The 845,244-nt window shown below is 36.1% G+C and overlaps 2 protein-coding genes and 1 long non-coding RNA gene across 9 annotated transcripts; 2 read left to right on the top strand and 1 right to left on the bottom strand.

The window, feature by feature from the left end:
• The first annotated feature begins 3,860 nt into the window (after nt 1-3,860).
• On the top strand, nt 3,861-751,242 carry NBEA (neurobeachin). Of its 7 annotated transcripts, none has more exons than XM_054528904.2 (58): nt 3,861-4,231; nt 109,689-109,920; nt 113,671-113,771; nt 114,030-114,125; nt 117,348-117,469; nt 119,065-119,191; nt 124,792-124,911; nt 127,480-127,626; nt 141,056-141,253; nt 141,875-142,008; nt 169,673-169,781; nt 180,239-180,391; nt 182,310-182,478; nt 188,905-188,984; nt 189,704-189,766; nt 189,853-189,950; nt 194,987-195,079; nt 213,365-213,473; nt 226,881-226,962; nt 227,190-227,313; nt 228,184-228,376; nt 230,120-231,136; nt 232,860-233,077; nt 235,486-235,639; nt 242,410-242,590; nt 244,596-244,726; nt 248,136-248,243; nt 253,480-253,648; nt 255,093-255,188; nt 266,910-267,348; nt 279,731-279,885; nt 282,074-282,200; nt 303,689-303,816; nt 362,995-363,056; nt 382,190-382,254; nt 420,529-420,637; nt 423,571-423,737; nt 511,756-511,880; nt 531,604-531,747; nt 551,879-552,015; nt 630,052-630,169; nt 630,484-630,586; nt 634,522-634,637; nt 646,437-646,549; nt 662,618-662,758; nt 672,013-672,132; nt 685,416-685,568; nt 707,113-707,280; nt 724,933-724,995; nt 725,323-725,412; nt 728,734-728,911; nt 730,795-730,866; nt 733,353-733,508; nt 734,078-734,248; nt 743,588-743,689; nt 745,890-746,086; nt 746,871-747,022; nt 749,407-751,242. In XM_054528904.2, exons 1-58 carry the CDS (start codon nt 3,938-3,940, stop codon nt 749,495-749,497), a joined length of 8,880 nt encoding a protein of 2,959 aa, XP_054384879.2. In that variant the 5' UTR covers nt 3,861-3,937; the 3' UTR covers nt 749,498-751,242. The 7 variants fall into 7 exon arrangements, with proteins under 7 accessions (XP_054384879.2, XP_054384880.2, XP_054384883.2 ...); XM_054528905.2 differs by having other exon boundaries at nt 279,731-279,867; nt 728,719-728,911; XM_054528903.2 differs by having other exon boundaries at nt 3,938-4,231; nt 728,719-728,911.
• MAB21L1 (mab-21 like 1) lies at nt 553,696-555,848 on the bottom strand. The gene has a single exon (XM_002824160.6). It carries the CDS (start codon nt 555,603-555,605, stop codon nt 554,526-554,528), a length of 1,080 nt encoding a protein of 359 aa, XP_002824206.1. The 5' UTR covers nt 555,606-555,848; the 3' UTR covers nt 553,696-554,525.
• A 23,568-nt stretch (nt 751,243-774,810) lies between the features above and the next one.
• LOC134759849 (uncharacterized) lies at nt 774,811-777,016 on the top strand. The gene is made up of 2 exons (XR_010136695.1): nt 774,811-775,420; nt 776,515-777,016. It is a non-coding gene; the product is annotated as an uncharacterized LOC134759849 (long non-coding RNA).
• Nucleotides 777,017-845,244: the final 68,228 nt, after the last annotated feature.

Below are 845,244 nucleotides of genomic sequence, written 5' to 3' on the forward strand. Positions count from 1 at the left end.
ACAGGGTGGCTGCAGTGAGGATGAAAAAAATGGGATGAATGCTAGACCTATTACCAGGAAGAATGGGCAGATCTATAACTAATTTAATGGTGATAATAATTTCAATATGAGGAGAATGGAACCAAAATTATTTGAGAACCTACTACCTGCCAAATTACACGAATCGTTAGTGTCATGTTAAGAAAAAAATCTAAAACCAAAACAAACCAAACAGATCTAATTTGATTTGGGGCAACACTAACAGGAGCTATATTGCTAAAGGTTGAGGGTGAGGTAAGAATTTCTCTCTGTTTCATACAGGTCTAAACCCACATCGAATTTGGAGTATTCTGTTCAGATAAAGTTTAGAGGAAAGCAAGAAATGTGTTCTTAAAGAACAGGTGAAGGAAGTGGGAATATTTAGTGTGGAGAACTGCTGTTTCCATCCATTCATTTTTGAACATATTTATTCAATGTAAATTATGTCAGGCAAGGTAGATGCAAAAAAAAAAAAAAAAACCCAAAAATAATGACGCAAAATAACTGTGGGTATTTTCCGGCAGCCAATGAAGGGAAACATTATTGATTGTTACTTGCTACTACATTAAGTACCTTAAATGTATTAGCTCCTTTAATCCTATAAAGTAGTATTATCATCCTTACTTTGGGTTGAGTAAACTGAAGCTTTGAAGCTAAAGTCATTTTCCCAACATCACACATATAAGTGGGTGGTGGAACTAGAATCTAAATCCAGCTTCCATTGAATCTGGGGCATGACTTCTCAACCTCTCTGCAATATTGCTTCCTGAAACTCAGATTCACAGGTTTCTTATCTTTGAATGGTTGTCCTTAGGAAGTATGGGTATGCAAAAATGCATAAAAAATTAATATTCACCACATAAAATATATTTTCTAATCTGGAGATTTAAAAATATACATATTAGGTATCTTCTATTATTATGTAGCTTTTATTTCAAAATATTGTTAATGTAAATGTAAAGTTATTTGTACATTTTCAGGGAAAAGGTTTTGTAGGCCAAAAAGAAATAGACCTGCTGACTTTTCTAAACTTTATGCTTTTGGGATGGTATGGAAGACATATAACTGTGCAATTATGCAGACTTGCATGTGGTTATAATTGGTATTACATGTGTTTATAGGTCATGCAACACACATGCCTGTACACTAAGGACACAAAGACACATTGACTATATGCTAGCTGCTCAGCTGAAATTATTTTATGGAATTCTTACTTCCCTATGGAACACATATTATCATCCTTACTTAAGGAACGAGGAGACTGAAACTCAAATAGCTTGAGTAGACTGCAAAGGTAGTAAGTTGTAAGTATGACTCAAAGAATCATGCACTTTCCACAGTATCATAGCGCCTGTGAGGAGCTGATCGTCTACTGGAGAAAGCTTTTTAATTGGTAAGCTCTTTTAAATATCTCTGAAATTGCATTAAGTAGGCAAAAGAAGTAGAGTTTTCCTACTTAGAAATGGTGATATTATCTTTACCCACTCACTATCTTCACTAAAGAAAAATGAGCAGAAAAATACAACCAAGTGCATATACAGACTGCTTAAGAAAAAACACAAGAAAAATTAAAATGGAAATGTTAAAAATGATGTTAAGCTATTCATTCAGAAAGGAAATAGAAAGTTCAGGTTGTCACTGTCTCTCAAAGTACTCATGCAAGAAGTCTAAAAATAGCAAAAGGTAGAACCTGCTGCCATATAGATATATGCACAGTGGGTAAAAAAACTTAGTGTGACAACCTTTCAGTCTAGATTTATGTATTTTAAAAAGATATCATTTTAAACTTGCAAATGAAACAGTACTCTTAAAAGCAGATGATACTCACTTGGGACAGACAAAAATGTAGTAGAAGGATATAAATGTTACAGGATTTTTCAATTATATAGTATATCTCAAGTCATACTATTATGACTTGTATGTTTTGTAAATTTCCCGTACAGTTTCAAGCATTCTAGCATTTTATAATTCAATTGCCATTTAATTTAAATGGACATGCTAGTTACCACTGCTTTCAGAAGTGTTTGCTTAACTACTTTAACAATTCAATCACTTTGGTGCAAGTTTAAACAAACAGACATGCAACCAAGAATTCATGCTAAGTACTGGTTTTGAGGAACTATTTTATAACCTATGGTACTTAGAATTTTACCGTGTTCCCATATCCTGGGAGTTAACTTGACTGGCAGGTCCAATTAAATATGAATAATAACAAAACTGATTATGGTGGATTTGTATATTGACCTTTTTCATTTGAGATGACAAAACGATTTGAATATACCTCAAGATACCTAATATTTCTGGTGACTTGCAATAATCTTTATTGAAAAGGGAAGACCTCATGAAATATTAAAGAAAATTATATCCTTCCTTTCAAGGAACAGTCATGCCTATTTAGTTTTAATTCAATACTAGCAGCAAGACTACTGTGTACATTTTAATTTTTAAAAATTAAAGGTTTATTTTTTGTCTCTTGTATCTGTGCAGACATAGATATGTACTTTTCTCACACATCAAGGCTGGCAGTGAGAATCACCCATGTTTTTAGATAATTTCTAAAGTCCTCTGAATTGTACGTGCCTATGAAAAAAGGAAGCATCAATAATTGGCATCATACCTGAGGATCGTCAGGATTTTGTCGTTCCCACCAAACTACCCCAAGTGTCACACACTGCAGTCTTTTTAGGCTGGGAGGTGAGTTCAAGAGCTGTTTGTTGTTCCGAGCTTGATCCAGAGTGGATCACTGTTTGACAAGTTCTATTTTAAGTCGTGCCTGAGTGTGCAGGTGTCAGCCTCTTTCATGGCTGTAGAAAAAGCACCATTACACTCCATCTGTATTCTTCCCCCGACAATGCATGATCGCCCCCCCCGCCCCCACCCCGTGCATTTGTTTCTGCTTTGCCAGCCACTTTTTCTTTGGGAAATTCTAGGGAGGGCAGGCGGACAGGACTGCGAGGAAGGGCGAAGAGGGGCAGAAAGAGGTCGTCTGCCACTCCCCTACCTTACAAGGCACGTGGCACTGGCAGTAGCAGCAGCTGGATGCAACAACGGAGATGAGGAACCTCCTCCCAGCAAGAGGATATTGAGAGAAGGAGGAGGTGGCAGCGAAGGCAAGACATGCACACTGTGTCCTTCCCCACAGGGAGAATCCGCCCTCAAGGGAAAAACCACAAGGAAGCCACTACCCGCCCCGCCTCTGCCAGCTTGCCCCAGTGTCTGGCAGCAGTCCCCATGCACCTGCTCACCTGTCTATCCGTTCGGGGTGGTTGGGGGAGGGACGAGGGGTGTCGGGGTGGGTGGGTGGGAAGAGAAGGAGGGCAGGGCAAAAGAGGGGGTGCACCGAGGGCTCCGCCCCCCCGAGGCTGTGCGCAGGCGCAGTGGCTGCTACCGCAGGCAGGGGGCGGCAACATGGCGGAGTGAGCGGCGGCGTCGGGGCTTCACAACAACAGTGGCGACCGTAGCAGCGGCGGCAGCGGCGTCAATAGCATCGGCCATAGCCGGAGCTTCAGCACCGGCCAGCGTCGTGGCCAGCTGCTCGCGTCCTAGGGCTTCTCGGAGCGGCTGCAGCATCTCCGCGGGGGGCGGGCCGGGCCGGACGGACCGGGAGAGGGAGAGAGCAGAGGCAGCGGCGGCGGCAGCGGCAGCGGCACACCTGCTGGGCGGGCACGGCCGCTTGCCTGGCAGCGGTTAGCGGTACCGCCACCGCCGAGAATAAGCCTGCGGATCCCCCGCCGCCTCCGCGGGGGAGAGCGCCGGAGCGGGCCGGGCTGAGGCGCAGGCGGGGAGCGGGCCCGGCGCCGCGGCGCTGGTGGATGCTGGGGCTCCGAGGCGACGGCCGGGGGGCGGGGGCCGAGGCAGGTATAACGGTACCGGCGGCGGCAGCGCCGCTGCTCTTCCCTTCTCCTCAGGAGGGGGGCCAATGGCGAGCGAGAAGCCGGGCCCGGGCCCGGGGCTCGAGCCTCAGCCCGTGGGGCTCATTGCCGTCGGGGCCGCTGGCGGAGGCGGCGGGGGCAGCGGTGGTGGCGGCACCGGGGGCAGCGGGATGGGGGAGCTAAGGGGGGCGTCCGGCTCCGGCTCCGTGATGCTCCCCGCGGGGATGATTAACCCTTCGGTGCCGATCCGCAACATCCGGATGAAATTCGCAGTGTTGATTGGACTCATACAGGTCGGAGAGGTCAGCAACAGGGACATCGTGGAGACGGTGCTCAACCTGGTAAGGAAAAGGCGTGCTCTCAGTCTGCTTCCCCAGTCCCCACATACACGGTCCCCAGCGCCTTTCGCTCCCACCCTCCACCCCCAGGGTCACACGCGCCGCGCGTCCCGGGGAGCACAGAGCGTTCAGCCGGTATTGCCCAGCGGGTGACCTGCCTGCGCGTTGCTAGAGCCACGCCACCTCCCTACTCTCCTCTTTCTGGTCCTCTCCTGCCACCTGAGCGCAGTGCCCAACTTAACGCCGCTTCTTACCACTTTTTAGGACCACGAGTAAACCAGTACCCGCGGTGAAGGTTTTGGGTCGACTTTAGAGTTTAGTTAGGAGGTGAGGAGGCCTCGTGTTCTCTGGGGTTCTTTTTCTCACACTCTTAATTGTCCGTGGTGTCGCTCTCCGAGGATGACAGCCTTGCCCCTGGAGCCTAGATTCCCCCGTGTTGCTGAAATGTGAGAAGCGCATTAGCTTCCAACTTGAGCAGCTGGGGTGTGATGTTTTCGAAGGAGACAGAAAATGATGCAGTTTTGCATCTGTCTTTAAATATTCCAAGGCCATGATGGAGAGTGTTGTGTCTGTATCCATCCCCCTCCGTCTCTGAAGCAGCCGTCCCTTCTTTGTAATATTGCCCTGAATATACTGATCTCTTAGTCATTTTTTGTGCACACAAGGTGTGTGAGGACACCAAATCATACAGGTTGATTTCTGTGGTTACTTTCAGTAGTGTGGCATGTGGGTAAAGACTAAAGGAAAGGTTTTAAACGCAGCGGTAGGTTTTGGTTCCTTTCATGGTAAGAAAGAGTTACTGCAGAAGTGTGTATGACTTAATGTTTTGCGCTATCTACAGAGAGGCTCAGAAGCGTTTAAGATGTCAAGGAAAGAAATGGAAAGAAATAAGGAGAGGAGAATCATACATTGAGGATAATTAACAGTAGTTCATATTTAGTGCTTTGTAAATGGAGGTTTTTTTTTTTTTTTTAATGCAGCCAAGCTTTTTAAACAGTTTTCTCTGCAATAGATCTAGTCTTTGACATACTGTAAGGTTGGGCTTTGGGAGGCAAGACATAAATCGAGAGCGATCAGTTGAGTATTGTATTTGGTGTGGAGTCACAGGAATGTAACAATATGCTCACAGGGGTACTTCGTTAACACCCATGCAGTCATTTTTCAGCTAAGCAATTATTTTTACTTACTCTGTTGGAAAACTGAGAGAAAGCTGCAGCTACATCAGTGGTGTCCTGAGACATGCATTAGATAATGTCTACGGTTTATGAACCTCATAAATGCACAGAAAAGTTGAAGCTGTTTTTTTCCTTTTGCTAGTGTGTCAGGTCAAAGGTGATTATCTGTCTTTGTTATATTCATTGCTGTTTAAAACAAAACACCTCTTTTTACTTTCGTGTACCTTTCAAATAAATCATCATGAAAAGTCAGTGTAAGTTTGAGGGAATGTCACTAAGTTGATATAACCAAGTTCTTTTCAGAACACTACTAGAAATAAGGTTTTCTTGAATTTTAATTTTAACTAGCTGCAAATAAGAGATCAGTACTTGCCATTTCTTTTTAAAAGAAGATAAATGAAATCTCAAACTGTTAGTATGTTAGCAGGTAACTGTATTTCTGTAATTTAAAGGAACACATTTTTAGTTGCAGTTTTGATCTAACCAATATCATTTATACGTTAGATTATATTAGGCTATTTTAGTAAGTATTCCTATGCTTACTTAATACATTTTAACCTGGTAAGAGGCAGTAGAGCTTTCACAACCTGGAAACTGATTTGAATGTATAACCAGTTTGGACTCTGCAGCAGTAGCAATGTATGCTGAATCAGTTCTTAACAGATGGGGTTTTTTAGATATATGGTAGACTAAGAAAGGAAGTGAAATGTTTCTCTTGAGATAAAAAAGAAATTTAACTCTTCAGAGCAATGAAAATCTGACATGAAGTTTCAGTATGCAGACGTTATTTTAGAGAATTTTACCATTAAGCTTAGAGTCACTAGAAATAAAGTAATACTGAGATAGTATATCCTGAAATCCACTTAAGACTTTGTAACTGCAATGATATTTGGAATTTAAAGAGTTAGGTTTAAAATTTCTTTGTATATATTCAAAGAATGCAATAGATTTTTAAATAGAAACTTTTGGAGAAAAGAATAAATGACAAAAGGAGCTGTTTATTAGTACTAAGTTGTTAATTATATTAATTGTGGAATATAAATTAGTCATTTGAAGTGTAATTTTCTTGAACTGTAGATTTAGAGCTTTATTGTCCAATACACTCATGAAAATGTCATATGAAAATTTAAGTGGATTCTCAAAAATATGTGGAAGTCATGGGCATTTAAAAAACTAATTATCAAACTTAATTCTATTTATTTAATAAGTAAACCAATAAAATTCATATAGGACACTCAGTGACTCGTTAGAGTTTGGAAACCTTTAATATTAAATCTAAAACGATTTTTTTAAATTTTCAGTTTTAATTTAACACATTAAATAAAAATGTAAAGTGAAATAATGAAATACCTATTACTGTGCCCTGAATGACAGAAAAGAATGGAGAACTAATGAAACTTCAAAAAAAAAGAGGAGTTTCTACCTTAAACAATACCCTTGTCTCAGTCACCTTTGTCAGTATATTTTTCTTTCTTTTTCCTGTTTATTTTTTCTTCCTATGTAAGGATACTCATAAATACTTGGTTTTTAAGTGCTATTTCTCACATGCCTTGGCCAAAGAATTAAAAGCTGGGCAGAGTGAAGTTTAAGCATGCACTAAAGTGTAGGACTTCTTCAACAGAGCAGTGGCTGTAATTTTTCTGCTTTGTTTCCCAAAGGTCTAGAGACCTATTTTTACTACTAGGTGGATTGTGGGAGTTTGGTGAAGAATCACCAATGTGATATGATATAAAATGAGTGATTTTTATTAGAGATGTATGTATTTTGTATAATGATGTTATAGTTGACTTAAAACATTGAAATATGGAATGGATAATGTTAGGAAGATAGGTAAATTAGTTTGTGAATAAAGTTACAGTCAGAGTGCATTGTCAAGGATTTTGCATTGTAGGTCTACTAATGAAAGAAACTGATCCTTAACAAAGTTTGGCTTCTGGAGGAATTATTTAAAGTGGCAATATAAGAGAATTTAACTACAGAGAAGAGATTTTGTTGATTGTTTTCAGTTGTAAAGCTGGCATACTACCTAATCTATTACTTCTTTTGTAAACACACTTAACATATGTTTATATAAGCTTTATCCATATTTGAAGTAAAAGCTATGTAAATATCATGTGTTATCGTTGCTTATAACATGGAAGTTTCTTTTATAAACATAAATTTCTAGAAAAATATGTTTATAATAGAGGATTAATATTTACTTAGTGAAAGAATTCATAATTTTTTTGCAATGGCTTTCTTATGTGTATAGTATAATTCTATGATTATAATTATGGAATTTAATTATAGACTTGAAGATTTTTTATGAATAACTGAATTCATGAAATTTTTTTCATGAAATTTTTTCATGGATTTGTAGTTTTTTTTCATGTGTTACTGTGAGTTATATCAGTGTGTCCAGTTGTAGAAAATGATATTTCCTCTGATTTTTTTTTTTACATTCTAAGTGGCATGCTGTTGGCTGAACTGGAAGCCTAACAAGATGCTTTGAGGGGATTTGTGGTTTACTAAATTTCTTTCATCTTGGCTTATGGATCATGGTATTTTGGTTAAAAGGGTAACTTTAAGGTTTTTTTTTTTTTATACTTGAATATGGCAGTAACTCTTCTTCCTTAGAGTTTTTTTAAATTTGCAGCTTGATAGTCATAATTTTCATTTTAAAGATATTTAGAATTTTACAAACAAGGTGTCTTCTGCATTTGAATTATATTTATTTAAAAAATATACAGTTGCATCTTAGAATCATGGAGGTCCTTAATACTAATAAAACCACATTTATATTAAAATAATTTCCTGCATTTTAATTTATGTTGATATGTAAGGCTTTTCGTATTAATTTGAGTTGTATTTTATTTTCATGATTGGGTATGGAAAATAAAATTCAGGATTCATATGTAAATGCTCGAGGTTTCAATATCTTGAGGAATTTTGAGATTTTCCATAGAAATATTAATTTAGTCACATAATGACACTAAGGTAGCAAATATTCTATGGTCAGTCTAAGATCAAGTTATATTAATTTTAAATAAATGTTTTGTGTATTGCTAGCTGCTTTTTGGCAAATACTATGCTGTTAATTAAAAAATATCTCAAGATTCTTTATTCTTTTGCTATACTTTTCCCAAACTGTGTGAAATAATTTATTGGGTCTAACAGACCCAGCCCCCGTTTTGTGTCACTGGTATAGCTGTATTATAAAATTCAGTCATCTGCGTTTTTTTTTGTTTGTTTTTTTGTTTTTTGTTTTTTTTACTGTATACTGAACGTATTGTTATGCATTAGTTCCAGGTTTTCCATTTCTTGTCTTTATACAATGTCAGCATATCTCTTTGGCATCACATATCACCCTGTAGCATTGCAGTTATTTGTGTGTGTTTCCCTTCCTAGGCTGTGAACTCCATGAGGGCAGGAGTTGATTTTATGTATATTTATTTTTTGTATTTCTAGGCCTTGGATAAGTTAAGTGCATTTGTAGTGTGCAGGACACTATCATTAGGCAGTAATGATTATGGTCAGTTTCTGAAGTTATATTCAACATTACGGTCCAGACTTAGGATCCTGAAATAAACTCATATATAAACTCAACTCATATAAACTTCATGTATTTCTTATTCCTCAAACTAGAAATATGTGTTCAATGTGTATGATATTACCTGACTATGTAGGCATTACTGCATATGTAGATGTTATTTTGAACTGGCATCTGTTAGTAAGTTCAAATCTGGTAAAAACTTTTCAGTAAACTTTTATGTATACTCAAATATAATCACATAACAAAAGTCATGTTGTTAACAAAGAAAATACGTAATGCATTGAAGAGAAATTATAGAAAATATTGTTAGCATTTGTCATATTGCCAAGAATAGTGGACATCTCTTGTTTTTGTGTGTCTGGCATACATTTCACCTCTTTGTAGTGGTACCTCAGTTTTCCTTTGATGACTCATTCATTCCCCATTTGTAGTTCAGCTGGTTTAGGTGGGTCTACCCCACTGCCTGCCTTAAGGGTCAGACATCTAACCTAGGTGTGGCAAGAATTGTGGTGATTGGTTCAGGGACAAACATTTAACCCAAGGGTAGCGAGCCAGAGTAGGTTCCAGGAATTGTGCTGGAAGGCTTTCTGATGGGGATGCTGAATGTGTAAATTCTTAAGAGTTGTAGGTCCCTGTCTTAGAATTTGACCAGGTGTGAAGCAAATAACCTCATGATTCTGTTGGAGAACCTAGAGTTCTTTATGTCTGTGGTGATTATCTTCTAACCATTAAATTATCTCCTTTAAAATTTACCATTGTTATTTATTTCAAATCAGTGTAAGTTGGGTTTTTTGTCACTTGTAAACAGAAGGAATCCCCAGTAACATAGACATTAGTATCTGGAAATGACACATTGTAGGAAACACACCTTAGATTTTGAAATGGAGTGGAAGGCAGTGAGAACTTTGTGGTCCTCTAGCAGTTCCTTTTTACAGAGCAGCTGTTTAAATTGTCACCTGTGTTATCTTTGTCAATGGAACTACTGAGGTTGGAATATTAGGGATGTTGGAATGTTTTGGTCACTTTTTGGGGTCTTTGATACAATGTCTTTTAAGAGAGCAGTTAACTTTGGTCCAAGTTAGCATGCTTGAAAGCAAAGCAGAAAGAAAATGTAGCCTTTCCAAGGCAGAGAGGATCTTTCTGCCTGTAGCTGCCATCCAAGATAGCAGAGAATTAGAATATTAAAGCTTTGTAGGTCATAAAGGCCTAAGTTTTTACCCCGTGCTAAAATTGCCGAGTAAAGCCAAGAGTTTAAATTAGAACCAAATAAAGTTCTGTCTGATAAGCTTCTCCCAAGCCTCTCATGCAGTATACGCCAGCCTTCTGACCGAAGTAACAGTAATACAGTTGTGAAGAGCTTTAAGATAGGATGCAACCAGGGAGCAAGTGATAGAATAGCTGTGCCTCCTCACCCAGTTTATTGTTTCACATTGCTTCAAGGAAGATCATTAAGCTGAGGGTTAAGGGGATAAGAGTACTGGGAAGGCCTATTGCTATGAGACTGAAACTTAAAAGCTGACAAGATCCTGACAGGATCTCTTGTTTTAGTTGCGAATTCAACTCCTTTGACTTAAGTAAATTGACAAAAAACTTACCAAAGTTTTAGGGAAGCCATACTTTGAGAGAAACCTCAAGCCTGGTAAACAAAGGCCTGCATTCTTTTACTTCTAAGGCAATTCTAAGCTCCAGCAGTATAGCTGCTAGAAGGAAAATCTGCATTATGGAGGATAATAAGTGAGATCTTCTGAGATAGTGGTAGTGAATGCGTTCATATTGGCCGACCCAAGGAATTCCATTAGCAAGGACAGGGAATTCTTGTTACTCTGACCAATGACATATGGTTTATGCTTTGAAATTAGTTATCATTGTGTTTCTTTAACCTTCTCCAGTCTTCTAAATGCAGTTATTGTTTCTTAATGTTCTTTTACCATTGTATATTAATTAGAAGGTATAGTTAAATTTATTACATAGCTATGTAATTGGTCAGGTTTGAGGTACCACCAAGAAGAATATTGTCATAACACAAAAATTTCAGACTTGAGGTTAGATGCAGTAATTTGACTTTGTCTTTTTTCACTCTCTGGTAAGGTGGTAAGTACACTTCCTATTGTGTCTAAGATAGCCATGTTAAACATGGGTATTTAAGTAGTTATATGTATGAAAAGAAATGAGTGTCTGAGATGGGTGGGTAGCCAAGGACTCTAATGTTATAGATTTCTGCCGGTTTTGGCTGCCTAGCATCCATTCTTTCTGCTGTTAACATTCTCGATTTTTTGATACTCTTTTAGGGAGTCATTCTTGATTTTTATGGTCTGGGGCTTCACTGGACTTTATCCTGCTTTCCTGGACCAGACAGAGAAACTGACGTCTGGCCCAACAGTAACTGGTGTTGGTTATAAAATTTAGCTGCATTTCTGAGACAGCTTGATAACTTCTTTCTGAAGAAAGAAAAAGGTGCTTTCGCTGGGGTTGCTGAAAATGTTAGAATGTAAGTCTAGAATTGATTGCAGTCTGCACCATGAAGGCAGATTCTACTTGAGAACAGAGCTGTTAGAAAGGCATCTAAAACCAAGCCATACATTGCTGATGGCAGCTTTGGATCCCCTCAAGACAGTTCCATCTCCAGATATTTCAGTGCATCATTTTGCTTTAAGCCAGTTTGAGTTGGGTTTCTATCCATTTGTGCCGCGATATTCTAAAGTAAAAAATATTTAAATACTAATGTTTAAATTAAATATTCTAATATTCTAAATTAAAAAATTTAGAATATTCTAATTTTCTAAATTAAAAATTTAGAAATATTTAATTTCTAATATTCTAAATTAAAAAATTTTAAAATACTTTAGGTATTAAATATTACAGGACGAAGCATAAGAAAAATGTTTACTTGTCAAAGGACTTGATATATTTCAAGAAAGAAGAAATATACATGGTTAATTAATATAAAAATACTCACTTTGGCTAAATAAGAACATAAGGTAACAGATAACATGAAAAGGAAGTGATTAAAAAGAAATGACCAGCTGGTCATGGTGGCTCATACCTGTAATTCCAGCACTTTGGGAGTCTGAGGTGGGAGGATTGCTTGAGCCAGGGAGTTCAAGACCAACCTAGGCAACAACCCTGGAGGTTGAGTCTGCAGTGAGCTGTGATCACGCCACTGCATTCCAGCCTGGGTGATGGAGTAAGACCCTGTCTCACAAAAAAAGAAATGATGATTGTTTGCTAGGGCAAGTTAAAATAATCTTAAATGCTCTTTCTGGGCTCGTAAACTGTTACAGCTATTCCGAGTGATGTTTTACCAATATGTATCAAGGATTTTAAAGAGGTTCCTATAATTTATTCTTAGTTCTTTAGGCCAAAGAAAAAAATACCTGCGGACAGGTATGAAAATTAAGTGTATTTTTATGATATAACATGTGGCAACAACTTAAATGTTCAGCAATAGGAAAACATTAAATATATTATTTTTACATCCATGTTATGAAATAACATACAGCTATTAAAACATTCTGTGCCTCAGTTTCTTCGTGTGTAAAATGGGATTTCAACCTTATAAAATAGATATACAGGTTGTACAGATTAAATGGGTTAATATATGTAAAGTGCTTGGTATATAGTAAACTTTAGTTAGTACTTACTATTGTTGTTTTAGTTCTTACCTTGGTCCTGAGAATCACCTGACCATAGAAAGAAGTAATGATCTAACTAAAAGTGATCTGTCCTATTTTAGCTTGGAGTACCTGAGCCTAGTGACCTGTCAGGGAGGGGACTCTTAGGTACACACAGATCATGATCTCCTGCTGAAGCACAGGACATCTGTTGTCTTGAATCCTGCATAGTCTTTATCAGTGCCTGAGGTAGTTTTTCTGATTTCTTACTTTGCATGAGGAGGGTGAGAAACTGGGGAAGGAAGAGGCAAGAGGTAACACCAGTTCCTTTGTGTGGAGTCTCTTCCATCTCTTCTCTCACAGGGCTGACTTTCACATGTTGATGTGGTAAGACATGAATGGTGATCCAAGGCAAATAGTAACTCCCTCTGGGAGTATTTGCTTAAATATTTAGAAGACTACTTGAGTAACAAGTCTAAGGGGCAAGTTAAAGGATTAAAAACTAATTTATGACTATTTTAGAAACTAACATTAGCCTATAGTTTAATAGCTCTTAACTATTTACAGTACACTTGCGGAACTGAACACAGCAGTGTTCTCTAACCCTCAGAATAATTTCCTTTTATAGATACCATTCCTGCTTTACATATGTAGAAACTAAGGCTGTAGAAAATGTGAAGTAATTAGACACGGTTATCTAGGTACCAAGTAGCACAGCTGGGACTCAGACCTTCAGGTTCCAAAGCTAGAGTTCTTTCCCATTACTAAGCAAATGTAGCTAGTACTTAGAAATTATCCCAAAGACAGCATGTATGAAGGGATGATGTTGGAAGGGGAGGGACCAGCCAGCCTCAATGAGTTGATTCTCTGGTAGGGAATGTGCCCCATAGACAACTTAGGACAGGCTATTCAGAGGAAATTAAAAATGAATGCAGGTCAATTGAATGGATTTGTACACTAAAGTGACTTAGCAAGAACTATACCATGAGTTATTAATATTTGAGTTTTGGGAAATAATTGGTTATGTGGTAAATGGCTTTGAATTTTATACATTTTCACTGGGCATAATGTGGATACTTGAGAAATTACTCTGAACCAGAATAATAGTATGCATTAATATATTATACAGAAAAAGTAAATTCGTGATTTTCTTGTTACATATTGGAGGTAATTATTTGAACCACTGTATAGACCATATTTGCTTGAATAAAACAAATGAGTTATAGAAGGAATTATACTAGCATCTGTGTAATATAATTTCTAATAATTGTGATTTTTCTTTCAGTTTATGAAGGTAGAGCAAACATTGATTAATAGCAAATTTTATGGGAGTAAAAATATCTAGATATATTTCTCTTTAGCAAATACTTTCATTTTCTGAGAGAAATAACTTGCAGCAGATTAAAAGGTGGTATATACATATTTTTATGTTATTTAATTTTTTTACATTTGGGAAGGGAATTGGCATTTATAGATTGGGTTTGGGTTCATATCTTATGTTTTTAATGTCCTCTTCCAACTCCTTTGAAATAATAACTAAACTATAACTGAGGTTAAGGGGCTTGTCCAAGATTGCAAAATTGCTTAGTAGCAGAATGAGATCCAAAGCTGGATCTTCCATATCCAAGTTTTGCTATTTAAATACACCATTACCTTTGATAATGATGATGATGACGGTGATAGAATCTTTACATGTCAGACACTGTGTTAAGCATATGACCTGTGTTATCTTATTTAATCATCTTGACCTATATTGTGAAATATTCAGTGAAATAAAGTCATTGTCTTTCTAAGCTAAGCAAGTCTGCTATCTTAAAAAGAGAAGTGTTTTCAACTCTGAATGTATAAACGATACTTGATTATAAAATGTCATAGAATTATTTCGCTTAATTTATACTAATTCTTTATAACTTGATCACCCTTTCAAAGTCCTTGAATTTAAATTAAGTATTTAATTTTTTTTAACCTTAGGAGATATGAGTTATCAGTACAAGAATGTTCCTTTTATTATAATATATTGACTGTTACTTGATAGTGGTTACATTTCTCAAGTCATCATATTCTTCCGTCTTTTGTTCTTTAGAACAGCTCATCTTTCAAGATTTAGCTCTTACCCCTACTTAAGTGACGTCTTCCCTGATATTCCCCTAAAAGCTATTCCTCCCAACCTGTGCTTTCCCATAGAATTTTATACATATTTCAGATTTAGTACCCACACGTTCTATTTTAAATTACAGTTGGCCCTCTGTATCCATGGGTTCCATATCCGTGAATTCAGTTAACTTTGGATAGAAAATACGTGAGGAAAAAATGGATGGTTGCATCCGTATTGAACATGTATAGACTTTTTAATCTTGTCATTATTCCCTAAACCAGGGGTTCCCAACCCCTGGGCCATGGACCTGTTAGGAACTGGGCCACACAGCAGAAAGTGGGCCATGGGTGAGCGAGCATTACCACCTGAGCTCTGCCTCCTGTCAGATCAGCGGTGCCATTAGATTCTCATAGGAGAGCAAACCCTATCATGAACTGCGCAAGCAAGGGATCTAGGTTGTGCGCTCCTTATGAGAATCTAATGCCTGATGATCTGAGGTGGAACAGTTTCATCCCAAAACCATCCCCCCTGAACCCCCCATTCATGGAAAAATTGTCTTCCATGAAACCGGCTCCTGGTGCCAAAAAGGTTGGGGATCACTGCCCTAAACAATATAGTATGACAACTATTTACATAGCATTTACTTTGTATTAGGTATTATCTATAGAGGAGTTAAAGTACACAGGAGGGTGTGCGTAGGTTATGTGCAAATACTATACCATTGTATACCAGGAACTTGGGAATCTATGGATTTTGGTAACCACAGGGGGCCCTGGAACCAATCCCCCAGAGATATCAAGGGACAACTGTGTTTGTTTACTTATCAGACTGCACTAGAGGCTCTGAATCTTTTGAGGATCAGCACATTATCTTACCTTGCTATTATGAGTATTTAACATAGTATCTGGCATTTTGTGGTGTTTAGTGAACTTTACCCTGAACATTTTCTCTCATCTTTGATATAGTTAGTTTGCTTGTTTCAGTCATGTCCAGCTTGGGTACAAATCTTATCTTTGCAGGCTATTCTGATTCTTTTGATTTCTACATTTGCCTCTTGCTTTAACATTTCAGTTTTTATTTTTATTTTTGAGTGGAGGATGATTGGTATACCTACATGTATACAGTTGTCCCTTGGTATCCATGGAAGATTGGTTCCAGGACCCCTCAGGATACCAAAATCCATGGATGCTCAAGTCCTTTGTATAAAACGGCATAGTATTTGCATATAACCAACGCATATCTTCCCATGTACTTCAGATCATCTCCAGATTACTTATAATACCTAATGCAGTGTAAATGCTAGGTAAATAGTTGTTCTGTTGCATTGTTGAGGGAAGTGACAAGAAAAAATGTACATGTTCAATACAGATGCAACCATCTATTTTTTAAAAGAAATATTTTCGATCCCCTATTGGTTGAATCTATGGATATAGAACTCATGGATACAGAGGGCCCACTGTAAATACACGGTGTATATTTTTAAAAAAGTTTTCTGGATATTTGAGACTGGTAAGGAGTCAGAGTGTTTTCGGATCTGGTCAGTGGACTGACTGTTTCACTTGCATAGTTGAGGAAACTGAGAACCAGGTAGGTTAAGATCCTACGGTCCTTCACAGACTAGGAATTAACACCCAGATTCCCTGACCCTTAGTCCAGTTCTTTTTTCATTTTATCTTGATGACTGTAGTTCCACTTTGCTTAAGCTCATTTTCTGCTTTATAACTTTCATATGGAAACTTCCGTTTTTACTCCAGCAGGCTCAGAATACTTAAAATGATAGTTAAATAAATTACTGAATAATCCTAATCCAGTGTGCTATTGCTAGAGTCAAGATACTTCTTGGGTACATAAAAGAGTAACATAATTCATACCTTCAAATAACTTGAAATTCAGAACAAAGAATGGAAGAATAAACAAATAAATTATAATGGATAAAAGTAATATTGTAGAGATATAAACAAAGTGCTGTGGAAACATTAATGGAACTACTAACTTTGCTTGGAGGAGTTGGGAAGGCTTCATGGGTAGATGTCTTGTGAAAGGGATCTTGAAGGACAAGTAACTGTTCCAGGATTAAAAGAGCAGGAAAAGAACAGCTTTCCACAAAGGGATAGCTTGCACAATGACAAGAGCCACGAAGGAGTGTTTTCATGGTTTTTTGCCTTAATGCTAACTATAGACTACAGTAAATTCAATCAACTTTATTTCTTTTTGTAGAAATCATTTTTTTTTTAAATTCTAGTGGTACAGTTGACCATTCATATCTTTCAGTTAGGAGGAGTTAATTACCCCTACTTGTAGGAGGGTCAGCCTTTTGTTCTGTTCAGGCCTTCAACTGATTGGTTGAATGAGGCCCATCCACATTAGGGAGGGCAATCTGTTTATACAGTATACTAATGCAAATGCTAATCTCATTCAAAAACACCCTCACAGACATTCAGAATAATATTTAATGAAATACAAGGGCATCCTCTGGCCCAGTTAAGTTGACACCTAAAATTAACCATCATAAGAGGTATGTATTTTTTCTATCAACTCTCCCTTTTATTTGACTGTTGAAAGATATATTGTTATACCCATTGCAGAAAAATTATAAATGTGTGCACATGGTAGGCATTTAATAAATATCAAATGAATGAAGTACAAAAATGAATGACTCACTGGCAAAGAAAAAAGACGACTTTAATTTTGAGTATATTATAGTTCTGAAGAGAAGGTAAAGATGAATAGATGAAAATTAACATTAACATTTGGCATTTACGTTCATTTTCAGTAGTCTTTGAGGTGAATGATGATTAACTTTTTAAGGATATTAGTGTTTTGCATTTATAAAAAAGGAAATTTATATACAAATAATTTTTTATGAGAGCAAAAAAACTATGGTTTTGAAAGTCAGTAAACTTTTTTTGTTTTTTTTTTTTGGTCATTAGGTTTATTCCCAGGCTGGCCTGATATGTTCAGATTCTTGATATCTTTATTTTTTTATAGAGGTAAAATATACATAACATATAATTTATTTCAACCCTTTTTAAAATTTTGTTTTCAATTGACACATAATTGTATGTATTTCTGGGGTCTAATATGATGTTTTGATACATGTATACATTGTGTAAAAATCAAATTGGGGTACTTAGCATGTCCATCACCTCAACTATTTATCATTTCTTCGTGATAAGAACACTCAAAATCTTCTAGTTATTTTGAAATACACAGTACAATATTGTTAATCATAGTCACCGTATATTTTAACCATTTTAAAGTGTACAGTTTGGTGGCATTAAGTGATTTCACATTGTTGTTCAACCATCATCACCATCCATGTCCAGAAATTTTTCATCTTCCCAAAATGAAATCCTGTGCCCATTAAATAGTAACTTCCATTTCTCGTCTCCCATCCTCGGGTGATCCGCCCACCTTGGCCTCCCAAAGTGTTGGGCTTACAGGCGTGAGCCACTGCACCCGGCCAAAAGTAATTTCTATAGGACTCAGATTCTTTAGTTCTGTTTCTTTAAAATCATGTGGAATATATATATATGTGTGTGTGTGTGTATATACACACACATACATGTATACACATACACGTATACACATACATGTATACACATACACGTATACACATACATGTATACACATACACGTATACACATACATGTATACACATACACGTATACACACATGTATATACATGTATATGTATATATACATACACATATACATATACATATATACATACATATACACACACATATATACATACATATATGTAAACACACACACATACACACACACACACACAGACACACATATATATACCCACCATAGTGATATTTATTTAAAAATTCATTTTTTCCCTTGCATTTGTTTTGTTCTCATAGTAGAGCTACTCTTGATTCTCTTATCTTGAAACTTCTCTGTAATGCTCCACACCTAGCCCTAACCCTGTATTTTCATAGTATTCCATTTCTTTCATCTTTATTACAAAGCTTAAAATAATTAAACTGGAAAGACAATCTTAAAAGGTGAGGGAGGTGAAGAGACTCAGCAGGCCAAACCAGAATTCTGGCACAGGAAAGGAAAGACCACAAACTCTCACACATGTATAATTTTTGTTTTGTCACCTAAAAATCGATTTGTGGACAACAAAACTAATTTGTTATGTATGATTAAGCCTGATGATTTCACTTCCTTACTGAATATTCAGCGATGATTTTATCCCAAGTCATCCTTTATCTAAAGCAAAATACTTGTAATTCATTTGTTCCTTAAGAGATTGTAAACTTGTTACATTAAACAATCTGAATTTTAAAATTAAAAAAAGATAAAGCAAAAACTTTTATTTATCTTTCATACTACCTGTCTATTTATAGGCTTCTAGAGAGCTTGACCAATATCTATTTGAACTTATTTTATATAACATACAACTTCTGAAGATAACGTGTTTTCGCTACAACTCCTTTGTTTTTGTATTTTTAAGAAACAACGTACAATTTGTTACCTTTATTATAGTCCTAGCTTATCTTAAATAACTTAATGAAGACTTATTGGTCATGGATATATTTATGCCTCTTTTGAGTCTATTTATAGCTTTATTTGTCTCTTTGTTTGCTTCTTGTTCTAAAATACTGCTTCTTTTTGTTTGTGTACAGCTATACTATCCAGTGTGGAAGCCCATTTCTTGTGGCTGGTGAGCGCTTATAATGTGGCTTTTGAGAATTGAGTGTGCTTTAAGTGTAAAATACACACGAATTTCAAAGACTTAGTTAAAAAATATATCTTATTAATAATGTTTTATATTAGTTACATGTTGTAGATATGTTGCCTTTAGGTTATTTTATTATAAATAAAACATACTTATTAAAATTCATTTTACCTGTTTATATTTCTTTTAGTGTGACTACTAAAATTTTAAAAATTATATATGTACCTCACATTATATTTCTTTTAGATAGCATTGTTCTAACTGAGGTAAGTCAGTTATTAGGTCTTATATTGGAGACTTTGGGAGACAAATTCATATTTTACATGATTTTATGAACTATAATAGTCACTTGTCCTTTATCTTTGGAGCAAAAACGATTCATTTTTATTTATAATGAAATTAGAGGATATTCATCAGTAAGAAGGGGAGGACAGATTCAGATTAAGTTGTGACTGGGGGAAGTGACAATGGGAGGAGACCCCCTAATGCCTGGTAAAGTCAGGTATTGTGGCCTAATACATAGTAAACATTTGATACATATTAATTTTTTAAAAATTGGGTCAGGATTTGAAGAAATAGTAATAGGATATTTCACACCATGAATAGAGTTATAGTTTAAATGCATAGGTATTAAGTTTAGGCCCTGGGGAGACTGGAGGTGCTTTTGGTTTTTACTGCCTGCCCTTGAGAGTAGGAGCTAGAACTCCAGACATTTGTGAAAAATGAATAAGAGAAAAGGTGGAGGAAGGGATGAGAGTAAGTAAACTCAGAGTGTTTGGAACTTATTTCTAATTTTTGCAGTCTCATAAAATTTGATTTCCAAAAATTGCAATAGTTTATCAAAGTAGAGTTAAATAAATGGCTTGCTAAAACTTAGAAGAAAATTCAAGTTGGTCTGATTCAGTTCAGTACTCTTAAGATCAGGATCACCATGAATATGGATTTTTCCTTAACTGTTTTGGTAGCAGCACTATTATGTCAAACCTTTCTTTTTCTGTAAGGATATCCTGTCCCCTCACCACCTCCTAAAGGAACTGTTTTTTCCTTTCTGCAAATCGAGTTATAGTTTTCCATTAATCTGCAATAAAAATTGAAAGTATGTTACAGAAAAAATACCTTAGAAGCCAGGTCAAATAGTATTATATGTAATAATACAGTAACTAATTATGAAGTGCTATGTTTATTTGTCATGTTTTTTAAGAGTTGAGGTTTAATGATTCATTTTTTACCAAAATGTGACTTTTCATATTGTAAGTTTCTTTAGAGTATCTATTTCTATGAATAAAATATTCTAAGGTGTGAATTTTATGTTTTTTTCGTAGGCGTTAATCTGTTCACATGCTTGTTTCATTGCTGTTGTTGAAGTCATCCACCTGGCAGACAGGAAGCTCTGCTTGGGTGGGATTGGAGGTGCAGTCTTTCAATACTGGACTATACTAAGTATAGATTCTAATGGCACCTCATTAATACTACATAGCAGTTCAAGATTCCTGGAATGGTCATAAAATTGTTTTGAACTATTAACAGTTTCTCATCCAGGCCTTAGGATAAAAAAAAGCGTTCATTTTTATGGCGACTGACATACTTATTTTAGGAGTCTGTTGAGTAGCTGTGAAGAAGCATTTTTCTCTTTGAAAGTACTCAGTTACATAAGTGTCATAGGGAGTATGTTGAGCAAATAGGTTTTAGTCAGATTTGCTGATGCTGCATAATGACATTTTGGTCTACAATGGACCACATATACAATGGTGGTCCCATAAGATTATGATGGAGCTGAAAAATTCTTATCTCCTAGCGAAGTCAGAGCTATCATAATGTCATAGCACAATGCATCATTCACTGTGGTGATGGTGGTGTAAGCAAACCTATTGCACTGCTAGTTGTATAAAGGTATAGCACATACACAGTTATGTACAGTACATAATACTTGATAATAAGCAGCTGTGTTACTGGTTTGTGTATTTGCTATACTGTACTTTTTATCATTATTTTAGCATGAACTCATGCTTAAAAAAAAAGTTAACTGTAAAACAGCCTCAGGCAGGTCTTGCAGGAGGTATTGCAGAAGAAGGCATTGTTATGATAAGAGATGACAGCTCCATAGGTGTTGTTGCCCCTGAAGACTTTTCAGTGGGACATGATGTGGCGGTGGAAGACAGTGTTCTTGAAGATCCTGACACTTCTTAGGTTTAGGCTAATGTGTGTGTTTGTGTCTTAGTTTTTAACACAAAAGTTTAAAAAGTTAAAAAAGGTAAACATAGAAAAAGGTTATAAAATAAGATACAAAGAAAATATTTTTGTATAGTCATACAATGTGTTTGTGTTTTAAGCTAATTATTATAGAAGTCAAAAAGTTAAAAAAATGAAAGTGTTTATAAAGTAAAAACGTTTATAGTAAGCTAAGGTTACTTTAATATTAAAGAAATAAACTTTTTTTTTGGTAAATTAAGTGTAGCCCAAGTATATACATTTTATAAAGTCTGTGGTAGTTATTGTAATGTCCTAGGCCTTCACATTCACTCACCACGCAACCACTGACTCACCCAGAGCAACTTCCAGTCTTGGAAGCTCCATTCATGTAAAGTGTTCTCTACAGGTGTACCGTGTTTTATCTTTTATACTATATTTTTACTGTACCTTTTCTATGTCTAGATATGTTTGGATATATTAATACTATTGAATTATAATTGTTTATGCAATACAGTAACATGCTGTGCAGGTTTGTAGCCTAGGAACAATAGACCATGCCATAGAGCCTATGTGTGTGGGCTGTACCATCTAAGTTTATGTAAGTACACTCTGATATTTGTACAACAACAAAATCAACTAATGACACATTTCTCAAAATGGAACTCTGTTGTTAAGCGATGGATGACTGTATTTTATCCTAGAAATAATGTTTAACCTTATTAGTGATGTGCACTCTGAAAGATAAACTAATATATTTTAGTTACTGTATGACAGACTGTCACTCAGTGTGACAGCTGAACCCAATTACATTGAAAAATTATGCTGCCAAACTCTGAAATAAATTGAAGATGACCTGGCTGGAAAATATAGGATATAGACATTTACAACAGAGATTTGAATTCCAATGAAAGAATGGTTGTAGTTTTGGATCGATATGCATTTTATATTTTAGAACCTTAATTTATTATCTGTGTATGTAAAAAGATTAGAGCTGTATTAGTGGGAAGATTGTTTATGGGAATAAAATGTAATAATTAGATGTGTCACACTTGTGGCATGTTATTAGTTGTTAAAGAGGGACTCTATTATAGCTTACTCCTGAGAAAAAGCCACAAGGGTAATAAAAGTTTTGCTTTATATTATTATCAGGACATGATCAGATATTAATGTTTAACATACACTCATAAGTTATTAAATTATATCATTGTCCAGTTTTGATTCAGTTATTCAGTGTGGGCTACTATATTTAGCTCACAGATGATCTATTCTTTTGCTCCTAGCTATTTCTCTGTGGCTTCCCCTCCTCCTGCACCCACCCCCATATAAATACCAGTCTATTGGATCTAAATACGTATATTCATTTTCAGTCTAACTTCATATCTGGTCACATATCCATTTTATCCCACAGACTTTTATTGATTACTTACCATATGTAAAGCTAGGCACTTAGGATACAATGATCAAGATAAGGTCTCTGCCTTGGAGTTTATAGAGTTGTAGAGGGTGACAAATATGGGCAATGAGATGTGTAAATTCTATCATAGAAATCAATTAGGATTTCTATGATATTAGGGTATTGTGGGCTACACTGAAAAAAGAAATCTGCCAAGTAAGTCAAGGTAAGTCTTTATAAAGGTGATGAAGCTTGAGTTGAGTTTTGAAAGATGGCTGGAGGCTAGATCTGGCTACAGCTGTGTGGTCCAGCATGATGGCCACTAGCCACACATGTGGCTAGTGAGCATTTAAAATGTCCTTAGAATATAAAATGCACACTTAATTTTGAGGGCTAGGTGTAAAAAAAATGTAAAATAGCTCAATAATTTCATAATATTTACTACATTTTGAAATGACATTTTGGATATTTGGGTATATGTACTGAGTTAATAAAATATAAGTTAATTTCACCTGTTTTATTTTACATTTTTCATGTGGCTAATAGAAAATTTGAAGTTATATATATGGCTTGTATCTGTGACTTGCACTATATTTTTATTGGCTGTCAGTGGTCTGGAGATTTCTGAAATTTTTAAGATTTTTAAATTAGATGAACCATTAGAAGTATAGAAAGAAACTGAAAGGTAGTCTACCATGCCCTCTTTCTCTCTCTGTGTGCATATGTGTGTACATGTGTGTATATACACACACAACCTTTATATTGTTCCAGTCATTCATACTTTAGGTTTTCTGATTATATGTCAGTAAACCTCATCCGAACAGATGCATTGAATTAATAGCAACAATTTAAAAACCACAAACCACTGGGGAAAAACTTGTTCTCCCTACTCTGGTAAAAATTGCTTACATAATTCATGGAAATCAATATGGCAACAAATTAAAATACATCTTATTGTCAGCAAATACTTTGAAAGGAAAATTGAAAACATTATTATAGAGTTGAGGAAACAATTATTAGAATAAAATGTTGGAGTTTAAGTACAATGAGAGTACTCTTATTCCCAACATGTTTTTATATATTATTTGCTATATTGTTTCTTAATGAAATAAACAACTGCTTTTTGTGAGCTCTATAAAAATATATATAAGTGAATGTACACTTTTGACAGAAATTCCTGTATTCCCTGCTTATTGAAACCAGAAATCAAGAAGGAATTCTACCTTTACCTGGAAAGCAGAAGATGTGTTTTGTGAAGATTTACTTGACTTATCAGAACAAGTCTCTCTTCCGGTATTTAGATTGCTACTTTGTATATTAACTGTCAGGGGCACCATATTTTAAACAGGACTCTGAATTGAATACTAGAACTCCAGAATGCTGGTGCTTGATAAAATTTTAAAGATTATTTAGTTTTTCAGATGTGGAAAGCTAGGCACAGAGAAATTACTGATTTAATGTGGGATACTCAGATTTTAAGTTGCCATACTGTAGAACTGGATTTCAGGTCTCTGATTTTCTAGTCTAGCAGTGATCTCTTCAGTTATATTAACGTGAGTCTCTGGGGTTTGGCTGGTGTATTAGTTTGCTGGAGGTGTCATGACACATACTGCAGACTGGGTGGCTTAAACAATTGTAATTTATTTTCTCACAGTTGTAGTTGCCACAGGACTGGTTTCTTCTGAATCTTTCTCCTTGACTTGCAGATGGCCGTCTTTTCCGTGTGTCTTCATATGTGCTTTCTTTTGTGTTTCTATGTCCTAATCTCCTGTTCTTATGTGGACATCAGTTATATTAGATTAGGGCCTATCCATATGATCTCATTTTATCTGACTTATCTCTTTAAAGGTTCTATGTCCAAATGCAGTGCCGTTAGGCTGTACTGTGTTCCCCCCAAAATTCATAATGTTGAAGTCCTCACCTTTAGCATATGAATTTTTGGGGGGATACAGTGCAGCCCATAACAGCTGGTCTTAGCGAAAATAAGGGTAAAATGAGTGATAGTGATAAAAATGTAAGATCTTTTATTAGTAATGCTTTACATAAATTCCTGTAAAAATGACACTGTTTTCTATTTTGTAAACCCATTGCTTTTTTACTTTGAATTATTTCATCCTTTTCCATGCTTCTACTCTTTTCTTTTTCCCCCCTTTATGTATTTTTATTCTCATGTGCCTTCATCTGTGCATCCAAAGGCACTGTTGGTTCAGTAGTATCACCGGAAAAGCCCAAATATTTTTGACTTCAGCTAATTAAAAGGAAACACCTTTAAAAAATATATGCTGCAATGTTTGTAGAAAATCTAGGTCTTTTCTTTATTAATATCAATAATAATAAAAGTAATAAACCTCTGTTAAGTGCATATTAGGTACCAGGGATTTTGCTAAATTCTTTACCCTACAACTTTGGTAGTTTTATAGATGAGGGAACTAAAGATTAAAGAAAGTGAAATAATTTTTCCAAGATTTCATAGCAAATAACTGTTAAATTAAGCTTCAGACACAGACAGTACTTGCTATGCTTACTGCCTGTTTGTTAGAATTCTTAGGAATTTAACTTGCAACTGTCTCGAATCCAAGCTATACTCTGATTGAAATTAAGATATGGAAATAGCATCACATGTTGATAGCTTTTGTGGTAACTATCGTGTTTACTATGGCAAGCATTCAGCACACTGAGCTTTGGATGTTTAAATATATTGAAGCTTTGATTCTTGAAGCCCTCAAGAATCTGTTTGCTTACCCAGGCACAAAATCACTCAGCATCTTCACTTGGCACATAAATGCTAATTGAGTATCATGATATACATGGCATGTCATAATTTGCCCCTGCCTGTCTTTCTAGTGACATTTTATTTTTTCTCATAGCTCTACACTCTTTAGTCATAATAAACTACTATACTTATTTTCTGGAATTTAATTATTCTTATGGCTCCTTGGGGTTGCACATGTTCCTTAGTTCCATTTAGGAAATATTTTATTGATTACTTACTAACGCACAATTCAAGGTTTGTTTGTTTGTTTCTGTCTCTGCACTATTGAGAGTGATGTTGGGGCCTAAAAGACCAAAAAGGAGTTGTTTACAGGTGGACTTGGACTGTCCTGAAGAGAATCTGCAGATACCTATTTGTGTTTTGCTAACTAGAGTTTAAATGACAATGGGCCAGAAGGAGCAGGGCTACAAAGGGAAGGGCAGGGGGAGAACGTTATCTGTGTCTTTGGGTCCATTAGTAGGTACGTGCTTGATCCCAGCTGGATCAGGTTAATACTGGAGCAGAATTAGGAACAGAGGGCAACAGAAAGAGTGAGTGGGGAAAGGATTATTGTGGTGACTATCATTTTGGTGCTCCATAGCAGTGCCTAGAGTAGAGGACCCATCACAGAAGTGTTCTAGGAACGACTTATCTAGGAAACTAGCTACTGTAAATTTGGTTGTCTATTTTTTCAGACGTGGTGATACATATTATGGTCTTCCATTAACATACAGTATATGTCAGCAGCATTCTTGTATGGTTTTAAACCCTGACAGAACTATAGAGACCTTTTGGTGAGGAGAAGCAGATTAGTTTAAACATACTTCTATTTCTAGGTACTTGATGGGAGCATAGCATAGGGATGGTATGCCAAACTCTGAGGACAGAACAGGATTGGGAAGATGATTCTTATCTTTAAGGATTTCAAGTTCTAATAAGAGAGACTAATGTATAAATTAAAAATACTAAATAATGTGTTCGGGCCTTTATGGTAGGACTAGTCAGAATTCAAATCCTGGCTCTGCCCTTTCTTTGCTTGTGACTTTGAGTGAAAGTGTGTATTAGATACCACAGTATCACAGAGAAGAAAGCGATGAACTATTTGAAGCAGTTGGGAAAGACATTAAGGTGGAGGATTCCCCTGAGATTTGCTCGAAAGGGTCAGCTGCAGTTTGCACAGTAGATTGGTGGAGTGAGGGCATTCCAGATAAGGAAATTTGAATTGGCACAGTGTATTCTAAATAGTGTTTTCTTCCTAGAAATGTTTTTCTTTCCCAGAAAATTCATACCTATTCTTTAGATTTAGCTTCTATATTTTTTTATGGATCCTTGTTTAACTCACATCTCTCAACCTCAGGAGTCACATGGTTGGCAAATGCACTTGGTTAGCAAAACTGCAGTTGCCATGATCAAGGTCTCCTGGATGACAAGAGGTGGGAGGAGGAGAAATAAAGATAATGCATTAAATGTGTATATTTATATATAAACACATAACTAAAAGTTCTGGAAAACAGTTGTTTCCAAAACCAGAATTATCTGTTGTTGCTTGTTTGTACTGAATGTAATAAAATGATAATGTAGTTACAAGTTTTTGTAAGGTATGTTGCTAGGCTGTTGACTGTTTTGATTTAATATTAGTAGGAGCTCTTCATGAGAAGAAACACTATTACATTAAAGGTATACATCAATTATGAGTTACATGTTTATTTCAGAAATGTTAAAATATGAAAAAATGTTTCTTGGAAAAAGGAAATATGGTATTCTGAATTAATAACTTTATGACATAGGCATTTGTGTTCCCATTTGTATATAAGAAAAATGAAGTTTGGTGAAATTTGAAGATAAGAACTTTGGGCAATATGGAACAAGAGGCTTTTATAAGAGAGTGGCATGAGTGAAGTAGTGTGCCCATTGCATGTAGATTCATCTGATTGGCTAGAGTAGTATCCTCTTATCCTTTCAGTGTTTCTTATATTTCTTCTCCTGAAACGGGACTGGTCAGAGAGCACAGCCTCTTCTGTAGCGAAGTATATGCAAGTTGGGAGGTGCTTCTTTCTAGCTCCGAGTTGTGCTTGCTTTTCTTAGGTCTTTTATAACTGTAAGCGGATGTACTTGACTCTCTACATTTATATTTGTAGGATTAATGAATAAATACTATTTGAAATCAATCAGTTTTTGTGTCCTAGTTTTCTGTAAATAACTTGGCCTTTGTGGTATGACTAATCTGAATTCAAATCCTTGTCTGTCTTTTCGTGGCTTTGTGACCTTGAACTATGTTACGTATCTCTGAGCCTGTGTTTCTCTCTCTCTCTGTGTCTCTCTCTGTGTGTGTATGTGTGTGTACCTATATATTCTCACATATATGAAAATGAGGTAAATGATGTTATTTTTCCTTTTATTTCCCTCATAAGTGGAAACTGTATATATGAGAGAATTCTATATATAACAGATCATTATATTATTGTTTCTGCTACTATACTGCATGTTCATTTAGCACATTTATTAGTCAAAATGTGGTCCACAGATGAGGTTTGCATATTCGCGAAATATTTGCTGTTCTAAGAGGAGATAAGGAACTTGTGCCAGAATGCAAATCATCTGTGCTAAGTACACTATTTCTTTCAACTAACCTTTCTTTTTTTTTTTTTTTCTCATAACAAGACTTTCTTGATGAAGGAAGCAGAATGTCAATTCATATTTTACTTCCATCTCCTCATTGGCTAGCACTCTGAGTAGCCTGAATGTAGAGTGCTTTTGGAAGATATGTTGAACAAAGCTTAATTTTATTTATATTACTTTTCATTTTTGGTGTTAGAAAGGTTTGTTATTGTTAGTGAAAAGATTATTAATTTTGAACTTGGATTCTAATTGTGTCTTTGCTACTCATTAGTCGGGCAACTGAATTAAATCTTCTAGGCCTTATTTTCCTGACTGAAAATGAAGGTTGGGTTAGATATCTGTGGTTTTTGTAGGCTTTAACATGTTAATAATTATGTTTTTTAAGTACTATTTTTTTCAAAAAGCAAAACTGAGGCCTAGTCAAAGTAGTAGATAAGAAGCACTGCAATAGAAACATACTTTAAGAAGCCCCTTTTTGGAATAGATGTTTTATTAAGCTGTTGTCAACGATATGCCAAGGATTTGATGCTAAGGCTGTAATGATTAATAAGACTGTTTTTGTCTTCAAGTAGTAATATCCTGGGAAAAATAGACAAGTAAATACATATACATGTAAATACATAAATTGGTAGTGTGTTAGAGATATGGACCAAAAATATGTGAAACAGGAGGCTGTGAAAGACTCTAGAACAAAGGTAAGCAAACATTTTCTATAAAGATCCAAGTATTTTAGGCTTTGTGGGCCATGTGGTGTCTATTACAACTACTCACCCTGCAGTTGTAGTGGAAAGGCAGCCATGTAAATGAAAATACATCATTTTTCAACACCAATTCTCTGGCACTAATTAAGTGTCCTAAAATTCAATCCTGATACTACATAGAGTTAGTGCAAACCTCTTAAATTAGAGGCAAAATCCTTCAATTCTGACACTAATTGAAAGTTAGTACAGATTCTACAAGTTAAGGAGCTGGTCCCACAAGACTGCTTCCATTTCATATGCCAGCCTGAAATAGGCTACCTGCACTTCTGCTCAACTGACCACAAATTCAGAGGTTCCCACAACTTCCCTCAGGTTCTGTAATCACTAGAATGACTCAGAGTTCAGGAAAGTGCTACACTTGCAATTACAGTTTTATTATAAAGGAAACAGCTTAGGAACAGCCAAATGGAAGAAATGTATAAGCAAGACACTGAGAGGGAGTGGGCTACAGAGCTTCCATGCCCTTGCTGGGCACACCACCCTCCCAGCAGATTGATATGTTCACCAACCTGGAAGCTTCCTGGACCTCGTTGTTTGAGTTCTTATCAAGGCTTCAATTATGTGGCCTGATTTATGGAGTACCAGCCTTCTATTCACTTGCTTAGTTTTTTTGACTTGGCCAGCCCTTGCCTTGAAACTGTCTAAGGGCCCCAACATGAGTTACCTTGTTAGCATGAGCTCAGCTATGGTCAAAAGGGTCTTGTTATGAATAGCAAAGGACACTCTTATCACCCAGGACATTCTAAAGATTTTTGAAGTTCTGTGCCAGGAACTGGGGGCAAAGACCAAATATATATTTTAAATTATACGATAGGCAGCCATTACTGATATGTAAATGAATGGCTAATGGCCGTATAATAAACCTTTATTTACAATAAGACATTGAGCTAGAACTGACCTTTAGGTAGTAGTTTGCAGACCCTTGCTTTAGAAAAATATGAAAAACTGCTGAAAGAATGTGACATTTGAACTGTTTCTTCTATTTATTTTAAACTTTTTGCTGATAGGATACTATTTTATAGAATTTTTAAAATTTATTTTCAGTAGCACTAATAGATTTTTTTAAGGTGCTATGAGAGTGAGTAAGGAACTTTTTTTTAACACATATGCTGTGATTATTAATGTGTTTTAATATCAATTATTAATATCAATTGATTATTAATATCAATTGATTATTAATGTGTTTTAATATAAACTGGGAAGGACTTCAGTTAAGTCCTCTTTGTGCCTCTTACTCCAGTAGGTAGGCTTGAAAACTACCTACTGGATCACAACTGGTAGGCTTTATTCTCCTGAGTGATCATGACTTTTATCACATTCCTTGATTAGTGATGTTTTTGTTGAGAATGCTGTTTACCTTCTGTCATTTATATTTTGCATCCCACTCTTGTTTTCAAAATAGTGAAAGGAATTAGAGCCTTGGGTTGGAGTTTTATTCCCCTGACTTAATGGGCCTGTGACTAGGCAGGTTCCACATTCTGAGAGCTGTCCAGTGAGGGATTAGAAATTTGACACTTACTGCTGTGTAATAGGTTAAAGGATGAACATTTAAAATTTTTTGATTTAAAAAAAAAAAACTAAAATTTTTTGGTCTGTTTTTTCTTTTTTTCTGACTTGATTGTTTTATTTTTTATTTTTTAACTTTTAAGTTCAGGGGTACATGTACAGGTAGAGTGCTTTTGGGAGATATTTTTTACATAGGTAAATATGTGTCATGGGGGTTTGTTGTGCAGTTTATTTCATCACCTAGGTATTAGCCTAGTAGCCATTAGTTATTCTTTTTGATCCTGCCACCCTTGACCCTCCGATAGGCCCAGTGTTTGTTGTTCCCCTCTATGTGTCAGTGTATTCTTACCATTTAGCTCCCACTTACAAGTGAGAACATACAGTATTTTGTTTTCTGTGTTAGTTTGCTCAGGATAATGGCCTCCAGCTCCATCTATGTGTCTGCAAAGGACATTATCTCATTCTTTTTTATGGCTGCATAGTATTCCATGCTGTATATGTACCACTTTTTTTTTTTATGCAGTCTATCATTGATATGTATTGAGGTTAATTCCATGTCTTTGCTATTGTGAATAGTGCTGCAGTGAACGTACGCATGCATGTGCCTCTTAATAGAATGATGTATATTCCTTTGGGTATATACCCAGTAATGGGATTGCTGGGTCAAATGGTATTTCTGTCTTTAGGTCTTTGAGAAATCATTGCACTATTTTCTACAATGGTTGAACTAATCTGCACTACCACCATAGTGTATAAGCATTTCTTTTTCTCCACAACCTTGCCAGCATCTGTTGGTTTTTGACTTTTTAGTCATAGCCATTCTGCCTGGTGTGAGATTGTATCTCATTGTGGTTTAGTTTGCATTTCTCTCATGATCAGTGATGCTGAGCTTTTTTTCATATGATTGTATGTCTTCTTTTGTGAAGTGTCTGTTCATGTCCTTTGCCCATTTTTTAATGGCGTTGTTTGCTTTTTTCCTTGTAAATTTGTTTAAGTGGCTTATAGATTTGTAAGATGCATGGTTTGTAAAATTTTCTCCCATTCCGTAGGTTGTCTGTTTACCCTGTTGATAGTTTCTTTTGCTCTGCAGAAGCTCTTTAGTTTAATTAGATCCTATTTGTCAATTTTTGCTTTCGTTGCAGTTGCTTTTGGTGTCTTCGTCATGAAATCTTTGCCCGTGCCTATGTCCTGAATGGTATTGCCTAGGTTGTCTTTCACAGTTTTTATAATTTTGTGTTTTATATTTAAGTTTTTAATATATCTTGAGTTTATTTTTGTATATGGTAAAAGGAAGGAGTCCAGTTTCAATCTTCTGCATATGGCTAGCTAGTTATCTCAGCACCATTTATTGAATAGGGAATCCTTTCCCCATTGCTTGTTTTTGTCAGGTTTGTTGAAGATCAGATAGTGGTAGGTGTGCATCATATTTCTGGGTTCTTTGTTCTGTTGGTCTGTGGGTCTGTTCTTGTGCCAACACCATGCTGTTTTGGTTAATGTAGCTCTGTATTATAGTTAAGTTGGGTAGTGTGATGCCTCTAGCTTTGTTCTTTTTGCTTAGGATTGCTCTGGCTATTCAGGCTCTTTTTTGGTTCCATATGAATTTAAAAGTAGTTTTTTTCTGGTTCTGTGAAGAATGTCAGTGGTAGTTTAATGCGAATAGCATTGAATCTGTAAATTACTTTGGGCGGTATGGTCATTTTAATGATATTGATTTTTCCTATCTATGAGCATGGAATGTTTTTCTATTTGTTTGTGTCATCTCTGATTTCTTTGAGCAGTGGTTTATAGTTCTCCCTGTAGAGATCTTTCACCTCCCTAGTTAGCTGTATTCCCAGGTAATTTATTCTTTTTGTGGCAATTGTGAGTGGGAGTTTGTTTGTGGTTTGGCTCTCAGTGGGACTGCTGTTGGTGTATAGGAACGCTAGCAATTTTTGTACATTTATTTTGTATCCTAAGACTTCCCTGTAGTTGTTTATCAGCATAAGAAGCTTTTGGGCTAAGATGATGGGGTTTTCTAGATACAGGATCATGTCATCTGCAAACAGGGTTAGTTTGACTTCCTCTCTTCCTATCTGAATGCCCTTTATTTATCTGTCTTGCCTGATTGCCCTGCTGAATAGGAGGGGTGAAAGAGGGCATCCTTGTCTTGTGCCAGTTTTCAAAGGGAATACTTCCAGCTTTTGCCCATTCAGTATGATGTTGGCTGTGGGTTTATCATAGATGGCTCTTATTGTTTTGAGGTATATTTCTTCAATACCTAGGTCATTGAGAATTTTTAACCTGAAGGGATGTTGAATTTTATTGAAAGCGTTTTCTGCATCTATTGAGATAATCATGTGGTTTTTGTCTTTAGTTCTGTTTATGTGATGAGTCACATTTATTGATTTTTTAATGTTGAGCCAACCTTGTATCCTGGGGATGAAGCCTGCTTGATTGTGGTGAATAAGTTTGTTGATGTGCTGCTGGATTCAGTTTGGCAGTATTTTGTTGAGGATTTTTGCATTGATATTCATCAAGGATATTAGCTTCAATTTTTCTTTTCTTTTTTTTGTGTGTCAGGATGATGCTGGCCTCATAGAATGACTTAGGGAGGAGTCCCTCCCTTTCAATTTTTTGGAATAGTTTCAATAGGAATGGTACTAGCTCCTCTTTGCACATCTGGTAGAATTAAGCTGTGAATCTTTCTGGCCCTGGGCTTTTTTTGGTTGGTAGGCTATTACTGCCTCAATTTCAGAACTCATTATTGGTCAGTTCAGGGATTCAGTTTCTTCTTGGTTCAGTCTTGGCAGGGTATATGTATTCAGGAATTTATTCATTTTTTTTCTACATTTTTAAGTTTATATGCATAGAGGTGTCTATAATATTCTCTGATGGTTGTTTGTATTTCTGTGGAGTATTCCCCTTACCATTTCTGATTTTATTTGAATCTTCTCTCATTTCTTCTTTACTAGTCTAGCTAACAGTTTATGTATTTTATTAGTTTTTTCAAAAAATCAGCTCCAGGATTTGTTGATCCTATGAATCGTTTTTCATGTCTCTACCTCCTTCAGTTCAGCTCTGATTTTGGTTATTTCCTGTCTTCTGATAGCTTTGGGATTTGTTTGCTCTTGATTCTCTAGTTCCTTTAGTTGTGATGTTAGGTTGTTAACTTGAGATCTCTCTAATATTTTAATATAGGCATTTAGTGTTATAAATTTCCCTCTTAACACTGCCTTAGCTATGTCCCAGAGATTCTGGTACCTTGTATCTTTGTTCTCATTGTTTCAAAGAATGTCTTGATTTCAGCTTTAATTTTATTATTTACCCAAAAGTCATTTAGGACCAGGGTATTCAATTTCCATGTAATTGTATGGTTTTGAGTGAATTTCTTAGTCATGAGTTCTAATTTGATTGCGCTGTGGTCTGAGAGACTGTTATGATTTGAATTCTTTTCCATTTCCTAAAGAGTGCTTTACTTCTGATTATGTGATCGATTGTAGAGTAAGTGCTGGGATTACAGGCGTGAGCCACCACACTGGCCTGGTTTTTGTTCATATTCTGAATTCTACTTCTGCCATTTCAGCCATCTCAGCCTTAGTCCGTTTCTGAACCCTTGCTGCAGAAGTGACGCGATCATTTGGAGGAAAGAGAGCACTGTGGTTTTTTGAGTTTTCAGTGTTCTTGTGCTGATTCTTTCTCATCTTTGTGGACTTTGCTACCTTAAATCTTTGAGGTTGCTCACCTTTGGATTTTTTTTTCTTTTAATAGTCTGGCTGCTTTTCCACAGGACTGTTGCGGTTTGCCGAGGGTCCACTGCAGTCCTTAGTCATTTCGGGTTTTCCAGTACCTACCTTAAGGTATCACCGGTGAAGGCTGTGAAACAGCAAAGATGGCAGCCTGCCCCTTCCTCTGGGTGCTCCATCCCAGGGAGGTACGGACTTGTTCCTGGCCCAAACATACCTGTAGGAGGTGGCCGGAGATCCTGACTGGCAGGTCTCGCCCAATCAGGAGGAACAGGATTGGAGACCTGCTAAGGAAGCAGCCTGGCCACACTTTCATAGAGCAGCTGTGCTGTGCTGGGGTACCACTTCTGCCTCTAGTTGGTTTGGGCTCTCTAAAACCTAGAGGCTAGAATGGCTAAGTTGCCCAAATAGCAAAGATGGCAGCCTGCCCCTCCCTCTGAGAGCTCTGTCCCAGGAAGTTTTCAAATCTTTGTTGGCCAGAGAACATTCGCGAGGGTGTCTGGAGGCCCCCCTTGTGAGGTCATGCCCAGTGATGAAGAATGGATCAGTCTGGTCACGTTTTGGTAGAGGAGCTGTGCTGTGCTGGGGGATTCCTTCTGGCCTAGGTTGGTTTGGACTCTCCAGGGCCTGCAGGCTGGAACAGCTGAGTCATCCAAACAGCAAAGATGGTGGCCCCTACTCCCCACAGGAACTCTGTCCCAGGTAGGGGTGACACTGTTGCCCCTGGTTAGCTGGAATTCCAATCCAGTGGGTCTTATCCTGTGTGGTGCCATGGAAGTGGGGTCCGCAGACCATTACTGCCTGGTTCCCTGGATTCAGCCCCCTTCCCAGGAGTATGTATGGAAGTCCAACCTCCTGCCTTGCTGGAGTTGCAGTCACTTTTGCCAGGATACCCAGAGGCAGAGTCTGTAAAACTCCTGGACCCCTCTGCATGTCTGAGTGGCTGCTCTGCTGAGACTCCACACAGCTCTTTGTGTCAGACTGAAGGCCCTGCTGGAGTGGGTTCATGAAGGGATCTCCTGACCTGAGGGTTGCAAAGATCCGTGGAAGAAGCATGGTTTCCTGGGGTTGCACATTCACTCACCACTTCACTTGGTGGGGGAGGTTCCTCTGGCTTTGTGTCACTCTCAGGTGGGCCATCATCCTGTCTGCTTTTCATTGTTCTTTATGGGTTGAGTTGCTTTCTTGATTAGTCCCACTCCAAGTACCTGGATGTTTCAGTTGAAGGTACTGTATTTACTCGCCCCTTTCATTCCTCTCTGTGAGAGCCATGCACCATTGCTGCTTCTCATCGGCCATCTTGGCCCGAATCCTCTGTTTTCTTTTTGCCAGAGTAGAAGTGGTTTCCTCTTCTTACCTGGACGTTTCACAATGGAGTGAATAAGCAAGCTGATATCAATTTATCAGCTTATCTTGTTAGTTTCATTTCTTAGTATACATGAGGTTTCAAATGGTCACAAAGATGAACATTTAAAAGGCCTCCAAACAAGGAAAACTGGCAGTAGGCCAGAACTGACTATTTTGATAGGGATAGAGAGTTTGAGTTTGTTACTGTAAACAGAGGATAGAGAATAAAGAGAATTGCCTGTATGAGTACATACAAAAATGATGATGAAATGAGGGTAATGGGAAAATAATATTTTAGTGATAGAATAAATGCAAAATTCAGAAAAACCAAGGTGGAGTTTATTCTTTTTGTCAGTAGCCACAGATGAGTTGCTAGTATCATCTTTAAACACAAATGGCAAGGACTTAAATGTGTTTATATGTGTGGACTACAGCAATATTCTACCAGTTAGCAGCGCATGAAATAGCTTGTTCACTTACTGGTTCAATTGAAGTGTTTTTACTTAAATACCTAATAAACATTGTTGATACTGAATTAGGCTTGTTAGGAGAAAAAATAGAACAATAGTTTTCACAATTTTTACCCGGTAGTAGCTCATGCATGAGGCTAAGCATGTAGTCCTCATACTGTCACCTTGAGGTAAAGTCCTGTTATTCACAATTTACATATGGGGAAAGGAGATTAAGTAACTTCCCTAGGTCAAGCAGGTAGAAATGGCTGCACAAGACTCAAGCCTTTTACTGGTTTTCTTCCTAACAGACATAATTTCTTAAGTTCTGTGAGAAAATTACAAAGAAATCTGGAAGCATCACATTATCCAGCTTCAAACTATATTATAAGGCCTTAGTCACCAAAATAGCATGGTACTGGTATAAAAATAGGCACATAGACCAATGGAACAGAATAGAGAACCCAGAAATAAAGCCACATACAGCCAGCTGATCTTCGACAAAGCAAACAAAAGCATAAAGTGGCAAAAGGACACCCTATTCAACAGATGGTGCTGGGATAATTGACAAGCCACATGTAGAAGAATGAAACTGGATCCTTATCTTTCACCTTATACTTGAAACTGAGACCTGAAACCATAAAGAATCTAGAAGATAACATTGGAAAAACCCTTCTAGACATTGGCTTAGGCAAAGACTTCATGACCAGGAACCCAGAAGCAAATGTAACAAAAACAAAGACAAATAGATGGGACTTAATTAAACTAAAAAGCTTCAGTACAGCAAAAGAAATAATCACCAGTTAACAGAAAACCCACAGAGTGGGAGAAAATCTTCACAATCTATACATCCAACAAAGGACTAATATCCAGAATCTACAAAGAGCTCAAATCAGCAAGAAAAAAACAATCCCATCAAAAAGTGAGCTAAGGACATGAATAGGTAATTCTCAAAAGAAGATATACAGATGGTCAGCAAGCATATGGAAAAATGCTCAACATCACTTATTATCAGGGAAATGCAAATCAAAACCGCAATGCGATACCACCTCACTCCTGCAAGAATGGCCGTATCAAAAAATCAAAAACTAATAGATGTTGGTGTGGATGTGGTGAAAAAGGAACACTTTTACACTGCTGGTGGGAATGTAAACTAGTACAACCATTGTGGAAAACAATGTCGAGATTCCTTAGAGAACTTAAAAGTAGATCTACTCTTTGATCCAGCAATCCCACTACTAGGTATCTACCCAGAGGAAAATAAGTCATTATATGAAAAAGATACTTGCACATGCATGTTTACAGCAGTGCAATTTGCAATTGCAAAAATATGGAATCCTCCCAAGTGCCCATCAACCAATGAGTGGATGAAGAAAATATTGTGCATAAATGCCATGGAATACTACTCAGCCATAAAAAGGAATGAAATAATGGCATTCTCAGCAACCTGGATGGACTTGCAGACTATTATTCTAAGTGAAGTAACTCAGGAATGGAACCCAAACATCATATGTTCTCACTCATATGTGAGAGCTAAGCTATGAGGACACAAAGGCCTAAGAATGATACATTGGAGTTTGGGGACTTGGGGCAAAGAATGGGGGGTGGCAAAGGATAAAAGACTACACATGGGGTACAGTGTACACTGGTCTGGTGATGGGTGCACCAAAAACTCAGAAATCACCAGTAAAGAACTTATTTATGTAACTGAACATCACCTGGTCTCCAAAAACCTATTGAAATAAAAAATTTAAAAAAAATTACAAAGAATTATGACTTTCTAAGGATTGGATAGATATCTTTTTCTTTTTTCTTTGTTTCTTTTTTTTTTTTTTCATGGAGCAGAGACTCAGACAAAACTTCATAAAGGAGAGATGTATAAGATGAAGTGGAAATCTAAGGTGAGGCCTAAGCATGGAGGGCATTGAATGTTAGGTGACAACATGAGGAGTTACTTGAGTCATAGAGCTGTTTTATTTCTTTTGTTCATTTTACCTCTCGTAAACCATTCTGTGCTACTTTTTTCTCTAGGAAGATTGTTCAGATTTTTGAGGCTTTGCAGTTAAATGCTGTTTTGCTTCTAGAGAACTTTTCTTTTTTTCTCTCTCTCTTTTCTTTTTTTTTTGAGACAGAGTTTTGCTCTTGTTGCCCAGGCTAGTGTGCAATGGTGCAATCTTGGCTCACCATAACCTCTGCCTCCCAGGTTCAAGTGATTCTCCTGCCTCAGCCTCCCAAGTAGCTGGGATTACAGGCATGCACCATCACAGCCAGCTAATTTTGTATTTTTAGTAGAGATGGTATTTCTTCTTGTTGGTCAGGCTGGTCTTGAACTCCTGACCTCAGGTGATCCGCCTGCCTTGGCCTCCCAACTTGCTGGGATTACAGGTGTGAGCCACCGTGCCCAGCTAGACCTATTACCTTTGCTTATATATACTTATGTGTAAATACTTAATATAAATGGATATGAATTGTACATAATTATCTTTTTTTTTTTTTTGAGACGGAATCTCTCTCTGTCGCCCAGGCTGGAGTGCAAGGGTGTGATCTTGGCTCACTGCAACCCCTGCCTCCCGGGTTCAAGCGATTCTCCTGCCTCAGCGTCTTGAGTAGCTGGGGCTACAGTCATGTGCCACTGCACCAAGCTAATTTTGTATTTTTAGTAGATACTGGGTTTCACCATGTTGGCCAGGCTGATCTCGAACTCCTGACCACAGGTGATCCTCCCACCTTGGCCTCCCAAAGTGCTGGGATTGCAGGTGTGAGCCACCACGCCTGGCTGAATTGTACATAACTATCTTAAACAGAATAGATGCTAACATTAATCTGTATTGAGAAGTAATCTAATTCATTTTGATAGTTGGAGTCATTTTCCCCTCCAGATGAAGGCTAATGAGGTTCAGGATTTTGTTTCACATTTCTTGTACCTGCCATACACTAGGCATTCAATCACTATTTGTAGAAGGACAATTTTAATTTTAATTTAAAGTTTTTAATTTAAAGTTGTTCTTTTTTTTTGGGGGGGGGGGACAGATTTTTGCTTTGTGGTTCAGGATGGAGTACAGTGGTATGATCACAGTTTACTGTAGCTTCAAACTCCTGGACTCAAGAAGTCCACCTGCCTCAGCCTCCTGAATAGCTGCCATTATGCCTAATTGATTAAAAAAATTTTTTTTAGAGAATGGATCTCACTATGTGGCCCACGCTGGCCTCAAACTCTTAGTCTCAAGTGATCCTCCTGCCTTGGCCTCCCAAAGTGCTAGGATTACAGGCATGGGCAACCACATCCTGCCTAAAGTTATTCTTTAATCAATCTTCAAACCTTGGGATGGGTATTTTCTAAGCAGTGCTGATCAAAAAGTAAGTAACAATGATTTCAGGGAAATTCTGGAAGACTCTTAAGTCAGCTGTAATTATTAATGGCAAGATTTGGTTCTGGCGCACAGACTTCAGATAACTAATATTTACTGATAGGAAGAATTGAAAAAATTTTATAGTGAACACCCATATATGTACCACCTAGAGTCTACAATTTACATTTTACTAAAATAACTTTATCACATATCTGTATTTTTATGCATCCATCAACCTGTCTTTTTTTTCTGGATCCATTTAAACTAGGTTGATGCCATGCATATCTTTTAACTGAAATTCAGTATTTGGCTACCTCCCCACCATAAAATTACATACAGTGAAAACATCTAATATTCTGTGAGTTGTGACAAATGCATGTACCTGAGTAACCCAAACCTAGAACATTATAGTCATCCCAGAGAATTCCTCATACCCCTTTCCAGTTAATGCCTACTTCTATACTCCCAGAGACGGTCAAAGGTTTTTTTTCCACCACAGATTAGTATTGGCTGTTGTAGAATCTTGTATAAATGGAGTCTTAACAATGTCAATGAACCCTTTTGAGTAAAACTTATTTTATTTAACAGTGCTTTTGCAATTTGTTCATGTTATGCTTATCAGCATTTGTTACTTTTACTGATGAGTTGCAGATCATTGTATAAATATACCAGAGTAAGCTAATCCATTCTCCTACTCATGGAACTCTAGGTTGCTTCCAGTTTTTGGCCATTATGAATAAAACTTCCTTGAATATTCACCCATAAGTCATTTTAAGATATATGTTTTTATTCCTTTTGGGTAAATACCTAAGAATGTAATTATTGGGTAGAGAGATGGCATATGCTTGGTTTTAAAAACTTGGCAGACCATTTTGTTAAGTGATTAAAACATTTTGTATTTTCAACAATGTATGAAAGATCTCTTTTCCCCAGCATTTCATATGGTCAGCTCTTTTAGACATTCTGATGGCTGTATATTGATACCCCATTGTGGTTTTAATTTGAATTTCTGGGATGGCCAGTGATGTCGAGCCCTTTTTCATGCCTTTATTCACCATTTAAAAATTTTCCCCTGGTGGCTGGGCGCAGTGGTTCACACCTGACTTCGGGAGGCCAAGGCAGGCAGATCACCGGAGGCCAGGAGTTCGAGACCAGTCTGGCCAACATGGTGAAACCCCTTTCTACTAAAAAGACAAAAATTAGCTGGGCATGGTGGCGTGCACCTGTAATCCCAGTTGCTCGGGAGGCTGAGGCAGGAGAACCACTCAAACGTAGGAGGCAGAGGTTGCAGTGAGCCAAGATTGAGCCACTGCACTCCATCCTGGGTGACAGAGCAAGACTCTGTCTCAAAGAAAAAAAAAAGAAAAAAGAAAAAATTTTTCCCTGGGAAGTATCTATTCAAATCTTTTGCCAATTTGTACATTTTTTAAAATGTAAGAGTTCATTATCCTAGAGACAGATTTTTAAGTCAGATGTATGTTTTTTGGAAAATTTTTTAAAAGTCTGTATATTTTCTTTTTACTTAAAGCTATATTTTCAGGAGCACTTTTAAATATTGATAGAATTTAATTCATCAACTTTTTCTTTTATGGTTATTACTTTGTATCCTTAAGAAAACATTGCTTTCCCTGTAGATCATACAGATACTCTTCTGTGTTTTCTTCTAGAGGCTTTATAGTTTTAATTCTCATGTCTGTTATCTATATGAAATTAATTTTTGTGTCTGGTGAGATAGGGGTTCAGATTTCTTTTTTCATATTAATATCCATTTGTTTCATCACCACTTGTGGAAGAGACTTTGCTTTTTCTATTGGATTGCTGTAGTACCTTTGAAGAAAGTTGAATGATGTGTAAGTATGAGTCTTTCTTGTTCCATTGATCCATTTGTTGGCCTTTATGTCAGTACTGTGGTGTACTGTGGTGTCTTGATTACTGTAGTTTGATGTAAATTTTGAAATCAGGTAGTTTAAGTTTTCCAGTTTGTTGTTGTTGTTTTGCCCTAGGATTGCCTTAGAGTCTAGCTGTTTTTTTTGTTGTTGTTGTTGTTTATATAAATATTTTATAATCAATTGTCAGTTTCTAGCAAGAATCCTGGGTATGTTGAATACATAGTTTAATGAGGGGGTAGAGGAGATTGACTTGTTACATGCTACTGTCTTCAAATCATTAGTATCATGTATCTCTCTAATTTACTAGATCTTTTAAAAATTTCTTCCAGCAATGTTTTCTGGTTTCTGGTTTCTGGTTTAGAGGTATAACTTTTTTTATTACATTTTATTACATTTTTATTACATTTATTTATTTATTTAAATGCTATTTGCTATGGTTGGAATGATGGTGTCCCATGTTGAAACTTAATCCTAATGCAACATTCTGAAGAGGTGTGGCCTTTGGGAGGTGATTAAGTAATGAGGGCTCTGCCCTGTTGAATGGGTACCCTTATATTTAATACAGTGTTGAATGTCGGTGATGAAAATGAGCATCCTTGAGTTGTTAAGGATATTAGGAGGAAATTGGTTACTATTTGATCATTTAGTAGATTACAATTAAGATGTTAGCTATAGGAGTTTGTAGATACTATTTATCTAGTTGAAAAAGTTTTTCCTCTTCCTGGTTTGCTAAGAGTTTATACCATCTGAATTTTGTCAAATGATTTTTCTACATTGATTGAAGTGCCCCTGTGTATTTCTCCTTTTATTAGTATGATAATAGTTATATGTATTTTCTTAAAATAGCTTCATTGAGGTATAATTTATATATCATACAATTCACGTGTTTTTAGCATACAATTCAATGAATTTTAGTAAATTTACATAGTCATTTAACTATAATCAAAATGTACTTTTATAACATTTCCATTACTCTCCAAAGAAATAATATGCTAATTTGAAGTTATTTCCAATTCCCACCCCCAGCCTCAGGCAACTACCAATTTACCCTCTTCATGTTTGCCTTTTCTTGACATTTTGTATCCATGGAGTCACACAATGTGTGGTCTTTTGTGCCTGGCTTCTGTGACTTAGTATAACGTTTTTGAGGCTCATCTATTTTCCTTTTTATTGCCAAGTAATATTATGTGGATATACCACAGTTTGATTATCCATTTACCAGTTTACGACCATTTGAATTGTTGCTGATTTTTGGCTTTTATGAATAATGCTGATATGAACATTTGCATCTAAGTCTTCATATGGATATATATTTTCATAGATACCTAGAAGTGAAATTCTGGGTCATATGGTAAATCCTTGCTTTAAGAAACTGCCAGACTATTTCCAAAGTGATTATACCACTTTACATTGCCACTGACAATTGATTTTTGAGTATTATAAACAATCTTGCATTCTTAGGATAACCCCATGATGTATTTTCCATCTTGCATATTGCTGGATTTGGTTTGTTAACAATTTAAGGATTTGTGTGTCTGTGTTCATGAGAGATTTTGGTCTGCAATTTTATTTTCTTATAATGTCCTTGTCAGGTTTTGTTTATAAATGATTTTTATAGAATTCACCAATAAAACATTGGCCTGCACTTTTCTCTGTGGGAAGGTTTTTTTTTTTGATAATGGGCTTTACTTTTTAATCTAGATTATTTGCATTTTCATTCATCTTGTGTCAGTAAATTGTGTTTTGCAAAGGATTTATCTGTTTCATCTAAGTAATTGAATTTGTTAGCATACTGTTCATAAACATTTCTCTGATATTCTTTTAATGTCTGTAGGATCTGTAGTGATAATCCTTTCCAGATATGGATAATTTATGTTCTCTCTTTTCTCTCTCTCTCTGTCTCTTAAGCTTATGGTTTATCAACATTATTAATATTATTAATTTCAAAGAAATAAATTTGGCTATGTTAATTCTATTATTTGTTTTTTATTTTATTTATGTTCTTATTATTACTTTGTTCTAGTTGCTGCTGTGAGTTTTCTTTGTTCTTTGATTAGCTTCATGAGGTGAAACTGTGGGTCAATAAGAGCTTTTTCTTTTCTAACACTGTATAACTTCCTCTAGGCACTGCTTTAGCTCGTTTTACAGAATTTAATAGTTTTGATCAGATTAGTTAGGAGTGTTGTTTTTAAAGGCATTTCTAAAGATTTTGTTGTTATTGATTTTTTTTTTTGAGATGAAGTCTCTCTCTGTTGCCCAGGCTGGGGTGCAGTGGTGTGACCTACCTCAGCTCACTGCAACGCCTGCCTCCTGGGTTCAATCGAATCTCCTGCCTCAGCCTCCCTAGTAGCCGGAATTACAGGCATCTGCCACCATGCCCAGCTAATTTTTTATATTTTTAGTAAAGACGGAATTTCACCATGTTGGCCAGGCTGGTCTTGAACTCCTGGCCTCAGGTAATCCTCCTGCCTCGGCCTCCCAAAGTGCTGGGATTACAGCTGTGACCCACCATGCCTCACCTGATTTCGAATTTAAATCCATTGTGGTACAAAGACAGGATCTGTGGACTTTAGTACTTTTAAATTTATTGAGACTTGTCTTATGGCTCATCATATATTTCCTGTTTTGGTGAAAACACCATGAATACTTGTAAAGAATGGTGTTTTATGGTTATTGGTTGTAATGTTTCTAAGCTCTCAATTAAGTCAAGTTAATGATAGTGTTGTTCATATATTTTATGGTTTCACCTATGGGTTTTTTTGCTTAATTTTATCAGTTATTGAGAAAGAGTCTTAAGAATCTCAACTATGATTGTGGAATTTTCTTTCTTCTTTTAATTATTTAATATTTCAGTTTTGCTTTATGTATTTTGAAATTCTTAGCAATTGTGTGCACATTTGATTGTTATCTGTTCCTCAGGAATTGACCTTTGTATTATTATTATTATTATTTTTTATACTTTAAGTTCTAGGGTACGTGTGCACAATGTGCAGGTTTGTTACATAGGTATACATGTGCCATGTTGGTTTGCTGCACCCATTAACTCATCATTTACATTAGGTATTTCTCCTAATGCTATCCCTCCCCCTGACCCCCACCCTACACCAGGCCCTGGGTGTGATGTTCCCTGCCCTGTGTCTAAGTGTTCTCACTGTTCAATTCCCACCTATGAGAACATGGGGTGTTTGGTTTTCTGTCCTTGTGATAGTTTGCTCAGAATGATGGTTTCCAGCTGCATCCATGTCCCTGCAAAGGACATGAACTCATCCGTTTTTATGGCTGCATAGTATTCCATGGTGTATATGTGCCACATTTTCTTAATCCAGTCTATCATTGATGGACATTTGGGTTGGTTCTAAGTCTTTGCTATTGTGAATAGTGCCGCAATAAACGTGTGTGCATGTGTCTTTATAGTAGTATGATTTATAATCTTTTGGGTATATACCCAGTAGTGGGATCACTGGGTCAAATGATATTTCTAATTCTAGATCCTTGAGGAATTGCCACACTGTCTTCCACAATGGTTGAACTAGTTTACACTCCCACCAACAGTGTAAAATTATTCCTATTTCTCCACATCCTCTTCAGCATCTGTTGTTTCCTGACTTTCTAATGATCGCCATTCTAACTGGTGTGAGATGGTATCTCATTGTGGTTTTGGTTTGCATTTCTCTGGTGACCAGTGATGATGAGCACTTTTTCATGTGTCTGTTGGCTGCATAGATGTCTTCTTTTGAAAAGTGTCTGTTCTTATCCTTTGCCCACTTTTTGATGGGTTTGTTTGTTTTTTTCTTGTAAATTTGTTTAAGTCCTTTGTAGATTTCTGGATATAAGGCCTTTGTCAGATGGGTAGATTGCAAAAATTTTCTCCCATTCTGTAGGTATCCTATTCACTCTGATGGTAGTTTCTTTTGCTGTGCAGAAGTGCTTTAGTTTAATTAGATCCCATTTGTCAATTTTGGCTTTTGTTGCCATTGCTTTTGGTGTTTTAGTCATGAAGTCCTTGCCCATGCCTATGTCCTGAATGGTATTGCCTAGGTTTTCTTCTAGGGTTTTTATGGTTTTAGGTCTAACATTTAAGTCTTTAATCCATCTTGAATTAATTTTAGTATAAGGTGTAAGGAAGGGATCCAGTTCCAGCTTTCTACATATGGCTAGCCAGTTATTAAATAGGGAATCCTTTTATTTATTAAATAGGGAATTATTTCCCCATTGCTTGTTTTTGACAAGTTTCTCGAAGATCAGATGGTTGTAGATGTGTGGTGTTATTTCTGAGGCCTCTAATCTGTTCCATTGGTCTATATATCTGTTTTGGTACCAGTACCATGCTGTTTTGGTTACTGTGCCTTGTAGTATAGTTTGAAGTCATGTAGTGTGATGCCTCCAGCTTTGTTCTTTTTGCTTAGCATTGTATTGGCAATGCGGGACCTTTTTTGGTTCCATATGAACTTTAAAGTAGTTTTTTCCAATTCTGTGAAGAAAGTCACTGGTAGCTTGATGGAGATGACATTGAATCTGTAAATTATCTTGGGCAGTATGGCCATTTTCACGATATTGATTCTTCATGAGCATGGAATGTTCTTTCATTTGTTTGTGTCCCCTTTTATTTCGTTGAGCAGTGGTTTGTAGTTCTCTTTGAAGAGGTCCTTCACATCCCTTGTAAGTTGGATTCCTAGGTATTTTATTCTCATTGTAGCAATTCTGAATGGGAGCTCACTCATGATTTGGCTCTCTGTTTGTCTGTTATTGGTGTATAAGAATGCTCGTGATTTTTGCACATTGATTTTGTATCCTGACACTTTGCTGAAGTTGCTTATCAGCTTAACGAGATTTTGGGCTGAGACGATGGGGTTTTCTAAATATACAATCATGTCATCTGCAAACAGGGACAATTTGACTTCTTCTTTTCCTGATTGAATACGCTTTATTTCTTTCTCTTGCCTGATTGCCCTGGCCAGAACTTCCAACACTGTGTTGAATAGGAGTGGTGAGAGAGGGCATCCTTGTCTTGTGCCAGTTTTCAAAGGGAATGCTTCCAGTTTTGGCCCATTTAGTATGATATTGGCTGTGGATTTGTCATAAACAGCTCTTATTATTTTGAGATACGTTCCATTAATACCTATTTTATTGAGAGTTTTTAGCATGAAGGGCTGTTGAATTTTGTTGAAGGCCTTTTCTACGTCTATTGAGATAATCTTGTGGTTTTTGTCATTGGTTCTGTTTATGTGATGGATTATGTTTATTGATTTGCGTATGTTGAACCAGCCTTGCATCCCAGGGATGAAGCCGACTTGATCGTGCTGGATAAGCTTTTTCATGTGTTGCTGGATTTGGTTTGCCAGTAGTTTATTGAGGATTTTTGCGTCGATGTTCATCAGGGATATTGGTCTAAAATTCTCTTTTTTGTTGTGTCTCTTCCAGGCTTTGATATCAGGATGATACTGGCCTCATAAAATGAGTTAGGGAGGATTCTCTCTTTTTCTGTTGATTGGAATAGTTTCAGAAGGAATGGTACCAGCTCCTTTTTGTACCTCTGGTAGAATTCGGCTGTGAATCCGTCTGGTACTGGACTTTTTTTGGTTGGTAGGCTATTAATTATTGCCTCAATTTCAGAGCCTGTTATTGGTCCATTCAGAGATTCACCTTCCTGGTTTAGTCTTGGGAGGGTGTATATGTTGAGGAATTTATCCATTTCTTCTAGATTTTCTAGTTGATTTGCATTGAGGTGTTTATAGTATTCTCTGATGGTAGTTTGTATTTCTGTGGGATCGGTGGTGATATCCCCTTTACTATTTTTTATTGCATTTATTTGATTCTTCTCTCTTTTCTTCTTTATTAGTCTTGCTAGCGGTCTATCAATTTTGTTGATCTTTTCAAAAAACCAGCTCCTGGATTCATTAATTTTTTGAAGGGATTTTTGTGTCTCTATTTCCTTCAGTTCTGCTCTGATCTTAGTTATTTCTTCCTTCTGCTAGCTTTTGAATTTGTTTGCTCTTGCTTCTCTAGTTCTTTTAATTGTGATGTTAGGGTGTCGATTTTAGATCTTTCCTGCTTTCTCTTGTGGGCATTTAGTGCTATAAATTTCCCTCTACACACTGCTTTAAATGTGCCACTGAGATTCTGGTACATTGTGTCTTTGTTCTCATTGGTTTCAAAGAACATCTTTATGTCTGCCTTCATTTCGTTATGTATCCAGTAGTCATTCAGGAGGAGGTTTTTCAGTTTCCATGTAGTTGTGCGGTTTTGAGTGAGTTTCTTAATCCTGAGTTCTAATTTGATTGCACTGTGGTGTGAGAGACGGTTTGTTGAGATTTCTGTTCTTTTACATTTGCTGAGGAGTGCTTTACTTCCAGCTATGTGGTCAATTTTGGAATAAGTGCGTCGTGTTGCGGAGAAGAATGTACATTCTGTTGATTTGGGGTGGAGAGTTCTGTAGATGTCTAGTAGGTCTGCTTGGTGCAGAGCTGAGTTCAAGTTCTGGATATCCTTGTTAACCTTTGGTCTCATTGATCTGTCTAATATTGACAGTGGGGTGTTAAAGTCTCCCATTATTATTGTGTGGGAGTCTAAGTCTCTTTGTAGGTCTCTAAGGACTTGCTTTATGAGTCTGGGTGCTCCTGTATTGGGTGCATATATATTTAGGATAGTTAGCTCTTCTTGCTGAATTGATCCCTTTATCATTATGTAATGGCTGTTGGTTTAATGTCTGTTTTGTCAGAGACTAGGATTGCAACCCCTGCTTTTTTTTGCTTTCCATTTGTTTGGTAGCTCTTCCTCCATCCCTTTATTTTGAGCCTCTGTGTGTCTCTGCACATGGGATGGGTCTCCTGAATACAGCACACTGATGGGTCTTGACTCTTTATATTTGCCAGTCTGTGTCTTTTAACTGGGGCATTTAGTCCATTTACATTTAAGGTTAATATTGTTATGTGAATTTGATCATGTCATTATGCTGTTAGCTGGTTATTTTGCCTATTAGTTGATGCAGTTTCTTCTAGCATTGATGGTCTTTACAAGTTGGCATGTTTCAATTTGGCATGTTTTTGCAGTGGCTGGTACTGGTTGCTGCTTTCCATGTTTAGTGGAGCTCTTGTAAGGCAGGCCTGGTGGTGACAAAATCTGTCAGCCTTTGCTTGTCTGTAAAGGATTTTATTTCTCCTTCACTTATGAAGCCTAGTTTGGCTGGATATGAAATTCTGGGTTCAAAATTCTTTTAAGAATATTGAATATTGGTCCCTACTCTCTTCTGGCTTGTAGAGTTTCTGCCGAGAAATCCGCTATTAGTCTGATGGGCTTCCCTTTGTGGGTAACCCGACCTTTCTCTCTGGCTGCCCTAATATTTTTTCCGTCTTTTCAACCTTGCTAAATCTGACAATTATGTGTCTTCGGGTTGCTCTTCTGGAGGAGTATCTTTGTGGTGTTCTCTGTGTTTCCTGAATTTGAATGTTGGCCTGTCTTTCTGGGTTGGGGAAGTTCTCCTGGATAATATCTGAAGAGTATTTTCCAACTTGGTTCCATTCTCCTCATCACTTTTAGGTACACCAGTCAAATGTAGATTTGGTCTGTTCACATAGTCCTATATTTCTTGGAGGCTTTGTTCATTTATTTTTACTCTTTTTTCTCTAACTTCTCTTCTCGCTTTATTTCATTAATTTGATCTTCAATCACTGATACCCTTTCTTCCACTTGATCAAATAGGCTATTGAAGCTTGTGCATGCATCACATAGTTCTCATGCCATGGTTTTCAGCTCCATCAGGTCATTTAAGTTTTTCTATACACTGTTTATTCTAGTTAGCCATTTGTCTAATCTTTTTTCAAGGTTTTTAGCTTCCTTGCGATGGGTTTGAAGATCCTCCTTTAGCTCGGAGATGTTTGTTATTACCGACCGTCTGAAGCCTACTTCTGTCAGCTCGTCAAGGTCATTCTCCGTGCAGCTTTGTTCTTTGCTGGTGAGGAGATGCTATCCTTTGGAGGAGAAGAGGCACTCTGGTTTTTAGAATTTTCAGTGTTTCTGCTCTGGTTTCTGCAAATATTGCAGAACAGCAAATATTGCTGCCTAATCCTTCCTCTGGAAGCTTCGTCTTAGAGGGGTACCAGCCTGTTTGAGGTATCAGTCGGCCCCTACTGGGAGGTGTCTCCCAGTTAGCCAGTTAGGCTACACGGGGGTCAGGGAGGAGGTAGTCTGTCTGTTCTCTGAGCTCAAACACCATGCTGGGAGAACCACTGCTCTCTTCAGAGCTGTCAGATAGGGACGTTTAAGTCTGCAGATGTTTCTGCTGCCTTTTGTTCAGCTATGCCCGTCCCCCAGAAGTGGAGACTACAGAGGTAGCCGGCCTTGCTGAGCTGTGGTGGGGTCCACCCAGTTCGAGCTTTTCCGGCCGCTTTGTTTACCTACTCAAGCCTCAGCAATGGCAGACCCCTCTCCCCCTGCCAGGCTGCTGCCTCACAGGTTGATATCAGACTGCTGTGCTAGCAGTGAGCAAGGCTCTGTGGGCGTGGGATCTGCCGAGCCAGACATGGGATATAATCTCCTGGTGTGCCATTTGCTGGGGACTGGAGCTGTTCCTATTCGGCCATCTTGGACTGACCTTTATATTGTTATGAAATGTTCTTTGTATTTGGTGATACTTTTTGTCTTGACGTTTACTTTATCTAATAGTTACATTGTTGCACAATCTGTCTTGTTTATTTGCGTGGTATATCTTTTTCTGTTCTTTTACTATTAATTTCTGAGTTTTTTATTTTCTTATTTTTCTGTACACAGCGTGTAGCTGAGTCTTTATAAAAATTAAAAATCCATTGTGACATTCAGTCTTAATAGGAAAATTTGTGTTCCAATAGTATTTAATGTAATTACTGATACTGGATTTAGGCCTTCTATCTTACTACTATTTGTAGTTTCTTTGTCCCATTTGTTTTTTCTTCCTATGTTCCTCCTTTTCTGCCTTCTTTGGATTAGTTGATTAGAATTTCATTCTTTTATATATTTGTTTTTTAGGCCTATTTCCCTGCATCATTATTTTAGTGATTCTTCTACATCTCTAGCTTTTCACAGTCTAGAGTTATTACCATACTGTTTCACTTAAAAAATAGAAATCTTCATCCTTACAATAATAAAAGTCATTTATCTTCCTCTTCTGCTGTAGTTGTCATGTGTATTATATCTACGCATATATACCCAATAAATGTATTAGTCTGTTCTCACATTACTATAAGTAACTACATGAAACTGGGTAATTTATGAAGAAAAGAGATTTAATTGATTCACATTTTCACAGGGTGTACAGGAAGCCTGGCTGGGGAGGTCTCAGGAAACTTACAATCATGGCAGAAGGTGAAGGGGAAACAGGCACATCTTCACATGGTGGAGCAGGATAGAGGGTGAAGGGGGAAGTGCCACATACTCTTAAACAACCAAATCTTATGGGAACTCACTGTCATGAGAACTGCAAAGGGGAAGTCTGCCTCCATGATCCAATCGTCTCCCACTAGGTGCCCCCTCCAACACTGAGGATTACAGTTTGACATGAGATTTGGGTGGGGACACAGAGCCAAACCATATCATTCCACACCTAGCCCCTCCCAAATCTCATGTCCTTGTCACATTTCAAAGCACAGTCATGGCTTCCAAACAGACCCCCAATGTCTTAACTCATTCTAGCATTAACTCAAAAGTCCAAGTCCAAAATCTCATCTGGGACAAGGCACATCTCTTTGCCTATGAGCCTGTAAAACCAAAAACAAGTTAGTTACCTCCAAGATACAATGGGGTTACAGGCATTGGGCAAATGTTCCCATTCCAAAAGGGAGAAATTGGCCAAAACAAAGGGGCTACAGACCCCATGCAAGTCCAAAGCCCAGAAAGGCAGTCATCAAATTTTAAAGCTCCAAAATAATTTTCTTTGACTCCATGTCACACATCCAAGCACACTGATGCAAGGGGTAGGCTCCCAAGACCTTGGGCATCTGTGCTTCTTTGGCTCGGCAGGGTACCGCCCCCTTGGCTGGTTTCATGGGCTAGTGTTGAGTGCCTGTAGCTTTTCTAGGCACATGGTGCAAGCCATCAGTGGGTCTACCATTCTGAGTTCTGGAGGATGGTGGCTTTTTTCTCACAACTCCACTAGGCAGTGCCCCAGTGGGGACTCTTTGTGGGGGCTGCAACCCCACATTTCCCCTTCACACTGCTTAGTAGATGCTCCATGAGGGCTCTGCCCCTGTAGCAGACTTCTGCCAGGATATCCGGACATTTCTATTCTCTGATAGCTATTTGGAGGCTCCCAATTCTTAACTCTTGCCCTCTATGCCCCCACAGGCTTAGCAACACGTAGAAGTCACCAAAGTTTGCAGCTTGCACCATCTGGAGCAGTGGCCTGAGATGTATCTGGGGCCCTTTTAGCCACAGCCACAGCTGGAGCTGGAGAAGCTAGGATGCAGGGAGCAGTGTTCTGAGGTTGTGTAGGGTAGCAGGGCCCTGGGCTTTGCTCTCAAAACCATTCTTCCCTTAGGCCTCTGGGCCTTTGATAGGAGGGGCTGCGGGAAAACCTTCAAGGCATTTTCCCCATTGTCTTGGCTATTAACATTCAGCTCCTCTTTACTTATGCAAATTTCTACAGCCAGCTTGAATTCCTCCCCAGAAAATGGGCTTTTCTTTTCTCCCACATGGTCAGGCTGCAAATTTTCTTAACTTTTATACTGTTTCCCTTTTAAGTATAAGTTCCAGTTTCAGATCATCTCTTTGCTTATGCATGTGACCATATGCTGTTAGAAGCAGCCAGGTCACATCTTGAAGGACACTTTGCTACTTATAAATTTCTTCTGCCAGATATCCTAAATCATCTCTCAAGTTCAAAGTTCCACAGATCTCTAGGGCAGGCACAGAATGCCTTCAGCCTCTTTGTTAATGGGTAACAAAAGTGATCTTTGCCCCAGTTACCAATAAGTTCTTCATCTGAGGCTACTTCAGCCTGGACTTCATTGACCATATCACTGTCAGCATTTTGGTCACAACAGTTTAACAAGTCTTTAGGAAGTTCCAAACTTTCCTTGGTCTTCCTGTCTTATGAGCTCTCCAAACTCTTCCAACCTCTGCCCATTACCCAGTTACAAAGCTGCTTCCATATTTTCAGGGATCTTTACCTAGTTACAAACCTGCTTCCACATTTTCAGGTATCTTTATAGCAATACCCCACTCTCCAGTACCAATTTTCTGTATTGACCCATTCTTGCACTGCTGTAAGGAAGTACCTGAGACTGGGTAATTTGTGAAGAAAAGAGGTTTAATTGATTCAGTTCCACAGACTACAGGAAGCATGGCTGGAGAGGCCTCAGGAAACTGACAATCATGGCAGAAGGTGAAGGGGAAACAGACACATCTTCACATGGCAGAGCAGGAGAGAGGGAGTGAAAGGGGAAGTGCTACACAATTTTAAATAACCACATCTTGTGAGAACTCACCCATTATCACAAGAACAGCCAAGGGGAAGTCCACTCCCATGACCCAGTCACCTCCTACCAGGCCTGTCCTCCAACACCAAGGATTACAATTCAACATGAGATTTAGGTGGGGACACAGAGACAGATCATATCAATGTACACTACACAGTGCTATAATTTTCACTTCAAGCAGTCATATGTATTTTAAAGATATGCTAAGGACATATATTCTTCTATGTTTACCAATATGCATGCCATTTCTTTTACTTTTCCTTCCTTCCAGAATATCTAAGTTTCTGTGTTGTATCATTTCCCTACAGCCTGAAGAACCTATAAAAGCACTTTTAAAAAACATGCTGGCAACCAATTCTTTTAAGTTTCTTTCTTTTAAATTTAAAAATGTGTTTATTTGACTGTTCTTTTAAAGGATATATTTTGGGTGTAGGAATTGGGATTGACAGCATTTAAAAAATGTACCACTGTCTTATGGCTGGTTTTTTTTTTCCTGATGAGAAGAAAGTAGTCATTCAGTCGTTGTTTTTCTATATGTAATATGACTTTTATTCTCTGCCTTTTTTTTAAGCTTTCCTCTACCCTTGATTTACAGGTATTTGGCTGCTGAACCTTGTCTTTTTGACAAGTTTTTTGAATTTTTAAATTTATGTATTTCACCAAGTGTTTGAAAAATGTGTGTGTGTATATATATGTATGTGTGTATATATATGTATATATATATATATATTTTTTTTTTCTTTAGACAGAGTCTAGCTCTGTCGCCCAGGCTGGAGTGCAGTGGCGTGATCTTGGCTCATTGCAACCTCTGCCTTCTGGATTCAAGCTGTTCTCCTGCCTCAGCCTCCTGAGAAACTGGGAATACAGGCACATGCCACCATGCCTGGCTGCTTTTTTGTATTTTTTAGGAGAGATGGCATTTCACCATGTTGGACATGCTGGTCTTGAACTCCTGACCACCATACCTGGCCAAGAAGCAAATAATTTTGGAATCTGTAGTCCCTTAATGGGGAGAAAAGGAGCTAGGATGAAATACATAAATAAGAGTTAAACATTTGACTTGGTAATGAGGTATTTGAGGGGAATAGTGCCCTTCAGTGTTTATTCTTGCTTCTTTTAAGGTAAAGACTGGAGATACTTATTTTATTTATTTATTTTTTTGAGACAGAGTCTTGCTCTGTCACCCAGGCTGGAGTGCAGTGGTGCGATCTCGGCTCACTGTAAGCTCTGACTCCCAGTTTCACGCCATTCTCCTGCCCCAGCCTCCTGAGTGGCTAGGACTACAGGTGCCCGCCACCACACCCGGCTAATTTTTTTTTTTTTTTTTTGTATTTTTTAGTAGAGACAGGGTTTCACTGTATTAGCCAGGATGGTCTCGATCTCTTGACCTTGTGATCTGCCTGCCTCAGCCTCCCAAAGTGCTGGGATTACAGGCATGAGCCACCGTGCCCGGCGAAGGCTGGAAATTCTTAATGTGACTTCTGAGCCCTTGCATGATCTCCAACGAGTCTCATCTCCTCCTACTGTTGGATTCATTACTTGCTCCTCTCCCCACTTTGCTATCTATACTGCAATCACACTAGCCATCTTATATCGTATCTTATTAGAGCTTATTCATTTGGTGACCCTGTTATTTCTGCTTTAATTTCTCCTCTTCATTTCCTGTTTATCTTCCTCTGGATACTTTCTTTTCATCCTAATGATCTCAGCCAAAATATTATTTTTTCAGTTATTTCATGGCCTCTCCTAATAAGATTATATGCACCAATAGCATCCTCATTTTCTTTTTTGTAGAATTTCTCATTGTTGCAAATAGTTGTTTACTTATGAATATCTGTTTAACCTTGCTACAATGTAAGATGTATAATGCAGTATTTTTGTGTTCACTGCTATATTTCCTGCATCTACTACAGACCTTTGCATATAGTAGATGCTCAATAAATGCTGGAATGAATAAATCCAGAGATGAACTGATTATTCAGGATTTCATTTAGCTAATTTTCAGTGAGGAATAAACTGCCAAAGATTAGTGTGAAGACTATCCCCACTAGTTTCTATTTCTGACTCAGAGTGAGGAAGTGAGTCTCCAAAACTAAATAACCAAGATAAATGATGACTGTTTTTCATGGTTTGAGTATGACCCCTGGTTACAACATAGAGTAGTGCCTGCAGGCTATAATGTCTATCACTGAAATGAGCTATAGTGAGGAACATTATGTCCAATATGCACTTAGTCTGTTAACAAAAATTTTCATTTGTAAAAAATACTGTATTTCTACCCTGTACATTTTTTTCCCTATTTTAGCTCAATTTTGATTATGGTTCTTTTGAAAAGATATGTAGAAACAGTAAAAGATTACCTAAAACTATAAAAAAATGGCTTCTATAAGGGGCTGGGCATGGTGGCTCATGACCGTAATCCCAGCACTTTGGGAGGCTGAGGCAGGTGGATCACTTGAGGTCAAGAGTTCAAGACCAGTCTAGCCAACATGGTGAAACCCCGTCTCTACTAAAAATACAAGAATTAGCCAGGTGTGATGGTGGGTGCCTGAAATCCCTTCTACTTGGGAGGCTGAGGCAGGAGAATTGCTTGAACCTGGGTGGCAGAGGTTGCAGTGAGCCGAGGTCATGCCACTGCACTCTAGCCTGGGTGACAGAGCAAGGCTCTGTCTCCAAAAAAAAAAAAAAAGAAAAAAAAGGTTCTATAAGAAAAAAGTAAATAAATGAAGTTTAGTGGTTTATATGAAATAATTCGATTCAAAGGGATGCCTTACATTAATTTTAATTATGTGGAACGAGTTTATACTAATCAGTTATTTGTTTTAATAAATGAATGGGAAAATTAAAATATAGCTTTAAATAGGGGAGATTTATTTCAAATGAAAGGAAAAACATATTGACAGTTAAGAGTGAGACAGACATAGGAATATTCCAGCAATTGAGAGTGTTGATGATGCGTCCTTGGTGACCTTTTAAGAAAATAGGAAAATATCTATTTATTGATATTTCCTCCTGTGTATGTAACTACTTTTAATGGTTATTTTTCCGATACAGTTTACCATATTTTTGTCATTAATTTTTTAAATCCCCTGAATATGGAGAAAATCCTACCTTTACTGTTATGTATGAGCAATAAAACTCATTATAACTAGTCGTGTAAACCGTGACCACCAGGTAACTCATTGATAAGTTGGCATAGGAAGGGACCTCATACAACAGGGAATTCAGCTAAAATATTAAAGTTGCTAATTCTGAATCTTGGCAGATGGCTGGAAGTCCAAGTCATCTTTATTCTGAGACTCTGGTGCATATGGATGGTTTTTGGTTGGGTCTGCTATCTGAGGTATCTGACATGGTAGGTATTATGGGCAAATGATAATGTTCATATTTGAATAGTTGATAATGATTTCAAAGATTTATTATACATTGAAACACAAGGTCAGTCAGTGGCTGGAAATGAATGCACACATTTGAAGTGAGAGGACTGCTGAGAGCTTGTTGAGTGATTGGGACCTCAGTCCTAGGTTCTCTCTGCCCTGACCTTCTGGCAGGAGGAATAGAGTTAGCTCAGGAAACAAAGGTAAAAGCCTATTTTCCACAACTAGGTAAACCAAGTAAGCATTAGGGATATTAAAAAGGAAAAACTGGCTGGGTGTGGTGGCTCATGCCTGTACTCTCAGCACTTTGGGAGGCCAAGGCAGGAGGATCACTTGAGGTCAGGAGTTTGATACCAGCCTGGCCAACATGGTGGAACCCCATCTGTATGAATAATACAAAAGAAAATGAGCCTGGCCTGGTGGCACGCACCTGTAGTCCCAGCTACTCAGGAGGCTGAGGCAGGAGCTGAGATTGTGCCACTGCACTCCAGCCTGGGTGACAGAGAGAGACCCTGTCTCAAAAAAAAAAGAAAAACTTTAAGCATGTTTAACTTTATCAGAGGTTGCCTGAGCAAAAAACAAACAAACCAAAAAACCCAATAACAATGATTTGCGATTAGGCAGCCCTCAGAACTAGAACAGGTTCTAAGAACTGTGTGCTACCTGTTCACCTAGCATTTATGGACAGAAAACAGAGTAGGGCAAAAAGAACAACTTAATTGGTTACAGCTAGGTGCTTTGTCTCACTTTAATCAGCTGACTGTCAACAGTTGACTGAAGCTCAGATACTGTAACTAATAAACTCAGCTTTCTGTTACATGAATACATGCTCAAGTTTCATTCAGCATGAATGACTTCATATTAGTTTGGTCTGTTGGGCCCAGTACAGGAGCCTAGTCCAAATCAATGGCCTCCTGCAAATTTTATTTAACAGGTTAAAAGTTTAGTCCCAGAATATCTGAATTAGAGCATAAGACGGAAAGATGAATTCTCAGTCCTACCTGCTAATGGGACGTGAGCCTTTAGATATTCTGCAGGGCTTGACCAGAATTAGCTCAGAGCCTGAGCATTTGTTAACTTGTAGCTTGTAGCTGTTGAAGCTTGGAAAAGGAGGGATTCCACCTTAGAGAAATTAAATGACTTGCCCAAGATCACAATACTAATTTGAAATTGTGTCAGAATTGGGATCTAGGCCTATTCCTAATCTAGTAGATTTGCTATATAATACCATCTTGAATGTGCAAATATATATATAATATATATAATCTAGTAGATTTGCTATATAATACCATCTTGAATGTGCAAATTACAACCTTGTAGTTACTTCACAAAGTGTGATTATTGCTGTAAAGCTTAAAAAGTTGTTGCTGCTTGGAAAAGCAATCCTGAATAATTAAATAAATCTTGTTATATAAATATAAAATTGCATAAAATTTTTAGAAAACTGTTGATAGAGTCTTTATCATTTATTTTACATTCATATTCATCCCATGGTAGATACTTGCCACCTTATATAGAACTTTTGCCAATATTAGGGTTTAATAAATATTGATTGAATGCTAATATCTGAAATGGTAGTCGGAGGACTTGGGCTTTTCACCTGTGCATTTGTGTGCGTGTGTGTGTGTGTGTGTATAATTGTCAACATGATAGAATTTATACTATAATCAAAATTACCTTGGTTTTTAGCAGTGATTTATAGTAGATTTACTTTTACAACTATCTTTTGAGTGGTCCCAGCAATAATTAGTGAAACATAATGTAAGAACCATCCATTATCTTCTTTTTATAAATGAGGAAACATACTCCAAGATCATGTGACTGGAAAAGGAAACATGGGAAAATCATATTTCTGAACATGAGTTGTACAATTACCAGATTTTGTTTTAGGAAGACTCACTATTAAATGTGTGTGTGCCTGTGTGTGTATGTTTTGATTAATGTATGTATTATGTATTAACTAAATAGTATACATGCTCATTGCAAATCATTTAAAAATATATGTGAAGAAGAAATGAAAAATTGCCAGTAATCTCATTGCTCGATGGTCACTATTGTAAACATCTGACATTTGTTAAATCTATTATTTATGTCCTGTATTCAAAGTAGTGTGGAGGTAGGCAAGATCACTGGACTAGTCAGGAAATTTGAATATTCTACCTGTCTGTTACCTTAGTTTTTGACCTTGGTGTAGGGATTCTATGATTACCAACATTTAATTTTTAAAATTATTTCTTACCTTACCTTCTTCTCCAGTTTATATTGTTATTTCTATTAAATAAATATGACTTTGTTTTCCAGTGAGATAACTAGATTAACAACATTATCTTTATAGTCAGTGAAGAATAAAATATGATGTTTCACCTAGCTCATGTAGTTCTAGTTCTCAAGAATATGATATGTGATACTTTTTGAAATATTTAAAGTAGTTTAAACAGTATCCATTTGACTCTATAAAAGCCTAGCTAGGCTCTCCATGAAGGGAGCAATTCGAACAGATGGTTTGTAACATCTTTTTCAGTTTTAAAATGCAGATACTGTGATTCCATTTCACAATGATATATGAACTCATTCTTCCTTATTATTATTTTCCAAAATGGTAATTATTTTGCTTCTAGACCAGCAAGCTAATATGTCAAAAACTCTTATATGTAAATGTAGTTGTTTAAAAATATTTATGCTGTGTAATATCAGTAATTTATGAGTTACAGACATGATATCCCTCATATTTTTGCTTAATAATTCATTTTTAGGAAAAACTAGGAATAAAATTATTCTTTGTATTTTTACCAGTCTTTTCCCAACCAAGTGTTACTGAAACTGTCATACCAAAATCTTTTTACCTTTTAAGGTTCTCACTTTTGAGGCTGAGAACTATGAAGCTAGTATTCCAATTTGCATTCATTGTTGTAATTTCTGGCAGCATGTCCAGTTTACTTCTACTGTTAGGTGCTTGTTTGTTGTACTTATGAAGAACTAAGAAGGATTTTCTAGTAGCCCAGAGTTATGTTATTTTTTGCTTAGTGGCACTTTTTACAAGAGACCTTATTATAATGAAACCAATGAAATGCATCATAGTACCTTTTTCAGAGTGCCAGTGGCTTATGAGGTATTTTTTTTTATGTAAACTTGTTAAAGTCATGTAACCAACTATTGGGCAAAATTCACCCCTGATATTTCACATAGGTTCTTTTCTATTTTCCATAAGTGTCGGCCGGTCTGAGAAATAAAGGGACAGAGTACAAAAGACAGAAATTTTAAAGCTGGGTCTCTGGGGGAGACATCACATGTCGGCAGTTTCCGTGATGTCCCCCCAAGCCACAAAACCAGGAAGTTTTTAGTGATTTTCAAAAGGGGAGGGAGTGTACAAATAGGGTGTGGGTCACAGAGATCACATGCTTCACAAGGTAATAAGATAACACAAGGTAAATGGAGGCAGGGTGAGATCACAGGACAACAGGACCGGGGCGAAATTAAAATTGCTAATGAAGTTTCAGGCAGGCATTGTCATTGATAACATCTTATCAGGAAACAGAGTTTGAGAGCAGACAACTGGTCTGACCAAAATTTTTTAGGCAGGAATTTCCTCATCCTAATAAGCCTGGGAGCTCTGTGGGAGACGGGGGCTAATTTCATCCCACAGCTATGACCGTAAGAGACAGCCGCCCCCAAAGCGGCCATTTTAGAGGCCACCCCTCAGGGATGCATTCTCTTTCTCGGGGATGTTGCTTGCTGAGAAAAAGAATTCAGTGATATTTCTCCCATTTGCTTTTGAAAGAAGAGAAATATGGCTCTGTTCTGCCCGGCTCACCAGCAGTCAGAGTTTAAGGTTATCTCTCTTTTTCCCTGAACATTGCTGTTATCCTGTTCTTTTTTTCAAGGTGCCCAGATTTCATATTGTTCAAACACATGTGCTCTACAATATGTGCGGTTAACGCAATCATCACATGGTCCTGAGGTGACATACATCCTCTTCAGTTTATGAAGATGACGGGATGAAGAGATTAAAGTAAAGACAGGCATAGGAAATCACAAGGGTATTGATTGGGGAAGTGACAAGTGTCCATGAAATCTTCACAATTTATGTTCAGAGATTGCAGTAAAGACAGGCGTAAGAAATTATAAAAGTATTAATTTGGGGAACTAATAAATGTCCATGAAATCTTCACAATTTATGTTCTGCCATGGCTTCAGCTGGTCCCTCCGTTCAGGGTCCCTGACTTCCCTCAACAACTAACCAAGCTTATATCCTTATGGTAGAAGTAGAGACATATTATAAATATTTATAACAAACAAAATTGGGGTAAGAATCCTTCTTTTGTTCTATTGTTTGGTCAGTCAATAAATATATTTTTAAAAATTTTTGTGGGTATATCATATAGGGAATATATGTGTGGAGTACTTTAGATATTTTGATACAGGTATACAGTGTGTAGTAATCACATCAGGGTAAATAGGGTATTCATCACCTCAAACATTTATCCTTTGGCTCCTTTTCAGTAAAAAAATTTTGTGTTCTCACAGCTCTCCCCCAATACTCTCTTTACCCCCTTACCTAAAATCTAAGTGCTTTTTGTTCTCACGAGTCCTCTGTACCTTACGATGAGTGAAGAGCTTGACATTCTCCAGGTATTTTGCTTCTAGACCACTTTTTTAAAAATCACCTTCTTTCAGCAGAGTGTTCTCACTTTGAAATCTGTGTAATACCTGCTTTTCCATGATTGTTCGTATGCTTACTGCCATTAGTGATTTAAAAAAAAATAAGCTTCATAAAAGTGGAAGCCTGTATGTGAATTTTTCTGTGATTTTTTTTCTTTTTTGACTCAACCTTATGGGTTTGAGTTCATTTATTTGAGTATTTCCCTTTAACAAAAACAACCTTATGAGATAGACACTATTATTATCCACACTTAACAGATGTGGGACTGAACACAGTTATGTGTTTAGGTAATTTGCATAAGGTTATATATCCAGTAAGTACAGTGTCTGGATTTTAACACAGGCATTCTATTTCAAAGCCCAGACTCTTAACCATTATACAGTACTTACATTCACTGGTAATCAGAACAATGGAAACTAAACTGTGATGCCCGTCATCCGTCGGTCTGTCTGTATCTATCTTCCTTCTGTCTACATACCTTTATATGTATTTAGATTATCAACAGATTATCTGCAGCAAAACTGGGTACAGTAATATCTTTAAGGGCCAGGGGAAGATAATTTTGAATTTAGTAATGTCCTATCCAGACATTAACATTTTAGAATAAGATAGACATAAGGACAATTTCAGGCATACAGGGACTCAGAAACTATCTTGTTCATAGATCATTGCTGAAAGAATTATTAATGGATGTACTCTAGCAAGAAGAGCAATGAACCAGGAGAAAATAATGGGATACAGGATGTAATGATGCACAAAGAAAGCAGTAGAACATGCTGTTAAATTCAAATATAATTGAAAAATTTACATGGGGAATTGGGAGAGAAAGTATAGAGGACAGTAAAATAGTAAGCTATGGTTCTGGTCCTGTTTCGGAGAAGATAGATACACTTGCTTGCTAATGTTAAACTTGGCTAGGAAAAAAATAGATCTACATATAAACTGCTATAATAATACCACCTACAATTTACTAAGCATTTATATGTGCCAGATACTTTCTTAACATTTTACATGGATTATAAGAGATACACACACATTCACTCTATATATGTTGGGTTATATAGATTATATATTTATAATATATATAAAACAGACACACACATGTTTTAAAAGCATACACAAATGCAGGGCTACTGATTGAGCAAACATTTAATAATTGTATCCTTTAGGAAATAGAGGGGAAGGGATTGAGATGGGGAGATGTGAAGGTCAAGTGGAAAATTTTGCTTTATCTTTATAGGTAAATGCTTTTACATTAAAAATGCCATCACATATTATTGTTTTTTTAAAAAACCTGAAGAAGTTTAAGCAGATATACCAAAAATATCAATAGCAATTAAATGTTTTTTTATTTTCCTTTTTTGTTTTTGTTTTTTAGTGTAATTTTGAATTTCAAAAAAGAAAAAGCCTTGAGAGACACTTGGCAGCAATGATAACATAGTTGGTTTGTTGTTGTTGTTGTTGTTGCTAAGAGAGGAGGTCTTAGTATGTTTCTGAGGTTGAGCTTGAACTCCTGGACTCAGGTGATCCTCTCACCTCAGCCTCCTGAGTAGTTGGGACTATAGGTGCTTGTCAATGTGTCTGACTTGTGGCGTAGTTCTTAAGTCTCTTCAAACTTCTATTAAAAATAATAACTAGGGTAACTGAAGGAAGAAACAAATACTGGGTAGGATACAGAGAAAAGGGAACTCTTATACGTGGTTGGTAGAAATGTACGTTAATATACAACCATTATGGAGAACAGTATGGAAGTTTCTCAAAAAACTGAAAATAGAACTACCATATGATCCAGCAGTCCCACTGCATAGGATATATCCAAATGAAAGAAAATCAGCATATGAAAGAGATACTTCATATTTTATTTTATTGCAGCGCTATTCACATGTTTATTGCAGCGCTATTCACAGTAGTCAAAAGATGGAGTCAACCTGAGTGTCCATCAACAGATGAATGGATAAAGAAAATGTGGTATATGTGCACAATGGAATACTATTTGGCTATGAAAACAAGTGGAATCCTGTCATTTGTAGCAAAATGGATGGAATGGAGGTATTATGTTAAGTGAAATGAGCTAGGCACAGAAAGATAAATACCACGTGTTCTCACTCATATGTGGAAGATAAAGTTGATCTCATGGTAGTAGAGAGTAGAATAGCAGTTCCTGGAGGCTGGGAAAGGGAGGAAGGATAGGAAGAGATTGGTAAAAGGCTATTGTAATTTTGTAATTACAGAATTACAGTTAGATAGGAGGAGCACTGTAGGGTGACTATTGTTAACAATTTATTGTGTATTTTGAAATAGCTAGAAGAGAGGATTTTGAATATTTCCAACACAAAGATGTGAAAAATGTTGAAAGCGATAGATGTGCTAATTGCCCTGATTTCATCATTATACATTGTATGCATTGAAATATCACTCTTTACCCCATATGCACAATTATTATGTTAATTAAAAATTAAAATAGGTGACAGTATATCCCCTGTATCACTGAATATGAGTAAAACAATGGATAGCAGCAAGAATTATGGGGGAATAGCCAGTGACCAGGAATGGTTAAAGGAAAGATCAACTATGGTGTATTCTAAGATCTGAGGAAACCAGAAACCACAAGCAAGTGTTCACCTCCAAAAAAGGTACCCTCGGAATGAGAGCTCAGGGGTCCCATCTGAGACCAGCAGTTGCAGTTGGTAGGGAGCTTACAGGTTACATACAGTTTGTGGGTGCAAGGAGACCGTGGAAAGGTCTGAGAGAATAGGGGTTCCCTGGGCCTTCAGTGTTCTCTGACATACTCAATAATGTTTGGTCCTACAATGAGGAAAAATTTATAGAAATAGAACACAATTTCATCAGGGCAGGAACTCTGTGAGTAAAGGAGGGAAATCTTCCAAATACTAATAGAAGAATGACCAGGAAAGATGCATCTTAGAAAGTACTGGAGGTGAGGCTATGCTTGAGGCTCTTACTTTTTTATATTTCTTCATAACAACAGTAAAGCTAGGAACTCTATTCTGTCCCCATGTCCTCTCTTCTAATAGTTAAAGAGAAATGATCTCATTTAAACATATGCATTAGAAAATGACTGTATTACAACTCCACAAAAATATATCAGGTCGGTGCAAAAGTAATTGCAGTTTCAGATAGTGAATTTTAAGTCATTAGGCTCAAACACATATTTATTAATCAAAATAGGAACCATTACAATCAACACATCTTTTGCCAATGAGAAATAAGTTTGTTTATTCCTGTAGTATACAAATCTGTTTCGGGATGCCATGAACTCTTGGAGTGCATTTTTTGCCTCCTGCTGGTTGTAGAAGTACTTTCCCCACAAAAAGTTGCCGAGATGCTTTAGTGGTGGTCAGTTGGGGAGAGGTCAGGTGAATATGGCGGATGAGGCAAAACTTCGTAGCCCAGTTCCTTCAACGTTTGAAGTGTTCGTTGTGCAAGGTACATACCATAAGCCAACAAATAAAACCTCAGTAAATTTCATAGAACAGGAATAGTAAGAGAACGTTCTCCAACCACAGTACAGTGAACGAAGAATGCACACACTCAATCCAAAGATGGCAAGAAAGAAGAAAATTATGCATAGAAAAACTTGAATCAACAGAAAACATAAAGATGGTAAAAAGTTGGGTATATTAATAATCAAAACAAATAGTATGAGCCTGGGCAATATGGTGAAACCTCATCTCTACAAAACAAAAACCAAAAATAAAAATTAGCCCTGTGCTGGTGTGTGCCTGTAGGCCCAGCTACTCCAGGGGGGCTGAGGTAAGAGAATTGACTATGCGGTGCAGCAAGCCATGATCATGCCACTGCACTCTAGCCTGGGCAACAGAATGAGACCTCCTCTTAAAAAAAGAAAAAAAGGGTACGCAGTATATGACTGAGGTTATAAGTGGGAAAAAGAAAATGCAGGTATATGCTTTTTACAAGAAATGCCTAAGTAGTAAAAGGATGAAACATGAACTAGACAAATAGCTGCCCAGCCTGTCTCCCCCAAGATACTAGGTGACTTTTAAAGTGCACACATTTGATTTTAGGAAGAATAAAGAGTTCTCTAAATAAAAATTACATTTCAGTTCATAGATATGGAAATAATTTAAATGGTTTTAACTGCATCAAGTTTGTGATTGTTTATATGTTCCCATGTAGTTTGGGAACATTACACTTTGAATTTGTCATCCATATACATTTTATTTCTTAACTTTAATTTTTATCTCATTTAGATTTGGTGGGATGCTTTGTCTTCTTTTTTTAAGAAAATTTAATTTTATTTTAAGTTCCAGGATATATGTGCTGGATGTGCAGGTTTGTTACATAGGTGAATGTGTGCCATGGTGGTTTGCTGCATGTAACAACCCATCTCCTAGGTATTAAGCCCTGCATGCATTAGCCATTTATCCTGACGCTCTCCCTCCTCCCACCCCCACCCGACAGGGTGTGTTGTTCCCCTCCCTGTGTCCATGTGTTCTCATTGTTCAGCTCCCACTTATTAGTGAGAACATGCAGTGTTTGGTTTTCTGTTCCTGTGTTAGTTTGCTGAGGATAATGGCTTCCAGTTTCATCCATGTCCCTGCAAAGGACATGATCTTGTTTCTTTTTATGGTTGCATTAGTATTCCATGGTGTATGTGCACCCCATTTTCTTTATCCAGTATATTATTGATGGGCATTTGGGTTGATTCCATGTCTTTGCTATTGTGAATAGTGCTGCAGTGCACACACGTGTGCATGTATTTTTATAATAGAATGATTTATATTCCTTTGGGTATATACCCAGGAATGGCATTGCTGGGTCAAATGGTATTTCTGGCTCTAGGTCTTTGAGGAATTGCCACGCTGTCATATTGGATGCTTTGTCTTCTAATGTAGATCATTCATATGGTCTTCAAGTCTTTTGTAAATTGCTGAATGTTTGAAATAGTTTGCTGTGATTGAAAAGGAAGTTAAAGGGGAAAAAAGCACTGGACAACTAGACTCTGGTTTGCTGCTACCACCGACAAACTTTGTTACTGCCTCTTGACTAGTTTCTTGTTTCATTTATGCCCTTTGAGGCTCTAATATCCCATTTTGGAAGCAGTTCTTGTGGATTGGGGATATCGCTGTATTTTTCTCTCTGTAGAAAATACCAGTGCATTTATTGGATCTGTGCATTTGCTTATATATTTCAGCAAGTCCACTACTTAATAAAATGATCACAGTAATCCCACTTGGTATATGACATGATGAAAATGAAGGTGCTATCTGGTTAAAGATCCAGAAGAAGAGGATTTATAACAAATAGTGTTTGGACATTTGAAATTAATCATCGAAAAGGATATTAATAGAACAGTGTGAATTTGCAAAGTAGATATAATGCAACTATGCACATGATAGAATAAAAATAGAGCTTTTGTCTTATTTTTTATAAGCTTAGGAGAATTAAGACATGATTTAATGATTTATGATGACACTTAGTATTTTGCCAGTTTTTTATTACCTTACTTATTATATATTATAATGCATTAAGTTGATACTGATTACCAACTATGTGCCAAGCTTTGTACTGTTACATGTGAAATGGTAAACTGTATTTGGGCAGACGATTTCCCATGGCATTTTTGCATGTCTTGTATTAGCATTTGTTCTGGACTATCTTTTCAGGGATTTTGGTGCAGGAAACAGCCTTGAGAGACAGACATACGTTTGGCACAGGGCAGATTTTTTTTTTTTTCCTGACCATGATAATAAAGATGTTTCCCTCTGAGGCAAAGGTTGGACAGGTTTGCTGGCAGCTCCTTTAAAAGACTGGAGTTTTCAAAGCTTGTGGTTCCTTCTCTGTGATGCAAACTCACTGTGTGTGTGCAGCATCCACCTGCCTTGCTTCTGCTTTAACCCTGTGAGACTTTGGAGGAGAGAGGGGACCAATAGAAACATGAAGGTCATGATGTCTGTTGTGCAATGAATAATGAAACCTTTAATCTCTGACCCTATAAACTTAGATATTTTGCTATCTATGGAACTATCAGGCTAATTTGTTAGTTTGCAAGTAGGGTAAAATATCAGACCCTTTCTAGTTCTTGACCCAATGGAGATTGATTCCTTGGTATTATAGCATTTCTTCTCTAGTGGTGAAGACAGAGAGTGAAACAGTTACTTACAGTATCCTTGATAATTGTTATGATGGTATGGAAGCACCTAGCTGGAGCACTTAATTCAGTTAACTAGTTAAGGAAGAGTCAAGGATAGCTTAACAGAGGAAGTGACATATGAGAATAAGTTAGGCAAAAGACAGAGATTAGAAAAGAGTTTATACTTCCAGATATGTGTATGCATAATTATTTTAGGCTTCCCTTTTTTGTTTTGTGTTTATGAATTACCTTACACATTTTAAACTCTTGGAAGAGACAGGAACCATTTCATAGCCTCCATGGGTTACATTCTGTAGTTTTCCTTAGGTATAAGGCTTATTTCTTCATTTCTTATAAGCTGCATGTGGTTGATCTTTTGTTTAAAAAAAGTATATATATATTTAAAAATGTATATATCTATCTGTCCAGTTTGCCAATTCTTGTCTTTAAATTAGAGGGTCTAGTCTCTTTACATGTAATTATTGACGTATTTGAATTTAAACATACCATATTACCAAGTAGCTTTTTATTTGTCATGTCGGTTCAGTACATTTTTCTTTTTTTTCCCACTACTTTTGGATGTACATGTCTTTTATTTTTATTCAGCATCCCCCTTTATTAACCTTAAAAATTATTATTTTACTATTCTTTTAGTGGTAACCCTAGATATTATAACATGCATGTTTGATTTATTAAAGGGTAAAATAAATTTATACTTTTATTATTTTCTGGACAATTTGTGGATCTTTGAACACTAATTTCATTTATCCTTCTCCCAAATTCAGTGCTATTGTTTTTGGTATATTTTAATCTTTTCCATCTTTTAAGCTCTTCTGGACATCATTGTTATTGATAAACATAGTAAATATTTATTTAGATTTATCCATGTGTTTTTCCTTTTTCTAGCCTTTATTTCTTCCTGCATTGCTTTATTTCTTCCATCTGGGCTCATTTACTTTCTGCCTGAAACATAGATTTTAGTATTTTCTTTGTTGGAAATCTACTTTTCACAGTCTCTTTCTTTCTCTGCAATTTTTAAATTTTTCCTTCACGTTTGAAGGATATATTCCTAGATATAGAATAACAGTTGGCAGTTATTTTCTTTCCTAGGTTTTTAAAGTTTTTGACAGAGTCTCACTCTGTCACCCAGGCCAGGCTGGAGTGCAGTGGCACAATCTTGGCTTACTGCAACCTCCACCTCCTGGATTCAAGGGATTCTCCTGCCTCAGCCTCCTGAATAGCTGGGATTACAGGCATGCGCCACCAAGCCCGGCTGATTTTTGTATTTTTAGTAGAGGACTTGTGTTGTCATCTGACTTCTGTTATTTTAGTTTTTGAACAATATGTTGCTGCTTCTTTGAAGGTAATATATCTTTTTTCTCGTTACTTTTTAAAACAATTCTGATTTTTAGCACTTTTCCTCTGATGTGCATAGATGTGATTTTTTTTGTACTAGTGAAATGGATGATAGATCAGAAATGATTCTGGTATCTATAGCTTAATTTATTTAATTGGCCTTGAAAATTTATTTGTAATGCTGTGTTCAAATACTGCTTCTTTATTTCTTTCTCCTGTCCTTCATGAAGTGTAATTATAGGTATGATAGACCTATTCATTGTATTTCACATCCTTTTTCCCCCCTCTGTTTTTATCCTTATGTCCTCACTATATCCATATGACTGAATATTTTTTTGATGTGTATTCTAGTTCACTCATTACTTCTTCAACTGTACGTAATGTGCTGTTAAACCTACCATTGAATTATCAAATTCGCTTATTTTTCAGTTGTGGAAAGTATGTTTTGTACTCTTCTATGGTTTTTTGTTTTTTGCTGAAATCTTCAATCTGTTTTTTTTGTTTCTGTTTTTGAAACCGGGTCTCACTCTGTTACCCATGCTGGAGTGCAGTGACATGATCTCAGCTCACTGTAGTGTTGACCTCCCAGGCTCAAGTGATCCTCCTGCAGTGGCCTCCTGAATAGCTGGGACTACAGGTGCATGCTACTGTGCCACAGCTAATTTTTTTTGTATTGGTGGAGATGGGGCTTTACCCTGTTGCCCAGGCTGGTCTGGAACTGCTGAGTTCAAGCAATTTGCCCACCTTGGCCTCTCAAATTGCTGGAATTACTGGTGTGCACCACCGTGCCCAGCCCTTAATCTTGTTTTTCACATTAGTAATTGTTGTTTTATGTTCTGGTTCTGATAACTTCATTATCTAGTCATCTGTGTATCTGCTTCATTATCTAGGAACCTATATGTCTGTTGCTTTCCTTAGCTTTTATTCACTTCTAATCATTTAGTATGGCTGGCTATTTTTTATTGATGTCTGAATAAAGTATATGAAAATTGTAGAGGCAATTTGAGGCTTTGGATACTGTTATCTTCCTTGAGAGAAGATTACTTTTGATTTACGCTGGTGCTGGTGCATAGGCTTGGGACCCTGGCAGTCACAGATTGTTACAATCCAACTAAGAATAGGGATGATTTGAAGTTGTGCCTGGTCTCTGCAAGGACTTACCTATATCGGTTTTTGTTTTAATTGAAATGAAATTCACAATACCTATAGTTCACTGTTTTAACTATTTAAAAATATACAGTTTAGTGGTTTTAGTATACAGTTGTCCCTTCGTATCCTCGGGAGATTAGTTTCAGGACCTCCCATGGATACCAACATCTATGGATGCTCTAATCCCTTAAGGAAAATGGCTTAATATTTACATATAACCTATGCATATCCTCCCATATCCTTTAAATAATCTCTAGATTACTTATAATGGCCTATACAATGTAAATGCTGTGTAAATAGTTGTTATACTGTGTTGTTTATGAAATAGTGACTAGAAAAATGTTTGTGCATGTTCATTACAGACACAGTCATCCATTTATTCCTCAAATATTTTTGATCCATAGTTGTTTGAATCCATACATAGAGACTATGCATACAGAGGGCATAATGCAGGTCTGTATTTACAATGCTGTATAATCATCACCTACTTAATTCTAGAATACTTCCATTACATTCAAAAGAAACCCCTCATCTCCCAATTTCCTCATCTCATCAACCCCTGGCAGTCCAGTAATCTATGGATTTACATATTTTAAATGGAATCATACAATATGGTCTGTTGCTACTGCCTTCTTTCTACTTAATATATTTGGCCTTTTTTTTTAACCCTTACTTTTGGGGTATACTTATTTGCAACAATTCTTGGAAGTCTGTGAACCCTAGCTTTGTCTCACTGTTTTCATGGGCATATTAAAATCTTTGTTCAGGTTCTCAGCCCTCCAACTGTTGTTTTTACAGTGGGCATTTATCTTGAGAGGGAAAATAGCCTAAAGTCTGGGCTTACATCTCTGGGCTTCCTTTCTCTCTTGATCTGCCTTTGCAGTCCTAGTTTTCTTGGTAGCTCTCTAATGTCTTCAAGTATTGTTTTTATGTTTTATCCATCTTTCTAATTCCCAGTGAGAGCTCATTGGAATTAGACTATGTAAATATTTGCTGAATGACTAAATTCATTTATTGAAACATTATTTATTGAATGGAAAATATGTGCCAAGTGCTGGAGGTATAGTAGTGTACAAAGCAACAAAACTCTCTGCTCTCCCACAGGTTACATTCTAGGAACAGTTGATAGAAAATAAAGCATACACCTGAAATACATAGCATGTCAAAAGGTGGAAATTTCTGTGGAGAGCATAATGCAGGGAAAGATAGAATCAGTTCTAGGGTGTTGAGAGCTGTTTCAAGTAAGGTAAGTTAGGGAAAACCTCCTTGATAAGATGACATTGGAAGAGTTACCTGAAGGGAGAGAGCCATATGGATATCAGGCGGAGGGAACAGAAAGTATAAAGATCCCGAGTAAAAAATGAGCTGTCCCACTGTCCAAGCAAGAGTATGGCTGGAGCAGAAATGAGGTGTTAGATTAGCTCCAAGCTCTGGGGGATGGACAGGTCATGTAGAGTGCTGTACAAGTTTGGATTTTATTAGAACAGAGTTGGGAAGCTGCTGGAGTGTCTTGAGTAGAGGAGAGACATGATCTGCTTAGCACTCACATTGATCCTGTTAAAACTGGTATTTCAGAATAAACCAGATCCTGGGTGGTGAGGGTGGATGCGGAGACACCATCTGGAGATTTTTTCAGTAACACAGACAAGGGAGGAATACTCTTTTAGATCAGGGTGCTAGTAGTGCAAGTAGAAAGAACTGACCAGAATTTAGATACATTTTGAAGGTACAGACAACCCAGTTTGCTAGACATTTGAATGTGGGGGCATGAGAAAGTCAGGAGTTAAGTTCTTGGCCTAACTGATCAGAAGGATGGAAGTGCCATTGAGTGAAACTAGAAAGCTCGCTAGAGGATCTAATTTGCAGGTGGGATAGGCAGAAGATCAAGAGTTTGTTCTTGGCCCTGTTCAGTTTTATATGCCTGTTGTGCAGCTACAAGGAGATGACAAGAAGTAAGTTAAATATATGAGGCTGCAAAATGGTCTGAGGTTAATATATACATTTGTGAGTTATTAGTATCTTGTTGATACTAAAAAAGCTTTGAGATTGAATGAGGTCATTTAGGGGTGAATGTGAATAGAGAAGAGATGCAAGTACTGAAATCAGAGACAATTCAAATTTTATAAGTCCAGGGCTGAGGAGGACTCAAAAAGAAGAGTAGATGGGGCTCATGCTTATAATCCCAGTACTTTGGGAGGCCAAGGCAGGAGGATCACATGAGGCTAGGAGTTTAAGACCAGCCTGGGTAACATAGTGAGACCTCATTTCTACAAAAAGTGAAACAAATATTAGCCAGGTGTGGTGGTGCTCACCTGTAGTCCCAGCTACTTGGGAGGCTGAGGTGGGAGGATCGCTTGAGCCTGGGAGATTGAGGCTGCAGTGAACCAAGATTGTGCCACTGCATTCCAGCCTGGGTGATGGAGACCCTGTCTCCAAAAAAAAAAAAAAAAAATAGATGGGCCAGGCATGGTGGCTCGTGCCTATAATCCCAGCAGCTTGGGGAATCTAAGGCAGAAGGATAAGTTGAGTCCAGGAACGGGAATTCAAGACCAGCCTGGACAACATAGCAAGACTGGGTCTCTACAAAAAAAAAAAAAAAAAAAAAAAAAAATTAGCTGGGTGTGGTGGTGCACACCTGTAGTCCTAGCTACTTGGAAGGCTGAGTTAGGAAGATGACTGGAGCTGAGAACTTTGAGGCTGCAGTAAGCCATGATTGCCTGGGTGACAAAGCAAGACCCCATTTCTTTAGAAAAAGGGCTAGTAGCTCAAGGATGAAGTGGAGCCAATGATTTTTTTTTTTTTTTTAAGTTGGGATAGATTTTACTGTGTTTGCGTGCTGATGTGAATGATCTAGCAGGTCAGATGTCAGGAACGAGTCTTGTAGCAGTTTTCTTGAGGAGGGGAACAGGTATGGAATGTAGAGGGCGAAGGACATAGGTGGAAGGTGGGCTCTATATAGTCCTAAGGTAGTTCATCCACAAGAGAAGGGAAGGCAGATTATTTTGGTAACCCTACAGAGTTAATAGATAGAACATATCAAAGTTGCCTTTCATCAATAAGAGTAAGAATGGTGGAGGAGGTCCTGTAAGTTAAGCAGGGAAGAGAAGCAGCAAAATAAAAGGAAATAGACCTGGGAAATGGATTGTAGAGGAGCACTGAGATAATTTCACCTTCTCATCTATAAATTGAGAAAGTTTAATTAGGTCCATCTCAAGACTTTTAAGTGAATAAGTAATTGACTAACCACACCTTGAATACTATAATATATAAATTCTTGCTATTATTTGCTGTGACTTAGTTGTCAAACAGTAAAAACAAGTGTTTGATATGGATATAATATTGATATAAACAGAATTATTGTTAGTGCATATACATATGACATTGAAATGCAAATCTTATTGCTAGCAAAAATGTTTTGATATTGATTTCTATATATAGTTGAAGCTATAGATTATGGAAAACAGAAGCAATGCCCATAGTTGGTAATTCACATTTGAACTACATACTGATCTCTTACTATTCCTAAGAATTTCTAAAACATATTTATGGAAGCTAAGTTTAGGTATGTATGTTCATTTCAGGGAATATTCATTTTGGGCTACTTGATATTTTACTTAAGCTTAATTACTCACAGGTGTGCTATTGCAGTTGCATGATAAAGGAAATAACTAAATTTTATGACTATCCAAAACATTCTTTGTGATTTTTTACTATCTATAAAATTTTTTTAATTTTAATTTTTAATATAGTATTGCTCTGATATTTAGCAGTATTAATCACTTGTCATTTATATCTGTTTATCAGTACATAGTGCCAGTGAAGCTGAAGTCATAGATATTATTCCCAGTAAGTTTTCCTCCTTATTTAGTTCTTGCTGCCCATGTCATACTGGAAAAATAAGGCAACTTAAATTTATTGAGTACTTTTAAAGTTCATTTTATGCCACTGTAACAGAATAGTACAGACTGGGTAATTGATAATGAACAGAAATTTATTGGCTCACAGTTTTGGAGGCTGGGAAGTCCAATATCAAGGTGCTGGCATCTCATCAGGGTCTTCTTGCTGTGTCATCTCTTGGCAGAAGAGCAAAGAGAGGGTGGGAGAGAGAGCAAGAGGGGGCCTAAGTCATCCTTTTATAGGGAACCCATTCTTCTGATAAGGAGCCCTCTCTCATGATAGTGGCATTAATCAGCTCGCTCCACCCTTGTGGCCTAATCACCTCTCTTTAGGACCCATCTCCCAACAATGTTGCATTGGGGATTAAGTTTCCAATACATGTCTTTTGTGGGAACACATTCAAGCCATACCAAGTAAATAGCCTAGGTGAGTCACTTTTGAGTACTTTACCTGTGGTAGAGTCTTTAGTCTTGCAGCTATCCTGTGAGATAGGCGGTGTTATTCTGAAAAGTTCCATGCCAAATTATGGATTTAGTAAGTGACAGGGTTGGGATTTATTTCCAAGTTATTCTAAATCTAAAGACTGTGCCACTATTAATGATCAATTATAGTTCAGTAAAGTCTATTTTGTATAACATTTAAAAATAAAACAATGGTTATGTAGTCTTGTGCCTGTGAATTGTTCTTTTTTACCTGGCTGTGTATCATCTTTAATTAGTGTCTTCCTGAACTCAGTTACCTTCTTTTAATTAGCCTTTATTTTATGTTCTTATTAGAAACTTGATAATTTCTACATTATTGAAAAACGAAATTTTGTAAGTAAGAGACTGCTTAGGATATTATCGAATAGAACTAGAGGTCGAGAATTGAATGGCATTAAGTTGGCTCCTGATTGTGTACTTTAGGGATAGGTTATTTTTGTGGAAGAGTTAGTAAGAATTCTTTTATCAAATAGATAGTTAATAGACTATAAGGGGTAGATGGTTGAAAACTAAATATTTAAATATTATTTTAAAGCTACTTACAAATATACTGACATCACACAAATGATATGTAATACATGCTTAATAGATATATAATAGTTTCAAATATTTCAGTGCATACTATTTAGGTGCTTCTCGTAGAATGGTCAACAAGACCAATGTGGAACTTATCATTAGAAGTTCATAGTCCAGTGTTTATATATAACCCAACCCTGAGAGATATATCCAGCCCCCACCCCTAGAAACTTACTGTTTTCCCTCTGATTATAAAATATTCTTTTTAGAACATTTATGGAATAGGAAAAAATATAAAGATAAATGGAAAAGATTTATAAGCCCACAGCTCAGAGATACACTTTGGACATATTTCACTTTAGTTTCTTTTTCCTTTATACACATTTATTAGCATGAATTAAACATGTATCTTTTTTTTTTTTTGAGACAGAGTCTCACTCTGTTGCCCAGGCTAGAGTGCAGTGGTACAATCTTGGCTCACTGCAACCTCTGCCTCCCATTTTCAGGCGATTCTCCTGCCTCTGCCTCCCGAGTAGCTGGGTACAGATGTGTGCCACCACGCCCGGCTAAGTTTTCTATTTTTAGTAGAGATGGAGTTTCACCATGTTGGCCAGGCTGGTCTTGAACTCCTGACCTCAAGTAATCCACCTGCCTTGCCCTCCCAAAGTGCTGGGATTACAGGCGTGAGCCACTGTGCCCCGCCTAAACATGTATTTTATAAAGAAAAATCTGTTTGCTACATTTTGCTTTTAGTTTTTAATTTTCAGTTCTTTTTTTTCTTTTTGTCTCAGGGTCATATATGTCATTCTTTTTTCTCCTGTGACTCACTTAATCTTTGTATTTTCTGATGCAATAAATTCTACTTTAACATGTATAATTTCTTTTTATTTACTCGGTTTTGCTTTTTAGAAATTCTCAACTTCATGAGTTAAATGCCTGTCCCGTTTATTGTTATTATTTGCTGCTTCTAATTTTTGTTGAAAGCTTTTTAAAAGAGAAAATTTTGTAAACGCCTTCTCATTAGGATATAAACACAGTTATTTGGGAAGTTACATTCCTTTCCTGTTATTACCAAAAAAACTTTTTTTCATCTCAAGCAGGTTCTGTGAATTGTAGGGACCAGAGAACATTATTTTGTTGTTCTAGTCACATATTTTTTATTTCTCTCAAACAGAAGTTTTGAACAAGTGAATCTTCTCTTTTTCCTTTACCTCATCTGGTAATTTTTGCAGTCTATTTGTGCCATACTTGCAGTCTTAAAACATTTTTTTTGTTTGATTTTTACCACTTTTAGGTCTTCAGATTCTAAATTCATTATGTACTCTGATGCCAAAGTTGTTGCATACTTCACAGTTGTCTTCTTAGTAGATTATTGTACTACTTTGGCATCATAGAACCAGAAGACCTTAGAGGTCATATAATTTTGATGAATATTATTTTTTAAAGATCTGGAAACTGGGGCTTGGAGAAGAAGTAAACTGATGTACCTAGCTCACTAAACTAATGTACTTCTGCTAAAAGGTTTTAGCAGAATCTTTACTTAAAAGCAGGGGTCTACTGGGACCTGGGCAAGCCTCAGTCCCTACTGTGAGATGAAAGCCAGGCCATCTGCCAGCCCCACCCTGCAAGGTGCCTACTCCCCGTAAACACAGAAGCTTCTTGGTGCTAGCAGGCACCAGACAAACAGGCCAATGTGGGGACAGGGGCGGGGCCCTACCTGGTGGTGCCACTGGGCTCATGAGGTTGCCCAGGCCTTGGCTGCAGCAGTCCCACTGCCAGCACTGGGAGAGGTTGAAGAGCATGAGACAGGCCACCAGGGCCACTGTCAGCAGCATGACCTTTGGCTCCAGGCAAGAAGATGGAGCAGGCAATGAAGCCCAGGACGCAGCTGCAGGTGTAGTACTGGGGAGGAGTTGGTGTCACTCAGGACAGGGCCACACCATCACCTCCTCTTGCCTCTGATCCAGCACTGACCCCAGAGCCCCACTCTCCAGTGCCTCAGCATCGCGCTCTTGCCTTGCTGCCTCCCTTCTCAACAAAAAGCAACGAGACCTGAAAAAAAACAAAAAACAAAACAAAAACACACACACAAAGCAGGGGCCTAGATCTCTTTCCATTTAACCCCATTGAATCTGATTTGAATCTGGTTAGTAGTTCTGTGAGAAGCTATTACAGGATTTCAGATAATAAGATAATTGAAATAATGTAGCTATTCAGATCATAAAACTCATTTAATAATGAGTTATTGAGAAACTAAGTATTGTGATCTAAGTGGTGTTTTAGGAAGGTGAATTTGGCAGATATTGAGTGGTGACATAGGAAGATGTGAGGAGGCAAAAGAGGGATTTTGAAACTGCCTGGCATGGTTCTGTATTCCATCCCAGATATCTTTAACAAAAGCTAACAAACAGTATATACAACTACTTTCCATTTTTTTTTAATGTTGTCAGTTTTCTTTTATGTGGACTAAAGCATTGCATTACTCTAACAAGTAAGATAATATTGCATGATACAATAATGAAATATTATTTAATTCGTCATATAGTCATTATTTTTGAAAAACAAAAATGAGAAAATTAGCCTTCAGAAAAACATTATGAAGATTAAGAATAATTACAAAAATATTTTAGTATATATTTAAATTCTGCATTTTAAAACATCTAGAAACATTAATAACTTTATATTATGAGTTATATTCATAATATAAAAATACTCTCTTCAGTGTGCTCTATTTGAGAACTTACGTAATAACCTCATTTAACATTATGTGTAACGGTGATTCAGGTGGGCAGATTTTATTTCACAAAGTGCAGTTATAATTATGGCTGAATTTTGAGATTCATATAAAAAAAGGAATATAGATATTAGTTTTTCTTATATGATCTTTATCTTTTATTCATTCATTTGAAAGTCATTCATTACACAGTTGCATTAGATTGAAGCAAATAACTAGAATAAAGTTATGTTTTATATCAAAGCATGTAATTCTTAAAACCCCAGATATTCAAGTATTGTTTACAATTAGGATTTAAAAGGTTAGAAATGATGTGCATGTTAACTCTCGTGTAACTTTTGTGAGTTACACTTTGATGTGATTGAGTTTATAAATTTCTTTGTAATTATGTTCTATAATTTTTTTGCCATATGTGTATGTGTGTGTATGTAGATATATGTATACATAGTGTGTGTATACATATATACACATACATGTTAAAATGAGGATAACTTATGAAGAGACTTAAGTTTTATGGTAAAAATGGAGTTTATTATTTTGTTAGAATCTGAGTATTATATCTAACTGGGATGTATACATTGTAGTAATTTATTCATCAGCAACTTGGATATCTTGGACATTTGACAACTCATTTGTTGAGTCTCATTTTAGAGGGGACATTTTCTTGCATGACAGTTGTGAACTGTTATGTATCAGGCACTGAGGCAGGTACTAGGGTATATAATGGAGTGCAGAGCTACAATACAAACTCCGCCGTCCTTCAGCTTGTGTGTGTATACACACACACACACACACACACACACACACACATATTTATTTATTTATTTTAATGGGAGACAGATTATATACACACAAATCAAGTATAGGTTATATAGTGCTAGGAATGAAATAATGTATTTTTATACAGAATAATGGAGACATGCGGTATTTTAGGTACTGTAGTCAGTGAATGCCTCTTTGAAGAGGCAGCAGCTCAAACTGAGAAGTATGAGAAAGAGTCAGTCCTGCTAAGAGCCAGTTAAGAGCATGTTAGAAAGAAGGAACAGTGAGCAAAAGGCCTGGGAGTTGGGAGAAACTGTGCCTATTTAGAAACCAACTAAAATCTGAGTGATTGGATCCTTTAATGAGCAAAGGGGAGAGTAACATGATTACATTGGTGAGGTAGACATGAGTAAGATTTATTCAGGTTTTGTGGACTGTGAGAAACAGTTTTGATTCTGTTACAAGAGCAGTGGGAAGCCATTGAAAGGCTTTAGGCTAGGGGAGTGACATAATTTCTTTTATGTTCTAAAAAGATCATCTGCCACAGTGGGAGGGGAACAAAGGCAAAAAAGTGGCAATCTAGTGTAGTGCTTCATTTATAGTGGTTACACAGTGATTTTTTTTTAATTAAATAAAGTGAAGAAACTAGAATTAAGCAGGAATCTGTTGTTTCTAGTTGTTTCCAGTAGGGATGTTTCCATCTGTACACTATTTTTAGTAAAAATGCATAAACCTATGTTTTCATTTCCCTTGGGTACTAAGAGTGCTGAGACCTACCTGTGGGTAAATGTGTGTTTAGTGCCTGTTATAAGAAATTTGCCAAATTGTTTTCCAAAGTGGCTGTGTCACTTTGTGTTCATATAAGAAATGTGTGAAAGGTCCAGTTGTTTTACATCCTCTTCCATACTTGGTGTTGTCAGTCTTTTTGATTTGAATCTAGTAGATAGATAGTGGTAGCTTACTGTGGTTTCAGTTTTTGTTTTCTGAATGCCTAATGATGTTAAGTATTTTTCCATGTGCGTATAGAACATTTTTATATCTTTTTTTGAAATATCTGTTAAGATCATTTGTCAATTTAAAAATGGCTTATTTTTTTAATTAAGATGTGAGAGTTCTTTATATATTCTGGGTACAAGTTTTATCAGATACATAATTTGCAAATATTTTTCTTCAGGCTCCGGTTTGTCTTTCCATTTTCTTAATAGCATATTAATTTTGTAGAAGTCTAATTTATTGATGTTTTTTCTTGTCCTTTTGTGGCTTACTTAAAAAATATTAGCATAATTCAAGACAAGAAAAGATTTTTTTCTTAGAGGTTTTACAGATTTAACCCTTATATTTGCATATGATATAAAGTAAGGATAAAAGTTCATGTGGCTGTGTGGTTGTTTCTGTTGGTTGTAAATACTGCTCTTTCTCCATTATTTATCTTGTCACCTTTGTCTCAAATCAATTGATCATTTATTGATTTGTTTTTTAATTTATGTGGGTTTTTTTGTGTGGGTTTATTTTTGGACTTTCTATTATGTTCTGTTAATATGTATGTCTATTCTTATGGTAATGACATATTGTCTTGATTTTTGTGGCTTCCTTATAAGTCATAAAATCTGGTAGTTTAGGGCCTCTCAAGTTTGTTCTTCAGTTTCAAATTTGTTTTGGCTATTGTAGGCTTTTTGAATTTCCATATACATTTTATAATCAATTTGTGATTTTTCTAACAAAAAGCCAGGCACAATTTTGATTAGGATGGTGAAAGATCAATTTGGAAGACCAAGACATCTTCTCATACTTAAATATGGTAAATGTCTATATCTACTTAGCTTTTTCTTTTCTCTTGTTATTATTTTTTAATCTTAGCAATGTTTTGTAGTTTTGAGTATACACTTTACAAATATTTAGATGTACTTACTACTTTGTATCTCATCTTTTTATATTATAAATGATATTCTTTTTAGTTTTAATTTATTGTTTCAATTGTTCTTTGCCAGTATAAATAAATGTAATATGTTTGTGTATATTGATATTAAATCCTGAGAATTTGGTAAAATTCTTTATTAAATTAGAAGTTTTGGGTAGATTCCTTAGGATTTTCCGAGTAGACGATTATGAGGTTTGTGAATAGAGATAGTTTTACATCTTCCTTTCCAATCTTTGTGCCTTTAATTTATTCATTTTTCTTCCTGTTTTGCATTTGGTTGAGCATCCATGATAACACTGAATAGAAGTAGTCAGAGAGAACATCTTTGCTTTATTCATGACCTTAGTGTGGAAACCATGCAGTCATTCACCATTAAGTATGATGTTAGCTATAGGTTTTTTATAGATGCCTTTTGTGAATATCTGGTTGAGGAAATTCTATTTCTAGTTTGCTGAGAGCTTTTATAATGAATATTTTTGAATTTTGTCAAATGCTTTTTCTGTGTCTTTTGACATCATCATGTGGCTTTTCATTTTTGGTCAGCTGATGTGGGGAATTATGTCATTTGAGTTTTTTTTTTTTATTGATGAGCAAATCCTGCACTCCTGGGATAAAACCAACTTGGTCATGATGTCTTTTTTGTTTTTTAGTATGTTGCTGGATTTAATTTGGTATATATTAAGTGTTTTTGTGTCTATGTTCACGATGGTTATTTGGCTGTAGTTTTCTTTGATATGGTTTTCTGATTTTGTTACCATGATATTGTTGACTCATGGGTTCTGAAATGTCCCTTTCATTAAAATTTTTTTTTTGTTTTTTGTTTTTTTTTTGAGACAGAGTCTCACTGTGTCACCCAGGCTGGAGTGCAGTGGTACAGTCTTGGCTCACTGCAACCTCTGCCTCCTGGGTTCAAGCGATTCTCCTGCCTCAGGCTCCCGAGTAGCTGGGATTATAGGCGGACACCACCACACCTGGCTAATTTTTTGTATTTTTAGTAGAGACAGGGTCTCACTATATTGGCCAGGCTGGTCTCGAACTCCTGACCTCAAGTGATCCACCTGCCTCGATTAAAATTCTGAGAAAGATTGTGTAGAATTGATAGTAATTCTCACATGAGTGATTGATAGAATTCATCTGTGAAGTCATCCAGATCTGGGGTTTTGTTTGCAGGAAGGCTTGTAACTACAAATTTAATTTTTATAGTAGATATAGGACTATTTAGATTGGCTATTTATTCTTAAGCTTTGGTAGTTTACGTCACTCAGTGAATTTGTCTTTTTAATATAAGTTGTCAAATTCATAGGTATAAAGTTGTTCACAAGAATAACATCTCTTCATAGTGTCTGCAGATCTATAGTCATGACTTTTATTTGTATTAGTGGTAATTTATATTTGTTCTCTTTGTCTCCCTCCAGCCTCTCCAGCTGTCCCACACCTCTTTGCTTCATCTGGCTAAATAAATTACAGAACTAACCAACAATTGGTTTCACCAGTATTCTATATTGTTTTATTGGGTTTTATATCTTTGTTTTTTTCCCTCTTGTTCTAGTTATATTTTTTCTTTGACTTATTTTGAGTATAATGTGCTCTTCTTTTATAGTTTCTTAACGTGGAACCTAAGGTCATTGATTTGCAAACTTCTATAGTAGTGTAAGTCTTTAATGTTATAAATTTCTCTAAAGCACTGTTTTAGCTATATCTAATAAATTTTGATATGTTACATTTTTATTTAGCTCAAAATTTTCTAATTTTCTTGGTGACTTCTTTGATCTATAGGTTATTTGGAATAAGTTTCCACATACTTAGGTATTATTATTCTGATGTATAGTTTTATTGATTTTTAATTCTACCGTGATCAGATATCATACTTTGTATAATTTGTCTTTTAAATTTATTGAGATTTCTTTTGCGATCTCAGATACTCTTAGCTTGATGACTGTTTCTTGTACGCTTTTAAAAGGCTATATTTTCTGCTGTTGTTGGATGGTATGTATGCCCCAATAACAATTTAGTAAAGTTGTTTGATAGTGTTGTTGAAATCTTCTATATTCTTTTGTAAGACAGAGTCTTACTCTGTCACCCAAGCTGGAGGGCGGTGGCACGATCTTGGTTCACTGCAACCTCTGCCTACTGGTTTCAAGCAATTCTCATGCCTCAGCCTCCAAGTAGCTTGGACTACAGCTGCGCGCCACCACACCCAGCTAATTTTCTTGTATTTTTAGTAGAGACAGGGTTTTGCCATGTTGGCCAGGCTGGTCTCAAACTCCTGACCTCAGTGATCTGCCTTCTTCAGCCTCCCAAAGTGCTATGATTACAGGTATGAGCCACTGTGCCTGGCAAATCTTCTATATGCTTATTGGTGGATTTTTTTTATATGGGGGGAGATGTCTTTTTAATCTACTATTACTGAGACAGGTGTGTTGAAATTTCAACAAAAATTGTAGGTTTGTCTATTTCTCTTTCATTTGTATAGGCTTTGCTTCTTGCTTTACGAAGCTATTATTAGATGCATTCACATGTAGGATTGCTGTGTCTTCTTGATGAATGGATTTTTTTTCTCCATATGAGAAGCCATGCCTTCTTCCAGTTACTGTTCTTTTTATAAAGTCTAATTTGTCTGATATTAATTTAGCTCTCATTTTTTGGAGTTTTTTTTTTTTTGCATAGGGTTATTCTTTTTGTGTCATGGGCTGGCAAACTATTGCCCATCTGCTGGCTGCCTGACTTTATAAAGTTTTATTGGAGTGGTGGCACACCTTGTCTTTACACATTCCCTGTGTCTGCTTTCAAGTTACAGATGAATAATTGAGTAGTTATCATGGAGACCAAATGGCTTACAAGTCTAAAATTTTCAGTATATGGCCTTTCAAGAAAAAGTTTGCTGACCCTCTGCATTTTTTTTGTAGACAGATTGTAATGGAGTCTTGCTATATTTTGTATATTCTTATAATCTCTGCCTTTTGAGTCATAGTTTTAGATTATTTACATTTAATGTAATTATTAATATTGCCACAATTCTGGCAGTTATCATTGCTGTTTATTCCATATTTATTACATCTGTTTTTCTTTCTCCTTTTCCTATTTTATGTCTGGTTTTGGATTAATTGAATATTTGTTATGACTTCATTTTACATATACTCTTGATTTATTAACTACACTTTTTTTTACATGTTTAGTGGTTTTTCTAGAGTTTATCATATGCATCATTAACTTAGTGCTCTCTAACTTAAAAGTAATATGCTACTTCAAGTTTGGGGTTAAGAACCTTATAAAAGTATACATATATTTCTCCCTCCATGTCCTTTGTGCTGTTGTTGTTACTGTTTTTATTTCTACGTGCATTATCTTAAGCCCATAATACATTGTTGTTATTTTTACTTTAGATAGTTATGTTTTAAAGAGATTTCAAACTGTGGAATTTTTTTTAAACAAGATACTTAACATTCTGGTGCCCTTCAGTTTTTTGTGTGGATTTAAAATTTCCATATGTTTTCTTCTGTCTGATTAAGTTACTTACATTTCTTATAGTAAAAGTCTATGAGCAACAAATTCTCTCTTGTAGTTGCCTGCAGAAGTCTTTATTTTGTTTTCATTTATGAAATAGATTAGGATTTTTACTTGTTAGACTAAGAGAATTTAAAAGCGTATAGTCGTTTGGCCATTAACACTTGTTTTTAACTCATTTTACTTGTCACTTGACTACTGGCAGTCAGGTATCCTTACTGTATCTATTGTTATAGACATATAAAGCCGTTATAAAGGTGGCTATACAGCTTTTGAAAAATTGCATGTTGCTTTAAATATATTTGAAACATGTATTTTCAAGTAGGCACTTTAAGAGTATGATAGTCACTCCCTTTGTTTTCCCTTCCCTAGAGTTTTTATAGACTGTATTTGTAGCAGCATTTGATATACTCTTGGGTACAGTTATTTCTATACCACAGAAAATTGCCAATACGAATTACTTGAGAGAGGACCAGTGTAAAAGAAACAGGAACCAAATAAGTAATTTTCTATTTTGCTTGCCTTTGTTTCTTAGCTGGGGTACAGGGTCATTAATGTTTATTATGTTCATGTGTAAATTATAAGTATTTTTCTGTTATTTACTAAACAATTATCTAAAATTCATTTATTTTACATGCTGATGGGGGCAGATCTTAAAGGTTAAATGCTTGGTGGAGATAAATATATATGTCTTGGGCATGGTTTCTCTGGTATTCATATATTTATTTATTGTATTGAGAAGACATGGATTTAAATTCTGATGCTAACACTAGCTTTGGGATCTTGGGCTGGTTATTTAATGTATGCTAACCTCAGTTTCCTCATTTGAGACACCCATTGCACAGAATTTTGAGAATTAAATGAGGCTATACATACAAATTACTCAGCATGTGATAAATGTTCACAAAATGGTGATTCTTAATTATGTTTCTGCTTACATTTTTGTCTCTTCATATAATTTCATATAGGTATAGCTTTATCTAGAAGAAGATTTATGTTTTAGAAATTAATAACTCAAGAGCTTTATAATATAGATTGTGCCTACTTTGAAAAATAATTTGAATTGGCTTACAGTAAAAGATAGCAGTATACTAAAGGAAGGGAAGCAAAAACTAGGCACGAAGACAGATTAAAGAAAGGAGATAATGAAGACAAATATAGTTATCAAAATTTGATCCTTAATTTTTAATTTCCTGGAAACCAAGGCTAAAAGGATAATATGGTGGCTTACACTATTCTTATTGTATATTAAAAGAAAGCATACTAGTTCATTAAGGTGCTTAACATTTTCCCCCAAATTTTATGATAAGAAAAATGTATTTCTTTATAAAGGGACACTGTCAGTGTAACTGATGGGAGAAGTCACCTACAGGTCAGATGCCTAAGGAGATGAGAAATTATACTACTGATCTCATACTATATTCTTAACTTGCTTATATTTTAAAGGGCTTTCATATTTTTTTCAATTTTTATCTTTGTGTCCTGTATAATAAGTTATATTAAATGTAATGTATAGTAGAGCTATAGTAGATCCCATAAAAGTATTCGATCATAGAGGAGGGTAGTATTAATTTTGAAAAGAAATGTTTCAGATGATCTCATCAAGGAGGTGGAAATTAAGTTGGGCCTTGAAGACATTACTAAGGTTTAGAGAGACAAAAGTATGTAGATCTGTGTGTGTATGTAAATATAGTTACCTATACAAAAGAAAAAGTGTGAGTAAAAACAAGGAAATGTAGAATAATGCAGTGGTCACAAAGTAGAACATGGCAGAAGTGAGATTAGGAAGACTGGGTCAGGTCAGATCTTGTAGGATCATGAATGCTATTAAGAAATTTGGTCTTTCTTTAGAAAATCGCAAGGCTTTTTTTCTTCCACCTTTTATTTTAGGTTTGGGGGTGCAGGTTTGTTACATGGGTAAATTGCGTGTCTTTGGGGGTTGGTGTACAAGTGATTTTATTACCCATGTAGTGAGCATAGCACCCACTAGGTAGTTTTTCAACCCTTGTGCACCTCCCATGCTCCACTCTCAGGTAGGCCCTGGTGTCTGTTGTTCCCCTTTTTTGTCCACATGCACTCCATGTTTAGCTCCCACTTACAGGTTACTTCCATTTTCTGATGGACTTAAAAGTGAGAGCTTATTTGTGTTCATGTGATAATTTGCTTAGGATAATGGCTTCTAGCTGCATCCATGTTGTTGCAAAGGATGTGAGTTTTTTTTTTATTACGGCTGCATAGTATTCCATGGTGTATATGCACCACATTTCTTTATCCAGCCCACTGTTGATGAGCACTGCATTGATTGCATGCCTTTGCTATTGTGAATAGTGCTGCGATGAACATACAAGTGCGTGTTTCTTTTTGGTAAAACAATTTGTATTCCTTTGGATATATACCCAGTAATGGGATTGCTGGGTCAGATGGTAATTTTGGGCCTGGCGTGGTGGCTCATGCCTGTAATCTCAGCACCTTGGAAGGCCGAGGCAGGTGGATCACCCGAAGTCAAGAGTTCAAGACCAGCCTGACCAACATGGCAAAACTCTGTCTCCACTAAAAAAAAAAAAAAAAAATTAGCCAGGTGTGGTGGAACACACCTGTAGTCCCAGTTACTTGGGAGGCTGAGGCTGGAGAATCTCTTGAACCTGATAGGCGGAGTTTGCAGTGAGCCGAGATTGCACCACTGCACTCCAGCCTGAGTGACAGAGCGAGACTCTGTCTCAAAATAAATAAAATAAAATAACATGAAATAAAATAAAAGTAGTTTTGTTTTAAGTCCTTTGGGAAATCTCCAAACTGCTTTCCACAGTAGCTGAACTAATTTACATCCCACCAGCAGTGTATAAACATTTCCTTTTCTCCACAACTTTGCTAACATCTATTATTTGCTGATTTTTGTTTTTAGTAGCCATTCTGACTGGTGTGAGATCTTACCTCATTGTGATTTTGATTTGCATTTCTCTGATGATTAGTTATGCTAAGCAAATATACTTGTTGACCTCATATATATGTCTTCTTTTGAGAGGTGTCTGTTCATGTCCTTCACCCATTTCTTAATGGGGCTATTTGTTTTTTAGTTGTTGATTTGTTCATGTTTCTTACAGATTCTAGATGTTAGACTTTTTGTAGGATGCATAGTTTGCAAATATTTTCTCCCATTCTTTAGGTTGTCTGCTTATTTTGTTGATAGTTTCTTTTGCTGTGCAGAAGCTCTTTAGTTTAATTAAGTCCCACTTGTTTATTTTTGTTTTTGTTGCAATTGTTTTTGGAGACATCATCTTGAAATATTTACCAAGGCCTATGTCTAGAAGGCTATTTCTTAGATTTTTCTTCTAGGGCTTTTATAGTTTTAGCCCTTACATTTAAGTCTTGAGTTGATTTTTGTGTATGGTGAAAAGAAGGGGTCTGGTTTCAATCTTCTGTATATGTTTAGCCAGTTACCCCAGCACCATTTATTGAGTTAGGGAGTCCTTTCCTCATTGTTTGTTAATGTTGACTTTGTTGAAGATCAGATGGTTGTAGATGTGTGGCTTTATTTCTGGGTTGTCTAACCTGTTCCATTGGTCTGTGTGTCTGTTTTTGTATGAGTACCTGGTTACTGTTGCCTTTAGTACGGTTTGAAGTTGAATAGTGTAATGCCTCTGGTTTTCTTCTTTTTTTAATGCCTGTGACGTCTTTGTTTTAGACTGAGAGCTCTAGTGGGAGAGTGATGAATTGAATAAAAGAGATGTTTCATCCTTTTATCTCTTACTAGTCACACTTGTCTCTCACTAGTTTATTTTGGTATCACTTACATTTTCTTCTCCATCCTCATTTTGTTTTTTACAGACTCAGGTTATTAGGTTATTCTAATGATCAGTGAGAGGTTCTTTTCTGTTTTAATCTGTTTTACATACTACTAACATGCTGAGTTGTGTGGAAAAAATTTTAATTAGCTCCTTATTCCTATTCTAAGTGAACAAATTCTTTTGCATTTTGATTTTTTTTTTCTTGAAGTCTGATATAATTTGGCTCTGTGTCCCAACCCAAGTCTCACCTTGAATTGTAATAATCTCCACATGTCAAGGACAGGACCAGGTGGAGATAATTGAATCATGGGGGCAGTTTCCTCCATGCTGTTCTCATGATAGTGAGTGAGTCTTATGAGATCTGATGATTTCATAAGCATCTGGCATTTCCACTGCTTGCACTCATTGTGTCTCCTGCTGCCCTGTGAAGAGACGCCTTCTGCCATAAGTGTAAGTTTCCTGAGGCCTCCCCAGCCAGGTGGAACTGTGAGTCAATTAAACCTCTTTTCTTTATAAATTACCCAGTCTCAGGTATTTCTTCATAGCAGTGTGAGAACAGACTAATATAGAGCCTCCTTGTAATCTCACTGTATTTCTCTGCTTTCTGTTTTCTGACTGTTCCTGCTTTGTTTAGCTAGCGTGTTCACTGCTCTTTATGTTTTATATCTCTTAGTTTTTTCTCTAGTACAGGGCACTTTCTGTTTTCAAATGCATGGCAATATCTTTCATAGTTATCCATACCCATTGCAAATCTCATCTTTTCATGAAGATGTATTTTATTGGGCTGCTGTTGTACTATCCTCTTTTGTTTCTGAACTGTTGGTTAATACATTTTAGCAAACGATTGTTCCATAATTGTTTTATATATTCTTTGAATTGGCCAGCTATATTGTTAGCTTCTAAAACAGCACTACCAATAGAAATATAAAATGAGCCAGACATAGTTTTAAATTTTCTAGTAGCCACATTTAAAAATCAAAAGAAACAGATACAATTAACATTAATAATATATTATATTAAACTCAGTATATCTGCTACTTTGGTGGTTAGCTGTTATTTTGACAGTTACCTACCTAAAATGCCAAGATAGAGAAGTATTCTATTACTACAAATATAGTCACACCCATCCTCTTACCCTCATAACCCTAATTCTTGGTAACTACTACTCTCTTTTCTGTCTTTATTATGTTGTCATTTAGAGAATGTTACGTAAATAGAATCGTATTTTATGTGATCTTTGGAGACTGATTTTCTTCACTCAACATAATGTCTGTGATACTTATCCAGGTTGTTGTGTGTATTGACAGTTGGTTCCTTTTTATTGCTGAGTAGTATTCCATGGTATGGACTTTCCACAGTTCATTTAGCCATGTACTTTTTGGGAGGGCATTTAGTTGTTTCTACTTTATGGCTATTACAAATAAAGCTGCTATTAACAATTATGTACAGATTTTGTTGTAGCTATGTTTCCATTTCCCTGGGATAAATTCCCAGTAGTGAAATTACTTGATAATATGCTAACTGTATGTTTAGTTTTGTAATATACTGCCAAACTATTTTCAGAGTGATTGTACCATTTTATATCCTTACAAGCAATTTATGACAGATCCACTTTTTTTTTTTTGCATCCACACCAGCACTTGCTGTTACTACTGTTTTCTGTTTTAATTGTTCTGATATATATGCAGGGATAACTCTTTGTGCCATCCATAGATCCTCTTTGATCAAATGCCTCTTCATGTTTTCTGCCCATTTTCTGATTCAATGGCCAGCTTCTTTACTGTTGATTTCTGTTACATTCTAGATGAGTCCTTTATCAGATATGTGGTTTACAAATACTTTCTTCCAGTCTGTAGCTTATCTTTTCAACTTTTTAACATGATCTTTCTCAGAGCTAAAGTTTTTATTTTTATGAAGCCCAATTTATTAATGTTATCTTGAATGGATCCTGCTTTTGGGGTCATGTCTAAAAACTTTTAGCCAAGCTCTAGGTCCTGAATATTTTCTGCTATGTTATCCTCTAAAAGTTTTATATTTTACATTTAAACTATGATTAATTATGAGTTAATTTTTATAAAAGATATGAAATATCTTATAGGTAGAGGTTCATGTTTTTTGGCCTGTTGATAACCAGTTGCTTTGACATTGTTTGCTAAAAAGGTTGTTCATCCTCCATTGAATTGCTTTTGTATCTTTCTTGAGAATAACTTGTTGATAATCATTTAGGGCTATTTCTGGGTTCTTGCTTATGCTTCATGAACTATGTGGCTTATCAACTCACCAGTGCTACACGGTTTTGAATTATTATAGCTATATAGCAAGTCTTAAAATTAGAGAGTGATTCCTCCCACTTTATTTTTGTTTGTTCAAGAAAAAATTTAAGGTATTGTAATTCCTTGCCTTTCATATAAAGTTCAGAATTATCTTGTTTACATCTACTAAAAATATTTCTGGGATTTATAGAAAATGCATTAAACTGATATGTTAATTTGAGGAGGGTTGATATCTTTATTATGTTGAATATTCCATGAACATAGTATGTTTCTATATTTATTTAGGTCTTTGATTTCTTTCATCAGTGATTTGTTGTTAAGAATGATAGTCTTGTATATAGTTTGTTAAATTTACATAGACAATTCATTTTTTAGTGACTGTAAATGGTATTTTAAAATTTCTGTTTCCACATGTTCACTGATAGTATATAGAAATAGAATTGACTTTTGTATGTTGATCCTGTTACCTAGCTGAACTCACTGAATGGTTAAAGAGATGTTTTCCTAGATTCCTTGGTGTTTTCTTTAGGCATTCATGTCATATGCAGATGGGACAGTTTTATTTCTTCCTTTTAGATCTGTGTATCTTTTATTTCCTTTGTTTGCCTTATTACTCTGCATAGAAATTCCAGTACTGTGTGGAATAGCAGTGGTTGTACAACTATCAACACTGTCTGCATTGAAAACTTTTTCATCACCCCCAACAGAACCTTTATATTCATTAGGCAATACCCCCACATCTCCCCATTCCTCATCTTTGGTAACTCTAATATACTTTCTTTCTCTATGAACTTGGCCTGTTTTAGATATTTCATGTAATTGGAGTTATATATTTGCCTTTTTGTGTCTGATTTATTTCACTTAGCGTAATGTTTCAAGATTAATCCATGCTGTAGCATGTATCAGAACTTCATTCCTTTTTATGGCTGAATAATATTCCATTGTATGGACTATATTATTAAAAGTTATTATAAATTTTTAATAATTAAGACTGTGTAGTATTGGGATTCTTTCTTTTTGTTTCTGCTTATTCATATTCCTTTGTTCAGTTACAGCAATGGTGAGAGGACAATTTTCTCAGAAACTTTTCTTGTCTATTTGACTATTGAGGGCACAAACATTTAGTCTACAACATTATGTGTTATATATAATATATAACACATATATTTGTGTTTATATAATGATATATAAACATTAGTCTATACCACCACTGCTGTGGTGTGGATGGCTGTAATGGGAGTCCAAGAAAAACCATTTTTATGGGTACTGGGAAGAATTTCTGGATTAAATGGTATCTAAATTGATATCTGTTTTTTGTTTTATTATTATTATTATTATTTTTATTTTATTATTATTATTATTATTATTATTATACTTTAGGTTTTATGGTACATGTGCGCAATATGCAGGTTAGTTACATATGTATACATGTGCCATGCTGGTGCGCTGCACCCACTAACTCATCATCTAGCATTAGGTATATCTCCCAATGCTATCCCTCCCCCCTCCCCCCACCCCACAACAGTCCCCGAAGTGTGATGTTCCCCTTCCTGTGTCCATGTGTTCTCATTGTTCAATTCCCGCCTATGAGTGAGAATATGCGGTGTTTGGTTTTTTGTTCTTGCGATAATTACTGAGAATGATGATTTCCAATTTCATCCATGTCCCTACAAAGGACATGAACTCATCCTTTTTTATGGCTGCATAGTATTCCATGGTGTATATGTGCCACATTTTCTTAATCCAGTCTATCATTGTTGGACATTTGGGTTGGTTCCAAGTCTTTGCTATTGTGAATAATGCGGCAATAAACATACGTGTGCATGTGTCTTTATAGCAGCACGATTTATAGTCCTTTGGGTATATACCCAGTAATGGGATGGCTGGGTCAAATGGAATTTCTAGCTCTAGATCCCTGAGGAATCGCCACACTGACTTCCACAAGGGTTGAACTAGTTTACAGTCCCATCAACAGTGTAAAAGTGTTCCTATTTCTCCATATCCTCTCCCGCACCTGTTGTTTCCTGACTTTTTAATGATTGCCATTCTAACTGGTGTGAGATGGTATCTCATTGTGGTTTTGATTTGCATTTCTCTGATGGCCAGTGATGGTGAGCATTTTTTCATGTGTTTTTTGGCTGCATAAATGTGTTCTTTTGAGAAGTGTCTGTTCATGTCCTTCGCCCACTTTTTGATTGGGTTGTTTGTTTTTTTCTTGTAAATTTGTTTGAGTTCATTGTAGATTCTGGATATTAGCCCTTTGACAGATGAGTAGGTTGCGAAAATTTTCTCCCATTTTGTAGGTTGCCTGTTCACTCTGATGGTAGTTTCTTTTGCTGTGCAGAAGCTCTTTAGTTTAATTAGATCCCATTTGTCAATTTTGGCTTTTGTTGCCATTGCTTTTGGTGTTTTAGACATGAAGTCCTTGCCCATGCCTATGTCCTGAATGGTAATGCCTAGGTTTTCTTCTAGGGTTTTTATGGTTTTAGGTCTAACATTTAAGTCTTTAATCCATCTTGAATTGATTTTTGTATAAGGTGTAAGGAAGGGATCCAGTTTCAGCTTTCTCCATATGGCTAGCCAGTTTTCCCAGCACCATTTATTAAATAGGGAATCCTTTCCCCATTTCTTGTTTTTCTCAGGTTTGTCAAAGATCAGATAGTTGTAGATATGTGGCGTTATTTCTGAGGGCTCTCTTCTGTTCCATTGATCTATATCTCTGTTTTGGTACCAGTACCATGCTGTTTTGGTTACTGTAGCCTTGTAGTATAGTTTGAAGTCAGGTAGTGTGATACCTCCAGCTTTGTTCTTTTGGCTTAGGATTGACTTGGCAATGCGGGCTCTTTTTTGGTTCCATATGAACTTTAAAGTAGTTTTTTCCAATTCTGTGAAGAAAGTCATTGGTAGCTTGATGGGGATGGCATTGAATCTGTAAATTATCTTGGGCAGTATGGGCATTTTCATGATATTGATTCTTCCTACCCATGAGCATGGAATGTACTTCCATTTGTTTGTATCCTCTTTTATTTCCTTGAGCAGTGGTTTGTAGTTCTCCTTGAAGAGGTCCTTCACATCCCTTGTAAGTTGGATTCCTAGGTATTTTATTCTCTTTGAAACAATTGTGAATTGGGAGTTCACTCATGATTTGGCTCTCTGTTTGTCTGTTATTGGTGTATAAGAATGCTTGTGATTTTTGTACATTGATTTTGTATCCTGAGACTTTGCTGAAGTTGCTTATCAGCTTAAGGAGATTTTGGGCTGAGACAATGGGGTTTTCTAAATATACAATCATGTCATCTGCAAACAGGGACAATTTGACTTCCTCTTTTCCTAATTGAATACCCTTGATTTCCTTCTCCTGCCTAATTGCCCTGGCCAGAACTTCCAACACTATGTTGAATAGAAGTGGTGAGAGAGGGCATCCCTGTCTTGTGCCAGTTTTCAAAGGGAATGCTTCCAGTTTTTGCCCATTCAGTATGATATTGGCTGTGGGTTTGTCACAGATAGCTCTTATTATTTTGAGATACGTCCCATCAATACTTAATTTATTGAGAGTTTTTAGCATGAAGGGTTGTTGAATTTTGTCAAAGGCCTTTTCTGCATCTATTGAGATAATCATGTGGTTTTTGTCTTTGGTTCTGTTTATGTGCTGGATTACATTTATTGATTTGCGTATATTGAACCAGCCTTTCATCCCAGGGCTGAAACCCACTTGATCATGGTAGATAAGCTTTTTGATGTGCTGCTGGATTCGGTTTGCCAGGATTTTATTGAGGATTTTTGCATCAGTGTTCATCAAGGTTATTGGTCTAAAATTCTCTTTTTTTGTTGTGTCTCTGCCAGGCTTTGGTATCAGGATGATGCTGGCCTCATAAAATGAGTTAGGGAGGATTCTCTCTTTTTCTATTGATTGGAATAGTTTCAGAAGGAATGATACCAGTTCCTCCTTGTACCTCTGGTAGAATTCGGCTGTGAATCCATCTGGTCCTGGACTTTTTTTGGTTGGTAAGCTATCGATTATTGCCACAATTTCAGCTCCTGTTATTGGTCTATTCAGAGATTCAACTTCTTCCTGGTTTAGTCTTGGGAGGGTGTATGTGTTGAGGAATTTATCCATTTCTTCTAGATTTTCTAGTTGATTTGCGTAGAGGTGTTTGTAGTATTCTCTGATGGTAGTTTGTATTTCTGTGGGATCAGTGGTGATATCCCCTTTATCATTTTTTATTGCATCTATTTGATTCTTCTCTCTTTTTTTCTTTATTAATCTTGCTAGCGGTCTATCAATTTTGTTGATCCTTTCAAAAAACCAGCTCCTGGATTCATTAATTTTTTGAAGGGTTTTTTGTGTCTCTATTTCCTTCAGTTCTGCTCTGATTTTAGTTATTTCTTGCCTTCTGCTAGCTTTTTGAATGTGTTTGCTCTTGCTTTTCTAATTCTTTTAATTGTGATGTCAGGGTGTCAATTTTGGATCTTTCCTGCTTTCTCTTATGGGCATTTAGTGCTATAAATTTCCCTCTACACACTGCGTTGAATGCATCCCAGAGATTCTGGTATGTTGTGTCTTGGTTCTCGTTGGTTTCAAAGAACATCTTTATTTCTGCCTTCATTTCGTTATGTACCCAGTAGTCATTCAGGAGCAGGTTGTTCAGTTTCCATGTAGTTGAGCGGTTTTGAGTGAGATTCTTAATCCTGAGTTCTAGCTTGATTGCACTGTGATCTGAGAGATAGTTTGTTATAATTTCTGTTCTTTTACATTTACTGAGGAGAGCTTTACTTCCAACTATGTGGTCAATTTTGGAATAGGTGTGGTGTGGTGCTGAAAAAAATGTATATTCTGTTGATTTGGGGTGGAGAGTTCTGTAGATGTCTATTAGGTCTGCTTGGTGCAGAGCTGAGTTCAATTCCTGGGTATCCTTGTTGACTTTCTGTCTCGTGGATCTGTCTAATGTTGACAGTGGGGTGTTAAAGTCTCCCATTATTAATGTGTGGGAGTCTAAGTCTCTTTGTAGGTCACTCAGGACTTGCTTTATGAATCTGGGTGCTCCTGTATTGGGTGCATATATATTTAGGATAGTTAGCTCTTCTTGTTGAATTAATCCCTTTACCATTATGTAATGGCCTTCTTTGTCTCTTTTGATCTTTGTTGGTTTAAAGTCTGTTTTATCAGAGAGTAGGATTGCAACCCCTGCCTTTTTTTGTTTTCCATTTGCTTGGTAGATCTTCCTCCATCCTTTTATTTTGAGCCTATGTGTGTCTCTGCACGTGAGATGGGTTTCCTGAATACAGCACACTGATGGGTCTTGAGTCTTTATCCAATTTGCCAGTCTGTGTCTTTTAATTGGAGCATTTAGTCCATTTACATTTAAAGTTAATATTGTTATGTGTGAATTTGATCCTGTCATTATGATGTTAGCTGGTTATTTTGCTCGTTAGTTGATGCAGTCTCTTCCTAGTCTCGATGGTCTTTACATTTTGGCATGATTTTGCAGTGGCTGGTACCGGTTGTGCCTTTCCATGTTTAGCGCTTCCTTCAGGAGCTCTTTTAGGGCAGGCCTGTTAGTGACAAAATCTCTCAGCATTTGCTTGTCTGTAAAGTATTTTATTCCTCCTTCACTTGTGAAGCTTAGTTTGGCTGGATATGAAATTCTGGGTTGAAAATTCTTTTCTTTAAGAATGTTGCATATTGGCCCCACTCTCTTCTGGCTCGTAGGGTTTCTGCCGAGAGATTCGCTGTTAGTCTGGTGGGCTTACCTTTGAGGGTAACCCGACCTTTCTCTCTGGCTGCCCTTAACATTTTTTCCTTCATTTCAACTTTGGTGAATCTGACAATTATGTGTCTTGGAGTTGCTCTTCTCGTGGAGTATCTTTGTGGCATTCTCTGTATTTCCTGAATCTGAATGTTGGCCTGCCTTGCTAGATTGGGGAAGTTCTCCTGGATAATATCCTGCAGAGTGTTTTCCAACTTGGTTCCATTCTCCCTGTCACTTTCAGGTACACCAATCAGACGTAGATTTGGTCTTTTCACATAGTCCCACATTTCTTGGAGGTTTTGCTCGTTTCTTTTTATTCTTTTTTCTTTAAACTTCCCTTCTCGCTTCATTTCATTCATTTCATCTTCCATGGCTGATACCCTTTCTTCCTTTTGATCACATCGGCTCCTGAGGCTTCTGCATTCTTCACGTAGTTCTCGAGCCTTGGTTTTCAGCTCCATCAGCTCCTTTAAGCACTTCTCTGTATTGGTTATTCTAGTTGTACATTCTTCTAAATTTTTTTCAAAGTTTTCAACTTCTTTGCCTTTGGTTTGAATATCCTCCCGTAGCTCGGAGTAATTTGATCGTCTGAAGCCTTCTTCTCTCAGCTCGTCAAAGTCATTCTCCGTCCAGCTTTGTTCCATTGCTGGTGAGGAACTGCATTCCTTTGGAGGAGGAGAGGCACTCTGCTTTTTAGAGTTTCCAGTTTTTCTGCTCTGTTTTTTCCCCATCTTTGTGGTTTTATCTACCTTTGGTCTTGGATGATGGTGATGTACAGATGGGTTTTTGGTGTGGATGTCCTTTCTGTTAGTTTTCCTTCTAACAGACAGGACCCTCAGCTGCAGGTCTGTTGGAGTACCCGGCCGGCCGTGTGAGGTGTCAGTCTGCCCCTGCTGGGGGGTGCTTCCCAGTTAGGCTGCTCGAGGGTCAGGGATCAGGGACCCACTTGAGGAGGCAGTCTGCCCGTTCTCAGATCTCCAGCTGCGTGCTGGGAGAACCACTGCTCTCCTCAAAGCTGTCAGACAGGGACATTTAAGTCTGCAGAGGTTACTGCTGTCTTTTTGTTTGTCTGTGCCCAGCCTCCAGAGGTGGAGCCTACAGAGGCAGGCAGGCCTCCTTGAGCTGTGGTGGGCTCCATCCAGTTCAAGGTTCCAGGCTGCTTTGTTTACCTAAGCGAGCCTGGGCAATGGCGGGCGCCCCTCCCCCAGCCTCGCTGCCGACTTGCTGTTTGATCTCAGACTGCTGTGCTAGCAATCAGCGAATCTCCGTGGGCGTAGGACCTTCTGAGCCAGGTGCGGGCTATAATCTCCTGGTGCAACGTTTCCTAAGCCCGTCGGAAAAGCACAGTATTCGGGTGGGAGTGACCCGATTTTCCAGGTGCCGTCTGTCACCCCTGGAGAGGGAACTCCCTGACCCCTTGCGCTTCCCGAGTGAGGCAGTGCCTCGCCCCTGCCTCGGCTGGCGCACGGTGTGCTCACCCACTGACCTGCGCCCACTGTCTGGCACTCCCTAGTGATCTGAACCGGGTACCTCAGATGGAAATGCAGAAACCACCCGTCTTCTGCGTCGCTCACGCTGGGAGCTGTAGACCGGAGCTGTTCCTATTCGGCCATCTTGGCTCCTCCCACCTCTAAATTGATATTTGTAGATTTAATGGAAGTTAACAGATCCAAGGTTTGAGAGGGAACCCTGTATCGTGCGTAGGGAGTAACACATATAAAGGATTTTCTATGAAGTGAGGGATGGTATTGTAGAAACTTTCCTTATGGCAGTAGCTGGGAATTAGAAAAAACTGAGGCTGGGAGTTAATTTGGGCTTTCTGAAAAGTGTTACCATTTTAGAGTTTATCCAAAATAACAAATTGCAAAGAAATCCAGCAGTTTAACAATTGTTCACTTTGATTTAAGTAATGAACATTGAATTATTGCATATGATCCTAATAATCTAAGATTTCAAATCAAGATATTTAAAGACTCACTCTATACCTAAAACATACACAAAAGGTACTTAAATTGCTAGTATTTATAAACCTCAGTGCTCTTAGAAGACAACATGTTTCCAAGTCAGCATTTTGTATTTCAAAATTTTTATTCAGTAAAGTTTATTTGCTTTATGTAAATAAAAGTTACTGCAGTTTAAAAAGCTCAGCTATGATATTTATTTACACAAATTCACTTAAGACTGATTCTTGAGTAGCAAGCATCATTGTGGACCACTTCTCTAACAGCAGTAGTACCTTTTAGAATTTTTAGAAGGCCTGGAGGAAAAGAACACCGTTAACTGTGCAAATAGAGTATCACAAAGATGCATTCAGATTTGTAGGATGTCTCAACTGGTTTATCCTTCTCTTTTATATATGGTCACGTGATTCAACACATCTTTTCAAAGAACAGATTTTTAGTATTTAGCTTTGTTTTTTATTTAGCTTTTTCAGCTTTGCTACATCATTTCCTTTGCTTTTTATGATGTTTTCTTACGTGTTTTTAAAGTATTTTTATTTGATTTTCTTATATTTGAACCTTCAAAATCTTCTTTGTTGCTTTTAACTTTAACAAATTCTTTTAAATTATGGTATACTACATGTAGATGTTTCATTTCTTATCCACAAAAATAATTGTTTCCTCATTTTACTCTTCATAGAGCTTTTATAAATATCCCCTCTCTCTTTCTTTCTTAAATCTACACCTCTGACTTCATAGCAAGTGATTAAGTGCATTTTGTAGTCTATATTAGGATCCTGGATCTGCCGCTTACTTATGTGTGACCTTAGTCTTGTTGCTTAACCTCACTTATCTTCAGTTTCTTTCTATGAGGATAATGAAGCCTCACTGTAGTTCTTCATAGGATCATTAGAGAATTGTTTAAATAATGAAGGTCAACTCTTTTTACTTATTATATGCTTTAGTTGCTAATAAGCAACTCATTACAAGCAAATAAATATTTACCTAATCTTGGGATGATATTTTCATTCAGCAGTTAGCCTCTTTAACACGAATGTATTAAAAGTTAACAATAAAGGTTATAAAACCATCTCACTGTAGAAAGCATAGGCCCATTACAACATCTGTAGTAAATATTTTTACTGCTTCCGGCAATGAAATCAGAGAGCTAAATGATACATAGAAAGGGGCATTGTGTTTTTGGCTGTGAAAGATGTACACTCAGGCTTCACATAACAGAGCCTGATTGTTAGAATTACATATATTAATTGTTAATTCCTTTCACAGCAGACTCCCCCAGCACCCCTGCAATGAGTCCATCTCTGCTATTTACATATGTAATTATTTGGCTATACCAGACTCCGCTAAAGCAGTTACAACTGGTTTAGGAGATTCCTCTAAAAAAAATTCTCCAATACTCTACAATTCAAGTGTATACCCTTCATTCTACAAATTTATACAGAGGCCCATAGGCATAAACCTCATTATCGGCTTCTATTGGTTCAATCAATAAGTGTCCGTATTGTTGATTTTCCAACCTTTTGTTTTTATATGGTTTATTTCTTGAGAACCTTTTTTGAGTTACCAATCACTAGTGTACAAGATTCACGGTAGTGACAGACTGAAGTCAGTTGGGCTCATAATAATAAACAAAAAGGAGTTTTATAGTAAGACAATGTTATGGTAAAAAAGTGATGTTTGAGTTGGTTTCAGTAAATGTCCAAGTAGTATCTAATAGAGTGCATGATCCACAATAAATTTGATTTTGCTGGAAACGTAAGACTTAAGCTTGCTGAATTTCATGGAACTTCAGAGGTATTCGATTGGAGACTACTTTTTTTCTTTTTTTTTTTCAATAGCTGGAAGCTGGGGTGGTTAGAGAACTGATAATTGCTAACCTTTAACTGAATGTTAACTGTATGTCTCCCATTGTGCCTAAGTACTTAACTCAATTATCTCATTTAATGCTCCCAACAATTCTATTAGACAGGAACTTTTTTTTTAGGTTTGTAGGTACATGTGAAGGTTTGTTACATAGGTAAACTCATGTCATGGGGGTATGCTGTACAGATTATTTAATCACTCAGGTATGTATTAAGCCCAGTACCCAATAGTTATCTTTTTTGTTTCTCTCCCTCCTTCCACCCTCCACCTTCAAATAGAACCCAGTGTCTGTTGTTTCCTTCTTTATGTTAGTAAGTTTTCATTATTTAGCTCCCACTTATAACTGAGAACGTGTGGTATTTGGTTTTCTATTCCTGCATTAGTTTGCTAAGGATAATTAGCCTCCAGCTCCATCCATATCCCCATAAGAGACATGGTATCGTTCCTTTTTATGGCTGCATAGTATTCTGTCTTATATATGTACCACATTTTCTTTATCCATTCTGTCATTGATGGGCATTTAGCTTGATTCCATGCCATTACTATTGTTAGTAGTACTACAGTGAACATTTATATGCATGTGTTTTCGTGGTAGAATAATTTGTATTCCTCTGGATATATACCCAGTAATGGGATTGCTGGGTGGAAAAGTAGTTTTGCTTTTAGCTGTTTGAGGAATTGCCATACTGCTTTCCACAATGGTAGAACTAATTTACATTCCCACCAACAGCACATAAGTGTTCCCCTTTCTTTGCAACTTCACCAGCACCTGTTATTTTTGACTTTTTAATAATAGCCATTCTGACTGGTATGATATGGTATCTCATTGTTGTTTTGATTTGCATTTCTCTAATGATCAGTTTTATTGAGCTTTTTATTCATAAGCTCATTGGCCACACTTATGTCTTCTTTTGAAAAGTGTCTGTTCATGTCCTTTGCCCATTTTTTAGTGGGGTTGTTTTTCTCTTGTAAATTTAAGTTCCTTATAGATTCTGGATATTAGACCTTTGTCAGATGCATAGTTTGAAAATATTTTCTTGTATTCTGTAGGTTGTCTCTTTACTCCATTGATAGTGTACTCATAGTGTACAAGTGTTCCCTTTTCTTCACGTTTTTGCCAGTGTTTATTATGCTTGTCTTTTGAATATAAGACATTTTTAACTGAGGTGAGATGATATCTCATTGTAGTTTTGATTTGAATTTCCCTGATGATCAGTGATGTTGAGAATCTTTCATATGCCCATTTGCCATTTGTATATCTTCTTTTGAGCAATTGCTATTTAAATCTTTTGCTCATCTTGGTTCGGATTATTAGATATTTTCCTGTAGAGTTGCTTGAGCTCCATATGTATTCTGGTTATGAATCCATTGTCAGATGGATAGTTTGCAAATATTTTCTCCCATTCTCTGGGTTGTCTCTTCACTTTGTTGATTGTTTCCTTGCTGCACAGAAGCTTTTTAACTTGATGTGATTCCATTTGTTCATGTTTGCTTTGGTTGCCTGTGCTTGTGGGGTATTGCTGGAGAAATTTTTGCTCAGACCAGTGTCCTGGAAATTTTCCTCAATGTGTTTTCATAGTAGTTTCATGGTTTAAGGTCTGAGATTTAAGTCTTTAATCCACTTTGATTTGATTTTTATATATCATGAGAGATAGGGGTTTAGTTTCATTCTTCTGCATACAGATATCCAGTTTTCTCAGCATCATTTATTGAAGAGATTTTCTTTTCCCCAGTGTATGTTCTAGGCACCTTTGTGAAAAATGAGTTCACTGTAGGCTTGTGGATTTGTTTCTGGGTTCTCTATTCTGTTACATTGGTCTCTGTGTCTGTTTTTATGCCAGTAACATGCTGTTTTGGTTACTATAGCTCTGTAATATAATTTGAAGTCAGGTAATGTGATTTCTCCAGTTTTGTTCTTTTTGCTTAGGATAGCTTTGGCTATTCTAGGTCTTTTGTGATTCCATATAAATTTGAGCATTGTTGTTTTTTTTAAAATTTTATTATTATTATACTTTAAGTTTTAGGGCATATGTGCACAATGTGCAGGTTTGTTACATATGTATACATGTGCCATGTTGGTGTGCTGTACCCATTAACTCGTCATTTAGCATTAGGTATATCTCCTAATGCTATCCCTCCCCCCTCCCCCCACCCCACAACAGTCCCCGGAGTGTGATCTTCCCCTTCCTGGGTCCATGTGTTCTCATTGTTCAATTCCCACCTATGAGTGGGAACAAGCGGTGTTTGGTTTTTGTCCTTGCAATAGTTTGCTGAGAATGATGGTTTCCAGTTTCATCCATGTCCCTAGAAAGGACATGAACTCTTCATTTTTTATGGTTGCATAGTATTCCATGGTGTATATGTGCCACATTTTCTTAATCCAGTCTATTGTTGTTGGACATTTGGGTTGGTTCCAAGTCTTTGCTATTGTGAATAGTGCCACAATAAACATACGTGTGCGTGTGTCTTTATAGCATCATGATTTATAATCCTTCAATAGACTGCTAGCAAGACTAATAAAGAAGAAAAGAGAGAAGAATCAAATAGACACAATAAAAAATGATAAAGAGGATATCACCACTGATCCCACAGAAATACAAACTATCATCAGAGAATACTACAAACACCTCTATGCAAATAACCTAGAAAATCTAGAAGAAATGGATGAATTCCTCGAGAAATACACCCTCCCAAGACTAAACCAGGAAGAAGTTGAATGTCTGAATAGACCAATAACAGGCTCTGAAATTGTGGCAATAATCAATAGCTTACCAACCAAAAAAAGTCCAGGGCCAGATGGATTCACAGCCGAATTCTACCAGAGGTACAAGGAGGAGCTGGTACCATTCCTTCTGAAACTATTCCAATCAATAGAAAAAGAGGGAATCCTCCCTAACTCATTTTATGAGGCCAGCATCATCCTGATACCAAAGCCTGGCAGAGACACAGCCAACAAAGAGAATTTTAGACCAATATCCTTGATGAACATTGATGCAAAAGTCCTCAATAAAATACTGGCAAACCAAATCCGGCAGCACATCAAAAAGCTTATCCACCATGATCAAGTGGGCTTCATCCCTGGGATGCAAGGCTGGTTCAACATACGCAAATCAATAAATGTAATCCAGCATATAAACAGAACCAAAGACAAAAACCACATGATTATCTTGATAGATGCAGAAAAGGCCTTTGACAAAATTCAACAGTGCTTCATGCTAAAAACTCTTAATAAATTAGGTATGGATGGGACGTATCTCAAAATAATAAGAGCTATCTGTGACAAGCCCACAGCCAATATCATACTGAATGGGCAAAAACTGGAAGCATTCCCTTTGAAAACTGGCACAAGACAGGGATGCCCTCTCTCACCACTCCTATTCAACATAGTGTTGGAGCATTGTTTTATTTATTTCTCTGAAGGATGTCATTGGTATTTTGATAGGGATTGCATTGAATCTATAGATTGCTTTGGATAGTGTGGATATTTTAACAATATTGATTCTTTCAATCCATGAACATGGAACATTTTTCTATTTTGGGTGTCCTCTTCAATTTATTTCATCAGTGTTTTATAGTTTTCATTATAGACATTCTTCACTTCTTGGAGTACATTAACTCCTAGGTATTTAATTTTTTGTGTGGCTGTTGTAAATGGGATTACTTTTTAAATTTCTTTTTCACATTGTTCACTCTTGGCATATAGGAATGCTGCTGATTTTTGTATGTTGATTTTGTATCCTGTAACTTTACTGAATTTATTATTCTAATAGTTTTCTTGTGAAATCTTTAGGTTTTTTCAGGTATAAGATTATATCATCTGCAAACAAGGATAATTTGACTTCTTCCTTTCCCATTTGGATACCTTTTCTAGCTTTCTCTTGTATAATTATGCTAACTGAGACTTCCAGGACTATGTTGAATAACAGTGTTAACAGTGGGTATCCATATCATGTTCCAGCTCTTAGAGAAATGGCTTTCAGTTTTTCCCCATTCAGTATGATACTAGCTGTAGGTCTGTAGTATATGCTTTTTGTTATGTTGAGGTATGTTCCCTCTGTCCTTAGTTTTTTGAGAGTTTTTTTTATCATGAAAGGATGTTGAATTTTATCAAATGCTTCTTTAGCATCAATTGAAATGATCTTGTGGTTTTTCTTCATTCTGCTGATATGATGTATCAGATTGATTGATTTGTATATGTTGAACCATCCTTGCATCCCAGGGAGAAATCCCGCCTGATCATGATGAATGATCTTTCTATTGTATTGTTGAATTTGGTTTCTGTGTTTTTTGTTGAGGATTTTTGCGTCAATATTCATCAGAGGTATTGGCCTGTAGTTTTCTTTCTTTTTTTTTATTTTATTTTTTATGTGTCTGTGACTGGTTTTGGTATCAGGGTAATACTGGCCTCATGGAATGAGTTTGGAAGTATTCCTTCCTCCTCTATTTGGAAGTATGCCCTTCTCCTCTATTTTTCAGAATAGTTTGAGTAGGATTAATATTAGTTCTTTAAATGTTTGGTTAGAATTTAGCAGTGAAGCTATCATTTCCTGGGCTTTTCTTTACTGGGAGACTTTTATTACAACTTCAGTCTTGTAGCTCATTATTAGTCTGTTCAGGTTTTGGATTTCTTCCTGGTTCAATCTTCGTACTTGTATGTGTGGAGCAATTCATCCATTTCTTCTAGATTTTCCAAATAATTTGTGTGTGGTTGCTCACAGTAGCTGCTAATGATCCTTTGAATTTTTGTAGTATCAGTTGTAATGTCTCCTTTTTTATTTCTGATTTTATTTATTTGGATCCTCTCTCTTAGTCTGGTTAAAGATTTTTCAATTTTGTTTAGCTTTCTAAAAAATGAACTTTTTGTTTCATTGATCTTTTGTATTGTTTTCTTCATTTCAGTTTTATTTATTTCTGCTCTGATCTTTATTATTTCTTTCCTTCTACTAATTTTGGATTTGGTGTGCTCTTGATCATTTAGTTCTTTAAGATGCAGCATTTGATTGTCTGTTTGATATTTTTCCTCTTTTTTGATATTGGCACTTATAAACATCCCTCTTAGTACTGCTTTTGTTGTATCCCATAGGTTTTGGTATGTTGTGTTTCTGTTATTATTTGTTTGAAGAAAATTTTCAATTTCCTTCTTAATTTCTTCATTGACCCACTTGTCATTCAGGAGCGTATTGTTTAATTTCCATGTATTTGTATAGTTTCCGAAATTTCTCTTGGTGTTTCTAGTTTTATTCCATTGTTGTCAGAGAAGATGCTTTATATTATTTCATTTTTTTTGGAATGTCTCAAGATTTGTTTTGTGACCTAACATATGGTCTGTCTTTTCAGTTGATCCATGTGCTGAGGAAAAGAATGTGTATTCTGCAGCTCCTGGATGAAATGTTCTGTAAATACCTATTAGCTCAATTTGGTCTGTAGTGCAGATGAATTCTGATGTTTCTTTGTTTATTTTCTTTCTGGAAGATGTGTCCAGTGCTGAAAGTGAAGTTTTGAAGTCTCCAGATATTATGGTATTGGAACCTATATTTGTCTTTAGCTGTAATAATATTTCCTTCATATGTCTGGGTGCTCCAGTGTTGGGTGCATATATATTGAAATTGTTATATCCTCTTGCTTAATTGACACCCTTATCTTTATATAGTGACTTTCTTTGTCTCTTTTTATAGTTTTTTTCTTGAAATCTCTTTTGTCTGATATAAGTATAGTGACTTCTGCTCTTTTTTTGGTTTTCTTTGGCACGGGATATCTTTTTCCATCTGTTTATTTTCAGTCTTTGTGTGTCTTTATAGGTGAAGTGTGTTTCTTTTAGGCAACAGACCAATAGGTCTTGCTTTTTCATCCATTTAGTTAGTCTGTGTCTTTTGATTGGCGAGTTCAGTGTATTTACATTCAATGTTATTATTAAGTAAGGATGTACTCTTGCCATTTTATTTTTGGTTTTCTGGTTGTTTTGTGGTCTTCTTTCTTGCATTTCTCTTCTCTAGTGAAGATGATTTTCTCTGGTGATTTAGTTTCATGATTTTTATTTTTTGTGTGTCCATTGTATATTTTTTGGTTTGAGGTTACCATGAGCCTTGCAAATACTATCTTATCATTCATTATTTTAACCTGATAACATAACCCTATTTGCATAAGCAAACAAACAAGCAAAAAGAAAACTAGTAAAAACTTGCCTTAACTTCATTTCCTCGCTTTTTAACTTTTTGTCTGTTTATATCTCATCATACTGCCTATGTCTTGAAAAGTTGTTGTAGTTATTATTTTTGTTTGGTTCATCATTTAGTCTTTCTACTTAGGATAAGAGTAGTTTGCAAACCACAGTAACAGTGTTATAATATTCTGTGTTTTTCTGTGTACTTATATTACCAGTAAGTTTTGTATTTTCAGGTGATCATTTATTGCTTATTAATGCCCTTTTCTTTCTGATTGAAGTACCTCCTTTAGCATTTCTTGTAGGACAGGTCTGGTGTTGATGGAATCCCTTAGCTTTTATTTGTTTGGTAAAGTCTTTATTTCCTCTTCATGTTTGAAGGATATTTTCACTGGATATACTATTCTAGGGTAAAAGGATTTTTCCCTCAGCAATTTAAATATGTCATGCCACTGTCTCCTGGCATATACGGTTTTCACTGAGAAGTCTGCTGCCAGACGTATTGGAGCTCCTTTGTATGTTCTTGTTTCTTTTCTCTTGCAGCTTTTAGGATTCTTACTTTATTCTTGACCTTTGGGCGTTTGATTACTAAATATCTTGAGTTAGTCTTCTTTGGGTTAAATCTTCTTGGTGTTCTAAAACCTTCTTGTACTTGGATGTTTTCTCTAGGTTTGGGTAGTTCTCTGTTATTTGAAGGTTTACTCAAAATAAACTTTCTACACCTATCTGTTTCTCTACCTCCTTTTTAAGGCCAATACCTCTTAGATTTGCCCTTTTGAGGCTATTCTCTAGATCATGTAGGCATGTGTCATTGGTTTTTATTCTTTTTTCTCCTCTGTGTGTTTTCTAATAGCCTTTCTTCAAGCTCATTAATTCTTTTCTCTGCTTGTTCCAGTCTGCTCTTAAAGGACTTGATGCATTCTTAAGTATGCCAATTGCATTTTTGAGCTGCAGAATTTCTGCTTGATTTTTAAAAATTATTTAAATATCTTTGTTCAATTTATCTGATAGAATTCTGAATGCCTTCTCTGTGTTATGTTGAATTTCTTGAGTTTCCTCAACACAGCTATTTTGAATTCTCTGTGAAAAGTCACACACATATCTTTGTTTCTCCAGGATTGATTCTTGGTGTCTTATTTAGTTCATTTGGTGAGGTCATGTTTTTCTGGATGGTGTTAATGCTAGTAGATGTTCCTCGGTGCTTGGGCATTGAAGAGTTAGGTATTTATTGTACTCTTCATTGCCTGAGCTTATTTATAGCCACCCTTCTTGGGAAGGCTTTCCAGTGACACTGTGATTCTTACAGACTTGTAGAGGTACTGCCTTGATGGTCTTGGGCAAGATCTGGGATAATTCTCTAGATTACCAGGCAGAGTCTCTTGTTCTCTTCTCTTACTTTCTCCCAAGCACACAGTCTCTCTCTCTCTTTCTGTTCTGAGACACCTAAAGCTGGGGCAGGTATGACGTATGACACAAGCACCGCTATGATCACCACCACCATGACTGTTCTGGGTCACACCTGAAGCAAGCACAGTGCTGGGTCTTGCCCAAGGCCTGCCTTAATCGCTCCTTGGCTATAGCCTATGTTCACTCAAGGCCCTAGGGCTCTACAATTAGCAAGTAGCAAAGCCAACTGGGCCTGTGTCCTTCTCTTCAGGGTGGCAAAGTCCCCCTGGCCACTAACAGGTCCAGAGATGCCATATAGGAGTCTGGGACTAGAGTCTTAGAAATCTTAGAAACCTTAGAAATCTACCTGTTATTTTGTTGTATTACACCTGAGCTGGCACTCCAACCACAAGACACAGTCCTTCCCCTTTTCTACTTTTCCCCTTTCCAAAGGCTGAGGAGCCTCACCCCTTAGCCACTGCCACTCCTGGCCATGAGGAGTACTGCCAAAGTACCACCGACGTTCCCTTAAGGACCAAGGGCTCTCATATCAGCTTGTGGTGAATGCTGCCTGGCCTGGATTCACCCATCAGGGCAGTGGGCTCCCCTTTGGCTCAGGGCAGGTCTAGAAATGCTGTCCAAGAGTCAAGTCCTAGAATTGGGGACCCCAAGAGCCCACTTGGTGCTCTACCCTACCGTGGTGTTGTTGGTACCTAAGATGCAAGACAAAGTCCCCTTTACTCTTCTTTCTGTTTTTATCAAGTGGAAGGACTTTTGCCCCATAGCCACCACAACTGGTAATGTGCATAGTCTCACCTGAAGCCAACAAGTCTCAGAAACTCACCAAGGCCCTCAGCGTAGTACCTTGGTATCACTGCTGGTTATTCAGGACCCAAGGGCTCTTCAGTTAGCACATGATGAATGCTGCCTAGACTGGGTCCTTTCTTTCAAGGCAGTGGGTTTCCTTCTGGCCCAGGGTGTATCTAGAAATGTCATCCCAGAGCTAGAGCCTGGAACAAGGGCCTCATGACCTCAGGGTGCCCTATTCTTCTGTGGCAGAACTGGTAAACAAGGTGCAAGGCAAACTCCTCCCCACTCTTCCCTCTCCTCTTCTCAAGTGGAAGGAAGGGGTTTCTTTTGTATCCACAAGCTGTGCAGTCTGGGGTTAGGGGAGGGGTGATGCCAGCATTCCCTTAGCTGCCCCAGCTGGTATCTCAGTGTGTCCATGCCACTTTAGTCCACTGTGTTTGGGCCTAGTTCAGCACTAGGACTCACCTATGAGGTGCAGTCCTTATGGCCTAGACTGCCTTTCAAGTTTACTTAGACACCAAGAGAACTCTGGCCTTTGGTACTGAGGTTTTCAGGCACTCAGGTTTGGACCGCTGGTATCAGTGATTCCCCTCTGGCTAGGGCTGGTTGAGATGCCTTCTTGTGGGTGGACATCAGCTTAGTTTGGTCAGGTTTTCCTTTATGCTATAACAAGATGGCACCAGGTTCAGTGCCTCACAATTGCTCTGTTCTGCCTTCACCAGCACCCAGAGATGCTCTTGGCACCAAGCCATGCTGCTGGGGTCAGGGACGGGTGGCGTCAGAGACTCAGTTTTTCTATCTTTTCAGTGTCTCTTTCAGTGATATGAGGTTAAAACCAGGTTCTGTGAGTGCTCACATGACTTTTAGCTCTTATGAAGATGGTTTTTTCTGTGTAGTTGTTTGTTAACTTAGTGTCCTTGCGGTAGGGTTAGAGGAACGATCTGTGGAGTTTTCTGTTCTGCCATCTTGCCTCACCTCCCTCCTAAAAAATATTCTTAAATGAGATTGTAATGTTTGTATGAACTTGGATGAAGACAGAATTCTTATGTTTGGATCCTGGGTCTCTGACCCATTTTGTAACATTCTGCAACATGCTTTTAACTCTGTGCCTGTGATTCCTTATCTGTAAAATGAAGATAATAATAGTGTCATAATAGATGTAAAACATTTAAAACAGTACTAAATGCCATGTAAGGTTAAGTGGTGGTATTATTACTATTTATCCTATTTACATCATATTCTGTGGTGATCTGTCAGTATTTGTGAACACCTTTCAGTGATAGGAAACTAATTCTGCTTCTTGATCCTAATTCTACTCCCTGTCTGTTCCTAATCTTGTTTTTCCTTTGCTTCTTCTTTTCTCATCTACTCATATTTTATGTCTTCCTTCATGCTTTATATAACTTTTAGCCACCTTCACTGTTTTTTGGAATAAAGTAATGTATGCATACATGCATATACATCTTTGTTCCTAGAATTTAGCACTGTTAGTGCATGGTTTTTATCTTGGACATTCATATATTCTAGTTCCAGAACAGTAACTTCTAGACCTTAATAAATTATTTATTGAATGAACAAAGGAATCAATGACTTCAAATTTGTCAGACGTTGTATATGATTATTATTTTATTCCTAAATCTTATCGTTCTTTAGACCAAAAGGATATCCAGTTTGACAGTGTTCTTTTTTAAGAATGATGCTTTTAACTGAATATAATAGTTCCTATGGGATTCGATCAACAGAGAGTAAAAGAGTATTATTATGTTATTTTATTCTATGTGTATTTGTCTATTACTGTACTTAAAATACCAAATGGGAGGGGCAGTATGACTTTGGACTCATTTGCCATAATGCTGAAGTCAAATGTGTTGCTGTTAAATCAGCTTTCTTTTACCCAATTCACATTTGCGCTTTAAAAAAAAAAAGCATTACAACACCTTGCATACTTCAACTTATTTTTTAACATTCATTTCATTATTTCAATATTTATTATAAGTTGTATCAGTTTCATATTTCTTTATCTTCTGTATATGGAGATTATGCCCCAGTTATATCTCTTTGTCTGTAAGACTAGTAATGTCAAAAAAATGAATTTCATGTCTTAACATTTATCCTTAGTAAATTCTGTATTTTCTGTTGATTATCCCTTGTAAAGGCCAAACCCTCTTTTTAGGAATTTTTCCTGAATCTCACCCAGGAATCGCATGCTGTAGTTTGCTCTATTTTACTAGATTTGAAATCACCCTTTTCCATTTATGTGAAAATTAGATTTATGTTTGCTAGTTTCGATGCTCACAACACCTTTCACTTATCTGTAGCTCTTATACTTTTGATCAAAATTAATTTTATACCAGAATCCTTGAAATTTTTTAGAGTAGTAGCTTTGAATTCTTGTTATTATTTCATTCTACTGTCATCAGCAACCTCCCATGTTAACACTATTGTTTCTTTCTGTTTACTTTCAGCTGGTTGGTGGAGAATTTGACTTGGAGATGAACTTTATTATCCAGGATGCTGAGAGTATAACATGTATGACAGAGCTTTTGGAGCACTGTGATGTAACATGTCAAGCAGAAATATGGAGCATGTTTACAGCCATTCTACGAAAAAGTGTTCGGAATTTACAGACTAGCACAGAAGTTGGGCTAATTGAACAAGTATTGCTGAAAATGAGTGCTGTAGATGACATGATAGCAGGTATGGGGTTGTCTGACAGGAAAGTATAACTTAAATGTTTATAAAGTTTCACATACTTCTCTTTATATTCTGTAGGTAATGTAGATTTGTTGACATTACTTTGATTTAAAATAAATGGAAATGTATGGAAATTTTACTTTTTATATTAATGGAAAACCTGAAGAGTGGAAGAAGAAAAACATACTATAGTAGACAAACATAATTACTAATGTTGTTTTCTAAATTTTAGAAAATCTCAGTACCGTGGAGTGCTATGAAATCTATCAGAAAAATACACAGTATTTTTTATGTAGTATTTCATTAAGCTTTTACATAATTAAAATACCACAATAGGTATTATAGTTCTGTATAATGAGCATTTTACCAAATTCTTCTAGTTCTGTGCCCCTCAATCTGGCACATATACAACTATGACAGGAGGTACTAAGAGCCTTAGATAAGCATGGTGTATCTTTTGGATATGTCCATTTTTGAAGAAACTTTTGTATTAAAATAAACTAATATATTATGGGCTAGAACATAAAATTCACCAAGAATTTCAGGATAAAAATACTAATGTTTTGCTTGTTTTGGTGATTTCAAACAATAACTTTGAAATCTATAATTTTTTCACCACCAACCCTTTACTACCTTGCATGCTTATTCTCCTGTGTGGCTAGATGCATTTCAGAAAAGTGTTGTGAATATTATTCCAGAGCAAATATCATTCCAGAAAGTAAGTTTAAAGTTTGAAATGTTTATTTTTTGTAAGCCACGAATCTTCAGCCTAAGTATCTTCTGACATAAAAGCATTTTCATAATTATAAAAGTGCTGATATTACCCTCCACAGTATTATATCTGATCCTGGAAAGTAGTTCAGATACCAGAGAATACTCTTTTAACATTTTGGTTTATGCATTTCATTATTTTTAAAATTTATGGAACAAAACATTAAACAAGAAAGAATGGAATGAAAAATGCGTTAAAAAAGAATGCAAAATTGCAAAAAGAATGCTTTGAATGTAAATATTTCAAAAAATTTGATTTTCTGAGAAAATATATTAAAAATCATATCTAATTACCTTCAGGGTGGCATATATCTTTTTTTAGAATGATTTAGCAGTCCCTGTATTGGGTACTGATGGCTAACTTGATGAAAAATGAGATTCAGACATCTATTTCTTAAAATACCTTTTTAATAAAAATATATTAATAGCATTTCTATAAATTCTAGAGTTACTTAATAGGAATTTATTAATATACACTGAAGTGTACACGTTTTATAGAACATCATATGGTCTTTTAATTCTTATATCTGAGCTTAAGCTCTTAATTTTTTTTTTGTAAATTGGCTGCTACTCTATGGAGTGCAGTTTAGAGAATGAGCCAAAATTACATGCATAGTAGTTTACTGGTACATAATTCATCAGCACTGAAATGTAAAAGTGACAGTGAAGATGATTGTACCATAGAAGTTCATATCTTGACATTGCTATTACATAAAGCTCCTTAATTCTCTTATCTTTTTCTCAGTAATAATATTAATAACACAAAATTTTCACTTTTTGTAATTTCTAGCATTTCCCTTTAAAAGAGCTTGATGATGGAAGGATATGAGAAAAGAGAATAAATGTCAGAAAAATACCTCTGTCTTGCTTTTTAATAGGGAAATTAAACTTTACATATTATACTAAGGAAGAACCAGTGGCCACCAAAACACTACTAACAGTTCATATCTGAATGTATTGTAGTATATTAAATTCAATGGGGTACTTTTTATTTAATAATGTAGTAAAAATGTCACTAGAACGTGGCTAAATTAAACATTTATAGCAAATTGATATGAAAATTTCATGGTCTTAGTATTTTTTCTTTTAAAAAACTCATTTCTGATTACTTTCAATCTTGTTCTCCAGCAAAGAAGACCTTCTATAATAAAATTAAACTGAGCTGCTTGGTTGTGTTACATATACAATATATAAGTAATTCGTATTTTTTCTCTTTTAAAAATAATTTCTGATTACTTTTAGTCTTGTTCTCCAGAAAAGACCTTCTGTAATAGAATGAAACTGAACTGTTTGGTTGTGTTACATATACAATATGCAAGGAATTTTTAAAAATTTCTAATTAAATACAAATTTAATAGATTACTTTTTGTGACATACATGGGAGATAAGATAAAGATGAAGTCTTGTATAACCTGAAAAAATTTAAACGTTGCAAATATTTTTTAAAGTTTTTTAAAAAGTATTTTATGTAAACCTTTAAGAAATCTTCTGTAAAGGTTGCCATTGCAGCTAATTGCTTAAAAATACTTCATATTATAGCAACATTAAATGGACTAAGAAAAAAATACTTCATATTAGCTTAGGGTTTTTATAGTACTTAAATTTTTTTATAGAAACACACTTTTTGACCTATATGTACCAATATTTTAATACATTTTTGTTGCTTCAGTGATGACATGTTTTATTTCATTAAAATATCACTCTGAAAAGTGGCATATCCACTGTCACAATTTTATCATAGAGATTACTTATTGTGTGTTAAATAAAATTATTTATTAATTGATTATTAATTGATGAAAAGCATACTGTTTCAATTTTGAAATATACAAATGACAAATACTTTTTGAAGTCTCAAATTCCAGTTATTAATCTGTGATATGATATTGAATAATATACATTATATATGAGTACTAAGTATTTCAGCTTACCCTAACCTGACCTTTTTATTAACTGATTATAAGCTTTTAGAATATATATGTGTATTGCTTTGTAATAACCTTTGTAGTATGTTTCATTCTTAAGAATTGCTTTAGAAGTTGAGAAAATGAAGTATAAATGTTTAGATGTTCAATTTCTTGCAAAGAACAATGACAGAAGAAGTATTAATCACAATATGTAGAGAAAGCAATCAGAGACGAGATTAAATGTATAATTTTTCTCATTATTAGGTGTGCTGGTGTGTCTGTTATATGTACATAAACACTCACACTAGCATGATGGATACCACTATTAATGTATTTAAATTACACTTCTACTTATAAACTAGTGTGTAAGAGTGAGGGTTCTGAAGCTATACTGTCTGGGTTTGAATCCTGATTCTACCACTTGCTAGGTCTGTGTTCTTGGGCAATGGAAATAAATTATCTGTGCCACAATTTACTCATTTTAAAAGAGGATAATAATGGTACTTACCTCATAGGCTTGTTAGGAGGATTTGTGAGGTTAGTATCTGTAAACCACTTGGAATAATGTCTCACCTGGAGTAAGTGGTAAAAATTGCTAATGGGCCAAGGAATATACCAAGAATATATTAAGAATAGATAATTCTGAAAGACAATATAGTCAGCTGTTACTTTTTCATTTGACAATAACCAGTTTGCAATTTTAAATCTTTGTATTTGCATATTTTACCTACCTTTCCCTGCACACAGCAAGCTGTGTTGTGGTGTGTGTGTGTGTGTGTTTTCTTGGAATATGTAAAATCTATTTTACATTTCTGCTAAGACAGCTTAATTGCAGTGGTAATTTAATGGGGGAAAATCATGTAATTCAAATAAATTCTTTTGGTTATTTAATGAGTTAAAAATTGTTAATTGGAATGGCTATTCATGAGGACATTTAGCTGTATTAGATACATATATATATAGAGAGAGAGAGAGAGAGAGAGATGACAATGATAACCTTTATCTTTCAAAAAGTATATTACCTTGACAGATGGCAGCTCATGACTAGAGTTCAGAATAACTTTATTTTCCTTTGAAGATCTTCTAGTTGATATGTTGGGGGTTCTTGCCAGCTACAGCATCACTGTCAAGGAGTTGAAGCTTTTGTTCAGCATGCTTCGAGGAGAAAGTGGAATCTGGGTAAGCTGTGGTCAGAGGGAAAGGTATTCAGTATCAGTCCATTAATACTTAATGTTCAAAAGTTTGTCTCTAGAGAGCTATATACTTGAATTTATAATGGAAATTGCTTTCTTCTTAAATGATTTAGTAAATGTTTTGTAAATGATTTAAAATTAATTTTTCTCTCTAGTTAGAAAACAGTCCAATGGCTAACATGGTATATTAAGTATGATTGCTAAATTTGTACAATGACATTTCTTTCTTTTATTGTTTCCCCAGCCAAGACATGCAGTAAAATTATTATCAGTTCTTAATCAGATGCCACAGAGACACGGTCCTGATACTTTTTTCAATTTCCCTGGTTGTAGTGCTGCGGTAAGTTTTAAATACATGTGCTGATTTTTATTTATTTATTTTTAGGTCAACTTCAGTAAGGTTTAATTTACATATAATAAAATCTACAAGTTTAGAAAGCACAACTTGATGAGTTTGGAAGTCATACAACCACTGCTATATAACAATTTGAACAATTTCATCACTCCCCAAAATTCCCTTGTGCCTGTTGGAAGACATTCCCCTCTACCCATCCCCACTCCTTACTACCTCTGATTTACTTTGTGTTCCTATAGTTTTGCCTTTTCTAGATTGTCATATAAATAAAATCATACAGTATACCATGTTTTTGTTTTTGTTGTTTTTTTTTTGACGGAGCCTTGCTGTCACCCAGGCTGGAGTTCAGTGGAGTGATCTCGGCTCACTGCAACCTCTGCCTCGCGGGTTCAAGCAATTCTCCTGCCTCAGCCTCCCAAGTAGCTGGTATTACAGACGCCTGCCACCGTGCCCAGCTAATTTTTGTATTTTTAGTAGAGACAGGTTTCACCATGTTGGCCAGGCTGCTCTCAAACTCCTAACCTCCTGTTTGCCCGCCTAGGTCTCCCAAAGTGCTGAGATTACAGGTTTGAACCGCGGCACCCAGCCTGGTATATAGTCTTTTGTGTCAGGCTTCTTTCACTTACCATGATGCTTTTGAGATTTTTCCATGTTGTAGTTTTAATTACTGTTTTATTCTGTTCTCTCTTTTTTTGATTAGTATGGCATTTTATGGATATACCACAGTTTATCAATCCTATCCATTCACTAGTTGATGGACTTTTGGGTTTCTAGTTTTTGGCTGTTATAAATAAAATTGCTGTGAACATTTGAGCACAGGTCTTTCTATGGACATATGTTTTCTTATCTCTCAATTAAATACCTGAGTGAGATTGCTGGATTTTATGGTAACTGCCTGTTTACTTTCATGAGAAACTGTCTACTTATTTTCTGTATTAGAACATTGTACATTCCTATAAGCAGTGTATGAGAGTCCCACTTGATCTGCATCCTGGACATTTTCAGTCTTTTAAATTTGAGGCATTTAAATGGTTATGTACAGTAGTCCTGCCTTATCCATGGGGGATATATGTTCTAAGACTGGCTCAGTGGATACCTGAAACTGCGGATAGTACTGAACCATCTATATAATACATTCTATGGTTTTTTCCTCTACATACATACCTGTGAAAAAGTTTAAATTACAAACTGTGCACAGTAAGAGATTAACAACAATAATAAAATATAACAATTATAGCAACATATTATAGTAAAACTTCTGTGAGTGTTGTGTCTCCCTCCCTCCCTTCCCTCTTTGTCTCTCTCTCAAAATATCTTACTGTACTGTACTCACCTGTTTTTGGACTGTGGTTGACCATGGGTAACTGAAACCATGAAACCACAGATAAGAGGGGATCTACTGTAGTGGTACCTCATCATAGTTTTAATTTTGCATTTTATTCATGACTGATGATGATGAGCATTTTTTCATGTGTTTATTGGCCATTCTTATGTCTTCATTTGTGATGTTTCTGGTCAAATCTTCTGTTCATTTAAAAAATTTGGTTGTTTTTCTTATTATCCTAAGAGTTCATTATATATTTGGAATGTAAGTTCATCTATTAGATCAAGGTAAAATAATCCCTGTTTTAAAAAGTCAAGAAAAGTTATATATTGTTTGATAATAAAATGTTATTTGTATTGTATGATAATAAAACTGCCTGAACTAATTGCTTAAATACTGAAATCCGAAAGGTTAGTATAGGGTTTAACTCTTCATTTGAAATAGTGTGTGTGTGTCTGTGTGTGTGTGTGTATGTGTGTGTGTGTGTGCACGTGCACACGTATGTGTGTGTATGTGTATTTTTTTTTTAACAGCAAGCACTTAGAAATCTTTGACTACTTTGGGATTATTTATTGGCCACCTACATCTTCAGTCATTATGCTTGGAGTAGATTACATTCCTTACTCTTGAAAAACTCTGATGGCTAGATATGCAAATACAGCTTGTTACAATAAGAGTTATAAATGATACTGTAGATTTAGGTATGGGAACAAAACTATGGGAACACAATTGAAAAGAGCAACCATGCTAGGTTGAAGTCCAGAAAAGCTTCACAGATGAGGAACATATTAGTCTGCTATTAAAGAATAAATGAGATTTTGTTGGAAGGAAGAATGATTTGGATAGAAGCAACATGGTGTATAGGAAGAGGAACTGTAAAAGAACTAGTGGAATAGCTGGTATATTTAGATGTACTTTGGAATGTGGGGTTGGGTAGTAGAGGAGGATAAAATCAGAAGGGTTTATTGGAGCCATAGCATGTGGGAAGTCTTGTATAACCTGAAGAAATTTAAATTTTATTCTGAATGCAGAAGATTTTTGACATGGAAGGTCCGTGTTGTATTTGAGAAAGGCCATTATCAGCAACATGAAGGATCTGTTTGAGGAACAGATTAATTTTAAAATCATAATGGGTAATTATCTTTTATGTAGAATTTGGATAAAGTCTAGGAAAACAAATAAGTCCATTCAGATGTTTCTTGAAGTCAGGTGAAATAATCAGCTACTTTCTTATTTATTCCTCAGAATGGCTACATTTTATTTGATTGCTGTTTTCAAGGGAGTCCTATATTACTCCTTTTCTGCTTACGAATGGATCTGAATCCTTTTTGGGTATAAATATGAGTAGTTAAGTTTCTGAGTAATAAATGTCATACTTTGCCTTTCTTGGTTTCAGTGTTGTTAGCATTATGAACATTATCTCTTAATGCTTGCATTTCTTCAATATTGATTCCATTAACATTTTCTGGCTCAGTCATTTTTGGAGTTAAATATTCAATCTCCTTTAACCAAATGGATTACTACTGAAAACCTAGCATAAACCATAGAAAACTGAAATTGGGAGGCTTATGTGTGAGAGACTGTATACTGATGAAACTAGATGGGGACTTCTTGGAGTATAGTCTGAAACCCGCTATGTAACCTAGAGATAAAATCTAATTCACTGAGTATTTGAAAATTGAATGTTTCTATAACCAACAAATACTATTTAGGTGTACTGAGAGTGTTTTAATAAAATACTAGCTTTTATTTTATGGATTTGTTTGTGATTTTCTGGTATTTATACTTTGATTGTTATTTAATCTGCAAAAGCCATATTTGACCTTAGCCACTATTACATTTCTTTAACTGATACTTTTGTACCTTTTCTCATTGTCTTGTAGGCAATTGCCTTGCCTCCTATTGCAAAGTGGCCTTATCAGAATGGCTTCACCTTAAACACTTGGTTTCGTATGGATCCATTAAATAATATTAATGTTGATAAGGATAAACCTTATCTTTATTGGTAAGTAATATGTGTAATTTTAGGACTTTTTTCTTTAAGTACTTGAATTCTATAAATGTATAGTCTCAAGGCAACTTAGATAGAATATATGTATATATGTATATATGTGTGTATAATATATGCTAGAACTATGAAGACACTGTAAATCAGTTTTATTTATGTATGTATATATGCATTTATTTTGCTATTGATTCTAGGTCATCTGCCTCATGATTATCATTCTTTTTCAATTACAGTGTAAAAGTCAAAGGTACAGACTTTCTGTCCTAGTCTCCTTCAATGTATATCAGTTGTGGGATTTTTAGTGAGGATTGCTGGTCCCTGAAAAAAATCCAAACTGTTACCAGATTTCATTCATTTTTGCTTTTTCACTTACTTTGTTCTATGAGCATAACTGAAATATGCTTTAAAATTGTTGATAATAACTATGTAAGATATTGTAAGATAAGATTATTTGGTGTGGATAACTAGAATGAGTTGATCAACCTAACAATGTGTTGATCTGTAAGGGTTGAAAGCTTGGTAATTTTAGTATGCCAGTAATACACAGTACAGCATACTTAACAATAAGAACATCACACATTCATTGATTGCCATACTGCATGCTAGGCATTGTAAGTGTTTATATATATGAACTCATTTAATACTTGCAATACTCTGAAATAAGACTGCCTGTGTTCAAGTTCTGGCTTTACCACCTACTATTCACCCTGTACTTTTGGTGTCTTCAACTATACCAATGAGGATAGTAATAGTGTCTATCCCATAGGATTTAATGAGAGAATCATATTTAAAGCTCTTTGTATAATGGCTGGGTCAGAAATGTGAGCCCAGAAATATGTGAGCTATTACTATCTTCTAAGCTCTATTATAAAATATATATGGATAAAATGAGACCAAGTTTTAAATAAGCATCTGAACTTCCAAACATAAATGGGGTTGGACTTCAAAGTGGTCATTTTGGGAGATCATACATTAATTTCAGTGGTATCTGCATTTTTCAATGATTAAACATTTTTCTACATCGTGATTAAATTTACAGCTAAGGGAAATGCTCCTGTAGAAGAAAACAACTATATTTCGTGGTTACATCTTTTTAATTTTTTAAACTAAAAATATACTGCTTTGCTTGATCAACTGTATTGTTTATCAAACTTGACTCTGACCAAGTTTTTTTTTTTCTTTTTCTTTTTAATTTGTAAGCTATTTTCAAACGTATACCAGAATTAGAGAGCAGGTTGTTATTTAAAATGTGAACTTTGTGTAAATGTGTTCTGTATTTGCTGATTGCAAATGGTCCTTAAAGTCTACTTGGTGGTCGGCTTTTGTTGGCAATTAATTTGTTTTTAAGTGTTTCTGAGATTTTAGATTGAAATACTAAAAGCTGTCATAGTCTTTTATTTCCTAGTTTAAATTTCTTATATTTACTTATAACTAAACCTTTTATATTTTTGTTTAGTTTTTATTTGACACATATTAAACTGCTTCTACTGTACAGGGAAATAAGTTTTATTTTTATAAGAATGTTTAATAGCCATTAGATGTTTAGTTCTTTTTATCAGAGGATATTATACTATTCTCAGTTGTCTTTGCAGTTTTCGTACTAGCAAAGGAGTTGGTTACTCTGCTCATTTTGTTGGCAACTGTTTAATAGTCACATCATTGAAGTCCAAAGGAAAAGGTTTTCAGCATTGTGTGAAATATGATTTTCAACCACGCAAGGTAGGTAAAAGTAAATATTTTTATAACTCACCTGTTATGACAAAATTCTTAACTCTCCTTTTATGAGCTCTGTAGTATTCTCTTTAACTGGTTTTCCTATGCTTTTAATGGTTTTCTCTTATCCTTGTCTGCATTTCCTTTTTACTTTTATGTCTAATTTTTGTCTTCTGTAAGATCAGTGTTTTGATCTCTTGTGGTGTATTTCTCTTACACTCTCTCATTATCTCAGTCTGATCTGTTCTATGGCATTCTTTCGATAGATACTTATTATTTACTGAGTATTGGATACCATTGTAGGCACTAGGGACTTATAAATATTTGCCTTTTTTTTAAAAAAAAAGTTAAATGTTAAACCCCCAGATTAAGGAATGCACAGATACGTTTTTTTGTGGGAGATTCACCTAATCCTAGTAGTTCTGAATCTTGTTTCCTAAGATTGCAGGTTTTGTTAATTTCTGATGCTTTAATAATGCTGGCTTCAAGGAGAGGAATGTTGCTGTACTGTTAGTTTTGGTTCATGAAATGTGTCTTTACTTAATATCCCAAATAATAGCAGAGACAAGGCCAAAACACATTTTAAAAACTGCTCTAAAGAGAAAATGCAGAGAACTGTGCAACTGTATGATTAGAATTATAAGAGATAATTTATTCATAATCAGGCGGCTTTTTCTAGAGAGATTTTCCTGCCTGAGTAGCAGACTCCATCTTTGTGTCAGAATAACAAACCATCTGAAAATCCACATGAAAGAAAACAAGGACAGAGTGCATAGGAGTTCCCGTCACACATGATTAAGGCTTTGCTCCCCTTCCAGGTTCAGGGTTCTTTCTTGGGTATATGACAGTGAGATTGTCAACGTTTTTTAGGGCACACTGCCTCCTCCTAACAGAAATATTGCCTTACCCTTTGTGATTAATGGTACAATCATAACAGATATGATGAACCCAAATGTGGCGAGGGGGAGGTCTTTATTTCTTTTTCGTATCTTTTTTGTTTGTTTTCTTGTTGCTTATGATTTGATGTGTGTCTTCCCATATACAGAAAAATATATTCTTTTGGGTGGTATTTTCAAAAATTTGTTTAGATTTTATATGATTCTAATGAAAATATTTGCTTTATATTTAATGTCAGTTATTGTCATTTCTATTAAAGAATATCAATTTAACAGTAATTCATTAACATATACTTAGAAAATGGTTTAAAAAGCAATGATTCTGAATAAATATATTAATTCATTATAATGGTGAACTCTTTCTTTTTTAATACAATTATTTTAATACCAATCACATTGCCTTTGCTCTGGAAATTCTGTTTTATTAGAATTAAGGTGAGACCAAGATAGTTTGCTAAAAGTGCCAAATTATTTTGAATTTCAGTGGAATAGATTAGAAGTACAGTTGTTGGTATTATAATTTTTCATGTTAGGATTGTGTGTTTTTAACAAATATTCTAGGTAACTTTTCTCATCAGACAATTTTAGGAAATGATGGTTTAAAGAATATACAGTCAAACAATTAGAGTGAAGTTATAACCAAATGAAATTGTCATTAACCAATAAAAAGCACTTTTACCCATTTGTTCTCACTTTTTCTATTTTGTGTCTTCTTCACTGTTCACCTTGTGGAAAACACATTCTCCTTTGTAAAGCTCTCAATATGCAATGATTCTAAGGGGTCTAGTTAGGAGCAGGGCCAGAGAATGATGGGGATTTTAAAAAGTCTTCTGTGAAGATTCTCACAAACCTTGAAAAGTCATAAATATTTGCTTTTACTGTGTTTCATTATTCAAAATAAATTCATTCTCTTATTTATTCCTTTCTTTAATTTTCCATAGATGCCCTAGCTAAGTTGTTGTTATCCTTCCTAATACGAGATTTACTGGCCTTTCAAAAAGAAATCTTTACATTAAAACTTTTGCTTTCTCAGCTGTACCACTTAACCAGCTGTTAGAACTTGTGAAAATGGATATCAACCATTAGCATGTTACCTAATGGTAATATGTGCTCTAGACATATTAGCTACTATTGATATCATGCTGTACTTTTTAATCTTCAATTTATTTTCATATCTTCAATTTATAATACATATCTTGTGGATTCTTAATATGGATCTTTTTATTCCTTATTACTGGTTGTGTCGTTTCATAAATTTCTTTTTGAGTCTCAAACTAAATGCAGACTTCACTATATATACATAATATCACTATGCACACATAGTTTCCAAGTTTATTTTTATTTTCTTTAGTTAAAGTATATCAGATCAAAAGTTAGGCTTTTGTTTTTAACCATTGAAAAACTCATTTGTGTCTGTTATCTGTAGAGTACAGTTTGGTGTACCAAGGAAAGAGAAAAGTTACTTTTCTTGTAAATAAGTACTATGGTCTTTACTGAGATCAGCTCATTAATCAGTGCATTTGTTTATTCATTCATTTAATTTTATCATATATTATTGTTACAACCAAAAGCAAACCTTGATAAACTCCAAATCTGATTAATTTTTCTGTATTAATTATCTAAGTTAATGGTACCTTTACCCATCTAAGTGAAAATTGGAAGCCATCTTAGACTATCTTAGACTCCCCTTTTATATGTTAACACTTCTTATCAGTTCTGTTAGTTAATTCCCATCCTCATTTTAAAATTATTAGTGCCTTTGTCTTAGTTCCGAAGCTTATGGTGTCTTACCTAAACCTTTGCAGTGGTTTTTCAATTTTATCTTTATCCACACTTGCCTACCTATCTCACCTCCACATTGCTGCCAGTTATTTTCTTTAACTATGGAGCAGATCGTTTTAACTTTCCTGCTCAAAATTATTTAGTTATACCACATTATGCAAAAAACAAAGGCCTAAAGGTCTGTTTACAATCTGGTCTTTGCCTGTTTTTGTTTTTGTGTTTTTCCTGCTAAACCTACACACTGAGGAAAGTTTTGTCAAGCATCTGTGCTGTATCGTATTAAGATTCTGCCTGGAATGTTTTTTTAACCCCTGTCTACTGAACAGTTTCTTTTCATCCTTCAAGCTTAGTCTTACAGTTCATTTTATTCTTTTAGTGAATACTTCTATGATAGTCTCTCTTCTCTATTTGTCTTTCCTTCCCAGTTACTTACAGTATTTACTTTTATTACTCCCAAATCTGTATTTTAGATACTCTCTATTCTCATAACTGTTTCTCTAGTGAAACTTCCTTGAGTGTGTCTATATTGTCTGTCTTTATATACCCATGATCCAAGGTTGGGACGGGGTACTTGGCATAAAGTAGGCTCAGTACATTTTTTGAATGAATGAATGCCTCTGAAAGGTAAATAATAATCAATTTTTAGCATAAACGAACCTCATCATGGGACATAGTAGATAAAAACAAAATAACAGTTTAGTCAATCGTATGTTATTTATGGGTGCCAAATACATTGGGAACTTTTCCTCATAGTTTTCATACATTATCTATTTATAATATGCACAAGGATTCCACAAAGTAGGCATTATTATTCCCCTTTTTCAGAGATGAAAATAGGTTCAGAGATACTAAGTAATTTGCCAAAAGCCATAGAGCTAGTAACCTGGGAATCCAATTCATGTCATTATGAAGTAAAAATCTTCCTGCCCAGTACATTACTTCCTGTCTAGAGTAGTAAGAACTCAGTAAGTATTGTTTGAATGAGTACTTTTTTATAGTAAGTACACCAATAAGTATAATAATACATCTAGTATTTATCTTAGAACTGTCTTTGGGCAGGAAATCTTTTCCTATAGGCATTTATTTGTGTCTCTTCTCTTTAGAAATGCAAAGTTTTTACACATTTTACTCCACAATATAAAGTTTGTGTCATCTGTGTTATTTAAATAGCATTCTGGTTGAATATTTTCAAATTCAGTGAAGGTAATATATGCAAACTTTAATTCTTATACTTGTAAAATTCTATAAGATTTTCCTTAAATTTATTTGACACTCTTTTTTTACAGTTTTTTCTTGATAATTTTGTAATATTTAGAAACAATTGTTAAATGAATACATTAAAGATTTTCTCTTCTGATTTTAATCAGGGCTAACATATATGTTGGTTTCGAATCAAGTGAAAGACTTAGTTTCCAATAAATTAATGATTACCTGGAATGAAAAAACTTAAAAAAGGATGTGCGTTTTAGACAGTTAAATGTCTTGACCTGACCTTGCTTTTATAGAAGCACACTGTTGTTTTGTATTACTGACTTTTTTGAGTTCTTTAATGCAGTTTTTTTTTTCTTTTTTTTTTTGAGACAAAGTCTTGCCCTGTCGCCCAGGCTGGAGTGCAGTGGTGCAATCTTGGCTCACTGCAACCTCTGCCTCCCAGGTTCAAGTGATTCTTGTGCGTCAGCCTCCCTAGTAGCTTGGATTACAGGCACATGCCACCACGCCTGGCTAATTTTTGTACTTTTAGTAGAGACAGGGTTTCACCATGTTGGCCAGGCTGGTCTCGAACTTCTGACGTCAGTTGATCTGTCCACCTTGGCCTCCCAAAGTGCTGGGATTACAGGTATGAGTCACCGTGCCCAGCCTATTTTTGTTTTCTAAGTTGAAATGAACAAAATTGAATTTTGCTCAAAGTATTTTAGATACCTTGAAATAACTAATATTTTAGTGATTAAGGATTATTATAACTTTTTATTTCTGAAAATATATATGAAATAATTGAATAGTGCATTTAAATAATCTGTAGAACAAAGTTTGTATTTTATATTTTGGTGGGAGGGAGAAACCAGTTAATTTTCCCCCCTTAACTTCAGAAAGCATACTTGTTTAAATGTTTACAAATCATTTGTATTTTTCTATACTTTAGAAAAAAATATTTCTATATTCTCGATTTTAGGCTATTAACTCTCAGGAGACTAAAGATTGTTTCAGAAATCAAACCATCCATATTAAAATAGATACTTAAAATGCTTTTTGATACCAGTAACTATAAAATTGGCACTTAATATGAACTCATTCATTTATTCTTAATAAATATTCCCACATTAAGTTATTAAATATATAATTATCACTGGATTTACTAAATATAAATTGTGAAATTGAAGCTACCTAAATCTTATTATAAATGCTAAAATGTTGTTTCTTTGACAGATCTTTCCTGACCATGCAATCCAAAGTAGAATCCTTGTTTATTCTTTTTCAGTTTATACTGTTCTTTTTCTCTTCACTGTAGTCACCATGATTTATAACTCTACATTTGTTTAATTGTGTCATATATATTTCTTTTACTAGCTCATAAATTCCAGGAGAACTGGTCAGCCTTGGGTATTTGCAGTGCCTGGCACGATGTAAATTTTAAATGAATGAACACAAATAAATTATATTTCCACAATTTTGAATCTTGGTATAGTGAAAGGAACGTCACGCTGGAGGTCAAGGGGTTGTAGTTCTTGTCTTCTCCAGGAATATTCTTTATGTGCCACTTCTACCATCTGTGAAATGAGAAATGGGAGGGGGAGCTTGATGAAGTGGTATTAGATGATCCTTAATAGTCCTGTCAGCATATTCTTGTAGGGTTTTATGAATGTTATAATTGCATTTTAGACTGTAACAACCAAACATTAAATATTGATATATTTAATTTTTTTATTTAAGTGGTACATGATCAGCATTGTCCACATTTACAATCGATGGAGGAACAGTGAAATTCGGTGTTATGTTAATGGACAACTGGTATCTTATGGTGATATGGCTTGGCATGTTAACACAAATGATGTAAGTCTTTATTTTTCTGTCTGTGTTTTAATTTGTTTGAGAGTATGATCTATCATTACAATATGAATTGAATAATAAAATTGGTAGAAACTTAAAACTTTGAAAGTTTATTCTTTTTATTAAATGAATCTTTCATTGTTAAATTTAGTATAAGAAAATTTCTAAAAGACATGATTAGTGATTAAAAAACAGAAACGTTTAGCCAAAGTTTTAAGTTTTTTCGATCAAAAACCGTGAATCCTGTATTCTGTTTTTTCCAGCATCAAGCACTAAAAAATGTGGTTTACCCCTTATTTAGATATGGAAAGAAGACCCTAAACAGAAGTATAACAGATAGTCACTATTATTAATTACATAGTGATACATGCTATGGAGAAAATAAATTGGGGATATAGAAAGTAGGTGTAGGGAAGGGAGAAGCCAGATGGTCCAGAGATGATTTCAGTAGGAAGAGTTGAGCAAGCAAGGTATATGGGGAACTTCTTCTATTCAGTGGGAACAGTGAGCGCAAAGGCTTTGAGGCAGAATAGAAAAGTTCAAGGAAAAGGCAATTTGTCTGGAGCAGAGGGAAGAAGAGACAAAATAATATTAAGAGATGAGGTTAGGCAGAAATCATTTTGGCCTTCATAAGCAAACAAGGCCTGGGTTTTCGCATCTTACTCAGCTTAAAAATCCTTGGACGGTTTTCAGCAGACAAGTGATGTGTGCTTCTATTTTAAAACCATCAGTCTGCCTGCAGTATTGAGAATATTTTGAAGGGAAATTACAGAAGCAGGAAGATCGCTTAAATCGCTTATTGCAATAAAACAAAGAGACTTTATTAGTTTCTACCAGTATGTTAGCAGTGGAAGAAGTGACACAGTTGGATTCTAGGTAGAGAATAACTAGAATTAAAACCTCAAGGGTCCTTATGGTTTCTCTCCTTTGGGCTTTCCATTGTCTACATTCCGGCCTGTCAGAGCCAAAGTGAAAGGTTTGTTTTGATGCTGAAAGTACCTGCAAGCTCAATAATATACAACCCTTCAATCATACCTGGTTTTATAAGAACTTACCTCTTAAACACAATTCATTTCTCAGTTTTGTTTGCGTCTCTCTAGGCTTTCATCTCCCGAAGGGCAGGGATTTGCTTATCCTGTCTTGTATTCTTTTAACTAGCACTGTGCATATGGTCCACAGTTTGTCCCCTAGATCGGGGCTGGGCAGACTACACCCTATGAGCCAAATCTTACCCTCCCCCTGTTTCTGGTTTTGTGTAAGCTGGGGGCTAAGAATCTTGGCTTTTAATTTTTAAAGGTTTTTTCTTTCTTTTTTAAGAGACACAAACAAAATCAAAGAAGAATGGGACAGAAACCAGGTGTGGCAGGCAAAGTTTAAAATATCTTCAGTCTGTCCCTTTATAGAAAAAGTTGCTTTTCTCTGCCGTAGAAACTCATGGTTGAGCCACAACCAATAAATATTTAATAGAATGTTGTTTTCAGAATTAGAATACACAGATGAAATTCTGCTTTTTATCTTCTCTCCAGAGGAGATCTCTCCAGAGTCTTTTTATTATAGAGTGGAAGAAACCCCAGTGGTCTTCTTGACTCATTAAATGATAAGACAGTATCTTGGAAAGAAAAGACTTAGTTTTTTGGTTATTTGTAATAGTGTCCTAAGAAGTGGAGAATTCTAGATAATAACATATATACATACTTTATGCAGTTAAAGTTCTTATACTTCTAATTAAAGATTGAGTATTTAATGGCAATTTTTTTGTCTTTGTACCCCATTCACAATTTTTTTTGTTACTTTATTGAAGTACGAAAAGTACTTCTTACATATGTAATTTTTGCTTATTCGTTCTAAGGTGTGAAATAGCCTGTGGGGATAGGAGAAAGGAACTGAGCCATGACTGCCTTCTCTGGTTTGGGTGGGCGAGGTGTAAGAAGTAGAGGCCGGAAAGATCAAGCTTTTGGTTTCTTCAGTGCTGAATTCCTCATGTGGAGAGCACTGTACCATCGGCTTTAAGCAGCAGATCTTAGTCTTATTGTTTATTTGATTCTGTGTAATTCCTACTCATATATGAGAAGGGATTGATTTTCTTTGCGTCTTTTACTTAATATGGAGGAATAGAGGAATAGATTCGTAATTTCAAAAATAAAGTGAAATAAAAAAATTAGACCCTGTGTGTTCATGATTAAATTTTGGAATAGTCATTCCCTTGATTCAGATCAATCTCTCTATATATGGATCATTATACATCATTACAGTTTTAAATTAGTTTAACTTTTGTAAATAAATAATTATAAGCTCTTTTGCCTTTAACTACAATATTTGAAAAGTGGTAAGTCTGAAGATTGAGTAGGTGGCTATTGTTTGTTTGCTTAAAGTAAGTGTGAAACATGTAACTGATCATTTTCCCAAAAAACTTGACTGGCATTTATTATTAAAATAATAAAGTTTTAATTGATGCTTTCTTCTATTATTATTGTTATATTTTAAAATATTCATGATAATGAAGGCCTATTTAAGGATTTAAACCTTTTTGTCATTAAAAATAATGCATTTTTTTATGACTTTTAAAAATAGAGCTATGACAAGTGCTTTCTTGGATCATCAGAAACTGCTGATGCAAATAGGGTATTCTGTGGTCAACTTGGTGCCGTGTATGTGTTCAGTGAAGCACTCAACCCAGCACAGATATTTGCAATTCATCAGTTAGGACCTGGATATAAGGTAGTAATAACTGTAATTTTATAAATTCTATGGAGAGTTTTAGATGTAAAATGTGGTGTAATATAATTTTTAGTGAAAATCTTTCTTTAATACGGTTTAAGAGTCATTTCTATTTTTTGGAATGTAGTCAGTTTTTATTATATGTTTCTTTTTGGTTCAAAGATGCTTTTTTCTCAACCATTTTTATAAACTTCTATTCTTCAGAATATTTTCTAATATTGATGGCATGCCTTTTGTTAACGATTCTGAAATAATCTTATAAAACTGTTTTGCTTAATGTATTTAAAATACAAAAATTTGAAATATACATATTACATAATGAACATAATAAAGAACTTGTTAATATTACTGGTAACTTGGAAAGAAGAGTTAAAGATTTAGAAGGAAACCAAGATAATATATTTCATGGGCCTGAAATTATTCAATTTTAGCTTATATTTTTGCTTTAATTGCACAAAGTGAGGAAGTAGGTACAGTAGTGAGTATACTAATTTAGCAAAACTGATTAATGTAATTTATCATATTCTTTTTGTTTTTTAAACTTTAAAAACAAAGACTCTAGGTAAGATAGAGCATGCACATATATGAGTTAGTTTTAAATGTGTAGTACATCTGGCTAGGGGAGTATATAAGGGTTCTATTTAAATCACATTGGGAATTGTGAAGTCTCAAACTACTTGGAGCTGAAAGAGAATTACACATTATAGTCAAAGTGTTTATAATTCTGAAGGAGTACTTGTCTTGTATGGAAGTGTGGTTTTTTATTGAACTTAATTTAAATAATTAATGTGAAGATTGTGTTATGGAAAGGAGTAGTAAATATTAAACAATATTCCCTCTTTGGCCTTTGTATTTTTGCATTGGTATTTCTCTTTTTATGTCATACATATATATATACAGAGAGAGAGAGAGAGAGAGGAAAGTTTGAATTTACCCATATTAAAAGATCTTTTTGTTCTCAGTGACTTTAATAACCATAATAATATTTAAGAATAATAATTCTATTATTTTTATGTCAAGGTAACAATACTTGCTATCATATATTTTCCATATCATTTTTGGTTTTGTCTTACTAGCTCTAGAAATGAATTTGTGCTTTTACAGTTACTCTTTCTTTCATGGGTCTTTTTGTTGGGTTTGCATCCTGGTTCTGCCATTGTTGATCTTGCACAGGAATATTTTTGTAATGCACATTTTTTATTAATATGCTGCATGCTTTTCTTTCCTAGTTCCTTTGAGTTGTTTCATAAAATACTTGCAGGGTCTTTTTAAGCTCTAATAGAATGATATTAAATAGAGTGACAAGCAAACAAATGAAATATAAAAAGGTAGAATATCAAGAAAATACAAATCCAATATGATTGCTAATGTTAAATTTCAGAATTGATGGGAGCTTCCTGGCAACATCAAGGAAAAGGGCTGAATATAAGCAATTTTGTAATTCTTCTATTCACAAAGAAGCAAACTTTGTCCTGAACAGCTTTGCAAACTCTGTAATTTGTAGTATTCTTTTCACACGTCTTTCTTGTCATTATTTTTAACAGCAGTGATAATGAGCAGTAACCCTGTCATCATGTGTACACAGCTCATGTGACATAGTGTATCCTTAGTATCCTAACACACAGTAGAGTACCTAAAGTCAGAACTTTTAAGAGATATACCTGTAAATTTGGGCATTACATCAGAGAGTATTTTATTAAGTTTTGAAAGTTCTCAGCTCACTGCACCCCTTGTTGTTAGTGGGAGTTGATGATAAATCCACGGGTAAATGCATTTTCTCAATTTGTAAATATTTTAAGTACAATTGCTACCATGACAGGCATCAGCAAAAATTTTTTATATTAAAAAGCTTTTTTTTTCAGAAATTCAGAGAATATAGGGAAGGAGGAATGCATATGATCAGATTGTGTTTTGACAGAAAAGCTGAGTAGTTCACACATTATAGTCACAATTATCTTGGTAAAGTCACTTCCTGTGAGTGAAGGGGTAGAGGGCTACAGTGGAATTTTTAAGGTGGACATTTGGATAAATCACAAATAATAACTAGTGGTCATTTGGATAAATCACAAATGGAGTTTAAATTACTTAGTGTTGTATAATACAATAGTATTTAAATTTTTTGCCTTAAGTTATATGGAACTTTCTTTCATTGTAATGGTCAGACAATATTTATGATTCTGAGCTTAGTGTAGATAGCATGTCAACATATGGGCTTCGAAACTAATAAAATAAGTTAATTCTACCTTCAAATAATGTCATCAAACTATATATTCAATGGAGCCTGTCACAAATGATTTTGACTTGTTGGTCACTGGAGTGCTAGGTAATTTTTGTTCTGTCGAATGTTTGGTTTTGAGCATTGCAGTTTATCAGTAAATATTCCGTACTTGGTTATTTTCTGGAAACAGTAAATAAGTTAGGGTGTCACTTATCAACTAAATAAACCATTCAGTTTGGAAAATAAAATATTTAGAAATTCAGAAATTCAGAAATTCAGAAATATTCAGAAATTCAGAAAATATTTAAAATACAGAAAATCTCACTGTAGATTTGTCTAGTATGGTGAAATTTACTATCAGATAAGTTTACTGTGGATCTCTATTTGGGGTTATTTAATGTCTTCGAGATTATAAAATCTTGTGTATCAGGTGGCCCTTTGACATAAGCTTGCAAATCACATTTTAACAAAGTTTTTATATTTTATAATTATTACTAGATATTTTCTCAGTATTATGTTAACCCTGTGTGGCAAGCAGTTAGTCTTCATTGCCAGATATTTGAAAATTTAGCTTTGAGTTCTCTCCTTCATTTATGAATATGATAACAATGGTTTTATGAATCGCTATATCATAATAAAGTTCTAACTCATAAGAGAAAAAGTATAACACAACCTCCAAAATTAAAATTCACTTCAGAGGATTTCCAATACTTGTATGGAGGAGTGAGCTCCTAACAAACTGATCTTCTCACAAATAACCATTTGTAAACTGCACATAATATAGATAACATCTATAGGGTTATGGAGATTGAATAAAAGCAGGCAGGCTTTGGAGGGTAGTCAAAATATGGAACAGTCGGTCTGCAGGGACTGATATCCCTATTTTTTGCTTTTATAGGAAACTTTCTGGCCAGAAAGTTTCTCTACAATATTGTATGGAGTAGTAGTCACACAATCTAGCATATAATCCCAAAGTATTTTTTCTAAAAATAGGAGAATGTGACTTATTCTTAAGGGAAGAGAAAATCATCATATACCAACACCAAGATAACCCACATGTTGGAAATATCACATGAGGTCTATTATAACTAGTGAGGTAGAGAAAAAATTACTTATAATGAATTAAAAGATAGGAAGTATCAGCCATGAAATAAAACAAAGTCAGATGGAAATTCTAGAACTGAAAAATATATCAGAATTAAAAATAAGCTGTATGGGCTTATTAGCAGAATTAATATGATAGAGAAGTAAATGAACTTGAATATAGATTGATAGAAACTTTGAAGAGAGTTGTGAAAGATTGGGGTAAAAAAATAGAACCCTAGAGATGTATGGGGCAATTTTGAAAGGTCTGATAGACACAGTATAAGAGAAAGAGCCAGAAAAAATATTTGAATAAATGATGATAGAAAACTTCTCAGATTTGGTAAAAGGCTTACATTTATAGATTGAAGAAACTCCGAAAACTCCAACCAAAATAAATGCAAAGAGAACCAAAGTAGGCACATTACAGTCAAAGTGTGGAAAACCAAAAATAAAGAGAAAATCTTGAAATCAGGCAGAGGAAAACTAGACATTGATAAGGGAAAAATAATTTGAATATCTGTACACATCTCATCAGAAAGCAGGAAAGCCATAGAAGTGGAACAAAATCCTTAAAGTTCTGAAAGGAAGAAAAAAATCTGTCAACCTAGAATTTTTTTATCCGGTGAAAATATTCTTGAAGTCTTTTGAAAGAAAATTAAATAAATTTGTTGTTATTTGACTGTCATTACTGACTGAAGAAGAAAACCTGGATGATTAGGAGTATATACATGTAATACATATGACAACTAACAGAAAGATTTGTGGAGAGGCTATAAATGCACCTGTGTAGTTGAAAAGTTACTGTATTTTACAACGTGTCTTGATAGAATGATGTTGACTACAATTCAATGGCTAAAACAAAATTAACAAAGTCAAAATTGCATGTCTTTTCTTGAATGATAGGCCAAATATGTATCCAGTATTTCATTTACCCACAGCATATGTTGTAGACCCCTCTTTCAAATTAAAGGTAACAAAAGCTCAATTGAAAGGAAAAACAAAATAAATCAATGCTAGCTACTAGAGATAAGGTAAACTAAATACAAATAATTAGCCTTCACTAATTCATCCATTCATTCTTTTATTAAACAGTTGGGCACTGTTCTAGATGCTAGGGATGTAAGAATTAAAACCAACAAAAACCCCTGCCTGTATTTTGGAGAAGTAGGGTGTGCAGTATCATGGGAGAAGATAGATGACAAAACAAAAGAAAAATATATAGTGTCTATATGGTGATAAGAGCTATGAGACACACAAAGCAGGTAAAAAAGTTGGAAGTTGATGCTAGCCAAGTGGATATACGGGGAAGAGCTTTAAGGGCAAATGCCAGAGCAAGAATAAAGGCCATTAGCAGAAGCTTACTTCACAGATTAAAGAACATTGTGACTGTTTTCCTGTGACTGTCACAGAAGGAGCAAGGGGAAGAGTCAAAGAAGATTAATTCAGAGAACAATTACATGCTTTCAGAGGATTGTTATGACTTTATTTTTGCTGTTGAGTGAGAGGAACAGCCATTGAAAAGTTTTGAGCCTGATACCAATTTGAAAAGGATCACTCTGGTTACTTTGGTAAATAGGGAGAAAAGGTGGAAATAGGGAGACTAGTTAGGGGGCTGTTGTAGTTATTTAGTGAAAGAGCTCTGGAAAGTATTGCAACTCGATTAGATTTTTGATAAAGCATATCTAAAATATCTGACTCTAAAAGGTGAGCTTTTGGATACACTTTGGAGGTAGTGCCAGTAGGATTTTCTGTCACTGTGAACATGGGGTAAGGGAGCAAGAGAGGATTGAGAGGAGCAAGTAACCCCATGAATTTTAGGCTGAAAAACTGAGCTGATGGAGTTGTCATTTACTGAGATGGGGAGGACTATGAAGAAATAAGTTTTGGCAGAGAAGATCAAATATTTGGTTATGGACATAGGTTATAGACATAGTTGTTTGAGATGCCTGATATTTAAATGTAAAAATGAAGAACGTCTGGAGTTCAGAGGCAACATATAGGTTGGAGATAGAAATTTGGCATTGGCAGGGTATGGACAGGATTTAAAGGTAAAGGACTGGATTTAGGTACAATGAAGTGAGTTCAGAGAAAAAGATAATTGAGAAATGAGTCCTTGGGAAAGCCAGTGTTTGTAAGTTGAGGAGATGCAGAGGAACCAGCAAAGGAGAATGAGGAGAGCAAGGGAATAAGGAGAAAAAGCAGGAGAGTGTGGTGTTTTCACTTGACCTACTTGAAGTTAAATCTCCTTTCTTCTTCATTGAGGATACTGACTGTCAAATACACACAGGATAATAGATTAGAAAATCCTGTAATTATACATAAAGAACAGCCTCAGAATAACAATGCCAATGATGCCCAATTGTTATAATTACTGAAAATACAGTTAATTTGTTTTTGCATATGTTATCTTCATTCTCCGTCTTGCCATTTTAAAAATAGTTGAGGTATGTTACAAGGTGAATTATGTTCCACTAAAATTCTAACCCTCAGTAGCCTGTAATCTGACTGTTTTTGGAGACAGGGTCTTTAAAGAGGTAATTAAGATTAAGTGAGGTCATTTGGTTATTGGGCCCTAATCCGGTATGACTAGTATCCTTATAAAGAGGAGGAAATTAGGACACAGCCACACACAAAGGGAAGACCATGTGAAGACACAGGAAAGAAAAGGTGGTTAGGCTGTCTTCAAACCAAGGAGAGAGTCTTCAGAAGAAAACCCTGCTGACACCCATATGTCAGATTTACAGCCTCCAGAACTACGAGAAATTAAACTTCTTTTATTTAAGCCATCCAGACTCTGGTACTTTTTCATAGCAGACCCAGCAAGCTAATGCAAGGTCTTATCTGCATTGTGAGCGCACACAGTTACTACATACCACTGACTCTTAACTCTTACTTAATCATAGTTCTATAAGTACCTGTGTGTTTAAGACTTATATTATTTCCTTATATTGATGTGTTTTGGCTGTGTTTTAACTCTTTCTGTAGTAGATTCCTCAGGAAGAGTTCATGGAAATAGTATTTCTTGAGAAATGCATTTTGATACTAGTTTGTAAGGGGCTTTATACTTTATACTTGAAAGTCATTTTGCCTGGCTATAAAATCCCTGACTTTTCTTTCTTTGGATGTCTTAAATATGCTACTAATTTTTCTCTGGCATGAGGTATTGGTATTGAAAGTCTGTTGACAATGTAGTATCTTCTCCATTACAAGGCACTTAGTCTTGTTAGATGTTCAAAGGATTTTTTTTCTTTTTCCTTAAATCTAGTAATTTTGGTAGATATGTCTTGGTGCTGGTCACTATGAGTTAATTTCTCAGGTATGTGGTGTCCACTTTCATGTGTAGTTTGCATCTTTTCATATTTTGAGAAATTGTTCTTGTACTATACTTTTAGAATTTCTTCTATTTCCTTGCTTTGGTTTTCTTCTCCAGAGACTTGACTATGCATGTTTATTTACTTTGCTTATCTTTAATATTTCTCTTAAATCACTTCTCATATTTCACTTTCTCTTAAATCTTTATCTCCTTCATTTCTCTCTCATTTTAAAATTTAAAAGTAAAATAAAAATTACAGAAAAGCTACAAGCACTATCCCAGTCAGTTTTTTTCCTGAACCATGAGAGTAACTACTGACATGATGCTCCATCATTCCTGAATGTTATGTTCCTACAAACAAGAACATTCTTTCACATAATTATTGTGTAACATAAAATCAAGAGGTTAGCATCAATGTGTTACTACCATTTAATTCTCAGGCCCCACTAAATTTTTGCTAATTGTTGTATAATGTCTTTTTTAGTAAAAAGATCCAGTTTACTGCATTTACATTATAATGCATCAAACAGCTTCTCAGTCTTTCCTTCATTTTCCATATGGATGCCCTCTTCACCTGAGGCAGGTGTTGGCTTCTTTTCTGGCTGCCTTCCATCATGGATGTCCTCTTAACCCTTCTTCAGTTCTAGCACAAAACACTGAGCTAGGCTGTTGAGCTGTTTCCTTCCCCATCCTTCTGGAGCCCCAGCCGCCGCTGGGCAACCCTCTTATTCAGATGCTACCCTCTCTCTAGAACTCTTGACACCCCTTCCTAGCTTACTAGGAAGCACATTTTAGGCAATGTGCTCCCTGCCCTGCTGGTGTTGTGCCGTCCCTTGCCTGGTTGCTCCCCTTTGTGCATATTCTCTCATCTTTCTCAGGCTACAACAACCTGAGCCAGGCACCCGCCCTGTGAGGATGCCCTCCTCTGCCTGCCCAGGCTCCGACATGCCAAGCCACACACAAGTGAATGATTTTCAACCTCCGCTTTAGATGCAGCTGCCTCCCAAGGTTTGCCCTCTCCTCTCAGGCAGATGCCTTCTCATCCTTTTCAGGCTCTGACAGAGAAGCCCTTAGTGTACCTAACCTTCCTTACCTTGCACATACTCAGAAACTTTATGTCAAGGCACAACCCACTTGCCTCTTCCTTGTTGTTTCAGGTAGATGCCCTATCACATTTTTAGAATTCTGACATCATGAAATGGGCAGCTCTCCTACCTGCCCTTCCTACCCTTCTTATGCTCTGACATCCTGCAACAAATTGCACTATGTTGTTGGCTGTAGATTTTTTATAGATGCTTTTTTTAGTAGATAGAAGTTCCATTCTACTCCTAGTTTGTTCAATGCTTTCTATAATAAAAAGTGTTAGATTCTATCAAATATGTTTTGTGTATCTGTTGAGATAATAATATTAATATGTTATTCAGTCTAGGTACAGGCTTGTTAATAGTGTTGATCTTTTCAAAGAACTGGCTTTTGGTTTCATTGTGTTTTCACAGTTTTCTTATTCTCTATTTCATTAAGTTCTTCTATAATTCTTTTTATTTTTTTCTTTCTGCTTGTTTTATGTTTAGTTTGCTTGTTTGCTTCCAGGGACATAAGATGGGAGGTTTAGTTGTTGATTTGAAGTCCTCTTTTTAAATACAAACATTTACAGGTATAAATTTCTAAGTGCCTTAACTGCTTATATTTTGGTATTTGTGCCTTTATTCATCTAAAAATATTTTGTAATTTCCCTTTTGATTATTTCTTCTTTGACACATTGGTTATTTAGAAATGTGTTTATTTCCACATATTTGTGAATTCATCAAATTCCTTTATATTATTGATTTCTAACATTCCAGTTTGGACAGATAATATACTTTGTATTATATCTGTCTTCATAAATTTATTCAGGTTTGTTTTATGACCTGAGTTTGGTCTATTCAGGAGACTGTTTCGTGTGTACATTTTCGTTTTTGGAAACAGGGTCTCTCCTTCTGTCACCTAAGCTGGAGTGCAATGGTACAGTCCTAGCACACTGGAGCCTTAGATTCCTGGGCTCAAGCTATCCTCCTGCCTCAGTTCCTGGGTAGCTGGGACTATAGGCACAAGCCACTGTGCCTGACTAATTTTTCAGTTTTTTATGGAGACAGGGTCTTGCTATGTTGCTCAAGCTAGTTTTGAACTCCTGGCCTCAGGTGATCCTCCTACCTCAGCCTTCCAAAGTGTTGTGATTACAGGCATGAGCCACTGAGTCCAGCTATGTGTACTTTAGAAGAATGTGTATTAAGCTGTTTTAGGATGGTGTGTTCTAGAGATGTCTGTTAGTTCTGTTTGGTTTTTGTTCAAATCTTCAGTTTCCTTCTTGATCTTATGAATGGAAAGTTGAGTATTGAAGTGCCCAACCATTATTTTTAACTTGTCTGTTTCTCCCTTCATTTCTGCAGACATTTCTTCATGTATTTTGACTCTCTGTTGTTGGGTGCACATATGTTTACAATTGCTATATCCTCCTGATAATTGGCCCTTTTATCATTATCCAATGTCTTTTTAATATCTAGTAATATATCTTGTTTTAAAGTCTATTTTGTCTGATATTAGCACAGCCATTCCAGCTTTCTTGTGGTTTCTTGATTTTTCCCATTTTATTTACTTTAAATATGTTTTTATCTTTGAATATTCTATAAACAGTATGTTATTGAATCTTATTTTATTATCCAGTCTGACAATCTCTGCCTTTTGATTTGATTGGTTATTTCGTTCATCTTTAATGTGATTATTGATAGTTAGGTTTCTATCTGTCATTTTATTTTTTGTTAGCTATGTGTCTCATGTTCTTTTTATTTATTTATTTATTCTTTCCTGCTTTCTTTGGATTATGTGCCTATTTTCTTATATAGCATTTTCAATTTTTAAATAATTTTTTTCACTTAAAAACATTTCTTTATAGTTAAGCTTGCCATTTATAGTTGTCTGATCTGTTTTATTCCACAGTTCCTCTCTTCCTGCGTTTTGTAGTGTTAATTTTTTTTGTTGTTGTTTTTTTTTAGATGGAGTCTTGCTCTGTCACCCAGGCTGGAGTGCAGTGGCACGATCTCTGCTCACTGCAATTTCCATCTCCTGGGTTCAAGTGATTTTCCTACTCAGCCTCCCAAGTAGCTGGGATTACAGGCACGTGTCACCACATCCAGCTAATTTTTGTATTTTTGGTAGAGAGGGGGGTTTCACCGTGTTGGCCAGGCTGGTCTCGAACTCTTGACCTCAGGTGATCCTCCTGCCTTGGCTTCCCAAAGTGCTGTGACTACAGGCATGAGCCACTGCACCCGGCTCCTGTAGTGTTAATTTTTTTAGTGTTACATTGTAATTCATCTCTTGGCTTTTTTGCTATATTTCTTTGTTCTATTTTTAGTGGTTGCTGTAGTGATTACAATATACAACTTAACTTTAACCTATAATAGTCTAGAGTTAATATCGAACTACTTCAAGTAAAATACTAGAACCTTTTAACAATATATCTCTACTTTTCCTATTCTTAATATTGTCATATGTTTTATATCCGTGTCCATTACAAACCCAACAATACAATGTAATTTTTGTTTTGATGAGTCCTATATCATGTGTCCTTAAGATATTAAGGATTATATATTCCTATGTGTTTGTGTAGTACCTATCCATATATTCATCTATCCATCAGTATTTAGTATTTTATATTTACTCACATATGTATGATTTCTGATGCTTTCATTTTTTCCTGTAGATCCATGTTGTCATCAGGGTCATTTCCCTTCAATGTGAAGAACCTCATTTAGCATTTCTTATAGTGTAAATATAATGGCATAAATTCTGTCTTTTAAATTAAAAAAAAAAATTTCTTTAGTGATTGCAGTAGAGCTTACCATATACATCTTAACTCACTGGAATCAGCCTCAGATTTATATTAATTTTATCCTAGTGAGTTATATAAATGTTACTTCTATAGAGCTCTATTTGTTTTCTCTGTTTTTTATGATATTATTGTTATACATATAATATCTGTATATGTTACGAACCCAACATGACATAATTATTACTTCATATAATTGTGTCTTTTAAAGAAGCTGAGAGAAGAAAGGAGATACAGTATATGTTTGTAGATTTTGTTATATTGATCTTCTGATTTATCATTTATGAATCTCTTCATTTGTTTCTGTGGATTCAGTTACCACTTGGAGTTGTTTCCTTAGCTCAGTACAACTTTGCTTCCATCCACCTTCTTTGTTATGCTGAAGTGGTCCATATTGAAAAGCATGCATCATACTCTACTCATTTGAGTGTAATTAGTACAAAATATATTCATACCTTCTTTTCTTCTTTTAAAATAATTATAACAGTTTTACTGAAGTGTAATTTACATGCCATACAAATCATTAATGTTAAGTGTACACGTCAATTTTTTTTATAAACTTACAAAGTTGTGCAGACATCACAACAATTTAATTTTATAACATTTCTATCACCCCAGAAGGATCCTACCTGCCTATTTGCAATCACTCCTCATTCTCATCCATGTCCTAGTCATACAGTTTTATATAACAATTCTTCCTCTGAAAATCCTTCTGAAAGAAATAATACAGTAAATATTGATATTTATATAAAGGCTTATACTTTTATGTAAAATTTTTTCTTTAAAAAATTTTTTTTAAGAGTCAGGGTCTCACTGTGTCACCCAGGGTGGAGTGCAGTGGCATGATCATGGCTCATTGTGGTCTCAAAATCCTGGACTTGGTGATCCTTCCACCTCAGCTTCCTGAAGAGCTGGGACTACAGGTGTGTGACAGACACCACACTCGGCTAATTTTTAATTTTTTGGTAGAGATGGGGTCTCTCTCTGTGTTGTCCAGGCTGATCTCAACTCCTGGCCTCAAGTGATCCTCCCACCTTGGCCTCTCAAAGTGCTAAGATTACAGGTGTAAGCATTGTGCATGTCCGCCTTTATATATAAATTTAAAGACATAGAAATAACCTAATACTACAAATAAGGAAAGATAAGAAAATTACCTTCATTTAATGGATTCTATGTTTATATTTAAATTACATTATACACTTTTTTAAACCTAAAAGTTTTAGATTTATTACATAAACTTGTTTTCCTCCTACAAACCAAAATAGGGTATGGTATGTATCATGGACTCAGAAAAACTAAGACCAGTGTTTTTCCAAATAAAAATAGGTTTTATTAGATATCTTACATTTCCACAAAATGATTTTAAATCTTTCAAGAGAATATATTAAAACTTGTTAATTCCAGTATAAGCAGTATGAACAAAATGAAAGCAAGAGTTTCGTTCTAGACAATGGGATGTACAAATGTTTCAGCAGTGGTAAAATGCAGACACGGAAAGCTGATTTCAGTGTTTAACAACTTATCTGTGTGTTTTAATTCAGTCACTGTTTTTTTGAATGCAGGTATGCTGAGTTCTTAAGCATTCTAGTGATAACACTACCCTCCTCATTCAAAAAAAAGTATTATCAATGAAATACTTCAGACTACAGCATACACAAATTTTTAATCATTCATGTTGCTCTTGTCTTGGCACATGCCTAATAACTAATGGTTTGCATCCAGTTTTGTTTTAGATAGTCTCTACACACTAGTCCAGAAGTAAAAACTGACATGTTTGGTCTGGACAGTGTTAAAATGTTTGAATTAAATTTTAAAATATAGTGATTTTAGATAAAAATTCAGATTTCATGTTTCTCTTGAAAAATATGGAAGAACTAGCAACATTGAACAGTTGGCTTGAGCTGAGGAGTAGGGGCCACTTTTAGAAAGGACAAACCTTCTCTAGTTTGAGGAAGTCCCCATCTGGCCCAATTCACTTATATGCATATCTGTGTGCCTCCCGTAAGAACTTGAGTTTGGGACATTTGATTTAACCTTATAACATTAGAGTAAGAAAATTGGAGCCACATCAGCCTAATGATTTCCTCAGCATGAAAAAGATAATTAGTGGCAGAGTCAGGATTTTAAGATTATTTCACTATCGATACATTGAATATGGACTATAAATCAGAAGACTTAGAATTACGTGTTGACCCCTTCTACATCTTAATTTCTGTAACATTCAGTTTTCATAGTTGTAAGTTGAAATTAATAGTAATACTGATATGTGATTATTGCAAAGGTTAAATATTATTTATCATTATTAGATTCATATCTGCAGAGCAATTTTAACCACATCTAACAGTACCTTTCTTGTTATAGATGGCATATGTTTAGTTCTTGTGTTTCATAAAAAGTAATAACATGTTTTAATGAACTTCTCTTCTGAGTTTTGTATGTATATTGTGATATTATTATTGAGTAGCATTGGTATTTCTTAGGTTGATTTGCTTTTTAATAAAGATGTGAATATTTTTACATGTTAACTTTTTATAGCCTCAAATGATAGTCATTTTTCTCTATAAGTAATTCATGTGCCAGGCACTGTTTATTTACACAAATACTTTTTAAAGTGTTAACAAGAAAAATTCAACTTAAGCTATGATGTAGTCAAGTAAAATCCTATTTATATGTAATATCAGGTTTGATATTTTTTCTAATGAAATGATTTTGCCAGTAATCAAAAACTTTAAATTAGAAAATGAAGATCTGAGCATCTTTGTTGGCATAATAAAACTTAACTCTCATTGAATTGAAGTGACAATAACAAAGTAAGTAATACCACTGAATAGTCCCTGACACATGAAAGGTACACAAGTAGTTTATTATTGTAAATGTTTCTCTGCTTTAAAACTTTTGAGTTTAATTGTTGCTTTTAAAAAGAATGTTTACCTTAGTTTTATGTTTTCAGAGTACCTTCAAGTTTAAATCTGAGAGTGATATTCATTTGGCAGAACATCATAAACAGGTTTTATATGATGGGAAACTTGCAAGTAGCATTGCCTTTACATATAATGCTAAGGCCACTGATGCTCAGCTCTGCCTGGAATCATCACCAAAAGAGAATGCATCAATTTTTGTGCATTCCCCACATGCTCTAATGCTTCAGGTGGGTGAATCGTGGCTTTGTTTTCATGTTCTTGTCAGAATTTGACAGTATCTTTATTTTATATATCAAACATTGCTCATCTATAAATCTATGATTTTTTGTTTCTTTTTTGGCTTTTGCAGATTCTTTTAAGTGAAACTTTAAAGAATATCTCTCTTTTCTGTAGCAGTATACTCTACCCTGGCCTTGTCTCCTTAGTAGGAAATCTGTCATATCTATTATCTTATATATTATATAGCCTTTGAAATTAAATCAATTAACTTAATAAGTTAGTTGTTAGATATAAAAACATACTTTGCTTTAAGAATGTATTACTAATATTCTCTAACATTAAAATTACTTGTCTTTAAATCCATCAATAGTATTTCTGATTTTAAAATAACGTTTGATTTTAACTTCATATTTTTAGTGTGAAAATGTCTCAACCTAAGATTTGAAATTTAAAAGTGATTAGCAAAGGTATTCACTTTTTTGTCTTATATGTGTATAAAAATTATAATCAAAGGCTTAAAAATGTCCAAGTATGTTATTTAATTCTATTATAAAGGTATTTGGAACAAGGAAATAGTGATGAAAATCATTCTATAGAAGTTTAATAAACATTTTTGTTTTTGGACATAGGATGTGAAAGCGATAGTAACACATTCAATTCATAGTGCAATTCATTCAATTGGAGGGATTCAAGTGCTTTTTCCACTTTTTGCCCAATTGGATAATCGGCAGCTCAATGACAGTCAAGTGGAAACAACTGTCTGGTAAGTTTTCTTTGCATGTACAATTGCTGGTATTTTATACACACTTAAGGACTATGCATGGTGTACTCAGTGCTGTGTAAATGTATTACAGTATTTGGGTTCTGCCCTTAAAGTGCTAATAAAAATTTTTTTAGAACTAATGGAGATAGATATTTATACAATAAATAAAACCCTGACATTTAGGTTGTTATATCATAAAGGAATGCCTTTCTTGATAATAAATAGAAAATTCTTACCAAAGATAGTATAATGATTATAATATGTAGTTGAGGGAAAAATATTAATCCTGACCTTATCATTTGCATATACTCATGGTGTGAATTGACCATGAAACCCTGTCAGGTTGAAGAAAATTACTAGGGTAAAGTTATTCAGAAGAATAATATTTATTAGCAGTTACATAATTTATATCTTAAAGAATGGTATTATTTTATAATGCTTTTGTCATGGCATAAGTCTAGCATAATATTAATTGACATCAGCCCTTATTTATATATAGTTTATGTTTGAGGACTCAATCTAACCAGGCAAATCCATGTTTATGTAAAAATTAAATCTCTTCTAATGAGTGTGATTTCATGTGCATTTTTATAGTTTCTCTTTTATTAAAAAAAACCTTATGTGCCAGACTCTTAATTTAATGTTATATCTTAGAATTATACATACAAGAATTTAAAAATGAATTGTAGCAGCTATTTTGACTATACACATTGCCATGCTTGGGGATTTTAATGGGCAAGTTATATAGATAAGCATTAATTTTTATTCCAAAAGTAACAGTAGTGCTTCATTAGTGTATATATATACATATACATGAGCTCCTTAATGGGTTATCTAATTTTGAATTGATGGCGAATCTAGTGAATGAAGATATGGGAAAAATTTAAGGTACAATGAAATGCTTTTTCTCATAATTATTATCTAAATTAGCTATTAATGAAATTCCATTTTAGTATTTCTAATTATATTATTTCTGTGTTGGGAACATCTTTATGTAAAGTATAAATCTAAATATAGATATGAGATTTGTACATTTATAACATTCACCTCCTGTCTGTGGGTCTTGCCTTCTTTTATATCAATATAGTGTAAAGGTTGGAGTTTTGAAAGTAAAAAGCTTTGAAGTGAAAAGGAATCCTGAGGTTATGTCTTGCTGTGATACTATTTTGCTTGTGATATCTTAAATAATCTAATTGGAAGGCAGCTCAGCTTAGTGGCAAAATCAAACTTTAAATTTCAGTCCTTTATTTAAATTCAAAACGTTTTGCTATTTATCATCTCAGTGAACTAGGACACATTATGATCAGTATTTAAAATCTAGTCAGTACTGTGAAAAGAAGTGGGAGATGAAGTAGCCACTAGAAAAATCCGTGTATAATTTAAATATTTCTTATGAAATAATATGAAATACATATATTATCAAATCTTACTGCTAAAACCATATGTAATAGGTTATTTGGTTTATTCATCCAAGACACATGGTTACTTTTTACTGTTTTTCTTCAAAACTCATTTAATATTTATATTATATCTTGGTATTTAAAATTGTATTTATTTCATTGTGGAGATAAAAGATAGTGTGAGGAGTCAGCATACCTATTTTCATTTTGGTTTTAGTTCTTTAAATCATTCATCCTAATATTTCCCTATATTAACTAATTCCAACCTTTTCAGTGATGTCTATTATGTCCTTTGTTTGTTTGTTTGTTTATTTATTTATTTATTTGAGATGGAGTCTTACTCTGTTGCCCAGGCTGGAGTGCAGTGGTGTGATCTCTTGGCTCACTGCAACCTCTGCTTCCCAGATTCAAGCAATTCCCTTGCCTCAGCCTCCCAAGCAGCTGGGATTACAGGCAGCTGCCACCATGCCCAGCTAATTTTTTTATTTTTAGTAGACACAGGGTTCCACCATGTTGGCCAGGCTGGTCTTGAACCCCTGACCTCAAGTGATTCACCTGCCTTGGCCTCTCAAAGTGCTGGGATTACAGGCGAGAGCCACTATGCCTGGCCCTGTTTATAGTTTAGCCAATAGAAAACATTACAAGAAAGATACCACTCTGCTCTTTAAATGTAATACGTACTCAATTCCAGGCTACCCTGTGATTTAGTTATGTACTATTTTGAATTCTTATCTATTACTTTTTCATTAATTATTTCAGTATCCTAAATATCTGAGATTTGCTCTTTGGTACAGACAATTGTGTGGACCAGTAATACAGTCTTTTGTTATTTAATGTTTTATAGGGAACCATTATAGAAAAGTATGTGCATCAGTGAAATAGTCTGTGATTTTGCAAGCTGTTAAGTGGGATTTCTCCCTCTATTTGAAAAATACAGATTCATGGCTATGCAGGAGTTATAGAATTTTATGTTTTATGGCTATATCATCCGTTCATATCGATGATTGGGACCTTGAAATAGGATTTATCATCTTATTTAGTCAATAATAAATTGTTCTAGATTAAGGATAATCAATTTGAAGTTTTTAAATCTTACAGAGAAAATTTAGTATACTCCTTTTTTGGAAGTCTGATTGCATAGTAAATAGATGAGTGAAAGTTGCAATACTGTCTAATTTTTAATTACTTTTTTGAGAAATGGAGCTAGGCTCAAATATAAGTTACTTCTCTGCCCTCTGTGTTTCAAGCTGAAGCATTTTCTCTTCCACATACTTTTCTCTACTAAGTAGTACCTTTTAATGAAACTTTTCATTGTTTCTTAAGCCTTACCTCTGTTGGCACTACTACTTTGTTTTATCAACTTTGATGAGTTTTTACTTTATATAGGGGATTTAGAATAAAAAAAAAATTATTGGCTGGGGGTGGTGGGTCACGCCTGTAATCCCAGCACTTTGGGAGGCTGAGACTGGTAGATTGCTTGAGTCCGGAATTTCAAGACCAGCCTGGACAACATGACAAAACCTCATTTCTACAAAAAAATAGAAAAAGTTAGATGGGCATGGTGGCATGTGCCTGTAGCCCCTGCTACTGGGGAGGCTGAGGTAGGAGAATCACTTGAGCCCAGGAGGTGGAGGTTGCCATCAGCTGTGATCACACCACTGCTCTTCAGCCTGGGTAACAGAGCAAGACTCTGTATCAAAAAACCACCCCCAAATTATTGAAGGAATAATTTCATTTTCTAGAGTTGTCAAAGATGGATTTATTTTTGCTGGATAATTTTTGTGACTTTTTAAATTATGAAGGCCACTTATTATAGTTATTATATGTATGGACTTTCAAGTCAGACAAACTTGTGTTCAAATCTTGAATTTAGTATTTATTACTAGTGCTACTTTGTGTATGTGATTAATTTTTTGAGCATAACTCAAACTCTGAAGTAATATAGCTTTTGTATTTTGTGTCTAGAATGACTCAAGAAATTAAATAGAAACTTTATTTTCCTTTGAATTGGATGATTGTGTAGACTGAGTACATATTCTTATTGAGTACATGTTATTGAGTACATACATCTTATTGAGTACATATTATTCTTACATTGAGCTATGTTTTTAAGAACATGGGTAATTATGTAGGTGATACAAAATAAAACCTTCCTCATTGTATGACCTAAGACAGTTTTGCTTTGAAAAAAATTTATGTTTTCTGGAACAAGGTATAAATTGAGTTTTGTATATCAAACAATTAAAAATACACCAAGAGAATAGTTTCATTAGAGACCAATGTAATATATTGCATAAGTGTTCTTTTGGTGGAAGACAAATTTGGGCTCAAATCCCTGTCCTGTTTTATACTGTCTGATGTTAGGTGATGGGATATTCATGGGTGTGTAGTAGTGGTACATGGCATTTATTGAATACGTACTATGTGCTAGTCACTTATTTTTAAAAAATAAATTTTATTGCGTATGTTTAAGGTAACAACATGATGTTATGGGATACATATAGATAGTAAAAAGGTTACTATGCTGAAGCAAATCAACGTGTCTGTCATCTCACATAGTTACCTATTTTTTGGGGAGAGGGAAGCGGCTAAAACATACTAATTATGAATCACATACAAAATATAATTCTGTTACCTACAGTCCTCATGTTGTACATTAGATGTACTTGTTCAACCTACATATCTGGTACTTTATTTCCTCTAACCTACATCTCCCCACTCCCAAGCCCTGCGTCCCTTTTCCCTGATAGCGACTGTTTTGTTTTTTATCTCTGTATATTTGAATTTTGTCAGTCGTGTATTTTAATGTAATTATTTGCTGATGAAGCAGAGAAAAATTGAATAACTTGTTCAAGATCACAGAGACATAAGTGGCAGAACCAGGGTTCTAATCCTGAAAGCCTGACTCTAGAGCCCTGAAACCACTGCGGACTACTCTGAGAATCACTTTTGCCAGCTGTGGAATGATTTTAATAAGTGCCAACTTTATCTGATTGTAATATGAATTAAAATAAGACATGTAAAGTATCTGTCATAGCGTCTGTACGTAGCGTCTGGCATTTTATGAGTTTTCTTTTTACTTTCCATGAGTACTAGTCTATTGGTTAGATGCAACTTTTTAATTATTAAAACTTAGTTTTAATGTTATTATAAACTATGATCATTTTTATAAAGTAGAAATTTCAAGTGATAATTTAAATAAATAATCTTAAGTATATGAATATTTTTCTAGGAAAAGCATTTTTTAAAATTACAATAAATACAGTTTGTTTGCTAGAAGGATGGAATGTAAGATATAAAAGTGTTTAGAGAATCCCATAAAGCATTTATGTCAACAGTCCTATCATATGAACAGTCCTCTTGTAATGTGAATATTTATGACTCATTAGTTTGTTCAGTGAACTTAAATCACAATTTATTTTTTAATATTATCTTGCTAATTAATCAAAGTTATTCCAGTAATTAACTTGAATTTTACAGCCACTTTAATAATTAAGCAGCCCCTTAATAATTAAATATTTCATTCTAATATTCTGATTAGCACTATTGTAATACGTAAAGCAACAGAATTACCTGGAAAATTTAAATATTTCAGCGTCTAACTGCCTTAGCCAGATTTCCTCATACACTTAGAAGTGACATGAAAATCCTTTATCTGACCATGTTTCCTGATTTTTAATTCAGAAAAAATGTCTATTATATACAGTGTTAAAATTTTATTACATACTCTTAATCCAACTTAATCTGACTTCAAAATAATATGTGATTGTTTTTAATAGGGAAAAGAATTAAAATTAGTACCTGTTTATAATAATTGCTTCTCTTATGGAGGTGGTGGTTCTTATATATAGAATATAATTATTAATTTAGTTTCCAAAAGCATTTAAAATATTTGTATTAGGCTATAGTTTATACAGTTATATTTGCTTAGGTTTTTCAGAAAGAATATACCACTGATATGTCTTAAGATTCATATCTCTTTGTTTGCCTTTAAAAAATTGCTAAATTGGTACTGAAAACATTTTGAAGTGATAAATAGACACAAAAAAATACATTTGATGTACTTGCACTACTACTTTCAGAGGAGAAAAATGAAGTAATTTGGTTAGTGAGATTTAAGCAGAGTAAAATGAAATATATATTGAATTCACTATGCAAATTAACTTGTAAGTAGTAAAAAGTAAAATACATTATTCTGTCTGAGACATCAGGAAACATTACATATAATTTTCAAATAGCTTTTTCTTCTTTTTAAATTTAGCAACAGCCACTTTTAATGCTATACTGCTTTGTGTTGTTTAGTTTTCAACACTTAATTTTTCTCTGTAAATTTTTCTTTGTCTTGTTAAAAGGTTTCTGCTTTTATCATTGACCCTTCACTCCCTCTCTCTTGCTGTGGAAAAAAGGCACCTTTTTGGCAATAAAATTAACTACAAATTATTCCTTGCAGAAATTCTGGCGACCATGGACACATCTTCACTGAATGTGTTGCCTTAATTTTCTTCTAGTTTGCATTTCCACATTCTGTTGTCTTTAATTTTTCAATCTTACTATCTTCTAACAGGAGTATTGTTATTTTACTCATGCCATAGATTTCATTTCTTTTAACTGTCTTACATTACCTTCCTTCATTTATTTTGATTTTATGACAGCCGTGCAGGTATAATGGCATCAGTCCAAAACTAAAGTAAATATTATTTGCCTTTATAAAGAATATTGCCACATGCCATAATTCATCCTCAGAAACCCAGAATACTTTTAACAGAATGTAGCTATAATACTGATTGTCACAAGTGTTTAAACCCTCTTCTTTTTCCATCCAGGGGTGAGATGTGATGACCATAACATGTAATGAATGAAATTTTCAAGAAAAGATTTAGTAAAGCATACTAAAGAGATTCTAGTTAACTTAGTATTATAATTTTATTGGTTTTTATTTCTAATTCTACTCAAATTTTTAGGTCCACAATCTTGTTACCTAGGCTGGTAACTTCCAGTGCTTTATCTCTAGCTTACCTTCAATTTAGGCTTATACACATAAACCATTGATGGAATATTTCCATGTGGAAAGTATCTCAAACTTAACATGACTCAAATAAAAATTCATAAACTTCTCATCTACCCAATTTCTATTACTTTTGATTTTCTAATGTTACTGAGGAACATTGTCTCCAGGCAGTCTCTTAAATTAGAACCCCAAGAGAACTCATCAGTTACTTTCCTCCCTTTGAATAATTAAAATATTAGCTGTTCCTATATTTCCCACATACAATCTATCATGATAAACTATTGCTATTATTCCTTAAATACCTCACAAAGCTACCCTTTCCCCTCCATCCATATTGCTACTGCCTTAGTCTTGGTTCCCATTATTAATTACTTCAGCTAGTATATATCCAGTAATTGCTGTTGCCCTTTTCCAGTAATTTTTTTTCTTTTATTATTATTATTATTATACTTTAGGTTTTATGGTACATGTGCGCAATGTGCAGGTAAGTTACATATGTATACATGTGCCATGCTGGTGCGCTGCACCCACCAACTCGTCATCTAGCATTAGGTATATCTCCCAATGATATCCCTCCTCCCTCCCCCCACCCCACAACAGTCCCCGAAGTGTGATGTTCCCCTTCCTGTGTCCGTGTGTTCTCATTGTTCAATTCCCACCTATGAGTGAGAATATGCGGTGTTTGGTTTTTTGTTCTTGCGATAGTTTACTGAGAATGATGATTTCCAATTTCATCCATGTCCCTACAAAGGACATGAACTCATCATTTTTTATGGCTGCATAGTATTCCATGGTGTATATGTGCCACATTTTCTTAATCCAGTCTATCATTGTTGGACATTTGGGTTGGTTCCAAGTCTTTGCTATTGTGAATAATGCCGCAATAAACATACGTGTGCATATGTCTTTATAGCAGCATGATTTATAGTCCTTTGGGTATATACCCAGTAATGGGATGGCTGGGTCGAATGGAATTTCTAGTTCTAGATCCCTGAGGAATCGCCACACTGACTTCCACAAGGGTTGAACTAGTTTACAGTCCCACCAACAGTGTAAAAGCGTTCCTATTTCTCCACATCCTCTCCAGCACCTGTTGTTTCCTGACTTTTTAATGATTGCCATTCTAACTGGTGTGAGATGGTATCTCATTGTGGTTTTGATTTGCATTTCTCTGATGGCCAGTGATGGTGAGCATTTTTTCATGTGTTTTTTGGCTGCATAAATGTCTTCTTTTGAGAAGTGTCTGTTCATGTCCTTTGCCCACTTTTTGATGGGGTTGTTTGTTTTTTTCTTGTAAATTTGTTTGAGTTCATTGTAGATTCTGGATATTAGCCCTTTGTCAGACGAGTAGGTTGCGAAAATTTTCTCCCATTTTGTAGGTTGCCTGTTCACTCTGATGGTAGTTTCCTTTGCTGTGCAGAAGCTCTTTAGTTTAATTAGATCCCATTTGTCAATTTTGGCTTTTGTTGCCATTGCTTTTGGTGTTTTAGACATGAAGTCCTTGCCCATGCCTATGTCCTGAATGGTAATGCCTAAAGCTGGAGGCGTCACACTACCTGACTTCAAACTATACTACAAGGCTACAGTAACCAAAACAGCATGGTACTGGTACCAAAACAGAGATATAGATCAATGGAACAGAACAGAGCCGTCAGAAATAATGCCACATATCTACAAGTATCTGATCTTTGACAAACCTGACAGAAACAGGAAATGGGGAAAGGATTCCCTATTTAATAAATGGTGCTGGGAAAACTGGCTAGCCATATGTAGAAAGCTGAAACTGGATCCCTTCCTTACACCTTATACAAAAATCAATTCAAGATGGATTAAAGACTTAAATGTTAGACCTAAAACCATAAAAACCCTTTTCCAGTAATTTTCAATGGCTAGAGGAGTTATCTTTCTAAAATACAAATCTGATTATTTCACACCAGTGGTCATTCACTGGTTTCCTGTTGCCTCAGAACAAAGTCATCATCTGATTTGGTCATGCTTACTTATCTTCTCTAGTCACATTTCTTGATAGTCTTTCCAAACCCAAATTCTTATATATAGCAATAAGGACAAAGGGTGGAAAATGCTAGCAGGGGCATTCTAGAACATGTATTTATGAATAAAAGGTGCTACAAATAGGGACAGCTTCAGCAACAGTGTATAGTTGGGAACATGGTTTTTCTGAAGTCCTTGGATTTACAGTGTCAGTGAATTAGGGAGGGGATTTAACAGAATACTTCATTTAAGGTGTCTTGGAGTCTACCTACCTGCTAAATAAAGGGAAGGTTTCTGTGTACTTAAATCTGGCTCTCAGCTTCAGAATAGAGATGGAGTGTCTGCTGTCATGCAAGTGGACAATAAGCAAAGCCATAGGTAATCTGTATACCAAATGACCAAGTATTTGTTGGCCAATACCCTGTTTAACAGATCTTGTTTAATAATGAGCACAGAGAAACCTATCAGCATAGAACTTACATTATCCAGCATTTGCTAGTTATAGCTGTAGTAACAAACAACCTCAAAATCTGGTAGCCTCATAAAACAACAAAAGTTAATTGTTTTTTCATAACTGGTTGTGCTGTGTTCCCTGTGTTTTCTCATTCTGGGTCCTAGATTGAAAGATTAGCTGTGATATGGAATATGTTTTTCTTGTGACAAAGAAGAGCAAGAATCTGAGTTAAACAATACAGTTGCTCCTGTAGCTTTTGGTCAAATGAGATGAATGTCATATTCAATCTGCTAGCCGAAGAATGACCAACCAAGCCCAACTTCAATGAGGGGATTTGGTTGTAAAATATATGTCCTGGAAGTGGGGGTGGAAAGTAAGTCTTTGGCCGTAGGCAAGGAATTATAATCTTTTCATTGAGATGGAAAAGTCAGTAATTGGGAATAATAATGCAATCTCCCATGGGACTTCTGAAAAAGTATTACGGTGCACAGGAAGGAAACTCATATCCTGAACACTTGAGGCAAGCCGACTTATAAAACTTGGGGAGGCCCAGGCGGGCGGATCACGAGGTCAAGAGATCGAGAGCATCCTGGCCAACATGGTGAAATCCTGTCTCTACTAAAAATATAAAAATTAGTGGGGTGTGGTGGCACGTGCCTGTAGTCTCAGCTACTGGGAAGGTTGAGGCAGGAGAATTGTTTAACCCGGGAGGCGGAGGTTGCAGTGGGCCAAGATCATACCACTGCACTCCAGCCTGGCAACAGAGCGAGATTCTGTCTTTAAAAACGGAAAACAAAAAACAAAACCTACTAGGAGGAATTCAGAAGAAAATTTTGGTAAAATGTAGGGTACAAAATGATCCTGTGTGAAATAGTAGAATAGCGTAAGGCTGTCGTTGAGACAATACTATCAGAATTTAGAGATGATGGCCAAAGTCTATATTTTTGCCAGACATTGTAGAATATTCTGATATAAAATCAGGTGTGGGAAACAACAAAGAATGTTTTTCTAATTCCTTTTGGTAACTTCTCATTGAATTAAAAACTGTATATGTGCCTTCTTTTGGATTTACTGGAGAAAGTAAAAATTAAAAATGTAATGGTTACAAAAATATGGAAAACAAGGGAATGGGAATAGAACCATAAAACAACTGTTAATATAAAGTAACAGGTTATATAACCTAGAGATACTGTTAACTGTTAAAAGGCAGAAACTCACATATTCATTAAATAAGTCAAAATCCAAAGATGTAAGCTTTAAAGAGAAACTTTCATTTAAAACTAAATGGTAAAGAATATTGGTCTCAATTTTTGGTCTGCTGTAGTCTGGCAATTTTTTTCTTCGTTTACCACTAATAAAAGTGTGGATAGTATACTAATAAAAATGTGGCTATTTTGTCCCATATAGCCACATGGATGGTATCTTTTTACCTAAGAAAGCACATATTCCTCATTTGCTGGTTAGAATAAAATCATTTGTTAAGCTACATAGAAATAATAGAAAATAGTCCACCATGTTTGTTACATTTTATCTAGAAAGTAGGTTAGGTCACTCACTACTAACCTGTTCCAAAACGTTCCCTAAAATTTTACTTCTCATGGGATGTGGGCCCTTTTGCAACTATTCATTTTCACGTAATTCGTGGTGGTTTTATACTTTTTCTACAGGAAGTGTCAAGACATACTGCATGGCTTGAATGATACATTTTCTATAGTATAGGTACCCATACTAAAGAAATAGTAGTAGTAGTAGATTATTATAATAGTAATATTACCTGTTTCTAAAGTATGGGTACAGATGCTTGTTTCTTTCTGCACTGTGTAGTTTTTAGAACAACACAATTCTCCCTTTTCAATGGTTGCCTGATGCTGAGTTGGCACCTTCAAATTATTTTCTCAAGAGAGTGTAGGGGTCATGTACCATACAAAATTAAAAAAATTGTTTAGTTCCATATCCAGAACATTCAGGTAACTTTTGTCTCTCCTAGTACAGCTGTCGTACATATTATTTTAATTGATATCATTGAAGATCTCTTCCTTGGTGGCCTGTGGGTGCCTATTAATAGATCCAGCATTTAGAAACAGGGAAGTCCTTTGCAGGATCATTTTGACATTACTTTACTGAGGATAGTAGTCAGGGACTTGAGTGGGGTCTTACTTATCTGATGGAAAAAGAAGACTGATATATTCTCTGACAAAGAGGTTATGAGCAAAACCTCTGCCTTTAATTATGTAATTTCTAGATATTCTTTATCAGGAAGTCCAAGCTGAAATTGGAGGGTAGGTCACAATAAGGCTCAGTTGGAAGAAGAAAATATTTTTGCCATGGAGAGGAGGGCATATAACCTTTGGGGCGGTAAAGCTGACTCATAGCAGTTGGTATGTATCCCTTGTAACTCAGCCAAGTACACTAGGTAGCACATCATTAATATAGTTGAAGACCAGACTTAAATAGGTTTAAGAACATAAGGAGTTCTAGTAGATGAGCACTGTTAGGAAGCAAAGGGTAAAAAGTTTAGCACTAATTGATTCCTGTGAAATCAATGTGGAAGTCAGGCATGAGACACATAAATTTATTTACTGCCAAATATTTTTATAGATGGAAATGAGATACAGGACTTGGTACCTTTGGTATCTTATGCATAGTGAATAGGACCAGGTATGATCCCTTCCAGCAAGTCTTGGTGGAGCTTTAATGAGGATCCAATGTCAGACCAAAGATGCTGGCATTCATCATCCCAAGTTCATCAGTAGGGCTTTTTATACCTCTAAAAGGTTTGCCTTAACACAATGACTTTATGATTTAAAACATCGAATGAAATATGTATACATAAATCCTTCGTAGGATGGCTTGCTGCTGGAAGGCCTAGAGGGAAGTTTCATGTGTCTCACCCTCAGCAATTCATGGGGGAATAGCAGGAGTCCTATTTTTCTGGTGGCTATATATCTCATCAGGGTTATGAGCATCTGCCTATTAGAGCCGAATTTTTGTACAAATCCTAGCTATTTATTATTTTTGAATTCTATCTTGGCATTTTCTGTATTTGTGTTGAAAATATTGTTGAAGTTGATCTCCTTTAGACACTTCCTTTGCAATGACTTTATTAATGGGCAACGGTACTCTGAATCTAGGTATTAAATATTATATGACAGCTTTTGTGAATGGATTTACTTAGCTATCTTGATAAAATACATATATTATTTTTTGAACTGTTTTTCGTAGAAACAAACAAATTCAATCTAAATATTTATTAATGACTTTCAAGATGGGCAGGCTTTTTTTTTTAAATGCTTATCTCCATTTTGCAACAGGCAAATATGGCAGGAATGACAATATGTGTGAGGCATTTGAGAAAACAATTTGGAGGATATTAACAATGTTTGTTTGCATAACTTTATTTTTTACCTTTTATGCCAACTCATGTGCAAAGAACAGGAGAAGATTTTTTATATAATCTAACAGCAATTTGTGGAGTATAAAAAAGTGAATCTTGTTTTTAAGAGTATTTTTTTCTTTTCTTAAAAATGTATTTTGTTGATTAAAAATACTTTGCCAAATTTATAGGTGTATGTGAATATTTGTTACATTCATAGAATGTGTAATGACCAAGTAAGGGTATTTGATCATCACCATCACCTTGAGTATTTATCATTTCCGTTTTGGTAACTTTTTTTTTTTATTATACTTTAAGTTTTAGGGTGCATGTGCACAACATGCAGGTTAGTTACATATATATACATGTGCCATGTTGGTGTGCTGCACCCATTAACTCGTCATTTACCATTAGGTATGTCTCCTAATGCTATCCCTCCCCCCTCCCCCCACCCCACAATAGGCCGCAGTGTGTGATGTTCCCCTTCCTGGGTCCATGTGTTCTCATTGTCCATTTCCCACCTATGAGTTAGAACATGCAGTGTTTGGTTTTTTGTCCCTGAGATAGTTAGCTGAGAATGATGGTTTCCAGCTTCATCCATGTCCCTACAAAGGACATGAACTCATCATTTTTTATGGCTGCATAGTATTCCATGGTGTATATGTGCCACATTTTCTTAATCCAGACTATCATTGTTGGACATTTGGTTTGGTTACAAGTCTTTGCTATTGTGCATAGTGCTGGAATAAACATACGTGTGCATGTGTCTTTATAGCAGCATGTTTTATAATCCTTTGGGTATATACCCAGTAATGGGATGGCTGGGTCAAATGGTATTTCTAGTTCTAGATCCCTGAGGAATCGCCACACTGACTTCCACCATGGTTGAACTAGTTTACAGTCCCACCAACAGTGTAAAAGTGTTCCTGTTTCTCCACATCCTCTCCAGCACCTGTTATTTCCTAACTTTTTAATGATCGCCATTCTAACTGGTGTGAGATGGTATCTCATTGTGGTTTTGATTTGCATTTCTCTGATGGCCAGTGATGATGAGCATTTTTTCATGTGTCTTTTGGCTGCAAAAATGTCTTCTTTTGAGAAGTGTCTGTTCATATCCTTCGCCCACTTTTTGATGGGGTTGTTTGTTTTTTTCTTGTAAATTTGTTTGAGTTCATTGTAGATTCTGGACATTAGCCCTTTGTCAGATGAGTAGATTGCAAAAATTTTCTCCCATTCTGTAGGTAATCTGTTCACTCTGATGGTAGTTTCTTTTGCTGTGCAGAAGCTCTTTAGTTTAATTAGATCCCATTTGTCAATTTTGGCTTTTGTTGCCATTGCTTTTGGTGTTTAGTCATGAAGTCCTTGCCCATGCCTATGTCCTGAATGGTATTGCCTAGGTTTTCTTCTAGTGTTTTTATTTTTTTAGGTCTCACATTTAAGTCTTTAATCCATCTTGAATTAATTTTTGTGAAATGTGTAAGGAAGGGATCCAGTTTCAGCTCTGTACATATGGCTAGCCAGTTTTCCCAGCACTATTTATTAAATATGGAATCCTTTCCCCATTTCTTGTTTTTCTCAGGTTTGTCAAAGGTCAGATAGTTGTGGATATGCGGCCTTATTTCTGAGGACTCTGTTCTGTTCCATTGGTCTATATCTCTGTTTTGGTACCAGTACCATGCTGTTTTGGTTACTGTAGCCTTGTAGTATAGTTTGAAGTCAGGTAGCATGATGCCTTCAGGGTCGGGTTACCCACAAAGGGAAGCCCATCAGACTAACAGCTGATCTCTCGGCAGAAACTCTACAAGCCAGAAGAGAGTGGGGGCCAATATTCAGAATTCTTAAAGAAAAGAATTTTCAACCCAGAATTTCATATCCAGCCAAACTAAGCTTTATAAGCGAAGGAGAAATAAAATCCTTTACAGACAAGCAAATGCTGAGAGATATTGTCACCACCAGGCCTGCCCTAAAAGAGCTCCTGAAGGAAGCACTCAACATGGAAAGGAACAACCGGTACCAGCCACTGCAAAAACATGCCAAATTGTGAAGACCACCAAGGCTAGGAAGAAACTGCATCAACTAACGAGCAAAAGAACCAGCTAACATCATAATGACAGGATCAAATTCACACATAACAATATTAACCTTAAGTGTAAATGGGCTAAATGCTCCAATTAAAAGACACAGACTGGCAAATTGGATGAAGAGTCAAGACCCATCAGTGTGCTGTATTCAGGAAACCCATCTCACGTGCAGAGACACACGTAGGCTCAAAATAAAGGGATGGAGGAAGATCTACCAAGCAAATGGAAAACAAAAAAAGGCAGGGGTTGCAATCCTAGTCTCTGATAAAAAAGACTTTAAACCAACAAAGATCAAAAGAGACAAGGCCATTACATAATGGTAAAGGGATCAATTCAACAAGAAGAGCTAACTATCCTAAATATATATGCACCCAATACAGGAGCACCCAGATTCGTAAAGCAAGTCCTTAGAGACCTAGAAAGAGATTTATACTCCCATACAATAATAATGGGAGACTTTAACACCCCACTGTCAACGTTAGACAGATCAATGAGACAGAAAATTAAAAAGGATATCCAGGAACTGAACTCAGCTCTGCACCAAGCGGACCTAATAGACATCTACAGAACTCTCCACCACAAATCAACAGACTATACATTCTTTTCAGCACCACACCACACCTATTCCAAAATTGACCACATAGTTGGAAGTAAAGCACTCCTCAGCAAATGTAAAAGAACAGAAATTATAACAAACTGTCTCTCAGACCACAGTGCAATAAAACTAGAACTCAGGATTAAGAAACTCACTCAAAACTGCTCAACTACATGGAAACTGAACAACCTGCTCCTGAATGACTACTGGGTAAATAATGAAATGAAGGCAGAAATAAAGATGTTCTTTGAAACCAACGAGAACCAAGACACAACATACCAGAATCTCTGGGATGCATTCAAAGCAATGTGTAGAGGGAAATTTATAGCACTAAATGCCCACAAGAGAAAGCAGGAAAGATCTAAAATTGACACCCTAACATCACAATTAAAAGAACTAGAAAAGCAAGAGCAAACACATTCAAAAGCTAGCAGAAGGCAAGAAATAACTAAGATCAGAGCAGAACTGAAGGAAATCAAGACACAAAAAACCCTTCAAAAAAAATCAATGAATCCAGGAGTTGGTTTTTTGAAAAGAGCAACAAAATTGATAGACTGCTAGCAAGACTAATAAAGAAGAAAAGAGAGAAGAATCAAATAGATGCAATAAGAAAATAATAAAGGGGATATCACCACCGATCCCACAGAAATACAATCTACCATCAGAGAATACTATAAACACCTCTACGCAAATAAACCAGAAAACCTAGAAGAAATGGATGAATTCCTCGACACATACACTCACCCAAGACTAAACCAGGAAGAAGTTGAATCTCTGAATAGACCAATAACAGACTCTGAAATTGAGGCAATAATTAATAGCTTACCAACCAAAAAAAGTCCAGGACCAGATGGAATCACAGCCGAATTCTACCAGAGGTACAAGGAGGAGCTGGTACCATTCCTTCTGAAACTATTCCAATCAATAGAAAAAGAGGGAATCCTCCCTAACTCATTGTATGAGGCCAGCATCATCCTGATACCAAAGCCTGGCAGAGACACAACCAAAAAAGAGAATTTTAGACCAATATGCCTGATGAACATTGATGCAAAAATCCTCAATAAAATACTGGCAAACTGAATCCAGCAACACATCAAAAAGCTTATCCACCATGATCAAGTGGGCTTCATCCCTGGGATGCAAGGCTGGTTCAACATACGCAAATCAATAAATGTAATCCAGCATATAAACAGAACCAAAGACAAAAACCACATGATTATCTCAATAGATGCAGAAAAGGCCTTTGACAAAATTCAACAACCTTCATGCTAAAAAACTCTTAATAAATTAGGTATTGATGGGACATATCTCAAAATAAGAAGAGCTATTTATGACAATCCCACAGCCAATATCATACTGAATGGGCAAAAACTGGAAGCATTCCCTTTGAAAACTGGCACAAGACAGAGATGCCCTCTCTCACCACTCCTATTCAACATAGTGTTGGAAGTTCTGGCCAGGGCAATTAGGCAGGAGAAGGAAATCAAGGGTATTCAATTAGGAAAAGAGGAAGTCAAATTGTCCCAGTTTGCGGACGACATGGTTGTATATCTAGAAAACCCCATTGTCTCAGCCCAAAATCTCCTTAAGCTGATAAGCAACTTCAGCAAAGTCTCAGGATACAAAATCAATGTGCAAAAATCACAAGCATTCTTATACACCAATAACAGACAAACAGAGAGCCAAATCATGAGTGAACTCCCATTTACAATTGCTTCAAAGAGAATAAAATACCTAGGAATCCAACTTACAAGGGACGTGAAGGACCTCTTCAAGGAGAACTACAAACCACTGCTCAATGAAATAAAAGAGGATACAAACAAATGGAAGAACATTCCATGCTCATGGGTAGGAAGAATCAATATCGTGAAAATGGCCATAGTGCCCAGGGTAATTTATAGATTCAATGCCATCCCCATCAAGCTGCCAATGACTTCTTTCACAGAATTGGAAAAAACTACTTTAAAGTTCATGTAGAACCAAAAAAGAGCCCGCATTGCCAAGGCAATCCTAAGCCGTTTTGGTAACGTTTTAAGTCTTCTATTCCAGCTACTTTGAAATGTACCCTACATTGTTGCAAACTATAGTCACTCTACACTGATATTAAACATCAGAACTTTTACCAACTATCTAACTATATGTTTGTACCTACTAACCAACCTTTGTTTATTCCCCCTTCTACCCTCGTACCCTTCCCAGACTCTGTATCTATCTTTCTACTCTCTACCTCCATGTGATCAATTTTTTTAGTGCCCACATATGAGTGAGAACGTGTGGTATCTTTCTGTTCCTGACTTATTTCACTTAACATCATGACCTCCTCCTCCATCTGTGTTTCTGAAAATGACATGGGTTCATTTCTTTTTCATGGCTGAATAGTACTCTGTTGTGCATATGTGCCAAATTTTCTTTAGCCATTTGCCTGTTGATGGAAACTTAGGTTGGTTTCATAGCTTTGCTTTTGTGAATAGTGCTGTGTTAAACATGTGAGTGCGTGTATCACTTTGATATACAGATTTCCTTTCCTTTGGATAAATACTCAGTAGCAGGATTGCTGGGTTGAATGGTAGTTCTATTTTAACTCTTTGAAACATCTCCACACTCTTTTCCATAGTGGTTGTATTAATTTACAGTGTGCAGAAGTTCCCTTTTCTTTAGATCCTCACCAGCATCTGTTATTTTTTGTTCTGCTTATAATAGCCGCTCTAACTGGGTTAAGTCGATGCCTCATTGTGGTTTAGATTTGCATTCCTCTTACACTTAGTCATGTTGAATATTTTTTCATATACCTGTTGACAATTTCTGTGTCTTCTTTTGAGAGATGTGTATTCACGTCATTAGCCCACTTTTTAATGGGGTTATTTTTTTTTTTATTGTTGAGTTGTTTGAGTTCCTTGTATGTGCTGGATATTAGTCTCTTGTAGGATGAATAGTTAGCAGATATTTTCTCCAGTTCAAACACAAATTGTCTCTTCACTCTTTTGATTGTTTCCTTTGCTGTGTAGAAGCTTTTTAGTTTTATATAGTCTCATTTGTCTATTTTTGTTATAGTTGTCTGTACTTTTGAGGTCTTAACCATGAAGTATTTGTACTGAAACAATAAAACTACTAGAAAAAAACATGGTGAAAACACTTCAAGATATTGATCTAGGAAGAGATTTCATGTCTATAACTATATTTAAAAATTAAAATATTTATATTAAAATACTTCCCCTAAAGTTGGTACCTAATCTTATATAAGGAAATTTTAGAGTACACTCTGGAGAAGTCGAGTCAGCACAACATTAAAAGTGTGAATTTGGAAGTGGAAGGGACTACAGCTTTGGCGGAAGCATGAGCCACTATTAACATCATCATACAGCTTTTGGTCAGCAATGAATTTTATAATAGTTACGGCAGAAGGAAGTTGTAAATGATGTAAGTCATAAAGTAGCATTAAAATAATATGCCAGGGAGATTTTTTTCAATAGTAGGCAAGGAATTCTTAATTATATGATTGTGTAAAATCATGAACAGCTTCAGAACCATAAAAGAAGTCATGGCATCTATTAACATTACAGCCCAAAAGTAGACATTTATGAAAGGCATGGATATATGCTCCAGAGAGAGCATCAACTTTAGACAATTTCAGACACTTGGACAGAATAATCAGAAGGCAAAATAAGACGTTTTGTTACTTGATGTAGGAACAAATGGTATAACCAGAGAATCTTGTAGACTATATTTGACTTACATTAGAGATAAGATGAAGATTTTGAAGTAGGAAGTTTGTTAAACAATGTTGGTTTTCATCAACTGGTCGAGTTTTCTATAGCTGGAGTTTGGAGTAAAGGGGTTGGTATGGGGCACCAATAGTAATGTAATACAGGAAAGAAGAAGACTTTATATTTTCCAGGCATTAGAAAGGTGCAGTGTTTTGGTATTTTGGATAGGTACTGAGGTATCACCTACCATAGTTAGTGTCAGACAGGAATCTATTACGGAGGTTGAAAAATCCTCCATGATTATTGCAGCCATAGCTACTAAATGCAATCCAAAAGGCAAGCAAGCTGCTATGAGATTAAGGGGAAAATCTGTAGTGAGCAACTGGATATTGTTTGTTCTTTTGAATCTCCCTTAATGTACCCTAAATAATTCCATACTTCAAAAGAAAGGTAACGGTTTAATATAATTAGGAAAACTCAATATAGGGACTTTAGACAGACGTTATTTAGGAAAGTGATAAATCTTTTCAGTTTTCTGGTTCTGTGATGACAGCCTGCCAGTTTTTATGGTCATTGAGCTATTGTAATATAATCCAGTTTCCATGGTTAACCATAGCCATGTGGATTTGTCAAACTATATGGTCTGGGGGCATCCCAGATAGCTTCTATTTAGGAAAATGCAAGGTGATGTTTTTAGTAGAACTTAGTAAAAATTACGCTTTTCCAGTGTATTCTGGGTCAAGTTTATTGGAGTACTTGATATGAAAGATAACTAAGAATTAGATATTAGGCTGGTAGGGACTCTGAAATACATAGTAGTATACAAGCTTTTTTTTAAAAAAAAAATCTGGCTGTATTAGTCAGTGTAGGTTATATGATATCAAATTAGCCATGAGACCTTAGCGGATTTATACAGTAAAGGTTTATATAGTGTTCCTATGATCAAATGTAGTTTCTTCAGCAATCTAAGGTATTGGGTTTCACCATCCTATTTCAGAGTAGCCCACTATTCATTGTAGGAGGCAGGGAGAGGGACTAGAGAATTATGCGTAGGCTTTTCATTGTTGCAACCCACAATAGATTTCTGATAACATTTAGTTGATTTAGTCACATAATTAACTATAATGGGGTTAGGAAATGTTTTCTGTATACTCAAGAAGTAGGAAAATGACATGGGAATTATTAATAACAAACATTGTCTCTAGCATACTTGGTTTCTTAGCTGGTAAAATTAGTGGGTTGCAATGGTTCTTGGTTAGAATTATAGGTTCTGGTGTGAAAGGATTTGACAGCTATTAGGGATGTGGTGGCATAGCAGTATTAAACCTGACTTTAACTGATGTGATGCTATATGCCAATATCTGGGCATATTGAACAAGTTTGTCTAATTAGTATGTTGAGATCAAGATGTGGGGACTCAGAAGGATTTTTTGAGTCATCTTAGTTTGGAGCTTCATTCAAGTCAGTAAGAATACAAAAAAATCAGTTCCAGTTCTGGTTAAGGTGGAGTGAGCACACTCTACCCTGTTTCTCCTACTCAATGCAAAAAAAAAAACAACAAACAAACACCTTACATGGACAGAATTCACACAGCCACTATTTCAGAGCTCTGAAAAGTGAATAATAGCAGGTAGAGTGGGGAACAAGAGCAGAATTCACAGTGCCTTTGAACTGCAAGTGAGTTCACTATACTTTTTGCCCCTTCATTATCCCCTAACATGAATTAAATGGATTGAAAACCTGAAATTGTGCACCAGGGTGCAGTGAGAGACAACTCTGGGAGAAATCCTCTAGTTCTAGTACAGAGTGCCCTGTTAATTTTTCTTTTCTTCACCTTGTTCTGTTATGGCCCAGCCCTCATGTGGTCTTACCACCAATGGAAGGCTATAGAAGCCAAAACTCTGAGGGAGGCTTTTCTTTGATCAGTGAAGCTAGAGTCCTAAGAGGGTGGGACAAACACCCTTTTCTTCTTAATCTCTCTGCCTTTCTGCCAGTGGCCCTGGATGTGAACAGACTTGTAGAATACATTGCAGAGCAGAGAAACTAAAGCCCCAGCGTTTTGACAGGAGAACTGAAAAGAAGAGCCCCAGAACTGAAAATATCAGGGATGTCATGGAAAGGGAAGAACATGAGAAAGTAACCCTGTAAAATTTTTTAATGAAATTCAGCCCTGACTTGTGCATACATGGATCTAATCCAAATTACAAGTTGTAGCTGCTACAATAAGGTAAGAAAATGAAAGTCATACAGATTATAAAGGAAAAATAGAATTATCTGTTTTCACAGATGACATGATTGTGTATGTAAAAATTCTCAAGGAAATGACTTATAAATTCTAGCACTAGTAAGCCGTGTTTAGCATACTAGTGTCACAAGATACAAGGTTCTCATACAAAAATGACTTGTATTTCTTTATATTAACAATGTACAATGTGAAACCACATTTAAAAATAACATTAACCGTGGCCTGAAAAATGTTAAATACTGAGATATAAATTTCACAAAACATGTACAGGATGTGTGTGCTGAAAACTACAAATTTCTGATGATAGCAATCAAAGATCTAAATAAGTTTAGGGCTATATAATATTCATGGACTCAACATATAAAGATGTCATTAAATTGGTAGATACATGTAACACAATAACAATTAAAATCCTAGCTGAATATGTGCATTAATATAGACAAGATGAGTCTAAAATTTATGTTGAATGACAAAGTAACTAGAATAGTTAAAACAGTTTTGGAAAAGAATAAAATTGGAAGAATTATACTTAACTGACTTTAAGACTGACTTGTAAGCTGTAATAATGAAGACAGTGTAGTATTAGTAAACACATATATCAGTGGAACAGTATAGAGTCCAGAAATAGTCCCACACATATATGGGCAATTAATTTTTGGCAAAGGTACGAAAGTAGTCTAATGGAGGAAGGATAATCATATGCCAAACAAATGTACTTTGACCTAAACCTCACAATTTATATGAAACTTAACAAAAAACTAAGTCTAAATATAAAACATGAAACTATAAAACTTTTATGGGAAACATATGAGGAAATTTATGGGACTTAGGGTAGGCAAAGCTTTCTTAGTTGTGACAACAAAAGCATAATTCACTAAAAAAGGGATAAATTTCGTTTTGACTTTGTCTGAGTTAAAAACTTTTGCTATGCTAAAGATACAATGAAAAGACACGGTACAGGCTGGAGGAAGATAACAGCAAATCGCTTATTTGACAAAGGATTTATGTCAAGAATAAATAAAGGACTTTCAGTCCTTAACAGTAAGACTACAATTCAGTTTTTAAAAGTGGACAAAAGAGTAGACACTTCACCAAAGAGAATATAAGGATGTCAAAATAGTTCATGAAAAGATGCTCAACATCATTAACCAACAGATAAATGTAAATTAAAACTATATAAAACCATTATATACCTAGTAGAATAAAAAATAGCTATTGTGCTAAATACTGGCAAGGATGTGCAGAACAACTAGAACCTATTACTGGTGGGATTGCCAGATGGTTCAGCCAGTCTGAAATATAGTTTGGCAGTTTATTATAAAGTTAAATATACACTTATTGTATAGTTTAGCCTTTCTACTCCTGGGCATTTATTTATGAGAAATGAATGAAAATCATGTTCACACAAAAGCCTTTATGTGAATGTTTATAGTAGCCTTATTCGCAATTGCTATTCTGCAACCCAAATGCCTTTACAAATGAGTGGGTATACAAGCTGTGGTACATCCGTTAATACTCATCAACTAAAAAGAATGGACTCGATGTATGTACTTACTTGGATGCCTCTCAGAGGCAATATGCTGAGCTTACAAAGGGAGACTTAGAAGCCTACAGACTGTATGATTCCATCTATGTCACATTCTTAAAAATATATAGTGATAGAGAAAAGGGATAAGTACTAGAGCCTATGGGTGTTGAGAAGTTGTGGCTATAAAGCTGAAAAGTGATAGCACAAGTGAATTTTTTGGTGTGATGGAACTGGGCTATATTTTGATTGTGGTGGTGGTTATACAAATCTATGTATCTATTTAACATTCTCAAACTGGTACACCAAAAAAAAAAAAAAAAGAAAGAAATTTCCCTGCATGATCATTTAAAAAATAAAATTAACTATTAAAAGAATAGAAAATTCCTGACCTGTGTAAAGCCTGAGTATTAAAGAATTGTTTCAACTTCGTGTATTCAGCTGTTTATCTGTTTATTTTCTTGCATTTGCGAATTCCAGCACTTCTAGCGTATGTTAATCCTGTTTCTGTTAAATAAGCTGGGGCTTGGGTGAAAGTGGAGCCAGCACCAAGATAAAGGACTGGGCATTTGGCCTTCCTGCTGTGGCATGTTTTGACCTTGAAGGGCGTTAGAGAATGCATAAATGGTTAAGATCATCCATGTGTAATTATGACCTGTTTCCAATTTTTCTTTCCAATTTAGAACTTAAGCTCTCCTTAGGGGTTAGGAAGTTACATTATTAAATTTCTAAAGCATTCATCTATCCATATTTACTATAGTGGTGGCTGCCATTTGTAAAATGTCAAGGACATTTTCATAAAGGGACTATGACATTTAGTCCACTGTAAGGTGTGGTATGTTAGTTGTGGTTAAACTGCAGTACTATTAGGCTTTGAAAGTTATTTCTTTTACCTTTGAAGGCTTTTAGTAAATATATGAAAGGAGCTTATATTAAAAAGGCGTTTTGCTCTCAAACTATATAAATTTTGTTACATACTATATACTAATATAGTAATATAAGAGATTTAGAATGATTTTTTTACATATGAAAATTTTAACATTTTGTTTTCTTCAGAAGACAAATTGACACATTTCAAGCACTTTTTTATACTTCTTAAAACTATATTTGTCAAAAATAAAATACACTATACAACATAAAATTAAAAATCTCTGACAAGACAAAGGAAGATATAAATGAGTAATAACCTCACTTTTAATAGAGCCTCTAAGGAATGCTCTTAAATATCCATGACAGTGGTAGCAATTCAGTTTATAAGGCTGCCTTGCTTTTTTATCACGATGAAGAAAAAGGTAGAAATTACTGAGAAGAGATTTCATGGCTCGGGGCAGACTTAGTGATTTCATGTGCTATCTTATGTATCCATCTGTCCTTGTATTTTACTGTGTTGCATTTCACAGTTTTCCTTATTTCATTCTGCATTCACCGCCTATGCAGGCATTGGTCTTCTTTGAGATCACATCTTCATGAGGGCGTTGTCTAAAAGTGACTGCTAAATATACCTGGAGTTAGAAACATATGGTTTAGCCCTTTCTAATGTTGAACTGTGAAGGAAATTTAACTCTTACAACTTATTGTGAGTTTTTTGTGTGTCACCGAAAATTATCTTGGATGCGAAATTGTCTTGGGTGTGGACTTGAATTGATTAATGTACAGTGAAATCAATTATTTCTGCTATGATCACTCTCATTTAGGAAGAGTTTTGTAGTGAGACAAATACTGTAGAAATATGATATTAAATATTTTACATAATTTTAATCATCTTTTAAAATATTTCACTGTAATTCAGTCCTAAATTAGGCTTAAGAGATGAAACCTTTTGAAAATGTCAGAAGATTTTTCCCCCTTACTGATACCATAAATCTGATTTGGAACTTAATCTACTTAATCAATTACTTTGCAACATTCTTTTAAAAGGGGAGGAGGTATTGGATTTTAGGGGGAATCTTTACTTTTTATGTAAGGTATTTCCAGTCTTCTTAATAAAAAGATGTTTATTTAAAAAGCCAATTTAGCTGTGGTACTTAGCTTTCTCAATAAAAACCAAATTGAATAGCCAGTTTATGTCTTCAGAGAGCTACCTTTGAACATAACTTAGGTTTATATATTCACTCTTAATCATTTTAATTATGAATTAGTTGTATCTTTATGATATATTGAATTCTAAATAAGTACCTCAAAGATAATAAAACTTTATGGATCACATTACATGAGTTATCTACATTAGTTATTAAAAAAAAATACAAATTGAAATGGATAAAGTTATAGTAAAATAAGTCAAAATCTATATTTAAATTTTAATGGAATATAACTATATATTTTTATTATAAACAAATTAATTATGTTTATACATGGTTAATAAATATTCTGAGGTATTTGTGGGCCAAGACTGTTGTGGTATTCTTTATCAATAAAGGCCAAAAAGCTCTGGAGAAGTAATAAATATGCTAATTTATAAGAGGTATTATTATACTATTTCTTTCATTTTTTCCCATGGTCTAGCCCTTTAAAATCTGATACTTGAAATAAATATTATTTTCTAACTTAAATGAAGCTTATTAAGAATTACAAGATGGTAATTATTTTTAAGAAAAAACACCCACTAGGTTATTAACATCATTTTCTTAAAAAGATACAGGATTACAAACTCTTATCCATTCTTGAAGTAGAATTGCTACTTACAGAACATGTATTATGGTACTGTCTGTTGAAAAGTTTAGCAATTATATATCATGACATAATAATCAGCATACTTTTGGTCTATGAAGTAAAATACTCCTATGAAAATCTGTTCCTAGGTATTGCTGTACTTTTCAAGAGAATTTTCTGTGTTGTATTAGTTTTGGCTGACACAGATACTTGCTTTTTGGTTTATCCTATAGTATATATTTAGATCCTCTGCAGATGAACTGATGTGTTCTAGACAGGAAGTGGTATGTAGGAGATATAGGAATGGGCTGAAGTATCCTTTATATTTGCCTTTGTATCTAGGGGAGTTGGAAATAGGCAAGAATGGAGAGAAATTTTGTATGGCAGTACACAGAATTTTGCAAGTTTATTGTGAGCCCTGCAACAATCCGATGCATTTTAGTTACTGGTAAGTTTGTTAAATTATGTTTGAAAATGTACCCCTTCGAAGATGGCCATCTATTTACTATTACGTCCACCATGTCAATTATACCTTATTGTAAAGATTTTTTTTTTTTTTTTGCAAAGATGTGGTATTGCTATTGCATTGGGTTTCAGGTATAAATTAAAACGACTTTTGTTAGTGAATGCATTTGACCTTTCAATTGGTGTCCTGGTTAATATTGAACTGAAATTAACACTTTATGGATAGCAGAGTCCTGTGTTAAGATTTTGGAATAATAATATTAATATTTCTGTTTTTGTAATGGAACTCCACTGTGTTTAGAGGTCTGAGTTAACTCATTAGATGTTTGAGAATGAGTAGTTATTCTGACATAAAAGAATGAGAAAATCCATGTCATCCATGCAATTTTACATGGTTCTATATAGTAGGGTGATTTACTGTAAGAAATACTTTTTTGCCTTTTTTCATGGATCATAGGGACCATTGTGAGGCATTTCTAGTCGTTCTTTTTGGCAGTGCTCATGTTTAGGAATCCATTTTCCCCCTAAATCACTAACTTTGGTGTATGTAAGAATTCTATGAACAGATTAAGAAATTGTGTAATCTCTATGCATAGTTTTCTTTATTCTTTTTAAATATCTAGGCAGATGTGTTAGGTGTAATATAGTACTTAGCAATTATTCGTGAAGTGGCCTTGACTATTCAATTCATTTAAAATGGACTAGATTGCTTAATAGCTGTGCTTCTTTACAGAAACATTTTTTAAAATCCCAAGAGATTCCTTGGTAGTTGTATTTTTCTTGTAAGTGTCTATCTTTGGCTTAAGGACAAAGTAAAAGAATATCATTGATTTGTGATAGTTTACTTTTTTTTGTGGTTTAAGGATATAGGATCAGTTAATATAATTGAATTTTAATTTCCTGTAATGAAGTACTTTATTTCTAGATACTATATTTTGTCCAGCTGGTATGTAATTCATTAAACTGTGAATTTTTATGATAATGATAATGATAATTTTGCTGTTGGTTCTTGTTATGAGAACATTTCTAATTTGAACAAAAGTAGCCACACTGTGAGAAAAATGTATTATCCCTATTGAAACTGGAAGAACTAGAATAATTCAAAAATTAGAATAACTTCAGATTCCTTTTGGGCTTTAATAATTTTCAAGTTTTCCTTATTACCAGATTGTCTGAATCACTTGTAAGAATGAGTACTTCTGCATTTAAAATATGTTTAGAAATTTGTGGTTTTTACCCTTTCTTATGAATATAAATAGGTAATTTAGGGTATATTATAAAACATTGTAAATTGATACTATTTTAATTCATGATAAAATCTGGTATATAACAATTTATTTTGAGCTACATTAAGCATATACAATGAAGGAATGTGTATTTCCATTATTTAGAATACTATATTCATGTATCAGTGTTGCTGGTTAAAATCATTATATGTAACTGTGAAGTAATGCATTATCAAAGCTTAATTCAATGCAATCATTTCTTTTTATTTTGTTTCTTCATTCATTCCAAAGACAAATCAAGTGCTTAATCTTTGACACCTCTTTGTCTGCTTTTATGTATTTGTTTATATATTGTGTAATTGTCACTTTCCATTTCAATATTACATAAATCATTTCTTTGCTCTCATGAGCTTTTCTTAGGGCATACCTGGACATAAGTGACATGTTACATATTTCTCTGGATTTTTTTTAACGAAGGGTTTTTGAAGAATAGTCCTAAATGAAAAGTTTATTTAAAAATAGGGTTTGTTCTTACAAAGCAATATTGCATCTATATTTAAAATTCTCTACAATAGCTTGTTATTCAGAAGAATAGTATGATACAGTCTTTATTATGGAAAATGATATGTGTATGTTTCTTGGGTTTACCTGAAGCCAGACATATAAATATATGTAGAGATAAACTTTGATGTTTTACTTTGGAATGTAAAAAAACTACACAGTTATGATTCAGTTTATTATATTTAATTTGTAAAGGACAACACTAGTTTTCTCATGCTTATGAGGAAATATATTCTTTCATAATATAAGGCATAATAGTCATTGTCAGTAAAATAGAGATTAGATTAGAATATGGTTATCTTTTGGCATAATAAAATACTGAAATGGAACACTGTTTATAATAAACATGTGATGATTACATAATGATGTCTGTACTTTACATGCAGTGCTACTCTTTTGGCATTCCTGGTTGAACTACTTAAAAGTTCAGTAGCCATGCAAGAACAGATGCTGGGTGGAAAAGGCTTTTTAGTCATTGGCTACTTACTTGAAAAGGTAAGTGATATGTGTTGATGGTTTTATTGTGTAGCTTCACAGTTGGACAGCTGACAATCACTAATTATTTTTTTTTTGTAATTTCACTTTCCATTGACTGTATAGAGATTATAATATTTGCTACTTCACAAACGTCTTAGATTTAAGTGTAGACATGGAATTAACTGGGTATCGGAAGTGTAATTAAGAAATTTTGAATAAAAAAAACTAAAGAAAAAATTTACATCTATATCTATTCAAGCAATAAGTATCATTTCTCTTAAGTTTTTCTATAGTAGTGCCCCCTTATTTCTACTCTCACTTTCTAAGGTGTCACTTACCCATGGTCAACTGCAGTTCAAAAATATCATGGAATAAACAATTTATAACTTTTAAGTTGTATGCTATTCTGAGTAGAGTGATGAAATCTCATGCTGTCCTTCTTCATCAAGCCTTGGACGTGAATCCTCCTTTTGTTCAGCTTTTTCATGCTGTATACACTGTCTCTCCATTAGTTATTTAGTAGCTATCTCAGTTCTCGGACTGAAAAATCGTATATATTATCCACTAGGGGTCTTAGAACTATTGCCTCAGGATAAGGAGGGAGTACTGTAGTTGTTTCTTTGCTATCTTTTCACTTAGACTTTTTTTTTTTTTTGAGACAGTGTCTCACTCTGTCTCCCACACGGGAGTGCAGTGGCACGATCTTGGCTCACTGCAACCCCCACCTCTTGAGTTCGATCAAGCGATTCTCCTGCCTCAGCCTCCCGAGTGTCTGGGATCACAGGCGTGCACCACCATGCCTGGCTAAAGTTTTTTTTTTTTTTTTGAGATGGAGTCTCGCTTTGTCACCCAGGCTGGAGTGCACTGGCTCAATCTCGGCTCACTGCAAGCTCCGCCTCCTGGGTTCATGCCATTCTCCTGCCTCAGCCTCCTGAGTAGCTGGAACTTACAGGCGCCCGCCACCATGCCCGGCTAATTTTTTGTATTTTTAGTAGAGACAGGGTTTCACCGTATTAGCCAGGATGGTCTTGAACTCCTGGCCTCAAGTGATCTGCCCGCCTTGGACTCCCAAAGTGCTGGGATTACAGGCATGAACCACCACGCCTGGCCTTAGACTGTTTCTTGAAAGTCTTTTTTATTAAGATAAAAATCTTAATCTATATTTGGTATACATGAATTTACCTGTTGTTTTGTGTTATTTTTTAATCATGCGGTCAAAATTTTCATTTTGTAGTAATAGAAACATTATTTTGTGCTCTTTTTCCCTGCTCTTATTTTGTATTATTTAAAGTAGTTTTTCTGATCTATACATAATATAAACAATAAAAATTAGATGGGTTTACTTTTTCCCATTTTGTGTCATTTATGTTTTATGACCTCTTTTGCTTTAGTCAAAACTGTGCTTTTACGATGAGTGCTGAATTTCTGATTATGATCTCACAAGAGTTTAGTTGTATCATGTGATTTCCTTTGAAAATTAGAGTGAGATTTCATGAATAAGTGTTTTTTTGTAACAAATACCTATGCCCTTTATTAGCACTCTCTGACCTTTTCTTATCAGTTAGTTAACTCTATAATATTCAGCTGCTCTGAAAATGAAATTGTTTGAGAAGTAATAGAAGTGAGATCTCAACTAAGGGATAAACATATTTCCTTTGGAAAAAAATTGAGAAGATATTTTGAAGTAGTTTTAATTTTACCTCCAATTGTTTTACATTTGAAATGTTATCAATTGATTAATGGATAAACAAAATGTGGTATATACATGCAATTGAATATTACTTAGTCACAAAAATAATCAAGTTCTAAAATATGCTATATTTTACATATTATGTATATAACATGTCTTTTCTTTGAATTAAGTGTTGACCTTTCTTTAAGGATTAATGATTGAAGAGTGGTAGATTGTTAAGTAAATTGATCATTGGTAGCATTTCTTTATTGAGATGATTTTTTCCATAAGATTATTAAGAACTTAAGGCTCTTTGGCTTATTTTTTTAAATGATAGAATACTCTTTTTCTGTATCTAGCGTATAATAATTGTTTAGAAGATGTATGATAAGCTACATTTAACTTGAATTTGATAACATATGAAATGCCTTTGTGAGGTTACTCTGTGTGACAGGATTTCTGTGAGGACTTACCCCGTTAAATAATTTTTCATTTGTTTAATGAGAATGTATCAGAAAATTCTAAAGTAAATATTCTTTTACTTAAAACTTAGCTTATAATTAGAAATATTTGTAAAAGCCTTCAAATAAAAACGTATGTTAATATTTCAAATATTATAATGTCAATTTAGTGGATGCAAAATATTATTTCATTGTAGTTTTAATTTGAACTTTTCCTAGATTTCGAATAAGATTAGACATTTTCATATATAATTGTAGAAAATTAATCTTTTATATTCTTTGTTATTCATTTGCTTTACCAATATTCCCTATGTCTCTTCATGATTCCCACCCCTAGTCAACCCATAATTCACTTTTTGGCTTTATGAATTGCTTATTCTAAATATTTCACATAAGTGGGATCATACAATATTTGTCTTTTTGTATTTGGTCCCTTTTGCTTAGCATAATGTTTTCAGTGTGCATCCATGTTATAGCATATTTTAGAACTTCGTTCTTTTTTATAGCTAAATAATATTCCATTAGATGTATATACATTTTGCTTCTCCATTCATCAGTTGATATACATTTGTGTTGTTTCTATCTTTTGGCTATTATGAGTAAAGCTGCCGTGAATGTTCATGTACTGGGTTATATGTGGACATATGTTTTTATTTCTGTTCAGTAGATACTTAGGAGTTGATTTGCTGGGTCCTATGTTTATTTGAGAAACTACTGATGTTTTTCAAATTGACTCCAGCATTTTACATCCTACCAACCATATTTAAGAGTTCCATTTTTTCCACATCCTTACCAACTCTTGTTCTCGTGTCTTTTTGATTCTGACCCTCCTAGGGGTTGTGAAATGGCTTATCAATTTTAAATTTGCATTTTTGGGATGACGTGATGCTGAATATCTTTTCATATGCTTATTGTCTATTTTCATGTGCTTATTAGCTATTTATTGATCTATGTTCTTTGAAGAAATATCTTTAGATCCTTTGCCCATTTAATAATTGTGATATGTGTCTTTTTATTATTGATTTGTAGGAGTTTTTTTAATATTCTGGATACTAGTCCCTTAATAGATGGATGATTAGCAAATATATTTCTCCATTCTTTGGATCACATTAATTTGTATTTCCCTGATGACAATAAAGTTGAACATATATTTATTTTCCTTTTGGATATCTTCTTTTGTTAAATACCTCTTTAGAGTGCCAATTTTCACTTGGGTTGTCTGTCATTTTGTTACTGATTTGTGGAAATCATATATATATTTTGGATGTGATTACTTCATTGGATATACACTGCAAATTATCTCTTCTTCTTTGGCATGACTTTTCACTCTCTTAATGGTGATTTTTGATAAACAAGTTACTAATTTTAATATAGGTTAAAATTTTCAGTTTCTTTTATGACTAGCCCATTTTAGACCCATATCCTGAAGCCATAAGATTATTCTGTTTTCTTCTTAAAATTTTGTTTTATCTTTCATATTTAGATCTATAATCTATCTGGAATTGAATTTTGTATATGGTATGAGGTACAAAGGTCAAGGTTCTTTTTTTCTATAATCTATCTAGAATTGAATTTTGTATGTGGTATGAGGTATAAGGGTCAAGGTTCTTTTTTCCCCCATGTATGTCATCTAGCTGGCCCAGTACCATTTTTTGAAAAGATGATTTCCCACTGCATTGCAGTCTAATCTTTGCCATAAATCAGATGACCATGTATGACTGGGATGTTTTTGTGTGTTTCAGGCAGTACAACAGTATTTTAATTTGTATAGCTTTTTTAGTACGGCCTGATATTTAAGAGTATGTCATCTAGCTTTACTGTTGTTCTTGAAGATTGCCTTGGCTGTTTTTGGGTCTTTGCATTTCCATATATATATCAGCTTATCAACTTCCACCAAAAAACATGAAGATTTTTATTGCATTATATTGACTTTTTTCCTATATTGAATCTTTCAGGTCATATACTTGGTATATTCTTTTATTAATTGAGATTTTCTTTTGTACTTTTCTGTATGGAACAGTTTCTGTCTTTTTGATGGATTTATTTCCAGGTATTTGATATTATTTGATGCCTTTAAAATTTCAATGTTTTACACTTGATCTTACCCAAAAGGCCAAGAAGCAATTAAAAGTTTTGATTTTTGTTACTGGTACATAGAATTATAATTGATATTTATGTTGAACTTTTATATACCAGTCTTTCTATTCCTCTGTTAAATCTAGTCATTTGTAGATATTTTCAGAAAAATTTTTGTAGACAATAATAACATTGGAGAATGATAGTTTTGTTTTTTTCCTTTCTAATATTTGGTGTTTTTTTTGCCTTGCCTTGTTATGCCTCCTACAAAGTGCCAGTACAGTGTTGGAATAAAAGTTGTGATAGTGGCCATCCCTATCTTATTCCTGATCTCATGGGCAATGCTTTTAATAATTAGCCACTAAGTATGATATTTTTCATAGATTACTTTGTGTGGATTTTTTAGTTAAATTAAGGAATTATCTATTTCTGGTTTCCTAAGAGTTTTCTTTATTATAAACAGGATTTTATCTAACACCTATTCTGCAGTATTTGAGATGATTATGATGTTTCTTCATTTTTCTTAATTTAGTCAATTACATTGATTATTTTTCAGATTTTAAATCTTCCTGATATTCCTGGACTCTCGTTTACTCCTAAATCTGCTCCTATTCCAACCTGGCTTTCATTCTTACATGTCCTTTTAAGATGGCTCATGTCTTTGTCACCAGTGGCCTTCATAATCTGTCCTGTGATTATTTCTCAGTCCTTATCTTATTTGACCTGTGAATATTTCAGTTGAACATTCTTTCGTTCTTGAAATGTTTTCTTGCATTGTGTTTTGTGATGGCTTGCTTTATTTTTTTTTCTTACTTATTCTCTCTCATTAGTTCTGCTTCATCTTTTTAAATTCTGATGACTGTTCTGTCCCAGTGATTAATCCTGGAAAGCGTTTCACTTTTCCATCTACACAGTACCTTACTCTAATTGAGATTATCCACTTCTACAGCTTCCATGATCCTGTAAACACTAATTACTCTCAATTGTTTCTCCTATTTTTAGTTCCACTTGGATTTCTAGTAATCTTCTTGACTAAATTATCCAAACTGATTTTTCTCTTAATTTTTCATCCTTCAGAGTTATTTATCTTATTTAGTGGCATTACCATTCAACAAGTAGTTGAAACCAAAAAGTTAATTCTTTTTGACTCTACTTTTTTTGCACTCTAGATCCAAACTCAGGAAATTATGTTGTCTTACTGTCAAAATGTATCCAGAGTCAATTACTACTTCCTCTTTACTTCTCAACTCCTTACCATGTCCGTTGATATCATCTTAGTTCAAACCATGATCATCCTTCACCATTGATTACCTACCGTCCATTTTTCACTTGAAGTTAGACTAGTTGTCCTAAAATGTGCCAAGTCTTATTCAAGTCTTCATCCTTCTCATAATGAAGTCATAAGCCTTATACCTCACTTCATCTCTTCCCACTCTTCTTGCTTTCTCTGTTTTAGGCAAAGGTCTTTTTGCCTTTTCCTTAAGAACTAAAATGGTAAGCATTTACCCAAGGACTTTTGCATTTACTTCCCCCATTGTTTCCATCACTCTTTCTTCAGATACTCACAGACTTTGATTCTATGCTTCATTCAGGATTTTGCTTATATGATGCCTTATCACAGAAATATTCTCCGATCATTCTAAATAAATTGGTATTCCTTCCATAACCATCAGTATTTACCTACGCTGCTAATTTTGCAGCACCATTCTGGCATGTTTTATATTTTTTACTAATTTTCTGCCTCCTTCTGCTAGAATGTAGGCTTCATGAAAGCAGGGGCAATGTATATATATTTTTGTCTCCCCGTATTGCTATATCTTCAGCACCTAGAACAGTGCTTAGCTCGGTAAATAGTTGTTGAATTGAGTATATGAAAAGTCCTTGCATGCTTGTCTGATTACCTACAAAGAGTAACTTTTTTACCTTTCTTGGAGGAATGCTCACGTTGTGTTATTTTTAAATAATCACTGGCAAGGTTAGTATTAATAGTATAGGTAATAGAAGTTTCATTTTTTAATTTCTTAACTAATAACAGGTTACTGGTTAACTGCCACTTAGCTTTTGTATCTCCTTGTCATGTAAGATATCTTAGGAAGATAGTATATGAGAGGCCTTTTTATTAAAAACAATTCTACTGTTCCACGAAAAAATTTTAAGGTGTTTTTGTTCTGTTTTGCCAAAATATGATCTTGTGGAAAACTTAGAGGTTATCCAGCATATTCAATAGGATATTTTTGACTGTGGTTAGTAGAAAATTTGATTCAAAGTATCTTAAACATTAGGAAAATATACTAACTAATGTAACTGAAAGTCTAGTGTTAGATGGCATATCAGTTATATTTTTGGCAGGAAACAGATGGCATACTCAACCTAGGTTTTTGAGAAGACTTTAATGCAAGGGTATTTAAAAAGTTGTAAGCAGGGAGCTTGGCAAGATTTGAAGAGATGAAGGAAATAAGTGTTTAGCATAACCCAAAGAGAAAGTTATTGTAGCTATTAGGAAAAGGGTACCTGATGGGAGTGTGGTCTTCAAGAAAGGAGTATAGTGTAAGTGTACTGAAGGGGTAAAATCTGGAAAATACATACCCAACTTCATTTTCTTTCTGTCCTTTAATTTCTTGCTAATGTCAATTAGTCAAACCCAACTGGAAACCAGTAGGCAAGAGAGCATCCCAAGAATGAAAATAGGACAGGTAAGGTTGGAAAGGCAGCAAAAGGTTGGAAAAGCAGCAAACAGTTAAGTTGTGTTTCAGCGTTGGGTTATCTGAGTCTCAATAATGTCATCAGAGACCCAGGTTTTATCTATATCTCTGCTGTACCAGCTACAGTGTTGATTTTATGCTAAAGCTGATACTGTTTGAGGCTGCCAGAGAGAACTGGTGCTATAGACCTTCACATCCAGGTGAAGAAAGCGAGCTCCTTTCTGTCAATTACTGAGCAAGATTCTTCTCTCCAATTTGATTGGTTAGCTTAGAGCTTGGCTAGCCTACCTTTGAACCAGTTGTTGCTATGAGAATGCTAAACTTTGATACTGAGTCTCTGAGCTGATCATTGCCTGCCACCGTCCCCTCCACTCCCTACCAAAACAACAACACATGATTAATCTGGTTGGATTAGGCTATTTGGAGCACAACCTTGGAGTCCTGGGAGGAGCAGAATGGATAATATACTATAATGTACCTCTACAATTACAATAGTTTTACACAATTTATTGAATATATACTCATACACATTATATATATGTGTGTGTGTGTATAATGCTTTCTACAATAAAAATGAACATTTCTGATAACCTGTTCTGTTATGGGCTAATCTAAATATTGGAACAATCTCTCTTTATTGAATAGAAGTTTCTCTTTGTAACCGCTAGTGCTCCTGTTTGTTTTAGTTAATTCTATATAATGCAACTATTTTTATAACTTCTCAGATATTATTTTCAAATATGGTTAGCCATGTCACATATAGTACTTCTTAAAAATTATGTATTCTGCCACCACATGAAAGTAATATATAGATCAAATTCCAGAGCTTACATTTTCTATAAGATTTAAATTGTATTTCCATCTGAAGGTTACAGATTTATAACTGTAAATTATCCAAGTATAGATCTCTTTCTAAAATAGCTTTACTTGAGAAAATGAAACCAAATACCAAAATATAAAAATATTTTAAAACCGTTAATCAAAGGAAATACATTTAAAAGCAGAGTCAGAGATCTTCTTTCTTCTTTTCCCGGGCTGTGTTTTTTCCTACCTATTCTTTTCTTACTGTTTTTGAATTTGACGTTGATTCAGTTAAACATTTCCTGAGAAATTAGGGTAGGGATCAGGAGGATAAAAGATGAATAAGATAACATCCTTTCTTATATTAGGAAAGAGATTTTTTTTTACACTAACAATAATACAAGGAAGAAGGATAAGTACTACTAAGAGGTAAAGGTAACATGCTGTTGAAGAGAATATTCATTTATACATTTATATACTATTTACAATCCAGAATAGTAGGATTTTGAGTAGGTCAGTAAAAAGACACAATTTTAGAAAAATATTTTCTAAAGAATAATTTTAGAATGCAAATCTGCTACCCAACAGCATTAATTGGTATGTGAAAACAACGCCCCCCTCCCCCCGCCTTTTTTTTTTAAAAGTAATGTAGAAGGCCTTGTGATGCTTCTAGTATACCTTTAATGTCATGGTCCAAGTTCCAAACTTGTTTCTATATTATGAATTCATCAAGTGGATATGTTTATAATGGTCAGCTTGATTTTATAATACAAGTTAATGTTCTTTATAAGGACAGGATGAATAATTTTTATGAGCTACAGTCTGGTCACATAGCATGTTTATCTAGTAACAGGATCTGACTATTCTATTTTAGAGTTTTAAGTGTAAGAGTAGAATGTATCAGATCATGTTCTTGAAATCATTACTACTGAATAAAAATAGAATGTATAGGATAAGCTATGTGAAATTATAATTAGTGAAGGAGCTGGCTACAGTTTTAAATAACTAGTGATCTCTTATTTTAATTTCATTCCTTTACAAATATTTTTTAATTTAAAGTACTATATTATTTTCGTTGATACTCCTTTAAATATGATTACCCAATCTTTACTTTTTTTTACTTTTAAAACTCAAATACTTGTTTTGGTTCCCCCCCTTTTTGACAGTGCCAGGGAGTGTATTTGACTAATAGTAATCAACATGTATATTTTCTAAATGACTAAAAGTCTTGAGTTCTACCTTTAAGGTAAAGGAAATGTATGCAAGGGTGTTACAAACTGGGGGAGCAAGATGGTAAAGCAGGGGAAGCAAACGTGTCCTGTGGGTGAAATTGGCCTACAGTAATATTCTGTAGGACTCAGCAAAGAGGTTAGTTTTGGTCCTCACCAGTCTTTATTGTCTCCTACTCTAGTTTACACATTGTTGTTAGTTATTTGCAATCATTTTAGTTTGTGACCATTTATGTAGAAGTGTGAAAATTTATGATGTGCTTAAGTCAAATTTATTGAGTTGTCCTTATTATGAGCATGAAAAATGTAGCTAAATCATATGGGAGGTGAAATTGGTAAGACAATTTCATCCCTTTTAAACTTAGATTGTCTTAAACTGATATTCAGACTTCAGTCAGTGAAGAATAGGGAGGAAAGATGTGTTGTGTGATGTGTGCTTCAGGATTGAGTGGTAGGTGATTCTTTACCCTATGACTGAAAGGATAGTGATACTACAAAATACTATCACTAGATGAGGAAGAAAAGATTTGTGTAGGAAGATAAATTTTTTGATATTTGAGTTTGAATTATCAGCTTTTTTGAAGAGCATTTTTTAATATTATAGCATTTTTATCTGAAATTGTATTCTAGGATAGCATTGTCCAATTAAATTACAATTCAAGCCTCAGATGTAATTTAATATTTCTAGTAAAAAATTATAGATGGTATTAATTTTAATAATGTATTTAGCCTAGTATTTTATTTTGATAATATGCAAAATATTATTTCAACATCTATTCAATAAGAAAATATGATTTTTAAAAATAATTCTTAGCTGGAAAAACCCAGTTTTTTCATACTTACAACACATCTCACTTTCAATTGCAATATTCCAGCAGCTCAGTTGCCACATAGGGCTTCTGGCTACTGTATGAGATGGTGCAGCTTTAAGGTTTTTTTGGTTTCAATTTTGGAGAATCTGTTGTTTAAATACCATTGGTAATAGGTACATGGTGATAGCAGTTGAAAATTCTTGAAGCGAGTGTTCAGCATAGACATAGTGTTATATGAAGCTGTGAAAGCGTACTATATCATCCAAGGATAGGGTATTTATGGAGAAGAGAAGGCCAAGGAAATAATATTTTAAGCAGTATTTTACATATTTTTAAGCAGTATTCTTACATATTTTAAACACTATCACTTTTTATTTCTGTGTCTAAGATCTCTTCTTGTATGTCGATTTATACAAAAAAATGAAATGAAGCCATTATTTATAACATTTCATTTCTTTAGCTAATAGTAGCATTATTTAACTTGAATTATTTATCTGTAATTGTCTTAGATCAGGCTTCAAATAACAAGCTATCACTCAAAGAAATAGCTAAAATTTTAGATCTCTTAAAGTTATATTTTAATAGCAAAGAAAACATAAATGTTTATTTCATATTTATTAGGGATAGCATATGAAAAATTCATGTGTCCTTATGCTAAGTCAGAAATTATACAATTTGATATTCTGGATGTTTCAAGCTAGAATTTCTGTTTTCTGTCTTAGTCATCAAGAGTTCATATAACTAGAGCTGTCCTGGAGCAATTTTTATCTTTTGCAAAATACCTTGATGGTTTATCTCATGGAGCACCTTTGCTGAAGCAGCTTTGTGATCACATTTTATTTAACCCAGCCATCTGGATACATACACCTGCAAAGGTATGAATTTTATACTTATTCACTTTGTTTTAGTGTAATGTTATACATTATAGTTGCTGGATCTACAGTATTCAGTGGAAAACATTTGAACATTTTAGCTTATTTTGTAGTTAATCTGTGGCAATTGTGTTAGGCAGTATCAGGAGATCAAAATATTTATAAGTAGTAAAACAAATGAAACCATTCTCCAAGCATTCAGAGGGCTGAGGCAGACAAAATAGGCTAAAATTGCCTATTTGGTAAGTAAGAGATTTTGGTTTAACTTTAATAAGGAAATTCCTGGAAGGAATCTAAATCTCTTACTGCAATTTAACTTAATGTCACAAGGTTAATTAAACACAAACAGGCTACCAAGGAAAGTTATGCAATCTTGACTCTTAGAAAACCACATATCTCAAATGGTTTAGGTTTACTCCTGCCTAGACTTAAGAGACTGGATTAAGTAGGTGCCAGAGTTTGCTTACAGCATATTATATAACTGATGTTATTCCCTTTTTACTTCTTTCATGCATGGGTGAGGCACACATTTGTATGAACTCAAGGGGTGAAGAAAAAGTACAAGAACTCCTATATACCAAGTGAATCTTGAGTCTGATTACTTGACTTAGAAAAGAAAAAGCGTTATTTTTAAATTGGCTCCTTTCCTGAACACTATTAAGGATAAGTCTAGTTTGGAATAATATTTTATTATAGCAATAAAAGATAGCCCCAAATCATTAACATACTGAGTCCATTGAACTATATCAATACCACATTCAAAGTAGTCTGTTTTGCGCAAACAAAGATCTTAAGTAGATCTTAACAATTAACTACAAACAACACCTATTTTTGGCCTTATTAAGAATTTGTCCAAAAAGAAAAAACCCAACCAACCCACATATTTATTGTATTTGGTCAAAACTAAGAACAAAAAAACCAGCCCATTTCTTCACAGTATTAAAGTGGTTTAACGCAAAAAAAAAAAAAAAAAAAAAAAAAAAAAAAGAATCTTTGTGTAACACTTCATTCTAACATCTTTAGATGTGATACATACTTTTCAATGAAGAAAATTTGCTATACCAATTTTTGGAAGACTAGGGAAGAGAACAGATAACTAATTGTATTATGACTGTAATCATTTTGCTGGAAAATTGCTTTCATTTTGAAGGTAGAATTTATATCATTACAAGTAAATAATACTAATTTAAAAATAAATATATACATGAAATAAATATTTTCCAGGTAATAACAGAAAATTCTTATTATTTTATATACAAGGATTTAGTCCTAGTTGAAATCAATAATGAGGGATATTTTGATTTTGGGCTATCTTTTACAGTTTAAAAATATCTCACCGAGTTATTAATTATATTGCCTAAGCCCAAATCTGAATTTTGAGAACTCTTTTAAGCAAGATGTCTGACATGCCATCTCTATGCTCACATGGTCAGATTGTGAAAGCGAGCTATATGTTATGGCCATAGGTGAGGAGAATTTGAAATTGCATGAACTTTTAGGATATATGACAAAAATATATATGTTTTCAAATATGCTTTAGCTGACTGATGTTCTATTGCTATGAAGAAATTTTTACACTGAAAGCTACTGAAATGTACTTTAAGAGCTTTAGTTGACTTTTGAAATATTTTAATCTTTTTATCAGATTAATTTCAATAAATTATTAAATCATTTTAAAATTATTTAATTGCCACAGCTATTAGACTACCTCTATTATGAGTTTATTAGAATATGTTAATTGCAGATTATATATTTTTTAAATATAAATAATATTGAATAAGAAAGTTATTTTTAACCTCGTAATAAATGGTCATTTCTTGGCCTTTACTAATTCACATTTAAATTAAAACTGAATGTATATAATATAAGCACTTGAGGCATTTTAAATTCATTTTAATGATCTGTTAATATTCTGTATTAGGTTCAACTTTCCCTATACACATATTTGTCTGCTGAATTTATTGGAACTGCTACCATCTACACCACCATACGCAGAGTAGGAACAGTATTACAGCTAATGCACACCTTAAAATATTACTACTGGGTTATTAATCCTGCTGACAGTAGTGGCATTACACCTAAAGGATTAGGTATGTATAACACTTCCACTGTATTTACATTTGCCTATGATTATTCTGTATTCTGAGTACTGTTAAAGTGAGCAGTGTACATGACTATGAAATCACTGAAATGTTTTCTTTCTTATGTAGCAAACTGGCATATTGAGAATTGTTTGTGGTAAAGAAGTTTAGGGCTTTTCAATATTAAATTATTTTGGAATAAAATCAGTTAAAAAGCAACAATAGTCTTTATTTTAGCCTGTACGCTTTTTTTTTTCATTCAGGAAGATACATTCATAATATTAAAAACAGATAAATGATATTGGTTATAACTGGTGTGTTCTAGTACATCAGTTGCTTTCAACATTTTCAGATTGTTACTTTTTTGTATTTTTATTCCAAATTTATCCTTTGTTCTGACTATAATGGAAACTAATTTAATTCTTCACTGTGATTTCTTTTTTGTTTTGGAAATATAGCCAGTTTTTCTAATTATACAAAAAATATAGAAAATAAAATAATACAGAAGAAAAATTATATTTATGACCCAAACCCCAAGAATAATTACTGATATGATTTTGGCGTCTTTTCTTCCAGAGTTTCTCATTGCATACATATATAAAAATATTTAAACTTTTTAATTATACATTGATATTTTCTCAATTTTTCTATCTTTTTCTTTTCTCAGCTCAATGTAGTAATGTAAGGGGATGTACCATTTACATCATTTCTAAAGTTTTGATTCTGTAAATGTTAGAGCATTCTCTCATTTATATATGTGTTCACCTCCATCTTTGATTTGTTTAAAATTACTGAGAAAGGGGCTAATGACAAATATTTTAAATTTTTTTCAGGAGTGTCATATTATTTTACAGTTTTACCAGTAGTATGTTAGAGTACTTCCTTTTGCGTGCTCACAGTAGCATTGAATATTATAGTTTTATAATAATCCCGTTGATAAGGAAAAATAGCACTTTCCTTTTTTTTTTTTTTTTTTTGAGACGGAGTCTTGCTCTGTCACCCAGGCTGGAGTGCAGTGGCGCTATCTCAGCTCACTGCAAACTCTGCCTCCTGGGTTCATGCCGTTCTCCTGCCTCAGCCTCCTGAGTAGCTGGGACTACAGGCGACTGCCAGCACGCCCAGCTCATTTTTTTATATTTTTAGTGGAGACAGGGTTTCACTGTGTTAGCCAGGATGGTCTTGATCTCCTGACCTCGTGATCCACCCGACTCGGCCTCCCATTTTACTATTTTAATATTTATATAAGCTTACTTTTATTTCTTTTTATTAATGGGGCTTTAGAAGTTACTTATACTCGGATCTGTTATTTTGTCCTTTTATGGCTTCTTCCATTGCTTTTAAGTTAGTAATGCCTAAAATTTATTGGATTTTTCTGCCAAGCACTCTACGTGTTAATTTGTTTAATAATATATATAATATAATTATAGATAAATAGACATATTCATATACATACATAAGACTGCATCTATATATAACTTTGTTTTTGATATTATCCTCATTTTAAAGATTAGGAAACTGAAAGTTGGTACAAACCGAACAGCACCAAAATTTGAATCATATCCATCTGACTCAGAGACCTAGTTCTTAAATGCTACACTATGATAGAGTTTTCTCTAGTCTAAACAAATCATATATTCACACATAATAATTTCTGCCTTAAAATATTAATTTCTAATTTACAGAAAAGTTACAAAGTTGCAAGCATTGCACAAAGAATTCTCATATGTCCCTCACCAGATTCTCAATATTTTACATCTTATCACTTTAACCTTTACTATTCTCTCTTGCTCTCTTTTTATGTATATATAAACACACCTACAGATATACACACATATTTTTTCTGAATCAATTGATAATAAATTGTAGACATGATACTCTGTCACCTCTAAATACTTTATTGTGTATTTCATAAAAGGTAAAGGCACTTTGTTAAATAACCAGAGGATACCCATTAATATCAGGAAGTTAGCATTAATACAATACTATCATCTAATTCAAAGACCCCATTCAGATTTCACTAATTACACTAATAATGTCCTTTCTAGGAAAAAGAAAATTCTTTTGCCCTAAGTCTGTTGAGGATCATATGTTGTGCTTAGTTGTATTCTTACTTTTTGTGTTCTTCAATGTAGAATAGTTTTTTAGTATTTGCTTGTCTTTCAGGACCTTGACATTTTTGAAGAATACAGACCAGTTATTTTTTTGAATAACCTTAAATTTGAATTTTCTATTTGTTCATGATGATTCAGGTTTTTTCATTTTTACATGAAATAACACAGAAGTCATATTGTATCTGTCTCCTTGTATCATATCAAGGAGGCACATGATGTTGAGTTGTCCTTTTACAAGTGATGTTAACTTTAAACATTTGATTCAGGTATTATCTTCCAGGTTTCTTCATTATAAAATCACTCCTTTCTCTTTGGTAATTAATAAGTATTTGGTGGAGAAATACACTGAAACTATATAAATATCCTGTTCTTCAACAAAGTTTCACCTACTTGTTTTAGCTTGTTGATGATTCTTACTAGATTATCTTTATTGTGATGACTGACAAATGATGTTTTCTAAGACATTAATTAAGTTGGCATATCTACTGTCAGGAAGAACTTGTTTTACTCCTCCATTCATCTATCTCTCTCTCTCTCTATCTGTCTATCTATCATCTTTTATATCAGTATGGACTCATGTATTCAATGTGTTATATCAACAGTTGGCATACTTTCTTTGCAAAGGGCCAGATAGTGTTTTAGGCTTACGGAGCCATAAGGTCTCTGTTGCACATAGTCAGCTCTGACATTGTATTGCAGAAATAACCACAGACAGTATGTAAACAAATAGGTGTGGCTTGTTCTAGTGAAACTTACAAAAAGAAGTGGCCTGATGGATTTAGTCCTAGGGCTGTGGTTTGTCTGTCTCCTGGAATGTATCATTATTTTGATGCTCAAGATTTGGCCAGTAGGACCCTTCACATGGATTATGGGACAAATGCCCATAAGTTTTTAATACTTTTTTACTTTCTGAAACAAGATGTTTCTGACTTGTCCTACACTTTCCTTATCCCAGCCCTGAAATTAGCCATTTTTCCAGGAAGCCCTGGTTTGCTTGGTGGATACGGTTTTCAGAAACCAAGATCTGGATGTGCGGTGTGCTTCTTGGTTTTTGAATGTCATTGCTTCTATGTACTTTTAGTGGACAGATCTAGGAAATGATGTTTATATATATGTATATAGGTACATCTCAACTGATTTATCAATATTAAAACCATGAGTTCACAGCAGTACCTTCCATTCCAGTCCAAAGCCACATGGCTCAACCTAGCCTCAAACTTTTTAAATTTGCAGCTTTCTTGTTCAATAGTGAGAAATCTTGCTCCTATTGTCTTTAATATATTTATATATTTTCTTATTCTACTTTATAAAACCAATGTTTTGATACACACGGCATAACCTTCTCAGCTTTAACATTGCTAGTCATCTGTAACCATACCCTCAGATTTGACTCTGAATGGCCCTTGTTGTCTCCTCAGCCCCAGTTGTTTCTTTGGCACTGCCACCCTCCTGACCTCTACTGTCTCCTTGGCCCTGACCCTGAAAGTCCTTCCAGACTCACTTGCCTCTGGCTCTGTAAGACCCTGGGTATCACCAGGGCCTCTGCTCCCTCCATAGAACCCTTGCCCCTGAGGCCTCACTGGCTCTAGCTACATCAAAGAGAGGGAAAGGAAGAGTACCAGTACATATATTTTAAATGAAAATGACAGGAAAGTGGAATCAGCATTTATTTTTCTTTATCATTTAAATTATTATTTTACTTTAACATTTTAATACTTTGAAATTAATTTTGTTACATAGTAGAATGTAAGGTTCTGACTTGAAGTATATAGTTTTCTAAATGACAGCATTTTTCAATACCATTTTAAACAAATGCTTTCTTTTAAGGACACTCTAAAGATAATTTGCACTACACTAGCTTTCGTAGAAGTATTCATGTGTAAGCACTCGCCTTGAGAAGTAGGATATTTTTGCTTTGACTATAACTTGACACTTTTGTCTCTTAAATTATTGTTATATATAGTTAAGTGTAAAAGCATTGAGATATATTAAAAATATTATAGGACAGGTAATACATATTTATGGTAGCAAGTGAAATAATACAAAGGTTTATAAATAAAATGTTACTACTCTCCCAGGTAGCCAATGTTACCAGTCTTGTATATCTTTCTACTGCTTTTTCTCTGCTCATACAAACATGAGCTTACTCATACATACACATAGGTGTTTCAAAGCTTTATTTTGAATACATCATGAACACAAAGTGGTATAATTACGTATATCAATGTAATATATAAACATGTTATAAATATAAATATAAAATGAACCTCATTTAAACATCACTAAGCCTAAGAAACAGAACATTACCAATGAGCCTGAATATCCTCATGCGTGGGCACATCTCTTTTCTATTCCCTGTCATAGAAATCACTCCATCCCAAATTTTACGTTATTTCTTTTCTTTACTTGCGTGCTTATTATTTTTTACTATGTTTTACTCTTTTGCTATTTATGTATGTATTACTAATTTATTGTTTAGCTTCTATATTTTACATAAATAGTATTTGGGGATTTGTTGCTTCATTCAATTTTATATTTGTTAGATAAACCGGTTTCTATTTTATTTTGCAGAAATGGATTTATATCATACACAAAGCACACAAATATGTATATATTTCTTTGCAACATGCTGTTTGTATTATGCAGTATACAATAAAAGTAATTATTGCTAACATTTGAGTGCTTGTGATTAAAATGGGCCTGGTACTAGTCTAATTCCTTTACATATGTTGATCCATTTAATCCTCACAAGACGTCCTATGACAAGCAGTATTATTATTCTTACCCTAACAATAAAGAAGAAAACAAACCTAAGGCATGGAGATGTTATAAAACTGGTCCAATTTTATTAATTGGTAGAAGAAATAGAAGAATAAGGAAATTATTACTAAGACAGTATCTGTCTGTTCTTAGATGGAGTGTGGGTGTGATCAGGAGAAAGAATGTGGCACAGAGCTAAGGTCTGGAGCATGGTGAGGGCTTTGGCATGCAGGGCAGGATGGGACCACAATCAGTTGTTAGAAATTCAGGAATTTTATGAGCTGCTTGTTAAATCATTGGTAGCTTGAACTTGAAATCAGATTATTATTAATATGATAGAAATCAGAAATACATAAATGCTCAAAATCAGGACCTCATCCCTCCACTCTGCAGATAATTCCTTTAGCAACATACCAATGGTTGACGGGTTTCCCTGTCAGGCTACTGTCAGTGTTCAATTTCTTGACCAAAGAAGTGTTTATACAGGTGTTCATTTTATGATAATTCATTAAGTTGTTCATGAATGTTTTCTGTACATTGGCAATATTTTACAATGAAAAGTTTTTTTTAAAGTAATTCCAAGTGTCAATAGGAGGGGAAGAGTACTTTGTGCATCTTGGTGGCAGTGGGGCAATAAAAGATAGAGAGCAGTCTGGGAAATAGGGACGATATTTCTTTTGTTGTAATAGGCGGGATGGATTTTTTGGATAATAACTTGCTTGCGGATATAATAATCTTCATGTAAATATTAAGTGAATAAGCAGATGCTATACATTATAAATGAAGGGATTATGCTTTTAAAACTTGTAAAGCAGTAGATAAATACTGGTTGTTACAAGTAAGGCTTAATGTTACTGGATTTTTATGAATCCAGCTTTGTTTTTTAAAAGTATTCTTTATTGTATATTATGCATATTACATATATTTTCATTTTTATTAGTAATTAAATATTTTGAAATTACTTTAAAATTTGTGCATTATGATAGAACTGATACGTACATTTTAATATTTTATACTCATTTTCACTTATTGACACAGCATAAATGCCCACTATAATATGTATTTTCTGTATACAAGTGACATAGAAGAAATAGGCTGCAAAACAAATAATTGCAATAAAACAGAGTGTCATTTTTTCTGTGCTTTGTTAAATAATGTGTGGGGTGAAAATGGAGAGAGTCCTTAAATGAAGACAAGTTTAATTGAGAATGGAAGACATACTGGGAAACCTATTAATGTAATAAAAACAGAAAAAAATTAAAGCATTAATATAAATACTTGGGGATTATACATTTATAAATGGATATTAATATATAACAACTTTTTAAAAAGTTCTTTTTTCCACCAAATCAGACATTCAGTAAATCATTTGAAATTGCCAAAAATTTGAAAGTTAATTTTTGGATACTCACATGTTATTAAAATTTTATAGCATTAATATAAATATTGTAATTTTAATAAAGATAACTATTCAAGAATGCCATAGTATCCCAACATAATTGCATTTAGCTTATTTAATATCTTGTATTTTTTATTTTTACTTTTTTTTTCTGTTTTGTTCTAGATGGTCCCCGGCCATCACAAAAAGAAATTATATCACTGAGGGCATTTATGCTACTTTTTCTGAAACAGCTGATACTAAAGGTAAAATAATTTTATATAATTTAAAATTATAGTATATTAGGTAGAAAGGAATTTCTGGCATGTTTTAAAATTATTATTGTTAAATTAGTAACAGCTACCTTTAATTCATAAATTGCTTTCAAAATTCTGCACATCTTAGTATTAACTTTTATTGAACTTAACTAACTTCTGGTTAAATGCTCTCTGAAATCTTCCCTATTAAGGGATGTGACAGAAATGGACAAGGAACATATGAATAAGAATTGAGCCCTTATAGTAATTGACCATTATTGTAGAAAATGATCTGTGTGCCAGTTTAAGAAGGCTTACATAATGTATTTTATTGTAGTAGGATTTTTAAATGTTAAGATGAAACCAGAGTGAAAATAAATATAAATTGTGAGATAGTACACAAAAATTGATACTGTATAGTCTTGCATTTATATTGTTTTAAGGAAAGAGTAAGTGATTAGAAAATAGTCATAAGAATACTTAGATGGTCAAAATATGCTAACTTTTTATAGTGAATGTCAATCAAATACTAATGACTTTTAAAAATTGATATAATTTTCTAAATAACGAAATAATAGTCTATAAATTGTGAAATTTGTGGAGATTTTAATTAAAATATCACTACATTAAACTAACTCATTTTCTTTTAAAATGATTATTTTGATGTCTTTTTAAAATTAAAATTTTAATTTTAGATGTAAAGTAATAAAATATTTTTTAAAAATTAGGATCGAGGGGTCAAGGAAGATGAACTTCAGAGTATATTAAATTACCTACTTACGATGCATGAGGTAGGACATGTTATGGGCCTTTAATTTTAATTATTTAAGCCAATCTTTAGAGTAAAATTTTAAATCAATATTGGTGATTTATGCAGGATGAAAATATTCATGATGTGCTACAGTTACTGGTGGCTTTAATGTCGGAACACCCAGCCTCAATGATACCAGCATTTGATCAAAGAAATGGAATAAGGTAGGATTATAATATTAGTATTACTATTAGACTTTAATGGAGCACAGTTGTTCCTCCTAGAATAACTGCTATTCTATGAATATTTGAATAAATATAGCAAAGTCTTGCACATGAGAGAATAAATGGAGAATGCTGCTATTGATCCTCGAATACTCAGGAAACTGATGAAGTGTATAAACAGTAGTCTCAGGAATCAAGAAGAGTAGTTAAATTGTTTTTGCTATAGTAAGGACATTACAAATTGTGAATAGAGCATTTTTTTTTCAAGAAGACACGAAAAAGCAAGGCACCTTTTACCAAAAGAGGATACAATGAAATTTTATGATATGGGGCCTGAGAGAGATTATAGCCAGATTTGGAAGTTTCATAGAATGGTAATAACTTTAGTGGGTTTTTTTTTTTCAGCTGGTGATGAAAATTAAAGAATTTTGAATAGGGGAAATGTTGTGCTCAGACTGCTATTTTGTTAGATTTACAATCACCAGTGTGAAACATGAGTTGAAGGACAAACTGATGTAGCAATATCAGCAGGGAGATTATTTTGTTCATCAGTATTAAAGATGATGACTTGAGACAGTGGCAGTGCAATGGAAATAATAGAGATGAAAGATGTTTTGGAATAAGAGGCCAAAGCCAAAAGAAACTGAAAACCAACTTTTGTTGTGGCAGTTGAAAAGTAACTTGGTAGATAGGTGAAATATAATTTCTTAATTAGTATTTTTATGAACTTAACCCTATAATTTAGCTTTTTAAGGAATTCTTTGTTTTTATTTTTCTGGAGTTTTAATTAGTGGGATGAGCAGGATATCGAGGTTATGCCATGTATAACTCAGTGAATTTCCACAGTTTTATTGTGAAAAAGAGTTTAAAAGAGAGTTTGGAAATAATGTATCAGTGACTGTCAAGGGCTTTTTTAAGTGCCTTTTTTACTTGGCCAGTTATATCAGTGAATAACAACTTTCTAGACTTGAAGAACTCCTTTTCAAATTAGAGAAGAAATCACTATCTGTATATGCATATCTCACTTGTGATATCACTATTACCTTTGAGTTTATAATTCATAGGGCTGCCAATCTATTTGAAGAAGATTATACATTTAGTGATTAACAACTGTTATAATTTTTTTTTTTTTTCTTTTTGAGACAGGGTCTCACTCTGTCACCCAGGCTGGAGTGCAGTGTGCAGTGGTGCGATCTCAGCTCACTGCAAGCTCCACTTCCCGGGTTCACGCCATTCTCCTCCTGCCTCAGCCTCCTGAGTAGCTGGGACTACAGGCGCCCGCCACCACGCCCGGCTAATTTTTTGTATTTTGTTTTAGGAGAGACGGGGTTTCACCGTGTTAGCCAGGATGGTCTCAATCTCCTGACCTTGTGATCTGCCCACCTTGGCCTCCCAAAGTACTGGGATTACAGGTGTGAGCCACTGTGCCCACCCTATAATTTTTTACTCTCAAATTTGAACCATATGAAACTGTTGATACTTAACTGATTTTACCAAATAATGGCAATTTCATATAGCTTGATCTAATAATGTAGTACAATTACACTCACTCTTCTGAACTTATATTTAGATTGAATAATTAGTGTCCTTGTCCTTAGATTTTGCTTTGTTTATTATATTACCTGGTAAATTTAGTGAATCAGTTGAAGATATCCACATTACTCTTGTAGAAGATACCAAACTTAGATTGTCTAATATGATGAAATGCAGAAATATAATTCTATTATTTTGACACATCGGAAATATAATCCTACAATTGAGAGTGCTATTTGGTAAGATCTTTAGGATTTACATGTATTTTAAATGTATGGTACGAAAGAACTGATTAAGCACAACAGATTAAAAGGCCTTGTGCTCATGGCTGACCATGAGCAGAACATGTCAGATTGTTACCAGTATGTTAAAAACAATCACACAGATTAAAACTTGACATTTCAGCTTTTCTACTTCAAAAATGTGGAGAAAGCTGGTTCAGAATAGTATAAATGATGAAAAGAATAGGCTTATTAGATAGAAAATATTGAAAATGGCTAATGCATTTATATGTCTGTATTCTAGAAAATAGCCATTAAAGGCTAACAGTTGTATATGAAGTATTTTGGGTGGAAAATTCTGGTCTGTTGTAATTCATACAGTTGAATTCAGTATAACAGTTGAACAAAAAGAATGAACTCAGTTTAATTCTGATGGTATTGGGCTTAAGGAAGCCCTTGTAATAACAGAACACTGAACTAAGCAGCTAAAAATTTGATGTTTTTATATCTGGAAAATTTCAGAGAAAGGAATAAAGAACTACCTGTCTTATATAGCTTAGACCATTTGCTTACTGAATATAGTGAGCTTAAGCAGGTGAATTAGGATTATTGTTAATTAGTAATAATGTATATTACAAGTAAACATTCATTAACAAAGTAAATTTCTTATTCATACTGTATCACATCCCTAGGTATGTAGATGTGGGATGGTCCTAGACATTTTCATGTTTCAACATTAATCATAATTTCTCTTGACCCAGGGTGGGGTCTAATGCCTTTTTTCCTGCTACTCAAAGTTATTCCTAGACGGTAGAAACGCTGTGAGAACTTCCAATTCTGTATTTTGAGTGTAGCCACATTTTTAGACTGTGAGGGGTTTTATTTATTTATTTATTTATTTATTTATTTACTTTTAGACAGAGTCTCCCTCTGTTGTCTAGGCTGGAGTGCAGTGGTACCGTCTTAGCTTACGGCAGCCTCCATCTCCTGGGTTCAAGCAATTCTCATGCCTTAGCCTCCCAAGTAACTGGCACTACAGGCATGTGCCACCACACCTGACTAATTTTTTTTGTATTTTGGTAGAGACGGGGTTTCACCATGTTGCCCAGGCTGCTCTTGAACTTCTGCGCTCAGGCAGCCTGCCCACGTTGGCCTCCTAAAGTGTTAGGATTACAGGCGTGAGCCACCATGCCTGGCCCAGACTGTGAGCTTTTACTTTGGTTCTCAAGACTATTTTTGCTGTTTAGTGTTGCTTCTTATGATTTCTTGAATGTATTTTTTTTTGACATGTCTGACTTTGCTATTCTCAAACTTGTCTTTTTTCATTACTGATCTTGGTTCCTAAAAGTTTTGAAAATGGATTTCAGTGTAAACCCATACATATTAATGAATGTGGGATTCAAAAAAAAAATCTTCCAAAGGAAATAATCACTTTTCTCATAGTTTATTCTTTAATAGATGAAATGCAAAGCATAAAAGAAAAAAAGAGAAAAAGAAGCAGTATCAATAACATCTTTTCTTTTGGCAAAACTAAAAATAATGACTCGGCAAAACTAAAAATAATGACTTTAAGCTATTTGTTCCCCTTTGTATCACTGAAATTATGAAAATTATATTGCATCTTTTACTAGATTCTCTTGTTCAGCTGAGTACTTTACCTCAAAATATGCCATGGCATTTTATTTTTTCAGAAACATATTTAATAAAATAAAGCCCACTGTAATGTTACAGCCCCTAAAGAACTTTCTTATATTCTAGAATTAGTTGCCAGTGTATATAGTTGTCATTGTCCCTTCTACTTTATTGAAACAAATTACTTTTTTAATAGAAAAAATATAGAATAAAATTTCTAAACACTTACAAATATTATAATGAATATGGCCCTACTTTTATATAGTACTTGAAGTGATTGTATAGGTTAGGTTGTATATTAGTAGAGGCTATTTTGCTCCAAGTAACAGAAAACCTCTCAAGCTTTTAAAGTAAAAACTGAATAATATACTTGTTAAAAAAAATCTTACCAAAGTATTATAAATCATGCTGCTATAAAGACACATGCACACATATGTTTATTGCGGCACTATTCACAATAGCAAAGACTTGGAACCAAACCAAATGTCCAACAATGACAGACTGGATTAAGAAAATGTGGCACATATACACCATGGGATACTATGCAGCCATAAAAAATGATGAGTTCATGTCCTTTGTAGGGACATGGATGAAGCTGGAAACCATCATTCTCAGCAAACTATTGCAAGGACAAAAAACCAAACACCGCATATTCTCACTCATAGGTGGGAATTGAACAATGAGAACACTTGGACACAGGAAGGGGAACATCACACACCGGGGCCTGTTGTGGGGTGGGGGTAGGGGGGAGGGATAGCATTAGGAGATATACCTAATGTTAAATGATGAGTTAAGGGGTGCAGCACACCAACATGGCACGTGTATACATATGTAACAAACCTGCACGTTGTGCACATGTACTCTAGAACTTAAAGTATATAAAAAAAAAATCTTAGAGTAGGAACCAGGAATTGTAGGGCTATTAGGAAACAAGTTTGCTTTATCTGCTGCTTTCTGTAAGCTGTTTAATCCTTCCTTCTGTATGTTGACTAGCCTTTCTGAACAGAAACAAAACATTGCTGTTCTAGTTTCTGTTTTAAACAGTTTTTGAATTCAAGAGCCCAGCAAAGAGGAGATGCTGTTTCTTAGACCTCATTCCAAATTCTCAAAAAGGAGAAATAACTAGGCAGGTGTCTACCTATCATCTAATTAGTTATACCAAGAAAACAGGATTAGGGTGCAAGTGGCTCACGCCTGTAATTCCAGCACTTTGGGAGGCCAAGGTGGTCGAATCGTTTAAACTCAGGAGTTCCAGACTAGCCTGAGCAATATGGCAAAACCTCACCTCTATATTAAAATTAAGAAAAAAATTTTTAAAAAAGGAAGAAAATAGGGTTATCAAGTTTAAATGTTGGAGCCAATTCTTAGAGAGAAGAGATGTGGCCTAACTAAGCATGTGTTAGTATGTTGGGAGGCAGTACTTATGAACACCAGTCACATTGCCCTTTTGAGTGTATGGCTGAAGGACATGTTTAAAGAAAAATTATTAAAGCATGCTAGTTTTTAATTTTTCCAAAGAATTATAATCCTGAGAAGAAAATCTTCAGAGTTTTATATTTCACATATGTATAATTTATCTGTAAAGCATATAGTGTGTTTTTGTTTTTAATATTAGTTAAGTTTTTAAAAGATAATTTATATATTTTGTAGGGTGATCTACAAATTATTGGCTTCTAAAAGTGAAAGTATTTGGGTTCAAGCTTTGAAGGTTCTGGGATACTTTCTGAAGCATTTAGGTCACAAGTAAGTTGATATTTGTCGTAATGCATTCTAGAAATAACTATCAAGATTATGTTTTATGAGTTTTGTATGTAATGTAACATGAAATTTGACTTGAAAAATCTAACAGTGGAAAATAATAGCTTTCTGTGGTAGAAATTGTAAAAATGTTTTATAAAATATGTTTTATTAATAGTAGATTATGAAACAAAATTACAATTTAAGTAATTAGTTTATTTCTATATTATTCCTGAAAATAAAGCATTATCTATTCTAAAGATGTAATAAAATATTTTGTCAAGATACAATGATACACATATAGGTATGACTTCAAGGAAAGCTTTCTTGACAAGGAAATACTGTGTATATGTTGAGGTCTTTCTGAGAGTTGATCTTATGCTTACATGCTGAGTCAGTATTTGTTATTAGTTTCTAACAGTAGGGCTTATTGATTAATTTTCTGACTTGAAGATGCTAGAATACCTCATTTCTTTCCCCAAATCCGGAATCTGAATACTTTCTAAGAACACTTTTTGTGAAGAAACTACTGCTGGCTTAATGATTGCAATTCATACTACACTATCCAGTGTAGGAATGTTTTAAGAGTATATTTTCCTTACAATTGAAGCCCAGGAAGTAGTGCAACTATAATTTAAATGTTACTAGATGAGGTTCCTATCACAACCTCATTGTTGCCCTTGTTTTTTTTTTTTTTTTTTTTGGTGCTTACTTAAATTTGCAAAGCGCTTATTTGTAATTATCATGAAAACTGCACAAAATTCAGACAAGACCTGTCTAACAAGCTGTATAGCCTAGAAGTTTAAATATTTTTAAAATTTCGGTACCAAACAATAATTAAGTAAGGGAGACTAGATATACTATGGATATGGATATAAGGAATAGTTCAAACAAAGCCAGGATTGTAGAAAAGGATATATATATATATATGTATATATACAGTTCCATATATATATATGGAACTTTAAGTACACTTGGTGACAGATTACTGGGAGTGAGGAAGCATATGCCCTTTTTATATTAAGAGATAAAGCTCACTTATTTAACTTCAGTTAATTAAAATAAATTGACTGGAGAAAGTTAAAGGATTGTAGCCCAAGATGCAGCCTCCTAAAAATGTCAAGAAAGCACATTAAAAAATTTACAAAAAGATGAAAACTCAGTTAATACAAAATTTAAAATAACAAGCAGGCAGTTTCCTGTATAAAGATGCTGTTTAAGATATCCTATTTTCCCTTTTTTTCCTGTAAAATGTATAAATGATATAACAAGAAGTAAAAAATGTACTCTCTATCACAAATGTTATCACAAGTAGAAGACAGATGCAAATGTATGAACTCCAGAATATGGGTATCAGCTTTAAAGTTGCTAAGGTTGGGTAAAAGCTGTTAAGGCTAAAGAGAAGAGAAAATGCAAAGAGTATGGTGAGAGAGTTCACTTATAGCAAATAGGAAGTGTCAGTGAAAGTAAAGTTTCTGAAGATGAGAGGCACACCTTAAATTACAAAAATAGATCATTTGTTTGAAATAATAGATATACATATCATGCCTGATAGCAGAGTTTTTTTGAATCAGATTGGTTTCAGAAAAGGAGAAGATATATCACAAAGAATTACACAGATGAACTGTATTTGTGGCAAGCAGTCTATCTCGTGGCTATAGAGAAAGGAAAGTTTTTGGATTGTGAAAGCAAAAAGGTTACCCTTGTCCCTTCTTTTACACATATGCATGGAAGTGTCCTGTCCATGTAAATTAGACTGCATCAAAAGAATTGGCACATCATCAGTGCACGTGAATCAGATAAAAAACATGGAAAAAATAAGTTAAAGTAACCAGTACGTGAATAGCACTTAGCAGAAAAATATTGCTATGGAATACATAGCATTTTGATTTAAAAATTTACTATCATAAGTTAAAAATAAACAAATGCATATATACATACATACATAGATACATAGCTTCTGAGAAAGAACCACTAAACAGAATTTGGAGAAGTAATCCAGCTACTCAGGAGGCTTATGCAGGAGGATTGCTTGAGCCCAGGAGTTTGAGTCCAGCCTGGGCAATGTAGTAAGATCCCTATCTGGAAAAAAAAAAAGTTGTAAGAAATGTTAACATAGTGATATGGTTTGGTTGTGTCCCCCCACCTAAAATCTCATCTTGAATTGTAATCCCCACCTGTGAAGGGTGGGACCAGGTAGACATAATTGGATCATGGGGGCAGTTCCCCCCTGCTGTTCTTGTAATAGTGAGTCGCATGAGATCTGATGGTTTTGTAAGCATTTGGCATTTCCCCTGCTTTCCCTCACTCCATCTTGCTGCCCTGTGAAGAAGGTGCCTGCTTCTCCTTGCCTTCCACCATGATTGTAAGTTTCCTGAGGCCTCCCCAGCAATGCAGAACTGTGAGTCAATTAAACCTCTTTCCTTTATAAATTAGCCAATCTTGGGTATTTCTTCATAGCAGCGTGAGAATCGACTAACACAGATAGCATGGAAGTATTTAATTATGAGCTAATAAAACATTGGACAAATACTGGAAGAAAAGAACTATACACAAAAAAATAAAATTGGAAATTGCTCAAAGGCAAAACTCTGGCTAGTAGCATAGTGAAATACACAGAAGATAAAACTGAAAAAAAAGCAAATATTATGAATAGATGAAAATATGAGTTTAGGATTAGAAAGAAAATGAGCGACATGGGAGAAAAACAAATTACCATAATGGCATAAATTGGCCAGGTGTGGTGGCTCACGCCCATAATCCCAGCACTTTGGGAGGCCGAGGCGGGCAGATCAACGAGGTCAGCAGTTTGAGACCAGCCTGGCCAACATGGTGAAACACCGTCTCTACTAAAAATACAAAAATTAGCCGGGCGTGGTGGCGGATGCCTGTCATCCCAGCTACTCGGGAGGCTGAGGTAGGAGAATTGCTTGAACCTGGGAGGCGGAGGTTGCAGTGAGCTGAGACCGTACCATTGCATTCCAGAGCCTGGGCAGCAGAGCAAGACTCCATTTCAAAAAAAAAAAAAAAAAGCCAAAATAATAATAATGGCATAAATGGAGTTCCCAAATAAGAAAAGCAGAACAATGGAACAAAACAAATATTTAAATCTATAATTCAGTGAAGTCTTGATGTAAGATTTTGCCATTTTTATTTAGAGGACATATTGTGTGCCAGGGAAAACTGACCTAGAATGGTTAGCATCAAAGTGCATTACTGGACTTAAATATAAGAATACTTTGTATAATAGTGCACAAATAAGGAGAAAAATGAGTCTGGCTTTAGACTCTTAACTTTCAATACAAAAAAACTATAACAATCATAAGATAATTAAATGAAGAAAGTTGGAGCCAAACTATCCTTTAAGTAAAAAGGATGCTGTCAAATATTTTTTAGCCATACAGCAAATTATTTCTGTGACTAAATCTTGAGGAAATTGCCGGGAATAAAGTCCAACCAACTAGGAATGACTGGAGAAACTATTGCTGAGGACAGCTGGTGAGCACTGAATAAATTTAACCATAAAACTAAGACTGAAATAAATGTTCATATTACTGTGACAGACCAGAATTTACTTTTTATATATGCTAATAATGTACAAATGACATAACCGTAATGAATTGGGAAGGGGCTGAGAAAAGAAGGAAAGTAGAGCAAGTGCAAAGAGTCAGAATTTCCATGTAAGTGGACAGATGAAATATTACAAATACAGGCCTATTGACTAAAATTTGATGATGTAGATGAAAGGAAAAAATTAAGAGTAAATATGCTGACATTTATATTTCTCCTAGTAGGGAAATGCCCTTTTTAAACAGATGGAGGATTACTTATTCTTTCACAGTTAAAAAGATAAGCAGTTCTATAAAATTATAAAGCTTTCAAAATATTTAAGATCTGTATGGATAAAACTAAGAACAATATATGTAATGGAACTTTGGAAAATCTGTAAAGATCAGTAAGCATAACATAAAATATGACATATCTAAGACCAGTCATACTGTCATAAAAAAAATGTAAAAGCTTTTATAAATCACCTGTTGAAAGGAAAATATCACAATTGATCACAGTAATGAAACCCAGTTCTATATGCAAGAAACATACCAAAAAACCAAAGTGGTTTTGAAAGGTTGAAAGTAAAAGGATGAGTAAAGGTTTATTATGTAAATACAAAGACAGCAGAAAGTAGGAATCATGATCTTAATATTGGACAAATTAGAATACAAGCCAAAAAGAAATAACCATTAGATAAAGAAGAATTCTTTATAATGATAAAATGGAAACATTCATAAACTAGAAATTACAGGAGAAACAGTCACTTAAAGTTTAAGACTTCAAAACAAACTTTAATTCACCTATTTCAGTCCACAAAAAGCCAAGAAGTATCTGAGATGGTGGGATAAATCTTTTTGACCTTAAACTTGTGGGTCGGTGTGTAGGAAGATTGGAGTGCTATCATGCTGGCTCCAGGGGCTCATGGCGCAGGACTTATAGCTTGCTAAGTTTTATACTACAAGTCAGTAAGTTTAAAGGGTGCTCTGCCTGACACTACCTGCAGGGATCTCATCATTTAAAATTCACAGCCATGAGTTTTGACCTTGATTCTGTGGATAGTGAAAAATAGCAACTCATCTAAAGGCGCCTACTAGCCAGAGGCAGGATGAGAGAATCATCAAACTATGTACCCAGTGAAGTAAAACTATGGTGGAGGCTGTTGTGGAACATCTGAATTTCATTTATACAAAGAGCTTTTGAGATTCAAATAGAGCACCAACGATAATATTCTGCTCTTTTAGCTGATGATTTTTTAACCAGTTCACCCTACTTAGTGGAAGATCTCAAAGCATGGATGAAAAATAGAGAGTGAGAGAAAAGATAAAGCCTTAGAAAATAAGAGACTTCGCATGTGACTATTAAGAGTTCAAAACCAAACACCGCATGTTCTCACTCATAGGTGGGAATTGAACAATGAGAACACATGGACACAGGAAGGGGAACATCACACACCGGGGCCTGTTGTGGGGTGGGGGGAGCGGGGAGGGATAGCATTAGGAGATATACCTAATGTTAAATGACGAGTTAATGGGTGCAGCACACCAACATGGCACATGTATACATATGTAACAAACCTGCATGTTGTGCATATGTACCCTAAAACTTAAAGTATAATTAAAAAAAAAAGAGTTCTTAGAAGAGAAAAGTGATGGGTGTAAAAACTAGATATCCTGAAACACTTTGATCTACTAAAAACTTAGAAATGTTAGATAAAAATATGTCAAAAATCCTATTAAATATATAGGTGTGCACACAAAAGTAAGGGAAATTCTCACATGCCAGAAATGAAACTCAAGCATACTAAAAGAAACAAGACTTTAAAAACAAGGTAATTTAAAAATAAACCATGTAATTAAAAAAACCCTAAGTAACTTGTGAAAATGAAAAGGTAGTAATTACAATGAACACCTATATGGAAACATTAAACAGATTAGACAAAGCTTCAGAAAGAATTGGTGAACTGAGAGATAGAACTGAAGAAATTACCTAGAAATCAACACCAATAAACAAGATTACAACCATGACATTAAGAGAGATGGAGAAAAAAGGAAAGGTTTCAAATATGGCTAAAAAGAGTTATAGAAAAGGGGATGAGAGAATGAGGAAGAGGCAATATTCAAAGTAAATTACTAAAGTTTTACAAAATTGATGAAAGAGCTGATTTCTCAGATTTTGGAAGTAAAATGAATTCTAATCAGGGAAAATTAGCATGAAATCTTACCACAAAGTGAAACTCCAGAACCCAACAAGGACAAGGAGAACAACAAAGGGAAGTTAGCCATATAATATTAAAAGAAATATAATATTTTAGTAAAGAAAACAATGTAGTACATATTTGTGAATAAACAGAGCAAAGTGCAGTTCATAGATTGACCCAAATACTTAGTGATTTTAGTGCTAATAAAGGTGCCATCTCTGATGAATAGAGTGATGATATACTTTTTAAAAATGCTGTCTGTTAAAGGAATGGAACAAATGATATATTTTTATTTGCATTTAAAAAGTTAATAAGAAGTTATAAAAAATATACCACTCTGGTGAGGGATGTTGACAGTGGGGAAAGCTGTGTATATGTAGGGGTAGGGACATATGGGACTCCCTACATTCTGCTCAATTTTACTGAGAACCTAAAACTGCTCTAAAAATAAAGTGCATTTAAAAGATAAGGGTAAAGTGGTAGGGAAATGAGAAATCAGAAAGTGTATGGGGGAGCTGTGAGTGATGTGGGAATGTAAGGGATGAGTTGGGTGTAAAATCTCTATGTATCTTTTTATGTCATATATTTTTAACTAGGTAAATGTATTACTTATTCTAAAAATTAAATGATAAAAGCTGTTATTGCATTATTTAATTATTTAAATATATAAATATATATAAATATATATTATATATAATATTATATATATAAATTATTTAAATATATAAAAATAAACTTTAAGGCAAAAAAATTAATGAGGATGAAGGGGGCCACCATATTGTGAAAAAGGTGTAATTCATTAGGAATGTAAAACAGTTTCAAATGCATATACACTTAGTGTAGGTGAGTCATGGAAATCTATTAAAGACTAAATTCGGAAGAGTATTTTACAAATTTTAACATATTTTTCTCCTTAAAAGATCAATTACAAAAAATCTCGAAAGTATAATTTGAAAAAAAAAATCCATTGGCTTGAGTGTCATACACATTCTTTTCAAGCACACAAAACTATAGAAATTATTTAAATGAGGCCATAAAGTAGGCTCAATAAATTTAAACAAATTGTCATACAGATGACTTTCTCTGCAAACAGTGCAATTAAACAAGAAATCAATAACAAAAATTAAACTCAGAAAATAGAAATATATGTATCTTCTAAATAACTATAACAAGAAGTTATTCATTATGCAAATTATAAAATGCAGTAAAAAATATTTAAAATTACGTATATTTACACTTGTGAGATTTGGTCTAAATGATACTAGAGAAAATTCATAGTTGTAAATATTTATATTAAAAGCAGAAAGGTACTTAGGTTTTCATTTTTTTAGGTTCTCAGTTATGCTTACCTCATTAATTGTCAGTGTAAGAAGGCAAAAGAAATAATAAAGGGCAGAAGTGAATGAAACAGAAAGCAAGACTATTAAAAAAGAGTAAAGGCAAGGACAAAAAGCCTTATTATTCACTTATAAAATACTTTTCCATGACTAGCTAAAGAAGGAATTGGCCACTATTTCACCTAATAAAATTAGTACAACCTTGATACCAAAATTGGATATGGATTATCCAATTATAAGGGAAATTTATGGTCAATCTCCCCTATGAACGTGAGTCTATCAGTTACTTTTTTAAAAGTATACAGCATAACCAAATTGAGGGTAATCATAGAATGTAAAGGTGGTTTAACATCAGGACAACATTTCATCTATTTATTAACGAAGGAGAATAGCTGTATAATTATGATGTGTGCAAAAAATTTTCATAAAATTCAGTATCATTTGTCATAAAAATTTTTAGCAAACCACAAATAGAAAATGATTTATTAAATCTGGTAACGTATGTCTACTGAAAACTTTCCGCAGTCCTATTTAATGAAATGTGAGAAGCATCCCCTTTGAAAAACTAACAATTAACAAAAGCCTGCTTTCACCACCCCTGTTTGACATCCTATTGGGTAATATTTTGGCATTTATAAAGCACTCCACTTAAAGCTAGCAAAATTGTTTTCAAGTGCATATGCAGCATTCTCCAAAATGTATTATGAGTAGGGCTGTAAAATATAAGACAAGTCTCAGTAAATTTAGAAACTAATGAATCAAACAGAGCATATTATCTGACCACACAGAATTAAATTTGAATGAAAGAGGTTTGAGAAATTGCAAGATATTTGGAAGTAAAGAACGTAACTAATCCCTGAGTCAAAAAAGAAATCATAAAGAACATTAGACGTTAGTTAGAACTGAATGAAAACAAAACCACAGCATAGACTACTTACTGAATGCTTATGCATTGCTGATGGAATGTAAAATCCTGCAGCCATGTTGCAAAAGGATTTCCTAATTTCTTAAAAAGTATTACCATACTTAGGAATGTATCCAAAAGAAGTGAGAACATGTTCATAGCCAGACTTTGCATGAATGTTCTTAGGACTATTATTACTATTATTATTATTTTGAGACGGAGTCTCACTCTGTTACCCAGGCTGGAGTATAGTGGCACAATCTCCGCTCACTGAAACCTCTGCTTCCCATGTTCAAGCAATTCTTCTGCCTAAGCCTCCCACGTAGCCAGGACTACAGGTGCGTGCCACCATGCCCAGCTAATTTTTTTGTATATTTAGTGGAGATGGGGTTTCACTATGTTGGTCAGGCTGGTCTCAAACTCCTGACCTCAGATGATCTGCCCACCTCAGCCTCCCAAAGTGCTGGGATTACCGGCGTGAGCCACTGTGCCCAGCCAGTATTATTATTAATAGTAGCTCCAAACTAGAAACAATCCAAAAGTCAATCAGCTGATGAATGGACAAACAAAATGTTTTATGTCCATACAATGGAATACTATTGTGCAATTAAAAGGGAACAAACTACTGTTAAATACTATGACATAATGAGTCCTAAAACTGTTATGCTAAGTGAAAGAAGCCAGATGCAAAAAACTATATACTGTATGTTTCTGTTTATATTAAATGTCCAGAATGCAAATAAGTGGTTAAATGGGGCTAGCAATGGGAGTGGGAATTAACTGCCAGTGGGCACAGGGAACTGTTTAGGATGATAAAAATGACCTATAACTGTATTGTAATGATAGTGGCATGACTCTATATAATTTTTTAAATGAATTGTTCATTTTCAAAGTGTGTGAATTTTGTGGTATGTGTATTATACTTCAGTAAAGCTAGTAAAAATGTGAAAAACAAAATTTAAAACCCTTTGAAAGTGCAGGTTAATAGTATTATCACTTTGGATTAAGGAAGGATTTCTAAAACAATAAATACACATAAATCATACAGCAAGAAGATAAATTTGACCATTAGAATAAAAAGTACTTTAAAAGATACCATAAAAAGCGAAAAGACAAGGCACAAAGTGAAAGAAGATATTTGCAGTTTATCTAGGATACAGTGGATTTGTATCCTAAACATATGAAAAAAATCGTGCAAATAAATTAGAAAAAGAAAATCTGTTAGGATCATGAAGAATATAAACAGACAATTCACTGAAGAGGAACTTCAGTTAGCAGTAAACATAGGGGTAATATACTCAACTTCAGTAGTAATCAAGAAAGTGCAAATAAAACATGCATTTAATGCTCATCAGGATGGTAAATTTTAAAACTGTTGACAGTATCAAGTATTGACAAAGGATGTACATCAGTGGTAACTCTCCAGTCACTGGTGGAATTATATACTGGTACAATCACATTGAAGAACAATTTACAATTTTTGAAAAGGATAAAGATACTTATACTCTATGACTAAGGAACTCTCTCCTTGCCATAGAGAAAGTCTCGTGTGTGAACAGTGTTCAATATAATATTGTTAATATTAAAAGTTGGAAACAACATAGAACAGGAGAACAGATAAATAAACTAAGGTATATTCATACAATTGGATATATTCAGAACTGAAAATGAATGATGTAAAGTTACCTTCCACAAATCAAATATAAAGCAATAAAGCAAGTTGCAGAAGGATACATAATAATGATGAAATTTATTTCAACTTGAAAAATATGTGAAGACGAAATTGTAAATTGCATATGAATAGATATTCATCTAATTAAAAGTATAAAGATGTACATGGGAATAAAAAACAAAATTTATGATTATTGGTTATCCCCAAGTAGAGTGTGAAGAATGGGATAATGGACAGGTATCCAGAAATACTTACCAAGTTGGTTGGTGGCTACATGAATATTTATTATGTTTAAAAAAAAACTTGGGTAAAGAAACATATAGCAAACAAAAGTAAAGCAGAAATTTATTGACACTATAAAAATCAGATGGGATTTGAAAGCCCAAAACACAATGAGTTGAACCTCAGGTTAAAAGTTCAAAAGAGAATGTGGAAGGACATTCTGTATTTTGAAAGGAACAACTTAAGTAGATGGTGTTAAGTTCATAAACCTGAAAACATCAAATAGCGATGTCAAAAATATAAAGCAAAATTCATTTGAGATTCAAAAGAACTTGATAAAATATAATAATGGTAGAGATGACATATCTCTCTCAGAATGGGACCAATTGATAATACATACAGATATAGAGAAATTGAGTAATAGATTCATAAAACTTGGCTCAATGGATATATGTTCAATCTTACATATTTTGAGGATATATTCATGGCTAAAGAAGATGTACAAAAAAAAATTTAAAAAAAAGGCGGGTCATGTCCTGGGCCATCAAATGAACAAAGCAGACAGAGTAGACATTTTATTGGACACTACTTCCTGACCATAATGTGATAAAATTGGAAATAAAAAAAGAAATTATGCAAAAATATCTTACCTACTTAGAAATTAAGAAGCAGTGTGAAGATATCCTTTAGAGAATAGAAGAAAATAAAATAAAAATTGGAAATTATCTAAAATTTTCTGTACTTCATAGCAAAAACTTATCAGAAATAAATACCTCCATTATTGAAAAATAAAGATTAAAAGTTAGAGGAACTTTGTACTTATATTACAACATTAATTAAAGTACAACAAAGTAAAGTAGGAAGTACAAATTAGTAAGGGTGGAGGCTAACATGAAGAAACTAGAAAAATAAAAACTGTTGAATTGTTGAAAGGATCAGTAACTACAAAGCTGATGTTTTTAAGGAACCAACAAAATGAATCAAACTTGCCCATACCTCATTGAGATAAAACAGAGAGAAGCTTTTGAATAAGGAAAGCCTTTTTAAATTATAGGACAGATTATAATAATTATAAGAAAAATATAGTACATTATGATGACATATAAGAGGTCCACTTCTAATTCTTGGTAGTATCATTTTCTATATATTTTATGTGTTCATTTATTCGGTTTTTCACACATATACATAGTACTTTTCCATCAATTAAAAAATGGGAAGGGTAATATCAAGTCATTAATAAATAAGATAAAACTACAGGAGCACAAAACATGCCCTGTTTTGCTTCACTAGTAATCACCAACAAACCTATCCTATGCTCCCTTAATGCAGAACTGTGTTTTGATATAGTTTCCGTGTAAACATTGGTGCATGTAGCATTGAGTTCCTATACCTTATCCTCCATTCTAGCCTCAAAATAAAATGCTGGGGAGATGTAGGTTAAAATCTGAAATAATATTACAACTGTCCTGACAGATTGAAGAAGATCAGAAAGTATAATAATATCTACTAGTTGAGTAACTAATGCTTCTTACTACAGAATAATATATACAATGATAGCCAAAGGAAATTGGAAATGTAAATACAATTATAAATTGCTTCCTGAAAACCATTAAAAAATTAAAAATGCAGTAAATGGAGAGCTATGCTGTGTACATTAATGGGAAGACTCAATTATATAAAGATAGAATTGTAATAAATCAATTTGTAAACATAATGTCCTTCTGGTAAAAAAATTAATTTTTATTTAAAGGTTAAAAAAACTCTTCAAAAGCTAACTCAGATGAACAAATGAGTAAAAATGTCAATAGAAGTTTGAAGAATAAGAATAATGAGGATTATTGTAATAAGTCTAGTAGACTTTACATCAAGGAATAAACTTAAAGAAGGGGTGTAGAATAAAAAGCACAGAAACACATCCTGATAGACATGTATATCTATATCTATATATATGTATGTTTAGATACTAGAAACATAATTAAAATAAGAATTATTCAATAATTGGCAGTAGGAAATTATTTAATTTTTGGATTGAAGGTGGAGAAGAAGCCTTCAAACCATATCACCACACTCAGCCCCCTCCCCCCCAAAAAAAAAGAAAACCGAAAACCACAAACATTTTACAAAGAATAAACATTTGGAATTGTGGACTTCCAGATCAAGTTGATAAAGAGAGATGAAAGAATTTCCCTTGTCCAAACCTAATGAAATAAACATATAGTAAAATAGAGACTCTTCCCCCTCCAAAATAATAAATTCAAATGTAACCAGACAAGGAAAGCAGCATCACATAAAGCAATGCATTCAAAATATTGACAGCTAAAAAAAAGAACCCAGAGATTCTGGAGTGACTTCGTAAGTATCCTTCCCTCATTTCTATCCCTGCAAAGCCAACAGAATTCCTAGATTTCTCCCTTAATAATCCCCACATTAGAGTGATAGGAATTGATTAGGTATGCCTGGTTTTTCTTCTTTAGGACTTTTGGTGAGTGAAAATAGTTCTTTTTTGAAACAAGGAGAATGAACTGAGATTAATGTTCTGTGATGAAAGTGGGATTCCAAGTTTTTGTATAACATATCACACTGAGGGATCAAGTCAAGGCCTGAAATAATTTCCTTTTGGAAATGAGATATAGTCCCTTAAGTAATGTATAGAAAAAGCACACCATCTTCTAGGAAAATTTGACAGAGAATGATAACACTAAGACATATAGTATTTAAATAAAAGTTTAGTGATTAAAAAAAATAATTCCTAAAAAGAAAATGAAAAAACTAGGCAAAAAAGAAGTACTTTCAAATGGTCAAACATTTGGCTGGCCTCAGACTTCTCCCAGTTGAATTCAGTGCCAAAAGAAACAATGCAGTGTCTGCAAGTTCTGAAAGAAGGTGTGACCTGAGAATATTATATCCTGCCAGATTTTTAAGTATGTAGACATCAGGTCAGAATTCAGAAGACAGACTTCTTCATCTCCTCTTGAATGGCATCCCCAGTCAATTGAGAGCTGAGTCAAAAGAAAAACCACAAATGGTAAAGACACGGTCAAGGAAGTGAATTCATTTGAAGTAGACGAAGACCCAACAATTCATACATAACAGCAGTGTTACGATGAAAATAATTTAAGTGTTTTAAACCTTGATGTTCAAATAGCAATATAGCTCACAAAAATTAGATGACATGAAGTGTGAGGATGGTAATTATCTGTCTTTAATATAAAAGAGTAAATTGATACTTTCTAAAATTGAAATGTTTAGTTAATTATGTAACACTTTGTTTTATTCGTAATTATTTTTTAAGCCTCATAGAGATTTTTAATTAAAAAAAAGCCCTTTGGCCGGGCGCGGTGGCTCACGCCTGCAATCCCAGCACTTTGGGAGGCCGAGATGGGCAGATCACAAGGTCAGGAGATCGAGACCATCCTGGCTAACACGGTGAAACCCCGTCTCTACTAAAAATACAAAAATTTAGCTGGGTGTGGTGGCAGGCGCCTGTAGTCTCAGGTACTGGGGAGACTGAGGCAGGAGAATGGCGTGAACCCAGGAGGCGGAGCTTGCAGTGAGCCGAAATCACACCACTGCACTCTAGCCTGGGTGACTGAGCAACACTCAGTCTCCAAAAAAAAAAAAAAGCCTTTCATGTGGTAAAGAAAGTCATCTGAAGTTTTAAATTTTTTTTTTATTGTTTCATGTCCTTTTCTTTCTTTTCTGTTAAATGTGAGTAAAATTATATTTGATGCTTTTTATTTAAAATAAAATTTAGTATGAGTTTCTTCTATCCTTCTTTATTCCCTCTTCCTTCCCTTCTCCTTTCTTGCCTTCTCTTACACTCCATAAAAAGATGTCTAATGTTTATTGTTATTTATTGTGTTACTTTTGGGTAGTAGAATTTTAAGTCTTGTACTTTCTGTTTCCCTACAGTTTATGAATTTCTATGTTGTATATGATTTAACACAACCAATTAAATAATTACGAAAAATGAGTTAAAATAAAAATCATTTTAAAATGCTATAGTAGAAAGAATGAGTATTAAGTATAAATGAAGAAATGACAGGATCAAAACTTGATAGATTTTATTCAAGAAAATTAAAAAAACCTTTGATGCCACAAGATCCCTTGAAATTCAGAAAGTGGAAAATATTTGTCAATGAGTTGACAAAAGAATAATTTTCCTGATATTATTAGGGATCTTATAATTAGTAGAAAAAAGATGAACACACAGAAGAAAAAAATGGATCACAGGACAGTATCAGGAAGTTCTTGGAAGTAGTATAAATGGTTAGAAACTTTCAATTGATCAGCAATTCTTGTCAATGAAAATAAGATCTACTTTTTACATACCAAATTGACTATTTTTCTGATTATTATAATACATAGGGTTGGTAAAATGCATTTATACCTTAATAGTAGAAATATAAATGTGCATATTTTTGAAGGTCAGTTCAGCAAAGTCTCATAAAAATTAAAATATAAAAGCTTTTAACCCAGTCATTTCAGTTTTTATCCTAAGGAAATAACCATGGTTATGCCCAAAGATGTGTCTGAAGGAAAAGTTTATTTATGGTAGAAAAAAATTGGAAATTACATGAATGGCTAACATTAGTTAATGGATAAAACAATTATGCTACTTTTTTTTTCCCCCCCCCGAGACGGAGTTTTGCTCTGTCGCCCCGCTTGGAGTGCAGTGATGCAATCTCCGCCCACTGCAACCTACACTTCCCATGTTCAAGTGATTCTCCTGCCCCGGCCTCCAGAGTAGCAGGGATTACATGCACCTGTCACCATGCCCGGCTAATTTTTGTATTTCTAGTAGAAAGAGGATTTCACCATGTTGGCCAGGCTGGTCTTGAACTCCTGACCTCAAGTGATCCTCTCACCTCAGCCTCTCAAAGTGCTAGAATTACAGGTGTGAGCCACTGCGCTCGGCCAGTTATGCTCCATTTTTCTTATCAGTTATATTTTATGACGCTGAAAAATACACAATATATTGTTGATTTAAAGTAAACAAACTATAAATTACCTTAAATAGAACAATTTCCATTGTATTCTTCTCATCCTCTCATTTATATCTATATGTCATATATGGATTTATATGCAGAGTAATTAATCTGTGTATAAAATGATATTTATAATGATTATGTCTGGGTTACAGAATTATGGGGTTTCTTTTCTTTCTTTATTGTTTTCTTTGCTGTTTTCATATATACTCTGAATTTGTTACAAGAAATATCTTTTTTTTTTCTGAGACAGAGCCTAACTCTGTTACCTAGGCTGGAGTGCAGTGACGCAATCTCAGCTCACTGCAACCTCCGCCTCCCAGGCTCAAGTGACTCTCCTGCCTCAGCCTCCCAAGTAGCTGGGACTATAGGTGCATGCCACCAAGCCCAGCTAATTTTTGTATTTTTAGTATAGATGGGGTTTCACCATGTTGGCCATGCTGGTCTTGAACTCCTGACCTCAAGTGATCCGCCTGCCTCGGCCTCGCAAAGTGTTGGGATTACAGGCATGAGCCATCACACCCAGCAATAAGAAGTATCTTTGGCCACCCCACAAAAAGATTGTTTTGTGAAGAAAGAAATTTAAATACATTTCAGTGGAATGTATAGTAAGCTAATACATCTATAATGTGCACGATTACAAGATTCTGTAAAAAAAAAAAGATTACACTCTTGATCCATGTGGGCAGAAATCCTGTCAAACTCAAGATATAAAGCAAATCAGCACTAAAAACTGAGGTCTCTTTAGATCTTAAAGTTAATTATGATGTTAGTTTTTCCAGTAAATGTCCCACTGAAGCCTTTCCTGAACTAAACCCATAGAGCTAGGTCTTTCATTAGAAGTCCTATAAGGAATAAAATCATGTGATGTACAGGGCCAGTGCACCATTTCCTGCTTAAGATGATGGATGGCATTTTTTTAATCTCTTGACTGCTGTGCAACAAAATTTATTGGTAAGTATTGTTTTAAAGCAAACTACAGAAGGAAGTTGACTCATCTCTACCATGGTGTATGCACAGCATCTTCAAGTTTCCCCCGAAACTAGAATTAAGCATCTATATAAACGTTTGCACTGGAGGAGATAATCAAGAGGGCATGGATTTCTTCGGAAGCTGTAGTAGTATTGGCACAGTTAAGAGAGTATTCTAAATTTCAGATAGCCTACTTAATTAATTAGTTCACTTTTTTGAGACCAGGTCTCACTGTGTTGCTCAGGCTAGAGTGCAGTGGCACAAGCTCACTGCAGCCTTGATCTCCAGGAATCAAGTCATTCTCCCCTTCTTGAGTAACTGGGGACTACAGGAGCCTGCCACTATGCCCAGCTAATTTTTTTTTTTTTTTTTTTTAAGTAGAGATGAAGTCTTGCTATGTTGCCCAGGCTGATCTCGAATTCATGAGTTCAAATGAGCCTCCTGCCTTGGCCTCCCAAACTGCTGGGATTACAGGCATGAGCCACTGAGCTGGCCTTTAGATAGACTAATTTAGACATATGTTTACCAGCTCCTTGTAGCAGAGATCTGTTTCAAGGTCAATGCTTTGTCATTTGTTCTTTCCTGATTGGGAGCAAAGGAACACTTAAGGCCTTCTTTTCTTGGGCGAGGCTTGAGTTGGAAGAGATTTAAACCTTCCCTTCCATAGTCCTATAATACTCATTAGCCCTGTATTTTTTTAAAATAGCCGTTTGACCTTTTTCAGTCATATTTAAGTGTTTTGCAAACACAGCTGCAGAACAGATGCCCTAGCTTCCTTTTGAGTTTAGGTCGTTTTGCTTTTTCCTTGCCTGGAGAGGCAGATGGGGTGAGGGGATCAACAGTCCTGTGTCTTTTGTTATGGAGTGTGGCTCTTGGAGGCTGATGTTAGAAGAGACCTTTTGCAGATGAATGGACCCACATAAATGGTTCATTTGATTTCTGTATTAATTATGGTAACAATAGCTGCCATAACTGATAAATAATGAAATTCTAGTCACTTAGCAGGCTAGTAGTTTATTTCATGTTCACTTAAAATCCAAATAGGTTTTCCCAAGCAGTTGATTATCTTACAGTGATTTAGAGACCCAGGCAGCTTCTCCCACCTTGTAGCTCCATTGTCTTCCTTCTGTGGATTCTGTGTTGCTGGCTTGGGGAAAGAGCATGGAAAATGTGCATGAGTGCTTTTCCTGTGGGTCAGGCCTAAAAATAATCTACAACTTTTCTGTTCACATTTTATTGGCTAGACTCAGTTAAATAGTCACACTTAGCTATAAGAGAGGCTGGAAATGTAATACAGATGTGGACCCAGGAAGAAAGGAACCAGAGTTTAGTGATTACTTTGTCAGGCTGTGTCACAGTTGCCAATCCAGAGAACAACAGAAAATTGAAGAAAGAAATGAAATACTGAGAGTTGGGAGAGAAGATGATCCAGATTTTGAATTCCTTTTTGTTTTTTTTTTTTTTTTGAGACAGAGTCTCACTCTGTCGCCCAGGCTGGAGTGCAGTGGCTTGATCTTGGCTCACTGCAACCTCCGTCTCCCAGGTTTAAGCGATTCTTCTGCGTCAGCCTCCTGAGTAGCTGGGACTACAGGCGTGTGCCACCACACCCAGCTAATTTTTGTATTTTTAGTAGAGATGGGGGTTTCACCACATTGACCAGGCTTGTCTCAAACTCCTGACCTCATGATCCGCCCACTTCAGCCTCTCAGAGTGCTGGGGTTACAGGCGTGAGCCACTGTTCCTGGCCCAGATCTTGAATTCTAAGGAAGTGACACAAATGAGAGGCCTGTAGTAATTCTTGAGCTAGAGCTAAGAGTTCCAGGAGGCCTTTAATGGAACCTTCTATCCTAAGTATGGGTGTGGGAGGGACACAATTAAATCAGGCAACATTAAGTAGAAAGATATTTTTTAAATCCATTGGTAGGCCACAAATACAAGCAATGATGAACTCTCTTTAATTATGCAGAATTATTTTGTTTTATGACACCAAAATTAAGCTAGAGTATTTATTTTTAACCATAGTTTTAGTTCTTGATATTAAGGTTTGTTACAGTCTATGTTATAAACTTTGAATTTGGACAGGCATGATTTAAAAATTATGTGGTCTCTATGTTAGGGGAAACCAATAATTTTAACCCAATAAAATAACTTCTAAATAGTTATTTGAAATTTGAAAATAACAATGACATTTATGTAATATTCCATAATTTGTACATTTCACATTTTAGTTCACACAGATATTTTATTGAAAAGTTTTTAACTAATAGTCTTGAAACTTTAGGACACAATTGTGTTACAAACTGTTGTTTCTATAGATGGAAGTTCATAAAAATAATTACTTGTATTGTTCTGTATCTGGTTATAAATTGTTCTCTCTTACCTAAAAGTCATGTGATCAGAGAATCCAATGTGTTTCATGGTGTTTTATTTTTCCCCCTTCTCTCCAGGAGAAAAGTTGAAATTATGCACACCCATAGTCTTTTCACTCTTCTTGGAGAAAGGCTGATGTTGCATACAAACACTGTGACTGTCACCACATACAACACACTTTATGAGGTAAAAATAAAAAATGTGTGATGAAAGTTTTAAGTGTATACAGTGGAAACCCTCTTAATCTATGCACTTGAGATGAGTAGTTGGTCTGTTAATCTAAAAGCTAATTAAACCACAAAATGGTTTAATGGTAAAAATGAATATATACCTTATATTTTTATTTTATTTTAAAACATATCCATGTACAATTTTTGCCAATCTCTTTATGTCGATCCAAGAGCTTTTCTTCTTGTATGGGTTGGCTGACTGGCTTCACACAAAGTCTTTGTCACATAAACTACATCCATTTTGTAGTATATATTAGTTCTACTTCCCCATCCCCACCCCTCTGTTTTTATCCTCTCGTTCCTACTCTCTCTCTTTCTGCTTCTATTAGCTATCCACTGCCAGTATTAAGCTAGAGTTGCTACTGGGATAAATTTCGGTAAGAATTATTTGTAAAAATGATATCTGGAAGCATCTTTGGATCTCATCATTTCAATTTAGAGGTTCCTTTTTTATCACTTCCAACAAATGGAACAATTTTGGGTTCAGTATTTTCTAGGAAGTATGTATACTACCTCACAGAGTGGCTACTTTCATTTTTAAATGCTAGTGAAATGTTAGTAATGTCCCCTTACATTAACCTTAACTCTGCTTTCCTATAACTGATCTTCAGTGGTCCCAGTTCTTTTTCTCTAGCACAAGAGCTAACTGCCAGCATCCATTTTTGTATGGCTCTAAGTTAAGGATGCTTTTTATATTTCTAAATGGTTGAAAATAATCAAAAAAAGAATAATATATGAGTTGTAAAATGTATAGGATTTTCAAATTTCAGTGAACACAGTCACACTCATTTGTTTAGCTGTTGCCTGTAGCTGCTTTTGTGCCACAACCAGAGAGTTAAAGAGTTGTAACAAGAATATTTGTTATGCTCTCCTCACCTTGCACTGTCACTTGGCAAACTAGGAATTACAGTGATGTATTACCTCAACAGTGTTTCATGTACCACTTGTATTGCCAAACCTAAGTTTTCTGCTTTTAAATACCAGTGCATACCCATCATGTCAAAACAAGAAAAGAAAAGTGGATTTTTAATTTCACACTTTGAAATACAGCAGAGTGTAGATTATTTTATTATAGATTTAGATGGCAAGGCCTTGTGTCTGTTATACAAGGGCATTATAGTCATGCTAAGAGAAAACTTACAGGTACTACTAAATATCCATAATGTTATTCCTAACTCAGAAGAGCAGTGGTCAGAAAACATTAAACAGAATATCTCATCATTGTAGATTTCTTTATGAAAGTGTTTTAAAAATAAAAATGAGAGACATTGAGAAAGGCAGATGCCAAGCTTCTGAATGGAATTGTACTATAATTTTGAATTAACCTGTAATCTCAGCTACTTGTGGGGCTAAGGCAGGAGGATTGCTTGATCCCAGGAGGTCTGCTTGATCCCAGGAGGTCAAGTCTGCACTGAGCTGAGATCGCGCCACTGCACTCCAGCCTGAGTGACAAAGTGAAACCCTGTCCCCTTCAAAAAAAAAAAAAAACAAAAACAAAAACAAATTTACACTTCTCTAATACTTGTTTCTTTTCATGTAAGCCATGGAACAGATCAGGTCAATTGCAGATTTTGCACAGTCGTCAAACAGGATACGTTTTACATTTTTAAATGATGGGGGAAAAAGAGTATTTTGGGATATGTTCAATTATATGAAATTCAAATTTCAGTCTCTGCAAATAAAAGTTGTTGTTTGGGTTCTGTTAAGGAAAAGTACAGAGATTTATTGCAAAGAGAAAAGTACACACTCAGGAAAGGGGAGTGTGGGTATACTTAAGATAGAGTTGCATGCAAGGGTTTTTGGGGCTGCTACCTTTATGAGTTTCTTCTAACCAAGGGATGGATGGAATATTCATAAAGATTACTGTAAAAGGGTAGATATTTCTCAGAACTGCAATGCTATCTAGTTTTACTCCAAATTTGGGTGTTCCTGGAACCATTATGGCGCTGGTGAGTGTGTGATTTAGTATGTCAGTGAGTGTATAATGAGGTCCTAGGTGAAGCTCCATCAAAGCCAGTGCCATACTGGGTACAGTTAGGCTTAGTTATCTTGGCTCTCATCCTGGCTTTTCAGGGTCTTATCAGCCCCTAGTTTCTGAAGCTATTTCAACAGTTTCCTTTTGCTAGTCATGTGAAACTGCTGCCTGGAGTTTTTTATTCTCCTGCAACCACCCTTATTATTCCTGTTTCATTTCCCCTTCCCCTTCAGAGATTTCCATCTCTTATTCTTATGGGTTGATGAGGGAGAAGGTCGGTCTTCTTTATCTACTTCCTGCTGATTAGAGATGTTGGCCCTGCCTGGCAAGGGCATGGAAATCTTTGACTGCCTGGCCTGAGGGTTCTAAGGGTGAGTCATCAGGAGACTCTGAATCCAAGGCAAGGATTGGAATCATTGCATGACCATCATTTTGACATGGAACTGTTGTAATGTAAAAGACACAAAATTTACAAGGAGGTTAAACAAGTAAGGACAAAGATTCATAGTAATAAGAGAGCTATTAAAGGTCGAAGGAAAGAACCATGTCACAGTTGGTAAGTATCCTTTGATGGAGTCCCAGATGGTTTGAGCAGTGGGATTATATTGAAATTATGTAGCCAGGTAGCCTGTTAGTAAATCTTTTGAACTTTCAGTTCAGCTAATCCTGAATTGTTAATATAAGAACAACAGATGTGGTTTATTACTGTGCAAACCCCTCTTTGTTCAGCCAGAACATAAAGCCTCTTGTTGTTTCCTTGACCATTCAAGAAGTTCATGCTTTAGACCTGTTAGAGCTTCATACAGTAGCTTAGCAATGAGCCTAAATCCTGGGATCAAAATTTTGCAAATTCCTGTCATACCCAGGAAAGTTTTGAGTTGCTTCTTCGGTTGTAGAGGCCTGACCTTTAAGATAGCTTCCTTTTGTTCGATGGACATGGTGTAGTTTCCTGGGCTTAGGATGTACCCCAGATATTTTACTTCCAGTTTAGAAGTCTGGGCCTTGGGTGGAGAGACTGGATACCCTTTCTCCCAGGAAGTTTAGAACTTGAATAACATTCTTATCTGAGGCCTCTTTAGTGGGTCTGCATATAAGGATGTCATCCACATATTGGCGTGTGGCTTCCCTTTCTGGCTCTAGTTCCCTTAATTCTCTTGCCAAGGCATTTCTGAACAAGTGATGGCTATCCCTAAAGTCCCGAGGCAGTACAACCCAAGTATACTGCCAGGAAATACTATTTTCAGGATTAGTTCACTCAAAAGCAAACAAATAGTGAGAGTCAGGGCACAAAGGGATACAAAAGAAAGCATCCTTAAGATCTAATATCATTAACCAATTGGTGTCTTCTGATATTTGGGTAAATATGGTAGAAGGATTTGGCACTTTAGGATGTAAGGGAATTACAGCCTGATTAATGGTTCATAAGTCTTGAACTAGACAATATTCTTCATTTTGTTTTTGGACAGGGAGGACAGGACTATTACAAAGAGACTGACGTGGAACTAGGAGGCCATGTTTTAAAAACTTCTTAATTACATGTTAGAGTCTTCACCTGGCTTCTTGTGTGAGGAGATATTGATGCTTATGTGGGAAATTATTTTTGTCTTTTAAAGAGATGATCACTAGCTGACCATGTATTACTTTGCCAGGAGTTTCTTGGTCTCATACTTGTGGTTCCATTTCCAGATCTTACTTTGGAAGGAATCTTCTGTTTGTCTGATACTGGTATCGAAAAAACAAGCATTGCCAATACTTGAAAGAAATGTTTCCCAGGGCCTGATAAACATAAAGTGACTCCAATTGTGGCCAGGAAATCCCATTCCAATAAAGAAATGGGACATAGAGTTTTGTAGGCTGCAGCTCAGGGGTAAGGTAAAGTGTTTTGATATTGGAGTGTCATCAACACCCATGACAATGCAGTTATTGGAAGATAAGGTCCAAGAGTGGCCTTTAGGACAGAGTAACTTGCCCCTGTATCAATTAAGGAATTAATATTCTTTCCTGCCATGTCGAGTCACCCAAAGCTCCTTAGTTGTGATGACCATGCTTTTGTGGGAGCCTCCAGGAACCTTGGGTCCCTTCAGTCCTCAGTTATAACCATTATGGCATAAAGTTTCCTTCTCTCCCTTTGGAGCTGAGGGCATTCCCTTTTCCAATGGCCTTCCTGCTTGTAGTGAGGACAGGGTCTGGTTGTGCTCCCTTGGCTGGGGCAGTTATTGCCCCTGTGTCACAGCTCCCCATACTTGAAGCAGCAGCCATTACCTTTTAAGTTTTCTGGTAGGTCTGCTTGGTCCATGGGTGAAGCGTCCCTCTGGGTGACCCTGAGGTTGCAGGATGCTGCTTATAGTGACTGCTATCATTTGGGCCTGCTGCTGTCTCATTGTTTGCCATGCTAGGTCCTTTCAGCATATTCAGCCCTATTATTGAATACCACGAAAGCCACATCAAGCATTTGATTAATAGGCATTTGGGATCCCAAAGCCAATTTCTGTGGTTTTCTTCTGATGTCAGGTGCTGACTGGCTAATAAAGTGTGTCCCAAGTAAAGTTTGGCAAGCATCAGTATCAGGGTCAATGTTAGTATATTTTCTTAGGGCTTCCACAAGGCATCTCTGGAACAAAGCTGGGTTTTCATCCTTTCTTTATTTCCCTTATTTTATCATAGTCCACAGGCTTGGTGTTACATTTTTTCATTCCCTTCACTAAACAAGTCACCATATGATTTCTTTTTCGTAGATCAACTTGGCCCTGTTGATAGTTCCAGTTGGGGTCATTGTTAGGCACAGATGTGGCCCCCATACCATATTCTTCAGAGTCCCCAGATGACAGATTGTTAGCATAAGCCTGGGCCTCTGCCCAAATATGCTGCTTTTCTTCAGGGGTGCAACACATGGACAAGATGATATGAATATCTCCCCAAGTTAACTCAAATGAGAGTGAGAAAGCCCAGAATTCCTTCATGAATTTAGTTGAAAATCAAAGGTACATGCACCTGATGAATGATCCCAGCATCCCCACTGGCTACCTCCCTAAGTAGACATAGCTTAGAATGGTCCCTTAGGAGGGTAGGAAACACCACTGCAGGTGATCCCAGCAGGGCTCAGTTCCCTTGGTAGGGAAGGTTATATAGGATGTTAAGGAGGCGGACTAGTAGGAGTCTGGGTGCTGGAGACAGTGGAACTAGAAGACTGAGGAGTTAAAGGTGGAGCTGGGTAAGAGGGAGAAGCTGTGGGTGCCAGACTGTGTCTGGGTTAGGAGGTGAGGGAAGGCTCTGGATTAGTTATTTGATATTTCCTAATTCCAACTAATTAGTTTTTTGATATTTTCCAAAAGGGGATCATTTAGGATATCTGGTTCCTCATTTGGTTCCCTTAAAGGAAAGGGTATGAGTATAACAGAGGCGGGAATTCCTACAAAGCTCAGAGTTTTGATAAAGAGCTATGAAGGCCTGTACATAGAATATTTGAGTCCATTTCTTCTGATGTTCACAAAAAACGATCTAATTACAAGATGGTATTAAAATTTAGGGTCCTGTTCTTTGGCTGTTGCATCCCATTTTCTGAAAGAGAGTTAGTTACCCTTGGCTTTGACTTGTTCTTGGGACAACGGACTGCCAGTGATTCTAAAATGAGGCTGATGATGCTCCAGGCTGGCTCATCATAAAGATAATACTGGTGGGCTGGGCGAGGTTTCCAAACACTGGTGGGACCTTGACCCCAGCTGGTGTTCAGGCTCTTGATAATAGGAGTTCAAGGATGAGTCACAAAATAGTGATAGCATGGGGATTTCTTGCAAAGAGAAAAGTACAAACTCAAGAAAGGGGAGTGTGGGTGGACTCAAGAGAAAGAGTTGCATGCAAGGGGGGTTAGGGCTGCTTCCTTTATGCACAAATAAAGTTTTATAGAACATAACTCATTAAGTAAATTCCTTTGGTCACTTGACACTACAGAGTTGAGTAGTTGTAATGGAGATTATATGATCCACAAATCTTAAAATACTATCTGATCTTATCTATAAAAAGTTTGCTGACCACTGCTCTACAGCAGCACAGAGAAATTTAACTCCCCTTTGTTGTTCTTTTTATTACAAGCTGTATTATAGTCTTCTGTCAGAATTAATATTCATCATTGCAAAAATTTGGAAAATGTAGAAAAGCACCAAAATAAAATTTAGCAAATACTGATTAATACTTAAGAATATATACATATTTCTCAACTCATACACATATGCACACAGAACTTTTATAAAATGTTATCGTAAATATGGTTTTCTTATCCAGCTTTTTACACCTATAATTACAAATATATTTATCACAAAATATTTATCTATAGCTGGGAAGGCAAACTCTTCTGGTAAAGGGACAGATAGTAGTATTTCAGGCTTTGTGGGCTATGCAGTATCTGTCACAACTACTCAAATCTGTTGTAGCTCAGAAGCAGCCATAGACAGTATGAACCAGACAGGCCGTGTACCAGTAAAACTGTGTTACAGAAACAGGTGGCAGGCTAGATTTGGCCCACAGGCCATAGTTTTCTGACCCCTGCTCTATAATATTACTTTTAACTACTTGATTTTTTCTCTATTTTATCAGTAAATTTAAGAGTGGCTGCTCTTTAGATTAGTGAAGAAATCTACTGACTACTCTGAATTGTTTGTTTGTTTCTGAGCTTAATATTCCCACTTTGTGTCAATCATTCCACAAATCACAAGATTAGTAGACCATGCCTTTCTGAACAATGCCTTTTTGAATTATAGTAGTGTTTTAATATTGTTTCAATATTTGGCATACAGAACTGAATAAGTACCAACGTAATGGCTTTTCCCTATGCAGAGTATAATGAGGTCATTTTCTTTCTTTATTCTGATATTGTATTTCCCTCGTCATATTTTTTATTGGGCACTTCTTATGACAAACATGGCAAATTCTTTATGTACATTGTTTCAGATCTTATAACTACCCTATGATAATGGTATTTTTATTGCTTGTTAAAACAGACAAACTAAGATTCACAGGTTAAGTAATTTGCTGTATGTCATGCCACTAATAAATAATCATAAAATAGGTAGGTTCCATGATATATATGCATAATGCAAAAATGTCAGAATCTCTCCTCAGTTGACAGCATTAAAGTCCTCCTCTTAATCAAAACCTGTTACAATATCAGATTAGGCTTCTGAAGGCCAGTGCCTAACATTGATGAACGTGTGTTTATGTTTTGATTTTTTGGACCTACTAATTGGTTTGGTCAATGATGCCTGTGTAAGTTTTTAATCATTGTTTTACCTATGTGAATTTTTGAGCATCTGCTTATTTTGACCTCTTATCCATAATAGAGAGTCTGAGTAGTCAGTGAAACTTTATATTGAGTGTAGCATAATAACATAATATGTTGAATTTGAAAAACCATTGTGTTGTAGTACTAACCTTTAAATAAGAAAATTTCATATGCATGTATACACACATATATATATTTCTATTAAGTCTTCCTGAAATGTGACTCAGCACAAGTACAGCAGCATTTTTACCCACCACCTATACTCCTGTATATTCCTAGTATCCAGATTTTGGTCTCTAGTGATATTCTACACAAAACAAAGGCAACTAATTGCTGTTCCTGTGTCTTAGATGAGGAAAACTCAAGATAAGTTTGAATTCTCTGATACTGGATATGGGATGAGGCAGAGCTCCTGAAATGATGAAGGAACCAACTTACAGGCCTCTGACCAATTTTAGTAGTAATACTTGTTTTTAAAATAGAATACTGTTTATGGTTACTTTAAATAATTTTTTCAGGGACTTTGAGTTTATAATGAACCCATATTCTAAAAAGAAAAGTTTATGTAAGTGTATGAAATGCCAAAAGAGAGAGATGATAAATGATTGGTTATCATTGTTAATCCTACAAAATAGCAGAAAGAGTCTTCAACATAAGCTTTAATACTACTGCCAAACCAAATTTTATTATCAGAATGACAGGACAGTGGATTACTGTTTCTGGATCACCAGAGTTTAAACATTACATCTTTTGCTGTGTCACATCTAGTTGCAAAAAGATTAACTTGTGTGATGGGTATCAATTTAATTTTTGTTAACATAGTAAAGGAAATTTAACTGAAAAAGGAAATCGCTTCCAGACTTGCTGCTTAGGTTTAATTCATCTTGTTAGCATCAACCAGGTTTTGTACTCTTAGCAAGAATTAGTTGTTTGATAATCCAGAGTTTGAAATGTTTTTTTAATCTTCATTTTCTTTTTTGAGTTTGGGGAAATCACCTTAATCTCAGCAATGCATCAGAATAAATATTACTACAACTCTATGAATGTGTAAAATTAAGTGCAGAAATAATAAAGAACCAACTTATGGTGTTGATAATGATATTTTAGACTAGAGTTGAGTAGAGTAGAGTTGAGTAGAGGGGAGGGGAGGGGAGGGGAGGGGAGGGTATAGGAGGCCAGGCACAGTGACTCATGCATGTAATCCTAGCACTTTGGGAGGCTGAGGTGGGTGGATCACTTGAGGTCAGGAGTTTAAGACCAGCCTGGCCAACATGATGAAACCCTGTCTCTACTAAAAATACAAAAAGTTTAGCCTAGTGTGTTGCTGTTTACCTGTAATTCCAGTTACTTGGGAAGCTGAAGCAGAATAGCTTGAACCTGGGAGGCAGAGGTTGCAGTGAGCTGAGACTGTTCTACTACACTCCAGCCTGGTCGACAAAGCAAGACTCTTGCTCTGAAAAAAAAAAAAAGAAATTTGTTATTTTAACAAATGTTTTTTGAAGTCTTATTAGGATAAAGACTATGTTATAGTGACCTTTGAAGCTTTTAAGTTTGATAAGATGCTTGTAATATAATAAACAATAAATTTGAAGTCACAGGCCAGGCGCGGTGGCTCACGCCTATAATCCCAACACTTTGGGAGGCCGAGGTGGGCGGATCACCTGAGGTTGGGAGTTCGAGACCAGCCTGACCAACATGGAGAAACCCCATCACTACTAAATATACAAAATTAGCCAGGCATGGTGGCGCATGCCTGTAATTGCAGCTACTCAGGAGGCAGAGGCAGGAGAATCGCTTGAACCTGCAAGGTGGAGGTTGCAGTGAGCCAAGATTATGCCATTGCACTCCAGCCTGAGCAAGAAGAGCGAAACTCTGTCTCAAAAAAAAAAAAAAAAAAAATTAAGGCACAAAATCAGATTTTTAGCAGGACATGTCAGACAACATTGTATAAGTTGTGAAGATGTAAAAATCTATCTTGATTATTTTGAAAACAAAAAAATTAATAAATTATTTATGTGTATAGTTTTCTGAGGTGAATTTATTCTGTAGGATATATACTAAGAAGTGAGTTAACTTTAATGGACCTCTTTTTGAAATTACTCAAAGCTATTTTATATACATATTATTTAGGAATTGTAATATTTATAAAACTTGTGTTTTACATTCTATTTGTATCTTTAGTTTTGCTTTGTTACTCCATCTCTAAATTATGAGTAATTATGTTTTCCTTTTGTTAATGATTTGTAGTACTCTCTAATACACTTAAGAATTGTTTGATTTTAGAATATGTTTTCTGCAGGCAAAACAAGTAGATTTTTATGTTTAATACACTTGTAAATCTCAACAATAATATCTGTTTCATTACTTCATTGTGATACAATTTTTGCTTTATGGGTTCTCTTTGCATACTCTTCCCTTAATTTAGTTAAACATGTAGTGGTGACACAAGGAGCCAAATGTAAGATCTTATAACCTAAATGAGAGCTTTGTTCCTTATAGTAATAACTAACCAATTTAAAGGAAAACATATATTTTTTAAATTAACTGTTTCTATAAGGATATAACAATTTATGAATGCAATCATTTTACAAGTTAGTCAGCTTTAAAACTAAGTACTTAATAATCAAAGTTTTTCTCAAAATTATAGAATCTCAGAGGTGGACAGTATGTTAGATACCATCTTATTCAAACTTTCTCTTCACAGAAAAAAAAAATCACAAAGTTAGGTAGCTTGTCCAAACCTGTAAAAATTCTCTGACCCAAATACAGTGGCAGTTAGATGCAACAGCAGGATTAATAGTTTGCCTTTTTTTTACCACCCCATCTCAAAAAGTTGAGCCTACTAATATTACAAAATTTATGCATGATGAAACTGGGGAGCAGGTGCATCAGAAAGATAGCTTCTGTAGCCCCTGCTTCAGCTTAAAGTTCTGTAACACATGAATTGCAAAATAATTCCATTTATAAAATGAAATTTCAGTGTGTAATGCTGGGCTCAGGTGTATCTCTGTAAATAGCATATAAAGTTACCTCCATGCTTATGATTCATTATTGTTTCCCTCCCTGTCGATTACCTGTATTATAGCCACTGGGGACATGTGGCTGTTGAACACTTAAAATGTGGCTGGTATGAATTGAGATGTGCTCTAAGTGTTAAATACACATTGGTTTTCATGTCCATATCCAGCTCTGAACCTCTGTACAATTTTGTTTTAGTGGGGGTTTGGGGTTACTATGCATATCTCTTACCAATCCAGTCAAACCTTTGGGGCCCATCTTGAGCCCTGCTCTTTCATTAAAATGTTTGGGTCTACATTCATCTCTTTTTATTTATATCTCATTATTCCCTTTCTCCCTTTTTAAACTTATATAGGTTCTTTTTTTTTTCTTTTTTTCTTTTTTTTTTTTTTTTTTTGAGACGGAGTCTCACTCTGTCGCCCAGGCTGGAGTGCAGTGGCGCAATTTCGGCTCACTGCAAGCTCCGCCTCCCGAGTTCACGCCATTCTCCTGCCTCAGCCTCCTGAGTAGCTGGGACTACAGGCGCCCGCCACCAAGCCCGGGTAATTTTTTGTATTTTTTAGTAGAGACGACGGGGTTTCACTGTGTTAGCCAGGATGGTCTCAATCTCCTGACCTTGTGATCCACCCACCTCGGCCTCGCAAAGTGCTGGGATTACAGGTGTGAGCCACCGCGCCCGGCCACACAGGTTCTTAATGATAGTCTATCATGTTTTGTTACTTAATTGGGGCATGCATTTATGCCTGCCTCCAGAACAATAATTAAATAAATTGCTACTAGAAATGAAGTTGCACCTAGCAGTGTATTTTCAGTCTCCAAATATTTAGCAGAGGGAGGGCACATAACTGGTTATTAATAAATACATGTTGAATTGAGTTTCTGAGTATATATTTGTCATTTAAAAAACCCTTATATTTTAATATGTTATAGTTTTCAAAGCACTTTCACATATGGAGCTTTATTTAATCTTCCTAGCAGTTTTATTAGATAGGCAAGGCAGTTATTCTTTTCATTGTTAGATGATAAAGTAGGGACTTAAAAAGACAATATAAAAACTGGTGACACTTTTGTTTCCTGTGCAATGTGATTTCTTCTCTTTTGGTTGAAAACACTTTAACTGTCATGGGAGAGTTAGGTCCTGGTTTCCTTTAAGCTCGTCTGAAGTTATTTTGAATCCTTTATTTATAACCACGATTTTCTTGGATCTCATCCACTGGGCTATAGGTACACACTAGGGTCTTTGGGGCAAGTTGTTGTGAAAACTCCTTATACGTATATACCAAGCAATAAGTGATTGCTCTTTAGTATATGATTTTCAAAGAAATTTTATCTCATGTCAACTCCGTTTGATTAGGAGTGCATGTATGGGGTCCTTTGTTTAGAAAGTTGTGAAACACTGTTTAGTTTTAACAAAGAAGTGTTTAGTTTCATCAGAGGTATGAGAATGAGGGCAACAGGGATAATTAAATGCTATATTATTTAATAAAATAGGTCAGTTTTTATTTCAGGTCAATATCTTTTTTATGAACATTCCTAATATACTTATGTAAGTGTCCTGTCTTAGTCTGAGCAGAAAGGGAAGGAAAATCAAACTTCTGGATGTTGTGGTCCTTTTCTAATCAGAAGAGACCATCCCTCTCTCTCAATTTGCTTTTTCCATCTTCAGCTTCTACAATATAGCTATGTTCAATTGTCCTTTCAACTAACATTGGTGGTTTTGCAGCAGTTTTTGTACTTGACTTAGGTTTAACTGTTTATTCAGAATTTGCCATGTTAAAGCTAAACAGGACATTAAATCACAGATATAAAATGATGTCTTTATTAAATATAACCTCATTGGGTTTATGTAAGAGATAAACACAAGCTCAAGCCTAAAATACAGTGAGCAGTCATACATACATTATTGATATATAATTAGGTTAGTTATTCTTTAACAAATATTTACTGAGTGCTGTTGTGTGTCAGGCATTAGTGCTGATTACTAGGAATATAACAGTGAAGATGATGTTCAAAATCCTGCTCCCACATTTTAGTGGGAAAGTTAGTAAACGTTTTAGAATTTTCTCTTTCCTTTATTTGGTCATTTTTTTGTATTTGAAAGAAATAATTTAAAAAACTCATTAGTAAATGACAACGAGCCACATTATTAGGAAGAACTTTCCCTTGTCACACTTATTGAAGTAGGGGCCAGATGTGGTGGCTCATGCGTTTAATCCCAGCACTTTGAGAAGCTGAAGCAGGAGGATCGCAGGAGCCCAGCAGTTCAAGATGAGCCTGGGTGATAAAGTGAGACCCCATCTTTACCAAAAAATGAGAAAAATAATCAGCTGAGTGTGGTGGCATGAACCTGTAGTCCCAAGGCAGGAGGATCGCTTGAGTCCAGGAGTTGGAGGCTGCAATGAGCCGTGATTGTGCCACTGCAGTCCAGACTGGGGGTACCGTAGTGAGATTCTGTCTCTAAAAAAAAAAAAAAAAGTAGTTCATAAATAATTTTATGAACACTGAAAAGGCATTTCAAACAATAAATTCATTAATTTCCTAATCTTTCCTTCTATAGATACTGGTTCTGGTTTTGTATGTATAAATAATAAATAAAATTTGGTGAATACACAGTTAAAGAGTTTAGACGTATGTGGAATTCATTAAAAAGTCTCTTTAGGGCTGAGCACGGTGGCTAACACCTGTAACCCCAGCACTTTGGGAGGCTGAGGTGGGTGGATCATCTGAGGTCAGGAGTTCGAGAGCAGCCTGATCAATATGGTGAAACCCTGTCTCTACTAAAAATACAAAAAATTAGCCAGGCGTGGTGGCACATGCCTGTAATCCCAGCTATTTGGGAGACTGAGGGAAGAGAATCACTTGAACCCATGAGGTGGAGGTTGAAGTAAGCCAAGATTGCACCATTGCACTCCAACCTGGGCAACAAGAGTGAAACTCCGTCTTGAAAGAAAGAAAGAAAAAAGCCCCTTTAGAAGAGATGTTTCTTTTGGTTTGGACTGCATTGACATTTCTTTTGCAGGTTCATTGTATATCTATATTTTGCAGTTATGATTTAAATTGTTTTCTAAATGAAGTTCAAATTCTTCATCTTTCAGATCTTGACAGAACAAGTATGTACTCAGGTCGTACACAAACCACATCCAGAGCCAGATTCTACAGTGAAAATTCAGAATCCAAGTGAGCAAATGGCAGTTCTTTATTGTATTGTGGTAGGCGCATGGCAACACATGAGACTAAATCAAAACTTTTCCTAACCCCTTAAATCATTATGGTGTTTACCTAGTTCATGACAATTTTAACTCACCTTTTATAGTGTTAAGTATTTATTTGAAAGTCGGTAATACTTTTTGAGTTGAACATAGGATATGGTTACAAATCTTCAAGTTTTTTTTCTTTGTTTACAGTGATTCTTAAAGTGGTGGCAACTTTGTTAAAAAACTCTACACCAAGTGCAGAGCTGATGGAAGTTCGTCGTTTATTTTTATCTGATATGATAAAACTTTTCAGTAACAGCCGTGAAAATAGAAGGTAAGCAGTTTGGATACTATAACAACACTTTATTCCATAATTAATATTTTCTCTCTTTTAGATTTTCAATTCATTTCAAATCTTTTCCATATTGCTAAATACTTTTAATCATCAGAAAAGGCATTTTATGTTTCTTTGACATAATCTGTATTCAGTATTCTTCTATTTATTCTTATATTATTTTTATTTTGTTACATGGATATTATATTTTAATTGTATATATGAATATACAGATAAACTCATATTTAGAATGTAATATCCCTTTTAGTGGTACCTGTCTATCACCAATGGAACTTTCCGTTGTAATTGTGTTGGATTTCCCCATTTTCATCTATGCTTCCACCCCATTTTTCTTATGGCTGATTGTTGTGCATTTTTAAGCTAGTTAGCTAGAACATGGGGTAGAGTCTGAGGCCATGAACTCTGGGGTAGTCATTGCCTGAGTCTATAATTTAACAAATATTGATTGAGTGCCCATTGTGTTCAGTGTAAGACCTTGTGCTACACAAGATAGTCTTAGTACACAGTCTCAGTACATTCCAGTGGGAAACAAAACCATAAAGCAATGATTAATTATAATGTGTTAAGTACATTGTCAGTGCTAAAGGTGGTGAGAAAGTAGAGAAGCAATAAGTAAATCTGACTGTGAAAGTTAGGAAAGTGATTTTGAATGATAATTAGGATTTTTCCTGGTAGAGAAATAAGAGAAAGTCATTCCAAGTATAGAATATATAATGTGCAGCATGACTGTACACCTTGCTTTACTGAGGTCAGATCATATTTTCACTATTTTATTTATCAAAGTTTCAAAATAGTAAATTCTAACTTAATTTGGATATTTTTAATGAGATCAAATTTTTTTCTCCCTAGATGCTTATTGCAGTGTTCAGTGTGGCAGGATTGGATGTTTTCTCTTGGCTATATCAATCCTAAAAATTCTGAGGAACAGAAGATTACCGAAATGGTCTACAATATCTTCCGGATTCTTTTGTATCATGCAATAAAATATGAATGGGGAGGCTGGAGAGTCTGGGTGGATACCCTCTCAATAGCCCATTCCAAGGTAACACGGGATTTAACATTTTAATATCATCAGAGTTATTGCGGTGGATTAAATGGCTACAAATATGCATCTGGTGCCATCTTGTGGGCATCTTAGATTTTGACAGATTCCTGTATCTCAGTTTTGTATTTTTTCCCTCAATGTTCATAGACTGTTAGAACTTGAAAGTGGCTTATAGATGAATTAATTCAAATCCCAAATTTATAAATTAGGAGTTTTATACCCAAAGCTGACCTACATCTGTTTTATAGCAAATCTGAGAACTTTAATCTGAGCCACTTGCTCTTTCAACTGGTTTTTGAAAGAATATTTTATGAAATAGTCTCTGAAATATACTTTTTAAGACTTTTTTTTAAGAAGTCAGATTTTTTTATTTCCAAGTGGATCATAAATACAGTGTTTAAGTTTAGTGGTATTTTAATTGCTTTATCTTTTCTTTATTTTTAATCTTAAAAATCTGTATGTCTATTTTAAGTATTTGATCTTTGGTAAAATGAAATGGTGAATTAAAGTGTACAAGTATAGACACATTAGATTCTGGAAATTCAGAGTTACGGGTTTCTCATCATGAAGTGTTATAGAAGAAGCATGCATGTTAGAAGTATGGCTTTTAATTTAGTGTGTGCCATAATTGAGTTTTGTGATTTTAGGAGACTCATTAAGTCTTCTTGAACATGAGTTAGAAAAAAAGGTTTAAAAGGATAGATAGTAAATATTATAGGCTGTGTGGGCTGTATAGTCTCTGATGCAGCTACTCAACTCTGCTGTTCAGTGTGAAAGACAATACATAATGTAAATGAATGATCATGGCTTTGTTTGAATAAACCTTTATTCACCCAAAGAGATGATAAGCAGTTTTGTCCCATGGGCCTTATGTTACCAACCCCCACTTTTGCGACTTGCTTTCTTCTTCTGTAAAATTAAGGGGATTTTTGTATTATGAGATATTATTTAAAGGATGGTCCCCCCAATCTAAAATTCTGTTAACTTATTTAAGTATACATTAATAGCACCCATGTCTGTAAGAGAAGGACTATGAACTTTAAAAACTATTAGAAAAGCTTTTGTTTCAATTATAAATTTACATTTTGTGAAGTATTGACACCTCAGATTTATCATTGCTTTAACAAATTTGAAAATAGCAAAGAAAAAGACATTGCAGGTCTTTGTGCAAAAAAAAGTATTCTGATTATTAATAAAGAAGCCTAAGTAAAGTAACAAATCCAAAACAGCTTATATAAGGATAAAACTGTGATGTTTTAATAGCTTGTAAATTTATATATTTAGTGATATGTGTGAATTTTTTTAACATCAGTTGTTGGGAAAGGTGCACATATGAGCAATAGATGGTGAAAACCGACATAGTAATAGTACTTTGGATATTGTATATTATTAGCTGCTTATTCTCTGTTTAAGCTTACATAAATATGTGGAAGTTAACTGGCATATTAGGTTTGGGTAACATTGAAATACTTAGCCTAAAAGAAAATAGCTTTTAATATTGCTGAGTTATCTGTGTGATTTTGGCAATCCTTATAATAAATCATATATAGCTGTATTTATTGATTATTTCCAGTTCCTTAATGAAACTAAGCACTTGCTTTAGGACTAAAAAGTGCCAGCTTTGAAGTCTTAAACTTTCTGGCATTATTTTTTCTATTTCCACAATTTAATTTGTATTATTTAGTTTTTTCTTTTTGATATGTACAAAATGCCTTAATGTTTTCTTTACTTATTCCTAAGGTCACTTATGAAGCTCATAAGGAATACCTAGCCAAAATGTATGAGGAATATCAAAGACAAGAGGAGGAAAACATTAAAAAGGGAAAGAAAGGGAATGTGAGCACCATCTCTGGTCTTTCATCACAGACAACAGGAGCAAAAGGTGGAATAGAAATTCGAGAGATTGAAGATCTTTCACAAAGCCAGAGCCCAGAAAGTGAGACCGATTACCCTGTCAGCACAGATACTCAAGACTTACTCATGTCAACAAAAGTGTCAGATGATATTCTTGGAAATTCAGATAGACCAGGAAGTGGTGTACATGTGGAAGTACATGATCTTTTAGTAGATATAAAAGCAGAGAAAGTAGAAGCAACAGAAGTAAAGCTCGATGATATGGATTTATCACCGGAGACTTTAGTAGGTGGAGAGAATGGTGCCCTTGTGGAGGTTGAATCTCTGTTGGATAATGTATATAGTGCTGCTGTTGAGAAACTCCAGAACAATGTACATGGAAGTGTTGGTATCATTAAAAAAAATGAAGAAAAGGATAATGGTCCATTGATAACATTAGCAGATGAGAAAGAAGACCTTCCCAATAGTAGTACATCATTTCTCTTTGATAAAATACCCAAACAGGAGGAAAAACTACTTCCTGAACTTTCTAGCAATCACATTATTCCAAATATTCAGGACACACAAGTACATCTTGGTGTTAGTGATGATCTTGGATTGCTTGCTCACATGACCGGTAGTGTAGACTTAACTTGTACATCCAGTATAATAGAAGAAAAAGAGTTCAAAATCCATACAACTTCAGATGGAATGAGCAGTATTTCTGAAAGGGACTTAGTGTCATCAGCTAAGGGGCTGGAGTATGCTGAAATGACTGCTACAACTCTGGAAACTGAGTCTTCTAGTAGCAAAATTGTACCAAATATTGATGCAGGAAGTATAATTTCAGATACTGAAAGGTCTGACGATGGCAAAGAATCAGGAAAAGAAATCCGAAAAATCCAAACAACTACTACGACACAAGTAAGCTACCTTATATGAGTTCTAGAAATAAATAAAAATGCATTGAATAGATAGAGTTGTTAGCACCAAAACAGAGTAATTTCTTATCAGTTACTTCATGTTTATATTGAATTATAGTATAATAGTAATTTATGGAACTAAATAGTGTATAATTTCATGTATATAAGAAACTAAAAATATCTCAATTATATTTCCAACTCTGCCACATTCTTCTGTCTAACTTTGCTCAACCTCTCTGGGCCTAAGTTTCCTTATCTAGTACAAGAGGTTGTACTAAAGGATGACCTTTAAGGTCTCTGCCAGTTCTAACATTTTATAACTCTGTGACTACATTTACACATTTTGTACTCAAGATCTTCATTCTGAATACTTGATTAATTTTAACCTTTTAAGCTTCAGGCCCAACCCTGTTCTGTGGATTATAGAAAAGAGGACTTGGAGCCCAGATTGAACTGATAAATGAAGGGGAAGGGAAAAGGGAAGTGTTATTTATCCAGTGCCTACTATGTTCCGGGCACTATGCTATATGTTTTCAGATTTAATCCTCACAACAACCCTGTGAGGTAGGTAATATGGCTGAGAAAAATTAAAATTATTAGCAGTGAGAATTTTCTGTTCAACCACATGAATAGAAATTAGTTATAAGACAATTAAAGACTCTTAGATCTGGTTGTTAGGAAATGTTAGTGCTTCAGTTTTGACCTCACTGGAATAAAGCTAAAAACAGATGATGTTTTCTGATATGGATTTTAATTGTTGAGCTCTGAGTTATGACTATTTCTTTATTTTCTAGGATAAATAATACCTTATGGTTAAGAGTTTAAGAAATAAGAATACATTTACCGTTAATGACTTGGGTTTTGTTATCCTCTGGGTGCCCCACTTGCCTTTTAATGTCATTGAAGATACATTGAATGTGTTTCCATTAGGTTTATACTATGAAGAGTAAACCATGCCTGTCTTGTGTCTTTGTACTCCAGTAAGAATCCTTCATAATATATCATGTGTGTGGGGAAAGTATTTTTATTTTTTCTCTAACTGCCAATTTCCATTTTTGTGGCAGTTGCATTGTAGTGATAATTGGCAGGAGATGAGAATATTGAATTAGATACAGATGTAAAATAAAGGAAAACATCGTGCATTGTTTATTGAACAATAGGCTCGCCTGTTGAACACTAGGCTTGCCTGTTTTTCATTTGGAGTTTATAGACATTTTTCTGGTTTGTTTTCTAAGTTATCAAATGCGTTTGTGTTTTTGAATTGAAGTACTGTAAGTGAAACAGACTTTAAAGTTAACTTGAAACTGTTCAAGTAATATTTTTTCTAATCTTGTGCTTTAGTTACAATTAGTTGTTGACATATATCCAGTGTACTTCACTTTGTATATGCACACTTCATTAAAGAAGTAATATGGTCTAATTTAAAGACTTTTAATGGAGTAAAGGGGTCTGGTTTTCAGTGTGAACTTTGGTGTTAAGTTTAGGTATTTGATTATCTTGCCTAGTTTCTGCACTAGTAAAATAAAAGCAATAATGGAGACTTCAGCCCAAAAAGTTTCCTGTGCAAGGAATTACCAGGTGAATAATATATGTGAAATATATTAAACTGCTAAAGTCATATGCTAAAGCATTAAAGCATTATTCACTTTACTATACTCACAGTTTCATTTTAAAATGAGGTATTTCTTTTGTATTCCACAAAAGTTCATCTTTTCCTTCTTTAGGCTGTGCAGGGTCGGTCTATCACCCAACAAGACCGAGATCTCCGAGTTGATTTAGGATTTCGAGGAATGCCAATGACTGAGGAACAGCGGCGCCAGTTTAGCCCAGGTCCCCGGACTACAATGTTTCGTATTCCTGAGTTTAAATGGTCTCCAATGCACCAGCGGCTTCTCACTGATTTGCTATTTGCATTAGAAACTGATGTACATGTTTGGAGGAGGTAGAAGTATTTCTTTTTTATAAATTAAAAGCAAATATTTAAAATCTGTCATTGCCTATTCTATTTGGTTTTGACAAAAGCAAAAATCTGCCTTGATTAAAGGAATTTCCACATTTTTCTTGTATCCTGTTTAAATTAATACCATGTACTAAATTTATTAGTGATAATATTATAATATATACTGTTTAAAGTTTAAAATCACCCTGTGACATGTGTATTCAGAGCCTGTAGTATTTAAGCAGTTAGTGGATATCAGTTCAAAGATGATAACTTAGACAACAAATCTACATAAATTAAACCATTGCCTTTCTAAATTTTCAATTTAATTTTTTAATAGTAAACGTGAAACAAATTAATTATGAGAGCACATTATTTACATAGGCATGAATACAATTAGGAAGTTGATGGTTATAAGTAACAAGGGCAACTTAAATGATCTAGCACAACATTCTTAGGAATGTTGGCTTCCATGCTTCTCCTCATTTTCCTTTTAGGATTCAAGGTGGCTGCTTCAGCTCCCAACATCAATTCATCATAAGAAACCTGCCCAAATTAAAAGGCAGAGATGACTCTTCTTCCTTCCTCTTCTTCCTATTTTTCCTCTGCCTCCTCTTCTTCTCTCTCCTCTTTCACTTTCTCTTTTTCTTCTCCTCTTTTCTTCTTTTTTTTAAAAGAAGCCTGTCAAGAAATTTCCCCCTTATGTCTCATGAGCCAGCAAGATCACATCCTCTTTCAAAATCAATCACCAGAAAAAGCAAATGGGATTATAATGACTGGCTTTTAGAGACTAATACTGGTTAATTACCTAGTAACTAGGGTTAGGCTAGTCTTTCCTATACCCAATCAAGCTCAATAATAAAATAAAATATAAAATGTGAGTTAGCAGGGAAAAAGTTATGACTGTTGTGGAAGAAGTCAATAAAGTCTGCCATAGAAAGATTTTACTTTTGATTTTATTTGATCAATTTGTTCTTAGACTACTCATATACTTTCATTGCTAATTGTTATATGATAAATTACCTAGAGATGGTAACTAAGGAAACCTAAATACCATGAAATACAATGCTATTAACATGAAGACCAATGTATGGAGATAAATTATGTAATTTAATAATTATAATATCAGTAGCCTCCAAGTGAGTGATACTCAGCTTTTTTTCCATCCACCTACTCTGTGTTTTTGTTTTCTTTAATGGGCTCTCATGAGATTACCCAAGTAGAATTTAATGTAATTTAAATTTTTTAAAGGTAACACTTTATTTTTAGGACAGGGAGAAACATCTTGAAATTTAAGATACACAGTAATAGATAATAATTCACAACTCTAAAAGGGTGAGAATTATTGACTCAATTTTGACCATGGAGTAATTTCTTTTATTTAATCTTATTTTTTTCCCATTAAAAAACAGTTCAGGCCAGGTGTGGTGGCTCACGCCTATAATCCCAGCACTTCGGGAGGCCAAGGCGGGAGGATAGCTGGAGCTCAGGAGTTCGAGACCAGGGCAAGACCCTGTTTTTATAAACATTAGCTAGGCGTGGTGGTGTCCACCTGTAGTCCCAGCTACTCGGGAATCTCCTGGGCCCAGGGAGGTTGAGGCTGCACTAAGCCATGATCCCACCACTACACTCTAGCCTGGGTGACAGCAGAGATCCTTTCTCAAAAAGAAAAAAAAAAATTATATTCTTGACTGACACCAAATGAAAGCAGGGTATTTTTTTGACATCTACATTGTATGTTATGTATGAGAACACTGTACTGTCAACTTGCTTTGAGATTTTTTTCCTTTTCTTATTAAATAAGTTCTTGAATTTGTACTGATTTATTTATACTCCCCTATCATGTCACTTCTTTAACAGTATACATTTTCAATGTGACTAGTCAAAGGTGGGGCTGAAGTCATTGGGGATGTGACAAATTGAAATTGCCTACAAAATAGAACTTTCAGTTAAATTTTTAGGTTTTCAGTTTCAAATTTTATTTATGGTTATGAAAATTTTGAATTGGTTCTATTTTGAGTTTCCATATTATTTTTAACATTAGACATACTTTTTATATTTAAAAGGTTTTGCCTTTCAAGAAAAAACAATCAGATTTGGCAAAATAAATATTTTTAGCCAAATTTGTTGAGTCAGTCATATGTCTTAGAATCTAGTACTGTATTTTTCAAGCAAAATAATAATATAATGAGTTAATATACTTGGACACAACAAAATCCTGTGGAGATGAATGCTTAGTTTTTGGTAATGTGATATCTCAATTATAAATTGCTTTATTTTATAATAATTTGATTTTAAATATGGCTAGCTCCTACAGTTCTATAATTTTTCACTTGTTATTCTCAGTAAATTGTCTAAGCTTTTCATTTAAGTAAGCCGAAACATACTCATTTCTGTTTTCTGTATTTTAGCCATTCCACAAAGTCTGTAATGGATTTTGTCAATAGCAATGAAAATATTATTTTTGTACATAACACAATTCACCTCATTTCCCAAATGGTAGACAACATCATCATTGCTTGTGGAGGAATTTTACCTTTGCTCTCTGCGGCTACATCACCAACTGTAAGTACTTTGCCTCCATCTAGTGGTTATGTTTTATAATTACATGTCTTGAGCATTTCAGTGGTGTTCTAGGCTGTAAACAGATTTTAACCAGACCTGTACTTTTTAGGGAAATTTTTAACTATTTAAATTTCTATTTCCACCACTTTTGTTTATCAGTGTTGGGTTCCACTTATGAAAATATTTCTCTGGTAATTCTGATGAATACTTCATCAGAAGAGTATTGCATTCTTCATCAAAGATATTGTATATCTCTTCAAATCTATAGTATAAATAAACTCTTAAAATCCTTGTTATTTAACATTTTATTTATTTACTGATTCAACATTTATTTTACAAAATCTAGCCTTGTCTTGATTTGTTTCTGTATAAAACATTGAAATGTGTTAATATAATACATTTTAAAGGTATTTAATGTTAATTGTGTATGTCATTTAAAATATAATAGGTCAATGTTAACTTTATATTTTAGTTGTCATTAAAAACAAAATCTTTGATTCATACCAAGACAGGCTCCATAGCTACTTGCTCAGATGGGAAAGAATATAGAATTTTGCTTCCCATATTACCCATGTTCTTGTTGCCGTATTAGAAACTCATCCTTAAGCTCAGAAAGCATACCTTTGCCAGAGGGAAATATTTCATTTTACTAAGATGTCTATTAGTTGGTGAGACACTGTTTCCAAGTTGATCTCTAAGTTTATTTCATCATTAACAAGCTTTTTCTATATGACTCTTTTTCTTACTGTTCTTTTGTTAATGCCACCACCATCACCAGAGCAGCCTTGAAACTTCAACATTAGCAGCCACAGGCTATATCCTCACACACTTTCCCCAGGCCTTACTCTTCTGTTTTATTCATGAATTTGCTCAAGAAGTCCACAAAGGGAAGCATTCCAGTTCAGAAGGAGGAATGCAACAGAGCAAGTCACCAGTAGGGCCTTAATCAAATTAGCAGCTGAACCAAGGAAATGGAGCTAAGAAGAACAGTATAAATGGTTGATGGTGTGTGAAGAGTGCAAGTATGCATACACCACTCCTTTTCTTTAATCTCTCTTTTCCTCTGGTGATTTATACCAAATTCTGGTAAATTGAGAGTTGTGTATGATTTTTAAATGCTTTCTAATAGTGAGACATAGAGGGCATTTTTTTCTTCTCTTTTCTTTTTTTTCTTCTTTTTTTTTTTTTGACAGAGTATCATTCTGTGACCCAGGCTGGAGTAGAGTAGGGCGATCTCAGCTCACTGCAACCTCCACCTCCTGGGTTCAAGCAATTCTTCTGCCTCAGCCTCCCAAGTAGCTGGGATTACAGGTGTGTGCCACCACACCCAGCTAATTTTTGTATTTTTAGTAGATATGGGGTTTCACTATGTTGGCCAGGCTGGTTTCAAACTCCTGACCTCAAATGATCTGCCTGTCTCAACCTCCCAAAGTGCAGGGATTACAGGCATGAGCCACCACTCCCGGCCAACGTGTTTTTTGTTTTATATATTGAAGACTGAATAAATCAATATTTTCTTTGTGACTTTTTCTTGATCATATAAATTGCATTTTATGTTTTATAAATTATCATTTGTTGTGAAGAAATTTTTAAAAGGTTGTATTGAAATTCACTTTGAAATGTAATAGTGAATGTTTTTAAATTTTGCATGGAACATAAAATGCTTCTTATGTAAAAAAAAAAAAAACAGTTTAGCAATAAGTTATTTAAATTTGTATAGGTTTAAAATATTCACATTACCAAATAGTTTTCCAAATTTTAAAAGCAAAAGATCTTTAACTATTAAGATAGAATATTAAAATAATGAAGTAAACTATAACATACATACTATTGCACCAGTCAAATTTGCTTATTTATTTTATGATGATTGTGCAGTAAAGATACTGACGCTTTGAGGTTGGCTTCCAAAATTATTACGATTAAATTTTGACCACTATAGTTTGGAATTTAAAATTATTTATTACCTAGACTATCTCAACAGACTTGAGAATTCATTCAATGATAGAAACCTTTGTTTATTTTCTCAATTTCTATATTTCTGTTATTTTGGCCCATTAACTGTTTGGACCTATGCCTGGCTGTACAACATACCTGATTTTATGTTTTTTGAATGAATTGCTTCCTTAAGAGAAATAGCCGAACCTGTCTCTCATTTTGTATCTGGTAGAACTATGATTGGTGCTGACTGCTGAATGTTGTTTTTCTATTATGAATGTTGTTTTTGTATTACTGGGTTGTATAATATTCTTGCTAGAAGTTGTAACGTAGCAGAGGGAAAAAGTTGGGAAAGAGGAGGTTGAATAATGAGGGAAATTAAACCTGAATATTTGGGCTTTTTATATTTAAATTTAAAGTGTAAAAAGCCAAAAGAGAATTTTGGAAGGGATAAGTGAAAAAAGGAAACATTGGTAACGTGAAGATTACTGAAAGGAAACATTGTCTTGTAAGTACTTTTAGAATTTTAATCCTAGATATATGAAGAGAGATGGAAACATTTGAAACTAAGGTTTGAGTGAGCTGGTAATTTTGTTTATATATATAGTTTTTCAGAATATTCTTATTATGTGCATTTTATGAAGAAATAGGAATAATAATGGTTTGTGGCAGTAGTTCGTAAACTTTTGTGTGTGGGGCCAGATGGGAAATATTTTAGGTTTCGTTGGCAGTATTGTTATCTGTCACAGCTAGTCAACTCTGCTGTGATAGTACAAAAGCAGCAATAGACAATACATAAACAAATATTTTTTGTCTGCTATTTCTATGAGATTGACATAGAAGTGGTCTCTTTTCTGCCCTGGAAATTTAGATGAGTACAGTAATTTATACTAGAGATAACATTTTTGTATTGCTGTTATAGTATCATCATCATGGAAGAAAATTTTTGAACTATTTAATCTTAGTTGGAAGGAACATATCTTAATGGAAACTTAAGAAAAAAAGAATATATATATATATTGTTTATAATGATAGTTTGAGCACCTTGAACTTAGTACTCTTGAAGAAGCAGCACTTTATGGGAGTTTCAGTTTTGCCTAGATTACTTAAATTCATATGTAGCATAGAAAATAAATTACAAAAATAGTTTCAGATCTCCGGGTTAGACCAATAGTTTTAACTGTAGTACTCAGGGAAAAAAAATAGACCTCTTAGTATGTAGTTTGGCCAATCTTTGCTTTGGGAAAGCAGCATTATTTTTGTTGTTGTTGATTTTTTTAGTTGATGTTTCTGTGACTAGTTAATTGAATCCTTTCATTTATTCTCTAATATATTGTTTAACTTGGTCATAAATGAAAGTGAAAAATTGAAGAAGAAAAAGAAAAGCAAAGAACATGGATCAACCACAAATTGCACACTTTGTGATTTTAAGTTGACCACTTTAGTCAGCCATCCAGAACACTGAATATTATGGAGCTTAATTCAAGGCTTAATTTTCTCTGTCCCAGAAAAATAGTAGAGACTGACATTTCTAGCTCTCCTAATAGTTTCATAATTATAAGAAAGAAGAGCTGCTTTTTCTATTCTGTCCAAAAATAACAAAGTCTTAATTTTAGTTTATTATCAGAATGTATCATAAATAGATTTGGAAAAATTACGAATAATGTTGTTGGTTTTGCTGTTCTTTTGTTTATCTCATAGGACTGATCATACTTTACTATTCTCAGGATGCTTTTATATGTTTTCCTATACAATGTACCATGAAAATAGCATATTTTAAGATTTATACTCACATGTACTTGTCAAAAATTAAAAAGAATAGTTGATGATTTTTATTGTGAAACCTAATTCTATCTGATATTTGAATATAATGAATATAATTATTAATGGAATAAGAATCTTAAACTTAGTATAATACCTATTTAATTACCTTTATTCATATTCCGGCCTCATTTAGTATATCAAGTTATTTTCTAGCATGGAAAAGTGGTTTATAAGTTATAATCTCTCAAATATTTTATTATTTTATTAACTTATGGGAATTTTCAAGTATAGGAAGGATTCTGTATATTTGAGAATACAAATTACATTATTTCCTTATAGAAAATTCTAGAGGTTGGTATAAATAGTTCATTTCCCTGAGTCATTTCTGCCTAAACCAGAATTGAGGTAGGGATTTTGCAGAGGCATTATATTAGCTTATTTATTAAAATGTTCCATTAATTATAGGAAAAGATACTTGTTTTGTAAAATAGAGTATGCATTATTTCTAATATATGAACTATACTTATATATATATTATTTGGGCAGAGTTACTACAATAAAAAATAAATTGAAGTCTAAATATTTGATATTTAACTTTGATCATGTCTAATTTATAAAATGAAAACCTCTTCTGAGAATTTTGCTTTTAATAAAATAATCAAATATAATTTTTAAATATATTATTTTGTGTTTCAATTTTACATTGTATTTTCATTTAATTTAATAATTTCCTTTTCTTGTACTTTTTTGGTCTGTTGTCTGTTTTGTCTAATGCATGTCCAGGGTTCTAAGGTTAGTATTACTTTTGTAGTAATTTTCAGCTTTTCAGTTTCAAGTTTTATTTTTACTTATTTATGAAATTTTTGACTTGGTTATATTTTGAGTTTTCATATCATCTTTAACATGAGACATATCTTTTGTATATTTAAAAGAGTCATTGAAAGGATTATTTTCCCAATGCATTGATGTATTACTATTTTATTATGCACAATAATCTCTAGATTAAACTATCATAATGAACACAATGGTGTTACAGTCATATGTACAATCAGATTTTAATTGGTTCTAAGGAAAGTAAATTGGATGAAATATATTATTTTAAGATTTAATAATTGTATGAGAGTGATCTTTATTTTTTAGCCCTATCTTTTGATGCTTACATACTTCATTTTTTAAATTACTTTTATATAAAATGGAATACAAATTCTCTTTTAGACTATTGTGTCAAAAGTGCCTTCTACTTTAAAATTTAATTTTTTCAGTCAAAAAAACACTTTGGTGGATTATATGGACACCCTAATAATTCTATTTATAATTCACTCATTTTAAAATGAAAGCATAGTTTGACAGGTCAAAACACTCAAAACCATTAAATAATGAATATAGAGAGATAGCTATCTGCAATTTCAGTGATTCAAAATGATGAAGAATTTCTTTGTGAACACAGATCTAGATATTGTAAATTCTAACATTTGAAAAATTATTTATAGTATTTGATAGACCTAAGAAATGGCCAAGTTCTTCATTCCTTTTTAGAACATTTTAAATTGAAAACAGATTTAAAATGAATTTTTTGCTTTTTCTTATGAGACATGATGTCATGGTCATAGATTTTTAATTGATATTATGAAGTGATGCTGTATATTCATGAAGTGCTAAGAAGTAAAGAATCTGCATTTTAAAATCCAAGTAATGAATTAATCATTTCTTTATGCCATGTGTACTGAATTGGCATAATGTTGTAAAAACTGAAAACACCTTTCTGTCTCTTTCCAGGCTCATTTTAGAGAGAATGGTTTTAACCCTATTTTGTTGTTAAATGGAAGGAGGAATGGTTGTTACATTTTATACATCATTTAAAACTGAGCTTAGTTATATAATGCTTCCAGTAGTCACCTATCATTTTTATTACCCACTTTATGCACAAGAAATGTTTTGAGTATTTTGAGTTCTTTTTTCAGTGTTTTCTGCTCACATTTCCACGTTAATGCTCCTGCTTCTTCCAAGCAGGAAGAAGTTTAGGTGTAATGATGGCTATAAACGATGTCAAAATGGAACATTAAATAGGAGTAGATACCTATTACATATGCTAACCTTGTAGTTGAATTTATCATTTGGTTAAGAGTTAATGTTGATTGGAATAGCTAGTGTGTCCATTTTCAGAAAATTAAATAATATTTTTTTTACTTATGAAGTATTCCCTTCCTTGGTTCCTTGAGGCACTGATAAAATGAGGCCTAGTCCTAAGGAACAAAAATAATTAAAATGCTGTATAGTCCATGGTGCAAAACAAAATAAGAAATGTTGACATTGTTTAAAAAACCATAAAGTTGTGCATTTTAAGAAACACAATACTTTGTAATATTCCCTCTGAAATCAGAAATGTAGTGAAAGTACAGTTTGCCAATCTAGAATGCTATGATTCTTTTTATTACTAGTGTTTTATAAGTCACGAATTAAATATCTGTAGACAAGTTAGCGATCTTGATTATTTTTACCCTAGAGTTTTATTGTACGTGTAAAGTACCTAGTAGTTTCAGTTTATTCTAAAATGGATAAGAAATTGTTATGCATTCTAATTTGACAGCCATCTCATTTTGATACTAAGTTAAATTACCATGTATTTTCCCTATTATTCATCATACATCTATAGGAAAGAAAAATCAAAGCATATATTTTTATTAATGGGAATGAAGATTTTAGAAAAGAAATATCAATTTAAAATCTTTATAAATTACAAAACAAAACTAGTATAAGTACATATATGTGGTTCTCTCTAAATATCTTTGTGAAATGATCTTAAGTTTAGGATGTCATTTTTATAACTAAAGACATTTAAAGCTAATGTTGATTTTAAAATGGGCTTTTCCTTTATTCAAGGATAATTGATAGGTAAAGTAACCAAATTTGGTAACCAGCTCTGGTGATATATGGAATTAGTTGAACATTTATTTTATTTATAAAATATGGTAAATATATTAAATTTATGTTCACTTGTAGTATGTATGTATATGTATTATATTTCCAAATTTCCAAATTTAAACAAGACTTAAATCTTCTACTTTTTAAAGACGGAATTGGAAAATATTGAAGTGACACAAGGCATGTCAGCTGAGACAGCAGTAACTTTCCTCAGCCGGCTGATGGCTATGGTTGATGTACTTGTGTTTGCAAGCTCTCTAAATTTTAGTGAGATTGAAGCTGAGAAAAACATGTCTTCTGGAGGTTTAATGCGACAGTGCCTAAGATTAGGTAAGTCTGTTAAAACAATAGTGCATGTCAAATAATTATCTACAGAGCAGCTTTATAAAGCACTATGGTACATAAAATATTGAGGATATAAGTTGATGATTATATAATATAGAGATTATCTTGAGATACAGAGATTATTTTTATAATTAATCAGAATTACTAAATTTTAAAAATTATGCCTTAACATTGGAGATTTCACAGAACTGATCATCTTTAATGGTTCATAGTTTGAAATCAAGAGTGAAATATACTTGGAATTCTTTCAAAATCAATAAGACTAACATTTGTCATTGAAGTGATTTTTAATGCAAATCCATTTACGAATCCAATTTTGGTAAACTAATACTGAGGGTAGTGTCCTGGCCCCACAAACATGTCAGATATGCATAATGCTAGAAGGTTAAAATAAACTATGCTAATCTTACTGTTTCTTGGGGTGAACAAATGTCCCTAATAAACGTTGTTATACCCATGCTGTTCACCTTTTATCTGTGTGGCAGTGAAACTTTAGCACTGAAACCTCTTAGTAAATCTGAATGAATTCTTTAGATAAGAACCATTTCTACCTCTCTTAAAAGGAACATTGATTTACACTACTTAGACTTTCAAAACAACCAGAAAACTGCTCTTTTTGTACTTGCCTTAGATCATGAGCAGGACATAAGAATTGCAAGGCATGAAATAGGAAGGACGTTCCTGATATGTACTGTTTTCACCCATAACTTTTAAAGATTATGTCAAAAATTCCTTTCTGATTCAAGAAAGGAACAAAGACTTGGTTTAAGAATGGTGGAATGAAACCTATTTTTTTTGTTTGTTTCGTATTATTTATTTAAAGACAGGCAAGCTGAGAGGAATCATTTTGTATTCATTATAAAAGAAAGATTGACCACATTAAGATCTTTCTGGCAACCAAGAAGTGTGGGTTAACTGACTGTGGGCCATTAAAGACATTTCCATTGACATATAACAAGAGCTTCCAAATGAACTGTGTGAGAAAGAGATATATATATTTTTAAAATGGCTCAATATCTTGAAACCTGCATTTATTTGATTATTCTGTACTTTTATTTTTAAATATAGTCCAAGACTTTACTCCCTATTTCATTTTTATCCTACTACTACTAGCATATTTAGTTGTTTAATCAACCACAGGAAACTTTTATAAGTGAATAATAATAAAACACTTTTATATTACCTCCTATGCTATTTACTATTCTAAGCACTTTCTATATATTAATTCAGTTAATCCTCACAACAGCCCTCTAAGGCAGTTACTTTGTTCATCCTCATTTTACGTATGCAAAAACTGAGGCACAGATAGTTTAAGCAGCTAGCCTAAAACCACACAGCTCCAAACTGGAAAATACAGGATTCAAACTCAGGTGACAGTCTCATTTCAAACTCTGTACTATTTGTTACAGTACTCTACTGCTTCTTAAAATAAATGAATAAATAAAAACATACATATTGAATGCTTATTGACAAAGCCCAGAGACTTTCCCACCATGAAGGAAGGTGGATTTGGGGACCTGTGAGACTTGAGTATACTGATGTACTCTGTTATTGCCTGAAATGGAAAGTTGTGCTCAGTAGAGTCGACAAGGTAGTCTAAGGGCAGAAGCTTTATTAAATTTTTAAATCAAATATGAATTTTATGTTTAAAAATATTTTATTGATCCATAAATTCAGAACTGTGAAACTCAGAGGGTAACAGAATAAGGAAGGATACATTGGGGGTTTCAGAGCCTCTGGTAATGTTTTATTTCTTCAGCTGGCTGGTGGTATATGGGTATTTTGTTTTATTTTTAACTATATGTGTATTTTGTAGGTACTTTCACTACTGTATTTCATAATTTTAAAAATTATTGATCTAATTGATTTTAAGATTAATAATTTATGAAGCAAGGGGAAAGAAAGGGAAGAAGAAATAAACTTGCAGCTTTTTCCAGGATATCAAAGCCAACAATTTATATTAACAATATGTTTTTGAATTTTTAAATAGTTTGTTGTGTTGCTGTGAGAAACTGTTTAGAATGTCGGCAAAGACAGAGAGACAGGGGAAATAAATCTTCCCATGGAAGCAGTAAACCTCAGGAAGTTCCTCAAAGTGTGACTGCTACAGCAGCTTCGAAGGTAAGTAAACTTTTTTTTTTGGTCAAATATAAATGACCTGAAAAAAATCTTTTTTAAGTTGATGAGAACAAAGTGCCATGGTATTCCTTAGTGATAGAGAGCAGGGGCATTGTCATTAGGCAGCTCTAGGCTGCTTCACAATTTTGTTACCAAGATTACTTAATTTCTCTGAGATTTGTGTGTTTTGGTTATTAAATCAAGTTACTAACAATTTCTACTTGATAAAGTTCTTACAAATATTATAATTAGCACTAAAAACTTATTTCTATTTTTAATAGTCATATATTTTCACAGAATTTAACGTATGAATAATTCTCCTTTTAAATGGGTAGGCATAATAGTCAACAAAAACTCATTGAATGCCTATTCAATGAATGGAGTATTTTGAAATATACTATTAATTTTCTTTCTAAATTAGCTCTCATTATCATATGCTTAACTGGCCCTTGGCGTCACATCCAGTTTCATTAACATGCTTTTCGAGGTTCTGTGCCTGGTCCTTGCTTACTTCTCCAGCAGCAGCTCTCAGCCCTTTACCCTTGCTTGTGCTGTTTTAGTCATACCGTAGACTTCATTCAGTTCATCAAAAGAAGCTATTCCCCCTAACTTCTCAGACTTTTATATGATTTCCTTTCCATAAAGTATTCATCCTTATTTTTTATCCAGCTAAAATCTATGCAGCTACTAGGTTACTTTAAATGCTACATTTTCTCAGGAAAATGTTTTTTGACACCCTCACTACCACCCCAGTCAGTCTAGGGTTGTTTCTTCTGTTTGTTTTCATAAAATTACATAGGTCTGTTATCACTCATTACACTTGTAATTACATGTTTAATATTGATACAGTAACTTTTTGCTGAATAAGTGAAGGTATGAAATAGAAGTTTAATTCATCTTAAAAGTTCTATTGCTTTAAACTTCTGCAGATGGCAAGCAGACTGACCACATGTTTATCCTATTCGTTGGTTATTTGCAGTGTTGTAACTTTTTTCTTTTTCACTACTGTCAGAGAACATTTGTAATTTGACTATATATTATTTACTGCTCACAGGACTCCATAGTGCTCTTATTTGGCTTGGGAAATTAAATACAAATGGATCATCAGTAATTCCTGATATCATTTGTGTAGGCATAGTAGACAGATAGGTACTTGAGGGCAGTGTCTGTGTGTTATAGATCCTTGTAACTTCAGAGTGAGTAATTATGTTTTTTTGAGACGGAGTCTCGCTCTGTTGCCAGGATGGAGTGGAGTGGCACAATCTCGGCTCACTGCAACCTCCGCCTCCCGGATTCAAGCGATTCTCCTGCCTCAGCCTCCCAAGTAGCTGGGACTACAGATGTGTGCCACCACGCCCAGCTAATTTTTCTATTTTTAGTGGAGATGAGGTTTCACCACATTGGCCAGGATGGTCTAGATCTCTTGACCTCATGATCACTCACCTCGGCCTCCCAAAGTGCTGGGATTACAGGCATGAGCCACCACACCCGGCCACTTCAGAGTATTTATAGCACTATGAGTACTTTGTAAAAAGAGGACAACTCTAGAATCAGACAGTTCTGAGTTTGTATTCCTGCTTTACCACTTAACTGGTTTTGCGACCTGAGAGAAATCTCTTAAATTTCTGTGCCTCCATTTTCTAATCTTTAAAATGGATACAAATCTTAATTTACAGAGTGTTTGTATTAATTAGACAAAAGCCATAATAAACTGACATGCTTAGATTTCTGGCATGCAGTGAACATTCAGTTATTACTGATTTGTTCCCCTGTCTGGCAGTTTGCCACTTAATATATTGTTGTGAAATGAATAAATAGTATTTTGAAGGTGACACCTTTGAGATGTAAGCACTTCAAAATAGTAATGTATTCAGTATTTTGTAGATATACTAAATAAAGTAGATAATAGAAAGTCCTTAAAGATTTTTATAACTAGTATTTCACTGATTGTAGAACATGGACAGAAAAGCCCAGTAGGAAGGAAATTGGTAGTAACTTACTTGAGCTAATCAGTATTTATCTGGCAAGAACTTTGGCAGTGAAAAATGGGTAAGTAGTGATGAATGTAAAAATACTAGGGGAAGATTTGACATTTCAGAACAATGAATGGACCTGAGTGGTGTTTTTTTTTTTTTTTTTTTTTCCTTCCTGTGTTTATGTGTTTCTTATGTGACATTTTAGGAAGTAAATCGGGTATTTTTTGAATGCAATGGGAAAGTTTCTTGCAAGTTTCTTGCATGAATCCCATACCTTCATACGACCTCATTTGTATACTGTGTGAAAAGGAACAATTACACAAGCTTTTCCTATCATGTTGTCTTTATAAGGATCAAATTAGATTGGGGTAGAGAAATACATCATATAGAAAAGAAAATATTTCTAATCTTAAAATCTGCGTTATATTCATTTATGCTGTAAATTATGTATTATTTTCTTTAACCATCCTGTAGTAAATATTATTAGTCTGTTGTTCAAATGATGTAGCTGAAGTTCAGAGAGGTTAGCTTCTCACCGATGGTCATATAGCCAGAAGTTTTGGAATTGTAATGGAAACCAAATACTATCAACCTTTAAATATTATGCTTTTATTAGTATGGTGTGCTGCCAAGGAATCAGACATTTTAATTTTGGGCTAGAATATCATGATTGACATTCATTGAGAAATAGAAGGTACCCTGTTTATTTTTCATTGTTAGAGTAACAACAAGTACATACCTATTATGGGCTGGAATTGTATTTTGCATTATACATATTATCTAATTTAATCCATACAATTTTTAACACACTGTGTAAGTGAGAAAGTACTTGATTGAGTTTCAGGGAACCTAGTTCACTTAATAGTCTACTGTGTGACTACATTACCTGAAATTTGTAGATGTTTTTCCTCCAACTATAAAATGTTTTGTTGGTAATAATCTTTAATGTCTTTCAGCTTTAATGGACTGTGGCTGATTCTTTTTAATCTTACCATTTCTAACCTTGAATAGACCATGAAATGGTTACACATATAAAACTCATACAGTAATGTAGTATAATAATCTCATATATTATAAAAGCATGATGGATAAATGAACCCAGAGACTCAAAGAGATTTGTTAACTAGAGGTAGAGAAAGTGAGGCTCAGGAAATCTTATGAAGTCCAAGATGAATCTTTATTCTACTATAACCTTACCTGCCTTTATGAGTCTATAGTGGTAGCTGTGCCAATAACGAACAAGAATGGTAGTATGGAAACCATGACATGAGTAGAGAGCAGAAAATACGCATTGTAATGGAGGATTATGATCAATAAATGTTGACTCAGACAGGAGGAGATACATGATGTGACCAGTTTAGCCTGAATTAAGAAGTGATACTTCTGTATATTATCTGTAATATATTATCTATTCACAATTCTTTTTATTTTCAAAGACTCCATTGGAAAATGTTCCAGGTAACCTTTCTCCTATTAAGGATCCGGATAGACTTCTTCAGGATGTTGATATCAATCGCCTTCGTGCTGTTGTCTTTCGGGATGTGGTAAGTTATACCTGACTGGTTTCCCTGAAATAAACCTTCTACTGTCATTCATATGAAATACATTTTATAAGAAAGCTGCTTATGAAAACGACGTTCCCTAGTATCTGGGATTGTTGATTTATTGCATACTTCTCATTATAAAATGGTTGAACCTTAGCTTTCTCTGAAAGCTTATTGATAATGTTACTTTTAAAAAATGGTCTGAAATTTTGATGTAAGTTGCTTGCATACTAAGAATAGGACTAGCTCTGAAAAATTATAATTAACTTTATCTTGTATCAACTACTCCTCTCTTAGTATTCCTTGCTCCATTTCCAGGTACTAAAAATTTGTTATTATTAATGATCCTTACATTATGGATGAAAGGGATTAATTCATTAGGTGTTACTGACAATTACTTTTGGAGGAGGGGCAATTAAAGAATAATCTGCATTTTAAAAAATACAGGTATCTATGGGAATTTGAGTTAGAAAGATAGCTTAATAAAGCTAAAGGGAAAAGATAAGTTAAAGAGGTTTCATGGAACCCTCCAATCTTATGATCAATTACTCCAGGCAAATAAAAATAAAATTGGCCTTTTCAGAAATTGCATAGAAACATATATGGTGTTTCACATCAGATTCAATGCTGACAGCATCTCTTAACATAGTTATTATAAACCAGCCACTTTGAATTCTGTTTTTCTTGTTTTAGTTGATGATTCTTATTTAGTTGTTGATTCTATATGAAATGTAGAAGAAAGTTTATATTTTAAATTTATATTTAACAGTAAATTGAATGGCATGCTTTGTACTTTAGAAAATGATTAAAGTATATTTAGGTTATATAAAATAATGCTATATGTTAGGAATGTACAATAGAAAAATCGTCACTCTGTTTAATATATATTAGTTATAAAATGCTAGGAAAATTCCAAACATACCTACAGAAAAATAGGCAATGGACACAAGGCAACAAACATGATAAAAATTCAGTATCCCTAGTAGTCAACAGAATGCAGATTAACACAAGAGTGAGAGATTTTTCACTATTAAATAAACTAAAAATTTTAAAATGATAATACCTAGCATTGTCTGGGTGCAGTGAAACCTGCTCTGTCAAATATCACTGGTGTTTGAGCTTTCAAATAGCTCTTTGCCAATATGGTTAAAACTCTTACAAATCTTGATGTCCCAGTGAACCACTAGAACCCAGTGGTTCTAGTCAGAATTTGTTTAACTTAATGTTTTCATCAGAGATATCTACAGGAAATTTGGCAACATTATAAATATCCAGTAATAGAATTTTGGCCTAAAAAATCTTGGCCTAGTCATTCAGCAGTGACCTATTCAGCCTTTAAGCACATATTTTTGAAGGAAATTTAATGACAAAGGAAAATGATCATGATATATTTTAAGAGAAAGCAACAGCATGTAGAAGTACTAATATTATACAAGTATTACTTATGTATATTGATTGTATGTACATACATATGTGCATCTTTATTTTTAAAAAAAGACTGAAAAAATATACCAGTATTCCACCAATGATTATCTCTAGGTAAACAGATTTTATTTATCCTTTTATGCTTTTTTGTAGTTTTCAATTTTTTATAATAAACCTATATTGTTTTTATAATTAATAAATAATGAAGGTTTTTTTTAAAAAAGTGAGACTACATTAAAGTATAAAAACCACAATGAAAGAACTCACCGTAATCTAAACTCTAACCTAGACTTCGAAAGAAGATACCATTCTTACTGACAGTTTAACCATTTAGAAATGAGAATAGTCTTCATGAAAAAAATGTGTTGTGAAAAGGATTTTTTTTAATGAATGAAGGATTAAAAACATGGAGCACATCTTCATCTCGAAAGGCACAGTCAGATGTAACATATAACATACCGAAGGAGTTTCTATTAAGGGTGACATTGTGTTTAAATTGTTAGTAAATTTTGAATTAGGTTATATGGTAGATGATGATCATTTCCGTCAAATTCATGAATATTTTATAAATATGTTGGATAACCCAGCAGTGGTTGTATCTGTGAAATATGGTGATGAAAAGAGAATGCTTTGGAAAGATTTGGGTTTGAATTCTGACTCTACCTTATACCAGTTGTGTGGTCTCAGTGTTGCTGAGTCTTAACTTTTTCTTAACCCTTAACTGGAAGCTTAGGATAATATGTATTTAGTGCTTGATACATAATATAAAACCAATTAATACAAGTTATATTACCTTGATGTTGTTCGGAAGGTACACCAGGGCAACACTTAAAGCAGACCGGAGAAACATTATACAGCTCATGTTTTCTCAGTAATAAAATACCTGAGCAAGTCAATTAATTTGTATACAAATTTAGTCATTCCCCAGATGTTTAGCCTCTATATATACTGAGCTTCATTTCCAAAGACAGAACTGGGAATAAGAAGCACAATTGACTAGGAGATCTGGGTTAAAAAAAAAAAAAACCTAACTCTTTTCATGCCATATATAAAGGAGATTTTCCTGTAGCTGTGACAGCAGTTTAGTGTCTGTTATTTACCGCTTTGCCACTGTGTAGTTGGCATTCATTCATTCCACACGTATTTGTTGAATGCCTTCTGATTGCCTGGTACTGAGTTTCTAGTGTTAGAAATAGAAGTATTATGGGATATTATGGTCTGTCATAGCTTGAGCAATGTGTGAATCCGTTCTTGGTTGGTATCTTTTTTTAATCTGATTGTGCTTCATTTTCCTTTGTAATAACTGCTTAGGCATTTGATTTCTTCACTTCTCTCTGTGTTTATCGTATCATCATTGTAATGCAAGGAATATGCATTTTAAACCGTTTGTAAGACAAAGTATCTCTAGGAAAGCTATAACCCACAATGTATGAAATAGTAAATTAAGAATTATTCGGAACAGATTTTATGTATTTTGGTCATTTTCCCCATTAGCCAGACTGTTTCACAATATTAAATCGTCAATAAATATGTCTTATTTGCTTTTGGCCTGCAAATGCACATAAATTATGAATCTTGTTTGCATTGTGCTTAGATGAATAAATATAAAGTGCCTGTTAATTGAGTTACTAGAATTTATTGCTTGTTTGTTTTCCTTATTTCTTATTCTGCCTATTATCCGTGGGCCACAGTAACTGCTTTCAGTTTCGGTTTGAAAGTATGTTTTACCTAGCTTATAAAAGAAGCTTAATAAAGATTTACATTTTATTCCTTAGATATACTCTAGTATATTAGAGGTCATATAATTTAGACTTGATACTTATTATTTCCCTGAAAGAAGTTTATCTAGGCTTTTTGAATAGAGCTCTCAAGGTTACATGAAGCTTGTTATATTTTTGGAAAGCATACTTATTTTAAAGTTATCTCTCTACCATACCACAGCCATTGTTTTAACTATCATCGCTTTCTGACTTGGCCAGTTTTTTTCAGACCTTTTACCATTTGCTGTTCTCCTCTGGAAAAACTCCATTTTATCTTCGAGTTTGGAAATGAGGAGCCTGAAATATTGGCAGTGTTTTAGAGTCATTTTTCCTGTGCAGAATAATGGACTATTATTTCTTTTAAAAAATGTTTTATTTCCATAGGTTTTCGGAAAACAGTAGTATTTGAATACATGAGTAAGTTCTTTAGTGGCGATTTGTGAGACTTTGATGCACCCATCACCTGATCAATATACACTGACCCCAATTTGTAGTCTTTTATCCCTCACCCACTTCCCACACTTTTCCCTTCTAGTCCCCAAAGTCCATTGTATCATTTTTATGCCTTTGCACCATAACTTAGCTTCCACTTATGAGTGAGAATATATGATGGTTTTCCATTCCTGAGTTACTTACTTCACTTAGAATAATAGTCTCCAATCCCATCTAGGTTGCTGCAAATGCCATTATTCCATTACTTTTTGTGGCTGAGTAGCGTGACATAGTATATATATATACCACAGTTTCTTTATCCACTCATTGATTGATGGGCATTTGTGCTGGTTCCACATTTTTGCAATTGAAAATTGTGCTGCTATAAATATGCATGTGCAAGTATCTTTTTCATATGCTGACTTCTTTTCCTCTGGGTAAACACCCAGTAGTGGGATTCCGGGATCAAATGATAATTCTTTTAGTTCTTTAAGGAATCTCCACACTGTTTTCCACAGTGGTTGTACTAGTTTATGTTCCCACCAGCAGTGTAGAAGTGTTTCCTTTTCACCGCATCTGTGCTAATAATTTATTTTTTGATTATGGCCATTCTTGTGAGAGTAAGGTAGTATCACATTGTGGTTTTGATTTGCATTTCCCTGATAATTAGTGATGTTGAGCATTTTTCATATATTTGTTGGCCATTTGTATATCTTCTTTTGAGAATTGTCTGTTTATGTCTTTAGCCCACTTTTGGATGAGTTTTTTTTTTTTTTGCTAATTTGTTTGAGTTCCTTGTAGATTGTGGCTATTAGTTCTTTGTCGGATGAATAGATTGTGAAGAATTTCTCCCACTCTGTGAGTTGCCTGTTTATTCTGCTAACTGAACTTTTTGCTGTGCAGAAGCTCTTTAGTTTAATTAAGTCCCGCCTATTTATCTTTGTTTTTGTTGCATTTGCTTTTGGGTTCTTGGTCATGAAATCTTTGCCTAAGCCATTGTCTAGAAGGGTTTGTCAAATGTTACCTGTTGATACGATCAAAGATTGAATTAGCTTTTTCTTATGCTGCCATAATCGTACTTCTGGCTCATATTGAGCTTATGTAAATTCATGTTTTCTGCTCCCCCATTGTTTATTTCTCCTTTATTTTGTATTCATATAGTCTCTTGTTCCAGTTACACTAGGATTTTATATGTATTTCAGTTGTAGTTTTATCCTATTAATTTTATTCAGTTATAGTATATAAACCCTTGATTTTTTAAAAATCCAGGACATTAAATTATTCTGTTCAACTTTATGCCATCTACATATTTTATAAGCACACATACTATGTTGTTATGTAAGTAGTAGATAATAATGGACAAAAATGGACAAAGAATGAAATTTTAATATTCTAGTTTTTGGAAATTACATTCCAACCTATGGATGATATATTTTAGGAGTTTTATATTTATAGTTAAATAATACTTATTAAATAAAAATATATATTTAGCAGGTTTTCATAAAAGTTACATGTCATATTTTGCCTCCATAAAGATAATAAAATAGCAATTTCTAGTGCTTTAAGAACTTATACTTCAAAAAGTTTGAGTGTTAAAACTGTCTTTTCATTTTTCATAGGATGATAGCAAACAAGCACAGTTCTTAGCTCTGGCTGTTGTTTACTTCATTTCGGTTCTGATGGTTTCCAAGTATCGTGATATATTAGAACCCCAGAGAGAGACCACAAGAACTGGAAGCCAACCAGGTAGAAACATCAGGCAAGAAATAAATTCACCAACAAGTACAGGTACCTAACATTGTATAATTATTTGAATATTCACCGTGATGTATCTCCTTTTTTTCACTTTTACATCTAGATTTAAACTGGACCTCTTCATAATCACCTCAAATATTTATGAATTGTTGGTATAGAAATGCTCATTTAGTATTCCTTAATTCAACAAAAATGTATGAATGGTATTTTATATAGTTGCTACATTCTGATTTTATCAGTATAGCTTTGGTTTCAGTGTTTCTCATTTATTAATACAAATCATTAATTTATACCACTATTTAATATGCAAGTAACTTATATATTGTTAAATATATTACTTTTTTAACCTTTATAAACATGAAAGTAGAAAGTCATTATAGAGTTGTTCAATGCCAAGGACAAGCCAAAATACAAATCTTTGTAGCCAAGCTCAAAAGTTGGATTTTTTTCTTTCTCAGCTGTATACAGTTAATTCAGTATCTAAATATTCTATCAGTGATTTATAATCAAACATGTGTTCTAAACTTTATACCAAAGTGGCCTCAACTAAAATCAAAGACTTGTGGAAAGTTAACATGGACAACAGTGAACCACCTTGGGTCATGCTGCCTTTTTCATTTGCAGAAAATGCTCATGTTGCAGCAGTTCTTGCGTTACTAGCTTTGCCCACTCTACTTCAACAGCATAAACACAGTTTCTGGCAACTAACATTTTAATATTGGACACCTTCTATCATTATCTTTTCCTTCCAGGTGTTTATATCAAGGTTGTTTCTCTATTGTTTGCAGTGAAACCTTGATAACCTAATGGTTATTTCATGTACCACTGGATTAATTTGTAGTTGAAATTTTCTTTCCTAAATAAATGCATATGATTTATAAATAAAATGGATATTTTAAAAAGTGAGTAGAAATTAGTGGTCAAATCTCTGCATCTTGTTTTTCATAAGCATATCCTATTTCATGTACCTTTTATTGATGTCATGGAGATATGGATTATGTTTTAGCTACAGTATTTTGCTGTTGCATGATACATGTACTTTTAACACATAAACATGAGAATATTTCATTATAATATACTTTTGCTTTTAATTTTATTATTCAAATTAAACATCATCCTACCATTCCAGTTCATGTTTTTTCACCATTTAAAACACTAAGACTTATCGTCTTCTTTTTCTTCAATTTTAATGCTTTTATATCCATTATATGTACAAAAAGTAATAGTATAGTGAACCTTCTAGTTCTGATTTTCTTGTGTATTTGTATGTCTCTGTGTATGTTGCTAGAATTACTGTACTTAACAAGTGTATTATTTTCTTTCTCTTAATACATACCTCTTTTCTTCAGATATGCATTTGTTATTGCTAGTATTGTTTGCATGTTGCAGTAATATAGAATTGTCATGGATCTTCAGTGGACCATGTGGCAGGTTGTTACATGCTGGCTCAAATTTGATTCCATGATTTTCTCCACAGTTGTGGTCATACCATCTATCCCTCATCCAAGTTTGAACCATGGATTCCTTGCCAAGTTAATTCCTGAGCAGAGCTTTGGCCACTCATTTTACAAAGGTAATATTGACCTCATCTCCTGACCTGTTTGGGTATTCTTATTTCATGAATTGTTTTAAAATAAATATTCATGATATAATTGTTTATAAACAAGTATATACCTCAGGTTTCATGGAGATTTGATATGTTGTGTTTATACCTAGCTATTGAGAGCGAAGTATAGCTTTTATATTTGTATTTTATTACATTTCAAGTATCATCTATAAATTAAGGATACCTAATTATATGTATATTAATATGCATAGTGGTAGCACTCAGGAGAGATCTCAGGAGAGTCACAATTTAGTAATGGGACTAAATGAGCCTAATATAAAGGCTACTCTAGAATAAACCTTAAAAACGTGCCTTGAAAGCATCAAACTGATCTATATGTTATTTAACTTCCAGTTAGAACAAAGCCCCAACACTGTTTAAAGAAATGCGAAAAGTCCTTACGAAAAACCATAAAATTAAATGTTAGGCGTCCAACAAAAATTATTAAACATGCAAAGAAGGAGAAAAATGTGATGCATAAGCAAAAGAAAAAAAATCAGTGAATAGAAACAGATTTTGAGACAACAGAAATGGCAGAACTATCAGATACGGACATTATAGAAGCCATTACATGTATATTCAAGATGTTTTTCAATGTAATGGAAAAAGGTAGCATATTGAGGAGAGAATTGGAAGATATAAAGAAAAGAATGACAATTTTAGAGATGAAAAATACATTAGCCAAAATGGTAATATCTCTGTGTAGGAGTAACATGAGATTACTGACTTCAGAACAAAGGATTATAATAGGTAGAATTCTGTGATAGCGCCAAGATTTTCCTGTGTACGCACTCTGCAAAATTTCTGGGATGGTAAATATGATGGTGTTTACTCCTGTGATTAGGTTATGCTGTATGGCACATTAGTCTTTAAGAAATGGTGATTATCCAGGCGAGCTTGACCTAATCGCGTGAGCTCTGTAAAAGAAGAGAGTTTCCTCCTCTGGTCACAGAACAGGAAGTCCGAGAGACTTGAAATGTGAGAGAGATTTGACATGAAGGAGGATCTTTATTGCTTAGATGGAGGTGACCATCTTATTGCTTAGATGGAGGAGCAAGGACCTGAGAAAACCACATAGCTAATAGCACTCACCAGCTGACAGCCAGCAGGAAAGTGGGGACTTTAGTCCTACAGCAGGAAGGAACTGAATTCTGCCAATAATTGAATGAGTTTTGAAGAGGACCCTGAGCTCCAGGTGATACAATACTTCAGCGTACTCCATAACTGGCTAATCATATGGAACAGCAACTTTTGGAACAAATAAAGCTAGCAAAATATTTTTGTTACAACTTGATGAATGTACAAATATTATTTTTTATAAATGTGCAACCTTTGAACAGCATGATGAAATGAAGGGAAAAATATTGTTTTCAACTTCACTGCTGGCTGACAAACACATCTAGCTCTAAACTGTGCAAACCAAAAAAAAGGATGAGATTGTCAGCAAACATTGCCTGGAGTTTGTCTGGTGGAGTGTGTTCCAAAGGCTCTGCTATGGAAAGTATCCGGATGTATCTGCCCAGATTAAGGAGCCTATATCAGAATATTAATACACATTGTCAAGAAAGTCTTGCTATGAAAATAGTGTCAGTTAAACTGAAAATAGTTTCAGTTACACTGAACAGTGGTGTTAGTAGCATAATAAAATTTTGAATTACTTTAAGGCCAATGTGGTAAACTTGCTATTATTCTTTATATTATGTGATACTGTGGCAGATTATCATAACTGTTATTGCATGCTGTAGTGCAGTGGTTATTGGGGGAAAATGTCAAATATTTTTCATAAACTCAATGCTTCCAAACAGGGAAAGATATTTTTTCATGATAGATATGTTCAAAGAGCACAAACAAAAGTTAAAATCTTAGAGGTACACAATTTCTGTGATATGTTTCACAATTTAATAATAATTATCGGCCCAGCTCGGTGGTGCATGCCTATAATCCCAGCACTTTGGGAGGCCGAGGAGAGAGGATAGCTTGAGACCAGGAGTTTGAGACCAGCCTGGGCAATGTAGTGAGACCCCGTCTATACAAAAAATTAAAAAATTAACCAGGCATGGTGGCATGTACCTGTAGTCCCAGCTACTCAGGAGGCTGAGGTGGGAAGATTGCTTAAGTCCAGGAAGTTTAGGTTGCTGTGAGCCGTGATTGTGCCTACTGCACTCCAGCCTGAGCAACAGAGCAAGACCCTTTTTCAAAGAAAAAAAATTATTAAGTATTCTGATCTTTAGGAATGATCTGATTTGGTTCATCTTTCAAGTTATCACCTGTCATTTTATGGACTGGGCAGACTATTTTATATTTTATTTTCCAGCAATAGAAGATTCACAGATAGCAAATTCATGGATCTAGAATCCATTTCTGTCATTGAAATATAACTTATATCTTACTATGACTATACAAAATGTAGAAGAGTTTTCATTCCATCAACATACCTGTGTGACACTACTTTCTCCTCTTTGAGTGTTATTGACATAAAACAAAAACAATTTAAGTATTTATTATTTCCCGAGTTGCTTTATTGCCAGTTCACCTTAGATTAGATAAATTAACCAGCAAAAAGCTCATAGTCAACATCATAAACTTTATTTATAATCGCAGTGTTTGTTCAAAATATTCATATAGGCATTTGGGAGGTGAGGATCACTCTTTACCTAAAATTTTTTGTTTAGTTATGTTGTATAATGAAGAGAAGTTATAAGTGTAATAGTCGTTGTCTAAATTAATCACCAGTTCACTTTCGGTGAACAACGCAGGCCATTTTTATAATTGTATCCTTTTTCTTTGTGCTATTTTTGTCTGATTATATTTATTGATGTGTAATTTTATGTCTGCCTAATCAAATAACAAAAACATTTGTGCTTTTATTTTGTGTAGTTTTAAAATTTTTTATTTTTTCAGTAATTTGCTACAATTGGTAAATAAAATTTTATATTTTATTTTCTAAACGTATCAGCGAATGATGGATTGAGGACATAAAAGTAAATTTTCACAAATAGTTTGAGAAACTCTTTTCTGGACTACTCTTCAGCTCCTTCACACCCCACTCCCTTCTTTCAGCTCCTTTACACCCCACTCCCTTCTTTCAGCTCCTTTTTGAGACTTTAAGAAAACTCTGAATTAGCTCTCTGGTCTCTCTTTTTAAATTTTGATGTAATCCCTTAGTTCAGACTCAAATCCCTTTTTGAAGTATTGCCATAGTTTCTTCATTGGACTCTTAGTTTCTAGGCTTTCTCTCGGTTTATTACTGACAATTTTGGAAATAACACTTATATATAATACAATATAGTAAGGTAGTAAGTATAATTTATGTACCATTTTAATATAGTAAATATTTTATAATATATAATAACTATAATAAAGTAATTTTTCTTCCTAAAATTCTCAAAAGGCTCCCTGTAATTTTTGGGACAAAGTTAAAATGCCTTAACATGGCAAAACTACTCTAATTCTGACTTGCCTCAATTACAATAATCAACTCCACAGTGGGTTCCTTACTTCTCTTACTGATCGTTATTCTTTTATTTTTACAGTTTTGCTACCAATTTCGTGGTTTCAAAAGATAAAGCAGATTATGTCCTTTCTTGACATAAAATTTTTAGTAGTATTTAGAGTAACATTTCACAAGGGCCCTAGATAAGATGACTGTTGACTACGTTTCCAACTTTATCTCATGCTATTCTTTCTTCTTCTCACTACGAAACCGTCAGACTACCTTCTAGTTTTTTAATCATGCCAAGCATTTTCATGCCTCAGGATGTTTGTATTTTGTTCCTGGATTTTGGCTCTTTTCCCTGTTTTGTGTGTGACTGGTACCTACTCATTCTTCAGGTCACCTTCTCCGAGAGGCCTTCCCTGACTCCTGTAACTGACTAGCTTCCTTTCCATTATTATTCTTTCTCATATCATCTTGTTTTATTTCCTTTCTTCTATTCAATGCTTTGTTTAATCATTTATTAGAATGTATGCTTCAAGAGGGTAATCATAACTAACTTTTTTTTAGTTTATGTATTTATGGTGTACAATGTGATATACTGATATTTGTATGCATTAGGGAATGATTAAGTCAAGCTAATTAATGTCTTCATCACCTCATATATCATTTTTTTTTGTGGTAAGAATGTTTAAAGTTTATTCTCAGCAGTTTTCAAGTACTGATACATTATTAACTATAGTCACCATGGTGGAAAATAGATCACCAGCATTTATTCCGTCTCTGTAACTGAAACATTGGTCCTTTTGATGAACATCTTCCCAGTCCCTAGTAACCACCATTCTACTCTTCACTTCTGTGAGTTCAACTTTTTAAGATTCCCTATATAAGTAAAATTATACCTATATTTGTCTTTTTATGTCTGACTTAATTTAATGCCGTGTCCTCCAGATTCATCCATGTTCTCATAAATGACAGGAGTTTCTTTTTTTATGGCTGAATAGTGTTCCATTGTGTGTATACCTTTTATTTATTCATTCATCTGTTCGTCAGTAGACACTTGATTCCATATCTTGACTATTGTGAATAATGCTGCAATGAACATCAGGGTGCACATACCTCTTTCAAATAGTGATTTCATATCACTTGGATATATACCCTGAAGTAGAATTGTTGAATCGTATGGTAGTTCTATTTTTAATTGTTTGAAGAATCTCAATACCATTTTCCATAATACCTCTCCTAATTTTCAGTCCCATCAACAGTGTACAAGGGTTCCCTTTTCTTCACATCTTCTCCAACACTTATATTTTACTTTTTTTTTTTTTTTTGGTTTTTTTTTTTTGAGATGGAGTCTCACTTTGTCACCCTTGCTTGAGTGCAGTGGTGCGATCCTGGCTCACTGCAACCTCCGCCTCCCGGGTTCAAGTGATTGTACCGCTCAGCCTCCCGAGTAGCTTGGATTACAGGCACGCCCCACCGTGCCGGGCTAATTTTTGTATTTTTAGTAGAGACGAGGTTTCACCATCTTGCCCAGGCTGGGCTTGAGCTCCCCACCCCAAGTGATCCACCTGCCTATGCATCTCAAAGTGCTATGATGACAGATGTGAGCCACTGCGCCTGGCCACATTTTCAATAATAGCCATCCTGTGTGAGGTGATATTTCCTTGCGGTTTTAATTTGCATTCCTCTAATAATTAGTGAAGTTGAGCATTTTTTATATACATGTTAGCTGTTTGTCTTCTTTTGGGAAATGTCTATTCAAGTTATTTGCCTATGCTTTAATTGGGTTATTTGTTTTGTTGCTGTTGAGCTGAGTTCCTCATATATTTTGGGTATTAAACCTTTATCAGATATATAATTATATATGTTGGCATTTTATAATTAGTGTTATTGGTTGCCTCTATTGCATTATAAAAGTGCATGATACATTTTAATAGGATTTATGGTTTTTTTTCCTTTGAGAAGAAAAGGAAAAAGAGTAAAAACCAGCTAGGGCAAGAGAAAAGCAAAATACATATATATGAATATATTGTAAGTTCTAGTCGATAATTTATTTAAAATATAAAAATTATAACTACATTAAAATTTGAGTTCTAAACATTACTTGTAAGTGGGACTTTGGGAAGAGCAAAGTAAGAACCTCCAAAATACTGCTTCTCTAAAAGAGCAATGAGAAGAACACTGGCAAAAACTGTCAAAATCAACTTTTTCAGTTCTTCGGAAAGCAATCAGAGGCTTACAACAACCCAGAGGGTGTTAATCCCAGAAAAACTCTAGACCTTTATAAGAACAGCAAGATTTAGAGTGATTTAACTCACCCTGTTGCCATCTACCTTTCCTCAGCTCTATGGTAGCTTTGAAAACCAGAGGCCAGACACCAGTGATAGTTTTGAAAACCAGTAGCCTAGCAGCCACTGAGGATAGGAGTGGGAGTAGGTTAGGTTTAGAATTCCTTAGAAAGTCTCGACCTTAGAGCATTATAACTATTTGAGCTGTATGGAATCTTCCTGGAAAAACTCCATTCACAGGGCTTATTATTATTTGACCTAATCTAGAGTGTGTTTAGTAAGAAAAGCCTGTCTCCAAGGTGTTTGTTGAAAATAATCAGCATTTTTTTTAATGTTGCAACTGCCCAAAGTGACAGTGCCAGTTGGGGCAAACAAGAACCTTGCCTAAAAGCTTAAACAGATGTGAGAATGAGATATCCAGATTCCTGGGGCTGTCCTCAGGCCCAGGGAAGACCTGAGAAGGCCTCAGTCTCTCACCCTTGGCTGACCTTGAGGCCCAGCACAAGAAGGAAGCGCAGGCTAAGAGAGAGTTTTAAACCATGGGAACATTGCAAGCATACCCAAACACACACACACAGAGCCTGTGGCAAAGGGTGGAAAATTTACTGGTTCAAGACATTTAAGACAATGTCTGTGCAATCATTAGCTGACCACTAGGTTAACTGAGCAGAGACTTAAGTGGCTACAGATGATGGAAAACAGATTTTACAGAATTAGTTCAGGAAAATGAATAAAGAGAACAAGAACAAACTGTAGGCGGGGTCAGATTTCCATGATTGCCACATTATGTTATTTAAAATATCCAGTTTACAACAAAAAGAATTACGAGACAAGCAAAGAAATAGGAAAGCATGGTCAATACACAGGGGGCACAAAGCAGTTGATATAAAATGCCCCTGAGGAAGCCCAGATATAGAACTTACTGGATAGACACTTTAAACCAGCTATTTTACATATGCTCAAGTAATTACAGGAAGCATTTTCTAAAGAACTAAAGGTATAAGAGCGATATCTCACCAAAAGGAGGATACCAATAAAGATATGTGTAATAAAGAACCAAATAGAAATTCTGGAGTTGAAAATTGTAATAACTGAAATGAAAAATTCACTTAGAGGGGTTCAGCAGAAGATCTGAGCTGGCAGGAAAAGAATCAGCAACGTGAAGATAGCTCAATTGTGTTTATCCTGCGCTGGGGAACAGAACAAAGAAAGAATAAAGAAAAGTGAACAGAGCCTCACAGACCTTTGTGACACTATTAAGTTGAACCAACATATGTATACTGGGAGTCCCAGAGGAAAGACGAGAAAAAGAATGGAGCAGAAAGAAAATTTGAAGAAATATTGGCCTGAAAACTCCCTACAGTTGATGAAAATCATTAGTATGTATGTCTAAAAAGTTCAATGCACTCCAAGTAGGATAAACTCAGAGAGACCCACATGTTGACACAGCGTAGTCAAAACATCAATTAGAAGATTTTCTTGGCTCTTAATTTTCATTTGTCTCTTATGGGCATATAATTTAGTAATAATATTTAATTCCTGAAGTTGTATTCTTTTCATACACTTAGTGTAGCAAGCAAACAAAATAAATCATATATAAATAATTTCAAATAATTAATTCATTGCAGTATTTTTGTTTAAAATGAACTTTAATGAGGATTTAAAATCTTTTTGTGTATTTTTTTCCTCTTTGGAGTTAAGATATTTAATTAATTTTGCATTTATGGATTTAATATAAACAAAATGTGTAAGTTAGTTACATACAGCTTTTTTATGTTTTATTTTAAATTACAGTGATTTAGTTTGCTTATATTATTATTTGAAGTGCCAAAGCTTAATATAATTTTTAGTGCTATACTAACAAGGTGCTGTATGTTTCGTTCATGATATTCCTTATTTACAGAGTTTGGAAAATGGCAATTTCAGTAATTTAATATGTAAGACATATTGAAATTCTTCATAAATCATGGTAAGACAGGATTTTTGGAGGAAGGAATGTGATACGTGAAGTCACTGTGTAAATATCATGTCATTTGCTGAAGTTGTCCTCATATTTTTCTCAAAATGTATTAGATGAACTCATTATAGTCAATGAAAAACAGTAAGAAAAAGAGACATCTGGCATCCAAATGCCTGTTTCTGACAAGGTTAAGATCACTCTGGCTAGTAATGTTTCTGCTCTGTGCACTGACATTGCCTGTTGCTACAGAAACTGATAAGAGCTATTGAAAACTTACATGCCTGTGATTAATATAACCTACACAGATGCAATCATTTATGGTTTCCCTGCAGTTCATGCCTAACTTCCTATTTAAATCATGGATTAAATCCTCAAAGTACTTTAGTGTCACAAAGAGGTATTCTGGAAACATAAGTTATCTAAGTTGAAGTTTATGGTATCAACTGAGAGCATGTTCTGTTAAAGATGTAAATGCATACTGAGAAATTTGTAGGTTTTTTGACTACTGATCTGTTTTTTTATTGCTATTATAAAATACCCTATTGGCATTTAGTTTTATTTCTATGTAATATCACAGCGTGTATGCTTTACAAAACATATTTATTTGAATAAAAGTCATTGAAATATCAAAATTACTACTTCTTTTTTGAAATCATTCTTTTATCAGCCTCAATAAAAATAAAATTGAGATGTTTTTAGTACTATGTACATATTTTGATGAGCTATTTGAAAATATTCTAATATTTGATTTCTAGAAACTTTTAATTGTGTTTTATAATCTACAGGTCAACATTTATATTGAAGTTTCAAGTATCTAGTTAGAAAGTTAAAGATTTTAATGTCCATTGTAAGTCAAATAGTTGAGCAGAAAAGCAAAATATTATGTAGTTGGTGGCAAAAGTCTTTTGATGTGGTAGCTTGTGAACACCAAATCAGATTTTATAACTTTAGATATTTTGTTTGCTAGTGAAATGCTTATATTCCAGTCTAATATAACTTGAGAAGTTTAAACTTTTTGTGTAGCTGTTAATGTAACATGTCATATATAACGATACTTAGACATTATATTAATGGAAAGTCAAAACACTAGACCATATCTGTAAATTAGCTAAATTCACACTAAGTGTTAGATATGATTGTATGACTTTTGATAATTAAACTCTATAAAAATTAGACCATGCTAGTAACCATGACACTGTTTTGTTTTTGTTGTTGTTAAAGTTTTTGTTTCTGCATTTACATTTTCTGTCCTCTTGTCACTGTAACTATTTAAACTATTTAATTCTCTCCTGATATTTTGCTGCAATTGTTTTCTCTCAAAAAATGTACAATCCATAGATGCAAATGTATGTTAAACTGTATTCAGTGGTGTCTCTAATAATGAAAATAACTGCCTCAGTCATCTTATCTTCTTATTCTAGATTTGTAGGTTATTTATCAACTTCCAAAATTTTGACTATTGTCTCAGTTTGAATGATCCCAAAATGTACGTCTATTCTTCTTTTGACCTACAGATATAAATATCTTAGAGATTCTGTAGACTAAAAGTGATTCAAAATTTAGTTAATTATTCTCCTGAAGAAATCTCATTTTCTTCCTTTCTCAGTTAGTGACATATTACCACTCTTTTTCTTAACCTAGATATTTCAGAAATATCCTTAGTCTTCTCCTCCTTCTCATTTCTAGGGTTACTATTCTAATTTAAGTCTTAGTCTTCTCTGACAAGATTTTATTAAAAATGCCAGAGTGTTGTCTTTACTTCTTACCTGTTTCCTTCTCTAGTCCTTTGCCTACTATTATTGACATTGTCTTCTCAAATGCAGTTATTTTAATTTTTAATATTGGAAGCAGTAAAGAATCTACCCTGATTTTCACATTGGTCATCCAATATGAATGTTTGAATATTATTATCATATTCCACAGATTAATCTATTCTTTCAGTCTATCATCTTTGACCAAACTAACAAATAAACAAAATTTAAACCTATTCAATAAATATGAGGAAAACTATGATATAACATTGCATTGTGATAAATGCATATTTTAAGTCAGTTTAAATTAGTATTTGATATTAGGAATATTGAATAATATGAAGATGTTATTTATTCCTAATTTAATGTATAGATTTGATATAATTTGACTCAAAAGAAAAGGGGGGGGGAAATGGGAGATTTTATTTCAAAACCTGGCAACATTTTCTGATGCTTATCCTAGAAAAAGTATTATAAATTCACACCCTCAGGAAATTTGAATGGTATGCCATTAGTCTAAATTCAAGCAATTAAAAAAACTGTCTAATAGACAACACCCAAGAATTGAGTCTGTTACTGACAAAATCCCTTCATACTGTTTTTAATTTTTTAGTATGTATGTACAAAACTTTCAGCAAGCTGTGATCACACCCAACAATTCTATCATCAGAACAACACTTCCTTGTGTTCTTACTAGAGATTTCACAAAAGATTTTGTGAGATGTCTTGCTGACATCAAGGTAGCCTATTTTCCTGTTGGGCAGTTTCCTGGTGTCTTGTCCTAACAACCTTTGAATTCAAAGAAACAAGCAAATAATAACAACAAAATCTAAGAGAAGTTATATAGAATTTACTGATTTTCAATTTTTAGGAGATCTTTGAAATAATTTAGTCTGTGCTTCTCATTTTCAAAGATTATGAAACTTTCAAACTTAAATGCAAGTTTAAGCAATACAAATAGCTAACATTTACTGAGTTTCTACTTTAAAGTGAGAACTGCAGTGAATTTACATACAGTAGCTTAATGGTCTCTTACTTTATTCAAAATGATTCAGTTAAGGACTGTTATCTCCATTATACTTAGATGAGATACACTTTTCAAGGTTATCATTTAGAATTTGGTAACATTTTATTATATGGAGAACTTTATTACATTAGCCTTTGTATGATGAAATTTGATAGAAATTTAACATTTTAAAGATTTTTTATTTCATTACTTTTAGTTGTTAATATTATATGTGTATTTCATTATCTGTGTAGTTATATGCACATGTATGTTTCTGATTTAATTTTCACAAATTGAAATTTATATTTATTTACAAAGAATGAGCATGAGTGTTCCAAAATATAGGCCTTGTCCTTGAGGAACATTATTATATTATTAATGTATTTATTCTTTTGAACTAATCGTTTGACTTGCTTTGCATTTTTCAAGTGTGTCAGAATTTTACGTATTGTAATTTTAAAATTATCTTCAATTATCTTGAATATTTCAGATATTATTAGTTATTGAAGTACCAAAGAAAGTATAAAAATGACTTTATATTTTTAAGGAAACTAATAGAGAAATATAAGAATTTCTCTTCTATGATTGGCAGCTAACAATCAAAGGATAAGAGGGGAACATCATATAATTATTATTTATAAGCTGCTTTAGGAAATTGTTATAGGAACTATTTCCTGATGCTTTTGAAGGCATAAGTTTTGAAATGCCAGATGATTTAAGAAGCAAGAGGATTATTTTGATGCTCCCTGAACAAAATAGTAGGTGTATTGGATGATATCTTTTTGGTTTTTTTTTGTTTGAGATGGAGTTTTGCTCTTGTTGCCCAGGCAGGAGTGCAGTGGCATGATTTCAGTTCACTGCAGCCTCCACCTTCCAGGTTCAAGAAATTCTCCTGCCTCAGCCTCCCGAGTAGCTGGGATTAGACGTATCCCACCGTGCCTAGCTTATTTTTGTGTTTTTAGTAGAGACGGTGTTTCGCCATGTTGGCCAGGCTGGTCTCAAACTCCTGACCTCAGGTGATCCACCTGCCTCAGCCTCCCAAAGTGCTGGGGTTACAGGCATGAGCCATTATGTCTGGCTGGATGATACGTTTCAACTGAGTTGTGTTACTACTATGCACATCCATTTAGCAATTTTTTGTTTCTACAGGTTTTATTTTCTTTATTTGAGTATATGAAAACATTTGATTAATAATAAAAGATTTTTACTTTCGAAGCTTTTTTCTAACCTAGTTTCTTTCATTACAGAAACACCTGCTGCATTTCCAGACACTATAAAAGAAAAAGAAACACCAACTCCTGGTGAAGATATTCAGGTAGAAAGTTCAATTCCCCATACAGATTCAGGAATTGGAGAGGAGCAAGTGGCTAGCATCCTGAATGGGGCAGAATTAGAAACAAGTACAGGCCCTGATGCCATGAGTGAACTCTTATCCACTTTGTCATCCGAAGTGAAGAAATCACAAGAGAGCTTAACTGAAAATCCCAGTGAAACGTTGAAGCCTGCACCATCCATATCTAGCATTAGTCAAACCAAAGGCATCAATGTGAAGGAAATACTGAAAAGTCTTGTGGCTGCTCCAGTTGAAATAGCAGAATGTGGCCCTGAACCTATCCCATACCCAGATCCAGCACTGAAGAGAGAAACACAAGCTATTCTTCCTATGCAGTTTCATTCCTTTGACAGGTAGGTACTGAACTTACTATTCACAGGGCTTTATACATAAAAGGAAAATTAGACTTTGTTAATTTTAAAATATAAGGAAGATCTTGAAAACTTCATTAATGTAGATTCTTATTACAAAGACAATCAAAATGATGGCTCAACCTAATCTTATAATAAGATATCTTAATAATACATCTTAAAGAAGAGGTTTCAATGTGATATGATGGATAGCACATTGAATTGGAAGTAGGGAAACATGGATTATGGTTATATTCCATTATCAAAGGACTACAGTACATTGGGGTGTTATTTTTCTCTTTGGACTTAGTTGTTTCATGTATATAATGGGGAAGGGGATGGGTCACATCTGTCCAAGGTTTATCCTTGCTCTGAAATTCCATTATAATATTATAAAGTACTATAATAATTGTTGGAGATTATATAACATGCTTTAAGTGATAACATTTAAATTCGAACCTTAAATGGAAGTATATGGAAAAATTTTAAAATTGTTTGTGATCATCTTCTTTATGAGATTTCCAATACGAATGTAAAAGCGTATTTTGAAGCATGCATTTAAAAGTAAATATTTTTGAAAGGTATTTTGGCATTTCAGGTATCGAAACTATTTATAACTGGCCCATATGTCATATGTCTACATTCAAATGTTAAATCATGCAAGGAATTTTTTTTAAGGAACAATTAATTTTTTATTCCAGTATACATTCAATAAAAATGATACTTCACAGAAGCAGAATAAGATATTTTAGAACCAAATATCCTATGCATCTAATATCTTCCACTATTTAAAAACATGTGCAAGATTAGAAGAATATTTTAGTCACTAATTACTAACAGTAGTACTTAACATTGATCACTGGGATTAATGTCTATTCCAAATAATGTTTGCATGTTAATGTATTAACTAAAAAATGTGATGGCTTACCTTTTAAAGTAAATCATTGTTATTGATGTTTTAAAACATCTTTTCATACAAAAAATTTATATATATGTATGAGGTGATTGACAAGCAAGTGTTTTTTTGTTTTAGAAAGACAAGATCAAATTAGGAAATAAAATGTTTCTAAATGGAAATGTCAAAATATGTAGTCAAAAAATAATATCTATTCCATATTGTTTTCTTTAAAGTAGCCAGACTGCTTTGTTCTAAGTAACATTTTAGTTTAGGGGTAGAGGATGTGGCAGTATAGTCATTTCAGTTTGGATGAATACCCTTTTTTTTTTTTTTTTTTTTTGAGATGGAGTCTCGCTCTGTCACCCAGGCTAGAGTGCAGTGGTGCGATCTCAGCTCACTGCAACCTCCACCTCCTGGGTTCCAGCAGTTCTCTGTCTCAGCCTCCTGAGTAGCACCTGCCACCACGCCTGGCTAATTTTTGTATTTTTAGTAGAGACGGGGTTTCAACATCTTTGCCAGGCTGGTCTTGAACTCTGACCTCATAATCCACCCGCCTTGGCCTCCCAAAGTGCTGGGATTACAGGTGTGCGCCACCGCGCCTGGCCGAATTACCCTTTTAATACACAATATAATTTAAACTTTGCCTGTCAACACTTTTGCCAGTGTTTTACAGATATGTCTTGAAAATCTGTTGTGGAAAATGTAAGTGGCACTGGTTATCATGCAGAATATAAATATGAATAAACTTAGTTTTATCTTCTATGAACTTAGTAGTAAGAAGATGTTTGCAAATAATTGCTATAATAGATAAAATGTGTCAAAATTTTAAAAAGTAAAAAATGGTAGGACTATAAAATGTAAGAAATATTTTTCTTTTTTTGGTATTTTGGTATTAATATTATGTTTGGATGTTCATTCATACAGTGATGTTCCCTGGGTGTTCCTTATGATGTTTCACATTTATTTCACCTTTTCACATATTTGGTTTATGTTTTCACGATATGCCTGTATGTGTGTTTATTAGTTTGTATAAACATATGCATGTAAGTATATGTACTTGTGTATTTCTATAAGCCTATAAGGTAATATATAGTAATTTAAGTTTTGTATTCTAGTTAATTTTAAATTATATCTTTAAATGTTGGTAAAATACAAACCAATAAATACAGATGATTATTGTGATTTACATATGAAAATCCAATGAAATAAACATTAAGTAAAATTTTTTGTTTTAATTTGGATTGTTGTTAGAATGAGTTTTTTAATTAAAACTTTAAAAAGCAGTCACCTGAGTGCCAATATTCTTAGCTACTCAAAATTTATTATACTTTTGAGAATATTGCTTTAAGAAAAATACAGCTTTCTATATGTTCCTATAGCATTTGTACAAAACGCAGTAGGAGTGGACTTATTATTCTAAATTACATAAGTACAAATGAAATGGAAGAGCACAAAGCATATTTCAATTCTTTTTAGGAAAAGAGTCTCTAGTGTAGTTAATATATGCAGTAGCTCAAGTACTATCAAATGTAAATGATGAGGTGATATTGATGAAAGGAGGGGATTGAGGTCTCAGGGGGCGCTGATGACGGATTGAACAGAAGCGGCCTTGCACTGCACGTAACTCAAGTCTGTCGTCTTCACTGCTCAAAGCCATAATGGGAGGTGGCAGTTTGAAATGAGTTGCCACGGCAAAGAGTATTATTTTTGAAATGCTTTCACACAAATCACTAGGCCCTGCATACAACTTAGTTTCATGCTTTAATGTCATCAGGAGGCACAAATTGGTGTGTCTAATTGTTTGCCACCTGCCAGCAAAATGAGCTGCCAGCCAGCCAGACGGGTTTGATTGTCTGTCAGCCATTCAATAGATTGAGAGTGACAACATCAAAAATTTAACTTCAAACTCTGAAGCCTTGAGCAGCTTTTCAGAGACATCATCCCCACAAGTGCTTCTGGACCAGTGCATTTTTCAATTATACTTCCAGGGTATTGCTACCATTTGCCTTATCTGTCTTAAGGTAGCTATAATTACATTATGAGGTATATAAACATATTTCTGAAGCACTAAAGTCTGAAATCCAAGTTATGACATGTCTTTTAACATCAGATCGAATTCGTTGAAAATGAGATCCAGGATGACAGGCTTTAGAATGAAAGTCCTGAATGCTACCGATTCCAAACACAGAATCTATCATGGGTCTTACTTTACCGATAATGTATTTTTCATTTTAATCTTTAGTTGAAAAGTAGATATAAACTCAGTTGGTTGCTTCTTTGTAACTAAATCATACTCCTAATAATATTGTACAGTCTCAGTAGAATTCATGTAGGATTTTACTTTTGTTAACCAGTTTTTTATTGGTTATATTGCAGACATGCTAACAATGAATTCCTTATACTTATCCTGGATTTTAAATTTGGAAATAATTTCCTAGAACAACTGGGATAATTTGAGTTATGTTAACTTGTGTTCTACATCGAGTGTATCTCACCCCTTAGGATGGCGCATTGGTGAATTTCAGTGTTTTGAAGTTTGTAATAAAAAATTGCAACATCAAATTCTTAGAAACATTTAGACTTAATTAAAATAAGCCTTTTTTCTTTACTATTACATATTTCAGCAGATTATGAAATATTACATAAATGTTCTCTACATATATGGAAAGTACTGATTCTTTTTCTATTTCCTTCAGTCATCTGTGCAGATTAAATGTATATCTTTGATTATACTCAGTGATCCGAACAGATGTGTACTCATGAAGTATTAAAATGCTAGAGATCCTCTAGTACTGTTCTATAATGAGCAAACACTGTATGTAAAGAGGAAATACAATCATAAAACTATAACAATATTTTCAAAGTTCTGTTACTGTGAAGCAGAGAGAAATATTTATGATGGTTTTATTTTTAACAGAAAAGCTTAATAATCTCATTTTAGAATTCTTAAATCAGGTTGCCAAGTTCTCCAACAATACTATCTCTTTGGATAGATTACTATATTTATCGATGGTTTATAAAATGTTTTAATTGAGCTATTATTTTTCATGTACTGTGTAACTTTTACTTTGGAGTAATGCTTTTATCTAAAGCCACCAATTAACCGTTTACTTATCTTTTAAACTAAAAATTTAATCTTATATATCTGCATGCTTTTTATCTTTTGAGAGTTTGGTATATATATATCTATGTTTTGGTTCAGTTTTAACTTCCTAGGATTTCCAGAGATCCCACTTAGTTTGAACAAAAGACAAAAAAAAAAAACAGAGGGCAATGTGCTTCTCATACATTTTTAACTGTTAGTATGTTTTTAAAAATTGTTTTAAGTGTGGGATATCACACAAAGCTTATAATTGTGTTGCTTCTTTGGCTAACACACATCAAACTTACACTTCACTTTTTCAGATTTTGCAAACCTCCTGTACTCAAATTACTGGGTTTGATATATTCAGGGAAACTAGTAGGTATTTTTTCCTCAAAATTTTAATATCCTTGCTTCCCAGTGTTTAATTCTCTGAAAAAGAAAAATCTATTTTGTAAATAATATAGGGCCAAAAAAGCAATTTAGATAGACTTCATATTATTAACCATGAAGTATAAGCTTAAGCTAGGTATTTTCTCTTTAGTTTCATTAGTATTCTAATATTGATATTAGTGGTAAGGATGAAATTTCAGGGTAAATATTTTTTAAAATGTTGAGTAGAGTTAATGAGGTCTTCTTACGTTGATTTATTTAAAGTTAGAATTAAGTAACTATAAAAAATTATAATTACTTCTGAGGGCTTCAATTTGTTCTTATTACTTTCTATTTTTTTAAAAAAAGTATTTTGACCATATCACTTAAAAGATGAACAAATAAACATAAGCCAAATTGATTATTCATCTTCCAGCCTTTACAATTGAAATTTTCTACATCTAGCCACTGTAATTTCTGCTTTTATTATGCTGCAAGTGCCCTGAGTATATATTTTAAGGTCAATTGCCAGAAGATTCAGTTTTGACTGAGCATGTTTGTGTCCTCATTTCCCCAATGTTGTTGATTTTGTCTCTCCTGGCATTTATAGATAGCTGAATAAAGTTCAGTGAGCTGAATAAAGTATCTCTCATTAATAGGTGATTTAATGAGATTCTTTATTGTTTCTTAAACATATTTTTTATATTGCAATTCTCAAATATTTTACAAAATAAGGAAGCATGATAGATAACATCATGAGAGCATTCACCTTGTGATTTCTGATGAACTGAAGTAAATTGTCATGTTATCCTAGAATCAGTAACAAATTATTTTTCTCTTTTAAGTTTCAACTTTTTCTTTCAAGATATATATTTAACATCCACATCCTAGTTAGAGAGTGATAATCTGGAAATTAGGGGAACTAGATATTAATAGTTGGTCTCTCTTTAATTTGTTCCAGGACCTTGATCCATTCTTTTTGGCTCTCTGGAACTCAGTTTCCCAACCCATATAATATGGTATAAAGCTACGTGATTTCTAAAAAGTCTCATAAATTTCCAAAATCCTGTTTAAATGAAATGGGCTTATTGTTAGTCCCCCAAAGCAACAGATAGATATTTTTGAGCTTGGCTAAAAGATTTGAATCCCAGAAAAGGTGCATCTCCATTCTCAAATTACATTAGCCCCTCAGCATCTCTAAGGTGGATTCTTTCTGTTACTTCCTAACTGCCCTCACTATTTCCATGTTTCCTCTCTCACCCCAAATTTGTCTTTTACATTTATGCCATAGACATTTTTCTAAAGTGTGAAGCTGATGAAAATTCTGAAATAATTCTTGTTATTTATATAATAATGGAGGATTATTTTAGTTTGGAATAGAAAGTCCACACCTTTCACCAGCCAGAAGTATCTAAAGCAATTCCTTTAACCTACCTTGTTTTTTCATGTCTCTTTGTCTTGCTAGGTTTTTACTATTAAATTTTTGTATGCACTTTTTCCTACTTGGTTAATTTCTATTGATCCATTTCATTTCAGCCCACTCTTCCTTGATTGTGCACAGCCTGTGTTCCTGAAAGGTCCTGGGCATAACTCTGACCAGGTCAATTATTGAAATATATTGCATTGTCAGTTTGTCTGTCATATTCCTTAAGGTATCTAAAGAATATGCCCCAGGGCATGGGGCATGTATTATTTGTCTTGTGTCTCCCAAACTTAGTGTAATCCCCTGTTAGTGCTCAAACAGTAGAAGGGAACAGAAAGAAAGAGATTCTTATAGTGTGCCATGAATAATTATAAAACTCACTTGCCTTAATGAGTCACTGTTTAAAAGCTCTTTCTTATCTTCAGTATCTCTGTTTGTACTTAGGATAAACCATGATGTACACAGATAAGATAGTATCCCTGTTTTTACAAAATTTACTGAACTGTTTAATGGAGACTGCCAATACTCTATCCTTATACCACTTTTCCTGTCCCTTTGCATTCACTTCTTTGACCATCTCATCCACTCTCCTGGCGTTAAATAGCATCTGTATGCTGATGACTCTTATATTTATATCTTAGTTTGAACCTCTTTTCTAAACTAGAGACTCATCTATCCAATTGCTTATTCAACATTGCTATTTGGATGATTAAAAAGAGGTATAAAAAATTAGTATAAGAAAGCTGCTCCAACCACATTCTTCCCTATCTTAGTTAATGGCAACTTGTCCTTTCTGTTACTTAAGGCAAGTTTTTTTGCATAATCCTTGACTTTACTCTCATGTCCACATCCAGTTCTTATTTAAATCTTATTTGCTCTGCCTTCTTAATATTGCCAAAATTTGAATCATTTCTCACCAGATTTTACTTTGCTATTCCACTCCAAACCACCATCATTTCTTGTTTGTATTATTGTAGTCTCCTAGCCATTCTCCACAGTAACCATTGTCCCTCCTAAGACTATCCGTGACATAGCAGCCAGAGTAGTCCTATTATAACCTAAGGTTATATCCTTCTTCTGTGCATAAGCCTTCATGGTTTCTCATCCCTCTCTGAATAAAAGCCAGCATCTATACGATGGACTACAAGGCCCTGTGAGCTCAGCCCTCTTGCTTATCTCATCTCTTACAGCTCTCCATGTCACCCAGTGTTCTCTTGTCACACTAGCCTTTGTACTGTTACTTCTGCCTGTGATGCTCTTCTCTAGATAGCCTCCTGGCTTATTCTTTCACCCCTTTCAGTGTTCTCTCAAATACTACCATTTTTTGTCAATCTTCTCTGAGCCACCCTTTCAACATTATTCCTTCTTCTTATCTATGCTTTATTTTTCTTACAGCACTTAACATCTGATATACTATATTTACTCATTTATGTTATTGTATTTGCTATATCTCTGTATTGAAATGTCAGTGCCATGAGAGCAGGGATTTTATTCTATATATTGCTATATCTCCAGAACTTACATCAGTTCCACACACATTGCAATGCTCAATAAATATTTGTTGAATGAATGAGTGAATATATCACATCTAGCTTTGAGACAGGATAAATTCAATGATGGAAGAATTCACACTTACATGTATTACTTATCAGTCAATTTATTAAAATCATATAATCATTAATGAAATATTTTATCAAGTGAATTAGATTGAAATATGTCCTAGCTTGTCCCATTTTGATGATAACTTTTACAACCTTGTGGTGTGTGTAGATTCTATGTAGTATAAAAGAATTATCCACTTTCTTGTAGTTAAGAGTCTTAAAGATGTGTGATAGAAGTTTGAAATTGTGTGGAAAGCATAGTATCGAGATTTTTTAAAAATTCAATTGGCAAAGAATATGTAGAATAGAGCAGGGGCCCCCACCCCTGGGCCATGGACTGGTACCGGTCTGTGGCCTGTTAGGAACCAGACAGCAGGAGGTAAGCAGTGGGCAAGTAAACAAAGCTTCATCTGCATTTACAGCTGCTCCCCATTGCTCGCATTACTGCCTGAGCTCTGTTTCCTGTCAGATCAGTGGTGGCATTGGATTCTTCTAGGAGTACAAACCCTACTGTGAACTGTGCATGCGAGGGATCAAGATTAAATACTCCTTATGATAATCTAATGCCTGATGATCTGTCACTGTATTAGTTTGTTTTCACACTGCTGATAAAGACATACCAAAGACTGGGAAGGAAAAAAAGGTTTAATTAGACTTACAGTTCCACATGGCTGGGGAGGCCTCAGAATCATGGCAGGAGTGAAAGGCACTTCTTCCATGGTGGTAGCAAGAGAAAATGAAGAAGCAGCAGAAGTGGAAACCCCTGATAAACCCATCAGGTCTCATGAGACTTATTCACTATCACAAGAATAACACAGGAAAGACCGGCCCTCGTGATTCAATTACCTGCCCCTAGGTCCCTCCCACAACATGTGGGAAGTCTGGGAGATACAATTAAAGTTGAGATTTGGGTGGGGACACAGCCAAACCATATCAGTCACTAGTGCCAAAAGCTTTGGGGACCACTGGAGTAGAGGATTCATGGTATCTGTCAGGATGAATAGCATATCTAAAAGAAGAAGAGCATAATACCTGAATAGTTTAGTTCAATGGCTCTTAACCTTTTTGTGGCTATGTATGCTTTTGAAATTCATTAAAAACTATATGTTCACTCCAAAGAAAATGTTTTTACCACCAAAATTTGTATATATTTTAGTGTATTTATGTACCCTAAATAGGTTACCCACAGTAGGTACCTAGACTTCTAGGTAAGACTTTTTTTGGTGTAGATGGAATAGATAGCCAGTGTGAAACGTTGTGTAACAATCTGATAGAATATTTTGTAAGAGTTGAAAATTTTTACTCTCATATATAAATAGTTGCTAATACCAAGTAACATTTTAAAAGATAATTAATTTGTTATCAACACATATTGGTTGGTGTGGACTTTCAAATTAATTGTAAGATTGATTGCTAAGAAAGAGAATGGTTTGAGATAAAAGGGAAGGGGTAATGTTGGTGAAGAAACAATATTAAGGACAAGAACGTGCAGTCCTTTAATCCTAGATAAACAGTTTGGCCATCTGAATCAAAGCGGAAATAGTTCTTACAAACTCATGATGTTGTAGATGCAGAAAAAGATCAGAGAAATCGGTCAAATACAGGTTCCTGCTTCTCTCAACTAAACCCTTGTAACTTGGTCATCTCAGCCATTTGAACACATCAGTGATTAGAAACTGGAATTCATAAAAATTATCAGAGATTTTTTTCTTCTTGTTGGTCCTAATTTGGTATTCTGAAGTACATGGAAGTTTCATTTTGTTTTCTTATCAGACTTTCAGATTTTTAAAATTGCTGTAACTTTTTCTCACCCTTTTACTGTAATTTTCTGTCCTTTCAGCTTTTCCTCACATGACTTGTTTTCCAGATCAACTGTCATCCTAACTGTTCTCTTAGGGACATCATTCTGTTTGTCATTATTCTTGAAATATAGTGCCTAAAACTACACATATGAGATATGACAATGGCAGAGTATATGAGGATTATTGCTTCTTTCAGTCTGGGTATTTTTGCTGATATAGACCCAGACTATATCAGCACTTTTGGGAGCCATAGCAATACTCATAATAGCTAAAATGTATTGGCTGCTGAGAATATTCCATGGACTGTGATAAGTACTTTATATGGGTTACCTCCTTTTATCTTTATAACAATCTTATTGCACCCTTTTATAACAATCTTTATAGCAGTCTTAAGTTTATGATAATATTATCATTATGCATCTCATTTTAATGGGGAGGAGAATGAAGCTTAGAGAGATCTATGTGCTCAATACCATGTAGTAACTGCTGAAGGTAGAATTCTAACCCGGGTCTGTAGGGTTAGAATTCTGTGCCATACTATCAAACTCTGCTGAGTTTGCCAGCAATGAAATGTCTGGAGGCTTTCACATCAATTGCTATTAATTCAGTGCTTTCAGATTTTTTAGTAGGCATTTAACCTTTCTATATTTTACTTATAAGTCATAATTACGGGATTTAGAGATTTTTTTCTCTCGCTCTTATAACTTATTTTTCCTAATATATTTCTCATAGCTTCTGCATTAGACAAGATACCAGTCTGTTACAGAGAGCTTTTGCTCAAAGTTAGTAATGATCAACAGATCAGAAATTTATAGTAATAGTTTTTCTACCTTCTGCAAATTCATCTCATAGCACTGTTAATTAGCTCATGATTCTTTATCCATAAATAAGCATCTTTGTGTCTGCTGTTTGTCCTAAAAAAAATCATGAGAGATGCAGAAAAAAGAGCATTATACTTTCACTAATGACTTCTCTTCAAATCAACAGTTGATGGTTTTGTTTTCTTGCTGGAGAGTCAATGAAATAGTACATCTCACATTATTTTATAAGTTTAGAGGAGAATTTTGATAACAAACCCCAAATGTTGGCATGTTCCTTTTTTCTATTGATTTTTATGTAGATCATTATAAGTAGATGCCTTATATCCCATAGACAAAAAATATATTTCACTTTAGACAGTGGTAATGATTATTAACATTTATAATACACTTCATAATTGACAAAGTCCATTTAAATATGATCTCATTTAATCCCCAATTGTGTGTGAAGGAGGTAGCATTAGTCTTACGATTTTACACTCAAAAAAAATGTAAGATCATACAGTTTGAGAGTGGTCCAGTTTTCAAGCCTTAGTTTTGAAATATAGTCCACATCTTATATTCTTTTCTGCAATGTCACACTACCTCTCAATGAAATAAACGAAGACATTAGATGAGGACTTGCCAATATGGGAATTGAAAGCATAATGTGTGCTTTAGATAATTAGATAGATAGTTGAGAGTTAAAGATTGAATCTAAAGAATTTGACACCAACATGCTTAAAGAGAAAAGAAGAAAGTACCTAGAAGGAGATAGTGAAGAAATTTTTTGGCATGAGTAAAACCATTGAAGATTATAATACCTTTGGTCACACAAAATATTTTAAGTATTTCTAAAATTAAGAATAACAATTATTACAAATTTAGATTATTAACATTAAAGAAGTCACTGAGGATGATAACAAAACCACTTATTTGTGGAAAAAAAGTGTTGACATTAAGGAAGTTTAAGCAACAGACTTATTTGAGAAAGGACCATTGATGTAGTTTTCTTTAGGTAGATTTTTTTCATTGAGTAAGTATAAAATAGAGATGCATTAAAAAGATGTAAATCAAGTTGGATATTTTAGTACTGTCAGTTACCAGTTTCCAAGCATTACATTTGATTAAAATAGATCATACATCTATTTGTAGATGAATAAATTCAATGATGGTTGAGTAAGGTTTGGAAGATATTTGTTAAATGAAGTTTGCAGTGCTATAAACTTTGAGAAGAATGAATCTTTACTGCAAGAAGTTTAGATATTTATTAAGTTAGAGAAGTAGTTTCTTTATACATTTTTAAAAATTGACTAATATCCATATTTATTTGTCATTTAACCTTAACACAATGTCAAATTCAGAAATTTTTAAATGAAATACACTTAAAATACGTTAAAGAAACCTGGGGAAATGTTGAACTCCTCTGTTAAAGAAACCAAGGCTCAAAAGCTAAATAAACTTCTAACCAAATGTCTCTCTATCATCTCCGTTCTCTTTCATTATAATAATATTCCTACTATAAAAGCAACTCAATTTTGTTCAGAAAAATAAAGCATAACCTTATTATGCCCTTAGATGTTATTTATTATTCCTTGGTTTAATTTTCAGCTTTACTATGAAGAAGCTTTAGAATTTGGCATTTAAAGGCTGGGCACGGTGGCTCACGCCTGTAATCCCAGCACTTTGGGAGGCCAAGTGGATGGATCACCTGAGGTCAGGAGTTTGAGACCAGCCTGACCAACAGAGTGAAACCCTGTCTCTACTAAAAATACAAAAATTACCTGGGTGTGGTGGCACGTAGCTGTAATCCCAGCTACTTGGGAGGCTGACACAGGAGAATCACTTGAACCCAGGAGGCAGAGGTTGTAGTGAGCCGAGATGGCACCACCGTGCTCTGCCTGGGTGACAGAGTGAAACTCTGTCTCAAAAAAACCAACAAACTAAAAATCAAAAAACAAAAAAGAATTTGGCATTCAGATGTTTTATGTTTTTACATATTTATGAATATTTTAAACATGGAGAATGTGATATGGGTAAGATGGACATTTTTTATGTATATTTTGCCAAAAATTCTATGTGCCTAGGCAAAATCTCCTAACTTTAGCACAAATTTCTTAATATTCTCAGATTTATGATCACAGGCCACATGCCATCTTAAGAAAGGTTTGCAGACTCCAAAGTCTAGAAAAATGTTGGCCAAATCAATTAGGCAACACACTTTATAATATATCCTTAATGTCCATATCCTTTCCACTGACAAAGCTGGACTAAGGAGTTTAAAATTTTTTTTTAATTAAAAGAAGAAAGAGGGAGAAATTCGATGTTGACTGTGTATATTTGTTGCAGCGGGATTATAATTCATCTTCAACCTCATGTTTGTTATTTTCAATCCTTCATTTCTTTGCAGGAGTGTTGTGGTGCCTGTAAAGAAACCACCTCCAGGTAGTTTAGCTGTAACCACTGTGGGAGCCACTACTGCTGGAAGTGGGCTGCCAACAGGCAGTACCTCTAATATATTTGCTGCTACTGGAGCTACACCAAAAAGTATGATTAATACAACAGGTATTGTCCTTATATATTTTTGTGATACTCATCTTTTTATGTTTTCTATATCATTTTTCTGCTTATTTGATCTTAAAAGTTAAAATACCCTAATCATTTAAGATTATCTTAATTTTTAAGAAGGTTATATTTTATGTTATGACTTTTTAGAATTTGTCTATAGTTGTAGAGTGCATTTTTTAGTGGTCATTTTAGAGGACAGTATTGGTTTTGAGTCTTCTCAAAGCAGTGCTGTTTATTTTCAGAGTGAAATCAGATTACTGAAAGATATTTGGGGAGCAGAAGCAAAAGATAATTTGAACACTGAAGTTGGATATGTAAAAATCAGTAAAATGCATCAAGAATATCAAGATGTACTAAAAATGTTAGTGACAGAAAGCAGATTTGGGGACATGATTGGTTGAGTTCTAACATATATTCTTTGCTAAATCCCCTAAGGGAGGCAGAGCTCCCCTAAGAACCTTGACGATATGCAAGCGCCTCAACTTGATAAAAAGTGCATGTGAATAAGAACCATTGTTTGACGTTGAATTAATTCATATACATAGCTTATAATTTGATCCAATTCATTGCCCAACAAATTCCTAATGAATCTAGGAACAAAAAATTTCAAATCATTACAAATATTAAAAGTCTGCCTAAAATAACCTTTTTTTTTTTTGTAAATTTCCAGAAATGTTCCTGTTGATTATTAGCTAAATAAATCCTTACCCAAATCTTTGTGATTCCATTTTAGGTATTTATACAGCGCAAGATGATCCCTGACTTTTCTTCCCTGACTATAGTAGTCTTCTCTTCTCCAAACTGTATAGCCTTGAACTTTTCCATTTATTATCATTACTTAGATTCTTCCCATTTTTATTAATTTCATAGCTCTTTTTTGTGCTTTCTGTATCTATCTTGTTTATCATACCACCTGAGTCTGACATACCATGAACAACACATTTATGGGGTTGTAGTAAGTAGAATGTACTCTATTAAGAATATTTATATTGGCAAATAAATGTCATTAATGGCATTGTGTCAAAGAATAGACTATCTATTGTTTACCTGTATTATAAATAGATATTTCTATCTGGCTTGTCTGAAGACTTTAAAGTCTTTCCAGTATTAGACTTTCATTCTTTATACTCATTCAGCTTTCTAGAAATAGGAGTAAAACCGTTTTTCTTTTACTAAAGTGTATACTTCAAAAGTGTAAAGGTTTTAAAAATATGAATAAAGTCCTTATTCTTGTTAGGAGTTAGGTAAATGCAAAATGAAATCACCTTTTGTATTTTTATATGAGACAAGTCATGATGTTTTCTTTTTAATTTCTATTTTAAGAATTAATAATGAATATGGAAAGTGATGGTAGCAAGAGATTTGATGATAGTATGAAGTATATAATATTACAGTGAGAAATAAAAATGTAAGTGATAAACTTCTTAAAAATATGTGTGTGTATATGTATAAATTGTGAGCCGACAGCTAAACTGGGCATACTGTTCATTTCAAATATTGGCACATAGGTGCTATAAAATGTTATAGTGGAAATCCCAGTAAGCAATTCAGTTTTATGGGAATTAGTATAAGATGATAATATTTAGGAACACTAGATGTCCCTCAACTCCGCAGCTATTTAGTATACTTACGTGGCGTATGATAGAAAAATCTTTACTAAAATAGCATCTTTATATCATTGAGGGAAGACTCATTATTTTAAGATCAGATACTAATGTAACTCATTATAGCCCTTCTTAAGCAGTGATCTTATCAAAAGAAACATTAGATGTTGCAGTGCCACAAATTGATGCTCAGATAGTTCACTCCAAACTATGTCTTAAATGATGAAAACCAAAAATGTTACAATGTAGCTATAAAAAGATAAGTTTTTCACAAATAAATTTGCATTGGTTTATCAGCATCATTTTATCGAAAAATTTTTTCATTTGTTGATTTTTTTATTTATACCCTATTTGTAGTACATAGTTTTGTTAATGTAAATAAATCAATTAGATTTCAATGCAACATCTGTTATATAAAATTATATTTATTAGCATACTTACTAATGGCCAAATGATTAATTGTCAAATTCGGTTTTGAAATTCTGATGAGTAATTCTTTCAAAATCAGATAGTAATGGTGTAATTAAAATGTTTTTAAATAAATTTATGTTTAAGGCTAAAAATTATTATTTTGGGAACAGGTGCCGTGGATTCAGGGTCCTCCTCCTCTTCCTCCTCTTCTAGTTTTGTGAATGGTGCTACCAGCAAAAACCTTCCAGCTGTACAAACTGTTGCTCCAATGCCAGAAGATTCAGCTGAAAATATGAGGTATGCATGACTACTTGTTTTTATTCATTTTAACTCTTTTTAAATGTAGTGAAACAGTACACAAAAATACAAAAATATAGAAAGAGTTCTTGAGAGTGAAGGTTAATTATTTTGTGATTACATTTCACAATTCTGATATTTTTGGCTAGTTATTATGTAAAAATCTGTGATATATTTTGATCTAAGCAGAGATCTTCAGTGATTTTAAAATGTTTACTGTTGTATAGTGTATGGTAATTCACTGTCATTTAGTGCATGTTACTATTTCCAGTAAAGGTTAAAACATGTACAAATGGTAACGTGATAAAATTGGGCATCTTTGGGGGGTGATAAAAAGTTCAAAATATAAACTTTCAGGCTAGGCGTGGTGGCTCACGCCTGTAATCCCAGCACTTTGGAAGGCCTAGGAGGGCAGATCACTTGAGGCCAGAAGTTGGAGACCAGCCTGGAAAACATGGTGAAACCTTGTCTTTACTAAAAATACAAAGCTTAGCAGGGTGTGGTGGTGCACGCCTGTAATCCCAGACACTCGGGAGGGAGGCTAGGGCAGGAGAATCACTTGAACCTGGGAGGCAGAGGTTGCAGTGAGCCGAGATCGCACCGCTGCACTCCAGCCTGGGTGACAGAGTGGGACTGCGTCTCAAATAAATAAATAAATAAATAAACTAACTTAACTAAGTAACTTTCAAAATAAATCTACAATGTTATATATAACATCATTGGAACTTGAATAAGCAAACATTACCTTATCTGTCATGATTAAAGACCATTCCTAGAAGAGACTGGCCCTCATTCTTGGAGTAAGATTGTGTATACGTATACACACACACACGTGCACACACGTGTATGTATTCACAGTTTTTATAGAAGTATAACACAAATATAGAATATAAAAGCTTATTGAAAGAATGAACACACTCATCATCAACCAAGTCAACAAATAGACTGTACACCAGGAACGCCTACTTTGCACTTTTTTCCCAGTCACTGTTCTTGCTTTTCTTCCAATTCCTTACCCTGACTTTTAATACTAAGCTAGTTTTGTCCTTTTTGAATTTTATGTAAATGTAAGTACATCATATGTATTTCTTTGTCTCTGGCTTCTTTTGTTCAACATTATTTTTATGAGATTCATCTACTATTGTTGCATATAACAAGAGTTTATTCATTTATTCTCCTTTTATTTATTTATGTGTCTATACCATAATTTATTAATTCATTTTACTGATGATGGCCATTTGAAATTTTCCATTTCTTAGTTATTACAAATAATACTGCTATATAGATAAGGCCACTTATAATTACTATGAGTATACTACTATTACGTGTGTGTACTACACATTAATATGCATATTTGTTAGATAATTTGGAGTGTAATTGTTGATTCGTAGTGTTTGTATATGTTCAGTTTTACTAGATAATGCCAAATGGTTTTCAAAAGTGGTTGTACTAGTTTACTAACTCAGCAGCAGATTATGAGAGGTCTTGTTGCTTCATATCTTTGTTAGGACTTAGTATTTAGTCTCTGTCATTTTAGCCATTTTGGTGGAAGTATAGTGGCATTCCATTGTATTTTTAGTTTGCATTCTCCTGATGATAAATGAGGTTGAGCACTTTTTAAATACATTGGTCTTTTGTTTTCTTCTTTTGATTTGCCTGTTGAAGTCTGTAGTCCATTTTTTTAAATTGTGGGCTTTTTTTTGTCTTTTTCTTATTAATTTTTTGAAAGATTATATGCCATACATATGTGGATTATATGCCATACATATATATGTAGATTATACATATGTATGTTATACATACATACATACGTACATATGTGGATTATATGCCATACATATATATGTAGATTATACATATGTATATTATACATACATACATACATATGTAGATTATATGCCATACATATATCTTCTTCCATTTTCTGGCTTTTCTTATCATTATCAATATGGTCTATTTTGATCAACAGAAGTTGTAAATTTTAATTAAATTCACTTTATAATTTTTTGGTTTATAAGTCCTTTTGGTGTTGTAAATGCTTTGTCTACATTTTCCCTGTCTTGCCTTCTGGATGCTTTATCCTTTGCTTTTTGTATTTAGATGTGTAATCTATTTGGAATTTTTTGTGACTATAATGAGGTAGGAATAATAGGTATATGAAGATGACCCAGCACCATTTATTTGAAAGACACTTCTTTTCCCTGTGTTCTGTCACTTTTGTCACAAATTAGTTTTTCATATACACTTGATTATGGTTTAGCAAACAGCTCTGCCTCATCTCTTTGTCTGTCTTTAAGTCATACCATCTTAATTAGCCTTAGGTTTAATAAATATTGAGTTGAGTAAGATCTTCTCACCCTGTTATTTTTCCTCAAGAAAGTCTGAGCTATTCTTGATGCTTTGCATTTATATTTATATTTAGAATTATATTTATATTTTGGATATATAATGGATATTAGTTTGTCAATATCCATTTTAAAAACAACCTGCTGGGGTTTTCATAAGTAATGGAGTATTTGGATCTATTGCAACTGGGGCTATATAGGTCTCTTTCAATCTGTAACTAACAAACTGTGATTATCATATATTCCTACCATTTCCTTAGGTGTTCTTATTTTTTTCAGTAATGATTTTTAGTTTTCTATGTAGAAGTCTTACATTTTTCTAAATTGATTTATTCTTAGGAATTGAATATTTTGTATATGTTTCTGTTTTCCTGAAGTTTTCAGATAAACTTCATTGAAACTATTTGTTTATATTGTTTAAACTCAACAAAAAAACACTCATTTTGAGCGTACATTTTGATGAGTTTTGATTAGTTTATGCATCCACATAACCACCACCAAAATCAAGATGTAGAATATACCCATCACCCTGAAAGTTCTGTGTGCCCTGTTTGTTATTCGCTCCCATCTCTGCCCCAGGGAAACACCGAAATGCTTTTTAACATTGTGAATTAGATTTGCCTTTTCAAGGTTTTCACGTAGATGGAATCGACAGTACATACTATTTTTAGTGTCTGTCTTCTTTCATTTATCCTAATGATCTGTGATTTATCGATGTCTTTTTGTTTATGAGTAGTCTATTCCTTTTTATTGGTAGGTATTATCCCATTATATGGCTATTAATAATCTACTCTTCTTTTCACCTGTTGATAGCCATCTGGGTTTTCCCATTTTGTTGTAGTTATAAATAATGATTCTATGGATATTTGAAAACACGTCTTGGTGTGGACATAAATTTTCATTTCTTATGGCTGAACACTAGGAGAAAAATTCTGGTTGGGTAGTGAGTGTATGCTTAACCATATGAGAAACTGCTGAGCTATTGTGCAAAGTAGTTGTATCATTTTATATTACTGTCAGCAATGTGTAGTCCTATTTTTTCCATATTCTTGTCAGCGCTTGGTATTGTCAGTCTTTTTAAGACTTTATAATGGGTGGGTAACCGTATCTCATTTGGTTTTATGTTTTCTTTCCTATTGATTAATGATGGTGAGTATTCTTTTTTGCATATGCTTATGGACCATTGAAATCCCTTGCTATCTTTTAAAATTTTTCTTGAGATATGAGTTCTTTATATATTCTTCGTATATGTCCTTTGTGAGAAACATGCCGTCTAGAATTTTTTGTTCCACTTTGTTGTACATATTTTTATTTTCTTAAAAGTATTAATAAAAAAGTTTCTAATTTGACAAAGTTCATTGTCTCAAATAGTTTTGTCTTTTATGATTTGTGCCATTTGTAAATCATAAGAAATCTTTACCTACCACAAAGTCATGTAGATATTCTACTATATTTTCTTCTAAAATAAAAGTTTTGTAGTTTTATCTTTATTAGGTTTCTGATCTGTTTTGACTTAGTTTTTGTGTCTGTGGTGAGCTAAAGGTTGGGATTTGGGTCTGTTAATGTTTCAGTACCATTCAGTTACCTTGGAATTGATTTAAAATCAATTGACCACCTATGTGTAGATCTATTTCTAGACTCCATTCTGTCCCATGAACTATATGTCACTACTGCACTATCTTCCTGTATCATAGCTTTATATTAAGTTTTGAAAGAGGTGATGTAATATAAGTCCTCTAACTATTGTTTTTTAAAATTGCTTCTACTTTTCTGGGTTAATTTGCATTTTCATATAAATTTTAGAAGTGACTTGTCAATTCTAAAGCAACAAAAAAAGAAATTCTGCTGAAATTTTAATTACAACTCTGTTGAACCTTTAAATTTGAAGAGACTCTTCATCGTAATACTGAGTATTCAAACTTTTGAAATTGTCATTCATTGGGATCTTTAATTTTTTTCTGCAACTTATTGTAGTTTTCATTGTAAAACTCTTGTACTTATTTTTATGTCTTATTAAATTTTTATGTTTTTCTAAATTTTCATGTGTTTGATGATATTATATTAGATTTTCTGCTCTAAATTTCCAATTGGGAGTTAGAAGCCAGACAAAAAAGAGTACACAGTGTATGATTCCATTTTTATGAAATTATAGGAAATGCAAATTAATTTATCTTAAAAAATAGCAAATCAATGATTGCATATGTCCATTTTACCTCAATAAAACTGAAAAATGGGGACAATTTTGTATTAGTGTATTGATTTTTATATATTGATTTTATATTTTATAATCTTGCCACTTACTTTTAGTAAACTTGGTAAGTTGTTTAGAACTTTCTAAACTCGCATAATCGATCTAACATTTTCTGTAATTTCCTTATTATTTTCTGTGCATGAGATAATCTCACTTGTAGCTTTAGTATTATTTATCCTAAAATGTTTGAGAATTCAGTAGAGCCATTTCTGCCTGGAATTTTCTTTCTGGGAAAATTTAAATTATAGATTCAGTTTTTTTAATTGATAAATGGGTATCCAGATAGTATATTTATTTTTGTATCTGTTTTGTTATTTTTGTCTTCAATGAATTTACCCATCTTATCTAAGTTGTTGGATTTATTGCCATAAATTATTTGTAATTTTTAAATTTTTATTATTAATATTTTAAAATATAAGCATGATCTCTAATGATGTTCCCTCTTTCATTTCAGATTTTGTTAATTTTTGTTTTTTCTCATTTTTTCATTATCAAAATAGCTATTGCTTTTCAATATTATGATTTCCCCCAAAAAATGATACTGTGTTCATTAATATTTTTAGAATTTTTTTGTTTTCTGTTATGTGCATTCTGCTCTTATTACTCCTTTCTATTTACATCACATTTGCTTGCTTTTTTCTTTCCATGTCTTAGAGTGGAAACTGAGATTGTCTATAAACTGTGGACCATGGGCCAAATCATTCTGCCACCAGCTTTGTACATAAAGTTATTGGAATACAGCCACACTCATTTGCTTATGCATTGCCTATCACTGCTTTCACATTACTGTGACTGAGTTAAATAGTTGGAACAGAGACAATATGGCCTAAAGCTTAAAAATGTTTACTATCTTATCCTTTACAGATGTTTCCCAGCCCCTCTCTTGGATCTTTGATTTTAGACCTTTCTTGTTTAATGATATGGTATATGAGCATTTAAAGCCATAACTTTTCCTCCAAGCACAGTTTTACCTGTATAGTACAAATGTAGTATTTTTTATATTCAATTCAATATTTTTTTCTAATTTTCCCTATTTCTTCTTGGATTCATACACTTTACAGAGGTGCATTTTGACATATATCTTTCTTCAGTAAAAATACTGCCATGCAATCCATTCAAGTTGTTGCATGAATTAATAGTATGTTCCTTTTTTATTTCTCAGTCATATTCTATGGTATGGATGACAGTTTAAACATACACCTACTAAAGGACATTTAAGTTTTTTTCCAGTTTGGGGCTATTAAAAATAAAGTTACAGTGGACATTTGTTTTTATGTGAACACACATTTTTATTTCTCTGGGATAAGTACCCAAGAGTGAGATTGCTGGCTCTATGGTAAGTATATGATTAGTTTTATAAGAAACTGCAAAACTGTCTTCTAGAGTGGCTGTACCACTCTGTGTTTCCAATGGCAAAGTGTGAGTGGTCCAGTTTCTCCTCATTGTTACCAGCATTTTTTTTAAAGCATTCTGATAGGTATGTAGTGATATATTACTGTGGTCTGAATTTGCATTTTCCTAATGGTTCAAGATGCAGAACATCTTTTCTTGTGTTTATTTTCCATCAGTATGTCTCCTTTATGAATTGTCTGTTCATGTCTTTTGCCTATTTTTTAATTGGATCACTTTTTAACTTTTGAACTCTGAGAGTTTTTGTTATGTTCAAATACAAGTCCTTTTTTAGAAATTTAGTTTGCAAATATTTTCTCTTAGATGTGCTCCCTGTTTCATCCTTTTAATGGACTTTTTAGCAGAGAAAAATTTAAATTTTTTTTTAATCTGGCTTGTCAGATTTACGTTTTTATAGTTAAGCTTTTGGTGTCATGTCTAAGAGCTCTTCACCTAGCTCTACGTTCCTAAAATTTGTATTGTACTTTCTATAAAGTTTTGTGGTTTAAAAGTTGTTTTCCTTTTAAGTCTGTGATCTATTTTGAGCTGATGTCTGTGTAAGGTGTGAGGTTTAGGTTGAGGTACATGTTTTTGCCTATGAATGTCCATTTGTTCCAGCACCATTTGTTGAAAAGGCTATCCTTGCTCATGAGGCATGTTTTTAAGACCTTTTAAGGCAAATTTAGAGAGGCCTCTATTCTTGGATTGCTTTTGCCATGCTTAGGAAGGGTGGACTTGCTAGAATTTCTCCTGAATGCTCAGTGTATTTAATGAGATCTCTCCTTTCTGGCTGGAGGGAATACAGACTATTCCCAGCACTATGCACTCTCAGTGATGTTTGTGTTGCAGCTCCTTCATAATTATTCTTTTCAAAAAATTGTTCTATTCTAGCCCTTGGAGCTTTCAGGCTTCACATAAGTAGATTGCTATTCAGCCTAAGACTCAGGTTTTGGGAAATTTTTTGCTTTATAGCTTCCTCCTCTCAGGGACTCTGTCCTGCAAATTCTATTCACCTTGGCCGTTTTGAACTACAGTCTCATTCGTGTCAACTCAAAAACACTGCAGGACTCAGTATTTGCCATAATATAGGAAATACCTCCATAAAGGAAACATGGATGATGGGGGAGCTCACCTCTTTGGTTTCCCCGTCCTTAGGGTTCATAGTCCTCTACTCCCTGTATTGTCTGAAAATAGTTGTTCCCTGTATTTGTCTAATTTTTTAACTGTTAGCATGGAAGGTAATTTTAGACCATCTTACTTTTTCAAGGCTATAAATGAATTTTATATTTTTATCATGTTGTCAGTGATTTCTTTTATAAATTTTAATTCTTTTAGTTGTTTCCATTTCAGTATGTTGAGAGAATATCCTGAAATGTTAACTCACTTATTACTCCTAATTATTTTCTGTAGATTGTTTCAAAATGTATATGTATATACATAATTCTGTCATCCATGAATGGGGGAGTTTTTTCCCCCATTAAAATCCTTGCACCTTTTAATTTCTTTTTCTTAACTTACAGTACCACCCAGTACCTCTAATGCAATTTATTATAGTCATGGTTATAGCAGGCATTCTTCTTAAATTCTTCATCTCAGATGAAAAACATTGAACATTTATCATTAACTATGATGCCTCTTACCTATTAATTATATATAATTTTCAATAAATATTATACATCTCTTATATTTGTATTTAACAAAAACTTGCTATCATGATGTATGTTGAATTTTATCTTATGCTTTTTAAATATACACTAAGATGATCACGTGGTTTTTCTCCTTCTTCTGTTAACATGGTATACTGTATTGATTTAATTTTTAAATGCTAAAAGAATTCTCAATTTCTGTAAGAAATCCTATTTCATTATAATGTGAAATAGATTTATCTCTTGAAAGCTTCTATAAGATTATTTTTTGATTTTTTTCCCCTGAAATATTTAGTAAACTTCACAAGCAAAGACACCTAATCCTGGATCTCTTCTTTTAGGAAAGTTTTTAATTAAAATTTCAATTTAATTAGTTACAGATCTCACAAAATTTTCTATTTTTTCCGGTGTCAGCTTTGGTAGGTTTTTGTTGGCATAAAGCTTTTCATAATACTATCGTGTTATTCTTTTAACATTCATATAATCTGTAGTAATGTCTCTTCTTTTTATTCTTGATATTCTTTATTTAAGCTAGCCAGCTTGTCTGCCTTCCTGCCTTCCTACCTTCCTGCCTTGCCTTCCTTGCCTTCCTTCCTTTTCTTGATGAGCTCTGGCAGTGATTAATCAGTTTTATTCACACTGCCAAAAAAATTTCTAGAGAGAAGTAACAAGAAACTGTTAAGTTGAAGGTTGTACATTATTTGTTTCCTTAGTGCAGTAGTTTTCTAACATCAGCATGCATCAGAATAACATAGAGGGCTTGTTAACATACAGATTGCTGGATACCTGATTCAGTAGGACTCCAGTAGGGCATGAGAATTTAGGGCACCTCTAACAAGTTTTTAGGTGTGTTAGTCAAGCTTATTTAGAGAAACAGATTAAATAGGATGTTTACATTCATATGAATATACATGCATATACACATGATTTATTATAAAAATTTGGCTCACATGATTATGGAAACTGAAAATTCCCAATATCTGCAGTTAGTATGCTAAAGACCCAGGAGAACCAATGTGTAGTTCTAATCAAAGTACCAAGGTCGGAGAACCAAGAGAGTCAGTGATACAAGTTCCTATCCAAAAGCTGGCTGGCTCAATACTGAAGAAGAGCCGATGTTTCTGTCTGAGTCCAAAGGCTGGAAGAGACCAGTATTCCTAGCTCAAACATTCGGGCAGAAGGAGTTTGCTCAACTTTTTTGTTCTATTCATATCTTCAGCTGACTAGATGAAGCCTTCTTACATGAAGGAGGGCAGTCTACTTTACTCAGTCTACCTATTCAAATGTTAATCTTATCAATAAATACCCTCACAGTCATACCCAGAGTGCTGTTTAATCAAATATCTGGACACCCAGTAAAATTGACCCATAGAATTAACCATCATGCTAGATCATGCTGATGCTGCTGGTCCAGAGAACACACTTTGAGAAGCAGTGTGTAATTGATAATCCTCCAGATTGCAGAAGTTGTCCTTGATTTATTGAGGTCCTATTCCCACACAATGCATGGTCCTTCCTTACTCTAGTTTAACTTAACTTACCCCAAATTTTGCAGACATACATGTACATATGTATTCATGTATGCATGTTCATCTTAAATTCACACCCTGCAAGAAAGTATACTTATTTTATTGGTCAACATCTGTTTTGATTTAGCTAAATGACTACCATTTTTTGTTGCTCATCATTCTTTCCTGAATGTCTGACCTCCACCTAGTATCATATTTCTTCTTCTGAAAAAACGCTTCTTAGTATTTTATTTAGTGCAGGTTTGCCTGTCATGAATTTTTAGTTCCTATTTCTCTAAACATCTTGGAAATCCACCTCAATGTTTGAAAGGATATTTTGAACCAACAGAATTCTAGGTTGGCAATTATTTTCTTTTAGGGCTTTGAAAATATCATTTTGAAAATATCATTTTATTGTCTTTTGGCTTTTTTCATTCTGTGTTTTATTTCTTTATTTTATAGGTTAATTCCTAGTCATACTGTTTCTGTTCTCCACTCCAACCCACCTGATGTCTGTTTTAAAGGTGTTCTGTATTTTGGGAGTTGATAAGTTTTACTATGATGTTTTCAGGTGCTGTGGATTTTCTTTGTATTTGTCCTGCTTAAGATTTGTAGAGTTTTTCAAATCTGAAGTTTTATCACTTTCATTCAATTTTGAAACTTCCTAGGCATTACCTCTTCAGGTATTGCTTCTGACCCATTTTATCCTTTTGTTAGATCTTATCTTACATAAAAATTAGACTTTTTAAAAATACATTTCTTACCTATCTATATTTCTACCCCTATTTCTCTCTCAGTGATTTTGAGTATTTTCTTTTAACCTATAGTCTACTTTACTAATTATCTCTTTAGCTGTGTCGAGTCTTCTCAGTTCTTAATTTCAATTTTTGTAAGTGCTCAAATTTCCATTTGACTTTTGTAGTTTAATATTATCTTCCAGCTGGGCGTGGTGGCTCATGACTGTAATCCCAGCACTATGGGAGGCCGAGGTGGGCAGATCACAAGGTCAGGAGTTCGAGACCAGCCTGACCTCTTCATAGTGAAACCCCGTCTCTACTAAAAATACAAAAATTAGCTGCGCATGGTGGTGGGTGCCTGTAATCCCAGCTACTCGGGAGGCTGAGGCAGAAGAATTGTCTGAACCCAGGAGGCGGAGGTTGCAGTGAGCCAAGATTGTGCCATTGCACTCCAGCCTGGCGACAGAGTGAGACACTATCTCAAAAAAAAAAAAAAAAAAAAAATCTTCCAATCATCTATCTTATCCAGTTGTTTATCTTGGTCTTTAATTTCCTTGAATGTAAATATAGTTACCCTAAAGTCTTTGATTATTTATCAGAGCTACCTCTGTCATCTTGTGTTACTTTTGGTATTCAGTAATATCTTCCTGTCTACTTATGCTTCTTTTCTTGTTATTATTATGTGAAAAACCTATGTAGTATCTGAAAGATTATAAACATAATATGAAAGTACAAAGTGGTGTTTTCTTCCAGAAAAAAATATATTTTCTTCTGGTAAGCGTTAGCAATCCTAAAGGACCTCAATGAAGTCAAGGTTAGAGGGCCAGTCTTTTTTCTGATTCACCAGTTCTTTAAAGTGTAGTTCTATAGGATCTCAACTTAAATTATAAGGGTTTTTCTAAGCTTTTTTTCCTCTTTAGTAGGCTCCGAGCTCCAAAAATTTTGTTCAATTTCAGTCATTCAGTTGCTTCTACCAAAACATGTCCATGGGAGAAGAGCAGTCCAGAAACCAAAATCATCTTCTTAGAGTTTCTTCTTCAGGATCATGGTCAAATAATTGACTTCTGTCTTAACTCTCCATTTCCCTCAAAGAAGTGTTTCTGGTTTTGTCCAGCTTAAAAAAGCTTGTTCTCAGCAAGAGAATTTGTCTATTACTAAAGGTAGAAATCCACATTATTTTATATAGTTATTGTGTTTATGATCATATATTAGATGGAGTGTAAATGTTAAAATGGCTTGGTTTTTTTTTAATCACTGATTTCAGCTGGATTATGTCAGATCCATTCCTTCTGATCCTTAATTATGTAATAGAAAAATGTGTAACTTTTTGGTAATTTTTAAGTTGTATAAAGCTCATCCAATTAAACATTTTCAACTCCTTACATGACTTTCTTTATTTTAATGAAGGGTTTTGATGGTAATTTTTTCCTTTCTTTAAACTTGTCTATATTTTTATACTTAAAGCAGTTCTGCTTTTTTAAAAAATCAAACTAACAATTTTTATATTTTAATTGGTATTTCTACATCATTTGCATTCAGTGTAATTACTGACATGATTGTATTGATATCTACCAATTTGGTAATTGTTTTAGAATAAATTGTTACTTTCCATCTGTACTTTATTTTCTTTTTCATCTTTTATGCCCTCTGTTGGGTTAATGGAGTATTTTTTCATTATTTCATTTTCTCTCCAATATTGTCTTATTGGAGACAATATTTCAAACATTTTTAAAATGCTTAAAACAAAAGACAACCTTGTAAACATTTTAGGGGCTTCTCTACGACTTACAATATAAATCCTTAAATTATCAGAGTCAGTTTTTAATATTATTACAAAGTTTCATGTGTTAATAAAGATGCTTGTAACAGTTTACTCCTAATTCCTCTTTCACATCCTTTGTGTTAATGTTGTCATACCTTTTACTTTTAAATATCTTACGAAGAAATAGTAGGCCGGGCATGGTGGTTCACGCCTGTAATTCCAGCACTTGGGGAGGCTGAGGTGGGTGAATCACCTGAGGTCAGGAATTTGAGACTACTAGCCTGGCCGACATGCTGAAACCCCATCTCTACTAAAAATACAAAATTATTTGGGTGTGGTGGCATGTGCCTGTAATCCCAGCTACTCCGGAGTCTGAGGCAGGAGAATCGCTTAGAAACTGTGAGGCAGAGGTTACAGTGAGCTGAGATTGTGCCACTGCACTCTAGCCTGGGCGACAGAGTGTGACTCTGTCTCAAAAAAGAAAAAGAAAAAGAAACAGTACACTGCTATTTTGCTCTAGACAGTGAATTTTATTTTAGAGCAATTAAAAATAAATGCATTTTATAGATTTATTTATCTTTTCTAGCACTCTTGTTTGTATAAATCTGTTTTTGTCTGGTATATTCCTTATACTTGAACTACATTTAAAAGTATTTGTAGTTCAAAGTCAGCTGCATGAATTACCTCTGTTTTTGTTGTCTAAAAAGGTCTTTATTTACCATCTTTTTCTAAAGAATTTTTTGGCTACATATAAAATTGTGGACTTATATATTTTTAAAATGGCTTTGAAAGGGATTTCATCTCATTTCTTCTGGCTTGTACAGATTCTAATGACAATGTCATTCTTATCTTTGTTCCTCTTTATGGAATGTGTTTTTATTCTCTGAATGCCTTCTTCAGATTTTCTCTTTATATTTGAATTTCAGCAGTGTGTTATGTTACATATTTTTTAACTTATTTATTAAAATTCTAGTTGGTGTTTTCTGGGCTTCTTGTATCTGTAGTTTTATGACTTTATTGTTTTTGGAAAATTCTCACTCAGTATCTCTTAACATATTTCTTCTGCTCTGGTATGTCTCTGTGTTAGTTTCTATTGCTAGAATAACACGTTGCCACAAATTTAGCAGCTTGAATCAGCACTGATTTATTAATTATAACACAGTTCTGTAGATTAAGAATCCAACACTCAGGTCACACTGGGCTAAAATGCAGATGTTGGCAAGGCTGCATTTCTTATTGGAGACTGTTAGAAAATGAGCTTCCAGGCTCACTCAGGTTATTAGCATAATTCAGTTCTGTATAGCTATAGAACACATGTACCTGTTTATTTGCCTGCTGTCAGAGGCTTCCCTTATCTCCTAGAATTCACCTTGCATGTGGCCTCCTACATTCGGAATTAGTAATAATGCATCCAGTTTTTCTCAAACTTGGGATCTGTCTGTTTTCCCCTTATACGTATCTTTTCTGCCTTCCTCTTTTGCTGTACTTCTCTAGCCAGAGAGTTTTCTGCTTTTTAGAACACATGCGATTAGACTGAACCTATCTACGTAATCTAGGATAATCTCTCTATTTTAATGCCCATAACCTTAATTTCACTTGCAAAATCCTTTTTGCCATGTAATATAATTTATTCAAAGGTTCCAGGGATTATGGTTTAGGTATCTTTGTGGAGCCATTATTTGGCATACCAGCATACTGCACTTCTCTTTCTGTGATTCCAATCACATTTATATAAAATTATTTGATACTGTTTAATAGCTTTTGAATGCACCAGTGTGCACACTCCATCTGAGTGTGTGTATATTCTTTTTTCTTTTTGTTTTAGTATGTCTATATTTTACTGGCCTATCTTCAAATTCACTGAGTCTTTCCTTGGCTTCATTGAGTCTTTTGATAAGTCCATTGAAGGCATATCATTTCTTTTACTGTATTTTTAATTTCTACCATTGTTTCTTCTTTACAGTTTCTTACTTTTGCTGAAAATTTCCATCTGTTTATGTATGTTTTCTGCCTTTTCAGCTGTTAACTCTTGACATGTTAATCATAGTTATTTTAAATTCTTTTATAGTTCCAACATAGGGTTCATCTGTGATTTTGATTCTATCGGTTTTTCTCTGGCTTTTTTGTTTGTTTGTTTCTTCATGTGTAAGGTAATTTTTAGTTGAAAACTGGACATCATGTATAGGATAGTAGTTCCTGACAGTTGTATTTGTGCTCTAAATGGGTCTGCCTCTCCTTATGCTAAGGCTTTTGTGAGAGGGGTTGAGTCATTTTAGTCTGGAATTGAGCAGGGTTTATGTTTTCTTGTTGTTTTTGTTACTCTCTGTGTACCATGGACTTGAAATTTCTCTACCTTTACTTTGTGTTTAGTTAGGTGCTAGTTTTTCAGAGTGTCTTACTCGCTATTTCTGTTCTACCCTGTTCTACCCTGTTCAGATTCAGAGAGATTCTCTACACTATGTAGTCCCTTCTGCAATAGTAGACTACTGTTATCTGTTACTGGGTGCTTGCAAGCCTGGTGTTCAAGGGCACGGGGTTCTCTTTTGTCCTGGTCTAGACTCCATTTTAGTCAAGTGCTGTCCTGGATCTTGAAGGTAGGGCTTTTTCAGTGATTTTATATATTTCTGTATGATTGGGGATCTGTAAATTTCAGGACTCAGAATGTTTCCCTTCCCCTCCCTCAGAGTAGAGCGTTTTTTATGTTCCTTTCCTCCAGCTGCAACAGGCCTCCTACTGTGCCCCAAAAGTGACAGGAGTTGTTGTCTTTCTCTCAAATGCCTAAGACTTCCATTCTGTAGAGAAAATAGGAAGAAGGATCTAGGCAGAACTTTGTGTCTTTTCTGCAGCAATTAATTCTCCCTCCTTTAATCTGGAGCAAGGAAGGAAGTTTTCTGCAGTCTTCCATGCTGCCTCCAGTTTTTCTCCTGAGTACTGTTTAGGTTTGAGTGGAAGAGCCTGGGCATTGTTGCAAACTCCCCTTGTGTCTATAGCTCTGGGGGTTTTATTCTCTTACAGTTCACACATGGACTTCAGAAATTTATAAAAAAAAATTTAGCTGATTTTTTTCTTGCCAGCTTAATGTGGTGCCCAGTGCTGCTTCTTCCTGTTCTCTGCCTCAGGTTAGCAAGTTCATGCATCCTAAGTCTTCTTGGAGTTCCTATCCTCAGATTTCAAGCTGTTTGGTTGCCTAGCAACCTCAGCTCTCTGATGAGGCCTAACAAAGTTATAATTCTTTAGATTATCTGGCTTTTTCTTGTGATTTTTGTGGGAATGACTCTAGTTTTCTACATCTGAAATAGAAATCCTCTATTTCATTTTAAAAGTTCAAATTCTTAGTTGATTTTTCAATTTATATATTCAAAAATATTATATTTTACTAAATACTACACTACAAAACACTCATTAACTGCTATTCCAGAAAACAAATTCTGTAGGTGCTTTACTGGGGAATATTCTTGATAATATCACCTATAAATAAGTGGCAGTGGAAGATTGGTCTGAAGGAAAAGTGATGCAATTGTAAGAGATATTCCAGGCCACTCCATGGGAAAGCTCTGAAATTGGAATGGCTCCAGAGGTGTCCTCAGTTGGGTCAAAGGAGCTGGGTTTTTATTTTTCTTCTAATTGACCATTGTTTGAATTCACACTGTTCCTAATGAGAGGGCTTAACCTTGGGTGAAGCAGCTCCCTTCTAGGGAGGAATTCAGCTGTGAGCCATCACCCCACAGTTCTCCTCAGAACTCTCCAGGGAAAGAATGTCTCTATCCTAAAAGAGGATCTTGGTGAGATACCACAGCTCCTACTACATTAAAATATTTTTTTAAATATACTAAATATTTTATTTGGGAGGATAAATGTTATTATTACAATTTTCATGTCAAATATTTAAGACACAATTAGCCTTACCCTTTTTATCACTAGATTTGTTGTTTGGTTTTAGTTAGACTTATATTCTTGAGTTTGTATTTTTATTTCACTATAGTTAATTTTTATGTCACTTAATTTAAGTGATTGACTGGAAAGAAGGAATTGTTCTACATCAGTTTTTTTTTTTTTTTTTTTACTTTCGTAATTAGTGCACTCCTAAAAACTTTTCTAATTGTCTAAGGGCATCCCCAAAAAAGCATGACATAATGTCTATTCACAGATGTGATCATGGCACACAACAGCTCTGAATTCCTGGGCTCAAGTGATTTTCCTGCCTCAGCTTCCCAAGTTGTTGGGACTAGAGGTTTGCATCATCATGCTCACGTAGGCATTACACATCTTAAAACTTGAAAAATGTTTACTTGGAATTTAGTTTATGATATAAAGCAGTAAACTTTTTACTTATAAAAATATTCTATTTAGCTTCAATTTCTTAGTCTATAGCTTTATCTACTTTTTTAACCTTTTCATCATGCACTTGAAAATAATTTTGTTTAGGAGTAATAAAGAGAAAATGCCAGTTTTAAATTTATAATATCACAGGGAAATAAAATAAGTAAGCATTTTTTTTTCAATATCATGTTTTCCATAGTGGCCACAACCTTAGAAAGCTATAACTTAATAAAATTGTCAGTAGGTAATTATGTCACAGGTTTGCAGATTTAGGATACATTTACTCATCAACTATTTTGGTATGTTAAATTATATTTAATATTAGAAATTTAGTGACAACAGACAAAGTATTTGAATTCTGTGTCAATTCCTAGTCATAATATATAGCTGATAAGAATTTAACTTTACAATGTGTGGTTGTGTTCTATCATTAATACTCTCTTAATCTTGCCTTTTCATCTGTTTACCTAAACCCAATCAGTTCACTTACCAATGCCTACATTTCCTCATTTACATAGGAGCATTCAATTAATAAAAATCTACTATAGAATTCACTAATGTAATAATTTCTTTTATGTCTGAGTAAATCTTTTAGGTACAGTACTTAAGGGTATGTGATTATTTCTTTTTGTTCTATGTTTTCTTATTGTAACTACCTATTTTATATGATTTAAGAAATGAATTAGGAAATTTAAGCACTCTAACCTTTCAAATCAAATTGTTGTTTATTATATTTATGACAATGTGCTAAGTACCTAGGAGAATACAAAAAGTAAATAAAATTAAAAGTAAGTAAAAATGACTTTATGAAGTAGCACAAACATAAGGGAGTTTGTTAAAATAGAATACACAGTGTATGTAGGGCCCTAAATAAGAATAGAATTATTATATTTTTATAGAATTCTAAAACATATAACATTAAGAAAAGATCACTTTGTTATGAACTATGTTTGTAAGGGGATTCATTTAGATGACAGGAGAGAAAAATCTTCATTGTTTTACTGATTTGTGTAATTAAAATTACCATGGCTTTGGATATTTCTTGAGGCCAGTTACATGTGGCAAGATTTGATCATAATTAAGCCATGGGTTTTCATACATTATTTTTCCCATGGATTAATTATATTTTTATTCATATGAATTTCTTAGAATTAACTGTGAATGAGACTTCCTTAATACAGGTAAAAGCCAATACATGATTGCAGTTTTTAAAAACCATAATTGTAAGTTTTTGTGTTTTAAGTCATATTGTTTTAATCCAATCATTGGAGCTATAGAATTTCATCTAAAGCCTTATTATTTCCTTTAAATATTTTGTTTTGAGTTGGTAATTTTGTTAGAGTGGTTTATAATTTCTCAAGTTTCAACAAGAATTTTCTTCATGGAAATAAGTAATTCTCTTTATTTATTTTTTTTTATTTGTGTAAATTTAAGGGATACAAGTGCAATTTTGTTTTGTGGATATATTGCATAGTGGTGAAGTCTGGGCTTTTAGTGTATTCATCACCTGAATAATGTACATGATACCCATTAAGTAATTTCTTACCTCTCGCTCCCGCCTTCCACCCTCCAACCCTTCCAAGTCACCAGCCTCCAGTGTCTATCATGCCATATTCTATGTCCATGTGTATACATCATTTAGCGCCCACTTGTAAGTGAGAACATGTGCTATTCGCCTTTCTGTTTGAGTTACTTCACTTAAGATAATGGCCTCCAGTTCCAGTAATTTAATTCTTTTTCTTAAGAGTTTATACTTACTATTAAGAAAAATAGCCAAATTCAAAATAGTCATCAATCAAGCATCTTAAACACATCATTAGTGTGACTCAAGGGGAAAAAATAGACTGGGGAGAATAGAATGAGTGGCTTGAAATTGTATGCTTTTCAACCCACACTTGATAAAGTCTGTGGTTAGAGCCCAAGAACTTAACCAAATATTAAGTTATTAGAGTATAAGATTATAAAAGTCACTCAGACTGTGCAGGGCAGATTCCCCTACATAGGGAAATACACCTTTGTATTACTTCTGTGCATAAAATGTCTTAGACTAAATGAATAGTTTTTTGTTTTTGTTTTCTGTGGGAAAATAGGGGTCTTGCTCTGTTACCCAGGCTGGAGTATGGTGTCAGGATCATAGCTCACTGCAGCCTTGACCTCCTGGGCTCAAGCGATCCTCTTGCCTCAACCTCTTGAGTAGCTAGGATCACAGGCACCCACCAGCACACCTGGCTAATTTTTTAATTTTTTAGTAGAGACAGGGTCTCACCATATTGCTCAGGCTGGTCTTGAACTCCTCGGCTCAAGCCATTCTCCTTCTTCAGTCTTCCAAAGCACTGGAATTATAGGTGTGAGCCACCATGCCCAGCCTAAATGAATGTTTTTGAATAAAGGAAAATAAACTTTCAGAGAAAACTCAAAAATCACTCTTTAGAATTTTCCCCTAAAGTCAGTACATTATTATGCCAGTTTTTCTTACAAAATAATTTGCTGAAGAATACCTGGTTTTATTCTGGTGGCTATATGTTCTTTGTATTTTTATTTTAAGGAGAAAATTTTATTTATTTTTATAGGACTTAAGGGCATGGTCTTTTCTCACATTAACATAGCTTTTAATTTATTTTTTACATATTAACAGATAGCTGTCTCATGTGTGTCTTGGAATTGGGGAAAAGGAGTTTTACATTGTGTGTTTCTTTGAGATGAGAACAGAAATAACAAAATGGCAATATAGCCACAATATGTCTTTTTTGGTATTTTTTGTAATTAATCCTTATTTTCAGGTGATAAAGGAGGGTCTTAGGCTAAAGTTTATGTTTGTACCATTTTCTTTCACAATTTAAATTGTGTAACAATGAAGCTAATTTATACAGCATTTATAACCTTTGGAATACATTGTGGGGAATCTGTAAAAAACAACAACAACAAAAACTTTCTTCATTGTGAAAAATGAGGATGAAGTTTTTCCATTTAGAATATTTTGCTGTTGTAATTCCAGCAGAATTATTTGATAATGGTTTATATACATAAAACTTCTAATCCCTTGCTGAGTAAAATATTACATTCTTTGCCCCCTATTAGAAAATTCAAATTCTCATTGCAGGATGATATATAAAAGCAACATTTAATATACTAATAAATTTTATAAGAAAATATTTGCAAAAAAATCTTAATAGGGATTCACTTTCTGAGAAATATCTGTTTTTATCTATTACCCTTAAGTCAAGATAATTGGTAATAATGTATATTTATACATACTTACAGAAGTAATCAGTTGCTTGGATTAATTGAAGTTTCTATTTCATATTTAACTTAATCACCAGTAACAGTATTTTTGTAATTCTGACGCCTCTAAATCGCACAGAAATCTGTAAAATAGGGGAGAAAGTTCTCAAACTGGGATAAAAAATGTTCCTAGCTTTAACTCAATAATAGTACATTAAATCCAATAGCTACGATGCAAGCCTCCATTAATCAATAATTTTTCTAAAATAATTTTACTCTCACTTATTAATCTTAAATAAAAATAATCATACTTCATTTAGAATTGAGCATCAGAAACTATTATATCTAGATTTTTCTCCTTTTAATAAACTCACTCTTACTATTCTAACCACTTCTTAGTACAGGGAATTAGTTTAGCTGGGAAGAGCTGTAGGACATGATTCTAGAGATTTGAAGGAATTAATGAAATGATAGATTCAAAAAAGAATCTCTTTGTATTCACTAACAGATAACTTACTGTGATTATGCTTATTCAGTGACTTCAGGTAGCCTATCTTTTGCTCGCTTCTTTGTTAATTCTTTCTAATAGTAAATACTCTCATTAAAACAGTCATTCTCAAAGTGTGTTTCCTGGATCAGCAGCATCAACACCACTGACTGAGAATTTGTACTTCTAACAAATGCTCGCCATACACACAGACCTGCTGAATCAGAAACTAGGGTGGGGCTCAGCAGTCTGGTTAAACGGACTCTCCAGATGATTCTGATCCACACTATAGCTTGAGAATCAGTGTCTTCAGGAGGTCCTTGCTTTAGGAATTACAGAGTAGGGGAGACTATTGAAATCTCTTTATTTCACTAAGCCTGCCAAATCCCCTTCAAATCCCTTTTTCTTATGGAAAATTGTTCCTCCAGAATTTTCTAAATATATGTGGCAGTGATCAAACGAGTTTTCTCCATGCTTTCCCCTTTCTCTAGAGCTGTTGACACGCGTAAGAGGAGACAGTTAAACAGAAGTGCTGATGGTGAGACTTAGAGTGCTCAAAGATATGAAACTTGGCTGTTTCCAATTTAGGAAAGAAGTCATCCGATATTATTCTCTAATAGCTATTTAATTGCTTAAAAAATTTAAAAAGATGCCATAGTTTAGTTTTAAACCTTATTAATATATTGCAAATTATTTTATCGTTAATTGCCTTTTTTTCATTTATAAATTTTTGCCTCATATATAACAAAATGTTACCTGGCATTGTGGCAGAACTTGTATTATTTTGTAACATTGTTTAATTGCTAACTTTACATATCTTCTGTGTAGAAGAATGTGTGCTCATCTAATATATTGACTTTGGTTTGTTTAATGTATCAGAATCACATTTTGTGAGTGTAAATATGGGTGTGTTCAAAGTAGAGTCAAAAAAGTGGGCATTATTGACCTCTCACTGTGTGCTGGGTGCTTTTCTGTGCACTTTACATCCCTTAGCTTGTTTAATCCTCACTGGGTAGATACTGCAATCATCTTCATTTTGCAGACATAGAAAGCCTAATGTGCCTAAGGTCGCCTAGCTAGTATATGATAGAGCCAGGATTCTAGTCTAAGCAGTCTTACTCCAAAGCACTTTTATCTAAGACAGATAAATCTGTTACTATGTTATTCATTTGTCTAAGCAGAAATATTTTCCTTCTCCCCAGTTTTTACTTTTACATGTACCAAAGTATTTTTAAGAATGTCAAATAGTGCTTATGTATGGCTATTAACTTAAAATTCAACAGTGAACTATATAATAATACAGCAGTTTGTAAAGAAAAGTAAATAGGCTTATGAAATGGAAAATGCCTACTTTGGCAAAGCATTCAACTGTATTACAATGAATTTCAGTTATTCCCTTATTTGTCCAGATTTCAAGCAATACCTCCTTGAGAGCAAGAATTAAATTATTTGTAACTGGCACAGGGACCCACATTGTCAGTGTTCCAGATCATTTTCTTTGATGGATAGATACATAGAGAAGGCATACAAAAACTCATTTACATGACACTCATAGAGCGGTGGACAGTCTTTGGCCCTTTTGGGTGGCATAACCTCAATTCTTTTTCATAGTATAGTCATTCCAATTTAGCTGAAACCTTTCAGTAGCCTTATGACTGTATGTGAAACTGTACAGGGTGTCCCTCATACATGAAGCTTGCTATTATTCCATGGGCTAGAAAGGACATGTATGATTTTTAAAGATTTTAATTTAGAAGTAAAGTTTATTTGACATTTTATATTGAATTATATTTATTAGTTTTTATGTCTTAATTTCAACAGCATCACTGCAAAACTTGAAAGAGCTTTAGAAAAAGTTGCTCCTCTTCTTCGTGAAATTTTTGTAGACTTTGCCCCATTCCTATCTCGTACACTTCTTGGCAGTCATGGACAAGAGCTATTGATAGAAGGTATGATTTCTCTCTCTATTATAATTATTTTAGTTTACTATAATGTATGTATTAATCATGGCATAATTTGTGCTTCTGGAGGAATATATATTTCCAAAAGTATGTAAAGGCATTACTTCACAAATTCTAATAAGATATTCAATATGTTTTCTCTTCACTCATTTTTTTTAAATAACATGTTTGCATGGTCAATGCCAATAAGAAAACCTTGAAGATGAAGAACGTTGAAAAGGTGTCAGAATGAGAGGCTTTGGCTCTTTAATCCATCTATCAGGGCTGACGTACATCCTGTCATTAAGATAACCTGTTTATTAAGCAGTGATCTCTGAAATTTCCTTCTGACTCTGAGAGCCATGCATCTTTAAGTGATTTTTCTTGTTCACATAACATTTGTAGTGTGAGAATCCTTAACTAAGAAGACATTAAAAATCCAGAGAAATACTTAACAAAGAATTGATGAAGCCGTTGTCTCCTCAACAGCAGCTTACATAGAGTAAGGAGGCAAAGCAGATAAATTTACTAGGAGAATAGCTTTGAAAAATATGGTTAATCAAAATCGTATTTCTTTTTAGAAAGTTTTGTTTTATGAATATTTCTGAGCTTCAGAAAGAATTAGACAATATCAAGATGATCTGTAGGTGAATAATGGCTTTAGATGCCATTTCAGGTAGTCCTGGGATTTAGCATCCTTGTATATCTTTTTTGCTTTTCACTTCCTGTTTACTGTAGAAGAAAGAGAGTTTTCCTGTGCCTGTTCTGTTATTGTCCCAACTGCTTCTTCTCAGTGTTTCTATTAGGAAGACTGTGATAGTTAATGACTCGGCATCTGGGAGCTGACTTTGAATCCTAGTTCAACTACTTTCTTAGCTTTGTGGCCTTTGTGAATTACTTAGCCACTTTGTATCTTAGTTTCCTTTCTATAAATTGGAGTCAATGATAGCACTTTAGAGTTCTTGTGAAGATTAAATTATGCAAGGCATTTGAAGCTCTTAGAATATTGTCATGTAATGAGCTTCTCAGGTTTCCAAAAGCACTGAGTTCCTTCTGGGCTAGGTACTATGTTACATACTTTTGGTATATTAGTAAACAGACAAAGATCCTTTTCTTCAGATGGAGCATATATTCTAACGAGAACACAAAATCAATAAGCATTAAACAAAATGAATAATTAAATTATATAGCGTGTTAGAAGATAGTGAATGTTATATAAAAGGATAAATACAACACAGAGAATTGGGATTACAGAATGACAAGGTGAGGTTGAAGTTTAAAGAGAGTGGTCAATTTTACATAGGCCTCATGGTAAAAGTTACATTTGAGCAAAAACTTACATAATAAGTAATAAAACTTACTTAATAAGTGCCATACAGCTTATTAGAAGAGGAGTGTTCTATGCAGAGAGAATAATCAGTACATTGGCCCTAAAACGAGGATAGAAAGATGTTCTTGGTATGATCTACCAACAGGAAAAATGCCAGTCTCATGTGAACCAGAAGGACAGTAGTCGAATATTAGGGCCAGAGAGGTAATGGGTTCTTTGGCTTTAACTAGTGTGTTGTAGGGAGGCTGCTGATGTTTTAAGTAGGGCTGTCACCCTGGATGCTACTATTGTCATTATTATACTCCCACCTACAAAGTGAAGTATAAAATGCTCTGAAGAATTGGATTCTGAGAAGAACCATGCTAATTTAAAGCAGCCCCAAAATGAACTTTAAAAGTTCTTGGAAGCTTAAAAACTATTGCTTGGCCACAGATTGTATGTATAATTTAAATAGCTTTGTTCTAGATGTGTATGATTGATTACACAAAATCGTGTATTCATTGATTCATTCAAGACAGAAGAAATATTCCTCATGGAGCTTACAGTCTAATGAGCAAAGAGACATAAAAACCAATAATTAAAATTAAATAGGATATGTGCTATAATGAAAGTATATACAAAGGTACAGTGGGAAATGAGACTAGATGGCCTACTGACCACTTGCAGGGCACATATTCTTCTAACTGGGTCAATGAGGTAGTTGTGTATACCTGGTCTTACTCCTGCTGCTATAAAGCCACTTCTTCATCTTTATGAGGACACACATGTTTGAAAGTGTTATGTTCCCTGCTTCTACCTAACTCCTGTAACAGCTCAACCCAGTCTTCTGAATTCCAGACATAGTTGAAGTTACCTAGCATAGACATCTAAACCCATATACTCCAGGGATACCTCAAACTCTGTTTATCCAAAATTTGTTTTCCTTCAATTTACTTTTCCTTCTAAATGTATTTATTTTGTCATTAGCATTACTATTAATGCAAATATTTGAGGTGAAAATTTGATTTTTCTTTAGCTCCTTTCTCCTTCAACTTTAATATTTACAATTACTTCATGAGAATGAATAATTTCCGAAAACAGTAGTTAGAGGATAGTTCTTCAAATATTATTAACATTACAAACATTATATCAATCCATGTGTAAAAACCTTCCAAAGTAACCTAAATATTATGTTAGCTGAAAGTGGTGGCATCATAGTTAGGGATTCTAAAAGGTACTAGGTTATCAGTTGGTCCTTCTTGAGTCCCTTTTTTTGCTTTTAATTCTTTTGATTTCCTGTAGTTAGATGCTATTGAGAAGCAAGAATGCTGGTTATTGATATTTTTATTTTCATGCTTTTCTGTAACGTGTTACTTTATTAAAATAAAGAAGTTCAATAAACATCATTGAAAAAACAAACTTAAATGTTTCCTCATTCCCTACAAGATAAAAGCCTTTTATTTTTTCTGTTGCTATCTTTTCCTAAAATGATTTGATAGGTTTTACAGAAATGTATAAATACTGACCAAAGACATAATAAAACAAAACAGCGAATAAAGTTTGTCATGTATGTAATAATGTTAGTAGTGAGTCCTGCACTGTTATTAAAACTAAGACAAATTCTGTACAAGTTTTCTAGCCGCCAGAGCAAAGGCACAATTATGTTAAGTTGTAAGACTCACGTTACTGGTTCCTAAGTGATAGTTTGTGGCAATTTTACGTTAACTGCTCTGTATTGGAAAATCATGAACCCCTGTGTGTAGCTACTTTCCAGAATCTTCCATGGCCACACATTCACATTGTTTCTTACTTATTTCTTCTCATCAATGCACAGAGAAAAATGATTGAGTAATTGAGAGCTATTTTTTTTAGCTTCTCTGTTTACCTCACATATTCTGAATTGAGTGGAAAGACCATTAAGAATATGCCTTCATTGTTATCAGTGCATCCAGGTGAACCTGGATTTTTTTTTAATGTAACTATGCTAGAAATGAAATATTGGAACAGGTTAGATATTAAAAAGTTCATTTTGTGTTCCCCTGGCAGTATACAATTGTATCTTATAACTTTCTACATTCAAAGAATTTTAATACATCCTACTTTTTAAACTATATGGGTGTAATATTTATGTCTTTCTTTGCTGATATTTAAAATGACTTTTCTTTATAAAATGATGATAGCAAATGGTAGATTTTTAGGTTTTGAGTTTTGTTTTTTAAATGCCAGTAACTTGGCAGCATAAAAAGCTGACAACCCTAAAATATGATCCTTTAAATTTTTGCTAGTTCATACAACCCAAAACTCTGGAAACTATAGTTGTTTAAGCGAATGACTTTCAGTATCTGTCACAATTTGGTCATAACCGTCCCTTCCAGGCCCAACTAGTCTTTATCTTCTTGCTATAAAAAAAATTTCTTAAACATGTAAAGAAGTCACATACTATCACATTTCTTTGTTTTTGTACAGCTCTTCTTTCTGCATTTAATCCTTTTTTTTTTTTTTTTTTTTTTTGAGATGGAATCTTGCTCTGTCGCCCAGGCTGGAGTGTAGTGGCACGATCTCGGCTCACTGCAAGCTCCACCTTCCGGGTTCACGCCATTCTCCTGCCTCAGCCTCCCAAGTAGCTGGGACTGCAGGCACCTGCCACCACGCCTGGCTAAATTTTTTTTTGTATTTTTAGTAGAGACAGGGTTTCACCGTGTTAGCCAGGATGATCTCGATTTCCTGACCTCATGATCCGCCCACCTCGGCCTCCCAAAGTGCTGGGATTATAGGTGTGAGCCACCCCACCCGGCCTGAATCCTTTTTTTTTTTAATCTCCCCAAATTATACTCATCCTTTGAGTCCATTTTCAGGCTCATTAAGCAAACTAATGTCATGACTTCTGTGCTCCTACAGTATTTTACTTATGTAATATTAATAAAATTATTTTACACTTATTGAAATAGGAAATATCTTATTGTTTATATTGTCATTACCTAACTTAGATTCTGGTACATCATAAATATTCAGTGTTTTTCCCTTGTGCTTGAATAGAATATTATTTTTCTTTCTTGGGAGGCCGAAGCAGATGTATTGCTTGAGGCCAGGAGTTTGAGACCAGCCTGGGAAACATAGTTCGACCCTGTCCCTAGAAAAAATAAAAAATTGCCCAGGCCTGGTGACATGTGCCTGTAGTCCCAGCTACTCTGGAGGCTGAGGTGGGAGGATTGCTTGAGCGGGAGATTGAGGCTGCAGTGAGCCACAATCATGCCACTGCACTCCAGCCTGGGCACCAGAGACCCTGTCGCTAAAAAGAAAATAACGAAGGACTGGTAAGATTTTATGTTCTGTGGTAAGAATTCCTGGCATTGATCAGTTCCTCATACTTAGGAGTTTGCTGCTGCACTCATCCAAGGTCCATACTTGCTCTCCACCCCACCCTGTAGAAATGCATGTCCTTTTATCTTCTCATTCTTGAGCATATACTCTTACTCATTCTTTGTTCTTCCCTCTCCTTCTGTTTCCCTTCTTTCTCTAATTTGATATGCTTTTCCTTTCCCTTGAGAAGAAAATTTATCAAAATATTATGAAGAACTCAGGACATTTACATGATAAAAACATATTTACCCTAGCTTTGAATATTTCTGTTTAAGAAATAGTGCTTATGATGAATAAATCTCACTGCATTTCAGTTTACCATATAAATATGTGTGTGTTTGGTAGGAACAAAACTGAATTTAGGTAACTGAAGATACTTTATGAAAACAAAAAGCAATTACTCTTCTAACTTCAAATAGCCATAAAGTATATTTGAATTGCCTCTTTATGTTTTATATTCCATTTTTCTTAATGCACACATTTATTTGTGTTTAAATTATTTCTTATGGGATAATTAATCCTTGGTAGTTTTTATTGTTGGTGTCCTTTCATTTTCTTAATTATCTATTACTTTGATTAGTTAGCTTGTGACTGTATCATTCTAGAACAATGTAGTTCACCTTTTAAGACCATTAACAGTAGCTATTTTTAGGTAGCTTTTGATGTATGTTTTCTCTTAGCAATAATTAAGGATTTTCGAAGACAGTAATTTGAAGCTTACTGGACTTCAAGAAAATTATGGATTTTCAATTTATAAACTAATGCATAAAAACTACTTAGAATAGGTATGTATGCAAGTATCAAAACCTACCAGCCAAAGATAACAAAACAGCCTAAGAATCCAGTTTATGTTCTGTGAGCATTGTTTATGTTCTATTGAGAGCTCACAGAAATATTCAGAGTAACTTAGTTGTGATGAGGATATAGCAGAAAGTCTCATATGTGTCCAAGGACAGGAAATAAAATATAGTTGATCTTCAGGCAGCCTGGAAATGGGAGAAGAGTCAGTAACAAAGACTACTTCCTTTGATTCGCAAAGCAACTTTATAGCCTCCTGTCTTTTATTCTCTCTGTGTATCTACTCAAAATGTTTTTACTTTTCTCCCAGACCAACTTCCCTTGCTTAGTCATCAGAACATATCTTAGCATAGCACCTTAGCCCTGAATCTTAATGCATTTTTAATGTAAATATCCTGCATCATCTAACTATAGTCACTTAACTTATCAAGAGAGAATCTGAATGGCTCAGCCAGGACTATTATTTTGTTCCTCCTGGGGTAGGTGTCTGACCCTGTCATAATCAGCTAAGCCTGAAGTGGGATAGAGGTGTCTGAGATACATGAGGCTCTCCCTTTTAGGCTCTATATGCACGTTGAAACATTTTAGAAAGAGATGTTAGCAGTGCAGGAAATTTCACTGAAGGGTCCACTCTACTTTTGGTGGCATTAATAAATATTTTATTAAAATCTTATAATACTCAAGAATATTTATGGTTTCCAGGACTAGCATTTTTTTAAAGTATATAAATATAGCATGAAATTTCTACCTCCACCAAAGAGGACATCACTGACATATTATAAAATGAATGAGCCTAGTCAAGAAGCTCCATATCATTCACAGATCATTTGTAGTAGCATTATAGACACATAATCAGAAAAACTTGCAGTATTTTTATTTAAAAATTATAGACTAAAATGTAATTTCAGAATTACTGTTTTTAAATTACAATAATGCAAAAAATGTACACAAGAAAATTGGGGTAAATGGAAAATGCTGGCATAATTTTTAAATATTCCTGATTTCCTCCATAAAAAATGGATGGAAGAATGGATAATGAAACAATAACTACAAGAACAATGAATGGACATTTGCAACAAAACTAGGTGACAGGTATCTCATTGGACCCCAAAATACGCCTAGGTGGGGACCATCTAGCTATAGCTACATGATATACATGATATCAGCTGATTTGTGGCAAGGACTCATGGTGGCCATCAAATATAGATCTATCTGGAGAATTAACTAAATGAGGGTTATATAGGAGAAATTAAAGAATATGACTGCTTATTCTGAAAAATTTGAAAAATGGGGCAATAATCATGTTGGTAGTAATATTATCGATATTACAAAACTGTTACATTATGTTGGATAAAGCTACTTGGTAATTATTAATATTCTAATTATTTTATCTCATGTTGTTGAAAATCAGGATTCTGGCTCAAGAAAGGCGATCCAGATATAAAATAGGAGAGTTTAAGTAAAAGCTTTTAATTTGGAATTTGAATTGGACATTTTCATGTGAACTTATGCATACATATGCATGTACATGGACACATACATGCATACCCATATTCTATAGGTCTATGCATACTATACTAGTAGCCCTGTCTATTGTTTTGCCTGGACACAAAAATCAAGTCAGTAGCAGTGAGTAAACTTAAGGTCCATATTTACTATTAAAATATCACTTGCCAATGAAAGAAACAGGGACTTCATAGAGAAATAAGTGATTTCAAGGCTGGGGCAGGAAATATTAATCATTTACCTGCAACATTTTGTGACACCACAAAGCAAGGAAGGTATCAAAGGTTGTCAGAAGAACTCAGGAGCTAACTTAAAGAAATTCCTGTTGTCCCAAGATGGAGCAGTTTGAGCATCCATAAATATATTAGGTTGGTGCAAAAGTAATTGTGATTTTATTAGCAATTGGCAAAAATCGCAATTACTTTTGCACCAATCAATAATAACTGCAATGCATTAAAACACCTGGATATGTTTAAATCTATGTATTCGTAATGATAATTTAGAAAATGATTTTGTCAAATTTAGAGAATGATAGAGAACTAACTTACTTTGAAAACTGAAAGAAAATTAAAAGAATAAAGTATTTCTTATGTCCTTTCTTTGTGAACTGATCATTGTATTATGAAGTTATGAGGGGGGATGTTTTGTTTTTACAAAAATATATTATCTGATAAATAATGGTGGGATATGTGAGTTAGATTATCATTTAGCACCCTCTAAGAATTTAATAGATCTAAGCTTCAATGGCTGCTAAACTCACAAATAGAGAGACAGCTAGACAATTAGATAGGAAAAATACCATCACCTATCAAGACTGTATGTATGAATGAATGAATAAAATAAAACCATATCTGATTAAATCTGTACATTCAACATATTGAACTATACCATGGGAACTCAATAATCAAAATTAATACTGGAGGAAATTCTGCAATACAAATTGAGTTGGTCTCTTCAAAATAAATAACATGGGGAAAAGAGATCTAGAAAGAACCTGTAGCTTAAAAGAGTTTTTTTTTTAATTTCAAAAATCACCAAAACTAAGTTGTTTGTAGAAATAACTCTATGATTTAGGTATTAAAAACTATAATCAAAAGCAAAGTGATTATCATAAAAATCAGAATAATGGTTTGTTATAAGTAGGGAGAGGGTTAGAACGGGAAACATGGAGTACTCCTGGGATACCTGGCAATAATTTATTTCTTTAGCTATTTAGTGGTTTCAAGGATGTTCACTTCATAATATTTTATTAACTGATGTTTTCTGCAGTTTACTTATTAATATTTTGTAATAAAATAATGTTCTCTATGGAGAAGATATAAAAATTCTTGAATGACATTAAAGACCTAAATAATGGTGAACTATATCATATTCATGGTAGGAAAACTCATCACAAAAAAGTTGTTTCAGTCCATGTTAATATATCAATTTTAATGAAATTTTGATTTAAAATAATTTTTAAATTATTTTCATGGAATTTTATAAGCTTTCTCTTAAATTTCTGAGCAGAATAAAGGGATGAAAATAATCGAGTAATTTTGGAAATTAACAAGCTATTATAATTAAAACTGCATAGCAGTAGTGCAGAGATAGATCACTGTGTCAGAATAAATCTCGAAAAACAGATCCCACATACATATGGTAACATTATGAGACAGAGCTCCATTGTAGACTGGGGAGAAATAGGTGAACAATGGATCTAGATCAATTGGATTCCCTTTTGTTAATTAAGAAGACAAAACAAAGTGGATCTCTTTCTCCTTAAACAAACAAAAGACACTACCACTGTGGTTGAAAAGCAAATATCAAATGTTTCAGGAGAAAAAAACAGGAAAATATCGGTAATACCAAAGGTATTATGTAAACTAGATAGAAAAGCATAAAATGTAGAGGGTAAAAAGTCACCATATTAAAACTATTTTGTTTTATCAAAACAACATTAAAAAGTGGAAAGATTGAGAGTAACACAAGCAATATAGTGACTACGAACCTTGAAGTCCTCATTCTCCCAAAGAAAAAATGCATATACAAAAATATATGGAGCAAATTAGTGTTGTTAGAAAGCTCATAAATCAATTAAGATTTATTAGATCAGATAAGGTGTTGCAGCAATGAAGGAAACACCTAGCTAAGATAGAGCTACTCAAAACGTTAGGAAGTCCGTTGGTATTTTGTTTGCCCTTATCCCACACCCTCCTCAACACAGTGCAGCATATATGATAATGAGGAAATTGCTCAGTTCCCAATTACTCCTTTGGGGTGGAAGGGAAAGAATGGAACTTGCTTGCAACATTCTCACTAAAGACTGAGAAGTGACTATATTTTTTAAAAGCCCAAATTTTAACAAAAATAATACAACACATTCAAAGAAAGAGAGAAACATAGTTCATTCAAAGGAACAAAACAACTTCCAGAAACCACATTTAAAGAAATGTAGGCCTCTGACTTCTTTTAAAAATAATTTAAAACAACTGTCTTTAATATGCATGTGAGCTAAAAGGTAGCAGGGACTGACAACTAAACAAAATTAGGAAAAGGTTTTATGAACACAAGGAGAATATGAACCTAAAGAAATTATTTAAAAGCAAAAACTAATTTGAAGCTGAAAAACACAAAGGAATTAAAAAATTCGTTATTAGAGTTCAAGAGTAGACTCAATTAGACAGAAGAAAGAATCAGCAAACTTGAAGACATGTCATATGAAATTACTGAGCTAGAGGACCAAAACTAACAGAATGAAGAAGAGTGAACAGAGCCTAAAGGACCACATCTTCAGACAGACTAACATAGGTATTATGGTAGTTGCATAAGGAAAACAAAGAGAAAAGGGCAGAGAGCATATTTGAAGGAATAATGGCTAAAAAACTTCTCAAATTTTAGGAATCAGACATATGAACTGAAGCTCAACAAGCTCCCATGGGATAAATTCAGACACACACTGAGACACATTTTAATCCAACTATTGAAAGTCAAAGATAATCTCGAAAGAAGCAAGAGAAAATTGTACATGTACAATGAGCCTCTATAAGTTATCACCAGGTTTCTCAGTAGAATCCATGCATGCTGGAAGGCAGTGGGATGATATATTTAAAATGCATGAAGTAAAAAGCAAAACAAAACAAAAAGAAACCGTCAGCCAATAATACTACCTCCAGCAAAACTGTCCTTTAAAAATGGAGGAGAAATTAAGAATTTTCCAGATAAACAAGAGCTGAGAGCATTTATTACAACTAGATCTAACCTATGAGAAGTGCTAAAGGGAGTCCTTCAGCTTGAAAAGAGGGAGTCTACACAGTAACTCAAAGCCATATGGAAATAAAAAGTTCTACAATAGACATATTACAAATATGAAAACTTTATTATTATAATTTTGGTTCTACTATTCTTTTAAAAGATTAAAATCCAAAAATGTAAAAACAAACCTATGAATCTATGCTAATGGGTAAGCAATATATAAAGATATGACTTGTGACATAAGTAACATAACTTGTGCAGATGACTGAGCTGTAAAGGAATAAAGTTTTTATATGCGATTGAAGTTAAGTTGTTCAGTTTAAAATGAACTGTTATAACTTTAAGATGTTTTATGTAATCCACATGATAACCACAAAGAAAATATCTGTAGAAATTACACAAAAGAACAAGAGAGAAAGCACATCACAACAAAATTCAACTACACACAAAGGAGGGAAGTACGGGAAGAAATAGACAAAAATGCAATGACATACAGAAAACAACAAAATTAAAATAGGTCTTCCTCTTTCAGTAATTATTCAGGATGTAAATGGGTAAAAACTCCTCAGTCAAAAAACATATATTAGCTGAATGGATGAAAAATCAGGAACCAACTATGTGCTGTCTTTAAGAGACACTCACTATAAATCTAAGGACACATAGAGGTTTAAAGTGAAAGAGTAGAAAATGATATTCTGTCCAAATAGTAACCAAAACAGAACAGGGATAGTTAATATAAGACAAAATAAACTTTTGAAACTGTTAAATGAGACAAAGAAGAACAATATATAAGGATAAAAGGGTTATACAAAGAAAATATAACAATTATAAATTTATATGTACCAAACATGAGAGTTCCTAAATATAAGAAGCACATATTGACAGACTTGAAGGGCAAAAAAGTTCTGCAATAATAGTGGGAGACATTCATATCCCAATTTCAATAATGGATAAAACAACCAGGTAAAAGGTGAATAAGGAAATAGATGACTTGAACAACACTATAGACCAATTGGACTTGACAGACCTATAAAGAATACTTCACCCAATAGCATCAGAGTATACATTTTTCTAAAATGCATATGGCGCATCCTCTAGGTTAGACCATATGTTAGGTCATTAAACAAGTCTTAATACATTTAAAACGATTAAAATCTTACAAAATATCTTTTCTAATCACAATGGAATGAAACTAGAAATAAAAACTAGAAGGAAATTTAGAAACTCCATAAACACTTAGAAATACAACAACATATTTTGAATAACTAATGGTCAGGGAGAACTCACAACGGAAATTAGAAAATAAAACAAATGAAAACTGAAACACAACATACCAAAACTATGGGATGAGGGTAAAGTAAAGCTAAGAGGGAAGTTTATAGTTATATATATTTACATTTTTAAAAATCTCAAAACAACAATCTAGAAGAACAAACCAAGCCTAAAGCTAATAGAAGAAAAGAAACAGTAAAAATTAGAGCAGAGCTAAACAAAATAGAGAATAAAAAAGCAATAGAAAAAAATCAACATTAACCAATAGGTGATTTTTTTATTATTTGAATTAAAAAAAAATTGATTTCCATAGGTTTTTGGGAAACAAGTGGTATTTGGTTACATGAGTAAGTTGTTTAGTGGTGATTTGTGAGATGCAGGTGTACCCATCACCTGAGCAGTATACACTGAACCCAATTTGTAGTCTTTTATCCCTCACCCACTCCCACCCTTTCCCCCGAGTCCTCAAAGTCCATTGTATCATTCTTATGCCTTTGCATCTTCATAGCTTAGTTCTCACTTATGAGTGAGAACATACGATGTTTGGTTTTCCATTCCTGAGTTGCTTCACTTGGAATAATAGTCTCTAGTTCCATCCAGGTTGCTGAGAATGCTATATAATTTATTCCTTTTTTCTGGCTGAGTAGTATTCCATCATACATGTATATCACAATTTCTTTATCCACTCGATTGATGGACATTTGGACAGGTTTTATATTTTTGCAATTGCAAATTGTGCTACTGTAAACATGTGTGTACAAGTATTTTTTTCATATAATGACTTATTTTCCTTTGGATAGATACCCAGTAGTGGGATTGCTGGATCAAATGGTAGTTCTACTTTTAGTTCTTTAAGGAATTTCCAGACTTTTCCTTAATGGTTGTACTAGTTTACATTCCCATCAGCAGTGTACAAGTGTTCCGTGTTCACTGCATCCATGCCAACATCCATTATTTTTTGATTTTTTGATTATAGCCATTCTTGTGGGAGTAAGGTGGTGTATCGCATTGTGGTTTTGATTTGCATTTCCCTGGTCATTAGTGATGTTCAGCATTTCTTCATATGTTTGTTGGCCATTTGTATATCTTCTTTTGAGAATTGTCTATTCATATCCTTAGCCCACTTTTTGATGGGATTGTTTTTTTCTTGCCGATTTGAGTTTCTTTTAAATTCTGGATATTAGTCCTTTGTCAGAGGTATAGATTGTGAAGATTTTTCCCCACTCTGTGGGTTGTCTGTTTATTCTGCTGACTGTTCTTTTTGCTGTACAGAAAGCTCTTTAGTTTAATTAAATCCCTCTTATTTATCTTGGTTTTTGTTGTATTTGCTTTTGGATTCTTGGTCATGAAGTCTTTGCCTAAGCCAATGTCTAGAAGGGTTTTTCTAATGTTATCTTTTATAATTTTTATACTTTCAGGTCTTATATTTAAGTCCTTGATCCATCTTGAGTTGATTTTTTTATAAGGTGAGAGATGAAGATCAAGTTTTATTCTCCTACATGTGAATAGCCAATTATCCCAGCACCATTTGTTGAAAGAGTATCCTTTCCCCACTTTATGTTTTTATTTGCTTTGTCGAAGATCAGTTGGCTGTAAGTATTTGGCTTCCTTTCTGGGTTCTCTATTCTGTTCCATTGGTCTATGTGCCTATTTTTATACCAGTACCATGCTGTTTTCGTGACTATGGCCTTATGGTATCATTTGAAGTCAGGTAATGTGATGTCTCCAGATTGGTTCTTTACGGTTAGTCTTGCTTTGGCTATGTGGGCTCTTTTTTGGTTCCATATAAATTTGAGGATTGTTTTTTCTAGTTCCGTGAAGAATGATGGTTGTATTTTGATGGGAATTGCATTGAATTTGTAGATTGCTTTTGGTAGTATGGTCATGGTCATTTTCACAATATTGATTCTACCCATGCATGAGCATAGGATGTGTTTTTGTTGGTTTGTGTTTATGATTTCCTTCAGCAGTGTTTTGTAGTTTTTCTTGTAGAGTACTTTCACCTTTTGGTATTTTATTTTATTTTTTGCAGCTATTATAAAGGGGTTGAGTTCTTAATTAGATTCTCGGCCTGGTCACTGTTGGTGTATAGCGGAGCTACTGATTCGTATACATTAACTTTATATACTGAAACTGCTGAATTCATTTATCAGTTCTAGGAGCTTTTTGGAGGAGTCTTTAGGTTTTTCTTTAGGGTTTTCAGCAAACAGCGACAGTTTGACTTTACCAATTTGGATGCCCTTTATTTCTTTCTCTTGTTTGGTCTGATACAAGAATATCTACTCCTGCTCACTTTTGGTGTCCATTTGCGTGGAATGTCCTTTTCCACCCTTTTACCTTAATTTTATGTGAATCCTTATGTGTCAGGTGAGTCTTTTAAAGGCAGCAGATACTTGTTTGGTGAATTCTTATCTATTCTGTAATTCTGTTTTTTAAGTGGAGTATTTAGGCCATTTACATTCAATGTTAATATTGAGATGTGAGGTAGTATTCCATGTATTATGCTATTTGTTGCTGAATCCTTTTTTTGTAATTTTGTTTTATAGGTTCTGTGAGATTCATGCTTTAAAGAGTTTCTGTTTTGATGTGTTTCCAGGATTTGTCAAGATTTAGAGCTCGTTTTAGCAGTTCTTGTTTTGCTGGCTTGGTAGTAGAGAATCCTCTCAGCATTTGTTTGTCTGAAAAAGAGTGTATCTTTCATTCATTTATGAAGATTAGTTTCTCTGGATACAAAATTCTTCGCTGATAATTGTTTTGTTTAAGGAGGCTGAAGATAGGGTTCCAATCCCTTCTAGCTTATAGGGTTTCTGCTGAGAAATCTGCTGTTAATCTGTTATGTTTTCCTTTATAGTTTACCTGATGCCTTTGCCCAACAGCTCTTAAAATTCTTTCCTTTGCCTTGACTTCAGGTAACCTGATGACAGTGTGCCTAGGTGATGATATTTTTGCAATGAATTTCCCAGGTGTTCTTTGAGTTTCTTGTATTTGGATGTCTAGATCTGTACCAAAGCTGGAGAAGTTTTCCCCAGTTATTCCCCTAAATATGTTTTCCAAACTTTTAGATTTCTCTTCTTCCTCAGGAATGCCAGTCATTCTTAGGTTTGGTCATTTAACATAATCCCAAACTTGTTGGAGGCTTTGTTCATTTTTAAATTCTTTTTTCTTTGTCTTTGCTGGTTTGGGTTATTTCGAAAACCTTATCTTCAAGCTCTGAATTTGTTTCTTCTGCATTTTCAATTCTGTTGCTAAGAGTTTCCAGTACATTTTGCATTTGTCTAAGTGTGTCCTTTGTTTTCTGAAGTTGTGATTGTTTTTTATATATGCTGTTTATTTCACTGAAGATTTCTCTTGTCATATCTTATATCACTTTTTCAATTTCCTTAAGGTAGACTTCACCTTTCTCTGGTGCCTACTTGATTAGCTTAATAATCAACCTGAATTCTTTTTCTGGCAATTCAGGAACTTCTTCTTGGTTTGGATCTATTGGTAGTAAGCTAGTGTGATTTTTTGGGGGGTGTTAAAGACCCTTGTTTTGTCATATTACACAAATTATTTTTATGGTTCCTTCCCATTTGGGTAGGCTTTGTCAGAGGGAAGATCTGGGGCTCAAGGCTGCTGTTCAGATTCTTTTGTTCCACGCAGTGGTCCCTTGATGTCATATTCTCCCCCTTTTCCTAGGGATGTGGCTCCCTGCTAGCCAAACTGTAGTGACTGTTTTTTCACTCTGGATGCAGCCACCCATCAGGGCTACCAGGCTCCAGGCTAGTACTGAGGTTTGTTTGCACAGAGTCCTGTCATGTGAACCATCTTCAGTTCTCTCAGTCATGGATACCAGTACCTGCTCCAATGGAGGTGGCAGGGGAGTGAAATGTACTCTCTGAAGGTCCTCAGTTGTAGTTGTTTAATGTGCTAGTTTTGTACTGGCTGGCAGGAGGTGGTGCTTTCAAGAGAGCGTCAGCTGTGATAGTATAGGGAGGATCAGGTGGTAGTATAGGGAGGATGGGCAGGGCCCCAGATCTCCCAAGAGAATATGATCTTTGTCTTCAGCTACCAGGGTGGGTAAGGAAGGACCATCAGGTGGAGGCAGGGTTAGGCATTTCTGAGCTCAGACTCTCCTGAGCTGGGCTTGCTGTGGCTGCAATGGGGGTGTGTGGTTCCCAGCTCAATGGTGTTATGTTCCCAGGAGGATTATGGCTGCCTCTCCTGTGTCAAGCAGGTTGTCAGGGAAGTGCAGGAAAGCCGGCAGTTACAGGACTCACCTAGTTCCCTCTCAACCCAGATGGCCGGTCTCATTCCCACCATGCCTCTCCCAACAGCATCAAGTTTGTTTCCAGGCAGTGGGTGAGCAGGACTGAGAACTTACCCCAGGATACCGGCCTCCTGTCCCAGAAAGCAAACAGGGCTTTTGCCTCTCCTGCCTGTCAGGTCTTCACACTGAGTTCTTGCCTTCCCCCAAGTTCTGGCCAGGAAACTTCACATTCATTTGGAATTGTTACAAAATTCAGCTGGAGGTTTCCCTCTCCCTGTAGTCTTTTCCCAGTTCCTCTGGCAGCCCTCCCCGAAGACCCCAGTGAGACACATTAGGAATGGCTTCCCTGGGGACCAAGAGAACCCACAGGGCTTTTCCCTGCTGCTTCCTCTACCCTATATTTTGCTTGGCTTTCTAAATTGTCTCAGTTCCAGGTAAGGTCAGAATCTTTTCCAGTGATCTAGACCCTCACGTTCCCCAGTGAGGGTGTGCATTCAGGGGCAGATGATCCCCCTTTCCCACTTTCACAGTTTGGACACTCACAGTGTTTGGGCTGTCTCCCAGGTCCTGCAGGAGCAATCCACTTCCTTCAAAGGGTCTGTGGATTCTCTCAGCTTTCTTGGCATATTCATCTTGAAGCAAAAGTTGATAATGTGAGTCTCCACATTCTGCTCTGTCCATCCAAGTAGAAGCTGCAATTTAGTCTTGCCTCGTATCTGCCATTTTTTCCTCTCCCCTAAAATAGTTTATTTTATTAAAAAGATCAACAAAATTGAAAAACCTTAGCTTGATTTAGGGGAAAAAAAAGAAGATTCAAATAAAGTAAAAAATGAAAGAGTAGGCATTATAACCAATGCCACAGAAATATAAAAAGATTGATTGTAAGAGAATACTATGAATAATTTTATGCCAACAAATTAGATACATAGAGGAAGTGAATAAGTTCCTGGAACCACACAACCTACCCAGATGAAGAAACAAACCATCAACAGACCTACAACAAATAAGGATATTCAATTAATAATAAAAAAATCTCCCAACAAGGAAAAGTCTAGGATCAGATGACTTCACTGTTGCATTTTTCCAACTGTTTAAGAATAATTAACACCAACCCTCCTCAAACTCATTCAAAAAAAATTGAACAGGATAGAATATTTGCAGACTCATAATATGAGGTCAGCATTGCCTTACTACTGAAACCAGATGCAGTACTAAAAGACAACTATAAAACCAATATCCATTGTGAATATTAATGCAAAAATCTTCAACAAAATACTCTAAACTGAATTTGGCAACGTATTAAAAGGATTATATACCATAACCAAGTAAATTTTATTACTGAAATGCAAGGATGGTTCAGCATATAAAAATTGATCAATGTATTACATCCCACAGAATGAAGAAAAGAATTACACAGATCATCTTATTTAATTAGCTTATTGTGTGGGGAAAAAAGCCCTCTTAAAATTCTCATGGAATCTCAAGGGACCCAGAATAACCAATACAATCTTAAGAAAGAACAAAGCTGGGGGACTCACAGGACCTGGTTTAAAAACTACTTACGTAGCCCCACAAGTCAAAACAATGTGGCACTGGCATAAAGACATAGTAGACCAACGGAATAGAATCTCTAGCCAAAAACAAAACAAAACAAGCGAAAAAACCAACAAACAAAAAAAGCCAGCCCTTACTTATATGGTCAAATGATTTTCAACATGGGTGTCAAGACCATTTAATAATGAAAGGACAGTCTTGTCAACAAATCATGTTAAGAAAACTTAATATCCACATGTAAAGGAATGTTGTTGGGTCCTTACCTTTCTCCATATACCAAAATTAACTCAAAATCCTTCAAAAACCTAAATGTAACACCCAAAACTTTAAAACTCTTGGAAGAAAACAGGATAAAAGCTTCATGATGGCCGAGCATGGTAGCTCATGCCTCTAATCCCAGCACTTTGGGAGGCCGAGGCAGGCAGATCACCTGAGGTTGGGAGTTCGAGACCACCCTGTCCAACATGGAGAAGCCCCATCTCTACTAAAAATAAAAAATTAGCCAGGCATGGTGGCATATTCCTATAAACCCAGCTACTCAGGAGGCTGAGGTAGGGGAACTGCTTGAACCTGGGAGGCAGAGGTTGCGGTGAGCAGAGATTGTGCCATTGTACTCTGGGCAACAAGAATGAAACTCCATCTTACAAAAAAAAAAAAAAAAAAAAAAAAAAAGCTTCATGTCATTGGATTTGGATTTGGCAATGATTTCTTTCTAAAATTAGAAATATAGGCAACAAGTAAAAATAGATATATTGGACTACATCAAAATTTTAAACTTCTGTGCATCAAAAGACACAATCAACAGAGTGAAAGGCAAAGGCAACCTATGGAAAGGGAGAAAATATTGCACATTATATATCTGTTAAGAGCGTATTATTCAGAATATATAAGAACTGTTAGAGTTGAACAATGAAACTACAAATAACCCAGTTTAAAAACATATAGTCAAAAGCACAAGAAGAAACCTTACATCCATTAAGCACAAGAAGAAACCTTACACCCATTAGGATGGCTGCTATCAAAAAAACAGAAAATAACAAATGTTGGCAAGGATATGTGGAAGTTGAAAACTGTGTACTCTTTGTGGGAATGTAAAATTGTGCAGCCAGTATGGAAAATAGTATGGCATTTTGTCAGAAAATAAAAAATAGAATTAACATATGATCTAGAAATTCCATTTTTGGGTTTATAGCCAAAATAATTTAAAGCAAGGTTTCAAGGAAATATTATTTGTGACCTACGTTTATAGCAGCAGTATTAACAAATGGTCAAGTCATGGAAGCAACCCAAGTTTCTATGAACATATAGATGCATTTCAAAAAATGTAGTATATACATACAATGGAATGGTATTCACTCTTAATAAGAAGGAAGTTCTGACACATGTTGCCACATGAATTCACCCTTAAGGAAATTACACTAAGTAAAATAAGCAAGTCACAAAAACACAATACTGTATGATTCCACTTACACGAGTTATCTAGAGTAGTCAAATTCATAGAAATAGAAAGTAGAATGTTATTTGCCAGTGACTGGGGGTGATGGGAAATAAGAAGTTGTTTAATGGAGTATAGAGTTTCAGTTTTGCAAGATGAAAAACCTCTGGAGATGTGAATATATTTAACACTACTGAACTGTGTGCTTTAAAATGGTTAAGACTGTAATTTTTATGTTATGTGTATTTTACTACAATTTTAATTAAAGTGAAAAGTTCACCCATAGACTGGAAAGGTGTATGTCTAACAATGATAATCAACAAATGTTGATATCTAGATTACACAAAGAAACTCCTACCAATGAATAAGAAAAACACAATTCTATAGAAAAAATGGGCAATAAGAATAAAAATCTGTTAATTTGTGGATGGGTTAAATACAAGCGGTCAGTAAACATGTAAAAAAAGTCAACCTCATTTTCAATCTCAAAAATGTTTAAAAAAGCCAAAATGAAACAATTTCACTCCCATCCAATAAGTATACAATTTATACTTAAAATCCATTTATTAGGAAAGGTGTAGAGTTTTCTAGTGGAAGTCTAAATTGATGAAACCACTTTGAGGAATAATTTTGCATTATCATGTAAAGTTGAATTTGTAAATGTACATTGATTCAGCAATTTTATTCTTGGGAATATACCATGGAATAATTTTTGCATGTGTACACAAGAAGATACAGATGTAAAATGCTTATTAAAAACAGTGACTTTACCCAAGACATACTGAGAACAACCTAAATGTATATTAAAAGAAAATTGTATAATTAAATGGTATACTATGCAGTAGTGAAATGGGATTTCACAAAAATATTTACCATAAAAGCTTAGCACATGGATAAGGATACTGTATCTTCTTTAGGGACACATTCATAAGTGGTAAAAATATAAACGCCAATCAAGATGATAAATTTACAGTAGTTATTACATCTAGGGGAATGGTATCAGTGCTGTAACTCTAACGTTCATGGGGAATGCATGTGGACATCAGAATGGAAGCAGGTGTAAGGGTTCCACAGAAGAAAACATGGCTGCCAAAGCTCAGCCTGGCCTTAGCCATTGCACGAAGCATGGTGAACTCTGCCTTCTATAATGTGGATGCTGGGCACAGAGCTGTTTTCTTTGATTCTGTGGAGTGCGGGACATTGTGGTAGGGGAGGGGACTCACTTTCTCATCCCATGGGTACAGAAACCAATGGCATTCCACTGCTGCTGTCAACCATGCAGTATGCCAGTCGTCGCTGGTAGCAGATTCATAGTATGCCAGCATCCCTGTGCATCCCCTTCCAGCCTGTCACTGCCAGCTTCCTCACATCCTCACCAGCCTTGGAGAGGACTCCAATGACTGTGTCCTGCTGTTCTACCATCTGTCACTACAGAGATCCTCGTCAGTGGTGGCTCACTTTGATGCTGGAGAACTTACCACTCAGAGAGAGCTGTTCCCCAAGCAGGTGAGTGATGACCTTGTGGAGTGAGCAGCTGCCACCTCTGGGCTCATCCTGGACGTCATGTCCTTGATGCATGTGACCTTCAGGAAGGCGTTCACAGAAGCAGTGGAAGCCAAACAGGTAGCTCAGCAGGAAGCAGAGATGGCCAGATTTGAGGTGGAAAAGGATGAGCAGCAGAAAGAGGCGGCCATCATCTCTGCCTATGATATGGCTCCAGAGCAACTCACTGGTGCCCGGGGATGACTACCCGATGGAGCTGTACATGCTCAAAGCCACCAAGAGCGTTGCTTACCAGCTCTTGTGCTCTTAGAACGTTACCCACCTGCCCACGGGGTAGTCCATGCTCCTCCACCTGCTCTAGTGCTACCTGTACCTCCGCGGGCCAACTGGGCCACAGCCCTGATGATTGTTAACACCAACCTTCCTTCTGCTCCCACCCCAGAAATCACTGTGAAATTTTGTGATTGGCTCCAAGTGAAAGAAATAAAAGTAAAATCACTCCAGATCTCTAAATACTCTATCAAATGAAGCCCTTTCATTTTTCTCACATCCATCTACTTTTTTATCCACTTCTGTATTAGTCCATTTTCATACTGCTATAAAGAACTGCCCAAGACTGGGTAGTCCATAAAGGAAAGAGGTTTAATTGATTCACAGTTCCAAATGACTGGAAAGGCCTCAGGAAACTTACAGTCATGGTGGAAGGGAAAGCAAGGTACCTTCTTCACAAAGCTGCAGGAAGGAGAAGCGCCAAGTGAAGGGGGAAGAGCCCCTTATAAAACCATCAGATCTCATGAGAACTCACTGTCCCGTGAACAGCATGGGAGAAATCACCCCCATGATTCAGTCACCTCTGCCAGATCTCTCTCTTGACACTTGGGGATTATGAGGATTACAATTCAAAATGAGATTTGGGTGGAAACACAAAGCCTAACCATATCAACTCCACTGCTAAAAATTCCAAAGTATATATGCAGACTGGCTTTAAGCCCCAATTTGGGGCCTGCTGGAGCTCCGGCCTAGGCACTGGCAATTGTCATAACAAAGGTAGGCCAGTGTGTGATCGACGGGTGAGCACAGTTGTCAGCCTGAGTAATGTGTAGCGTCTATCCTGTACTTGATGGTTGATTGAAGATTTGAGGATGATTGATATGTAGCTGAACCGAGAAGCCAGGCATCAGTTTTTCTAGCTGTCCCTGCACAGATGCAGCTGAAGAGAGGTGCTAACCAAGGTCAGAGAGGAAGTGGTCTGTCTCTTACCCTAAGATTGATTCCCTCTAACAGTGTGACCAGCCAAAGCAGGTGTGTATAAAGTGGGCATGAACTGAAGAATCTGTTACTGTTGAGCTGGATGGGCCTGAATGTTGCCCCCCAGGTCCCTAAAACTTGGGATGGACTTGAGAGAGGAGGCCTGCACCAAGATGTGAGTCCCATTGAAGACTTCCTCTCTGCTCCCCACCTTGGTCTCTCTCAAATACCCAACAGAATTCCAACTTGAAGGATTGCATCCTGACAGGGCTGAACACGCCTGCTAAGGAAGTACGCATCCTGTGTTCCTGGCTCGCTCATTCACAGACTGCTCTTCTCGAAGGCTCTGTGCCTGTGCTTTGAAGGAAACAACCATGGGAAGAAAACAAATGTGTATAAACTGCTGTCAAAAAATGACCCCCAGACCCTCAAAAAAAACCTGAAAATTGGAAATAAAATATATACCCAGGAATACTTCTTTTTATTGTGCTTCGCTTATTATGCTTTACAGATACTATGTTAACAAATTGATGGTTTATGGCAACCTTGCATGGAGCAAGTCTATTGGCACCACTTTTCCAAAAACGTGCTCACTTTGTGTCTCTTTGTTGGCAGTTTTTAGCAATGGTGTATTTTTAAATTAAGGTATGTACTTGGTGATTGTTAGCCATAGTGATATCACACACTTAGTAGATTATAGTATAGTGTAACATAATTTTTATATACACTGGGAAACCAGAATTGTGTGACTTGCTTTATCGTGATACTTGCTTCATTACAGTGGTCTCGAACTGGACCTTCAGTATCTCTGAGGATGCCTGTGTTTTTAAAACTGTGTGTTGATCATCATTATATTATGGTGTATACCAGGTTTCAGGCAACTATGACCTAGCAGTCAAATCTGCTTTTGTAAATGGAGTTTTATTGAAATGCAGGCAGGCCATTCTTTTATGTATTATCTAGATTGCCTTTGTACTACAGTGGGAGAGTTGATTGGTTTCAGCAGAGACCATGTAGTTCACAAAGCCTAAAATATTTACTATCTGACACTTTAAAAAATTGCTTACCCTTGATCTATACTTCTATACATTTCTGTAGGTAAGAAGTACTAAGAAAAAAAAAAGAACAGAAGAATGGTATATTAGGATTGTCACTGTCATCTGATATCCTTACACTTTTGATGAAGTTATGAAGTTCTTTCGTGGTCCAAGCTGAATAAAGTTGATGATTCCTGGGTATTTAGTCAGGGACATTTAGTTGGAAATTAGTCAGCTACATTTTTTGTTTCTCCTCCAAACTATAGCATTATCATTTATTTCCTATATTTTATAACATATTTTTGTAGCTACATCCTTATCTAATTTTCAGCTGAAAAAATAACATAATCTTATTTCTCCCACCTTTTTGAGGAAATGATTATAATAATATATATAAGAACTTTGCCCCTTGATGAAAGCATTTGATTAATATTTGGTCCAATTTTAGCCAGAATCTTCAGGGGTAATATTCTTACTATAAAATTCTTAAAAAATTAAAATTATATTGTAAAACTTAAAAATTTTAACTAAATTCCTAACATTTTTATTCTTTACTTTTTTTTTTTTTTTTTTTTTGAGACAGACTCTTACTCTGTTAACTGGCTGGAGTGCGGTGGCATGATCACAGATCACTGCAGCCCTGAACTCCTTCCCTAGGTTGATCCTCCAGCCTCAGCCTAGCCTGGGACAACAGGTGTGCACCACCACACTCAGCTAATTTTTTAAACAATTTTTGTGGAGATGGGGTCTCCCTATGTTGCCAAAGCTGGTCTTGAATTCCTGGGCTCGAGCAGTCCTTCCACCTCAGCCTCCCAGACTGCTGAAATTACAAGCATGAGCCACCGTGCCAGGCCTATTTCTTATTTTTGATAGGAGTATTAGTATATACAATACTTTAATTTTGTTCCTATTTTTAAAATATTTTTTTCAGGATAAAGACAGTTTAATTAACTATATAATAACTTCTGGAACACTATTTTTAGTTCAAATTCTGTTATCTAAATTTAAAAGCACTTAAAGTTGATACAGCAAATATATCTCATTGTTATATCCAAAATTTCAAATTGGTAAGAATAAATCTATGAACTGGATTCTTAGAAATAGTCTCCTTTTTATTGTTAGTTACATTAAAATATTATTTTTTTAAATATAAAATTAGTTTGAAGATTATTTCTCCATAGGGAAGTATTACATAAATAACAATTTAATGGGAATAATACAATAAGATTAGTTTCTGTTGCTAAAGTTTTACCTGTTGCTTGTGAAAACTAAAATTAAAAATAAAATGTGATTTTGTTTCACAGTAATATTAGGTTATCAAATTTATTCTTTAATGAATCGACCTCATGTTGCTTGGCTATCAGGGATAAAAGGTATAGAGTACCATTACCAAACTCTAAAACATTACTTATTTTTTTCCCCACTTAATGGTTATACTTAGTCACTAATTTTGGAATAAATATGGACTGTTGTGAAGCATCACTTTCATTCTTTCCGTATTGAATTATAACGTGATATTGTCATGGGATCCTTGGGGTGTCACTTTGCCAACCAGAAACCTCTGTGGCTAGTGGCACTTTTCCCTGAGTTTTGCTCAGGCATGCTGGGCTCATTCCACCCACTTGGCCTGACATGCTGCACTCAGCTCATGCTGCAGGCCTAGATCCCATGCGAGCCAGGCACGGAGCAGCAGTGGGTGCCTGAGCAGGCAAGCACAGGTTCCGGCCACTGTGCACAACGAGGCACGCTGACTGCTGCAGTGGGGTGAAAAGCTCTAGGCACTGGCACAGGCGCTAGCTTCATGCAGGCCTGCAGCTAGATCAGATGCATCATAAGCAGCTTCCACTGCAGGCACCCATGTCTGGATGAGGGCAAGATGATAGCACCTGGAAGCTTGGAGACACCAGAAATTACAGAGCCCCAGAAAGGGTGTCACAGCCCAGGCCTGGGGAGCCCCTAGGTCTAGACTCCCTGAGTCCTGCAGCTGTTCTCTCCTCATCACCCACAGTGTGGTGAGCAGGGGTGGGAGGATTGTTTCAGCCCTGTTTGTGTTACAGCTTTTCAGTCCCACCATTTGGTGAGTCCCAAGTTCTTGACTCATGTTCAGGAAGAATGAGATATGCAGACAACTAGAGGGTGAGCAAGGTGGAGAAGAGCTTCATTGAGCGACAGAACAACTCTTGGGAGACCCAAAGTGGGTAGCTCCTTTCCGCAGGCAGGTCATCCCAGTGAGTGTCCAGCTCTCAGTGGAAAGGATACCTGGAGTGAGTAGCTCCTTTTCACAGGCAAGTAGTCCTGACAAATGCAGCCCTCAGCAGAGAGGAGACCCAGAGTGGATAGCTCCTATCTGCAGGCAGGTTGTCCCGATAAGTGTCCAGCTCTCAGCAGAAAGGAGACCTGCAATGGGTAACTCCTATGCACAGGCAGGTTGTCCCTATGAATGTCCAGCTCTCATCGGAGAGGAGGCCCATAGTAGAAAGCTCCTTTCTGCAGGCAGGTCATCCTGATGAGTCAAGGAGACCCAAAGTGGATAGTTTCTTTCTGCAGCTGGTAGTCATGATGTCTGTGTAAGTCTGGCTGATTCTGGGGTCTTTATGGGCTCAGAAGGGAGGAAGCTCATGCTGATTGGTCTTTGGGAGGCCATAGACAGGCCTGAAAAAATCACTGTAAGTTCTCACTCTGGACTGCAAACTATACCCAGAACTGAGAGCCTGGTTCCCAGGCTTCAGGCCATCCCAGGCTTGAAGGTGGAGCTTCACCAGGGTCCCACCCCTTTCTGCCCAGGAGCCTTTCTTCCTCCTATGCCATCAACATGATATCCATGGCACCCAGGCTGTTCATGCTGAGGGACGCCTGCGGGCTCACGCTAAGCCATCCTCAGCACCCTCTCAGCCTCCCTCCTGTGCTCTTTGGCACCCAGTGTCCAGAGGGGGCCAAGGTGATAAGGCTGGCATGTCAGCACCACCCAAGCGTGTGCACGCCCAGCTAGGTTGTGACAATGCCTGGGTGTGGCCACAACTTTGCTCTACCCAGGAGTGGGTGCCAAGAGTAGGGGGAGCCCAGGCAGCGGGAGCAAACACTTTCAAGCCTATGGGGGCAAGGGCTGTCTGCACCCCCAAGAGTGCAGGAATGTCAGGGTCTGGAGCCATGGCTGGGCAGCTGCAGTTGCACCCGGGACTCCTGCCCTGACAACTCGATAGTAGGGGGAGCTCCTACCTGTTCCAGCCCCCATCTAGTCCATGCAGCCCACAGCCCTGGCCATGCCTCCCCCACTGCAGTTGGTGTCTTTGTAGTGGACACTCCAGATGGGCCACCACTGCCATCAATGTCACTTTTTAAAAGTGTGTGAGAGAAAGGAAGTGGATAGAGTATTACAGAGAAAAATGATAGATAGGCAAAATCTGTTAAAGAGCATGGCAGCTTGATAGAATTATAGTAGTAAAGTGGGTAAGTTTAACTTGTTAGCATTTTTATATGAGGCATGTACAGGTCAAATTGTCATTAAATACTGTTTGTGGAAAAATATGTTTTTGGATGCTAACTGTTCTGAATTTTCCTTTTTAGTTTTGCTAATTCTATTGGTATTTTGAAATCTGTTTAAAATATTTTATATATGATTAATTTCTGTACTACTTCTGGGAGGTAACAAGATAAAATAGTCACCTAACTTTGATCACAAAATTTATTAAAATTTGTATTAATTAAGAGCAGCAATGTAAATGACTACTATGGTTATGTTTACTATTTGAGATATTTAAAAAATACTTCATGTGGTTACAGTTTCCATTTTTACACAAATTTGAGCTTATAATATACAACATGATGGTATGACATGAAGAATATGGAAAGGAAACTTAGCTATGTTCAATAATCTAATGAAAAAATATTTTGGAAAAAGTTGTATATAAGTGGTAAACTATTTGAAAATCATTCTTAAAAAAAATTTATTTCCTGCTTTTTAAAATGTGATAGACTCCAACTTTCTATATCCTGTTGGGCCATTTGTCCTTGTGCAAACAAAAATTGGTAATTTTCATATAGATCTGATTAACAAAAGTAAACTGAATGAAGTCTGACATATGAAAGGAAAATGCTCCAGTTTTTTTCTTACTTGATTGAATAGTTTTTTCACAATCTAAAATGAGTTAACTCCTACAGGAAATTTGAAAGACTCTTCATGTTTTATGTCTCTCCAAAATGGAATTTTGACTCACTTTTACAAAAGATTTTAATATTTATTATTTTTATTTGTAATGAACTTTACATATAATACAAATTTTCATTTTATAGATTTTTACATTTTACTTTGTTTTCCTAACGTTTCATGAATTGGAAGTACTGTAAAATAAGGTTTTGCAAACTTTTTCTTTGAAGATTTGGGATTGTTAGCCACACAGTCTTTGTCTTTTTTTTTTTTTTTTTTTTTTTGAGACAACATCTCGCTCTGTCACCAGGCTGGAGTGCAGTGGCGCGATCTCCACTCTCTGCAACCTCCACCTCCTGCGTTCAAGTGATTCTCCTGCCTCAGCCTCCTGAGTAGCTGGGATTACAGGCGTGCGCCACCACACTTGGCTAATTTTTGTATTTTTAGTAGAGATGGTTTCATCATGTTGGTCAGGCTGGTCTCGATCTCCTGACCTCATGATCCGCCTGCCTCGGCATCCCTAGGTGCTGGGATTAGAGGCATGAGCTACCATGCCCGGCCATATTTTTTGGTTTTTGTGTTCTCATATTTTTATGATCCTTAAAAACCATAAAATCTGTTTTTAATTTACTGGCCATAAAAAAAAAAACAGTGGCAGAATAGGTTTAGCGCATAGACTACAGTTTGTCAACCCCCTTCCTAGAATAAGAATAACATCATCAACAGAAAAATTAAATTTAGATACTGTTGATAATGTTGGTGTTTATCTTTCATTTAATTGGCTGTGACTATTGTACTATATGATGATGTAACTTGTAAATCTCATATGATATCTGTACAGGCAGTCCTTGACTTACAATGATTTGATATGATTTTTTTAATTTTAATGGTGGTGCATAAATGGTATGTATTCAGTGGAAACTACTTCAGTACAGCATTCAATAAATTACATGAGAAATTCAACATGTTACTATAAAGTAGGATTTGTGTTCAATGATTTTGCCCCCAAATAGGTTAATATAAATGTTCTGAGCATGTTTGAGGTAGGCTAGGCTAAGCTATGATATTCAGTAGGTTAGCTATATTAAATGCATTTTTGACTTAAGATACTTTCAGCTTACATTGGACTTATCAGTACATAACCCCATTTTAAGCCAAGCAGCATTTGTGGTTCCTTTCTGTGCTAAGCACTTACAAGCTTTTCCTTAATAAATGGTTATGGGAAGTTAATTTTCTCCATTTTGTTTATTATCTGGTGTCCTGAATACCTGTTCTTGAAACCTTTGTTTTGAAATAAATTTCATTTTATTTTTAGCTGGGCACCAGACTCAACTGGTAAAATTTCCTGGCCATCTAAACTTTATTACTATGTTGTTTAATAATGAACTACATTGACTGCAGAAAGCATTTATCTTCCTATTTTTGATAACTAGTTTTCATCAATTTTGTTAACAGGTATCATTTTCAGTTATTTGTATAATTTCTGCCTAACTAGCAGTGAGCAGCTGTAGTTCCTAGAGTTGTTATTAGTTATCTTGTTTAAAGAAAATGGTCACTAACACTTTAAAAATATTTTACAGACATACACCAGTGATGTTTTGTGTAACATTTCATGTTTTTGTAAATGATAGATTCTATTTTCACATTAGGGGAAAAATAATTCACCTATTTTGCTAAATCTCACAAAAACGTACCAATCTAAAATCAATCATTTTTACTCTAAAAATAAAACATTTTGTTAGCAATTTAAAAAAAAACATTATAATTATTCTTTAGAGATATCTATTGGCATATGAACAGATAATCATTTGAATTTTTACAAATATAGTTAAGTGATATTTCATCAAAAGATCTCATAACTTTCAAAAAGCCACTGAAATTTTTTAGGTATGTAAGTTATTTGGGTTCTCAAATGGTCAAGATTTTGTGTTATAACTTCAATCAAAGAAATGTTATTTCAGGAATGATATTTAAAATATAGAATATTTGGATAGTCATCAAGATGGAAAAAGATGGCCAGTTGATTAGCTGCATCAGCTTACTCAACATTGACAATCAGTGCTTTAACAATTGATGGCTACATTGCCTTCACATAGAAATTATAATCCAATATGAAGATATGGATGTATTTAATATCTGTAACATAGTATTTTGTATACAATTAAGGATTTTACTTTAAACACGTAAGATCATGTCCTCACTTCTTGGTGCTTTCAGAGATGGGGAAATCAAACTAAAACCCATAAAATAACAAAGTCAGTCTTTAGCCAAGGTTAAAGCTTCTTTAGTAGTCTTGATTGAATATAAGGCCCTACACAGGATATTGACAGGAACAGGGAAAAAGAGGCAGTGACATAGTGTTTTGAAAGAAAATTCTAAAAGACATACTTTGATTTCTTCTTTTTCTCATGATGGCATAACAGGAAGTAGACATTAATATTTTCCAATTATAATCACTAGAAAATTGGACAAAATATATGAATAAGCAGTTTTTGTACATTGAACAGTAGGCCTCAGATAACTGTGAACCATGAGAGAACAGAAATAATTGAGTTGGGCTTTTTAATTTCTCTGATTTGCCTGGAGGCACTTTCTGGATTGTAGTGCAAGAAAGGGAATTTCCAGTAAATCACAGCACTCTTGCTGAGTTGAGGAGACTGATCAGAGTTCAGGAAGTTATGGAGCAGAATTTTGTGGAAGAGGAAGCATCACAGTAAAATAGCTTGAGAAATCTGCCTATAAGCCCCTTGAATCTTGAATTTTTTTGAACTGCATATGTAAAGGGCAAAATTCCACAAGACTGGGTAAAATATGATCATGGACCTTTAGAGCAAGAAATTTCTAGAGCTCACAGAAGGGAAAGTGTTTTTCTATCTCTACTCAGCCAGAGTGGCTAATCCTAATTGATTTTCTGGGACGGAGAGTAGACAGTCCAGGAGAGTGGCACATTAGTAGTAGAGTTAAATTATTTCTAGAGTAAAGGGTTTTCTAGAACCATTCAAGTCTAAATCTAATCTAAAAGTATCTTCAAAATAGGCCTCAGATGGTCAAATTGTTTCGCCGATAACTCAATTATGAGAACAAAGCCCAACACATTTTAAAGGAATACAGCAAAATGCAGACCCTTAATGTAATCCTCATAATACCCAGCATCCAAACATAATTACTAGACCTGAGATAAAGCAGTAAAATGAAGCACATTACTGAAAGGAAAGTCAGTTGTAAAACTTTCTGGGAAATAACAGGGATAAGGGGTTTAAAAGACAAGGATTGTCAGCTACTATAAAGATGTTTAAACATTTAAAGTAAAATATGGACCAAGTGCCATGGCTCATGCCTATAATTCCAGCACCTTGGGAGGCTGAGGCAGGTGGATCACCTGAGGTCAGGAATTCGAGACCAACCTGGCCAACATGATGAAACCCTGTCTCTACTAAAAATACAAAAATTAGCTGGACATGGTGGAGCATATCCGTAGTCCCAGCTGCTAGGATGCTGAGGCAGGAGAATCACTGGAACCTGGGAAGTGGAGGTTGCAGTGAGCCAAGATTGCATGACTGCACTCCAGCCTGGGCAACAGAGCGAGACTCCATCTCAAAATAATAATAATAATAACAAACTAAAATGTGAATGTGAAGTGAATTGGACAATGTAAAAAAGAAAGAAATGGAACTCTGGAAAATGAAAAATAAAGGCCTAAAATGAAAATTCATTTGATGACTTGAGCCGAATATTTTATACTGATTAAGAAATAGCAGTGAACTCGGAGATGTAGAATAGTATGTTTCCAAACTGAAGCAGAGAAAAGACGAAAAAAGAAAATGGAGACCGGAGCCATAGAAACCTATTACATAAATCAAGCAGTTTAATATACATGGACTTGGAGTTCAAGAAAAAGGGGTTGAGAGTGGAAAATAATACCCAAATATTTTGAAAACTATAAATCCTAATATCCAAGAAATTCAGCTAACCATGAGCAGGATTAACACAAATAAAAATTACCATGTAACATAAGTAAACTGTTTAAAAGCAGTGTTAAACAGCAAAATTTCAAAAAACTCTTATTAACAGGAGACAAATAGCTAATTCACTTAACAGTGACTTGAAAAGACACTTCACCAGTGATTATATTAAATGCCAAATGAGCACATAGAAAGATGGCCAACATCATTAGCGATCAGGTAAATGCAAATTAAAACCAAAATTAAATACCTCTACAAATATATGAGAATTGCTAAAATAAAATTACTGACAATTCCAAGTGCTGCCGAGAATATGCAGCAGCTGGCATCTCATCCCTGGTTGTCATCCATGGCTTTGAGAATGCAAAATAGTAGCCATAGAGGAAAACAGTTTGGAAGTTTCTTATTTAGTTAGACAAACTCTTAATTATATGACCGAGTAATCCCATTTCTGAGTATTTTCCCTGGAGAAATGAAAACTTATGTTCACACAAAAACCTATAAATCAATGTTCACATCAGTTATAGTTGTGATACTCAAGAGATGGAAAAACACAAATGTCCTTCATGAATAAACAAACCGTGATTTAAACACAGGAATGCTACTGAACAGAAACAAAGGACCAAACTTATAAACCTGACTATGTAGATGAACTCAAAGACATTATTACAATGAGTTTTCTTGTGAGTAAGAAAACTCATTTCAAAAAGTTATATATTGTGTATTTCCTTTTTTGGGGGAAATTCTCAAAGCAACAAAATTATACTGATGAAAATGGATTAGTGGTGGCCAGGAGTTATGGGTGAGGTTAAGACTTCCAAGGATTCCTTCAGGCAGTGGAGCTATTGTGTGTTGATTGTGGTAGCAATACATAAATCAGTACATGTGACAACACTCATAAAACTACACAAATACTGATAAAAGACTTGTACAATGAAAAGTACAAACCACTGCTGAAAGACATTAAAGGCAGAAATAATTAGCAAGCTATTCCACGTTCATGGGTTGGAAGAGTTTACGTCAGTCCTACCCAAAGCAATTTATAGATTAATTGCAATTTCTATAAAAGTCCTAATAATGTGTTCTGCAGAAATAGAAAAATCAATCCTAAAATTCATTTACAAACTTAAGGAACCCTGAATAACCAAAATAATCCTGAAAAAGAAGAGCAAAGCTGAGAGGCACATACATCCTAATTTCAAAACTTGCAACAAAGGTACAGTAATCAAAACAGTGAAGTACTGGAATGAAACAGACGTATAAGCCAATGGAATACAATCTCTAGCCCATAAATAAAGTCTCCTATATACAGTCAAATTATTTTTGACAAGAGTGCCATGATCATTCCCTAGGAAAAGGCAATCTTTTCAACAGATGGGAAAAGTGGATATCCACATGCAAAAGAATGTAGCTGGACCCTTCACTAACAACACAGACAGAAAAGATAGACTGCAATCCAATAATCGTAGCAGACTTTATCAGCTGACTTTTAGCAATGGAGAGATCATCCAGACAGAAAATCAATAAGGAAACATTGGACTTAAACTATACTCTCGACCAAAAGGACCTAACCGACATATAGAAACATTCCATCCAGTAGCTACAGAATACCCATTCTTCCCCAATCCACATGGAGCATTCTCCAGAATAGAACATGTATCACAAAACAAGTCTTAACATATTTAGGAAGACTGAAATTGTATCAGGTATCTTTTCTGACCATAAAGGAATAAAAGTAGAAATTGAAAACAGGAGGAACAACTTCAGAAAAATCACAAATACATGGAAATTAAACAGCATGCTTCTAAACAACTGATGGGTCAAAGAAGATATTAAAAGAAAAACTTAAATATTCCTTGGACAAACAAAAATGGAAACAACATACCAACACCTATGAGATACAGCAAAAGCAGATCTCAGAGGGAATTTTATAGTAATAAATGCCTACATCAAAAAAGAAGAAAGATCTCACACAACCTACAGTGCACCTCAAAGAATTAGAAAAACAAGAGAAAACTGAGCTCAAAGGTAGTAGCAGGAAGGAAATAATAAAGATCAGAGCAGAAATAGATGAAATAGAGACTAGAACAACAATAGGAAAGATTGACAACACAAAGAGTTGTTTTTTTTTTTAAGAAAAACAAAATTTACAAACCATTAGCTAGACTAAGAAAAAAGAGAAGACTCAAAATCAGAAATGAAAAAGGAGATGTTACAGCCGATAACAGAGAAATACGAAGGACAACAAGAGACTATTATGAATAACTGTATGCCAACAAATTGGATACCCTAGAAGAAATGAAAAAAAAATCTAGATACATACAATCTACCAAGATTGAATCATGAAGAAATAGAAAATCTGAACAGATCAATAATGAGTAGGGATCAAATTAGTAATAAAACATCTCCTATCAAAGAAAAGCCCAGGATCTGATGGCTTTTCTGATGAGTTCTATTAAACAATTAAAGTGTTTATACTCATCTCAAACCCTTTTAAAAAATTGAAGAGGAGGTAATATTTCCAAACACCTATTACAAGCCCAGCATTTCCTTGATACCAAAGCCAAGGACATTATGAAAAAAGAAAACTGTAATACAATATCCCTGATGAACATAGATGCAAAAATCTGCAACAAAATACTAGCAAACCCAAGTTAACAGCACGTTTAAAAAATCACTCACCATGATCAAGTGAGATTCATCGTAGGGATGCAGGGATAGTTCAACATACATTAATCAATAAATGTGATACATCACAATAACAGATTGAAAGACAAAAACCATATGATCATTTGAATAGATGAAGAAAAAGCATCTGACCAAATTCAATGTTTTTGCATGATAGAAAGTCTCAACAACTTCAGAAGGAATATACCTCAACACAATAATGGGCATTCTGACAAACACAACTAGCATCATATTCAATGGAGACAATTTGAAACTTTTTCCTCTAAGATCTGAGAGAGAACAAGTAAACTCACTCTCTTCACTTCTATTCAACATAGTAGAAGTCCTGGACAGAACAGCCAGGCAAGAGAAGGAAATAAAATGCATCCAAATGAGGAAAAAAACAATATTGTCTTTTTGCAGATGACATGATCTTATATGTAGAAAACCCTAAAGAATCCTCCAAAAATTATTAGAACTAATAAATACATTTAGTTAAGTTGCAGAACACAAATCAATATACAGAAAATCAATAGTGTTTCTATATATTGACAGCAAATTATTTGTGAAAGAAATCAAGAAATCAATAATATTTGCAATTGCAATGTTTCCTAAGTAAAACGCTTAGGAATGTGTTTAAACAAGGAAGCTCTCTACACTGAAAATTATAAAACATAGATGAAAGAAATGGGAGAAGACACAAATAATGAAAACCCATGTGATCATGGGTTGAAAGGTTAATAGCATTCAAACTACACAAAGTGATCTACAAATTCAATGCAATCCCTATCAAAATACCAATGACATTCTTCACAAAAGTAGAAAAATCAATTCTAAAATATGTATGGAACCACAGAAGACCCCAAATAACCAAAGTAATCTTGAGTAAAAAAAAACATTTGAGGCATCACATTAGCTGACTGCAAAACATATTACAAAGCTATAGTAACCCAAACAACATTGTACTGACATAAAAATAGACATACATACCAATAGGATAGAAAGATAGCCCAGAAATAAATCCACACATTTACAACTAACTGATTTTTAACAATGGTGCCTAAAAACAGTGGAGGTAGGCAGACTCTTCAATAAATAGTGTTGGGCAAATTGGCTATCCATGTTTAGAAAATAAAATGAGACCCTCATTTTACATCACACACAAAAGTCAACTGAAAATGGATTAAAAACTTAAATGTAAGACCTACAACTATGAAACTACTAGAAGAAAACATAGTGAGAAATCTCCATGACATTGGTCCAAGCAAGGATTTTTGGATGTGACTCTAAAAACACAGACAACAAAAGCAAAGACAAATGGGATTGCATCAAACTAAAAAACTTCGGCACAGCAAAGAAAACAAACAACAGTGAAGAAGTAATCTACAGAGTAGGAGAAAATATTTGCAAACTATACATCTAACAAGTGGCTAATATTCAAAATATATAAGTAACTTAACTAAGCCAGAAAACAAATAACTTGATTTAAAAATATGTAGGAGAACTGAATAGATATTTCTCAAAAGAAGAAATGCAAGTGGCCAAGAGGTATATAAAAGTAATGTTCAACATTACAAATCAGAAAAATTCAAATTAAAACCACAATAAGATATCTCCTTCCTTTTTAAATATAAATATTATCAAAAAGATAATAAGTGTTGGCAAGGATGTGGAGAAAAGGGAACACTTGCTCACTGTTGGCGGGAATGTGAATTAGGATAGCCATTGTGGAAAACAGAATGGAGGTTCTTCAAAAACCTAAAAACAGAACTACCATATGATCTAGCAGTTTTTCTACTGGGTATATATCCAAAGGAAATTGAATTGATATGTGAAAGAGATATCTACACTCTCATGTTTATTGCAGCATTTTTCACAGTAGCCGAGATATGTACTCAGTTTAAGTGTCCATTAACAGATTAATGGATAAAGAAAATATGCTATATATACACAGTGGAATACTATTCAGCATAAAGAAGGAAATATTTTCATTTGCAACAGCATGGAAGAACCTGGGAGACATTAGGTTAAATGAAGTAAGCCAGGCAGAGAAAGACAAATATTGCATCATCTCACTCACGTATGGAATATAAAAAGTTAGACTCATAGGAATAGAGAGTGGAATGTTGGTTACCAGGGCCTAGGGTAGTTGGTTATGGGAGTTGGGGAGATACTGATCAATGGATACAAAATGTCAATTAGATAAGAGGAATAATTTCAAGATATCTATAGTACAACATGGTAACTATTGTTAACAATAAACAGTTATCCCATGAACAACTCAGTGTTCGGGGTGCTGACCACGTGTGCAGTTGACAATACCATATAACTTTTCAATTCCCCAAAACTTAACTACTACTAGCCTTCTATTGACAGGAAGCCTTATTGATAACATAAAGTAAATTAACACATTTTATATGTTAATATGTACTGTATTGTTAAGAATAAGCTAGAGAAAAGAAAATGTTATTAAGAAGATTATAAGGAAGAGAAGATATATTTACTATCCATTAAGTGGAAGTGGATCACCATAAAGGTCTTCATCCTCATTGCCTTTACATTGAGTAGGCGTGGGGGAGAAGAAAGAAGAGGGGTTTGTCTTGCTGTCTCTTGGGTGGCAAAGATGGAATAAAATCCATATATAAGTGGACACAGGCAGTTCAAAGCTGTGTCTTTCAAGGGTCAACTGTATTATATTTTTGAAAAATGCTATAAGGGTGAATATAAAGTGTTCTTACCACAAAAATAACTGCGAGGTAATGCATATGTTAATTAGCTAGATTTAGTCTTTCCACAATGTGTATATACTTCCAAAAATGATATTTACAAAATACACAATTTTATCTGTACATTTGTTAATGAATAAAAATATTCCAAGGAGAAAAGCATCAGGGCATTGGATTTGGCAATTATATCTTAGATATGATACCAACGGCACAGAAAACGAAAGCAAAACTAGACAAATTAGATGTCGTAATAATTTTAGACTTTTGTTGATCAAAATACAATATCAACAGAGTAAAAAGGCACTCCACAGAAAGAGAAAAATATTTGCAAATCTTTTATCTAATAAGGGATTTATATCCAGAATATATAAAAATCTCCTAAGACTCAACAACAAAAAAAAACTCAAAGAAGCACAAAAGAGTTGAATAGACATTTTTTCAAAAAAGTACATACAAATGGTGAATAAGCACATGAAAAGATACTCAGCATCACTAGTCATTAGGGAAATGCAAAACAAATCCAGAATGAGATGTCACCTCACACCATTAGGATGGGTACTATTTAAAAAAAAAAGAGAGGAAGAAAAAACAATAATAAATGTTGGCAAGGTTGTGGAATAACTTAAACACTGAACTGTTGGTGGGATTTTAAATGGTACAGCTGATGTGCAAACCAGTGTGGTGGTTCCTAAAAAATTAAAAATATAGTTACCATGTCACCTAGCAATTTGACTTCTGGGTACATACCCTAAGGAACTGAAAGCCTGGTCTCAAAGAGACATTTGTATATACACAGGTTCATTGCAGCATTATTCAAAACAGCTAAAACATTGAAATAACCTGGGTGTCCATTGATGGAATAATGAGTAAGAAAAATGTGGTACACATGCAGGGGAATATTATTCGCTCTTAAAGAGAATTCGGGCATATAATGCAACATGAATGACCCTTGAGGACATGAAGCTAAATGAAATAAACCTGTCACAGAAAGGCAAATGATGTGCGATTTTATTTATGTGAGGGACATAGAGTAGTCAAAAATCACAGAGACAGAAAATAGAATGGTGGTGGCCAGGGGCTGCAGGGAGTGGGGAATGGGGAGTTACTGTTTAATGGGTGTAAAGTTTCAGTTTTACAAAATAAGAGTTATGGAGATGGATGATGGTGATTGTTGTACATTATGACTGAACTTAATACCTCTGCCTTGTACACTTAAACATGACTAATATGGTAAATTTTATGTTTTATGTACTGTACCACAGTAAAATATTGGAAAAAATATACAAACTTAGAATTAAATGAATTCTATTAAAAAAAATAACACAAACACACCAACAACAACAACAAAAAAACATGTAGCCCTGTTGCAAAAAATCTTGAAAACTGACCCAAATTGTATCTGTAATCTTGCCTCTGAACATTATCATTTTGTATATTCATTTCCAGTGTTGTTTAGTAAATATATTTTTATGTAGGAAGACAAGTAAAAAGGTTCATTTTAATGTATGATCATTTAAATTTTAAGTTTTAAAAAATCTGTCAGAAGAAAAATCACATCACTTGCAAAAATAGACAGAAATTATGCAAGCCAGAAGATAATGGAACATCTTTAAAGTGCTAAAAGGATAGACTGCCAACCTGTTATTCTTAATTCAGTGAAAATATTCTTCAAAAATGAAGGCGAGATAAAGACTTTTTCAGACAACAAAAGCTGAGGAAATTTATTGCCAGCAGATCTGTATTGTAACACTGTTAAGAAAACGGTTTTCAAGCAGAGGGTTAAAGATACCAGATGGAAACATGGACACATACAAATGAAAAAAGGAGTGCAAGAAATGGTTTCTGTGTGAATATTCAGGTGCTCCTCAACTTACGGTGGGGTTACATCCCCATAAACTCTTTTTATGTAAAAAATAACATAAGTGGAACCACCACAAGTTGGAGGTCATCTGTATATTAAACATTGTTTTCTCATTTTTAGTCGATGCAGAAAATGCATCTGTTAATATTCAATACCTAGTCATAATAAAATCTCAGAAAAATAGGACCTGAAGTGAAAAAAACTGAACTAATTGGTATCTAGGAAAAAACAACTTATGACATATTTGACAGTAAAAGACCAAGTAAGATTGGGCAAGAGTTTTATCTCTCATTACTTTAACATTTTACTGAATATTCTAACTAGTACAGTAAATATGGGGGATGCACATTCCCTCTTACTACATGGAAGTGGTCAATATTATAGAGAAGTCAATAGAAGGAAGATTAGGAACAGACCACATGATGTCATCGTTAGAATCTTTGATTTGGAGACAGACCTCAGAAGAGTAGTGGAAACGAATATAGAACTGTAGGGTGTAAAATGTTTGAATAACAAACTGAGTAAACATAGACCATTCATTGGAGAAATTTGACAATGAAACAAAAGAGGAAAATTGGTGGAGGTTTGTGTAACTGTTGAAGATTTTATTCATGGAAGGGAAAGCTGTGTTTGTTAGGATATAGAGGAAAAAGAACCATTGGAGATGTAAAAATGAAGATTGATAGAGATAAGAGAAATAATGCAGAAAAGCTGTCATGAGTTAAGAAAGGACTCAGAAGAAATAGAGAAGTTTGCTCTGGAGGGGAGCAAGGACAACTTCTAAACTTAGAAGGATAAATTATAGGCTAGGAATAGACATGGGTTGAGGGAAATGTAAATGGAATTTTCTGTGTCCATTTTATTTATTCAATTTACCATCAAGGATATTCTAATTCAGTTATTACTTAATTTTGTGTCCAAAGAATACCTCTTTTTGACTTGACCTGATGTTCTGAGAACTTCTCCAAATTATTTTTTCTTACAAATAAATAGAAATTAAGTAGCCCCCAAAGTAATCCAAATGTTTACTAAATGTAGAAGTTGACAAAGATTTTTTTCATTACAGTTAAATTCTACCAAGAAAACAACCTCCACATAGAGAAATTATACTCTTTTGTCATAAACAAACATTTAAAACTGCACAGTTTAGTATTTCAATATGGAAATTTCCTTTTATATAATAAAGATGGTTAACCCAAAGAAGACATGATTTGTCAAGAAGAATGGTTACAGACCACTTTCAAGATGGCTGAGTGGGAAAAGCTTTGGTCTACAGGTCCCAGCAAGATTTATGCAGAAGATGGTGATTTCTGCATTTCCAAGTGAGGTACCTGGTTCATCATACTGGGACTGGTTGGACAGTGGGTGCAGCCCATGGAGGTAGAGCTGAACCAGGGCAGGGTGTCGCCTCACCTGGAAAGTACAAGAGGTCTGGGGATTTCCCTTTCCTAGCCAAGGGAAGCCATGAGTGACTGTACCTGGAGAAACGATACACGCCTGCCCAAATACTGTGCTTTTCCAACAGTCTTTGCAACCGGCAGACCAGGAGACTCCCCCTGTGCCTGGCTTGGTGGATCCCACACCCACGGATCCTTGCTAGCTGCTAGCACAGCAGTGTGAGATTGACCTGGGATGCTGGAGCTTGGCAGGGGGAAGGGCATCTGCCGCTGCTGAGGCTTGAGTAGGCAGATATATGCTCACAGTGTAAACAAAGCAGCAGGGAAGCTTGAACTGGGCGGAGCCCACCGCAGCCCAGCAAGGCCTACTGCCTCTCTAGATTCCACCTCTTGGGGCAGAGCATGTCTGAACAAAAGGCAGCAGACAGCTACTGCAGACTTAAATGTCCCTGCCTGACAGCACCAAAGAGAGCAGTGGTTCCCTGCAGCACAGCATTCGAGCTCCGATAACGGACAGACTGCCTCCTCAAGTGGGTCCCTGACCCCCATGTAGCCTGACTGGGAGGCACCTCCCAGTAGGGGCCTACGGACACCTCATACAGGTGGATGCCCCTCTGGGACGAAGCTTCCAGAGGAAGGATCAGGCAGCAGTATTTGCTGTTCTGCAGCTTCCACTGGTGATACCCAGGCAAACAGGGTCTAAAGTGGAGGTCCAGCGAACTCCAGCAGACCTGCAGCTGAGGGACCCGACTGTTAGAAGGAAAACTAACAAACAGAAAGGAATAACATCAACATCAACAAAAAGGACATCCACACCAAAACCCCATCCATAGGTCACCAACATCAAAGACCAAAGGTAGATAAAACCACAAAGATGGGGAGAAACCAGAGCAGAAAGGCTGAAAATTCCAAAAATCAGAATGCCTCTGCTCCTCCAAAGGAACACAACTCCACGCCAGTAAGTGAACAAAACTGGATGGAGAATGACTTTGACGAGTTGACAGAAGTAGGCTTCAGAAGGTCAGTAATAACAAACTTCTACGAGCTAAAAGAGCATGTTCTAACCCATTGCAAGGAAGCTAAAAACCTTGAAAAAAGGTTAGACTAATGGCTAACTAGAATAACCAGTGTAGAGAAGAGCTTAAGTGACCTGATGGACCTGAAAATCACAGTACAAGAACTTGGTGAAGCATACACAAGTATCAATAGCTGAATAGATCAAGTTGAAGAAAGGATAGCAGCGATTGAACATCAAATTAATGAAGTAAAGCATGAAGACAAGATTAGAGAAAAAAGAGTGAAAAGAAATGAACAAAGCTTCCAAGAAATATGAGACTGTGTGAAAAGACCAACTCTACATTTGATTGGTGTATGTGAAAGTGACAGGGAGAATGGAACCAAGTTAGAAAACACTCTTCAGGATATTATCCAGGAGAATTTCCCCAACCTACCAAGACAGGCCAACATTCAAATTCAGGAAATACAGAGAACACCACAAAGATACTCCTCGAGACGAGCCACCCCAAGACACATAATTGACAGAATCACCAAGGTTGAAATGAAGGACAAAATGTTAATGGCAGCCAGAGAGAAAGGTTGGGTTACCCACAAAGGGAAGCCCATCAGACTAACAATGGATATCTCTGGAGAAACCCTACAAGCCAGAAGAGAGTGGGGGCCAATATTCAACATTCTTGAAGAAAAGAATTTTCAACCCAGAATCACATATCCAGCCAAACTAACCTTCATAAGTGAAGGAAAAATAAAATCCTTTACAGACAAACACATGCTGAGAGATTTTGTCACCACCAGGCCCATCCTACAAGAGCTCCTGAAGGAAGCACTAAACTTGGAAAGGAACAATTGGTACCAGCCACTGCGAAAACATACCAAATTGTAAAGACCATCAATGCTATGAAGAAACTGCATCAACTAACGGGCAAAATCACCAGCTAGGATCATAATGACAGGATCAAATTCACACATAACAATATTAACCTAAAATGTAAATGGGCTAAATACCCCAATTAAAAGACACAGACTGGCAAATTGGATAAAGAGTCAAGACCCATCAGTGTGCTGTATTCAGGAGACCCATCCCACGTGCAAAGACACACATAGGCTCAAAATAAAGGGATGGAGGAAGATTTACCAAGCAAATGGAAAGCAAAAAAAAAGCAGGGGTTGCAATCCTAGTCTCTGATAAAACAGACTTTAAACCAACAAAGATCAAAAGAAACAAGGCCATTATATAATGGTAAAAGGATCAATTCAACAAGAGCTAACTATCCTAAATATATATGCACCCAATACAGGAGCACCCAGATTCATAAAACAAGTTCTTAGAGCCCTGCAAAGAGACTTAGACTCCCACACAATAATAATGGAAGACTTTAACACCCCACTGTCAATATTAGACAGATCAATGAGACCAAAGGTTAACAAGGATATCCAGAACGTGAACTCAGCTCTGCACCAAGCAGACCTAATAGACATCTACAGAAATCTCCACCCCAAATCAACAGAATATACATTCTTCTCAGTACCACATTGCACTTATTCTAAAATTGACCACATAATTGGAAGTAAAACACTCCTCAGCAAATGAAAAAGAACAGCAATCACAACAAACTTTCTCTCAGACCACAGTGCAATCAAATTAGAATTCAGAATTAAGAAACTCACTCAAAACCACACGACTACATGGAAACTGAAGACCCTGCACCTGAATGACTACTGGGTAAATAACAAAATGAAGGCAGAAATAAAGATGTTCTTTGAAACCAATGAGAACAAAGACTCAATGTACTAGAATCTCCAGGACACATTTAAAGCAGTGTGTAGAGGGAAATTTATAGCACTAAATGCCCACAAAAGAAAGCAGAAAGCAGAAAAGATCTAAAATCGACACCCTAACATCACAATTAAAAGAACTAGAGAAGCAAGTGCAAACAAGTTCAAAAACTAGCAGAAGACAAGAAGTAACTAAGATAAAGAATAAAACTGAAGGAGATAGAGACACAAAAAACCCTTCAAAAAAATCAATGAATCCAGGAGCTGGTTTTTTGAAAAGATCAACAAAATAGATAGACTACTAACAAGACTAATAAAGAAGAAAAGAGAGAAGAATCAAATAGACGCAATAAAAAATGATAAAGGGGATATCACCACCGTTCCTGCAGAAATACAAACTACCATCAGAGAATACTATAAACACCTCTACTCAAATAAACTAGAAAATCTAGAAGAAATGGATAAATTCCTGAACACATACACCCTCCCAAGACTAAAACAGGAAGAAGTTGAATCTCTGAATAGGACAATAACACGTTCTGAAATTGAGGCAATAATTAATCGCCTACCAACCAAAAAAAAGTCCAGGACCAGACGGATTCACAGCCGAATTCTACCAGACATACAAAGAAGAGCTGATACCTTTCCTTCTGAAACTATTCCAATCAACAGAAAAAGAGGGAATCCTTCTTAACTCATTTTATGAAGCCAGCATCAGCCTGATACCAAAGCCTGGCAGAGACACAACAAAAAAAGAATTTTAGACCAATATCCCTGATGAACATCGATGCAAAAAATCCTCAATAATATACTGACCTACTGAATCCAGCAGCATATCAAAAAGCTTTTCCACCATGGTCAATTCAGCTTCACCCTTGGGTTGCAAGACTGGTTCAACATATGCAAATCAATAAACATAATCCATGACATAAACAGAACCAGTGACAAAAACCACATGGTTATCTCAATAGATGCAGAAAAGGCCATTAACAAAATTCAACAGCCTTTCATGCTGAAAACTCTCAATAAACTAGGTATTGATGGAATGTATCTCAAAATAATAAGAGCTATTTATGACAGACCCACAGCCAATATCATACTGAATGGGCAAAAACTGGAAGCATTCCCTTTGACAACCGGCACAAGACAAGGATGCCCTCTCTCACCACTCCTATTCAACATAGTATTCAAAGTTCTGGCCAGGGCAATCAGGCAAGAGAAAGAAATAAAGCGTATTCAGTTAGGAAAAGAGGAAGTCAAATTGTCTCTGTTTGCAGATGACATAATTGTATACTTAGAAAACCCTGTCATCTCAGCCCCAAATCTCCTTAAGCTGATAAGCAACTTCAGCAAAGTCTCAGGTACAAAATCAATGTGCAAAAATCACAAGCATTCCTATACACCAGTAATAGACAAACAGCCAAATTATGAGTGAACTCCCATTCTCAATTACCACAAAGAGAATAAAATACCTAGAAATACAACTTATAAAGGATGTGAAGGACCTCATCAAAGAGAACTACAAACCACTGCTCAATGAAATAAAAGAGGACACAAACAAATGGAAGAACATTCCATGCTCATGGACATGAAGAATCAATATCATGAAAATGGCCATACTTCCCAAGGTAATTTATAGATTCAATGCTATTACCATCAAACTACCACTGACTTTCTTCATAGAATTGGAAAAAAAGTACTTTAAGTTTCATATGGAACCAAAAAAGAGCCTGCATAGCCCAGACAATCCTAAGCAAAAAGGACAAAGCTGGAGGCATCATGCTACCTGACTTCAAACTATGCTACAAGGCTACAGTAACCAAAACAGCATGGTACTGGTACCAAAACAGACATATAGACCAAAGGAACAGAACAGAGGCTTCAGAAATAACACCACACATGTACAACCATCTGATCTTTGACAAACCTGACAAAAGCAAGCAATGGGGAAAGGTTTCCCTATTTAATAAATGGTGCTGGGAAAACTAGCCATATGTAGAAAGCTGAAACTGAATCCCTTCCTTACACCTTATACCTAAATTAACTCAAGATGAATTGAAGACTTAAAATGTAAGACCTAACACCATAAAAACCCTAGAAGAAAACCTAGGCAATACCATTCAGGACATAGGCATGGGCAAGGACTTCATGACTACAACACCAAAAGCAATGTCAACAAAAGCCAAAATAGACAAATGGGATCTAATTAAACTAAAGAGCTTCTGCACAGCAAAGGAAACTATCATCAGAGTGAACAGGCAACCTACAGAATGGGAGAAAATTTTTGCAATCTACTCATCTGACAAAGGGCTAATATCCAGAATCTACAAAGAACTTAAACAAATTTCCAAGAAAAAAACAACCCCATCAAAAATTGGCCAAAGGATATCAACAGACATTTCTCAAAAGAAGACGTTTATGCAGCTAACGGACACATGAATAAATGCTCATCATCACTGGTCATCAGAGAACTGCAAATCAAAAACACAATGAGATACCATCTCATGCCAGTTAGAATGGCAATCATTAGAAAGTCAGGAAAGAACAGATCCCGGGGGAGGGATAGCCTTAGGAGAAATACCTAATGTAAATGATGGGTTGATGGGTGCAGCAAACCAACATGGCACGTATATACCTATGTAACAAACCTGCACGTTGTGTACCTGTACCCTAGAACTTAAAGTATAATAATTTAAAAAAAGAAGAGATGAGCACCCAAAAGTTGTAGATGGCATATCTGAACATCTGCTATAGGGCTGACTGAATACATGTAATTTTTAGTCAGTATAAGATGACTTTATCCCTTACTATGAAATCAATCTTCTACTTTGATATGGTGATTAGAAGATACTTTTGTTTTACAAAATAAGAGCACATATGGCCTGTGTCGTATATTCCATGATAATTTTTAAAGGGAATTATTTTCCCTTTTGTTCTAATACAATTGGTGTATTTGTATAAATTTTTAAATGCGAACCAGGAAAATACCAAAAAAAAAAAGAGGCTATGTTTAGAATTACCCTCATCATCTGGTGCGAGCTTGGATTATTTGGCAAATCAAGACATTTGGGTGCTTAAAATACAAGGTAATATAATGAAAGGTCTATATATTCCATTAAATTTATGTCATTGAATAACAAGTTTGGTTTGGAGGGCATACATGTAACTTCTTTTGAGACGAGAAATATTTTTACATTATGAAAAATTGCATGCTGACTATAATGTCTACTCATGATAAACTACATGGAATCTTCAAGAAGCTAAGCATGAAATTAATGTTGGCTTTTATTATTATACTCTCTGGGATACTAATGCATGTTAGAGAAATATGTAAACAACTTGGGAAAAAACTAAATTGGGAAATTTTTAAAAAGGAAATACATTGCTTAGCACTTATATTGTAGTGTTTAAATTTTCCAAGTAATTTATACACTTATTACAGACATACTGTAGTTCCTAAATATGAGTAGACTAAAAGATACTAGCCTGAGTTTATTTAGTAGCTGATGGCCCTCTGCCCATCCTCAGGTTGCTCTAAGCAAAGTCCACGTTTTTTTAATTGAATTCTGATTCTTTTTGAATAAAATAGATTATATATTTGTTTAAATTTTGTAATATTATATTACATATTTAAAGAAAACTTTAGAGAACTATTTACTTTTTCCTTCTGTTTTAACAGAGTAATGGAAAGCATGCATGCAGAACAATAACAATGCAACATAAGCGTCTGTGGCCCCAGGTGGCAGGGATGTAGAGAGAACATAGGAGATACCTATATGTAAAAATTCAGCTAGTTATGGACAAGATTCAACAAAGCTGGTAGTTACCTTAACACTGCTTTGTTTCCAACTATATTCTTAAAACAAAATTTGGTAAAGGAAAAATACAGTATACACACAAAAAAACCAAGGTGGATGACATGTAGATCAGGTTTAAACCTGGCAGAGACCAGGTATTAAAGGAAGTAAAGACATCAGAGAGCCAGAAAAACTCATATTTCTTCACGACTTATTAAAAATTACATTAGGCTAGGCGCAGTGTAATCCCACTACTGTACTACTGGGATAGAGTACTGTACTACTGGACAGTAGTACAGTACTCTAATCCTGTAATCCCATCACTTTGGGAGGCCGAGGTGGGTGGATCACTTGAGGTCGGGTGTTCAAGACCAGCCTGACCAACATGGAGAAACCCTGTCTCTACTAAAAATACAAAATTAGCCAGGTGTGGTGTCGCATGCCTGTAATCCCAGCTACTCAGGAGGCTGAGGCAGGGGAATCACTTGAACCTAGTAGGCAGAGGTTGCAGTGAGCTGAGATCGCACCATTGCACTCCAGTCTGGGCAACAAGAAAGAAACTCCGTCTCCAAAAGAATAAATAAATAAAGGGGGAAACAACATATGTATGCAAAGGAGGGTAGAAAGAAAGGAGCAGCGACTTTGCCAAATACACATATTCTAAAGGAAAAAAAGAAACCTAGATTCTAGACTTTCTTGAAAAAAATTTGAATAGAAAGGGACAAAATTAAAATATGATTTAGGGTCGGTTGCAGTGGCTCACACCTGTAATTCCAGCACTTTGGGAGGCTGAGGCAGGCAGATCACTTGAGGCCAGGAGTTTGAAACCAGCCTGGCCAACATGGCAAAACCCCATCTCTACTAAAAAATACAAAACTTAGCCAGTGTGGTGGCACATGCCTGTAGTCCGAGCTACTTGGGAGGCTGAGGCAGGAGAATCGCTTGCACCCAGGAGGCAGAGGTTGCAGTGAGCCAAGATCGCACCACTGCACTCCAGCCTGTGTAACAAGGGCAAAACTCCATCTCAAAAAAAAAAAAAAAAAATATATATATATATATAATATATGTATAGGCACACATTATATATATGTATATATATGATTTAGAAACAGTAGTGTACAACAAGCGTTAAATAGGAGAGTTTGGGTGTAGGAAGAATAGATTGTATTGAACAAACTCAATAAGGATGTTATAAATTTGAACAATGAAAGAAAAAAGGATAGTTGAAAGGCAGTTTTAAAGTATATGAAAGTGGCTTCATCTTCTCTACCTATTATTGTATTGTAAGTTTAACACATGGCAATACAATGCAGTGTAATTCACCATTTTATGTTCAAACCTAACCCCTGCGAAAAATATTAAGAGCCTTTACTGGTCCCATCAATTAACCAAAATGCTCGAGGTCTACAAGATAAAACCCCATGAACTCACAAAAACAGATTCTATAAATGATTTGTCATCTTTATGCTACCGCCAAATACTGCTTGTTGGTTTAGCCACTTTTCATTCTTGTTTTCAAGTGCATAATTAAATAGAAATTTGATGCCTAAATAACTAAGAACCAATATTTTTCCATATCATTTCATTTCTATCATATATCTTATCTTTGGTACCAGTTCAGCCCAGTAAGACCTGAAGGAAGGACTTAGAACCTGGGATACTCAAGACAGAAAGAACTATGTATGCTTTAGCACAAGGATTGGCAAACTATTTCTTAGATGGGCCAAAATATGAATACTTAGGCTTTGCAACCATGTAGTCTCTGTCATAGTGCTCAACTTTCCCATAACATGGAAGTAGCTACATAGAATCTGTAAAAGAACAAGCTCAGCTATGTTCTGATAAAATTTTATGAACACTGAAATTTGAATATTGTATAACTTTTAAGTATCATGAAATATTGCCTTTCTTTCTGTTTTTCCAGTAACTTTAAAATATGAAAACTATTTTTAGCTCACAGGCCATATAAAACAGAAGGTGGGCCAGCTCTGGAGAACTGATTTTCAGACTGCAGGCTGTGGTTCATTAGGTATACAATGGAATCAATAAAGCAAGCCCTGGTCAATACTTTTTAATGGCAGGCCATGCCATAGCATAACGTAGATGAGAATATCGCAGTTAAAGGAAGTACTATTTTGTGAAACATTTGTTTCAGTTACATATACAGGATCATGATATGAAATGTATTGCTGTAGACTGTAATAAAAAAGATTTTAAATCATTAATCTATTTACTAGCAAGGAAATTTAGTGTCAAGAATGTGAAGTGTCTTAGCTCAAGTTTACACAGCTAGTTTGTAGAGACTACATTAAAACCAGATATTCTGATTTTCAGTTCAGAGTTTCTTTGACTTAATTAAAAATTAGATTCAGACTAAAATAATTCTGAAATACTTATAAAATTGCCTAATTTTGAATGATCAGGATAAGCTCTAACATTAAAATATTTAGAGAAATGTAAAAACTAACTGGCTTATTACTATCATTCAGATTATTAGCAATAGTCACCTAATGTGAGTTTAAAACAATACAATGAATTAGAAAGTATAGAGGCAGACTTTTTCCTGGACCTTGATCTGTGCTGTCCAGATATGTTGTTCCTTGCTCTCTAGTTTCAGACTAGGAGGTCAGGCCCAGGGCATGTCAACTTTGACCATCAGTCTTCAGTCTGTCCTTCTCAGGTATCAAAACACAATTTTTCCCATTACACATGCCCCTTAATTAGGTAGCATTACCACAACATAGGTGGACGCTGGATCACAAGAGAAATAAGCCACCAAGAACTAACTTGCTGAAAAGCCTGAGAAAAATAAGCTGAGGGAATGGACATTTCCTAAGACATAAACCTGGAGAAGTTATCCATTTCCCCTGTCTGCCCACCATGGGTGTGTCAGGTTGATTTTTTAAAGGACAATTTTAACATATAAGCTATTTTCTAATTTTTAAATTATTTGAAATTTATTTTAGTAGAGATTTTATTTGTGTGTATCTATCTAAATTAATTTATAGGGATATACATGTTATATTATCCATACCTGAAAGGTTGTTCTCTCTGTACTCAGTAGGATTGTTCTAATTACACAAAGTCCAACCAAATATATTCTTCTGATTAAACATATATTTTAGCTTATAAACTATTTACTTAAAAAGATTATACAGGTAATTTCAACAGCAGTACAACAAAGCATTTCAACTGAAAAATATTCTCACATTAAGTGTGCTTTCTATTTACATATTTGTTTTGTTATAGAGACTATCTGAAGCTCTACATCCTCTCATGAGTAAAAGAAGATGTTTAAATTAATTTCAGCAGATTTTCTTTTATAAATTGAATAATATTATTTATAATTACTGATCCTAGAATAATCCCTAGGTCAGTTTTTCTCTAGAAATTAATAGCTGTTCATTATTTCAAGTTAAATATTTCTACTGGTATTTTTTAATTCCACCGTTTTCTAGTAATCACAATAGGAATTACATTAATAACATTATTTAGCTTGCTTACCAAGTCAGTATCCTAAAAAGATTCTGAGATAATACTTGGTCTTATCACAATAAACTGATCAGTTTAACTACCTGTATACTTCATTAGAATTCAGGCTTCTCCAGCAGATGGAACATAACTGTTTTATATTTGTGTCCTGGCCTATGGTAAGTATACACACTACTTATAAAATCAAATCTTTGGATGCCTTTTATCCTTGGAAATGACTGGGTTCTCTTTTTGACAGATTTTTTTTTTTTTTTTGCCATGTATTTGATGCCCTTTTTTAGATTTCCTAGTTTATCCAATTTCAAAATATAACTCACTTTGTAATAGATCTCCGTCATATTGTAACTGGATTCTAAGTAATAAAAGTACCACTTACTTTTAGTTTATAATAGGTCTAATATTTTACACTAGAAGTGTTTTTTTTAAATTACGAAGTGACTCACATACTGACTTCTTTATTGTATCATTATTGGACTGTATTCTGGTATGTAATATAGAACTTGACTCTGAAGATCTCAGCATGAATTGTGGATAGTTGTGGTTTGGATATAGGATTTTCTAGTTAGGCAAAATAATCTTGTTAATTCAATGACATGTAATTTTTTGTGTATGTAGTCTTTGGCATACTATCCCAATAAATTATTCCTTGGGTTGTATCATGGTTATAATAATTTCTGTGACTTTGGGGAATATCTTCAATGTTGTAAAATTGAAGGAAATTCTAAGAACCTATTTCATTCCTATGAATGAATGAAACTGTACTGATTACTCATCTCTAATTTTTTTCTTAAATGGGGGATTCGGTAAGAAAATTCGGCTTGGATTACATTTGAGAATTTATTGCTTTGAGCACAAATAAGGAACTTTGTGAAGTTTAGTTTGTTTTTTCAGGGTATTTCAACAATTTGGCAATAATTATTGTATAAAGTTAATGTACTTTTGGAAGTAAGTGAGGTTCACTTGACTGACCTCTACTTGAACCTGCCTTAGCCTGAAACCATTTTTTTGGTGATTTATGCCTTAATTACAATAATTATCAAATAGTTTCCTTTTACCAATTACATTTTTTCTCTTTGACTTCGTGAATATCTTTTTATGAAGAGTGATAGATAGCATTTCCATTTTACATGATATATTATTTAAGTATTTCAAAGAAAAAACACCAGTGCTCTTTTGAATACAAAAATAAAGATCTTAAAGGTGTATACAATACAAAAGCTACCTGAAATTTATTTAAATTTGTGAACTTGTAATTAGTAAATATATTTATTTGAGAATTTAAATAAATATCAGAATTTAGGTAGTTTGAAACTGTATACAAATTGTTCGTGTATACACACTACACTTAAAAGGATTTATATTTTATAGAATATAAATTATGTTATGTTATTTATTTATTTATTTATTTTGAGACGGAGTCTTGCTCTGTCGCCCAGGCTGGAGTGCAGTGGCACAACCTGGGCTCACTGCAAGCTCCGCCTCCCAGATTCACTCCATTATCCTGCCTCAGTCTCCCGAGTAGCTGGGACTACAGGTGCCTGCCACCACGCCCGGCTAATTTTTTTTTTTTTTTTTTTTTGTATTTTTAGTAGAGACGGGGTTTCACCGTGTTAGCCAGGATGATCTCCTGACCTTGTGATCCACCCACCTTGGCCTCCCAAAGTGCTGGGATTCCAGGCGTGAGCCACCACACCCGGCCAATTATTTTATTTTTAATATGGAAGCATTACTATAGCCACTTTTATTTAAATGTAACTACTTGTGTAATGTAATCATATGACTAACATGGTATGTGTTCTCTTCTTTTGATTATTAATATTTCTTGAAATGATTGTACATGGTTAAAACACATGTATCATTCTTAATAATTATTTAGGACCAGAGTCTTTCTTGAGCAATGTTAAAATTTGAACCAGACCTAGGTTAGTAACTTTAGAATTTAATTGAGGCTTTTGAAATTTCAAGGAGCTCAGAGAGAAATAAAGAAAGTTGATGCAGAGGAGTGATACAGGAATAACAATTGATTCTATAATTAAATTTAACCCAAAAAGAATTGCAAGATCCAAATGATTTAAGATAGCAAAAATGTCTCTTATTTCCCTTATTTCATCTGTACTCATTACTGTTGTGATTATATTAACAAGAAACTCAGGTCAGTCACCTTCTGTAGTAGAAATCTGAGTTACTACTGTGAGTAAAAGTATCTCATTCAATTTCAAAAATAATTGTTTTATATTATTTAGAGTCATAGTACTTTATTGTAATCCTTATTTCAGTACCATATTCTTTAGACTCTTACATAAATCTGTATTTGTATGTCTTATCTCTGTAACTGGTCTGTTAGCTCCTTGAGACCAAAGACTGTATCATTTCTGGATTTCTTATAGATCCTTATAGATAGTGCAAGGCCTATAGCAGTGATGTAATTATTGTTCCTTAAATAAATTTTTAAAGCATAAATTAAAAAAGAGTAAAGTCGGGGCAGTGTTTCACAGATAATAGGTGTTAATAATATTGCTGATAATGCCATTAGAGTATTCTCTTCAGCTCATATTAAAATCAGGTTACTAGTTTAAATCTGTATAAAAACCATCACTATAGATTCCTTTTTGTATTATAATCTGTCATTTTGTAGAAGACTTATCTGTGAGTGTTATGAACTTCAATTCTGGCATTATGTAAAAAATTCTCAGCAGAAGCAAAACTATAAAAAAAGAAAAAGTATTCACAGTTAAATTTCTAGGCTGTATCAACACAATGACAAAAAATTTAGAAAGTTTATTTCAATAAATCAATCAAAATTATTATTTGGGTATTGTGTAACTACAGTTAAACTTAACTTTGTTTCTGAGCAATCTAAACATTCTGGGATTACAATTTAAAAGCACTTAGTCAACCATTCTCATGTGGAAATTGATTTCAGTTCTTCCAAACATCTGAAATTTCCGTAGTGAAATGTGTAATATCAAATTACTTTGAAATTGCAATTAAAATTAATAATATTAATTTCTTTATCAGTCTTCCAAAATATCTAATGTAACACAGTACCACTGATTTCTGACTTTCGATAAGCCAGATGCATTTTGCAATTCAAATATTTTGGATCAAAGAAAAGTAATAAGTGCATATATTTCATAGCATCTTTAGGAAAGGCTGGGAGAGCTCCCTAATAAAACACATTAACATGTCTACAGTAATACATAGAGATTTTCACAATAAATAGAATAACAAATTGTAAATAGCATCACATTATTCAGGGGAAATTTTGCTGATAATTGAATTTGTGATCTTACATGAAAGCTTTCAGTTTTCAGAGATTTTTGGGTTTCAGAATTGTGAAGTATCATGGATGTACAGCTGAAATAATTGCCCCTGCAATTTTTAATATCTATCGATGTATAAGTGTGTGTATGTATGCATATGTTTTTCTTTTTCCTTTTCTCTTACATGTGTGTACTCATGCACATGTGTACACAGACACACACACACACCACACAGATGCATGTACACACACATCTTGGGATGGGTAAATAGTTTCCTTGGAAGACAGCCAAACTCATTTGTTTATGTATTGTCTATGGCTACCTTTGACCACATGCCAGAGTTCAGTGGTTGTGACAGAAACTTATAGCCACCAAAGTCAAAAATATTTACTATCAGGACCTTTACAGAAAAAGTTTGCTGCCACCTAATATATCTGGTATATCCAGAAACTTACGTTTTGTTCCTATTTTAAAGACAGTAAGACTGCCATAAGTTTGTGATAACTCAGTTTTTAGTGAACTAAAGAGATCAATGAATGCATGAACTCTCAGTGTCTCTACAGTATTTTGCAGGGTTTTTTTTTTTGTTAAAATTTATAATCCAAACATGACTGTAAGCTGTATTGGCTTAATTATATTTAAATAAGCTTTTTTAGTCAAAAAATGAATTTTATTATAGTTTTAAGTTAATATTAGAGTTGATTCCATTTGTAATACAGTTTTAAAATAAAATACTTGAGAGAACACATAGACAAACCTTAAAATGTCCAATTAACATAGTAACTAATCTACCTATATACATCTTAATATTAATTTTAGCAATAATAAAAATTTAAGCCATTATTGTTATTTCAAAGGATGTTTCATGTCGATTTTTGTTTGTTTTCTTGGTTTTGAATTAGGAAGCCACATGAATTCCTTGCTTTGCTGTTTTTTAGGGTTTAGATCTTAGTAAGTTCAGGTGACTTACATGGTAACATTGAAAGTAAATTTTACAGAGAGAAGCATATCACAGTGAGGGAATAGGAAGATAATTTCATGTTTCAGATTAAAAAAGTAAAAGAATAGTAGAAAATATCAGAAATTACTATTGTGCAGATAGAGGTGTGTAAGTATTACAGGAGTCTAAAAGACACTCATTATGGTAATACCTTGTGTCTTAGAATCCTTCACAATACCATGGGAAAAGTGTAGAGTACAGAATTTTGAAGAATACACCACTGAAACTAAGGCAAATGAAGCATATTGGACATGCGAAATTCCTTTCCACGTCTATAGTTATTCAACATTTGTTACTGAAATGAAGGTATTTCAGTGCCATTCAGCTCTACTAATTTGGGGATTTTTAAAAGTTAAGAATAGGCTGGACCTGGTGGCTCACGCCTGTTATCCCAGCACTTTGGGAGGTCCAGGTGGGTGGACTGCTTGAGCTCAGGAGTTCACATCAGCTTGGGAAACTTGGCAAAACCCTGTCTCCACCAAAATTACAAAAATTAGCCACTGTACTCCAGCCCAGGTGACAGATCAAGATTTTGCCTCCAAAACAAACAAAAAGATTAAAAATCATTAGAAGATTAACTAAAAACTAGTTAGTCTTAGGCATATTTGATTTTTAAAATTCAGATTGTCAGTATAGTCATGTTTATTTGATGGAGAATAAATTGGTATCTTTTATTGTGAGGAGAAATATTGTCTACAATGAAACTGATCACTTTTCCTTCTGCAGATTTGCTTCTTTATTTGCTTTCCTTATCTCAGTTAAAGGTATCATCATCACACTGTGATGGTTCCTTTACCCTGTCCCAAATAGTTGTTAAAATGGTTGTCTAAAATAGTCTGTCTCATTACAGAATGCCTTGAGTTTGTCTCTACTTGCATTGCCACCATCTTGAGCTCAAGCTTTCAGTCGTGTGACTAAACTCTTTAGTTACTAGCTTCTTCCTATACTGCTGACAGAAAGTGGTCTTTCCAAAATAGAGCTAATTCTGTCTGTGCGCTGCTTAAAATCCTGTAGTGGCTCCCTGGTGATGATAGGATAGTGTGCCATGTATGGCTCTGCTTCCTGCCTACCTCTCTGTCTTCATTTCCAGTCACTTCCTTTCATCCTTCACACCCTACGACATAACATTCCAACTCCACTTTGCTGACGATTGCATGCTTCTTTATACCTCAGACATTTCTCTGTCACCTGGAATGACCTTCCTTTCTTTCCACTTTTTGCTTATATAGGCTCGGCATTATCCAACCTAAATGTCACATTCCCCATAACTTCTTCTCCTAGACACAGTTGCTTATTACCCTTCCTGTGCTTCTCACACTGCATTCTCTATGAACCCCCTAAGATTCTCTATCATGATTATTTGCTTACATTATCTGCCCCACATCCCACTTAGTACCTGCCATGGTGTCAGGCACATTAGACAATATGCTTGGTAAATGTTTTTTGAATGAATTGGGATCTTATTCTAAAAAATGATGTTCTTATTTTTGCTCAAAATGTAATTTTTTCTCTACAGTTGATAGTGAATGATGATTTATAGATTTATTGATTCAATTAATATTTACTGATAATATATTCAAAGCAATCATAGATGTCTGTCAGAGTCTCCTCTCTTGGATCCTTACTTAAAGAAAACTTTGACATTTAAAAGATGAGTTCCATATAAGAGCATGATTTCTTGTCCCTAGAACATGTAATATTCTTCATCTCCCACCATGAGGAACATTCTGCTAGAGATGGAATTTTTCAACAGTATTTTAAAGCTTTAGGGCTCTTTTAACTTGATATTCAGTTCAACAGATGTAAAAAGTTAGACCTGCAGATTGACTCAAAAGAGTCTGACAGTTCTTTATTAAAATAATATCATTGTACCTTTTAGTAGTGTTTGTATTAAATAAAGATAGCTTTGTCCCAAAGGCCAAGCTTCTGACTTTATACTCATTTTGGAGATTTCTTATCTGGTTTATCATTTGTGACAGTTTTTTGTTTTGTTTTGTTTTATCTTGTTTTTTAGTGGGGAGGGAGTGTCATTCTGAAAATAGAAATTGACTCCTACCCCTAGTCAGTGTGAACCCAAAAGAACTGCCAGTTTTTTTGGATAATGGTTTACTCAGCTATATCTGTTTTATTTACTGCCTGGATCTGGACCACCTCAAGTTTGTCCAGCTAATTAATCTTCTCAAGCACTTGTATCTTAGCCACTCAGTGAGCTGACTTCATCTTTCAACAATATAGTTCATAATATATTCAAAAGCTCTTAATGGACGATTTCCTTACTGTTAGAATATCTGCCAAATATACAAGCCTCCTTCCTCATAGGCCCCCACACATTTATTGTCTACATTCCAGGTGTTCATTTTATACTGCTAAGCTGTATGGCTTGCAGTACTGAATCAGTAATTCTGGTTAGAATATTTATTCCAGCAAACATACATATTTTCTGGTGAAATATTCTATTACTTTGCCCACACTCCTAACTATATTTTTGTTGGGGAGGCACATATGTACAGCTCCTTTGGGAGCTACTTCTTAATTAACAAGGCACAGATTGTTATGATAGAATAGGAATGCTATAAACAGTCCTTAGTATCATTTCCCCATTTTATAACTTGCTTTAAATTATTCCTTTTGTCTTTCAAAACCATATAATTTTCTTTCAATCTTAATCTATCTTTGATTTTTACCCTAGCCCTCCAGTCCACTTTAACACTCTTATAGTCTATTCATCCATCCCCCAAGCTATAAAGGTTTTTTTCAGATTTTCTCTTTGTTCTCTGCTTCCTGTGTACCTTTTGCTTAAGCTATTGCTTTTTGTCCCCTTGTCTGACCACAATAAGCTACTTTCACCAGGAAAACTGTCAAAATCATTCAACTTTGAATTGACCATTACAACCCTTCTCGTAATCATGTATTGCCACCTTATTAATGCCAAACTATTTATGTAGCTCTGCAGCAAACAGAATGGGCTTTGAGTTAGATGACTTGAATTTGGGTCCCAATTCCACCACTGACTGAATGACACACCTTTGGCTAGCCACCAAATCTCTTCAATTTTTGTGTATCAAATGAGGTAGTAATAACTAGTTTAAACAGTTATTAAGAGATTCAAATAAGACAGCATATATATAAGTTATTTGTAAATTCTAAAGCTCTATATAAATTTTATATAATGTTAATTTGAATTAAAATATGGGCACTTGGGAAGATATAAATAATAACTTATTACTGTAAACTCCTTAGTACTAACACTATATTTTGCTCATAAGTGGAGATATCAAATAAGTTAATTTGATTATGAATTTTTTGCCACATACAAAAAGGATACACTCAAACTTTTTGGGACATACATTTGTAAAATATTTGTCTTATGCATATACAGCTTAAGAGTTACTTATAGTATCAGTCAGTGGTTGTATTTTCATTATCTCTAGTAAAATATTGAGTTTACCTCTTTTTTTTAGTAATACTCCCAACCAAAGTGATTATGTAATTTTTGAAGATAGGTCTTTCAAATTTGCCTCTGCTTGTATTGTCATTGTCACATTTAGTTTTTCTTTTGCTCTTGGGAGAATCCATTTATTCCTTCTGTCCAAAACTAATTAGACAAAACACATGAGTAAAAAAGGTGTGAGGTTCTATGGACTTGAAATCACAATGGCCTTTTACAAAATACTGAGAGCACTGTTTGCAATTGCAATTTTGCTATTGTGTCAATTTTTTGTCATTCCTTTTGAACAAAGCATTAATGAAGCATTTGTTTATATTTTTCTTATGATGGAATGATGGTATTTGTAAAAAACTATAAATGGGCTTGTTGCATAGGGTTTTTTATAAGTTCATTTTAAAAATTGGCTTCTGAGAAATCAATGCAATTTCATGTTTTTCCTAATTTTACTTCAATTTGTTACATATTTAAAAACTCGTACGCAAAATGTATGTGAATAATTCTTTATATCAAAGCCTTATTGTCTAAATTTACATAAGTTTAATTGTGATCCTTTGGCCTTTTACTTGTTTTTTCTTTGTCAGAATTCAAATATTTGAGTAGTCAACAGGTGATAAATGTCCCATTAATCTTTCTGACTCCCTAGAACCTGAGCATGAGAATTACTGATCAGTTACACCAATTGTCGCTTAAATGAGTTTCTCACATCTGCCTCTTATTTCATTAGTTAACTGTCTGCCCAAATATCTGATAAGATGGAATACTAGTACCTTTTTACAGCTTGTTCTGTCGGTCTGTACAATAAGGAGATAGGGTCATTAGCAAAATGGGCACAAAAGGATATTTATCCATGACCTGCAATAAATATACATGCTAGTGTCTAGAAGGCATTTGAGACTGTTTATTGAAATCACCTTAAGAAACGAAAATAACTGGTTTCACTTCGGTTTTCCATTTAGCAACAAATAATGTTAAGACCATGGCCTTCCTTACTGTATGATGCTTTTACTAATTACATTTATCATCAAAGGAAGAAAAATCATAGTATTTTTTAAAACTGTGAATGTTCTTGTTACACAGAAGTTATTTTTGAAAGAGGAAAATCTATTAAGTTACTTTAATTTTAAAATTGAAAAAGTTTAGAAAATATTTTCAAATTACCAAACATCATAATTAACGTACTCTCAACAGTGTTTTTAATACTTGATTACCTCATTCTCTATGTTGGCACTTCGAAAAACTACCAATTCAGATCTGCTTTCTTATCATATACATTGTTATACAGCAGTCATACTTTCAATTGGAAAAAATCTTGATAACTCCATCAGTATATATAAGAATTAATGTTTAAACTGTTTATAGGAAATATACGTTCTTAACCTGTAGAATGGGAATAATAATACTATGTCAGAGAGTATAATGATAATTAAATGAGACCGTGCACATAAGGCACTGTGCCAATGTGTTAAATATTGCCCAGCACATACTAAGTGATCAATGAGTACTAGCCATTATTACATAGACATTATTACATTCAATTTTTTTTCTTCTGCTATCTATTTGGGGAGATTGGAAGTGTAACAGTGAAATATTTCATAAGCATTGCTTGATGTGTTAATCATACTTTTTTATTATTTTTAAAATTAATAAATGATAAGCTATTGAAATTACCTATTTGTAAATTAATTTTGTCTTTTGGAACAAAATTTAGGCAGAACTTCAATGATTATTGTTCTTTGCTCCAAGGAAACAGCCATATAATAAATGTCATTGGAGTAATAGCAGCTATACCTAGCTCATCAATTTTAATAACCTTTCCCACCTTGCTTAAATGTAAGAAATGCCTCAACCAAATAAACAACCAAAGCATGAAGTCAGTTTTTGAGTATTTTCACATCATCTTGTGACAAACCCACAGCCAATATCATACTGAATGGGCAAAAACTGGAATTGTATCTGAATAGTTTTCAATTATTGCTAAAAATGTATGCTAGGTGAACATTTTCATTCAGTTTACCTTAGGAATTCTATTTAAAAGAAATTTTTTTCTAAATTAAAATTATATAATGAATTAACTCAGAATGATAATTTCTACCATTGTAATTTCATTTTGTTTTAACTTTTCTTTGTCGTAGGCCTTGTTTGTATGAAGTCCAGCACATCTGTGGTTGAGCTTGTTATGCTGCTTTGTTCTCAGGTACAAAATCTCATTCACTCAGTTACATTAATATATGAGGATTTTTTGTGACTAATAATAAAAAGTATGTGCATATATATGTGTATGTTTATGTATTTTTAAAATTTCCATCTATTATCCCATAGATGGAGAAAATAATTTATGTTGAGTTTTATTAGTATGTAGATTATCTTACCATGTAAATATTGATTTATTCTCCCTCTCCCTTCTTCTACTCTTTTTAGCAATATTATTCTCCTACCCTTTCGATTCTTCCATTGTTTCCTATCATATATATGTATATAAAATATGATATATAAAATATCTTAATTTATAATTTTTAAATGTATTATTAATTATCTTGTTTCTTCTTCTCTTATATTTGAGATAATGAAAAGTTAAGTTTTTAAATTCCATACCCAAAGTGTATGATACAGCTTATTAATGAATGGTCTTTGATATAAGACCTTGCTGCTTTCTCTTTTTTAAATGTAATTTGTATATGTCAGTGTAAATTCTAGAAATCTACTTGAGCTGTTTATCTTTAATAATCAGAATCAAAGATAAATGATAATTATTGGGTATTGTTTCTTCTTAACAATTAACAGGGAAACCAAAAATAAATGTAAACATATTTTCTGATTACTTAAATAGGAACCTATTGGTCTTTCTTCTCACCAGCTCTGTCAAGTCTCCTAGCAGTCCTGATTATCCTGATTATCATATTAGTGTTAAATATTTTTTACTATCAGAATGAAAAAAGAGCTTGTGTGTGTTTGTAATAAGCAGTTATTATCTTTATTCGTAGTTTCCTCAGTAGAAAGAAACATATATCTAAGCTATTCCTAATTACTGGCCTGAGGTTTGCCTAAAGCCACAGCTAACTCGCAAACAAACAACAATATGCCTTCAAGTAATCCTCTAAAACATCAGCAAAACTGAACAAAACAAACGAAAAACTTACCAATTGATTTTCAGTTTTCAGGTTTACTTTCTTCAAGAATATATTCCTAGGAAAATCATTAGGCCCATTTTCCTCTTTATAGCCAGGAACAATATTGGTAAGAAAGAGGTTAAAGAAAACAACATCTCTGCGAGGAGGTCATCTGCAGGGCATTTGAAAATTTTGTCACCTACTGTTGAAGTCCTGAGTTCGAGAGACTATCTGGACTTTTTCGATTCATGATGATGCACAGTTCTGTAAAATGCTTTTATGGAAAAATAGCTTAAAATTCCTTCTTCCATAGCCCTGTGTTTCACTGCAGTTCAGAGAAATAAAGAGGAATGTAGCATTAAGATCTAGTGTCTTTGATGGCCTCATCATCTAATCATAGGTTTAACATTACTCATTTGCTGGCTCCAGGAATTCCTGCCATTAAGGGCCCTAGAGATGAAACTTTGCCTCAGATATTGATTGAAAGGAAGAGTGAGAAATTTAAGCTCTCTATGCAGTGCACTTTCTTTCAATGTTTCAGCAAAGCAATATTGTAAACACGCCTCTTTATTTGATTTTTAAGTTGAATTTTTAAAATAATTCGATGTTTTTAAATATTTTAAGTGTTTAATTGATTAAATGCACCTCACTTAAGTAGCTTAAGAATATATGCTTATTCTTTAAAATAGCTCCCAATTGTTTTTGTTATTTTCTGTTTAACTGAAATAATGCTTTTGACTAAATATTTTTAATGAAACAATCCCCTTTATTCCTAGTCAGGGGGGATAAGTTTACCATTTTACTGTGAAATTAAGCTTCTAGAACTATCTTTGTAGATCATTAATTGCTCCGTGAATGTTTAAAATCATGTCTTTAGTTGTAAGGACACACATACCAAAAAATGGACATGTCTTCAAAGTTTCTTAAAATAATGTGCCATTTTTCTATACTACTTAAATTCGAGATGATTTATATCCTATTCTCATCCATTAACAGGGCAACATAGCAGTAACATACTTCTGAAAAGAGAAATAAATACAGTTAATGATGCTGTGGAGATTGCTTGGCATAGCTCTCTCCAAAGCAGTGTTCTTCTACAGCCTTTAATGCATCTCTTGTAGAATGAAGCACAGTCCCTGTAGAATTAGTACAGTTCTGTAGGCCGTCTTTGTGCCAAGGCAGTAGGTAATCCTGATGACTCTTGAAAGCTGCAGAGTTCTGAGTTCTTTTTGTTTTGCTCTACAGACAGCCCTTTGTAAGTCTTCATAGCTCCGTGTTATTATCATGAGCAGTATTAATACTAATAAAAATAGTTGAAAATTTGAATAAGTAACTTTAAGTTACTATCTTGATATACTATGTGTATATTTTTCCACAGTGAGAAATCCAACTAAGATATTATTCATATTGTCATTTAATGCTGGTTAGAATAAGTTAGAATTCTTCAAATGGAATTTTTAATGTATTTATTTGCTTAAAATATGCTTTTCTTTTTCCGAATTTAGACAAGCCATTGAAAGATAAAAATTTTTTAAGAGACCAGGCAGATAAGTATTAAAAAGGGAAAAGAAAATGCAATATTGTGTTTTTTATAGGATTTTGTTTTTCTTTGCTACAACACATTAGATGGCTTTTATTTTTATGCTTCTCATTTTCATTTTGGAAATTTCCTGTTAGCAACTACATATTATTAAGGATATTAGCTTTTCTTTCTTATCTGAGCTCCTGAATAAACTTACTATTCCTAATAGTTTGTGCCCAAAATATGGTCTAAATTTACGTGAGATCATATTACAAGTGTCTGAAGGTACTTGTCAAGGATAATTCAGTTCATATGGGCAAACTTTTAAACTCCAAAGGATATATCATCCAGTCTACCCCCCAATGTAATTTTTTATCTTTGTGGAAAACATATTTAAGTCTTAAGAAGAAGCTGTTAATATTATCATCATGATATATTTATCATTCCACAAATACCCAAAACATTTTTGACTGTATTCTGGATTTTTTTCTGATATAGATCTTATGATACAAGTATATTTATTCTTCACTTTTATTTTGTATTAAAGTTGTCATTAGTAGCATTTTAAAAATTGGTTTCATATCATTTTGAAGTGATATGAACTAAAGTAAAAAAATTAATATCAAATCAGTGCTTAATTAGGGAATACAAGGTCTTCTACACATTCTTCAGTATATCACAGGTCTGATACTATCTTCTATCATAGCTTTTTTAAAAAAGTTTTATAATTAGGTATGATTGAGGTGCTTATTCTCTATGTGTACTTATTGGTTTATTACATTATTTTTACTGTATTGTGCTCTTTGATGAATAGCAGATTTAGTTTTCAAGTAAACTTCTTTAGGTACTATAATAGTTTCTAATTACTTCCAGATTTTTTAAGGAAGTCTCCATAAGATATACTCCAGGAAAAGTGGACTGATGTTATCCCATAGCATTTCTTTAAGTTTTTATAAGTAAAGCTTAGCAGATGTCACTTGCATTTTTCTGTGCCTTATCTGTCAATAGAAAACATTTTATAAATTGAGAAGCTGTACATTTAAAAAATTCTTAGTATTTAAATGCTTTCTGACTGGAGGCAACGATTAAGCAAATGCATGCTTAGTAAGTCATTTCTACTCTTACTGAAAACCTAAAGATGTATAAGTAATATAAAGTAATAGGCCTGCAAGTCTTAGTTTGGTATCTGTGTATGAAGTCACTAACATGAATTATTTTGTGGTTTGTTTGAATTTACTTTTTTCTAAATACCTCATATACTTAAATAAAAAGAATTTCAGTGACTTCATTGATGTGATCAAAGCATTAACCCAGGACTTCTAAGAAAGACAACACTTGTAAAAGAACCACAACTGAAGAACAATCTTTTTTTTTTTTTAATGATTTGGCCTTTGAACATTTATGTTTTTCATTTTTCCTCCAGTGTGATATAGTTGAGTCAAATAGTACAAAAGAAAAAATATACTTTTCTTCTGCTAAATACAATAAACCTGAGGCTGAGGTACAAAGACATAGATAAGAGAACATAGAGGCCTATTAAAAAACATTCATTGTAAGTACTCAGTAGTGAAAGGATTTTTGGTGTGTATAGTAAGAAGATTTCAAATATAAGAAAACCAGGGATGGAGTAGATGTTTTTTCCCCATGTCTTTGGAAATATCATGAAATTCTAATTATCATGATGAAGTTATGTCACATTTAATTTGGTAGTTAGTTATTTAGTGACTACATTTTTTAAGCATTTTAATGGTTACTAAAGACTTACATATTGTTCCATTTCTCACGTTTAGTGTTATCTATGAAACTTGCCAGTTTTGCAGCTGAATTTGAATTCAATTAAGAACAATAAAAAATTATGACCTGATACTTAAAACTGAATATAAATGAGCAGTTACCTTTGTGTGGTTCAGTAAATGGGTCCTATGTACCAACAATAAGATTGTCATGGAAAGGTTTATTGAGGTGAACTAAAAATGAACTCTGAAGATGCAAGATATCCTATTCAGCATAAGCAGAGGAGAATTGGGCTGAAGAAAAAGCCTGAGCCCTGTTTCTTCAGAAACCTTAGGTCTGGAGAGGAATGAGTCTGTTCAGCAGTGTCTAATCATTTGGCTTCCCTGGGCCACACTGGAAGAAGAATCATCTTGGGCCACACATAACATACACTAACACTAACGACAGCTGATGAACCAAAAAAAAAAAAAAGTCTCAATGTTTTTAAAAAGTTTACGAATTTGTGTTGGGCCGCATTCAAAGCTGTCCTGGGCCATGTGCAGCCCATTGGCTGCAGGTTGGACAACCTTGTGTTACATCCTCAAGCCAGTTACCAGCCTCATTTATAGCACATCAGAAATTAAGTAGCCATATGTGATTAAGGTCAAGAGACAGCAAAAACAATTTTTTTAAGAAATAGAAAATTAAAAAAACAGCAGAAATTAAGTGGCCAGGAAATATATAGTATTTATTTGTTTACTTAGGGTATTATCCATTTCCAGGCAATGTGTAATCCAATACCTTCCTCAAGAGTATTTTTAATATAAAATATTGTAGTGTGTTAATAGTATAGAATTAAGGCTAGTAAGAAATATCTAACTTTTAAACAGTATTGGATGGTTCATGATCATTGACTATAGATTCTGTTTTTAGAAGGGCCACTTTTTCATTTTCTAATATCTAAGAAATCCCTGCCTTTTTCTCTAGATGGTGGGTGACCCCACCTCTTATCTGTGGTATAATGTCATTTCCAAGTTAAAGGGGTCAAATTTGGGCATTTAATTTTTTTGCAGTGGCTATGTTATATAATCTTTATTGCCATAAAAGTTTGTAATATGTCCTAAAGTATAAATAAAAGTTAAATAGGAAGGTGAAAATACAGTGAGGCATAAAGATTATAGTCAACTCAGATAACAATAAAGATTTAAAATTATTAGAGAATATGGAGAAAGTTATATACTGAAAACATAGACATTTTAAAGGAAAAAGAGTACCAGTAGGAAATAATTGGGATATCTGTATTTAATATATCTTGGGGAGAATCAGTACAGAACAGATTGCAACAGGAAGACAGACTCTCTCTCTGTTATATGTTCAATTACTTATAGCATTCCTGGATGAAAATTTAATCAAAGATTTAAAGAGCATAGAATTCAAATTACTTTTGATTAGTTCTATGAGATATTTTATTGTTGGATTCTTTTTTTAAACTCTTAGAGAAGTTAGCAGGTATAAGAAATTTTGAGTCAGTCTCTTTCATGTTATAAAATATTTTTTCTAAGCTACCTGTGATACATACAATACTCACACATCATATAACACTTATATATAACAACTTAGCACATATCCACCTCAAATTATAGAGGTAATAGTTTATGAATAAACAAAAAGTTCTGACCTCATCTGTTAGAAATGATAAACTAAGCCTGAGCGCGGCGGCTCACGCCTGTAATCCCAGCACGTTGGGAGGCCAAGGCAGGTGGATCATGAGTTCGGGACCAGCCTGACCAACATAGTGAAACCCGTCTCTACTAAAAATACAAAAATTAGCCGGGCATGGTGGTGGGCACCTGTAGTCCCAGCTACTCAGGTGACTGAGGCAGGAGAATCTCTTGATCCCGGGAGGTAGAGGTTGCAGTTAGCTGAGATTGCACCACTGCACTCCAGCCTAGGCGACAGAGCGAGACTCAGTCTCAAAAAAAAAAAATGATAAAAAAGAATAACAGTCTTTTTTTTCTCATATCTAACTTCTCAGAATTCTAATAAAATTGAGGGAAAAAAGAAATCAATAAGCCTAGGCCATCTGCAGGATCATTTTTAAGAGTGTTTAATGTCTGTGACAGAAGAGAAGGAATGTAGAATATTCTGAATCCCTGAATCCCTGACACTAAGCCCACCTCCCTGACCTAAAATTTCTTTCCATACTTTGCCTCAAAATTCACATTTCCCTTTCTCCCAGTATTTTGGTTTATTTTTCTTTAATCTTTATTTTCCTGTGTCTACATTGCATAAGTTTTTCAGACAAATTACAACAACTTTGAAAAATAATGAGAACTATATATATATTCCACAGTTTTACCTCTAGTACACATTCTCTTTTTTGGTGGCAAATTTTCTTCATTTTTATTTTATGCGTATTTCAATATGCTTTATTTTTATTAGCTATCATATAATAAGTAGTTTTCCATATCCTCTTTTTTGTTACATTGTACATTTCCTCATGATCATTTTTTCTGTGGTTTCGTTGTTTAAATAATTAGAGACTCACAGGAAGTTGCAAAAATAGTATACAGAGTCCCATGTACCCTTCCCTCAGCTTCCTCCAATAGTAACATCTTACATATAACTGTAGTAGAGTATCAAAACCAGGAAATTGATATTAATGTAGTACTGCCAACTAGATGATAGACATTATTCAGCATTCTCTATTTTTTACATGTGTTCATTTGTATGTGTATGTAACTCAATACAATTTTATTCCAAGTATTAATGAAACCAACATGGTTGTTCCTGTACCTCCTATCTTCCCAATTATTTCAAACTCTTTTATTTCATGAAGCCTTTCTGTATTATTATTATTATAAGGTTCTAATCTCTCCATCATTCCCTTAGCATCTGAGTGCGTAAATCTGGGTGATAAATATAGGTACCTGTTTATATGTTTTAATTGGATGCTCTGATGTGTGATTAAGGTATGATTTTCTTTATCTACCACATTTCAGTTTCCATTAGAATAAGCTGCATTTCTAGTATTTCCTTTCTTTTTGAAGAATTTTATTCAGCCAATAGAGAAAATAAGTATTGGATAGTCTCAATATATTTAATTAACATTTATGAAGAGCATTTAAAAGCATACATTGTTTATTTACAACAATCCAAAAGAAAAGACTACTTAAGGATGACACAGAACTTTGCAGTTTTGTGAAGTCACTTTATGGATGTTATTCATTTCAGTTCTGCTACAAATTTACACCATACTAAAGATCACTTTATTTTTCTATTGCCTTCTGTTGTGCTTACCACTATGTCTTCCACTCCTAGTATAAATATCCAGCATATAGTATAGGTAGTTATTAATGACATTTTGAGTTATTTTATAAATAAAAAGGAATATATATTAGCTAAGGTGATTTGTTATTTATTTTTATTGTGATAAAATACATAAAATGTAAAATGTGCCATTTTTACCCTTTTAAGTATACAATTCAGTGGCATTAATTAAATTCACAATGTTGTGTAACCATCAACACTACAATGTGAAGGTTAGGGAGGCCAGTCCCCCTACACAGTCAAAAATATGCGTATAACTTTTTACTCCCCCAAAACTTAACTACTAATAGCTTAGTACTAGTGACCAGAAGCCTTACCAATAACATAAGCCGTCAGTTAACACGTTTTCTGTTATATGTATTATGCATTGTAATCTTACAGTAAAATAAGCTATAGAAAAGAAAATGTTATTAAAAATATATATAGATACATAGCCTGTGTGTGTGTGTGTGTGTGTATATATATATATATATATATATATATATATATATATATATATGCTTCTTTTTTTAATTTTAATGTAGTCCAAAAGTACAAGAAGCTGTTTGAGAAGTCCAGAATATAGTAGGTCTTCAAACAAAGGTCAGCTAATTATGTGTCAGAGATTCCTGTACTTAGTTAAAAATGGTGATCTCTAAATTTCTCTACAGCACTAATGTTCTTATACTGGCTTCCACACCTGTTGCTGCATGATCATTTATGAATAAATATGAAATATTTAATATAACTTAGTACCTATTTCTAAATCTTAAACTACATATTTGAATGTGAGAAACTTTTTAACAACTCAAACCTAATATATAAACATGTGTGTTGTATATACTCATAGAATATGCTCTCTTTAAAAATATTATCTTGTAAAACAGTCTAGACTTTTTTATTACAAACACAAATGCAAATACATACACTCATTTTATAATAATAAGATGTGTCCAATTTGAAACATAATTTAGTGATCACCTAAAGTCCTGGAAGCCTCCTTATGTTTATATGATACACCAACTTTTCCTTGAGTAACCAACTAAATATATTTCAGTATTTCCTAATAGTTTTTTTATGGTTGACTATTATATCAGTAATCTTCTCTTTGAATTGATCATTGATTATTCATTTCTTACATTCAGTTTTTCCTGTAATACTTTTAGTAAGATCTTCATAAAAATAAGAAATGAAAATAAAATAAACGGTACTTTAAATACTTCACATATATATTTCATTAATTATGTATGTTTTATATACATTGAAAAAAATTCTCATCTCTATTTTCACCCTACAGAGTGTTTTTTTCACTTCACTCCTTATACTTACTGACTTCAACTTATAAGCACAGAATTTCTAAACATGCCAGTTATAATGAACATTCACTTTGAAAATTTTAAGAAACACACCTATGTATTTTAGTGACAGATAATGATAAATAGATATTAAACATATCAGAAGTATAAAGTCAATTCTGGAATTCTTGAAGACTTAAGATATCAATTTACTCTACCATTTTCCCTTGTAATTTTTTCATATATTCAAAACTTTTATGATGGATTGAATCTCTAAGGACATTAAATTGATTTATTTAATTGTATACAAAGAAGAGGGAATGAAAAATGTACATTGAATTGACATAGATGAGGAGAAACTGATGGGGAGGATTATGTTTTGGATCTGAGATTTCTTCGACTAGTCCATCTAACTACCATAAAGCGATTGTGAAGAGAACATAGGGATTTTATCGTCATCCTTCTGGAACTTATTTGTCTTCAAAGTGTTTAGTTTCAAAGGGTCCTTAACATGAGATCCAGTTCCCTGAAAAAGTCCTTAATCTTGAGGAAATTTTATGCATCCATGTTGAAGAGTTAAAAAATAGTGACAAAACTATCTAAAGACTTGGCAGCTCTCTGCAGGCATTCAAACCCAAAGTTAAGTATTTTCCCCATGAAAGTAAAAGGTTGTTCATTTATTTTTTCAGCAGAAAAGTGAGTATATGTCTATGTAGGTGTGTTTTCTCAAATGGAAAAAAATTCTGGAATAATTTGTAAGATAAGACTTTAAAATATACCTTTTTCCTGTCATTGCCAAGAGCTTCTTGTTGATGAAATGACAGTAAATTATTCTTATCGCTTTGCATGTGTTTTCATGTATCTGTGTGCCTTGTTTTAAGCAAATTCTCTAAGTTTATGTATTTGTCAGAGAGAATTGTTAGAGTGCTAGGACAGGGACTAAAGTTGTCTTCCATGTCCACCTCTATCCCATTTTTTAACTTTCAAGGTAGCTTATATCTCAGCATCCACAACAAACAAATACCGTTTCTTCTCTATGCTATGTACTTTTCTTGTCACAAAGTTTTGTTTATCTCTCCTTTCAATATTTTATCCAATTATTTTTTGAAGCTCTTAGAATCAGTTACATAGTAATATGCACTTAAGAAGTATTTTTTGAAATTAGCCAGGCATAGTGGTGCACGCCTGTAGTCCCAGCCACTCAGGAGGGTGAGGCAGGAGAATCGCTTGAACTCGGGATGTGGAGGTTGCAGTGAGCCGAGATCGAGCCACTGCACTCCAGCCTGGGTGACAAAGCGAGACGCTGTCTCAAAAAAAAAAAAACAAGTATTTTTTGAAATTATAAAAAGAAATGTGCATCAGTGTAAAAGAATATAATCATTGTCTACCCAAGTTTGTTACAAAAATTCAGAACCATGTGTATCTCATTTACTTCACACACACGTGTAAAGTACTACAAATATAAATAATTCCATTTCAGAGGCAATGTTTCATGATTAATAAAAGTAACATTAACTGATGAGAAGATGATATAGGATTTATCCCATTTCCTATTTTCAGAGTTTTAAAACTATTTCATTTACATGCTTTAAGATTTGTTACATTGCTAGCATAAATTCTAAGACCTTACTCCTATGGAAAAGAGCGATAGAAATAGAAATTTTTAGACCTGACTCCTATGGAAAGGGACAATAATAAGCATAAATTCTTGTCATAAGTATTGCACTTTTCCATAGGAGTCAGGCCTAAAAATTCATCGGTAGCTTAGGATAACCAATGGAGAAGATGCTCTTTGTTACACTTTTCCTATAGGATACATTTTTCTTCTCATTCCGTTTTTTTCTTTAACTTAAGCATTTTTGTTTGCCACCCAATACTGTGTACTGTTGTCTACCTAGGATGTAAAGGAATTGGACTTCTCAACTAAATATGGTAAAAAAAAAATTATCTTTGCCACTTTTACGACTGTCATTCACAAATTATTAAACATGCTTTAAAAACCACATGCAATCCTAACATTTTCTGAGCAGGAAAATATACCTTATCTTGTGAAGAATATTTTATAGTCCCTTTTCTGTCTCTCATTTAGTAGGTGAAAAAAATAAACTTCTGTTTTCTTCATTGACCACAACAATGAGAGTCCACAATATGGTTGTTGTTTTTTTTTAATTTTACTTTAAGTTCTGGGATACATGTGCAGAACATGCAGGTTTGTTACATAGGTATACATGTGCCATCGTGGTTGGTTTGCTGCACCTGTCAACCCGTCATCTAGGTTTTAAGCTCCGCATGCATTAGGTATTTGTCCTAATGCTCCCCCTTCTCTTTCCCCAACCCCCCAACAGGCCCCAGTGTGTGATGTTCCCCTACCTGTGTCCATGTGTTCTCATTGTTCAACTCCCACTTATGAGTGAGAATATGCAGTGTTTCATTTTCTGTTTCTGCGTTAGTTTGCTGAGGATAATAGTTTCCAGCTTCATTCATGTTGCTGCAAAGGACGTGAACTCATTCTTTTTTATGGCTGCATAGTATTCCATGGTGTATATCTGCCAAATTTTCTTTATCCAGTCTATCATTGATGGGCATTTGGGTTGGTTCCACATCTTTGCTATTGTAAATAGTGCTGCAATAAACATACATGTGCATGTGTTTTTATAGTGGAATGATTTATCATCCTTTGGATATATCCCCAGTAATGGGATTACTGGGTCAAATGGTATTTCTGGTTCTAGATCCTTGAATCGCCATACTGTCTTCCACACTGGTTGAACTAATTTACACTCCCACCAACAGTGTAAAAGTGTTTCTATTGCTCTGCATCCTCGCCAGCATGTGTTGTTTCCAGACTTTTTAATGATCGCCATTCTAACTGGCATGAGATGGTATCTCATGAGAGCCCACAATATGTTTTATGCTAAATCCCAGAAAATAGCTGATACAAACTTATGTTTAAAATTTCTAGTTTTAGTGCTGTCTGTATGTCTAAAGTCGTTAATTCTCCAACTCTTCTACTTGAAGCAGCACCTCATGGGCTGCGGTAAGGAGGAGTTGGAAGGGTGGCCCAAACTGTAACACATGCCACCCACCAGAATCACAAATGTTCTATGCTCTTAGGCTTTCAAATTCTCATTTTACTTTATTTTTCTTACATTCCTTAACATTTTGAATTAGATTACTTTAGATAATTTTTTAATTTTTTGTTTTCCTCTCAGGCTCCAGGGGGGCTGGACATGTAGTATATATCCTGGGCATAGTTACTGCCTGTGTCTTATGTATCTCATACCCCACATTAAATAAACAAAAGCTTTAAACTCTCTTCCTTCAGAAAAGATAATTGGTAACGTTTTTGTGACCTTATACATTGTTAATAGCAGTTCATAATTTTTCATGTAGTTAACAGACATTGACTTGGTAAATTGAAATTATGCAAATAGTTGAAGAATTTTGAAAACCTTCAAAAACTGAATTATATACTTTCTTAATATTAGGTGGAACCACTTTGGCTATTGCTTAGGTCAAGGCCTGCATAAACTGTTCTTGTGCCCCAGCCATATCATGTTAATGGAGCATGTGTGACAGAAAAGAAAACATTCATATCTGGCAAACAAACTAATAATAGAACCTAGGGAAAAAAATGCACCAGGAAATATAAAATTTAAACATTTTTATACATAAGGAATTTTTTTGTGTTTGCCATTCAATGTTGGCTAAACTTCTGGAATTAAAGTCTTGTTTCCTTAATGTTGTAGTATAGTCATTATGACAATTGCACCATCTATTTCTTCTGGCTCTAGTGTCATCACAGATTAATAAAACCTGGCTCTTCCTTTAAAAATACAGTACTTAAAATCTAATTATATAATGTGCACATAAAACACATAAAGAGTAAACTGAACTCATAGAGTCACATGAAGAAGACTATTCAGCCAGCTGGTGTTAAACTCCCATATTGAAAAATTGGTATTTCAATTTAAAGTTGCTTTAAATTCCTATATCAAATAAAAGTATTTGATGTCTACCTACATCAGGACAGGTGAGCAGGACAGATAGCAGGATAGACAGAAGATTTAAATTTCCTGCCAGGCACAGAGGAGAACAAAAAATATCTTCTTTACATTAAAAAAACCTTTCTCATTTTCATAATTAGCAAAACTTTTTCATGTCTTCATGGAAAATGAGAACCCAGTTAGATTCTTTTTCTATAGGATTAAAGAAACACTATGTTCAATTAGTATTGTTCATCTGTAGTAGTATCATTTTAAGAGGTCTCATTACCAGTCAGCTGGTTTCATATCTCTGGCAATAACAAGAGGTGGATTGTATGTTAATCACTATTGACCCAGTAGATCACTAATTAATAATATTTTTTATTATGTTACTCAGACTGTAGCAGGTGTTGATTTAAAATTATATTAGAATTGAAAACCACATATATCTTAAATTCAAAAAGACCAAGACAAATAAGACCAAGGAGTTTACAATTTTCTGGGAAAGAAGTACAGTAAAGTTTACAGTCATGTTACTAAAGTCTGGGTGCTTTCTTGAATAATAACTGGACTATTTTATACATAAACAAGTAAAGGAAAACTTCACACTTTTTACTCTTTTTCTGAAGAATTAACTGTTCTTATCCCTTTTCAGGACACTCCATTCTTTTATGCGTTCATCAGGATTTCTGTCACCTTTCATCTCTTGTTATTTTCTGTCTCTCCTTCACCCTTTCATTATGGTCCACAATTATATTTAAGTCTCTTCATCATAAAATCTTCACAAACACTTTCAAACTTGTCTTTCTCTGAGCATCCTGTCCATTGTTTCTTGGCTTTAATCACAAAACTTTTTGTGATTGTTTACTCCAGTTACCACTTTCTCTTTCTCACTTACCAGCCCAGTACAGTCAGACTTTCCTCCCAGCATTTAGGGCCTCTCTTTTGTCCTCATCATACCTGACTTTTCTGAAATATGAAAATGACAATGTAATGGCATGCAAACAAATGGAATAGTGATAGTTTTCTAATGATTATATTTTAAAAATATGGAAAATCTTGCAAAATTAAATGAGAATGTGACACAGTCCCACCATCAAAATGAGAAAGTGACACAGTCCTACTGTCAGAAAATGTTTAATATTCTCTTCGACAAGAAGACTTCTGCCACCCTCTCTCCCTCTCTAATAGTGACTCTTCTTTTGGTAGAAAACTAAAAAAAGAGCAACTCAGGCCTTCTGAGAAAGGAGTTGAACACAAATACAGGTCAACAGTATTACATTGTCATTGAACAAATTCAGGAATTACATTGCCTTGACAAAAGCAATTCTCTGTGTGTGTATGTGTGTGTGTGTATCTGTGTGTGTGTGACGGAGTCTTGGGCTGTCACCCAGGCTGGAGTGCATTGGCGCGATCTTGGCTCACTACAACCTCCACCTCCTGATTCAAGCAATTCTCTTGCCTCAGCCTCCCGAGTAGCTGGGATTATAGGTGCGCACCACCACACCCGGCTAATTTTTGTATGACAAAAGCAATTCTTGAAGGGAAAACATATAATTGCAGTGATACATTTTTATTCAGAATGTTTTCATAAGTCTTCTGTGTTCAGAATCTCTCTCTGTAGGCTGATAAAGTTACTGTTTCCCTTTTGACAGTCTGTTACCCTGCTTTCAGTACAAGTCTCTCCTGATTCATCACAGAAACTCTTTATGGTTCTGTAAAACTAACACTGTTCCAAAAAAAATTGTTTTTAAAAAATTTTTAAATTTACTGTATGTAGTTTAAAGGCACATAACCAACAAATAACAGACCCCTACTCCACCACTGAGATCCACTGGTCTAAATCAACCATTTCAACTCTTTTATCTGTTTACTTTATTAGTAAATTGTATTTTCGAAATTACACTGTTATACCAATGTTCTTGGTTTTACAATTTTAAATATTTTTTAAATTTATTATGTGTAGTATGTCACCCTTAACAATGCGGCCACTACCACCTACTAAAAAATATGGAGGAAAGTTTCCGCTTTTCTCAGCATTTCCCCATTATAGCCATATCACAGTTTTAAGTGTGTCAGTATTTCTTGTAAGTATCATCTGTAGCTAAACTATCCACGATTTCCTTCCTGAGATAACTATTTTCTCTTAGAGTGAATTGCCTCTTTGCTCTTTATTTGTTGGCTAAGTTTTCTGGATGCCTATTACTAAATTTCCCCCAAACTTTCCAGTAGAACTATTGGAAAGTGCATGTTAAGTATTCTGTCAGCCTCTGCTTAATCCTGTTTTGGTACTTTCATTAACAATTATTTGGAGAATTTTCATTGCCTCTGTCTTGTTTTAGTCTACCGTTTCTTAGATATGGGTCTATCTCTTTTTAAAGTTCTTTTCTTATAGTATGTTTAGGGTTTGTCCCAAGTTCTTTCCATCTTATTGAGCGCTTTTGGTGTGTTTGCATTCCCCTCCTCCAGTGAGATTGGGCTTCATCATAGGACTTTCTCTGGCCAGTGAATGTGGGCAAAGGGACATGTGTTACTTCTGGCTGGAAGCTACAAGAGCCAGGGCATGCTTAGACCCATTCTCTTTCCCTCCATCTTGGCTGCCAACAGTGTTTCAGACAATGGCAACATAGTCAGTATGACTCCCAGGATGATGCCAATGATGATGTAGAGCAGAACACAGACAGTGGACACAGAATTTGAGCAAGAAGTCAACTTTCATGTTTTAAGCCCCTGAGATTCGGAGACTAGCACAACATAAACTTGTTTCTCCTGTTTGATATATTTTCTCATTTTGGCAGAGCACACCATCGGTGGGTTCTTCAACAAGAGTCATTGATAAATTTTTATGCATGTGTGAAAATGTGATTATTCTATCTTCATATGTTACTGATAGTTTAGCTGCATAGTTTGTTCTGAGTATTCTATTCTTCATAATTTTGAAACTGGCTGATGTTAAACTCTCATATTGAAAAATTGGTATTTCAACTTAAAGTTACTTTAAATTCGTATATCAAATGAAAGTATTTGATGTCTACATACGTCAGGACAGGTGAGCAGGGCAGACAGAAAGCAGGATAGACAGAAGATTTACTTTCTTCCATGTTCTAATTTTGCTGTTGAGAAGTCTAGTCTCATTCAGATTCCTGATTCTTTATATAAACTTTTATTTTTTCCTGCAAGCCTCTTCCTTAACCCTGGTGTTCTAAAATTTAATGATGATATACTTACTAGGGTATATTATGTATTATATTATTCATCATATAATTAAATCCTAGAAAATATTTGAAATTCCTTTGATAATTTCTTGATACAATGTTTCTCATTCACTCTTTCTAAAATTCCTACTTACTAGATAGTGACCTTTCAAAGGAAGAGCCTCTAATTTCTTTGTCTCCTTTGTTTTCTATCTCTGTCTTTTTGGCTGTACCTCATTATCTCTTTGTTCTGTTTTCTGGGAGATATTTTCAACTCTTTTTTAATGTATACAATATCTTCATATGTCCCAGTATCATTACTACATTTTTTTGGTGTTGCTTCATTGTCTCTCATTATTTGGGTTTCATTCCCTTCCCCCCAACCCCCACCTCCATTATCCCTTTCTAATATTGGTCTGTGTCTTTAATATAAGGTTGCAAACAGGATCATAGGTAGTGACTTTGAAAGTAATATCTGTCATTAAAGGGTGCTTTCTCTTTCTGTTTTCCTGAGGCAGTGTATATACGTGGAGTGTTTTCTTTCAAATAATGCTATAATATTCTGCTTCTGTTCTTAAATTTTGATAGATCTTTTTCTGTCCCTTTCAATTGCCTCTTTTTTGCAATCTTAAAAATGTGAATCCTTTCCAGCCTAGGAATACCTTCTCAGCCTAGATATTTGATCCTCGTTTTGTTTATACTTCTTAGGAGACTTTGCCTAATGTTATGCCTTACTCAATATTTCTATGTAAATAATTCCAAATTTCGCATTCTTTTTTGATATAACATTGCCACTGTAAATCCAACAAATTCAGACAACAGTGTTTGTGATTTTCCCCAAATGTATTCTTCAGTATTTTCATAATAATATTACCATTATCCTAGTCATCTACATTGAAAACTTAATAATCTTTTTATCTCAACTTCTCTACATCAGCTCTTAAATTCAGATTCTCATCTAGTCTTGGCATCTCTTCTTTGTAACATCTCTTATTTTTTATTCCCTATTTGAAATACTCATTTAGACTCCTAATATTTCTCTTGTGGAAAGGCGTGTAACAACAATCTCCTACAACTTCCTCTGGCTCAAAACTGACAAATTACTCTTCTAAAACACTGATTTATTGAATGAAGTCTTGTGATCATATACTTTCACTAGCTTTCTCAAACTTTAAACTGTAATATCCTTAGCTTAGCTCAGACTTACTTGTACTGTTCCTCCATCAAAGGCTGTAAATTAGTACCTCTCATGGGCTGTATGCAGATTCCATATAATTTTAGATTGATTCAAAGATAATTTCCTCTTGATTTTTTTAGACAAGGCATAATTTGGGATGCACATGTAATACCTAGATATGTACTCTGTGAAATATCTTACCGAAAAATCTTATTCATGTTAGAAGTTTATGGTGACTAAAGAGTCTTAGTGTACAAACACTATCACAGAAAATCATGTGTAAGAAGTTGTAAGAATCTAGTCTTCATAGTGGCATGGGTCTTCTTATGTAAAAATCAGTTTTCTCTTTAAGTTAATATCCCAATGAATATGAAGTATTTCTGAGAAATGTACATATTTTGTAGGATCCTGATTTCCAATAAACACAGAATATAGAATGAGAATAACAAAGAGGCTTTAAATTTTGTAAAAATTTGGGAAAAGAAATTTTCTGTAATTGTTTTATACAGAAGTAGTTTGAAAGTTTCAGTAAGTTCTGTACAATGGAATAGCAATCTTGTCATTTGGATAAATTTTAGTTAAAGGTTATGATAGCTAGAACCCAGTGGCTTTGTACTATCCCCAAGTTACCATATCTCTTTTCACTAGTTGTTGATTTTCTCTCCTTGGGAGATTCAGGATTTGTTATTCTATAATTCAGCACACATTTATTTAGAGCAGAGAATATTTATATACACACAAGTACCTACTTTTGGGGACTGTGTTTATTTTCAGAATGAGTGCAAAGCCTTTAAAGGGAAAGGGATCAGGAGTAGAGTGAAGGGTTGATAGAGAGACTGTGTTTTTTGTGAAGCTAAACCCATGGCCAGGGCAGCTGATCACCTCTGTACAACCAACACCTTATTAGAAAAATCATGGGGGAAAAATCTATAGAGGAGGGCCATGACTGGTCAATAAAGACTTTTCTATTAAAATGCATTAGGGAACTTTGAGGAGTATTTAGTTAGAGAACCATTGGAAGGGATATAATTTTCAATCCAAAACACTGCTGTTTACCAGATATATATATATATATATATATATATATATATATATATATATATATATATGCACACACACACACAGATATATATATATATATTTAAAACCCCTATATATATATTTAACCCCAAATATATATATTTAAATATATATTTAAAACTCCAAAATATGTATATATTTAAAACCCCAAAAATAGAAATCACTAGCATAAACCAAAAACAGTATATAAATTATATTCTAAATGTGCTTTAGGGAGAGCATAAAATAAGCATATGCTTTTCTAATCCAAAATACTTAATTATAATCACTTATGTTCATAATGATGATCCTTACCTTGAGAACTGCCAAATTCACAAATATAATCTAAATTAGCAAAGAGAGATTACATAGTTATCTATTACATATTTAGCCATAGGTTTACTATTTTTTTTAACAATTTTCAAAAAAGTTAATTTGTAACTTTTTTCTAATTAGCATTAAATAATTAGCATTAAGTAATTTGGAATGTACATATAGCTAGAACATTGCACTTCCAAATCAATTTAAATATGTTTATGTTTCTAATAGTTTATATTTCTAGTATTCATTTTATTATCTTAATGTAAAATTTCTATATGAGGAGCTAAAATTTTCTGTCCCAAATGTTTCTAGTCTTTGTATAGTCAAATTAGGCCTCTTTTGGTCATTTTCTGTCTTTTGGAAAGAAGCTTTGTGCTCAGAACCCCCTATACCTGCAGTCTCACTTTCCATCTCAGTTTGCATCCAGCCTGAAAATTTCTGGTGAATCAAAAGCACCTTCTAAACTAAGTGATAAAAGTAAAACTTGATTTTTTACAAAATAATATTTGTTACAAAATCTTGTAAAGACATTTGGAAATAATATAATGTGTAAGTTATTAACAACATCAAAATGATCCTTAAACCAGATGTTACTTTCATTAAATGTTCACTTTTCTCATGTTTGTTTTGGTTTCTTCTTTTAGGAATGGCAAAACTCTATTCAGAAGAATGCAGGACTTGCATTTATTGAGCTCATCAATGAAGGAAGGTAATTAATTTTACAATTTTGGACAACTAGTCAGTGTACATTTTATTCCACTGGGCAATTGCTCTTTCCTACCATCTGTTCCAAAAATGTAGAAGAAAATATCTTTTAGTTAAAAAATTTATCACACAGGTACTTAATTAATCTTTAACAAAGTTTAGAATGCTAAACATTTATTTTTGAAGAAAAAGCCATGCATGAAATAAAGGGACAAACTTTATAAGGTTTGGTGAGATCTGAAGTACATTTTACTGAGTAGTAAAGTTGTTTTACACAGATCGAGTGAACCCAATCTGCAATCCCATCTGCCACTCCATCTGTTTTCAGAGCAGTGCTCAGTGTTTATTCCTTCAGCTTCTCCTCAGTCTATGTGAAACAGTTTTATCTGAACATGTCATGCATTCAATGTCCAACTGAAAATGTGAGAGATATTAAATATAGCGAATATATCTGTCTCGGTTAGAAATTTATATATTCTATTATTAAAACAATAAGTAAAATTACATTTGAACCCATTATTATATTTACCATTTTGTGGTAAATAGTTGTTAATTATTATTTTTTCAGTGCTTTATTGGCAGTGGACACATTAAAACAGACGTAGCTGTCACCACATGACATATATAGCTTCTATCAGCCCAAGACCTGCAAACTTTACAACTTGAATTTCTTGTATGATATAGTGCATTCTTTGGAATATGATGATTATTTGGCATGGCCTATTTATTTCATATTTGAAACCAGCTTTCATTAGATTGATGAGGAAATAATGCTTACTGTATATAAAATTTATCCTTTCAATTAGGGGAGTCATGAAAGTATAGTCCTTGAAAATTAGTTTCTATATGGTATAGATACCCAATTTTTAAAAATTAAATATCACTTAGTATTATTCATTTTTTCCATCAGTGTATTATATTTTGAGAAATATCTTCTGTTTTTATAACAATTTATCTTATTTTATATTTCTCATTTTGATATTTTGTGACCTAATCATGTTAGCCAGTAGTACAGAACTAAAATTGAAAATAAGCTTTGCATTCACTGCAACACCAAAGATGCAGGAAAATATCAGTTTTCTTTTATAACACAAATAGTATTTTACATAACAGCACTCACTATGTCTTACAGAGTTTCATTGTGATAGGAGTTGCTAATAATTATTATCCGTTTTCAGGTGATGAATAAACAGAAAAAAACTATTTGCTAAGGCTAATCATTGTCATTTCAGTTTTAGAAATAACTCTCAGTGACATATCCACAATTATTTTGTTTCAACTGCGAAGTAAAAAAATATATATATATATAATTATTATTATCCATAACTCTCCTAAGAGTTATCAGAATTGATCCTCTAAACACTTAAATTAAGATTATAGTAATAGGCTTAGAAAAGGAAGGGGGTGGAAAATTTGCTAATATCAGAGATTTTAAGCTTCTGATAATGCTTTTATCAGTCAGTGGTAGAATTTGGGATTTGCTTTATATTAGGAAAGGTTAGAAATAAAGAAAGTAGTCACAATTTAAAAAAAATTTTCAATCTAGGCTGGGTGCAGTGGCTCACGCCTGTAATCCCAGTACTTTGGGAGGCCAAGTTGGGTGGATCACCTGAGGTCAGGAGTTTGAGACCAGTCTGGCCAACATGGTGAAACCCCGTCTCTACTAAAAATACAAAAATTAACTGGGTGTGGTGGCAGGTGCCTGTAATCCTAGCCACTCAGGAGGCTGAGGCAGGAGAATCGCTTGAGCCCAGGAGGTGGAGGTTGCAGTGAGCCAAGATCGTGCCATTGCACTTCAGCCTGGGCGATGAGAGCAAGACTTTGTCCCCCCGCACCAAAAAAAAAAAATTCAACCTATAATAATCTCTGAAATTCTGTCCATTATGTTCTCTGTACTCTCCTAAATTTCTGTTTCTACTCTTCATGGGACTCGTTCTTCCAAATAAAAATGATTTTGGAATAAGGCTTCAAATATGAATAGCTGTAAATATATAAGAACAAATCATGTATGCATGAGTGAAGCACCCACTACATGTCTAATACTATTATAAGAGTTAGGAATAGAGTTAGGAATAAGATATAAATGGTTCCAGTTTCTTGGGGAAAGGCAAACATTAGATGAACACATACAATAATACAAGGATACTGTGGTAAAAGTGGTATAGGTAATGATGCAATCGTACCGCAGAATACTTTACCTAGTCTGGAGGGATGCATTCCACTGAGTGGTGGGATTATCAAGGTTTTCAAAAGAGTGCTTACCCAAAGGAATGCCATTTGAGAGATCATTAGGAGACAGCCAAGTGAGAAAAAAAAAGTAGAAATACAATTATTGGCAGAGGGAATTGTATAGTGCAGAAGACTAGGGGCAAGAGAATAGTGAGACATGTTGCCGGAGAGCTATTTTCAGTCAGCCAGCAGCTATTTAAATGCATGTTATATGCCAGCCACATGGAGGCACAGGTCATTGGCAAAGGTCATGCCATGAAGCTGTGCAAAGGATACTGGAGAATAACTGAAAATGTTTAGGTGTAGCCTGCAATGTAGAGGGTTTCACGGGCTCAAGACTTGAAGCAATATCAATCTGAGGTTCAGTAATCTTGTTGAAGAATATGGTGTCATGGACTAATAGTGGCTGTGAGGATGGAAGAAATGAACAAATTTGAAGTATCTTTTGGAAATTAAGTCACTATGATTGCTAATATATTGGATGGAAGAGGGGAAAGAAGGAATCAAGGATATTTTGATGTCAGCTTTAGTAACTAATAGTTTACAGTAAAAGTATAATTCACTTGGCTAGGAGAGTAGAGAAAGTGAGGTTTGAGTTGAGAGTTTTTCACTTTTGGGTTACACTGAACTTGTGGTACCAGTGAAATATCCAGGTGGAGATGTTCAATAGGCATGGGCATTTGAGTATTGAGCTCTCCAAAGAGAGAGCTGGCATGGAGATTTAGACTTATGAGTCTTCAGGTTATTCATGGTCAACTGTAGAAAGGATACAGATATGATGCTCAGAGAGAGTGAATAGAGTGAGTGGAGAACCAGGGGCCCTGCTTTTACTCCTGTTTCTTCTGGGAATCCTCTTCTCCCACATCTTCACACGATTGGTTCTCATCTTTGAGGAATCAGCTTAAATGCCACCCTCTCACAGAGGCTCCCCTGACTATCTTATATAGTTGTTACACTCCCATGACATAATCCTCTTTTAACACATAATAACATCATCTCAAATGATCTGCTCTGTTTGCTTATTTACATCTATTTCTCCTGCTAAAATGTGTTTTCCTTAAGATCTTGTGTCTTATTCATCATCTTATTTGCTGCTATATCTCTATTTTCTGGAATAGTGCCTAGCATGTAGTTAGCATGCTAATGAAATGTTTATTTATTTGCCATGTTAAATGAATATTTATTGAAAGCATAAAGAAAAGAATGTGAGTAGAATGTTTAAGGAAGAATGTATGATCAACAAGAGGATTTTTAAGTTAGTACTAAAGGGACCACTGGGTTCAGCCACAAGGAGGTCATGATGATCTCATCCAAACTTAATGCTGGTGAGCACCTGTGTGCTAAAGAAGCTGGATGTAGATCCAAATCCTACCCTATTAGAGCTTACAGTCTAGTGGGGGCAACAGCCTTAGATTAAGTAATTGCAAGTTTAATAAATATGTGAAGGACAACTAAAGGATGCTATGGGAGCAGGCAACTGAGAGAGGTATTTTTTGAAAAAGTGATGATTTACCTAGAGTAGAGGGACAGAAGCCAGGTTGCTTTGAGTTGAAGAGCTAGCCCAAAATGAAATACAGACAGCAAGTATTTCTCTAAAGAAATTTGGCCAAGAAGGGGAAAGATAGAGTGGTTGCTGTAGGTGAATAAGGTTTAAATTTGGAGAGAGGGGTTACTTTTTAGAAAGAAGAACCTGTTTTTCAATATTGATGGAAAAAAGCAATATGGTGGGAGGGAAAGAAGGCAATATTGACAGCATAAACTCTCTGAGAGGGGTGCATTGAGATAGAAGGATTGGCCTTTAGTGGAAGAGCACTGAGAAAGGATGAAGACAATTAAATTGGTGGCAGAATTCAGAAGAGATTTCATATGATGCCTTCTATCTATGAAATGGCAGGTAGGGTCATTTGCTGAGAATAAAAGAAATTGGGAGAGGGTATATACTATCTTTAGAAAAGTAAAGAATACTGAATATAGCGATTGTAAAAGAATAGAGAAGAGAAAAACCTAAAAAAACCTCAGAGGCTTGCCAGGCAATTTGGGGGAGCCAATTGAGATTGCTCTCTCTTTGATAGTGTAATGTTTTCTTCAGCAGTTCACAGTTCAGAGAAGATAGGCATTTGCTTTAAAGACATTGACTTCTCTTACTTTAGTGAAAATAATCTTTTCACTGAGGACCAACCCCTTCCTACCCCTAATCTGGATTAGGTACCTTTCTCTTGTTCTCCCATTACCTCAATTTTTCCCTGATTTATATTTACCTATCTATAGTGTTTATTTGTAGTGGATTTTTTATGGCTATTCCACAATGCATAGTATAATACATAGTATCCATATGTTAATTCTACTGAGTTCAAATATCAGTTCTCCCATTGATAAGCTGTTAGACTGCAGGCAAGTAATAATCTTCCTCTGACATTGTTTCTCATCTGTAGAATACTGTAGCACCTTTCTTGCTCAGTTTCCCTGAAAGTTCAAAATAATATATATGATATTTATTAAAGCTGCTATAAGTCCTTAAAATGGAAGTTTTTACTTTTGTTATTGCATATAATATGTATTCAGAATTTTGCTTACTCCCACCTTTAGTTTGGATCATATCTTTCAATCTAGACTTTTCTCTTTCACAAGTATGAACTGGGACTTCTGGTTCAAAAAGTCATATTTAGATAGCTGGGATGCAGTTCCAGTAAAAAGCCCAAAATTACTCTGTTTATCTTCCTACTGTATGTTGATGCCCATTATGTGCAAAGCACAAATTAGATATTTTATACATGCTTTTATCCCATTTGCATGCACATATAACATTTTTGCAACTTCTTCATATGGCTTAATATGAAATATTTAAAAATTCACTTTATTTGGGTTGTTAGAATATCAGTCTTTAATTTGTCCTTATGGGAATGAAAATAAAAATCTTTAAGTAGAAATTATTATAAATGTTTATCCTACTTAACAGCTACACTCATGAATACAATTCATCAATCATAGCTGGAGAAAGCGATTGTGCAGTTGTCTACAATTAACAGGACAAAAACAGTTGATGAATGTGCATCTGAATTAAAGTACTCCCTAGGACAGGCTGAAATTATACACTGGATCATTTAAAGGAATCTAACAAAGGATCTTTATAATTAAAACAAAGCAAGGTTAATGGGATGTAAAATTGCCTGTAATATCTTGGCAATAATGATTGGAATTTGAATTATTAAAATATTCATTGAAGAATAAGGCAAATAGGAAGTACTTATTTAAAATACAGAATTTGAGTGATCTTTTTAAATAAATTAATCATTTGCCTAAAATAAACCTTTGTCACTCTTTTAAAAGAATATAGAATTTAATTTTTGAATATTCATCAGAAAAGAACTGATCATATTTATGTTTAGCACTGAATTTAAGCTAGAGCTCTCAAGATTCTGATTTTTTGTTTTGTCCTTTAGAATAGGGGAAAATATATACCATGCATTTCTTAGGTTTTTAAGAGGAGAAGCATATTGCATCCAAGTATAATTTTTTAGTGATTGTATGGCACCAGTTTGAATGTATTCTTTAATTTAACAAATGCTAGTTAATATTTTAACCAACAAGCATTGGTTTGCTTCAGTTTATTTCTCTTATGTCTTTAATTTGGCAAAAACTGTATTTAAAAATAAAACAAACCAAAAAAAACTTCCAAAGCTGTAAAATAAGAAACTATTTCCGAAAATAGATATTCTGGTTTAATTTGGAGCCAATAATCTCTGGAAGCTACTGGAAAACAGAAGTTTCTTTTCCATGTGTTTTCTTATAAAATCTGACGTATGCCAGTTTTTCTTTAACATTCTTTTTTAATTATTATTATTTTCTAATATTATACTTTAAGTTCTAGATACCTGGGCAGAACATGCAGGTTTTTTACATAGGTATACACGTGCCATGGTGGTTTACTGCACCCATCAACCCATCACCTACATTAGGTATTTCTCCTAATGCTATTCCTCCCCTAGTCCTCCACCCACCAACAGGCCGCAGTGTGTGATGTTCCCCTCCCTGAGTCCATGTGTTCTCATTGTCAGCTCCCACTTATGAGTGAGAACATGCAGCGTTTGGTTTTCTGTTCCTGTGTTAGTTTGCTGAGAATGATGGTTCCTAGCTTTATCCATGTCCCTGCAAAGGACATGAACTCATCCTTACTTTATGGCTGCATAGTATTCCATGGTGTATATATGCCACATTTTCTTTATACAGTCTATCATTGATGGGCATTTAGGTTCGTTCCAAGTCTTTGCTATTGTCAACAGTGCTGCAGTAAACATGTGTGTGCTTGTGTGTTTATAGTAGAATGATTTATAATCCTTTGGGTATATATCCAGTAATGGGATTGCTGGGTCAAATGGTATTTCTGGTTCTAGATCCTTGAGGAATTGCCACACTGTCTTCCACAGTGTTTGAACTAATTTACACTCCCACCAACAGTGTAACAGTGTTCGTATTTCTCCACATCCTCTCCAGGATCTGTTGTTTCCTGACTTTTAAATGATCGCCATTCTAAATGGTGTGAGATGGTATCTCATTGTGGTTTTGATTTGCATTTCTCTAATGACAAATGATGATGAGTTTTTTTTCCTATACTTGTTGGCCACATAAATGACATCTTTTGAGAAGTATCTGTTCGTATCCTTTGCCCACTTTTTGATGGGGTTTTTTGTTTTGTTTCTTGTAAATTTGTTTAAGTTCCTTGTAGATTCTGGATATTAGCTCTTTGTCAGATGGATAGATTGCAAAAATTTTCTCCCATTCTGTAGGTTGCCTGTTCCCTGTGATGATAGTTCTTTTGCTGTGCAGAAGCTCATTAGTTTCCTTAGATCCCATTTGTCAATTTTGGCTTTTGTTGCCATTGCTTTTGGTGTTTTAGTCGTGAAGTCTTTGCCCATGCCTATGTCCTGAAAGGCATTGCCTAGGTTTTCTTCTAGGGTTTTTATGGTTTTACGTTTAAGTCTTTAATCCATCTTGAGCTAATTTTTGTATAAGGTATAAGGAAGGGGTCCAGTTATAGTTTTCTGCCTCTGGCTAGCCAGTTTTCCCAGCACCATTTATTAAATAGGGAATCCTTTCCCCATTGCTTGATTTTTGACAGGTTTGTCAAAGATCAGATGGTTGTAGATGTGTGGCATTATTTCTGAGGCCTCTCTTCTATTCTTTTGGTCCATATATCTGTATGCTGTTTTGGTTACTGTAGCCTTGTAGTATAGTTTGAAGTCAGGTAGCATGATGCCTCCAGCATTGTTCTTTTTGCTTAGGATTGTCTTGGCTATACGGGCTCTTTTTTGGTTCCATATTAAATTGAAAGTAGTTTTTTCTAATTGTGTGAAGAAAGTTAATGGTAGCTTGATGGGGATAGCACTGAATCTATAAATTACTTTGGCCAGTATGGCCATTTTCACAATGTTGATTCTTCCTATCCATGAGCATGGAGTGTCTTTCCATTTGTTTGTGTTCTCTTTTATTTCCTTGAGCAGTGGTTTGTAGTTCTCCTTGAAGAGGTTCTTCACATCCCTTGTGAGTTGTATTCCTAGGTATTATCTTAGTAGCAGTGGTGAATGGGAGTTCACTAATGATTTGGCTCTCTGTTTGTCTATTACTGGTGTATAGGAATGCTTGTGATTTTTGCACATTGATTTTGTATCCTGAGACTTTGCTGAAGTTGCTTATCAGCTTAAGGAGATTTGGGGCTGAGACGATGGAGTTTTCTAAATACATAATCATGTCATCTGCAAATAGAAACAATTTGACTTTCTCTCTTCCTATTTGAATACCCTTTATTTCTTTCTCTTGCCTGATTGCCCTGGCCAGAACTTCTGATACTATGTGGAAGAGGAGTGGTGAGAAAGGGCATCCTTGTCTTGTGCTGGTTTTCAAAGGGAATGCTTCCAGTTTTTGCCCATTTGGTATGATATTGGCTGTGGGTTTGTCATGAATAGCTCTTATTATTTTGAGATACGTTCCATCAATACCTAGTTTGTTGAGAGTTTTTTGCTTGAAGGGATGTTGAATTTTATCAAAGGCCTTTTTTTTGACATCTATTGAGATAATCATGTGGTTTTTGTCATTGTTTCTGTTTATGTGATGGATTACATTTATTGATTTGCATGTGTTGAACCAGCCTTGAATCCCAGGGATGAAGCCAACTTGATCATGGTGGATAAGCTTTTTGATGTGCTGCTGGATTCTGTTTGTCAGTATGTTATTGAGGATTTTTGCATTGATGTTCATCAGGAATATTGGCCCAAAATTTTCTTATTTTGTTGTGTCTGTGCCAGGTTTTGGTATCAGGATGATGCTGGCCTCATAAAATGAGTTAGGGAGGAGTCCCTCTTTTTCTACTGTTTGGAATAGTTTCAGAAGGAATGGTATCAGCTCCTCTTTGTACCTCTGGTAGAATTCGGCTGTGAATCCGTCTGGTCCTGGGCTTTTTTTGTTGTTGTTGGTAGGCTATTACAGCTTCAATTTCAGAACTCGTTATTGGTCTATTCAGGGATTTGACTTCTTCCTGGTTTAGTCTTGGGAGGGTGTATGTGTCCAGGAATTTATCCATTTCTTCTAGATTTTCTAGTTTATTTGCGTAGAGGTGTTTATAGTATTCTCTGATGGTAGTTTATATTTCTGTGGGATCAGTGTGACATCCACTTTATCATTTTTTACTGTGTCTATTTGATTCTTCTCTGTTTTCTTTTTTATTATTCTGGCTAGAGGTCTGTCTATTTTGTTAATCTTTTCAAAAACCAACTCCTGGATTCATTGATTTTTTTGAAGGGTTTTTTGTGTCTTTATCTCCTACAGTTCTGCTCTGATCTTAGTTATTTCTTGTCTTCTGCTAGCTTTTGAATTTGTTTGCTTTTGCTTCTTTAGTTCTTTCAATTGTGATGTTAGGGTGTTGATTTTAGATCTTTCCCGCTTTCCATTGTGGGTATTTAGTGCTATGAATTTCCCTTTAGACACTGCTTTAGCTGTGTCCCAGAGATTCTGGTACATTGTATCGTTGTTCTCATTGGTTTCAAATAATTATTTATTTCAGCCTTCATTTCGTTATTTACCTGGTAGTCATTCAGGAGCAGGTTTTTCAGTTTCCATGTAGTCGTGTGGTTTTGAGTAAGTTTCTTAATCCTGAGTTCTAATTTGATTGCACTGTGGTCTGAGAGACTGTTATGATATCCATTCTTTTGCATTGGCTGAGGAGTATTTTACTTCCAATTTTGCAGTCAATTTTAGAATAAGTGCAGTGTGGTGCTGAGAAAAATGTATATTCTATTCATTTGGGATGGAGAGTTCTGTAGATGTCTATTAGGTCCACTTGGTCCAGAGCTGAATTTAAGTCCTGAACATCCTTGTTAATTTCCTCTCGTTCATATGTCTAATATTGACAGTGGGGTGTTAAAGTCTCCCACTATTATTGCATAGGAGTCTAAGTCTCTTTGTAAATCTCTAAGAACTTGCTTTATGAATCTGGGTACTCCTGTATTGGGTGCATATATATTTAGGATAGTTAGCTTTTCTTGTTGCATTGATCCCTTTACCATTACATAATGCCCTTCTTTGTCTTTTTTGATCTTTGTTGGCTTAAAGTCTGTTTTATCAGAGACTACGATTGCAACCCCTGCTTTTTTTTTGCTTTCCATTTGCTTGGTAAATAATCCCCCATCCCTTTATTTTGAGTCTATGTGTGTCTTTGCACGTATGATGGGTCTCCTGAGTACAGCACACTGATGGGTCGTGACTCTTTCTCAACTTTGCCAGTCTGTGTCTTTTAATTGGGGCATTTAGCCCATTTACATTTAAGGTTAATATTGTTATGTGTGAATTTGATCCTGTCATTATGATGCTAGCTGGTTAATTTGCCCATTAATTGATTCAGTTTCTTCATAGTGTCAATGGACTTTACAATTTGGTATATTTTTGCAGCGGCTGGTACCAGTTTTTCTTTTCCATATTTAGTGTTTCCTTCAGGAGCTCTTGCAAGGCAGACCTGGTGGTGACAAAATCTCTCAGTATTTGCTTTTCTGTAAAGGATTTTATTTCTCCTTTGCTTATGAAGCTGAGTTAGACTGGATATGAAATTCTGAGTTGAAAATTCTTTACTTTAAGAATGTTGAATATTTGTCTCCACTCTCTTCTGACTTTTAGGGTTTCTGCTGAGAGATCCACTGTTAGTCTGATGGGCTTCCCTTTGGGGCAACCTGACCTTTCTCCCTGGCTGCCCTTAACATTTTTTCCTTCATTTCAACCTTGGTGAATCTGAAGTTTATGTGTCTTGGTGTGCTCGTCTCAAGGAGTATCTTTGTGGTGTTCTCTGTATTTCCTGAATTTGAATGTTGGCCTGTCTTGTTAGGTTGGGAAAGTTCTCCTGGATAATATCCTGAAGAGTGTTTTCTAACTTGGTTCTGTTTTCCCCATCACTTTCAGGTACACCAGTCAAACGTAGGTTTGGTCTTTTCATATAGTCCCACATTTCTTGGAGGCTTTGTTTACTGCTTTTAATTCTTTTTCTCTAATCTTGTCTTCACACTTTATTTCATTAAGTTGATCTTCAATCTCTCATATCCTTCTGCTTGGTGTATTCAGCTATTGATACTTGTGTATGCTTCATGAAGTTCTCGTGTTGTGTTTTTCAGCTCTGTCAGGTCATTTATGTTCTTCCTTAAACCGGTTATTCTAGTTAGCAATTCCTCCAACCTTTTTTCAAGATTCTTAGCTTCCTTGCATTGGGTTAGAACATGCTCCTTTAGCTTGGAGGAGTTTGTTATTGCCCACCTTCTGAAGCCTGCTTCTGTCAATTTGTCAAAGTCATTCTCCATCCAGTTTTGTTCCCCTGCTGGCGAGGAGTTGTGATCCTTTGGAGAAGAGGCATTCTGGTTTTTGGAATTTTCAGCCTTTTTCAGCTGGTTTTTCCTCATCTTCGTGGATTTATCTACCTTTGGTCTTTGATGTTGTTGACCTTCGGTTGGGGTTTTTGAGTGGGCGTCCTTTTTGTTGATGTGGATGCTATTCCTTTCTGTTTGTTAGTTTTCCTTCTAAGAGTCAGACCTCTCTGCTGTGGGTCTGCTGGAGTTTGCTGGAGGTCCACTCCAGTCCCTGTTTGCCTGGGTATCACCAGCAGAGGCTGCAGAACAGCAAAGATTACTGCCTGTTCCTTCCTTTGGAAGCTTTTTCCCAGAGTGGCACCTGCCATATTCCAGCTGGAGCTCTCCTGTGTGTCTCTTGACCCCTGCTGGGAGGTGTTTCCTTCAGTCAGGAAGCACGGTGGTCAGGGACCCACTTGGGGAGGCAGTCTGTCCCTTAGCAGAGCTCGAGCACTGTGCATGGAAATCTGCTGCTCTTTTCAGAGCCAGTGGGCAGGAACGTTTAAGTCTGCTGAAGCTGACCCACAGCCACCCCTTCCCCCAGGTGCTCTGTCCCAGGAGGATGGGAGTTTTATCTATAAGCCCCTGACTGGGGCTGCTGCCTTTCTTTCAGAGATACTCTGCCCAGAGATGAAGAATCTAGAGAGGCAGTCTGGCCACAGTGGCTTTGCTGAGCTGCAGAGGGCTCCGCCCAGTTGGAACTTCCCGGTGGTGGCTTTGTTTACACTATGCGGGGAAAACCGCCTACTCAAGCCTCAGTAATGGTGGACACCCCTCCCTCCACCAAGCTGCAGGGTCCCAGGTCGACTTCAGACTGCTGTGCTGGCAGCGAGAATTTCAAGCCAGTGGATCTTAGCTTGCTGAGCTCTGTTGGGGTGGGATCTGATGAGCTAGACCACCTGGCTTCCTGGCTTCAGCCCCCTTTGCAGGGGAGTGAACAGTTCTCACTGGCATTCCAGGCGCCACTGGGATGTGAAAAAAAACTCCTGCAGCTAGCTCATTGTCTGCCCAAACGGCTGCCCAGTTTTGTGCTTGAAACCCAGGGCCCTGGTGATATAGACACCCAAAAAAATCTCCTGGTCTGTGGGTTGCAAAGACTGTGGGAAAAGTGTAGTATCTGGGCCAGAGTCCACGGTTCCCCATGGCACAGTACCTCACGGCTTCCCTTGACTAGGGTAGGGAGTTCCCTGACCCCTTATGCTTCCCAGGTGAGGCGATGCCCTACCCTGCTTCAGCTCACCCCCTGTGGACTGCACCCACTCTCTAACCAGTCCAATCACCCACTGCCTAGTCATCCCAATGAGATGAGCTGGGTACCTCAGTTGGAAATGCAGAAATCACCCACCTTCTGGGTTTATCTCGCTAGGAGCTGTAGACTGGAGCTGTTCTTATTCGGCCATCTTGCCAGCCAACCTCCCATGCTCCTTTTTTGCCATTCTTTTATTCACTTTATACATCTAATTAGTTAATAAACACACTGAGTTTCATATATGAAACATGACTTTTACAAAATTACCTGCATAGATCTTAAATAGTATTTCTGATTTACACTTATAACCTTAGACATTGATGATAAATAAAATGTTATTTATCTAAAACTAAAGTCCCATTTAATAATGGTTAGATTTCAAGTAATAAGGAAATATATTTCAAAATTTGTGATCATAAATTGTATTTGAATTATATTTTGTTTTTTGAGACAGGATCTCTGTCATCCAGGTTGGAGTACAGTGGCATGATCTCAGCTCACTGCAACCTCCATTTCCAAGGCTCAAGCGATCCTCCCAACTCAGCCTCCCAAGTAGCTGGGACTATAGGCACGAGCCACCATGCCCAGCTGCATTTTGTATTTTTTGTAGAGATGGGGTTCTGCCATGTTGCCCAGTCTGGTCTCAAACTCCTGAAATTAAGTGATCCATCTGCCTCAGCCTCCTGAAGTGCTGGGAATACACGCATGAGCCACCATGCCCAGCCTAAATCACATTTTTAACCATGTTTAAAATATATCTACATATGTATGCATATTATTTTTTCTCTTCTGAGCACAAATTTAAATATACTTTTCTCCTTATTACATTAAGAAACATAACATTTAAAAAGTGAATCAATGAAAAAGTTACCTGTTTTGGTGTATTCATTTCTATGGCATATTTTTCCATTTCTTATTTCTTAGAGACACATACCATATTTTTTTGTTCTTGGTTTACTCATTGCATGCAAAAGCCAGTCAAAGATTTACATAATCTATGTCTCTATTAGAAAACTTTTATTTAATTTCCATACCATTCGGATAGGTAAGATCAACTTGGCAATAGAAGAGCCTAGAGTTGGCCTTTGCATTTGTGGCTGGTGTATTGCGAAATCACGGATGCAGGTAGAAGTGAACTAACAGGGGCTACACTAACATGAAGGTATAGATGTTGTGCACATGGCCAAAGGATACACCAAAGGTGAGAAGTGAGGAGATAAGATGAGCAGGACAGATAGGACAAGTATACAGGCATGACCTGTGTCATAGATTTTAGCTTATGCAAGAGTCCTAAAATGCCAGGAGAATTAGAATATTGAGTTACGTGGACTGATTAGTTCATATGTTGGTAAAATAAGAACACATAACTGATTTATATTCCTCATGTCCTGTTGTACAGATCAATATTTGAAAAACCAGAATATTTCTTCTATAACATGTCTCTTATAAAGATCCAGTCCCAGCCAAACAAGGATTAAGAAAAACTTATTGTTACTGTTTTTTAATTACAAAGGTAATATAATACATGGACATGCATTCCTGAAGTTCTTAACACTTACTAATTAAAATATATCTTAAAAAACAAAACCTGAATAAATACTTAGAAAACACTCATTATGTAGTTAGTTTTAGCAGGGACATAAATACAATTTGCACATATTCCTCATCTACGAGTAACTCATAATTGAGAGGTTAGGATTTATGTGCAGAAAAAAATTAAACAGTTCCAAAATATTATAGTCAATATATGACTATTTTCAAACTAAATGATATAAAAATGTCAATGACTTTAGAAGGAGCTATTTCAGTGCACAATAATGATTGCAGAAGCCTTCTTTTAGGAGAGAGGACCTAAGCAAGTATAAGCACAATGTGTGGAATCCAAACAAACAAACAAAAAATCATCCCTGGCTTTTTTGGTGAAAATTAAAATTTAGAACAACAGAAAATACCTTATGAGTTTCATTATCTAATGAAGCAAATGTGGTCCTAATTTTAGTTGTAAAAAATAAAATCTGTCTTTGAAGTTTATATTATTTAAATAATCAAAGTTTTCCTGATTTTTTAGTGCTAACCAGTAATTTGCTTAATTCTTAATGCTGATAGGGTTTTATAACATTAATCTCTATATCAGAAAGAGTATGAAAATTTTACATGTTTTTCTTTTTTAAAAGAATTACTCATAAAGCAGACTTCAAAACAATAAATTATACCAAAGTCTAGATTTCCGTATTCAAAAAACAGTGTAAGAAAAACAATGGACTTAACTTACTAAAGAACTGGGTTGATGTTAAACAATAAATATTTCTTTTTAATTTTTTAAAATTTTTAGTTTTTGTGGGTACATAGTAGATGTATGTATACAGGATATATAAGATGTTTTGATACAGGGATACAATGCATAATAATCACATCAGGGTAAATGGGGATGAAACATTATTATTTAAAGAATAAATAATACCAATATGCTGAAAGTCTTCCAGAAATAGAAGAGGAGGTAATGCTTTATAGTTCCTTTTATGAGATATCATAATACTGATACCAACACCAGAAAAAGACATAACAAGAAACGAAATTACAGACTTATATCCATCATAAGCATAGGTGCAATAATTTTTAACAAGGTTTGGCAAATCAAATCTAGCAATATATGAAAAGGATTATATTATGAACAAAAGGTAATGATCCTCCAAAATGCAAAGTGTATATAACATTCAAGACTATTTATCATAAATTTTTTCCCAAAGCTAATGTCTAGAATGGTATTTCCTGTGTTTTCTCCTAGGATTCTTACATTTTGAGATTAAATGTAACTTAAATTTTTAATCTATCTTTAGTTAATTTTTATATATGGTGAAAGGTAGGGGTTCAGTTTCAACTTTCCCTATATGGCTAGGTAGCTATCCTTGCACCATTTATTGAATAAGGAGTCCTTTCTCCATTGCTTATTGTTGTCAACTTTGTTGACAATCAGATGCCTGTAGGTGTGCAGCTTTATCTCTGGGTTTTCTGTCCCCTTCCATTGGTTTGTATGTGTGTTGTAGCAATAACACCACGCTGTTTTGGTTACTGTTGACTTATAGTTTGAACTTATGTAATGATGCCTCCGGCTTTGTTCTTCTTGCTTAGGGTTGCTTTGGCTATTCAGGCTCTCTTTTAGTTCCATATGAATTTCAGAATAAGTTTTTCTAATTCTGTGAAAAAATGACATTGGTAGTTTGATAGGAATAGTGTTGAATCTGTAGTATGGCTATTTTAATGATATTCATTCTCCCAATCCATGAACATTGGATGTGTTTCCATTTGTTTGTGTCATCTATGATTTCTTTCAGCAGTGGTTTATAGTTATCCTTGTAGAGATTTTTCACCAACTTAGATGTATTCCTATATATTTTTGGGAGGGAAAGGGGAACTATTATAAATGGGATTGCATTTTTTATTTGGCTCAAAACTTGAATGTTATTGGTGTATAGAAATGCTACTGATTTTTATATATTGATGTTGTATCCTGAAACTTTACTGACATTGTTTATTAGTTCCAGGAGCCTTTTGGCAGAGTCTTTAGGATTTTCTAGGTATAGATTCGTGTTGTCAGTAAAGATATGATAGTTAGCTTCTTCTTTTTCTATTTGGGTGCCTTTTATTTCATTATCTTGCCTGATTGCTCTGGCTACAACTTCCAGTACTATGTTGGATGGGAGTGGTAAGAGAGAGCATTCATGTCTTGTTCCAGTTCTCAAGTGGAATGCTTCACATTCAGTAAGTCCTCAAAAGCAATTACAACAAAAACAAAAATTGACAAGTGGGACAAGGTTAAACTAAGAGCTCCAGCACAGTGAAACTAACTGTCAACAAAGTAAACAGAAAACCTACAGAATGAGAGAAAATATTCACAAACCATGCATCCAAGGCCTAATATCCAGAATCTAGAAAGAACTTAAATCAACAATTAAAAACAAACAGCCCCATTTAAAAATGGGCAAGATACATGAACAAACATACCAAAAGAAGACATACAAGCAGCAACAAACATGAAAAAATGCTCAACATCACTAATCATCAGAAAAATGCAAATCGAAACCACAGTAATATACCATTTCACACCTATGAATAATGGATATTATAAAATAAAAAAACAGCAGATGCTGGAGAGGCTGTGGAGAAAAGGGAATGCTTATACACTGTGATGGAAATGTAAAGCAGTTCAGCCACTGTGGAAAGCAGTTTGGAGATTTCTTAAAGAGCTTAAAACAGAGCTACCATTTGACTCAGCAATCCCATTACTGGGTATATATCCAAAAGAAAATAAATTGTTCTGCCAAGAAAACACATGTACATGTATGTTCATCGCAGCACTATTCACAATGGCAAAGGCATAGAATCAACCTAGGTGCCCATCAGTGGTGGACTGGATACAGAAAATGTGGTATGTACACACCATGGAATACTATGCAGCCATAAAGAGGAATTAAATCACGTTCTTTGCAGCAATATCGATGCAGCTAGATGGCATTATCCTATGCAAATTAAAGTTGGAACAGAAAACAAAATACCACATGTTCTTACTTATAAGTGTGAGCTAAACATTGGATAAATATGGACATAAAGATGGCAACAGTAGACACTAGGTACTACTTGAGGAGGGAGAGAGAGCAGGAGACAAGGGCTTAAAGACTATCTGTTGGGTACCATTCTCACTACCAGGGTGATGGGATCAATTGTACCCCAAACTTCAACATCATGCAATATACCCAGGTAACAATCCTGCATCCCCTGAATCTAAAATAAAAATTGAAATTATTTGTTAAAAAGAATATATATCAATGTAATATACCACATCAACAGACTGCAAAAGAGAAAAATATACGATCATTGTCATAGATGTAGGAAAAGCATTTGAAAAAGTCAGCATCTATTCCTGATATATAAAAAAAACTCTCAGCAAACTACAAATTAAGTTGAACTCCCTCAATATGAGTGGCATCTGCAAAAAACATATAGCTAACATTTTAATTAATGTGACAGACAAAATGCTTTCCTTGTGGATCTAAAGCAAGGCAAGGATGTTCTCACCACTTGTATCAAACATTTGACTGGAGTTCTTAGCCAGTTCATTTTGGCAAATAGAAGATCTTAAGATGTATGACAAAAGGTACTAGAACTAATAAGTAAATTTAGCAAAGTCACAGGATACAAGACCAGTGTTCAAAATCAGTTATAACAACAAGCATGTTAACATATATAAAACATTGGAAATTGAAATAAAATAAACTATTATAATAGTATCAAAAATAGGAAGCACTTAGGGGTATACTTTAAAAGTATACAAAAGACTCTACAATAAAACCTACAACATATTTCTGCCAAAAAAATAAAAATAAATACAGGGGAAATGGGGATGGTTAATGGGTACAAAAAAATAGAAAGAAGGAATAATGCCTAGTATTCAATGGCACAACAGGGCGACTATAGCCAAAATAATTGTACATTTTGAAATAACTAAAAGAGTATAATTGGATTGTTCATAACAGAAAGGATAAATGCTGGAGGGGATGGATACCCCATTTTGCATGATGTGATTATCATGCATTGCATGCCTGGATCAAAATATCTCATGCACCCGCTAAATATATATACCAACTATGTACCCACAAAAAATAACATATAAATATATTTAAAAATGTGCGGACACTGTGTTCGTGGATCTGAAGACCCAGCATTATTAAGGTGTTAGTTCTTTCTAAAGTGAGAGACACAACAGAAACCTAATTAAAATTTCAGCAGGCTTTTTTTTTGTTTTAGGTAGAAATTTAACCAGCTGATTTAAAAATGTCTGTGAAAATACACAGGGCCTAAGATAACCAAAACAAATTGAAAAGGAACAAAGCTGGAAGATTTATACCATTTGACTTTGAGACTTATTCTAAAACTACAGTAATCAAGACAGGATAGCACTGATGTAAAGACAGACAGATCAACAGAAGGAAATAGAGAATCCAGACCTTACAACTCAATGATAAAAAGATGAACTACACAAGTAGGCAAAAAATCTGAACAGACACTACACCAAAGAAGATATACAAATAGCCAATCACTGTATGAAAAAATTTTCCACCTCATTACTCATTTGGCAAATTCAATTTCAAACCACAATTAGATAACATTACACACTTACTATAATGGGAATAAATAGATTGTCAACACCAAGCATTGGTGAGGATGTGGAGCCACGGGAACACTTGTACCGTGGTGGTGGAAGTGCAAAATAATATACCCACTTGGAAACAGTTTTGTCAGTATTTTACAAGGTTAAACATATTTTTACCATATGTCCTAATAATTCTAAGCCTAGGTATTTGCCCAAGAGAAATGAAAAATAAGTCCACATTAAGACCTGTATGTGAATATTCATAGCAGTTTTATTCGTAATAGCCAAGGACTGAAAGTATCCCAAATGTACATCAACAGGTAAATTGTTACTCATTATCATCCATCATTATAAGTAAATTCAACTCCACAATTTAAAAAATGTGAGCTACTGATACACACAATAACATGTATGGAACTTAAAAAATGCTTGTGTGAAGTGAAAGCAGCCAAACAGCAAAGACATACCACATGATTCCATTTATGTGACATTCTATGAAAGACAAAATTATAGGGACAGAAAACAGTTCAAGTTCACTTGCTACAGATGGCAGGAAAAAGTAACAAAAGAACATTTTGGGGTGAGGGAAGTGTTCTTGATAGTGGTCTTGATTAGATGAAATATGCATTTGTCAAAATTAAACTGCAGTTTTAAAGGGTTAATTTTATTATATGTAAATTGTGTCTCAATAAACCAGACTTTAAAAAAACTACAGTAGCATTTCATTGCTTATAAAGTTCAGGCTCTGTAACACTACCCAGAAGGCCTTCGCTTATCTGGCCTTCTTCTCACACTGAATTAGGAACCTACTTCAGGTTCCATGAAGTGCTCCTATACCATGCTTATATTTTACTGTCATTTACTACCACAAAGAAGGTTCTCAGTAAATTATTGTTCAGTAGATGAATGCCTAACTTTTTACCCCTTGTCTTTACTTACTCTCTGGAAACTATTAGCAGCCACACCAAACTGATAGCTTTTCCCGAACAACATAGTCACCTGTTTCTGTGACTTTGAGCAAGTTACTTAATCTGTTTCAGTTTTTTTTTTCTTTGTGTATAGTGGGGCTAATTGTGCTTAACTAATAAGATATGAAGTGAAGTAAGAATCAAATGAGATGATAACTGTAAAGCACTTAGCCTATTAAGTAATCAGTTCTCAATGTTTCTGGAACATAATAAAGACTCAAGAAATGTCATTTGTTTTTATCAGGATTTAGTTATTTAAGTGGCACTTTAGCTGGATTTTGAAGGCTCTGGACAATCGTGAGGAAAATAGAGGACCTTTCACATCCCACGCAGGAGCACAGATGGGTCTCCTATCTAGGGGCTTTCCCTTAACACTTAATTCCACAGGGAAGGGATGGTTTTCATCCAGTGTTAATTCACTCTCGTCACCCTGCCTTCTCTTTTCAATGCTTCTCTCCTTTCCATATCAAGTCCTTATATTTCAGTGTCAAGCTCCAGGATTATTATTTTGGTTTCTCTTTATTCTCCCTACTTCTCACCCAATCAAAATGAGAGTTCCCATAGTGAATTAATACGTAGTTAGGTCTGATTGTATTTTTATATAATTGTTCATATAATCAACTGACCCCCAAAGGCATGAATAATTGATAGATTTTATCCTTAAGGAAAGATTTCTATTTTAAGAGAATAACTTATCATTTTTTTTCTAATAGCTATATAGAGGGAGAAGTCTCTAGTGTCTTATTTTTCCATCTTGTTCTACACAAATAGAAAGTCTCAAAATAGCCTGCTACATATACCATCATTATGCCTCAGTGTTCAGATCTTTGTAGTTTTACAGCCTATGAAAATGAGTAAATTGGGTCATTCTTCAAAAAAAGAGTTTGATTAGTAGCATAGTTCATAACTAATATGGCAGACTACAAATCTAGATTATGAACATGAAGAATTGATATGAATTCCCCTCACAATCTGGTATGGAGCTTCGTAACTAAATAGCAAGATCTGCCATCTCTTTTTCTCTCTTCTAAGGAGCATAAAGATGACCAATCTATCAATGTGTATCTTTCAGAAAAGGGAACTACCATTTTGAGGTACTTTTTAGTGACACCAGAAACTTCGTGACTTACTTTTGAGATTTTGGAGCCAGAGGAAATTACACCGAGGTATTAAATCCCCAATCAAAGTCTGTCTTCTTCACTAAGTAAATCAGGATCTTAAAATCTAATCTTACAGTTTGGGCATGCACTCTTTCCCCTAGTTTGTAGGAGATCTGAAATAGTACACGCCCATTCTCTGATGACAAAAACTGAAATTAAGACATAGGGAAAATTATTTGTCCTAAATTGTCATGCTGCTGAACAACAGAACATAGATACAAACTAGTTCTGCCTTTTGTTCTGTAATCTACATATGATGAAAAATGAATTTGACCTATCCTATTGCCTTTTCTATTGATGTATTTTTCATCAAGTAATAGAAATTGTTTATATTTAAAATGCAGGATCTCACAGTCTGAGGTCAAAGACATGCATTTAAATTATAACAAACTGCATAAAGTCAGTTACTTCCAAGAGCATCAGAACTTGCTTGTTGACATCTGTTCCATTTGGAATAGGATACTTTGTTCTGTTAACTGACTTCTTTTTTCTGGTATTCATGACAACTCTTATCTGTTATTAAACAGAAAAGAATAGGACTGGATAAACTATTTTCTTCTTCTGTTTCCTATGAAAAATAAACTTGCATTAGAAAATGAAGATCACTTTATTCACTTTCTGTGTTGTATAGATACTCCAAGTAGGAAATGTTCTGTAATAGCTATTCTTAAATTATCTGATGTTTTATTTACCTTGTTTTTTCCGTGTTAAATGTACTGTACAGTTTTATAGCTTTAACAAAAATGACATTATCATTAAATACTATTTTTCTTAGCCTTCTTCTTCCCACATAACATATTCATGCATTCATTCAGTCATTTATCCGTTTAGCTGTATACTATTGGTGAGTTCATACTTCATGACAGGTACCATGCAAATCATACTGGATACTGAGATAAATAGATTTTGTACTTCATTTACTGAATTTTGCAGTTTTAGAAAGAGAAAGACTTTTTAAAAGAAAATAAGAGGAAAAGCAAAGGTAGTGTGATAAATAAATATCCGGAACATTTGAGAGATTGGGAGAGGTCTCTTAGCTCTATAGGGATGTGGGTGTGGCAGGGGTTATAAGAAGAAGAAATGGCATATATAAAGGCCCTGAAATAGCATGACTCATTAAAGGAAATGCAAGGGTTATTCAAGGATATAGAATAAATATGTTAAATTGGCAGCAGAGAAGGTAAGAGAAGTAGACAGACATCTCTATATCGTAATAAATTTAACTGTTATTTTGTAAGTTGGGGGTAGCCACTGGAAAAATTTAACTTTGGATAACACCAATGGAAAAATGAAAAGTGTAGAAGTAGACAGACATCTCTATATCATAATAAGTTTAACTATTATCTTGTAAATTATGGGTAGCCATTAGAGAAATTTAACTTTGGATAACACCAATGGAAAAGTGAAAAATGTATTAGAAGGATGGAAGACTTGAGGGAGGCAGAAAATTATATGGCTGTTGTAATCCAAGTGAGAAAAGATTAAGATTTAAACAAAAGTATTATTACTTGAAAGAATTAATAGATTAAAAGTATATTATGGAGGTAAAATTCACAAACCTTGGTGGTTCAGAATATTCACATTCTACATAGAGTACACTCATTGGAGCATCATGAGTCTTAAAAGTGTTAGGACTCCTTCATGGCCAGCCCTCCCCACTATAAATTAGTGCCCCAAGGGGAAGGAATTCCCTCAGTATACGCCTAAAGTAACATGTCATTGGGATTTTAAACCTGCCACCAAAAGTAAAGCAGAGAATCTAGCCTGGTACTATCAGACTAAGCCAAGATCGTTAAGAGAGGCTGATATGTTTCTAGTGGACTCTTCTTGTTATCACCAGAAACAAAAGCAAACCATCCATAGATAAACACTTAATGACTAAATATATGAGACTGAAAGCCAATGTGCATGAGAATCACCAAGGGGGAAAAAAGAATTTAGATCTCTAAGGGCTGCAAAGGTTAGAATTGTGAAATAAAATAAAGCGCAAAGTAGAATGAATAAAAAGAGACCATTAAAAATGAAGAAGATTTGGAAAAACAGAAACGTGGAATTTTTAAAATACAAGTTGGAAAAAAGATGTTTATTGATGATTTATCAGATTAGACAAAGATAAAGGTAATTAGTTAATTGGATTTTTAAAATTTTTTATTTTTGTGCATACATGGTAGATGTATATATTTGTAGGGTATGAGATGTTTTGATACAAGTGTGCAATACATAATAATCACATCATGGAAAATGGGGTATCCAGCACCTCAGGCATTTATCCTTTATGTTACAAACAATACAATTATACTTTTAGTTATTTTTAAATATACAATTAGATTATTATTGGTTATAGTCACCCTGTTGTGGTATTCAATATTAGGCCTTATTCATTCTTTCTAATTAATTTTTTTTGTACTGTTAACCACCCCTACCTTTTCTCCAACTCCTCAATACCTTTTCCAACCTCTTGTAACCATCTTTCTACTCTCTGTCTCTATGAGTTCAATTGTTTTGATTTTTAGATTTCACAAATGAGTGAGAACATGCTATGTTTGTCTTTTTCTGTGCCTGGCCTATTTCATTTAACATAATGACTTCCAGTTACATCAATGTTGTTGCAAATGACAGGGTCTCATTCTTTTTTATGGCTGAATATTACTCCATTGTGTACAAGTACTGCATTTTCTTTATCACTTCATCTGTTGATGGACATTTAGGATGCTTCCAAATCTTGGCTACTGTTAACAGTACTGCAGCAGACATAGGAGTGTAGATACCTCTTCCGTAGATCAGTTTCCTTTCATTGGAGTATATACCCAGCACTGCGATTACTAGATCAAATGGTAAATATATTTTTAGTTTTTGAGGAACCTCCAAAGCATTCTCCTTACTGGGTTGTACTAATTTACATTCCCACAAACAGTGTATGAGGGTTCCTTTTTCTCCACATCCTCGGCAGCATTTGATATGGCTAAAGTTTAGATAAAAGCCATTTTAAGTGGCATGAGATGGTATCTCATTGTAGTTGCTTGTTTGTTTGTTTGTTTGTTTTGGGACAGAGTCTCACCAAGTCACCCAGGCTGGAGTGCAATGGCATGATCTCAGCTCACTGCACCCTCCAACTCACAGGTTCAAGGAATTCTCCTGCCTCAGCCTCCTAAGTAGCTGGCATTACAGGCGCCCACCACCGCGCCCAGCTAATTTTTGTATTTTTAATAGAGATGGGGTTTTACCCTATTGGCCAGGCTAATCTTGAACTCCTGACCTCAGGTGATCCACCCATCTTGGCCTCCCAAAGTGCTGGGATTACAGGCGTGGGCCACCGTGCCCATCCTCGTTGTAGTTTTTGTTTGCATTTCTCTGATGATCAGTGATGTTGAACACCTGTTCATATTCCTGTTTGCCATTCGTATGTCTTCTTTTGAAAAATGTCTGTTCAAATTATTTGCCCATTTCTAATTGGATTATTAGATCTTTACCAATAGTGTTATTTGAGCTCCTTATATATTCTGGTTATTAATTCCTTGTCAGATAGGTAGTTTGCAAATATTTTCTCCCAATTTATGGATTATCTCTTCACTTTGTTGACTGTTTCCTTCGTTGTGAAGAAGTTTTCTAACTTGATGTGATCCCATGTGTTCATGTTTGCTTTGGTTGCCTGTGCTTTTGGGGTAGTGCTCAAGAAATCATTGGCCTAACCAGTATCCTGGAGATTTTCACCAGTGTTTTCTTCTAGTAGTTTTATGGTTTGAGCTTATGGATTTAAATCTTTAATCCATTTTGATTTGATTTTTATATATGATGAGGGATAGGGGTCTAGTTTCATTCTTCTGCATATGGATATCCAGTTTTCCCCACACCATTTATTAAAGAGATATCTTTCTTTGGCACATTTGTCAAAAATGAGTTCACTGTAGGTGTGTGGATTTGTTTCTGAGTTCTCTATTCTGTTTCATTGGTCTGTGTGCCAGTAACATGCTGTTTTGGTTACTATAGCTCTGTAATATAATTTGAAGACAGGTAATGAGATTTCTCCAGCTTTGTTATTTTTGCATAGGATAGCTTTGGCTATTCTGGGTCTTTGGTGATTCCATATAAATTTGAGCATTGGTTTTTTTCTATTTCTGTGAAGAATGTCGTTGGTATTTTGATGGGGACTGCATTGAATCTGTAGATTGCTCTGGATAGTATGGTCATTTTAACACTGTTGATTCTTTCAATCCATGAACACGGAATATCCCTCCATTTTTTGATGTTCTCTTTGATTTGTTTCATCGATGTATTATAAATTTCCTTACCGAGATCTTTCAGTTCTTAGGTTAGATAAGTTAAGTGTATTGAATATATTTTCAACTTACAGTATTTTTGACTTATGATGGGTTTATTAGGACACAACTTCATAAGTCAGGAAACATCTGTGTAGATTAATTACACATATATTAATGTTAATTAATGTTAATTAATTAACATCCTAGGAGATGTTACTGCCTTAGGTAAAAGATAAGAGTTTAGGCAAATAGTGTGTTAACCAAAAGTTTGGGAGGAACAGCTTGGAAATGGGTACATAAGGGCTTTGAAAAGCTCTAACATATTTATGGAAGTCTAAAAGGCCATTTGCATGCCAGGGGCTATGTGCATCCTCTGGACAGACTTAGGAAGGCCTTAAGCTTCACCTTCTGCTGGCCTTGCGACAATATGGAAAAGGAAGTGAATGCTAAGGTAAAGTTGAAACTTGCCTGGTTGATTATTGAAGGACTGTCCCTACTCAGAGTTCCTTAGGAAAATCTGGGAGGTTTTTTCTATCCAGGAATTTAAGGAAATCTCTATTCAATTATTAGCTGACCACTAAGGTAATGAAACACAGATTTCAGTGGCCACACATGACAAAGAATACAAACCATACAAAATTAGTTAAGAAAAATCACTCATCAGATAACGAAAACAACACCAACAAATCCTAGGGAAGAGAGAGAATGAGATTTCAAGAGTTGCCATATTATAATACTCAAAACATCATTGCAAGGAGACAAATTAAAAAGTATGACCCACACACAGCAAAAAACCAAATCAATAGAAACTCTGCTTGAGGATGCATTGCCTAGAACTTTCTAAACACAGACATTAAGTTTTTAAAATATGTTCCACTAGTCAAAGAGATGTGCTTATACGCTACTGGTGGGGGTGCAAATTATTTCAGCTATTGCGGAAAGTAGTGTGGCACTTCCTTAAAGAGCTTAAAACAGAATTACCATTTAACCCAGCAATCCCATTACTGGGTATATACCCAAAGGAATATAAATTGTTCTACCATTAAGACACATGCATGCAAATATTCACTGCAGCATCATTCACAGTAGCAGAGACATGGAATCAACATAAATATCCATCAATGGTAGACTGGGTTAAGAAAATACAGTACATATACACCGTATTATGAAGCCTTAAAAAAAAATGAAACCATGTCCTTTGCAACAACATGGATAGAGCTGGAGGCCATTATCCTAAGCAAACTAACACAGAACGGGAAACCAAATACTGCATATTATCTTTTATAAGTGGGAGCTAAACAATGAAAACACATGATACTAGGAGGTAAACAGCAGACCCTGGGGACTACATGAGGGTAGAGGGTGGGATAAAGGAGAGGATCAGAAAACATACCTATCGGCTACAGTGCTTATTACCCAGGTGACAAAATTATACACCAAACCCCTGTGACATGCAGTTTTCCCATATAACAAACATGCCCATATACCCTTGAACCCAAAAGTTAAATAACAAGGGAAAGAAAATACTACACTAAAAAATATTTAGTTAGTACCAAAGAAGGCAAGAAATGGAAGAAGAAATAAATAAGACATATAGAAAACAAATAGAAAAATGGCAGAAGTCCTTTCTTATCGATAAATCAGTAATTGCACTAAATGTAAGTGAAATGAACTTTCCAATTAAAACACTGAGAATTGAAGATTGGATTTTATAAAAAGGATCCAACTGTAAGCTGTCTACAGGAAACAGATTAATAGACACAAATAGGTTGACAGAAAAATGATTTTAAAACATATTCCATATAAATAGAACTCAAAAGAAGGGATGACTATGCTAATATCAGACAAACTATATTTTAATACAAAAATCATTACAGTGACAAAGACATTATATAATGTTAATTATGTAAATCCATCAATAAGATATCATAGTTTTAAAAATATATGCACTTAACAAGAGACCCCTAAAATATATTAAGCAAAAACATACAGAACTAAAGGGAGAAATAAATAATTCAAATACATTACTTGGAGATTTTAGTATCCCATTTTGAATAATGGATAGAACACCTAGACTGAAACAACAGTATATACCACCTAGACCTCCCAGCCATCTATAGAATATATCATTTAAGAGTAGCAGGCACATGTTCTTCACAAGTGCACATGAAACATTCTGTAGGACAGACCATATGTGGCCAAAAAACAATTCTCAATAAATTTAAAAAGGTTGAAAGCATGGATTTTATCTTCTCCAACCACAATGGATTGGAATTTGAAATCAGTAAGAGAAGGAAATTTGAAAGATTCACAAATGTGTGGAAGTTAAACAGGAAACTACTAAATAACCAATGGGTTAAAGGATAAATTACAAGAGAAATGACATAATACTTTGAAGAGAATGAAAAAAAATCAAAACTCATGGGATGCATTTAAAGTAGGGCTCAGAAGGAAATTTATAACTATAAGTAACTACTTTTAAAAAGGGGAAATAAGAAAACATTAATATAACCTGCCCCACCCCAAACAGGACAAACTAGAAGAAGAGGAGCAAATTATATCCAAAGCAGACTGAAGGAAGGAAAAAATAGCAATTAAAGTATGAATAAAGCAGAGAATTTGAAAGTAATAAAGCTTAATAAAACCAAAAGTTGATCCTTTAAAAAGACCAACAAAATTGAAAAAAACTTTAGCTAGAAAAAAAAGAAAGAAGACTCAAATTACTAAAATTGGGAATGAAAGTCAGAACATTATTAATGACCTTAACGAAAGAAAAAAGATTATAAGGGACTACTTACTATAAACCATTGTGTGTCAATACTAGAAAACCTATATGAAATGGAAAAATTTCTGGAAACATAACTAACGCTAAACTAAAACTGACTGAATATGAAATAGAAAATCTGAATATTGCTGTAACAGTAAGGAGTTTGAGTTAGTAATTTAGCAAAACTTCCAACAAAGAAAAATTCATTACCAGATGTTTTCCCTGGTAATGCTATCAAACATTTGAGATGAAAGAGAATCAACAGCAGTCCTTCTCAAACTCTCCCCAAACACAGAAGAGGATGAAACACTAACTCATTTTATGATGCGATTATTACCCTGAATGATACCAAACCCAGATAAAGTCGTTTGAAAAGTAACAAACCGGTATCTACCACGCTATTAAATAAAGGTTAATAAAACTACAAATCTTATGACTATGGATGCAAAAATCCTGAACAAAATACTGGAAGATCTACTTCAGCAATATGTAAGAAAGGATTATATACCTTGATTAAATGGGATTTATTCCAGGAATTTATAGTTGGTTTAACACATGAAAATCAATCAGCATAATACACCATATTGCTGAAATGACTGGGAGAAAAACACATGATCAGATCTTAATAGATAAAATCATTTGACAAAATTTAATACTGTTTAATGATAAAAATACTCAACATATTAGGAATGGAGGGAAGCTTTCTCAGCCTGATAAGTGAGATTTACAAAACAAAACAAACCAAAGAACCCCGCAATGAAGTCATGCTTATTTATGAAAGACTGAATGTATTCACCCTAAGGGAAGAAGACAACAATGCCCACTAATACTAGTGCTATTCAACATTATACTGCAGGTTCTAGCTAGGGTAGTTAATTAAGAAAACAAAATAAAAACTGTCTAAATTGAAAACGAAGAAATAAAACTCTCTATTTGTAGAAGGTAGGACTTATATATAGAAACCCTTAAAGAAACTCCCCAAAAAAAAAGGATCTGTTAGAGCTAATAAACAAATTCAGCAAAATGGCAGGATATGAGATCAATATACAAAGATCAATTGCATTTCTATACACTAGCAATGAACCATCTGAAAATAAAATTAAGAAGATGGTTCCATTAACAATAAAGTCAAAAATAATAAAATGTAACAATGATATTAAGTAATGCTCAACATCAGTAGTCATTGTGGAAATGCAAATCAAAAGTACAATGAGATACCACTGTATAACCATTTGGATGGGCACTGTAGTAGTCTATTCTTGCATTGCTATAAAGAAATACCTGAGACTGGGTAATTTATAAAGAAAAGAGGTTTAATTGGCTCTTCTGCAGGCTGTAAAGGAAGCATAATGCTGACATCTGCTTGGCTTCTGGGAGGCCTCAGGAAACAAACAATCATGGCGGAAGGTGAAGTGGGGTCAGGCATGTCTTACATGGCAGAAGCAGGAGCAGGAGAGAGGGGGGAGGTGTTACACACTTTTAACAACCAAAGTTCATGAGATCTCACACTCTATCATGAGAACAGCAGCAAGGGGTATTTCTAAACCATTCATGAGAAACCACCACCATGATCCAGTCACTTCCCACCAAGCCCCACCTCCACCATTGGAAATTACACTTTGACATACAATTTGGGTGGGAACACAGATCCAAACCATATTAGGCACTATCAAAAAATTAGAAAATAATCAGTGTTAGTAAGGACATGGAGAAACTGAAACACTTGTACATTGTTGGTGGGATGGTAAATTGGAGTAGTCACTATGGAAAACAGTATTGCAGATCCTAAGAAATTTAAAAATAGAATTGCCGTATTATCCAGCCATTCCACTGCTGCTTATGTTGCCAAAAGATTTAAAAGTAGGGACTCTAAGTAGTATTTGTGCACCTATGTTCATAGCTGCATTATTTGCAGTACTTAAAAGGTTAAAGCAACCAAAATGCCCATTGACAAGTGAAGCGTAAACAGAGCTCCTTATACATACAATGGGATATTATTCAGCCTTAAAAACGAATGAAATTCTAACACATTCTACAACATGGATGCTAAATAAAATAAGCCAGTAATGAAAGGACAAATACCTCATGATTCCACTTATATGGGGTACCTAGAGTAGTGAAACAGAGACAAAGTGGGATGATGGTGGCCAAGGGCTGAGGATGGAGGAGCAGGTAATGGGGACTTATTAATATTTCTAAATAGGTAAAGAATTTAGATTTTTCCAAATGAAACAAGTTCTGTTAATGGGTATTAGTGACAGTAGCAAAACATTGAAAATGTGTTTAGTACCACTGAACTGTACAATTAAATGCTGTAAATTTTGTATTATATGTATTTTATTACAATTAAACTTTTTTTAAAAAAGGAATAAATTTAGCCAAAGAATGTCAACACTTGTCCATCAGAAACCACAACATTGTTGAATTTCTTTCAAACATTGTTGAAAGAAATTAAAGAGAGTATAAATAAGTGGAAATACCTCCCAGGTTTTAATGGATTGGAAAAGTTAATAATTTTAAGATAACAGTACTTTTCATATTTATATATAAGGTCAATGCATTCTATCAAAATTTTAGCTGTCTGTTTTCAGAAATGGAGAAGCTGATTCTAAAATAATATGGAATTGCAAGAGACATAGGATAACCAAACTTATATTAAAAGAATAAATTTGGAGGACTTATACTTCTTAACTTCAAAACTTAACACAAAGCTACAGTGATCAAAACAGTGTGCTACTAGATAAAGATTGTCTTACAGAGAAATTTAATAGAATTGAGAGTCCACAAAGAAACCCATATACTTATGGTCAATTTATTTTCAACAAGGTTGCCAAGACTTTTCAAAATGACTGTCCTTACCATTGTTGAAAGGACAGTCATTTCAACAATGGTGCTGGAACAACTGGATATCAACAGGCCAAGGAACAAATCTAGTCTCCAACCTTACACCCTATGAAAAAATTAATTCAAAATGCATGAAAGACCCAAATGTGAGAACTATAACTATTAGAAGGAAACATAGTTAAAAATCTTCATGACCCTGAATTACCCAATGGTTTTCATAGATATGACACCAAAAGGACATGCAAAAAAAAAGTAAATTGATAGTCATCAAAATTTAAAACTTGTGTGTGTCAAAAGACATTCATTTACAAGATAGTGAAAATATGACAGCAGAATTGAAATCAATGTTTTCAAATCATGTGTCTAATAAGAGTCTAATCTCCAGAATATAAAAGTAACCCTTCCAACTCAATGATAAAAAGACAAATGGCCCAATTTAAAAATGAGTGGAAGATATAAGTAGACATTTCTCCAAAGAAGATATACAGATGGCCAATGAACACGTGAAAAGATTCTCAGAAATGCGAATGAAAACCACAATAAGATACCACTTCATATTCACTAGAATGGCTATAATGTTTAAAACAGACAATAACAAGTGTTGGCCAGGATTCACAGAAATTGGAACCCTCACACTTTGTTGGTGAGAATGTAAAATAGTACAGCCACTGTGGAAAACAGTTTGGCTGTTACTCGACAAGTTAAACATAGAGTTACCATATGACCCAGCAATTTCATCTGTAGATACATCCTCAAGAGAATTGAAAACATATGTTCACAAAAAACTATTCATAATAGCATAATTCCTAATTGCCTGTAAGTGGAAACAACCCAAATGTTCATCACCTGGTGAGTTGGTAAACAAACTATGATATATGCATAAAATGGGATATTATTCACCAATAAAAAGGAATAAGGCACTCATACTTGACGTGGATGAACCTGAAAAATAGTGTGCTACCTGAAAGAAGCCAGACACATATTGTATGATTCCATTTAAATGAAATGTCTAGAATAGGAAAATCCATAGAAACAGAATGTAGAGTAGTACTTACCAGAAGAAAGGAGAAAGAGGAAATTGAGACTAACTACTAATAAGTATAAGGATTTTTGCAGAATGATAAAAAGGATCTAGACTTATATAGTTCGTGGTTGCACAAGATAGTGAGTATACTAAAAACCACTAAAGTGTACATTTTTAAATGGAGAGGATTTTGTTATGTGAAATATATCTCAATTTTAAAAATACTTTTTAAAAATTAGCATGAAGTGAACATCTAGCGATAGCCATAATTTTAGATAGTTTATCCCTGAGAGAACAGCAACTAAGAAACTTACAATGTATGCATGTCAGGATAAAATAAGAAAATCTCATAATGACAAAACTATACAAGGAGAAAAGTATGCAAACAAATTTGTAAATGTGTGTACATCTACATAGAAATTGTCTTTATAAAGGGCTAATGATATGTAATATGTGAGTTTGAACTGGACAATACTGGGCAATAGCTTATAAGTTAGAAGGTATTATTACATAATATTGTTGTAGAAGAGGCTTATGATATTATTTAACTTCATACTTATTTAAGTTAACTATACCTGGTAAAAGCCCAAGCATAGCAATGAATAGAATAAATACATTTCCAATCAGTAGGGAGGAAAAGGATGGAATCAAAACTAAAGTTTCTATCCCCAACCCCTCCCCACCCCAATAAAAAGCATTAAAAAACTGGGACCAATGGAAGGTTTTTAAAGTATTGGGCTGGAATTAAATACATTATATATCAATAAGCACAATAAATATAAAAGGACTATGATTTCCAGTTAAAAACCAAATTTCTCAGATAATATTAAAACTCCAGGTGAGTTCCATTTACTAAAGGCAGATTCCACTAAATCTGCCATCTTAGTGGAAGATTTCAACACTCCTATCTCAGTTATCAAAATATCCGGGAGACAAAAAAATTCAGTGAATATATACAAGATTTGAATAACATAATTAGCATTTGATACTATTGATACATACAACTTTTCACCCAATCATAGAGAATACATATTATTCTCAAGCAAACATGTAACATGTGTAAAATCTGATCACATGGTTCAGGGGTCCCCAATCCCCGGGCCACAGACTAGTACCAGTCCTTGGCCTGTTAGGAACCAGGCAGCACAGTAGCGGGTAAATGACCAGCAAGAGAGCAAAGCTTCATCTATATTTATAGCCACTTCCCATTGCTGGCATCACCGCCTGAGCTCCGCCTCCTGTCAGATCAGTGGCAGCATTAGATTATCACAGGAGCATGGACCCTACTGTGAACTGTGCATGCAAGGGATCTAGGTTGCATGCTCCTTATGAGAATCTAATGGCTGATAATCTGTCACCATCTCCCATCACTCCCAGATGGGAACATCTAGTCACAGGAAAACAAGCTCAGGGCTCCCACTGATTCTACATTATGGTGAGTTGTATAATTATTTCATTATATATTACAATGTAATAATAATAGGAATAAAGTACACAATAAATGTAATGTGCTTGAATCATCTCGAAACCATCCCCTTCCACCCACACTGGCCCGTGGAAAAATTTTCTTCCATGAAACTAGTCCCTGGTGCCAAAAAGGTTGGGAACTGCTGACATAGTTAGATCATAACACAAGTCTTATCAGATTTTAAGAATTAGTGTTATCAATACCATGATATCTGACCAGTGTAAATTTATATTTGAAGGCAAGAACAAAAAATTTATATTAAAATATTCTCATTACTGCTGAAGAATTTTGAACACTTAAATAACTTATATTTCAAACATAAAAAGCATTTAGACTAAACAATAATAGATATACTAAATACAAAAACTTGTAGAATGTAAGGAAAATGAAACTTGAAGATAAATCTATTTGCGTAAAAGCTTATTACTTGAGAGAAAAGCCTAAAATTAATGAACTAAATCTCTAACTGCAAAAAAAAAAATGTCCAAGTTAGATAAATAACAGAACCCCTTCACAAAGTAGAAGAAAGCTAATAATAAAGAAGTCTAACAGAAATCAGCAAAATAGAAAAGTAGAAGAAAGCTAATAATAAGGAAGTCTAACAGAAATCAGCAAAATAGAAAAATAAGATACAGTGGAGAAGATTAACAAAGATAAATGTTTATTCATTAACTAATAATAATAAATGAGCAAACTCTTCTAAGATTAAGAACAAAATAAAACAACACAAATAGTGAACATACAGAATGAAAAGGAGACATAATTATAGCCAAAACTAATTAGAAAAGAAAATGAGAGTGCTATCAAAACCTTATGCCATTAAAATTACAAATTTAAATGAAATGAGCAATCTCCTAGAAAATATACAGCTTCCTATAACTGAAAAAGAAGAAACAAAACCCTAAATAGTTCTTTAAGTATGAAAGGAAGTTAATCAGTAAAATTTCTTACTGTAGAGAAAACTCTAAGCCCAAATAGTTTACAGAAATAATCTACCAAATGTTCAAGTAAAACTCTGTTCCAAACTTACACAAACTCCTAGAGATCACAGACAGGGAATGATCCAGATCGTTCATTGAGGACTGTGTAATCTTAATTATAAGAGCAAATAAGATGTGTGGGAGAAAGGAAAATCACACGCCAATCTCCCTTATGAATATAGATCTGTAAGTTCTAATTAAAATATTAGCAGAACTCAATTCAACTGTGTATGAAAAGATAACATGTGTATGTGGGGCAAACTGGAAGACGGTGATGAGGGAAATTTATCCCATGGATGCAGGAGTTGTTCATCATTTTAAAAATTTCTAAAAATGTCATTCATTTATCACATTAAAAGTGAAAACTTCTATGATCATCTTAGTAGGTGCAGACATCTAGTAAAGGTCAGTAACGTTCATAATTAGAAAGAATACTCTTAGCAAATTAGGAATAGAAGAGAATATTGAACTATTTTAATTTAAAAAACAATATCTACAGAAAACCTGCAGCTTTATTTGTAAAACTCACAAGCAATCTGAACAACATATTGCTTTGGCATATATACATATGTGAGATAAAATAATTTGTTAAAGAAGCAAGAGACTGATAAACACCAAGTGCAGCAGAGTGGTTTATTTATTTATTTATGTATTTACATATACTATTATCTTTAAGTGAGTGAGCTTAGGATAGTAAAGACATTCATGTCGCCTCTCAAAACCTGAGTTAAAAACGACTGTGAAAAAATATAGATTTTATCCTCAGTGAAAATTCATTTTGTTACTTTCCTTAGCAGTCTAGATGTAAGACTGAGAAAGGAGACCAGTGTGTTAACCCAGGGTCACACATCTTTAACTCCAGTGCAGCAGGTAGATCAGGAATTAAGTGAAGGTGTTGGCAAGAGAGTGGTTAAAACATGGAATTGTGGGATCCCAGATGGATGCAAAAGGAAGTGAATTTTTAAGCAGAAGAGGAAAGAGAGCAGCAAGGATAGGAGATCATGATCTGAGAGTAGACTTAAAGCATAAAGACGTGAAATGAAGCTACTTATGGCCATTGGATTTCTTTGCTGAAGTAAGGGAGACTTGAAGATCTTTTGAGTTAATCAAATAATTGTGAGCTGCTGTGATCAATGTTTGGTAATTGTGGGTAATGGTGTCATTCAGAATGGTGGCAAGAGCCATGGAAAGATACCTTCTCCTCGTGTAAATAAAACAGCATAGATCAGTTGGCAGAAATCATAAGTGCCCAAGATAGGGGAACAGACTTTGAAAAACTGACACAATTTCTTTGGTGTGTCTGAGGACAGGAGTCTTTTGTTACAAAGCCTCCACCCCCCAGCCATGCTGCTTTGCTTTTCTAATCCACTGCTTTGCTCCTGGGAATGATATGTATTAACCAGCCAGACCATGTGCCCTTCCCTTCCTGCTGTCTCCTGTTAATCTATTTAAGTTTTGTAATCTGCACTGATTTGCACATATTAGATTTCTTCCTGGCTTTCTTCAGCCTTCAGCATGCACTAGACAAAGCCATTTAATGGAATATTCTAATATCACATCCCTTCTCTCTTTTGAAGCCTCTCTACAAAATGTAGGCTGATAATATGATCAAAAGTTAATAATCAGTTTACATGATATTCTTTTTTAGCTTCTTTTAATTTTCCATTTCCCTTAGTGATTAAGACTGTATGTTTGTTTGCCCTCCAACGTCATTTACAGAGGAGTTTTTATCTTTTTTCCTAAGTATTGTCACATCTAACAGATTTCCATAACCTTTGTATTCTTTTAATCATTTGTGTTGTGGTTAACTTTTAGACTGAAAACTAGACAACTTTCCCATTAGAATGTGTCTGTGTCCCCCTCAACAGATTGGAGACGTTGCTGCTCCATGCTTCTAGGAAATATCTGCAGCTATCCTGCTGCTATGCAAGATTTTACTGGTGCCGCTGTCATACTGTCAGAACCATTCCCACTGGTCCTAGAGTGACAGAGTAGTTATTTAACCTAAATCTCATCAAGGAGTGATTAAATCTATATCTGAGCAGACATGGATTTTAGACGGATTTCTACTGAGAACTGTCTTGAATTCAGTGTTGCTCAATATTTACATTACCACCCTAAAATAAAGGAACCATTCACCTGTCGATTTTTATGGAAGATGCCACAAAGATATTCAAGTAATTTGGTGGAAAGATATTAAAACTTCATGTTTTGTAATTCAGCCTTGATATTAGAAAGAACAAATAAATCCAATATAGTCACACTCACCTCAAAGACATACGTAGGCTTTTAAAATTATATTTAAATAATAAATTAGAAATATCAGAATACATAATGATATTTTGTTTCTTCTGCTTATATTTATGTATCAGTAAAGAAGAAAGTTTGCCACAGGTAGACATGATATAGTGAAGAATATAGGAGGAATTACTAGGACTTAGTATTTAGTAAGTACAGAAATTAAAACAAGTTAAACCTATTCCCACCTGATTTATATTTATGAAAACTTGAGCAAAAAAAAGTTGATATATTTCATTAATGAGCAGTGAAAATAAGTAATGCTGTTATTGAAACAGTACTCCTGATTAAAATCCCCGGAAAGAAAAACTGGACAATGAAGGAATATGAGGATTAGAATGAAATTTAAAAAGGACATAGATAAAGGAACTGAAACCACTTCTTAAGCTTGCCCTTTAAGGAAAACCCAGAAAGACTTGAAGGTAGCCTTTTAAATATTATTTTTTTAATATGCAGTAATTACTTATTGCAAAAAAGAAATTGAAGAAGGCACAAAAAGGCCAAATCATTGTTTTTAATTGACACAGTGAAAAACAAAATGATATCAGTTATTATAATCAATATTATCTTCCCCTCCTCTTCCTCCTCCTCCTCTTCCTCCTCCATCTCCTCCATCATCATCAACATCATGTGGCTTAAACCAGTAATCAGTTTTTTTCTTTCTCATGATTCTCATTGCCTGGGCTCAGCTAAGCAGTTCTCTCTGGCTCCATGTGGAGTTGCCTGGGTCTGCATTGTCCTGAACGTGACTTACTTTGGGCTGAGACCTCATCTAGGCCTGAGAGCCCGAGCAATTCTTTGCTCTTCAGCATGCTCCATGTGATGTAGGCTTCTCTCAGGGGAGCAATAGACTCTAGAAGAGAGAGTTCAAAAAAAATTAAAAGCTGCCGGACATCTTATGTCCTAGCCTCAGGAGTCACATAGCATCACTTCTGCTGTATTCTGTGGCTCGCAGGAAGTCACAGGGCAAGCTCAGATCGACAAGGAGTAGAAAAAGTCTCCATTTTTTGATGACGAAGTTACACTGCAAAAGAGCATGTGGGATGGGAAATGTTGTTGCAGCCATCTTTGGAAGTAATCTCTGCCACATGTTATAAAAGAAGTTAGAAGAAGCTCCCTGTGTGTACATGTGAAAAGATCTCCAAGATACATTTCTATTTGAGAAAAGCTGGGTAAAGAACAGACTGTATAATGTACTAATAATTATCAGTGTTAGGAAGTGTGGGAAAAGAATATATTTGTGTTTTTATTTATATATTTTAGAAGTCTGTGAAACACACCCAGGCACAACAGTGGATACCTGCTGAGGTTGAAAATTTGGTGACTAGGGGACATAGTGAGAGGCTTTTCACTGTAAAATGTCACTACACATTTTTAAAATAATCCGAATCTTCTAAATAAGTAACTTCTGTAGTTAAAAAAGTCGGCTCTATGGTTGAACTTTAACTGTAGTTCCATATTAGAATTTGGAATCTCAGCATTTAAAAGAATTTTAGATGTCATTTAGTCCCATCATCTGCATTATTTAAAGTAAGAATCTACATGGTTTATCTGAAATTCAAATTTAACTGGGTATCCTATATTTTTAAAAATTTTGAGGTACAATATAAAAAAATAAAAATAAAGTGAGAATCTAGTCTATTGATTTCCTAAAGTATGGTCATTGAACTTATCTGTGAAAAATTACCTCTAAGATAGTGACTTCTGTTGCATAACCATTTGAAAACACTCCAACCAAAATTTTTTATTTTTGAGTAACCTATCTTAATTGAATTAACTGAATTGCTGATTCACAAGACACACTATTTAACAGAGGAATTGGTGCAACAGTTTCATGACATCTTTCTGTATTTCACATTTTATTGAATCATAATTTAAAATATATTAATTTTATATCTAGCTTTATCTAAAACATATATATTTGAAGTACTGAAATCTGATTATTGAAAAAAATTGAACTAACCAAAGCTATTAAGAATAATATTTCTAAAGGTATTTTTCTTTTTAGATTACTGTGCCATGCTATGAAGGACCATATAGTTCGTGTTGCAAATGAAGCTGAGTTTATTTTGAACAGACAAAGAGCCGAGGATGTACATAAACATGCAGAGTTTGAGGTAACGTTTTGGGAGTAGACTAAATTCTGCCTATTATAAGCCAAAAATCACCTATCTGTGACCTTACATAAGAAGGTTTTATTAAAAGGAAAATTTCACCGAAAGCATTTCTGTTCCTGTTTTTTAAAAGCATTAGTAAATGTCAAACACAGAGTACGAATTTATTTTCACCCCATTTACAGCATGAAAACATTCCTTCCGCCCTATATATGCCTAACCATTTGGTAGACTGAAGTTAGTCTAATCTACTCAAGAGTAAATGCAAAAAATAATTTATAATGCAACAATTTTAGTTATTTTAAGCTAGCAGAGATTTACACACCAGTAGGTAGATATGAGTATATGATACAGTTATATGAATAAACTCATATAAGATTCAAAAAAATCTTTCAATTTCTATGTTTTATACATAACACTTATTTATTATTTCAGTTTATTCCATTTACAAGACAAAATACGTCCCAGAAATATTTATGTGCCCTGGTGTTTGGCTTAGTTGGACTTGAAAGTAATAAATGACCCACCAATTTATTCTCCTGATACAACAGGCTAACAAGTATGGTGTAGCTAGAAATCAGAGCCCACAATTCTAGTTTTGATGAGGTTTTTATCTCAGTTAAGCAGCTCTGTGAGTCATACAAGTTGATAGACTAGGTCTAGTGATCTCTGACCTAGCTGGCTGAAAAGCATGAGACAGGAAAATAGCCGCTGTTGCTTTCAAACACATGACCTCTGCTTCATTTGGTCAGAAGAGGCACAAGACAAGCAGCCACTTGTCTTGTGAAATTGCAACAACCGTATTCTGAAAAAGATACCAGATATTTTAAACTTTGATAAAAGCATAGTGATCTTTAAATGTTTATCAAAGTGAAGTTTCGTATTAGTAAATAAGATTTGGAATCTCAACTGAATTCCCTGCAGGATCAGTTTTGAGTCTCTTGTATTTCCACTAAGAAAATCAAGATATTTTGTGAGGATATAAGCAGATCAATATTTGTCATGTGAAAACATTTAAAATAGATTTTCAAGTGGCTAGATATTAGTTATGAGCTTTAACACATTTAACCAAGGTGACATTAAGCCAAGGGCAGTGTTTCTCAACCTTTTTTGTTGTTGTTATTGATTCCCTAAGGAGTCCTTTTAGACATTTTGCCTAATTGGCCTCTCATCCCAGAGAAATTTTATAATACCACCCATAGGCTGTGTATCTGTTTTTGTACTTACATACATTTGTGTTTTATGTACTGAAATAACAATATTTTTATCCCTCACCCGACACACACCAATTTTTCACTCTTAGGAATGAGATTACTCTCGTTGTGGGTCATCTTCCCAAGGTGATAAGAGGTTTCCAAGGAGACATGAAGACTTAGTGTTTTTTAGATTTTATATACATAAAATATAATATTAATGTAAATGTAATTTTGATTATATTGCCAATGTTATTTCATGATTGTACCTTATTTTTTTAACCTGAGATGTTTATATCTCTCCTTTTTGGGTTAGAGCTATTGATATGTGTGTGTTTGTGTGTGTGTGTGTGTGTGTGTAGTTTACACAAAGATATCCCTTTTAAATGTAAAAGATTTTACAAGTCATGACACTTTGCTAGAACTTTTTGAGGAATTTTTCTATCCCCCATATCAGCCTATAATTAGGAAGAAAAGTATATTTGATTTTAGATGGGTACTTCACAGTTAAGTTTTTTTAGTTAACTACTGTAATTGTTAACGAAGAAAAATGAAAATTTAATTTTACTCTCCAATGAGCTAATGAAATATTAACCTCATTACTGAGGCAGATCATTGTACTAATTGGTGATTCCCTGTACAAAAAGATAAATTGGAAAATGAATTAATCCTTCTTAGATTACTGTAGGGTTATTTCTCCAGAAGAGATTACTTGTGGTAGTAGTGTATATCAATAGATAAATGGGAGGAATATGTTCAAGTACCTTCCATGAAATAGATTTTTGCATAGTAACGATGAATGTGAACTAGGTCTATTTATTTTATCAGATGTATGAGACTTTTTTCTTCCTAGTTATATTACTTGTTTTACACGTTTATTAATGTTAAAAGTTATAGTCACACCACTCTGTATATTTATTGTAGTTTTCTGTATAAAAACTGCAATAAAAAGAATCAAATTTATAATTAAAGAAATATTTCTCTTCATGTTTATGTTAAATATTTTTAATACAACAAATGATCCATTGATACCAGTGTTGCTAACAAATATAAGAATGAATACATGTCAGATAGCTGACATGACAACTGATAATTATCGGAAAAGGGAGGTAAGAATAAGGTAGTAGTTTTCATGAAACCGTTTGAACACATTACATTTTAAGAATGTGGAGGGATCATAGAAAAAAATCTTGTCTCAGCTCCTCGTTTACAAATATGAAACTGAGTACATTAAAATATATGGAGTTTGCATATTTTGTGAATTAAAATCCAGGTCTACTGAATTCCTAAATGACTACATTTTCTTCTAAATCACATTACCATTCATGAAATGGAAAACTATAAATTAAATGACAGATTTTTGATTCATATGTAATTATCAGGAACATACCTCTTATTTTAAGTGAGATATACTATATTGGCTTGATAAACAAGTAGGTTTACATTTATAGTAAGTATTTGTGCTTCTAAAATACATGAAAATTAGATTCTCAGAATTGGAAGAAACCATGAGTCTTTAATTACTTCAATATTATTCAAATTATTTTACATATATTTTAGAAAGAGCACATTTTTATATTTGAAAGGTGACTATATGTATTCTTTAGAACAAAATATCAAAAGATTACATTATTTGAGTTTTAAAAAATTGAATTCCTGTTACCCTTTAACTTAAATGTATATCATCCTTACTTATATGCAGTAAAAAGTTTATTATTATGCATTGTTTGTATTTCTTTATAGTCACAGTGTGCCCAATATGCTGCTGATAGAAGAGACGAAGAAAAGATGTGTGACCATCTTATCAGTGCTGCTAAACATCGAGATCATGTAACAGCAAATCAGCTGAAACAGAAGATTCTCAATATTCTCACAAATAAACATGGTGCTTGGGGAGCAGTTTCTCATAGGTGAGTTATAATAAATTCGATTAAATAATAATTCATAGGTTAATTATAATAGTTGGTAATAAAAATATGGCTACAAATTTAAGTCATTTAGAAAATATAATTTAAAATATAAAAAATTACTTGAAAATTTTCCTGAAATTTTTAATAATTCTTCATCAGAAGAGTTTAAGGGAAAATCTAAACTTTTTATAGTAGCTACAGTGGAAGTTATTTCTACTTTATAATAATATGCAACATAATACAAAATATGATTAGGCAAGTATTTTAGTCTACTGTCTCTTATATGTAACATGGATGTTTAGGTATAAGATGTGGCTCTTTTTAAAAAAGTTATCTTTTAGAGTCAACTCTTCCTACTTATTAAATTTATATCCTTCTTTTTTATCCAGAAGCATATATAAGCATATACTACAGAGAAGTAATATGTTCTTTTAAAAAGTTTTCTTTCATAATTTTCTCTTCAGTCTTACCAAGGGAAGATTTTCATCTCAAATATGATTGTTTATGATAATACAGTACAACTAAAACCAAAATTTGGTTGTTTATAAATCACAAATGCTCTCCCTGAAGTTTTGTGGACATACCATTATTTTTGTTGTTGTTGTTGTTATCTGTACAATGAAGTTTTCTGGAAAACTAGAAGTGAAACAGGTCACTATATTTAGATTGCTGATATTCTTCCTTTTTATATTTTTATTTTATTTGACCTCACTAAATGTTTTTATTAAATCTCTGGCAGAGTGTATTAAATCTGTTTGACAGAGTTGGCTGGTGAAATGTAAATGGGATACTACTAAGAAGAGCTTTGGTAAAAATGATTCTGTTGACCTGGTGCAGTGGCTCACCCCTGTAATCCCAGCACTTCGGGAGGCCGAGGCGGGCGGATCACCTGAGGTCAGGAATTTGAGACCAGCCTGGCCAACATGGTGAAACTCCGTCTCTACTAAAATACAAAAGTTAGCCAGGCGTGGTGGCGGGCGCCTGTAATCCTAGCTACTCAGGAGGCTGAGGCACAAGAATTGCTTGAACCCAGGAGGCAGAGGTTGCAGTGAGCCGAGATTGTGCTACAGAACTCCAGCCTGGGTGACAGAGTGAGACTTTGTCTCAAAAAAAAAAAAGATTCTGTTAGAGAAAAACACCTAGAATATGAGTAGGATGGTATTTAACCAACTTCCTGGGATTATGAGTGTAAGATGGATTTTTTAAAACTTTATTATTTTTGGATTTAAGGTAAAATTATAACATATGTCTTTAAAATAGTCAAGACTTAATATTTATCATAATAATAGCAATAATCCATGACCTCTAACATTTATTATTTGTTGTGTGCGAGGGACCATACTAAGAACTTTACATGGATTATTTCCTTTATCCTTGAACATTTTTATTAAGGGTGACATTGAGGTATTCTCCATTTTACCAGGAAGAACCTAAAGCTGAAAGAGGTTAAATAAAACTTACATAGTATCACACTGCTTGTACAAATAGAGGCAGATTTTATCAGTCAGGATGCTCCAGAGATATTTATATTCATTAACTAAATTTATTTTAAGGAATTTATTCATGCAATCATGGGAGCTGGTAAGTCTGAAATCTGTAGGACAGGCTGGCAGGCTAGAAACTCCGGCAAGATTTCTGTGTTACAGTCTTGAGGCAGAATTTCTTCTTCTCCGGGAAACCTCAGCTTTTGCTCAGGCCTTCGGTTGATTGGATGAGCCTTTCCCACATTCTTGAGGGTAATATCCTTTACTTAAAGTTAACTGACTGTAGATGTTAATCATATCTACAAAATACCTCCACAGCAACAGTTAGACTAATGTTTGACCAAACAACTGGGCATTATAGCCTAGCCAAGTTGACATAAAATTTAACCATTAAACACACTAACAATAACCTGAGCATTTTACCCATCTACAGACCTTGTCTCCCTTTTTGTGTTAGCTGAATTGGGTTTATCTAGTAATACTTACTTATATGTAGTCAGGACTCTAACGTTATATTGCTAGTAACGCAGCTGGTATGATTCAGGATATTGCCCTGGCTGTATAAAGCAGTACATGGTTTGGGTTTTAATTATTTCCTTATGTAATTAGAATACAGCTAAAGGACAGTGACCTCCATAGCAGCAGTCATGTGGTAACATGTCAGATGCGTCCTGTGCTAGCTGGTCAACAACCTTTCTGACATCTCATTAGATTGACAGAAAGCGTGGCCTGAACCCACAGAAGAGCAGGTGTCTTCTTTCCTGCATGTTAATTTCTACTTCCAACTATCTGAAAAAAAAAAAACACAATTTTTTATGATCATTTACTAACTGTGTCACTGAACTCTAAACCTTTAAGCATAGATTTTGTTCTGTTTAATCCTCCTTAGTATTTGATTAACTAATAGGGCTCAGTCATTGGACCTCTTCTCTTTTCTATCTTATTCACTCTGTAGACAATTTTATCTAGTCCCATGATTTAAAAATACTACTAATATGTTGATAACTCCAAAATTTATTATTCCAAGTCCAGATCTCCCCCGTCGCCAGGTCTGTATGTATATTCATCTGCCCACTTGGCATCTTCTACTTGATTATCTAACAGTCATCTCACACCTAACATATGAAAACTGAGCTTCTAATATTTCCTTCCAAACCAGTTTCTCTTATATTTTGCTCCATCTCAGCCAAAGGCAACTCCATTCTTACTGTTCCCGAGGTCATAAATGTTGCTCTGTCCTTGACTACTGTTTACACATCCCACATTGAGCCCTTCAGCAAATCTTACTGACACTGCCACAAAATATATCCAGCTTTGACTGCTTCTCACCATTACCCTGTATCACCTTAGTCCAAGCCACATCATTCTCACTTGACTTATTGTACCAGCATGATATATAGTATTATTTTTATATTTCACTTGACTTATTGTACCAGCATCATATATAGTCTTTCTTTTTATATTTTTCCCCTGTCCTCCTAAAGTCCATTCTCAGCATAACAGCCTGAGTGACTCTTATTAAAATGTAGATCCCTCTGCTCCTGTGCTTAGAAACCTCCACAGCTGTACTATGCCAGACTGTAACCACTAGTCATGTGTGGCTATTCAAATTTAATTAATTAAAATTTAATTTAATTAAAAATTTGATGCCTTAGTTGCACTAGCCAAATTTCAAGTACTCGGTAGCCACATGTGGCTGGTGGCTACCATAGTAGTTATCACAGAACCTTTCCGTCATTGCAGAAAGTTCTTTTGAACACTTGCTGCAGAGGTTTAGCATTCACTGAGGGAGAAAATAAGATCTCATAGTGACTTATTAGGCCCTACATGGTTTAGTCTTTGTTAACTCTTCAACCTCCTCTCCCAATACTCTCCCCTTGGTTCTTTTTGTTCTAGTCACCCTGGCTTCTTTCTTGCAGGTCATGTTTGCTCTGTTTAAAATGCTTTCCCAAAAAAATTTATTTGGCAAACTTTTACGTTTTCTTCAGGCCTTAATTCCAAATGATACCATCTCAAAAAAAAACCATTCTCTAGCCACTCTGTCTAAAATTTTACTCTTCCTCCAAATATTTTATATTGCATTTCCCTGCTTTTCAACATCTATTACTTTGATACTTAAATTTCATATATTTTACTTATATATTATTTTTATTGTTTTGTTTTCCAGTAGCATGTAAGCTTCATAATGTAATAGATTTGTTGCTCTTTTATCCATAATTGTATCCCCAGCACCTAAAATAAGCCCTGATGCATAGTAGGTACCAAAAAATTTGTGAATAAATTAATGAATAAACACTTGGTGTATGCCCTTTTTTCAATGACGACACCTATCATGGAATAATAGAAAATAAACTAGTCCATTGGGAATAATTTTATATTTTACTTGACTTTATTAAATGCCAAAAAGTACTTATCCCTGCATGAAACCAAAGTGTTAGAGCCAGCAACACTCTAAAACAGTTGTTTACAAATCCAGTAACATGTTACATAGAAAAGTTTATATATTCTAACTGGAGTCATAAGTTCCTCAAAAAGACAAGAAAATATTTTAACAGCAAAAGTTGCTTTTGAATGCTGTTATTCTGTGAGTGTTACAGATTTGGTTTTTGTATAAATTATCAACTTCTATATATTATTCAGTATATGTTTCTACTACAGAATAATGCTCTCAACTTGTAAATGCAAGAAAAATGTGTGGCCATATTTTCCATTGCTAATCCAATGGGATTAATACAGTTGTGCATGTAAGAATATTTATGTCATACTTAGGAGTAACTGAAAAATATTCTTCCATAGTAGAGTGACCGTTGATTTTTTGTTTGGAGTTCATCCTACTGAACTTCTAAACTGTTTTTGACAGTCTTCTGTGAACTCTATTCTTTTGATCTCTTGTGTCTCACCGTTACGTCTGACCTCACATCCTGTGAGCCATGCATCTTCTCAGCCCATGGCTCACTCCACCACAGCCACCCTGGCCTCTGTCTGTTTTGTGTACAGGCCAAGCACTTCCTCCTTTTGTATGCTGTTCCTTCTGCATGATATACTCAGATAGGTCTTTGCACAAGTGTTTCCTCATTAGAGTGGATTTCTGTGACCATTCTATCAAAAATTGCACACCACATTTTTCCCTTCATCACTCCCTAAATTTTCTAAGCTTTAGTCTTCTTCATAGCACCTATCACTTGGCATATAATTTAGTGTTTAAGTATTTTTTACCTGATAACATGGACTTTCATTTACTAGTGTATCCCCAGTGCATAGAACTCTGCATATAATAATTGTTCAACACATAATTTAAAAATTCATGAATCCATAAAAATTTCCATACACATGTATCATGGCACTTGTGTAGATAGCATGTAAGCTGGTTTTGATAAAATAATCTTTCCACATAGAATTTGAGCTTTATAATCAACATTAAGAGCTCAATTACTTACTAGCTGTATGATTTGTAAGCTGTGTAATCTCGAGCAAAGAGGTTTTTTTGTTTTTCCTCTTTTTTGTTTTAACTTTTAAGTTCAGTGGTACATGTGCAGGTTTGTTACATAGGAACATGTGTGGGGGTTTGTTATATAGATGATTTCATCACCCAGGAATTAAGCCTAGTATCTGTTGGTTATTTTTCCTGATCTTTGCCCTCCTCCTACCCTCCACCCTGTCGTAGGCCCCAGTGTGTGTTGTTCCCCTCTATGTGTCCATGTTTTCTCATCATTTAGCTCCCACTTGTAAGTGAGAACACATGGGATTTGGTTTTCTGTTCCTGTGTTAGTTTGCTAAGGATAATGGGCCCCAACTCCATCCATGTCCCTGCAAAGGAAAGGATATCATTTTTTGTTATGGCTGCGTAGTATTCCATCATGTATATGTACCATATTTTCTTTATACAGTCTATCATTTATGGCCATTTTTGTTGATTTCATGTCTTTTGAGCAAAGATTTTACCTTCCTGATGCTCACCTTTTCTCATTCAGAAAATGGGATGAATAGTTTCTACTAAATTGGGTTACATTAATATGAAAAGTTGAAATACTGTATGCAAAATGCTTAATATAATGTCAGACATAATAGATATCCAATGCTTGTTAGTAGTCTCTTCTTTTTTCTGTTAGTCTGCTCTTTGCAAAGACCCTTTTAAAAATATTTTCTGCCTGCTTAATCACTCTTTAACTTCTAATATATAGTTGTAATATGTTGATTTTATTCATTTTATTAACAGATAATTCTTTTTTTTAATTGAGATGGAGTCTCACACTGTTACCCAGGCTGAAGTTCAATGGCACGATCTTGGCTCACTGCAACCTCCACCTCCTGGGTTCAAGTAATTCTCTTGCCTCAGCCTCCTGAGTAGCTGGGATTACAGGCACGCACCACCACACCCAGCTAATTTTTTTATATTTTTGGTAGAGACGGGGTTTCACCATGTTGGCCAGACTGGTCTTGAACTCCCAACCTCAAGTGATCTGCCTGCCTCGACCTCCCACAGTACTGGGGTTTATAGGAGTGAGCCACCACACCTGGCCTCAACAGATAATTCTTGAGCTCCTATTTGTACAAAACAGATATACTTTCTCCCCAAATGAGTTTATAGTCTAGTAGAAGAGATTGATATTGAATTAATAATTATAGAAATAGGCCAGGCATGGTGGCTCAAACCTGTAATCCCAGCACTTTGGGAGGCTGAGGTGGGCAGATTACTTTGAGGTTAGGAGTTCAAGATCAGCCTGGCCAATGTGGTGAAACCCTGTCTCTACTAAAAATATAAAAATTAGCTGGGCATGGTGGCGTGTGCCTGTAATCCCAGCTACTCAGGAGTCTGAAACAGGAGAATCACTTGAACCTGGGAGGCAGAGGTTGCAGTGAGCCGAGATTGTGCCAGTGCACTCCAGCCTGGGCAACAGAGCAAGACTCCATCTCAAAAAAAACAATTATGGAAATAAAAGATATAAAGCTTTGGCAAATGATAGGATAGAAAAGTGCCAAGTACTTTGAAGGAGCACATAAAACAGAGGAGCTTTATTTTAGATTAGGGAGTGAGGAAAGACTTGTTTGAAGAAGCTCTGTTTAAGTAAAAAGATGAGTAGCACGTGTTTAGCAAAGGGTGGCGTGTAAATCATTCAGAAAAGAAATATTACAAAGACTCTGGGCTAAAAAAACAAAATGAACAAAAAGGAGGATAGTTTGGTGCTTAGTGAATATTGGGGATAGTGGCTTGAGAGGAGGCTGGAGAATAACATGAGCCAGATGATTTAAAGTCCTGTTCGATCACGTTAAGGATTTGTGACTTTATCCTAAGTAGCATGAAAAGCAAAGAAAGATTTGAACAGGAGAATAACATGATCTGATTTATGTTTTAACAACATCAGTCTGGCTGTTATGTGAAGACACATTTGCAGGATAAATAGAAATATATAGTCACCTTATTTATAGCTGAGTTCAAATATCACCTTTCTCTATAGCATCCCTTGGCTTTCTCTTATCTTTTTCAACACTGCTTCCCCATATTTTGTTGTTGTTGTCTGTATTGAAATTAACTGTGATATACCACTTAATGTTTTATAGCCATGTGAATGTGCCTGTCTCTTTCAACATACTTGTAGCTTCCTAAGCATAGGAATTGAATACTAATTGTTGTTATATCCCTGTTATCAAATATATGTTAAATATGAAGGAATTTCATACTTCTAATTTTCTACTTGCTATTCTACCAAAAAAAAGTTTAGTTATAACATAAAAATCTCTTTTACATCTATCTTTGTATTCAGTGGTGGGGTCAGTTCTAACATACTTTAGCATTTGAATTAATAATATTGATCTTTATTTCTGTGTTGAGGAAAAGCTATGAGAGATCCATTAACATGCGTATTTCCAGATTCAGTGTTGTTAAATAATGCTCAATGTATATAGTTTTTCTTTGTTTATTTTAGCTTTTTGGATCATATTTTCTATTACTTAAACTATGTAAGCCATACAGCCTAAATTTCAGTGAACAGGGTTTAATAGCCCCTTGAGTTTAATAGGTGTGTGTGTGTGTGTGTGTGTGTGTGCGCGCGTGTGCGATCTCACTTTTTACTATTCATTTTCAAATAAGCATTACTATTGTCTAGTTTTCTGGTAAGATGTTGGGAGCACAGCTATGTATTGACGGTAACTATATTGATACTTAACTTGGAATGTCTTATTTTCATCCTAACAACTGTAAGGAAGACATAATTTTTTCTATTTTACAGATAAAATATGTGAGATTCATAGAGATCAAATGTCTTGCCCCACATTACACAGCTAAGTAATAGAGACAGGAGGAGGATTTGAGTCTAGATTGATCCGACCCTAAAGCTTGTAGTCATTTCAAGGACTAATTACTGATTGTTGTATTGATTATAAAAACTAGCCATTAGAATAATGAAATACAAATAACTGTGTAATTAAGAAGAAGACTGAAAACTTGGAAATCTGGAGCTTTAAAAAGTATTCTTGAAAATTGAGGGAGGAGCCAAGATGGCCGAATACGAACAGCTCCAGTCTACAGCTCCCAGCCTGAGCGACACAGAAGACGGGTGATTTCTGCATTTCCATCTGAAGTACCGGGTTCATCTCACTAGGGAGTGCCAGACAGTGGGCGCGGGTCAGTGGGTGCTCGCACAGTGCGCAAGCCGAAGAAGGGTGAGGCATTGCCTCACTCGGGAAGCGCAAGGGGTCAGGGAGTTCCCTTTCCTAGTCAAAGAAAGGGGTGACAGATGGCACCTGGAAAATCGGGTCACTCCCACCTGAATACTGCGCTTTTCCGACTGGCTTAAAAAATGGCGCACCAGGAGATTATATCCCGCACCTGGCTCAGAGGGTCCTACGCCCACGGAGTCTCACTGATTGCTAGCACAGCAGCTGAGATCAAACTGCAAGGCTGCAGCCAGGCTGGGGGAGGGGCACCCGCCATTGCCTAGGCTTGCTTAGGTAAACAGAGCAGCCCGAAGCTCGAACTGGGTGGAGCCCACCACAGCTCAAGGAGGCCTGCCTGCCTCTGTAGGCTCCACCTCTGGGGGCAGGGCACAGACAAACAAAAAGACAACAGTAACCTCTGCAGACTTAAATGTCCCTGTCTGACAGCTTTGAAGAGAGCAGTGGTTCTGCCAGCACGCAGCTGGAGATCTGAGAACGAGCAGACTGCCTCCTCAAGTGGGTCCCTGACCCCTGATCCCCGAGCAGCCTGACTGGGAGGCACCCCCCAGCAGGGGCAGACTGACACCTCACATGGCCGGGTACTCCAACAGACCTGCAGCTGAGGGTCCTGTCTGTTAGAAGGAAAACTAACAAACAGAAAGGACATCCACACCAAAAACCCATCTGTACATCACCACCGTCAAAGACCAAAAGTAGATAAAACCACAAAGATGGGGAAAAAACAGAGCAGAAAAACTGGAAACTCTAAAAAGCAGAGCACCTCTCCTCCTCCAAAGGAACGCGGTTCCTCACCAGCAACACAACAAAGCTGGATGGAGAATGACTTTGACAAGCTGAGAGAAGAAGGCTTCAGACGATCAAATTACTCCGAGCTACGGGAGGATATTCAAACCAAAGGCAAAGAAGTTGAAAACTTTGAAAAAAATTTAGAAGAATGTATAACTAGAATAACCAATACAGAGAAGTGCTTAAAGGAGCTGATGGAGCTGAAAACCAAGGCTCGAGAACTACGTGAAGAATGCAGAATCCTCAGGAGCTGATGCGATCAACTGGAAGAAAGGGTATCAGCGATGGAAGATAAAATGAATGAAATGAAGCGAGAAGGGAAGTTTAGAGAAAAAAGAATAAAAAGAAATGAGCAAAGCCTCCAAGAAATATGGGACTATGTGAAAAGACCAAATCTACGTCTGATTGGTGTACCTGAAAGTGACAGGGAGAATGGAACCAAGTTGGAAAACACTCTCCAGGATATTATCCAGGAGAACTTCCCCAATCTAGCAAGGCAGGCCAACATTCAGATTCAGGAAATACAGAGAACGCCACAAAGATACTCCTCGAGAAGAGCAACTCCAAGACACATAATTGTCAGATTCACCAATGTTGAAATGAAGGAAAAAATGTTAAGGGCAGCCAGAGAGAAAGGTCGGGTTACCCTCAAAGGGAAGCCCATCAGACTAACAGCGGATCTCTCGGCAGAAACTCTACAAGCCAGAAGACAGTGGGGGCCAATATTCAACATTCTTAAAGAAAAGAATTTTCAACCCAGAATTTCATATCCAGCCAAACTAAGCTTCATAAGTGAAGGAGAAATAAAATACTTTACAGACAAGCAAATGCTGAGAGATTTTGTCACCACCAGGCCTGCCCTAAAAGAGCTCCTGAAGGAAGCGCTAAACATGGAAAGGAACAACCGGTACCAGCCACTGCAAAATCATGCCAAAATGTAAAGACCATCGAGACTACGAAGATACTGCATCAACTACCGAGCAAAATAACCAGCTAACATCATAATGACAGGATCAAATTCACACATAACAATATTAACTTTAAATGTAAATGGACTAAATGCTCCAGTTAAAAGACACAGACTGGCAAATTGGATAAAGAGTCAAGACCCATCAGTGTGCTGTATTCAGGAAACCCATCTCACGTGCAGAGACACACATTGGCTCAAAATAAAGGGATGGAGGAAGATCTACCAAGCAAATGAAAAGCAAAAAAAGGCAGGGGTTGCAATCCTAGTCTCTGATAAAACAGACTTCAAACCAACAAAGATCAAAAGAGACAAAGAAGGCCATTCCATAATGGTAAAGGGATCAATTCAACAAGAAGAGCTAACTATCCTAAATATATATGCACCCAATACAGGAGCACCCAGATTCATAAAGCGAGTCCAGAGTGACCTACAAAGAGACTTAGACTCCCACACATTAATAATGGGAGACTTTAACACCCCACTGTCAACATTAGACAGATCAACGAGACAGAAAGTCAACAAGGATACCCAGGAATTGAACTCAGCTCTGCACCAAGCAGACCTAATAGACATCTACAGAACTCTCCACCCTAAATCAACAGAATATACATTTTTTTCAGCACCACATCACACCTATTCCAAAATTGACCACATACTTGAAAGTAAAGCTCTCCTCAGCAAATGTAAAAGAACAGAAATTATAACAAACTATCTCTCGGATCACAGTGCAATCAAGCTAGAACTCAGGATTAACAATCTCACTCAAAACCGCTCAACTACATGGAAACTGAACAACCTGCTCCCGAATGACTACTGGGTGCATAAGGAAATGAAGGCAGAAATAAAGATGTTCTTTGAAACCAACGAGAACCAAGACACAACATACCAGAATCTCTGGGATGCATTCAAAGCAGTGTGTAGAGGGAAATTTATAGCACTAAATGCCCACATGAGAATGCAGGAAAGATCCAAAATTGACACCCTAACATCACAATTAAAAGAACGAGAAAAGCAAGAGCAAACACATTCAAAAGCTAGCAGAAGGCAAGGAATAACTAAAATCAGAGCAGAACTAAAGGAAATAGAGACACAAAAAACCCTTCAAAAAATTAATGAATCCAGGAGCTGGTTTTTTGAAAGGGTCAACAAAATTGATAGACCGCTAGCAAGACTAATAAAAAAAGAGAGAAGAATCAAATAGATGCAATAAAAAATGATAAAGAGGATATCACCACCGATCCCACAGAAATACAAACTACCATCAGAGAATACTACAAATACCTCTACGCAAATAAACTAGAAAATCTAGAAGAAATGGATAAATTCCTCGACACATACACTCTCCCAAGACTAAACCAGGAAGAAGTTGAATCTTTAAATAGACCAATAACAGGAGCTGAAATTGTGGCAATAATCAATAGCTTACCAACCAAAAAGAGTCCAGGACCAGATGGATTCACAGCCGAATACTACCAAAGGTACAAGGAGGAACTGGTACCATTCCTTCTGAAACTATTCCAATCAATAGAAAAAGAGAGAATCCTCCCTAACTCATTTTATGAGGCCAGAATCATCCTGATACCAAAGCCGGGCAGAGACACAACCAAAAAAGAGAATTTTAGACCAATATCCTTGATGAACATTGATGCAAAAATCCTCAATAAAATACTGGCAAACCGAATCCAGCAGCACATCAAAAAGCTTATCCACCATGATCAAGTGGGCTTCATCCCTGGGATGCAAGGCTGCTTCAACATACGCAAATCAATAAATGTAATCCAGCATATAAACAGAACCAAAGACAAAAACCACATGATTATCTCAATAGATGCAGAAAAGGTCTTTGACAAAATTCAACAACCCTTCATGCTAAAAACTCTCAGTAAATTAGGTATTGCTGGGACGTATCTCAAAATAATAAGAGCTATCTATGACAAACCCACAGCCAATATCATACTGAATGGGCAAAAACTGGAAGCATTCCCTTTGAAAACTGGCACAAGACAGGGATGCCCTCTCTCACCACTCCTATTCAACATAGTGTTGGAAGTTCTGGCCAGGGCAGTTAGGCAGGAGAAGGAAATAAAGGGTATTCAATTAGGAAAAGAGGAAGTCAAATTGTCCCTGTTTGCAGTTGACATGATTGTGTATCTAGAAAACCCCATCGTCTCAGCCCAAAATCTCCTTAAGCTGATAAGCAGCTTCAGCAAAGTCTCAGGATACAAAATCAATGTACAAAAATCACAAGCATTCTTATACACCAATAACAGACAAACAGAGAGCCAAATCATGAGTGAACTCCCATTCACAATTGCTTCAAAGAGAATAAAATACCTAGGAATCCAACTTACAAGGGATGTGAAGGACCTCTTCAAGGAGAACTACAGACCACTGCTCAATGAAATAAAAGAGGATACAAAAAAATGGAAGAACATTCCATGCTCATGGGTAGGAAGAATCAATATTGTGAAAGTGGCCATATTGCCCAAGGTAATTTACAGATTCAATGCCATCCCCATCCAGCTACCAATGACTTTCTTCACAGAATTGGAAAAAACTACTTTTAAGTTCACATGGAACCAAAAAAGAGCCTGCATCGCCAAGTCAATCGTAAGCCAAAAGAACAAAGCTGGAGGCATCACACTACCCGACTTCAAACTATACTACAAGGCTGCAGTAACCAAAACAGCATGGTACTGGTACCAAAACAGAGATATAGATCAATGGAACAGAAGAGAGCCCTCAGAAATAATGCCACATATCTACAACTATCTGATCTTTGACAAACCTGGGAAAAACAAGCAATGGGGAAAGGATTCCCTATTTAATAAATGGTGCTGGGAAAACTGGCTAGCCATATGTAGAAAGCTGAAACTGGATCCATTCCTTAAACCTTATACAAAAATCAATTCAAGATGGATTAAAGACTTAGACGTTAGACCTAAAACCATAAAAACCCTAGAAGAAAACCTAGGCATTACCATTCAGGACATAGGCATGGGCAAGGACTTCATGTCTAAAACACCAAAAGCAATGGCAACAAAAGCCAAAATTGACAAATGGGATCTAATTAAACTAAAGAGCTTCTGCACAGCAAAAGAAACTACCATCAGAGTGAACAGGCAACCTACAAAATGGGAGAAAATTTTTGCAACCTACTCGTCTGACAAAGGGCTAATATCCAGAATCTACAATGAACTCAAACAAATTTACAAGAAAAAAACAACCCCATCAAAAAGTGGGCAAAGGACATGAACAGACATTTCTCCAAAGAAGACATTTATGCAGCCAAAAAACACATGAAAAATGCTCACCATCACTGGCCATCAGAGAAATGCAAATCAAAACCACAATGAGATACCATCTCACACCAGTTAGAATGGCAATCATTAAAAAGTCAGGAAACAACAGGTGCTGGAGAGGATGTGGAGAAATAGGAACACTTTTACACTGTTGATTGGACTGTAAACTAGTTCAACCATTGTGGAAGTCAGTGTGGCGATTCCTCAGTGATCTAGAACTAGAAATACCATTTGACCCAGTCATCCCATTACTGGGTATATACCCAAAGTACTATAACTCATGCTGTTATAAAGACACATGCACACGTATGTTTATTGCGGCATTATTCACAATAGCAAAGACTTGGAACCAACCCAAATGTCCAACAATGATAGACTGGATTAAGAAAATGTGGCACATATACACCATGGAATACTATGCAGCCATAAAAATTGATGAGTTCATGTCCTTTGTAGGGACATGGATGAAATTGGAAATCATCATTCTCAGTAAACTATCGCAAGAACAAAAAACCAAACGCCGCATATTCTCATTCATAGGTGGGAATTGAACAATGAGAACACATGGACACAGGAAGGGGAACATCACACTCTGGGGACTGTTGTGAGGTGGGGGGAGGGGAGAGGGATCGCATTGGGAGATATACCTAATGCTAGATGACGAGTTAGTGGGTGCAGCACACCAGCATGGCACATGTATATATATGTAACTAACCTGCACATTGCGCACATGTACCCTAAAACCTAAAATATAATAATAATTTTTTTAAAAAAAAGTATTCTTAGGTTTCCCAAATCCAAGGCCCAAACTGAACTGACTTTCGAACTGCCTCCCACTGAAGGCATGGAAGAACTTGTCTGAACCTAAGAGGTTCACTTGACTTCCAAAACAAAAATAAACAAACATTCTACAGAGGAAGTTAACATGATCCAGTGTACTACAAGGTAATATTATAAATGTCCAGGATACAATCCAAAATTACTCAATATACAAAGGAAAATCTCACCATTTCTCAAGGACAGACAGTTAACAGATGCCAATCCCAAGATGACTGAAATGTTCAAACTATCAAAGACTTAAAAGCAACTTTATTATCATCTTCCATGAAGTAAAGATAAATACTTTTTAAATGAATAGACTGATAGATCTCAGCAGGGAAATAAAAAGTATATTAAAAAAAATGAAAAATCCATCACCTGAAATGAAATATTCACTGAATAAGCTCAATAGCAGAATGAAGATGACAGAGGAAAGAGTAAATGATTTTGAAGATAGATTACACAAAATTTTATAATTGAAGAGAAGAGAGAAATCAGATTGAGGGAAAAATTAACAGAGCTTCAGGCACCTCTGGGATAATATCACACAAAACGTCTAAGTTTAAACACTGAATCATCAGAAGAAGAGGAGAAAGAAATTGGTACAGAAACATTATTTACAGAAAAAATGATTGAAAATGTATCAAATTAGGTGGAAGATATCAAGTTAGAGACTCAAGAAGCTCAGAGATGACAAACAGTATAAATACAATTATACAAGTAAAGCTAAATCTAGACACATCATAATTAATCTTCTGAAAACCAAGGTAAAGAAAAAATCTTGAAAGAAAATACAGGAAAACACAATATGTTACATATAATAGACAACAGTTCAAAAATAACTTTTTTATCAGAGATAAATGGAGGCCAGAAAAGTAATTGGCAACCCAGAATTCAGCATTCAGCAAAAATATTCTTTAGAAATGAAGGCAAAATTAAAACATCCTCAAGAAGTATTAAGAGAATTCTTCACTAATCGAAATGTTCTCAAAGAAATTCCAGACGACCTCTTTCAGGTAGAAGGGGAACAAAAACATAGAACGTGGAACTTTAAGAATGAAGAAGTGTTCTTTGTTTTGTTTTGTTTTTCCCACAACGGTGCAAAGGCAATGTGGTAGAGAAATGATAGTCTTTTCAGCAAATAATGCAGGAACAATTGAACATCCATGTGCAAAAATCGGAACTTGACCTGCACTGCGGACCCTATAAAAAACTTAACTCCAAATTGACCATAGACTTAAATACAAAATATAACACCATAAAACTTCTAGAAGAAAACATAGGAGAAAAATCTTTGTGACCTTGCTTGTTTTGGGCAAAGAGTTATTAAATACAGTACCAAAAGTCTGCTCCATAAAGGAAAAAATAATTAAAAACATTTTTTCTGTGAAAGACTGTTGAGAGAATGCCATATTCCTTCAGACTGGGAAAACCATAGACTGGGAAAAAATACTTTTAAAACTTAACAATGAGAAACAAATATTGTAATTAAGAAAAGCAACCTAAATATTTTAACAGATGCTTCGTTACTGTAGGCAAACAGATCAGTGGTTTTCAAGGGTTAACACCTGAGGGAGGATTTAACTAGAAAGTGACCACATGAGAGAGCTTTTCGGGATGATGGAGCTGTCCTATATTTTTATTGGGGTAGTGTTTTTATGTATGTATGCATTTGTCAAGATTTATACAATTGTAAGTCAGAATGTGAATTTTACTATATGTGAATTTTAAAATGTTTTAAAACTTTAAAAAATACATGGCCTGGAAAAGGTTTTTTAGGTGATTCTTCAGTTGTCAACACTAGTATTTGTCACAGTCTGCATTATATATTTATTGTAAAGATTTCCATCAAATATTATTTGTTGCTATAAAGATAAATAAGTTACAGCTCAGATTATCTGTTATTTCTGTGCAAACACTATTATGTTGGTCATAGAGTCTCAAGACCATAAATTGTATTAGCTTTCTCTATAGCTATACCTATAAATAGGTTAATTTTTACTAGATGTATTTATATATGTGTGTGTATGTGTATATGTGTGTTTTATATAATCCCAAAGTAAATTTACCATTCTCTAATAGAGATTATGAATTATTAAGACAAGAAAAAAAAACTTTTCCCAGCAATTTTTATATAATGTAAAATGTCCAGGTTTTACCTAGGAATGTGCTCTACACTGAATGAATATAGTTGTTACAAGTATATTGACAGTTATTGAGTTAGACTAAACAGTCTACCAATTGTGATCTCAGTAACACTGTGAGATCTAAGATGACTCACCCATGCCCACCAAACAAACATGCTTAGGAAATAAATATATTTACATCATAGATTATATTTTTAATGGCTATAAAGCTTCACAAAAGGCTGTGTTATAGTTTTATGAGAGCTGTGTAAATGTACATAACAGGTTCAAATGAGAACATGTGTTCTTTGATTTCAGTTTGATATTCTACACTTCCAAAACAAGAATTCTTAAACTCACTGTTTCAAGAATTGAAAGTCAAAATAATAATTTAAATAAATTAGAATGAGGATTATAAGCACAAAATAATAACTTAAAGTGACATAAGGTAAGCACTAAAACATAAAGTAAGCAATGACCAGGTGTAACTGTAAAGTAAAAATTATATGCTTTTTCAGCAAATTTTGGGTTTAGAATATTCTCATGCAGTCTATTCACTTTCACTTCCTGGTCCCACTACTGTTTCCCTTATCTTCAGACCTTCACCATTGCCATTTATGGTGGATGTGCACTGCAACCACCATACTAAGGCGTTTATTCAAATCCAGTTTAATTTGCTCCTAGCCCCTCCATGGGGCTGGTAGAAAATTTAATCCCAGTTATTTATAGAGCCCCAAACACATACACACTCTAGGATTAGGTAGAAATTTTAATAATTTTACTGGTGTAAAGCCCTGGGATTCTTATTTCACTCTGGACTCTAGGAGCATGTTTGATTTGTTCTTAAAGGTAGGTCTGTTTCTGGCCAAAATGCTACATTAGTTTCTGTACTAAGGCAAGGAGCTGTGGTACCTAGCGCATGGCCATATGGGTTTCTGCCATTTCATTAAAAGTAAATGTACCCTATCACTTTTATGACCCCTTTCTTATATTACCTTCCTAGCCTTGGAATTAACTACCTGAACGCTGATTACTTCAATTTCCTTACCCCAAAGAGCCTTCCTGTCCATCCTCTCTTCCAGGATAGTTCATCTACTAACAGTTCTCATATCTTTTGAGAAGATAAGGGAATTCTCAGGTCTCCTGAATTCAAGATCCTGCTTGTTCTGAAAGGGTTGGCATAGGATGAAGTGGAAATTTTGCTTATTTTTCTGATCCATTTGGATTCCCTGGCTTCCCTTGCTAGAACCATCCTAAAACATCTATCTGATTCAAAGGTACTATATAACCATGGAACAATTTTTTCTTCTCCCTTGGGTATTTGAACCTCTGACATTTAACTCATCATGTTCTAGCTAAATGATTAATTCTAACTGTTCTAATGAACAGAAAACATAAATCTCACTTTAGGTGGAATCATTGTGACTTACTGATTGAATAAATAGGAAAGAATCAGGAATGTTGCTGTCATCCTTCATTGGGTGAATGGTGGTGCCACTCTTGGAACTAAAAAATGCAGAAGGAACTGGTATACAAAGGAATATGATTATGTTGAGTTTGCCTTGCCTGTGGCATGTTCTAGTGGAAATGTCTACCAGGAAGTTGAAAATAGAAATAGCTCCATGTGACATGAGGTCACTACTTATGCATGTGACAACCTTCTCAGACATATCCAAAACATATTTCTCTTATGGCCAACAAATTTCATCTCTCCTATTTTCCCAGTGAAGGGCATCTAGGAAACATCCTTGATTTACTTCTTTCCTTCAGCCCTTTCTCTGCCTATACAACCCACATACACAAATAGTCTATCAGCAAGTCCAACAACACATGTTGAGTATATGCTCTCTTCTTCCAAGCACTGAAAATAGTTTGAAGATGGGTTCTTCCAGGGCTGTGTCTTGCTGGGTGGGTTCACCAAGGCAAACGAACAAGGTAAATATTAAGATACAAGTAAGGAAGTGGTCAAAGTAATAGAGTATACTTAGTCTGAGATAGTTAAAGAAGGTAAGTAGAGAAAGAAGGGGATTGATGAGCAGAAAATTAAGAAGTTAAGGAAACAATCATCAGTGTTTTAAAAGGATGGGACATTGTAAGATGTTTGAATTTAAGATTCAGAAATACAGCAATTAATACAAGATTGACAAATTCAGAATGTTGTCATGAAAGTGATTAAGGGGGATTGAAGATCATGGTAATGAAGAGATTATGAAACTGAAAGGATAGAATCTTCTGTTGATTTACCCAAGATAAATCCAGGAAAGGAAGATTGTCAGCATCTTCTAAAAGTCTTCAGTAAATAAGTGAAATGGCCTGTGAGGCTGACAGATAATCCCAAATGAGGAGAGGTATAAGATGGTATTGCCTGATTTAACAGGAGCCTTAAAAGAATCCCATCTCAAAGTTCATCTTCCTTAAAACAAAATATAATGCAGGTGCAAAGGTAGAGGAGTTGAAAATATATTACGGAATGACAGAGCTTTAAAAGCCAGTCAAAATTCATTGACCTTGATAGAACTCTAATACAGGTCACATTGGTAAGAGTAACTATTTGAAAGCACTTAGTGATGTAGATCAATAATGATTGGATGGGTCAGCACCAAAAATGTCTGCTATTTGGACATGAAGGAAATTAGGCGGAAACCTCTATGAGCCAGTTCATTGCCATCATCATTTCTGATGCATTTTTTCTAAAATATGTAGATTTTTACAAATTAAGATAATTAGTAAGTCAGAATTACGATACTTTGTAAAATGCCTAATACATAGATTAGAATTACATGAAACAACAAATAATGATAATGAAGAAAATCAGCATGTAAATGTAAAATAACTCTCACAAATATGAAACTACTTTTTCAGCAACAGAAAAGTCGTTAGTTTTAAAATAAAAATTAGTTTTTGGATTCCCTACATTAATGAAACTGCTCCTTGGCTTACAAATGGCATGACATTTAAAATTTTTGACCCATTTGCAACAAACATCTGTAGTTAAAGTGAGGCTATCACAGTCCCTTAGTCTATAACTTAGCTGCTTATTAAAATATACATCTACCAAACCAAAAAATGTTTTTCAAAAAGTAACATCTGGAATCTTGTCAGATTCTAAGGCATTTTTGTTGAAATCATTGAAGATGGAACCTTATTAGGCTAGTGAGATAAATCTCTTGACACTTGATGTGATTTTTTTTAGAAGCTTGCTTTTTGGTTTAGATATTTTTATTTATATATCACATTTTCTAAAACAAAATGTTTTACTCAAAAAATGTTTGGAAAATTATGAAAATATATGTTAAAAAGGTTTAGAAATTTGAATTCTGACAGCCTTTTTCTCTATAAATATCCTTTTTTTATAACAACATATATTTTTGCTTTTCGTTAAGTGAAGAGTAAATTGGTTTACAGTGATATTGTTCTATATTATATGCACACTCAATAATGCATTAGATTGTGGAGCATTTTCTGATATTTGTTCTCACAAGTAAGTTAGTGTCATTTGTCAGTAATAAGGCTTGCCTGTGTAGCTGGGAAGTGCCATTGCCCTAGAGTGCTGTATTTTGAAGTCATCTGTCATGGATACATTGTAGAGAGAGAAGACTATTTATGTTTATGGCATTTTAAGTAACTGAGTTAAAACCCTTTGGAATATAGAGAAATGGCTTGTTTACTGTCATCACTGTTCACTTAATCCTACGACCTTGACATGATAGCATTCCTATAAATCTCCCTGTGGGTAGATCAATAAAACAGATGAACATCAAAATGTAATGATTGTTTCAGCTTTAAGAATTAACTATGTAATGGAATAAATATAAGCCAGTAAGCAATATTACAGAAACATTCTATTATACCAACCCCTTTTTCTAATAGATAACACTTACTAGAACATAAGGAGTTATTATATATTCTATTTTATGATAATGTTTGCAGTATCTAACAGATTATTATATATTAAAAAAATAGATACAAATAATATGCATATTATGATTGAATTTTTAAAAAGCAGTTTAAAATTTTTGTATACCTATGATTATAAAAATAATGAAGTTAGGTTTTTTTTGCAATGATTTAATATAGCTTTATTTTACATTGTTTTTATTGCGTTATATCTCCATTGTTAATTTTCTCTAGTTCATTCATTTTAATTTTGTAATTATAGTTCCTCAAACATAAATTTTTAACTACAGTACGTTACTCTTTCCCCCAATGTAAGCAGCTACTAAGGTATTCAGGAAAAAAAATTGAGGAAATTGGAAAACTGAAAAAATAATTAACAAATCACACGAGGAAAAATTAATGGATGAAACTTAAGGGAAGTAACACTCAGTCCTCACTGTACTATATTCCAGAGTCCATGTCCACACACAATAAGAAAATACAACTTAGATTCAACAGCCTCTGAAAAAGTAAATACTATGAGTACTCCCATTGCTTACATAATAGATCTGTAAGATAAAATTATTTTAAAACAAGTTACATTTGCCTCTCACCAATTTTCATGTGTAACCAAAAAAATGGCAATTTAGTTTGGTGTAGTAAGAATCTCTATTCTTTTTGAACGAGATTTTGTACTTTGCATGATAATGATACATTCTAAATACTAAAAGTATGCTATATAATGTGAAATCTGTGAAAAATCATAGAATGTATGCTTTATATAAAGATTATAATAGAATTATTATTATAGAATTATGTCTAATGTAACTGTAAAGACCCTTATAAGCATTTTTAGTAGCTACTTAGGTAGAAACCTAACAAAATGAGGGTTTTGAAGCCTGTCAGTAAAGAAAAGCAATATTACTATGATGTATAAGTCCGCAGAAAAAAAGATGGTAGAGATATCTTTACTAATTTGATCGTAGACCATTAACATCTTCCATGAAGATAAGGTGGATATGTGTCAGTAAATAAATGGTCAACTATTTTACTTTATGTTTAGACAATTGAGCCCCAGGAATATTTTCTTCTATTTTAACAGGCTTTCAAATTGATATAAGTCCTGAAAATTTGATTCATAATTTATCTAGAAGTTACAAATTGTAATATCTCCTTGTGCATACTGTTAGAAGCTGTTGTTTTTTTTTTTTTTTCCAATTGGCATTCTTTTCTATTACCATTATTCAGTAAATAGTTACCAAATTGTGGTCAAACACTCTATTGATAAAGATACCATTCAGAGCTAGGGAATAGAGTATTACACAAATAGAATTTTTATGCCTGTTTTGAGTCTTAACATAAGTCTAAAAAATTAAATACATCTGGCTTTTGGATGAAGAAAGACTTTTGAAGGCTAGGCAGTAAAATATGCCAAATATAAACTATCACATTGGCATTTTTACAGGTTGTAAACTAGACTTATCCAACTGAATAAGCTAAGTGTTCTTATGACACTTTAATACACATTACTAAGCAGTAAGTTAACATGCATACGAAGTAGACAACTAACAAAATACCTTGTTAACTGATTTAGGATCAGTAATTAAGTCCACAATAACTGATGGATTGTTAAAATTTTCACTTTTCATTAAATTTGATGTTTTATGGGCAGAGTTATGTGAATATTGGTTCCAAGTATTAATGCTTCCAGGGGCACTTAAGTGAAGAGGATTTTGTAATTATTTTCTTGAAAAGAATCCTATTTGTTGATACCTACTTTAGTTTAATGTAAAATATATAAATCAATTACTACTATGTAATTCAGTATCTTATATAGGTCCTTTCAATCTATATTAATAATAAAGCTTTCTTCCCAGGTAAATTCCAACTATATCTAATTTACTATCACTCAGATTATTTTACGTTAAACTTCAACTGTGGTCAATCCAAATTTGATCAATAAAATAGTAATCATCTCATAAAGAAACCTAAATATACTCCTGTCTCAGACTTTTTGTGACTGGTCTGTGCTATTCTAATTTTGGTGTATAATACAGGACCTAAAGGAATAAAATACCTGTCAGATTTGTTACTTTTCATTGTTTGAATTTCTTCTCTATCTCTATTCTGTCCCACTTGAGATCATGCCAATAAGATATTTTTTATTTTGAAATTGCAATCTCATCCATCTTCACACAATCAAAAATTATTTGTTTTTATTTCATTTATTATAAATATCTTTACTATTATTGATACTACTATTGTTCGTTTGTTATTTCTTGAAACAATCTATACTCCAGATATTTTAAATGGCTGTCTGAAGAATTTTTAATGTTTAACATGAATATTATTTTTAATACACAGTACCTGCCACTTAGGCTTAAAGATTAAAAACATACAAATGTAAGTAGGTATTAGTTATTATTATGTCATTCCTTGTTACGTATTTACCAAATGAGGCAACTTGTTAATGATATAAAAATATTAAAATATCTAAATTATACCTAAAATCTAATATATATTAATTCAGTTCAATATATTTTTTTCTTTCAGATGCTAAGATTAGAAAGTATGGCTAAGAAGAATCCACTATTTTAGCCTCTGACCAATTAACAAGTACAACCAAACCACCTAAGGCACATCAGTGCTCTGAAGTGTTTCCCCTGCATTTTCTTGTAGTCATTTTATAGCTTTGGGTTTTAACATTTAGGCCTTTAATATATCTTTAGTTCCTTTTTTTATATAGTGAGAGATAGGAGTCCTGTTTCATGCTTCTGCAGATGGATATTCTGTTGTGCCAGCACCATTTTTTTTTTTTTTTTTTGAAGAGAGTGTGTGTTTCTCCAGTGTGTGTTTGTGACACCATTTTTGAAAATCAGTTGGCTGTAAGTACATGGATTTGTTTCTGGGTTTCCTATTCTGTTCCATTGGTCTATGCATCTGTTTTTATACCAATACCATGCTCTTTTGAAGTTAGGTAGTATGATGCCTGCAGCTTTGTCCTTTTTCTATAGGATTTGCTTAATCTATTCAGGCTCTTTCAGGGTTCCATATGAATTTAGGACTTTTTTTCTATTGCTGTGAAAAATGACATTGGTGTTTTGATAGGGATTGCTTTGAATCTGTAGATTGCTTTGGATAATATAATGATATTAACAATGTTAATTTTTTAGATCAATGAGCATTGGATGTCTTTCCCTCTGGTTATATTTTATTCAGTTTTGTTCATCACTGTTTTGTAGTTTTGCTTATAGAGGTTGTTCACCTCTTTGGTTACATTGTGAATAGGATTGCCTTCTTGAGTTTTTACTCAGCTAGTTCATCATTGCTGTATATAAACACTACTGATTTTTTATGTTGATTTTATAACCTGCAACTTTACTGAATTTATCAGATCAAAGAGGTTTTTGGTGGAGTCTTTAGGTTTTTCTAGATATAAGATTATGTCATCAAAGAAGGATGGTTTGATTTCTTCTTTTCAAATTTGGATGCCCATTACTTTTTCTCTTGCCTGATTGCTCTGTTCAGGACTTCCAGTACTTTGTTGAGTAGAAGTGATGAAAATAGTCATCCTTATCTTGTTGAGACTTATTTTGTGTCATAACATATAGTCAATCTTGGAGAATGTTCCATGTGCTGATTAAGAAGAATGCATATTCCATGGCTATTGGATGAAATATTCTATAAATGTCTGTTAGACCCATTTGGTCTAAAATACAGTTTAAATTCAATTTTTTGTTGTTGTTAATTTTCTGTCTAGATGATCTAATACTGATGTAGGGTGTTGAAATTCCTAACTGTTACTCTACTGGAGTCTATCGCTCCCTTTAGATATAATAATTTAATAATAGTTGCTTTATATATCTAGGTGCTCCTGTGCTGAGTGCATATATGTTTAGAATTGTTATTTTCTCTTGCTGAGTTGATCCCTTTATCATAATGACCTTCTTTGTCTTTTCTTTTTATTGCTTTTGACTTAAAGTCTGTTTTATCTGATGTAAGTATGGCTACTCCTGCTTGTTTTTGGTTTTCCTTTGCATGGAATATTGTTTCCCATTCCTTTATTTTTAGTCTGTATTGTGTCTTTGCAGATGAGATGAGATTCCTGTAAGCAGCATATAGTTGAGTCATGTTTTTAAACCATTCAGCCAATCTATATATTTTAAGTGGAATGTGTAATCTGTTTACATTCAAGGTTGTTATTGATACATGAGGACTTATTTCTGTCATTATATTAATGGACTTCTGGTTGTTTTGTATATGCTTTGTTCCTTTCTCTCTTTTATTGTTTATCATTGTGGTTTGGTGGTCTTCTGTAGTGGTAACATTTGAGTTCTTTCTCTTTCTTATTTGTGTGTTTAGTCTACCAGCGGATTTTATACTTTCAGGTATTTTCATGATTGGAGATAGTATTCTTTTGCTTCCAAGTATGGGACTCCCTTAAGTATTTCTTGTGAAGCTGGTCTAGAGGTGATGAATTTCCTCAGCTTTTGCTTGTCTGGGAAAGACTTTATTTCTCCTCCATTTATGAAGGATAACTTTGCTGGGTAAAGTGTCCTCAGCTGGCAGTTTTTTTTTTTCTTTGAATATGACATCTCATTCTCCACTGGCCTATAATGTTCATGCTGAGAAATCCCTTACTAGTCTGATTGGGGTTTCCGTATAAGTAGTTAGATGTTTTTCTTTTGCTGTTTTTTGAATTCTCTCTTGTCTTTAACTTTTGACAGTTGGACTATAATGTGCCTTGGAGAAGACCTTTCGAAATTGTATCTCTTTAGGGATCTCTGAGCTTCCTGTATCAGGATGTCTAAATCACTTACTAGACTTGGGAAATGTCCAGCTATTATTTTCTTAAATAGGTTTTCTGTCTCTTTTGTTTTCTTGTCATCTTCAGGGACACTAAAAATTCAAATATTTAGTAGCTTTGTGATGTGTGTTGTGTTGTGTCATGAGGACTTTGTTTTTTTATTTATATTCTTTTTTCTTTATTATTTTCTTACTGGGTTATTTCAAAATACCTTTCTTCAAGTTCTGAAATTCTTTCTTCTGCTTGAGCTGGTCTATTGTTGAAGCTTTCTAATGTATTTTTTATTTCATTCCATGAATTCTTCAGTTTCAGGATTCCTGTTTGTTTGTTTGTTTGTTATGATACCTCTTTAGTAAATTTCTCATTCACATTCTGAATTGATTTTCTGATTTATTTGTGTTATCTGAATTCTTGCATATCTTACTGTGTTTCTTGAATATCATTTTGAATTCTTTCTCTAGGATTTCATAAATTTCTTTTTCTTTGGAATCTCCTGCTACACCATAATTTTGTTTCTTTGGAGATGTCATATTTGCTTGCTTTCTTCATGGTTCCTATATCCTTATGTTGATATCTGCACATCTGGTATAATTGATGCTGCTTCTAATTTTTTGAATTTGGTTTTGTAGTGGAGGATACTTTTATGAAGATGTGTCTGTGCTGTTTGTTGGGTAGGGCACTTTGGCCTGATTCTGGGTGCATGCAGTAATGTACTCTCTATATAATTTCTTAAGCTTTAAACAGCATCAATTGTATCTATGATTTCCGCAGCAGCTTAGGGTGTGGTTGTTTGTGGAGGCTGTGGTAAAGTTTTGTTGGAGATGGAGATGCCAGGTGGGCCAGTCCTTTGGGCTCTGTGGTAGCAATGGAGGGCCAAGTCTGCCTGTCTTTCGACCCCTATTTGGCATAAGCTGGTACCAGTTTTAGCAAGTCCAGACATGCCAATTTTTGAGTTTCCAGGTGGCTTTCTTGGGTGCCAGCAGTGGCAGCAGAGGGCCAGGTGAGTAGATGGGCAGATTGGCTGATCTTTGGTTCCCTGGGCAATGGGTGTGGTATGAGTGATGGTAATAATAATGACAGGACAACCCTCTGGCTCCCAAGTTGTCTATGCTAGCATTGGCAGTGGCTGTGACAGGCTGGGTAGGCTTGTCCCAGGCCTGCAGATGGTATATGGGAATGGGTGCTAGCTGTGGTGGTAGTGGCAAGTTGGGTGGGCCCATCCTTAGGCCCTCATGGGAAGTACTCAGGTGGCAACAGTGGTGGACAGGGCAGAGTGATCTCCAGGCCTCCAGAGAGTGTGCTTGGGCACTGGGGAGGGCAGATCCAGGCCAGCAGGACCTGTCCTCAGGTACCCTGGTGGTACATGCATATGCTGGCTGAGGTAGACAGGGAGGGGTTTTTCCGCAGCCCCCCATTGAATTGCTTGGGTAGGGATAGCAACAACTGCACTGTGGCCTTTCTGCTGGGGAGGGAGTGGTTGCTTTCAATGTTCAGCAGCCATAAGCAGGCAGCTGGGGAGTGTGCACTTCAGCCCCAGGTAGCAGCTTCGTGTGGTGGTGTCTATCCTCAGCACACATAAAAATGTGCAGTGGCACCATTTCTGGGGACAGTGGGGATGCTACCAATGGCTTGTGCTTCAACTCTGTCGGCAGCCAACAGCAGTGGCAGCTGTGGGTGAGGGATGTCAATGGAAACCCAAGGATGTAGAGACGTAGGGGCTGTTGGGCCACAGGGCAAGATGCAATCCAGTGGAGACTGGGCTCTCAAAATGGTGCCTTGATGTAGCTGCTTAGGCCTCAGGGGTATGTGGGATCAGTTTGAGATCCTTTTCTCTGGCAGTGTAATCACGTTGTTTCTATGCAGCTTCTTGTTTTATTATCAGAGCCTCCAAGGGCCAAGGGACTCGCCTGAATCTAGGATTGCAGGAGTCCATGGTGGGAATGTGAGCCACTGGGGGTCTCTCACTTACCCTTTTCCCATACTGGGAAGCCTTTCTAGGCTCCCAGCTGATCTCAGCTGAGTGGGCTGCCTCACATCCCTCTCCTTCCTTTCCTTAGGTGTTTCCAGTCACCTCTCTATTGAATTCCAGTATTCTCTTTTAGATGATCTATTGGAAGTGTGATTATCTACTTGCTATTTTGGTTCTTCTTTGTGGAGGGGGCAAGTACCAGATGCCTCTAGTCAGCCATGTTAAAGCCCCACATAACACATATTTTAATTTTGTATGTGTTATATACTGTATTCTTACAAGAAAGTAAGTTACAGAAAAGAAAATGTTATTAAGAAAGTCATGGCCAGGCGCGGTGGCTTACACCTGTAATCCCAGCACTTTGGGAGATCAAGGCAGGCAATTGCTTGAGTCCAGGAGTTTGAGACCAGCCTGGGTGACACGACAAAACCCCATCTCTATAAAAAATACAAAAATTAGCCGGGCATGGTGGTGTGTGCCTGTAGTCCCAGCTATTCAGGAGGCTGAGGTGGGAGGATCGCTTGAGCCTGGGAGGAAGAGGTTGCAGTGAGCTGTGATGGCGCCACTGCACTCCAGCCTGGGTAACAGAGGGAGACACTGTCTCAAAAAAAAAATAAATAAATAATAATAATAATAATAATAATAATAACAAAAACCTAAGAAAGAGAAAATATATTTATTACAAATGAAGTGGAAGTGGATCATCATAAAGGTCTTCATCTGTATCATCTTCATGTTGAGTAGGCTGAGGAGGAGGAAGAAGCAAAGGGGTTGGTCTTGCTGTCTCAGGGTCTTTTTTGCGGAGGTGGAAGAAAACCCATGTATAAGTGAATATGAGCAGTTCAAACCTGTGTTATTCCAGAGTTAACTCTACTTGAATATCTTGCTTATTGTAGCCTCCCTCATCAGTGATCTGAGCTAGATCTTCTGAATAACTTGCTGCAGCTTCTACATCAGCACTTGTTTGTTTTACCTTTATGGTATGGAAGCAGCCTTTGACATGCCTTCCTCACTAAACTTGATCATTCTAGCTTTTGACTTTAAATCAAAGACACCATTTTTTTTTCACTGGAACAGTTAGATGCCATTAATTGGGGTTATTAATTGGCCTAATTTCAGTATTTTTTGCCTCAGGTAATGGGGAGGCCCAAGAAGAAGGAGAGACAAGGCAAACAGCTGGTTCTGGAGCAATCAGAACACACATTCATTAGTTGAGTTCACAGTTAGATATGGGCAACATTCATGGCACCCCAAAACAATTACAATAGTAGCATCAAAGATCACTAATCACAGATTACCATAACAGATATTTTAAAAAGTTTTAAATATTGGAAGAATTACCAAAATGTGACCCAGAGACATTAAATGAGCACGTGGCACCAATAGAGTTGCTTGATACAGGGTTGTCACAGACTTTCAATTTGGAAAAAATACACTTATCTGTGAAGTATAATAAAGCTAAGTGCAATAGAACAAGGTATGTTGTACCTCATAGAATTGTGGAGCATATGTTAGAAAATAAAATCCTGCAGTTTTATGAAATTTGTATTAAATAAATGGATATTTCAAATTGGTGATAAATTTAAAAGGAAACCTAAATAATAACATTAACACTTACTGTCTTATTTTTCTAGTTTAAATATATACAGTATTATATTTAATCATCAGAATAGTCACCAGCATATTTCAAACTAAGAAAATTTACACAAGTTTAAAAGTATCTTTACTGTTCTGATTTTTAACCATTTACTCATAGTTTTCCTTTATTTTTCTCACTGTTATAACGTGAGAAATTTATCAGTTTGCATTGTACTTTTACAAATTCACAGGAATGCATGCTAGACTATTTACTAGAAATAACTTTCCTAGATAAAACTGTGTCAAAGTATTGTTCATTTGTAAATGTTTTCCAAGAGAAACAATACCAACTTCAATACCATAAGGCAGAAATTCACCTTTGGCTTTAAAATTCACTGGCAGTATTCTTTTTATTTATTAAAATTAGAATGTGCATAAGATTGCTTTTCATCTCTCAGTATTTAATTATAATTAGTCACTTTCGCACTACTTTCCTTCCTTTCAAAACAGTACACACACAACTTTTGAACGCTTCTACTAGTTTTTGTGTTTATTTGCTCAGTTAAAATCAGATTTAAAATTCATGGTAGACATTCATTTCTTTTGGTATTTTAAGTAAGCCTAAAACGTGTTTTATTCAAGAACTTTTAGTCATGCCATCTCAACGTAAGGTCATCTCATATATCATATTCTTGTGCTCCTTTTTCAGCAGCTTTTTGATAAATTGGTAAAATGAAATGTAAGAGGGTAACAATGTTTTTCTGATTTCAAAAGGGGAAATCTTAGAAAATCTCCTACTTATTCAAAAAATAATATTATATCAATCCTCAATTTTTGACTCTGGTTTTTCCTCTTCCACCTTAACTGAATTATGATCAAACATACATATTTACAGATTTTATTCTTTGCTTCCACTACATAAAAGACTTGCAACTATTTTTTATGTAATACAGAGAAAGGGACATGCATGATTATGTCACAGTTTTGCAAAAATCTAGCAAGGTGACAAGTTAACTTGTGTTTCTAGAAACCGTACATGAAATCATAGCATTTGTGATGCTGAAATTTATTGTAAATGACAGACCTTTGTCTTTGCAGCAGAATAACAAGTGATCTTAAATATAATGAGTCAGAAATATTAGGGAATTTATTAAAACATTAGACGTAATTTCTCAGTTACTTTCTAAAATTCATAGTTACCTGAATTAATATGACTGTTATTTACAGTTAATAGATAAATTGTTTCTACCTAAATATTTGAAATGTAATCCCTTTGTGTTAAATATTTTCTCCTCAGAAGTATTTACGAGGGGAAATTGTCTAGGATACAGTTGTCAGGGACTAATTGGATACCCTATAAAACATAAGACTTTATTTTATATATTTATTATTATTATTCTTTACTTTTGCTTTTGGTCAAGAAGGCAATTGGAAAAGAACAAGGACCTGTTGTTTCCATGATCTAAAGATTTTTACTGCAACAGCTAAGCAGCTCACTTTTATTCAATGCTACATTAACTTTTCCATTAAGGGTGCTGTTGTCAAGTACAGAGCCTTCATACATTATGAAGTTGCTGTCTGGTATTTGTTCATTGATATGATTGCTTTATTTGAATGTTTCAAGTCATTCTGGAGTGAAAGCCTTCATCACTTTTTAAGATTGTTGTCTCTTTCATTTTAAATTTAGTTAAATTTAATTGCACTGCTATAGTTTAAGGTCTGTAAATGTTTTCATAATCCTGAATTCTCTCGTTTTTTTCTTACTTAGAACTACTGTCACTTAAACTAAAATATAATTATAGTGTTACTATTATTCATAAAATCTAGTGTTCAGTGACAACTCTTACTTCAGCAAGAAAGAGAAATACTTTGGTGTCATGATGCCCCTTTATTCATTTTTCTTCTTTTGTTTCTTTCTTTCTATAAATTTTTCCAGTTGTCTACAATTGCTCAAGAGCCGAGTAATATTCTCTAGGAGGCCGGGGTCTTAGGGTGAAACTGATAGGAGGAGGAATAGGATTCCCCCATTCTGGATTAGACTGAGATGTTTAGTCTAGAATGGAGGAGATGGTTAGACTGTTGAAGGAGAAGGAGATTTAGAGTTGTAGAGTGTTTAGGAAAAGGGGTTTTGAAGTTGTGGGCACATGCTGTAATACAGGGAGGCCGCAGAAAAGTTTCTGTAAGCCTGCCTCGGGTTGACCATGTGGTACCCCACTGAGAAGACTGGTGAACTTACCTATTGAGAGGCCCTGTCCCGCGTTCCTAGCAAATTTTCAGACGTCCTTCCATACTGGTAAAAGGATAAATTCTGTGGTGATGAAAAGCCTATTATAGTTACATAACCTTTGTTTTTGTGATTCCTTAAAGAGCTAAGACAGAAAATAGATCATTAAAATGAAGTTTGTGTTCTGCAATGTTTTATTTGATGATAGGTTGGTTAGTTTTAAAATTTTGACCAAAATAAAAAAAGTGAAGAGAAGAAACAGATGTCTCCACCAACTGTGGGTGTAAGCTACAGTGGTGGCAGTGTGACTGACGTTCATCAAAAACAGTATTAATCTAATAAACAGCAAGGAGTAGCAACAGCAATGGTGAAACACAGGGCTGGGAAGGAAGCTAATTTGAACACTGTCCAGGGGTTGCAAAGGGAGATGCGGCAGAATACAGTTCCCTGCCAATGAAGGACTACATAGTCAATTTAGGTTGAACTGTTGAGGGTGGCCATGAGAAGGAACTGTCGTTTGGAGATTAGGGTCTGATAGGATATCCCTTTCTTGTATAGCAATAATCTCGATTCACTGTAGTTTGATAGTTAATGTCTCCCAAATACTTAATGCTTCCAAACTTTTACTTCTGAAACATGTCACTGTCTTAAAGCAGCAAGGTGCTATCTCTTATTCCATAACCTTGTTAAGTTTACCTGTTCCATTGAATAAGCTTCTAGCTCAGATCTCAGTGATTTGTACCTATCTATCCCTGATATTTAGCCTTCCAGTTGCCTCTAATTTTAAATTGCTTTCTCAGCCCACTGCTTTACCATACCTTATCATCTTGGAAGCATTTGACTCTTGCCTTCCAGTAACTTCACAATAAATTATGATACTTTCTACCAGTGTAGTCCTATCTTTGTGACCCCTGTTATCCCTGTCTGTCATTTCTCCAATCAAAACAAATAGACCATAAACATATACACAGGTAAATAAGCTTACTCCCTGCCTGAAACAAAAACACTGATTTGTGTCTTTTCATTGAAGTTTCTTATTTATTACTTTGATCTTTATAAGCTCTGCAATAATTACTTTAAGACAGCAGCTCAAAAGAGAGCCCTATCATAGTATTTTTCTAAATAAATTATAGTTATTCTGATTACCATATAGCTTTAGGAATGGAAGAACAAAATAAAATGTCATCATCAAATATTACTGTCTTGGGGAGAAACAGGAATACTTGCATGTATATATGTGTATGTGTGTATCTAGGAATAGGCCAATACAAATAAAGTCTATTTTTGCTTCATTCTTCCTCACATTTCAAATATCTTTGCTTCTAGAAATCTCTTTGGCCCAGCTGGCTGGCGTGGCCTCTGAAGGCAAACACCCTGTCTATGCCTCACAGAAATAAGTCTATTTTGCTAGTAGATTCTAAGAGACAGAGAAAAATTAATAACTCAGGAATGAACACCTGTGGTCAAATTTCAGAAAATAAAATAGATCATTCAAAACATATTTTGGTTATATCCTGGTATATTTAAGGCATATCATGACATTGGGTGGCCACTTAGCCACTGCTTATAAAGTTAGCCTTATACTTTATTTTTATTTGTTGGTAAAGAATCCAAGTTAGAGCCTTTTAGGTCTTGAGTAAGTATTATTTTACAAGTAAATCAAATTGATGGATTTGAATTTCAAATACACATTGAAATGGACCATAGATCACCACAGAATATTTAAAAAGGCAAAGAGGCATGACTGATTTTTTTCCTTTATATTAAAGTATGACATACATACAGAAAAGTACATATGTCATAATTGTACAGCTCCATGAATTTTCAAAAACTGAAGGCACCTATGCACTTACCACACTAGATGAAGACACAGACAATTACCGACACCCTATATGAACCCTTCTTGTATTCCCCACCCTGCTAAGGTAACTGCTTTCCTAAATTCTAAGAGCATTTATTTATTTTGCTTACCCTTATATTTATAAATGTAGATGGAATCATGTAGTATAAACATTTTTGTCTAGTATCTTTTGCCCAATATTACATTTGTGACATTCATTGATATTATTTCATATAGATTGTTTATTCTCATTGCTATATAGTAGTCCATTGTGTTAATGTAACTGAATATATTTATTATACAGATTTTAACTATTATGAATAATGTTGCTCTGAAATTTCTGGTACATATTTGGTTTTTTTTTATGAATAGAGTTCTGTTGAGCATATACCTAGGTTTGGAATTGCGGAGTCATAGTGTAGACTTGTGTTTAGCTTTACTGCTGAACAGCTTTCCAAAGTATTCAATTGCTCTGTATTCTCTCCTATACTTTACATTTTCTGTGATTTTCATTTTAGCTATTTAGGTGGGAGTATGATGTATTGCCTTATAGTGTTAGTGCATTTTCCTGAGGTTGAGTGCCTTTCATCATGGCCAAAAAAAGTCACTTGCCTATCTTCTTTTGTCAAATGTTTATATAAGCCTTTGGTCCATTGTTCTATTGGATTGTCTTTTTATACTTACTGATTTGTAAGAATTCAGTATATATTTTGGATCTGAGGCATTTGTTTGATATATATTGCAAATATCCTACTCTGGGTTGCCTTTTGCTTTCTTATTTTTAGTTCTTCTAATCTATCGTTTTATCTTTTATGATTAGTGATTTCTGTTTTTTGTTTAAAGCATCTTTGCCTAGTGTGGCATCACAAAGATGTTCTCTTAGGTTTTCTTCCAAAAGCTTTCTTGCTTTGATTTTTACTTTCAGATTTGAAAACCATTTGGAATTGTGTATGGCATGAGGCAGAAGTCAGGATTACTTTTTTTTTTTTTTTTTTGCATGGATATTCAGTCAACGTATTATTTATTGAAAAGACCATACTTTTTCTTTCTGTACTTAAGATGTTTGTTTCTGGACTCTCTCTACAGTTCTTTTGGTCAGTTTGTCTATTTTTAGACCAATCTCACACTGTCTTAATCACCATAGCTCTATAAATAGATCTTTATACCTGGTAGAGTAAGCCCTTTAGCTTTGTGGTTCTCGCAAATTGACTTGGCTATTCTTGGCCTTTACATTTTCATGTTAATCTTTTGAATCAGCATGCCAATTTCTGCAAATAATAAGTGTTAGGATTTTGATTGGGATTGCATTGAAGGTAGAGAACAAGTTGGAGGGAAGTGACATCTTTGCACTTTTGATATGCAAATGGAATAATATATTGATATATGCCTTTCTATATAGGTCATCTGTGATTTCTCTTGGTAATAATTTGTAGTTTTGTCTGGGCATGGTGGCTCACACCTGTAATCCCAGCACTTTGGAAGACTGTGGCAGGTGGATCACCGGAGGTCAGGAGTTCAAGACCAGCCTGGCCAACACGGTGAAACCCTATCTCTACTAAAAATACAAAAATCAGCCTGGTATGGTGGTGGGCGTCTGTAATCCCAGCTACTCGGGAGGCTGAGACAGGAGAATCACTTGAACCTGGGAGGCGGAGGCTGCAGTGAGCCGAGATCACGCCACTGCACTCCAACCTGGGCAAGACAGAGTGAGACTCTTGTCTCAAAAAATATAATAATAATAATAATAATAATTTGTAGTTTTCCGTGTGGAGGTGTTACAGATATTTCATAAGATTTATTTGTAGGTGTTTGATATTGTTTGAAGCTGCTGTAAATGATATCATTTTAAAAATTTGACTATGAGCTTGAGACTGATAAAGAATTTGTTTTCCTGCATGGACTTTTATCCAATAACCTTGCCAAATTTGCTTACTAGTTTTAACAGTTTGTATATTTTATTTGATTTTATATATTTTATGAGATTATGAGCGCAATCATTTGCAAATGCTGTCAGTTTTCTTTTTCAGTTTGCATAGCTTTGATTTGTTTTTCTACTTTCTGTAATGACTACGGTCTCCAGTACACTGGAGTATGATAATGAGAATCCTTGTCTTGCTTCTAATGACAGAGAAAGTTTTAAATATTTGTTGCCACAATTGTGATATTAGTCATAGGTTGTTTGTTTCGTTTTGCTTTTTTATAGATACTTTTTACCAAATTAATGAAATTTCCTTCCTGTCCTATTTGTTAAAAGTTTTTATCCTAAATTGGTATAGAATTTTTTAATATGGTTTTTCTGTATCATAATTGCCGTATGATTTTTCTTTTTTTCTACAAATGGTAGTGATTGAATTGAGTGTGGTTATAATATTAAGCTATCAAAAGGTAATTATTAAACTCTATAATGACTTTTCAGACTGTAAACTTCTTGACAGTTTAAGTACCTACCCTCTGGCAATGTTTTTGGTACCTAAGTAGTAGTTTTTGTTAGCTAACTGGTAGTTCAATTAATATGTCATTTGGGGGAATATATACTTTCTTTTGTCCAAATTAGTGCCATTAAACAACTATTCTGTAATATGTCACAGCAGACTACTATGCTGTACACTTTGTAAAATGGAAAGATATATAAGAATCAGTCCCAGCCTCAATGAGCTGTAGTCTCATTTGTGAGATCATACCAATTCTTAGGTAATTATAATATTAATACAAAGCAATATTTAGTACTATTTGAGTGAGGCATTAACTAACCTGTATGCTCTATAAAGACATACATGAATATTCAGACTTCTATTCCCAAGGAATAGAGTAGCATGGGATGAAATGGCCAGGCTTCTTTGAGAAACATTAAGTTATCTAAAATAAAGTATGAGAGTAATAGTAGTTGAAGATAAGACTGCAACTCTACTGCAAAGTAGAGTTCATCAATCAAGGAGGATCTTGAATGACCAGCTAAAGATTAGACCTGGTTCTACCTGGTTCTGTAAGCAACTCGATTTTACAGATAAGGAAATATATCTTGAGAGGTCCTGACCTGCCTTTGGTGATAATAAATCAGAACTGGAAGTTCATAATAAAAAGAAGGTAATCACCTTAATCCTTAAAGAAATTCTTCACCTTCACCAAACCAGTTTATGTGACTGATTATTATACCGGTGTTGCTTTATACTCATAAAAATAATTTGTTTATTGTCCATTTTTAATTATATTCTTCTATTTCTAATTATATTTCTTAGTTGTAAAACTAAATTGATGAAGAATGGAAAACAACAATTATTCTCTAGCCATGACAGATATAATAGGCATTCATGTCATAAGATACTAAATGTTATAATGAGGTCACAGGGCACTGGAGAAAAGGAAACAAGCAATATAGTACCTCTGAGTGATGAATGTGAGGGGAAACATCTTATATAGGGCACTAGCCAGGATATTTATCATTTAGTACTGAAAGCCTGATGACATGATAACAAGGATTTTCTATGGTAGTTATGATAGCAGAATCCCATAGCATCTCTTCATGATGTCTTTATCCCTTTAGCCCAGCACTTGCTTAAACAAGAGGCAAATGGCCACAGATTTCATTTGAAATGATAAAAATACCTTTATCATTTCCTTTTTGGCTGTTGTTTTAGTTCTCTTAATATTCAGAACAAATAATGTAATTCTATTTTATTTAACATATACTTATGCACAAGAACGCTAGCCTTTGTAGTTGGAAGGAAGGTAAAAGGAGAAACACGAGCCATATAGATGAGAAACTAATTAACAGTTTTGTTGTTTTGGGGAGTATACTGCATTTGGAGTAGTAAATGCTGTCTTTTAGAAAACATTAATTGCACAATAACAATTATCAATAAATAATTGTGAAATGAATTAATGCAAAAAGGGAGTGAATTGTTATCATTTCTACGTAAGCCTATATGCATGGTGTTAATCTCTTCTCATTCACTTGTTTTTTAAATCACAACTTTTTAATAGGTTTACATTTTCCAAAAAGTGTATTTATATGATTCACTTTAATAGTAAAAATGCCTGTATTTTGCAACATGATAAAAAATTTCATAAGCTAATTTGAACTAAAAGTGGTTAATTTGGTAACAAGGGAAACTTTAGTTCATCTTAAGCCCCTAGTTTAGACTTTTATGGGCTGTATTTCAAATTCAGACTTTTGCTACAAACAAAGGAAGAGTAATCATTCTGGTGTGAACAGTGCCACTGAAGGACATAATTCTCTCATACCATCTGTCTTTATATAACCTGTAGACCAGCAGGCACTAATTGATAATACAGTTGCTTTTCCCTCTGTCCTTAAATGCATTAATACTGGCCAGATACACATCTCACTATACACTGATTATACATACCAGTACCTTACAGATTTGAGGAAATTTGAATTGTAAGAGAATTCATGGAAGAGAAATTTAGACATAGGCTTTAGTGGAGGTAAATCATCAAAACTGCCCATCTAGAAAGACTCCGAATTTGATAAATTAGGTGACCTCAAATTGAGGGAGGTTAGATGACTTGGTAGAATTTTTAAGAGCATTCAGAATTGAGAATAGAAGGACGTATATTATCTAAAGTCAGAAAATAAAATAATATCAGCCAGGACCCAGATATGCCTAATCAATATGTTAACTATCAATAGCATTATTTAAGGGGGAGAGTGAAGAGCTGGAATAGGGATTGTTCATGTAACATAGTTCAGTCTAATTCAGAGAGCTATAGGGTTTTGCATACCCGGGGGAATGATTGTCAATGTGTAGCTGGAAATAATGCTTTTAAGTGAACTTTTAGATCAACTCAAGGCAGAGATAATCCAAAATACAGCTTTTAGATTGAGAAGAAAAGCAATGAGAGACCACTGTGGGTGAGAGGGTCAGGCATAGCCAAGCGATGTGACTGGTCCTCGTGCAGGCATCCTCCTAGCCCAGAGACAACAGTCACTACGCAGGATCTATTGGACATAGCTGTACTGCTGGGAAAGACATGGAAGGATGTAGTATATAATACAAAAGTTAGGAAAATGAACAATAACTAAAATTATTCATGAAATTTGACCTCGATGACAGGAATAATGTTGGTAAAATTTTTATCAGTATTTTTAAAGACAAGGAAAATAATTTCAGGAAAAAATACAAATTTGTGTGTATGAGCATGTTGAAACATATTTTTATGTTTAAGGTAAATGTATAGTTTCTTCCATGTTTGGGACAGTGATGAAAAAGCCAAGCAGATAGGTATTGGCATATGACTGGCTGGCCAAAAGAGTCAATCTGGAAAGATGAATCCAGTATAGAGGCCCAAGTGATTTCTAGAACTAATTAAAAGAAAAATTGAGAAGGAAAGAGATTCTAATACCAAGGCCCAGTCACACCCATACTGAGTGAAGTAGCATGCAGAAGTCACTAAGACACCAAGGAACAGGTTAGAAAATTGGGAGAAAAACATGAACAATATGAATATTAACTTTCAGATGCTAATGTTATATCAGTGTTCTGTTACTGAATCAGTTGTAATGTTCTAAAGAGTATTTACTTATCCTAAACTTTTATACCTAAATGGATTCTCTCTACCTTTAGTAAAAATTGCTAACCAAAAAAAAAAAAATTGCTAACCAGTAAATTACATCTCTGAGACATTAAGTAGTACCGTTGAAGTATGTGAGAGTAATATATCTCCAAAAGTACTTTATATGTAATCAGAGGAGTGATTATTTCTTCAGTGGATTACAGCCTTCTCTTGTCAAAGCTGTCTTACTTAGGCTTTTTTACAAAGCAGTTTTTAAAATGCATCCCATCAGCATCTAGAACCTTGAATAATACTTTTTTTTTTTTTTTTTTTTTTTGAGAGGGAGTCTCGCTCTGTCGTCCAGGCTGGAGTGCAGTGGTGGTGATCTTGGCTCACTGCAACCTCCGCCTCCCAGGTTCAAGCGATTCTTGTGCCTCAGCCTCCCGAGTAGCTAGAATTACAGGCACCCGCCATCATGCCGGGCTAATTTTTCTATTTTTTGTAGAGATGGGGTTTCACCATGTTGGCCAAGCTGGTCTTGAACTCCTGACCTCAGGTGATCCATGCCTCCCAAAGTGCTAGGATTACAGGCGTGAGCCACCGCACCCGGCCTGTTTTTTAATTACTTATTTTCAATCATCTTCATTTTGCAAATGGACTACTTTTTCTGGAAAGATTAAGAATATGATATTGCACCATTCCCATTGTTAATTACAAGTTCAGCTGAGGATCACCAAACAGGATTCAGTCTGAAAATATTATCTACTTTTTGATGTTACCTTTGTCTTTTGAAAGTATACTCTTGCTACTGTTGGCTCAGATGTCCTGTGTTTTAAACACTGCATTTATAGTATTACATTTTTTCCTTCTACTGGTGATAGTTTTGTTCTTCAAGTAAATCTTTTTTAATCTCTGCTGCATTAAAATTTTAATAAGTTCTAAAATAGTTCAGCTTTTTTAGGCTTCAGTAAGTTAAGGTTGGCTTGAGTTTCTGTATGTATTACTTATAGAGTACTTTGTTTTGATTATTCTATGAGGTAAAGGTTTTAAAATTTTTGTTTTAAAATTAAAGATTTTTATAATTAGTTTTTTGCCTTGCTTTTTTTCTTTTTAAGCATTTTGCTTCCACTTGGTTAAACAATATAAATCATACATTTCTCAATTTACAACATTAAGAAATTAATATTTTATTTTATTTAACATACTAGTTGGTCCAGGAATGGTGGCACATGCCTGTAATTTCAAAGCTTTGGGAGTGTAGAGTGGAGGATCACTGGAAGCCAGAAGTTCTAAACCAGCCTGGGCAACAGAGCAAAGCCCTTGTCTCTGCAAAAAATAAAATGAAAATTAGTCAGGTGTGGTGGTGTGTTCCTATAGTACCAGCTACTTGGGAGGCTGATGCAGGAGACTTGCTTGGGCCCAGGAGTACGAGGCTGCAGTGAGCCATGATCACATCACTGCACTCCAGCCTAGGTGACAAAGAAAGATCCTGTCTCTAAAAATAATAATAATAAAATAAAAATAAAGCATGTTAACTGGAAGTGTTTTGTCTTTGGTATGTGCCTAATGCAATAAAATCTCTATTGCTGTTCTCTGTTTCATACTAACTGGACAGGGATTGGCTTTATATAAGGCTCACCACAGTGCCATGCACATGTGGAAGGTGTAGCTTAATAAATAACATTTACCATCACTGATTTACATTGTTTCCCCATCCCATCCATTTTCTAGTAATGTTTTATATAATTTTCTAGAGAGATTCACAGTAAATATAATGGTATTTCAGGTAATTACATTAATGTGCCAGGTTTTAATTAAAATACACATTTTCTAAATATGTAATAGAAAACCTACAATGTTTATAAATAGATAAAATAAATGTTAAAAATAAAATTTATAATTTGAAGTTGAATGCTGTCAATTTGGAAGATTTTTTTAAAGGCCATGATTATTCCATAACTGTTTATTTTCTCTAGATTCTTAATGGTACTCACAAATAAATATTAATAGCGTGGCAACAAATACTTATACTTTGTTTGCAAAATATATTGATGTTCTACTTTAAACTCTCCAGTACATTGTGGATGACTTGAGCAAAATTCTTATTAACAGAATTTTCATCTGTACGTTTGTGAATTAAGAAACAATAAGTGTTCTCTGTCCCCAAAATATTTCTACTACATAGTCTGAAATTCTTGCAAAATGCTTTATTAATGCTTAATGTCACTTTTAGCTGTTAGTTAACAAATGGAGGTACTTTGTATGTTAAATAATAATTCACTGACTTTAAAATTTGTCCCTTTTTAATTCTAAATATTTAGAGTAGCTCATTATAAAATAACTATAGGATTATCTAATCCTGTAAGATAATGTTGACCTAGTTAAAAATTGAGAACAGGCAAAATGAAAAAGTAATAGTTACTTCCCAAAATATTTTTTAAAATTCAATGTTTTGGTTAACTAGATTAAACAATTAGTTTGTAACCATGATTGACCATCAAGGCAAACAAACCTGAATTTCATTTGATCATTTTATTTTCTAAACCTCTGTTTAAAAATATATTGAGTTTTTTATGATTGTTGATAAATGTGGCTGCCCTAAGCTTATAGCAGAAGATCAATGTTTTAAAAATTGAAACAGTATAGGTTTGTATTGATTAATGTGGCTAAATCAAAACGAGAGGCTTTGTAACAGCTTTCTTAGACAGGCTGCTCCCCAGTAACGGCAACCTATCAATTTTAGCTTTCCACTGATAAATCAGCTTGAAAATTGGATGTCAAAATTTTTTTCACTGAAGTAGTGATTTTTCATGCCCTTTAACCTTTTCTGATATATTAGATTGGTTTATAAGACTAAGCTCTATCTTACAGAAAGCAGTTGTCAGATTGACATTTGGATAGATTTTTAAATGATTGTAACAACTGTTTTTATCCCTGTATATAAAATACGTGTGTGTATAATCATATATATTACCTCCCTAACTAGAAGGATTGTTTATCATGAGAAAAATTCAATTTCACATTACAAAATTATAGATGTGCTGTTTATGGGTCTTGGATATTCAAAGAAGGTCAGAGCCTCAACTGGAAGGTTAAGACACATGCTTCCAAAAGTATTTTAGTTTTCATTGAGTAGGGACACTGATTTTTTTTTCTTGAGAATTGATTTTTCTTTTTTTTCTTTTTATTTTCTTGAAAATATTAATGGATTAATTAATGGCACCTATTCTATGTTGTTATATGGTCAATAGTAACTTGATATGCTTTATTACCAAAAACAAAAATGAAAACAAAAAACTGACAACACTTTCTTATTTATCAGGAACCAGTATTGAGGATTTGAAATAACACTAGAAAAGATTTGATTAACAGCACAGGAAAACAGGCTTAATTTGGATTTAATGGGGTAGACTTCAGTGACAGCTGACAGTACCATACCTTCATGCCTACATAGCCGACTTTAAGTTAGCCTGAAAAGGTATTGATTGTGAAGTTCCTGTTGTATAATTACTTTTTGCTAGGAAAAGAAAAAAAAATGCATGGCGTATTGATCTAGATGGGAGCATTTGAGTAGCAGTTTCCCTTGGCTAACAGTGAGTGTCATCTTTCAGCCATGATAAATGGTAACGCTCTGGCTCAGCATAATTACTTTGTGGTGAAATGAACCTCCTATCCCCTTTGCCTTTTCCCTGCAAGGAGATATAGTAATCATCATCATCTGAAAGCCATGATTTACTGAACTAATCATCCTCTTAATAGAGGAAAATCTTTCCCCCCAGAGTGTGTCCAGTTTTTGCTAACTGAAACAGAAATGCATTATGAAATGACAGAATTTTTTTAAATTTCCAAATCCACAAATATACATCTTTTTAATCAACTATCAATTATTCCTGACCTATGCTTCTCCCCTCTGTCTATTCCCAACCTACTAGGTAACCTTTGATCTTAACATCAAATATAAATAAAAAGAGAAAAGCAAGATGGCCAAATCTTATGTACTCATTTTGACAATAGGTATAATAATTATGTAAAGAAATTTATTACATTTGGCAAAAATAGGAATTTATTTAGTTTAAACATGTCTTGGAAAGCCTTCTGGGTATAACACTTTTTCATACAATTTTTAGTGTTAAGCAACATTATTATTTTTTAGTTTCTGTGATGGTTCTCTACATTAAGAGACAAATAAGATGCCTTGAATGTGGAAACCAAACATTCCCCCCAATTCTAAAAAACTAAGATAATTTATATTGTATGTTAGCTTTTTTGACAAAGATATTTAATATGTTATCAATTTTTTATTAAGCCTATGTTATATTTTGCTGAAAATAGATCTGTATTTACTTGCCAGTACTTTAATATTTCCCCTGGGTAATGACTTTTAGTTAAGTAATGTTATTTAAAGAATATCTGGCAGTCATTTTAGATCATTTTAAGACTGCTGTGAAGGGTTTGGATAAAGGTCATTTTCAGTGATTGTGCTTAGTTAAATAAATGTGAAAGGTTTCACAAAGGGAATCTTGCTTTTCAGTGTGCTGTCATAAATTTCCTCTTAGCACATCTGGGAATACCAAGTAAAATGTAGTTGTTTCTGCCTTGAAGGCATTATATTTTATATTTTCCTTCTCTTTGTTTATTTTCTCCTCATAATTGTATTTATTCCCACAACAGAGCACAAAGGTTTCATTTTGTCATAAATTAGATCCTCCACTTTTGACAGTTTGTGGAAACCCCTACATATATCTCTCTAAACGTTTACAAAGAGTAGATTTTTTGCTAAGACTTCTGGAAAAGTCTGGCGGGTTTCTTTTTTTTTTTTTCTTTTGGTAAACAATTCCTCCTTGAATGTAACCCTGGTTCACAGTTTGCTCCCACTCTGACCACAGCTGGCCTCTTGCTGTTCACAGCTGAAAAGTGAAATCAATTCTTGGTCTAACAAAATGCCAAAATGCAGATGAAAGCCATTCTGATCATTCATAGTCATTTCCCGTAATTTTATCAGCCTGTGGTACTTATATGATCTCTGGAAAGCATTGTTTATTCAAGTAAATTCAGTCCCAGCTTCTTTGTTGAGTGTTGCTGTCTTCTAGGAAAATAATACTTCCTTAAACCCATAAGCATTGTGAATACTCATCATTATACAGTTTTCTAAAATAACCATTGCTTTTTCCCCCTAAGGAAATATTACATGTCTAATCAAATCCTTTATTATTTAAATTCTAGAATTTCGTGTTCTAGACAAAGATGTCTCTCTATTTCTGTTAACAAAATTTAAAATTCTGAAACCAGAAAAATGCTAAAATACCTCAATCCAAATGATCATTGATCTAGTATTTTCTTAAAATTTTTTTAACGAGATTAGATAGAAAGCTGTATTATTATAGCTGAATGCTTCAGAGGTCACAGAACAACTGAGTTTGATGGAAAACAGCTTTTCTCCTTCCTATTTTAAATGGTTCCTACTTTGATTGCAAGCATTTATTATAATTATCAAGAGATTAGTCTGCTGTGATAGAATCCTTGTAATGGAACCATTTAAAAGGAATATAATGGCAGTTTATTGGATTCTGCAAAAGAAAGGAGCACAGATAAAGAGGTCCTTTTATAAATGGCTCAACTGCTAGCTGAATATACTAATTTTATTATTCTCTCTTAGTTCCCTCACTTTAGTAGTTTTTGTGGTTAAGATTACAGTTTTTTTCTAATATATAACCTGTCCTCTGGTCATTTCTATGGTTTATGTCTTTTGTAGGGTGTGTGTGTGTTTGTGTGTACTCAGTACTCTCTGATATATCGTTTTTGTTTTAGAACATATATTTGTACAATATTTTTTCTAAGATTATTTTGAATATTTACGTTTTGATTTTTGAAACTTATAGGCATATTAGATGAGTCCATTCATCACTTCTCATTCATGTGTACTTATTCTCTAGGTACAATAAAGCAGTCCCTCCCAGTGCAGTAAATACCCAGAAAGTGGGACTTAAGACCTATTCCGTGCTAATACCTTTTCTATAAAAATTAATGCAGTTGACACTCAGGGTAGATATATTTGGATTCTTTCTAATTTCTCAAAGGCAAAAATAAGGGCTTTAACACTTTCTTTTTCTTTGGAGACTTTAATCCATTTGGAGCCAGACACAAGAAAATACAAGGACAAAATTTTTGAAGAACCTAAATTCAGTAAACTAGATATTCCTGTTCTTTCCCAAACTGGAAACTAGTAGAATTGCAATGTTTGCTAAAATACTTGAATAAACAATTAGAGAATCGATGCCTGCAGAGAAAAGGCACTAAATGTTGTCTGTCAGAGGTGTCAGGGCTAGATAGAAGACTCAAGTTCATCCAAACAGATTCTTGTGAAGTGGGGGACTGGAATGGGGAAACTTAAATAATGCTAAAATAAGGCTATTTTAGAGATTATACACTTTCTGAAAACAAAAATCAGCTAGTAAGTACCTTGCACTAATAGGTATCTTGAGCATAAGAGGTCTTCAAGAATATTTTTTGGAAAATTTTATTTTTATTAAAGTAGTAAAGGAAGCATCACTTTTTAAATCTTAGATTTTATATTTCTTTGAAGAATTTCAAATTGTATTATCTCCTTTTTTACATTTTATGTTATCAATGTACATGTTGTTATTTTCTTAATATCGCTGCTATACAAAAATGCCTGATTGAAGAGGAGTAATGGTTTTATTTCTTCATACTTACCTGAAAATTCTTAAATCAGTTGTCCTATGCCATAAGAAGGCCTTGCATTCCAGGTGCAGTGGCTCATGCCTGTAATCCCAACACTGTGGGAGGCCAAGACTGGCAGATCACTTGAGGTCAAAAGTTCGAGACCAGCCTGGCCAACATGCTGAAACCCCGTCTCTACTAAGAATATAAAAATTCGCTGGGCTTGATGGCACACACCTGTGATCCCTGCTCCTGGGGATGCTGAGGCAGGAGAATCACTTGAACCCAGGAGGCAGAGGTTGCAGTGAGTTGAGACGGTGCCACTGTACTCCAGCCTGGATTACATAGCCAGACTTGATCTCAAAAAAAAAAAAAAAAGAAGAAGAAGAGGGCCATATTGCTTAAAGGTTTCTAGACATAATAACTCACTGTAAGAGTCTACCTAGTTTTCTTTTCTTCATTACTTGAGTTTCATGTTGTACACATAGAAGAATTTGAAATTGTAGTTATGCAACTATTATGATAGATATAAAAGAAGTTATTTAAAAGAGAGAGACATAGTTCAGAAAGACTGAATAATGAAGATGGTTAAAGATTTACAAATTTGTTGTACATTCTACAAGTTTACCTTGCTTTGCTATTCAGTTCCATACTTAAGCTTTGCTTAAAAGAATATTATACGTGTGTGTTAATATTTACATGGATGTTTGTAAGTAAATAATCATTGTAGATGCATGAAGTATGTGTATATAAATAAATAAGAATATTGGAAACATGGAACATAAAAGTAATTCAGAAGGGTAATTTCTGTTCACTCGATTCTTATGAGCACTACACAAAATATCTAAACAAGTGAAATAAGGAAGTTTACATATATTAATTGAAAACTATCTCTGGCATTGATTGTCAAACCAAGTCATCAGAAAGTTATTTCTTACTAAATTTTCCTCAGATATAATTATATCTGTTAATTTTGCAAATTAGTTTTCTATACAACTGAATTTAGTTTTGCTTCTATCTCTGTTGTAAGCAATACCACACATATAATGCTACTTTCATTAATATGAGTTTGATCAATAGTGGAACTAAATTTATATATAGGGGAGATGTAAGAATAATAGCAGTCCGCTTGGTAGAAGGTATCACAAGCACACTGTTTCTCTTAGATTTTATATTATAAATGAATAAAAATAAACTTTTCTACAAATATCATATTTGTATTTTGTATGCAACATTTTTATTAATTTTATTTAGAAGAATTCAGGGAGACTGGTAAGATCATACTTTAATCATTTATGAAAATGAAAGCAAAAGAAAAGATTTATGTTTACTTGCTAATACTGTAATAAGGCAACTGAGAAATATTATTGAAAATAAATTAAGAAATTGTGGCATTTATTCAAGCACTTGGACCAAAAAGGGATAAGAGTTTTACTTTTAGGAATTGTTACAGATCTCCAATCCCTTTAAAAGCCCTGAAGTATGTAAATTTTATAATATGCCTATAGGAAACATTTGGTGGTAAAACCTAACTTGAGCCAGTGTGTGTGTGTGTGTGTGTGTTTGCCTTTATCCCACTTAGAGTCAATATTTATACATTTCTTTGCAGAAATATTAATTTATTTGATTACAGAGTAGTAATCTAAATGCTACTAGGAATGACATATAATACAAAGTAGCTGCACCATACTGATCTTCTAACATGAGAAAAATTATGATTTGCAAAACATACTCAATCCCAAGGGTTGTGCATAAAAACCATGCTAACGGTACAAATGGCAGATCAAAGCTGCCGTGAGACCTGGAGCAATCAGAAAGGAAAAATTGAAGTCAGGTCTTTGAATAAATGGGACTTTTTTTGCCCTAGATAATTTCAAATTAAGAATGGTATCGTGCCTAGACCAAAGATGTTTTGAGGTACAAAAGTTAAAAACTCAGTTGAGTTAGCAGTATTCAAAAGGAAGGTCCAAATAGGACACATTGTGGTTATTAATGACCTCCCAGGTCACAGTTGAACATTCCACTGGGAATTATTTCCTGTCATAGTTGTATTTGTTGGCTATCCAGAGCTAGCACTTTCGGAGTCCTATTCAGTAATTATGATCTACATTCTTTCTGAGAAGCTGTTTTTTTACAACCTCTCTAGACTAACCCTACCAATATGACTGACTGGTTTGAAATTGTATTTAATCAATATAATTTGTCCAGTTACCCTAAAGTGAAAGATAGCAATTGTAATGAATTATTTTTCCCTGTACAACACCTTAAAAAGTTAACTTGGAGCAGTAATGGAAGCTGCCTCTCAAAACACATTTTAGCACATTAAAAAAATGATTTTTAAAATTCTCCTGGTAGACAACTAAATGTAAAATTGCAGAGCATCCACTAGAGTTTTGCTTTCATCCCAGCTGAGATTAATTATAAGAAGTACAATACTCCAAAAATTAGGATAATTCTATGGCATAGAATAAATAGAAAATGATAAACTTAGCTTTCATTGCCAAACATTTAAATTAATATCCTTTGGTATGCTTTTTTCTTTAAAGTGTTTTATTTGGTGAAAATTGGAATCCAAAACATCATTTGAAACACTCATTTATTTCGGAAAATTTTCTGATTATTTTATTGAGATTATTTAAATTTAGAGTCCCTTTTTGTTTTTCAGTTTCAAACATTTATGGAAAATTCAGGTACCACTAAAACATCCTTTTTCCTATTTGAAATTTCTATATGTAAATGGTACCAATGATATCCAAATTTGCAACTATGAAGTAGCTAAAACACTAAGACAATTAGAAATACAATTTTAGTGTATGGTTTTCCAAGTTAAAGGAAAGAAGTATGAAATACATTGTCTATCTTTGCTGTCTCCCTTCCATTTAGATTTGTATTTGATTAGACAGAGCAAACCTAGGCTTAAGTTATGTACCTTATTAGAGAAGTTATTCTCTAATTAGAAGTTATTCTCTAATTGGCTTATTTTCCCTGGGGATATGTGTTAAACAGTATAACTACTACTTTTGCTGCCAGGAGCTTTATCCTAGAGATCAACAGCCCATTCTAGGTATTCTTTTATAATATGCAGCATACCAAGATGACTAAGGCTCACCTTCCTGTTTGAACTATTTTATATCATTGTATAGACACAGATGTACGAAGTGTGGGAAAATAGCATATCCTTCCCTTCCAGAAAAGCAGAGACTTTATTTAGCTTATCTACACTTCTTTTTGCTCCCAATCATTGATGGATTGGCCTATCTCCACCACGCACTTCAGCTGAACACTGTACAGATCTGAAAGGCTTACTTCTGGGAACGGACATTTATATATTTCTTTACCTAGAAGGAAAGGATTGTCTTTTCAAAACACAAGGGAAAATGCGTTTTGTAATTCTCTCCTTTCTTCCCTCACTCCCTTACTTTTCCCTCTTGCCTTTTTTCCTCCCTTCTTTTTAGTGTTAGAGTAGAGCTTCAAGTATATATGTGATCATTGAAGAAAACTTAAGTGTTACAGTAAAGCTGTAATGTTTAGAAACATTTTTAAGTTGTTGTAAAGATTTTCCAAATCAAATAAAAAGTGGTTCAATTTCGATTTACCAACAAATTCAAAGAATTAATATAAATGTATTTTTCTTGCTACATGAGCAAACTCGCTGGAAAAAAAATGAGACATTTCATTCATTCTAGATCTTGGTATCTCCTCCACATAACATATGCTTATATACAAACACAGAACATAAACTCACTTCCCTGGGAAATTTCCAAAACTATGCTAGACATGGAACTAGTTAAATTAGCAAATTCTCTACCAGATAATTCCTTGTGGTTTCTTCTCTTATCCTTATTATTTTCTTTTTCTACTTATATTAGGCTTACTTTGTTTTGTTTTCTAATTTTTTGAGGTACAAGCTTAGGTCATTGGTTTTAGATCTTTCTACTTTTTAAAAAATATAAATATTTAAAGCTGTAAGTTTCCTTCTACACACTGCCTTAACTGCATCCCACAATTTTTATCTGTTTTACTTCCATTATTGAGTTTCAAATGCTTCCTACACTTAAATTTCTTTTGTAACCCATGTATTATTTAGAAGTATGTTGTTTAATTTTCCGATATTTGGAGTGTTCATAGAGATCTTGTTATTGATTTATACTTCAACTCCATTGTAGTCAGAGAACATACTCCGTGTAATTTCAATTCTTTTAAATTTGAAGATTGTTTTAGGACGCATTATATATGGCATATCTTGTCAAACATACTGATGTGGTTTGGATCTGTGTCCCTGCCCAAATCTAATGTTGAATTATAATCCCCAGTGTTGGAGATTGGGCTCGGTGGGAGGTAATTGGATCACAGGGGTGGATTTCCCCCTTTGGTGCTATTCCTCTGATAGAGTTCTCATGAGATCTGCTTGTTTGAAAGTGTATAGCACCTCTCCCTTCTCTCTCTTCCTTCTGCTCTGGTTATGTAAGACGTGTCTGCTTCCCCTTCACCTTCTGCCATGATTTTAAGTTTCCTGAGGCTTCCCCAGAAGGAGAAGCTGCTATATTTCCTATGTAGCCTACAGAACTGTGAGCCACTTAAACCTCTTTTCTTCATAAATTACCCAGTCTCAGGTATTTCTTTACAGTAGTGCAAGCATGGACTAATACATATACCATGTTCACTGGAAAATAATGTACATTTTTCACTCATTGAATATAGTGTTCTATAAATTTAAATTAGGTCAACATGGTTGATAGTGTGTTTCAGACTGTTTCTTTACTAATATGTTTGTCTACTCATTCTCCCTATTAAAAGAGAGATGTTAAAATATTCTAATATGATTGTGAGATTATTTATTCCTATGATTCTGTCAATTTTGCTTCATGTATTTTAGGCTCTGTTATTGACTGAGTACACATTTGTGAATGTTATGTTTCTTCAGTAATTGAACTCTTTCTCATTATTAAATACCCCTCCTTATTTCTGGTAATGGTACTTGTTTTAAAGCAAACTTTGTCTGATAATAATATACATAGCTACTCTGGCATCTTATGCTTATTATTTATATGCTTTTTTATTCATTTATTTTCCACTCATCTGTGTCTATGTTTTTTAGTGCATTTTGTGAACACACAACATATAGTTGAGTATTGCTTTTTTTTTTTTGAGACAGGGTCTTGCTATGTTGCCCAGTCTGGCCTCAGACGAACCTTCTGCCTCAGCCTCCCAAGTAGCTGGGGTTGTAGATGCATGCCACTGCACCTAGTGGGTATTGCTTTTTAATCTGTTTTGATCTCTGCCTTCCAATTAGAATGTTTAGTGTATTAGTGTTGATTATAATTATTGATGTGATTTGATTTAGCTCCAAAATTTTAATATTTATTTGTTTCTGTGTGTCTACTCTGTTTATTTCTAGTTTGTGCTCTATTCTCCCTTTCATTCTTTTTTTGAATTATTTGAATATTTTTTAGAATTTCATTTTAATTTATATATTACATTTTTGCTATGTATTTTTGCAGCATATTTTTAGTAGTTGTCCAGGGATTATTTTATACATCCTTAAATTTCAGTTTACATAGAGTTAATAGTGTACCACTTTATGTAAAACATAGAAACATTGAAACCATATAGATTCATTTGTAGCTTATCAGACAGGGTCTTAGTCACCTTGCACCATTGCTAGGGACTACAGTTGAACTCAATCCAAAAGATCAGAAATGGGTAACTCACCAATTCCTCCAAATTTTGCTCACCTCCAAAATAATTCTATTTTTGTTTACTCCCAGAACCCTCACATTGTTGTAACCTCTATTTTGTTCAGATTTTATAATTGCTATCTGTAGGAGATTCAATTTATGAGGCGTTTACTCCTCCAAACTGGAAGTAGAACTCGAACTAGGAGTAATTTTTCATTCATTCCTGTCCTTTACCACTCCTCCAGTAACCTTCCCTGTGCCCCTGTATTATATCAGATAGTCCTGTTGGCTCTATCAATGTAAGATATTCCATTTCTGACCTCATCTCTTCATTTTCAATGCTATGCACTACCAGTGTCTTCATCCTGGACTTCTACACTATCTTGCTAACCTGTCTTTCAGCTTCCACTTTAACACTACCATTTTTTTCCTCACACCGAAGCCAAAGTAAGATAAAGTAAAAATTTAATTTTATTACTACCCCTTCCTTAAAACCTTCAAAGACTCCTTCAAGACCCCAAATGAATTTGCCCATGCCTACCTTTTAGAACACATTTGATCCCCTTATTCACTAGGCTTAAGCCATACTAACATTCTTTCTGTTAAACCCACCAGGCTTATATCCAACTTAATGCCTTCCCTGCAGGCTGTCTCTACTGTCAGTGCTTTTACCTTTAATCTTTGGGTGGCTGGATCCTTTTCATCATTGAGCTGTCAGCTCATATGTCAACTTCTCATAGAGGCTTTCCCCAACCATACTGTATATAATATTTCTAGTCCATCTCTATCTCATGACTAAGCTTTATTTTATTCATAATACTTAACATTATCCACAAATATTTTGTTTACATACTCTGCTTAACTACAGAAGAATGTAAACTCCATGAAGGCAGAGACTTTTTTTACTCTTGATCAGTGCTGTATCCTCAGCTCCTAGAAATAGTGCCTGTTATAGAATAGCCATTAAATAGGTATATTTTTATTGAATACACACATACATCAGAGATACTGTGGGTTCAGTCCCAGATCACTACAATACAGTGAACTTCACAATAAAGCAAGTCACATGAATTTTTTGATTTCCCAGTTTACACTATACAGAAGTCTGTTAAGTGTGCAATAGCATTATGTCAAAGAAATGAACACACCTTAATTTAAAAATACTTTATTGCTAAAATGTTAATGATCATGTGAAACTTCAGCAAGTTATAATCTTTTTGCTGATGAAGGGTCTTACCTTGATGTTGATGGCTGCTGAAGGTTGGAGTGGCTGTAGCAATCTCTTAAAACAAGAAAACAATGAAGTTTTGCCACATCAGTTGACTCGTCCCTTCACAAAAGATTACTCGCAGTATGTGATGCTGTTTGATAGCATTTTCCCATAGAACTTCTTTCAAAATTGGAGTCAGTCCTCTCAAACCCTGCAGCTGCTTTATCAGTTAAGTTTATGGAATATTCTGAATGCTTTGTTGTCATTTCAATAATGTTCACAGCATCTTCACCAGGAGGAAATTCCATCTCAAGAAACCATTTTCTTTGTTCATAAGAAGCAACTCCTCATCCTCAAAAGTTTTATTATGAGATTGTAACAATTGCTATTGCTGTGAACCCATCTGGTCCTGGACTTTTTTTGGTTGGTAAGCTATTGATTATTGCCACAATTTCAGCTCCTGTTATTGGTCTATTCAGAGATTCAACTTCTTCCTGCTTTAGTCTTGGGAGGGTGTATGTGTTGAGGAATTTATCCATTTCTTCTAGATTTTCTAGTTTATTTGCGTAGAGGTGTTTGTAATATTCTCTGATGGTAGTTTGTATTTCTGTGGGATCGGTGGTGATATCCCCTTTATCATTTTTTATTGCATCTATTTGATTCTTCTCTCTTTTTTCTTTATTAATCTTGCTAACGGTCTATCAATTTTGTTGATCCTTTCAAAAAACCAGCTCCTGGATTCATTTATTTTTTGAAGGGTTTTTTGTGTCTCTATTTCCTTCAGTTCTGCTCTGATTTTAGTTATTTCTTGCCTTCTGCTAGCTTTTGAATGTGTTTGCTCTTGCTTTTCTAGTTCTTTTAATTGTGATGTTAGGGTGTCAATTTTGGATCTTTCCTGCTTTCTCTTGTGGGCATTTAGTGCTATAAATTTCCGTCTACCAGAGGTACAAGGAGGAGCTGGTACCATTCCTTCTGAAACTATTCCAATCAGTAGAAAAAGAGGGAATCCTCCCTAACTCATTTTATGAGGCCAGCATCATCCTGATACCAAAGCCTGGCAGAGACACAACAAAAACAGAGAATTTTAGACCAATATCCTTGATGAACACTGATGCAAAAATCCTCAATAAAATACTGGCAAACAGAATCCAGCAGCACATCAAAAAGCTTATCCACCATGATCAAGTGGGCTTCATCCCTGGGATGCAAGGCTGCTTCAATATATGCAAATCAATAAATGTAATCCAGCATATAAACAGAACCAAAGTCAAAAACCACATGATTATCTCAATGGATGCAGAAAAGGCCTTTGACAAAATTCAACAACCCTTCATGCTAAAAACTCTCAATAAATTAGGTATTGATGGGTCATATCTCAAAATAATAAGAGCTATTTATGACAAACCCACAGCTAATATCATACTGAATGGGCAAAAACTGGAAGCATTCCCTTTGAAAACTGGCACAAGACAGGGATGCCCTCTCTCACCACTTCTATTCAACATAGTGTTGGAAGTTCTAGCCAGGGCAATTAGGCAAGAGAAGGAAATCAAGGGTATTCAATTAGGAAAAGAGGAAGTCAAATTGTCCCTGTTTGCAGATGACATGATAGTATATCTAGAAAACCCCATTGTCTCAGCCCAAAATCTCCTTAAGCTGATAAGCAACTTCAGCAAAGTCTCAGGATACAAAATCAATGTACAAAAATCACAAGCATTCTTATACATCAATAACAGACAAACAGAGAGCCAAATCATGAGTGAACTCCCATTCACAATTGCTTCAAAGAGAATAAAATACCTAGGAATCCAACTTACAAGGGATGTGAAGGACCTCTTCAAGGAGAACTACAAACCACTGCTCAGGGAAATAAAAGAGGATACAAACAAATGGAAGAACATTCCATGCTCATGGGTAGGAAGAATCAATATCATGAAAATGGCCATCCTTCCCAAGGTAATTTACAGATTCAATGCCATCCCCATCAAGCTACCAATGACTTTCTTCACAGAATTGGAAAAAACTACTTTAAAGTTCATATGGAACCAAAAAAGAGCCCGCATCGCCAAGTCAATCCTAAGCCAAAAGAACAAAGCTGGAGGCATCACACTACCTGACTTCAAACTATACTACAAGGCTGCAGTAACCAAAACAGCATGGTACTGGTACCAAAACAGAGATATAGATCAATGGAACAGAACAGAGCCGTCAGAAATAATGCCACATATCTACAACTATCTGATCTTTGACAAACCTGACAAAAACAAAAAATGGGGAAAGGATTCCCTATTTAATAAATGGTGCTGGGAAAACTGGCTAGCCATATGTAGAAAGCTGAAACTGGATCCCTTCCTTACACCTTATACAAAAATCAATTCAAGATGGATTAAAGACTTAAATGTTAGACCTAAAACCATAAAAACCCTAGAAGAAAACCTAGGCAATACCATTCAGGACATAGGCATGGGCGAGGACTTCATGTCTAAAACACCAAAAGCAATGGCAACAAAAGCCAAAATTGACAAATGGGATCTAATTAAACTAAAGAGCTTCTGCACAGCAAAGGAAACTACCATCAGAGTGAACAGGCAACCTACAAAATGGGAGAAAATTTTCGCAACCTGCTCATCTGACAAAGGGCTAATATCCAGAATCTACAATGAACTCCAACAAATTTACAAGAAAAAAACAAACAACCCCATCAAAAAGTGGGCGAAGGACATGAACAGACACTTCTCAAAAGAACACATTTATGCAGCCAAAAAACACATGAAAAAATGCTCACCATCACTGGCCATCAGAGAAATGCAAATCAAAACCACAATGAGATACCATCTCACACCAGTTAGAATGGCATTCATTAAAAAGTCAGGAAACAACAGGTGCTGGAGAGGATGTGGAGAAATAGGAACACTTTTACACTGTTGGTGGGACTGTAAACTAGTTCAACCCTTGTGGAAGTCAGTGTGGCGATTCCTCAGGGATCTAGAACTAGAAATTCCATTTGACCCAGCCATCCCATTACTGGGTATATACCCAAAGGACTATAAATCATGCTGCTATAAAGACACATGCACACGTATGTTTATTGCGGCATTATTCACAATAGCAAAGACTTGGAACCAACCCAAATGTCCAACAATGATAGACTGGATTCAGAAAATGTGGCACATATACACCATGGAATATTATGCAGCCATAAAAAATGATGAGTTCACGTCCTTTGTAGGGACATGGATGAAATTGGAAATCATCATTCTCAGTAAACTATCGCAAGAACAAAAAACCAAACACCGCATATTCTCACTCATAGGTGAGAATTGAACAATGAGAACACATGGACACAGGAAGGGGAACATCACACTTCGGGGACTGTTGTGGGGTGGGGGGAGGGGGGAGGGATAGCATTGGGAGATACACCTAATGCTAGATGACGAGTTGGTGGGTACAGCGCACCAGCATGGCACATGTATACATATGTAACTTACCTGCACTTTGCGCACATGTACCATAGAGCCTAAAGTATAATAATAATAATAATAATAATAAAAACAATTGCTATTGCTATTTCCACTATATCTGCAGTGATTTCCTCCACTGAAATCTTTAATTCCTGAAAGTCATCCACGAAGGTTGAAATCAGTTTCTTCCAAATTCCTGTTAATGTTGATATTTTGACATCCTTCCAGGAATCACAAATGTTCTTAATGGCATTGGAAATGTTGAATCCTTTCCAGAAGGTTTTTGATTGATTTTGCCTGGATCCATCAGAAAAATCACTAGCTATAGCATTACAAAATGTGTTTCTTAAATAACAAAATTGAAAGTTGAAATAACTCCTTGATGCATGGGCTACAGAATGGCTATTGTGTTTGCAGGCATGAAAACAATATTCATCTCCTTGTACATCTCCAATCAAAGCCCCTTGGTGACCAAGTGCCCTGTCAATGGGCAGTAATATTTTGAAAATCTTTTTTTCTGAGTAGTAGGTCTCAATAGTGGGCTTAAAATATTCAGCAAACCATGCTGTAAACAAATATGCTGTCACTAGACTTGATCGTTCCGTTTTTAGAGCACAGGCAGACTGGATTTAGCATAATACTTAAGGGCCCTAGAATTTTTTGAATAGTCAATGAGCTTTGGCTTCAACTTCAAGTCATCAGCTGCATTAGCCCCTAATAAGAGAGTCAGCATGCCCTTTGAAGCTTTAAAGCCAAGCATTGACTTTTCTCTAGCAATGAAAGTCCTAGGTGACATTTTCTTCCTATGTAAGGCTGTTTCATCTACATTGAAAATCTGTTGCTTAGTGTAGCCACCTTCATCAGTGATCTTAGCTAAATCATTATATAACTTGCTGCAGCTTCTACATCAGTACTTGCTGCTTTGCTTCATCTTGCACTTTTACAGTATGGAGATGGCTTCTTTCTTTAAACCTCATGAAATAACCTCTTCTAGCTTCAAACTCTTCTTCTAGCCTTCATGGAATTGAAGAAATAGGGCTTTGCTCTGGATTAGGCTTTGGCTTAAGGAAATGTTGTGGCTGTTGTGATCTATCCAGGCCACTCAAACTTTTTCCATATCAGCAATAAGGCTATTTTGCTTTTGTATTAGTGTTTTCACACTGTTATAAAGATACTGCCAGAGACTGGGTAATTTATTAAAGGAAAGAGGTTTAATTGACTCACAGTTTGCATGGCTGGGGAGGCCTGAGGAAACTTACAATCATGGTGGAAGGGGAAGCAAGCACCTTCTTCACAAGGCAGCAGGAGAGAGAGAAATGAAGGAGGATCTTCCAAACACTTATAAAACCATCAGATTTCATGAGAACTCACTCGCTATCAAGAGAACAACATGGGGGAAACTGCCCCCATAATCCAATCATTACAGGTCCCTCCCTCGACACATGGGGATTACAATTGGAGATGAGATTTAAGTGGGAACACAAAGCCAAACCATATAAGCTTTCTTATCATTCATGTGTTCACTGGAGAAGAACTTTTAATTTCCTTCAAGAACTTTTTCTTTGCATTCACAACTTGGCTAACCATTTGGAGGAAGAGACCTCGCTTTTGGCCTGTTTCAGCTTTCAACATGTCTCCCTCACTAAGCATAATCATTTCTACCTTTTGATTTAAAGTCAAAGACGTGAGCCTCTTCCTTTCTCCTGAACAGTTAGAGGCCATTGTAGGGTTATTTATTGGCCTAATATCAGTACTGTTGTGTCTCAGGGAATGGGGAAGCCCAAAGGGAGGGAGAGGGACAGGGGAACCACCAGTTGGTGTAGCAGTCAGAATGTACAACATTTATTGATTAAATTTACCAACTTATATGGGTGCAGTTTATGGCACCCCAAAACAGTTGTAGTAACATCAAAGGTGATGGCTGACAAATAACCGTAACATATAATAAGAATGAAAAAGTTTGAAATATCGCAAGAATTACTAAAATGTGACAGAGACACAATGAGCATATGCTGTTGGGACTATGTCACGGATAGATTGGCTAGATGCAGGGTTGCCACAACTCTTCAATTTGTAAAAAAAAAAAAAAAAAAAAAAAAAAAGTCTCCGTGGGTACATTAAAGTAAAGAGCAATAAAACAAGATATGGCTATGCTGAATTTGCCAGCTGGACTTGGTATATGATTTCCTGAGCCTCCTTTCCTTATCTATGAAATTTGGGTATTAAAACATATATCATAGAACTATTGTAAGAATTATATGTTTAAGGGATATAATGTAGTGCCTGGCTCATATTTTTTACTCAGAAAAAGTATCTTATTGAGAATCACAAAAAAGAAAAGAGACATCTAATATGCCCTACTTTTTCTCAGAGTAAGAAAAATTATATATCTTTTTTGAGGATTATACCACAGCCTTGAGAGAAAAAGTGAGAGGAAAGAACCTTAGAGCTCATATTATCCAAGATGATAGAAAAATACTTTAAGCAGGCCTGGGAGCTCTGTAAAATCTGATTCAATCCTCCCTCCCCTTACTGCCTCAATCCACAATGAATTTTATATTATTCCATTTGTAGTCTGGGATTTATAATCTGGAAAGTTCTCTGGAAATGTTGGAATGGGATTCAGACTATGGGATGATCAAGGCAATCACAATCTCAAGCAAAATTCATTTATCTATTTGCGGAGCACTCCTATGGTAGGAGAAAAGAAGAAAATCACTGAGAAACCTTTTTTTTTATGGGAGTTCATAGTTTTTAGGCTCATTCTTTTTCAGAGTGGCTGTACTCCGAGGTAAGTAGCCCTGCTTTCCTCATCCACATGGCACATCCCTCTTTATCATTAAAGGCTCATTTCTAACATCATCTGTCTGTCTCTTTTTGCCCCAGCAGAATTCATAATTCCTTCACCTGTGCCCTCAAAGCACTTTATTCAAACATTGATTACATTATATTGTAATTATTTATCTATTTGTTCTTCTCTCCACAATACTGTAAGCTTTTACGTAGAAAATACTCCTTACTAATATTTATTGTATTAACTCCTAGCACAGTTGCTAGAGCATGGTAGTCACTGAAAAACAGATGCTGTAGCAAGCACTATTTCTGAGCAATGGGAATAGAGCAATGATAAGACAGAAAAGACCTCTGCCTTCATGAGCAAGTAGGAGGTGGCATGACCGAGCTAACGTGCTTAGCAGCCCCTGCCTCATAGTAGATGATATTTTTAAGTGAAGAATCACTATCTCCCTGACAACACATTCCAAAGTATAATCAAAGGGCTATCAATAAGTGTTACTTAAATAAAATAGTGTGTGGTCAAATGAATTTAGGAAATGTTGAGTACCCAAACAGTAAACAGTTTTGTTTACTTCAGATTTCCACTATTGCGGAAAACTTCACCGGAGTCCCTAAAGTTAGTTAATCAAGTCTTCCTAAGTGTATTCTAAAACATTTGTTATACCCTCTGTTGCTCTATCTTAAGACATCTGTAAGAGAAAATCTTCTAGCTATTTTACAAAGGGTCATCGCCATCTTTAAATAGTTCAGAATCAATAAGATCTGTCTATTGCTTTGAAAAGAATGTTCTTTTAGAGAAGGCAGAGGTCATTTATTATCAGCTAAATGTACATCATTTTATGTTCATTATTTGTATTTAGAATTAGAAAAAAACTTCCATTAAAGGTCAAATCAATGGATTATGGATTAGTGAGTTGTGAAGTGTGTGCTGAGTTTTCTAGTCATGTTATATGCCGTTGTTTTAAATACATAAGCCTCCTTTATGTGAAAGAGGAAATAATGAAATTGATTACAGAGTGCAGCTGTTCATCTGTAATCACAGGTTGTGTAACCTGTGTACGAGATCTTGGGTTTTTATTAACATGTTATCATTATTAATTTTACATGAACTATTTAAATTTTGGATATTGAGTCAAAATAAGCAAAATTCTGATAATTACCTAAATTGGGGAAATAGTTTAAAACCACTTCAAAAGGTGAACAAGAAAATATTTCAGACATTTTAATATAAAATTTAATTTAAATATAATTGCAATAAAAGATATAAATCTCAAAGTAAATACTTAAAAAGTTTAAATTATATAAATACATCTGTTATGCTGATCTTTAGAAAATCATTTTATACCTGAATAGTAAAAATTAGTTCAAAATTAAATGTTATCTTTAAATATCAGTTTTTAAATAAGTACAAAATCATTTCTCTATCGTGAATGCCATTTTTAAAAATATTTATCCACATTAATGAGAATTTGGAAGAAAAAAATATAATGAAAGATTGCCATATGGATACTGAACTAGCAGCTCTTTTTCTTGTTCTTTTATTATTATAATAGTCTTAATGTGGCAAATATAAGTCAGGGAGAGAAAATTACTTTGAAAATGGCTTGTATTTTTAAGGACTGACATGTATAGGAAAAGAACCAAAGCGCAGAGTGTGGAGAGTTTGATTGTTTTCTGAATGGGCACAAAAGTGAAAACTTCAGCCAAGTTAAGAGGTTTTGTAAATAGGAAGTTAATTGTAAAACTAACAAGTACACTTTTTAATTAGTTTAAAACCAGATGTGTTTGATAACTTTTTGGTGGTGTGGAAACATTTTTCTTTGGCATGCCTCATAAATATCAGAAAGAATCAAATACAAATAGGCCAGATTGCATTTAATTACTGAGATGATTGCATAGCCTAAAGCAGACTTCACAAAGGCAGACTAAATTGTCACCATGTTCTTAATTTACTATGTTGTATTTTCCTTTTTGGGCTAAAAGTGTTATTGGCAAATAATTCCCTCCTACAAAAGAATGATAAGCTTCTTAAAAAATGATGCTTTTAGTTCCATTATCAGTAATTTCATAACTTCTTCCACCTCACTTAGTGGAGAAGCAAAATAGGACACACATGATTTTGTTAAAGTCCATAAGCATGTTTAATACTTAGTAGCTTTCCTCTGCCTTTGAAGACTAGTCTGTGTCATAACTTTGTTTTAAAATTTATATCTACTTTTATTACATGAAAAAACTGTGAGACAGCAATCACATTAACAAAAATAAAAAACTAATTATTTAAAATAAATTACTTAAAATTGTATTTAAGTATTTTCTTTGAAATGGCTGTTAATGTTAATATGATTAATAACAAATATTAATAGCTGCCTATTATTTGCAAACACTATTATAAGTACTATGGGGTTGCAAAGCTGCATGAGGTGAATATCCCAATCTCTTGTTGCTTACAATCTAGTAAGAGTGTCAAGGTATAAATGCATGAGGCATTAAATTAACAGTTGAGATCCAAAAAAAGAACAATACAATGATTAATTGCCAAATTTACAAGCAAGATTATTTTAGAGAGAGGAATGGCATGTGATACAAAATAAATATTAGAAACATAGCAAAGAAGAATACACAATTAATTGCCAATTCGATCAGCATTAAAATTTTAATAAGAAGAATAGCATAGAACTTGGAATGAACACAATTGGAGGAAACAGTCAGAAGGGAGTAAAGATTCTAAATAATGCAGTAAGAGAGATGATACTGGAAAGAGGGCACACTCTGTGGACCCTGAGAAGCAGGATAGGAAATTTACTTCAATATTTCTATCATTTCAGTAAATATTGCATTAAAAATTGTTATGTTTGAAAAGAAACAAATCTGGATTTTTTTGAAAACATATTGTTGTAGAAATAGAAATGCAAAAATACATGCACTTTAGTCTGTGTAACAGTTGATGTAATTACTATTTATTGGTGGACTCATGGCAAGCACTAGGAAAAGAGAAAGAGCATTATAAGAACTATCACATCCATATGAATGAGAAACAAATACTCAGGGAAGTTGTCATTTACCTAGTAGGTGGCAGGGCTGGGATTTGAACCCATATCTTAGTAGACTGTCTCATGCTGCTGCTGCTGCTACTGCTGCTTTCTTATATGTGCCAGGCACTGGGCTAAACACTTTACATATATTCCTTCTATCAGTTTTACAAAATCGATTTATCTCTATTTTGTGAATGAAAGAACTGAGGTTTAGATAATTGCAGTAGTAAAAATCATGAACTTAATAATTTTAATACCAGGCTTGTAAATGTGACATAGCTAATAAGACATCTTTAATATAAGATATTTTATGAGATTTAAAAAACATTGATTTTGCTGTGATAGACGTAGTTTCAAAAACAATTGACAATTGTACAATTTAGCATTTAAGGATATACCTCAAAGTAAGTCCTTTCCTGTGGGATTTCTAACAGTAATCAAATGCTGAAGTCTTATGGGGAAGAATTTTTAATTACAATTTCTAAAAATATGTAAGCCTATTCAATATAGCAGTAATTTATTAAGATGAAAGAATGCCTACTTTCTTCCAAGTGTGGTAATTGCTCAATAGAATTAGATATTTCACAAGTAATTTTACAATTTTGTTAATTAAGATTAAAGTAATTATCTTGGCCCTAAGATTGCTTTAAACTGAGAGTCTAGCTCTACTGGCAGAAAAGAAAAAGAGTGTATATGAGCTCTAAAAAGGTTTGTATGCTATTCCTGCCCCCGCCATCTCCAGAAAAAAAAGGCTGAGTCAGAAAAAGAGCTTGTTAAAGAGCTTGTTAAAAATGCAATTCCACATTTGTGGTAATAGAGAGCTTGTTGAATAAAGCTAAAAACAAATCATTTCTCTCTTTTTACTCTCCAGCCCTGCCTTCTTGTTTAATATTTGGAGTCACTTTTTTCCTTCATGTTAATAAAGTGAAAAAATATACTCGTTATACTAAATTTTTCCTCAAATGGCTCCACCTTTAAAACTTTCCATTGACTTCAGCCAAATCTTTTTTTTTTTTTTTTCATTTATTTCAATAGGTTTTGGGGGAAACAGATGGTGTTTGGTTACATGAATAAGTTCTTTAGTGGCAATTTCCGAGATTTTGGTGTACCCATCACCTGAGCAGTGTACACTGTACCCAATTTGTAGTGTTTTATCGCTCATCCCCTCCCACCCTTTCTTTGAGTCCCCAAGTCCATTGTGTCATTCTTATGCCTTTGCATCCTCATAGCTCATCTCCCACTTATGAGTGAGAACATATGAGGTTTGGTTTTCCATTCCTGAGTTACTTCACTTAGAATAATGGTCTCCAATTCCATCCAGGTTTCAGTCAAATCTTTTATGTAGGATCACACCCTGGTGACCTTTAAGAAATTGAACCATCACAAGAAATCAGTTGGCAGTGCTCTAGTGGGGTGGCTTTTCCTCTTTAGTCATAGATTAAGGAAGGCTCAAGAACCACAACTCTACTGCTCTGTCTGAACACTCAATTGTTAATTTTGTTCCTCTTCTTTTAGCTGAAATTCAGATTTTATAAATATTGTGAATAAATATTTTGTGAGAGTTGAGCTCAATTTCCTGGACAACACACTTAAAATACTTGCTCTTATGTCCTACAGTTGCATACAGAACCTGACCAGATGTTTATGGGTTTTTTTTTTCTTTTTTCTTTGCTTTTATTTATTTATTATTATTTTTTTTTAGATCAAGGTCTCACTCTGTTGCCCAGGATGGAGAGCAGTGGTGCAATCTCAGCTCACGGCACCCTCTGCCTCCCAGGTTCAAGCAATTCTCCTGCCTCAGCCTCCCAGGTGGCTGGGAGTACAGGCATCCACCACCACACCTGGCTAATTTTTGTGTTTTTTTTTTTCAGTAGAGACAGGGTTTCACCATGTTAGCCAGGCTGGTCTCGAACTCCTGACCTCCAGGGATCCACCTGCCTCAGCCTCCCAAAGTGCTGGGATTACAGGCATGAACCACTGCACCTGGCCTATTTTTTTCATCTGTGGTTATCGCATTGAAATTATCCCTTAAAGACTGTAAAACCACTTTATTCCTTCAGATACCAGAAAATTAGGCTTATAGGGAATGATAACCAAGAGACAAAAAGCAACAGCTAAATATTTTTTTGTTCTAAAAAAAAAACTGCTTTTCCTGAAGAAAGCAAAATAAACTAAAGCCCAGATTAAAGAATCAAATATAAAGACATCTAATACTCTTATCAGAAGATCTTTCTGCATCATTTCCAAAAAAAAAAGGCCGTAAGCCTCTGATATGATTATTTTAAGGACAGAATGAAGATTTCCTCTTGAATGATTTGCTGTGCCCTTTATCAAAAAGACATGTGTCCATCCACTTTAACATTTCTGGTATAAATATACCTTGTCCTTTAAAAATTACTGCATAAGATTAAAATCACGAGCATTGCTATACATCATCAACAGTCAAGCCAGAGAGCCAAATCAGGAATGAACTCCCATTCACAATTGCCACAAAAAGAGTCAAGTACCTAAGAATACTGCTAACTAGGGAGGTGAAAGACCTCTATGAGGAGACCTACAAACCACTGCTCAAAGAAATCAGAAATGACACAAATAATTGGAAAAACATTCCATGCTCATGGATAGGAAGAATCAATATCATTAAAATGGCCATACTGACCAAAGCAATTTATAGTTTTAATGCTATTCCTATTAACCTACCATTGAGATTCTTCACAGAACTAGAAAAAACTATTTTAAAATTCATATAGGAACAAAAATAGCCCAAATAGCCAATGCAATCATAAGCAAAAATAATAAAGCTGGAGGCATCACACTACCCAACTTCAAAATATACTACAGGGCTACAGTAACCAAAACAGCATGGTGGGTACAAAAACAGACACATAGACCAATGGAACAGAATACAGAACCCAGAAATAAAACCAGATACGTACAACTATTTGATCTTTGATGAACCTGACAAAAGCAAGCAATGGAGAAAGGGTTTCTTATTCAATAAATTTGGTGCTAAGATAAGTGGCTAGCCATATGCAGAAGATTGAAACTGGACCCCTTCCTTATACCATATACAAAAATAAACTCAAGATGGATTAAAGACTTAAATGTAAAACCCAAAACTATAAAAACCCTGGAAGATAGCCTAGGTAATACCATTCAGGACATAGGCATGGGCAAAGATTTCATGACAAAGACACCAAAGCAATTCCAACAAAAGCAAATATTGACAAATGGGATCTGTTTAAAGAGCTTCTGCACAGCAGAAGAAACTATCAATAGACTAAACAGACAATTTACAGAATGGAAGAAAATTTTTGCAAACTATGCATCTGACAAAGGTCTCATCCAGTATCTTTTAGGAACTTAAACAAATTTACAAGCAAAAAACAAACAACCCAATTAAAAAGTGGGAAAGAACATGAACACTCTTCAAAAGAAGACATATATGTAGCCAACAATCATATGAAAAAAAGTTCAACATCACTGATCTTAGGAGAAATGCAAATCAATACCACAATGAGACACCATCTCACACCAGTCAGAATATGGCTATTGTTAAAAAGTCAAAAACAACAGATGCTGGTGAGGTAGTGGAGAAAAAGGAACACTTGTACGCTGTTTGTGAGAGTGTAAGTCAGTTCAACCATTGTGGAAGACAGTGTGGCAATTCCTGAAAAACCTGAAGACAGAAATACCATTAGATCCAGCAATCCCATTACTGGGTATATACCCAAAGGAATATAAATCATTCTGTTATAAAGACACATGCATGTGTATGTTCATTGCAGCACTGTTCACAATAGGAAAGATATGAAATCAACCTAAATACCCATCAATGATAGCCTGGATAAAGAAAATGTGGTACATATACACCATGGAGTACTATGCTTCCATGAAAAAGAATGAGATCCTGTCCTTTGCAGGGACGTTGATAGAGCTGGAGGCCATTATCCTTAGCAAACTAACAGGCACAGAAAATGAAATACCACATGTTCTCACTTGTAAATGGAAGCTAAATGCTGAGAACACATGGACACATAGAGGGAAACGACACACACTGGGGCCTATCTGAGAGTGGAGGGTGGGAGAACAGAGATAATCAGGAAAAGTAACTGGTGGGTACTAGACTTAATACCTGGATGATGAAATAATCTGTACAACAAACCCCCATGACACAAGTTTACCTATGTAACAAACCTGCACAAGTACCCCTGAACTTAAAAGTTAAAAAGAACTACTGTGTAACATTAACATGATATTTCAAAGTTCACTGTAAATGAAGAGTTTACTTGCATAGTGTATTTTATGCCTAGATGTTTTATTTTTCATATTATGTAACTAATAATGTTATCATACTTTAACCAAATGGCTCTACCTTTTTCTCTTTTGGATAAATAAGTAAATTTGGAGTAAAAGTGATGCCAAGAAGTAAAATATATTATTGCTGCAGTGAGCAATACAGGGGAAAAGGAAGGCAGAAGGTAGCAGAAACTACAGAGGGGGAAGTGTAGAGAGGGCTGCAGCTTAACAAAGTAGTAACTCAGTAAAAGAAACACGTACTGGAATTAAAATTTTAGACAAAATGTTACTTTCCTATCCACTTTCTTTTTTCATGTCTTTATTTGATTTGGTTGATAACAAACTTCTCTAACAATTAAGTATAGCTTATACCATCTAACCTATACTTTAATTATATTCATGCTTTTTTGCCTAAAAGTTTCATTATTATTAATTGGGGATCTTTTTGATTTGATACTGGCATTTATTACTGTCTTCCTCTAGTGTGAATCCAAAATGTTTCAGAGAATTTGTCAAGAATCATCATTAATAATAACTATATCCTACTGATATGCATGGAAATAAATGAGGATATAAACAAAAAGTTGAAATGCAGCTCAGTGATGTATTTACAATTCTGATTATAGAATCCTATCTTTCCTTCCATGTTTAGCAGTCACATGGAGAAGGAACAAATTAGTCTGGCTTTAAAACATTGAACTAAAAACTAGGATTTGACTGTCTAAGCCATAGCTTTACAGTGTCAGAATGTGAGAGTATACTTTGTAAAGGCAGGAAGGATGCATTTTTCAAGAACTTCACCAATTAATTTGCAATGTAAATTGATGTAATAACCAGATAATAATACACAACCCTAGGTAAGGGTGAATGGAAGAGTGTCAGAGAAGGAAGACCTTGAAATAATACATAGGCAAGAGTCAGAATAGTAGTAATGGCTTAAGATATATATCAGATGTAAGAGGGGACTTCAAAAGGTTCACAGAAAAATGGAATTAAAAGATAGGAATAAAGACATATAAACTTTATCTCTCAACATAAATGCCATCAAGTTCAGGACACTTTTGTAAGTGATACCAGCCATTTAGTCCATCCCTAAAGAACTGAGGGTCTTGGAATTTAACATGTCAGTACAGTTTTTTTTTTTTACATTATTAACTGAAGAAAAGGGTACCCTTTACAAACTATTAAGATTAGGAAACAAAAAGAAGTTACAAGGAGCCAAATCAAGCCTGCATGATGCATGCCTGCTGATTTCCCATAGAAACTCTTTGAAAATTGCACTTGTTTGATAAGGGGAATGAGCAGGAACATTATCAAGTCAGAGGACTCTCTGATGAAGCTTTCCTGGGCATTTTTCTGCTAAAGCTTTAGCTGACTTTCTCAACACACTGTCATAATAAGCAGATATTATCATTCTTTGGTTCTCCAGAAAGTCAGCAAGCATAATGCCTTGAGCATCCCACAAAACTGTTACCATGACCTTTGCTCTTGACCAGTTCACTTTTGCTTTGACTGGACCACTTCCACCTCTTGGTAGCCATTTCTTTGATTGTGCTTTGTGTTTAGGATAGTAAGTTGTATCTCCTGTTACAGTTGTTCAAAGAAATACTTCAAGGTCTTTATCCTACTTGTTTAAAATTTCTGTTGAAAGCTCTGCTCTCATATGCAGCCGATATAGGTGCATTGATTTTGGCACCCATCCAGTGGAAAGTTTGCTTAACTTTAATTTCTCAGTTAGAATTTGTAAGCTGAACCAGTTGAGATTTCTACAGTATTGGTTATTGTGTGTGCTGTTAATCATTGGTCCTCTTCAATTAGGGTACAAGCAAGTTAATTTTTTTTTCATAAATTGTTGTAGATGATTTGCCTCTGCCTCTGCGGGCTTCATCTTCAACACTGTCTTGTCTCTTCTTTTTTTTTGAGACAGAGTTGTACTCTGTTGCCCAGGCTGGAGTGCAGTGGTGCAAACACAGCTCATTGTAAACCTTCACCTCCTGGGCACAAGCTATCCTCCTGCCTCGCCTCCTGAATAGCTGGGACCACAGGCATGTGCCACCATGCCCTGCTAATTTTTTTTTTCTAGTTTTTGTAGATAAAGGGTCATACCATGTTATCCAGGCTGATCTTGAACTCTTGGGCTCAAGCAGTCCTCCCATCTCAGCCTCCCAAAGTGCTGGGATTACAGGCATGAGCCACCACATTTGGCTTGTCTCTTTAAAAAGTCATCCATCAACACCTGTGAAAAGAAGGGGGACAATACAAGTTTTTTATTTGTAAACTTCTGATTTCTTTAATTGTTCCCATGAACGTTTTTTTAACCATCAATGATTTTATCATTCTTCCACCCAAACTTTACCATAAATTTGGTACTTGTTCTTAGTTCAGTTTTAGCAGCACTTACATTGCTCTGAGAGGGGTTTTGTTCAAACTGATGTCTTATCCTTCTTAGTGCCTTAAACTATATCCTGTTCAGACATGTAGCAGGTTAGTACAAGTTTATTTTGGTGCAAAAAATTTGAAATCCATGCATAATATTTTCATAATACGCATTTTCCATGAACTTTTTGAAGTCCGCTAGTATATGTATAGATATATATTATAGGTAAGAGATTTTGTGTGTGTGCACACATGCATGCACAAACCCACAGCATTGCAGTACTATATATTACTGGGAATACATCCAACAGGACACAAGACATGTTAAGTAAAAGGGCGCTGACCTTTCTTATGGTGGAGAAAGTGCCAGTAAATATAGACCGTGTCTTTTCAACATATTTTGTAATCATGTTTCATTAGTGATTTCTCATATATATACTTATGCATTCACCTGTGCAGCAAGTGGGTTCCCCCATTTTCATTACTTTGTCTCACCGCTTTCCTTCAATTTGGCAAAAATTTTAACTATAAGTTTGTTTTTATTATGAAATAGACTGAAAGCTGCACAAAGGCTAGAATCATGCTGATATTTACCTAGTATGCATACCTCGTATTTAGTCTGTGGCTTGGCTCATAGATTTGTACAATAAGCATTTGTTCTAATGAATGAACATAGACATTACACATACAGTACTCTATGCATATCGTAGTTATCACTGTTTATCCAGAGTATTTAGTACTGGTTGTAGAGAGGCAGGAAACAGCTATGCTGGTGCTGTCAATGTAGTATTCTTAAGATAGTCCATTTTCTTGGTTGCTTTCTTTACAGTTAGAAGCGGTGCAGCATAAGCAAGGAAGTCAGACTGCCTGAGGACACAGTCTGCCACCAACTAGTTGTATGATCTTGGGCACATTACTTAACCAGTCTGTGCTTCCATTTCTTCATCTGTACAATGAATTAATAATAGTACCTGTCTCAAAGGGATTAATGAAAAGTGGTTGAGTAGTGAGTAGATATGTGTACAGTGTTTAGAAAGGTACCCAAACACAATAAGCTCTCAGTAAATATTGGCCTATTTTCTTGATCACTAAAGCGGTAGGAAGGGAATATTGCTAATTATATACTAGCTCTTAAAAGTTTTTGTCTGGAAATGTCTCACTTCTGCTCACATTTTATTAGCTGGAGGAGGTCACATCAACATGATTGAGTTCAAAGTGATTGAAAAGTACAATTTTAAAATGTGTATCGAAGGAGAGGATAACCATTTGTAACTCTCAGTACTTATATTTTTGTTTAATCTTGGTAGGATTAGAATTCATGCACAGAAGTCCTGACCTCAATGATTACCACTTAACTCTTGTAGCAAAAGGGAAATTCAGTTTCTTATGTATTTTATGTGTGTATTTAGTAAAATATTCCTTTGTTTACTTCACTCTTTCCTCTGTTCCATTAGATAGTTTTTGTTACTACGTATTAAATAATCAAATAATTTTCAGTAGTGCTTCACCAGGTAAATTCAGGTTTCTCTGTAGCTTATAAAGGGGAACCATTCCTGAGGGGCCAGGGGGCTTTAAGGAAAATCAAGTACATGCTCATAAGTTGAAAATGCAATTATCAAAAATTTTATTGAGGAAACTATGAGTGCCTAAACCCTATTTATCTGAGAATAACACCAAGTTCCAGCTAATGAACATCATTATATCAATAGTAATATTAATTATCATAATACAACCTAACTGGAAATCTTCCCTTCATTAATTATTGACAGTTCATATGTTCTTTTCTTGCAGTAGTACACTATTCTCATATAGCCACACTCATGAACAAAATATACATATAATGCTCAATGTTTCTGTATAATTTAGTCATTAATGGCACAAAGTTATAAAGAACAAAAAATAAACAAATGAAAAGACAGCGTATGATACCACACTCACCTTCCTAGTTGACATTGGAGGTATCATACATGAGATAATAAAAGTATAAGCTAGCAAATCCAAACAGACTTCAGTGTAGCATGACTACCCATGCAACTGTGGAGACAGTAGCATAGGTGGCTCCTGTCTGTTCAACTGGGTACTCTCCAAATACAGGAACTCTAAATTAGCCCTTCTTCATGAAAAGAAATGCTTTTATATACCAAACTGAGGACATTCATTGAAACACTTAGAGCAATCAGAATATACTGACTAAATAGGCATATCATAGGATAACATGAAGTTTTGATCATGCTTACACATTATTAATAATAGTTGCATCTACAGTTACTCTTTTTTTATTATACTTTAAGTTCTGGGGTACATGTGCACAATGTGCACATTTGTTACATATGTATACATGCGCCATGTTGGTGTGCTGCACCCGTTAACGCGTCATTTACATTAGGCATATCTCCTAATGTTATCCCTCCTCCCTCCCCCCACCTCACGACAGGCCCCAGTGTGTGATGTTCCCCACCCTGTGTCTAAGTGTTGTCATTGTTTAATTCCCACCTATGAGTGAGAACATGTGGTGTTTGGTTTTCTGTCCTTGCGATAGTTTGCTCAGAATGATGGTTTCCAGCTTCATCCATGTCTCTACAAAGGATATGAACTCATCCTTTTTTATGGCTGAATAGTATTCCATGGTGTATATGTGCCACATTTTCTTAATCCAGTCTATCATTGATGGATATTTGGGTTGGTTCCAAGTCTTTGCTATTGTGAATAGTGCCACAATAAACATACGTGTGCATGAGTCTTTATAGCAGCATGATTTATAATCCTTTGGGAATATGCCCAGTAATGGGATGGGTGGGTCAAATGGTATTTCTAGTTCTAGACCCTTGAGGAATTGCCACACTGTCTTCCACAAGGGTTGAACTAGTTTACAGTCCCATCAACAGTGTAAAAGTGTTCCTATTTCTCCACATCCTTTCCAGCACCTGTTGTTTCCTGACTTGATTTAATGATCGCCATTCTAACTGGTGTGAGATGGTATCTCATTGTGGTTTTGATTTGCATTTCTCTGTTGGCCAGTGATGATGAGCATTTTTTCATGTGTCTGTTGGCTGCATAAATGTCTTCTTTGGAGAAGTGTCTGTTCATATCCTTTGCCCACTTTTTGATGGGGTTTGTTTTTTTCTTGTAAATTTGTAGATTCTGGATATTAGCCCTTTGTCAGATGAGTAGATTGCAAAAATTTTCTCCCATTCTGTAGGTTGCCTGTTCACTCTGATGGTAGTTTCTTTTGCTGTGCAGAAGCTCTTTAGTTTAATTAGATCCCATTTGTCAGTTTTGGCTTTTGTTGCCATTGCTTTTGGTGTTTTAGTCATGAAGTCCTTGCCCATGCCTATGTCCTGAATGGTATTGCCTAGGTTTTCTTCTAGGGTTTTTATGGTTTTAGGTCTAACATTTAAGTCTTTAATCCATCTTGAATTAATTTTTGTGTAAGATGTGAGGAAGGGATCCAGTTTCAGCTTTCTGCATATGGCTAGCTGGTTTTCCCAGCACCATTTATTAAATAGGGAATCCTTTCCCCATTGCTTGTTTTTGTCAGATTTGTCAAAGATCAGATAGTTGTAGATGTGTGGTATTATTTCCAGGGGCTCTATTCTGTTCCGTTGGTCTATGTCTCTGTTTTGGTACCAGTACCATGCTGTTTTGGTTACTGTAGCCTTGTAGTATAGTTTGAAGTCAGGTAGCGTGATGCCTCCAGCTTTGTTCTTTTGGCTTAGGATTGACTTGGCAGTGTGGGCTCTTTTTTGGTTCCATATGAACTTTTAACTAGTTTTTTCCAATTCTGTGAAGAAAGTCATTGGTAGCTTGACGGGGATGGCATTGAATCTATAAATTACCTTGGGCAGTATGGCCACTTTCACAGTACTGATTCTTCCTACCCATGAGCATGGAATGTTCTTCCATTTGTTTGTGTCCTCTTTTATTTCATTGAGCAGTGGTTTGTAGTTCTCCTTGAAGAGGTCCTTCACATCCCTTGTAAGTTGGATTCCTAGGTATTTTATTCTCTTTGAAGCAATTGTGAATGGGAGTTCACTCATGATTTGGCTCCTTGTTTGTTTGTTATTGGTGTATAGGAATGCTTGTGATTTTTGCAGATTGATTTTGTATCCTGAGACTTTGCTGAAGTTGCTTATCAGCTTAAGGAGATTTTGGGCTGAGATGATGGGGTTTTCTAGATATACGATTATGTCATCTGCAAAGAGGGACAATTTGACTTCCTCTTTTCCTAATTGAATACCCTTTATTTCTTTCTCTTGCCTGATTGCCCTGGCCAGAACTGCTAATACTACATTGAATAGGAGTAGTGAGAGAGCGCATCCCTGTCTTGTGCCAGTTTTCAAAGGACATGCTTCCAGTTTTTGCCTATTCAGTATGATAGTGAATGCACTTATTATTTTGAGACATGTCATAAATTGCTCTAATTTTGAGACACGTCCCATCAATACCTAGTTTAGTGAGAGTTTTTAGCTGTTGAATTTTGTCGAAGGCCTTTTCAGCATCTATTGAGATAATCATGTGGTTTTTGTCTTTGATTCTGTTTATATTATGGATTATGTTTATTGATTTGGGTATGTTGAACCAGCCTTGCATCCCAGGGATGAAGCCAACTTGATCATGGTGGATAAGCTTTTTGATGTACTGCTGTATTCGGTTTGCCAGTATTTTATTGAGGATTTTTGCATCGATGTTCATCAGGGATATTGGTCTAAAATTCTCTTTTTTCTGTTGTGTGTCTGCCGGGCTTTAGTATCAGGATGATGCTGGCCTCATAAAATGAATTAGGGAGGATTCCCTCTTTTTCTATTGATTGGAATAGTTTCAGAAGGAATATTACCAGCTCCTCTTTGTACCTCTAGTAGAATTTGGCTATGAATCTGTCTGGTCCTGGACTTTTTTTGGTTGGTAGGCTATTAATTATTGCCTCAATTTCAGAACTTGTTATTGGTCTATTCAGGGATTCAACTTCTTCCTGGTTTAGTCTTGGAAGGGTGTATGTGTCCAGGAATTTATCCATTTCTTCTAGATTTTCTAGTTTATTTGTGTACAGGTGTTTACAGTATTCTCTGATGGTAGTTTGTATTTCTGTGGGATCAGTGGTGATATCCCCTTTATCATTTTTTATTATGTCTATTTGATTCTTCTCTCTTTTCTTCTTTATTAGTCTTGCTAGCGGTCTATCAATTTTGTTGATCTTTTCAAAAAACCAGCTCCTGGATTCATTAATTTTTTGAAGGGATTTTTGTGTCTCTATTTCCTTCAGTTCTGCTCTGATCTTAGTTATTTCTTCATTCTGCTAGCTTTTGAATGTGTTTGCTCTTGCTTCTCTAGTTCTTTTAATTGTGAAGTTATTGTGTCAATTTTAGATCTTTCCTGCTTTCTCTTGTGGGCATTTAGTGCTATAAATTTCCCTCTACACACTGCTTTAAATGTGTCCCCAAGATTCTGGTATGTTGTATTGGTTTCAAAGAACATCTTTATTTCTGCCTTCATTTCGTTATGTACCCAGTAGTCATTCAGGAGCAGGTTGTTCAGTTTCCATGTAGTTGAGCGGTTTTGAGTGAGTTTCTTTAATCCTGAGTTCTAGTTTTATTGCACTGTGGTCTGAGAGATAGTTTGTTTTAATTTCTGTACTTTTACATTTGCTGAGGAGTGCTTTACTTCCAACTATGTGGTCAATTTTGGAATAGGTGTGATGTGGTGCTGAGAAGAATGCATGTTCTGTTAATGTGGGGTGGACAGTTCTGTAGATATGTATTAAGTCCGCTTGGTGCAGAGCTGAGTTCAATTCCTGGGTATCCTTGTTAATTTTCTGTCTCGTTGATCTGTCTAATGTTGACAGTGGGGTGTTAACGTCTCCCATTATTATTGTGTGGGAGTTTAAGTCTCTTTGTAGGTCTCTAAGGACTTGCTTTATGAATCTGGGTGCTCCTGTTTTGGGTGCAGTGCATATATATTTAGGATAGTTAGCTCTTCTTGTTGAATTGATCTCTTTACCATTACATAATAGCCTTCTTTGTCTCTTTTGATCTTTGTTGGTTTAAAGTCTGTTTTATCAGAGACTAGGATTGCAACCCCTGCTTTGTTTTGTTTTCCATTTGCTTGGTAGATCTTTCTCCATCCCTTTATTTTGAGCCTATGTGTGTGTCTGCATGTGAGATGGGTCTCCTGAATACAGCACACTGATGGGTCTTGACTCTATCTAGTTTGCCAGTCTGTTTCTTTTAATTGGAACATTTAGCCCATTTACATTTAAGGTTAATATTGTTATGTGTTATTCTTAAAGACATTATTATTAGAGTATTTTCTATTGTTTTTTTCTACAGTGGCTCATATGTTGCAGAAGAAAATGGCAGAAGAATAACTTATTATGTTGAAATACTAAATAGAAGGAGTGATGCAGGAGCAGTTTAACTAAATAAACAGAAGAAACTATGTGCTCGTATAGTGACCAATTTCAGTAGGAAAACAGAGTGAAGAACATATGAGAATGAAAGGAAAGGAAATGCATGATGTTGTTTTACCACAAGAACATGTGCTCAGCACTGAGAATATTGCCTAACACAAAATAGATGCTCAGTAAATATATTTTTGAATGAGAACCATAGAAAGAAGGATGGAAAGAAATAGACGAGAAGGAGTTTGAACAGAAAACAGATGGTGATATCCTAGATTGGTAACCTGGCACAGATGCCAAATATAATGGTGTTGGAACATAAGCCTTTTATGAACATATTATTGTACAGTAGAAAAACCTCTCATGATTCATGAGTTGGTGGTAAACAATATTATCAGAAAAATGAGAATATAAGGAGAGTATGATTTGTATACTCTATGTTTTAGTTCATTGAGACTGCTATAACAAATTACAGGCTGAGTATTCCTTATATGAAGTGCTTGGAACCAGAGTGTTTTAAATTTAGGATTTTTTTCAGATTTTGGAATATTTGCATATACATAATGAGATATCTTGGGGATGGGACCCAAGTTTAAAAACAATTGTCTATGTTTCATATATATACCTTATACACATAGCCTGAAGATTTTATACAATATTTTTAATAATTTTGTACATGAAACACAGTTTGTGTTAAGTACTTATATGTGGAATTTTCCACTTATGGCATCATTTCAGCACTCAAAAAGTTTTGGATTTTGGAACATTTTGGATTTTCAGATTAGAGATGCTTAACCTGTTCCATAAACTAGGTAGCTTATGAACAACAGAAATTTATTTCTCGCAGTTCTAGAAGTGAGAAGTCCAGGATCAAAATACCAGTAGATTTGGTGTTTGGTGAGGGCCCCACCACCTGGTTCATAGAACAGTGCCTTCTCCCTGTGTCCTCACGTGATGGAAGTGACGAACAGGCTCCCTTGAGCCTATTTTATAAGGGCACTAATCCCATTCACAAGGGCTCTTCTCTCATGACCTAATTACTTTCCCAAAAGCCCCAGAACATCATACCATCACCTTGGAGGTAAGGATTTCAACATATGAATTTTGGACAGAAACATTCAAATCATACTAATAACAGTGTTTCTGAACATTTCTTTATTAGAAACTGCTTTTAGAAAAATGTAATAAAACTCTAGACTTCTCCCTCAAAAATACATATATACATATCCCATAAAATTTTGTAGACCATTTCAGGAGTTTTGTGAATCTGTAAAACTCATCCATTGGTTAATGATGAGTGCCACATTTTTAAATAATGTGAATGTTGGGTTAATATCAAACCCCACCCCCCAAAAAACATGAAAAGAAGAGCACAGAAGTGCCAATGAACAACACAAAGCTCTGAGATAGATATCAGAAGGACCAAAACCCAGAATAACCTGAGGTGCAGTCTAAAAAAGTAATAGAACTCCTCCATCAGGTCCCACAGTATAATAGGGTATAACCCATTATCATTCCATTTAGTGATTATAGTTTTTGTGTCCACATATTCACTGCTAGTATATAGAAATACAATTATTATTTGTGTGTCTATCTTGCATCTTGTGACCTTGCTTAACTCAGTCCTTAGTTCTAGGAGTGTTTGACAGATTTTGCATGATTTTCTACATAGACAGTCATGTTAGCTGCATATAGGGACAATTTTATTTCCTCTTTTTCTATTTATATTCCTCTTATATCCTCCCTTTTGCCTTACTGCATTGGCTAGAAATTTCAGTACTCTGTTGAGTAAGAGTGGTAACAGCAGACATCTTTGCCTTATTCCCAGTTTTAGGTGGAGAACTTCAGTCTTTCACTCTTAAGTATAAAGTTAGCTAAAGATTTTTGTAGATACTTTTATCGAGTTGAAGAAATTGCCTTTTATTCCTGTTTTCCTGAACTTTTCTAAAATTGTGAATCATTGCTAAATTTTGTCAAATACCTTTTATAATGACTAATATGATCATGTGATTTTTCTTCTCAGCTGTTAATGTAATGCACTACATTGATTCCTAAGGATTTTTTTGTCTATATAAAGGATGGATATTGGTCTGTAGTTTTCTTCTTTTGTACTGTTTTTGGTTTTTGTATCAGGGTGATATTAGCTATAATAATTATTGAGAAATATTTCTTCCTCTTCTGTTTTCTGGAAGAGATTATGTATAATTGGAGTTAATTCTCCTTGAAATGCTTAATAAAATTCTTCAGTGAAACTATCTCGGCCGGGAGATTTGGGGAAAGGGGAGTAAATGTCTTAAATTTCTTTAATTGGTACAGAGTTGTTCATATTATCTTTTTCACATTGGGTGACTTGTGGTCATTTGTGTTTTTTGGTCCATTTCTTCTAAGCTGTCAAATTTATGTGTGTAGAGTCTTTCACAGTATCCACTCCTTCTTTTGATGTCTTCAGAGTCAGTAGTGATATCCCGTTTTTCATTCCTGATATCGGTAATTTATGTCTACTCTTTTTTACTTTGTCAGTCTTTTTAGAGGTGTGTCAGTGTTATTGATTTTTTTCAAAGAAACAGCTCTTTGTTTTGTTAATTTTTCTGTTGTTTTTCTGTTTTCAGTTTCACTGATTTTTATTGATTTCTGCTTATTTTATTGTTTCCTTTTTTTCTACTTGCCTTTTATGTGTTCTTAAGGTGAGAATTTAGACTACTGATTTTAAATGTTTCTTTTTTTCTAATATATGCATTTAGTACTATAGATTACCCTCCCAGTTCTACTTTAATTGTATCCAACAAGTGTTGATATTTTTTATTGTGATTTTCATTCAGTTCTGTATTCTTTTGGTTTTTCCTTGAGAATTCTTTTTTAAATCAAGGGTTATTTATTTTTTCTGCCTTCCTGTGGGTGACTTGGTCATTTTTTAGAATTCTGTTTTGATTTATCTATGTTTCTTAGTATGTCCCTTTGTGTAGCTTTTTTAGTGTTTGCTCTAAGTATTACATTTTTTATGCATAGCCTTATCAGTCTACTGGTGCTATCATTCTGTCAGTCCATGTGAAATATACACACTTGATATCCTTTCGCATCCCTTTGCCTTCCCCCATTTATAATATAGTTATCTTAAATATTACCAGTAAATATACTTAGAACCACATCGGTGTTACAATTTTTGTTTCAACAGTAAAACATAATTTAGAAAACTCAGGAGGAAAAGGAAAGCCTATTATAGATAGTCATATTTTGCTTACTGTGTTCTTTCTTCCTAATGTTTCAGTGTTTCTTCTACTACTTCTCTCATGTTTACAGGACTGCCTATAGCCTTTCTTTTAGAGTAGCTCTGATGGCAATAAATATTCTGTTTTTTACTTCATCTAAAGATATCTGCACTTGTTATTTCTGGAGGTATCTTCACTGGCTATAGGATTTGGGGTTGACGGTTCTTCTCTTTTAGCACCTAAAAAATATTTTGCCACTTCCTCTGGTCATCATTGTTTCTGATGTAAGATATATTGTCATTCTGTTTTACTTCTATAGATGAGATGCCATTTTTCTCTGGCTGATCTTTAGACTTTCTTTGCCCTCAGTTTTCAGAAATTTAATTATGATGTGTCTTAGCGTGAACTTCCTTGGATTTATCATGTTTGGAGTTCAGTAAGCTACTTAAATCTGTACATTTATGTTTTTGCCAAATTTAGAAAATTTTCCGCCATTATTTTTTCTTTTTGTTTTTTTTTTTTAGATTCTTCATTCTTTCACATGCAGAGCATCTTTTTTTTTTAATTTTATTATTATTATACTTTAAGTTTTAGGGTACATGTGCACAACATGCAGGTTTGTTACATATGTATACATGTGCCATGTTGGTGTGCTGCACCCATTAACTTGTCATTTAGCATCAGGTATATCTCCTAATGCTATCCTTTCTCCTCCCCCCACCCCACAATAGTCCCCGGTGTGTGATGATCCCCTTCCTGTGTCCATGTGTTCTCATTGTTCAATTCTCACCTATGAGTGAGAACATGCGGTGTTTGGTTTTTTGTCCTTGCGATAGTTTGCTGAGAATGATGGTTTCCAGTTTCATCCATGTCCCTACAAAGGACATGAACTCATCATTTTTTATGGCTGCATAATATTCCATGGTGTATATGTGCCACATTTTCTTAAGCCAGTCTATCATTGTTGGACATTTGGGTTGATTCCAAGTCTTTGCTATTGTGAATAGTGCCACAATAAACATACGTGTGCATGTGTCTTTATAACAGCATGATTTATAATCCTTTGGGTATATACCCAGTAATGGGATGGCTGGGTCAAATGGAATTTCTAGTTCTAGATCCCTGAGGAATCGCCACACTGACTTCCACAATGGTTGAACTAGTTTACAGTCCCACCAACATGTAAAAGTGTTCCTATTTCGCCACATCCTCTCCAGCACCTGTTATTTCCTGACTTTTTAATGATGGCCATTCTAACTGGTGTGAGATGTTATCTCATTGTGGTTTTGATTTGCATTTCTCTGTTGGCCGGTGATGATGAGCATTTTTTCATGTGTTTTTTGGCTGCATAAATGTCTTCTTTTGAGAAGTGTCTGTTCATATCCTTCGCCCACTTTTTGATGGGGTTGTTTTTTTCTTGTAAATTTGTTTAAGTTCTTTGTGGATGCTGGATATTAGCCCTTTGTCAGATGAGTAGGTTGCAAAAATTTTCTCCCATTCTGTAGGTTGCCTGTTCACTCTGATGGTAGTTTCTTTTGCTGTGCAGAAGCTCTTTAGTTTAATTAGATCCCAATTGTCAATTTTGGCTTTTGTTGCCATTGCTTTTGATGTTTTAGACATGAAGTCCTTGCCCTGCCTATGTCCTAAATGGTACTGCCTAGGTTTTCTTCTAGGGATTTTATGCTCTTAGGTCTAACATTTAAGTCTTTAACCCATCTTGAATTAATTTTTGTATAAGGTGTAAGGAAGGCATCCAGTTTCAGCTTTCTGCATATGGCTAGCCAGTTTTCCCAGCACCATTTATTAAATAGGGAATCCTATCCCCATTGCTTGTTTTTGTCAGGTTTGTCAAAGATCAGATAGTTGTAGATATGTGGCATTATTTCTGAGGGCTCTGTTCTGTTCCATTGGTCTGTATCTCTGTTTTGGAACCAGTACCATGCTGTTTTGGTTACTGTAGCCTTGTAGTATAGTTTGAGGTCAGGTAGCGTGATGCCTCCAGCTTTGTTCTTTTGGCTTAGGATTGACTTGGCGATGCGGGCTCTTTTTTGGTTCCATATGAATTTTAAAGTAGTTTTTTCCAATTCTGTGAAGAAAGTCATTGGTAGCTTGATAGGGATGGCATTGAATCTATAAATTACCTTGGGCAGTATGGCCATTTTCACAATATTGATTCTTCCTACCCATGAGCATGGAATGTTCTTCCATTTGTTTGTACCCTCTTTTATTTCATTGAGCAGTGGTTTGTAGTTCTCCTTGAAGAGGTCCTTCACATCCCTTGTAAGTTGGATTCCTAGGTATTTTATTCTCTTTGAAGCAATTGTGAATGGGAGTTCACTCATGATTTGGCTCTCCGTTTGTCTGTTATTGGTGTGTGAGAATGCTTGTGATTTTTGCAGATTGATTTTGTATCCTGAGACTTTGCTGAAGCTGCTTATCAGCTTAAGGAGATTTTGGGCTGAGACGATGGGGTTTTCTGGATATACAATTATGTCATCTGCAAAGAGGGACAATTTGACTTCCTCTTTTCCTAATTGAATACCCTTTGTTTCCTTCTCCTGCCTGATTTCCCTGGCCAGAACTTCCAACACTATGTTGAATAGGAGTGGTGAGACAGGGCATGCCTGTCTTCTGCCAGTTTTGAAAGGGAATGCTTGCAGGTTTTGCCCATTCAGTATGATATTGACTGTGGGTATGTCATAGATAGCTCTTATTATTTTGAGATACGTCCCATCAATACATAATTTATTGAAGAGTTTTTAGCATGAAGGTTGTTGAATTTTGTCAAAGACCTTTTCTGCATCTATTGAGATAATCGTGGTTTTTGTCTTTGGTTCTGTTTATATGCTGGATTACATCTATTGATTTGCGTATGTTGAACCAGCCTTGCATCCCAGGGATGAAGCCCACTTGATCATGGTGGATAAGCTTTTTCATGTGCTGCTGGATTCAGATTGCCAGTATTTTATTGAGGATATTTGCATCAATGTTCATCAAGGATATTGATCTAAGATTCTCTTTTTTGGTTGTGTCTCTGCCAGGCTTTGGTATCAGGATGATGCTAGCCTCATAAAATGAGTTAGGGAGGATTCCCTTTTTTTCTATTGATTGGAATAGTTTCAGAAGGAATGGTACCAGCTCCTCCTTGTACCGTTGGTAGAATTTGGCTGTGAATCCATCTGGTCCTGGACTTTTTTTGGTTGGTAAGCTATTGATTATTTCCTCAATTACAGATCCTGTTATTGGTCTATTCAGAGATTCAACTTCTTCCTGGTTTAGTCTTGGGAGGATGTATGTGTCAAGGAATTTATCCATTTCTTCTAGATTTTCTAGTTTATTTGCGTAGAGGTGTTTACAGTATTCTCTGATGGTAGTTTGTATTTCTGTGGGATCGGTGGTGATATCCCCTTTATCATTTTTTATTATGTCTATTTGATTCTTCTCTCTTTTCTTCTTTATTAGTCTTGCTAGCGGTCTATCAATTTTGTTGATCTTTTCAAAAAACCAGCTCCTGGATTCATTAATTTTTTGAAGGGTTTTTTGTGTCTCTATTTCCTTCAGTTCTGCTCTGATTTTAGTTATTTCTTGCCTTCTGCTAACTTTTGAATGTGTTTGCTCTTGCTTCTCTAGTTCTTTTAATTGTGATGTTAGGGTGTCAATTTTAGATCTTTCCTGCTTTCTCTTGTGGGCATTTAGTGCTATAAATTTCCCTCTACACACTGCTTTGAATGTGTCCCAGAGATTCTGGTACGTTGTGTCTTTGTTCTCATTGGTTTCAAAGAACATCTTTATTTCTGCCTTCATTTCGTTATGTACCCAGCAGTCATTCAGGAGCAGGTTGTTCAGTTTCCATGTAGTTGAGCAGTTTTGAGTGAGTTTCTTAATCCTGAGTTCTAGTTTTATTGCACTGTGGTCTGAGAGACAGTTTGTTATAATTTCTGTTCTTTGACATTTGCTGAGGAGTGCTTTACTTCCAACTATGTGGTCAATTTTGGAATACGTGTGGTGTGGTGCTGAAAAAAAATGTATATTCTGTTGATTTGGGGTGGAGAGTTCTGTAGATGTCTATTAGGTCCACTTGGTGCAGAGCTGAGTTCAATTCCTGGGTATCCTTGTTAACTTTCTGTCTCATTGATCTGTCTAATGTTGACAGTGGGATGTTAAAGTGTCCCATTATTATTGTGTGGGAGTCTAAGTCTCTTTGTTGGTCGCTAAGGACTTGCTTTATGAATCTGGGTGCTCCTGTATTGGGTGCATATATATTTAGGATAGTTAGCTCTTCTTGTTGAATTGATCCCTTTACCATTATGGAATGGCCTTCTTTGTCTCTTTTGATCTTTGTTGGTTTAAAGTCTGTTTTATCAGAGACTAGGATTGCAACCTCTGCCTTTTTTTGTTTTCCATTTGCTTGGTAGATCTTCCTCCATCCCTTTCTTTTGAGCCTATGTGTGTCTCTGCACGAGAGTTGGGTTTCCTGAATACAGCACACTGATGGGTCTTGACTCTTTATCCAGTTTGCCAGTCTGTGTCTTTTAATTGGAGCATTTAGCCCATTTACATTCAAAGTTAATATCGTTATGTGTGAATTTGATCCTATCATTATGATGTTAGCTGGTTATTTTGCTCGTTAGTTGATGCAGTTTCTTCCTAGCCTTGATGGTCTTTACAATTTGGCATGTTTTTGCAGTGGCTGGTACCCGTTGTTCCTTTCCATGTTGAGTGCTTCCTTCAGGAGCTCTTTTAGAGCAGGCCTGGTGGTGACAAAATCTCTCAGCATTTGCTTGTCTGTAAAGGATTTTATTTCTCCTTCACTTATGAAGCTTAGTTTGGCTGGATATGAAATTCTGGGTTGAAAATTCTTTTCTTTAAGAATGTTGAATATTGGCCCCTACTCTCTTCTGGCTTGTAGAGTTTCTGCCGAGAGATCAGCTGTTAGTCTGATGGGCTTCCCTTTGTGGGTAACCCGACCTTTCTCTCTGGTTGCCCTTAACATTTTTTCCTTCATTTCAACTTTGGTGAATCTGACAATTATGTGTCAGAGTTCCTCTTCTCGAGGAGTATCTTTGTGGCATTCTCTGTATTTCCTGAATCTGAATGTTGGCCTGCCTTGCTAGAGTGGGGAAGTTCTCCTGGATAATGTCCTGCAGAGTGTTTTCCAACTTGGTTCCATTCTCCCCATCACTTTCAGGTACACCAATCAGACGTAGATCTGGTCTTTTCACATAGTCCCATATTTCTTGGAGACTTTGTTCATTCCTTTTTATTCTTCTTTCTCTAAACTTCTCTTCTCACTTCATTTCATTCATTTCGTCTTCCATCGCTTTCTTCCAGTTCATCGCATCGGCTACTGAGGCTTCTGCATTCGTCATGTAGTTCTTGTGCCATGGTTTTCAGCTCCATCAGGTCCTTTAAGGACTTCTCTGCATTGTTTATTCTAGTTATCCATTCATCTAATTTTTTTTCAAAGTTTTTAACTTCTTTGCCATTGGTTCGAACTTCCTCCTGTAGCTCAGAGTAGTTTGATCATCTGAAGCCTTCTTCTCTCAACTCGTCAAAGTCATTCTCCGTCCAGCTTTGTTGTGTTGCTGGTGAGGAGCTGCGTTCCTTTGGAGGAGGAGAGGCCCTCTGATTTTTAGAGTTTCCAGTTTTTCTGCTCTGTTTTTTCCCCATCTTTGTGGTTTTATCTACCTTTGGTCTTTGATGATGGTGACATACAGATGGGTTTTTGGTGTGGATGTCCTTCCTATTTGTTAGTTTTCCTTCTAACAGACAGGACCCTCAGCTGCAGGTCTGTTGGAGTTTGCTGGAGGTCCACTCCAGACCCTGTTTGCCTGGGTATCAGCAGCGGTGGCTGCAGAACAGCGGATATTGGTGAACCACAAATGCTGCTGCCTGATCATTCCTCTGGAAGTTTTGTCTCAGAGGAGTACCTGGCCATGTGAGGTGTCAGTCTGCCCCTACTGGGGGGTGCCTCCCAGTTAGGCTACTCAGGGGTCAGGGACCCACTTGAGGAGGCAGTCTGCTGGTTCTCAGATCTGAAGCTGCATGCTGGGAGAACCACTACTCTCTTCAAAGCTGTCAGACAGTGACATTTAAGTCTGCAGAGGTTACTGCTGTCTTTTTGTTTGTCTGTGCTCTGCCCCCAGAGGTGGAGCCTACAGAGGCAGGCAGGCCTCCTTGAGCTGTGGTGGGCTCCACCCAGTTCGAGCTTCCCAGCTGCTTTGTTTACTTAATCAAGTTTTGGCAATGGCGGGCGCCCCTCCCCAAGCCTCACTGCTGCCTTGCAGTTTGATCTCAGACTGCTGTGCTAGCAATCAGCGGGACTCCGTGGGCATAGGACCCTCCGAGCCAGGTGCGGGATATAATCTGGTGTGCTGTTTTTTAAGCCCGTTGGGAAAGCGCAGTATTAGGGTGGGAGTGACCCGATTTTCCAGGTGCCGTCTGTCACCCCTTTCTTTGACTAGGAAAGGGAACTCCCTGACCCCTTGTACTTCCCAGGTGAGGCGATGCCTCGCCCTGCTTTGGCTCGCACATGGTGCGCTGCACCCACTGTCCTGCACCCACTGTCTGGCACACCTCAGTGAGATGAAGCTGGTACCTCAGTTGGAAATGCAGAAATCACCCGTCTTCTGCATCATTCCTGCTGGGAGCTGTAGACTGGAGCTGTTCCTATTCAGCCATCTTGGCTCCTCCCCCACCTGCCATTATTTTTTTGGACATTTTTTCGGCTCTGCTGACTTTCTCCTCTCCTTCTAGGATTCCAGTGACACAAATGCTAAATGTTGTGCTCCACAGATCCCTAAGGCTCTGTTCACTTTTTCTTCTATTTCCTTCTGTTATTCAGATTGCATAATTTCTATTATCGTGTCTTCCAATTAAGTGATTCCTTCCTCTGTCCCTTCTGTTCTGCTGTTGAGCACATCTACTGAGCTTTTATTTTGGTTATTATATTTGTCAGTTCAAAAACTTCCATTTGGTTCCTCTTTACATCTTCTGTTTCTTTTCTGAGAGTTTCTATTTCTTTGCTAAGGGTATGTTTTTTCATTCATTTCAAGCATTTTCATAATTGCATATTGAAGTATATTTTCAATCATGGCTGCTTTAAATTCTCTGCCATTTCGATGTTGACATTTTGGGGTGATCTTTTTACATTCCCTTGGAGATTTTCTGGGTTCTTGGTAGGACAAGTGATTTTAGATTGAAACCTAGACCTTTTCTTATTTTTTTCTGAGATAATTTATTTTATTTAAACCTTCTATTTAGACTTTCTGTAACATTGCTTCATCTGGAAGTGGGGACACTGCCTTATATCTGCTAGATGGTAGTAGAAATCTAAGTTCTTCACTTGGCCTCTGTTGAAACCCAGTGAGTCGGAGGCTCTTCTTTACTGCTTGATGGGGGTGGGAGTTCCTGGTCCCCATGTGAAGTCCACTGGTGGGCTGGCCTCATTGCTGTTTGTCAGCAGTGAAAGTCCTGACTCTGCAGTAGGCTTCCTCTGACACTACCCCAGTGGGGAGGGGGAAGGATGACCCATTACTGTCCAATGGGAAGTGGATATTTAACCTCTCCACATGGTCTCCACTGACTCCATGTGAGTGGGGCACCTTGTTACCAGCCAGCAGAGATGAAGTCCTGGCTGCCTACTTGGTGTTCTCTGATACCACCCAGCAAGGGTGTTGGGTATCTCATTACACCTTCATGAGGGTACATGTCTGGGTTTCACACCCATCCTTTGCTGGTGTAGGTCAGGTGGGGACACAGTTTTTATGTGATGTTTGGCTGGAGTATAGCAGTTTTCTGAGTTTTCTATCTTGCTAAACTGCTGGTTTTTTGATCCTTTGACTAGAGGGAGCAGGCTTTTGCTGGGGCTTTTTTTGTTTGTTTGTTTGTTTGCACTCATTGGTCTATCTGGGTTGTTGGCCTCTTTGCCTCCAGGTGTGGGATATATGAAACAAAAAGAACTCATCAATATGTTGTTCCTTAGGTCCTGGGGTCCTTAGCCAGTCTGCCTTCTCTCACCTTTCAGAGTCTTCTCTTTTTTAAAATCTATTTTAATAGGTTTCTGGGGAACAGGCAGTATTTGGTTATGTGAATAAGTTATTTAAGTGGTGACTTCTGAGATTTTGGTGCACCCATCACCTGAGCAGTGTACCCTATACCCAATGTGTAGACTTTTATTTCTCACCCACCTCCCACCCTTTCCCCTGAGTCCCCAAAGTGTGTGTGTGTGTATGTGTATGTGTGTATATATATATATACACACACATTTTCTTTATCCACTCACTGATTGATGGGTATTTGGGCTGGTTTCGTATTTTTGCAATTGCAAATTGTGCTGCTATAAACATGCATGTGAAAGTATCTTTTTTGTATAATGACTTCTTTTCCTCTGAGTAGATACCCAGGAGTGAGATTGCTGGATCAAATGGTAGCTCTACTTTTAGTTCTTGAAGGAATCTCCACACTGTTTTTCATTGTGGGTATACCACTTTACATTCCCACCAACAGTGTAAAATGTTTACATTCTCACCACATCCACACCAACATTTATTTTTTTTTAATTTTTTGATTATGTTCATTCTTGGAGGAGCAAGGTGGTATCGCATTGTGGTTTTAATTTGCATTTCTCTGATAATTAATGATATTGAGCATTCTTTCATAGGTTTGTTGGCCATTTGTCTATCTTATTTTGAAAATTGTCTATTCATGTCCTTAGCCCACTTTTCGATGGGATTGTTTGTTTTGTTCTTGCTGATTTGTTTGGATTCCTTTTGCCCAATGTATAGATTATGAAAATTTTCTCCCACTTTGTGGGTTGTCTGTTTACTCTACTGATTATTTCTTTTGCTGTGCAAAAGGAAGCTTTTTAGTTTAATTAAGTCCCATCCATTTATCCTTGTTTTTGTTGCATTTACTTCTGGGTTCTTGGTCATGAAGTCTTTGCCTAAGCCAATGTCTAGAAGAGTTTTTCCAGTGTTATCTTCTAGAATTTGTATGGGGTTTCAGGTCTTCAGAGTCTTCTTATGTTGTTTTATATACTCTTTTTTTTTTATTTTTTTTCTTGCCAAAATTCTTTATTCTCGCCAAAATTCTTTATTCTCTAGCCAAAGATGATGTCTGTTGTTAGTATCTTTTTTTTTCTTTTTTTTTATTATTATTATACTTTAAGTTTTAGGGTACATGTGCACAATGTGATGCTAAATGACGAGTTAATGGGTGCAGCACACCAGCATGGCACATGTTTTATATACTCTTTCCAGAACTGTTCAGCTGTCCTTACAGAAGAATAGGGAAGAGTATGTCTATGGTTAGAAATTTTAGATAACATTAGCTCTCTGACCACTTTTGGTGAATTCAGTGACTTAATTTTAACATAATCTTAATGAAAATCAATATAGCATGATTTTAGCATGGTCTTCCTTAAAATTACTGGGATTAGTTTGTATTTGTAAGGACAGAAATCATCCTATTTTAAATTAGAGAGATATACTATTTATTACTATTATTCACCAAGTAATCATTATTTAACAGAAGAATTAAGTTATAATTATGATGTACAGGAAAAATAAGTGCATTAAAGCATACTTCAAAGACTTACAATTTTAGTTCTTTTTATATGCCCTTTATACTATTGGGTTTTTATAATGAAGTTATAGATAACAAAATTATATAGCCATAAAATCTAAAATGCTTTTCAAAATGAAATTATTTTTCTCAATGGCCATACATTGAAAAAATCCATAGCTTTTTTTTGAAATTATAAAAATATTTTCATTAATTCAATGAATATTTAGAAAAAAAAAAAATACTGTGTGTGAGACATTGTGCTAGAAATATAATGATGAGCAAAACATACATAGGTCCTGCCTTAATCAGACTTAAAGTGTTCTTCTACAGTAAAATATCAAAATAATTAATGAAATGAAATCTTCTAGGAAAGTATTTTATATGTTTTTATGAATAGTGCTGCTCTGGAAAATTAGAATATTATCTTTTGAGTGTATTACTCCACTACTAGATGCAGAAAAACTGACTTCTTAAGCAGTGGTATTTATTACTAATGTTTATTGAAATTAAATTGAAAACAAAAATTATATCATGAAATGTTTCATTGGCTATATAATGGGCCTATTTCCATCATTTCTGAAATATCTCTTGGATTTTTAGTATTGGCTTAGAGTATAAAATACAGTGATGGCCAATGTTGGCCGTGGCTATTAATGGTTTATATTAGTTGAAAGCTGTAAAATCATCCAAGAACTCTATTAGCATTAGAATAATAATTTACCAAGACAATTACCACATACTGGAAATTTTTGCAGCTCTAATTCAGTGTTATTAATAATGGATAAAATTGCATTTTTCTCAGGTTGCTGTGGGCAGCGGGGAATTATTTCAATGAATATTTCAGCACATTATTTTAATCATTTTTCCACCAAATCCAAGTGGGCAATATTTTATACTTCTTAATTCAGCCTACTAAGAAACCATGGTCATTAAATTGTAAACTATTTGTAGTGAGGTCTATTCTGTGATTTACAACCCTTGTTAAAAACAGTGTAAAAGAAAGCAAACTGTACCATTAATACTTGTAATTTGATATTGCCTTTGTTACTAAACTCCACATGATTAATGCTTTTAGTAGAAAGAAGAAAGTTTTAAAAAATAAAAAGCAGAGCTGAGTGGTATAATACCTAAAATATGAGAATGTTATTATTTTAAGTGTTTTTCACTTGTAGAGGAAATATATATATATGTATATATATACACAAATACAAGTGTAAAATATAAGTATCTCCAAAATTATCTTAATTTTTCAATGAGACCAACAAAATAACTTCAATTTTATAGAAAAATGTACTTCCAGTTATGCACTGTTATTAACAGGGATTACTTTTTTTCCCTCTACTCTTAGCCAATTGCATGATTTCTGGCGTTTGGATTACTGGGAAGATGATCTTCGTCGAAGGAGACGATTTGTTCGCAATGCATTTGGCTCCACTCATGCTGAGGCATTGCTCAAAGCTGCAATAGAATATGGTTAGTACCAATACTTCTTCCACAAAAATACTTCTGGATGTGAGGTGACTCCTTGTGTTTGAGAATTCCTTTTTTTTTTTTTTTTTTCGCTAGTATTTAATGTTCTCCATGTCATGAGTCAGAAATATTTTGTTCTGCTTTATCCTTCAGCATCATTTAGGTTACTGTTAATCAACCCAATATTTCTCAGACTAGATGTATTTTTATAGCCTTCAACTTATTTTTAAGAGATAAATGGACTTCACATAGTTAGTTATTAACTAACATTCCTTTCATATATCCTAACACAAGAATAAAATCAATTTCTTTCTTGGTGTCTTTCAAACTTTGATGACCAAGACCCATAGTAAATACTGTGATCCTGTACTCAGACTTATGTATTTTATGTATAAATTTGTTTCTGTGTACACACTTATATATACTGCATTAATATACATATACACATGCAATATATATACATATGCATACTGTGAGTATATGTTTATGTATGCATATACATACTGTATATATAACTGAAAAAATGTTTTATTAATAACCTCTTTATATGATATTTTGTTTTAATCCCACCTATTCCTTTCAGTTTAATAAAATAGAATTTAAAATCTTGTTATAAGCTGCCAATTTAAATTTCCAATCCTCCAGTGGACTACAAATGAAGTTTGAAAAAGATGGTCTCCTACTTATAGTATCATTAATTATCACACTACAGTAGAACTATATCCTAAATTGTTCTTTATAAACTGTACAATAAATCATAAATATCAAAATATTTTTGTAGTTTAATAAAAATGCTGCTACTTTAGATTGTTTTCTACTAAGAAGTATACTTAGGAACATTTGATCTACCTGCCCATTTTTAAATGCTCTAACAAGTTAAAGTTTGATGGGGTATATCAGAATTTTACAAACCACATTCACTAAGGAAATACCAGTAATGAACACTGTCCATGTATTTGTTATCCACTTTTGTTCTTCAGTTACTTGTATTTTATTATATTAATTTTCTTTTATTTGGGAGTATTAGTGAGCCATCTGTTTTTAAATTTTAAAGACAGTTGATAAATAGTATTATATCAAATCATAGTTTATATCATGTAATACCATTCATGTTCTTAATGAATTGAACAGGGAAATAATAAAAAGACAAAATGTGTAAAGCTTTTAAAATTTCTTTTCCCAGTAAGCTATGAATTGCTACAACTTAATAAGCATCAAAATATTATTAAAAATAGATAAGGATTTCATATGAAACTATTATACCTAAGATAAAAGTTATACAGTAACTTTATACAGTAAAAGTAACTATGGAAAAAATATTCTGGAAAAAAATTATAGTTTGTCTTCTTTGAATAACTAAAAATAGCACCTCAGGATAATAGCCCTCTAAGGATTTGATACCAACTCAAAATGAGTTATCATTATGATCCTGTAGGAGAGAATCTTAGAAATATCTGCCTACCTAGTAGTGGCATGCTTTATAATATAAGCTTAAAATTATTAAACCTTCATTTCATTTAACCAATAATTTAGACTTTTTCACCAATTAATCCTGAATTTATCTCATTTGGAAGTAGAAACATATAAAGATAATTTGTAACAGAGTTTATACTACAGTGATATTAGTAATACTGAGTTGCCAAAGCTTTAATTGTACAGAATTCATATTATATTACATTCCACAATCTACAGATTACTTTTAAGAAAGGCTTTTTTTAGAAAAATGTTTGTATTTCTTCTTAAAAGTGAATACTTTGTGTGTTTAATTTGTAAAATAATTTCTAATAAACCTGTGTCAAAGGCTATAAGAAACAAAATTTAAAATCTTTGAATAAAATCTTTTTCAAACTGATAGTCATATTTTAATAAAATAGTAACTATTGTTAATGAACCTAAAGTAAAAAATAATACCCTAATTTTGAAATAGATAAGAGGTGTGATACTAAATATTCTTTATATGTACTATATTTTAAAATACAGTATTTATGAATTTTCAATCTGGATCATAAGCAACGTTCAGAACCTATTATCTATCCCTCTTGAGTTGTGTTCTTTTATAAAAGAAAAGAGGAGTATGTTTTTATTATACCTGTTAAGAACAAAGATGACACATCTACACAGTAAAATATTCAGGGAATTGACATGGTAGTATTGGAGTTACTCCATGGTCATTCTAAGGTCAGGGAGTGGAAGACTAAAGAGAACTAAAACAATTTTATCTCCAAAAACAATTATCCTCTAACCTTCATCACAGTTCACAAGTCTATGGATTTTAGAACTGAGTGGAGAGTTGGGAGTAAATACAGAGGATGTAGAGAAGGTGAGTGGGAAGCTCTCCCTGGAGTGATCTATACACAGAAGTAGAGGGAAGAATCACAAATTGACGAGAGAAATTTAGTATTGTGCCTTCTTCCTACCTCTTAATGTGCACTCTGACCTATATAGAAAATATCTCTTCAGAAGAAATAGGAAGTACATGTCAATAATTATTACGAAGCACTTAATCCAGTAAATGTTGAAAAACTTAATTGAAAACAGATTTTATACTGCCAAGGACCCAAAAGATAAGGAAAGACTGAGAAAATATTCCAAACTGGAGAAGACCTAAAAAGATAAGATAGATTATTACAGCACGTTTGTTTGTTTGTTCGTTTGTTTGTTTTTTGTGACGGAATTTCACTCTTGTTGCCCAGGCTGGAGTGCAATGGCACGATCTCAGCTCACTTCAACCTTCACCTCCTGGGTTCAAGCGATTCTCTTGCTGGGATTACAGGTGCCTGCCACCATGCCCGGCTAACTCTTTTGTATTTTTAGTAGAGACAGGGTTTCACTATGTTGGCCAGGCTGGTCTCGAACTCCTGACCTCAGGTGATCCACCCACACCTCGGGCTCCCAAAGTGCTGGGATTACAGGCGTGAGCCACTTGCGCCTGGCCTTACAGCACATTTTTCTAGATGATTGCAGTTGGTAATATTTGACTGGAGTCCATGATCTGGATGGCAGTATTGTTATCAATGCTAACTTCCAGAGTTGGAGGGTTGATGGTGCTTAGACAGGAATGTTCTTGTTTTGAGAAATACAACGGAGTAGTTAGGGGTAATAGGGTGCCATACCTGCAACTTCTCAAAAGGTTTTCAAAAGATTAGTGATAATGAATATGTGCAGGAGTGGGGTGGGGGGTGGTGTAGATGTTTGTTAATATTGGGAAAACCCGGATAAGGATCAAAATGGGAGTTTTGTACTATATTTGAAATGTTAGTTTGAAATTATTTCAGATTTTGTTTAAATTTTATCCCTGCAAGTTGAATGAAAAGAAAAAGCAATTTTAAAAAGTACAGAATAAATCATTTATCCATTGTAAATGAGCTCAGAAACCTTTTTCTTGTAATATTCAGTGTTAGTGGTTTTGCAGTAAAAAATAAAAAGAATCTCATGTAAGTTGCTGAAACAATGTAAATGAGGATTGCTGGAAACAAGTCCTTTGCAAAACATTTTGCCAGTGCACATCAAGAGCCTCAAAAATGCTGATAATCTTTGACCCAACAGTTGCCCATCTAGGAACTTGACCCAAGGAAATAACTCAAAAGAGGGGAAAAAAAAGCTATTTTAAAATATTCACCACAGTTTTATTTGGAAAATCTGAAAAGCAATATAATATTGTGGGAAGACTGGAAAGTTTGGTTTCAAAAAAAAAAAGAATGGACTCAAAAAAAAGAAAGAAAACAGACAGATTTCATATATTTTAAAGAAAGATTTTGTATATACAAATTGCCAGGACGTCCATGTAAAAGTTAAAAAAAAATAGCCTGACGTCTGGATATTCCGTCTGCCATTAAACATTTACATGTGTTTAAGTATTTTGAAGTCTGGCAGTGTATAGACTAACATCCAAATGACTTAATGTTTTGGAGTTGTATAGATGTAGATTAAGAGTATATTGATAGCACAAACCTGCAAATTCTGACTAAGCTACTAGAATAAATTGAAATTCAACTGATCTCTTCCTCTATGTTAAATAATGACACTATTTCAATTTCCCTGTTGTTAAATTCTACTGTGAAGGCCGGGCGCGGTGGCTCACGCCTGTAATCCCAGCACTTCGGGAGGCCGAGGCGGGTGGATCAGGACATCAGGAGATCAAGAGCAACCTGGCTAACACAGTGAAACCCTGTCTCTACTAAAAATACAAAAAATTAGCCAGGCGTGGTGGCAGGCACCTGTAGTCCCAGCTACTTGGGAGACTGAGGCAGGAGAATGGCATGAACCCAGGAGACGGAGCTTGCAGTGAGCCTAGATCGCGCCACTGCACTCCAGCCTGGGCAACAGAGCAAGACTCCGTCTAAAAAAAAAAAAAAAAATCTGCTGCGAAAGCTAAGTGCTAACTGTGTAGAATTTCTGCTGAAAACTTTGGTCAAAAAATTTTATATTGATCTACATGGTAGCAACAAAAAAGATTTTAGGAACAAAAGAACGTTTTACAGATGGAACTTTCAGAATGTCTAGAAGTATTTGAATTAGTTATCAAAGTTTTCAGAATTTTCAACATGTTGTGTACACTGGGAGAACAAGATTAAATTACTTAGAAAGAAAATTTTTACATGACCATCAAAGCAATCCCTGGGATTTGAACCATTGATTTCATCTTATCTATTAATGTAGTAAGTATACTGTAGTTCAAGAATATAAGCCTTTATTAGTGTAATAGAAGTAAAACTGATTTTGCAGACTTCATGTTTTAATAAAAATATCTTGAGTCATTTGATTTTTTCTGATATCCTAAATTCAACTAAACATTTTAAATTACAGTTACATTTTCATGTGATGGGAAGGAACATTTAGCCATCATTTGGATTTCATGACATTATTTTCAGGCAATTTATTTGGTGCCTCAAATATATTAATAATATATTAGCAATGCTTTCTTTTAAATGAGCAAACAATCAGAATTGGATATAATTTCAAGAAAATAAAGGATAATAATTTTATTTCATGTTTACTTTGAAAAGCTTTCCCTTCAATATCATTATTAAAACTTGGTTGACCTTTTCCAGTTGGAAAATATCCTTTATACTGATGGAGTTTTTCATGCTTTTTTAGTAATACTAATGAGTTGAATAATTTATGAGGTTGTCATGTGCAAAAGATTTTGTGTGATATGATATACTTTCAGCCTCTGGTGTTGGAATGTGATTAATGAAAACCTAGAGGCAGGTAATTTTTTCCCTGATGGTTAGTGTTCTAATTTTGCGTGTATTTAATGTGTTATTTAGGTGTTTTCTAACAGTAAAATCTCATACAAGTGAAAATTTAATTGATTACCATGAATTTTATGGACCATAGCAATGGAACAGTATAAGGAAAATATTTTAAAACTCATAAACTCATCTTCTGTTCTGCGGAATTCTTTTTCTTTTGAGCAAATTAGCTAATAGGGAAATGATTGAAAAAGGAGGGTTTTGTATATTGTTTATATATTAAAATAAAACCTAGACTAGTCAAATTCTGGTGCATTTCTAGCATGTCAATATTGTAGTTGTCGAAGAATGGTACAAAATCTTAATAAGTTTGATTGTCTTTTTGACTGTCAATTATTATTTAGGCCTCTGTTGCCCTTTCATAAAATTATAGTGGAACAATGTTTCATCAAAACCTAAGATTGCAAGCGCCTCCATGTCTGTGATCAAAGACAGCATCTTAAATAGGTCTGATCAGGCATCGTAGAAGAGAGCAGGCTGCTTCACCCTGAGGAAAAAAAAAACGTGGAGCAAAAATGACAAAGTTAATCAGTCATTTCTTGGGCAATAAATAATAAGATATGCTGAGAACTGCAAATGAGAACATTCTTACATTCCTCAGAGATGTGTCTGCTTAACACCTGATTTATCTAAGCTTGTGAAGCCATCAAGTTATGACCTTGATGAATAAAAAGCAGCTCTGTAATGAATCTGGAATTAAATTAGTTTTGATGGTATATGCATGGCTACTGTAATGTGCTACTTTCAGTCATCAACAATAAGAAAGGCAGTAAGAATAGAAAAATACTAAGACAGCTCTACAATTGTTGAGAAAGAAGCTATCAAGTAATCTGACTTCATTTTTCAAGACTTTATAGTTCTTATAACATGTGAGAGAGATGACTTGATTTTGTAAAACCTAATAACCTATTGGTTGTATTATGTAGAGACTCTAGTAAACATCTTCATTATTGTTCATTGATAACTCCATTTTAGTTGGTGTATTATTAATTGGATCTCCTTATTTGAAATGAAGTAAGTAATCTGGTTATGGTTTAAATAATTTATTGAAAGTTAATGATGTAAATTTTTAAAAAGAGAGAGAGAAAGACATGCAGGAAGTGTCTGTCAGCTCTTTTTGGTGTCAGTGTCATATTTTAGTATCATAGCCTTGTCTTCACCCTATAGTTTTTACAGTCTCTTAAAATAATTTAAATTGATTATATAAAGGCTAAGTTACAAAATATTCTTATAAAATACATTTGACAGATATTATGTAGCATTTTTCATATTAATAAATGTTCTAAGCGGCCACTTAGTTTTCTGTTGAAGGTTCAGATTGTAGATTTTAAACAGATTCAGAGGACTTGTGTAACTTTATTAATTTAAAAGCATTTATTGAATAACTTCTACATACTATGCACGTGCTAGCTGCTGGATTTGGAGATTGAGACAATCAGTTTCTTCCGTCTAACAGCACATAGTTTAGTGTAGTGATTCTCAACAGGGGCGGGGGTAGGAGTGCACTGCTGGCATCTAATTGGTAGAAACCAGGAATGCCGCCTAAAATATCCCACCACATACAGGAGAGCTCCCCACAACAATGACAACAGCAAAATTCCAGCCCAAAATATCAGTAGTACCGAAGTTTGAATAACCCTAGTCCAGTGGAAAGGAATAAAGAAAATAAACAGTTATCATAGAGGGATGTAGTAGTTCCTAAAGGGGCACAGGGAGAGATAGTAACTTACTGAGTCTGGTTGGAGTAGGCTTCGTACAAGTTAAGGCTTATGAATTGTCTCAAGACTTGATTATGAATTTACCAGGTTATCGGGGAGTAAAGGCAGAGGTGATAACAGAAATTACCATGGCATGGAGACATAAAGGACCCTTACTCCTTTGAATGGCCTTAATATTTGGCATTTGATGACAAGTCACTTCGTAAAGGTTTCAGAAAGTATTTTTATTTTAGATGTCTCATATTCCTAGATAAAACAAAAACCATTTGAGGATAAGATATACCTAATGTAAATGACAAGTTAATGGGTGCAGCACACCAACATGGCACATGTATACATATGTAACAAACCTGCACGTTGTGCACATGTACCCTAGAACTTAAAAGTATAATAATAAGTAAATAAATAATTGAATTTGCAGTTTAGAAAATAAAAAGAATCAGATCTTCTATCAGTTCCATTTGGAACATTCACATTAATACAATTCTTTGTGCTTATTACTCAGTTGCTATTTTTTATTTAATTTATAATTGATTGATTTTTTTTTTTTTTTTTTTTTTGAGAAGGAGTTTCACTCTTGTTGCCCAGGCTGGAGTGCAATGGTGCGATCTTGGCTCACTGCAACCTCTGCCTCCCAGGTTCAAGCGATTCTCCCACCTCAGCCTCCTGAGTAGCTGAGATTACAGGCATGCGCCACCACGCCCCGCCGCTAATTTTTGTGTTTTTAGTAGAGACAGGGTTTCACCATGTTGGCCAGGCTGGTCTCAAACTCTTGACCTTAGGTGATCCACCCGTCTTGGCCTCCCAAAGTGCTGGGATTACAGGCATGAGCTACCATGCCCAGCCCGATAACTGATTAATTTTAAGGTATACAAACAGATTTTAACCACACCGTTCATCACTTTGGGTAACAACATTGGAGGATGGATTTTCTATAAACTAGGTCTAGAAGGATGGTATTTCCAAATCATTTCTGACTGTCATGTAACTAATTTAGATCATTGTTCAGAATCTTGCTTCTTTTAGACTAATTTTTGGTAAAGTGTACACACAATCACATTTATAAGTGATTACAATATACAATTGTAATATTTTCATCAAAGTATATTAAAAATATTATGGGAGCTCAGTAAAGAGGGTTACCTAACTGAAGAAATATATTTTAGCTGGAGTCGAAAGGATGAATGGAAGTCTTCCCAAGCCAATGAGTGGGAGAGTGTCATTGTGGAAAAAGGGACCACATAATACAACATAATGTATTCAAGGAATGGAAAATGGTACTAAGTGATGGAACACAGGATAGTGTGGGGAAATGGTATGAAGATGAGGCTGAAACACAGTGGCGGCCCTGCTGTGAAGGGGATTGTCGTTAAACAATTTTTATTTGGAAAATGACAAACCATAGAAATTAGGTGACATGCTAAATAATAAGTGATAGATAGAGCTAAAACTCAACCCAAATACCAGTCTCTTACTCTACAGTGTGTTGTAGTAAATACATTTGGAATTTCCTTAACTGTGAAGGCATTACCGAACATTTCCCTGCTGTAAAGTTTACCTGCTAATATTTGGTTGGCACTTACAGCCTATCGTCTGTAAAGATACATCAGAACAGATTAACTTAGTATCATTCCCAGGATATGTATTCTATGCCATTTAGGAAAACATTTTTAAATGTTTTAGTGTTTTAAAAAGTGCTTTTAGATAATCTGTATCAGCACCATCACTTAGGTATTTCATTTTTTAATAGTTAAAGAGACTTTTAAAATTATCTCTTTGTTCCATGTCTCTGGGCCAATTGTTTACCTGTCTCAAAAATCTCCTACCCCCATTTTCCATCATCTCACACTTTTAAAGTGAATTGTCCACATTGGACTTTGTGATATACTTAAAAGAAGACACCAAGCCTCTCATGGAAAACCAGCCCATATTTATTGTCTCCACTTATTTTCCTTAAATTGTCTATACAAACATGATTTTCTCCCTCACATTTTTAAAATTCTTACTGTAAATTCTCCATTGAAAATTCTATTCTATAGTAATCTGATTTCTGGTTGTTAATGCTGTGTAGAGCAAAACCAGCATTCATTTTTGGCATAATGTAATTAAAATATAAATGCTAACTTGCATGACCTATCAAAGCCTATGTGTTTGGGATATGCCATATCCCAAATGAAGGCCATGTTGTCATTAATGCCACCTGAATTCTTTGACCTCTTGCTGGCTCCTTCTCCCACCTCATGACCCTGGCCACCTTCACAAAAACTGCTGTTCCACCACAATGATCAATTAGGGAATTGTCAGGTTCGTAAATTTACTAAATGTGCCCTGGGGATACCAAAATCACTAAATGAATGATTGGATTGAGATCGAAAACTGAGAATATTGTCTTAGTGCATATGCTGTCTGCAAGATGGAAAAATAAACTTGTTTCCTATTTGAAAATACATGGAATGGAAAAAGTTTAAAACTCTAGTAAACAAGGAATGCTAGATGTGAAAAAAAAAAAAAAAAAAAAAGAAGACACTGAGGTAATGTCACTTACTGTGCAAGAAAGTCTCCCCACCCTCTCAGCCCACTCTCAAGTTGTCCAGTTAATCTTTTTTTTCATTCTAATAGTTGCCAAACTTTCTAATTCACATTCTGCTGCTCACTAGCCATCTACCCGTCTTGGTACATGATGCAGGTTCCTTTCCTTTGTGCCTCCCTCCCTGCCTCCCTCCTTTTCTTGCTTTCTTTCAGAAAAACATACGCTCATTATAGGAAATACCAAAAAAAGTGCCAAAAAAATTTAAAGAAGTCATCCACATAAAGATAGCTGTCTTTATCATCTTCATGTATTTATTTCATGTTAGTCTTTTTCTGTTTGTATTTTATCATAGGGACCAAACGCTATGCAATGTACTCGTACAGTCACAAAGATGAATAGTGCATCATCTCTGCTCTTTATGATATTTAGAGAGTTCCAAAATGACCCAAGTTTTCTATATGTTTTATTACGTTTTTTCACAGTAAAATGTGCCCTGTGATTTTTAATATAGTGAAATCTCATTTTAAATAATTAAAAATCTTAACTTCATGGCTAATCAAAATCCTGTCGAGTAATATCCAGTCTAAAATGTGGAGAGAGTCTGCGTTTACCATCATGTATATTCTTAAAATATGGTTTATCAAATTTTCTTTAGAAAGCATAGAATGCAGTTTTCTACATTGACTCCATTAAGATTATTAAGTTAACATTTCATACTTATATAGTGCTTCACTTAAATTCAATAATATTTTCTTGCACTTTTTTAATTGCATTTCTCTGTTTAAAAACGCTGTTTATGAATTTCCCGTTTGTTGGTCTGCTCTAAAAAATATTGCTTACCTATGAATATTTTGAATTAGGAATAAATGAAATTCCATTTTTGCTGTCAGAACCAAATTGTAAGAATGCATTGCATGTCTTTGAAAATCAGTATACTCTATTAGCAGGCCTGTCAATATAAAAAGTGCATTCCATTTCCACCTCTTGCTCTAATAACCTTTTCTGTGTTACTCTGAGGCAGTTCACATAATCAGAGTATATTGTCAGCTTACTGGAGTTGGGGAAGCATGAAATGAAAACCACGTTAATATTGATCCAATTCTTTTGCTTGCAAGTGTCCTTGATGTCCTTTTCCAGTGAGCAATAACTGTTGGTGTTAGGTAGCCATTTTCTTCTCTTCTTTCTTAAATTCCAATAAATTGTTTACAAGCATAACTAATCTGAATAAAAATTTAACACTTGGAATAATTTCCATGTGTTAATTCCCAGATTGCTAATGCTGCACATTTACTATACCACTGAACTGTTTTCCCCCAGCTTTTCAAAACACAGCCTACCTAAAGACGTAATATTTATATCTAGTTTAGAACAGAAGTCTGTACAAGTTCCTTTTTGGTAAAATTACATAAGATGCTGTACTCTGACTTTTATGTAATATAGTCATGTGCTAAAATGGACCATAAGTGCCATGAATTATTGATCCATGTAAGGAATAGCATTTTTGAACCAAGTTTATTATAAATTTGAAGCTGGTGTCTTGGGTTTTTAATTTTATAATGGTGTAGATAATATCTATTTTGGATTATTCAATATATTCTCTGTCAACAGAATTAAATTGAAGTGGGAATCATGGTTAGATCCAACTCATTCGAACTAAAATATCCACAACTAAGAAAGGAGGAATTGGATGGCTGAACTATCCAGACTTTATATCTGTATTTATTAAATTTGCTTAGTAAATATTCAGATTTTTACTTAAAATGTGTTTGGAACAACAAATAGAAACAGTCTATTTCATGTGTAGAAATACTTGCTTTCATAAAATAATTTTATATTGATAAAGTGAGGCTTCTGACTCAGTATCAGGTATAAAAGATTGAGAAAATGCTTGAGATTTCTGGTCATTCTTTCTAATTTAGTGTTTTTATTCAGTATCACTAACAATTTTTGCCATTGGGATTTTTCTATTGAAAGACCTGTTTTCTTTTCCTTTTTTAAAAAAATGCTATTTTATAAAGAAGATGATTTAATTTTTTTCCTTAATCTTCATTAGAAAAGGGATCTTTCCTATTATCGTAATTTGTTTCTTAAAGAAGGACACACTTATACAGTGAAACATAAAATTAAAATTTGAATTTAGATGATTTACAAAGAAAAATATTTACTTATTAGTAAATGATTGTTACAGTAGACTGTTCTAGTGTGTATCTATTACTTTTATCTCATAGATACACTAAGGTAAGCATAAAATGTTTTCGAATAATAGGTTCCTCAGTATAAGAAAAAGCATTCTTTCAGGTTTTTTTGAAATGTTCAAAATTGTAAACTTCTCAGTAATAGATTGATTCATACATATTATTGCACAAAATTATGTCATCATATCTATTGTAATTTTCTGAGAGATATATTTATCTTAAATCTTTTTCCTTTTAGTGGAAATTAAACAACATCATTTAGAGTTACTAAAAGCACTGATCTGAAAAGGTATTTGTTGCTCAGACTTAAGTTTTAATGAGAAAAAGTAATCTTTAAAATTTCCCAAAGTATTCATGTAATTAATGCACTTTAAAAAGTATTTAGGTTTGGAAATGAATTGCAACATTTTGTTCTACTAAAAGAGTGGTAGACTTTGTCAAAATACATTGAACAAGCTAAAAAAAATTGAGAAATGGTGTATAATGAAAAGAATTTCTTCTTTGAAAAAGAATGCCATCCTGTTCAACAGATTTCTGAATGTTTAGAAACAGAATTACCTGATAATACATTTAGGTAAAAATAAAATAGACCACATTTCTATTCTGCCAGTGTCCTCCCAAAGATCTTTTTCCAAAGGTGAAAAGAAGCCTATATTAAATGCATTATCTCTTCTTGAGAAAGCAGTTCTTTTCCTTCAAATATCCAAGATACTAAACATATTTATGTAATTAAATATCTGTATGCAAAATCAGAAGTACATGTCAAATACATTGGTGCTTTATGTAATTTTATATAATAATATCTTTAAATAAAATAGTTATGGAAAACCTACATTACATTTAAAATGTAAGCTATTTATACTACATTCAATTTCCAAAGTACTTCATAACACCTGTACTTTATGCTATCATTCCTGTCTTCAGGGAGCATCCAATCTAGTGGAGGAGCTGAAGGCTCATTCATGTTTTAGTGAATGCGAACACTGTTATAACAGCATGGTGGAAAAGAATATTAACTCCAACTGAAGGAAAGGAAACTATCACTTGTTGAATACCTGGTGTTGGATAGGCATTGTGCCAAGACCATAGACTCATGCTTTATCTTGAGTTTTTTAATCCTCAGATAAGCCAGCTTTTTTCCCCCTCTTTACATAAATCTTATGCAACACTATTATAAGCAATAAAGCATTAACTATGTTCTTTTTCAGTTTTAATTATGTACTCAGTATACTTTTTATCATCTTGTTTTATCTTACTTATTTTATCAAAATTTTAATAAACATTTTTGAAAGCTTACTATGTAAGTAAGCTCCACGCATTTCCATTGTCTCATTTTAACTTTGCAATAATCCTGTGAAAGAAAATGTGGAAAATACTTAATATTACTCTTCTACAAATTGGGAAACTGAAATTAAGAGATTGGTCTGAATTTTTTTAATGTTTCTAATGGATATTAGTGGGGAACAATAACTTATGAATGGCAAATCAAATAGTCCAACTCTCCCACTTATGAGGAAACTGTAAAGTACATGAAAAGAAAAGTAACTTAACTAATGTGCATATAAAATTACTAATATGTGAATTGCATTTGTGTTTTCATTTACTCAACAAACATTTATTACAATTTTGACATGTGAAATTAAAGTCCAGTAGAGAATCCCTAAAATAAAAACACTCCAAAATTAAACAATGATATGATGACTTATTTCTAAGATATAAATGTTTATATATATATATATATAGTACTTGAAATTCTAGGGTACATGTGCACAACGTGCAGGTTTGTTACATATGTATACATATGCCATGTTGGTGTGCTGCACCCGTTAACTTGTCATTTACATTAGGTATATCTCCTAATGCTATCCCTCCCTCCTCTCCCCACCCTACAACAGGCCCCAGTGTGTGATGTTCCCCGTCCTGTGTCCAAGCGTTCTCATTGTTCAATTCCCATCTATGAGTGAGAACATGCAGTGTTTGGTTTTTTGTCCTTATGATAGTTTGCTGAGAATGATGGTTCCCAGTTTCATCCATGTCCCTACAAAGGACGTTAACTCATCATTTTTTATGGCTGCATAGTATTCCATGGTGTATATGTGCCACATTTTCTGAATCCAGTCTATCATTGATGGACATTTGGGTTGGTTCCAAGTCTTTGCTATTGTGAATAGTGCCGCAATAAACATGTGTGTGCATGTGTCTTCATAGCAGCATGATTTATAATCCTTTGGGTATATACCCAGTAATGGGATGGCTGGGTCAAATGGTATTTCTAGTTCTAGATCCCTGAGGAATCGCCACACTGTCTTCCACAATGGTTGAACTAGTTTACAGTCCCACCAACAGTGTAAAAGTGTTCCTATTTCTCCACATCCTCTCCAGCACCTGTTGTTTCTAAGATATAAATGTTATACAGAGATGGAAATAATCAACCTGACTGAATCCTGAAGGAATAGGCATGTAAGAGATTTTAGGTAAAAGAAATTACATAGGTTGGACTTAAAGATTTGAGACAATGTGGCATGTATGCAGACAAAAACATTCAGCTTTTAGAGAATATGAGGTGCAAAGAGGCCAAATCAGTAAAATAGTGAGGTTAAATAAGCAGAGGCTAGATCATGAGCTTTAAACCATATGTTTAAATGGTACAAAGAAAATAACATTGAAAATGTATTATTCCACTGTTGATATACATTAGATAGATATATATATACCTATATATCTATATAAATATACCTATATATATAACTATATATATAACTTTTCAATAAATGAAAACTTCATAGTTCCACAGTCAATATAAATAATAATAGCATAAGCTGGTGAAAAGCTGAGTCTACACTAAAACTGGCTTATTATGGGGTTATATCTCTTTTCTTTGTGTGTTAGCCACACATATGATTTATAGCTAACCTATTGTTGTGAATTACTTTTTTCTTTATTAGTATAGATGTTTTAGAGTTGATTATAGGAGGATTTCTTAAACAAAAATAAAATACTGTATTTTTCTTTACATTAATTGTTTATATTTATCGATAGAAAAGAACATAAAGGGCACATGAACTAATTTCTTTGCCTTGATCCTGTGGCCATTCCAGGTAGACATATTCTTTGATGTCATTAAGAGGAGTTAATGTCTCCAGTTTGTCATTTCTGTATTTTAACTTAGGCTTATTTAAAATAACAATAAAACTTTAAAATGGTAATTTAAAATATATCAATAAGAGTAACAATAATACTGGAATATAGTAACAATACTAGAAACATTTTAGTTCTGCTGTTACTTCACCTTTAAAATATACCTTTTTTCACATGGATTCTTGGTTATTAATAGAAATTTTATGAAAAAGGAACTTTAGATTTCTGCAATGCAATATTCTGTATTACATAACATTTTCGTATACAGAGCTTTATATATATATATATTTACTAAGAAGTCAGTCTATAGAGTGCTTTCATGTGTTATTTGTCACATGATGTAGAAAATAACATAAGTGCAGTTTTGGATTTAGCTTCCTTGAGCTATAATTCAGTGGCATTTTTTCTCCTGTAACTTTTAAATTTTTTGGTATTTTAATGTTTTCATAGGCAGTAGCATATATGTCTATCCTACCCAGATTTACACATGATATACATTTTCAGATCCAAGGCGTTCTGGTAGTTTGTGGTATTCGCTTGTTAATTTCTTGATGAATGGCTAAAGAGGCCAAAAAGTACACTCAGTCCAACATGTCTTCTGAAGATAGATGATCTCAAATAAATTCTCTTCCCAATCAGATTTTGATTTGTTGGGTGTTAAACCAATTGTTTCTAAGGACAGTGTTTACAAGCCTTGTAATGAGACAGCCCTTTGAGACCTTACCTCTTTTTGCCTGTGATTTTGATGAATGAAACTCTAATTCATAAAGGATATTGTGATTGAAAAGCACCTTTAGATCTCATACACTTTAATTTAGATAAATGTTTGGTGCAGTACCATAAAATCAGGAAGTTTGCTGAGCTGCAGACTGATAACACTTCAACAAGGATGATAAGCTTAGTGTGTTGATATGGATTAGTTTACTATATATCTTTTAAAGTCGTGATTGTTTTACTGCTTTAAAACCAGAGGGGATAAAATTGAAAGCTTGATATACATTTCAGAGCTCACTTTTTTTCTACTACATTTTCTTCTTTGGTGGATTTTTATTTTGGTAATACAAAAGTAACATAAAGCTTTTTTACTGACAAAGATTACCCATGATTTTTATATAAGGAAAAACTTGCTTTATTAGATTACTCACACTTAAAAGGCTTTTTTGACTTTATTGTAAAAAACCAAGTTCCTTTTCATGTAAATACATAGATTCTCCGGCTTGCCCCAAACTAAAAGCAAATCACTGAGACTCTGAGATATCCTGGGAACTTCAGACTTTGAAATATGCAGGGGTAACTGTAATGTCTGAGTTTATACATTTATTCAGGATTTATAAGGGCTTGCTCTGTGCTAGGCAGTGTGCTAAGTACTGAGAATACCAAGACAAAAACATGTTTCCAGTCATGAAGGAACTTGGAGGCTTTTGTGGAGTTAAATAAGCAAGCAGTTACAATATCTATAAATTATCAGTAGCAGGGTTTATGAGGTATGGTGGAAGCATAAGGGAAAGAGTACACAAGTGCTCTTAAGAAATCAGAGAAGGGAATGGGGTGGTGGGGTGAACTTGAACTTCAGTTCAGCACGTTTGTGGCACAACTGCTGGGCGCCAGGCACTGAAGCTACAGAAATGGGACCGAGGACAGACACATAGTAGGTAACACCTATACAGTGCAGTTGAATTACGTGTAAGCTGTGAACTTGCAGTAGGGTTTGTTAGGAGAGGCAACTGAAGGAAGTGAGTTTTTAAGGGCAAGTAGCAATTAGCCAGGCCAAGGAGGAAAGGTAGGAACATACCCTGCAGAGGGAATAACATTAGCACGGGTAAAGAGGTATATGAAAGCATGACATATTTTGGAAGCTATAAGTGGTCCAACATTGCTGAGGAAGGTGTGGTGAAAACACAGAACTGGTAATGAGAGGATAAAAGGCCTTGGTAAGCCATGCTAAGAATTTTATCCTCCAGTCTAAGTCTTGGACTAAGGATTTTATCCTCCAGTCTAAGTCTTGCATTAGGTGTCCTTGATTGGGAGGAGTTAATGAATAATTTTAATAGGAAAATGTCCTCATTTATTTGTGTTTTATAAAAATCACTCTGACAAAAGTATGGAAGGTGGTGTGAGTAAGGCAGCTGTTGACACCCTCTAAACCAAAACAGTGATGGCCTGAACTAGGGCAGTGGCAGTCACCATGCAGGATGAATTCCTAGGTTTCTGCTAAAGTACATAGTTGGCCAAAATAGGAGGAGGAGAAGGAGCAAGAGACAATTAGCTTAGTAAGAGAAATGTTCAGTTAATAATATTCAGGCAAAGTCCAGAAATATAGCTGAGAAGACCTCAGGAGAGATTTCTGAATTATTAATCATTGGATTTCCCTCTTTTGTTCTCAGATGATGCAAGCTCTGTATTTCTGTTTGCCAAGAAGCAAACAAGTTATAAAGATAGCTACCCTCAGAAGATTACTCTTGGGCTGGCTTTATATCACCAAAAATCAAACAGAATTAAGATAAGGTTCTGAAGCATTCAGTGATCTATCCCCAATCTTTTATTCCAGAAATAATAATTATCTATGGGCCATTGGAAGAACAATACACATGGAACCCATTTAATTCCCCTCCCCTCCAATGTAGCATTGATTTGTAATAATACTATTTGTCTCTGAAGTATTTATCAAAATATATGTTTAACAATCTATTACTTTATACACTTAAGGTATGTATTAACCATGTGCTCTAAATGTGGTTATGCAGTAGGAGCTAGGATGACAGACTATACCTCTTAGCCAGTGATACTCTGTAATGGGATTGTGATGTGACTATGTTCCTCAACATGTGTTTTTACTCTGGCGGCCTTTGAGTCCATTTTTTCATATTTTAGCAAACAGAATTAGCCTATATTCACTGAGAAAAAGAAGTATACAAACTACAAAGAGAGAAAGGAAAAAAGCCAACTATTTTACAATGCAAGTTGTATGACAGCCAGATGTACTTGGAAGAAAATGGTTGAGGCTAGGCACAGTGGCTCATGTGTATAATCCCAGCACTTTGGGAGGCCAAGGTGGGAGGATCACTTGAGCTCAGGAGTTCAAGCCCAGCCTGAGAATATAGTAAGAGCCCATCTCTACAAAAAATAAAAAAATTTTAAAAAGTAGCCAGGCATTGTGGTATGCATCTGTGGTCCCACCTACTCAGGAAGCTGAGGTAGAATGATTGCTTGAGCCTGGGAGATCGATGCTGCAGTGAGCTGTGATCATGCCACTGTACTCCAGCCTGGGTGACAGAATGAGACCCTGTCTCAAACAACAACAACAAAATGGTTGAGCAAACATCAGTAGGCAGTAAAGGACAGTTGGAAGTTCTATGGTCTGGGCCTGGGTGAATTGACCAAAAGTATTGTAAACTTTCGACCAAAGGCATGACATCATTTGGAGAGTCATTGTCTATGTTCCAACACCGTAATGTCCCCTAAAAATATAATACAACACCATATAGGACTGATTTATAAGGCTCCCATTTCCAGGAATATATCCACCACCCCAAATGAGATATGAAGACATTTTCCTAGTTAAAGCTGCTCCTTAAAGACTATATCCTAATACAGAACACAGTATATTACAATGCTTTCTTCTAAATTGAATTTCAGCTTCAAGTGATATAAAAGTATTTCATTTGTGTGGTGTTTGTGTGGGTGTGGGTGGTGTATGCATGTATAAAATTTGCTTTCAGTTCAGATAATTTTATATTAATTGTCACCTGCCAAAGCAGGTGTTTGAATGTAAATATGAAAATATTTATTGAACAGTCAAATTCTTGAGGGATTCAGATGCATTCGTTTCTAACTTATACATTAATGCCAGGTCAAATCTTGCAATATTTCCAGTATTTCAGTTTTTCTGCTTATTTTCATGTGTTTTGGTTTTGGCTTTTTGTGTTTTTGTTTGTTTGTTGAGACGGAGTCTCACTCTGTCGCCCAGGCTGGAGTGCAGTGGCGCGATCTCGGCTCACTGCAAGCTCCGCCTCCCGGGTTCACGCCATTCTCCTGCCTGGGCCTCCCGGGTAGCTGGGACTACAGGCGCTTGGCTCCACGCCCGACTAATTTTTTGCATTTTTAGTAGAGTCGGGGTTTCACCGTGTTAGCCAGGATGGTCTCATCTCCTAACCTCGTGATCCGCCCACCTCGGCCTCCCAAAGTGCTGGGATTACAGGCGTGAGCCACTGCGCCCGGCCGGCTTTTTGCGTTATTATATATAGCAAAATAAGGCTATTATTTCAGAAAAACCAGTATTTATTTCACTAATTCCTAAAGAAATAGCTATTGTGAAGAAGCTTTTATGTCTCTATCATTTCTAACTCCGCCTTTCTGTAACTTTCCAATGATCATTTTTCCCCTCACATGTGAATGGTTTCTCGTTTTCTGCATACTTATCCACTTTCAAAAATGATCTGCTAATTAGCTAATTAGCAATTGATTAGCTAATTAAGACAAAGTATAATTATGTAAAATAGTGTGATTTTAAGAAAATAAGTTTGGGGTGAAGTACAGACTTTTTGTGCAACATGCACTGATCTTAGAGCCCTAAGACATGGATCTTCGTGTCCTAAGACATGGTAGAGTTCTTTTCTCTACCACTAGCAACTGCTAGGTTCCTCCAAAATGCATGTAGCTTCCTCTGCCTGTTTCCTCATCTTTAAAATAAGGGTAGATCATTACAGCTCCGCACACCCCATGTTTCTCACAGAAAACCAAACAAGATAAAGAAGGTTAAAATGTTCTGTAATTGTGAAGTAATATGTAAATGCAGCATATAATTTAATAAAGCAATCAATTATTTATAATACCTACTATAAGCAGAAACAATCATAATAACCTAAATTCTTATATTTTTGTTGTGATTAGGCACGGAAGAAGATGTAGTAAAGTCAAAGAAAACATTCAGAAGTCAAGCAATAGTGAACCAGAATGCAGAGACAGAACTTATGCTGGAAGGAGACGATGATGCAGTCAGTCTGCTACAGGAGAAAGAAATTGACAACCTTGCAGGTAAATTTTAAAATACATTTTTCCTATTTGTTGTAAATAAACACAAAGCTACTGAATTCAAAATCTGTCTCCTAGTAAATAAATGTGTGTCAATGGTTGTAACAATGCTCAATCACATGAATGTTAAAACCCTACTTTATCTCATTTCTAATATTGAAGAGAGGACCCCAAAGAAATGTGTATTTTATTGGCAATAAATGAATGTCATCAAATTTCTAGGTAATGAAGAGCAATTTTTTATATAGAAGAAATAATACATAGTATCAGTTATTCACATCTAATGGCCTATATTATAATTGGGAGGTGGGACAGAATGACAGTTTCATTGATTTACATGTATCTCCCACATGCTAAGAGCCAAGGTCCTTCACCCAGGTGCCAATTGAATTTGCCATTTCCTCCCATTTGTCATTCTAAAGAATGTCTCTCCCCACTCCTGTTTTGTTCTGTAGCCTCATATTGCTAAGCCACTAGCAGATATTCTTTCCCCTACCACCTCAGTTTTACCTTGTCGTGATATATGTCTGAGATCAATTCTGGATGTGATTCTACAGTGACCAGATGGGGTATGGATATCTTAGCATATTCACCCATAACCTTTTTTGGGTTTTAAGCCACTTTGAGAATCTGATGAAAGCAAATGGCTTCATGAAGAGGCACATACAATTCTGTACACAATGTCATAGTGATCACTGACCTCCAGAAACCAGTCCATGGAATCATATCCTCAACCTCACCTTAAAAATTCCTGCTTCAGAATCTTAAAAAGTAGCTGAGTCTTAGTTCTATACTTGCAGCCCACACAAGGTTGAGGTGGCAGGTGGCAATAGAGAGGTGGACTTATATTTATAGTTCTTGATACAACATCACACTTGTTGCAAGGAACATACTGAAAATTATCTGGCATGGCTTTATGAAAGTCTCTAGTGATTGCTTTCTACCGGTTAGAGAGTTCTCTTTTCATCTCCAAAGAGAAGATGTTACTGTTAATTATAAACTGGAGATAGCACATTATTCTCCCTTTTCTAGATTAAGAAAGAAAATATTTAATAAGTTTATTCTAATGCTAGTTCCTAGATATTTCTATATTATTCACATTTCTGTATTATAAAAACTATTTTTTCGATTTAAATGTACTCTTAAGTCTGTGACCAAATGTTTGCCTAAAATTCTTAAGTAAATGTTCAAGTTTTGGTTTTGTTGTTTTTGTGATTTGTTTTAGTAGCTCAGAGATTTTATATGAGGCCATTTGGAAATTTAAGCTAATGAAGGTCATTGATTCTGTTTGCCCACAGATGTGTTTTCTTTTCTGCTGGTCTCATTCTTCATCTTAAAGAATATAGAAAATTCACAAATGTTATTTCTGACCCTTTTAGATTATGTGTTGTCTTTCCTATTCATATATGCTAGCAGAGATGTTTAATAATTGTACAGTTCAGATTAGACTCCCTGGTCCTTTGTTCCTACTGAAGATAATTAATTAGCATAGATTTGCATAGTCCCCTAAAGTTTATTATAAGACTGCGCAGTAATGCCAGTGGCACAATTCAACAAAAACTAATAACCTTTTTATATTTCTCTTCTTTAATGGTAGCTAATTATTAATATTAATTTATTTTTATAAGAAAAAATCCCCCAAAAAAGTTAAGTTCAAACACCTAAAGAACAATGAAAATATGCTTGAAATAAACTTTTTAAAATCAAATTATATGGCTCCTGACCAATTCACTGAATCAAGACTCCTCTAATTTCTGTCTTTTAATGGATTTGTCATTGAGCATACCTGTTCCTATCCATAATATACCTGGTCCTAACTCATACTCTTCTAGCAGGATCCTTGTGTGTTACAGCTGTCCTAAAGTATTGATCCTCTGCCTACTCTGTAGAGTTCATTTTAAAAACAGCAGTCTACAAATGTACTCTGAACCTTGAATACAGTGGAAAAGAAGTAAGGGATGGATGTTTTATGAAGGGCCACAGAAATATGCTGCATATTTTATAAGAATAGATTTATTTTGTAAATGCTGAAGCCTATTAATCTAGACTAACATAATAGTTACAATGTTACATAACATTCATTTTTAGAACTTTGTTACAAGCCAGAATTCTTAGGTTTAAGAAATCAGCTATTGGTTAAAGATGCAGATTACATCAATACGTAACTGTTTTTGCCCTAAGCAATTATTGTCCAAATCATGGTTATCTCTGTTGCAGAAATTAAAATTTGTTTAATAATAATGTCTGTCTTACTTATAACATGTCATTCTAAGTAGCCTGACAGAGCTATACTGCCTAAAGAAAATGTCACCCTTACAGGAGACTTAAATTCAAATTAAAACCCAGGCCGGGGGTGGTGGCTCACGCCTGTAATCCCAGCACTTTGGGAGTCCTAGGTAGGCAGATCACGAGGTCAGGAGATCAAGACCATCCTGGCTAACATGGTGAAACCCTGTCTCTACTAAAAATACAAAAAATTAGCCAGGTGTGGTGGCGGGTGCCTGTAGTCCCAGCTACTTGGGAGGCTGAGGCAGGAGAATGGCATGAACCTGGGAGGCGGAGCTTGCAGTGAGCCAAGATCGCACCACTGCACTCCAGCCTGGGCGACAGAGCGAGACTCTGTCTCAACAAAATAAATAAATAAAAATAAAAATAAAAAATAAAAAAAAGGAAATCCTAAAATCGGTGTACAATATTAATATAATCTCATATTTATTTGCTATCTCAGAAATATTATATAAAGTAAAAAGTGCCTATTTCAGTCTCTGAGATAAAAATTATAGGTTTATCTTTTCAAGACAACTTAATGAAATGGCTTGCATATTATTAGTATGAGAAATGTACTTTCAAATATATAAAAGTAATTACAGTTCTTAGATTTTAGAATATATATGAAAGAATGCATCATTTCTATAATTGTAAAGGTAAACCTAAACCTGCTGATTAGCATACTACATTTTCCTGTTATTTACAAAACCCTGTTTTGCTGACATAGGCATACAGATAAGCAGACATGCACTATAATTTGCCAATATATAATAAGTTAAATTCAGATAGAAGAAAGTATGCTAATTAGTACAGAAAACTTAGAGAAAGTACTAATTTAGTTAAGATTAATTCTGTTCTTATTTTAATTCAAAAGGTAGATCAATTTCTCTTTATAAAAAAAAAAGAAGAAGAGAAAGAAGAATATCTGGCATGAAGTACTAGGAGCCAGACATCAAAACCAGCTTTTTTCTATATATAAATGATGCTGCTATTATAGATTTAACATTTTCTGTAAAAGGAAAATCTGTATTTTCTGCCTGTTGAGAACTGTTTAATAGCAGTTACTCTTCAGTACATTTACATTTTCATGTTTTTAAAACTATTTTCCTTATAGCTGAAAATATTGACAAAGGGATATGGTGAGCTTCTCTAAATAAAAAAGAGTTAGGCTTAGGGTTAGGGTTAGTGTTCAGACAGCTTTGTGTGCAGTAACCTGTTTAATCTAAACAACAACCCAATAAGCTAAAAATTATTACCACAAATTTTGGAAATAAAGATAAAGAGGTCAAGAGATTAAGTAACTTGCCTAAGGTTAAGAAGTATGCAAAATAATGTATTTCCTTACAAATACATAGTGTATGGTTTGAACTAAAATATACCAAATAGTACATTTAAATGTATGTGTGTGAGTGTGTTTGTAGGTATATATCATTAAAGACTCTTCTGAAATGATGTAAAAATGACATCTTCTGTTTATAACTCAATTTTTACACTGCTTCCATTACATTCGAAGTATATGAATATGTATAATAATTAATTTTAGTTTTGCTTATAGATAGTCTATGTGTGGTCCAAATCAATCTGGTAAGTTAAAAACAATATGACAAATAGAATGCTTTTAGTACAATTTTGCTTAAATGTTGGCCTTTTCTTATGTTTTCTCCATTTTGTTTGGAGTTTTCTAGTTTTAATAAAGATAAAATGTTCCACAAATTCTATAGCTTTAAATGTCATACAATTTTCTGTTTCACTTTTAGTTCCCTTTCTTCCCAAGCTGTTCGTCTCAAGAGGCAAGTTAAATGTGTGTGACTACTAATTACCCAATTTATTATGTATTGTAGCAAATGGCTAATACGATTATAATATAGAAGTATGCCAATCAATAAAGTAATTATTATATTAATAAAACCTAACTTAATTTACTTTAATTGCATTTTTAGTTTGTAGTGATTCACCAAAGTGAATTAGTACCTAAATCCCATATGTGACTAAGGATTTCAATTTACTAATTATATTTTTTACTGAAAACATTGAGATTGGTATAATTCAATGAATTTTAATATAAAATCTTGATTACCTATTTTAATTTGAAATTTAGCAAGTTGTTTCTTCAAATAACTATTGAGTAACTGAAATTCAAGATTAACTCAAATTTATATAAATTGATAAGTGAAGGGTTTAATTAAATTGAAAAAATGGCATCCCACCAATGAAACGTATTTCATTTCTTTTAGAATGGTAGTTCTGTCACATATGCTGAGTGACAATAGAAATATTTTACGTAATGAAATTGGAATTTATATAGGTTCCTTATTATTTCTTCCAAAAGTTAGTAATTTTACTAATTTAGGGAATTCCGAGTTAATGATAATGATGGTTCTTTATGCTTTGTTATCAGTTCTGTAAATTGTAATAATTTTATTTTTTGTTTGCATATATATTTGCTGTTAGCAATAACAACATGTATATTGTTATTAGTTGATATATATAGATAGATAGATAGATAGATACAGACATATATGTTTTTATTACCAACAGTCCACCCATGTTAATGTCTACTAACTTAAAAATTTCACAGGCCCAAACTAATGTCCACACTTCTTCACCTGAAATATCCTTCCTATTTCTCTGTTCCACTCCCTCTCCCATCTCCTCCTGTTAAAAACCCTACCCATTTTTAAGACCCATTTAAAACACTTATGAAATATTCACTGGCCAATTATATCATCTCCATAATGTTTTGTGTTAGCATATTTTTTGGAAATAGCATTATTGAGATGTAATTCACATATCATATAAGTGACCCGTTTACAGTGTACAATTTAGTGATTTTTTAGTATATTCATTCACAGGGTTATGCAACTGTTACCGAAATCAATTTTAAAATATTTCATTACTCCAGATAGAAACCTTGTCACCATTTGCCTTTCTTCACCAATTTTCCTGTTCCCTCTTTCGCAGTCCTGGACAACCACTAATCTACTTTCTGTCTCTATAGATTTGCTTATTCTGGACATTTTATACAAATGGAATCATAGATAGACTTTAGTGACACCACACTTAGCAGGGTGTCATCAAGCCCTTTCCATATTTTAACATGTAGTCCCCTTTTTTTTTTTTTTTTTTTTTGAGATAGAGTCCCGTTCCATCACCCAGGCTGGACTGCAGTGGCGTGATCTTGGCTCACTGCAAGCTCTGCCTCCCGGGTTCACGCCATTCTCCTGCCTCAGCCTCCCGAGTAGCTGGGACCACAGGCACCTGCCACCACGCCCAGCTAATTTTTTGTATCTCCAGCAGAGATGGAGTTTCACCGTGTTAGCCGGATGGTCTCAATCTCCTGGCCTCGTGATCCGCCTGCCTTGGCTTCCCAACGTGCTGGGATGACAGGCGTGAGCCACCGTGCCTGGCCGCATGTAGTCCTTTTTATGGCAGTTATTCTATTGTGTGGATACACCACATTTTATTTATCAGTTCATTAGTTGATGGACATTCAAGTTGTTTCCACCTTTTCACTACTATGAATAATTCTGCTGTGAACATTTTACAAGATTTCATGTGGACATATGTTTTCATTTATCTTAGTTATATTCTTAAGAGGGGAATTGGTGGGTCAAATAATAACTCCACGTTTAACTTTTAGACTATTTACCAAAGAGGCTGCACCATTTTGAATTCTCATCAGCGGCATGTGAGGGTTTCGATTTCTCCATATCCTCCGCAAGACATGTTTTTATCTGTCTTCCTTTATTATAGCCACCCCACAACATTTTGATTGTGTCATTCTTAAGACACATACCACATAAAGCCTTGCACTGTAGATGTTCTTCCACGTTTTCTCTGTCCTTTTAGACTAGATCCTTAAAGACAGCGTTCATGTACTGTGTAGCTTTGAACCATGAAGAAATCTCCTAACACAATTATTTGCCCTCAAAGATTCCCACTTAAAAATATTATGTGGGTAAACTGGAAAGCTGAGATAATTATTGAATTAGTTTATATCAAAAGACAAAACAAAACTTATAAGCTGTTAAAATAAATGTTTGGGGGCTCAAATTATCGACTGTCTGCTCATACTAACTGAATTATTCAGATAATTTCAATACCTCATAATAAGTTTTGTTTTGTCTTTTGTTTTTTGGTATAAGTTAATTATACCAAAAGCTGAATTTCACTTCAGCTCATCACTTGAATTTTCCAGGATAGGAACACCTAAAGTTAAGCTAATCTTTATTGCATTTCCACTTCTGGTAAACGTGTCATTTTAACTAAATGTCTTTGTAAGTTCCAATTTATAAGGTCAAAATACCACAACTACTGTTACTGTAAAAAAAACTTAGCAAATAGAAAAGTTGTTCTATATCCAATGGATTGTAATGCTACTTTGATTTTTTTTTAAGTAATTAGTACAGGGAGATAGCAACACAAGGAAGAAGTATTCAAATGTAAGTGTTGGATTTTTTTTCATTTGGGTTTTTCATAATGGTAAGTTTATATTTCTTTACCACACCCCACACACACACACATACACACACTTACCAAGTTAAGAATCCAAAATTTAGAAAAGTAATTATGTAAATTAAGAATGAGAAAAATACAGAAGTAAGGAGGAGATCTACTAAAAGGCTCTCTGAATTGCCAGTCATCTCCTTCATGACCCACTTTGTTGCCCATGACAGTTCCCAGTTGTACCTTCCCTGATTTTTAGAGGGCAATATATTTTCAAGCTGTTTTTCTTCTTGTAAACTGGTTAGGTTGTATACATATTCTATAGCTATTGTTCTACTAGTTCAAAACAAAATCAGGTATCCAGTGCTGAAAACAGGGCTGGCAGGTGGAAGAGGGGGCATTATGTAGAATTTTTCTTAAAGCTGACTATTTCTGCCTTCGTAAATATCTTTTTGATTACATTCACTTGCTCATTTACTTAACCATTAACATATTCTGAATATCTGCTAAATATATAGAACATTGGTATTCAGATTGTGATAGAAAAAAAAAAGTCCTCAAGAGAATTAGCTCTGCTACCACTACCTCTGGGTATCTCAAATAACCAGGAAGTTATGGCAGATAATGTATCTTCCCTAAGAAATGAAAGTAGACAGTTGAAATAATCAGCTTGACAGTTAGACCTTCAGTGTCCTAACTTCGAATATCCAGATACCAGAGGCAAAGCTGTTTATATATAAATTGAATGTTTTCTACAAACTGACCTAGATAGGAGAGTAAAACAAAAATATAGAGCATGTGGGAAGAAGAAAGAACTCAAGATTCTGGGAAAACATAATTAAAATAAACTATAGAATTCTAAAAGCTAAGAGTTTGTCTAAGAATATGTTCTTTAAAAAAGAATAATAGTATAAGCCAGTGGCACAGAAAATTTTGTTGTGACTGTTGACTGGAATGCTCACTATCGGAGAGAGCATGTTCAGTGCGGATAGACTCAAATCCATCTGCTTAAGCCTAACTCTGTGCATTGCAATTCTGATACAGTGAATGTAACATTCTGTCTCCAACAAAACTAGGATTTTTTAAAGGTTCCTCCATATTTATTTTTATTTCATTTTAGTTACAGAGTCTAACTAGAAGTTATTCAACCTGATACTTGTATTTAGGGGGAAAATATCTCTTAAACATTCTGGATTCTCTAAAATGCGTTTTGCTCAGGATTTTCCCCTTAATTGTTAAACCCATGTGTATTTCAAGGGAAATTTAATCCATATGTCCCTGACTCACTCACACTTAACTCATCAAAATGTTGTTTAGTGAAAGCTATTTGATGTTGAAAAAGCCTTATGAGTCTTTATGAGTCTTTTTTCTCTCTTTGAATGAGGAAGTTGCTTTGCCAGTCATAAATAGTATACCCAAAGGATTCACATTCAGCTTCAAACAGAGAATTCACAAAGCTCTTAGAGACAACATTAATACATGCCTATTTCTTATAAAAGCTAAAGTATTTAAATTTCTAACTTAATTTTTAAATCAGTTAAGGTGTTATAAAAATAAATAAAAGCTTCATCTTGAATATTGAGCCTCTTTGCCTCTTTTCATTATTTTCAAAAAGTCTACAGGCCCTTTTAGAGTGTGCAAACATTTTACTGTAATCCATATTTATTTCCATAAACATATGTCCCCTTCAACCATGATTCCATCATCTATGAAACACTATAAGGTACTCTTAATTGTAACAACATCCCTGATAACCAAACTGTGTAAATTAAAAATATAATAAAAAGACACAATTCAACCATGCTTATTTAGACATTGTCTTAGTTCATTTTCTGTTGTTTGTAACAGGATACCTGAAACTGGACAACTTATAAGAAAATAAACTTATTTTATACAGTCATGGAGACTGAGAAGTCCAAGGTCAAAGGGCTGCATGTGGTGAGGGCCTTCTTGCTGGTAGGGACTCTCTGCAGAGTCCTGAGGCCACACCCGGCATCACATGTGAGGGGCTGAGGGAACTCACATGCTATCTCAGGTCTCTCTTTTTCTTCTTATAAAGTCACCAGTTCTACTCCCATGATAACCCATTAATTCATTAATCCACAAATGGATTAATTCACTCACGAGGACAGGGCCCTAATAACCCAGTCACCTCTTAAGGGCACCACTTCTCAATACTGCCACACTGAGGGTTAAATTTCAACCTGAGTTTTGGAGGGGACAAACAAACATATTTACACAACAGTAGGCATCAACCATAAATCATATATGATTTGCATTTTTTGTTAATTTTAAGAATAAAAGCTACCCTTTGTTATGGTCCGGTGTTTCACAAACCATACTCATAAGATCTGTTCTTTCTTAATACAATGTAATAGTTGAAACCCATTTTGATTTTCTACTTTTTTCTCTGTATGGAGAATTTATCATAAACTAATTCCTCTACAAATTTATAGTCATATTCTCTACCAATCTGGAGAATGGGGCAATAAATAACTAACTTACCAGGAGACCATATTTTTCTAAAATGAGGTGACTAAGCTTTCATGGTTGTTTTTAAGCATGTGAATGAGGATATTGATCACCTACTGAAAATATATGGGTCGTCTTGTTAGATCACATTTGAGCGAAAATGCAAGATAACAAAACAATTTTCCTAGTACCAAATTATGAATGTTAGCAACTTGGAAAGGAGGAAGAGTGAGCTCTTCATTATCTTGTCACTGCCATACTAAGAGTGTCCTGGTCCTCTCTCTGAAAGACTTTGCTGCTTACTCAAACATAAGGTTAAAAAGAGATTTTGCCACTACAGTTAGAGCAGTGCTATACAGAAGGATCAATAAGTCTTTTTGCATACTGAAAATATTTTATTTAATTAGTTTATTTCCATGGATTGATATTGCAGAGCCAGGATAGCAGCTATAGAAATACTTAAACAATTAGCCCTAAGGACAAGTATTTACATGGCAGTTAATTTACAAATAGCTATTCCAGTAGAATATGTTCTATCAGTTCAAGTCATCAGTCCAATGAAAACAAGTCAATTGTTTTCTCTTAGAATAAAATCTGATTAGAATAGAAAATGTCAAGATTCACACAAAGTAGGGACAAGGCCTGGAAGGACCTGTTGGACCCTTATTCTCTGATGCTAGATCCAAACTTCATTCAGGTGAATGTGGTTGTCCCACCAAAACAAATATAAGTATCGAATATCAACTCTGTGTAAGACATAATGGTGAGTGCTTGGAGTAAAAAGACACATATGATCAAAATTCTGCCCTCCAGGAAGTTATAGAGGAGAAGAGATAATGAAAAAAATAGTTAACCTAGATATAGAAAGGAAACCATTCTAACACAAAACACTATCCTAGAATAACATGGATTCTGGAAAGCCTTTATTAGAATGGGTATTTCCTTTCTTGAGTCTTGAAAAATAAGTTAAACATTTAGAGAATTGTTGCAGATGGCAGGAAATGTATACTAAAACATTAACTTCTGTGTGAAACTACAGTAGTTCTAAACTACTTAGGTAAAAAGCATGAGTCAGGGAGTCTCTGAAGTTGAGACTGACAAGCTTGGGGAGGGAGCTTTATGTGCCTTAAGGAACCTTGATTTTATCCTGAAGACCACAGTGAGACTGTGAAAGATTTTAAGCATGACAGTGATGAATTTTTTTTAAAAAAAATCACTCTGGCCCCTGTGTAGAATATGCTTTTAGGATGCCCAGACTTGAGGTAAGAACTTGACAGGAGGCTGTTTTCCAAAGCAGCAGTGATGAGAGCCTCAAGTAAATTGACAGCAGGCAGGAAAAAGGAGAATGGGACAGCTACCAAAAAAAAAAAAAAAAATTAGAAGGTAATTTGTGGAGGACTGTAATAACTGACTAGTGCAGGAAGTAAGAATGAGGGGAATCAGGCCTGAGAGGAGAGGTGGTTTAGAAGTTATTAACTGTGTGTGGGAATGTGCTGATGCAAGGTCTTCTGTGGGTGGGAGATGAAGATGCTTGATCTGTTGGGCCTCCAAAATTTTCAAAAGAATAGAAGTTTGAAATTTGAGAGCCAAGTTGGGCATGGAGTTCATAATGGAAACCAGTGAGATCACCTAAGGAAAGTAAGAAAACAGAGAAGTAGTAGGTCAAAATCAGATGCCCTGTGGCACAAGGTTTAAAGGGCAGCCAATGAAGGAGAGCCCGTAATAGGATACCAAGCAGGATGTAAAGTAGTAAGAGAAAAGGAAAGAATCCTATGCTTAGGAGTCAGGAACTCTGGCTCAGCATTTTTCAAACTAATGTTCCTTGTAACACAGGTCTTTTGAAAGATGCTAATGAGAAAAAAGAAACTCTATAGTTAAATGTGTTTGGAAAATTATGAGTTTAAAAATAAGTTGCAGGCCAGGTGCAGTGGCTCATGCCTATAATCCCAGCACTTTTGGAGGGTGAGGTGGGAGGATCGCTTAAGCTCAGGAGTTCGAGACCAGCCTGGGCAACATGGTGAAACCCCATCTCTATGAAAAAATTTAAAAAATTAGCCAGGCGTGGTGGTGCGAGTCTGTGGTCCCAGGTACTCAGGAGGCTGATGTGGGAGGATCCCTTGAGACTGGGAGGCAGAGGTTACTGTGAGATGGCGCCACTGCACTCTAGCCTGGGTGACACAGTGAGACTCCGTCGCAAACAAACAAACCAGAAAAAGTTGCAGACTTTTTAAATTGATGGACTTTTTCAAGCCTTTAACTTACTAATTAATGAGTATTTCCCAAACATCTTGGCCTAAGTAGAGGTTGGACTGAAACTAAAGGAGAGAATAGGAATGAGGAACTAAGAGATGGAAATTCATGTCTAGAGCTTAACAAAGAAGGGAAGAAAGGAGATAGAAATAAGAGAGCAAAGCGGGCAGGGGAGGGTAGGACTAGTAGCACAGATAGAGAGGGTAACTACCTCAAACAAGAAGAAAGATATATTTCCAGAAACTGCTGAAAACCAGTTTAGGATAAATGCAGACAGAGACAGTTAAGGATAAATGCAGACAGAGACAGTTAGGGATAAATGCAAATGCAGAAAAATCTTTAGATAGAGGAAGACAAATGAAAAAAATTTAATTTTTTTCCAAAATATGAATTCTTCATTTATTATATAATCAGGATGAACAAATATATAGGTGAACTTTGCTAGAAAAAAAAAATCCGTGTATTTAACCATCTTCTCGGGAGAATGTGTGACCCAGAAAAAGGGTAAACCCCAGTGCTCTGCACTATAATTTCTGAGCTCTAATCTTTGATTCCTTAACCTACAAAGTCTGACATTCAAGGATATGTATGATTTTTCAGTTTCATCTCACACTGCTTTCCCTTACACATCCTAATCTGTGGCCAAACTTATTTACTGCTCATTTACGCCTACAACTGTGTATTTGTCCATACTATTCCCCCTTGCTCACAATGCTCTCGAAGACCCCAACTTGTCCAAATTTCTACCCATCCATCACAGCTCACTACAGATGTCACTGCCATCATTCTGTCCCAACTGCTCACTCCCCCACCAAAAATAGGCTGGAAATCATGATTGTTCTGTGAATGTCTAGAATTTTTTTCTGTCCCTTTCTTGATAGGAGGCAGCGTATATAACAAATACCCTCACTTTCGAATCAGATCACCAGTTTTGAATCCTATCTCTCATTTACTAGTTGTATGACCCCAAATTCCTCCAACCCAGATTCTCATTTTCTTATCTGTAAAATGGAGATGATAGCAGTGCTATCACACAGGGATGTTAAGAGAAATAAATCATGTAAAGTGCTTTACACAATTCTTAGTTTAACCCTTTCTTCCTTATGTCATAATTATTCTTGTGTATTCTTTACCTTATACTATAAGCTCTTTGTGGGTAAAATTTATGTCTTATACACCACTGTATTCTCTCCTTATATGCAAAAACAATACACTACTCATTAATTTTCGTTGACTACGTGAATGAATGAATGAATGCTGAGTTAAATATGTCTCTACACATTTAATTACAAAGAGCAAGCAAGTTATATACACTAGGAAAAATACAATAGTCATAAAATTATGCCATTTAAAACCATAATAGTATGCATGTAATATAACTAGAATGATCAATTACATTATAACTCTCATTGGTTTTCAGTATATTTTTAAATTTATATTTTCTCTAAAATAGTTATCTTTTATATTTATAAAGAAAAACTTGAAATCAATTTCAGAAAAACGTAAAAGATGTAATATATTAATTTAAGTGGGCTTTTACTATGACATATAAATGCAACACTGGTATATATCATTTTCTATATTCAATTCCACAAACATGGATTGCATACTATATGACAGATACTGTAATAGGTGAACAAGGTAATAACCCCTGTCTTCAATTAGCTTGTGCCAAATGGGAGAAACAAACTTTTAAACACATATATTTAATATATTTTAGTGCCATAAAGATATGGCTAGGAAACTATGGAAATATAAAGGCAAGCTACTTAATCCAACCTAGGGGTGCCAAGATTTAAATCATATCCTCTGGTTTATTCACTCCTCTAGTCTAGTAGAAATTTACTCTTCCCGACCATTAAATGATATCCCAGTGCCATAAAAGAGTCAATACTCTTCCAGAAGGTGAAAAATGTATTCCGTATGTTGAACTAAATGTAATATAACTAGAAACAGAAATCTCAGCTGGCTCACTTATTAAATCAAAAGGCAGAGCAAATTTTCACATTGAACATTAAAACTATCACTGTTGTTTAGTACTTTTTGTACTAGAAAATAACTCCGCCCTATTTTACTTATAGTATATATGCTTTTTAAGCTTTTTCTTCTAGGAAATCACACACTGCCTTTGCAGAAAATGCAGCAGTTGTTTTTTTTTTTTTTTTTTTTGGTTCCTTGTAACATAAAGAATTACCTGCTCTACAAACACATTGGTAAACATAAATAGTCGGTTAAAGTTAGAGCATATAAGAGTCTTTCTCAGTACTTTTTAGAATTATGTATTATAAATACATTAAGGTGGGATTTTAGATAATAGTGTAAAAATAGATGATCTACCATGATGAACAAATAATATGCTAAATTTCAGTATTCAGTTGCTCATATAAGAGGGCTCCATTCCTTCCATGTCTGTTTTAGACTGTGTTGAGTTTTTCAGATGTAGGTTTACTCTCATCTCAAAACACCTAATATGTGTTCTTCATCATCTGTCTCATTTTATACAATAATAATGTAAGGAAACTATGATCTGTGGGGATAATTAGTTATTGTTAATCTTAGTGTTAAGGATAGATTATGCTCAAGAAGTCACCTAGCAGCATCAAGAGTCCAATTCCTGAAAACAGTGAGCTTTTGTGTAAAATTTGAGTTTATAGAATATTTATAATGGATAGTTTAGGGGAGGGTACATTGTGTCTTTGTGAATATGTTAGGGAGGAAGTAGTACTGAAGTTTAAATTCATAACCCTTGAGGCATCGTATTCTATGAGTTGTTAAAGTATTTTTATTTTATTCAAGCAAAAACATCCTGTAACTATTTCCGCGCAAAAAAAGTTCAGGGCTGGAGTGCAGTGTCACTGTCACAGCTCCCTGCAGCCTTGACTTCCAGGGCTCAAGGGATCCTCCCACCTCAGCTTCCTAGGTAGCTAGGACGATGCTACCAAACCCAGCTAATTTTTTTAATTTTTCATAGAGATGAGATCTCGCTATATTGCCCAGGCTGGTCTCAATCTCCTGGCCTCAAGGAGTCCTCCCGCCTCAGCCTGCCAAAGTGCTGGGATTACAAGTGTGAGCCACCATGCCCAGCCCTAAAAAAAGAGTTTGAAAATTTCAAAATATCATTACTCTGAAATTTTATCTAGACAACTATCAATATTCTCTGTATATAAATAAAACAGTCACTATCTAGAGACTTTGCTACTATGATTTTTTTAATTTCCTTAAGACACTTCAGGCACCTGAAACCCAGAGAACCATCCTGGATATCTAAAATTTGGGAGTCTAAAATTTTTTACAGTATTTTTTCTAGAACTTCTCCTTCCCTCAGGCACATACACAAATGCCTCCATTTTTATAATGCCCAAAGCTTTCCTAGGATTCCAAAACAAAGTTACAACTTTATTATATACTTCAGTAATTTGTTTTGAGATTAAAACATCTTATTCTTTTATTTCTATGGGGGAGAATGTTTTAGGGAAATTGACTGTACCATACTTAAAAATAATGAGTCTACGGCCGGGTGCGGTGGCTCAGACCTGTAATCCCAGCACTGTGGGAGGCCAAGGCGGGCGGGTCACAAGGTCAGGAGTTCAAGACCAGCCTGGCCAACATGGTGAAACACCGTCTCTACTAAAAATACAAAAATTAGCTGGGCATGGTGGTCTGCATCTGTAATCCCAGCTCCTTGGGAGGCCGAGGCAGGAGAATCGCTTAAACTGGGAGGTGGAGCTTGCAGTGAGCTGAGATCATGCCACTGCACTCCAGCCTGGGTGACAGAGCAAGACTCCGTCAAAAAAAAAAAAAAGAGTCCAAAGCAGTGACAGATATTTTAGATATGTTTAGTCACTCATGCTATGAATTATTTCCCTACAATGTATACCACATTATAAAAATAATTGTAAAAATTTACTCCCTTATTATATTTTTGTCCTGATTTCTTTGGAATAATATTATTTTACATTGAACATAAAGAATTTCAGATTAGTTTTAGTTCTTCTAAATAATGTCAGGATTTTAAGTTTAATAATTCTATTAAGATTAGTCAATATTTATTATCCCAAAATAACAATATTTTACATGTTCTAAAAGCAAATTGAGCATGTAGTTTCCAAGTAATTGAAGCTGAAGAAAATCCATATAGCTAATACAACTTTTAACAATATTAAACTAAGTTTAGGAAATATTCAAGTGATTCTAAAATACATTATAATTTTATGTACCCTAAATATAGTTTACCAATTGAAAGTCATCAAATACTTCTAACAATTCCAATTTTAATTAAACTCCAACTCTTTTTTTCCATACATAGTCTTTGCTGTGCTTTACATTGAAAGTTGTAAAGAAGCTTAGCATTACTTGGAAATTTAATAGCCATCGTTGCCTTTTAATCACTAGAATGCAGTTTACCCCCTCCTGAAAATGATTAATTTACCACCCCCCCACTCGCCTACCCTGAAAATGATTAATCCCTGCAAATGAGAAAAAGAAAAAGCAGCCTCTGACCTCTGGGAACCGGCCTGCCTATATCTAGGCCTCATTCTTTTTGAGAACTGGCCTGGAGCTCACAGCTAGGCCATGGTGTTCTCTTGTTGGACATAACCTCACAGAGCACCAACTTCATACAGGGTTGTATGATGATGGTGTGAGACAAAAAACAACTTTATAATTTTGACTAAGCACAGACAAAAGCAAGATCACTGTGCATACCACAAAAATACCAGACATTCCCCTCTTTTGGCCAATATGAGTGACTGCTACATCTTTTCAATTAGAGCTTTAGCATACATTTAGTCTTCCCTCCCTCTAGGTAAGATTGATTGGAATACTTAATCATTGAATTATTTCTGATGCCTGACAGAGCCCAATCCAGAGCAAAGCCCTGCTTTCCTGAACTCTTCCCAAAATCACTTAAGTAAAATCCAGATCCTACAATGAGTCTTTTAACACCCGTAAGTCACCCCGTGGTTCTTATTGTTGTCAGTTTCTCTCACTGCAATGAATAATAAAACCCACTTGTTCAACTACAGATGTGTTCTTGGTGGTCTTTGGCAAGAAAGCATTGACACATCCAATAACTTAAAATTTGTGAATATTGGACTATTAGTTCTGTAAAAATGTAAAAGAGTTTTGTGGCCGTGCACGGTGGCTCATGCCTGTAATCCCAGCATTTTGGGATGCCAAGCCAGGTGGATCACCTGAGGTTAGGAGTTCAAGACTAGTCTGGCCAACATGGTGAAACCCTGTCTCTACTAAAAATACAAAAATTAGCTGGGCACAGTGGTGCATGCCTGTACTCCCAGCTACTCGGGAGGCTGAGGCAGGAGAATCGCTTGAGCTCGGGAGGCAGAGGTTGCAGCGAGCCAGAGATTGAGCCATTGCACTCCAGCCTGGGCAACAGAGCAAGACTCTATCTCAAAAAAAAAAAAAATTTTGTAAAGTTTTACCAAAATGTCAGTGTATTATTAAGATTTCTGTGCTTGAAATTTTTATTTTCATCAGGATAATCTAAACCCACTAGTATTTAACATTCTACTTTTAAAATATATTTGATAAATGGTTTCTTTTTAAATATAAAACGTGTACTTTCTACTGTAGGTCCATGATGAGGTTTACCATCTCAATTGGTTAAAGATCTTAGGGCTCTAAAGAGAAGTTATTATTTTAAAGATTCATTATGCTTGGGTGGCTTTTGTTCTAGTTCAGATTTTAAATTAGATAAATGGGAAGTAATACCCCTATCCTTTCAAAAATAGTAATGGATCAGTATTTTTTAAGCATTTTGTTGCCAGTTGTAAAAAGTAAATAACATTTATATTTTCCTTTTAATTACCACTTTAGATGGTGGAACTTTAAATTATTATATGCATCAATGCAATAGGAAGAGGTTTTGTCTTATCCATTTGTTTAACATTGAATATCAATACTTCTATGTGTGCCGAGGACATTATAATTTATTCTTTTATTGCTATAGTAGTGATTGGGATGAATATATTTACAGTCATTCCTCAACTCACTACACCAAGCAAAGTTTAGGAGGTTAAATGTGTAGTTACTTAAGTTATCTTCTAGAACAGAATCAGCTAGATCACCATCTCACCGTCATTCAGAGATGCCATTCTTTGTAAACTATTTTTATTTGGAAAGGGATTCGAGGTTTTCAAATAACCAAGTACTGTATGGAAGATCTGCTGGCTTGTGATTGTGCCTTATGTAAACATTTTAATATCGGATCCCTAAAATCCAAAGGCTCCCCCAAAGGGGATTAAAACATAATCCCCTCTCTCTATTCTGTAGTGGATTAACTCCGTATTCTCTCTGCGGCTGGTTTGCTCCCTGAAGACTACAACAAAAAGATTCAGTGCTCCTTAAACATGCTATGGAATTGGAAGTTGTAATTGGAGATTTCCAAAGGACGAGGGTAAAAATGACACACTATTAATGCTGAATATTTCATGATGTGTCTTTCTTAAAGAAAGACCAGTTCGAAGCCCTTTTAACGCCCAGAAAATCTCCTGAACAGAACGATATTGGAGTAAAATCTAAAGGAAGCCGTCTCCTTTCAGAAACACAGAGAAGTAGAGAAGATGTGCTCCCCACGAAAAGTTCACGGATCGTGTACTTAAAATTTTGTAATGTATTTCAATAAATCAATGGGTATGGTTTTGATGTTTCACGATCCTTTTTTTTCATGTTCTCAATTTGGATACGTTAAATTACTTTTTAGGAGAAATAAGTAATTCACCATTTTTAGTGTTTTTGACCATTATTTGTCTCCAAATGCCAGAAACCTCTGTTAAACTGTAAATCTTGGTAGTCCTCTGTCTTTAGAATGGAGACTTTTTTGAGGTTTTTAGCAATGCCCAACAATGTATAACTTTGTTTCCAATGTGAACCAAATCACCTTTCTCACCTTGCCCCAATCAAGAGTAAACCGCATAGATTTCTTCAGAGAGAAGATAGGAAAAGTGGCATCCAAAGGAGCGTCCTGGTTGCTTAAGGGTTAAGGGAGCGGTTCGAACTGGCCCGAGCTTTGGGGGATTCGGAGGAGGGCGCGGGAGGCAGGAGGCGCCGCCAAGCGCGCGCACAGACCCTCCAATAAACACAAAGGAGGGCCTGGGGAATAGAAACCCAAATCCACTTGTAATCGTACAAGAGATTCGGGCGTAATTACTTGAGCAACCTAGATTAAGATTGATGAGCCTTTTAAAGTGGTGCTTCAGATCGACTGCCTCTCCCTTTCCAAAGAAAAACCTTGTGCAACCGAGGTGGACCCCGACTCGGCTGGGCAGAGGCCGAGGCCCAGAGTCCGCGAGCCCGGGGGGCTCATCGGGGGATCCAGAGCAGTGAAATGAAAGACAAGGCTGTGCGTGGGTCTGGCCCGAGCAGTCCCGACAGGGCTGAAAGCTGACACTGTCACAGTTTGATCCTTAGCCACCCCCTTGTAATCGCGACAGAAGCCAGCCCAGCCCTCTGTGTTCCCGCAGCCTCGGGAACGGCCCGGCTTTGTGCAGGACGGTCGCAGATTGGGTGTGTGCTGCGCCAGGAAAAGCCAACTTGGCCGCGTCTCCCGAGCCCGGCCCGGCGGGGGCCGAGAGCGGTGTCGGCGCGAGGAATCTCCGCCCGGAGGCCGAGGCCTAGCGGCCGCGGGGAACCTAACTTTTTATTGCCTTTCTCCGACTGTTAATGTGATGCGTTTGACTGTATGCATTTGAGAGAAGTGGAAGGGATTATGATGCGCCCTTGCTACCTACAAATGAATAGTTATATCCGATCCCAACGTTATGTATAACGTTATATCGTGTTTCAAATCCAGGATTGCGAAGAATGTCTCCCTTTGGGGAGACTTTACAGGAAACATTTAGGTAATAACCCATTTGAATTCATATTCTATACGCGTAATTCGTGATTTTCAACCTTAACAGATTGAGGGAATTCGAAGCAAGCACCCTGGCAGGCACTTCTAGTGAAGCTGTTTCTGTAGTTTCAAAAGTTGAGAAGTAGCACTTTCGCACGGTTTTTTGAGAATCGTTTTGTTCAAGCGTCTTACATTTTCATCACTTTTGATATATTCTCTGTGAGAAAATGACTAAGATTTTCGTTCTTTTCTACATAAGAACTTTATGTAATGTCCGTATGCACGCGTATGTGTGTGTGTGTAGCGCACCTTAGGAGACCGATATTAGATTAATCTTCCTGCAAAAGGCAAACCGCTCAGAAGAGCGGAATTTATCATTTAGATCCTTGCCCCCTTCTCGTCCTCTCGCCTCTCCTTGGGGAGCGCCGCTGCTGAGTGGAACGGCTTCGCGCGATGGCTGGTCTTGGGGGCAGTGCTGACTGCCTAGGGTCTCTGGAAAAGCCAGTGATACTCGATGGAGAATTGGGGCATTTGTCCGTTCTGCACTTTTAAGTAGGTTAATGGCAGCCCCTCACCAACCATGTAGGATTTCTAGGTGGTAATTGAGCGTTATTCGGTATCCTGACCTCCTGGGTTTTCATACCATTTTTTCTCTCTAGTCTCGTTATAAAGTAATGTATAAAAGCTAAGTAGTCCTTATCTTACGTGAAAAAAGAGTTTGCCGCATAATACAGGCACCATTTTTTCTAGTGCATCCTTATCAATAAAAACCTCTGGTATCTTTCTGGGGGGGAGCAGGAAGGGCCACAGGGGCTCAGCCTGACTCCCCTTGTCCTTGCCTTGCAGGCCCAGTGGTTCTCAGCACCCCTGCCCAGCTCATCGCTCCCGTGGTGGTGGCCAAGGGGACTCTCTCCATCACCACGACAGAAATCTACTTCGAGGTAGATGAGGATGATTCTGCCTTCAAGAAGATCGACACGAAAGTGAGTTAAAGCGATTCCATGTACAGTATTGGTGGCTTTGTGGCAGGAAGTGGTTTTCAATTTTGTTTGGTTTTACCTGACAGTGGAGGAGGGGAGCACATTCTCCTCTTTCTCATAGAAAATAAAATGAATGAAATAGCATGTTCTCTTTATGGAATTGAAGAATATATTAATGAATTTAAATCCTGTATTACCAGAGCATGCACATTTTAACAGTCTTTCTATGAGTGCCTTTGTTTGCACTTGGGCAGATTTGGTAGTTAAGCCAATTGCTCCCAAGTCCCTGGGGCCCAGAATCTCAGGCTCTGAGGCTGACTACGAAAGGTCTTGGGAAATTTCTTATTAAGATCACTTTTAATTTTCAAAACTTTGTATTGTAATGTGATTATTGAAAATTATAAGGAAACTGGGGGGAGAGCCATTTAGATATAAATTAATCTCCATTAGTACACCCATTTTGTCCATCTCCTGAAATAAGAATGGGTTTTATATGTGGATTTAAGAGAAAAGCAGCTGATTCTCTGAGCTTTGATTTTAAATATATATGCTAGCACTCAGATGTTTAAATATTGTATTCTTTGGGTATAAAGCCAGAAAATACATATTTGGACCATTTAAATGCATATTTATTAAATGTTATTGTGTGGATTTTAAACACCAGAGTATTAGAGTAGCTCTTTCTCAGCATTTTCTGAGATCTATTCTAATGTTTTAACTTTCATGTTACTGTGCAATTTGCAAACTTCTATTCTGGGGTTAAGAATTCAAGAGCATGAAGTGTCATGCTAGAAATTCTAGCATCATTTTGCAAAGATCTTCCTTTATTTGCAGAAGAATTTATTCTAAAATAGTCAAAGACAAATGCTCCCACAGATCCAGAACTTTATTGTTTTTAATTTAGATATTGAAATAAAATGTTATAAAATAGTATTTGTAGACTAGAGCTGAAATCCAAAAATTTACCGTCACCTGAATTAACTAACTTAAGGCCCATAGGTGATCAGCCTTTTCAGCACTTGTTGACTACTAAACTATTCCAAAGGATAGCCATGGGACTTCTTTTACTTCCAACTGCAAATGTAGTTTTTAAAATGAGCTTGAATGCACTGTATTTTAAAATAACTTAAATTTTGTGTTTATCCTTTTATTAGCTTGCCTTATGAAGTCAAAAAGAAATGTTGAATTTCTAATGAATTTATTCTGCTAATGGAACCCTTATTACATAAAATAAGGTTTGACATAAAATATATTGGTCAGAAAGGATCGTTTTATTAGTTTTCATACATAATTTTCAAAGTTTCATTATGACTTTGTCAGATTTTTAACTGAATTAGTCAGATTTTTAACTCAGTCATCTCTACTGTCATGATAGACTTTTTTTCTTATATTATCAAAAATGCTACAAGAAGAGCAAGCTTTCAAAGGTAGATTTAAATTGTGTCTGTTGTAGAAAGGAATTGTCTTACAGGCAAGTTAGAGACTGAGAGTAGATTATCTTATGGACCTATACAGAAAGAGCTTTTCTCCAATGTTTTATTTTTAAGGATTTCTTAGCATATTTCTCAAAATGTTTAAGATATTCAAGAGGGTTTGATTTTCAAAATGCAGCATTACATCTTGTGATAGGAAACAATTTAAAGTGAGACACAACAACTTTTATTTTACTTCATTTATTAGCATCTAATTAAATAAAAACCAGCAACAAATTAAAATCTAAATCACAAAAGTAATTATCCAGTGTATTTCAAGTGCATTTTTCAAATATATAATTCAGATATTCAAGCGTTATTATATAAGCTGAATTCAAATTTCTTTGAATATATTTAAATAACATTTCAAGTATATTTATGGAATGTTAGAAATAGAACAAGCAATATTTGAAACAAAATGTAAACTTTTTAAAGTTCAGACACTTTCAAAGACAGATAAAAGTACCAGGAGGAAATCTACCTTTAAATGATATCTTTGTTAGTGGAAAATGTCTGGAAGTATCCAGAATGGCAATTTAAGCTCTGTTCACCAAATCACAAAACACCAACATCCACACTTTCAAAGACAATGTGAGATCACAATATTTGTTACAAATCAAAATATACATTACAGTTTCTTTCAGATGGCATATCCAAATCGTGTTTACTCACATACAGATGCACCTAAATCATCAGGATTGCTATAATCCTTTGATAGTTAGGCAGAGTGTTTGTCGCGGTCTGGCGTTACAGCTGGGCTGTTTACGGAGTGTTACGGTGTACTTTTCAAGGGAGATAGGAAATCGTGTGGAAAGAAGTCTTCTAATACTAGTGGCTTTGGGTTTTTCTCCATCAGCTTCCCCTACTTTTTCTCCCCTTGTGGGGTTGGGTGAGATGATGTTTAAATATTGTATTATTATTCCTTTTTAAAGGAAGAGATTGTTTGCACTGCGGAGTGGAATATTAGGAATTGAACAGAAGTTTACACTTAATAAGGACTTTGAGAAGGGTGATAATTTCGGCTCTTGATTAAATCATCCTCTAGAGTTTTTCCAAACTTTTCGGGTTGGTCAGGATCTCTCTTGCCAGTCGCCACGTTTGTTTGGCAGCGTTTTCCAGAGCTGAGTGAGGTTTGCCTTGAAACAGATCTAAGTTCGGTAGAAAGTAGTGGGGACACCGCCGGCACTGCAGGCAGGAGATAAGTTGCAGCAAAATCCCGTTCAGCCGATCACCCAGGCAAGACTCGTCCCAGTCCGACTCTCGGGGATGCTTTTCACACTCGTAGGAAACCAGAGTCTTCATATGGTAATTGTTCAAGGGCTGGCCCGGCAGTTCAAGGTGACGATCCCTTAAGGTTTTGAGGATGGAGAGACACTTCTTTCTGCAGCCCCCCATCTGCAGTCTGTTCTCTGCCTCCGCGAACTGCAGCACCCAGGCGTCGCTCTCCGCCGAGCTCTGCTTGCCGGCCAAGGAGTGGCACTCCTTGGACAAGAGATTGAAACCTTCCGCCTTGACCTCCGCCACCCGGTTGGGTCCCGGCCAGGGGATGTGGGGAAGTGGCCAGTGGGCAGCACTCCTCGGCCAGATCCCGGTGCATTTAAAGGCCGGCGTGATCTGCACCACGTACCTATCTCGGATTCTCAGTTTCACTTCGCTGGTGTCTGCCACCATCTTTACCACATCCCGGTAGCTACATTTGTCTACCGCTTGAGCCACCAGCGTCTGAAACCTGGACCGGATTTTGCGCGCCGAGAGGTAGCCGGAGGCGGTAATGAATTCCACCCAGAGGGACATGCTCCTCTTGCGCCCGTCGCTCAACTTCAGCACCGCGCAGCCGGGCAGTGAGCCATCGTCCACGAAGTTGAACACCCCCATTTGGTTGAGATAAAGCACCACTTCAAATTCTGTGGGGGAGATGACCTCGAGGCCCTCGTAGCGATTGTCCAGCTCGTTGAGGGAGCTGATGAACCGTGGCTCCTGCACTTCCACTTCCTTCAGTACGTCGGAAACTACTTTGCAGACTTCCCGGATAGTTTTGGCAATGGCAGCTTTCCTGGCTTGGCATTTTTCGTTGTAGTATTTATTCAGATGGTAGACCAGCTTGGCCTGGGCCGCAATCATGTTGGGGCAGAGATCCGGATTGTACACCGGAGTCTCGCAGTAAGCTGTGGGATCCAATGCGGCTGCTAGAGCTGGAGCCAACTTCGGTGGAGAAACGGGCCGCAGCACTCAGAAATGGATCAAAAATGCCTTTCGGAAGTGCTGCAGCGTTGGTTTCCCTGCTGCTGCTGCTGCTGCTGCTGCTTTTCCCTTCCTTTTATCTTTGAGCCCAGCCGTTCTTAAAGTGAAAGATTGTCCTCCCCCCCTCCTTGTCTCTCTTCCTTTTTTAAAGAATCCTTGTGTGAGAGAACCGCATGGAGAGATCACCTTCTCAGGAATAAAAAAACAAAAGTTGCGCTGAGACCCAGCAAAGCTCTTCCAGTAGTCAAAATAAGCACCCCTTTCCGTATTTATTTACGCTTTCCCGTAATCATTGTGTGTGCAGCACTGTTAATCAAACGGAGGAAAAGTGTGCTGAGAGTGTGTCCGGGGTGAGTGTGCGTGTGTATATGTCAGAAGAAGCTGCTGTTGGTTTGTCTAAGAGCCCAGATGCACTCGTGTGGAAATTATAAAGGCAGGGCCAGGCAGGCGGGTGGCCAATCGCCACTGGGCTCGTCACGACAGCCTCCTTCAGCTCCAACCCGGCTAATTAATCCCCCCTCATGGATATAGGCACACAAACTAAAGGTAGGAGGCTGCTGCCGGCAGAAAACCACCCAGGCCACCTAGACAGTTTGGAAATCAAGAGGAATCTCTCAGCTTTGGTATTACTTGAAGCATATTGACGTTTTGAAAAGACTTGGCAAAGCGGCTCTCTTCTGTGCCGAAAAACCTGCTTGTCTTTTTACCGCTGAAATGCAAATACAGGTGTCTTAATGGGCATCCATCAATTAGTGATCTAGACAGGGTTTTCTAAAACAAAATCACTAACTTGCATTTAGAGTAAGATGATTAACGTCTGTTAATCCTTGGGGTCTTCTTAAATGCAGGTTGAAAGTTTGTTCTTTCATGCAGACTACTGGCATATGGAAGTTGACTTTAGATGGAGGAGTACCTGCGTAATTTTCTCATTCTGGATGTTCCTATATGTTAAAATGATTTTTTGAAACGTTGAGGTAGTATGCTCTTTTTTTACTTATGTTTTTTTCCTTTTTTGCATTTGTTGAATCTGAAAATTATTGCTGAGTGTGTTAGATGTTCTACCCCCGTTTAAGTTAGGATGTTTAAAAAATATTTGATACATCCCTCTGCCCCACCAGCTGCAGTCTTTGCACTTTAGTGGACTTGCCCAGCATTACAAGCAGGACACAAAGCTATATATGCACTTATAGAAACATTTGAAAAATAAATTGTCTCTGGGATGGACAGAGTATTTTAGCGTTATTTCATAGTGACCTGTATTTTAGTACATAAAATTCAGGTGAGATCATAAGATCACGCTTCCTCACAGATAACTATCCCGAAAAATTGAAGGCTTGGGGTTTCTGGCTTGTTTACAGATGTATAATTAAGGATATATCTCCTGTCTTAAGTGTCCTTAAGTGGTGACCTGGCAGTAGACTTCTAATTTTATACTATTTCGTGTGATTTAATTAAGGGAAAATGGTTAACATTTGCAAAGAAAATTAACTTGCAGTTATCTGGTTTTTTTTTTTTATTTAAACATCATTTTGAAAACAAAAGTGAAATAAAGCATTTCATTTCTGAATTTTGGAACCTGGAAACAGGAGGAGGAATTTTTTTTTCCTAGTTGGTGGTCCAGTTGTGTCCTCAAAGTACAGGAAACTAAAGAAATACTACTTAGTGGTTATGTCGTGGTTTTTAAACCTAGGTGGCTTTTTTTAATTGTCTACCTTTAAATTTAGATGCCACGTCTTTCCAATTAAGAATATTTCCCATCAAATCCTATAACTCCTGGTAACAGGTTTGTAGGCACTTTCAGAGCCACTTTTAACAAGATCTTCTTCAGGGCTTCCACTTGCTACTTAAGCTTTTGATTTTTGTTTGTGTGTTTTGTTTTGCACACGTACAGCATCACAAAACCACCTATTATTTAATTTCTCCTTATCCAACAGTGATAGATTCCAATTTAGCTGAAAATAGTACACATTGGGGTGCGTGGCACCCATCTATTCTATTTCCCAAGAACCTTCCATCACCTTAAGAGCAGGGTCTGGGAACACCCAAAAAGCCCCTCCCCACTTTGCCGTCGTCGCGGGTGAATGCACTACTACCTTTTGGCAGTTGGAGGGGAGACGCATCAGAGCCGGAGAACCTGCAGCCACGACGGCGAGGATGTGCAGTGGTCTCTGGGGAAACGCCGCCTTCTGCCCTCACCCAGCGCGGGTGGCCCTGTGCCGTCCGCTCGCCGCCTCTCTCTCGCTGCTCCGTATTCCCGTGCCCTCTTACTTTCCTCTCTGGGCTCAAGATCGCTACGCTTTATTTCTCCGCGAGCTTATTTGAAAAACTTACTTGGTGTCCCGGCTTACTCTCCACCTCTGCTCCAGACCACGCTCTGCCCACGCACCCCTCAGCCTGGACCGCCCACGTCCGGCCCAGGTGTGGTCGCTGCCAAGCCCCAGCCGCGGGCCCCTGCGCCCTGCGCTCTCTCCCTTGGGTTCAGGCCAGGGATGCTTGCCCCAAGACCTCGCCCCTTGCCTTCTTGGGCCACCTGCAGAACACCCCTGGTTGTCAAGGACGTGAGACAGCCGAGGACGGGGAGGCCCCAGGGCTGTTCGGGGGACCTTAAGTGGGTCCAACGCGAAGGACGCGGGCCTGCGAGGGACGCCGGCCGGGCCTGGCTGGAGCCAGGCGCGCAGGTGGCGCATCTTGGGGGCTCACTGTGCAGCTTAATTGGGTTAAAGCGAAGCTAAACACCGAAGCACTTTGTGCAAACTAATTGGTGCAACCAGCGCCTTTTCACTAACGATTTGCACTTTGAGAAAGAAAAATGAATGGTGAGAAAACGTATACTAGGAAACTCGTTAGATCTAGAGTGTTCAGGAAAGTGAAGTCATTTAGTTTCAAGGACGCCAGGACTGTGTTTTCTAAGCTGCTTCCTTAAGCACCCCTCACACACGGAGCTGAAGGTGATTTACATAACATAGGATTCACCGGTCCGCGATTATCACTGTGGGTGAACTGGGCGCCCTGGAATGAATAATACTCTAGTGCAAGTACTGCTTGTTGCTGCAACACAGTGATTTTCTATTACACTGAACACGTGAAATGAATTGCCTTCTGTAGCTGAATCCTTTCAGTGATCTTAGACGCCCCTCATTGTTGAAGCGGGAATTAAGCTATTCGGAGAAGTGTGTTTTCCATCCCCGAAATTTTTTTATGGAAATGACCTATAGAGAGGGATTACAAATAACAGTATATTTTTGTGCAGTTCAGCTAATTTTAATCTAGGCTTGGGGGATATATTTATTTTATGGGAGTAACATTTAACTATTTTTCAGTAAATTTAAAAAAAATCATTTGACCTATTAAAATAGTTATGTCAAATGATTATGCAGTACATAGAGATGGCGTAATATACATTTATGTATTAATTTGAAAAGTTTTTTTAAAAACTCCAGTTGTACCAGTCTTGCAATATTTTTTGTTGTAAATATACTCAGTGCTACTAGAATAAAATTGTGTGTGTGTCATGCTTTAGGATGTAAATACTTAATTGTTTTCAGTGGTAGGCATGCAGACATCTTTGACATGAGCTAATAATAGAATGATAATTGAGGAAAACTGGCCTAATTGAAGGAAAAAACATCTCAAGAATCTCATGATTTAATGATAGTTTGAAATGCTTATATTGAATGGTATTTAGAATTTTAATGCCTAACTAACTGACTTTTACATTGCATTTACTTAGTTTATGAGGCAGGCTTGATTTAAAATGTACCAGTTAGGGGAAAAAAAAAAAAACAATAAGGACATAGCACACCATTATCATAAACGTTAGTATTAGTGAATATAAAATAATTAAATATTGTGATCCTTAACACTTCGAAGCATTCAAAATAACAGTGGCAGTGGCAAATCAACTTTTCCTCAAGTACTATTTCCTAAATAACTTGTCTCCACTTCTGTAGACCTGCTTACTTATATGGGATATACAAAGTAATTCACAAATAGTGTCATTATTAAGCTTAAAGAAAAATTCTGTTATGTTGAGAAATACAAGAATGCAAGATTTCTTTGTTTTAGAAAAAAAACCTAATTTAAATTTGAATTGCATGTTCATAAATCTCAGCAATTGTAACCATTCATCTGGAAAAAAGGTATCTGTTAAAGGATGTGCACATACATGTTAAGTGCTTATATAGATATTGTTTGGTGTTTTTTCATTATCTGCTAGCTGCTAGTCTATTCACAAGTATTCATGAATTTAAAGTTTTATTTTTTTAATATGTGCTTATTACACTGGGGAGATAAAAAGAATATGAAGTTGAGTTTATTACATTATTTATCCCTACTGCTGGAGTGGCTTTGAAGGCTCATTGTAGGCATCTGATTTCTTTCCCCCTTCTTTTTTTTAAAATGCACCCAGGCTATTTCAAGTGTTTCATTCTGCCAGACACAATATATTTCTTTTTTTACACTAGAGAAATTAAAGACAGATATTTGTGCAGGGTTTTCTTTATGTGTCACATTAAATAAAGTAAAATAGAGAGAGTTTTTCTGGTAATCTAATTTGATGGCATCTATACCTTTCTTCCTGTGTGATTCCTGGTATAAGAACACTTGAGACAAAAAATAGCTTGAAACCTTTCAAGGTTTCAGTGATTTCTTAAAGTAATTATTTCATCTTTTAATATCAGATTTATTTCAAAGTCAAGCAGAGGATTGAGGTCACTGTTTGCACAATTTAGACCCTATTTTATTTCTTCAACTAGAACATTTTGAGAATTGTGGTTAATTTTTTAAAATTGTTTATTCTTCACTTGACTGATGAAGGCCTTTGCCTCAGTTTTCTTCATCACCCTAGTTCACAATCATATAGTCACATTTGTAGTGAAGAGTACTTTTTTTCTCTACAGTGTTGCTTAATCAACTTGATATTGGTATTAATAGGTTTTTGAAAAGAAAATTTTGAGATTAAAAATGGAAGTTGGGAGTATACTTGTAAGAATTGACCACCACTGCTTGATTTGCAGACTTGAAGTAATACTGGATAACTAGCCAAAACTTTTCTTTTGGTAGAAAAAGAAATTTAAAGCCTGGCTTATTTTCATAATTGTCTCTGTTTCCTCACTTCATTTGCATGTGTACACAGAGGTACAGGATGTTTTTAGTTGTATCTGTAAACTGAAAAAAAAATGGGGGAAGGGAGGTTATCAACCTAAAGAATTTTTTATTGTTCGGCATAAATTGTGATCTCTAACCTTTTCCAAAACATTTAAGGACAATGAAGTTAGTCATTCATTTATTGAATATTATGTAGGAAATATGGATTCCAATAGTCTAATTTCTCACAAACCCTTCAGAAAGTTACTATTATCTTTCTAATAAAACTAAAATCTTTTTGTTAGATTTCAGCTTATAATTTTCTTGTGATATTATAGAAATATTCAGACAGGATAAATGGGCTCATGATTCTTTTCTATATAATGTATGAAAATTAGGTATTTCCTACCCTATAACATATATACAAATCTATGTATGATTTTACATACATGAATTTACATACATTTGTGTATATAGCTACATTTTTAGTACTGTTAATATGCTATATTTTTATTGCATTTAGAGAAAACAAGGGAATCAGAATCGATTAGTGTCTGTTAATCCCTACATCTGTACTAGGTCAACCAGGACTGCATTGCTCTCATTACTGTTTCGTACTGCATGTGATTAAGCCACTGAAAATATTCAACATGACCTTGAGACTAGAATATGGTACATAGATAATCAACTTCCAGTGATTACATGTCTAAAATAACCTTTCCTATTTTTAATTTATAGTTTTGAAGCTTATTTTTTAATGAGCAAAGTAATTCTTCTAAAGTAAGATTTATTTTTTTTAATGATCAGTAACTGGAGTAATAGTTTAAAAGGATAATTACATCAAATAGAAAACGATTACCTTTTATCATGTATATTATGTGCAGTAAAATTATAAATGGTTTATAGAAAAAGAAGGAAATTAGTTTATAAATATAAATTTTCTTTATATCTTTACATATAAATATAGAGATAACTATCTGAGAATATAATACCTGTATAATATTTCATTTCCAGTTACATTTCATTATTTTCACTATTGTAATAATATACATTTTAGTACACCAATATGTACTATTTCTTGAAAGCACACTTTTTTATATAATGATTTGTCAAAAATATCAAGCGTAAAGTAATACTAATGAATAGTTAATACTTTTACATTCACATATCCTTATCCATTTTATTATCTAAAATCCCAATCAAATTAGAAGCATGAACAGCATAGTTTGTAAGATGTAGTGTTCCTGATTTAAAAAAAAAAAAAGTGGGAACCTAGTGAAATAAGATGTATAGCTTCGTTTTTCTGTGAAATTTATTTTTTTAAGTTAGATTTGTTGATGTGTAATTTGCATACATTAGTATTCCATGATTTTTCCATATGATTGTGCCATTCTATAAATTCTGACAAATGTATACCATCATAGAAGCTCTACCACACATGTAGATAGAACATTTCTATTACCACAAAAATGTTTCTTCATGCCCTTATTTCATTATTTTTATTTGGAAATTTTATGATTGATGTATAAATGTCTGGGTGTTTTAGTTTTATATCAAAAGATCTTTAGACTGTAACACCGTTATTTATTTCCCCTAGAGTTTACTATTTTGTCATGCTTCCAATTAAAGACAAGTTTTAATCAAAAAACACTGACACAGGCAAAGTATAAAATATTTCAGATATATAAGCAATATGTTTATAATTTTTATTTTATGTAAAGTTCTTTAATTTTCATGTATGTGACAAATTAATACTTGGTAGAAGATTCATTTTTCAAAGAAACTCCTAATAGTAGCTAACATGAATATATGTGTTAGATTTATGAATCTGATTTATAGCTTACACATCAAAATATGCAAGAAAGAACGGGTTTCTCATATAAGTTAGCAACATTTGAGGCATATTTGTAATGTTTCTAGCTTTATGGCACTAGAGAAAGAAATGTCAAGATTTCTCAATATTTTTACTTTACATTTTCAGTAAATTAACCTTCCCTTTGAGTGGTAGGAATTGAGGCTAAAGAGTTTATTAGATCTAATATTACTTAATATATGCACATTCTTGGGACATGTGTATAAATATACATTATCCTAATTTTGTATAAATATACATTATTATGTAAATTTAGATGGTTACAAATACTCTAAACCAAGAATTATTAATTATAGGACTGAAGACATTGATAATGATGCTCTTTCAAATATTTTGCCTTTTTACAACTTGGAGTAGTACACCTAGTTTTTTATTTCTTCCCCCAAGATATACAAATTATTTAAATGCTTTCTGTTTTATATTTTTATTTGGCAGTTACAAAGAAATTTTAATGTTATGCATGCTTACAGGCCTATTAAGAAAGAAGTTATTGCTTTCTTAATAATCTCAAACCATCTTTAGGAAATACACTCTTTTTATGGTTTGCAAAATAGCCCATGCATGCAGGCTGTGTACAGACACACGCACACAAAAACACCAGTGTTTAAGATACTAAAAGATTGAATTGGCCTCTATACATTTTCCGTATTAATCTGTTAAAAGGAAACAACTACTAAATATTGGATTCTTGTTGCCACCAGGAAGTAATATCCACATCCACAAGATTGTCTCATAATAACCCTTAACAGTTTTTGATAATACCTGAAGAGACTGTACCTAAATGGATTTTTAAAATAACACGGGAAATTCCAACAGCATGTATTCAGTCACATATACTACGTCAACTTTGAATGTCATAAGCTTTTAATTATGAAATTGAGAAGTTTATTGCTAGCCATTTTGTCCATAGAAAAAATTTACTTAAATATTTACCTACATTAATATGTATGTGTGTATATATATATATATAGATATATATGTAGACCCTCACTAATTTAAAATTGTTTTTTACTTTTTTGCAACAGATCAAGTTTAAATTTTTTGCAACCTTAACCTGCCTTTGATAAACAAAATGTATAACTCTTCAGGGGGAAAAATGTGGGATGTTTTGTTTTTTGTTTTTTACTAGCAATTTCAGTTCTTCATTTGTTTTGCTCTCCACGCTGCATTAGCACAGTTTTCCCCTGTGTGCATCTGCCAGTGTACAATTTAGCCACGGGCATCTGTAGACCTTGTGGTGATCAGTATTGCAGGCAAAAGCCATATGTGTTTAAATAAAACAAAAATCTCTTTATTTCATTTGCAGTTTTAACTGGATGGATAACTTTTGTGCCTCAAGACAGAAGAAGAAAAAATGCAGAAATAATTAATTGCCTCTATTCTTGAGGCAGTTTCATTTCCCCTCCAATATGGAATGCTTGTCAGCTTTCCTGATAAATGACTGCATGTATTTGCATAGATTTTACATTAACACAAAAATTAGTTTTATTTGTGGAAAACTAGTTTACATAATAATATAAAACCCCGTGTTATTGATTATGTTTCCAAGCATTGATGACTTTAGAGGGGTGGTAGTATTCTAAATTTTCAAAAGTCTGATCAACCTGTATAATTTAAACTTTCTTTTGATAAATAGTTTTACATTAAGATCTAAAAGACATATTTATAACATTTTAAAGTTTTAAAACTTCTTTTCTAGATATACTTACCACAACTGTTTCAGACTCATAGTAGCACCCATTTGGTAGGAAGATTTTGATTTTGAACTTTTGCCAAGGAATATTTTTAAATACATATTACCAATTACATACGCTTCAGCCAATTGGAAGACTGCATCTATATGAATTACTTTAATTTTCATATTCATATTATGAAAAAAAGATGGGTGCTATATCAGGTGTGTACAGTTTAGCTAATTCTTGGGAAGTTATGCATTATTTACAACCAAATTTAAAATATATCTGGAGAACTATCCTCTCCATCTTTAACCTGTTTCCTTCAATATACTTAATTAATCACCCAGCCCTGAAAAAACCACTCTGCTGGAGCTGTTAGGGTACTGAAAACAATTCTGCCTCTCTAAGTGGCAGGCAGTAGATGTTTATTCATACTATAATCTGGCATCTTGTTGTCTAGAGGCAACCTGCTAATTATGTGCTATCATTGTATTATCCATGTTATGGAAAATTCAAATATGTTCACTACTGTTAGTTACATCACAAAGCTTTTCGTAAAATATACTTGATCCTCAAGAAACCTACTATAGTTAATGGCAACCTAAACCAAGAGTGTCTCTGCCACTTCTTGATTCTGGGACACCCGGGGTGCCAGCTGTCACAGCTCAGCTAATGATGACAAATGCCCCTCTCTATGCAGATTGCAGAGCTTGCAGTCTGCTGTGAAAGGCAACCAGATTACCTTTCTTCAGATAGTAACTTAACCTTTTAAACTCGTGTCAGAATGAAATGATCAGCTGTGATAGTTTCAATATCTGTATCTTTAAAAACAAAAATCAGAATAATATCAAATAACACCTTTAAAAATTTCCGGTATTTGTATGATTTACAGTGTTTTACCCTTGAATGCTGTAATATTCTTAAATAAGAAACTCTGGGTGAGACATACTTCACAACCACTTTAGAGTGTGTATTTGAACTCTGCATATAAATCAGGTAATAGGTAATTGAGAAAATTCTCCAGATTGTTTAGTCTAAAAAATAGGCTGATGAAATTTTGAGGAAAAATATGTTCTTCTCTTCACCTGAATGAATGGCAAAGCCTCAATTCTCCCACTGCTTGTGCAAGGCTAGCCTGTCCCAAGCCAATAGTTATATTATGTCATTAAAACTTAGTTATTCCAAAATGATTTAGAGAATAATTGTTGCTAATGATTGTTTTCTCTGGGTATTTTCAAATATGGTCTTTTAAGTTATTAATTTGTTCTATAGAAATTTATCATATTACAGAACCTATACTTACATGGATTATTCAAAACAATAATGAACACCATTAACCATAATGTAATTCAGACGGATAAATTACCTATTAAATGAGATAATGCTTTACAATTGCAACATTCTTTTCAATTTACAAAGGATTTATATCCATTAATTCATTTGATACTTAAAATAATTCTGAGCTGGGAAAGATGGGTGACAAGGAACAGGGACCAATATTTAATGAGTATTTAATCTCATTTAATCTTCACAACAAATATTAGCTCCCATCTACAAATAAAGAGACTGAGGTTTAGAAAGTTTGCCTCTTACCAGGGTCACACAGGTAATTGCAGAGCCAGGTCTGTCTGACTGTGGCTGCCGTCAGCACCACAGTTGCTAGACTACATATGTCCATAGCCAGATACAATTCACAGAAACTGCTACTAGGACATAAATGTTATTCCGAAAAGAAATCTACAGGCTTGCATTTACACAAATAATATAATTTATGAGTTTTAAAGATAGGGTTCTTTATAGGATGCTTTTAGATAGGTAAATACTGAGATACTTTTATGTTATAAATTTTAATTTTATAAGGATAATATATTGATCTATCACATTGGGAGAAACTATTTAGGAAAGATATGTACTATTTACTGAATATCAAATTGGACTAATTCACCTAGATAACCACTTCATTGTAAAACTTAAGATTAATGGGGTATACCTTTATAAATGTGATGAGGAGAAGCAATTATTTCAATAATTACTTGAGTGAAATATTTATATACATTTCTTTTATAAAGGTTTATCCATATCATAGTTTTACTATGTAATATCAGTGAGCTACACAACCCACAATATTGTTTTTCAGCTCAAGATACATTGAAAACTTCCTTTGATCATGAATTTAAGTGCAGTCATTTCCAAGAAAGCTATGCCAATGCCAGTTGTTTTTATTCTGTAGTAAATTATTCTTTGATGTAGATACTAAAATGTGAGGAAATTTTTTCAATGATACATATGATTATATTATTATATAAAGACTGTATTTTATGTACTTATTAGTAGAATTCTATTAGTACTTATATAGAATTAGTACTTATAGTTACTAATCAGTACTTATGCTCAATTTGTATTTCACTCTACATAAAAATTAAAACTTACAGTGAAAATTTTACTAAAATGTGTCATGCAGTTAGTATCAGGGAAAAAAGTAATTCTGCCTCATAAGTCAGACATTTTATATCAGGGCAGGAAAGAACTCTGGAGGATAATGCAATGGAACCCTTTTCATAACTGTCTGAATCTTCTCTACACCATTACCAGCCATGGTAACAACCATAGCCAGAGGTGGTTATCTAACCTCTACTTTTACCTCCATGAATGAGAAACTTACTACCTACTCAGATAGTTAATTGCACTTATAACAGTTGTAATTGTTAGAAAGCTCTTCCTAATATTGAACCAAAATATTTCCCCTTGAAACTTTCACCTTTTGGCCCCTACTTTCCCTTCTGAATAGTCGTATCCCTTTAACAAATATATGCTTTTTAAATTCAGCATTTCAGATACCAAGTTGAACATACTCCAGTCTTTCAGCCATTACACCTTTGGCATATTTTAAGTCACCTCACTGTTTGGGACCCATTCTGGTACATGATTTTCTTCAAGTACGGTGCCCAGAAATTGTTACTCCTAGAATGGATTGGTACATGTAAAGTAGAGAATAATAGTAAAACATGGGTCACATTAGCTTTTTGGGCATATCCATACCCATGCAGATAAATGCTGTATGTCAATGAATATCTTATTTGTTTAAACATATTATTACCGAGGTCCTAAGTACATGACTTTTGTATTCATCCAACTCATATCTTGCTATTTTTAGGTATTTTTTCCATGACTTGACTTATAATAACAAGTTATACATCATTATTTTAAGAATCAGTAGGCATAACAGTTCTTTCTAAAAATGTGTTCATAAGCTACACATAGAATATTCAGAGCAAAACAATCTAACTTTAATGAATTTAATGTTTTTGCTCAGTTTAAGTGTAGAAGGAAGCTAATCCACTTAATAAGACCTCAGGATACATTGAATTTACTAAATACTCCACAGCCTTTGTATAGTTTTTCTTCCACATATTTAAAATTCTAATATTAGTTTTTCATAGCTTTATCGAAATGTGTAACTAAGAAGCCTCATTTGGGATAAAGTGTATACTTTATATATTTTGGCATTTATCAATTTTGCTTTGTCAATAAATTTTATATCTACAAATGAAATCTATAGGTTTCCCACATGCTTGATCAATGACCAGCAAACTAATAAACTTTAAATGCAAATAGATGTGCTCCTAGGACTTGTAGACTATTATAGGAATCACCAACATATTGATCTACATATTTTAACCTTTTGACAATAACAAGGATTTCTAAATAATTTAGCATGAGCAGAGGTAAATACTTTTAAAAAGTGATATTTTTAAATAACTTGAAGCCAATGTGAAAATTTGTAAATTAAACCAAAGTAGTCACAAGACCCATTCTGCTCAGTTGTTTTCTTCAAGTGCAGTGCCTAGAACTGAATATTCAGTATCACAGAGTGAGCTGGTGAATGTAGGGCAAAGAGGCCTCCCTTAAGTATTAAATACATTGTTGGAAAAAACGTATTCTGAGAATTCTCAAAACACATTTGAGAATCAGTAGTAAAATACAAAATATATTTTAATATATATTAATTAAGTAATTTGTAAAATACAAAATACATTTATGTCTGTATGGGTGGCAAAAAAAAAAATCGCATTAACTTTTTTGTGTTAAAGCCTTGAATTTCTTTAAGTGTAGGCACATGTTTTTATTTGCCAAGTTTTTTTTTTAAATGAGGATGTTTCATTACTACTTTATTTATTACTGCTGTGACATCTAGGCAATAAAAGACAAAGACAGCCTGCCTGAAATTTGGCTTTCTTGCAGTTTGTATCTTGAATGGGGAATAAAGAAGTCCAGTGCATTTACAACAGAAACATTCTCAAGTGAAGAGCTGCCCCATCTGTTTCATCTGGTGGCTTATGCAATAAGAGGTGTTATCACATGAATCTAAATGCACAAGCGGTCGTTTTATGAACTCTTTCTGTGCTTTGAGGAGTTTATAAGTTGCCTACTCTATTGTGTGTTAGTCCCAGCTGACCCAAGTGCATTCTGCGGAGCATATTTGGGGGATAATTAGAACTAATGAAGCCTGGAATACAGCTAATTCTCTAAGTGATTTATTCTTATGCTCTTCTCTGATCCCTAAGAATTCTGCAAATCATAATCTATGCCTCTTACTTTTTCCTAGCATTGTGTTGATATAGCTACTTTATGCTTAGCTGATGGACATCAAAAGTAAATTAGGTATTTGAAAGGCCGAGAAACGTGTTTCAAAGTAAAACTTTACATTACTTATTAGTCCCTGGGGACTAATTTAAATGCCAGTTGAAGAATGCCAGTTCTTCAACATTTTATGTTTTTGTTTAAATCTCAAAATGTTTATGGCACTTGCAAGTAGATAATAGGATAGAAAATGTAAAGCAATAAAAGCTTATTAAAAAATGTACCACTGGGAAATAAAACCTACAAGTAAAATAATTGAAAATTATTAATGGAAGATTCCTATTTCTTAATTAGGTTTCCCAAGGAAATCTGAAGTTTAAAAAAAAAAACTTTATGAATAGCTTTCATGTTCCAAAGCTGTTTCATTAACCTGGCTTCACTGTCCTAGCAGTGTTGAAAATGATGTTTCTTTACGTGCCCTCACCAAGTAGTCAATGATTCAGTGGCCTGTAACACTGTAAATCCCATCAACTTGCTTTCCTTTCCTGTTATAACTGTTTCAATGAGTGGCACTTTTGTTGTGCGGGTTCAGATCTGGTAGCTTACTGAGGGCATACTAGAATGAGGACAGACACAAATGCCAACAAAAGAAGGCTATAACTTTATTAAAGCCTTATACTCAGTAAATAAGATAGTGGAGCCACTTCAGCTAAGTAGTTTTATAAGCTATGTCCTATTTGATCTTCTGTTGTCTAGAAACTATAGTAGAATTTATTAAGAATTGTTACTTTTACCTATTGATCCCAGTATTTAATATTTACCATATTCTAGAGCCCAGATAACAAAACCCTTAAGGGCAAGTACCACTTTGTTAGTTAGACATACTGAAATACCTGTACTAATGTAGATCACCAACTAGACTGATTATCGACCAAAGGACCAGTTGGAGATTCCTGAATCTCATTACAAGATACCTAATCCAGCCTCAGATAAATTCTAGTCTTAACTGTATACCCTGACATAAGAAGTTACTGTTTCTCATATTTTACCTTCTGCCTAAAAGTCAGCTAAACACTCGAAAACATGTCTTAGGAACTTGATGAAAAGTTGCAGGTCGTTTTTTTTAAGAACATTTTTACATCTTTAAACAAGACAAAGAACAAATTGGTAAAATTGGCTAAAATTGTTTTTGTTATCTGCAAGTTATTCTGCTAGGTGCTTTATCTATATTACTGTATGTACCTTCATCTTCTCAACACTGTGAAGTAGAAACTTCTGGCCTCATTTCATTGTTAAGAATCTGAAACACAGAGAATTCAAGTAACTCTTCCAAGTTTACAAAGCTAGGAGTTAGCAGAGTTAAGATTTTCATCTATGCCATCTGGCCCCAGGCTCCAGAGTGTGCTTTCTTAGTCATAATATAGAACTTCTCTAAGTTTGTCTTGTCATCTGTAGAACAGGGATAATTCTGTGTCATAGGGTTGTTGCACAGGTTAAATAAATTAATACACATAAAAAAGAATATTTTAAAACTTATATTACCCAAGACCACACAGTAGCTAGCAAAGATAGGATTCAAACCCAGCTTTTTCTGTCTCCAGACTTCTGAGTTTATGTAGCATCATGCTTAGGTATGTTTGTTGAATGAATAATTAAATGAATATCATCTGTTCTGTACTTCCCAGTGGAAGATTTTGTTAATTTTGCCGGTTATTTTGATAGCATATAGCAGGTACTCAGTGCCTGAATGAGTGAAGGATTTTTCAAACAATACTCGCCAATATAATATGTTCTATACATTGATCACTCTTTAAATTTATATCTCCTAGCCAAGACCTCTCCCCTTAATTTCAAGCTGGTATGTTCGGTGGTCTTCTCCACATCATCTCACATATATAAGATGCATTTCAAACTTAGATTCCCAATTGAGCACCTGCTTCTCCATCAGTCATCTGTACCTCAGTAAACTGCAGTGCCTTTTTTCCAGTTGCTTAGGCCAACAACATGGCTGTCATCTTTGACTCCTCACTTGCTTGTGTACCCAATATCCAGAGTATCAGCAAATCCTCCAGAATCTGCCCATCTCTCACCAACTTTATAGCTTCCATCCTTGCAAGCCACCATCATCTCTTAATGTATTTTTGGTGCCCATCATCTTGTATGTGTACTACTGGTTATCTGAGACAATATAGAATGAGAAAAAGTACAAGGAATTATGCTAGGGAACATAGCTTCTCACTGTATTCCTCTGTGAGGAATATGATCCAATAGGAATAAATGAGAAGGAATGTTCAGAAAAGTAAGGAGGAAAACTAACAGATATGACTATCTTAAATGCCAAACACAAGAATATTGTAATAAAAAGTTAGTGGACAACAGTTCAGCTACCACATAGAGTTCAAATAACATAAGAAGTTCTTTGTCTTTCCACATCTCTATCAATGGAATTGTAGAGACAGAAGCAGATCACAATAGGATTGAAGAGTAAATCGCAGGTGGAAAGTGAGGTAGACAATACACTTTCAAGAAAAGTAGGATTGGAGACTATTCTAAGTGAAGTAACTCAGGAATGGAAAACCAAACATTGTATGTTCTCACTCATAAGTGGGAGCTAAGCTATGAGGATGCAAAGGCATAACAATGACACAGTGGAGTTTGGGAACTCAGGGGGAAAGGGTCAGAAGGGAATGAGGGATAAAAGACTACGAATTGGGTTTAATGTATACTGCTCAAGAGATGGGTGCACCAAAATCTCACACTAAAGAACTTACTCATGTAACCAAATACCACCTGTTCCCCAAAAACCTATGGAAATAAAAAATTTTAAAAAAGTAGAAATAAAGGAAATGCAAGAGATAGTATGGTAATTATGAAGTGATGCAAGAAAAAATTGTAAAGGTATTTGAACATATTTAGGGCATAGAGAAAGAAGCCATAGAGGAGAGGTTAAAGTTAAAATGAAGGACTAAATCATGGAGGTCTCTCTGTCTCCAAGATCAATAGAAGGAAATGGTATCATTGTCTTGAGGCTACAATGAGAGATGGCTTTTTTCCTTGAAGATAAACTCTACACAATTATTAATATTGCATTTTATTTTATTCCATATGTATTTGTAACAGTGGAGGGTGAGATGTTGGGTTTAGGATAAACAGGTGGAGATCTGAAAATGTAGCAGGAAGAAACTGTTGCATTGTGGAAGATAAATTTGTAGATGGTGGTTTTTAAAGTTGGTGGATTATACAACTAGGCCTCAGTTTTCTCTTGGCACTTAAAGCACTGGGACTGAGGTAAACTTCAAGAAGGGACTTAGATGTTTAAACTGTCACTAAAAGGAATGGGAGATAACGATGCTGAATCCTGCTTTACCTGGCAACCCTAGATGAAGGTGAAAAGTAGATGTAGTAAAATTTCTAAATAGATAAGTGACTGAGATAGCTTAAACACAGGCAGAATAGTTTTCTAAGCAGAATATGGACATAGGCATAGACTGCTGAAATACAAAGAAATCAAGGAATTTTAAGATTAAGGTACAGAATAGATTGTCTATATGAATACTGAATTCTCTAAAAGTGATTATAAGATTCTGGGTGGAGAGGGAAAGAATTTTGGGGAAAGAAGACCCATGAAGAGTAGAATGAATGCTGATAAGTGAATGGAACAGGAGACAATCTGAGTCACCAGAGCCTGCACAAAACAAACAAATGGGCCTAAGAGGGGTTGCTGGGATTTTGGAAGCCAAAAGATAACTAGATGAAATCCTTTGTAGCCTAATGCTTTGAATACTTTTGACAGATTTGATAAGCAGTTTTATCATCAACAACTAATGATAAGAGAGTTTATTTAAATTTATTCCTGGAGCCAGGGAATTCATAGACTCTTCTTTTAAAAGACCCTAACATTCCATATGAAAGTATTTTTTAGGTGTCTGCCCAAATGATAATCCACTTTAGTATATCTGTTCCCAATACTACCAAAGTGTCCATCAGGATATTTTGGTAGGACCTAGTCATATGTTTTATTTGAAGTATGTAAAACTGCCAAAGATACTTTACCCTTAAGTGTCTTCATATCATATAGCTTTCTTTAGTTTCCCAGTAGAGTGAGGAAGCCCTCGATTAGGAACCAGAAAGCTTGGGTTTTAGAGCTTGCTCCTTTTTTGAATAGAATATATAATCTTTATTAATGAGCTTAGTTTCCTGCCCTGTGTGATGAAGGCATTGGAGTAGATGATTTCCCTTCTAAAATTCATTCAGTTCTCAGTATTATTTAACTTTGAGATGAGTACAAAATAGCAGCAGTTTTACCTTTAAAGGTGTATCTCATCATGTGCAACATATACATTCCTGAAAAGTTAGCATATTTTTATTATTTGAATTATATTTAAATATATCTGTGAATTTATTCTTCAAAGGATCCTTACAATAAATCTTTTAAAAATGAATTCATTTTATAAATTTAGTGATTTCTTTATAATGTATAATTTCAAATTTAAATCTTTAGTTATTAAATATTTTTAAAAACACAACTCTATATATTTGTCTTTATGTAACTTTATAAAGGGTATAATGAATATGAATATAAGGAATACAAAACCAATGATAAGTAAGAAAATAGTAAGAAAGTAATTAATCACTTTAAATGAATTCATGACTTCAGGGTACTAACACAATTTGGAGGTTTGATTGAAGGACCAATCATTGTTGAGGAATTACAGAGACAGTGAGATATGTCAGAAGACTAGATGAGAGCAAAATATTAGAGAATTTTGCTTGGCACCTTCTTGATCAACAATGGTAACAAAAATGTGATTAAGTCTTAAGGGAAAAAGTCAACGCTGCCTCAAATCCTGTGGGTAAGCAAATAAGATCTAAATTTTTGAAAAATAAATCTGTAGTCTGATAAATTAAGATGTATTAGGTTGGTGCAAAAGAATTGTGGTTTTTCCCATTACTTTTCATGGCAAAAACTGCAATTACTTTTGCATCAACCTAATATATTGTAAGCCCTAGAGCCATCACTAATAAAATAACTAAATACATGTAGTTAAAAAATAAGTGAAGGAATGGCAAAAGAAGGCAGTAAAGGAGGAAGAGGTGAACAAAAATGATATGAAAGATACAGAAAACAAAAAGCAAAATATCAGATGTAAATCCAACCATATCAATAATAGCATTAAATGTAAATGGATTAAACAGTCCAATAAAAAATCAGAGACAGACAGGTGCAGTGGCTCATGCCTGTAATTTCAGCTCTTTGGGAGGCTGGGATGGATGGATCACTTGAGCACAGGAGTTTGAGACCAGCCTGAGCAACATAGCAAAACTCCATCTCTACAAAAAATAGAAAAAGTAGCTGGATGTAGTGGCACATTCCTGTAGTCCCAGATACTGAGGAGGTTTAGGTGGAAGGATCACCTGAGCTCATAGAGATTGAAGCTGCAGTGAGCTGTGACCGCACCACTGTGCTCCAGACTGGGCAACAGGGTGAGACTCTGTCAAAAAAAAGAAAAGAAAAAAAAAATCAGAGACTGTCAACTGAATTAAAATAAAAATAAGATCCAACTCTCTGCTCTCTATATACAACCAGATGCTGTTAACTCTGTGTTTTGACCCAGTTTAGGTTCAAAGATACAGATAGGTTGAAAATAAAAAGATAAAAAAAGATATGCACACAAACAGCAACCATAAAAGACCTAGAGATGGCTACAATAATATCAGATAAAATAGACTTTTACACTAAATAAAGCCACTACATACAAAGAGAAACACTTTATAATCAAAAAAGATTAGATTATAGGGGAGTTATAACAATTATAAATATCTTTGCACCTGACAACAAAGCCCAATGTCCATAAAGCGAAAACTGATAGAATTGAAAGAAGAAATATTAAATTACCCAATAATAGTTGGAAACTTCAATACCCTGCTTTCAATAATGAAAACAATAACTAGATGTAAGATTAACAAGGACATATGCTCCTCAGTTTATAAGGGTATTGCATCCTGACAAACCCATCATAAATTGAGGAGTGTATTTTATGTGTATCATTTTTGCACCACTGTAAAGTCAAAAAATCATAAGTCAAACCGTCATAAGTCGGGGCCCATCTGTAAATAGAAGACTCAAGCAACACTATAATCCAACCAGACCTAATACACATCTGCAGAACACTCCCAAGAACAGCAAAATTTCTTAGTGCACGTGGAACATTCTCCAGGATAAACCATATGTCAGGCCATAACACAACCCTCAATAAATTTAAAAGGATTAAAATAATACAAAGATTTTTTGACACAATGGAATTAAAAATCTTTCTACAGTTGACAAACTGAACAGCAAATACTTCGGATGATAGGCAAGATTCATAAACGATATAGAAACCATGCCATGTGACTTGAAAGAACTGAGGCTAGTGTACCCAACTAAGGAGTCTAATTTGGATGGTAGAGATGGGGATGAAGTAGGATATAATAGTTTCCTCTAAGAAGCCTGTCGTTCATAACAAGGAGAATATTAATATGTATACATGATCTTCCAGAGGACACAAGTAAGATCATTGGGTGGAAGTTACAGCACAAAATAAGGAAGAATATTATAACTGTACTTTTCAGTTCAGTAAGATATAGGCAGTATTGTACTTCCTTTTTTAAAAAAACAAGGTCTCATTATGTTGCCCAGGCCTGACACAAACTCCTGGGTTCAAGGGATCCTCCCACCTCAGCCTACCAAGTAGTTGAGAGTGACTAGAGTCACAGGCCACTGTGTCTGGCTCTACTTTCATATATTGTGTTCCTTAAATTGGATTTTTAAAGTCCTATGTAGAAAAGCCAAACAAGGCCAGGTGTGGGGGCTCACTCATATAATCCCAATACTTTGATTGGCTGAGGCAGGAGGTTAGCTTGAGCCCAGGGGTTTGAGACCAGCCTGAGCAACATGGTGAGATCTTGTCTCTAAATAAATGAAAAACTTAGCCAGGCATAGTGGTGCACACCTGTGGTCCCAGCTATTCAGTAGGCTGAGGTGGAAGGATCACTTGAGCCCAGAAGGTTGAGGCTGCAGTGAGCGATATTGTCACCACTGCACTCCAACCTGGGTTACAGTGAGATTCTGTAAAAAAAAAAAAAAAAAAAAAGAAAGAAAGAAAAGAAAAAGAAAAGTCAAACAGTGGTTCTTAATAGCTGTTCTAGCAAGGATGTTTAATTCCTGCAATATGTCTTTTCTCAAAAAGTCAAGGAGAAACCTTAATAACTGGAGCAGCTTGGTGTGCAGGCACCTCTACCCCTCCCAGGACTGGAGCTAGAACTTAGATATCGAATCAGGATATCTCATGTCTTTCTCAACAAAATAATGCTCCCTCCCCCGAAACAAATTTAATAAACTTCTAAATAAATTATTGCACAACTTCCTTATGGTTTGGAAGGAACTTTTTCCTAACTTTATCAAATTTAAAGAACCATAGAGCAACTCTTTCTCCTAAGTCTATGCTTCAGTCATATGCACTGTGAATTACGCAAATAGCTTAGTTAGATATGTAGATGAGTTAAAAATAGAATCTGCGAAACAAAATGCAGATTGTACAAAAATTAAGGATATGATCACCAGTCCAGGATCACCTCCAATAGGTTATCTCATAAGCTGTGAACATTGCCACTTAAAGTGATTCACTCAGGGCCTAAGGAACCTTCTGTAGGAGAAATTGAGGAAGTGCTTATACTCTGTATGATTTCATATACACATACAAAAAAATGGACTGAAAAATATAAATCTGTTTTGCCAGATGTTCTTAACATTTATATTTATCTGCATTAAAACAATGTTTTTGTTACAGGAGAGTGGAATTTTCAAAAAGATTTTAATAAGAAAAATTATTTCATTTGCTATATTCTCTCAGAACATAACTTACACTGTAGCAGTAAGTTAGACTTTCTTTCATACTCTGGAAGTACATTTTAGCGTATTATTCTTCTAGTAAACTAACTGATATCCATAGAGTGCTGAAGAAGTTGGCATCCAGATTATTTGGTTTACCTATAAGAGATTAATTTGCATATCACGAAGGTCTGCATAAATCTGGGTGCAGTATCTTCCAGTCTTTTCTCTGTTTTGTAACACTCGACCCATCAATTTAGCTAGTACCTTGCCTGAAGTACAGAAATGAGGAAGACATAGTATATTATCTCTTGTAATGATAGGCAAATGAGGAATCAACTCTTACAGGTGTCTGGGAGATTTCAGACTATGTATTTATAATCTTATTTAATATTATATAACCAAATATTTTTATGCCTTTCCACTAATTTTCTACCAAATGCTTAAAGAGAGTCTATTTAGAATAAAAACCACTTGAATGGAATATTTATGTTAAGAGCTTACTAAACATTCTCTGTAGTATTGGCTATTATTTTTTACCTTGAATGTGTTGCTTAAATTTGGACTTTTTCTCAAACGCTATTGGTATTTTAGTAGCAAAATTATTTAATGGTAGATGTTTAACATTGGAGATCTTAGCATATATTGATTTGCACAAAAGTTCTATTCTTTAAAGGTCATATATATCAAATTTCATAAAGGAAATGCATTGGAGATGCTTAGTAGACATTTTCTTGGGCACTAAGAATTACTTGCTTATAAGGATATTTTACTGTTTATGTATAGGTTAAATACTTCACTTGTAATGTCCATCTTCTAAAGAAAGTCCTCTCTGGATTGAAAATTTCTCATTGCTAATCTTGTTTTTTATATGTCCAGTAAGAATTACCAACATATCCTTCATGAGCTATGGCAAATCATTGATAATTACTGTTCAATTTATTCCTCCCTAGGCAAATGGGTTCCTTTGTAGTACCTAGGACAAGGGATCCAGAGGCAGGAGTCCTCTGGCATTGATGACTGGTGGAATAAGCCATAGTGACACATAGCTACTACACCACATGAGAACATCATGATTTGTTTATTTTAGAACTGGTTGTAGCAATATTAGAGGATGAAATGATTTTCTTAAAGCACTAGGAGAGTGGGGACTACATCATCAGGATAACTTAAAGAAAAGCTGCTCAAAAACAAAGTGCCCCATTCTCTTTAATAAATTGTACTCTCTCCTTGACTATTTAATTTATGCAAATGCACTATGAAAATATTTTTGCTTCATATCTGAATCTTCATAAGAAAATGTATATTTAAAAATACTAAAATCATATTTTTCAGTTACCTACATTAAATGCTTTATTCATGTTATAGTTTAATTACATGATAACTGTCTTCACCAATGGAAATGTAATGTGCTAAATGCTCCATTAATTTTTTCCCCTTTATACCTTATGCTCAGTTATGCCTGGTACAAACGACATATACTTTTCTGATATTATTGATGAGGTGTTCATGACCTTTCTGTTGAGATTTGTGTGGTGGTGCTGTTTAAAGAAAGAGTACTTAGTGGAATTTGTGTGACCACACCAGGCAATTGAAGAATAGGTATTATTTCTGGCCTTGGATCTATAACCCAAGTTAATTATAATCACTTTAAGAAGAAAACCGTCTTGCTATAGCAAGCTGTTTTGGGTTTTCTTTTTCTAAATGAGAGAAAATTGATGTGATGCTTTTTACATTGCATTTTACAGCAAAGCATAAGATCTGTTTACCTGGTTGAAATTCAAATTGTTTTATTATGGTGTCAATTCTTTGGTTTTGGCAGCACTTCTGAAGTGTCTATTCACAAAAAGACTCCCATAGTGAATGAATGCTAGTGTTGACACCACCTAACAAGCAGGGATTATGTGTTTACAGAAGAAGTAATATGATAGGTCAAGTATAAGAGGCACTTCTCAAGAGCACTTCAGCACATAATGAGTGACTGACTAGAAAGTGCGGAGCTGCCACTCTTTGGCTTCGAGTCCGTGTTGATGCCTGCCTCTCTTCTCCAAAGCTCTCTTGATCATGTTCAGCTGCTCTGTTCTCATGTGGGGAATAATAGTAGAGTAAAGCTGCTTTTCTGTCTCATTTTTCTTGCTAATTTACACATTCAAGCCATTTTTTGTTTGCTACCCTTATTTGCTATTCCCTTTTGTCCAGGCACTGTTCTCTTTTTTGCCTCAGGCCTAAGAACTAATTTGAGCTTCTATAATTACTTCATGTTTTACACCTGTCTGCATATCATGCACCCGCTTGTCTCTGTACTTAAGCTGTATATTTCCTTGCAGAAAAGCTAGTTTTCATATACAAGGACTCCTAAGTTTCTCCCCTCAGACTTCCTACAGAAGAAACACAATTAAACTGTTGCGATATCCTCAGCCATGCAGCTGACCTTTGCAGTTCATGAAGGACAAATGAACGCTGTCTGCTCAGACAGTTTGTGTTAAGACATTGTTGAGCAGAGAGTCTGAGCTTTGTTCCTCATGAATGAAGCAATGGTTGTAGTCATTTTAAAATCATTAAGACTCTGAATGCACAGTCTCATTCTACAGTGTTTGCTCTACAGCTGCTCTTCTGCTTTAATAGCAGCTTATTAAATTTGGGTCAAGGATACTCTGAAGAGTATCACAATGAAGAAACTGTTCTAAAAGTTACCTGTTTAAAAAAAGGCAATTGATTAGATTTTTAACTTAAGTGACAGCTGCAATTCATTGCCTGTTCTTTGTGATGTCCTGCAGCCCAAGCAGCCTTTTGTAATTTGGGCTTCATTTTGCAAGAGCTTTCCTGAACAATCCAGGGTTGCTTTCCACTCGGAGCCTGCTTCAATCCAATTAGGAGTTTAACAAGGGTCAAATTAAGGAGACTTTACACTTCATGTTTGCATCATTAGCCACAAGACTGTTATGTGAGTGCATGACTGTGTGTCAGGGAAGAGGGGAAAGGCTGCAGGATGGGACAGACACAAAGCTGTCATCCACCGTGTGGTGTGCTCCTTTACTGATGGAGGCTCAGCAGGCTAGCAACAACATTTCCAGTTGTCTTTTGGGGTTGCTGCCTTGTCAAATCAGCTGGTATATAGTTGTTTGGAGGTTACAGGTGCTAGCTAGGGCTGATAAAGAAGAGTGTTTTTTGCCTACTCTTTTCTCTTCTGGTAGTCTGTTGTGATTGGACAAACGACTGGGAAGACAAGAAGTTGAAACCTCTTGAGCATTCATTATTTTTGATGAGATGACAACTATCTAGGTTCATGTTCTCACTCCTCGTGCTCTTTCCTGGCTCTTCTTTTTTTTTTTTGAAAACATAATTGTTGGTTCTGTAAAATATTATCATAGGAAATGGAAACTAATTTTTAGGAGAATAGTTTGTTAGAGGCTTTGCAAAGACCAGTTACCTGTTATTCAGGAAAACAGAGTTCACGATAGTATTTTCAGAATTGTGTTATGTAGAATAGCGTTTTGCTCCACTTTGTCCATACCATCAAGATATATTTATATTTAGCCATATTATGTCACTGTTTAAAGAAAATGACCTATTTCTAAAAAGAAGAGACAACAGAATTCTGCTAATCAGCAGTTCCATGCGTGGGATATCGCTAGAGAACTGTTGCTGTGCCCCTTGAGCAAAGCTTTGTGCTGCTACGCACAAAGTAAAGATTTATCTAAAATAACACTTTCATTGTTCCTTTCTTACCTCCTCAACCCATTAATAGGTACTTTAGTATCATGAGAGTTTTCATAGTTTAATCCCCTTTCAAAAGCTTTTCAGAATAAAAGCTCTAAATGGTCCTCAGTATTAATTTGATGTGACTTCTGTACAATATGGTTTAAAACTCTCAGAAGCACATTTTTACCGCTTACCCTTTTTCATCAGAGCAACGTGTGGAAAATACCAGCTAAATGTTTAGTGGAGTCTCTATTGTGAGCCGTTGTTGTTGCTTTCTGATAACGTAGATTTTCAATTAAAAAATTATTGTCATTGTGATATATATGACTGTTAATCCTCAAGAATATTTGGGCTGTCCATTTTTAAAAATGTAAATGTCTTCTTGATATTTTTCAAAGCTGTAGTTTTATAAAGTCTCTGATTTGCTAAGAATTAAGAGCGAGTAATAAAGTCAGCCTGGTAAATAGTAATCAGGCTTGATTATATGCACTCAGTTACATCTTTGTTTATATGTAGACCACAGTAGCTTCAAACACAAGAGCTTCCAGCACTAATAAATAACCCACCTCACCTTTTTTATGTGATGCTTTTGAATACACATTTATCTTTCTTAAAACAGCGAATATATGGTAAATGTAATTCTTGCTGTCTATAAAGCATTTGATGATGGAACTATACATTCCATGCCACCTTCTATTTCCTCGACTTCTCCTACAACTGCAAAGCGTCCAATATGATGGGGGCGGGGAACCCCTGTTAATCCTTTTAAATTCCAGATCCCCTCTCTGAATTTTTTCCACATTGTCGGAGGGGGTGTATGTCTGTGTGTGTGCATGCATGTGTATATACACACGTAAATATCCTTCCACAGAGAAAAAGGTATTTATTTCTAAAAATATTTTTGAAGCACCTGCTAGTGCTAGGGACTGAGCCAGTGAAACAGCAGAGAGAGCTCAAACAATACCACCTTGCCCGCCGGAGATTTAGTGGAGTGGAGAGATAGACAGAAATCACAGGAAACAATGTAAACTTACGACTGTGAATGTGCTCTTATTGGGGAATGTGATGTGGTCAGCAAGTTCAGAGACAGTTTTCCTAAGCAAGTGACCTTAGGCTAACCTTTTGAAAACATCGTGCTATAAAAAATTTTTATTTATTTTCTTTCCAAAGAACTGAAAATATTTCTGCATATGCTTTGAATTCAACATTTACAAACATAATGAAATTTGTGCTGGTAATATATTAGGTAAAAGAACATGTAGAAAAAGGCATCTGGAAGGAGATATAAATAATTATAATTTCTAAGGAAAGTTTTAGGCTTAGTTTTAAGTTACATTTATGGACAGGAATGAGCAAGTGACTTCTAAAACTATTCCTTTTTCTTCATTATGTTTTCCCTGGGTTTTTTTTTTCTTTTCTTTCTTCAACAAAGTTTTTTCCATGATTTATCTGCTTACCAGGTGGAAGCAGATTGGAATCTTCTGCTATTGAATCAACAGTGTGCTGGGACCAGATCCTCTGGGGGTTTGTGGGTCTGTACATTCAGTGACCTCACTATGGTAGCTTGAAATCTGCTTATGACAGTAGAATCTATACAACAGAAATTGGTAAACCCTGCAAATTATCCTCCCCTCCCTGCACTAGCTTGTTTAGCAGCACATCCATGCTTATGTCTGATATAGTATGTGGGATTTGGGCCTGCAAATAGATTTGGGAAAAAGAGTCCATAACACAGCTTCCCTCCATAGCTCCAAAGGAACTATAAATGGAAACTAGAAAGCTTAAAATCAAGTTTTGGATTTTTTTATTAATTAAGTTTTATGAGTTTTAAAATTTAGCTAATTAGATCATTTATCTTTTAAGATAATAGCCACAACTCCTCCCCATCAATTAAGTGATGATTACTTTTTTAAATGATTGTCTTTTGCATGTAAATGTTTACTAGTTTCCAGTGTAATCACAGGCAATATAAATTTGAAGGTATATTTTTAAACAGCACACTAATGATCTTTATCAATCAGTCTTTTTTTTTTCTTATAATGAATTAAATGTTGCTTTGCTTTCAAAACCAATGTACTCTTTGATTTTTTCTAATATAAAAGTAATACTTGCTAAATACTTAAATATTACAATGTAGTCAATATATAATAGTATAAAAAATAAAATTAAAATTACTGATAATCAAACAGCCCAGAGATAAGAATTTAAAATACTATACATTTTCAGTGTATCTGTCTACATATAGGTAGATATATAATTTTTATAGATCATAGTATAAAGATTATTTTGTAACCTACATTATTCATACAACACAACAATATAATATGAACATATTTCTATATCAATAAGTATTGATCTACATTATTCCTTTTAGTAGCTACATAACAGTTCATTGTATAAATACCATATATTAATAATAACTAATCACCTACAGGTAAACATTTTTTGATATTTTCTCTATTTTAAATACTGTATAATTTTGTAAATACCCTTTTGTATACTTGTTCATTTACCAGGATACATTTCTTAAGGTAGCATTGCTGGTATTGAGAATTCATGGTTTGTTTCATTTTGTTTTTGAGGCTTCTATACAAATTGCTTCCAAATTTCCCTTCAGAAATTTTGTACTAATACATAAAATAGCATATTGGACTATTTATGTCATTGTTCCTTTGTCAATATAGGTATTATTATTCTTATTTATTTTTGTTAACCTGATTAACTGATCATCACACTGGTTTTAAAGAATCTAATTTAAAAACTATTTCTTCCTGCACTATAGCTCGTAAGCTTAAAATTGACTTCCATGTAGTAAAATGTTATTGTATTATTTTTCAATTTTGATTATTCCCTAAGAGAAAGGAACAAGTACATGATTTGAAGTGTGCAAAATTTATGTAAAAATATGAGAATACAGTTTTACATTAAAGAGCTGATAAAATATATATTATGCTATCTAGGAAGAAAGAAGCAATTATTAATATTCATTTACAGTTGGATATTTGAGATATTTCACATTCTTCACATCCATTCATGAGTGAATATTTGTTTTAGAGGAAACATTTTGGATTTTAAAATCAGAATGTGGAGCATCCCTTTGTAGAATGTGGCCAGCTAATTGAAGTTACAAACAACAAAACAACCAAAAACACTGCAATCCAAGCAAAGCATATCTGAAGCAAAATTTGGCCTAAAGCCTGCCAGTTTACAAACTCTGTTTTTTGTGGCTTTCTTCCTATGTAATATAATACACATCTAACCAGTTCTTAACTAAAACTGTTTCTCTTCCTTTCCCTGAAACCTTAGTAACACCTACCTGTTTAGATTGAGCATGCCCAACTTGGAGGCTGCCACAGTTAAGACCATTTTGTCTCTTCTCACACCCATCCCACTTCACTCTTGGACTTCACTTGACTTTATCTGCAGTTGCTGTTTTTGAGTATGTAAAGATAAAAGATAAAAATCTTTTCATTTATTTATTTTTCTTTTTTTCTGATATTGTTAATATTTAAGTATTTTATATTGTAGGTAGGAGGGAACTTTTTTTTTTCCTTTTTTGATACACAGTCTCACTCTGTTGCTCAAGCTAGAGTGCACTGGCACAATTATGGCTCACTGTAGCCTTGACCTCCTGGGATCAATCATAGCTGGGATTATAGGCGTGCCCCTGTGCCAGGCTAATTTTCTTATTTTTTTGTAGAGACAGAGGTCTTACTGTGTTGTCCAGGCTAGTCTCGAACTCCTGGGCTCACCAAACAGTCCTCCCCACTTGGCCTCCCAAAGTGCTGGGATTATAGGCGTGAGCCACTGTGCCCAGCCAATATGTTTTTCATGTTTAAATGCAATGTTGCTTATTTTTTGGTATAAAAGAAAAATGCTACGATTATCGGAACCTCATTTGTATCTCAGTAAATTACTGGCTTGTATTAATTTACTGCTTAAAGTAAATATTATAAATATATATATTATTTTAAAGAATGTGGGCAGAAATCAGAATTCAAAATAACATTTTTAAAAGAGGCTATGCCATTAGCATACATAGTGAGATATGCATTTATTTAAAACGTACCTATACTTGTTTGGAATCATGCTTACTATGTTCATATGAATCCAACATTGAGGTAAAAACTGGCTTTTTTAAAAAAATTCGTTGACAATAGACATATAGAGTTTGAGTTTAGACCTATAAATAGCTAACTGTTATTTCAATGATACGTATTTGGCCTCTGACCTTTGTTGCTTAAAGACTAGCTCACTATGCTCCACAGTTAATCTAAAACTTAGTTATACCATAGCGACCTATTCTGGAGTATGAGAATTGGAAGTGAGAAATGGAAGTAAGAATTCTGAACTGGGAGTGTAATCAGTTCTCACTGTTTAAGGAGTCCAGTTTTATTATTTCTCCTTCAGCTCTTCATTTTTTCATGTAGTGAGCATAAATACGGACTTTTTAACTGTTATATTAGGGATACATCTATACCTAAGCTGAAGCCTGAAGCTATATTTTAAATTTGTGATTCCATCTTAGAAGGAATAACCAGAGTACAATTTTGAAGAAATAGGTTAAAAATGCATTCCCTTAATAACTACATTTTTCTCCTCGAAAAGGTTAATGTAATAAAATAAATTCTCTGAGAGGTATTCATGAGTTTTAATATCTGGAAATCTTTTGTATGTGGGACATTTTAAAAGTTCTTTGTGTTTTAATGAATATTCAATTAATTGATTTTAAATTAATTAGGTTTAAAGACAGAAAGCATTCTACTTTAGTCTGTAAGTTCAACTTACAGATTTGATTTTACTCATAAATATTTTGCATATAAAAACATCATTTACTTTCAATTAATCTTTAATTCAAATTTAAATAACTGATAGGTTTGAGAAATCAAATTCCTGTAATCATTTAACACCAGATCCATACTAATTCATCAGATTCTTTTATATATTTCCAACTTCATCTATTAAATTTATTTATTTATTTTATTTTTTGAGACATGTTCTCACTCTGTCACCTGAGCTGGAGTGTGGTGGCGTGATCTTAGCTTACTGCAGCCTTAAACTCCTGGGCACAAGTGATCCTCCAGCCTCAGCCTTCAGAGTAGCTGGGACTACAGGCATGTGCCAGCACACTCAGCTAATATATATATATATTTTATTTTTGTAGAGAATAGGTCTGGCTTTGTTGCCCAGGCTAGTCTTGAACTCGTGGCCTCAAGTGATCCTCCTGCCTTGGCCTCTCATAGAACTGAGATTACAAGCGTGAGCCACCTCAACCAGACCCATCCATTAAATGTATAAATCTGATTTGTCACTATTTACGGCAGTAGTTTAAATACTTAGAAATTTTTTTTTTAGGTTTATAAGTCTGCCTTATGTTTTTTAAGTGTTTGAGAAACCAAATGTATTGATTCAGCAAGAGTAATTTGAAATTCTTACAAAGAACTGTGATAGCAAAATGCTATAGTTAAAACGGCCCAGGGGTCAGCTGGGTTCGTGTTCTGTCCGTCCCTCACTCATTCCCAACAACACAGTCAAAAGATAAATCCTAAGTAAATTACCCCACAAATTTTTGAGTTAGAATTTGTGATAAATTATTTCATTGCAATTTTTCAAAATAAATAAAGCCTCAACATGATTTGTCACAAGTCATAGAGCCAGTTAGAAGAACTCAACCTAGAGCTCGTTTGATTCCTAGGTCTGTGTTCTTAACTCCAAACCATTTCTCAAATTATAGAACCATTGCCATAGAGTTCGAAGGTATTTTCTAAGTCATCTGGTCTAATTCTACATTGTAGGACTCCTTTCTTGAACATCCCTTTTAATATCCATCCATTTTGAATGTTTATAGCAATAACGACCTCCTGTTAATTTTTCCCCTTCTGACTACTGTCCCCCTTGTCCCCCTTAAAGCTATCTCCAATGACTTCTTTCTTTCTTTGTCTTAAAACCACTTAATATAGGCTTTGCTTCCAACGCTTCTCTGAAAATGCTTTTGTTAAGGTCACCAATGACCTCCCTTTTACAAAATCCATAGGCCAATCTCTATTCTATTTATGTAATTTATCATACCCTCATCCTGAATTGAAACTGACCTTCCCTTCCAGGACTCCCTACTCCTGTTCTGCCTCACTTGCTTCTCCTTTTCAGTCTTCTTTGCCAAAATTCTGTCCTTTTCTTCAACCACCTGATGTTGGAGTGTCCCAAAGCTCAGTTCTTGGACCTTTTTTTTTTCTTTTTACATTACTCTCCTGTAATCTTATGGCTTAAATATTCTCTGTATACCGAAAACTCCAAAATTTCTATTTCTAGCCTGACTCTCTTTCTTGAACTTCAGGCTCTTATATTCAAATGCCTGCCTGGCATTTCTGCTTGAGAGTCCAATAGTTAAACCAAACTTACCTTGTCTAGTTTGGAACTCCTATTTTCCTTTTCCACTGCCCTTCCCAATTCCCAAAATATTGCTGTACCTACAGTCTTTCTTATCACAGTTCCTTTCAGCTCTTTCAATCCAGTTGTTCAAGCCAAAACCTTGGAGTTAATTTGACTTCTCTCTTTCTCTCACACCCAACATATACAGTCTCTTAGCAAGTCACATTATCTGTACTTCAAAATATATCCAGAATTTAACTTGTCACCATCTCCATGGCTACCATGTAGATAAGCCTCTTCTGGGTATTCTTTAATTTTGAATGCACTCCTTACAATGAAATACTCAGAAATGGCCTGATTGAACATGTTGCAATGGAATTGCTCTATCCCTTTTCCATCATCATAATTCATTCTAGGATTGTAAGGATCATTTTAGTAGTCATATCACGGTGTTGACTGGAGTCAACCAAAGTTCCAGTATTTCTTTTATATTAATTGCTGCTAGATAGGTATCACCATCTAAAATAATTAAGTGACTATCACTTGTTGAGCACCTACATATACAACTTTGTTTCATTATTACCCTTAAAGATAGGAATTATTATCTCAATTGGTAGATGAAGAAATAGAGACTCAGAACAGCTAAGTAATTTGCTTAAGATCACAGGGCTAGAAATTGGTAGAAATGGTAGTAGAATCCAGACCTGTTTCACTTTAAAGCCAATCTTTGGACCATCACATATGAAGGGCTGCAGGTGAGAAAGAACATGATACACTCAAGGATTTGAAAAACATGCAATATATTGGGAAAGTATAAGGGATAGGATGCTGGCAAGAATCAGACCAGAGAGGGAAGTGCTCAGTTTTGAGGGATATTATAAGCCATATTTGAGGGGTTTACATTTTACTGACAAACATTGGGAAGGTACTATTAAGGTATTTCAAGCAGATTTACTTTTCTAATTAATGATTACTCTAATGTTAGCATGAAGAATGAATTGGATGACAACAATGCTGAGTTTTAATGGCCTAAACTAGAATAGTAGCAGTGAAAAAAACAGAAATTGATAGATCAGGTGGATTTCAGGAGTAAAGTGGATAACATTTGTGAACTGACTGGATGTGGGAGGTGAGAGAGAGGATGACTGCCAGGTTTCTGGCTGAGTGGTTGATAACATTCATTCAGAATGACCATTGGAGGAAAGGAAAGTAGTGCTGGAATGGGTATAGGAGATGTGATAACTTTACTTTTGGAAATAGTAAAAGGAATCTAGGAGACATTTCAGTGGTAATACCCAGATGACATCTGATCTAGGATCTAGGGGAGTGGAGGTCTCAGCTGCAGGTAAATCTGTGAGGTAAATCTGTGAGATATCAGAACACGGGTGGTAACTGAAGTCACAGAACTGGATGAGTTGAATGGAGGATTGTTTGGAGATCCCATAGCTAAACTGGGGCTCCAATATCATACTGTCTAGCAATCATGCCCTAATGGGAAAGGAAGGGGAGCTGGACATGGGTGTCTGCTGTGTGCCTTTCAATGGATATGCCTTTTACCTGCAGATGGCCTGATGCCTCATTGTCCAGCCCTGACCAGGAGTCCTTCCCATGGATAACTGTTTATAATGGCAGATGCCATTGTGTCTCTTGTCTGACCTGTGTCTGGCGTATGCCTGCCTGACTGTGGCTATGGTTCTGCGAACCCAACCTTGTGGTTCCCCCTTGCATCCTAGGAAAAAGCCAGCTGGTAGCTGGCTGGTAGCTGGTTTTTCTAACGGAAGGCACAAATTCGATACACCACCACAACAGGAAATAAGTTCAGAAAGCTGTTACTTATAGATCCTGGGCAGGGAGGGCACCTTGAGTCAGGAGGGAAGTTCTCTGTCCCAGGTCATGTGAGGCAGGCATGTAGCGTCAGAGAGAGAGAGTGAGCGAGTGAGCGCTTGCATGGAAACTAGCAGTATATGTAAGGGAATGGGGGCAGGAGGGTCACTTTAAGTTCGTGGGCAAATGCATGAATGGTCCATTTGAAGGAAATGGCGAAAAAGCTAAGAGCCCAGTCTGCTAGGCCAGAGAGAGGCCTCTAAGTTTTTGTATTTGGCCACCGGCTTAAGCCATTTCTGGTGTTCTCCTTCTAGTACCTAGGCAGCAACCTTTGCTGTGTTGTTTCCATTACAAGGATGCCAGTCTTTTAAAGATAGGAAGGAGTTGTTTGCAAATGGCATTTAAAGAATAGATAGAGAGTTAGTGGGAAAAAATCAGGAGAGTGGTAGTGGAAGTCAAGAAAAGCGTTCCAAGAAGGATGGACTGACCGGCGAACAGTGCCAAATCTGAAGGAGTCAGCTAGATAGGGACTGAAAATAGCCATTGAATTTAATAAGGCAACAGTCACTATGAAAATGGTTGTTTCAGCAGATTGTCAAGGGCTTAAGGATATTAAGTATTTTTTATTTTTCAAGCTAAAAGGGGAGCTCATTTCAGTTTATTAAATTTCATCTTGAAGACTTCAAGCTAACTTCTACTTCACGATTTTGAATGTCAATAGATCTGATCTGAATATGAAATTCTAAGGAAGATTTTTCCTTATAGCCACTAAATGTTTATTAATTATTCTCAACATACTTTTGAAAACATTTGAAATGGGTTTGTATCAGAGGTGACTCCAGAATTTCTATGTAGAGGAGATTAAGACTGTGAGCATTTGAAAGGGGAATTGAAAGAACGATCCATGGAACTTGTGTGTTTCCATGGCCTATATTACAAATCAATAAAAACAGTGAGGTGTTCTAGAGAGGTTTTTATTCACAACTTAAATAAGTTTAAGGAAGGACACATGCAGCCTCGTATAACCGCTCTTTCTTCTGTCATTCTTGACATAGTTTTGCATTTTTGTAGCATCCATGACATGAAAATAATGTTAAATACCTTAGTGTCCATTTATATTTTGACTTAATTTTTCAGCTCTGTTGTTCTGACCTATCTGGGTAAAAGTAATGTGCCTTGTGTTGTAAGTGTTAACACTAAGGGTCTGCCATGCACCAGCCACCTCTCTGGGATATGTGAGGATGATGTTTAGATAGTTCTTGCACCAGATTTTTTACAGTATTACATGTTAGTGTCTGTTTTTTGACTCAGAAAAATAAAATCAACTTGCAAAGGAATAAAAAAGAGGGAAGAAAGGGAAAGCAAGTTAGGAAAGAAGGTAAACGAGGGAAGAAGGAAGCATTTACTGAGCGTCTGACTAGGTACCAAACATTATGCTAGAAACTTTCATGTATAGTATCTCATTTAGTCCTTACAATTTTGTTAGGCACTCATTTTACAGTGGAGAAAACTAGAGTTTGAGAAGGTCCAGTAAGATTTATTAACTTATCTAAAAGCTATGTAGAAAGTAAGAAATAAAGCTGAGATCTTATTAATGTCCAAAATGCTTGCCAGCACACATCATGCCATCTTACCTGGAAAATTCATTTTCCTCATTTTAATATTTTAGTCCTATTATGACTTCTTAATGGATTTTCAGATAACATAGTAATAAGTAAAATATGGTGGATTATAAAATAAAATATGGTGGATTATAAATAAATAAATATGGTGGATTATAAGTACATCATTCAAGTTTGCTATTGAAGGAAATGTATGTTTCTTTTAAAATAATTGTGATCCATTTAAATATCAGCAATCCCAAGTAAAAACTCAAATAAATACTCAACTAAAAGCTTGGGCTATTTCTGAAAATCATTGTTAGTTTTGAGATGTATTTATTCACATAGTCAACCTGCAATTGTCAAGTGATACAGCACAGGAAGCATTGTTCAAGTTGCTGTGGAATACCTATGCTATTCTCTGCTTACAGTGACTGGACTTTAAACAATTTTTAACCACATAAGGACTTTTAAAATAATGTATTTATTAGTGATTATCAATATATAACAATATGTTGCATATATAACATACAACTCAGAACACATAAGTACTTTAAAGTTGACTTAAACCTACAATGAAATATTAAGTACAGAACCTATTACAGATTTTTCGAGCAAGGAACACATTTGACAAAGAAAGAAAAAATAATCACTAGCATAATTATTACTGGATTTGTTATTCACATATCCAGTATCTCTAAACCCTCATCAGGCGTTGATTGCAATGTATATTTTTACTCTAAAGTATTCTATGCAAGTAGATATCTCTCTATATATGCAGTTAGCAAAGATAGTCAAATATAGTCAAATAATGCTGCTATTAGTAAGGCAGCATTACAGTGTATCATATTACCTATGTTAATACACTCTTGAAAGAAGTTATATAATGTTTTAATTTTTTAACTTCTACAAATATTTTTTAAATTATCCCATATCTTGTTATTTGCAATATAAGAAGTTAGGTATTGTGTATTGTTAATATAGCAGTTACCTCCTTTAGTTACCTGAGAGTACTGTTTACAAATAATTAGGAGAATGACAAAAAAGTACAGTTGGAAATTGTATCATCTGTCAGTACCTCTACTGAAAGTTGTTTTTAATGTCCAGTGGAGATGTTTTGATATTTATAATTGCCTCTACTTTGTTTGCTTAAAGTATGTTTTGACTAAGCTACGCAGTGACTGTTTGAAGATAGATATTCTATTCAGGAATTTTTAAAACCTCAATGTCTAAAAGAACTCATCGAACTCACCCCTGTCTTGAACTGTCAGTGAAAGCACATGCTTTTAATTTCTAACGCACATTAGTTGTGTTTGCACTACAGGTACACGACAGGAAGTAAAATCTGGAACCCGTAGCTTCCTAGTATCAATTAAAATCTTTGCTGCATGAAACAGTATTTTTTGAGGATTACCTGATGGTTGAAGGGTTCATTCATTCCTAAATATTCTGTATCCTGGGATTAAACCTGAATAGCAGAAACTGTCAACCTGGACTATCATGTTGGCCTCTGTTCTGGTTAAAATCTTTGGTTACATGGAATAGGCTTCATTCAAGTTACCTCAAGCAATAGACGCTATAGGTATATATGGCCTGGAATTTAAAAATGGAATAGCTGGGTCAGCTTTAGGGACCAACTGTTCTGTTTCTCTTTCATAAACCATTTTGTCTGCTAATCTCTGAGTGTGCTTTTCTTCTTCTCAACAGATAATCTTCCTGTACTTACTCAAACAGCTTTGGTTCCCTTGTACTTTCAGCTTGCCTGAGTCTTATCTTGGCTCCCTGGCCTGTCACTACATTGTGATATTTCAGCTTCAGTTCCTACTGCCACACAGTTCTTTCTGCATTTCCTTTTTCTAGCTCTCTACAGAAAGAATCCGACTCATTCGACTCCTATTTTTGAGTCAGGCCAAACCACGGACTATTGGCAAACCTCTGGATTAGCTGTCGTTGATTCAGCCTAGAGGAGGTACCTTGCGGTCCTTATAGGTCGACCTCCTTCCACAAAAACTGTGGCTGAGCCCATTTCTCTCAGAAGGCAGCTGCAGGCTGTCTTGTACTACCTCATGGTAGGATTGATTTTTCGAAGTTGTGCTTTGGGAAATATTGTAAGCCTTGAAACTCAGTGTAAGGTTATTGTTGAAGACATTATTGATTATACTATACAGGGTTTTTTTTTAACTCTTGGCATAAATTTATTTCTAGCTTTAGTATTAGGAAATAATTGTGCAATTATTCCTGAACTTGTTTGTTTTTATCTTTATTACCTTTGTGGTGAAATTATTACTTTTTTCTTTTTTTTTTTTTTAAGATGGAGTCTTGCTCCGTTGCCCAGGCTGGAATGCAGTGGCGCAACCTCGGCTTGCTGCAACCTCCGCCTCCCAGGTTCAAGCAATTCTCCTGCCTCAGCCTCCCGAATAGCTGGGATTACAGGCGCCTGCCACCACACCTGGCTTTTGTTTTGTTTTGTTTTGTTTTGTTTTTAGTAGAGACGGGGTTTCACCATGTTGGCCAGGCTGGTTTTGAACTCCTGACCTCAAGGGATCCACCTGCCTCAGCCTCTGAAAGTGCTGGGATTACAGGCGTGAGCCACCGTGCCTGGCCTATTACTTCTTTTTCAACATTGCCTGTTGGGAGTTCACAAATTTGTGCCCCAAACACAGGAAGTTTAAATGATTCTGTGGTGTGCTTTTTTATTCTTATTATCCAACTTACACCTGAATTCATTTTCTGCTTTTCACCTTTTTTAAATATATTTCTAATTTGAATTATCATTTATATATTCCTGTAAGTCACTTTACATCTTTTCAGAAGTGAGGTATAGATGTAAAGTATATAAATTATAACACATTCAGGAACATGTTCATGTTTCCAGCTAGTTTTTAGTTAAATGTGAGCTAATTTTAAAGAAATGGACAAGTAATTGGAAAATAATAGTATGTGACATTTTTCTGTATTTAAGTAATTTTAAATCATCCAGCTGCTTTTTTAAAATAACCAAAATTCCCATTGGGTTTAGAACTATCTTTCAATATAATTTGAGATTAGAAAATCTATTTTATTACAGATTAATCATTTTTTGGTCATAACTATTTGTAGCATATTGTTTGTTATGGAGAAGGTAGTAGAAGTGTAATAAAATTAATATACATTTTAAATTATTTTTACATAAACCCGTTTCTAAAACAGCAGCCTCTAGCCCTCCAACAATAACATACTCCTAAAATTATTTTTCCCCAAACTCTACTTCTTGGCTACTCCTTTAGAAAAAAAAAAGAAACTGACATCAATTTTATATAAAAGAAGCCCTTGAAGTGGAAAGTTAGGGAAGACTGCATGAGTTTATAGCAGACAAAATGTCGCTTACGTTTTGCTGCTCAGTAGTTTGATATACTCATTTGCTGATGTGAAATGACGAGGGCTTACAAAACAGGGTTTTGTTTTTTAGCTGCCTGTAGACCTAGTGGGGCCTAACAGAACCCAGTCAGCAGGTCATTAACTCTGGAGAAAACAGCTTGCATTAATATGCTCTAATCCGGTATAATTAGTCAAATTACTGCATGCCGACCAGCTTGTCATGTGTTGTCAGACTTGGCATGTACGCTGGGTTGCCTGGGTCCCTCTGGAATGCCACCCTCAATCAGAGAAAACTGCTCATTTGTAGTGGGTCTTGAACTCTTGATGGAAAAGCCTACTAAAATAGTGGTCATAGAGGAATTTTTATTAATTTTTTGAGAAAAAATTATTTTTGTCAAAAATAATTTGGTACTTTGGTGATTGAAATGGAATCTGTTCATTTTTGCTGTTTTCTGTACCATATCTATGTAATACTCCAAGAAAAATTAACATTAGTGCAAACAAAAAAGAGGTCGAAAATAAATAATTACCAGTTGATAGTTTATCATTCCAGTATATGGCAGTGTGCATTTGTAGGTGTTTGTGTATGTGTGGGTCTTTTTCCAGTAGGGTAAGAGGTTATTAAACTCTAAAAGGGCTACATTAGCATAAATTTACAAGAGCTCTTGTTCTGGCGGCATGATAAAAACCTGTGTTACCTTTGCATTAACACTGAATTGCTTGTTGTGCTTTTGGCAATGACAGATAAGTCAGTGTAATTCCCCATTGCAACAGAAATGATGCTCCAGATTCCAAACGCATCCTGAAGATGTCACTGACAATAATCTTCAAAGAACGGGCAGTGAAAGTGGGCTGTATGTTTGTAGGATGATATACTGCAAATGACAGGAAGAATTATGTGAGTGAAGACGAATCTGTAACATATTATTAAGCAATTTCACGAGAATAACAGGGATAAAAGGATAATGGATGAGGGTGTCATTATTACCTTCATGTAGAGGGAAAGCAAAAGCAAAGGTAGAGAGACAAGATTAATTGAGGAAGGGTGAAGCCTTCATTGCTCATCAGCTCTTTTGTACTCTTTGCTCCTGAAATTCCAGACTGAGGAGGGGAAAAGGTGCTCAGAGCTGCATTTTAATACATCTGGCAAAGAGTAGAATACTGACAAGGCACTTTTTAGTCACCTCCCTTTTTATCAAAATACACATAATGACTGTTACCTTTTGAATGTTCCGAAGTCACAGCAAAAATTCAGCAGAAGGTTTATTCTTTGTGCATGTATGTATGTGTGTTTGGCAGCTTTGATTATTAATTATGCTTTTAAAAACCAAAATTATAAAATACCAAAATGGTTTTTTCCATGCATTGCCAAAAAATTGCTATTTTCAATTAAGAGAATCACGTTCTGTGATGAAACATTTCAAAATCCATTATATTATTATTTTGATTAGTCTAAGGACATTGTGTTAAAAAGGCAATGTATTTTATAAGCAGTTTTTACTCTCTATTTTCTAAGTACATTTCCCTTTCATGTAGTAACTGGTTTTTTTTTTTTTTAATGTAAATATATTTTCCCTTTGTTAAATGCAGGGTGTGAGTAATTAAAAGCTTAAAATACTAAATTCTCCATTTATATCTTTTTTAATTACCTGTTTCTTATAACTTCTCATTGGGCCAATTACTCCAAAGCACATATTATATCACACACAATAAGATGCAATATAACATAGCAACCACTATCCTTCTGGTTGCAGAATGGTATCACAGGTGTTTTGCTGTAATCTGAGAAACCTTTTGGGGCATGAAATCCCTTCTGATTATAATTTACTCATGATACGGAGTTAACCTTAAACATTGTAGAAACTTTAAATTATATATATATATTTCTGTGTGCTGGACTAGTAGGAAAATAAAATGATCATATTACAAGCTTAAATACGTATCCAATGGAGATACTCAAAGATTAATTTGGGAACAAGAAGCCTACATTTCATCCTTGTCTACATAGCAAGTTCATATATTCAGGAAAGGTAACAAAGGGTTGAGATTCAGGAGTCAGTGAGAATTGAGAGCCATGCAAGGCTGATATCCAGATAATAATCAAGAGTGTAACGTGTATATTCATACACAGACATTCATAGCAGTAGTGCTATTAAATGCTACATGTATATACCATCTAGTAATGCTATGTTTTATTGCATACTGTCTCTCTGTATGCCTATAATATTTTATCCTTGTCATTTTCTGATTAGCAGAACTAGAATTTCTATTTTAGTTCTATAAATGGGAAATTTGAGGAGCAGAAAATTAAATGAGTCTACCCAAGTAATTTTATAGTAAATGATGCTTCTAAGAATAAAACCATCTTCAGATACCTCATCCAATCTACTTTCCATTTGCTGTTTGATTTTTTAATTTGTTATTCATGCCACATTCTGTTTTTTTGATATTTTGCTAGTTTTGATGTGTGTCTTTTAAATTATCTTAAATGTTTCTTCACTAAAGGAGCATCCTCTGCCTTATGTTTTCTGTAGAGTAAGGGAAAAGAAACTAACATTTGCCAAGTACTTAATATGTGTCAGACACTGTTCCAGGCACTTTGTATATATTATCTAACTTAACATAGTTATAATAGCTAAGTGAGTTAGATATCATTATCACTGTTTTACAAAGGACAAGCAAATTCAGAGATGTTCAGTTATTTCTCCAAGCTCACAACTGGGAAGTGTTAGGGATTCAAATCTAAATTTTCCTGGTTCCAAAGATCATGTTCTTTCAATTACTACATACTCACTTACTCTTGTCTATCCTATATCTTAACATATACAGTCAAAATTATACTGTCTTTTTACGTCTATCCCATGTTTTAGATCTCCAAATGTCTGTATTCAGTGGCCTTTTTCTGCCCACATGTTCCTTGATTTCTGCATAACATTTGACACTGAGCTTCCGAAATCCTAAACGTGCTTCCTTGCTAAGTCCTCCAGTCCCCTTCCCTGGCCACTCTTCCGTCGGCCTAGCCCTCAATATTCTCCCATCCCCAAAGGTATGTCCTTTCAGTCACCTCCATTCTCTGCCGTAGAGATCTAATTCCTTTTCATGCTTTAAACTTTCACCGTGTACAGATAATCCCAAAGGTACTTCTCTAGTCTTGTCTTCCTTCTACAGCTCTATATTCTTAGCTGCCTGCTCTGTTGATTAGCTCTTGGTATGCTTTGCTTATCTCAACCAAGCTCATAATTTTCCTTTTTTCTAATTTCCTTTTAACTTCCCAATTTTAAAAGATGTCGTGATTCTAATCACCCAGGCCTTATTGCCCATTTGAATTACTTAGAAATTCTTTAGCTCAGCATCAGAAGCCTCTCCCACCTCTTTAGCCTATTGGAGTTTATCTCCCATCTCCATCTTTGGCAGATCAACCATCCTTCAAGGCCCATTATCAGGTATCATCTTTAGTAAGAGGCTTGCCCCAAACCAATCAAATGTGTGTATTTCTCACATCTTTGAATCTCCAAACAATTTGTACCTTCTACTATATATTTTATTATAGTTTGTCTTTTATTATTTTTATAGTTGTCTACTCACTTCCTTAGACAGTAAACATCTTGAAAGCAGGAACCATTGTATCTTATACACATAGTACTTGGAACAACCTTACAAGATATTAATAAATATTTGTTGAATTGAATTAAATAAAATTATCTGACAATCTCAATCAAGTATTTTAAAAATATTATTTTTTCTTTTACATGAAAAAGCCTTTACTATGTTGAAATTTAATATTAACCTTTTGATTATTTGACATTCTTGAATGTATTTTCTTTCCTAATTTACATTTATACATTGCAATTTATTATCATAATAGTTACCATTTATTGAGCATGTACTTCCCTTGGTACTTTGTTAATTCCGGATATATGGAGGTGAGCAAGTCCCTACCTTCATGAAGGTCACTATTTCCTTGAGAAGATACTGCTCTTTTCATATGACATTTCATACCAACAGTCCTTTATAGTTATATGTATGATATATGGAAAAAATTAAAAAGAGAAATCAGAGCACTTTATTATATATTTAGATATATCTGAATCTTAATTATATTAAATCCTTATAACAACTATAAAATATAGGTACTATTTATCCCCATTTAACAAATGTGGAAGCAGACTCTGAGAGTGAAAGGTACTTTTCCCAAATCACAAAAGCAGTAAAATGGCAGAGCCGGAAATGGAATTGAAGATGGTTTAAAGCCAAAGTCTGTGGTTTTCCACTGTGCCACATGGCTCTGCATATCCTTGTCTTAGCAAAGGGATGTTACATGACAGGAGCTCTTAACTGTAACTCCTGTATTTGCCTCAACCTAGAGGAGGCAGGGAACATTAGTCGTAATTATGCCAGACGATGGTTAGAATGGTATTACTTATTAAACTTAGGGAAAGCATACCCCCTGCAGTTTTATAAAAGGAAGGAAAATATCTTTCTACTTTTGTGAAAAATGCCCAATCAGGTTGAGCACACATGGTTGCCCTACTTGCTAGCAGCAGTCACAAGATCCCAATTATTGATATAATTTGGGTCAGAGAGAATGTTTTCTGCATCCTACCGAGCTTTGATTTGGGGCGGTGTGGGGGGAAGGTTGCAGGATACCTCATAGAGGCTGACACTTTCCACTGCACGTGCTGCTGCTCAGATGATTATAAGAGAGCAATTCTTCATTCACCGTAAGTCCAAATCAAACGTAGAACATGACAAACAGAATTAGTTCCTCTCTTCCCTTTGCATTAAGCAAATTTGATGCTTCGTTGTGAAAGGAAAAAGCAAGCAAACATCAACAGATTGACTAATACAATTCTACTTAGCCTTTCAAGCAGTCTTTCAGACTGCTTCTTATGCCTACATGTCTATTTATTCTTTTCTTCTTGTTCTTTAATTCCAGACCTCCTTTATCAAGACTTCTTTTGTCTTCCTTTCCTGTAAGCTGTTTTTAAATGTATTCTTTGTTTTGGGGAAAAGTAAAAATTTTCTTTTGGTTTCACATTACCCAAATTTCAAAATTCTAGTCCACATTCTCATACAAAAAAATGATACTCCTAAGTTTTAGATAAGGTTAGGATTTGTTTTATTCAATTGCTTGCATCTGTTAGATGATTCTAATTTTATGTTTCAACTTATAAACTTTTAAAGGTGGGATCATACAAGTCCCTTTCATTGACCTTATTACTACCCATCATGGTGACATACCCAAATGTTCATATATTAGTGCTTTTGATTATAAAGATTTTCTCTTTATTTTCAGATTTTCTAGGCATTCATGAAATATTAGTTTCATTTATTTTTTAACATAGTTTTGGCCTTGTAAATAGCATTCAGTGTAATGTAGACATGAATGATTATTTCTTACAGAAGAAATGAAGAGTATAATTCATTTATTTTTTAAAAATTTTAAAGGGATACATAATAATTATGCCTATTTATGGGGTACATGTGATATTTCGATACATGTATACAATGTGTAATGATCAAATCTGAATAACTGGGATATTACCTGAAGCATTTATCATATCTTTGTGTTGGGAACATTTTGAATATTCTACCTATTTTGAAATATACAATACATTGTTATTAACTATAGTTACTCTGCTGTGCTATTGAACACTAGAACTTATTCCTTCTATAACTGTATGTTTGTACCCATTAACCAAACTCTCTTTATCCCCACACCTGCTTCCCATCCTCTGGTAACTATTACTCTACTTTCTTCTTCTTTACAGCAGTCCCCAACCTTTTTGGCACCAGGGATGGGTTTCATGGAAGATCATTTTTCCATGGACCCAGGGCATGGGTGGGGATGGTTTCAGGATGAAACTGTTCCACCTCTGGTCATCAAGTATTAGATTTTCATAAAGAGCATCCAACCTAGATCCTTCAGATGTGCAGTTCACAATAGGGTTTGCGCCTGCTGGCCCATGGCTCACCTCCTGCTGTAAAGCCCTGTACCAGTCCATGGCCTGGAGGTTGGGGACTCTTGCTGTATAAGATCAACCATTGTATATTTGTCTTTCTGTGACTGGATTTGAAGAGCATAATTTAACCTGGTGATTTGATTAGGTAGAAGCCAAGCCTAAGGTGCCTACAGTATCACTATAGTCACCATGTATAATAATACTAAAGTTTAAAAATGCCTTGAGATAAGGCAACCATGTCTCTTCCTATACCAGCGAGATTCTAACATTTCCTCTCCTTAGTACTGAGAAAGGGAGTTTTTATAGGATAAGGGACTGGAGAGAGGTTGAGAGGGAAGATGTGCCAATGGTGATGCTAGCGAGGAAAAGGTTAGAGTATCCAGGGTTACAGGAGTATGGTGCCAAGGAAGTCATGCCACAGAAACTCTGAGGGACACCAACCAAGTGACCAGTGATCTCTCTCTCTTTTTTCCAACTAGCTTCAGGAATTGATTCCCCTATTTCTCTCTTCCAGTGCTATTATAGATTACTTTCACCCAGGGTTTCTTTCCTTTTGACCTCAAAGAGGAAAAGAACACAGTCTTCTAGTGTCTCACAACTGTCCTCTCCCTTTAGCCCTCAGACTCCTTTAAACTTCTATTGGAAAATTCTAAGTCTTTATATCACTTCATTTTGAGAGCTTCTTCTTGAAACTTATGTATGACATACTATAAATGCAACTTTTTTCGGACAAATCTTTACTGACAAGGCAAATTTTTCATTGAGGAAAAAATCTTTTATTCCCTCACATGTCTTCTTTGTCCATAGAGAAGAAAATTCCACTCAAGCTTTTGTTGTTCTTCCCATGGGAAGGAAATTTCTGCTCTCATTTTCCAGAGCATTTTCATTGCTGGGTGTTGGAGGCCTTGTTTTGGTTTCAAATCACACTGAATTCATCAAGTCTTGCCAGGATAACCTTGCAATAAGGGAGGATAATATTAGATATTAATTTTATTAATATTTATTAATAATTACTATTTAATACTATAGTAATTACTATTAATTTTTATGAAAAGTTCCTAGTTTTACATCTGGTTATTGTTCCCCTGATGTACATTTCCTTAGTCAAAAACCCTGCAGGAAAAGGCAAAATACGATAGGCTTTAAGCAGCAAAATTTCACCCACAGGTTCTAATTCTGATTCCATTATTATTACAAGTATGAATATTCAGGAATCATTTGGTTGCAAGAAATAGAACTCAAACTAGCTTAATGTAAAAGATCATTTATTTTAAGCAATAGGAGTAGCTCATGAAATCCCATGACAAGAACAGGCAGAACCTGAGGAGAGACTGGAACTGAGGATTGGAAAGCCATTTGTCTGGATGTCTCCCCTTCTGAGCCACGTGGTTCTTTGTCTCTGCTTCTGCTTCACTGTTGTTTCTCCTCACAGATAAGATGTCCCTGGATCTCCCTGCTAGAAACCCAAAAGTCACTGCAGGGACATTACAGAGACTGTAATTCACTGCTGCTCCATTACCAACTAAAGTTCCACTTTCAAATTCCAAGCAGAGGGAATTTGGTTGGTTTGCCTCGGCAACAAGTGTTCACCCTGGTCTAAATCAGCTCTGGTCAGACAGAAGTAGGGACACACCTCTGAGAGTATGGGGAAGAGTTTTTGAGAAAGGGGGCATGGTTGGTACATACATTCCAAAAAGTCTCTCCCCTTTAACTATTTTGGTTCCTCCTTTCGTCAGCATACTATTCAGAAAGAAGAATGCCCAACCCAGTTTGGAGAAAGATAGGAAGATTCTTAAATATGAACCCATCAACAGGCAGTCAGACAGAGAGGAGCAGGACATTCCATACACATAGAAGGAACAGTGAGTGCACAAGTACAGAAGGGCGAAACACTTCTGAGAACAGCAAGGATTCAAGGGGATGTAGAGCAATGGTATGAGGGGAACCCAGAGATGGATGCTGATACTCAGCAGCAGCATTTGCTATAGGATGCTGGGGGTGGTTGGCTGGGCACAGTGGCTCGTGCCTGTAATCCCAGCAGTTTGGGAGGCCAAGGAGGGTGGATCACCTGAGGATCACCTGAGGTCAGGAGATCGAGACCAGCCTGGCCAATATGGTGAATCCCTGTCTCTATTAAAAATACAAAAATTAGCCAGGCATGGTGGCGCATGCCTGTAATCCCAGCTACTGGGCAGCTGAGGCAGGAGAATTACTTGAACCCAGGAGGCAGAGGTTGGAGTGAACCAAGATCACACCACTGCACTCCACACTCCAGCCTGGGCAACAAAGCAAGATTCCATCTCAAAAAAAAAAAAAGGATGCTGGGGATGGGAGTCAGAGTCTGGAGGCAGGGGCATTGGTAAGGGTTTCTGGAGGTTAGAAAACCACTAAGATGGGGTCCCCACCCTCCCCCGCGACAGTACCAGTCTGTGGCCTGTTAGGAACCAGGCCACCCAGCAGGAGGTGAGCAGCAGGCAAGGAAGCACTGCTGCCTGAGCTCCACCTCCTGTCAGATCAGCGGCAGCATTAGATTCTCATAGGATCGTGAACCCTATTGTGAACTGTGCATTGGAGGGATCTAGGTCGCACACTCCCTATGAGAATCTAATGCCTGATGATCTGAGGTGGAACAGTTTAATCCCCAGACCACCCCACCTCCTCACCCCCTGGTCCATGAAAAATTGTCTTCCATGAAACGGGTCCCTGGTGCCAGAAAGGTTGGGGACTGTTGCACTAAGAGACTTACACGGCTTTATCAGTGAAAATAAAAAGAACAGATGTGAGAAATATTGTGGAGCTGGAATCAACAGGATTAGCCACCAGTTGGATGTAGAAAGGAAATGACAAGAATATTTACAGATGAGTCCCAAATGTTTAGTTTGATGGCTTTATGAATAGTCTTGCCATTCACTAAGATAATGACAAAAACTTACTATTATTATAGTGACCACCCTTTTTGAGTACCCATTATATACAAAGTACTGTGCCAGAGAGCTTTCCATCCACTATTTAATCACTCTATTGTCCCTATGATTGATATTATTTTCACTGTTTTATATATAAGAAATGCAAGTCTTCAAGAATTTAGGTATGTTGCCTACATTCATGTAACTCAAAGTACAGAGTTAATTTTCATGCCCATTTCTGACAGCAGAACCACCCTGCACTTGGGTTTGTTTTTCTTAAGAAAGAAGAACAGATTTTAAAGAAAACAGAAGTTCAGTTTGGACTTACTACATTGAGTTTCCTGTGAGACATTCAGCTGGAGAGGTCTAGTGGACATTTGACTATGGGTCTGCAACTTATGAGCAGTCTGGGCTGGACCTTTCGATTTGAGAGACAGCAGCTTAAAGTGGGAATTATGAGAGTGGCAGAAATCACTCAGGGGGAGGAAGCTGCCCAATGAGTTACTATGTAAAGCAGACGCCTGCCTCTCCTGGGGGTTGTTTAACATCATAAATACACTGACATACAATTTTTCAAGGCATTTGCTTTCAATTTTAAGAATCCCTTCTATATCAGTTATTATAGCCCTGCTTTTTAGATTTGTACTTTTTCTTTCTCTTTTCAAAAATAATTGCCAGGGATTTGTCTTTTCTGAGAACCAGTTTTTAGATTTCTTAAATTTTCACTTTTAAATTTTCTAATGATTTTTCTGTTTATTTTAGCTATATTTCCCTCTGCTTTTTTCCTTTGATATGTTTTTCTTTTTTTTTAAGATTTAAATTGAATTCCAAATTCATGAAGTTTTCTTTATAGTTGTAAGCATTTAAAAGTAAAAATTTACATTGGCTTTCTATTTTCATCACATTTCATGGTAATGTTTTAAATATTCACCATTTCCTAAATGATCTATTACTGTGCTCATTCCTAAGACAATGACATTAACCCAAATGAATCTAATTGGTAGGATATCTTTGGTAATAAGGTCTTTCTTGGTGCACTGGAAAGAGGATAATGTGAAGCCTCACATTGCTCCCTCTAGATTCTCTACCACATGTTACCCACTCAACTCAGAATCCATAAGGAAGAGCTGTGCTACAGATTCACAGAAAAAGAAAAAGATTCATCCTCTCTTTTTGAGTGTTTTTCAGAACAACAAGTCAAATCTTTTGGTTAAGTTCCAAAGGAACAAGTCAGCAATGAACATTGTGGTCTGAGCGAGGAAGGGAGTTCAGGGAATGCCTCCAAGCCCTTGTACTCCCTTTCCCATCTGTTTTTCACTTTCTCCCATTCTCCCAAGTACTTAGTAGAGTTTTCCATTAAGCTCCACTGAACTGAGCCATTCTCAGCAAAATAACTCCACAAATTATTTATTGCAGTTCAAATAAGTTCCAAATCAAATTCTGTGTCATTGAATATTGATATCATTTTTAAATTCCTTCATGTCAGATTGGTATATTACATTGAGTTTGTCATACTTAACCAACAAACTAAAGCTAAACATTTTCCAAAGGAAAAAAGCAAATGCTGAAATACACCACTTGGATTTTATTTAATATTATTTAAAATAACATTAAACTAGAATATGAGGACATAAATTCTATAACTAAGCTACTGATTTGTATATCATAGAAAAGTAATAAAACAACTCTCTTCTAAATAAAGGCTTATTTACACAATGTTAAATGGTCAGAACTACAGCACTTATCAGGATGTTCCTCGTCAGCCCACAAGGTATTGCAAGAATAGATTACCTGGATGAATGATTTAGAAGGCTTTTATCTAGATAGTCAGCATAATAAAGATAGGACACAGTGTATTCTGGTCCCCAATGTGGATCCTTTTTCTAATTTAGAGAACTAAATTGATGTCATTTATTTAGAAGAATGCTCAATAACAAAATGTATTACTTTATCCTTTTAAATGTCCTACTATGTTTCAGAAAATATTTAAAGCAAATTAATGCATATCAGAAATAAGTTATCTTGTTACTGTCAAAGGATATTAAATGTAATTGCTTAATATATTTACTTACCTTGCTTTAGTGCCTGGTATATCAAACCACTGAATGTCAATCAAGATATGCATTAAATCATTACAGAGATTAGTGGTAAATATTACTATATTATTAAAATAAATTTGAGGCCAGGTGCAGTGGCTCACACCTGTAATCCTAGCACTTTGGGAGGCCAAGGTGGGTGGACCACCTGAAGTCAGGAGTTCGGGACCAACCTGGCCAACATGGCAAAACCCCATCTCCACTAAAAATACAAAAAATTAGCCAGTCGTGGTGGTGCATGCCTGTAATCTCAGCTACTCAGGAGGCTGAGGAAGGAGAATCACTTGAACCCAGAAGGCAGAGGTTGCAGTGAGCCAAGATCGTGCCACTGCCCTCCAGCCTGCATGACAGGAGCAAGACCCCATCTCAATAAATAAATAAATAAATAAATAACAAATCAAAAACAAATTTTAAAAAACTTGAGAAAACATTCCCATATTTAGAGGGAAGTGTACTCTATATGGGAACTCTGAGGCAGGATACTTGGTATCTTAGTCTTTTGGGGTCACTGTAACAAAATACCTTAGATCAAGTTATTTATAGACAACAGAATGTTATTGCTTATAGTTGTGGAGGCTGGGAAGTCTAAGAACAAGGCACCAGCACATTTGGTGTCTGGTGGAGGCTCTCTGCCTTATACATGGTGCCTTGTTGCCGTGTCTTCACATGGTAGAAGGGGAAGAGGGTTTCCCAAGCCTCTTCTATAAGGGTACTAATTCCTTCCCAAAGGCCCCACCTCTTAGGGATTACAGGTTAGGTTTTGACATACGAATTTCAGAGGGAAGGGAGAGACACGAACATTCGGGCCATAGCATTTGGATTCCAGTCTCAGCTCTCCCACCATTCAGACTTTTTGTGACCTTGATGAAATAAGTTAACAGTTCTAAGTCTTTCCTTCCTCGTTGGTAAAATGGGGACACAAATTCTTGTCCAGCCTATCAAAAAGTGATTTTGTGATGCTTAAATAAAGTTGAATATTTGAAAAATGTGTGGTATGTATACAGTTATATATTAAGAACTTCTACATTTTGTTTTGTAGATATTTTAAATTATTTTACTATGAAATGATCAAATCAGTAGAAAAACCAACCAATGTCATGTACTCAACTGCCCAACTTTAACATTTCATAAAATTTGATATATTTGCTTCTGATCATTTTTACAAAATAAAACATTAAAAAAATACAAGTTTTTGGCCAGTGGCCCATGCTTGTAATCTCAACACTTTGGGAGGTCGAGGCCCGTGGATCACTTGAGTCCAGGAGCTCAAGACCAGCTTGGGCAACATGGTGAAAACCCGTCTCTACTAAAAATATAAAAATTTTGGTGGTGCACGCCTGTGGTCCCAGCTACTCAGGAGGCTGAGGCAGGAGAATCACTTGAACCCAGTGTCCTTGGAGTGTCACTTTTCCAGCTGGAAACCTCTGTGGCCTATGGGGCCTTTTCCCAAGTTTTGCTGGGGCCCACTGGGCTTGTTCTGGCCACTCAGCCTGGCAGGCTATGCTAAGCTTGCACTACTGGCCCAGATCCCATGCCTGCCAAGGGCGAGCCAGGCACAGAGCGGTGAAGAATGTGTGAGCGAGCGCATGGTCGGGCCACTGTGCACAGCCAGGTGTGCTGGCTGTGGTAGTGGGGCAGCTCCAGGCACTGGCACAGGTGCTGGCTCTGTATGAGACTAAGGCTGGAACAGGCATACTGCAAGTGGCTTCAATGGTGGGCACCGGGAAATGCGGTGGCGACAAGAAGCCTGTAGACACCAGGAACCACAGAGCCCCAAAGAGAGTATCACAACCGTGGCTCAGGGAGCCCCTAGGTCTGGGCTCCCTGAAGGGCCCCAGCTCTTCTCTTCCTCTCTCCTTCTCTCTTCTCTCCTTCTTTCTTCTCTCCTTCTTATCTCCCACAACCTGGCAAGCAGGGGCCATGTTTCAGCCCTGTTTGTGTTAACAGCTCTTTCGGTCATCCAGACTAATGTCCAGCCCTTAGCAGAGAGGAGACCCATAAGAAGTGTGGCTGAGTCAGGTTATTTTATGGGCTCAGATGGGAGGGAGTACATGGTGATTGGTCCATGGGTGAACATGGGCGTGCCTGGAAAATGCACCATCTGATTGGCTGAACGGTCATCAATGAAGTCTTCCCTCTGGGCTGTGGACTTAACCTGGAAGTGGCAGGCGAGCCTCCAGGCTTCAGGCCATTCCTGACTTGAAGGTGGGGTTTCACTCGCCCCTTTCTGCCCAGGAACCGGTCTGCCTCCTGCCATCAACATGCCATCCACAGCACCCAGGCTGTTTATGCTGAGAGGTGCCTGCAGGCCTATGTCGAGCTGCCCTCAGCTACCCCCAGCCTCCCTCCTGAGCTCCTCGGTGCCCAAAGTCCAGACGGGGCCCCAAGGCGGCAGGGGGGCTGGCATGTCAGTGCCACCCCAAGTACACACACACCCGGCTGGGTCACAACAGTGCCCAGGCTCAGCCACAGCCTTGTTCTGTACCAGAACGTGCTGGGAGCCAGGAGAGGCCAGGGAATGGGAGCAGGCACTTCTGAGCCTGCGGGAGCAAGGGCTTCCAGGGCCCCTGAGAACATAGGGATGCCCAGGTCCAGAGCCGCAGCTGGGCGGCTGTAGCTCAGTAGGGGGCGGGGCTCCCACCCGTTCCTGGCTTACGCTGCACGGCCGAACACACGACTTCATCCGCACCTTCCGCGCGCGTAGGCCGGAGGCTTCCCAGCGGCTGTTGTAGTCAGGCTGCCTCTGCCATCACTGGGAGGTGAAAGTTGCAGTGAGCTGAGATCATGCCATTGCTCTCCAGCCTGGGTGACAAAGCAAGACCCTGTCTCAAAAAATAAAAAAATATGTTTTACCCCACAATGGTTCCATTTTGTTCCCTCTTTCCCTAGAAACTCCACATTATTATATGGATGCATTATCCTAATATGATCATGTTCAATTTAGGCTTCCTACTCAATTTTCAGTTTTTCATATATGCAACAATTTTACCCCAAGAATAAGTACATCCATTATGATGACGTTTAATAGAAGGGCCAGGCCACTCACATAGATTTTCAGAAACACTGAATTTAGTCATCATCAAGAAAATCTGTAATCAAACTCTGTTTGTCTTTTTTTGTTCTCTTTCTGCATGTTAGTTGATGCCAAACAGAAATAAAGAAGACATTCTTTTAAGTGCATTTACACCGTAAGAAAGATTGCTCATTGAAAATATTGATTTTTAATTATTTCTTTGAGATAGATAAGAACCAGAAGTAATTCCACAACTTGATAAAAACTACAATTGTAGGCAAATTTGGATGACAAATATGAATATTTACTGTATTGGGAATAAGGTTAATATTTTAAAACAAGGTTGACAGGAGAAAAATTGTCTTAGTTTGCAAAAGGAAATTTGTTTCTTTAAGTGAAAATTGGGGTCAGTAGGCCACAGCTCTTCTTGCTTTTACATGCCTGAAATGAATTAAATAATGCAGTAGCAAAGCAGTACTGAGCAGACTAACGAAAAAATTATACATTAAGGCTCAAAATCATTATACACTAGAAATACGTGTTTTATATAAGAAAACATGAAATTTTAAATGCATTCCCGTTTCACCTCCATTATCTTAAGAGAGAAAAACTAAGTCATATCTTCTTATGTTCATTAAGGAACTCATGATCTTTTTCTAGGGAGCAAGGGTGGTTACTGCATTCTCTTTGCTGATTGTGATTTCAATGTGATTAAAGACTTATTCTTCATACAGTAGATGCAGTATCCAGCCCCGTATGCTATTCAAAGTGAGTATAATATTATTTTATAGAGGGTAAGTCTAATTTTGAGTTGTTTACCCTTCTTTGGATTCCCTTAGTGAAATAATGATAGTAAATAACTTTGTTAAACATGTACTTACTATGTTCTCAGAATTGTGCTAGGTACCCTACACCCACTCTCTGATTCACAATAACCCTTTGAGGCAGACATGATTTTCACTATTTTATAGATGAGGACACAGGCTCAGACAGGTTAAATAAGTTGACCAAAGCAACCAGGCTAGTAAGTGGCAGTTATTAGATGCTCACTTCATATTTTCAGTAGTGACATTTTCAGGAATGTATTGCAAATATATTAATATTCAATCCGCTATCAAATTTCATGATTTATGACTTTTAAAGTAAATGTGAGTGGGAGTCTATTTTAGAAATCAAAATGAATAGCACTTTAAGTACACTATGCACTTGTGTACACTTATACACATGGAGCATTGTGTTTGGCTCTTTTGGTTTCAGTGCCAATGCCAGTAGTTACCCTGTGGAAAATGTTAGTGAAAAACACTAAAGTGTAGTAGAAAGTACATTTTATTATATAATTACCATTTTATATGTAGGCATATAGTAAACAATCAACCTATGCATATTACGTATAACTTTACTTTGAAAGATATGTAAATAGAGCAGTCATACTGTGACATATCTATATGATGCTCAAATAACCATCTGATTCACAGAAGTTATTTCATTAGAATGTGGTTTTTATTACATCCTTTCACTCTTTAGTCCCTCGTGTCAAGTTGTATAGACAGGGCCCAAGCTGTCATGTCCTCAGTGGGTTGTATTTATTTATAATGGTACATTTTTCCCAGCATCACAAAAGGCAGAAAATTTGTTATTGCCATGTGAAAATACTCATTTTGTACCATTATTCTCTTTACACATATTTGTCCTCAGAATATGGGAAATAAAATTAGCACTACTGCTACCCGGTAATCTTTACAAGAGGATTGTTTTTGAAGATAAGGAATTCAAATATCAATAAGCTGAACTGAAACCAATATTAAATTTCCAATGTGATGTGGCTTCTGTTTGGAAAGAGACGGAGCTGGTCTATGTTTCTTTACTCTGTGTTCATAGTATCAAAGTAACCTTTGTATCTGTTTTTCTGTAATGATGACATTTACACTTGGTTGCATTAATATGAAGTAACATGGATTGGGTGTGTTAGTCGGTTCTTTTTAATTACTGTGTAAAAATAATATGTAATTGAAGCAAAAAGCATTGTTTCCAATCCTAATTTTTTTTCCTCAAGTCCATCCTGTCAAGCTGCAAGCGTGAAAGTTATTTTCTGGTGGTGTGATTAGATTGGGGCTGAACCCTCCAGCTGGCAGGCCTGTCTATGACTGGCGGCGGCCTGTCCCCAGTGCTTGTCATTTCCTGACATGCCTGACAGGATGGGGACAGCCGCCCCAGACAGGTTCATTAGATGGTGTTTTCTACAGCTGTGCTATAAATAAATAAATAAATAAATAAATAAATAAATAAATAAATAAATAAAAAGTCTGTGCTTTGTCAAAGCCCAAGCTGTAGGGGCCCTTCTTGTTGGTTTAAACCAGGGCCTTGTTTTGACAAATTTTGATCTGTGCAGTTTTTAGATTTTCTGACACATTTTTGTTTCCTTCCCCTTTGGCCTGCACTTTGTGCTCTCTGCCTTGTTGCTGCTTCAAAATCCTAACATAGTCTTCCCAAGAGAAAAAGAATCACCGTTACTGAGGGCTTAAAAGAAACAATAGTGTAATACTTCATAAAATAGCAATACTTAATCTATTTCCATGGTGATCTGCACAATGAAGGAAAAACAATCTTGGGACTTGTGATAAGCCAATTACAAGAAAGGTTAAGAGTTTTTATAGTGCCAGAAACATGCCATCTACATGAAAACATAGGATCATTACTAACAGTCTACACTGTCAAATACACTGCTCTTTAGAACTGCCAGAAATTTAAGCTATCTTCATTTTTGAGCTTTTAGGAAGCTGACAGAGTTTTCTGCCTGTGTTCATAGGCTTCGACGTCAGAAAGAGAAATTACGGAAGACTGTAGAATACTTGCTAATTAAAACCAGAAATAAATTCAAAAATCAAATTTAGAAATATGCTTCTTTATCAATGATAGGGCCCCTTTAAGACTAACTAGATTTGCCAAAAATGGAGTGCATTTGAAACATACATTTCTATAGAGTCATGATTTATCATTCTCAACCCCAAATTCAAACTTTTAAAACTGCAGAATTGGAAAGAAAAAAAAAATTTTCAGCGAATAAATTATTCTTCAGGGTTGCACCTGTAATTAAAAAGTAGCTATTGACATCTGTGCCTTAGAGACTTGCCATAGTCTCCCTACTATCATAGTTGCTGATAGCTGCTTTCCATTAAGAGAAACATTTTATCTTAATTTTTAGTAGATAGAACATGCCCAAATAGAACATATCTGACCATATTTGTCTAAATAATCTTAGCGTTGCTGTTAGCTATATTTCCTTTCACATGTAAAGATACAAAATATAATAATGTTTGTATCTCATATGCTTTGTCATTGGTGTAATAAGTAGTGTTGCTGAAAAAAAATCAAATTCCTCATTCACAGAAATCCTAGCCCTTACCTTTCCTTTGTATTGTTAGCTTTCACTGCTTTAGTTCCCCGTCTCTATGACAACTGTTTAAATTGGGATGGGCAACTGTCATCTGGAGTATTACTGAGAGAAAAGTGTTAGTGAGCACACAGTTCCCATAGATAGAGCATTTCAATATAATCCAATTTTAATTGAGCTCCAGAGACTTTGATGTGCTGCAGAAGGTTGGGAGAGAGCTATTCCAGGGAGAAATTAAAGCAGCCCAGCAAGGCTTCCCTACTCCAGACTGTCACCATTTTAAGTAAGCATTAGCATCAGACTTAACCTGCCCCTATGGAACATCTCACTTCTTTTTTCAGCTTTTCACTGATTTATTTTGCCATATGTAAAAGCAAAGCACTTTCATCTTTTTATATATGTTTTTACACCCATTTGATTAGGCTTGAAAAGCTTGTACTGGACCTGAGATTTGTCTTATGCTGTCTGTTGGACTTTGCTTTGGCGGCTCATAAAAGACATAGAAAGGAGAGTAGGGATTAGCTTGAAATTGTCAGCTATTATATATTAAACTTTCTTTTTTAATACTGCTTTGTAAGACCCTATTTTGGAGCTAAAAAGTTGAAGGAAGTGTAATTTGTATTTAGCTTCGATTTGTCATTGAATTTCATTTTAATGGTTAGATTCATGGTCATTTATTAGTGGCTATGATTTTTATTTCAAAATGCATTAAAATATCTTTTCCTCATCACATGAAAAGTACCTTTCAGGGAAAGCTGGTTCGGAGCAGCTGAATACGGACACATCAATCCTTAATAGAGAAACCATTAACCCTTTATTTTTTTTAATGGAGAGGAAAAAGGGGTATTTTTCCACATGTATTCAAAGAGCCTTTTAAATATTTGAAATATAATGTTGAACATACATTAAATATGCTAGTAATAATAAAAATGACATCAAATCACAATGTTAATTATAATTGAGTACTAAATATTTTGATTGTACAAGTCAAAAACTTTGTTACAGGTATGATAAACTTAAGGGAATTATTATCTATTTGTGACATACTCGACATTTCTGATCTATATGGGCACCTTAAAGAAAAACACATATTTAGAAGTTAAGTAAAATATGATAATAATTAGAAATCAGTTTGAGTCTATGCATCATTCTAGATACTTGTAGTACCAGAAGTAGATTGACTGTAAAGCTAATGAATCTTTAACATCAGGGCCCCCCTTACTCTTCAGGCCTTGGGGATGATGGGAGTTGCCGATAATTGTACAGTGGTTTCAGTTTACTAAGTTGCCTTAAAAGATCTCAGAAGAATAGAACCTAATTTCTAAGGCACTAGTAATTTGTTGAGATTTTTTTTCTTATTCTAAATATTCCTGTGCATAGCTTATTAGAGACAATGCTGCAGTGAGTGATCTGGTACATATTTCATCTGGCTTTTCTGGGAGTATATTCACAGCATAAATTCATAGAAATAAAATCACCAGGTCAAAGGGTACATACAAATAAAATTTTGATAGATGCTGCCAAAATTTTCTTGATATGTTTTATTATTTGTGCAACCACTAGCAATATAGTGAGAACTTGTTTTTCTCACAGTGAGCTCAGTATTAGCAAACTTTTGGATTTTTACCAATCTGATAGATAAAAAATATAGTATTTTCATATAATATTCTTTCTCCAACGATGAATCATGTTAAGCATGTTTTCAGTCAAGGAAAGCCATTTTTACTGTTTTCTGTGATTTATCTATTTGAGCTTTTTGAAAAGGAAAATGTTACCGTCTCAATGTCTGTGGGAGGGGATTATTGATAAATAGTATGGTTTGTCTCATGCATGTTATTTTTCCGTGTTAGTTAACATAAAAATTTATACTACATATTATGAAAATTATATACACATATAGATATGCTTCCAACCTAGATTAATTTCTCATTCCTCAATGGAATTTCCTCCTAAATATTACTGTCATTTGTTCTGAGGATAAGAATTTTTTAAAATTTACCTGCATACCCAAGAAGAATTTTTCTGCTCTAGCATAAATCAACTGCTCTGTTACCTCAAATTCTAGCTCATTACTTATAATATAATTAGCTAAATATATTAACACTCTATTTGCTATATAGAATTCTAAACCAGAAGGGCTGCATCCTTTATAAATTAGTTAGCCAATGTGGATGTCTCTAGTATATATTTTTATTTATTTACTAAACATGCGTACTGGAGAAGCATATACTGGCACTCCAGGCAGCTGCATTCATTGAGTACTTGCTGTGTGCCACACACTATACTGAGCACCAGGGAAAACACTGCACATTAAGGTGGGGTTTTGACTGAAACACAGAAATAACCTCTATATATGGAGAAAATAATATTAGGTTTATTTATATTATCAGTGGAGAGCAAAGCTTTAATAACACTAGATATTTTAATTTATATTTTATTCACTGGTTATCATTCCTTTAAAGTTGTCAGGTGTAGATAGGTTAATCATTTTTATTGTTAACACATTTTCTTTGTGGAAGTTCATGTTTATGTGAGTGATAACAAACAGAGTGATTGCCATATCTAAACTCTGGACTGAACTTCTTATCTTTTTCATAATACTCGTAAATCTGCCGGTAATCCTAAACCTGGGAAATGGCAGAAAACCCCTAGCCACTGGAGCCAGAAACCCTTGAGACTCCTTACATACCTTTACCTCAGAACAAAGCAAAACACTCTAGCCCTATCTGTCTCAGAACTGTCTGCTCTTCCTTCCCTCTTCCTACCTGCTGCAACTCTCTTAAGTCAGACTTCCTCTACTTCCTACTGGCTTCATTCAGATTTCTAGTTTAGCCTCATTCCAAGTCATTCTCCATACTGCTTCCAGAGTGCTCTTTGCAAATGCAGTTTTAATCTTATAACCACCTTCCTCCAGTGCTCTCAATGGCATCACATTCCTCATTAGAGCTGCCATCTATTGAGGGCTAAGTTAAAATCCCCATTCCAGTTCATCCTTTCTGCAGTGAGTGCTCTGGACAGCCTCTTGCCTGTAGACACGTGACCTCTGTACTTAGAGTGGAAACACCTGAGATAAGAACTTTACACACCGTAGCTCATTTAATTCTTTCAACAACCCAGTAAAATAGAATCATCCTATCAATCTTACAGATAAAGACACAAATAGAAAAGCTGGGCTCCATGAAAGGAGGGGCCGTCTCTGTCTTGTTCACAATGTGTCCCATCACCTAGCACAGTATCTGGATCCTAGTACATGCTGATTGAATTTTTGTTTGATGAACAAATGATGTGTTATGCCAACAGGCTTTGCCTAGGATCAGAGAACTTGCTCATGATATTCAAATGAAACAAATAAAAGGCAAATTTTCAGCAAAGTAGTATTTTGCTTCAAATAGCTTACAAAGAAAGAATAAAAACTCAGCAGAAGAGAAAAAAATAATCCTGGGGCATTCCAGAAATGCAGAAGAAACTTTTTGGTTATATTTAACCCTGGAAATACTGTTTTCATTGCCTGCGAGTCGGGTAATCTCTAAATCCTCTTTTTACCCAATTATAGATATTTGTGAAAGGTACTCATTTGCCAGCGAGGGCCATTTACTGGGCTATTTACAGTTAAACTGAGTTGCATTTCTTGAAGAGCTAATTTTCATCTAATGTAGAAAACTGGCGGCAGAAGCAAAAACACCATGGGAAATTCAGTAGGTACATTGTGTAGTTGAACCATGAAGGTGTTTTAAGGTGTTTTTTGTTTTGTTTTGTTTTGTTTTTTATGTTAAACTTCAAATGCAGAAGACAGAACACCCAAACCGTTTAGTAAGTGGTATATAAGAACAAATTCCAGGAAATAATCAGAGCTGATTTGAGCAATGTGACACATAGAACCAGAGACTGGATCAGAGAATAAAGTGCACTGGAAAGGATCTGGGCTGAGGTCAAGGCAGAGACTGCTCCCATCACTCCTGACTGAGGGTTCACTAAGGTCTGGGTGAGGAGGATCGTGAATTCATTTGTTCAACACATCTATGTAGCACAGCCTTTCTGCTAACCTCTCCACTTGATACTTGCTGTGTTATTTCATTTAATACTCACGGCAACCCTGCGAAGTAGGTGTAATTTGTCCCATTTTATATAAGGGAAACTGTGTCTCAAGTATATTGGGAAACTTTCCTGAAGTTATACAAACTTTAGAGTCTGGGTGTCATCCTCCAAGTCCAAGTTCTTTCTACTACAACGTGGCATACAGATATATAAAAAATTACTTTAGTCTACAAAACTAAGTGCTAGTAAAGTACATACTTATTGCTACATACTGGTAGGATGAGGGAATGTGGCAAGGGTAACATTCATACTGTCTTAGGTAGATACACATTAAAATAGACCCAATCAAAAGGACTTCCAAAATGCAAATTTCCCTGCATGAGGTTATGTTTCATTCTACCACTTCTTTTCAGGAGACGGTGATGCTGAGGGAACTCTAGCTTTAAGAGAAAGAAAAATAAATTCTCGTGAACCCCAAGCATGCACCTGTGAATAGCCAGGGGCACTTGGGTTTTCAAGTGAAAATATGCTTCACAAACCCTGAACTCATACTTCATGATAGCTTTCAGTTGCTAATTGTCACTGAAAAAGAAAAGTCTTTAAAACCTGAAAAATAATTCACATTCATCTTTTCTTTCTGGTCCCTGATGAGCCTACTACCTACCTGGCAGATACTTGATAAATGGTAAATATTTTTTGAATAAATGCTTTTTTGAGCAGTAAGTTTTTAATACATCATAGAAATTTACCAGGTAGACAAGGAAGAGAAGTTATTCTAGAACATAAAGTGTGAAAATGTTTGATATCTGCATATTTTTTTTTTAATTCCAATAGACTTTTTTAGAACAGTTTGAGTTTACAGAAAATTGAACAGCTAATACAGAGAGTTCCTATATATGTGTGTGTATTGGTCATGTTTTTTTCCTTCTTCAAAGAACAGGGACATGAAAGTAACATCTGATAATAACACTTTATATTAGAAAATTGTCAGCTGCAAATAACAGACACTCTAAACTGGCTTTGTAAAAAATAGATAAATAGATGATAGATAGATAGATAGATAGATAGATAGATAGATAGATAGATAGATAGACAGACAGTCAGTCTTGGATTCTGGTGGTCTCCAAGGTTGATTCAGCTAGTCGTGGATGCTGTCAAGAACCCAGGTGCATTACCTGTCTTTACTCAGTGATCCTTGGTTTGTCCTAATTCTTACACTGATAGCGATGTGGCTCCAACACTTCAAAAAATCAACATAAGCTCAGAAATATTCAAAGGAATGAGAGAGCATCTCTTCCACTGGCTCCCTCAGAGCATGTGGAAACTTTTCTAAATCTGATATACCCCTGGAACTGGCCACGGGGTCAGTGTGTCCTGGCTTGGAAGTGATGTAAGAGAAGTCAATACCTGAACATGATTGGAGTTGTGTCAATCAGGGAAATGGGGTGGGGGGATAGGGTGGGAATAGGAGGAGTGGAATGGTTTCCAAGTAAGTAAGCAGTAGTGTCTACTATAGAGTTTCTTTTAAGAAAGCATAATAAAATACAAATGGTAAATTTTGATCAGGCCTTCTGAAATACTGGAATTTTTTTCAGCTCCAATAAACCACTTTTTTTCTGTCTCCCTCAATCATAGACACCCATTGACATAGCACCAATTACTCTGTTTATACTTCTGCTACTAGAGAATAACTATATATAGACCCTGTATATATACAGGGTCTCCTAGCTTAATCATTAATAGAAGTTAATCAGAAGAACAAAATCAGAAATCAGACTCTATATATACTCTTTAATTCAGTCATTCAACAGATTTTTTACTGAATTTCGACAACATACCAGGCATTGTGCTAAGTAATAGAGATACAGTAATGAGAAGAAAAAAATGGTCAAAAAGCTTATAGTCTAGTGGAGGAGATTAGATTAAAAATGAAATTATACAATGAATTTGCAAAATTACATTTGTGGTAAGTGCTATGAAGAGAACTTGTCTCATATAGGTGCTATTAGAGCGTAAGATAGGGTGATTTTACCTAGCTAGGGAAGTCAGTGGCAAAAATAAAAGCAAAAAGAGACCTTGAAGATGAGTAGAAGTGAACTCGGCAAATAGGGGAGGGAAGATATTTCCAGAGGGGGAAGAATATGTGCATTGGCTGTGTGACAGGAAACAACATGGTAGGTAACAAGGGACTGAACGAAGGCCAGTGTGGCTTGACCTCAAGGGCAAAGTGGAACCTGATTCATCTGGAGCAGGAGACCTCTTGTGTGCACCACTAACCCCATCCCATCTCTTTTGTTGTTGGCTCTGCTTCCTCAGAACTCCTGCTACCTTATGATTTCTGTTGACTGCTTTCTCGCTGTGTTCTAGCTTCTTCCCACTGTCCTCTTCGGGCTGTCTCTGAATATCTTGAATTCAAATCATTAAGAGAGATCCTCTGATTGGACCAGCCAGCCAAATTCGTGATAGCATGGCTCTGATGGTTTTAACAACCACAGACTGTAGCTACCTTACTTAGATAACCACAGGTGGAGTATCCCTTGTCGCAAATGCTTGGGATCAGAAGTGTTTCAAATTTTGAATTTTTTCACATTTTGGATATATATAATGAGACATCCTGGGGATGGGATCCAGGTCTGAAAATGAAATTTGTTTATGTTTCATATAAACCTTATACATGTAGCCTGAGGGTAATTGTATACAATATATTTTAAATACTTTTGTGCATGAAACAAAGTTTGTGCATTGAACTATCAGAAAGCAAAGGTGTCACTACCTCAGCCACCTGTGTGGACAGTCTGTGGTTATTTGGCATCATTATCATTCTTGACACTGAATTTACATGCTACTGATAAGCAATCACTTTCTTACACTTATTCATACATAAGTACATAACAGTAAAAAAATGACACACTGTTAACACCGTGTAAAAACAATGTGTTCAGTGTAACTAAGCAGCACAGTAGCATCACAGAATACCTGGATCAGCTGTTAAACAGCAGCAACAACAGACAATGTGGGCTTTCAGTCTCTACCTACCATGCTGGGTTTTGATTAGAAGGTAGGAGGTTGTACAGCAACCCCCATGAGGACACTGAATAAACAGTGCATCACATACCTGCGTTATGACTGTGACCTGTCACCTGAGGTGGGATGTGGAATTTTCTACCTGTGGCCTCATGTTAGCACTCAAAAAGTTTCTGATTTTTGAACATTTTGGATTTTGTGTTTCCAGATTAGAGATGCTCAAGGTGTACTTTTAATATTAATACTCATCCTGGTTCCATCCAGGGTGGTGGCATACTTGGTAATAAACATGGTACAAAGGAACTTTTCAGAAGAGGGTATCACCCATGTTCCATCCAGTCCATAACAAATTGGGAATCACTCTGGAATATTTTAATATGGCTGGTTTTAATCATTCTAGACCATGTAGATTAATAATTCTTTTGCCCATGTTTATTATTAATAAAAATCAAGAAAAGTTTTCATAATTCATTAGTGTGTTAAATTACTGCCATGTGCTAGGCTCTGTGCTAAGTATAAAGAATGCAGAGATACACAGAATTCCTGCCCTCAGTGAGTCAATAGGTTAGTGGGAGACACCAAGAAGTCAACCAACAATTATAGTTTGGTAAATATTATAAAAAGGTGGGTACAGGGTTCCCAGTGGGAGCAGCAGGGTCTCCTAGCTTAATCATTAGTAGAAGTTAATCAGAAGAACAAGATCAGAAGGGATCTGCCAGTCAGAAGAAATATCATTTGCAGGGGCACAGAAGTGTGACAGAACATGGCACATTGGGGAGCAGAGAAGTGTTCAGCATGGTTAGAATTTAAGAGCTAGGAAGAATGCACATTGTGGCTAAATAGGGGATTTTATACTACTATTAATAATAACATTTGCCACATTTTAAATACCTACTAGGTACCATAGTATATATGCTTCATATGCATAAATTGTACTATGATTTTGATTTTCATGACATTAGGATGCAAATTTTTTTTTCTTTTATTATTATTATTATTATTATTATTATTATACTTTAGGTTTTTTAAAAAATGTTTGAAGCTATAATGGATTAAAATTAAAAAGTGCACTAGGGCCGGGCGGGGTGGCTCACGCCTGTAATCCCAGCACTTTGGGAGGCCGAGATGGGCGGATCACGAGATCAGGAGATTGAGACCATCCTGGCTAACACGATGAAACCCCGTCTCTACTAAAAATACAAAAAATTAGCCGGGCGTGGTGGCAAGCGCCTGTAATCCCAGCTACTCCGGAGGCTGAGGCAGGAGAATGGCATGAATCCGGGAGGCAGAGCTTGCAGTGAGCCAAGGTCGCGCCACTGCACTCCAGCCTGGGCGACAGAGCGAGACTCCGTCTCAAAAAAAAAAAAAAAAAAGTGCACTAGTATTTGTAATACATGCAGTTTTCTTCAGGTTAACATAAAGAAATGTTAACTAGAGAAAAAATTTTTTTTAATTAAGTCATATTTTACTATTGCTACAATCATTACTGCAACTCTACCCTGTAATCTTGTTTCATTCTGGCTGTATCTAAAATTTTAATATGAAATATTTTTAAAAAGAGAAAATAACTTGTCTTGACAATTTATAATATTTGTAAAATCAGACCCTATTACCAAATTAGTTAAAACAAAAACCTCTAACCCAGAACTCCAAATGATCTGAAACAGAAGAAAATAAATGTCTATTATAGAGAGAAGACATATAAATATAACTAGTTTAAAAAATTAGCAATATGCAGAATAATACATAGAGAAGTTAATGTATTCAGCATAGAAATGAAAATAAATACTGGAAACTAGAAATTTGTTTATTTTCAGTAGTATAGAGTTCTGGTCTCCCCACCTCATCCCTTTGTAAAATAATAGCAGAGAGAAAAATAAAAGATTTTAGACTATGCCAAATTTGAGAAAATGAGGAAACACAGCCAAAGATACAATATTTACACAAGAACATTCATGCGTAGGACAAAAATGAAGCAACTGTGCCAGTATCATTTTTAATTTTGAGAGTTTTACCATGATTTGAGAGTATGTGTTTGAAGATGAAGTAGACACAGAGGACTCCAGCTGCAACTCAGTTTGTTTGTAAATTAAATTTTAAAACATTTTACTCAACAAAAATTGAGTTCCTTCTCTGTGCAAGTTCTATAAGGAATACAAAAATAGAGTACAACTCAGTCTCTATCCTCATTAAGTCCATTTTTTTAGGGGATGTATATAATAAGATAGATCAATTTAAAAGGATCTGCCACAATGTAAGAGATGCTATTGGAGAAATACAAATAATGCTCTTTTGAGTAGTTCCTGGTTCTTTACTAATGAATATAAAATACCATTTACATAGATTTGGAACAGTATTGCACTTCTCTAGCCCAAATAGCATCTACCTTGCAGCCACAGCAGTGATTTCTAAAGTGCCAGTTTCATTGTCTCACCTCTTTCTTTGTTAAAAATCTTATAGCGGCTCTCCATTATTCTCAGACCAGAGTCCAAACTCTTAATCTGGGTTATGAGATCTCGCCCCACATCCTGCTGCCCACTGACCCTTTATTGTTCTAATTTTATTTTTCACCTCTCTGCTTCTTACAATATATGCACACACAGTCTGGGTCCATTGCTCCCCCTCATCCCCCCAGCACTGTGTTTATGTATCCTTACATACATGTTTACATATGTGTTGTTCTTTCTGCTTGATACTTCCTTTTTCCCCACTCCCCTGCCTTTTCCCATTATTTGTGATTTTCCACCAAACTGTGAACTCCTAGAGATCAGGGACTCTGCTTCTCCTGTTCACCATTGGTTCATAATGGTCAGCTGATAAATATTTGTTAAATGAAAGTAACTGAAGAAAAATAAAATTGATAAACCATGAAGACACTTGGTAGAAAAGAGCTGACCTAATTATGGGCTTTTTATAAAATAGGAAGCCTTCTTGCAGTTTATCACTGCTAATAATGAGACTGGTAGCTGGTGTCCCGAATAGTTGGGCTTCGTAGTTAAGAGTTAAGTACTATGATTCCAATAATGTCTAGGATACAAACTACCACTAAAGAAACAATAAGTGTGGCTTTTAGTTCAGTAAAAGGCTATGTGCTGTGGTCCAGATTTTCTACATCTGTTTTGGTGTTGTCATCAACAAAGATTAGAACCAGAGGTCTGCATGGGGTGTGTGTGTGTGTGTGTGTATGTGTTTGTGTCTGTACACATGCACAAAAAGGTAGGGAGTAATTGCAGTAGTAGGCTGACATTTGTTAAGCATTTCCTGTGTGCCAGGCACTGTGCTGAGCATTTTTTGAAAAGAGCTATTAATATCTCATTCAATCTCACAATGACCCCATGAAGTTAGGTAGCATTATTTTTCCTCATCTTTAGATAAGAAAACCAAAACATCAAAAATTAATGAGCTTGCCTGAGGTCTCACAGCTAGTAAGAGAGGCAGACCCAGGGGAAGCCTTAAGTCTAAGGTAAGCAGGTCCGTAAATTGATGAATTAGAGAAAAAAAATCAAGATTATTAAATCAAAAGTTCTCTACGGATGGGCTGCCTATATTTCCCCCAATTGTAGGATGTTTTGACACCCCCCCACACACTGCATACCCATATGCCCATGTACCAATAATGGCTGTGTTTGTAATGGCATATAATAACATTTCTAAACACAGCCATTATAGCAACATTGTTTAATTTTCATTGAGGATATATTTTCTGGAAACCTTCATTTTTCCAGCTTCATTTCTTGATCATTTTTGTTTGCCTCACAGTTAAGCCATTTCCAATTTTTCCCGTTTTCAGTTTTATATTGCTGAATTGTTTTCATCAGGATTAATTCTTTTCCATGGAAGTTTTATGGAGTGACTTGGTTCTGTGATCAATCTTTTGGTCCATATTACTTTTTACTGACTATAGTGCCTGTGCTTGACAATTTTATTTTGATGATAGTATTCATTATTAATTGAATAAAAGGCTAAAATGAAACTCTTCTGCCAGATATTTGAAGATTTATTTCTTGTGTAGGAGTGGTCTATAGCAGTTGTTCTCTAACTTTTTTTCACCAATTTTATAAAAGAATTTTATAAAGCTCTATACCACATTGCACATGTTTAAATTAACAGTTAAAATTTTCCATAATTTTAAATATTTTAAAAAGACATGATATCCAGTATGTTCTAAATATTACTATTTTAAAATAAAATTGTTATATTACTTTTCAGATATATCCAGTAGAATAAAATAAGTAGAATAGTGATTGATTACTATTATCATCTGTTTTAAGATATACAAATAAGCTCTTTTTTCAAATGAACATTTTATATAATTTCTCTCTTTGAACTCATACTTCCTTTGAATTCCTTCTCCCAAATTTACCTAATCTAAAATATTTGTGCTTGTGAGTCTTTTTTGATCACTATATTATACTACTCTGCAAAAAGTGTGTATACTTACTGATTAAAGCTTTAGTTTTTTAGGTTCCTAAGACCATAACATTCCAAGTATTTAAAATTTTTATTCTGAAATGAATTGTTACAAATATTATTAGCATACAATCATACAACAGCATAAATATATTGTGAACTTTGAAAAATAATTATTAAGCATAAAAATGAAATTATATTAGAAATTCATCTCTTAATGAGATGAATAGTTAACACATGCACATATGAATATTACTTATTGCTACAACAATACAGGAATCAATATTAGAGCTACTTATAACTTTCTTTTTTATAGAGGTGTTGAAAAATCTTGTTCACATAAGTAAATAGCATGTCAAAGTTGTATTATAGACAATGTTACTCAATGTTTTCTACTCCTTCCAAGTTGTGTGCTAACAATCACATAACAATCTATTGTCAGAAGTTATTTTTAATTATCTCTCAATTGACAGCCCATTTAGATCCAACTTCTCCTCTTTGAAAGTAAAGAATTGGGAAAACATCTGACTTGCAAAAGGATTTTTTTTTTTAGTCCAGTCACTGGGAACATTCACTTTCTAATCCCTCCATCAGGTATTTTGAATCATCCCATTTGATGCTCCTACTCCTCAACAGATCTTATACTCCAGTCAATACACCATAGAGAAATACCATTTTTTATTTTACTTTTTAAGTGGGAGAATGGCAATGTGTTTTTCCCATATCCTTTTTGGAGGTGGGAAAGAGAACCTGTACTATCTTATGTTTCTCCATGTCTTTGGTAGGGAAATAGCATCACCAAGACATGTGGTGAGAGGTGGGAAGGGAGTGTTCCATAGCTGCTCCCCACATCCTCACCGCATGTGCCACACAGCAGGTATCAGTCAGACATGGTCTTCCAGGTGGTCATTTTGGAAGTCAAGCCTCTCCCAGCTTGTAGATCGATTTTCCTTCAGGGCCTTGGAATCTTCTCCATTCAGCTGACAGTTTAAAAAGAGCATGGATGATCTCATATGAGTGTGGACCTGAAATTTCTTTTGAACTATTCTTCTTGAATATATTTGCTGTAATCCTGAGCCATTGCCACAAATTCCAAATTTATATGAAATTATAAAATTAATAGGGATTTGTAACTTTAAATTGCACCACAACAAGCCCTTTAATTAAACTGTTGAGGCTGCAAGTGTGGATGAATGCGACAACCTTAGGAACTCTAAAAAGGGTTTGCCCAGCCTTCTGCAGCATTTTCATCAATTCGTAACAGGAAATTCAACTGGAAACAAAATTTAGATTTTTTTCACATTCAAAGAAAAAAATTTGTAATACTTGTGCTAATATATGCATTAGATGATTTGAGATCAGCAAAGTTATCCCTAAACAAGTACTTTTTTAAGTTGCACAATATTTAGCTTCCTTAAAAAGAAAAAAAGATGAAACTTTTTTCTTCTGTGATTTGACAGTCATTTACATGTTTCTGACAACATATACATGTCCGATACACATGAGTGCACAACAGCCTTGTATTTTTCAACGTGATCATCAGATAATATGTGTTACACACATATTTGGGTAGGTGGTTTACAAGGGATTTCTATGACATTTGTATTGTATTACTTTCTATGTAGCTTAGTTTCTATGTGCTTTCTATGTACTTTAGTTCATAAGTGAACTAAAATTCATAAGTGAATGGGGCAGACCTCAGGGTATGAGCCTGACATGAACTCTCTTCCTTCACTTCTTTTGGATATTAAGCAGTTAGCTCAGTATAGTTCAGTGGTCACTTAAGAAAATCACAAAGTTCCATAAGATTTGGGGTTAAGATGCTTTAATATTCTTGCTTATGATCTGTATGATGTATCAAAAATTATGTTTATTCAGTTCTCAAAAATGAAACTGATGGGATAGTATTTGTTGATTAGATTTCATTGTATATTAAATAATTTGAAGAAACAGGCGGGCACAAGCTAGATGATATGGGAAGCTTGGCTCAAGAAAGAAAACAAAACCACAAACCTCAAGTGTGCATGAAAGTACTTAAATGACTTAGAAAAATATCTTGGACTATAATAAAAAGCAAACTGAAAGAATTATTGTAGAATGTCCTTAAACTTATAGAAAATTATGTAACCGGTAAAGGTATAAATAAAAAAGACAGTTTTATAGTATCAGGCCATATTTCAGACCTGGGCTTGATGCCCAGATTTTTATAGAAATATACCATAAACTCAGTATTCAACTGACTGTAATTGATATTCCTTTACATTTATGAAATGTATACAGATTGATTAACTCATCACTTGCCTGAAGCAGCATCCCCTCCAGTCATTCTGCCCCCATCCCACAGCATTCCACTCTATCCTCCACATGCCTCCCTAGTGCTGTGCCTCAGATCTCACTCTGCCACCTTCCTGCTAAGCTTCAGGACTTTCCCAATGCCTGTGAGCAGAGCAGGGTAACAGAGCCTTGGGGTATACTCCAAGGAAGCCACAGTAATCACATTTATCTGAGTACCAGTGTTTTATCTTAACAATTCATTCGTTTTTGCATTATTTTCCAGCCTGTGCTAATTTTACTACAAAACTCTTTTAAATTGCTTACCAGAAATAAAATTGATGCTCAAGAAGGGGTTCCAAATGATATTCTTTGACATACCTTAGTATACATTTTCCCACGTGAGAGGCGTAAGTCCATAATATCAAGTCAAAATTGCTTAGCCTAAAGCCCTTCCATAACTCCTCTGGAGTCAAGGAATCCTTTTATTGTAAAGGTAGTGTCTTCTCAGCATGGGATCTAACCCAGTGGAAAGTTCCATGGTAGCGCAAATTAAACTACTAAAAAAGAGAAACCAGCTGTATTTAGATTACTGTTTTGGTTCTTGATTAAAGTCAGCAGGGGTGTTTGGTGGACTATACCATTAGGACATAAACATGAGAAGTCTGAAGGCCACATTGGAGAGAGCTTCTTCTGGTTTAGCAAAGGAGTCAAAATGCATGTACTTTGTACAATTTCTTTAGAACCTTCCCCATATGTACTATTTCTATCAGTTTCCCATTGTGATTTATTAAACAAACAAATGTATATGGAGCACATATGTGCCAGACACTATTTTAGGCACTGTGTATCGAACAGTAAATAGGATAGATGAGCATCCTCTTCTCCTATTTGATGTCACAGGGAGGGGACAGACAAAAAACAAATAAGAAAATTAATCATTTTCGTGTGCAGAATTAAACAATGATAAGATAGGCTGGGTGTTGTGGCTCATGCCTGTAATCCCAACACTTTGGGAGGCCGAGGTGGGCAGATCACTTGAGGTCAGGCATTCAAGACCAGCCTGGCCAATGTGCCAAAACCCTGTCTCTACTAAAAATACAAAAATTAGCTGGTTGTGGTGGCACACACCTGTAGTTCCAGCTACTCAGAAGGCTGAGGTGGGAGAATCGCTTGAACCCAGGAGGTGGAGGTTGCATGAGAGGAGATGGCATCGTTGCACTCCAGCATGGCCGACAGAATGAGACTACATCTCAAAAAAAAAAAAAAAAAGAGAGAGAGAGTTACATGATAACTCTTAAATTGTGTGTCAGAAAAGGCAGCTGAGAGGAGTAGATCTAAAATTATTATTATTATTTTTTTTTTTTTTGAGACAGAATCTCACTCTGTCACTCAGGCTGGAGTGCAGTGGCGTGATGTCAGCTCACTGCAACCTCTGCCTCCCAGATTCAAGCAATTCTCCTGCCTCAGCCTCCCAAGTAGCTGGGATTACAGACATGTGCCACCATGCCTGGCTAATTTTTTTGTATTTTTAATAGAGACGAGGTTTCACCATATTGGCCAGGCTGGTCTTGAACTCCTGACCTTGTGATCCACCCACCTCGACCTCCCAAAGTGCTGGGATTACAGGCATGAGCCACCGCGCCCGGCCTAAAATTTTTTTAAATAAAAATGTATTATGGAATGAAAATCTTTTTAAATAAAGAAATTTTAGGATCATCTTATTCTGTGATCAATCTTGAAGGTAACAAGCAGGGAAAGCAGGAGGTAGTTTGCTATAAAAAAAAGAAAAGAAAAGAAAATCACCCTAGGCTCTATTGGGTTTTCCTAGCAGGGAATTATGGCTAGCTCAGAACACTGTCTTTCATCAGCCCTTTTAGGATTTCATATGCTTAAATATAACATGGGTTATTGTAAAGTAATTAGGCAGATTTTTTGAAAAGCATATAAGAACGTCTATAAAAATAATTTTTCTTCCCATGTCCCCTTTGGTAAGGGCTGAACACTTATTTAAATGATGTTGCCATTGTTCAAAATAGCTTTGGACCTTTGGATCTGTCTTTCAGAATTTGCATCCTAAGCCATTTAGAAGCTACTAGCAAAATCATTTTCTTTTAATTTTGTTATCTCTCCTTGTCCTCTTTGCGTTTAAGCTTTACTGATCTTGGGTTCCTTTTTTCTTGCTGCAGAGGGTCTCTAAGGACCATTATGCTCCCAGGCTGTAGCTAAGAGAATGGTGATAGGAAAACTGAGTTTGTGTATTAGTTGGGATCTAGTCAGGGGAGAGGAATCAGAGTGCAATTTAGATAGGAAAAGTGTAATATAATTATCATATAAATTATGCCAGGAGATTGAGTAACAAGGGACTGGCTAGTAAGAAATAAAGATAACTTTAAAGAATATTGGCCAGGCGTGGTGGCTCACACCTGTAATCCCAGCACTTTGGGAGGCCGAGTCAGGTGGATCATTTGAGATCAGGAGTTCGAGACCAGCCTGGCCAACATGGTGAAACCCCATCTCTACTAAAAATACAAAAATTAGTTGGGTGGTAGTGGCACGCATCTGTAATTCCAGCTACTTGGGAGGCTGAAGCAGAAGAATCGCTTGAACACAGGAGGTGGAGGTTCCAGTGAGCCCAGATCACGCCACTGCACTCCAGTCTGGGTAACAGGGTGAGACCCTGTCTGAAAAGAAAAAAAAAGGGAATTGATGAAGCCGTTTATGGGAGGTATCCCAACAGAAACACTCTGCTACAAAATGGCTTGGGGTAAGGGAAGTACTGAGAAAACTGCTGGTCACTGGGTGCTGGGAGCATCATGCGTCCCAGAGCCGAGTGCTGGAGAACAGGCGCCTGCCAAGTGAGAACACCAGAACACAGAAGAAAAAACACCCTTCCTCCTGTGTGGTCTATTCAGTGCCCTTTCCTGACAAAGTTTAATGCTATGCCAGGTAGCAAAGGAAAAGTATTTTAAGGACACAGGTTCATTTTCACAGAGCAAGCAATTAAGGGTGAATGTGCACATGGAAGGCCATAAATGAATAACTGGCACAGTTTATAAAATACAGTTTTACATGGTGCACTTAAGGAGTCAAACTAACATACTTTTTGGAGCTACCTGCTTGCTATAACTAACATAAAAACTGATAACATGCTTAATGGAAATAAATGCTTGGTCAAATTTTCATTACACCACAGCTCCAGAAGGAAAAAATAAGTCAAAATATGACTCTGTGTGTATATACACATGTGAGATATCAATATATCTGGACCTAGAAATATAGATACAGGTATCTTTCTGACATAATGCTATTGGTATAAGGGTGCCAACACAGCTTTCATGGGAAGATCTATCATTTTTTCTGATATTAGATTCACTTTACTGTTTGGGTTTTCAAATGGCCATAATATTTTTAGTACCTTAGTGAAATAATTATTATAATTAAAGATAGATTTTGTTGTTGTGGCTGTTTTGTCTTAAAATGTTTCCTACTTGACAAAAAAAAAAAGAGTTAATCCTGTGTCACTATCCCTTTCCTTTTTAAAAATCATACTGTTCTATGAAAATCAAATATGGAAACCATTATAGCCAACTAACAATTTATAAATATAAATTGTGGCAAGTCACTATAACCCTTTTGTGAAATGTACAAGAAGAAGTTTTGCATTTAGAAACCAAAAACCACTTGTCACCTGATGCTCAACAACAAGGAGATATAAATTCATCAATGGAACTTAATAGCCAGGGTCATGTACTTTATATTCTTTGTCTCTGCTTAAACTGACCATTTCCAGGTATCATTATCACTGTTTTTCAGATGACAAAAACCAGATGGAGTTAAATAATTGTTTTTCAAAATACTGTAGTTGGTAAATAGCAGAGCCAAGAGTTAAGTAGGAATCTGAATGGCTCTAAAATGTTTCAGATTTAAATAGACATCTGACTGCCTCCGAAAACCTTTCAATGTCTAGAGAAAGACAGAAACTGAATTAAGGGTTACAAAATGGGATTTTCAAAAAATAAAGACCAAAAGATTATACACTTACATATTTTATGTATATTTCCTAGAGAAAGGAAGTATAAAAAGGAACTTCATAACTTGTTTTCAAATGTATATATGAATATAATGCATGTAAAATGAATATAATGTATGTAAAACTCAGTAACTGTTTTCATTTCCACCAAAGCAAATATAAGTGCAGTAGAGTATACCACAGCAAGTAGAAAAGTCCCTATGAATTGTTAATACACGTTGGTGTATCAGGAAGGAATGTGCTTGTTGTAGATTTGAGGACAGTAGCTTAATCAAATATAGATTATATACGTGGCAACCAGAAGTCCAGATATGGATGGTTGCTGTGATTGTTTCAGTAGCTCAGTATTAGATCCAACCTTGGCCTTCCTCTCATAGTTACACAATTGCTGCTACAGTTTCAGCTATCACATCTCCATTCAAGCAGGAAGGGCAAAGTAGTATGCCAGCTACATATGACTCATTTCATCAGCTTTTCGCAAACATCCTCAACTGCTTTTGGTTTTGATCTCATTAACCAGTGCTTGGCCTAATGTCCTTCCACAAAGTTACAAGGGAATTTGGGGAAGCAGGGAATAACATTGTCAGTTCTGGCTTAGACCATGGGTCAGCCAAACTCTGCCCTGGGGGCCAAATTCAGCTCATACTTGTTGTAAATAAAATTTTGTTGGAATACCTCCATACCCCTTTATTTACACGTTGTCTATGGCTCCTTTCATGTTACAATGGCAAAACTGAGTAGTTGCAACTGAGACCATATAGCCTGCAAAGCCTAAATGTATTTACTCTCTGGCCTTTTACAGAAAAGTTTGCTGACACCTAGATTAAACCAATCATGATCCTTTGCCTGGGGTTGACCATATGGACACTTTGGGGGTAGCTGGGCTTCCATTAAGCAAGGAAGAAAGGGGAGAAAGGATATTGGAAAGAACCAACAATATATGTCTCACAGGTTGTCACCTGGTCCAATTAATTATATACAAGACCCAAAAGTGATAATATATTTTCGGTTTTAAGTCACAGAGTCTCCTTGAATATGTTTTTCTACTCCTTCTTTTCCTCAAGACCCAACTAAGACACTTTAGAAAGGCAGAAATTTTGCAAATACACAGTATCAAATTATTGACAATGCTGTGACAGACAGTGAATTCATTTCTAGTTTTCTGACTTTTACTAAGATACTGTCAGAGTAGATCTTAAATCCATATTTTATTGATTGACACTTCCCTTTAAACTGTTTATTTTAGGTTCTTGCATACACTGAGGGACTTCACGGAAAATGGATGTTCAGCGAGATACGAGCTGTATTTTCAAGACGTTACCTTCTACAAAACACTGCTTTGGAAGTATTTATGGCAAACCGAAGTAAGTCCCCTTAAATATTTTGAAAGAAAATGTGCTCATATTTACATATTATTCATTTACATGGTATGATAATGTCTTGATTTTTCCCACTGTATTTCTGATGTGCTCTAGCTTAAACAAAAATTCTTTTTAAAAAATAAAAAAAGAATGAGTTTGTTTGAAATGTTAACCCTAAGTTTCTCATGGATAAAGTTATACTGAAAGCTGATTTTTCATGAAGATTCATTACCTTTACAAATAAATCATGATAGGCACTTGAAGATGGCTAACTTTCCTGTGGTTTTCTAAACTCTGTTTTTTTCTTCTTACCACAGCCTCAGTTATGTTTAATTTCCCTGATCAAGCAACAGTAAAAAAAGTTGTCTATAGCTTGCCTCGGGTTGGAGTAGGGACCAGCTATGGTCTGCCACAAGCCAGGTAATTATATCATATTACATATTATCTATGGCTTGTTAACATATTTGAATCTCAATATTACAGCAATGTAAATGTGGTTATAACATTATAATTATTTCAGAGACCAAAGAATTTTCTTTCTCTGAAGGTTATTTGTAGGGATAGAGATTATGAAAATAGCTATTTTGAGAATGACAGAATGGTTAGGGCAGATTTTTATTTAATACATATAAATAACAAAGTAAAAAACTTGATTACATATCATAGCTAGCATATAATTAAGACATTCTTGCTTGTTAAAATGTTACAGGAAACATACCAAAAGCCTGACGATCATAAATGATTAATTGCTATGTAATAGCATATAAATAATGTTTTTATAAGTGCCATATATAAATGCTTCTTAATTAAAACAATAAAACCCTTAGAGTTTATTAAGGGTAATAGTCATTAATTATGGTATAGTTGTAACCTCATTTCCTAGATTTTCATCTTGGTATTTTAGAGGAATCATTTTGAAATCTTATATTATTAGAAGATACTAATGTAAATAGAAAATATAATCAGTAGTTACTTATATTGCTGATACCAGTTTGTCGTTTTTGGCTCGAAATAACTGAATACCTTACTAAAAGTGGCTTAAACAATAGGGGTGTGTGTGTTTAATATAAAAGATCTGGAGTTAAGGTGCTGGCAGTATTGGTTCAGAGGTTCAGTGATGTCAGAACTCTGTTGGCTTTGTATTCACAAAATCACCACTACTTCTCCAGCTACTACATCTTCACACAACTGCATTACAGTAGGAAAAAGACACAAAGGATTTCTCTTTAAGCTTCTCTGTTTCAGGAGGAATGTATTTCTCAGAAGCCTAAAGCAATCTTTATCTTAAGTCCCTTTGGCCGGAATACAGTCACCTTCCCATTCCTAAAACAATCACTGCCAAAAAGGTGTGAGTTCTGTTGGCTTAGCCCAATCATTCCCTAGGTTTTATGGAAAAAGATACCTCTGACTCTTTGCCAGCTCCTACATGAACAGAAGAGGATTTCCGTTGATGAGGAACAAAGGGAGATTGACTTTAGGTAGATACAACAGTGTCTACCACATGGACTGTTATGCCCTTGAGAATTATTGCACAGCACTGTATGGATGGAAAGGAAAACTAATCTTTGTCTATCCTCCCTTAAATAGGCTACAGACAACTGAAAGACAGGGACTGTGTTTTATTTATCCTTTAATCTACAGGACCTAACACAGTACCTAATTGCAGCAGTGCTTTTTAAGTGCTATTCAGCTGGGGTTACCTTGTATTGTACCTTATCTATTCTCTTTAAGCTTACAGTGTAAGACCAATTCACTGACATGTATACACATGCTCAAGATATTTGCTAGTAGAATGACAAGATTAAACTAAGATATTAGTAGATAATGAAGCACTTATATAAAATACAGGTCAAAGAAAAATGCACTTCATCTATCAAAGAAAATGAGGTTAGTTCTGCAAGACTTGTTCTTATTGAATCTAAGCTGACTCATAATAATCATTACTTCCTTTCCCAAGTGCTTACATACTATTTGTTTAATCATCAATTCAAGAATTTACTCAGGAATTGACATTAAGAACTTAGGAATGGGTCTAACTTTTTCCTTTTTAAGAATAATCTCCTGTCTTCTGGTGTATTTCTCAATGACCATGATTCCTGAAAGATTACTAATAGAGGTTTCTATATGGCATGTGTAATTTCCCTCAGTATTCTTTGACTTGTCTGGACCGGAATTCATTTAAAACAATCAGAAGCACTTTTATTTTATTTCTTACCTATTATGAGTATTGTTTCCCTTTTAACCACATTTGGTCTCTTTTTGACGTTTGGAAGATCATTCTTTTTTCTTTTTCTTTGAGACAAGGTCTCACTCTGTCACCCAGGCTGGAGTGCAGTGGCACAATCTCAGCCCACCGCAGCCTTGATGTCCCCAGGCTCAGGAGATCCTCCTACCTCAGCTTCCCAAGTAGCTGGGAATACAGACATGTGCCACCACGCCCAGCTAATTTTTGTATTTTTTGTAGAGATGGGGTTTCACCATGTTGCCCAGGCTGGTCTCGAACTCCTGGACTCAAGCAATCCACCCACTTAAGCCTCCCAAAGTGCTGGGATTACAGGCAACAGCCACCATGCCCAGCTGGAAGATCATTCTTTATAAGAAAACTGAAAACAAAAGAGCGCTTCAGTAGTTTTGGTCTCTCTGTAATTCATAATGCCATTCTATCTTCAAACGTCCTTTTGTTGTCCTTTTTTCCCCAAAAAAGCTCAACTAATAGTTTCCTAATAATATTCTTACAGACTCAGTTTTATGTACTTCCCTAGATATACATCCTTAGAAGTACCAAGTGGCAATGGGAAAACACTGCATCTAGGCTTAAACCTGTCACTTAGCTGGGTAACAATAAGCAAGCCTCACACTTAGTAGGAATTCAATAAATACTGGTTGAAAGAATGAATAACACTACTCAAGCAGGATGACACTCTTATCTACTATAAAATGGGGAAATATCTTTCCAAGAGATATTTTGCAAGATATCTTTGCAAGAGATATTTTGATAATCTTTTGTGCTATGTACAAGACAATGCCTATTAAGATTCCATGTGAATACTCATGTTAATAATCCATGAGTAACAGAAATAGCCTTAAGTCTGTTCCCAAACTAAACACCAAGGAGTCCTGAGATATCACAGTGAATTCTCAGGGGTGCTGCAGGGCATTTTTTAATTTTTTAGGGAAAAACAGCAACATTTGTCAGATACCACACAAACTATTTGCTCGAGTTAGTTCCAAGTTTCAACTTAGAATGATTAGATAGGGCTGCATTTTTTTCAGTGACACCTCTGAGAAACTGGTGTTTGGTGGCTACTGTCTTCAAAAACAAGAGCCACATGAAAAATCAGTGTGGAACAGGAAATGAATGTGATGTTGTCAGATCTGATTCCAAGGTTTCAGAAGCTGTGCAGTTTCCAATAGACATACACACCCCATTAGTAAATGTGGTTATTTAAGAATGAAATATAAATATTTCTCTTTAAGTTTATGAGGACTGTATTTTCAAATAGCTACTCAGTTGTTAAGATGTTAAATATTTATTGAGTTGTTTAGAGCTAACTACTTAATAAACAGAATTGTAAGATATTTCTCTTGGTCAAGGAGCACTATGAAAAATTATGGAGATACTAAGGGTGCCATGAATTGAAAAAGTTTGAGAACCTCTGTCAATCAGTTTAAAAACCCAGTAGCTTTATCATACTTTTCTAAATACAACTGCTTTCATTATTTTTAGATGAACACATTGAACCTGGAAAGTTTCATAACTTGGACCAATTATCATGGTTTATTCCCTTAGGCTGTTCCTATGTCCCTTCTTCTGGACCCATGCATTTTTTCAAAGTTCCCAGTTGTTTATATTTTACACCATTGCAGGGATAGATATTGTACGGGCAGAGGCTGTGCATGTGTACACACTCTGTGTGTGAAGGCAAGTCTAAGAAGATCATTGATAGACATTAAGTCAAATGCATGTAAGCAGGTACCTGACTACCTACCTACCTACCTAGTTAACATGGAGCAGATTTGCTGTATTGTTTAAAAGCTACTTGATTTATCTTAAGTATAGTTTTACTTTTTTTTCTTGTTGATTTGTGAAATACTCATTTGCAGCTATGATTTTACAAATAAGATTGCTTTCAAATTGTTTTATCCTGAGTAATTAAGTATATCTTCTCTATAATAGAATTCTCAAATATTGCTAATTTCTACAATTAAAATATATTTTCTAATTCATCTAAGAAGGATAAACCATAAATTATTTTAAATTGATTATCAAACCAATATATTAGTTAATATTGGATTTTTTTAAGTTATGAGTTAAAGAGACTATGTTTGTTTGTTATGCTGTGCTTAATTGCTAGGAGGATATCATTGGCCACTCCTCGACAGCTTTATAAATCTTCCAATATGACTCAGCGCTGGCAAAGAAGGGAAATTTCAAACTTTGAATATTTGATGTTCCTTAATACTATTGCAGGTAAGATGTCTCATTCTTTAATCTAAGAATATGTTTATGTTCATCAAAATCATGGTAATGTAGCCTGATATAATACATTTTTCTCTTTGGAATTCAAATGCAGCATTAGAGTAAATTTTGAAGCACTCACATTAAATTTTATCTGAAACTGTACAAGCTCATACCAAACTTTTAGATGCATTTATTGTTGAAGAGGCTTTTCCTTGCTTTCCTTCTGCCATTTCCTTTGCTGACAGCTTTGTCTGAAGGTTTATTAGAGTCAACAAACCATTGCCAGAGTGTCTGGAAATAATAATGGGAAAAGTAATTTCACTACTTTGTCATTCTCAGCAATAGCAGCTAGACAGGAGAATAACAACAGGATTCTGCCTAGTACAGATGTCACCTGGATTATGGCATGATTAGGTTACAGCATCTTTTTTTCTTAAAATCTTCAAATAAAAATACAAAATCAGATTACATTTTCTAAATTATGAGTAACTGCCATCAACCTTTGCAGTACCATGCTTGCAAATCAAAAGGAGGTAGTGGCTTTGTTTTCTGCTAAATCAGTGGTTGTCAGTGGTTAAACATGTCTATGAGATTTCAGTACTTCATCTTTTTTCTTAAGTTAAGCTCCAAAAGCCCTTATTCAGGATGAATTACAAAGAGTTTACTTCTATAAACCAGGCTCTACAAAAAGTTTTTGCAATTAGATGAATTTAAATAACCACATAAATAAAAGTGCTTACCATAATTATTGTTTTGTTATGAATGAATGCTCACAACCGTGTATTTAGAGCTGTGTACTTCTCTGAATCATTACTTTAAAAATATAACTATGTAATATTACTCTTTTTTAATCTATCACTCATAAGTGTGACTAAAGATACTATAGGTATATATTAAATGTGGGTAATATAGATATGTATTAAATAGACAAAACTTGATTTGTCCACAAAAGGGAATAAAGCTATTTGATATATTAAAATGCTTTTTCACTTTAATCCCAATACATTCATGTATATATGTTCATATATACATGCATTTATTCATATGTGTAGTATATACACATATATATCTTGAATAAACCTGTTTACTCCCTCAAAGATAAAAGAAATGTGTTATACTATTTAATTAGCACATTATTTATAAATAGAATGAATTTAAACATCTGAAATGTAAAGAACTTAATTTCATGAGCATATTTAAGTAAATAGCATGGTGTAGCAGAAAGAACGTAACTTTCAACACCAAAGAGAAGAGGGATAGAATCCCAGATCTGCCAGCTTCCTGTCCTGGAGCATAAATTGAATTTTAACTTTTAACTCTATCATGGACTTTTAATATTTTAATAGCAATATTTAATATGTTTACATCTGTTGTAATAACTGGTATGTTTGATCTTATGTCATCTTGTTTTATACTATTTTTTTAATGTTCTCTTGCTTTTTATATTGTTTGTTCTCTGGCTTTACAAACAATTTTTTGCTCAGTGCTCTTGTAATTTAAAATGTAAGCACCTTGTTATTAATTCCCCTAGAGATACTACATTTTTAAAAGCCTTATAAACTATTTTTCTTGATTTGAACTCAAAAATGAATTAACATTTTTAAATCATACCTAAGTAAGACAAAAACTTCAACTCAATTTTATTTCTCATTCATTGCTTATATTCGCAAATATAAATTACTAGCCAGAATCCAGATTATTATTAACTTCATACTCAGGGGTCTACATCTTTTTGCAAATTAAGAAAGATTTCAAACTATTGAAATTATGTGTTCCTACAGTATATTATTTTCAGCTATATGGATCTTTACCTGATTTTTCGGGATGATATTCTCTGTACGTTCTTGTGTAACATTTTTCCATATTCCCTGTGTTAGGTTTTTATATTATCTGCTCTTGAGAGACCTATCAAGACTTAGTATCATTAGACACCATTAGATGGACTTACGATTTTTTTCCCTTGGCTATGCTAGCTATTTGGAGCTGTTGGATATAAAACTGGAGGGCAGGGTGATATACCTCACTTGCAGTTCAGTTTCCAATGTAGCAGGCATTCATATTAAATGGTTTTGCTATTCTAAAATGAGATTTTTCTCCAGGCTCTGGATGGAATGTTTTCTAGTTCATTGTTTTAAGGGTCTCTTCTAGTCTCCATCCCTTCCCACTGCATTTTACTCATGTAAGGTCAATTTCCCACAGTGTGGTACAGTACCACCTGTAACTACCACCCACTTCATGCCTGTTACTTTCTTGGAGTCTCTTTATCTGTCCAACTCTGGAAGGTTGCTGTGTCTAAATCTGGATAGAGATAACGTTGTCATCCCTTCTAAAAGTCGCACCTGAGCAGTATAGAGCCTAATATGCTTTTATCTATTTGGGACAATCTTTGGGTTTCTGAGCCAGAGCATGCAGACTGTGGTGGGAATTTAAAAGCATCTTTCTATTCTTTTTTGAATCGTTGAAGTCTGTTTTATTTATAACATGAAGATTATATAGGCCACTGATTTTTTCAAAAATTACTGGGTACTTCCTTTGCAATTATTATGACTAAACGTGAAAGCCTGACTATTGTAAGCAATGGGATAAAAATTAACAATAGGGACTAGGAACACAGAACACTTACAGTCTAGATGAATAAGTGAAATACACATAAATAAGACATTTTAAGATGGCTGATAGTAAATGCTGAATCATTGCTATCATGAATGCTGCATGAGCTTAGCAGAGGGGAGGCATTTTAAAATGTGTTTGGGGAGAAAAACAGAGAAGAGCTTCACAAATTTCTGCCAGTTGTGTATATATGGTATATTCAGTGGACAGAATTATCATACCTTGTCTGGAGTAGAGAATTATATATAATATTGGAGCCTTAGAGAAGAGCCAGATTATAAAGAGGCTTTTAAGAGTCAGTATAGTGTTAGAGTAGAAGGGGATGCGATGTGGAGCTTTAGAAAAATTAAACTGATAATTACGTATGGCATAAATCAAAATTGAGATTCCTTAGCATTAGTGCTATAAGGAGAGTATTACAGTAGTAATAGTAAATTGTTACTGAATATTTACTATGTACCACATATTCTATTTTTCCCTGACTACAGAAGCAAGTAAAGTATGGTTTCTGCCTTTAAAAAGATCGTAATGTAGTGAGGAAACAGACATATACCAGTAATTCCACTAAAAAGTATTGGAATGTATAAAATTGTGTACAATTTTATAATGTATAAAAAAGTATTATAATGGGAGTATATGTGAAGCCATGTGAGGTAGTCAAATCTAGGAGCCATTATTTATAACTAAGAGAGCAGAAAAAGCTTCCCATAGGTGACATTTAAATTGGGAATTGAAATATGATTAAGAATTCACTAGAAAGTAGGCAGAGGGCATTCCAAGAAGAAAATGTGAGGTGAAGTATTTGGATGAGCGTATGGCAGCAGGTATGGCAAAAAGAGAGTAAATGACACTTTGTACAATATCATTATACAAAAAAGTTTCACTGTAATTTGTTCTAGTTCAATGGTTATCCAAGTGTAGTCCCCTGACCAGCATTATTACCTTGGAGACCTGTTAGAGATGCTGATCCTCAGACTCCTCCTCAAGCCTACTGAATCAGAAGCTGGCAACCTGCCTTTCAGCAAGCCCTCTAGTTGGTTCTGATACAAAAAGTTTGAGCACAATTGCATTAGCCATTTAAGACCTAATTATCAGGACAAGATTTGCATATAAAACATTTAAAACATACAAGAAAGTACAGGATTAAGTGGCATTCAGTGTAATAAAAGTTTAGAGAAGTGAGAGATTAATATGAAATAGTCTACTCGAGGAAACCTTGGAAAAGATGAGCTTTAAATGAACTCTTTAAGGATTTTGTCAGATGTAGATGACTATCCAGGCAAAATAAACCTTAATAAGTAGAATGACAATTGAAAAAAATTATGAATATGAATATCCTGAGGTACTCTTGCTGGATAAATTCCTATTAATTTAATTCTTCTTTGCTATCATCCTGAAATTTTAAATAGGAGTGCCAGTTTAAACTGAGCACCAGCATTAAAGACATGGGTGATGGTTTTATTAGAGAAGTTTCATTAATGCCATGACTGAATACTTGTTAGTGCAGCAATTAGATTTGCCTGTTTTCCTGATTGGTGGACAGTGTGTATCCATTCATCTCTTCTTATCAGATCACCCTTCAGAGTTCTCTTATGATCCTAAAATAAAGGGTGCTGTAAAGATGTTAAGTTGTACCAGTATCACTTTAACGAACACGGGTCCTAAAAATAATCATACTATTTTATAACACTGTTTTAGGGATACGGTTATTGTTCAGGAAGTATTTATTTCATTTGATTGATTGAAATTTAAGTTTATCATTTCTAGATAGGATGTTAGTCTTCTTTTTGACAAATGTAATTTCTTAGGTAATCTAAAGCCAAGACATGGTTGGCTTATATTTTGTCATAATATGTTTTAAACATTTTTATTTGATATCAAGATTCAGAAAAAAAATAGTATTTTTATTATGTCTTTGTTTCATTTTTCCTATTGAAACTTTCCTTGGCCGGGCGCAGTGGTTCACGCCTGTAATCCCAGCACTTTGGGAGGCCGAGGCAGGTGGATCACGAGGTCAGGAGATGGAGACCATCCTGGCTAACATGGTGAAACCCCGTCTCTACTAAAAATACAAAAAAATTAGCTGGGCGTGGTAGCGGGCGCCTGTAGTCCCAGCTACTCGAGAGGCTGAAGCAGGAGAATGGCGTGAGCCAGGGAGGCGGAGCTTGCAGGGAGCCGAGATCCCGCCACTGGACTCCAGCCTGGGCGACAGAGCGAGACTCCGTCTCAAAAAAAAAAAAAAAAAGAAACATTTATTTGTTAACAGTAAGAACTCAGAAAAAATAGTAAATAATAGTTTATGATTATTGAATAATTTATAATGTGCCAAACATTGTTCTAAGGACTTTATATGTATTTGCTCATTTAATCCTCACAGTAGCCCCATGAGTTAGGTTCTGTTCTTATACCCATTTTACAGAGATGAGGTAGAAAGTAGCTAAATAACTTGGCCCAAGTCATAGGGTTAATAAGTGACACAGTCGGGATTCAAACCTAGGCAGCTTAGCTCCAGAGTCTTCATTCAGTTACTACAGCGTACTGTTCCAGGATATTCCTGGTACCACACAACTTCACCTCCAGTCACCAGCTTTAACTTATTAGCTGCTTTTAAAACCTAAATAATTAATGATTTAAAACAATTTTGTAATTTTCTTTTACATTTCATCAAATTAACCCTTTGAAGTTTATTTACTGTCATGACTTTTGTAGATACTGGTATTCTAGTACTAGATCTGAGCCTGGAATTATTATCTTTAATGTAGAAGCTGGCACTGTTTTCAGTTAAGCTTTAGATCAAGAGAAAAAGACTCTGAGACAGAGATTTGCTTGAGGATTTTTATTGAAAAGCCCTTGGGATCAGCATCTGTGGGGGAGTGAAGAAATTAGAACTGGGCAGAAGGAGGATTCAGATCTCAGTGCAGTTGTGACAAAGGCTTCAGTAGATCCCACGTGGTGCCTGGGGCTGCGGTAACCGTTCAAAGTTGTCTTGGCTTGAGGCAAGGGAGCCAGGTCTTCATTACCTCCACTCTGCAGTCATTGGATGCAGACTCCTGGGAAGGAGACATGACTGGATTGGGGGCTTGCTTCTAATGATAGCAATTCTTGGAGACGGGCATAGCTGAACACCACCAGCCATCAACACCACCAGCCATCATTGCTCCCAGCATCCACCATACCAGCAGTTCTCAGACTTCAGTGTATCCAAAGCAGGATTGCTAAAACACAGATCTTTGGTCCCCACTGCCATAAGTTCTGATTCAGTAGGCTTGGATTGAGCCTCAAGAAGCTGCGTTTCTAAGAAGTCCCCATTTAATGCTGATGCCATTGATCTAGGGACCACACTTTGAGAATTACTGCCCTGTATCTACATTCTTTAAAAAAATACCTAAAAATAATTTTATTAATCTTCATATAGCACTGTCAGTATCACACATTTTGACTCTTACGATAGGGCATCCTTAGCATTTTATGTGCATTTTATCTTCCCAATGAGAAAAAAAGTTTTGCTCAGTAAATACCCATGAAATTAAGTTACTTAATATTTATTTTTGTAAATATTTGCAGGATGTTGTGATCTATTATGTAAATTCACTAGAATTACTGGATGAGGGATTCTTTAAACCTCTTGGATTAAAGAGAAGTGTTACAGAATTGGAATCTGGTTGACAAGATGAAACAATCTTTTCTGGCTTCACACATTTAAAAATTTAGGTCAATGTGACCTAATAAATTTCATATTTTCTATAAATATTATCCACAAATATTCTATAAATAATTCTAAGACTTAGATTAAAACAGTACCAAACTCTACATTATTATTACACTCTCAGATTTATCTTCTTTCCCAAAAATATTATTTTAGTATGAAATACAAAGTACATTTTATGACCCATTTCTTAAGGTGTCTCATACTTGACCAATTTCACTTTTCTCCTTTCTAGATGCTTTCAGAAATAAGGTTCTGTATAAAGCACATGGTCTCAGTATCATAGTATTAATGCATTATGCAGACTTTTTACACCCTCCTGTGGTATGTGTAGATGTGCATAATTGCATATAAATAAACACACATTTACTGTATGTAAGTTTTGTAAAGATACTTTACATAGTAAAAGAAGCTTGCCAAATATTCAGGAAACGTATTTAAAAGACATCTAAAATCCCATAAATGTGTTCTTAGGCTTTGTTTTATTCTATTTATAAATTTAATGAATGTTCATTATAGAAAATTGGAAATACAAAAAATGGTAATTTTAAAAATTAAACCACTCAAAAGTCTAACCGTAAATATCACAGTTGACATTTGGGTGATTTTTCTGTTTTTCTTTCTCTGGGTGTGGTGTGTCATTGGGAACCTGTAATGTATACAGGTTTGCTTTCTACTTTTTCCATTTCACTAAATATTCTTTGAAGGCATGACTTTTAAAACTACATGAGAGTCCAACTTAGAAATATGGCATAATTTATTTAACTATTTTTGAAACACTTGATTTTTTTCAAAGAACATTAAATTTTAGATGATTGTGTAAAATAATCTTAATGATACTTAGAGTTCTACTAAAAATGTGGTTTCAATTTTCAGTTCCCAAATTGACCTGATTTCTGTTTGTTTTCTGAAAAATACAATCTATGCCTTATTTTATACCTTGTTAGATAATATTATGGAAAAGATGTTAAAGCCTGTAATTCTTGCATTTTAAAAAATAGGAGAGTAACCGCTAACATAGCTTTGTGTAAATGATTCCCTGTTAAACTTGAGAATTTTTTTTAAGGATTTTGAGTTGTTTTTCATATGATCAGCTAAAGAATTCAGCACGACTTCTCCAACCCCAACCTTTTTCTCCTGTTTAGCATTTTCCACTTTTTTACTCTGTGATGAACAAGCCCTCCCTGGTTAATTATGTATATATTTAGCTACTGCATGTGTTGGGCTTATTATTGTCATCTAATTAGATGTAACTTGAACTGCTTGCTTCTAGAAAAATCATTAAAAATTCTTTCCTAATGACCTAGAGATGACAAAATGTCTGTAAAGTGTGAAGAAGCAGACAAGCACAGGAACATCGCTCTTAAAGAGTGTTAATCCAGATGCTGCAATCATCTAATTAAACAATATTTTGCTGTCATTAACATTTTCACCAAGGAATTGCAGTTATAATTTCTTTGTCAGCTGTCTCTAGATCACTTTACCTTCAAAACCAAAGTGCCATATAAAAACATTAAATTGGATGGTTTAATTAAAAAGTTTTTTTTTAACGAAGAAACATATCCAGTGTTTCTGAGATCTCATTTACTGTGTTTCACTTTTATTATTTGAGTAGATTAGTGTCATAGGCTTGCGGTATTTAATATTCATCTTCTAAGATAAATTCTTATAAGCATAGTTAGCAAAATAAAGTGTATGTATGTGTGTGTGTGTGGAGATAGATAGATAGATAGATAGATAGATAGATAGATAGATAGATAGATAGATAATCTCCACACACACAAATATATATATTTACTTACCACTGCTGGAAAAGGAAAGGACCCTACCAATTATAGCACCAGTGTATTTACTAAATATCAACTATCCTAAAGAAAAAACAAAACAATTAGTAATTAAACATCTAGGTATGCCAGAGCCTAATGAGTATTACTTTGGAAATAACTCACTTTTTGGATGATTTAATGAACAATATTTTTTTTCATTTCACAAAGGTGTTCAGTAGAATAATTAAAGGAGTAATGCTAATTCATGATTAAAACATATCAATGCAAAACCCCAAAGTGCCACTTAATCACTCTTTTTTTCCATGTAACATCAAATACATTGTGCATTTTAATTCAAATCAAATACATATATGACTGTCCATTTTACAAGGCTCTTATGCAGAAATTTTTATTAAAAACAAGCATTAATGTCATTATATTTATTTATAGTTTATTATATTTATTAGAATTAAAATAATGCTATAAATCTCTGCTAATTTAAAAATTACTAAAATTTTCTTTTTAGCACTTATTTTCAAAGGACCTCTCAAAGATTATTGAAAGTGAATTACAAAAAAAAATTCAGGACAGAATAATAGACATGAAATATGGCTATTGGCATCATTCATTTTGTGTATATGTGTGTGTGCATTTTTAAATAATGCTTTTCTTCTTTGTATTTTTTTCCAAAAAATAGCATTATATTTTTTTAACTTTTATTTTAGGTTCAAGGAATACATGTGCAGATTTTTTATAGGGATAAATTACATGTCACAGGTGTTTGGTGTACAGATTACTTTGTCACCCAGGCGATAAGCGTAGTACCCAATAGGTAGTTTTTGGATCCTTACCTTCCTCCTTCCCTCTACCCTCAAGCAGTATCCTTCTCTTTCTTAGAAAATCATTTCTATTAAAAGGCTAGTGTCTTCAAATATACTCTACATTTTTATGCTGTTAGCATTTATACGGTACATTTAAATACGTGTTTATGTAAATTGGCTTTTTATTTTAACAGTTTTCCTTAATATAGAAATTATAAAGCTTCATCAGAAATTATTTTAACAATTGTGGTATCTGATTTTCATCTATCAATTAATTTATTTAATATATGTTATATCTAGATAGGTAGCATCAGCATTATTCTATTTTAAAAATATACACTGGAATACTTGCTTTTCATTAAAATCTACAGATTTTTAAGTAGAACGGTTCCCCCCAGAAAATGGAAGAGCTCTAAACTCTGCCATGGACCCATTTAGGATCCCAGAAATAGCTCTGTCTAGCCAATCTGTACTCTTTGTATATATACATATAAAAAAAATACTGAGCCCAATCAGGTGTCCTAGGTTAGCATACATATGAACTATTAATAATAAATTTTCAAGTTTAGAATTGTACAGCTTTTATTTTACAATATTGGTACTGTTTTAGCAGATTATTGTCATGTCAGAAGACTTTAATATGGCTCCAGACTCTTGTTTAATCTCATCATTATTATTATTCACCATAGACTTAAACACAAGTGGGTTTATTGATTGCTTGAGCTACCTAGCTGTAGATATTTTCTTCTAGTTTAATGTAGACATTTACAATATCATTCTCTCTCATATATACCTCTATGCCATTGCTTAATCTTCATCTTCTAAAGATAATGTTCTGCAGTTTTCCTTTACTTGACTTATATTTGTTCATCTTCTGAAATTTGGATCATTTTATTCCATTTTTATCACATGCATATCCATTCCATCAACAAACATTTATTGGGCAGATGGCATATGCCAACACACAGAGATTAAAACAAACAAACAAACAAACAACCCAGCCCTGAAATTTATGAGTTTACAGACTGGGGGAGAGGCAGAGAAGTAAACAGCAATGTGTATCCGGTATAATAGAGGTCTGTATGAGAACTGTGGTGAGGCAACACAGGGGAAGCCCTAACCTAGCTGTAACCTCATCCCAGTAAATGCAAAGTGGAAGCAACATTCTGCTGCCATTACACACACCTATATTACATACCCATACCAGTTTATACATTTAAAGCAATATGCAGTTTAGTTGTAAAATGCAAAGCTTCATATAATAAACAGATAAAATAGTCATCAATAAAATATTTTCTAAATGTATTAATTTGGTTTGGTGCTTGCAATTGCAGATTTTGGTTCTTACTCAGATTGTAGTTCTTTTTTTTTTCTATTTCACAGTTATGTTTTCCAAATGCTGTAAGAGCAGATATCATTTAATGTAGTTTCCTGATGATGAACAAGATAATATCTGCATATCTATGCTACTGTGATAGTACACGTGGTGTGTGCAACCACAGCACACTGGATGAAACTCATATCACTAAATACCAGTGAAATAGCTGTTTTGTATGAATTTTAATGGAAATTTAGAAAATTACTGATAATTGGATCATAACCATTTTTATGAAAAATAATTTTGTTCAACAAAAGTTTTCTTAGGATCCTGTTTCTTTAATAGCTATTCTCTTAATTTCACCTGAACATATGTTTTTTCAGTTCCAGTTTATGGGGGGGGGGCCACAGCTTGCTCCCCTAAACTTTCCCCATTCCCACTGTGCCTCAATATCATACCTGAAATATTTAAGTCATTCTACCAAAGCATAAACGGACATATTCATCCTGAGATCCAGCAGTTCTTCGCTAAAGTGAAACAACATAAGATAAAAAAAATTCATGAACTTAAGGAGTGAAAAAATGTATGATTGACATCTGCCTCTGTAGTTTTTCATCCTAGCTTCAGAGTATTTCTGTCCACTTGCAAATTCTCTGCATTCATTCTTGATATAAGTTTAACATAGTATTCTGTGTACTCATAATATAATTTCTAGATATATATTCATTATAATAGAATACCATCACAGCTGGGTGCAGTGGCTCAGGCCTGTAATCCCAGCACTTTTGGAGGCTGAGGCAGGTGGATCACAAGGTCAGGAGTTCGAGACCAGCCTGGCCAACATGGTGAAACCCCATCTCTACCAAAAATACAAAAATTAGCCAGGTTTGGTGGCGTGTGCCTGTAATCCCAGCCACTCAGGAGGCTGAGGTAGGAAAATTGCTTGAACCCAGGAGGCAGAGGTTGCAGTGAGCCAAGATCGCGCTACTGCACTCCAGCCTGGGCAACAGAGGGAGACTCCATCTCAAAATCAATCAATCAATCAATCAATCAATCAATCAATAAAAGATAAAATAGAATACCATCACATAAGCTGCAGATGTGCAGTTCAGTGGGGTGACTTCCTCCATAATTACTTTCAGGGCCTCTGACTGAGAAGGCTCTGCTTCCAGGGTTGCAATATTATCTACATCAGCAGAAGAGAGATGAGACACACATGCAGGAAGTTTCAGTGGGCCAAGCCTTGAAGAGACTTTGCTCACATTCTGTAGATTAGAACTAAATCCCATGGCCATAGCTACTTCTAAGGGAGGCTGAGAAACGTGGTGTAACACAGGAAGAGGAGAATCAATTACAATAGCCAGCCAGTAGCCTCTATCACAATCTTATAAATAGTAATTCTAGTTACGTCTTAAAACAATTATTGAGTGCATTCACTTGAAATGCATTGTTAGCAGAGTTAAAGATATGGTTCAATAAGTAAAAAGTTACTTTTCTTCTGAAATTCAATGGATGCTTTGTAAAAACAGAAACTATTTCATAAGCATTTTGTGTATACAAATTTTTATTTCTGTTTTTCTTTACTAGGACGGACATATAATGATCTGAACCAATATCCAGTGTTTCCGTGGGTGTTAACCAACTATGAATCAGAAGAATTGGACCTGACTCTTCCAGGAAACTTCAGGGATCTATCAAAGGTAACTTTTAAATATATAGAAGTCAGCTTTCTTCATAAGGCTATAGTCTAATAGTATTTCTGTCAGAGTATGTATAGCCAGTTAATGTTTGTAAGAAAGTGAAACTGATTATCTTGACTTACATAGTCATTTTCTAAATCTTACCAATTCTTAGCACAGGAATTAAGCTACAAGAAGGTAACCTAGTACTAGCATAGGCAAAATGAAATGGGTATTTGAGAAATAGCAGATGTAGAGAGAGGTTTCTCATATATCCTAGGCTTTAAAGTCAAGGTTAAAAACCTAAAATTAGTAGAAAATATGATGGCAAATCATTTATATGATATGTTCCTTAGATGATAAGACATTTATATTGACCATAAAATACACACATTGTAGGGAAATACAATACTGAAAAGAAAGTCAGTTAATTTTATCAAGTGTCTGTCTGTATATGAGAGAGAAGATACGGCCCAAAAGATGGCAAGAAAATGGTGCATAACGGTAATAAGAAATAAAAGGCAAAATTTTTATTAGCTCACCTCATTTGTCCAGAGGAAACTACAGTGTGATACTAAACTGTTTGAAATTCAGTGAAGAACTGGGAACTAAGCCCAAAAAGCTGCTCTATAGTCTAAGCTTACGCCAGAGGCCTGCCTTAAAGTTTACGTATGTTAGAACCCATAGTAAAGCCTCAGCCCATTGACTTTGAATGTATCTCTCTTTTCTATCAGACTTGATTGTCTGATGTAGCAATCCATAGAAAGCTGAAAGGTATTTGTGTATACATTTGGTTTTGGGGGCAGGTTTAAGGGGCTAATTGACAAGAGCAGCATAAGCCCTGTGATTTAGGGAAACAACATTAAAGCCAATTTAAAATTAATCCCACAGATGATTTTTAACTCAGCATGCCTGCTTCTGCCCCTTTTCTGGCCTTTGAAACCTAGACCTACCCAAGTTGAAGTTCTATATTGCACTAGTTACTAGCTGTGTGACCTAAAGCTAGTTTCTCTTGTCCCATTTGTAATATGAGAATAATAATACTGTCCCATGTCAAATAGTTGTACAGATCTAATGACATGTATATTTAAAGAATATAACATAGTACTTGGCACATAGAAGCACTTCCTGAGTATTAAGTATTATTGTTACACATGGAATATTTCTTAGCCTCTTTTGAAGACTGTTTACTAATTTTTTCATGTTCTTATGTGTCATTCAGTCTCCAGTTCTTTTATTTTATATAACTCCCTATTAAATTTTAGTTGGTAGCTCACGGATAATTTTAGCTGTGGTATTATAGATGTTAAAGGGACCTAAAAGATCAGTTAGCCAGCATCTTACTGAGAGTCAGACAACTGGTAGAAATGAATTGCTAACAAATGAATTCTAATATCCTTGCAAATATAGTAATTCTTCCAATGTGAGTCAACCAAAAATTTTTAACTATTTACCATATTCAGGTAACTAAATTATTTAAGATAAGGTAGAGGGAAGCATTGTAATTCATGCAGCCTGCCCTTCAGGAACAAATCTAGTTATAGATTATCTAAATAATAAGATCAGTCCCCCAAAAAATTAAAAATAAAGTGCAATATTTTAGAGAGACCCACACAAGAGACAATACATGCAGGTTGAGTATCCTGTATCTGAAATGCTTGGGACCAGAGTGTTTTGGATTTTGGATCTTTCTTGATTTTGAAATATCTATATATATATTATATACCTACCAGTTGAGCATCCCTAATCTGAAAACCCAAAATCCAAAATGCTGCAGTGTTTCTGTTAAGCATCACATCAGTGCTCAAAAACTTGGATTTGGGGCATTTGAGATTTCAGAATTTTGGATTAGGGACAAGATTAGGAACAAGAACTCTGTAGCTAGACTGTCTACATTCAAATCCTAATTCTGCCATTTACCAGCTGTGGAGCCTTAGACAAGAGTATTAGTTTCTCTTTGTCTTAATTTCCTCACCTATATAATGAGACATCAATAATAATAGGGTTGTTGTGTGGAGTGGTGGATGGGTTAATAAGCATAAAGGACTTAGAATAGTGCGGGGACATCAGTATTAGCTAATGCTATGTATACGACAATAATACAGTGGTGAATCATTGATATAGGCCATATGCTTTGAATTATATTTCAAATAATGATGATGAATATATGCTACTGCGTTCATATTGGATGAGAATATTTGAATGGCATGCATGACTTGCCAAGGTTGAAGTGTAATTTTGGGGTATAAAACAAAACCAAACTAATTTATTGATGTGAGGATGAAAACTGTCAAACTAGTTCTTTCTTTGACAAAATCTTGTCTGCATGTATTTTATTTAACATTAATTGAATAGCCATTACTTAGACATTATAAAATATATATATATATACAATAAAAATTCAGAATATAGATTCTTAGGTAGCATATTACAACCTCATACGATGACTACTATTATGGCTATTGTATTATTTTTAAAACAAGGAAGGAAGTTCTTTTTATTTGAAATCAACTGGGATGTTCTGTTTAAAGGAAACTTATAGACTGAAGCTCCTTTTTTCTCTCCATCTATTTATTCATTCTTTCAGTTGTTCAGTCAACAAATATTTATCACACATGTGCTATATGTCAAACACTCTACAAGTGAAAGAGTGTACAGGAGTGAATAAAGCAGACATACTCCCAGCCACTTGAAGGGAGTTCAGCTCAGAGCAAAAATGAAAACCCAGATAGTTACCAGTAATATGAGAGGCCAGCATTTACGAGATAGGTATAGTGGGAACTGTGCCTCACTGGGGAGTACAGGCTCAGCCTCACTAAGATGTTTGGACTCAAATGTTCTTGAAACACTAGCCCAGCCAAAGAAAATGTGGCACTCGTTATGATTAGTACGGGTTATAGAAGGCATCTGGTAACATATTTGCTGGTAATCATAGATTTTTTTCGTTTATCCATGTAGGAAAAAATGAGTTAAAATAAATGAGGAAGTCACTGTTTCTGCAGTAACTGAAGATATAAACATTTCAAGGTTTTGTTTGTTTGTTTGTTTTTGAGACGGAGTCTCGCTCTGTCACCCGGGCTGGAGTGCAGTGGTGCAATCTTGGCTCACTGAAGCCTCCGCCTCCCAGGTTCAAGCGATTCTCCTGCCTCAGCCTCCCAAGTAGCTGGGATTACAAGCTCCCGCCACCACACCTGGCTAACTTTTTTGTATTTTTAGTAGAGACAGGGTTTCACTGTGTTGACCAGGCTCGTCTTGAACTCCTGACCTTGTGATCTACCCATCTCAGCCTCCCAAAGTGCTGGGATTACAGGCGTGAGACACCACGCCCAGCCCATTTCAGGGTTTTTATGCTAATCTGTGTAATGTGTATTTCCTTTGGCGGAGCTTTTCCTTTTGTGCCTCACATGTGCTCCTCTAATTTTATATAGTGTTAAGTAAATAATACAGGTAAACAGATGGAGCCGAAATAAATTAGGCAATGTGACTACAAACTGTAGTTTTGCAAGCATGTAGTTCTTCATGCTGTTAACAGTTGAATCCATGAGCTCTTAAAAGATAGATAGCTTTTCTTCCAATTTTACTATATTCTGTGCATTAGCAATTTGTTCTTTCTATTCTGTCACCCTAGCATGATAGGAAAATGTTAGCAAATTAAAGCCTCTTGATATGTTAATAAATTACTCGTGCGTTGTTCCCATGCTTCATTGACTTTCTTAATAGGAGCTTCTTACAAATGAGCTAGAAACCTGAGACTATCCTGTATAAAATCCATCGATAAACAAGATTTTAATGTATGAAAATATATCTTATTATATGCCTCATGGGAAAATGACATTTGAAGTATAATAATATAATTGGAAGGAAAAATTACTATGGTGCAATATTATCGCAATGAAGAGATGTCCACTAAGAAGCACATGAAATTCTTGTAGTTATAATCAATACCGCAAATGAAAATTGTAATGGAGAGTTTCTTACTCTTCAGAAGCTCAAGGAAGAATTGAAATACTTGAATGATATGACCAAGAACATTCTAAAAGATCTCTAACAACAAAAGTAGTTGTTTCTAAACAAACACTGGGAGTCCTGATCCCAGTAATAATTCTTAGCAGTGAATAATTCTAGAATTTGTTTCAATAAACATGTGGTACCCCAAATACTTTTTATATTCTTTACTATATGAAAAAATTAAGAAACTATGAAATGTACAATGCCAAAAAAATAAATATTTATTTTCTTTCTTTATACCATGACATTACACAGGCTTCATGAAATTCTGTGTTGTATCAGTTGGGAAACTTGAATGAAAGTTTCAGAAAACACAGCTGAAAGTGGCTTGAACAATAGTGGGAATTGGGAAAAAAAATTAAGAGGTTGTAACTGGAACATGAAAAGAATGTAGGCTTCGCTCAAATATTTGTTTCTCTGTCACATATTGTGCAAATTTAAGATGTTTTCTAAATTCTCTGAACTTGTTTTCTCATCTTTAAAATGAACACAATCATACTTACATAATAGGGTTGTTGAAAGATTTTAACACCGTAAAGTAGTTAAGGCACCTAGTATAATGCCTGACACACAAGTGGTGTTCAGTGAGTGGCAGTGACAAAGCAAATTTCCATAATTATCATTTGAGAGTTCACTGTCTTTGGTATGATTGACAAAAACCTAGTGAAGGTTATTTGATTCCTCTGATTTATTTTTTATTCTAATAAAATTAAAAAATAATGCCATTTAATAAAATATTTTTAATTCAATAAATAATTCTGTTTTATCATCTATTTGAGTTGTCAAATTATCAAAACTGTAACATCAAAACACTAAGGTTATATTAAATGTTTATTAGAACTTTAGATGCACATTTATTTAGACTGAAATATTTTATAATATTCTTACTTGTTCTTTGGCCCACTTAATTGAACATTTGAAGAGCACAGGAGCAAAAAAAAAGTTCTTTATCAGTAAGATTTTTTAGACCTCTCATTTGATTAGACATCACAGGTTCAAGTTTTATTTATTATGTGTACAGGTTAGAGGCTATGTTTATTGTTTGATATGAGGATCAGCAGATGAAACAATCTGCCTTTGACCTATCTTTTCAACACCAACCAACAGTAGGTTTAGAGATTTCCTCCCCACCCCATTTATATAGGTATTCCTTATGGTGAAATCTATCTTACAACATGATATATGCTAGGGCTTCAGTTATTTACATATACTCATATGAACTCGACTCTTAAATTACAGTGGTTACATGACTTTGACGTGAAGCACAGTCTCTGCTCATTAAAGTGTAAATAGAATTTTCCTGTTTCCCAGTCATGCCCTCTGATAAGTGAAATAGTTTCATCACAAAACCAAGTCCTACTAATATTGACATGAACATAAGACATCACATACACACACCCATTCATTGAGTGGAAAAAATATATTTTGTTAACACAGGAGTTGTTTGACTGACAGATGATGATAAGCATAACCATTTTTCCAAATTATTATGCCACTTAATAAAAGGAAGTGATAATGCCTTGAGGCTTTGAAATGTGATAATGCAAATGGATGCACTGAAGTGTGAATACTCTTCAACCATCCACCCTCGATACTACCAAATGTCTATCTACCACACAGAAAAGAGTTTATATTGGTAAGGTGGGGAATGGCATGACTCAGCAATCTAGAGCAAGTTGGGTTTTTTGTTGTTGTTGTTGTTGTTTTTGAGATGGAGTCTCCCTCTGTCACCCAGGCTGGAGTGCAGTGGCATGATCTTTGCTCGCTGCAATCTCAACTAGAGCAAGTTTCTGTGTTTATTTTATCTTTCTTTTTCACCGTAAGTTAACAACATCTAAAATGAAATTAATTCCTTTTACTTGATCATAATCTACCTAATGCTTAGTTTTAAACAACAAAACATGAAGTATGGGCAAAACTACTAGGTGTGTTAGTAGTAGTTAGGGTGATATAAAACTAAAAGATAAAAGTGTGAATGTGTAAATTTAATTATATACCATCTGCCAAATAACCCTGCTGCCAAATTTGAAATAACTTGTTTCAATGTATGTTGAATGCTACCTTAACATATAATCCACAGTATGTTTAAAATTGTTTTCATTAGACTTGCTAATATGGCAGTGCTGAGGGACAAGGTATTGATTGGCAGTGTTTGGATACTGTTTTAAACTCATGAGATATTCATTTATTTAAATTAATACTTTTATTCATTCACTCATTCTTTCATTACACAAGTGTTTATTGACAACCTACTCTGTGCCAGACACTGGAGATACAAAGGCAATAAGACTTAGTCCATACCTTTAAGAAGTTACAGTCATTTTTTTGTTTACCCAGTGACATATTAAGCTATTCTCCTTCTGATTGAAAAAAATGGAAGAACCAAGAAAAGTGCAACTAAAAAGGTAGACTTCACAGACACTGGTAACCAGAAATAGTGAAGTGTTTTTGTGTTTGTTTGTTTATATCTCCACTGTTGCTTGTTGGAGACATAATAGGGTGACAGGGAACTTTATAGATTTATACAGAACTTCCAAAGCAGTCCTAGGCTCTGTTTGCTTATACTGAATGTCTCTTTATCCTCTTTTCTTGTTCCTTCCCACTTAGCCAGCTGAATCACCCTTTCAGAAAAAGAGAGGGAAAAAAATCCTATAGAGCTTGTTCTGCTTTGAAAATTTTAGGCTGTTAAAGAAGAAACTGAAAACAGCAGGAACACTGTTAAGTGTATGCTCTTAGAAGAATCCTACCTATGGAAAGGAAAAGAGAGCCTGCTTTATGCACTTTAATTTCACCAGCCACATGTCACCTCTGTGTCTAACCACAGCATTATCATGCAAAACTAGGCCAAATTCAGTCTCCTTTAACCTTTCTTTCCAGCTGAAACAGAATATTAAGCAGTTAGAAGTGATCTTGAAACTAATTTGTAGCCCCATAATTATCCTTCTACTTAATATCTGGAAAACTTCTAGAACTGACACATGAAGATTTAAGATGCTCCACTGTTTGTAGGTGAAAGTATTTACTTTTCACTAAGATATATAAAACTAATTTTCTTAGGAACTATCTTGGGATAATGATAATAATAATAGCCAATATTTTGCGTGTGTTTATTATATGCCAGGCATTGTGCTAAGCATCTTCCATGGATTGTCTTGCTTTACCCTCACAATGCTATGATGAATTGCACTGGTTATATAGATTGCATTTTCTTCCATTTGTTACCTATCATTTCTCCATAATACATAGGTAGGATATTCTTTAAAAAAAAAAAAAAAAAAAAAAAAGCTAGTGATTAATTTCTCTTCTAGATGCCCTCTACCTTTTCTAAATGCCCTGGAAGTTTTTATACACTATCAAAAAAAAAAAAAAAAAGAAGGAAAGAAAAAGAAAAAAGAAAACCTCTCCCTGTTATCCAGTAAGAATTAGTTCTTTTAAAATATCCTGCACAATGCTCAGTCATGTCAGATATGAGCAGAGGAGTCAAAAGAAATGCGGTCAGCAAGCCATTCCACACCTCCAAAGCTTTCGGTCCTATGTGGGACTAGCATTCCTATGAAAGTGCTTAAAGCTGGATGTGGTGGCTCACGCCTGTAATCCCAGCACTTTGGGAGGCGGAGTCAGGAGGATTGCTTGAGGCCAGGAGTTTGAGACCAACCTGAGCAACATAGCCAAACCCTGTCTCTACAAAAAATTAAATTAAAAAAATAAAGTGCTGATAGATTTTTTTTTTTTTTTTTGAGTTTCACTCTTGTTGCCCAGGCTGAAGTGCAATGGTGCAATCTTGGCTCCCTATAACCTCCGCCTCCCGGGCTCAAGCAATTCTCCTGCCTCAGCCTCCCCAGTAGCTGGGATTAAAGGCGTGCACCACCACGCTTGGCTAATTTTTGTATTTTTAGTAGAGATGGGGTTTCACCATGTGGGCCAGGCTGCTCTGGAACTCCTGATCCGCCCACCTCAGCCTCTCAAAGTGTGGGGATTATCAGCATGAGCCACCACACCCGTCCAAGTGCTAATAGATTTTGCTAATCAAATTGCAACTTTAGATCAAAGATTATCTTTCTTCATAATATACTCAATTCCACCCTATGAAAAACTATAAAAAGAAACACATTTAATTAATAGACAAATATAATCTTAACACTTCTCTTTATTAATGTTTCATGACTTCAGGTTCTGTTCCTTAATAATGTATTTGAAAATTGTTTACTGATTTGCTGAAGTTCATTTGATGACAAAAGGCCATATTAAGCCAATTAACAGTATAAAATTGCAAAGGGAATGTTTAATCCACACTTAACGAGAACGCAATTTTAACATATTTTAGAGAAACAAATTTTCAAGTCATTTAAAGCATTCTTATTTAGAACAACCCAAAACATAGGAAAGACTTGGATTGATTGGAAAGGTTTTGCTTGTTTTTGTACTCTGTTTTAATTGATTTTGACTTTACTATGAAAATTTTTAAACAAAGAAAAAGTACCAATTCCTAATAACAATACCCATTAACCAATACCTACATGTTATAATTATTGACAGTTTAGCTTTTATTGGTTTACTGAAGTATTTTTAAATAAATTAAATATATCATACTTTACCCCTAAATATTTCACTATGAAAAATAGTATTTTCCCATATAATCAGATCACCATGATTACATCTAACAAAACTTATGACAGTTCCCTAATATTATCTAACACTGTGCCTATAATCAAGGTTTTCTAATTATCTCCCATGTGTCTTAACAATTGTTTTGCTTAAGCCAGGATTCCAGTCAGCGACCACACAGTACATCTGATACTTCCGTCTTATTTGTCTAAAAGTTAGAATAGCTCCCAGCCACCCTAACACCCCCACCTTTTTTTCATGATATTGATTCATTTAAGAGAGCATGCCAGTTAACTTACAGAACATAACAATAACAGCCAATATTTTGCATGTGTTTATTATATGCCAATGCTAGGCTTCTGAATTTGTCTTTTTGTTCCTTGTGTTGTCATTTAACTCGCTGTAACTAGTAAGGTTTTGATGTATGCTGGTTCAAATATCAATGAAGATTGATAATAGAAGCTTTTTGTTTTGTTTTGGTTTGGTGTTTTTTTTTTTTGAGACGTTGTCTCACTTTGTCACCCAGGCTGGAGTGCGGTGGTGCAATCTTGGCTCACTACAACTTCCGCCTCCCAGATTCAGGCAATTCTCCTGCCTCAGCCTCCCAAGTAGCTGGGATTACATGTGCCCACCTCCATGCCTGGCTAATTTTTGTATTTTTAGTAGAGATGGGGTTTCCTCATGTTGGCCAGGCTGATCTGGACCTCCTGGCCTCAAAGTGATCCACCCACCTCGGTCTCCCAAAGTGCTGGGATTACAGGCATGAGCCACTGCCCTGGCCAATAATAGAAATTTATATTTGGAAATATTTGGTCAATAACACTAGCCAAAATATAAAGTTACTATAGTTAATTTAAATTTATCAAAGTTAAAATGTTCACGTGTGAAATATATTTCTGGGTCATATAATTCTAAAAGCCATCTAAAATTATCTCTATGAGATAAACCAAATTCATGATTAAACAGCAAAAAAAGAGTATATAAGGAAGACTAAAGTCTCCACATTTTCACTGCCCAGAGACAACTATAGATATACTGTCATGTATATTCTTCAAAAAATAAATTATACAAAGTAGAATTACTTGATCAAAACTATATGATTTTTTTAAATATTACCAATTTTCCCCACAATAAATTTATACTGATTTATTTGCCAGCAGCATTATGAGATATCACGTTTTCCAATACTAAGTATTATAAAACTTAACAATTTTTGACAATCTAGTTAATAAAAATAGTTTTTGTTTGACATTTTAACAATTGTGAGTGTACTTATCACTTTTGATTACATATAATAGAAAGTCAACTTACACTGGCTTTAATTTAAAATAAAAATTTTATTAGCCCATATAACTGAGAAATCCAGGGATGGGTCAGCTCAGGAAAACTGGATCCAAGTGCTCACCAGAATTATCAGGATCCACACCTCTGTTACTTTTCTACATTGGCTTCATTCTCAAACAGGCTTCCCTGTGTTACAGTAATGATGTCTTTGTAACCCGGCTAGAAAAAGAGAGCTTTTCCCAGATAGTTGCAGCAAAGTTTCATCCAATCAAGTTGAATTACATGCCCATTTCTGCTGCAGTCATAGTGCCATTGTGAATAAAATATTATGATTGACAGGTCTAGATCCCATGCCCACCCAGGGAGTCAGGTAGCGAGGTCACCTCACCTGCACCAGGTAGACCAAGAGTGGGGAAGGAATGGTTCACAAAGGAAGAAGTCATAATGAATGCTAAACAGAAAAAAAGAATATATATCCATTACATTGTAGGAACTGGTACTGTTTTTTCTTATATATGTTGCAAATTGGAATTTATTATTCTGTGAATTGCCTATTCATCATATCACTTCCTCATTTATTTAATTAGATTGTTCATTAGCTTCTTATTGATTTGTAAGAGCACATTTTTAAGGAAACTAGCTCTTATGTGCTATGAATATTTTTCACTTTGTTATGTCTTTCGATTTTTGCATAAAATTTTTTTCTAAAATTTCCACATGGAAATTTTATATAATATTATATAATTGGGTTAATCAGTCTTCATTCATTTAGCATTTATTGCTCACTTAAAAAGGTTCAGGTACTGTAGGTGTGAGAATAAAGAGATGAATAAAAGACAGGGAGTTTCTTCGAAGGGCTACACTACTGGGTTAAAAAGGTTAGAAAGTTGCCTATTACCAGATGGTGTCATGTAAGGCTTTACAGATGCAATTTGAAGAACCTCCAAAAAAATGAGTTGAAGTCCCTTAGATGAAAAGGGAGCCCGGGAATTTACTTGAGCACAGAAGCGTCTGTAGGTATGATTTCTATGTTGTCATAACAGAATTTTCAGAATGATGACAGGTAGTTCATGACTGAAAAAACAAAAAAGGTAAGAACTCTCAAAGTCTCTTCTAAGGATTTTCAAGCCCTTGATTACAAAAGATAACTAGATAACTTAGATATGTTAGAAGTTCAATGTCTTAAAAGTATTGAAATAAGTAAAAGCTATCGTTAGAAGCCAGACAAATGAGTCAAATGTACCCAGCTTCAAGCTGTATGTAGCACAGAGCTGCAGCTGGTTCTGTAAAACATCTAGCCACTGACTAGCAACGTGATCTTCATTTGACTTTTCTTCAGTGTACTCATTTGTAAGAGATTTGGTCAAGTAGACCTGAATGTTTCCCTCCATTTCTGTGGATCTATGAGGAATGAGGAATTAAGTAGGAAATTGTGAAAGAAAAAAGTCACATCAAGGGCCGGGCATACTGGCTTATACCTGTAATACCAGCACTTTGGGAGGCCAAGGCAGAAGGATCAGTTGAGGACAGGAGTTCGAGACCAGCCTGGGTAGCATAGTGAGATTCCATCTCTATTGAAAAATAAAGTCACATTAAGATCAGAATTTCATATTTAGCAATGAAAAAGCAGTGCAGTAGTGTGGAATGTGGAGACCCAGGTACCTGTTTCCTCCTCATAAAATTAGGTTCATATTGAATGCCTTGCTGTCCTCAGAGACTTATGAAAATGAGTCTAGAAAATGGATGTGAAGACAATATGTTATACAAATATATAGTATCATCAGCAGTTGTAATAGCAGTAGTGAACTCTTGAACATTTTATGTGTGCAGGTTTGAGTATTCCTTATCCATAATGCTTGGGACCAGAAGTGTTTCAGACTTCAGGTTGTTTCAGATTTCAGAATATTTGCATATACACAATGAGATAGCTTGGGAACAGATCCAAGTCTAAACAAAAAATTATTTCATTTCATATACACCATATTCCGTATAGCCTGCAGGTCATCTTATACAGTTTTTTTTTAACAATTTTGTACATGAAATAAAGTTTGTGCTAAGTACATACGTGTGGAATTTTCCACTTATGGTGTCATGTTGGCATGCAAACAGTTTTGGAATTTGGAGCATTCCAGATGTCAAATTTTTGGATTAGGGATGCTCAACCTATATAACAGTAGAATCCTAGTACCATGAACATCATTACCATTTTCAGTTTTTTATGATATATTAGAATTCAGTGTTATTGACATTGCTTTAACTAGGCCTCTGAGTTCTCCTTGACAAACTTTTTTTCTTGAAAATTATAATGTAGTTTGATGACATTGACCATTCATCAGATCAATCCACATTTATTTATTTGTATTTGTTTAAATCAATAACTCTGTGCTCAGACTTTTATGTTCTCTAAAAGTTCTTCTGATGTCTCATATAATACCATTTATCCAATATGTTTTATTTATATAATTTTTGCGGTCATTTTTACTTATTAAATTTATATATTTTATACCTGTTCTAAGAAAAGGACTTCGTACAATATGCAGGTTTTAAAAGATAGAAAAATATTGATAAATCAAGGCTAAGATGACGGAAAGAGAAAACAGCAAAATGAAACTAAAGAAAAAGTTAGCATGCAGAAATACACACCAAATATATACCAGAAGGTTTCAAAGTACAGTCTAAGGTATTGCATCTAAACAGTTGTTTTAAAAACAAAACAAGTATGTATTTCTCATAAAAAATTTAAAAAATAAAGAGAAACACTGGAATAAACACATTTAAACAATTATATTTACCATAGTATTTATCAGAGCCTTAAGATCACGTAAATCCCCACAAACATCTGGTAGGATTTTTGTTTCATGTAATAAAGTCACAAAGGTTTTTATTTTTAGGAAAACCAAGCTTTCTGTGGCACTGAAGTTTGAGACAGATTTCTCTCTTTGGTCTTCAAAACAGGGAAATTGAGTGATAAGAGTAGAGAAAATTCTCAGCATTATTTCTTCACTAACTACAGTAGTGTTTCATGTGAACATCCTAATGCTACACATGTAATTTCCCGTAAATTTTATAAGGAATGCGAATTTTTGTACATTAGTCACTTCTTTGATTCTTTGATATTGGAAATAGTGCCTTTTTGCAAGCTATGTAGGCTTTTTAGCAGTTTTAAAAACTGAATTATAATAATAAAGTTTTATAGGGATAGAAATTTTATTTTTCATTTTTGTGTTTTTTGCACCATTTTTTCCTATTTGTTAAAGTGTTCACCTGTAACATAAAAACTAAAAAAGACAAAACAGCAATAAATCTAAAAACAGGCTTTAAACTTTCAGTTAAACTTTTGTATATGGTAACACTTAAAAAGTGCAGAAGTCGCTGTATCCAAATGCCCACTGTTTGACAGAAAAGGACACTATTTATTGATATAGTAACTATAATGAAAATTGAAAAATATTGCAAGTAAATTTATAAATTTTATTAAGTGTAGCCTTACCTTTTGACCAGAATTCTTACCATATTCATCTGCCAAAATCAAATGATATTGACATTGCAGTATTTGCTAAAATTTTTAAAGTATAGCAAACTTACAACCTTGTCAGTATGTAGGTAAGTAGGTCATTGATTGATAGATGGAGAAATATGATATGATAGGTATCTGTTAGGATCTCTTAAGAAAATATGTCATCTATGACAAAATTCTTATTTCCCCAAACATTTTGAAGCTTTTTGCTTTCTAATTATTTATTGCTGTTTGACTATTAGAAGCAAAATGATAGAAAAATATTAAGTACAACGCAAATCACTTACATTATGTTTCATAAAAGTCGTTTCTAACCTTATTAGGTAAAAATTCAAAATTAGAAATACATTTTAAGAAGTTACTAATGGAGGCATATACAGACTTTAATACTGTGCAGCTGTTTCCTACAAAGCATTACTCTGTAAAACACTGCTATAACATGACTTTGATGAAACTTGTGTAAAATAAAAAATATAAGTATTTACTTTTCCTTTTCCAGAAGTGAAAGAGAAGATTGGAAAAGATTAGAGGAAGAGACATGCTCCTTTTTAAAGAATGTTGTGTGAGATTTTACAGGACAAACAATATCAGATAAGATCAAACCTTAGGGATTGCACAGACATTTTATGCATGTGAGAGGTCTATTAGCATATTCACGACAGAACAAAGTATTAAACATTTTCAGTGCTTTGAAAAATATACTGAGTTAGAAAAACATATCTGAACATCTAGTAAAGTATAAAATATGTAGGTAATTTTAAATGAAAAACTCATTACTTTGGGCCAGGCGCAGTGGCTCACACCTATTATCCCAGCACTTTGGGAGGCCAAGGTGGGCGGATCACGAGGTCAGGAGATCGAGATCATCCTGGCTAACACGGTGAAACCCCATCTCTACTAAAAATACAAAAAATTAGCTGGGCGTGGTGGCGGACTCCTGTAGTCCCAGCTACTCGGGAGGCTGAGGCAGGAGAATGGTGTGAACCCAGGAGGCGGAGCTTGCAGTGAGCCCAGATGGCACCACTGCACTCCAGCCTGGGCAACAGTGCGAGACTCCATCTCAAAAAAATAAACAAATAAATAAAATAAAAACATAGAAAACTCATTTATTCAATTCCATGACAGACCTTACATTCATTTCACTTTATAACAATTACTTTTACCAATAATGTAATTATGTTGTTTTAAATATTATTAAGTTTTTATGTAATGTTTAACAAAATTACATTGCCTTTTTTACATCTAAAGAGATTTGAGAGATAATGAAATTTAACACAATAAAGTTTAAACCTTAGAACTTTTTTAAAAATCTAAATTTTTATACTATCATACTTTTTACAAAATGAAGACAAAAAAGTTTAGGAACCTTAAAATATTAACACTTTTGTGCATGAAAAATACAGCTTTTATATAAATAAATTGTTGAGTCTTTGTTAATCATAATTAAAGTTAACAAAAAATGAACATAATTTACAAATAATTTAAATATTCAGGATAAGCACCCTTGCAAATAAGAGTTTATTATGGAAATTCTAACAGACTTTTTACTGCTGATGACCTCATTGTGTTATTTGAATTAGTCTCCTGAGGCCAAAAGAAAAGGCTCATAATAATTTATAAATGAATCTTCCTCTCTTGTGTAACATTATGTGTCCTGTTGAAATACTAATTTTCTACTACTTCTCTTGTTAAAATTAAGCCTTCGAGGGATCTTCATAGTTAATTATAAATATTAAATTTTGAAATAAAGTAGACATTGTACTTAGTACTCTTTTGTTTTCTCTATAAACATACTTAATTTATAGTATACAACTTAAATCAAAATAATGTGCTTATTTGATACCATAAGCACGGACTCTGTATACCATTAATCCAAAATCAGACAAAAACTTAAGCTAAGGCAGTTTGCTATTTGAAATCATGAAGATGGTATGCTGGAAATTCCTAATGATTAGATGTGCTAAAATTTTGAGACTGTGATGCAATTAAGCACATGCTTTTTGAAGAAATCAGTATAGGGATTAGCATCATAATCAGTAAATAGGGTGGTGGTACTGATAGGAGAGGTCTTAGTGGCCTCAGCAAAATGCTTTCCAGGGAATCTGAATTTCCTGGATTATTCCATCACCCTTAGGTGTGTAGTTTAACAATAAAAAGGATAGTTGTTCCATCTATATACTAACAGAATGAGACTAACATTCTATCAGGCTTCCATATGGAGGGTTGTCTTTCACACTCTGGGTAACTGGCTGTTAAGACAAGGTTTTCACTAATATGGTTGTCATATGGTCAATCTCTTCACCTTCTCTCCATTGGGTTTCCTGTATTCCAAGCTGAATTTTCATTATGTAGCTTATTAAGTAGGAGGAAAATAACAAAACTGTTGGTGTGGCCTTAACAGTTTAAACTAGATCACCTCTGATAATCTAGTTTACAAAAACTTGGTAAAGTCTAGAAACTTTGTACTATGAATTATCCTCTTGGACAGTTTTTAACAAGTGTAATGATTTGTAATTAATATCAAAATCCAGTATGGTTAAAAACGTAATACAAAATAATGTATTTATGCTGTATGGCTAAAATGAATTAACAGTGAAATGCTGAAAGTATAAAGATTTATTATCTAGGATATCTAATATGACTGTATTAAACAAAATATTTTTTTCTTTTAATAGCCAATTGGTGCTTTGAACCCAAAGAGAGCTGTGTTTTATGCAGAGCGTTATGAGACATGGGAAGATGATCAAAGCCCACCCTACCATTATAATACCCATTATTCAACAGCAACATCTACTTTATCCTGGCTTGTTCGAATTGTGAGTATCTTCATTGAGTTAGCTTGCCTTTGGTACCTTAAAATTTTAACATAAGTAAATTAAATAAAAATCAAATCAGTTGTAATTTGATTAGCAAAGATTAGAGACGAGTGAAGTAGAAATTAAAGATTCCAAAGTAGCAAAATATGAATTTTTAAATGAGTTGTCTCATTTGCAAAATTGGATTAGGAAGATAGTTATCTATTGCTAGGTATTATGAGCTTAAACCAAACCAGTTGTCCAGTTATAAAGGAGCCAAAATTGAGTACATACCTTTTTTTTTTCAGTGAGAGGGTCTCTTACTCTACCACTGAGGGTAGAGTGCAGTAGCACTATCATAGCTCACAGCAGCCTTGAACCCCTGGGCTCAAAGGATCTTCCTGCCTCAGCCTCCCGAGTAGCTAGGACTACAGGCATGTAACACCTTGCACGTCTATTATTTTTTTATTTCTATTTTTTTTTTTGAGACAGAGTCTCGCTCTCTTGCCCAGGCTGGAGTGCGATGGCATGACCTCGGCTTACTGCAATCTCTGCCTCCCGGGTTCAAGTGATTCTCCTCCCTCGGCCTCCAGAGTAGTTGGGATTACAGATGCCCACCACCACGCCCAGCTAATTTTTGTATTTTTAGTAGAGACGGGGTTTCGCCATGTTGGCCAGGCTGGTCTTGAACTCCTGACCTCAGGTGATCCACCTGCCTTGGCCTCCCAAAGTGCTGGGATTACAGGTGTGAGCCACCACGCCCAGCCCAGCTATTATTTTCAAACATGGGATCTCACTTTGTTCACCACACTGGTCTCTCACTTGTTCCCCTGGGCTCAAGTGATCCTCCTGCCTTATCTCCCAAAGCACTGGGATTACAGGTGTGAGCCACCACACCTAGCCCTGGAGTGCATTCTTAATACCCACTGCCTCCTTTCTCACAAATGAGGCATACTGGCACTTGCTCTCCCCCTCTCTCATTCTTGCTTCTTAGGCAGCATGTTTTAAAACTAGTTTCCAAATGTTTTGAAAACCTCTTTCTGTTACTTTTCTCTTTCTCCTAAGACATAAATATATATAAGTGTCACTGATCTTAAAAAAAAAAAAAAAAAAAAAAAAGCCTCCTGCCAGCCTCTGCCCACTCTGAAGTTCTTTCCCATCTCTCTCCCTGCATAGTCAGATTCCTGAAAGCACAACCTCTGCTGTCCTGCAGTGCACTGTGGTGCCTGTTGCCTCTACTTTATCACCTCCCATTCAGTCTTTAGCCTGGTTGATTTCAGTTCCACATCCATCACTTTACTGAATTGTTTTTGGGGAGGCACACATTATGCAGATAGAGCGGCCCATTTTTTACCTATCATGTCTCTTGAAGCATTTCACGCCATTGCTAATCTTCTCTCCTTGAAATTTTCTTTCAAGTTCCTTTTACAATATCCTCTCCTGGTCTGCCTCCTGCCATCCTACCTGTTCTGCTCAGTCTCCTGTTCAGATTCTTTTTCCTTAATGTTCCTCTTCCACAGGATTTTGCTTTATATTTCAGCTGAGCTGTGTCATTCAGTTATAAGCTAGTAATTTCCAACTTCTCTCTTCTTTGCAAACATTTCTCATGGGTTCCCGACCCATATTTCCAAGTGCCTACTAGATATTTCTACCTGAACATCTCACAGTACCATAAGCAGCATTTCAATAAACGAACTCCTCATCTCCCTCATGAACCTGCTGTGGTTAAATGCCATGATTATTCGCTCAGCTGCCCAATCTAGAAACTGGGAAGCTTTTTCCTAGATATTTTCTCTATTTTTCCAACCTCTTACATCCAGTTAGACATCCACAGATTCTACCAACTAAATATCTGTATCTCCTTTTCTGTATACTGTGGCACTTTCTTTAATTTAGATTCCCATTCTCTCTCACCTAGATTATTGCAAAAGCTCTTAACAAACCTCTTTTCCCTTATTCTTGCCTTCTCCATTCTGGTCTAGATAGGAGCACTATAAGTGACTGAGGAGTACTGTAGAATGCTAAATTAAATCTCTTAATCAATAATTTTCCCCTTATTAAGATATACCTCAGACCACTCTATTGTATGGGGCTGACGTGCCCAAGAAACACATTGGTAAAGCAGAGTACATGAAACTGCATCTTCTGTCTTCGAAAATATTTTTTCCCTTCGCCTAAATGACAGCTCTAGTTTGTAGGTCTTCCTTAGGCACTCTCTCCATTATGGGGAAAAAATTAACTTTCTACAGAAATTTAGTATGAATACGTTTTAAGTAACTTGGAAACCACTGATAGGTGACAAACTACAATTATTTTTGTTAAGAAAAATGTTGCCAGAATTATGATTCTGTTTGAGCACAAATTTTATCCCTTTCATAATTCTACACCAGCATAAGAAGTTAAGGAAGTCTGGACTAACTAGTCTTTTGAGAAAACAAACCCAAATCTTACTTTTAAAAATAAACTCTGTAATGATAAACTAAAGGAAAAGACATAAAACTATTTTTAGACCAAAGTTATTAAATCTGTCTAGTTTATCCAAACATTCACCTTAATTCTGTGAACTTGGATTCTTTTATAAAAAACGTTTCTGAGTTAGAAGTTTCTTAAGAAATACTTTTTAAATCTGGCACTTTTAAAGTATAGATGTTCTCTTTTTTATTTTCTGTTAATTTTGAGAATATTAGATTTATATCATTGCCTATTCATCTCTATAAAGCAATCAGAACAGAGCATCTTTAGTTTCTGGGTGATAATAATAATTCCAGAAGTAGGAAAATACTTCAAACTCACAAGAGGCAAATGCTTTTCAAATTCCAGATACATGGACACATAAAGAGCTTATAACTTCCAACCTGCAGTTTCAGCCACAAGTCAAAACTAAACAAAGTCACAAAAATTTACCAGTCAAGATCTCAAAAGAGCTGGCTTTCTTTATAATAGATATAAAATATGCTCTTAAGTGATTTGAACTCACAAATAGTCAAACAGACAAGAATACAAAAAAACTAATTAATTGGATTCGCTGATCACCAAATGATCAGACCATAAAACCAAAACTAAATTCTCAATCATTACTGCCACCAGTGGAAAATTACCTATTAGCTGTGCGGAAACCAGAAACAAAACAAAAAAATCAGTAGTAGGAGTGAATTTTAAAACCTAGAAAAAAAAAGTCACTGAAGTTCAAATTCTGTTTGCTGCCTAGGGTCCACCCTGGAAGCCAAGAAAAGATGTACCTGGGCTTAAGTAGCCCATGAGATATATTTCTTAAGCTACACAGTTAATTTGAGTTCATCAGATTAGTCCACATGGAACTCTCAAAGGGACCACCAAAACTGTTAGCAAAGGAAATTTTTGGAAAACACTGAAACTAGAGATTTTCACCTGGGAGGCCTTTTCATACCACCTCAGGTCCCATCAATGACGATCATTGCCTTAGTGAATCACCACCATAGAGGGAGCAGGACACCTCTTGCAGGTACTTTGGGGATGAGGAAAAAGGTCAGGAGCCCTTCCTGAGAAAATGTTATCAACTGGGTTGTTTGGAGAATTAAATGAGAGTAGATATATGATAGTATTTTGAAATACATAAAGTGGTGTTCACTGTTTTTTTACCTAATCAAGTTAGTCTGAAGCCAGATTTACAAGACTTCTTCAAGTGTGACTCCATAAGAATACTTGTTATCAACAGCCTAAGTTAACCTCATCTATCCCTAATCAGCTAAACACTTTCTCAAATCATAACTCAGAATTTATCCTTAAGTGGACTTATTATTCCAGCAAAATGGAATTCAAACTTGAATCTATGCAAGGGTATGCCAGAATATTCTACACATTTATCCTACACATGCCCTTGTCTATAGCAGTGCTGCAAAACAGAAATATAATGTAAACTACCATGTGACTTAAAATTTCTAGTAGCCACATTTATAAGTAAAAAAGAAACAGGTAAAATTAATTTTAATAAATATATTTGTTAATCTACTATTTCCAAAATGTTATAGTTTAAACATGTAACCAATACAAAAATGTAAAATAAGGCATTTTACATTTTACATTTTTGAAGGGAGGGTACTGAGTCTTTGAAATTCAGAGTGTATTTTATATTTACAGTGCATCTCAATTTGAACTAGCCACATTTCAAGTGCTCAATAGTGACATGTGGCTAGTGGCTACTGTTTTGGACAGATCTATAAAACTGCTTTTTTGGGAACTCAGCCCAAATATCTTATGTCACGTGGTTATAAATAAAAGTATCAGTCTAATGGTTTACTAAGTGTTTATCCTAATGGTCCAGGAAATTGTAATGTCCTCACTTCCATTCCAAGGAGTTTATGAAATAGAAAATGCATTAAAATTTGGGTCACTAAGAATTTGTTGACAAAAATAAAATACACATTAAAATAAGTGTCTGCCCTTTACCTTAGACCTTTTAGACCTAAAGTCATTAAGCTTATTTGTTTCAATGTACTTAGTATAACAACAATAATAATTGCTTAAAAATGCTAATTAACTACATACTTCATTACTTTAAATTAAAAATATTATTTTAAACAAACTACCAGTGAAATCACTTGTCTACAATATGAGACCCTGAAAAGACTGTTTTCCTGACAGCTGCCATTGGGCAAATCATGAATAAACTTATAGCAGTGTTTGGAGTTTCTTCAGATATTAATATTAAAAGACACATTTTACTTGGAATGTTTTTACTTTACATCTTACCCTAGACATATAACATGTATACAGAAGTAATTAAATCTTTTTCCCTGGCTTGCTGACCACTCAGTAACTCGTTCACCTTCCAAATTCAGTATATTCAACCCTCCCATTCAAAACTGATTTGTCAAACATTTCATAATTTCCAAGGAAGTGATGTTTAGAATTTGACACTTTCTGTGTAAATTATGGCTTGTTTTCAAAGCTTACCCTAAAGCCTCTTTAAACCATAATGTGTCTTTAAAAGTATATATGTATAGTAGAAACATTTTTGCAAGTGTTGTAACTAAAACCAAAAGATAGTGCTACTGAGTAAAATATTGTTGTTTATCTTGAATACTGAGGCATTAAGGACAATGCATATTTACTCAGAGGAAGATGAGAAATACTTAACCAAGAGCCTAGTGCATGGTAGGTACATAGGTTAATTAGTGAAAACTTTTGGAAGATTCTAAAAGATACTTCTTGGTTCTTGGAAAAGAAATAGGAGAAAATAAACTTCTGGAAATAGACAAAGGCCAGTAGAAATAATGGTTCCTCCATTTGTTAGAATGTGACCTTGAATTTTCTCAGATATAAAAGGGGAATAATTACACCTACTCTGAAGGGCGATAGTAGGGATTCAGTTAACTTAGATAATACAGAGCCTGGCACAGAAAAATGCTTAGTAGTTGTTATTTCCCTTCCCTTTGTATTTTATTATGCTTCCAATCACATCTTTTCTTTGCTATAGTTATGTCCCAGGCACTATTACCCATAAACGAGATTTGTTTTGGCTTTTAAATGGAATGAAGAGAAGGAAAAGAAGAACAGAACTACAAGAAGCGAAGGATGTAAAAGATTATTATGAGATGACTAAGCAAAAATCACGTAAGACAGAAGAATGAAGAAGTTGAGTAAAGAGAAGAGGCAACAGGGAAACAGCATTAGATGCCCACGATGGAATTAGTTGATCTGTAATCATCCAAAAGCAAGAAAGGCTGTTAGTGTCTTCAGAGGGGACTAAGGGGTATGATAGAATACAGAAGGACAGGTACTTTCCAGTGCAGGCAAGGTGAGTTAGTTTTCCATCACTGAAAAAGGGTTGGAAGATATGAAATGATGTTGGAGTGGATGTAATTAGGAGAAGAAAGTCTGCCATTGGCCATTTATATTGCAGGACCTAACCTGAACTTTTTAAAGACTAATGAGTTCCAGAATTGTAATTTCTGAAATTACTGTTTAATATGTATTCATTTATACATCTTATCTCCCATGCCTAAAACTTTTCTAATATAATGGTGAAATGTCCAATCTATTGATGTACACATGGAAAATGGCCCAATTGACAGGTGGTAGGCAAATAAATATCAAAGTTATTTAAGGTTAATATAGCACCTAATCCTCTATGTTAGTCAGATATGAGTCAAATGAAAAAAAAAAAAGGCTCTGCATTGTGCCTTGAAGGTAAAAGGGAAACACATGGAAAAAAGCAATCTCCACAGTAATCAGAGCTTGAAAGATCAATACTTACTTATAAACAAATAGGTTATCAATTTCTAATAGTACTCTACCACTGTAGCAACTGGAGGCCTTCAGGAATAATGAGAATATATGTCAGTAATGTAATATGTGACCCTAAGACAGTTGTTAATCAGATCTTTTTAAAAGCTATTTAAAACACTGAAATGTGGAATTCAATATTCTCTGCTTTTAGGTGCCACCAGATTCATTCATAACTTTGTTACCGGAAATAAATATAATTCTTTAATTTCAGATTTCTTTTCACTAAGCCCATCTGTGCTATTCTTGGCATGTCTTTGTTAAGAGTTGAAAACTAGACAGGATTTTGTAATTTAGGTTGAGGTGGAGATCAGCTTTTAGCGGCTGATGATAAGAAGTACGGCTTTGCATGTATAAATGGGTTTTCACTCACATCTGTTTAATAGGTTAAAAAACCTAGAGACAAGCCTGATCCCTCTAAATTAATCTCTGCCCACTACCTACAGTGAAAATTAAATGCCTTACATCAGCATCCTGCAATAATAAAGTGGGTTCTGAAGAGACAACTTTTTGGTCAAACCTACTAGTAGTTAAGAACTGAAAAGAAAACCTGTATCTTACTCTCACCCACCATACTCCCATCTCCCAACAATACCTTGTATGTTTAGGTGTATTTAACACACATTTGTTAAACATTGTTAGCCATGTGCTGTGCTTGGGGCTGGGGATAGAGAGATAAATAAGGCCTTAGGAACTGGCAGTCTGGTGGGAAGTCCAACAGTGAATACTTGGTACAGTGCATAAAGCTGGTAGTCATTTTCATAACTCTGTGTCAGGTAAGATACATCAAGCTTTCTCTATGTTATTTCATTTAATCTTATTTAATCCCATAATTCCCCCAAGGTATTGTCGTTCCCAGTTTACATAGATGAAGGAATGGAGACAGTTACTTGACACAGTTACTCAAGGTTAAGTAAGCTTGCCCAAGATAGAGAAATAGTTCCACCAAGATTCAAACTTAAATCTGTCATATTTCATTCAGTTTACCATTGCTGCATCTAGAATTTTTATATCCCCATTTTATTTAATATAATTTAGTGACAGATATATTATTTTCACTACCTTATTTTTAATAGTGATTTAAACATCTAAAAAGCAAATAAATTAGTGAAAGACATGTCATATAATTTTTTTCTAACTTAATTTCACTAACATTTATTTATTTCTCATATCACTTAAAATCCTAAACAGTAATATGGACTTCTTGGATGCGTATCTGATTTTCAGGTGAATCAATACTGTCCTCCTTACTTGTATATTGTTTTTTCATTGTTGATCTTATCTCTTTCATCACCCTTTTCTCTCATCCAACACTGAACATGAAATAGTGGCAACATATTACAAGTTTACAAAATTGATGACATCGGCCATACTAAATTTCAGGGAGATATTGAGGAAGATCAGTATTTGTTGCTCTTACCCCAACAGCCAGCCCTTAAGGTTAGTGGCAAGAAGGGGAGTTTAAGGGGACAAAGTATGTCCCCTTTGTACATACATACAAAGGAATTGTAAAGCATACAAAGGAATGAACAGAGATTACATATTAAAGAAAGAGGACTAAAATATTTTGGAAAATGTCATGTAGGTTTCTTAGCATTATTGAACCTGGGAATGACATGTCATTCGTCCTAGACTTGAGAGAGAAGAATTAAAGCAGGGAAAAGGAAATATGTATCTATCTTTGCTATAATTGTAGTTAAGAAATCCTTAGCAGGAATGAATGTTATTTAATCCTTTTAAACTTGGAAGCAAATTTAGTGACATCAAAAACACAACAACAATCTAAGAACTCCCAGTGTGAGAACTCCCAACTTAAGAATTACAGAAAAAACATTAAAATTAAATGCATTAGGACATTGCAATAAAGTTATTCCTAGGTTTTCTGCTATAGGAACATGTACTGGATGGCAGACACTATGTTATCCAAAGATAATAGTCACAGAATACAAAAAGGTCTGGTTTATCTACTGTCATTTGTACTTACTTTATTCTTCGTTCAACAGATTATATATTTAGCAACTTCTATGTACCAGGAGTTGTTCTAAGTGTTAGAGATAAAACAATGAATAAGGTAGATACGGAACCTACTCATAGTGGGGAATATAGACAGATTAACAATCAATTAAAATCAGTGTGATAAATGTTTCAGTGCTGTTTGAGGAAATACAGATTGCTATTTGAGCATACTGGAGAGCCGTGGTAGCACAAGGAAAGTTTTTCAGGAGAAAATGACATCATGGCTGAGTCTTAAAGGATAAAAAGAACTTAGTCAGGTCAGAATAGTGAAATAAATGGGTAAGTTTATACCCAGCCTAGGGAACATCACATACAAAGGACAAGAGGTGAGAGTAGTGTGGCAAGATTTTAGAATGTGAAGAGGGGAATGGTGAGAGATAAGAGTTAAGCAGGTTCCAGATCATTCAGGCTCTTGTAAAATGAATTAGGTAGTTTAGACTTTCTCCTAATCACTCCCAAGAGCTATTGAAGGTTTTTAAGCAGGGATTTGCATTTTAAAAACATCATCAGACCATAAGGTGGTACTAATACTTTCGTAGTCTTTCACAGGTAATCTAAGATGGACATTCTCTACCTAATTCCACACTGCAGTGATCAGTATCAGAGTGATTTTTGTGATCAGTATCAGAGTGATTTTTCTTATTGCAATGTTAGTATATATATAGCCTTAATTATTAGAAAGAAAAATCCAACTTATGAATTATCATTAATGCAAAATTATTTATCAGAAAATCATAGAGCACTGGAACCACATCATTTCACAGATGAGAAGACCAGAAGCAAAATGACCTGCCAGAGTTGCAGACTGACAACTGCTGCCTTGGCCTAGTCAAGCCCAGACAGGCATCTCCTACTGCCTTAATTTGGGGGCATCTTTCTAGGACCCTGCTCTGCCTCCACATCTTGAAGGATTTTAAAGATAGCCATGTTTCACAAAGGAATGAGGGCAGCTGTGTTTAGAGTGGTCAAATTTCTGATTCTGTTTTTTTGCTTAGGAACCTTTCACAACCTTCTTCCTCAATGCAAATGATGGAAAATTTGATCATCCAGATCGAACCTTCTCGTCCGTTGCAAGGTCTTGGAGAACTAGTCAGAGAGATACTTCTGATGTAAAGGTAGGCTCTTTTATTTGTTGATATTCATTAAATTTCAAAATATGTGGAAATTTTGATTTTTTTAAGTGGGTATGTATAAGACATTTTATATTGCAGCTTTGTTCCATCATATTAAAATTATATGGTACATCTAACCTTAAAGGAAATAATTTTGAACATTATAGAAAATAACTGAAAATTCTTTTATATTACCCAGTGAAGGTGTTTTCGTTATTTCAAGAAATTCCTACCTAATTTAGATCGAATAATCAGGAGATGTGAAAAGCCTATAAATTGCCTTTCCTGCTGTTAACTCAATATTTGGTCCATTCCATAAAACACAGCAGGAATTGGATTTGACCTTAATGTGTCATATTGTTATAGCTTGCCTGGCTTGGGGTTTGCATAGCCTGGGGCAATTAATAAAGCATTAATGACAAGACTCATTTAAAATGTAGGCTTTTCTGTATAGCCTTAGCTTTTACTTGACTGTGCCTGGGGATACTATGCAACAATACACATTAGATTAAACCAACACACACACAATATCCAGAAACAACCAGAGAGCAGAGTAATTTTACAGTTGGTACTGCTTAACTATTGTTAAATACAAAGATTTGTTATTCATTTATATGGGCTCCTATTTTAAAAAAGAAAAACATTGTATTCAAAGCAATAATATATATTTGTTCTCTCATTTGTCTCATTTTTTTTTCCTGATAATAAGGTTACATGGCCAGGTTATTGCATAGGTAAATGTGTTTCTTATTTTAAGCTCATTTTCTTCAAGGCACATTTTTTTCCCATTACTGTCACTCAGTATAAAAATGTTATGGTATCATTCCATTTAAAGCCTTAAACCAACAAAAGTTAGTGAGTTAAAATCAAAATTGTCATTTACATATTTATGCTTCTCTATTGCAAAACATTTGTAAAAGGCAATTTCAGTATTACTGAACTGTAATTGGATGAATACAAGTTTTGTTCAGTATTTTTCCAAAGCAGAAAATAAAGGAAATGGAGCCAAGTAGATTGTAATGTATCTGTGTGTTTTACTTGTTGTCGTCAAACTTTACATAAATGATTATTTATTCATACAACATATTTACATTTGTAAAAAAAATAAGAGAATTTAATATGCATCCTTACTATATTAAGCTTTGAAGTTCTAACGGTCTTACAACTTTGCTGAGACCTAAACTCTAAAATATCCATAAGCCATCATTTAAAATGATTTGTTACCATTGAAGTCAAGGAGGGAGTCTGTTTCTTATATAATAACACTTTGAGAATTAATACAGAAAATGGGAGTCCATAGGTTCCCATTGAACAGTAGTATCCAGAATTCACACAATGTTCATAAAAAGCACTCAGATATTTTGTATGTGAATTAAATATTCTTATCTATAATTGAAGGCTTCTTATCGCAGTTAAGATTATTGATATTTTAAATCAGAGCTATATCCATATTATATCAGCCTATTTCAAATGAAAATGCCTGCTCACTGTTATTTGACATCATCACACACACACACACACACAAAAACTGGCTTTTCAACTTAATTCAGAGATCCACCCTCACATGCCCACACGCATACTGGGGTCAGTCATTCTAATGTTTTTATACAGTTTTAGATTTCACTTCCTAGCCTGAGAATTTCACTGGTGCTTTATACCACCAGTCTCTGATAACCGATGCCCTGTACCGGGCTTTTTCCTCTAAATTCTCCCAGGAATTTTCCTCTTCAAAAGCCTTTCAGAAACATTTACATTTTATTACTAATTGTATTTGGGGGACTCCTGGGGTCACATCATCCAGGACAAAGACCAATGTGGATATCACTAACTTGGGAGTTTTTTTGTTTTTTTATCCTCAAGCAGCTGTACTGAACACAAACATGCAGATTTTTTTTTTCCCCAAAGACTTAATTAGTTCATAAGAAGCTCATTTCCCCAGGTTGACATTACACAGATTGCTCTCATTTTCAGCTCTCTTACCACCACTCGTGAACTTTTCATATTATATGTTAATACATCTTAGATATCTTGCCATGTAGACCTCCCCTTTCTTTTTAAAGGCAGCATGCTACATATATACAATAATTTATATATGTGATCTCTGGTTGATGGAGAATCTTTCTCCCTGATTGTTACTATGAAACACAAGGCTATAGTGAACATCTTTGCACAGACATCCTTACGGACTACTTCTATATACATAAAGGCTAATTCCTATTAATGGGACTGATGGCTCAAAGACAATATACATTTTTTTATTTTTTAAGATATTGCCAAACCGTCATCCTCAAAGATGAAAATTCACTCCCTACAGCAGTGTGCAAGGGTACCTCTTTCCCCATGCCCCCTACACCCATCATCACTATTGTATTAAACAATGGAACTTCTGCTAGTCTGGCAAGTGAAAAATTAAGTTATGTTTGTTTTAGTTTGCATTTTTTTTTGAGTGAAGTTGAACATTTTTCGTGTACTTATTGACCTGTACACTGACTCCTGTCTTTTGCTCACTTTTCAGTTGGGTCACATGTCTTTTTCTTACTGATTTGAAAAAGATCTTTGAAGTTGCAGAAGGTTCCATTGCAAGTAGGGTTTCTCGGTCGTCTTAGCTTTGTTGTGGTTCGTTTAATGTGTTTGTGTGTGTGTGTGCGTGTCTGTGCGTGTGTGTGTGCGTGTGTGTGTGTGTCCAGTCAAATATATTTATATTCCCCTTTATAGCATCAGAATTTGGGGTCCTCATGACCAGAGTGTTAAAGAGAAGATAAGACTTTTGGGTAATAACTAGTGCTAACTTGAGAATCTTCTGAATTCATGATTAAACCTGATTTATCAGAGAAAAATATGTTGCTACGAGTAATAATTGTTTTGCTACTTGTGTGTTAAAACCTAAAGTTTTTATTTCTTATTTCTTAGCTGTTAAAACACAGCATTTGATATATTTTTTAAGGAAGTGTGTTTCCATTTCCAGAGAAGAAAAGTATCTCTGCAATGTCTACTAACTTAGTCAGTTAATCACATAGGAGAGAACTAGGATGCAGAAGATGGTTTTATTCCGTCTGTCTCTATTAATGTCAGTCTCTTCCTGTGCTAATGAACGCAAGCTGGGAAGAAGGAGTGCTGCTGAAGTGACCTTTCAGGAGAGAGGTCTCTGGAGTTGAGTCAGACTAGTTAGTTTTTACTTTATTATTATTTTTTAAATTTCTTTCCCTCTAGCCTAGTCTTGGTAACAATGACATTCAACTTACTGAAGTTCTTACACTAATTTTCCTTAATGCCTTCAAAAGTTGTTACATTACTTTTAGAATAGCTATGTAGATGTCAGAAAAGGTAGCTGTGACAAAATGTCATTAAGGTGACATAGTGTAAATTAATACAGTTAATGGAGGTGCTCGCCACTGACTCATTGACCCATTATGAGCTCTTGTGGAATTAATGAATGCCAGGGCATCAGTCTTTTGAAAAAAAAAAAGAAAGAAAAGAGATGGCAGCTTTAAAACCTTGCAATGAATTATATTAGAAAAGTGAAAACGTCTGGATCGGATTTGATTTCACTAGGAAGCCATAAAATGGTGTGCTCTCTCAGCAAAATATATTAAACTGAAATGTCAGATTTGATGCAATAGGTATACAATTATGATAGTGTTAATAGTGGTCTTCTATCATTCTAAGACATACTTTCAGGTCCAATTTCTCAGCAGCTTGAACTTGTCATAAGCTTATAAATTAGGAATTGCATTTGAGGATATGTTCTTATTTTTTGACAGAATGTATATAATACTATTAACTATACCGTGGGGGTTTTAGTGTAGCTGCTAAAATAAACTAGAAATCACATTTATAGACACAAAATGCCTGCCGTAATGTTCATTTTGCCATTTTTTTAATAATATTTGGTGTTTTCCTGCACTGTTTTTCATTTAGGAAATTTTAAATTACTTGGACTTTTTCCTTAAAGAGAAGCTGATTAACAGAAATTTATCAATGGGAAGAGAGTCAGCAGAACAGCAGTTATCTTAAGCAGGCAATCTAGTGTCTAATGTGCCTCTGTAGGAGTACACTTACACATTATAAAAATAAACCCATCTTTTAAAATAATACTGAATAGTTTTCAAACGTGTTTTTGTTGGTTGTTTGATACAGTCCTTGAAACAATCCTATGAGGTAGTAGTCATTAACCCTATTTTGTAAAGGAGGTTCATGAATATTAAGTGACTCACCTAAGTTCACACTCAGGCAGGTAAAGAGGAAGCCAGTACTAGCACAGAGTCTGTCCAGTTATTTAAGATGCTTCATATCCAAAAGGATTTTAAGAATGGGAGCTGCAAGGCCACTTCATGCCTAGGCCCGGAAGTCGCATCATGTTACTTCCACAGCATTGTATTGCTCAAAGCAAGTCACAGGGCCCGCCCAGAATTAAGGAACAGTAGACACGGACTCTACTTCCTGATGAGATGAGTTGCAAAGTCACATTTCAAGAGGTCACTGAGGGTGGAGGGATTACTGTGCCCATCTTCGGATACAATCTACCACAGTCCTCCGAATCTGGTCAAAATTCACATTCCTCCTACATGTAAAATATACTCAACTTGTTCCCCACAAGTTCCATCCCAGTATTTGCATCACACTGAAAACCTGGTATCTCGATGTCTACATAAGCTCCAGATACAGATAAGGCACAGCAATTCCTAATTTGGAGACCAGGGAACCAAAAAGACAAATTATCTGTCCCGTGTACACACAACATGTGGTGGTAAGACAGAACAGTTAAACTTCAGTAGAAACTCCACTCAAAAGGGGGAGAATGTGGAAGGTACATAGCAGTCAATGTTCATAGCAGTTCTGAAACCCAGCCAGGAACAAGTTGTCAATTACCCAGACTGCAGGGACAGGGACTGTCCATGGATTAGGGCCCAGGTCTGTTATCTGGGCTTGGCTGCCTAATTCATTATTTTCCATGGCTCTTGGTTACTTCCTCTGGGACACTGGCTTTGCCCTCTGAATCATTCTTTTGTTTCCAGAAGAAATAAGCATGGTTTGCAGCTGAGTATCTTTCTCTGCATGCTTCCTGACCATAGAAAGTTAGGGCCAAAGCCTCATATTCCCAAGCTGGTACAGCAGCTTTAAAACTGTGTAGCCTTTCTGTGTATCAAATTAGAAAAAGCTAATACTCACAAATCCTTTTGGAACAGGATTCTCTCTTTCAAGCTGTGAATTAGGATACTGTTTATAATGCCCTAAGAATCCCTTTCCCTAGTGAATCACTCTGCGTAGCTGAGCAAGTCTGAAAAACACTACCTGAAATTTTAACTTTTATAAAAGGGTTTTACAGGCATTCCCTTGATTTTAGCTTTATTCTATGGCCATATTTTACTTGTAGCACCTTGGAATTGATCTTTATCCTGAACCTATGTCTTATTTTGAGAATCTTTTGCCAACTGAAGAGAGTGTTCTAGGCCCTTCTATTTCTTGAAATACTGCTTCAAAACTGAACAGTTTTCTTCCTGAGTTCATCTCTCTCTTGCATAGCTTATCTCTTTTGCATAGCTTACACCATTAGATGAAACCACTGGTCACTTTCAGCATTCTGCCTGGAAATCTTCTAAGTCAGAAGCACATGCTTATTAGGTACTTTTTCTGTCTTTGAAATTATTGCAGAAGACAATGTTAATTTTCCACCACTACTTAAGAGGGACTGCTTCCAATAACAACTTCCTTGCTGATCTTCCAGACCTCACCAGGCTCCTCACCACCCCTCCCACTTCTGCCTGCTGCCTCATCCCAAGACAGAATCATGTGTTAAATTCTTTTTATTACTTTAGCACTCCACTTTGAGGATTCAGTTTCTGTTTTGGTCATTTATGACTTTGTAACAAATGACCCCAAAACCTATAGGCTTAAAACAACTATTTATTCATCGACAATTATGCAATCAGAGTTAAGGCTCAAAAAGGACAGCTAATCTCTAAGCCACACAGTGACAGTGGGGCAGCTTGACTGGGCAGCAGAATCTACAGTGGCTTTGCTCACATGTCTTGTGCCTCATCTGAGATGGCTGGAACAGCTAGGAACTGCCTGGGCATGTCTGTCTCTATCACATGTTTCTCTAGCAAGGGAGCCACTCTTGCATGTGGTAACTGGCTTCTAAGAGGACTAAAACAAAAGCTGCCAGGCCTCTTAACTCTTAGGCTGCCCTAAGAAGCCTTGCAGTATCACCTTGTCACATTCTATGTGTTGAAACAAGCCAGGCCTTATTCAGACACAGGGGAAATAGACTCCACCTCTTTATGGGAGAAGTAAACTGGAGATGCCAAAGGGCTTGCTCGTGGGATGGGAGGACTGTTATAGCCATCTATGAGAAAACTCTCTGAGTTACCAATTTAAAAAATACTTTAAGTACTAGTTTGGTTTGTACCATTCTCTACAGTCTGAGTGTGCATTTAGACATAAACCAAAATCTCATGAGCAAGCAATTTATAAAATACATCTGATTAGTTTAGGTAATATATGTTAGTCCATATATATGTCAACTTTAGATAACCATATTTAGAAAATATGATTAAGTGTAAAGTTTGAGCTCAAAGCTTGAGAATGGTCACCCCATAACATAGGTTCGAGTAGCCCTGAATATACACTCTGATTAGCAGCAATCATCAATGGGTTTTTAAGAAAAAAAGAGGAGGCAGGTCCTAAGTTGCTTACCAAGAATTTACATTAAAATAAGATAAGCCATTGGCTATGCATTGTTCTTTGTATCACCGATTTCAGGAACATGAAGATAATGGGTAAGGCAGCTGGTCAGAAACAAAATGCCTTTTTAAACAGTTGCTCCCCAGGCTTGGGTTGAGGAGGCAGCATGAGTGACTGAAGTCCCACATGCACGTCTCTCTGGACCTGATGAATTTTTGCATGCCTCACATAACTCAGACTGCTGTGAGCTATTTTTTTCCTCTTATTTGCTAAAAATACTTGCGTCATCTGAACTGTCTACATAGCTATTCATTGAAACACAAACATCCATAGTGACAGAACTTTTTTCCTGAATTACAGGATGCACTTTGGTACTGGGTAAACTCTAGTCTCAGAAGTAATATTTTTGATCTGTGCCCCTAAAAAAAATTGAGGCCAAATAGCTTCTAGAATATATTTTATATAAAGTTATGAAATGTATTGTTTTATAAACATTATTTCATTTATCCTCACATCTACCCTAAGAGTTCATTGCTGACATCACCACCATGTTACATATCAAGAAACTTTTTGTCAAAAGGTTAAGAAACCTGCCCAAGCTAGCAAGAAGTCTGGATTTGAACTCAGACCTATTTGATTCTGATGTACATAAGGTAGCATTTCCCTGGTAGAAGAAGGGACAATCCCAGTGCTGCTACCTGCCCAGCTTCCCCCTTTATCTTCAACTCACTGGTAGCCATGAGGTTCCTCTTCTTTAAGAAACACACTTTGAGCCGGATATGGTGGTTCATGCCTATAATCGCAGCACTTGGAAAGGCAGAGGTGGGCAGATCACTTGAGATCAAGAGTTCAAGACCAGCCTGGCCAACATGGTGAAACCCCGGCTCTACTAAAAATACAAAAATTAGTCAGTCGTCATGGCACACACCTGTAATCCCAGTTACTCGGGATGCTGAGGCTCAAGAATCTCTTGAACCTGGGAGGCAGAGGTTGTAGTGAGCCGAGATCGCACCGCTGCACTCCAGCCTGGGTGACAGAGCAAAACTGCATCTCAACAAAAAAAAAAAAAAAGAAACACACTTTGAAAACCAGGCCCTGCAAAGTTTTTAATCAACATTTCAATGCCTGAAATTTAGGATATGGTAAACATAGTAATCTTGATTCATTTTTAATTTCACAAATATTTATGGATTACATATGATATGTTAGCACCATTATTAGCAAGATAGACAAGGTCTCTACCTTTTGGGATTTCTATTGTGATGGGACATGCAAGCATACAACAATAAATAGAGAAAATAATCATTGCTATGCAGAAAATTAAAACAGAGTAACGTCATATAGAATGACTAGATGGTGGCCGGATGTGGTGGCTCACACCTGTAATCCCAGCCCTTTGGGAGGCTGAGGCAGGCAGATCACGAGGTCAAGAGTTCAAGACCAGCCTGGCCAATATGGTGAAGCTCCATCTCTACTAAAAATACAAAAATTAGCCAGGTGTGGTGGCACACGCCTGTAGTCCCAGCTACTCGGGAGGCTGAGGCAGAAGAATCACTTGAACCTGGGAGGCGGAGGTTGCAATGAGCTGAGATCATGCCATTGCACTCCAGCCTGGACTCCAGCCTGGAACAAGACTCCATCGCAAAAAAAAAAAGAAAAAAGAATGACTGGATTGTTACTTTAAAAGGCAGAATACAGAATATAGGAGCAGGAAACCTGGATTTAAAGTATCTAGGTTTGATTTTTGGCCTTACTACCAATTTGCAGTGCACCCATTAGCAAATTACCCACCCAATCTTTACCTCAGTGTTCATGTCTATAAAGTGGGAATAATGAGAACATCTACTTCACAAACTTTTTGTGAAGATTAAGAAAATATATCTAAAGCACTTAGAACAGTGCCAAGACATAGAGAGGTACCAAAATAAATGTTACCCGCTGGTTTAAAACAGAATGACCACAGTTAACATTTAAGTTGATTCCTGGCCTCGGAGCACAAATGTAGTAATTGTCATCTTCTTGCACATAACTAGTTGAATCTCAGAGATGAAATGCTCATATTCTTTGGTTTATATTTTTAAAATAACAAATCTATTCAATAATGGAATTGTGAATATAAATTATACTAATGTCTTGTTTTTAACATACTAACTTTAAATAAAAATTGCTATTTGAAACAAGATTGTAAAACAATAAAACTGAGACCAAAAAAAAATCTCCCCTCTGCTGCTTCAGCTACTTCTCCCTAGACTTCTTGTGATTTCACTTCCTCTACTATCCCCTTCACAAAACTCCAAACTATCCCCAACTCTGGACTTCAGGTTCGGAGAGCTTTAGTCACTGATAGCTCTGGTGTTTGAAACCTCTAGGGGGCTGCAAATAAGCTGTGCTTCAGAAGTTTCTTTCTATCTGTGTTTATTTATTTTTTTTTTTTTTTTTTTTTTTTTTTTTTTTTTATACACAGCATTTTTATTAAATATACTCTGTGAGAAAAAGAACACCCTAAAGTGCCAGATTTCATGTAAATCCAATAACTTAGTAAATACAATGGTGGAAAAAAATCAGAGGGAAACATAATTTAAATAATCTTATAAAAGAACAAGAACATATCTTAATCTTCATATAAGAAAACAATCATCAAAATATAAAAGGGAAAGAAATCTCTTTCGTAGAAGAATATATTTCAAAATTCCACCTGTTGATCATTTCATTTAAAAAATTCTATTTTTAAAACATGTCTGTTTAGTGATTGTTTCCATTATGAGATATCTGGGAGAGTTTCTTTGTCCCTTCAGACATCAAGCCTGTAACAGCTTACATCTACTTCTTAGTTAATGCCCTAATTTATGACCACATTTTGGGTGGCCTGATAAGAATGGAGCCAAAAAAACCATCCTTACTTAGAAGGGTATCCTGAAGGCCCTGGTAACACTACTTCTTTCTATGACTAGCCCCAGTTAGGGCCTCCTTGAATGATCCTACTGGAGTATTCTTCCTCCTGCCCTTCTAAAGAACCATCAAGACAGATCTTTCTAGGCCTTCCTTGTTCTTTGGTGGAGGCCAGCTGTTAGTGCCCTTCTTTCTAGACTGCCTAAATGAAAATGGAATTAGTCTTCTGCCTCTTCTGCAGTTTGAGAACAATTCTGATGGCAACTTTAAAAATCAACTTTTTCTATATTTAAATTGAGCTATTTTATACTTTTGAGCCTTTTAAATGTAACTTGAATAAGCAAGATAACATTTTTTAAGCAGAAAAGTTTCCCCTTAAAAGGCAGATTTCATGTCAGCGTTTATATCCTTTTCCTTTTATTTAATAAAGTTCTTCATTCACTCTTTCCCCATCTTGAGTCATTTTTCCGACCATCTGCATATTCCCCAGAAGATTTCTAGTCTTATTAAAATAACTTCATCCAGTATCTTTAATAGTTTAATATTAAATGAGCACAGGCTGCATGCAAAGTATAGCACCGAGAGCTACGAAGGATCCAACAAAATATAAACCTCACAAAATAGGCCCAAAACTTTGCGTTTGCCCAGATTTTATTCATACTAAAATTGCATTTTCCCAAATTTTATTCACATTAATAAATATGACATCCTATGTTTCTTGCGCCTTTGTGAATCTAATTTAATGACTTTCAGTGAAATTGTATTGTAGTGGTAAGTAGGTTAATAATGACCACATATTTTATACAAGAAAGAATGGGAAATAATATATGAAAAACATTATAGAGTGCCAAGATGGTATAAGATAAATTAAGACTATTTGAGTTGTTTAAATAAAACTAAATATATTTTGCTATATACATATAGATATATATGTTCCTCTCTGCCCTCAAGGAAGCTTCTATAGCCTCGTTATAGAGATAGGACATGAGCACAAATAACTGATGAAAGGCAGTAAGGGAAACACCAGATTTATGTGAGTCTAGTACATATAAATCACACTCCCAACCAAGCAGCTGCACAAGCTTACGTTCCTTCCCACTTTGGACCCTTTAGGGTGTTATTGCTATTGTGTCACATGAAGACCAGGTCATATGCAAATAGCAATAGTCTTTGCCTTCTCTGCACCTTTTACTAATTCCTCATGTTTTCCCAAAGAGTGAGAGTAAGAGCAGAAGAAACTGTATATTTTACATTAATACATTGAAGTCATAAGATAATAATATGCATTTCTGATTGGGTGCCAATACATGAGAACAGCAGTAATTCTTTACTTCTACTCTCCTGTCAGCGATCATACCAAACTGCTCCTTCCGTGACAGATAAACACTGTCATGTTTGCCCAGCCTGGAAATCAAACTCATGATAGTCATTGCTGATAGAATAGTCACTGCTGAAGCACCCTTTAGGCTGTCTTATCCTTCAATTAAACTGTATGATTTTTGGCAAATAAACGTGTTTTCTACCGTATGGTTTTTCTTTCAGCCTCTTCTCCATTTCCCCATTCATATTGGAGTCATTGAAAAATTATATTAATTTGTATTAATTCCACTAGAATTCTCTTTTCCTTTTTCGTTGTGGCCTTGAGGTCTTGTGCATAGTTTATTGTTGATACACATTTGGCCCTTAGTGTGAGCCATCTAATTCCCTCTCTTTAGCTCTGTTGTAGATTTCCCCTCTTTGGTAAAGTTCCACAGTAGGGCCCCTTTCTCTCCACACTTAGCAGTTGCCCTTCTCTCTTTCTCCTCCCTACACATGCATATACACCACATCTCCCATTCTCCAATCTCTCCTTTACTTTGTCACCCAGTGTCTTGCTATAAAACAAATCTGTGTTAAAAACTCTTTTTTAAAATTTCTAAACCAATAAGACAAAATCCGAACAGCGTATCCTTCATAAAACTTTTCTCATCCATCTGGCCTCATATACCTCCCACCGTCTCCTCCCTCCCTTGTCTTGATCTACCCACAATATACCCTATTCTCCTCTTGTGCTCAGTTTCTCACCACTCCATATAATTCCCTGAGGGTGCCCGGCCCCCTCTTCTGGTTTTCATCTTAGCCATGCTCCCCAACTCCAATGTCCCATCTCCACTGAAGTCTCTCCTGACTTGCCCAGAATCCCCTGCTCTTTCCTCCCTGCTCCCTTCTTCCACAGCTGCTATTGTGTATTATAACCATCTGGTTCTACATCTGCCCCATAGGCCAGACTGTGAATTACTTGACAGTAAGGCCATGTCTTGTTCATTTTTTGTTTCCTGAGTACATATCACAGTTTCTGGTACTAAAAACCTTTACTATATGCAGAAGTAAATGTCAGAGAAATATGTAAAGGATTTTAGAAATATTTCTATTTAAATAGAAGAAAACTGAGATTCTTAAAAAGCAAAGCTCCATTTATCCAGAAAAATCATTTATATGGACCCGTTGATGCACCCATAACGCTGGAGAAAATGAACATTTATATTTTTCTTATGGCTCACAGTGATCATCATAAGAGTAATGGTCAGTTTCACACAGAGCATTACTAAAATGAACGCCCACTTAAAACAGATATATCAGTTTTAGTGGGAGAACTCGTGAAGAGAAAGATTTTATATATGCTTTTTCTAGAAAGTTAGGGATGCAGTTTATTTGAAGACCTCAGTATGTGGTGGTTTTAATTTTTTCTATGCATTCCTAGAAAAGACTGCAGTGAGATTTAAATTTCAGATGCTATGCCATCAATGTTGATCATATTACACAAATAAATGTGTAGCCTCACAACCCTATCTTGATATTTGAAAAAAGATGATCAGGATGGTACACATAAAAACTACAATAGTTTGTTTTAATTTTCTCCCAATTACTTTTTAAAAAACAACAAAAACTTTCAGGGTATTAAAATCAGTTCATTTCTATATCAGATTTATTCTAAAGTAACAGAAACCTCAAATTAGACACTGTACATCACACACAAGTTCTCTTTGAATCCAGTTGTTTATGCTACATTTACATACAAGTAACACAAGTTGTCTTTGCATCCAGTTTATTGAAAACCTGTCATTTCTATGGCATGCATTAAATATTTAAAACTGTTTATCATATTGGGTATCATCTCTTTTATTGTGTTCAGTGATTGATATAAAAATAATTTACTTTATCAAGTCAAAAAAACTATGAATCTCTTTATAAAAGTCACATATTGTAATTGTCAGTATAGTTAAAAAGAAGAGTAGAAAATATGTGATCTATTACAAATAGTGGCAATTAGTTTTTAATTTGGATAATTCATAAATTTTCAGATGAAGATTTTATACAACATAGACTTGTTTATATAGCTTTACATATTTGTTTTCTAATGCTATTGTGAACTGTTGTTAATTTGTATACCCATTTCTCTTCATTAATTTATGGGAGGATAAGATTGAAAATAGGTAACATTTTAAAATATCTATCATAAACATAAATTTTCAAGTGAATTTTTCACAAGAAATGCTTCATCTTCTCAGATCTTTAAATAAAATTAAATGAAGAATAGAATAGAATTAATTCATAAAATATTGGTTTTAAGAAATTATTTTATTCCATTTATAGTTAATAAGTTATAAGTTAATAGTTTTATTCAACTGATTTTTATAAAGTGGCTTAATATGCTTCATTTTTATTCCCGATAGGAACTAATTCCAGAGTTCTACTACCTACCAGAGATGTTTGTCAACAGTAATGGATATAATCTTGGAGTCAGAGAAGATGAAGTAGTGGTAAATGATGTTGATCTTCCCCCTTGGGCAAAAAAACCCGAAGACTTTGTGCGGATCAACAGGATGGTAAGAGAGATTTTGCTTTTGCTTGGGCAGTCATCAGGGAGTTAACATATTCTGTAGTTTTGTTTTGTCCTGTTCTTTACTATAATATTACCAATTGCCACTTAACATCTATAAATACAAGCTTAAAATTTTAAGTGAAAAAGAAAACATTTTACTGTTGTCTTGACAGCATTCCTTATTGTAGAGTGGATTTTCCTTTCATGAGGACTAATAAAGCAATGGTAATTCAGTTATGTTTGCTCCCTTAGGAGAAGGCAATCAGATGAGCATCTGTTGACTAATATAATGTATTCTAAAGTGCTTAAAATAAATGCCTATTTCTTAGTTTTGCCTACTGACTAAATCTGAACACTTTTTTCACTTATAAAAACAGAACAGAACAGAACAAAAAAATTTATTCTGTTTTTCAGAACAGAAAAAAATTTATTTAGAACATATTTATATGTGGGATATTTATGCTGTGAAACGTACCTTATGGTATAAACATTCTGAAATAGAAAACATCTTTTTTTGTTTTGTTTTAGAGACAATGTTTCACTCTGTTGCCCAGGCTGGAGTGAAGTGGTGCAATCATAGCTCACTGAAGCCTCAAACTCCTGGGCTCAAGCAGTCCTCCCACCTCAGCCTCTTGAGTAGCTGGGGTTATAGGCAAATGCCACCATGCCAAGTTAATTTTTAAAAAAGATTTTTTTTGGTAAGATAGGATCTCACTATGTTGCACACACTGATCTTGAACTCCGGGGATCAAGAAATCCTCCTACCTAGGCCTCCCAGAAGAAAACATCATTATTTTAAGCTATATTACAGATATCTGGGTGTTTAAATGAGAAATGTATAAATAGAATGTTCACATATGGGAATTTGATGGGTTTTAATACATTTTACACATATTTAAGGAGATTTTAATCCCAACATGGTTATAGTACATGACAATAAACCACTTTACAAAACAGCCTCTCTAGCGTGCTATTGAATTACATCAATAAAACCAATGACGCCAAATGTATTTTTAACTCTGTTTCATTCACTCCCAAGTTTTTCCAACTGTCTGATAAATATATTTTATTTTGCTTTTACAGCTTATTTATTTGAATCAGAATTCAAATAAGGTCCACACATTGTGAGGGAATTCACATATTCCTTAATCCTCTTTTTTTAAAGAGCTTAATTGAAATATAATTCATATCCTGTGCAAATTGTTCATCATTTAAAGTAAAAAAAAGTATATTAGTCCATTCACAAAGTTGTGCAACCATCACCACAATCAATTTAAGAGCATTTTTATCACCTCATAGAGAACCCCATACCTTTTAGCATCTTCCCCAATTTTTCCTGATTTCCCCATTCCCCCCAGCTAGCCCAAGGCAAACACAAATCTACTTTATATCTCCATAGATTTGACTATTCTAGACATTTCATGTAAACAGAATCATAAAATATGGGGTTCTCCTCCCCTCCTCTCGATTTTCTGTCGCTTTTCTTTTGGACTTTACTGTCAGTCACACATTTTCTTCTATTTTGGAGCTATATGTTCTGTCTCTAAGAAATATTTTACTTTTAATGTACTTTATTTTAGAAAGTTGCTGATGTAATATACCTATGCTTAAAAGCATCATCTAGATAATCTGCAATGTGTTCTCCCCCCTTTTTTTAAAGAAAATTTCATGTTTTGCATAAGTCTTATTGCCAATCTCTCTCACTTCTCAATCTGTTAAATTGGCACTTTCAGATATATGCAGTTATTTCATACTATTCCCTTGAACAATAGCTTATTTCTTCAATTTACATTTTTAATGTGAATGACTTATATTTCAGTAACATATACTTCTGAAAATTTCTGTTTCTTTTTAGAATTGGTATTTCATCACCACATTATTCTCACATACTTAAATGTTATCTATAAATATCAGTGTAAGGATACCAGCGCTACAAATGCAACCCTAAAGGCTCATTGTATATCAATATCTCTCAGTCACATCATTCCATTGTAGCTCCAGAGCTCAGAGCCCTGCTTGGCACATACTAGTTGTTCAGTAAATATTTCTGAGTGAATGAATGAATTAATGAATTATAGAGGTGTAGTAATCTCATTGCTGTTAGCATATAGTCTATTAAGTCCAAACTAGTCAAACTGAATGAATCCTTCACTCAGGCAAGCAAAGTAGCCAATAGTTGTTGGACCAATGCTTTTGTTGATCATGCTGTTGAACAGAATTCTCATATGGGTGCTGATAATAAGTGCCTCTTACCTGTCAGGCATTAAGCAAGGCACTTGATTTTTTTTAACATTTATTTTACAGATAAGAAATATGAATGCCAGACATGTTTCATAATTATCCATGGCAGAGCACAGATTCAAGTACAGGAAAGTTTTAACTCCTAAGGTATACTCTTTCCAGTATGCCAGCTACCTCTGATATTATCTCTTCTTTGTGAAATTCTTTGAGATTATTGGCTCTCTACTTTTAGGTTTATAATTGTCGATCGAGACCTTATTTATTTCCTTTAACTTCGTGGATATGGTTAATGCAGATCATTCACAGATAAAGACTGCAAGTATACTAAGCTTAAATATGCATTAAAGAAAAATAGAGTAGTTATCTTTATTATCCACTGGACATTTCTCATTTATTAATTTGCTAATGTTTACTGATAATGTACCAGGAAATGTATATGATATTTTTTAGACTTCTAAACATGCAGTAATGCAGACTGGATGAGCAGGAGGCCACTGTTGTTTCCCAGTCCCAGGACTAGGCCACATTTCCTGCTAGAAGAGTACTATTTTCAGTGGTACCCATCCCATTCAGTGTACAGATAACTTTAGGAAAGGGATTTGCCTTCTTAATAAAAGACTAAAAGTTCGAGAAGAAAGTTTTAGGATGAGCGAAGATCTACTATGATACAGGGAAAGGACGTATGTTTTTAAAAATTGGGGAAATGGGCTCTTATGTATACGATCTAAACCATCTTGTCTTAAGTTTCTAGTAGAGGCCTAAATTAACAAAATTGTGTTGTGAAAAGCATAGGGCATTTGGCGTTAGCATTTTTGGAAGCAGTTATCTAAGATCAGTTTCTCATTATAGTTATTTAAGGAGAGACTTTTCTGTATTGAAAAGAAGCCATTAGAGAGATAGTATGATGTCTCCTTTCAGTTTTTGCAACAACTCCCTTATCTTGCGTTACCAATAGCAAATTTCAGTGAGAACAGGAGTAACTAAGTATTTTAACTAGTACTCAATTATAATACACATAAATACTTCTCCAGATAGAGAAAGCCTGCGCAGAATGCTGTTTGGAAATAGGAACACAGCTAGTCAGTGGTCTTGGTGAGAAGCTGCCTGCTCTGTAAATGAGCCGAAGTCATAACAAAGATAGGTGGAAGTAAAGGTCCTCCGTGATATCTCTTCTTAGGAGTACGTCTGCACTGATGCTTCCCAATGCAGACGTAGGAAACAGTGGACTGAGTGATTGGTGAAATGCCTCCAGATTCATCTGCTGAAAAATAATTTGTTTGCTATAGAAATTGGTCCCCACAGTTTTTCCTCCTTTTTATTGTCCTCTCTGCTCATAGCTCACGCTGTCTTCTTAGCTGTTCTGCTGTGTTCATTGCTTTACCTGATTAATAGACATGGCAAAACGGGCTTTAAAGATAAATTGGTGAAACCTTGTCCCTACAAAAAATACAAAAATTAGCCAGGTGTGGTGGCACAGTGTCTGTAATTCCAGATACTCAGGAGGCTGAGGTGGGAGGATCGTCTGAGCCTAGGAGGTCGAAGCTGCAATGAGCCGAGATTGCGCCACTGCACTCCAGCCGAGATTGCACCACTGCACTCCACCAGAGCAAGACCCTCTCTCAAAAAAATAAAATAAAATAAAGATAAATTGGCATTCAACAAATGGTGCTGGAAAAATTGGTGCTAGAAGAGTTGGATATCTATATCCAAGAAAAGGAAGGGGAAGGTTTCAGTCCTTATTCACACCATATAAAAAAATTAACTCAAAATAGATCATGGACCTAAGTTTAAAACCTAAAACTATAAAACATCTAAAAGAAACATATAGGAGGAAATCTTTGTGACCTTATGTTAGCGAAGATGTTTTAGGTATGACAACAAAAGCACAACCCATAAAAGAAAACATTAATACACTGGACTTTATTAAAACTTAGCTTGTTTCAACACTACTGCAAGAAAATTAAAAGACAAGCCACAGGCTGAGAAAAAATATTTCAAAACACATCTAATAAAGGACTAGGATCTAAAATATATAAAGAGCACTCAAAAATCAGTAAAAATAAAACAATATTTAGATAATTAATTTTTTTAAAGGAGGGGCAAAAGAATTCTTCAGCAAAGAAAATATATAGATGGCAAATAAACACATGAAAAGATGCCTCATATCAAAAATTAGTCCACAAATTAAAATTAATCAAATTGAAACCACAGTAAGCTACCATTACACATTAGAATGACTTTAAAAATTAAAAGGGGGAAAAAAAAAACCTCTGATGTTCCAAGCCCTGGTAGAGATGCACAATAGCTGAAATTCACATATCCTGCTGGTACAAAACAGTTTGGTAGTTTCTTATAAACACACACCAACCATATAACCCAGCAACCCTGCTCCTTGGTTTTAGCCCCCCAAAAATGAAAACTTATATTCATACAAGTACATCAGTGTTTATAATGGCTTTATTTGCTTTCATCAAAAGCTGGAAACTACCCAAATATTTCTCACCTGGTAAATGGATAAACAAACTAAAATAAACTATAGTAACTCCATATTACGAAGTACTAGTTAGCCGTAAAAAAGAACCAAGCACTGATACATGTCACAAAATCACTTTCTTGCTGTCGCTTAGATGATGCTAAACATTTTTAACGGCTTTATTAAAATATAAGTTATATATCATAAAATTCACTTGTTTTCAGTGTACAATTTAATGATGTTTAGTAAATTTTAACAGTTATATGACCATCACCACAGTCTAATCTTAGAATATTTTCACCACCCCAGAAAGATCCCCTGCCCACCTCCAGCCCAAGGCAACTGCTAATCAACTTTTTATCTCCAAAGGTTTGCCTTTTCTGTGTTATTTCTTATAAAAGGAATTATACAATATGTGGTCTTTGAGTTTTACTTCTTTGAGTAGTTTTTGAGATTCACCCATGTTGTAGCATGTATTGGTATTTTGCCCAACTTTTTACATAATAGTACCACATTGTGTGGAATATCGCATTTTGTTCGCCCATTCATCAGCTGATGAACATTTGATTTGTTTCTACTTTTTGGCAATTTTGAGTAATGCTGCTATGAACAGTCATATACAAGTTTCTATGTGAACATACATTTTTTTTTATTTGGGGTGTAGACCTAGGAGTAGAATTGCTGGGTCATGTGGTAAATTTATGTTTAACTTTTTAAGAAACTGCCCAGCTGTTTCTCAAAATGACTTTGCATTCCCCAGGAATGTATGACAGTTCCAGTTCCTCCATATCCTCACTCCCACTTGTTATTACATGTTTTTTTTTAATTACAGCCATTCTAGTGAATGTGAGGTAATATCTCATTAAATTTTTTTTTTTTTTTTTTTGAGACGGAGTCTCACTCTGTCGCACAGGCTGGAGTGCAGTGGCACTATCTCGGCTCGCTACAAGCTCCGCCTCCTGGGTTCACGCCATTCTCCTGCCACAGCCTCCTGAGTAGCTGGGACTACAGGCGCCCGCCACCACGCCCAGCTAATTTTTTGTATTTTTAGTAGAGACAGGGTTTCACCGTGTCAGCCAGAGTGGTCTCGATCTCCTGACCTCGTGATCTGCCCGCCTTGGCCTCCCAAAGTGCTGGGATTACAGACGTGAGCCACCGCGCCCGGCCTACAATTTTAATATATATTCCCTAGTGACTAATGATATTGAGTATCTCTTCATGTATTTATTGAATGCTAAAACATTTTTAGATTTATTTTAATAAAACATTTAGTGATTCATTATAGACACAGAATTTGTGTTTTTCATAGTCAAAGAGGTTTGTATGCCCCCAGAATTAATAATTTTATTACTGATGTGCCTAAATGAAATAGAAAAGTCAGTCTTGCTTTTAAAGACAAATCCCCTAGACAGTATTATACCCCAAATTTTTTGAATGTAGGAAAAGCTAATAATTATTATTGATGAGAAACCATTAAATAATTAGTGTTCGTATAAGCTAAACAAGCAAGACCTACCTATATGTGCAGAAAATGCTACATTCAACTAGTGTGTTGGGTGGTAATGCAATCCAACTAAATAAACTTTCCAGATGAATGAAGTTTCTAGATTTTCCTAAGTGAGAACTTTTTTGAAGCATTATGGTTATCTTTTAAGTTTTATTTTATTTTTAATTGACAATTAATGACTGTTTATATTTATGGGGCATACTGTGATGTTTTGATATATGTATACAAGTCAGAATAGTTAGCATATCCATCACCTCAAATATTTATCATTGCTTTGTGGTAAGAACAGTTAAAACCCTCTCTTTTATATATATATGTGTGTGTGTGTGTGTGTATATATATATATAAAATTAACTGCAGTCACTTTGCTGTGCAATAGAATACCAGAGTTTATTCCACCTAACTGTAACTGCACCCATTGACCAACATTTCCCCTTTCCTTATCGATATCTCCCATCAGCCTCTGGTAACTACCATTCTACTCTCTACTTCTATGAGTTTGACTTTTTTAGATTCCATACATAAGTGAGATCATATATTATTTGTGTCTGTGCCTGGCCTATTTTATTTAACATAATATCCTCCAGGTTCATCCATGTTGCCACAAATGACAGAATTTCCTGTTGTTTTTTAAAGCTGAATATTATTTCATTGTTTATATATACCGTATTTTTAAAATACATTCATTCGTTGGTAGACACTTAGGTTGCTTCCATATCCTGGCTATTATGAATAATGCTGCAGGGAACATGGGAATGCAAATAACCCTTTAGCATATTGATTTCAGTTCCTTTGGGTAAATACCTAGTGGGATGGCTGGATTATATGGTAATTCTATTTTTAGTTGTTTTTGTTTGTTTGTTTGTTTGTTTGTTTTGAGACAGGGTCTCACTCTTGCCCAGACTGAAGTGCAGTGGCGCAATCGGTGACCACTGCAGCCTTGAACTCCTGGGCTCAAGTGATCCTCCCACCTCAGCCTCCCAAGTAGCTGGGACCACAGGTGCATGCCACCACACCCAGCTAATTTTTAAATTTGTTATAGAGATGGAAGAGTCTTGAACTCTTGGGCTCAAGTAATCCTCCCACCTCAGCCTCCCAAAATTCTGGGATTACAGGCCTATTACAGCCACCAACCCAGGCTTATTTTTAGTTTTTTGAGGAATCTCCAAATTGTTTTCCAAAATGGCTTTACTAATTTATGCCACTACTAACAGTGTAGTTGTTCCCCTTTTCTCCACATCTTTGCCAACACTTATCTTTCATCTTTTTTATAATAGCCAATCTAACAGGTATAAGGTGATATCTCACTGTGGCTTTAACTTGCATTTTTCTGATGATTAGAGATGTTGAACATTTTCTCATATGTCCATTGGCCATTTGTATGTCTTCTTTTGAGAAATGTTTATTTAAATCCTTTGCCCATTTTTAATAGGATTATTTGTTTCCTTGTTGTTGAGTAGTTTTGGTTCCTTGCATTATGGTTATCTTTCTAAAATTTATTACTACTTTGTTCCCTGCCCTTTTATACAAAGGATGATACTTAATTTTTTACTTAAAAAAGTCGAGTTTATCATCCTGAGTACCCATTGTTATTCCATGAAGTGATATAATTCCACATCTATTATTTTCTACTTTCTTCTTCAGGTTCTCAGCTATCAGCACAATTCCCTTTAATAGCCCTCAGCCATACCGATGAAAATTGGTTGTTTACAATCTCTTCTAGACTACAAAACCAGATAATTCATTGTATCAAGCCCTTATTATAAGGCTTAAGAATCAGTCAAGTGCTCAGTGAGGCCCTAGAGGAAATGTGAATTTTGTAGCTCTGATAGGGAGTGACTTTAGCCTCTACCTCAAGTTTCACTGGCCACTGCTGATTTGGAAGTTGTGTATCAAAAGATGAAGTGACAAAATCGTCCTTAGTAAATTAATGTAACTACAGGCAGCAGCAGGTTAACACTTCTTCAAACAGCTATCTGGCTGGCCTAAGGCACTCTTCTCCCCTAGTGTAGCTGCTTGCATTTCTTTCTCCTCTTTCCTCATTCCAAGACTTAACTGCTGACAACTGCTGCAAATCAGAATGGATACCTTAATCTTAGCCACCTTACCCCATACCCTAGTGATAGTCCTGAGTCATCCTGATATGAAGCTTGACCAGGATATCATAATGGCAATGATAGTGCTTGTAGCATATGCCATTTGAGTTTGTATTCTGTGCCAGATACTGTGCTAGAACTTCAGGTGCATCATTGTTTTAATCCTTAAAAAATCACTTTCAGAGTCCAAGGCAGATCGATCGCTTGAGACCAGGAGTTCAAGGACCACCCTGGGCAACATGGTGAAACCCCATCTCTACTAAAAAATACAAAAAACAAACAAAAAAAATTAACAAGGCATGGTGGTACATAGTCCCAGTTACTCAGGAGGCTGAGTGAGAGAATCACTTGAGCCCAGGTGGAGAGTGAGCCAACATCACACCATTGTACTCCAGCCTAGGTGACAGAATAAGACCCTGTCTCAAAAAAAAAAAAAAAAAAAAAATTAGCTGAGGAGGTATTAACCTGAAACTCATTGAGGTAAAAATATATATATATATTTTTTTGAGACAGAGTCTCACTCTGTTGCCCTGGCTGGAGTGCAGTGGCACGATCTCAGCTCACTGCAACCTCCGCCTCCTGGGTTCAAGTGATTCTCCTGCCTCAGCCTTCTGAGTAGCTGGGATTATAGGCGTGCACCACCACGCCCGGCTAATTTTTTGTGTTTTTAATAGAGACAGGGTCTCACCATGTTGGCCAGCCTGGTCTTGAACTCCTAACCTCAGGTGATCCGCCTGCCTCAGCCTCCAAAAGTGCTGGGATTACAGGCCTGAGCCACCGTGCTCGGCCCCATAGAGGTAAATTTACATGCCAAATACCACCACCTTATCAAGGTGTCAGTGTTCTTATTCACAGTCTCCAGGATAGGTAAGTGGTGGTGGTAAGAGGAGCTGTGGAGGAGAGGAGAAAGGAGAAGAGAAGAAAATCCGAAGCCAGCTCCATAGGGTGAGCAGAAGATGGGAAGAGATGAGAATTCAACCTGGTCCAGCCCCAGCAGCTTTTAGGACCTGACTGTCTATGGTCCCTGTTTCTATGTCTTTTACCCTCCACCCTCACCCATAAGGCTTCCTTTCACGGCCACGAAACCCTCAACTTACAGCTGAGGAAGTACCAGCTCCCTCTGCCCATCTGGTATGAGAGGAAATGTGTCCTCCTTCAATTCTACAAATGGAAGAAATGATATTCATTTACATTCTAAGCTTTGTAGTCATGGGATTTTAGAGCTGGAATATACCTTTATTTGAATGAGGAGACTGAGGCCTAGGAAGGCAAAGTGGTTCATGGAAAGTCTGAACCCAAGTGCTTTTCTAACTAACCATGCTTTGTGTCACAAGTTGGAACTCTGAATGTAGTGTCCCCTAGTTCCGTCTTAAAGTCTGTAAAATTCCACCTGTATTTTGAATTAAATTTAATTTATAGATTGACTTGCAAACAAAACCACAGTAGAATAATACTCTTTCGACTGCAATATATATTCCAATCACCAAATTATAAAGAAACTTGGGAATATCCTGTTTGTTATTTGCAAACTGTCTGTATCTGTGCTTGGATGGCCTCCAAACACCTAATTGTGACCCAGACTTAAAATTCAGTTTTCATCAGTGACACTCTGGTCTATCTCAGTATACATGTGATCAATACACAGGTTTTCTTTTAAAAAGTCTCTTTAAAAAAACAGATGGTTTCATGTCATTTGGGTTTTAGAGAATTAACAGATTATTCATTGAAAGGAATAGCCTGAAAAAATGGTATAATACTATAAAGACAATTTAAACTCTGAAGTAGGTTTTCCCTCTTACTGTAAGAGAGAATAAAACACATGAATACAAATTCTGAGTAACAATTTTTAAAATTTATAATTGCTCAGAGTACTTATATTGCACATAAATGAAATATAACAAATAATTTACTCCTGATACTAACATGACCAGTTTAAGAACTGACTTCTGTTTATATATACTTCTTATCTGTTATAACTTGTCTTTTTAACATCTAAAGTGCTGATAAGCAGACTTTATTCAAAGTGTGCTTCTTCAAAATAAGCCTCACTGTGTAGCATCCCTGTAAATACATATTAATCCAGCCAGCTGTGTGCAATGCACTAGGAACTGTAAGGATTCATATGTAATTCAGTGAAGCCACTGTTCCTCAAATATTTACTCTCGCAGATTCAAAAGAATTAAGTTTTACAACTAATATATGAAAGATACATATTGTGCATCTCTGGAAATATAAAACATTCTCAGAAATGAATAGTCCATTTTAATTGTAAGTAGTAAGTTCCAACTTGTGTGCATGAAGGAATGAAAGAAGCAAGGCACTGCGGTTTCCCTATGTTCTAAACCAAATTCCTGTTATTTCATCATAGGAATTAATGAATCTGGTAAGACTTGTGAACTGAACCTTTATTCCATGGAGCAAAAGGCTTTGTACAAAAGTCTGCATATTCAGGATAATTAAACTGCCCCAGTCTTTGTTCTCTGCATCACCTGGAAGCAGTGCCGGGTGAAATGGATCACGTGTAGGACTGCCTCACTTGAAAAGTGCTTATTGTTTCTGTGTTGTGCTTCTGGGTTTTCCTTGAAGGAAGCCTACAGAATGGAAAGGGAAAGCTACCTTGTGTATCAACAAAAAGCTGTATCCGTAACACCTATAGCAGCCATTCTTAGTTGCTTCAGAATTAGAGCTAAAGGATAAGCCCACACTGCTGCCTCTGAGAACTGTCTTAAGCATCAATGCTATGCAAAGACATCTCGTGAAATGTGGCTGCGTGACTCTGCAGCTGCTCCTCTCTCTGTGTCTCCTGTGCTGCTTCAACTTGAAGTTTTCCTTCATAGCACCTTTTTCATAGTTTCTGTTGCTCCAATGCCTGGTCGGTTTTCTCATCCTACTACTAGGAAATGATCATACTGATCTCTTGCAGAAATAATGTCAGATATCTGTGTTAAAACTAAAAAGTTTAACCAGTTATCTACATATGTTCATACTTGCTGAAGGAATGTTTATTTGGTGAGTATTTATGTAATATACAAAGTCTAGGCACTAATATAAAATATCAAGTATTTAAATTTTCCATAAATTCCTTGAATATAGGCTTTATTTTTTATGTTGTTTTGTAACTTTAAAAGTTTCTAACTTTATATTGGCTGGGTAATTCATACAGGATTTAGTTCTTATGAAATAGGTTTAGAGAAAAAGTGCTCTAGTACATTTATAATTTTGACTAGGATTATCTTCAGTTATTTGAAAGAGTTCTTTGTAATGAGCCTAAAGTATAAAATGAAAATGTCATATATTCCAAAGAAATGACATTCACAGTGGTAAAAAAAAACCTCCATTTCCTTGTATGGATTAGTATTCTGTATCTATGAGTATTCCCTCCTTCTTCTTTCAAACTGTCATTAAGAAATTCAAGGCAAAGATGACAAAATATTATAAAAAGTGATATCATTGATGATTAAATGCCCAGCTTTATTACTGCATGCCAGCAATTGAACAGCAGGTATTTGATGCATTTGTAGCAGACTTTACATGTCTACAACCTAATTTCATTTTTTAATTTTTTTAAAAATGAAGCAGTACTTTGTTGTTTAAGTTATGGACAATAACATGTATGTAATTGGTTAGAGTTGTTTGTTTTGTAAATACAGTGCCAAGAATTGTGTTTCACTGAAGAGCTGTGAAATACAAAATTTACTCTCACTAGAAAATCTGGAAAAGTGATGCAGACACATTTAGTAGACATTTCAATGCATTCTAAGGTCATGAAGTTTATACGTCAGGAGTTGGTTTAATTTATCCACACGAAGCTAGGCTTATTAGACTGACTTACTCATGAAACATTAATAAAGCATTGTGTTTAGTTCTAACCTGATTATAATCTGACCTTTTGACAAAGGACAGAAGTAGAAAGTATCTCTGATAACATTACCCTGATGCTGGGTTCATCCATCATAATCTACCCTTTTAAAAATTTGTTTTAGAAAAAGGCCCTTTCATGGATGTGCATTGATAATCTCATCTAGCCCTCAGCCCAGCAGATTCCTGGTGCTGCTGGGCCAAGTACAGGCTGTCTGCAGTCAGCAGAGCACGCACAGCAACTGAGGCAGGGCAAGCCAAGCTCCAGTGTGGCTCTGCTCGTATTGTATTATAACCTTTACAGAATGTCCATATTTCAAAGAAAATGTTTCCTGTTTAAGCTGGGTTTTTTTTTAAGTAGATTATACCCCAAATGCAAATGTAAAAATTTGCATTTGGGGTATAATCTACTTTTAAAAAAACCCAGCTTAAAAAAGAATTTTAAGCAAATAACATAAGAATTTTTGGAAATCTTATGTAGGAATTCAAAATATCAAGATAGACAACTTGTGTTTGAGTGCCATCTCTGGAACACCTGTTAGCCATGTGTTGTGCTGAACCCCTATTAACTTCAACAGGGATGGCACCAGGTTCTAGAGGCCAAAGAAGAGACCCAGAGCCAGCGAGCATGACGTAGAGTTTCTCTGGGGACTTACCTATCAGGGAAAGTCCAGTGGTAGCAGGCTGGACAGGAGACCCATATGGCTCAGTGGCAGCAGACTGGACAGAAGAACTGCAACCACTTGCAAAAAACCTGCTGTTTATATCACATTTTTATTTAACACTCCCCCACCCAACCACAACAACCTCTATCTGGCAACCTTCATTTAACCCAAAACAAAGGGCCTTGATTCCCATTATGGCCTGAGTTCCAAGAGATGGGCCAGAGGGGGCTCAGATATTCTTCACAGGTAAGGAATGGATCTCCAGGTTGGCCACCCCAATTCCCTAGCTTGAGACTGTCAACTGCATATTCAGGTGTGTCTGCCATACAGGGTCATTCTCAAGGTTTGTTCAAGTCATCACTGTCAGGTGCAGCTTACCACACACCACAACACTTGGAAGTAAGACACCCTATTATCTCTTGGAACTGCAGTGTCCTCCTTATTTCTCAAATTGAGGACTTGTTCATTCCATAAGTCTTTACTGAGAGCTAGTTAGGAGCAAGGCATTATGGAAAATACATAGAATGGCCGTGGATCCTACTCTAAGTGAAGCTAGAGTAGAGAAATTCCTTCGTTCATTCGGTAGTTATGAAGGGGCTATCATGCACTTCATCCTGCTCTGGGCTCTGAGAACACAAGGATGAGCAACTCAGTGAGTGGCTTCAGAAGGTGCACTCTAGTTAGGGACACAGACAAATAAACAAACAGTCCCAGTAAACACTGATAGTGTTTATTCAACAGATACCTGTTGAGTGTTCCGGGTGATGTTTTATGTGTTTGCAAGGATCCCTGCCATCCTGGAGCTCACTTTTGATCAAAGGGAGACAGGCGATAGACAGTTTTTAAAAGTGAAATATCTAGTATCTTAGAAGGTGATCGGTGGTAGAAAATAACACTGCAAGAAAAGGGGACCAAGAGTACCTGCAGGGGAGAGAGGTCAGGACAGCCTCCCTATGAAGGGAGATTAGAGGTAGGCCTGGAGGAGCAGAGGGAGGGAGCCAAGTGACTCTCTTGGGGAAAGAGCATTGTGGGCAAAGGGAATATTAGAGCAAAGGCCTTGTGGCAGGGATGTGCTTGGCAAGGAGGCCAGTGGGCCAGGAAAGCGTGGGCAAGTGGGCACACAGTAGGAAAAGAGGACTGAGTAATAGTGGGGGAGCATCACACAGGGTCTTGAAGGCCATCATAAGTACTTTGCCTTTTTACCCTGAGTAAAATGTAAAGTCCCTGCAGTCTTTTGAGTAGAAGAGTGACTGATCTTCCTTATGTTTTGAAAGGATCAGTCTGGCTGCAGTGTTGGGAATGAATGATTCTGCAAGGGTAGAATCAGGGAGATCTGCTAGAAGGTAATGTGAGAGACGATGGTGGCTTCGACCAGGGGTAGCAGTAAAAGTAGTAAGAAATTATTGATTCTGGGTGTATTTTAAAATTTGAGCCTATAATCTCCCTGGGACTTCCTACCAGTGCCCATTTTCCCTCAGGTATCTCTAGTCTTACAGAGGCAGGTGAAGGGCTGGGGATGAGCATGCGTAGTAGTGATGACTACAGTAGCAGAGATAGATAAATCCATCTTAGCAGAACATTTTAGAGAGTTCTGCTAAAATGAAAGCATGGGTATTTAGTTCCTGTTGTCAACTTGGCCCTTTAGCAGAAATTCTAAGCAGCGGAAAAAGCCAGAGTCAACATGTTTATCCTCCACTAGACTGTAATCTTTTCCAGGATGTCGAATGCTTATTCATCTATGTGTCCTTCAAGGCTAATGTCTGACATATGGTAGGTGGTCAGTAATTTGGGGCAGGAGAGAGATTAGACTATAATCACCTTCCTTATTTGCACTTCAGTGGGATCTGCTCCCAGAGATCAGAGGTTTTGTCTTGTTTATCACAGTATCCCAGGGCCTAGAACACTGCCTCGCACATAACAGGTGCTCCATATTGAATGAATGAATGTTCCCTCTGTTTGAAATGCTCTACTCCCAGATGTCTTTACAGTTCATTTCTTCATTGGGGTCCTTAATTGTCACAAACTCAGAGAAGCCTTCCCTGGCCTCCTCCCCTAAACTAGCAATCGTCCCCCTACTGCACATACACCCTACTCCCCATCCTGATTTTCTGTTTCCTTCACACTTGTCACCTGCTGACACACCCTGTATCTTACTAATTATCTTAGTTTTTGTTGGTCTCCTCCCACTACAATGTAAACTCTCTTGCAGGGACTTTGGGTTTTTTTGTTCACTGCTATAATCTTACAGTCTAGAAGAGGGTCTGTCACAAAGCAGATGGCCAATCAATATTTGCTGAGTGAATGAATGAGCTTCTTCCCCAGCCCCGCCCTCATTCCTGACACTTCTTTTATTCCTTCCTCTTGTGATCATCACATCTTTTCCACTGCTTTAATTAAATATTTATTAAACAATAATTATCCAATGATAGGTTAAGAGTTATGGGAAATGCAAGATATGAATTAGATGAAGTCTCTGTCTTCAAAAGGCTTACATTCTAATTGAGGATATAGTATTAACTTTGGAAACAATGAAGTGCTAATTGGCAATCATCCCATTCATTTGTACAGTACCTCACAGTTTGTTGTAAAATGATTTCACAAGTACATTTGCATGTGTTATCTTACTCTGTTAAGTAACAAGAGGATACTGATGAAAAGTGTTGGGTAGAAATTCATAGAAAAAAACAAGTGAGAGCTGAGAACACAGGAAGCAAACACTGAACTTGAGTAAGAAGGATGGGTAGGTCTTCAAAAAGCAGGAAGACAATGCTTTCAAGCTAGAAAGAAAGAAAGCAAAAGCTCTGAGGTCATACCAGCTGCTGTGTGCCCAAGGGCTGTGAAGTGTCTATGCTGGGGAAGCTAAGGATTTATATCAGGAAGTCCTGAGAAACAGTGGGGAAAGGTGGGATGGAGGTTTGAAAGGCCTGAGTCAAATAGGTTATGCTGGGAGGAGCAATGGCAGCTTTGAAATAGAGAATGGCAATGTGGACATGATGGCTTGACAAGTCTGTCCCAGAAGCAGGACACCAGACAGACTGGGTTACAGAAGAAGTTTGAAGTATGTTGTAGTAACCCATGTGGAGAGCTGTGAGGGCTAGAAATAATCTTCTGTCTTATACATTCAGAAACAGTCAAGTACTGGAATAATTTAAGCCCCTTAAAATAAACATCAAAGACAACTATATTGTCTCTACTTAAAACAGTTGAATTACTGAAGTTGTAATAGCTACAACTTCAGTCAAATTGTGAAAAGAAGATGGCATAGACACTACAGAAATGACAATGTGGCTTTCTGATTATCTACTTGAATATATGCAACTCTATTTATAGAATTTTTTAATCCCAAAAGCAGATTTTTGAGGTAATGAGAAAAAGGGATGGGAAATAAATATTTTTGCTCTGGTCTAGAAGAAGACATGGGTATTTAATATTCTTAAATTTTAAAATTCAGGAGAAATATAGTCTCCTCACAGTTAAATTCAGCAGTCTACTTTCTTTTTTTCATAAATTTCAGAGAAGCTTTACCCAAAACCTGCTAGAGAAAGAATTCTGTACCATCCAATACTCATGGGACAAAATAGAAATTAGAATGAGGGAAATATTATCCATCTAAGAGATATCCTCTCTAGTTTAAATATCACTCTTTATTTCCTTCTTTCCAGATCCCCAGGGTAGAGCTATGGATTTGGAATTGGTTTATCTAGGCTTAACGCAATTGCTTCTGCCTTTAGATGTGCAAGTAGAGGGTAAAGAAAGCTATGAAGACCATTATGACACTAAAAGCTTAGTAATCAAGTATTTCTTTACATTTTTCCAATGTAAGTATTGTACTAAAAATCCTGTTTCAAAGTGCCAAATGGGTTTGTATATAAAAATGGTTCCGAAAAGAACAAAATAAACAGATAGCAATGACCGGTCCATACTGTTTATAGTAAAGAGTCTTAATGTCAGGCTTCAGCTTTAGACAAGTTGTTATATTTTAATTATTGATAGCTAATGTTCCATTCTTAGATATTTATTTAATTTTGAACTAGATTTAGCTTTTAAATGTGTAAACTGTATCTTCTTTTCTTTCTGCACAGTAAGTGGCAAGATAAAAAATCGACAAGACTTTGTTTAACCTCTTACCTCATTGTTCCTTTGTCATGTAATTTTATAATAAAAAAGACAAAATTATTTAACTACCATTAATTATTTATTGATTCACTATGCTGCCTCTCCAATATATAGAATAGGGTAAACAACTATAGACATAAATATTTTTAAATTTAATTAAAGACTATTATGAGCGTCTATAAGCTAATAAATTTTAAAACGGAAATGAAATGGATGAATACTGAGAAAAATATTTAAAATGTCAAAATTGAGACTTAACAAGACTTATGGAAATTTAAATGGTAAAATCTTCCCATCCCCTCCTCAAAATTCAAGGTCCATATTACATTACACGTAAATTCTACCAAATTTTCAACAGATAATGAATTCATTTTCTTATACAAATTGTTCCAGGAAACATGGAAAGCTATCCAGCTAATTTTATGAGGCTAGTGGGATCTTAATTCCAAAAATAGTGAAGGGGAGGAAAAAGAAATAAGGCTTATTTCATGTACGGCTATAAATATAAAAATTCTAAATGAATTATTATCAATGTTATTAAATGTGTATGTATATGCCTGTGTGTATGTGTGTGTGTGTGTGTGTGTGTGTGTGTGAATTGCATCAGGAGTAAGTAGAGTTTAACTCTTAAGATCAGGAAAAAGACAGGGATTTTCCACATCACCACTGCTGTTTTACATAGTTCTTAAGGCTAAGAACAATTCTATAAGAAAAAAAAAAAGTTATAAGTGTAACTACTAAGAGTTGCTACAAACACAATCAACTTCTAGAAATCAGTATCATTGTTCTACATCATTAATAACCAAGTATAAAATATAGTTTTAAAATATTACAGTTGCATCAACATTTATGAAGTATCTGGGAATAAACTTAACCAAGAACACTAAGATAAAACTTTTATGGAGAAAATTTTATTTTTTAACTCTAATAAAGGACATAGAAAATGATCTGTATAAATCAAGATATTTGGGGACTTTGGATAGTAAAACCTAATGTCAGTGTTCACAAATTAATTTATAAATTGATTGGCATTCCAATCAAATTCTTTTGATATATCTATGCACTTAATGTAAAAGCTACAAAGAAGAATAAATGTTCCTGAATAGCCTAGTTTATCCTGAAAAAAAGAATAAATTCTAGCACATATTGAGATATGTAAGAAATAAGATAATTAAGATAAATTAAGGTAATAATAGAAATGAAAAATATAGAAAGCTGGACACACACATATGTTGACATGATAGATATATAGAAGAGAGAGCAAAAGAATATAAAAATAAAGTAAATTAATAATAGAAATGAAAAATATAGAAAGCTGGGCACACACATATCTAGACATGATAGACACATAGGAGAGAGAGCAAAAGAAAAAGGGAGGAAGGAGGCTGGGCTTCTATGTAGATTATGATATTATCTGTAAATAACAGCAGTTTTATGTCTTCGTTTCAAATATATATTCACACAGTAAAGATAATACCATACATCTCTGAGAAAAGGAATTTTTGTTTAATAGATGGTATTGGAAAAACTCACTCACTATATAAACAAAAATAATACTGGACCCATATCTAATATCATATATGAATGAAAGTAGATCTAGATTAATTGAAGATCAAAATATGAAAAGTAAAACCATAAATATAAAGCTAATTGATAAAAATATAGTTATCTCTGTAATTCAAGACAAAACCTCAAAGCATAAACATTTTTAAAACATGATTTGATGATCTCAAAATTAAGAAAATATATCCAACAAAGAACATAGATAAAGTAAATAGATATATGACATTTGGGAGAATGCATTTGCAGTGTTTCAAACCAACAAGGAACTCTTATCTAAAATATATAAATCAGGCCAGGTGCAGTTGCTCACATATGTAATTCCAGCACTTTGGGAGGCCGAGGCAGGCGGATCACATGAGCTCAAGAGTTTGAGACCAGCCTGGGCAACATGGTGAAACCCTGTCCCTGCAATACAAAAATACAAAATACTAAAATACAAAAATTAGCCAGGCACGGTGGTGCATGCCTGTAGTCCCAGCTACTCGGGAGGCTGAGGTGGAAGGATCACTTGAGCCCGGGAGGCAGAGGTTGTAGCGAGCTGAGATCGCAACACTGCACTCCACCCTGGGCCATAGAGTGAGATCCTGTCTAAAAAATAATAATAATAAAATTAAATATATAAATCAACAATATAAAGACAAGAACCTCCAGTTTTTAAATGGGTAAGGGATATGAACAGGAAATTTACAGAAGAGGAAACCCAAAAGACCAACAAGCATATTAAAAAGATGTCAAATCTGTTAGTAATTTGAGGAATACAAATTAAAACAATGAGATATTATTTTGTATCTCTTATACTGGCCAAAATTAGAAACCTGGATAATACTAAGAGTTGATGGAGAAAAGGACATATAGAAACTGTCATGCATTGCTAGAGAGTGGGCACAGATGACTCACATTAAGTTTGCACTCCCAGTTCTACTCCAGATTATAAATCCCAAAGAAATTCTCACAAAGATCCAAAAGGGGCATTTATCACAGGTTTGTGTCATGGGGATTAGAGGCAGCCTGGTGTTTCTTACCAGGGGAGTTTTGTGCAGCCATGAGAAGCAATGGGCTAGTCACACAGTGACACAGATAGATTTTTAAAATAATACTAAGTGAGAAAAGGAGCAAAATGAAATTTTTAACCCTATATATTTTTATAGTTCAAAAGTATATCCACAAAAGAATGAGTAATGTTTTATAAGGGCACATACAAACAAAAGGAGAAACATTAAATACATCATAGTTATTGCCTATGGTGGTGGAAGGAAATGAAAATAGGAGATGAAGATAAAAGAGAAAAAATACATTTTAAAAGCTCAAATTATTGAAAAGTCATCATTCCCACTACCACTCATGATTCCATTAGGTATTTTATGCAATAATGGTTTTACTCTAATAGAGATAATAGTAAACTTCATCAAACCTTTCTTTAGTGGTATCTATAAGATATATTTGTAATGAATGTGCTTAGCTGATCATGTTGGTAAAATCTTCCTTTAAATTATATATCTGATTCCATAACTAAATTGAATTCCTGTGAATGGACTTGAGCAGTAGTTAACTCAATAATGAACCTGTATTTACTCATTTTTTAAATCCCTTCATTTATTGCATCAGACACTGAAAATATTACTAAATAATTAGACTGACCTTTTTTCTTAATTGAATAGTTACAGAGAATTGACAAAATCATTTATACAAATTGAACAAACTAATATAGACATAATACAGAATTTTAACCATCTCTTCTTTCAGACTTTGTCTCATTTCCTATGTTCTACTCTGAACTGTTATTTCAAGATCAATGAGATAGACAATACAGAAATTCTGTTTACCTTTAGTACGGAAACTGTTCTTTCATAAAATGTCATTGTTTACATGCTGAATGAGATTGGTGTAGATGAAATACAAAAAATTTTGAAAGGAGTAAATCAGGAAAGGGATTGAAGGGAATAAATTACTAGTTAAATATGATCACAGGAAAAGTTGAAAAGTATTATTTATAATATTTTATATACTTAAAAAATGAAAAGCAGTTTTTGGCAATCTTAATTCAAGAAATCATTTATTCATTAAGTGAATTCCAAATTGGTTTCAACACCATGGAAATCACAGAGAATGACTTTGTTCACATATTTAGTGACAGCCGTAATTTAGAAATTGTCTTACATGGCTGTGCAGTAGCTGAAATTTACGAAGCTAAATGTACAGCTCTTTTTCATGTTGTTGAAATCAGTGTCCTCTTTAAATCACGAGGAAGTTGATGATAAATGACTGCAGTAAGTGAGAGGCGTAGTGAGCCATGCACCATCACTACTTATTTCACGGACCTGAGCAAGACTCCCTACCTACCTGTCAAGACACCTTTAGGAAGCTTCTGATGGCTTCTTAGGAAATAAAAAGGCCTTTTTTTTTTTTTCTGTTTATGGAAACTTGGTATGGGCCTTGACTCTCAGTAATTTATATTTCTTTCCCATTAGCTAGCAAACATCCAAAATTGCCCAGTGATTCCCAAACTGTGTAATAGCTGAGTTAATTCATAGTGGAAGAAAGACATTCCTTTCTAGTCATCTCAGAGGTAAGCTGGAGGACTTCAGGCAGGAAAATAAATGTATATCAGAGTTTCTCATAAAATTGCTTAATTTCAAACTAATATTTAAAAATGAGAAATGAAATTGTAACATGGTATTAAAAAAGGTAATTGAAATTATTTTTCTTTTAAACATGAGTGTGTTTTTATAAGAAATTTATTTATGTTAAATCATATTATGTACCTAATGGAGCCAAGAGAAAGTTTAGCATTTTAGAAAGGGAAAATTTTCGTTTAGGTCTCTGTATTTTCATTTAGGTGTCTGTAAAATACTACTGAGGTAGTATTTTTCCATTTCTAGGAAGTGAAGATCTGATACATATAAATCAATTATAGAAATTTAAAGAGCATATTCTCCTTTTTATATATAATATTTCAAAGTAAAAAAAAAAAGGATATGAAGGTGTACTAAGTTTTGATGGTCTCTCATTTCTTTCTTGACGCATTTCAGGCCCTAGAAAGTGAATTTGTTTCTTGCCAACTTCATCAGTGGATCGACCTTATATTTGGCTATAAGCAGCGAGGACCAGAAGCAGTTCGTGCTCTGAATGTTTTTCACTACTTGACTTATGAAGGCTCTGTGAACCTGGATAGTATCACTGATCCTGTGCTCAGGGAGGTAGGTGTTAAGTCCCATATTATTCCAAAAATTTCTGTCATCTCTCAAACACAAATTTGACATTCCGTCTCTTTCTGTATAATTTTGTTTTCAACATAACTTCTTATAAAACAGATTTCAGGTTCTTGACATATGTGGAAAAATTGAAAAAAGTCCCAAAACAAGTAATGCGACCAGTATGTGGTTCCTTTTTAAATTGCAGACACTTTAAATATACTTCTATATCTGTATATTTGTTTTTCTTACTTCAAAATTTACATTAAAATATGTAATCCTTTATGTATGTTAGTAATAAATGAAACCTAGCTGAATATTTAAATAGAAATATTTCACATTAAAATAATCTGCCATTGTGGCTCTTCTTAAAAATAAAAGCACAAGTGCTAGGATTACAGGCTCAGTGGCTCTTGCCTGTAATCCCAGCACTTTGGGAGGCCAAGGTGGGCAGATGGCTTGAGCCCAGGAGTTCAAGACCAGCCTGGCCAATATGCTGAAACCCCATCTCTACAAAAAATACAAAAATTAACAGGGTGTGGTGGTGCAGGCCTGTGGTCCCAGCTACTGCGGGGGCTGAGGTGGGAAGATCGCTTGAACCCAGGAGGCAGAGGTTGCCATGAGCCAAGATTGCACCACTGCACTCCAGCCTGGGTGACAGAGCGAGACCCTGTCTCAAAAAAATAATAAATAAATAAAAGGAATATTTCTACCTTTTAGACAGAATACTCAAAAAAAATGCATGAATGAAATAGATGCAGTTATGCTATTTTATTCTTATGTGTTTTCAATCTGAAATGTTTATAGCTAACAGTTGGGAATTATGTGCTGTAGTATGTATATAGTATTTTTAGTGAAAATATTCATATAAAATATTACTTAAATCACTTCTACATTGCACAAAATGATTTCAGATAAGTGGAAAGAGTGAAGATGCAACAGCTGCTACATAAGTGTTGCTTCAAGGAAGTGATATCCCAGTCTTCCATTCTACCAGATATCTGCCATCTGTTGTATGCAAAACAAGTAATCATTTCTGCATCTCCAGCCAGTGGAATGCTTTTCTTATTTTTTATTTTAAAGGTGGAAAACTTGGAGATGGCAGCAATGAAGCTCTACAGAAAAATTTGCATTCATAAGTTTATTTCTTATACACCTCTGTAAAATTAAAATGACTCCATTTGTATGGTTCAAGCAGAGAAGAGGAAAAGGAAGGGAAGAGCCTCATAATCATTGATCCTTGGACCCTTAGGGCAAAATATTGTGAGAACACGTTGCAAGCATATTATTAGGGGCAATATTGTACCATATTGTGTGCACGAGAAGATAAAATTATTGCCTGAAGCCAAGAGAAAAACAGAGACAGAATGAATGAATGAGAGAGAAGGCAGGTATTATGAAATTGGCTGGCGAAATAAGGAATTTTCTCTACAAATCATTACACTCACCCAACTGAGTGTCCCCAGTTGTGTATAAATTGTAATCAGATTATTTGGTAGGAGATAATTCTAAGCTTAATTAGTCTCTTAACTATACACCCTTGCTTATTACATGCCTGTTTTATTAAATACTTTATAAACTATTCTTTTAAGGCTAATACCTTTTAGACTTAGAAAAAAAGAAAACAATTGTAATACTTCATTCTTATATTCTAAGATCAACTGAATTGTCTTTTGACTTCTAAATGTCATAGACATTTTTGCTTTTGGATATTTTGTTATACATTTTTACCCATTATAATAAAGTTCTGTTCTTATAAAGAAAGTTGCAGGTTAATCCTGTTGGGCAAAACAAATTAAATACATTAAACACAAAATAAAATAAATAAATTAAATACAAAATAAAATACATTAAGCATCTTATATGTGATGAAAGTGCAAGGCAGCATTAAAATTGACAGAAAAATAGCAGATTTTTCCAATTTAAATGAGGGTTTAAAAAGAGATAACTGAAAGAATTTGAAAATGAAATTAAAATGGAAATTTTCTTTACATGGATACAGTGTTCATTATTTGAATCTTATCAAAATACCTGTTTCTACAAAATAACACGTCATTGCTTTGGACAGTGAAAGAAATGTGTATAAGGCTTTGTTAATGTAGAACTTCTTAATGAAACATTACATAGAAATGTAAAATTTAAAATGTAAAATGTAAAAATTAAAAATTGTTTTCTGTTGAATGGGAATGATTCAAGCATATGTGGGCATATTATATAGATGGACTGAAAAATATGTTGTATTACAGCTTTATGACCTTCTAGTGATGCAGACTGTCTACTGCTAGGGTGCCTCAGCTCAGGACTCTTGTCTCCTTTCAGCATGCTCATTCGAAGCACATAATTGCCAGACGCTCAGGTTTCATTAGAGAGACCGAGTCATACTGTGAAATGTATGTTCTTTCTCCCCAAACCCCTTGCCCACTTCCTCAACCCTATAATTCTGTGTCAGTTCTTAGAACACTGTACATGTGAAGGAGCGCATACCTGGAATACTCTTACTTCCCTTGCCCCAGCCCCCAGAGGCCTGAGCACACATCAGCAGAGAGGTTTACCATGACCCCGTGGACCTGTGTGGACTCAAGATTGCTTAGGAAGAGCCTCTATCTTGTTGTGACCACTAGGGGGCCATTTAGTACAGTGTAGACTAACATTAAATGATTTCAAGGAATGCTAGTTAATTTCCCCTTTCCCACTTCCCACCATTCGCCCCTCTAACATATTCCCCTTGCTGTTAATGCCAGTTAGCCAAGTAGAAGCTAACAGATTCCCACAAAGACGGTTCTGCACTAACATTTAAGAATGTGAGGAATAGTGTCCTCCAAAGGACGAGAGCCCACCTGAATCCTGTGAGCTGGGTAAGTGAGGCCGAGTCATTCAATCTCACTTTACCTCAGTTGCTCTCTCTGTAAGTACATCTATTGTTATAAGAAAGAACCCAGATAAAATGGAGTGAAGTACAGCATCTTCATTATTTAGTGGTCATTTATGCACCCTTACCTATACACAACCCCTATGAGTAGACCATGTGGGAGGCACAATACCTTTTTTTAAAACATTCTTGTTGAGTTCCTGGAGGTCTTGTACTGCTGTGTCGTGACTTGAGAGAGTTGATTCCCACCTAAGTGGTTGGACACAGACTCTTGGAAAAAGCAGAGTTTAAGATATTAACCCTTTTATTGAGCTCAATACATTTATTTTATTTGATAATGTTTATCTTGGTATTTTTAAAATACAAAGATAGTACATTTCATATAGATAAAACCAAAGGAAGTCTAATTATGGCTACACTAAACTCCAACTAGCCTAAGATGGATTTTTTCATGCTTAAAATAAACACTAATTTAAAAAGAGAAATATTTAATATATGAATATCTATATATGTCTCCTTTGTAAAAAAAAAAAAAAAAAAAAAAAACTACTACCTGCCTATAACTTTGAGTTTTGAAGTTAGTGCTAAAGTTTGAGAAATGGCTTAAGGTTATTGATTCATTCTTCCTTGACAGGTGAAATCATGAAGCAGCACTAACCACAGCAATTATGGCATTAAAATGTCAAGAAATTAGAGGTCAGAATAACAGATAATTTTCTTCTCTATGTCAGATTGAAAACTGACATTCTTTGACAGTTTAGGAACTCTGGCTGAGAAAATTATGACAGCTTAACTTATTTTATACTTGTAAAGCAGTAATTGATAATAAACTTTATCATGACAGCCTTTGGGCAGAAACATGACAGTACAGTTCTGGTACAAATCTCTTCTTAATATGTAAACACTAGATCTGTTGGATAGTAGATATTATTTAAATTGTCTAAAGTCTTGGCTTACATCATAATCTTCTATGCACTTTTTTTCATAGATGAGCTCTACTATTTGAGCAGTTTTTCAAGCATTATAAAGAATATTTTTTCTTATCCATTTTTATATATTAATAAAAAGTATATGATCTGATTTATATTTTTACTTACTAAATGATGACCAAGCAACTTCATCCTATGACCTGCTTAGGAAAGAGAATATTCTGGTTGGTAATCATTTAGTCCCATGGTTTTCTAACACCTTGATGCTCAGATGTGGCCCATAACCCAGCAGAATCAGCATCACCTGGGAACTTGCTAAAACTTCAGCCTCTCAGCCTTCCCCAACCTACTAAATACATGTAATGAGACCCCTAGGCAACTTGTTTGAGACATTAACTTTTAAGAAGCACTGCTCTACTAAAGGTGTGTTAGAATCATTTGGAAAGCTTTTTTTTTCCCCTACAAAAGTACAGAGAATGGTATAATGAACCTCCATGTACCTATCACCCAATTTCAAAATTTAAAATCATTTCATCAAAACCTCACCCTCCCCTTGTATTTTTTATTTTTTTTTCTTTCAGAGACAGTCTCACTCTGTCACCCAGGCTGAAGTGCAGCGGCTTACTGCAACCTCCAACCCCCAGGTTCAAGCAATTCTCCCACCTCAGCCTCCCAAGTAGCTGAGATTACGGACACCCACAACCGCCTCTGGCTAATTTTTGTATTTTTAGTAGAGACAGGGTTTCACCATGTTGGCCAGGATGGTCTTGAACTCCTGACCTCAGGTGATCTGCCCGCCTCAGCCTACAAAAGTGCTGGGATTACAGGCATGAGCCACTGTGCACGGCCCCCCTGTACTATTTGTAAATACACATGTCATACCCATCTAACTCCCCATCCACTCTATCCTCCGCATCACATGGGCATCTCAGAATATCCAGGGAAAGGCTTCAAGCAAGTCTTATTTTGAAAAAACAAAAAAAAAGTTATCTAGGAATTTCACACACATTCCCAATTAAAAACCATTAAGCTAGCCTAACACTCTCATTAAATAATTTTTTGTTTGTTTGTTTTGAGACGGAGTCTCGCTCTGTCGCCCAGGCTGGAGTGCAGTGGCGCGATCTTGGCTCACTGCAAGCTCCGCCTCCCGGGTTCACGCCATTCTCCTGCCTCAGCCTCCCGAGTAGCTGGGACTACAGGCACCTGCCGCCACGCCCGGCTAATTTTTTGTATTTTTAGTAGAGATGGGGTTTCACCGTGTTAGCCAGGATGGTCTCAATCTCCTGATCTTGTGATCCGCCCACCTCGGCCTTCCAAAGTGCTGGGACTACAGGCCTGAGCCACCGCGCCCGGCCTAAACAATGTTTTCAGCTGGGCGCGATGGGTCAGGCCTGTAATCCCCACACTTTGGGAGGCCGAGGCGGGTGCATCACTAGGTCAGGAGTTCAAGACCTGTCTGCCTCAGTGTATGATTATATTGTATGCCATAGGCAACAAAAATGGATAGAACGATGAGAATGAGATTATAAGTTGTATCACAGCTCAACCATTAGTATTTGAGTGACATTAAGTCAGTCACTTAAATTTTATGTACCTGTATTTTCTCACCTAAAAAAATGATGACAGAGACGATACCTAATTCATAGGAGAAAAATATGTGAAAATACTTAAACTATAAAGCACTACACAGGCATTATTACCTAAAGGCATAATTAAATGAAGTTATCTTAGAAGAACTTTTGTTTTAATAATTTCATTATATATGACACCAAAACTATCAATTTAATTTAAAAAAATCTGTTAGCAACAGAGAAAATAAGTTAATTTGTTTTTAATATTATTTAGTAAAAAGAAGCAGTTGTGGCTTTTAAATTTATTTTCAATACTGTCTCCAAAATTTTATAAAGATGGTCTAATTGCAGCCCACTTATTTCCTGTAACATTCTTTCTTGATCTAAATTAGTATTAGCATTTATATCCTTTATTATCCTTTATATTTTTAAAAGTTTTATATTAGGCCAGGCACTGTGGCTCATGCCTGTAATCCCAGCACTTTGGAAGGCCTGAGGCGGGCAGATCACGAGGTCAGGAGATCGAGACCATCCTAGCTAACATGGTGAAACCCCATCTCTATTAAAAATACAAAAAAATAGCCGGGCGTGGTGGCGGGCGCCTGTAGTCCCAGCTACTCAGGAGGCTGAGGCAGGAGAATGGTGTGAACCCGGGAGGCGGAGCTTGTAGTGAGCCAAGATCGTGCCACTGCACCCCAGCCTGGGCGACAGAGTGAAACTGTCTGAAAAAAAAGTTTTACTTTAGTGTCATTAGTTTTCTATTCATATTATCAAATGAATTAGCATCACTAGTACTGGCATTAAAGTTGTACTGGTTCAGCAAGAGAAAAAAATTGAGTCAATATTTCAACAGAAGCTGTAAGCATATACCAGACAAGTTATTAACAAGATACTAAGTTCTGAGCTTGTCATAATACTTGTCATCATTCTATAGTTGACATTACCAAACTGAAAATGATTTCAATGGCTTCTTTTTAACGGTGAGAGGTATGCACATAAGTCTATCATAAAAGGCTGTTTTGCTGGCAGCTGTTAGAACATATTATTTATAGATATACACATTTATTTATGCTGGAAATATGAAAATATTAAGTAGTTTTTAATATTACCAACAGTCATAAAAATGTGGCATTTTTAGTCTAATTTTCTGTTAATATTTCTTGGTTTTCTTAGCTTATAGTTTCTTTTTCTATCTTTTTCTTAATCTGACAGGGATAATACCGCCTCCCTTTGGATCTGCTATGGTGAAAATATGCCCATAGGAAGTGGGCTAGATTACTTCAGTTTTTACTTTATTTTCTTGCTGAAATGTTCCTTGCTACTACAGAGAATTGACACAATAGGGCTGTCAAGAACCAGAAGATAGATGTGTCTTTAACCAAAACAGCTGCAATGCTGGCTTTTTTGAGAAGATGAATTCATAAAATTTATAAGATAAAAAATTAACACCCTTTTTCATCCTGATGATGTAAATGAAGGGTAATTTAAAGGCCCATAATGACAACATTGGGGGCCTCTACAATCATTGCCTTCCTTGAATTCTTTCTATTATTCTTTATTCTTTCTATGAATCCTTTATCCCTCAGCCTTTCCTCACCCCACTTCTGACTGTCTTTGATATGACAAGGAATATCAACACCACCTGCCCGATCTGCGTGAATGAGTTGTAGCACAAAGTTACCCATTTACAACTGCCATGATGCCTAATTTTCTTCATATGGGGGATATGCAGGTTTCTTCTCCTGGGCAGTTATTCTGAGAAGTGATTGCAACAAATGATCACAGAGTGGTTGATAAAGATTTCTTAAAACCATCTTAATTTCCCCCTATAATTACTGCATGTTTTACTGGGATGAAAATTTTAACAGATTCAAAAGCCAAGTTAAAATGGAAAGAAAACCCCTACATTTTAATTAGTGGAGTGAAAATACATATTTGATGTTCTTTAAAGCTAAAGAATCATTTTGGGAACACGAAAAATACCATGATTCCTAAAACTAATAAGGATATAGGTTCAAATATATTTGTTATGTGTTTCTCACTGCAAAGGTTTGCATTGAGAGCCATAAGGCTTGCATTGCAAAGGTTTGATGAATAAGGTTTTAATATAGAAATTAGTATCAAGGAAATTAATGACACACATTTAATTTTGATTAGTGAATAAATCTTTAATTTAGGTCCATCTTACCTCCTCATAATTACTGCAGTTCTTCACTAGGCCATGGTCATCAATCGTCCACTAGAAAAGCATAAATAATGCAGCTAGTCAAAGTTGGACGTATGTCATTTATGTGACTTGTGCTTCTTTCTCCGCTTTGTGTTATTTTTATTGTGTGGTGTTGAGAAGTGCTAATTATTGATTTTCAGAAATTAACAGCAAGTACTTTCACAAGCATCTAAAGCCATATTTTACTCAAGGGAAGAAGGGTGAAAATTGCAACCTGCTGTTTATAATAGAAATAGCTGGAAGGGATTTCCTTATCTTCTATTAACATAGATTTCACTTCTATAACACAGTTGTTACCTCAGCACAAATTAACAATTATTCAAAACATATTGCATGCTTCAATTTGTTGAAATAGATATTACTCAATCTAAGTACCTAGGCATTTCGCTTAGATATTTAGAACTCATTTTTAAACATTTTAAACATATTGATAATGAGCCTATTTAAAGCCATTTGAAGTCTCAGTACAGTATATCTAAATTACTGTTGCCCATTTATGTCAAAATCAAGAAGAATATTTTGTTCTGCTGAATACGTCCAATAATACTTTATTCTCACTTTAGTATACTAAAAGTATATGATTTCAATTTGGAATATTTATACCAGCACCTGGTAAACCTGTGTCTCAATGTCATTCCACATACCAAACAAATCTATTCCAGCTTTTTAAAAAAATATTTTCCCATGATTAAACACTTCCAGTGAACTTATAAAGGCCACCACTTCTCTCTCATTCCTGCTCCTACACCACCACTTCTCCCTCAACTTGTTTTCCTCCTCCTTCACCTCCTGAATCAGCCAGCATAGAGTTTAGTTTATATAAACTTATTCAACCAGGGAAAATTTGGCAGGGATGTCATACTGATTCTTCTCACCTGTGGTAAAGGATTTGTGGATTGAGTCTTCTACTTAGGTACCATTTAATGATTAACCGCAAAGTGGGCAAAGAACCAGAAACCTGGAAGAATCCTTAAGCGATCATCTACTAAAATCTTTGCTTCCAGGTAGGCGAATCCCTAAGTCATCTAGAAAAGAGTATTTCAGTTCTCTTCCTGAGTATCAACAAATATTTATTGCAATGAGACTCTACAGCCTTTCCTATATGCTTACAATGTTTATCTCTGAAATATGTAAAATCCTCAATGAAAATGCCCCTTGCTTGGATATAATCTTTTTTTGGTCATTCCTACCCCAACATGTAGCAAAAGGTAACCAGCATTTCTCTCATTTGTTGTGCCTGAATAACAATCCTATTTGTATCAGTCAGGATCTCAGCACATTACCTTTCAAAGCGATAATGAAGACTCCAAAGAAGACATACACATGACCAACAAGTATGTGCCAGCATCATTCATCATTAGGGAAATGCAAATCAAAGCTGCAGTGAGATACCACCTCATACCCATTAGGTTAGCTACTATCAAAATAGAAAACAACAAGTGTTAGTGAGGATGTATATAAACTGGAAACTTTGTGCACCATTGGTAGGAATATAAAATGCTACCACTGGTATAGCTGCTAGGAAAAGCAATATGGCAATCGTTCAAAAATTAAAAATAGAATTCTCTATGACCCAGCAAATTCTACTTCTGGATATATATCCAAAAGAATTGAGAGAAAGGGTTTCAAAGAGACATTTGTATACCTATGTCCACAGGAGCATTTTTCACAATAGTCAAAAGTTGAGGCCAGGCGCAGTGGCTCACACCTGTAATCCCAGCACTTTGGGAGGCTGAGGCAGGCGGATCACAAGGTCAGGGATTTGAGACCAGCTTGGCCAATATGGTGAAACTCCGTCTCTACTGAAAATAGAAAAATTAGCCAGGGGATGGTGGCGGGCGCCTGTAGTCCCAGCTACTCGGGAGGCTGAGGCAGGAGAATCACTTGAACCCGGGAGGCGGAGGTTGCAGTGAGCTGAGATTGCGCCAATGCACTCCAGCCTGGGTGACAAAGCAAGACTTCATCTCAAAAAAGAAAAAAAAAAGTTGAAAGCAACCCAAGTGTCCATGGATGGATGAATGGATAAACAAAATGTGGGGTGGTGTATGTGTGTGTAATGCATTATTAGTCAACCTTAAAAAGGAAGGAAATTCTGACACATGCTACAACATGGATGAACCTTAAGGACATTAATACTAAGTGAAACAAGCCAGTCACAAAAAGACAAATCCTGTATGATTCCACTTCTATGAGGTATCTTAACGAGTCAAAATCATAGAGAAAGAAAGTTGAATAGTGACTCCCAGGGACTAGAGGGAGTGGCGAGTTTTTGTTTAATAAATATAGCGTTTTAGTTTTAGAAGATGAAAAGAGTTCTGGAGATTGGTTACACAGTAGTGTGAATGTACTTAACACTAGTGAACTGTACTCTTAAAAATGGTTAAGATGGTAAATTTTGTGTTATATATATTCTACCACAATTAACTTTTTTTAAAGGATAATGAAGAGAGTTATTAATGGTTGTATTTACAAAGGTACAGACATGGTACAGTGGATGAATAAGGGAAAGTGACAAGGAAAGGGAGCCATTCCCAGAATCTGGCAATAAAAGTGCTCACCCAACAAGAGCTGTGGCCTTAGGTAGAGGAGTACCGGCCAGGCACTGCCAAAACGGGACTTGGCAGAGAGGGGCCATATAATCCTGTCTCTGCTCCTGAGCTGTGTCATTGGCTGAACCCACTGGGAAGGTATAGAGCAAGGGAGCACCAGTCTGTGGAGGCGCATCTTCCAGAGCCAAGGAAGGTGTCCAGCTCGCTGGTCTGTTCCCCCTGGGTTGTTCATTTCTCTAGGCCAAGAAGACTTATTTAAGGCTTCCAGGCCTGGTCAGCCACAATCAGCTACATTAAAATGCACTCACTCTTCCTACCTGAGTTGACTTATACTTATTTTAAGTGGAAAAATTGAATGAGCTTGTCATTGATGGCACTGACCTGATTTGGACAGAAAATATTCTGGATTGAGCATTTTCTATCTGGAGGAAATGATGCTTACTTTTTCACATTCATTTGTTAAGTCAATTATGTAATATCACCATTATAATTCAACATGCCAAGGAGGAAACAGGGATCAGCAAGAGGATAAGTCACATCTTCATTCTGCTTAGATTTACGCTAAAAGAAAGAAACCAAGAATTAAGGCAGGTAACTGGACAAATCAGAATCCCTCCCTCAAATATTGTCTAAGCGCATCTACTAATTAAGGCAAATGTGGTCCCTTTTTATTCGGATTACCAAATATTTGCTTAAATATTCTAATAATTTAGAATATTATTAAATTATTAATAATTTAATAATTATTAATTATTAAATTAATAATAGGTTTAGCCTTAATGCAGTTGAAGGTTAAAACAAAAGGAAAAATATTTATTCTTCTATTTTGTGGTTTCTATGAAAAACTAGGAGCAGTTGAATATAAAATAGCATTTTAATTTTTTATATAGTGTAATATTTATAAAGCAAGAAATAACAAAGTGCGGATATTATTTGCTCGATTTATTTTGCTCCTGTTTTTCCAGCATTAAAAAGTAATGCTTTATATGATCTTGTTTGATTACAACAATAAACCAGAAGCAAAAGCTTATCAGTTAAAATACAGTCTGCCATTAAGTAACCTTTCCTTTTATCATTTCAGATTTCAAATTCCATTGTTTTTGTTTATTTTTTTCCTGTTTTTGTTATTTTTTTTCCTGTTTGGCATCGGTAGAATTGTGGGTGGAACAGAAAGATGATATCAATCAATGTGTTTTTTTATTTTGTGTCAAACTTGTATTTTTTGGTTTAAAAAAGAGTACTTTTAAGTATTAAAAGCCTTGTAAGTAAGAGCTATACAGTGAGATAAACAAAATGCTAAGGAAACTTTGAAAATCTTTTTCTGTTTTCTCAAGCAACCACTTTTACTACTTTTTTCTTGAATTTTCTGAAAATTGTTAGTGAATCTACTGGTATTTGGACGTAGTTTGATATTTTGCATTGTGGGTACCATAATCTATAGTACTTTATAAAATGCTGATTTTTCTGAAAAACAATTTAAAAGTTTATACAGACCAGGGAGATGGATGAATAGGTCATTTGAGAGCATGTATTACTAGCTCCTTCGTGCTGTTTGTCATGGCTCTGTAGACCTGATGGCATTTCATCTGAAAGGTAATACTGAATTACATTTACCAAAAAAAAAAAAAAAACAAAAAAAAGCAGTTGTAATCATTCTATGGAGAAAAATGTAAATGGGTTAAATCTACCTGCAATGTGGAAAAGACAAGATTAACCAAAGTTTTTACCTACCACACACCAGAGAAGGTATGGCTTCTGAATTCTGGCTTACTTGGTTGCCACATTTAATTTTACCTTAGTAGGAAGTCTTTTATATTAATAAGCAAATGTGCAACACATAAGCACACAGTATATTTATCGATTTCCTCTTCTGAGGATTTAATTCCAGGTGTGTATCTTTATTCATAGAGGAGGTAGAACTTTCTTGGAAGGGAAGCCAAAAAGGAAAGAAAACAATTAAGAGATACAGAGGTCAAAGGAAGAAGGCATATGTCACATCATAGCTAACACACACGCCCCTTTGTGCACGCTTTAGAGGACACCTTCTCTAAATGGATGAATTACAAAAGGCACTCCTTTCTCTGGCTGTCAAGGTAGATTCTATCACTTATTTGCCTTCCAACTGGGCATCTTTGTACAGGGCATAAACAGCATACCCATGCACAGTGGCCCTGGCCTATGAGGAAGAAGAAAGACTGAAGAGAACTTGTTAAGTAAGGAAAAAGGGGACTCCCATGAAGATGTCATAATTTTGTAATTTAGTAGGTGGGTCCTGCAGAATTGTATAAAGGAGAGCCTCACCAGACTAAGGAATGGGATAATCAGGAAGTAGGGAGGGGACAAAAGGGAAAGTGTCCCTAATGGAAACTTTTCCTTAATGGGAGCTCTATATACAGATAAGCAGGTAATAAACATAACTCAGTTATGTGTCATATATGTGTTTGTAATCTGAAAATCATTTATACTGTTCAGATTTACTTATTTTGTTCATTTGTGCATAACTCAGTTCACATTTATGTTTACTTCTCTGCCTATACCTACAAAATTCCATGTTTTATAACTTCCTCAAGGTGTTCAACCTACCTATCTCTCGGTGGGTCTTAGCTGGAGAGAAAAATAAATGCTAAGCGCATGATGTCGGTTCAATAAATAGTCAGCAAAACAATTTTTATAATCAGTAAAAATCCATAAAACAATTAAAATTTAACCCTCTTTAACTTAATTTTCATTTCTACTTTAACAATTCCAGGTAAAGAAATAATTATTATAATTATTTTGTGAGACAATTGAGTTTTGATATATACAAGATTTATTAATAAGTTATCAGTACCCTAAAAGACCACATAATGTAAATCATTACTTTATTTACAGCTTCAACCATTACGTTTTGGGTTCACAAATACTTACAGAAAATAAACACACAAAACCATTTTGGAGAAACAGTTTGGCGGTAAAACTAAACTTACTCCTGCCCTATGACTCAGCAATCCCATATCTAGGTATAGACCCTCCAAAAACTGGCTGCTCACCTCCATCAAAAGACATGTACAAGAATCTTCTAAGCAACTTTATTCATAATAACCTGAAACTGTTAACAACCCAAATATCCATCACCAGGAGAATTGATAAATTGTGGTAGGTTAATACAGGGCAATACTATGCAGCAAAAAAAAAAAAATGAACAAACTACTGATACATACAACAAGGTTGAATCTTGCAGCCATTATGTTGATCAAAAAAAGCAGAAACAGAAAATATGTAGTGTATAACTCAATTTATCAAAAATTCAAGAATAAAAAATAATCGATGATAAACATCAAAATAATTATTAGCTTGACAGGGTGATGGGGCTAGATAGGGGGAATAATTGGCTGGGGAGGCACACAAGGTTACCAGTATCTACGTATTCTCTCATGTAACCACCACCCAGACCAAGATATGGAACCTTCTGGTTCCATTCTAAAGTCCTCTGTCTTAATCTAGATGGTGGTTAGAAGAACTGAAAAAATGTATACACATACATATATACATTCATCAAGCTGTACACTTAAGATTAGTGTACCTTATACACTTTTATCTTAAACCTTAAAAAATGAGAAATTTGAATAAATAAATAAAAGTGAATGCACATAATAAGCTTAACTTCAAGATACCAAAATCAGTGATTTCTTAATAACATTAAGAAAGAATATTATTTAAGTACAAGCAAATCTATATTTTCATGTTATTCTACTAAAGTGTTGTCTACCAATGGATGCATGGTCTTTTCTATTTGTGAAACATCAAACGTTTTGTTAGCCACATTTGTTTTAAAAAATCTAGTGGTTTAAGCCTGTTACCTATGCTAGCTTTGTATGAAATATGTAAGACTCATGATACCACTGTTTATTTAAGTAAAAAGCTACTATGATTTAATATCAATACTCCAAAATCATAATGTGTCTTACAATCAATCATAGCATAGTTTAATTGATAGCATATTTTACTTATTAATAGTATATAAAATAATGGAGCTTCTAATAATGGATAACATAGATTTAATGAAGTTGGATTGACAGACATTTCCAAAGTTTTAGTCTTTTTCCACATACATTATACATGCTCATGAGCTCACGTGTTCAATGTTAACTCATTTTGGGTTTACTGGAAAGTACAACAGATATACAAAGCAATTGATATCTTGTAATACAAATTAAAGTTTTAATTATTATATTTTAAAAGGATTCACAAGCCCCAAAGCATATAAGAACCAGACAGGGAATAGATGAGTGACACAAGCCAGTGGCAGTGCCCAGGTCACGTGAGTGGTGGGCGTTACAAAAGGGCAGTTGTGCAGGAATGCTGATACGGTATTGCCTGATCTTCTAAGTTTTTAAGAGAAGCCAAAAAATCCAATTTATTGTATGCCATTTACTGACCTGTAAATTTTGGCTCAAATAGAAACCATGTCTGTGAGCTGAATCTAGCCCATGGGATGCCAGTGTGTGACTCTGGGCTGAATGTAAGCTCTTTGAGGGCAGGAATCTTTATCTGTTTCATTTTACCAATATCATTAATATCTAGAATGGAATCTAGTATGTAGTAGGTACTCAACAAATACATGTTTTGTGAATAAATAAAGTTAACATTAAATCTCGCTGACCCTTGCAGACCAATGTATAGAGAAATAGATACATGTAGAATTTTTTTTAATGACATTTCTGGATAATATAGAAAGAATTCATCTCACAGTTCCAGTAGTTTTTTTTTTTTAACTTGATATATTTGGAAATTTTTAAGGGAAAATTTCTATATGGTAGAAAACCTTTTCATGCTATTGACAAGCTAATTCTTACTTAATCTTCAAACCTGAGCTCTGTCCTTTTTCCAAAAGTCTCTTTCCTAAGAACCTATTCCCCTTCCCCTCTGTCACTCGTCTGGGCTCCCAGGGCAGCCTGGGCTTGTCTCCACTGTGGTCCTGCTCCCTACCATGTGCACTGACACACTCATCATCTTTATTTTGGGGGCTGCTAACTTCCTGAGGTCAGCCTGGTATCTGACTTTGTATCCCTTGGCATAGTAAGCATTCAACAAATGTCTGTTAATTGTTTTTGTGGTATTGAATTGTAAAAGTAAAAAATTCTGAAGTGCTTTTCTTTTTCTAGACCAGGTTTCAGTTTTATACAAATGTCCTGCTTCTATATTCACCAAATATTTTTAGAATCTCTGTTAAGACTAAGTCACCGTCCTGACCTGCAGAGATTCAGTCTGAACAAACAGACATACATAAATAATTGTGTGTTAAAATCTATAGTAAAGGAGAAAAATGTGCTGTGAGAATATGCAGGGCATTCATTATGATTTAGGGAGTCTGGGAGGTGAAGGATTTAGATCCCTGCCCAAGGTTAGTATTCGGGGAGGATTTTCTCCTACATAGGGAGTAGCTCTCAGAACAACTACTTCATTGTAACAATTCATGGGTTGCAGAATGAGTTCTGCTTGTCACCAGGCAACCCTCCCATTCACAAGACCTGCACACTTGACAAGAAAGTCATTGATGACCCCCTGAAAGTGGGAAAGGACAGAAAATCTTACATGGGGAGCAGGCGAAGAAAGATAGTAGGTGCTCATTTCCCCCTCAAACGTTTTAGTAATGACAAGAAGTAGAACTTAAAGGAGACAGCATGCTTTTAAAGATCAGAAAAATCTGTACGTTGTTAAATCAAAGGGTAAGGAATTACTGGAAGGCAGGATTACCAGATAGCTAAAAGGTAAATATTGGACTGAGATCCTTTGGGTCATGAATGCGTGTAAAGTAGATCACAAGGAAGAGGGAGTCAGTATAGTCTCAAAAGAAATAAACATTAAGTGTCGAGAACTGACTGTCTTAATGAAAGGATAAAGTTAGTCACAATCTCGTCTTTATCCTGATGCCTGATTGGGGAGCTCTTTTAAATATATATGCATATGCATATGTATTCTGCCTTAGTCCAAAATGGTCAGAGTTGGGACTCACTGAAGAGAACTGCACAGAAGATTTCTAGAAATTTTATCCATTTCATAACATTTTCTAGTACAATTTTAATACTTTCCTTTAAGAAACAAAACTAGAGTCAAGCAAAGCATGTTTGTTGACTAATTCCTTCAATAAACATTTAAAGGCTCCCTACTAAGTGCAAGACACTGATCTAGAGATTAAAACATGTTTAATTTTACCCCTGGCTCCTCGCCCCCACTCGGGTCCTTTTTCTGGGGAAGTAAAAACAGGAGTAGCAGTATCTGTTGTTAGAGAGACGTTTAGCTGTTCATGATACATGAAGCTAGGTATTAAGCATTTGCTAACCAGGGCAGCGTTAACAATAAAATTACCACTTTTCTTTCCCAAATAATTCTCAAGAGTTAGTTATTAAAAATGTGAACCTAACCAGAAATGGTCTCTTTCCCCTTTTAGAATCATAAATCTTGCACTGGGGAGAAATAAGTAGGATGTAAATGCATCATATGTGAATAAAATTTAGTTAAATAGTCACACTTTACTTATGAGTGGACACCATGCAAATAAATGTATACATAAAAATTGGACAGCGCTTAAAGAAATTTAATAATTCATCCCATTGCCTCTGCAGATAGAAGAACCAAAGTCCCATTTACGCTATGGCTAAAATATGGCAGATAATGATGCATTCATGTTTAATATTGCTAATAAATTTGCAGGTTCGCGTTTTTATTGATAAACATTTTTTTGAAATACAGTGTAGGAGGACAGATTTTTAAATGTAAGTACTTTATAAATTAGAATTGTAGATAGCGATGAGATTAGTGGTGGTGCTATGTCAAGAGCCATCTACCAACTCACCTGTGCTTCTGCAAACACTTAGCTATGATTTCCATATTTCACTTTTATGTGCAACCAAATTGCACACAATTTAGGGAAAAAATTAGCATGGTAGCAGAGTAATGATCATTGTAAATATCATGCTTCTCCTTGTTGACATAAATTACATATAATATTTCAGAAAAATATTTTTGTTAGTCTAGCTTAATATATGGAAATATTTTGCCTATAGAATTTATGTATAGAGGAAATACTTAAGTTTCTTTTAAGATTATCTATTTGACACACACAAGAAAGGTATATTGTACAGTACAGACAGTTTGAGGGCTAAAATTATTTTTATTCCTTGGAGGCTATAAAATCTCATTTCCAGCTACATAGGCTTTAATGAAATATTGTATAGCTTAGGATACAAAAGATTTATTTCTTTTTTGGGTGAGTTCTCTCTAAAATTTCAGGGAAAAATTTTGAGAAAATGAATTTATACCTTAAAAATAATATTCCAGAATTCATCTTAAAATAGCATAGAAAGCTAAAATATATTTTTGTAATGAAAGTTTTGTTATATTTAATAATTCTATAAAATCTTGGTGTTCTTTCTACTGATTGCCATCTGAATTAATTGGAACCTATAACTTTCTGAATTTTATTTTGTATAATTGGTAGGCTTTATGTCTCATTCTTTTTTTCCCCATTAAGATTCCAGAAGCTTATTTCATTAGAGACCCCCATACGTTCCTTCTTACAAAGGACTTTATTAAGGTATATGTGCTGTATTTAGTGTGGAAAGTGTTCTTTGGTCTTTAGCTGCATGCATGTATTCACAGGTTAGATTTTCCACATTTAACCCCAGCTTCTGGAAATAAGAATAGTGACTGGGTTAACTGAAGCATGTTTGGAAGGAGAAGCAAAGCTTGTCTACAAAATACTAACACTTGGATGATTCTGCACCCTGAGAAAAGAGCACCCGTTGAATTTTCTGGACTTTTTTTCATGGCTGACTTGGGATACACTTGCATTGTCAAAGCGTGTGTTGGCCTCTCTCTTTGATGCATATTGATTATGACAATCACCCTCCTTCCCCTGCAGGCCATGGAGGCACAGATACAGAACTTTGGACAGACGCCATCTCAGTTGCTTATTGAGCCACATCCGCCTCGGAGCTCTGCCATGCACCTGGTAAGCCATATCAGCATGTTGAGATTTTTTTTTTTCTTTCCTTTTTACCTGGGAATAGAGCAAATAAAATTGTGATTTTAACAGCATATTTTAAAAGGGCTCTCGATTTATTGGTTAACTCTTCAGCCTAAGTACAAACTAATACCCCAGGGAGAGACAGAGAAGGAAGTGTAAATCTACCTTTAAGTCCTACTTAAGCTATCCCACTTTTGGATTCACAAAAATAGCCATCTTCTCTATGTATGCCTCTACATAAACTCACTCATGCACACACAGGCATAGAGACACACACTGACACCAGAATGAGACTATATTTGTAAATTACACTGAAAAATATATTGCAGACACAATTTGATATTGCCAAATTTCATGGCAAGATACAGTAGGGGAAGTAGTTCATTTGAAGAAAAGGAAAGAAATATAAAGGTAATTTATGGTTATTGCAAAGAGGTTGAACAGAGTGGTTAAGAGTAAGGGCCCCAGAGCTGGACAGGGCAAACACCATCTCTGCACTAGCTAGTAAATGACTTGGGCAAGGTATTTAACCTCTCTGTTTTTGCATTTCAGCATCTGTAAAATAGAGGTAAAAATAGTACCTACTACTGAGAATTGAATGATTCAATACAGTATAGCACTTAGACCAGAACCTGTCATACAATAAGTTTTTAATAAATGTTAGGTGACATCATCAAAATTAGCTACTGGTTAAACCTTTTATTCCCACTTTGCAAGGGAGTCATATTCTTTTCATTTTAATCTGAATTTAAAAGTCCATTTCCATAAAAAAGTTTCTTTACAGTTTATTAGCAAATAGTAAACATTTTCTTCTTTAAGTAATTTGAAGAAGGTAAAATTTTTATGAACAATTTCTGTAGAATTTTTTTAAAACTGATTTTTCACTATTTTTTTACTGAAGTAAACAATTCTTGAAGGTAAAAATGTGTTCACAAGATGAACTTCAAGACAACAAGTACTCTAATTTTAGAGTAAAGAGCTCTGGAACATGGTCCACAATATATGTGTAAACAAATGTATACACTGTTATTTTGTGATGGAAGTATTAATCACACCTTTCATTTACTCTGTCATTTAACGAATTTTTATTGAGCCCCTTCTGTATGTCACATCTGATGCTAAGCCCTGGAGATACAGTGACAAATAAGTCCTCTAAACTTTCAAGAAATCAGTAGTCAAACTTTTGGAAAACACATAAATGCTTTTTATTTTATTTTATTTTATTTTTTTGAGACAGAATCTCACTGTGTCACCCAGGCTGGAGTGCAGTGGCCCAGTCTCGGCTCACTGCAACCTTCGCCTCTCTGGTTCAAGCAATTCTCCTGCCTTAGCCTCCCGAGTAGCTGGGATTACAGGTGTGCACCACCACCCCTGGCTAATTTTTGTATTTTTAGTAAAGATGGGGTTTCACCATGTTGGTCAGGCTGGTCTCGAACTCCTGACCTCGTGATCTGCCCGCCTCAGCATCCCAAAGTGCTGGGATTACAGGTGTGAGTCACCATGCCCGACCTAAATGCATTTGTTTTTAATTTTTTTTTTAAGATAGAGTCTCACTCTGTTGCACAGGCTAGAATATAGCGGCATGATCATGGCTCACTGCAGCCTCAAACTCCTAGGCTCACACCGTCTTTCTTCCCCAGTCTTCCTAGTAGCTGGGACTACAGGTGTGTGCCACCATGCCTGGCTAAATTTTTAAAATTTTTTGTAGAGATTGGGTTTTGCTATGTTTCCCAGGCTGGTCTTGAACTCCTGGGTACCCTCAGTCTCCCAAAGTGCTGGGAATACAGGCATAAGCCACCATGCCTGGTGTGTGTTTAAACTCTTTTTTTTTTTTTAACCTTCCTACAACAGCTCAGCCAAACAGCTTCAGCCTCCTTGGTTAGTCACTAGTGAACTCTTTTGACTGCAGTTGGTCCTTCTGCGTAACTAAACAGAAAGGTTTGCACCAAGCTCAGGCTGTTGCCGTATAAACCCCTCAGCCACATTGTAGACATAGAGATGTGGCCTTGGAGCCTCACCATTTTTAATAAACTGTCCAGGAGAATATCTCTAACACTTTATTTTATGAAATGCTTTGGCAGAAGAGTTTTATTCCCGTGTTAGTTTTCTGTGTTTAATAATAATAATAAAAATATTTATCCTGGAGATATGCCCAGTCAGAATTCATTACTTTCCTGGAGGAAGTTGTTAGAGACTGAATTGGCATGAAACTGTTTATAAAGAAACTCTAAGCTTTCTAAGTTCATGTAGCAGAGAATTCATATATACTGCAAACCATTATGAAACATGTATGAAAGCTAAATAATGGTTATTTCCAGCCTCCCTACTTTATGTTTTTAATATGGTGGTATTTGTAGTGTTTTGTAAGACTTACAGTATCTACTTTCTGTCAAGTCATATGCTAGATGTTTACAAAACAGAGGCTGAAAACAGAAAGAAGAAAACACATGGACACGTGATAGGGAACAACACGCACTGGGGCCTATCGTGGGGGTGGGGGTGGTGGGAGGGGAGCATCAAGAAGAATAGCTAATGTATGCAGGGCTTACTACCAAGGTGAGGGGTTGATCTGTGCAGCAAACCACCATGGCACACGTTTACCTATGTAACAACTTGCATGTCCTGCACATGTATCCTGGAACTTAAAATAAAATAAAATAATTAAAAAAAAAAGAAGAAGAAAAAGCATTGGCCCTCCATAAGCTCCCAGCCTAGAAGGGAGAAACAAGGCTTCAACCATAAACAGTCAATGCCAGAGCAGAACCTGGGGAGCACTGCCAGGGAAGCACTCGGCTGCTTTATGGGGCCATTATATTTTAATTATTTAGACTGTAGTCATGACCCCAGATCAACCACATAGAAATGAAAGTATTAGTCAATTCACTTTATATTTCGTGTAAAAAATGGGAGTCACTGATTTAACTAACTTTCCCACCAAACTGATTTTTAAGCTGCATTGAATAACTGTGTTACATCATGTGGGTGTGTCTGTGAGCTAACTTTTCATGTTGCATTGTGGTGATATTTGAATTGAGGCTGGTCTTTAATGATTCTGTGTCCCTGTATTAGTGCCTTCACAGAATTCTTATTCTCTACTCTCTGTGCCATCCCCAAGTCAAAGCTGCTCGATCTGGGGCAGACATTCACCAGTATGAAAGTTTATGTGGCTTCTTTTCCTCCTTGTGTGTGCTCGTGCTAGCCTTGTCTGTTTAACCTCATTCTCCCTAGACCTTTCACTAACTATGTTATTCCTTTTGTCTTCCTCTGTTCTCTTCCCTTTCTATTCAACAGTGTTTCCTTCCACAGAGTCCACTCATGTTTAAAGATCAGATGCAACAGGATGTGATAATGGTGCTGAAGTTTCCTTCAAATTCTCCAGTAACCCATGTGGCAGCCAACACTCTGCCCCACTTGACCATCCCCGCAGTGGTGACAGTGACTTGCAGCCGACTGTTTGCAGTGAATAGATGGCACAACACAGTAGGTACGTGTGCCTGAGCAAATCACTTACTAAAGATTTCTTTAAAGCTACAATTAAAGTAAAAAAGTGTACGGGGGTTAGCTCATATCCCACATTATCTACAAAAAACAGCAGACTAAATAAATAATTGTCAAACCCAACTAAGTGACTTCTATCTGTCTCCTTCATTTCTGCTGTATGTTAGTGCCTCATAAGATGCTTGGATCATAGTTAAGTACTCAATAACCATTTGACAAACTGAAGCAGTTCTACCAATAATTCAGGTTCTCCTACTCTATTCTGCTATTGCCTAACTGCAAAAAAATACACCCCACTTTTTTCCTATATCAAACAGAAGAGAGTTTGAATATGGGTTTCTGGATGCTGGCTTCAAATCCTCTTTTCTCTATATCAGTAATTTATTTAGCAAATATTTGAATGACTATTATGTGTCAAGTAGTCCTAAGCACTGTATATACAGCAATAAACAAAACAAGCACCAGCTCTATTTTTGCAGAGCTTAGAATCTTTGCACAAAGATAAAATCTAAATTCTCCAGTGATTTCACACTTCACATGTGTTTCTCCAAACTCATTCCTGAAAGTACCAGCCAGTACATCTTGAAGCGACATAATGTTGTGGCAAACATTTAGACATATTGCAGGAGTTCAAGACCAGCCCGGCCAAGATGGCGAAACCCCGTCTCTACTAAAACTACAAAAATTAACCAGGCACAGTGGCAGGCACCTGTAATCCCAGCTACTCGGGAGGCTGAGGCAGGAGAAATGCTTGAACCCGCGCAGCAGAGGTTGCAGTGAGCTGAGATCGCGCCACTGCACTCCAGCCTGGACGACAAAGTGAGACTTTGTCTCAAAATAAACAAACAAACAAATAAAAGCACATATAGACATATTGATGCTTAACCAGGGCAGAAGTGGATATGACCAAATGATTTAGTTGGCCCAGTTCACCACTTGAGATCTCTCAGGAAGCCGAGGACTCCCCGTCTCCAGAGTTGAATAGCTGAGCCATGCCGAAGTAACCTGAATCTTTCTATTCTACTGACCTCTACATTGCTCTAAAAAATACAGTGATTTGTATCCTAGCTTTATCTCCTAAGAGTTTCTAAGTGCACCTATTTTAAGGTTATTGGTGATATTATCAACATAAGGTAATGCTACTTCCATTCCATCAGAGATAGGCAGCACATATCTTAAGGAAAATTTATGACTGTATTATTCTCAGGAGACAGCCTCTAGAAATGTTTTGCATTGAGAAAAACTATAAAGGACCAAATTTTTATTTAAAATTGTTCGAAAGTGTTGTATATATTATATAATCACATGTGAAAAACTATGGCTAATGAACTTCATCAAGCTCTAAACATTAATCCTCTGAAAGTAGCTTTTAGTGAGATTAAGATTTTAGGTGTGGCCCAATTTTATACCTTCAATTTACTTGTCATATGTTGAAAAAAAAGGCCCCATTGAATGGGAGCCCCAGCTTCCTCTGTCCTGCCCCAGGTGAGCCCAGGCTCATACCCATCCCTGCTTGGAAGCATAGCCCTTTCATTGATTTCAGGCTCACTGATTGCTCAGTGACCTTAGCTTTTTGATGGGTTCAATAAATGTTACAAACTTCTATTTATCCAGCTTTTTCTCAACATTAGAACAGAAACAAAACTCTTCCTAGCCTTCTACATCATAAGTGGAAACCTGAAGTCCCTGTTGTGATTATTTTGTAAGGCTGTCTACAGAGACACATATTATAACTGAATCAGAACAATTTATCAAATCATTTTTAAGCAAATATGCATTTTGCAAAATCATCATAAAACACTGCCCATTAGGAAATTCCTTTTTTCTGAGAATTTTATGTTAGTTTTTCTCTCTTTTTTTAATCTTTAGGCCTCAGAGGAGCTCCAGGATACTCCTTGGATCAAGCCCACCATCTTCCCATTGAAATGGATCCATTAATAGGTATGTTAATAAAAAAGAATAAATTTTCATGGATACTATCCACATATTCATGTATAGTTATTTTTCATAAGATAGTTGAACAACATTTTTTTCTACCACAAGATTAAAATGCTAATAATATCAAATTATCATCAAGGAGCTGTGTAAATCATAATATGCCATCTAAGAACTTTTTGGTATTAAAGCAATTGTTTCTTGATATTTTTGGAGGTCATTTAAGTTCTTTATAAATAAGGCAAATAATTCCAAACTGTATTTTCTTTCAGCCTAAAGTGTTCTCTAACAGCTCAGTATTATTTAAAATATAAGGATTCAAAAAGATTACTAAAGGCTGGGGGAGGAATAGCATTAGGAGAAATACTTACTGTAAATGACAAGTTGATGGGTGCAGCAAACCAACATGTCACATGTATACCTATGTAACAAACCTGCACATTATGCACATGTACCCCAGAACTTAAATTAAAAAAAAAAAAAAAAAAAGGGCCGGGCGCGGTGGCTCAACGCCTGTAATCCCAGCACTTTGGGAGTCCGAGACGGGCGGATCACGAGGTCAGGAGATTGAGACCATCCTGGCTAACACGGTGAAACCCCGTCTCTACTAAAAATACAAAAAATTAGCCAGGCGCGGTGGCGGGCACCCGTAGTCCCAGCTACTCCGGAGGCTGAGGGAGGAGAATGGGGTGAACCCGGGAGGCGGAGCTTGGACTGAGCCAAGATGGCGGCACTGCACTCCAGCCTGGGTGAGAGAGCGAGACTCCGTCTCAAAAAAAAAAAAAAATGGGAACTAATATTGAAGAACATCTTTTCTGGCAGTCTTTTTTTTTTTTTTTAAATAATGTTTGTTCTATCTATATCACTGGATGATTAGTAAAATAAATTAGAAAAAAATTGAAAATGCTACGAAAAATTATTAAGTTACATATTAAAATCAAGGTGTTTTATTCTTAGGTTTTTTTGTTTGTTTGTTTTGTTTTTTTTTTGAGATGGAGTCTCATTGTGTCACCCAGGCTGGAGTGCAGTGGTTCAATCTCAGCCCACTGCAACCTCCGCCTCCCAGGTTAAACCAATTCCCGCATCTCATCCTCCTGAGTAGCTGGGATTACAGGCGTGCACCACCACGCCTGACTAATTTTTGTATTTTTAGTAGAGACAGGGTTTCACCGTGTTGGCCAGGCTGGTCTCGAACTCCTGACCTTAAGTGATCTACCTGCCTGGCCCTCCCAAAGTGCTGGGATTACAGACGTTAGCCACCATGCCCAGCCTCTTATTCTTAGATTCAAATTCATCCTTCGTCTTTGAACCTGGAAATAAGATAAGATGCAGACATTTCAATTAGTTACTTATACCCATACACAAAATACCATTTACATGTCTTTGGGAGCTTATAAGCTTTAGGATTAAGAATATTATTAGTCTAGTCTAGCTATTTCTCTTTCCAGTAGACATTGACAATGAAATATACAGCTAGTGTGTAACCATGGAAAAATTAATAGGTCTATTCTAATTAGTAAAGGACCAATTGTATAGTTTTCAAGTGGCCTGGGACCTTTGGTCTTCTTTTCCTTACTGACTTTTTTGTATAATTTTTTAATTGCTTATGTTTCCTAGTAATTATTTTTATACTGTTAGTAGATATCTACAGATAGTAGTACTTATATTTAACTGGTGTTAGAGAGTGGTGGTGACCTTCTACATCTGCATTTCTGTTTAAGAATTCAGCCCAGGGATTTATCCTGAAAGGATGGCGAGCAGTAAGGGACAGGCTGGCATGCAGACAGGCACTGGGGAAATCAGATGGTGTCTCTGAGTTCCTGACTTTATTCAGATTCAATCCCAGGGCTCTGCACTGATGTTTGCCTGTCTCTTTCCTCCCCAGTCCCTCTCTCATCTTTTTTGTTTCTCTCCTCCCCTGCTAGCCCTTTCTGGAAAGGCCTTCTGTCTGTTGACAATCCAGGCATGTAAAGCTGCTGACCTGAAGCTCCCTGTGGGGCTGCCCACGTAACAACACCCATTGCTCAAATCTCTGCCCTCCTTTTTCACAGGAATTATAAATACCATCCAAAAATGACAGACTGGGGCAAATATTAATATATGTCTTCCTTAATAACATACTTCATACAATATTTAGTTCTCGTGTGATTCTTATAAACTAATGAACTTGTGTATAGTGAACATCTGAAGAATTAAATGCATTAAAATATTGTATTATATTTTAAATTAATTGTCTTGAATTCCACATATTGTTTTTATTGGTGGAGGGAGAACTAAAATTTCTGGCATAATTTTAAAATACATAATGTGGTTCATAAATAATTACTGCTACTAAGGAAATTTATATTCCTCAAGGGAGAATCTTAATCTCGTACCATTAAAAAAACTATTTCTGGATAAATGAAGCATGAAAGTATTGTTTTCCTTCTATGAGTGCTTGACGAAACTCAAATGGAATCTTTCTTCAAATGCTTTCTTCCATTTACTTTTAGCCAATAATTCAGGTGTAAACAAACGGCAGATCACAGACCTCGTTGACCAGAGTATACAAATCAATGCACATTGTTTTGTGGTAACAGCAGATAATCGCTATATTCTTATCTGTGGATTCTGGGATAAGAGCTTCAGAGTTTATTCTACAGAAACAGGTAATCCTAACTATGAAACACCATATTCTCTTCGAAATGACTATTGTTAAAACCAAAGCTGAGTATGAAATCATACTTTTAATGTAGGCATTTTTATCATTTGCCAACTTGAGTAGTCAAGATTCAAATTAAATGTTCACATTGTAAGCAAAGTAACTAACTGTAACTTCATGTATTCCTAACGTTAGCATGATCCCTGAGTTCATAAGACAAATGGGGCTATTGTTCCTTTCCCACAAATTCATATGCAGTAAAAGATCCTAAAACTCCCCTTAGTCTGGCCCAAACCCTGAAGAGAAAAATCGTGATTGTGTTATTTTATAAAGTCTTTTCCTTAAAAATCTCAAGTGACATTCTTGTATCAGTTTTCAAAAGCAATGCAAGAAAGCAACCTGTAGCCAGATTTGAATAACATTGTAACTTTATCAGCCTATAGATGAACTTTTCACATAACTGGTAAAATAAAATAAAAAACATGGTAAAATTTTTTAAAAATCTGATAAAGTTGCACTTATTACCATTTGAAGAAAAAGATTAAATGAAGCAAACCTGTCATTTCTGTGTTGCAGGGAAATTGACTCAGATTGTATTTGGCCATTGGGATGTGGTCACGTGCTTGGCCAGGTCCGAGTCATACATTGGTGGGGACTGCTACATCGTGTCCGGATCTCGAGATGCCACCCTGCTGCTCTGGTACTGGAGTGGGCGGCACCATATCATAGGAGACAACCCTAACAGCAGTGAGTGTTTGTATCAAATTTGTCCTATCAAACTATAGTTTATTTAAATATATTTTGCCTTTTTGATTTTCCTAATAGTTTTTTCCTAAGGTGTAAGGATTTTAAAATATGAAAGCTTAAGTGGCCAAAATCTGTACTGGAACGTAGCTATGTTCAAAGTGTTAAAATGAGCAGTACTATCACCTACAACATGGAGAGACTTCCAGATCCCCTCACCAATCCCCTACCCAGATCCTCTGCTCAGCAGCCCAGTCGCCAAATGTCCCCATCCTTCAGAAATTTTCTTCAGCTTCACCTTGTCCATTAAACCTCATATTATTTCTTTCAGCTGAAAATAATCTCTCCCTGCTCTGAATTTTCAGAAGATTTTGCCTGTGTCTCAGTCAGGGCACTAACTGCTATCTACCATATACTGTAGTAAATTTATCCATTTATTCGTTTAGCAAACAGTGAATACCCCCTTCACATGAGGCGTTGTAGGGGATGCAAAAACTGAATAAGACAGTCTCCCTGCTTGGGAGGATTCCTCAAGTGATTGTTATTCCACAGTGCACCCTAAGATATCCCATAGGAAGAAAGCATCAGGGGAGGCTGGACTGCTTCGTGAAATAATTTTGGAGTACAGTGTTTATACTCAAACTTTCTACATAAGCTCTGAAAGTCTTACACAAATAAATTTGTTGATGCTTGTTTAATCCACAGCCTCTCAAACTTCTTTTTCCAAGGAAACTTTTATTTATGTAAGAGAAGTTAGTTATTAGTTCTCGGACTGCTGCCCCAAGAAAACACTAAAGTAGATAATGAGTGTCTGTCTTTCTGTCTTAAGTTCCTGTCATAGTGATATACATAATAGGTTTCCAATAAATTAAATGACTGAAGAGCTGGATAAGAGATTGCCTAGAAATAATTACTGCTTTTAATTACTAAGCTTTCAATCGTTCATTCAAATGCATGACTTTCCTGTAAAATATAGAAAGGTTTCTGTGAAGTGATAATGGCAAGTACACAAACCAGGATTATTCAAATTGTCACAGCTTACACAGCACTCCAAAATAAACTGAAACATGAATTTGGGGAATACTTGTAACCCAACAGAGATAAAAATTTTTCAGGAAACCTGTGCATCTACAACTAAAATACTGTAAGAGTAGATAAGAAATCTACAAGATGCCATGTTACATTGCGTGGCTGGCTGCTGCCTCTCTGGTCATTTCCAACCTGTGAGACGGCTAGGGGTGGAAACTGAATTGCACATCCACCCTTCATGTCCCACTCCATCCCCCCAACTCTTATGCATTTTGACAGGAATACTGCAAAAATAGGAAACGGCTTTGGATGGATAAGAACAAAGGCCCCATCATAGTACAGGAGAGAATGGAGAAATATATTTGTATGAGAAGATAGTGGAAGATTGGATTAGATGTCCAAATGTTATGTGAAGTTCTATTCCTGTTGCCCATAGCTAGAGTTGAACAGTGGATGAAGAAACTAGGTGTGTTGTAAAATAGCATATGCCTCTTAGCATAGCTACTGAACAAGAGAGTGTCTATTATACATATGAGTCTCTGTTCTAAATTTGAACAAGATGTGATCTTGGTTTGAGGGAAAAGATATTCAATGTTGCTTGATTTCCAACCAGTTCAAATAGTTACCAATTCTATGTTATTAACAAACATTATACTCTAAATACCAGTAAGATAATCTCCCTATTTACTCTTTTTTAAAGCCATGTCCTTAAAAAATTCATTTTTAACAGAATTCTAGTATGCCTATGTATGCATATGTGTACATGTGTATAAGACATATGACCTACCAGTGCTGGCTTTATTATTCTCAAGAATGGTACATTATCAAGTATATTTTATCTAAATATATGTTCACATATTTCCAGATTGTCTTTATTTCCATAATAGTGTAGCATGTTTTTACAAAGTTTAATTAAGCAGCAGGTCTGTGTAGTATCTTTCATATACATTGATAAAAATTAGAACTTGTTAGAAAAAATTTAAAAGAAACAGAATAGAGCTTTAAATCTAATTAATTACCGTCTTCAAAATGAAGCCCAGAAATGATGCAAGTGTTATTTCCAAAAAGGGGATTTGTTTCTTAAAAGCTGCCATCTGGTAGCAGAGATAAGATGTTTCATATAATGTACTGCTAGGAGGTAAAGAATATTAAAGAAAAATATTAAATTATAGTAATTATCTATGTTCACTACTGTGTTTTCTAATGATATCTTAAGCCAAAAGATGGCTAACTATCAATTGTAGCTTTGGTGCATCAGTTAGCAAGAAAAGCTAAATACAATAATATTTAAATTATTTAAAGCTCCTTACAACACGAGCTGTGTAAATACAAAATGCTTTTATAATTCTTAAGAACAAAAATATGGATATTATATTTGTTAAAAAGCAGTATCATATTTTAGTTTTAAGTAAGGACAAGATTATCTTAAAGATATTATGACAAAATTATCAATATGTATTTTTCAGTATTACTTCCATCTATAGGAATTTATTTTTAGTCAAAAACTGTTGTCATCATTATGAACCTAAACCACCTCCATAGAATCCATCCTGTCAAGACTTTATTAGACATTTAATGTGAACATATGTAGTATGGTACATTAATAAAAGGGAAAAGTGCTCTTCTAGAATAAACAAGATAAGCACCTAAAGTATTAGTCAAGCAACAGTATGTGTTGAGTGCCTACTGTGTGCCTACTGTGTGCCTGGTACTATCTCAGCAGCTGGGAATGCTGCAAAGTCACAACCTCTGACTTTCTAGAGTTTACAAGAATCTACTTTTATACTAATCACAAACTGTTTCTCCCGCTTGGACATACTGAGGATGTCAAGTATTTGTTAAATGAATCATGAATTGTTATCAGGTAATATTTTGTACCACACTTTAAGCATTCATAAAATGCCTAACTTTACATGAAATTGATGATTATGAAAAAAACTGGTTTTAGCTTTTTTCCATAAGGATGATCACGATAGTAGAAAAATGACCTCAGGTTTAGTATTGATTGACTGACTGATTTATGACTCACTTATCTATTTAAAAAGCTAACCTAGTAGCATATATATGCCTGACTAGGGCAACCATCTGTGTTGGTCTCTTCACTCTTTTTTCAGGCAGTCACAGCACACACTGAATTGACTGCCATATCAGTGCCACGCCTGTGGTTTGACATAGATATAGTTGTTGCCATCAGAAAACTCACAATATGAAAGAGGTTTTCTTCTGTTCCAGTTTAATCTACTCTAGCTTCCAATTCACAGGTCAGAGAAGCAAGCCGTATGTGTTTTCTATCTCATAATACACTGATACTCAAGACCAGAAAGCTAGTTATGTCTACATTTGTATTAAAGTGTAGGACACAATGCCCTTAGGTTTTGGAGGTTGTATGTATTAACCTATCCTTGACGTGGGAAGTCCTAGCATGTAACATAATATCCTAGTAGCTGTTATAATGCAGGGATTGGCCTTGGTGTGGACATGGAACTGCTTTGTGTGTCACTGAGGCCAAATCACACCTGTTCATCACAACATCATGAAATGATAGGATTTATCATTTAACCTTTACATGCATATCACTAAAATCTTCTCAAGATAAATTCAACTGACTTTAACATATTTGTTTCTCTTGCATTGTCATTATTATATTGTAATAGATAGCTCTATTAATTCCACAAAGAAAAAATGTCATGTTTGTGAAATCTTTTTAGGCAGGTATAGAAAGTATGTGTGGTTTTATTGTGTCAAATATATTGTGAAGAATGCAGACATCTCAGAAATATTAGTCTTTTTCTAATCATTTTGACCATTGTGATGAATTGGTCACAAAGATAATGAATATTTGTAAGCAGACTATTAGATATAGAGTCTCAAACCATAAAAGAGATAAGCAAAGTCTACCTAGTGTAGGTTAGAGTTGAATTATCATTGCTTTATTAATGTATTTTATAATATTATTCATTGTTATTCTTTCAAACTTGTGGCTTTGAACATAGAAATTATCTTGGAGACTTTAAATAGGTCCCTAACTAGATAACAGAATTGCAAAGATGTGAGGGACAGATGCTTTCATCCGAAACAGACTTTTACACAAATTCTGAAACTAATTTGGAAGTGATAAAAATTAATTTGCGCACTTTAATTGGAAGCAGCCTACTGCATGAAAGAGAGCAGAGCAGAGCAGGCAATTTGTGCTAAAAGCTGATTGAATTTTTTGCCAGGTAGGTATCTTGGACTTGACCGCTTATCCTCTTGAGCCTCTCTTTGCAATATGTTACAACCCATCTCTGACTGGTGTTCTTTAAAAGGATCAATGCTATTCCTGTGGAATCCCCGGAGTCCACAATTTCATTGATCTTGGGACTTGACATTTCTCATTACGTGCTGTAGCTTCCAACAAGATAGTCACAAGAGAGGCAAATTAACGTTGTTGTCTCTTCAACAGACACTCAAAATACATCGGGACTTCAGCTCAAAAGCCAATCTGCTTTTAAAGAATGTAGTTTTAATGTTTATACCACATATAAGGTGCTTTATAGAGAGTTTGATATACATACATACAAAAATTTTTAAATCATAGCCATGTGAAACTTTGAAAGAGGATTTACCGTTCATCTTTTCAACTCAAATCTACAAATATTCATTGGGTAGTTTGTATAACACATTTTTATTATGCTTTTCTATTCCACTTTTTAAAAATAAGTCTTTTAGCTCGTGTACAGGCATTATGCAGACTGTGAAAGGAGAAGCCAATTGCAAAGGAGACTCCAGCTGTGCACACACACCTTCTCTGGACTCACATTGTGTATGCCTCAGCACTGGACGCTGACCCTCCTGCCAGCCACAACCTGTCACCAAACATCTGCCAAATCACATCCCTCTCTTTGTTTGCATCCAGGCTTCTTTTAAAAAGACTATCCTGGTGCCCAGCTCTACAACTGCCACTAACCAGTGCTATTATAAGAAATGAAAGCATGGGCAATGAATAGCCCAGAGAGATTTGTAGAGTGTATTTAGATTTAGATACATTAAACAAGTTTGTATCACTTCTCGGAGCAAAGAATCTTAGCTAGGATTTAGCATATGTTAAACCATCTTTTTAAGATCAGAGGAAGCGTAGCTCCCTATGCAATAGTTCTCACCTTGCAGGGCTTTTTGAGGACCAAATGGTAACGGATGTATTGGAACATCCATAGCGCAGAGCCCATTCTGCAGTAGACCACTCATCCACCCCATCCCCTCATTCTAACACCAGTAGACTTTCCAGGGTTCCAGACTGAGAAGGGACCTGCTTGCCACTCGGCCTCTGCTTTTCCTTTCCCTTTATGGGACTAAGGCTTCAAGAAAGGTCTTTGGCCTAGATTGGAAGCAATATATACAGAGTGACTAATGTGTTCTGATCAGAGAGCTTCAGGTTCCAACCAGGGGGTGTCTGGGCTTTACGCAGAGCCCAGCTTCCTGAGGAAGAGGAGGTGGATGATACTAAAATAGTTGTTTTTAGAAGGTGAGCGTAGGACAGTAATGTGCTGTGACCTAGATCTGGGCTCAGGACTTCAAGAGAAGAAAGGTTGTCCTGCAGTGGCAGTGCTCAGAGGAAAATGTAGTCATTGTTATCTCTGAAGAGGAAAAAGAAGTTGGAGTGAATGAATAAATACTTTCACCGTACCTATCTTCCATTCTTCACTGAATACTCTATGAGTACATAAGGAAATGAAACCACATCATGGGTGAATTTGACATTTTCCAACCCACAGAATGTTTTTACTTGCATTATCTTGGGACCTTGGGAAATGAGGGTCCAAGTGTATTTGGTACTTGCAACAGACCTCCACAGCACCTGCCTGTGGCTGAGGAGTTGGGGTCTTGATAAGGGACTCCTGACTGATACCACTCTTCTCAGCTATTCCAGCAAATTTCTAACATAATATGTTGAAATAAATCTTGAAATCATGGTAGTAATGAAACTACCATACCCTTTGACTAAATCCCTTATTCTGGGATTTTAACTTTCAATACTCCATCATATTTTATCTAACTATAAACATGAATAAAAATACCTTCTGCCATGATTCTGCGGTGACTTCCCCAGGGTCAGAAATAAAATCTGAATCAGATTTTATCAGGAGGTTCATCCTCTCACTGTGGAGCAGAGGTCTTAGAAACTCCACTGGCTTTGTTTAAGTTCTAAATCAGAAAGACCACAGCTTCCCCTGCATATCAGTGTCCGACAAATGAGGTTTAAAATAAGACCCATGAGTTCTTTACTTTGGCCATTTCTCTAAAAGCCAGAAACCATCTCACTAAAAAACCTCTCATGTCTATGTGAATAAGCAACATCTAATACTAGTATTTTTTTATCATCCGTTTTGAGAATATTGAAATGACCTTTGAGAAAAGGAGGATGGAATTTGTTTATTTTAAGCCTTTTAATATTCAGAGTTTCCAAATGCATGTCTATAAGGAATCTAAAAATTGGACGTGTTTGTTCTTCATCAGTTCTAGTCATTCTAGCACACGGTGAGTGCTTCTGTGGAGGCAGTGGTGGGGCTGAGGGCAACGGCGGTGGCCCTCAGAGGGGCGGTCCACCTGCACCTCCCTCTGCACTGGGCCCTTTAACCCTGCGCTACATCCATCAACTGTGATGTGACAGTGACAGAATATTCCCAGGATTTTGAATGATTGTTGGGGTGTGTAACATCTGTCCCTAGCAACGAAATGAAATATAGGAAATAAGCTTTCCCGCCGCTGCAGATTTCCCAACTCAGAAAGCCTGGAATGGCATTTTATTTGCCTTTCACTTAAAGAAGGAAACAGTGCTTTCAGGGGTTCTAAACAATACCCCCTAATAGTTAAATTCCACAGTTTATTCAGATGATCTGGGGAAATTGTAATGAAAAAAATAAAATATTTTAAACTGTCCAAATCAGACATGAGCCTTTGAAAAACTCATTTCCTAGCAGAAAATGTATAACATGCATAAGGAATATTTTTATACATTTTTTTCTCAATTCCCTGCAATAGGATCAGATTGCTTTTTATTTTTTCTATAGCATATTAGGGAAAGGTCTCAAAACCATTTATTTTATATAAATGAATTAAGTGTATAATTTCAGGGTTTTCCAGTGTGCTAGTCTCTCCAAGATAAAATTATCATTTAGAAAAATTAAAGCTGATATTACACATAAAATCTTAACAATACTTTTTTAGAGATTTTTTATGGATATGTAATAGTTGTACATATTGATGGGATATGTTATACAAGGATACAATGTGTAATGATCAAATTGGGGTAATTGGGATATCCAACACCTCAAACGTTTATCACTTCTTTGCATTAGGAACATTCCAAATCTTCTCTTCTAATTATTTTGAAATGTACATAAATTATTAGCGGTAGTCACCCTATTTTGCTACCAAACACTAGATCTTATTCTTTCTGTCTAACTGTATCTATCTAACTGTATTGTTCTACCCATTAACCAACCCCTCCCCACCACCCTTGCCAGCCTCCGGTAACCACTATTCTGTTTATTTCCTCTGTGAGATCAATTTCTTCAGCTCCCACATATGAGTAAGAAGATGGGACAGTTGTCTTTCTGTGCCTGGCTAATTTCACTTAACCTCATGTCCTTCAGTTCCATCTATGTTGTTGCAAATGACAGGATTTCTTTTTTTTTTTAGCAGAATAATATTCAATTATGTAAATATACCTCATTTTCTTTATCTTTTCATTATTTGTTGGACACAGGTTGATTCTATATCTGAGCTATTGTGAATAGTGCTGCAGTCAACATAGGGGCGCAGATATCTCTGATTTGCTGATTTCCTTTGTTTGGAAAACTCTTATCAATGCTTAAAGCTTATTTTACCAGGGAACCCAGGCCATCTTTGAAACAATTTTTTTTTTCTTTTTCACCTTTTTCCTGCAATGTGAAACATAATTTTATAAATTATATAAATATGTTTCAGGCAAATCCGAGACTGCTGACATTATAAATAGACACTCTACCAATAGTCAAAACACATTACAGCAATATCCATGTATTCAGAAGAAGATGGCAAACTAGCATGAGCTGCTGTCCCCCTTCTCGCACACTCCATCTAAGAGATGCCTCAAAAACAAAATTGGAGCTGATGGGTCTGAGAAAATGCAAATAAAACTGAGAAATCCTTGGGGAGACAGAAGATAGGCGGTCTTAAGAGAAGATAGGCAGGTCTTAAGAGAAGATAGGCAGGTCTTAAGGAAGGGGCTCTTGGCCAACCAGAGTGGAAGATGTGGGGCGCCTTACTGGGTAAGGCCTTGTGATTATGCACTTTCCTCATGAACTGTCTCTGGCTTCCCTCTTGCGACTGTGGGCAGAGAGCTGGAGCAGCAGTCCAGCTGGCCAGCACCCAGAGGTCCCAGAAGTGCCAAAGAAGGGGCTATTCAGGGGGAGGCGCATCTGCCAGCCCTGGAACATTTAACTTCCCCCAACTCCAGTGAGGGCCAGTAGTTCAACCTAGGAGGCAGCTCTAGGAAAGAGGGGCACCAAGACCAAAGTACAGGGTGGTTCTCTGAGAGACAAGATGGGGGATCGGGGGTGGTTACCCCACCAAAAATAGGAATTCACAAAGAAAAACAGGCAAGCATGCAAAGAACACAAGTGCTAGAAAAGAAAGACAGAACAGCCTATGTGGGTGATGCAGAATAAGCTCATTTCTTTCCAATAAAAGAAGAGAAAAATATAGAACTTTTTACAAAAGGCATAATATTCTCTAAGTCGTTCAGTTTATGAAAGCAGTTAGCAGTGAAAATGCTTCTGGGATATAATTCAGCTGAACTTTTTAGCTAGGTTCGCACTAATAAAGTGAAGTAGGTTCAATTCCAACCCTTAGCTGTATGAACTTGGGCAAGTGGAATCACCTTGCAAAGCCTTGGGTTTCTAGGCTATAGACTAGGGATAGTAGGAGTTCCTACCTCATAGAGCATTACCATAAATACATGATGTAACACAGATAAATGCCTTAGCAGGCATTGTACCTGTTTCATAACAATAATGGAAGAAAAAGAATAGCCATTACCACTCTCGTTATGTTCTAAGCATGTCACATACGTTAACTTGTCCCGTCATCTAAACAGCATGTATAATAGATTCGCTAGTTATGCGCATTTCACAGAAGAGGAGAGCAGAGAGGTTAAGTAACTGGCTCATGGTCACACAGCTTAATAATAATGCCCTTTATAAACATGGGTATTTTTTGAATATTGCATTGCTGGTGTAGTTCTTTCCCCCTGCCATTGGTCTGTAGTGCCTCACTGCTACTGTTTTCTTGCAGGTGACTATCCGGCACCAAGAGCCGTCCTCACAGGCCATGACCATGAAGTTGTCTGTGTTTCTGTCTGTGCAGAACTTGGGCTTGTTATCAGTGGTGCTAAAGGTCAGAAGTCATTTCTTTCATTTTCAATGTTTAGAAGATGACCGTTTTCTCACACTAAGCATGATTGTCAGTTTATTTCTTCCAGGAAGCTTCCCATAGACAAATGGTATCCCAAAGTTATTTGTAGATGTTTAGTTTTATGATTAATATTTACTGGCACTAATATAAAATATGTATAAAATTTTATGTAGTATTTTGTGGTCAACAGCGTTCTAACCAGAACACTGATAAATTACAGTGTATTCATATGATGCAGCCATTATGAAGGACATGTAAAAGACAAGGGGAAAGTATCCCTGATGTAGTGGGGGAGGGGGTGGTCATGTCACTCATCAGACACGGCTTTGGATCCCCTCCCTCTGCAAGTCCCTTTCTTTATAAGGCCAGGGGCTGTGTAGAGGTTGGTGGAAAGGAAACAAAGATTACTTGGTTCTTTGGAGGTTTTGTTTTGTTTTGTTTTGTTTTGTTTTTGAGGCATACCTTCACTCTTGTCACCCAGGCTGGGGTGCAATGGTGCAATCCAGGCTCCCTGCAACTTCCGCCTCCTGGGTTCAAGTGATTCTTCTGCCTCACCCTCCCTAGTAGCTGGGATTACAGGCGCCCGCAACCACGCCTGGCTAATTTTTTGTATTTTCAGTAGAGACGGGGTTTCACCGTGTTGGTCAGGCTGATCTTTAACTCCTGACCTCGGGTGATCCACCCACCTCAGCCTCCCAAATTGCTGGGATTACAGGCATGAGCCACTACACCCAGCCTCTTTGGAGTTTTTGTAGAAGACATTTCATTTCAGGAAGTCAGGAAACTTAGGTCCTAGTTCTGGCTCAAATAGCAGTTCTCTGTGGGAAGACTCCCAGGCAGAAAGGAGCCTGATGCTTGGAGAAACTGAAAGGAGCCCTGGGTGCTGCTGGAGTATCACCGTGGTGCCACAATCTGGAGGAGTGAGAAGGCTGAAGGGATGGGAGGGGCCTGGGGCACAAGCATTTGCAATTTTTTTTTTTTTTTAATGAGTATAGTAGGAAACTATTGAAGTTTTTTAATCGAGGTGATGAGATAGATAGGTTTGGTTGTAAGAGCTCATTTCAGCTTTTCTACGGAGAATGGATAGAGCCTGAAGGCTGGCACCATGTTTTTAAAATTTTGGTATCTAGGAATAAATAATCCAGAAATGGACACATAGGATATTTTCAGTCTTTTAATTTTAAAAAGTAATAATATGTGTAATATCGTTTTACCCTCTGAAGTTAAAAAAAAAAAAGGAAAATAAATGACACATAGTAGGCACCAAGAAAGAGACATTTCCTACAGGGGCTGCGTGATGTTAGAGATGATTGCTGGTGTTTTCCTAATTTTCTATAGGGCAAGTCTATTACTTTAGTAATCAGGACAAAATTTAATAGTGTCACTTGCTTTGTAAAATATGTGTCTATTCAGCTCAATTAAAAATAAACATGTAATTCATACACTGTTTTGGGGAAATCTTTTTGGGAAAAGGGAATAGATATATAATACCAAACTATAGTGACCAATTTTTATGAATTGATCAGTGAATTTTTTACTTTATCAGCACTATTTTATAAGGGCAAAGAAACCCAGAAACCATCAGAGCCAAATGTCACTCCTTACCCTCCTTTCACACTCTTGCCTCACTATTCATTTATTTAAAAGACGAAATATCTTTCTGTAGGCTGAAATACTTAATAAGTTTTCTCAATTTTGCTTTTACATTTTATGTATAGATGACAGAAAAAGGTAAAATGTACTTGACGGTAATGTATTGATGTGGTACAACGTAAAATTTTGATGCTACTTGAGAAAATGAGCAGCTGTTCTGATAATTCTATTAAACTTTCAAGAAAAGTTTCTAAAAGTGTATTAAGAGAAAATGTCTGGCACATAAAGTATTTTATTCTCATGTAATCTGTGAGCTATACCATTTTATTATGAATATTACCTGACAAAGGAAAAGACCAAGTATTTACCTGGTGAAGAAGTGTGCGGCATAGGAGTGTGATATGTAACAGGTACTCTGGCTTTGCTCTGTTTAAATGTAGCATCAGCGCTTGGCCTGGCCAGCCTACCTCTTTCCTGTCCTCTTTCATCACATCTGAGTGCATACCCAGCGAGGTTTTCAGGTTGGTGGGAGCTAGTATGTCATTTGCCATCCCCAACTGACCCTGGCATTGATGTCCCCACTTTGCAGAGGGCCCTTGCCTTGTCCACACCATCACTGGAGATTTGCTGAGAGCCCTTGAAGGACCAGAAAACTGCTTATTCCCACGCTTGATATCTGTCTCCAGCGAAGGCCACTGTATCATATACTATGAACGAGGGCGATTCAGTAATTTCAGCATTAATGGGAAACTTTTGGCTCAAATGGAGATCAATGATTCAACACGGGTAAATCTGCATAGTTCGTGCTAAGTAGGACTGAAGCCAAGAGATTAAAGATTGATTGTTTTACATTAAATAATTCATAATAGAATGTCTGTGCTATCCAGATAAATGTGTTCTAGATTAAAAGTATATAACTTCATGTGGACTGCTACTTTCAACAAACCCAAAGTTCATTTAATTGCAAGTAATTAACTCAGTGACTTAGACTTCAGAAATGATAGCTGTTGTTTGATTAAAGCTTAGACCCTCAGGAGGGTTTTTAAAGCTCCTTTTATAATTGTTTCAGTGCTGCACCCTCACAACATTAAAAGTGAGTTTATTTTCAAAGATTTCTATCTTTAGAACCCTAAACAAAAATTACATATACCCATTTACCCTTCATTCATGAATAAATTATAATTGCTGGGTTGTCATTATTAAATACTGTTTTCAAATATGTTTCTTCCGTTTGTTCTTTAATTCTCTATAATGTTAATATTCAGGATTTAACTAAACATGTTACTTAATGCTCAAATTCTTCCTGGATTAAATTGATAATATTCTCTTGGGAATTTAATTTTGGTTTTAATAAGATCTTTTGTATATGTAAGAACTTCGATGAATTCCACAATGGAAATTCTGTGGATTGAACTTGATTGTGTTGGACAAATGACTGACAGTAGGCAATAATGATAAGGGAACTGTACTGAGTACTTTTCAGTAGTGACAGTTGGCTATTTAGGAAAAATTGAGAGAAATGGTTGTTGTGTATTTTATTTTGTTTTGTTTTCTTTTACCTTTTCTGAAGGCCATTCTCCTGAGCAGTGATGGCCAGAACCTGGTCACCGGAGGGGACAATGGGGTAGTAGAGGTCTGGCAGGCCTGTGACTTCAAGCAACTGTACATTTACCCTGGATGTGATGCTGGCATTAGAGCAATGGACTTGTCCCATGACCAGAGGTGAGCTGCGTCAAGGACAAGTGTCATCACTGAGAACTGTCATTGAAGGTTCTCTTCATTCTACCAAGGGTGAATTGTGCTGTGAGTGCAATTCCAGCATCCAGATGGAAGAAAGACTGGCAAAGAAAAGGGGAAAATGAGGGGAAGAGTAAGGATTCTAGTGAGAGGGAAACAGAGGAAGAGAATAAGAAGGAAAAAAAAGAAAAGGATCTGATGAAGAACAGGCGCCTCCAGACATGTTTTAAGGGCCCAAGACATAGAACTTACTCCCACCAAGTTCCCTGTTCTCAGGTCCCTGCCTAGTCTCAGACAGGCCACCCTGGCTTATATGATGTGAGGGAAACACGTATTTTTCAGCAGAGGTGGGATTCAGTGTGAGACCTACTTCTTGCTAACCAGTTTCCAGCAAAGTGCATAGTGTGGGCTGTAGCTGGCCTCCCTTTCAACAGCATGTGGCACTCATGCATTACCCAGAACAATTTTTTTACCCCCATGTTCTTATTTACCTGTTTCTCATTTATGTTATTTTGTTTTATTGTATGTATTTCCCTAAAACACGTTAATCCTTTAATCCAACTCTTTCTTGGAAAGAGTTGATATGAATGTTAATCAGTTAATAATGATTTTCCATTGTTCTTCAATTTGCAATAGGATTTTATTATTTCCTAAAATTTACCTTTGGGTTTCTTATAAAGTGAAAATAATATTAGAAATATAAAGTCTAAAGTTCCTAAGCCTTTAAAATAAACTACAACCCTATAATCTGAATATGGCATGTGATTTCTAATTTTTGCTATTTAACAGAAATAAGCTTGTTAATCAACGTTTTTCCCAACTATATGTAATATTCCTCATAACAGTATTGGTTTTAAAATATTTTAAATATTACGACATAATAAAGTTAACAAAGCATCTTCACAGTATAATAAAATGGTACTGAAGTCATCAGGAAATACACTGTAAGCTAATTTAGTCTGAGAACGGATGTTTGGTCTGCAGCCCAGACTGTTTTTAAAGAAGGTTTAAGGTTATTATTGGAGTATCCCAAAGTGCTGCAGCCTATACTTAGGAATAAATGGGAATGGTTTATTGTGTTATTATTTGTATATATGTGTGTGTTTCCAGAGTGTTTGAAATGATTTGTGTTTGTAAGCAGTTTCAATACTTCCCTGATATTCTTACTCGTTCATGTATTCATTTTGCTGCCATCCTCGTAGGTTGAGTGCAATGCAAAGTACTAAGGATCCATAACAAGAAACTGACCCCAGAGAGCTCAGATCCTCATAATCATTGCATATGAGGGCACCAGGAACAGACTAACAGAAGAAGGAAGGGATTAACTCTTCTTGAGGGCTGGGAAGGGCAGGAAAGACTTCAGAAGATGCTCATCCATTCACCAGGCATAAACAGAGAGGGTGGATGGAAGAGCATATTCAAAGTTGCAGTAGTATTAGGGGGTCTCCAAATGGAGGGGGGAAAGATACTAAGTTTCTATTTCTATTTTAATCTCATCCTTGGTTTTGATTATTTTGTTGTTTTATAATGAATAGTACATGCATATCAATTATAAACTGATAAACATATATTGGGGATATTACTCAAAAGGTATTTATTGGATGAGGTGTCTAATCAAAAGTGAAGCAACACTTTATGTAGACAGAAATCCTGAAACCTGAGTTCCGTCAGTGGCAGTGGGACTAGGGAGGAATATCCCTGAAAAAGAAGCCTCAGAGCTGAACAGCTGATCAATTAGGAGGGAGAGGGAGAGGAGACAAGGTGACTTAACCAGCAAAAGACCAGCAAGGTCAGAAGGTACCAGTGATTCATGGTGGACATGTTGAATCTGAGGGTTTTGTGACACAGCCTGGCAGTGACCTCCACTTGGCAATGGGAAATCAGCATCTGAGGCTTCAGAAAGAGACGTCATTGTCTTTACGTCCAGGGAGACTGTGGACCGAGAGGACAAGAGGTGGAGTGATTCAAGGGGGCAAAGAAAAGAAAGGGCAGAGAGATAGGAAGAAACACCAGATAGCCTCAGAGAAGCCAATAGATGCCTAAAACAAGGCAGTGGACAGGCACGTGTGTGATTGCTGAGAGAAATGGGGCACCCAGCAGAGGCTGGAAATGTGGTTCTGTGGGCCCCTCATGCTCTGCAGCAGGGCTGGCTGTCCAGGCATGTGCAGGCTAACTGTGCTCCTCTCAGCAGAACCAAGAAGTTTCAGTCCTACTTCCATGAATACAAAATTAAGACTTGGCAGACTTTGAGATCATGATATTGTCTAGTGTAAAATGCCAAACTTTGAGATCACAATACTGTCTAGTGTAAAATAGCAACCACAGAAATGATTTTATATCACTCTTAACTGCTGTTTCTGCTTTTCCAGGACTCTGATCACTGGCATGGCTTCTGGTAGCATTGTAGCTTTTAATATAGATTTTAATCGGTGGCATTATGAGCATCAGAACAGATACTGAAGATAAAGGAAGAACCAAAAGCCAAGTTAAAGCTGAGAGCACAAGTGCTGCATGGAAAGGCAATATCTCTGGTGGAAAAAACTCGTCTACATCGACCTCCGTTTGTACATTCCATCACACCCAGCAATAGCTGTACATTGTAGTCAGCAACCATTTTACTTTGTGTGTTTTTTCACGACTGAACACCAGCTGCTATCAAGCAAGCTTATATCATGTAAATTATATGAATTAGGAGATGTTTTGGTAATTATTTCATATATTGTTGTTTATTGAGAAAAGGTTGTAGGATGTGTCACAAGAGACTTTTGACAATTCTGAGGAACCTTGTGTCCAGTTGTTACAAAGTTTAAGCTTTGAACCTAACCTGCATCCCATTTCCAGCCTCTTTTCAAGCTGAGAAAAAAAAAAAAAAACACGTTTGATACTTTGTACATCAGATGCATCTTATTTAAAAGGGATACTTTTGTAAAAGTAAAACCTTGTATAAAGAACAAAATGTTTCTTAATTTTATTGTGGAGTTACAACTTGCATGTTCCTTACTCCTGATGGCTTGATGGAACAGGTGCATTCACACTATGAAACAGAAAGATCTGTCCAAGGACACAGCTTGTATAAAAGGGTTGAATTTGGGCTCCATGAGTAATTTTTGACATTTTCACCAAAATATAGTTTGCACTTTTTAATCTAAATTCATCCCTTCTGAGTGAAATTTGCTCATAAAGCATTTGGATACTAAGCCATTATTTGCCATTTTGGGTACTTTATACAAAGAAAATTCAGCCCTACCCTGCATAATTTGAAGACACAGCAGAAAGGGGGCTTAGGGATGAGGTCCTGGTTTTTCTTGTATAAATAGGAGTCATGGGCGTTAGTTCTGTAGTAATAACTTCCCAGCACCTGGACATCTCTTCCAGAGTCATCCCACTGGCTTGGTGTGTATACATTAGGGGAGGATAATCTGATGCTAACTTTTTTTTTCTCTTTGGTTCTTGAATAGCTTAGTTTCTTTAATAACAAGTCAGACTTTATTACAACAATAACTGAAGTTATTCTTTTAGGTTCTTGTGAAATTCTCACTGAAAGCCACATTCTTAGCCTAAGGCATTTCATCTTTTATGATATAAAATGATGGCTATCAAATGATTTTCCATACATTGTACTGATCAAGTTATACACCCAGGGGTATATACACTTTCTTCATGTTTCTTCTTTGTATATTTGGTGACTGTATCGTCATAGATGTACATATTGTGTCGGTAGGGCTATGAGGCATGTTACAGGAATGTAATTTTCTCCGAATTTACACTCACTTGCAGTCATTTATTTAAAAAGATAAAACAAGATAATGGGTTCTTTGTATTGGCACTTTGCACCAGAAACATATCATTATTTATTGATGTGATTACTTATTTGTTATCCACCTTGTACTAGTAAGTTTTAGCACTGAATTCCTTCTTCATTGTTGTTTGTATTTATGAAATTCTGAAATTATGGGGAATCAGCGTAATGATTAAGTTATTCATCACCAGGCTGTAAGCAATATCTTGAGTTTGTAGCTTAGAATTGGGAGGATACTGAACATCTGGAAGACAAGTTCATTTCATCTTGAGATCATGGTGAAATATTTTGGATATATAAATTCCTTAAGCTATTGTAACCATGTTTTATTGCAAAGATGTAAAATATGCCAGATGTGTGTGAGTTGGAAATCAAAAAAAGAAAAATAAAATATGCAAAGAATTCACGGACTGTTTCAGATTTCATTGGACACGTCACTAGCATGCTTTCATTGTGTTGTAATACAGGTTTCAGAAGTCATCATCATCTGATGTAGAGCCTACAGCATCTAAAAACATGAAATCAAGTCCTAATGAGGTTCTGCAATTTGCTGAAACCTGAGCTGCTCTGCCGAGCCATCTGGCAGGGATTTGGGGCAACAGTGACCATGGGGAAACGGCCCTCATTGTCTATTCTGCATAATCCACTTTGGGGATTGTCTTTATTTAAAAGGAACTAAGTAGTGAAGGTTATAATAGCTCCTTTTTTGAGTGTTATCACATAATGCCTTTTTCATCTGAAACCACACCTTCTAGAACTCATCAGTGACCAGGCATGGCACAGGCAGGGACTGAGGACCTGGAGAGGCTGAGCAGCTGCTAGCAAGGGCAGCCACGAGTGGGCTAAGGGGGATTCGGTCACACAGATTGGCGTGAGTGGTTGGGGCAGCGGCCCAGACACGCCCAGAGAATGACAGAACTGCAGGCCGTGCTTCCATCTGCATTCCCGAGACTAAAGGGACAGACCCAACAGTAGCCTAAGGAAGGTTTGCGCTCTTACTTTCCATCCTATCCCCAAACCAGAAATCTGTCAGTCATCTGCCATGCTGGCTCCCTCACCCAGCCCTCCTGCCAGGCACTCCAGCCAACTGACTGATCACTGCCTAAAGTGTCTTTTGAAACTGCCCCTGCTCTTTCCAGCACTGTCATCTGGACTGTCCGAAAACCTCCTGACCTCTGACCTGTCCCCTCCCATCCCTGCTCTGCCCTGCTGCGGAGGCACCCATCCAGTGGGTGCCTCCCTGCCACCCCGCGCCCACTAGTGCCCCCCAGCGCCCCCCAGAACCCCCCAGCACTTTGAAAAACCAATACCAATGGCTTAAAATGGTATTCTTAAACTCTGCTGGGTTGAAAATCACCTGGGGAGCTTATTTTTAAAAGCAGGATCTAGAGTCCCACCGCTCCCCCTCCCACCCCAGGCACTTCTTGGGCACATTTTCAACAACACTGATTGGAGGGATAAATTCTAAGCTCAGTGAAGTGCAGAAGTCCTTCAGGAACCACCCCCAGCAGCCAGCACCCCTAGTAAACCCACCTTTTTCCAAGTCCCTGAGAACTCTCTTGCACCTGAGTCCCTAAGGTTCCTCCTGCCAGGTGGCCCCTCTCTGCCTGTGCCACTCGCCTACTGCCTTGTTGTAGATTGACCTAAACCAATTTGGTCATGCAGTCTTTTTTGGCAGGTAAAGGTAGCCCCTAAAACACCACATCTTCACTATGTCATGATGAAAACAACTTTTAGAAACAGTTTCTGCTATGTGTGGGGAAACCTTTTTTTTTTTTTTTGATTGAGACAGAGTATCACTCTGTTGCCCAGGCTGGAGTGCAGTGGCGGAATAATCTCCGCTCACTGCAACCTCCGCCTCCTGGGTTCAAGCAACTCTTCCAGCTCAGCCTCCCAAGTAGCTGGGATTACAGGCACGCATCATCATGCCCAGCTAATTTTTTTTATTCTTAGTAGAGATGGGTTTCGCCATGTTGGCCAGGCTGGTCTTGAACTTCTGACCTCAAGTGATCTGCCCACCTCAACCTCCCAAAGTGCTGGGACTATAGGCGTGAGCCACGGTGCCTGGCCGGTATACTTTTAAATGAAACACATTTTAGCAAGCAAGCAAAAGAGTGCCTGCAACTCTTCTGTGAGTTTGGTGAAGTCGAGAGCTTGGCTTTTTTATGTGATCTCAAAACCATTTTACATTTCTAAAGGTACACTTGAAGCAGGTGCACTAATATTCTAGAAGTAGCATCCCATAAGCCTTGTAATGCCATCAGCAGCCTCAATCCTCCAACCCAACCATCAAGCCATCAAGCCCTGGGCACCACCCTAAGAGTATGTGCTAAAAGCCTCAGTAGATTGTTAAACTCTGATTATAGAGAGGTAGGAAAAGTTCAAATACTTTAGCCAGCATATACTGAATTTATATGTATATTTAGCATCAGTAATTCCATCAACAAAATAACATTTCTATCATCCATTAAACTAACTTAGAAGCCAATAATTTCCCCTGCTGAAAAGCCATTTCTAGTATTTACTATCCTAACTCATAGAGCTTCCAGTTTCTTTAGGATTAGGAAGCTGGATTGTTGGAATGACACCTTTCTGAAATGTATATTTCTGATCAGGGCAACTGACTATCCCTAGAATGCAGTACAAATTAACACATCACATGTCTGTACTGGATATTTTAAAGTAAATTACAACATCGTAACATTCCTACTTACTCTTACAGGCTCCCCACTCTGGGAAGTCTTCTGTGACCACTGGCTTAGAGTCCTCACCCCTGGTGGTGGGCCTGGCACGGCGCTGAGCAGTGCATTATTGTAACTCACATGTCTTTCCTCCATGTGGCTATGAGCTTCAGGGGCAACACGAAGCTTATATCCTTAAAGCAGTGTTGGATTCAGAGTAGATTCTCAACAAATGTGATTTGCAGAATGTATAGATATAAGCAGACAGATACCACGTCCCTAAGCAAAATGACAGAGTGGGCTGGGATGGTCCAGAGCCCCCAAACTTCCCTCTTCTCATTGCCCCAGGGCCCCACAGCCTCATGTCACCCTCTCTCTCCCAGTCTGCATGACAGTGCCTGCCAGGGAACCTCCTACTCCAAGTACCACCTCAGTCATGGGCCTATTCCATCAAGGTTCAGAGAATCAATTTCCAATAAGCACCAAAAGAGGGAATATTTTAAAATTTTAATTACTGCTCTTGACCCACATTCATCCAGTGGGAAGAAAAAGGAGCTGACAGATGATTTGGGGTAAGAGCTTCTGGTATTGCAGCCCATTCAAGCTGCCTAAGAACAAAATCCAATAACTGGGCTCTTCACTCTGAGAATAACTTGTTGGCTCCCTCATCAGTTAAAATAGGCACAATAGCTACGTTAAGTATTGTTTTGAGTATCAAAATACAGAGCATATGCCAAGCACCTAGTAAAGCACCTGGCTCCCAGCAGAGTTCAGCAGATGGTCATTGCCTCCCACCGTCTGGTGAGCATGGATTATCCTCATCTGTTCAGCATCCCTTTCCCTATTTACCTGCTATGGATCTTCCTGTGGGAAACTTCTCCTCCTCTTTTCATCATGGGATTTAGTAGGACTGCCAGTTGTACCACCAGATTCCCGGAACTTCCTGGACTCAGGCCTGGCCAACCATGTCACCTTCATTTCTGGGACCTCGATGATTGGTCAGGGTTGGACATGACCTGAGTTGGGCCAATGAGAACCCTTTTGAAAATTTTTATATTTTGAAGTCAGAAAGAAAAGTCTTTTTCTTCCAGAGTCACTAACCTGTCAATAAGAAATCGGGGACTACTGGCAACCCTGTTCTCCATTGTAGAGAGGACCTGTTTGCAATAGGTAAGAATAAAGCCACGAGAAATGAAAGAGCATGTGTGCGCTTGTATGCCAGACACAAGTTTCTGGGAATGTAAATTGCCCTCATATTTACAGATGTCCCAATTCTGGATGTTTGCTTTAGTAAATGACCAATAAACACTTTTCTCTCCCCCTTACATTGATTGAAGCTGTATTTAGTTTGTTTATTTATTTATTTATTTTTAGTACTTGAGATCAAATCAAATAACCCTTAAGTCATACAGCTCCCTGCCCCCAGCTCTCCACCTTTGCTTAGAAAAATGTAACATATTCCAAATTTGGTAGGAAACTAAGCATATTCCTAGCCTATGTATGATGCCATAATCCCACATTTAGATATAGTTCCAACATAAATGCTTTTTCCATCCGTCAACAGACATGGAAAAGAATGCTCCTGTCAACTTTGTTCCTAATAACCAAATATACCTGTTGAGTTTTTTAAAAATCCAGACACTGATAGATGCTGTTAAGAATCAGAACAGTGGTTACTTCTGGCCAGAGGTAGTGACTGGTAAGGGCCATGAGGGGGTTTGGGGCTACTGGAATGCTATTCTGGGGTGTTGGGCTCTATCTCAGAGCTAGGAGTGTTACAAAGATGGGTCTGCTCTGTGAACAATCATTGAGCTGTGTAATGATAATTTTTCACTTTTCTGTGTGTATGTTACACTTCAATAAAAAGAAGTTCACTTTTATAAATTTTTTTAAAAAAAGCACTGGCTCTGGTCACCACTCTGAATTTGTCTGCCCATCATCTGAATTTGGGACCACCATCACCACTCATCCCTTTCTCCAGTGCTTTTTAGGTCTGCCACCTTGGCTGCCATGTCCCGATGGGCACTTTTCTTCTGATGACAGCCTGGCCCCAGTGCTTCCTCCTCCAGGCAGCCTCTCCTCCACTGTCCAGTAGGAACCTAGCTCTCTGTGCACAGCTTGTACACACCCCTCCTTTAGCACCTGTCTTATTGTAACTATAAAGAAAATACTGAATTTATATGTCTATTTGGCATCATTAATTCCATCAACAAAAGAACATTTCTATCATCCATTAAACTAATTTAGAAGCCAATTTCTATCATCCATTAAACTAATTTAGAAGCCAATAATTTCCCCTGCTGAAAAGCCATTTCTAGTATTTACTATCCTAACTCATAGAGCTTCCAGTTTCTTTAGGATTAGGAAGCTGGATTGTTGGAATGACACCTTTCTGAAATGTATATTTCTGATCAGGGCAACTGACTATCCCTAGAATGCAGTATAAATTAACACATCACATGTCTGTACTGGATATTTTAAAGTAAATTACAACATTGTAACATTCCTACTTACTCTTACAGGCTCCCCACTCTGGAAAGTCTTCCCTGACCACTGGCCTGAGAACCGCAGGAGCTGAAGGTGTCGATCTTAGTCCAAGCACCGGAGAAGGTGAGATGAGATACCCTCAAACAGGTGGGAGGCAAAAGGGGCGGCTCGCTCCTTCCTCCACCTTTTTGTTGGATTCAGGCCTCTGTGGAGGGGCTGATGTCTACCCACACTTGGGAGGGACAGAGTCTCACTCTGTCGTGCAGGCTGGAGTGCAGTGGCACAATCTCAGTTCACCATAACCTCCACCTCCCCAGTTCAAGCAATACTCCGATTCTCCTGCCTCGGCCTCCTGAGTAGCTGGGTTTACAGGTGTGTATGACCACGTCTAGCTAATTTTTTATTTTTAGTAGAAATGGGGGTTCACCATGTGGGCCAGGCTGGTCTTGAACTCCTGACCTCAGGTGATCCATGGACCTCAGCCTCCCAAAGTGCTGGGATTACAGGCATGAGCCACCACACCTGGCAGTGGCACCACTTTACAGAGTGCAAATCCCATGAAGAAACAGCCTCAAAGACACACCCAGAGGTAATGTTGAATCTGGGCACCCAGTGGCTGGTTAAGACAACACAGAGAATTAACCCTGCTGCAGATACAAACACTCCCCCAGGGGCAGACGGGTGGGCTGCCTAGCATCCCTTGAGTCATTAGACCAGCTGTTCTCAACCCTGATCTGAGGGCCCAGGACAAAGATGCCCTTGGTCTAATGAGAAATTAGACAAATAAGGGCCATACAGCGAGCTTGTCCCAATGCCTAGATCACCCCATTGTGTTTATTCTGAGGTTATGTCTTTTGTATGTGCTGAAAGTTTCCTGTCAAATGAAACCATAGATGATCGCTATTCATGTCTTTCTTGATCAAATAAATTCAGTGTCTAGAATGTTTTTGAAATGTTACTTTTTCCTGAAATTCCAAAATCAACTTGATTAAGACCTGGCATCTGTCTTCCAGAGAAGAGAGGACTGGGAAGCCCTGGAAGAGGTAGTCCCAAGTCCCCAAACTCAGGATGCTGTGGCTAAAAGCAGCCAGGGTGGCCAAAGTCGGGGTGGGTGCAGAGCCGGGGGCGTCACGCTTCTGCTGAACTCAACTGAAGTAACTCTTCCTCTGTGCCTAGGTTGTTCAACAGAGCTGAGATCTGAATGGACGTCTACTTGAGGTAGCAGGAAGCTACTGGCTTAGTTCTGCCCACAGAAACAGAGTCCATCACAAAGCTCCTGCAAAGGACCCCCTGCCCCAGCTGCTATGTGTCCCTGCCCCTGGGAGTGATTACCCCAAGCTCTGGCTTTCTACCTGGGGTTGCATAGATGAAAGGAACCCCCTGTGAGTCTGTCCCAAAGTCCTTTGTGGGGCTATGGCCAGAGGTCTTGGTGCCAGGCTAGGGCTGGAAGCTGGCAGGATGCAGAGAGAACTTTGAGGCTCCAGGCACCCACCCTTCATGATCTGAAGTGGGGTGGCGGGGGATGCCCAGGTTCAGGAGCTGCACCAGGAGGGCTGCCCCGGGAGCTGGAACGTCAGGTCCAGCACACACTGGGAAGCTGGGTGGACCATCTGCCAAACTCAGAGGATTTTGTCCTTGGAGACAGGGTCTGCCCTGCATCAGCTGTGCTTCTTAGAAGCAAAGAAGATCAGCTCTTGGTAACTGAAGCAGAAAAGTGGTTTATCCAAGGGGTATTTGGGAAAATCCTTGGCCGGGTGCAGTGGCTCATGCCAGTAATCCCAGCACTTTCGGAGGCCAAGACAGGCAGATCACCTGAGGTCAGGAGTTCGAGACCAGCCTGGCCAACAGGGCGAAACCCCATCTCTACTGAAAATACAAAAATTAGCCAGGTGTGGTGGTGCACGCCTGTAATCTCAGCTACTTGGGAGGCTGAGGAGGGAGGACTGCTTGAACCCTGGAGGCAGAAATTGCGGTGAACCGAGATCATACTACTGCACTCCAGTCTGGGCAACAGAGTAAGACCCTGTCTCAAAAAAAAAAAAAAAAAAAAAGAAAGAAAGAAAGAAAGAAAAAACAGAAAACAAAAGAAAAAAAGCCTCCTCTACTTCAGGCTGTGGAGTGGACCAGAAGCCCTGGATGCCATACCCAAATGGAACAACTAGAACATTGCATTGGATCAAATACAAAAACCAGTGTTTAAATGCACTGCTGGGTTGACACTAAAGGAGAGAGTCCCCAGAGGCAAAGCACAAAGTGAGAGGCGGAAGCCTGGGTCCCCTGCAGGGAATTGTTTTGGAGACCAAAGGAGGGTGGAGTGGGTCTGGCTGCCCAGAGGCCCAAGAGCTCTCAGCAGGCAAGGGATCTAGGCCAGTGCATCTGCAGCAGGAGTTTTTATAAACAGACAATACCCGACCTACGATGGTTGGATTTAGAATTTTTCCACTTTATGGATGTCTAGGGTATTAAATGTATTTTCCACTTCATGATGTTAACTTATGTTGGGTTTTGGGGGACATTGCCTCATCGAAAGAAAAAAAGCATCTGTATGTGTTGGTTCAGTGTTTGGTTTGGTTTGGTTGTGAGTGAGGGAATAGGAGACTGTTGCCTCCCTCAGTAGAGATGGAGTAGTCAAAATGTGAGGCCCGCGGGTGAGGATGAAGACACTCGCAAAGCACAGGCCCATGCAACAGGGATTTACACACCACAAATCTCAAAACTGATGATGTTCAGTCATAGCAGTAGCCATCCCTTTTGGTTAGCACGGTTGCTATTCTTCCTAGCTTGCTCTTTCACAGGGACAGTCAAAAACAAAAGAGAAGCATAATCCTCATAATAATGGTTATTATTAGTAACTCTATCGAGGCCATCACTGTGGCTCACACTGTAATCCCAGCACTTTGGGAGGCCGAGGCAGGCAGGTCACTTGAGGTCAGAAGTTCGAGACCAGCCTGGCCAACATGGTGAAACCCCATCTCTACTAAAAATACAAAAACAAATTAGCTGGGCATGGTGGCGCACACCTGTAATCCCAGCTACTCAGGAGGCTGAGGCAGGAGAATCGCTTGAACCTGGGAGGCAGAGTTTGCAGTGAACTGAGAGCGCGCCATTGTACACCATCTCAAAAAATGAAGAAGAAAAAAAACTATTGAATAGCCTACTGGGTACTGGGTACCTGGCACAATTATGTGACTTAAATACATTATTTCTTATCCTCACAACAACCATGTACAGTAGACACTATCATTCCAGTTGTTCACATACAGGAACTGAGGCCCAGAGAGGTTAAATATCTTGTCCAAGGACATACACACAAATCTGAAATTAATTTATCATTATATATGAGACACTGAGAAATCAACAAGCAATGCTTTTACAGCACGTGCAAACACAGTTTTTACGTGACCTTTCCCAAAAGAGCATTTGATAAAATTCAAGGATACGATGTGAAAGCAGCTCAGTGCATCAAACTCTTGGACATGCTAAATGAGCAGGACCAGGTTTGCAGCCTTCTGGAAATCTAACTTGATAAATTATCTCTATGTTGGCACATTGCAAACAACTTGAGGGCAGACAACCTCCCCTCACAGGGGCCTGAAGAGGCCTGTCTGCCATAGTGGTGGTGGAGGCAAATCTGGAAGGTTTTTTTTTTTTTATTTTTTTAGATGGAGTCTCGCTCTGTCACCCAGGCTGGAGTGCAGTGGCATGATCTCAGCTCACTGTAACTTCTGCCTCCCAGGTTCAAGCTATTCTCCGATTCTCCTTCCTCAGCCTCTTGAGTAGCGGGGATTACAGGTGCACACCACCACGCCTGGCTAATTTTTTTTAGTACAGACAGGGGTTTCACCATGTTGACCAGGCTGGTCTCAAACTCCTGACCTCAAGTGATCCGCCTTCCTCAGCCTCTCAAAGTGCTGAGATTACAGGCATGAGCCACTGTGCCCAGCCAAACCTGGAAGTTTTAGAAATCACGAATGCAAGAAATGGGGGCCACCATCTCTCATAAATGTTGAGAAGCCTGACGGGTGTCCTCACTGAGCATGAAGCCCGCCTGCATCATTAATTCATTCACTCATTCAGCAATTATGTCTTAAGTCTTTATGGTTTGCCAAGTTCTGTATGAGGCCACGCATTCAAAGCAGTAAGCAAAACCCTCGAGTTCAGTGGGGGAGCCCAACAACGCACGCATCGTTTCCTTGCCAAGTATCACTGCTGCGGTGAGTGATGGCAAAACAGAGACAAAATGACAATGCAGGTCTCTCACTTCATGGATCACATCCTGGGATCCCAAAATCACCACATTAATACTGATACACTGTATTTTATCTTAAAATAAACCATGTCCAAACTGTGTACCTCTAGCTAAAATAACTATTCCAAACTAGTCCGTGGTCTCTGTTCTTACTAAAAGCACAGCTGTGTTTCTCCAGGTAGGATAATCGGGAAAGACGGTACAGGCTGAAATAAATTTTCTCAGGCCAGGAGAAAGGAGGCTCCAGGGACTGGCGTTAGCTGAGAAAGAAAACAGAAGGGGATGGAGGATGAGAGGAGAAAAGAACCACCTGTGGGAGAAGGGACGTGTCTGGCTCCAGGTGAAGAGATGGGAATTAGGCTGGGAAACTCCCCGGCTCCTGTCTCCTTCCCTCCTTCCCCTCGCTGCCATCCCCTCCTCTAATCCCCTCACCATACCCCATCCTGTTTGAATTACGGTCTGTTTCCACTCCACCCTCATTCTAAATGATTTTCCAGTCGATAGAATTTCACTGGAACTCAAAACTGCTTTGAGGAGACATGAAAAAGAGGAATAAGCAGAAGAAACAATGAGAATCCAAGGGAGATCTTTCGGGAGGGGTTTTAAACTGAGAAGGGATGTGATCAGAGCCCTTTCTAAACATGTGCACCTTTGTTCAGTTTGAATGTAAAGACCATATGTCTTTATTTTATGTAATTGCATATCAAGATATAAATGAATATTACTTCAGATTGAAATTCTGAAAAATCAGTATTACACCAACAAAAGTACCATAACCTGGTTCCGAAATGTTGCTTGTTAAGCCAGAATCCTGGACGCCAATGGATATTGTCGTCGCCACTCTGGTAGGGCTGTGGGCAGAGTGCAGAGGCACAAAGTGGAGAACCTCTGCCCAGGCTGGGGTGGGCTTCCTGGAAGGGGTGATGACCAGAAGCTGAGATGTGAAGGATGGGAAGTTAGAGAAGAAAAGGACGTGAATGTGGAAAAGAGATGACCTCGCACCTTTGGGTGCTATGACTTTGCTGTTGGTGCTTCGGCCACACAGGGAATGCTGCAAGCAGTGCCAGGGTGCTCCTCAGGAGGCAGTTCAGGACCCACCTCACTTTTACTTTTTTTTTTTCTTTTCCTTTCTTTTTTTTTTTTTTTTTTTTTTTGAGATAGTGTGTCCGGAGTTTGTTCCTTCCAGTGGGTTCGTGGTCTCACTGACTTCAAGAATAAAGCCGCGGACCTTCCAGGCGAGTGTTACAGCTCTCAAAGGTGGCACGGACCCAAAGAATGCACAGCGGCAAGATTTATTGTTAACAGCAAAAGGACAAAGCTTCCATAGCGTGGAAGGAGACCCAGGTAGCTGTGGCTGGCTGGGGTGGCCAACTTTTATTCCCTTATTTGTCCCTGCCCATGTCCTGCTGATTGGTCCATTTTACAGAGTGCTGATTGGTCAATCTTACAAACCTCTAGCTAGCCACAGAGCACTAATTGGTGCGTTTTACAATCCTAGCTACAGAGTGCTGATTGGTGCATTTTATAATCCTCTTGTAAGACAGAAAAGTTCTCCACGTCCTCACCCAACCCAGAAGTCCAGCTGGCTTCACCTCTCAATAGGGTCTTGCTCTGTCATTCAGGCTGGAGTGGAGTAGCCCAATCTTGGCTCACTGCAACCTCGACCTCCTAGGCTCAAGCAATCCTCCTGGCCTCAGCCTCCAGAATAGCTGGGACTACAGGCATGCAACACCATGGCTAGTTTTTTTTTTTCTTGTAGAGACAAGGTCTCCCTACATTGCTCAGGCTGGTCTTGAACCCTTGGCCTCAAGCAATCCTCTATCCTGTGTCTCCAAAAGTGCTGGGATTACAGGAGTGAACCTCCTATGCCCAGCCCCATCTAACTCTCTTGCTCTCTCTTTTTTTTTTTTTTCAGATGGAGTCTAGCTCTGTCACCCAGGCTGGAGTGCAGTGGCGAAATCTTGATTCACTGCAAGCTCCACCTCCCAGGTTCACGCCATTCTCCTGCCTCAGCCTCCTAAGTAGCTGGGATTGTAGGCACCCCTACCATGCCCAGCTAATTTTTTTGTATTTTTAGTAGAGATGGGGTTTCACCATGTTGGCCAGGCTGGTTTCGAACTCCTGACCTCAGCTGATCCCCCCCGCCTGGGCCTCCCAAAGTGCTGAGATTCCAAGTGTGAGCCACTGCACCCAGCCCCCATCTAACTCTTAATGGACTGCAACATAAGGAGATGTCTGAACAATCCTAAAAACAGACAATCTTTAGTATCCACTTCAACCCCTCAGAACATTAGCAGCACCCTAGGCACGACTGATGCCCAGCGGCAGGGTTTCTGCTGTGTCCCCTGAACCTAAATGTATGAATTAGCACTTAAGTAACTCAAAAATCAATGTCAGAGAATGCAGCCGCTGATGTTGAAGTAGGTTGTTTCCTAACTCTTAAATTTCACTAATAGATTGTAACAAAGATGGAAACAAACTACGTCTTTCTGCTTATAGAGGGTTCTTTTCCTCCATCACTAACATGGACTTACAGGCTTCCCAGAAGAAATCTTCTTTCTGGGACTTTTAAGAGATAGAGAATACAGACAGACCTTGCCCCTTTGCTGGACAGATTCAAATGTTTTACTTGTTTTTGTCGTTTATTTTTTAAAAAATTTTTGGTAAGAAATAGGGTCTCACTCTGTCAGCCAGGCTGGAGGGCAGTGGTGCAATCTTGGCTTACTGCAGCCTCAATCTCCTGGGCTCAAGCGAATGTCCCACCTCAGCCTTCTGATTAGCTGGGACTTGATTAGCACACACCACCACTCCTGGCTAATTTTTGTATTTTTTGTACAGACAGGGTTTCACCATGTTGCCCAGGCTGGTCTCAAACTCCTGGGTTCAAGTGATCCGCCCACCTCAGCCTGGGCTTCCCAAAGTGCCGGGATTACAGGCATGAGCCACTGTGCCTGGCCTTGCTTTTCTTGTATAGAAAAAAAAAATTCTACCTTGTTGTCATTTCCAAACATACCCTCAGTTCTGCCCCTGGAAGCAAAACAAATTGGTACTGGAAAAAATGAACAATCCTCCTGGCATCAGGAGCCCCAATTATTTTTGGAGAGCATTTGTTGCTTATTAGAGGAACCTTAACAACAAAAGCCTCACAATTCATTACTTAACAGGAGAATACCCATCTTCCTATCAGATTTGACAAGGGGGCTATAATAAGTTCTTCTAACAGCAAGCCCAGACCACTAGTTATAAATTGTAAATGAGGAAGATTTTTTTAAAATCCTTATTTCACAGAACTTCAAACATCCATGTACAAAATCAAAAGATTGTGAGTGTCTACACTGATTTTTGTTAAGTGTAGTGCAGATTTTTATAAGGGCATTAGTATTTGGTTCATGGAGAGACCAAAGAAAAATTTAAATAATTGTTGCATTATCCCTGGCAGATTTCTCCATAAGGTGAAGGGAAATATGGAAGTGGTCAGTGTTTGGGAATGAAATCCAATTGTTTCTCATATAAAATACGGTAATGAGAAATCCAGACCCAAAGTTCTAAGGAGAAAACGGGCACAAGTTTAGAAGGAAAAACTATCGAAGTAAATGAATGGGCATGTGGGATCCTGACATGGGGATATTGGGAAAACAGAGTAGACTGCATTTTAAGCTTATAAAGAAGGGCATATAATACAAGAAGTAAAGAGACATAAACAATTTAGCAAGAATCAAAGCAAACCATTTAGATTCTATTTTGGCAATATGGAGGCTTCGCTATTCTCAAACCATCCCATTAAAAAACACCTAAAAATGTTGGAGCCCATGAGAATGTAAGGGAGCACACAAGAGGCCAGTATCAAAGCTCAGCTGTGAATTCCGAAATCTAAATTCTTCAAACTACCCTAAGGCTATTTGCCAATCCCGTTTCCACAGCCCTGTGGAGAAATAAAGATACAGCCCCAGACCCATCAAACTAAAGAGTTGAAACAGAGCCCACCCACCTCCCCCGCACCCACCCACTCCCTCAACACACAATAAAGCCAGAATTCCTAAAAGGCTATTCTTAAGGTGTAAGAGTGAACTAGGAAAAGAAAAAAAAAAAAATGTAACAAATTTGTTTCTTTTTGGCTTTGTGTGGAGAAGGGGAACAGTCTCTACTGAAAATTCATGATCACATCCCAGCCCATGATCTGCGTGATGTTGAAAGACTCAAGCCAAGGCTTCCATTTAAAGTGGATCTAGTTTGTTACTTCCCTAGGCACCTGGAAAAAATAAATGCAAATTGTCCTTGGAAAAATGGACCTTAGTCTTCAGTAATTTTCCATGATTAAATTTGCATGGAAAATTAGCTCTTGGGAGAGAGAGAGAGAGAGAGAGAGAATGAGAGAGAGAGAAAGAAAACATTCTAGGAATAAGAATCAGTACAAGTAACCAACAGCTGAATTAGACTCCTAAATACTACAAATATGAGAACTACAAATATCAAAATGTATTAAAATTATGTTTAATATGCTGTACATTTTTAATATGTATTTTCATATTCTGAAATTCTACTGGTTATGAAGTGGCTACACTGTCTGGAGTATATACCCTGGGGTTCGTTGTCATGCTCCGAGAAAGAATTCAGGACACAGACACACGTGGGTGGGTTAAGGAGTGGAAAATTTAATAGACAGAAGAAAGGAGAGAGGAGAGCAGCTCCTTGCGAAAGAGAGAGAAAGATGTCCGAAAAGGCGGGAGGTGGTGGACTGTATCAGATTCTATAGGCAGTCTGGAGAAGGTGGCATCTGATTTACACAGGGCTCACAGATTGGTTTGATCAGGTATGATGTCTACATAGTGTATGGGGAAGGCTGGTCGCCCCACCCTAATCTTCTTATGCAAAAGGGCTTTCTAGATGATCAGTGCCATCTTGTCTGCTCCTTTACAGTACAGGTGGCTAGCAGAGAAGAGAAGATGGAGCTGCCATCTTGAACATGTCTAATCCTTAGTTCCCGCTGGCATTCACCCATACAAGCTCCTAGCTTGCAGGCTGTTCTTAGTTAGAAAATGATTTGGGGCTGCTTTTTATTAAAAAAAAAAAAAAAAAAAAAAAAAAAAAAGCCTTACAGAGGACTCTCATACTCTTGGTATCTGCTAAGTAATTCTTTCTTAACTTCCATATCAGTTATTTTTAAGGAAAGGAAAACAAGAAAAGAGAATTAATATAAAAATAAATTTAAAATGAATATAAAAGAATGAATTTAAAACAAATATAAAAGAATGCATATAAAATTAATATAAAAGAGTAAATATTAGAAAAAAGAAGAACACACCATCTCAAAAGACCAGGCTGATTTCAAAACTAACCAAAGCAAACTTCAGAAAATAAAATATACAATTAGTAAGACATGAGCTTAATGGGTTACACAGCAGATTAGATTCAGCTGAAGAAAGAATTAGTGAACTGAAATTTAGATCTTGCTAGAATACAAGACAGAAAGCAATGAGATGAAAAATATGAAGACATGGAGGATAGAATGAAAAGTTCTACATATATCTGATTGGAATTCCAAAGAATGGAAAGAAAGCAATACTCAATAAGATAATGGCTAAGAATTTTCCCAAACTGATAAAAGACTTGAATCTTCAAATGCTGGAAACATAATGATTCCCAAACAGGATAAATAAAACACATGTACACCTAGATTCATTGCAGTGGTAATATAGACCCTGTAAAACAAAGAGAAGATTCTAACAAAGACAGATCACCCTATAAACCATACAATCAGACAGAAAATTGACCTCTCAACAAGAAACACAATGGAACCAGAAGACAAAAGACTAATATTTTTAAAGCACTTCAGAAGAAAAGAATAGGTAGTGTGTTGTATTTTAATCATACTATATTCACAGCAAAATTCTTTTAAGAATAAAAGTGAAATAAAGACATTTTCAGGTAAATAAAAATGAGAGCTGGCCAGACACGGTGGCTCACGCCTGTAATCCCAGCACTTTGGGAGGCCGAGGTGGGTGGATCACCTGAGGTCAGGAGTTAGAGACCAGCCTGGCCAACATGGTGAAACCCCGTCTCTACTAAAAATACAAAAATTAGCCGGGCGTGGTGGCAGGCGCCTATGATCCCAGCTACTTGGGAGGCTGAGGCAGGAGAATTGCTTGAGCCCGGGGGACAGAGGTTGCAGTGAGCCGAGATCTCACCACTTCACTCCAGCCTGGGTGAAAGAGCAAAACTCCATCTCAAAAAAAAAAAAAAAAAATAGAGAGAGCTTAACTAAAACAGACCTTTATAAAGGGACTTAATATTCTTCAAGCAGAAGAAAAAGGATCACAGAGAGAAAGACCTGAGCTGCAAAAAGAAATCCTGTGCAAGAACCTGGTAAGTGCATAAGTAAATGTAAACAATAAGCTGAACAAACAATAATGACAATGTCTAATATAGGGAGTTAACAAAAGGTGGAAACCAAGTCCTAGACAATGAATGGTATCTTGTAAGCGGGTAGTGACTGGTGGTAAAGCATTTTTAGGGTCCTTGTGTTGTCTGCTGGGATACTGATAAAGGAGACAGCTTCTTGGTGATCTACAGGCGGCCAGAACCCAGCCTGCTCAGAAGGGTTTAGAAGCCCTAAATCCTTATTCTCCCCTGGGCTGATAGCAAGAATGGCATTAGATTTTGTTTTTACTTCACTCATTTTAAAAAAGTAAAAGAAAGGCTCTAAAGAGTTCAAATACAAAATATTTTTTCTTGGGACTTTGTTCATTTTAAGGTGGTTGATCCAATGAGGAAAAGGGATCAGGTCTGTGATGGTTAATGTTGTGTCAACTTGACTGTGCTGAAGGATGCAAAGTATTGTTCCTGGGTGTGTTGGTGAGGGTGTTGCCAAAGGAGATTAACATTTGAGTCAGTGGAGTGAGAGAGGCAGACCCAACCTCAATCTGGGTGGGAACCATCTAATCAGCTGCCAGTGTGGCCAGGATAAAGCAGGCACAAGAAGATGGAAGAGCAGACTTGCTGAGTCTTCCAGCCTCCATCTTTCTCCCGTGCTGGATGCTAGGAAGCCCTCGAACATCAGACTCCAAGTGCTTCAGCTTTTGGACCCTTGGATTTACAACAGTGATTTACCGGGGGCTCTTGGGGCCTTTGGCCACAGACTGAAGGCTTCCCTACTTCTGAGGTTTTGGGACTCGGACTGATCCACCACTGGCTTCCTTGCTCCTCAGCTTGCTAACGGCCTACTGTGGGACTTTACCTTGTGATCGTGTGAGTCAGTTCTCCTTAAGAAGCTCCCTTTCATGTATACGTCTATCCTCGGCTGGGTGCAGTGGCTCAAGCCGTAATCCCAGCACTTTAGGTCAGGATATCGAGACCAGCCTAGCCAACATGGCGAAACCCTGTCTTTACCAAAAATACAAAAATTCCCTGGGCGTGGTGGCATGTGTCTGTAATCCCCACTAGTCAGGAGGCTGAGGCAGGAGAATCGCTTGAACCCAGGAGGTAGAGTTTGCAGTAAGCTGAGATGGCGCCACTACACTCCAGCCTGGGTTACAGAGTGAGACTCTGTCTCAAAAAAAAAAAAAAAATGTGTGTATATATATATATATCTCCTATTAGTTCTGTCCCTCTAGAGAATCCTGACTACTACAAGTCTCAGGCTGCACAGTTGTCCTGGGATCAATGAGACTTCAGATTGTCAATGAGGAATCTACTTCCACGATATCCATTCCTAAAACCACACCACTATCCCCTAGATCCCCAATTACACATTGTTTATTAGTAAAAAAGGAATAGTTTCAGGATTTATTTATTTCTTTCTTTTTCTTTTTCTTTCTTTCAACAGGGTCTCACTCTGTCGCTCAGGCTGGAGTGCAGTAGCACAACCATAGCTCACTACAGCCTCGAAATCTTGGGCTCAAGTGATCCTCTTGCCTCAGCCTCCAGAGCAGTTGGGATGACAGGCACACACCACCACACCCAGCTAATATGTTTTTTCTTTTTTTGTAGAGACGGGGTCTCACTATTTGGCACAGGCTGGTCTCCAACTCCTGGCCTCAAGCGGTCCTCCTACCTCGGCTCCCAAAGTGTTGGGATTACAGGCATGAACCACTGTGCCTGGCCACTTTTGCCATTTATTATACATAAGTTTTGCTTAGGCAAAAAAAAAAAAAAAATGTATAGTAGTAAACTCATGAAAATCTTCTTCCATGTTGCACCTGAGGTGTTACCTCCTAACCTGCTTAGCCTTGTTTTTGTTTCTGGTTGTTACTAAACCAAGAACTAGAGGACAGAGGCCCCTGTGTACCAAAGGAAGTCCTCGTAGGAAGGGGGAAAGCACTCGATGAGTAAGTGTTGGCAGAGCCGGCTTACATTTTCTGCAGCTGTTTGGAACGCAGTCAGGATTAATAATGAACAGCTATCTTTTTGAACTTCATTACGGGGCAGCGCCTATAAGAACAGGCACAAAATGGTTTTTGTTTTGTTTTTTAAATAACACCCCTGGATGCCCACAGCTGGAGGGATGTGAAATAATATCACACAGGGAGGACTCTGGCTCAAACAGGGGATTCGTTTCCTTGTGGATTCCATTAGCAATCGCTCTTCTGTGAAGAGCTGGGGAGGTGAAGCAGAGAACCAACTGGGATGATGGAAGAACTGTCCAGCCGATGGAGAAGGAGATCATCAACAACCAACCTCAAATGTTTATAAGAAAATATAGCAAGGAAGAAGTCTCTTTAGAAACACTGATAACAGGATGTCCTGAAAATGAATCCCAACAATTGCACATCTACGGACTAATTTCTTTTTAAAAAATTCAGATATACAAACTGCTGTTGCAATAAGCAAAACAGGACACGGTCAAGCGGGTGGGGGGGCAGCCTTATAAGAGGCTGAGGTTGGGCAGAACTTGGGTTTCATCAGAGTAACACCCTAAGTCATATCTCTTGGAAGGTTTTCACTAGTTTTTAAATCAAGTAGAAAATAGAAGTTAATTTCATAATTTCCCTGTGTTTCACTAGTAATGTTTTTTGTTTTTTTTTTCAGGCCATTATGGTTTTCATCTCCAATATGGGTCCAGTCATCTAATGTTTCACTTCTTCCATAAAGTCCTAAGTTCAAGAACTTCTCCAGGTTTTGTCATAATGGCTCCTGCACAGAGTAAAACATAGGATGCTATTAAGGGCAAAAGTCTCGTTCTTCCAAGGGGATATAGAACTAGGAAAGCAGCCCCCAGCCAAGATCCCCCAACACAATTGTATTAGTCTGCTTGGCTGCCATAACAAAATATCACAGACGGGTGGCTTAAACAACAGAATTTATTTTCTCACGCTTCTAGAGACTGCAAGTATAAAGGTCAAGTTGCTGTCAGGGTTGGTTTCTAGTGAGGACTTTCTCCTTGGGTTGCAGAAGGCACCTTCTTTTATATTTTCTTTTTTTTTTTGTCATTTTATTTTATTTATTTTCTTGAGACGAAGTCTCTCTCTGTTGCCCAGACTGGAGTGCAGTGGTATGATTTTGGCTCACTGCAACCTCCACCTCCCGGGTTCAAGTGATTCTCCTGCCTCAGTCTCCCAAGTAGCTGGGAGTATAGGCGTGCGTCACCACACTCGGCTAATTTTTGTATTTTTAGTAGCGATGAGGTTTTATCACATTGCCCAGGCTGGTGTTGAACTCCTGACCTCAAGTGAGCCACCCACCTTGGCCTCCCAAAATTCTGGGATCACAGGTGGGAGCCACCGCGCCTGGCCAAGGCACCTTCTCATTGTGTTCTCACATGGCCTCTTCCTGTGTGAGAGGGGAGCAGAAGGGAGAGGAAGGGAGTAGGGAGGGAGGTCCCTGGTCTCTCTTCCTCTGCTTATAAGGCCACAGTCCTGTCTTATTAGGGCTCCACTCTTTTGACCTCATTTAATCTTGATTACCTCTCTAAAGGCCCTCCCTCCAAATACAGCTGCAATGCTGGGGGATAGGGCTTCAACGTATAAATTCTAGGGACACGCGATTCAGTTCATAAAAAAAGTATTGCTTTATGGAGGTTCATTTGTGACATCTGAAAATGTGACAAGACCTCAGACTTGTTCGAACCTCCCAGTTGAGAGGAAAAGCACTGCCTTTGTCTTCACAAGATGTGGTTTTGAATCTTCTACCCCTTACCTGCTAAGGTGATGTTGGGCAGGTTCCTGAACAAGCATTTTGGGAGGGTCATATATGATACATGAAAATGTGTAGTCCTGGGCCGTATGAATAGCAAGAAATTAATACCTGATAGTTCAATGACTCTTCTGGATGATTCTGTGTGTGCCAGAAATGTGAAGTCAAAATGCTGTGACTGAGTTGGGTCAAATATATACGGCTATAGTATTGGTTATTGTAGGATAAAATAAAGGAAGTTGAATTTATTTCCAGGGCTTTTCAGGGTTTGCTAATGTTCTCATATTTGTTCTTTTGTACCAAAATATGAACAGCTGGGCTGCCAGAAATATGTTCTTCACCCTGTTTTCTGAAGCTAGCTGCATTCCTTTTCCTTTCTAAAGTGAAAGAGGATTAGGATCAACAGTTGGACAAACTAGCGTATGTGTGTCTTTCTTGGAGAAAAGCAGAACTCACTCAGTTAGCCATTTTTCTAATAACCAAACACTCTGTCCTAAAGCCCTTTAAACTGATACTGTGTTGAATGATGTCACTAATGTTAATTGACAGTTTGCTGGAAGCCATCTCTTGAAAATTCTCCTTTTCCGTTCAAGTCCTGTTTATTTTGTCACAGAATTAGAAATCAAGAAACTTCCAGAAAGAAAATGTGTGTGTGCATATGTGTGTACGCACATATGTTCTGGCTTTTAAACTAGGAAGGTCATTTGCAAGAGAGAGAGAAAAAAATGCAACAAGTAGAAATGAAATTAGACCTGTGTTTATACAGTTCTCCTCATTGGCCCAGGACTTATTTTTGAAAGTTTGTAAACTGGCCTTCCAGTTTAAATTGAATAAGTAGGTGCAGCTGAGTAAATGGAGAGACCTGGGTTTGCAGCCATGTGTTTTCACTTTAAAATTACATCGACGAGGAACAGAGGGGGTTAGAAACAAAAATAAGAAAGGGAGAGAGAAGACAGTCTACATTTAAAGGGAAAATGTGAGAAAACGAATAGTCAAAACAGAAGTCCAATCTGCTTGGCCCCAAAGGGGTCGGCAGCCACTCCACCATGACAGGGGAGACAGAACAGCCTGCCCAGAGCTATCCCCACAGACCTGGGGACGAGGGGAGAGCCTGCAGGCAAGGAACACTGAGGTGCTGCGCGGGGCCTATAAAGGCCTGGAGACTTCCAAGCTGGCGTGGATTTAAGACACCTTCATCTGGAAGTCTCCCCACAGCCTCCTGGGGGAAATCCACTCTTCTGTTCAACTTAAAGACCAACTTAGCTGATCCTCAATAAGTAAGAAAACTGACTTTCTCTGTAGCTACTTGGTATTGGCTGAATTGTATCCCCCTTCCCAAAATTAATATTTTGACGTCCCAAACTCCAGTATCTCAGAATGTAACTATTTGGAAAGAAGGGCTTTAAGGAAGAAATTGAGTTAAACGAGGTCATTAGGGTAAGACCTTATTCCAGTATGACCGATGGCCGATGTCCTTGTAAGAAGAGGAAGAGATACCAGGGGCCCGTAAATGATGAAAGGCCACGTGAGGACCCAGTGGGAAGGCAGGTGTCTGCGAGCCAAGGAGAGGCGCCTCATGAAACACTGACCCCGCAGACACCTTCACCTTGGACTTCTGGCCTCCAGAACTGTGAGGAAATATGTTCCTGTCGTCCCTGCCACCCAGTTTGTGGTATTTGGCTTGTGGGTTATGGCAGCCTGAGCCACCTGATACACTACTGAAGACAACGCTACCTACGGCTCCAGGGAAAGATGGGCCACGTTTTTGCTGCCACTGACACCAGGAGAATAGGGCGGCTTCTTCCTCTGACACCAGCGGAATCGCTTCATTTCTGCCTCCTTAACGGCCCGGGGCGCGTTGTAAAAGCCATCTGGAGACTGTAATGATTCATGAACTTCTCGGTGATCCTAAAAGACTTCCCTCAGCTTACCCCTGCCACGTCCCTGCTACGGGTAGAGCTGTGTCCCCAGCCCCTCCCACTCCAAAAGCTATGCTAGAGTCCTAACCCCCAGGACCTTAGAATAGGACCTTATTTGCAGATAAGGTCCTTAGAGAGGTGATCGAGTTTAGGTGAAGTCATCAGAATGGGCCTAATCCACTGTGACCGGTGTGCTTATAAAGGGGAAATGTGGACACAGAGACAGGTGCAGATGAAGGCCATATGCAGATGAAGGCAAAGAGTGGGTGATGCAGAGGCGGAGGAACGCAAAGCTTGTGGGGAAACCCCCAGAGGCTGGGAGAAGGCCTGGAAGAAACCAACCCTGCCCCCACGTTGACCTTGAACTTGCAGCCTCCAGAATCATGAGACAATACATTTCTGTAGTTCTGCCCCCCAGTCTGTGGTACGTTCTTATGATAGTTCCAGGAAACAAACAGTCCCTCTTCCCAGGGTCCATCTCCTGGGAACCTGATGAGAATCAGCTCCGGGGCGTCCAGTCCACACGTGGCGCTAGGAGAAGCTGTGGGGCCCGATGGCTGCACACAGTTGGTGAGAGCTGAGAGCTGCAGTAGCCCTTTGTCTGCTCACACTCAGCCCACCAGTCCCCCACCCACCCCTCCTAATGGCTCTGAATCTCCCCCATGCCTCTCTGCTTCTCTCTCCAGGCCCTACGTGCCCACGCCCTTCTCCACTCCTGTTTTAGGCTTTAGTTCCCCGAAGTCTTCTGGTTCCCTCTCTGGCCCCTCCTGGGCTGGCGCCTGCAAACCCACCCCATCCTCCATTCCCAACGCCCCCACCCCTCCCACCCCAGGCCCCTGCCTTCAGCGGATCCCTGAACTCAAGGCCTGGCGCGGATTGCAGATACTCAGTAAATATTCGCCGAAAGAGTAAAGAAAATGAAAAATCGTGTTGAAGGGTGTGATGTAAAGACAGACGTATTTGTCTATGACTATGTAACCAATTTCCCCAAACCTCGCAGTTTATTCTCGCGGTTTCTGTGGGATGGGAACCAGAGGCTCAGCTGGGTTCCAGGCGGGCTGTTGGCTGAGCCTGGCTGCCACACCAGGGCTCTGCTTCCAGCTCGCTCACAGCTGCTGCCTGGCCTCAGTTCCTCGCTGGCAATGCGGAAACCTTGGCTCCTCACCACCTGGGCCTCCCCGTGGGTGGCCTGCCTGTCCTCGGGAATGGTGGCCAGCTCCCTGGGCGAGGGTGAATGACCAAGCTGGAGAGCCTGAGATGAAAGCCACAGGCTCTTGCCACCTAATTGTGGACAGGACGTGTGGTCACTTCTGCTGGATCTATGGATACAATATGGATATGGGGGACAGATTTTCCAGGGTGTGAATTCCAGGAGGCCAGGATGACCAGAGCCATCCTGAAAGCTGCCTACCCAGAGAGACAAGGGTTCAAATCCCAGACTTTCTATCAACTGGCTCAGGGCAACACTGGCCCCTCTACAGATCTCCTTGGCTGATTTTTAGCTGAATCATGACGGCTAATAATTGGAAGGCGACGGACTGTTCAAGTGGTTACATATGTTGCCTCACTGAATCCTCGCATCAGCCCCCAGAGCCAGCTAGTACTACCCGAGCCTACTTCAAAGGAGAACCGCTGCAGGTCACTTGCATGGTAAGGGACGGGGGCTGCAGCCTTGAACCTGGGTCTGCCTCTCACTCCTTCCCGTGGTTTTCATTTTTGTTTTTGAGATGGAGTCTTGCTCTGTCGCCCAGGCTGCAGTGCAGTGGCGCGATCTCGGCTAACTGCAACCTCCGCTTCCCAGGTTCAAGTGATTCTCATGCCTCAGCCTCCCGAGTAGCTGGGATTATAGGCGCCCACCGTCACACCCGGCTAATTTTTGTATTTAGTAGAGACGGGGTTTCATCATGTTGGCCAGGAACTCCTGACCTCAAGTGATCCTCCCACCTCAGCCTCCCAAAGTGCTGGGATTACAGGCGTGAGCCACCATGCCTGGCCCACACCCATGTTTTTAATGTGGGAAACTGAGACTGCCGGACTGCTGAGCCTTGTGCTGAAGCCTCGGGCTGAGGAAAGGGCTTCCACCTTGCTGCGGGCTCTCACCCCGCACACATTCTGTCTGCTTTTCCTGTGCTAGGAGCAGTGCCATGGGGCCTGTGGATTCTCAGGCAACGCAAACGCTCATCCTGTGGGGAGAGCCTGTCTCCTCTGAACAGAGGTGGGCGGTTTGGGCTGCTTCTCGGAGTCACAGTCTGCAGGAAATCAACTCTGGCCTGATGGCACAGTGTCCAGTGGCCGCTTGGACACTGGCTCAACATGCACCAGAGCCAGGTCACGAGCTGTCACTCTCAATTCACCTTTGTTTCCAAACATTTGTTTCTGCCACTTTAAAGGGAGGGAAGGGTTTTAGACCAAACAAACTCATGGTTTGGAGCCACTCACTGGAGGCCGAGGACACCTCCTGGGGGCAGTGAACAGGCAATGAGAGGGACTGGAAGGTCACATTTGCGGCCAGAGCCCAGGCTGCCCTGGCATGTCCGGCAGGACCATGGCCCATCCTCCTACCGGACGGCCGCGTATCCCCTTTCCCTCGGTGACCACATTTCAGGACCCTTGATTTCTTTGCAAATCCCACCCTGCCTGGGCAACCCCCTCACTCTCATGCCGACTGCAGAACCAAGCCTGCGCCCCTTCAAAGGCAGAGTTGGGGTAATTTTACTTGACAAGACTGCTGCCTGCCCTCCTCCTCTTTCCTCATCTGCCTTCTTCTCTCCTGACCCTTTATTATTATCAGGAAAAAACAATAGGTCCACATTTAAACTTCAAAGAAAAGCAGGGGCTCGGGTTTCAAACAACTGCAGAGGCCTTGGCTTGGGACAGCTCCATCCCTCTCTCTCCCCTGAACTACGGGGAACCTGGGGACAGATTTCAACTCTCTGCAGCCCAGCACTCAGGGTCAAGGTGAGGCCCAATCTGTGACCACGGAGGAATTCTGGAATGTGGTGATGACCAACAGGAATTTGATGAGTGTCCCTCTGTGGAGGAGCCTGAGAGAAAGGCTCACGGAGGGCAAAGAGTGGACGGCGTGGGACCAAGTTCCTCAGATAAGGCTGTGGCCCCATGGTAAGGGTCTGGGCGGGGAAGGTCAATGTTAACCCTTTGAAGGGCCCCTGGGGATTGGATCAGGTTCAGAGCCCAAGGCTTTCATACATAGGTGTGTTCTAAAGCTGGTAAAGCCTCTGATCATCAGCCAGTGTCAGAAGTCACAGCACAGCCAAGCAACCAGACCAGCAGATGAGACCTTGTTAATCCCCAGTGGTGATGAGTAACTGTTCTCCCTATCACATATCACATACTGGGTGTGTTAGGGGGCCCTTAGGACTCACTCCATTCTGCCTTACCCCACGGTGACTGGAAGGCACAGCTCCTGTTCCCTAAATGAGTCTCAGTGTGTTGTTCTCATTCCTGACCTTTGAGTACATCTACCCAAACTACTGATTTCCCTTGTTTAATAGCATTTAAAGCTGGGTGCAGTGGCTCACACCTATAATCTCAGCACTTTGGAATTTTGAGACGGGAGGATTGCTTGAGACCAGGAATTCAAGAGCAGCCTGGGAAACATAGCAAGACTCCCATCTCTACAAAAAAATAAGATAAAATATTAGCTGGGCACAGTTGTACATACCTGCACTCCCAGCTACTCAGGAGGCTGAGGCTAGAGGATGGGTTTAGTCCAGGAGATTGAGGCTGCTCTCTAGCTATGATCACGCCACTATACTCCAGCCTGGGTGACAGAGTGAGACACTGTCTCAACAATAAATAAATACATTAAAATAGCATTTAAGCGATGGAGGGAGGGAGATCCTTTAGGCCTTTTCCCTGTGTTGCTAAACGGACCTTCAGAACTCCAGCTAACATGTCAGGGACACCTTGGGAAGGTAGAGTGGGATAACTAAACAAGACTTGGTGCTGATGGCAGACAGGCCCCACTCCAATTCACCTCCACTGCTAGCTCACTCCATCTCACCTCCACTGCTAGCTGGGCCTCTTTGAACAGGGCCCATAAGATAATTGAAACTTTCAGTTTATCTCTAGAATGGGGAAAATCATAACTATTTTGCAGGCTTTATTCAGAGGGAAAGAAATGCATATAATATGCCTAGCATGGAAGTCAATGTTCAATGTAATAGTTTTCTTTTTCCACTTTCCCCTGGAAGTGATTCATCCAGGTGGCGCTAGGAGGGATCTTCGCCACAGAGGGCATTCGAGAGATGACAACTCTAGACATCTATGCAACTTCTGTTCTTGTGCTCCTGCTGTTTTCAAATTCCACAGTCACAGACTGCACCCTGGAAAACTCAGGACACCCTAGAGTGAACTGCTCTGAAGAACAAAGTTGCTACTTGCTTGCTACCTCTGGTTGCTACCCCTGGTTGTGTTTGGTTGCCACATAATGAAATGATTTTCCTTCCCTCTTTTATTTCCTTTCTTTCTTTTTTTTCTGAGACAAATGGAAAAATAATTTGATCCCCTTGAATCTTTTCACCCTTGGTATTCTCCCCCTTCACACCCGAGCACCGCCCCTTGATAAATGAGAACACATGTACTGAAATCGCGGACTTCACCCTCCAGACTCATGGTCCTCATGCTCTCAGGGGGACACGTTTCCTTTCAAACCTCCAGAATAAATTCATCACAGCAGAGAGCATTGTTTTTCTTTAAAAAAAAAAAATCAAATCCTGTATCATGATTACTTTATTTCAGAGGGAAAATTCTCCCCTTTCATCTGAAACTTTCTTCTCTCCAACTCTGCAGTCTTTGACCGTGGCGATCCGGCACCCTCGGCCCTGCTGCTTTTGCAAAGTCCACACTGATTCATTATTTCAGAGAGCCAAAGGGTGACACATGCATATTTTGAATATTACCCTGTATGTAGATCTGCCTCTGGCTTGACTTAGGGGCTTCTAACTGCCTGATGTATTGGCACTCGCATGCTTTCAATGGTGTGTGCATTTAACAAATCATCTTCAATTCTTTCATTTGGAGGGTGAACTTTCTGAAAAGGATGCTGGGAACCATGTTATTTCACTGTTATTTCTCTACTATGCCAGACCCTTTGCAAGCAAACCCCTTTTTCCTTAATGACAACACACAGTGACAAATGCCCAGTGCCGTAAATGTGAAGCTCCTTGGTTTGACTGAGACAGTCTGTAGCTGACATCGAGAAACAGGACATCTTCTTGAACGAAAATATCCACTCAAGAATTCCTATAAACTTCCTTACGCTTTGTTTTAAGGAAAACCGCCTGACAAGAAGCATACTTGTTCCTCGCTGCCAGGCATCTTTCTGTTTATGTAGCCTTTGTTTACATGTATCCCCTGTTAATAACAATCAATATTTAACAGATGCACTCAAGCACCTTGGAAACTAATTTTCTTTCAAACACAAGCACTTTCTGGGAAGGAATAAAAGGAGAGGAGAGTCGGCTTGGCAGCCCTCCATCGCGTGACCACTTATTGTCATGGAATGTAGCAGAAGACGGCTTCTGCTATTTCCTTTTGATTTCAGTGTGTAAATCTGCTCTCACCTAAAGCTTGACCGCATGACAGTGCAGACACACATTAAACTGATTATTTCTGTCTGAGCTGTGTGTAGAATGTGCACTCTAAATTGCACATAAAAATGTTCTCCAAAATAGTACCACCTGCCTGTACGAGGATCATTTTCTTTCACAAAGGCAGACTCAAATGTGTTTCTGTGATTCTGCAGCCTCTGGGCTGATGAGGGTTGTCACCCTTTCTGTATCGGGTGCAAGCTGGGCTGGATGGGGGCTGCTGCTCTTCTTAGCCCCCTGCCTTCCCCTCCAGAGGGAGATGAGGACTCCGGTGGCCTCGCTGTGGTGTCTTGAGCTCTTGCTTAGAAGAGGGTCTCAGATTCCCAGGGAGCAGCTTCTTCTGATCAAAACGAGAGAGAACAGAGGAAAGCAGGGTGGGTGGGCAGAAGGGGCTGGAGTGAAGCAAGTGGAGAACAAAGAGGCAGAAGAACATAAAAGTATAGCACAAACCATCGCAGCCCAGCGAAGAGCACCTAGAGAAGAGGGGAGAGAAACAAACCTAGTGAGGAAGAGAAAGGAGGATAAAACTAAACACTGGGAGAGTGGCTTCATTTTTTACAAGGCAGAATGAAAACTAACCCCAGAAAAGGCAAGATCAAATTATCATGATTTCTCCAGATTAGCCCATGTTTCTCCAAACAAATGCCATGCCCTTGCCAAGAAAAAGAAGAGAAATATGTTCAGAAGGAGAAAGAGAGGTGTTTTGCCTATACAGGGGCAAGCTATGGGATGTCATTCTCAACATCAGCGCTTCCCTGACTCACTAACTCACACAAGGACCAGAGTAAAGGAAGTCATCTCATCCCAACTTTGAGGGCTGGGCTTGCAAATGCTTCTAATTTTCTAATATTTGGGTTATGTGCGGGAATTTTCTTGGTCATGTTATGCTCTGGATACATAGCTTTGAGGATCTAAGCATGGAAGATAGAGGCTGCCTCTTCAGTTATAGTTGAAAAATTGAGGACCACAACTTTTCTGTCATGTCTTTATTAGCTCGGAGGGCTGAGGCTACTCTGCTCTCTCATAGACCTTAGGACTTTTTGTTTCAGCCCCTAAAAGTCTGGGGCCTTTCATCCACACCCACAGACTGTGCTTTTTGCTTCTATTTTCCATTTTAGCCAAGCTTCTAAGAAGTAATCTATATCCGTCTGGGCTCAGTGGATCATGCCTGTAATCCCTGTCCTTTGGGAGGCCAAGGCAGGAGGATCTCCTGAGGCCAGGAGTTTGAGACCAGCCTGGACATCATAGGGAGACCCCATCTCTACAAAAACAATACAACAAAAAGGCTGGGCACGGTTGCTCATGCCTGTAATCCCAGCACTTTGGGAAGCTGAGGCGGGCAGATCACCTGACGTCAGGAGTTTGAGACCAGCCTGGCTGACATGATAAAACTCTGTCTCTACTAAAAAATGCAAAAATTAGCTGGTGTCGTGGTGCCTGCCTGCACTCCCAGCTACTCGGGAGGCTGAGGCAGGAGAAGTGCTTGAACCCGAGAGGCAGAGTTTGCAGTGAGCCAAGATCGCACCACTGCACTCCAGCCTGGATGAAAGAATGAGACTCTGTCTCAAAAAACAAAACAAAAACAAAAACAACAACAAAAAATAACATTCTATATCCCTATTTCTGCATCTGCAGCTCATGTTCCCATATCAGACATCTGTAAGTCAGCTTCCCTCTCCCACACCCTGCTATTCCCCATACCCTGGCAAAGTCTAAGCCCCATGCCCAAGGCAGAGGGAGCTTTTCAGTCCATTTCTTGTCTTAGTGGTGACACCTAAAGATGCTGAACGGTCCCCTCTTGAACCTGCCCCTCTGTTGAGCTACCTGACACCATCCTCTCCTGTTCCCCTCTGCCTTTTCTGACTCGCCGTTCTTCCTCTTCCTGTCAGATACCTGTTTTGTTTGGCTTGGTTTGGTTTTAGCTCTGTGGTGGTTAATTTTATGTGTCAACTTGCCCTGATATCTGGTCAGACACCATTCTGAGTGTATTTGTGGGAGTGTTTCTGGATGGGATGAACGTTGAATTGGTGGAATGAGTAAAGCAGATGCTCTCCCCAGTGTGGGTGGGCCTCATCCAGTCTGTTGAAGGTCTGAATAGAACCAAGTCCTAAGGAAGGAGATGTTCCTCTCTCCGCCTGGTGGTCTTCAGGCTGGGACATTGGTCTTCTTATGCCTTCAGATTTGGACTGAGACTTACACCATTGGCTCTCCTGCTTCTTTGGCCCTTGAACTATATAGATCTTGGGATTTTTCAGTACCCCTGAGAGGGAGGGGGAGGGAGAGAGAGAGGGGAACCTAATGGTTCTGTTTCTCTGGAGAACCCTGACTAATACAAGCTCATTCTTAAGTGTTGGTGTTTCCCTCCCCTACATCTCCCTCATAGCCAAGACTCAAATGGGTCACCCAACCCAGGTCCCAGGCACATCTCAGCCCTCTGACTTCTGCTGCTGCACCCTAGCCGCGGGTAAACTATTTTCACCAAGGTCATTGCCATTGGCTGAATAGTGGCCTCACAATATATCCATGCCCTAATCCCCAGAGCCTGGGAATGTCACCTTATAGGGCAAAAGGGACTTTACAGATGTGATTAAATTAAGGATATTGGGATGGGGAGATTATCCTGGATTGTCTGGGTGGATCCCACATGTTATCATAAGTGTCTATAAGAGAGAGAAAAGGGGATTCAAATTCAAAATTAGCCCCCGACTGGATCACAGACCTAAGTGTAAGAGCTAAAACTATAAACTACTTGAAAGAAAACATAGGAGTAAATCTTTGTGACCTTCAATTAGGCAATGGTTCTTTATATCTGGCACCAAATGTGTAAGTCACAATAGAAAACAGATAAACTAGACCACATCAAAATTAAAAGTTTTTATGCTACAAATGATAGTATCAAGAAAATAAAAAGGCAATCTACAGAGTGGAAGAACATATTTGCATATCATAGATATGATAAGAAACTTGCGTTTGGAATATGTAAATAACTCTTACAACTCAAAAATAAAAAGACAAGTAACCCAATTTAAAAATGAACAAAGAATCTGACTAGACCTTTCTCCAAAGAAAATATACAAATGGCCAATGTGATTATGAAAGAATTTGCAACATCATTAGTCATTAGGGAAATGCAAATCAAAACCACAATATCACTTCACACCCACCAGAAATGGCTTACATAAAAATGACAGACAGTAACAAGTGTTGTCAAGGATGTAGAGAAATTGCTACCCTTATTCATTGCTGGTGGGAATGTAAAATAACATAGTTACTCTGGAAAACGTTAAACTCAGAATTATTATGTGACTCAGCACTCCCACTCCTAGAGGTGTGTGTGTGTGTGTGTGTGCGGTTTATAGATACGTACGTGCCTATGTATGCATGTATATAGAAAGATGGATAAAAGATACATATGTGTATATATATCCAAGATGAATAAAAACAAACATGTACACGAAACTAGTATGTGAATGTCCATAGCAGCATTACTCATAATAGACAAAGAGTGAAAACAACTTAAAGGCCTATCATCAACCGATAAATGGATAAGCAAAATGTGATCTATTCATATGATGGAATATTACAGAGCAATGAAAAGAAATAAAATCCAGATACAATGCTATGCCATGAATAAACCTTGAAATATTATGCTAAGTGAAAATAGCTAGCCACAAAAGACCACGTATTGTATGATTCCCTGAATATGAAATACCCAGAATTGGCAAATCTAGAGAGACAGAAAATAGATTACAGGTTGCCTAGTGCTGAGGTGAGGGTGGGAAGTGAAGAGGGCACAGAGGGTACAGAGCTTCTTTTTCAGATAATGAAAATATTCTAAAATTAGGTTCTAGTGATACATAAATTTGTAAATTTACAAGAATCATTGAATCATATCTTCCAGTACTGGAATTATATGATAGGTGAATTATACCTCAATAAAGGTGTTAAAAATTAAAAAATAAAAAAGAATGCCACAGAAGTGATGTGTCCTTTGAAGGTATCATATCCTCTGGGGGTCCCCATGTCCCTTTATTTGCTGACATTGATCATTTAGATAAAGGGTCATCTGCCAGGTTTCTTCACTGTCACCTTACTATTTTTTCCTTTGTAATTAATAAGTGCTTTGTAGGGAAGTCCACTGAAAATACATAAATATTGTCTCTCATCACATTCCATGCATTAATCTTAGCATCCATTGCTGATTCCCACCTGAAACAATGATTACTGTTGGGTTTGCTGAATGGTAATTTCCTGTTTCCGTCATTCCTTCCACATTTAGTAGCTGGAATTCTACTGGAAGGAAGACCTGTCCTTCCCGTGCCCCCATTTATTTATTTATCCAATTGTTTATTTATATTACCATGGACCCATGGGTTCTTATTTTATTCTATGGGTTGTAACAAAGGCACACACATTTACTCACTGACTCATCAAATATTTACGGCGCTCCTAGCACATGTCAAACACTCTTCTGGACTTTTGGATTTCGCTGTTGAGCATGATGTCTTGGCCAAGTCAGCTTTTACTGTCCTTGGAGAAGTGTCCCCTCCTCCCTGAGCTGGCACAGGCATCGCCCTTTTCTGTGTCCTGTGCACATGCTTGCACGGGTCCATGCACTCTGTCATCTCCCTGTTTCTGGATCTCTCTGCCTGGCCCGGAGGACCCTGAGGGCAGGTGCCCACAATGAGGATCTGGAAGACACAGCACTGATCTTCGAAGACACTCAGCTCTTGCTTGGGCCTGGGTGAGCTAGTGAGGGAAGGGGTGAAGGAATGAACAAACATTGCTAGTGCTCAGATGCAAATCATAATATTAGAACATTGTCTAAGAAGCTCAAAGTTTAACCTTTGTTTGTCCTTGAGAGTCTGCCAGCTATCTGTTATATTGGTTTTCTATCCAGACTGGATATAGAAGAAAAAGGAAAGAATTCAATATGCCTCCGAGATTTCTGGCTATAAGCCATTAGTAGAAGGAGGTGCACCCACTTGAACTGGGGATCCGTGTAGAGAAGATCTGTGGGTTTGGCAGTGCTGAGCTGAAGTGGAGCCCCTGGGGCACTCAGGTGGGAGGTCTAAGAGGCAGCTGCAGACCTGGGCTTGAGATCCCGAGAGGATAGGGTGGGGTGGGGGGGATGGTGAGTCGTGGGCCTCTGTGGGGAGGAGTAAGCCATTGGAACATGGGCATGAGCAGAGGGAGGAAGGAAGAGGGCAGGGAGCGAAAGAACCTATGGCAACACCAAGGGTGACACCTTGAAGCCTGAGGAAGAGGCTGAGAAGACTTTCAAGGAGAGAATGGTCAACGGAGCCAAGAAGAGCAGCAAGAGTCCCCAAGATAGAGGCTGACATGGGCCAGGACCTAGGTGGGGTGGGGAAGTTAGGGGGCGGGAGGCCTATTTCAGAGACTGAAATGGGATGATGGAGAGGTGCAGTAGGTGGAAAGGAAACTTATTCCCTGAGGTAACTTGAATGCCAACAGGACAGAGACCTGGGGATACCTTGGTGGAAGCAAAGGATCAACTGATTAATGCTTTAAAGGCCATGGAGGGTCTCGAGTATGTTCACACAACAGAAAAGACTGGACCAGGCTGGGCATGGTGGCTCACACCTGTAATCCCAGCACTTTGGGAGGCCAAGGCAGGCAGATCACCTGAGGTCAGGAGTTCAAGACTAGCTTGGCCAACATGGCAAAAGCCTGTCTCTACTAAAAATATAAAAATTAGCCGGGCATAGGGGTGTGTGCCTGTAACCCCAGCTACTCGGGAGGCTGAGGCAGGAGAATCGCTTAAACTCAGGAAGCGTGGAGGTTGCAGTGAGCCGAGATCATGCCATTGCACTCCAGCCTGGGCGACAAGAGTGAGACTCCGTCTCAAAAAAAAAAAAAAGAAAAGAAAAAAGACAAGACAAAATAAGATAAGACTGTGCCAGTAGAAAAGAAGTGTCCCAGTAATGGATGGAATCATGATCAGCAGGAGGCTAAAGACGCAGGAGGAGAAAGGGTTCAGGGCCTGGATGGCAGGGACATTGGACAGGGAGGGCCCCGCCTTCCTACGAGACACGAGGGAAGAGCGGGGTGAGCGAGGTGCAGAGGGGCTTGAAGGGGGAGGGGCAGGGGCAGGAAGCCAGGGCCACCTCCTTTGAAGGCCTCCGTGTTTCCATGTGAGGAGGAGGGGAAGTCACCTGCAGGGAGCAGGAGTGGCAGGCCACAGCCCTTCATTGCTGAATGGCTTCCAGAGACATCACCGATGCCCGACCCCACAGCTCCCAGCAGGCTGCAGGAGAGAGAGAGGGGTGGGTGGTGTGGGAGGAAGAGCTAGAGGGAAGGAAGTTAGAGTAAGAGAGCAGCTGAAGGGCTGACTTGTGGTCTAGGGAGGGAGCTGGGAAGCAAACCCAGGAGAGCCAGGGAGGGAGCTGGAATAATGGGGCTGTGGCCAGCAAGCGAGAGGATGGAGCAGGGTGGGGGGAAGGTGTCGGAGGAGCAGCGGGTGATGACAAGATCTGGGTGTGGCTGTGGGTGTGAGTGGCTGGGTTTGCCAGAGCCTGCGGGGGTTTAGGAAGTGAAGGGGGCATTCCAGGACACCCGAGGTGGGGGCCCACCTTGGAGACCTCAGCTAAGGCCAGCCAAAACAGTGTCCAGTGTGTCCAAAGACAGATCCTGCCCCCACCCTGGGGCATGGGAGCAAAGGAAGAGGACCGGAGAGTGATGGGCGGGAAGGGGTGGGCCCACAGAGGAAGGGAGGAGAAAGAGAGGAAGGGCCAGGGGACAGGCACAAGGGGTGGGGATGGACCTATGTTGCCTCAGTGGGGACGCTGCTTCAGAGAAGCAACACTGCTTCCTGGCCTGCGATGACTTGGAGCCTCGCCTCCCAAATGTGAACTCTGCATGCACCTATTCTAAAGGCAAAGGATTCTCTGTGAGTCCCAGTTTTTTGTTTGTTTGTTTTGTTTTCTTTTGTTTTTGAGACAGAGTCTCACTCCCTTAGCCAGGCATAAGTGCAGTGGTGCCATCTTGGCTCACTGCAATCTCTGCCTCCCAGGTTCAAGCAATTCTCCTGTCTCAGCCTCCCAAGTAGCTAGGACTACAGGCACCCACCACCACGCCTGGCTAGTTTTTGTATTTTTAGTAAAGATGGGGTTTCACCATGTTGGCCAGGCTGGTCTCGAACTCCTGACCTCAGGAGATCTGTCCCCCTACAGCCTCCCAAAGTGCTGGAATTATAGGCCTCAGGTGAGCCACCACTCCTGGCACCCAGTGTTAAAGGGGAAAAGGGTTAAATTCAGTACAAGCGCTTCAGGTTCTTCAACTCCTGTGAAACCTACACACTGGTGTCCAACTTTTATACCCAGCAAGAGGCTGATAATGGAATTTTGCTGAAACAAAATCATTGTTTCCATCACGGCTATCATCCAGTCTACTGGAGTCCAGTTTCTTTTTACTTTGGCCTCTTGCCTTTTGTCCTCATGACGATTCAGATTCTCCTGCCACTGGATTCTGTCTGATCTTCTTTGAAACCTTTGATCTTGTGGGATGTGTCAGTGGCAGCTGGTTTCTACCTGACGGGGTATAGCTTGTGTGTTCTGGAGGTGCTGGTGACTGGCAGCTCTTAGCACAACTTCTCACTTGTGGATTCACCTTCCCTGAAGAGCACCACCTTGCCCAAGGTCACACCCCCTTCCAGGGTCCACCTACCCCTAGTGATGGTCGGTGTCAAGTACTGATATGATTTGGCTGTGTCCCTACCCAAATCTCATCTTGAACTGTAATTCCCATAATCCCCAAGTGTCATGGGTGGGATCCACTGGGCGGTAACTGAATCATGGGGGCGGTTACCCCATGCTGCTGTTCTTGTGATTGTGAGTTCTCAGTAGATCTGATGGTTTTATAAGGGGCTCTTGCCCGCCTCTTGCTCAGCACTTCTCCTTGCTGCTGCCATGTGAAGAAAGGCATGTTTGCTTCCCCTTCCACCATGATTTTAAGTTTCCTGAGGCCTTCCCAACCATGCTGAACTGTGTGTCAATTAAACCTCTTTCCTTCATAAATTACCCAGTCTCAGGTATGTATTTTTTCAGTAGCGTGAGAACGGACTAATACAAGTATAAAGCCCCAACCACCTCCCTCAATGTGAGATGACTCTGAAGGGTTGCCCCAGCTCAGGAGCCCCTGTATGGGGTTGGCTGAGGCCTTTGTTGCAACTGCATCACAGTTCAACTTCTCTCTGCTGGGTTCCGCTGCCTTCCCTCCCCGACAGGTGTTGGTCCTTAGAGCATTCCCCATTAAACTTCCTGTATGCAAGCTGCATCTTGGAGTCTGATTCTTTCTACAGTTCTTAGACTTAGTGCATAAAAATGCAAGGTGTCCAGTTAAATTTGAATTTCAGATAAACAATGAATAACTCTGTGGTATGAGTATGCTCCAAATACTATACAAGACAGTATACTAAAAATTATTTCCTGTTTTTCAGAAATTTAAATTTAACTGGGCATCTCACATTTTATCTGGCAACCCTACTTCTTAGGGAGCCCAAGCTGGGTCATGAAATGATCCTTCATGGCCCTCATAGGCTGTGGAAGAGGAGCCCTGTGGTTTCTATAGCAATGAAAGAGCACAAAGGTTATCGGAGGCATGAGTGCCAGGGACACTTCAAGATCAATGGAACATCCCATCTGGAGAATGGGTTGAGAGCCGGTATTACTGGTGGGGCTGAATGATTCTCAGTGGTAGAGGTGAAACTGAACGGCTCTCCAAGGAGAAAGCTCCCACACTGCTCATGTGAAGGCAACCACCTCTGGTGAGGCCTCCAGGAGAGCAGAGCATGAGCACCCAGGGGCCAAAAGCATGGCCCCACCATGACAGTCACGAGGGTAGACTGCCCGCTTCCTGCCCAGGAGTTGGGGAGCCCACTCTTACTGAAGAGGGGACTCAAAGCCAAATCACACCCACTCCTTTGCTCCAAGCAGTTATAGCCCTTTTCAATGATAAGGACTGAGCTTTCAGTGCTGAAATAAATCTGTTTTAGTAACCAAGAATGACGAATAATTATAGAATCAAGTCAAAATGGTGTGATGAAGGGACCTTAGTTGGCCTTTGGTAAGAAAAAGTTTCAACATGACATTATCAAGGGGCAGTTATTGGAAGGAATAAAACCACTTTATGCTTATGTCCAATGAGTTATACTCTCAATAAATAAGTTACTATTGTTATTATCATGTCAAAGGGCTTTTAGGCCTGAGAAACTAAGTTTTCTAACATCCTAAGCAAATATGCCTGCTAGTAACGCTTACCAGAGATAAAGGAGAAAAGATCACAACTTGCAAAAGACCTCGGTCCTTACTCCTCGGCCAGGCCACCCCCTCTTCCTGCCCTCTCAGCCTGTTCCCACTGCACTAGCACTGGGAGTCAGGGAGGAGAGTGGCTTTTGGACCAAAAATGTACTCAGGTCTTCCTAAAGAGCTTGCCTCATCCTATTACTCCTTCAAATTCTTCTCACCCACACCCAGCTCTGCAAGTCACTGCCAGAGTGGGTCTCTTGGGGACATTGGTGACCTGGTTAGATCATGCCTTTTGTACTGGTTCGACTTTTCCTTGACCACTTGGCAGTGCCTGAAGCAGCTGCCTGCCCACCTCTTCTGATGCTCCTCCTGTGGCGGGACAGGACCTCCTGCCTCTCCCAATACCCACTTAAAAAGTCTCTGTTGATTACCTACCTCCTCTTTCCACCTTGGGGAAGGTACTCATTCCCCAGAATGCCATTCTCAGTTTCCTTTCATTATTTGTGTTTTTCTTTGTGATACTTTATTTTTAATACACTTTTTACATATCAGCTTTATTTCAATGTAACTTACCTACCATAAAAATCATTTTTTTGAAGCGTTTGATTCAGCAGCTTTTAATAAAGTCACACAGCTGTGCAACTACTGTGGCTGTGGGCGTGAGTGACTGGGTTTGCTGGAGCCGGGGTGGGTGTAGGAAGTGAAGGGGGCATCCCAGGTCACCCGAGGGGGCAGCCCCGCCTCCATGGCCTTGGCTGAGATCAGCCAAAATAGTGTGCAATGTATGTGCAGACAGATTCTGCCCTCAGCCCTCAGGTGGCATCATAGCGCTTGTGTTCAAGTAACACTTACTTTACTTAATAATGGTCCCAGAGCTCAAGAATACTGTGCCTAATTTATAAATTCAACTTTTTTATAAATATGTATGTATAGAAAAAAAACATAGTAATACAGGATTAGGTACTATCCATGGTTCCAGGCTTCACTGGGTGTCTTGAAAAATGTATCCCTCTGGATAAAAGGGGACTACTATATGTCTTACTTCTCTTTTGAGGTTTTTTTTTTTTTTTTTTTTTGAGACAGGGTCTTGCTCTGTCATCCAGTCTGTAGTGCAGTGGTGCAATCTCAGCTCACTGCAACCTCCACCTCCCAGGTTCAATCGATTCTCCTGCCACAGCCTCCTGAGTAGATGGGATCACAGGTGCACCCTACCATGCCCAGCTAATTTTTGTATTTTTAGTAGAGATGGGTTATCACCATGTTACCCAAGCTGGTCTCAAACTCCTGCCCTCAAATGATCTGTCTGCCTCGGCCTCCCAGAGTGCTGGGATTACAGGCCTGAGCCCCTATACCCAGCCTGTTTTGAATTTTGAATCTGTGGGTGGCGATGAGCCTAGCTGAAATTCAAGAGTTCCAGTCTAATGAGAGAAGAGAACAGATGCGTAGGACAACTAGCAGACTCTACTACCATAATAACTCAAAGGCAAAACTCTGTCTCTTGCTGTGCCAGTCAGGGTCCAGCCAGGAAAACAGAATCAGTAGGACACACACTCTCAAACCCGCGCATCCCTAGGGATTGATCTTGAGGAACTGCCTGGCTAAGAACATCAGAAATCTTTAGGGCAGGCTTCAAGAAGGCAAGATCAGAAGCAGGCAGGGCTCCACAGACACAAGCAGAAGCTCATGTCTGGAGAAGGCTGAAGCTGTCTTTAAAGGCTTTACAAGTTATGCCCATCCATGGTAGTTTCCGTAACTTAACGCCAGCTGATCAGGGGCTTGAAGCACATCTGTGAAGTTCCTTCACAGCTGCATCTATATGAGTGTTTGAGTAACTGGGAAGAAGGGTGTGTGTGCTACACAGGGCTACTGCTTCTTTTCCGTCCTCACAGTCTCCTAAAAGCATGTCTTTTCTGGCCCACCCTGTCTGAAAACATACAGGAGAGGGAATTCTAAGAAATGCAACTCAGTACGGTAGTGTATCACAAAGCCATCACACCTGTGGTCCCAAATTGAGAAGTCCCATAAAAGACCCTAGTTGGCCCAACTCAAGTCATATGACCAGCCCAAGTTCAACCACTGTTGCCAGGCGAAGGGGTAGAAAGATTGGGCTGAACCATGTGACCGTCTCGTGACTAGAAGGGGGAGGATATCATGATGGGTGGCCCCATAGCAGCACCTGATTGGGATGGGGAAGGAGGAGAATCCCAAACGAATTGGGGATACTGAAAACCTAACACAACCTATATCACCATCTTGGATGCCCCATAGGACTGAGCACTATGCTTAGTGCTTAGAAGGCCTTCAGAAAGCACAGCTGGCAACTGAGGTAAGAACTCAAGTGAGACCCATGGATTATATTAGCTCGACCATTTGTCCACTCACTGACATTGGCTGGACCCGGCCGAGACCCAAGAGAAGAGCAGTCCTGGAGATTCCCACTGACACTTTGGTTTCTGCACATCAGGAATGGCTTCTCAGCAGCCAGTGCCTTTCCAATGTTCAGAAACAGTTGTTACCTGCCAAGACATGTTACATATCTCCACCGCAGACTGCTGCTTGTTCACACTCAGTTTCCTCTGGAAATCTCTGGCAAACACCATCTGGCTGCAGCGGGGGACTGAGCCCTGGTCTTTTGTTGCTCCATGGCCTCCTACTCAGGGGATTTCACCCCTCCTCATGGCCCCCAAGGAGAAGGCCCTCCAGGTCTGTGGGCCCCATTTGGCAAAGGTGGCCAGTGTGTGCCCGAGTTCCGGTGGCATCATCCCCTTGGTAAATCTGGGTCGGGGAAATGGTGCTTAACTGTTAACCCATCAAGGTTTCATGATCCTTTTCATCTGTGCAATTCCAGCTGGGAGAGGAGCTGTCACTGTGTATTAGCCTGGTCTTATCCTCCACGATGTTGTCAACTCCCTGGCAGGAGAAGCGATGTTGCATCCTGCCTGTACGTTTCCTCCATGCCTAGGATGGTAGTTTGATTTTAAAAGGCACCAGGTAAATGTTTGCTGATGAATATTAAACGAAGGAGGAAATGATTTTCCAGCCATCATGGGAGGAGGTCAGGAGGGGCTGGACTCCACTTCCCTTTAATCAGAGTCAATAACTGAGCTAAAGTTCTAGCCTGCAATGCGCGGTACCCATGCAAGGTGGGTTGGTGGTGCTAGTGGCATGACTTCTCCCGTTGGATGTTCTTTGCAAGCCCCCTGTCCTTTTCTTTTGATGTACTTACTGGAGGAGTTTGTAATTACTTATAACACATGCCTTTCATTCTACCTCTCTCTCCTCCCGGACTATAAATTCTGTAGGAATCGGGACAGGGTCTCCTCACCTGGCCCACGGCAGGCACTCAGTAAAGAAGTGATAAGTGAATGAACACATTCTTCATGCCATCTGGGGAGCATATTCAATTAAAAATATCAGTGCTTTCTAGGAAGACAAATGAGCTCTGCCACAATCTTTTTCATTTGAAATTCTACTTCTGATTCTGACTTTAAACCAGTAGTGTTTATTGAGTACTTGCTATGTGCCAGGCATTGTTCTACACTTTTCACTTGTATACTTAAAAAAAAACAATCCTCCTGGCTGCTTTTGGAGTACACAGTAAAGAACAAAACACCCTCACAGCATCCCTGCTGGAATGCTCACTTTACTGCTGAGGAAACAAAAGCTCAATGAGCTCAAGTACTTGCCCGAGGCCATGCCGCTGGTAAGAGGTGGAGACACCCTAAGAATGAAACAGATCTGCCCCTTCCTTTGTGTCTAGACCAACAATGCAATAAAGTGAGTCTACCAACTCACAGCAAGGCCACAGGTAGAGGTCTTGAAAGGCACCATGGAGCCCAGAATTGAGCTGACCCTTCAAACTCATCACTCTGATATTTCACTTCCTGTATGAACCACCCAGCAACATTCCTAAACTCCCCCTTTCTTGAAAAAAAAAAAAAGTTCTACATATACTTGCCAAATGACCCAGCAATCCCACTAATGGGTGTTTACCCCCAAGTAAGTGAAAACATATGTCCTCACAAAGTTCACAGCAGCTTTATTCTTAATAGCTAAAAACTGGAAACAATCTAAACATCCATCTACTGGTGAAAGGATATTCAAATTGCAGTGCGCCCATATAAGGAAATACGACTCAACAGCAAAAAAGAAATCAGCTGCTGATACGCGCAGCAATGTGGATGAGCCTCAAAGGCGTCCCCTGTGTGAAACAAGCCAGACACAAGAGACTCTATAAAGTATGTGCTTCCATTTATATGATATTCTGGGAAAGGTAAACTACAGGGCCAGAAAACAGATTGACGGTTGCCAGGGGCTGGAGGTTGTGGGGTGGAAGGTTCATTGCAAAGGGTCACAGGAAGCTTTTTTTCTTCCTTGGGACAGGATCTTGTTATGTTTCCCAGGCTGGTCTTGAACTCCTGGCCTCAAGCGATCCTCTCCCCTTGGCCTCCCAAAATGGTGGGATTACGGGCATGAGCCATGGCTCCTGGCCAAGGAAACTGTTTTACAGGGTGGAGAGAAGGGGCTGAAAATTTGATTGCAGTGCTGGCACTATATTTGTTGCCAAATTGTACACTAAAAAGGATGAATTTTACTATATGTAAGTTAGACTTCAGTAAACCTGATTCTTGTTAGAAGTAATTTTTAAAATCTTTTATTCCAGTGTATGAAATTGGTTCTTCTATTCCTTTCCTTATAAATCCAAGCAATAGTTTCATTCTTTAAAAATGCATAACGTAAAAATAGCATTAGGAAAGCTGCCTTGAAATATGGATACTAAATGCATCCCACTGGGCAACTTCAGCAAACTGCTGGGTCTTCCACCACAGTTAAAATAACTCCTGCTGTCCCCGGGGGCAGGAGTGGCTTAAGAAAGCATTTAATCCAGGAGTGCGTGTCTGGAGCTTTGTGTTAATCAGATTCCATATGACTGAATGACCTTTGTTTTCCCTCTGGTGGAATCGTGAACATTTGGGAAAACCGGTTTATTTTAGTGAGTGTTGCAGGGTGCAAATGAAACTGTATTCAACCTAGGATTCGACTGGGAGAAAAACAGGAGAAAGGCCATAGGATTTGTGCAAGGACAGCAGGTCAGTGTCAGGGGCTAGGTGACTGTGGAGAAAGTGTGCTGTCCTCTCTGAGTCTCCTTCCCCAAACCTCAGCCTCCCCTCTTGGGGACCCATGCCATGGCCCTGGGCAACAGAGGCAGCAACACAAATAAATAGAAGAACTGTTTCATTAAAACCTCCTCCAGACAAGGCCAGCTCTGGATGCAGTCTTCTGTGACCTCTGGGCGAGAGGAGGCGGTGTGTTAAAGACAGGATTACCCCTGAGGCCAGTCTCTGCAGCGGGACAGGGACAGGGCAGCCAAAGGTCAGCCAGGGCAGCTTCCAGCTGGAGGGGGATGGCAGGCCTCAGCGGCACCAGCAGCTTCCCAAGGAGAGGAAGCAGCTGCAGCTGGCGCAGGCAGGAGCCTGGTGCGTACCCGGAGGTAGCAAGCTCACTCAAACCCCTGGGCCATATGATGAGCTGGGGGGAAACTGAGGCAGCCTGGGATTCCTGCAAAGTGGGTAGGTCCAGAGTCACACAAAAAACTGCTTTCTTACTGTGATATGTATCCCTCCCCAGCTGGTGTGTGGCTGGGGATGGCACAGACCACAGGCACAACTTTTAAGTTACTGGATTCTGTGCTGCAAAACATGGATGTGCAGCCACATGACACCTCCCATCCTCCAAAATTCCTACCTGCATTACATACAAATCTCCTTAAAGATTTCTGTGTATGTCTTTCTGCCTCGGCATGCATTTCCCGGGAGCTCTGGTGCATAGCAACTGAATTAGCATCCAGGCCTGCTTAATTAATAAAATGAACCTGTGTACATCTGCAATCCTTCCAAACAATTTCAGCATTTCTCTCATTTCTACATGGAATTCAGCCTGTTAGCACAAAAAACCATGGTGCACCAAATGCTTGTTTTAGCCTTTAAAAGAAAAATTCTTTAAAATACAGGTTGTTTCAGCTGAGACCTTTCAGGAATTTCTTCTTCTGAACTGTGCTCACTCTGCTTGGTATCTGGGAAACCCCAGGCCTAGCACAAAATAGAGGCCTGATATGTGCTGAATAAACTGTGACCTTGGGTCTGTTGCTTAATCTCTCCCCGAGCCTTAATTTTGCCATCTTTAAATAAAGAGAATAATACCACTCCTGTAGGACTGAAGTGAAGATAGACACAATATATGTAAAACATGCAATACACTGTAGCTGTGAAGACATTTAGCACTTTACATGTCAAAAACCACTGAAAAGGAATAGAGACCTGCCTGTTCATCCCAGACCTGCCACCAAATTGTTGGTTGACCTTCAGAACATCCCCAATCTTTCTGTCTTGTTGTAGAGACACTGACACCGGTGACTTCAGGATTTTTCTCTAACATTACATGAGACTATCCAGGTTGAAAAGCAGGTTGAAAAGTAGGAATTCTTATTCAATTTCTATAGCTCTGGGTTCAGTGTGCTTCCTCCGTAGTTCAACTTTTCTTGCTCTGGGAACTGACCCTTCTTAGCTATCAAATTGATCCATGTTTCTGTAAGAGTTCACCTTGGTCCATCTATACATTTCATCTCCACCTGAGTCCAGCGCGAGCACACCAAGCCCTGCCGGGGTCTCACAGCCCTCCTGAGAAACACAAACATGCCTGTGTTCATAAATAAACACTGTTGTCCTTCTTGTTTTTTTTCCTAGGAATTGCTACACACGCATTCCCTTTTCTGCACCTCAGTCTGTGGAGGCAGGGCTGTATTTATTTATTTATTTTGCTCGGCCATTCTCGTTGGAAGCTGTTTCCCTCTCGTCATCTTTTGGAGCTGTCACCCTTTGTAGATCATTCTTATTAAGCATTAACTTGGTGAATGGATGAGCATCACTTGGGAACAGCTCTGGGATATTACAAAACATAAAGCAGTCAGTGCAAACATCTGCAAAACTTGGCAATCCACTGTGGTTTCAATGAGCTAGGGGCCAAGTCCTTGACAGGCCTTGAGGTCCTCAGAGAACGCTGCACAGGAAAGATTTATTTGGGGAAAGGGTGAGAAATGTCACTTTACACTTCAGGTATGAGGTGGAGGCGGTCAGCGTTTGCAAGCATGAGTCATTGTCTAATCTTTGCCTTCATGGGTGTTGGCTAAGCTGCCCTCACCCCCATTCCAACAAGTCCTTGTAATGGCTTTGAAAGAAGCTTAAAATCCAGGATCACTTCTGGAAGGAGATTTGAGGAGCAGGTGCCATCTCTGGGCCGGGCTCCCTAAATCTCTGGGTTCCAGAGCCTGTCCTCCCACCACCTGGGTGCTAACAGGGGCTGGCATCCCACTCTGCACAATCGAGTCCCTCTGAGGCCAACCAACGCTCTGGGCTCCAGCTTTGGCTGTCGAAGTTGGGAGGCCCTGACTTATACCATCAGCCTGCCTCCCCAGCCAGCAGCCACCAAGGCCTCCTGTGCCCACTGACGAGCAGTGACATTTCAGCGAGTGAGCCGGCTGAGCCTCCTCCTCGAGTCCCCAGCAGTGCGACGGACACTCACCTGTTTCCAGAGCATGACTTTGCTTCTTGCTGCCTCACTCACATCCTCGTTCAGTGCAGGGAGAGCAAGCAGGCCCCTTTCCCAGCAATTCCTGAATTCTCCACAGAAACTCCACAGTGATGCTGTTTGGGTTTCATGAAGGGGATGCTGGTATTTGAAACTTTCTTCTTTCCCTGGGCTTTTAAGGCAATGTCTCATGCTTCTAAGATCATTTTCCTCTGAAGGTTGGACCTTGAGATATTGGATCCCCATTTATGATCATGGATAAAACATTCCCTCCAGTTTCAAAGTATGTACTTCAGAGCTGAGGAATGTTTTCTGTACTTTATAAAATCCCATATGCGTTGAATAGCTAATATTTAGCTGTCATTACAGGGCCACATGGTGACTTTCCTGGGCTCTGGGCAATTTTGCTTTCATGGGCTTCTTCCTCTGTTCATTAAATAAATACATATTTGTATTTGTAAGGGGTGCCAGTGCAATTTTTTTACATGGATATATTGCCATAGTAGTGAAGTCTGGACTCGGTACATCTATCACATCAGTACATTGTACCCATTCAATAGATATTGTTTTTATGACTGTGTTGATGTAAGACAAATATAATTCAAGGTGGGTTTATTATTATTATTGTATTATATTCATCATTTTATTCTGATTTTAATGAAAAATATAAAACACTTTTTGTTTTGTTTTTGTTTCTTTTGAGACGGAGTCTTGCTCTGTCGCATAGGCTGGAGTGCAGTGGTATGATCTCGGCTCACTGCAAGCTCCGCCTCCTGGGTTGAAGTGATTCTCCTGCCTCAGCCTCCTGAGTAGCTGGGACTACAGGCATGTGCCACCACACCTGTTTAATTTTTGTATGAAAAATAAAAAACACTTTTGGGGGCCCTAACATTGTCGTGGGTCCTGGGCACTTTGCCCACTGAGTCTGCAGGGTGAGTCAGCCCCGCGTAGAGGCTGCCCGTGGTCTTGGATTTGGTCTTGCAGCCTCACCAGGACCCCAGAGGTTCTCAGTACCTGCACTGCAGCACCAAGCTGGTTGCAGTTTTCTATTCCAATTAGCAATGTCCCACGGCTAGGGTTCGTGTCTGATTTATCTTTGAATCCCATCCTCACTTCTATACCTTCTGTAGATATTCAACAAAAGTTTATGGAACTAAATTGAAGTTCTAAGATAAAATTTCACAGCCACATCCCAGGAAGGTTTGGGAAGTCAGCTAATGACACTAACTAGGGGCCACACGCGCACAGTGCTGTGAGATCATCCAGAAGACAAATGATGGTGCTGGTTCCTTCACAACCACATGGTGGAGACACACCAGGGGAAAAGCCTTCTTCTGCTTAGGCCACGGATCTGGAGCCATCAGCCTTTTCTTGACCCCCAACTGCAAGTTCCTTCATCTTTGTTTTTTGTTTTTTGCTTGTGAATTAAGGTGATAATAATAACAGCAACCTTGTTAAAAAGAGGATGGATGTGAAGATATTAGGACACCACCTGAGACACAGGGAATATTCAAGATGTTCGTTCACTATTTTCAGTAGTATAATCTTGTCCTGTATCTGTGTTGAATTGTCACCTACATCTTAATGGCTATATTTCCAGAAATTTCTGCAATCAGCTAATATAGTGTGTGTTCAAAATCGAACTCCTTTTTTTATATTATATTGAAACACATAAGGTGTGTCCTTTTCGCCCATGCTGTAAGCTGTTTGAGGGCTGAGGCTGTGCCTCTTATTTTTGTTCTCTCAGAGCCTAGTTAATTCCATTTATGGGGGCAGGTGTGACACAGATACACCATGAGGCTCCCAAGGGACTGTAGCCTGAAGGATGTTACGTGGTGGATTTAACCAGAGAAGCGAAGTGGTGTTTGGGCTCGTGGCTGATGGGTTTAGCTCAAAATTCTATGGATAGAGGCTTTCCCATCAAGCTATAGCATATCTACCCCTTTGCTGCCTCAGGGACTTGCCATAAAGAGAGACAGGCGCAGGCTGGGGCAGCGGATGTAAATCTGGAAGCAAACTTTCTGCAGCACCTATTGGAGCCACACACAAACTGTTCTAAGAGCAAACTTGGAACTTCTGCAGAAATAAAAACTATGGACATCTTGATATGGTAGAAGAACATTTTTGAGATTTTAATGGAGATAGTATTAACTGGTTTTGAAAATCTCTCCTGGTAAATCTTCCTTCTTTTCTCTCCCCCGCTCTGCTTTGCCTCAGGGTAAGACAGCACAGCTGTGAAAATCTAGAAGGCAGAGGGGAGCTGACTCTACCTTGGCTTCCTGAAGCCTTGACCCACTAAGCTATCGTCAGGTGCCTCCAAGGCAAACCGGAAAGTACAGGAAGTTTCTCTCAGGGAAAAACCTCAAGAATGGAAAAGAATTTCCTCCACTGGTGTCTAGAAAAAACATGCTCCTCAAGACTGGGAATTAAATCCCAGGGAAGCTGGCTGAGGGGGATCCTGAACATTTTCCTGGACAGAGTCTTGAGAAGTCAAGACCCCAGAGAGGGTTTGCAGGTGGTGCTGAGTCTCATGGGAGCAGCACAAAGAACACCACCTCTGCATCTTGGTGCAGGGCAAAGAGAGCCTCATGCCTGTGGACAGGCTCAGCAGATGCCTCGGGTGGGGGGGGGCCTCCATGGACACATGACTCAGGGACCATGTTTCCTCCAACCTCCTTGCCACAACACTAGTCAAGTTCCTGCAGCTACAACATCACCTTGGGAAAAATGGGGATTGGAATCCCTGGATAAATGGAAAATGTGTGTCTTTCAGTCAGGTAGAATAGCACCTTGAAACATAAATTAACTTACAGAAAAAAATGGGAAAAGTACTATTTCTAACACTATTGAATTTGTGGATGAGACTCATTTTGGCCACAATAACGAAAACCCATGCCAAAGATGTGAGCCCCAGCAGAGACAATCCCTCAGGATGGCCAATGGCCTGGGACCGGAAGAGGACATAGTATCTCCACGGATGACAGAAGAGTCCTTTTGATCACACTGCCTGAGTCTCTTGTGAACAAGAATAAGAACTTGTAAAAACTCATATAGTAAATGATAGAGATGTACTTCTCTTTCCAAAGTACCAATCATTTCAAACAAATTCTCTTGGCAGCTTGGTAAAGATTTGAGTTAAAGAAGCCCTCCAAGATTGCTTTATCTATAACAGTCAGGACTGGGTGAATGCTACCTGGCTACTAGAGTCAAGATTTTGGGGCCCAATGTAGGTACAACCAAATGAGCAGTCTCTCTATGTGATGAAGAATGCTGCCCCAGCCTGGCTTATTTCTGATTCATTTTGTTGCTGGGCACATACTAGGTGCTCAGTAAATACCCACTGAATGAATGAATGAATGAATGAATGAATGAAGCCTCCTTGGTTGCCCTGGGCCAATGAAGTCTAAGCCTCTCTGGAGCCCTTTGTTGCTCCAGGGCAGTAGAATTGCTTCTCGATTGGCAGGGCCTCAGGCAGCCAAGCTGCTGTTGATGATTCTGGCCCAGGTATACTCAGATGTTACAGAGGACTGGCTGGATGACGTCATTCTGGGCTGAGTCAGACAGTGCCTCATTTTATAAATGACTAGAGTACAGGTATATCCCCAGCACAATGCCTGGCTCACATTAGGCGCTAAACAAATGTTTGATGAATTAAATGGTCATGTGCTAAAATCATGCCAGATGAACCTGATGGCTGAATGAATGAATGAATGCAGAAAAAACTTCGCATAGTCAAGGGGCAGTAGGTTGGCCATCTCTGATCTGGGCTACTTTTCACAAGGTGCTTACATTTTTAAAAACTCCCATTTCTGAAGTTTTTGAATTTCCAGTGGGAAACTCTGTGTCAAGCAAGCCAGCGTGGCTAGGACTCCCAGGTGCTCAGGCCAGAGCACAGGCTGGTTTCCCGACGCGGGACAGTCCTCTGCTCCACCATGCACTAAGGTGCAAAAAGTGGGACGGTGAGGAGATGGGAGGAGTCTCTGATTATGCTCAAGAGATGCCTGAGGGTAGGAGAAGAATCCTGGAGCTCAGCAAACAAAATGCAGCCTAGCAGATACTGCAGGCTGAGTTGGCTGCTTCTTCAAGTTCGCTGGGGGGGCTGGAAGAGGGATCCTGTTGGTCTTCCGGTCCAGTCCCTGGGGACTGCGATGATGCACGGGTGCCCCCTGGTGGTCTCCTCACCAAACTACAGGCTCTGAATGCAGGGGGGTCTCTGGCTGGGGAGTGGCCCGTCCACCCAGAGGAGGAGCATCACCTGTTAGGGAAAGAAAAGAATCAATCAGGGGCAGAGGAGCCAGAGCGCCTTAATTAAGTGTCTGACATTGTGGAATGTCTTCTTAGTAAGTCTATGCCCAGTTAGTCTATGTGGATTGATTTTGTGATTACATCTTGAAGTCTGGCCGCCGGGAGCCTTGATAAAATCTTTACATCTACATTAATCAGGAAAACCAGGTAGGCCCCTCGGAGTACTTTCCAGATGTGTCCGGCAGATGAAGGCCTCCACGAAGATCAGTGTTCTCGGGGTCGTCATGAATTGTCAGATCCAGTAGCCAAAACGGGCTGAGCAGCCAGAGTGGGGAAAGGAGATCAGGGGTGGGGCTGGCGTGGATATTTGGAGACCTTGCTGAGAACCCAGCAAAGCCAGGCTCTGTGGAGGGGCCACAGGCCTTCATCCCTGAGCTTTCAGCAGAGGGATGCCCCCTCCCTCGAGAGTGGAGAAATGGGGTCCACACCCAGGCCACTGCCAGCTGACACTGAAAAATCTTCAGGATTCTCCCAGAGAACTGGGAATTATTTCACATATTAGAACTTATCCTTAGGGGGAAAACCAAGGCTCTTTTCATCCCCATATGCAGACGAATCATCCCATGAAGTAATATGTCTTTTAAACATGTATATACCAGGTTATGTGTTAATCTGATATATTTAACCAAAGGGATGTTAGAAAGCAGGGAATTGCATGGTTCACAGGTGGATGAGACATGTAGGTAGATGATGTCTCTCACCAAAAACCACCGGATTCAGGATAATAATGATAACCAGGAGTGGTGGCCTACAGTCCCAGCTACTTGGGAGGCTGAAATAGGAGGATCCCTTCAGCCCAGAAGTTCAAAACCAGCTGAGCAACATAGAGAGACCCTATCTTGGAAAGGAAAAAAACACACACACACAACAACAAAAAAAACCCAAAAACGATTTCATACATTGGGTCCTCTTCAAGAATCTGGAGAACCAAACACTTACTCCTGAGCCCAAACGATCATAGAGTTTGAACTGTTTCATCACAAATTTACAGCTTATGCCCCTACAGGTTCTTTTGCTTGTGCCTCTACAAGTGACTAAAACAGCTGTTTAAATATTGTGGCTGCTTATTTTCACAAAGGCAAATGGCAGTTTTAAAAGCATGAGATAAGCATGCTCCACCTACAATAATCACACACCCATTCAACAGATGACTAAGCTGAGGCTCTTAGGATGTTGCTGTGTGTTTCACGATAACTGAAATGAGGAAGGACAAAGCGAATCTAGCGTCCCTACATCCTTTCACAGGGAGAATGCTTCCCTGGTGCCCCCTGAATGCACGGCCACAGCAAGCGTGCTTTCCTCTGGCTTCTTGGAAAAGACAGGCTGCGAGAAGTGATTTCTGAGAAAAGCAATACCCCTCAATGAAAAACTGGTCATAAAACATAAAAGAGGAACTGCCCTCCTCTCATCAACAGTAATGTGCCTTCTACTGTATCCTGCCTTCCAAAGGCTTCAAATGGTAAAAGAGCCGAATTTGAAACATTTGCTGCATTAAGGCAAAATTGATCTTAGCCAGGATCTTTATGGCTCTTATAAATATTTATACTTAATAACATCTGGGCCCGAGCTTTAGTTTCTAAGCTTGCATTTGCTCAACAAGTCTAGTTGTGTGTGTGTGTCTGCGTGTGTGTGTGTGTGTAAATGAGAAATGAGGTTCGGAAGGATACCTTTAGTTTGGTATTTTTGTTTTTATATTCGTTTCTCTTAGCATATCTCATAAGAGCCAAGCTAGGGTTGGTTTGATTTATTCATTTTACTAGTAATCAAGAGGCACAAAGTGAAGGAGGATGGGAAAAAGGGCGAATGGAAGGTGGGAGCTCTCTTAGGACCAGCTCACACAGCTGAGAGTTTCGCAAGTATCTGCAAATGTCAGGCCCCCAAATCTACTTTTGCCTGAATTATATGATTGGCTGTCCCAGAGGTCCTGAATTTCCTCTGAATAATTGCATAATGTTCTCACTTTCTTTTAGCTAAGATGACTTAGTCATGAGAATCAAACAAATGTTGTTGAGCTCTTCGTGTTTTCCAAAAGCTTTTCAAGGACTTGATTTATTATTTTTGGGTAGGTCAAGATCAGCCACGTTTGCATAGCCAGAGAGCAATTATGTCTTTTGAACTTAAAGGACGAATATGAGTGAACGCAAATGAAGTCAGCCCTCAATTTTCTGCACTAGGAAAAGCAAGACGATTCAAAATCACTGGTATTTGGTTTGGAAATGGGTTTATGCTTTTAATCAAATCCAATACTTTTTAATTTTGTGGACATTCACCTTTAGGAAGGAAAGGAATCTTGCTTTGAAAGACTGACTTGGAGCTTGGAAGCGCTTTTCTTCTCTCCTCTTCTCTTGTTTCTCAATGAACAAGAAGAAGGGGAGAAGTAGGCTTCCTTGCCAGCTTCAAAGGTTTTAGAGAAACTGTACTGCCTTTCTAAATATCTCTGCCGCAAAAACGGCAGTACAATTCATTTTGCAAGGGGCTCCCCAGCAAGGATGAATGTTGCAGAAAAAGCAAGTGAATACTAGAAGATCTATATGTCAGTAAAGCAAGGAATTAAAATGTTAGTGTTTCCTGCAGAAAGAGTGAGCTGTCAACTTGGAAAATAATTAAATGGTAAGTGCTGTCAAAGAATTTGAAAGATTTGCCTGAGGTAAACCAAAATGAAGACAATTGATGCATACAATAACACAGCAGATACACACGGCTAGATGCCAGGGAGGATATTTTGACATAGAAAATGGAAGTGACTAGTTCAAGGTCACTTGGGAGTTAAATTCCACAGCTTATCTCCCTGTGACTGTAGTCCCCTGGCCGCCAGTACTTACGTTCCATTGCCTTGTATTGTCGCATAAGCATTTAGCTTTGTTTTCTGTTCATCAGTGCAAGTGTGATGCTACCAATTCCATTCTTAGCACCGGACTTTTCTGACTCTAAGCTCCCTCTGGGTGTCAACACCGTCTCTCCTGAAAGCAGAGATAAGCCTCTACTGTGTTATTAGAAGCAAAGGGTTTGAGAAAATGTTTTTTCCCCACCCTCAGCTCATCCTCCAACATGTGATGGAAAGTGAGAGTGAAACAGAACATAAATGTCCTCCTCCTTGACTTGGAAGTTGGTTTTTGTCCAAAGGTAGAAGTCTTTGGAATGAGATAGCAGGTAGAATTACACCTCATTTTCCTAACGATACAGGCACTATAATAACCTTGGAAAAGTAATCCTCAACACGATACCCATAGGAATATTTCTAATAAGTAATTTGAAATCATATAACATTCCTGCTGTGGTGCAGTGCAAGGGAACCGTGAGGAGATTAGATTTATTTTCTCATGTTTTTCTAAATGAGGCCGAGAGGCAGGAAAAGGGACATCGCCTACTTAATACTAATACTCTGACATTGTGTGAGTATGTTCTTAGGCCCAGATCCAAATGGTGCTCTGGCTGAGAGAAACCAAAGCTGAAAGCTGAGAACCATCAATCTCTGAAGCTGAGCTTTTTCAGATGCTTTCTGAAAATTGAGTATGCACATGATGGCTGGTGCATCCTGCGATTTCTAAAGGCTGGGGACTCCGGGAATGCGCTGATGAAAAGCAATCCCAGAAGGAATCAACAAAACCGAGTCTTTGAAACAGAGACTCAGATTTCAGGGGTAAAACAAATGATTGTGTTTAATATAGAAGGAAGCAAATGCTACTTTAATTTGTTAGTTTCACAAAAATTCATTATGCCAGAAGGAAAAAGGGATAGAAAAGATTTCTAATCTAGCATTTTAAGTATAACAAAAATAAAATTTGTAAAATGTGAGTACAAAGTATCAGGTGGAGGAAAGAGTTACATGAACAGTTTTCACCTTTAAGTCTTGACTATTCTGTTAGGCATGCTCACTTAGAACCATGGCTACCATTTTGGGGCACTTGCTAGAGATCAGACACTAAATTAAGTATGTACTTGATGAGCATTATCTTGATTAATCCTCATCACAATCCTGTGAGGCAGGAGTTAGTATTCCCATTTTCCAAATAGGAAAATTGAGATTCAAAGAGGTAATTAATTTTCCCCAAGATCATGCAGTTAGTCTTTGGAGTAACTAGGATTCAAACCCAGACTCGGGAGCCATCAGTAGGCTGCCTACATCCCAGAATGCATCACTTTAGTAGTTCAAGGCCCCTCCTCCACTAAAAAAGAAGCTAATTGTGGAAACAGAGCTTAATTCAGGCCCAGGGGAAAGTTTGGGCCCTCTTAAAACTAAGATGACTGGGTGTGGTGGCTCATGCCTATAATCCCAGCACTTTGAGGGGCTGAGGCTGGACGGGGGGATTGCTTGAAGCCAGGAGTTCTAGACCAGCTGGGGCAACATAGCAAGACCCCCTCTCTACAAAAAAAAAAAGAAAAGAAAGAAAGAGAGAAGAAAAAGAAAGAAAGAAAGAAAAAGAAAGAAAGAAGGAAAGAAAAAGAAAAGAAAGAAAGAAAGAAAGAAAGAAAGAAAGAAAGAGAAAGAAAGAAAGAAATCTAAGGTAACCAGCCACTTGGGAGCCCTGTTCTAATAATATAGGTTAATGAAGAGCAGGGCTCTATAGATTTATGAAAACCAATATTTTAAGGATATTGTCAGAATTTGATGAGAAGAAAAGACAAGGCTTGTGGTCACTCTGAATAATGCCCAGAACATGAACCAGAAAAGGCAAGGAAGAGGTGTTCACACCAGATTGAACTTGGGCTGAGAAAGCAACAGAAGCAAGGTCTCTAATTGGGAGCAATGCGTTCACTTTGAGAGAGCAAAGAGGAGCGCTTCTGACGAGCCTTGGTGCCAAGACCAATATTATCTTATATTAAAAAATAATTGAAACTGATACAAGGCTTTTGCAGGTCCAAATTCACCATGACCAGGAGAAGAATAGGGGGTGGGGCAAGCAGCTGAGGATAGCAACCAATTTTCAGTAGCCTGGGGAATGAGGAGAAGAGGAGCCGACGAAATTCAATATTCCAGAAGTTAAAGCCTCATGCTTGTACAGAACAAAAGAAAACACGCCTAATGGAGTAGAATAATAAAGGGAACACTCTGCATTCAGAGGGATTGGGTCCTTCAAAGACCTTTGCTAATAACACAGGGGACTCCGTCTCCTTACACCTGTGGGGCATTATTATTTGCAGGCTACTCTGTATTGCAAACCTGGCCATTGACAATGGTAAGAAAGTACCAAATGGACGATTGCATTCTAGCCTTGACAGGATTAGGACCCAAAGCCACCTGGGAAGAGAATAAGGCAGCAATAGCTGGGGCCCCACTGCCTAGGTGCTCATTTCGCCAGTGGGTGGGGAATTTTCGGTGTGGTCTCGTGAATGATGAGGTCGCCCATTCCCTTCCTCTCTCCGTCCCTCACTCTTTCCAGAACAGCTAAAAAGTTCTGCAAATAACTCTCTGTTAACCAGCCACATGGTTAAGGTTAACAAAGTGAGTTATTTGAGTATGGCTAATGGAGAGTTGTATATTTTTTAATAGATGGCTAGTTTGCAAAGAATGAGAATATACCAGAGCAATTATCCATAACCATTTTGGTTTACGTACCCTCTAAAATAGTCTGAAAAACTTTGTACCCCCACCCATATTTTTCAGTTGACATCTAAGTTTTTTCATCATAAGTTTGTGTAATTGCAAAGGATTTAACTTCGTAAAATTCTACAATTCAAAATATAACTGTTATTAACTTTCTTAAATGTATCCAACTGAATGGTTTAATACCCACCATCATCCATTCAAAAAATACAAGTACGAACTCTTGTTTAATAGAAGGAAATTCCACATCATTCCCTTTTCTCCTTGACATTTTATCTGTATTCTAATTCTCTTTAAGAGTCCTCTTAATGTATTATATTTTTGTTTGTCTTGTATACTCTATCCTATGGTTCTGTGATAAATATATATATGAATGTTTATGTATATGTATGTTTTTAAATTTATAGGCTTAAAACTTTTCTTCTGGATTGAGATGCCATTCTAATTATTAATAAATTATTTGACATAACAATATACATATTTTACAAATTTAAAAAATAATTATAAGCACAAAACTAAAATTTTTACTGGACATCTGTCTTAATGAAATGGAAGAGAGTTTATAGTTTTTTAAATTGTTCCTGTGTTTGATGCCCTGGAGGATTTTACACCTGGAACAATGCTGCATAATAAGCCTTTGTTGTTGTTTGTTTTTGTTTTTTATAAAATAGGAGAAGAAAAATTTTGGCAGGAGAGGTGGGAAAGGAGAAAAACAAAGCCTTGTCCTTAGATCAATCAATTTTTAGGAGAGAGAGGTCATAGAAGTTGAAGAGTTGAAAATTGATTTTCTTTTTTTTTTCTTTGAGACAGAGTCTTGCTCTGTTGACCAGGCTGGAGTGCAGCGGTGCGATCCTGGCTCACTGCTACCTCCGCCTCCCAGTTTCAACTGATTCTCCTGCCTCAGCCTCCTGAGTAGCTGAGACTACAGGTGCACACCACCATGCCAGGCTAATTTTTGTAATTTTAGTAGAGACAGGGTTTCACCATATTGGTCAGGCTAGTCTGGAACTCCTGACCTCAGGTGATCAACCTGCACTGGACTCCCAAAGTACTGGGATTACAGGTATGAGCCACTGCACCTAGCTGATTTTCTTAAAATTATCCAAATGCAGGTACCAGATGGAAAGATTTGGTGTAGGGTCAGACAGGGATCTGTACTTTGGCTTGAAGATGATTGCCTTAAACTGCACTGTGGATTGCCATTTACTCTTTCTCTGGGGAGTCAGAGAAGACAGCCAGAATCTTACAGTGCAGGCTGACAGTGGAGATGTCAGACAAGCCTGTGCACGCTCCAGCTCTGCCACTTGCTAACCATGTGACTTCAGCAAGATGTAAACTCCGCTGACACTCAGCTCCCTCTTCTTTAAAATAGTTCCACCACAGGGCTCTAGAAGGATTACATGGCTAATATGTATTGGGTAATATGTAAGTGTGCATGTTGAATGTGGATGCTCAGAGCATATTAGTTTCCTTTCCTGCTATAGAAATATTCAGATTATGGCCAGGCGTGGTGGCTTATGCCTGTAATCCCAGCACTTTGGGAGGCCGAGGTGGGTGGATCACCTGAGGTCAGGAGTTCGAGACAAGCCTGGGAAGCATGGTGAAACCTCGTCTCCGCTAAAAATACAAAAATCAGCCGGGCGTTGTGGCACATGCCTGTAAACCTAGCTACTCGGGAGGCTGAGGCAGGAGAATCACTTGAACCTGGGAGGTAGAGGTTGCAGTGAGCCAAGATAGCGCCACCACACTCCAGCTGGGCAACAGAGTGAGACTCCATGTCAAAAAAAAGAAAAAAGAAAAAAAGAAATATTCAGATTTTTTGAAATTAGCTACATGGACATTTATTCTATTCCCTCAACTCTTAGGGGCAAAGCACCTGAGAATAGTCCCCTGCCATTATTATTCAGAGTCAGTCCACCAGGAAAGAAAATAGTCACTTTGTGTGTCTTCATCCCTCTCTCTTGCTACGTTAGACACGGTAGGGGAGCCAGTCCAGCCCTCAGCCCCTTCGCTCTGGGATTTGCCTTCTTCTCTTCCTCCTTCTTGTTTAGTAATTGTGAGTAGAAACCCCACCCATGGTTGCAGAGGGTCGGGGATGTGGGTGCATAGAAGCACAGTGTTGTCAAACTTAAAGAGCTATCTTAATGGCAACTCAACCATTATTTGGATTATTACGCATAAACTACATACATGCATAGTTACTATTCACACACTTATTTGGGCCTCCAGTTTATCCAGAAGGCATTAGGAGCTCTTCACCCTGTCCCCATTTGGAGGGGCAGAGGAATTCCTTAGAAGCAGAGAGGAAACCTGGAATATAACTGAAGACCACGGGCTGTGGAATCAGAAAGATGCAGGTTCAAATCCAAGTTCTGTGACTTAGTTGGGAATCCTCAGCAGGTCTTTTCACCTCTGTAAGTCCAAGTTGGCTTATGCACAACATGTGATCAGTGGTGCCATTTTCTTCACAGGGTTGTTTGGAGAATTTAATGAAATGATGCACATGAAACACTAGCACAGTGCCTGGCATAAATAAGTATTCAATAAGTACTGGAAGTTCTAGCCAGGAAAACTAGCCAAGACTATGAAATAGAAGGCACCTAGAATGGAAAGGAAGAAGTAAAACTATCTACATTTGCAAAGCAGAACATTTGGTCAGCTTAGAACATTCCCATGATTTATACTGATTAATCTCATCTTAGAAGTAATAATTGTTTTGGATAAATTCTAGGGTATAATTGGCAGAACCGTGTTCAAATATGACAGCTCCTGGGAAGAGCCTTGTGAAGAAATGTTTGTGAAATTGATCCAGTGTTCTAAGGAAGGAACCCAGGATTACTCCACCAAAATCTGTTGAAAGATCGATGCTTATATCCGAAGTGTGTATTAATATTTAATAGAAACTCACAGGACAACTAAGAATGAGATTCAGGTGGTTCTGCTTGTGGAAGGGTGAACTGGCAGAAAGTACTCATCTGGAAGATGGGAATACTTTATGCTACTGTTTCACATACACGTGTGAGTGAACATAGCCCTCTTCATTTTTTCCCCTGTTATTTCTAATTTTTTATTAAAGTACAACCACTCAAGCTTCCCATAATGGCACTGGAAGTCCTCACTGAAATGTTGAGGACAAGATGGACAAATCCATGTCAGCTCAGGACTGTCTGTTGTCAAACTGGAAGCCTGCCACCATCCCTCTGCCAAATGGTCCCCAGCAATGGCCCCTCCCAGAGCTGGCCAGTGGGGTCCATGCATCAATGACCTGGAAGAACAGTTTCCAGCTGTGTAGAAGTCCCCTCGCTCAAATCAGCAGCACTTGGCAGAGCCAGTAAGATCTGTCACACTGTGATATTTGCACGCTTGGGCTTGGTGTCTAAAGGATTGGTGTTTAGCTTCAAATTTGGTGGGAGGGACCTTGAAAAGACATTGGTTCTGTTCTCCATCCATCAGGACAAAAGGTCATGGGTCCCCTTCAGTGTGCTGACTTGCTACTGCTAAGAAACAAAAGCAAAAGCAAAAACCCAAACCCAAAGGTAGCAAAGCATGGCTTGTTGAGCCCCTGCCTGGGTAAATTGAAACAAGCCTGTGGCTGCACTGAGAAAATACTCATTTTGTGGTATCAAATGTGGATTCCTGTTTGCTTTTTAAATGAGCCTCTGCTCTGGGCCACATGAGCTCTTCATGCTCTGTGCTGTGGACTGAATGTGTATGTCCACATATGTTCACAGTCATATGTTGAAGCCCTACCCCTCAGTGTGGATATATTTGGAGATGGGGCCTTATGTAGGGGGAAAGTTCTCAAACTAGTTTTTTCCTCTGCTCTCACACCACCACAACAATAATCATGAAGACTTCTGTGATGATGATGAAGACTTCCGTGACCAAATGCGTGTGGTTTTGTCCCATGCATCAAGCAGTGGACACCAGCTGGGCGTCCTCCAATTCAGTTCTGACAGTATCTACCGGGAGATGGCATCAGATCCCACTAGTTAGGGGCTCAGTCCCCAAGAATGCCCCCTACACCCTCAGATGCCAGTTGCAATTTTGAGCCTCCAGAACTTCCCACCAACTGGCTTCAAGTTGGGGTCGCATGACTCTCTTTTGGGTTCAATTAATTTGCTGGAGCAGCTCACAGAACTCAGGGAAACACTTACTTATGTTTACCAGTTTATTATAAAGGATATTGCAAAGGATGCAGACAAAGAGATGTGTAGGGCAAGGTTCGGGAGAAGGGGCACGCAGTTTCCATGCCCTCTCTGGGTGTGCCAGCCCTCCAGGAGCCTCCATGTGTACAGCTATCAGGAAGCTCTCCTAACCCAGTCCACTTGGGTTTTTACCGAAGCCTTCCTTCCCCCAGGGTATGAGGCAGGACCTTTGCAAAGGAAGGTCTTAAGACCTACAATCAGAAAAGTGGGGAAAGATTAGAGTTCCGCCTTGGGGCAGGTGAAAGGAAGGCAGGAGAGAGATTCTGTTTCCTGAGGCCCGTCCCTGAGGCCTCACACACCCAGCCTTATAACAAAAGACTGTAACAATGGGATATGGGAATTATGAGCCAGAAACTGTGGACAAAAACCAATATATCATAACACCACAGGCTTCTAAGGAAATAATTAAGGTTAAATTTAAACGAGGTCATAAGAATGGGGCCGTGATGCCATAGGATTAGTATTTCTGCCCCAACCCCAGCACACGAGCACTGAGGAAAGGCCAAATGAGCACATGGCAAAAAGGCGGCCATTTGCAAGCCACAGGACAGCCCTCACCAGAAACCAACCCTGCTGGCACCTTGATCTTGGACTTCCCAACCTCTAGAACAGTAAAAAATACATTTCTGTTGTTGAAGCCATCTGGCCTGTGGTGTTTTGTTACAGCAATCCAAGCAGACAAATGCCGTCTGAGAAACTTGCACAGGTAGGGGAGCTCAGGCTCTTCCCTGGTCCTGCATCCTTTACCTGTCTGCCTAGAAGCAGCAACTCAATCACCCAGTCTTTAGGATTGCTGATTATAAACCCCTCCAAGCAAATAAGACTGTCTCCCAGGTAGGAAACTTTGAATGAGAATTTCTTGCCATCCTACTGCCATCCCTCATCTGTGGGCTGCTCTGACCGTGTCCTCAGTGGAGACATAGAAAGGATTTCACTTTGGCAGGTGAGCTCTGCAAACCTGGGCCATCCACAAGGCAATCTTCTCCAGGTTGCATGATTTTACTACCCTCTGGACTTCTGTGTAAATTAATGGTGTAAAATGTTCTCTCATGTCCTTTCCAGATCTAAAGCCACAGCATTTCTTCTTTTTATTCATCTTTCTTTCTTTTTTTTTTTTTTTTTTTTTTGACAGAGTCTAATTCTGTCTTGCAGGCTGGAGTGTAGTGGCACAATCTCAGCTCACTGCAACTTCTACCTCCCGGGTTCAAGTGATTCTCCCACCTCAGCCTCCAGAGTAGCTGGGATTACATGCATGCATCACCACACAGCTAATTTTTGTATTTTTAGTAGAGACAGGGTTTCACCATTTTAGCCACGCTGGTCTCGAACTCCTGACCTCAAGTGATCCCCCGACCCTCGGCCTCCCAAAGTGCTGGGATTACAAGAGTGAGCTACTGTGCCTGGCCTTCATCTCTTCAAGAGACATCATTTTTGAGGTAAAAATCAACACACACGAGAATTGAGTTTTCCTCAAATATAGAGTAAATACTGTACCTATGGGTGTATAGGTGAGAATTTACATAACAGGATGAACGTCCTGCACTGAGTATTGGAAGCACAAAGACAGATAAGATGGTCCCATTTTCAGGGGCTTAAAATACACTAGACAACATCCAATAATTAGTCCTGCTTTTTATTTTAAGCTTTTCAAACAAGAAGAAAGAAACGTAGCAGCAGTTTGTTCTTCGACCTTTCTTACCTCACTTATAGAGCGTGCTTCAAGTTTGGAACATCTGAGCAATAACAGCAACAAATGCTAAGTGCTTTTAGCAGAACTCGGCACAGAGCCTGGCTGACATTCTAAGTACGTTGTGCACTTTTATTAAATTACTATGTTGAATATATAAATTCATTCATGGCACATGGTGAAGGTTCAACACAGCAGCTATTAGAAATACTAAACATCAGCACAAGCTAATTGTCATTTTGGAGCTAGATAGAGGTAGTGGTTGCATAATGTTGTAAATCTACTAAATGCCACTGAATCATGAACTTTTTTTTTTTTTTTTTGAGACGGAGTCTCACTCTGTCACCCAGGTTGGAGTGCAGTGGCATGATCTTGGCTTATTGCAACCTCCACCTTCTGGGTTCAAGCAGTTCTCCTGCCTCAGCCTCCTGAGTAGCTTGGATTACAGGTATGTGCCACTACGCCCGGCTAATTTTTGTATTTTTAGTAAAGACAGGGTTTCACCATTGTGGCCAGACTGGTCTTGAACTCCTGATCTCAAGTGATCCACCCACCTCGGCCTCCCAAAGTGGTGGGATTACAGGCGTGAGCCACTGTGTCAGGCCTTAATCATACATTTTAAAGTGTTAAGTTTCTGTGATGTGAATGTCACTTCAGTTTTTTTTTTTTTTTTTTTTTTTTTTAAAGCTAATTGCCATTGCACCAGGTGCTGGGCAAAAATAAAATTAAATACCCAAGATTCGAGGCTGAGAGTTACCACTAGAAAGGAAGAAGGAAATCACAAGGTTAAAATAAAAAATAATTATGTGCACAGGAAGGCCTGGTGCCCCCCGAGATGAGCATACATCCACATCAGACAGTCTGCAAACATTGAAGAAACACAGTAGGGAGATGAAAATCATAGGCCCTAGAGGACTTAGGCCAAGAAGCCCATTCTTACCTCCTCTGAGCCTGGACTTGACCACATGCAGGCAACAGAGATGCCTGGTGGGGTGAAGCAGGTTTCATAACTTTCTTCACTGTCACCATCTACCGCTCTCAGAGTTACCCTCTTAACTTTTCCCATATAATAGCATACTTAACTCTGGCCTCATCACTGCCTTTGCTTAATCTGTAGTTTTCTAGACCTGAAATGCCTGGCAATGTGCAATGTAATATTACTCTTATCATCACTGTGTTACCATTTGCCTTTTAAAAGACTTTGGAAAATGCCTTTACTTTTAAGTGCAATGCTTTATTTTCACGCAGATAGACACACCTCCTTTTTCCTCTTGGATTCCTCCCAGTTGGGGGATTACGCCCCGGTAATTTAATCACTTGGCCTCGTTAGCCTAGTTTCTATCTCCCTGTTTACATCAGAATTTCCTTTCACTGCAGAGTGTGTCTTCTGGTCAACTATCTTGTTTCTTCTGTTCTGCGCAACTGTGGGAAGACAACACAGCCAATGCGACTTTAAGCTCTTGTTTCTTTTCTTTAGGCAATGTTCAAGCTTTCACACTTTTTCTTAGCTCCCTGAACTGCTCATTTCTTTCTGCTTCAATGAAACATACTTGTCAGTGCTCACGAAATGAACCTTTCTACCTTGTCCACTCCTCATTATTCAACCTCTGATGTTTTGCCGTCTGGGGTTTCTCGTCCCCTCAGGGCCGATGGGGCTGCTGTTGGATTTTTGTGTTTGTTTCTTTTCTTTTTGTTTTCCCAACATAAGCAAATATAATTTTAATTGAATTAATACCACAATTTTTTCCTTTTATTTTTAGTTGACACATCATAACTCTACATACTTATGGGGTTCAAAGCTGAAATGTCACTCTTTGTTTCTTTAATCGCTGTTCTTGCCAGCTTCTGCCCTCCAAGCATGTTCCGTGACCTTCAGTGGATCCCAAGACATTTAGGTTTGTGGTTGCTCTTCAGTACACAAACCGTGGGATCCACAATTTATATCCCGATATTGTCACTCACTAGTCTTTTGATTCTAGGTCTGTTTCTTACTACCTATTTTGCACAGTTGTGAGAATTCAATAAGGTTATGCCTGTGAAGGCAGGCAGCATAGCGTCTAGGGGATACTAGGTGTTCCATAAATGTGTGTTGGATTGAGAGTAAACTTATTTTCATCTCATGAAATATTTTCTCTAATTTGAATCTCTGACCATACAGGTGCATTTAAATAAGTGTGCAAGAAAACAGGCACTCATGGTGGTGGGAACATAAATTAGTACAACCTTTGTGGAGGGCAATTTTATCGCAAGTATACAAACTCACTGTCTTAGTCCATTTTGTGTTGATATAATAGAATACCACAGACTGGGTAACTTATAAAGAAGCGAAATGTATTTCTCACAATTCTGGAGGCTGGGAAGTCCAAGACAAATGACTTGCATGTGGTGAGGGCCTTCTTGTATCATTCCACAGTGGAAGGTGGAAGGGCGCGTGAGCATGTATGTGAAAGAGAGAGCAGGGAAGGGGCAGAACTCATCTCTTTATCAAGAACCCATCCCTTCAATAATGAACCCAGTCCTGAAATAACGATATTAATTCATTCATGAAGTCAGAACCCTCATGACCTAATCACCTCTTAAATGTCCCACCTCTCAATACTGTTGCATTGAGGATTAAATTTCCAACACATAAACTTTGGGGAACACATGCAAACCATAGCACTCTCTGTTCCAGCAATTTCAATTTTAGAAACTGACACTAAGGAAATAATTGATCTGCACAAAGATTTTGCTATGAGGTTGTAAAAGATAGGAAAATCCCAACTGTTTTTGCTACTTTCACACTCAGCCAAACACAGAACACTTCTGTATGTGGATTCTCCAGTGGACGCCAACTGGATATCCTATAATTCAACTCAATTCTGACAGTACAGAAGGGTCGGATTCCACAGGTTGAGAGCACAGTCCCATAAGACTTCTCCAATTTCATATGCCAATTGCAAGTCCCAGGTTGTGAACTCTGCTTCTAATCAGTTGAGATCCCCATAACCCCCTAGTTGAGTTCGATTATTTGCTAGAATGTTTCACACAACACTTTACTTACAGAGAAACGCCTTACTTACATTTACCCATTCATTATAAAGGATATCACAAAGGATACAAATAAACAGGCAGATGAAAAGATACATAGGACAAGGTTTGGAAGGGTCCTGCAGGCAGGAGCTTCTGTCCCCATGGTGTTAAGGTGAACCACCCTCCTGGCACAAGGATGTATTTGCCAATCTGAAAGCTCTCTGTGTGCCCTAGTTCCAGGATTTTTATGCAGTCTTCATCACATAGGCCTGATCCATTATTAACTCAATCTCCAGAGCCTCTCCTCTTCCCAAAGAATGGGAGGTAGAACTGAACATTCTAAGCTCCTAATAATGGTTTGGTTTTTCTGGTGACCAGCCCCATCCAGGAGCCCACAAAGAGTTGTCTCATTAGAAAAAATGATACTCCTACCATCAAGGAAGTTCCAAGGGATTAGTGGCTCTGTGTCAAAAATTGGGGCCAAAGATCAAATATTTGAACAAAAGATGCACCTAGAACACCTATTGCTCAGGAAATTACAAGGATTTTAGGAGTTCTGTGCCAGGAACTAGGGACAGAGGCCAAATACATATTTCTTTTTTGATGTTGTTGTTGTTGTTTTGAGATGGAGTTTTGCTCTTGTTGCCCAGGCTGGAGTGCAAGGGTGCGATCTTGGCTCACTGCAACCTCCTTCTCCTGGGTTCAAGCAATTCTCCTGCCTCAACCTCCTGAGTAGCTGGGATTACAGGCGCCCACCGCCACGCCCGGCTAATTTTTGTATTTTTAGTAGAGATGCGGTTTCACCATGTTGGCCAGGCTAGTGTCGAACTCCTAACCTCAGGTGATTCACCCACCTCGGCTTCCCAAAGTGCTGGGATTACAGGCATGAGCCACTGCACCCGGCCCAAAAACATATTTATTATTGTCTCATGATATCAGAAGATATTCTCTGAAGCCTTATTTATATTCATAAAACATTGGAAACAATTTAAGTGTTCATCAGTAGAGAATGATTAAAAAGATAATGCTATATTATTTAAAGGAATGGAATACAATCATTAAAAAAGGTGTTATAGAAGAATACTGAAAGGTAAGTATGATATTCATAACATTTTGACTGAGAAAAGAAGGTTAAAAAAACTTGGATATTTAATAGACAAAAATTAAACTTGTATATTTAAAAAACATAAGTCCTGATTTTCCCGTACTCACCAAACGTGCTCTACCTGTAGCCACTACCTGTCCAATTGCTCAGGGCGAAACTTCAGAGCCATCTTTGATTGTCATAGCCTATGTTCAACTAATCAGGAAATCCTTTCACCTCTACCTTCTAAGCATACCGAGAATCTCAGCCTCACCAGACTCATCACCATTGCCCTAGGGCAAGCCACCACCATCTCTCAGTTGGATTATTGCAATAGTCTCCTGCTGGTCTTTTCACTATTATGCCTCACAAGTTATTCTCAACACAGCAGCAGAGTGATCCTGTTAAGGCATTAAATCTCTTCATGGAGCTCTTCTGCTCAACAGCTTCCCATCTCACACAGACTCAAAGACACATAAAATGACCAGTAATAAATGGGCTGAACGTAGTTTATTCAGCCTGTTTGTTCAGTCACTTTGTGGCCTCCCAGTGCAAGGCAGGACCCCTTTGGAATGAAGGTCTGATGACCTACTTTCAGGGGAGGTAGGTCAGAAAATTCTTTTACATCCTGTTTCAGGGGAGAAAGGTGAGAGAACGTCAGAGAATGATCCTCCTTTTTCTGCAATTTTCTCAATTTCCTTCAGTTTAAAATACTTAGTATGTGCCAGGCATGGTGGCTCATGCCTGCAATCACAACACTTTGGAGGCTGAGATGGGAGGATCTCTTGAGCCCCAGGGGGTTCAGAACCAGCCTGGGCAACATAGGGAGACCCTATCTCTACATAAAATCTAAAAAATTAGCTAGGCACTCATTTGTGTTCCCAACTACTTGGGAGACTGAGGAAGGAGGATCGTTTGAGCCTAAGAGGTCAAGGCTGCAATGAGCCACGATCACATCACTGCACTCCAGCCTGGGCAACAGAGCAGACCCTGTCTCAAAAACAACAACAACAACGAAAAAAAACAAAACAAAACCAAACAAAAAACAACCCAAAACAAAAAACAAACAACTCAGTATGCTAAGGTGCCATATTTTGAGGCATTATGTTCTGAGCCCTGACATAGAATATAAACTTCACGAGGGAGAGATTTTTACCTCTTTAGTTTACTGATGCGTGCATCTCCTCCACCTAGAGCACTCAATGAATATTAGTTGCATGTCTTGAATGCCTTAGTATGGGATGAACCTATGTTTGTTAAAGGCTAAAAATATAGTTGGTCTTCATATTTGTAGACACTGTATTTTCTTTTTTTTGAAATGGAGTCTGTCTCTGTTGCCCAGGCTGGAGTGCAGTGGTGTGATCTCTGCTCACTGCAACTTCTGCCTCCTGGGTTTAAGCAATTCTCCTGCCTCAGGCTCCTCAGTAGTTGGGACTACAGGCACCCACCATCATGCCCAACTAATGTTTGAATTTTTAGTAGAGAAGGGGTTTCACCATGTTGGCTAGGCTGGTCTCGAACTCCTGACCTCAGGTGATCCACCCACCTCAGCCTCCCAAAATGCTGGGATTGCAGATATGAGCCACCGTGCCCGGCCGATGCTGTATTTTCTGATTTGCCCACTTAATAGAGATATTGATAATCCTCAAATCAATAGCCACAGTGCTTCCATGGTTTTTCTTGAACATGTGGAGATGGCAAAATAGTTGAGTAACCCACTGTGCACTTCTTCAGCTGAGGTTGAACAAGTCATCATTCTGCCTTCTTGTTTCAGCTCTCATACTGTAAACAAGTGTTTTACAGATGGTCTATTTGGTGCCATTTTTTTTGCATGGCAAAAAAATTTTTAAACCATGCAATAATAAAATTGCAACTCCACTAGCCATTTGTTAAAGGCTAAAAATACTAGCCACTTCCGTTTGGGGGAAAATTCCTTCTCACCTGCAGGTTCTAGTCTTATGTTATTTTCATGTTTTGGGTATCTGGAATTTCTAGGGTTAAAGATACAAACATTTAAGCTGACAGGGAAAGTATCAACTTTCAACAAATCCCTAGTTTAGGGCTTGGGTCTATTAAAATTGTTGTTATTCTAAAAGTTTTTCTGATTTGCTATTTCAGTTCCATATATGCTAAAATGTAGTTAATACCTCTCCTTAGTGTTAACCGATCACTACAGTTCTTATTTGCAGCTATTAGCACATTAAAACGGTGTCTGTTGTTTGGAGAATCAAGAAACTGCCTGTTTGCTTTTGTATACTCAGGGTTTATGTGATGGTTAATACTGAGTGTCAACTTGATTGGATTGAAGGATGCAAAGTATTGTTCCTGGTTGTGTCCGTGTGGGTGTTGCCAAAGGTGATTAACATTTGAGTCAGTGGGCTGGGGAAGGCAGACCCACCCTTAATCTGGTGGGCACAATCTAATCAGCTGCCAGCAAATATAAAGCAGGCAGAAAAATGTGAAAAGGCAAGATGGGCCTAGCCTCCCAGCCCACACCTTTCTCCTGTGCTGGATGCTCCCTGCTTTCGAACACAGGACTCCATGTTCTTCAGTTTTGGGACTTGGACTGATTCTCCTCGCTCCTCAGCTTGCAGACAGTCTATTGTGGGACCTTGTGATTGTGTAAGTTAATACTTAATAAACTTAATAACTTAATAAACTCCTATATATATATCCTGTTAGTTCTGTCCCTCTAGGGAACCCTGACAAATATAGTTTAATATTTGTTTATTGAATATCTTTTATATACAACTATAAAAAGCCTATATCTGTATAACTACAGATTTGTAGTAACTAGATAAATAAACCCTTAGATTGAAGAGGGTGGTGGGGCTTACACCTTCCCCCTCTTCCACAATCGATTTGTTCATCATTGATGAATGTTTATTGTTGGTGAACTTTGGCAAATGTGCCAGCATAATAATTGTTATTTCTTCAACACTTTAACTTACAGACTATAGTACTATATGAGAAATTAAAATAAAATTAAAATAAAATTCTAAGCCCCCTAATTGACTGAACGAACTACCTCTTGACCAAGAGGAAGCCAGAGAAACTTAGAAACTGAGCTCCTGGTCATTGCAGAACGGGACGGCAGACATGGCTTGTTATACCCCCTCCCTCACTAACCACCATTAGACTTCCCTTCCTAAGGGCTAAACAGAAACCAGCCTTTTGGAAAGATTTGCTCCACTACTGACTTCAACCAACCAACTGACCCTTGCTGTATCCCCACTGATATGGTTTCACTGTGTCCCCACTCAAATCTCATTTTGAATTGTAGCTCCCACAGTTTCCACAAGTTGTGGGAATGACCTGGAGGGAGGTAATTGAATCACAGGGCCAGGTCTTTCCCATGCTGTTCTTATGATAATGAAGAAGCCTCTCGAGATCTGATGGTTTTAAAAAGGGGAGTTTCCCTGCACAAGCTCTCTTCTCTTGTCTGCTGCCATGTGAGACGTGCCTTTCACTTTCCACCATGATTGTGAGGCTTCCCCAGCCACGTGGAACTGTGGTTCATTAAATCTCTTTCTTTTGTAAATTGCGCAATCTCAGGTATGTCTTTATCAGCAGTATGAAAATGGACTAAAACACCCTCCCTTTTTGCAGTTTCCGCACAACTGACCGGCATTCCTTCCTGATAAGAGACAACTGACCATGGACTAGCTCCAGCCAGTTTACAGAGGCTATGCATAGGATGCCTCTGTTTCACTTTTGCCTAATTATAATGTATTTAAGTGTAAATTCTCCACCTGAAACTCAACATGGGACATATGTAACATGCATGTCTGCTTACTACACATGTGTGTGTCCACCTTCATGAATATTCATAGTTTCTCCTATAACCTGTTGACTATATATATGTAGCTGGCCCATTCAGCATAAATTGTGATCTCAGCCTTTCCTCTGAAATGCCTGCTTGTGGTTTCTACCAGAAGCTACACTTCCCAGCTTGTGGGTTGGCCAGCCGGCAGGCTATAATCCTTGATAAGAAATAAAGCTTTTCTGGGCGGGTGCAGTGGCTCATGCCTGTAATCCCAGCACTTTGGGAGGCCAAAGTGGGTGGATCACCTAAGGTCAGGAGTTTGAGACCAGCCTGACCAACATGGGGAAACCTGGTCTCTACTAAAAATACAAAAATTAGCTGGACGTGATGGCACATGCCTGTAATCCCAGCTACTCAGGAGGCTGAGGCACCAGAATCACTTGAACCCAGGAGGTGGAGGTTGTGGTGAGCAGAGATCACACCACTGCACTCTAGCCTAGGCGATAGAGCAAGACTCTGTCTCAATAAATAAATAAATGAAAGCTTTCCTTTCTAAATTTATGAACCTTGTGATTTTTCAGTTGACTTGGAGGAGACCAAAAATATGTCACTCTGTAATATGACTATAGGAAACCAGAATATGCCACCCTAAAATGTTACCAGAAAGGGGTCACAGTCCAGACTCCAAGAGAGGATTCTTGGATCTTGCACAGGAAAGAATTTGAGGTTAATCCATACAGTAAAGCGAAAGCAAGTTTATTAAGAAAGTAAAGGAACAAAGAATGGCTATTCGCTAGACAGAGCAGCCCCAAGGGCTGCTGGCTGCCCATTTTTATGGTTATTTCTTGATTATATGCTAAACAAGGGGTGGATTACTCATGCCTGTCCTTTTTAAACCGTATAGGATAACTTCCTGACGCTGCCATGGCATTTGTAAACTGTCATGGTGAAGCAGTTACGTTGTCTTGGGTAAATACCCAGGGTTTGTCATCTCACATCAGGAAAATTTAGGACACAGACACACATGAGGAGTTTAGGAGTGGAGGTTTAATAGGTGAAAGAAAGAGAAAGGAAAATAGCTCTTTCTCTCTCCAGTGAGAGAGAGAGCTCTTCTGAAAGGAAAGACTGGCCGGTGGTGGATGTGCTGGATTTTATAGTCAGGCTGGAGAAGGTGGTGTCTGATTTACATAAGTCTCACAGATTGATTTGATAAGGTATGATGTTTACATAGCACGTGGGGAAGGCTGGCCGCCCCACTCTAATCTTACGCAAATGGGCTTTCCAATTGACTGACACCATCTTGTCTGCTCCTTAGTGTACACATGGATGACAAAGAGAAGGGAAGATGGAGCCGCCATCTTGAACATGATTGGCACAACAGCCAGCATCTGTCTGCAGCTCGATTTTACAGGCTGCTCTTTGTTAAAAGGAAAATAATTTGGGACTGCTTTTTATTAAAAAGCAAAGCTTACTGAGGACTTCTGTACCTTCACTATCTGCCTAAGTAATTTCTTCTTAACTCTCGTATCAATGGCACTGGTGGGAGTGTAGTAGTGAGGATGACCGCATGTCACTCGCATTGCCATCTTGGTTTTGGTGGGTTTTAGCTGGCTTCTTTACTGCAACCTGCTTTATCAGCAAGGTCTTTCTGACCTGTATCTTGTGCCGACCTCCTATCTCATCCTGCGACTTAGAATGCCTAACCATATGGGAATGCAGCCCAGTAGGTCTCAGCCTTAACCCAGCCCCTATTCAAGATGGAGTTGCTCCGACGCAAAACACCTCTACAAAAATATATTCCTTTGGCATAAGAATTATTTTGCACTGATTATTTTGTGACCCTGCTCAAAATAATCATAGGAACATATGTCTATTATTGCAGACATAGGAAAAGCTCTGAAAACAGAGTGGGTTACCCCTTTGTGAAGGAAATATACATCTATAAAAGAAACCTCCATTTGTATAATAGGGTCTCCCTCTCTGAATCAGGAAGAGAAGGGTAACTTAATCACTAGAGACTCTTGCCAATGGAAAAGGAATTGACTTAAGTGTGCATAGCAAACATTATCGTTTTACCATACTGTGTACTATACCTGGATACCTCTTCATTTTGTTTAAGTTGAAGATGGTATTTAAGCCTGAACTCAAAGTCGCCTGTTTGAGATTTACTCATTTTCCCCCGGGTATCTCCCACATACACAGGAAGAATACATTTTTAAGCTTCTGTTGTTTTTTCTCTTGTTAATTTGTATTTTGTTGCTAGGGTCTGTCTCCAGTAAGAGCTATGGTGGGTTCAGAGAAAATTAATTTTCTCTCCTATAGTACTTGACAACATTTGGAAGCTTCTTCTTCTTCATTGACAATACAATTGCCTATTAGGGCATTCTTTCTCTCTCTATCTCTCCATCCTCTGTTCCAAAACATTTGCTAATGTAGGGGCCAAGGGAAAACTTCCCCTTTGCCCTCTGAGGTTTCACTGAAAAATCAACTCACCAAAGGCAGATTAATTGGAGAAAAGGTGTACAAATTTATTAGCATTGCAAGTTGGGGAGAATCACAGAGTGATTGTTCAATATCCTAGTGGGGCCTCCATACTTACATAGCCTTATTTCAGAGGGAAGAGGGAGATGGGGAATATAGGTAATTCTACTGAGGGTCAATCAGTGATTACTAGTGAGAACGAGTGGATGGAGGGGTAGGGATTAACTCATAAATCGTTCTCTTTAGAAATGGAGTGAACCTGAGACAGGGACATTATCTTGTGAACGGGTCTGTTCAGATGTGGTTACATTCTTGGTCTTCTTTTCTGCAATAGATAAGGAGATAACAGGAAGGGGAAGGAAAAACTATTGTTGTCCTCAGTCTGGTCTTTATGTAGATAGGGAAAACGCCTCTTTCAGTGTCTGTTAATCTTTGAGGGTTTTTAACTCAAAATACTCATTGTACCAGGGAGGCATGTTTTAGGGTGAAGTCCCCTGCATTATTTCACTAAGCATCACTTTTTTTTTTAAGTGTAGTGTTAAATGCTACAGAGAAAAACATGGGTGAGACAAGCCAGTCCTCTCAAGAAGCTCAAATGGGTGAGACAGGCATGGAAACAAAATAGCCGTATGATGAGATGAGTTTTCCCCCATCACTGACTGAATTAACCCCGATCTCAGTCAAGGAAACCCCAGAGAGAGCTTAAAAACTGGATTCCCTGCCACAATAGAGAGAGAGGTCTGACACATCTCATTGTAATTCCATCCTTATGGAGTTTAGGCGCAACTGACCAGCATTAATGTTAAAATAAAGATCATAATGTTACAGGAAAAGGGTTTCCATCCAGACCCCAAGAGAGGGTTCTTGGATCTCCTGCAAGAAAAAATTCAGGGTGAATCTGTAAAGTGAAAGCAAGTTTATTAGGAAAACAAAGGAATAAAAGAAGGGTTACTCCATAGACAGAGCAGCCCCGAGGGCTGCTGGTTGCCCATTTTTATGGTTATTTCTTGATTATGTGATCAACAAGGGGTGGATTATTCATGCCTCCCCTTTTTAGACCATATAGGGTAACTTCCTGACATTGCCATGGCATTTGTAAACTGTCATGGTGCTTGTGGGAGTGTAGCAGGGAGGATGACCAGAGGTCACTCTCGTTGCCATCTTGGTTTTGGTGGGTTTTAGCTGGCTTCTTTACTGCAACCTGTTTTATCAGCAAGGTTTTTATGACCCGTATTTTGTGCTGACCTCCTAACTCATCCTGTGACTTAGAATGCCTTAACTGTCTGGGAATGCAGCCCAATAGGTTTTAGCCTCATTTTACCCAGCCCCTGCTCAAGATGGAGTTGCTCTGGTTCAAAACGCCTCTGACAATAGGACAACAAAATTGACTCTTTGTGACAACAAGATAACAAATTATAAATAGAACCTAAAGCCATGCCAGACAAGGGTGAATTCACACAGCCCTGCCAGTCACTCTGACCCAGTGTATTGGTTAACAGAATTCCTTACCTTAACTTAAACAGTCATTGCTGCTGACCCCAAATTTTTAGACAAAGCTTTACTCATTTAACGAATTGTAAACTAAAGAATCTCTGAATCCACCTCTAAGCCCCTGTTTCAAGATATCCTGCCTTTTCAGCCTGAACCAGTGTATACCTTCCGTGTATTGATTTATGACTACCTGTAACTCCTACTTCTCTAACATGTGGAAAACCAAACTAACATGTGGAATCTGACTGCCTTGGGTGCGCTTTCTCAGCACTTCTTGAGACTGTGTATCTCCAGGCCAAGGTCACTCATATTGGCTCAGAATAAACCTCTTTAAAATAATTTACAGAGTTTGATTTTTCTCTTAACAACTTGCTGGGAATAGAAATGCATGTGGTTAGCAAAGTCTTCACCAAGAAGGAGATGAGCTAGGGGGCTCTTCCAGAGTGAGTGGAACTCGACCAGCTGGCAGAGGAGGTGTGGGATGCATTCCAGGCTGCGGAGAGCACACTGATAGAGAAGCATAACACACACAGAGAGCTGTAAGTCATTGGATTTGATTGACACAGCCTGTGCTGAGGAAGGGGAGGAGGCACAGCAGCAGATGTGGCAAGAGAAAGGGAACAGGGATATATAATCTTAATTTTTAAAAATAAGAACTTTACTGGGATATCATCCACATGTCATATAATTTATCCTTTTAAAGTCCACAGTTCAAGAGTTTTTAGCATATTCACAGAGTTATACAACTATCACCACTTATCATTTTAGAACATATTCAACATTCCCCAAAAGACACCCCATACCTGTTAGCAGTTATTTCACACTGCCAGATCCTCCTAGCCCCTGGAAACCACTGGACTACTTTCTAACTCTGGATTTCCCTATTCTGGATATTTCATGTAAATGGGCTCTTGCAATGTGTGGCCTTTCTGACTGGTTTCTTTTGTTACTAGAAAGGGGTCCTGATCCAGATCCCAGGAAAATGTTCTTGGACCTTGCAGAAGAAATTTAGGGCAAGTTCATAAAGTGAAAACAAGTTTATTAGAGAAGAAACAAAAGAATTGCTACTCCATAGACAGAGGAGTGGCATGGGCTGCTTGACTCAGTATACGTATAGTTATTTCTTGATTATATGCTAAACAAGGAGTAAATCATTCTTGAGTTTTCTGAAAAAGGGGCGAGCAATTCTAGGAACTGAGGGTTCCTCTGCTTTTTAGATTATATAGGGTAATTTCTAGACATTGCCATGGCATTTGTAAACTGTCTTGGTGCTGGTGGGAGTGTCTTTTAGCGTGTGAATGCATTATAATTAGCATATAATGAGATGTGAGGAAAACCAGAGGTCTCTTTTGTCACCATCTTTGTTTTGGCTGGCTTTATCACTGGATCCTGTTTTATCAGTGGGGTCTTTGGGACCTGTATTTTGTGCCAATCTCTTATCTCATCTTGTGACTAAGAATGCCTGACCTAGGAATGCAGCCTAGTAGGTGTCAGCCTCATTCTACCCAGCCCCTATTCAAAATGGAGTCACTCTTGTTCAAACACCTCTAACACTTTCACTTAGCATGTTTCACTTAGCATGCATCCATGTAAAAGTATGACTAAGTACTTCATTTCTTTTTATGGTAGAATACTATTAGATCATAAAAATATACCCTACCACATTTTGTTTATCCATGCATCAATTGATGGACATTTGGGTTGTTTCCACTTGAAGTTTAGCATAAAGATTATTTTAAAGTGAAAACATTTGAAATCTTATCTAAACTTTCCTTATCTGACTATTGCAGGGTCTTTTGAAAATTGAACTGCCGTTACTCTCCACTCCAAAGGACTTTCCAGTAAGGAAACAGACTGCCTATTCCCATCGGCATAAAGAAAGGCCAGTTGAGCATTCCAGCTTTCCCATTAAAGCCCTTGGGTATTCAGGGAGTCACTCATTACTGAGTGACTTCTGCCTGCACCTGTGAATAAAACTTGTCTTTTCTCTTATTAGTCTGTCTATTGTCAGTTCTTTTGCATTCCCCAACCATGGTAATTTAAGTGGATAGAGGAAAAATTTTCCTTCCAACGAACTTTTTGGTTATTATGAATAATGCCACTCTGAGCATTTAGGTATAGGTTTTAGAGTGAACAGATATTTTAAATTCTCTTGGGCATATATCTAAGAATGGAATTGCTGGGTCATATGGCAACTGTTGCTTGAACATTTTGAGGAACTGCCAGGCTGTTTTCAGAGGGGCTGCAGCATTTTAAAACCCTACAAGCCATGTATTGTGGGTACGAGGTGGCATGCCAGTGAGGTTTAGATTTTTATTCCCTAATGAGTAATGTTGAGTCTTTATGCATTTTTACACTCATTCTTCTCCCTTAATGTGTACTGTTTGCTTTGCTTGCTTGCTTGCTTGCTTTTTTTTTTTTTTTTTTTTTCTGGAGATGTGGTTAACATCTGTCATCAGGCTGGAGTGCAGTGGTGCAATTACAGCTCACTGCAGCCTTGAACTCCCAGGTTCAAGTAATCCTCCCATCTCAGCTTCTTGAGTACCTGGGATTATGGAAACACAGCTAATTTTTAAATTTTTTGTAGTGATGGAGTCTTGCTATATTGCCCAGGCTAGTCTCGAACTCCTGGCCTCAAGTGATCCTCCTGTCTTAGCCTCTCATAGTGTTGGGACTGCAGGCAGGAGCCACCACGTCTAGCCCTGCTTTCTAATACATTAATGCTTGTCCAGATTTTAAAAGAGATAACACAATTAACTCATTCCTTTCCATTCACGTCTTACCTCTAGCCTTCCATTCTCAGCCAATGTTTTCTAAAAGGTGAGTTCTATTTGTCTGACTTTATTTACTCATTTTATACCTATCCCTCCAAGGCCACCATGTCCCACTGCTCCAGGTGACACCATTCACTTAGAATACAATGGGTTTGGTGTCCCCAGAGCTGTACAATGGTAGCTGCCCTGCCCCTCACCAACTCCCCTTGCATCCCTTGTTATCAGGCTTCCAGAACTTTTGCTCTCACTCTTGGAGGCTTCCCTGGAAGGCAGAGCTTCCCAACTGCGTCTGCTGAGATTAGGCAGATGTGTGTCTAGCTAAGGATCCCTTAGGCTTCAGGGCTGCCAGGTGGGTCCCGGAAAGCTAGAGTATCTGAGATGGTTGCATCTGGCCTCAGGCAGCCTTGCCTGGTACCTTTTGGTATTATACAAATATCATTTTCTATTCTGCTCTGGTCAAGGACTGAGAAGTTGTGCTAAGGTAATGAATCACCTCCAAATTGCCAAATCCAACCGATATTTTTTTCTGGTCTTCAATGTCCTCTCCTGGGCCCTTCCTATGTCTCCAGCTGCTTCTGTTATCAGCCAGGTCTAGGCCCGTTCAAAGTAAATCAAGCACTGTGACATGGGTTTTGTGAGAGAGAAAAGATTTATTCTCAAGACTGCCAAGCAAGCAAGTAAGCAAGCAAGCAAGCAAGCAAGCAAGAGAACAGCTCTCAAATCTACCTACTAAAAGATAAGGCTTAGGGATATTTATGGGTTAAGGAAGTGGGGTGGCCTTAGGAAAGGGGGAAGGTGATTGGCAGCGGGGAAAAATGAAGTAACAGGTTAATTCTGCACAAGTGTAGTCAAGGTTCATGGCATTTCATAAACATATATACAGAAAATGGCAGTGTTAGCCTGATCTGAGGGTGGAGGTTTTGGCCCTCTGACATGAAAAGTCCGCCTCTCGGGCACTTTTGCAGGCCCAGTGGAAGGGTCAGTGGTCTGATCTGGTTTGAACTGGACAGGAGCTGGACCAAGTTCCTGAAAAACACTAGAGTGACCATTAGCATGGTGACCTGTGAATGTTATCTATAAAGTAGCCAGGGAAGGTTAAAATTAAGTTTCAGCATTCAGCAGGGCAACCTTTAGGTACTGTAGCCATCAGCTTCATGGAAAAAGGGGGGAAAATTTCCACAAAAAGGAAGCAAACACAGTCAAGCAGGGCAGGCAGACCTGATTAAATTAACCTGTCCATCTCACTGCTTTGTCTCTATCTTAAAAATTTTTTTAAGTTTTAATTTTTATGGGCACATAGTAGATGTATATATTTATGGAGTATATGAAACATTTTGATACAGACATGCAATGTGTAATAATCACACCAGGGTAAATGCGGTATCCATCACCTGAAGCATTTATCATTTATCTGTGTTACAAACATTCCAATTATATTCTGTTAGTTATTTTTAAATGTACTATAAATTATTGTTAACTGTGGTGACCCCCTTGTGCAATCAAATACTAGATCTTATTCATTTAATCCACCAAATTTTTGTATTCATTAACCATCTCCACTTCCTCTCTCACCCTATCCCCCACCACCCCTTCCCAGCCTCTGGTAACCATCCTTCCACTCTCTTATCTCCATGAGTTCAATTGCTTTGAGTTTTAGCTTCCACCAATAAGCAAGAACATACGAGGTTTGTCTTTCTGTGCCTGGCTTATTTCACTTAACATAATGTCCTCCAGTTCCATACATGTTTTTGCAAATGACAGGATCTTATTCTTTCTTATGGCTGAATAGCGCTTCATTATGTATATGTATCATATTTTCTTTATCCATTCATCTGTTGATGGACACTTAGGTTGATTACAAATCTTGGCTATTGTGAATATTGCTGCAATAAACATTGAAGTACAGATATCACTTCAATGTACTGATTTCCTTTCCTTTGGGTGTATTATATTTAGCAGTGGGGTTGCTTGATTGCATGGTAGCTCTAGTTTTAGATTTTTGGGGAACTCAAAACAATTCTCCATAGTGGTAGAACTAATTTACATTACCACCAACCGTGTACAAGAGTTCTCTTTTCTCTACATCCTCACCAGCATTTGTTATTACTTGTCTTTTGGATAAAAGCCATTTTAACTGGGGTGAGATGTCATCTCATTGTAGTTCTGGTTTGCATTTCTCTGATGGTTAATAATGGTATGTACCTTTTCATAAGCCTGTTTGCCTGTTTGCCATTTGTATGGCTTCTTTTGAGAAATGCCTATTCAAATCTTTTGCCCATTTTAGAATCAGATTGCTGGATTTTTACTATTGAGTTGTTTGAGCTCCTTATATACTCTGGTTTTTAATCCCTCGTCAAACGGATAGTTTGCAAACATTTTATCTCATTCTGTGGGTTGTCTCTTCACTTTTTTTATTGTTTCCTTTGCTGTGCAGAAGCTTTTTAACTTGATGAGATCCCATTTGGCCATTTTTTGCTTTAGGTATTACACAAGAAATCTTTGCCCAGACCAACGTCCCGGAGAGCTTTCTCAATGTTTTCTTTTAGAAGTTTCTTAGTTGAAGTTCTTAGATTTAAGTCTTTAATCCTTTTGGATACGATTTTGTATATGGTGAAAGAGGGGGGCCTCATTTTGTTCTTCTGAATATGGATAACCAGTTTTCCCAGCACCATTTATTGAAGAGTCTGTCCTTATTCAATGTATGTTCTTGGCACCTTTGTCAAAAATGGGTTCACTGTAGTTGTATGGATTTATTTCTGGGTTCTCTGTTCTGTTCCATTAGTCTATGTGCCTGCTTTTATGCCAGTGCCATGCTGTTTTTGTTATTAGAGCTCTGTAGTATAATTTGAGGTTAAACAATGTGATTCCTCCAGTTTTGTTCTTTTTGCTCATTATGGCATAGGCTATTTGGGTCTTTTGTGGTTCCATATAAATTTTAGGATTTTTTATTATTTTTGTGAAGAATGTCATTGGTATTTTGATAGCGATTGCACTGAATCTGTAGACTGCTTTGGGTAGCATGGACATTTTAATAATGGCTCTCCAATCCATGAACTGAAACATCTTTCCATTTTTTTGTGTCCTTTTTAGTTTCTTGCAGCCATGTTTTATAGTTTTTATTGTAGAGATCGTTCCCTTCTTTGGTTACGTGTAGTCCTTTGTATTTTATTTGTAGCTATTGTAAATGGGATTACTTTATTGACTCTTTTTTAGATTTTTCACTCTTGGCATATAGAAATGCTTCTGATTTTTGTATTTTGATATGATATCCTGCAACTTCTCTGAATTTATCAGTTCTAATAGTTTTATGGTGGAGTTTAGGTTTTTCCAAATATAAGATCATATAATCTGCAAACAAGGATAATTTGACTTCTTTATTTCCAATTTGGATGCCTTTTATTTCTTTCTCTTGTCTGATTGCTCTAGCTAGGACTTCCAGCACTATGTTGAATAACAGTGGTGAAAGGGGGCACCCTTGTCTTGTTCCAGATCTTAGAGGAAATGCTTTCAGTTTTTCCTCATTCAGTATGAAACTAGATGTGGTCTCTATTCTGTTCCATTGGTCTATATGTCAGTTCTTGTACCAATACCGTGCTGTTTTGGTTACTGTAGACTTGTAGTATAGTTTGAAGTTCAGTAGCATGATGCCTCCAGCTTTGTTTTTTGCTTAGAATTGTCTTGGCTATTTGGGCTCTTTCTTGGTTCCATATGAGCTTTAAAATAGTTTTTTTCTAATTCCGTGAACCATGTCAATGGTAGTTTAATGGGAATAGAATTGAATCTATAAATTACTTTGGGCAATATAGTCATTTTTATGATATTGATTCTTCGTATCCATGAGCATGGGATGTTTCTCCATTTGTTTGTATAAGACCGCACAGCTACAACCATTGGATCTTTGAAAAACCTGACAAAAACAAGCAATGGGGAAAGGCTTTCCTATTTAATAAATGGTGCTGGGAGTGCTGACTAGCCATATGCAGAAAACTGAAACTAATGTGCAGATTCCTTAAAGACCTAAAAGTAGAACTAACATTTGATCCAACAATCCCACTACTGGGTATCTACTCAGAGAAAAATAAGTCATTACATGAAAAAAGAGACTTGCATACGCATGTTTATAGCAGCACAATTCACAATTGCAAAAATGTGGAGCCAACCCAAATGCCCATCAATCAACGAGTGGATAAACTGTAGTATGTATACACAATGGAATACTACTCAGCCATAAAAAGGAATAAATTAATGGCATTCACAGCAACATGAATGAGATTGGAGACCATTATTCTAAGTGAAGTAACTCAGGAATGAAAAACCAAACATCGTATGTTCTCACACATAAGTGGGAGCTAAGCCATGAGGATGTAAAGGCATAAGAATGACACAATGGACTTTGGGGACTCAGGGGGAAAGGGTGAGAAGTGGGTGAGGGATAAAGGACAACAAATTGGGCTCAGTGTATACTACGTGGGTGGCAGGTGCACCAAAATCTCCAAATCACCACTAAAGAACTTACTCGGCCAGGCATGGTGGCTCACGCCTGTAATCCTGGCACTTTGGGAGGCCGAGGTGGGCAGATCACTTGAGGTCAGGAGTTCAAAACCAGCCTGGCCAACATGGTGAAACACCATCTCTACTAAAAATACAAAAAAACTAGCCAGGCGTGGTGGTGGTTGCCTGTAATCCTAGCTACTTGGGAGGCTGAGGCAGGAGAATCACTTAAATCTGGGAGGCAGAGGTTGCAGCGAGCTGAGATTGTGCCTCTGCACCCCATCCTGGGTGACAGAGTGAGACTCCATCTCAAAAAGAAATAATAAAAAATAAAAAGAACTTACTCATGCAACCAAACACCTGTTCCCCCAAAACCTATGGAAATAAAAAATGTTAATAAATAATTAAATAAAATAAATTCAATATCCCTTCATGATAAAAACCCTCAAAAAACTGGATATGGAAGGAACGCACCTGAACACAATAAAATACATTACATATGACAGCCTCTAATGATCCTTCGCATTTCTGCTGTATCAGTTGTAATGTCTCCTTTTACATCTCCAATTTCATTTATTTGGGTCTTCTCTCTTTTTTTTCTTAGTCTGGTTAAGGTTTGTCAATTTTGTTTAACTTTTTAAAACTCCGACTTTTTGTTTTGTTGATTTTCCATATTTTTTTGTTTCAATTTCATTTATTTTGGTTCTGATCTTTGTTATTTCTTTTCTTGTACTGATTTGGGGTTTGATTTGTTTTTGCTTTCCTAGTTTTTAAAGATGAATTATTAGGTTGGTTATTTGAAGTTTTTCTATGTCGTTGATGCAGGCACTTATTGCTATAAGTCTTCCTTTTAGTACCACTGTGTTTGGCTGTTCTTGTGTTGCTGTAAATACCTGAGACTGGGTAATTTATAAAGAAGAGAGTTTTAATTGGCTCAAGGTTCTGCGGGCTGTACAAGCATGGCACTGGCATCTGCTCAACTTATGGGGAGGGCTCAGGGAGCTTTTACTCATGGCAGAAGGCAAAGGTGGAGCAAGCATACCATATGGCAGAAATGGGAGCAAGTGAGAGAGTGGTGGGGGAAGGTGCCACACACTTTTAAGCCACCAGATCTCATATGAACTGAGAGTAGGAGCTCACTTACCACCAAGGGGATGGCCCAAGCCATTCATGAGGGATCTGCCCCCATGATCTAAACACCTCCCACCAGCCACCATCTTCAACACTGGGAATTACAATTCACCATGAGATTTGGTGGGGATATACATTCTAACTATATCAACTGTTTTTGCTGTATCTCATAGGTTTTTGTATGTTGTGTTTCCATTGTCATTTGTTTCTAGAAATTTTTGATTTCCTTCTTAATTTCTTCATTGACCCACTGGTCATTCAGCAGCATATTGTTTAATTTTCATGTGTTTATATGGTTTCCAAAGTTCCTCTAGTTATTGATTTCTGATTTTATTTCACTGTGGTCAAAGAAGATACTTCACATGATTTCAATTTTTTTGAATTTTTAAAGCCTTGTTTTGTGGCCTAACATGTGGTCTCTCCTTGAGAATGATCCATGTGCTGAGGAGAATAACCACTTTGCAGTCATTGGATGAAATGTTGTATGACTATCTATTAGGTCCATTTGGTGTCATGCAGATTAAGTCTTACGTTTCTTTGTTGATTTTCTGTTTGGATGATCTGTCTGATGCTGAAAGTGAGGGTTGAAGTCTCCTGCTATTATTGTATCAGGGTCTATCATTCTCCTTAGCTCTAATACTATTTGCTTCATATATCTGGGTGTTTCAGTGTTTGGTGCATATGTATTTACAATTTTTATACCCTATTGCTGAATTGGCCCCCTTATCATTATATAATGACTGGCTTTGTCTCTTTTTATAGTTTTTTGTCTTGATTTTATAGTTTTTATATTATTTTATCTGATAAAACCATAGCTACTGATCTTTTTTGGTTTCCATTTATATGGAATATATATTTTTCATTCCTTTGTTTTCAGTCTATTTGTGTCTTTACAGGTAAAGTGTGTTTCTTGTAAGCAACAGATTGTTGGGTCTTGTTTCCTTATCCCTTCAGTCACTCTGTGTCTTTTGATTAGAAAGTTTAGTCAATTTACATTCAATGTTATTATTGATAAGTACTATTGCCATTTTATTATGTGTTTTCTGGTTGTTTTATCCTTTCTTCCCTCCCTTCCTCCTTCCCTCTCTAGCTCCTTCTCTCCCTCCCTTTGAAAGTGGTTTCCTCCTATGGCACATTTTAATTTCTCTTTTTTTATTTTTCAGTTTCTGTTTTATTTGATGTTACCATGAGGCTTGCAAATAACATCTTATAACCCATTATTTTAAACTGATGATACCTTAACTCTGATTGCAAAAATGAACAAGCAAACAGAAAACTAAGAACTCTAAACTTTAACTTTATCTCACCTGCTTTTTAACTTTTTGTTGTTTTTATTTATATCTTATTATACTGTCTATGTCTTAAAAAGTTGTTGTAGTTACTATTTTTGATAGGTTAGTCTTTTAGTCTTTCTACTTATTATATGAGTAGGTTATACACCACAAATACAATTATAACATTCTGTATTTCTGTGTGTACTTACTGTTACCAGTGAGTTTTATATCTTCAGATGATTTTTTATTCATTAAATTTCTTTTCTTTCAGATTGAAGAATTCCATTTAGCATTTCTTGTAGAACAGGTGTGGTATTGATGAAATCCTTCAGCTGTTGTTTGTCTAGGAAAGTCTTTATTTATCCTTCATGTTTCAAGGATATGTTCACTGAATATATTATAGTATAAGAGTTTTTTTTTCTTCAGCACTTTAAATATGTCATGCCACTCTCTCATGGCCTGTAAGGTTTCCACTGAGAAGTCTCCTGCCAGATGTATTTGAGCTCCTTTATATGTTATTTGTTTCTTTTCTCTTGCTGCTTTTTAGGATCTTTTCTTCATCCTTGACTTTCGGATGTTTGATCATTAAACGTCTTGAGGTAGTTTCGTTTGGGTTAAATCTGATTGGTGTTCTATAAACTTATTGTACTTAAATATTGATACCTCTCTCTAGGTTTGGAAAGTTCTCTGTTATGATCTCTTTGCTTTTTTTTTTCCCCTCTACCTAATCACTACAAGTTCCTCTTATTCTACATTTATCAGTTATTTTTTTGTAGATGACTTATACTTTTATATCTCCTCTGGGCTCCAAACTAATGTATCCTTACTGCATCCTTGAGGTCTCTTGGATGTTTCAAAGTTACCTAAAAAACAACATGTCTAAAATTAATTTAGCATCTACCCCCACTCCTCCAACTGGTCTTCTTCCAGACTTCCCTACCTCAGGGAATGGGAGCATTATTCACTTTTGTGCACAGGAAAGCTAAAATCAGCTGTGATCTCTTGTGCTCAAACCGCTTATGTTCAAGTACTGTTAAGAATAGCTCTTTAATATTTGTTTTCTCCATTTCCAGGACCACTACTGAGTTTATCTACTCCCATCTCCTATCTGTACCGCTTTCTATTTCTGTCTTCTAGGCTCCATACCCTTGTAAACCAAAACGTATGTGAGACAAGTCTCAATCAATTTAGAGGTTTATTTTGCCAAGGTTAGGAACATGCCTGTGACACAGACTTAGGGTCCTGACAACATGTGCCCAAGGTGATTTGGCTACAACTGGCCTTTTACATTTTAGAGAGACCTAAGACATCAATCAATATATGTAACATTTATACTGGTTCCATCTGGAAAGGCAGGACAATTGAAAGCAGGAGCTTCCAGTTCACAGGCAGGTTCAAATATTTTCTGATTGGTAATTGGTTGAGTTATTATCTGAAGACCTGGAATCAGTAGAAAGGAATGTCTGGGTTATGATAAGGGGTTGTGGAGACCAAGGTTATTCATTCAGGTGAAACCTCCAGGTAGCAGGCTTCAGAGACAGTAGATTATAAATGTTTCTTATCAGACTTAAAGAGTCTATTCTATCAGTCCTCAGGTCTGTGCTAATGTTAATGGTAATGAGGCCTGTCTGACTCCTCCTTCCCATCATGGTCTGAGCTAGTTTTTGGGTTAACTTTGGAATGCTCTTGGCTGAGAGGAGGGCTCCTTTCAGATTGTTGTGGGGCTTAAAATTTTATTTTTGGTTTATATCTTTAACTCTCCAGACTGCATCCAGCATGATGTTTTTGAAATGAATATCTGATCACATCACCGTCTCTACCTCCTGCTTAAAACCTAACAGTGATGTAAGGACCAGGACACTTGGCCCCCTGAAGGTTTGCTGAAATTCACTGACATGAGACAGGTTGATTAACAGGAGAAAAAGCATACAGATTTATTTAATGTGCATACACAGGAGCCTTCAGAATGAAGACCCGGCCCCCCATTGGGATGCAGAGGCTTATATACCATCTTGAGATTCCAGAAAGAATGTGAGCTCAGAGCATAGCCAAAAACAGGTTATGGTGGTAAATCATGTAGTGGCAAGGCTGGTTATGGGAAGGGGAGAAGAGGAGGCTAGGCTAGAAAAGGTGATCTTGTTATGTAGATGAAACCTCACAGGTAGCAGCTCTCAGAGAGAGTATATGGTAAATGTTTCTTTTGGATCTTTAGAGGTGTCAGACTCAGTTAATCTGTCCTAGATCTGGACAATGGAAGGCCTGGTTGCATTAATGGAGATTCTCTACAGATGCAGATTTCCCCCACAATAGCTGGTTTTGAAGGGCCACTTCAGATTACTCTCCCTGTGGCAGCCATCTCAAAATATGTCCAAAAATTATATTATGGGGTATAGTTTGATTTCCTTCAGTAACTTCTGATTACTTAAGACATAAAGGTAAACCACTGCTCAGCCTGTGAGGCCGACCTAGCCTGCCTTCCTCTAGGGTTTCTCACACCATGCTTTCTCCACACTGGCCAGATGTCAGTCCCTTGGGCTGGCCTCACTCTCTTTCACCACCAAAGCTTTGCACAAGTTGTCCCCCAGATACGCTTTTCTTTCTTCTTTGCCTAGTTAACTCCTACTCATCCTTCTAATCTCAGCTCAAGGCTCACCTCCTCTTAGAAGCCTTTCCTGAGCTCCCTATCTCCACTAAATTTCCATCACACCCTCTCATAGTACCCTTATTTCTCCTTTTTAATACCCTCATAGCTGAACTTTTATTTGTGCCCTTACTTGATTAATGTTTATCTACCTCTAGATTGCAAACTTCAGAAGGTAGGAGGATTTATTTGATTCTCTGTTGCATACACAGCCCATAGCAAGATGCTTGGCGCATTGCGGGTGTTTCATATTTGTTGAATGAATGAATGAACAAATGCCATACTAAGATGTTTGCAGTTTATCCCTCGGGCTTTATTGAAAGAATGTAAGCAGAAAATAGATTATGTAAGTTTAGACAAGAAAGCTCAGTCAACTGTTTTGAGACAGGATGGGCAGAGGTTGGAAACGGACCAGTTTGACACCTGTCACAATAGCACAGTTGAGAAAGAATGAGCACCCAGCCAAAGTAGTCCCAGTGAGGCTGAAGAGTAGAGTGGAAGTGATCATGATTAGAAGGTAGGACAGATAGAACTTAGTGACTCTGTGAGGTGGTGAAACTGCCTTTGCAAAGATTATAACACCCTTTCCCCAAATAAGCCCCCTTCTTGGCTGGGAACTAGACTGCTTTTGTAGGACTAACAAATTTGCCGCAAGATTAGAAATTATGGTTTAGGAGTCATGCAGCTAGAGGCCACAAAGTTCTAAACCTCCCCAATTGTTCCTAGGGATAACATCACTATTGGAAAACCTAAGATTGGGGCTCGAGTTATTTTTTCAGGCCTTGCACTCAATAGATCAGCTAGTGTCACCCAGATCAATAAACCGACTCATCTGATCTTATGGTCCCCACCCAGGAGCTGACTCAGCTCAAGAGGGCAGCTTCGACTCCCTATGGTTTCATCTCCAACCTGACCAGTTAGCACCCCCCACTTTTCAAACCCCTATGCACCAAATTATCCTTAAAAACCCAAATCCCAGAATTTTCGAGGAGACTGGTTTGAGTAATAACAAAACTCCAGTTTCCGGTACAGCTGGGTCTGCATGAATTAAACTCTCTATTGTAATTGCCCTGTCTGAATATCTTGATAAATCAGCTGGGTCTATGCAGCAGGCAAGAAGAACCTGTTGGGAGGTTTACAGTGGCTGCCAGGATGGAGGGAAGTGCACCAATGAATCCAGGGTACGTAGAGACAGAACAGCTTTGTGGCAAGAGAGACTGCGCTCAGTTTGAGACTCGATGAATTTGAGGCTCCTGGGAGACACCCTGCGGAAGATGTCTAATGGACAGTCTTACATTTTCAGCCCTTTTCACAGGTTTTTTCTCTGCCTAGTAACAAAGGCTAGGTTTATTCTTCTTTTAACCCTTTTCCCATTTAGAAAAAAAAGTGCAGCTCGCTGCCAGCACTCATTTAATTTTATAATAAACATGCCCTTTGAGGCTGAAGCAAATCGGACTGATTTTTAAGGTGAAAACAAAACATAAAAATTGTTCTTGGAGTTATTGCTACACAGAACTAACATCAGAACTGCCTGAATCATCAGAAACACGTATTTCAGAAAAATCAGATTCGTCAAATGAATCTTTGGCCAACAACTGTTCGAGAACGATGTGAACAGCATGTGTAGAAATGCTACGTTTTCTAGGATTTGACATTTTCAGTGATCGAGAATTACTATATTTTGTAAATGGAAATACCACTACTGGAAACAGAATGCTATAGATAGGATGATGTCTTTTGTTTCCAAAGTTGATATACCAGAGAGATGCAAAAATAATAATAAAGTGAGATTTCGTGGCAAAGTTATCTTGTGGTAAATGCTGCAGCCACAAGTGCTGCCCGTGAATATTCTCAGGGAAAACGGGAAAAGGGCTAAAAGCAAAACATTTCTTGGAACCTTATTCCTTTACTCCTCTTCTTAACAAATTGTCTTTGAAAGGGCAGACAGCACATGCTCTGTCTGCATCTGTTTAACTCCTGTTCACTCCTCTATTCCCCATTCTCTTGGCATCACTGAAACTGCCTTCAATAAGGAGCCCAGAAGCCATATCTAGTGCACCCCCAGAGACTGAATATACAAAAGGACAATGTCCAGACCATATATAAAAATAGAACTTTGATCCACAACCTGCAGCAACCTGCCCAGGAAATCAACCCCTTATTTACAAAAAAACAGTCTAGGAAGCTAGCTTGCTATATAAGTCAGACTTGCAGAAGCCAGATAGCTATCTTTAGTGACAATCCAGTGAAATAACTTTTATACCTGCTGGCCACAAATGGCCAGGACTTAATTAATGACTGAAATAATTGGCAATTGGCATCTTCCCAATTTTTTTCTCCTGCTCTCGACTTAGAACCAACCAGAGAAAGCCAAATATGCTCCAACCAATCACACAGGATGCCCCACTTCCGATTAGCCTGCCTACAGCTTCCTCATGCCAAAAGTCACCAATCAGGGTACACCCAAGCCTTCCATTTTTTCTACTCTAAGGTGTTTCCGATCCTCTGCCTGTCTCTGAGTCTCTGCCAAAACGCAAGTGATGGTGGCTGACTCCCTTACTACAGCAAACTCGGAAGAAATAGCCTTTGCCTTTCTCATTTAGTTGATCTTCATTTATTCCCACAACCCTCCACTTCTTATCAAAATCACTCAGCTGCACTTAACACTACTAATCATGCCCTCCTTGAAATTGTCTCTTCCCTCAGCTCCTGAGACCCCAATTCTGATTCACTGTCATTTGTGTGTATGACATCTTTGCGTTCTTCAGGGTCTCTTTCTCTGTCAGGGGTATCCAGGGTTCCTTCCTCAGCCTTCTTCTCTACTCCCGTTCATGTCTCCTTGGGTAATGGCATCCACTCTTTCTCAACCACCACTGTTATACTTATCCCCTAAATCACTGTGTCCAGCCCAGACTTGTTCCTATCGACTGTCTCCTCCCCGAGGCTCCACAAACACCTAAACTCAACATACTCAAAGTCAATTCCTCCTACCCCAACACATACACACACATAAACATGGTGCACCCTTCCCTTCCCACCTCTGCTGGTCATACCATACCCACCATATCACCCAAGTAAAATTATTAATTTGTTCTGATTGATTTGGCCTCTTAAATATTTCCTTGGTGCATTTCCTCTTCTTCATCTCTATTTCCACTGTCCACTTTAGGATGTCACTATCTCTTCCCAAAATATTACAAAAGTCCCCTAACTGGTTTTCAACTTGCCAGGTTTGTCTCCTTTCAAACAGCCTTGCATTCTCTTCACAGAGTCATCGTTTCAAAATATCCATCTGAGCATGTCATGCCTTGCCTACAACCCTCTTCATTATTTAATATAACATACAAGTCCCCACAATGTTCTCATCAGCCATGTTTCCTGTCATACAAGACTTTGAACTTGATGCTTTAAGCAGATACATCACACTGTTTAGACTCCTGAGGCTGTGCAAATCGTGAGCATGTCCCTGGGTGGTATCAAAGCACCAATGATATTCTCACTTGTATCCTCATTGGTGACCTGTGGTCTTAGCTTGGCGTCCCTAGAGAATGTTTATGGCCAGCCGCTTGATCTCTGTAAGGAGGTCTCTGCTCAGGTGGCTAGCTGCCAGGAGGACCACGCTGGACTGAATTAGTTATGATTTGCGAGCTTCCGAATTCTCTTTGTTGGAAGCCCTAGTTTATACTTGGCTTGCAGGTGTGGCTGAAACCAAATGAAGGACTATCTAGGGCTTCCCAAAAGAAGGGGAATTTCAAACTCTTGCCCTCAGAATTTTTCATCTTCTGCACAAATGAAGTCTCTGCTTATACTTACAGATGTGGTCCTTTCCCTCCCATTACCCCATTGATGTATCCACATCAACAGATAAGGGGTGCAGCAGGGTCTCTGCTCTCCACAGGCGGGCGAGAGCCTTCCCAGCAGACATTTACTGTCAGCCAAACCAGCAGGAAGAAAGAAAGTCAATATCAGAGGGCAACTGGCTGATTGTTAAAGCTGGGCCTCGTGTGGGAGAAAGATAATGGTCTGGTGATTTCACACGTAAACATTTTTAAGATGCCGATAGCCAGCAGGCAGCCTTTCACATCAGATATCTCTGAAGGGCATCAGCATTTGGGGGAAGGCTGGGAGACAAGAAACTCCCCCCTTCAACTAGAAAATATCGTAACTTTTATTGAAGAAAGGAACGCCGCATTCTCCAAGTGCCAGACCGTGCCTTCCTGATTTACAGCAGGACTTTGGAGGCTGACTACTCAAATATAAAGTTATCGCAGCTGCCTTCCTGCTTGTGTGGAATGATGAAGTGGAAGGCAATAGAGGAGAGTAAATAGAGCTCTAGGAGGCCAGTGCTGGCCGGGAAAGAGGTCCCAAGTTACAGCCAACCATTAAGACTGACACTGTGGGAGAGGGTGATGGTTATGAGGACAGAAGATGGCAGACGCCGAGGAACAGGGAGGCCGCCCACATTGGCGGGCTGGCTGCAGGTTGTGATGATGCTGGCTCACACCAACACACATATGTGCACGCACACACACCTGTGCACATCACACACACGTACATACGCACCTACACACACACACCTACACTCACCCACACCTACACACACACACCTACACACATACACATCTACACTCATACACACCTATACACACACACACCTACATACATTCACACCTACACTCATATCCACAGCTACACACACACATAAATACACACCTACACACCTACACATATACACAGCTACACTCATACACACACCTACACACACGTACATACACACCTACACTCATACACACCTACACTCATACACACCTACACACACCTACATTCATACACACCTACACTCATACACACACCTACACACATACACACCTACACATACATACACACCTACACTCATACACACCTACACACACCTACATTCATACACACCTACACTCAGCTACACACACCTACACACATACACACCTACACACATACATACACACCTACACTCATACACACCTACACACACCTACATTCATACACACCTACACTCATACAGCTACACACACCTACACACACATACACACCTACACACACACCTACACATATACACACCTACACTCATACATACACCTACACACATATACATACACACCTACACTCCTACACACCTACATACACCACACACCTACATTAATACACACCTACACACACCCACACACATACACACCTACACTCATACACCTACACACACATACATACACACCTACACTCATACACACCTACACCTACACACACACTCTACACGCCTACACTAATACACACCACACACCCACATACATACACACCTACACTCATACACACCTATACACACCCCCTACACACCTACACACATACACACCACACACACCTATACACACTCCCTACATACCTACACACCTACACACACCTACACTCATACACACCTATACACACACCCCTACACACATACCTACACACATACCTACACACACACACCCCTACACTCACACATACCTATACACAATACACCCTTACACACATACACACACATACATCCCTACACACATACACACATACCCACACCTACTCTCATACATACCTACACACATACATTACACACCTACACACACCTACATGCACACCTACACACATGCACACCTACACCGTTACACACCTATACACACATACACACCTACACACACCTATACACACCTACATACGACTCACATATCGATACACATACACAAACACACCTAAACACATACAAACCTATAACACACATACATACTTACACACATACAAACCTGCACACATATATGCATACACACCTATATACGCACACCTACACACATACACACCTACACTCATACACACCTATATACACATACACTTTTACACACCTACACACACACATACATACATACCTCCACTCATACACACATAAACCCCTACACACCTATACACATGCCTACACACATACACACACCTACACATACACACCTACACTCATACACACCTATACTCACACTCCTACACACCTACACGCATACACACCTACTCATACATACACACCTACACTCATACACACCTATACACACATATACCCCTACACACCTACACACACACAAACATACACACATACATACACGTGTACTTTCCGGATAACAAGGTAGTGACTCGACTGGAAACTCTAGCAATGGCGCTGTGAGCTGCTGCCGTGCGGTGGGAAATTTGGAAACACAGGAGCAGAGCGGTGCAGGGTCTGAGCTCCAAAGCTTCTCTCAGGCATCCTTGGGACCTGCAGGACAGTGAAGAGCAAACAGCCCGCCTGCCAGCTGTGCTCTGACTTCCTCCAGATGGTGTCTGGTCCTCTCATAGGGGCCTGTGGTCCCTCCTGCGAAAATTCACTTTGAGGATCATTCCCAAATTCCAGACTTGAAGAGGCACAGAGGTGGCCAAGGCCAGAGTTTGCCCAGAGGCCAGTTTGGATTTAGGGCCACATTAAGGCGAGGTGAGACCTTGAGTGCTTATGATGGAGAAGCCGCATGGATTTCAAGCAGTGGATGTGCCTCTGGGGAGGACAGCAGGTTAAGGCCAGGGACTGAACTTGGACTGCCAGTGGTTTACCTGGCTGTTTTTGCTAAAACACAGCTGAGTGGAACTATGCGCTGGGAGGAGGCAGGTGCCAGCAGTTAGGGCCTGGCTTGGCCCAGTGAGACCCTGGCCTCTCTTTCACCTGGAAAGTTCCTGTCCATTAGAGCAAGCCCTGCTGACAGGTTGGGGACAGAGCTGAGTTGGACAATCCTGAGTGTGACTAATGGGAGTGATTACTTAGGCGCAAGGGCAGCCACTGTCCCTGGACTCTGGTTTTAGGAGGGGCCATAGAAGCTCTGATCCACCGATCTTGAAGACAGCTAAAGCCCAACAGTGAACAGACATCTCTCTGGCAGCTGGATCATCCAGGGCCAGAGCTCTCGGCTGTCCCCACCCTTCTGAAGGCATCTGTGGGCACTGGGGAGACTCAGGTTACATAGGTGCTCCTTGTTTCTCTCCCCTTGCTGGGTTTTCATCTGATGAAACATATTGAGAGAGGAATGCTGTGTTGTAAGAAGACCCTGAGAGGTGACAGGATTAAGCCACACAATACCTCTCAGCAAGAGTTTTGCAGAAAAGCATACTGAAGTGTGGGCATTTCAGGAGAAGCCGCAAAACCACAAGGCAGAAGTCCTTTGAGCAAATCAGCAGACAAATATGTTAGGATGAGGCTTCCCTTCCATCCTGAGGGAACATTTTCAGTTTTCCAATTTAAGAAACCAAAGTGAACTGTTACCTTCCTCTATAAAGTAAGGAGAAACAATAGAAGCTTTTCATGAAGCAAAAAAAAAAAAAAAAAAAAAAGGCTTGCTCAGAAAGATAGCACTTAGAAAATGTTATTTAAAAATGGAACACCTGAGACAGTAGGAACAGAGGAGACCATGTCAAGAGAAGAAATTGCAAATGCCTGGGTTGGTTTGGACTTGGATTTACTTGTTGAAAATGAAAGGATATTTCATATTCTGAACGATGAGCCAGCCACGCTGACAAGTTCATTGCTTAATCAGAGGAATCCAGCAAATTAATAGGTAATTCTGATGGAATAACAAAACCTCTTTCGGGTGGACCATAAATTATCGCCCTGCTGTAAGGGAAAGGTGACAATGTGGATTTGTCCAGGAAGAAGGAGGGAGAGAAATATTTTCAGGGTCAGTGGATTTCTCTCTCCTCTCTGTCTCTCTCTCTTCTCAGAACAACATAGGAGAGAACAAGGTTTTCCCCATGAGTGGCGAGCTAATAAGCTTTGTGAGCAGGAGGTTCTATGCATTAGGAAAGGATTAACCCATGGCTAGCTCCTTTGTTTGCACAAGGAGGTGGCCCTCTGCTATTGCTGTGAAGGAGCAATTGGAATCCACAGTATTTCAGAAGGGCCTGGGGTCTCTAATGCTCCCTCAAGAGCCATCCTCTCAGCCCTACTTCCTCCTTAGCTAGCTCTGGGACCTGGCATTCGGCACCATTTCATTTTTACAGCTGCTTACCCCATCCTGAGCACATTTGCACAGCAAGGAGATGGGCCAGTTCCCTGGGCTCTACCCTGGCCTGGTTAGGGCTGACTTGAAGCCTCCATCTCGCCGATTCTGAGCGCCTCTGTGTTCTCTGTGTTTGCACCGATTGTTCCCATGGGTTGGAATATCTTCCTCCTCTTTCTCTTGGCTAATTCCTGCTAATCTCTCAGGCCCTCTCTTAGGGACACTTTCTTCAGAAAGCCTCTGATTGTCCATGGCAGTTAGATGACCTTTCAAAGTGATCCCACGTGTCTGTCTTGGGCGTTCCTCCTTCACAACCCTGGTCATGCTGGACGGCAACTCTCTACTTCTTTCTCACACAGGCCTGTGAGTGTGGGAGAGGCAGTGGTTAGGGCTTTTGTTGTGTGACCCCCAGATCCAGCAGAGGGTTGGGGGCAGATGATAGGAACTTGCTGGAGGTGGGAGCAGAAGACTCGCCTACGTGACAGATGGTGGGGAAGGCGTTGAGAGGTGTGTCGGGGAGGGCTTCCCCAGGCTAAAATTCCTTTTAGTAGTACAGGTTCGGCGTATGTCCTTCCAGGTGGTGGAGAATAGGTTCTCCAAGAGGATTTTGAAAGTCCAGGAAAGAATGGACAATGGTGTGTGAAAATTAGAAGATTCTTGGGAAAGGCTCCGCCTCCTGCTTCCAACAAGAACGCACGGGTGGAGCCATTGATGACATCTTATGATAATAAGACACTCACCTTGTCACAGGGGGACTGTGCTCCTGGATGGAAAATGTGGAGGAGACCAAGACCCATGTCAAACTCATACCAAAATGTGTTCCACGATTCCCACACAGCATCTCCCAGGACTGGTTTTGAGGAACACACTTTGGGAGACATTGATATTTCCTTTCCTTTTAAACTTTCCAAATGATACCTCGGTTTTAAGACTGTGGAAACTTTGGTCTCTTCAGCCTTTATTTCTTCCTTTCCTCCTTTGCTCTCTTCCTCCCTCCCTCCTTGGCTTCTCGCTCTTTCTTTCTCTTTCCTTCCTCCCTCTTTCTTTTCTTCTTTCTTTCCTTTCCTTTTTCTTTCTTTCTTTCCTTATTTCTTTTTCTTTCTTTCTTTCCTTATTTCTTTTTCTTTCTTTCTTTCCTTTCTCTTTCCTTCTCTTTCTTTATTTCTTTCTTTTCCTTTCTCTTTCTTCTTTCTTTTTCTTTTTCTTTCTCTCCTTCCTTCCTTCCTTTCTTCCCCCTTCCTTCTTTCTCTTTCTTTCTTTTTCTTTCCTCTCTCTCTCTTTTTCTTTCCTCTCTCTCTCTTTCTTTTTCCTTCTAGGGGTTTACTAAGGGTGACATTTGAATTGTTGTAATAGAGTGGGCCACAAGTGTATTTGCATGTGACTGATGGCTGGCTTGCAAGCAGCCTGCACGGTCTCCACATGCTGAGAGCCAGTCTCAGGCTGGTAGTGATGCTGTGCCCCTGACAAACTGGTGTTCTGCCATCTGTGAGTGATTAATCGGTCACCCCACCCTATGAACATCCAGGGTAAAAGATTTCTCACTAGATGGAAATTCTTAAGAACAAGAATTGTTCTTGTTTATCTCAGCCTCCACAGTATATCACCCATCGTAGGTCCTTGTTAACGCTTGCTGGGTTAATGGACATAGTGCAATATTAGTGCATGACAAGAGGTAAAATCTCACAGTAATTAAAGATGGCAGAGAGGACTCAGGAAAGCCTTCCAGCTCAGATCCCAGGAGTCAAGCCAAGAGTACCATGGGGTGCATGTACCATTGAACAGGCAGATGGTAGACACACATCCTCAAGTTAGAGACTGGAAGATGCCATACATGCAAGGTCTTGCTACATGTGGGTGTGTACATCAGCTGAACCCCGGACTAAGACTCTCAGAATAAATGGCAAACCTTCCAGCTTGAGATATATTTTCCTGTCTTTAAAGTCTTCTGATCCATAGTGAAAATAAACATAGAGAATGAAGTTTCCCTTTTCTAAGCTCAAATGAAGGGCCTTCCATGTTGTTGGCACTCACTCAAGAAACATTTAAATGAATGATTTGGAAGTGCAGGCAAGCTGGCCGGGACATCTGTCACTGTGCTGATGGCCAGCATGGATTTGGTCGGTCCAGCTGGCTGGGTGTGGCTTCTTGTCTTCCCCTGGTGCTCCTCCTGCAGCTTGGTGGGGGGCGGGGGAGGGGGGCGGCTACCTTGTAAGGACGAGCACAGCTTTTCTTCCATTTAGGAGATGTTATAAGAGCATTTCCAGGATGCTCCTATACCTGTTTTGTGTTTGTTACCCAGTTTCTTCCATTTCCAGGACTGCCTTCCCTGTACATGAGTGCCACCTTGCCCACTACCCATCCAAATGGCCAGGAGTTGTGGAAGGTCCTTCTTTCCCAGTTCCCATATGTGGCAGTGTTATCATCTCCAATCCCAGACTTGTGCTTGAGGCTTTCACACCAAGGCCCAGGTTTTCGATGGCAGGTTTTTGGCAGAGCTGCCGGCCTCGTAAAACAAGGTAATGGTCT

The sequence above is a fragment of the Pongo abelii genome, chromosome 14, assembly GCF_028885655.2.
Source record: "Pongo abelii isolate AG06213 chromosome 14, NHGRI_mPonAbe1-v2.0_pri, whole genome shotgun sequence".
NCBI lineage: Eukaryota > Metazoa > Chordata > Mammalia > Primates > Hominidae > Pongo > Pongo abelii.

What these genes read in the sequence shown, in the direction of transcription:
- MAB21L1 (XM_002824160.6), bottom strand. Translation starts at nt 555,605, where the DNA reads ATGATTGCGGCCCAGGCCAAGCTGGTCTACCATCTGAATAAATACTAC.
- NBEA (XM_054528903.2), top strand. Translation starts at nt 3,938, where the DNA reads ATGGCGAGCGAGAAGCCGGGCCCGGGCCCGGGGCTCGAGCCTCAGCCC. An exon ending in CTGAAGCATTTAGGTCACAA is followed by an intron (nt 195,080 to 213,364) that starts GTAAGTTGATAT and finishes CCTTCTCTCCAG; the next exon opens with GAGAAAAGTTGAAATTATGC. An exon ending in TGTTATCAGTGGTGCTAAAG is followed by an intron (nt 743,690 to 745,889) that starts GTCAGAAGTCAT and finishes CCCACTTTGCAG; the next exon opens with AGGGCCCTTGCCTTGTCCAC.